This window comes from Equus caballus, chromosome 5, assembly GCF_041296265.1.
Source record: "Equus caballus isolate H_3958 breed thoroughbred chromosome 5, TB-T2T, whole genome shotgun sequence".
Lineage (NCBI taxonomy): Eukaryota > Metazoa > Chordata > Mammalia > Perissodactyla > Equidae > Equus > Equus caballus.
In genome coordinates this window covers 15,678,520-16,814,399 of record NC_091688.1, presented here as the reverse complement: position 1 = coordinate 16,814,399, position 1,135,880 = coordinate 15,678,520, and the positions used below count along the sequence as shown (strand labels likewise).

The window sequence follows — 1,135,880 nt, the reverse complement described above, 5'->3', positions numbered from 1 at the left end:
AATGAGTTTTTCGCTAGCACATCAACGCTTCAATGTATGATGCCATAACTGGCTTTTTTTCTCTCAGTCAGAGAACGCGTTGGAGACAGAACCATTTTGTTATATAGAGGTGCTGCTCATGCCTTTGAATGTCACATTCTTTATCCAGTTCCTTATTGATGGACGTGTTGGTCTATCTAATTTTTAACAAACAATGTTGAAATATCCTTCTTTAGAGTAGCTAACTATAAATGACATTTCTGAGTCATAGACTATTCCCTTTTCTAATTTTAATAGATAATGATAAATCTCCCTTCAAAGTGGTGGTATCAGTTTTCACTCAACCCCACAGCCTATTCATCAACAGGTTCTCTGGATTTTCCTTCCGGAGTAACTTTTATGGTCAGGTCCTTCCGCTCCATCCCCACCCACTGCCCTTGTCCAGGCATCACCGACTCTGCCTTGTTGCTACGTCGCTTAATCAGGTTCCAATCCGCATACATTCCTATCCACGTTGCAACCAGAGTGAGCTTTTGGGAATAGAGAGCTCATTATGCCACCGGCTAATTTAAATTCTCCAGTGGCATCCCATTGCTTTGTGGATAAAACCCATGCCCTTCTAATAAGCTTCAAGGCCCCTTGTACTTTGGCCTGGCCTCATTTTCAGTCCCTTCCTGGGTGTGTCATTGTCTCTAGGCACATCAGAAGCTTCCAGTTCATTCTGGAATGGTCTTCCTATTCCACATTCTTTATCTGGGAAATTCCTCCTTTCTCCTTCAAGGCTCAGCTCAACCACTGCCTCCTCCCAACTAGTAAGGATATCTCTTTATGCAACTTGTACATGTTTCTACCGTTACACTTGTCACCCAGTTTCACCACTCTTTAATTACCAGGAAGTTTTTGAAGTCAGAGACCATGTCCTGTCTTGTCTCTTTAGAATCTAGCGCCATACCTGGAGGTGCTCAGTGAATATTTGATAGACGAGTGAATAAATGAATGAACTATCAAACGAACACATGGTCTCCAACATAAAATGCTTTATAATCTAGCTATAAAGACAGAACAGATACATGCAAATGACACAAGGTCACTAACGCTAAGAGCCAAATGCCAAATGAGTGGAACAAATGACCAGAGCTATGCAATGAGAGGAGAGAGCTCACCCGGGCTGTGAAGACAGAGCAAACTATCATCCCCAACGAACAGCTGGAGAAACTAATACAGGCGAGCTCAATATCTTTGATTCCTTCGTCCTTGGACACAGGAGAGGCCGAATGAAAGGGTCTGGATGACTTGGCATAATTATACCTTCTCAGCCAGAGATACCAACCCCTTTGCATAAACCAGTGTTTCTCAACCCTTTAGTCATTTTTATCCTCCCTAAGGAAGATTTTCAACACGTGTTCCCTTATCACCTTCGTCCCATGAAAATTTAATACTGTAGATATACTGTATATCTGTTTTATGTCCTGTGGCCCTTTGGAGGGCCACAAACCATTGTAGAATCTAAAATCATAACTTTTCACCCTGTTGGGGGCAATATTGCCCCCACTGAGAGTACATGGTATAAACCAAGGGCAGAGTGTTATCCCAGCAAAGGGCGTGGGGATGCAGCACCGAGCTCATCTTCAGAGGTCTGCCTTTCAGCAACAGGCAGTGAGGGTTCATTAGTGAGGGGTAGACTAGATGGCTGAAAGATGCTACCAAATTCTGCACGTGTGGCCATCAGACCCCAGAGATGTCATAGGGGAAAGTCCTGGTATTTAATTAGGAAACTAATTAAATTAATTTGGAAACTCATGTTCCTTAGAGGGACTTGAGTGAAAACTCTCCTCTTACTCCTCTCCAGCTAATAACAACTGTATGAGAGAAGGAAGTGTCACCTAAAAGGATGAAACGAAAAGACGTATCTCTGGTTTGGAGGCTCGTAGCCAAAAATAGACAGAATGTAAATCAGAAGACTGCTTGCCTAAATCTGGCAGAAAAAAGGAGCTCTCCCTGTTGAGCCAGACGCACCACTGTTGGGGCAACCACCTAGGATGGGGAAGGAACAGATGCCAGACTCACTAACTGATGTTCCATGACCCACAAGCAAAGCATCCACCTGAGACAACCCTCCTGGTACTACCGTGGCCACTCTCTGGCTTATCCATGAGGACAGGATCTGATGGACACTGGTCCCAACAGTAAGGTACACACCTTGCTATGCATCAGAATCATCTCGGGAGAGCTTTTGAAAATAGCAGAGTACTAAGTTTTCACCCTGACCCTACTGAATGAGGTCTCTGGGTTGGGGCCTAGGAATCTACATTTCGAACCATACCCCCTCTCTCCACTGGCAGTGCAGGCCATCCTTCACCTGATGCTTGGAAACCACTGCACTAGACTAGAAAACACCACCCTGGTTATTAGCCACACCTAGACACCGTCTTCCTGCCCTCACCAACCCACAGATCCACCCAGGAGTGTGGGGCAACATCTTCACAAAAGCAGAACCCAGTGACGTTTCCCAAGAGGGGCTGGCATGCGGGAGGAGGAGAGGGTGGGAGGGAAGTAAAAATCCTCCTTGTCAGGGCCCCAGGAGACGTTATCAGTTAGCGATTAAGAAAACCAGGAGTCTGCTCTGTCTTTGAGATCTAGTTTGGCCATTTGCTAGGTGGATGTTTCAAGACAAAGTATTTATCTTCTCTAAGACTCCTTCTCCTCATAGGTGAGTGTGGAGTTGTGGGGACTCCATGAAATGTCGTGCTTTAAAGCAGGATATAAAGTACTTTAAGTTGGTGATCTTAGAGCTGGATGAGACCATAGAGCCTATTTCTTCCAAATCCCTCTTTTCACAGAAGAAAAAACTGAAGCCCAGAGAGAAGTGACTCACAGGATGTCACATGGTCAGTGGGTTAGTTGGTAACAAAGTACATGCTGACATACTCAGTCATAGACTGTCAACAAGTATGAGAAAACCCCAGCTCAGCATGAGGCAAATGTAAGTGGGCCAAGCCTGTGAGCCTCCCTGCCCAGCTAGCCCCTCGGCTTACGGGGCCGGGAGGCCACAGGAGAGCCCAGCACGGGATCTGTCCCACTCTGGCCAATCCCACTCTGGTATGGTCAGGAGGAGAGGCCAAATGAGGTGTCCTCAGAATTGGGGGACGGGGGAGTCAGCATCAAATGAGCAGGATCATCTCTGCAGAAGTGTCCCATTCTAAGAGCTACTTAGTGCCACACACGCCCGCCACTAAAATGCCCGCTTTGAATGTATCCTCAAGACCAGAACACACTCGGAAAAAGTTGTGAGTGCATCGGTTCTTTTGAAGCTGCACTTCCTGATAGAAGGATGTGTTGGCTGAAGGGGGAGTGGTTGGTCAATATGGAGTCCAAAAACACAGACACTTAGAAGCAAGAATTTATCTGTCTTTCTCCAGTGCCACCCAAGAGGAAAGCCTGTAATCTGGGAGAAAATAAGTACTCTATTGCAGAAGTGAAATCTTTTTGGAGAAGGGACAATTTGTCAAGCATTTCCTTTACCTGCTTTATTTTTCCCATAAGTTAATTTAGTTATCCACGCTCTGAGTCAATGTTTTGAGCTAAGCTATTCCTAGCTACCTCGATCCCAGGGCGAGGGGCAGGGTTTTAGTGGGGAGCGTGGATGGGTGGAGGGGGCAGGAGTGTCTCATAAGCAGGCACGATCATTTCAGCCACTGGAAAGACATATCCTTTAATGTCAATGAATAAATTAGCCTTCTGGTTTGTATATTAGTGTCAATCAGTCCTTCAGAACGTAAACAGACTGGTAAAATTGAGTTTCTGGATCTGTAAACCTGAGGTCTTGGTCCTCTCAGGATGTATCCTGTCTTCCTGTGAGCCCCAAGTCCTGCCCCACCTCACCTTCTGCCATCCCAGTTACAATAGTTTTCTAATACTGCCTGGATCACGTATTTGCAGTTAAAGGAGACACCCCAGAAACACCGGTGCCTTGACCCACTTCATTTCAATTCAATGAATGCATATTAATCACCTATAATCAGCCAGACACTATGCTAAAAGCTAGTATTACAAAGATGAATAAGACATGGCACCTACTCTCAAGGACCTCAAAGCAGTAGCTTGCCGCTCAAAGCGTGGCCCAGAGGCCACCAGTGTCAGCATCATCTGGGAGCTTGTTAGAAAAGCAGACTCCCGGGCCCCATGCCAGACCTACAGAACCTGAATCTCTATTTTACCAAGATGTCCAGGATTTGCATGCATCTACAGTTTGAGAAGCACTGATCTAGTGGAAAATACCCAACTAAAGCTGTTTTGAATTACATTTTACGATGATGGAATAAACTGAGTATGGTGGGAATGTGGAGGAGGGTGTGGTTAACTCTTATGGAGAGGTAGACATTTACACCGAAATTTAAATTGAACCTGCCAACCACTGGGGTGGGGAGCCGATGAGAGTAGGTAGGAGCATTCAGGTGCGGAAAATGGCACGAAGAAAGCCGTGAATGTACATGGTGTGTGGGGTTGGGGGTCGGGGGTCGGGGGTCGGGGGTCGGGGGTCGGGGGGGCGCGGGTAGGCCACGTGCAGAGCCAGACTAGGACTGGAACAAAGGTCTTCCTAGACCTCACCCTGGGATGGACGGCGCCGCCCAGCCTGTGAGTGCTGTGTTCTCCCTTGTTCTGCCCCTCACTGCCCTCGTTACCAGCCCTCAAGCTAGGAGCTGATCAGTGTGTGGACAGGCATAGGCCACTCCCAACTCCTGACCCTCAGTGACCCCTCGGGGATGAGGGGCTGATGTTTGCAGTCAGCAAAGGATGCCGAGTCTCAGATCTCCTGCCAGGCCACCTGGTCCCTGGCAGCAACTCTGTAGAATGACCTTGGTAGAAAGTGGATGCACAGATTCCCATGGATCCCGGCAGCCCGAACAGCCTCCAGGGAAAGGGCTCCGCCCTTATTCGGGTTGTAAGGGAAGTTCGACTCTGGAGCAAGTAATGACAGATAATGAAAGGGGATGGAGGAAGAGTCTGGAGGCTGGGTTCCAGTCCTGGCCTCCAGCTCTGTGACCGTAAGCAAGTCTCTGGATCTCAACTGTAAAATGAAGATGGCGGACCAGATGATTCGCAGGTCCTTTTTAGTCCGATAGCCTGGGATTCTGGCACCCTCCAGTTTTAGAAAGATCCACCATCTTTTGCTTTTTCAGACTACTTAGATTCTCTTGGAATTCACTTCCCAGTGGCGAAATAAAACATTCTTCTCTGGGACAGTCTCCACCAACCTCACAAGGTCATCTGAGTTAGACTGTCTATCAGGGTTACATTTAGGGAAAAAATACATTGATTGATCATGAAATAGATATTAAACATCTACTATGCGTTTTGTTTGGCAGCTGAGTTTGGTAGCAGAAGCTTGGATTCTGGCCAAAAATGTTCTCATATATATTTGGAGAAATATCACATATCTTAGTAAAGAAGAAAACACTATATAATTCCATAATAAATTGTCCTGTTAATGATCATTGTCAACATTTCATACTGCTAAACACTTTATAGGCATTACCTCATTTATTCCACACAAATCTATGAGGTGATAAATCATTTAGCAAGTTTCGGGCTGTAAAAAAGAGAAAATCCTAATTCTGCTGGCTTATGCATTAAGAAATATATTCTCCCGGCCTGGTGGCATAGTGGTTGAGGTTGTGCTCTCCACTTTGGCAGCCCAGGGCTTACGGGTTCAAATCCTGGTCTCAGACCTACACACTGTCCATCAAGCCATGCTGTGGCATCCCACATACAGAATAAAAGATTGGCACAGATTTTAGCTCAGTGACAATCTTCTTCAAGCAAAAAGAGGAAGATTGGCAACAGATGTTAGCTCAGGGCCAATCTTCCTCATCACAAAAAAAAAAGGAAATTTATTCTGTCACTTAACAAGCACTCCAGAGGGAGTACAGCCCCAGAGCTGATTAATACAGTGGCTAAATGAAGTCATCAAGGATCCAGGTTATTTCTAGTTTTCCTTTCTGTCACTCTCATTGGGCCTTATCCTCAGATTAGCAAGCATCATGGTTTCAAGATGCTGCCACACTTCCAGATACCACATCCTCAGAGAACGCCCAGAGGCAGAAAAGAGAGCTTTGTTCTTTATATATATATATATATATCCACCCAGCCTGGAGATGCATGTATACAGTCATCTCTTGGAATCCTTGGGGGATGGGTTCCAGGTAAATTGCAGAATCCTCGGATGCTCAAGTCCCTTATATGAAATGGTGTGGTATTTGCATATAATCTACACACATCCTCCCATATACTTTCAATCATCTCTAGATTGCTTATAATACCTAATACAATGTAAATGCCGTGTAAATAGTTGTTATACTGTATTGTTTAGGGAATAATGAAAAGAAAAAAAAAAGTCTGAACATGTTCAGTACAGACGCTACCATCATAGGCCTTTCCATTCATGGTTGGTTGAATCCACAGATGTGGGACTTGCAGATGTGGAGGGCTGACTCTGTGTGTCTGTGTGTGTGTGTGTGTGTGTGTGTGTGTGCGTGCGTGTGTGTGTGTTTCTTTAAGATGGAGGAAGACCTCGCTGGAGCGGGGTTCCCCTTCCGTCTCCCTGACTGGACCTGGATTTCACGCCCACACCTAAACCCAGCACCAGCAAGGGAATCACTCCCAAACTCAACCCGCTTCACTCTGCAGCTGTGGCTGGCCGCCAGGCCCACCTCCCCTGACACACCGGAGAGGGAGGAGAGTAGCCAGCAGGAAAAAAAAAGGGGTGGGGGGGGGGTTCTATAGGATAAAAGTAGAGGCAGGTGGCTCTTAAGAAGGCAAACAAGCACTTCTTTCCATTTAAGTTTAAGAAATGGAAGCTTAGAGAATTCAGTAACTTATTCAAGGTCATACAATTTGTAAACAGTAGAGCTAGGATTCAAGATAGAGCCCCTACCCTGGCGCATTCCAAACAAGGGTGAAGTTGCCTGCCCCTGGCAGCCTTCCCTGCCTTCCTGGCCTCCGCCTCCAAGAAAGTTACTCCCTCGGGGTCAGAGGCTGCTTGCTCTCTCCGAGGCTGCAATGCACATCTGATATTTGCTCTCCCAGCCTCCTCCAGGGCAGGAACTAGGTCTCATTCATCCCTTTATTCATTTATTCACTCAACACCGTGCTTACTGGCTTTTAAAATATATCTCCATCTACTCTCCTCACTGGACTGGATCTTCCCTGTCACTGCAGAGCGCATCTCCTTCCTCCTGCATCTTCCTCAGCCTCACTACTCCCCGGAACTCAGCCCTAATATGGGGAAATGTTTGGAATAGCTAAGGGCTCAGACTTTGGACGCTGACAGTCTAAAGTTTCAATTCTAGCTCTGCCACTTACTAACCATGTGACTTCAGGCAAATGACTGACCCTATCTCAGCCTTAGTCCCCTTACGCACGAAATGAGGATGTTCACCACACAGGGTTATGGTAAGAATTGAGTGAGATAGACTTTAGCACAGCCCTCAATAAACGGGAGTTATTATTTTAATTAAAACAATAGAAATGAAAATTCACACCCTCCCACTTTGTGGAGCTTTCTCTACTCTATCTCGTCTGACCCTCATAGCAGCCGTGTTAGTGAAGGATGCTCCCTCCCTGCGATGGCTGAGGAAACTGAGTCTGACAGCAGTGAAGAGCCTTGTCTGTTTCGGAGTCTTCTGTTATGTGACGTGGTACATTCTTGGGTTGCTACTCTACCACCACGCCTATTAGCTGACCCTCCTTGTTGTGGGTCGTCTCTGTTACGGGTTGAGTTGTGCACACTCCATTCCCCAGATTCATACTTTGAAGTCCTAACCTCCAGCACCTCAGAGTGTCACCTTATTGGGAAATGGGGGACTGCAGATGCAACCATATAAGTCAAGATGAGGTCATGTTGGAGTTGGGGGGTCCTTAATCCAGTGTGACTGATAGCCTTATAAAACAGGAAATTTGGACACAGACACACACACAGGGAGAAAGCCACATGAAAATGGAGGCAGAGATCGAGGTCATGCTTCTATAAGCCAAGGAACGACAAAGATTGCCAGCAAACCACCAGCAGCTGGGGGGGAAGCTTGAACAGAAAGGTATAGTCTCACAGCTCTGGAGGTGAGGAGTCCGAGAGCAAGGTGTCGGCAGGGTTGGTTCCTTCTGTTCAAGCCACTCAGTTTGTGGTCCTTTGTTACGGCAGTTCCAGCAAACTAGTACAATCTCCTTCAGCGGGGGGTCTATAAATTTGATTATGAACCCACTCCAGCCGGGGTTGATTTTTCCTCCAGGAGTCTCACTCACTTCTGCTGGGCACCCAGAAGTTTCACTAGTCCATGCTAACTATATTTTACATGAACGTCACGGCTTGAGATTCTGGCATCCCCTAAACTCGAGTCGTGTGAATTCAGAGAGGATTCTGATTCTCACTTGTGCCTTGTTTTGTCCTCTACGCTGAGCTCACAGCAGACAGCAGCTCCCCGACTCCCTGAGCGGTTGGGAGGAATTTGCTTGGTCTCCCTCACACTGAAGCAGACGCACTTCCAAACCCAGCCTTTATGTAGAAATCTATGTTTTAGCTCCCCCAGTGTCTGAGGCCAGGGCCATACCTCCTGTCCCCCTGTTGGCACGGAAACCTCAGCCAGGAGGGCCTCTGTCTTGGTCCCTGTCCCACCCTACCTGCCGTAGGATCAACCCATGGGCCTGTCATCCAGGGCTGAGTTAGTTTATATTTTTATCACCTGGAGATTTGGGGTTTCTTCTTTAGATCTTAGGTAAAAATTAATAATCTTGTTCTGCTACAACTTATTTGTTTTATCCAGCATGTCTTTTCCCATGGGGGTGAGATGAGGGGTTTAGGTCAGTCGGCTATGCTGCCAAAAATGGAAGTCCTTGGAGTAGTTAGTAAAGACAAGCTCATTTTCTTGGGACAGTTCACACATCTAGGTGGGTGTTTTGCTTTTCTGGGGGGTCAGAATTGGCCACCCCAGAATGTGTCTCTTTGGCTTAATTGTTTTTAAGAACAAAAGAGTCAGGAAGAAACTTTGACCTTCCCCCTAACTGCCTAAAAGAATTTAAGACAGAGGGCCTGCTTCAGGAAGGAGCTATCAGCATGGATAACTATAGTATACTATGGACTAGGTGTGGCAGACAGGGAGGAGCCTAGCAAGGCCCATTTTTAGCGAGATTCTCTCTCACTGTCTATAGATGGCCCAGCAAACATTTGTTCACCAAACATTTGCTTTTTCATCTCCATGTGAACTGCCTTCCTCCCCTTTGAAGTCCCAAACCACTGCCCCCAACATCCTCCTTTGTCTTTAGCTGAAGACGGCATTTAAGGTGATGGCTTTACCACTTTGGCCAAGTTTTCCTAGGTTTCTCCCATGTATACATGTTATTAAAATTGTTTGATTTTCTCCTGTTATTCTTTTTCATGTCAACTTAGACTGGCCAGAAGAACCTAGAGGGTAGTGGAACATTCTTCCTCCCCTACACTTTCTTCTCAGGGCACGGTGGCACTGGTCCAGCCACATGGTGTGTGCATGCGGGCAGCAGAGGGTGTCCCACGTTCTGGAAGGAGCCTCCTCTGGGGGCCGAGGTTGCTCACAGGACAGCCTTGATGTAACCTTCTTCCCCGCCGCATCCATTCCTGTCAGGAGCTTTCAATACTCATGAGAAATCAGAGAACATTGCTGCCCTGAAACTGAGTCCCAAACCACCTGAAAAGGATTTTGATTTCTTCTCTCCTTGGGAGGACAGACATACGGGAGCCAAGTACAGAAAATCCTAATGACTAATGTCAGGGTGAGAGCCATCAGAAATAGCCCACTAAACCCATAATCTGTGTTAACGATCATAATTAAGAGGACCTGCCCATTCTCATTAGCATTATTTCCATCATGAGTTTAAGATACCGAAGCCCATGAGGCAGCCCAATTTCTCATGTGAGGGAAGTCAGGGGTCTGTGAATTGAAGGCTGTCTGAGAACCTCAAGTTCCCCTCAAGTGTTCTTAGCAATCCCATCTGCATCTGCGAGATTGGCACTGTGATGCCTCCACCAGCTAGTTAGCCAGACAAAGATGTATCAGAATGGCCTTGAGTCACAGCACAGTGAAAATCAGGTCTGGGCCCTGGGTGGGCCTCTGAGAGAGAAGACTTGTTTGAGTTTCCCATCAGGAGAAGCGAGAGCTTCCTTACTGCTTTGTAGGTGGCAGGGTCATTCTGAAAGCTGACCCAGGGACGTCAAAATAACTCAGCTCCCTTGAACAGCCGTAAGAAACAATGGTTTGGTTATGGGAACATCAGACAAAGGAGGATACAGCCCTTGTCCTGGTTTCCTATCTATGCAGATGTAAAAAATTACACATTAATAGTTTCACCCTCGCTGGACAGAAGTAATGTCACTCACTTCTGAAGTGAAAATAGAAGTGGCTCCAGCCCCAATCTCCCAGGTTGTCAGGAAATGGATCCTTTGTCATCCACCACAGTCCATCTCTCTCTTTCTCCAAGAACCCCACGGCTAACGCAGTCCCAGAAGATCTGTCCAACAGCCTTTATCAGAAAGGGAAGAGACATGACAGAGCACTCTTGCTGTAGATACAGCAATGACGTCCCCGCCCCTCCAGCTTCAGAGGGGAACTGGAGCTCAGAGTCTCCAGGGCTGCAGCCCAGTGAGGTAGGGGCTGCCACAGCCTAGTGCCTGCTCAAGCTAGCAGGGGCTTTTGAAGGAGGTCCACTCTGAGTGGCCACAGTCACTCTGTGCTGCCTCAGACACCAGTGCTCCTTGCACAGGTCCCGGGACCTGGTTTCTCCAGTTGGATCCTGTCAGACCCCTGCTGACCCTTCTGAGGCCCTGCTCAGAAGGCCTGATTGCATCTACTCCCAGCTAAACCCTGAGTCTCATGCTCTTCCCAGTCTCTGGGATTCCCTCCAAAGGCTGAGCTGCTGCTAGCTTTTTAACTTCCTGAAGCCCAAAGGGTCCGTCCTGACCCCTTCTGCTTCAATAGTTTGAGCACAGCAGGAAGGTTCTGCATTTTCAGGACAAAGAGAGGGCCGCCCACCCTCCTGAGAGACAAGGAGGATCCAAATTTCAGGAACACCGAGGCCTATGTGCCACCCTGGGAGGGTATGTAGAACAATACCTTTCATTCCTCCTTGATGCGTTTCCATCTCTTTTCCCAGGAAAGAAAAGGGAACTTTTACTGCAGCAGGGACACACAGACACATGGGCATGGATGTTAGCTCAGGGCCAGTCTTCCTCAGCAAGAAGAGGAGGATTGGCGGCAGATGCTAGCTCAGGGCTAATCTTCCTCAAAAAAAAAAAAAAAAAAAAAGAGAGAGAGACCTGTAGTTCTGCGCTGCTGATAGAGCCCAAAGTCACCGATTTACAGACATTTTCTTTGCCTGCTCATTTCCTCCAGCTATGCATCTGCCCAATCTCTCTATATGAAAAGCCCCAGGATCAAAAAGGATATTGAGTCGTAATCTAATAATTTAAAGAACTCAGAAATGACTGCAATCTCAGTTGAGCTTTCCTTATAACCTGGACCATGTGAATAAAGCAGGATTGCCAAAGGGTGGACTATAATTGGAGGCTAAGAGGGGCTGCACTGGGTGGAACTGTCACATTCCCGCCAGAAAATACTGCCGCTTCTCTCCCATAGTTCTCCACTGACTCTATCACTTATTGACTTGCCAGGACTGGAAGGCACTTAAAAAAACTAATGGCAGTAATAAACATTCTTTTTAGGTGATAAACAATGGGGGTAGTAAATCCTCACAATAAGCATCATCACTGTTTGACAGTAAAGTAATTGAGATTCAAGGATTTATCAAAGGTCACGTAGCCAGGAGGTGAAAGGTCAGGATTCAAACCCGGGTCCAGCCAGGTGCTTGCCCCTGGGCCACACTGCCTCTCAGAGCCACCGTCTCCACTCATTTCCCTGGGTAACTGGGCTGTGCCCACCACGCCTGGTCATAATCTCAATACCATACGTGACAAGATGAATTACCATGACTCTGAAACACCCAGCCAGGTCACTGTTTTCTCATTCTGATTCACAGAAATGGGAGAGGCGTTGTTAAGGCATACTCACCCTCATCTGGGAAACCAGAGCCTGCCACCAACAGACCTCTGAGATAGCAGTGCCTTGCTTTCCGCAGAAACAGTCTGTTTTAAGGCCAGCATCAAAGGCACTCACTCAGCAGACCCATTCTCCCCGCCCCTCCTTAAATCTCTAAATTGAGTTTCTATTTCCCATTGATCTTTATCCCCAGCATTTTATTCCCAGGATTGTCCTAACTCAGGGAAGAAACTGAGGTTGGAGTTAGCATAAAAACATATGCTTCTCATTAGCTTGTCTGGAGCATGAGTTGCAACCTGCCCAACTTCAACACTTGGAACAGAAGCACAGCACGTAGTCTGAAAAATATAATTAACGCTATATTCCCGTTATGTTCCTGACTCCTCAAGATCTCTGGCTCCCTACTGATTCATTAGACCCAAAATAAATGCCACGATCTGGCATTCAAGGTCTCCTGTCAGCTGTGTCTCCAGGTCTCTCTACTCAAGCCCGGCTGCTCCCTAAAAGCTCCCAGCTCTGCAGGCAGGCTGCCCCTCCTCCAGCCCCTCTCCTTCTTGGTGCCTCAGCCCGTGTCTGGACACCCTCTCATCTCCATGCTCCTCCTCTAACTCCATCATTTCTTTTAAGACTCAAAAGGAAAGACTCGGAGAAGCTCCTTCCCCACCAGCCCCTGTGCCTACGTTTCTTTTTATTAGCACTTCTTCAGTAGGCCACTGTTTACTGAGCACCTCCCAGGGTCCTCAAGCCCTTCTTGGGCCAACATTTACTGAGCCCTTCCTGTGTGCTAGGCGCTGTGTTAGGTGCTTCGCATTTCACCCTCTTGTTTGGCTCCCCTTTGCAGGAAACCTCCTCAAAGAAGTTGTTTACCCTCCTGTCTGGGTTCCTGGCCTCTCGTGCTCTTTTGAACCAACTTCAAACAGACTCTTGCTCCCACCTCTCCCCTGAAATTGTTCTTTTCAAGGTCACTAATGATTTCTGTGCTGCTAAATCCAGTGGCCAATTTCCACTCCTCTTCTCCATTGACCTTTCAACAGTATTTGATACAAGCATCTGACTATATCATATCTTCTTATAATGAGTAAGTTTTACTTAAGAGAAGTTAGATAGTATTCCAAAAACATTTTCTTCGTGTTTGACCTTATAAAATAAAGGCTGAATAAATATATATACACACACATAAAATCACTATAATTGTGTCAGCTACAATTGTAGTCTGATATACGTGTGGCTTCTCCATTAACCAGTGTTGCTGCTAGCCATGTATTTTTTCATCCGAATAGTGACTCTTGATAGAATTCTGAACAAAGTACGATGTTCCTTTGATTTAAATGATTAAAGAATATTTTGTACCAAATATTCTTTCGTACTAAGAATATTTTGTACAGTGGAAATAGAGTCTAGGCTTAAATAATTCAAATAATTATAACTTTTTTTCACTTAAGTGAATGCCTGACAGGACATTAAAAGTTGTGTGGCCCATGACATTGCTATTTTTGTGTGATACTGTCCCCTATATTGCAGGATGTCTGCTATCCCTGCCTCTGCCTGTGAAATAACAGTAGCACCCCCTGATCATTGAAAAACCAAAAATGCCCCTTAAAATTTCCACAATGCTCCTTTGAGGGTGATACTGTGCGGTGAGACAATTCTCCAAGGTCTCTTGCATTTCTGCCTGGCTCATGAGCAGAGACGCTAACTGGCTTTATTCTGGACTGTCTTTTCAAGGTTGTTTGTGTAGGAAGCAGCTTTGGGACACAGAGATAGTGTCCACCTCAGAGCAAAGAGCTTTTCGCCCACTACAAAATGTTCAGGTTTCCTCAGCCTGGGTTCCTTTCCTGTCATAAAATGCGCAGCGTGTGCAGGCATCTCTGGCCCTCTCCAGGCTGCCTTAGGGACTTGAGATTCATGGAACTGGGGAGGGAAAAGGTGGTTACTCTGGCTACAGCCATTGCTGTGAGTAAAAAAGGCCTCTGTCTATGACCCAGAGGCTCATGTCTTCTGCCGGCTTCCATGAGGCTGTGGTAGGCTGACTCGTTGACTAGTAAATAAGGTAAAACTCAGATTCTTCACACCTCTTGATAAGCGCTCCATTGGAAATCACCAGAACTATATGCTAACTCCCAAATCTATATTCTAGTCTTGATCTCTCCCGGAACTCCAAACATTTATAAACAACAGCCATCAATACTCAAACGTCAAACAGGCATCTCAAACTTAGCATGCCCCAAAGAAACTCCTTTCCCCCAAACCCTTTTCCTCCTGAAGCCTTTGCCATCCTCAAATAAAGGCATTTTCATTAATAGAATGCAAATTCATCTTTCCAGTTCCTCAGGCTGAAAATCTTGGTGTCATTGTTGATGCCTCTCTGTCTCTCAAGCCACACATTGAATCGATCTCTCAATCCTCCTGACAATACTTCAAAAAATATACGAAATCTGACCCCTTCTCACCATCTTCACCTCTCTCATCCTGGTCTACACCACCGTCAGCCCCCATCTGGATAACCGCCGCAGTCCTAACTGGTCTCTTCCCCAGATGTTTGCCGACTCACTAGCTCACTTCACTTCTTTCGAGGCTCTGCTCAAATGTCACCATTATCACATAGGCCTTCACTGATGACCCTATTTAAAAGAGCAACCCCTCACAGGCCTGCCACAGCCTATTCCCTTTCTCTGCTTTATTTTTCTCTCTAGCCTTTACCAGCATCTAATATATACATACATTACTTGCTAATTTTTTTTATTATCTATCTCCTTCTGCTAAAATGTAATTATTTGTTGAATGAATGAATCAATTAATACAATCTTCACAACACACCCCTATAATTCCAAAAGTAAAATTTGAAATAGTCTCCAGAACTGAATTGCTTATAACATTTGTGGAGGGACAGGAACAAATGCCAGGAAACAACTAACAGACAGAACTTGAAAGCGGGAAGCCTGCGTTCAGATCCCAGCTATGCTATTGACCAGCCCTGTACTGCTGGGAAAGACAATAATACTCACCCACGGTAACTTCAATTGTCAAACAAGTATTAAGAGCATATTCCCAGCCTAGCCCAGGGGTTTGTCATTGTCAAACGAAGTAAGATATCCGAAAGAGCTTTGCAAACGGTATAGTGCTGTGAGAATTTGTTTTATGGTTCCTATTTTTAAAACATACCACATTTTTCATTCCCACTGCCAATCACAGCCTATGTGATCTTGAACTCAAAGCATTCCTGCACTTTCTTGTACACCTGTCTTGTCTCAAGCAGTTCTGTGTGTATTGAATGTCTTTGCCCCACCTCAGATACCCTTCTACAAATGCTCCCAGGTCCTAAGATGGAATTTCCTTCCCATTTCCCTATATTTTTTTGGAATGCTACTGGCAGGCTTTTCAGGGTGTGCCTTTTATTAAACTGCTCTTTAGCAGCCCCTAGACTGCAGAAATTGGGCTGTATTCAGCTCTTAACAGTGTGGTAATGGTTGAATGCGTGTGATCTGTCCAGGCGCAAGCTGGAAGCAGTTTATTCTTTCTCACCATGGACCCGCTACAAACCTGCTCCGTGGAACTGATTTTTTTGCTCCCAGGCCAATATCTCACTCACTCATATAATAAAGGTCCAGTCTGGTATAATCACCAAATAATCCAGCCCAACTCATATGTAATATCTAAACCCTAAACATTTGTCTAGTTTAAAACTCCCCGTCTCCTAGCTTGAGCTGCTCTAGGCTGAGAAGTCCACCAAGGTGGTGGAGGTGGCTGCAACAGGGCCTGTGGTCAGCTTCTCTCTCTCCCTTGCTTCCCCTCTGCCCACTCTCTAGCTGCCATTTCTGATCCCTCCCTGGTTAGGCCCAGGGAACACTCCCCTCTGGGGTAAACAGCACAGTCTTATGAGGCTGGTATATCTGTCCATGCTCTCTGCTTGATGCTCTCTCTAGAGATGCCTTTGTGGCTTCCTCAGAGATGGTGCACTGAGGCTACCTTAATACTGGCAACGCCTCTCCTCCAGATGGCCACTTTGACTCCTCCTCTGAATCCCTTAGGTCCTTTCACACCTCCATGGGGTCCTCTTGGGGAAAAACCCTTGAAGAAGCCCAGTCCTGCTGGCTTCCACAGGGTTCATTGCAGATCCTGGACACAACTGCCATTGTCCTTCTGTCAGTGGGCACGCACCTCACCTCCACTGTACCACATCTCCCCGGCTGTGCACCAAGCAGGGGCAGCCCCATGAGGGCCTCTTGCCACAGAGTCAGACACAACCTCTCTGTCCCTCCAGAGAACACATACCCTGCTCTCCACATAGCACCCTTGAAGCCCCTCTCACTTGGCTAAAGGTGAGGGGACTGCACATTCATCCCTCCCACTGGCCAGTGGGGATGGTGTATAGAGAATGAACAGGACATGACAGTTCTCTGCAAAGAAATCCCCGCTTTCCAATCTCCTGTCAACCTCAGCTTCTTACATGGGCTCGAGCTGGCTGCTGGGCAAAGGCCTGCGGCATGACTCCAGGCATTCCCTTTGAAAGTCTTGAAGGAGGCTCCAGCACCTCGCCCTGGAATGACAACGCGATTTCCCACCAACAGTTTTATTATTGGCCTTTGAAGCCTCTGCTGAAACTCAGAGGCAAAAAGATGATTACAGTTAAGATCCTGTTTCAAATATTTGTTGAATTGAATACCAAAAATGGAAATGAGAATTAAATATCAAAAATACCAAATGAGGTCTACTACTCTTGAGACAAGTCCGGAAGACCAACTCTGCTAAGAACAGAGCATCGGATGAATTGTTAAGCTCCTTTCTGGGAAAGTCTTCAACTAGAATACTGGGCAAGCAGTGAAGGAAATGTCTTTGAAAGAAGAGATTTTTGGTGATGTGGAGGTGACAGAGCACTTGGAAAAGATGACCATATCTTGCAACAAGGACGGGAACAGGGGGGATAGTGAGTCTAGGATTGGTTCTATGCAGGACACGAGGGCCCTTTTATGACGGGAAGGGACTGTCTATTCTGGGGACTGCCTGTGGCAATCCTAAACTTCCTTACTTAAACATCAGTATTGACCTGCAGATGCCTTGTTTTTGCTCCCAAACTCCATATTCCAGTAGAAATTCCTGGGGCTCTGCTCTCACCAGCTTAGGGACTGGAATAAAGTGTAGAAACAGAAACAGGCATGAGGGACACTAACTACCATTATTCAAGCACATATGATGATCTACACACTTGCCTATTACAATACAAGTCATCTAATCTTTACAATTATTCTGAGAAGTATATAGAACCAGCCCCATGGGGAAACTGAGGCTCAAACTGATTAAGAGAGTTTCCCATGAAAACACAGAGAGAAGAAACAGGGTAGGAACAACTTACTATTCCCAGAACGTTCCCTGGACTTCCCTGCCAGTCCTCACACTGTGTGCTCCACCAGAAAGACCACTGCTCTCCCCTGCACCCCCCCAACCTGTCCAGATCCTACTATTCTTAAAGGGCAACTCCCACCTAACTTCCTACATACAGCAGTCTTGGTTCCCTCCAAGGTGGAAGCAATTGCTCCTTCCTTGATCTGATGAAACTTTGTACCTCTTTTATGACATGTCAAAGTCCCCCTCCTAACTTGGTTTATTTCCTCTACTAGAGCATAAAATCCTTGAGGGCAGTGACAGTGTCTTACTCACCTTGGTATTACCCAAAGCATATAATAAAAGCCTCAGAGCAAATTTCTTGCTTACGGTAGGTATTCAACACATGTTTGCTGAATGTGGAACACAGAGGCATTGCAAAAGATGAAATCTCAGGTATTCTGGTACTGGAGCCCCTTGTTTGCAGCTCAAATGAACAAGATCTGAGGGTTCGCTGTCATCAAAAGCAAACGCTGGCCTGTCTCCAGAGGGCATCTACCCCATCCTGGCTTCCGCTTCAAAGTTTCCCCTAAGTCCCCGTCGCAGCCCTCTTGATCTTTCCCTGTTTGCTCATTAAAGTTAATTTGGGACATGAAAGGATCCAGGAGTGAATATTTCATTAAGGCCAGGTCTTCTTAATGCAGCAACTGCAGACAAAACATAAAAATAGGGCAGATGTTGCCAGTATGAGGCCAGCGCATGCGGCGCCTTCTTAAACCCAGGACCCTCTGTTCACAGACTGACACCTTGAGTCAGCGTTGGGGATGCTGAGAATATCAAGAGAAGTAGATTATGTCTCTTCATAGAGATATCATGTGTCTTCAAGGAGCTCCGCAGCTCTCCTGGTGCCAGGTGGAGGGGAGGAAGAGGGGATTAGGGAAACGACAGTTTGTATGAAAATAGTCATGTCTAGAGTCCTGGGTGTGGACTAAGATAATTATGAACAATATCAGCTACCATTTTCTGGGTTCTTCCTGTGTGCCCTGGGCTGCCCTGTCTTTACACGAATTATGTCTTCTGATCCTCACAGTAACCCGCTAAGTGGTGCCGCTACTGACCCCAGGTTACTTACGAGGAAGATGGGGCTTGGAGAGGTTAACTTACTGGACTGAAATCTTATAACCATCGAACGGCAGAGACAGTGACAAAGCTGAGTCTCCAACCATGGCACAGTATTCCTGCAGTCATTCTACTAACCACCTCACCCCGTTGTTTCTTAGGATATCTCAAAATGTCTTTCTTAGCAGGCAGAAAAGACGCTAACCAATAACGCTGCAGTATCTGTGTTGTTCTGAATGAGGTACCCATGAGGGGAGGCCTTCATGTTTATTAAATTTCATATATAAAAATTCATTTATTTGAGGAACCAAAGAATGGAGGTTGTCACATAAACCGCTGTGTTGTGAGAACCCAGGCAAAACTCTTCTATGTGGCATGATTGTATGGCATGTCAAGGTTCCAAGATCCAGCAGGATTGTTTGCAAAGTTTTACAAAGACAGAGCTGGATGGGTGAGGAAAGTTGGAGAACATGGAAACACAGTAATGTGTCACCGACCTCAAGTTCCCACAACCTTTAGTTCTAGCAGACATATCTTTATTTCCATGGAAGTCTTCATTCTAGTAAATGTAAGTTACTCATTCCTACGGAAATATTTTTAAAGGAGGAACTGGGGTCAGGACCGAGAAAGGAACAGAGAAGCATAAAATAAAATGTTAGAAATAAGTCTAAATATATCAGTGATCATGATACATTTAAGTATCTTAAATTCTCCTGTCAAAATAACACAGAGTTTTAGAACAGGTTAAAATACAAAGTCAAGCTACCTGCTGATTACAAGACATGTGCTTAAACAACTGGGCCCAGAAAGGTTGAAAATATAAGCATGAAAGTACGCTAGAAAATAATAAAGGAAAGCACATGTTATAATGCTAATATCAGACAAAAGTAAACTAAAAATGAGAATCATTAACAACGAAAAGGGACAAATATATTTTCTTCTTTCTATTATATTCAATTCACCAAGAACATATAACAATTATGAATTTTAATGCATGAACTCTGTGGCATCTATATGCTAAAATAAAAAGTGGTAGAAATAAAAAAAGAAATGAACAAATCCAGAGTGGTGGACAAAGAAAATAACATACTTATCTCAGAAATCATCACATCATTTAAAATTAATAGGAATACAGGATATTTGTATACTTCTCATAGAAGATTTATGAAGAAAAACAACACTTTTTAAAAAGCAGAAATAACATCAACATAAAAAGGATAATAAAAGAAAAAAGGAGGGGCCAGCCCCACGGCCAAGTGACTAAGTTTGCCCCCTCTGCTTCGGCATCCCAGGGTTCACTGGTTTGGGTCCTGGGCACGGACATAGTACTGCTCATCAAGCCATGCTGTGGCTGCATCCCACATAGAAGAACTAGAATGACCTACAACTAGAATGTACAACTATGTGCTGGGGCTTTGGGGAGGAAAAAAAAGAGGAATATTGGCAATAGATGTTAGCTCAGGGCCAATCTTCCTTACCAAAAAACACAAAGAAAGAAAGAAAGAAAAAAGGGCACAGTTTATTTGGAAATTAAAAGATGTTCTTCTAGATAACTTTTGGGTTAAAGAGAAAATAAAAATAGAAATGGGAAAGTTATTCAAAAGTGAACGATAATGAGAGCACTCCATATATCATAACCTGCGGGGTGCAGCCAGAGTGGACTCAGATAAAAGACGCAGTCATTTGCCATGCCACTGAGCCTTCAGAATCCTTACACCAGAGCTGTACCATTCCATACAATGGCCACTATCCACATGTGGCTAGTCAAATTTAAATTTACTGAAATTAAAAGTTCAGATCCCTAGCTGTACTGGCCACATTTCAAGTGTTCAATAGCCACAGGTGGCTAGAAGTTATCGTATTGGACAGCACAGGTTATAGCAAACTCCCATCTTTGCAGAAAGCTCTATTTGGCAGTGCTTCTGGACTCAGTGGTGGCCAGGAAAGTTCCAATATGCCATCTTCACTGACTGTAGGCCATCACTGAGTCCTGGTTTCAACTGGCCAACCTAGCAGACTATTTACACCATTCCTCAAGCCACATATTAAACCTAGAATCGCAGGCAAGTAAACTCATATTGATAAATGTGGCTCAATCAACTCTTTGCATGGTCAGACACCTTTAGAATTCGTTCATATCCATGCTCCCCACACGCTTGCCAATACTAACTGGTGAGGTCTTGTAATTCTTTTGGTGTATTGATTTCCTCTCCCACTTTAGACCAGGTCTTGTACATCCTGGGCGATATTGGGAAATACTCTCGTTATGGACAGGGAGGTGATAAGAGCGGTGAGAGTGGGTCCTACAAAGACTGGTGTACCCTTGTGATGGATGTCCCCCAGGTGTGATCATTGAAAGGTATTTATTCAGAGGAAGACTTTTTCCTCTCAGGTGGGAAGAGGGATTTCCTCCAGTGGAAAGGGAGGTCTGGCGGAATTGGGGAGTTCAAAGTTCTCAGCCTCACCTGTTTCCTTGTCCCAAACTCAGGGTCTCACTCTTTCTCCCACAAGTATCGCTGTCCTAGCATTAGAGACTGGTAGGGCAAGCATTTAATTGGTCCTGCTGCTCTACAATCTATATAATACAGCACTGGATTCTTAGTCATAAGCGCCCCTGCAATGATAAGAAATGAAGGATTCCTTTAAAGCTGGTATAAAGGCTTTTGAAAGAACTTGACACTAAAACTTTCCCTGAGTTACTAACCGTTTTCTAGGACGTACCTAGGGATGATTCTGATTAACCTTGAACTTCCCCCATGAACAACTCCCATCATTGAAATCTTCTAAAATGCACTCTACACATCACTCAGCATGCCATCCTCTAATTCTAAATAATTCTCTAACTAATGCATATTTGTGTATTTCATGTGTGCGTGTATGTCTGCGTATAATACACTTTTAACTATATTATAAGCTTTGTGAGGACAAGGTTATCTCACAGCGCCCAGTAAATTCATGTTTACAAAATTTCTGAGGACTTTCTTGCTCACGCTGGTATTTCATATCAGACAAGTGGCAGCGGCTGTGCCAGGGGCCCCTGGAGAACGGGGAGGGGCTGTTGCGGGGCAGGACTAGGGGACTCTCACAGTGGAGCAGCCAGGCCATGAAGGGCCTCCAAGAGCTCCTGCGGTCAAACTAAGTTGTCCTCATGACACAGGTTTCCAGGACTCGGTGTCCACAGGCTCCGGAGCTGTTTGCCAGTTCTGCTAATCATTCACCACCTTCAGCTTCCTTCTCAGCTACTTGTGGGCAGTGTCTGGTTTGGGATGGATGATTCCTGTCTTCAAAGTCTGAGATCAGGATGTCTGTGTTTTAATGAACAACATGTGGTTTTGGTGCCAGGCCAAGGTGGGGGCCCGAGCATCCCAGATGGGAGCGTAAGTGGGGCTACTTGTCCTCATACGTGTCACTTTCAACCTCACATTGCTGTTGGGTCATTGCTGCTGTTCTCTCTCCTCCTCTGGCGACTGGCTCACAGCTGTCCAGAGTGGCCAAGAGATGGAGATAAAGGTGGTGGTCAGGAGAAGAAGGATATCTGTTTGTTCCTCAGTGTCCACTACGTCCCGTAGACCCACGGCTCTGAGGTGTTGGAGATGATGTTACTACTGACCCAAAGCAACCTTTTCAACACCTGCAGTCATTCTCGGTAGAACTGTGCTACTCAAAAACATGCACTTGCTCTTTGCTGATGACGAATATTTAGTGCAGCAATGGACTTTGCTGCATAGAGAGCCGCTTCCCCTCAGAGCAGATCAATGACTTCCCAGAGCAAAGGAAAGGACCGAAGAGAGTAGCAGAGACTTCCCCCTGCTCCACTCATCACAATGTCAAGCTCACCGCTTCTCTTCGTACCTCCTCTGCCTGAGCATTCAGCACTTTGAAGTTTTCTGGATGTTTTGACCACTAGCTAAAAAGGAAAAATTGCGGTGTAACAAAATCACTCCCTTCTATGCAACAACGCCCATGTTTCCCTCTTTCCCACTCCCTCCCCCTCATCCTCTACCTCCCTCTTCTCTCTCTTTCTACTTAGAGAACGCAGACACCAAAGCTCTTTCCAATCTTTAATAGAGAAACTGAAGCTCTGTTAATTAGGGGGAAATTGGGACTGGAATCCTGGTCTCTCAATTTCCGGTCATTTTATTTTTTCATTTCACAACCCTGCCTTCCTAAAGCTTGAGTTCTACAGCAAAACATGAACAGTGGTTATCATCAGGTTTGGAACTGCAAGTGCTTAATTTTTTCTCATTTTTTTGGTTATGGATTTTTTTCCAAATTTTTCTATAAAGACGATGTCTTAATTTTGCATTCTCTCGGGTGAACTAGCTGCTATGACAAACAACAGTGAAAATTTGCCCCGCTTTACCAAAGTAAGTTTATTTCTTGACCACACATAGTCCAAAATGAGAGTTCCTGAACAACGTATGGGACTCCTAGAAGGAATCCAGGAAACCTCTTCCTTCCGTCTTGGGGTTCCTCCATCCTCAACAACATATGACTTTCAAGTAAGCTGTGATATTCTGTATAAAGCCAGAGGAAAAGAAAACAGCATGGAAGAGTATGTGAGGGAAGATTTTGTGGGTGAGACCATCTTTTCCATCACATTCCATTGGCTAGAACTCAGCTGCAAGGCTGTATCTAACAGCAGGGCATAACAACATAACTTAGCAAATGATAATTAAAGAGAGAACAAAGTTAACGAGCTAACTCACTTAATATAAGTAACTCTCTGAATCTACTCGTCTCAAAATATCTGCATTTTATTAAGAAATTACCCCTTAACACCCTACAATTGATCTCAAAAGGGAGCTTTTCAGGTTCATCTACTATTCATTGGAGAGAGAATTGGAGGCAGGTGAGGGGCTCTCTTGGTGGTTCCCCAAATCTATCTGTTACAGAAAAATAAAGAGGTCAGGTAGGTGCTCAATATGTATACATGTGAGCATACTCCCAAATGTTGATAAACTTTTATGTTCGGGAAGAATATATTTGCTTTCAATTTATGACCAGAGATATGAGTAAGGAGTTTTAAAAGATGTGCAAATGTTTGTGAGTAGCCTAGGCCTTTTCTGGGCGGTCTCCACGTTTATTCCCCTCTCCTCTGCTCCTCTAAGCACGGGACAGGGGAAGAAGAAAGCAAGCCACGGGAGAGAGCAGAAGTGTGTCCAGACACATCTCAAGGGCTCAGACATAGAGCTCACGAAAGCACACATTCTCACAAACGCATATTAGGAAATATTCATCCTCCTTTGTTGGCAGAAGTCAATTAGTTCTCAGTGTATCAGAATGGAATGGAAGAATGAGCCCTACCTCGCCGAAAGTGTAGGCTTCTGTCCAGAACTTTCCAGTCTGTCTGGGAGCGGTGGGCAGAGGGAGATGATAAAAGTAGGTACAAGTTAGCTCTGTCTACGCAGTCAAAAACTTGAGAGGCCCTAAGGGGGAGGAGGGCAGAAAGGGCCTAACTTCTGTTCTTCACTCCTTAATCAACCAGACCTATAAATTCATGGGAAAGATCAGTGGTCATTTTCACCCAGGGCTATATCTTTTCTGTTATAGACTGTATCAGGCAACATTGTTCTTTAAGGCCCCAACAGTCAATGACTCTCTCCTGTATCCTTCATGCCCTCCCAGGAATAAGGGAAGATGGGCCAGGCTGTGGAAAATATCCTATGGGGGTTTGTTGAAGATGGTGACTAGTCCATCTTAATGGTTTGTGTGGTCCCCTGTCTGGATGATGGGATGGTGTTGATGAACAAGGGGCTGCTGCCAAGATACATGTACCTCAAACAGTGGCAGTACCACATCATGTTCATCCTCCTCACCCTCAACAGCTGAGTAGATGTCATGGGCAAGAACTCGCTGCCTCAGAGATGTGTACTCCTAGAAAAAGGTACCCTGGTCCTGACCTTCTACGTGCTCCTGCTGCTGCTGGTGTCACATGTTCAGGACTCGTCAGGGGTAGAGCTGAAGATTCATTCCCTGCTTATCTTGGTGGTCTTCCTGCTGAAAGGGTGTTGACCGTAGAGTTGTGGGCACCCGACACATTTCACCTCTTGCTGATTGAGACCTTGCTGTTTCTCCTGATGGGCTCCTGGCTGACACAGGCAGCCTTCATTCTGTACAGACCTTTCATGAGCTACCCATGGCAGGACGACGACTTCAGTGACATCATTTTCATCACCACCTCCTTCTGCTGGCATGTGACAATCAATGCTTTGTGCCTGTTGGGAATCTATGGCGTCTCTTCCTTTTGGTATCCTTATCACAGTCCCAGCTTGAAGGAAGGAGGTGTGCAGTTATCCCAGGCTCCGCTCTGACCTGTACCCAGAAATGTAAGCCTCAGCCAGGCGTGCAGAGGCCCATCAGCCTGTCCACACTCCAGGAAACCTGCAGGCAGAGACAGGAAGTGCTCTTTGAGGACAAGAACTATGTCATATACATTTTTATACACCCTGCCATAGTCAGTAAAATCTAGAGGAGTTACTAAATTCGGGTTTCCTGAACTCCTGAAAACATTCTTGCTCACTCTGGTATTTCATGCCAGACAAGTGGCAGCGGCTGTGCCAGGGGCCCCTGGAGAATGGGGGGGTGGGGCTGTTGGGGGTCAGGCCTAGGGGACTCTCACAGTGGAGCAGCCAGGCCATGAAGGGCCTCCAAGGGCTCCTGCGGTCAAACTAAGCTTTCCTCATGACACAGGTTTCCAGGACTCAGTGTCCACAGGGTCCGGAGCTGTTTGCCAGTTCTGCTAATCATTCACCACCTTTGGCTTCCTCTCGCCTGCTTGTGGGCAGTGTCTGGTTTGGGGTGGGTGATTCCTATCTTCAAAGTCTGAGATCAGGGTGTTTGTGCTTTAATGAACAACATGTGGCTTTGGTGCCAGGCCAAGGTGGGGGCCCGAGCATCCCAGATGGGAGCGTAAGTGGGGCTACTTGTCCTCATACGTGCCACTTTCAACCTCGCATTGCTGTTGGGTCAGTGCTGCTGTTCTCTCTCCCTTCCTCTGGCCACTGAGAACCAGCTCGCAGCTGCCAGGAACTGGGGGGGAGCGCGGGAGCTGGAGGAAGCTCTGCCGCCCCTGCCTCACTTGGACCACAGCCTCGAAGGACTAGGAGCAACATTAAGAGTGATCGAACGCAGCTCCTCTTGAGGCCTGCAGGCCACGTGCTTCCCAGCCCGGCCCTGCTGATGCTCAGGGGAGCAATGGACCCTGTGCGTCTCCCAGAGCAACCCCAAACCAAAGGAACCCCTAGGCTTCTCTCCTCCCTGACTCACTTCAGAAATGTCGCTCAGAGTTTCCCCTTCTCAGTCCTGAGCTCTGCAGTGTGCTCCAAGGGTTTGGATAATACACCAAAAGGGGGAGAGAGACAGGAGATAAAGATGCTCACTACTGTGCAACCACATTCATGTCCTTTTATTTTCACTTTAACAGAAAGTTCAACCCCAACTTTTCAGCTAAGGGGTATGACAATCAGCAATCAGCGGGAACTGGGATTAGAACCCAGATTTCTGACTCCCAGCCAATGCGTCTCTACTTCCTCATGCTGCCTTCCTGAAACTATGTTTCTATACCTCAGTGGCGATAATGGCCACCTCTCGATTATGGAATTACAGATGATTTTTAATGTTCTCCTTTTTGCTTATATGTTTCACTTGGTTTTTCTACAAGGCCTATACATTAACTGAATAAAAACACCTAAAATTAAAACTGAAAATAAGCAAATTCCTGCAGACTTAAGCTTTGTCTTTGCAATCTGCGTTCACACTCAAATCTCCAGCCCCACTAAATCTCTCAATAGTAAGAAGTAATCTGAATTATTGTCACCCTCAAGGGCAGAGAAACTTAATGTCCCTGGAGTTCAGTGGACTTGAGAAAGAGTTGGTCTCTGTATGGGAGTGAGGGCTCAGAGGCAGTGTTGTGATCTGGCTAGAAATGCTCCTGCCCACTAGGGGCGCTGTCAGCACATAGGTCCTGCCTCTCTGCCCCACACCACTGCTGGTACTGTGAGGACAGCTGATTATGCAGATGACTGTGACGTCAGCATGGTTCCAGTGGAGTGACGAACTCCCTCTCCCCTCACCACAATTATCACCAACAGAGAAACTCCCAGTCCATGTAGCTCCTGCAATAAACCCAGAAGCATTTGTGGGCCCCGGGCATGCCTCCCACTCCCTGTACCTTGTTCTCCACCATCCTCTCTGCCTTGTACTCTGCTGGCTGCTACCCAATACCCAGGACACTGTCTTCTGAGGGCACATTAGACGGTAGTTAAGTGATAGATAGATGAATCTGATGGGCTAATTCTCATGGCCAACACCAGTTCACTAGAGACACTCCTCTCAACAGTATCTAAATGTGAAGGATTACACCTTAATCCCTTGCATTGCTGAGAGATGGATCATGGGAGCAGAGTGATACGGAATATGGATTTCTTATGGCTATCAGAACTTACACATTTGTAGTGAAGAAGTCTGTGGAAGGCTGGTTCCTCTCTGCTGTAGAAGGGGCCTCAGATCAGCAGGCAGGAAGTGAGGGAAGAGCAAGGACATACTGAAAGCCATGAGGACCAACTGGAGCCCGTGTCTGCCTCTCACCACCTCATACTTCAGTGGCAGGTGACCTGCAGAAGCAACTGGTACCCTTCACACTAAGAGAAGCTGAGGGAGCTGTAGGCCTCACCAAGGAAGTGAGCCAGCAGCTCAGTGACGGGATGCGACAGCTACAGTGGCACCTGGCACCCTACACCCTCAGAGAATGCTTAGCTTGCTGCTTGACTTCCACCTTCAGATGCTCAAGTAAATTTCTCTGGTAGCCAACCTAACCTGGAGCCACACAGGGAAGCAAATTCTGGGAAACGAGGCTCAAGCTTAGTTAGGTTGACATACTATGAAACCACCATAGTCCCTAAAATCAATATCAAAGGGTAAATTTCACATCCATTTACTGGCCAGTAGAGATGCTGAAGTGGAGGGAAGGGAGTGGGGATGTGAAGAGGTAAAAGGAAGAGGTGAAGGGAGCTTTCTTGGTGATCTTCAGAATGTGTCTATAAGAGAAGAACAGACGTCAGATAGGCAGGAAGTATGAATTACATGGTCACATAGCCAAATGTTTATAAATATATGTGTCCAAAAAGAAAAACTTACAAGTGAACCAAAGTTATGTCTGAGAAGTACTGAAGGATACTCAAGGGTTTGTAAGTATCCAGGTTTCCTCTGGACACCATGACAACCCCTACCCCCATCTCATGCTCCCCTCCCCTTCTTCTCTGTGTGCTGGGCAGCACAAGGGGAAGGAAGCCACGGGAGAAAGGGACAAGTGTGATCAGAGCACCTCAAGGGCCATAGAGGGGAGCCCCTGCAAGCACATGCACCAGTTTTCTTCTTTGGCAGAAGCCAGTTAGTTTCCAATGTACCAGAATGGAATGGAACAGTGAGGCTTTAGGCCATCAAAGGCGTAGGCTTGTTTCAAGAGACATTTCCTGTCTGTGGGGGAGCAGTGGGTGGGGTAAGATGATAAAAGTTGGTGGAAGGCAATTCTTTCCAGAGCCCAGAACCTGAAGTGGCTCCAGAAGGTGTGGACGTGTCCGAGCTTTGTCTTCTCTCCTACGTTAGCAAGATCTGTAGTTCAATGGGAACCTTTGCTGGTCATTTGTACCCAGGGCTGTTTCTAGTCTTCTATGGACTGTATCAGGCAATAGTGGTCTCCAAAGCTGCGATATTCAATGACTCTCTCCTGTATTCTTCATGCCCTCTCAGGAATAAGGGAAGATGGGCCAGGCTGTGGAAACTATCCTATAGAGGTTTGTTGAAGATGGTGACTGGCTCCCTCTTGATAGCTTATGAGATCAGCTGTGTCACAGGAGGGTTGAAGCTGATGAACAGGGAGCTGCCACCGAGATTTATGTTCCCCAAACAGTGGCAGCACCTCACCATGTTCATCCTCCTCAGCCTCAATGGCTGTGTAGATGTCACGAGCAAGAACTTGCTGCCTCAGAGATGCGTACTCCTAGAAAAAGGTACCCTGGTCCTGACCTTCTACGTGCTTCTGCTGCTGCTGGTGTCACATGTTCAGGACTCATCAGGGGTGGAGCTGCAGATTCATTCTCTGCTCATCTTGGTGGTCTTCCTGCTGATGCTGGTGTTGACTGTAGAGCTCTGGGCTCCCGACACATTTTACCTCCTGATGATCGAGACCTTGCTGTTTCTCCTGATGGGCTCCTGGCTGATACAGGCAGCCTTCATTCTGTACAGACCCGTCACGGGCTACCCATGGCAGGACGATGACATCAGCGACATCATGTTTATCACCACTTTCTTCTGCTGGCATTTGATGATCAATGCTTTGTGCCTGTTGGGAATCTATGGTGTCTCTTTCTTTTGGCATCGTTGTCACAGTCCCAACTTGAAGCTCATGGTGACTAAAGAAGCTCCATATGCCACGAGCACTGTAGGATCCCTCTACAACTTGCTGCAGGAAGGGGAGCAGGCAGAGAAAGAAGAACAGGCTCTTCTCCTTTCAAAGAGTTCGCCCTGAGACAGAACCTAGATGCCTGGCACATGGTCCACTCCATCTTCCTCGTTGTGGGTTCTCTCAGACACGGCCATTGTACCCTCTCTGGTCCCCAGAGAAGGTAACGGCCATGAAGGAGAGCAGGTGGTCTCCCCATCTGCTGGTACATCTCCTGTCCCTGGAACCTCTAATCGCTGAGGAGATGAAGAGAGAGAGGCCTGAGAAAGGGACACTGATGGGGTTTGCGGGGGGGGGGTGGTGGGGGACCAGGGGAATAGGTAAGTGTGCATGAAAAGCCCTGGTGGGAGAGAATGCAATAAAAGGAAAAAGAGTGGAATCCAGCAGTCATGCTGCCAACAGCTGCTTCTCCAGTCTTTTACTCCAAGAATAAAGACTTCTCACAAATCAAAATTGTGATGGTGGGTATTTCTGTTTGCCTTCGAAAGTGACACCACCATGTGGAAACAGATATAGTACAATTCACTTTCCTACCTGGTTGAAGTGATAAGAATCTCATATACGTTTTTTAAACTTGGGTAAATTACCATGTTTCAAATTTTGCACATAAAATGAGAATTAATACTTTCATATTACAATTTTTCAAGTTTCCATAAACCGATTTTTACTAAATGCTGTCACATTTTTATTCCTGACTTCTAATCCAGCCAAAGCAAGGTGCTTAGCTACTTGTTTAACCACCGCCAGCCCCACCAGCAACTTACTACATCTTAATTTACTACATCCTAACTTGTGCCTTTGCCAAAGGACATGCTGTACAATTTAGAAAATGCTATTGCCAGTCACATATTTACTGCACAGTGCTGTTTTCTACCCAGCATTAAATCTCCTTGCACTACTACCATCAAGAAATACTCCTCCAGAAAATTCTCCTCTACTTCTTTGATCTGGAACTTTTCAGCAACTCTTCTAAATCTGCTGTTACTTTGTCCATGCTGCTGTTATACTCTGCTTTGTCCTGTTTCTCATATTGTCTTTCGTGGGGAAGTTTTGCCTCACCAACTAAAACATAGGCTCCTTAAGAGCAGAGAATTTGTCACATCCTAGTTACCGAATTTGCTCTGCGTGTTCCAGAGGAATAAAACGTTGTCCTCTACATGGTTGATGTTTAATAAAGTCTCTGCTTCCAGAGCCTTCCTTCCTGTCCCTCCCAAAGGTAACGTCTGACTGCGCCGTGAACCTTCAGGGAGGCATCCACGGTCTAAAGTCTGAATCATCTAAGCAGCGGGTCCACTCTCTTCCTGGTCTGTGTGCAAAATAAACTCCACTGGCCTGTTTAAAATCGTTTCTCTGTATATCGTTGTTTAATATATCTACACAAGGTACACACTGTTGGCTTTCCAAAAGTCTCCATCACTAAGGCTCCAAAGGGTTCATTTGTCCAAAGACTCACTGCTGGTCAGAGACATGGCGACAACTTTAGCTGGTAGGTCTGAAAGTCAAGCCCTTGCTTCTGTCGTCTGGGTTGGAGTGACTGATCCAGAGAATAAAATGGGTAGAAAGCGGGCAGCACGGAGACCTAGAGCGCGTGAGTAGAACAATGCACTATCCCACATCCTTCTAAAGAGCATGTGCACATCACACTTCCTCTCTCTATATCCCCAGGCTCACGGGGGTGTGGAAAGGCTGAGGGGCCTCCTCACGCCTGGCTGGGGCTTACATTTCTGGGTACAGGTCAGAGTGGAGCCTGGGACAACATGTTCCTCTGACTAAGTATTTCTAATCCTCTTGTTTCTCCTACTACACCTAGTTCCTAGGCTCTTTCTTATTATTTTTCTTCTGGGCTTGCATCTTTTTATTGCAATTTTTGAATACAGTCATGGTAAATGATGAGGAAACACAGAAAACACTTCCTCATTGCTCTTAACAAGTCTTTCGTGCCCAAGTTCTAAATTGCTAAGCAAATCTCTGATAATTAATGAATTTCTTCCAGTGTAACACAGTCGGCCCTCCAGCGTCCGTGGATGCACCCACAGATACAAAGAGCCTAAGATTCTTGAGCATCTGACAACTTTGGTATCCCTGAGGGGTCCTAGAACCAATCCCCCGCAGATACTGAGGAATGACTGTCCCTCATAAAACATAACTTCTGGGTAACATACTTGCATTTACAGAAACATTCTTAAATTAAATGCACTCCCAATAAAAAAAATTCTCAATATGACAATTTAACAGAATTTAATTTTAATGGAACTCAGCAAAACCGTTCTAAAATCTGGGAAAGAAATACAGAGAGGAGTGCAGGTCTTTTTTTCCCTAGAAGTAAAAATGAGGAATAAATTGCTTCATCAGCTTTCATAATACTTTATAAATATTCGATAATTAAAACTGTGGTGTTGGAAAGAACAAGTATGATGGGTTCATAAATCAACATAGTGTAATATAATAGAGACTCTAGAAACAGAAATAGGTAGTGTAGGAATTAAATACATATTAAGGATGGACTCTTCAATTAATGTGAGGAATAACTGGCTCTCCATTTGGGGGAATAAAAATCCACTTAATTTCTAACTCACAGAACTCATGAAAAAAGATTTATAGAGCCTGCGCTGGAGGTCTAGTGGTTAAGATTCAGGGCTGTCACTGCTGAGGCAGCTGGGTCGTTTCCCAGTTGTGGAACCACACCACCCATCTGTCAGTTGTCACACTGTGGCAGTGGTTACACAGAGAACTAAACTAACAACTAGGATATATAACCATGCACTGAAGCTTTAAAAAAAAAATTATACGTGGATTGAAAAGTCAAACATGAGCAACAAGGCTGTAAAAATGTTTTAAAGGAAATCAAGGAAAATATTTTACAGCAGAAGACATGAAAAACTTTCTTGAGCAAGAAAAAAAACTCTGAAATGATTACCCATTTTATTTAGATATCACGTAAGTAAAAGACACAAGAAAAAGAGAAAAAAAAAACAGACTCTGTGAAGAATATTTTCAACATGTGTAACAGGAAAAAAAATTAATACCCAGAATATATAGAGATGTTCAAACATAAACAAACAGAAAGGCAATTAATATAAAGAATGGGCAGATGATATAAATGACTGTCTTAGAAGAAGAAGGCTAATAAACATAAAAAATATGATAACCTAACCAATTCTGAGAAAAAGCAGATTTAAATAAGGTAGGATCTTTTTTTTCACTGTCAGTTTGTCAAAAACTGTGAATAGTGTTAAGGAGATGGTATTATCCATTACTGGAGAAGATGTAGGGAAAGGGAAACTATCATGCACTGTAGATGACACTGTAAATTGGTCTATATTTTCTTGCAGTCAGTTTGGCAGAGTGTGCCAAAATTTAAAGTGCATATATCCTTCAAGCAAATAATTCCACTTCTTGCGATCTGCAGAGGACATGTGTCATATGAGCCTAACAACATTTTTGAAATATCCTCCCAACATTCTAATCAGTTTCCACCCTGTTGGGCCTGCCTTCTTGGTAGGTTTTGACTTTTAACTCCTGGCCTCCCCCGTAGCTACCTAGGGCACAGACATGGAACCAATTACTCACCTTCACTTGAGACGTCAACTCAGAAGCAAGCAATGGAAGGAAAGTGGCTCTGCATGGGATTTCTATTCCACAAAACAAGTGGTGGCAAAGATGGTAACCTCTGTTCTCCTCATCAAGCTGGTTTGCCCTGTAGTTCTCAGGTCAGTGCCAGAAGCAGCAACCTAAGCCCATTTCGACAGTGAAGTTCTAGGCATTGGTCCTTCAAACTTAACACTGAGTCTCTTTCTCCAGCCCCACTGATGATTCTGTGAACGAATTCACCTATTTTAATACACCCCTTTCTCTTAAGCTAGCCAGATGGATTCTTGTTGTCTCCAGCTAAGAACTCTAATACAGTATCAATTCTACAAATATTCACACATCTATACAAAGAGCATGTACAAGAATGGTCACGGAGGCATTGTTTCCGTAGGGAAGTTTAAATAACAAATGTTCACCAACAGAGGAATGGTTCAATAAATGATGGAGTACTATGAAGGAGTTAGAGGGACAGGGCAGAACCGTATGCCCTAACATGAAAAGATCTCCAAGATGAGGTGAAAAAAGCTAAATGCAGAAAATATGGAGTGTATGAGCCAGGTTTTGGAGACGGGCGTGTTCTTGTTAACTCCAGAAGGTGTTAAATTTTCACACCTGTCGAGAATGGTCAGGCTCACAGGGCGATCAGGAGAGAAGGCCTCTTGATGAGTGCGGTGACTTGCCTCACGCAACACACGCTACAGCAAACTCTATCTCCATTTGAATAATGATCCAACTGGAATTTAACCTATAGTTAAGTGACCATATAATTTATCATTCAAACCTAGATGCTTGAGAGGGAAAAGAAGCAAAATTAATTCTTGCCCTGGGACAACAGGTAAAAACCAAACTGCTCCAGACAGATGGGGATTTATGATTACCTTACCTATAACCTAAAAAGAGTTGTGCTGTATATCTTGAGTTTGCCCCTCCAAATCCATCTTTCACCTCCATGCTGCTTGCTCTCCCAGGAGACTGCTCTAGTCTGTAGCACATCGCTGAGCTCCCTTATCCTCTGGCTTCAGGCAATGTTCAGCCACTGACAAGCCCCAGCAGGAGGGTGGAGAAGACAGTAAGAATAGGGTTTTTATTCTCTTAGCACCTGCCTCTGTGGTCACCTCGGGCTGGCAGTATCCTGCCACCATCAGTATTAGTTTCCCAGGCTGCCACCACAATCTTAGTGGCTTAAAACAACAGAAATTTGTGCTCTCAGTTCTGGATGCCAGAAGTCCAAAATCAAGGTGTACACAGTGTTGCTTCCTTCCGGACTCTGTCAGGGAGAATCTGTCCCCTGCTTCTCTCTTAGCTTCTGATGACTGCTGGAAATCCTCGGCATTCCTTGGCTTGTAGATGCATCACTCTAATCTCTGCCTTCATCTTCATACTGTCTTCTCTGTGTATCTGTGTCTCAAATCTCTCTCTGCCTTTCTCTTTTAAGGTCACCTATCATTGGATTTAGATCCCACTCTAAATCCAGGATGATCTCATCTCAAGATCCTTAATTATATCTGCAAAGACCGTTACTCCAAATAAGGTCAGATTCACAGGTTCTGGGCATTAGGAGTTAGAAATATCTCTTTAGGGCCCATCATTCCACCCACTACACCATCCTTACACATCCACAAACTTCTCCCCTCCCATTTCCCTCGAGGCCTTGAGGTAGTAAGAGTGCCAACTGTTACTCAACTATTCTTTATGGTTTCCTTACAACCTATGCACATCTAGGTAAGAAGTCCTTTTATTAAACCCTCCTTGAATTATTCCCATTTGGATTGCCATCTATTTCCTATTGGGACTCTATCTGCAACACCAGTGGAGCAATTGCACAGGAAGTCAGAAGCCTAAAACAGAATTCACCCCCAGATTTGGAACAATGACCAGAGAAGAACTTTTACAAGTGAATTTCACAAAAGTGAAGACACAACAAAAGGGACTAATTTGTTAACATGTTGGTAATAAATTAAGAGAATCTTCTAAATTCAATCGAGGTGACCAAAGTATTAATTCTTTCATTCGAAAATCCTAAATAGCTACTATTTTCCAGGGAACCACGCAGAGATTAGCAATATGATAATGAGAAAGATACAAAGACAGACACAATTATAGTGCAACTTATAGTAATGATTGAAAAGGATTGGATGGTGAGGTAAGCAGTGCTCTAAGATGGCCCCCAAGGTTCCTCCCCCGATGTACACTCTCTGTATAAGCCCCTCCCCTTGAGCGTGAGTGGGACTGCTGAATATAATGGAATATCACTCCCATATTAGTTACTAATTAGTTGAGTTTGAATTAGTGAAAAAGGGAGATTGCTCTGGATGGATCTGACCTTTGAAATCTTTACAAGAAGAGGAATCATCAAGGAGATGCACTCCTGTTGGCCAGGAAGAAAGCAAACAGCCATGCTATGAACTCCTATGGGAGCCACATGGCAAGAAACTGAGAGCAACCTCTAGTTGCTGGAGCTAGGAGCTCCAGTCGTCGAACCACAAGGAGCTGAATTTTGCCAACAGCCAGTGAGCTTGCGAGAGGACCCTGAGCCTCAGGCGAGAATCACAGCCCTGGCTGACACCGTGATTTCAGCTTGGTGAGATTCTGAGCAGAGGACTCAGCTAACCCAGATTGGATTTCTGACCCACGGAAACTGTGAGATAATAAATTTGTGTTGCATAAGCTCCTAAATTTATGTTAATTTGTTATGCAGCAAGAGAAAACTAATACAGGTGGTATGAGTTTTGGGAAAAGGTTCATCGAGCTCTGGTCAGTGATGAGAAGCACTCTATCTCATTAAGATATGTGGCCCTGTTACTGGAAGATTGTATCCAAAATGAAGCAGAGATCCTAATGAGAATGAGAAGCTTCAGGACCATCAAGCTCTTGCACTCCGTGTCTGTAATCATAAGGCAGCCTTTGTGGGTTCAGTTTCCAGGGCCCCAGAAACAGTGGTGTGGACAGGGCTGATGAGAACTGTAGACTTGGAGATACTAAAGGCAGAGGAGGGAGCTGGGTGGAAGTGATCAATTGAACCCTCCGTCCGGGTGGTTTGTCACATCAAAGTTGATGACCAGGAGTTGAATTTACATGAGCTTCCAGTGGGCCTCTTGGAGGCTTGGTAGACAATGTATATTAATTAACGGATATAAAACAGATAAACCCTTCAATCTTATTGGCTCAGCACAACAGGTTATTTCTGTCACACTCATAAAGTCAAATGTCAGCATGCCTAATTAGTAGACAGCCTTTCACCTGGTCTTTCAGAAGCCAGACTCCTCCCATGTTGTGACTTTGTCCTCCTCTAGGGCCTCAAAGTCCTCTGTATTCAGCCAGCAGATATGGAAAGAAGAGGTGAGGAATAGGAGGGAGGTTTCCATGGTCCACATCTTGAAGTGGTGTACATCACTTCCACACGTATCCCACTGGCCCAAACTCAGTCACTGTGCGGCTGAGAAATTTGCTCCCTGTAGGGGCAGCAATTTCCTAGGAACACTACATTGTGGGAGGGGAGCAAGAATATTCAGTGGTCAGATAGCTGTCTCTCCCACAAGGAATTTTGGAATTTAGAATGGGGTTCTCAAATTACAGAATTAAGAATCCCGAACAAGAGGCAGCAGAGGGTAACACCTAATTTGGGGATGCATATTCTCGTTTGGAAGAGAAATGATCCATGGAAAAACAGACTCAGGGTCCTTGAGTTCTGTCCTCAGCCACAGGTATGAGTTCATAGTGTAGTATTAGGGCAGAACTCAGTACAACAGAGGTAAGGCGAGTACGTGCTTCCTCCTTGCCCAAAGTTTCCAGAAGAAAAGAAATTTGCAGCTGTTGAAATGTGATTGTCAAAAAGTACCTGATATCAATTATATAAACTGTGAAACGTAAGTCACGGTTATGCAATGAGGTAAAAAGCTCACATTATAGAAAATGCCAGAGGAAAATTATGAGCTGGTATGCCAGGAGAGATAAAGCATGCATGTCCTTTGACACTAAGAAATTAGACTTATTTTCCGTCTCTTGGGAGCCTTGTTTTGGTAACTCAGTGACAAACCCTAAGGCTTAGTAATCTTTACTTGAAATAAAATCAAAGTTTGGTGCATGAACAGATGGCCTGTCTGTAACCTGGTCCCAGTTTCTAGGGACCTGCTCCCTGTGTGGTTCTGCTTGTGCTCTCACCTCTGGCTTTCTCTTTTCCTACAGTGCATTCCTGCCTTGCAGCAAGGTGAGTTACAATCATTTTTTGATGATGATGATAATGCCTTTAAACAGAAAGGAGGTAAATTAAGAGAGGCTTTTGGGGGCTGGCCCCGTGGCCAAGTGGTTAAGTTCGCACGCTCTGCTTCGGCGGGCCAGGGTTTTGCTGCTTCGGATCCCGGGCACGGACATGGCGCCGCTCGTTAGGTCACGCTGTGGTGCAACTAGAAGGACCCACAACTAAGATATACAACTACGTACTGAGGGGATTTGAGGAGAAAAACAAAAGAGATGCTTTCGGAAAGCAACATACTAAAATCCCACAGCCTGACAAGTTGATAGTGTAGCTCTCTAGATGCCATTTCTGACCAAACTTCGACCTTCTCCATGAACTGCTCTTTTCACTAAAACTTAAAAGTTCATTCAACTTGTCATTCTATACTGTCTAAATCTATGCAATCCAATAGACAGCCAATAACTACATGGAGCTATTGAGCACTTGAATATGGCTTGTCTGAATTGAGACGTGCTCGAAGTGCAAGATATGCGCTGGAGTCTGAAGACAGTATGAAAGAAGGATTACAAAGTACTTCATTGATAATTCTGAGATTAATTACTTGTTGAAAAATATTATGGAAATATATGGTTACCCATCTCATTAAAAGTAATTTCACCTTTTTAGGCTTTTTTATGTTGCTTTTAGAAAATTTAACACATGTGACAATCTCCATGGAACAGAGGTAGTCTAAATAGTTCTCTAATGTCTGTGTTTTGTGCATGTGCAGAGGTGTGTGCCTTCAACTAAGTTGTAATCTCTTTGAGGACAAGAACTATGTCACAAAATTTTTTATACACCCTGCTACCCTCAGTAGAATCCAGAGCAATTAGTAAATTCATGTTTTCTGAACTCCTGAAAACCTTCTTGCTCACTCTGGTATTTCATGCCAGACAGTGGCAGCGGCTGTGCCAGGGGCCCCTGGAGAACGGGCAGGGGAGTGGGGGCTGTTGTGGGGCAGGACTAGGGGACCCTCACAGTGGAGCAGCCAGGCCATGAAGGGCCTCCAAGGGCTCCTGCAGTCAAACTAAGCTTTCCTCATGACACAGGTTTCCAGGACTCAGTGTCCACAGGGTCCGGAGCTGTTTGCCAGTTCTGCTAATCATTCACCACCTTCGGCTTCCTCTCGCCTACTTGTGGGCAGTGTCTGGTTTGGGATGGGTGATTCCTATCTTCAAAGTCTGAGATCAGGGTGTTTGTGCTTTAATGAACAACATGTGGCTTTGGTGCCAGGCCAAGGTGGGGGCCCGAGCATCCCAGATGGGAGCGTAAGTGGGGCTACTTGTCCTCATACGTGCCACTTTCAACCTCGCATTGCTGTTGGGTCAGTGCTGCTGTTCTCTCTCCCTTCCTCTGGCCACTGAGAACCAGCTCGCAGCTGCCAGGAACTGGGGGGGAGCGCGGGAGCTGGAGGAAGCTCTGCCGCCCCTGCCTCACTTGGACCACAGCCTCGAAGGACTAGGAGCAACATTAAGAGTGATCGAACGCAGCTCCTCTTGAGGCCTGCAGGCCACGTGCTTCCCAGCCCGGCCCTGCTGATGCTCAGGGGAGCAATGGACCCTGTGCGTCTCCCAGAGCAACCCCAAACCAAAGGAACCCCTAGGCTTCTCTCCTCCCTGACTCACTTCAGAAATGTCGCTCAGAGTTTCCCCTTCTCAGTCCTGAGCTCTGCAGTGTGCTCCAAGGGTTTGGATAATACACCAAAAGGGGGAGAGAGACAGGAGATAAAGATGCTCACTACTGTGCAACCACATTCACGTCCTTTTATTTTCACTTTAACAGAAAGTTCAACCCCAACTTTTCAGCTAAGGGGTATGACAATCAGCAATCCCGGGGGAACTGGAATTAGAACCCAGATTTCTGACTCCCAGCCAATGCGTCTCCACTTCCTCATGCTGCCTTCCTGAAACTATGTTTCTATACTCAGTGGTGACAATGGCCACCTCCCTATTATGGAGTACAGACGATTTTTAATGTTCTCCTTTTTGCTTATATATTTCACCTGATTTTTCTAAGTGACTATATATTAATTGAATAAAAACACATAAAATAGAAATTTACAGCAAGAAAATCCCTTCAGAAAGCAGAATTAAGCTTTTGGGCTGGCCCGGTGGCACAGCGGTTTAGTTTGAACGTTCCGCTTCACTGGCCCCAGGTTCGCTCATTCAGATCCTGAGTGTGGATATGGCACCACATGGCAAGCCATGCTGTGGTAGGCATCCCATATATAGAGAAGAGGAAGATGGGCACGGATGTCAGCTCAGGACCAGTCTTCCTCAGCAAAAAGAGGAGGATTGGCAGCAGATGTTAGATCAGGGCTAATCTTCCTCAATAAATAAATAAGTAAATAATAAAAAAAACAATTAAGCTTTGTCTTTCCAATCTGCATTCACACTCAAATTTCCAGCCCCACTAAATCTCTCAATAGTAAGAAGTAATCTGAATTATTGCCATCCTCAAGGGCAGAGAAACTTAATGTCCCTGGAATTCAGTGGACTTGAGAAAGAGTCCATCTCTGTATGGGAGTGAGGGCTCAGAGGCAGTGTTGTGATCTGGCTAGAAATTCTCCTGTCCACTAGGGGCGCTGTCAGCACGTAAGTGCTGCCTCTCTGCCCCACACCATTGCTTGCACTGTGAGGACGGCTGATTATACAGAAGACTGTGACGTCAGCATGGTTCCAGTGGAGTGACGAACTCCCTCTCCCCTCACCACAATTATCACCAACAGAGAAACTCCCAGTCCATGTAGCTCCTGCAATAAACCCAGAAGCATTTGTGGGCCCCGGGCATGCCTCCCACTCCCTGTACCTTGTTCTCCACCATCCTCTCTGCCTTGTACTCTGCTGGCTGCTACCCAATACCCAGGACACTGTCTTCTGAGGGCACATTAGACGGTAGTTAAGTGATAGATAGATGAATCTGATGGGCTAATTCTCATGGCCAACACCAGTTCACTGGAGACACTCCTCTCAACAGTATCTGAATGTGAAGGATTACACCTTAATCCCTTGCATTGCTGAGAGATGGATCATGGGAGCAGAGTGATACGGAATATGGATTTCTTATGGCTATCAGAACTTACACATTTGTAGTGAAGAAGTCTGTGGAAGGCTGGTTCCTCTCTGCTGTAGAAGGGGCCTCAGATCAGCAGGCAGGAAGTGAGGGAAGAGCAAGGACATACTGAAAGCCATGAGGACCAACTGGAGCCCGTGTCTGCCTCTCACCACCTCATACTTCAGTGGCAGGTGACCTGCAGAAGCAACTGGTACCCTTCACACTAAGAGAAGCTGAGGGAGCTGTAGGCCTCACCAAGGAAGTGAGCCAGCAGCTCAGTGACGGGATGCGACAGCTACAGTGGCACCTGGCACCCTACATCCTCAGAGAATGCTTAGCTTGCTGCTTGACTTCCACCTTCAGATGCTCAAGTAAATTTCTCTGGTAGCCAACCCAACCTGGAGCCACACAGGGAAGCAAATTCTGGGAAACGTGCTCAAGCTTAGTTAGGTTGACATACTATGAAACCACCACAGTCCCTAAAATCAATATCAAAGGGTAAATTTCACATCCATTTACTGGCCAGTAGAGATGCTGAAGTGGAGGGAAGGGAGTGGGGATGTGAAGAGGTAAAAGGAAGAGGTGAAGGGAGCTTTCTTGGTTATCTTCAGAATGTGTCTGTAAGAGAAGAACAGACGTCAGATAGGCAGGAAGTATGAATTACATGGTCACATAGCCAAATGTTTATAAATATATGTGTCCAAAAAGAAAAACTTACAAGTGAACCAAAGTTATGTCTGAGAAGTACTGAAGGATACTCAAGGGTTTGTAAGTGTCCTGGCTTCCTCTGGACACCATGGCAACCCCTACCCCCATCTCATGCTCCGCCACCCCCTCCTCTGGGTGCTGGGCAGCACAAGGGGAAGGAAGCCACGGGAGAAAGGGACAAGTGTGATCAGAGCACCTCAAGGGCCATAGAGGGGAGCCCCTGCAAGCACATGCACCAGTTTTCTTCTTTGGCAGAAGCCAGTTAGTTTCCAATGTACCAGAATGGAATGGAACAGTGAGGCTTTAGGCCATCAAAGGCGTAGGCTTGTTTCAAGAGACATTTCCTGTCTGTGGGGGAGCAGTGGGTGGGGTAAGATGATAAAAGTTGGTGGAAGGCAATTCTTTCCAGAGCCTAGAACCTGAAGTGGCTCCAGAAGGTGTGGACGTGTCCGAGCTTTGTCTTCTCTCCTACGTTAGGGAGTTCTGCAGTTCAATGGGACACTTTATCGGTCATATGTACCCAGGGCTGTTTCTAGTCTTCTATGGACTGTATCAGGCAATAGTGGTCTCCAAAGCTGCGATATTCAATGACTCTCTCCTGTATTCTTCATGCCCTCTCAGGAATAAGGGAAGATGGGCCAGGCTGTGGAAACTATCCTATAGAGGTTTGTTGAAGATGGTGACTGGCTCCCTCTTGATAGCTTATGAGATCAGCTGTGTCACAGGAGGGTTGAAGCTGATGAACAGGGAGCTGCCACCGAGATTTATGTTCCCCAAAGAGTGGCAGCACCTCACCATGTTCGTCCTCCTCAGCCTCAATGGCTGTGCAGATGTCACGAGTAAGAACTTGCTGCCTCAGAGATGTGTACTCCTAGAAAAAGGTACCCTGGTCCTGACCTTCTATGTGCTCCTGCTGCTGCTGGTGTCACATGTTCAGGACTCATCAGGGGTGGAGCTGCAGACTCATTCTCTGCTCATCTTGGTGGTCTTTCTGCTGATGCTGGTGTTGACTGTAGAGCTCTGGGCTCCTGAAATGTTTTACCTCTCGCTGATCGAGACTTTTCTGTTTCTCCTGATGGGCTCCTGGCTGATACAGGCAGCCTTCATTCTGTACAGACCCGTCACGGGCTACCCATGGCAGGACGATGACATCAGCGACATCATGTTTATCACCACTTTCTTCTGCTGGCATTTGATGATCAATGCTTTGTGCCTGTTGGGAATCTATGGTGTCTCTTTCTTTTGGCATCGTTGTCACAGTCCCAGCTTGAAGCTCATGGAGACTAAAGAAGCTCCATATGCCACGAGCACTGTAGGATCCCTCTACAACTTGCTGCAGGAAGGGGAGCAGGCAGAGAAAGAAGAACAGGCTCTTCTCCTTTCAAAGAGTTCGCCCTGAGACAGAACCTAGATGCCTGGCACATGGTCCACTCCATCTTCCTCCTTGTGTGTTCTCTCAGACATTGCCATTGTACCCTCTCTGGTCCCCACGGAAGGTAATGGCCACATGAAGGAGAGCAGGTGGTCTCCATCTGCTGGTACATCTCCTGTCCCTGGAACCGCTAATCCCTGAGGAGATGAAGAGAGAGAAGCCTGAGAAAGGGACACTGATGGGGTTGGTGGGTGGGCGGTGGTGGGGGACCAGGGGAATAGTTAAGTGTGCAAGAAAAGCCCTGTGGGGAGAGAAGGCAATAGAAGGAAAGAGAACAGAATCCAGCAGTCATGACGCCAGCAGCCTCTTCTCTGGGCACAAGCAACCGCCCTGTACCTGAGGGAATAATGATTTCTCGCAATTCAAAACAGGAATCATTCAAATGTCATCCTGATAAAGAAAAGTGGGTACATCTGTTTGCTTGCCAATGTGGCGCCACCATGTGGGAGTAGCGTAATCAGAATTTATAATTAATTTATATTCATTGAAATTACGTTGTTTTTGATCCCCACTCTCCCCCGCCCCTCTTTTTAAGGATTGGCTTCTTTTCAAATTCAGATCAATAAAGTGAGACTTTACCAATGCTTTAATATAGTAACATTTCAAATTTGTAGAATCCAAATTTTTATAGACTTCAAATGCCTCAGTACTTCCCCCACATCATATTTTATTATTCCTATTCCTCACAAAGCTTACCTATTCCACCCTCGCAGTCTCTGCACACGTAATTTACTAGATCTTATCCTTGGATCTTTGCAAATTTCACTCCCTTGCATCTCACAGAAAGCCATTCCACAATCACATTTTTACCATGTTATTTGGTACCCAGCATAAAACCCACCTTCGCCTGCACCCCAATGAGCACCCCCAAGGGGGCCTTCTCCAAGAGCTCTCGCTGACTCCCGTGTTGGGGAACTCTTAGGCACTTATACTAAACCCGCTTTGATAATTTGCTCATACAGCTGATAGACTCTGCTTTGTTGTGTTTCTGAAATCATTTCCCTTGGGGAGGTTTTTCCTCACCACCTAAAGTGTAGACTCCTAAAGGGTAAGGACTTTGCCATATCCAAGTTACATCATTTCCTATGTGTGTGCCAAATATGTAGCATAGGTGATGCTTAATGAAGGCTTATTTGCTTCCAGCATCTCCGCCAACACCTGTTCCTTCTAAACGTGTTGCCACATGGGTCCGAGGTTCTGTGAGCCTCTGGAAAACACCAACAGCCCTGAAGCCTGAGTCATCTCCTTAGTAATGAGCCCACTTGCTTCCTTGTTCTTGGGATAACAAAATCCACTTTACTCTGTTATTGTTTTTAATTCTCACAAGCATTCCTATAAGGAACCTCCAGAAAACTGAGACTCAGCAGGCTCACTTGCCCAAGTCTTACAGCTGGTATGAGGCAAGACAGGAATTCAAGTGCAGGTGTGTCTGACTCAAGCCAGTGACTGTGTCCTCCGGGACACAGTGACTTTGCTAAAGGCAATGGAGCAGGCAGTGATCCTCAAAATGGAATTGTTAAAAAAAAAGAAAGAAAAAAAGTTCAGCCAGAAGGCCCAGCTACAGCTGCCGCTCAGTGTAAATAGTTTAGACCCCCCCAAAGGGTGAGTCTATGTCCCACTTTCTGTCCATCCCCAGCCCCCACCCTCTAGTCTTTCTGGAAGTGAGAGTCTGGCGGGCTCTCAACTTCTGGCTAGGTCTTAAATTTCTGGGCTGGGATCCGAGTGGGAGCTGCGGAAAGACTTGTTTGTGACCAAGATTTCTGATCCTTGCCATTTCCCCTTAACTCTTGGTTCCTAGGGGCTTTTCAGTGACCTTTCTCGAGGGGCCTCCTGTTCTATTCACTTCTCGCACGCATTGACGGGAGATGATGAAAAAGCAAGCTGCCCACTTCTAGTCATTTGAGGGCTAACTTTATATTGATAGCCAAACCTCTGGTAATCAATTGATTACCCCAACATAACATCTCTTAAATATCTGGTGTAGGTAATAAGCTTACGAATTCTTAATTTACTATATTTCAGATGTAACGGAGAGGCACCCCCCCCCCCCCCCCCCCCCCCCCCCCCGCCTTCGAAGGCCAGTCGAGAAAAAAATCTTCCCCTCTTCAGCTCGTGGGGAAGAGTTTCTCACAAAACTCCACCAGAGGGCACTACGTTCACGCCACCCCAGCCAAGCCTTTAGCTCTCCAACCCTGTAAACAAGTCTCTCAAGAAAGGGTTTAAAAGAACTGGGAGGAGGGGAAAGGAGGTCAGGAAAAGTACAGAACCAGCCTAAGTATTGCCCAAGCATCCAGAAAACATATCTGTGGACTGTTTGTTTCCTGCTAAAATCTGGCATGTGAATGTGAAGTAAACAGGGATTCAAATCAACTAATGGGATGGGGGGTGAGGGAGGAAGGGCTGTGGATCCAGTTGAGGATATCTTCGGGAAAAGCGCTAAAGGACACACTGTGATCTTTTTTGACTACAATGCTAAATTTCCTAAACTTTTTAATAAGCTTCAATAATGTTCCAATCAATCTAGAGAACAAGGATTCATATATACACTGAAAATAAGGAACAGAATTTATCTATAAAAAAAAATCCCAGATTCACAGCACAACGAAACTAGGGACAGATTATTAAATAGGCAAAATGATCTCCAAAGAATCCTTTACAGAGAAGCTGCCATAAAGCGTTTCTTTTTCTGGTAATCTAGTTATTCACAAAGAATAAACTGAACATCCACTGTATGTAAGGCACTGGGTGAGACACAATGTCGGATTGAGAGGTAAACCGGTTAGTCCCTGCACCGGGTACTTTCCTCAGGGGTAGAGTAGGGATCTCAGTGCTTTCGAGGTGGTGGCTCAGAATGCCTCGTCCACAGCCTGAGGAGATGGGAAGGAAGGGAAGCAGAAAAAGGCTCTCAAGGGAGTTACACCCTGGAAGCACATTAGGCTGTGAAATGCTGCACAAAGGTGACTTCAGCTAGCTCCTCCAAGTCACTGAGGCCTCAGCTTCCTCACCTCTACGATAGAATAAGAAATGTCAGACAGAGAAGCCAAATACCGTATGATTTCACTCATATGTGGAAGATAAAACATAGATGCAGAGAATAGATTAGTGGTTACCAGAGGGGGAGAGGGGAGGACGAAAGGGGTCAAAGGGCAACGTGTCTGTGCTGGAGGATAACTAGACTGGGTGGAGAACATGACGTAGCCTATACAAAAGTCAAAACATAATGCTGTACACCTGAAATTTATATAACGTTATAAACCCATGTGGCCTCAATAAAAAATTAAATAAGACAGAATGGTGTGAAGATTAATTCTAGAATTGCACAGCTTTAATTTCCTCAGGAAGACTTATTTTCCCATGTTGTCAGCTAAGATGAACTTAATTACTCTAAGCAGTTTCCTATTAGACACAAGTTTTGGGGTAGGGCTCAAACAGACCCGAACCTTCAGTCATAACGTGCAGTTCAGGAAATGGTGTGTTCCCCATATTCGAATGATTTCAAGAGGTCTTCAACAAAACTCAAATCAGGCTAAAGAAACACAGCTGAGATTTGAACTTCTAATTTCCTAACCTGAGTTTAAGAATATCAAACAATCAGAAAGGATGTAAAGAACCATTCCTGTGTGTTCAGTGTTGGATAATGAATTGAGGTAAAACCTAGTCTTTCTTTAATTGTGCAGAGGGAAATTTGAAAGCTTGGCTAACTGCAGCTTCGCCTCAAAATTTGGCTTAAGAGTAATGACATTAACTTCCAAGGCTGTTTCTTTTCTTCTTTTTGTTTTATTTTTGTTTTGTTTTAAGATTATACTATGATCTACTCTTTCGGAAAGAACCAGTGTTGGTTTATTTAAAAAAAAAAAAAAGAATAGTTGACAATTCTGGGTTGGGTTTCCAGGGTGTTCCTCAAGCCTGGGTCTCAGCTGGGTCTCTTTAGCCCAGGTTAAGGGTTTAGTTGAATGCCTGTTGAAATCATTCAAATATAGGGAAAACTCCATTTCCCACACTGCATGTTATGGTTGAAGGTTTGGGTGTGTTTGAGCCCTCCCCCAAATCTTGTCTCTAATGAGTGCAAGGCACCCACACAGACCCTGGGAAAGACATACCGAAAGTCCCTGTCTGAGATGAATGTCACATCTGTCATTTTAGATAAGGGCTTATGACCCGCAGAGGGAGAATGAGTCCTTTAAAATAGAAAGAAAGAAATTGAGAGAACTCGCAGGTAAAGCCCACCCAAGACAAGGCCTTTACTTCAGGAAACGGAACAACATTCACGAAACGCTTTTAGTCTCTGGGCATTTCTGGAGGTTTGGAACAAAATCTTTACCTATAATATTGCTCCCCGACTCTATCCACCCCTTGGACAAAGCTACTCTAACTAGAAAGACCTGACTTCAAAGCACGTGTAATGGAGCCCCCTGTCAGCTTTGACACAGGGTGTACTAAGAGACAAAAGGGTTCATGGGTTCAAGTATTCTAATGCTCTTTTTATGGAGGGGGTGGAGGATGGGGGTGGATGGCAATTTGGGGAAGAAGGAGGAGAACAAAGGGCAGCAGACACAGCAAAGTCAAACTGGGTGACACAGGCTGTTCTACTTTTAACTTCTCTAAAAGTACAGCCTGGGTTTCTGGGGGCGAAATAGTTAGCTAAAGGACTTTCTTCTGCTTTTTCTTCCCTCATACTCCTTTAAGCTTTCCTCATCAGTCCCTGGACTCCTTTGGGCCCTAATTCGGTTGGTTTAAGTAAGGAGGGGGCTGCCTGAGGAGGACGAGGCCTCTTGTTCCCTCCTGAAAGACTCAGTGGTCATGTATTACTTTCCTAACCCTCACAGAGTGTGCCCCTGGTCACATGAATGGATCAAAGCAAATCCATTCTCATTCTTGGAAAGGCAACTCAAAGCACATGTTCTCTTGATGATGCCACTGTCATTTCTGTGTGGTCAACAAACATCACTTATTGAACACTCACCCTGGACACTCCCGGGAGATACACAAGCTGCTCGGGGAACTTAATGGTGCTGAGTGCCGTAGAAGGCTCTGGTTTATGCTCAGGCAGTTTGGCATCTGGAAATTACCATCTTTTTAAAAACCAGAACATCATCTGTCCCCTCCTCCACTCTCTCTCCTCAACCTCTTTAAGACTTGATAGAAGAAAATGGAATGAGGACCGCTCACTCTATTACCAGGTCCAAGCCCACTCTCATAAAACTAACAGTGGAACATCACACTGTTAGAAAGTTGTACTGAATGGGTTGTTATGGAGAAAGATATAATCCAATCTCTCCAGTTTATCTTGGCCTATAATAATTATATTACTGTTTTCTAAATATTCACTATGTTCTAGAGACTATCCTGATCTCTTTTGCATATGCTATCCCAATTCATCCCTACAAGATACAAGGTAGCTATTTTGGAAGCAGGAAACTGAGGCTTCATGTGGCTAAGTCACTAGGCCAGCACAAAGCTAGTAAGAGGTGAAGCCCAAATCTGAACCTAGTTTGTCTCAGTTGAAGCCCAGCCTTCACCCACGACATCATAACGCTTCAACACGCAGCAGGGAAACTTAACATGGAATCTCTTACACCTGCAAGGCACCTTACCCAGTCCGGATTGTCATCGGTCTGAAACACACCCAAAGTCCCTGTGTTTGAGATGAATGCTGCATCTGTTACTTTAAAGCACTACAGTGTTAGACACACTCTTAAAGGCAAGGGATGTTGACCGAAGAAGCCAAGTTATGTGTGTGTGGTCACAGGCAACGTTTCTTTTCCATACTTGTGGTACAAAAAACAACCAGAAGAACAAACTTCTTTCCTTTCTCCTGCAAAAGCACTGGAAGCATGACTTCTTGGTCTTCAAACAAAAACATCTCAAAGACTGGGGCTCCTGAAAGATGCAATAAAAGCTAGACACCATCAGGTGGATTTCAGGTAATAAAAATAGAATGATCAACTAATAGCACTAGTAGCGATGAAAATATATGTGTGTATATAAATTAATTAATGCACATACAATTATTGATCATGTTGACAAGCAACCATTTCACGACTGTGTTCACATACACATTTCCTCAACCATCACAGCAAGGCTGAAAGGAAGAAGGGGTACTAATTCTCATTTTTCAGACTAAAAAGGCGCAATAAATTACTTGAAAAGCAGTATAAACACAGCATGTTGATCACAAACATGAGATCGCAGACTTCCCTTCGCTTCCCCCAACCCACTGAGAGCCAGGAGGGGGCTCTTCCAGGCCGACCCTCGGCGGTCCCCTCTCTGCGCCGCCCTGTCCGCAGGCCCGCGCCATTGCCCAGGCTGCCCAGGGCTTCCCAGGGGCCCGCGCCCCGCGCTCCCTCTCAAACTGGACACGAGCGCCGGGAAGAGGGGCCGGAGGTTCTCTAACAACAAAAGGCCAAATTCTGTTCCCGTGGGTCAGATTTGTCTCAGGGAGCTCTGGGGTCTGCAGCATGACTTCGTAAAAGAGAGGATCGCCTGCAAAACTGACCAACCTGAGGGCAGCAGGGGCGGGGGCCGGGGGCGGTGTGCTGGGCGCCTCCAGACCCGGGGACGGGGGCTGCGGGGAGGGCCCCGGGCAGGCGGGGTCCTTCCCGGCAGGAACTCGGCCCTCCGCTCGCAGCCAGCCGGCCCTTCCTCCCCTCCCCCCGGCCCTTTCCCTTTCCCTTTCTTTCTTTCTCTCCCGGCCCGCTCGCCCCCACCCGGCGGCGCCGGCACGGCTGCTCGCCCAATGGCCGCGGTGCCCGGGCGCGCATCAGCTGATCCGCCCGCTCCCGGCTGCTGGGAGCCAATCAGGGCGCCGGGGGCGGCCCTGGCCGCCGATAAAGGGTGAGGGGCTGCGGGTGGCCCTGCAGAGCCGAGAATGGGAGAAGAGGGGAACCATTAAGCAGCGCCCGCGGCCTCCTCTCCTCTCCACTCCGCACCTCGCTCTCGCAGCCTGCCCGCCCTGCTGCCCGCTCGCCGCTCAGGTAAGCGCCCGGCCGCCCGGGGGCCGTGGAGGGATGCGCGCCGCCCTCGCCGCCGAAGTGCCCGCGGCGCCCGCGCTTTTGCCCTCGGCTGGGCTCGGCCCCTTCCCACCTCCGGCCCCTCCTCTGCGCCTCGGCTTGCGCGCCCTCCCGCGTGCTTCCTTCCGCCGCCTAGAACTGCTGGCGGCTCGGGGTCGCCGACTGTGGGCGCGCCCGTCGCCAGGCGTCGAGGAGGGCGGGGAGTTGTTTTGATCTTCTTTCGCTGCTTGCGGCCCAAAGCGCCCTCCCCGGAGGTTGCTTGGCGTGGCGAGTTGGGGAGCCGCTGCCCGGGCGCTGCGCCCCCCGCTCGGCCGTGTCGTATGCGCTCTGATTGGAGTGGCCAGGTGGCCTCCTGCGGGAGCCTGGCCCTAGGGATCGCCGTGGTCTGGAGCACCTTTCAGACGCCCGTTGAGGCGAGCGTGGTTAGGACGGCCGGCCGGCCGGTGCGCGGGTCCCGGGGCCCTGCACTGTGACTGAACAATGCGGAGCCCGGGCCGCGGCGCACCCGGGGGAGGCCTGGCCGGGCAGGGGCAGCCGCGGCGCGCTCAACCTCCTGCCACCCACGCCCCCCTGTCCCCCTGCCCCCCCCAGCCCCCAGCCTCGGCCCTCGGAGGGGATGGCCCCTTGGGCGAGGCCCTGAGATCCCAACGGGGGCCCGAGGGGCGGGGCGCAGACTTTCGAGACAGTTCAGTAGGAAAAGGCTGCTTTCAAAGTGGATTATTCCAGTTGCCCGGGGGGCGGGAAGAGGGGATTCTCCCCCGGCCGCCAGTCTGCGAAAAAGACCGCGAGGGAAGATGAAGACCACCTGGAGTCCCGGTATCCCCGGTCCCCCTCCAACTGCTTCGGCTTCGTCGCCTACTCAGTGAACTCAGGCGAGAAATCGCGGGGCAAGCCTAAGACCGAGACGTCCCAGCCTGCGTCTTCCTGCACGTCCCGGTGGGATCCCGATCGCTCTCTGACTCCCTCTCCGTCCCCGTCGCCCTCTCCGTCTCCCTCGCCCGGAAAGCTCCGGTGCGTGGACCACCGAGAGCCGGAGGGGGAGGAGAGGCGCGCACACAGATCCAAAAGGAGACGGGCTAAAGAGGGCAACCCCAGCGATCCGGTTGATCTTCTGTGGCTGGGGTGAGTGAGGAGGCAGGGAGCACGACAAAGACAGCTGAGAACTGCAGAATCCCGTTTTTCTCCCCAGCGGGTAAACTTGACACCGCGGCGGCACCAGTTGATACAGTCGACTAGGCTGTTGTCATCCTTGGAGAAGAGCAGGAGATGGGATCCCAGGCTAAGGGAGGAAGTGTGGCTTGACGTTAGAGCTGTAACAGATGGGGAGGAATGGACACTGGGTTGTAGCTTTGAGTGGGAGCTGAAGGATCCGGATTGTGCTGGTAAAGGTAGGGGTAGGGGCGCGGGTGGGATTTGACCAGCCGAATCTTCTAGACTCAGTAGGCAAAGGAATTGGTTCTCCTCTAACACGACTTGACAGACGAGGTTCTCGTTCCCCCGGGGGAAGGGTGAGGCTGTTGGAGGGAGAAGCAGTTGTTTTCAGCTGGGCAAACATGGCCGGTTGCCCATAGAAACTTTGCCACTGTACTTCAGAAAGTTGCCCAAGTCACTGGAGGAGAACAATGTGTTCCCTTTCCTTTCTCCGTGGGCCACTGAGGGGGAGGGAGGGAGAAGCTCGTGTTGAGGCTGGTTTTGTGGCTTCAGAGTTTCAGAGGTTTTGTGGTGGTGGCTTGTAGTTTTTAGCATGCCTCAGCTTTTGAAACGCCAGATCTTTTTGATTTAGAAGTGGGGATTTCTGAAATTACTTTGATAAGTGCTCTAGCGAAATCTCGGAATGTCATTCTCAAACTTAAAATACCTTCTGAAGGGAGAACTTTGCCTCAGACTGATGGAAATTATCGCAGTGTGCATCTTGGAACCTAGCTTGAATCAGCTATTTTTACCTCTTGGGATAAGACACCCCTTAGGCTACGAGGAAAAGGGAAGGACTCACCCAGGAACAGAACGGAGCAGCCAAGCCTTTCTGTGGCTGGATTTTACTTCTATTGGGAGACGCTATCTCTTCTGTGAACTCTGTGTCTGAACTTTTGTATTTTCTTTTGTTTTTTGAGGTATTTCCCCCCAGCATCTTAGTATAAAAGATAAAACAATTCCCCTTTGAGTGTGGGACTTCCAAAGGGAGGAGCCACCACTCCCACTGTGACTTCTTGATCTGATTGTCCTCATGGAGTCGTTCCTGCAGAGGATCAGTTTGAAGTCAGCGTTCTTCTGTTTTTTTTTCTCTCCAGAACATCTTCCACCATGGCCACTTCGGCGAGTTCCCACTTGAACAAAGGCATCAAGCAGGTGTACATGTCCCTGCCTCAGGGTGAGAAAGTCCAGGCTATGTATATCTGGATTGACGGCACTGGAGAAGGACTGCGCTGCAAGACCCGGACCCTGGACAGTGAGCCCAAGTGTGTAGAAGGTGAGAGGCTGGGTGGAGTGGGAGCAGCCGGGAGGTGGGCTGCAGCCTGAGGTCAAGTCGCCAGATTTAGCCTCTTGATTATTCTGTTTGTAAGGCTTTTCTAAGGCCGGGCTTTTTCAGACTTACTCAGTCAACGTGAAGCTCCTACACTGCCTCAAAGCATAGCAACGATGGACTCCTTTATTTAAGTGGGATCTTGCGTGTAAGCTAGTATATTGAAGAAGAAAGGGTAAAAGTCTGTTTTGGGGGGCTGGGGGGACTAGAGACTGCTGACTTGCGCATCCCTACTTAGTTGGCGCTGAGGCACCCTGAGAACCCACTTGGAGAACCACTGCTCTGTCTGACCTGCCTGTGCCATCTACTTTACAAACTCCTTAGACTGTTTCAGTCATATTGCTGGGGTTCTAAATGCAAAGCAAACGCCCTAAAGTGGTTTCTTAATAGGACCAGCCACTCCTTTGTTTTTAGTTGATGCCACTTTTGGAAATTCTTAAGCCATCTGATTGCTTATCCCACTTGGAGCTGTTATGGAAGAGTTCGTTTTTCGATCTAGAACAAGGCCATAGCCTTTGTCCTGCAAAGGGGCCAGTGGAGAAAAACTATCACCCCTTACTTTACTTTAAGGATGGCTTACTCTTCTGATAATGTGCACGTTTGAGTGAATGAACGATTGACTAGACATAGAGCATATTTGTAAACCCGCTCCGTGGTGAGCATTAGACAGGCACTGGGGGTACGAGGTAAGAGTTTGGTCTCTCCTTCGGCAAACTCATACTTAACTGGAGAGATGAAGAAACCAATCTATAAAACATAGTAGGAAAAGTGGGTAAGTGATATAGAAGCATCCTTCAATAAGTTACATCCTGCTAGTCGTCTGTTTGCTCATCTACAAAGTAAGGATATGACTTGAGCTAGGGCAGTCCGCAGACGCAGTGTAGGGGATGAATTAGAGAAAGAAGGTACGCAGCTGGCCTAATGGGGAATTGGAATCTTTGTTTCTCCTATTTCAATGTTTTAAATGCTGACTGACTTACTGGTGATGTCAGGTTACTTCAGTTTGTCTCCTTGGTGTCCGGTAGACTTATTTAGGGAGGAAAGGTCATTCTTAGATTGTTCTTGTGATTGTTAGTTCTTTTAAGGAAGTAACGCAATGGTCTTGCACTCAGATAGGAAAGACTGTAAGGCCGTGTACAGACGTCAGGGTTTGCGTATTAATAGTGGCAGTCATACGTCACTGACTTTGGAGGAGAGTGTAGGTCTTCAGAGGTGGAAAGATGAGTGAGGAGCTATATCTTTGCTAGAAAGCTTCTGTGCATTTGTAACTTAATTTTCCCCTTTCTTTTTTTCCCCAGAGTTGCCCGAGTGGAATTTTGATGGCTCTAGTACTTTTCAGTCTGAAGGCTCCAACAGTGACATGTATCTCGTCCCTGCTGCCATGTTTCGGGACCCTTTCCGCAAGGACCCCAACAAGCTGGTGTTCTGTGAAGTCTTCAAGTACAACCGAAAGCCTGCAGGTGTGTATGGGATAGGTGTGGGTGCCCCACCGCAGTCCGTGAACGCCATTCAGGAGAGGGAGAGGATGTTCCCAAATCCGTATTGGGAAGACAGGACTGTCTCAGAACTGTTTCAGGAGCCTTGGGGATTGGACGTGCATCTCTCCACCCTGGACTTCCTCATTCACAGGTGGTGTGGCCCATCTTCCCTTGGTCTCCCCTATTGGTTTCGTAAAATGACACTGGATTCTCCTAAATTTGTTAGCCAGTGGAGTCCCCCGTGAGACAGCCCTCCTCCCTGGCTGTGTATTAAGAACGTGGATTCTGAAGTTCGAATGTTGGATTTGATTCTGCATCTGCCCCTTACTGGCTGTAAACTTGGGCAAGTTATTTATCCCCTATACTTTCATTTCCTTGAACTTAAAATGGGGAAAATAATAAAAATCCATCTCGTAAAGTTGTTTTGAGGATTAAATGAGTTAAATGTGCAAATAATTGAGAACAGTTGTACATCAAATACTGGTTGCTATTTCACTCCAGACCACATGTTTTCTTTCTCCATCCGTCTACTGACTGAAACGTGAGCATCTGGGTTCATTGAGAACATAACATTCACCTTGAGGTTGTTGTAGCTGTACCTTTGGGTTTTGTCTGGCATGCCCGTTGCTCCCATTTCTCAGCCCTTCATCGTCTTAAACTCAGATGAAGTCTCATTTCTCTGGAGTCTCGTGCTGCACTCTGCCAGTGAGGCTTTTGGCAAGTCACTGAGTGACTCTAGACTTGACTTGCCTTTGTTTTGAGAGGCGCTATCCTACTATGTCAAGGGGCAGGAACTCTGAAGCCAAGACACCATGGGTTTCCTGGCTCTGCTGCTGGCCCTGTAACCGAGGCAGACCACCTGACATCTCTGAGCCTCATTTCTCATCTGTAAAAAAGGAGGCTTAGAAGACCCACCTCACAACTGAGTTGTGAAGACTCAGTTGTGGGTTTCCTTAAATCCATAGGTCTGAAAATGGTTCGTATGACAGAGTTAAGCAGTCAGTAATACGTCTGTTTACTTGTTTTAAGGTTCCCTTCTAGCTTGGAAATTGTTTCCAGTTGAGCTCCTCTCGTTTTCACGTTGTTTTCCTTTTGCACTACATAACTTGGCACTTAATCTTCTCACCTGGAATGTAAGGCTCCGAATAGACAAATGATCCTCTCAATAAAAATTGTAGATTTGGCTCTGAATGTCTGAGAAACCAGGAATAAGTCTGACACCTAGAAGCAGCTATGTAGTGATTAGAGGGTTTAAGTGCCTGACATTTGGTACTTGGGAGGTGGCCAGCGTGCAGATATGGTGAAAACTTATTCTGTTCTGGAACCACTGTCACGTGACTTGGTTGTAACCGAGTTTAGTTGTAAGGCTTTGGGGAGCCTCCCTACAGATGTATAATTGCAGCTTTTCTCATCTTGATGGGACACAGAAAGGTTTATACTGGGTCCGTTCATCTCATCATCAACACTTTAGCTGCGTGGAATCCAAAGATCTTTTTCCCGTCACCACTGGGCTTCACTATATTTGTTCGTACGTCCCTAATGGCATGCTGATTCTCTTTTTGTAGAGACCAACTTAAGGCATACCTGTAAACGGATAATGGACATGGTGAGCAACCAGCACCCCTGGTTTGGAATGGAGCAGGAATATACGCTCATGGGCACAGATGGGCACCCTTTTGGTTGGCCTTCCAACGGCTTCCCTGGGCCCCAAGGTAAGTCCCCTTGGTGAGAGGTGAACCTCTTCCTCCCCAGTTGCTTTATTAGCGAGGACAGTCTCCCCAGAGATGGGCATGACTCCTTGTGAATCAAAAAGCTCTGGGAATATCCCTGAGATTGGCTGAAACAATACTGTAAAGAGCCCTCATGTTACCTAAATCCAGACATAGATGTTTCAACATTAACGTTGAGGGAAAACCTTTGGCTCCACCGAGGATATGGCCAAGAAGAGCCCCCTGCATACACATACACACACCCCCGCCCCCCCAGGTGAAGGCAGGGAAAGTGATTCCGGAAGCAAGTGTCAAGAGCTTTCTGGTTTCTGACTTTGGTGTGTGCATCTTACATGGAGAGGGATTTTTCTGGGTGTGTCCTGTCTCTTGACACTTTGTCTTGATGCCTCTGCAGGTCCATACTACTGTGGTGTGGGAGCAGACAAAGCTTACGGCAGGGATATTGTGGAGGCTCACTACCGGGCCTGCTTGTACGCCGGCGTCAAGATAGCAGGGACAAATGCTGAGGTCATGCCTGCCCAGGTAAATGTCTTTAGTCCATCACTTTCTGCACCTATAGGCAAGTCGGGACTTGTGCTAGCAAGGGCCGCTGATGCACCACTGCTCAATCCAAAGCCTAAAGGGCGGGTTGGAGCAGAGGTGAGAAGAGAGCAGATTTCAGAGCTTCTGAGTTGAGGTGAGCAGTTTGCTTTATTTCAAAGGCCTCCCTTCTTGTTGTCTCTAGTGGGAATTCCAGATAGGACCCTGTGAAGGAATCGACATGGGAGATCATCTCTGGGTGGCCCGTTTCATCTTGCATCGTGTGTGTGAAGACTTTGGAGTGATAGTAACCTTCGATCCTAAGCCCATTCCTGGGAACTGGAATGGTGCAGGCTGCCACACCAACTTCAGCACCAAGGCCATGCGAGAGGAGTGTGGTCTGAAGTGAGTGCCTTCTCCTGCTGGGGCCATCTTTCTCTCTTTTCAAGAATACCTGCCAAGGATTTGATGTTCTGGGGAGGAGTAAACCAGACTTCTTAGCCAGTACCTTAGCTCTTGGCGCTTGGCTTCAAAAATTCTCTTCTATTCCTATCCTTTTGTTCCTATTTGAAAAGCACTAAAAAATTCTCTAGGAATAGAATTCAAGGATGGTGATGGGAGAAGATGACATAGATTAATGCATTTGAAAATCTAGTAAGAACTAAATTAGGACAATACAAGCATGTGAATGAACTTAATGCTTATGGGTGGGAGAAAGGCTTTAATTAGGGTCTTTTGTTTGACAAATACCATCTGCTGTGTGTCTGGCACTCTTCTGAGCACTGGGACACACAGGTAACAAGGTAGAGTTGCTGCCCTTGTGGAATATTTCTTCTACTTGGGCTGTGTTTCAGTGAATTGGAAACTGGAAAACAGTCTGATAGATGAGTCACTCTCCATTCTTGGATCCAGACCTGCTCCTCCGACCTTGAAGGGCAGATTTCCTGAGGACAGGTCAGATGCTCATCTTTTCTGTTTCCTTTAGGTACATCGAGGAGGCCATCGAGAAACTGAGCAAGCGGCACCAGTACCACATCCGAGCCTACGATCCCAAGGGGGGCTTGGACAATGCCCGGCGCCTAACTGGATTCCACGAAACCTCCAACATCAACGACTTTTCTGCCGGCGTGGCCAACCGTGGTGCTAGCATCCGCATTCCCCGGACTGTCGGCCAGGAAAAGAAGGGTTACTTTGAAGACCGTCGCCCCTCTGCCAACTGTGACCCCTTTTCGGTGACAGAAGCCCTCATCCGCACGTGTCTTCTCAACGAAACTGGCGATGAGCCCTTCCAATACAAAAACTAAGCGGACTAGACTTGCAGCCATCAAACCCCGCTCCTAATTCTACATCCTGCTCCCACTGTCGCCCCTCTCTCAATTGTCCTAATAGCTGTAACTCAAAGGGTGGAATATCAAGGTCTTTTTTTTTTTTTTTTTAATTCCTCGTGCCCAGTTAATCTCTTGCTTTTTTTGGCCAGGATAGAAGGGGTCATGTTCTTAATCTCTTCACACACCCTCACCCCCTTTTTTCCTATCACTGAGGCTTTCTAGTGCGTTAGTGGGGTGGCGGGGGGGAGACATAACCACTGCTTCCATTTAATCAGGTGTATTTGTCCAATAGGTGTAGCTATCCGGACAGAGAGCGTAGCATTTGTGACGGAGAGGAAGGACTTTTTCTTCAAGGTAGCTGAGTGGGGAGAGGCCTGGCTTACTCTCTGGTTAGGTTAGGATTTCCCCTCTTAGTGGGAAGTTCCATTTTTCTGTTAAAAGTGAGGATTGGGGGAGAAAGAAGGATGGGCATCACAAAGGAAAACGCCCTGTCCTCCTAGCGTGGTGCCTCCCTTGCCTGGGGCTGAATGCCCTCACCTGAGGCTGAGAGAGCTCAGCCTAAACGGATGGACAGCCCTACCTTAGAAGAAAAAGCTCTTATTGCTTGGTCCTCCATTTATAACACAAAGCAGAGTAGTATTTTTATATTTAAATGGAAAAACAAAAAAATTATATATACAGGTGTGCAGAAATGTGTGTTTTTTTCCCTGAAAGAAAAACCATTCTGGTCACCGGGAGCCAAATCTGGGGCGAGTAGTCTGGTTAGGCATGGGGATGTCATATGTGGGGTGAGGGAGGTGATGCTTGAAAAGTTGGTTCTTGGAGGCTCTTATTCCCTTGCTACCACTTAGGGGTTTCTCTGCCCTGCCCACCCTTCTGGACGGGTGGGCACTTCGGTTAACAGGTGGCAGCAGTCAGCCAGCCCCGGGGCTTTGGTTTAAAAGACGCACATGTACTTGTACACACGGGGTTAGAAATATGAGTTGGCTGGTCAACTTGAGCATGTTACTGACAAGGGGGTTTGGGGGTTATTTTCTGGTGGGACTAGCATGTCACTAAAGCAGGCCTTTTGATATATTAAAATTTTTTTTTAAAAAAGCAAAACAAGTTTAGATTTTAATCATTTGTAGGGTTTCTAAGTCATTGTTTTACAGAATTGCTTGTTTGCTCCCAACTGTCTCCTTCCCATCTCTGCTCTCTGAGGCGACGGGGACAGGACTGAGCCAAACACTTGTAATTTTGTATCCTGGTGTCTATTCTGAGTGGGAAATATTCCTTTCCTTTGTTAAGATTCCTGAGGAGTTATTTTTTCTTTTATAATAAAAAACAAACCCCACCTTCGGCCCTAAGCTTTCCCTACTGTTTGTGGCTGTTTTTGTGCTGGCGGCGGCAGGCCAGCTGTGGCTTTCTCTTGCCGTGACGACTTGTGATTGCCATGTACAGTATGTTCGGAGTTAGATAACTCCTCATTGTAAACAAGCTGTGTTAACTGCCCAGAGCAACTCTTATAAATCAACCTAACATTCGTAAGATCTCTTCTGACTTGATTCTTTGTGATTCTTTTAAGACCCTGTGTGCTATTTCAGCCTGTTCTTGCCTACCAAAAAAGGAGTTTTTTTTAAGAGGCAAAGTAAGCTCAGGTTTACCTGTTCTTGGAATTTTTTAAAAATCTTGAATCATGTTGCTGATCAGCTGTTCCCCCTATCTAGTGGAGTCTCTGTGTTAAGGCATAGCCCAGCCCTAGAGTTGGGTAGTAGAGTACAAACCCACCGTCCCCTCCCCGTGCTCCAGAGCTTGGTTTTCACCTACTGTGCTCTCACATTGTTTTGAACACTCCTCTGGCTTAATTTTATAGCAGCCGAGGATATTTCATGTGCTATCAACTGGGCTCACTATCCTTGCTGGTCTCAGTTTCATCATCATCTGCCCAGCTGCCAGTGATTCACCTAAACAGCAAATGTTGACCACGTTGCTACCCTGGTTAAGGCCTCTGAGGCTGGCTGTGCTCCGGGCTGGCCTTGGATGTGCCTTTCCTTGCGCTAGCCCAGTGAACCACTGATGTTCCTCCCAAAAGCTCCCTGTCCCTTGCTCTTGGTCCCTTTACGTGCCAGTTCTTCCACCTTATCCCGGCTTATGAGTACCTTAGCTGCCTTCCACTCCAGGCTGGCTCGGAGCTCCCTTCTGTTCCACGGCACTGCGCACAGACCTCTAGCAAAAGCACTTACTCGTCCAACACTAAGGTGCCAGGTACGGTGGCAGGAATAATTACTGTTTGTCAAAGGTAGTGTCCTCTGCCAGCTTCGGGGTAGCTGGGGCCTATTACAGCAGACTTAGAGATGAGTTTTCTTTGGGCAAATGTATATTTTGCTCTAGTCTTACGGAAGACTAGGTATCTGTTTTTCTGGGAAGGTTGGCTCCTGGCCATAATCCTAATTTTCAGTGTAGGATGATCTTACCTGTTGGTTTGCTGGGTGAAGTCTCAGTTCGCCCCTGTTCCAGCATGCATCTTAAGTGTGCCCTCTGTCACTCAGCGTTTTCCCCATCAATTATGTGGTTATCCTCATTTCAGTTGAAGTTCTGCTTCCCTCTCCCGAGCCCAAGTTGGCCTCCCTTCACTGGGTCGCCCCCACAGTTCTTGGTAGGGTGTATTTTGCACAGCGCCAGCGCTGGATTGAAGAAGCAATGACCTGACACTTTGACTTTTTGCTGATTGTAACTAATTCCCCAACAACGATTACATGAGAAGGAATTCTAAATTAATATCAGGACTTAGGTGGGAACAACCAGCATGTTTCCTTCTCCAACCTCTTACCTAGAATTAGCTTCGGCCTACAGTGCGATCCCCTTGTATTTCTAAGGTGTTTTTTATAGCTCATTTAACAGGGTTACATGATAACTTTGTCCGTGACAGATTAAACAGAATGACAGCCAAGCCTTCAGCCTTAAAGAGACAGGCTGGTATTCACAAAAGGAGTTCTCCATTTTAAACATGAGTTCCCTTAATCTAGTCCTGCCAGTTATTAGATAAGAGCTTAATGACAGCACAAGGTAATAGACGGATGTCAGGGAGCTGATAGAGGATCTAAGGAGTTCCTGGGACAGCTACTGTTGGGACCCTTCAACAAGCCAGATGTGTGCTGCTGGGTAGATATGCCAGTGGATAAAAAAAGTTCCTAAACAAAGTGTTGGTGCTGGGCCTCCAAAAATCTCACCAAAGGCTTCCTTTAGCTAATCCCAGCTACTGCTTGGCCCTGACACCCAGACTGTGCAAAGTCTGGAAAGTAACTTGCTATCCCAGAGAAAGCTCATCACTCAGGCCTTTCTGATTGTAAATTTTGTGAAGGCAGGGGTCCCGCTTTCCTTTCTCACCACTCTGTCCCCAGACCTGTCACGGTGTCTGCAGTGCTTGCTTATGCATTATTTTTAAAAATCGGTTTTGTGAGCTCTAAGCCTACAGCTTGATTGCTTGGTGTGAAACCCATGAGGTCCTGGTGATTTGCCTGCGTTTTAACTCTGGTCATGGCATGAAGGTGACGTTCTGTTGTACTGAGCTTAAAGACTGCTGGCATGACAGTTCTGGCTGGAGTCAGGCTGCCAAGAGCCTCGTGTTGCTTTATGAGATATAACTAATATAAAGTGGTAATTCATCATGTAATTCTAAAGGCTTCAGGTGAATTGCCACTGTAAACAATTAGAGCCGATTAGAGCCCTGCCATTTTATAGCCTTTGGCTCAATCACCAACCACTCATTAGGAAAAAATGTCATCCTTGATTTTACAATCTGCAGATAAATGCTCATACACATATGCACAATACAGACATAAACCATATTTGTGGGCATATGTATACGTGTTCACGTTAGATACACAATGCAAGTATCCTACATGAACCTTTTACCCAAGATGGAACATCTTATAAAGGAGACTGGAACTTATGAATATCTCTTCCAGAAGCAGTACACTCGAGAGTTCACTGGCCTGAGAAGCTATCACCAGGGGCGGGAAGGCAGGACATAGAAGATATAAGCATTCTTAAAAAGCCTGCTTGTACTGCCAACCCTTTCTTTCTTTCTTTTTTTTTTTTTGAGGAAGATTAGCCCTGAGCTAACTGCTGCCAATCCTCCTCTTTTTGCTGAGGAAGCCTGGCCCTGAGCTAACATCCATTCCCATCTTCCTCTATATGTGGGACGCCTGCCACAGCATGCGTGCCAAGTGGTGCCATGTCTGCACCGGGGATCCAAACCGACGAACCCCGGGTCGCCAAAGCATAACATGTGCACGTAACCACTGTGCCACCAGGCCGGCCCCAGCCAACCCTTTCTCATTCCACCCTCCCTGTGCTTTATGGATGGGAAGTTCTAGGCACTAACAGCTGTTGAGTATTTGCCTGTGGTTCACTGCCAAGAGCCCCTCTGATGTAAGCGGGTGGTGTCCTAGTCCCGTGTTACAGAGGAAGTATCCACGCAGTTCCTGTTGTCATTTGATGAGTTGATTTTCGGGAGCCTTGGACCTCCGCAAGTTGTCCTCTTTCTCATGGGTTTCAGATTGTCTTGAGATTGCAACTCGTCTCGGCTTATTCAACCTCTCTACCGTATGACACAGTCAGCATATCTGTTGACTTAACTCCAGTGAGCACACTCTCACTAAATCTAAACTCTGCCTGGAAGCCTTCCGCATTTGCCTTTCTTTTTTTTTAAAAAAAGATTTTATTTTTCTCTTTTTTCTCCCCAAGCCCCCCGGTACGTAGTTGTATATTCTTAGTTGTGGGTCCTTCTAGTTGTGGCATGTGGGACGCTGCCTCAGCATGGCCTGATGAGTAGTGCCATGTCCGCGCCCAGGATTCGAACTGACGAAACCCTGGGCCACCGCAGCGGAGCGCGCGAAGTTAACCACTCAGCCATGGGGCTGGCCCCTGCATTTGCCTCTCAATAAAAGTTCAGAATAACTCCTCCCTTGTGACTATTATACTGCTCTATTGACACTAAATGGAAGAGGCCTTCAAGAGACCTCCAGGGGCTGGCCTGGTGGCACAGCAGTGAAGTTCACATGTTCTGCTTCAGCAGTGCGGGGTTTGCTAATTCAGATCCCACGTGTGGACCTACACACCGCTTGGCAAGCCATGCTGAGGCAGCCGTCCCACATAAAATAGAGGAAGATGTTAGCTCAGGGCCAGTCTTCCTCAGCAAAAAGATGAGGATTGGCAGCAGATGTTAGCTCAGGGCTAATCTTCCTCAAAAAAAAAAAAGAGACTTCCAAAATGGAATAAAATGGGGGCTAAATAAGAACTGTTTTTGATGTTTTCATGCAAACCTATGAATATGAATATAAACGAATATGAATATGAATGAATATGAATATGAATGAGGGGGGGTCAAGTGAATGGAAATTCTTCTCTCCCTCTTCTGCGTGTCCCTCCTCCTCTTACAGCTGAAAGAGTGTCATTGGCGTCACCCAGAGTTTGGGACCTCTGGTCCTGTTGCTATGTGTACTAGCTTATCCTCAAACGACTTTGTGAGCTGTTTTGGTAAGTCTACTCAAATAACGCTGTAGCGAAGTACAGTATCATATCAGTAGAGGAGAGGAAGGAGGAGTTTTTTGGAAGAAGTAAACACTTGTCTGGTCCCTGGGAAGGAATTTGCGATACATTAAGAGCTAAGTTTAGAGAGACAATGCAATAGGAGAATCCACTTCCCCAGGGCCTCCTCTAAAGGAAAAGATCAAAAAAATGAATGTTCTGGGGGCCGGCCCAGTGGCGCAGGGATTAAGTTCCCACGTTCCACTTTGGTGGCCCAGGGTTCGCCGATTGGGATCCTGGGTGTGGACATGGCACCGCTTGTCAAGCCATGCTGTGGCAGGCATCCCACATATAAAGTAGAGGAGGATGGGCACAGGTGTTAGCTCAGGGCCAGTCTTTTGGGGGTGTTTTTTGTTTTTTTAGTTTTCTTTTAAGGAAGATTAGCCCTGGGCTAACATCTGCTGCCAATCCTCCTCTTTTTTGCTGAGGAAGACTGATCTGAGCTCACATCCGTGTCCATCTTCCTCTACTTTATATGTAGGACGCCTACCATAGCATGGCTTGACAAGCGGTGTGCATAGGTCTGTACCAGGGACCCCAACCAGCGAACCCCAGGCTGCTGATGCGGAACCTGCGAACTTAACTGCTGTGCCAACAGCCGGCCCCTGAGGTCCAGTCTTCCTGTTATAGGAAGATGTTATATATAGGCAATAGATGTTAGCTCAGGGCTAATCTTCCTCAAAAAAAAAAAAGAATGTTCTGGGTTTCTCCTCCCCATACAACCTACCACCAGACTTATTCCTAGGTGGGCTTAGGATCCAGAAACTGCCAACCTATTATCATTTTTATATAAATATATTGCGGCCTGGCTCACTTAAGGCACTTAGCTGTGTAAGCCTTCAGTAAATGTTTGTTGAATTAAATTGTCAGAGAAAAGTCATTACCAGGATCACTAGCTAAAGGAAGTGGATGGAAGCTTGGGGTGGGATGGGGGTGAGGTGGGGTGCAGTTTATTCACAAGCATTAATCTCAGATGTTAATGGTTTGTGTATGAGCTGCCCCATTCCTGCAGTTAATCCCAAATTATCTGGTCCAGAAATATCCTCCTCTCTCTGATCCCAAATGCTGGGCCTCTGGGCGTGATCATCCCAATTGCTATTTTCTGGAAGCAGCTGAGTCTTCCAGGTTCCTCCCTTCCCCTTGGGAGGGGACAGTTGGGAGTGTACTTAGACTATCTGGCATTAAGTGATTCATTGCCTTGGAAATTGAGACGATTCTTACAGAATCAGCCTGAGATAAGCTATAGACGTCCCTGAAATTTCTCCCGATTTGGAATTCTGTGCTGTGAACCATCATGTCCAATAGTGAAATGAAGCAGTTCAGAGTTGAATTTGCTTTCTTGGAGGATAAGAATATTTTTCCGATTTGTGATTACTTATTTGTCATCAAGGTTCACAGTTTAATTCCGAAAGTCAGGTGCATTGGACAAGTCTGAAAGAAATGAACAAGCCATATCTTAATACAGCATTTCTTTTTTTTTTTTTTAAAGATTTTAGTTTTCTTTTTTTCTCCCCAAAGCACCCAAGTACACAGTTGTATATTTTAAGTTGTGGGTCCTTCTAGCTGTGGCATGTGGGACGCCACCTCAGCATGGCCTGATGAGCAGTGCCATGTCCGCGCCCAGGATCTGAACCAGCAAAACCCCGGGCCGCTGAAGCGGAGCACGCAAACTTAACCACTCGGCCACGGGGCCAGCCCAATACAGCATTTCTTTTGGAGTGAAAAAAACTATGAGGCCACATTTCAGTATGAGTAGCAATAGGAATATTTCATCATAAAGTGAATTAGAACTCATTTCTTCCAGGTTAAAGAGAAACAGTTCCCTATGTTTGAAGGCTCCAGCTTCATGTACAGGAGTCCTAAAGCTGGATTCCAATCCTCAGGGAGCTCAGCCCTCTCTGTTCACCCCTGAGGGATGCATATCATTTGAAGGCATTGTAAGTACATTATCTATTGTTGCATAACAAATTAACCCAAAAAAGTAGCAGATTAAAACAGCAAATACTTATTATCTCATACAGTTTCCTAGGATCAGGAGTGTGGGAGTGACTAGCTGGGTGGCTCTGCCCCAGAGTTTCTTTGGAGGCTGCAGTCAACTGTCAGGGCTGCGGTCCATGAAGACGGGGACTGCAGGCTCTGTTCCCAAAGTCATTCCCGTGACTGTTGGCAGGAGACTTCAGGTCCTTGGCACATGGGCCTCTCCATAGTGCTGCACGTGACATGTCTTTCGCCAGAGTGAGTGAACCAAGAAAGAAAATGAAAGAGAGAAGAGAGAGATGGAAGTCAGTCTTTTTATAACCTAATCTTGGAAGTGATATTCCATCAGCTTTGCCATACTCTAGAAGCTAGAAATGAGTCTCTAAATTCAGTCCACACTTAAAGGGAAAAAAAGCTCCACCTCTTGAGGGGAAACGTGTCAAAGAATTTGTGGGCAAACGTTTAAATTCATCACAATGGTCAGCTTTGGCCCTGAGACAATAGTTAAGATTGAAGTATTATCCTGGGAAGAAAGTATTGGAGGTTTCTGGTTTCTTTCCTTTGATTCCTGTTCTTAATTATGCCGTCTTCTCCGTCAGAGAGTGGAATTAAGGATTTCCAGGCCAATGTCTGTGCTTAATTGGGAGGGAGGGATAATGTTGGTTACTTCTTTCCCTTTCTCCATCCCAAACAGCAAGGGTGTCCTCTGGGAGCCATACAGGGAACCTGGAACAGGCAAGAAGATAGAGGCAATGTCTACAGGGACCAAAAGAGCCCCAAAGAGTGTGTTTTTGCACATAAAGTAAATTCCCAGACTGGACTCCTATAGGCCTTCCAAAGCCAGTTAGAACCTCTGCGTTCACATTAGCTCCACTACAAGCCCAAACCCACATGCTCCACTGTGAGACACCTCCTTCCCATCAAAGATGCCCTTGATAGTCACTGTACCCACCTTCCATCTGGATTAAGATGTTTGGAGAAGACATATACCACAATGTGATTGATTCCCTCCTTACCCTAGGCTAAACCTTCTCAAATCCTAAAAAATTCCTTTATGACTCAGTCCTTCTCCTGATACTTAGGAAAGAAAGGCAAATACTTAGCAGAAAGAGTACAAACCCAGAAACCCCAAAAGACTTCTATGTTCTTACACAGCATTGCCAGGAGGGACCCAAAGGGAGCCACATTAATATTTCTGCCTGAATAATCAGGATCCGGGAGCCAGTAACACCCCCAGGGGACAAGGTTACCATAAGCCACTTGTGGGAGCTTTAAAATATTGATATGACCCTATGCTTTTGTCTACACAACTATTGAGAAACCAAGAAACACTTCTAGGGGCTGCTAAACTCATGTGGATTGTGCAAAGTTTTTACAGAGATGCCAACTGAGAATCCCAGAGGTAGGGACAGAGCGTGGAAAGAATGGAAGATTCTTGTCCTAGTCCTCACTTTATTTAATCATTTAGTCTCTCTTTGCCACCACCCACTCTACCCCCACACTCCCTTGTCTCTGACGTATTCCTTCTCTGCCTTTTAGCGCATTGGAAAGCTCTAAGAGCTCAAGTCTCAAGAGAGACTTAGATGTCTGGGGCACTGGAAACATGTAAGCCCTTTTCTGCTGATCCTCCTTGCAAAGAGTCCAAGAGAGCCCAGCAGTGCCAAGCGCCGGGTGTTTTTTTTTTTTTTCACTCTGGGTTTCACCCAGCCTGGCATGGCAGGCAGCAGACTTATTTTGCTTTCATAAGCCATATTATGTAACTAAGATCTTGAATAGTGACGCTGAGCCAACTTAGAGGTCACAACAGAAGGGTAGGTGAAGAACAATCAAAGAATGGACAGAGAATAAGGAAAGAGAGCAAGAAGGGAGAAGGAGAAGAGAGAGAAAAAAATGGAGGAGAGAGTGGAGACTGCGAGGCCATTTGATATCTATTGCCTGTTCGTAGGTTCTGGATCTCCAGTGACAAGACATGCTATGCGAAAAGTTCTTCTCCCCTCATTTTAGCTGGGCAGGAGGCCTCCTTCAGTTCACAATATGGAGGAGCTCGCTGAGTGCCAGCTGCCTATGGGCATCACTCTGCAGCCCACTGGTGCACCTATTGGAGGCTGCAGCAGCATGGCATGCTGTAGCACTGAATGTTCTCGGTGGAAAACAAACAGGCATGACATTGTCTCCATTCACCCAGCATCCGTCACAATTCCATGCTGACTTACATGAGTCAGGGGGCTGGTGAAGGAGGAAGCCCAAAAGAGTCTTGGGGACCTGAGGTCATTTTCTTCTGTATTTCAGAAGATTATAGCCCACTGTAGCTCACTTCCAGGAACTCAGATAGACAACAGGAGCAGGCGCCAAAGATAGGGTAAAGGGTTCTGAATTTATACCCATAAAATGTCACTTTGTTTCATTTGCTTTAATCAAATTAAATCTGAAGGCAATAGTAGTGATGCTGAGGTATGGCCTCCATCTATGTCCCAACCATCTAAGGAATCTTCTTTTCTCATCAGTGCTTCCTTAATGGAAATTTCATTGGCCTTTGGTGTTCAAAGTTGCTACCTGAAGTAGAATCCTAAAGAGTTGGAGCATATATTTGATGACCACCCATAATGGATGCTATAAAAGGGTTCTTAAACCTGGGAGGCTGGACAAAATGACCAGTGGGGCAGTCTTGACAGGATTCGCGTCTCCATTGAGCCATTTCTTTCTCAGATTAAACATTCCTAGGTACTTCTATTCTGTAATGACTTCTAAATCCTTCACCAGCCTGTTCTTATTCTTCTAGATATTCTCTGGATTGTCAGTCCAGTTCTAAAAGGCCAATTCTCCAGAACTGGTCTAATGGGTGTGATTTCAGAATAGGTGACTTCTTCTTCCTTCCAGACACCAAATTTCTAATTAACATAAGAAAAACTCTAGGAATTGGCCCGGTGGTGTAGTGGTTAAGTTTACACACTCCACTTCGAGGCCCCGGGTTCACAGGTTTGGATCCTGGGCCTGGACCTACACACCACTCATCAAGCCAAGCTGTGGCACACAAAATAGAGGAAGGTTGGTACAGATGTTAGCTCAGTGACAATGACACTGTAATCTTGTAAATCTACTTGCCTTGTAAATCTATTTGGAATAACTGAGTAGATTCTGATGGAGATTATGGGATTGGTAAAGCCACCATACCTCAATATCACTACTATTGGCTTCAGATGTTTTTTTTTTTGAGGAAGAATAGCCCTGAGCTAACTGCTGCCAATCCTCCTCTTTTTTCTGAGGAAGACTGACCTTGAGCTAATATACGTGCCCATCTTCCTCTACTTTATATGTGAGACACCTACCACAGCATGGCATGCCAAGACAGTGCCATGTCTGCACCCGGGATCTGAACTGGCGAACCCCGGGCTGCCGAAGCAGAATGTGCGAACTTAACCACTGCATTTTGTGGGTGTAAGTTCAGAGCTCTCTGCCCTATCTTCGGCATCTGCTCCTGTAGTCTATCCAATTTCCTGGAAGATACTCAATAAAAGTTGTTGAATGAGTAGGTGAATTCTTATGGATCTGAGCTACCCATCTATATTCCTCCTCTATCTTTTGGGCATGTGCTTTAAAAAATTACAAACTCTACAAAAATCCATGTAACGAAAGACTTTATCTGTAAAGGTTTCTTTCCCCCTGCGTTGGCAATTACTGCATGCTAGGTGCTGTTGACCCATTTAACAGCACAACGACCCTAGGAGGTGATGTTACTCTTACTGTTCCCATTTTACAGATAAGAAAGCTGAGGCATCTCAGGATGAAGTCGCTTGCCAATGGCCACACACTAGTAAGAAGCAGAGTCGGGATCTGATCCCAGGCAGTCTAGTTCCACAGTTTCCTGGAACTCAGTTTGTTTGCTCATCCCTAAAATGGCAGTGATAAGTGTCCGGTGCACTCTACTATATTGCTGTGAGAACACGGTAAATGGGAAAGTGCTTTGCAACTTGTGCGATGCGGCATCGATGTACATTAATTTTAGTTACAAGAGTAACAGATCCTTTTCTTTTGTTTTAACTTATTGTGACATGGCCACAGTTTTATTTTAGAAACTGTTCTTGGGGCCAGCTCCTTTGTCTTTTTGTCTCAGAAAGGGAACATTTCTAACTCAGGGAAGTTTTTGACTTCTTGGCGCCTTGGTCTTCTCCCTTTCAAAGTGGAATCTCTCAGTTTATGGTTTTAGATCATGCTGATTGGGAAGCGACTTTATGCTGGGGTGGAGAGGAAAGAACAGAGGAAGACCTGAAAGGAATGTGGTCATATCTGCTTAGCTTTCCTTTGCGACCTGAAAAGTCTTAAGTGTGACGATGATGACTGTATTATATTCCTAAAGATCTGCGCCTCAACAGGGGCTAAAAAGACCAGATGGATGAAGAAGGAAAACAAACAGCTTGAAGTTTCCACTATGATTCTCACAGTTCGCTTGGCTCCTCACATCTAAGTAGGAGGACCCAGCAGGCAACCTATTGCATCTTCGAGATGTTCCTAAAAGGCAGCAGAGAGGAGGTTCAAGTGAAGAAAGGAGCGTGGGAACATGGGAACTATGGCAATGGCTAAACAGCTGGTGTATTCCTTGACCATCTAAGTTCTGCTCTTCAAAAGACAAAGGACTTATTTGTTTTAATTGGCAGGAAGACATTAAACTAAGCTGGAACTAACCTTTCACCTCCTCTCCACCTTTTCCTCAAACATCGCAACCATAAAAAGATGGTCCTCTACAATTCCACGCTAACCAAAGAGTTCTGTGTTCCCAGCACCACCTTTCCGCAACTGCAGTAATGGGGCAAATTGTCAACTTTCAGAATCAGGGACTCCACCCTAGACCTAACTACATAATAATCTCCAGAGGAAGGGGAGAGGGAGTATGCATTTTAAGAACCATCCCAGTGGCTGGCCCAGTGGCAGAGTGGTTAAGTTTGTGCCCTCCGCTTCAGCGGCCCAGGGTTTGCAGGTTCAGATTCCCAGGCACAGATCTAGCACCTCTCGTCAAGCCACGCTATGGCGGCATCCCACATAAAATAGAGGAAGACTGGCACAGATGTCAGCTCAGCGACAATCTTCCTCAAGCAAAAGGAGGAAGACGGGCAATAGATGTTAGCTCAGGACCAGTCTTCCTCACAAACAAAAGACGAAAAACAAAGAAAACCATCCCAAATGATTCCTCTCAATCAAGCTCAGGAAATACGTATTGGCTTCAGAGGGCTGAAAAGCTCTGATTCTGGACTCCCAGGACCTGGGTTCACTCTCCATCTGGCATCAATTTACTTAAATTCATCAAGATTAATTTTCCATTCTTGTAGAGTGGGGATCATAACACACCAAGTTGCACAAGGGAGTGTGTTGCTCCAAACCCAGTCTCCTTCCTCAGGCATCAGGACCATTCTGGACCATACTTTTAACTGATTATCCAACACTAATTCTGTCAAGCCCCCATCCTTGTTTTTCTCAATCCAGCCAGAGCTTGAAACCTCAGCCTTCATTGCAGGGTCTCTCACATCCACGCTGCTTCACATATTCCCTAATTGGACCCGTTCATTCCTCCCTTCCCCACAGCTGACCCTTCCACTGTGCTCTCTGGAACTCCTGGCTTGTGATCAGCAGGCTCCCTATAGAGTCCTAACTTACTCTCTGCTCATGCCCTCCGTCTCATCGCCTTGACCAACACCCTCATGACAAGGCTTTCCTTCAGGACCAGACAGATATATGAGTCCAGAACTTCTGGATCCCAGATATCTCTGTGAGTTCTTGGCTCCTCTTCACCCCTCATCTTTCCTGGCCTTTCCTTTGCAATTTCTTTCACCGGCTCCTCCTCCTCCTTTGACTGGCTCCAACCTCTACATCTTGGAGAGCTTCTAGGGTTCTAACCTAGACTCTCCACTCTCCCCTGGTAACCTTCAGTCTCCATGCCACAATTTTTATCTCCAGCCTAGATCTCTCCCTTGAGCTCTCCAATCGCGTACTTGACAACCCTACTTGGCTAACAGGAATCTAAAACTTAAAGGGAACCCCATATGGAGCTCTTTATTTCAGAGCACCTTTTCTAAGACCCTTCCTCCCCATCTCTCTGGCACCATCCATTGTTGCCCCAAACTTAGCAATTAATCTTGCTCCCCCCTTTTCTTTCCTGGCATTCTCTCTTTCCATCTTGTCCATCAGCAAATCCTGTATGTTTTTTTTGTATGTTTTATTTGGAATCCTTCCGTTCTCATCCATCTCCACCATCACATTCCTAGTCCAAGTCACCATCATGTGTCACTTGTATTTCTACTTAACGCCTCCCTCGCAAATGATCTTTCTCCTTCAACTCTAAGCTCTAATTAGTGTATTTCCCAACAGCAACCAGAGTAATTCTTCAAAACCTAAATCCGATTATGTCCCATCCCTTCTAAAAGTTATTAATGGTTTCCCATTGTTGCTGTAATGAAATTCAAACTCCATTTGTTGTCTGTTAGGTCCTGCATTGGTCCGGACCCCTCCAACTTCATCTAAGACCCATGTCCTCACTCCCTGTGCTCAGTCCTACTGTCCTGCTTTTTGTTCTGGGAGTGCACCAAGACGGTGACCTTTGAGTGTGCTGTTTCTTCTGGGGGAAGAGGATCTTCCCCGGGTTCCAAGCAGAGCTGTCTGATTCTCACAGGTCTCAGCTCACCTGTTACCTTCTCAGAGAAGCATTCCCTAACCACGCGCCCAAACCTTCTCCTCTGTCCTCCCTTTTATTCTATCATATCAATCTTAGGATTTCTTTTATCACAAACATCATAATTAGCTCTTTTTTAATCATAACTTTCCCATGCTAATCTATTTATTTATGTTTTTATTATCTGTGTTCCTTATTATAATTATTATTTTCTATATGATGTACTAGAAAGAGTTTGGGATATGGAACTAGATGGAAGGCCTAACTTAATTTTAGGTCCCATTACTTACCTATTATGTGATCTTGGCAATTTGCTTTCTCTCTGTGCCTTATTTTTCCATTGAGTAGAATGGGGTTAACATAGCACTGTGAGGTTGTTGTTAGGATTAATGAGATAACATCCATAAAGTGCTAAGCAGAGTTTTTCCTGCTCCTACATGCCCAGCATGGCATTTCTAAAGACATTTGCTTTCACAAAATTACATCCCAAGTAAAGTCATTTTAAGAATTGTTAAGTCTTCATAGAAAGTTTTTTCCTATAGTTCCCCTCCCATTTTTAAGGCATGAATCAAGGAAATGCTCTGGGCACCTTCTTCTTGCAAACCAGTAGAGTGGACACAAGGCCTCTCACTCTTGGAGAACAGACGTTAGGGAAGGAACCCACATAGCAAAACATCGCTCTCCAAACAAGCCCAGGGACGCCCAGGGAGGGCTTGAAGGAGATCTGGCAGAGACAAGGAAACGTTTTAAAGTAGCTCCCTGCAAACACTGGACTTGTGAGGGTCAGAAAGGGGACTGGCCATTGGAGCTTGTGTTGTGATTTGTTTAGAAGTTTATATTGCTTTCTTTACTCCTAGGAGCTCAGCTCCAAAGGTAGAGACTCTATCCCTTCTATTTCATTGAAATTCTGGCTTTCTTCCACCACCTTTAGATCATGTCTATTTGGGAGGTAACTTTTGCATAAAAAGAAAAATTAAATACTAGGTTTCAAAACTGAAGTCCTGTGGTCAGGGCACTGGTTCTGTCAGATACAATGTAGACAGAGGTTCTGCACCTTTCTGGCATGCTTATATGCTTAGAGTCATACACTATTCCTGGAAAGGTTTATAAGTCCTGATGGTAGTGACATCGAGATGGGTCAGAGAGAATTGTTTGTGGTTGTTTTTCTCTACAGTCCAGAGTTTTAAAAAGATCGTGCATTTATGATCTTTTCAGGAAAAACGTCTACACTTTTTAGCACCATGGCACTAAGTGTATGAATCAGTGATGGAGAGACGTTTGATCCTCTTAACTTTGGGCAAGTCCCTTAATCCTGCTGAGATATTTCATCATCTGTAACGTGGTTATAATGATGTACAGCCCTAGGATTAAGTGAGGCTACTATGTGATGGTGCCAAAGCGCACCATTAGGGAACACAGCAGATGTCTAACAAATGCTCATTAGTCTCCCTTTCTGTCTCCCCCACCATAGGTAGGGCCATCAACACATCATCTCTCATGGCTTGGGTTTCCTTTCTTAGGCCAGGAAAGTTGCTGCAGATGCCACAGCTATTTAAATCAACTGACCTTTCCTGCTAAGGCTCTGGGACACCTCTATCTTAGGCTGGGATGACTCAGTTTGCTGATGACGAAGTTACTGGGAGTGCGTTGGGAGGTGGGGCAGGGGTGGGGCCATGCCTTGGTTAGACCCATATGACTTACTGGCTCTTATGTTCTGCAAATTTCTCTTGATAGAGATGCCTGCCAGCCAGACTGGTAATCTCTGGGAAGATAGAAACAGCAGGGCTCATGGCTCCAGCTCCCATCTTCCCCTTGGTTTCCTTTCTCCACTGTTGCCAGTTCTAATTTCCTTTGTTGCCTTGGCTGCACCAAGTCCTCTCCTGAGGGTGATGGAGCTTTGTCTGAGCAGCAAGGTTGGGCTGGCAGGCTTTCCAGAAGACATGATCTAGAGAAACAGACAAGAACCTTTCATTATCTCCTTAAGAGGCACTGTCAGGATGTCACTGTCCCACCTGGTTCTTTCAAGCCAAGTGACCCCACCAAGGGAAGTCACATAATTTAATCACAATTTCCATCAGCTCTACTCGCCCCCATCCCCCATCATGCAATCTAAATAAAAATAGTGAGTTTGCTAACGCCAGAGAGTAAACCCACTCCACACACACTACCACAACCTACTAGAAAATTCCTCCTGGAGTTAAGCTGAACTTATTCAAGACTGAACACTGGACATGGTTTTCCCAAAGCTTTGCAAAAATACTGTGTTGGTACGAGAAGCAACTTACACAGAGCTCCATTTGATCCTCATAGCTTTTATTTATAAAAAGCACAAAGTGTTAATTTTATGTATCAACTAGGCTGGGCCACGGTGTGCAGATATTTAGTTCAACATTATTCTGGATGTTTCTATGAAGGTGTATTGGGACGAGATTAATGTTTAAATTGGTGGACTTTGAGTAAAGCAGGTTACCCTTAATAACGTGGGTTGGCCACGTGCAATCTGTTGAAGGCCTTCATGAAACGAAGACTGACTTCCCCCTAGCAAGAAGGAATTCCGCTATGACTGGGACTGCAACTCTTCTCTGAAATTCCAGCCTGCCGGCTCACCCCATCAGATTTTGGACTTGCCAAGCCTCCACAACCGCATGAGCCAATTCCTTAAAATAAATCTCTCGTGCTCTGTCCCCCTCCCCCACCCCCCGCCTCTCCCTCTCTCTCTCTCTCTGTCTCTGTCTCTCCTCTCCATAAATATATATGTATTTATATTTGCAATTTTGTCCTATGAGCAAACAAAACCTAGTTCAATAGTTTTCATCCACATCTTACCAAAGTCAAAACAAAGAAAAGCGTGCATTGAAAAAACTGGAAAAGGGGGTGGGCCTGGTGGCACAACAGTTAAGTGCGCACGTTCCACTTCTCAGTGGCCTGGGGTTCGCTGGTTCGGATCCTGGGTGCGGACATGGCACCACTTGGCATGCCATGCTGTGGTAGGTGTCCCACATATAAAGTAGAGGAAGATGGGCATGGATGTTAGCTCAGTGCCAGTCTTCCTCAGCAAAAAGAGGAGGACTGGCAGTAGGTAGCTCTGGGCTAATATTCCTGGAAAAAAAGAAAAGAAAAGAAAAAACTGGAAAAAACGTATGAAATGTTAAAATTAAATGGTGGAACTATGGTTGATTTTCCTACATTCTCTATATGTTTGCTAATGGAAATGTATTGCTTTATAATGAAAACATTTAAAATGAATTCTTAATAGGGAGGTTAATGTTATGACAAAATAGAATTCTTAAGTATAAATTTCAGAGTAAAACAAAACAAGACAAAAATAGTGTGCTTGCTGGGCAAATATAGCTTCAAAGCAAATAGCCCAGGGCTCTCTTTCAACCAGATTCTGCCACTAACGCCCTCTGTCTAGGAGTTTTGCTGTTCCTTGGGTATTCCTGAGAGCTGGGGCTGCATGCCTCCCCAGATTCAGTATGACCAGTGGTCTGTGAAGACCAGCTAGACACCAAGCTTGAGCTAGGTGCATTGGCTCGCAGCTAGCTTTCATCTGGTTCTCATAACTTTTCTATGTGAGAGGTAGGTTATTCTCATTTAACATATGAAGAAACTGATGCTCCAAGAAATTATGTGATTTGCTGAAGGCCACATAGTTAGTTAAGAGGCAGAACCAGAATTTAAATCCTAGTTTCCTAACTCCAGCCCCTGTCTTTCCTGGGATACCAGGAGACGTGGGAGAGGGCAACACCAAGAGTCTGGTTCATTCTAGATCAGCTTTTATGTCAGAGGGGGTGAGATGTAAAAAAATGCATATGATCAAAATTTTGCATAACATTTCCTGGGGCTCATTATTTCACCACCCCTACCTCACAAGTCTCTATGAACCCCACATTACGACTTCCTGCTCCAAACCCCTTGAATTCACCTGAGGCGGTGACACAAAAACTCTTAATCTCAAGTGTGTGGGTCTGATACACAGTAAGCCAATCACTGAGACTTGGTGCTTGGAGATGGAGAAAGGTTTATTTGAATTGGCCAAAACAAGGAGGCAGGAGGATAGGTTCTCTCAAATCTGCCTTAACAAGAGAAAAAAGCAGAGGGTTTTGTAGAACTAAGGGGCCTTGGCAGGAGTTTCAGAGAAACAAAGGGGTAATCTATATTTCTTTCACTCTAGATAAGCCCTTGGGCAATCTGACTTCTGGGCATCAAGGCAGCTGGGGGCTGGTTATCTGGTGATGTAACTTCCTTGAAGGCATTTTCTTTCTTCTGTAAAACAAGCTCCTAAACACTTGTGACCCTTGAGTCACCCCTCAGGTTAAACAAGAAAACATCAAATTAACAAGATTAACTTCTTTTCATCTAAGTCTGTGTAGAGAACAAGGTCAAAGGGTAATCTTATTGAATATTTACAGGAACCTTGTGTACCTGGCTTCAGGGGTAGGCCCTGGTCCTCATCCCCCTCCTGGCCTGCATAGTGGTCATCTCCCCTTTATCTTTCTCTGCCATTCTTTTCACACCAAAAAACCCCCATGATCATGGCCTGCCTCCATCAGAGCATGGGAGCAAGGTGAGGGCATCCTGTTGACATTGAAAGGAGGTGGCAGGCAGCCAGGTGGTGAGGAGGAAAGGTAGAGAGGATGGGGATGGTGGAGGTAGCTTGGGAGAGTGAAGACAAAGCTTCTGAGGGAAGCAAAAGGATAAAAAGTAGTGGTTAAGAGCACAGACTCTCTGGAGCCAGATTATGTGTGTTCAAATCCCAGCTCTGCCCCTACTGTCTCTGTGTGACCTCAGATGAATTATTTCTCCTGCAGAGTATCTACTTCATATTAAAAATTAAATGAAAGGTCAATCCAGTGGCATAGTGGTTAAGTTCGTGCACTCCGCTTTGGTGGCCCAAGGTTTATGGATTCGGATCCTGGGCATGGACCTACACACTGCGCATCAAGCCATGCCATGGCAGCATCCCACATACAAAATAGAGGAAGATTGGCACAGATGTTAGCTCACCGATGATCTTCCTCAAGCAAAAAGAGGAGGATTGGCAACGGATGTTAGCTCAGGGCCAATCTTCCTTTCACACACACACAAAAATTAAATGAATTAATGCATGTAGAGAATAAAGATCCTAGTACATGCACTGTCTGTTTGCTTTTATAATCCCCAAACTAGCTGTGTGACTTGGGCAACTCACCTCCTCTCTCTGACTTTCATTTTTCTCATTTATGAGCGAGGGGGTTGCCTTAGGTAATCTAAATTGCTTTCTCACCTTCAAGTTGTAGGCTTCTGACCTCTTTTTAGACATTGGAAAAGTCTCTCGAGTTTCTATCAAGGACTGGCTCTATGTAGTGTCATTTTAATGGTCGCAGTACCCTTGTCACTTGGCATCTACCATTATAACTTTGCTTCTTTGGACATTACAAATGTTTCGATTTTTAAGATTGTCTAGTGGAAGTTTAAATTCTCTGAGAGACCCTAAAAGCAAAAAGATTGAAGGACTCGAACAGCAAAACAGGAGCAGCAGGCACCTGGGGAGTGGGTGGCAGAGGGCATGGCTGCCGCCTGCCACGTCCTAAAATTACCACTCAGTTTACCCCATCAGTCCTACCCACTACTTCTGTTACCACCCAAGCACAGTGGTCTGTCCACTGCAAGACATGCCAATAGTCCAGAGGTAAGGTGGAAGGAGAGAAAGGGTCTTATTACAGCTTGCTAGCAAGAGGGAAGAGGACTGACTAAGGTGCGAAAGAGCCATCTTACAGAACAAAGACTACAGGCCAGTTATATATAGGGGACTGGTCTCTGGACAGGGCCGACATCTGGTCTCCAGGTGGGGCATACATATGGTCTTACTTCCTGATAATCTTTTATTTTACCGGTTATGCATCCGATACTGGAGCAACATCCTATACCCTGATTTAGTTTAAAGATAATAAGAACAAAGTCTTTACTGTGTATAGTAAAGATTACTGTTTATGTGAGTGGCGCCAACACTTCTTTGCCTAGGCAGGCCTACCTTCCTCCTTTCCCCAACCTCACCATGTTGTTAAGCTACTACCATATTTGTTCTTTCCTTTCATTGCCAGGCTTTAGGAAAGCATGGTCAACCCCAGCTACCTACACCGTCTGGCCACCTCCCCATCCTCCCTGGCCTCTCTGAGGGGCTTGATCCAGGTGTCTCCTTCTCAAAATGCTCCTCCCCTTTCGTGTCAGTGACTGACACTCTTATCTCTTCTTCTGTCTGCTTTTGACTTTCAAACAGCCTCTAACTCTAGTTGAGCTCACCCTTGGCCAAACCCAGGCCTAGGGCTGGTCAGGCTCAGGGAATCCCATCAGGAGAGATTTGGCCCATCTGAAAATATCAGGATTGCCTCGGGGAATAGAAGCCTCGGGGAATTTAGATATCAATACTCCACTTTGAGGATGTGTGCCATTCTTCTTTTCCCTTCTCCTAATCTCCTTTCTCTACTCTTCAAGCAACGCCTTCCCTTGCCTGCTTTTGAAACAAATGTTCAGGGAGCTGCCCAGGCAGGTTAAAAATGAACAGCTGCCAAAGCCCCAGCCCTTCGCCTGCGCACTTGCTGCTGCTATAAGTAGAATGGGATCTATAGCCCTAAGCACTGGGGTCAAGTTGCAGATACTCAACCCTCTAGCTGACTCTCCTTCTGCTCTGTGTTTTCACTTAGGAGGATCTGAAGTCCCGTGGGCCCCTTGGCTTCGTTCCATGTTTCCCTGCATCTTTGAGGGCTGCGGCTCTGTCTAATGGCTGGGTGTGGCTGGCACATGGAGTGGGCCTGGTGGTCCCAGGGGAACTTGGAAGGGAGCAGCAATTCTGTTACATTTTCAAAGCCAGGCTCGGCTAAGGCCTTTCAGGCATCTCTATTCTTTCCCCAAAATGAGGATTTTTAGATTCCCGTGTGTTCATTAGACTACGTTTGTCAGCGTGGAACCTGACTGTGGGCTTAACCAAGGAGAGGTTTATTTTTCACACAATGAGAAGTCAGAGGTAGCTGCCTGGGCTACGCGGCAGTGCCAGGATGTAATTAATGACCAAACTCCCTTTAGATGGCTTTTGCATCAGTATTATTTCTGTATTCTAGGTCAGAAAAAGGATGAGTGGGGAAGGACAAAAGGCCAAAGGGACACTTGCCAGCTGCCTCTGCTCCTTTAACAAGCTTTAAAGATGCAAACAACCTCTGCTTGCGTCTCCTTGGCCAGCACTGTCACCTGGCTGCCCCGAGTCCAAAGGAGCCTGTAAGGGTTTTAACGAGGGACTTTGACAGCTGGCACCAAGTCAGGGTTCTCTTGTTGAAAAATAGAGGGGACATTGGTATTGTGTAGATAGGTAGCCCTGTCTGCCGTAACTGGGACTTCCCTGACAGCACCCCCATCCAAGTTCACGAATATTTCCAAGTCCCAGCTCTACCATGTAAATGTGTGCTCTCTCTGTACTTGGGCAACACAGCAGATCAGTTAAGTCTAGACTCCGGAGTCAGAAGCATATGTGTTCAAATCCCTATTCTATACTCACTAGCTTTGTGGGTATGGTCATGTCACTCCAGGCCATGGTTTTCGCCTCTATAAAGCAGGGATAATAATTGTTCCTACTTCTAGAGTTGTGATCAGGATTAAATGACTTAATAAATAGGTAGCCCATGGTATGTAATAAGAACTCAACAAATGTTAGCTGTTATTATGCAGTTGCTGTACAGATCATGCTAAATTATCTTTTAACATATCATTTAAAAGGTTGTGGGCCTGTTGAGTGAGGATGTTGCCTTCTCCTCTTCTCATCCACTTTTAAGTGTGAAAGCAACTATATTAAATAAAGAAGTGATCCACAAATTCACTTGCCTCGTAAAAATTTAAAACGTTGCAGACAAGGCTAATGGCCCTTTTGACAAGCCGGTCCCCTCACCTAGAATCCCTTTTCCCCATCCCTGCGAGTGAGCACTGTTAGCACCTTTTGTTTTTCCTTCAGACCTTTTTCTATACATTTCATATGCATATGTATACCCATGGAAAATATGAAGTTTTTTGTTTTTTGTTTTTTTGAGGAAGATTAGCTCTGAGTTAACATCTGCCGCCAACCCTACCCTTTTTGCTGAGGAATACTGGCCCTGAGCTCACATCTGTGCCCATCTTCCTCTATATGTGGGATGCCTGCCATACATGGCTTGTGAAGCAATCCCATGTCCGCATTTCAATTCAACCATATGTCTTGGTAATCTATTCTTTTATTAGATGTAGCTTTCCCAAGCTTCTATTTTCTTTTACAAACTGCTTCCTGGCATTTCCTAATATGTATATATGATACCATAGTTTATTTAGCCAATCTCCTATTCATTGACACACAGGCCATTTTCAATTTAGGCTATCGCAAATCAATGATGCAAAGATTATCCTTATAAACATGCCTCTTTTGCACATGTAGATACCATAAAAAGAAATTTCTGGGTTTCAGGATGCAAGCATTTTAAACCTTTAAAGATATTGCCAAGATACCCTCTCCTTTCCCACAGAGATAGCTGTATCAAAGAGTGTGGTTTTTTCCATCTTTATCTCAGGTCTACCTTTGGGCCTAGCACAGTCTAAGCTCCACAAATGCTCGTTAAATTGTGTGTTCCACCAAGATTTTGTATGGAGATTACACAGAGAATTTGCTACATTCCGAGGCCCCCTTGGACTGTGTTCCATGTTAGAAAACTCTTTCCGCTGAGTCTGACGCTCTCTCTCTACTGCTGCGCTCTGCTCTAATCCGCCCTCAGTTCGAGGGAGAACAAACCTCATTCCTGGTTCACATGATGTGCCCGCCTGTATCAGACTGAAATTCCTGCTCCTTCCCCCCCCCCCCGCCCCAGGCCCATTTTTAATTTTTCAGGGTTTTTGTGAAGATAAATGAGATAATCTTTGTGAAAGTAGTATGAGTTCTTTTCAAGGCTGAAATGTAAGTAAGGCAACAATATGTCCCCAGTTTTTCAGGACAGATTAGTTTCTATCTGATGAACTCATTTGGTACTATTTAAGTTTTTGAATATGTCATACCTTCACATGGCTCAAATATTCAGAAGTACAAAAAGGTACCCATTGAAAAGTCTCGCGCCCACCCTCATCCCTCATCCTCTCAGCTCCTAACTCCTCTACGCATGCCCTCAGGTCATCTCTTTAATTAATTTCTTGGGTATCATTCCATAATTTCTTTATTTAAGTACCTACATACATAAAAATAAATTTTTACGTTTCCCTACTCTGCACCCCACCCAACCCCGTTCCTTACTTCTTTCCATTCACGTTGTATCTTGAAGATATTTCCATGTGTGAACACAGAGTGCTTCCCAATGATTCCTTTAGACTTTTTCCATTATGGAAAATTTAAAACTTAGTATATAGAAAATTTAACCTCTCATATAACCTCCACCCAGCTTCAGCAATTATTGATAATTTGCCAATCTTTAAATCTATTCTACTTTTACAATTTTTCTTATAGAATTTTAAAGCAAATCCCTGACAGCATATCATAATTCCATTTACATTTTTCATTATTATTTTTAATGGATACACAGATACTCTGATGCAAAGATATGTACCCTAATTTATTTTAGCAGTCCACCGTTGATGGATATTTTAGTTGTTTCCATGGTAAAATTTTTTTAATAAAAGGGAATTGCTATATATGTGTGTATATATAGATATAGCTATAAATACAGATATGGATACATATACATAGGTGCTATAACTTTTTCTACTCTTTAAAAATGTCATATAAATAAATTCACCCATCATAAAAGGAAATCCTTTATCAGATGATGGTTTCAGTTTGGAGTTCCTAAAATCCAGTCCCCACAGGACCTGAGCAGTGACCGCAGAGGCTACAATCTGGGAAGCCAGGACAGCCCCTTGCATTTTGTTCTTCTCGAAATGCTGTAGGAGCTCTGATTTTAAGTACCTGCCTCTATCGACACTCTTCTCACATTTTCATGATTAAGAAGACTATGGCTTTCCTGTACCTTACCCTTTTCTTTTCTTTGCAAGGCCTTTCTCAACTTACCCAAACTCGTCCAGAGTTTCTCAATCTCAGCACTATTGACGTATTGGGCTGGATAATTTTTCACTTTGAGGGGGCTGTCCTGTGCATTGTAGGATGTTTAGCAGCATCCCTGGTCTCTACCCACCAGATGCCAGTAGCACTCCCCTCCCCTACATCCATTTCGACAGTCAAAAATGTCTCCAGACATTGCCAAATGTCCCCTGGGGAGCAATCTCCCCACCTGGAGAACTATGGCTTCAGACTTACAGCAAAAGGAGGAAAAATGGACAAGATGGCAAGTAGCAGACATGGAAACACCTCCTGGTCTACTAGCTAATATCCAACAAGAAGAACAATTAGACTGAATTGTGCTTCTGCTCTGTTTTCCATTGCAGAGTCAACTGCTTGTTTATTTAACCAAGAAGCTCCAACCTACTAGTTTAAACAAGGTTTGAGAATAGAAGTAGAAGCAGAAGGCTAATGAAGGAATTTGTGAATTGCTCTTTCTGGCCAGTGACCTTGGCTGATGCTTCTTAGCAGTGACATTTCTCAAGTACTGTTTATCTCTCTGATAAGTCATATTTTGTGTATTTATTTTGTGATTTAATGCCTTGCTTTCCATTGAATGTCTCCAAGTGAACTCTATGAAGTCAAAACAGTTTTGTATGTGACTTAAATTTGTATCCAAGTCTTGATTAATTTCTGCATCAAAAGTTCTGTTTCAGTCTTGGTGGTTCTTAGAGCGTGAATTCAATTTTAGAATTGGCCCCTGACTTCAGATGAGAAAGTGGAAGAGGAGTAAGGAGTCTTCTTTATCCTCCTTTCTGAAAAACAACTTGGCTTCTTTGCAGAGTGAAGAATGGAACTGAATCTTCCCAACCTAGAAGATGAGCCTGCTGTCAGATGCCTAGGAATCCTGCCTAGGCATCAACGATAAGTTCACTTGCCTACTCTCCTGTGAGGTTCCTGCATCTGCTGAGCAAAACCAGTCTGCCATCCTCTCTGCTCCAATAGTCTTTTTTTTTTTAAAAAAAAGATTTTATTTTTCCTTTTTCTCCCAAAGCCCCCTGGTATGTAGTTGTATATTTTTACTTGTGGGTCCCTCTAGTTGTGGCATGTGGGATGCCGCCTCAGCATGGCTTGATGAGTGGTGCCATGTCCACACCCAGGATCTGAACCAGCGAAACCCTGGGCCACTGAAGCAGAGCGTGCGAACTTAACCATGGGGCCAGCCCCTGCAACAGTCTTTTAAAACTCTGCCTGGCATCATGGTAAAGTGGGGATTAACCTGGCCCCTCCATTTGGCTGTGAGCACTTAAGGGCATGAACTCAGTTATATGTATCCCTGTGATTTCCAGTATCTGTAATCTTATGTGGCACATACTAGTTGCTAAATTAACCTCAGTTTAGTTTGAATTGGTTAAATAATTTAACCCTTTCCTCTCAAACCTTCTGACTGCTTGAGAAGTATTTATTGTTTATTCCTCTTGGAGTTTTTACCTTTGGAATATTCCTTCTGTGCCCAGAGATCGGCATTGCTGCGTTGCATTCAGTGAAAGATAACTTTATCATAATCATCAATAAATTCCTCATATGTGCCAGACATTTTGCACATAATCTCATCATTCTTTCTTTATTTATTTTTATTATAATTTCTTTTTTTTTAAAGATTTTATTTTTACTTTTTCTCCCCAAAGCCCCCCAGTACATTGTTATATATTTTTATTTGTGGGTCCGTCTAGTTGTGGCATGTGGGATGCTGCCTCAGCATGGCTTGATGAGTGGTGCCATGTCCGCACCCAGGATCCAAACCAGTGAAACCCTGGGCTGCCTAAGCTGAGTGTGTGAACTTAATCACTCAGCCATGGGGCCGGCCCCAAAATAGGCATTCTTATATCCATTTTTCAGATGAGTTAGAAAGCAGAAGCTCAGAGAGGTTGAGAAACTTACTCAAGTTCAACCAACTAAGTGGGCAAGCTACAATAAAAACTTAGATCTTTGATTTCTAAATACAGCAGTCCCCCCCTTATCCATGAAGCTGTCTTCCGAGACCCCACTGGGTGCCTGGAATCTCAGATAGTACCGAACCCTACATACGCTATGCTTTTTCCTATACATACATGCCTATAATAAAGTTTAATTTATAAATTAGGCACAGTAAGAGATTAACAGCAATAACCAATAATAAAATAGAACAATTACAACAATTTACTGTAATAAAAGTTACTGTAGATCTTAGCAACCTCAGCGTATGATTGTTTTCTTTCCTTACTAAGACAAGAACTTTCACCTTTTCACTTAAAGGAGGCACTTGACGGCTTCTCTTTGGCATAGCCGAATTGCCAGCTTCACTACTTTTGCACTTTGTTGCCATTATCAAGTAAAATAAGGGTCACTTGAACACAAGCACTGCAATTTTGCCACAGCTGATCTGATAACTGAGACGGCCACTGAGTGACTAAGGGGCAGGTAGCTTTTACAGCGTGGATCCCGGGGGACAAAGGGATGACTCATGTCCAGGATGGGATAGAGCAGGATGGCGCGAGGTTTCATAGGCTACTCAGAATGGTGTGCAATTTAAAACTTCTGAATTGTTTATTTCTGGAGTTTTCCATTTAATATTTTTGGACCACAGTTGACTGCAGGTAACTGAAACCTCGAAAGCAAAACCATGGATAAGGGGAGACTAACTACCGTTCTGCTTTTTTCACTATGTCATTCCACTATGTGATAGACAAGAATCTCTGGGGAAGCTCTAATGTGGAGTAAAAGTTTTAGTCAAAGACATTCTCATTTTCTTCCCTAACAGGACATTCAAAACCTCGGTGGTCTCTAAATTTCTCCCCCACGAGAGAGACTCCTTTACCTGCTAGGATTGGAAGGACATGGGTCTCCTGCCTGGAGGATTAGTTTGTTTGCAGTAAGGTAGGCATCCCCTGGAAGGGTCATCTGGAGTGCTAAGAGTCCTCTGGCATGTTCTAACCTCATTTCCTCCTATCCTGTGGGTCATAGCTCTGGCATTGTGCAAGAAGAGGTACAAGCAGTTTTGAAGGGAGCATCTGAGGCAAAGCCAGCAGGAGAAGCTTGGTGGGGTGGACCCTGAGAACATCGCAGCCCTAACGAGGCCTTTTTCATGGCTAGTGCTCAGCGACCTCTTGTGCAATTGTTTTTGTAGCTTTTTCCACTCCTTTGCTCCTGGTCTATCTTGGATAGGGTGACTATGTAACTCATTGTCCAAACTAAGACAATTCTGAGAAGAGAGCAAAATTAATAATTAAACTGGGATATCAGAACTCTCGTGGGGAAACCAGGAGACAGTCTCCCGCTTTAGGAATTCCTCTTTCCGTAACACTTCAGAAACCCAGAAGGGAATGTCTCTGATATCCTTGAACACAGAGAACACATCAGTACAGGATAGCTGGAAAACTTCATACGGCACTGAAAGTTGATGAGGCCTCTTCCAAGCTGTATGACCTTGATAAGCCACTCAACCTCACTGAACTCAGTTTCCTCATGTTTATAGTGGGCACAATGGTATTTATCTCAAGGGGCTTACATGGAATAAATAAGACATCATATGCACCATGTCTGGTGCATGGGAGTCCCCTTCTCAGCTGGGTTGGGGACCTTGGAGGCTGGTGGAGGTGATGGGGACCACTGGCTATTTGGTCCAAGTTCAATGGCAATCTAGAAACCTTGCAAGATGATCTGAGTTTCAGGTTCCCGTGATTTGAGGATTCTTGGCTCCCTCTTACTGAATGGAAGTGAAGCCCACTCATATTTACTGGCCAAGAAATATTCTTTCCACCAGCTGGGAACGAGGAGGGGAAAAAAAGAAGAGAAGAAAGCACATCAAAACTCGCTGCTTGTACTGCCCTGGAGGAAGGGCAGTGAATGGTTGCGGGAGGCACTGACACAATCCTTCCCGTGGTAATGTGGAGAGAGCATGGGAACTAATCTTGGTTGCTGTGTTTGCAGTTTCCACTAGAATAAAAAGGAACTGAAGGAAAGAGCTGAGTCTCTCAGCTTAGGCTGGAAAAGTCCTCAGTTTTGACCTTTTCCCTATTTTCTTGGCCTGGCAATAGGCTTGCAACTTCCTGATTGGACAATGACCCTTCAGGCATCTGAGCCCAGGGAGCATTTTCCAAGACTAATCAGAGTTGAGGAGACCGTTTGCTGCAGGGCTTCCCTGTTCAATGGCCTCCCCTTAGGCTTCCTTGTCCTGGGGGAAGGAGAGAGGGGAGCCTGCTTGCCTGAGACCGAATAGGTTGGCTTAGAAGGGAAGACCGTGAGCCCGATGCTTGTTGATCCTGACTTCGTTAGTTATGCTGGAACAGCTAGATGACAGACAATGTGATGTCTGTTCCCTGAGATTAAGCTGAGAACACCAAGTAAATAATACTCACGAATTCCACCCGAAGGGGCAAGGATGCAAGGACTCAGGTTACAGGCTTTGGGAACAGCCCAGCACGCAGCTGGGGCTGGGCTGGCGCCCAGGGGCAGGGAGGTTGTCACGCATTCTCTTCTTCTTCTCTACCTTTGAGCCCTTTCTCAAGGCCTAGAGTTGTCTCTCTGTTTTCAGGGCTCCCAGCTCCTCTTTGCTCTTCCAGTAGGAGGAGGAGGAGAGGTGCTGAAATGCTGGATGGCACATGGGTGGGGTGCTACTTCCATCTTGGGCTGAACTCAGAAGTCCTAGAAACAATGTTTCTGGTACTGTTTATCTTCTGAGTCTCTGCAAGCCTCAGCGACAAACTGCCTGGCCGTGCTCTATACTCACTCAGACAATAGGCTTGTGTCCAGGGCATCCAGAAGGGCCAGGGCAGGAGGGTTTTGGAGGTGGTGACCTGGCATCAAAGGAGCTCCCCAGTGGCTGGCTCAGAGCAAAGCACATCCTTGGCTGTTTATTTATTTATTCATTCATGTATTTATTAAGTAGCTACATCTGTCACACATTGTTCTGGGCACTTGATATACATAAGAGAACAGACTGAACATTCTTTTTTTTTTTTCTTGAGGAAGATTAGCCCTGAGCTAACGTCTGCTGCCAATCCTCCTCTTTTTGCTGAGGAGACTGACCCTGAGCTAACATCCATGCCCATCTTCCTCTACTTTATATGTGGGACGCCTGCCACAGTGTGGTGTGTAGGTCTGCACCCGGGATCCAAACCGGTGAACCTGGGCTGCTGAAGCAGAATGTGTGAACTTAACTGCTGAGCCACTGGGCCGGCCCTGAACATTTTTGCTTTCATTGATTTTGTATTCTAGCAAGGGGAAGATAGATAATAAATAATAAGCATAATAAGTACATAGAATGTTTAAGGCGTAGGGGAGGAAGACATTTCCTCTATCCAAAGTGGGTTCGTCTGGCCGGAGAACGAATTAAATTCACATGAGACAGAATAGCAAGAGAAAATTAAACAAAGCTTTATAAGGACCATGGCCCGGGGCCTTTCTTCCCGAAGGAAGAAAGGGCACCGAAGAAGTGGGGTGCAAGGAGTGGTTATATACCCCCAAACAGGGTGTTTCACATATGATTGAAATGTCCCTCCCACAATAGTCACAAGATTGCCGTGTCGGCACAGCGCTTGATGGACACAGCAGGTAGTGGTCCGCTATCTCAGAGGGCATAGCAGGAGGCAAGTCTATTGTCTCAAGCTGGGTGGTCACAGGTGAGCGCAGCAATCAGTTCCTAGCCTAAGGAAAGATGCTTAATCCTTAAAGAAATGCCAACGTTGGGAGGGGGAGGGAAGTCAGTTACAGGAGGTTACCAGACAAGCACAATAAACAAATGCAGACTTAAGTCCTTGCCTTCCCCATTGATTAAGAGTTTCTAGAGACAAGGTCATCTCCCCTTCTTCCTGGTAGAGAGGGAGATATCTTTACAGATGGAGAGTTCCTTTACAATGGAAATGTCTCTTACAAAGGGTAAGTAAATTATACTTTTCAGTTGCTTTCCTGTCTGCAAAGTAACGAGCCCCAAATAATCATCATGCCAAAGAGACATATCTTGGGGTGGCCAAGACCAGACCCCCCACAAAAGTTAGAAGATGTTAATGGTATGGAAGCAAGAAAGAGTAGAGCGGAGTAAAGAAGATGGCGTGCTGGTGGGGTGGTTGCAGTATTAGACAGGCGGTCAGGCTAGATGCCATGGAGGAGACTTCAAAGACTTGAAGGAGGTTGTCAGCTTGGATCACACCTGAGGGCAGAGTGATCAAGGCCAAGGGAACTGCTAGAGCAAAGGCACAAACGTGGGAAGATGTCTGGCACGTCCAGGGAACAGCAAGCAAGCCAGTGCAGCTGAACCAGCCGGAGAAGCAGGGAGAGTAGCAGAAGGGTTCAGAGACGTGATGAGTGTGGAGGAGGAGCTCATCCTAAGGCGCCTTGGAAGCCATTGTGAGGACTTCGGCTTTTACTTTTGGTGAAATGGGAAGGCATTTCAGGAATTTTGAGAAGTGGCATTGTCACCAACTAGTTCCCCGGAGGAACTCAAGGGCGGGTTTGGATATTTTAATTGTTTCTCCAAATTGTTCTTTTTCCTCTTGTTATGTTAAGGAGATGCAATCACCAAGAACCCTGAACCAGACCAAGCCTCACCACAGAGCTATGCCTATGACCTTGGCCTTATTTTTAATGCCAAGATCTCTTCACAGGAGCTCAGGCCTCATTGCTATAACCTGCAGTGTATACGGAAGCATGTTTTCCAACTGAGCCTGTGTGAGCAAATACCTACCTCTCCCTTTTGAATATTCATCCCCCATCTGAAATAAAAGGTCCCTGCTTCCCTTTGCTGGGGGACGCCATGACTCTGGAAAGGATTCTGCATGGTTTCCTATTTGCTGCAAATATACTTTACTTTGTGAGACAACTACTTCTGGTGGAGAGTCTGATTTAACTCACCAGGAGGGAACCCACTTCGGTTTCGGTAGCAGCATGATCTGGCATGTTTCCAAAGGATCACTCTGGAAAGACAGCAGCAGCAGTGGCAGCATAGTCTTTGGATATTTCTGAATCCCCACATAACAGCAGACAGAGAAATTAGAATGAAAACGAAAAACCCTTGGACAACATTTAGCTAAAAACTAGGTGATGAGGTATCCTCTTAAGCTCCAAAAAAGAAGTGGAAGGAAATCACTGAAAACCACAAGACCGGGCTGGTTCAGCAGCTCTGCAGAGGGAAGGAACACGGCATTTGATGGACCTGAGGACAGGAGAACCACAACATGGGCAACAGTTATTCACCGGGAGGTGCAGGACGTTAATTTGAGAAGAGCATATCACTGGTGGGTAAGGCCCATGGAGCTGGAGCACACTAGTCCCTCTGAACTTTTTTTTTTTTTTTTTTGAGGAAGATTAGCCCTGAGCTAACATCTGCCACCAATCCTCCTCTTTTTGCTGAGGAAGCCTGGCCCTGAGCTAACATCCATGCCCATCTTCCTCTACTTTATATGTGGGATGCCTACCACAGTATGGCTTTTGCTAAGTGGTGCCATGTCCGCACCCGGGATCTGAACCGGCAAACCCCAGGCCACTGAAGTGGAACATGCGAACTTAACAACTGCGCTACCGGGCCGGCCCCTCTCTGAACTTTTGAAGGTGACCATTCCACCCTCCCTTCTTAGATATAGTCCTCCTTGAGAAGCTGCTGGGAGTGGATTCAAAACGGAACAAAATAGCACAAGGCTGACGTAGAAAGAGAAGCTCCACAGCAACGTGGTGGAGGAGAACAGAACCCGGGAACCTCGGACAGCAAGCTACCAGGGTTTGTTTTGTTTTTAATATTACACAAAAAACAACAGAGGAAGAAGCTCTGTAGAATTAGAAAAGCTACCTGAATCAAGGCTTCTTCTAACAGTTCTGGAAAATATAATTGACCTAAAAATGGGCAACAGAAAAGTATCCAATTTAAATCCATATAAAATTGTTATAACAAAAAGCAGAATAATGATAAGAATAACATTTCTACAGATCATGAAATCATGCCAGAAAGATATGCTAAAAAAAAAAGATCAACACTGTAATATATTTTTAAAAAATGAAATAAAAGACGCTAAAAAAAGTCTTAAATCAGAATTAGAGGAACATAAATCAGAATTAGATAAGCTCAGAAATGAGGTGACAAAACCCGAGAAATAATTAGAAGTGAAAGGAAAAACGTCAAAGTAAATCTCAAATTAGAGGGAACGTAAAAGCAAATACACACAACAAATAGCACCTTAACAGAAATAGAAAGAAAAAAGGCAGAAAATTTTAAACATCAAAAATTAATCAAGATAAGGATTTGAGAGAATGTGACAAGTATTTCAGACTGGCAAAAAGATACAACATAAAGAGAAAGGGAGTCCTGAGGAAGAAAACCAACACAAGGAAATAAGACGAATATTAAGCATTACAACTCAAGAAAACTTTTCTAAATTGCAGAAGAAAGAAAGAAAAAGATTTGGAACTATGTATTGAAAGAGCATGTAGCGTACTCAAGAGTAAACACATATTAGTAAAATTCTTAGACTACAAAGACAGCAAACAAAAAAATTCTGTGGGCATCTCGGTAAAAAACCATGTTGGTTATAAGGAAAAGAAAGTTTATTATCAGACTTCTTGATCACAATGCTTTATGCCAGAAACAACTGGAGTAACATGTTGAAGATAGTCAAGAAAAGAAAATGCGAACTAAAGACTTTATATACATATATATATATTTTTTGAGGAAGATTAGCCCTGAGCTAACATCTGCCACCAATCCTCCTCTTTTTGCTGAGGAAGAGTGGCCCTGAGCTCACATCCATGCCCATCTTCTTCTGTTTTATGTGGGACATTTGCCACAGCATGGCTTGCCAAGTGGTGCCATGTGTGCACCCAGGATCCGAACTGGGGAACCCTGGGCTGCTGAGATGAAACATGCGCACTTAACTGCTGCACCACCGGGCTGGTCCTCGAACTAAAGACTTTAAATCCAGCAACACTTACCTTAAAGTAGAAAGGGCCCTGACAAATTTATCAACATGCAAGAACTCAAGGAATATTGTTCCCATGAGCCCTTTTTGAGGAATTTTCTAAAAACGTGCTTCAGATAACCCAAATGACTTGAGAATAATCAGCATAGGGACTATTGGTGAGTATTAAATTTATAGTTACTTGTAGAATTAGATTAAATGAGAGTTAAAACTCATAGAGCATAGTATATTTAATAGCTACGTGCTCTGACAATGTAAATTTAGTACAATCATTAAAAAATAAAAAGGAAGAGAATAGAGATGGCGTAAGCAAAAGTTTTAAAACTATTTTCGATAATTATAATTGGTGGTGGTATTACTGGTATTGTCATTCTGTGACTGCTGTATTTATAACGCAGAATAAAGCGAATGAGTACTGTGGGATATTCTAGTTCTATTTTCCCTGGGTCCTTGAGAAATAGTATTCTCAGAATTTGAGTTGGACATGTCAGTCCTGCATTTGAATTAGAAACATCACTATGAGTTCATAAGAATTTTATCTTCAAATATGTATATTTCTCCCCTAGTTCTGTCTGCTAAATGGTTCAGAAACACTCCCGTTCTGGGCCACAAAAGTGTTCCAAGATGAGCCTAGGACATCTTTTCACACCAGACAATGAAAAAGTTATCGAAGACTATGTATTAGTCTCCAAGGCTGCTGCAACAAGGTTCCACCAACTGGGATGGTGACAACGACAGAAATTTATAGTCTCTCAGCCTGGAGGCTAGTGGTCTGAAGCGAAGGTGTCAGTAAGATTAGCTCTTTCTGGAAGCTCTGGGGAGAATCTGTGTCAGGCCTTTCTCTACCTTCTGGTCACTGCTGACAATCCTTGGCTGGTAGATGGAGCACTCCAGTCTCTGCCTTTGTGGTCTCATGACATTATCACTGTGCGTCTGTGTTCAAATGTCCCTCTTCTCATGACAGTCATATTGGATTTAGGGCCCACCCTAATCTAATACCACCTCATCTTAATTTGATTACATCTGCAAAGACCCTATTTCCAAATAAGGTCACATTCACAGGTTCTGGGGAAACACAAATTTTGGGGGGGAGACTATTCATCTCAGCACAGACCACTGGGGTCATGGCAAAAGAACTCAGCTTGAAGAGGCTCTCGCTGGCCGAACCTGGGATGAAGGAAAGCATTTTCTTCTTGAGGAGGCTCCTCAACTTGGATAATTATTGGTGGACAAATAAATGAAAAAAAGAAGTCATAAATCTAAGAGAAAAACTGAAGGGCCATGAACATCTTTTCATTTTAATGATCTCGCTTGGCAATTCTGACAAGTAGCAGGTTTTTGAGCTTCAATAAGGGTAAAAATTGCAAAGAGTTGAAACTCATTATGCGTGGGCATGTGTAAATCTATGAGTTTAAAATTATACATGCACATATGCATATAATAAAAACTGGTCACTTTTTTTTTTTTTTTTTTGGTGAGGAAGATTGCCCTGAACTAACATCTATTACCAATCTTCCTCTTTTTGCTTGAGGAAGATTGTCCCTGAGCTAACGTCTGTGCCAATCTTCCTCTACTTTGCATGCAGCACACTGTGACAGCATACCTTGATGGGCAGTGTGTAGGTCCACACCCAGGATCTGAACCCACCAACGCTGGGCCACTGAAGTAGAGTGCGTGAACTCAACCACTACACCACTGGGCCGGCCCCCAAAATTGGTCACTTTTTGAGGATGAGAGAAACCAATTTATTATCTGAAAACTGAGGATAGAAATGGGAAGAACCAAGCACTTGTGCTAATGTTCCTGTATCATCTGTAATAATAATCGAAGAAACATCTCTTCGTAAAACTGAAATGAAAGCAAAATCATACAATTAGAATATGCCAATTTTACAAACTCTAATGGATTAATGGATCTAGGCATTGAGCAGCAATAGTTGCTAACATCAAAAAAGGGTGGAGGTTGGCCCGGTGGTGTAGTGATTAAGTTCACTCACTTGCTTCAGCGGCCTGGGGTTCACAGGTTCAGATCCCTGGGGCTGACACAGCACAGCTCTTTAAGACGTGCTGTGGCAGCATCCCACATAAAATAGAGGAAGATTGGCACGGATGTTAGCTCAGCAACAATCTTCCTCAAGCAAAAAGAGGAAGATTGGCAACAGATGCTAGCTCAGGGCCAATCTTCCCCACACACACACACAAAAGAAAGTGAAAGCTAAAAAGTAAAGTTTATTAAATACAATTAAAAAAATAGAATGAAGGCCAGACTCTATGTGCCTCCTGTTGAAAGAACATACCACAGTTTGCCAAAGGGATCAAACCGGAGTCTGATCAGACTCTGGTCCAGCTCTCAATGTGCAGGACACACAGAGGACAGAGGAACATGTTGAAATGCACTGTGAGTGTTCAGTAGGCAAAACCCAGACTGCTGGGGGAGTAGCAGGTCACGGCCCAGGTTCTTCAACAGAAAAACTGTAAAGAAAAGAAAAGCATGGAAGGGATCCTGCAGATTAAAAGAGACTTAAAAGATGTATCAAGTTTTAAAAAGTAGGCAAGTCTAAACGGTATTGCCTGGGGATGCCCCTGTGGATGTTAAAGCCATAAAGAAACACAAGGAAGTGAGTGCTACAAAGGCAGGATAATGTCTACCGTTGGGGGCACAGAGGGGCTGTGACTGGGATGGGGCACATGGAGGGGTCCTGGGGTGACTGGGAACATTCCGTTTCTGGACCTGGGTGATGGTTACAGGGTGTACATCTTACAGTAATTCATGAAGCTGAGTATTTGGGTGTTTTTTTGTATCTTTGTATTTTTTACAATAAAATAGTGAAAGGAAAAAAGGTCAGGATCAGTCTGGCTCTAGGTTAAGAATAAATTATAGGGTTGTCAGAAGAGAAGCTGGGAGTCCAGGTAGGAGGGAATTACAGAAACCTGGGGGGCCGGCCCGGTGGCGCAGTGGTTAAGTGCGCACATTCCTCTTCGGGGGCCCGGGGTTCGCCGGTTTGGATCCCGGGTGCGGACATGGCACCGCTTAGCACACCATGCTGTGGCAGGTGTCCCACATATAAAGTAGAGGAAGATGGGCACGGATGTTAGCTCAGGGCCAATCTTCCTCAGCGAAAAGAGGAGGATTGGCAGCAGTTAGCTCAGGGTTAATCATCCTCAAGAAAAAAAAAAAAAAGAAATCTGGGTGAGAGAGAAGACACTGGATCATACTAGAGGAGGCGGTACAGAGTGGTCAGATTCTGGATGTACTTTGAAGATAAACCAACAGGATTTCCTGATGGTTCAGATGTGTGGTCTGAGAAAAAAGGAGGAGTCAAAGATGGTTCTGGGACTTTGGACCTGAATAACTGGAAGGATGAAGTTGCCATTAGCTAAAACAGGGACCATTATGGATATTAGAGATTTTCTGTTTTGTATGGGGGAGTAGGATAAGAGTTCAATTTGAACAAGTTGAATTTGAGAAAGCTACTGGATGTGTGAATGTTGAATGGGGAGTCCTAGAGGATTTTTTTTTTTTTTTTTAAGAAACCTGGAGTCTGGGTCTGCCCGGTGGCGCAGTGGTTAAGTGCGCACGTTCCTCTCGGGGTTCACTGGTTTGGATCCCGGGTGCGGACATGGCACCGCTTGGCAAACCATGCTGTGGTAGGCGTCCCAGATAGAAACTAGGGAAAGATGGGCATGGATGTTAGCTCAGGGCCAGTCTTCCTCAGCAAAAAGAGGAGGGTTGGAGGCAGATGTTAGCTCAGAGCTAATCTTCCTCAAAAAAAAAAAAAAAAGAAAGACAGAAAGAAATCTGAAGTCTGACAGTCAGGAGAGGTGCGCCTGGGTCAGAGATTATGTCCTTGGGAGTCATTAGCATAGAGATAGTATTCACACAGATATAGATGGCAGATAGACTCAGATGATTTGAGGGTGAATTTCCTGCTTCCTAGCTTGTGCCATCCTCCACAAGCTGTTTACTGTCTCTGTTAATTATTCACTTTGCTCACTGGAACTGTTACGTGGCGCCCACAACCTAAGGTTGTGGTGCTGCGAGTCTGAAATGAGATAAAGTGTGTCAACTGCTTAGCAGAGTTCTTACATAGCAAAGCACTCAATAATTGTCAGGTTTGTTCCAGTTTTCTGTGTTCCAGTATCCTGTGTTCCGTTTTCTAAAGCCCCTGTTTCCTGGTAGTTTATCTGGTAGGCGAATTGAACCAGTTAATGTTGGTAATGGTTTAAGGAGCCGTTTAGACACGATCAACACGTACATTTTCACAAACGCTTTTAAAGCTGTGACTTAAAGAAGAAAATCCTGAGGAAACATTTGGTCCTCAGCAGAAGCAGTGAGACCACACTGCCAACGCAGGAAGCTCAATTCTTTGCTAAAGAAAAGACCCCTCTGAGTCTTACCCCTTAAAGAAGAAGCTCATGACAAATGCCCTTGCAGGCAGCAGAAGTTTTTGCTCCAGTTCGACTCCTACCCAGAGCCCTGTCTGTTTCTTAGCCCGATTAGACTGAACTGAGTTATTTTCTTGTCTGGCCATTGAGCATGGAGAAAGTACCACAGAGTGATGCAGAAATGGGCCTCAAGCCAACTTCTCAAGGCTTTTTCAGGATAGAGGCTCAGAGTCTTATGCTGTGGGATCTGGAGGGTCTGATCACTCTCTCCCCAGGCAGCTATGGGCCCAGGGTTCAAAGTCATGGGTGCATGAGAGTTCACTGCGTCCCACAATCTCTGCACTACCTCACAGAGAAGGGAGTGACGAAGCATTTGGTGATGGAAAAATTGACTGCGTTTTCTTCTCTCCGTCTTTAGCACTCAGCCGCGGTTCTCTTAGCCACACAGTGCACAGAGCTCAGCTCCTCAGCACCCACCCTCCCTGACAGACCTTTAGGTGATGGGCGAGAAGGTGGACAAGCGGACGCTCCCATTTCAGCTTCAGCCTTACACTATGCAAACAATCAATGTTCAGTTTCCCGAGGTCATCTTTGGCCTCTGAGACTAAAAACTGCACAGGAGAAAAGGATGCTACAGTATCAGTCTGCTAGAGGAGACAGTATTTGCGTGATCGAAGGTTTTCAGTGACGGCGTCTCATCGCTCTCTGTGGATTCACAGGAGGCAGGCGTGGGACTTGTGAGCACTAATCCTTTTACATTATAAGACTTTTATTTTGAGATTTATATTGGCCCTCAGGATATCCATAAACCTTCTTAAATTGTATGAAAATTTGATAATTATGTACATTATTTTCCTGGAGAGTTTGCCTATAGTTTTTATCAGATTCTTTGTGTGTGTGCAAGACCAAAAAGTTGTTAATGAAAACAACTATACTGTCCTTTCGCTATCTCTTCTGTTATCCATACATTAAAACGTGTTCTCCTTTTCGCTGTCTGCTACCTTCTTTCATAACTCTGTAACCAATAAAAAAATAATAATAAAAAGCACTAACAAATATTTGTCCAGGGATTAAGAGTGTTCCAAGCTCTCAATGTCCTTTAAGAACCTTCACAGAGACACTGTGAGGCTAAGTACTATGACCACTGCATTGTAGAGAGGGAAACTGAGGCTCAGAGAGGCAGGAAGACGAGTCAAGATGACCTAAGTCAGGATTCAACTCAGGTCCTTCTCACTCTGAAGGTAATTCTTTTCTCACTTTACACAAAGCTGAAATAGTACATGATGCTACTCCCTTTGTACCCAGATGCCAAGAAATTGTGTGCCCAGAGAAAAAAGTCCCACTAAAGCAACAGATACTCAGTTTTTGGTGGGAAAGGATGATTCACTTCTTCTGCTGACAATCTTCTTTTGACAATCTTACGAGGGTACACGTATGGGAGCTCGTGGGGAGTTCTGGGAGGCTGGTTTTTCAGAAGTGATTGAAGGGCTGGGGTGGAAAAATATTCTTACAAAGGAAAATAGCCCCTTTCCACCAGTTCTCAGGAATGTCTCCTACCATAGCCAGTCTCCTAATTTCCATCTGTAAGGGGTCGTGACTGAAAGGAGCTTTGCTGCACAGTTCAAACAGCCGCCCACTCACATTTTTCTAGCCCACAGACTGTTTCCCTACCCAGCAAACATCGCCCTCTGTCACTGCAGCACTACCTCTGGTGGCTGTAACAATACCCTAAAGACATGTCTTAGACAGTTCAGGAGTTCACATTTTTATTAAGTTCCTCATTTGCCACCTGTGTTCCTTTTGGACTGGCTTCACATTCCCCAGGCCCCGGAGAACAGGCTGCATGGGAACGGTGCCATCCCGATTTAAAGCTGAAGTTCTATGTTGTTTTCTTTAATCTGTGTCTGTAATCCCCAGGAATCCTGCCACGTCGTGTGCCTTCTCACAGTCTCCTAGGTCCACAGCGACTTCCTGGCACACATAGACTCAGGGTCCCCAAGACTACCACCTCACATGCCCTCCGGCTGCCCCCAGCCTCACCTCTTTCTTTTCTGTCCCTGGAGCTTGGGCTCAATGGACGAACACTCGGACTCCGTCTTGTTATGTAAGCTTCCTGGTCCCTGAGCTGGATGACTCAGCATGAGGTGGTGCCCCGCTGTTTCCCAGCCTGGGGCAGCATGCTCGCCAGAGCCAGGTCAGCAGCAAAGTGGAATGGAAAACAAGGCTTCCTAATGGGGTCCAGCTGAGCAGACTTCATTCCCAGGGGTGTCTGGTGAGCCCAGGAAGCCCATGGGAACCCCCCAGGGCTGTTTTGGACTAGGCCATGGGTGGGATTCTCCAATTCCCTGCTCATGTCCTGTTTCCTCTTCTCACCTTTGCTGAGGATCACCGTAGGTTCCATTCAGTTTCCCCTTTGCCCTGGGGCTACCACCTTCTGGGTCCCTGTTATGAACTGAATGTTTGTGTCCCCCCAGAACTCATGTGGTGAAGCCCTAGCCCCCCAGTGTGACAGTGTTAGGAAGTGGAGCCTTTGGGAAGTAATTAGGTTCAGATGGGGTCACGAAGGTACAGCCCCCATGCTGGGATTAGCACCCTTATAAGAAGAGGAAGAGACCAGAGCACCCCACCTGCCCCACTCCACCCTCCCCTCCCCCGCCCTCCGCTGTATGAGGACACAGGGACTCAGCAGCTGTCTGCAAGCCAGGAAGAGGGCCCTCACCAGAACCTGACCATGCTGGCACCCTGATCTCAGACTTCCAGCCTCCAGAACTGTAAGAAAATAAATTTCTGTTGTTTAAGCCACTAAGTCTGTTGTATTCTGTTATAGTGGCCCAAACAACCCATTCAGCCTATAACAACCAGTAGGCTGTTATAGCAGCCCGCTTTGTCTTAGTCAAAAACAGTCCTACTTGCCTGAGTCCTCACCTCTGGGTTCTAGTGAGGCTCAGGCAGGAAGTGATGCTGGTGCAGGAGGATGCACCCTTGGGTATGGCTCAACCTGGACCCAAACTTTCTCCAGTTTCCCAGGTCCCAAGCACGGAGTAGGAAGTCCGCTGGGAACACTGGTTATGGAGAGGACAGACGTTGGCTGATTCTGGTCTTATATGCCTCTCCCTCATTTCCCTCCCTTGCAGGCTTGTCATTGAGTTTTCTTTTCTTTCCAGGACAGGAACAGGTGCTGGCATCTTGCTAACTACAGGACTAGGAGCCAGAGACCTCAGATTCTAGTAGAGGCTGGCCGCTGACCAGGTGTTCGGGGTGGGCAGCTCACTTTTTCTCTGTGCCCTAGAGACTCATCTAAGTGACACCTGCCTTAGAATTGCTACTCATTCATTTAATAAAATTGTGTAAAATAAAAATTCCAGTGTTGGGATATGCTGCTAAAAAGACAGCTGTGGTCCTTGTTCTCACGGAGCCTGCATTCCAGAGTCAGGAGATAATTAACAAAGAAAACAGGTAAATAAGATAATTACTGATTGTGACGAGTGCTCTGAGGGAGATAAACAGAATGACGAAATGGAGAGCAACTTGGAGGGTGGAGTAGAGAGCAACTTGGAGGAGGTGATATTTATTTAAAAGCCTCCACCTGCAGGCTGAAAGGAGCCAGCCCTGTCAACCGGGAAGAGTTTTCAAGGCAGAGTTATGGGCTAGCAAAAGTGAAAATGCTGGGGCCGGCCCCGTGGCTGAGAGGTTAAGTTCGCGCGCTCTGCTTCAGCGGCCCAGGGTTTCACCGGTTTGGATCCTGGGCGTGGACATGGCACTGCTCATCAGGCTATGCTGAGGTGGCATCCCACATGCCACAACTAGAAGGATGCACAACTAAAAATATACAACTATCTACTGGGGGGATTTGGGGAGAAAAAGCAAAAAAAAAAAAAAATCGGCAAATTGTTAGCTCAGGTGTCAATCTTTAAAAAAAAAAGTAAAAATGCTTTACGAAGGATATAGCGTAACATAGATATCAAATTTAACACACGTTAAACCCCCTTCATTCTAGGTGGCTTTGCCCCACACGCCTTGATCAGAGCCTAGAGTTAGCTAGTGTCTGAAAACCAGTGTTAGGACAATTTCAGTCACACAGGAGCCAACATTAGGGCTCCCGGTGGGAGGGTGCGGTGGAAAGATGAGTAGACTCAGAGTTTTGCTTTCTGTGACGGTGTGACAATGCAATCTATACAGGGAGGCCCTTCTCCTCCGACAGCCTCACGTCTCCAAATGCTTCAGTTCTTTCTCATCCTTCTTTCAACATTCAGCTCGCATTTATGGAGGACCTGTAAGGGGATGGGGATAGGGATCCTCCCCTCCTCCGAGCAGGAACTCAGGAAGTAACACAGCCCTCCTCCACACCTTAGGCCTCTCGGAGGCCTCCTCTCCTAGCCTGTCCATGTTTGGGTCCATGTTGGCTACCATCCATTTTGCTTGTCATTTTGTTCTCCAATTAGATCCCTTTGAGGAGCCAGAGGGTCTCCAAGTATGCCGTGTTTGTCAAGTGATGCCATTTACCAGCCAGAGGGGCCATCTAGGGGCTGGAATGTTTCAGCATGTGTGTTTTCTCTCTGGACAAGTGTCGGGAGGCATGTGGAATGGTCATACGGCCCATCTCCCTCAGGGAATCCTAGTAGCAAATTCCCCAACTGACCAAGTGAGCAAACTTCACTACCGTGGGCCTAGTGGGCCTACTCTTCAGATTCTCTCTGGGTGCATTTCCTTAGAACCAAGAACACTGGACAGAGAGCCACATATCAGGGTTTCCATGTGCTAAGCCTGGGGCCTGATTAGCAGTTTTATGCCCCTTTGACTCTCAAAAGTCCTGAAAACATAACGGCCAGCATTTGTACAGCATTTGTCTATACCAGTCAGCTTCAGCACTTGTCGCTGCATGTCTCCCAACTGAAATGTAGCTCCTGTGTGGTAGTGACATGCCTTGTCAGTTTGGTGGCTATCAGTGACTATCAGAGCTCATGGAACGTAACAGACAATTAATAAAGTTTCCTCAAATGAATGAATGAATCCATACATTGCACAGGGCACTTTGCAAAAGTTCTGGGAGTGTAAGTGGCTTGGTTCTGATCACACAACATCTAAGACTTCTGAAGGTCCTTTGGGGTAAGGGTCTTTCTTATGTGGGCATCATTCTCATATGCTCACACCAGAGAACAGTACAGGTGTACACATGACTCATATGGCAGAGAGAAGCGTTTGTAATGACAACCAGAGGAGTGAAAGAAAAGTTTGTAAGACATAAGTTCAAAGGCAGACCAGGTGCCATGTGCTGAAAGATGTGTGTGTGACAGGCGGGGGTGAAGGGTCACGGGTAGGAGCTGTCATTTGAATTTCCTCATGTGGCTTTGAAACACATCATGTGAGGCTTTCCCCCTACTGATTTGCCTTTCTCATGATCAACTTGCACGTTTGGCTTTAGTGAGTACGAGGACAGATTTGTGACTCTTAGCACACCACAGCAAGAACTAAGGGAGATTGTTCCTGGAAGAAACTAATCTGAAATTACATGCCATGTGTCGCATATTTCGTCTGGTTTAAGGGTCAGACCCAGGGGCTAGACTGACAGCTGAACACATCCTTGGTTCTTACAATGCAACCAGGAGAGAAAGCAGCCTACCAGACTCCCTTCACGAGCTCCCACTGCTGTCAGAGGAAATTCTAACTACGGTATGGCCACACCAACCACCTCATATATTCCTACCTGTCGGCCCAGGCTCTTTCTCTCCTCAGAGGCTTTGACATTGCTGTCCCTGCTGTCTGCAGAGTCTTCTTCTGGCTCCTTAAAAGGATGGCTTGTTCTCATTCTTCAGGTCTCAGCTCAGAGAAGCCCTCGCTGACCTCTCTAAGACATCCTCCCTCATTTATTTTGCCTACCATTCTACTTATTTCCTTTGTCTCACTTACAACAATCTCTAATTATCTTGTTTAATTATTTGCTTATTACCGGCTCCCCCATTACTGTAAGTTCCTTCTGGTTAAGGACCTTGTCTGTCTTGAACACGACTCTAGCCTCAGCCTTCAGCAAAGATTTGTGGAGTGAATGAATTAATGAGAGTGTAAAAGAGGATTCTTCAAGACAGTGGTTCTCAGACTTCAGCATGTAAGGGAATCAATCAGCTGGAAGGCTTTTTAGTACAAATTGCTCCATCTTCACTGCCAGAATTCCCGATTCTGAATGTCTGGGCAGGGGCATTTCTAACAAGTTTCCAAGAGCTGCTGATGCTGCTGGTCCAGGGACCAGAGTTTGAGAGACACTGCACAAGATCAAACCCCATATGGACCCTATTAAAGGACATCTGTTGGCCAGTCATGGGGAGGAGGCTGGAAGGAGGGATCAGGTTGAGGGAGAGGGGACGTCAAGATGAGATGATCTTAAAGTTACTGTGGGAAAGGTAAGGGACTCCAGGACAATGGTCAGGTCTCTTTTGTCTCAGACATCCTGGGCTTCTGAGATAAAAGGCTGCTTTTCCAATGAAGAAGCCTGGGTGGACCAACAAATCTTTCCTCCCTCGGCTGCCAGAATAAGCAGAGCTAAAAACTTGTTCTCAGGTCCCTAAACTGAACATCTATCATACTCTTAAGGTGCAGTGGTAACTTGTGTTCTAAATCAATTCTGGCTTCAACAATCCCAAAAGATCTAAACCAGAGGTTAAAAAGTAGTCAAAAGAAAAATTCTTATTTTTATCCAAAGACAGCTTTTCCCAAAGTGTATTCTGAAGAATATTAGTTCCACAGTCAGGCTGTGAAATAAGAGTTCCATAGTCAAATGCAATGAGAGGATGCTGAAAGCCGTGTCCCCTTCTTAGAGACTTACAGTGCACATCTGAGTCTTATAGTCAAGAAAGTGTAAGATGGTTAAGCTTAGTCTTTGGAAATAGGACCAAAGGGCATCCTTGCTTATAACACATATTCTGCGGCACGCATTTAGAGAAGCACTGATTTTGGATATCTTTTCTCTTCAAAGGGAGGAATTTTGTTTTGTTTGGGATGGAAACTTCACGTAGGCATGCAAAAACAATACACACATGCACGCACACACGCTCACACACACACACACACACAAACACGGCTGCCTCCAGTCTCAGTGCCCAGATAGGCAGGAGAGGATGTATCCAGAATAACCGTTCCAGTCTCTTCCCTTCCAGATGTGAAGCTGCCCGAGGTATGACACTGCTTGCTGCCTGGGTGGGGCGTGGGGTTGTGCTTTAATGGGGCAGTTAGGGTGGGTGGAGGAGGAGGAGGAGGAAGCTCTGGGAGTGGGTGATACGCAGCCAGGAAAGTGCTGGCCTCGGGAACATCAAGTGGAATTTTCCTCTGGAAATGCTTTTGTACTAAGTGGATTTGAATGTTGCACCCCTGGTTGCCTAGATCCCATGGCTAAGTGATTTTGTCTTCATTTTCCAGTAATGATTAACATTGCTGTAGTCACTGCTGTCTGGGGACAGTTTGTCGAACTGTGGTGATGGAAATAAAGAGGAAGCCCCTCCCCATACCCCTCAAAAAAACCTGATTTCCACTTCTGACTGTTAGTGGGAAGAGGGGGGACACAAAATACTCCTGTGTTTGGAAGGATTGTTCTGCCTTTTCTTAAATCAAGCACTTCTCAGTGTCTTACTATATTCTTTTAACAAAACACCTGTTTTGGGCTAATAGACCATGTTTTCATTAGTTATCCTAGTGAAACTCCAGAGATGGTGCTTTTAGATTAATAAGCAGAGGCTAAGAGGTCCAAATCTTTTCGGGTCAGGAGCAGGGAAGAATATGGTGTCTTGTCTCCTAACCCACTGGAGACCTCTGATGCCACCTGGCAAGTTGTGCTGGTCCCACATTTCACTTTGAATAAACAAGTTGAATCTGATAACCAAGTGAGGTCAGAGAGGCATGACCCTGGGGTGGAATGCTGTTTATATAGCCCCTGCATTGCAGATGGGCCACCAGCCCCCTATTCCCAGCAACCAACCAACGTTACAAAGCATGACTTTGTTTTGCGCTTTTAATTTTGTTTGTTTCCAAAAGCTTTTCTCTCTCCTCCCTCCCTTCTTTCCTTCCTCCTTTCCTTTCTTTCAATGAAAAAGGAAAAGATAGCAAAATATTACTCGTTTGAGAGAAGTAACAGTAGGAAGTCATCAGAATCTGCCTCTGGGAGTAAGGGGAGAGCTTCCTTTTCCATGACCTAGTGCACGTCATAGAATGTCAAAACAAGGAGGGACCCCAGGGATTGTCCTGACCCACCCTCTCAAAAAGGGTGGAGGCCCAAAGGTTAAGCTCTTCACAGGATTCTCAATCAAAGCACCTCCTCTTTCTACACTCCAGGCTGGAAGTGGGAGCACTTCGTTATGCAATTTCATGAGTTCTGCTGGAGCTCTCTCTGAAGCATGGCATGACATGACACTTTTTGGACCTTTAAGCTGGAGCATCCTGTGCATCGTGCTGAGGACTTGGCCACCTTGGTGATATCTGTGGGCCGACTGGGTGGGTTGAGGTAGGGATGAGATGATGAGCCTGCGAAGAGAGGCTGCTTACCCTACACCTGAAGATATTGAAAACATGCTTGATGCTTTTCTGAGTGTTCCAACAAAATTAGTTTGCCAACTTTAGAATGTCTGAGGCTTCTAGGATGGAGACAGAAGGAAATTGAGCAAGGTGTGGAACATCCCAGGCTCAGGGAAACCAGCTGGGACTCTGCCATCACTTGAAGCCCCTGTGTAGCTTCATGTCTCATGAGATGATGGCCAAGTTTAAATTCTGGGCCTCTCAGCCATGCTGTGAAAAGCTGCCTCCCACAAAGCATGGTCACTATGTAAGTTAGGGCCTGGAGCTGAAACAACACCTACCCATCTCGTTCCTCCTTCAAGGGGGGATCTCCCTATCCACAGTTTCATGTCATTTGGCCTTGGAGCTACCAATGCAGAGCATGACAATGTCTTTCTCAATACTTTATTCCTTATTCTTGTGACAGAGGGATAGTCTATTATATGGGCTTTTTTATGATCAGCAATATCATCCAGTATCAATGATTTGTTAACCACATTCTTAAAGTTAATATGTAATGACAGGAACTAAGTTAATTATACCTGTGACTATGTTAATAAAAGTACCCTTTAATGTCAAGTATAGAGATGGAGTGATGGAGAGGACAGGGAAGAGAAAAGCAAGGAGGGGGAAAGGACATAGGGAGACAGAGAGTTCTGCAGGTGATCAAGAGCGTTGCTGCTGAATCTCTAAAATCTCAGTCAAGTCCTCATCTAATCAGGTATGTTGTTTTCTCTGGATCCAAAGTAATAAGTTGAGCTACAAATAGGAGTTAGAAAGTGCATTTCCCAGAGTAGGGGTACGAATATGTGGTTTACAGCCTGAAAGTGAATCCCCATGGCTGCACTGGCTCACATAGGATGCAACACAACTTGACACGTTCCTCCGGTACAGCCACAAAGAGGGGCGGCCATCAGGAACCTAAGATTGCTGAGGACATAAAGCCCACCAAATACTACGGTTGGGAGGACTCTGGAGGTCATCTAGTCCTTTCTCCTGTTTTCTAGCTCTCAATCAATGAGTGAATTGTGTGTGTGTTGGGGTCAGCGGTGGTGGGGGGAGGACCTCCTGACTCTGATTTTGTCCTAAATATCCCAGAAATAAGGATGATGCCCTGGCCATCAAGATGCTATCAATCTATTCTAGTGTTTGGTTTTAAAGGATCCCCAGTATATGAATAAGAGTGGTTCATATTATTGAGGGCGCATAATGTGTGCTGAGCTCCTCCAAGGCATCCTACCTCGCTGAATACTCACAGCAGCCCTATGAGGTAGGCACTTCATTTCACAGATCAAGAGCTCGACACATAGGCAGGGTGACGACCTCATTCGAGATCACAGTTAGCAAGTGGCAGAGCTAGGATTCAGACCCAAGTTTGCCTGATTCCACACTTCAAATTCTACAGAGCCATTCTACTCCCCGTTGGCAAGAAAATCCTACTATTGTGAAATGGTTCTCTTTATATGCTGAATAACTAGTTTTGATTTATAGGTCAAAAGGCAATTTCCCTTACAAGTAATAAGAGGTTCATTATTAGGGTTGCCAGATTTAGCAAATAAAAATATAGAGTACGAAGTATTTTTGAATTTCGGATAGATAACAAATAATTTTTTAGTTTAAATATTTTTAGTATAAATATGTCCCACATATTGCATGGGACATACCTAACACAAAAAAACTATTCTTTATTTACCTGAAATTCAAATTGACTAGACATCCTGTATCTTTTTTTTTTTTTTAAAGATTTTGTTTTTCCTTTTCCTCCCCAAAGCCACCTGGTACATAGTTGTATATTTTTCGTTGTGGGTCCTTCTAACTGTGGCATGTGGGATACTGCCTCAGCATGGCCTGATGAGCGGTGCCATGTCCACACCTCGGATGTGAACTGGTGAAACCCTGGGCCACTGAAGCAGAGGGCGCAAACCTAACCACTTGACCACAGGACCGGCCCCCTGACATCCTCTATCATATCTGGCATCCATATTTAGAATGAATGAGACCAAATGGGCTCTGTTCCATGGCTGACCACTATCGACTGGGAACCTCTTCATGTAAGGCTTCTGTGAACCCCTCAGTCCCAGAGTCCCTTGGTGTCTATGTATATCATAGACTATATTCTAATTTATTTATTTTAAAATCTTTTTATTGTTAAATGGTTGATGCAAACAGAAGAATATGCGTAACACATTCTAGCTGTCAATTGCTGAGTCAAAGGTTATAGACATGTTCAGCATTGCAAGGTAAGGCCAAGTGTTTCCCCAAATCATTATTATTCAATCCTTCCATTGGCGCGCACGAGTTCCATTTGCTCATATCCTCAGCACACATCGGGTATTGTGAGCCTCTTTAACCTGTGCCTTTGTAGGGGGCATGAAGCGCTCACTCACCGTGATTTCAATTTGCGTTTCCCTGATTTCTGATGAGGCTGAGCATCTCTTCACAAATTCATTGTCTCTGTTTTTTCAGATGTCTGTTTGAATTCCAGCTACATGCTGAGATCTAAAAGTCCATTGTTTTAAGGAAGATACTTGGAGATAGTAACTCAGGAAAAGATGAAGCCAATGAAGCTTCAGATATAGAGTGCACACGGGCCTCAGTGAGCAGGATAAGTCAACTGTGCTTTGTAAACAGCACTACCTGGGGCCTGGAAAGCTCTCGATTGCCCAACCACCACTTAGTTCCTCCCCAGTGGCAGCCAGGTGTTGTGGAAAGAATTTCCAAGTCAGATAGACCTGAATTAAATTCTACTTCCTAGCTACATGACAGCAAGTTACTTTCTTTCTCTGAGTCTCAGTTTTCTTGTTTATAAAGTTGGTATGGAAAAACAGACTTGGTGGCGTTGCTCCAGGATTACACAAGATAGCAACTAGACAGCACTGCCAGGTAGGTGTTCAGTCAAAGTTGCTTTCTTCCAGGCTCCTTTATGCTACTAAAGAAATGACTAGAAGAAAAACACCTCAAGGCAACCAATGTTCTATTCCAAAGCTTAGAACAAATTGTCAGCAATTTTGCACTTAATATCCTATTAGTGGCAAAGGTAAACCTAGGGTTTTTCCTAGAATCACAAGAGTGAGTGGATTTTGGAGGCCATCTGACTTGATGACTTCTTTGCAGGCAATACTCTGAGTAGATCGTTTGGGAGCTGAGTATCAGCCATCATCCTGATACACCTTCAGAGGGAGATTTCACCAGCACCCAGAGACCTGTCTCAGTGCCTCACAACCTGTACAGAGTTCAGAGTCCTTCCTGCTGTCTTACTTAGAATCTCTCTTGCTTCAGCAGAAACTGTGCTCTCTTCTTCTCATAGTGAGGGAGCACTGCTATGAGACAGACGTTTGAACTACACAGCAAGGTCTTGTTTCATTTAAAGTTCTGCCAGCTGCTTCACTGGCCTGGTTCACAGGTTATTATATTATGGAACGTTGGGCTTAGGCCAAACCTCTTAAATCACATGAGAAAACCGAGGCCCAGAGGTCCAGTACCTGGCCACAGTATACAGCTGGCGAGGGGCAAGAGCTGGGTTTCAACTCAAGTTTTCTGAGTCACAAATTTAGGACTTTGTTTCTCTGTCCCCTTTCACTGAGGGTCTCCTTCTGTTGGGCCTATGTACAAAGGTGACCCAGAGTCCTGCAGGCATCTTCAAGGGCCAATTTCGGACATCTTAGCCTGGGCCCAGGAGACCGCAGGTCCAAACTTGGTTCTCTTCAGAATTGCTCCTCTGGAGAATGCAATGACAATAGAGCTTTTGCTTGTGTTTTTGAGGGATACCAAGTGACACGTGTCAAGCAGGAATAGCCTTTGGAAACTGGAGTCTTTTCATGGGAACATATATATATATATATATACATATTATTTTTTAATGGAGAAAGGAGTTATAACTTTCACCCCCCCTTTTTTTATGCTAGAGATAGGCCCTCAGCTCGCATCTGCACCAGTCTTCCTCCATTTTGTATGTGGGACGCCGCCACAGCACAACTTGATGAGCGGTTTTCACTCAGTTTTTTGTTTGTTTGTTTGTTTGTTTCTCTTTTTTTTTTTGAGGAAGATTAGCCCTGAGCTAACATCTGCTGCCAATCCTCTTTTTGCTTAGGAAGACTGGCCCTGAGAGAACATCCGTGCCCATCTTTCTCCACTTTATCTGTGGGACGCCTGCCACAGCAAGGCTTGCCAAGCGGTGCCATGTCCACACCCGGGATCCAAACCAGCGAACCCCCGCCGAGAAGCGGAATGTGCGAACCTAACCGCTGTGCCACCAGGCCGGACCCTTCACTCAGTTTTTAAAAAGGGGTCCAGGACCTAAAAAAAGGCTAAGTAGTTCATTCGTTATTCACTCATTCAGCAAACGCTTTTCAAGTGCTTACTGTATGTGAGGTACTCTACTAGACCCAGAGAATATAATGGAAATGAAATAGACCTTATCCCTACCCCCATAGCACTTACCTTCCAGTGAGATAGACAAATGATAAACAATAAACAAATAATAACACATGGAATAACACCTACGACAGACTGAAAGGAAAAAGAAAACAGGTTAAGGACGGCTGATGTAACTAGACTTTGTATTTCTCTCTTGAGAAAGTCGAAGCCCTCTAGAAACAGACTCAGTTTAACTTTTCTGTTGTAAGTCGAAGGTATGTGGTTAAGTCCCTAAGCCCTCTGCCCCGCCTCCACTTTAATAGGGTTGTTTTGTGCAGCCAGGCTGATGAGATTAACCCTTCATTTCTCCCTGCCTCCCAGGCAGGCAGGATAATTCTAGGTCTCTAGAAGTGAAAGGCAAGTCTGTCTGGTCAGGATCAGCAAAGTACTTTCCCCTGGCAGAATCTCCCTGCTGATTACAGCCGCTTGTGCAAGACTGCAGGCTCTGAAAGCCCCAGAAAGACAAACCACCGAGAAGCATGGGTGAATTTTCAAAATTTGTAGATTCTCATAATGAGGATATTGTTCAGAATTTTATCTCAGATCAAGTTTTGTTAATTGCTGAGTGGACTTTTCATATGTGCACATCTATTGTTCAAAAATGCAAGTGGTTTACACCCCCCCACCCCGCCATTTCCAATCCTTAACAAACTCACAGAACAATATGACATTGTGCAGCTAGAATTGTTGCTAATTTTGAACTGGTGTTGTCCTAAATTCACCTATGGGGGTGAGCAGTAGAAAGAAGGGGTGACTTGTTGAAAGCCTTGCAACCCAATGGCAAAGCTGAAATTTGAATCTAGGATGTCTGACTCTGCTCTCCGTGCGCTAGATTAGATCCACTGCCTTGCTCAGATTACACATGCATGCACACACAATAGTATCGGAATGCTGTGTGGTCCAGTTGATTAGAATCCTCAGGCCTTACTAATTCTAGGGAAAGTGTCACACCATCAACTGAAAGGCTACTTCTGATTTAGGGAAAAACAGACTCTGTTACTTAAACATGAGTGCGTGGTTGTAACATTTTGGAATGAAAACACAAGTAAATGAAATTTAAGAAAAGATGTTGCAGAAATCATGGATACGCTTGGAGGGTGAATAATGAAAAGTAAACGAAGATGTACAATTAAAGTTACCAGCTTAGTATTTGAAGTCTTGTTGATTGTCCAAAGGGGGTCTGAGTTGGTTTGAACTCAGTCAGTGCTTTCTCTTTTCCATTACTTTCTTCCTGCATCTGCATCTTCCATTCCATTTCTCTATTCCATCTATTCATATCTTGGACCAGGTGGGAAGGTGACATCTCCTTCCCCTGAGAGTCTCTTTGGGGTTGGGCTTCAGGTCATGATATTCTAACCTTAGAAATGAGTTAGCTTTTGGGGTCTCCTTTAGACAACATTGCCCTCTGCAATCCCCCAGAGAAGGCCTGGGAAAGTGTCAGAGAAGGAAAAGAGCCTGAGCTGGAGAGAAAGTCAGTCTTCCTTCCCAGGCAGCTAGTGACTATTTCAGGAGAGCCAGGCCCAAGATTTACGCTTATTGTTGAGAAGGAGTCATGGCATAGACTGAAATACATTAGGCACTGTGTCCTCCCATCTGTGAAGTCCATGTAGCATTGGTCCCTGGGCTGGAGGCAGGGAGAGGGGAGTGCTGTCCTATACTAGAAGAGACTGAAAGCCAAACTGAACAGGAGACGCTGCCTTCGTAGTTACTGTGACTCAGCCAATTTCAGGATTTAAGCTCAGGCCTGTCAGACCCTAGATCCACTTTTCTTGGGAAATGCTATCTGTTGTGATACTTATTTCTGGGCAGCAAAAATGCTATTATTTCTATATTGATGATGTTGCTATGTGGCGCGGCTTCTATTACTCTCCGCCCAGACAGCAAGGAGAAAGGGTAGGTGTCACCCAGTTGTCATCATTCAATTCACCCTTTTCTTGTATGTTCTTCTTGTATGTTCTCAGTTGACTGTCACAACGTTCACTCCCTTGACCTCACACATACACACCCAACCCCTCCCTTAGTTTTAAAGCCATGACACGATTTAAATGCTTGTGTGAATTTTCACATGCAGTCTAGTCTTTGTATCGAGTGTACTAAGGCTCAATATTTGCCTAGAGTAAATAAGGAAGTGTTGCTAGGAAAGTCATTCCTTAGGATCGTGTTTATGTCTTAAACTAGGCCAGTACCTTTTGTTATTACACTTGTTTTTTAGTGTGGTATACACAGGCTTGCCTTTCTGACTCCTTATTTCGAATGCATTGTTGGTTGACACTCACCTGTAAGATAAATTTCTACACTTTCTCTAATCAGTGGGCCAAGTTCACATGCCAATTTAGGCTGGTTCATCTGCTCAGTGCTGTGAATGATTTGAATAGGGCCACCTTCTCGGCACTTCTTTGACCCCAATGTATAGGCACACTCTAATCAGGAATGTAGTCGTCTTGGCATGGGAGCTCGCAAACTCCTTACAGGTTTCAGGAGTGCGTGAGCACAGGCGGATGGAGACGAGGGACACATCCACTGGCTTGAAACTCTGGAGACAAATCCTGCTCAATGCCCAGGAGAGCTGGTTTTCTGGTTGAAGTCTCAGGGAGACCAGAAATTCTTGGGGTGTGGGTTATAGAAGCTAGGGCTAGAGATGGAGAAGGGAGAAGGAAGCCATGTGCTAAAGACAAAAATCATAGATGACGGTCTTGATTTTTCTCTCCTTCTTACCCCTCATAACCAACCTATCAGCAAGTCTGCCAGTCCCACCTTCAAAGAGTGTCCTGAGGTCACATCTGTTTCCCTTCACTATCATCACCATGGCCAAGCCTCTGCCATCTCTCACTTAGTCAACCAGATTATTTCCTCCAACTAGTGTCCAGGCATCTTCTCTTGCTGCTTTCTAATTCATTTTCCATGCAGAAGATAGAGACATCTTTCACAATTGCAAATTAGATCACATTATTTCCCTGCTTAAATCCCGTCGTCACCTCCCCGTTGTTCCTAGAAATACATCAAGTTCTCTCCCAAGACCTATAAGCCCCACGTGCTCTGATTCCTGCTAACCTCCTCCAAGTCTTCTCACTCCACTCTCCTCCATAGTCATTGTCCTCCAGATACACTGGAGAAGATTCCCAGCCAAGCATTTTGATGCCTCAGGGCCATTGCTCTCACAGTTCTCTCCGCTTGGAACACTATTGCCCACTTCTTCACCTGGCTGGTTCATTTTTATGTTGCAGGAACCACCCAATCCTCCCTCCTATGAGAGGCCCCAGATGACTTCCTCATCTAAAGTAGCAATACTCCCCATCCCTACCCCAGTTGCTATCTCATCACCATTATTTCACTTCTAGCATTTATCATAATCCAAAATCATCTTCTTTATTTATCTGTTTATGCATTTATTTTCTAGCTTTCACACTAGTATTATGGCAAGAGACATTTCTATCTAGATCTATGCTGTCCAGTATGGTAGCCACTAGACCTGCATGTGGCTATTGAGAACTTGAAATGTGGCTAGTCTGAATTGAGATGTGCTTTAAGTATAAAATATACACCAGAATTTGAAGATTTAGTATGAAAATATCCTAGGGATAAATTTATACTAATTACATGTTGAAATGATAATATTTTGGATACATTAGGTTAAATAAAATATAAAAATTATCACTTTTTTCTTTTTACTTTTTTAATGTGGCTACTAGAAATTTTAAATTACATATGTATGTAGGGGAGGAAAACTTTTCCCTTCTCCCCTTCTAGGTTCTTTGTCTGGCCTAATAATTAGATTGACATAGACAGATTACCAGGAGAAAAACAGATTTAATTTTGTATATATGGGAACACCAAAGACATGAGGCTGTCTGACAGTCAGGCATTTGAGACTTATAAGCCATCCTGAGTTAAGAATAAGTGGGTAGGGGCCTGAAACTTCAAAGGGAAGTGAAATAATTCACAGGAAGTTGGGAAGAGCAAATGTTTGGTACACAAATGTTTGCCATGCCATGTAGATAAGTCTTTCCAATGTAAAAAGTTATCTTTTGTAATAGCTTTCTTCCTGGTACAGGCCCGCTATCTAAATTCTTTTAGGCAGTTAAGAGGAAAGTAAAATGCTCTTCTTGAGTCTGTGGGGCCTTGATTGTCTTCAGCTTAAAATAGCCTACATATCAAAGTGGCACATTCTGGGGCAGCCTGCCCTGAACCTCATCAGTTCCCTCCTCTGAAACTGCCCTGGAAGTTTCACATATTAAAGGCTGAGCTGGTAGATTGCTCCATTATTTCACTGAATTAATCTCTGAGTCTTTGAAATTAAACAGCTGTGCCTCGTTTCAGGAGGTGGGGACGGAGGTGGCCTAAGTTAGGTTTATGGTGCTAGCAATCCGGTATTTAAAAAGAGGCATATATACGGAAACAAAAAGAAATGTTTAATGAGTGGGGCAAATTATAAACCAGTTTCTGAGTTCTGAGGATAACCAGGCAAGAAGATTTCTAGATGTCAGGCTCAAAACATCTTCAGATAGAATGAGGGCAGGCAGTGACAATCTGACAAATTTTCCCGGTTTTCAATTTGAACATCTATGGTGATCTTTTTGAGTGGTCCACACGGCAACTGGAATATTGTCTGTCTGTGAGCCATTGTTATGAGTTCCTTGAGATTATCTAAGGTTGTCCAACTTTAGCTTGCCTGGCTTTAGAAAAACGGCAGCTTTAGTCCTCAATGATTCCAAGTCAGAAAGGTGGGAGAAAAATTGGAAACGTTAGTTTAGAGAGTTGTAGCTACATATTAGAGGTAATTAGAAGAATTCAGGATCTAGTTGAGTTTACAGGTAGAAAACAAAACCTCAAAGACAATTAACAGAAGTAGAGTCTAATCTCCACAAGTGAATATAGTAGTTTGTACTGAAATGTAATTTTTTTTCTCTACAATTACCCTCTGTTCTATCAAAGATAACCATAGTAAGACTAATATGTTTGTTGGGGCTGGCCTGGTGGTGCAGCGGTTAAGTTTGCATGTTCCGCTTTGGTGGCCCAGGGTTCGCTGGTTCAGATCCCGGGTGTGGACATGGCACCACTTGGAAAGCCATGCTTTGGCTGGCATCCCACATATAAAGTGGAGGAAGATGGGTGTGGATGTTAGCTCAGGGCCAGTCTTCCTCAGCAAAAAGAGGAGGATTGGCAGCAGATGTTAGCTCAGGGCTAATCTTCCTCAAAAAAAAAAAAAAAAAAGACTAATAAGTTTGCAAATTAAGTCTAGTTTCAATAAACTTGGCTTGATTATTTACATAAGTGTAGCAAGAATAACAGTGACCATTTAGAATCTTTTAATATGCTTTACTGGAACTTTTCATAAGGAATCTTGGATTGGACTTTAAAAGACTCTTAAGGCTAAGAAGCCAAGCCAAGGACTTGCCATCAGACCTCAGATGCAATACCTATAGATTTGGGTTAATTCCTCTCTTCTTAAGGTCCCCAAAATATTCTGAGGTTCCTGGGCCTTCCAGGAAGTGACCTTCCTTACTCACCTGGTAAGGCTGACAGGAACCCCATAAACAAGATACCAGACTGATATTTCCAAGGGGCTTTATTGGCTCTGTAAAGTCAATCTTAGTTCCTTAAAGATGTCTGATCATATCTGAGTCTATGTATGTCTCTTTGAAATATGACATTCTAGTCAAAGCTTTGGTAATATAACAAATGTTTCCAATTGTATACTGTTACAAGAAGAACAGATTCTTATTGAATTTATGCAAATAACTATATTGCCATGAAAATATAGGAATACTCACTGAGAGTTTCTAAATTCTGGAGGGATCAGGTAGGGAGAAAACTAGTAACTGTTTCATAACAATTCATTCATAAAAGGTATATTTTACCAAATTGCCTACGGCATAGATAGCTTAAGAGAAAAAGTTTCCTTAAATCAGGGAAAGCAAGACATTAGACAACCAGCAATATTTCAAACAAGAAGTCGAAAAAAATATAATTATCCTCCTCAGTTAATTCAGCCACATGTTATTAATTTTTATTCTACTTGAATCCAGTTTTTCCACTAGTTTGGAAATTCTTACCCAGTTCAGTTGTATTATCTTAAAGTTATCAGAAAGTTGTATTTGTCAAAAGTCCTCTTCTTGAATCACCTTGAAGAGGAATTACTTTTGCAAGGACACTTTTGTGAAGCATCAGAGTAAAACAATAACTCTCTGTAAATGACAAAAGACTGAAAAATGCACACTATTAAAGATTTGGTGAGAGTTCATTATAATGCAAGTGACAAGGAAATTTGCTTATCTCTGTAACATAGGACACTTTATGATAATAATTGGGATTATGACTGATAACATTAAACCAGGACATATTAGATTTCTAGGAATTTCACATAATTTCTGAAACACTTATATCATATACCTATACAGACACAACGTAAAGAAGTCTTGGTATTCCTTCTTACTTTACAATGCTTCCCATGTAATTTAATATACCATATAAGCCTAATTTTGTTAGCATCTCCCTTTTTTTCCTTTGATTTTTCTCCCCAATTCCCCCCAGTACATAGCTGTACATTCTAGTTGTGGGTCCTTCTAGTTGTGGCATGTGGGATGCCACCTCAGTGAGGCCCAGTGAGTGGTGCCATGTCTGCACCCAGGATCCAAACCAGCAAAACCCCAGGCCGCTGAAGCGGAGCATGAGAACTTAACCACACAGCCACAGGGCAGGCCCAGCATCTCCCTTTTTGTAAAGAGAGAGAACAAATCCTTTGTGACATTTCAAGGGCCCTCTGGAAATTTCAAAGTTAGTTCAGGGTCAGAAAGACTTCATTTAGAATTTGATTTTTGGGAAGTTTTTCAAAAACAACAAAAAGCTTTTAAAACGCTTGGTCAGATAGAATCAAAGTAAAGCAATAAGTGGTAAAACATAAGTAAGTAAAGACAAGTAAACAATAAATTTACATAACTTAAGTAAAACAATACTATTGTTTACTTAAGTAAAACAATACTTAGCTATCTATTTAACCAGAGTGACAAAGATTTCCCAGGCAAATATAGAGGATTACACAGCTCTGAACAAAACTTAGCTCTTTTAATATTGAGAGAACTAGGTTTAAGTAATAAAAGATGCTTTGAAACACAGGAAATTATTTTGGTAAGACACAAAATCTTTGTTTTCTAGGCAGATCACTTAAAACGTAAAGGAAAATCTTTCACAGTATCTTATTAAGAGCAGACCAATAGTCCAAGAAAACTTTGTTCTTTTATCAGATGAAAGAAAATTAAGTTCCAGTTTTATAGAAGTACACTATTGATATTAAAGCTGAGTGTTACAACTCTTATAACAAATTCTTTCAATCTTATCCAGCTTGATCACACATAAAATTCCTTTCCCCAGGATTCCTCTTCCACAAACCTTCTACAAGTTTTTTTTCATTTTTATTTTGTCCTATGTTTTTCCTCTTTCCTATTTTGAAATAGCCAGAAATAATTAGCCTCTCTTTGGGACAAAATTATTTTATTTTCCCTCAGCAAAATGCATTTCCGTTTCTCATACTTTAGCTGAAAACACACATATTCCTTGTCTATGGAGATATTTTCTTTATTATTTCTAGTAGCTTTTAATTACACATTTTAGAATTTTTAACTCTTAAAAATGTTAACCCAAAAGTAAGCAATTGTGAACTCTCTGTTATAGCTGTATTCTTTAGCTTAGCAAATTTATGAACACATATCATAATTTCTAGAGATATACTTCTTCATAGTACAGTTTTTCAATGTGATACGAAAAATGTTTATAACAGACCCAAATATCTTTGTTTCTCTGTAATAAAAAAGCCAAAAGTAGATAAACATATATATACAGTAATTAATGTTTCTGTATTTTATCTTATTTGGAAATGATCTAGATAATTAATGAATTTCCATCCTTTAATTTAACTTAGCAAAACTCTAAGAGTATAAGTTACCAGTGATTTAAGAAACTGTTTAAGTAGACACATACTAAAACAATTATTGTTAAAAGTTCACCTAAAAACTCTTATCTCACTTACATCTATTTAGTTCATTTGTTCTTAACAACCAGATTACTCATGAAAATTTCATGAGACATTAAAGCAGTTAGTCATCACCTTAAGTCATTTTTTTTTGCTGACAAATTTTGTAACAGAGATAGCAAGAGCGTATTTGACTTTCAGTAAACCTAAGTGGAATAAAAACGTTATACTTAATGTTGATAACTCTAAAGACATACCTGTATTAATTAAACCAACAAAATTAGCCTAGCTTTTATTTACTGAAAATTATCCAAGATCATGTGAACTTGAAAAGCATTTGGGTTAGTTTTGATTATATATTTAGTTTATTTAAATGCTTGATTTACTTTAAGCTAATCATATAGAGCTCTTTTACAAATTAATTTGGCAATACCATCCAAAGTAAAAAAAATCATACCTGTAACATACGTGCATAGACATACATAAACATCCTGACAGACACAAACAGAGATTGCATAGCTTTAATTCTAAAACTTTAGTCATGACTCAAGTACAATACAAAATTCACTAGTTTATAAATAATTGTGTCTCTGGCAGATGGAATGAGTTAAGGTTACCCACTTAAAAGATTTTTTTTGCTAATATTTGTGGAGAAGACTTTTAAGATTTGTATTTGCCCTTGAGGAGTAATCTTAAGGAGGCTGTGGTCTAGAGTTTGGGTAAGAGAGTCTTTCTAGAAGTTTGTATTTTTAAAAAGTCTCTTTCCTCTTTTTTCTTCTTCAGTCTCAAGCAAGTTTTAGTTGCCTCCTGGGATGTTTACATTTCAAAGACATGGTAAGATTTACGTCTTCAAGGGACAGAGAAAGAATGCAAGTTTTGGGGCTGGCCCCGTGGCCGAGTGGTTAAGTTCGCGCGCTCCGCTGCAGGCGGCCCAGTGTTTCGTTAGTTCGAATCCTGGGCGCGGACATGGCACTGCTCATCAGACCACACTGAGGCAGCGTCCCACATGCCACAACTAGAAGAACCCACAACGAAGAATACACAACTATGTACCGGGGGGCGTTGGGGAGAAAAAGGAAAAAGTAAAATCTTTAAAAAAAAAAAAAAAAAAGAATGCAAGTTTTTCCTCAGAGTTTTGGGACGTATTTGTCTATTATCAGAAGTCTAGGGTAATTACTATTTAAAATTTTTCTTCTTTTTCTTAAGTATGGGAAATTTTGTTTCTGATATCTTGATCTTTTATAATATCTACATGCATTTTGAGAGGAATAGGAATAATCTCAAAAATAGTTTTGAGATTGGTAAAGATAGGTGGGCTTTGAATTGCTTCTAGAGTTGCATTTCTGGTTTTGTAGAGACTTGTAAGACAAAGACAGTTGCTTCTATTGGCCCCTGAACATTGGCCTCCAGCTGATCCATTTCCTGATTACTTGCCTGGGAATTTGCTTAGGAAACAGGGTCATTTTTTTTTTTTGAGGAAGATTAGCCCTAAGCTAACATCTGCTGCCAATCCTCCTCTTTTTGCTGAGGAAGACTGGCCCTGAGCTAACATCTGCTGCCAATCCTCCTCTTTTTGCTGAGGAAGACTGGCCCTGAGCTAACATCCATGCCTATCTTCCTCTACTTTTTTTAATCTGTGGGATGCCTACCACAGGATGGCTTGCCAAGCAGTGCCATGTCCGCACCCAGGATCTGAACCAGCAAACCCCAGGCCACCGAAGTGGAAATTGCAAACTTAACCACTGCGCCACCGGGCCGGTCCTGGAAACAGGGTGATTTTTATGATGGAGAATTTACAGTGGATTTTGTTTTAAGTCTAATTTCTGTTCTTTCATCTTGTTAAGGGAATCCCCAAGGCTAGCTGTTATTTTCCTTTGTATCCACTTTATAATTTTGTCTTTCTATAGGTACCAATAAGACAATTGTTTATGATGAGAGCTCTCTAAAAATTCTTTTCTTTTAAATGCAGCCCATTCAAAGGATCCATAAAAGGATCTAGTAAACTCAACCGTGACCCAACCAATAAACCTTTTTATGGCTTAACTAAGAATACAAGAGATGTCCCACAAGAGAGTGCAAAAAACGCAGCTCTTACAAAACTCAGAGAGTTCACTCCTGAGTTAGCCTAAGAGAACAAAGGCTTTTGTTGTCCCAGGCAGTAAGAATCGTATAGTGAAAATGGCGTCTCTGGTCTCTCATGGGGATGTGAGACACCTCTAGTCACAGACCCACTGACCTGTGACACTGAGCAGGTGCTACTGGAATGAGACTTTTCTAGCACTAACAAGATAACAAAGGTTGAGACGACAAAGGCTCCTTTAGGACTGGGACCACTTATAACAAAGTCCCCTGAGAGCTGGCATGGCCAGATAAAGAGAATGCTGCTTGTGACTTCAGGTCTCAGAATCCCGGTCTATTCTACTGGCCGTCAGATGCACACTGGTGTGTGCACCTTCTGGATGGCAGAGGACAGAGAGACTATTCTCACTGGTCACAAACTAAGCTCTCAGGACAAAGATGAAAGGAAAACCTTATCAGACCTATGGTTTCCTGACAAATGACACAAAAGACAGAGACAAAAGAAAACACTGATCATCTCTAGGAAGAACAGTATCGATAGAAAGCAAGAGTACTCATAACAAATCTTTATCAGATTCTCTACACCTAAGAAACAAATTCACAAAAATATTTTCTCCTACTAGTCTAAATTTCAAAAAAGGAAAGGACTCTCATCGCTCTCACTTCCACCAGACCCAGCAGGCAGAGATCCAGGGGACTGATGCAGTAAGAATTCTTACCTTCAGCCAGCACTTGTCAGATGCTCCAGGATCTCAGCTGCAGCAGCCTTGGAGCAAGCAGCATCCAGCCAGTGAAGTCTCCTGGCTGACTTGCCAAAACTGTAGGGGAGAAAAACTCCTTTCTTCCTTTATAGGTTCTTTGGCTGGCCTAATAGTTAAGTTGACATAAGGCAGATTAACAGGAGAAAAATAGATTTAATTTTGTATGTATGGTAACTCCAAAGATGTAAGGCTCTCTGATCGTCAGGCAATTGAGACTTATAAGCCATCCTGAGCTAAGGAGAAAGGCGTAGCTGTCTGGAACTGCAAAGGGGAGGATAATAATTCACAGAAATTTGGGAAGAGCAAATGTTTGGTACACAAATGTTTCGCACGCCATGCAGATAATTCCTTCCAATGTACAAAGTTTTCTCCAGTAATAGCTCTCTTCCTGGTACAGGCCCCCTGTCTAAGTTCTTTTAGGCAATTAAGGGGGAGGTAAAAAGCTCTTCTTGAGTCTGTTGGGCCTCATTGTCTTTAGCTGAAAATAATCTACATTCCAGGGCTGGCCTGGTGGTGTAGCGGTTAAGTTCACACACTCCACTTCGGCAGGCTGGGGTTTGCATATTTGGACCCCAGGCTCGGACCTACACATCCCTCACCAAGCCATGCTGTAGTGGCATCCCACATACAAAATAGAGGAAGATTGGCACAGATGTTAGCTTAGGGTTAGTCTTCCTCACACACACACACACACACACAAATAATGACAATCTACATGCCAAAGTGACACGTTCTAGGGTGGCCTGCCCTGAACACCATCATATGCTCACATTATATTTCTATTGGCCAAGTCTAACATGGATCACTGTAGCTCTCCTCAATGTGCATTAAATACTTGTCTACTGAATAGCTGTTTATTTGCTTTCCCTTCTCCTTTGAAATTTACCAAAGATAAGTGGCTTCTAGAATTGTCAACCATTCTTCATTTCTCTTCTATCTGTTCTGAATTAGGAGAAAGACAAAGCAAAATTCAATACTAACAGAGACAATATCAATAGAAGATATCCACTGAGCCATTCAGCCCCTAGCAGAAAGCCAAGGAAGGCAAGCTGGGATTAGGGAGTGAGTGGCTAACTGGGGATGGTGGCAGGATGGAGTGAGCAGTCTCTTAGGCCTAGGAGGTGACATAAGCAATTTTCCCAGGACCATTTTGACACAAGCAATAAACCAAGTAAACAAGGTGGAAGGTAGCTGGAATCTGGTCTCAGTCAGTTCTGGCGTGATTCTCCCTTATCACGTGAGCCAAGGGGCTGGCGGAGAAGTCTCCTCATTCACTGGCTCCCCTGAAAAACACAGCTTTCTGCTTGTGTGGTAGGAGGAATTGCAGAATTTGGAGAGTCGAAGTTGGGTGGGGGAAGGGAAATAACCGAGAATTGGAAAAGCCCTAATGATTTTTTTTTCTAGCTCTCTTTTTATGGGCTTCTGGAGTTAGAAGGAGATTAAAACTTCAAGTTAGGGGGAGTAAAAACTCTTAGCTAACTCATTAGCTGGATTTATCTGATTAATCCTGGGGTGCCTGGGTCACAATTCAATCAAACAAATGTACTGAAGTATGAAGAGTTAAAAGTGTTTTGAAGCGAGACAGGCCCTACCCCTGTTCCTTGGATAGGGGAGTGGGTGGGAGAGGGTGGGAAGGAATGAGATAGGGCCAGGAGCTGCCTGTTCTGGGAGCAACAAAGCGGAAAGAGCCCCCAGGCCAGCTGGAGAGGGCCCAAGACTTTGCTCCCTTCACAGATCTGAGTTTCCCATTCTAGCTTTACTTTCTTTCAACTCCACTCATTCATTCATTCATTCATTCCGCAAACATTGAGGGCCTACTATGCATTAGGCCTTTGCTAGCACTATAAATTGAGTAGAAGATTGAACAAAATATATGAGATCTTCAACTTCTTGAAACTTACATTCTGGTGGAAGAGCAGACGATTAAAATGTAAACAAAGCAAATGTAAACTAAGTTCCTGAAAGCAGTTAAACTGTTTGCCCAGTGAGCAAGGAAGTCCTCTCTGAGGAAGCAACATTGACTCCAAGGTCTGGAGGGAAGGATTACTCGCTGCCTCTTTGACATCATGGAGATTTTATGTGTGCATTTATTCAGTCATCAAACATTTCTTGAGTGCCTTTTATGGCCAGGCTCTCTGCTGGGCACTGCTGAAAAAAGATGAATAAGTCAGGGACTCCGCCCTAGAGGAATTTATGATCAAGTGGAGGAGACTGACAAGTCAACAAGAAAGCAATTGCAGTGGCAATTCAACACAGCTGATCCAGATGATCTCTAAGGCGCATTCCTGTGTCTAAACATTCTCCTGTTGAATAAGTTCTTGCTGTATGTGTGGTACTTTGGGATGCCCGTTTTCTCCAAGGACTGGATAATTCAACTGTCAATAGAAAGCATGCATATATGAAATATTAAGACCTCAGAAGCCAGCCTGTAGCAAATTATTCCTATGTTCTCAGCTCAGCCCCTATCTACCCAGAGAGATTTAAGGATTTAAAGCCTTTTAAATCAATCAGGCCTAGCACCTCTCCATTAACCATTTTTAAATCCCCTCCAGTTTATGGCAAGTTGTACCTGCATTGCCCTTTTCGGCAGGGCCCTCTGAGAGGGTCTGGAATGAGGATTTAGGTACTGCCCATCTGTTACCTGCTCTGGGTAAGACGCCTCCTGAGTCTCAGCTGCTCCATCTGTAGTCTTCAATCTACGCAAACTGGGGTCTATTCTGAGTTCCAGGGAGGAGCAGGGGCAGCACACTGGAAAATTAGTTGATATCCTGGAAGCAAAAGCCCAGAGGGAGGTTGCTCTTGCTGTGGACTTCTAGAGTTGCTGACTGTGCTTTGAGAAACCTCAAATATTGCCTTAAGATCGTTAGCAGGGAAGAAAGTGCTTCATCTGAACGATCAGGTAGGCGGATCCCCCCCTTCCTCCTTTTATCACTTCTCTGTAGCAATGTGAAATCCCAACCACTCCATCCCTTTGATGTTTTGCTGAAATCACTTCCACTAAGTTCCCCAGTGACCTCCATTTTGCCGAGTCCATATCCACTTTTGCCTGGGGAGTATCATCATCTCTTGAAATTCTGTCTTCCTTTGGCTTTTTAGGGCATCTCTCTTCCTTGGTTCTCCTCCTACATTTCCAGCTGAGCATCTTTTAATCTCCTCCACCTCTTTGGCTGAAATTCACACCCAGAAATCTTTGATTCCAAAGCCTGCGCCCTCGGCCATACACCCTGCTGCATGCACGACACTACAATATCCTTACCTCGTGCTTACAACAGGTGTAGGTTGGGGAAGCCTGGATGCAGTGGGTTGGGGCAGGGATGGGAGATGGTCTCTGCGCCTGTTTGCAGGATTTGGAACTAGGACAAAGCTGCTTTAGCCACAGCTGGCGGTGGGCTGCGTCTGGCCTACTCTAGGAAGTCGCTGCCTCTGGATGGCGTACTGTTCTGAGTCAAGTCAAGAGATTACCTCCACAATAGTTCTTTTCCTCAGCTTCCCACCCCCTCCAAACCTGCTTCTTTACCACCCTCCCACTTTCTGCAAATCATCTTCAACACCATCCAAATTTGACCTCAACAGTTCCTACTTAAAATCCTCCCATAAATCCTCCTTGCGTTCAGGATAAAACCCAATTCTTCGCACTCCTTTGCTGACACACAGAGCCCTTCCTGGATAGGGTCCCACCCCCCCTCCTCGGCTCAGTCCCCCACCTGTGACTAGGCTCAGCTACACTGTGTGGTCTGCTGGCCCTCTCCATCTTCCGGGCTGCTGGAATCCCTGCCTGGAAGGCTTTCCCAACACCCGCCTTCTTAACCCCACACCTACCCTGATGGTGTGCATATCACCTCCTCCAGGAAGCCTGGTCTGACTTCCGCAGGCTGGGCTAAAAGGCTCCTCTTGTGTGCTCCCGGCATACTTTATTTACACTTTGCTATCTACTCACTTGTTATTGCTCCCTTCTTATTGTGTTTGGTTCATCTGCTAGCCTGGCTCCTTCTCAACTACTTGAACTTAGGCAAGTTACTTAACCTCTTAATACCTCAATTTGCTCATCTATGAAAGGGGGTGAAAACAATATCTACCTCATGAATATGCTGTGAAGATTAAAGGTACTGAAAATATATTACAGTATATATTAAATATTAGAATGTATTATTATTATTATTTGAGGAAGATTAGCCCTGAGATAACTGCTGCCAATCCTCCTCTTTTTGCCGAGGAAGACTGGCCCTGAGCTAACATCCATGCCCATCTTCCTCCACTTTATATGTGGGACTCCTACCACAGCATGGCTTTTGCCAAGCAGTGTCATGTCCGCACTGGGAATCTGAACCGGTGAACCGTGGGCCGCCAAGAAGCGGAACATGCACACTTAACTGCTGTGCCACCAGGCAGGCCCCAGAATGTATTATTTTATATTATTATATATCCTATCTCAAAACATATATTAAAACATATCTTAAAATGCTTTGTGCAATGCCTTGCATAGTGTAAACGTGAAATAAATGTCACTGTTAATTCTGACTTATTCAATATTTAGCATACCGCCTAGCATCTGGTAGATATTCAGTAGACACTTGGTCTACATCTCTCCCCTTTTTTCAATGTTGACTTTGCCACTTGGTTCTCAATTCTTTTTGTTTGTTTTTTTTTTTTTTTGCTTTTCAAAAACTGAGTAAGGTGAGAGGGAAAGGGGAAACAAAGATATTTGCATTGACTCATAGAGATTTCTCAGCCCTGAGCTGTGGTCCAGCTCCCAAGGGGTGCAGGGAGATGTTATTTCTGTAGATAAGAGAGCTTTGGCACCAACCCTCGTCTTTCCCACTGGTCCACACCCCTTGCTCCCTGTAGAGATCCCTTCCTGCTTTTACTGCCTCCTCTGTCTGCTCCTGAGCTCTTTGAAGATTTTCAAAGAATGTGGTGGTAGCGGTGGTGGTATGGAGAGGAGGGGAGTTTGTATGTGACTTACAGGAAAAATCCAACTTTCTGAGACAGTCCCAGGAGAGCTGAGGTTGTGTACTTTCCCTGAGGGCCCGAAGCCTCCAAGAGCTTTACCTGAACAGGAGTATCCAACCAATGCTGTAAGGCAGAGGGGCAATCATTCTTTTCCATGTTCTTCTTGAGCATTTGGAAGTACTGAGAATAGAGTTCATTCATCAGATAAGAGTTCAGGGGGGTCGGGAGCTGGACTAGATGAAGTCATTACTATGATTCTATTTTCCAAACCAAAATAGGACAAAGTATGGCACAAAAGAATTGTTGAGATCCTGATTTGTGATTTTATTTATGTAAAAGATCATGCAAAGATATAAAACAATGAAATCACATTGAATGAACTGTCTTTATTAAAGACCATAATTACACAAAAAAGTGCCATTAAAAATATTTTAATGTTTGTAATATTTCACAATAAAGAAGGTTTAATTCAAGTCTTTTGCATTGAATTGTCTGTTTTTAACTACTGATTTCCAGATGTTCTTTAAGAATTCTGGCTATGATTGCAAATATATTTTCTCACTCAGTGGCTTGCTTTTCATTCTCTTAATGGTGTCCTTTGATGAACAGAATATTTAAATTTCAAGGACGTCTATGTTATCACTCTTTCCCTTTACAGATAGTCTTTTTTGTGCTCTGTTTAGAAGTCTTTGCCTATCCCAAGGTCATGACAATATTCTATGTCTTCTTCTAGAAGCTGTATTATAGAAGAGAATGTCCAGATGGCTAATAAGCACATGAAAGGATGCTCAACATCGTTATTCTTCAGGGAAATACAAATGAAAACTGTAAGGAGGTACCTCTATACCAGAATGGCTAAAAAAACAAATAGATAAAACAAAAACATACATTTCCAAGTGTTAGAGAGGACGTGGAGCAACTGGAACTCTCATATTCTGCTCGTGGGTGGGTAAATTGACACAGTAAATTAGTACGATCACATTGGAAAACTTTTTATCAATATCTATTAAACCTCAACACAAGCTTACCCCATGACTTAACATTGAACTTCTGAATTGCTTATATTTGTGTGTTTGAAGAATGAAGCTCACTCAGTCATTATGATGCTCACTGATCTGATTCATTCTGATATTTGCAGGTATTCAGAGTTGCTGTGAAATGTCAACAATTTATGAGGGCTGGGATATGTAAATTTAATATAGCCCCAGGAAATACAAGGAGTAGAGTTAGAGGACCTCTAAGATCCCTTCTGGGCCAAGACATAATGAATTGTCTGAGATCATGTATAGTAATGATAATATTATCCTTTGATTAGAAAAGCAGTAAGATATAAGACTTATTTGAGGTATTTGTAATAAGGAGAGTATAGCTATGTAGAATGTTTTGAATTTCTCTTTAGGAATGTTGACTGGATTTACATTGACTTTGCATTTTTCTGCAGAAAACATTCTAAATATTTGGATCTTGTGTTACACCTTTCAAAGATCTTTTCCATATATTACGATTTGCTACTTACAGCACGTTAAATGAATGAATGAACAAAAGAAAATACCATTAATTTTTTTGTGCTCAGTGCTAGGGTTAGAGCAACGAAGCTGGACCAGCTCTCTGCCCTGATGGGCACTAATATTCTAGTAGGAGAGACTGATCTTCAGCAAGTATAGGCATAGGCGTGCTAGGAAAGGGACATATGGTCTCATCAAAGGGGTCTAACCTTGCCTAAGGATTGCAAAGAGTTCCCTGAAGAAGCTGAGATGAGCTCAGGGTTGCTGGATAAAATGGGAAAATGGAGATCATTTGCACAGAGGGAAGCATAGGGAACAGCATGTTGCTTTGGAAGGGAAAAGAATCCAATCGGTTGGACAAAGGAATTTGAGGAGAGATCTAGAAACTATTAGATGTGGAGGGCCCTGTTTGCCCTATTAAGGATCCTGGACTTTACCCCAGGGCAAGGTGAAGCCACTAGAGGTTTAAGCAAGTAGGTTAATCGTATTATAAGAAAATCAAACTGGAATAAGGACAACTGTCTCCTTTTGGCAGGACCTGTGGATAAGAAGTAAAGCTGGAACTAGACTGCAGCTCTCCAGGGGCCTGGCCCCTACGGCCCTAACTTCTCTGCTCTTCGTCAATCTCAGACTAAAGTGAAAAAGGAAACTGGGTGTTAGAAGCTGAGCTTAAGAGTGCGGCTGGTCCCCTTTCTCTTCTTTCCAGGTACCACGCCGTATGCTGGAGAGAGGAGGGCTGACTCCTGGCACGGATTCACAGCAGACCCCTTTACAGAGAAGCCCACCCTGCAAGGCTTACCCCCACAGCAAGACTTTTTAATCCTTTTTATTGATTTTATCTAAAAATACTTTTTAGGCAAGAACCAAAATCCCTCAAATCATAGGTTTCCATAAGGCCCACTTGGAATTCTGTAAAAGAGTAAATGTCATCTTGGAGAGTTGTAAAAGTCAATTGGTCTGTTTCTAGAACACAGTGCCTAGGGTGAATGACTAGGAAAGCAGAGGTGTTTTCCAGGACAGAAAATTGGTTTTTGAGAGGAAAATTAAAAAAGAAGAAACTAGGAAGGCATAAAGTAGTTGTAGAAATTCACTTCTTGAAGTGCACTCTATGCTCCTACTTCTTCAGATCCACTGACTCCTGAACCCACGGGGATTTGCCTCCTGTTCCTACTACTTCTCTGAAACTGAAAAGCTCACCGATCGCTCCCTCTTGCAAACTCAACAGCTTCTTTTTGGTGCTCATCGAAAACCATTTGTCTGTCCTGGAAAACACCTCGGCTTTTCAAGTCACCAACCTTGGGCACTGAGCTCTGGAAACAGGCAGACTGATTTTTATAAATCTCCAAGGTGGCACTTAACTCTTTTACAGAATTCCAACTGGGCCTTATGGGAACCCATTATTTGAGGGATTTTTGCTCTTTGCATTTTATTTATTTAAAAACTTTATTTATTTTTGAGGAAGATTAGCCCTGAGCTAACATCCGCTGCCAATCCTCCACTTTTTGCTGAGGAAGCCTGGCCCTGAGCTAACATTTGTGCCCATCTTCCTTTACTTTATATGTGGGACGCCTACCACAGCATGGCTTTTTGCCAAGCGGTGCCATGTCTACACCTGGGATCTGAACCGGCGAACCCTGGGGCAGTCGAGAAGCAGAACTGCAAACTTAACTGCTGCGCCACCTGGCCAGCCCCTGCTCTTTGCATTTTAATCCTGTTGACCTTCCTCTCCCTTGGAGGAGAAGCTTTCTTCTCCATAGCTTCCATGACTCTCATCATTCTCGATTCTCCTATTTTCCCATCTCTAGTTGATTTCTCTTGTTTTGCACCCCACTAAATGCTAATACTCCCTAGGGTTCTAATTATAGTTTTTTCCTTTCACATTTGCTAAAATGTGGATGCACTGACCTTGAAGTGGATGCAGTGTCCCTGAAAGTGGATGTAGTGTTCGTGAAGTTGTATGCAGTGCCCTGCAGTGGAGGCAGTGTCCATGAAGGTGGGAGCAGTGCCCCCAAGGTGGATGCAGTGTCAAAGAAGGTGGATGCAGTGCTTTCGGATGCATGCATCATTGACTGATGATTCTTAAATGTCTATTTTTAGCTCCTACATCTCCTGGGCTCTAGACTTAGAGTGTCAATAATTGCCTACTGGATTTGTTCACCTGGATGACCTAAAATTGTGTCATCTTCCACAAGTCTAATTCAAAACTAATTATGCACAAGTATCAGCCTCATCCGCAGTAGAACTGCTACTCCTCTAATCTCTTCTGTTTTAGTTCATGGCACCAATACCTGTCCAGGTACCCAGTCCAGAAACCTGGGATTCATCCTTGAACACCGTCCCCTCCCTGCCCTGAGAGCTCAGTATGTCATGAAGTCCTGTTAAGTCTGCATCCCAGATCCCTCTTCCTGCCCCACTTCTCCATCACCCATGACTTGTTTTTAACCCAGAATTTCCCTGTGCCAATGATCACTTCAAAGCACACCTCTGATGATGTCGCTCCCTTCTTTTAAGTCTATGAAGTCTCTCCATCACCTCCAGAAAAAAGCGTCACCTCCCACTGTGGCACATAGGCTCATCCACAGACTCGTCCCAGCTTACTTCCCAAACGTCTGCCTGCATACCCCCTCTGCTTCAAAACGCCGTTGGTGTCTCTGCATTTGCCCTTGCTGCTTTCCCGTACCTCCAGGGCTTCACCCTCTCTTCATACCCAACAAACTCTTCTCCATTCTTCAAAGCTGTCGCCTCTCAGTGACTTTTCCTGATGCTCCTCTTCATACCCCAACAGAAGAAATTCTTTTCTTTGCTCCCTCAGTACTTTGTCCGGACCTCTATTTTCACCATTATTGCATTGTTTTATGACTATTTGCCTTATTGTTGATCTCTTCCTCTCTCAGGGAGGGACCTTTCCTTATTCATCACTGTAATCCCCAAAGTGCCTGGCATATAGTCAGCACTCAATAGTGTATATGTTTTAATGCTTCCTCCCTCTTTTGTTTCTGATCCCTTTCCAGTAAACTGATTAAAGGTGTAGACAAAGCCCAACTCATATTTTTCCCAGCTGAGCCTATGCAAATGGACACAGCAGGCCCTGAGAAACAGCAATGAGAGTGAAAGATCAAGGGCTGGGAAAACAAAGAACACATTGAGTTTCTTCAGTAGGGGTGACTGAGATTGCACCACCCCCAAGTGCTTGCTCAGAAAGTAACAGCAATGCTTTATAGCTCATTCCTGTCATACCCTTGCCAAAGTGCAGGCTCCTGGTGTTAACAACTTCATGGTGAATGAGCCAAAAGGTGTATGTGGATGCTGGTGGGCACATTTTTGGTGACAGAGGGGAAGGTATGATCTCATCTGGGAGGTGGGAAGCATGGCTGGAATTGGGTCCCCTGCTGCAGGGTTGACCAACTTTTTCTGCAAAGGGCCAGATAGTATCTGAAGCTTTGTGGGTCCTATGTAAAAGCAGCCATAGAAGATATATAAACAAATGAGCATGGTTGTGTTCTAGAAAAACTTTACTCAGGGACACTGAAATGTGAATTTCACATCCTTTTCACATGTTGCAAAATATTATTCTTCTTTTGATTTTTTTCTTCTAACTATTTAAAAATGTAAAACACATCCTTAGCTCTTGGGCCGTATGAAAGTAGGCGCCAGGCGGGGTTGGGTCACAGGCCATGGTTTGCTCTCTCTGCTGTAGTGCTCGGTCCATCACTACGCTCCTTGGAGTAGGTTTATTGGGAGTGAAGCCATATGGAGAGGGTTGACCTTATGATACGACGAGAACAGCCTCATTTCCTGAGTGCCAGGCTCTGTGCTTCGGCGCAGTCCAGGGCTCCCTCATTTGTTTTACCACAACCCTGTGAGGGAGGGGCTAGATCATCCCTATTTTCCAGGGCATCAAACTGGTCACCCAGCTTGTAATTGTCAGTGTCAGGCTTTTGAAGGTCCGCCTGGTTCTGAGGTGCATGTTCCCACCACCACATCATCCTGCCTCCTGTGGTGGAGTATCATGGCCATGGAAATCATATGTGATGGGTTAGGTTTTTCAAGAACACAGACATTTTTATCAAAAAGAGGTCAATTTTCCGAAAGAAAAATTGGGGACAAAGAGGACCAAAGGACGGATGTGGTCACATGCTGACAGATGGGGGAAGACTGGCTCACAATCCCCCGAGACTTAATAACTGTTCTGAACTTATCTCGTTCTTTCCCCCAGGAGTTTGGAGGAAGCAGAGACAATCTTCTCAGTCTCCAGAAGGACCCTCCCCTCACCACCTCCCACTACTCCCCCACCTCTTTCACCAACACACACACACTTCTTAGGTGTGCATTCCCCTGGAGGAACCAACCACCACACTTCTGTGCCTGCTCTTTCCTCCCCTCTGCTTCCACAGTTTCTCCTCCTTGGACACGCACCCACTCTGAGCCCAACACTGAGGGCAGCTCGAGGGTTGGACCACAGTAACAGAGTAACGGAGGTGGGAATGGCGTGGGGCTGGGTGCACTCAGCTGCCCTCTTACACTTCTGACAAGTCTATTCCAAGCTTTTCTGTTTCACTCCCACCGAGCCCCACCCTCTGCATTCTTCCTGACCTCTCAAGCTAGTTCCAGCTGCAAGAACTGAAGTGTGACTGTCACTCCTGCAGCACGAGCTGCAGACCCTAAACAAACAAGTTCAGATGGTTAGATGGTGAGGGCATTAAGTTGGGGGTGGAGGTGGAGCTGGAGGCTGAGGGAGATAAGAGAAACACAAACACAAAAGGGAACTTAAAAGATCTGCCGATGAGCAGACTAGGTTGGAGCCAGAGGAGGAGGTGGGGTGTCCGTGAGCTGGCTTGAACCTTGCCTCGTCTCCTTGGTTTTCTCCCAGCCCTTCTTTTCCCACCCTCGGAAGTCCTTGGAAATCTGCCAGCTTCTGAACAGCGCAGTTTCCATTCTTTAATAGAAATCCCCCTCTTGGCGCCTTTGCCTCATTCTCCTCCTACTCCTCACCTCCTCCCTTTCCCATTTTGCTAAGGAAGCTTTCTGGAGCAAGCTCTGGGGGTGGGCTGGGGGTTGGGGCACAGCTGTGGAGCCACTGGTGGCCTTTAGGCCTATCTCTGACCTTGATTCCTACAGACCTATGCACCTGAGCTACCTCGCCTTTGTGGTTTTCAACTCCCCTCTGTCCTCTGAGAAGGGTAACGGCCTTCCCCAGACGCTGTGCTGGACAACAGGAAGGAGGGCTGGGCCAAGGGGTAGGAAGATCTGAAGGCCTTTGTGCTCCGGTTGCTCAGCTTTCATCCAGGCTTCTTGATGAGACTGAGTTGGGGTAAGGCGATCTACATTTGAAAAACAAATTAAAAAATTTATTCCTCCCATCTACCATTACTAGAGTCACATTTGCTCATGGTAAAAAACTTGGACAGCACAGAAACATACAGAAAAAAAGAAAGCAAAGATCACCCATAATTGGAGAAAACTTCTCCTGGCATTTTGATATATTTCCTTCAACTCTTTGTTCAATGCTTATCTTTGTCTCTATCTCTGCCTGTAACACATGGTATCCACCATTTGATAGCCTGCTTTTTAAAAAAAAATAAAAATTGGGATTCTTTTTTGAGTATTTCCCCATTAAAAATTCTTCCAAGACAATTATTTAATGAATAGATATTTGCCTTCCAAGACTAAAACAGCATTCTTATCTAGGAATTAGTTTTGAATTGGCATTGACAACGTTAACATCCCTGCTGAACACTACGTATGCGCACACTTATCCTATCCAAAAGTTTATCAAGAAGGCAGGTGGATTAAACACCCCTCACGATGAGGCCCAGCTCTCCAGATGGGACCTGTGGGCTTGGGGTGGGGTGGAAGGCTGGGGGTAGGAGGCACGCACAGGGGGATCGTTTACAGCTGCTCATTCCCCCTCTTGAAGCTCCCACGGACCAGAGAGCTTCCTCTGGCATGAAGTGTAAACCGGTTACCTGACAGCTGGACTAGGGCTCAGAACTACGTGGGTGTGTGTTTTGATGCTCAAGCAAGCAAAGTGATTCGAGATGAACTCTGCCAAAACAAAACAGGCTCAGACAAGGGGGTTTTATGTTTTCCTGGGAATGCTGACATTATCCTCCTACCTCGTGGTCTAATTTCGCGGTTCCCTGGGTTGGCCTCAGTTTGGCACATACTCTCGAACAGATGCACCCTTACTGTGGAGATGGTGGGCCGCGTAGCCCCAAAGGCCACCGGCACAGCCTGTGTGTCCAGTCCCCCAGGGGCACAGCTCTTGGCAAAGTTTTGGGTTCTTTGGAGCTAGCACAGGGCACGAGAGCAGTGTGTAGGTGGGAAGGACAGCCAACAGCAGCTGTGAACCCACCTCAAAGAAACCTGACACAAGCTGTAAGAGAGAGTTCCCAAGGAATGGCTCTGAGGGCCAAGTTTCTCAGCTTTGAGAGCCAGCAGCTGGCCTCTGCAGGGACTGATAGCACTGGGAGCAGCAAAGAAGTGAGAGGAAAAGTGAGGGCAGAGGTGAAGGGATGGGAGCCGGGCTTGACGGCCCAAGGGACCGGCTTTCATGCTGGGTGGGGCATCCAGAATTCATGGGAATCACCAGTTTTTAAAAAATAGAATTTAGTATTTCACAAAGAGCATTCATATATTGCCTGGGGGTGGGGTAAGGTGGAGAAGAGGAAGGTAATTAGGACCTCAATCATTTTTAATTATTAGGGCCTGAACAGTTCCTGCATGGGCAGGAAGGAGATGGGAAAGGAGGGAAAGGAGAAAGTTGGAGGATAAAGGGAAAGAAGGAAAAGCAAGGATGGTGTCCACGTACCTTATAAGTATGTATTAAGTGTCTCCTATGTCGTCGGCTCTGTGCTGGAAACTGAGAATATAGAATTAAAACTTTCAAGCCCTGCCTTCAAGGAATAGTGTGCACAGAAAATTTATTCCCTAAACCCCTGCCCTGGTGATTGCTCCTAAAGACCTTCATTGTTTGGATTACCCGGATGGTCCTAGGCTTGTGTCATGTGGAGTCAGAGGCTGTATACAGATTTCTGGGCTCCACGTACCATACTGGTCATATCTACTGGGCTGGCTCCCTAGCTGCCGTTCCTTTATGTCTGCCTGTTCTTTAGGGGGAAACCCAATCTCCATCTTTAGGTGGAATGTGTTCTAGAACCTTGGGGAAGGGCTACGACTCTATAAGGCAAATCAAACAAATGTCCTATGTCTTCATTTAAACAGGGTCTGGCATGTTCATCATTCATTCATTCATTTCTTCATTCAATTTTCAGACCAAGAGCTTACACCTTATTGTTATAGTCATGGTTAAAAAGGATAGACTAGCCATTGCTTTTTCTCAGCACTTCAGTTCTCTCTCAGGGGTGATTGTTCCAAGAGTAGCTCTAGATTGGTTGTCTCTGTGGGAGGAGCTGAGTTCAGAGTCCACCTATGCTGCCATCCTGACTGGGACCTCCTCCTTAGCACTTTATTTATTTATTTTTTTGAGGAAGATCAGCCCTGAGCTAACATCTGCTGCCAATCCTCCTCTTTTTGCTGAGGAAGACTGGCCCTGAGCTAACATCCATGACCATCTTCCTCTACTTTATATGTGGGACGCCTACCACAGCGTGGCGTGCCAAGTGGTGCCATGTCTGCACCCGGGATCTGCACCAGCGAACCCCGGGACGATGAATCGGAACGTGCGAACTGAACCACTGTACCACCGGGCCAGCCCCATCCTTAGCACTTTAAAACACAGGGAAAATTGTTACGACAGCTTTTTTCTCTGGCATTAACTATTTTGGAAACAAGTCGGACCTTATACCAAATTAAGAACGGAGGTAAAACCATTCTTGAATCACTTAAAACTGGGGACTATATGGGCTCAAGGTGAAACCCTTGGTTGAGATTTGGGGACAGACCTGGGAAGCCTGCTTGGAGCTTCATTTTCCTCAGCTTCAAGGTATCCAGTGGCTCATTCCCTGGCAGAATACTGAAGGTGTGTGTGTGATGCTACCGAATCAGTGCTCTGCGCCATCAGCTGCCTTTACCATCCAAGATTCTTGAGAGACCACGCTGCTGTCACGCAAGGCTGGAGTTACAGAGCTGAAGAGGATGCATTCCCTGGCCTCAGGCTGCTCATGGCCTAGGATAGGAGGCAGAAAGCTAAACAACTGATTGGAATATAAAGCAGAATAAAGTGAGTTCTAAATTGTGGAAGAGGCCGTGGGTTGTGAAGACTCAGAAGTGTGGCCGTTCAATTTTATTATAGGGTAGGATTACAGAAAACTTCACAGAAAGAGTATTCATTTCAGGTGGGCCTTCAAGGATAAATAAGATTTCACAGGTAGAAACGATGGATGGACATTTTCCAGGCTAAGGGAATTACGTGAAAATATGTGATGGGTTCCAGGAAAAGTGACTCTTTTGAGGTGACTTGAAAGGAGGGGGAATGCACAGAGTGATAAACTGAAAGTCATAGGAAGGGCATCTGAGGGACCCGCAGGAAGAAACTCAGCAATCTTCCCACGGACGTTCAGGCGGGAGGCAGTGCGGCGCTGTAGGAAGAACATCGTATTCCACATCAGGCACACCAGAGTCTGCCTCTCAACTCTATCTCATTCTTGCTGACTGACCTTGAACAAATTATCTAACATCTTTGATCCTTATTTTCATAATAATAAATTGAAGATAATATTCTTATCTCTCAGACTGGGATGAAGTTTAAATGATATGATGTTCAGAAAATGCCAAACAAGTGCACATGATGGATAGGCTCTCATTAAATGTAGCCCTTTCTCTTACCCCCTCCAGTGGAATAATTTAGGAAATGTAGTTGTGCATGAAAGGTTTTCCATACTGTCACTCATTTTACAAATAGTTATTGACCACCTACTCTGTGTTACGTCCTGTCCTAGGTGATGCAGGATATCGAAGAAGCAAGCTCTTAAAGAGAGAATAATACAGTTGAGGGGATGATACGCAAAGATGTCAAAGGTTAGGTAATAGTCTGAGATAACAAGCCCAGAGCCTTCATAAGGCTGTCTTCGACTGATGAAGGGACGCGTGTGCAGACAATGAGTGCTGTGCGTGAAGTGCTGGTGGACACAGAGTCGGGTGAGGTTGCTGAGGGCTGGTGGGGGTGGAGGCTGTCTAGAAAGGAGTCAAGGAACAGAGGAAATGTGAACCAGACCTCAAACATGGTTTTAGCATTTGGAGAAGCATAGGGGAAAGGGAGATTTGTGCTAAGTGGTAAAAACCCAGCCATGGAGCAAGGTGAGCACAGGGTACAGTCTGTAGAGGTGGGGTTCTGGGAGGTAGGCTGAGAGGCAGATGGAGGCCAGATTATAGAAAGCACTGGGAGGCAGACTAGGGACTTCAGTTTCCATTCTAGGCAATGTCTTTTTCATTGTGTGCTCTAGGCCACATGGATCTGTCCCCACCCACACCCTGCATTTTTTTTATGCCACTTATTCTCTAGCATCTATATATTGCCACGTATATTTTCCCTGTTGGATATATGTCTCGCACTGTGCCCTAAGCAGTATTGTAAATTTCATAGGACAGGTCACATACAGATTTCCTAACTTGGTATGACTCAGTGTGAAGCATACCTTTGAAGCTGAGAGATAAAGAAGGTTGGGGTGGGGATACCCGTGGAGAAGCTGGGATCCGACTGTTGTGACAGCTTGTACGACAGGAAGTCCCCGCCACTGCACGGGCACTATAATCAGCATGTTTGAAGTCTCTCTAATGTTGATTTTAGCCAGGATGGTTCTTGGTGTTGCCTTGATGATTTGGACCTCTAGTTTGAGCAAAATCTCTATAGACCATATCTGATGTGCTTGCCATCTATTAATACAGAATCCTCAAATATCAGTGGAGGGGATACTTTTCTGCTGAAGAGTCTTAGCCCTTCCAGATTCTTTTGGGTTTTGGCTGTTTGAGCTCCTTGACTTTCCTGAAGAAACAAACCAAAGTCTGATCATTTAACAAGAGAACTGCTGTGGGCCCCTAATCCCTTACCTTCTACAGATCCCTATCCTTTGCTATTCCCAGCAGCCCTTTCTCAGCTTAATCCCAAGGAGGAAATCAACCAGGAACCTTGGGAATCAGGTGACCGAGGGCAGAAAGCAAGAACTGGTTTGAGCAAACAGAGCCTGCGTGGATGTTTGCTTTGGTTTAAAGAGTTACTGGGGACAGCATACTAACCTTTTGTTTTGCTGGGAGCTTTACTTTCCCGGTAAATAGCTGTTTTGGAATAGCGATTTCTTTATGTGACCCATCAGATTCTTAAAATAGACCTGACTCTCTTCTCTGTGGATCAGCCAGGATGGCAACAGTGATACCTGGGCCACTGGCTCCACTCACATGCCAGGACAATGACCAATCAGGAGTGCACGCATTCCTGGTCTACGCAGGGCACAGCGATTCGTTCATCTCACTGCCTTTTGAAGCCATACCCTCTGGTGGCCCTGACCACGACCAAGTGGTAGAGTCCTCACACGAGTGTCTGTCGTCCTAGACACTGCTGGAGTGGGGGTGAATATGGGACTGGAAATAGACCATATATACCTAGTGGTTCCTATAAGGAACAAGGGCAAGGTCTCCCCTTCCCAACCAGAGGCTGCTCATGCTGTTGTGGAAGGGAGTGTGTAGGTAGTTTGTTGATTGCATCACAGCTTAGCCCTCAAGTTTCCGCAGATGCTGACTATCTCAGTTTAGTTTTTCTTTCCTCCTCCCCTTATATATATTTTCACTGGAGTAAGACTAGCTCTTTACCGACACCCCAAGTCACATACATATATGCACCTTCTTCCAGTTCTTTCCTCTGGCCTATGTTCCCCATGTTCACGCTGTTCTTTTCTCCTATGAGTCCTTCCCTTTCCTCTGTGTCTATTCAAATCCTTCTCATCCTTCAAGGTGTAACACAAACCTACTTCCTCCATTCAATCTCCCCCAAATGTTCCCTCATCCTTCCTCATAACTGGCCCTGGATCTTGTCTCCTTGTATTATACATGTCCACAGAGTCTGCAAACTCTGGGAGAGCAGAGGCCATGCTGGATTCTTTTCATGTTTTGCCCACATTACCTAAAATAGCTCTCATTCTCTAGATCACTTATCTCCCCCTTATCATTCACTTTTGAAGTGCCCATAGCTACTTGCACAGTTGATGATTGATAAATGCTTGCTGATTGGTTGATTTATCCAGAGTTTATATTAATGAGAAGAAAATAATCATTAAAATGACAAAAGGCTCAGCATAACCCATGAGGCTTATTTTGGATCCTTGAAAACGAGCATGTCTAAACACAGAATGGCTTTTGCGTGCATTTCTTTTTCATTTAGCTGCCGACCAAGGGAGTCTGACTCTAGCCTCTCTTATGTTTAGTCAGAACAATTCAAATTACTAAACATTAAATGAGCATCTGCCAAGAGCACTGTGCTGGATCCTGGTAATGGGCCCTGAGGCCCTGCTCCTGGAGAAGAGAGTCAGAGGCCTTTATTAGTCACCAGTCTCTTATTTCCTTCTTAGCCCTAATGGGAAGTGACCAGTATAGCTTAGAGCAGTAGCCACGGGCTATTTAGCACAAGGCAAAAATAGAAAAGGAGTTCTGAGGAGTCAGAGCTGGAATGAAGGCCTTCAGCTTCCAAGATCACGGACTGGTTGATTCTCAGAGTAAATACCGTGGCCTGGGGTGACTTAAATGACTAATTATGCAAGTGGCACAGCAGTTACCAGAACCAGATGAGACCTCTAAGAGAAGGCAGCCAGCCCAAAACTCTTGCTGGGAAGCACTCAAACCTTCAACAGCCATGGAAACAAAGTCAGCAAAGATCCTTGAGAAGAGCTAAATTTAGCCAGGTTGCCTGAGGTGCTTGAGGGCATGAACTTCAGGGAAAAAAGTGCAAAGGAGGACCACATATCTGCCAGGAAGAGAGACCAGAAAAGACGGCACCCATGCTGGTGAATCACAGCGAAAGAGGGAAATCTCCCCAGTGCTGACCGGTAGCAGCTGCCGAGCCATATCCCAGTGTGTGGGGGGAGGTGGGGGAGGGGGTGGGAGGAGTCGTCTTGAACTGAGGCGCTGGAACCACCCTGGGGATTTACAGAGAACAGAAGACCAGGAACCACATCAAGCTTCCATTACTTCCAATGACTTACAGCAATGTCATGTTTTCCCAGAGACCCAGATAAACAGCTAAGAGTTACAAAAGCATGTCAGCTCATACCCAATGATCAGAACGTGCAATGCCCAGGGTGCAATAGCTTGGTGACATCAATGTGGAATCCCACCTACTGGGGGCCCACAGAGGAAAATGCTGAGATCATTCTCAATCTGGACAACGTGTCTAATTTGCAAGGAGTTGGAGGAAGCCAAGATGAAGTGTTATCTTGCCCATTCCAGGGTGGCTCTCAAGGGTAAGATGAGCAGCAGGAAGTAGGAGGTGAGGGAGCATTTGTTGAGTACCTATTGGTACCTTTTGGTAAATACTATCTCATTCAATCCTTTGAGGCAAGTATCATCCCCACTTTATGGATGAAGAAACTGAAACTCATGGCGTTTCATAACTCTCACAAGATCACATTGATAATAATACTAAAGTCAGAGTTCAAACGTAGGCTGCCTAGCCCCAAAGCCTCGGCTCTTTCTTCTCCGCAGCAGTGTTTTCCAGCTCTCTCTATTCTCTTAGGGTCTCAAATCCCAGCCAGGGAGAGCCTCGAGGGAGGGCCTAGTGTAACTGACACGGGAGGAGATCAGGAGCTCCTTGCTCGTAAGACCTCCTGGATCTTGGTCCAATCAAAAGCTCACAATCAACCAACACCTCTTCTAGGCCAATGCAACACTTTCCTCCTTGGAATTTCTATTTTTCTCCAAAGTGACATTTCTCTGAGAAATACATTTAACTAGGTGAAAGGTGGATGTCATCGCCTTTTCCCCTTTGCTTTTAGCATATGATAACCTTTCTGGTTACGTCCCAGTCTCCTTGGCCTTTGCCCTCAGCACAGAGCAAGCTCATATTTGCCCAGCCTTTATCCCACATGGCTCTGAGCAGCAAACACTCTGATCTGGACTAAGTCCATTTAGCAGAGGGGTGGGGGCCTTCTACTGACCCTTCCAGGAAACATCTGTCCTCCCCAGGTTCCCTGGGGCCTCTGCTGGTGGCAACAGTCTAGGATGGGGGCAGAGTGGGCAGAAGCCTACTTTGTTGCAGGAAGTCCGGAAACGGTCACACCAGCTTCTCCAGCCTGAACCTCTAATCCTCTGCTCACCCTTAGATCCTCCCACTTCCTTCCTTCTGTCACTTCAAGCATTGGCTACACAAGCTTGTAATATGTTTAACGAGAAAATAAGCAATGAGGCTCTCATTCCTCAGTTCAAGACATATGAGACAGTTATTCAGAGACAGGCGTAGGTTCCAGGAGCTCCTTGTCTTCTTTACTGTTCCTGTCCTAAGGCTGGTGTTCCTTAGGATTTTGTCTTGGGTGTCTTCTCTCCCCTGTACTCATTCTCCCTGGGCTATCTCATTCTTCAGTATGACGGCAATCATCACCTATATGTCAATGACTCCGAAGTCTCTCTTCTCAGACCCCAGCACCCACTTGTCCGCTAGACTCATCTACTTGGAAGTCCCTCAGGATACAGTAGCTGCTCAATAAGTAACTGTTGACTTCATGGACTATCTAAACCCTGACGGTTGGCGGCGCAGGCAGAGGGAAGCCTCTGACTTGTTGGATTTACAGCTCCCCTTTCATCGCTATTGTTTTGTGAAGCAGTTCAGTGGTGGAAGGATCACAAGCCTCAGAATTACAACTGTGTTCGGATCCCGACCTTGCTTTAACATTTATATGTGCTTGGGGATCTGAAAGCTACAAGTCAAGCTCTGACATAGGCAGTCTGGAGTCCCCCCCAGGAACCTAGATGTGGTTCTGATGCAAGTAAGCTGGACAGCTTTGGGTGAGGCCCTTTGCCTCTCTCGGTCTCATGAGATAGTTGAACTGGATAATTTTTAAGTTTTCTTGAACATTTCTGTTTCAGTGTGAAGCATTCTAGCCCCTCTGGGTAGGATGGGGCTTTCAGACTAACCAGCTCATAGTTCTGGCTGGGAGGAGATCCTAGAAATCTCAGCAACTTGGCATGTTTCATTCTGTTTTTCTATAGTTCTGTCTAGACCTCTCTGAGTGAGGCTGAGAGCCAATTTTTGGTTTCAACACTCAAAATTCAGACTTCTGTCGTAACAGGTGTGCAGGTAGCTGTCTTAAAGATGAAGGTGAAAATATCTCCATCCCACATAGACACATTTTTGTCTAACTCGTCCACTTTCCTTCTTCCTGAAACATGGCCTGGCAGAAGCAGCTGTCACCTGAGCACACCGGGCAAGTGTGTGTCTGCAGCAGTGACTGCACAGGTAACCGTGACTCCAGCTTGAAAAACTGCCAGATGCACGAATGATGCATCAAAGCGAGTTGCTATCTTTCCACGTATTCACCTCGGTAGGTGCATGGTTCTTTTAAAACTGTGTGGGGGCTACTATTTATTTCTGATGGTAAATTAATTACATTTTTATCAAAGTGACATAGACCCTGATTTTAAACAAGTCAAATGTGCTAAAAATACTTATCAACACAGCTGCCCAGTAGCCTCGTGACCACCTCCCCCATATCCTGCTCCTCAGAGGCAACTGCATTCAAGTCTTTTGGCTCTTGTGATATGCACTTCCATATTTTAATTTTATTTATTTATAAACTGACTGTGATAGTCAAATCCTTTGAGTATACTAATAATCTTTTTTTGGTTTTTTTTTTGAGGAAGATTAGCCCTGAGCTAACATCTGCTGCCAATCCTGTTCTTTTTGCTGAGGAAGACTGGCCCTGAGCTAACATCGTGCCCATCTTCCTCTACTTTATATGTGGGACGCCTACCACAGCATGGCTTGCCAAGAGGTGCCATGTCCCAATCCGGGATCCAAACTGGCGAACCCCGGGCCGCCAAAGTGGAAAGTGCATACTTATCCTCTGAGCCACTGGGCTGGCCCCTCCATATTTTTAAAATAATGTGCTTCTACTGCTATCACTTGATTAATAATTTGACACAAAAAATTTTACTATAGATGAGGTTCTAGATTTCTTGACCCTCTTTTTCTCCTCTCATACTTTTAATTTCTCCAGTAGGAAATTTAAAACCATATTCAGTGTTCGGAGTACTACGGTCATTGAAAGATTGTCTGTGCTAAGCCAAGTAGTGGACTATGATTTCAACCTTTTGTTTTTTTGGGTAATTTATGACTGCCTACTTCCTCCTCCTCCTCCAACTCCTCCTCCTCTTCCTCTTCTTCTTCTATCAGTTATCTTTGTATCTAGGGCTAAATTCCCCTACACTATTCAACATCCCACCTCCCTTTTTTTTTTGAGGAAGATTAGCCTTGAGCTAACATCTGCTACCAGTCCGCCTCTTTTTGCTGAGGAAGACTGGCCCTGAGTTAACATCTGTGCCCATCTTCCTCTACTTTATATGTGGGATGCCTGCCACAGCATGGTTTGCCAAACAGTGCCATGTCCACACCCGGGATCTGAAATGGCAGACCCCGGGCCGCCAAAGCGGAACGTGCGCACTTAACCGCTGCACCACCAGGCCGGCCCTCAACATCCTCTTTATATAAATTTCCACGTGATCAAACCAGGTGTCTGCTGGAGGTAAATTCGCATTCTTCTTGACACCTGCTACGTGTCCAGCTCCATTTTTTTTCCGCAGACCTTCCTCCTGGAGCCTCTGTCTTCCTGCTCCTCTTTGGGTTTTCTGCCCAGGCCTGCTGCAAACCTGGCCCCATGGGACTCCCCTTCACAGTCATCCTGAGAATTTCCCTCATCTTTCTCTTATGTCGCATCTTCTGTTTCTTGGATCCCATGCCTTCCCCTTTCTTGGTTTACATCCTCATTTTCTTGGGGGCACATTCTCTAAGAATTCCTGAGAAAAGGCACCTAGGCAGTAAGTATTTTGAAATTTTGCTTGTACGAAAATGTCTGTATTCTTATGCTCACATTTAATTGGGACCTTTAGTTGGGATGAGATAAAAGTCATTTTCCTTCAAAAAGATTTTTTTTTGTCCACTAGCTTCTAGTGCTGATGATGAGAAGTCTACTGCTGTTAGTCTCCTTTTCTCTGTCTGTCCCCTATTTTTCTCCCCAGAAGCTTTTGTTCATCCCTAGGATGTTAAAATTCTATGGGTAGAGTCTTCAGTGTTGATGTTTTTTTATTCATTATGCTTTCCACTTGACGGGCCTTTTGAGTCTGGAACTTTGTGTCTTCAATTTCTTGTATTATTTTTTTGATCGTGTCTTCTCTATCATTTTTCTCTGTTTTTTTTTTTTTTTCTTTCTGGACCTATCATTGGTCAGAAAAATAACTCCCTGTATTGATTCTCTGATTTTTTAATCTTCTTATCCATCACTTTGCACACTTTTTTGTGCCTTTTGGGAGGTTCCTTCAACTTTATTTTTTACGTCTTCCGCTGAGCTTATTGTATCTCTACAATCAACTTTGACTATAAAGCACTTTTTCTTATTCTCATGGCTCCTTTTGTTGTTGCTTTTGCATCTTATTCTCTTTTCATGGATATAGTCTCTCTCCTGTCTCTCTGAAGATACTAATGAGACTAATTACACCTGCCCGTAGTCCTCTGCTTTCTGGATCACCTCTGCTTCTTCCAGGTTCTTTTATTACTATTTGTCATCATCTCCATCTTTCATGTTGGAGGGTTTTCTTAAGTATCTGATGTTTCCTGGTTGTCTGTTCTTATTTAAGAGTGAGGTTTGTCAATTGATGGGCTACATTTTAGGGTCCTCAGGTAGCAGGTGGGCTTTTTCACATACAGCTGGTCACATTTGGCAGGTCAGAAAATGCAGTACGAGGGCCAAGTCTCTGAAACAGGGATCAGGGTGGCGTTACCTCACCATTAGTATGTAAAGGTTCAATGCTTTTGCCTTTTCGTTCAGGGTGACTTGTTTTTGTTTCATTCTTGAGCTTTAGAAATCATCAAAGGGATTAATAAGTGATTACCCTTTGCGGTCATTTAAGATGCTGTCTAAAACTTAGAACTGGATGTGAGGTTGGAACTTCAGCTCATTAAGCCTGAAGAGCGCCCTTTCTGGAGATGGGCGTGAACAACCAGCTGGAAAAAATTAAAAGAAAGATTTCTTGGATATTATGACTACCGACAAAATTGAGATTGATGCAATTGTACCAACAAGAGTGGGACTACTGCACAGATAAAAAATCCTAATGTTGTATGATCTTTGTGTTTGATTTTCATGGGAGCAGCTGCTTGCAATATCACTGTATGATTACTATTGTTGACTAGGAAACTATCTGCAACAGGACAGTCATGAGGGAAAAGAGAAATTATGGACAACACTGTCTGTAAATTACTTGAAATGTCTTTTCTGTGTTCTCAAAACTAAGAGTTTTCAGATTTTCAGTGAAAGGTACCAGATGTGTGCTCCCTCATGATTTGCCTGCAAATTCATCAAGGGGAATGCTTTTCTCTCTTTCATCTGTTCATTTGTTTATCCATCCAACCACCTATCCTTATCCTACCTACTTGTCATGATCAAGTCTAAGAAGCTTTGCTCAACTATTTCATTCTACTGATTTCTCCTGCAGCATAGCTATTGGCATCATGCATTCTAGCTTGTCATAGCTTAAATTGTCCTCAGGTGTGGTCACAAACACGTATCTCCCCAGTGCTAGGCAGATAATGTAATTGAAGTCTTCCCCATGAGTCAGCTAATAGAGAGTTCTGGGGACTGGAGTGAACTGGAGAATGGATGCTCTCAGTAATGGGCAGCCACACCTTTGCTCCAGTCAATTGCAGCCTGGTAGGAATGCAGGTCAAGGGTCATATATCTTCTAGTTTTTCAAGAGAAGCCAGATATCCAGGTTTTTATGTAGTTTTTTAAAATGATGTTTCAGTTTTACAAAAACACTCTGTAGGACAAACACAGTGGGTGTTTCACTCTGTGGGTTCGCAGCCTCTGACACGAGTTTTCTCTCTCCATGAAGTGATGAGCTTCTTGAGCTCATTCTTTCTGAATTCCCCACATCAGATCATGCATTAACCAGCATGCATAATAGGTGCCTGATAAATGCCTGTCCAACTTTCCAGAACACCATATCCAGGCCAAGCAAATTTATTGCCTCAGCTGACTTCCTGTAGCTTGTAAGTGATACATAGAGAAATCTTCCCCTAAAATTCACATATGTATTAAAGCACCTTGCTCTTGCTGCCAAATCTGGTGGGTCTTGATGCATTTGCCTGGCACGTGTAAATGAGATATTAAGGTGTTATCTGCTATCTGTACATAAAACCCTCCCTCAACATTGCATTCCTCTGTAGCCACCACTAATAGTGTAAACTCCCTACCTCTTCTTCATCATCTCATTTGCTTCTACTCATCCTTCCACATAGACCACTCCCCAGAGATCACGCTCAGTAACGAGGCCACCAGTGACCTCTTTGCTGTTGCATGCAGTGGTGCTACCCAGCCCTGCCCCTCCTCTTACCTGACTTGAATCAGCCTATATCATTTGATGCTGTTGATATTTCCTCCTTCTTGAAACTCCTTCATTTCTTAGTCTTTGGGGCTCTATTCCCTCCTGAACTTTCTTCAATCTTCCTAGATACTCCTTATCAGGGTCCTTTTCCTGTCCAATCCCTAAAATGCCAATTTTCTGCAGGGTCATTTCAGGCCCGCTCCCCTCTCCCTCCATGCATTCCCCTTGGATAACCTTATCTTCCCCCATGACTCCTCTCCCCCCCAACTCTGCCCCATGAGTGCCAATGACGCCCAGTTCTACCATCTCCGCTCCAGACTCATCTCATCAGCTGCCTTCTGGCAGTGTCTGTCTCCATTGATACTTCGAACTCACATGTCTGAGGCTGAGCTCATCACTGCCACTCCGCCTCCGCTGCTTCTCTTCCTGCATCCCTGTCCTTTGTGAGCGGCATGCCATCCATCTGGTGGCCCACACAGGAATTCTGAAACTCCCTCCGAGTGTCGGATTATCCAATAAACATGAAAAAGTGCATGCTTGAAACACCCACAAAACCAGGGTGCCAAAAAAGTATTTGGAGGGAATTTAGAACTTAAAATAAAGCCTAGAAAAAACCAGAAACTTTTCGGTATTCCTTACACCTAATTTATGGCTAGACGCTACTTTCATTTTGAATGATGTATATAGGAGGGTGAGTGGGCCTAACCTTTTCAGGGCTTAGGATCACTAAGTAAGCTCTTGCTACAGCCCTGGTCACCCTCAGCCCCCAGCCCTCCACACACAATTGGTTCCTAAGCCCTGATGTTTTTGCCTCATTGACAACTGTTGAACCAACTCTAAAGCTATCTTAGGGCCTTTGCTGTCTGCTACCTGGATTGCTACAGCAGACTCTTAACTAGCTCTCCCTTCCCATCCACACTTCACCGAGCTTGGTATCTGCTTCCTGTATGTCACTCTCCTTCCTAAAATCTTTCCATTGCTGCTTAGTAAGTTCAAGGGCACTACTCAGCCTAGCTGACCAGACCTGCATGCCCTGCTTCTCCTCACTCGGCCTCCTCACCCCCGTGCACTACTTCAATTCTAGCCTTCACTCTAGACTTCCTATGCTTACTTCACCCCCTGCAGCCCCAATGGCCCCCCAGCTGGGGAGACGGCTGTGTGAGGAGTGAAAGGAAAGACACGAGACTCTAAATCTATGGTCTCCAGAAAAGAACTCAATGCCCCTTCCATCTCCCCGCACTGCCCATCTCTTAAAGCTTCTAAAGGAGGAATAATCAGACATACAGTGGTGGACTTCAGCCAAGAAATCTTTCCCTTCTGCTCCTGGGATTATCTTTTGGTCATGGCTTTTGCCCATCAAATGCAGGTAGATTCATTACTGGGGCCACATGCAGAAGAGGGCCATTGTCTTCTTTCTCTCAATGCTCTGCTCATTGGGAGCATCTTCACGTCACCAGCCACGAGCCAGCCTCTCAGCTGACAGAACCCGTGTCTGCTGTAAACAGGATCTGGGAGAACGCTCTGTGCACCTCCGGTCAGGGCTCAGCCTTGGCTGGGGAGGATGGCATTACTCACTGGAGCCCCATCCTCTCCTCTCCCCAACATTGTTTGCCCATTTTCACCAGGGGGCTCAAATGAGCTTGGAGGGAGGAGGCAGGAGAACACAGAGGAGTGGGCTGTTTGTTTTCTTCTTTGTGTTAACAATACAACATCTGTTCCCCAGCCTGGCAGCTGGACCAAAGTGAAATGATGTGAGCATTCATTGCCCTCTGGATCAGGGGGTGGGAAGTGGGAGAAGGAAGGAGGGAGGGGTGCGATGTGGGCCAAAGCTGCTGTGAACAACAGCAACAGCAACAATAATGAGAAGAGCTTCAACACCGCTTAGTAGGCGGGCCCACAGAACCCACAGAGCTGGGTTACTTGATGTTCCAGCTGATCCACATATTGTAACCAGTGCACTGAACAGTGATCTGTGTACCTTTTTAAAAGAATCACCCAATTAAAAGGACAGTGTTTACCTGGTAAATATCTATTTTGGCTCATGCACTTTGATAGAAAACTTTATTTACCTACTAGCGAGGCTGAGGGGGTGAAGCTGAGACAAGTAGAGTGAGAGTAAAATGTAAAATGAGAGCTAGAGCCAAAACCAAAATCAGAGTTGGAGAGAGGCCAGTCAGGGGAAAGAGGGAGCCCCCTGATCCTGGTTTTCCTCCTCTTACTCCTGTTCCTTCTCATTCTATGATGTCTAATGTTGACGTGCTCCAGAACTCAGTCAGTGGGCCTCATCTCCTTTCTACACTCACTTTCAAAGATTTCATCTAGTCTAATGACTACACGTACCGTCTAAATACTGCCCACTCCCAATTTATTTCTCCAGCGCAGACCTATCCCCGGACTTCCGGCCTCATCTACTCAGTCTCCTGATTATAATCTCCAGTTGGATCTCTAAAGGCATATCCAACTAAGCATCCCAAAATGAGATTCTGATGCCCTCCATCCTCTAACCTTGCTCATCCATAGTCTTCCTCTTCTCGGCTAATGGCAGCTTCATCCTTCCCTGACTCTTCTATTACTCACATCCCACAAGATAGTCGGCAAATCCTGTTGACTCTGCCTTCAAAATGTATCCCAGAACCCAGTCACTTCTCCTCCCCTCGACTACTTATCACCCTGCCGCAAGCCCTCGTTAGTGCTTACCTAGATTATTACAGCAGCCTCCTGGCTGCTCTCCTTCCGCCTGTGCTGTTGCTCCCCGCTGTCTGGTCTCTTCTCAACAAGGCAGTCAGACGGGTTTGATAAAACTGTAATTCAGGCTAGGTCACTCCTCTGCTCAAAACCCCAACTCCCCTTCTCACTCAGAGTAGAAGCCAAAGTTCCTACGATGGCCTACAAGGTTCTTTACAACATGGCCTCCTATTAGCTCTCTGACTTCTCACACAGTTAACTCTGCTTCAGCTTTGCTGGCCTCCGTCAATTTCTAGAATATGCCAGGCATGCTCCCAGGCCTCTTCCGGACTGCTCCCCTCTGTGATTTTTGCCTGTCTCACTCTCTCATCTTTCTGCCTTTACCTCAGTGTTTCCTAATTTCCTTTCTTAGTTTATTTTTCTCCACGACACTGATCTCACCTAACAAGTTAGATAGTTTCCTTATTTATTTTGCTCACTGTCTCCTCTCAAAGATGATGCAAGCTGCATGAGGGCAGCGGTTTTCATCTGTTTCATACTCTGCTGTACCCCCAGCACCTAGAACAGTGCTTGGCACAGAAAGGGCACTTAATAAATATTTGATGGATGAATGAATGAATTGATGAATGAACAGTAAGCGGATGCATGAGCTCTGCTCTTGTGTATGGCAGAATGGCTAGCGGTTCATCCCACACCCTCTGCTTCAATGAGAAAGTGTTTGTGGAGTGTTTATTCTGGAAGCAAGAGCTCTCCTCCCCTGACAAAATGGTGGGCTAGGAAGACAAGGTGGGCTTTTACTCCTGGCTCTCGGGACAGGGATTTGGGGCTGCTTTTAGTGAAGGACGTGAACAAAGGCTTCCATTCCAGTTTACGGAGCTCCCTCCTCCTCCTTTTTACAGATTGGCGCAAAAAGACCTGGCAGGGTTCTGCTCTGCTGTCCACAGGGTCACCAGGAGCTGGAATTGGCTCAACAGCACTAACAACAAAAGCACTATTAACCTTGCAGTATTACATTCCTCTTCCTTTCCATCCACTGATCAAGTGAAAAAATAGGAAAGGTACCGTACTCTCCTCTTTGCTAGTCAAGGCAGATATTTAATGTAAAACTCTTTGGTTCCATCTGAAAGACTGACAGACATCTGATCTCTAAGTACGAGTCCCAGATCTTCTATCTTAATAGCTCTTGAGATAGTTGCAGGAAGAGACAGTTGAAGGCGGTGGTAATAAAGTGGAGAAGCCTTGAAATCAGTGACTCGGTTTCAAACCAAATGAAATAACAGTTAAGATTAAGTTGGGAGAACATTTTGATCTTCCAGACTTATTCTGCTTGAGTTGTTTAGAAATCAGAAACTCTAATGCCCCTAAAATGGTTTCTCTAAGTCTTCTTTAAAAATACTTCTGGTATTTTGTGAAGAGAAAGTGTAAGTAGTTTACTGCACCTAAAGGGATGTCAAGACTCATCTAAATTTGATTACCAAATGACAGTCTGTCAAGTATTTGAAGACAGCTGTATGTCTCTTGGAAGTGTGCAATTTTCTTGGCTAAATATCTTTGCCTCCTTCAACTGTTTCTTCTATAACGGGGCTGCCCAATCTGGATGTTTTGTCTAGTTGTCATTCAGTGGGCGTGTCAACTTGGAAGGGTGGCACCCAGAATTGAATGTACCCCTTCAGATGTGGATTGACCCGAGCAAAATTAAATGGTACTTCTCCAGCCCCTCTTTGGAATTTTGTATTTCCATTAATCCCAGCCACATCAGCGTTAGCTTGTCAACCACATCACTGTATTGTCATCAACTAAAACCTCTGAAATAACTGCTATTTCTTTCTTCTGAACAATAGTAATTTTTTCTAACTTTTTACTATGAAATAATGACAGATTCTTGGGAAATTGCGAAGATAGTACACAGAGGTCCCATGTACCCTTCCCCCATTTTCCCCTAATGGATACATCTTACTTAACTGTAATACAATATCAAAACCCTAAAATTGGCATTGGTACAATGTGTGGGTATAGCTCTATGACATTATATCTATTTTTTGACTTAAAAAAAATCTGAGTTCATTAGACAACAAACCTTGTAACTTCATAAGTTTCTTCAGATGCCGTCCTCTTTTTCCCATATTGGAATCATTTGTAATTATAGCGTCAGAGGTGAATTCTTGAGAGTTCTCCTTTTACTTGAACTTTTCTCTCGTAGCATTTCTTAATACCTCCTCCAACAAAAAACCAACCAACCAAACAAGCAAAAAATCCTCCCTCCGTGTTCCCCATATCAGTAAAATGGCATGATCATTCACTCAATTACTCAAACCAAAATTCTTGGAGATATCATTGTGCCTTCCCTTCACTTACGCCCTATATCCAATTCATTAGCAAATTCTGTCAATTTTACTCTGAAGAATTTTTCCTGAAGCCAACTACTTCTTATCACCCCCACTGTGACCACCTTGGTCTAAGCCACCATCACTCTGGCCTCAACCACTGATATCTGGCCTCCTGACCGATCTCTTGGTCCTGCTCTCACCACCCTTGAGTCTATTCTCCACAGAGAACATGGAGAGATCCCTTAAAGAAGTAATTTAAGCCATTAGCATTCTTCTGCTTCACACCTCCAGTGGCTTTCCATATAAGAGCTAAATACTTATTTATGTAGCATTTACTATATGCCAAGGAATGTTCGCGCTTTATATATAACTCATTTAATCCTCACAACAACCCTCTGAGGCAGGTTCTAGTACAATCTACATCTTATAGATGAGGAATTTCTGTCGAAGAGTGGTTAAGTGACTTCCCTAAGATCACACAGCTAACATGAGACCTCGGGCAGGCCAACTGGAGAGTGCACACCACACCGTTCTGCCTTGTGCCTTTGGAAGGAAGTCCCAATGAACAGCCCACACTTAAGGGATGGGGAGTGTTAGGTTCCATCTCCTTGAGGGCAGATTATCTGCATAAATTATTTGGAATTCCTCCACATGGGAGATTTGTCTCTTCTCCATTTATTTGTTTATTTAATCATCTGTTTAATATCAGTATGAACTCAGATATTTATTTTACACCTTGGGTTATAATTCAACACTACTTTATTTTGTGGCTCAAATTATGTTTTGGCCATTGGGAGCTCTTTCAGTTTGCTCCTGTGTCCCTTTGACACACTCCCGTCAGTGTGGGCTTTTTTGGGTTTTGTTTTGAGCACTTCCTTACCTGCCGGCCCTGTGAGATGGTTCAGGCTTATCTTGTATGTTTCCTGCCCTAGTCCTAGAATCAGCCATTTCTCCAAAGAGCTTGCTCTACCTTTTAATAACACTTATCACTATTTGACGTTATATTACATATTTATTTGAGTATTTGCCTTTTGTACCTCCCTCCCAGGCTAAACTGCACTTTCCACGCGGACAGGAGCTTTGCTGTATTCTAGTGTGGAACGGTGCCTAGCGCATAGTCTGTGTTCAGTCCACATTGTTGAATCAGCTTCTGACCATGAAACCAGCGGTCTTTCTTCTCGGAACTTTAGTTTGTCCTCCAGAAGCTGGGAGTACACAACTCACCATTCATGTTTGGCTGTTGGCAGTTTTGGCCATCACAGTTATTCTTTCCTAAAATTTTCCTCATCACTATGATCCTGCTGACTGCTTACTTGTTGATCAAAATTAAGTCTAGAATAGCAGTTCCTTTTATTGCTTCCTCAATTGTATGTCCAAGAAAAGAATCTGGAGAAGTCCTGTACCTGATTTCCAGATCACTGAAAGCAATTTCTCATCACATCTGTATTTTCTGTGCTGTGTTGGGATAGCCTCATTCGGTCCAGCCATGTTGCCACTACTGGTTTTCCTTGTCTTTAGACTTCCCCTAAATGGTCCCCTCTGACCTTCCATCCTTGAGTTCATGGATACCCAAGACCTGCCATGTCTCCTGGGTCAGCAAATCTGCAGAAGCACGCTGTTCCATAGCCACATTGCACTCGCCAGACACTGTCCACTAAATCTCTAGAAAATCCTTAAGATTGTATTTGCATTCTTATATGGAAATTCCCAGTTTATTTTGTTACTTAAACTCTGGTATTGCTACTGACTCTATTATGTATGCCCTCTTAGTCGTTTTCCTTTGTGGTCTTTCTTTGTAGTCCGGATAGCCTTCCCAGAATCTGGTTTTGTACTTTTATCTAGGGTTGTCTCCTCATTCTTCAAATACTAGTAGAAAACCTCCTTGTTCACATAAATGAGTGTCTGTTTGTCACCTTCTCCCTGGTTCTGGTTAGACTTACTCTAACTCTGGCCAGAATTTCATCCTCTCTTGTTGGTTATAGGTCAGAGCGCTAAATCCTGTGGTATGTTTTCTTTCATTTTCGTTTTTAGTGCATTTGCTTAGGCATCTTTTCTCCTTCCACATTCTGAGATAGACTTGGAAGGTTGATAGTGATAAGGGCTAGGGGGAAAAGATAAAGCAGGCAAGAAGTATGTGAAATGCCAGGGTAGGGGCTGGCATTGTAGATAGCATGGTCAGGGAATGCCCCAGTGAAAAGGGGACTTTGCATAATGCACTGAAGGAAGTGAGGGACTGAGCCATGTGGCTGGGGAAGAACATTAGAGACAAGGAGCACAGCAAATACAAAGATCCTGAGGCAGGAGCAAGCCTAGCATGATCTAGAAGTAGCAAAGCAACCAGTGTGGCTGGAGCCAAGTGAGGCAGAAGGAAATCAGCAGGAAATGAGATCAGGGAGCTAAAGGGAGGCCGAGCAGATCATATAGATCACAGAAAAGCCTTTTTGTTTTTATGCTAAATGAGTGACGGGACTCCATTAGAAGTTGTGTATGTAAGCGTGTGTGGGCATGTATGTGTGGGGTGCACATATCTAGGAGCTTGCAGCTGGGATGAAGCTGAAAAGGTAGACTAGGGCTAAATTTTGCCAGACTAAGAAATAGGGACTCTTCCTTTTCAGTGGAAAGCCAGGCCATTAAGCAGAAGAGAGAATGCAGGTGTGCAACAGTTACCAGACTACAGTTGAGTTCTGAGCACATACTGAAGCACTGTTGATTGGTTTATTGACAATTTCTTAATTCTGCAGGTGGAGAAACAGATGCAGAAAAAGGTCGTGGGTAACCAGGAAAGTTGAGCTAGGTTTTTGGACTGCTAACTCTGCACCATCTCTAGGCGCCATCAGAGATTCAGCTCTGATGAAATTACTATCAGATCTCTTAACCTGGAGCTGGGATCAGAATCACCCAGAAGAGAGATTTCAAAACCTGCAGGCCTCAGCCTATCCCTAGGAAGTCCAAGTCAGGAGTTTTCAGAGAGACCTGACTATACATATTTGAGATAGTTCCCAGGCGATTCTGATGTGTATTCCTGGTCAAGAAACCTCTGAACCAATGGAAGAATCAGTCCACTTTAATTTATACAGGACACAAATCGGTGAAATGCATAAGAATCCCTATATTAGTTACATATGAGCAATGGAAACTCATGGGAAAAACTCAAGGAAACAGAAAGATGAGGGGCACTTGGCTGTTTTGTGTGTGCGTGTGTGTGTGTGGCGAGGAAGATTGGCCCTGAGCTAACAGCTGTTGCCAATCTTTCTCTCTCTCTCTTTTTTTTTTTTTTGGCTTGAGGAAGATTGTCCCTGAGCTAACCTCTGTGGCAATCTTCCTCTATTTCATATGTGGGACACCACCACAGCATAGCTGACGAGTGGCGTGTAGGTCCAAGCCTGGGACCCGAAAGTACGATCCCTGGGCCGCCCAAGCAGAGCACATGAACTTAACCACTATGCCACTGGGCTGGCCCCACTTGGCTGTTTTTAAATATAGTTTCTTCTCCTTTGAAGAGAACATCATCTTTAAGAATTTTTAACCATTCAAAGAAGCTGGGGTTAAGAATTACCTTTGTTTTGTCTATGAACAATGAGCAGGTTGGTCCTGGGCTTCCCTGGGTTGTTTTTCTCAATGTATTGCTCTAATAATCAGCCCCACAGCTCAGAGTAGTTGTCCTTCTGGAATGCCTCTGCTGGGCTGAATACATTTGCACATTCTTAATTTAAACAAAGATGTTTAGGGTTTTATACAGTTTAATCTTAGAGGGAAAAAACTAAATCAGGTTTTTTAAAATTTGTCTGTACTGCTAGACTGACCGACTCTGTTGGTGGACAAACAGCCTCCCTCGAAGGTCCCACATGCCTGATCTAAGAAGACACGACTAAGAAAAGTCATGGTGTAAATAAGATCAGAGCAGGAGTTTGAGCATAGTAGCGAGGAGCTCAGATGGTGGGTCAGACGGCTCTGAGCTCACCAGGGCTCTCGGCCACCTACCAGCTTTGTGAACTGGGGTAACGAGCGTCAGCTTCATCATCTGCAAAATGGACATCATAAAGGCACCTATCTCCTTGTATTTTGCAGGAAATAAAAGAGAACGTTATGTAAAATGCTTAGGACAGTGCCTAAATCATAGTCTTTAATAAATGTTAGCTCTTACCATTTTTTCAGATTCTGAGACTCGTCTTGAAATAGAGTCTTGCAATGATAATCGCCAGTCTTTTTTCTTTCTGAGAGATTGCTTAAAGTCATTGCTATCTTAGATTTGAAGAAATAGGTATTAATGCTTACTAAAGTACACCATAGTCGATGACTTTAGCAAACACAAATTTACGTATAATAGTCTATGAGTTAATTTCTTTTTTTAAATTTTTATTTATTTGTTTATTTTGAGGAAGATTAGCCCTGAGCTAACATCTGCTGCCAATCCTCCTCTTTTTGCTGAGGAAGACTGGCCCTGAGCTAACATCTTTGCCAGTCTTTCTCTACTTTATATGTGGGACATATCACAGCATGGTTTGCCAAGTGGTGCCATGTCCACACCCGGGATTCGAACTTGTGAACCCCGGGCCGCCAAAGCGGAACATGTGAACTTAACCGCTGCGCCACCAGGCTAGCCCCTATGAGTTAATTTCTAATGTTTTGTTCGAAAAATTTGAATAGGTCCAGAAGATATCTGCTTGTATTCACAACTGAGTCAATGTGTCTATTCAATAATAAATACTTTCATAGATATTCCAAATGCCACCTTTTTATTAATTCACAGGGCCTCATTCCAATTAATGCAAATTGATGGCATTTCTCAAATCTATAAAAATGATTTTTTTTTAGGCAGACAATGGCAGCCAACTATTGTCTGAATCTGTTGAGGATGGCATAATGGTCTTTGGTTGCAATAAGAGAGATTGCAGTCAGAGAGAAAGGAGAACTGGATGAAAGTGCTCCAGGCTGGGTTCCCTTTGTCTCCTGCTCTGCTCTGACCTGACACTAACAAAGAGTCCTTGGAGGCTCCCTGCCGTGTCTGCTGTAAGGATGCTGCTAGGATATATCCGTCACCTTGCTCAGTGGCCCATTCAGAAAATGCTTTTCCTGGTTTTAGTATCAGCTTTTCTTCAATTATTCAACAAATATTCATTGAGGCGCCAGACTCAAACCAGGTGCTTCGCTCATGGACCTTATATAATGGGAGAAATATACAATAAACAAGTTATCAAATAAGTAAATCTAAAAATTTTCATGTAGCGATTGGGCGCTATAAAAAAAGCACGCAGACAGGGGGAAGCAATACCGCCTTGGGCTTGCGCGAAGGGAGGCTGTTTCAGCTGGGTGGTCAGAACAGCCTCTCTGAGGATGAGATTGTGAGCTGAGAGCTGAATGACAAGAACAAGTTAGACATGCAAAGATCTGAGGAAAGGGCATTTTGGGAAGAGAAAAACCTTGGTGCAAGAGTCTTGAGTCAGGAATGACTTCGGTGTGTTCAAGGGAAAAAGGAGACCAGTGTGGCTAAAGTGCAGCGAGGAAGCAGGGGCTGAGCTGCTGAGGTGGAAGGGCCCGGAAGGACCTGTGCATCAGGTTTTCTACGTGGCAGGGAAGGCGCTCGAGCTTAGGAACACCTGGGCTGCTCTGGACAGGTGCCATATTTAACTGCCTGGGTTTTAGCACGTGGCTACGGGTTTGGAAAGGACCACAGCCAATTCCCGCTGTTTGCAGTAATGTTCTATCAAGTGGCGAACACTGAATCAAGGAATACTGAGCCCCTGTTCCAGGGAGATACAGGTTAGGTGGTTGGAGCCTCTGGTCACAGCTTTCTTATCAACCAATCAACATGTACTCTTGTATATATTTCTGTTTAAAGACACTTTATTTAGTATACATTGTTGATTTATTAGCATTGGCAGACACCAGCGCTGTAACTCATGCCTGAACAAAGCTTATGTAACACATGTACTTTCTCTGTAAGGCACATCACAGCCTTCCTGTGCTGAGAAACACCACTCAGCACTTCAGCACTGTGCTTGGGGACCATTGTAAACAGTGAAATCATTGACAAAAAGCACAAAAATGTGAAAAACGTGGCACTAATTAGAGTGCGAAAAAGGACACTTGTTTTCAGTATGAGAGCTAAAAGAAGGCAGAGCATTGCCCAGTTCAACCTTAGCTGGGAACACGCACATCCAGTGGCTCAAAGTTTCCTCCGTTCTGCACGTGTGTGTGAATGACTGGGCCAGTGTCAGGGTTTTTGATTAATTGATTGATTTGGGGGTTACAAATAAATTTTAGCAAGTAGGTGAATTTGCAAATACAGAATCTGTGAATAGTAAGGATGGATTGTATTTAAAAAAAAATCTTGTTACCTTTGAAGTAGACCAGAGTAATCCCAGTATTGTGATATACAACACAAGACTGAGAGCTCTTTATTAATCCACTATACTTATGAAACCCTCAAGTAGAGTAATCCTTGAGGCATACTTACCTCAATGTGAAAAACGCAATTCATAGTTCAAGTTTATATATACCAAGAAGCTGAGTGCTTCAGTCCCTGTAGTACTGGTATCTGGCGATTATTTTCACTACTTGAAAGAAAGAGCTTACACTATTGGGAACACTTGGCAGCTGAATTTGAAAACTTGTTTCTCAACAGTTTTTCCTAAGGAAGTTAAGGAACCAGAAGGCATGATCAAAGCGGTCTGCTGGATAAGAAATTCCTTGAAGCACTGCGGTCAAGAGGAGAGTAAAAAATTCCAGCCTCCTCTACACAGAGAGAGCTCTTACTCTCCTGAGAGTCTGGACCTCACACCCAGCTGGCCTCAAGATGGCTGCCCAGATGGAAACAGAGGAACAAGGGGCAAGAACTGGGCTCTTCAGGCTGTTTCCTCTTCTTGATCCTCCTTTGGCCTGTGTTTGTGGTTTCCACCGTTTTCCTAGGTATCAGTGTCGGTTCTTCAATTATCCTTTGTACCTCTTTTCCTCGACCCACTGGTAGCCAAGTTCTATTTGTTCTTTCTCTTGAATCTGGATTCTGCTTTCTATGCCCACAGACGCTGTCTTACTTCAGGCCTTCATTAATGCTTTTCAAACCCATTGCCATAGATGCCTAAAGTTTTTCTCTACCTCTAGCCTCAACTCCTTTCAAGACAAATTCTTCCTAAAAGAACCGCTTACTCAAAAATCTTTTGTGACTCCCTCTATTGGCTGATTTCAGCTCAAACATCTTGGACTTCAGACTTGTCTGCCTCTACTCATAGTTATTCCCAAAGTGATCCCAGATGCTTTTTCTAGTCTAATCTAGTATGACTCCTCTACTAGCGCTCACATACTGTAGGCAAACTGTCTTGTTTGATATTTTCAAAACATAACTAAACTTCCCAACCCCATACCATTACTCGTTTTGTGCTTTCTACCAGATATAGCTTCTTTCTATCTCAATTATTTAAAACTATACACAGGAGTAATGATGTGTTTTCTAGTTCTCCCTAAATAGATGCAGTTTTCTTCTCTCCAAACCTTCACAGCGCTTTACTTTCTCCTCTACTGGAATTTTACGTGTTTTGCTTTACACTAATTATTTTTCTCTATATTTTTCTTACTGTTAGTCCTGTTATAAGGGACATAAAACTTCCCATTCCCCATAATCCTTAAAGGAGACCTTGTGTGTAATAGGTGCTCGATAAATATCTATGGAAACTAAAGAAAGTTCTTAACTATTCTATGGTAATTTGATAGCCACCTCTCTGGAAAGGAAAGGAGAAAGAGAGAGAGGATGCCACCAGGAGTTGTATCTGGGGCTACCTCAAGAGATATGAGATGAGTCCAGATAAAAATGGGAAATGTACTGCATACCCCACATATCCAAGAGGCCACAGACTAGTCTTAGGAGTCCAGAAAAATGTAAGTTAATGCCACAAACTCTGGAGTGAACTGTCAGGAAGAACTGGAAATCTCAGGAATTTCCCTCAAAACTTCTCTGGAACTGCTGTGGGCATCTCAGAGTGTTGTGGTCTCCTTAGGCTCTGGGCTCAGGGGTGATTCCACATGTGACAAAGCCACCCCAGGCTGACCACAGTCCCCTGGTCATCTCTAGCCCTTGGTTCAATCAGAACTTGAGGTTTTGGTGAGAAAATACATAGGCCAGGGACCTTGTCATATTGTGCTAACCACTCTGTTCTTCCCTGTCCAAACTCTCAGCTAAAAAACAAAAGGTCAGCACTTAGAGTGGGTGTGCAGCCGGGGGTGGGGCAGAGGAGATTCACTTATGGGTTCTCTCTAGGTTACTGGACAAAGAGAAAGGTCAGAAAGTATTCTATAGGCAAGAGTGCAGCAAATCTATTCTGCTTTAAAATAACTATCTTTGTCTAAATTGCACGTGAACCTGAGCCCGAACTGCCTCTCCTCATTTGCTCTCTAACTGTTGAGTGCCGGTTGGATACCAGGCACTTTTCTGGGGTTTGGGATACACCATTGACTGTTACAAACATCTTATCCCTCCAAGATGATCTGGGCCACCTGCCAGTGCTGACCACGAGCCTGTCTACGTTCCCTACTGCTCTGAACTTGATGATTCCCTCTTGCATATAAGACCATCACACCCAAAGAACTATATGAGGACTTCAGGAAGAAGGGGCTGGGGGAAAGCAGGGAAAGAACTGGGATATTGGCTCTCGATGGGTGCAACACTCTACTATTCAAATGTCTGATTGCGAAAGCTGCACGCCCATGTGGCTAAGTCTGCAACATCACGGGCCACTTCCAACCCACTGTGAGCCCTCTTTGCAAACTTTACATGAGCCTACGCGTCAGTTTTTCAAGTCATCACCTCTTTCCCCGATACTCTGCCCTCCAAAAAAACAAAAAATGGAAAAGAAAAAGTGGAGGGTATGTTTCTTCTTCATTCTTTTACCTTTTCATGCCCTCCTCACATCTGGCCTCTGCCGTAGCTGCAAGCAAAAGCGCTGACTTATCATGAGAAAGGCTGTGTGGGGGACATGTGGCCCGGGTGGCAGCCGCGACAGAAGCAGCAGGAAGTACCGGAAATCTCATGAGACAGTCTGTTCTTGAACACTGGCCAGCCTGCTTCTGCAGAATCATGAGGTGAAGAGAAAGCATCCAAGTTACTGGGGAGGTAATTGAAACAGAGTCCTAATTCTCAACTGTTTGAGGTTCACCCATAACTGGCAAAGTAACTGCAGGACACAACTGCCAGACTCCAGCCACAGCCCGTGGCTGTGGTGCTATATGTTGAGACACTTTTGATTCTAACGGTTCCAACACCCGGAGAGCCCAGCAGTTAATACTGGCAGCGAGAGGCTTTCTCTGCAAGCGCAGTAATGTGCGGGCTCATGGTAAGACGCTGCTCCGGAGTCCTGAGGAGGTCACGTGAGTGGGGAGAGAGGATGGGCTGTTTTTGTGAGGTAAGGAGGTAGCTGCTTCTAAGAAGAAAGAGAAGGAGGCTGCGTCATAGACCACAGCTGACTTCTTTGGAAGGCTCGGGATGTAACTGCTCTTGCACGTTTCTCAACAATTTAGTAAACTGATCACACGCAAATGTGAGCTCTGGATGATGACCGTGGTCTCACACCGGCAGACTTCTGAAAGTTTCATCACTTATTATTAAGAAAAAGAAAACAAAGGGAGAAAGAAAGGAAGAAACCAAAGAAAGAAAGACTTTGTGTGCCACCTCTTTGGGAAATGTTTCCTGATACAGCAAGCTCCATTCTTAGAGATGGCTGGGCTTCACTGCCAGGGTTTGCTGCAAGTAGAGTGTTAAAGCCGACTCAGAAAGACTGGCCCAGGCCAAATGCTCTGACCCGTCTAAATCCACAGGCACCTGCGCAACCACACACCATTTCTTTTTTCTTCAGCGGCCTCTGATCCTCTGATTGCACACCTTGAGAGCTGGAAATTCTGGGATGGTTTTGTCTGTGTCTTGTATACACAAAAACCACTGGGCCAGGCACAGCCCCGGCCTTAAGGAAAGTATCCAATGAACCCAGTGGATGACTTCTTCATGCAAGGCTTTCAGGTCAACTTAATTTGGAAAAAGAATGAGAGGTAGGCCAAAATATGGCCAGAGACCAGAGACAGGTTCCGGACCAACCATCACTCATCCAAGCCTGGGTTCCAAAAACTCCCTCTGCCCCTTCTCTTGCCTGATGAGGAACTCCTCCCAGGCTAAAAATGTGAAGAGCAGAGCTCAGCTCTTGTCAGAGCCCAAGTGGATTACAGCCTGGAACCAAGCTACATCAGGAGACAAGAACTGGGGTCCCAACATTGTGTCAGTTGAAGATTATCATCTGACTCGCCTGCTGGGCATGCTGATAAGGCCCCTGATCTGCTTGTGCCAGGGGTGAGAGGGTTCCAAGACTGTTGATAAGTTGGATAGAAGGCATTAAATAATTGAATTATAAAATCAGTTGCTGATATATGTGCTGAAAACACTTAATTTGTCTTTCTAAAGAAAGCTCAGATATGGTTACTTTTAAATAAATGTCTTCCTCCTTTCTCCCTACCACATGTAGCTGGCATGGTGAGCTGAACTGTCTCACCCACTCTGTTTTTTTTTTTGATAAAGAAGATTGTCCCTGATCTAACATCTGTGCCAATCTTCCTTTATTTGGCATGTGGGACACCACCACAGCATGGCTTGATGAGAGGTGTGTAGGTCCGCGCCACAGATCCAAATCTGGGAACCCTGGGCAGATGAAGCCTAACATGGGAACTTAACCACTATGCCATGGGGCAGCCCCACCCACTCTTTTTCAATCTATACTCAAGCTCTAAAGGCAAGTATTTCTTTACTAGATGTCAATGCAGATAATAAAATTAAAGGTGTATTATTTTATTTATTAATCTATTTATTTCTTCTTCCCAAAGCCCCCTAGTACATAGTTTTATATTCTAGTTGCAGGTCCTTCTGGTTCTGCTATGTGGGACGCCCCCCTCAGCATGGCTTGATGAGTGGTGCTAGGTCCAAGCCCAGGATCCAAACCAGTGAAACCCAGGGCTGCTGGAAGCTGCGAGCTTAACCACTCAGTCATGGGGCTGGCCCCTAAAGGTGTAGTCTGAGAAGCATTTTCTAAAGCCTGGGAGTGACCCATTTCTTTAAGATAAGAGCGGGTGCGCAACTTCTGCTGGGGTGGGGGGGGCAGAGTTGCAGGGTTTTTATCACTACTTCCGGGCAAATGCTAAGTGTTGGCTTTTGCCTCTACCACCACCACTAAAAACATAAAAACACGCAAGAAATCTTACCATGTAGGTTGCTTCTGGGCTGACCAGACAGATATTTTCTAATCAGCATCGATTAACCCTAAGGCTATTTCAAAAGTTGCGTTTTTGCTTTTTGTTTAAGGTAAAATCCTCTTACAAGTAATATCATAACCATAAAAAGGCCAGAATAAAATAAAAAATTTCAAGTCCCTGCCCATGGCCAGTATATTTCTAAACAACATCCAAAATAATGATATTTCCCCCACATTAATGTTGTCATTGTCTAATTCTTTAACCTGCCTTGTCTTGTCTGATCGTCATGACTGAATGAGGTAAATTGGCCCTATTTTACCATCCTCGCTTTCGGATGTAGGGGAGTGGTAGACACAGAGAGGCATCTCCTAGATTCCCCACCACGAAAGGACCCTGCTGAGAGGCGCGCGCTTGGTCAGCAGACAGCTTCTCACTGCATGCTCCTTCAAGGTTGCCTCAGTGGCCGAGAGCTGCCTCACCTGAGTCTTGCCCTTCTTCTGGTGACTGAGTGTGGCGGTGTACGAAGGCCCCGCATTTCAGCCCACTGCAGGATGCCATGATGGCCAACATTCACTCCAGAGCTCCCCTCAGGTCTCTGTCAGATCTGCAGCACAGTTTGGCTTCTTCCTCCGCCCAGTTCTGCTTCTATCTCCCATCCTTTCACAGGCGTTGATCCCCAAACAATATCTGCACCCTAGTCTCCATCTCAACATCTTCCAAAGAACCCAACCTGTGGGTAGGGATGCCAAAAAGCAAGGGGTGAGACGGGATTTTGATGCTGGACCCCTCACTGCCTAGCTGGCAAAGGGACCCGTGTCATGGTGGTAAGTGGAGCATAGACAGCCCCCGGCATGAGGTGGTGATACAATTGTTAAATCTTTCACTTCTGTGAATCAGGAGAGTGGATCAATGGAAGGGAATGAATGTACCAGCATGTGCGATACTCTGGGTGTCTGCAATGTGTGGAGGGAAGGAGAATGGTGTTGGGTGGCCATTACTAAGCACCACTGATGCTCTGCATGAAGAAGAGGAAGAGCTGAGGAAGAGTAACAGGAAATGGAAATCCAGGTGTGGAAGCCAGAGGGCCTCTTGGGCTGATGCAAAGAAACTCTTGTGCCCTGCAGAGGAAGAGTGGAGAAAGCCAAGGACCAAACCCATGACTTAAGAGTGGCCGAATTTCAAAGACAGTTAAATGTCTAACCAAGGCAGATCTGATGTGCCAAGTTCAGAGCACTGGTTGGAGAAACCTAGGACCCTGGCACATGGTATGGGGGCATTCAGGTTGATTTACCCTCCACAGGACCCATCCCTACCTCCTTCATGGCCTCTAGGTTAAGTCACAGCATAGCATAGCTGGAAAGGTACAAGGCCTACTGAGGGAGGAGAGAGCCTCTACCTCAAAGGAGCTGGAAGAACAGGACAGAATATACTGGCAGAAGCCAGGGGACCACACATACAATTAAATCCCTATAGGGTATTTGATCAAGAAAGCTGACAAACTATACGGATAGGCAAGGGTTTATGGAATTGGGGGAAGTCTCCTGAGATGCAAGACTTAACACCTTGGCAAGGATCCCAGGAGATAGTGTAAACTTGCTACTAGGGTGGCTCCTAGAGGCATAAGCAAAGTGATGGTTCACACTGAAAGAAGTTGAAATGCCAGAATGGTAGTAGTAGATAGTGGAGGAAGGGCTATGGGGAAAGTGAAACAGTGGCTGTCCTCTCTAGGCCAGGGCTGATGGTAGCAGAAACTGTTACAGATCTTGGCTTGCTTATAGTAATAGGGATGATAGGACCCCGAAATAATAAAGGCCGGGAGACAGCACTTAACTCCAAAGTCAAGAGGTTGTAATTATTGGAAATATTGGTGAGGTCAGGGTGGCAGCCAAGGAGGCCTGATCACAGAGAGTTATGGGAACAGGGAATACAACACGGGGCTCCTAGGAGAAAATAGATGGCAAGCTGATGAGGGTATTACTCAGCTTGAATCAGCAGAAAAAATCAAGGATGGATGACTGGGAGATTAAGTGTGGATGAGAGGAGAGTGGTCATCCCAATACACAGTCACCCTCCCTTGCACAGCTCCAAGATATGAACCAAATTTCAGACAATGAAGACACTGTCTGATGAGGTGTCTTGGTCTCCAGGCAACAGCCTGGAGGACTCTGCAACACCATAAGTGAACAGGGTATTTCTCGTCCTTTCCCAAAAGGATCTACGGCTATGTGTTTGGGTAAGTGTATACTGGGCAAAGGGAGATATCCAGATATTTGAGAACTGTTGGGCATAGGGTATGAATTGACATTGCTATCCAGAGACCTGAAGTATAATCATGGCCTTCCTGGAGGGCATATGAGGGCAAGATATTAAATGGAGTCCTAGCCAAAGTTCTGCTTACAGGAGGCCCACTGAGTGTGCAGACCCACCTGGTTGTCACTTCCTTGATCCCTGAATGTATACTTGGGATTGACATACTTGGTCCAACTCCCCCACTGGGTCCTTAACTTATGGGGTAAGAGTTATCCTAGTGGAGAAGACCAGGTAGAAGCATCTGAAACTGTTGCTGTCCAAGACAGTAAAGAAAGAAACACTATCGTATCCCAGAGGGTACGGCGGAGATTAGTGTCATCCTTAAGCACAGAAAGGATTCAAGAGTGGTGTTTCCCATCATATCTCCATTTGATTCACTAGTCTGGTCAGTGCAAAAACCAGATGAATGCTGGAGGATGACTGTAGCTTATTGCAAACTCAAATAAATAGTAGCCTGATTGCAGTTGCTGTTCCAGATTAGGTATTTTTTGCTAGAAGAGGCTAATATGGCCTCAGGTACATGATATACCACCATTGATTTGGTGAATGCATTCTTTTTTATTCCAAGTTAAAAAGAGGATCAGAAGCAGTTCATATTTTGCCCCAGGGCTCTGTTAACTCTATCTTCTGTCCCAATAAAGTCCAAAGAAACCTGGATTGCCTGGACATTCTACAGGAAATCACATTGATCGGTTATATTGATGTTATTATGTGAATAGGGCCAGATGAGCACAGATGGCTAGCACACCGGAGGCCTTGGTAAGACACATGTGTTGCAGTGATTAGAAAATAAACCCTACGTAGATTCTGGGGCCTGTCACTTCTGTACAGTTTTTGGAGGTCTAGTGGTTAGGAGTGTGCTGGGAAATCTCCTTAGAAATAGAATACAAATTATTGCATCATGTACCTCCTACTACAAAGAAGGAAGCACAGCACTCGGTGGGCCTTTTCAGGTTCTGGAGGCAGCATATTCCATTCCTGGGAACGGACGACATAAACGGCTGCCAGATTTGAGTGAAGCTCGGAGCAGACAGATGCTCCATGGTAGGTCCAGGCTGCAATACAAGTATTCCTGCCACTTGGACCGAATGACCCAGCAGACCCTATGGTTTTAGAGGCGTCAGTGGTAAGGAAAAATGCCATGTGGAATTTGTGGAAAGCTCTGGAAGGAGAGTCGCATAGATCAAGGCCGTGAAATTTATAGCAGATGAATTATGTGCCCATTGATAAAAGCCTCCAGGTATGGTACTGGGTCCTGATAAAAGCGGAACACCTGACCACGTGATACCAAGTGACCATGAGTCCAGTGCTTTTCATCTTAAGCTGAATCCTGTCCTGTCTACCAAGCAATAAGGTCAGGTGGGCCCAGCTATAATTCATTATGAAAGAGAAATGGTGCATCTGGGATTGAGGACAAACAGGCTGCATAGCAGAGAGTTCAGACCCCCATGCACCCATCAGTGTCGCATCAGCACCCCTCCTTTAGCTCGTACCCACGGCCTTATGGGAGAATCTTAACAACCTACCAAAGGAGGATCGAAAAGCACAAGCTTGCATTATGGATGGATTGACTTGGTATTTGTGTGAAAGTTGAATGTTGATGACAGTTACACCACAGTCTCCCTTAGGCTTGACCTTGAAAAAAGAGGGACAAGAGAAAATCCTCCCAAAGAACAGAGCTTAGAGCAGTGCACGTGGTCATCCACTTTTTGTGGAAAGAGAAGTGGTTTGATGTTAGAATACATATGGACTCACGTACTGAAATATAATTCTAACAGGCATGGTCCCTCATGTCTCCCCCAGCCTTACAAGTGAGAGGTGTGGGATTTTTCCAAAGATAAGCTTCCTTTCTTTGGGGGAGCCTTGCTTTGCCCCAGGACTGACCTGGCTCCTCTTTGGGCCTCACCACATCTGAGGGTCCCTCATAGGTTTAGGAGGCCCACTCTCTCCTTTTATGGAATTGCTGGTCCAGGATGGCAGAGAGTACATAGCACACATAGAGAACATCTCAAAAACAAATAGCTCCTGAAACTCTATCCCCAGCTCTGGGTCAGGGCCCCTCCCAGCACATACTTCTGAGAAACCCAAACAAGTTCATGTGCTTTTCTGTACTAGGATTAGCTAAGAATAATACAGATCTAATGTAAACATACTTAAGGATATGTGGAAGGTATGCTTAAATTTGCATTTATAGCAGTCTGGTCTAGCTTTCGAGGGTGGGGGGAAGGAGAAGGAAGAGATTTCCCAATGAGCCACTTGGTTGCAATTGGTCCACAGTCAGACAGGGGAGAGTGGAAAACAAGGCTGAGATCTTCCAAGAAACTCATTTAACCAACAAGTACCATTTCTCTATCAGGGAAAGAGAGACTGGCCCAGAGAAGCCTTGGCCCTTTTCCTCTTCTGGTTGTGCAGCTATCTCAAAATCCCCAAGCGACAGGAAGACACAGTCAAAAAGGGCCTGGGGACCCAGAGGATAGTGCCCTTGCTGCCATACAGTCTTACAAAATTAAACCGGCTTATAAACATATGAAAATAATGACGACAATCATAGTACTAATTTTTAAACTAATAAAGTAAAAACATTGTCGGTGGTTTTCAACCTTTACTTTAGATAAAGGTTGGAGAGGGGATGAAGCATTTGGGGAGTTTTTAAAAGATATGAACACCTGGGCTCTACTCCCTGAGACTCAGATTCAATTGTTCTGGGGAGGAGGCTGGGCACCTGTCTTTTTAAAAAGCTCCTGGGAGAATTAATGTGCAGCCTGGGTGGGGAACCACTGAACTAGACCTTGACCTAGTACCAGGTGGTTCCTATCCCCACAGAAGAACATACACTTGCCGGGTAGGGGTGGGGGAGGAGGAGGGAATCATCAAAAAGAGCTCGACAGAAACCAGCTAAACCAAGCCCATTTTTAATGACAACTCATGGGTCTCCATAGTCAACAAAAATCCTGTGAACCCTTCAAAACACACTATTATATAAAATCCACATTTCAAGTATTAATACCAAATTGTTTTCTAATAATTGGACTATAAAATATAAGCTTACTGTTTTACAATGTCTTTAATTTGAGTTATGTAAATGGGCAAGCAAATTCCCTATTGGGTGTGGCAGTTGGAAGAAAAGTCTCCTGTTCTGTCAACACTCTCCCAGAGGGTCTCTAAGAGCCTAGGCTGCCGATGGAGAGCTCCCAAAGTGGCAGCCCAGCGCAGGATGAGCATAAGTCCAGGAGCTAGGTGACTTGGATCTTTGTCCTGTTTCTGACACCGAGTTATTTAACTGGGATTCTTTTTCATGTGTAAAATGGAGATAATAATAAAATAATGATTACTTTAATAACTTAAAAAGTAACTGTGAGGCTAAATTAGATAAAATTACTTTCTAAAGAGCTAAACATTTATATATACTATTATTATTATTCACTATGATTTATTTTATTATTTTATTTATTTATTTTTGTAAAGATCGGCATCTCAGCTAACATCTGTTGCCAATCTTCTTTTTTTTCTTCTTTCTTCTCCCCAAAGCTCCCCAGTGCATAGTTGTATATTCTAGCTGTAGGTCCTTCCGGTTGCGGCATGTGGGATGCCGCCTCAGCAAGGCCTGACATGCGGTGCCACGTCTGCGTTCAGGATCTGAACCGGCGAAACACTGGGCCATGGAAGTGAGCGAGCGAACTTAAGTACTTGGCCACAGGGCTGGACCCTCACTCTGATTTTTACTATTATGCTATTATCATTCCACACATGACTTGACCCAGTGGGTCTCAGTCTTGCTTTACAAAAGGACAGTTTGGGAAATTACTCTTCTTATTATAATCTTCATGACTAATATCCTTACTTTCATTTTGGTCAGCATCATTTCAGTAGCAAAAAACTAAAAGAAGTGCCCAATAGCCAACCCCAGCAAAATGGCCCTCAAAGACAAAATTATCTTGGGGTCCTTCTCTCCTGGGTTAGGCAATAATACTTTTTATGACCCTGTCTCTACTCTTACATTATGAAAAGACCCACTTCAAGGCCCAAGGAAAAGCCCGTGATTTCAGTACTTATGATCCCAACAGCTGAACTCTCCTCAAAGGACTGTTGTTGGCATGAATGAGAGAGTGAACGTGAAAACTCTTCGTAAACTATGAGGCAATGGCCATGTGTGGGTGCTGCTGATGATAGTGGTAGTTATAGAGATGATGGTGTTAATGACAGCGATACAGACCAATTAGTTAACCTTGAATAAATAGGTAAGGACGTGAACTTCTGGTCCCTACTAGAGCAGTAGATGAACCAAAGGAGACAGAGCAGCCTCTGGAAAAAGGATAAGTCATGGAGAATGAAACCGAGGACTGACTGGTTGTGAAGTCTCGAAGTTCTAAGCCTCCACCCCATCCCTCTCAAATCTGAGAAATGCCAGATGACTTCCAGGTAGTCTTCATTGGGTTTTCTTTCCCTGCATACTTCTTTCTAGACAGTTCATTCAAATCTTTATCAGGCATGTCTTTTGTTCAACGAAGTCCCTCCTCCCACGCAGTCTTGGTGAGCTGCACTCTCTAGACCATAGGATGGGTGTCAACATTGGTCAAAGGGTGGAGTGCAGGAAGGGAGGGGTGTGACTGTGAGGAAGGCCTGTCTAACCATCCCCAGGGAAGTTTCATGAATCACTTGTCCTTACAGCTCACTGACTACTCACTTTCTAATGGCTAAGCTCTCTTGAGACAGCTATATAGAAGTTTCCACTTTGGTAGGGAAGGCAGACAAAAGCACCCCAGGTTCTCAGAGCAGGCAGCTACAATTCCATGTTAGTTGGAAGATAATAAAGACTTCATGGGGGCAAGTCCGGTGGCGCAGCGGTTAAGTGTGCACGTTCCGCTTCAGCAGCCGGGTGTTCGCTGGTTTGGATCCCGGGTGCGGACATGGCACTGCTTGTCAAGCCATGCTGTGGCAGGCATCCCACATACAAAGTAGAGGAAGATGGGCACGGATGTTAGCTCAGGGCCAGTCTTCCTCAGCAAAAAGGGGAGGATTGGCAGCAGTTAGCTCAGGGCTAATCTTCCTAAAATAAATAAATAAATAAAAGACTTCATGGAGGAATAGGAGTGGGGACAAATTGAAAAAATTAGATTAAAAACTAAACAACTGTGAGAGATTTATTAATCTGCCAAAGAGGCTCACTTTTTTCCAGGTAGGAGAAGAAAAGTATCTTTACCCTTGTCTCTGTGCTTCTTGCACATCTTTTGGATCCCTTATTCTGGCAATTGAAAACTTCTTCCTCTGACAGGTGGAGGCTTTTTCCTCCAGAGAGACATTCCATCTGCCGGTTACTGGTTGATGCATCTTTGACCAAAACAATCGTGTATAGGGCAAAATCTCAGTTCTTCAGGATCAGGGCAGGAGGTCAGAGGTACAAGATCTGTAAATCTGTCCCTCACCCAAGCCATGAGCTGTCTCCTGGGGTTAGCACAGAGCAGTGAATGGCCATGGGGGCACGTCCATTGGGTCATCTCAGCCTCATGGAACTTGATCAGTGACATAACTGTGCTATGCTGCTGGCAAAATCTCTCTTTAGATGGACGGGTGGTCGTGAGACGCTTCCAACTAGCTGTGGGACCACAGGGCTAGATAACGCCCCATCTGCCTTCATCCCAACACTTGAACCTCAATCCTTTGATGATGGCTTGATCAGAGACTTTTTTAATCTCTGGAAACTTAACCAAACTCTGTTGAGTTGCATCTTGCTGGCTTCATCTCACCCTGCATGTTCTAGCCATTAGTGTCTGGTACTTCTTTTATAGAAAACTTTCGCGTGAGAGTTTTGGGAGGAAGAGTAGATATTCTTCATACTGAGTTTTTTTTTTTATAGGGAGATTAAGCAGGAGTCCAGGAATGTAAACAGACAGGCCCAAGAGAATGCTTTGTGTATGAGCAGATCCCACTGCACTGGGTGGGGGATGGAGCTCAACCAGAAACCTGGTGAAGGCTTATCCTCTCCCTAAACTCCCCCAGCTCACTGCAGAATGAAATGATGGCTCCAAAGAGTCTGTCTCCCATGTGCTCAATATGGCCTCTTGTGGCAGACTGCTCTGGCTTTGCGGATGCCGACCTTCATGTGAGGCCATGACAGAGAGAGTCACCAGAAATAAGTCAAAGACAAGCTGTCACTCTCTTATGGGTTCTTGTGAAGGCAAACTAAGAAGGGAGGTGAGAGGATGAAGGGTGCATGGGTGGGGTCAGGGAGTGAGAGGGAAAGAAAGAGAATGTAAAAGGTATCTGGGGGTGATTTGGCCCATTCACAAGAATGCTGCAGGGTACAGAGAGATGGCGGTGTCTGCATCCTCCTGAAATGGGCTCAGATGGCCATTTTTTATTCTGCGTCAAAATTTCCCCATCTGTACAGTGACCTTCCATAGGAGGGAGCTATGCTTTTGTTGTGAGTGCATTTTTTAATGTATGTGTATTTTTAAGTTAAAGATGTGTGCGTTTTAAAAATTAAGCTTTAAATTACCCAGCAAAGTAATATGCACCTTTGCTAAGGCAGAAGATACCTCCTGAGTGCTCCAGGGTGGCCTGAATTTAGCAGGCTTTATTAACACTGCAATAAAGGTGAGTAACTGAAAATGAATTCTATAAGGTGTGGAAGGGTGAGTTCTCTCCTCAGCTTCTGGAACATTCTGTAACAAGAGGCCACCTTGGCATCAGCTTCCTAAGCACCAATGGATAAAGGAGATGGACTATTTCACCTTGGGCAGACTGAAGGGTGACCAGATTTCGGGAAGTATAAAACAACAATATCGCATTGCTTCAGATTTGCTTAGGACCAGTGACTTGTGTCATGAGGGATTTTAACTAGATAATCTCTAAGATTCTTCCCAGTACTGACATTTATAATTCTACGGTGATCTGTGCTTTCCCATCTCCACCAACTGTAGGTCCAAATAGGATCACATCAACAACAGCAACTGCTGTTTTACTGGCTCCTCCCCATATCCCCTCTGTGAGGTCTCTTCCTCCCAATTTATTTCCAGGAATCCCCAGGGATCTCTTGCAAGTGCTTACGTGCTGCCACATGGCACCTGCCATGTGCTTCCTCTTCCACCATGTTCATTGCCTGAGAAGCCATTTGAAGACCCTTCAACAACACAGTAGCCAGGGCCCTCTATGACATCCTGATGTCTGTGACAGAGCTGCTGCCCTCCAGAGTCCCCAAAGCTATGTAGACCAATGAGCTATTGCAGTCTCAGAAGACCTCAGTACGCCTGAAATGCCACAGCGTTAGCACTGAAGCAGACAGGATGTTCCTCTTTCCCACTTTCTGTTACCCTTTTTCACCCTGGCATCAGAATTGTGCTTTTTATATCTCCTCCAACTTTGAAAACTAGCTATTGTAGCTTCAGTTTGCAGCTGCTCTTTCCTTGGGGTTAAGGGAGGGATCTGCTGATGTCTGAGATACCCAACCCCACTCCTGTCACATAAATCCCTTCCAAAGTGACTCTTGCCCACCTTTTTGTCACAAACACCCAGACAGCTCCGAATCCCTGAAATGAGCACTATTCAGGCTGAAGTGAGGGACCCTGATATGCTATTTAGAGAAAAAAAAGAAGCAGAAGTCCCAGGAATCTTGAAGCTATTCATCTTGAAGACTATTCATGGAAGCAGGGAAATTAAACATGGCATCCTTGAATATATACCCCCCACACCTAAGGTTGGCCTATTGTTTCCTTCATAATGACAGTGTACCTCTGGGAGTTGGAGAACGGGGCACTTACTGCTGTGCAGCACAATTGCTGAAGGGCTGTATCAGGTATCAGGAGGAAAGGAGAACAAAGCCATATTGTCAGGAAGCCTGAAGGCTGACCCAAACACAGCAGAGCTCTAGAGAATTATTGTGGAACATATTTCCTCCATAGCCGCCTATGGTTGATCCACCCAAACCTTAAGCAGACTGGACTGGGAGAGGAAAACCACTCCTGTGTGTTGCTATTCTACAGAGGAGAGAAACATATAGAGAAAAATAAGGATAGTGGTGTGGGCCACAACTCAAGAGAAACCCACTGTTGTGCCTTTGCTATCTGAATTCCCTCAAGGTCACCTTCCAGGGCTCAAGGGCTCTCTTAGCTTTATGGGCTGTTATCAGCAGAAGAAAACATTGATTTGATTTAAACACACACCTTCCTTATAAGGAACTCCTATCTGCTCAGCTGCTTATTTGATTGCCTGGGGGCCCCTTGAGGGTAAGAAAGCCCAGAGGCAAAAGTGAGGCTCAAGGTAGTGAACTTAGAATTTTTAGTAGGAAATGGTTGGGCTGGAAAAATTGCAAGTCAAAGTGGAATTTAAATGAGCTCTGTCATCAATAAGTTCCTTTAGCCATTCTGCTTCTGCTAATCCCATGGATATTCCAAAGTAGATTTAACTGCCCCACTCCGGGACATGGGACATGGAGGGTATTTTGGGTGTTTGTTTAAGCCACAGTGTGCCCAAGACTAAATTCCTCTAGAATCATGATCTATCAGGACTTTCTGGTTGAACTTTTTGTGGTATTGGCAAGTCAATTCCTTTTCTAAGAATGTAGGAAAAGCTGTGGAGAAATCCTGCAAAAGAAAAGAGTGGAACTAAATATGGAGTGAGAAAAGAGACAGAACTGCTACTAATGAGCTAGTCATGACAGCTGGCTTTCGGATTCACTCATTCATTCATTCATGCATCCCTTCATTCAACACGTATTCAGGGAACTCCTACTATGTGCTAAGCACTATAGTGTAAGGGATTAAATAGAAAAGGTTGCTGCTTTCTTGAAGCTTAGAGCCTGGTACTGGAGACAGACTAATGTGACACAAATAAATTATGTAATTGTAATTGTGGTGTCAGGAAGGAGCAGCATAGGGTGCTGTGAAAGCAAACAGCAGGGGTGGGGATGGGTCAGAAAAATTTCCATGAGGAATGCTGAGTCCTGAAGGATCAGCCAGATGAAGGGGAGGGGAGTTGAAGGAAATGATCTAAGCAGGAAATAATAGCGCGAGTGAAGGGAGAGGCAGGTGGAAAAGGGAATCAAAAAAGTGAAGCCTCTGTAAATAGCAAATGAGCAAAACTTAATGAAGAGAAGTCAAAACAAAATAAAGCCAAGCCACAGTGGGGCAAAAATCTGCTCCAAAAAGCTGCAGCTGTGGCAGGGAGTGGGTACAGGGCCCCCTCCATCCATCCTGGCTTCCATCCTTCCTGTTTGGACAGCAAAAGGCATTTTGTGGAAGTACAAGGTCAAGTCCTTCACTACCACATCCCCAAGATGTTACCCTCTGCCAGATGGATGCCATGAATTACTTAGAAAATGAGCATGGTTGTCAAATGGCAAAATGGGCAAGTTGGAGGTGAGGATAAAACTGAAATTACTGAGACACTGTGATGGTGTGGGCAATGTCCAGGCATTCTGAGTGCATTATCTCATTGAACATTCAAATCGCCCTGCACAGTGGGTGGCACACATTTTACGCTCTGAAGGGGAACTGCAGCCCAGAGAAGGTAAGGGACTTGCTCAAAGGGTTAAAAACGGGGATGAACTAGCTCAAGCGCCTCTGACTTATGTCTGATCCCGCTCCCACTCTGCTCTACAATCTTAGAAGAACCCAGAGAGCTCATCTGCCTCAGCCTGCTATTCTGTGGAGGGGCCGTGGAGCTCACAAAGGCTGAGAGACTCACGTGAGGCCCTGGGATTAGTGGCAAAGGTAGGACAGGCCTCTGGTTTCCCACTGCTAATCCATGTATCGCCCCTGCTTCTTGCTGTTTTATAAACGTAGTAAAAACTCAGACTTCTGAATTGTCAGGACGCCAAAACTACACATAAATTCATCATTGTTTTTCTTGAGTTACACCCTTTTATTCCCTGAAGACTTCCCATTAAAAAAAAACCAAAACTGCTAAATGATACATTCTGTAACGAAGCAATCACACTATTTTTGAATTTGATTTTTGTATTTCGAACTCTATTAAAACAGGGCGTGCTTGTATTAAACTACTGATTTGTGCCTTTTATATAATATTCTTCTACATTCATCTAATAAAATGGTAAGTCTTAAACAAAATATATTTAATTGATTAGCTTCTCTAATGTAATCTCATATCCAGACTATTATGGTGGTCTATACCTTGACTCAGTGCAATAATGTGGAACAGGAAGAGAGAAAATGGTAACCATTGCTCCATCAGAGAAGAAGTCTACATTTGTTATGATAGAGTTGCTCGTAATTAGTTTTGACTTCAAACGTCTTGCTTCCCTCTTCTGGCCTTGGATTCTGCATCTGGGAGCCGAAGGGATCGTATCTGATGGTCTGTATGATCCCTTCTAGAGCTGAACTTCCCTTCAATAGTCTTGGAGGAATGTTTTCAACAAGCGCACCATCTGCTCCTCATCCACAATCTCCAGCCATCATTTTCACCTGGGCCCCCTTAACTTCAGTTTCTAGCCCTCCTAGGTCTTAGAAATACTGAAGGGAACTTCTATTTTCAATTCCGGGGCCTGAGCGCCCCCTAGGCACACAGAGGGAAACTGTCATGGCTCTGGAAGAAATCAGCACTCAGGGAAGCTGGTGTCTCTAAGGTCACCACCCAATCCCTGAATAAACTTCCTTGTTTGTTCTCCAGAGCGGTGGGGCTTTCCTGACGGGCAGGGAAGGAACGTGGGACGACAAGAGGGAGTGGGTGGCAAGCTCTGTCACTGAGCAGACAGTGCAGGAGCTCTGCAGGGCTGTGCCCCGACAACAGGTACCTTCAGAATGGAGGGAGGTGAGCTGGAGGCTGAGCAGACGCTCCCCTGTGGAAGTAAGTCAGCGGCCACATAGTGAGTGTGTGAAGGCCAGAGAGCAGTCTCTGGGAAACACTTACTGTTCAAGTAAATACATTCAGAGAGAACGAGCCGAAGGTTGCTAAACATCAGTTATTTGTGTTGCTTACATTGTCTTCCTGTCCCTATAAATACCATGCATTTCAACAGATTTGATCTTTGTGTATATACCCTTTTTGCTGCTTTTTTCACTTCTTATACTGTTTTGTATACATACCTCCTACATTCGTAGTCCATATAACCATTATTTTAAACCTTTTATAATACGGCTATAGTGAGGCACTTTTTGAGAAGCGTATTTGTGCACATGTGTATGTGTTTGTGTGTGTGTGCCCTGTATATGTTTGTGCATGTGTGTGGTGTATATATGTGTGAGAGTGTGTGTGGTGTGTGTGTGTGTGTATATGTGGTATGTGTTTATGCGTGTGGTATGGTATGTATATTTGTGTGTATAAATGTGTGTATATCTGTGGTGTGTATATTTGTGCCTCTGTGTGTGTAGTGTATATGTTGTGTGTGTACGTGTGTGTATATATGGTATACGTGTGTGGTTTATGTGATTGTCTCTGTGTGTTTGTGTGTGTGGTGTGGTGTGTATGTGTGTGTCTCTGTGTGTTTGTGGTGTACATGTGTATATTTGTGGTGTGTATGTTTGTGTTTGTGTGGTATGTATGTGAGTATTTCTGTGTGTTTGTGTCTGTGTGGGTGTGGGTGCTGTGACTGTATGTTCACTCCTGTGTGGTGACTGCAGCCCCACAGGTCTAGAGCCTGGGCCCCTCTCTCAGACCGTAGCATGGATGCCAGGAAAGCTAGACCTCCCAGGCGCTCACGTGGACTGTGCTCCGTGTCCAGAGAGAGCGGGGGAAGCACTCCCCATAGCAGGTGTTTAGAAGTCTGCACAGTCACTGTGTGCCTGAGTGTGTGGCATGCCAACAGCTTCTGCAGAGTACGGTGTCAACGGTTATCAGCAGAGACAGGACACTCAGGAAGCCATTATCACAGGCACCAGAGGGCTTGAATTCACGGGGGTGTGTTTTTTTTCCTAAGATCCTATTTTCGTTCTCTACTTAAAAAATTGGGTGAATCAGTCAATCCTTCTCATTAGGCCTATCTAAGTCAACATCTTCTGACCCTCTTCCAGAAGCAGGAAGAGGGGACATGCATCCAAAGCCACCAAATGACCTTTCCCCTACCTTCTGGCCTGTTCCCTGCTGGACATGCACACACAGCTCTGCCTTGCCCCATAAAAGGGGGCACACCTTCTCTGTGTCTCTCATAGCCCAGAGTCGCCCCCTGCCTCCCTGATTGGGTCACACCCAGAAGGTGAAGACGCTTTGGGCCACGGCATTCTGGGTTTAATTTTCTGTTTAAGCCCATGATGAATTAACTCCTCTCACATGCACTGAGTAGGTGTGGCCATGCACTGGGCTGGGCATTCCAGATACAGCGATGAGTGGTCGAACATGGTGGTTAAGAAAGAACCCGTTCACCTCCCAGCTTCACCCCTTACTCTGTGACCCAGGACAAGCCAACTTCCTTAAGGCTCTGCTGCTCATTTGTGAAATAAGTCCTTGCCTCCCCAGGCTGCCGTGAAGCTAACCCGGCGTGAAGTGCATAGCAGAGTTCCCACAATGTGATCGTCCATCCATGTGAGCTGTTGTGGGGATTGGCTCACTCAGCCTTCATCCAGCCTCCTAGGTGGAGAGGTTGGAAAGCAGAGCACCATGTTTGCCAGACATCTTTGCAATTGCAGTTCTAGATGCAAATCATCTTCCATCAAGTAGCTGAACTCAGCATGAGAAGCGGAAGCCAGACCTGCTCCCTTTTTAGCCATTGTTCCCGGCCAGCAAAGTTGTGGAACTGTGAGGTTTTTCTGCGACAGTGCTCTCGAGTCCATTCTCCAGCTTCTTGGGTGTTGAGAAACATGAGTTGTAGCAGAGATAGCCCCAGCTTCTTGATTCCAGCATCACTCCTGAGGTGGGAACTCCTCTGGTGGGTCATTTCCGTATTGTTTCTGGAGTCCCAGCCTAGAACCTGCTCCTTCAGCCCTTCTACTAACTTTGCAAGCATCTTAGTCCTTGATTAAATCCCTTTCTACTTAACAGAAATAAAGGAACTTCTGTTTCCTGCACTGAATTCTGATGGATGCCACTATTGTTATTTGTATACAAAATTAAAATAATAGCAGCCACCACATACTGGTTATAGCATAAATCCAGAGTTTTACAGATGTTGTCTAATTCCATTCTCCCAGGAAAGTCACACACTCTTTGAGGGGCCTAATCAAGGGGAGAACCTAGGTCTTTCTGCCACCAAAGGCCAGGTGTCTAACCACTGCACCCTACTGTTCCTTCTCTGGAGAGCTCACAGCACAGTGAGCATGGCTACCATGCAGTGTGAGAAATGCTGAAGACAGCTATGGGCCCAGGGCTGGGGGAGCCCAGCGGAGAAAATGCCTACCTCTGCCTAGGGCTTGGAAGTCCAAGATGGCATCTGCTTTCCATCTTGGCAAGGGTCACGACCTCTAGATTCCTTAATATGTTAGGGGACCCTGCCTCAAAGATCCAGTGGCCTGTTTCTCAAGTAATTGTGATTTAGGAACCCCAAATCTGCATGTTTGCAAAGGCAACTGTCTACCCTTTGTGTCCAGGTGAGTCATTGCAGGTCCAGGGACCTTCAGATTCCTTTGTGGGCTCATTCTCACAGGTAGCTCGAGAAGCTCACTGAGCTGAGGGTTCAGCCAGCCTAGGGCAGGCGGGTGCCCTCATCTTCAGTGTGGCTGTCTTGCTGTTTCTATGAGACTTCTCTGCAGCAGCGCCTTCTTGGTGAGCTGCCTCAAGGTGGAAGACCTTGCCTTATTCAGGTCTCTACCCCTGGGATCTAGCACATTGCTCCGTAAATGAATGAATGAATGAATGAATGAATGAGTGGAGCAGCCTTAGCCTGCAGCTGAGTTAGGCTACCTGGAGAGCTGGATCCTGCACGTCCTCTTCTCAGCAATTTCGCCCATGCTTCTCGTTGCCATGGTTCACTGGCACACCCAGCCTTGCTGGGACTGCACTAGTCCTCATTCTCTTCCCAGCATCTGAAAAACTGAGTTTGCCTGTACTTGGTGCTTCCTTTAATGTCCATGATATGACTTATCTTTTCATGGATCGAAATAATTTTCCTTCACTCCAGTTTCAAAGCTTATGTGTGTTACAAAAGCTTAGGACTTCCAATGTGTTTCTGAAATGTCTCTTGACACTGTAACAGACAAGACCTTTCTGCCCCTGAGGGACTGGTGAGAGTTTCCGTCTAAGTGGAAAGTTCACCCCAGTAGCCTGTTATAGCTGACATTCCCTTTGTGGGGGCCTGGGGACCCTGGGCCGTGGGAAATAAATGTTGTCCTTTGCATTTATATGCTTTATGATTTACAAAAGGTTTTTTTATTCAAAAAATCAAAAAGCTCCCAATTGATCAAGATATGCAGAGCAGGTATTATCTTTGTTTCTAAAGAGTAGCTTCGAAGCCAGAGTCCCATAGCTGGTAAGTGGCTGAGTCAATCTATGACCGTGAATTGGTGCAATTTCCAATTTTCCTTGGAACTAAGCCTGTCCCAGAGCTGTTGGAACAAAGGGCATGGGCATCTTTTTTTGCTTTTCCTCTGCCTACCCCAAGCATGAGTGAGGAGCTGGCTCTGCTCTTTCCAGCTGGATGCTGGAGCAGGAACACAGCACAGCCTGCAGCGTCAGCCCAGGGAGACATGGAGGCAGCTTTCTGTTGAGCAGGTGGAGGCCACACATGGGGACTCTGACTTCCTAGCTCTCGGCTCCCTCATTTCCAGGATTCGCTACCACCTCTTAATTTCCAAGTTATGGATCTTGTAAAATTTTATAAATTGGACAATCAGGAGCCTAATCCTGGATCACATTTTCTGATTCCTAGCCCTTGGGTAATTGACTTCTCTCCCTCCACATTTAGCCCAACCCCCCTCGACCACACCCTCCACAGAGCCCTGGGCAGAGATGTATGGAATTGCAGGAGATTCTGGTCCCAGGGCAACTCTTAGATGATGTCAAAGAGACGAAAACCACCAAGATGCATGTCTCAAATACTCCCAGGTCACACAGCACCTGAAATACCACCGTATTTTATAGAGGGCACAAAAAATGGTCTTTGAAACTATGCAGCTTCAGAAGATGAGATGATAGGGAGGAAGTTTACAGTGGAAATGACGAAGCACTCTTAAAATAAGGATCCCCGATATTGCATGCATACAGTACTTGACAATTTTAAAGCTTTCTCATAGATATCTTTTCATGTAATTCTCAAAGTAACAGCCTTGTAAAGTAGGCAGAGCAGAAATTATTATGCCAGTTAAGGATAATAAACCTGAAGTTTGGGGTTGAGGCCTCCTGATCCCAAATCCAGCTCCCTAGTGAAAATCAGGACCAATATGACATAAGGTTACACCAACTTTTTAAAAAAATATGTAGTCCAAGTTACCTGATTCTGGCCTCCACCTGTGTATGCAGGTGTTCATTCTCCTGCAAATTCTCCCTCAATTAGGTTTGGGGGTCCCTAAGAGGTTTCTCAGATGTGTTCAGGAACAAGACCACGCACAGAAGTTTTGTTGCTGGTGAGAGCCCTGGTTCCTCTGGGCCTGATGGAGGTCACCCCACCCTGGGCCCCTGCCCAGGACCCACCAACACTGCCGTTGTCTCCCTGGAGCTGTGCTCTTTCCTGCGACGCCACCAGGCTCAGCAGTTTCGTTGGTATCCGTTTCAAGCCCACAGGCTGTCAAGGAGATTTGGTGGCCTATGGCAGAATAGGGAACAGTGGCTCCCTCAAAGTGGGATTACACTTTGTCAAAGGCTCCCAAAGCAGTGTTATTATGACTACAGTGTCGCACAGAGGCTAACTTAACTATGTCTGTTTTTACGTATCCAGGGAGAGCCTTGGGACAGGTGTGTTTAATAGCCACGGAGCTCTACTCAACTCGATTTAGTATTTCCACTATAGGGCTTTCTTACTAGCCTATCAGTCAGTTGAAACTCAGGAACCAAATGGAGTGGAGTGCATTTTTGGATAAACCATTTGTTGTTCAAAACTGAGGAATCAAGCAAATTTGGATAGCCCGTTGTTCCTCAATATCAAAGTGCTCTTATTTTGATAGAGGGGAACACTTGTCTTAAGCCCTCCGATGTGTCAGGCCGTATGGCCACAGGCACCAGCAATCCAGTGACAAACAAGGTGGACGCAATTCCTGCTCTCTTGGCTCTTCCAGTCTGGTGGATCAAGGTCATAGTGCCAGGTGCCCTCTTTATGTGGGGTGAGTTCTTTCCTGGGAGGTTTATCTGGATTATTCACTCCCCTCCCACTCCCTTTCCCCCATCCTCCATTCCACCTTCCCAACTTGCAAGCAAACTTTATTTTAAATTAGGATTTTATTCTAAGATGACTGTAGAATCATATGCTGTTGTAATAAATAATATACAGAGATCCTGCATACCACTTACTCACCTTCTCCCAGTGGTAACATCTTGCAAAATTGTAGTACAATATCACAACCAGGATATTGACATTGACACAGTCAAGATACAGAACATTTCTGTGTCCATCACCACCAGAATCCCTTGTATGGCCTTTTTATAGCCACTTCCACCTCCTTCCGTACCCACCCCCATCCCTGATCCCTGGCAACCACTAATCTGCTCTCCACTTCTATAATTTTGCCATTTCAAGAATGTTATATAAATGGAATCATACAGCATGTGACTTTTTGGAATTGGTTGGTTTGACTCAGCATATTCCCTAATTATCTGGAGATGCATTGAAGCTGTTTGATCAACAGTTCGTTCATCTTTACCCTTGAGTAGTATTTCAGCGATTCCAGGAGTAAGATGCGCTAGTTTGCTTCAACAGTCACTTGTTGCAGGACATTTGGGTTGTTTCCAGTTTTTACCTATTATGAATAAAACTGTTACTTTACAGTTTTTTGTGTAAAATAAGTTTTCATTTTTCTCTGGGACAAATGTCCAGGAACGTAATTGCTGAGTTGTGTGGCGGTTGCACGTTTAGTTTTATAAGAAATTGCCTAGCTATTTTCTAGAGTGGCTGCACCATTGCACATTGCCACCAGCAATGTAGGGAGGATCCAGTTTCTCCACACCCTCACCAGCAAGCAAACTTTGACTAACTATCCCACCAAATTGCCAGACATGCTCAGAGACGTTGAAAGTCTGCCAGGGGGGCACAGGTTTTTTTGCCCCCAGCAGGCTCTTCAGTCTCCGTGCAAATTTGACTTCTATCCAGCCTGTCCCACCATTTCTCTGGACATGTCCAGACACGTCTGAAGCCCCAGCAGTGGTCAGCAGTAATGAAGCAATAGCTTCAGCTTAAGCTATGAATCCCTCTGCATACAGTGAGATGTTTGGGGGTTTATCCCCGTATCCCCTCCTAAAGAACTGCCCCCTCCATGTCCCCTGCTGAAAGGTAAACCCCAGAGGCCAGTTTGTCTGCAACCACCTGCCATGAGGGAAGCCCTCCATAAGCTGTGGAAGAACAATCCCGTCCTTCCTCTGGGTGTCTACTGTGCTTCAGGCACCGTTCCACGTGCTGCAGATAAGACAGTGCCCAAGCAGGCAAAGCCGCTTCCCTTACATTACAGGAAGGGGAAATAGACTCTAAGAATCAAGGTGATTCCGGATGGTGACAATTGCTACCAAGGCCATGCACAGGGCAATGTGATCCAGAGTGAGAGGAGGGAGTCTCCAAGGAACTCAGCTTTTTCAGTAGCGGAATTCCTACAGGCTTCCTTTTTTCAAAGCTAATTATTTCCATTTCTTTCCCCATGTTTTATGTAATATGTTTTCTGATCCCAAGATACCACGGTTGACCTTTGCTATCAACAATTCCTTTCATTTGTTTAAGATCCTTTATAGTTTTGTTCTTTGAATTAAAAACCACTACTCCAAATATGGAATGTACACTACAGATACAGTGAAAATACTTTCTTCCCTAATTTGGACACCATATTTCTACAAATACAGCCCAAAACTGCAATCCTTTCAAAGGCTCTGTTCTCATCCATTCCTTGTTGTTCTAAGTTAACATTCCCGGGTCCTTTTCAAGTGAATACTTTAAAATCAAACGTCTCACATCCTGTACTTGGTCCAATGATTTCTGAAAGCAAGGTATTTACATAGTTGTGCATCAAACTTGCTAGCCCCAGCCTGCCAGATATGTCTGCCACTTGAGTCTATCACTTAATATACATAGCAGGCACCCCGCCCAGCTCCAGGTCATCTGTGAGTGTGATCACGTGCACTCTCAGATCAAATTTCATATTCAGGTGCTGAAGAGGACAGAACACTGAGGCACACCTGGTCTTCAGACTAACATAATCCATGGAGCCTCTGGTTTAGCTGTTCAGCCAGTCAGGAGCCACCTTGGTTTCCCCATCTTGCCCCTGGGAGTATCATGAGAGCTTTGGTAAAATGTTTTGCTCGGACTAAGCTACCTTATATTACCTGTTTGGTAATCCCATCAAAACAGCAAATGAGAATTTGATGAGACTTGTTGGTAGTGATCCTGTGTAGGCTTCCAGCTCTGGAATCCTGTTTGTAACATTACACCATCTGCCTAAAGCAGTTATCCTAGCCATTTTCTGGTTCTTCTTGCTCTGAACACAATTAAAACAAAAATCTTTGTTGTCCCTAGGCCTTTTACAAGTCTCGGCTTTTTCTGACACTGGTCTTTTGGGGCCTTTTCTTCCATCTTTTGCACTCATCCTTTTAAAATCTGAGTGCCCTGAGCAGCCAAATTGTTAATTTCCATGTATTATTTTCGGCATGTTTATGCACATATGCACAGCCGGTTGGATGACTTATGACTAAATGAGTAAAAATATTATTTTTTACAATTTTCCAAGTCCCTTGAGATATTTTGCCCTTTGAAGTCGTTGACCACAGGGTCATTCTCTCTTTTCTGTTTGTTTTATGACATCCACTTTCCTAAAGTTTAATGTGTGTGGCTGATTCTTCCTAGAATTCTCTTTGTTAACTGTTTCGTCTTTAAAATGGCGTGGTTACCCTCCACCAATCTTAGGAGACCTGGTTAACATCTGGGCTTTGGAGTCAGGTAGACGTGGGTTGGACTGTCAGTTCCTTTACTACTAGCTAAGTAACCCGGCACTCTTTAATCTCTTTAACTCTCAGTTTCCTCGTCTGTAAAATGTAGATGGTTTTACAGAATTACAGGGGGTTTAAAGGAAGTAATGCTTGACACATAGTGAGGACTTAACAAATGTTAGCTTTTATAATGATTAATTAAAAAGCATTTATTACTTTGATCAAACATGTTAAGGGCTCAGGACGTGTAAGCTATTGTTATTTTTATTTGTTATTTATTTCTGTTATTTATTTTTTGTTTTTTTATTTTATATTTTATATAGTTATTTATGTTATTATCCTTGTACATTAGGATCAAATCCAGAGCATCATTTCTTCAAGTTATTTCCGCTTTCTTCGAAGGAAAGAATTTACCAGATTCTTCTTTTTGGAGCATGCATCTTCCTGGTGTTCAGATAGAGTGCCTTCTCAACTGCATTTCCTATTAGGCATCTTATTGTGTTAGTTTTCCAATCTATATTTGCAAAATGTCCTCCACATCCTTAGATGCTTCCACAGTTTTATTATTCCATTTCTCTATTCTTTAATCCTCCTCCAAAAGTGTCTATCCTCTGCTTTACAAATGTCCTTAAAGGTGGGGATAATTCTATTATATATTGCAATTTTCTACCCGTCAATTAGTTGTGCATCTTTTGGGTAGTAGATGCCCTGTCACATGATGTATGCCCTCACCATGGCAGAGAATACATTCCAGCCTTGAGTCACCTTCTAAAAAGCCAAATTCTTCTTTCTTTAAATGCATGATTTCCTTTTTATATGAATTATCATATTCTCTTTTATTATCTATGCTTAGCCCAAATCTGAGATCATATGTTTTGTTACCAAAGCTTTCTCCTCTTGTTTTCTCCTGAGATCAGCTGGGAATCTTCACCACTATTGTTCTTTCCATTTAACACCCGAGCTTCCCCATCATACCCAGTGATCAGTTTTATCTGAATCTTTTTCTCCCTTCTCACCAAATGTTAATGTAAAGCTCTCTTGATCAGTTTACGAACTTCCTGCCAAACTCTCTTTTCCTGTTCTGTCTCTTGCCAAGAGTCCATTACTCTATTATTATAAGCCGTGGTCCAGGAAAATAAAACCTGTTTTCCAACTTGTTTATGAAGGTAGTAGTTCCCTTTCAACATCTCCTTTGCTCCTGCAAGGTCATTACTTTCAACTGGAATATGAGATGAAATGATTCTCAGTGCCCCCCCCCAAATGCCCATTTCCTGTTCATGATTTTGCAGCCGTCTGAGAAGCACTCACCAGATTTCTCTGGGCAGTATTTTCCCTTTCTGTGAAGACCGGTGGCAGCAGGTAGAGGTCAGCAGGCTTGGCAACTCTCGGCAGGCACTCATATTTCTGGTGCCTGCGTCAAGAAACAATAAAACTTGGGTTTCCTGCTAGATTCTCCTTGCTCAATTCCATTTTAGCCACACTGGCCTCCTTGTTGTTCTGTTAAGACACTTGGCACGGTTCTGCCTTGGGATCTTTGCACCAAGTGTCCCCTAGAGATCCCAAGGCTCACTGCCTCACCTTCTTCCCCTCTGTGCCTACGTCCTATGTTTCAATAAGGCCTACCCTGATCACTTTCTTTAAAATTACAACTTGCACTGTTCTGCTTTCCTTATGCCACACTCCGTGTCTTCCTTATGCAACTCTATTTTTTCCATTGCACATATGACCTCCTAATATATTAGATAATTTACTTTTTTATTATAGTTATTTTTAATGTCTGATACTCCCTCTGTCTCTCCCTCCCAATGGGGATAGAGGCCTGTATATCCCCAAAACTTACAACAGTGCTTGATACATACAGATATTCAGTAAATATTTGCTGAATGATACTCAGTTAAGGCCTAATGATAGATTATGGTTAGAATCCACTGCCTGCCCTCTTTTCTTCCTTCATTCCTTTACCTTTTTTTTTTCTAAAATGAGATTTCTTTTCCTGAATATAAAAATAATACTTGCTCAAAGTAAGAAGTTGGAAGAAAAAGTATAAATAGTAATAATAAAAGTAAACATAATCCTACCACCTAGAAATAACTATCAATAACCATGAACATTGAGCATTTTTTTCTAGTCTTAAAACTAGATATATTTGGATCTGTGTTTAATACGCAATTGAAACATGGTTGAAATAATGCTGAACATAGAGTTTGGTATTCTGATTAACATTATAGGGAAAGTGCATTTTTCTTGTTTTCTTGGCAGCCTGCATGCTCTCAGAACAATGTCACCCCATTCCTCTGCTCTCCGTAAGGAATAACCTAACCTAGCCCTAACTTAACCCTAACCCTAAGCCTTAACTGCTCTCCTAGACTACGTTTTCTTCCCGTTGGGTTTTGGGAGGAAATGAGATGGCATTAAAGCTTTATTTGTTTTTTCCCACTAAGAAACTTCTTCAAGATCAACTTTTTAAATCGCTGTATTATATTTCATCATTTAGATTTGCCATTTGCCATTCTCTCCGTTTCCTTAGTAGCAGAACATTTTATTTTAGGCAGCCGTTTACTAAGCTAAAGGACTACCCTTCTATGCTTTCCTTGCAGCTAGATGTGGCCAGGTTGCTAAGACCTGGCCAGTGACATGTAAGCAGATGTGTCTCGCGGGACTTATGGGAAGGCTGTCATAAGCATGATAGTTGGTGCTCCGATGGCCATCTTTTTTTTACTTTAATAATTATTGTTATAATTGTGACATCAGTAGAAAAATTATGGCCATTGTTCATTCAGTCACACTCTTTCAAGTTTATGATCACCAACAGGAAAACTATTTCTCAAATTTTGTTATCAGAATAAATACACGTTTTCTTTTTTTATTGCAGTAACATTGGTTTATAACATTATATAAATTTCAGGTGTACATCATTATATTTCGATTCCTGTGTAGATTACATCATGTTCACCATCCAGTAGCCATCTTAAACTTTAATTGACCTTGAGGATGGAAGTCTCTTGCTTGGCTGTTAGAGCAGAAAATGAGCCCTGGGCTACCTACTTCAGATTCCTTTTACACTGCTGAAGAAATAGATATCTATCTTGTGCAAGTAAATGTTATTTTGGGTATCAGTGAAATTCAAATCAAAATACCAAGAGATTTATTTCTTTGAAACTTAATAGGTTGTTTCTAAAATCTATATGGAAAATTAAAGATGCGAGAATACCCAAGACACTTCTGAAAAGTACTGGAAGGTAGATGGACTGAGATATAAGTAATTATTATAAAGATAAGATACTTATTATAAAAATAAATACTTATTAGAGGGTACAGTTAAAACAGTGTGCTTTTTGTGAAGATAGACAAGTTGCGCAGAGAATCTAATAGAAATCCAAGAAACAGAGCCACAAATATACAGAATTCTGATTTCTGAGAGAACGGGCATCACTCATCACAAGGAGATGATAGCTTATTCAGTAAGCTAGTCGGGACGATTGCCTGTTCATATGGAACAATAATGAAGCTGGAGCACTATCTCACACTCGAGGCAAAAATATCAGTTCTTAGTAGATTAAATACCTAAATATGAACACATATAAAAATTTAAACGTGAAAGGCAGAACCATAAAAATTTTAAGAAATATAGAAAAATCTTTATGAACTCAGCGGAGGGAAGACTTCTTAAATGAAATACAAAACCTGCTAACAAGAAAAGAAGGGATTTCTAAATTTAACTACCTAAAAATTTAAAAACCTGTTATCAAAAAACACCATAAAGGAAAAGAAAAGACAAGCTACAATCTGGGTGAAGATATCTGCAACACACATAACTGACAAAATATTCTAATCTATAATATGTAAAAGAAAGCAATATTAAAAATGTAATCCAATAGAAAAATGGGCTTCAGACATGAACAGGTATTTCCATAAAAGAAAATGCAAATGTCAAATAAGCATCTGACAACACGTTCAACATCATTAGCAAATAAGAAAATGCAAATTAGGAACACAAGGAACCATTTTACACCTACTATATTGGCAAAAATTAAGATATGTATTAATGCCAAGTGTTGATGGGAATGTAGAACAATGGGAAAGTTTAGACACTGCTAGTGGAGGTGTAAATTGCTACAATTACTTTGAGAACAATTTCCCATACCCAATGACTCAGCAATTCCATTCCTAACTACTTGGTCTAAAAATATTTACGCAATTATGCACTAGGGCCTATGTTACAAGAGCATTTATAGCAGCATTGTTTGTAATAGCCAAAATGTCTATGGCATAAAAGTTAATAAATATATTGTGGTATATTCACAGGTTGAGAGAGTTTGCTTCGCTTCCTAGTTTGTTAAGAATCTTTACATGAATGGGTGTTGAATTTTTTCAAATGCCTTTTCTGTTTTTATTTTTAATCTTCATCCTTGGCAAATCCTTTGAAGGCATGGATGAACTCTTGAGTCTCTCCTTCCAGGTGTCATTCATACACTCCTTGGTGATATCACCTTGAGCCCAGCAAGGTTCTTGATGCAGTCATAGACATTGTAATCCTTCCAAAATTGCATCAATGTCTTCTTCATTTGCAGCAATAGCCTGGGCAAAGGTCTTCCTCAGATAGTAGGCCTTAAAAGCTGCTATAACTCCTTGATTGATTGGTTGGATCAAGGAAGTGCTATCTGGAGTGAGAAACACTGTTTGATGTTGGGATGAAGATCACCAATAAAAGGAGGATGTCTGGGAGCATTATCAGAAATAAGCAAAATCTTGAGAGGTATGTTATTCTCCAAAATTTTGCAAGGTATGTAAGTACCAGTACTTCTCCATTTTGCTGGCACAGCAATTCAGGAAGGCATCTTGGAAGAGGAGCCGGGTCATCCATGACTTCTTATTGCTTCTGTTGTACACTGGCAGTGTGTACTTACAGATATACTTGAAGGCCCTGAGTTCTCACTGTACCAGATTGCAAAGGGTTTTAATTTGTAGCCTGCAACACCACCCCCAAGCAAGACTGTTATTCTGTCCTTAAAAGCCTTGAAACCTGGCCTTGACTTGGCCTCCTTATGGATGAAAGTCCTTTCAGGCATCTCTTTCTAGAATAGGGAGGTTTCATCCATATTGAATATTTTCTCTGGTAAGTAACTTTCCTCCAGAATCAGCTTATCTAAAGTTTTCAAAAATTCTTCAGCTGCCTTCACATCAGCATGTGCAGACTCACCACTCATTTTCACATTATGTAATGAATAAAGATTCTTGAATCTTTTAAACTACTCAGAGCTAGCAGTAAATTCAACATCATAGTCAGATCCATCCTTTTCTTTCAACATGGCAAACAACCTTTCTCCTTTGGCTGTGATTGTCATGGTGCTGAGAGGGATATGCTTCTGTGTCTGGTCTTCAATGCGGGTCATTAGAAGTTCCTCCATGTTTGATAGAGGATCTTCTCAAATTTTTGTTAGTCTTCTTGCCTTCAATGAAGCAGATCATTTAACATCTTCCATCACTTTGTTCTTGTTTTTCAAACTGGATAAAAAGAACTCTGACAACAAGGGACAGTCCTGACTGAGGCGGAAGAAGCAGAAATTCCTTCTGGAGAGGACAAAAGACACCTTCATGAGCCACAGAGCTTCACAGCCAAGCAGGAGCAACCCTAAGGTACACAGCCTTCCCTGGAGAAGTGGGGACCTTAGCAGGGGCACGTTACTGCTATAAGCATCCTTCAGCCTCAGCGCAACTGAGACCAGTGTCATAATATCTGGCTTTGCTGGCTATACAGAGGGAAATAGCACCAGACAAGCTATCAGACAAAAGCCAAAAAAAAAATGACTCTTCAAGGGCCCATGCACAAATTCACCCATCTCAGAGAGCAATGTAAAATCGCCAGAAAGAAAGCTATACAGTCCTTTGGTGGAAAGAGACTCACCTGGTAGGCTCTGGGCGCATCTTGGTGAGAGGTGAGACCTCTCTGCAGACTGAGACTTTGGTGGCAGCCATTGTTGTGACATAGCACAGGTGTGCTGACACAGACGCTGGCAGAGCCATTGGAGTTCTTCCCCTGGCCTGTTAGCCCAGGGGTCTGCCACACTCATTAGAATGCAGATTTAATACAGTTCAGGCAGGGCAGGCAGCCCACCCTAGAGACTGGCCCCACCCAATAGCAAGCCCTTAGGCTACTTGTTGGCCTGCATAGACTGGGTGTCTCAATCCTCTACAGGCAGGTGAGTGTGTCCACCTCTGTGGGGCAGGGCCTGTGTGAGGAGCAGGTGAACTGTGGGGGGTGTTGGTGGAGAGTGTGGGAGCCTCTGCAGTGGGGTGACTGAGTACACTCCAGGGGGTTGGGAAGTGTGCATGGGACAGAACTGTGTTGACAGTGTATGTGGACCCCTGACGGGTGGGGCTTATCAGTGGCAGAAGACCTGTGCTTCACAAACAGCCACAAAAGAAATTGGCTCTGCCTTCCAAACCCTGAAACAACTGGGTGCTCCTGTGCCTGAGGCCAGCCTAACTCAGCTGCAATCCTAAGAGAACTGACAACAGCTTTGCAGGCCTGAGGGCTACAGCAATTGTAAGTCGCTGAGCCTAACAACCAGCCACACTGGGTACCCACTCACTTAACAAAAAAACTGCAACAGGAGTGTGCTATTAGACCTTGCAGCCAATGATGCTGGGGCTCCCCACACCTGATTTACAAATAGTTGGCCAGGGAGGGAAAGCCTAGACTCCCCTGGGTACCTGCAGTAAGAGCAACTCTGCTGCAGCAGAAGGGCCCAAGTAGCCCAAACAGGGTCACTCCTGGATCATTTGGACTGGTGATGAGATGGAAGCACACTGCTGGGCCTCAAAAGGTGTCTCTCACATAAGGCCAGTTCTCCAAGATCAGGAGACATAGCTGACTCACCTAATACATAGATATAAGCACAGAGAAAGAGGCATAATGAGGGCTGCCCCATGGCCTAGTGGTTAAGTTCACGCACTCTGCTGTAGGCATCCCAGTGTTTCGTCGGTTCGAATCCAGGGCGCGGACATGGTGCCACTCATCAAGCCATGCTGAGGCAGCATCCCAAATGCCACAACTAGAAGGACCCACAACTAAGAATATATAACTATGTTCCAGGGGGCTTTGGGGAGAAAAAAGAAAAAAATAAAATCTTAAAAAAAAAAAAAAGAGGCATAATGGGGAGGCAAAGGAATATGTTCCAAGCAAGGGAAGAGGCCAAAACCCCAGTAAAAGAACTAAATGAAACAGAAATAAGCAATCTACCTGACAAAGAGTTCAAAGAAATACTCATAAGGATGCTCACTGATCTTTGTAGAAGACTGGATGAACACAGTGAGAATGTCAACAAAGAACTGGAAAATATAAAAAAGAACTAATCAATAATGAAGAATACAATACCGGAAATGAAAAATTCACTAGAGGGACCTAATAGCAGAGTAGATGATACAGAAGAACAGATCAGCAAGCTGGATGAAAGACTGGAGGAAATCATCCAAGCTGAACAGATGAAAGAAAAAAGAATTAAAAAGAACAAGAACAGTCTAAGGGGCAGAGAATCTATTTGAAGAAATAATAGCTGAAAACTTTCATAACCCAAGGAAGGAAATAGACATCCAAGTACAGGAAGCACAGAGAGCACCAAACAAGATAAACCCAAAGAGGCCCGCACCAAGACACATTATAATTAAAATGTCCAAAATTAAAGATAAACAGAGAATATTAAAAGCTGCAAGAGAAAGGTAACAAGTGACATACGAAGGTAACCCCATAAAGCTATTGGAGGACTTCTCAGCCAAAATGCTACAAACTAGAAGGGAGTGGCAGGACGTATTTAAAGTGCTGAAAGGACAAAACCTACAGCCAAGAGTACTCTATCCAGTAAGGTTACCATTCAGAATAGAAAGAGAGATAGAGAGTTTCCCAGACAAGCAAAAATTAAAGGAGTTTATCACCAAGAAAGAAGTTCTACAAGAAATGCTGAAGGGACTTATTTAAGTGGGAAAGAGAAGACCACAAATAAGAAAATGAGACTAAGAATAAGAAATGATAAGAAAATGATTTAAAACAAAAAAAAACAGGGAATAAAATCACTGGTAAAGGCAAAAATACAGTAAAGGCAGCAAATCAACCACCTATGAAGATAATGTGAAGGTTAAAAGACAAAAGTACTAAAATTACCTATTTCAATGATAAGAGGATAATGGATAGACATGTACAAAATAAGAGGTTAGGTATGATTTCAAAAACACAAAATGTGGGAAGAGGGGAGTAGAAAAGTAGAGCTTTTAGAAAGAGGTCAAACTAGAAAGAGACTATTAACTCAATATAGACGGCTATATACATAGAATATTACATATGAACCTACTGGTAATCGCAAACCAGAAACCTATAATAAGTAAACAAGTAAGTAAGAGAAAGGAAATCAATCATATTACTAAAGAAAGCCATCAAACCACAAAGGAAAAGAGCAAGAGAAGAAGAAAGGAACAGAGAAGAACTACTAAAACACCCAGAAAAAAAGTAACAAAATGGCAATAAATGCATATTTATCAATAGCTACTTTAAATGTCAATGGACTGAATGCTCCAATCAAAAAGGTGGCCGATGGAGATCTGAGGAAGGTTCCAGGTCCAATTCCACCACAAATTGTCTGGATCATTCTGCACAAGTTGCCTAACCTCCTTGGGCCTCAGTTTTCTCATTTATGAAATGAAGGGGGGTGGTGCATGCAACTTCTCAAATTTTTGCAGGCTTTTTAAACCAAATTATTACAACAGAGAGTAAATAAATTCTTCTCTTGCAACCTGGAGACCAAAGCCTAAAGCTGTTTCCCACAATCAAGGGACTTCTTTGAAGTTTTACATTTCAGATTAAAATGTCAAGCTACTTTGGTTTATTCTCAATTGAAAAAAGAATGTCAGGGGGTCGGCCCAGTGGTGTAGTGGTTGAGTTCATGCACTCCGCTTTGGTGGCCTGGGGTTCATGGGTTTGCATGCTGTCGCGGCATCCCACACGCAAAATGGAGGAAGATTGGCATGGATATTGGCTCAGTGACAGTCTTCTTCAGGCAAAAAGAGGAAGATTGTCAACAGATGTTAGCACAGGGCCAATCTTCCTCACCAAAAGAAAAAAAAAAGAATTTTTATGTTTATTTTAATATTAAAATGTTTTACAGTACTCACATATATAAATCTGAAAACATACTAACCCTTTTATCCCGCAATTCTACTTCTAAGAAGCTATTTTAAAGATGTGTGTCATGTGTACACAAAGATTCATATATAAGAATAACTATAGCATTTATTTGCAAGATTGAAAAGTGGGAAATATTTTAAATCTATTAATGGGCTAAATTCATTATGCTAAATCCATGTACAGTCATTATGCCATTCAATTTTTTGAAAGGAAAAATTGATATGGAAAAACATCCATGCTACCTTTTTAGGTGAAGAAAGCAAGTCAGAGAATAATATTTATTATGATATTATTTATATTTTTAAAAATTACAAATAGGATATTTGTGCTTGTAAGTATATTTTTCTAAATATCCATGTCTCTCAATGTATAGAAAAAGGTCTGAATGGATAACCATTGAATTGTTAAGAACAGCTACCTATGGGGAGGGGACTAGGTTGGAAGGTCATCAAGGAAGACCAACTGTTCACACTATATGATTTTGTATATTTTTGTATATTTTTAAAATTTTTTGTGTATTTTTTGTATTTTTATATTTTTTCTGTATTTTTTCCCAAATATCTCATTTCACTGAATTTAGGATACCAATGATTTTGAGACTCAACATTAGATTATGTACCACTAGGGGAAAAAAACTGCCAATAAAACTATGAGGTACCATTGGTTTTAAGATGTAGCCCCATTTTAGACCTATCAAAATGTGTGTTCTGGGGGTGAAGACTGGGACTGTATGCCTTAGGGTCAATAAAATACAATATTGAATAAATATGAATAAAAATGTATTCAGAAATTTTTACAATGTAGAAAAAACTAACACTGGCACTCTAGGAAGATTCATCACGTTTTATGTAGCAAATTTTTGGTTTTCAGTTAACTAATAATTAAACATGACCATCAAGTGGTCTTCTTTTTTTAAAAAAAAAAAGATAGAAATTGATACTGAACTTCTTACTCTCAAGTTCGTGTCTGATGCACAGTAAGCCGATCACTGAGACACCAGTGCTTAGAGATGGAGACAGGTTTATTTGAATTGGCCAAAACAAGAAGGCAGGAAGATAGGTTCTCTCAAATCTGCCTTAACAGGAGAAGAACGCAGGGGAGTTTCTTCTAGCTCTTAAGCATAGAGCTAAGAGGTTTGGGAGGAGGAATTTTAGAGAAACAAATGGGTAATCTGTGTTTCTTTCACTGCAGATAAGCCCCTGGGCAATCTGGCTCTGGGCATCAGTGGCAGCTAGGGGCTCATTATCTGGTGATGGTAACTTCCTCGAAGGCATTCCTTTTCCTCTGCAAAACAAGCTCATAAATCCATGTGACCCTTGAGTCACCTTTCAGGTTAAATAAGGAAACAGCAAATTGACAAGGCTAACTTCCTTTAGTCTACGTCTGTGTTGGGAACAAGGTCAAAGGGTAATCTTATTTAATATTTACAGTAATCCTCAGGTACCCAGCTTCAAAACTACCCTAAAAAAAAATGCATGAGGGGGCCAGCCCCATGGCCAGGTGGTTAAAGTTCCGTGTGCTCTGCTTCCGTGGCCCAGGTTCACGGGTTTGGATCATGGGTGAGGACCTGCTCCACTTATCAGCCATGCTCGGGAGGCATTCCACATACAAAGTAGAGGAAGACTGGTGCAGATGTTAGTTCAGGGCTAATCTTCCTCAAGCAAAAAGAGAGGAAAGTTGGCAATGGATGTTAGCTCAGGGTGAATCTTTCTCACACACTCACACACACACAAATGCATGAGGCCTTGATTATTTCACAGGAGAATTTTCATCAAAATTTTAGCTCTGGTTTCAGCTCTGACATGTAGAAAGCTGTTACTCCCATCCTCACAGCAAGAAAACACTGAACAAACTGAAAATCAGTGAAATTTCTTAGATCCATGAAAGAATTGAAGTCATAGGGCAAACTTCCATCCTAAAATCAGGAGAGACATGCACATAGAAAGATTACAGCCAAGATCAGCTTATCTGAAGCAGAAGCCATTGGAACCATTAATTCGTAGGAACATTTAATGGCAATTTTGACTAATTGCTGGAGGCTGAGTATAAACTAGCTTGAGAATTAAACACTCCTGGAGGCCCAGCCTTAGGGGGAATCCCACACTTTTGTGGGTTTTTCTTCCAGGTTTTCATGGTGAAGATAGGAGAAAAGTCCACTGATTCTAGCAAAAGGAAGGGAAAATTATGGTAGAAATGTGGTAATGATGAATGCAAGAATGGTTCAATATTATGAAATCTAATGTAATTCACAATACTATTTGTTATAAGCTGAATATTATATTCCTGCTCTATGCAGGAAAAAAAGAAGGAGGCCCCAAATCTCCACTACTATTTAACATTATAATGAAGGAATTAGCCAATGCAGTCAAGCAGGAGAAAACCATTAGAGGAAGGAGTATTGCAGAAAAAGTGAAATAAATCTATTTACAAATCTTTTGATAATGTACCTGGAAGACTCAAGAGAATCAATGAGATTTCACCCAAACAATAAAAGAATTCTGTATGATAGCAAGACGTAAAGTTAACATATAAGAATCAATAGCCTTCACATATATAAACAATAACAAGTTAAAAAAATAATGAAAGAAAAGACCATATTTATAATAGCAACACAAAAGATAAAATACTTCAGAATAAAAGTAATGTGCAAGACCTATAAGAAAAAACAAAAAAAACCTTCAAAACATTATGGACACAAAAGTAAATTTGAACAACTGTGAAGACATTCCTTGTTCTTAAGATGACACAAAATCATAAATATATCAATTTCCTACAAGTTAATATATAAAATTGAACAATCTCCAATAAAAATAGTAATGAGGTTATTTTTTAAAAACTGATACAAGACAAATTGATTCTAAATTTCATAGGGGGAAAAACATGTAATAAAAGCCAGGAAAACCTTGAAAAAAAAAAAAAGAGCAATGGTGGGGGGGCTATACCTACCAGAAAGCAAAACATATGTTTAAACATGGTGGTAATGGTACATGAATTGTCAAAGAGATCAATGGGACAGAATAAGTCATTCAGAAATAGAACTAAATACTACGGAAATTGACTTCAAATATGATAAAGGCAGCATCTCAAATCACTGGGGAGAGGGTGGACTTTCAATATGTATTGTTGGGACAACTGAACAGGCATCTAGAGAAAGATGAAACTTACCCATACACCAAAAACAAATACACAAGCAAATACCTTCCAAATGACTCAAAGATCTAAAGACAAAAAAGTCAAAGAAAAAATCTTTCATAAGATGAATGTGTAAAAGACTTTATAATTGTGACTCAAAATCCAGAAGCAATAAAAGAAAAAAATAGTAATTTTGACTACTTGCAAATAAAAAGCTTTTACCCAAAAATAAAACAACCAAAGTCAGAAAATAAAGGAAAAAATGGGAGAAGATATGGGCAACTTACATCATAGTTCAAGGATTCATTTCCCTAACCTATAAAGAGCTCCTAAAACCTAGAAAGACGCATTTTAAACAACCACAAAAAGAAACAATGGGAAAGAAATGTAAAGAGACAGTTGACAGAAAAGATATAGGAGAAAATGGTCAACTTCACTCATTATAATAGAAATCAAAGTCAAAATTACACTATTATGACATTTATTTTTCTTTCCTTTTTTTTTTTGTGTGTGAAGAGGATTAGCCCTGAGCTAACATCTGCACCAAGCTTCCTCTACTTTGTATGTGGGATGCCTCCACAGCATGGTGGATGAGTGGAGAGTAGGTCGGCACCCAGGATCCTAACCTGTGAATCTGGGCTGCACAAGTGAGTGTGTGGAACTTTAACCACTCGGCCACAGGGCCAGCCCCCTATTATGACATTTCTTATCTATTAGATTGGAAATATTTCAGAAGCTTGACAACATAGTTTTGGCAAGTCTAGGGGAAAACATTGCTGGTAGGAGTACAAAAATTGTATAATCTGTCTGAGGTTTGCAACACCTAATAAAACCGTATATTCATTTATCCTTTGACCCAGCAATTCCACCTCTAGGAATTTACTCTGAGGATGCGTCTCTACAAATACACAGCAGCATATACACATTATGTCATTTTTAACAGCGACATGTTGGAAACAACCAGAATGTCCATCCATAAGAGGCTGGTTATTATAGGTTATGGCATATCCATACAATGGTCCAGATACTTTATGCAGCCATTAAACAAAACAAAATAAAGCAACAACAATAACAACAAAGGGAAATCTCTGTGAACTGATATGAATTTACAGGATATATTGTTAAGGGAAAAACAAGAAACAAACTTTTGTATAAGAAAGAAGAGTAGGTAAGAATATATAGTTACACCTAGTGTTATGCATTGAATTATGTCTTTCAAAAAGATAAGTCCTAACCTCTCGTACCTCAGAATGCGACCTTGTTTGGATAAATAGGATCATTGCAGATGTAATTAATTAAGAAGTAATACTGGAGTGGGGTGGGCCCTTAATCCAATGTGGCCGTGTCCTCATAAAAAGAGGAAACAGACTCACAGGGAGAAGATACCCATGTGATGCTGGAGGCAAGGCTTGGGGGGGCGGGGGGCAGGTGCATCTACAAACAAGGAGCACCAGGGATGGCTGTCAAACACCAAAAGCTAGACGAGGCAAAGAAGGATCCTTTCCTACAGGTTTCAGAGGAGCACGGCTCTGCCAACACCTTGATTTTGGACTTTTAGCCTCCAAAACTGTGAGACAACAAATTTGTGTTGTTTCAAGCCACTCAGTTTTGTGGCTTTGTTATGGAAGCCCTAGGAAAGTAATATATATGTATGTACGTATATAAGAATTTTTAAAAACCTGCTTATTTTTGCCAAAAGAAATTCAGAATGGATAAACCAGAAACTAATGAAAATGATTCCCGGTAGCATGTGGCAATAGGATGGAAAAAGTTGGGATGACAAAAAGACAACTTGAGGCATACCTCTTAACTTTGGCCTTTGAACCATGCAAATGCTTTCTATAATCAAAACATAAAACTAAACGAGTAAAGAAAAATAAACCCTAAAATTGAATGTAATCAGAAACAAATTAGCTACAAACGAAATTGATAATAAAACCACACAGAGAAAAGAATTACCTCCAGAAGCTTTTGAACATAATTACTCTGACTGCATATCCTTTCTGGGATATATTCTAAGTACAAAAATGTGAAGTTTTGCATAACATCATTCACCATCCCAACAGAAAAGGCAGATTATTGGTGTCATTTTGACGCTGATCAAAGGGACCTTCTTCAATTGACCGAACTCCTCCTGGATAAGATTCTGCTGTGACTGGAGAATGTTTGGAAATGCTCTCATTTGTCAGGGAAAGTGGTTTAACGTTACTCCTTGCTGCTGGGTGGGACTTGCTTGCTTTTCACAAATGCAGATGCCTGACCTTATCCTATAAATAATTAAGTCACACACTCCACATACACATGCACATGCACAAGAAGATGCGTGGCCTCCCAAAAGAACAAAAGGGAAGTGCTGCAGGCACGGGTCAGTATCCCATCAGCACTGGGGGTTCTGCCTGCAGGAAGCAGAGGCAGACCCTAGCTTGCTGCAGGGGGCCCCGGGGTACCACGGAGGTTGGAAACTGCACTGTTTTGTTCATGCTTGAGGCAGAGTCTGAGGATGGAAAGCCCCACCAGCATCTAGCGACACAGCATACAGGGGTCTTAGGAAGCTTAATCTGCTGACTTACATCTGAAACAGAAAAACAACCCTCACATGGCAAGTTCCTGGAAAGTTTTGAAGGGCCTTCTTGAGAGTTGCTTCCTCTGTCATCTTCAACAGATTGGCTCCTGGGCCTCTCTCTCTGACTCTTCTGGTTTTACTTGGCCATATTTTTGCCACATAAATATTCAAAATCCAATGAACCTGGTTTGAACTTGAAGTCTCATTTGACCTACAGCACTGTCTTCCTTGTTTGATAGAAAACCTTCCATAGCTCTTTCTGTCTTCAGAATGAAGCTTAAACACTTGGCCTGATTCAAGGCTCCCCAAGTAGGTGGTTAATTTCTAGGAGGCGGGGAGCCAATAACTGTTGACGTAGCACTATTCTCATGGAATCAGAGCATCTGAAAGTTGAAAGAACTTTAGAGATCTTAAAGATCAATTCCACCTACTACAGAAATTTTGTCATCACAGAATTTTTCCAAAGTTTATTCATTCAAGTTCCACCTACATGAGTTTTCTTAAATTTATTTTAAAATAAAACTTTCTATTACTACCATAAATGGAAAATGGGTATCTTTCAAATTCATGTTAAAATGAATCCTTAACTATTAAAAAGTTACCCCTGTGTCACTTAAAATCATCTCCCTATTATAGAAATTTTAGGTTTAAACTGTTTTTCTTTCTATAAAGGTGTGAGAAAGAACCTTATGCTATATCTTTGTCTACAGCTGTAATGATCTGCAGGATAAATTCCCAGGAGTGAAATCACTAAATCATTAGTAATGCACATTTTTAAGGCTTTTGCTGTTCACTGCTATCTTTCCTTTCAAAAGTTTATATAGAAACATGCTCCTATGAGCAGGGTCTGAGAGAATGTTTCCTCTCGCATTTTTCAGACTCCATATTTCCATTCTAAGTTATCTTTTTTACAGATTATCTCAACTAGAACTCAGATGAGTATTTGTCCAGGTCCTGACCTTTCTCATCTTGTATATACAAGATATACTTCTAATAAGAATTTTCACACAAAAAATAGAAAGAATACTTTCTTTTGTTTGTTTTAACCTGAAAATAAAAAGGCTTAGGGTGATTAATTAATGAAATTCTAATTTTATTCAAATTAGATCATCATCCTAAAGAAAGAAAACAAAGGCAAAATATTTCTAACTCAACCAGGTGTTATATTGGCAAACAGACTTTCAATATGCAGCTTCCTTGCACATAGGTGATTCTTCCCAAGTGGAACACGGTTTATCTTTTATCTCCTTCAAAGGATCTAAACTTCTTGAGGGCAGGAACCAATCTTCTATACCTTTGTTTTTTGTTTTTTTGAGGAAGATTAGCCCTGAGCTAACTGCTGCCAATCCTCCTCTTTTTGCTGAGGAAGACTGGTCCTGAGCTAACATCCATGCCCATCTTCCTCTACTTTATATGTGGGATGCCTATCACAGCATGGTTTGCCACTTAGTGCCATGTCCACATCTGGGATCCGAACCGGTGAACCCCGGGCCGCCAAAGTGGAATGTGCACATTTAACTGCTGCGCCAGCGGGCCAGCCTCTCTCCTACACCTTTTATAGAAGAAACTGGAGAACCATAGGGTGTTAGAGCTGAAAAGAGACTCAATATTTCTCAAGTCCAATTTTTCTACAATATTTTTCTAGTCCAGCTTTTTTTCTTACAGATGAGGAAAGGGAGTACCAAGAAGGTGGAGTGACTTACCCAAGGTTAATAGCTAGTAAGAGGCCACTAGGTACTAGAATTCATGGAACCTGACTCCTCCTCCAGTGCTCTCAGCAGTGCCTGACCCAAAGATAAATCTCTTGAGAGAACCCTGCCTGCCTTACTGAGAGCAGGTTCAGAGAAGTGGCTCTCTGAATCACACATAAATCAGCAATGATGAAACCTTTCATCCTAATTTTCTGTTGGCTGGTCAGTCCTCATAGCTCTCCATCCAAAGCAGATAAGTACTTCGGGACATAAGAAAAATATATTTAATTGAATTTATGTATATCCTCCTTTTTTAATGACTTTTTTTCATGAAACAGACATATTCAGATTACCAAAATAAGGATATTAAATGGGAACTTAGAATTAAGAAACAGAAACCCAATTTCCAACCGGCATAAGAGGCAAGGCAGTGGCTGAGATTAAATACAAAACTTGACCAAGACTTTCTGGCAACCACAGTGAAAGGCAAAGGAAAGAAAAAGAAACAAAAAGGAAGAACTGAAAAGAGAAAGGGAGAGAAAGGATGGTGTGGGATCATTCTTTTTACCTAGGAGGAGGCATTAAGTCATACAAGCTTCTCACTATCAACCTCACAGTGAATGAAGAAATGGACTTTATAAGGCTAGTTCTCATAACAATTTTTGATAAAATCCAAAAAAAAAAAAACCTCATGCGGAAGCATAAATGCAGTGTAGGCAGTTCTGTGGGGTGTGAAGAATATTTAGAGGTGTGGATAGATGCCGTGCCCCTCTTAGACTCTCTTACCTAGATGTTTAATTAAGGTGATAACTCTCAGGGAGGTTTTAGTAGCAGTTGGTGTTTGAGGTTAGACATCCAGGAAGCTATTGTATTCTGCCAATTAATATAATGCATGTTTTGGAAATCAGAGGAATGAGTGAGAAAGTCAACTTTCATGATGACAGTAGAGGACCCCCAATATTCTCACGCAGAAGGAAGCCACAGCTCTTTCAAATACAGGTGACCACTAGAGTTTGTGCTTAACATAGACTCCAAAATTCCCCAGGCATGAATATTTCAAGTCACGTCAGCATAGCCAGAGCCAAACCTCTGTAAGACTTGGGTGGAATGTCTAATTCCAAGTAACATGGCTTCCTCCTTGGCCATCGGAATGGATTAGCCACAGATGAACTCTCAGGAAACTATATGATTCACTCAACAGAAGGAATTATTGGATATGAACCAATTAAATCTTGGAGCTTGTCCCATCCGAGGACAATTATTGTTGTTTTGTTGCAGTTAATGTTTAGCTCTTTTTCCTGTTTAGTATAATAAAACCAAGCTGTCTGCATTTCCACTTGGGCTGTCCCCTTTAAACTGGGACCTGATATTTCTAGAAACTCTTCCCACCTTGCTGATTTTGGCAGTGGAGTGAGAACGCAGATTTTGCAGCCTGATCCAGGGATCTACACTGAATGCTTCCATGGCTTAGCTCACAACCAGCAAATAGGAGGGATTAATTCTTCATACGAGCTAGACTTATAAAATATTTTGAAATGATATTTTGATTGATTGATGGCCTGATTGCATTAATTGGGAGGCTCCTTTCTAGAACAATCCGGTCCTGGGGGATCTTTTACAATATGAATCACATCAGGGCACTGTGCACTCAAAAATCTGTCTGTCTTCCCATCACTCTTAGGTGAAATCTAGATCCCTCGACCCACCCCTTCGTCTTGTGTGATCTGGCTCTGCCTTCCTTTCCGGCCACCCACTTTGCTTACTATATGTTTTTACCTCAGCTGCTCCTGCTGACCAGAATGCTCAACATCTGGATACCTCTTTCTTGTCTTCTAGGTCTCAGGTTAAAGCTGATCCAAATTAGATTCTCTAGTTATGCTCTCTCATAGCATCCAGCACTTTTCCTTTGTAGCATCTACCACACTTTTTAATTACGCATTTATCTGAGTAATTATAGGTGACCAGTGGATGGCAACTTCCAGGCCAGAGAAGTGTTGGTTTTGCTCAGTGCTGAATGCCCAGGTGACAGAAATTCAGTAATAGTTACAGAATTGATGAATGTTTATAGTGTCATGATGCTAGCTCCCATGATTGTGATTGCTCCATTGAGCATTGTGCTTTCAATTTTTTTTTCTTTATGGAGTAGGCTCCTAATCAGCACTTCAAGATGAAAGTTATAGCAAACATTCTTTCCTTTCCAGCATTCTCTCTACTATGCCATGCAGGCCAGCTTCCAGGAAATACTTTCTTCCATGGACAATGGGAGCGGGCCAGATGGGAGCCCAGGTATGAGATCCAGGCAGCAGCTTGTTAGCTCACTGGAGGGGCTGGGGTATTTCAGAGGGCCAGGGAGGGAGGTCAAGACCCAATGGGTAGGGGCCTTCACCATCCAGGTGTCACCCGAACCTGGAGGAGTTAGCAACAGCCCAACTGCGTAGGGAAGCTATAGGCGGACACCTGAATCCTGCCTAGAGGATCTAAGCCTGGACCACCCTCAGGAGAAGTGTTCTTTGAGGGCAAGAAGCAACCAAATGGCCCAGAAAATACCAAGACTGCATTTTACAAAAGGTAAGCCATATCTTATTGTGAGTGTAAATTGAACTAGGAGGGAAGAGAACCAAAAATAAAGAACAAGCTGTACCCCTTTGGGGAGATACGCAGTTCCAAGAAGGAGCTTGCTTGGTTTGGACCCAGGGTGGGTGGTATAGTGAAAACACAGGACCAGAGAGTCAAGAGACCTGGGTTTGAGTCCTTGGTTCAGGCCTTCTCACCCCAGTCAGTTCCCTTCTCTGGGGTCCTCAGTTTCCTCGCTGTGAAGTCAAGGGCTCAGATGTGATGATAATTAAGGTCCTTTCTATTTTAACACAATGTGATTTTAAAAGAGAAGAGAAAAGGAAGGAAAGGATGGAGGCAAAAGAGAAGGAATAAAGGAAGGTAGGTTGACTTTTAATGTTAGAGGCTAGAGTAGTTGACTAGAATTAGTTTGACTGTAAGTGACAGAAAACCACAAATAATTGTGACTTAAGAAAGTTTGAAGATTATTTTTCTCTAATGTGAAAGCCTAGAGATTGGCCATCTATGACTAGAATTGGGTATCAGGGACTTAGGGTCCTTCTTTGTCTTTTCTATGCCCAGCATGGCTTCCACTGCCAAGGTCACCTCATGATCCAAGATGACGGTTGGCCATCTCCTTACACCCCCTTGGTGAGAAGTTAGTCTTATGGCCACATGTCCCTGTAAAGGGATCTATGAAATGTATTTTTTGTTCTCGATAGTTGTGGGGCTCTACTGCTGAGGAATAAGAGTAGGGGAAATAGCGTCTGCCAGAGTGGGCTTCCCAAGGAGGGATAATTAGGGAGTTGTCTAAAAGTGTAGAGCAGAACATTGGTGCTTAAAATGGAATCAAAATCATTAAGAGTCTGCTTGTTTTAGAGTTTTGTCCAAAAGCAAGGCAAGTAGGGAAATCACATTACTCAGCATTTCAGTGAAAAGCAGAGGCTTTGGCTTGGCACGGAAGGAAATAGCATGATCAATAAAGGAAGAGAAAATAGACTCCTTAGGACCTTCTGGAGACCTCAGCAGAAAGACAAGAAAGAAGACTATGCTAGGAAATGAGGAGTTCTGGCCAATTAGCAGAGAGCAGCCAGAATCAAAAAATCTCTAAACAAGACTGAGGGAGAATTAAAGTGGCCAAAGCAGCACTCAACTAAGACATACACCTACAATTCACTTTCTTGCATGTAGCTTATACCCTGAGATTCCTCACATTATCATTTCTGTGTTGACATTGCTGGTGACTCACAAACGGGGAGAGACGTGGAACAGAGTAGAAAAGCAAGGCCTTTAGTCCATGGCTGTATCCCAAAAAGGGCACCCCTGCCTTCCTTCCTCACTTTCCCTGAGCTGCAGAAAAGGGCAGGGGATGGGTGCCCAGGGAAAGCTAGGAGACGAGAAGTGAAGCTTGCAGCAGGGCAAAATGGTCTTACGTGGTTGCTCATCTGTTACAAAGCTTTGGAGCCGGCTACCTACTCACACTTCTGCGCTAGGAGTGAGGACCTTCAAAGACCAACATCTCAGACAGAAGGAAGAGACTGAAGCCACCTGAGAAGTTTCTCTTCCCCCATACAACCATCTCTTCTGGCCTGGTCCTACCCTCACCCTCCTCTCTGAGTCCTTCATCACTTCAGAGAATAAAGAGCAGAGAAAGAAAAAAGGAGAGGAAGACAAAAGAATATAAACATACGAGTTAGATATGTGAGCTGCTGTAACAGTTTAACACAATAAAAGTGTTTCCAGCTCGTCCTACAGTCTAATGAATGGGAGGGAGGGATGCTGTAGGCTTTCATCATCAACTTCTGGCTGCCAGTATTTCCCTGGGCAACCACATCCAGCAGGCAGATGGAGAAAGAAGAAGCTTGGAGGTGGCACATATTGCTTTTGCTCATCTTCCACTGGTCAGATCTCAGGCATGTGGCCTCATTTAACTCAAGGGAGACTGGAACATGTGGACTATCTGTCTGCCCAGGAAGAAGAGGGAATGGGTTACTGATCAGTCAGTGGCCTGAGCCCTAGTGGACATGAAAGGGAAAAGAAGGTAGATTGCTCTGGAGTGGATTGTGCTCACGCAGCAGTGAGAGTGCAAAGTTAATCTTGTCTAAAGAAGGATTTTAAATCACAAGTTAGATGGGAAAATGGAGGGCTAGAATGGCCAATTTTCCCAATGGGAGAACACTTTGGCTCTGATTTGTTTCCCTTAGTCAATATTAGAACCCCAATGTTCAAATTACATCCAACTATCATAGAGAGTTACTGTGCTATGCTAGACACCCAGAATCTTAGGGTTGCTAAGAACCCTAATGATTATCGGTCACATATGAAAGATGCTTGAAACCCTCTGTACAGTTCCTGCCAAGGGATATTGCTTGAATACCTCCTATGCAATATTTTTTCTTAATGCATTCCTTCTGCCAGGCACGAGAAATACAGTGTGACAAAAACCTAGGCACTGTACTTAAAAATTTCACAGTTCAGAACAAATTTCTCTGCTATTTCTTTGTTTGTTTGTTAAAATACTTTGCTTCTACTGACGGTACTTGTCACTACTCTCCACTGCACAGGTCACCCAGTCATCTGGGTGAATTGCAAGCAGAACACCACAATCCTCTCTCAGACCCCAATCAACCTCACCCTGATCATTCCTAGAAAAGTCCACTCTAACTCCCATGGGTCACTTAGAAACTGCCTACACAGCATTTTCCAAAACATCTTCTCCCCAGAGAACTTTTTGAAGTCAGTCATTTTTCCAGTTGCAGAATTGCTTCTCCCCTGCCTTGCCATTTTAGCTTTCTAAATTCTGCCCCGGGGTCAATTTCAAAACCTGTAACTGGATCATTCATGGGCAGAGCCTGCTGTGGAGCGTCTCGGCGTCCTTGTCCATATTCAGCCTGGAGCAAACCCACACCAGAACTCACTTTTCATTGCAATACTTGCCTATGCTTTGTACTTCAAAACCATTGCAGGGGCTGCATCTGAAGAATGGCCACTCATCTCAAAGCCACCTCTCCCTTTGTGTTGCCAATTCAAAATACGATTTGTGTCTAAAAACCAGGGTGCTTTCAAAATTGTTCTGGAAGACATTCCAGAAGCTTAATTTAACATGCTCAGGATCATCTTCCTTCCCCTCAGCTCTCCTCGCTCTCCCTCATCTTAGGATTCTGGGTCAGCCCACAGATAATCTTCCCAGTCTTTGCTCTTGGCCTCACCAGAAGGAATTCTTTCCTGATTAATGTGTCAAACTCCTCTTTAAAGTTGGCATCTGGCGGTCGATAAGCAAAAGTTATTTCTAAATGTCCCTATTTCAACTTTTAGGCAAAGCACATTGTGTTTTTAAGTGCCATTTAGCGCTCAGTTCCTTCCACTGGGCTGCCCCTGTTCTAACCAGTCTGGAATGTTCTAATGATGTGAGGGGAAACCACATGACTGGTGCCCACTGCATACATGATATACATCATTCTGTTTAGTCCTCTCCACCATCCTGGGACACTGACTCTACCATCCTGATGCTGCAGATGAGGAAACGAGGCAGAATGAGGTGGAGTAACTTGCCTAAGGGCTCTGAGCTGGTCAGTGGGATTCAAATTCGCATGTGTCTGACTCCAAAGCCAAAGCTCTTCCTCCTGCTCCAACTGATTAACTTCCTTGTATGAAAGTTGAAACTAGGCAGCCATATAACCTTGGACAAGGCAGTTAAGCTCCTTGGAACCTCAGGTTCCTTCCCAAATAAAGTTGGACTAGATTACTGCTAAGATCCCTCTCTCTCCAACATTCTCTCCGTTCCTATTGCTCTTGGGCTAGCTGATTCTGGAGGAAGAACTTACAGCAACCGGAAGCAACAGCAACAGGAGTAATATCAACAATAACGATTTATTGAGTGCCTACCCTATATGTGGTACATATTATAACTTTACTTATTTTAATCCTTCTAACAAGTCTATGAGGTTCTTCTTGTCCCTATTTTATAGATGGAAAGACTGAGGATCAGGGAAGTTCAAAAATGTGCCCAAAGTCACACAGCTAATAAGAAGCAAACCCAGGGGTCTCTGATTCCCAAGCCCATGCTCAAGCGTCCACCATGCTATGTTTAGGGGGACAGGAAGGAGGGTAGGCATTGTGAGACACAGTCATTTATGGCTATGGAAATGTACACACCTGGCAGAACGATCAGAGGTAAGTCAATTGGAATGAGGAAGGGTGCTTGGAAGAACCAGGTAGTTACAGTCCTGTCCTCGTCTCCCCCAATTTGCTCCCCACTCCAGGCAAATGTGCTCATTCCTTCCAGGCACAGAGTGCTGCCCTGGCAACAGCTTGGCCTGGGGAAGCTTGGTGTGAACGCAGTCTTGCTCATGGAGGATGCTGGGACCCTAAGTCACTAAGCCTTTTATCTCATTCTTTTTTTCCCTCATCTTTTTGTTGACTCCATGCTGTTCTGATTTCTCTGAACTTCAGTTGAAACTGCAAGACCTGTAGCCCAAGCCCTGGCATGCCCAGTATTTTTCTGGGGCTGCCTGAGTCTTGGTGTGCAGTAGGCAAGGCTTGCAGGAGTACGAACTCATCACCAGCCAGAATGGAAAAGGACAATCGGTGGGTTAATACATAAAAATGGGTCTCTGAAGACTAAGCAAGGGCCCGTTATGGGTTATGCTAAGCTGGTCAGCTGACTGAGAAGGAGTGGCCAATTAGGAGGCAGGGCCTGGGCATGATTTGAAGGCTGACATCTACAGGGTCTAAAGGTCCCACGACCCCTGGGAAAGAAGATCAAGTCAGGTACATGGCCTGGTGGAATGCAAGCATGGGCTTTGGGGCCAGATAGATCTGGGTTTGGATAATACTTGGCTACTTGCCCTTTCTGGCCTCCGCTTACGGCCCCAGTCAGTAAAATGAGGATGACTGGAACCTCATGGAGAGGCTGTAAACATTAGGAATAATGTGCATGGTGCTTTAAGCTCACTGGAGAGATGGAGAGGAGGCATGTCCTGTTATCATTATTATTAAGGAAATCGCGTGAAAAAGGCTTTTTTCCTGCCATGAGCACTCAAGTGATCATCACCATTTTTCATGCTGTTTTGCTTGTCCAAAATTCAGGGTGTGACCACTTGGTGAGTAACAGCTGACAATACTCTACTGGGCACTAAAACTCAGAATGAAGCAAGTCTCTGGAATGGAAAACTAGCGTTTGGAGTCTATTGGAACACACAACGCAGAGCATCACTGAGAAGTCATACAGCTTTTTATGTGGGGAATTTTCAAAACCTGCCTTTTCCTCACTTCGAAATAGAAATGCACGTATTGCCTGAAGATGACTATTATCCAAGAGAATAAAGCACTAATAGGCCAAAACCAGTAAAGGGAAAGAACAAATCCGTCATAGCAAAGACGTCCCCTGTGGACATGGTGGGATTATAAAAGGGTGGGAGTGACATGAAGGATGAGAGACAGACCCACCAGGCGTGCAGGTGACTGTATGTCCTGGTTAACAGCTCTGTCCCTGAATTGTTTTCAGCACCCCCTTTTATTCTCAGAGATGTCCCAGCACGGATAATAAATCTTTTGGTTGCTTAGTCATATGGAATTAGAATATCACCCACATTTATGTGGTGGGAGGGAAAATCATATATACTATTTAGGCTACAGAGCCCTGAATTAACCCAGGCACATGGACACTCAGAGAAGGTACTTCCAGAACGTTGTTCTATGAGCCTGGTCACTCTTCCTCATATTTTTACTAAGCCACTCTGATTGTTCCTCAGGCCCATCTGCTGCCTGGTGAAATAGAAGTTGAGACTGGAGACAACAGCAGGGTGTGGGGCGAGGCAGGGAGGGTAGAATGAGGCTGAGGAATCACAGGGCCATCAGTCAGTTGTTTGATGCCTTGAAGTCAAATGGCGAAATGGATTGAATGACTGTGCTTGTCTGCCGCAGCTCTGTTTGCCTTCCTGGAAGGCAGAAGTATTGCTTAAAGAGTGGACCCCATTAGTCAGTGGCCTGGCCTGGCCTGAATCAGTGTCCCCCTTGCACACTCTCAAGTTCTGGGGTTCCTGGGAAGTATGCTAAAGGAGGTCACTAGTTTCTGACCACTGTAGACCAGACCATCTGAGTTTTGGGTATTTGTCGGAGCCCCACTGGAAGTGAGGATGTGTTCTGTATGTCTGGTGGGTGATGTGGGTGTGCCTCCCTGATCCAGGAAATGCACAAAGGCAGCTCCCCCATTCCAGCCACACCCAGCTGGCCTCCTGTGTTCTATTTTAAAGGCTCCAGAGTAGCCTGATCTGAAGTCTGTCCATCCCCTCCCCTCCTTGTTTACTGGAACATTGGGTCACTGCAGTGCAGCTGGAATGCAATCTCTGGGCGATTCAGCACGGCTGACGCGGGACCTACAAGGCGTCATGTCATCGCACTGTTTTTCCTCCCTCCCACTGAGTTTTCTTGGCAGTTCTGAGCTAGGCTCAGCATGTATCTCCAGAAATGCATTCCAAATTCCCAGCTGCTTGCAACTCAGCAAGTCTCACTGCCTCTCCTTTTCAAATCCAGGTGCCCTGAAAGGTTAGAGATGAATAAGCCTGCACAAAGGGGTGTCCACGACTCTTAATGTGTTAGCTACTGCCACCAGCACACTTTGTTCAGCCACAGTTTCCCATCTTAAAATGCAGGGAGGAAAATAATCTCTGCATGAGATGACTTTGTGACTCGGCATACTTACCTCTAGTCTGTGCATCTGTCCTAGCCCAGGAGGACTGGAGGCAGCTTTGTGCCCTATACCTTCCTGAGTACAGATTTCACATGAAATCCACCACCCTGAACACCGCATGATCTATCACAGTCCTGCCCCCTCATTTCTTCTCTTCAGTCTTTTCTCTCCTTATCGTGATCACTTCATCCCTTCCTGGACTAGAGGATTTAATGGAGGGAAGGGAAGAAATAGCCAGACACATCAATTATGGAAAAATCATATTTGTCTCATTAAGAGTGAAAAAGGTGCCTGTGCCTTTTCTTAGATTTGTTCTTGTTGTCGAAAGATGTATTGATTCTTTAGGGTTGAGCCTTAGCTCTTAAATGGGTCCTGGGCCAGCAGTGTCAGCATCACCTGTGAACTTGTGGGATATGCACATTCTCTGGCCCCAGCCCAGACCTGCTGAATCAGAAACTCTGGGGGACAGGCACAGCAGTCTGTGTTTTAACAAGCCCTCCAGGGTATTCTGATGTCTGCAACAGTTTGCGAACGCCTAGGTAGAGGATTCTCCATGGGGCTGGGGAAAGAAGAGGTCTGAGGTTTCTCTTTGCTCTCCAGATGTCAGAATCCATGTGAGGAGGACAGAGCCTGCACCACGCTCCTTAGGCCTGGCTCATACAGCTGGCCTTTCAAGCTGGGGCTGGTGTGAGAGCGAATGTGAGTAGAAGGACCAGGAGCTGATGGTGGCCCTTGTGGATGCCCTCAGTGAGCTGTCGTGGGCTTCCTGACCTCCTTCCTGTGCCCCAGACCCCTCTAAGAGCATGAAGACACCTGACACATATTATACAATGGTATAGATTGTATCACTCAGCTTCTCACCTGCTCTTGGACAACTAAGCCAATCACTAGTTATGGATGGAAATTGTGGAGTTTATTCTTTTTATTTTTTCTTGATCCAAATAACTAGAAACATGTGCTTCATCCTGGCAATTCTTTCTTTTCCATCCTCTGAAGAACTCCCAAGATTATTAAGAGGGTTGTGATCTATGAGTATAGATGTGCGATGTCCGATTTGGTATCTCCTAGCCGTGTATGGCTGTTGAGCAACTGAAATGTGGGAAGTCTGAACTGAGATGTGCTGCCAGTGTAAATACTCACCATATCGCAAAGGCTTAGTTTCAAAAAGTGCAAATTATTTCATTAATTTTTTTATATTGATTTCATATTGAAATTGTAACACTGGATATATCGGGTTACATAAAATATCTTATTAACATTAATTTGGCCCATTTCTTTTTACTTTTTAAAATGTGGCTACTAGAAAAGTTAAAATTAAAAATGTGGCTCACATTTGTGGCTCACATTATATTTCAATTGGATAGTGCTGGTCTGGTTAGCCTGGGGCTCTGGTCAACCACAGGGCTTTGAGTAAGACTGATGGATATGCCAGAAGCATATACAAGGGAGCAGGTGTACACAAAAGCATGCACAACATGTTCAGGTGAGACAATGTCACCTAAAGCATGGCAGCTAATATCCTGAACCTTGGAGTAGACATGCTAGGGCTGAATCTAGACTTGGTTGAATAACTTAAACTCTCTGAACATCAGTTTTCTCATCTGTAAAATGAATTGTCTTGATTCCTAATTTGAAGGGCTTTTGTAAGAGTTAGTTAAAACAATGAATGTAAAAGGCTTAATACTATTGCTGACTGTTAATAAGTCCTCAGTAAATACTAGCTCTCATTAAGTAAGAAGAAATTCTATTACTAGATGGTGTTAGATACTGATTGTAGAATCTTCACTTCGGAGTGTCCTTGACCTTTAGATGCTTTCTCCTCTATCTGTAATCGTTCCTGTATCATCCTGCCCCAAAGTATGGGATGCTATGTACCTTTTCAGTGCTTCTTCAGCTGGAAATCCACAGCCGGCTATGGACCCCTCCCCACCATCTCCTACTGTGATACCTAAGGTCTTTAGAGTGAAAAATTGGATGACATACAGGACTGCTCCTGGACAGAGACCCTAGCTTGTTATGCTTACAGAACTGGACAGTTTATATGCCATAGCCTGGATGGATTCTGACAGTGACAAAAGATAGTGTCCTTACTGATTGAGGAGAATGGGGTCTCTTTACTAGCAAATATTCCAGGTGAGCACAGTCAGGGTTTGTAGAAGAAATGGAAGGGAGCACTATGATCCTGGCTGTAAGGTTACTGATGAGCCCCTAAAGAAGAGTTTTAGTCCTTCTGTTCATAAGATAGCACAGAATATCTAGTTTAGATTTTTCCATAGAAAAGGAAGTTCTCTCGCAAGTTTACATGGACGCAGGGATGAAAAAAAGGGTGGTAAGTGAAGTGAAAAGAGAGTGAAAACAACAAACAAACAGAAAAAGGCGGTGCTGGCTCCATTTTGAAAGACCGTAAGAGTCTCTCATCATAGCAGCATATCTCCAGGTGCAAAGTCTCTGAGCTCCCAGCACACTGCCACCCTGAAAAACCTATAACCATAGACGAAGCATTAAAAAAAAGAGATTCTGAGTTTCCATCCGTGGATACTGCTCAAAACAATTACAGGAATGAAGAAGCAGAGATCATGCAAGTTGTTTCCCTCTCAGACTGAGTGTTCTGATGTATATTCTGGGTAGTGTTTCAACATTGAGAAAAGAAGAAGCGAAGTGTACAGATGACGTACGTGGCTGAGGAAGAGATTAAAGAGCTTTGGTCCCTTTCTGAATTGTACTACTTAATTTATCATCATCACCATCATCATTGTCATTGTCATCGTCATCATCATCAAAACAGTGCTTCCTACATGCCAGACATGTTGCTAAGAGCTTTTCCTGGTTCATCTCATTGAATTCTCCTGACAGCTCTATGAGGTAAGTACTGTTATTATTGCATTTAACTGAAGCTTAGACACATTAAGTAATTTGCTCAAAGTTACACACACCCCTGTCGCTGGGCTTTCTGGAACTTCCATGCTGAAGAAACAGAGAAGCAAACCAGGAGTGCCTTATTACAGATCACAAAGGGAATCTCCAGATCAGAACTTCTCAACCTTAAGGTCTCTTTTTATAAGAAATATTTTATAAGACCACATTTATTATCCTGAAATGAAATTCACAGGTTTATAACCCACCTCAACACACAGTGTTTGAAAATCAGTATTTTCTCATAAAGAGACATGAATGTATATTATAACAAGAAATGTATATTGCAACGTGTAAACATTTGAGCATAATGAGATCATCAGATGCTTGCTCCTGTACTTAGAACCATGATGACAACCACATCTACAAACGCTGACTACTCAAGTACCACAAGTGGTGCTGCCATTGGTGACGTGATTATCTGACAAGGTAAACAGCTCCTCGTTCTAAACAGTTCTAAGATTCTAAACAGAAGAAAGTACAATCTTACCTTGATTTATATGTTGATTACATCCTGGAAAAATTCAACGTATATTACTTAAAAACATGCAAAAACTACTTTGTGTTTATATGTCAGATGAAGTTCCAGATCGTATTATATTTTTCAACTATATCACTATCTAGTAGGACACTCAAGAAGTGGGACAATTTTTCATTGGGAGGGAACTGTAGTAGGTATTATAAGCCATTACAACGACATGTAACCCATCTCTCTGCCAAGAGAATGCCAGTAACACCTCTGCCCCAATTATTGGGCTACCAGGGACACCTTGCAAATTTCCAAAACACCTTAGGACAATAGTTCTCAACCTTGGCTGAACATTAAAATCACCTGAGAAGCTTTAGCTCAAATACTGACAGCGGGGGAGCACCTGTGGCACCTCTGATGTCATTGTTCAGGGCCACTGTCCCCGGTCATCAGGGTTTTAAAAACTCCTCAGTTAATTCTACTTAGTAGCCAAGGTTGAGAATCCCCTGAGGGGTGTTTCTGCCCCTCTGAGCATCAATGCCTTAGCTGAGTCAGATCACCAAACCGTTGACCTGACAGCCTTTCTTTCTTTCTGCTTCATAGAGCTATTTCCTGTTCAGTTAGAGCCCAAGGGCCTCTTAACCTGAGGAACAACATCTCTAATTATAAGGTGGGACGGGGGTGTTTGGCTCTAGAATCCAAAAAGTTAAAAACCACTTTCAAGAAATCCCAGGAGTTGAGTAAACGATTCCTAGTTTACTTCCAAGTGTAAAACAAACAAAACATAGTTTACCAAAAAAACAAATCAACCAGTGACTGATTATTTAGGAAATGAAGTTGTACTATAGTGTGGCTAACCACCTTCTAGAACCTCTAGTCATCCCTCCTTAGGCTTTAGTCATCTCTCTAAAGACTTAGGTCTTTAACTTAGAAGGAAAAATAAACCCACAGTCACTCTTCCTGGTCTGGAGGGGCTGTCTGCGGAACCCTTAAATCAGGAATTGTAGATACTATGTTTTATCTCCAGCGTTAACTCTAAGTGGATCAGATGTGTCTACCTGGAGAGAGTTTTGAAGCCCAGTCCAGTCTCTGGTGTGTTGGTGAGTGATACATGTCATGGGCACAGCATGGGAGGAGGAAGGGAAGTGCCCCATTCCTCCCATAGACCCTAAAGCTATCATGGGGGAGAGGGCACATTTCTCAAAAATAGCAAGCAAGCTACTCAGTCCCGGTCAACTTTTGGAACCTGTCTTGATTCTATCATCATCACCATCATCATCATCATCATCATCATCATCATCATCCAATCCAGTTTCCATTTATTGAGGCACAGTCATGTGCTTCACAGTTATTACCTCATTAATCGTTACAACAACTCTACAAGGTAGGCATTTTCATTAGAGTCCGGGATTTCATACCTGGAGGAAGGAACTAGTTTTCAAATCTGGGATTGCCTGATGCTAAAGTCCCATAGTATGATAACAGTACGGAGTGAAATGTGGCGTCAGACCATCTTTGAAAGCTCTAATATTCTTTACCTCACATCCACATCCCCAAGATTCTTGCTCAAATAGGACAAAATTCAACAAATACCGAACGGCAGTACACATTCTTATTTCTCAGCATTTTCCCATCATTTCCTCGTATTGGATCCTGTCCATATATTTAAATGAAAACTTAAAAAGGATAGTAGGGATGTTTTGGTTAGTGAAGTTTTTTCTGCTTTGTTTTTCTTTGTTGAAAATCTTTCTAGAATGTTCATTTTCCTGCCACAGTCCAGTAAAATAGAGGAAATCCAATTCATTGCCATAATCCAGCACCTGGAAGGTGCACATAATAGACATTTAATAAATATTTAGAATAAATTAATCAATGTAAATGACATTTTTGTCAAAAAGCAATTTTTAATTTTGATGAAGTCCAATTCACCAATTATTCCTTTTATGGTTTATCCTTTTTGTGTTGAATCTAAGAAATCTTGGCCTTACCAAGATCACAAAGATTTTCTTCCCTGTTTTCTTCTAGAAGTTTTATAGTATTCCCTTTTGCATTTAGGTCTATGATCCATTTAATTGACACTGTTTTTGGTTATTAAAATTCTTGTAGAGCTTAGGGTTGGCTTTCTAAACACATCTTCATCCACTGGGTACTGAAGATGCAGATGAAGCGGTTTAAGCATATGAATATAATGCTTCCTGTCTTGAAAAATGGCCTAAAAGTTGTTTTTCCAAACAAAATCTCTCATGGCGACATCGTATTTATCATTTCACTCTTTCTCCTAAGAGGGGATGTGTTCCTCCTTTTCTTACCCCGACTCTCCCCTCCCTGCTAAAGTCTCAAGCAACGGAAAACTCCAGTCTACTCTGATATCTTTCTGTTTCAGAATAAACCATGTCAAAAGACCGGTAAAGGAAGTATTGCGCAACACTTTCTGCCCTCTATCCACTTAACCAGATAACAGGCCCGAGCAGCCCTCTTGAAAGTAAACCCCACATTGTTTGCAAAATAATCTTCAGCACAGGGCTCAAGGAACAGATCACAAGCAGGAAGCTGAGGGGAGGGGAGAGAGGTCAAGGACCCACTATTCTGGATAACTTCTAGCTATTCCAATTTCAAGCTGTGATATTGCTACCAAAACCAAAGTGGGTTCCCCCTGGCGAGTTAAATCAGATTCTCCACCAGAAGTAAGTTGTCTCACAAAGTAAATTATACTTGCAGTAAATAGGAGACCATGTGGAATCATTTCCCAAGTCATGGCATCCCGGAACAAAGGGAAGCAGGGACCTTTTATTGCAGATGGGAAATGAATATTGAAAAGGGAGAGGTGGGTATTCGCTTGTTGCAGGCTCAGTTGGAAACAGGTTTCCACATACACTGCTGGTTATGGTAATAAGGCCTAAGCTCCTCCTAGAGGGGTCCTAGCATTAAAAGTAAGGCAAAGGTCATAGGCGGAGCTCTTGTGGTAAGGCCTGGTCTGGTTCAGGGTGGTTGGTTATTGCATCTCCTTAACGTAACAAAAAGGAAAAAAAGTTTAGAAAAACAGTTAAATGCTTCCAAACCCACCCCTGAGTTCCTCAGGGGCCATTAGCTGGTGACTACCCTTCCCCCTTCTCCCCCACCAAGACCTCTCTGTTTAGAGACTTTTGGGGGGAGTCAGAGGAGGGGGATAGGATGCAAAAGATCTTGTCCTCTGAACTCATCCAGCTCCTGAGAAGCCTTGATTTCATAGCCGGAATGTCAACCAAGGTTTCTGTTTGCTCACAATTCCAGCTGCAAATTTACACCATATTTTTATCTCTCTGACATTCTGAGAAGGACTGAGCTAAAGGAATAACTTCGTTAGATCTTTATAAGATATAAGGAAGAACATGCTGCCTCCCACAGCTGGTTTGTGTCCTCTACTGTTTGTTTCACATACGCACGCTCAGAATCGCTCTACTAGCAGGAAGGATTTGACCTTTCAAATCCTACTTACCTGTTGGCCAGGGCCCAACCCAAGTCTTTTTCCATGAATCCAACTACTCAGGCTTTTTCAGTGATCTCTCTTTTCCTTAGTCTTAAGACAGCACTAATACCAGAAAAGGCCAGGAGCTAGGAGAGGTACCAGGGGTACATAGAAAAATGAGACACAACCTGTACCTAGCAGGGAGCTTCTAGCCTAGGGAAAGAGTCAGCGCACCAATAGCTTATTCCAACACAGGGTTGTGATGAGAGATGTGCATCGGGAACAGTGGGAGCACAAAGGTTGGGCATCTAATACAGACCGGGCCAGGCTAGAGTGTAGGATGGAGTCAGGGAAGATTTTCCAGAAGAGGGAATGGCTTTTGTTGAGTTTTGAGATTGACTTGAGATAGAATATCAGTGGAGTCATTCCAGGCAAACCTGTCAAAAGCACAGAGGCGTGGGACAGCATGGGAAAGCCAGAGAACTACAGATAACTCAGTAGCCCATAACCAGCCTCTCTCAGCTTGCTAATAATTAGGTGGCCGTTTTAACTAGTTTCCTCTAATTTTGTTTAGAGAGAGGCCAGGAGGACTCGCTGATGGCATCAGGCAGCTGCTCTTCTCAATTGTCCCAAGCAAGTCCATTCCTTAGCCCCTCACTCCAACAAAATTCTGCGGTTGGATGGACACACTCTGTTTAGAAAACAATTTAGAAATCTTCTCCTCTTACTTAAGTGTGCCCCTGGGAGGTATCACTCCCCACCCCTAGCAGTTTATCACAAGACCCCACATAATGTCCTCTCCTTGTGGAGTTCTGACAATCCTGTTCTCTATGTTTTGCTGTTTCTAGTGATGCATTAGAAAGTCTTAGAAATTGGATCCCTGAGGGGCCCACCCTTAAGCCAGCTCCTAGAGTGGCTGACACATAGAAGGTAAGAAAGAAGTGACAAGAAATGTGTCTAGGTGGAGTATGAGTGGGAAACCAGAGTATGAGAATCTTTGAATGCCAAAAGTGGACAGAGGGGGCAAAATGAAGATTAGGCTGTTGACATATAAACTGAGCCACAAAGATGAAAACTTGCTTACTCCTAATTGCTCTAAGGTACAAGCTGGTCTCCTTCTGAATTAAGCATACATTTTCTGAGGGCAAAAATCCAGCTTACTATTTCCTTGACGTCCTCTACTGATGCGGGGTCGGTGAGCCGAGGAGTCGAAAGAAAGATTTCTTGGACTCTCAAGATCTGGCGGTAGTGCTCTTTTATTTAGAGAATAGCGTGGAATAGCATGGGGACAGGACCCATGGGCAGGCAGAGCTGCTGCGTGGGGACAGGACCCACGGGCAGGAGGAGCCACTGCTGCTGCTGCTTCTGCTGCAAACATGAGTGGAGAGCAAGGCTAAATTTAAGGCATAGGTATGTGAGCCATCTCTTTACAAGACAAAGGAAAGAACACGTAAAAAAGTTAAAGTGGTCAGTGCAGGTGGGGTCTGGCCATTGGGTGGTCCCACAATTTTTAGATAAGAATCAAATCGGATTAAGTAAAGGCCAGAAGCCACCACCCTAAATCAGTTACATGAGGTTGCCAGACAGTAACGACTTAAGTCCTTGCCTTCCCCATTAAGAGTTTGTAGAGATAAGGTCATCTCCCTTCTTCCTGACACAGAGAAGGAGGCATCTTTACAGATGGAGCTCTCCCTTACAAATGTAATGTTTCCCAACAAAGGGCAAGCAAACTCCAGTCCTTGGAGTCTGCTTCTCATCTGCAGTTTTAAAATTAACCAGCCTAAAATAATCCTCATCATCTATGATTCCAGACACATGTTTGAGCATATAGGAAATAGTAAAACATATCTTAGTTGCTGGATTCAAATGGGCTACCCAAAGAGACTGTACAGATATTTAGAAGGAGATCCTTGGCATTGCATAAGTCAGATTTTTAAAAGGCAGGAAGGGGTAGAGTCTGTATGTTTGTCTGGGGTCCAAAATCCTCTCTAATTCCTCCAGCCTATTCTAAGTGGCTGTTTCTCTCAATTTTTCACTCTCTCCCACTAGGAGGCAGCTTCATTCCCTTTGCCTCAGAACTGGATCCTCCGTCCCATAATACATAGTCCATGCATAAATACATAATACACACATAAGTTTATATTCCACCAATGTGAACAAGCACCTTAAGCTTTGAGCTTGATTGCCTGGGAAAATGTTGCCTGGTTTCTTGGCCAATTGGCCCCAAAGCTCAAGACAGAAGTTCTGGAACATACAACTCTCTGACCTTCAACTATCCCTGAAGGAGCCGCCCCATACAGCAACAAAATGCATTTTCTCTGAAGCATCTGAATGGTAGATTGATTCTGCAAGCAACAATTGGCAAGTTCAAAGATTACAGAATCCTATATTGGGTAAAGAGAGTTTAGGCGGTGTTGGGCTGTCTTTTCCCACTGAGTTTTATGCAACCCTGGGTCCCTAGGGAGTTTCCACAGAAAATCAGTTCAGGGTGTGCTGGCCTCTTGCGTTGAGCTTTCTATTTACTTCATCGTGGTTGCAATATAATGGCACTTGTGCTTATGCCAGCAGCTTGAAGCCTCTTGGCAAACTAGAAATGTAAGGCGCTAGCGAGCAGCCAGAGTATGCTCCAAGCATGTTTTTCTCAAGGCCCAGGTTTTCAGGATACCCTCTGCTACGGTGCAAGGAAAACTTAAGGAGAGCTACCTAATTTGATCATCATTGTCAATGTGCCAATCGTACGTAGTCTGGGTGTCTCAGGCTGTCCTGGAAAATATTTGTCAATCAGATTGGCAGAACTTCTCGAAGCTTGTTTCATCAGAGGAGTTCAGGTTATTTCTGAGTCACAAGACGGGACAGCCAAAACCAAGGCCGTGGTCAGCCTCACTCAGACGTAGAGCTTCTGTCCAAGCAAAGTCTCAGGCTGGCCTCCGCTTAAGCTTCTTTAAGAAAGATGCCCTGACAGGTGGCTGGCACAAAGACTAAGCTCATACCTATTACTTGCGTGTGGGAAGCAGAGACCACGCAAAGTTTTAGGAGGAAATTCAGCTTTTTTTCCTTTGAGTATTGCTAACATCCCTCCAGAGTTTTCCAAAAGCTAAGTCAGCCCTCTTCCTTCAATAAGCATGTGCTGAGCCTGAACTCTTGCCAGGGCTGAGGACAGAAAGAGGACTAAGACAAGGCGTGCAGGTGTGGTCATCACACCTGTTGCAGATGGGCTGGCACTGTGCTAAGGGTCACAGGCAGACAAGTCCTTTCCGTGGGATACATTCATGAGAACAAATAACAAAAAGAAAGGAAACATTGCTTTTAAAAAGGAAATAAACATTAAAACAAAACAAAAACATTGACTCTGGTTTTTGAAGCTGCTATTTTAAAGATTTTATTTTTTCCTTTTTCTCCTCAAAACCCCCTGTATATAGTTGTATATTTTTAGTTGCAGGTCCTTCTAGTCATGGCATGTGGGATGCCGCTTCAGCATGGCTTGATGAGTGGTGCCATGTTCGCACCCAGGATCCGAACTGGTGAAATCCTGGGCCGCTAAAGCAGAGCGTGCAAACTTAACCACTCGGCCATGGGACCACTTCCTGGAGCTGCTATTTTAGAGGAAGAGTCACACCTATATATAATAAAAGAGATGACTATAATATAGGTAACTGCCACTCATGTAATACAGGTATTCTCTAAATTACTCCGAGAATGCAGAAGAAGGAGTTATTAAGACAAGTTTAACTCTTTTCCACAGAGAATGTGCAATACTCATGACAGAGAAAGCCTGGTGGAATCACCTCCCAGGAAGACAGTGACCTTGCTTCAGGCAAATCTTAATGCATTTACTCAACAAATATTTATTGAGCTCCTACCGTATGTTGTTAGGTTCTTGGAATATATCAATGAATAAAAGGGAAAAAGTTTCCTGTCCTTATATTCTAGCAAGGACAACAGGCAATGACCAATAAAAGCACTTCTTTTTAAGTAACAGGTAGAAATCTAATTGGTTTTTTTGTTGATGGGACTACTAAATGCCATAGGACATCATATCTCTTGATCTGGAAGTCCCACTGAAACAATAGCATTGTTCCATACTGTATCAAATAGTAAGTTAGAATAATATTGCCCCAATTATATCCTAAAGTCGATGAGGGCCAGTGGTGTGCTGGTAAATTCTTAACAACTGGCTCTCAGAAATAAATAGTAAAAAGTAAAGCCCTTATTTGTAGCATTTGCCGCTTTTTTGTGATGTAAATACTCTCACTGTGGCCATTTCAAATTGTCAGTGAGTTGTCACTGAACACAGAGTCGGGAAGAAATGTGCACAATGGCTCTTAAGAGCCGGTGCAAGCTGATTCCAGCACACCACTGATCGAGGGCCATAGAATCAAAAACATTCCGGGTGGAAGGGAACTTGGCGGTCTACCACAGACGTTTCTTGTTCATGGTGTGTTGCACCATGAAAGAGGTGTCACAAGTAAATTGCTGCAAATACTATATTTCCTTGAATCCCTTCGCTGATTCAGCAAAAACTTTTGGGCAAAAAAGAAATATTAAACATACACAAAAATTATTTTATTTTTAACTAGAGCAAAATGCATCTTTTTTCACTTTCAGTACTTAAAGATTCTTCTGATTTACTTTGGGCCTTGGGCAGCTATACAGAGCACTGCAGTGGGGAGCTGCTATTTTGGGGAGCTTTTCTGCTTTTGCAGATTTAATATTGACCTTGAACTTGAGGTATGTCAAAGAATACCTGGATTTTGCCTGCATTTACTATTTGATTAAAGAGATATTTTGTTTTCTCTTTGATTAAGTTATGTATCAAAGCCTCTTAAAGAGCTCCTCTTGAAAATCAGCCAGGAGAGTTTGTCCGACCGTGTTTGCAGACTGAAACACGGTCCTTCATGATGTATGAGTCCGTTAAACCAAATCATTCCACCTAGATTTGCTGCCTCTAATTTTACTGTCTGTCTCCACAACAAAACAAAACCCAAGTCAGGTCTGAGGACACTTGGTCGTTGCTTTACCAGAGAATGTGGAAGTGTGCTTACTCGTCTCCTAACAAATTTTGATTCACTTCTCTGAGCTGTGTCTTCCTGATCTTTTGCTCATGGGGAATTTTTTCATTTCAGGGCTGAAATGTGGGGTAATATTTTGGTGAACCATATTAAGTAGAATTCAATCAAGCACCACACATAGTCTAAGTTTGGAAATGTGAAAAAAATGTGAAAATATGAAGACATAATACAAAGACATAACTGTTGACTCAGAATCAAAACAATATCCAGTGGGTAAGGGATCAACGTTTCTAAGAGAGTCAGTGTTGCTAGATTTCAAGATGGAGGAAGGGGGCCACCAGCCAAGGAATACGGGCAGCATCTAGGAGCTAGAAAAGGCAAGGAAACGTTCTCGCCTAGAGCATCTGGAAGGAACCCAGTCCTGTTGACACCTTGATTTTAGCCTAGCGAGACCATGGCAGACTTCTCACTTACGGAGCAGTAAAATAATAAATTTATGCTGTTTTCAGCCACTGGGTTTGTGGTACTTTGTTACAGCCTCCACAGGGGATGAATGCACGTGTTCCTCTGTGTTTTCCAGTCCTTCTACAGAGACAATGTAGGTGGGGCCCTCAGACCAGCTCCGCTCATGGAATGTGGGTGGATGTGGTGTGCGCCCTCTCTGGGCCTGGCTTCTGAACCCTTGCCCAATGTGCTGTAATCTCTCTCCCTACTATTAGACAGCCGACAGTACAAGGTCAGTAGAGGATTCCGAGGAGGACCCGTGGACAGCAGAGCCACTGTTTGCAAGGCGCCTGGACTCTTGAGTCACCATTGGAGGAGAGCTGCCTGAGGGGGCCGCCCAACCAAACGCATGAGAGTTAAACCTGGGTTTCCAGAGTTCATTTTTCTGTGGCAAAGCTTCTCCTAGTCTAATACCCAAAATCAGAAATTCTGGAACAAATTTTTTTTTTTAAAGAATTTGATATTTAGGCTTAAAAAAAGATCAAACTATTCTAAATGGGCAAAGGCAGAACTTTGTTGGACTTCCTTAACCTTATTTTGTAACTTAGTGCTTTTAAAACTTCAAGTAGCACACAGGGAGCACCATAATAGTTTCTATGCTTCAGGCTTGAGAAGGTCCCCAACCAACTCTGCTTTCCTGACCACCGAGGCCCTCTCAGCTTCACCGTGAAGACAAACAGCTCAGCGGTCTTTCATGGAGTCTCTGGCCCTTTCCTAAATATGCTCTCTATTCCCATAGATTTCTATTTTTGTGCAGATATTTCCTTTTCTTGGAATACCCACCCCACCCCTCCTTCAAGCTCGGCTCAATTTCATTTCCTTTCTAGATTCTTCAAAGAATAAATTTTTTTCTTCTACAATTCCATGTATTCTTTCTTAACACTTATTACATTCGTATCTGTCCCTTCCCCCCCAAGTACACACACACATGCGCACACTAAAATGTAGCTTCTAGAAGACAGGGACTGTTCCTTATTCACTGTTGTGCTCACCCTAACATGGTGCTCTAAATGCAGTAAAAGTTCAATGCATTTGTAAACTTTAGTATAGCCATCTGTGGCTGGCGGGAGAGTTTGTTCGTGCGTTTGTTTTACCAGACAGGCTATGTGACGCCTATTAAATGGTCACAGAGGCCTCCTCCATTTATGTGGAGCAAGGGTCCCCACCATACACCTTGCTCATTCATTCAATAAAAATTCTGGATGCCTACTCTAAAGCAGGCACCATGCCAAGTGCTGGGGCACTGTGTACTCCGTGTGGCTATCATACGTCACCAACCAGGACAGCTGCAAACCACATACAGGGTGTACCTACTATGTTCCAGGCTTTGTACAGATGAGTCATGTTGGTCGGAGCCTCTGGCCAAGGCTTCACCTTCCAGGACTTCTTCATTGTCAGGGAAATGGAGCCTCCCAGAATCTGGGAAGCTAACCACTCATTTGTTGATGTTTGTTTGTACATCAGGCTTTGTTACTTTTAGGAACAGTCTGTTCGCATCTCTTTGGTTCAGATCTCTGTGTTCCCATACCATAATTTATGATGTAACTTAGAATCTATTTTATAGAATTAAACTCAATTCAATTTTGAAATTGTGCAAAAGATCCATCCCACTCATTTTCCTTCCATTAAAATGTAAGAGGGGTGTGTAGGAGCAATTTATTAAGGGGCCCTGAGGCTAATCCCAGCCCATTATTTCACCATTTCCTTACAGCTCACTGGAAAGGATGTGGGAGAGCAGGAAAGGGGAGACGTGTTCTTTCCTGAGTGATTGTTTGGCCAATCCACAGGGACCCCTACCATCCTACACCAGGCAGGGGAGTAGGCTTTGGAGGGTCATCCCAGGGGCAGGGCTGGCTGTGTCAGGCTGTGATAAATGGTCCAGATTGGGAGGTGGAATTCAGCCAACAACAGGGAAAGCGCGACAGGAGATGATAACCATTAGAGCATTAGACTTTGAGAAGAGGATCCAAGTCTGTTCTATGTGTCCTGGGTACCAACACAATGACTTGGCTTAGTAACTGCTCCATACTGTTTAAATGGATGTTAAATGATGACTGACTGAACGAATGCCATATTCTTGCTTCCTTCTCCAAACACTCTTTATAAAAGCATCTCATTTGGGTCTCCTCTATAAATTGGGAATTTGGTGAGGCACGCAGTCCATTGCTCTGGAATCATTCTGCTTAATCACAAAGGCCCCAGGGACTTGGGTGTTCGGTGAAAAAAGCACAGGTTAGGAAGAGGGAGTAGAATAGGATCTTTCTGGAGCCTTTTCAAATAGGCTAGAACCCCACTGCCTTGTATGGTTAGTTTTAGGCTTCTATGCCATCCTTCCAACATGTTGAAAGCTCTGTGAGAACAAGGATCAGCAGTATACAACGACAGTTATGTACTCTGCAATCTACAACTCTGGGTTCTAGTCGTGTTTCTCCACTGACAATGGGGAGTCACGTAAACACCCTCCCTTCAATTTCTCATCCATAAAATGGGCATGATAATGCTACCTATCTCATCGGTTGCTCTGAAGATTAATTTTTATGTTATTTACATAAAGTACTCAGCCCAGCCCCTGGGACATAGACATTATTATAATTAGCTCAAAGCATAGCACACAGAACTTGATAGACATTTTTTGAGTGCCTGACTGAAATGGGTCCTAGCTCGGAGGAAGCAGAAGGAATTAGAAGTAGTACATCAAGATTCCTTCTAGATTTTTGATCACGTTGCTGTTCAATCTTTTGTCTCAGCTTGGTATTTTCTCCAAATGCAAGCAATTTAGAGCTTTTCACAGTAAGGAGAATGGGTATATTTGCAGAGACAAGTTATAGTTTTGGGAAGCTCTCTGAAGGGATGGTTTTCAGGGGGCTCATTCTTGGCTCAATGCCCTAAAGAACTTGAAGGGTGTTGAAGAGCTATTATTCATCTCCATTGAGGGCAAGGTAAGAGGAAATGAAACCCAAAGGCAACTGGAGCACTTCTTGCTAGGCAGGAAGAAATTCCTAGAAGCAATTAGTGTCCTCGGGAGGGCAGGTGATAGCCTTTCCAGAAAAAACATTAATAAACTTGATTGAGGTATAGGTTATATACGACAAAATGTACCCATTTATTGGGTGGAATTCAATGAGTTTTAACAATCATGCAACTACTACCACAATCAAGATATAACACATTTCCATTAGTCCATAAAATTCCCTCATTCCTCTTCACAGCGAACCTCCTCCCATCTTGGGTCCCAAGCAATCACTGATCTGCTTTATATCATCACAGGTTATTTTGACTATTATGGAATTTTATATGAATTGGGTCACACAGTATGTACGCTTCTGTGTTTGGCGTCTTTTGCTCATCCATGTTGTTGCATGTAGCCATTGTTTGTTCATTTTTTTTTGCTGACTAATACTCTATTGTATGGATACACCACAGCTTCTTTTATCTGTTCTCCTATAGCTGGACATCTGGGTTTTTCCAGGTCATGATCATGATAAATAAAGTTGCATTTGTGTACAAGTCTTGTTGTGTATGTTTTGCAAAATGGCTGTGCCATTTTACATTCCCACCAGCAGCGTATGAGATCCAGTTGCTCCACATTCTCACCAACAGTTGGTATTTGCGGTAGGTAGAGTAATAGTCTCCCAAAGATGTCCATTTCCCAATCCCCAAAACCTGTGAATATGTTTCCTTACATGGCAAAAGGGACTTTGTAGCTGTGATTAATTTAAGGATCTTGAGATGGGATGATAATCCTGGATTGTCTAAGTGGGCCAATGTAATCATAAGGGTCCTTGAAAGATGGAGGAGAGAGGCAGAGGAGTCAGAGAGGGAGATGTGAGGATGGAAACATTGGTCAGTTTGGTGGGGTCATGGGTCAAGGAATGACGGCAGCCTCTAAAAGCTGGAAAAGGCAAGGAAGGGATTCTCCCTTAAAGCCTGCAGGAAGAATGCAGCTCTGCAGACACCTTGATGTTAGCCCTGTAAGGCTCATTTCAGTGCCACTGATGGCCATGTGCATTCAGGCAAGGATCACTGAGGATCTTTTCTGTGACCTTTTGGGAGCTGCAGGAACTGCAGGGACACTCCCCCAAATGGTGATCACTGGTAACACAGTGCATTCTGGCTCTCTTGCCGACTAACTGATTTCCAGGCTAATTTCTTCTCACTGGCTCATTTTTAGTTTCAGTTAAGGTAGCAATCTTTTGAGTGCTAAATTGCTAGTGCTCAAATTCTGGCTCCTCCATTTACTAGCTGTGTATTTCGGACAAGTTGTTTAATTTCTCTGTGTCTAATTTCCTCATCTGTAAAATGGAGATTTGATGACATTGACTCCAGGTGATTGTGCTAAAGATTTAATGAATTAATACCAGGAAAGCTCATGAATGATGCCTAGCATGTAGGAAGGGCTTAACAAATGTTATCTTTAGTCCTGGGACAATCCTATATATGTCTTCTTCCTACTTTAGCTCTAGTAAAAAGAAAAAAGATATTAATGCCCTTCCTCAAAAATGTCTTTCCATTCCTTTGCTCTACAAACAATGCTAATGTGTGAGAATAGAAGGCTCAACAGGGGATTACCCAATACCCTTTCATTTTCCAGGTCTGACAGTTTTAGGTTAAATAGGAGAGAATGAGTCCTGAGCTGGCAGGTATGGAGGGAGGGCTGATATCTTCGGTTGCTTTGTCTTAAACATGTGGTTTATCCCACTCATCATCGGCCGAGCTGAGCCTTTCAGCCAGGTCTTCCTGGTTTATGGTACAATCGCTCTGCTGCTCAACCTCTCAGTGCCAGACACTGTCAGGAACCCTCTCAATAGTGAGACGGCTGGAGAGTTTGCTGGCTGACACTGGGAAAGGGAGGAGAGGGTGACAAAAGGAGCTGGGATCGGAGATCCAAAAGCAAATATTACTTTTTTAACAAGTTTGCCAGCTCTTGGAAAGAAGATTGTGATGCTCTCCTTGTGGACCACAGAAGTTCTCTGCACCTCTATCTATTATGGGACTATCTTGTCTTATTTATCTTAACATCCCTACAGCCCAGCCCAGAACCCTGTGAATGGTCAGTGCTCCATAACTACTTGTTGAACTGCAGTGAATACCAACCATTCTGGCCCTGGAAAGAGTTCAGAGGATCTGAGTTGGAACAAAGCTCAGAAATAATGGAGCCCAAACTCCTGCCCGATGCAGGAATTCCCTCCGTTGTAAATCAGTGTGCTGTGGTCTGGAGCACAGATCTGGAGACAGACTTCCTGGCTTTGAGTCCTAGTCCTATTATTATTTCAAATTCTAGAAACATGGGCAGATTACTTGATTTCTATGTACCTCAATACTTTACAGGGATAATGTAAGATTTTAACAGGATAATATATGTAGACTGTTTAAAACAATGCCTAGTACGTAGGAAGTGCTCTATAAATACTGACCATTATTATCAGTAGCCAGCCCTGGTGGTCTAGTGGTTAAGATTTAGCACTCTCACCACTGAGGCCCGGGTTCACTTCCTGGTCAGGGAACCACACCACCCATCCGTCATTTGTCATCCTGTGGCAGCTGCGTGTTGCTGTGATGCTGAAAGCTATGCCACTGGTATTTCAAATACCAGAAGGGTCACCCATGGGGGACAGGTTTCAGCAGTTTTCAGATTAAGACAGACTAGGAAGAACCTGGCCACCCACTTCTGAAAAGATTGGCCATGAAAACCCTATGAATAGCAGCAGAGCGTTGTGTGATACAGCACCAGAAGGTGAGAGGATGGTGCAAAAAGACCAGGCATGGTTCCGCTCTGGTGTACATCAGGGTTGTTGGGAGTTGGAATCAACTCCACAGCACTAACAACAAATTATTATCTATGACGGGAATACATTGAGGCGAACCTATCCTCTCATAATTTCCATTCATTGATCTCAGACCTGTCTTCACATGAAACCTTTCGGAAAGCCAAAGACAGCTATTTGTTTTCGCTTCAGCAGTGGGACGTGCTTGTCTGTGTTACTGACTCTCTCTCTGATCCTTCAACTCCCCACCCGGACCTTCACTTTCCCTTTCCACCTAGGGTTATGTGAGATCTAATTTTTCATAATAAATCCTTTATCCCAGGTTTTATCCAGAGGCTCCTTTAAAGTTACCCATCTACACTTCTCTCCAATCAGGCTTCTTGTTGCTCATGGGCAATGCTCCAACTGAACACAATCCTAGTGCAGTTTGCTCAGGAGGAGGGCAGTGTGGGCTTATTCCTTCTCTAGTCTAGGCACTCTTCCAACCCAAAGATAGGTGCCTGGGTCCCTTTGAAGAGATGGGGGTTATGAACTGGTTGCTTACCCAGCTGTCATCTCGTGCTACACCCACACACCCTTTCACCCTCAATTCAGCTCTTTTCACTGAGGTTGGGGTGTTAGGTTCTGTATGGCATCACTTCTCCTTCCCCCACTGTGGATGTTATGATACTCTGGGAGGGGACCAAAGTGAGTTCAGGCCATCTTGGGTTTCTTATAGTACCACAAAAGCCAACTTCAATATTTGGAGCAGGGTGAGCTCTGTGCATCAGCAAAGTGATCCAGAAAATCCCTCAGACCCTACATAGCAGCTTTCCACACAGTGAACCCAGGGAGACCTGCCCTGCCCACCTAGCAAGAGGGGCCTTAGGCTGAGAGTGAGTAATGCCCCTTCTGAACCTTGGCTTTAAGAGTCTGCCCCTGGTGTCTAGACCGCCAGTACTCACGGCTTCTGTCCTGAACTGCCTATTCCTCTCATCTCGCCTCCCTATTGCTAATTCCTGCTTGTCTCTCCAATCTCAGCTCTCCTTAAATCCTAGAACACCTGCGCTCAATCGTTTGCTTCTCTCCATATATTTCAGCCTCTGCTACCTGACTCCCCTTCAGACATTAAACTCCTTCAATAATATTAACATTTACTGAGCATTAACTATTGACCAGGCTAAGTGCTTTACAGGCAATATGTCATTTAAACCTCACATTGACCCTATGAGGTAGCTAATATTATTGGCTCCATTTTACAAGTAAAAAAATAAAAGGGGTTTGAAAGCTTAGATATCTTGTCCAAGATAAATCAGCTAATAACAGTGGAACTAACATTGGTACCCAGTGTCTCTGACTCCAGAGCGGTAATGCCTCTCCCAGCAGGAACCCTCTGGTAATTAATAATCCCCTCCCACCAGGTATCTCAGGATTCGACAGGGAAGGAGAACCGCTGTGCACTATAGGATAAAGGATTTATTATGAAAAATTAGATCTCACATAATTATAGGGGGAACGAGAAAGTGAGGGTCCAGGTGGGAAGTTGAAGGATCAGAGAGAGAGTCCGTAACACAGACAAGCGTATCCCACTGCTGAAGTGAAAAGAAAAAAGGAAAGCTCTTGGGAGGTCCATGGGACACTGCTCCTCCACTGCCAGGCATCTGGTGATGGTCACTGTTGGTCAGCAGGGTCAGGAGATGGAAGAAGAGTAGAATGTGGAGCTGGTGACAGCAAGAACAAACCGGAATCTGCCAGCACCTGTGCATCTGCCACCACATTTAATCTGGATGACTTCCAGAGTTCATCACGCTGCTTTACTGCAGCCTTCTAAGTCTCTCCCAGATTTCTCTTTCGGACAACGCTAACCCAGGACTATACAGGGACGGGAGTTCTGGGAAACAAACTTCCTGGTTAACCAAGTTGACATATGCAAATCCACTTCTGCGGCAAACCCTGCAAAGCTCTTCCCACGTTCCGCCCTCCAAAGCAGCAGGGCACACCATCCCTGGAGAGCCCCGACATCGCCCAGGACTCTTTGGGTGCTACTCATGCTTATGGAATCCCATCTTCCACTGCCTTCAGGTGTAATTCAGAGACTTAGTGTGTGAAGAATGTTTGTTTACTTCCTTTTTCCTATGTCAGATTAGAGGAGGGCTTACCATTTCAGTTTTGACCATTGATTTAAAATGAAAAAAATGAACAAACAAGTTAATTAAAGAAAAACAGCTCATTACAGACAGGCGAGGTGATGAATTTTTCAAGCATTAGAGCATGGATGACAGTGAGTGCTGGGTATGGATTCCATTTAAAACAAATGGAAGTAAAGTTAAAAAAAATCTTTCAGTAGTTATATGCCAAGGATTCCAGCAAAGACAAAACAGCCTTAAAGCACAGGATGAATCATCTAATGTGTTTCCCAAGGCTCACCCAGCCAGTAAGGGCTGTATTTTCTTGCAAGGAGAATTCCTGGGTGCAGCTCACTGGTAGCTGTCACGACACCAGTTAGTTCATGTTAGCTGCACCCCAGCAAAATCAGCATGGACGAATGAGAGTGACCACTGGGCGAACTCCTTTTTGCCTGATTTACAGACATTCAGAAGGACCTGGAACCCTGAATTTCTTGGGTCTCCTGCCTGCCCCACTCTCTCCCCAGTCCTTGTACGGAATCCATTCTCCCCCGCCTTGGGTCAACGTACATCTTTTATTGGTTTCAATGTCGTCAGCCTTAGAAATTCTCTGCCAAAAATAATGCTAATTTTTCTTCAACATGCAAATTCTCACACATATTCAGAGGAGAAAAGCTGCCTTCCATGACTGTGCGCATGAAGCAGAGGGGAGGAGCAGAACAGCCCTTCGCCCTGGAGCACCATTCATTCACTCATTGTCCAATTATTTATCGAGCATCCTTTCTGTACAGGGCCCGTGCTAGGCCTTGTGGACACCATGGAGAATAAGAGAGAGAACGCATATCTTTTCTGGGAATGCTGTTTTAAAATACTCTGTCATATTCTCCATGAAAATAAACTCACATCTGCTAGACCTCTATCTGAAACCGTGAGTTTGGAGACTAGAGTGACATATTTACTCCTCTCTATTTTCTCCTTTCATGTGCTCTCATTCCCACCCTCCTACAGGCCTTATCTGGCTTCAGTGGATCAGTCTGTCAGTAGACTTGAGAACAGGGGCCCGTGCATCATTATCTATTTCCCTAAAATGCTTTGTCACTGACTTTTGGGAAGATAAGACTGAGGGCAGCCATATCCCCCAGTGGCAAAAAGTGTGGAAGCATCGGTCACAATGTCTTACGGCCTGTAACCAGGTGACAGATCTCTCGTGTCTTTTTCACAAGCTCAGGTTATAAGTTTCATTGGCAGATACCATCCATTTATTTAAAAAAAAATAATCACCAAATGATAGAGATAGCAATGTGGATTCATGTGGGACAGAAACTCTGTAAGTATCTCAGAAGGAGCAATGGCTCTGAATCAGTGTAATCCGCACATAGTTTCATTTTCATGCAGACATTCCCAAACTCCAGGGGCTTGGCAGCAGTAGTTGCTACATGTGGGTCTTTCCTGAGGTTCAAGCAGACAGTTAGATGAATATTCAATTAAATATGTTTTCCAGCCTCAGGCAGACCCTCAGGGCAGCCAGGCCATCCAACATTGTTTCACAAACAAGTGTCTCCTTTTCCCTGAGATGGCTATTTCAACCTTTCTTCATTCTCCTGAAACAATTGAACTCTTAGCTCTCCCTTCACTTCCTACTCAACAGAAAATATGGAGAAGTAATCAGATGAAAATTCCTTCAGCTTTCTGCCTGTCTCCATGCCTACCCGTCCTGTCCCTTTCTGTTCCTAATGGAAGAAGCGTCCGCTCCTCCCATCTAAGGCTGAAGCTGCATCCGGCACTCCACCCTCTCTGGGCTGCTCAGGGACCACACATTGATCATCATCCTCTCTGCTGGCTTCTTTCCACTCGTCTTTACACATACTCCGATTTCTCCCATTTATTAAAACAAGTCTCTGTCTATCCCCCATGATCCACTTCCTGCCCCTCTCTCTCCTGTTCATAGACACACTTCTTGAAAATGCGTCCTCGTTTGCTGCGTACACATTCTCAGCTCCTTCTAACTCAGTCTAACCCATTGTAGTCTGGCTTCCATGACTCCACTGAAACTGTTTTGGAAAAGGTCTGTGTTACTCATACAAGGGTGTGTAGGGGAGCAGAATTTGCCACCCCAAAATGTGACTCTTTCACTTGAGGATTATTTTGAGCTGATTATTTTGAAGAACAAAAGACTCAGGAATAAAGTCTTTGAACTTCCCCCTAACTGCCTAAAAGAATTTAAGACAGAAGGCCTGTTTCAGGAAGGAGCTGTCACCATGGATAACTATAGTATAATATGTACTAGGTGTGGTAGACAGGGAGGAACCTAGCAAGGCCCATTTGATCAAAGTCCTCTCCACGTCCCATTGTCTCTGCAAGGCAATTCAGACAAATGTCTACCAAACATTTGCTTTTCCATCTCCATGTGAATTGCCTTCCTCTCCTTTGAAGTCCCAAACGACTACCCCCAACATCCTCCTGTGTCTTTAGCTGAAGATGATATTTAAGGTGGTGACTTTGGTGAGTTACTCAATTTTCCTGGGTTTCTCCCATCTATACGTATTATTAAACTTGTTTGACTTTCTTTCATTATTCCATCTCATGTCAGTTCAAGTCTTAGACCAGCCAGAAGGACCTAGAAGGGTAGAAGAAAAGTTCTTCCTCCCCTACACGTGCAACTAATCTCCTCTTCCTCTGACACCCACTGCCCCTTCAAACCTGCTCTCTGGGGCTAGTTTTTCTATACCCTTTGGATGAATCTAGAATAGATAGGTCCATGACTCTTCTGACTACTCTTAAATAATAAGAACCCCTCCGGTTATTCTGAATTTCACAAACATCTTGATTTCCAATACTAAAATGTCTGGTCTAACTTTTATTTAATGTTAACTCTTCTCCCCTCCCTGAGCTCAGGGCAGCTCCTGGTGGGAAGCCTGTTTGGGTAAGGGGCCATGGTTGGCTGCTCTTCTCCTTACTTGGCTGACAATCCCTTACCTCCCTTCCCCACTCCTAGACTTGAAAGCAGCAGATTCTTCTCCCTCACAGATTGGAGTGAGGAGAGAGAGAGAGAGGTAAAAGTCAGCAAAAATCTCACTTTGCTCCAACGATGGATTGCCAATGTTTTTATCTGGATGCAGCGGGTACTTCAGTCAGACCCTCTCTCTTGGGGCCCTTGGGGAATTCCTTGAAGTCTTCCTTGCAGGGATCCCTCTTCTGCAGTTCCCTTGAATGGACAAATGCATCTCTGGCTGGTTATTTAGGATCCCCCACCCCCACCCCACCTCCATAGCCAGAAGTACTTCAGAATACCTCTGTCTTCTTTCTCCTCTCTTCCCACCCCCAGAGGCCATCCTGAGGGGAGTTTAAGAAGCCCTGCAGGCCGTCTCCTTTGGCCCACATGTGGTTCATGGAAGTACTCTTCAAGCCTTGGCTCTGACAAATCCTAGGAGCATGGACTGTCAGACACCGCCACCTCTCCTGGCTCTGCCCACACACCAGGAGGCTCTGGCCAGAGCTGCCTGCCTTAAGATGCCTTAGCATGTGACAGTTAAGTCCTCTGTGTCTTACAAGCTACAGGGGACACATACCAAGCTCTCCAAGTGGTTGCATCAAAGGCCCGCTCACTTGATTGAGTAAAGTAGGGAGAGCACTTCCTTTTCTCCCTCACCCCCACTTATGACTTGCAGCATACAGATGACTCTTCAGAAAACACCTCTCGTCTCTCTCAGACTCTTTAACCTCTTGTATGGGGTGATCAGCTAATGGTCTAAAAAGCAAAATTCCTAGACACCTCCTTTGCAAGCCCAGCATAGGTGTCTAGAACCTCACTGTGAAAAATGAGAGTCCCATTTAATGTTCCCTTGCAAACACATCTCAACTTTTGTCTTATTCCACCTCTCAGCACATATAACCAGTCCTTATTTCCCGAAACGCCTTTTTTTCCCTTTAGCTTCAATGACAGCAAGTCTCCTGTCTTTCTTCCCATTTCTTTGGCTGGTGCTCCTGATCTCCTCATTTTGCCTTCCTATGCTTCTCAGCAGCTGGCACCACCACCTGTCCTGTGGCCCAAGCCTCTTGGAGGGGTCCTTGACCACCTGTTTCCCTAATCTTCCCTCATCCAGTTCATCACCTGTTGAGCTGACTTCCCAAAGTCCACTTCTCTCTCCCCTACTGCCCCTCATCCAGGCCAGCATCATTTCTCCTCTGGATATGCCACCACTTCCCACTGGTCTCTCTTCCTCCTGGCTTGCCCCCTTCTGATCAATTTCCACATTATCAGCATAAAGATCTTTTTACCATGCAAAGGTGATGGCCCTGACCTTCGAGCCCTTCTGCAGCTTCCTACGCCCTCAGAATAAAGCTCACCCTCGGTCCCATGGCTCACCTGGCCTTGAATGGCTTTACCTCTCCATGCCTCTCTGGTCTCATCTCTTACGACTTCCTATCACTGTGCCCTGTGCTCTCTGCTTCCTTCAGTGCTTGCAGCTCATCTTGCCTCTTAGGCCTTCACATCAGTATGCTACTTCCTTAATTTATGAAGATGCTCACCTCCTCCCCACCCTTGCAGGACTTCAAGTCTCATCTTCCTTTTCACTTCTTCCAGGAGGCCTTCTCCAAGTCCTTTATGCAAGTCAGTTATCCCTGTACGTATCCCTACCACAGACTGAACTTCCTCCTACATACCACTTGTCAAATTTTATTCTAATTTTTTTTTTTTTTTGATGTGGAAGATTGGCCCTGAACTAACATCTGTGCCAATCTTTCTCTATTTTATATGTGGGATACCACCACAGCATGGTTTGATGAGCAGCGTGTAGGTCTGCACCCAGGATCCGAAGCTGCAAACCTTGGGCTGCCGAAATGGAGTGCACGAACTTAACCACTATGTCGCTGGGCCAGCCCCTATTCTTTTTGTTGAATTGACTTCTCTGCTAGAGGGTGGCTTTGAGAAGGCAGGGACTGCTTTGTTCTCCGTTGTATGCCCACTGCTTAACACAGAGCTTTACATATGATAAGCAATCACTACATAATCAACTCAGCGAATAAACTCATAACGCAAGATTATAGAAAGTTTGAAAAATTGAGGCAAAAATCACCGTAATTCCGTCATTCTAATGGGAGCATTTTTGCCTATTTCTTTTTGTCCCCCAAACTCCCCCCCCCCCAAAATGCACACATTTTTAAAGAGTTGCAATCATGGTACACACACAACTTTGTATCCTGTTTCTAAAATTAAGTATTTTTCCTAAGCTACAGATAACAAAACTTAAGCTTTGGAGCTCATCCTTGTCCTGCAAATAGCACTAGGCTCTGATTTCCAGGAGCAACACAAGGCAGGGAGGAGAAAAAGAACATGTCAACTACAGAATTGCCTTTATTCTAGGTTGTGCTTGGCTTCTTTCAGACCCTGGGCCAGCGGGCATGGACTTTGTGTACGGCAGTGACTTGCAAGGCGGGCTTAGAACTGTACACAGTCTGTAACAAGAAAAAAATGTAAGGTAACTATGAAAAGAGTTTGATTCATCCTCTCTCTCTTCTAAAAGTAGAACGAAAAACAAACAAACGAAAAATCACTCACCAGCATAGATAGGTGCTTTCGTTATTAAACAGAGACTCTGGAGTTAAAGGGCCCTGGAATTTCAAGGTGCTCCACTGCCTCCTTGCTTTGAGAAAACTACTCGAACTCTCTAAGCCTCAGTTTCCTTATTTGTGTGATGAGGATAATAGCAGTGCCTGCCTCATAGTGGTGCTATAAAATTTAAATAAAATTATGATACGAAGTTCTTAGCATAGTGCCTGGTGCGTAATAAGTGCATAGTAAATGATGGTTATTTTAGTTTTTATTCATAAGCTGATGGACCTACCAGCATTCCTCAGGAAACTAATTAACCACTGTTAAATGAGTAAATCTCTGATGTTCTCACACTATGGAAAGCTCTACATAAAAATTGCCTGAGTGAAGAGCGGCTTGAACACAAATTGATGCCTGCTCTCAGTGTCACCTGTTCCTTCCCTGTCTGTTTGAGGCTTGTTTGTTAACCACGGTGGCATCACGTTATATGCGGCACATCTCTTGATTGGTGGACACATAGGATCAAGTCTTGCTGATCCTTAGTTTCATTTGCTCTGGTAAAAGACTGCTTGTCTCCAAACTTCCTCTCCAAACTGGGTGAAAACCCTACCTATCATTTTCAGTGATGCGATAATAGCCCCACAGACTGAAATATTCTTTATCTATATTAAGGATAGAGTAATCGATCAAATCTGAAATGTGTGCACACACAACAGAGTCTCCCCTTAGAATGGTTCTTGCTCCTTTAACATGGCTAGGTCAGTTTTCCATAAAATAAGTGTATTTTGAGATAGAGCTTGTGTGATGCAGTCTCTGCTTCAGCAGGGGGGAGAAAAAGGATGTTCCTTCCTTCTGCTTGGTTCATTCATTAAACGAACACTTACAGAGCAATTCCTGAGAGCCAGGCACGGTCCTGTGCAATACAGATAAAGGGATGCAGAGCACGGCCTCAGGAATCTCATAGCTGAGTGAGGGAGACCGATGCAAATTCAATAAACTCCGTTTACATGTGCTCAGTGCTATTTTCGGAGCTAGTATAAAGTACAAAGACAACCCAGTTGAGAATGCTATTAACTTATTTCACCAAATTTAATATGCCATCAATTACAAGATGCACCCCAATTTCAGAAATAATGTCTTAGATCAGGTTCTCTAGAAATAGACCCTGTCACCAACATTCATGGGCAAGTGATTTGTTAAGAAATAGCCACAGCTAACATTTTGTGGCCTTGTTTTTACTTGGTACATATGACACCCACTCACCATTCATTCATTCATTTACTCATTTTTCCAACAATTATTTACTGAGCTCTCTCAAGGAACTTACCTTCTACTGGGAAAATAGACAATGAACCAATAAAGCAAAAAATAAAATATCAGGTGATGATGAGTTCCATGGTAAAGACAAAGCAGGGTGACATGATAGCAAGCAACATTTAGCCGAAACCTGAATGACAAGAAGAAGACAGCTTTGTGAGGATCTAAGGAAAAAACTGTTCCGGCAGAAGGAAGAGCTGGTGCAAAGTCTTTTTGCAAACTTGCAAAAGAAAATTTAAATTTCTTTAAAATATAAGTGCCTTTTAACCAGCCAATCCACTTCTAAGACTGCGCGTGTAAGTACACAGATGTATATAAATAGGTTTATATATATGCGGATGATTGCACTGTTGTTTTTAGTAGCAAATGACTGTAAACAATCTAATTGTCCATCAACAGGACTTTGTTAAATATTCATGGTGCTTTCATAAACTGGAGCATCTTATAGCTGCTAAAAAATGAGGTGGATTTCTCTCTGTGCACTGATGTGGAACGATCACTAAGACATGTTTGTTCGCCAAAATAGAGTTGTATTAATACACACATCTTGTAGACTGCCTTTTTAAGTAATACCTGAGAAACACTTTTCCGTGTTCTGGAATGCTCTTCCGTAATGTCACGTGGAATGCTGCATGGTTTCCTTACCTTGGATGGACCATGGTTTATTTCATCAGCCCCTGTTGTTCACCATTTGGGTTGTCTCCAGTAGTTTTCTCTTATCAAAACTTTGTCATAGCAAAGCTTTGTATACATCCATGACTATGATTAGATCCTTAGAATATATTTCTAGAAGTGACATTGTGACATTTCTGGGCCAAAGGATGGCTTCAGGCTTATGACATATATTGTCAAATTGTCCTCAGGAAAATCACAACTAGTTAACTACATTCTACCAGCAACGTGTAAGTGTGCCAGTTTCTTCACATCTTATCAATGCTGATAGATTTTAGGAAAAGGTTACAATTTGACTAGCCACAAGTAACATTTCACTGTTTTAATTTGCACTTCCTTGATTGTTAATGAGGCCAAGCATTTTTAATAGACTGTTGACTACGTCTTCTTTTGTGAATCATTTGCCGTTTGTCAATTTTTAATTGGAATTCTACCCTTTTCTTATTTATTTGTAAGAACTATTTATATGCTAGAGGCATGAAAATTTGATTTGTCATTTACTTATAAATTTTTTTCCTGATTTGTCCCTTGCTTTTAAATATAGCTTATATTTAATTTTTTAAATATACATGTCACACATTTTTGAGAAGTTGATTCTGAGGTATTTTATATTTTTTTAAAATTTCTACCATAAATGGCACATTTTTCATTACATTTTTGAATTTGCTACTGCTAGGACAAGGTATTAAAATATGTATATTTATTTTCTAACCAACCATATCTTTTATATTATTTTCTTTTCCAATAGACTCTCCTTGGTTTGTGGTGTAGACAATCACATCATCGGTGAACAATAATTTTCATCCTCTTTTCTTCTACCCACTCTCCTCTTTTTATTTCATGGCCTAGAACCTCCTTCCCACCGTTGAAATAGCATCAAGATGGCGACCTGCTTACATTCTTTCCAGCCTTTGATGTGAAGGCCCCTATTTTTTCACTGTTGCCCGTGGTGTTGACTCTAGGGTGTGCATTCACGTTCCGACATTTATTGAAGTAGTATACCACATCCAGTTTACTAGGAGTTCTGGGGAAGAATGTTTACTAAATTTTAAGTCAAATTCCTGTTGGCATCTGTCAAAATGACCCTATAGCTTCAGCTTGTTTTGCTTCTTACTGTCAAATTACACAGCTCTGCCCGTAGTTCTAATCCAAGACCCCTCGTGACTTTTATTTCTTAAGCTTCTCGTGAATGTTTTTACTTCTAAATTTTTTAGCACTGGTATTCACCATAACTTTTCACCCTAATTGTCATCAAAGATAAAATAAACAGAAGAAAATCTAACCTTCCAGTGGATACCAACAAATTAAGTGCTCTCTAGCTACAAGATTAGAGCAATCTCCCAGAGAATAATCTTACAAATCAATAACCTAAGTATGTTATTTTATCCTGTGCATGGTTGACCTTCCAGATATATCTGATTTCCTCTTGACATTGAAAAGTATTAGCTTGCTCTCCTTTCTCTATCCTGTGCTCCTTTTAAAAGAAATCTTCTGTAATCCCACTGTAGTTTCACTCAGTATTTATTCAGCGTAAACATTTTGAGCACCTGCTGTTTATCATACTATGATGGAATCTGGGGAAACAGGTGACATGAACACAGTCCTTCCCCTCCAAAATTATGTCCATTATTGGAGGTTGGGGCCCACAAGGGGAGCTCAGGTACGTAGACAAGAAAATCACAGTAACAAAGGGGTATGGTAAGTTCTTCAATAAAGGTATGAAGAATATATCTAGGAGGCATGGAGGGGTGCAGAATTCTGCCCTGGGGTGTCTGGCAGAGGGATGAGGGGCCACTTCCCTGAATGCTGCCACTCAATTGAGTGGATGTCACTTGAGATGACCGGCTTATCTGCTACTCCACAAATGCTAGAAGGATAGCTATCCTTTCGCCCCTGTAGCACTGAAATAATCCTCCCCATTGTTTTTCAATAAAGCCAAACCATAGTGACTTCATAAGTAGGCTGATCGTAAATCCCAGTTTATCCAGGGTTGTCCCACTTTGCACGTATTGTCCCCGCGTAATTGTCACGTAGTGCTCCCTTTCATTCTCAGAAGTGCCCCAGCTTGGACAAGCAAAGACAAGGCACTCGGCTACTCCTCTTCTTCCCAACCCTCACCAATCAAATTTCAGTCAACAAAACTTCACAGAGGAACTGAGCGTTCAAGGTAGATAATAATTATTAGTAGCAACTTTTCTTTTATTTCAAATTAAATCATACTTCTATTTTTATAAATGTAATATATTATAAAAGTAAATAGACTGCAGGGCTTATAATAAAAAAACAATCCCTCGCCTCAGTCCTCTCTGCCCTGTTTTCTGCCCCAGGAGCAATCTGTTCTAACTCTTAGCGATTACTTCTTACATTTACCACCGTGTTTCTAAATAATATGCTATTTCTTGATTTTAGCAATTCATATCTTCTGTTGACTTGTGTTATGGAATGAATTGTGTCCCCTAAAATTTACATGTTGACGTCCTAGCTGCCAATGGGACTGTACTTAGAGACAGGGCCTTCATGCAAGTAATTTAATTAAGGTTAAATGAGGTCATAAGGCTGGGGCCCCATCTTACAGGATTAATGTCCTTATAAGAGGAAGAGAGGCCGGAGCAGTCAATCGGAGCACGCTCAGAGGAGAGGCCATGTGAGGACACAGTGGCAAGGTTGCTGTCCTCAGGCCAAGCAGGAACTGGATTGGCCCACACCTTGATCTGGGACTTCCCAGTCTCCAGGACTGTGAGAAGGGCATGCCTGTTGTTTAAGCCAATCAGTCTGTGGTATTTTGTTACGGCAGCCCAAGCGCACTAAGACAACTTCCTACTGTGAAGAAGAGACCTTAGCTTCTCCTACAAGCTCCCTCCACACACACACACCACACACACACACACTACACACACCACACAAACACACACCACACACACACACCACACACACACCTCACACACACCTCACATACACTTCACATACACCTCACACACACCACACACACACCTCACATATACATACCACACACACACCTCACACACACCTCACACACACCACACACACACACACACCACACATACCTTACATACACCTCACACACACTCACATAGCACACATACTTCACACACCTCACATACACCTCACACACACTCACACACACCCCTAACACACGTGGCCCTGAAGAAGACTTATGCCACCACCGTCCTCACATGAAGGGCTTTATGGTCATCAGCTGGCTTCCTCGGCCCTGGTGAAGCCAGTTCATGTGGCCGTTTAAGTTCTCTTCGGGACTCCTTAAGCTCAGCTTCTGTAGATAAAATATCTTTATGACGCGGATTCACTGCCCCTTTCATCCAGTAACACTCTGAGAGAGGCAGTGAAAGCGATTTTTAAAACTGTATGGGGCACTGTTCAAATATAAGCACTGTTGTTGTTATCAATAGTAACATAGTGAAAACCTGCATAAAACTTTTCAATAATGTCATCGAGATACTACTCTCAGGACCTTTAGTCATTAGATCTCAGGCTGCATTTCCAACTCTACAGCATTCAGCTAAGGAAATGCTCTCAGTCCTGGTCTCCAGGTCACACGGCAGGAAGGACTCACTCCATGTGTTAAATGAACGGATGAGCAGGTCCACCGAAGGCCTGATTCCTGCTAGCTCACCCTTCTCATACTGCAGTGGCCACATAAATTCTGAATGGCACCAGGTTTTACCTTTTTACATATTTTAAGGCATTATATTCCCATGGGAACAGTAGATTTCTTCTCAAGCGAAGAAATTAAATGCCCCGCAAACTCAGTATAATCCTAACTTCAGAACTTTTCAGCAGTAGAGGCATTACAGAATATTATTTTGCTGCACTACGTCAATGTTACATGGATACAAATGACTTTTTTACTAAATTCATTCATTCATTCAGAAAATATTTATTGAGTACCTCCTACATTCCAGGCGCTAAAAGTAGTGGATAAAAGTAATAGCTAACATTTATAGAGTGCTTACTATATTCTATATTGTTACATAAATTAACTCATTTAATTCTCACCATAATCATACGAGAGAGCTACTATCATGATTCCCATGTTACAGATGAGAAAAGGGAGGCACAGAGTCAATAAGTAACTTGATTAGTCTATACCAGTGGTTCTCAAGCAGGGGTGAATTTGCCCTCACCCCACCCTCAAGGGACAGTTGGTAATGTCTCATGACTGGTGGTAATGGGCAGCCGTAAAGCCTAGGGATGCTGCTAAACATCCTGCAATGCGCAGAATGGCCCCACAAGAAAGAATAACCCAGTCTAAAATATCCATAGTATTGCTATTAAGAAGCCTGCATCTACACCAATCAGAATATAGCATTCTTCTGGCAACTGCTTTTGGGCCAGTGATGGACACATGACTTATTCTGGCCTAATCAGACTAAAGGAGAGGGCTTTGAAGACAGTCTACTTTCATTCATTCTCTCCTGCTGCATATGAATAAGAAGCGCATAGCTTGATATCCAGTGACAGCCATGTTGTTATATAGAAAAGAACCAACCTTCGAATGAAGCTGATGCTGAGGACAGCAGAATGGAAGGACAGAAATATCCCCTGTCCTTAATGACATTACTGAGTAGTACTGAATCATCTCTCTCCTGGAACCTAAGCCATCTCTGGACTTCAAGTTGTGTGAAGCAATATATTCATATTGTTTAAGCCTGTTTGAATGAGCATTTTCTATTTCAGGGAGCTGAAAGTGTCATAACCAACACATTTTGCTAATTACAGGCAATATCTTGGTAAATTCAGCAAAGTCTCTTTCACACGGTCAGATTCCTCATCAGAAATTCGCACTTCTCCCTTCTGGCTGAACTCTGTCTTAGGAGGAGATTCAGAGACAACTTCTTCAGCTTGGTTCTCCTTTCTGAATGAACACACACAACGTAGAGACTTTGTGGAGTCAGTTGATAAGCAGTTAGAGTCCAATGCCATGTGCCAGGGAAGAAGGAGGGGAAGGCCAAAGAAGGAAGTGACAATCTAGGTGGAAACATGGAATACTATCCACATGGATAAAACAGAAATGAGTTGAACTCTGTGGTAAGGAAAACCCAACCTGTCTATTGGAATTTAGAAAATGGAAAGGATGAGCTGGCATGATTGGGAGTGAAGGCCATTCCCAGCGACCCCAGATGACTTGCAATGACGTGTTGAAGGAATTGATGAAGGTGATCTTTAAACATTGTTCCAGCCTAACACTCTACCCTTGGAAACTAAAGGAGATGGCAACCTGAACTGTTTGGTATCCATATTGCCTCCTATGAACTCTGATGGTGGCAATTTCCATTGTGTATTCTGGAAGCCACAACCTTGTTATTGTACAAGTACCTGCATGAGGTAGCACAGATGGGTCTCCCCCCTTTTATATCATTAGGCATATCTGTGAGAAGGCGAGTAGAGAAGGGAGACAGAAGCTTGACTTTAGAAGCCTGAGAATGCCATAAATAAAGTATGTTGGATGACTTTCTTGAACATTTATACCACATTAGAGAGTGTTCTGGAGTCTATACAGATAGGCATCACTTTTTTCTTAAATTCTTAGTTTAGTTTCTGAGCCCCGGAAAATGAATCATTTCAACATAAGCTACCAAAAATAATAGGTGTCTTTATGGCACCTGGTACTTGTCACAACCTTATTTGTGCTTTCCCACAGAATCTCAATGAATGCCAATTCCTGTCATCCTGGATTGGACCATAAGAGGCCAGTAAGTGTACATCTCCCCCAGATGGGTTACCTTCCTTCAAAATTCTCCAACACGCACAGGAAAAACCCTAAAACAGCAGAGAAACCAGGCAAGAGTTTCCAATATTCTGTTTCCCAGCTCCCAAGAGAACATAGAAAGAACGATGGAGTCAGAAGCGGGTTGGGTAATTGGGTGCCAGAGGCTCTGAAAAGTCTAGGTGACATCACATGTGCCCTCAAACACTGCCTGACTTTTAGTTTCCCTCTGAAAAACTGTCTCATAGCCCGCAGACTCTTCTCCTTAGTGAAATGTTTAGCAAATCTCCCAAGTTTCCTGTTTTTGCCTTCTCCCCTGCCCCGATCGCTCAAATTAGATCTGATCTGATAGTTCTTTGCGATGGTATCCAAGAAGGGTGAACTTTGCTGACGCCCATATTCACTGCTTCTGCTGAAGGTCAGACACATGATCCAGGCCTCGCCTGCTGAGCCATGTTGGTGGCCCGTGGCTCGTGCACATTCGTTTCGCAACCGGTTTCTGTGTTGCCACACAGGCTCTTTTCCTCTGAGGACTGAAGAGAAACTGACTTGCCTGAAGACTCCTCTTTCCAGCAGAGAGAATCTCACCTGTATTTTTCAAACTGCAGATCGGGAACCATTAGAGAATCCCGAAACAAATTTAATGACTTGCAATCAACATTTTAAAAATGCAATAAAGTAGAACGGAGCTGAGAAGAGAAGATAAAACACTACAGTGCCCCGTATGTAATAAGTATTATTTGGCGGAACTGTTATTTCAGTTATACAAGTTCAACAATATGAAGTGCACATTATGTCGTGATGTAAAATGCATTTCTTACCGTAGGCTTGCAACCAACATAATTTGAAAGCTACTGAAATGTTAAATTGAAGTTTGATTCTATTATCTCCAAAAATCTCGTTGTTGGGGGAGGTGACAAGCCTATCATTTATTTAGGGAACCGGAGAGAAGTGCTTTCAGTTACTCATTGCATAAACCCGGTGACTCCAAGAACCTATATGTCTCATAGGAAGTCTGCTCCATACGCTCTCCAGGAAAATGCCCCATAATTCAGCCAGCTTCCTCTTCTTCATTCCTTCCTCTGCCTTAGTGGAACCCTCAAGAGGAGGAGGCATCAGAACTGCCGAGGCAGATGGGAAGGTCAGAGCAGAGTCCACGTCCCTGCGATGACATCCACTGAGAAACATTTACTGCAACCTCTGCCTCCCAAGTTGGAAAAGGGCAGCCATTCCATAATAGGGCTGGAGCAAGCTGTTTGTGCAGGAAGGGCGGCAGAAACTTCAGCCACTGTTTGGACATCATTTTTCTTCCTGCTTCAGATGGGTTTTTATTGTGGTAAAATGTAAACGACACAAAATTTACCATTTTAACTGATTTTAATTGTGCAGCTCAGTGGCATTAAGCACATTTACATTGTTGTGCAACCATCACCACCATGCATCTCCAGAACTTTTTTATCATCTCAGACAGAAACTCTATGCCCATTAAACAACAACTCTCAGCTCGCCCCTCCCTCCACCCCGGCAACCACCATTCTACTTTCTGTTCCTACGAATTTGACTGCTCTAGGTACTTCATATAAGTGGAATTATAATATTCGTTCTTTTGAAACTGCTTATTTCACTTAGCATGTTTTCAGGGTTCATTCATGTTGTAGTATACGGCAGAATTCCATTCCCTTTTAAGCTGAATAGTATTGCATTGTATGTACACATTCAGATGTTTTTTAAATAAATTCTTGTGCTTCTCCCCTGGTGTTGACTATGTGGTGCTCATCTTGGACCAGCAGCAGAAGGAAGATGCTATGAAGCTATTATTGCCCATAAAAGACCTGGAGACAGTGGATCAAAAATCCCGCAGCCAAAACTCTCTGGTGGCTGACCTCTCTGCCTCTCTTTTGCTGACTCTGGAAGTTTTAAAAGGTTAGAACAATATGATTTTTTTTTCTTAGAATCCCGAACTTCAAAATCTTGTGTGCCTCTGGAGAGTTACTACAGGTAAGCAAGCTCACCGTGATGCTCAGAAGAAACAGCGCAAGTCTCTTTCTTTGTCATCTCATCCCAGGGGCAATGTCCAGGAAGTGCCTCCTGAAGATAGCTCACTGAGACCTTAAAACGATCAAAATTACTTCTTAGAGTCCACCAAATAACACTAGCTTTTTGAATACCTACTAAGATGGGCAACACCAAGCTGAGTACTATGATGCATGCAAAGAGACATGACATGACCCTTCCCTTTGTTAAAGCCAGCCCCAATGAACGTATACAGGATGATACACAAGCATGGGCTTAGTTTTCCAACACATGGGGGTCAAGCAGTGGATGGCCCATCAAGGGAAATCTCTACATGTTAACTTTTAATATATGACAGTAGCACATTTCCTCTGCAAGTCACCCCTCATCTTTGTCCCTAGAGCAGAGATTAAGTCTCTTCTCACTTCTTCCTCATTGTGTAGTCTTTGTCAATCAATTTCTTTAAGAATTAAAATATTCCTTTGAAGATTTCCTTAATTTCCTTGCTTTAAACGGCGGGGAAACCAAGAGCCAGATGAGGCTCAAAGCAAAAAATAGTCACTGCACACAAAAATAAAAAAACCCCACTTGAAACTAATCAGTGCTTAAGAGGAAAGCAAGGTCAACACAAACATTTCCTCCATTTCCAACATGAGAGAAATTCCTCCCAGCTTTTTGGTCATGCTCATTTCTGTTCATTTTCTGGTTCATTTCATGTGACTTCCCCTGGGTCTTCTTTGGATTGTTTGAATCAGAAATGACAGCCAGTGAACCCACTTTCAGTCAAGCACTGCGTGAACCCTGCTGTTCTTAGAAATTCTGGAGTCGCTTTGGAAGAGGGAACGAAGCACATGCTTCACCAGGAGAACGAGGACCTCCTTCTTTTGAAAAGTTTTAGTGTCAGCTGAAAGATGCTGAAGGATACTTGGCTGGCCCAAATGTTCTGAGGAGTACACACCCTTGGTTAGGAAAGACCTCTCCTCACACAGGAGGACATTTTCTCCAATGCATCTGCCCTCCAGGCTTGAATCCCAGTCATATGTTTGGAAGCCTGTGTATCCCTTAGCTATATTCCAACCTAGACGGGCCCTGAGAAAGTGTTTCTTTAGCGTGTGTTCAGCACCCATCAAAGCTGCATAAAATCGAGTGCTTGTGAAAAGTGCAGATTTTGAAATTCCACTGAAGGCTTAACGACTCTGAAACTCAGAGGTGGGGCCCAGGACTGGACTTTCTTTAACATTCCCAGGGTGCCTTTCTTTTTCCCTTAATCTGTCAGCCACTGAAAGGGCAGAAGGACTTCAGCCAGCTCGGACTTGGGAACAATATCGGGCAGCAGAGCATCCCTTCTAGCAAGGAAGAGTGATGGCCAGGAAGGGCCAGTGGAAGCAGTGACCAGTGGCCTTTGGCTATAAAAGAGCCTCGGACAAATGCCAGAGCTGGAAGCAAAGTCAGCCTCCAAAAATCACAGCCTGATTATATCTCTGCCTAGAGATCCACTGGCTTTTAATTCTCAAACTTAATATGAAAACCAGATTTCTTCTCACACTCAACACCCCCTTCAATATCCATCCCCCTCCCAGCACCTCTTATCCAAACTCAACTTTACCCAAAGTGATCACATGGAAAGTTTAGTCCATAAGAGAAGGGATGTGGAGTTGCTGGGGAGCCCTTGGTTGCCATGGGAACCCCGCCTGCTGCAGCATCTGAATGGGTTTCTGTTTGTTGACATCCAGTTCTTTGGGGCAGGCCCTGGCATTGGCAGGGCCCTGGGCACCGCATCCTGTGTCTCCCGTTTCCGGCATCCGGCCCAGTGGCATCCACCCCAACAGGTCTCCTGGTAGCAGGCAGGGTGTCCGGGACTGAATGCTTCCTCCTGACCTCTTGTCCGGCTGCTGCCGCCCTCCCCAGCTGGGAAGGGAAGGGAAGCAGAGGGTGTTTCCCAACTCTTTGAAGAGACAGCCCTTGTTTTCTTTTGCATTTTATTCTTTCTTCTCTTGTCATCCAAACATGAACCATTGGCCATTTGCCTGTCTCCCTGCTGGCCAGCTGTCCTTGCCATTCTCAGTTCTGAATTTCTGTTTATCTCATAGAGACTCCAGAGTTTGCTTCCACCTAGTTTGGTAGACTGGCTGAGCTACTGTCTCTAGTTTGTTCTCTAAAGTTTTGCCTCCAGCAACTAATTAGTAAGGCTGGAACGATGGCCATCCAAATGATCCAGGGAGACAATCAATGGCGTTAGCTTATTTGAAAGGTTTATTAGACCCCGGTTAGGAATGACCAAGGCCTCTAGTTGACTGGCTCATGCTGTACATGGAGTTTATGCCACCATGCTGAAGGCTACTATGCTCACATACCAGTTCCTCCAACTGCCAACTGTTTCCACATCTGTGGGCCTTTACCCCGGCTCCTTGTTCTGCTTGGAAAGTCCTTGCTACCCACTTTCACTTTGGCCTACCCAGTCCTGATGTACCAGCCCCAGCTTTCCTCCCCAACTATATGTCATGCATCTCCCATTTCACATCCACCTTGCACCAGACACAGAGGCCTTTCTGTAGTTACTAAAACAAACTTGGCCATTTTCTGCTTCAGGACCTTTGTACATCTAGACCCCCTGTCTAAAATGTTCTTACCTGGCTTCCCATGGTTAATTACTGCTTATCTTTCAGGTCCTACCTAACATCAGCCCCTCAGCGAGGCCTTTCTTCATCATTCTAATATGCCCCCTCCTTGTTCTCTATCTCAGCACCCTTCTCGTTTCTGCCTAGCATGTCACACTTTGTAGTATTTGTTCACTTTTTATTGTCTGACTTCTGACTAAACTGCGAGGGCCAATGAGTCAAGGACTTTTTATGCTTTCATCAGCTCTGAAGTTGGAATGCTTTATCACACTGCCTGGTGCAGGGTACTCCTTAAATATTTATTGAATGAATGAAAGAGTGGTTCATTTCTACCCATCCTTCCAAATTCCACCTGGAAGTCTGTGGCCTCCTGTCTAAATCTTTCCTGACTATCCCCCCCAGCCTCAGCTCCCAGGTCTGGGTGGGGTGTCTGCCCTGAGTGCTCCTCTGCACCCTGAGCCTACCTCTCTGTGCTGCCTTATGGTGCCTGCCAGTGTGTCCCTTTCTTCGAGCAAATGGTGAGCTTTGTAAGGGCAGGATTGTAACTCATTTCTGTATCCATAGGATCTAGAAAAATATCCAACACATAGAGATTGCCTGACTTGACCAATGTTGGTTCAATGACTGAATGAATAAGTAATTTCAGAGAGGTATAGAAAACTCAGGGTGGGGCTACTACAAAAAGAGACAGAGATGAGTTTCAGAAGAACAATCTTGTACAATTTGGTCCTCATGTTTCCTGGCCCTTCATTTTGTGTGATGATATTCCAGTAACTCAGGCAAGCAATGATTTGGTGAGTTTTTAAAGATAAATTAAACAAAGGAATCCCAACTCTTACCAGTGAAATGGTCCTAACATTACAGGATTTTATGATGTTCATTCCCAAATCTTGAAACACTGGATGGGGGTTGAATTTTGGATCCCTCTTTGGGCCTCAGTTTCCTCATCTGTAATGAGAAGGATAGATAAGAACATCTCTAAACTGTCTTCCAGCTCTAACATTTTATGATTAAAAAAACAACCAAGGAAACTAACATTGACCTTTGAAGGCTTTGAAAAATTCGCAGTGTCTTGGGAGCTCACTGAGGGTGCTCTAAGGCTGAAGGTTCTCATTGGGAACCTCAGCTCTGGGCATCTCAGGTTTGTTTCTCTCCCTCAGAGCAGACAAGAGTCACCCTCTTTCCCACATCATCAAGTGGATCATGTCTCAAAAGATTGTGGAAAAGGAGCAGAATGTGGGACCAAGGGCATGAAGAGGAGAAGATAGAGTCTCAGGACATGATGTGGCCCCATCAGTCCAGCAAGAAGACATCCTGAGGAGGCCAGGGGGGAGTGGCTACTTCAGAGAGTCCTTGAGGTGAGTGGGGCTGGGAGGGAGGGAGAGGACCTGGAGGGTGGAGAAAATGTGGACTAAAGCTAAAATGAGTTGAGAGGAAGGAATATTGAGACAAAGAAAGAAAGAAAAGGGGAAGCATAACAGGCAGTGAGTAAAATGTAGCAGAAACATCATGAGCCCAGCAGTCAGACTTCATGTTTGGCTCAGGTTGACCACTAATGAGCTGTGTGAACCTGAGCAAATCTCTTGACATCTCTGGCCTCCATATCTGAATCTGTAAAAATGGAACTAGAGGCTGGCCCCGTGGCCAAGTGGTTAAGTTCGCGTGCTCCGCTGCAGGCGGCCCACTGTTTCGTTGGTTCGAATCCTGGGCATGGACATGGCACTGCTCATCAAACCACGCTGAGGCAGTGTCCCACATGCCACAACTAGAAGGACCCACAATGAAGAATATACAACTATGTACCGGGGGGCTTTGGGGAGAAAAAGGAAAAAATAAAATCTTAAAAAAAAAATAAAGAAAATAAAAAATAAAAAAATAAAATAAATAAAAATGGAACTAATAACACCCTTCTCACAACATGGGGCTATTTTTCAGACTAATCTAGCTTAAGGACATGAAAGTGCTTGAAAAGAATTTTTTTTAATGAATAAAAGCAGAAATGATTAGGTCAAAAGGGTAAAGAGCAATTATGGAATAATACAGCAAAAAAAAAAAAAAAAAAATGCTACCACATTAAAGAAATACTACCAGGAATTTATAACTTGCAAGGAAACGGATCTAAGAGGTCAGGGAAAGGATTTTTCCCCCCAAAGGCTTGGTCATATTTTTCCAATTGTTTAAAAGAGAAAAATTAATAAATGTTATCTTTATTTTACCCAAAGGTGACTTACAGGAACTGAAAGGGTTGGGCAGGGACAAGGGGTTGATGGATCAAAACAGTCCTTTGACGGAGCTACATCCCAGGTAATTATAGTCCTGGAAAGGCTCCCCAAACGCAGAGTCCTGGGCTGAGCTGCCCCTCAGTCATTCACATTCCCAGCCAGGGCAACATAAAAACCAACCAACCAACAGAACCCGAATCCAGAGCTTCAGAGGGCAGCTAGGGGGTTGCGGCTCAAGTAATGGATTTTGAAAGAGGTGGAATAAGCTCATCACCAGATAAGAACAGAAATTTAAAGACAAGACAGTGAGAAATAAGAGCAGATAGGTGCTCTTATGTGTTCTCATTTTAGTTAAGGTTCAAATCCAAATCCTTCCACAGGTAAATGGGTCAGACTTATAAAGCTGGCCAAGTGCATCTTCAGAGCCCCTTCCTCCACAGGGTGCAACTTCCATGCCTGGCCCTTGTCTAGTCTAGTATCCTGCCACCTAGGATGTCCCACTTTGCTCCAAGGCCCTGTGCTAGGTCTGCCTGACTTTCCTTTCTGCTACAGCATCTCCATCAGTCTCCATGTTGTTGGCAGGCCCCTTGAACTTCTACTGTCCAGCCCCCCATCTCTTTGGATTGAGTCTTGCTAAGTCATCCAAGCCAAGCATTAGCCAAGCCTTGTTTATATGCAAACTTGTTTATATGGCGGAGAGCCAGAAGCAGCCAGCCCTTCAGGGACAGTTCTTAAGATTTCTCTCTGGGGTCTAAACTTTTTCTGTAATGAACCAGACAGCAAATATTTAGGCTTCACAGGCCATATGGTTTCTGTTGCAACTACTCAACTCTGCTGTTTACAAAAACAGCCTTATACAATATGTAACTGAATGGGCATGGCTATGTTTTAACAAAACTTTATTTGTGGATCTGAAACTTAAATTTCCATATAATTTTCAAGTATCATGAAATGTTATTCTTCTTTTGATTTTTTCCAATAATGTAACATGTAAAAACCATTGTCAGCTAGTGGGCCATACAAAAACAGGCAACGTGTTAGATTCAGCCCATGGGCATGGCTTTTAGAAGTCTGCTCCATAGCTGCATGGCCACAGATGGCTTTTGAGTACTCGAGATGTGGCCAGTCTGAATTGAGATGTGCTGAAGTATAAAATACACCCGGATTTCCACAACTTAGTACACAAAAGAATGTAAAATATCTCACTAATTTTGTACTGATTACATGTTGAAATGATAGTATTTCAGATACATTGGGTTGAATCAAATTTATTCTTAATTTTACCTGTTCCTTTTCACTTTTTGAAATATGGCTACTAGAATATCTACATTTCCATGTGTGGCTCGCATTATGCCTGTTGGACAGCAATGCTCTAGAGGCCGTGCTTGGGCCTTGACTGAATGAACTCATGGGCTAAGAGAGCACCGTGGAGAAAATCAGGTCCAGCTCTCTCATTTTACGAATGATGGTCTCAAAGGTGAAGTGCTTCCCCAAAATCTCCGAGCTGGTTGGACAAGACCCCTGGTCTTCTTGCACAATCAGCCTGTGCATTTCTGTTCCCCGTTCTGACCCAGGCAAAGGGTGCTGGTGTTGAGCAGGGGGCAGGCATTGACCCCACAACTCACGGAAAGTAAGCACCTTTCTATTCTGTCAGCCCCGGCTGTTGGGGTAACTCCCTCACCACCTTTCTCCTTTACCATTTCCAACTTTTTCTCAAAGTCTGATCCCAGGACTGCTGATCAGAATCCTACAAGGGCATTTTTAAAAACACAGGTTATGGGTCTCACCCCCAGAGATGTTGAATTAGTGGGTATGAGGTGGGACCTGTGAGTCTGCATTTTGACGAGAAGCCTCTTAGGTGACTTGTGCACAATAACCTCTGAGTTCTGCTGCTCCTGGAGTGACTCTGGAATCCTGGTCTCTATGACACAGGAGAATTTCTTTTATAGGGTAGGAAAACAGAATAGAAATTAAGATGGGTTGAAAGTCCTTATTTGCAAGCACCATAATTTCCTCAAAAGAAAGTATTCACATAGGTACCTTGACTGCAGCAGGAACTATTAGATAATCGTGATTTCTTTTTCTTCTTTGCACAACCTCAGGTCTCCCTAAAAAGAACATTTATTGATCAGAAAGGCAGCTCTTAGTCTTTGAATTGCTTGCAGATTGTGCCATTCAGTATTCTGTACAGCATCAGATGCATGTGGGGGCACAATATATTTTGAAAAATGTTAATCAAAATATTCACAGTGTAAGTGCAGGGAATGAAGGTTTAGCCAGCACTCACCAGAGCTGTTGCCATGACTGACAGTTCCACATTCCAGCATGAGTCAGAAATTCAGGCCAACACACTGCAGACTTTAAATATTGGGAGAGATGAATTAGGATGCTCAATTTCTTTTGCCACAAAAATATCTTTAACTTTGGGATTTTGATGGTAGTAATGGCACAAGAGACAAATGAGAAACGCTCTGGAAGATATATAATTTGAAAGAGTGCCCAGTGCAATCTTCATTTTGTGTGTAAGGTAGACTGTTTTCAGATTAAAGTTAAGCAAAGTGATGCATTCATGCCTTGAACCAATATGTGAGTATCTAAGGAAATAGCTACAGACTCTGCCCTCAAGTAGCTACAATCTAGGAGAAATATGAGATATTTAGTGTAAATAAAATCCAATAGACAAAGTAAAGAGTACCACACGAAGGATCTAAGGGTATATAGTTCTGTAGTTATTCCACACTAGAGGGAATCACTTCCATCCGAGGGGCATCAAACAAGGCTTCAAGGAGGCAGTAATCTTTGAGCCAGTCATGGAGTGCACATTTGGGCTATGAGGAGATGAAGAAGAGGTGGGGAAAAAGGAAGGGCATTTCAATTTTAAGTGTGGTGGGAAACAGAAGGCAGTCAGGGAACAGCCTAGAACTGTTGGTTCTCTTGGAGCACCGGATCTGGAAGGGAGGTGGGAGATGGCTGCCTTCCAAAAACATTGAAAACATGACTTTTTGGCCTGGAAAAATGAGGTCTTACAGCATGATATAATAAATCAAAAGAAAATCAAGAGTTTCTATGAGGGGAAATTGGAATTTACAAATCTTGGAGTATTAGAATTAAGGACTGCTCTTTAAAGATTAAAGACAGAAGCATCAGTTCAAATGAGAGAAAGCACACAGTACACGCTGACCCGATTAAAGCCATTTACTCGAGATGTTGTGCAAGCAGAAGATTTAGATTCAAGAGGAATTTAATTAACTTATAAACAACAAGACTGTCACGGTTGTTGAAAGAACTGAACAATGTGCTGGGGAGTTCAACTCTGATCTTATGTGGTTAACCTTGCAAAGAGTATGATTCTCCCTAAAAAACCTCGGCCCCAGAGCATAACTGGTTAAAAGTTTGGATTTGGGCCTCAGTCAGATCTGGGGTCAAGTCCTTTTATGTAGCCTGCAAGATATGTGACCTTGGGCAAATTATGCTGTTTCTCCAAGTTCCAGATTGTAAAATGGTGATAATGACGTCCATCCTACAGGATTGTTATGAGAACAGCCATATAAATAAGAAAATGCTTAAGAAGTGCTTAACAGCATGCCAGTACTGTATAGTAGATGTGGGCTGCTACAGTTATTGCCTGAGTAGAATGGACCATGGGCTCAATTTGGGGAGACGTTTCCTATGGTCTGAATTTAGGGTTCCAAAGGAGTTAGTAAATATGTCCAAGCTTGTCTTCATAAGGGGTCTAGTAGGTATGTGTATTGTATGTAATGTGCTCAGCAACACACCCAAGGGTTGCCACTGTGTGTTCTTATAGTGTTAGTGGCCTGGATCACATGCGAATTTGATTTTAGGTATCTAAAATCTTCAACCCTTGAGCTCAAAATCCACACAAGACTGATCCTGCCTTGTGCCCGGGGCTGGGCTGAGACTAAGGTTTTAGAGAGCGAGAGCTCTCTCATTAGCTGTGGGAGTGTCAGCACCAGGCTCAAAAAGTATGGCCTGAGTGAGTGTGATATTGAGCCTGGATTGAAATAACAGGGAGCCTTGACTGGCCTGGGAGAAAAGAGAAAGTTGAAATTGCTTGTGGGGGGAAAACATCAAAGCACACAGTGCTCAGGAGTCAAGGAAAACCAGGAGAGTCATGGGTCCATAGGACACATAGCAAAAATTGGAGGACACAATGATCCTATGGCCAAGCTGAATGCAAAGCTGAATTGCATAACCAAAAATTGACTCAGAGCTGGTCTGTGAGGAACAGTCCTGAGTACCTCTAAAGAAACATGGTAGACAGCAACAAAAGTCAACCACTATGACTCAGTAGGGCTGGAGCCAGTCTTCCTTCCCCTTCTAAGAGCTCTTCTGTCGCAAGTTAGATGATGTCCAAGGAAATCTGTTGTAATGGTACAATGAGACTGTCCATGGCAACGTGAAGTTGGGGCCCCTCAGGACTCTCCTGGGGCCCCTGTGAGCTCATTTCTCAGAACAGCATCCATCCTCCCTGGATGAGTTTCCCCACAAGGACCTCTGTCGCCAGTCCTTGGGGACCACCTCCAAAGAGACCCTTCCCTCCCTAGTGCTCCCATCAAAGACAGCTCCCTTCTCCCACCTTCCTCTAAAACCTAACCCAGCTCTCCTCAGAGGCTTCCTCCCCAAGCCTCCCCTGAGTTTACATATCTCAATTCTTTTGAAAAGAAACACCAGCACTCAGGAACAGTCAAGACTTAAAAGAAATCAGATAGAGTCAGAGAGAAGTGTGACCTTGGGTAGTGACAATCATAATCACAACTTTCAGTGTTCCTCAAGCATTAGAGCCCAGGTCTCTGCAGCCCCTTACCGAGGCCATGGCCCCAGAGAGGGTGGAAGGGCTGATGACAGGCTTTAGCGTCCCTCCTGGCAACCTGAGAGTGCATGGGAAGAGAGAGAAGCATTTTACACTTTTGTATTTCTTTGCCGCATCCCTTATTTTCCTTCTACTCCTGCCTCTTGTGCCTGCCCACCTCCCTACACCCAGCCCTCTGCCTGTAAAACTTTTCCCAATAACAAGAGAACTTCCAGAATGAAGTAGGAATAGGAAAGGAGTGAAATGTAATAGGAAGGTCTTCTCGGAGCTGAGATGTCCTAGGGGTACGATGAAATATTTGGGGTTAGTAGAAATTTTTTTTCTTTTAAATACTTTTGAACATTGGCACTAAAAATGAAACCCAAACTCATCGCTTCTTCTTAACTTTCCTCCTGCCCCTTTGTGCCAAACATTCGATAACAGGCATAAGGCACACTTTGTTTTACTGCACTTCACTTTATTGTGCTTCAGAGATATTGCGTTTTTTACATATTGAAGGTTTGTGGCAACCCTGTGTCGAGCAATTCCATTGGCACCATTTTGCCAATAGCATTTGCTCACTTCATGTCTCTGTGTCACATCTTGGTGCCTCTCACAATAGTGCAAACTTTTTCATTATTATTATATTTGTTCCGGTGCTCTGTGATCAGTGATCTTTGATGTTACTGTTGTAATTGTTTTGAGGCGCCACAAACCGCACCCACGTAAGATGGTGAATTTGATTGATAAATGTTTGTCTTCTGACTACTCCATCAACTGGCTGTTCCCCCATGTCTCTCCCTCTCCCTGGGCCTCCCTATTCCCTAAGACATAACACTATTGAAATTAGACCAATTAATAAGCATCCAATGGCCTCTAAGTGCTCAAGTAAAAGGAAGAGTCGCACGTCTCTCAATTTAAATCAAAAGCTAGAAATGATTAAGCTTAGTGAGGAAGGCGTGTTGAAAGCTCAGGTGGGTCAAAAGCTAGGCCTCATGCACCGGACAGTCAGTCAAGTTATGAATGCAAAGGAAACGTTCTTAAAGGAAATTAAAAGTGCTACTCCAGTGAACACATGAATGATAAGAGAGCAAAACAGCCTTATTTGCTGATATGGAGAAAATTTTAGTGTTCTGGACAGAAGATCAAACCAGCCACAACATTCCCTTAAGCCAAAGCCTAATCCAGAGCAAGGCGCTAACTCTCTTCAATTCTCTGAAGGCTGAGAGAGGGGAGGAAGCTGCAGAAGAAAAGTCTGAAGCTGGCAGAGGTTGATTCATGACGTTTAAGGAAGGAAGCCGTCTCCATAACATAAAAGTACAAGGTGAAGCAGCAAGTGCTCATGTAGAAGCTGCACAAGATATCCAGAAGATCTAGCTAAGATAATTAATGAACAGGTTACACTAAACAACAGATTTTCAATGGAGACAAAACAGTCTTCTCTTTGAAGAAGGTGCTGTCTAGGACTTTCATAGTTAGAGAGGAGAAGTCAATGCCTGGCTTCAAAGCTTCAAAGCACAGGCCGACTTTCTTGTTAGGGGCTAACGCAGCTGGTGACTTGAAGTGAAGTCAGTGCCCATTTACCATTCTGAAAATGCTAGGGCCCTTAAGAATTGTGCTAAATCTACTCTGCCTGTGCTGTGTAAATGGAACAACAAAGCCTGGTGATAGCACATCTATTTACAACACTGTCTTACTGAATATTTTAAACCCGCTGTTGAGGTCTACTGCTCAGAAAAAAAAAGATTCCTTTCAAGATATTACTGCTCCTTGACAATGTATGTACTTAGTCACCCAAGAGCTCTGAGGGAGATGTACAATGAGATTAATGCTCTTTTCATGCCTCTTTTCACAGCCTTCATCAGTCCATGGATCAAGGAGTAATTTTGACTTTCTAGTCTTATTATCTGAGAAATACATTTCATAAGGCTATAGCTGCCATAGGTAGTGATACCTCTGTTGGATCTGGGCAAGGTAAATTGAAAACCTTCTGGAAAGGATTTACTATTCTTGAGATGGAATCTACTCCTGGTGAAGATTGTTGAAATGAAAACAAAGGACTTAGAATATGACATAAACTTAGTTGATAAAGCAGTGACAAGGTTTGAGAGGATTGACTCCAATTTTGACAGAAGTTCTACTGTGAGTAAAATGCTATCAAACAGCACTGCACGCTACAGAGAAATCATTGGTGAAAGGAAGAGTCAACTGATGTGGTAAATTTCATTGCTGTCTTATTTTAAGAAATTGCCACAGTCACCCCAGCCTTCAGAAACCACCACCCTGATCAGTCAGCAGCCATCAACATCGAGGTAAGACCTTCCACCAACAAAAAGATTACAACCCGCTGAAGGCTCAGATAACGGGTTAGCAATTTTTAGAAAGAAAGTATGTTTTTAACTAAGGTATGTTCATTTTTCTGAGACATAATGCTATTGCACACTTAACAGACTACAGTATAGTGTAAACATCACTTTTATATGCACTAGGAAACCAAAAGATTTGTGTGACCCACTTTATTGCCATATTTGCTTTATTGTGGTGGTTTGGAACCCAACCCGCAATATCTCCAAGGTATGCCTGTAACTAATACTCTTTGAGCACTTACTATGTGCTAGGCACTATTCTAGATTCTAGTCAGATAGAGATAAATCAGAGAAAGTTCTTGCCCCTGAGGAGCTCATAATCGAAGAAACTTCCAACTATATTTATCATTTATTCACACGTGTCTTAGAGACTTACTCAGTTTTTCCCAAACATGGTAGATAGGCCAACAAGAGATGATTTTGCCGGGACACAAAAGGAGGCAGGAAAGGTGGTGGCTACAGTGGAACTGTAGGTTTTACCAGCAATGGGAGGAGGGGGCAGAAGGCAGGAAGCAATTCCAGGCAAAGGAGGGGGCACTGTGGTTTCTCTTCAGGCTTTGGGGCCATTGGTTACCCCTGCACATATTGTTACACACACCCATGCCCAAGGCCTCTTCGCTCACCATCTGGGTTTCCAAGTAGGACTAGGTCAGAAGGAGTCTACGGGGGCAGAACATCCCGCCCTGCTGTGCTGCTCTGAGGTCCAGGCTCATGGGAATGACTAAGGCAGAGCTGCAGTCTCAGATTATCCCGTAGCTCCCACTGAGGCAGGGAAGCACGGAGACAGAGAGCAGGCCCCGGGCGCTGAGGCACTGACCTGAATTCCAGTCTTGAACCCATCATTCATGGTGTAACCTTAAGTCACTTGACCTCTCTGAGCCTCAGTTTTCTCGGCTGTAAAATAGAGACAGAGTAGCTAAATCTTTGGGTTATCATGAGAATGAAATAATTGATTCATGCATCGCACATAGTTAATCTTCAGCGAGTGATGGCTGGCATCAGATAGTACATCAGGGACCCAGAAATTCAACTAAACGGACCCAAGCATTCAACTAATTTCAAATATCAGAAAATATTTTCATTATCTGAATCAGATGGTTATGCCCTCATCTGAATAACTAGCTCCTTGTTTGGAATATTATCTAGGGATCTTCAGAAAATGAAATAAAATATCTTTGTAAGGATTTTTCTAGACTGGAATTCAGCAGGGAGTGGATGAGGAGCCCATTTTCTATCACAACATTACCAAACATTACCAGGTAACTCGATATATTGAAGACTAGATTTTGGAGATTGCCTCAGAGGCCTTATTCAAGAAGAAGTTTGTTGGGCAAAAGTCACTTTGATCATTTTGCTTAGGAATGGACTCTCAGTAACCAATCTTAGCAGGGAAAATAGTCTAATAATTTTTTCAGTCTTTCCAACACTATACTCTAGCGAGCAGGAACTCTAAATCCATGAACGCTGCGAATGCTAATACTATGACTACGAATTATTATGATAGCTAACATTCATTGAGAGCTTGCTAAGTGCCGGGCCTGGCCCTGTCGTAAGTGTTTTACACGTGTTACTCATGCAGCCGTCAGAAACAACTCTGAGATGGGTGCTACTATTAGCCGTATGTGACAAACAAGGAACCAAGCACAGAGACGTGGAGAAACTCACCCTGGGTCTCCCAGCTCCTTAGTGGGGGCTGGGACTCCAATCCAAGCAGCCTGGCCACTGCGCCTGTGTAACTGCCTCCAATAGATGGAGTGCCTCATCGTCCTCACAAACTTAGCACATTGAGCCGAACATTCCTTTCTTAGGGAAACATTATAAACCATTTCATTTTTCTCATTGAGGAGCTTGTTTTCAGAAATTGATTACATTTATGGCTACACGCAAGGTATTAAAAATTAAGAACATTGTTTTCTTGGTTTCATGCTGTCATTTTATTTTTGTGTGTGTGAGGAAGATTGGCCCTGAGCTAACATCTGTTACCAATCTCCGTCTTTTTGGCTGAAGAAAATTGTCGCTGAGCTAACATCTGTGCCAATTTTCCTCTATTTTATGTGGGATGCTGCCACAGCGGGGCTTGACCAGCAGTGCTAGGTCCGCGCATGGGATCCGGGCCTGTGAACCCTGGGCGGCGGAAGCAGAGTGCATGAACTTAACCACTATGCAACCAGGCTGGCCCCCGTCATTATTTTTATGCTTACTTTTTATTTACAGAAGTCATACTGATTTTGCACCTAAAGTGAAACTATACAGTTTTCTCCTGGAGTAAACTGGTTTAAGTGAAAAAATCTGCTTCCAGGAGGGAGGTGAAGCATTCAATAGCATCTCCGGGGATGTGTGGGCATGGTCAAAACGAGGCTGCTGGACTTGGGGCTTGCTGAACACCAACCAAGCCAAGCGGCCATCTCTGGTCAGTGGGCCAGTGTTTGCCTGGACAAGTCTAAGGAGCCAAGGACAGCAGGCTGAGACTAGTGGACCAGAGGCAAGCTGGCCGCCAGCTGGCCTCGTGATCCTTGGGGAGGCTCATCTCACATCCTTCATTCCTAGTTACCTTGGTACCAGCTCCTGTGGAAAATATGATGTGGCCAGAAAGGGCTCCAACTCCTTCTAGAGATAAACATGCTTGTGCTTTAATTATCAACTGTTTCAAGTTTTTATTGAAAATATTTATTTTTATACTGCTCTAAAACAGTGAACATTTTTCAGCTATCGCCCCACCGCTGATTTCTTATCTAATGCTGCCAAGAACAAGAAAGAAGAGAACAAAGCCGAAGAAAGGAGCAGGCTCAATAAACTTTAAATTCTTCTTTTAAGCATTTAAATCCTGCTCCTATCATGGACATTGCCACTTTTCTAATTTTTTTAAAGTGCATTTTGTAAGAAAACGAGAAAAGGAGCGTTAGTGTGGCTGGGGAAACCAGGGTGTTTATTGCCTAGAGGAACCAGAAGTTCATATGGGCCTGGCTGCACTAAGAAATGACAGCTCAGCACAGAGAAGGGGAAAAAAACTCCAACAGCAGCAGCAAAGCAAGAACAAAACGTTGTAAGAGAACTGGCCAGAACTGGTCTGCACGAATTCCCCGCCGCTGTCCTGCCTTCTCTGCTCTCCCGAGCGCGAGCATAGCTGCAGCCAGCAAGCCAAGCAGCAGAATCTTGCCTCCCTGTAGCAAACCTGCCTGCACCTCGGGCTTCCTCCCACCGAGCTGTGCATGCTCCCTGGGCTCTGCGCCCCGCACCCTCTGCAGACAGACCACGTGGAGGGAGGGGGAGGGCTGGAGCAAGAGAAAGACAACTCAGCTGGCTGGCCCCTGCCCCTGAAGAAAACAAGCAGAGGCAGGAGGAAAACATACTGTTCTTTGCAATCTGATCACCTCCGTGCAAGCCTCTGGGTTACACACCCGGGGACGCTGGGGCCCAGAGGCGTAGATTAGCCCAGGCAGGAAAACCGAGCGTGGTGACTGGTCCTGCGCAGATTAGAAACACATTGTTGGAGAAGGGGGGTCGGGGGCGAGACTGTGCACGGCAGCATGGCTGGAGTCTGGGTGTGGGGCCCCGGCGAGCGGGCCGGGCGCGGAGGGGGCAGAAGAAGGAGTGCGGATAATGCTCTGTTTGTGAGCTGAGATTCCAGCTCCTGGGGTGGCCCCTGGCAGCTGCCTAGGCCTCACAGGGAGAAATCGGGAACAACAAAGGCGCTGGGACAAAAGCGGCTCTGGCCAGAGGGGCTGCGGGCTCTGTGGGGCCAACAGCACTTCAGTTCTGAGGGGCACGGCTCCACCCTGGTATGAGGCTGGAGGCGGACTGTCAAATGGAGCTTACCGAGGAAAGGGAACTCAAGTTTTCTGGGTATTTCCTGAGTGCAGGGCACTATGCTAAGGCTCTTTTTTACATATTTCATCAAGTTTGGCATCACAGTGGCATGGAATTCTCAATGAATTGGAAAACGGGAAGCAAACAGCTTTTTTTTTTTTTTTTTGCAGGTTACTGACACCGAGTTGTCCCAAACCACATCAGTGCCTGTTGAAATGTTAACTATCCGCCAGCTGGGAATTTTGTCACTGGGAAACCGGTATAGCAAGCGCCCGTTAGCTTCCCGCCCAGGCAAGGACATTGAGGGGTGTGAAGACCAAAGTATGTCTTCCTGTCTTTGCTTCTGAGCTGACACTCGAGAAACTGTGAGACCCACAGCCCCTCAAATCCCCCTTCTTCTGCCGGCTCCTCATACCTGCTGAGCAATCATGAAAATTCTCCCGCAGCCTGTACTCTAGCGCCCCCTGCTGGGAATGACTGCTAACTCGTGGCTGATTTGGCTGGGAATCTGGCTGATAGCAGCTAGGTTAACGTCGCCTCGCCCAGCTTTATGAGGCCCACCTGGCCTTTCGCTCGGCCAACCTGTGAATCCCAGGCTGCCGAAATGGAGCAGGTGAACTTAACCACTACGCCGCTGGGCCAGCCTGGAATCTGTGCTTTTAAGACTCTGATGATAAGCACGTTTGGCAAGAACTGAACTAGACACCTGGTCCACAGGCCTCTGTGTTCCATAGTCTGGCCTCTCCAGGGGAGGAAGAGTCGGTTAGTTTAGCTCAAAACAGGGCTGGGAATGGAAGGCGACTGAACCCCGGAAGACGGAAGTCGGCAAGAAGCTATGAAGGCGCAGAAGCTATTTGAATTCTGGCCCGGGGAAGAGCATTGCAGTCTGAGCCCTCCCGGGTGGGGCTCTCCTTGGCCAGCTCACAGCTGCCGGCAGAAGACCCCTTCTCGTGATAAAATAAGCGAAGAGTAGGTGTATATTTGTCTTCTGAGTTCTCAGCAAGATCTGGATGGAGCTGATTCAGGTAAGTCTCTAGCAATTCAGCAAGATCAACTGTCGTGGGCAACAGGGACCAACACACTGAGAGACAAAGAGGCCTCCACAGTCTCATCGGCTAATCTCCTCTGAAATTCTGCTTGAGGCTCCCTTATTCACCTGCACTGTCCTTTCAGCCAAACCTTTTGTCTGAGGGTGAGGCAGCGCAAGGATAACATCGTGCAGATTCCTTGAGCTCAGGCAGATAAACAGCTAGGTCCAGGCCAGGCTGAAGGGTGACCTCACCCACCTTAGGTCAACAGGCTCCTGGTGAGCAGCAGCTGCATGCACAGAATTTCTCCAGGCTCTACCTCCTGACCTCAGCTATAAAGACTTCTCCTCTCTGTGCTGTTTTTCCTGGATCTCTTTGCCTAGGTCCTCTGTTTTGATGATGACTCTCTGGAATGTTCTCCCTGGATGTCATTCTGTTTTCCCCTTGAACCTCACCTCTCCCTTCCATGCACTGCATCCCACTGTGAGATTCCCAGAACCCCGGCACCATTGGCTTCTAAGACACAGCACCTGGCCTGTGTCCAGCCCCTAGGGCTCCTGCTTGTCCATAGCAGAGAGCAGGGGTTGGGTTCCACAGCCTGAACAGGAACTGGGTGTTTCTGCCCAAGACAGCACAGGATCTGAGAGCCAAGAGGGATAAGAACAAAGTAAAAGTCAGCTGGGAAAAGGCAGGGAAGGAAGGGACCCTGGGCTTTCAGTTGGCCCCCATGGCCAGCAGGCCTGAGGGCGTAGACTGCCTCGAAGGGCCAGAAACAAGGAAGGCCGAGGGTCCTCAGCCATGGTTGCATCTTCGAGACACCAGGAGAGCTTTTAAAGAAAAACACCAATTCTCAGACCGCGTCACAGAGCAATTAAACCAGAATCTCCAGGGATGGCCCTGACATGTGTTGGAGTGGGGGCGGTGTTTGCCTGTGTGTTTTCAACCTTCCCAGAAGATTCTGACATGTAGCCAGGGTTGAAAACCCCTGAGATGTTGACAGAATCAGACCCCTTTGTCTGGTCTTCAGTGTCTCTTGCCTCTGTCTTTCCCAGCAGCACGGCCAGGTCCTCATAGAGGCAGCTTGAAGGGGTAGAGAATTTGGATCTTGGCCTTATCATCTACTAGTTGTGATCTTGGGCAGGTCCTAAACTTTCTGAGGTATTTTGAGAATTAAAAGAGATGGGATATTTAAACACCCAAAACTGGCAGCTTTATGACATATGTCAATTACCTTCCTTGTCACCACACCACTGGGTCCCTTACAGACCTTCCCTGGGTGCTGAGACAATCCTAGAAGAGATGAGACATGCATCAGAGCCATTGCCCCACATGCTGTGGGAGCTGAGCTCCCATGTGGTCCTGAAGTCCGTAGCACTGTCAACTCTACTTCGGATCCAGTGTCCTAGGATCTGAATGCCCAGGTTGTCCCTAAATTGCTTCAATTTCTCCTTGCCTCCCGCTACTCCCACACGTTGTCCCTGTCCACTTGTTAGGGACTTTGACCTGAGTTAACTGTTGTTGAATTCTCCCTAGGTCACTTTCAGGGAGACCTAGTGTGCGTGTCTAGCCTGGTACTTGGCTTGACTCCTGTCATCATTCCTCCTTGGGACCAGGGCCTGGCCCTCACATCCCAGCTCCGGTTGGGTTTCCAGCCTGTGTAGGCACATCTTCCGGTATCAGCTTCTGGCTACCTGGTACCCACAGGCTCCTAGACTTTGACTTGCTCCTCCACCTACCCACCTGCTCCGGCACTGAGACAGAAATGGCCGTGCTACCCGTGAAGCTGCTCCTGGAGCACCCAGCTGCCCTTCTAGGACCAGTCTAGAACCAAGGTGGGTCATTCCTGTTGCCCTCTTTATTCACAAGGGATCAGGCAGCTGCTTGGTCCAGGCAGACCTCTCCCCTCCTCCGAGCTCTGGAATTCCTATTCTTAATTCCTGAACCACCTCACGCCACCACGCCATTTGTGCGTTGTAAATACTTGGTGACAAACTATGACTGTTGTGGAGTTTGGAGATAAAAGGAAAAGCAGTTGCATTACGGTGGAGGTGACTGCCTAGATGGGCCCTATAAAACTGATGTGGTACTCGACTTCTTACTGCTTTGTATGGAATGACAAGATACATTGAATGTGTTATAGGAAATATCTAGGAAGACACTAATCTTTTCCAAAATCCAAGTCAACTCTGAGTCTTCAACAATGCTTCCAGCTTCTACATTAATTCAAACAATCCAGATATGTGGAACGTGTAACATAAAGCCATAGCCTCTTTCTGGAATCACTTCTATGATTTTCTCATCTAAGATATTCTTTATGGGCAGCAAACTCACATTGACAACTTATGGATAGTTTGAATTCCTTCCATCATTTTTCCACACCAACAAAATGACCGATACGGATCAGCTTGGAAAAGCAGTCTGGGAAGACTTCTAATGTAAAAACTCCAAGTAAAGGTTTTAGAATACAATCCATGGTAGCAGGTCAGCTGTTTATATTGTTCAGGCTTGCAGTGCCGAATCAGAATCTGAGGATGCATCTGAGATGACATCAGTCCTATCTCATATGCCAACTCTGATCTATGTTTAATGGTTTCCTAGAGCACTATGCGAAAAGAAGTGGGGAGGCCCAGTCTGGGCTGAGTAAAAAGAGAATGCAATGATCGATTAGTGATGTCGGCCATGGCAGGACAGCATGGTAGTTAACAGCATGGGCGTTGTCATCAGAGAAACAGAAGTTCAAGTTCTGTCTCTGCCACTTATCAGCAGGGTAACCTTGGGCAAGTTACCTAATCACTTTCAGGCTTGTTTCTCATCAATATAATGCAGGTAGATTATAGCACCTACTTCACAGGGTTCTTATGGGGATTAGTTGAGATAATTCATGCCAAGTGCTTAGCAATGTATCTGGCACAGAGTTCTCAATAAATATTAGCTATTATTATCATAAATATCATGGGCCCAGGAGTAAGGTGAGGCCGCTTGTGCTCAGCATATCTGCCATCCCAGGTTGAGGCTTAGATGAATCCTTGTAGAGACTTGTGACTGAGACACCTTTCAAAGGCGGTTATAGAGGTTGTGGGAATTTTGTTCCTAGGATATTAGCAAAAAGTTTTCAGTAGATGTTGGTATTAAGTTTCATTCTATAGATACATCTTTTTTCCTGCATAAATATCAAGTGGTATCTCAGGCTCATCCACCAGCACAGACCCTCATTGTAGGTAAGTGCAGGTCTGATCTGACTTTCTAATTGGATCCTAATTGTTTACACGACAAAAGAAAATTCCTCATTGTCCTTGGCATGGCTTAAAAAGATTTACTCCTGCCTGACTTCCCAGCCCCGTCTTCTGCTTCTCTCCAATAAGTCCCCTGAGCTCCAGCTGTACTGAACCACTTATTTCCAAAATTCATTGTATTCTTGCCTAACTTTGTGCCTTTGCACATGCTGTTCCTGCCTAGGATGCTGTTCCCCACGTTGTCTGTCTATACATTATTCTCTGGAATAGTTTACACAGGATTGGGATTATATTTGGTAGAACTTTCCAGTGAGGCAAGCCAGGACTAGGGTTTCCTTTGTAGGAAGACTTTTTTATTAGAGATTTAATTTCTTTATTGGCTAACAATCGCTCAGGTTTTATATATGTTCTTGAATCAATTCTGGTAACCTACAGCTTTTTTTTTTTTTATAATGAATCAACTTTGCTGTTTATCTCATGACCATCATACTATCAAAATATCTGGGGGAAATTTTTCAAGAAAAATTGGAAAATTTTAAGTGCAATATAAATTTGTGTTTAACTGAGAAAGCTCTGGAAGAATAACTATTATTTAGATTTCCAAGTGTAAAATTATGAGTGCCTAGATGTTGACAAGTTCAGAAAAGCTCAAGGTTTGTAAAAAATTTTCAGCCTAGTAAAATTCTATGGTGTGGCAGAATCTTACTTATTTATCTATTTTCCCCGTGATTAATAGAAATAGAATTGTAACTGGGCAATTGGCCATTTAGTGAAAGGCTGCTTGTCTTGCCCTTGAAGGGACTGATTGGGTCTGCACTTCCCCAGTACCTTTTCCGTTCTCTGGCTGGGAGATAGGGAGGAGCGGATCGCTTCCTTTGGATCCAGTGAGGGGAACCTCATGTTGAAGATGGCAGAGTGATACCACCGACCCTGCACTGCCGACTTCTGGACCAAGACATGAAAAGGAAATTAACTTTATCTTTTGGATTGTACTTTTGAGACTCATTTTGCTGCAGTTGAGCTTGTAGCCCAGCTAACACACCTGACAGTGGGTGAATAGCAGGCATGGTTTAGTGCCTCACAATGCACTGTTTTCAAGTCTTATATCCATTAGGAGTTAGTCCTGACCCAACTGTGATAGGCCAATGGGCAGTGGTTGAAATACCTCATTGATTATATACAACTTAGTCTTCTCTTTTTGGAAGGTATATTTTTTTTCTTTCAAAGGAATTAATGTAATGGCTACATAATGCAGATCTATTTTTTGAGATAGTAAACCAATGTAATTTTGTTTTAGGAAATACTTAGTTCTCCACTGTCGATGGCTCTCCATCCATCAAGACCCTGGCATGCCATCCCTTAAGGGAGAAGTTCAGATATAGCCTAGAACAGCGCTTCTCAAACTTTCTGTGGTAAAGGGTTGTTTTAAACATTTTCCAATCCATCATTTTGTGAAATAGAATCAAAGCATGAATTACTAGAAAAAATAAATTAAGAACAAACATAAACGTAGAAAGTATAATGTTTTTATTAAATTCAGCAAACATAAAACTTTTCTGTCAAATTTCTATGAAAGTTTCTAAACACCCTCAATTCCTGTACTTAATCGTTGCAGACAGGTAACAAACAGATCAGGAATAGGCACCAGTGCTAAGCAGAAATGCCCTAGAACAAGGGAATCATTGCCCAGCTTTCGGTTTCAGTTTCAGATTTTGAGTCATGGAGAGGAATTCCTTTTGAAAGCCAGGGTTTATTGAGAAATAAAGGGATTTTTAAGTTTCCAAAGTTTCCCTTCACATATCAAGGGCAGAACTTGGACATCTGATTTCAGGATTTCCTCTAAGCCATGGTGTTGAGAGAAGCAGGATAGGACCTGGAATTCCCAGTCGAATGAAGGAGAAAACCTCTTCCAGTCACTGGAGAGTGGGACACAGAGAGGGGGCAGGGGTTTCAATGTGAGAATCCTTGCTCTCTCTTTGTGGTAGAATCCCTTTGGGTCCATAGAAACAGCCAAATGTATTTGGAGGAACCTAAGAACTGCTTCCTTGGGTCTAGCTTGGGGAGACTGTAGGTCTGTCAGGGATGTCCTCATTCAGCATCGTATTACGTCCATAACATCAAGAAGCAGGGGCCCACCATGGTGGAGGAAACTGTCTGGAGAAATGGCCCCAGTAGCACAATCCTGGGATTTGTAGGTGGTATCAGCAGATCCAGGAGTTCCGATTTGCCCTAGTTGGGGGGACATGGATGTGTAGAGAAGCTTATTGGATGGCAAGGAGCCTGAGGTCAGAGGGAGCTGAGGGTCCACGAAGTCACAGCCAATGATGAAGTTTCTCAGCCTTGGCAGCGGAGCCATTGAAACGCCTTAAAAGACAACAGCGTATGATCTAAGATTCCTCAAGACTACAGTGCTGAGGCGCGCAGCGTTGCCGTGTTGATTTCATTCTTGGAATATAAATCTCTGAAAAATATGTGACTGCTGCTGTGGCTGAGTAGATTGGCTACAATATTCTAAAATTTTGGCAAATAAATATAACCAGGGCAATGAGAGCTCTTGTAATTGGGGGTTGAGAGGTAGTAAGGACAAGGACCTGAGTTTCCCCCTGGCTCTGCCATTTACCAGCTCTGCAAACTTGGGGACATCATTTCTTTCATCAGTAAAACAGAGACAGGAACCTTGCAGCATTGCTGTGAGGATTAGCAAATAGGGCAATTACCTCAAACCCTGTATATGTGCTCAGTACGTAGAAAACACTTGAGAAATGCAAGCTGTTCTTCAATGGATTTGGGATTTGCAAGCTGCTAAGAACTCAGCACTCTTCTCTTTCAGTTCTACTTTCTTTCAAGAAGAATTGAAAGCTTCTCATTATACGTGTCCCAGGAAGAAGAATGACTGACACCAAACCCTTCTTGTGCCCGAGGCTGCAGTTTTCAGCAGCGCCTTTCCAGCTTCACAGGGAGGCTCTATTCGGTTCACTGTTCATCAGCATGATCTGACAACGAACTCGCATCGCCCCTGAAAGTCTACTTCTCTTTATTTCTTTTGATTATTTTTATTTTAGTAAAGAGAATCCCATATTCAACAAAGAAGGCAAGGTGTCTAATGTCACAGGAATCGAGCAGGGTCCTTCACTCACTGATAGTGCCTTCTGGAGTCCTAGAAACTCTTCTAGCCATTTCCCCAAGCCCGTGTTTACTACTGCAGGAACCCCTGGCCCCCAGGAGCACTTCTCAAGAGCACCCACTCACACCCCAGGCTTGGATTTAAAAACTTGAGGTCACTGAATCCACATTAGCATGGGACGTGATATGCCTGAAATTAAGAGGCACCCTCACACCCAGTGCTCCTTCAGGCATTACCAGTTAGATCCCCCTTGAGTCTGCGGGCCTACACATGAAGTGGCCTAATGGTGACTTTCAAGGCAGATTTTGTAAGCTTGAGAGGTGGGCTTGTCGTTCAAGCTACTGAGGTTAGAATGGCTTTAGGGGCTGCTAAACAGAAGAAAAAAATGTCCCAAATTTCACCAAATCTCCACTGAATTCGAGCCCAGTCATTCGGCCACTAGATCCCCTGATAATCTCCTTGTGGGATTTAGACTCATAGAGCAAGATCTGTGGCTACTGCCACAGAGGTGTTCTGCAATGTCACTAGAAGAAGGAGAAGAGATTGTGACCCAAACTGGCAGGAACACATGGGGGGCGGGGGTGCAGCTCCTAGGACAGAACAATCCAGGTTCCGCTACATAAAAGGCTCCACGAGTCTTAACCTGCTCAACAACCAGCCAAGAATGAAAGTAGCAAAGCAAAATTGGGTTCAACTTCAAGGTTAACTAAGTGAGAAGAAACAAGCTCATGCATGAGAAACTATTATAAGCCAACCGGCAAGTGTTACAGGAACCAGGAAGCATTTTGGAACCATTATACAAGGCCAAGGGTGGGGCTAAAGTCAGGCACGCCCTGGGTTACCAGGGAAGCTGCTTCCCTAGCCAGAGATGAGACCAAGAACTGAGGACAGAAGGTCAGGGGCACTCTGAAGTACACCGCATAGTCCAGATCACCTCCTAAGATATCCCCATGTTTCCTTCTAATTCAGTGTGAAATTAAGCCTAGGCATAGTAACGACCACCAGGATTTTAGTGCTAGAGCCAACAACCTCAGAGGTCCCTACTCTAGTTCCAGATGGCGTAAGCAAGGCTTAGCGAACTTAAGGAACTTGACCAAAGCCACACAGCGAGTGAGTGGCAGGTCTAGGGGAGTCCAGAGCACCTGAGCCCAGTTCAATGCTTTTCTAGCATCGAGTCTGATTCCTAACGTCTGGCCTCTGGTAATGGCACCATGTCTCATGGGTGCTTTTCTTACAAGTCCTATTTATAGCTAATAGCAGCAGTCTTAGCCCTTCTGGCAGTACGAATTGTCTCAGGAGTTTTTATTATGGGAGATTAAAACACGTTGTCACTTTCTCTTCTAGTAAAATGAGATTCCTAATGCAATCTTGCTGCTTGAAGCTGTCCCTGGGGGTGGCAGGTAACATTCAGGATATCTATTCAACGTCAACAATAGTTTTCTCATGCTCAAAACCAAGGAGTTTACCGTCTAGTCCAGGAGCTAAGAATGGCCCACACAGAAAAGCAATGACTCTGCGAGGCAGAGTAGATTTGTGAGCTAAAAGGATAAGCTCTGCGAAGTGCCTGGAGGGGGAGCTCAGTAGGGTTGGAAGTGACAGGGAAGGCTTCATGTGGCAGATAGGACATGGATTAGTCCTTGGATAGAATGAGATAGATTTAGGAATGGGGGATGCCATACCAAGGGAGGGAAACACCAAGAGGGAGGGCAGAGGCAAAGGAATGAGCAGAGCATCTTTATGAATCGTTGGCTGGACTGGGATGGAAGAGGGTATGGAATGGCAGGGAATAAGGCTAGATGGTATAGTTCCTGGGAACCACTCCCCCCAAAAAAGATCATAAATGAGCCACCATAGGAAATGGGGAGGCACAAAGAGATTTTGAGCCAAGAAGTGACATGAATGTAGTTCTAAAGGATGATAGGTTTATCCTGGCAGGCAGGACGATTTGGAGGACACATAGACTAGGATCAAGGGAACGAGCCATTACATCTGTACTGCAAGATACAGGTATGAAACGTCAAGGGCCTGAACCAGGGTATACCAGCACAAATGGAAAGGGAGTTACAGGTATGGTAGATGTTTCCAAGAAAATATTGAACACATACCACCTGCTCACGTTGCCTTAAGTAGCCTTTGTTCATTTCTCAAAGTGACAAAACGTCAAATAGCTTTACTTACAGAATATCGTGTTATATAAATGTCTATATATCAAAGTTTATAGGCTTCTCATGATTTATTTAATCTTCCAAATATTTAATTGCTTTAGATGAGGTTTAAAATATTGGATGCATTTTGTAGGTAGAATTATCAGAATAGTTTATGGTTTTCAAATGACATCTCAAAATACCTTTGAGACCTTTCAATGCTCTGCATTTCACAACAGAAGATATATTAGTCAAGCTCTTTGAGATTACAAGAGAGAGACATACCTAGATTATCTTAAGTGCTGGAGGTTTCTTGTTGGAATTCACTGGGAAGTAAGGGGGCGAGCCAAGTGCTCAGCAGTTCCACAGTCATTCTGGGTCCCACATACTGCTCCAGAGCTTTCACAATGGGGTACACAGTAGGTCTAGACTGGATCCCAGAGAGCAGTAGAGCAGTTTGACATGATTCAAGTTACTGTAGTAGCTCCCGTGACCCGCCTCCTCTGTGAGCACCTCTCACACTCCCCGGGAGAGAATGTGATTGACTTGTCTCTATCCAATATGGAGGACCACCACTGGATAGACTTTCTCCCCAAGGCACTGTCCAGGGGAGTGTTCTGCATCATAGTCATCCTACACTTGATTGCCTTTGACTGGGGCCCCATTCCTGTTGTAATCAGCTAGGACAGGGTTACTATCTCACATCACAAACGATAGAAACCATAGCCATTCAGGCAGAAAGAAAAGTCTAGGGTCACTTTCCTCAGCAGGGGTCGATGGCAGACGCTCAGAGCATTCTGTCTAGTTTAGATGGACTAGACAATGGTAGAGAAGTGTGTATGGGGGTAGTGGGAGGGATAACCTTTATCAGAGAGGTGTATAATAGCTTCCTGGGTTTCTAAACTTAGGAAGACAACTGTGTCTCAAACAAGCAAGGGTTTGGATATATGCTGAGCTTACCGCTAGCTTCTGCTTATGTCAAAATTTTCTCTTCTCCTCTACTGAGACAGGAAATATGGTCAGACACAGCACACCTGGGGAATGTCATACTTTCCATACTTTATGTGGTCCTATTATTAGAGATTAGACATCAGAGAAGATCAACCACTCTTTTTCTTTTCCTGGAGTCAGGAATTTGTCTAAATGAATTTGCCCGAGGTTATTATCAACAATCAACCAATGAATATTTGGTGAGTTACTACTTTACCTATCAGCTCTGAGATGAATCTCATGATTTCATCTCAGCTACTAGATCTGACCTCTTCAAATGGTTCCTGGAATGTTTTAGGTTGAGAAGGATTCTAAGGTTTTGACAGTTCTCAGAAGGAAAGAAAGCTGACACTGATTAGTGATGACTCCATGAGTACAGGAGGGAGAAAGGTAACCTAGACATGGTGTTTGTCGACTTTATATCAACTTTACACTCCTCACAGTATTGTCAGTAGGAACACTGTCTTCCTTACCCCCATCCCGATTCGCTACTGCTAAAACGTGGAGACTTCATTGATCCCTGGCTTCTTTTGCTTCTTCGCCCTCACTCAAAGCTATATTATCAACAAGGCCTTTTTGAAACCTCTCTGTTCCTTTCCATTCCTCCAGCCCTAGCCTTGGTCCAGGTCAGCTTTTTAGACTATCAACGTTGTTGTCATGTAGAGGGAAGCAGTATAGCCCAGGAGATGCCAATCGGATGCCCAGAAATAGTCCAAGTTAGCAGATCCTTGGGAACCTCACCACATTGAGCTTTGGTCCTCCCTCAGCCTTCCAGGTCTAAAAACTCAGTCATGTCAGTGCCCCAAACTGGACCCAAAGGGAAAAGATTTATATTGAATCAAAGTCATAGGAGACTGATGTATAAAGAATTATAGTAAAAAATGTACTGGTCTTACAGAAAATGGTAAAGTTCTTCTTCGATCTGCACATTTGCCCCTGGTGAGAAATCTGCACACAAGTGAGGACAGGATCAAAAGGGGTTTGGTGAACATGAAGCCAAGGGAGGAAACCAGTTGTGTGGTCTAAAGGGAATGAAGCCATGATGGCGCAACTCCACATAGGAATGTCTCCTGGCCATTTCCCCCGGACAGTCTGGGTAAGCGCTATCAGCGCTCCACTCCTTGCTGGCTTTCATGCTGGTGATGCATTTTTGTCAACATGCTCTTGAACAACATGGATATCGCTCTGGCTACTGCTGAGTTGCTCCATTTCAGTCTGGCCTGAACAACTTACCTTTTAATACTGAGTATTGATTTTATTAGCTGAATCCTCACAATTTTGAGGGTTGCCCGCTTTCATCTACCTAGCCCATTCCCTAGCTGCTTACCTCGCTTTGCCACCTCCAGATTTCTATTCATTTGCCTAAAAAGACCTATAATCATCTAACAATACCTCACATTCGATGGGCCCCTAGTTGACAAAGCCCTTCCACAAGTAGCGTCTCAGAAGTCCACCCGACGGGCTTGCTGGGCAGGTAAAGCACGTACTACCACCTCCATCCCACACACCAGGGAGCCGAGGCTCGGAGAGAACTCACCAAGCTCCTGCAGCCAACCTGCCCCAACACCAGGCCTCAGACCACATTTTCTCTGCTACTCCCCCACTCTGTGCTTTTTCCACTATAGATGCTGATAAAATGTTCCCAATCTCTGCTTCGAGTAGAGTGAAATTCACAATGATGCATTTTCAGGCCCTGCCTCGTGTCTGACTTCCTGCTCCCTAACCCCCAGATTCTTCATTCTGCCCAGACATGTGAACCCTGTTCCCATTTCCACGGGCCCCCTTTGGCAGCTGCTGAGCAGAGAGAAAATGAGTTCAGAGTGTGCTTCTGGGTCCCATTTGAGCGCCTTTCCCCAAGCTACACGGGGTATCAGTTTGGCAGGTCACCTTCTGCTGGCACTGGACTCAGGACCCTGGGATGGCGAGGGGTGGAGGACGGCTGGCTGAGAGCGGAATATTTTCAATGCGTGTCCGATTCTCATTTCCATTCAGGGCTCCTCATTAGGCCACCGATGCAGCGCGGACCTGTTCTCCATTTGAGTTGGCAGACCCTGAAGCCCCATTAGCGGTAATATGCCTCCGCGGGACTCCAGGGAGAGGAAGAATGCTGAAAGGACTGGAGTTTCTGGTCCAACTTTTTAAAGAAAGGAAGAGAATGAAAGACCCATAAAACTTGGAAATCCTCTCTTCCCTTGGCTCATTCACATGGAAATGCAAGCCTGATGATCATGGACAGGGAAGTGAGGGCCCTAGGAGCGAGGATCAGGGTGACCTCCAGCCCCTCTGCTCCGGCCGCATGTGCCAGCAGGACTCACCTCCTGAGCCACCAGTGTGAAATAGAAAGACTTTAAGGTCACATCTTTGGATGCTTGGCAGGAAGAACCATGAGTGTCCCAATTACTAAACTAATAAGCACTCAAGACCCCAAAGAACCCTTCCTGGTGCACGTACTCCCAAGTATTAGGTGCTGGGAAAACAGCTCATCGAGCACAAGAAGCCCCTTTGATTGCTGTATTCATGATATGGAGCAGAAAAAGGACAGTAGTAATGACATTGGCTGTGGCTGTCAAAGGTTCCTCCAAGGGCTGCACAGGCTGGGTATGAGGCTCGGGCCTGGTAGGTGTCAGGGTTAAAGCAGGGAAAGGAAGCTGTGTATCCTGTTCCTTGAAACTTAAAGAAACAGGTACTGAAACAAGATCCCTGTTTTGCAACCTGATCTCTTGATGGCAGATGTAGAGAGCAGCATCACCTTTGCTATAATCACTCTGCTTAACCTGTACACGCCTGCCCTGAGCACAGCATTACAGTCAATGCATGGGGAAGTGCCAACCCTCATTCCAGTGGCACAGCCTTCACCTCCATTCATTGGATTCTCAGCCTGTCCTCATGGCCACTCAGGGAGGCAGGCAGAGTGCTGTTAACCCTCCCATCTTACAAACGAGGGAATTGAGTCTCTGCATGTAAATGATCTGACTATGATTAGCAGAGTTAAGAGTCAAACCCAGAACTTCTGATCAACTCCAGTACTTTTTCCAGGAATTCACCTTCTAGAGAGATTTCAAGTTAACCTGTGTGATTAGGATTGGGAAGGGGCATCAACTTTGGGACTGTGAATAACCCTCAGTTTGAAGACAAGTTTTATGACATGGGCTTCCTGAAGATGCACCAATTACCAGACTTTAAGTGACCTGAGCTGAGGCTCTCATCTCACGGGACAGCCGAATATTAATATCATCAAAACAGATGTATGGCACCCTTCACAAAGTTGACTCCCCATACATGGTTTCACATTCTGCTTTCTAGCTGGCATCAGGTTCACATTCCCTTTGTGGCTCACTTGCTCCTCCTTCCATAGCTGCTGACCTCTTTCTTTTCTTTCCTTGGGTATATGCCCTTCTTGCTGCCCTCTCAGCCATGCTGTTTGTTATTGGAGGCCAGAAAATCTGTGTCCATCAGAGGAAAGAAAATAAAGTCATTCAATGAAGCCTCAAATATGTGGGTGCCCTATGAACACCAGAAGTTCTCATCACGCCACATATTCTGTATCTGGGGTGCACTTTACCCATCAGATCACAGTGGTGCTGTGGAGCTACACCAGCCGGCGAATGACCTTGGCCTCCTAGAGTTCTGCCCAGGGGTTTGGAAGACAGAGATTGCCTCGTTTTACAAGTGAGAGGTGATTTTCCTAGTTACTCAGCCAGTCAGTGGCAAAACAGAGGCTCATTTCTACTGGTGTTATTCTCTTTTTTCCTATAATTTGTAACAGTGAAAGATTGAGAGGAATACCCGGGACCATTTTAGATGGGCAAATCAATCATTACAAGTTCCACACTGCCTTCCCACATAGTTTTTCTGAAGGACCTAAGGGTGAGCCAAAAGGGTCTTGCTAAGAGGTGCTTGAGGGGAAGATCTTAAAGACAAAGATCAATCTGTCCTTTCCTTCTAGACTGTCTTAGTCTTTCTCTACATTCCTTAAAGGTATGAGTAGGAAGTGGGGAACGAGGTCCCATAATCCTCAATGCAAAAGGACTGTAATTACCTCACCTGGATCTGAGACCTGAGAACATTAGAACTAGCCATGTAGGGTGCCTCAGGCGGAGGCTTTTTTGCAATCTTAAACTTGAATCCCAGATTACAAAACACGATGACTACTCCATAAAAGGCCTGTAAATAACACTTCTCCCCAAAGACAAATTTGCTGTGAAGCCTTGTGTCTTTGTCCACAGCTGAGCAGCCTAAAGGACTCACCAACCTGTGTTTTCCCTGACAGTGACATTATTTTGCAACTTCAAAAGCTGTGACTCATTCTGGCAAAGGTTTGCTTTATATTGTGAGTTAATTTATGCAGAAAGTATTATAAAGGTGTAAAAATAAAAGTGCATGTGATCATGCACTTAGCTAAACACAGTTATGAAAAAGAATAAATACATGAAATTAAGACTGCCCCTAGTAATGTTTTTCATGGAAAGAATCATGAGTTGCTAGTTTGTTTTTTTAAGTTTATTAAAGTTTAGATATGTTTGGTTACTTTCTTTTTATTTTTTTATTTAATTTAATTTTTTTTTTTTTGGTGCAGGAGATTGGCCCTGAGCTAACATCTGTTGCCAATCTTCCTCTTTTTGCTTGAGGAAGGTTAGCCCTGAGGTAATGTCTGTGCCAAGACTTCTTCTATTTTGTACGTGGGTCACTGCCAAAGCATAGCTTGATGAGTGCCGTGTAGGTCCGCACCCGGGATCCCAACCCATGAACCTAGGCTGCTGAAGCAGAGCATGCTGAACTTAACCAGCATGCCTCTGGGCCAGCCTCACTTTCTTTTTAAAGTAACTTTTTTTACTATATAACTCAGATATTCATTATAGAACATTTAGAAAATACAGATAGGCAAAAATAGTGAAATTTTAAAACTTAATCATCTCACCCCTTCAAGATAACCAGTTAATAACTTGTTTTATTTTCCTTTCAGATCTATACACATACATGCATATGCACACATACACACACACACACACACACACACACTCAGTATTACATTGTACAAATAGCCTATTTTTTCCATTTAATATCCCAATAAATATTTACCTACAACATTATTTCAATAACTGATTTGCATCCCTTTGTATGGCATTCTATTATTTAATTAATTCATCCCATATTCTTTGGCTTTTTTAAAGCTACAGTAAACATCCTTGGAACTAATTAACCGCTCCAGAGATCTCTCAAATTCTGAAGCAGTGTTTTTCTAAAATGCTTACTTCGGCACGTTGACATGCAGTATTAGAGAAGGCATAAAAATGGTTAAAGACCTGCATGCCACCATGCTCTAAATAACTTAGAGGGTGACCAAAATAAATCAGATAGCTAGAAACTAAACTTTAATAATAAAGGACAACATAATCCACAAAAATGGTACCTCTTCATGTATTCACTACCAAGTAGGGGTGAGTGAGGAGGCATTGTGGTGTTGCAAGAAGGAAACTGCTCTTCGAGGGCTGACGTGAGAAAACTAGTGGCTCACACAGCCCACAATCAGCACCATCATGCTCCCTTAACACTCAAGGTGCCCTTCTTGCATTCATTTTTCCCTTGTATGTTGACCTTCATTAGAGAATAAAAATTATAGAGAGGTGAGGAATTGCATGTGATTTGTCCCGGGTTCCATGACCCACATTCTCCAACCTACCCCCATTCATCAGGCTGGCTGCAGTGTGGCATTAATAAAGAGAGGGTGAGGGCTGATGAAGACCATACGGAAGATTTGGGCACAGTCTCTGGGAGATTGGTGTGGGCTGGCCTGAGCACAAGTCAGCAGACGCACATTACTTTTGTTGCCTGAGACTAGAGTAACCCGGTCAGTTCCTATGCCATTCATCAGTTGTCAAAATCAGGAGCATGATAACTTCCTTAAGTGACACGCACTGTAGCCCAAGCACCACAAAGCTTCCTTTTGCATGTTTGGCAATGATAATTTACTACTAGTAATGTAAATCATGGAGAGTTGCAATGCTTTTGCAAAATGTCCCCAAATTTCTTATACTAAGCATTTGACCCCAAAGCTCCCAATTCAATTTCTCATCCCAATTTAAATGAATATGTTTATGAAAAATGGCCTCTTCCCCATGAGCTTGTTCTGGATACTCTGGAGCAATTTTGGTTTTCTACTACAGCCTCTCTCTTCCATAAAGTGCCTTGCTAAATGACTCTGTTTTAGATGCCTGATTCTGGCTGCTGGTGAGACTGACCAAGGGATGCGGCCATCCGCTCCATCTCTTCTACAGGCCTGGACCATGGCCCTCCTCCTCCACTCAACCTTCTTTGATATGGAGTCTGCACTCTATGCCCAGCACAGGGCCGGCCCCAGGGAGGGGACCTCCTTCCAGAGCACTCTTTCTCACAGTCCCTGATGTCTGTGTTCTGAGATAAAGCAAGCCTTGTGCTCCATCCCCTGTGCCAAGCACCTGCTTATCAGTAGGCAAGGCAAACATCGTTGGAATGTTTCACAGTACGCTTAACCAAATTCCAATGCTATCCCAATCACCTGGCCAAGTGTTTTGAGCACTCACCAGTCCTGGCATTGACAAGCCCTTGAAGGAGGTCAACAACTTCAATGAGGAGAATTATCAGCTTGTCCTTTGCATTGAACATATCAGGTTGACCTGCAAGAATAAAGGACCACAAGGGCTGTATCTTGTTTGTTTTGTTCTCTAATGCATCCCCTTGTACCCCTGGAATGCTACCAGAGCAGGCCTCAAAAGAGTGCCAGGGACATAGCTGATACTCAAGAAATGATTTTTTTAAGTTGAGATAAAATTTCCTTACAGTGAACAACCTGTTCTTGAACTTTGTATAAATGGAATCATTTAATATATGTACTCTTTTGCATGTGCCAGATTTTTAAAGTCAACATGTTTGGAAATTTATCCATGTTATTGCAGGTATTAGTAGCTTGTTCCTTTTTATTGCTGTGTAGTATTCCATGCATGAATACAGGCATACTTCAGAGATACTGCGGGTTTGGTTCCAGATCACTGCAATAAAGCGAATATCACAGTAAAGTGAGTTACATGAATCTTCTCGTTTCCTAGTGCTTATAAAAGCTATATTCACACTATACATAGTCTATTAAGTGTGCAATAGCATTGTCTAAAAGAACAATGTACATATCTTAATTAAAAATTACTTATTACTAAAAAACGCTAACCATCATCTGAGCCTTCAGTGAGCGGTAATCTTTTTGCTGGTGGAGGGTCCTTCTTCGATGTTCATGGCTGCTGACTGCTCAGGGTGGTGGTTGCTGAAGGTTCGCGTGGCTGTAGCAACTTCTTAAAACAAGACAACAATCAAGCTTGAGACATCAATTGACTCTTCCTTTCATGAAGATTTCTCTGTAGTGTGAGATGCTGTTTGATAGCATTTTACGCTCTTTAGAACTTTTTTCAAAATCGGAGTCAGTCCTCTCAAACCCTGCTGCTACTTTATCAACTATGTTCATGTCATATTCTAAGTCCTCTGTTGTCATTTCCACAGTCTGACAGCAGCTTCACGAGGAGTGGTTTCCATCACAAGGACACACTTTCTTTGCTCATCCACGGGGAGCCACTCCTCATCTGTTCAAGTTTTCTCATGAGATGGCAGCAATTCAGTCCCATCTTCAGCTCTACTTCTGATTCTAATTCTCACTATTTCCACCACATCTGCAGTTACTTCCTCCACTGAGGTCTGGAACCCCTCAAAGTCATCCCTGAGGGTTGGAATCAACTTCTTCCAAACTCCTGTTAACATTGATATTTTGACCTCTTCCCATAAATCACAAGTGTGCTTAATGGTGTCTAGAATGGAGAATCTTTTCCAGAAAGTTTTCAATTTACTTTGCCCGGATCCATCAGAGGAATCACTCACTATCTATGGCAGCTATAGCCTTATGAAATGTATTTCTTAAATAATAAGACCGGAAAGTCGAAATTACTCCTTGAGCCATGGGCTGCAGAATAGATGTGTTAGCAGGCATGAAAGCAACATTGATCTCATTGTGCATCTCCATCAGAGCTCTTGGGTGACCAGGTGCATTGTCCATAAGCAGCGATATTTTGAAAGGGATTTTTTTTCTGAGCAGTAGGTCTCAACAGGGGGCTTAGAATATTCAGTAAACCGTGTTGTAAAGTGGTATGCTGTCATCCAGGCTTTGTTGGGCCATTTATATAGCCCAGGTGGAATAGATTTAGCATAATTCTTAAGGGCCCTAGGATTTCCGGAACGGTAAGTGAGCATTAGCTTCAACTCAAAGTCACCAGCTGTATCAGCCCCTAACAAGAGAGTCAGCCCATACCTTGAAGCTTTGAAGCCAGGCATTGACTTCTCCTCTCTAGCTATGAAAGTCCTGGATGGCAGCCTTCCAATAGAAGGCTGTTTCGTCGACATTGAAAATCTGTTGTTTAATGTAGCCCCTTCGTTAATTATCTTAGCTAGATCTTCTGGCTAACTTGTGCAGCTTCTACATGAGCACTTGCTGCTTCACCTTGCACTTTTATGTTATAGAGATTGCTTCTTTCCTTAAACCTCATGAACCAAACTCCTCTAGCTTCAGACTTTTCTTCTGCAGCTTCCTCCCCTCTCTCAGCCTTCAGAGAATTGAAGAGAGTTGGGGCCTTGCTATGGATTAGACTTTGGCTTAAGGGAATATTGTGGCTGGCCTGACCTTCCATCCAAACCATTACAACTTTCCCCATATCAGCAACAAGGCTGTTTCACTCTCTTATCATTCTTGTGTTCACTGGTTAGCACTTTTAATTTCTTTCAGGAACTTTTTCTTTGTATTCAAAACTTGGCTCACTTTTGGGACAAAAGGCCTAGCTTTTGACCCACCTGAGCTTTCAACATGCCTTCCTCACTAAGCTTAATCATTTCTAGCTTTTGATTTAAAGTGAGAGATGTGCGACTCTTCCTTTCATTTGAACAATTAGAGGCCATTGTAGAGTTATTAATTGGCCTAATTTCAATATTGTTGTGTCTCAGGAATAGGGAGGCCCAAGGAGAGGGAGAGACGGGGAACAGCCAGTCAGTGAAGCAGTCAGAATACAACATTTATCAATGGTTTTGATTTATGGTGTCCCAAAACGATTACAACAGTAACATCAAAGATCACTGATCTCAGATTGCCATAACAAATATAATAATAATGAAAAAGTTTGAAATACTACAAGAATACCAAAATGTCACACAAGGCACAAAGTGAACAAATGCCATTGGAAAAATGGCGCTGATAGACTTGCTCAATGCAGGCTTGCCAAAAACCTTCAATTTATAAGAAAAGCAACCTTGCTTGCTCACCGCAAACCTTCGACTGTAAAAAATGCAATATCTGTGAAGCAATAAAATGAGGTATGCCTGTATCCACCATTTGTTTATCCATTCTCTTGTTGATGGATATTTGGCTTTTTCCAGTTTGGGGCTACTATGAGCAAAGCTTCCAAAAACTTTCTTGTACAATTCTTTTAGTGGATGGATGTTTTTATTTCTCTTGGGTAAATACTCAGGAGTAAATTTGCTGGATCACAGGGTAGGGGTAACTTTACGGGATTCTGCCAAACTAGCAATAAATATTTATGGAGCTCTTTGAAATGCATCCAGATAAGCTGTTCTTTCAATTTGAAATATCCTCTCCCTTTCTCCATCAATTACAGTAAAATTCACTTTTCAGGATTTTGCTACCTAAAGACTTCCCTGACTGTCACAATATGTATTCAACAAGTTTAATGTTAACAGATATTTATTTCACATCTACTAGGTTCCTCATATTTTATTATTTTCTGAGGCTATAGAGATGAAAACCAGTCCTGTCCCCAGGAAGCTCACAGCCTAGTAGAGAAGACAGGCAGCTGTAGTGGAGGACAGGAGGTGTGCACAGGGTGCTGAGGGGCTGCAGAGAGGAAAGCCATAACTGCCTTCCAGGGCTTCATAGGACTGGCCGTCCCAGCTGAATCTAATAGCTGGGGAGGAGGAAGAGGAGCACATTCTAGGCAGAGGAAACTGCAGATGCAGAGAGGGGAAAGCCAGCACTCTTCCTCTGGGGACAAATGAGTCCCTGTGGCTGGAGCAGTGGGTGCGAGTGTGGGTCAACGGAGGCATCAAGGAGACAAAGGGGGCTGGGAACAGCCAAGAAGACCTGGATCACAGAAGGCTTTGAATGCCATGTTAAGGCATCTGGACACTACCTTGAAATCAGTGGAGACTCACCCAATGGTCTTAAGCAGGGGGTCACACAGTCAGAATGAACTGCCCCTCCTACTTTTCTACAGCAATTGGCTTGACCTTGATCACACCACTTGTTTCAATTTGCCTCTTGCTGCTGTGGTTTGCACGTGTGCCTCCCCTCCACCCTCTCCATCTGGCCTGCAAGGTAAGCCTCGTGAACGTCTTCCGGATCTCTGTGACCCCAAGGTGCCTGTCACAGGCATGTATACAGTAGGCACAAGTGCTTTGTGGGTATTTGATGCATAGGACTGAACCACGAATTCCTTGAGATTATCATCCTCCTCAAGGCTGCTAGGCTGAGATTTAAGGAGGATGTTAGTTTTCACTGGGGCATAGGTCCTATTGAAATGGGTGTGAGAGAAAAGTTCTGAACTCTAAGATCGAAGAAAGGGGGAAAAAATCACACAAAACTAAGAGCTCTCAGTTGTTCTTATCATAACCTTATCTGCCTCCCATGCAGAATCCCACTGAGGTATTTTGGGGCTGTGCTACAGCAAAAACCTTGTTGCTTTTCTGAAGCTTTCTGGAATTTCTGTCTAGTGAACAGATGGTATTGTTTTCATATGAAGAGCAAAAGAATTTTATGTACTCAAACACTGAAAGCTTGAGAAAACACACAGAGCACGGGTAGTAATTATAATGGGGAAGGAACATGATATGTCAACAGAGAGTTAGACTCTGTACAAAGCAAGAGTCCAGTTGGCTCCTTGGCCAGTACTATGGACTCTTCAGGGGAGTGTCAAAGTGGAGGGTGTGTGTGCACTGATGTGGTGCTAAGGCAAGCAGGCACTGGGCCAGGCCAGGGGCTTATTTACAAGTATGACTGAATTGTTCTCTCTCTACATATGAAGTTCCTATTACATGCTTGGCCCTGAGAATTCAGAGATGAAAAGAGACAGTCCCTGCCCTTAGGGGATTTTCAGCATGGTAGTGGAGACAGACTCAAAAGAATCTGCACAAAAAAAATGAGAACAGAAAGTAGAGGCCTCTAACCCTGCCTGGAGGGATGAGGGGAGGCTCCTGGGGGAGGTGAGATCTCAGCTGAGTCTTCTGAGTTGACTGGGAGCTGGACAGGAGAGGTGATAATGAGATAAAGTAAGGGACAAGATTGAGGGCATTCTGGACAGAGAGGACAGTGTGAGCAAGGGCATGGAGGTCCCAGGAGTGAGGTGAATGCAGGAAAATCATACAAGCAGTTCAGCATGGCTGGATAGGGCAGGGAGGGGCAGAAAATGCAACTAGAGATGCAACCTGGGGATTAGACATATCCAAATACAGGGAAATATCTGAGCACATCCATATTACACAAGTTTATGCAAATTACTTGCAAAACAATGTGTACCCTATCAGTAAACCTCCTCATAAGGTTGAGTGCGTGGGCATATTTGCTAACAGAACCACACTGCCTAGATCAACAGGTTACACAAGGTGGAAGTAGTCATTTATTCCTTTAATCTAAACACATATAGAGAGCATGCGCTGAGTGCCAGGCGCTGGAAGCCCCTTGATGAATACTACATTGCTAACAAAATGGCCAGCACTTGGCACTCTGCTCAAGGTGAGGACTCCATAGACAGCTGCTGAATGAATAGATGAATGATCGATTCGGGCCCCTTCCCAAGGATCTCACAGTCTATTGGGAGAATCAGAGAGGTAAGAAGATGATTATGATATCAAATAATTACAATTAAGAAAGAGCAGATAATTCATCCCAAAAATGTCTGCAAAAGCCAGAAAAGTAAACTAAGTAAATGAAGAGAGCTTCAGGTGTGAGACAATAGGGACTAGTGGGGACCACAGTGGGTAGAGAGTATGTGCTCATTCTAAAGGAGACAGTTGCTACTCAACTCCAGGCAAATTAGGATCAAAAGAAGCTGGAAATTTGTGTTTTTATCAAGTGAAATGTTACTGTCTAAATCGGTTGCTCTCACATGCCCAGGGTTCTAGCTTGATGAGTCTGGTACCCACATGGAGGTGATTGCATAGAGAGAGAGACATTGGTTAGCAAGACATAAGGCCTGAAAACTGCCTTTCTGGACAGACATGGCATGGGACACACTGACCTGCATATTCAGAGGGGGACACCATAGCCTTCACAGCCAAGAGGGCAAACAGTGTCAGGCACTGCCAGCAGCGAGGACCCCCACCTCCCCATAGGCCATGGGGCTCGTGGGCACCTGGTGAGGGCCTGACTTTAGGTCACTCTCCAGCCTTCTTAGGCCAGGACAGGGCTCCTCTCCCCTAGAGAGGACCTGTGTGGCACTTGCTAATTCTCTGGCCACGGGGGTCTGTTTGGGACTGTTTGTTCTGCAGAAGGAAACAGAAGATTGCAGTGTGTCAGAATCCTGCTCCTCCTCCTGCACCGCTGCCTCCCCCACCACATAAAAGCTGCTGAACAAACAGAGAAATCAAAGATGATTATACCCTGCTAGAAACCCGCATGCTTCCGCCTGGCTGCTTCTCTTTGCCAAACTGTTATGTAAGCCACAGCCCCACTCAGGCCTGGACCCAAACAGAGATGCCATTGACAGCCTGTCCATGACCTGCTCATCACCCACAGCTTTCCTCAGGCTCTGTCTCACCTGGAGTGGACCTGCCCCGGCGAGGGGAGGGCCACAGTACAGGCTGACAAGCGGCTTTTACACTTGTCTTGGGATTTCCCTCTCTCCCTTCCCAGCCAACTCAGAGATAAGGGTGGGTCAGGATTAGGAGTTTAGTTTGGCCAGATTCCAAGTGACTCAGACATTTTATACTGGAAAACTCCATTTGGCAATCTGGGAGAGTTGAGTGTTTTTCACCCTCGAAAGTGAATAATCCTCTCTGGCTGTTTAGATACCAGAGCTGACCAAGGATCTCTTAAAGCCCAAGGTGACCTCCCAGCCAGAAAGGGCCCAACCACAGTGCTCTGATGACGATCACTTATTTCTATTTAGGGATCCTGGGCATGTCCCTCAGCCCTAAACCACCTCCACGGACTTATAAGAGCTTTTCCTTTGATGTGTCAGTGACTTGGGTAAATGAGCTGAATTCTCATTCTTTTAGAGAAAATTCTTTTAGAGAAAATCTCAGGGTTTTATTTTTTTCTTTCTACATCACAGGGTTAGGAACACTCAACTGCTTCTACAGCAAGTGCACTAGATGTTTTAAATGTTAATTCCAGCTTTTTGGCTTGGTTATAATGATATCTGAAATGAGGTCCCAGCTATTTAGTGTGGACAACATTCAGGAGTTTATATATTCGTATCTATTCAACACTGAGATTCCATTCCTCTGCCTTTCGTACATTTAACTGACCACATCCTAGTGTGAGAGGCTCAAATCTTAGGCAGAAGAGGCCTGAACTTTGGAGTCAGATGACCCCTGTGTTGGAGACAGAGCTTGATCCTTCCCGGGCCATGTGACCTTGTGCTACAGCCTAAACTCGCGAAGTCCCTGCGTCTACTGGTTCCCCTCAACTTTCATACATCACTTTAGAAAAGCTCAAGGCATCCAAGGGTACCATTCTGGCTTTGGAGAATGGCTGACTGTGTCTACCTCCCGCTTGTTCCATCATGGAAAGGGTGAGCAAGAGGGTTCAGGGCACAAAACCCTTGGTGGGTTGGTGAGATTGCCCTGGGAGCGAGGAAGTGGACTGGAATCTCAGGCTCAGGCCTCTCTCCTGGCCCTCATCTCTTTTCCTATTAACCCTGGAGGGAGCCCCTCACAAGCCAAGGGGCCAGGGCAGTTGTTCGACGATATCTCACTCTTAATGAGCTAGGAGCCAGATCTTGAAGTTGATGCTGATATCTCCTCCCAGGAAGATGGCTAGCAAATTCATATTCCTTGCACGAGCATTTTGAAAAAGCTCAAACCAAAGAAGGAATTGCCTTTTCTAGATCCCAATTCCACAGGACTGCTCAATAGTCCCTGAATGCTAGTAAGAGAAGGGATTTGTGGAGGTACCCCGTAAGCACCATGGCAGAGAGAGAACAAACTCTAAATAGCCTGAGAACTGTTTTTCACTAAGTTATGCATTATAACCACAATATGAAAGTAATAAATTGCCCTCCTATTGTCTGAATGTAAAGAGATAAACCAACCTCAGGTTCGAACCCCCTTCTTCTTCCTGCTCTGCTTCAAGATGACCTTTGGCCAGGAAGTGAAATGTGGGCCTGAATGCAGTAAAGCTTGGGTTCTTTCATATGGCCCAACTCTCCCCGTCCAGAGGGATAAAAGTCCCTGCTTCTGGAATCCAGTGGCCTCTGTGAGTGAGCTCATCCAGCCCCTGCTGGTTTTCTGGATAATAATTAAACTCATGTTGACCAGCCTTGTTACAAAATTATCTAAAAACAGAGAGTAGTGATGTGGTTGGGAGGGGGCCCTGGGGAACAAACCTTTTTGAGCATCTTCCTCCCTCTGCCCAGCTACTGGCTTCCTGCCTGGCTATCCAACCTCAGACATGAAATCTCCCTCCTCAGACCCATCATCAGATCTCCACCTGGAGAAAGGGGATGAGAGTAATATGAATTGAATAATCCTGACTAAGAGAATTGTTTCTTCATAAAACGAGCTCTCTTTAATCTGGCTGGAGCAGGGCAGAGAATAGGGAAAAGCAGCCAGCGAAAGCATCGAGGCTGCATGAACCATGGCCCCCAGATGGTTAAAACTAGGATGGGATGGTAAGCACCAGCGAACACTCTTATGTGTCTGAGAACTAATGGAGAAAAGCGACTGGCCGGTCGACCAGTTTGAATTCACGAGATCAGCCCTTCTGAAGCCTCCTCTTCAACCCCAGGCAATATGGCTGCAAAGCGACAGCTCTGAAGAGATGGACAGAGGGGCCTGAATCAAACACAGAGTTCAAATGGCCTCAATTCCAAAAGATATAGATAACAAAGTTAAAAAGTATGTGACACATAATTTTTGTCAATCTTGCTTTCTCTACAAAATAAAAAAAAAAAAGAACAACAGGAATTGCTGACATATGTATCGTAGGATTTAGAGATACCCAAACACTGCAGTGTAGAATTTTGGAACTTCTGCACTAAACTTTAATCATTAATAACTACTGCTTGGTCTAATCTGGGCCATAATCTTATGTATAGTTAATCAATTGTTTCCGGAAGTTTCTAAGAATAAAAAATCTTCTGGAATATGTATTTGGCTTTGGAGAATGAGGTTCTGTTTCCTTTTTTAATAAACTTTATTTTTTAAAACAGTTCTAGATTTGCAGAAAAATTTCAAAGAGAGTATAGAGTTCTCATGTACCTCTCAATCAATTTCCACTATGGATAACAACTTACATGAATATGGTACCTTTGTTACAATTAATGAACCAATATTGATACACTATTATTAACTAAAGTCCACACTTTAGAGAATGGGAGTTTTACAGAAAATTGGCATTAAATTGTCAACTTAGAAAATTTAGAGAATTGGCATTAAAATTCCTCAGAGGTATCTAAACTCAGGCTTTCACATGACAGAGAGAAGTTCTTTGCTGATGTCTCCCCCATCACCTCTGGAGAGGAGACATTTCCTGGTCATTCGCTGCTTTGCTGTCTACTTTCTGCAAAGGAAAAAATGTCTTCTGGTTTAAGAACTTGGCTATCCGCTGTGAAGCAACCCCCATACATCTAGTTTTAAGTTATTATCCTCAAAACTATTTGAAAATAGCAGCCGAGTGAGCTGACAAAACATGGGGATTTTGGACTCAAAAGCTTGAATCCCAGTTCTGCCAATTATAAGCTATTACTTTATCATGACTCTTTTTCCTCATCCGTAAAATGGAAACAATAACAGTATTTTCCTCATTGATTTGCTGTGAAGATTGAATAAAAATATTTCAAAAGCACTTAGCACAGTGCCAGGCAGATAACAATAGTCCGTAAAGGTAACTGGCATTAAGCTTAAAAGGGGAGGCCCTTTTGAAAAGCAACTGTGGTCAACAGACTAGTCAATGAGTAATTGAGATCAATTTAATGAAAAATAGCTTTTTAAGCAAAGATCACTTTCAAAGGTCAGTAGGGAGAAGATAAATAGTTATAGAAGCAGAAACTTAATTACTTGAAAAATTCTTTTAAAATTGGAAAGAAAAAGATAAAGGGATTGCCGATGTGAAAATGTGAGGAATTACCCCTGGGTTTTCTCTGCTTTACCATTCCGCTTGAATGATTAAAACATCAGTAAATGTTTAGAGCAGTAAAGATCTCTTTTAAAGGTATTGTTTAGGGAGAAACGATGTCTCAGGGCTAATTAGGAATATTATGGAGAGCTGGCCCCTATCTCCATCTCTGGTTCCTGTTCACCGCGTCCCATCTCATCACACCTTCCAATGCTCCACCCATGTGGGACTTCCTGCAGCTCATCAAACACGTGGGCTCTCTTGCCTCCCATGCCCTTGTATGCTCTGCTTATAAGAGCTTTGTGCCAAGATAAGTAGGTCTTTGCTGGGGTTTGGGAATTTCCTTTGATATATAAGATTATTTGTTATAATTTTGTTATCTTCTTGGCATGAAATTTAGTGTAATACAAAACACTGCAAGACACTCATAACTTGGTTAAAATTTCAACATTTTGTGGCTCATAAGTCAAGACACCAATATACCTACACAATAGTACAGATTCCCATACAAAGAGCTCCTGGGCCCAGCAATAAGTATTTTCTGGATGTGACCCCAGACTCAGGCCTGGAGCAATGGCCATGCTGTCCTCGGGCTGAAGAGTGCCTTGGAACAGGGGAGCTGGCTGCTGTGTCAAGGAAGGTACATTCTGATTCTGCCTAGTATCCTGCACTTAGAGAAGACATTGTTATTTCTGTCTCAGAGTAATCATTTTGACTGACAATATTCTCTCCCTCCAAAGTGGCAAGCTAACATGGGGGTAAAATAGGATCTGATTCACAAATGAAACCCCATCGAGTGGTGATGAAAACAGACAGAAGCAGAAGGCAGACCCATACCTACCCTCTGGCTTCTGCCATTTTAGGCCCCCACGTTAGCCTTGCCATTCGCTTGCTGGGAGATTATTCTGTGGTTTTGGCACAGGATGACAATCTGGGAGAGAAAGCAAAGTCTATGGATGTGGTTGCCTTTTCTCCTCTAAGCCAACTGGTGCCTTGTTTTCCTGTGAGCCTGCCACTGTGGGAAAATTGCGAGAGTGTAAAGTTTCCCTCTTTGTCCCCAGCGCACTTCATTTACCAGCGAGCCAAGCTGGGAACAGAGCCGCCTCTCATACAGCTCATGAATGACTCCATTTTCTCAAGGCATCCTCTGCCTGCCCATTGTCGAACTGTCATGCCCTCTTGTATAGGTGTTCCCTGTGGCCTCAGTTGTTATGTAACGCCTGTGCGGGGACCGTTGCATGAGAGTGAGAGATCAGAGAGAAAGGAAAAACCCAGAGGGTGACCAAGACCAAAATGCCTTCCTGGAGAAGGAAAAACAAAATGCTAGCCATTTGTCAGCTCTTTTCCTTTGGCGTGTTTGCCTGAGTGATAAGCTTTGATTGCTGCCATACAAAGCCCCAGGGCTGGCTCAAGTGAACCCTTCTGTTTCTATCCATAAGACAGGACATGCTGTACCCTCACATCCACACTGGCAGAGCTGCCACCTGGATCCTCCCACGAGACTCTGACAAGAATCCTAAGTCCTCCCTCTCATGGCCTAGGAGGAAAGGACTCTCCCCTCCTCAGTCACCACTTTCTATGCCTCCCTCTCCTGCTACATCCTTGGCCCATGAGCCCCTCAGTCCTGCTTAGAGAATCACACCAACCCCCTGGCTTGCCTATAGCAACTTCCAGGTGGTCTTGACTCTTCATCAGAGCTCAGTGTTGATAGGCTGCCATCACTTGGCATCCATGAATGGGGCTGCTATCTCCTATCTCCTACACCTGCATAACCTGGATGCAAGTTTGGGGCTTAAATGTCATCCATCATCCCTTTTGGTCACACTGCCAACATTGGGGTGAAACAAAGGAAGGTGGAAGTTGTGCTTATCCTTCTTCCTCTCTCTGCCCCAGCATTTCCCCCAAGCTTGTGCTGCAGAGCACCAGCCCTGGTGCTATGAGAAGAGGCTTCACGGCAAATAAAATAGGGTTGCATGGCCAGATACTTTGCATACCCTGTATCTTTGTCTGCATAGAGTATATCCTGCATAATCTACCCCACACTTAGAAAGCCATCATGCATGTCAGCATAATAAAACCCTGAAATGTCTGCAGTAAAGAAACTTCTATCACTTTGGTGCGACATTTCCCAAACTTACTTGACTGTTAGTCCACAAGTTCCATGAGGACAGGGACTTTGCCAGCATTGTTCATTGAATTTGTAGTTCAAAGTCCTGTTGTGGGTGTTCAATAAATGTACTAAATTAAATTGAAGTGAATTTAATTGACCCTTCTTTCCAACTCATACACATTAACATCCTACAGAACTAAAGGGCAGGAACACCCTTTGGTGAATGCTGGTCTACGCGATTCCCTAATTCTATTAATTCCAATGAAAAGAGAACAAGATCACAGGTAGATGCAAGATGAAGACCTTCTGGTCCTCACATAAGAAAAGTCTGCAAGAGGTTGTTCTGTCCACAGTCCTGTGAATGCACCCAGCTCAGCCATGAGCCATTCCTCAGGGAGGATGGTACATGCCTCTGTCTCTGCTGCTCACTGGGACCTTCTGACTTGTCCTTCCACTCACTGTTTTGCTCACTCTGGTTCTTTGAACCCTTACCTTTGGGGACTGCCGCACAGATTTTTCTGACCTTCATTCTTGTTATAAAATCCATTAAAACAAAATCATATCTCTGTCTTACTGGCTGGGACTTTGGAGTCTGAGAAAACTAGATTTGAATCCATATTCTGTCGTTTACTGGCTGTGAGATTTTTAGAAATCTCTTGTACCTGTCAGAACCTATTCTCCCCTGTAAAAAAGGGATAATAGCACCTGCTTTACAGAGCTCTTGTGAGAATTAAACGAGCATGTGAAGCCTCAGCATTTAGCCAGTGCCAGGCACATGGCTGCTATTATTCAATTGTTCTCCCCTCACGGCTTTCAGCCGTGCCTGCTGCCTCAGTTGGGGCATATGCACACGTCCAGGTGACCCTCTGCTCTCCCTCTCCTGGGTTAGCCCCATGAGTCCCAGGAACTCTGGTCCAGACATCCTCTGCCTCTGGAACTTCTCTCCTCTCTTCTCATTGGTCCCCTCATTGCTGCAGCCTTCAGTAGCCGCTTAGATTCACCGCTTCACCACTTCTTTTGTCTCCTGGGGGCCCCCACAGAAGAGGACAATCCTTCATTAGTAGAGTGTTTTGTAGTTTACAAAATTCTTTCTAATACATCATCTCACTTAATGCTCACAACAATACTCTGCAGGCTGAGTCATCTTTCTACAGATAAGAAAAAATATGACTCAGTCTCTGGTTTGAGGTTACATAGCAATCAAGCATCAGAGGCTGGATTTGAACACAGGTCTGGCTTCAGATGCAGTGCTCTCCCTCACCCCTCACCACAGCTGCCTGGCTAACTGTGAAGCACGATGGGAGGCAGAAGCCTATCCTTCTGCTCCTCAGGACCTTGTCATTGACATTCCCTTTCTACCTCTACTTCCATCCCAGAACACGGTCTTGGGCAGCAATAAAAGGACCTGGAGAGAGAGGACATGGGGAGACAGAAAGATATGGGGGAGGAAAGGGGAAGGTAGACCAACCAACTTCCAACTGCGGGTCCCAGATTCTGGTCCTGCCCCTGATCCAAGGGTTCCAAGCCTCCCCTTTCCAGGACAGTGGTGCATGGAATGTCTATGTCCACATCCAGTAACAGCGAGCAAAGATATTCAATGAACTATGCAGAAGAAAATTCTGATTAGCATACTTGAGGGTCCAGTATAAGGAATGTTACATTGTCAATGAGTAAAATACCTCAAAGCTCTCTAGAGGGCCTTGTTCGATCCTTGTTCTATTGAGAAGAATAAATACACACACAAAACACATATGCCACACAAACACACACATCTCTTTGGTACTAAAGTAAAGAAACAAACATGATGTTCTTCCTTTTTAGCTTGTTCTTTATATCACATCCTATAACAAATACATGAAATCTAGTGACAAATCCTAGATCATTTAAGGGTCCAGGATGCTTTGTCATTGTAAATCAGGGAGCCTGTAGATGTAAGTTCCTGTGAAAAACAAAGCACATCAGGAGCAGGACACATTCAAAGGGCACAGTAATCCTAGGCCAGCACCATGGACAGTCACCCATCTTTCTCCTGAACACTGAGGCCCCATGCCCTATGCCCTAGAAATATAAGAAGTGGCAAAGGAGAAGAGAGAGACAGGTCTTCTTAATCTGTGGGAAGAATGATGCACTAGGAAAAGTAGGCTCTTGTGTTCTTCTGTAGGGCACTGAACACTTTTTTGGAGAATCAAGACTGTGATACATGAAACAAGAAAGGAATGATAGTTTCTTGTCCTCTGGTATGGAGGTACCAGGAATAGCCTGTCACATGCTTCCCTTCCTTCTGGTCCACTTTAGTTCCTGTTTCTTCCTCCAGCCTCCAAAGGGCCATGAAAAAGTATCTCCAGTGTTATTTTCACGCAGAAGCCTCAACACCAGGAGTTAAAAACCCCCTGACTGGCCATTCCATTCTGCCATCCAAGTGCACATCTAGAATTTCAAATTTCCACCTTTTTATAGAAAAAGACATCAAATCAGAGCTCTGTGTCTGAAATTTGGTGATAAGGAGTGTTCTGCCTGTACATTTCTGCATGACAAACCCCTTCAAAGCTTAGTAGTTTAGAACAACAACATCTATTTTGCTCATAAATCTGAAATCTGGGCAGGATATAGAGTGAACCCATTTGATCCACCTTGTGTCAGCTGGGGCAGCTCGAAGAATGGGAGCTGGAATCCTCTGAAGCCTCACTCGCTCCCATGTCTGTCACTTGACGGGAAGACACAAAACTGGGGGCCGAAAGAGCTGGGGTTCCATGGGCATCTCTCTATTTCCATGTGATGTTCCAGCATGCAGTTTCAGGGTAGGTGGACTTCTCACAGATCAACTCAAGAGTTCCCACAGTGTAGGTTGCCTTCTATAATCTACCCTCCGAAGTTACTCAGTGTCACTTCCACCACATTAGACTCATCAGGCATTCACAAGAGCCACCCAGGTTTGGGGGTGAAGGGAAGACTTCACTTCTTGATAGGGGACTGACAACATTTTGGGACAGCATGTAGGACTAGAAATATAGTTGTGGCCATTTTTGGAAAGTCTGACCTGTCATAAGGAGTAACCAAATGGAGGGGACATCATCCTGTTGTGTTACTAGTTTCTGAACTACTGCCTTTTGAGGGTTATAAGCTATAAGAGGATAAAGCAATAAAACCAAATAGAGGCCAAGTCAGTTGCAAAAAGCATCCATCCTCTTCTTATTCTTTCTGCCTCTTCAAACCACTGGCGACAGGCACTGAAGCAGGCACCACCATTTCTGTCAGTCAGAAAGCCAAGGGAAACTCAGATTTTTATATCAAAGACAAGAAGGTTGACAGTGATCCCAGGACTGACAGTGGGGTAAGGAGAACAAGACTAACTATTGCTCCAGCAACTGGAATAATCAACAAAGGAACTTCTTTCTGCTGAAGGGAGGGTTTTACTCTGAGGAATCAGGGGTGTAGTTCCAGGACACAGATATAAGGAACTGTGGGAGGAATGAAGGCATAAACAAATCTAGCTTCCAATCTCACTAGTAAGGAGGGTAACATATTAATAAGTGGAGCTCTATGCTATGGGACACAGTAAAGAAGCATGGATCTCTTTTCATGGAGTGAGAGGAAGAAAAAAACCATAAAAATATGTCAGGGCTCTATGGGGCTGGCCCAGTGGCATAGTGGTTAAGTTCGTGGGCTCCATTTATGTGGCCTGGGGTTCACAGGTTCAGATCCTGGGCGCAGACTTACACACTATTCACCAAGCCATGATGCGGCAGTGTCTCACATACAAAGTAGAGGAAGACTGGAAAAGATGTTAGCTCAGGAACAACCTTCCTTCAAGCAAAAAGAGAAAGATTGGCAACAGATGTTAGCTCAGGGCCAATCTTCCTTACACACACACAAAATATGTATATGTGAGGGCTCTAAAAAGAGAAAATGAGAGTTCATTCTCATTATCCTCATCTGGTTATGTAAAAAATAAATGAATTTTTTCAAATAATAAACAATGATTAATAAGCTGCAAAATATAACACACCTTTAAAATATAATACTAGTGCTTATTAATAGTATTAAAAATTAAGATGCAAAATAAAACTCAAGAAACAACATAATAAACCACCTATTGAAATGACCAAGATGCTTGGACAATATGCATTTTGATTTTCATTAATCTTAGAGAGTATTATTCAATTAAATTCTTCAAACTGAAGAACTGAGGATCTATCGAAGTTATTAAAGACCAATTAAGCGCCACCACTTACCTGGAGTGCCTTCAAGTTTCTTAAGAGGGAATATGTTTTATGACTGAGCTCTGCCATGGGAGCACACTGAAGGGTCACTTGGACTAGCCTGGGGAAGCTGGGGAAGATGATTCTTGAAGAAGGAGCACAAATTAAACAACTGAAGAAAAGAAGGAAGGACGAGAAATCCACGCAGAAGGAGTAAGAGGAATGCTCGGAAGCATGATATGTTTGGTAATTTTAGACCTCGAACAGTGGAAAATGAGGCTTAAGAGGTAGGCAGGAACCAGGTTATGAAACCATGACAAGGAGCTTAGAGTGGATGACAGGAAAGCACAGCAGAGCTTTAAACAATGCAATGTCGATGTGGGATCACTCTATGAAGGATGGTCCAGATAGAACGACATGAGACCAGTTAGGAGGCTGGTGCTGAATTGCAGGTGAGCAGTGATGAGAGCCCATGTTAAAGCAGTCAGAGTGGAGATGTCCAGGATAGGGACAAATATGAGAAATATTCAGGACACAAACTCATCAAACTTGGTGATTTGGTGTAGGAGAGAATAAGGGATGGCCACTAGGATTCTAGTACAGGCAACTGGGAGGAAACAGTGGCACCAGGTGAGGCAGTAAACAAAGAGGAGAAGCAATTAGAAATGGGGGAAGAGATGCTGAGTTTAGTTCAGGGCATGCTGAAGCTGATTGACAGTGAGCAGATCCATCTGGTAGCTTGTACTAGCCTATCATCTGGCACTCCTCTGTGTCCCTAGAGACCCTTGGAAAGAAACAAGACCAGTCTTCCACTTGAGGATCCCTTACAGGATTTGGAGGGACTGAGAATGGGGGGCCCAAATTTATAGGCATTTTCCACTCATACCACTAAAAATTTTATTTTGAAAAGAGAGATTGGGCAGAGAAGATGCTCTGCGATCTACTGGATGAGGACTTTTTAGGTTGAGAAGTCTAGTGGTCCATGTAGAAACTGCCTTCATCAGCATTTTGTCTACTTCATCCCTTTACCTAGTCTTCTTTTACTCAACAAATAGTGTCTGCACACTCGTTGTGCTAGGTGCTGAGGATGCAAAGATGAACAAGAATTAGAGAACACCTTTAAGAGACTCACAGCTGAGTATTAAGAAATTATTTTGACTTCTGCAGCTGACAGTGCAAAACTCTGGTTTAATTCAAAATGATCTTTTTTTTTCCAGGTAGGGTAAATGATGTTTTAGCGTAAAACAAAACAGGTTTTATAAACAGCCTTAGCTGAGCTATTCTAGATGTATGACTGCAGTGAGTTCCTTGGCCTAGCCAAGTTTGAAAATGGCAAACTAGATAATTCAGACCGATTGCCCTATTGAAGATAACCAGAAAAGCCAGGGAAAAAAGAAAAAGAAAGCTAACAAGAGGGTGAAGAATTACTGGGCCAGTTTGGGGGCCCAGAGAATTAAACTGGTAGATAGACCCTGAGAGCATTTGGTAATTCCTAAGGGGTTGGAGAGAAGCTAAGAGGCTGAACTAAGGGAACCGATGGCAGTCCAGAGCCTGCCACGGTGAAGAGAGTCGATGGTGAATTCCCTCACTTTGAGTTGAGATGCTGAAGAAGTGAGGGTGAATCAGAAGTAGATAAAATCTGCCAGGCATTTCAGCTTAGAATCATCCCAGGCCTGGGAAAAGCAAATGTTAATCCTCTCCAAAAGAAGAATACATTTCTGCAAACAATTTTGCATGTACAATTATTGGCACATAATTAAAAAACAGGCACAAAAAAAAAGGAAAAAATATAAATAACAAAACAGCAGAAACAAAAGGCAGTAGGAACAAACCCACATGGGATCTAAATATTCGAATAATCAAAAACAATTTTTAACATAGATATCTTTTATCGGTCAGGTTTCCAACCAGAAACAGATGGCACAGTCAAATTATGATATTTTGGGGGAGAATTTAATAATTTACAAAAGTGGGGGTAATGATAAGGAAGAGACAGTCTAGTTCCCTGGGGATATTACCAAGAAAGAGCCTTTATCGCTCTAGGCTTGAAGAGGTGTGAGGAGGAACGAGCCATCAGAACCTTGAAGCAGAGTCTATGGTCAGTGGATGCGGCCAGCCCACAGCGACTCCACAGGGAGAGACCAGGTAAACAGCATCCAGTCTCTCTCCTCTCCTTCCCTCTGATCCTTCTGGTGCTCCCAGTAGCCAGACACAGCTGGAAGCCAGAAGACAAGAAAGCCCGTTAATATAGCCCATGCAGATATGGGGTCGGGGGGAAGCAAGCTGGAGTCGGGTGAAGAGACGGCTGTAGAGGTCAACAAGATAAATAACACACGTCACTTTTCAAGGAAATAAATAAATAAGAAATGATTGAAGATTTAGAAGGAGACCTGGAGACAATATAAAAGAGATGAGAATAAATTCTAGAATTAGAAAAATGCAAGGATCAAAATTGTAACTAATTTTGAATTAAATAAATGAATGACTTTAGCATTTGATACGATCCGACTGAAGAGAAAATCTGTGAGTTGGAAGACAGGTCAGAAGACAGTATATCAATCTATCAAGATTGAAGGTTAAGAAAACAATTTTTCATCCAAACTGCATGCAAACCAAAACTGAGAGAATTGTCGCCAGCAGACCCACTATTGAAAGACCTACAATTAAAGAATGCTCTTCAGTCAGACAAAAGGAATATGATTTCAGAGGGAAAGCTGGAGATCAAGGAAAGAATGAAGAGCAATGAAAGAATAAATATGAGGTTAAATATATAAAGATCAACCATATAAAACAGTAATCACAAAGTGTAGGAAGTTTATAATATACATATAATTAAAGTACACAACAACAATGGTATATATTTTAGGAAAGGGAAGGAGTGAAGTTAACATTTAAAAGAATTATTTTTTAAAATGTAATTTCCAAGTTAATAAATGGAAAAAATGGAATAATAAGAAATTCACCAATAGAAAAAAAGGCAACCAGGAAAGTAAAAAGAGACATGGAATAGATGGGAGATATAGAAAATGCTAAGTAAGGAGGCAAATTTAAACCCAAACATATCACTGACTGTAAATGTGCTCCAATTAAAAGAAAAGATCGTCAGACAGGATTTCAAAAAGAAAGAGATAGCAGTTATACCCTGTTTATAAGAGACATACATCTAAACCATAACAAAACAGGAAGGCTGAAAGGAAAAGAAGAGAAAAAGTATAATAAGCAAATAATAACTAAAAGATACTTGGGAGAGCTGTATCAATTAAAGTAGAATTTAAGACAAAAGGAATTATTGGCGATCAATAGAGACCCACTTCATTATGATAAAGTTGAATTCACCAGGAAAATGTACTAATTCTAATTTTTTATGATACTACTAAACATAGCCTCAAATATACAAAGCAAAACTGAGAGAAAAACAAATCCACTATGATAACTGGGAGACTCTTAACATACTTCTCACAGGAAGTGATAGAAGAAGTAGACAAAACCCATTGACTATATAGATTTGAACAACACAATCAATACACTTGACCTAATGGACATTTACAAAACATGCACACAACTGCAGGCTATATATTTTTTTCCAAGCACACAAAGAAAATTCACAGAAATTGATCATATGCTAGATCATAAAACAAGCCTCAATAAATTTCAAAATATTAAAGTTATTCAAAGTATTTCTCTGCAAAAAAAAAAAATGACAAAACAGTAACTAGAAATTACTCGTATGTTTGAAAATTCAGTCAAAGAAGAAATCATGTTGGAAATTAGGATCAAAATTGTAAAGATGTCGTTTTTCCCTAAATTGATCTATAGATTCAGGCAATCTCTCCAAAAAGTGAAAATAACTACAGGGTTTTTTTTCTTTTGTGGAAACTGACAACCTGATTCTAAAATTCTTTTTAGATATACAAAGAGCTAAGAACAACCAAGACATTCTTGAAAAAGAAGAACAAAGTGGGAAGGCGCTGTACTGGATATTAAGACTAATTGCAAAGCTACAGTAATTAAGATTGTGGAATTGGGGCAAGGATAGTAAAACAGACCAATGAAACCAAAGAGAAAGCCCATATATGGACGTTTGATTTATTATGAAGGGGACACTCCAGAGCAGTGAGGAAAGGATGGTCTTTTCAACAAATGTACTAAGACAGTTTGGATGTCCATACTGAGTTACAGTAAAAAATTTAACCCATACTAACACTATCATAAAAATTAATGTCTGCATTTCACAACATATACAAATATAAAATCATTATGTTGTACACTTGAAACTAATATAATATTATATGTAAATTATACCTCAATAAAAAATTAATTTCTGGTATAACTTGGACCTAAATGTGAAAGGTCTTAATAAACCTTCTAAAGACAATATAGGAGAATACCATTATGATGTTGGGATAAAGGAAAGACTTCTTAACCAGGACGCAAAGAAGACTAACCACAAAGGAAAGCATTGATAAATTGGACCATATTAAAACTAGTAACTTCTGTTCACCAAAAGACACTATTAAATGTGTGAAAATATAAGCCACACAGTATAAGATATTTGCGAGACATATAAACAAGCCATCTGTTTGTATCCAAATTACGTAACATTCTATTAGAAATCAGTAAGAAAAACTCAACAGAAAAGTGGGACTTGAAAAGTCACATGACAAAGAAAATATTCAAATGATGAATAACATTGAGATGCTGCTACACACCCACCGGAATGGCTCAAATTAAAAAGACTGAGAATATTAAGAATTGAGGAGGATGTAGAGAAACAGAACCTCATACACTGGTGGTGGGAGTCCACCTGCTTAGGAGCATTGGCATTAACTAATGTACCTTCCAGCCTAGGAATTCCACTCCTGGTTACATACCTGCAGAAATGTGAGTACACATGCACCAAAAGACATGTACGAGAATATTCATCATAGTGTTATTTATAAGAACCCAAAGCTGGAAACAATCCAAAAGCCCATCAACAGTAGACTGGGGAAATAAATTGGGTTCTATTCATATAATGAGATATCCTAAAGATGTGAACGTGGAAAACTAAGGCCACAAACAATGACAAGAATAAAGCTTATGAACATAATGTTGAGCAAAAGAAGCCAGACATACAAAAAACACACACACTGTACGATTCCATCTATATGAAGCCAAAAAAAAAAACAAAAACAAAAGGTAAAACTAAACCACAGTGTTTACGGATTAATGCTCAGGTTATGGTAAAACTATAAAGAAAAGCAAGCAAGTAGTTTCCATAAAAGTCATGACAGTTTTTTTTCCTTTGAAGGAAGGAGGAGGTAAGAATTGAGAGGAGTCACAAAGGGCCACTTCTGGCATCCTGACAACACCTAGTTCTTGATTTGACACAGGTGTTTGCTGTGTGAGAAATCACGGAGCTGAACATCTTTGTCTTGCGCACTCTTTTGTATGTGAGTTATAGTTCATGATAAAAAGGGTTTTATAGACACACTCACACACACACGTCTACATATTTAACACAATGTTAAGCACCCAGCCTCATGCCTGGCACATAACAGATGCTCAGAGAACATGAGGTTGCTTCTCTTCCCCCATTCCTTCTTTCTTTCCAGCAAGGAGAGAAGAAAAAGAGGAAAATGTGAATTTTCATAAACATCTCATTTCCCAAGTACAGGCACCATCATTCTCTTGCTTTCTTACAACAATCTCATTGCCATGGCAACTGCAACCAAAGGTTGAGCATGTGAAGAGAAGGAGGGACATGAGCATGACAGCCTGAACTTGATTACCTCCTTGCATGAGGAAATCCTCGCTAATCACTGAATTGCTGGAGCCCTAAGCCAAAGGCACCCATTAACGGATAATGTGTTTGTTTTATATTTTATTTTTCCTTCCAAAAAACAAAGCAAAACCTTTGTTTTAAAGGCTTACCTTTCCCACAACTGCAGTTAATCCTATAATCACTGGGTGAATGGTTATCGAGCCAGACATTCTTTGTGCGTCAGAGAAGCAAGAGGTCAGCAGTGGAGGCATTGTCCTCCATGGGATCGCAACGCCTGGGGAGGACTGGGGACAGGGTTGGGTGGCAGGCACAGCGGGCTGTGGGCTGCAGGGAGCTGCCACTCAGTTGCTCCTGCTCCGGCAGGCGTGTTTCAGCCTGCACCCACCGGGCAGGGTGTCTGCATCGCCCTCCCGCTCTCAAGCCTCAGCTTCTTACCCACAGCCGCTTGACATGTTTAGAACAACACTTGGGAAAAACACTTAATCTATCAGAGACATCCGAAAATCAAGGAGGTGCCAAAGGCCACTTTTAAATTATTCCCCCCAAGCCATATCCTCCCCTCCCCCCCCACCCACACATCCATACGTCCTATTCACCTACCAGATACCAATCTTGGAAAGAGATGAAGGAATGAGATTTCTGGGCCTGATAATGAGTAACAAGTCTCAAAGGGCCAAATGCTGAATTCACAAAGGACTTTGGAGGCTTATTTTCAGCTGATGTTGAAACTCTCTCTGGTGACCTCAAAGGAAATTCTGCATGTAGCAGAGATTTGTTCTGCAAGGCAGATCAGACTGGAATTCCTTATGGGCTGGACGGAGGTGGGGGACAGGGGAAGGGAGTCAGAAGGAGACATCTGGGACTTGGCTTTCTTGGACCCATGGAATTAGGCCAGAAGCATTCCTCTGGTTTATAGAAGTGAGAATCTCTGAAGACTAGGTTATTGATTAATTAACTCAGCAAATAGTTACTGAACCCTCTAGTATGCCTGTGCTAGGTGCAGGAGTTAGACTAGCCAAGCAGACACACTGTGGCCCTCGCCCCATGGAGTGTAAGGACAGGGGTGTGCTGGGGCTCAAAAGCAGACTCCCAGTGAACCAGCAACATCCGTGTCCACAAGGGCATTGTAGGGTGACCAGCCTCAAAAAGGAGAAGAAAGACAGTTGGAGAATTTGCAGGTCAGAACAACCATCAATTCTTCCATTTCAAGTCTGCAGAAGTCTGGCAGGAGCGCAAGGTAGGAAGAAGAGGGTAGGGTATACGGCTGTCACAGATGGCTTGCATCCACAAGGACCCCAACTGTACATGGTCAAGATGAGCCAGAGAAAAGGAGAACCCAGGGATATGGTTGGGGAGATTGGTTATCTACATAAATATATAAATTGTGTCAAGAACCAGGCAGATTAACTAAAGGCCAGAACAGCGCCATCTTGCAAAATAGCAAAAATAATCAGAGTAACAGCACAGATACTTATCTATCTTCTTCCAGGGAGTCCAGAACTAGAAGGAAGAGAAAATAAAACACAAGTGGCAGATGCGAGGTGGACTGCCCAGAGGTCAGCCAAGAAGGACACATACTGCCAGTCTGCTCGTGGGTGGAGAGCTGAAGTTATAATGTCCCCATCCATCTGGGGCACGTAAGAGATCCACCCAGGGATGAGGCTTGCCTGCTGGTCTGGTCATGCTATGATTTCCAGAAGGGACTGGTGCACAGGCAGCAGAACGAGCTGAAAGGGGAGCACTTCCTAGTCTTGACTGAGCTATGGATTCCTCTGCATGACCCCTGGCAAGCTTCTTCCCTCAACAATTTCCTCATTTGCAAAGCATCAAAAACACTCATTATAGCAATTCCAATTCCATTACCTTCATTATGCTCACTGCCAAAATTAAATAGTGTAAAACCAACATACCCTCCATAATCCTCCCCATGACACCATCCTCAATATTTATAAAGTGTTTTCCAGCCAAATTAGACCAGGGAGAATAGGACTTTAACATCCAGAGAGAGGGAGATGAGGCTGTCTCTTTCCACGAGATGAAGCCACGGGCCCTGCATAGTTACTGCAGATGACCCAAGGGCACCAAAGGTAGGATCTCAGCCAACTTGGAGAGCTGAGCAAAGCCGAGCTTCTCTAAGCCCTCACACCCAGCAGGACCACAATCCAACGATATGCCCTAGTCAGTCATAGACTGCTGTGTGGTGGGATGTTTACCCTTCACATACATAAGTCTTTCCTCCACTGCTGGATTCTAGGACAATTCAGGACAGGGACTGGTCATTATTCTTCTTTATTTCTCCCTCAGTCTCTAGAACTAATGCTTGGTGTTCACTAAATTCTTGTCGATAGAACAAATTCAACAAACATCTGCCAAATGTTTAGTGAATGGATCCTGTGTGACAGGAACTGCGCTATGACAAATAGGTGTTGTTTTTAAAGGTCCAAGCAACTCTCTAGGTAGGCGCTCACCATTACGACACTGTTGTCAGTTCGTTTTCAAAAATAGCCCATCATATCAATACTTATCCCCAGAATAGCTGCCTCCGGGAAGTGACAGGGGAGGGCACCGTTCCTTGGCTTCCCACAGGCCAGCTCCAGCCCAGTGTCCACAGCAGGGTTGATCCAGTTCTTTCTGAGTGATCCAGCACCTACCGCGGAGCTTGACAGGCCAGAAGCAAGTTACTGCTACAAGTTTTAGGGGCCTGTAGGGTCCCAAAGTTCACTCAAGAGACAAAGAAGGGAACTCAGCTTAAGAGTTTTATTGGTTCATTATGAGTTGGATTGTTTTCTGAGATTCTGGTAATAGGATTGAGGGGAGGCAGCACAGAGGGAAGGATGGGGTCTTAGGAGACTCAGGGAGAGTCAAGCAAGGGGAACATTCCAGAGTGACAGTGAAACTGTGTAGAGTGTCTTCTCAGGTGGTGTAAAAGTGAGAGCAGCCGTTACAAACTTCGTGGCTTTGATAGAGGAATGGAACAGAAAACCTGAGTGCTGTTATCTTATCACACACCTTCTCAGGAAACAAAGCTAGAAATGTCCCCTGACAGCCAGCCTGGTTCTTGCCCTACACTCAGAGTCCAGACCTGTAGACACCTGAGCAGACCCAAGCAGGTCAATGCAGATGATATCGTCTTCTGCATGTGCTTTCCAGGGAACCAGGCCTTTGGGGACAAGATACTATGTCCTCTGAACCTTTATCTAAGTCCTGAAAGCTGAGGCCAGGCTCTTGCTTTGCTGACTCACAGATTTCCTGGAAAGCTGTTCTGACTGGAGAATGCTGGTGGAGACGCTCTGCAGATCTAACCCCTCTGGGCTCCCCCTCCTCCCTCCACTCACATCCTAGGGCCAAAGTGGCCATGCAGCTGAGGACCACGAGGACATTCAGTCTTTGCCATGATGCTTCTCTGCCCACACTGATGACCTCCTGCTAGACCTCTGTGAGAATTCAGACCTGCACTGAACCAGAATGAATTGTGGCATTGGTGCAAGGTTGAATCTCTGTACCCCAAATGAGGAAGACAAAGGCCTTGTAGTACAGGGCTCTCTGAATTGCACCAGCTTTGGAGAGGGCCAAGGCCAAGAGCCTGCTGGGGCAGGGTGTGAAGAGTAGCGCCCCCCCTTCCCCACCCCCCATTCTCACCCCCTGTGGGATGTCGTGGACCAGGGAAGCCTTCTACCCATGAGGCACACGGGAGATTAGAGACTTCTCCCTTGACCTCTCTGCTGCCTCAGAGGGTGACCATCTTACTTATTCTCATCCACAATCCACGTGTAGCAAAGGGGGCTGCACTTCTTCCAAGCCCTTCCCTGGGGCCACTTGCCCTGAAGCAAGACTATCAATTAAGTAACACAGCAACTCTGTTGAATTCCAGAGCTCAGAGCCACAAAGTCCCAGAGTTGGAAGAGACTGCAGGCTATCCATCCTTACCCCCCATAGATGCGAGTTACAACTGCAACACCAAGCCAACGGGCCATGTAAGTTTTTTCTTCTAATAAAAGAATCATATTTCGCTTTTCTCTGGGCTATACATTCTCCATAGCTTTACTCATTCTTTATAAGATATGACACTAGACACAGGTATGTGGCCAGCCACCATCCCGGGCATACAAAGATGAATGAGACAGAGTACTGAGGGTGGCAAATCAGTACAACGCCCTGAGTGCCCTGTGGAGCCACGTGCCAAGTGCTGCAGGAAGTGCAGGGAAAGGAGCAGTCGGCAGCAATAGGAAGGATTCTCAGAATGCCTGCTGCCTGAGCTGGGTGCTCTGGAGGATGCAAGAGATTTACCAGATGGACAAATGGGAAAGGAGGGTACTCTAGGCAGACGAACTAGCACTGACTCATTCCTTCCTTCCTTCAATCAGCTGATATTTACCGAGTACCTGCCTTGTGGCGAGACCTGCCCTAAGTAGGAAAATAAGAGTGAAAAAAGAAACATTGCTCCTGCCCTCAGGAAGCTTACAGTCTAGGTTGGGATACAGGTAAGAAAAAAGGCAGCAAAGACACAGCAATGCAAGAACATGGAAAAAAATAAGTGCTTTGAGAGCCCATAGGAGGGCGCTAAATCTGTGTCTATCAGTGAAAGCACGGCGTGAGAGCAAGCTTGGTAAGCTCAGTGGACAGGGTGGTGACAGCATGGAGCCCACCGGGGGAGCAGAGGGAATGTGGGTGCAGAGACAGGCTTAGAATATGGAAAGTCTTGGGTTTTATTACTTAGGCAGTGGGAGAAAGAGCATTGAAGACTTTAAGTAAGTGAGTCATGTGATCTTGTTTATGTTCAAAGGAAACCTCTCCGGGAACAGTGTGGAGAACCTGCAAGGAAGGCAAGAGATGGATATGGGAAGACCAGCAGGTTGCAGTGGTTTTCATGGGTCATGTTTATCTCCTCTCTATGAACCCTACTGTGTCAATTTCCCTCTTTAAGCATGATGCCAGAATGGAATGACATGCCATAGGTGTGAATTGACCAGCACAGAATTCCATAAGATAATTAATTATTGTAGATACCACTCTTCTGTGATTGCTGCCTGGGATGACAATAGCTTTAAGTGACATATCACTCTGCTGCTTCATATGGAGCTCATTATCAACATAAATTCTGGGGTCACTTTCTCTTTTACTGTGGCCAAATACTGGTTCCCTCATCTGATATTTAGATATTCAGTTCTTGCTACCAAAATGCAGAAATCTCCATTCCTTCTTGTTAAATGTCATTTTGTTAGCTCTGCCCATTCATCTAGTCCACCAGAATTATTTGGGATCCTGTGTGCTCTGTCAACATATTTTTATCTTGCCTAGCTTTGCAACATCTGCACATTGGACTATCATTCCAATGATGCTTTTATTTGAGTCCTTGATAAAGTTTTTGAACATGCCAAAGGGTGAGAGGGTAGAATATGCCATTTATAAATTCAAGTGATAAAACTGCTTCACAAGTCAATATTTTGCCATGATGTTCAGAAATAACAGAAGAATCTTTTTTTCAAACAGCATGTTGAAATCTGGACAAACTATGGCATCGCCCAGGGACACTTTCCAAACGAAAGAATGTGCTTCATTTGACAAAAGCTGTTTTTGGTAAACCATTCTTGAATCCTGGGCATTATCACTTTCTTCTCCAAGGATCCATTGACAATCCTTTCAACCAACTGTTCCAATGGTCACTTCTCAGTCCTCATCTTACTTGACCTTTTAGCGGAGTTGACACAGTCGATCCCTCCCTCCTGCTTAAAACCCTGTCTTCGCCATCACCCTCTCCTGGTTGCCCTTCTACCTCACAGGCTGCTCCTTTTTGTTCTCCCCATGCTTCTTCCTCCTCTTCTCAACATCTCATCATTAGGATGCACTCCAGCTCAGTCCTGAGACTTCCTGTCTTTTCTAGTTACTTTAGTCCCTTGTTGACTTCAGCATCCTTGTGGATGTACCTCTCCAACCTTGGCCTCTTTGATCTCCAGACTCATGAATCCAACTAGCTGCCACATGTCTCTTCTTGGATGCCAAATAAACGTCCAAATATAACACATCCAGGAAAAAGCTCCTCATATCCTCACATCCTGTAAGCCAGATACTCTTGTAATTGTCCTGTTTCAGTTACTGTCACTCCACCATTCCAGCTGATCAGGCCAAAGTCCTTGCAATTAACCTTGACTTCTCTCGCATTCTCTCAGCCTCATTCAATCTATTGGAAAATCCAATGTTTCTATCCAGAATTTGACTACTTCTTAGACCACGTCTCAGCACCTCCTTTGGGTCCCAGCCTGATTCAAGCCATCATAGCTGCATGGTTTATTACAGGAACCTCGTAACAGGCCTCCCTGCTTCCACTGTAGCCTCCCTTCAGTGTAGTACACCATTGAACGAACTTTTAAATGTAAACCAGAGCACGTCACTCCTCTGGTCAACGGCTGCCACCTCTCTAAGTAACATTCCTGGTCATTACAAGGCCCTGCAAAGTCCTGCCCAGTCTGGCCTCCTATTTTCTCTCTGACCCCATCCTCTACCATTCTTTCCCCAAGTCCTTCCACTGCAGCCACACTGGACTCAGCTGTGCTGGGAACACACCAGACACGCTTCCCTCTTGGGCTCTTGGACTTGTGGTTCCTTCTCCAGAGAGCCATGAGTCTTCAGGTTTTACTAAAATGTTGTCTTATGTCAAAGACCTTGCCTGACTCTGTTCTTTAAAACGGAACCCTCTCCCTCTAATATTACACATCTTCTTGTCCTACTCTGTTCTTCTCCGTACCACCTATCAGCAACAAACCTATTATATATCTACTTATTTTAAAAAATTCTATGTCTCCCCTGCTAGACCTACTACACTGAAGAAGGCATAGAGTTCTGTTTATCTTGTTCCCTCCTCTATTCCCAGGACCCAGCACAGAGCCTGGCACACAGTAGGTATGTAATAATATTTGTTGAATAACCATATAGTTAGAAATTTTGCCTGGCACTGACAGCACTGAGAAAACTCACTTCTTTGATTTTCAAACTTGGTATGTATTTGTTCATCTCTGTCTTCTAGACTTTTCTCTGATTGCTATGATGTCTCATCGATTACCAGCAGATCAGCCATACAGGAGTGGGAGTAGCAGCTAACAATGACTGAGCACCTGACAGGCTCCAGGCTGAGTGCTCGGAATAGACAGAATCTTATTGACACCCTTCAACAATCCTATGAAGCAGGTATGATTGTTTTACCCATTTAACAGATGGAGAAACTAAGACATAGACTGACTGGGTAATTTCTCCAAGGTCATGCAGCCAGCAAGTGACTGAGGCGAGATTCAGACCCAGGTAGTCTAGCTCCACGGCCTGTGTTCTTAACTATTCATCTGCATCTACAGTAATGCCTTCTGGAAAACGTTTTCAGGATTTTGGAATATAATTCATTCAGGCCAGGATATATCAGCTAACTCGAGGAGACAATTTCACTTGCATGCTCCTCGTTCTTTGGGGATGTCGATGTCTTCTGCTCTTTTTGGTCTCAAAATCATTCACTTTGACAAAGCAGTTGAAAGCAAAATAGACTCCACCACCCATCCCTAAGGACAGACTCAAATCTCCTTCATTTGTTTGCTCAAATAAAGCTTTAAAAAGCTTTGTTAACATTTTTCGGATCTCCTACCTTCCCGACACGCCTCTTATAGCTCAATACCAGTCTTTTATATCTTACGTTGTTTTGGGTCAACAGTCACTCTTCCACCTTTGGCACCTGTTCTTTTTTAAGACTGAGTTCATCTGAGAGTTGCCTGGGTAGCCACTTTTGCCTTTTTATTTACTGATCTATGTCTATTAAGATGGCCTTTTTAGATCCCTTGTGCTCTCCTTCCATGTCAGGGGCAGCTGAGATCTCACTGGTGGAATCTCACTCTAGAATGCCTCTCAGCTGGCATTCCCATTGGGTTGACTCCAGCAGAGTCGTGCTCCTTGTCCACAGTGTGGAGTTGTTGCCGAGAGGGGCTTTCCAGCAGGGACTACATTTCCCAGCCCCACTTGAGATGGGAACCTTGTGGTTGACTTCTGGCCAATGGCACGTGGACAGAAGAGATGTATACCCCATACAAGGCTAATCCAAAAAGGCCTCCTCCTGGCTCTCCACAGCTCCCTCCCCGATCTGCAAGCTGGATGTCTCCACTCCAGCTGACTTTGGAAGCCACATGTTAAAAGGGTAGTGCCTCTGCTGGCCCAGGGGACTAAGTCAACTCTTTCCCAATTAGAGTTTGTGGGAGTACAAAATAAACTTCTAAGGGCCAGCCCAGTGGCATAGTGGTTAAGTTTGCGCACCTCACTTTGGCGGCCCAGGTTCGCTGCTTCAGATCCCAGGCATGGACTAAGCGCCACTCATCAAGCCATGCTGTGGCGGCATCCCACATAAAATAGAGGAACATTGGCACAGATATTAGCTCAGGACCAATCTTCCTCACACACACACACAAATAATAAAATAAACTTCTGTCATGTTAAGCCACTGAGATTTGAGAATTTGCATACAGTTATGCATCACTTAATGACGAGGATACGTTCTGAGAAATGTGTCATTAGGTGATTTCGTCATTGTGTGAATATCATAGAGTGTACTTACATAAACCTAGATGGTGTAGCCTACTACATACCTAGGCTATATGGTACTAATCTTACGGGACCACTGTCATATGTTTGGTCTGTCGTTGACTGAAATGTTGTTACGTGGCATATGACCGTATTACAATAGCTAAGATCACCTTAACTAAGATAAACCATATGTATGTTTTTCCATGAGCCTATTGCAATCCTCTCTCTACAGTCTGGAAAATGCATTGAGCCTGTAGCTCAGCTTTCTCTCCTTGGCCACCACGAGCTTTACAGATAAATAGGTACACGTCCCAACAGTCCTATGGCTGCCTCTTCATAAGTTCTCCATGTCACAGTTCCCCTCAAGATGCTTTCTACCTTTTGGAAGAGAAAACTGTCGAAAGACATGAAAGGCAGATGAAGCTCTCTAAACAACTGGCTTGGTAAGAGGCCATCTGGATCCTATTACAAGAGAGAGGAGAGTACGAAGGAAGCGAGGACTGAGGGAGGAGGCCAGCGTTTGGGTTCTTCCTGTTGGGGAGCCTGGAACAAGCTCCAGGCCACGTATGAGACTTTGCATCTGGCCCTGAGGGCCAGGTCAAGAAGGAGGTTCTTGCCCACCCTGCATGTGAGGCAGCAAGAAGCTGCTGTCAGGTCCAGCCACCGAGTGGCTTGGTGTCTTCTTGTGCAGCCTTTATGCTTCAGTGACAGCTCGAGGTTCCCAGGACAGATGGGTGAAATGAAAGCAGAGCCCGGGTGGCAGGGAGTAAATGAAAGCAGGTTGAACTCTTAGCCAGAGAAACAAGTTTCTAGAAGGCCCATGTCAGGCACCCTATACCTCCCAGCAGAAGGGAGCTCACTGGGGAGCTTCACAGGGCTAGCACAGGCAGTGTGGCCCGGGACCCTGAGCTTAGAGCAGCTGCTGGCTGTTTGGCTTCGGCTGTTTTGGGTTTTTTTTTCCTACATAAAATGAGAATAAGGCAATTGGTTTGCCCTATTTGGAAGTAATATTAAATATCCAAAATAACTGGTATTAACAACAATAATAAACACATGTGGAGCATTTCCCAAGTGCTAACCACCATTCTAAGTGCCTTACACAAATTAACTGAGTGAATCCCAAAACAAATTCTGTGAAGCAGTGCTATTAGAATCCCATTTTATGGATGAGGGGCCTGAGGACCAGAGAGGCGAAATGTCTCGTCAGAGACCACACAGAGTCCGTGGCAGTGCAGGGGACCTACACCTAGGCAGCCTGGCTCCTGACTCCATGTTCTTAACCACTGTGTGGCCTCCAGAGAACACTCCTGTTTACTACCCACCGCAGGGGAGCGAGTAATCCTCCCCAGGGCAGAAAGTGTCTAACACCACGCCCGACACACCTCAGGCACTGGTTACACTGGCTTCCCCACTCCCTGCTTTGTCTGGATGCTGAGGGACTCAGAAAGGGTAAAAGGCCCTATTGCAGGTTTCGGAGAAGGAGGTAGCTTTTGTGTCGTGGCAGAACACTGAAGTAGGTAGGAGTCAGAAGACCACTTAGCTTTGTGATCTTAGGCAAGTCACTGAAGCAATCGGAGTTTTAATTTCTGTGTTTATAAATGGAAAATATGCCCCTTGCAGGGCTGTGATGAGCTCTAACCATGAAAAAGCCCATTACCATTCCTAGCATTTAGTGACACTTAAATAAGTTAGTGGAGTGTGACTCTGAGCCAGGCTCCAGTTAGTTCTAGGTAGGTGGGATCCCGTGGGGCAGGCAGGGGCCTGTGAGCAGAAGGAGCTGTCCTGCACTAACGTTGCTTGGAGGGCTCGTGTCCACAGAGGCCATTGCCCTTGGGCTCCAATTCTCAGGAACAAAGATCTTACCATCCCTGCGCAGCCTGGAGCACAAGGTCATAGAGGTGGCCAGGTGGCCACAGTCTCCCTGAGCAGAGCTGGCTCTCGCCCACTCAGCTGCAGGGCAAAGAACAGGCCTTGAAGCCCATTTCTCAGAAGCTGAGTTAGAGCATTCACGGGCTTTCTCAGATGCATGGCCCCAGTTAGTGAGCAGTCATGGCTGCGAGACTGCCCCCTGCTCAGAAGGCTGCTCTTCCGCCTCCTCTGAGCACCCCTCAGCACACGCAAACCCCTAATGGAAGGTCTCTCTCTTTTTTTTAATTGTTGTCACTTCTGCTTGCTATGGGGATAAGGGATTGCTCAACGGGCTTCTGGCCGAGACAGGCAAGGTGGGAATCTAGCTGGTCTGTGGGCCTCCACATGGGCTTTTCATGGATTCCATGTTCACGTGTCATTTGGGGTCTGATCCTATGGGTGATTTTGTCCCCACTCCTGCCACCATCTGTCCAATGGGCCGTTTCAGTTCTCAGGGTCCCCACTCTCTTGACACGATTCCTGCTCAGCAGGCCCATGTTCTCCCACTTCCTGAGCCAAGAAGGCCCCTTCGTTAGGTTTATCTGCACTGCAGGCTGGTGAGTGTGCAGCCGAGAGCCCGGGCTGAAAGGAGGTGGTGTGAGTGTGCGTGACAGCTGCAGGAGGTTTCAGCCTTGTCAACCAGTGCTCTTTAAACGAACACCCAGGACGAGACAGAGCAGAGCCCATGAGCATCTGTTGAGGCTGGCTTGGGAGAATTCCTTTTCTTTGCATGAATCTATTCCCGAGTCAGAGGTGATTCCCGCTGCTTCCACTAGGCTCGGGATACCAAGTGTGAGACCCAGTTTCAGAATCCAGAATCTGCAGAGCCAGTGGGTTTCTCTGAGGGGATGAGGGCTCCCAGCAGGAGAGGAGGAGATGGCTTTCGCTCACAGATGCCCCAGGATGGTGCCAGTCCTCCTAGGTCCTTCAGTGACCAAAGGGCATTGGTCAGCATGACAGGCTCGACACTCCATCTTCGGTGGTTCAGTGAAGGAAAGTGAGGCAGAGGAAGGAAAGGTACGACATTCTGGGTATTTTGGGGGTCAAATCTGAGGTGCCAACTCTTTTTTTCTGAGAATTTCTCAAGCCTCTGTCAAACAGAATGCGTAATCCTTTTCCTTCACCCGTCGGAGCATCTTACAAATATTCTCTGTGTGCTAAGGGCTTCCCAGGGCTGCAGGAGCCCAGGAAGCCACAACCAGGCTCTGGGGCAGATGTTGGGGAGGGAGCAGGAAGATGCTCCACCACTGTTGGGAGCTCCTGTCCAGGATGTTTGGGGAAGGGGTAGGTCAACACACCGCTCAAACAGCCGCCTTTCAGCAATGATGGATGGCGACAGCACAGAGACCCAGATATGGAGGAGGCATGCACACTTCCTCTAAGAGGCATTTGCTGGGCACCTGGGATGGGCCAGGCTCTGTGCTAGAATTCAAAGCTAAATAAGACCCGGACTTGCTGTCGAGGAGGCACAGTCAAGGGGAAGAAGCAGCACCAGGCAGATGTACAGGTATAACCAGACTGGTTCACCCACCCAAGAGGCAGGAGCACCCTGAGGACCAGCCTGGTGTTCTTGTAAGGTTAGCAACTCAGAGGATGCAACCTTCTGCCACAGTATCTCTCCTCTCACATTTGGAGGAGCGCCCAAGGGGCTGCACGAGCCCCCAAATCAGCACCCCGAGTTCAGCAGCTGCTCTGGCATCAGAACCACCCCAGCATCACTGGGGGGTGATGCAGCCTAAACGTTCATTCATTAAATCAAAAGATGTCCACTGAGTGCTTACCAGATGGCAAGCATTGTGCTCGTTGTCAGAGAGGGAGAACGGAGGACTCCCCAATGGGGAGGACAGACCCATAAACAAATCACATGCCTTAAAATGAAGAACCAAATCCAAGATACGGATGCAGGGGAGGGAGAGCATAACACCCTGGGATGTGAGTGTTTGGGATGAGCCAGGAGGGAAGAGCTGCAGCTTGTTTACCAATAGGCATGATGGGCTCAACGCTGGTCTTCCCTGGAATTCACAGGCCCTGTTCTGATCTCATTACCTCTGCCCTTCCTGGTTCCTACTCCATGAAAGAGCATCGGAAGATACCAACGTCAGAAATGGCAAGTCCAGACACAGACTGAGTTCCGGGATGCTTCTCCTGCTGCTCCTGTCAGCATCTCCGCCACAGCCTCTTCCTGCTGCCCCAGGGACACGCCTGACTTTGATGGACTGAAAGTAATGCCCCAGCTTTACTGTGCCCTGGGCTGGGACTGCCATAGGGGCAATGAGGTTTTCCTCCTGTGGTCGCCTTCCTGTTTACCTGACTGACTCATGGGAGGTGACAGGCCAGCCTGGGGCTGGGAGTGGGGGCTGCCCCAGATCTTACAGAATGCCACGAGAGAGGAGCCTGCTCCTACATGGACTTAACTGGTCTGTTTTTTCAGAGCTCAGAAATGTGGCCTGATAAAGGACACAGTGAGGCCCCCAACAGGGCAGAAAGGAAAGGCAGGGAGAGAACCGTTTTTTGCCTAGAGCTCCATCATATAGTAGAGAAAGAGTGCATTCTCCTAGGGGAATGCAAGGCACGCTCTGTCCTTGAGTTGCTATTTCCCCAGAGAACAGGGGTGAGGCCAGACAAGCCATGGAGGGTGGAGTGCCAGTTGTGTCATCACAGGCTTGCAGCTCCCTGACCACGGCACCCACACCCACTTTCGGGAGCCCACGGCTGGGTGGCTGAAAGGGGAATCCCTAGTGGGACCTTGCCTTGTCTTAGGCAAACTCAGGAAGGACACCTGGTGAGTGCGGGCCATGTGTTCAGGGTGGAGCCAAGAAGGCAGAGAACAATGTTTTTACTCATGGGATGAGCCCTCCCCCTTCTCCATCCTCCCTGTTGTCCCCTCCAAACAGCCTCACCTCATTAAGCAAAGACCCCAGACTTTTCACTGAAGGGGGAAAGCTGGCTATAGTCCCAAAGTGTGGCAACATCTACCTTGCGGGCAGGAGTGGAGAAGGTAGGGAGCTTCCTGAGAACGCAGAAGCCCTCAGGCTCCAGCCCAGAAGCTGTGCCTGAGATGCTCAAAGACGTGGATCCCCCTTCAATTCTTGGACGTGGCTTTGCTGGACTGGTTTGGGGCACTGGCCACACCACGCCTCTGCTTCAAGCACAGGGACTGGGTTTGGGGGTGCTGTGCCCGCTCTGACAGCATTTCTGCCTCCAGCTCTCTCTCTGGCTTTGTGCTTGATGTTCCTTTCTTGGTGTGAACTGGGTCCAGGAGAGAAGCCAAGGCCCTGCTATCCATGACCTCCTCACTCCCTGGTGGTTCCACACATTCTGGAAAGTTCTATTGGGGACTGACCAGGAGCATCAACAAGATGGACCACTGATGTGATTGGCCTGCCCCACCCATGGGCCACTTCCATCCTACCCAGAACATCTCAGCACTGACTTGACTTTAAGAAAGCTCTGATAACACGCTAATGACCTTTCACTTAATCATCTAATCCATGCTCAGAGCCCAGATCAATTCCCACCTATTTGATGATACCTTCCCTGTCAACTGCAACTTGCCACCGTCTTCTCCCTCCCCCTTACACATTCACAGTATCTAACAACCACCTCGCCTCTGGCTTCCTTCATCACTTCCTGTGCAGCTCCATTTGCCATGCCTTCACAAGACCCTGCAATAGGGGCTGGGGGGCAGATGTAACATGGTACTCCCATCCCTCAGAGTTGCTTCCAAGGCAGTCGAGAAGATGTATATGCAGAAACAAGCATCTCACATGGTTCCATGAGAGAGATCCAGAGAAAGCGTTATGGGAGTAGAGAAGGAAAACACTGCATTGACCCGAGGGGAGGCAACAGAGGGGACCTCACAGGATGCCTCTGGAAAATGATCTTCTGAAACACACAGGATTTGGATGTCAGGGCTCAGTTTAGGAAAAGACTTTCTGGTGGAAGAACAGAGTGCACAAAGACATGGAGACAGGAAATGGTGGATGGCTATGGGGGGAACCACCAGGACGGGTCCCAACCACCAACTAGCTCCTTCAAGCTGGCCTTGTCGGCACCTGGGCTTCCCTCCCGCCAGCTTTACTGTTTGGCAGCTTTCTGTCCAGGGCCAACTGTGGGCCGTGACTTAGGGAGGCTGCGGCCAACTGTGGGCCGTGACTTAGGGAGGCTGCACTTCTTGGGGAATAAGTAGAAGCAACAATTTGGGCACCTGTTGTTAAAAACCAAAGTCAGCCACCCGGCTCAGATTTCCCACCCACGGGTAGCTGACTTGTAACCCCAGTCGACACCAGGATGCCCTCCCTGGGCCTCCACTTCATGAGGTGGTCCTGAAAATACTGCCTGCCTGAGAGGTGATGGAGCTGCCCACGAAGCACTCCTCAGCTGCCCCATTTGCTTGTGCAGACTCCCCAGAGAGCCCTGCAGTTGGGTAAAGCTCAGCATGTGGGGGTGGGTTGGGTCCGGGCTGTGCCTTGGGAGCATGGAGGCTGTGTCCCAAAGGCATTGCTTGTCTTTGCGACCCAACAGCCCTCTCCTGCCTGGAGACTGCCTGCTCAGCCTTCCCAGCTGAAGTTGTGTGCCAGGGGCTGGGGGCCCGGCCGTGCTAGGTTTTCCCAATGGATAAAGTCAACTTTGTAACCGAAGGGCTGACCTAGGAATCTAATCATGCAAATAAGAATTTGGATCGTCTACATCAGAATCACCTGGGAACTCCAAGGAACCTTCCAGGAGATTCTGAATCAGTGGCTCCAGGCGAGCCCTGCAAATCTTTCTTTTTTTTTATAAACCCTTACAATACCCTTAGAAGAAGGGATGGAGTCAGTCAGAGCTGGATTGACAAATGGTTACAAACACCTACTGTATGTATGGCAGCCACATCCTGGCCTTGTCTGTGCCCCAAATCACCCTGTGAGACCCGCCTAGAGAAGGCCTCCCAAGTGCCTTCCAGAGCAAGAAACATGTCCTTTGCTTATCCTGTCCCCATCCAAGGGGCAATGCTGCCACCTGCTGGTCAGTTCTAGAATTGTCTCCCATTCTCCAGATGCCTGGTGAAAACAGACGCAGGAAGCCAGGTGGCATGGCCTGTGCCTCCCTCTCTTGTTCTGCCTTGAATGTCCTGTTCTGAGAACTACAGTATCCCCCAAACTTGTGCCTCTTCTGCTGCCTCTCATTTAAGCCTGTCTTCCCCGGGCAGGCACTGGTCAACAGGCAGATCCTGCTAATCCACCACCTTGCCCTGATTTCAGTTCAGTTTAGCACACACTCGGAATGAGCCCAGTGTGGGCTGGCCACACAGAGGAAAATCATTCAGGGCCCTACTTCTACAGAGGGGAGTGAAACGTGGGGGTGATTCATGAATATGGATCATTTCTATCTGAGGGGACATCTGAGCCGAGTCCTAAAGGATAAGGGGGAGTTGGCCTGGTGAAAAATGAGAACAGAGATTCTAGACAAAAGCAGTAGCAAGATGGGATATTCTGGCCATTTGAATATAGACCCTTAATTGTTTTATTTTTAATCCACTTCTTTGCTTCCCCCAAAAGGATAGAATGCTAACACTTCCCCTTAATTTCTGGGAGGATTTAAAGAATAAAAGAAAGGGAAATAAGTTTTTCAGTTGCTAAAATTAGATTCTGGGTTTCTCTTGGAAAAGTACAAGAGGGAGGCTGGGGAAGAAGCCCCATGACCCGGGGGAGCCTAGGGCAGAGAAGGCATCTTCCTACTGGAGAGTTTTCTTGGCCATTGTGGGGAGAGGGTTCTAGGCCATCACTCCCAACCTGGTCCTGCAGGGCCCCGGAGAAGGGTCAAGGCCCCAGAGGGAAGTGGCTGCATGGCGCCAGGCTGCACTGCACTTACAGCCTTGCAAAGAATTTCCAGGTCCTAGGAATGGCAGAGAGGCATCCCTGAGCCAAGAGACCTGTGAGCCCCGAGCTGAAAGAGCCTCAGATGTCTCCATGGTAACCCATGTGGACAAATGCCCAAGGACCAGACCACTTGGACCTGTGAAGGACTCGAGGACCTGGACACAGCCCCAGAAGTCGAAAAATACAAATTGAGACCACAAGGAGGACATAAAGGAGCTAACGTTTTTGCACAGCAGTGCTTGGTAGCAGATTCACACTGGTCATGGCACAAAGAAGGTCAAGAAGGGGCATGAGAAGCTGGCCCCGTGGCTGAGTGGTTAAGTTCGCACACTCCTCTTGGGAAGCCCAGGGTTTCACCGGTTCGGATCCTGGGCACGGACCTAGCATCACCCATCAAGCCATGCGGAGGCGGCATCCCACATAGCACAACTAGAAAGACCTGCAACTAGAATACACAACTATGTACTGGGGGGCTTTGGGGAGAAGAAGGAAAAAAAGAAGAAGATTGACAACAGATGTTAGCTCAGGTACCAATGTTTAAAAAAAAGAAAAGAAAGAAAAAGAACTGACATGAGAATAAAACAGAGGAGGTGCACTTATTGCAAAGCTGGTTAATAAAACTGTCTGAGTGGTGGGTGGACAGCCGAGAGTCCAGGACATTCTGTGGCTCTAGCGGTTCCAGGATCCTAGCCAAATCTTTCCCCAGACAGCCCTGTTCTGTGCCCCAGAAGGTTGTAGTCATCTGGCTCTCGGGTGCTGGCTCGGCACTTGGGACCAAATTTGACAATGATTCTCGCATAATCCTTCAGCAAAAGAATTATATACTTTCTGAAGACAAAAAAAAAAATCACCCTTCAGTAGCTCCCCATGGTCCCAGGATGGAGCCCGAACTCCTTAGCACGTCCTGCAGCATCCTCATCTCTACAGCATCACCCCCTCACCCTCTCTAACTCCAGCCATGAGAAGGGCTCCCAGCTCCCCACTTTCTCTCAGCAGCCTCCCACCCTCCCTCAGCTAACTCCTGTCTACCTTCCAGGCCTCTGTGGAGTCATTTTCTGAATCCCCATGACAGTGCCATGGCTGGGTTAAAGCTGTCTCTTTTGAGCTCCACATACTCTGGTGTTTGCCCCATCCTGGCCCTCAGCACACTCTAAAACCACCTGCTCACTCTTCATCTGTTCACCGCACTGTGGACCACTTGAGGGAATAAACTGTGTGTGGATTGCTGTTGCACAGTACCCTGATTTAAAGAGGGTATTCAGCAGTTTTCTTAGAGAAGATGGCATTTGACATGAGACCTAAGGATTAGGGTGGGGGCAGAGGTGTGATTTCAAGAAAAGAAAGCATTCCAGCAGATGCAAAGGCCCTGGGGTTGGAAAGAACTTGGCATGTCCACGAAACACGCTGACAACACTGTGGCTGCAATGTAGAGAGGGAGAGAGCAGGTGGCATGGGATTTGGCCTGAGAGGTTCTAAATGTGGTGGGAAGTCACTGAAAAGTGTTAAGCTGGATAGAAATGTTATCCTATACCCTCCAAATCATCTCTTCCCATTCCTGCTCTCACTGAACACAGACTTTCTTCTGAGCACAGTCCCCTGCCGCCTACTCAAGTGCTGACTTATTTTTCTCTTCCACATTCCTCCTACTGCTGGGTGGGCCATGCGTCTTCCTCATTCCTTCTCGCTGTTTCAGGCCATTCTTCCATAAAATTTCTTGGCTTTGAACATCAAATCAAGCCACCTCCCCTCATTGGTACAGTCTCCCACAAACCCCAGATCACTTCCCCTCACTCCTCATATGGACCTCAGCAACCTGGCTCATGGGCTCTCTCATCCACACCATCCTGTCATAATTCTTGGGGCTACAGCCCCCACAGCTAGCTTCTCAGTCCCCTGAGCTCCTCTCCTCCAATGATCTCATCCTCCACCCTATCTCAAATACTCACTCAAACGGCTAAAGTCCAGCACCTGCCATCCATAACAACTACAGCCCCTCCAAAGTCTCCGTTTGGTGCATCCCATTCTCTGACCAGCACCTCCCACCTTCCCAGCTCGCCGCTCCTGAAATCCCATCGCCAACCATCTTTTGTTCCTGTGGGATTGCTGGCTTCTCCACCTTTTAACTCATCCTACTCCCCTCATGTCATCTCTGCCCACCTTACTCGGCTTAAATCCCATGGTTTATCACTTTAATCACTTCCTTTGTTCGCACACCCTCATCTTCAGTCGCCTCTTTGGCTTCACTGTTTTGTTCGGCAAAACTCTAACCCCGGTTACCTCTACTTCTGAGCCTCCTCCAGGCTTGCGCCCACACAGCTGCCCAGGGCTGGAGGAAGGGACACACTCTTCCTGACTGGTCCACCTTCAGATCATGACCGCTGACCTGCAGTGGGCCTGTAATGCTGCCTGGTGATCATGGACCTGTCTACTCTCCCACTCTCCTAGACGAATATTTCATGCCTCCTTTCTCTTCAGCCCTCCCACACCTCCTTCTCTCCGCTGCAGCTCAGCCCATGACCTTGCTTCCTCTGCACTGAGAGACAGCAGCCCTGGAAAGAGCGCTGCCTCAAGCGCCCACCTCTCCATCTCCCCACACACCTGGCTCTGTGTCCGCGTCCTGTTCCCGTGGATGAGCTCCTAGGCAGAGGCCCACCCCTGCCCCGGCACAGGATCCCACCTCCTCTCACTTTCTCAGGACACCACCCCAGCAATCCTCTCAGCTCCCGCCTCATCACTTCTTCCTTCTCTACTGGGTCATTTCCTTCAGCATACAAACATACTGTTCCCATTTCTCACTCCCTCTCATGGTACAACTCCTTGAATGAGCTGTCTATACTCATTGACTATGGTTCCTCTCCCTCTTAAATCTAGTCTAATCAGCTTTTGAGGCCCATATGGCTAAATCGAATGGTCAATTCTTAGTCCTCATTTAACAAGAGCTCTCAACTCCTTGTATCATTTCTTCCCTTGATCTCCAGAATATCACATCCTTCCAAATTCCCTTCAAACCCCTTCATTCTCTTCTTTTCATGTCTTTTACTGGGCCTTCTCACCTGCCCAACTTATTAACAAGGCTCAGTCCTTGGACCTCTTCTCTTCACTATGTACATTCCCTTTGTGACTCATATAATCACGTGGCTTTAAACACTACCCATACATTGATAACTCTTAAATTTTATATTCTACCAAGACTTCCATCCTGAAACCCAGGTGCCTATATCCAATCCAGGGCCAATATCCAATTGTCCCTTCAATGTTTCCACTTGGAAACATTGTCCAAACCCAAACTCTTTGATCTTCTCCCCTAAAATCTGCTTCCCCCACAGTCTTACCAACTGAGTTAAGGGCAACTCCATCTTTTCAGTTGCTTGCACTAAAAATCTTGGCATCATCCTTGACTCCTCTCTTTCTCTCATATCCACATCCAATCTATAACCAAATCACATTAGCTTTAACTTCAAAATACATCTGCAAGTTGACCATTTCCCACCATTTCTAGCCATTCTGGTCCACACCACCACCATCTCTCACCCAGATTACGCAAAGCCTCTGAACTGATCTTCCCGAGGCTACTGCTGTTCGCATCAGCTTTCTTAAAACAGCAGCCAGACTGATCTGGTTAACACATTACTCACAGTAAAGCCAAACTCCTTAAAATGACCTTCCAGATTCTACATGATCTGGCTGTGACCTCACCTCCTCCTTCTTTCCCTCAGCTCACTCTAACCATCCACCCAGGCCTCCTTGTTCCCCACACTCGGGCATGCTCCCATCTCAGGAGTTTTTACTCCTTCTTCCCTCTCCTGCCTTTTCCCAGATATCTGCACATCCTGTTCTCTTGCCTCCTCAAGATTTTGCACAAAAGTCATCTTCTTAATGAGATCTAGCTCACCCATGCAATTCAAATTGCAGTCCCCACCCCCACACTTCCAAGGCCCTTAACGCTGCTCTATTTTTTCCATAGCATTCATCAACGTCTAACAGACTCTATAATTTGCTTACTTATTATGTTGATTTTTGGGGTGGGGGGCTTGAAATAAAAAAGTGTATTTTTCTCCCATGCTGCATGCTCTCTGTGGTCAGCACAGAGGCTCTGCTCATTACAGCCACTCAGGGACCAAGGTTACCAGATAATGGAGGTACCACCGTCTCAAATGTTGCTGACTGCCATGTGAGAGGGAAGAGGGATCTTGGAGTCTCAGAGAGGCAATTAACTGCTCTGTCTGAAAGAGACTCACATGTCATCGGCCAGAAGTAATCCCATAGTCCCAACTAACCACAAGGGGCCAGGGAATAAAATCCTACCATATGCTAAGAAGGGCAGAAACTGGAAATATTTGATGGACAACATCAAACGATTACTAAGCGCTCAATATTTACTAAATGAACAAATGAATCAACTTGAGGGACTGAGTTAGAGGTCTTTGCATTTGACAAAGTCTTATCCAAGGGAAATTGAGAACAGGGAAGGACTATGACACACAAGTCAGTGGAGTGTGAGAAAGTCCCGTCTGACTACTAGATTTTTCAATCTGTGCGAGTGGAGGAAGAGTAATAGTAAGTAAAAAAAAAAAAAAAGGAGGTACACATTTAGGTGTGTTCCCATGAGTGTGCCACGTAGAGTAAGGACAAGACATTTGCATTTTGACCTCATCTGTTGTTAGATAAGATGTGATATTGGCCTCAGGCCCTCTGTTCAGTACACTGGCTCTCCTTTGTGGCCAGGCACCGGGATGGCTAGGAATCATCGCTGGGCCCTGCTCTGAAGGACCTTCCAGCCTGCGGTGGGGACACACACCTACCCGCACAGAGAACTTCAACAAATGTGGAGGGTAAGGAGGAATTTTATGGATACACAAGGCATTGTACATGGGTCACCTCACACCATTCCATCAGTAAAAACTTCTTATGGAGTTTAACACCTGCTGCCCAGGACCACGCTCTTCCCAGGGCTTCCTGCATCTGGTGACTGAGTGCTGGGGAGGCAGAAAGACTCAGTCTCTAGGCTGGGGTTTTGTTTGTGTGCTGGTTTTAACTGCACATTTAATTTCTTTAATAGACACAGGGCTATTCACATTATCCACTTCTTCTTGAATAAGCTTTGGCAGTGTGTTTCTTTCAAGGAATTTTTCTATTCTAAGTTGTCAAATTTATAGGGATAAAGTTCATAATATTCCCTTATTTTCCTTTGAATATCTGTAGAAGCTGTAGAGAATTTCATATCTCTCATTCCTGATATTAGTAATTGCTGTTTTCCTTTTTTTCCTCTGATCAGTCTGACTAGAGATTTATCAACTTTATTGATTTTCTCAAAGAAGCGGCTTTTGTTTTCATTGGTTTTTCCGATTGTGTTTGTTTTCTGTTTTATTTATTTCTGCTCCGCTCTTTATCATTCCCGTATTCTGCTTACTTTGGGTTAACTTTGATCTTCTTGTTCTATTTCTTAAAGTGGAAATTGAGCTCATTATCTGAGACCTTTCTTCTTTGATAACAGAGACCTCCATGTTATAAGTTTCTTGTGGCTGGAATTTGTGTCTGTTTTGTTCACTGATAAAACTCTAAAGTCTAAAACTGTAATGGGCACACAGTAGGTAATAAATATTTGTCAAATTAATGAATTAATGCTCCCGTCCACCCAAAACCCTCTGAAGAGTCCCCTTCTTACTCCAAAGAAAGCCAATTCCTTACCTAATCTTCAAGGCCCTACACAACCAGGCCCCTTGTTACCTCTCTGACCCCCTTTCCTGCTGTCCTTCCCAAAGGTACACTGGCTTCTCTCCTGTCCCTCAGACATGCCAGGCAGGATCTGAACTAAGCGCCTTTGCATTTACTGCTCTTCTGCCTGGAGTACTCACCCCCACCCCACCTCTCCCGGTGAAGAATGACTGCCGATCTTTCTGCAAAGAGCCTCTGCCGTCCCTCATCCTCCCTCTCCTCTCCGGTTCCCCCCAGATGAAGAAACCTGGCTGACGACCTGAACGAGGACACTTTGGGTTCTCATCTCCAGAGCAGCCCTGGAGTCACATCTCAGCCCTGGTCCCCCTCGGCCCCATCACCTTGGGGGGGGCCCCATCAGAATCAAGTCTGTTTCTGGAAGGCTGAGGGTTGGAGTCGGCCAGGGCACTCTCACCTGATGAGGCCCAGCCACTGGCAGATCGTTGGTATTTTTTATTCTGAATGCAAGATTTTATTTTTATTCATTTTTCGTACAAGGACATACTTTGTCTTATTGTTGTTTTCAAATGTAATGGCTTAAAACTGTGCAGAGTATGCCTCTATATTTTTATAACCACTTACAATTTTGTTTGTGTTTTTATCTCCATCCTCCACCCACACCCTCGCATTAGATTCGTCCGAAGTTTTCACGGTCCTTCCAAAGAACAGACATGCGCACTGCCGGGGTATGGGACGGGACCAGTCCTCAGTTCACCCTGGCCAGGAGAATCCACACGTACAGAGTAGTATTGCATTCCAGGAGCCCTAAAGGGAATTCCTTTCAAGAATCTTGGCCTCCCATCACGGCCAGAGCATTCTGAGGAGAGGTCCTCTCCAGTTATGTTCAGTGCAGCAGTTGGAAAAGGAAAAGGGAGGTGCGTTTTTACGGAAACCTCAAACGCCTCTCCACGTCTCTAGTGAATTACCTCTGTGTTCAGGCGGCCGAGCTAGACAGCTGTGAGGAGAGGCGTGTGTGCTTGATGGGGGCCTTGGAAAGAAAAGGCCCCTTGTACCCTGGCCAGCGACTGTAGGTGGAGTGGCCTAGGAGGACAGCCGAGCCAGGAGCTCCGCAGCGGCCTGGGCAGAAGCCAGAATCCCGGGGGCAATGTTCAAGGGGGCCAGAGGGGGAGCCAGAGGGCCGGGGGCTCCATCCCGGAGCAGAGGGAGGCAGAGCGAGGGCAGCTCTTCCAGAAGCGAGGGGAGTGAGGTCCAAGGACTAGGGTGTGAAATTCCTGACGGCAGCAAGACTCGAACTCATCCCTCAAGGTCCAACTCAAAAGGCATCTCTTTTGGGAATATTTCCCCAAAGCCCAGGCAAAGACAATTCCTCCTCCTCCTTGCAACTCACAGCATTGCTGGCCCATCGTAGAAGTGTCCGCGGATGGCTGTGAATTCTCCAGCGTGCTGCGAAGCCCAGGGAAACCCTGCAAAGCGGGACCTGGCCTGGTTCCTCTGTATCCCGGCCCAGCTCAGCACCTGGCTCAGAGCAGTGCTTGCGATAGCTGGGACTCATGCCTCAGAATCATGCAGAGGGTTGTCAAAGTGCAGATTCTACGGTCTGCCTGGACCTGAAGACTCTCTGGGAGGTGACCCTGGAATCATCATATTTAACCAGGTTATTCTTATGCACAGCAAGACTGATACAAAGTACAGTGTTCTTCAAATGTTTTTGACCAAGAGTCAAAGCCAACCAGGCTAAGAAATACAGTTTTCACTAGAGACCCACATATATATATATAAATAAAACAAAAAATACTTGAAACTACACTTTTCCTTACAATGTGTGAGACACTCATATATTCTACTCTATTCCACTCAAACAAGAATGTTGACTGTGGCTCACTAAAGCGATTCTCTGTCCTATTCACAGGTTGCGTCCTGCAGTCTGGAAAACACAGACATAATGATGCTCAACCAATGTTTGATGAGTGAATAAATGAAAGTTGGAAGAAATGCATGAATACTTGTATCTCAACAACTATAAAACAGAGGGGACGCATTAGATAATTTCTAAGATCTCTTCATGTAAAATTCTGAGATCTGGGGGGCCAGCCCTGTGGCCGAGTGATTAAATTTGCACGCTCTGCTTCGGCAGCCCAGGGGTTTGGATCCTGGGTGCGGAGACAGCACCGCTCATCAGGTCTTGTTGAGGCGGCATCCCATATAACACAACCAGAGGCACTCACAACTGTATATACAACTATGTACTGAGGGGTTTTGGGGAGAAGAAGAGAAAAAAAATTCTGAGATCTGATGCCTTTTTTTCAATTTCCAACAGCTTCACCATGTCCCAGGGCTCTGGTTATCTTTAGTTAAAAGGATTCCCACTGATGCAAGAGTTCAGAGGGTTCTATTTCAATTTGTTCATTAACTAAAGACATGCAGTGTCTTCCCTTCCAGCCCCCCCAGACCTGCCATCCCTGAGCCCGAAGGACCAGCAAAGGCAGGAGGCACACCCAGAGCACAGGAGCTCCCAGGAGTCTTTCTGTGGTGCTCCTTCCTTGTCTTCTCCATGGTCCGGAGGCCGAGGTTGAATGTGGAGGAGCCTCTGTGGCCTGGATGGGATGCTATTCCCGGGTCTGAGGAAATGTGCTGCTGTCACGAGGGAGTGTGTTTGAGGGTTGGCCTGTTGTCTGCAGAGGGCTCCATGAACCTCAGGAATTCCCATCCTGGGGCCCGCAGCTCACTCTCCCAGAGACTGGGCCAGGGGCTGTAGTGGTCATCTGGGGGGCCCACCACAGCATAATGTGGGTTTGAGGAGCTGAGGGGTCTCCTTGGAGCCCACCCAAGGGGCTCTGCTGACCCCTGCTCCAGTGGGACCTGGTTACAGCTCATCCATAGGGTAAGGCCTTGGGACAGCTCAAGGAGAGAGTTCTGGTGGGAACCAGAGGTAGGTTTCTCTGTTGTTTGGAATAAAGTAGAGGCTAGTTCTCCCCTCCCCAAATTATATTATTATTAGCTAATATTGATTGAGTGCTTGCCTATTATCTGCCCTCTGCAACATACATCATCTCATTTAATCCACACAACTCTGTAAGGTAGACACTATTATTAACCATAAGTTCCAGATCAAGAAAGTGAGACACAGAAAGGTTAAGTAACTTGCCCACAGTTCTGCAGCAAGCGGCAGAAGTAGGATAATTAACCCAAGCAGACCGACTCCAAAGGCTGCAGGCTCAGTCACTACACTGTAAAGCCTTCGCAGGTGCTGCTGAGTTAGTCAAGGGAAGGCCTTCCACCTGGTGCTGTTCTGCAGGAGGTGCTGGGAAATACTGACACTTGGAGTCATCGCCATGTCCTCTCATCCTGTCTCGAGCATGAACGTCACAACCCTGTAATTGATTACCACGTGTGGCAAGTGTAGCACATGATGGAGAGCCCCGGTTTACAACATCACTGCTCTGGGAACGTCACTGGCCTCTCAGCGGGAATACTTGGGGCAAGGAGACCAGAGTGAGAGCCAGAAAGATGGCGCCCTTCGGATGGCAGCATAATGAAAGACAAGCATTCTGGAGGAACAGGGATAGGGTAAAGACACCAACAAGCTCCCACCAGCTCTAGGATAAAAATAATAATCTACGGAAAAACCACTATGTGACTGACATTGGGCTAAATACTTTAAAAATATTGTTTCAGAGTATTTTCATGACAACCCTATAATGGAGGTATTCTTATGCCCGTTCTACAGACGGAGAGCCTAAGGCTTAGAGAACTTAAGGAAACTGCTCAAGGTCATCAAACAAATAGAACTGGGATTCAAAACCAGGTCTGCCTAACCCCAGGTTGTCTGCAGAGGGCTCCACGAACCTCAGGAATTCCCATCCTGGGGCCTGCAGCTCACTCTCCCAGAGCCTGGGCCAGGGGCTGTAGTGGTCATCTGGGGGGCCCACCACAGCACAATGTGGGTCTTGAGCAGCTGAGGGGTCTCCTTGGAGCCCACCCAAGGGGCTCTGGTGTTCCTGTCTCTCCCACAATTCTGCTTTTTGAATGTGTACTCTTACTCAACAAAGTTCGATGTCTGGGAGAAAAACAACAATATTTGAAGTTTCCACCACATGTGGGCCACTGAGGCGGCTCCATTAATCTTCCTCAAGGATGACACAGGACCGGGGTGAGAAAGCAGACTGCGTGGCCAGCACCTCACCAGGTGTTCCCACTGATGGAAAGCAGTTCAACTAGATCACGGTGGTGACGGCCGGCAGCACAGCTCAGGGAAGCCCTGCGGGCACAGGTCCTGGATTCAGTCTCATCAACAGAAATTGAAAAGCTTCTGAGGTCCTCTCAGAATCACACTCTGACCCGATGCCCAGACTTAGCCAATGTTCACGAGCCCAGCAAGGTGCCCAGGCGTCCTCCAGGACGGAGGGCCAGTCTGGCCATTTTCCACCCATGTCACTCGGCTCTACCTGTCAAGTCTGTGTAGTTCACGGGCACCGCTGAGCTCCTACTCCGTGCCCAGCGGGGGCCCGATGCCCTTCCCTCTGCCGACTGCCTGGCTCTCCCTTCTTCCCTTCCCAGACAGGCAGACAGGAGGGCCCTTGCTTTCACCCCTGCTGCCAGGGCAGCTCAAGGGAAATGCCAGATTTGGAAGGCAGACTTGCAAATAACAACAAATAAATAAAAACAACGCCTCCCTTGTTTCCATTCCTAAGGGATTGGGCAGAATGATATAGATTCCAAAAGTTCTTAAAAGACATGGCCTTATGGAAAAGCCCTTCACCTCTAATGCCTGGTGGTCCCCATAGCGACTGTTGGGAAGATGAAATGAGACAGTGAATGTGCTTGTGTTGTCAACAGTGAAAAGCATCCAAGACATGACAGAGATTCCTGCCCGCTGGGGTCTGAGCAGCAGGTTGACCAGTTGTCTGAGCAAGACCCAGAATTCAGTTAAAAGTGTAGATCCTGATACTTTGAAATCGAATCACAGTTCCACGATGTAGTGACTGTGTGGCTGTGCCCTTAGATAACGTACTGAGCTGTCTGTGCCTCAGCATCCTCAGTATGTACCTGGGAATAACACTGACAGTAGCCACTCCATTGGAATCTGATGAGGATTAATGGGACATTGCAGGTGGCGTGTCAGCATGCCGTTGGCAGGAATGAGAGCTCGATGCATGTACCCCGCTGCCGTGAGGCTGGGAGTGGGGAGGGACGCACACTCTCATCCCCACTCCAGCCTTCACCTCCACAGACCTCTCCTGAGGAATTCAGCCACTTGCTTGCCAAAGGCACCTGAAGCCCAGAGCCCGTATGATATGGCCAATGGGGAAATTTTGAACAACAGCGTTGGGGTGTGCGCTGGTGGCAACACCATCTGATAAGCTGCTGTGGGGGATATTTTAAGTATCTACTTTCCCCATCCTACGCTCTCCGTGACACCAATGGTTCTCAACCTTCTTTGAATCATGGCCCCTTATCCCAAGAGGACCCTTAGCTATCACGCATTTCTCTGCCTTCTCCCTCAGTAGCCACACCTACAAAATGCCAAAAAGCAGAGGGATCTGCTTCTTGGGATCACACTCTGAAAATGACTCTTCAGAAAAATGTGTTAGGTGTCGGTATTGCTGTCAGAGTGGCAGCCCTAACAAGGCCATGGGGGTATAAAGGGAACTCCATGAGCCATGGCCTCCCTAGAAACAACATCATCAATAACAAAAATGAGGACAGCTAACTCTTCTGAACACTGCTGTTCCAGACACCATGCGAAGATCTTCACATGCATTATCTTGTTTGATCCTCGCAAGACCCCCGTGATGGGGATACCATCATAATTCTCATTTTACAGATGAGGAGCTAAGGCACAGAGAGGTTAAGTAACTCACCCAAGGTCACACAGCTAGTGAGTGATAAGATTCAAACATAGTCCCAGAACCCTGCTGTCAACCAGTATACTTTTTGGCCACCTAGGGGCATCATAAGTCTCGTACTCCCATCTCCTATTTTAATGTCCTGAGCATTCACCCTAATAAAGGCACATTAGACTTGAGTAGGTACAAATTCTGGACATATTGAGTCTCATATCTTGGGCTGACTCTTCTCTTCAAAATGAACCTGCCTGGGAATCAATGCTGAAATACGGAGAGAGGTCCCAGACCAGCCTGGTACGTGTATGACTAAGGAGAGAACTATCGCCCTGCACTCTGCCCCCGCCCCCCCCCCCCCCGCCCGAAGTGCTCACAGGCATCTCTGAGCCAAGGACTACTTGAAAAAATTCTGGGAACACCCCTGCTCAAACCACAGCTCGATGAAAGGTGGGGACTAGACTAGAGGAGGTGGGGGTATAGGTCAATGCCCTGTCCTGCCTCCCCAGGAAGCTCACGTGTGACAAGTGGCCCATGGGCATAGCAGCACAGGACTGAGGGATGGACTGCTTGCTTTGCTGGGAAGAAGGCATGAGCCTGAAGAGGAGGGACAGAACCACCTGCAGGAGGACTGAGCAACCTTTCTGAGGGAGGGAGGGAGGGAGGGAGGCTCCGGCAGGAGGGGGAGGCGGGAGCAGAGGGAGCCGCGGATCGGATCGGTGCAGGCAGTGAGAGGGGGCAGCCCCACCGTGTTTCCCAGGCTGCTCTCTGGGATGCAGGCAGGAAGGCTGAGTGCGTTACACTGGCCCCACCTCCTGAAGCTCTCTCTGCAGCTACTGGACTGGACACAAAAGTGTGAGGGACAGAGACACTGTCTCTGCTGATTTGTACCAAACTCTGGCTCCCGTTGCTAAGAGGCCACATGTGACAGAAGCCAGGGTAGGGGCCCACGCTGCTGTCTGCATTTCCCAGGTAAGCAACTCTTTGTGTCTGAGCCAGAGGTGGAGAGCCAGGCCCGAAGGCAGTGGGCAGAGGAGAGGGTGGGAGGTGGCGGTGCTGGGGTGGACCTGCACGATCTATGGAAGGAAAGCAGGAAGAGGGGCAGAGGCACGGAGCCGGAACAAGCCCTCAGGCCGGGCTTCTGCAAAGTGTGCACAGAAGAGGTAGGTGAGCTGGAGGCTGCGCTTGGACCACTCCTGGCCGACCAGTGTGGCGCAAGCTCCAGGAATGGGTTGTGCTCTGACAGCCTCTGAGGGTCAGCGCATCTGGAGAGCAGAGGGGCCAGCCACACCGTGGCATCGGTGTTCCTCTTCTAGAACAGGAATATTTGTGTAGACTTTGCCAGAAAATCCCACCCTGAGCCCTACCTTCCTCTGGGTCTTCCTGGTGGTCAAGAGAGAAGCTTTGGCAGCTACAGAAGGAAGAAAGCAGGATGTATTCACTGAGGATGTGGAGGCAGACAGAGGGGGATTTCCCATCTGCAAAGGCAGGATCCTGGCAGCCTTCTGAGGAGGTAAGAGCCAGCAGAGGGCTGTGTGCTGCCCTGAGGAGGCTCACCTGCGGCCCAGAGGAAGGGAGAGGAGACACATGTCGCGTAGAATGGAATACGTGCGCTGGGGGTGGGGTGGCGAGTGGGTGAAGTAATGGTCTGCGGAGTTCCACCTGAACACGCACAGCATGTTGTCCCAGAGTAAGAAGAAGCCTAAGACGCCTGCATCAATCAAATCCAGCTTCCCTTTGCTGTCCCTGCCCATGGACACAGTCCCTGATCAGGCATGCTGGCCTGGGGAAGTCATATTAAGCTGGCAAGTGCTGTGTCCCCTCTGTTAACTACACTCCCACCCCCACCCCACCCCCAAACACACACACTCTCTCTCCCTCCCTGTCTCTCTCTCTAAGAACTACTCTGCTGAAAATATGTCAGACCTTGGTTTCCTGTCGAGAAGTAAGCCAGCCACACTCTAACATGTGAAGGGGATAGAGCAGAGAGGTCAGAGGGGGTGAGGGATCCCTGGGCTTCAGGGCACAAAGGGACATGAGACGCTGAACCCCAGTCACCACTGCACTGTGTCCTCCCTCCACCCACGGCTTCTGTATCCGCGTAGAAAGGGATGGTTCCTCCCAGTGCTCCCACCTCCACTCACACAGCAACTGGGCTTATGATCACCCAGCAGCCAGAGGAAGGCTGGCTTGATGTGATGGGGGATAGCGTAATGGGACATGACCTTACTGGGTGAACCTTGATCAGCAACTGCTAAGAGCATCCATCTAGACACCTCCCTGGAGTCTGCACCCCTGAGGTGCAGAGGAGCTCCAGCTACAGCACGAGTAACAAGGCTCTAGTCATTGGATGCCAGCCGTGAGCAGGAACCTCACGCAGCCCATACAGTGGGAGGATTATCTCTATCCTACAGATGAAGGAAACAGGGCCCAGAGATGTTTGTTGACGCACAGGCATACGATTTTGACCGTTCAGTAAACATTTGTGGAATAAATGAATACATCTTGCTGAGCGGTAACAGCATGCCTCCTGCCTTGAGAGGAGCGCATTGGAGCCACACCAAATGCAGAGATCGCTCCTCTGATTCCTTCTGAGATGCCACTGGAAGGTGGGCGGAGGAGGAGAGAAGGAACCTTCGGAAAGTAAACACTCAGTGACTAATACCATTGACCACTCGGCCTCTGCAGCATGTGTCGCGGCCTCTCTCTCCCGCGGAGGGCAATTTGGGTCAACAGGAGCAGGGAGGAGCCCAGCAGTGAGGTCCCGCAGCCAAGGCTCCTTGGCCCAGAAAACACAAGGGGCTTTGATGACTACAGAAAGCAGTGGCTCTTCCTCCACCAGGATGCTGCGGCTGCTCTTGGGCAGGGCCCAGCCCCGGGGCAGGCCTCAGTCTGGAGGCCACATCTAGCACAGCTTGGGGTTTACCATAACGACCTTGAAGTTAAAGAGAAACCCCGAGGCTGCTATGAGCTGTGTGGCCTTGGGCAGGTACAACACCTCTTCAAGCCTCAGTTTCCCAGTCTGTAAAATGGAAAGAATGATGTAAGAATAAGAGCATCTATCTTAAAGGTTGCTGGGAGGAATAAATGAAATCATGCTTGGGAAGTGCTCAGCATTTTGCCTGACCCATAATGTCTGAAAATGGAACTACTGGCAGTACCCACCTCTGGGATTCTCAGAAGGTTCCCTCCAGACCAAAGCAAACTCAGCCCTCTGGTCAGAAATTGCCCCCTCTTCCCCAAAGCCCTCAGTGGCCTGCCTCTCCCTCCAGCAACTCCTGTAAAATGCGTCACTCACACAAACAAGCCTTATTAACCACCCCAGCAGCCTTTCTCTGGGTCTTCAAGATAAAACAAAATTAGTTAGAAAATAAAACTCAATGGCACCCTTGTCTCATGCCTTGCTGTCAAAACCCTAAGTCCATGCTTCTCACGTTGGGGTATGTGCATCCTGGGGGCATCTGGGGGTATGCCAGGAATCCATGAGGCCACGGGATAAATATGGCACACTTGGGGGGGTAAGCTAAACATTTAAACTGAAGATAACTTAAAACATTATTTTTATATTAAAACAAACATGACATGGAATGTACATTCTCATGAATGTTTAAGATGAAGCAATATTTCAAAGATAGTTCAAGCTTTCCACGGGCATCCCTTCCTCCCCGGGCGCATACTCTTACCCTGCCCAGCAATTAGGGGCTCTTCATTGCAAAACCTTGAGAAGCCCTGCCTAACTGGTGAGGGGCGGCTGGGTATCTTCTTGAGAACATGCCTAGTGTCTTCTTGACTCGCCTCCATTCTCCCGGGGGCTGCTCCTTGTCTTTGAAAGAGGTGACCCACGCAGCCCAGTGCTCGGGAGGCAACCCCAGCTGACGCCATCATGAGATGGCAGACTTGCGCTCCTGGCAGGAACAGCAAGACCAGGCTGGTTTTCAGCTTCCTGGTGGGGCCGACAGTTTAAGAGGCCTGAGGAGGACCAGACCTTGCTTCCTGCCCTCTTACCCAGGCTTCCACCATGCTCACAGAGAATGTGCCTGGCTAGCAATTGAGGTTTGAGCCCCCTGGACAGAGCATGGCACAGCTGGCACTCAGCAAATGTCCCACCCTTGCCATCCCCGACAGCATTGTCTCCTGGGCCTTCTAGCAAGTGGGACCTCCAAAGGCATTAAGGGTGACTGTGTGGATTTTTCAGCAGGGCCCAGCTCCTTGTTCTCCCGGGAGGCACAACAATGTGGTTGGCATGGCCACCAGCAGGAACTGGTACCAGATCTGGTATCAGATCCACCAGCGTATCTGTAGTGAGAACCTCAGCCCCAGTGGCTGGGCAGGTGACTGAGTACATTCTTTGTGATTTCCTCTTCACACTTTCCTTTTGCAGGTGTCGTGAGCCAAGCAAAGGTCCTGTCTAGGAGGAGCGGGACTAGCGGTGCCTGAACATCATGGCCCAGGTGGACCCCCAGGACAGGTGGGACGAGGTGTCTCCTCTCTGCAGCTTGACTGAGGACCCCCGGATGCCGAGCGTTAACTTAGGGAGTGAGGACGAGGATGGAGGGGAGACAGGAGACCAAGGAGGCACTGGTGACCAGGATCACCAGGCCCGTTCAAAGGGCAGCTCCCAAGTGACTCAGGACAATCCTGACTCGCGGTGGCAGCATCCACCTGGCCAGAAGGAAGAGAAAGTGTCTGACTCTTTTAGAGCTGGGAGTGTGGGGAAGAAACCTATGGCGACGCCTGGAAAGAAGGCCAGCTGGGGAAGAGATGAGTCAAAGATCACGCAGACCCAGGACTCACCCGAAGCAAGCACAGCTCCAGGTGTCCTCCCCAGCGGCCTCTCGCACAAGTTGTTAGGTCAGAGGCAACCTCCTGGGGTCTCATTACCTGCAGGTGATGATGGAGACTCCAGGGCAAACCTGGACGCCGCCTTGGGTGTCCCATCCAGCTTCTCTGGTCCTGGAAGCTATTTCCGTGCACAGAAAGGTGTAGACATGGCCTCAAACAACTCCTCCCTGGCGTGTTTCCCCAAGCTGGGGGGCAGTTGGGACCTCCCCACGCAAGAGACACGCACGCCAGCGCAGGGGTCGGCCACCGCCGCCAGGTTGGCAGAGGCGGTGCTGGCGAAAGCGCGTACAGGCCAAAAGGGCCAGCACCCAGCGGGCGCGGGGGAGGGCGGGCAGGAGGAGGTGCGTCCCAACAAGTGCAGGCGAGCTGGGCGGGCCTTCCAGAAGCCCAGCAACCGGCTGAGCCCGGCGCAGACGAGGGGCGCCAAGCCTTACGCGTGCGAGCTGTGCGGGAAGGCCTACTCCCACCGGGGCACGCTCCAGCAGCACCGGCGCCTGCACACGGGCGAGCGGCCCTACCGGTGCCCTTTCTGCGACAAGGCCTACACCTGGTCCTCCGACCACCGCAAGCACATCCGCACCCACACAGGCGAGAAGCCCTACCCGTGCCCGGACTGCGGGAAGGCCTTCGTGCGCTCCTCGGATCTGCGCAAACACCAGCGCAACATGCACAGCAACAACAAGCCCTTCCCGTGCGCCGAGTGCGGCCTGACCTTCAACAAGCCGCTGTCGCTGCTGCGCCACCAGCGCACGCACCTGGGCGAGAAGCCCTTCCGCTGCCCGGCCTGCGACAGGGAGTTCGCCGTGGCCAGCCGGATGATGGAGCACCAGCGTGTGCACTCCGGCGAGCGGCCCTTCCCCTGCCCCACCTGCGGCAAGTGCTTCACCAAATCCTCCAACCTGATCGAGCACCAGACGCTGCACACCGGCCAGAGGCCCTTCAAGTGCGCCGACTGCGGCGTGGCCTTCGCGCAGCCCTCGCGCCTCGTGCGCCACCAGCGCATCCACACCGGCGAGCGGCCCTTCCCTTGCGCGCAGTGCGGCCAGGCCTTTGCCCGCTCCTCCACCCTGAAGCGGCACCAACAGATCCACTCCGGGGAGAAGGGCTTCCTCTGTGCCGAGTGTGGCAGGGCCTTCCGCATTGCCTCCGAGCTGGCCCAGCACATTCGGGTGCACAACGGGGAGAGGCCCTACCAGTGTGAGGACTGCGGCCAGGCCTTCACCCGGTCCAATCACCTCCAACGACACCGGGCCAAGCACCACGCCTGCAAGAAGGAGCCCAACCCCTCCTCCTCTGACGAGTGAGGGCTTTTTCAGTTAACTCTCAGGGAGGGCGAAGACGCCGTCCACCTCATCGCTTAGAATCCTCCCCCGTGGGCCAGCCCACTCATGTGGTATTGTCAGCCTTCAGCGGGTCGCCGGCCGTGGGGTGGCGCATTTGATTTGTGTCTGTGATCCCTTGTGTAGCAAGTACCTGGAGGGAAAGCACTCAGGTGTGTGGTTTCATATCAGTCTTTCTTCTGCATCTCAGAGGTTGTATTCATTTGGAAAAGGATAAGATAAAGTAGTGAGGGCTGGTCAAGAGTTGCGTTCCTTGGTTGGGGGATCGGAAGCTATAGAAGTATGTGTGGGCATTATGCAGGGTTCCAGGGATACGGGAAGGGAAAGGACTGTCCTGTCTTGTCCTCAAAGCCACATGAGGATCCTGAGAAGAAGGCATCTGGGGCTGGTCCTCTTTAGAGAAGCGTACTCTTCAGTTTTCTGGAAAGAAAGAAATCCTCAGAAGTGGTCTCTGTAAGGGATTATTCCAAAGCGACAAAGCATGCCTGGGGGTAACTAAGGAAACCCAGCAGAGAGCCCACCGTTACACTTTCCTGCTGAAATGACTTTACCCTGGGGGAATGTCTTTGTGAGTCTTGGCTTTGAATGGCTTGACTTACAGAGAGGAAGGGGTGAGGGGAGTTCATGCCCTGTGTTTAGGAACCAGCTATTCTAGAAGTCCAGAGCGGCCTTAGCTTCTGAAAAAGAAGTGCATTCCTCTTTACAGTGGAACTTCGTAACTGGATCTAAGCTGAGTCTCACCTACAGAATTCACTCGTGCCTCCTGTTTGGCCACATCTTTTCCTGTTCCCACCCTGGGAGCTTAAATCGTATGTAGTATTTACAGAGGAGTCTGCCCCTGGACGGAGAGAGAGAGAAACTTTCTCTCTGTGGGCCTGATGGTTCAGGAAGCCTTTTAGGTTCATTTAAATTTGCCAGGATCATGAGCTCTGATTTGAAGTAAATAAAAAAGTACCACTTGCCGAAGTGCCAATTAGCTGTGTTTCAGAGTCATTAAAACCAGATTTGAAAATGTACATGACACAGTTATTCTCTAATGAGATTATCTGAAATTGGCATTACCAACAGCCCTTCTTCAAAATGTATCGATACATACATTGATTTTGTCTAGTTTAAAGTCAGTAGTTCTTATGTCTGGACCTCAACTGTGAGGAATCCATGGCTTCTCAGAGTTCCCTTGATGCACAGGGGGCAAACAGCACTTCTCATCTCGCCAAAGATAAATACGACAATCCACAAGAAAGTGTAGTACTCTCTTTTTGAGGATATCTTTAGTATATTCCGAAAATTGCCGCCAAAGGGTGCCCAATCTGAATTTTTCTTGGTTTCTACCTGATTTGGACTCAGGGAGTGACTGCTAAATAGCATTCTCATGTGTGACACATGGGGCCCGAAGAGAAGTGATATTATCGTCATGGCTTGTTTGACAGAGGTAACTAGAGCACTGACCGCCTGCCTGGAGCTTTTGTGTATTAACTTGCTTCCAGACCTCTGCGTGTCCCAATGACAGAGTTAGCTGTTCTCGGTCTCGCACCAGAGCCAGAGCTTGGGATCTTAGTTCATCCCCAGCATTTACCAGTGATGTGACCTTGGCTTCTGCTTCTGCATCTGCGCTGGCAGAATAATAATAATGAGGTCATAAAAGTGGGAGTCATCCTACCAGGGGAGGAACTTTGGCTGAATGCAAAGGCATTAAACTGGTAGAGAAGTCATAAAATTCCTCTATAACCTTGGGACTATGAACAGAGTAAAGGCCAGTATTTTTTTTCTGGGTAGTCAATGAAATATTTGAAGATTGAAGTTATTATTCCTTTTCTTTGTATTGTTTTTTCTTAAGATGGTTGTTAGTACAGTTTTTACTAATTAAAAAATTTGGTTTGGTTCTATAATTTCTTAAGGTAGTTGTTCCCCAAACCAGTTGATAGAATGGCTGAAGAGAAATCACCTGGGCTGTTTGTTAACCATGCAACTTGCTGAATCCTAGCCTGGAATATTGAGACAGGTGTGCACTGTATCTTGGGATGTAGTTTTTAAAGCACAGCCAAGTTGGGGTCACTGGTATAATTAATATATTGGGGTTGGTGATGATTAAATGTTATCATTTGGTAAACAGATAATAGAGGAATAAGAAGCAGGCAGTCTGGATGAGATCCCAATAGAACTAGGCTGAAAATAAGCACAAGCTGCTAGAACACCTCCTGACTTGGATATGGTGGGTGCAAACTAGCAAGCAGGTTGTGGAGTGTCCCGTCATCTCATTTCTGCAGGTGAGATGCAGTGTCTAGGTGGGCACAGCTTTGGGGAGAGAGTGAGAACACTTCTCGCTAATAGGCAGAATAACTGGATTCACTTGTTCTGGGTATCTTCGGAGCTGTATGTATTATTTCTGGAATATAAGGCAATATAGTATACTGAATATTAATGTTGTATACTGAAGAGAAGTTCATTAGTCCTTCAATGCTTACCATGTAAACAAGTCATATATTAAGGAAAATTTGTCCTAACCAGTCTTTTCTCACATCAGCTGCAAGGGTCATGCTGAGTAGGTATTGTAGGGGAAAGCAATCCCATTATTGTAGTCACAGGTCACTGGACCATTCCATGGTGGAGAAGTGGAAGGTAATACATGGAGTGGACAACAGAGAAGTCAACCAGCTGTAAGGTGGCTTGACACAAATTCTGCCCAATAGAGTCTGTCTATCCAAGGTAGAGGCAACTGAATCCTCTCTTTGCAGAAGAGTCAATGCTACAACACAGGTTAGTCTGGCTCAGATTGTTGCCCCAAGTGATGCTGAGCTATTTTTCTTGTTTTCTATAAACCCGCTGCATATCGCATCTTATTTCCCCCTTATGCAATTAAAAATTGGAGCAGGGTCTTCTTTAAATTCTTTCTCTCTGGACTAGTGCTGTTTCCACAGTTTAGTTTGCCAAAATTAATTTGGATATACCCAGTAAAAACGTTCATTTATAAGTTTCCGCTTAATAAAAATTCTCCTAATGTATTCACCAGAGCCTGCAGCCATCACAAGCCACGTCCTTTAGACAATAAAGGTAACGGCTAACACTCACATAGTGATCAGTGTTCCAGGAAGTGTTCTAAGTGTTTCACATATATTAATGATTTAATTTTTAAAGTAAACCTATGGTGATTATCCGTATTTTTAAGATGAGGAAATCAAGAGACAAAAAAGTTATCTTCCCCAACATATCATAGCTGCAAAGTAGCATATAATGATTTGACATTTAGGCATGCTGGCTCCAGAGACTGCGTTCTTAACCACAAGGCTAACTGCTTCTGGTTGGTATAGAAGAATACTCTGAAATTCTTGATGATACGCATTTTAAAAGTGCATGATCATAAATTCAAGAAAAGACTAAAGGTTGAAACAGCAGAGCAGAAACCATGGTGTGACTCTAGGAAGAAGACCTGTGAATTACTTAAGAATGGGTCTGGGGGAGCCTGGGTTGGCAGCTATTAATCATTCATTCCTTGGCAAAACTGTCAATAAGCTGGCCAGGAGGAAGGACTTGGAGTTAAAGAATGATGGTTCCTTGAAGGGCTGCCATTGTTTCATCTCTCTGACTAAAGAAACAGTCTGTGCCTGTGCTAGACACAGAAAAATGCACCAGCATTGAATTTTGACATACAACATTTACACAACAATTTATAAACCAAATGCATGCGTACTGAACAGCTATATTACCCCTGATATGAACACAATATATCATCCAGGATTTCCAACTAGGACTTCGAAAAATCTTACTTGGAAGGAAATTTTGTGTAAAGCCTCAACTTAATTGCTAGAATACTCAAGCAGACGTCATTGCTAGACTCAGACTAAACTATGAACTACAAACTCAATGACCCATGAAAATATTGCCAAAGATGGAATGACTCAATGTTTCATAAACCAGAAAAGGGTATCTTTTTAAAGTTGAGAAGGAAGCTCATTTTTGACATCAATCACCTCTCTCCATTCTGCATAAAACCATGCCGGTACAATTAAAATTTTTCCACTATGGCTGGAGAATATTTTTTCTCGTGCTCTCCTCCTTGTTTTCTCCTTAACCAGCCTCAGTCAAGTTGGCTCAGGGTTTTACCATCTCAGGAGTGTCAGGCACTCAATAGATGGGCTCAATGAATGAATAGAGCTTCTATAAAAACTTAAGCTATAATTAAGATTTACAGAAAAACAGGCCTCTTCCATAAGGCAAAGACAATGTGGTGGAGGACAAAGACAAGAAGGGAAGAAGGATCCTATGCGGTAGCTCAGATGAAGTCAAGGGCAAGTGGGGATGGTAGATAAAATGAGGAGATGCCTGAGATTTCGGAGGTGGAGTCAATTAGGCTTGATGATGGGATATTAACAGCTACCATTTAGTGATCACTTTTTAGGGAACAGGCACTATAGTCATGATCTCAATTAATTCTTACAACAATCTGTTATGGGAGACTATTCAAAAATATTCCCACGTGGGGTCTGCTACAATTTTCCTTTCCAGGAAAGCAGATAAGATTAATCGATGGTGGCTCATGTCTGTTATTGTTAAGCAAGGGTCAGTAAGGTCTTTGTGCCCCTTCTAAGAAATAAGCTGCAGATCTACAACAGGAGAATATGTAGCAAATCCCCTGCCTTTTGGTTTAGAAATTACACTTGCTTACAATTTTATTTTCCATAATTGTGGTGGTTTAGAAAATATACTTACATAAATGTCCATCAATGGATGAGGGGGTAAAGAAGATGTGATATATATATGTGCATGTGTGTGTGTGTGTGTGTGTGTGTGTACACACACAGTGGAATATTATTCAGCCATGAGAAAGAAGAAACTACTGCCATTTGTGACAATATGGTTAGACATGTTGAGGACATTATGCTAAATGAGATGTGTCAGACAGAGAAATACAAACACTGTATGCTCTCACTTATATGTAGAATCTACAGAAGTTGAACTCTTAGAAACAGAGAGTAAAGTGGTGGTTACCAGGGGCTGGAGGGGTGGGGACCTGGGGAGATGTTGGTCAAAGGGTAAAAACTTTCAGCTATAAGAGAATAAAGTCTGGGGGTCTAATGTAAAATATGGTGACTATATTTGATAATATTGTATCGTACAATTGAAATATGTGAAGAGAATAGAACTTAAACGTTTTCACCAAAAGCAAAAAAAGATAAGCATGTGAGGTGATTAATGTGTTAATTAACTAGATGGGGGAATCTGTTCACAATGTATATGTGTATCAAGTCACTACGATGTACAGGTTAAATATCTTACAATTTTATATGTCAATTATACCTTAATAAAGCCAAATTTTAAAAAAAGAATTAAAAAATTGTTTAATAAAAACAAAACACGTGCCCCCAGATTCTTTGACACTCCTCCCTGCGAGAAATGGAGCCTAATTTCTCTCTCCTTTGTAGGGGCTGGGCTCAGTGACTGAGTGCTAATGAACAGAATAAAGCAGAAGTGTTGGTGCAAAACTTCTGAGGCTAGGTCTCAAAGGTGCTGTGGCTTCCACGTCGCTCACACGCATGCTCCTTTCCTCTCATCACTTGCTCACGAGTAGCCTTATAGACAGGCCCTATGGTGAGGAACTGAAATCTGCTAACAGCCACATCTGTGAGCTTGTAGGGGATCCTCTAGCCCCAGTTGAGAGTTCAGATGACCGCTGACCCAGCTGACTGCTTGCCTGAAACCTTCTGAGACACCCAAAGCCAGAACTATCCAGCTGAGTGGCCCCCGAATTCCCGGCTCTTGGAAACGGTGTGAAATAATAAATGCTTGTTGTTTGAAGCTGCTAAGTTTGGCTTGGTAATTTGTGACGCAGCAATAGATAACAGGTAGGATATAGAGAACAACTTGCTCCTAATGAGTAAGTGAGCAGTCACTAGATGTCACTGTGAGCCCTCATTTCTGCCCTAAGGAAACTGACAGGGAGATTGGAACACATCTCCACTTCCTGTCACCACATCCCACCCCTCCAATGGTCACTGCTAAGGCTGGCAGAAGTTCAGCTGGTGTACAGGCAACTCCTCTGTCATCTGTCCCTTTGTCAAGCAAGTCATCTTAACTCTAGAGTCCAGTAAGAGGGACCCTCTCGGAAGGCGGCAGAAGCACTGTGGGTAATATCTAGACACTAGCACCACATTTGATAGGGAATGGTAAGAAGGAAACCCTTCTGACTGTCCTCTTCTTTGGAATACTGCAATTCCTAATCTATGGAGATGACTGAAGCAATGCATGGTCGTCTCTTGAAAGGGGAGAAATTTCTCATTCTCTAGAGTTAGAACACAATCCTAGGAAGGAAGTGTTATTATCACTATTTTGCAGATAAGGAAATAAAAGAGTGGAAAGATTAAGCACATAGCCAAGGGTACATAGCTAGTCAGCATGGAATCAGAACACCAGCTCAGATCTGCAGGGCTGTCCTGCCCCTCCCACCTTGAAGTGGGGGAGGGTGTGGGACCTGAGGCCAAGCCCCAGGTTTCTCCCTTGGCTCAAGGGACAGAGTCAGTGTTTGTGTCACTATAGCCACTGTCTCTTCTAATCTCTTTTTGTTTCCACTCCCCTGCCCTAGGCCTTATGTAAGTGCCATAGCTGGCCTTTTCTCATTTCTCTTTCTCTCACTTTCAAACCCCTACCTCCCAGGAATGGGGGATTAATGAGGGAGTGGGGGTTAATAAGATGGTAGTGCAGGCACATCTATGAGGCAACTGAAGCCCCTATTTGGAACTCCTCAGTGTGTTCCAGGAGGAAAGTGATATAGATATACATACAGATATACATAGAGATAGCTAAAATTTTTCCAATCTGACACTGCAGAGGTGTGTAAAAAAAGGGATTTTAGGCATCAATGGAGGGAGATATTTGGGAGAGGCACCTTCCTGGTGTTTCTCAAATCACAAGACATACATCTGGAAATAGACACTTAAAGATTCTATGTCAGCCTGGAACATCTATAACACTAAAAAGACAACACAGAGATATAGTTAGCGTGCATCTTATCTTCCCTGATATAATTGCCTGGATGCCCGTGGGCCTGTGTGTGAGAGCCACTTGCATTTGTTCCCCATAGCTGCTGTAACAAAGTAGCACAACCTTAGTGGCTTAAAACAACAGAAATATTTTCTCAGTATTCTGGAAGCCGGAAGTCCAAAATTAGCATCACTGGGCTAAAATCAAGGTGTCTGCAGGGCCAAGCTCTTCCTGAGGCCTTAGGAGAGAATCCATTCCTTCTCTTCCCCAGCTTCTGGTGGCTGCCAGCCTTCCTTGGCTTGTGGCTACATCATTCCAATCTCTGTCCCCATAGTCACACTGTCTTTTCCTTTTCTGTCTGTGTCAAATCTCCATCTGCCTCTCTTTATAAGGCCACTCTGATGGTAGTTTGGGCCCATCTGGATAATCCAGGAAATCTCCTCATCTCGAAATCCTTAATCACACTTGCAATGACCCTTTTTCCCCAGAGGGTAACATTTGCATGTTCCGAGGAGCAGGACGTGATATCTTCAGGTGGCTGTTATTCAGCTTACTATGCTACGGCACAATGAATAGTCTCAGTGTCTTCCTACAACTAGATACACTAAGTGATAATCACTTATTTCACTTCAGGTGGCTGAAAGGACAATGGAAATTTGTCCTGCCGCTTAAACAAAGAAATTTTGGAGCTAAAGTGGATCTTAGAGATCACTTGTTTTACCTGTGAGGAAGCTGCAAATTAAACAGCTTTTAGCAGCAATCCAGAGCTCTTCCCATCCCACGAGGTCCTCTTTTTTATTTCATGTGAAGTTTGATTTCTATCCTTTAAGTTCAGTAAAGATCATAACCTTAATTAGCTCTGTTAATTTCAAAAGCTATGATAGATGTAGATAATACTTAGAACAGATCAAAAATGGAAATGTTTACATTTCCCTTTTACAGTAATGAAAATTGCTTTAAGATTATATTTTCCATTCTAGATCTATAGCCATTTCCATCTTCTAATAGACATTCATAATTCCCATTTCCATCTCAATGAAACGATCTACCTAAGCTTTCAAGTTATTCCATCACCATATTACTTATTTTAACTTGTTTTCTACCGCTTACTATTTGGGTACAGATATAAAGCAAAAACAAGTTTTCAACTTTAGCATGCAATTTTCCAAATTCTTCTCCTTCCATCAAATTTCAAAAGATCTGAAAACATGCTTACATCATGCAAAAGATTACTGCCAATATGATCACAAATGTAAAAGAAAACATTTATCAGAAGTATATTAAAGATGGTGCTTTTTTAATGATACACTAGTCCTGAGAGAAGCAGTAAAGAAATTAGAGTGAATGAGTCTGGAAGGAACTCCCTAAACCTTATAAAGTGATTTTGAACCTTTTCTTGAATCACAGGCTCCTTGGGAATCCCATGAAAGCTATGGATCCTATCAAAAACCCCACAGCATTGATGTTTTGCATTACAATTTCAGAGAGTCTGCAGACTTTGCAGAGCTCATCAATTGGCCTGAAATTAAGAATCTCTGATAGACTCCACTTCCAAATATGTGTTCAGCACCAAATTTGAGGAACTTAATTCAGTTACAACAGGAAACGGCTGCAACAGACTTGCAAAGTAAGGCTCATCAAAGACTATCTTTTGGGTGATTTTAAAAAAGGAAAAACCTACAGAAGATGACTAAGACTATTCACACTCCAAAGGAGTAAACAGATTTCTTCAAATACTGAAATGGATTTATTACTGATTTGGTAAATTAGCTATATTCTCTCTTACAAAGGTAACAATTCCTCTTGGAATATATAAAATGGCATACGTGGGTTTAAAAAGGTACAAGTTCATCCAAATAAGTATTGTCACAGCTTTTAAGAAAAATAAATATTTTACTTTGAAAAAATGCAATAGTTAATGACAAAAATAAACCAAATTACTAATGTACTCTAGGAAAAGAGCTGCATTTGCATCCTGAACTGCATGCAAACCAGCACAGGGGTTACAATTGTGGAAAACTCCAATAAAGACTAGTCTTTAAAGGACCAAGCAGAGAACCAAATTATGAAAAGAGCCAGGCTTTTTCATAAGGAGTCTGTCAACTGTAAAAATTCACTTAACTCTCAGCCATTAATGACAGTGTTATCTGCACCTATAAATACCTACTTTACTCCTGCCAGAAATGACCATAGCATTTCTAAGGGGAAAAGAAACCACTTTCTTAGATATATTTTAAGCCATTCATGAGGGGGCAGGGTCTGGGAAAAAACCTGGACTAAGTTAATGACTATATTAGAAAGTTTGTTCTATTGAGCAGATCTTAATAGAGATAAAAACAAAAGGTAATAATAAACTTACCAGTCCCAGCCACAGGATGCCTCTACTGATGAGTCTGTTCATGCCCCCTCAGAGTGCCTGCCGCAGTGAAAGCACGTCTACTGGAAGTACAAGAGAGTAGCTTCTGTCCAGTATGAATCCGCTGATGGCCTTGCAGGGATGTCAGCGGGTGAAGGTCTCACTACGCTCATTACAGTAGAAGCGGCGCTCTCTAGACTGTGTTTGTTGGTGTCTTTTTAACCTGACCAGTTGGACAAAGGCCATACCACATTCTTGGCACTTGTACGGCTTGTCCCACCCATGGATCACCTTGTGAATCGATGGAAGGGTTGGTTGGCAAAACCCCTTACAACAAACAGGTCAGACATGTGGTTTGGAGTCTTCCTTTACTGTGTTTCAGTCATCTGAACTGTGATGGTTCTGGTATAGGTAGACCAGGGATTTCTCACGGTACCATTTCCCACCGCCATTTTAGAGCACTCTATCTTGGGTATGTTATACAAGTGACTCCACACATCTCCTGTGTGGATGAAGACTTTATCCCATTCAGGGCGCTTATGTGGCTGATCCCTAGAGTGAATCAATTTGTACATGCATAGGTTGGCAGCCCAGAAGAATTCCTTGCTACGGATAGGGCAGCAGTAGGAACGTTCCCCTAAATGGTTCTGCTTATGCTCTCGAAGTCCTGTAACGTCTTGAAAAGATGTTCCACGGTTCTTATGTTGATAAGAGCAATCTTCTCCAGAGACCGACTCTAGGTCTTCATCATCAAATGAGTTAATAAGCACACTATTTTCATCAGCCTCAGTAAGCTCTCCTTGAGGCTCTTTTGAGTGCCCAGGAGAATATGGTTCTAAGTCTTCATCCTCACACTGTAAGTTAAAGTTGGTACTAGAAGTGACAGAGACTCCTGCCGTGGTTTCAGTCCATGAGTGGGAGTAAGTTTCATAGTTTCCTCATCTTCACACTGAAGTTCCGCTGGGAACTCTTGCTTGCCCGGGAGACCCACCGAGATACAGCCAGCCCTGGAGGGCAGCCAGTACACTACTTGGGTTCCAGATGGAGGCTGTATTTCTGATGGATCTCCCCAGGCTCAGGCTGGATTCATCTGAAGATGACTTCTCTGTGTCCTAGGCATCTTCTGCCTGCCATGCTGCCTCTACATCCATCCTTGGGCTACTGGGCTAGGTATTTATTTTTGGCTTATTGTTGAGGTTCTGGTCCTTTGGTCTTACATACTTCCTGAACAGATACAGCTTCATTTTAGCTTTTAAACATTCTAAGGGAAAAAGAGAAATAACTTTTATTCATAGAGTTAGTTAAAATTTACTCTAGGAACTACAAAGCTATTTGTTTATCTAAACAGTTAAATAGCTTTTAATTCTAAAAAGAATTAGAGGCCCAGCCTGGTGGCACAGTGGTTAAGTTCGCAAGTTCTGCTTAGGCAGCCTGGGGTTCGCTGGTTTGGATCCTGGGTGCGGACCTACTTACTGCTTGTCAAGCCATGCTGTGGCAGTCGTCCCCCACATAAAGTAGAGGAAGACAGGCACGGACGTTAGCTCACGGCCAATCTTCCTCCAAAAAAAATAATAAAATAAAAAATAAATAATAGTAAAAAAGAATTAGAATAGTAATGCCAGACTTTCAGTCAAGATGGTATGTGAGTTTATAGTTTAACCACTCCCAAAATACTTGGGAATACAATGACAGATAAACACCACCAAGAGAAGATAAAAGGAAATGCAGCTGTGCTCAAAAACAAAGTAAAGGGGCTGGCCCCGTGGCCGAGTGGTTAAGCTCGCGCACTCCGCTGCAGGCGGCCCAGTGTTTCGTTAGTTCGAATCCTGGGCGCGGACATGGCACTGCTCGTCAGACCACGCTGAGGCAGCGTCCCACATGCCACAACTAGAAGAACCCACAACGAAGAACACACAACTCTGTACCGGGGGGGCTTTGGGGAGAAAAAGGAAAAAATAAAATCTTTTTTTTTTTTTTTTAAAGATTTTACTTTTTCCTTTTTCTCCCCAAAGCCCCTCCAGTACATAGTTGTATATTCTTCGTTGTGAGTCCTTCTAGCCGTGGTATGTGGGACGCTGCCTCAGCGTGGTTTGACGAGCAGTGTCATGTCCGCGCCCAGGACTCGAACCAACGAAACACTGGACCGCCTGCAGCGGAGCGCGCGAACCTAACCACTCGGCCACGGGGCCAGCCCCGGAAAAAATAAAATCTTTAAAAAAAAAAAAAAAAAACAAAGTAAAAACTCTCATGGGTTATAGCTGCATAGAAACAGAGTACAGTAATTGGGTCTGAAGATGTACCCTTGTCGGGTTCTGGGTCAGAGAACTGGCAGAAGAGGCTGGGAGTATAATTCTCAAAGTGTAAATGAAATAAAAATGGAGCTGGGCTGGAGGAGCACATGATCACAGCCTGTGAGGCGGCTTATGTAAAGCTGCACACCTGGAATAGCAGGTAGAAGCAGATACAGCCTCTCAACCAGGATGTGGTCAAAGTAGGAGGAAATTAGCAATCTAGAAAACAGGGGAAAAAAGGAAGACAATGAGAAGCTGGTTCTTTGAACACACTAATCAAAAAGAGAAAGCACTAGCAAGACTGATAAAGGGAAAAGAGGGAGAGCACACGAGAAAGAGAAATGAAAATGAAGAGAAAATTATATTATGGTAGAAAGTTTAAAAACTAGAATAGAATAAATAATATTTCAATAAATTAAACAATACAATGCTCATACATTTAAAAACTTAGATGGAAATTTTCCAGAAGAATATAAATTATCAAAATGATCTCAAGAAGATAAAAACTTAAATGAAACAATAAATTTAACCTCTTACACAAAATCTTACTCCATTTCCCTCAACCTAAAGTAAAGACCTTAGGCTTATGTGGTTTTGCACTAAATTTACCAAATCTTCAAAGAATGAATAATCTTTTTCTAATTTAGGTCATCCTAGAAAATAAAAGAGAGAAGGCAACTTTTATATAAAGACTGGATTAGGACAATACAAAGAAAGAAAATTATGGCCAAATCTCACTTATAAATACAAACACAAAAATCTTCAATAAATACTAGCAAATCAAATCCGGTAGGAAAAGAAAACCCAAAAGCCAAGAAACAGTGAAACAAAACACATTTTGACTAGGAAGGGTTTACTCCAAAATAAAAAGATGTTTCAACATCAAGAAATTTTACTGAAGTAATTAACCATATTAGCTGATTAAATTACAAGAAACAAGGGAGTATTTCAATAGATATGATGGAAAACATATTCAACAAAATTCACTAGAAACTTCATGATAAAAACTCTTAAAAACTATGAAATAGAGAGACACTTGTTTAGATTTCCTTAGAAACAGAGCTTAAGACAAAGTACTTTATTTGGGAGGTGATCCCAGGAAACAGCAGTGATGTCACAGGGAGAATGGAACAATTCAGGAAGGTAAGCCAGTGTAAAGGGGTCATCAAGATCGCTGCTCAATACCACGGAGACTGCTAGAAGCATAGAAAGAATTGTCCATTGGGGGCAGGCAAGACTTTAGGCTGAGGCATCTATCTTGAGTTCTCATTCACCACTGATTAAGGAGTGACCCTAGCCCAACACATCTAGGCTGTATTCCCAAATGAGGACTGAGTGGGCTCCTATCGTTTCTGAAAAGACATGCTCTTGCAGAGAAGGCCATTGATGGGGTCAGGGTGGGAGGGGTGGACACACGGCATATGCTTGAGGTAAGATACTGCTAGCAGGAATCAACAACGTTCACCATAGGTACAGCTGAAGTTAGAGATAGACAGAAGGAATGTGATGCTGGGTACCAAAAATATCTGCTACAGTTACTTAACAAAAACCTCCAACAAATGTCATAATGGTGAAACTCTCGAAAGTCAGGAACAAGATAAGGATGCCCCTCATTATGACCATTACTATTCAGCACTGTTTGGGGGACTATTTGATGCTATACATCAAGAAAAAAGAGAAAACTAAGTATAAAAATTTGAAAGGAAGGGACAAAACTGTTTATTTGTAGATGATATATCTGTCTACAAAAAAAGTCTAAAAAACTTGACAGACAACCCTTTGGAACTAAACACAAGATTAACCTATAAAAATCAATAAATTTCTATACAACAGCAATAATCATTTTTAAAATGTAACAAAAATAGATTAAATTCACATTAGCAATAAAACCTCTATGATCTCTAGGAATAAAATCTAATAAAACATGAGCAGGACTCATGGAGAAAATGATAAAATGTTATTAAAGAACACAACATAGGACCTGATTAAATTAAGACAGATCAGATTAATGCTCATGGATGGAAGGACTCATTATCATAAAGATTAAATTATCTGTAACTTAATCCATAAAGTTGATGCACTTCCAATAAAAACGCCAATATAAATGTTTTAAGGATCTTGAAAAACTAATTCTAAAACTCATATGGAAGAGTTAAAGGCCCATGAACAGCCAAAATAATTTTAGGGGGGCGATAAAAAGAAACGAGAAGGAGGAGGAGCCTGACCAGTTAGTAAGACCTATGACACAGCAAGTCATTTTAGAGTAATTGTCAGTTTTATATTGATATAAGGATAGACAGATTAATAAAACAGAATAGAGAACTGAGAAAAAGATCCAAGCACATGTAGGTTCTTGGTATATGATACAGCAGCCATTACAAATTAGTGGAGAAAGACCAAATTATTCAATAATGATATCGGGATAACCAGATATACATACAGAAAAAAAAAATTAGATTTCTTCCTCACACCATAAAGGATTAAATACCTAAATGTGAAAAACAAATGGTAGAACTATAAGAAGTAGCCATAAGATATCTTTACAGCATAGGAAAGAATTTTTTTTAACAAGACACCAAAAGGAATCATAAAGGGAAATTGGTGGAATCAGACTACATTAAAATTTTAAAGATCCATAAAACAAAGGGTAGCATAAGTAAATATAAAAGACAAGTGACAGTTTGGGAAAACATTGATGACGCATATAACTGTCAAATAACTCAGACAAATCAACAGAAAAAAATCACCTCTCAAGAGAAAAATGGGCAAAGATTATGAAAAACAATTCTAAAAGAAGAAACTCAAATTACAAAGAAAAGATGCTCAACCTCACCAGCAATCAAGGAAATGCAAAATAAAATACAATTCCATTTCATGTCCATAAGATTTAGCAAAACTTAAAAAGTCTGACAACCTCCTGATGTGATTCACCGAGAAGAACACAGCATCACTTACCTGCAAATAGTACTTCTGCCACAAAAACGGATAACCCAGTCTAATCACGTGTAAACCATCAGGCAAATCCAAATTTAGGAACAGGAAACAAAATAACTGGCCTGTACTCTTCAAATACGTCAATGTCATGAAAAAGAAAATCTAAGGAATTGTTCCAGATTAAAGGAGAATAAGACAGGACAACAAAATGTGTCCTGAGTCAGAAAAAAATCTCTAGAAAGGACTTAATTGAGAAAATTGATGAAATTTTATAGTTCTATATCAACATTAAGTTTCCTGAATTTGATGATTGTACCACAGTACGTAAGAGAATGTCTTCATTCTTGGGAGCTACATGTGGGACTAGGACAGATGGGTCAAAATGTCGCAACTTACCTTCAGATGGTGCAGGAAAAAATTAAGTAAACAAAATATAAACACATATGGAAGGAGGGGAAGGAGGAAAGAACAGAGAGAGAGAGGAAGAAACCAACGTAGCAAAAATTAATAATTGGTAAATCTAGGTGAAGCTTATACAAGAGGGCATTGTACATTCTAGCAACTTCTCTGCTGGTTTGAAATTTTTTTCAAAATAGAGTATTTAAAGTATCTGTTCATGGGGCTGGCCCCGTGGCTGAGTGGTTAAGTTCGTGCGCTCCGCTGCAGGCGACCCAGTGTTTCGTTGGTTCGAATCCTGGGCGCGGACATGGCACTGCTCATCAAACCACGCTGAGGCAGCGTCCCACATGCCACAACTAGAAGGACCCACAACGAAGAATATACAACTGTGTACTGGGGGGCTTTGGGGAGAAAAAGGAAAAAATAAAAATAAAAAAAAAATAGAAAAAAAATCTTTAAAGTATCTGTTCATATCAAGTGTTAGTAAGGTTGTTGGGAAATGGAAATTTTCATATTCTTCTAGAAGGGATGCAAATAGTAGAGTTCTTTGAAGAACTAATAATGATAATGTAGTATTGCAATTATATATGATATATAATATATATCAGAAGTAAAGATGAACATGTCAATATCCTGTCACCCAGCAATTCAAATGTGATGTGGGAAGAAAATACTAGAACTTCATATTTATTTATTTCATCTTTTAAGAAAAAATTTATACTTTGTAGTGGATATCATATATTGATATGATAGGAGATTTATATAATTTATAAATGAATATAGAAATATTGAAAATAGGTAAATTTTTTATTCATAGAGCAGCCTGATGAACAAAGCAGGGGACCACTGCCCTTAAGTAGTTCAAAACATGCAGGAGACGATATACATATAAGAATATTAACTGCAGCATGATTTGTAGTAGCAAAAATTTGGACACATCCTGAAAGTTTATCAGTAAGAGAAAAGTTAAATAAACTGTGTTTTATTCGTATGATGGGACACTAAAAAGTAGCTAAAATGAATGAAATAAAGCTATGAGTATCTACATGGATAGGCTTAGAAAATGTTGAGTAAAAAAAACAAGTTGTAGACCAATAAAGACCCACTACTAAACACCATGTGTTGCTAATGGATTTCAATCTGTCCTAAAAACAAAAGCAATGATTGGATAACAAAGTCACGATATTTCTTATCTCTGGGGAAGACAGAGGAGGTGAGCACCAGAGAAGAGATTATTTGGAGCTTAAACTTAATTTGTACAGTTTTATTTCTTTACCCCTCCGCCCCTCAAAAAAGAGATCAAGAGATCTGAAGAAAATATTACTAAACGTTAACATGGTTAATTCTGTATGGCAGATACATGGGTGTTTTCTCTATTACTCTTTGAACTTTTCTGAACCTTTTGCTTTTTCCAAAAAACCAAACAAACCTGAAGTTTTTCATTTCTCTGATGGATTACAATTCTCATACCCAAATCACCCGACAAGTCAGACCTGTTCCTACAACTCTCCACATGTCTCAGCTTTGGCCTCACCAAAGCAACCTTAAGTCAGAGCTTCCAAAAGAAATACTTATCAACAGAAAACTCATCTTTCTTATCTTCATAATGTATTCTTAATTTTACGGAAATATCAGTCTAGTAAGGAGACTATAGAACCACAAGTGATGTCTTCTTGAACCCAAATATTCTGCAGTGATAAGCCATTGATTATTATCTTGATTTATGCAAGGATAAGACTGGAAATTCTCTCAAAGGTTAAAAAGTGATTTAACAATACAAAAGTTGCATATTGCTGAGTTATATACATTAAAGCCCACTACAGCTTCTATGTAAAACTAGCAAGCTCTTGCTGATGGCTCCCTTAGTTCACTATTTCAAATTATACCTGTATAATGAAAGCATTTTTATTATTCAGGGACTAATTAATTTAGATTTCTCTAACATTTGGCTTCCTAATGACATTTTTGTTTGCACCTTGTACCCACCCCACCTCTACTAGAGAGAAAGATGCTAAAGCTTAAAATTGGTCTATTGTACTACTTTTTGGGAGAATTAATTACATTTTAGTGGGAAAAAAAGAACTGATAGTATTGATTTAAAGGAAACTTGAGGATTATCCCCAAAATTTGATTGCATAAACTTCTTGTGGCCCTCATTTACATTAATAATTAGGAGATATCTCCTATATTATTGCTGCCAAAAAATCTGTAGGATAAAGTTTCCAAGGTCTATTCAATAATCCACATATTTTAAGCAGTAATTTTGGCAGACTTTCAAAGCTGGGGAGTAGAGAGAATAAGATATTAAGAATTTCTGTCTGAAAGAGTTGCTTAGGTTCTCCTCTTACTATATTTTTAATGGGTGCAGGATCTGTAGTGTCGTCTCTTTTTTCATTCCTTATATTGGATATTTGTTTTCTCTTTTTTTTTTCTTTGAAAGTCTCAGCAGAGGCTTGTCATTTTTATTAGTCCTTAAAATTTTTTTGGTTTTGTTGATTCTCTACTGTATATGTGTTTTCTATCTCAGTAATTTCCGCTCTTATCTTCATTATTCCATTTCTTCTACTTATTTTTTAGTCCTTTTCTAACTTCTCTAGATGGATGGAATACTTACTCATTAATTTTCAGTCTTTCTTCTTTTCTACTACTTACCTTTAAGGGTATAAATTTCCTTCTAAGGATTTCTTTAGCTAAATTATATAAATTTTGATACTTAATATTTTTGCATTGTTCAATTCAACATATTTTCTAATTCTGTTATGATTTCTTCTTCAACTATGAGTTATTAGAATATGTGCTAAATTTCCAAATATATGAGAGTTTTTTGTTATCTCTTATAGTTGATTCCCAGCTTAACGGTATCAGGGTCGGTAATATATTCTACCTGGTCTATATGATTTCATTCACTTGAACTCTGATGAGACTTGCTTTGTGGTCCAGTTTATAGTCAATATCTTTAGATGTTTTACCTGTGCTTGAGAAGAAAGTACATTCTGAAGTGCTTGGGTAGAGTGTTCTATATTTGTCTACTAGGTCAAACTTCTTGATTATATTTTCCTGATATTATATCCTTATTTTTTGTCTTGTTTTATAAATTAATAAAAAAGAGTGCGTATAAATTGCTCCCACTATTATAGACTTGCCTATTTCTTTCTGGTTTTGATCATTTTTACTTTACATATTTTGAGGCCATGTTATCTTCTCTACTTAAATGTGGAGAAAAAATAAAGAAGAAAAATTGGTTGCAAAGATAACTCCAGCTTCTTTTAATAAATCAAAAATATTGCTGGACAAGTAACTCACATTGTAGGACATTTTCCTTGGTGATATTTGTTATGGGTTATATTGTGTCCCCCCAAAGAAGATAATGTTGAAGTCCTGACCCCTAGAACCTCAGAATGTGACCTCACTTGGAGATAGGGTCTTTACAGAGCTAATCCAGTTAAAATGAAGTCATTAGAGTGGGTTCTAACCCTTATAAAAAGGGGAAGTTTGGACAGAGTCAGACATGGATAGGGAGAAGGCCATCTACCAGCCAAGAAGAGAGACCTGGAACAGATTTTCCTTCACATCCCTCAAAGGCCCAAGGCTGTAGACAGTTTTGTCTCAAACTTCTAGCCTCCAGAGCGGTGAGACAATAAATTTCTGTTTAAGCCACCCAATTTGAGGTATTTTCTTATAGAAACCCAGCCAGACTAATAAAACATTAATAACTTACAAGGCAAATTTGTTATTTAAAAAGAAAAGCATGTTTTCAGCAGAGGGAAGAAAAACACCTTGCTCCCCTTAAAACTGGAACATGAGGAACCAGAAGTTAAGGAGAAAAGCTGATCTGCTATTTAATAGAATATCCTTTTATTTTTAACAGTAAAGTTAAAAATTTTTATCTGGTTTCAAGAGAGCTTTTTGTTTAATAAACTCAGTGGGTTAGTCTTATCGAGCAAAGGAAAACAATTCCCACGTCCTCAGAATTGCATTTTATGATTTCCTAATTAAGGATGAGAAAGACAATTCCCAACTTTCCTTCAGAGAAGATTGGTGTGATAAGCATAATTAACTCTAAGAGGTTTAATAATAAATCACCAAATCTCACAAGCATAATAAATATAACCAGAGAATTATTTTATTTTATTTTGGGGAGCCAATTATTTATTTTTTTAATTGCAGTAACATTGGATTATAACAGTATACAGCTTTCGGATGTACATCATAATATATTCTGAATTCTGTGTAGATTACATCATGTTCACCACCCAAAAGCTAATTACAGTCCACCCCCTCACATGTGAGCCTAATCACCCCTTTTGCCCTCCCCCCAGCTTCCCCCATGGTAACCACCAATCCATTCTCCGTTGCTATGTGTTTGTTTGTCGTTGTTTTTATCTTCTACTTATGAGTGAGATCATATGGTATTTGACTTTCTCCACCAGAGAATTATTTTAATATAGAGTCAGTGGAATAATCACAAATTCAACTTCAAACCAGCATGAATTACAAATATAGTGCAGATACATTAAACTTTTCTGGAAGTCAAATAATATAGAAGATTAATTTTCTTAGCATAGATCTCAGATCATGCTATTTTTGAGGTCACCTACTATCAGAAAGAGAGGGGTGTGATAATGTATAGCCTTAGCTGTCCTAAGACAATGTCAGCAAGGGTAACAATGTCCTCCTACAAACTCTTTATAGTGCCTTGCTAGAGAGAAAATATGAAGCTAAATAAATTACAGAATATGAGTATGGCCCAAGAGTGAACTTCTTTAAGAACACCTGTAGAATTTTGCAATCACATGCACAGCTCTCCTTGTTCACAATATGCTGGTCTCTCTAATGTCCAAAAGTACCCTGCTCTGATACTGTGAGTTTTGAGGCTCTCGTCTCACATGATCAGACCAGCGCCTGGGATATGCATTTGATACGCAATCAACCGATGAATGAGACAAGACAATTTGATGTGATTCCATCTGTACTGAATCTCAGAAACCTGAAGCAAGTTTGCCGACAGCAAGAAATATACCTATCAGTTATAAACCCTTGATTCTGACACCCAGTCAGATAAGATAGATATGTAGACAATTGGCTGGATCAATGAAAGTCTGATTAAAATACTTAGGTTTAAGTATCTCCAAGTCAAAATTTTGAAAAAGGGTCACTGAATTCTTTTTTAGTTTACAGATTCTTAGAAACAGAAGAAAAGAATCTTGGAAGTCATCTTCTTTAATCATCAACTTAATGCAGGAACCTCATACAGACAGTCACCTAACCTCTTCCGAGACACTTCAAGTGATTTGAGTGATATAACTCTCACATATTTCTTCCATTCTACCGCCTGCCTGCTCTAGTTATTAGAAATACTTTCCTTAGAGTGAACCCCCAGTTGGCCTTCAGTTAAGTATACTCGTAATTCTTAACTTTGCCTTAGGGAGATATAAGAAGAAGTTCATCTTAGAAATGACAGCTCTTCAGATATCTAGAGAGCAGTCGTGTCTCCACTGAGTCTACTTCTAATTAACACATTTCTATATTTCAATAAATGCCAGGATACAGCTAATTCTCAGTGATGGGGTTGGAGATAAGTAGGGGCTCAGGAGAATGATTTAATTATAGAACTTCTTTAAAGGGATTTTTGGCCCTGACTCCAAGCTTGTCATAACCTCTCTAGTAATTTGCGTCTGAGCTAAGTGTCACACGCAGGGAGTCCAAGGAATGTCCCAAAAGAAAGCCAGGAAGGCACCTGGAGAGGAGAAAACAGTGAGTTAGGATGAAAGGAACCTTCAGAGCACATACAGAAAGAAAGGTCTCAGATGATTTTATAGATTTTTCATGTTGTCTGTTGTCTCTTTCCTTATTCTTCTATTTCTGGCCTTTTAAATCATAGGCAAGAAAGATCATTATGAAAACATTATTAAGACTAAAATGCGGTGAGATACCTCAATTCAGCCATGAATTCCTTCGCTCTATGGAAAGCAGGATTTATACATTGTCCAGCAATTCTATTCTTCCCAAACTTGGTTCCATTGAAGACTCCCTGGAAAAAAGGATGCATGTTAGTTTCCATTAATTTGTAATTTCTGTAAAATCTGATTTCAGCCTTTTAAATTTTGGTGCCCAAATCCTGAAAGACAAATGTCTTGAGAAAGATAACTAAAATGGTACTTCAGGGTGAATTGAATAAATACAAGCCATCTTTCACTGTTCCAATTTCCAGTAAGAGCAACCTCTCCCCGTATGCATACAATATGAATTAATCCATCGACTCTCCAGATTTTAGGTACAAACACTTTACATCCATGCTGTACAATAAAGATATAAGGAGATTGCTATTCTAAAATATTCATTTTTTGTGGTATGGGTACATATTCTCTTTGGCAGCTAAAGGCCACCTAAGGGATGGAAGTAGGGAATGCGAGCATTCCAGGTGGCTAAAAACAAGACCCTATTTATCCCTGTACCTGCCCTTGCCTTTTCTATGCTGGCTCAGCATATCTGCTGGTGTTGTTTCTGCTCATTCCTCCAGTCTGTCACATATGTATAGCCACAAAACATACATAGAATAAACCTTCCCTTTTATTTGCACGATCCTACTTTTACTAACCAGCCTCAGCCCCAGCCAGTCTAAGCCCACATAATTGTGTTGCAATTAGCATCAGAAAAATACATCCCAGCACCACCAATGCCTTTTGTAGAATGTGAGATTGCCAAAGTTTCAATTATGTGGCAACGATGATTATACTGCTTGATGTGGTAGACACATTCCTTCTGATGATGGTCATTACAGAAACAAAATTATTGTTCAAAAAGCAAAGGCAGGGAAAGAAAAATAAAGGCCCAGAAAAAAATCTATACATTACCAGATGCTAAAGGTTTTATTTTTGAGAAGCAGATTCCTATTAAAGTACATCATTCCTAAGGCCTAGAGAAGTATCTAAATGTGACATATTAGTGTGGTTTTTGGAATATATTTAAATCTCTCCTTAAATATATAAAGCCCATATCCTTCCAAACAAAAATACATGTGACATTCAGAAGCACACACCCCAAATCTACGGGCTGAAAATAAGCAGGGAAACTTTGTGGGGTGATGGTCTTGCTCTGTATCTCGATAGAGATTTGGGTTGCATAGGAGGATATTTGGCAAAACTTATTGAATGGAATACTTAAGATTTGTACATTACATATAAATTTTATCTCAAGAGAAAAAATCATAAGCAAATATTGAGCTCTAGTTAACGATGTATATGCTGAAGTGTTTAGGGGTGAAGTGTACTGCTGACTGCAACTTACTTTAAAATACTTAAAAGATAGGATGAATTTTTGGATGGGTACATGGTTAGATATGTGAATAAAACAAGTATTGTAAAATGTTAAAATATATGGTACACATCAGTTTAAGTCAAATAGTACTTATTTTATCAGAGTACCACATACACAGTACTCTAAGTTGCCAACTAGAATTTTGGATACTTCTTTGCTATTTAATACACAAGTGACATTTATTCCTAGGCCTTATTTTGATTATCTCTAAGTTGTAAATTGTCATCCATAATATTAAAGTTAGAAACGTAACTTTATATGTTATTTGATCTAAGAAACACGAAGAAAATATAACTAGGGATTTTTCCATCAGTCTGGGCTACGTGGCAATAATGATCTCGTAATTTTAGAGGGTCACAACAACAAAGGTCTACTTCTCACGTCTCCAGTGGAGTCAGGTTTGACTCAGCTCCTTGTCTTCTTCATTGCAGAACCAAGGACGAAACAGCAGCCCCTACCTAAAATAAACGTTTCACGTCAGAAGGGAAAAAGCTAGTGGTGACTGACTGACCACAGAAATGGCTCTTAAAGCTTCTGTTCAGAAGTGGGACTGCCATTTTCAGTAGTATTTCAGTGATCAAGGCAAGTCACATGACCACGGCTGCTACAAGCAGAGATATGTCATCCTTCCATAGGCAGGGAACCTACGGAAGAGGCAACGAATATTTTGAATAAAAACACAATCTATTACAAAGTAATATAACTTTCAAATTTTAGCAAAAATATATTAAACTACTACGTGCCACTACCTACATAATTAAGGAAATAGGTATTCAACAAATGTTTGTTGAAGAATGAGTTTTTCTGTGTTGTATCTTTCCAAATTTATAGAGGAATCACAAATTATTCAATAGGATCCAGGAAAAGAATGTAAATGAGGGAAGTTCTAGGGTTAACACAGTAAGGCCTGGAGTGGGCTATGGGGAGTACAACCCTTTCAGTGTCACCTTGCACTGGTGTGGTACATTTGTTATAAGTGGTGAACCAATACTGATACATTATTATGAAGTCCATAGTTTACATTAGGGATCATTCTTTATATTGTACAGTTTTATGGGTTTTCACAAATGCATAATGCTATGTATCCATCGCTACAGTATCATACAGAATAGTTTCACTGTCCTGAAAATCCCTTGCTCCCTCACCCCTCTGCCTGAATCTCTGGCAAACACTGATCTTTTCCTGTTTCTGTAGTCGTGCCTTTTCCAGGATGTCATATAGTTGGAATCATACAGTATGCATGTAGCCTTTTCAGGTTGGCTTTTTCCACTTTGCAATATGCATTTAAGGTTCCTCCATATCTTTTCATGGCTTGACAGTTTATTTCTTTTTATTGCTGAATAATATTCCATTGTATGGATGTAACAGAATTCGTTACTCTATCACCTACTGAAGAACATCTTAGTTGCATCTAATTTTTGACAATTATGAATAAGGCTGCTATAAACATTTGTGTAGACATACATTTTCAATTCATTTAGGTAAATACCTATGAGGACATTGCTGGATCCTGTGGTAAGTGTATGTTCAGCTTTAAGTATTTTTCTTGCTCATAAATCTGCAGCTTCGCTGGGTTTAGCTGACCTTGGATGTGTTCGGCTGGGCTAAGCTGGGCTCCACTAGGTTCAGTTAGGATTGGATCTACGCTGTAGGTTAGGTTTGGTCTACTCCACATGTTTCATTCTGGGATTAATAGTGATCCAGGGCATGTTTTTCTCACGGCAAGAGAAGCACAAGAGGCCAGGCTAACCCATGCAGACTTCAGGCCTCCATTCACGACATGACCGCTAACAGTCCATTGGCCAGCAAATACATGGCCAAGACCAAAGCCAAAAGGTCAGATTTGAATATTCCACTTACTCTACTGGGAGACATTGCAAAGTCACTTCGCAGCTGGAGAGAGGAAAGGAGTGAAGAATTGGGAACAATAATCCCATCTACTACACCGGCCTGTGGTGACTACGAAAATGCTAACTTCTCAATTTCTTTGAGTCTCAGTTTCTTCATTTATAAAATGAGAAGAATTTCAAGTAACATTGCAGAATTAGTATGAAAATCAAATGAGACTGTGTACACACAATATCTCCAAGTTTTATAAAGTTCTACACATGTAAGACATTATTACAGAAAAAAGTTTGTTGGTGTTAAAATGATTGTTTTCAGAGACCAGAAGCACAGAATTCAATTGGCTTAGTCAGCAACAACAACACACAAAAAAACTTTAGACAACTTTCAAAAATAATCACAGTCATGAGAATTTCCATACTGTATGTTACAATTGACTTTCAAATAATATTTATACTAGAGATTGAAAGAAATAGAGGCTAATAGGAGAGGGGAAATGTTAACATTTCACATTTTAAACACTAAAAATATCAAACGAGTGTTATCTTCTCCTTACAAAATGGCATTTATTAACGTCAGTACATGTTTTATCCATATTTTTCCAATAGAAGGAATAGTTTCAATGAACCATCCTCAACTATCCCCCATCCCTTTCCATCAACCTCCTTGAACTCCTATCAAGATCTTCTCAGTGCTGCCCAACCAGAGTGTCCATCAAGACTCACTCCCCAAACAAATTTTATTTCCATCTACTCATCTGTCGAATCTTTAGTCCAAACATCAATCTATTCATTTGTCCATCCCTCCCCTCCCACCTATATGTCCATCTTTCTAGCTATCCCCTTACCCACCAGTACATCCACCCAGCCAACATTTACAGAATACCCACTGGTACTGTGCAAGGCATAGGAATATTGAGAGAAAGACACTACTCTAACAATTTGGCACAGAAACAAGCAAACAGAAAACTCTATCACAGTGTGAAAAGCATCATCAGAGATGAGCATCACAGAGCACTGTGGTAGTACAGAGGCAATGTCTGTACTTGGAGAAAAGACATATTGGAAATTTCTGGGGGAAGTGATATATTTCCTGAATTTTGAAGGAAAAATAGGTATTGGGAAAGTGGAGAAGCAGCAGTATGTACAAAGGCACAGAGTTATAGGAAAGCAAAATGAGTCTGGAGAAACTGAGTAGTTTGGCCTGGCTAGAACTAGAATGAATAATCAGAGATGACTAAAGAGGCGGACAAAGATGACATGGTGGATGGCCTTTTCATTAGGTGACGTTTCAAATCCTATGAAGAAAGCTGCTGAATTTCTATCCACCTACATACTGTTTAGTATCTTAGTTAGGTGTACTTTTTTCAAAGGCACACTCTATTCCTTCTGCTTTCCCCAATTTCCAACTCAGGATGTGGAGACCTCTCCTTACAGATAAATTTTGAAAATTTAAAAGCATTTTAAACAGCAACCTGACTAAGTAATAAGTCAAGGCAAGAAGAGGCAGGCATCATCAGTTGTTTCAAAGAAAGTAAAATACTGAGTAAATCGTTAGATACTCACCCATTTCTTCCTCTTGTACAACTTTTACTCTTTACTACGCATTTAGTAATAATAGTATTCATGCCTCCGCAAAGGGAAAAACTACTTCTAACTATTTCTGAGGAAATTACAAGCTACTGCACATCTCTAACTGGGAGTATTAACATCCAAGCTGTGGTGTATCATTCTGCGGCGTCAAGGGACTGTTTCTTAGTTGTTTAGGGGGCTTCTGTCACCTGAATAAATTAAGGACAAGCTGATGTGGCCTGCAGCCAGGGTGGGATGAGGGAAAAGAGGAGGAAAAAAGCACAAACCTAGAGTCCTGGCTTCTAAAAGGCTTTACTCTCGCTGCTTCTGTAGAATTATCTTTCCTCACGTCCGTCCCTGCATTGACTCCACGGATTCTGCTGCCCAATGGACAGCTTATCCCCAGCTCGGTTAGGGAACTTCACGAAAGTAACCCACCACGAGGTAGCCGCAGCCCTGGTCTCCTTATGATCTGGCCCAACCGCCCCGCCCCAAGCTCCCACTTTCTGGCCCGGAGTCGCTCGGAGGGGCTGCGCTGCGCCAGGCCCTGCCCGCGTGCTCGGGCGACAAAGGCGGCGCCCGATCCATCCACCGGAGACGCCACGCGCTCTGCGCTCCAGGTGCCGCCCTGCTCGCCCTCCACCAGCACCGCCTCCTTCACCACAACGCATGGGCCCCGCCCCGCCCCGCGCGGCTCACCGCGTATTGTATCCCAGCCGGCAACCTCGGCCACTTCTGCCCCGCCCACCCTCGTGGAGCAAAGAAACCTGCCCCCAGCCCCGCCCCCGGTCCTGACAGATAAGCGTCGCAGCCAACCAGGCTTCGAATTTTCCTCCTGCTCGCTTGCCCCGCCCTAGCAATGAGACACACCCCCTGCAGACGAGGCTCCGCCCCCAGTCCGTATCAGAGAGGAAAGTGGACTCCAGAAGAATAACTTGCCCAACCATCTATCCAGCATTTACTGAGCACCTGTCGGTGCCCAGGGCTGTGGGCCAAGCAAGGGAAGGGCGCGGGAGTCGGGGTGGGGTGTGGGGAGTGGGGGTTGGAGAGGTGGAGGTGAGGGGTGGGGGAAGCGCAAGGGTAAAAAAGGCGTAGTGGTTCCTGCTCTTCCCAACTTCAGTCCCGCAAAACAGGATAAGTAAACAAGAGAGTGGGTGTTATCTAAGGAAAGTGCAGAAGGCTGTGGGAGTAAATAGCAAATACTAATCCAACTAGACTAGTAGGTCTGGGAAGGTTTCTTCGAGGAACTGTCATTTAACCTGAGACCTGAAGAATAAGGGAGTTAGCTAGGCAAAAGAAGCCGGGGTGCAAAGGAGAGGAGACAGAGTTTCAGTAAAAGAAACAGCATTTGGGAAGTCTTCTGGTGAGAGATCACAGTAAGTTCCAGACACTCAGAGAAGACCAATGTGGCTGGATCAGAGAGTAGTCCAGCAAGAAATGAAGCTGGACAGGGAACCAGAAGTCAGATTCTAGAGGATTCTGTAAGACAGGTTGAGGGGCCCACACTTTATCCTAATGAAAAGTTCTCAAAGGCTTTAAAGCAGCTAAGTGGCCTGATTAGATCTAAACTTTACAAAGATTGCTCTGATGACAGTGTGGACAATGCGTTGGAAGAAGGCAAGACTAGAGAAAGGAAAATCAGTTAGTAGATTGGCGGTGATCCAGTAATGTGAGCTAGCGGGGTAGCAGTGGGGATGAAGAAGATGGGTGGATTTGAAAGATGTTTAGGACATAGAAGTAACAAAACTTGGATGGTGCAGCAGATAAGTGAGGAAGGAGAAAGACTCAAGGGTGACTCTGATTTCTGGCATTAGCAACTAGGTGGATAGTGACCATAAGAGTTCTTTCTCTCTTTCTTCTCCATGTCTTTACCATTTTCATAGCCATTATCTTACTGCCTTTGGTGATTCTCATCTGTGCAGAGACTTTATTGCCTTTCCAGATTATAAATTCCTTGAAGACATGGACGCCATTTTTTTTTTTCAGGTTTTCTTTTGCTTAGATTGTGCCATAAAGGACTCACTGAATCATATGTTGAATGATCAAATGAATGAATGACCTCAAGGTTTTGAGTCTCAAAACTGGAAAAACTAAAGTTGTTAGAGAGGCCAGGGCCCAAGCTGTGTGTAAACTTGAAGTTCTGAGGATTGTTGAGCTTGTGGACTAAGAAGAGCATAAGTCAAAGCCTGGGGTTGGAGAAAGTAACATTTCTGTAAAGGGCCGGATGGTAAATATTTTAGGCTTTGTGGGCCTAACTTTGTCACAACTGCTCAACTCTGCGATGGTAACACAAACTAACCATAGGCAATACATAAACAAATGGACATGGCTGTCTTTCAATAAAACTTTAGTTACAAACGCAGCCAGTGGCCCAGATTTTGAGCATGGGTTATAGTTCTCCAACTCCATTTCTGCACCATGATTTCTATATCTGAGTGCTGACTGGGATGAGGAGTTTGTTTTGCAGTGCAAACCACCTCAGAAAACCACAGAGGTGGCCTCAGCTCCCCTCCTCATCAATACCTCTGTGCTGGTGTAATGCCAAATATACAGTAGGTGCCTCGTAAATGTTGCGTCAAGGTCACCCATGAACGCAATATTAAAGAGTCACAGAGCCTGGGAAGACCTCTCCACCAAGAGTTCTTGGCAATAACAGGGAATCGGATAGTAACACCAAAGTATCATTCTGATAACTGGCTTCTATTCCTCTTCAGTTTTCTTACTTACTATGTGTCAGATATTGTGCTAGGTATTTTTTCATAACTCATGTAGGATTCACAAAACAACCTGGCAAGGAAGGTACTTTTATTCTCACCTCAGGAATGAAGATACTGAGTGTTATGGGTTGAATTATGTTCCCCCCAAAATAATGTGTTCAAGTCTTAACCCTCAGTACCTCAGAATGGGACCTTCTATTTGGAAATAGAGTTATTATAGCTGTAATTATTTAAGTTAAGATGAGGTCATACTGGAGTAGGGTTGGTTCCTATTCCAATAGGACTGGTGTCCTTATAAGAAGACAGCTATGGAAAGACGCAGAGACACAGGGGGCGTGCCATATCAAGACTGAGGACTGGAGTGATGCATCAGCAAGCCGAGGAACAGCTGGGGCTCCCAGAAGTTAAGAGAAGGCATGGAACAGATCCTCCCGAGAGTCTTCGAGAGAGCAGGGTCCTGCTGACACCTTCCCTTTGGACTTCTCACCTCCAGAATTATAAAATAATAAATTTCTGTTCTAAGCCACCCGGTTTTTGTTATGGCAGGCCTAGGAAACTAATACATTGAGACTCAAGGAATTTGTCAATCACTTGTCCAAGATTACTCAGCTAGTTTGGGACAGAGTCAATGTTAAAACCCACAGCTGTCTGGCTCCTAAATGCATGCTTCTTTGATTAGACTGAGGCGAATCAATCTTTGGTTCTACTTTACTGTGATGAAATGATATAAAACCAAATACTGACTCATACCAGAAAAGTGATTTCCCTCTCTTCTATTCTCTCTACAATATTGCCTATGAACAATATTACTTCCTTTAGAAGAATTCTCTAGCAATACCATCTTTGAAAATAATGTTTCTAAGACTATCCTTTATAGTCACAAGCTATAAGTTCTGCTTTTCACCCTCTTCTTGCCTCACCCTATTCATTTTTTAACTTTTTTTTAAAGTAAACCATCTTAATCTATTTATACATGGCATATTCTTTTTAAAAACTTCTCCATCAACACCTTAATGAAACCTCTTAAATACAGTCAATAAATATCTCTAGGTGATATTTCCTGGAAATCAGGGAAAGGAAGGTGAGAAAAAGTAGTAAGTGTTTTGCACCTTTTAAAATATATTATCTCTGATTTTCATTCAAGTCCTGTGAAGCAAGCATTATCAACCTTATTTTTGGAAGAAAAAAAACTCAGGCTCAAGAAGATTAAGAAACTTGCTTAAGATCAAAGCTAGTATATGATAGAGCCAACACTTCCCCAGTTCTATATGGCTCCAAAGACCATGCTTTCCTCAGTTTACCTTAGTCACACGTATTATTCTCCCCTCCTTCCATCACCTTCTTTGTGGCATTATTTTGAAACTAACACTACTTTTTCCCATTTCCTTCCCAAGAAGTCACTTGGAGTTGTCATTTTCCATATTCACATATATCACTAAATCCTCGCTTTCCTTTTCCAAAATTGGCCAGAAGTATTATCGTGAAGTATGCAGAAATCCTCTCAGGCATCCTCATTTCTTTTGATCATTTGGCACATTTTAACAACGCCTTGTACAGTTCTTTGGAGATTGACAATCACAGCTGGCTTTTTCTCTTTTCCTACATTCTTAGAGGCTGAGGTGTCCTTTCTCCATATGAGACCTACCCCCATCCATCTAGACCCTTGATCCCATTCCTTTCAGTCTCTGGGATCTTTCTCTGTTCAAGTCTGAGATCTTTCCCTGTCTCCCTCCTCCCCACAGCTTCCTCTCTGCTTACTAATATTCCCACTTCAAACAAGAAAATCCTTTATCCCATCCACTCCTCAAGTCATCACACAACGACACTCTTTCCATCTTTTTCTAACCAGCTTTTGAAAGGAAAGTGTAATCTACAGTTGTCACCTCCATCTCTTCTTCACCCAACCGACTGGTCAGATTTTGCCCTCACCTTCCACTGAAACTGCTCTAAGATTACACAAAGCCTCTTAAATGTCAAAGTCAATGCATGCTTTGGGGTCACCATCCTACTCCATTTCTCTGTTGCATTTGACCATTTTCATCATCCCATTCTGCTTAAAACTCTGTCCTCCCTTGGTTTCTAGAAGATTGTATCCATCTTTGCTCTTCTTTATTTCCTGGTTTTATGCTTCCTCTGCCTTCTAACGTGGCCCACGGCTTGTCTCTCATTTCATGCTGTCCTGAGAATTTTCCCACTCTGATAGTTTCAACCAACACTTTGACGCAGAGCTGTACACCAAACTATATAGCTGATCGTGTCCTCACCTCACCTCCTCTTCGATATTTTCAAAGGACTTACTTTTCTTAAGATGAGTTTTGAAGAAAAAGTGGAAATTTGCTGTCAGACTCATAAAATAGAGAATATTTGCAGGCAGCTGCAAAATCATATGCAGAGATAAAGAGATATGAAAGATTAGGACAGATTGAAAGAGTTGTAATCAGTTCAGTCACGCTACAGCATGAAGTGGAACTGGCAGAGGTGGGAGAAACGAGAGGTGAGGCTAGGCAGATAGGCAGGGGTCAAAGGATATGAAAGATCTTACATGCCATGCAGATGGTTTCAGATTTTACCCTGTGTATGGTGAGCCATTGTGGAATTCTGAGCAGAAGAGTACCATGGTTGGCTCTGAATTCTAGAAAGCTCATTATGTTAGGAGGGTGAAGAAAGGATGAGACTTAGAGGCAGGAGACCAATGAAGCCTTGCCAATAACCCGGGTGAAAGTTGATGATGGAGTGCACTAGGGCAATAGAAATGGTTTGGATAGTAGAGACAATGGGCTTTTCGAAAGTGGAATCGAGAATTTGGTGATTTATCAAAAAGGTACATAAGAAGGTGGACTCTAGGATGATAGGTTTCTAGTTTGAGTAAGTGGGTAGATGAAAAACTATTCAGCACAATGGATTATAAGAAGTGAAGTAGATTTATTGGACAGCATTCATTCATTCATCCCCCAATCAGATATTTACTGAGCATTTTCTACATGCTAAGCAATGTGCTAAGAAGCCCTTGAATGATTTCCATTTTGCATATAGGTTTGAGATGCCTTGAAACATTCAGGTTTGAGATGTCTAGCTAACAGGTAGAGAAAGGCATCTAAAACTTAAGAGACATGTCGCCATTGTGATGTTATTGTTAAAAAAATTGTGACATGTTCATGGGGGTAAATTTTTGCCCAGATGCTTAATGAGCCATACTCAGCAGACAATATTAGTGAAATGAGAATTAGTTGAAATCTATAATAATCCTATCCCATGTTAATGATATTGCTTTCTTAAATAATATTCTATCAAGTTGTGTTCCTGTATGATTAACATAATATTGAAAAAAGAACAAATGTTCAACTGCATGATTAAGCAGTATATGGCTGATTTCTGCAAAACTAAGATAGAGTCATGAGTTAAAAATCCTCTTCAGGAGCCAGCCCTGATGGCCTAGTGGTTAGAGTTTGGGGCTCACCGCTTTGGTGGCCTGGGTTGGTTTCCCTGTCACGGAACCACACCACCTGTCTGTCAGTTGTCATGCTGTGGTGGCAGCTCACATAGAAGAACTAGAACAACTTATAGCTAGGATATACAACTTTACACTGGGACTTTGGGGAGGAAAAAGTAAATAAATAAAGATAAAAAATAAAAGAAAGAGGAAGATAGTCAACAGATGTTAGCTCAGGGTGAATCTTTCTCTTCAAAAAAAAAATTCCTCTTCATAAGCATTTTGTCACTCTCAAAGAAATTGCTACCTTCACCATCTTTAGCAGTGTCCTTTGACTTTACAACATTTTATATATGATTACTAGTTATATATTGGTGATAGCATTGTGAGTACAATCTTTTTTGGAAAATAGGCAAAATTTAGAAACAGCTTAAATGTATGTATACATTTGACCCAGTAATTCAGCTTTTGGAAAATTCAGCAATTATAAAGAAATCATCTAAGCAATGGAAAAAGGTATATGCATGATGATGTTTATCACAGCTTTATGTATAATTTTTAAAGGAAAGGAAGCAACCTTGGTGCCCGCAGGAGTAAATTATAGTTCATTTATATGTGTCCATTAAAATTGTGGTTAGGAGAATTATAGAGAGACATGCAAAATGCATAGGATAGAATGGTACGAGTTTTGGAAAAAGGAGAAAAATTTTAAGTAACTATAATTACAATTTTTTGAAAAATACATAGGAAAAATAATGGGAGTAAGTTTGACAAAATAACAACGAGTTGTATTTGAATGGGGGGATTAAGTATTATTTTTTAATTTTTCAAATTATCTGTGTATCAGAGATTTGTCATCTTTGTTTTCCCAGTGACCACTTCCCCTTTTTCTGGTAAAAGTGCCCTGCCTCTCCATAGGAATTCCCCGTTCCTTCTCTGAGTTCATGTGGTTTCAGTCAAGTTGATGCCACCCCTGCCAGGCATATAGCCCAGGCCAAGATCATCAGAGGCAATTAGACCCAATTCTAGGACTTTTATTGGAACTTTTGGTGAAAGTTCAAGTTCTTTCCACTTGTTAAGATGATAGGACGGAAGTCTAGAGCTGCAGGAGGTAGAATCCTGCACCATATTGTCACCATGAGGTAGAATCTATCTGTCAAAAGAGCCAAGACAGAGGAAAGCAGAGATGAGAGATGGAGATGAGGAGACTGAATCTTGGGAACATTGTTTGAGCCTCTGGCATTAGTCATGTCTGATGGGAGACTACTCCTGAACTTTTCAATTACATGGGCCTGTAACTTATTTTTTGCTTAAGCCAGATGGATTCTTTTTCTCTTTTAATTTACAATAGAAAGAGCCTTGATTAATTGAATAATCAGATTATAGCATATTACTTTTACGTTGTTTATAAAAGGACACATGCATCAATAAGCATCCTAAAGCATCCTAAGCACTCTAAAGTTTGCATTTGTTTCTTGACCTGCACTAGTAATGTGGATGAAATATTGATATTAATTTCCAGGTTCCAGAAATTCTAGAAATCTTGACTCGGCCCAGACACATTGCCTTCATGAAGTTACTGAAGGGTTTAAACAGAGGGAACAAAGTAATACAGAAGGACTTACTATAAATTGGGCTAGTGTTTGTTACTCCGATAATAGACAGTTTTTTGTTTTGTCTCTCTATCACCTCTCTCTTCTTCTACTAAAGCATTCCTTACGTCCTTTTGGTAACAGTTTTCCTTCCCAGCCCTGCAAGGGTAGGGTATGTTATCTCAATTAGGCCATTCAGGGCCCTTTGGGATTTTTTCAAATAGAAATTAAGGAAAGACATTCTCTTTTCTCTGGAGTTGAAGACAAAAGATGCTGGTGCCCATGATTCTACTCTTGTTAAGGATGCTGGTCTGAGAAAAAGAATCCAACTTCCTGAAGAAAGCAAAGTCAAGAGAGAAAGTCCAGAAGGCCAATTTATCCAGTTCTAGTCATCCCCAAGAACAGCTGCATTTCTACTCTTCCCATAGTTTGGTTATATGGGCCAATAAATTCCCTTTTTTTCTCCTCATGTACTTCCACTGGAGTTGTTCACTTGCATCTGAGAGTCCTGACTAAATATACCTCCAGAGCAGTGTCCTGGTAAACCTGGGTAGGGCCATACAGCCGAGCCTACAGGCCACTGCAGACCTGTTCTTTCCTTAAACCATGTGCCAAATCCTGTGATTTTGCCAAATTCTGGTCAGTGGCATGCCACTGTTGGAGACCAACCCAAAGATTTTCACTTAGGTGTGTGTCTTTGTCTATTCAGGCTGCTATTACATATCACCATGGACTGGGGGGCTTAAACAACAGAAATTTATTTCTCACAGTTCTGGAGGCTGGGAAGTCTAAGACCAAGGCTCTGGCAGATTTGGTGTCTGGTGAGGACCTTCATCCTGATTCACAGACTGACATCTTTTTGCTGTGTCCTCACATGGTACAAAGGAGGTCTCTGAGGTCTCTTTGATAAAAACACTAATCCCATTTATGAGGCCTCTGCTTTCATGATCTAATCAGCTAACAAGGGCCTGCCCTCCAAATACCCTCACACTGGGGATTAGGTTTCAACATACGAATTTGGGAGGGACAAGAACACTCAGTCTATAGCAGTGTACGAATGAGGAACACAGAAGATAGTGCAAGATGGCAGGGCATGTTTTGACGGGGGAAGCCCTAAGTCAAGTTACCCACTTAGAGGAATAGAAGGAGTAGGAGAGAGAGATAACAAGATGGCGAGTCAGCTGTGAGGAGGCAGATGCTTAGCTATAAAGGAAAATAGAAGAGATCCAAGGAAGTGGGCTCAATTTGCCCACTCATCTACATGGCATTGAAAAATGGAAGAAACAACCACTAAGAAATATGGTTCAATCAATGGCCTGGAATCCAACTCGATTAACAATTCCTTCTCCCTTGGGAAAGGGCAAAGAGCTAAAGAAGTGACAGAAGAGAAGGTAAGAAGGTAGAGAATCAGACAGAAATTGCCTTCTCCCTAGTCACATGTGGCTGTTAAACACTTGAAATGTGGCTAGTACAACTAAGGAACTAAATTTTTAAATTTGTTTAATATTAATTAACTTAAAACTTCAAACTATAGCAGTGTAAAATGTTTCTCCACTAAACACAACTTTTTTTTTTTTTTTGGTAGCATCGTATTTTACTTTGACCATTGTGTTGTCTCAGATATTATTACTGTAATACAGTGTGTGTCAGGCATGTGCGTCATTACATAACCACATCATTGATCCAGTTTGTGTCTATCTGTTGATTCAGTTTGAATAATTTTTTCTATGCATTCAATGCATTTATTTGAATATTTTATACAGGCAGCCTGAGTTACAATAGTATCTATATAAATTATAATTGGTAACTAAATTTAAATACATATTATTTTCATTATAATGCAATTAAATTATTTTTCCAGCTTAAAAAATAAGTATGGACAGATTTTTAAATTTAAAATGAAGGCATAAAACTGAAGTGGAATCAAATGGAAACACAGAAACTGGCACTATCACCTGGAGAGTAAGGAAAAACGGCAGATTGAGAGAAGGTATGATGTAAATTTCACAATGAATTTCAATCTACTGAGCAAAATTTTACAAAACTATCTGTTGCGTAAAAAAATATTTTAAGATAATAAAATGGATGTTTTCAGCAAATATATGGCAAATTTGATCAATAGTTAAGAAAGAATCAATGAAATTAATTTCCTGAAATCAAAATTAAATGACCAAGAAAAATATTTTTTAATGGTTTTAGCAGGATCTGAATTTGTAACATTCATTGGTTATAAAACAACTTGGATTCTTGCGCGTGCACACACACACACATACACATATGCAGTTTTAGAAGGAGAGATGGTATGAGAAATTATTATTTGTATGGAAATTTTGTTAGAAAATTATGAGCAAAAGACTGAAAACGTATTTTACAAAAAGTAAAATATCTTCAGTTAAACCATCAAACTATTTTCCATAGAACACAAGACCTTTCTAACAATATCAAAGATCAATTGATTCCAAATTTGGAAAATTGCCAGAGAAAAACAATTCATTGCTTTGTTCCTCTGTATGATAAAGAATGAAAACATTTGTGGTTAATTTTCAGAAGCAGATTATGACAAGTGTCATGGATAAAGTTAAGTTTTTCAGTGTATATGGGCAAATGCTTATGAATTGTTGCCGATTGATGGAATGTGGAAAGAAATAGGAGTCAGTAAATGTAATGATCTTTGTGTTCTTTGCATTATTTGTTGAGTAGTAGAAGAGTTTTGTAAAAACTTACTGTACTATTACCTCCGATTTTCGTTTTGGAAGCCAAAGGAATGCTTGCCAAATATTCAATAATCAAAGATAAAAATGGCAGTGTGTTATTGATGATTTCTCACTCTCATGCTTCTGATATGAACAACCAAATTTGAAGCTCTCAGGAAAAGAAAAACACATATAAGACCTAGATAGTCAGGTATTGACACTGCAATCGAAACTTTTCATAATACAAATCAATAATAATGATTCCTACAATTTCTCTAATATAAATCAAAATGTACAAGTTTTAGTCCTAATAGGCAGTGTTATATAAGTTAGATGCAAAAACTTCCAAAAAATTTGAATAATTGTTTATTAATATTTATAAATATAGTATTGCTTTTCAATTTATATAAAATCCCTTTAAATTTGGTGCTAATAATACACGAGTTAATGCGTGTGCTTAACTTGGACAAAAATAGTTTTGAATCTGAAATACGTTTGTTTCACAGTTAAAGCAATTCTTCTAAAAAAGGATGAACCAGTTTTATAAATGTGAATGCAGATATTAAAGGATATGATGTTTTGGTACTTGATTCAGTTATGGGAAAACTTTAAAATATGTTTGGAACAACTTGGATATATAAATCTACTTTTTGAACTGTCAATTTTATGAAATATAACTACAAATATTTCTGATGAAAATTTAGCATCTGTATTGGGACGTGCTGTAAGTATAAAATACACTTCAGATTTCAAAGACTTAGTGTGACGAAAAGAATGAAAAATATCTCAATAGTTTTTACATTGATTACATGTTGAAATAACATTTGGAATATAGTGGCTAAATAAAATGTTATTAAAATTAACTTACACCTGTTTCTTTTTACTTTTTTTAATGTGATTACTAGAAAATTTAAAGTTACATATATAGATTACATTCAATTTCTATTGGACAGCACTGGTCTAGAATGTAGGGTGTGGATAACAGTTTCTGCCGTGGACTGCCAACTCTTTGAGAATGGAGACTATAACTTGCTGATCATTTGCTTGCTGGACGTTACTTTCATGTAAAGGTATTACATGAGATAATACCTTTCATGTAATAGGTAATCAAGAAATGTTCGCTACGTTTAATTTCTTTTGGAATGAGACACTTCTTTCTCTTTTGAGAAACTACTCTTATTTTGTGGATTTTTAGAACATTACCAGCAATGATCATTAAACTTAGGTTTTATTTTTTCAACCACATGGATATAGTATACTTCCCATTTTTCTGTCTTCCCTCAGGTGCCAGTTCTTTGAAGCATCTTTATTTGTTTCTGAGTTTACCCCAGTGCCAAATACTTGAGAGTACTGAACAACTGTGCTCTTTATATACTGATTACTTGTGTCAGCACCAAGATAAAAATATGAAGCTAAACCATCAGGAAAAATCCTGAGGGAAAAGAGAGTGGTGATAGTGGGGAGAGAAGAGAGATCTTAAAAACAGAAATGGGTGAAAATCTAGTTCATGAAGCCGGAAACGGAATTGAGAGTCAGGTCATAAATATCAAGTACCTTGAGCAGAGAGATCCCAACTGAGCAAGGCAAATACAAAGACCCAAGGGTCAGTCACTATTCAAATTAATGAACAAGAAGTTGGGGTTTGGAAGCTAAGATGTGGAATGATCAGTTCAAATCAATGCTCAAGGGTAGCACTTATATAGACTTTGAAAGACCTGGGTCCAGAAGGCTCCCAGGAAAATATTCTTGTTCATCCTGAATGAGTCTGGCATATGACCATCTTTGTGATCTATTCAAGTTCTTTTGATTCTGCTTGGTGGAAGGGGCTACACCAGAGCTGCATCATGTCTTATGTGATCTTCCATCACATTACTCAAGGAAGCATAGGGAACAGAAGAGAGTTCCCAGTAATAGGCTCTTTGCCCTAACTGGTCCTGCTTCACTGACTGAAAGTAAAGAATTAGGATGGGTCTCTGTGGCTCTTCCAAGATTTGAGGAATGCATGAAGCATGCTCAGCTGCAGCGTGGGGCAGTGAATGCCAACACTTGGAAGATTATAGCAGTCAAACAAAAATACTCTGCCAATATGTACTCACCAGGTATAACCACGATAACCTATTTTTTAAAAAACTTTTTCCTTCTTTAGACAATAAAGCTTCTATGTATTGGGTGAAACACTATGCTGAGTTTATTAGCTATTCCTTGGTTTATTTAATGTTTTGAGGAATTCTTTTTTTTTTAATTGCAGTAACATTGGATTATAACATTGTATAGCTTTCAGATGTACATCGTAATATATTTCAAATTCTGTGTAGATTACATCATGTTCACCACCCAAAAACTAATTATAGTCCATCCCCTCACATGTGAGCCTAATCACCCCTTTTGCCCTCCTCCCCGCTTCCCCAATGGTAACCACCAATCCAATCTCCATTGCTATGTTTGTTTGTCATTGTTTTTATCTTCTACTTATGAGTGAGATCATATGGTATTTGACTTTCTCCCTCTGACTAATTTCACTCAGCATAATACCCTCAAGGACCATCCATGTTGTCACAAATGGCCAGATTTCATTTCTTATGGCTGAGTAGTATTCCGCTGTGTATAAATACCACATTTTCTTTATCCGTTGGTCCCTTTATGGGCACCTAGGTTGCTTCCAAGTCTTGGCTATTGTGTATAATGCTGTAATGAACATAGGGGTGCAGGTATGTTTATGCCTTTGAGTTTTCATGTTCTTTGGGTGAATACCCAGCAGTGGGATAGCTGGATCATATGGTAGATCTATTCCTAATTTTCTGAGGATACTCCATACTGCTTTCCATAGTGGCTGTACCACTTTGCACTCCCACCAGCAGGGTACAAGTGTTCCCTTCTCTCCACATCCTCTCCAACATTTGTTGTTTCCTGTCTTGTTAATTATAGCCATTCTGACCGGAGTGAGGTGATACCTCATTGTAGTTATGATTTGCATATCCCTGATAGCTAACGAGGTTGAGCATCTTTTCATATGCCTGTGGGCCATCCGTATATCTTCTTTGGAGAAATCTCTGTCCAGATCTTTTGCCCATTTTTTAATTGGGTTGTTGGTTTTTTTGTTGTTGACCTGTATGAGTTCTTTATATATTTTGGATATTAACCCCTTATCTGATATATGGCTTGCAAATATCTTCTCCCAATTGTAAGGTTGTCTTTTCGTTTTGTTGATGTTTTCCTTTGCTGTGCAGAAGCTTTTTAGTTTGATGTAGTCCCATCTGTTCATTTTTTCTTTTGTTTCCCTTGCCCAGTCAGATGTGGTACTTGAAAATATGCTGCTAAGACCGATATCAAAGAACTGAGGAATTCTGATACCAACAGGGTTAGGTCTAAGAAAGGTACTTGGTCAAATGCCATTGGAGAGATCATTGCATGCAAAGAGGGCCCTGAATGCCTGTGGAATATTCCTTGGCTGGATCGAATCTCAAATCAACATCTCCTTACTTGTTGCTCTGTCTTAGTACGATGTCAGCCTTCCTTCAGAAGGCTAAAGGAAGAGCATGTGTCAGGTATCGTATGGGTACCCTACCCATGTTCTTTTATTGAATAACAATAGCCTATAAAATAGGCATCGCCATCTCCATTTTACAGAAAGTAAAGCTCAGGCTCAAAAAGCAAGAGTTACTGCTAAAAATTTGCAGATCTGGGAGTCCAGCCTAGTGTCTTTACGCAGGGTGCATTCTCTATACTGTTCTATCTCAGTGTGAGACCTAAGAAAAAAGGTATGAGAGGCGACCTCCCTAAGCTGACATTTTAGATTATTCCCAAATAGCACCCACTGCATCTCTCAAGGATCCTCTTGGAAATTAGTCAATGAGCCTCCATTGAAAAACAAATGACAGATATATAGGAAATATTCATGTAGGAACACACAGAAAAATATCCTCACTAAAATAAAAAACATGCACATTGAAACAGTAATGAGATTTTAAATACTCTTCCTTGGAACTTCAAGTCAGCTGAGCACATACCCTAAGTATGCATGTGCCAGTTTATAAGGGTGAGCCACAGATTCCAGCCTGAGTTCAAGGGCATTGCCTGGGAATTCCCAGCCCTTGTTTTTCCTGAACTTCTGGCACTCTAATCCAGGTCCAACTCCCAATGTAGTGACCTTGACCTCAGTTTTATCTCTGAAGGCCTATCTATATATATCCTACCTGATAATTTGGTCCTAGCTTGACTCTTCAAACTTCCTCTAGTTCATCCCTTTGCCTCCCAACTTCTTCCTTTGCCTCCCATGGGAACTGCCCACCCTAGGCTCAGTCCTGAGGAAGCTAATCCGGCCACAGCTGTTCAGTCGACTATATTGGCAGTCAGGGGCTGGGATGAGAAGGCTGACATTTTGTCTAAAGCCTACAGTTGTGAGGGACTCTCCCTGCCCCCGTGGCAAAAATAAATTTACCGATTGGCATGTTCCACTTTCAGTTTATGGGAAATGGGATATTATGGGAAAACAGAGTATTCCAGAAGCAACTGCCTACTCCATTGGTTCAGTTACCAGAAGTGATGAAGGAGCATTAACACAGCCTATAAGGCTTATGGACTTCTACTCAGCTGACCACTTTCTCTCTGGATGTACCATGCAAGTATGCCACGTCTCAGGAAGTGTTTTTGGTCTGAGGTGGAGGAAGACTTGCTACAAAGACCCCCCTCAAAAAAAATATATATATATACACACACACATACGGCAGAGCTACAGGCTTCATGCCAAGAACTTTTGTCTCCACCAGAGGACACGTTTACTTTCTGAAGCTGTGGCTGTTTCCCTTCACAACTACATCACATGAACTTCCAGAAGGTTCATTGGGTCCTCTACTTTCCCCCGGGAAAATAAAGGTATCTTCATCACCAGAGTTAGTAGAACCATACATAAATAACCTCGCCTCCCTGTGCCGTAGTTTCTTCATCAGCAAGATGGGCATAATAATAGTATGTACTTGAGAGTTGCTGCGAGAATTAAATGAGCTCCTGCGTGTAAAGAGCTTAGAATGCACTTGATATGTAATCAGCAATCGGTCTAGGTTAGCTGTTGTTGCTCTACTCCTTCAGGAATAAACAGTAAAGGCCCTTTGCCTGTTAACGTTTCTCAAAGGAATGATGGTGGACAGTCAGTTTCTGCTCCTGCATCCCCATGTAACTTCTTCTAATAAGGTCTTGGAGCACAGTACATTCAGATTTTCTATTGGTGGTTTTTCTATAAAGAAAGACACTGGTGTTTGGTGAAGTGAACCCAGAGTGGAACTCCCCACCCAACACTGGAAGGAAAGTAGGTGTCTACTGATCAGTAGGGAAATCTGCATGTTTCTAGGGAGGTGAGATTGGCATGTTACTGTTATAAAATCTTCTGAGTGTCTTGCGATGGCATCTTCTGGAAGAAAGGATCCTTCTTGCCAGGTTTTAGACCTAATTTTTCCCCTAAAATACTTTACCTTGGAAAAATCACTGATGTTTCTATGCCTCTTTTTTATCATTTGAAAGTTGAGCATTAGAATGGATGAGCTTCAAAATCCCTTCCAGGTCTAATATCATAGAATTATGTAATTTGTGAATCACATTGGTTTAGAAAAAACGTAAGGAAATAGGTCTCTCCTCCATGTGGGGATCATACTCATAATTCCTGAACACCATATTAAAGATGAGATGGAAAAAAACCCTGACAGACAGGCCATATGGCTATTTTAAGGGCCTATTAACATAATTTCATGAGACATTTCGGTAACTGACTCGTTGTAATTCTGCAGCTCTAAGTTCAAGAAACTTCTCAGACTAAGCCGTGCTAGCCTTGGAGAGAGGGGGTGGCTGAGGGATAAAAATGTGTATATGTTCACATCTCAGTACACTGTACCAGACTCTGCAGCCACCTTGGACAGTGTCTGGGCCAGAGATTGGTGAGATGCACCTGAAACAGATGGGGACCTTCCCAGCACATGTCCTGCTTAGCCCATTGGAAACAATCCAATGCCTCTCAGCAGTAGAATGGATAAACATACAGCAGAATATTCATGATTAAATGCCATAAAGAAACGATAAATAATGAACTACTGCTACATGCAACGATATGAATGAGTATCACAAACATGATATTGATCCAAAGGTGTCATACACAAAAGAATACGTACTATATGCCTCCACTTATATAAAGTTAAAAAAAACCCCTCTAATCTCTGATATCAGGATAGTAGTTACCTTTGGAGAAAAAGGTAGAGATTGGGAGGAGGCATGTGGGAGGCTTCTTGGGTATTCATAATATTCTATTTCTTGATCTGGGAGGTAGTTACATGGGTGTATCCACTTCATGAAAATCTATCAAGTTGTACACTTAAAATAGATAGTTTGATAACACTAAGGAACATTTTTAAATTGGAGTTTTATCCATGACAAATAAGATACATTGAAGGAATGGAATACTCTCAATTTCTGTAACTTCCTGAAATCTAATTTGCATATAATTTCCATACTCTCTGAGACTAAAGTGGTGGATAAGATTTTGGCAAAATTGAAAGAGACCAGTACAAGTAGAGAAAGGAGCATGCGAAAATCATAGAGATGAACAAATGCAGATCACGTTCAGTGACTAGTGAAAGGTGGAGCATCATGGGAAATGGCTGAGAAGGGAATTGGGGGCCATACTGTGGAAGGTTTTGAATACAAGGCAAGGTTTATTCTTAGTCTCATAGGCTGTAGAGAGCCAATAAGAATTTTGAACAGGGAAGTAATATTCCCTTCCTCCAGTTCTTTCTACTTTTAATAGAATGAGATATGAAGAAGCTATCTGAATTTATTCAGAAGTATTTTTGTCCTACTCTCTGCCCCACACGCATAATGTACTTATGTATAAATGAATATATCCCCCACAACAATCCAAAGAAGTGGGTTATTCTTATTCCACAAATGAAGAAATTGATGCCTAGAAAGCCTGAGTAACTTGTCTGAGGACAACAGAAGTAGCCTTCTGCCAATAGTGGAACAACTTTGCTTCCTTTTTAAGAGTGACCCCAGGAAACAGAGCATAGATGGATTCGGTAAATGGTGTATTCAATGAGAGGGGGAGGCGGTAAGTAGGGAGAGGGAGCAAAGGAAACCTCGGTAGCACTCTGCAAAGGCCACCATCAAGGGCAAGTGGCTGCCATGGTTTCCATGGTAATAGATACCCACCCCTGCCACAAAACCTCATCCTCCTCTAGGCCAGAGAACCCAATCTGATGACTTCACTCAAGCTGTGGAGTCAGAGCCACTCAATCCTGTGCCAGCTCAGGGCACTACCTCTAGAAAAATGCTTTTTATTTTAGCAGGTCATTATTAATGATTCTTCTTTTTGTCTCAGAAATGTTCTCTTGCTCAGTGATGTGCTGGGTGAGCGAGTGTTTTTTGAAATTTTCCATCTCCTTCATAGCTTTCAGATTTGGCTCATGTGAAAAAGAGTTGAGAAGGTGGAAAATTTCCTTTACCCGTACAGAGATCTGCATCACCGATTGTCTCTATATATGCGAATCTACAATGTGCCATTTTCTTGTTAACGTCTAACAGCAGCTTCGATGTTAGATAGTGGTTTTAGTTCGATTCTCAGACCCATCTCTTCCTAGTTCTGTGATTTGCAGCAAGTTAATAAACCTCCCAGGGTCTCAGTTGTCTTATCTATATTATGGGATATGATGCCAGTACTTACTTCATAATGAGAAAATGGATATAGAGTGCTTAACTCACAGCCAAAAGCTAAATAAATTATTATTAATCTCATATCTAGACTGTTTTTCTGGCTTTTTGATTGCTAAATGGAGAATTTTTTAGTAATTTTTAACATCTATTATCCAAAAGAGTTGGGAAATGCAGTGTTTCAACTAACTGGATATTATGAGTAACTGAGTTGATACACACAAAATCAGCATGAAATCAAGAATATTTGGGGAATAACATTCACAATTATATTCAAGAGGCAACATTATTGCAAAGCACTTAAAATTCAGGATTTGAATCCAGCTGGCTAACTCCAGGGTCCCTAATTTAAGTTTCCAAAGACATAAACAGAAATGGGTTCTGTGTGCACCCATTTTACAATTACATAAGCTGAGGTACTCATTTTGTCTACAAGTTATTACACCTGAAAACGTGGACCCTCATTGTGTAACCATGAGAAAGTGATTTAAACTCTCAAGGTTAATTCTCTTAGTGCCCCACCTGGATCCTCTTTACAGGCAGTGCGCCCACCCCCTGGCTGCTGTTTGTGTTGCCTGATGACAATTCACAGCTGCCCCTACTCCTGAAAATAGTCCTCAGCCAAATAGAAGTCTCCTTGCCCAGGAGGCAACACCCGCTACTGCCCAGGGCAGATCTCAGCCAATGGCAGCAGACTTAATGGGACAAAAAGCTGGCCCCATTGCCTGAAGGTGGGCTTAGTTTTACGGTGAAACTCCAGCCTCTCTGTGGAATCAAACTGAAACTAATCTTTAGCAGGTACCACACTCTTGCTTAAGCTTTCTGCTCCTGTTTACTCTGCATCTTTCACTCCTCTTTTCCTGGGAGCACCTTTCCAATCACTTATAAGAATCTTCATCTCAGTCTTGTTGCTCAGGAACCAAACTTTAAGACAGCTGGCATCAGAAATGGTCTCAGGAAGCTGACTCTGAGGATGGGATTCTGGAGTTGGCTTGCTTGCTGGCTGGATGGCAATGAAGACCCCATAGCTGAAGGTAGGTGGAGCATTGGTGAGCCCTGCTACACAACAGTGTGATTGCTCAGATTTCCATCTGTAATGAGCTGGCGTGGGATTCACGCAGAAGGGGGTGTGCTAATTGGTGCAATGCTCAGCATTTGAGAGGTGCAGAAAAATAATAACTATGAGCCCTCTGGAATTGGATGGGTAGTTGAAAAGAGAAAATTACAGACTGGGATTTGTCGGTCAAAAATTTAAAGCAAAGCTTGCGAGTCAGAAGGCCTTATCTCCTGCAGCTGGGAGAGGGTGGGGGCAGAAACAGCTGAAGATCAGGCACAGGACTGAACTGCAACGGCTCTGAGAAGGCTGAGTTCTCAGCCTGGGCAAGTCTCTTAGGCCAAAGTTGGGGCTGTGATGGGGAGAGTGTGCCCTGAGTCTTGCGATAGAGGTATCTCTGCATAGATGCACTTTGAACTTTGATTCCCCTGAACACTCTGATCCCGGAGAAGTGGCCTGTTTCTCATTGTTGAAGATAGAGCCTTCTACCCCCAGCTTGCTTGAAGACTATGAGGAGACTTCAAATAAGGCCTTATAACACAGTGCAGGACCCTTTCCGGGATATGCTCCCGTTTCCCTCCTGGCCACAAGACTCATCCCTAGCACCAAATCTCAGCATAGCTCAATCAGAAAAGTTCTGGGCCAGCCAAGGGGGAGATGATATTGTTCACTGAAGGAGCCCCAGGACCTAGAGAAAACTTATTGGCAGAAGCTGGGAGAGAGGACCCTGAGAGTGCTTGACCGAGAGGGAACCTAATATAAAGTTGGCTAAGGGAGCTTGTCAGTATGAGAGAATTCCATCACAGCCATGAGTTAATACACCAGCAAGAGCCTAGGAGGTGGCTCTAAAGTGTTGCTGGGATAGCTCTCAGAAGACTGGGGAAAAAAATGACCTACACAAAATGAAGTAAAAATGCAAGAATTGCTGTAGCAAATGCTGGAGGAAGGAATCGGAAAGCTCAGAGAAATGGGTATGCTGGATTGGTTCTGCTGTATAAGACCATAAAACCCACTAGCTGACCAAATTCTCAGGAAGGAACAGAGGTCACCCCATTTAGCAAGGCAATAAGGAATGGCGAGGAGGACTTCGGCTTCACTGAGAATCTCAGCAGTGGCCGTCTTTTGTGGGCTAGGAATGATGGTTACACGATTAGACTCCTTCATAGCAAGGGGATGATAGGATTCTGGAAGAGCAGAGGCCAGGTGGCAGCACTTAACTGGTGGGTATAATTACGATAATGGGCAGCAAGGTCAGAATGGCAGCCAGAGACTGAGAGAGACTCACTTCAGATTTAAGGACACATATAGGCTCAAAGTGAAGGGATGGAAAAAAATATTCCATGCAGGTAGAAACCAAAAGAAAGCAGGGGTAGCTTTTCTTTCCAGACAAAATAGACTTGAAGCAAAAATGCTAATAAGAAGCAAGGAAAGTCATTATATATGATAAAGGGGTCAATTCATCAAGAAGATATAACGATTGCAAATTTCAATTATACAATACAGAGTTGTCAGCCGTAGTCACTATGTTTTATATTAGATGCTCAGACCCTCATTCATCTTATAACTGAGAGTTTGTACCCTTTTGCCAACCTCTCCCTATTTCCCCTAGTCCGTAGCAACCACTTTTCTACACTTTCATTGAGTTTCACTGTTTGACGTTTTTTTTTAGATTCCACATACAAATGATATTTGTCTGTCTCTGTCTGGCTTATTTCACTTAGCAGAATGCCCTCAAGTTCTATCCACGTTCCATCTTGCCATCAGCAAATGGCAAGATTTCCTTCTTTCCCATGGCTGAATAATATTCCATTGTGTATATATAGCCACATCTTTATCCATTCATCCATTGATGGATGCTTGTGTTTTTCCATATCTTGGTTATTGTGAATAATGCTGCAATGAACACAGGAGTGTAGATATCTCTTTCATGTCTTGTTTTCTTTTGAATATATATCCAGAAGTGGGATTGCTGGATCATATGGTAGTTCTATTTTTAATTTTTTGATAAACCTCCATCTTGTTTTCCATTGTGGCTACACCAATTTACATTCCCACCTATAGCACACAAGGGCTCCCTTTTGTCTACATCCTTACAAGCACTCTTATCACTTGTCTTTTTTGTGAGTCATTCTGACAGGTGTGAGGTGATATCTCATTGTGGGTTTTTGTTTGTTTTTTGGTGAGGAAGATTGGGCCTCAGCTAACATCTGTTGCTAACCCTCTTTTTGTTTGAGGAAGATTGTTGTTGAGCTAACATTTGTGGCAATCTTCCTCTATTTTGTATGTGGAACACCATCTCTGCACAGCTTGATAAGCAGTGTGTAGGTCTGCACCCAGGATCCAAACCTGCAAACCCTGGGCTGCTGAGTTAGAGTGCATGAACTTAACCACTATGCCACTGGGCTAGCCCCTGATTGTGGTTTTGATTTGCATTTCCTTGATAATTAGTGATGTTGAGCGCCTTTACATTTACCTGTTGGCCATTTGTATGTCGTCTTTGGAAAATGTCTATTCAGATCCTCTGCCCATTTTTTAATCCAATTGTTTGAGATCTTTTTGCTATTGAGTTATGTGAGTTCTTTATATATTTAGGATATAAACCCCTCATCACTTATATGATTTGCAAATATTTTCTCCCATTCTGGAGATTGCCTTTTCATTTTGTTAATAGTCTCCTTTGCTCTGCAGAAGCTTTTTAGTTTATAGGCCCACTTGTCTATTTTTGCTTTTGTTCCCTTTGCTTTTGGTGTCAAATCCAAAAAATTGTTGCTGAGACTGACGTCAAGGAGGTTACTGCCTGTGTTTTCTTCTGGGAGTTTTATGGTTCCAGGTCTTACATTCAAGTCTTTAATCCATTTGGAGTTAATTTTTGTGTATAGTGTAAGACGGTGGTCCAGTTTCATTCTTTTGCACATGGCTATCCAGTTTTCCCAACACTATTGAAGAGACTATCATTTCCCCATTGTATATTCTTGGCTTCTTTGCTAGAAATTAACTGACCATATATGTGGATTTATTTCTTGGCTCTCTATTCTGTTCCATTGATCTATGTGTCTGTTTTTATGCCAATACCACACTGTTTTGATTGCTATGTCTTTGTAATGTAGTTTGAAATCAGGAAGTTTGATGCCTCCAGCTGTGTTTTTCTTTCTCAAGATTTCTTTGGCTATTTAGAGTCTTTTGTGGTTCCATACAAATTTTTAGGATTATTTGTTCTAGTTCCATGAAGAATGCTATCAGAATTTTGATAGAGGATATATTTACATGTAAGAATCTGTGACATATGAGACATCAATGGGAAAAGAGAGCATTCTGCATAGTGCAGTACTGGGATGGGCTAAGGATTTGTAGGACATCTCAGTCTATGAACTGTTGGAGGCCAGGGACCCCTTTACTCCTCTTGAAACTCCACTGCCTGGAACATAGGCACTCATTAAATAAGGGCTAAACTTATCTTACTATGGACTTGTGAAAAGTTAATCATAGTAAAATAACAAGAAATTAAGTGGTTATCAACTTTCTGTATAAGTATGTGCTTATAAGTAATAAATTGCTAGGGAAAGGATCAACAGATCTAATTAAAAATTTTTAAAACTTTGACATACTAAAAAATAAACTAAAAGGCATGTAAATGACTTTCAGAGGGTTAACATAGAGAAGTCCTGCAAAGTAATAAGAAAAGCACTAACCACCACATGGGTAAATAAGCAGTTTATGGGCAGATAATTCATTAAAATGAAATTGTTATAAACAAATTACAGAAAAATGTATACAAAGCCATTTCCTCCTCCTAAGTTACCAGAAAACTTTCAATGAAAGTACACAATGCTAGGGAACGTGTGGCCAAACAAGTACATGCATGTATTCCTGGATGCATTATGAATTGGTGCAGTTGTGGAAGTCGATTTTTGTAAGATCTGCCAAGAATCACGAAAATATAAAGTTTTCTTCCATCTTTACAGTTTTGGATGTAATCCTAAGGAAGTATCCATCCTAGAGAAATAATCCAAAATTAAGTTGAAATTTAGACACAAAAGATTGGAAACCACATTGAAGTCTAACTAGTGGTAGCATTAAGTAAAACATGGTATATCTGTTCTATAGAATATTTGTAGTCATTCTATGTAATAGCTATGAAGATAATCCAGTGTCATGGAAATACAAGTATTATATAATGTTAAGTGATAAACACGAGACACAGCACTGTATGTTGAACAGAGCAGGCTCTGCGAGGTGCTTGCTGGTCATACTGCAGCCTTCCATCAAACCAAGTCCTGGCCAGGGCTCTGAGGGCTGTTATTTGAGACACACATTGTTGGGCGTTATATCACATGACTCCTGGCCATAGCTTTTTGCGCAAAGGGTGAGTGCCTGTGTCGGTGGGCACTTTTAATCTGGAGAGTTGCGGGTTTTAGTCTGTGGACGGTTTCCAGTATTACTTCACAGAAAAATTCCTCCTGTTCTTTCTTTCTGTCCTCTTCATGGAGTTCCTCATAATTAGATGAATTATAGGCCTTTCTTAATTTCTATCTCTGTCTTTTGAAAAATTACTTCCTGACTTCCTCAACTTTATCTTCTCTCTAGAATGTTTAATTTCAGCTATCATATTATTAATTTGCAAGAGCTTGCTCTTGTTCTTTGATCGTTCGTCTGGCAGGGATATTGGGATCAACAAATATTCCATGTCCTTCTATTTCCCAGCCTCAGTTAGATTGAGACTAGTTCTGGCCAATGGTCTGTGAGCAGGAATGACATGTCACCTCCAGGTTGAGGCGGTTAAGAGCTACCGTCCCTCAGTTCATCCCACTCTCCTCCTGCTGTGGTGTCCTTGTAAGACACACGTATGGATGGTGGCATCACAAAACAAAGGGAGGCTGGATCTCTGAGTCCGAGGTGAAGAAGAACAACTTCTGAGTGCTTTGGGCTTCTTATAAATGAGAAATAAACTTATTTGTTCTCATTTGTTCAAAATTGAGTGCTGCTACAGTGGGGCATATTATATACTAAATAATACACTTTCTTTTTCATAGTACTCTGTCTTATTTCATGAATGCAATATTTCTTCTTTCTCAGGATACTGTAAATAATCCTTCTCTTCTTTGTATAGTTTTTGCTTCTCTTCTGACTCATTTTTCACATTTGTTGTTTGTTTTTTTTTCATGTTAGAGATTCTCCTTAAATGTCTTATGACTTTTGACCATTCAGTTTTAAAACAAGGTACTAAAACATTGATGTTTTGTATGCATGCACAGGTCTCATAGGCTGTTGGGTTTCACCATGGTATAATCAGGGGCTAGCTCTTCATTGGGAGAATCACATGTGTCAGAATATGAAAACCTTTCTTTCTTTGGGGCTATCCACTATTCCAACAGAATTCGCCAACATCTTGTCTGGGAGGTGGGACAGCACATATGCATAACTGTTCTGGAAGCAAGTCAGGGAAAGGACATTGAGATTTCCATTGTTTAAATGCAAACTTTCCCTAAATTCCCCTGTTTTCAGTGCCTAGTGTTTCCACATCCAGAATCTCTGTTATTCAATTTCACTGGAGGATCGACTTCTGATCTTTCACAGGAGCGGGTTGTCTGCCCGTGTAGTTTTGGAAAGGGGATCTGGGAGGATCCAGCTGCTCCTTATATAGATTCAGATCAAGCTCCTTATGTCCAGCTCTACACCCCACTCTCCCTCATCGTTGGTAATGCCTGGGTCTCCCAATGCTGAGGCTTTCCAGGAACCTACTAGGCAAGTTACCTTTTGCTCTGCAGGCACGTGGGCTGGCGCTTACTCCACGCTGCAAAGTCTGTCACTGCAACTCCATCTGGTATTTGGACTCGGTAGAAATGAGATCTTCCACAACTGCCAAATTTTCTTATCTATGGTTTCCTTCTAGGTTCTCTTGTTCCTTGTGGGTTTATATATTTTTATTCCTTCACTGTGACTTTATTACATTTAGGGACAGAAGAGGTTTTTTTTTAAGTAAATTATAAACCACCTTTTCAAACTGGAGATGTATTGCTTTTGTAAAGGAAAAATCTGAAATAATGATAGGGAAACATCAGCACTGCTCATTATGAAAAACAGAAATCTTAAGTACAGCAAGAAGGTGGCCAATGTACATGACCTATTTGATCTTCTAGCCGCTCTCTTCCCTCCAGTATCAGCTAAGACTTCAGGGGTGTATAGGTGCTTGTGCAGTTCTTGGAATCTTGGAAAGTTTAGTAATTCAATTTCATGAATATTTGAGAAAAATCACATCATTGAAACCCTTTTCCAGAATTGTTTTCTGCAAATTGGCACAGATGGTACAAGCAGAAATTAATATTTTAGCTTTTTATTGCTTTATTCTTTGGCTATTTCTCCAAGCAAAACTGTAAACATGAAAACTTGACTTTTTTTGGAGAAAGGAATGGATGTGAAAGTTATCATTTGGATTGACTGTATTGCCACATGTAACCTCAGACATATTTCCTGAATATTATTTGTGTTTTCAGTATGCCTTTGTTCTATTAAAGTTCTTGTTTTGTAAGGTTAGTTTTTTCCCCTCGTATCCAAGAGTGAGCCAGAAGCTGCTTAGTTTGCCCCCATCATTGTACTTTTTGAGAATCCATCCTAAGAAAAAGCCCAAGTTAAAAAGCAAAAAACAAGGAGATATTCATGGCAGTCTTCTTTATAACAGCAAGACATTGGAAATACCCCTGCCCCACCATCCCCCTCCCTCCCGTCCTCCCATCCTCCCTCTGCACACACACAACTTACCTCAGTGAGTCAGGTATTCTGAACTCCACGGGGAGGCACTGGCCTTAGAGAGGAGCGTGCAGAGTTCATCTTTCGTAACAGGAAGAAGGCAGAGTGTACGAGAGCAGATGGTTGGAGGTGGGTAGATGAGGTCGTGGGAGTTTGTGGAAATTCTCCTCTGATTGCTCCAATTTTGTCAGGAAAGTAAGAAGCAAGGTTGTCTGCTGAGAATGAGTATGGGGGCAGAGGTGTTGGATGTGTGAGGAGAAAGGAGAAGGTGTGAACTAATCATCTTGTAGAGTGGGAGGGTGAGTGTACCAGGGGAATCCAGTGTGGCTGCTGGGCGGCATCAAGGGCTGCCTTGAGGTGAAGGGTGTGGATTTAAAGCAGACAAGTCAGCATGGTTGTGTTGTGTGTTTCCAGCCACTTCCAGATGCACTGAGTTTGTAGGCCAGCACGGCAAAGAATTAGAAATAATCAAATTTGGAGTTTAGTCCACCAAATATGATGAAACCAGGAGTACGGGGAATGATATATACATGGAAGTTACTAAGGATTGACCATGGAATGTCAGCTGGCTAAGGAGAGAAGTAGGTGGGGATAGTGAAATGGTGGTAGGTTTACTGGATTATAGATCCTGGTGGGATTAGAGGATTTTATAGATCTGGGGCTCTAGAGGGAAAATTAGGAGCTAGGGATTAGGGGAAATGTGACGTGGGATTTGTAACGTGGAATGGTTGCAATAATTTGTTATGACAAGTCTAAGGTGTTACCACGGGAGGGAGGAAGTGAGGGTGAATGGAGGACAAGATCATCAAAGTGGGGGCCTTTAGTGAAGTGAGTACCCAGGATGCAGAAAGTTTCATCTTCTTGTGTATTAAAATCACCAAAAATTAAGACACCAGCAATGCTGGAGAGAATGACAGTGAGCCAAATGTCAGCAAGTTATAGCTACAATGAGGGGCAGTCAGTGATACAGTCTGATGACATATGACTCAAAGCTGGGATATTTTGGGAGGAGAGAGGGAGAATGGTCTGACTGAGGAGGACCTCATCCCACCTTCAAGTCCAGAAGTCTGAGGACTGTGGGAGGAAACACAGCCTCTGCCCTACTGGAGGCAGTGTACTTGGGGCACAGCCAAGTTTTCCTTAGAGCAAGAAAGTGAAACTTCTCAGAGATGAGGCTGGAGACATAGGGGGATTCATGCTAACGATGGACCACGAACTCAAGAGAGCTCAGTCGGTGGTTTGGGAAGCTTGGAAGGAGTGGAATATGGGAATGGGATTGGGGTTGTGCAGAGCCATGTAGGGATGAGAATATGGGAACCTGAGGCTTCTTGTGGTGACTGACACAAAGTGAGAAAACCCGCAAGAGATTGGTTCGGGTAAACTCAAGGTAGATATTTAATTAGTTGCTTCTTAAAAATAACTTTAAGATCTGTGACGTATAAAAATTGTGTATATTTAAGGTGTGAGATTTTATTTTTTCCCGTTTTATTGAGATAAAATTGGCATATAGCATTGTGTAAGTTTAAGGTATACAATGTGTTGATTCGATACACTTGTATATTGCAAAATGATTACCACTATGGTGTGAGCTAACACCTCCATGTCACATAATTACCATTCATTTTTTGCGGTGAGAACCTTTAAGATCTACTCTTAGTAACTTTCAAGTACGTAATACAATGTTGTTAACTATAGTCACCATGCTATACAATAGCGCCCAGAACTTATCCTCTTTATTACTGGAAGTTTGTACCCTTTGACCAATATCTTCTCATTTCCGCCATCCTTGATGTTTTGATATATGTATACATTGTGAAAAGATCGCCACAATCGAGCTAAATAATTTATCCATCACCTCCACATAGATGCCATTTTGTGTGTGTGGTGAGAAGCTTTAATTTAAGATCTGTCCTCTTAGCGAACTTCAAATGTATGATCCAAGTCTATTAGCTGTGGTCACCCTGCTGTACGTTCAACCTCTGTAACTCATTCGTCTGCATAACTGAAACTTTGCACTCTTGGACTAACATCTCCTCTTTCTCCCCCACCCCCAGCTCCCCTGCCAATCAATATTTTACTCTCTGCTTCTATAACTTCTTTGAGATGAAGGAGACAGGTAAGATAGGCAGAGCTGGAGATATGTTTGTAGAAAGGGGGCAAAGTTGAAGAAATTTATACTTGAAGGCCTGTTTTTCTTCTGTTTGATCCAGGCATCCATTCATGGGATCCTATCTGCCCCTCTAAACTGAGATAAGATTGCCTCAACGTCATTTCAAACCTTGTGAAAGTCTTAAAGCCTTCCGCAGATTGCCGGGGCCAGTGTCTTCTCTGGCTCCTCTGGGCCTCCATCATGGCGTTACTGGACTGGTTCAGCTGGGAGGTCCTCTTGCATCCTGTGGGCACTCTGGTGTCTATGCCTCAAATTCTATAAAACAGCATTCTCACAAAGCACTTTCACTGTGGTGGATTTTACAGAGGCTTTTGGCGGGAGCAAAGGAGGGCTATTTATCCCAGCGACACAGCTTCCACTTGAACATAACTCACTCTTGTTCTTACAAGCCTTTTAGTGTTCCCCACTGGGATTTTTCATTGGCTTCTTCACCTGAGAGTGTCAGCCTACCTCTGCCAATTTGCCGACTCCTCCCTTTTTCTCTCCTCTTTATTCCCTCTTTCCTTGTTATCCTTGAGAGTGCTAAAATTTTCTCATTCTAGGATGCCAAGCAACTGTCCCTGTCCCCTACACCCCTCTACTGGTCTAAGCCTTCCTTTGCAAATCCAACTTCGTGGAGGCACTCCCTGATTAAAAGGGCCTTCCATGTCATAGGATCCAGCTCACTGGGTGTGGGATTTTTGTTTTTTGTTTTTGTTCTGAGGAAGATTCGCCCTGAGCTAACACCATTGCCAATCCTCCTCTTTTTGTATCTGAGTCACCACCTCAGCATGGACACTGACAGACGAGTGGTGTAGGTCCGTGCCCAGAAACTGAACCTGGGCTGCCTAAGTGGAGCATGCTGAACTTAACCACGAGACCCCGGGGCTGGCCCAGCTGCCTGGTTTTGATTCTTATGTTACCCTGTGTGCAGATAAAAGTGAGACCATCTACGGAGTCGGGCAGCTGGGAAGGGGAGAGCAGGAGTAAGAAAGGGCTTGGGCAAGGGGGTGAAAATGTCAGGTAGCCTCTGCAGGGAAGGGAATGCCAGGGGTGGCAGAGGACTCAGCTGAAGCAGAGACGGTTCGATTTTTCTCCAGCTATCCATGCAGAAAAAAGGTGGAAGAGGGCTGGAGTTCCATGAGGTTAGAAGTTTGCAGAGGGATCACAGGATAAAGATGAAGATGCAGGGTTGTGCAAAGCGCTGATGAGCAGTGGCTGATGACACGGGCTGTGGTTCTGGGGGCGGGGGGTGGGGGGCAGGCAGTGAGGAAGTGGGGCCAAAAAAGGAAGGGAAGAGGAAAAAATGAGGTTTCAAGAAGATAGAAAAACAGGAGTATGAAAGGAAGGGCAAGATGGGGAGAAGGTAGTGGTCAGAAAGGGGGTCCCGGAGTCGAGACTTAGCAGCTGGTTGGCCCTCCTGGCACTCTGGGACCTGAATGCCTAGTGTGGAGGTGCTGCCTCTGAGCAGCAGAAGGCTGCCTCTCAGCTCTCCCATTTTCTCCCTGCAAGATGGTAGACTGCCAAAGCTGCAATGGCATAAGTGGTCCACCCCGCCAGCTTCACGGAGAGGAGATGAGAAAGGCGAATGAGACAACCTAACCCCTCCCCAGTGGGTTTACACGGCTCGCCGCAGCATGTCTTCAAGTGGTGGTCCAGTCTAGGAAGCGCACAGAGGCACGATAGCTGCTGTTTCTCTCTCTCCCACGTCTCTCCCTAACATCCCACTCTCTTTTTAGGGAACAATGTTCTCTTTTGCCTGCTGCTACACATATGGGATGAGGGGACAGGGCTTTTGGTTTCCCTAGACTTGAAATCGAATACATCTCTATTCCTAAAATTCTGTCCAATTTAACTTTGCTCAGTTTTATCATCTCATGGTTTTACTGCTCACAAGTTGTCTTCCTCACCTTCCTCTCCTCCCACAGTCTCCCCACATCTTTCATTTTTCATTTACTGTTCTTCCAATCAAATGTCATCTCTGTTAACACTGTATCAGAAGAGCAGAGAAGGCCTGTCCTTGCATGCTCATTAAAGGTGAACTGTCACTTAGGAGATGTTCCACAGGCCATAGGTGAGCCATCTGTCATCCAGGTACCATGAAGCAGCATCTTCTCTGCCAGCTTTTTCTCTCTGTATCTTCTGCCCCTCAGTTGTATCACTAATAGCTTGATATCATGTGCAATTGTGCCTGTGGCACAGTTAGGGGCCACTTTAAAGTTCTAACAAATGTCCTTAGTCACGGGGCCATATGGAGACGTGGTGGGTGGTACCATTAGCTGTAAAGCTTGAGGCAGATTTGCAGTTGCCGTCCCCAAAAGAGAGAATCCGAAATCAGAGAAATGTTTTGATAAAATAAACTGGAACAGATTTTAAGCTATTTCACCATCAAACAAGAGTCTTCCTGTTCTCAATTTAATTTTATTTCTCCCAAATGTTTTCGAATGTGACAGTCATGGGCAGAAGCTCCTGACACTATCTACAGCATCTTATCCCATAATGGCCACACTTGATCATGGTTCTCTCCAGAGCCAGGAGAGAGCTCTCTCAGCTCAGTGATTCAGGGCTTCTTTTGGAAAACAGTGACGGTTTTATTCCAATATTTCAGCATGATTCCACAGATTTCTGATGAACTCACAAGTAAACAATGGAGGACATAGGACAGGTTTTTTATTTGTAGGCCAATGAACTATAAACAATCCTTGACTTTTGGGGCATCCTGCTGAACCTTCAAAGTGATGTCATCAACTAATTAGGAAACCTGCTTTTCTATCACATGGACCAAAATAGTCTGTGCCTGTAAGCAGCTTGAAGGCAGGACCCACTTCTCTTCTCGTTGCATCTAGCACGTGTTTAGCAAGAAGTAGGCCCTTGTAGCAGAAATGAGCTGAATCTGGAGCTGGAAGGAGTCTACAAGGTCATGTAGTTCAGGGTTTCCAAAAAATGGGTTCCTTGGAACATTAGGGCCCAATGAGATAGAGGTTAAAAGGTTGAGGGAAGGGGAAATGGGACAGGGAAGAATGGGGTACTGGAGCTATTTCATAGCCAAATTAGTTTTGAAAATAATGTGATCAACAAAGTTGGGGGTTTTTTTTTGTTGTTATAGAATATTCCAAGTCCTGAAAGTGCTTCTGAACCTTGTGAATGACCCAAAGAAGGGATAAAAGTGTGATTGTGTATTTCTGCTAGAGTGCTGTTTAGGTTTGGGAAAGGCTGGGTCGGCCTCTCATTTTATACACCAAAAAAATGAGGAAGTTACATGCTCAGAAATATCTCGCTTACTACTAGCACGTCTGCGGTTAGAATCTAGACCCCTCCTTACTGTGTATTTTCCACAGGGGGTCACCACACAACCCTCTGCGTCCGCGTGGTAGGGAAAGAACAAAATGAATGAGCCAATAGCGTGGATCTGTCAAGTCCTCATTTTCAGCTTGACATTTCAAAGATTGATGCCCTGTGACCGTCAAGAAGAATTACCCCAAACCTCCCCAGGCCCTTCGAGGGGGAGTGCATTTTCCATCATGAACCACGCTGTTCGCAAATATCTGATCTATGCGAAGAGATGTCATGCCCTGCTTTATATTTTACTCACGTTAGTCCAAGCCATCGCTTCACACACACACACAGGCAAGTGATCCTTGCAGAAAGAACCTTTGCGGACAAATGCAAGGCCCTTTTCTGAAACTAGATAAAAAATAAAATGCCAAGAACAGCTAAATGTGCGTGGAACACTAGACAGAGAGGTGTGCATGTGATGGAGTGGGGGTGTCTTCTGAATCATTTCCCTAAATTTAGCAATGCAGTTAAAAAAAAAATAAGCCTTTAAGATCTGCTTCCCAGAAATCCTGTTATTTCTTTGCATGTGTCTTACGTAAGTCTGTGCCACAGGCCTACAGAAGAATTAGATGGGAAGGGCACAGCCCTATTTCGAAAAAACCACCAAGAGAAATCCAACTGAGAATTTGAGAGGATAAAAATCTCTGGAAAATCCAAGCTTTGACTTTTCTCTCCCTGCAGCTGTGAGTGGCGCCACCTATTGGAGGTGATGTCTGTTAAGTGCTTCCCACCTGGATGTTGTGGGATGGTTCTAAAATTTATTCATTTCTCCCTTCTGAATAGAGCTGTCATCGTTGTCGTTAATTATTTCCAAAAGCCTTTATCATTGTTCTCATTTAATTCCTAAAGGAGAATCTCTGTCACCTGCCCTCAGTCCCTCTGCATATCACTCTCCCTCCCATTTTCCTTTCTCTAGCCTCGCCTTGTGAGTGGTTCCAGAAAGAGTCAGGCCTCCAGAGTTTTTAGGAATCCTTTCTTTTAGATTCCTCTTCCAGCTTACATCTAGTCATTGCTTACACGGTTTCTCTGAATTTCCTCTTAGCAAGTGGTACAGAGTGATGAGAATCCTGATGGTCAAGGCAGGATTGTGCTGGTATTACACACGTGATGGCGTTGAAAGAAGGTCACATTTAAGTTGGAACAAATGCCCTGGTGTTTTCCAGCTCTCCTCTGCCTGCTTCTACAAATGGCTTGTTTGGGGTCAGTTTTAGGCCCACTAGTGAGGAGAGTGAAAGCGGTCCTGATGACAAACACCTCTCCCCTCCAGAAGCCCCTCCAGGAGTCCGCTACTTGCCTGCACTGTCTTTCATGCCCTGCATCCCAGCTGAGCCTCTCTCTTTTCTACCTCCCCATAACAAAACCTCTTTGCCAATCTGCAACCCCATTTAATCCTCTTTTGTTTCCTCACTGAGCTGCTGGGGATAGTTATGAATCCTGCCTAGTTGGTGGTCTGGAAAGAAGCTGATAAACAAATTCACAACAATCTATTAATAAGTGATAATGTCTTCAACTATTAATCGCCTAAGATACTTTATATTTTAATAGAAGAGAGCTCATTAATTCATAAAGTTACTGAAATTCCTGCCATGTGCCAGGCCTTGTTCTAGAGATCAATTCAGGCAAGTTTCCTGCTTACGCTTTAGTAGAAGAGACAGACAATAAGCAAGTGAACAAACCACTAAGACCATTTGTGTTAGTGGTGAGTTCTATGAAGAAAGTAAAGCAAGGTAACGTGATAGAGTTATCTGCTGAGCTGGAGTGGGCAGGGAAGTCTTCATTGAGGAAATGATATTTGAGTCTTCACCTGAATGAGGAGAAGGAGCAAGATCTGGGGAAGGGTTTTCCAGGTAGAGGGAAGAGCAAGTGTAGAGTTCCTGAGGTGGGAACTACTTGGATGGGCACCGAGAGAAGGCCAGCGTGGCTGTGGTGTAGTGAGTAGGGGGGAGAAAGGAGGAGACAAGTCTGGAAAGGTACTGCATAGATAAAACATAGAGACCGGAGGTATCTGCACCAGAGAATCAAAAATTACTCTACTACAATAAAAGGCAAATGTATAAAGATGTAAAAATTTGCCCTCTATCCCTTGGATATGTTGTTTGACTCGTTCAGTAGTGCAGATACTTTTCAACGTATCCATTCTCGTTTTCCTGCATCCTTTGAGACCTGCCCTAGTATGAACAAACAGATTGAACTCCAGATCGCTCACATTTATGGCACCTCTGGACTTAAAATCCCCTCTCTAACTTTTTCATTTTTCACCTCTCCTATATTCACCTTTGCTCTTTGCCCCGTCATTACCGCAGTCCTCCCTAATTCCATCATCCGATCCCTCCTACTCCCAACCTCACCTACTTCCCTTCTCACTGTGTACCATGTGTTCACCAGGATCTCTTGTGACCTGGACCCTCGATTTTATCATTTCTCAACCATAGTAACTCCGGAACTCTCCAGCATTACCAGTTACAAAACCCAAACCGAGAATTGGTTGTGAACAGTAAACCCTGTGACCTTGTCTGGTTAACACTGGGCCCACTTAGCTGGTCACAGACACTCCATCATTATTCATGTCTTTGCAGACAGCTTTCTTTTGTCTTGCTCCATAGAGTTGGTCCTAATGCAGGGGGAAAAAAACAGATACTACTTCAAGAAATAAAAATGGGAACATCAAACTCTTATTTAACTTTGTTGATTTACCAAGCTAGACTTTTTTGCCTATATTTTTCTCCTTCCTTCTACTTATTCTAGGTATCTTCTCACATGACTGACTTGAGCTGACAAACATTTGTTTTCTGTCCTTTCATTGAACACGCACTATAATCCTTTGCTTACATGTCTTCTCCCTTTCTAGATTGTGGGCTTGTTTCAATACTAAAAATATTTCACTCCATTCTCTTCTTACTTACATGGTTTTTGAAGAGAAGTCCAATTCTCCTTATCCTTCTTCCTCTAAAATTCTTATCCTTCTTCCTCTATAGATGAGATGTCGTCCCCTCTCAGCTTGTTTCAAGATGTTCTCTTTATCTTTGATTTTCTGAGGTTTGAGTATAACGTAACTAGGTATACATTTTTTTGTGTTTATCCTACTTGGTGTTCTTGGAGCTTCTTGGACCTGTGGTTTGGTGTTTGTAATTAATTTTGGAAAATTCTCAACCATTATTACCTCAAATATTTCCTTTCCTTTCTTCTCCTGGAATTCATATGGTGCATACGTTATACTTTTTTATAACTGTCCCACAGTTCTTAGAAGTTCTGTTCCATTTTATTTTTCATTCTTTTTTTTTCTTTGCTTTTAAGTTTGGGAAGTTTTTGTTAACATATCTTATTGACAAACTCACTGGTTTTTTCCCTTGGCTGTTTCCAGTCTATTAATGAGCCCATCAAGGCATTCTCTGTTTCTGTTACAGTGGTTTTTTTTATTTTTGGCATTCCCTTTTGATTATTTCTTAGAATTTCCATCTCTCTGCTTATGTTATTCATCTTCTCTTGCATGTTTTTAACATTTTCATTAGAGCCCCTAGCATATTAATCATAGTTATTTTAAATTTCCAGTCTAATTCCAAAATCTCTGCCACATCTGAGCCTGGTTTGGTGCTTGCTTAATCTCTTCTTGCCACAAGCATGGGGGAATTTTTCTTCAATCTTTACTCCAGAAACCTGGTGGGGTTCCTTGAGGTAAAACCCATGAAAGTGTGGAGACCTCCCCTAAGGCTGGGCCCCCAGGAGTTTTATCTTTTATGCTAGTCTGTATTCAGTCTCCGGCAGTTAGTTAATTACTCTTAAATGTTCCTGGCTGGTTCCTACAGAAGCTTCCGCTCCAAGCAAGCTGTGGTTCTTTGTATTTACCCGTCGTTCCAGTTTTGGGGGTGGCAGTTTGCCCTATGACCTCAATTATCAGATTGATCTAAGAAGAATGGCTGATTTTCAGTTTGTTCAGGTTTTTTCTTATTATGAGGACAGGAGTGACAAATTCCAAGCTCTTTACATGTTAGACTGGCAACTGTGGTTGTCTCATTCATCTTTGAAGCCCTTTGTAGTGACATAGTAACTAGAAGATAACAAATATTCGACAAATATTTTCTAGGTCAAAGTCTAAGAGAAGGAAGCACTGAGTTGGGAGGCCAGTCCCCTAAAGATACTGGACTTGTTTCCAGCTATATTATGAGAAAAGGAGCTTTACTTCTTGATTTTGAAGTGAGATTATGTTGGTGTTTTCTGGGTTTTTTTCTTTTATTCTTTTAGGTAAGAATTAAGTGCTTGTTCAAACCTTTTGACCCTTGATCAGATCCCAGTCTCCCAACTTATTCCTTACTCACTCTGTCTCCTCTAGGTACCAGATGTTGGGTTCTTATTGACCCTACCCGACAGAATTCCCAGAGAGATTATCTAAGACCCAACTGGAATAAAAGGACTTTCATCCTACTTTTCATTCACCATAAGCTCCATGAATTTCCTTTCTCTCAATCTTAACATTTATTCCTATCTTCCTTTAACTAGGTGATATTTATTGAGCAAGCTAATAGCACCAGGTACTGTGTTAAGTGCTTTTCGAAGATTATCTCATTGGCTCCTCATAACAAACTATGAGGTGGATGCAGCTTCTGCTTTTGGAAGGTATGGAATTCTAGCTTAAAGATGCTAAGTAAACTGCCTAATTCACACAGCTAGTAGGTAGCAAAGCTAGGAGATTTTCCATCTCCTCTCTCATTTGCTCAGTCTCACTGCATCCATCTCTATACCCATTCTATAAGCAAATACTGAACACCAAAATGTTACAGAACTAGCTGCCTCACTGGATATAAAGATAAACCACATGTTCTATCCCTCAAGCTCTTGTCTTGGATGAAGAAATAGTAGAAAGAGGAATAGAAAGTGTAGAAAGCGAGAAAAGCCATTTTATCTATAGACATCCGTATAGTGCTTACAATGCAAGTAACTTCTACTTTTGCCCTTCAGTAATAGACTAACCTAAGACCTAGCCCTTTGGTTCTTTAGAATTTCAACCCAAGTGAGAATATCAAGATGATCTTCAAAAGATGCTAAGAAAAAATCTGCCCCCACCCCCGTATGCTCCCCAATCTAGTCAGAGACAGAGAAGTCAAAGCTGGGAGGGGATTTCTTGGAGCTACAACACAAGGGGCACCTCCTCCTACCAGCTCTATCGCCAGGAGGTCACCAGCCTGTGACCAGCTCTGGAAGAGCAATCCCTGAGGCTGCCATTTCTGCATCCCACCTGAACCTCTAGAAAACTCAGGATGGGGCAAACCAAATAAGAGAGTTAAAGACCTGCTTGTTTGTGCACTCAATCTAGGGATTAGTACTACATAGTCTGTTCGTATTATATGCTCTAGTTTTCTACCTGATCTTAGCCTTTTAAAGCTTCACAAACATCCAATTCCAAGTTGCAATGATTTGGGTTTGGAAACCATCCAAGAGATGAAGATAAATGTTAAAATAGGTAGATGGATGAGAGAGAGAGTAAATGAAATGCGAGAGAAGAAGGAATCATGACACCCTGGGGGAGGAGGGAACTTTAGAGGTCAGTTGGAGTCACACCCGTCCGCTGCTGAAGAGTTGATTGGGCCTAACCAGCTCTCACGAACTGACAGGGCACTAGACCTGGTTCTGCTCTGAATGTGTGAGAAGTCATGACTTTCTGAGTTATTACTCCCTCCTACCAGAAGAGTGGCTGACACCCCAGGAACAGATTTTACCTTTCATTATCTTATAATCCATCTGCTACTGCTTAAAAAAAAAAAAACCTGTAGACAGCAGACAAATATAACACCTGTCAACTAGTTTAAAAAGAATGTTTCTATATGAAAACAGCCTCATAGAGGTTCCCAAGATGACGTTCATTTTCTAAGCACACATTTTTTTTTCTCCTCCCATCCGTACAGAACTTGTTCCCTGTATTCCTATCTGTAAAGTTCTCTCTGCTTCTCCCGGTGTCCCCCATTTCTGCACTCTTTTTCCCTTTTCCCTGAAGATTTTGGACAGACAGCCCTTCCCTGATGCACCCAGGCTGTTTGGAATTCGACTTCTTACTTAACCTCTCTAAAATTCAGTTTTCTCTTCTGAAAAATGAGGATCATAATAGTTACTTCATAGTTATTGCAAGGTTACATGAAATAATATAGCTAAGACCTGTAGTTCAGTATCCAGATTATAATAATAGCATAATAATTGCTAGCTGTTATATTTAACCATTGCTGTCATTTTTCATCTTTCATTCATTCACATTTCCTCTTGCTTCCTTTTTTCCTACATCAAAAAGCCATTTCTGGATTTTTCCAGATTTTTTATTTAAGACAGCCACCCTTATCAAGTCCAGAGGTTTGCTCATGCATCAAAATGTTTTCAACCAATAACTGAAGTGTCTATGATGAAGATGTAGATGTCATGATGTTTACTCGGGCTGAGAGGACCTGAGACTTCCTTTTCGACTTATTCTGGTAAAAGATCTATACACAGCAATGTCCAGTAAAAATTGTTGCCTGAGGACTGAGAGGCATCTTACTGCCTCCTTCTAACCCAGACCCCATGAAATTTGGCCCTGGCTACTACAAAGTTATTAGTTGACAAAGGCAATCTAGAAGGGACTGGGAGGGTGGAGTCCCCTCATGCTTATATACACATCCCTTGTCTTCACTCTCTCCTGGGACTCAGTTACCACCTGGCTTCTGGGGCCACACCTAGAACAGGAGCGAGGAGGACCTGGAAACATTCCTACCACGCTAAGCTCTCAGATGGCCCCGAGGGCACCTTTTGAAATATGTATAATCCTAGTCACTTAGAAATCTATCTCATTAAATGAGATTTTTTTTAAAGAATGGGAAATAATTTATAAAGATAAAAATAACTCAGCCTTGCCACAAAAGTGCAAAAATAAATTCTGTACCTTCTCTGCCTGACTCAGGGAGGGAGGGAGGGAGGGAGGGAGGGAAGACAGAGAGAATATGAGAGACAGAATATATTCTGGTTGAAGCTAAGTAGGAACAGAAACTTGACCAGCCAGCAGTGCTGCCTTGAGGCCCAGGAATCTTGGGCAAGATAGTGGAGGGGAATTGAATTTTTTAAAAACTTATTCCTTGGTTCAGAGCTCTTCAGGTCATTCCCAGCATGGTGCTTCGTTTCTAGACTATGGTACACCATAGGGGTACGAATCCATCGCTCCTCTCCATAGTGCTTCTCCCTCCCCAACGCCTTTTAATTATAGGGCTCTGCAAGAAGAAAGTAGTAGCTCTCAGAAGGTCCTTTCTTTCTGTGTTTTTAAAATAAACTGCGTGGTGCATGTTCTGGCTCTCACACAACCTCAGTTCCTACTCATCTACCCCTCGTCACCTGTCCCAGCCTCACTGCTCCCCATGCCGTTCCTTAAAAACAGCAGCCATGCTCCTACTTCATAGTTTTGCACTGGTTGTTCTCTCTGCCTTCCAGGAGGCTCTTCCCCCAGGCACACAGAGCTGCCCGGGCAAACTTTGGTAGCACCTGTGGCTACACTTAAAATCTGTTCAGCTCAGATTATACTGAATAACAGTAGCCACGTTTGTACTTTTAGAAACTGGAAATAGAATCACAGATGAGGAATCATGAAGCAAGGGACTCATGAAGCAATCTTTTCCCCTTCTGCTTGTTTCTATCCTCTGCCTGGAGCACAGGCATCTGCAGGGCTGGGAGTACAGGAAATAGGGGCATCTCTTGCATGCACTGTACAAAACTCCATTATTTCTCAATCCTTATGTTCTGGGCTCATAATATACCAAGTTAGTAATTGTAAGTAATTATAGTAATACATGGCTCTAAGCAATTTCTGCATAGTTGTAAACACATCTTTAATTTGTCATCAATTACTGTGTGGCATCCTGTCCAAAACTCGGGTGTGCTTACTCTGATTGCCTGCCTGTTTTCCCTGATCACTCGAACTTGAGAAGTCTCCCAGTGTGTGCAGGGAAGGTAGAAAGCATGCCCTGATAGCTAGCAAGCAGAAGAAGGGCTCAAGTCACCACTGAAAGAGCACCAGCCAGACAAGGCTGGTGGCATTCATGCCCTAGATCCAGTGTCAGAAGGTGTGGCTCAAACCCCAGCTCCTCCCCTTGTCAGTTACATAAGCTTAGTAGGCTTGAATGCATGTTCAAGCTTCATCTCCATCATCTCTGAAATAAGATAGCATTGCTGGCTGTTTGCTCCATGGGACCTTAATAATAATGAAAATGACTGATATTTGTCAAGTGCTTACTGTGTACCAGACAATGCTAAAAGTGTGTGTATAAATTTATACACGTATAAGTTTACATATATATATGTATGTTCATATGTATATATAAATACATAGTTGTATATACATGCTGACAGTAAACCACACAAATCTTATGTGTAAAGGCCAGTGAATTTTTACATACCTATACACTTGTGAAACCACTATTCAGATCAAAATATAGAACATTATCAGCTCTTCTCCTCCCAATCCGTGACCTCCAAAGGTAACTACTATTTGACTTCTATTGCAACAGATTAATTATATCTATTCTTGACCTTTTACATAGATAGACTCATATCAAATGTGCTGTTTTTTTCTAGTTCCTTCCGTGCAAGATGATGTCTGTGAGAGTCATCCATGTTACATGTAGCAGTAATTTGTTCTTTTCCTGTATACTATTTCATTCTGTGACTAAACTTTATCCATTCTGTTGTTGATGGACATTTAGATTATTTCCAGGTTTTGCTACTATGTGTAAAGCTGCTATGAACACTCTTGTGAAAGTCTGTTGGTGGCCATGTTTTCAATTCTTTTAGGTATATTCCCCGAGATGGACGGTGCTGGATTTTGGATTTATATATTTACCTTTAGTAGAGTCTGCCAAGTGGTTTCCCAATTTGATCATACCAATTTGCACTCCTCCAAAAATATTTGAGAATCCTAGTTGCTTCATATTTTCACTAACGCTTGGTATTGCCAGTCTTTTTAATTTTAGCCATTCTGGTAGAGGTACAGTGGTATTTTGTTGTGGCTTTTATTTGCATTTCTCTGGTGACTTAAGCTGAACAACTTTTTTCATGTTTATTGGCCAGTTGAATAGCCTTTCTGTGAAGTTCAGGTCTTTTGCCTTTTGAATTTTGTCGCTTGCATCGTTTTATTTGTTTATAGGAGTTCTTTATATATTCTAGATATGAGGCCATTATCAGATATATGTTTTGCAAATATCTTCTCCATATGTCTTGACTTCTTACTCTGTTAATAAATAGTTCTTAATTTTAAATAAATCCTATGAATATATCCTTCCTTTTAAGGTTATTGATTTTTTTGTGTCCTAAGAATATTAGCCTATCCCAAGGCTTGTGAGGATGTCCTCTTGTGCTTTCTTCAAGAAATGTTATTGTTTTACTTCTTATGTCTAGGTCTATGATCCATCTTAAGTTAATTTTTACATACGGTATGGGCTGGAGGGTGACAGTTTCATTTCTTTTTTTTCCATACTGACATCCAATTGATTCAATGCCATTGATTAAAGGACCATCCTTTCTCCACCGACTTCTATTGGCATCTTTATCTTGAATCAAGTGATGATGTTTGTGGGCCTACTTCTGTAATCTATTGTATTTCATTGTCCTCTTTATTTTTTCACTACTACCACATAGTGTTTATATTACTGTAGCTTTAAAACGGATCCTGGAACTTCACTCTTCTTCAAGATTTTCTTTGCTATTGTAGGTCATTTATATATCCATTTGAATTATAAAATTATCTTATCAATTTCTACAGAAAATCCTGATAATTTGATTGGAATTATACTTAATACATAAATCACCTGGAGGCAAACTGACATCTTAACAATGTTGACTATTCCAATCCATGAATATGGTATTTCCCTCTATTTATTTAGGTATTCTTTAATTTCTTTCAGCAGTGTTTTGTAGTTTTCAGTGCCAAGATTTTAAATGCTATACTTACTCTCCTGAACAACTCTAGGAGACAGGTACTATCATTATTCCCATTCTTACAGACAAGGAAACTAAGGCTTATAGAGGTTAAATAAGTTTCCCAGGGTCATGTAGTGGGGAAATCACTGTCCAGACAAAATATAACTATGCAGCAACAAGAGTTGTGCAGACTGTAAAGTGCTGCCCAATTGCAGCTATGATTAGGGCTACATTTTCCTGAGCACATGGTCCCCAGTGCTACCATGTGAATATTCAGAGCCTTGTTCCTCGGTGATCCCAGAGTCCTTAACATCCTTGGCTTGGAAGGTTGTCTTCTAGACTTTACTTTGAATTCCCCCTTCTGAATAAAATTTGGTATCCTGAGAAAAACTGCTGGTGCAAAGATGATGTTTTTCTCATTCAATTTGTTTTGCACTGTCTGGCATGATGTTCAATGCATAGTCTGTGCAGTAGATGTTTGCTGAAATGATGGTCAGGTCATGACAGTGAATTTTGTTAGCACTCATCATGCTTTTTCAGAATAATTCATTTATGAGCAAAGATCACCATGGCTCAGCAGAAATTTAGGGACCACCCGCTTAAATTCGAAAAACAAACTAAATTGTCTACTCCAAAGTTTAGAGGTGAGTAAGACCAGAGGATGTGGTCAAATGAGTAAGCCTCCTCTCCCAGAAGATTCCACTTCTCTAACGTGTATTTGAATTACTGCAATCCCTGTTTCTGTTTTAGCCATCCTATTTAATCAGTAGGTATGCAATTTAGTGAACACTAGGTCATAGATGGGGAGGGAAATTATTTCAGGTCTTTGAACTAAAGAGTGTTTTCTATGTTAAAATATCCAAAACATGCAATTATGGAAGACAATTTGCTTCAGAAAATGAACCATAAAACGCAGTGCTAGTGGCTCATGGGGAGGGCTCTCTGTGTCCCTTTTCAAGAGAGTAGAGGGGTTAGGGGTTGAAATTAAAAAGAAAAATTACCACCTAATTTCCAGTACTATAAAGTTGAATGTGCAAAGTGCAAGACACATGATCTTTTACTATCCTGACACACTCATATATGCTTGCCTTGCTTGGATGAAATAACGGCTGTCACAGCCATTTTCACTGCCCTTAACACATGGGTTAACAATACTGAACCTAAGGAAAGAAACTTCTAAGATTTTAAGGGGACAAATCATCTCTACGATGTTGGTGTGTGTGTGCATACATGCATGTATGTTTCTGACCATGTCTGTGACCAGTAGATGACCCCAAAAACATGAGCTATCATAACATCATACATTCTCACCAGCAATCTTGGACACTGAAGTTAACTGAAACAGACAAAATAATGTCTAATGATGGGAATAGCAGAGAATCAAAGGAATGTAGGAAAAACTTTGTATAGTTAAAAAGACAGCAAGGCAAAAATGTAAACATGAAGTAACAAGTTTCTTTAGAAATTTTATTCACGAGAAAACTCGGTTTTAAGTATCAAATATCAGCTTTGTTTTTCTTTTCTCGAGGGAACACCAAGAAGTATAAGGAGAATGTATCCATTTGTGAATAGGTTTTGTTCTGAAGATGCATCAGTTCTAATAGAGTCCTCTCTGTGAGTTTTCCTCACCAGCCCTCTGAAGTTAATAGACTACTGACCTAGAGATGCATAGAGGAGAATAACAATTATAGTAAAAATAATAGCATTGATAATCCACCTTGAGTTTGTACAAGGACTTTCTTATATCAAATGCAAAATGTTCCTCATATATCTTCACATTAACGCTTGCGTAAAATTTAGGCAACTTAGGAGCTGAAATAATTAGTGTTTTTACAGATGGGATTAGGTTCAGATAAATCAGCTGACTGACTTAACGTTATACATAGTTTCTGCGGATGAAATAGGTCAGACGATTCCCAATTCCCTCGTCAAGCCTTTTTCGAATAGGTTATACCTTTCTCCACTAATATACTTTTCTCCATTCATACTCTTTTTTCTCTTCTCCTCTAATATTATATGAAATTAGGATACATGTCCTTTCATACTGTTTTCTCGTTATTACTGCTGGAAATTACTAAATGGTGAACAAGTAATAGAAACTAAAGTGTGTTGCTGACATTTAAGCTAGTTTTGAGTATTATAAATATTTAAACAAATAAAAATGCAGCTTTTGGGTCCATTTAATTATTGAAAGTTTAAGAATACAATGTAATCACTCAATTTTATTGTTTTATTAGCTCCAAATTTTCCAATGGTGAGCCGCAGAGTTATTTATAAATTCCAGGACTCAAAATATTTGTTCTCTAGGCATATACATTTAAAATGGTTCTTCAAGTAGAAGTTACAGATATGCAAACTGAGCCCCTCAAAGGAAAGATATCTAACGGCATCTGGGAGACTCATGGGTCAACATACATTTGAGAATCACCTATTAAAGGATTTAGATTATTTCAAGAAACCATTCAACAGCCTCAAGAAGTTGAAAGACATGAACTCTATGAGTTAAGAGGAAAAAAGTCACAAAGGGAGACTAAGCTGAGATGAGAATCATAAAATGAGATTAAAAATAGATATAAGAAAGTTTGAAAGGAAATTGCAATACAAATTTTACAAATTAAAATTTACCATGGCAGACATAAAGAGCAGAATTGAAACTGTAGAGAACCAAAACAGTGGAAAAAATTGGGAAGATCTTCAGAATTCAGATTAAAAGGACAAATAGGGGAAAATGCTGACCAAGAAGCTAATGTATATGCGTGGTAGAAAATAGAGAGCCCAGTATATGGATGTAATAGGTATTCTTAGATGAAACATCAGAGTAAATGGAATCAGTGCAATTGTCCAAGAAATAAGAGAAAAGCATTTCCATTATCTTAAAAAAAATAAGTGTTTGAATCCAGGCTTTAAGCAAAATTAATAACTTTAAAAAGAAACCATAGTTAGATGTACACTGATTAAAATATTTTTAATGAAAAATAATCCTATAGACATCAAAAAACAGACTAACAGTGAAGAATCTTTTTAAATCAGGCTGAGATTCCATTTTCAGCAATGGTAAACTGGGTTATTTTCTCTCTCCATAAGACTAACAAGAAAACCTAGAAAATTCATCTGCTTGAAAGCAATAGAGGGCTTCCAAAGCAGTGGGAATTTGTGGGGCTAAGATACTGGGAGAAAAAGGAAGCAAAGGGGAAAAGCTCAGCAATGCACATACCTCTGAAGGCAAATTTCAAGTTCAAAAGCACCTGCTGAGAGAATGAAAAGCTGGTGAGAGCTTTAGAGCTGTGGGGCTAGGGGACAAACATTGGAGTCAGGAGCTCAACTGGGAGGAAGGGTCCAGGTTTCCAGCTGGGGCTCTGAAGGGTTATACACTAGGAGGAAACATGAATTAGCAATAGATCTAATTCCTCCTGCAGGGACAAAGCTAGCTTTGAATCGCCTAAATATCTGATGGCATGAAGTGGTCTGGGATTGCTGGTGCTCCTAGCCTAGGAGCCCATTAGAAGAAAACATCGACAGTCTCTGAAGGAAGATGGTATCATTGAAAGCCTCAACTATCTCTAGAATCTTTTGTTAACAATGTCCAGCACTCAGTCAAATAGAACCAAGTGTGTGAAAGCACAAGATTTGAATGAAACAATGAAAAAAAAAAAACAGACAATAGAAACAGATCCATGGGAAATTCAGATAAGGGAGTTATAAGGGAAATTATTATGAACTTAAAACTAGTTATGATTACTATGTTGAGGGAATTAAAATGGGAGAGTTTTGGCAGAGAACTAGAAACTATTAAAAAATTCAAGTAGAAATTTCAGAATTGAAAAAAGCAACAGCTGTAATGAAAACTATGAATGGGTTTAGATACAGCTGAAATGGAAGATAGACAAGATAGGAAAGAAGAAAACAAGAATCAAAGGGAAAATGATGAAATCACAGGGAAAAACATGAAGAGATGCATAGATTATGGTGAATGTAATGTTAAACCCAGGGAGAGGATAGGGAGAATGAGGGAAGAAGCAAAATTTTTCGGATATGACTGATGATTTTCTAAAACTGAAGGAAGATCCTGAGCCTCACGTTGAGGAAGTACATGAACTTCAAGCAAGATAAATATAGAAAAAATGACACCCAGGAACTTCAAAATAAATTTGCCAGAAGTTGGTAATAAAGAGAAAATCTTTTTAAAAACTAGTGTAGGGGGAAAACAGGCTGGATCACAGCAAAGGAAAAAGAATAAAGGGAAGGGTTGATAAGATTTATTAAGATTGAAAACTTTTGTAGGATCTGAACACCATGAGTAAATCAGAATGTAAATGGGACATTGGGAATATATTTCTTAATATACAACAGATAAAGCGTTAATAGTCTTCACATATAAAATGGTATTTCAAATCAGAGAATAGGAAACATGAAAAATGTTCAAATTTACTAGACATCAAAAATGCAAATTAAAACAATAAGATTTCATTTTCACCTCTCAGATCTACAGTATAAAAAATGATAAAACCAATTTTGGCAAGCACATATGGGGGCATGCACTCTCATTTCTGGTCAGGACTGTAAATTCAGGCAAATTTTCTAGATGGCAATTTGGCAGAGTGTATCGAAACCTTTAAATATTCCTCTAACTCTTTGCTCAACAATCTTTTAGGATTTTTATCTGAAGGAAATGTTTCGAAAAGTTTAAAAAGGTATATATGAGATCCCAATTGCAACATTAAAAAAATTAGCCAAAATTGTCAACATCATCAATATCAACTGGTTTTTTATAATGTATTTCCTAAATGCTGAGACATTCTTATCTTTCCAAATTAAATGCATGCTGCAGTTGATATTAAAAGACTGCCTACTGTTGTGGGGTAGAACAGTAAGTTATGATGTGGTCATCATTGCTTTTGCATGTACAAACTTAACTACAGACTATAACTTTATAGCAAATTGTCATTTTAGTTGAGTTATTAGCATTGGTTTAACACTGAGCATTGCATTGGTGTAACACTGCCAGATCCCTTGCACTGTTACCTTATTCGAGATGCCTCTTTACTGTGACAGAGTTCATGGCACGCTACCTCAAAATATGTCACAGTGAATATTTCAAGCCGAAGGAGTTTGTGCAAATGCAGGAAGAATTTTCTGACCTTCCTCTGAAACAGGTCATAAGACCCCCACGTGACAGGTGGAGGAAAAGAGCATCCTTATTTCCTAAGATACAGGAACACAGAAAGGATTCTGAAAGAACAGTCAGGTCTTGCTGTTTCCCCCAGTTTACTACACTTACTTCATACCTATTTTTTTTTTTGGTCCTATCACATTTTCCCACGACTTTCTAGTCTTCATCAAAGCTAGCATAAAGACATTCAGGTTTAACCGCCTCTTTGGGTCTTCGTTTCCTTTCGAAGGTCCTGAGAACTTAGGATTGAAGAAAAAGATGTTTTTCCTCCCCTACAGTTGCATACAATGTCCTAAAAAGATATCTGCATGATGACAGCATTGAAATAAAGAGCTGTCTTGTAAATAGAAGATTGCATATCGTCTGCTAGGCAATGCAATAAAAATCAGTCCTGCCAAATCCCTTGTACTAATTAGAATTTTCAAAACCAGAGGAGTTGCGTATGGCCAATTTATGTGTCTGGAAGAGCTATCATTCGGACCTTGTCAAGTAATATAATTTCTAAAATAATAAAAATTTCCAAATAGGGAATGTAGACAAAATCCTAGCATTCCTTGATGTGCCTTGAAATTATGCTATTAATCCTAATGGTACCAAAACAATCAACATTATGAACATAGGTTTAAAAAGCATAATTACTATAATTTGATATGATTGCTAATGGCCAAAATGTCTTATAATAATCTTCAAGCCTTAGATGAGAAGACTTAGATTAAAACTTTGATTTTAATATTAAAATATTATATGGATAAATGTGTTTTATTGTCTGCTAGCAATACTGAATAAATGAAAACAAATAACTTTTATATCCTTTAATGTCTTTTCCTGAAAAGATTTTATTAAATTAATGGTACACATCATGATCAATGTCATCTTTGAAGTGGAAAACAATATCATTGCCAGAAGATAATCTGAAATTATTAACATCAAAGCATTACATATGTTTATTGCTGGATATGTATTTTCTTTTACTTTACCTAAATAAAACAGATTAACCATTATATTTTTCCTGTGATAGTAAATTCCAGAAAACAATGTAGCACAACCTAGAAAATTGTGTAACCTAAGAATTTTGTGCACAGCTAAGCTTTCTTTCCTTGTATGTCAGCAATACAAAGATATCCTCAGATATTTAGGGATTCAGAAAAAGTCCTCAGATCCTCCAAATATATATATAGTCCAAAATATGCTCATGCACATTTCTTTTAATAACTACTTGAAGATTTGCCTGAAATAAATGAGGGAGCAAAACTAAAGTTCAAGATTAGGGAAGTTGGGGCATGAATGGAACAGCAATGGCTGCTCAATCCAGTTAAAATAGATCTGTCTAAATACCTGCTCTATGTCTGATCATGAAATTTTATGACAACTTAAAGTGATTATAAAACACAATATAAAAAATATAAAGTGGGGGCCCAACCCCGTGGCTTGGTGGTTAGAGTTCCACGTGTTCTGCTTTGGGGGCCCAGGTTCACAGGTTGGATCCCAGGTGCAGACCTACTACACTCCTTAGCCATGCTGTGGAGGCATCCCACATACAAAGTAGAGGACAGATTGGCACAGATGTTAGCTCAGGGCTAGTCTTCCTCAAGCAAAAAAAAGAAAAAAGAGAGGAATATTGACAACAGATGTTAGCCCAGGGTGAATCTTCCTCACCAAATACACACACACACACACACATATATATATGTATATGTATATAAACAAACACACGTATATATAAAATGGCATAATATTGGCTCTATAGATCAAAAATACCTAGATTATTGTAACAAAAACCCAGAAGTTGGTGGTGATTGAAGAGTGGAATGGGAGAAAAATGGTGTTAAATGAGGAGAATTTAAAAATACTGTTAAATTCTTCACTCTAATATTAAAGAAATATAAGTTACCAGAATGCTTCTGAAAAATTTGTAGGAAACAAATAACATAATTAGGAACTGCTTATATACATAATTGGGAACTGCTTACATGCTTCAAAAACTGTAAATCATCAATGCAGAGAAAACATAGTTTATCAAAGGGCTGAAAACAGAGAAATAACAAGAAGACACTGTTTTAAAAGTGCAGAACACCATGAAAGAACTAAGACCAAGTTCGTAATTTATAGAAATAAATGTTAATTAGATGAATTTCTCCACTAAAAGACAAAGACACTAAGATTGAGTAAAAAAAATAAAAAACCTAACTGGATAAATGGCAATAAAACTTATAAACAAACATGACAAAAGTATTTTATTGAAATACAACTAAGAAAAAACAATATCAAAATAAGGAATAGTATATTGATGGTGAACAATACTGACATTATTTTTTACAAACATTTTTACACAAAGAGAACCATTTTATTAATGAGGATGTAATTCTCAAAGCTGAAACTATCATAAACCTTTAAGTGCCGAATAACACTACTTCAATATATTTAAGCGAAAGGCGTTAGAAAATGAGTAGAAACAGAAATACAATAGTAGTAAAAGATTTTGACATATTTTGAGTTTTTAATAAACTAAACAGGTAAATAATCAAGGATATAATTAAATATGTGTATCAAAATTTGTGTCATGTATCAGTCAGGATTCTCTGGAGAAAACTAACTATGTCTTACAAAAGAACAAAGACTTTTTTCCTTCTATAATTCATGGACTATTTCACTGACCGCATATTAAGCTGCAAAGAAAAATCACAAATTCTAAAAGTTGGCCAAAATCTCTGACCAAAATGCAACAGATTTAGCCTTATTAGTTACTAGAGAAATGCTGATCAAAACCACATCTCCTAGAATGACTAAAAAAAAAAATCTTGGCAAGGATGTGGAGAAGTTGTTGGTGTGATTGTAAAATGATGTAGCTACACAAAATCCACACAAAAATTTGTACACAAAGTTCATAGCAGTATTATTAAAAATAACCAAAAAATTGGAACAATCTAAATGTCCTCAATTAATGAATCGAATGTTATATATCCATACAGTGGAATATTATTCAGCCATGAAAAGGAATGAAATACTACAACATGGATAAACCTTGAGGATAATATGTTAAGTGAAAGAAACCAGACACAAAAGGCCACAAATTGTATGATTTAATTTACATGAAGTGTCCTCAACAAGAGAATCTATAGTAATAGAAAGCAGGTTGGAGTTGCCAGGGGTTGGGCATATGGGGAGATTGGAGAGGGGTGGCTAATGGGTACAACACTACTTCTTGGAGTGATAAACATGTTTGAAATTAGATTGTGGTGATTATTATCCAACTCTGAATATACTAAAAAACACTGAATTGTATACTTTAAAAGGATGAATTTTATGGTACATGAATTATATCTCAGTAAAGCTATTATAAAAATGCCATGGAACTAGAAATTAATAACAGTATTTTTTTATTGAGTTCATAATAGTTTACATCAATGTGAGATTTCAGTTGTACATTATTTCTTGACTGTCACCACATAAGTGCTCCCCTTCACCCCCAGTGTTCCCCCACCCCCCTTCCCCTGGTAACCACTGAACTATTTTCTTTGTCCCAGTACTTGTTTATATTCTACATATGAGTGAAATCATCTAGTGTTTGTCTTTCTCAGACTGGGTTATTTCGCTTAGCATAATTCCCTCTAGGTCCTTCCATGTTATTGCAAATGGGATGAATTTGTCTTTTTTTCTGGCTGAGTAGTATTCCATTGTGTATATGTATACCACATCTTCTTTATCCAATGATCGATTGATGGGCACTCAGGTTGCTTCCATGTCTTGGCTATTGTGAATAGTGCTGCAATGAACATAGGGGTGCATATGTTACTTTGATGGTTGATTTCAAGTTGTTTGGGTAGATACCCAGTAGCGGGATAACTGGGTCATATGGTAGTTCTATTTTCAGTTTTTCGAGGAATCTCCATACTGTTTTCCATAGTGGCTGCACCAGTTTGCACTCCCACCAGCAGTGTGTGAGGGTTCCCTTCTCTCCACACCCTCTCCAACATTTGTTATTTTTAGTCTTAGTGATTATAGCTGTTTTAACAGGCATAAGGTGGTGTCTTAGTGTAGTTTTGATTTGCATTTCCCTGATGATTAGTGATGTTGAACATCTTTTCATGTGTTTATTGGCCATCTGTATATCTTCTTTGGAAAAACGTCTGTTCATCTCCTCTGCCCATTTTTGATCGGGCTGTTTGCTTTTTTATTGTTCATTTGTGGGAATCCCTTATATATTATGGAGATTAACCCCTTGTCAGATATATGATTTGCAAATATTTTCTCCCCATTGGTGGGTTGTCTCTTTGTTTTGATCGTAGTTTCTTTTGCGTTGCAGAAGCTCTTTAGTCTGATGCATTCCCACTTGTTTATTTTTTTTGTTTCCCTTGTCTGAGAGGACATGATATTCGAAAAGATTCTTTTGAGTTCAATGTCAAAGGGTGTACGACCAATATTATCTTCCAGGAGTTTTATAGTTTCAGGACGTATCTTCAAGTCTTTGATCCATTTTGAGTTTATTTTTGTGTGTTGTGTGAGATAGTGGTCTACCTTCATTCTTTTGCATGTTGCTGTCCAGTTTTCCCAACACCATTTATTGAAGAGACTTTCCTTTCTCCATTGTATGTTCTTGGCAACTTTGTCGAAGATTAGCTGTCCACAGATGTGTGGTTTTATTTCTGGGCTTTCAGTTATGTTCCAGTGATCTGTGTGCCTGTTTTTGTACCAGTACCATGCTGTTTTGGTCACTATGGCTTTGTAGTATATTTTGAAGTCAGGGATTGTGATGCCTCCAGCTTTGTTCATTTTTCTCAGGATTGCCTTAGCAATTCGGGGTCTTTGATTGCCCCATATGAATTTTAGGATTCTTTGCTCTAGTTCCATGAAGAACATTATTGGTATTCTGACTGGGATGACACTGAATCTGTAGATTGCTTTGGGTAGTACGGACATTTTAAATATGTTTATTCTTCCAATCCATCAGCAAGGAATCTCCTTCCATCTCTTTAAGTCACTATCAATTTCTCTCAGTAATGTCTTATAGTTTTCTTTGTATAAGTCCTTCACCTCCTTGGTTAAATTTATTCCTAGGTACCTTATTTTTTTAGTTGCAATTGCAAATGGAATTATATTTTTGAGTTCTCTTTCTGTAAGCTCATTATTGGAGCATAGATAAGAAACTGATTTTTGTAAGTTGGCATATAAAAACGAATGGGATAGAGAGCCAAGGCTGTACTTAAAGAGAAAATTCATAGTGTTAAATGATTTGTTATAAAAAAGTAATACAAATTTAAAAACACTCAACCAAGCAAGGCAAAAATTAATGAACTAGAAAACAAAAAAATAAAAAACAGTGGAATTGATAAATAAATCCAATAATCTGATATTTGAAAGGTCAGTAGCATAGACAAACATTTGGAAAAGCATTCTAATTCCGGGCTAGTCTCCTATGACTACTCCAGTATATAGATCACACTTCATATTAGTTGGGTAAGTCCTTTTAGGGGCACAGCCTGGTATAAATCACGCTTTAAAAGGTCATGAAAGATTTCTCTTTTAACTGTAAAATAATGAAAATGGAGATTTATCTGATTTCTCCGTAGTTCCGACAGGGGTTCTAAATGAAGAGAAACACTGGATCGATCTTTTACCCCCTCTTCCTTCTCTTAAGCACAGATAGATTAGGACAAGAGCTCCAAGCCGTCTAGCTCCTCGTCTGTGTCCACTTTGAAGTGGTTCCTACCCTTTGTAGGGTGAACGGTGTCACAGATATCTTTGAAAACCTAAAGAAAGCTGAGCACCCCCTCCTCAAAAAAAATATACCCAGATCCCTTCGTAGCCTACATCAGCGAGGTCATGGATCTCCCTGTGGACCACTCAGTACAGAAATGATGACAATGACACAGCTTGACATTTCAATGAAGTCTGTATAGCAATGGTTCTCAAGCTTTTAGCCTTAGTTCCCCCTTACACTCTTAAAATTATAGAGGACTCCAAAAGCTTTTTTTTTTTTTTCTGCTTTATTTCCCCACCCCCACCCCCCACCCCCCGTACACAGTAGTATATCTTAGTTGCAGGTCCTTCTAGTTGTGGGATATGGGACGCCGCCTCAACGTGGCCTGATGAGCAGTGCCATGTCCGCGGCCAGGATCCGAACCCTAGGCCACGGCAGCGGAGCGCGCGAACTTCACTCGGCCCCAGAACCGGCCCCTCCAAAAGCTTTGTTTCTGTGAGTGGGCAATATTTCTCAATACTTACCAAATTCAAAATTAAAACACATTTTAAAAATTATTAATTAATTTTAAATAATAATCCATTATATGTTAATATAAATTACATAATTTTAAGAAAAATAACTATTTTCCAAAACAAAAAAATAAGCGACATTGTTTTTGTAATTTTGCAAATCTCTTTAGCATCTGGTTTAATAGCTTAATTCTCATATCTGCCTCTGCTTTGTCACAAGTCACGTAGCCCCTGGAGAACTACACTGCACATGCAAGAAAGAATGAGAACAAAAACGCGAATAATGTCTTAGTACTACAAAAATAATTTTAACCTTGCAGAACCCCTAAAAGACTCTTGAAAACCCCCACAGAAGGTCCTTGGACCACACTTTGAGAAAATTTTTTCTCCAAGAAATTCCGTAGAACATTAATTCTTCAAAAAGTTAACAGATGTTGAACCAAGGGGAAAAAAAAAAGAAGGTATATCCAAGTGACTTTGGGAAAACAAGTTTCTATACTACAGGACTTCCGAGACTGCATGTTCTGGAGCAGAAGGAAAAATACTACGGGTTGAGGAATACAGAGGAGCTGCTGCGCAAGACGGCCACTGGATGGCGCTGCTGTCCCACTCGCAGATGACCTAAGCGTCTGAATCGGGAAATGGCTTCTAGCTCTTGGAAGCTCAAAGTCCCTGGAAAGCTGGAAGACTCACACAGTACTTTCTTATTTTAATTTTTTTTTTAAAATAAAGCAGTGATTAAAAGTTGCCACAAAGGCCAATGTAAACTCTTTTCTCCTCAGAACAAAGGATGTTTTCACTTTACCCCAAACTGGGGGCTTTCAGCTTATCAAAATCAACAGAAACGTTTTGGAAGCAGCTTCCAAGTTCATCACTCTGGATTGAGGTTCTGAGGGGTCCAGAATGTGGAGGTGAGAGTCTCTGACCTCAAGAGCTCCCTTAGAACGTGAGAGAAACCAGAATGTTCTCAGCCAATATCCTCAGGTCTGGTTAATGTGATTGTTTTACAATAGCGCAGAGTTAATGGGACCAGCTGGGTATGTCTGCACTGAGGAAGGATGGGGACATGTTGCAAAAGCTGTCCTGAAGGGCCAGCAGCTCCATGGGGTGAGGGGTCCCTTACTGTACCAATAGGCTCTGCAGGCTCAAATGGAGAAAGAGCCTGTTGGCAGTTTAGGGGTGACGTGTCCTGGTTCACAGCGATGTACCCACACAGAGTGAGCCTCACTCTACCCCTCTTGGCTCTGTCACTCCCCTCCAAGCTGCCTAGCCATGAATGTGGTTCTGGCCAGAACATCACTATTCAGAGGGAACAGAACATTCCAGCGCAAAGGTCTGGGGAAGGTCAGTGACTGAGATATTTTGGCCACCAAAAGTTCATTTTGCAGGGCTGGAGTGTAGGCTCTGAGGGGTTTTAAGGCATGGAGGCTGGTGAGGTAGTAGGCAGGGGGAAACATTTGGGTTTTTTCCTAGGGGGCGGTGGAGAGCCATTGAGGGGCTTTAAGCAGGTGCCCTATGTGCCATGTGCTGCATTAAGTGCTGCAATACAGAGATGCAAATGACAGGGTGGCAGTAGCTATGAAAAGAGTGATAGATGTGTAAAAAGAACAGCTAACACTTACTATATGCTCGTCATTAATATTAACTCATTTAATCGTCTTTACTACTTTATAAGGTAGGAACTATTATCACCCTCTGTCTGAGAGAGGGAAAGTGAGGCACACAGAGGTTAAGCGACTTACTCAGCATTGCACAGCCAATAAGCAGCAGAGCCAGGTTCCAGCTGCTGCTTATCTCATCTTACTTCCTCACTAAAAAGAGGGAAAAATGGCCCTAAAGTGCTATGGCTACTCTGATAGCCATCAACTGGGTACAGTGGGAGCCCAAAGCAGGGGAGGTTAAATTCTGCTGGGATTGGAGTAGAAAGAGAAGTTGTGGTGAGAAAGAAATTTATAGAGGACTTGAACTGAATCTGATAGCTGAGTCTGTGTTGAATAAGCATAGAAGGGGAAGAGGAGGGGGAGGACATTTCAAACAGAAGAAGCAGGGCCAGTCTGCAAAGATGCAGAGGAGACGTGGGTCAAACTGCGAGTAGTTACCTTTGTCCGGAGTCTGAGGAACGCGTAGCAACAGGTAAAGCTGGACAGGACACTGGCAGCCAGGTGATGATGGGACCGTATACTCCACACGGAGGAATCCACTTTATTCCTATTAAGCTTAGATTGTTAGATTCAGTCCGTTTTTCAAACGTGTCAAGATCATTTAGGAGACAGCACTCTCCATCCCAACTATTGATGCACCTATTCAGGTTCTGATATGCAGGAACTTGATAAAAATGCCACCGTCCAATTCATGGTTAAAATTATTGACTTAGGACAGAAATCATGCAGAACAAAGGCAACTACTTGCGGTTTTGACACGGGTCTCCTCTGTGTCTTTGCAGACTGGTCTTGCTCCTGAGTGCTTGAGCAATGAATACACTGTTGCTTGTGGTCAGTTATATAGTGACCCCATGGTACTGTCACCTAGCCCACATGTCTTTATCTTGTCTGCAGGGACAACAGGAAGACAATATCAAATTGGAATTAAGAGATTCCATGTGCACAGCTTTTTCTGGGCCTCTCAATCTCATAACCATGCTGGATGGAGATGAGAGATTATTCTGGTGTGACTTCTTCATGAACTCGTGTTGATCTCTTTCTTATCCTTTGTTTTCTAAAACTGTCCATTTGAAAGACCATTCTAGAATTTAACCTAACCAATAGGCCATTATTCTGTAGAACCACACTCTTTCCCCGTTCGGGAAATCAGACTAGCATTTGTCCATGTTAACACAATGGCCGCTGTTCCATTACCCATGGTTCAGTGGTCTAATTTCTCCCAACGCCCTGGGAAGTGGTCTGTCTGGGCTCATGGCACACAAGGTCCTTCAGCCCTGGATTCTGCTCACCTCTCCCATGCCTCCTGAGTCTCTTCTACACTCCAGGGCAATTCTCAGTACTCCTCACTGTCTCACACATCTGTGTATTTGTACATATTTCCTGTACCTTGAAGATAATTTCTTCCTCCTCTCCACCTAGGGAAATCTTATTCTTTTTTAAAAAAAAATTTCTTCTACGTTATACATATTCTAAAAAGTCAAATAGCTGTAAACCTTATTATGGAAAACAGCAGTTCCCTGACCTATCCCTTCTTTCCACTTCCCAGCGGCAGCCATTTTAATTGCTCTTTGAGCATTAACTTCGGTGAGGCTAAATAACACATTTCTACTACCAACCTCTTGATTTTCCATTTTAGGAATTATCTCTTGAATTCTCACTATGGAAGATGAAGATTTTGCTCTCTTTAGCACCTCCCTCACCCACCTCCACAATTGCCCTCTCCTCAGTCTTCCAATAGACTTATATCATTGTTTTTAGTTAGATCAGTATTCGGCATTTACTGAATTATGACTATATTCACAGGATGCCCGTGTAGGAAAGCATGATTACATTTCCTTTCTTGTACAACTTTTAATTTTCCCTGGAGTTAGTAATTGTCTTGTTTCTTCATTTGCATGGCTTTCTCTTCACCCACCACTGGTTCCAACGTAGACATTCTTCTACATATGTAAATTTCCTCTCGATATATTCACACACATCAGGTATTTCGTCAAGTTCATCTTCTTGGACACGTTTCCTCCCCCATCTGTACTGCCTACACTTTAGGACTGCTGAGCAGCTGTCTTCCTGATTGCTCTTCCTCACCATCCTGGAACTCTTTCCGTCTCTCCTGTGCTAGATGCTAGATCGCTTGATTTCTGGGTCCCATGTCATCTTGTCTTTAATTGCTCCATCTCTTTGTCAGACCACATTGTGAGGTAGTGCCCTAAAATACGTATGTGAGGGTAATTTTTTGAAAACACGCATGTCTGGGAATATGTCTGCTCTCCCCTTAATTTGATTGATAGTTTGGCCATGTATAGAATTCTGGGTTGGAAATTATTTTCCTTTAGAATTTGGAAGGCATTGCTCCATGTTTTCTAGCTTTCTGTGCTGTTACCAGTCGATTAGTGGTAAGTGCAGAGAAGAAAAGTAAGCAAGTCTGATGCCATTCTGGTTCTTGATCCTTTGTGTATGGCTCCTGAAAATGTTTAGGTTCTTCTGTCCTCGATGTTCTGAAATTTTCCAATGATGTGCTGTGATGTGAGTCTGTGTTCCTCCACTGTGCTGGCCACCTGCTGCACTCTTGTAATCCAGAAGTTAATGTCCTTCAGGTCTGGGCAATTTTTTTTTTTTTTTAAAGATTGGCACCTGGGCTAACAACTGTTGCCAATCTTTTTTTTTTCTGCTTTATCTCCCCAAACCGCCCCCCGTACATAGTTGTATATCTTAGTTGCAGGTCCTTCTAGCTGTGGGATGTGGGACGCCGCCTCAACGTGGCCTGACGAGCAGTGCCATGTCTGCGCCCAGGATCTGAACCCTGGGCCGCCGCAGCAGAGCGTGCAAATTTAACCACTCAGCCACGGAGCCGGCCCCAGGGCAATTTTCTTGAATTAGGTATTTGATACTTCTGTTTTTTCTCTTTTTGGAATTTCTGGGCTGTTTCTCTAATTTCATTGTTTTTCACTTATTTAATCTCTCTTTGTATTTTTTGTTCTATTGTCTGGGAGATTTCTTCAACTTATCTTCTGAATATTTACTGAGTCTTTGTGCTTTTTATTTCCAAGAGTTGTTTAATTTTCAGTCCTGTGAATGCCCCCTTCTTTGTAGAGCATCCTGTTTTTTTTTCACCAATAAAATTCTTCCTTTTCTCTCTAAGGATATTGAAAAATATATATAATTTTATAGGTTTCTTTTCCCTGAATTGTCTTCTGAATTCCTGTTTCGTTGTTGTTGTTTGTTTTTGCCTTTGACATGAGAGGCATTTCTCAAACATCTGGAGATTCTGGGCTTGTCCTCTCTAGTTTGAGAGTGGTGTCCTGAAAGCTCCATGCTGGTGGGTGGGGTCCATTGACTAGAAACAGCTTCATTGTTAGGTGACCTGGCTGGGCTGTTCCCCTGTGGAACCCTTAAAGGCATTTCTCTTGGACTAGTCAGTTTTTTCAGAAAAAAAGCTTTCACTCGTCTCCTAGAGGAGATGAGCCTATTGCTAATGTTCCGGTTGCAGAGTGTAGAAGGCTCTTCCATTTCTGTGTGCAGACTTTCACTGAATCTCCCTGTCTTCAGGACAGCACTTCTGTCTTGAGTTGCACCCCAATCCAGCATCCCTCCAGTCCACTCTCTCCAGTCTCCTGCCATGGCAGAGTGGGGCAGCCATCTGCATGTGGAGGGGAGAGGGTGGTGGTAGGAGAAAGGCATCTGGAAGTCTTCTTGCTTCTGAAACCAACTTTCAGCCTTTCCTTCTGCTTTCAGCTTCACCTTCACTGTTAGAGGGATCTTGTAACTTTCCAGAGTTCTGCAGTGCAGCTACTTCCTCTGCCAGCTAAGATTTCAGCTTCTCAGCTCTGTGGAGTCTGTTATCAAATGCCCACTTGCTTTTCCGCTTCAAAATAATGTGTTTGGTGTTATCTCCTTTGTTGTTCTTTGTCCTTAAAAATTTATTCCTTTAAAAAAATCCCTGTATTGTCATTTTTAGCAGGGTTTTGGGAGGTAGTAGAGATAATGTGTGTCAGTCCATCAGTTTCAACAGAAAGCACATGACTGTTTTTCCAGTCCTTGTGCAGCATGATGACCTGCTAGGACCTCCCCTGACTGCCCCACACCTACAGAACCATGGGTTTCCTGCTTTAGAGCGCTTCTGTATCTGAACCTTGTGCACACTTTTTTTTGCATACATAACATGATTACATAAGAAGTTTGGATCTTCTTTCTGAATTATAAACTGCTTGAGTAAAGGAGTCCTGTTATCTATTTTTACATCCTCAAGATCTAGCACAGAACCAGGTACCAAGATGCTCAATGAATGCATGTTGTATTGAGTAGAAATTGGATGGTATCTTTCACAAGCAAACTCAGCTTTGGAGAGATGAATGACCCAGTTGTCCTGGCAGCAGAAAGCCCCTAAATGAGGATATTTTCCTAAATTCTATTTCATCATTCTTAGGATTGGTGAGCAGTTCAATTACAGACTTAATCTTTCCTAAGGAATTTCTTTCAAACCTGGACATGCAATGGGCTTGGTTACCTCCCTCAAGAATGGGGCAGCAGGGTCTGGAACTAAGGGTGGCCTTGGGACAGAGGGAAAGTTGGGTTGTTTTCATCACTGAGTCAGGATAAGCATGGTGTCGTGGTTCTGGAAGGATGGGTGTTTATGATCACCATCTTTGTGTGTGGTGGATGGAGTGTGATCAGGAGTGAGTACTGTATTCTCTCAAACCTCCTTAAATGTTCCTTGGTCCTAGAACAGACTTCCTAGCTCGGTCTAGTGAAAGCAGAGCCACCCAAAGCTGGGCTGGGTTGAGGAGCCTCCAGCAGCTGTTGGGCCTTAGTGATATAAACACAGGCCTGGTTCAGATCACTCTGCTGGGAATCTAGCTAACAGTGACAGTGTAGGAGACCCTCCTTTACTGAGTTGCTCAATGAGTCTGCCTCTTCCCCACTAGGCAGGAATTCAGGAAGCATGACTCACACTGTGACCAAGAAGCCACGCAGTAGATGCATTAATAAGTTGAAACTATGCTCTTTCAGGTGGAGAATCTAGATTGTAGAAAGTCAGCCTGAAATAGCAGCCTGGACCACTGGAAAGTCCACAAAGGCAGGAAGGTCTTTGGAATGAAGTGAAGCTAGAAGAAGCATGAATCCAGCAATGTGAGCAGGCAGTGCCAGCCTATGCGGCAGAACAGAGAAAAGAGGTACAAAACTCACACCTGGGGACCAATTATGTGCATCTAATCTGGTAGGTGAGATGAAGAGGGAATGAGATGGAGCTTAAAGGAGCTGGTCTGAACCAAACACCTAAGCTTAGCAGTATTTCTCTCTGTTTAGCTATTCTGGCTTCAGAAGGGTTGTTTCTTAAGATCTCAGGCTCCTGTTAACAGCTAAAGCCACCTGCAGTATGATGCTTCTTTCTGCGTGACAGGTCACCACTCACTGTGCTGACAATCTTTAGGCAGGACCTGTCCAGGGCAGGAGAGAGAATGTAAGAGAGAACAAGAGAAGGAAAAAAGATGCCATTTTCTTAGGAGTGAGTGGAGATTATACATCTGTCTGGGGAAATAAACCTGTCAGGAATCTGTTGGCCTATTTGGGTCTCTGACATGATGTGGAATGCTGTCACGGAATCCAGGCAGCCTTGTGAGCCTAGATGATTGACCGTTTTGACATCAGATATGCACATGCTAGAAGGAAGTAGACTGTCACAGCCAGAACAGCAACATTGGGAGGAAAAAAAACTGAAGCTCTGGAATAGATAGGCACAAATCTTCCCGCCCCTTCTCCTCTTCCTTTGCTTATTTTCCTTCTTATAATAGATTTAAACAATAAATGAAATTTGGATATGGATCTGCATGTTACTGAATTGCAAATACAGAAGTTGCCCTTAGAAACCCCAGAGAATCTTAGGGAAGAGGTCAAACAAGGCCAGGAATTTTCCAAGTGGCCTATGAAATAGTTTGAGCTTTTACAGTCCCTTGGGTGAAGAAGGCCCTCGAGTGTCATGGATGAGAACACAACATGGCTGCAGAAGTCAGGCACACAGGACTAAGTCCCAGCCCTGCCTCTTCTTAACTGTGATCTTGGGCGGGTGAATTAACCTCTCAAGGCTTTAGTTAACACACACAGAAAATAGGAAAAATAGTAATTCCTCCCTTATAGACTGGTTATGAATGTTACTCAAGAACATGTGAATAGCAATGTTCATACAGAGCCTGGCGCATAGGTGCCCAGCACATGCTACAGAGAGAGTGTTGGTTTTATTACCACTCTCAAGGCTAGAGGACAGTAACGGCCTGCCCGTGTGGCATTCTACCTTGTGGTCAGGCAGCATGGACCATTCCTTGGTCACTGGGAGAAGACTATCTAAATTTGGCCAAAGAAATAAGTCTCCCAAAGAGAGTAGGGGAGTAGAAACTGCCTCATAAAGTTGTAAGCATCCCAAGAGGAAATAGGTATGAAAGCATTTCATGAATGCTAATATTAGTTATCAGTAGTATTTTCTGGGAAGATGTGCAATAGTGTACACAGAACGTAGACTTAAGACTCAGACAAACGTGGGTTCCAGTTCCAGCTCTTCTTGACTTTGGACAAGTTCTTTAACTCCTTGAGGCACTGGGAGGTCTCCACCAGTTAAAATGCTTACTTTTCTGGTTGTTATTAGGATTAAAGGAGGCAGAACCTATGAAAATATCTGGCTTAATACCTTGTGCATAGAAGGCATTCCTTAATGAATGTTAGATTCTTTCCTTCCCATGATTCGTTTTCTATTGCCTACTCAAGAATCTCTGATGCATAATTTGGAGCCCAGATGCCAGGGCAGAAAAAAACATTGAGAGATGACAGAATTAAGACTAAATAGCATCTCAATAGGTTGGAACAATGAAGCTGAAAAAAATAGGCTAAAGTTAATAAGGATATATGTGAAAACTGACATTTTGTTTCAATATCCACTTAGTGCACAGGGTATGATGGAATTGTGTGTGTATGCATGTGTGCACATGGGTGTGTCTGTGCGTGAGCACAGCTCACATCTCAGGCTTCAGTGACAGAAGCACCACACACCAGTTACTGGAATTCATGGTTCCACCGTGGCCAGCACTGGTCAGACCATCCCTAGAGCGCTGTGTCACATGTGGGAGCCATGGTTTGCAAAAAGGAATGCTGATGCACCAGAACCTCCCCAGCAACATTGCCAATGTGGTGAGTGCCCTGAGGAATGGTTCAAGAAATCAAGGAATTTTAGTGTGAAAATGGAAGACTAAGGAAAAACATGACATTTCTTTTTTTAAAAAAACTATTTTATTGAGGTCATATTGGCTTATACATTGTATAATTTCAGGTGTACGTTATTATATATCAGTTTCTGTATAGACTGCATTGTGTTCACCAGCCACAGTCTGGTTTTTATTTGTCACCATACATATGTGTCCCTTTGCCCCTTTCACCCTTCCCCCAGCCCCTTCCCCTCTAGTAACCACTAATCTGTTCTCTTTGTCCATGTGTTTATCTTCCACATATGAGTGAAATCATACAGTGTTTGTCTTTCTCTGTCTGGTTTATTTCACTTAACATAACATCCTCAAGTTCCATCCATATTGTTTCAAATGGGATGATTTTGTCTTTTTATGGCTGAGTAGTATTCCACTGTGTGTGTGTATATATATATATATATATATATATATATATATATACATACATATATATACATATATGTATGCATATATATACAACATGTTCTTTATCCATTCATCTGTCAATGGGCACTGGGGTTGCTTCCATGTCTTGCCTATTGTGAATAATGCTGTAATGAACATAGGGGTGCATAAATCTTTCTGAATTATTGAGTTCATGTTCTTTGGATAAATATTCAGTTGTGGAATAGCTGGATCATCTGGTATTTCCATTTAAGTAAAATACTTAGGAATAAATTTAACCAACGAGGTGGAAGATCTATCCATTGAAAACTATAAGACATTATTGAAAGAAATTGAAGAAGACATAAAGAAATGGAAAGATATTCCATGCTCATGGATTGGAAAAATAAGCATAGTTAAAATGTCCATATTACCTAAAGCAATCTACAGATTCAATGCAATCACAATCACAATCTCAATGACATTCTTCACAGAAATCCTGAATGGAACAAACAATCCTGAATGGAACATTGATCCTATCTAGAACAAAGGAAGACCCCAAATAGCCAAAGAAATCCTGAGAAAAAAGAACAAATTTGGAGTTATCATACTCCCTGAATTCAAAACATACTACAAAGCTATAGTAACCAAAACAGCAAGATACTGGCAGAAAAGCAGACACACAGATCAGTGGAACAGAACTGAGAGCCCAGAAATAAACCCACACATCTACAGACAGCTAATCTTTGACAAAGGACCTAAGAACATACAATGGAGAAAGGAAAACCTCTTCAATAAATGGTATTGGGAAAACTGGACAGTTATTTCTTTATTTAGTTTAAAGATTATTTTATGAAAGAGACAATAGATGGGCAATGTGCCATACAAGAAACAACATGAAGTTGGAAATTTCAAGAAGACAAAAGACAAACCTTTTATTCACTCATCTATTTGTTCCCTCACCCAACACACATCAACTGAACTGAGTGTGTACTGCGTGTTAGACATGTTTCCCTGTAGGCAGTGGTATGCTAGTAAATGTTTAATAACCAGCTCTCCAGAAAAGAAGTCCTGATTTATAGCATTTGCCAATCTCTGTGGTATAAATACTCCCACCATGGCTGATCACAAGCTACCAATGTAAATGTGGAATTGGGAAGAGATGTGCCCAGTTGGCTCTCCCAAGCTGGAGCAAGCTGCCTGCAGGTTCTGAGGATGCAGAGTTCAAAGGCACATTCCTTGCATTTGAGAGACCTATAGTTGAGTGGGAGAAAGCACTCCAATTCAGATGTGACCAAGAAGTGCACTTGGTTCTGAGAGAGGACCCAAACCTGACTGAGAAGATGTGGCTAATTGGGGTTGGCTAGGGAAGAAAGCAGAGGGAAGAGCATTCTGACAGAAGGAGCAGCAGCTACAAACATGCAGAACTGAGGGGAGATGGTAAACACGGGATTGTGCAAGTTGTCGGGTTTGATTGGAGTAGAGAGGAGAAGGTTCACTCAGGAAGCCTGACACTGGACGAATGTGGTAGCCAGAACACGAAGACACATTTGAGCCTAATTTTTAAGGCAATAAAAAATGGGCAAAAATTTTTAACAAGGGAGTGATGTAGTGATATTTGCATTTTAGAAAGCTCAATCTGAGGAAAGGATAGAAAAATGGATTGCATTAGGTCAAGACTGGAGGTAGAGGTATCAGTCGGAAACATCCCTAAGTAAATGCCAAAAAATGGTAATGGTGTGAAGGTAGTGACATTGGCAAATATAAAGGAGGGTACACATCTGAGTGATGTCAAAAACATTAGAATAGATGGGACAAAATGACAGAAAATTGGGGTGTGGTTATGACAGATCTGCAAAGTAAGGGGTAAGGATGAGTTAGGGAGGATGCGTAGGTTTGTGGGTTAGTGGTAGTGACATTTATCTTGTTAGGAAATAGTTCTTACAAGGACTAACTTGGAGAGCTTCTTAAAATTCTAATTCCTGGACTGTACCCCTGGAGATTCTGATTTAGTAGGTGGAGCTTGGCTCATGCACCTGCATTTTCAAAGCACCTCAGGGCATTCTATGGGACTATGCTTTCATTCATTCTCTCAACAAATATTTCCTATGTGCCAGGCATCATTCTAGGCAATGGAGACGCTGCCGTGAGTGAGACAAATTCTCTGCCTTTGTAGAGCCTTTAAGTGGGAGAAACTGAGAATAAACAAAATATGTACAATAAATAATGTTTAGGTAGCAGTAAAGTCTCTGAAGAAAACATCAGATAAGGGGATGGCATTTAATGGAAGGTGAGGATAGGATTGCTATTTTCGGTAAGGTAGCTAGAGAACCTTCTCTGAAAAGATGACATCTATGCCAGGACATAAAAAAAAAGTGAAAAACTTAGAGAAACACTGAGTTACAAAATATAGGAAAAATTACAGAATGCAATGTAAAAACAGTAGGGATGAAGGAGTGGTAAGTTCTGTTTTGAACATGAGCTAAACCTTTCTGTTAGGTGTCTCAGAGGAGATATCCAACAAGCCACTGAATATATCGGAGCTTGTGGAGCAAATATGAGCTCAGGATACAGATTTGGGAGACATCAGGACATGGATGGTGGTTCAAGCCAGGAAAGTGTGTGGAATGAGAATGGGACCCAGGGAAAGAAAGCTCTTTGGAGGCAGGAAAAGAAAGGACTCTGGGAAGGAAAGTGAGAGGCAGCAGTCAGAGAGAGAGAGGAAGAAAACCAGTAGGCAGGGTGGCCAGGGAAGAAGGCAATTTCAAGGAAGGAGATCCCAATGGGGTCAAGAGCTGCCCAGAGGCCAAGTAAGATAGGGAGAGAAAGGTGTCCATTGTATTTGGCAATGGAAGGTAATTTTCTCTCTTGATGAGAGCAATTCAGAAGGATAGTGGTGGGGGTGGGGGGGGGGGAGGTTGGGGTATAACAAATAGAGGAGGTGAAATGTGGAGAGAGTTGAGGTAAAACCACTTATTCAAGAAGTTGATGAAAGGAAGAGCGCTCATAGAGTACTGAAAGGAGGGCCAAAGAGATTTGGACATATATATGTGTTAAGGGGAAAGAGCCAACAAAGAAAAGACAAAGAGAGGAGAAGGGTAATTAAGACACTGATGAAGGAGAATGACTGAGATCTCCTCCTCTGAGATTAGAAGGACGGGTGGATGTTTATGCAGATATGGTTCTAGATAGGTTTGGGAGAGAATGGATTTCAAACTTCAGGACATTTATTTTGCTGTGAAGTGGAAGTTAAAGCTGTTTGCAAAGAGATGGTCTAGGCAGTGTTGGGGAAAGTGGCAAAGGGATGTCAAACTTGTGCTTGGAAATAGGTTAGTGAGGTGACAGGGCCAAAATGTGATAGTTGGTTTGTAGCTCAGCTAAATTAGAGGCCCTGCCTTTGAGGACCTCCCGTCTGCCGAGTATGTGTGTTTTTCTGACAGCACTCAGGTCCCAGGTAGAGTCCAGAAGAGGGAATTGGATAGATCTGGTGTTGGGTTCTGCCCCGCGAGTTTAGAGAGAAGGGAGAGAAAATTGGCAGCACTATCAGAGGAGGCTATCAGTGCTTCTGGAAGGGAACTCTCTTGTCATGGGATGACCGGTTGATCCAATTCTCCCTCTAGGAGTGGACGAGCTGGTGTAAGGACTGCTTGTGTTAGGAATCACCTCCAAGCTTGTAATACCTGCCATGAATCTCTGAGGGGCGGAGCCTAGGGCTTTGTATTTTCACAAGCTTCCTGGATGATTTTGATGTATACGAAAGTTTAAAAACTGCTCTTTCTTGAGGTCTAAAATCCTTGGACAGCTTCCTGATACATCTCTAGCCCATCAAAACACCCCCAGATAGAGCAATAGCTTGGCCACGGATCATGCTACAGAGGGGAAGCCCCCTCAGCTGCCTTGCACCAGCAGTGTAGACATGTCAGACCCTTGGCTTCCCCTAGCAATGCTGAGCTGCCAGGAGTGCATCTGTGTTGATATGGGATCAATAGCAAGAGGGCAGCCCCCAGCTTCTGGCAACCTCCCACAGGCCCCCTGGACCTCTGCCTTGCCCAGCCCTCCCCAATATGGCTACAGGACTATCAGCTGGCCCCAGCAGGTTCCCTGGAGAGCTGGGAGGGCCCCAGCCTGCTCACCTCTCTCCCAGAGGAGCCCCTCCCCACAGCCTGTCCTTTTGCTTGCTCTGCCAAACATTCACCTGGAGCTCCTGGAGGATCCCACTCCCCCACAGCTCCCAGCTGCCCCTTCATGGATGAGAGAGCGGGAATTTAAGAGCCAGAATTAATTAGGCAAATGTCAGGCGGGCATGAGTCACAGCAGCCCTGAGTATTTTAGGAGCCCTCACACCAAGGAGGAGCCTGCAGAACTGTCAGCCGCTCCCACAGGCGCTGATGAAAGAGCCCAGCTAGGGAGCATTTTTCGTTGACTGGGAAGGCTCCAGCCAGGACTCTGCAAGGGTGTTGGTGTGGGTAGCCGGGGTAAGTGACCCTCTGAGGGAATCCTAGTCAGAGGCTGTTCAGATAATTGGACGCTGAAATAAACAACCAAGCTAAACTAAAGGCTTGTGTAGGCTATAAATTGGAAGCATTCTCATTGACTAGAAGGGGCACAGCAGAAGAGAAATTCTCAGAGGCTTTAAGGGGAACAGCAACCTGCCCATCCATGTCATCTTCGATTTTTTTTCCAGACTCAAAGGGCTAGATTCTCATCCTGTCCTCTGCACGAGGGGAGCATCAGGGAAATGGCTGCAATTTCTTGTGGGATGCCCTGCCTTACAAGAAGGCCGGAGTCCTTTTTCCCAGAAATCTGCCCTCTTCTCCTTCTCCTGACACTAGACTCATCCTCTAGGCCAGGTAATGATGGTCAAATACAGGTAAACAACTAGGAGGAGTCTTCAAGATCCGTTTTCCCACCTTTTAATGAATTTCATCCATTTATTCAACAAAATTGTTGAAAATGGTATTAGGTTCCATAAATAAACCTACCATGAATTCTGCTCATGGTCATTTTAATCTGTGAAGGGAGTCAGGACAAGCACATCCTGAAATATAGTAAAAATGAACAATGATGAAAGTACGATGAGAGATGCAGGGGGAAAGAGAGGCTATAACTATTGGAAGAGGTGGCGATTACATCAGATCGGGAGGTCAGGGAAGCCTTCCAGGAGGAGGAAGCTTTTGAAGTATTTGGCTTGCAAGCATGGCTGTCCAGGCGGGGAGGCTGGACCTCCTCTCTGAGCTCAGAGTTAGTAAGTGGCGGAGTAGGACCAGTGGTGGAGCGCAGTTCTCCTGAATCCCACTTTAGTGATGCTTAGTCATTAGATGCTAGGTTTTTCTCCATCAGGCAACTCAACCTAACAAAATTTATGAAATGTTTATGACACTGTGCCAAGCTGGGTCTGATGAGGTATCTTTCCTTAAAGAACTAACAATAGCAACCATAAGTCCAGGCCAGCCAAACTTCTCGGTCTTTCCTGTACTAGTAAAGGCACCATCCTTTCCCCAGCTACACAAGCGAGGCCTTTAGAGTCACTCTAGACTCCCCCTTTCCTGCTCACTCCCCATATCTAACTGATCACCAATTCTTGTTGGTTCTGCCTCATTAAAAATTCGATCAATATGTATGTATTGGACATCTCTGTTAGGTTCTGGGAAACAAAGATGAATAAGGCATAGTTTCAAGAAACCCATGATTAATGATGGAAGCAGACTTGTAAACCAAATCTGTGGTGTGATGTGATATATGAACAACTTGCTGTGCCAGGAGTGCTGTGGGAGCACAAAAGAGGACAGGAACTCAGCCCGGTGGGGCTTCAGGGAGGGCACCACCCAGCAGTTTTCTAGTTCATGCCTCCCCTCCATCTCCACTGGCACGTGTCCCATCATGCCTTGAGCATTGTCAGCTGGACTATTGCAAAACCTCTTAATGTGAAGTGAGTTGTCTCCAAACTAACCCTTTACCCATATATTTTCCATTCTGCTGCTGGATCTTTTAAAAATGCAAATCCATTTACATACACACTTCACCCTACTTAAAGCGCATCAGTGGTTTCTTGTGCTTTAGGATAAAACCAGAACTCCAGGTCTAGCACACAAGGCTAGTAATGACAAGGCCCCTGCTTACCTTTTCAACCCTTTAATAGCTGCTCCACCTCTCCCCAAAAAAACCCTATTTACTTCCTTGTCATTACTTCTGCACATGTTATTCTCTTCATCTAGAATACTCTCCCTATGTATCTCCCTGAGGAAACACTGCTTTTCTTTCCAGACTCCATAAAAGCTCACCTGGGTGCTGCCCTTTGGTCCTCAGGCACAATTACTGCCTCCATCCTTGGTCTTTTCTTGGTATTTAGAACATCCCCTATTACCCTCATCCCTGTTTTGGACTGCAATGGTCTGTTAGACCCCTGTGTCTATCACCAGGCAGAAAACATCCTGCAGGTAGGGGCTGTGTCTCACACATCTTCATATCTGTGCTGCCCCAAACAATGTGTGCCACATAATAGGCACTTGATAAACTTTTGCCACATAAATCTAAGTAAATAACCTGAAAAATGTGTACATTCTCAGAGGCAGTAGGTTTAAAGAAACCACCTACAAATTGAGAAGGAAATTCTGTTGAAAGCAACAAGGCAACTAAAACTATGTAAAGGTGATTTGGTGTTGACATTACTCCTTAATTTTTAGCCAAAGATGTTTCTTTCATCTACAATTAACAGTCGGCGCATAACTTGGGACATCCCTCATAGCTAAAGCCAGCAGTTGGGAACCCAATGCCTCAGAGCATTCCCAGAGAGGCAGTATGCCGTGTTCTCTCTCTCTTCCAATCCTGGCAATTTCATCAATAGCTTTGTGATTTGGGTAATTTAGCCTCCTGGAGCCTTGGTTTCCCTGTCTGTGTAATAGGAGTAACATCAGCCGGAAGTGAGTTGAATAATGGCCCTCCAAATATATGTCCACTTGGAACCTCAGAATGTGACTTTATTTGGATAAAGGTCTTTGCATATGTAATGAAGGTAAGGATCTCAAGACCGTCCTGGATTAGGGTAGGTCCTAAATCCAATGGTGGTTGTCCTATAAGAGATAGAAAGGGAGACATAGGAGAAACTCAGAGAGAAAGGCCTTGTGAAGACAGAGACAGAGATTGGACAGGTAGGTGTATACGCAAGGAATGCCAGGGATTGCCAGCAGCCACCAGGTGTGAGGAGAAAAGCATAGAATGGATTGTCCCTCAGAGTCTCTAGAAGGAACCGACCCCGCCAACACCTTGATTTCAGACTTCTGACCTCCAGAATTGAGAGAGGATAAATTTCTGTTGCTTTAAGACACCCAGTTTGTGTTAATTCATTATGGCAAGCCCTAGGAAACTAATACACAGCATTCCTTGGCCCCCTGGGGTTTTGAGAAGGTCAATTGAGACAGGATCTATGGAAGTGCTTTGAGAAGCTCTGTAAAAGTCTGGGCCACAGAGCTGAGGATAGAGAGCAGAGCTCCCAGCCCAGCACTGTCTAACAGGCCAACTCAGTTGTCGGATCTGAGAGGAGCCTGTCCTCAGTCCCAGATGGTCCTTCCTCTGCCTCCTCTAGGCTCATAGGAGAAGCATGCCCAGCTGCGCCTCTAGTGCTGGCTTCAAGTAACTCCCCTCTTCAAAATGCTTTAAGAGCCCTGGGCCATGGGTGCCATGAAGACAGAGGTCTGGGGACTTGAATCCACCCGGTTACTTCTTGAGGGTTTTCTTACATAGTCAGTTTCTGGCTCTTGGGTCTAAGTTAAATTGTTTCCATTTATATGATTTTTTTCCTGGCTGCTCAGCCAGGCCCATCTGAGTACTTTGGCCTGAGACGGTAGGGGACCTGGCTACCTCCGTCCCCCGAGCTGATTGAGTTTTCATTATTATACATGGCATCCCAGACTCAGGGAGCAGACAGGCCATCTATAAATCAGCCTGGTTATTATGCTGCCTCCCAGCACCCTGCAGAAGCCTGTCTCAGCGCCAGTCTGGGCCTGGCCTTGAGGGTCAGACTGGGGAGAACCATTTGCAAAGTAACCACCTCCAGTGGAGTCCTGTCAAGATGATTGCCACCACCCACCCCTGGCAGGGAATGGGAGAAAGGGTTTATATTTGGAACAAACTGAGGATCCGTGTTCAGTTGAATAAGGAAGACGTGCTCATTGCAAAGCTTTCCCAAGTCCTGTCTCTATCAGGGAATGCATCCATTCACTCGGCAGGCTTGGGAATGGTAGTAGACCTTAGAATAGGGTTTCTCAAACTTTAGTGGGCATGAGAGTTTCCTTGGGCTTTTGTTGAGTATGCAGATTTCTTGGTCCCCATCCCCAGACTTTGGGGCATCTATATGTTTGACAAGTGCCTCTGGTGATTTTGATATAGGAGGTCCCAGGGCCATACTTTGAGAAATGCTACCAGTATAGCACATGGCTTAAAGGGGCTAGCCAATTCTTCAAGATAGCAAAGGGCCCAGCCTGGAGCAAGCCTTTGATATGCAAACTCACTGTGCCAGAGCCACCCCTCCTCTATCCGTTGTCTGTTCACCCCAGGGGGCAATATTCCTCTACCTTAACCATTCCAGGGCCAGGTACCAGGCAAGTAGAGACCCTCCTATAGCTTGAAGCCTGCCAAAATTATTCAAACTAGCCAATCCTAAACTGTATACACTGTCCTGCCTTGCCTTTCCTGTAGAAAAACCAATAAAGACCATGGCCTAAGCTTTCCCCTCACTCCCGTCTTCTGCCACCTAACCAAAACCTGGCTCTTACCTTATGACCCTGCATGTCAGGCAGTAACCCTGTCTCTAGGACCTGTGAGGATAATAAACTCTGTTTTCCTGAGCCTCTCTTATGTCTCCACTTGTGGCTGCATCTTACTGACCATCTCATAAAAGATCACAAAACAAGCATACAGTCAGTCACCCAAACTGAGGCCTACAGTGCAGAGGCTGGGACAGGGGTGCAGTAGAGATGCAACCTCAGGAACTTGGGATAGGAACCCCATTATTAGAAGGGAGACTGATTCCGAAGAAGAACTCAGTGGCCCTGTGGTGAGCCTGACTCCACATCATGGTTGCCAGAGGAGTTGTTTGGAACCCAATGCAAAAGCCTAGTGGTCCTGGTGCTTGTAGGAGTGATGTCATGGTGGGTGAGAGTTTCTAAGCTACACCAGTTGGAGGATGTAAGTAACACTGTCGGTGTTTAAGTAGTCAGTCCTTCCACGTGCTGACAGTTTGTTATCTAACTAATGTTTACCCTCAGCCTGAATTGGTCTAGGGACAAGGGAGGGCTTACAGAAGAGGCTATGGGGAGAACTGTCAGGAGGAAAGTGGCTTGAACCATGATGATAACAGTGAAGGTGGGATAGAGAGGCAGATCTGGGATATTCTTCGAGGGTCGAGTGGATGAGATTTGCTAGAGTATCAGTAATGCGGTGTGAGGGCAAGAGGGGGAATAAGGATGACTCCAAGGATTTTGGCATAAGAACATGGAGTGGTGGGGCTGTCTATTGAGACAGGGACACTGGGTAGAGAAGATCGGCCTCTAAGGAGAGGACTCAAGAGTTTGGTTTTGAACATATTAAATTTGAGATGCCTATTAGATGTCCAAGTGGAAAGGAACAATAGGCATGGGATATACAGATCTGGATGTGTAGGAGAGGCTGGGGACTGACATAAAAATTTGGGAGTCCTTGATATGTAGAAGGGACTGGATGACATCACTTAGGGAGTAAGGATGGATAGAGAAGAGACCCAAGGAGAAGAGCTCTTCTACATTTAGACATCTGGAAGAACAGAGGACCCAGCACAGAGTGTTATTTGACACCTGTCCTCCCCTTTTTATGTCACCTGGCTGGCCCCTGTAGTCATTTGGGGGCTTAACAGTATCAGCTCTGGGGTCAGACCCACCCAAGACAGAGACACAACTCCATTATTTATCAGTGTGAAAACTTCAGAAAGTTATTAAGCTCTCTTCATTTTCTTTCTTTGCTTTCTTTCCTCCCTTCCTTTCATAAAGTTAGGATAATAGCACCTATTTCCATAAGGTTTTGTGAAAATGCATGTAAACAGCTCATAGTAAACGCTCATAAAAGTTTAGCTATCATTAACAATGCTGTGAAAAAATGCTTTATAAGTCATCATATGCTAGGGGGTTACTACTTCTACTACCATTATTAATGTTACAGACTCTCAAGTATATTTTTTGGTTCCACGAGAACTGGGATGACTTACTGATACATAGGACATCTTTTGTAAGAGAATCTGAAGATGACCTCTCAGTGACTTTGAGAAAATCCATTTAATTCGTGCCTGGATACTTCTGTTTCCCCAATAAAATGATCATTTCAGAGGCTTAATCAAGGCAGGAGAAAGCTGCCGTAGTCAGGAGGGGTTCGCCATAATCAGTCTCCAAAATCCAGCCAAAGTAAGCTTTCACACTACTTAGTGATGAGATCGCTGAAACAGAAGATTTTGGAAGAAAGGTTTGCTAAGTCCTCTCAGCAGCCAGGTGTGGAGTTCCTTGGAGACCATCCTCCTCTCCCCAAGATTTTGTGGGAACCTGGAGGATTCTGGAGGAACATCCACTTCTCTTCGTGGTACCTACAGAAACATGAACTGCCCCAGCGCTGAGCTGATTTGGGTGAAGAGCTCTCCTGCTCCTTCTCTCAATAACTGGAGCACAAAGGGCTCAGCCAGGGATCTTGAAATCTCACAGAGAACGGACCTCCTGGCCCAGAGTCAGATGCCTCAGCTTCCTCCTGGGACTGCACTCAAACTCCATCCAAAGCTGAGACATGTCTCGTGGCTAGAGAGTAGCTCTCCAATTTCCCACCAGAATGGCAACTGGAAGTTAAAACATGCCTCTTGGAATCCACCAGAGCCTCCAACAATCTTTTGCTTTCACAAGGTGAAGGGAATACTACAGTATTCTTTCAGTCCAGTCTGGTTAGTCCATCAAGGCAGCATGAGGGGTCAGGCAGACAGTTTTGGTGTCACTGGAAGCAGGAAGCAGCCGACGCTGAGTGCCTCAGACCAAACTCTTTTAGGGCAAGGACTCTATGTCATAAAATCAAGATGGTTCAAATTAACCCAAAGTCTTCATTTTACATCATCCTTTGGGTATTAACGAGTTATTCTAATGCCCCATTGTCAAGTTGTTCAATAATTCCCTTAGTTACAGGACAGTGGGTTTTCAGTGCTGGCTAAACATAAGAATCACGTAGAGAATTTTTGAAAAATATTGCTACCCAGAACACACCTTCAAAGATTCTGATTAGTTGGTCTGCTGCAAGGCTCCAATACTGTTATGTTTTAAAGCTGCCCTGGTGTTTCTAATTTTCAGCTGGGGTTGAGAGCTGCTACTATGAAGGATACCTGGCCTTCTCCTCGTTGTTGTCGCTATTAAGGTGACTGGCTTGAACTGGCTGCTGTAGCATTTCTCAGCAGTTGACCCACAACTGATTGAACCAATGGGGTATTCATACTTGACCTAGGGATCCATAACCTCATTTTCAGCAGTTTAAGAGAGATGTTAAAAATACTTCAAAAGAGGAAGTTACATTTGGTCCAGGGAAACTAGCCTCGTATACAAAGATGTGTGAGTTCCAAATCCACTGCTGAATTGGGATATTTTAATTTTTAGATGCAAATCAGGGAAAATGGAGTGTTCTCAAGATGAGTCAGAGCACCTCAGTCTGATAAAAGCCACTTAAGACAGGACCCTAGAGAGAGGCGACAGAGAAGAATCCAACAGCTCGCTTCTGGAATAACCATGTTTTCTAGTTTCTGTATTTCATGCTTTGACATCTTGGGACCTTGCTGACCCCAGAGGGACTGCCCCTCCCAGGGTTAGCCAGTTCCTAGAGATAATAAAGGACTAGCCTACAGGCATGGCTTTCCTTTACAAGTCAACCAATCCAGAGCCCATACTTCAACCACCTCCTCTATCTGACTCACACTCAGAGCCACTATTCCTCTGCCCTAGTCACCCCAGTGCCAGGTATTAGACAACCAGGGACAGCTTATGCCCCAGAGCCTGCCAAAATTATTCAAACTAGCCAATGCTAAGTCTGCTTTACATTTCTATTCCTCACCCATTTTTCCCCCACGGAAATCACAATAAAAGCTCATGCTCATGTGTTCCCTGCTGCCTCTGCCTCCTCACTGCCCCTGGTGCTTCCCATGTGGCCTCTAATGGCATGACATGCCTACTGGGATTTGTGAGTATAACGAACTATCTTTTCAATGGCAATTGTCTCCTGGTCTGTTGGCCTTGACATACCTGAATAATAATAAAACCTACAATTTAAAACACATTCCTGGGTCTGGAGAAAGAGGAAAACCAGAAGTCAAGCCAAGGGCAACCAGGAAGGAATTGTCATCCTTGTCTGTACTGGGGAAGGTGGGGGCAGCTGTTGAGAACTGCCTTGGGTGTACATGAGTTTTAAACCCTGAAAAGGATTCCAATAGTCAGAATTTGATCTGTGCGAGTTTGCCTAGGAGAACACTGCCCTCCCTTGGAGAAGCCTCACTTGCTTCCCTCTAGGTGGAAGTCCATAAGTCAAATGGTCAATGGCAACCCCTTACGTCAAGGAGCATCTCCTTAAACTAAAGGCAGTGAGCCCAGGACAGAATGTCCAATGAGTGCAAAACACCAACCATAGCAAAGCCCTCCTTGGGAGAATTTGTGGTACCTGGAGCAAATTGTTCTTTGCTGATTTCAATGACCATTAAGGGAAAGCTTGAAAGTGTGAAAAAGAAGGAAAGTGTCTCAAAGGACGGACATATATCTCGGGGGGTGTATGTGGCAGGAGAGTGGGGTTACACTACCAGGAGTCTTCTCAGGTTCTCTGGAGGGTCAAGGGCAGATAAGGGTGGCTTAAACGCTGACCGTCAGATTTAATACCTTAGCATCAAAGTCAGGTGGAAACACTACCTTTCCTTTGCTCAGTCTTGCTGAGTTGCCACCTCTAGCTACTTGGTACCTGCAATTGTGAGAGTTTCACACGCAAACAAGATTTGTAAAATGAGGGTCTTTGTCCAAATTTAGTGCATGGCTCTGATTCAAATGATGTGCTGAGAGGTTTCCCCTTTTGATTTGTAGAGCTTCTCCTAACTTTAAATCTGGTTCTGAATCTCAAAGGGTAGGCCACCATAGCCCTAATACCTAGGTCCTTACCAGATCAACTTGCCTTCCCTGTGCCTCACTTTCCTTATCTATTAAATGGGAAATGTATTTAACTACCTACACATATTTAATGAGTTTACATACGTAAAGATTAAGGCCAATACTGGGTACTTAGTAAGCACTCAATAAATATTAGCTCTCATTAACCACTAAGAAAATCACAAGGTGCTAAGATGTAACTCATTGGATTTTGTGAGGAGTAAACTATTCTTGATCCTTACATGAAAGAGGAAAGTGATCAGGATTCTTTGTCTTAGTTTGAGGGGTTCCCAGGATCTGCTCCACAAGTCTCAGAAGCTAAGGAGTAAACAATGGTCTACCAGTTTAGGCGCATCGTCAAAATGGGATCATCAAAGATTATCTTGCCTCCTGGATGCCTGGACCTCCCACATGACTAGAGTCCTTCCCACTCCTTAGGAGGCAGCAAGGTTCTAGTAGCTCAGGAATCTCTAAGGCTGAGACTCTTGTAGCTGGTAGAGCAGAAAGACAAAAACTTCCCAATCAGACGGAGCCAGGCTCAAAATCCATTCTGTAATGTAGTTGCTCAGGACTCTGTCTGGAAAGCACTTTTCTTCCCTTTGCCTGGTTAATTTCTTTGTCCTTCAGAACCTGATTCAATGTCACTTCCTATGAGAAGCCTTACACAACTGGTTCAGGCCAGATTTACTGCTCCTTTCTCTAGTCTTCTGTTATAACATTGCACTGTCACTCAGATTGAATGAGACAGTTGAGCTAAAACGATATGTTACAGAACTCGATATTGTAATTTTCCTGTTGCCTCTCTGTCCCTATGAATTGGGCTGCTCTGATCATGAGCTTCTCAGAGTGAGGGGCTGTTTTTCAATCATCTTTGTGGCCCCAGTGACCTTCTGAGTACCGACATAGAGAAGCTGCTTGGTAAACATTAGGGAAAGTGAATGGAATCAAGGAAACCCCTCTGAACATCTGTTTAAAGTAGGAAAAAGGAGGCCTACTTCACAACACTGTTGTTGGGATGAGGTGAGATGCTGCCTGTGCTCTGTGTGGGATAGTCATAGCTCAAATTCCTCCCATTATCTGGCACATGCAGGCCTTCACTCAATGGTTATTTCCTTCCCGCAGGACTCCCTCATTGACTGACTTTGCCACGAAGGTTTCCGAGTCTTCCTTCCAGGGCACCTTGGGAGGTCTGCAGCCCGATGACTAGAAGCCCAACTGGGGCATCTTTTCTTTAGCCATCCAAGTCTGCAAAGGTTTGCCTTCTTTTGCCCAGGGCATCTTTCTTAGACTCCTTAGCTACGCTTTCCACAGAATTATTATCTGGGACTTCAAGTCTTGTAGTTCCTTGACAGCGATTTTCTCAGGGCCTGAAAAATTATTTCTTCCAAAAAACTTGGTTCCCCGGCTGCCTCCTCAAATTCAGCTAAACAGTTTGGTGGAAACCTCAGAGATTAGGATGAAATTTACCAGATACAGCATGCTTTTTGGAAATTTACCAGATGTAGCACCTTTTGGGCTCAAAGACTATTTCTGGAGAGAGAAAAAAAAAGTTCTTTGCTTCCACTAGAGAGCACCCTGCTCCACTGTAGCTATTTTAGTCTGTCAGAAATATGGGTCCTATTCCTTTCTCCCCCTCCACCCACCCTCATCCAATCAGGTAATTTCCATGATATATTCAACCTGGTCACCTGTAATCCAATAAGACAGAGGTGATATAAACTCTGGCTGTGGGTAATGTTTCTCAGTCAGACATCAGACCCTAGGAAGGCAAATAGGCTCATGTGACAGATGGCAGTCTGTGAAAAAAAAAATCGACACAACTGTGCCCCTGGGCATTTCCAGGCAATCAAGCATGTTGCAGATTACTCTGAAATGGGATGCATGCTGCCTGTATGGACTACCCCACCATACTGCTTGCTCCCACCATGCCACCGCGGTGGTGTTTGGGGAAATTCCAGGCCTCAGCCACCCTGCGGGGAGACCACAGCTGGAGAGCGCTCTGCCTGCTGTTTTATGCAGGCTACTTGCTGATTTGCAGCCATATCCCACATAGGAAGCTGCAACGTGCTGCAAGATGCTGAGTGTGCACCAAGCTTCGAGTTTGCCTCCCGGCTCCAGAGGAGAGCGGAGTGATTGATTGTAACACAACCAGGCAGCCCATGCGCCTCCAAGCATCTGTGTGCACACTAGTGGGGACTGCTGTGGGTGGTCGTGTAGTCAGGAGTCTGATGAAAGCACCAGCCAATGATCCTGTGGTGCAGGTACAGCACATGGATCTGGAGTCCGTGCTGCATTGTCCAGTGTGTGCACGGTAACACGTGTGCTGACGCTATCTAACCTCCTTGATTCCACACAGCATCCCAGCAACGCAGCATCTGTTCTGCTGCTCCAAAAAACCAACATATCGCACTGCCGTCACTGCCCAGCGTTACTGAGATGGGCTTTTCGGTATCACTTACAGTCATCAACACCGAATTTAAGCCAATCTTGGCTGAATGCTTTTAGGAAAGCCAAAGGGGCCATATTTTAGGCATAAGTGTTCGGAATCCAAACCACTTGAATATCTATGTCAAGACAGAAGCAGAGGAGCCAATAAAACAAAACAAAACAGAAAAACCAATAAAGCCAATTGGATGTGACAACACTAACCAGAAATGCTGTTTGGAAACATTGTGATCTCTTCTGGAAAGTGCTTAAATAGCTGTGCGTGTGTCACCCACAGAATAAAAGCATTGTAATAATCCCTTTAGAACAAGGTTTGCCAGCTACAGCCAAATCACTGGTTAATTTTAGTAAATCCTTTCCCTCCCTTATCTCTCCTTTTTTCTCATTCTCCCCAGTTTCCTGCTTTACGTTATGGATTTCTAAAGATTCAAAAATGCCTGGAGTCAAAAGCACAATCCAAAAAATAACAAGGAATTGGACTTCACCAAAATTAAGAAACTGCTCTTTGCAAGACACTGTTAAGGCAATAAAAAAAAGCCATGCATTGGGAAAATACATTTGCAAAGCACATATCTGATAAAGGACTTGTACTTAGAATATATAAAGAATTCTCAAAACTCAATAAGAAAATAAATAACCAAATATTAAAAAGGGTGAAGTATTTACACAGACGCTTCACCAAAAAAAGACCTATGATGGCACTTAAGCACATGAAAAGATGCTCAACATCATTAGTCATTAGGGAAACGCAAATTAAAACCAAATGAAATGCCACTACACACATTTAGAATGGCTAAAATGAAAAAGACTGAGCAGACAAAGTATTGGCAAAGATGTGGAGGGACAAATTTTCATACACTGCTACTGGGAATGTAAAATGGTCTTTTTGGAAAACAATATAGCAGCTTCTGAAAAAGTTAAACATATTCCTACCATGCAATCCTGCTATTCTACTCCTAGGGATTTGCCCCAGCAATAAAAGTATATGTCCAAGCTATAATTTGCACACTGCTCACAGCAGATTGATTTGCAACAGCCCCAAACTAGAAACAACCCAAATATTCATCTACAGGTGAATGGATGAACAAGTTGTGGCATAGCCATACAATGGAATGCTACTCAGCAATGAAAAGGAATGAACCACTAAAACACATTAGCAACAAGGATGAATCTCAAAATAACTATGCTGAGTGATAGAAGCCAGGAAAAAAGGAGTACATACTGTGTGATTCCATTTGTTTAAAATTCTACAAAATGCAAACTAACATATACTGATGGCAGCAGATCCATGCTTCCTTGGGGATAAAGATGGGGAGAAGGGCATGAAGGAGGGATTGCAAAGAGGCAGGAGGAAACTTCTGGGATTGAAACATATATTCACTATCTTTTTTTGTTTGTTTTTTATTATTTTTTTCATTGCAGTAACATTGGTTTATAACACTATATAAATTTCAGGTGTTCATCATTATATTTTGATTTCTGTGTAGATTGCCTCATGTTCACCACCCGAGCACTGATTACAGTCCATCACCTCACCCATGTGCCTAATCCCCCTTAAGCCCTCCTCCCTCCTCCCTTGCCCCTCTGGTACCCACCAATCCAATCTCTGTCTCTATATGATTGTTTATTGTTGTTTTTATCTTCTAGTTATGAGTGAGATCGTACGGTATTTGACTTCTCCCTCTGACTTATTTCACTTGGCGTAATAACCTTAAGGTCCACCCATGTTGTCACAAATGGCCAGATTTCATCATTTCTTATGGCTGACTAGTATTTCATTGTGTGTATATGCCACATCTTATTTATCCGTTCATCCCTTGATGGGCAGCTAGGTTGCTTCCAAGTCTTGGCTATTGTGAATAAGGCTGCAATGAACATAGGGGTGTGTATATCTTTACACATTCATGTTTTCATGTTCTTTGGATAAATACCCAGCAATAGAATAGCTGGATCGTACGGCAGTGCTATTCTTAATTTTTTTGAGGAACCTCCATACTGTTTTCCATAGTGGTCGCACCAGTTTGCACTCCCACCAGCAGTGTACAAGGGTTCCCTTCTCTCCACATCCTCTCCAACACTTATTGTTTCCTGTCTGGTTAATTATGGTCATTATGACAGGAGTGAGGTGATATATATTCACTATCTTGATTGTAATAATGGCTTGATGAAGTGATGGTGTTTAAAATGTTAAAACATCAAATTATGCACTGTAAATGTGTACAGTTTATAGTATGTTAATTATACCTCAATAAAACTGTTACGAATGCCTGGGAATGGCATCCCATGGGATACGTTTTCTGTGCAGTTAGAAATGCTGATGGTTCATGAGGTTCTGGATTCATGGAGCATCACGTGGGGACATCTCCAGAAAATTCTGAACCTGTAATCTGGGATTGTTTTCGAGGTGAAGAAGATATCTGTGGATCATCTATTGACAGTGCAGGTCACCTTGACACACATCCAACCTAGTCCTGTGCTCAGTGCTCCTGGGAACATGGTTGAAAGCCAAGGAGAGTCTAATCCTTAGAGGAACTTATGACTCTAGTGGAAAAAAGCAAGTCAGCCTCAGCATATAATGACTCAACATAAAAATTATACAGTAGACTTAGATCTTAGTTCAATTCTGTGATCTGATTTGAAATTATTTCATCAGTTATCAAATAGGATGGCAATACTTATCCTGTCCTTTGTGGAGGTGCTATAAGCATCAAATAATTAGATAATTGTGGAAAAGTGTTTGATAACTACTCCAATGACAGTTATTATTATTAGGTGCACACAAGGAGAGGCAGAAGGTGAAGACTGTATGGTTAAGGATTGGTGGGCTTTTCAGGTAGAGCCTCCTGTAAGTAGGGAACATAGGAGGAGAAAGTGGTTCCCGAAGGCACCCCTTTAGCTGGATAATTATACTAGCTAAGAGCAGAAAATCTGGCCCCAACTTATCAATGTGGAACATGATAATTTGAGATCAAATAAGTGACAGATATTTGTCATTTCTTGACTGTCCAAATGCCATCCCCTCTTCCTAACAGCACCTGCATTGTCTTCAGGGGACTATTTTCCGTTATGGTAGATATTCTTGGTGGAGAGGAATTTGGTTGCCTGTGTCTTGAACCCAATCCTTAGGAGCTGAGATTGTTGACCATTGTGTCTGTCCAACAGCTTTCTCTCCTCGTGGGCCCAGTATCTCCTCTTCTCTTTGGAACTGTTTCTTCTCCAGGCACTCATGTGGTCATAGGGAACTTCCATGCGTTCACATAATGCACGTCCAAGGTCTTTGGTGACTGCTTTAGAAGTGGGTGTTGGCCCAACCCAAGTCTATCAAGGGCCCTCCTTGGCCCTCTTTGGCCTGGCACTGAAATAACAGAGGTGGGCTTTCTTTGGAGGGAAAAGCTAAGAAATGTGAGGCTGGGCACTGTCCATGGCATCTGCACTGTCATGTGGAGGAAGCTTGAACTGCAGGAAAAGAGAACAGAGAGAGGAGAGAGGGAGGGCAAGCCCTGATGGCATTCCAGGCCCTCCCTGCCTGATGCATCCCTGCCCACGCTGTGGTTTGGTTATTCAACTTTTTTTTTGCTTACGTGATTTCGTATTCTTAGAAAAAACAACAACAAAACTCACCTTTTTGCCTAGCCAGTTGAATTGGGCTTATGTCACTTGCAATGAAATTTTCTACTTAATAAAAGAGTAGGAGAATATGTGAATTTTGAGGAAGATTTAGTTAACTATTTATTGAGCACCTATTATTTGCCTACTGCTTTCACATATATCTAATGAAATCTTGGAAGGGTGGGATTATTCTCATTTACAGTTGAGGAAGCTGAAACTGAGAAAGGTTGATAGAGCCAGTAATAGGTCCTAGAGCTAATAACAATCAGGTTCAGGACTCAGATCATGTCTGTCAATTCCAAAGGCATCACCACTCTTCCTGCTTTGTACAGTACCCTCCTGTGAACGTGAGCTCTTCCAGGACCAAATCTTATCTACCCTGGTATTTTCAGCACCTTGAAAATTTCTTGTCACCTAATGGCCATCTTATACTGTCTACTGAATGAGTGAAGTGTTAAGTTTAATTAGAATAGTACTGAATTCAAGAACAAGGACAGGACCAAGCAAGATTTGGAAATCTCTGCAAATAAGATATTTTACATAATTGGTGTATTACTCAAAATGAGTCTAAAATTAAGTTTCCCTGAACCTAGTAATATTTTAAAAACAGAGAAGAACTTGCTCCATAAAGGAACCTATGATAAATCTTTTTAAACAATAATTATGCCCCCTTTTTAATATCTGTATAAATCTAGATTTCCCATAATAGGTTTATTTAAAGCAGGAGTTGTGGACCAGTAAACTCTGGGCTAAATTTGGACTTCAGATATGTTTTGTTTAGTTGGCCCAGTGTTAAAAAGTTGAATTAATTGCTAACATTTACAAGTAGGAGATTTACATAAAAATCTGTAGTTTAGTTTTCTTTTTAAAAATGGGATAATGTGGAAACACTGGGCCTGTGTCAACATGAGACAATAATCAGCTGAATGAGGGAATGACCGCCCCGTTTGGTCAGAGTGGAGCCACAGCCACCACCTGATTCTCTCACTAGTTACCTTCCCACGTGCATTCACATTAGCAACCCCTGGTTTAGGGCGTATTATCTCTCTCCAGGTCAGATAGAGCACGGGGAGAGCACATTACAGAGAGTGGAAGGATTCTACGCCACTGTATTTCCAAAAAACCTCCAAATTCAGGGACTAGCAGAAGTATTTTAAAAAGGCATATGTTTTCCTGGCTACTAGAAATCTCTATTTGGTAGGTGCCAGTAAGTGACTTCTGACGCTGATTCACTTCATAAGAAGTAAACTTGGCTTTCTCGTTGGCATATGTACCAGCAGCGGACTCATCCTCTAAATTCTTTTCCAGTAATCTTCCCTAATGGCATTGAAGTGCAAATCAGAATGAAGGCAAAACCAAAAATTTGGAACTCTGGCAATTAGCAAGCTCATTTGTTGACTCGGCAAAGGAGAAAACGCTGATGTAGAAGAGAAAAATACTTTGTCATTTTTATGATGTCTGGACTTCTTTCTGTTTTGTTTCATTGTCGTATTTTGGTTTTGGTTTCTTGTGCTGTAACCCTGCTGGAGTTAGCAAAAGAGAGAAAAATTAAGATTTATTTAAATCCCCCTTCATTCCATTTATGGATTACTTCCTTTGGGCTGCATGGGATCAGAGTCAGAATAACCAAGTTCTTAGAGTTACTACAGCAAGGTCTTATTACTGAAGTTGTTTAACTCTTTTAATGTTTCAGACCTCTTAGAAGAAAATTCCGAAGTAAGTCTGTAAGCTCTGATATTCTGCCTAGGTTTGCATCCTGGCTTTGTTACTTGCTGTCTGTGTGTCCTTGGGCAAGTAATTAACTCCTCTGTGTCTCAGTTTCCTCAGTTTTTCTCTAGGGATAATGACTATAGCAACTGCTTCACAAGACCATTGTATCATCAACATATAATTTTCGAAAAGTTCAAAACATAATTCGAATACATATATATGGTAAGGATTGTATCAAAGATCTATTTGACTTGGTAATGACGGAACCAGGAGGATGACAAAGCTGGTTTAAAGGAGGATAAAAGAAATGGATGTGTAGTCACTGGAAAAGAGAGAGTGCTGCAGTAAGAGTGCAACGTTCAGTACAGAGCTGCTTGATGTCCTACGAGTCAAAGAACCATGAGCTTTGAGGTCGTCTTTTCTATCGGACAAAAATAATTTGCAAAAATTATTTGTCACATGTCAATTTTCTAGCAGTTAAAAACCATGTATACAGAATCTGGATTCTGAACAGTAGTAAATGGTGAGTCAAAGTTACCTCCCCTAGAGAATCATAGGACCCTTAGGCAGATTGTTAGACATTACCATGTAAATTTGAAAGGTTATGATGTAGTCTTTTTGCCTTATTTCTAAGTTTTAGATCATTTTGCTTAAAGGGATTAAATGCAATAAGTCTCATGAAGCCCTTAGAATGGCGCCTAGTAAGTGTTCAGTAAATGCTAAGTGTTTTCATCAATACTTGTAAAATACAGAATATTAACTTTTTTATCCTACATGGTTGTTATGATAATTAAATAAGGCCGTATAAGCCCTGGCACATAGTATGCACTCCATAAATATGAGCTGTTGTTATTGATTGCTAGAATGTCAGAAATTACATAATCACATTGTATAACATTTCTGAGAATCCATGACAGCAACTTCACATGATCACAAATTTGGTGAATTTTGCCTTTAATGTTTTTTTCAACTGTTGCCAGTATTCTTTTTTTTTCTTCTGCCTTTTCTCCCCAAATCCTCCCAGTACATGGTCGTTCTAGTTGTGGCATGTGGGACGCCACCTCAGCGTGGCTTGACGAGCAGTGCTATATCCGTGCCAGGATCTGAACCCGTGAAACCCTGGGCGACGGAAGTGGAGCATGCGAACTTAACCACTCGGCCACGGGGCTCGCTCTGCCCTTAACATTTAAAGAATATATAACATTCAAGTGGTTTCAGTGTCAATGCTATATATTCTTATCAAGTGGCCTTAATTTGTTCCAAGTTCTGTGAGGAACACCTGAAACCCTTTAGGAGCAAGGCTCTTTTCAGAATAATCAGTCTGCCAACCAACCAGTCAGGGGCCCACGGAATCACATTAACCAATCTGGCCTCTGCGGTCTTATTCATGGAACACAGCTTCACAGGGAGCAGATGTATTATCCACTTTCTTGTGAATAGTGTTGACTGAGGGTGTCTGTCTCCAAGTCTACTGTGCTGTAGAGGGCACAGATTGCTTGTTCTCAAAATGCCGCCATGAGCTTTACTACCAGGGGGACTATACCCACTCTTTGTGAGCCTCTCTTCTCCAGAGAATACCTAAGAGCTGAAAAACACTTTGGGGGAAAAAGGGGGTGCCCAGATTAAGGAACAGAGCGGGTACTTTTTTCACTGTCTCTATTGGTCTCCTTAGCAATGAATTTTACTTCTTCTATACTTCTTGAAAATTAACCTGTATTTACAGCTAGTCCCCAGTAATGATGCCTAGAGGCAAGATAGTTGTTTTTGCATTCAACTATTTTTGAGCACTTACTCAATGCAATATTCCTCTACCATCTGGTATCTCATTTAATTTACCCTAAGGACAGAGATCCTGCTTTGGGTGAACTGTTTCACACCCAGCACAGTTATGGGATTGAGCATACTGTGAGAGAGGAAAGACTTTTCCTCTACCCTCTTAGGTGCAGGCTTGCAAATTAAACTCACAAAACATAGCTTCACAGGAGAAAAGGCACACAATTTTTACTAATATTTATATGCACCAGAGTCCACAGAACAGAAGTGGAACTCAAAGAAATTGGTTAGACTCAGGGCTTATACACCATTTTAACAAAGGAAATGGGATTTGGGCTTCAAGGGATGATAAACCATGAGCAAGTGACTAGGAAACATACAGGGGGAGACCAATGGGAGATATGAGTTATTTCAGTAAGGTCTGTGTATGCAAACTCAATCTCAGTGTCAACTCTCCATCTCCAGTAATGAGTGCTCTTTCCCTGGTGGGAGGGGGGGCACCTTCCTCAAAGAGAAATTTATGCCCAGCTGTTAAGCAGATAAGGTGAAGGCACAGAACGTTTCCTGCATCTGTTAATTTTCAATTGCTTTCAGCTCAAAATAAGTCTTATGCCAAAGTGGCATATTTTGGGGTGGCATATTCTAGACCCCCTCAATATCCATTGGGCATGCAAACGTTGCATCTTAGAAGTATTCAGTAAACTTCAGGAGGAAAAGAAAGAAGAAATGGGCCATAGGAGCTACTTTGAGCAGCTTTACATAAGCTAGCTACAGCTATCAAGGTCCATAAAGCTTGGAATCTCACACCTATTTAGAGAGACAGGAAAGTAATTAAGCACCCTTGCACCTCATCTACTTTCCCACAGGAGAGTGGAGAAGCCAAACTGCTCAATTCGAGAATCTTTCTCTCTGTTCCATCATAGGATTCTAAGGAATTGAGAAAAATGGAAAATCAGTACTTAATTATATATAAACTAAGCATTTTTTTATTTTTGCTGTGGAAGATTTGCCCTGAGCTAACATCTGTGCCAATCTTCTTCTATTTTGTATGTGGGTCACTGCCACAGCATGGCCACTGACAAGTGGTGTAGGTCTGTGCCCAGGAACTGAACCTGAACTGCCAAAGCAGAACACACCAAACTTAACCACTAGGCCACTTGGCTGGTCCCAAACTGTGCAATATTAATAGGAATAAGACAACCACTCAGCCTTTTGTTAAGAAGGCCTCGATCAATTGCTAAAGTCCCTGACCAATCAGCAAATGTATTTGAGGCATATTGCTTTCAATCACTCTCTTAGACATCTTGTATTTTATATTAAGAGACCTAAGTACCACAACTGTAGAAACTCAGCATTGGAAGGGCTTGTCTCTATTGGAAGGCAGTGTTCATGTCTATGCTGAGCCTTTAATAGTTCTTCACTTCACATGTGTAGGAGAAGAAAGGCTTTTCCTCTACTCCCTTAAATTCTGTATCCAGGGCCTGTGAATTGAACTGACAAAAGATAGATTAACAGGAGAAAAAAGTATACCAATTTTATTTGATGTTACTATGTTTACTTATCACAGGGGGCTTCATAGAAAGAAATTAAAATCCCAAAGAAGCAGTGAGGCCCATGCACTTATATACCATATTAACAAAGAATGATACATTGTGAAGCTAAGATAAGATAAAGGAAAAACGTTTGGGCTAGGGATGGTATATTATGGGAAATAACTAGGAATTAATTGGGGAAACTAATGGAAGATAAAGGTTATTTTAGTAAGGTTTGTTTGTACAGACTCATCTTGGCATCACCTTCCCATCTCTGGTGATAAGAATGCTCTCCTCTTCCTGATACAGGGAGGGCACCTTTATAATGGGAAATCTATCACCTGTTTTTAGGTAGAAAGGGGAAAGTCAGAAAGCCCTTCTTGTATCTGCTATTTCTCAATTGCTTTTAGCTCAAAATAACCAATATGCCAATACGCCACCCTAAAGTATATTTTGGGGTGGTGTGTTCTGATCTCCTTGACATGGTTTTCAGTTTCATGTATTTTTTTTCTTATAAAATATGGAGAATATGATTGGAAGGGAGATCTTACATGGTTTGATTTTTTCTTTTTACAATATGCATTTTTTATTTTTGAGGCTTAATTGACATATTATATTAGCTTCAGCTATATAATATAATGATTCAATGTTTGTATACATTGCAAAATGATCATCACAATAAGTCTAGTTAACATCAGTCACCATATGTAACATCAGTCACAGTATTTTTTCTTGTATTAAGACCTTTTAAGATTTACTCTTAACAATTTGCAAATATGCGATAGAGTGTTATTAACTATAGTCACTATGCTGTACATTACATCCCTAGGACAACTTCTTCTTTTTTTTTGAGGAAGATTATCCCTGAGTTAACATCTGCCACCAATTCTCCTCTTTTTGCTGAGGAAGACTGGCCCTGAGCTAACATCCGTGCCCATCTTCCTCTACCTTATATGTGGGGTGCCTGCCACAGCATAGCTTGCCAAGCAGTGGGTAGGTCTGCACCCGGGATCTGAACCAGTGAACACTGTGCCACTGAAGCAGAACATGCAAACTTAACCACTGTGCCACTGGACTGGCCCCTTAATTCTTATAAGGGGGAGTTTACACCTTTTGACCTCTTTCATCCATGTTGCCCAGCCCCGACTCCCCACCTCTGGCAACTACCTATCTGTTCTCTGTATCTATGAGCTTGGTGTTTGTTTTTTGGCTTTTTTTTTTATTATACACATAAGTGAGGTCATATGGTATTTGCCTTTCTTTAACTTACTTCACTTAGCATAATGCCCTCAATGTCCATCCATGTTGTTGCAAATGGAAAAATTTCATTCTTTTTATGGCTGGATAATATTCCATTGTATATATATATATACCACATTTTTTTTTATTCGTTCATCCATCAATAAACAATTAGGTTGTTTCCATATACTGGCTATTATAAACAATGCTTCAGTGAACATGGGGGTGCATATATCTTTTCGAGTTAGTGTTTTCATTGTCTCTGGATAAATACTTAGAAGTGGAATTGCTGGATCATATGGTAGTTCTATTTTTAATTTTTTGAGGAACATCCATACTGCTTTCCATAGTGGCTGCACAAATTTACATTCCTACCAATAGTGCACAAGGCTTCCCTTTTCTCCACATCCTTGCCAACACTTGTTATCTCATGTCTTTTGAAGAATAACCATTCTAACAGGTGTGAGGTGATATCTCATTGGGGTTTTGATTTGCATTTCCCCTATGATTAGTGGCGTTGAGTATCTTTTCATGTACCTGTTGGCCATCTATATGTTTTCTTTGGAAAAATGTCTGTTTAGATCTTCTGCCCATTTCTAAATTGGATTTTTTTCTTTATTATTGAGTTGAGGAGTTCTTTATATATTTTGGATATTAACTCCTTATCAGATACGTAATTTGCAAATATTTTCTCCCATTCAGTAGGTTCCCTTTTCATTTTGTTTATGGTTTCCTTTGCTGTGTAAAAGATTTTTAATGTGGTCCTGCTCGTTTGTTTTTGCTTTTGTTGCCTTTGCTTTTGGTGTCAGATCCAAAAAATCATCATCAACACTGACATCAAGGAGATTACCAACTATGGATTCTTCTAGCAGTTTTATGGTTTCAGGTCTTACATTCAAGTTTTTAATCCATTTTGAGTTAATTTTTGCGTACTGTGTAAGTGGTCGAGTTTTGTTCTTTTGCACATGGCTGTCCAGTTTTCCCAGAACCGTTTATTGAAGACACTGTCCTTTCCCCATTGTATATTCTTGTCTCTTTTGTCATAAATTAATTGACCATATATGCATGGGTTTATTTCTGAGCTCTCTATTCTGTTCCATTGATCTATGTGTTTGTTTTTATGCCAGTACCATACTCTTTTGATTACTATTCCTTTGTAAGATCATTTGAAATCTGGGAGCATGATGCCTCCAGCTTTGTTCTTCTTTCTCAAGATTGCTTTTTCTCTTCAGCATCTTTTGTGGTTCCATGCACATTTTAGGATTGTTCTGTTTCTGGGATTTTGCCATTGGAATTTTGGTGGGGATTGCATTGGATCTGTAGATTGCTTTGAGTAGTATAGACATTTTAATAATATTCTTCCAATCCATAAATGGATCTAGGTAGAGGAGCAGACGTTTTCTCATTTTCATTGTTTGTTTACTTGGGCACATGTGGGTAATAAGTTCTGTTTTACACATGATGAGTTTGGGTTGACAATGGACGTGTCAAGTATGCCATTGAGAGGATAGTAGCTCAATGAGAGAAAGGATAAAGGGAGATTGTGTTATGTTTGTGTGTTAAGATGGAAGAGAATTGACTTCATTTAAATATAAACAGCAAGAAAACAGTAAAGAGGGTGATTTAAGATACAGGGAAAGGAAAAGGTAATCAATAGGTGGAACTTTCTGAGAAGCAGGTGGCATAGGATCCAGAGACCTTTCCCTCCAATTATATCAGGAGAGAGGTAGGAAAGAATGAATAAGGATGCAGGTATGCTTGTACATCTGGGGACCAGAATTGGAGGGAGTCCCATCTGATGGAGGAGAGAAGTTAATATATTGTTAGGGGAGGTTGTAGGATGGGAGAAGAGGTAGAGAAGTTTTGAAATAGCCTTGTGAAGATGGGGAAACACAGAAGGGCAGCTGGGAAGCCCTGAGAGTCCAGTCATGGCTGGAGACAGATCAGAAAGTCCAGAACTCAATCAGTACAGTGTGGGTACAGCTGGTCAGCTGGCCAGCTGGCCAGTCACTTCTCAGCCCTTATCTTATCCAAACACCTCATCACGGGTTTCTCAGACCTTCAGCTTCTTGCCTGAGGACTTCACAAAACCTAACTATGGGTCCCTCAATTTTTCCAGGTGGAATCATTTCTGCAAGTCATGCCTCACAGGAGCTGGAGGCCATTCGAGGGTTCGATGGGTCTCAGCAGGCTCTCTATCACACCCGAGCACACTTCACAAAGACAGCATATTCCTCCTACAAGACTTTGTGGAGGACCTTTTGGAGGGCAAATATCTATCTTAATAGTTGTAAAGAAAAAAAATCCTGAATTTCTAACATTAGGTGGTAAAATTTTGTCTTTTTCTGATTTCCACTGGCAGAACAAACCAAGCATCTTCCTTCTCTGGAAATTGTGAGTAAGGGCTGTGGGAGGGAACACACATCTATCTGATGGCCTTATAGGATAGTCCCACGTACAAAAAAACCATTTTGCAATTTCACAATTCTAAATGTATTCTCATCTGTTGCAGTGGGTATGCTTAGAGGCCAGATGATAGCCAAATAGGTATCTAAGCAACTGTTCTATAACAGACTAAAATTGGGGAGCTACAAGTGGGATCGTAAGAAACATAGAAACATTATGCCAGAAAAATCACAAGGACAAGAGCACTGCCAGTGGCTCCAGGCAAGGGACTGCAGTTGAGCATCAGAGCTGCACTGCAGACAAGACCCCTCAAGGCTGCCATTGTGGAGTGATTGTCCAGGCAAACGCAGTTAAACTCTCGAGGAGAGTCGTTATTTCACCTCCCCTACCTTTCCTCATCTTAAGTCTGTGGTTCTGTCTTCTCCTTTATGTAACATTTTGAAAAACTCTATCCCTGAAGCCCCATCCCAGAGATTCTCTTTTTCAACAAAACCGTTGTTGATGTTTAATTGACTTACTATGAGCTAAACCTACTTAAAATGCTCAATTAGGTAAGTTTTGGCATACATATATACCCATAAAACCATCACCACAGTCAAGAAAATGAACACATTCATCATTCTAAAGAATTTCCTCCTGCCCCTTTGTAATACTTCCCTTACGCTACTCCAGCCTCCATACCCAGACAACCACAGATAGGATTTCTGTCACAATATATTTATTATCGTTTCCTAAAGTTCTGTGTAAATGAAATCAGTGTGTACTCTTTTTTTGTCTTCTATCACTCAGCATAATTTTTTTGAGACTCAACCATGTTGTTTGATCAATAGTTCGTTACTTTTGAGTAATATTTCATTGTACGAATATATGGCAGTTTATTTAACCATTCATCTGTTGATGGACATTTGGGTTGTTTCAAGTTTGGGACTACTACAAATTAAACTGCTATGAAAATTCATGTGTAAGTCATTGTATGGATGTATGCTTTCCATCTCTCTTGGGTAAATACCTAGGAACTGCATAGCCAGATCATATGGTAGTTGTAGTCTTTTTTTTTTTTAAAGATTTTATTTTTTTCCTTTTTCTCCCCAAAGCCCCCTGGTACATAGTTGTATATTCTGTGTTGTGGGTCCTTCTAGTTGTGGCACGTGGGATGCTGCCTCAGCGTGGTTTGATGAGCAGTGCCATGTCCGTGCCCAGGATTTGAACCAACGAAACACTGGGCCGCCTGCAGCAGGGCACACGAACTTAACCACTCAGCCATGGGGCCAGCCCTGGTAGTTGTATTCTTAAGTTTTCGAAAAACTGCCAAACCATTTTCTGAAGTGGTTGCACCATTTAACATTCCCACCAGCAGCCTGTAAGAGTTTCAGTTCCTCCACATCCTTGCCAATACTTGGTGTGGTCAATCTTTTAAAGATTTAGCTATTTTTTTAAAAGATGTGCAATGATATGTCATGTGGAGTTAATTTGCATTTCCCTAGTGACTAACGATGTTGTGCATCTGTTCATGTGCTTATGTGCCATTTTTGGTAAAATGTACATATCTTTTGCCCAATTCTATTGGATTTTTTACTTTTTTATTATTGAGTTATGAGAGTTCTTTATGTATTCTAGATCCAAGTCCTTTAGCAGGTATACGATATGCAAGTGTTTTCCCCAGGCTGTGGCCTGGCTTTTCATTCTCTTAACAATATCTTTCAAAGAGAACTTTTTTTATTTCATGAAGTTCAGTTTATCCATTTGTTCCTAGGTAGACGATCCTTTTGGTGTCATATCTAAAAAATCTTTGCCTAACCCAAGGACACAAAGATTTTCTCCTGTTTTATTCTACAAGCTGTATAGTTTTTACATTTAGGTGTAAAATTCATTTTGATGTAATTTCAGTATACAACACAAAAATGAATTAAAGTCCTTTTTTTTGTATATGGATATCTAATTGCAAATGATTCAGAACAATTTATAGAAAAGACTACCCTTGCTCCGCTGAATTGCCTTTGCAGTTGTCAAAAATCAGTTTTCAAGGCAGGGCAAGGGATTGCCAGAGATCTCGGAGAGGACTGGGGCTGGGTGGAGCTCCAGAGGCCAGCTCCATGGCCCGGGGGGGCGGGGGGGGGTAAGCTCCAGAGTTCTGCCCAGGCAGCAGACAAAACTCTCTGTCTGCCATTAGTGGAGGGGCCACACCCAGCATCCACAACACCGGGAGGGTCCTGGAGAGGAGAATATCAGGCAGGGCAGCAGCTGACCAGCTACCACTGAAATCAGGATCTCCAGCTATCCCCCAGTCAGGGCAAAGGGCTCCCCGAGTTCCTGGGGAACAGGACTGGGGCTGGGTGGAGTTCCAGCGACCCGGCTCCGTAGCCTAGGGGGAAACCCTACAGGCTCACAGCAGCCTCAGCGAAAGCCTCTGCACAGCACTAGTAGAGAGCACCCATCCGGCAGCCACAAGGCTGGAAGACCCCGGGACAAAAGTAGCATAGCTAGGTGAGCTAACCACAGACTGTAGAAGATGCCAATAGCTCTGCTGCGACCCATAGTGAACAAGTGAGATTTTCTGGGTGCCGACAGTGACGGAGCGGCAAATATAAGTGATCCTACCCCTGGCCACTGGAAAAGCCCATGACACAGCTGCAGACCCCAAGGAGGGAGCGCGTCTAGGTGGGCTGCAACAGTAGGCACCAGCAGCCTGAAGCCCCCCTGTGACGGCCCCCATGGCAGAAGAGGGAATCCAAAGGACCACTGTGACTATGAGGAGGGGCCCAGGCCCAGTTAGCAACTGCGGATAGGGCTCCTGGTTGGTGCAGTATAAACAGCTGCTCCCCCACCACACCAGCAGAAACAAGTGGAAGGAGCAACTAATCTCTATCTCTATGTGGAGGCACAAATCTACAACATCAAGCAATATGAAAAAATACATTAAATCTCCAGAACAGAAGGAAAACAACAAATACACAGACAACAATCCCAAAGAAAATGAAATATATAACCTAAATGATGATTACTTCAAAACAGCCATCATTAAAATACTCAATGAGTTAAGAGAGAATTCAGATAGACAACTCAACGAGTTCAGGAGCTATGTCACAGAAGAGTTTGATACGATAAAGAAGAACCAAACAGAAATACTGGAAATGAAGAACACAATAGAGGAGATTAAGAAAAATCTAGATGCACTGAACAGTGGGGCCGATAATATGGAGGAAAGAATTAGCAATTTGGAAGATGGGAATATAGAAATGTTGCCAGCAGAGGAGGAGAGAGAAGTAAGACTAAAAAGAAATGAAGAAACTCTCCGAGAATTATCAGACACAATTAGGAGATGCAACGTAAGGATTATAGGTATACCAGAGGGAGAAGAGAAGGAGAAAGGGGCAGAAAGCCTATTCAAAGAAATAATGGCTGAGAACTTCGCAAATCTGGTGAGAGAGATGGATCTTCAGGTGACAGAAGCCAATAGATCTCCAAACTTTATCAATGCAAGAAGACCAACCCCACGGCATATAGAAGTGAAGCTAGCAAAAGTCAGTAACAAGGAGAAAATACTAAGGACAGCCAGGCAAAAGAAACTAACCTACAAAGGAACCCCCATCAGGCTATCAACAGATTTCTCAGCAGAAACTTTACAGGCTAGAAGAGAGTGGAATGATATATTCAAAAATCTGAAGGACAAAAACCTACAGCCTAGAATTCTCTACCCAGCGAAAATATCCTTCAAATACGATGGAGAAATAAAAACTTTCCCAGATAAACAAAAATTAAGGGAGTTCATTGCCACAAAACCTCCTCTTCAGGAAATCCTCAGGAAAACCCTCATTCCTGAAAATCGAAAAAAGGAAAGGGGCTACAAAACCAAGAGCAGAGGAGATAAGTAGAAGGACAACAACAGAGAGTAGCAGCTCTTCTTCAGAGCAGATTAAACCATGGGATGAGAAACAAAGGAAATTGAAGAAAACCAGAAAACAAGACATAAAATGGTAGTGGTAGGCCCCCACATCTCAATAATCACTCTAAATGTAAATGGATTGAACTCCCCAATCAAAAGACACAGAGTGGCAGGATGGATCAAAGAACAAGACTCAACAATATGCTGCCTCCAGGAAACACACCTCAGCCCCAAAGACAAACACAGACTCAGAATGAAGGGATGGAGAACAATACTCTAAGCTAATAATGAACAAAAGAAAGCAGGTGTCGCTATACTAATATCAGACAAGGTAGACTTCAAAGCAAAACAGATAAAGACAAAGAGGGACAATACATAATGATAAAAGGGACTCTCCACCAAGAAGACATAACACTTATAAATATATACGCACCCAACACAGGAGCACCAAAATTTGTAAAGCAACTCTTAACAGAACTAAAAGAAGACATCAACAACAATACAATAATAGTAGGGGACCTCAGCACACCATTAACACCAATGGACAGAACATCCAGACAGAAAATCAACAAGAAAATAATAGAATTAAATGAAAAATTAGACCAGATGGACTTAATAGATATAAATAGAACACTTCATCCAAAAACAGCAGGTTACACATTCTTCTCAAGTGCACATGGAACATTCTCAAGGATTGACCATATTTTGGGAAACAAAGCAAACATCAATAAATACACGAGATTTGAAATAATGTCAAGCATCTTTTCTGATCATAATGCTATGAAACTAGAAATCAACTACAAGAAAAAAGCAGAGAAAGGTGCAAAAATGTGGAGACTAAACAACATGCTTCTGAACAAACAATGGATTATTGAAGAAATTAAAGAAGAAATCAAATATTATCTGGAGACAAATGAAAATGAGAACACGACATACCAAATCATTTGGGATGCAGCAAAAGCAGTCCTAAGAGGGAAATTCATCGCAATGCAGGCTCACCTCACTAAACAAGAAAAAGCTCACGTAAGCAACCTCAAACGACACCTAACAGAACTAGAAAAAGAAGAACAAACAAAGCCTTGAGTCAGTAGAAGGAGGGAAATAATAAGAGCAGAAATAAACGATATTGAAACAAAAAAGACAGTAGAAAGGATCAATGAAACAAAGAGTTGGTTCTTCGAAAAAATTAACAAAATCGACAAACCTTTAGCCAGACTCACCAAGAAAAGAAGAGAGAAATCTCAAATAAAATTAGGAATGAGAGAGGAGAAATCACAACAGATACCAATGAAATACAAGGGTTCATAAGAGAATACTATGAAAAACTATATGCCAACAAATTGAACAACCTGGAAGAAATGGACAACTTCCTAGACTCCTACAACCTCCCCAAACTGAATCAGGAAGAAATGGAGAATCTGAATAGGCCAATCACAAGTAAGGAAATAGAAACAGTAATCAAAAACCTCCCCAAAAATAAGAGTCCAGGACCAGACGGCTTCTCTGGAGAATTCTACCAAACATTCAAAGAAGACTTAATACCTATTCTTCTCAAACTATTCCAGAAAATTGAGGAAGATGGAGTACTCCCTAACATTCTATGAAGCCAACATCACTCTGATCCCCAAACCTGACAAGGACAACACAAAGAAGGAAGACTACAAGCCAATATCACTGATGAACATAGATGCAAAAATCCTCAACAAAATTCTGGCAAACCGAATACAGCAATACATCAAAAAGATTATACACCATGATCAAGTGGGATTTATACCAGGGACACAGGGATGGTTCAACATCCGCAAGTCAATCAACGTGATACACTACATCAACAAAATGAAAAACAAAAACCACATGATCATCTCAATAGATGCAAAGAAAGCATTTGACAAGATCCAACACCAATTTATGATAAAAACCCTCAATAAAATGGGTATAGAAGGAAAGTACCTCAACATAATAAAGGCCATATATGACAAACCCACAGCCAACATCATACCCAATGGACAAAAACTGAAAGCCATCCCTCTGAGGACAGGAACAAGACAAGTGTGCCCACTTTCACCACTCCTATTCAACATAGTACTGGAGGTGTTGGCCAGAGCAATTCGGCAGGAAAAAGAAATAAAAGGAATCCAAATAGGTAATGAAGAAGTAAAACTCTCGCTGTTTGCAGACGACATGATCTTATATATAGAAAACCCCAAAGAATCCATAGAAAAACTATTAGAAATAATCAACAACTACAGCAAAGTAGCAGGGTATAAAATCAACATACATAAATCAGTAGCATTTCTATACACTAACAATGAACTAACAGAAAAAGAACTCAAGAACTCAATCCCATTCACAATCGCAATGAAAAGAATAAAATACCTTGGGATAAACTTAACCAAGGAAGTGAAGGATCTATACAATGAAAACTACAAGACTTTCTTGAAAGAAATTGATGATGACATGAAGAGATGGAAAGACATTCCATGCACATGGATTGGAAGAATAAACATAGTTAAAATGTCCATACTACCTAAAGCAATCTACAGATTCAATGCTATCCCAATCAGAATCCCAAGAACATTCTCCACAGAAATTGAACAAAGAATCCTAAAATTCATATGGGGCAACAAAAGCCCGCGAATTTCTAAAGCAATCCTGAGCAAGAAACACAAACCCGGCGGAATCACAATCCCCGATTTCAAAACATACTACAAAGCTACAGTGATCAAAACAGCATGGTACTGGTACAAAAACAGGTGCACAGATCAACGGAACAGAATTGAAAGCCCAGAGATAAAACCACACATCTATGGACAGCTAATCTTCGACAAAGGAGCAGAGGGCCTACAATGGAGAAAAGAAAGTCTCTTCAACAAATGGTCCTGGGAAAACTGGACAGCCACATGCAAAAGATTGAAAATTGATCATTCTTTTTCACCACACACCAAAATGAACTCAAAATGGATCAAAGACCTAAAGATTAGGCCTGAAACAATAAGTCTTCTAGAAGAGAATATAGGCAGTACACTCTTTGACATCAGTTTCAAAAGAATCTTTTCGGACACTATAACTCCTCAGTTGAGGGAAACAATAGAAAGAATAAACAAATGGAACTTCATCAGACTAAAGAGCTTCTTTAAGGCAAGGGAAAACAGGATTGAAACAAAAAAACAGCTCACTAATTGGGAAAAATTATTTACAAGCCACTTATCCGACAAAGGGTTAATCTCCATAATATACAAAGAACTCACATGGCTTAACAACAAAAAAACAAACAACCCGATCAAAAAATGGGCAGAGGACATGAACAGACATTTCTCAAAAGAAGATATAAATATGGCCAATAGACACATGAAAAGATGTTCATCATCGCTAATCATCAGGGAAATGCAAATCAAAACTACACTAAGATATCACCTTACACCCCTTAGATTGGCAAAAACATCCAAAACCAAGAGCGACAAATGTTGGAGAGGTTGTGGAGAAAAAGGAACCCTCATACACTGTTGGTGGGAATGCAAACTGGTACAGCCACTATGGAAAACAGTATGGAGATTTCTCAAAAAGTTAAAAATAGAAATACCCTATGACCCAGCCATCCCATTACTGGGTATCTATCCTAAGAACCTGAAATCAGAAATCCCAAGAGTCCCTTGCACCCCTATGTTCATTGCAGAATTATTTACAATAGCCAAGACATGGAACCAGCCTACATGCCCAGAAACTGATGATTGGATAAAGAAGATATGGTATATATACACAATAGAATACTACTCAGCCATAAAAAAAGACAAAATTGGCCCATTCACAGCAACGTGGATGGACCTCGAGGGTATTATGTTAAGCGAAATAAGCCAGTCAGAGAAAGACGAACTCTATATGACTCCACTCATAGGTGGAAGTTAACATATTGACAAGGAGATCTGATTGGTGGTTACCAGGGAAAAGGGGGGGTGGGGGGAGGGCACAAAGGGGGAAAAGGTGTACCCACAACATGACTAACAATAATGTACAACTGAAATCTCACAAGGTTGTAATCTATCATAACATTAATAAAAAAAAAAATCAGTTTTCAATAAATGTGTGGGTCTATTTGTGGACTCATTGTTCTGTATCTTTGATCTATTTGTCTATCTTTTTTTAAAAGATTGGCGCCTGAGCTAAGATCTGTTGCCAATCTTCTTTCTTTTTTTTCCTTCCTTTCCCCAAAGCCCCCCAAGTGCATAGTTGTATATTCTCGTTGTAGGTCTTTCTGGTTCTGCTATGTGGGACACTGCCTCAGCATGGCTTGATGAGCAGTGCTAGGTCCCTGACCAGGATCCGAACGGGCGAAACTCGGGGCTGCCGACGCAGAGGGTGCAAACTTAACCACTTGGCCATGGGGACAGCCCTTATTTGTCTCTCTTGACATCAGCGCAATATTGTCTCAATTACTGTAGCTTTATAATAAATCTTGAAATCAGGTAGTCTTAGTCCTCTAACTTTGTCTTTTTTTTTTTTCAAAGTTGAAGTGTCTGTTCTAGGTTCTTTGCATTTCCATATGAATTTTGGAATCAGTTTGTCAGTGTCTATAAAGAAATGCTGAAATTTTTATTTATATAACGTTTAATCTTAGAAGAACTGACATCTCATAAAATTGACTTTTCTAACCTATGAACATGGTAAATCTGAATTTATTTAGGTCTCATTTCTCTCAGCAATGTTTTGTATATTCCAATGGATAGGCCTTGCACATCTCTTGTAAATTTTATCCATAAATATTTTATATTTTTAACATTATTGTACATGTTTTCTTAAATTCCTAATTCCAATTGTTGAATGATCGTATATACAAATAAAATTGATTTTTATGTATTGATTTTCTATCCTGCAACCTTGTGAAATTCGCTTATTAATTTTAGTAACATTTTGATAGATTTCATAGGGCTTTTTACATAGATGATCATGTTGTCTCTAAATAAAAGAATCTGAATGTCTATCCAATTTGAATGCCTTTCATCTGTTTGCTTACCTCACTGCACTAGTTTGAACCTCCAGTACGATGCTGAATGGATGTGATGATAGCAGACATCCTTGTCTTGTTATTAATCTTGGTGAGAAGACATTCATTCTTTCATCATTGTGTGGGTTTTTATAGATGCCCTTGATTGGTTTAAGAAAGAGTTCTGTTGCTTGTTTGCTGACAGTTTTTATAAGGAATGAATGGTGAATTTTATCAAATGCTTTTTCTCCATTTATTGAAATAATCATATAGGTTTTCTTTTTTAGTCTGTTAATATGGTGAATGGTGAAATACACTGACTGATTTTGAGATGTTGAAACAACCTTGCATTCCTGGAGGACTCTAATTGATCATGAAGTGTATTATCCTTTTTACATATTGTTGAATTTGATTTACTAAAATTTTGCTTAAAATTTTTACAATTTTGTTTAGGAAAGATATTGATCTTCAGTTTTCCTCTTCTTGTATTGTCTTCTTCTGGTTTTGATTTAAGAAATTGATGGCCTTGGGGCTGGCCCCGTGGCCGAGTGGTTAAGTTCGCGCACTCCACTGCAGGCGGCCCAGTGTTTCGTTGGTTCGAATCCTGGGTGCAGACATGGCACTGCTAATCAAACCATGCTGAGGCAGCATCCCACATGCCACAACTAGAAGGACCCACAATGAAGAATATACAACTATGTACCGGGGGGCTTTGGGGAGAAAAAGGGAAAAAATAAAATCTTTAAAAAAAAAAAGCAAGAAAGAAAGTGATGGCCTTGTGGAATGAATTAGAAAATATTCTCTCCTCTTAAATTTTCTGGAAGAGTTTGTATGTCATTAATATTATTTCTAACTTAAATGTTTAATAGAATTCACAAGTGAAGCCATTTGTACCCAGAGTTTTCTTTTCTCCCCAAATTTGTTGAAGTATAATTGACAAATAAAGATTGTATGTATTTAAGGTGTGAAACTTGATTTGATATACATTGTGAAATAATTCTCACAATCAAGTTAATTAACACATCCATCACCTCACATAGTTACCATTTTCTTTTCTTTTTTTGTGGCTAGAACGTTTAAGGTCTACCTTCTAGCAAACTTGAAGTATACAATACAATATAGTCAACTACAGTCACGTTGTGTACATTAGATCTCCAGAACTTATTCATCTTGCATAACTGAAACTTTTTACCCCTTGACCAACATCTCCCCATTCCTGCTTCTGCCTAGCCCCTGGCAACCACCATTCTGCTCTCTACTTCTATGAGTTAAACTATTTTAGGTTCCACATATAAGTGAGATCACAAAATATTTGTCTTTCTGTGTATGGCTTATTTCACTTAGCTTAATATCCTCCAGGTTCAGCCATGTTGTCACAAATGGCAGAATTTCCTTCTTTTTAGAGGCTGTGAAAAATATTCCACTGTGTATATGTGTGTGTGCATCTATATATCACATTTATTTATTTAGATATCTAGATCTATATATCACATTTTCTTTATCCATTCATCTCTCAATGGACTTTTAGATTGTTTCCATACCTTGGCTATGGTGAATAATGCCAAATGAACATGGAAGTACTGATATCTCTTCAAGATTCTGATTTCATTTCCTTTGGATATATACTCTGAAGTGGGATTCCTGGATCATAGGTAGTTCTATTTTTAATTTTTTGAGGAACCTCCATACTGTTATCCATAATGACCATACCAATTTACATTCCTACCAGCAGTGTACAAGGGTTCCTTTTTTTCCACATCCTCACCCACGTTTATCTTTTATCTTTTTGATATTAGCCATTTTAACAGTCATAGGGTGATATCTCATTGTGGTTTTGATTTGCAGTTCCCTCATGATTGGTGAAGTTGAACACCTTTTCATGTACCTGTTGGCCATTTGTACATCTTCTATTGAGAAACGTCTATTCAGGTCCTTTGACAATTTTTTTTTTTTGAGGCAGATTAGCCCTGAGCTAACATCTGCCACCAACCCTCCTCTTTTTGCTCAGGAAGACTGGCCCTGAGCTAACATACCTGCGTATCTTCCTCTGCTTTATATTTGGGATGCCTGCCACAGCATGGCTTGACAAGTGGCACTTGGGTCCACACCTGGGATCCAAACCGGCAAGCCCCTGGCCATGGAAGCAGAATGTGCGAACTTAACCACTGCACCACTGGGCCGGCCCCAGTCCTTTGCCAATTTTTTTATTTGAATTATTTGCTTTTGGCTATTGAGCTGTATGAGTTCCTTACATATCTTGGATATTAACCCCTTATCAGCTAGATGATTTATGAATATTTTCTCCCGTTTCATAGGTTGCCTTTTCAGTCTGTCGATTGTTTGCTTCACTGTGCAGAAGCTTTTTATTTTAGTGAGTCCCAATCTCACTTGTCTATTTTTGTTTTTGTTGCCTGTGCTTTTTGGGTTAAATCCAAAAAATCATGAACTAGACCAATGTCTAGTTTCTCTCTGTTTTCTTCTAGTAGTTTTACAGTTTCAGGTCTTATGTAGGTCTTTACACCATTTTGAGTTATTTTTGTATACGGTGTGAAATGAAGGTCTGTTTTCATTCTGCTTGTGCAGTTTTCCCAACACCATTAATTGAAGAAACTATTCTCACCCCATTGTGTGCTCTTGGCACCCTTGCCAAAGATCAGTTGTGTGTAGATGCATAGATTTATTTCTGGGCTCTCTGTTCTGTTCTGTTGGTCTACATGTCTGTTTTTATGCCAGTACCACACTGTTTGGCTTACTATAACCCTGTAATATATTATGAAATCAGGAAGTGTGGTGCCTCCAACTTTGTCTTTCTTGCTCAAGATTACTTTGGCAATTTGGGATCTTTTGTGATTCCACGTGAATTTTAGGACTTTTTTTCTATATCTGTTAAGAATGTCAATGGGATAAACTGTACATCACTTTGAGTAGCATGGACATTTCAACAATATTAATTCCTCCAACCATGAAGATGGAATGTCTTTCCATTTATCAGTGTTTATTTAATTTCCTTCATCAACGTTTTATAATTTTCAGGGTATAAGTCTTTCATCTCTTTGGTTAAGTTTATTCCAAAGTACTGTATTATTTTTGTGGCTATTGTGAATGGGGTTATTTTCTTAATTTCCTTTTCAGGTAATTCATTGTTTGTGTATAAAAACATGACTGATTTTTGTCTGTTGATTTTGTATCCTGCAACTTTACTGAATTCATTGATTAGTTCCAACAGTTTTTTTGGGTTTTTTTTTTTGCTGAGTCTTTAGGATTTTCTATGCATATGATTATGTCATCTGTAAACAGAGACAATTTTGCTTCTTCCTTTCCAATTTGAATGCCTTTTATTTCTTGTCTAAGTTCTCTGGCTAGGACTTCCAGTACCACGTTGAAAAGAAGTGGTGAGAGTGGGTGTCCTTGCTTTGTGCCCAGTCTTAGAAAGTGACGTTTGCTGTGGGCTTGTCATATTTGGCCTTTATTATGTTGAGGTAAGTTCCTTCTATACCTATTTTATTGAGAGTTTTAATAATGAATGAATTTTAAAGTTCATCAAATGCTTTTTCTGTGTCGAGATGATCATGGGGCTTTTTTTCTTTCATTTTGTAAATGTGTTGTATCACATTGATTGATTTGTTTATGTTGAACCATCTTTGCATTTTAGGGATAAATCCTTCTTAGTCATAGTGTATGATCCTTTTAACGTGCTGTTGAATTTATTTGCTAGTATTTTATTGAGGATTTTTTCATCTATGTTCATCAGGGATATTAGCCTGTAATTTTTGTTTCTTGTAGTATCTTTGTCTAGTTTTGGTATTAGGATGATGCTGGCCTCATAAAATGAGTTGGAAAGTGTTCCCTCTTCTACTTCTTGGAAGAGTTTAAGAAGGATTGGTATTAATTCTTCTTTGAATGTTTGATAAAATTCACCTGTGAAACCATCTGGTCCTGGGCTTTTCTTTGTTGGGAAGTCTTTGATTACTGATTCAATGTCCTTATTTTTTATTGATCTGTTAAGGCTTTCTATTTCTTCTTGATTCAGTTTTGGTAGGTTGTATGTTTCTAGTAATTTAGTCTTTTCTTCTAGGTTATCCAATTTATTGGCATATAATTGTTCATAAAAGTTCCTTACGATCCATTCTATTTCTGAGGTATCTTTTGTAATGTCTCCTTTCTCTTTTCTAATTTTATTTTTTGATACTTCTCTATACTTTTCTTAGTCTAGCTAAGAGTTGGTCAATTTTGTTTATCTTTTCAAAAAAACAACCTTTAGTTTTGTTTTTTCCTATTTTTAAAATTCTCTATTTGATTTATTTCTGCTGTAATCTTTATTATTTTCTTTCTTCTACTAACTTTGAGCTTAATTTTCTCTTTTTCTAATTCCTTGAGGTGTAAAAGTCCATTGTTTGAGATCTTTCTTCTTTTTAATGAAGGCATTTATTGCTATAAACTTCCCTCTTAGTACTGCTTTTGCTGTGTACCATAAGTTTTACTATGTTGCATGTTCATTTTCTTTTGTTTCAAGATACTTTTTAAATTCCCTTTTGATTTCTTCTTTGACTCAACAGTTGATATAGAGTGTGTTGTTTATTTTTCATTTATTTTTGAATTTTCCCATTTTCTTATTGTTATTATTTCTAGTTTCTTTCCATTGTGGTTGGAAAAGATACTTGGAATGATTTCAATCTTTTTAAGCTTGTTAAGACTTGTTTTGTAACCTAACATGTGGTCTATCCTGGAGAATGTTCTTTGCAATCCATGTATAGTTGGGCTCCATCCTGCACCAGAGCCTGGCAACTTTCTCAAGGCTGCAAGCTGGGGTAGTCATCAGACTTACCCCATTTCTTTCCCATGACTCAGAGATCACTATTCTTTTCTCCCTTATGTTCAATTTCTTGCAAATCATTGTATTATATATTTTGTCCATCTTTTGGCTGTTTCCAATGGAAGAGTAAATGTGTTTCCTGTCACTCTATCTTAGCCAGAAGTGGAAGACCCATAGATTCTCTCTCAGTAACTATGGAATTGGGCTTAAAAAATGACTGAGAAGCAACCAAGCTTGAGAGCCACTGCTCTAGGATAAAGAATAACTTTAGAAAAAATGACACCTTTACTTTCCATAGTCAAATGCACAACAAAATGGAGGGGAATCCTGTTTTCCTTCTTCTGTAATCCAAAATTAGAAGATATTTCCTTCCAGCTGCTATGGCCCTTTGTCTAGCCCGGACCATAGCCGATCTTATATTCTTCTCCTTCAGTGTTAAGATTCCAGGAATGCTTCCTGTAATTGTCCACTCTATTCTCTAACTCTAAGTTGCCCTCTCCCTCCCTCATATATAGTTACGGGTAAAGCTCACCATCACCCTTTGAAGAAGATAAGTTGATTATATTATATGTTGCTCTACTTTTCAGATTGAATAGTTAAGGTCCAAGAGCCAGTGAATAGCACAGGGCCTCAACCCAAGCTAGAGGCAGGTCTAACAAGGAAATCTCTAGATTCCTGGGGAGTCCATAGATTTTAACAGTGGAAGGAAGGCAATCCCTGGGGGAGGACCCAGTATTGCCAACCTGCAGCCTGAGACCTGGAGACTGATGTCCCTTGTAATTTTGCCCAGGCAAGTGCTGCTGCAAACACTATTCTTGTCCTCAGAGCTCTAATTTGGGATGAAAACACAGCAGCTTGTCTAACTACCTTCCCACTTTAGCTATCATTTACCCATCTAGAATTCCCGTTAGAGGAGTGTTTTTCTCACCTTCACTCAACTTGTGGAAAAAAGGGTTACCCGAAAACAACTTCAAAATCGCCTCATTGCCTCATGGCTCCAGATTCAGAATAAGCCAGTGGAGAAAGCTTCATTCACTCAGGCTCCTGAGGCAAGTAGAAATAGTATATTATCCCCATTTTATAAACGAAGAAATTGAGATCCTGACGAATTATATGGCCATGGGCCTGTGCAGAGATAGTTTTATGTTAAGGAGAACTAAGTGAATGCTTAGGACCTTGAAGATGCAAAACTTTAGTCTCTGACTTCACTTTAGACGACAACACAAAGTAAAATAAAAATATCTCTATCTGGGCATTTCAGGACAATCATATATCTGCTTGAGTGCTTATCAAATTCTTCCCCCTTAATGAAAGGGAGTCATTGACTGCTGCTCAGATCGATTGAAGCACAGCCAAGTTTAGCAAAACAGAACTCAGCAATGCTTAGAATAGCTGCCAATCACAGAGTTGTTGGCTTGTTGCTGTTGTTTTCAAACCATCAGATCTTCGGTGATTAAAGTGAAACTAGTATGTGTGTGTGTGTGTATATATATATTTAACATAATATATTAAATGTATATATATGTAATATATACATATATAAAGCAGTACATATAATTAAGAAAAGTCTATGAGGAATGCTTAATAAAACAACAAGCCTATGTCCATCACAAAAATGTCTACAAGTTGAAAAGAATGTGCCAAGGGCAGAAAATTTGAATCAAATTATGCAAAAACACAAAGAAAGAGAGTGTTTAGAAGATGGCTTTGCTTCCTATACGGCTTTTGCCTGGGCCCTGACTACCACCTCAGGTTACGTCTAATCTAATGTGACCAGAAAATGTAGAGCCAGAATTATCAGGGTTCTTGGTACATAATTGGGTGGCTGGCAAAGACACATCGAATGAATTAATGAAAGAAGAAATGAAACTCCTTCTGGTCTACTCAGCCCCCCATGATCTGGCCTCCATCTGTCTGCTGGTCTTCTCACTGATTGTTCTCCATGTTTTCACTATCCTCCAGTTTCCCTGACGTTTCTGTTCTTTCTGAAGCGTGACCTGCTTATTCTTGCCTTAAGGTCTTTGCACAAGCTGTTTCCTTTTACTGATCAGCCCTTCTCCAGATCTCAACATGGTGGACTCTTTCTTATCAACCTTGCCTGACTCCTCTATCTAAAATGGCTCATTAGTCGTCATGTCACAATTCATCAAGTCATCCTCCTTATGTTCACCTGAGTATTATCACCACCTGGTATTTGCATATTTGTTTCCTACCTATCTCCTTCATTAAAATGCAAGCTCTATAATAACCATCATTTATATAGACCATGTGCCCTTGCACCGTTCTAGGCACTTTATATATAATAATGTGTTTAATCCTAATAACAACCCTCTAAGATTAGTCTACTATTATTACCCTCATTTTACAGATGATGAAACCGAGGCAAAGTCTATGATGAAACTGAGGAAGAGATGAAATAACTTGTTTGTAAGTGGCAAGGCACGGCTTCAAACCCAGGCTGCCTGACTCCAGAGTCCATGCTCTTAACCACTCCCTGTGCCCCTTCCTGAGGCGAGTTGCGGACAGTGTTAGTCAGGGTCCTCCAAGAAGCAGACACCTAGATGGAATTAGACATGCAAGAGATTTATTTAAGAGAGAAACACCAGGAAGGGAATATGGGCGAGAAGCCAGAGGAAGCTGGAAGAGAAGAGGTTAGACCATGATGGAGTTCTGACCTTTGTGAAGAAGAGAGAGAAGGAAGGAGAAAAAAGGAAGGAAAGAAGGAAGACCATAGATTGCAGTATAATTGTAAGAAAGTTTCAAAAGGCTAGGCAAAATCACCCATCAGAGGAGTCCCACATCTTCCAGATCCTGACTGCCTTAGTACCTCTGCCAGGTTCAGTCAGTAACTGGGAACAGCCCTTGGGAAGTGTGGCCTTGGCCGGAACATCAGGATGGATTTCAGAGCATAGCAGCTGGGGCTGTCAGTTAATGACAGTCCCTGCAGTAGGAGCTCTGAGATGTGCATTTTCATGGTGGCCACAGGGATATTGTCTTGTTCACTACAGCATCTCTGACACCTAGACTAATGTCTAGCACATGGCAGATGCTCAATAAATATTTATCAACTCAATGAATTACTCCTTGGAACATATAAGCTATTCAGTTGGTTGTTGAACAAATAAATGAAGAAGTGAACACACAAAATAAATACAAGTCAGTCTCCTAACTCCTGTACAAGTAGTCCACCACCATTGCCACTTGAGTGAAAAGCAAGAGTGAGGGAACTGGGAGTAGGGCCACAGAGACAAAGTTTACGTACTCACCCTTTGCTCTGGGTAGTGATTTACGAAGGCAATGTATTTCCCCGGGGAAAATAATGGTACTTGGCTGTTGTTTGGGCAGATGCACTTACAGGCACTTCAGACCTGCACATTTCAAGCACTTAATCCCAATGAAACAATGATGGTTCACTCTCCTGAACCCATTCCAAGCTGGCGAGGCAGACGGCATGTGTTATATATCACAGAAGCTTCAGACAGGAGCGCTCAGTCTCACGTCTTTTTTCTTTTTTCCTTTCTTTCTTTCTTTCTTGCTCACTCTCTCTCCCCACTCCCTGTTCCTGTCCGTCCCTCTTTCCCTCTTTCCCTCTTTCCCTCTTTCCCTCTTTCCCTCCCTCCCTCCCTCCCTTCCTCCCTTCCCTCTCTTCCCTCCTTTCCCTCCCTTCCCTCCCTTCCCTGCCTCCCTCCCTTCCCTGCCTCCCTCCCTCCCTCTCTTTGCTTAAAACAACAAAAATTTATTCTCTCACAGTTCTGAGGGCCAGACATCTGAAATCAAGGTGTCAGCAGGGCCATGCTCCCTCTGCAGGCTCTGGGAGAGACTCCTTCCTTGCCTCTTGCTAGCTTCTGGTGGTTGCTGGCAATCCTTGGCATTCCTTGGCTTGTAGATGCATCACTCCAATTCCTGCCTCCGCTGTCACATGGCATCCTCCCTGTGTGTCGTCTGTCTCTATATCCAAATTTCCCTCTATTTTTATTTTTAATTCTGATAAAATATACCTAACATAAAATTTATCGTTTTAACCATTTATAACTGTAGAGTTTAGTGGCATTAAGTGTATTCACACTGTTGCACAACCATCATTGTATCGATCTACAGAACTCTTTTCATCTTGTGTCACTGAACTCTGTACACATTAACTATAACTCCCCAGTCCCCTTTTGCCCCAGCCCCTGGCAGCCACTATTCTACTTTCTGTCTCTGAATTTGACCACTCTGGGTGCCTCATATATGTGGAGTCATATGATATTAGTACTTTTGTGACTGGCTTATTTCACTTACCATAATGTCTTCAAGCCTCATCCATGTTATAGCACGTATCAGAATTTCCTTCCTTTTTAAGGATGAATAATATTCCATTGTATGTTGCATTAGCTTTCTAGGGCCGCCATAACAAAACACTACAGACTGGGTAACCTAAACAAAAGCAACTCATTTTCTCACAGCTTTGGAAATTGGAAATCCAAGATGAAGGTATCAGCAGATTTGGATTCTTCTTGAGGCCTCTCTCCTTGGCTTGCAGGTGGCTGCCTTCTTACTGTGTCCTCATGTAGTCATCCCTCAGCCTGTGTTGTCAGTGCACTGTCTCCTCTTCTTATAAAACATCATCCATATGGGATTAGGGCCTACCCACATGGTCTCATTTTACCTTGATCACCTCTTGAAAGGCCCTGTCTCTAAACTGTCACATTCTGAGATACTAGGGGTGAGGACTTCAACACATGAATTTTGGGGGGACACAATTCAGCCCATAACATCCATGGTACAGTTATCAAAATCAGGAAATTAACAGTGATACAATTCTATTATATATTCTACAGACCTTGTTCAAATTTTACCAGTTGTCCCAGATATGTCATTTTCCTGATTGAAGATCCAATCCAGGATCACACATTGCATTTAGTTGTGTAATCTCATTAGTCTGGAACCGCTCCTCAATCTTTGTCTTTTATAACCTCAACATTTTAGAGCATACTGTTATTTTATACATTGTCCCTCAATTTGTGTGATGTTTCCTCATGATTAAATTCAGGTTATACACATTTTCAAGAATGCCACAGAAGCGATATTGTGTCCTTCTCAGTGCATCATGTCAGGAAGCACATAATGTTGATTTGTCCCATTACTGGGGATGTGATCTTGGACCATTTGTAAAGGTGGTGTCTGCCAGGCTCCTCCACCATATTTTTTTTTTCCCTTTGTAAAGAGTAAGTGTCTTATGGGGAGAGAATTTGAGACCATGTAGGCATCTTGTTTCTCATAGTTTTATCTACTAATATTAGCTTACATTGATGTTTCTTGCCTGTACAACTATTACTGTAGTTTGCTAAACAGTTTGCTAAATGTAGTTTTCTCTTTCTAGTATTCCTTCTACACTTATTAATTGGAGTCTAATTCAAGAAAGTGCTCTCCTTTCTCCACCATTTATATATCTATTCAATTATTTATTTATATCCACACAGACGTGTGGACTCATGGATTTTATTTTATTCTATAAGTCATAACCTACAGTTAACTTATTTTGCTGCTCAGATTGTTCTGGATTTGGTCATTGGGAGCTTATTTGACTCCAGTGTCCTTTTGACATGGCCCTATCGTTTTTTGAGCATTTCCTAATCTCTGACTCCACAAGATATTCCAGGCTCATCTTGCATTTTCCCTTCCCAAGCCTTAAAATGTGCCTTTTCTTCAAGGAGTCCTGGTTCCTTTTATTGAGAATGATATTTTATTGAAACAGTTACATTTACTAGAGAATAGGCATCAGATGTGCTCATTGATTTAGGGGTATAATTGTTTCTAGGCCTTCTCAGCAGACAGAGCTATGAAATATATGTACGAATACACACACACATCCCTATAATTATTTCTATATCTGTACTTTTTTTATCATTTAATTATTTTTAATAGCTAAATTACTGTATTGGCTTATTGGATTGAAATTTTTTTCTTTTTTATCCAATTCTTTTTTGAAAAATTATTGAGGTCATAATGGTTGATAACATTGTGAAATTTCAGGTGTACATTATTATTTATTAGTTTTTGTATAGACTGCATTGTGCTCACCACCAATAGTCTAATTTTTATCTGTCACCATATATATGTGCCTCTTTACTCCTTTTGCCCCACCCCTTACCCTCTTCCCCTCTGGTAGCCACTAATCTGTTCTTTTTATCTGTGTTTATCTTCCACATATGAGTGAAGTCCTCTGGTGTTTGCTTTCTCTGTCTGGCTTATTTCGCTTAACATCATAAGCTCAAAGTCCATCCATGGTGTTGCAAATGGGATGATTTTGTCTTTTTTATGGCTGAGTAGTATTCCATTGTATGTATATGCCACCCCTTTATCCACACATCAGTTGATGGGCACATAGGTTGCCTCCACATCTTGGCTATTGTGAGTATTGCTGCAATGAACATAGGCGTGCATAAATCTCTTTGGATTGTTGATTTCAAGTTCTTTGGATAAGTACCCAGTAGTTGGACAGCTGGATCACATGATATTTCTATTATTAATTTTTTAAGAAATCTCTATACTCTTTTCCATACTGGTAGCACCAGTTTGCATTCCGACCAGCAGTGTATGAGGGTTCCTTTTTCTCCACATCCTCTCCAACATTTGTTAATTTTTGTCTTGGTAATTTTAGCCATTCTGATGAGCATAAGGTGATACCTCACTGAAGTTTTGATTTGCATTTCCCTGATAATTAGTGATGTTGAACATCTTTTCATGTGTCTGTTGGCCATCTGTATATCTTCTTTGGAAAAATGTCTCTTCATATCCTATGCCATTTTATGACTGGGTTGTTCACTTTTTCTTGTTGAGTTGTATAAGTTCTTTATATATTCTGGATTTAACCCCTTGTTGGCTAAATGATTTGCAAATATTTTCTCCCAGTTAATGGGTTGTCTTTTTGTTTTGTTCCTGGTATCCTTTGCTGTGCAGAAGCTTTTTAGTCTGATGTAGTCCCATTTGTTAATTTTTTCTTTTGTTTCCCATGCCTGAGTAGACGTGGTATTTGAAAAGATGCTGCTATGACCAATGTCAAAGAGTGTACTGCCTATATTTTCTTCTAGGAATTTTATGACATCAGGTCTTACATTCAAGTTATTAATCCATTTTGAGTTAATTTTTGTGTATAGTGTAAGATAATGGTGAACTTTCATTCTTTTTCATGTGGCTGTCCAGTTTTCCTAACAGCATTTATTGAAGAGACTTTCCTTTCTCCATTGTATGTTCTTGACTCCTTTGTCAAAGATTAACTGTCCATAGATGTGTGGTTTTATTTCTGGGCTTTCAATTCTCTTCTATTGATGTGTGAGTCTGTTTTTGTGCCAGTACTATTCTGTTTTGATTACTGTAGCTTTGTAGTATATTTTGAAGTCAGAGATTGTAATACCTCCAGCTTTGTTCTTTTTTCTCAGGATTTCTTTGGCTATTTGATATCTTTTGTTGTTCCATGTAAATTTTAGGATTCTTTGTTCTATTTCTTTGAAGAATGTCATTGGAATTCTGATTGGGATTACATTGAAGTTGTAGATTGCTTTAGGTAATGTGGACATTTTAACTATGGTTATTCTTGCAATCCGTGAGCATGGACTGTCTTTCCATTTCTTTATATCTTCTTCAATTTCTTTCAATAATGTCGTATAGTTTTCAGTTTATAGGTCTTTCACCTCTTTGGTTAAATCTATTCCTAGATATTTATTCTTTTAGTTGTGATTATAAAAGAGATTGTATTCTTGACTTCTCTTTCTGCTAGTTTGTTATTATTGTATAGAAATGCAACTGATTTTTGTAAGTTGATTTTGTACCCTGCAACTTTGCTATCATTGTTTTTTGATGGATTCTTTAGGATTTTCTGTATATAGAATTATGTCATCTGCAAACGAGAGTTTTACCTCTTCCTTTCCAATTTGGATTCCTTTTATTTCTTTTTCTTGCCTAATTGCTCTGGCCAAAACCTCCAATACTATGTAGAATAGGAGTGGTGAGAGTGGGCACCCTTGTTTTGTTCCTGTTCTCTGAGGGATGGCTTTTATTTTTTCACCATTAGGTATGATGTTGGCTGTGGGTTTATCATATACGGTCTTTACTATGTTGAGGTACTTTCCTTCTATACCCATTTTATTGAGAGTTTTTATCATAGATGGTTGTTGTATCTTGTCAAATGCTTTCTTTGCATCTGTTGAGATGATCATGTGATTTTTATTCCTCATTCTGTTAATGTGATGTATCACATTGATTTGTAGATTTTGAACCATCCCTGCATCCCTGGTATAAATCCTACTTGATCATGGTGTATGATCTTTTTAATGTATTGCTATATTTGGTTTGCCAGTATTTTGTTGAGGATTTTTGCATCTATGTTCATCAGTGATATTGGCCTGTAATTTTCCTTCTTTGTGTTGTTCTTGTCTGGTTTTGGTATCAAGGTAATTTTGACCTCATAGAATGAGTTAGGAAGAATTCCATCTTCTTCAATTTTTGGAATAGTTTGAGAAGGATAGGTATTAAATCTTCTTTGAATGTTTGGTAGAATTCTCCAGAGAAACCATTTGGTCCTAGACTTTTGTTTTGGGGGAGGTTTATGATTACTGTTTCAATCTCTTTACTTGTGATTGGTCTATTCAGATTCTCTATTTCTTCTGGATTCTGTTTTGGGAGATTGCGTGAGTCTAAGAATTTATCAATTTCCTCTAGGTTACTCAATTTGTGGGCATACAGTTTTTCATAGTGTTCTCTTGTGATCCTTTGTATTTCTGCAGTATCCATTGTAATTTCTCCTCTTTCATTTCTAATTTTATTTATTTGAGACTTCTCTCTTTTGTTTTAGAGAGTCTGGTTAAGAATTTGTCAATTTTGTTTACCTTCTCAAAGAACTAGCTCTTAGTTTCACTGATCCTTTTTACTGTTTTTTTAAGTCTCTGTTTCATTTATTTCTGCTCTAATTTTTATTACTTCTCTCATTTTGTTGACTTTTGACTTTCTTTATTCTTCTATTTCTACTTCTGTTAGGTGTAGTTTAAGATTACTCATTTGATATTTTTCCTTTTTGTTGAGGTGGGCCTATATTGCTTTGAATTTCCCTCTTATAACTGCTTTTGCTGTATCCCACAAGAGTTGGTATATTGTATTTTCATTTTCATTTGTCTCCAGGTATGTTTTTGATTTCTCCTTTGATTTCTTCAGTGATCCAATGGTTGTTCAGTTGCATGTTGTTTAGTCTCCACAAATTTGTGACTTTCCCAGCCTTTTTCTTGTAGTTTATTTCTTGTTTCATAGCATTGTGATTGGAAAAGCTGCTTGACATGATGTCAGTCTTAAATTTATTGAGGCTTGCCTTGTTTCCCAACATATGGTCTGTCTTTGAGAGTGTTTCATGTGCACTTGAGAAAAATGTGTATTCTGCTGTACTGGGATGGAATGTTCTACATATATCTATTAAGTCCATCTGATCAAGTGTTTCATTTAAATCCACTATATCCATGTTGGCTTTCTTTCTGGATTATCTAACCTTGATGTGAGTGGGGTGTTTAGGTCCCCTACTATCATTGTGTTTCTCTTAATTTCTCCCTTTAGAGCTGTTAATAGTTGCTTTATGTATTTTGGTGCTCCTGAGTTAGGTGTGTATATATTTATAAGTGTTATGTCCTCTTGGTGGAAAGTTCCTTTTATCATTATCTACTGCCCCTCTTTGTCTCTCATTGTCTTTTTTATCTTGAAGTCTGCTTTGTCTAAGTATGGCAACACCTGCTTTCTTATATTTGCCATTAGCTTGGAGTATCGTCTTCCATCCCTTCACTTTGAGCCTATGTTTGTCTTTGGAGCTGAGATGTGTTTCCTGAAGACAGCATATTGTCGGGTCTTGTTTTTTAATCCATCCAGACACTGTCTTTTAATTGGAAAATTCAATCCATTTACATTTACAGTGATTATTGATATATGAAGGCTTAATGTTGCCATTTTATCTCTTGTTTTCTGGCTGTTGTATATTTCCATTGTTTCTCTTCCTTTGTATTTCTGATTGCCATTTCATTTTGGAGGTTTTCTGTGGAAGTTTTCTCAGTTTTCTCTTTTATGAATTGTGGCCCTGCTCTGATTTTTGTTCTGTGGTTATCTTGAGATTTGTATAAAAGATCTCATAGATGAGATAGTGTATTTTATGATAACTTCTTATCTCCATTAGCCTAAGCATGTTCCAGCCCTTTCCTCTTCCACTTCTGTTATTCTTGTTACAAATTATTCTGTTTTGTGTTGTGAATTTACAACTAAGTTCAAGTATTTAAAGTTACTTTTCATGCTTTCCTTCCCTTTATCTTTTAAGTTATAATTAAGTATTTGCTTCCCTGTTCTGAAAGAGAGGTGCAGTTTTCTGATTTGGTCTGTCTATTTATCTCCTTGCCAAATCTCTGTAGACCTTTGCCTTTTTGTTTCAGGTGTGAGAACATCCTTAATCATTTCTTGTAGAGAATGTCTAGTAGCAATAATCTTCCTCAGTTTTTGTTTATTGTGGAAAGCTTTTATTTCTCTATCATATATGAAGGATAGTTTCACTGGATAGAGTATTCTTGGATGAAAGTTTTTGTCTTTCAGTATTTTGAATTAGTCATTCCCTTTTCTCCTAGCCTGTAAGGTTTCTGCCAAGAAATCCACTGAAAGCCTGATAGGGGTTTCTTTGTAGGTTATTTTCTTCCACCTTGCTGCACTTAATATTTTTTCTTTATCATTGGCTTTTGCCAGTTTTACTATTATATGCCTTAGAGAAGGTCTTTTAGCATTGATGTAATTAAGAGTTCTATTGGCTTCGTGTATTTGTAAGTCAGTTTCCTTCCACAGGTTTGGGAAATTCTCAGCTATTATTTCTTTGAATAAGTTCTCTGCTCCTTTTTCCTTCCCTTCTCCCTCTGGAATACCTATAATCTTTATGTTGCTTTTCCTAACTGAGTTGGCTATTTCTCAAAGAATACCTTCATTTAAAAAAATCTTAGTTCTCTCTCCTCCTCCACCTGAAGCAAGTCTATATTTCTACCCCCTAAATTGCTAGTTCTTTCCTCCATAACATCAGCTCTATTTTTAAAGGATTCTAGATTATTTTTTATTTCATTAATTGTGTTATTCATATCTAGAATTTCTGCTTGTTTTTTTAAAAATAGCTTCAATCTCTTTGGTGAAGTATTCCTTCTTCTCATTAATCTTATTCCTAAGCTCATTGAAGTGTCTTTCTGAGTTTTCTTGCAACTCCCTGAGTTTCTTTATGGCAGCTATTTTGAATTCTCTGTCATTTAGACTGTAAATTTCTGTGACTTCTCAGTTGGCTTCTGGAGAATTGTCATTCTCCTTCTGCTCTGAATTGCTGCTGTGGTTTCTCATGGTGTTTGATAAACTAATCTTTTGCTGGGGCATTTGTGGTAGTATCAGGTCACAGATTCCACCTGCTACTACTGAGGGGAAGTAGGAGCTGTGTTTCTGATCCGACTCCACCTGCTGGAAGTTGTGGGGTATTATTGGTGCTTGTGCCAACTGGGAAAACCTTCATCTGGGCACGTAGATCTGCTGCTGCCTCTTCTTATGGTTGTGCCAGCCACTCTGCTTGGTGGGCAGGGCTTCCTCATGGGGTGCAAGCCTGGGCCACTCCATGGGACCGCAGTAGCACTCTTGGCTCTCCCACTAGATAGGAAAGTGATGATGCAGGGGCTCAGGGCTACTGCTACCTCCTCCCACAGTCACGCCAAGATGCACTACCTGCTTCAGGGCTGCAGGGTGTTATGGGTGTTCGTGCCAGCCATTAAATTGTTCACCTGGGTGCATAGATCTGCTACTGCCTCTTCTTACAGTTGCATTAGTCAGTGTGCTTGTTGGACAGGCCTTCCTCATCAGGTCTGAGCCTGGGCCACTCCTTGGAACCACAGCAGCACTGTGACCTCTCCCACCAGATGGGATAGTGATCATATGGGACCTTAAGCCTGCTGTTGCCTGTTCCCCAGTCATGCCGAGGCACACCCTCACCCTTGTCACAGTGGTACTATGGGCACTTGCACCAGCCAGGAGAGCAGTTGTGCATGTGCACAGGGCTTCCAATGACCAGGGGAGTGCTCACCTATCTCCACCACCTCCCTGGGGGCAGTCTATCCACCTTCAGATGTGCAGCTGTGTGGGCCTCTCAGGCATCCTGTTGGCTGTGCGGGTTATCTTCCATTGATCAATGAATGTCCATTTGGTTGTAGTTTGAAGGGGGAGAGATAAAGGGAACAGCTCACTCCACCATGTTGCTGACATCACTGTCTGCTTGTATTTTAAGTTCTTGAGCTTGTACTGATGCCTCCAATTTCAGTCCAACACAATAAGGCTTATTCTAGCCTTCCCCCTTTCCTTGTTCACAACTCCTTTCTCTAACAAAGAGCAACCTAGCCCTCATTATTCACAACATATTTTCTGACTCATAGAATACACATAAGGTGGTTCTAGACTAGCTAACCCATAGCTCTGTGGAAGACAAGCCTACTAACTAAAGCTCGATATTTGTGTACAGTTTTTCTTTCTTTCTTTTTTTTTTTCTATTTAGTTGTAGAGTATGTAGCCAAACTACTGTTTTCCAAAGTTACATTGGTTTGTTATCCACCACCACCATGCCTTCGGTGTGGTTATGTTGTTGGTAATCGAGTTTGGTTCATCCTTTCTGTTTATATTCCATTTGTGGTCTCCTTCCCCCCCATTCATTTTCATTATACATCTATTCTTTGAGTACGTGAGATATTAACATAGTTCTAAGTCACAACTATAAAAAGTTTTTTTTACTCAAGAAGTGTTACTTCCTCAGTCCCTTCTATCACATTCCCATTTTTCACCCTGTTTCTACCCACTGTCTGTGGGTAACCCATTTTATTAATTTATGCTTCATTCTTTCAATTTTCTTTTTTCATAAGTTAGCACATTCATGTCTATTTTCTTATTTTTCCCTTCTTACACTAAAAATAGTGTACTGTGGACACTCTTGAGTAGGTTGTTTCTATTCACCTAACATTATACCCTAAAAATTACTCTTTATTAGTTCATGGATAACTTCCACATTCTTTTTTTATATCTGCATAGTACTGCATTGTGTGGATGTACCATAGTTTATTTAGTCACTTTGCTATGTTTAAATTGTTTCCCATACTGTGTAATTACAAAGAATTCTGCAATGAATAATCAGCAAATCTGCAGTTCTGCAGGTGCATCTTTGGGATAAATTCCTAGGACTATTTATAGCAATTGCTTTGACTCTTTTGTTGGGTCAATAGGTAAGTGCATATATATTTTTTATCATGTAATCCCAAATTCTCCTCCAAAAGAATTGCATTAGTTTATATTCTCACTGGCAATATATGAGAGTGTCTGTTTCAACATAACATCACCAACAAAATGTCTTGTTTGTTTTTTAGTTTTCACCTTTCTGATGGATAAGGAATGGTATCTCAGTGTAATTTAATTTTCATTAACTTAATTTGCATAAAATCTAATTATGAGTGAGATTGAATATCTTTGCATATGTTTGAGGGCTATTTTATATACGTTTTTATAAATTGTCTATTTATATCTTGCCTATATTTTTTATCAGATTTGGAGGCCTCTCAAGTTTTATGAGTCATTTGCATATCAGGGATATTAGCTTTTATCTGTGATATATCTTGCAAATATTTTTTCCCAGTTTACCTTTTTTGGCTTTTTTTCCAAGTTTTAGCTTTGGTTATTATGGCTTTTACCACACAATTTCTGTTTTATGTATTCGGATTTATCAGAAATGTAGATGATTTCAAGACTATATCCTAAAGGATGATGAAAAGAGTTTGTAGAGAAGAAGAGCTTGAAGAAGAATCAAATCACTAATTTTCACATATTTGAATGACTGTCATTTGAAAGAAGGAGTAGACTTACTCTATTTCTCCAAGAGAAACAAATAGGTTAAATGACTTGAAGTTAAAAGAAGCAACTTTTGCCCTAATGCAATGGAAGGTTTCCTAGTGCTGCATGGACCTTGGTTTCACAAGTGTCTCATTCAGTATCACCAGAAGAATTAAATTAAAGGTTCCTGTCACGGTATATGTTATTCCAAAGGTCAAATATTAGCATTTGGTACAAAGTGAGATGCCAGGTAAGCTGTAGTAGTGAGTCCAAAATGGATTGTCAAAGACAAGAATGCATTACAGGAAATTTAACACAGAATGACTGAGCTAAACTAAGATTGGAAAACCAAGGAAGTCAAGAGTTATGCAAAGCAAATCAAAATGAGTAAATAGCAGGGGACTGATTAGTTTTGGAAATGTGGATTAGATTCTTGATGATTTTTATGTATTCTTGCTGCGTGTCCATCAAGGTAAATTGAGTCAACATAAATCATACCAATAGACACCTTGGTTAATTTGCATGGTCTATAAATATTTATTGAGCTATGACTCTGACACAGTCTAGCTGTTCTAAATACAGCAGAACAAAAAAGACATTTTCCTGGTTTCCCAAGGCGCGCAGTCTTGGCAGTTGTTGCTTGCCAGCTGGGAATCTACTTACCAGAACTTTGTTCCAGGCCAAATTACTTCACCTAGCACATAAGAATATCAAGAAATGTCATCTTGCTGAAATTCAGGTGACATCTGGCTGGGCTGAAATGAACCAATTTATATATTGCCCATGCCTTTCATTCCAGATACTTACAACATTTTATACAGTGTAATCAACATGACTGTCCTAGAAGAAGCGTTTTCAGTACCCCCATGAGAGTTTCAGGGGGACAAATGGAAGTGATAAGGCAGAAAGTAACAATCAGCCCAGACTGGATGAGTCAGCAAAGGACCCAAAGCAGGACCAAAGACCTCACACTCTCAGAGTTTCCACTCATGACTAGACCACACAGCATGACAATTTGGCATCCTCATGATTTTTTTTCCCTAGCAACATACAGAGACATCCATAAAATTCACAGAATAGTGAAAATTTCTCGAGGCACCAGGCTAAGATTTACCCTAAATAGTTGAATTTCTCTCAACCCTTCCATTTAAGCTAGTGGACCTCTGGGATGGGATAATTAGATGTCATAGACTCTTGCAACCTCAGAGCTAGAAGGTTCCTTATGGTCCACTTACTCCAGTCTCCCATAGTATGATGGCCTAGGGAGGTGAGGGGGTCTTCCCAAGATCACAGCTGGTTAATGTTATTTCAGGGGTTTCCACACTGTGGCTCCTTTGCACCCCATCTTCATCTCAGGCTATTCTCCCCTGTTCTAGCTGGTCTGAACCTCCTTTAATTCCTCATATGTACGATGCTCTATTTTGTCTCTAAGACTTTGCACATGCTTTCCCCACCATTTGGATTAATCCTCCTTTATCTTTCTCTGGATAAGTCTCATTTAGTTTTCTGATTTTGGCTTATCCCTTAAACTGAGTAAAAGTCTCCTCTTCTATGTTCCCATAGTACCCTTTACCTCCCCCTTGGAAATGTTCATCACGCTTCAAATTACGGGTTTAATGCTTATCTTCCCCAATAAATTAGTAAGCTGTTGTTGTCTTATTCCTCATGAGATTTCCAGATGCTAGCCCAACATTTTTGCACACAGTGCATTGCTCAATAAATGTTTGTTAGACTGAATGGAAACCAGGACTCAAATTTAGTTTTTTTGGTTCCCAGTGTGACACTATTTCCACACTACAGTCCTGCCTCCTGACTGACCATTCTTTTCTTATGGAGATGTTAGGGGATATTGACAAGGATCAAGTATTTGCTCTGAGGATCATACAGTTACTTGTGGTACTTAAAAAGTACCTGATGAAAGAAAGACATTTGAGCGATAACAGTGACTCAAAGTTAGATGGATGTGGCCTCACATGAGATAATGTAGTCAGCAGGACAGTTTTCTAATTTATGGGACAAAAATACACATTTGGTTTGGTCAAATCCTGTATCACAGCAAATGTCATCCTGGATTGTCTAGCCAGCAAGATCAGCCCATCAGCCCTGGCATTAAATGGTGTAATAGTTTGCCCTTATAGCCAAGAGTTCTTGTGAATTCAAGGATACCTGGGAAAATTCAAGACTAGTTGTGGGAAATTGAAACAAAGTTTAATTTGTTTATGGATATTAATAAATAAGTCAATTATTCTTACCTAAAACTAATAAATGGTTAACCTGGACAGTGAAATTTTAAGTAGAATATCTATTATTATATTTTACTATTTGGTTTTCCTTTACATGGAAGTCATAAATAATGTAAGTTAATAAGACCAGATCTTAGAGATTACTTAGTTCATGCATGCATTTCAGAGTAAAGGGATTTTGCCTAAGGCCACATGGATAGTCATAGAATCATGCTGTTTGTCTTTCCCCTAAAAATGCTACCAGTGTGATGTGTTTGTCTATATAGGAACACATGTGGATTTAGATATGCAGAAAGGCAAAATCTTAAAAAGGAAGAAGGTATCCCATTTAGAAGGCTATAGACATATACATGAAAAAACAAATATATTTGTGATTTTCTGTGGCTCCAAACTAACATGGGCTGTTTGACCTCATCGTAATCATCAGGGAGGAAGCCAATGTCATGAATGATGCTTGTTACCCATTAGGTTCTTTTGGAGAAACATCCAAGAAACCAAATCAGGAACGATAAGATGTTCAGGTTGGAAATTATTGTGGATTGTGTTTTCTTTAGGAAGAAACTCACTTCATTTCCTTCTGAACATTTTCACAAAATACTCTAATTAACTTGATTCTGTTGGATTCTGTTGGAGGTGGGGAGAATTTTTATGACTTCTGCAGGGAATCTTTCAACCATACAGGCAGCCATCGGCCCTAATCATAATTCAGATAATATTCAATATTTCAAAAAGCACTTTGTAGGCATCTCAGGACTTTATTGATTAGGAATTTGTTTCAACAAGACCCGAGGTTTACCTTTGATTTATAAATTCTCCTTTCATAGAGAGCATAATTCAAGTGTGCTAATAAGATTTCTCAGGGGATAATCAGTCTAGAAGTCAGGATAATCTGTTGGCTTATTTTCGTAATACCTTGCAAATACCATAAGCAGATAAATGACACAAACATTTTTCAGTGGTGAGAAAGATAACATTGATATTAAAGCAGCAAATATTACTCCCCTTGTCCCCAACTCTCTGCTACAGACATAAATAGGACTGTTTCATCCACTGGTCCTTTACTTTTTTTAACTAGATGCATCTATTATTTCTAATTGATGCTTAAATCCACAAAACTGTCCTAATGATTGCAGTCACCATTCTCCCCACTCTTTGGGCCTTCAGAGTTTTCATCTCATTTAGGGAAAGACTACCAAGGTCACTGCAGAAAGGCTAGACCAGCACTGTTGAACAGAACCTTCTGTGATGAAGGAAATGTTCTATATCTGCACCATCCAGTGTGGTAACCACTAGACATGTGGCTACTGAGCACTTGAAATGTAGTGTGACTAAATAACTGAATTTTTAATTTCACTTAAATTTAAATTTAGTGGCCACATTATCAGACAGTACAGGGGCTATGCATGATCACTTCTATCCACAACCCACCGGCCAGCACCCTTTCTTATTGTTTCAACCTAACTGCAAACTATACTGAGAAATGTAATCTTCTGTGTGCTCAAGAAGAGGAAAACAGCATTGGTGAGCATATAGCAAGCCTCTGCTGCAGACTACCCATCTGATCATAGAAGTCTTTTTCACTCTTGTTTTCACACATAGGACATACTCTCCAAAGCCCCACCCAGACCCTATATCCTAATTAAGCTCAGGAACCCAGGTGTTATGCGGTCCTTTCCATCAAGTCCAGATGTAGCTTTTCTTAGCTTGGCAATTGATGAAATAAGAAGAAAGTTATATGCTTCTTTCTATTCCTCTCCTACCTATACACACAGTATACACTTTTGGAACAGGGCTGCGGTAACCCCAGTAAACACCACGTCATAAAGGGGAAGAGTGGATGTACTGTACAGACACTTGTCTGGAGCAATTCTGGAGTCCTGTTAGGCAGATGTCATAAAGGCACCTCACCCTTGGGGTGGGGTTTTTCCTTGATTAGGCCATGATTCTGGGAACAAGTCTTTTGTTGACTTTTCTCTGTGGCTTCTGGTTCCTCTAGGAGGCCCTCTATCTGTAATTTTTCTTAGCTACATACAAAGTGCCATTTGGGGGTTAGATAGTGCAGCATTTGAAACTTGCCCTACTCCTGGAAGTTTTAAGGGTTGTTTTAAGTTTTGAATAGTCAAAGCTTTTTCTTTTTAGTTCACATTCATGAGTTCTTAGGTAATATAATTCCCTCAAAAAGATGGTGGGCTTCTGATCTGTCTATTTCCAGTCCATTTCATATCTTAGTAAACACACTCACATTTCTTTGGAGACAAAGTTCTCAAATAAGCTTTTTTAAATCTTTGTTTCCTCACTCCCGTGCCTCCATATCTCAGCTTAAATATGGCTATCGTGAAGCAACCTGGAGCCCTTAATCTTTTCCCTGAGTCATTTTCATCAACTGAGAAATTTTACAAGAGCTTTTTCATCAGAGCCTTCTAAAATCCCATCTCTAACACGTTAAAGTTTGAAGCAGCCATATTCTACAATCTGCAAAGCCCTGAATTTCTGGACTCACTATTCATTTAATTTCTGCTTGCAAAGACGCTGATGCTTTTCTGAACTCAACTCTTTCTTGTAATACCTTACCAAATACAACCAACAGTAGTCAATACACACTGGTAGCATCCTGTTTTCCGAATTCTTCCCTTAAAGCTATGGAATCTTTAGACATGTGATGTGACTTTCAAGTTATAGCACTGGATTTCAAGTTCTAGTGTTTCACCAAATGTATGGCACTGTTTAATATGCATGTTAGCCTCTAACGTTGGTTTGCTTGCCACTCAGTGCTGAATTTTTAGGCCCTGGCACAAATTCTAGGCTTTTGATTCAGCAGCATCCCAATTCTAGGTACCAAGTTCCGTGTTAGTCAGAGGAATTCATGCTAGCTCCTCTAGCAAACATCTTGCAAATTTCAATGGCTTAGCATCACAGAGGTTTATTTCTTGCTTAGCCCTATCCAATGCAGGTCAGAGGTTCTCCTTGAGGGCTCTCTGCTTGGCTTTGACCCCTGGGTTTAGTATCTTTGTATCCTGTGAAACTACCATTCAAACATGTGGCTTCCAAGAGCACCATCGAAAGGGAAGAGAGAGAGGGAGCAATTGAGCAGGGACTTTTATGGCCAAGCCCGGAAGTGATGGCATTATTTCCACCCATATCCCATTGGTCAGAATCTGGTGGCCTCAACCTAATGTCAGAGGAGGCTGGGAAATGTAGCACTTCTCCATGCACAAGAAATTGGATTGATGAGATCTAGTTTATCTCTGCCACAGAAAGAATGTTCCAGGCACTTTATTATCACTATGTCATTCGATTCTCACAACAATCCTATGTATTATTATCCCCATTTTATAGGTAAGCACTAAAAAGAGCTTATACATGCCACATTTTGTTTCCTTTAATTGAGTCCCCATAACAAGGTCATGTAGCATCATGGAAGTCTAGCTGACTGGCTGCTATTTAATCAGGTGATTTCACCTCGGTCCACGTTTTGGTCACCAGTTGTGAGCACCAGAAAATGATTTTGGGTTTCTGAGAGTGAGTTGGATCACCTGGAGAGCATTTCAGCATACACATGGCTACTTGCCTTCTCTATCATGATGCTCCCACATCTCCTGGAAAGTTCCCTAGGTGATTCTCAGACAACCTCCCTATCCTCCACTGTCTTTCTCTACTTTGATCACATCTACTATAAATAGGCAGATCTGTCTGGATAGCTAAATGCTCCAGGAATAGGCAAACAGAGCAAAGACATTTATTTAGGCAAGATTCTGCTCCCCAGAAGAAGAAGGCTTGAAATCCTGTTGTGCGCTACAGAGAGGGCCTCACCAGTGGGACTCAAAATCTCTCCCAACATTGGTCTCTTGCTGTGTGCTTTCTGCCCCCTTTGTGTAGCTTAAATCATCCCTCTATGAATTATTTTTTTCTAAGTTTCCTTTTCTGACTGACCCCATCCTCATTGTTGTATGCTTTCTTGAGGTCTGTTCATACATACATTCGAGTTACAAACTTTGCTGTCTTTTAAGATTATGTTGATATCTCTTCTGTAACCTATTATGTCTGAATCATAATTCGGTGAGGCAAATTAGCCCCCTTCCCAAATTCGGGATGATGCCTTGTTTTTGCCTCCGTGTGTGCTCCATGAATTATGAAAGATAAACTATGACATGAAAGCTCCTTATTTCTTCTCCCTTAATGTTGTGTTACTGAGTTATCAGACTTAGAGGGACCTGAGAGGAGTAGATTCTTTTAAGTCAAGGAAGACAGATTTGTGGTGTGAGCACAGTCACCTGCCACTCCTGTGTCTGCAGTAGGTATCAGTAATGGATCATGGCTGAGCTAGTCACCTGAATTTGGCAACCAACATGAAACACTCCTATTTCTCTAAGTTCTGTCTACATTTGGTAAGGACATAGCTTCTCAGCATATTTTAGGGTTGTCAGAGTCATGATTTTATTTGGATATTACTTGATTAGAATATAGAGAAACTGAGTTAAAGAGTAAGAAAGAAATCTCAAATTCCAGGGGATGGTGAGCTTCCTCTGTGGCAGAGACTACTGTCCTGGGTTGGAGGTAAGGCTAAAAGATCCTCGAGAGCTCTTCCAACCCTGAAAGTCTGGCAGCATCGTGGCTTTTCTTAGACTTCTCAGCCACTCTTTCTCAGGGTAACTAGTAACTGGCAGCAGCTCCAGATTTTCTTTTTACCACTGGTCTCTTCCCACCTTCTGCCAAGATTCCCTTCCAACTGAGAGCTGGCTCTCACTTGAAATCTGTGTATACTATCTTAATAGACATCCCAGCTGGAGAAACACCCCTGGATTTTAGGAACATTTTTTCATTTTATTGTTATTATTTCCTTAGTGTTTCTGTAGGATAAGCTATGTTTCTGGGTTGCCTATGTAAAACGAATAATGGGCCAGGGAACAAGGAAGGATCACTCAAGGTGGCCTGCCATGCACTCAGACCACATCATTGTAGCCAGTGGAGAGGCCGCAATGGAGCCTGAATGGACTTTGTTAAAGAGTTCCCTCTCACTGCCCTGAGCTCAGTCAATCCTGGGCCCACTGGTATACTGGAGCTGATTGATATGGTCATGCAAACCAATTGTTCATATCCCTTCCCAAACCTCACATTCAGAAACTGCACATTGGTAGCTTTAAATGGGACATGGTAGGAGTATTTACACCATAGGATTTGGCAAATGCTACAAATTAGAGGGTTTTTTCCCTTTGAAGAGCCAGTTGTTAGACATTTAGCAGGAAACCATTGTCCAAAGTTACGGTCATGGCATTGTGTCAGCTCAATGAGCTCAGAGGAGATGAAGGATAGAGATCTAACCACCTATATCTCACAAGACACTGAAATGAGTTTCCTACTTCAGGCCTGTTGTATTATAAACGTATAATAATAATTAGATTGTGAACATAAGAAAGGCATAAATACAACATTTATATCTCATTTTTTATCCATGTTCCTATGACATAATCTTTTAAATCTTTTTTTAATGTTTAAAATTTTATTAACTTTTAACACTGAATAAAATCATTTATGAAACTCCTTTATTTTTCAAAGGCATTCAAATAAAATGTCATTAGGATTAGTGGACGGTTAAACTTCCCAGATTTCTAAAGTGATGCTGTTAATTTATTTTAACTATTTTCTTTAAATAAAAAGTACTATAAGGCAACTTCCACATCAAAGTAGTTCATAACAGTTGACTGTTAGCAGATTGACACTCCAGTTTTTCTTAGAGAATTGGAAACTAGATCCAATAGAAATAATGGGAAAAGTGCAAAAATTAATTTTTTAAGATATCAGAGAAATGTGGAAGCAATAAGGACTAGACAAACGAAAATTCTGGAGAGAAGAAGACCCCTTCCTATGTGAGATCATATTGGCATCATTTTATTTCCTAGGGGCATTTTATACATCAGGGAAAAGACCTGGTGTCAGGTTTGGCCCAGGCAGGCACTGGCTACTGGGGAAAACTGAAATCAGCAGTTGTTGTTTTGTCTTTGTTTTTTAGCAGGTTAACCATAGGTGCTTTGGCTGGCTTTCTTTGTATTTATCCTATTTGGAGTTTGCTGAACATTTTGAATCTTTCATAGTCTTGAAAGATTCTCATGTATTATCTCTTCAGTTATTACTTGTGCCCCCATCTCTCTCTCTCCCCTCTCCTTCTGGGACTTATACACATGCTGGACTTTTTTTTTTTCTTTTCACGGTGTTCTACACATCTGTTACCCTCTTCTCTGTTTTTCAAAACTTCTTTTTCATTCTCTCTGCTTCAATTTTTCAATTTGAGTATTTTCTCTTGAAATACCTTCACTTCACTAATTCTGTCTTCTGTGTCTAGTCTGCTGTCGAAACTATCCAATGAGTTATTGATTTCAATGGGACTGAGGGGAAAAGCAAGGAGAAATCTTTCCCAGTTTTGTGGCAAAATACATATAACATAAAATTTACTTTGTTAACTATTTTAAGTGTACAGTGAGTAGAATTAAGTATGTTCTTATTGTTTTGCAACCATCAACACCATCCATTTAGAAGTCTTTTTACCTTGAAAAACTGAAATCCTGTACCCTTTAAACAATAACTCTGCATTCCCTCTGTCCCCTAGCCTCTGGCAACCACCATTCTACGCTCTGTCTCTATGATTTGGCTACTCTAAGTACCTCATATAAGTGGAATCATACAGTATTTGTTTATTTGTGACTGCCTTATTTCACTTAGGATAATGTACTCAAGGTTCATTCACAAGGTAGCTTATGTCAGAATCTCCTTCCTTTTTAAAGATAAATAACCTGTTGTTTGTATCTGCCACATTTTGCTTATCAATTCATTCATCAGTGAACGCTTGGGTTGCTTCCACTTTTTAGCTATTGTGAGTAATGCTGCTTTGAACATAGTGTACAAACATCTCTTTGAGACCCTTGCTTTTAATTCTTTTGAGTATATTCCCAACAGTGGAATTGCTCTATTGTATGGTAATTCTATTTTTAATTTTTTTGAGGGACCACCATATTGTTTTCCACAGTGGCTGTACCATTTTACATGCCAATGAACAGTGCACAAGGGTTCCAATTTCTCCACATCCTCACCATCACTTGTTATTTTCTGGTATATGAATATCTATATGTATGTCTGTATGTATATATATGCCATCCTAATGGGTGTGAGGTAGTATCTCATTGTAGTTTTTATTTGCATTTCCCTAAAGATTAGTGATGTTGGTCATCTTTAATTGTGCTTATTGGCCATTTATATATCTTCTTCGGATAAATGTTTATTCAAGTCTTATATCCACTTTTGAATTGGGTTGTTTGATTTTGTCGTTGGGTTTTAGGAATTCTCTATATACTCTGGATATTAATCCTTTATCAGATATATGATTTGCAAATATTTTCTCCTATTCTTTGGATTGCCTTTTTACTCTCTTGATAGTATCTTTTGGTGCACAAGTTTTTAAAATTGTCATGAAGTCCAATTTGTTTATTTTTTCTTTTGTTGCCTGTGCCTTTGTAGTCATATCTAAGAATCACTGCCAAATCTAATGTCATGAAGCTTTTGCCCTATGTTTTCTTCGAAGAGTTTTATAGTTTAGGATCTACATTTTGGTCATGAATCCGTTTTGAGTTTATTTTTGTATGTGGTATTAGTTAAGGATCCAAATCCATGATTTTGCATGTGGATATCCACCCTTCCCAGAACCATTTGTTGAAAAGACTGTCTTTTCCCCATTGAATGGTCTTGGCACCCTTATTGAAAACCACTTGATTGTATACGCAGGGATTTATTTCTGGACTCTACTCTATTTCATTGGTCTATATATCTGAATTTGTGCCAGTACCACACTATTTTGATTACTGTAGCTGTGTAGTAAGTTTTGAAATCAGGAAGTGTGAGTCTCTATTGTCTTCTTTTTCAGGAATGTTTTGGCTATTTGGGGTCCCTTGAGTTTCCATATGAATTTTAGGATAGGTTTTTCTATTTCTGCCAAAATGGTTATTAGGATTTTGGTAGGGATTGCATTAAATCTGTAGATTACTTTGGGTAGTATTGACATCTTAACAATAATAAGCCTTCCAATCTATTAAGACTTCCAAGAACATGGACTGTCTTGCCATTTATTTATGTTTTGTGTTATTTCTTTCAGAAATGTTTTGTCATTTTTATTGTACAAGTCTTTTGCTTCCTTGGCTAATTCCTAAGTATTTTTTTTGGAGGTGTTATTGTAAATGGAATTGTTTTCTTAATTTCCTTTTCAGATTGTTTATTGTTAGTGTATAGAAATGCAACTTATTTTTGTGTGCTGACTTTGTGTCCTGCTACTTTGCTGACTTTGTTTGTTCTAACAGTTTTTTTGTGAAGAGTCTCTAGAGCTTTCTATTTTCTAATATAAGATCATATCATCTGAAAACAGATTGTTTTAATTCTTTCTTTCCAATTTGAATGCATTTTACTTCCTTTTCCTCATCTAATTGCTCTTCCAGTACTATGTTGAATAGAAGTGGTAAAAGTGGGCATCCTTGCCTTGTTCCTGATCTCAAAGGAAAAGCTCTGTTTTTCACCGTTAAGCATGATCTTCACTGTGGGTTTTTCATCTATCGCTTTTATTATATTGAGCTAGTTTCCCTCTACTCCTAGTTTTTTCTTTTTTGGAGGAAGATTAGCCCTGAGCTAACTGCTGCCAATCCTCCTCTTTTTTTGCTGAGGAAGACTGGCCCTGAGCCAACATCCATGCCCATCTTCCTCTACTTTATACATGGGATGCCTACCACAGCATGGCATGCCACATGATGCCATGTCCACACCTGGGATCCCACCCGGTGAACCCCAGGCCACCGAAGTGGAACGTGTGCACTTAACCACTGTGCCACCGGGCCAGCCCCTACTCCTAGTTTTTTGAGTTTTCTTTTTATCATGAAAAAGCATTGAATTTTGCCAAATGCTTTTTCTGCCTCAATTGAGATGATCATCTAGTTTTTCCCCCTTCATTATGTTAATGTAGTGTGTTATACTGGTAGATATTCTGATATTTGAACCACTTTTACATTTCAAGAATAAGTCCCACTTGTTCATGGTGTATATTTCTTTTAGTATGCTGCCGAATTTGGTTTCCTTAGTATTTTATCAAGGATTTTTGCATCAGTTTTCATAAGGAATATTGGTTTGTAGATTTCTTTTCTTGTAGTGTTTTCATCTGGCTTTGATGTCAGGTTAATGCTGGCCTCAGAAAATGAATTAGAGAGTGTTCCCTCCTCTTTAATTTTTTTATAAAAGCTTTAGAAGGATTGCTGTTAACTTTTCTTTAAATATTTGGTAGAATTCACCAGTGAAACCGTCAGGTCCAGAGCTTTCCTTTGTTGGGAGATTTTGATTATTGATTCAATCCACTTACTAGTTATAGTTCTATTCATTTATTCTATTTCTTCATGATTTATTCTTGGTAGATTCTGAGTTTCTAGGAATTTTTCCATTTCATGTAATTATCCCATTTTTTGGCACACAACTGCTCATAGTGCTCTCTTATAATTCTTTTATTTCTACAGAATTGGTTGTAATGTACCCACTTTCATTTTTGGTTTTAGTAATTTAAGTCTTCTTTTTTTCTTAGTATATCTAGCTAAAGTTTGTTAATTTTGTTGATCTTTTTGAAGAGCCAACTTTTGGTTTCATTGATTTTCTCTATTATTATTCCATTCTCAATTTAGTTTATTTCTTCTCCAAATATTAGTTTTTCCTTGAGCTAGCTGTGGGTTTAGCTTTTTTTTTTTCTTTTTCTAGTTCCTTAGTTTGTAAAGTTAGGTTGTTAATTTGAGATCTTTCTTATTTTCTACTGTAAGCATTATAGCTGTAAATTTCCCCTTCAGTCCTGCTTTCACTGTGTTGTGTAAATTTGGGTATGTTGTGCTTCTGTTATTATTCATCTCTAAGTATTTTCAAATGTCCCTTGTGGTTTCTTCTTTTATCCATTGGTTGTTTAAGAATGTGTTTTGTTTGTGGGCAGCCCAGTGGCATAGTGATTAAGTTCACACATTCCACTTCAGCAGCCAGGGGTTTGTAGGTTCAGATCCCAGGCACAGATCAAGCACCACTCATCAAGCCACACTGAGGCAGCATTCCACATAAAATAGAGGAAGATTGGCATAGATGTTAGCTCATGACAATCTTCTTCAAGCAAAAAGATTGGCAATAGATGTTAGCTCAGGGCCAATCTTCCTCACCAAAAAACAACAACAACAAAAAGAATTTGTTCTTAAATTGGAAAATTCATAAATTTGTGGAAATTATTCTTTTGTTACTTATTTCTAACTGCATCCTTTTGTGGTCAGAGAAGACACTTTGTATGATATCTATCTTTTAAAATCTATTGAGACTTAATTTGCGGCCTAATCTGTGGTCTATCCTAGAAAATATCCCATGTGCACTTAAGAAGAATGTGTATTCTGTTGTTGGATAGAGTGTTCTGTATATCTGTTAAATCTAGTTGGTTTATTGTGTTGTCAAGTACTCTGTTTTCTTACTTGTCTTCTGCCTGGTTGACCTATCCATTATTGAGAGTGGAGAATTGAAGTGTCTGATTATTATTGTAGAATTGTCTATTTCTATCTTCAATCCTGTCGAATTTTGCATTAGATTATTTTGATAATCTGTTATTGGGTGTCTAAGTGTTTATAATCATTAATCTTTTTGCTGTATTGAAACTTTTATTAATATATAATGTTCTTCCTTGTCTCTCATACACTTTTTTTATTTAAAGTCTATTTTATCTGATATCAGTATAGCCACTCCTGCTCTCTTATTTGAGTGGAGTATCCTTTTCCAGCCTTTCACTTCCAGCCTACTTATATCATTGGATCTAAAGCAAGTGTCTTGTAGACAGCATACACTTGGATCAAGTTTCTTATCCATTCTGCCAGCCTCTATCTTTTGATAGGAAAGTTTAATCCATTTACATTTAAAGTAATTACTGCTAAGGAGAGACTGACTTCCGTCATTTTGCTATTTTTTTCTATATGCCTTATAACTTTTTTGTCCTTCATTTCCTGAATTACTGTCGTCTTTTGTGTTTAGTTGATTTTTTGCAGTGGAACATTTAAATTTCTTTCTCATTTCTTTTTCTGTATATTCTTAGTGTCCTTTCATTTCAGCCTACAGGATTCCCCTTACATTTTTTGCAGGAAAGGATACAGTGGTAATAAATTCCTTTAGTTTTTGTTTATCTTGGAATATCTTAATTTCTCCATCACTTTTAAAGGTTAGTTTTGCCAGATATAAGATTATCAGTTGACTTTTCTTTTTTCATTTAGCACTTCGCTGGATCAGTCTGCTGCTTCCTGACCTCCCAAGTTTCGGACGAGAACTATGCTGATACTCTTATGGAGAATCCTTTGTGTCTGACAAGCTGTTTCTCTCTTGCTGCTCTCAAAATTCTGTCTTTGGCTTTTGACATTGAGTACAATATGTCTTGGCATGAGTCTCTTTAAGTTCATCCTATTTGGAGTTTTGAGTTTCTTGATGTTTATATTCACATCTTTCATTAAATTTGGAAAGTTTTTGGCCACTATTTCTTCAACTATTCTCTCTGCCCTTTTCTCTCTCTCTTCTCCTTCTGGGACTCCTGCATGTGTACGTTGGTCCACTTGATGGTGTCCCACAGGTCCCTTGGGTTCTGTTTGCTTTTCTTCTTTTTTCTTTCTGTTCCATGGACTCAATAATTTCATTATTCTATTATCAAATTCACTGATTCTTTCTTCTGCCTGCTCAATCTCCCCAGTGAATTTTACATTCAATTATTGTACTTCTCAGTTCCAGAGTTTTTTGTGTTCTTTTTAGGTTTCCTATCTCTATATTGATATTTCCATTTTGTTCATCACGTTTTTGACTTTCTCCTTGTCTTCATTTAGTTCTTTGAGCATCTTTAAGACAGTTGTTTTAAAGTCTTTGCCTAGTAGATGTGCCATCTTTTCTTTTCAGGGACACTGTCTGTTGGTTTACTTTTTCCTTTGAATGAGCCATATTTTTCTATTTCTTTTTCGGCCTGTGATTTTTAGTTGGGAACTGAACATATGAATCTAATAATGTGGTAACTCTGGAAATCTGCTTCTCTCCCTTCCCCAGGGTTTGATGGATTTTTACATTTTTGTTTTTTGTTTTTTGATTGTTGTAGGCTATCTCTGTGCAAAGGATCACTTAGGTATAAACTTAAGGTCTTCTCAGGTCTTTTCTCAACCTGTGTCTTCCTCTGGGTATGTACAGTGACTTTCTAATTTCTGAACTGTGGGCATAGGTGGAGGGGGGTCAACTCAAGCAGGGCCCAGTGGCCTCAAGGAATTCAGGAGATAGGAATTAGAAAAGTAGAGCTCAAGGAAGCTAAGCTGGTTGGATCTTGTAGTGCATAATTTCAGAAAAATGTGATGCAAGAAGAAAAACACTACCACAAAACTGAAAAAGGATCCTCTTGAGACTTTGCTGAGTACTAGGTTGCATATGCATAGAGGAAAACTCTACAAAGCCAAGCAAAGAATACCTAAGAGAATTGTATTCAGAATAATCTGTGGAGCTTACACAGGTTGGTGAGATGTTTAAGCCGTGAGGTGGTATTCAAACTTTGACCAGCCAGATTGGAGAGCCACTGGTGATCACACCTGGGCATTCAGTGGAGACCTCACAGTTTAGCAGTAGGACTCTGCTATCATGGGATGAACAGCACTCTAGACCTGCTCTAGAAAAGTTTAAAGACAGGCTTCAAAGAAATCAAACTAGTCTGTAAATTATTTAACTGCCTCCCAACACTTTTTAAAGAAAGACAACATAATCCAGACATTCGACAGCATAACACTCACAAAGTCCAGCATCCAGTAAAAATTACGAGGGGCCAGCCCCATGGCCAAGTGGTTAAAGTTCAATGTACTCTGCTTCGGTGGCCCAGGTTCCCAGGTTCAGATCCCGGGTACAGACCTGAACCACTCATCAAGCCATGCTGTCATGGTGACCCACATACAAAACAGAGGAAGATAGGCACAGGTGTTAGCTCAGGGCTAATCTTCCTCAAGCAAAAAAAGAAGAAGATTGGCAATGGATGTTAGCTCAGGGTGAATCTTCCTCAGCAAAAAAATAAAATAAAATAATTACTAGACATTCCAAGGAACCAGAAAATGTGACTCATAATTACAGCAAAAATCAGTCAATAGGAATAGATGCAGAAATGATAGAAGTAGAAACAAGAATTTTAAAATAGTTACTGTAACCATTTTCAAATAATTAGAGTAAACCACGAATATAATGAGAAAATCAATAGAGATATAATCAATAATCGAATGGAGCTTCAGATATGAAAAATAAAATATTTGACATTAAAATCTCACTGGATTGGGTTAACAGATTAGACACTGCAGAAGATCAATGAACCTGAAGATGTAGCAAGAGAATCTGTTCATAAAATGAAGCTCAGAAGAGGAAAAATACTAAAAATTATAAGAATAGAGCCTCATTGACCTACGGATAATAATAAGTAGTCTAAGATATGTATAAATGGATGAAGAGAAGGAGAAAAGGAAGTGTAGAAAGAATATTTGAAGAAATAGTAAATGAACATTTTCCAATTTGATGAAAAGGAAAAACTCACAGATGTTTTAAAAAATCAATGAGCCCCAAGTAGAATAAACACTCTCACCCATACAAACAGATGTGTACACATACCACACCAAGGCACATTCTAAGCAAAATTTTCTGAGAACTAATGATAAAAAGAGAGGCTTAACAAAAGCCAAAGGAAAAAAAGACATATTATATAGAAGGGAGAAAGATAAGGATTTCTGCAGTCTTCTCACTTAAAACTGTATGATCCAGAAGGCAACAAACTAGCAGTTTCAGGTTTATGAAAGAAAAAAAAAAACCCTATTAACCTACAATTCTATATCCAGTAGAAGTATCTTTCAAAAATGAAGGTGAAATTCAAAGTTTTTCAGACAACCCAAAGGTGAGAGACTTTGTCATTAGCAGACACCTACTACAGGAATCACCATAGGAAGTTCTGTAGTAAGGAAGAAAATAACAGATGGAAGCACAAATTTATACAAAAGAACAAAAAACCCAAAAAGAATAAACATGTGGGTAGATATAAAATCTTTTTTTCTCATTTTCAACATTCTTTAGAAGATAATTGACTGTTTAAAATAATGACAATATTTCGTAGAGTTTATAATGTAAGTGTAAAGTATATGATAAAAATAGCTGAAGAATGGGAGAGGAAAATAGATTTATACTATTGTTTAGGTCTTATGCTATGCATGAAATAGTACAATATAATCAAAAAGTTGGACTGTGAAAGGTTAAAGATGCATTTTGTTAACTTTAGAGCAACCACTAAATTTTCTTTTAAAAGTATAGCTAATAAGCCAAGAATGGAAATTAAATAGAGTAGTAAAATCTATGTACTTAATCCTAAAAAGGCAGAAAACAAGTAAAAAGGGACAAAGAACAAATGAGACAAACAGGAAGATGTAAATTTCCAATCACATAAATAATTACATTGAGTATAAGTGGTCCAAATACTCCAATTGAAACACAGAGATTGTCAGACTTGATTTTAAAAGAAAAAGAAAAAAAAGCAAGACCCAACTATATGCTTTATAAGATGGTAATTTTAAATATAAAGACATGGATATGTTAAGGAAGAGATAATACGAATTCTACACAAATTTTTTCAGAAAACAGTAGAGAAGGGAATACTTCCCAATTCATTTTATAAGGCTGGCATTAATCTTATTTCAAAAATATTAGAAAAAAAGAAAAGTATAGTTTCTCATGAACATAAGTGTAAAAATCCATGATAAAATATTAGCAAATAGAACCCAGCAATTTATAAAATCAATCCAGCAATGTATAAAAGGATTTAATGCAATCCCAATCATAATTATAAAAATCAATGAGCCCCAAGTAGAATAAACACTCTCACCCATACAAACAGATGTGTACACATACCACACCAAGGCACATTCTAAGCAAAATTTTCTGAGAACTAATGATAAAAAGATAATTATAGTAGGTTGCTGTTAAAGAAATTGACAAGCTAATTCTAAAATTTATATGGGAATACAAAGTACTTAGAATAGGCAAAATGATTTTGAAAAAAGAAAAATTGGAAAACTGACACTACCTGATTCCAAGATTTATTGCCAATCTACTGTAATCAAAACAGTGTGGTATTGGTGTAAACGTGGACATACAGAATAATGGAATATTATAAAGCTTCTAGAAATAGAACCACATGTATATGGTCAATTGATTTTTTTAAATGAAGATCCAATATAATTTAATGGAGAAAAGACAGTCTTTTTTTTTTTTTTATCGTGCCAGAACAAGTGGATAGCCATATGGGGGAAAAATGAACCTGGAACCTTAATTCAGTGCCATTAACAACAATAACAAGATATAAACTGTTTGTCCTGCAAGAAAACAGAAGACAATCATTATGAGAGGCTGGCAAGTTTTCACCCATCCTTCTCCTAGTCGGCAGAATAACGGTCCTCCAAAAATGTCCCATCCTAATCCCGGGAACTGTTAATAGGTTACTTGGTGTGATACTGTGATTTATAGTAAGAAATATATATTTGGTCTTCATCTCTGTTTTTGGCACAGAGCTCTCTATAAAACATTTGGAATTTCCTAGGCGATGAGAGTGATAAAGGTGTCAAAAGTGTCAAAAAGTGATAAAGTGAGGCAACTTTTGGAACTCCCCGTAAGCAACCTAAGGATGGGGGCTGGTTGCCAGGGAAACCAACCATGAATGTAGGGTTGGAACTTTCCGTCCAACTCCCTGATTTCCAGGGAGGGGAGGGGGCGGTGGAGGTTGAGTCAATCACCAATGGCCAATGATTTAATCAATCATGCCTGTGTAATAAAGCCTCCATAAAAACCCAAAAGGAAGGTTCCAGGTTGGTGAACACATGGAGATTCAGGGAGAGTGGTGTGCTTGGGCAGGGTGTGGAAGCTCTCTACCCTTCCCTTTACCTTGCCCTGTGCATTTTTGTCCGTCTGGCTGCTCCTGAGTTACATCGTTTTACGACCAGTAATCTGTTAGCTAAGATGTTTGTCTGAGTTCTGTGAGCTGCTCTAGCATACTAATTGAACCTGAGACGGGGGTCATTGGAATCTCCCACCTATAGCCTGTTGGTCAGAAGCACAGGTAACAACTTGGGACTTGCGATTGGTGTCTGACGTAGGGGGTAAGTGTGAACACTTACTTAAGGCTTTCTGCACTGATGGGCTTATTGAGCCCTTAACCTGTGGAGTCTGATTCTATCTCTGGGTACATAGTGTCAGAATTGAGTTAAATTGTAGGACACCCAGCTAGTGTCAAAGAATTTCTTAGTGGTATGTGGGGAAAACTAGCCCCCCAGGTGCATTGTAATTGGTGATCAGAGCCAGACATAGCAAAGGGGCATTAAGGGAGACGATGGAATTAAGTTTGCTAATCAGCTAACCTTAAAATATGGAGACCATCCTGGATTAACTAATGGGACCAAATTAATCACAAGGGTCCTTAAAAAGTGGAAGAGGAAGGCAGAAGAGAGAACCAGAGCTCTGGCAGTATGAGAAGGACTTGGTTGATGTTGCTGGCTTTGAAGATAGAGGAGGGGGCCATGAGCCAAGGAATGCGGGCGCCCTCTAGAAGCTGGAAAAGGCAAGGAAATACCTTATTCCCTAGAACCTCCAGGAAGAAACGCAACCTGCTGACACACTGACCTTGATCCAGTGAGGTCCCTGTGGAATTTCTGGTCTATAGAAGTGAAAGATAATAAATTTGTGCTGCTTTAAACCACCAGATTTTTGGTAATTTGTCATAGTAGTAGTAGAAAACTAATACTCTTGCTGAGGGTAAAATCTCAAATGGACTCTTACACCAACGTGGCCACGTTCTACATCCTAGGACTCCTAATCCCAATTTAGCCACAGCTAATTTATGCATGGAGGAGATCCCACATAAAAGCTGCCCATCTGTAGTCTGACTGGTGGCCTGTCAGGTATTGATTAAATTGGATTAATCAGATATTTTTCCTTGAGCCTTGACACTAGATATATGAGAGAGTGAGAGTTTGGGAGAAAAAGAAGGAAGAAGTGGAAAGACCCAGAGGGAATCAGCTCTGAGGGGAGTAGCTGAGTCATGCTAGTAGGGACAGGGCACAGGGTTTGCCATGAATAGATGTCCATTTCTGAGGGGCCAGTTATTTATTCGCCTGTCAAGTCACCAGAACTCTGCAGCATCAAAAATCTTTCCCAGTTTTGTTGACACTTGGATGTATGGTCAAGATCGCTGTTATTCTTACATCCAGATGTATAAAATTCCCTCTGGCTAACCTTACTGAGTATAGCTATTCCTTGCAAGCAATGGAGCTTAAGTACTGCTGATGCCTAGAATTTCAAAGGTCCTGAGGTCAGTGCCTCCCCAGAGATTGTTTAGAATCCTCATGCTCTGATTTAAATTTTAGTTAAGGAATGGCCTAAGCAACTGTAACAAGGAGACCTCAAAACAGAGAGACTCAAACAAGTTATAGGTTTATATATTTCTCATTTAACAGTGCAAAGTTAGGCGGTCAATCCATGGTAGGTCAGGCAGTTTTACCCTACCAGATCACCCAGGAGGCTAGACTGCTTTTACCTTGTTGCTTCGCCATCCCTCCGGGTGTTTTCTGTCTCCACATGTTCCAGTCTGGCTTACCGGTAACACAATTGCCTTCCAGCCCAAAGAAAGAAGGAAAGAAGAAAAAGTAGGTGGCAAGCATTTCCTTTTAAGGAAGTTGTACGCATCACTTCTGCTTACATTTCCTTGGTGACAACTTACTCACTGGCCATATCTAGCTGAAAGGGTGGCTGGGAAATGTTTTCTCTGGTTTGGTAGTCATGTGACCTAAAATAGCAGTGGCTGGGAGAATCCTATTCTTGAAAGAATAAGGGGGAATGAATACAGGGAAGCAGTCCTCAGTGTTTTCCACAGCTTCTCATGTTCACCTGAAAATATTATTACTATATGCTAGGTCCCCATTGTGCCAAGAGTAGACAATGTTAGAACATGAACATAGTTTCCGCCCTTGTGTTGCTGACATTCTACTGGAGTGGACTGACAAGTTATAATTTGGTGTGATTATATGACATTGCTATAACTGGGAAACCACAGGGTGCTATGGGAATATATAGGAGAGGTGCTCAACCCAGACTTGAACCATTGGGGAAGGGTTCCTGCTTCAGTTCTCCCTGAAGATGGAGTAGGAAGCTAGGCAAAATATAGTCAGGAAAGATTTTCTAGGTAAATAAAAGTGTGTGTTTACATCCTGAGGTGAGAGACTTAGTGCATGTGCAGTAAAGAAACCTAAAGAAGGTCAGTGGCCCTCTTAGATCACTCTTCTACATTCTAAGTGAACCGTTCATTCTTTCAATAAAACATTTTTAGTGCCTATTACGTACTGGCCAACTGGAATGAGAGTTCGAAGAAGCCATTCCACAGCTGTGTGTATCTAGGTGAGTAAGTTACCTCTCCGGGATTCTTTTTATCCTTTGTGTTCATTAAATAAGACTAGACTATCTCATTTTCCTTCCAAGTAAAATACTCAATAACCAATAATTTCACAGAGACTTTAATTCTAACCACAGACTCTCAATACATACTGAACTGCTAGCTGATTAGATGTACAAAGTCTCATGACCCATATCATCAAAAAGTGTTGCCCTGGTAGAAGGTCGGTCTATATGAGATTAAATTGTATATACAATAACTAGATTAGCAAGCATGGATGCAGAACTAGGTTCTGTTCTAAATGCTTTGTATATTAACCTATTTAATCCTTACAAGAACCACATGAGGTAGGAACAATTGTTGTCCTCATTTTACAGATAGAACTGACTCTCCCAAGGTCAGTAAGTGGTGGAGTCAGGATTTAACCCCAACCAATCTGGCTCCCGAGTCCTTGTTTTTAGCCTTTATACAAAACTGTCAAATATGTGGTATATTAATGTTGTACAATAGGGTCATTTAGTCTCTAGGAAGTGTATTGCTCTGTTTGTTTTTTTTTCCTCATTCTTTCATCCTGAGTTCTCATAATATCTGGTACCTCACTGGAAGGTCAGTTATCACTGCATAGAATGAATGTCTTGTAAATGAGTGACAATTATTATAAAATTCTATTATGTTTTTGGTGTGATGGAAGTCTTCCCAAATTGGTTGTAGTGACAGTTGCACAACTCTGTGAATATAGTAAAAACCATTAACTTGCAACTGTAGGTGGATGCACTGTGTGATATGTGAATTGTATCTCACTAAAGTTATTAAATAAAAGATAAAACATGAAACTCTGCAATTCATAAATGAATGTTTCCATATAACTGAAGAAATATATTATACTTTTGTTTGAACTATATGCAATTCAGCCTGGAGGAAATATCATTGAGGGAGTCAGTCATACCAGAGTTTTGAATGGATTATCTCCACGTGACTTGTTAATGTCACCACTGCTAAAGCAATCCCCTTTCCACAGCTGGCAGGGGGGATGTGTGGGTGCTTTCTCCCTCCATTCCTGGGGTGGTCCCTTGTCACAAACTCTTTTTAATCTTGGAAACCTTCAAGCCTCCAAGTGAGATGTGTTACGTCCCTTCACCTTTCTCCTCTCCTTCTCAGGATGGATGCTGCTGTGAGGGATGTGGGTGGAGCTGAGGAACTGAGTTCAGTTCTGAATGACACACTTTAAGAAGACATCAATGTTCTAGATCATGCCTTGAGGAGTTTGGAAAGAGGACGCCTGAATAAATTAGGGCTATTCAGCCTGAGTAAATCTTGATAATTGTCTTCAAATATTTGAAGGACTGTCTTCTGGATGAGGAATTAGACTTAGGTAGCTCCAGAGGACCAATCTATGAGCAAGAGATGAAAGTTACACAGGGAGGGAAGAAAACGCCATGAAATGGGGCCCATCTCAAATTGCCACCTTTTTAGTCAGAGCCACCTTAGAATACTACTTTCAAAAGCTTACTCTTTGATATCTAAAGGCTGGTTCCACATGGTATGGGCAAACCAGAGAGGAGGCACATCCATGTGAAATGCCCTGGGTCCAGTATCCACAATGTACAAATTTGGGAGCCTAAATTAAGGTTTTTTTTCCTATGTGTGCATCTGATCCCAGGTACCTTTATAATTAACATCCCTTATCCTGGCTGAGTCACTGTGAAGTCTCAGCACCTTGTATGGAAGAGCAGACTGGCTCCCAGCAGCTGATGCTTCTAAGGAACTCCTCAAGAAGGAAAACAAAACCTTACAGCTTCTTTTTCTTTGAAGCTGACATCAGCTACTCACAGAAAAGAAATGCCAAACCCTATAAATATGGCTACAGCTAGGGAGTCTCAGTTTTCCTTTTTGTCAAATATTTTCTCAGATAGATGATATAGTCTAGAAGGACTATATAAACAGACTTTCGCAAGAAGAAAGGATTATGTAGCCCCCAAATGCTGTAAATGGAAATAACTTTGGACTAGGAAAGGAGTGTGGATTTAAGGTTTTATTTTAGATCAGGCTGTAATTGGCATATTGTGTGGCCTCCTGCAGCACAGATTTCCTTTCAATAAGAAGAGGGAATGGAATTAAATCCCTATTTCTCAAACCTGGCTTCTTGGACCATTTGTAATCGGAATCATCCAGGGTGCTTATGAAACTGAAAAATATGGAGCCCCACCCAAAACCTACTGAATCAGTATTTCTGGAGGTAGAACCCAGGAATCTGCATTTTCAATAAACAGTCCAGGAGATTCTAATGCACACTGGAATTTGAGACCTACTGGATCAGATAGTTGCTAATACTCCTTTCATCTTGACCATTTTGTCATGCGATAATTTTTCATCCACTGTGGATAACCCGGAGTATCTTTCAAGACCAGATTTGGACCTGGATCCTACCCTTTATGAAGAGGCCTAGGATGACCAATGGTTTGTCCAGGACCAAGGGAATTCTAGGATGCAGACCTTTCAGGTAAACTGAAACAAGTTGGTCTCCTCATGAGGATCCAGCTATAGTGGGTCCTTATTTATTCCACTGAAGAGACCTACCAGTCCACAAAGATGCCAGGAACTCCTCTGTGCCAGCCTCAAGTACGCAGCTAGCTGCAGTTACAATTCCCTGGCACTCTGTTAGCAAAGCAAAGGGTCAAGAAATCATTGTGCCCCACCAGCAGAGGGTCGGCTCAGAAACCATCATTGCCCACTCTGCAGTCCATTGGCGTGGCTCCCAGTGAATATGGAAGGGGGTGGTCTTCAGACTCGGGGGAGTTGGCAGGCAGGCTTCCATCAGCCACTCCCAGCCATCTGTACAGCATGTAAGATGAGCGAACGTGAGTCATCTCTACTGCATCAGTGCAAACCACCCATGGGGAGTTCGACCTCCGTCTATTTCTAGACAGGCATTTAACGAAGGCTGACCTAATTCAAGCAAAAATAGGTCTCGATTAGTGTGTGACTAACCTGCTGATTTTTCTAATCACAAAAGAACCTTTCTGCTATGTTTGTTGACTAGATTGTGATCGCCAAAGTTTACCCTCATCAACTTTGATGATGGTAAAGCTGCACTTTGGTTGTGTTAATACTTCTGCTTCCTTTTCCTCCCTCTCTGTTCCCTCCTTTCCCTCCCGTCTCTCAAGGAAATTTATGTTCCTGGTGACCAATCATCTTGCCTGAAAACCCTCTCTCAGTCCCTCGATCTGGCAGAGCAGCTGCCATTTAGAACTCTGGTTATTGCCCAAAGTTAAGCCATCACCTCGCAGCTCTGATCCGAGTGGCAGCTCCTTCTGTCCCGTGGAGCCCAGCTCAGGATGCAAAGGCTGCCACGGGCTGTGTCAGTGGGGAGCCAAGTGGCCCATCCAGTGCCTGGGAACACTTGTTAGTTCGTCCACCCCTCCTTAGTGCCTGTCTGGGAAGGGTTACCAACCCCCAGGAAAAAAACACTCAGGCCCATGCAAGATGACTTATTTTAAATTGATTCTAAGAAACAAGGAATGATTTAAAACTTCCCTGAGACTGTTCACAGTTACAATCCATTTATGAAGACCCTCTCCTCCATTTTTTCTAAAGGTCCCACAGTTACAAAGCAAAAGAGAAGTGGTTGAGAAAGAAAAGACAGCTTCTAAATACTTGGAAAATAAGGAAGAAAGGTGATCTGGTAGGTCTGGGGCAGAAATATAACAGGGAAATAAAAAGTTTCACGCAAAGGGACTTATCCTCTAAGTGAGGACTTCGAGTGGAATTAGTTACCCACTCCATCTCAGCAGCTAGTTTCTACAGCTAGCTTCTACAAAGACAGATGTTTGAGGTGTATTTCACTTTATGCTTAAGATGTGCTCCTGAAAGTTGTTTATGAATCAATTTATTCTAAACTCAATCATATTTTTAAACACATAAGGGGACCACTGCTATACTATTCTTTAACGAAGCAAAGGATGCTTTGATGGCATAAATCAGCTTCTATAATTTATCTTGACTTCTGATTCTGAAAGAGGATTTTCTCATTAGAAAATGAGACTCTGGTCTATTTCTTTTGGTCCTTGTCTCATCTTATGAAAAAATGTTCTAAAGAAGCTGAATATGTGAGTGACAGAGCTGTATGTGCCGTGAAGGGAAACATGGAAGTTATCCTACAGAGGGTCCCTTGGGTCTCTTTGAGCAGCAGTTAGCTGGGTAGGGAGGACCAGAAGGCTCTGCCATGCTGGTCAAGCCCACTGCCTTCCACTGGGAGGTGCAGATACTTGGAGCTGCTGTTGCTCAATAAATGAAGGATACCCTCTGTGGTAGGTTGAAAATGGCCCCCAAGATGTCCACATCCTAATCTCTGGAAACTGCGAATGTCCATTTATATGGCAAAAGAGACATTGCAGTTGTGCTTAAATTAACAATCTTGAGATGAAGAGATTATCCTGGATTATGTGAGTGAGCTGATGTAATCACAACATTTCTTTTGTGAAGGATGAAGGAGGAGCCTGTCAGAGGAGAAGGCAATGTGATGCTAGAAGCAGAGGTTGGAGGGGATACACTTTGAAGATGGAGGAAGGGGCCACAAGCCAAGGGATACAGGCAGCCACTAGAAGCTAAAAAAGGCAAGGAAGTGAATTCTCCCTTAGAGACTCCAGAAGGAACCAGCCCTGCTAACACCTTGACTTTGGCCCATCGAAACTGGTTTTTGGACTTTTGACCTCCAGAACTATCAAGACTAAATTTATATTATTTTAAGGCACTAGTTTGTAGAATTTGTTGCAGGAGCAAAAGGAAACTAATATACCATCTCAACTCATTTAATGCTGACTAGTTGGAAACCACAGATTGATATGTCAGTGAGACACACCATCCAGTCTCAAATCATGTCTATCCCTCTCCTGAATGGATTTCTCAGTTCTGTCCACTTTTTCCATCTCTGCTGTTGCTGTCCTAGCCCAGGCCCCTCTCACCTGCTCTACTATAATGGATTTCTCCCCTTCAAATCCCATTCTCTTTCTTTTAGCCAAAGTGGTTATGTTTTGTTTTGTTTTTACAAATCAGACCATGTCATTCCTCTGCTTCAGACCGACCTAGTGGCTGCTCACTGCCCTCAGGATAAAGCCTCAGGGATAAACAGAGTCACTAGGTTGAAAGGCTCCTCACTGCTTGCAGACGCTCTGGGAAACAGGCCCTGTTGGGCTCTACAGCACTCAGTTCAGGGGTTTATGTGGGCTGGACTGTGTTAGGCTGGGGAGGGTGTGGGGTTGAGGGTGATAAATGGGGACTGTCCTCCAGCCTGAGGGTTCTGCTCTTCACAAGCTCTGTCACCATAGTGTGACTTCAAAATAAATGAGGTGCGCTGGCGGAGACATACCCTGTCACTTCTCCAGATTCACCTACATGGAGAACGGCTTCAGTGTCATGTTTGTGAGCAGGATCTAGAGGAGATGGCTCAGCCTCCACAGGGTCTGCTGTGACCCTTGCTCACTCACATTGTCATCTTCAGCTGTGTACCCCCAGTGTGGGAATATGGTGGCCAGAAGCTTGTATCTCTGGATGTCTTGGAGAATGTTATTTCTCTGCAGTGTACACTGACTATCCAGACATTCTTCTTTATCCTTTGGGTAAGCAAGCTCAGTTTGCCTTACTCATGTGATATCTGTATCTAGTCTTCTCATGATTTAAGACTTGCCATTTGCCAACACAGTAGTCATGTGAAGGCTAAGCTCTGAACGTGGTTTATGAGCTCTCCCTTAATGCTCCAGTTTATCCCTTAAAATGCTCTCTCAAATCTCTGCTCTTGAACTATAGCAAGCTACTTTCTCCCACGCCTCTACCTGGCGCTCTTTTCCCCATCCTTGTGGCCCAGCTAACCTGTGTCACTCTTCAGCCTTCAGCCCAAATATCAGTTCTCCCAGGAAGCCATTCCTGACTCCCCAAGTTACCCCTAGGGTTTCTACAGTACTTTGAAAGTTCCCCACCCTGACAAGAATCACACTATGGTGCAGTGGGTTTTTTTGTTGTCTGTAGCTTCCATTAGGCTGTCAACAACTCAAGGCCACTACTTCACCTGGCTTGTTCACTATTGAAGCCCTAGTGCTTGGCACCATGGTACATGATTAATACACTTAATGAATGAGTGAATGGATCCATAATACTAGCAATCATGTTTTACTGAAAGCCTGCTATATGATAGGCACTACGCCAGGTACTCTGTGTGCGTATATATATGTGTGTGCGCACACACACAAGTGTACAATCTCTAATCCTAAGTACAACCATGCAAGGCTGATCTTGTTATCCTAATGCTATAGTTGAGAAAACCAAGGGTTAGAGGCTAAGTCACAGAGCTGGGGTCACTATTCGATGCATAGCTGGGATTTGGATCCAGGTCTACCTGTCGCTTTATGTCAGCATATTTACTGAGCTGTATTTATGTGAGGCACCCTTCCCCCCTCCACCCCCTCCCAGCCATCCACACTGTACTCCCATCCAAGTTAAGCCATCAGATCTGGAGGCAGAGGCAAGCAGCGTTTCCAACGCGCCTGGGATGGGCCTGGATTCTATCCTTTATTTCCAGGCCTGAGCGGTTTGATCTGTCACAGCTCTTTCCTATGAATTGCTTTGATGCAAATAGCTCTGTTTTGTGCCTAGTCTTCCCCTAATACCTCCTGGGACTGTCGCAGGGGTTAGAAACAGGCTCTGGGGTGGGGCTGGGGGATGTGAAGACTCAGATTTGTTTGTGTCCTTTTCCAGGGAGAGAGTCCACAGCTTCCATTAGATTCCCAAAGAAGTCTTATGAGAAAAAGGGCCTCCAGGGGTGTTTCTCTGTTGCTTCCTTCCCCTCTTCCTTTTTGGAAGGTTGTTCTAGGATGGCTGGGGCCACCTCAAGAGCTTAGTATGGATGTCCAGATTCACAGGAGAACTCCTTGACCTCTGCAAAACCCATCTTAGAGTTTTTCTAAATCTCACATCCCTTGTATATGAAATAGACCGGGCCAGAATTGACATCTAGGCTCCTTTCTGCTCTAACATTCTAGGTTCTATGATTCCTGTGTGTTGTAGAGTCATTTAAATATCAGCAGATGGAGGCTATAGGTATGATTTTTATGCACACATGGTCTTGCACGCAAAAGCAGAGGCCAGAGATCTGGAAGCAATACCCTGGGGCATGGGAGTCCCCTTCCCAGATGGACTCAAGAGTGGTTGACTCACGTTGCTCTGCCGTTGTGGCATCCTGCATATTCCCCCTGGCAATCCCCTGCAAAGCACCGCACAATTCATTTATGTCCAGAGCTGACGCCTTATCAACTAATAGTTCTTTATTAACCATGTAGGAACGGTCTTTTAAAAGGATTACTCTGATTTTTTTTTCCTTTCTTTTAATGGAGTAACAGGCCGTTGATGCTGAATTTATGATTCACTTACGTGTGCTGTTAATTTGTGAGTTGCTTGATATTTTAAATTGCCTTGAATATTGCTATGTTTATATGTGTACAGTATTTTTGATGTTGCCATTAACTTTTATTGCTAGTTTTACAATTACTGTCTCCCACTAATGTTTCTCCCATTTTGTTATTAAATGAATATGGAAATTGGAAGTGAAGAATAAGCAAATTAGGGCTTGTTTCTGAGACAAGAGTAGAGGCATTATTTAAAAATAGATATATAATAATGATTTGTTTGCTTTTTAAAGCTAATTTATTCCATTTTCCTTAGAAACCCATCTTGAGGATCAAATTGTCCTCTTGTGTTTCACTAACAGGAGGGGAGCGTTCACCCAGCACTCTCTTCTGGTTAGAAGGTGTCTCTGTTCAGTTCTTGGGCTTCGGGGGTTTGGGGAATGTACTTTTATGTGTAGATGATGACAATGATGGTGGTACCTGACTTTTGTAGAATGCTTATTATGGGACAGACGCCAGCTCTTTATATCCAATAACTTGTTCCCTCTGTACAACAACTCTCTGAAGGTTAGTTCCTACTATTGTTCCCATTCTAAAGATGAAGAAAGTGAGTTTTAGGTTAGGTGGCTTGCTCAAGGGCACACAGTTAATGAATGGTGGCACACAGATTTGAACTCAGTTGAGTCTGACTCCAGCACTCGTATTTCTAGCCTCTATTCTCTTCCTTCTTTGTTGCTCTTATGTTTGAGGTGTTCTTGACCATATACACCTGTGACTAGTCCTAACATTTTGTGTTTAAATGTTTAAGGAACTGAAATCTTGGTCTTTGGTTTGGGAATTTTCCTAGCTTATTAGCAAAAGAACATGGTACAAGTAAAGACAAGTTTGTAATATCCTGGAGGCAAAATTTAGGTTAAAGGAATGTTGTATTAGTGGCACCAATAGATGCTCGGAAGCATAATACAGAAACACCAGAGGGGAGTTCAGAATAGAGTCTATTTTTCTTTTTATGTGTTTCCTGGTATACTAGTTTGTGAAATTCTATGGACCTAAGGTCTAGATTAGAAAGTCTAGATTAGATCAGCAATACCTGTAAAAATTCCTTAGAAACCAACCTTTGCCCAAACCAACCAGTCATCCCATAAATGTGTGAAGTTAGGGAAAACTGTTGCTCAAATTCCATCTTTCAATCTCCAATGGTGATGAAAGCCATGGGAAAGAGATTATAGTGGGAAAATAACACCAAATCTGAGAGTTGGACAAGATCTTAGAAATTTCCAGTCCATCCTCCACGGACCTAAGCCATCTGGCTACCTGGCACATTTTTGGATGGTTTTGATCATGAGAAAATTCTTACTTAATAAAATCATGTATCTTAGGACTCGAGAAGCCATCTTTGATAGAACTGCAGAAATGGGGACTTATCCTAGAATGCTGGTTTTTATTTAATTGATAGAAGAATTGTTCAGGTTAAAATAATAAACTCAACACTATGATTACAAGATGACACTTTTTCAGGGAGAATCAGAAGAAAATTATTCTCAAAGTGGAATCAAAGGGACCACTGGACCCAGGGATTCCTGCCTTCTTTCTTTTTCTTTTTCTTTTTTTTGAGAAAGATTAGCCCTGAGCTAACATCTCCTGCCAATCCTTCTCCTTTTTGCTGAAGAAGATTGGCTCTGAGCTAATGTCTATGCCCATCTTCCTCTACTTTATATGTAGGATGCCTACTGCAGCATGGCTTGATAAGTGGTGTGTAGGTCTGTGCCTGGGATCCAAACCAGTGAACCCTGAGCCGCCAAAGCAGAGCATTCAAACTTCACCACCACACCACCGGGTGGGCCCCCTTCTTTCCTTTGATTAAGGAAGCTATTATGGGTAAATTAGGAGTGATATAGTATGGACAGTATCTCCTGGAAGTCTTGGTGAGTCTGCTCCTTTCTGAATTTGGCAGCTAAGCTGTTGTCCCATAATCCTCCTCCTCCTTCAGAGAGGGGGCTGGTTATAGTTCTAGTCATAACACCCTGCGCTCCATAAAGAGGTTCTCTCCCTCCTTTCAAACTCCTCACCTAGAGATAAGATTTTTCTGATCAGAAAATCTCTGCAACTTTTTCAGGAAACCAGTTTGTCCAGTTATTCTTTATCTTTCCTCCAAGACAACCGACAATTTTAATAAAAGGAAATCTTCTAGGGCCAGGATGTCCTTGGAACGTGGAAAAAACTCGGGAATTCCTCATAACTAGCTGGGCTCAGCAGATGTCAACCACACACTGCAGAAGCCACTGCCCGTTTACCCCAAGTCCTGGTGAGGCTTCCCTCCCATGATCTTCCTTTTTAGGAGAAAAGAAACAAATTGAGTGAGTGAGGGGAATCAGGCCAATTAATTCTTTACAACAAGGTTTTATTTATTTATTCTTTTCTTTGAGCCCCCCCCCAGAAAACATTAAAGTTGTTCATCTTTCTTTTATTTTTAATGGTTTTCCTTTTGGATCCAAACGAGCATTATGTTACAGGATATCCACCTGGTCAACATGCAGTGCTGAACTCTGGCTTTAGGAGAGATGCACCGATACTCTGGGCAGGCCAGCACTGGCTGCCATTCAAACGCCATTACTGAAGGGGCATCAGGCTGGCATACCACAGTGGATGCTGCCCCTAAGAAGTGTCTCAAGCGCCTTCGCTCACACTTATTTTGTAATGCAGGTGGCAGCGTTTTAATAGCCTAAGGCAGAGCACCCAATTTCCCTCTTGATCCCATCTTACATGCTCATCCTCTAAGAGCAACTCAAGGAGGGAATGGCCTGACCTTGGGTCCCAAAGAACAGAGGGCATGGCCTGGACACCCCATTGTTCACTATCCTTGTAACGCTATCCTTTGAGGTTAGTACCGGTGCATCCTGCCGAGTTTGAAATCTCTTCCCGATAAAACTTGTCCCCTGTCCCACTTGCCGCCCCTCTCCCCTCCTGTGGCACTGGTACCACTAGGAAGATCAGTGAAATCTCTCCAGCATTGGCACTACTAAATTGAAGAGTTGCCAGTCATAGAGATCGTCTTCGAGCTGCTTTAAAACAAGAACCTCTTTTCTCTCCATCTCCCAGGTCTGAAAAAGTTTTTTGGGGCTCTGTGAATCTCCTGAGGCCTTCAAATCCACCACGCTAGGTGAGTTTAAGGGAAGAAGCCCTCTGCATCCAGTATCACACTAACAAGTTTACCGTGATCTAGTATAAAAGAGGATCCCAGGTCACACCCCTCTGAGCCTTCCTCTTCCTGGGACTAGCTGGTATTTCCCACCTCCACCTTGTCTTTGTTCTACAGTTTGACTTCCTAGCCTCTACTCCAGTTGTGCCAGCTGTGAAATGCCACACACTAGGTTTTTCTCCTCCATTTGTTTTTCTTGGTGAGTTCCAAATCTTGGACTCAGTTTGAGTGGAGTTGGACTGCTCTCTAATGTCACCAAGAGGGAGGTTCCTCTGCAATTGCAGCACTTAGGGTGGCTTTGTATAAATTTTGGCTTGGTCACAAAATGCCAGGATATAAAAACACTGATTGAAGTTCTGCCTGCAGGGTAAGTATATATCCTATTGGTAGCCATTAAAATTCAATACCTATGTTTTTACTAAATCTGCTGGGATGTGCTGAATGTTATACAGCTCCATATCAAATGTACTAAGACCAGAACTACCATGTACTTTAATTGGCAGTTAAGATTACATTGTTTAGCCCTCATTTCATATTACCTTTATTTTTAAAAATTGATTAATGGCACTTTAAAATTTTGGAGTGTGTTTTTCCTGCTCATCCCTTATAAAGATTTCTAATAGACTTGCTTTGAGTGGCGGTTCTTGTGTGACGCAGGCCATCACTATAAGAAATCAGAACACTGGAAAGAAAATCGAGTCACCAAATAGGTCAAATTCGGATTTGGCAGGTTTGACTGATTTAGCTTCCCTTCAGTTTTGGGGCCCTAATCTGAGTGAACTGAGAAGAAAGTGGCACTATCTGGTACAAATTCTGGGATCAGGCTCCAGAATATAGAGAGCAATCCACTCTTCTGACACACTGGCAGAACAAAGAGAGAGAGAGAGAAAAGACTCATTCAGATTTCCAGTGCTGAGTAGGAGACAAGGTCTCAGTGAGGATTGTTAAGTATCGGCTTGTGGGTATTTGATCTAAGATTGCCTGAGGTATCCACAGAGAGAAGACCCCAGGAAGCTCTGAGCTTGGAAACTCAAATTCCTTCCTGGATTGAAAAAAAAAAAGTCTACATTTTGTTGTTGTTATTGGAAAGCTAAGGAAGAAGGGAAGATGGGAAGAATAGAGTGTGAAATTAAAGCAAATCCTGGATTCAGGTTCCATTAAACATGAAGTTTCTTCAAAAAAATTGCTTATAGCAATGCCAAGAAATTCATAGGTGCTTAATGGGATAGAAGAAGTGAAGGTTTTTCTAAATTGATTTGTGGAGACTAAGCGCTTTAAATGATGAGTTATTAACTTACTTACAAACACTTGACACACCCATGAACTAGCTCAGCATTAGTATTTCAATTTTCCTAAATAGGGAAAGAAAGTAGAGAGGTGTAGTGGCCTTGCTGAAGGCACAAGTTAGTATTTGTGAAGTAGAATTCCAGAAGGCTGGAATGTAATTGATTATTTTGACTCCCAATAATTTTCATTTACCAGATTACTACACTCTTTAAAATTTTTATCTTCTCATCAAGAGAAAACACACAAATTTTGTATTTATTGGTTAAAAATGTCCTGAAAAAATTCTATATCCATTTGATTATTTCCTTGGCTTTCACTGAAGTTTTCAGAAAGTTTTTCATTAATCTAGATTATATTTTAAATCCCTAGAAGGAGAAGGGACAGAGATATGGACACAAAAACAAGAGATAGAGGTTGACTTAGAAGGAGAAAGAAGACAAAAAGGAAACCAGAGAAGATGGAGCTGGTAATGCGTAACCTCAGATTTTTGACTCAAATATCACATCATTAAATTTGATGGAAATTAACTCCTAAAGAGAAGCTAATTCAGAAATACTGCGGAGCACATGTTTATCCTTCTCTGCTGCTCTAGAGCAGGTCTGCTGCAAAAAACCCAACTGAACAAAGAAAAAAACCCAAATAAAAAGAAACATAAATCCCCTTGCCTCTTTTTACCTGATCTACTCAACTCTTCAAACTCCCAGAAATAGGAATTCAATAATAATGTATTCACATAGTAGCATGGCTTATTATAAAATCTCTTTTTGCATTTAAAAGGTGATGATACTATCCTCCCTACTTCTAGCATGGGAGGAGGGAGTGGAAGAAAGCAACACTACAAAAAGAGAAGTGCAGTTTGGGGTGGCTTGGCATCACCAGCAATGTGATGAGACTCCGCTGTGAGTACCCCTTTCACTTCTCAAGTTACTGGCTTGAGTTTTGTTAAGAGAAGCTTTCCAGGCCCTTTGGGTGGTTTGGGACAATCTACGAATCCGTTATCTTTGGTTTGGAGTGCTCTCTCTGGGACGCATAAGTCTCAGAGGGTCAAAGCAGAAAGGATTCAAGGGAAGGAAAAGATGGCCATCAGAAACCAAAGATAGTTTTTTCTGTTCCTAGTCTTTTGTGCCTGCAAGGGGTACATCTGTATTTTCTGACTGAGTGAGTTGCAGCACATGACAGCTGACAAATCCCCCCAGCAGTCTTTCTGTAGCTGAGTCTGCCACTGCAGCCAACAGAGAAGCCATTGGCCACTGCTCTGTTGGGTTAGACCCAGCTACAATGTACTGCGTGATTCAGAGAGGAGAAAACCAAAAGTCAGGAAGATAAAGCTGCAGATGTAGGCAGTGCTTATTAACACGGGATCTCCTCTGATCACCTCATGGAAAGATTAGGTCATAACTCCTGAGTTAATTTTGTTTAGCTTTTGTTAAAGTAAGAGTCTCCATGTGGATATAATTACCCAAATCTGGACCTGATTCCTTATGGGGCTCTTGTCTGGAGTTCAACCATCATGCCCTGACTGGCTATTTGCAAGAGGCCCACTTCTTCCTTCTTTCCTGCATCATAAAGTCCTCCCCTGAACGCCTGGATGGTGCTCAATACCCTGGAATCCAGAAGGGAAGGGGAGACAGGATGGGTGAGAAGTGAGTGAGGAAGAATCTACCCCAAGGCATGGAAACACCTCTCCTCACCATGATTCTTTGCACACCGGCACCAGGCATTGAGTGTCTCAAAACCTAACAGATGTGAAACTGATAAAAACAGCAGTGAAAGTTCCTTAACCTTCAAGTCTCACAAAATCTCTGCAAGGTAGGTGACTATCAGCTCCCCTCCTGCTATACATATGCCTTTTAAAAAATACAATCTCATAATATTTATATATTATAGCTGAGCTGAGAAATTAAAGAATCTCTCAACTTATCGCTGGCTCAACCCACTAAAGAAATATTCTGTCCAAAAATGAGCATCCAGAGCAGGCTTCAGAAATAGGATGTATTGAAAATTGAGAACTTTCTTTAAAAAACAAAACTTACTCAGTTTTGTTCCATTATGCCAGAAGAGACCTAATTTCCCTGCAGTGGGCTTTCATTGAGTTTGTGGACAATTCATACACACTCCTCTACACACCCCAACAGTCCTGCACCTTACCCTCTTTCAGATCATCTTGCGAATATCACCTGGTGGGTTCCCAACTCTGTTTCATGAGAATGAAGCATTCCCCAACAGCAGAGGTAGGCAGGTCAGCAAATAAGCTTGGATTGGGCAGATTTAACCACCTCAGGAGTTGGGTCAATGCTAACATGCAACAAAACAAGGGCGGAGATGGGAGTACAGGGGGCAGAGGACACTCAGGCTCATCACGAAGGCTGCATGGGGGGAGGATGTGTGTGGGCAAGGGAGATGCTGGCTCAGTGGAGGAATATGGGGTCTTCACCTGTGGTCCCAGAGTTAAGGGAGGGCAAAGTCCAGAACATCTGGAGTTCAGCTTCAGAGAAATGTTCTCAGTGATCTCAGTACCCCATAGGGACATCGAGTGGGGAGCAAAAGTGAAGCCCAGAATAGAAACAGATTCTTCAGCTAGAAGAGTGGACAGCCCCACATTGGGCAATTGTATTCATGGCTCACTTGGAACCTGGGAGACACTCAAGACACCTCCATTTACGGTGCAGGTAATCCCATCCTGCCCTCAGCTTGCAGGCCTAGAGCCACGTTGGAAGGCCTGCTGTCACCTGCCCTCTTGCTGATTGAGAGAAGGAGACCACACACACAGAACGAGACAGAGACGTGAATTCCCCACCAGAGGTCTATCTGGAGCCTTTCGTGAAGAGAAGAGTTAGTTATCTAAACACCAATCTAGTTAGAACATCTCCCTGCCTTGGTTTCTTTTCTTTTCCTTCTCCTCTCTTTTTTCCCCCCTCCCTCTCTTTCCTTCCTTCTTTTGAAGAGATGCTGAAGACTAACATTAGCAGGGGAAACTGGACATACAGCTAAAGAGTCTCCCAGGGGGACCTACGGTGCTAAGGTTAATCAGGCTGTGCAGCTCGAACACTGGGAGTCGTCCTGTTTTGCTTGGCATTTCTCAAGATGCTGCCATACTTGTTCATCCAAAGAGAAGCCCGAATTTTAAGATCTAAAGGGGCCTCTTTTCAAGGGAAAAAAGAGGCAGAAGCTGATGCCTAGGAAGGGATGTCCTGGTCAGCTATTAGTGGGAAGGCTGGAGTTTATATTTATTCAGAGGCAGAAGGAAACTGTTGGAAGATTATGATAATGAGTTCCGTGACTTAACAGAATTTTCTGTTCTTAATAGAAGAGTAAATGCAGGCTAAGGGATAAGAAACCTGATTTCTTGGTCAGGGGAAGTTGAATAAAAGAAATGAGTTCCTAAGTTCACTGGCTCTAGAAGAGTCTGGGTGCTTGGTCAGGGGACCGCATCTACAGTGCTTTATGCCACTGTATTCGGGATTCAATGCCCGTGTGTACATGAGTGTAAAGAGTTCAGGTGTCCAGGAAGGTTTCCTGGCACAGTAAATGTAGTGTTCGTAATGTTGTTTGCAGGCAAATTCCATTTCTGGTAATTGCTCTGCCAGCCTACGGCACAAGGTATCTCTTCAATTCCCTTTCTCAAAACACAATGCAATCGACTCGCTGGATCGGGATGGTTGTCCTGTCATTAGGCCTGTCCCTGGGGAAAGCTGCCTTTCCAAGGTGGAAGAAAGCAATTTTGTGCCCACAAAGCAGCCCATAGCAGCCCTTTGGCATGAAATGACGCTGAACAGAGGAAACCTTAGAAACAATACCCGGCCCAGCATCAGCTTTATATAACAACCACGCCCGTTAGCATCGGGGTGTTTATCTAGTCACGTTCACATTCCCAGCTACTCCCGAGCACACAGGTGCTGAGTGGGAGGGGAAAATGGAGATGGAAGAGGGTCTGGGAGTGGGAGGCTTCTGTCTCTGACTCACTGATCTCCTGCCCTGGGACTGCTTTGGTTTGGGGGCTGACAGTGGGTCATGAAGCTCCATCAATTTCTAGAAGAGAAGGCAGGGCCATGACAAATGATTCTGCAGCCACGTGGTTGTATTTGGCTTTTCAGGGCTGATACAGCTATGCCTTATTTCTATTTCAACCAAAAAAAGAAAAAAACTTCATAAAAAAGAGGCTCCTTGCAACAGCCACCAACTGCTCCTACCCAAGAGGTGGAGTCTGGGCTGGAGGAGGATAAAAAGAGTGTTTATCCACTGTGATCTCAGTCCACAGGCTTCCGAGTTTCCCTACAGAGGGTCCTGTGAGACAGGCTCCATCTGTTCCTGGCTGGGAAACGAGGGCCCTGCCTGGCACCCCTCTCCAGGGGATCCTTCTAGCTACTGTGATGGTGCTGGGGGACTGGGGAGGGACTTAAGGGGATGGTGCATCGCCACCAGATAAAGACAGTGATGTGTTCCACTGAATGGATGATCTATGCTAAAGGAGTGCTCATTAGCCCAGGCAGGATTCTCTTTTTGTCAATGCTTCTGAGTTTGGGGGTTTAGGAATGACATCGTGGCCTGAGGCTGTCTTCTGCCCAGCTCTTACTCTGGGGGGGGGGGGGGGGAGCCCAATCTTGGCCCAGGGAAATATTCAGGGCCCCTGGGGCCCCAGTCTTGTCACGTTGTATGATTAGGCCCCATCAGAGCTTGCTTTGCTAGAAGGAGCAGTCCAGGTCTAAGCTGAGGTATATTTACTAACCACCTTAAAGCATCCTGACAAACTGACCCTCAACCACCACCAGCTGCAGAAGCTGCTAGACCAAGGGTCCCTCGGTAAACTCAGACTGACTCTCTCATTGAGGCTTCTCTTGTTTCTGGCTGTCGACCGTTCCCTTCTCTACTGAAGTCCCTATGAAGGGATGTGTGGCCCATCTTGGATATGTGTGTGCTGCCCTCTCAAGGAGTGGCAGTGAAGGCCGGGCCACTGGCACTTGGCCTCCCTGGGCTTGGCACAGCACTGGCCTTGCTGCCCAGCAGAGAGGCTGCTGCCTCCTGGACCAGAGTCTGGGCTGACATTCAGCCAGTGTTTGTTTGCTGGTTCCGACCATAGCGCTGTTTCACGTACTTCTATAAGGGCTGGAAAACATTCTACCGTGAGTCCCTTAAGTGACCCCCTGCCATACTTACCCCACCCTCAGCGTTCCCCCATGACCAGCATGTGCAGGGCTGAGGCCCGGCATAGCCTGGGGGCTCCAGCACTAAGGCCAGACTCCACTCTCATCAGCTGGTGCCCTGGCCATACAGGTTGTTAAATGCTTTTAAAATATCACCCTTACGGAGCCTCAGGCACCTGTGGACCCTGGGGGACCTCCTTGGCCTATCCTAACACAGCACCTACTGAGTGGGCGACAGGCTTCAGAGACAGGTCTGCACCCACCAGCACAACCAGTGCTCTGTCTCCTTGCCCTTCTCCTCCACATTGTGGACTGCTCGGCTATGGCTTTGCTCATCCAGACCAGCCCTTGCTGCTGCTACCACAGCACCCTGACCCCTTCCACTTCAGCTCTTTCCTCCCTCCCTCCCCGCCTCCTCCCCCTGGCATCCAATGCTCCTGAACTTAGCCTGTGCTTCTTTGGGGGAAGCAAGCCACAAGATAACGCATGAGATGCTGCTGCAGTTGCCCTGGTGGCAGTGGTGCTGGCTGAAGAGCAAGAGCTGGTGAGGGAGGAGATTCCCCTCCGAGTCTCCACGGCTCCCCACTTAAGAGCCAGAAAGTCTTCCAGGCTTCTCAGGGCAATGGGCGTAGACACAGGCCAGCTCAATCCCTCCACGGCTTTTAGAAAAGTGGGAAGGGGCAAGGGGAAGCAAAGCCATCCTCGTGTCTCTTCTCCCATGGGAATAACCATCCGGTATTTTCTTTCCCCAGCAAAGAGGCAGAACTATGGCAGTACCCGTCTTGCAAAGGGAAATAAAGCAATTTGGTGGGTTTGACTGGTTTTCCTTTTGTCCTTTCCTTCTTCTCTGATAATGCATGGTGTCCTTCCATCTTCCTCCTCCCTCTTCCTCCCCCCCGGGCCGCACTGGCTTCCCAATTCGGTCTTGGTTTTCTCCGTGTGAGAGAAGAGCATGCATCGGAGGGGGGAGCAGCCTCTAGCATTTGTCGTCTTCTTCCGTGTCGCTCAGGAGGTCGCTGACAGCTCCACACATCACGCCTGGCCCAGGCCCCCCACGCCTCCGCCGCCGATAGTGCCCATTGGGCATCTGCCAGCTGTGCCGCAGGGGCGGGGCTGAGCCGATGGTGTTGGAACGGCCCAGGCTGGTAGCCACAGCTGCTTCAAAGGTGAGCGTCTCCTCCTCGCCACAGTCCGAGGCATGGGAGTCTTCGTGCAGGGCCAGGTAGGGCTCGGAGATGTAGCGCTGTGGGGAGGAGTGTGGGCCCTGCTGTGCGTGCCGGGAGTTGGAAGACTCGGTCAGGATAGCGTCGTTGCTCTCCAGAGCTTGGGAGGCCAGTGGGGAGCCACCCTCACTCCCATCAGCGGGTGGCGAGATGCTCCCGGTGTGTCGTATCAGGGAGCTGTAGGAGAGGAGGGGCCGAGGCTTAGGAGGGACTGGTGGGAGCTGCCGACGACTCCGTCTTGGGGTGCTGGTGTCAGAGACGGAGGGGATGGAGCTTTCACTCAGGGAGCCTGTGCCCTGTATGGCAGGAGAGACATGGCATGTTAGACTGGGTTTGGCACGACCCCTATTTGGGATCCTGTTAAGGTCCCTAACCCTTCTTACAGAGAGCCCTTTGAGTCGGAATTCTGGGTGGGGGAGACCCAAGTGGGAGTCCCCTCTGCTACAAGTCATATCCACTCAGGGGCACATGGATTAAAGGAGATTGAGTCGTCAATACCACCTAGGCCAAGGCACGTCAAATTTTAATACGCATGCAATTCTCTGGGGATCTTGTTAAACAGCAGATGCAGGCTCCGCAGGTCTGAGGTGAGGTCTGAGATTCCGCATTTCTAACAAGCTCCCAGGTGTTGCTGGTGCTGTTGGTCCATGGAACAAACATTGAGTAGCAAGGATCCGGAAGCTGTATACATGTAACAACTGGCACACTGAAGAAAGACTTGAAACTTTTAAGATGACTACATGAAGGGTGAAAGATGCTCTGGAGTCGCTCTGTCTAGGAAACCTTTCTTGGGAAGTGGGTGGCAAATACTTTCCCTCATCTTCACTTCTTGCCTCCATGTTTTCGGTGGCTTGCTGAGGTTAACTCAGCCTCGACGCCCAGCATACTCATTTGTTGGGTCAGGCCTTACTTGTCTGGTTCACCTATTCCCAAGCATCCCTGAGCCCAGGTGATGGGACACGGACCTCCAGGATGGTGTTTCTCAAGGTATGTGTGACCTATGAGCCACCTGGTCCTGCCAAATGCAGATTTCTGGGTTTTACTTTTCAGCGGGTCTCACCCCTGAAACAGAATCCTTGAGGTCCCAGGAACGTGCAGTTATAACAAGCTATAGGTCACTGTTCTGTAGCAAAACTCGAAAACCACTGCTTTAGAAGTAAACGTCTCCCCTGCCTCTGTCTCTAAAGTCTGCTGTAGCAGTCTCTCTCTCTTTCCCACTGCTCATTGTTGAGTGGGGCCACCTGGGCTCTGACAGCCTTGAGAGAGGCAGGGATGGGCATGAGGGGCGGTAGCAAGGAGGAAAACAGGGCCAGAGAATGTTTCCACACCACTCTGCTAGTTATTTCTCAGGCCTAGGCTGCTGTTTCAGCAACAGGCCAGAAGGAGAGGCAGTCTTCCTCTTGGGATGGCTGGAAGCTAGGTAAATGAGGCTGAATCCATCCGACATGAATCCTGTGCTAAGAGGTGAATCACCATTCCAACTAACACTAAGGATCAGGCGACTGATCTAAGATACTTTTCCAGCCAAAGGACCATCCTTTCCTCCAAAATCTGGCTGAGACATTTGTGAACTTATTTGTGACTCTGTACCTCAGGATTCTCAGGACTGGGGTGGAATGACCTCTAGACACCATTGTCTTTCTTGGGGGACTATCTGGTTTTATGTGAATTCACATAATTTCCGAGTAACAAGCATTAAGTAGCCAAACTCTATGCACAGTGGATGTAGTTTCCTGTGAAACTGGAGGTCTGTGTGGGGGCTGGATGCCCACATTTTGCACCTAATGTTAACAGACCACCCTTCCCTGTCTTTCTGCACAGGCTCAGCTTCCTCTCTATGCTCACCTGTCTGTTGGGGGTCTGTGACCTGCCCTCACTGGGAGACCTGGACTGACGACGCTCTGGGGACTCCCAGTCGGCCTGGGTCCCTCGCTCCTCTGAGTTGCAGCGGGAGACATCAGGAGAGAGAAGATGCTTTCGCTCTTTCGATCGTCCCCGCTCTCTGCCCCCTGAGCGGTGGGTGTCGGACTTGTGGCCTGTGAGATATAAGAAAAGCACCGATCAGGACTCCAACCATATTGGCCACTAAATATAAAAAGAAGTCTTACAGCCTGGGACTGGACCCTAAAGAATCCTGGCTTTTCCAGGCACGTCAACAGGTGATCTGAAAGGGAGGCAGGAGGTTGGAAAATTACCCTCTTGTGAAGAGGGGAATATGCAAGTTGCCACTGGAAAGACGTGTATGTTAATTGGTTCTCTTCTGCTTCCGTTTACACGAGACACAATTAAGACAGAATCTTTGCCAACAATATGGCCCAGGGATTCTCTACGTCCTAAACATGAGAATGGGACTTTTTAGGGGAAAGATGGCACCAGTAGGAGGGAATTGAGAAGTTGCTGTGAATTAAATAATGACAGAGCTAATGTAATGCCAGGGTGAGCATCCTGGGATTGCAGTCAAAGGATTTTCACTTCTAGTCCCATTTCTGCCTCTTCCTGACTCTCTTCTATGGGGCACGTCACTGCTTTTTCATCTGTTTCCTCATCTAGTAAAATAAAGAGTTAGAAACAGAAAATCTTTAGTCTGCTTCAATCAGTATGCCTTTTCTCCTTAAAAAACAAAACTCCAATCCATAATTTCAGGTAGCACTATTTGGATGGAAGTGGAGTTGGGGTTAAAGCCCCCTGCCCCTGCCAGGGGGTCTCGACTACATTCCTAAGGGACCCCGACTACATTCCTAAGGGACCCCAGGGGTTTTGCAGACAGCCACCTGAAAATCCCAGTTTTAATGACTTCTCTAGTCCTACCCTGGAAGAAAGGAATCTCACCAGCCTTTGTGATGAACACAGAAGGCTTTGCGACCTTGTTTCATGATGTGAGTCAGACAGAGGATCCCCTTTGGTAAGGAGCACTCTTCCTTCCTTCAGCTCTCCTCAACCTGTGTGGTTATCTGCATTCTGTTCCAGAGATTTGCAGCCCTTGTCAGAATCCACCTGTCAGGGCATGAGCCCGAAAAGAGGCAGACAGCGAAGGCTTCCTCACCTGAGTCAGAGTTCAGGCGATGGGCTGACAGCCTGAGGGAGGAGTGGTAACTCCGGCGACGTGACTTGTAGGTGTTTTCACTGCTTCGTTCCATGGAGAATTCCTCCAACCATGAGGAATTGGAACGCTTATCCCGAATAGTGGAAAATGATCGTCTCATGGAGCTGGGATCTGTCACCACCTGGAAAGATGAGCCCCCAGAGGAACACAACATCTGGATTAATTACTGAAAGGGTCTCCAGGTCAGGAAGAAGTGGGACTGAGATTGCTGAAGATGGCAAATTGCAACCTCCCTTGAATCCCTCTTGCTCAGACCTCAGCTGGAGGAGGTTGTTCTGGAAACTGTCTTTACGTTATGTTAACACAGTCACTGGGACTGGTCCAGAGTCTTCTCTTTACGCTCAGGAGAGCAAGCAGCTGAGTGTACTCTGCAAACTTCCCAGAGAGCCACATCCCACAGGGGCTCAGCCAGGACCTTCAGTGAACTTTGAACTATGTGAGGACAATTGTCCAAAAGTCTACACCATGAAAGAAGCACGGCTTTGCTTTTGTGTTTTGCCCTCATCAGAGAAGGCCCTGCCCTATAGCATGAAGGCTGAGGAGAGCTTGTAACTGAACAGCTGCTAAGAATGCATTGCTCTCTCTCGCGCCAGTCCCACCCTAGCCCCACCTAAACTCCGGCATTTAGATTTGCCACAGATGTTAAAACGGATTCACAAAAACTTCTTGTCTCTGTCAAAACTTGATGTAAGACAGACAGACAGAAAAAGGAAACCAGGAAAACAGACAAAGAAATGAGGCATGGCCTGCACTGCTTAGGACAGACAGTCCTGACACAGAGCTGTGTGTGTAAGTAACTGCATATGTGCTGGAGGAGCCAGGAAAGGAGGAAAGGAAGGAAAAATACACAAGGAAAATCCTGGAAAATATTTGTTGCATGGCTGGTTGAGTCTTGAGGATGCTGAGTCCATCCAGAGGGAGTTACGCCATCTTGCTGGCTAGGCTGTCGTGGTTAGCACTTCACTGAAAACACATTGTGGAGGAGATGGCTCTACAGAGAAGGCCCACAAGCTGGGTTTTGCTTATATAGAAGGGGTAGGGGCAAGTCAGGGGCTCACCTGAAAATATCAGCTGTTTTTTCATAACCCACCAATTCAATAGAGCCCAGGATGCCACTGCGTATGGTAGGTGGTGGTTGCTTTTTACCTGGGGATCCACAGTCAGGCGTGGCATAGAGGATGCCCTCCCAGATCCCGCATGCTCCTGGGTGTCCGAAGGAAGGTAGATGCCATGGTTAGAGGGCTGCACGCTTTTAAATTCACTAACCTCTGGCTCCTGGAAATAAACACACAGCCAAGCTTGTGGGACCTGGTCCATCTCATTGCTTCTCACCTCCAGTGAATGATTCTGCCTCCTCCAAACCAAGAATGGCTTTTAGAAGAAAGACTTGCATCTTTAAGGTCTCAGTTGTATGTGTAGATACATGTGTGTTTATGTGTGCACATAAGTGGTACCCCAGATGTCCCAAACAGAAAGCTCTAACTGGGATTGAGAGGTAAAGACCATCTTTTCTAGTCAAGTGTCATCTTCTTTACCACTAAGAATGCTTCAGATTTTATAGCTTTGTAAAACAAACATTATTGGGCATAATATGTTTTAGATACGTGAAGTTTACTTTCTGAGAGTTGGTTGTGTTGGGTTTATTCTTTTAATCTGAAGAAGTCATTTATCAATTAATTAAATAGGAACCAGTCTTCTAAGGAACGTCACCAATTTCTGATGTCAAATATATCTCCTCAAACCTAAGACACACGATTTTATTAGTTAAGAGTTTTCTTATGATTGAACACACCCAAAAAATGCGGTCGGTGGCCACCTGCCAGGGGTGCTCTAGGGCAGTCCAACAGAAATCATAAAAAGACATGAAATTTAATATATTTTATTTAATTCACTATATCCAAATATTCTCATGTCCACATGTAATAAATATAGCACATCTCAATGTGGACTAGTCACATTTCAAGTGCTCCATTGCCACACGTGGGCAGTGGCTCTTGTACAGCACGGTGCCACTCTGGAGCATTAGAAGGTTGCACTGAAAAGCCCTAAGGTACTGTCTAACTCTTGCATGTTATTTTCCTGTTTAAAGAACATTAGTTTAGCAAATGTAGGCACTCTATACAGATAGGTAGTGTCACTGCATAAAGAGTGGAGCTGCCTTAGCCACCAAGGAGACCTAGGAACATCTTGAACATCTGGAGATTATACCAGAAAAAAAGCTATTTTATATTTAGGAAGTGACACCCTAAAAACCCGGGTATCTGAGTAGGGCACTGCTAAAGGAAAGGGTGCCCGAGACCCCCCACAGCCTCCAGGAACATTTGGCTGAGTGGTTCCCGGTGGGAATGGGTGGACTGGCTTCCCAGGACGTGTGATGTGTGCACTTGAGGAAGTTATAGTGTTTGCAGCACATGTTCTATGGCACACAGGTCTGACTCGAAACAGATGTGGTAACAACACTGCAATCTATGGGTGTCAGAGGTGGTGCAAGACACATACACTCCGTATGCGCACACACAAATCATGGCCACGCCTCAGGATGTAGAGCAGGGGGCCCCGAGGGATGGGCAGGAGTACACAGTGGTAAGGGTGTAGCACGAGCTGACACCTGAATTGAATTACAGACACCAGTACTGACAATGAGATGAACACATATCCAAAAGTCCTGGCACTACGGCTCAGCCCTGGGGAACCCGCAGAAACGATGACGTAAGAAAGAAAGGCTTCCTGTGAAAGAGAGGACATGTTATTGAGATTTTCCCACCAGACACACCACCAGGCAGACAAGCTATAAAGTGCCGAGAGGGCTTTTCAAGAATCAAACTATCTGTACCAATTACTCCCCAGGTCTTGGTGCTAAGTTACTCAGAGGAAGGCAAGGAATTATTCCATGGATTCCTACCCGCCTTACCGAGAACACCCTCAGGCAATCACTCATACACTGGGGGGATCTGTTCTAGCTGTCTCCCCAACACAAATATGCACAATTCCCTGTGTCAGGAGTCACAGGAGATGGAAGCACCCACTTGTTTGAGCCAGTAGAGTGTTTTGCCCCCTCTGAAGGGTACCCATTCCATTAGACATGCACTCCACAGGCGTTATCCATTCAGGATGGCTCTGGGGTACACAGGACCAGTACACAGTAGCAGTGGGGAGAGGTCAGGAGAGAAATGAAGGGGAGAGAAAAAAACCAGATGAATTATAATCAAAATGACATGGAACTCACTTACTACAAGCTATCTATATGGATTTCTGCAAATCTTGGCTTTTGTCTTTTTCTCTCCAGGCCAATAGACACTTGGGCTTCAATTACAAGCTCAGGAGGGAACTTGATCTCACGACTCCTAAACTAACAATAATTGTAAAGTCTATTCTCTTTGGGAATCAGATTCTAGCTTCATATTAGCAAAACCTAAAGTTGAATCGGCCCTCTCTTCTCCAAGCTTAAACTTGATTCAATAGATTTCTGGGGAATTTTATCATTTATGCTAGTAAAAAGTTTAGGATCAGGAGAGTGAATTTAGGGACCTCATAGAATGTATTTGACCTTGTGGAATTGTGAGCAAAAGGGCCAATTTGCCTGAACCCACATAAAGCAGAGGTAAGAGACTCTTCTGTGTCTCTTGGTGGACAGCTAGTCACTGTTGCACATGCTACCCGAGTTCATCAGGAGGCGGGCACTGCTAATAGACTGGCATGTGGCATTCCTGTGTTCCCCTAAGCAGTACCTGGCTCCACGAAACTGCCCCGTGGGTGGCACTCATTCTTTGATGATTCATCCTGAGGCTCTCTATCCTATCAAAGGTAAGATTTTATTTGTGACTTTTGCTTCTACATTTGATGATCAGGGCATACATTAAGAGGGCTTGGCCTGAAGCAATATAAATTCCTGCACTGGGATTGTAAAACCTGAAGGGTGAGTATTTGTCAGAGAACATGAGAAACTCAGCTACGAAAGCGGAGATGGCAGGAAACTCCCAGGGTAATTGGTGGGACTATCAGAGAGGGTTTTCCTGATGGATCGTGGCTATGAAATAAAATTTTGAAAATGAGAATGGGAGGGATCAGGAAGCCAAGGAAGTATCTTTGAGGACATGCAAATCGTTCATTCACCAGAGACTGCTGTTCCTGGAACTGTCCGTCATCTGCTGGGTCCATACAAGCCAACTGGAATATTTCCTGGGGGGAGAGTGGACTCATCGAAGGGTATCCACTATGGCCACTCCTGAAAAGCAATGCCAAATTCAGAGATAATGTGTGCATGAGAGAGAGAAACCATCATGCCATTGCTGCCACTACTAATTCCCACCCAGACAAGACCTCCTTCCCAGCAAAGGTAACAGTCTTGAGCCTTGGATGGCTTGTAAGCCTGGTAACTTACAGTCGGCCGGCCCTAGAATAAAATATTAAAAAAAAAAAAAAAAGAGCATCAGAAAAGAGAAACCACTGTTTTCAACCTGCATGTGGAACCATTCATCATTCTGCTGGCGACTAGCATATCTGTGATAAATGACATCATTTGTCACACTCAGCCATATGGAAGCCCAATGCTTGACTGTAAACCTGTTTCTGCTCAGTTTCTCCATTCGGCAGAAAAATGCCGTAGTTGAAACAGTGAACAGTTTGTTTAAATATTAAGCAGTCGTGGTCTTTTAAAAAAATCTCCTCCACTCTCAGTAAGAATATGGTTTTATTGTGCCAACATCCCTGGCCAAACTCAACAATTCATTGCCATGAACATTTATTGAAGGACTACTCTGTGCCAGATACTGTGTCTGTTGGTTTCTGGACTAGGTGGAATGATTTCAGAGGTGGTGCTGTGGTGACAGCCTCTGGGATGATGGCTACGTATGAGGATGCTTAAATGGTGATGAGGTAAGAGGACAGGGACAAAGTTGGCCAAGTGTTTAGAGGCCTCTGGATGAAAGTATGGAGAGCCATCACAATATGCCTGTTAATAAACCACTGTTTGGTACCTGCAGACGCTCTCAGCCGATGGGATCCACTGGGTTAGTTAGGAGAAAAAGAAGCAGCCAATCTTTTCTGGGAATTTGGCTGTGGCTGCCATTCACTGCTGCTAGTACAGTAACAGTTATCTTTGACCTACTCAAGAATGCGGGTTATGGGGAGAGGGACAGCAGTCAGCGACTGGGCAGCAGCTCTCAGTGGTGGTGGAGCTAGGAGGGAGCGATGGGACATTGTCTCTTCCAGTGATAGTCTACTGCTGATGACCCTGAATCCAATGGAAAATCGGAGGCATGGGCAAGGATTGCCAGTTCCTTAATCCACAGGTACACTCTTACTTAGATTGGGATCACAAGGAAAGATCTGAATAGCAGAGAATCACCCAACCTGTCCCCTTGCTGCTGGTGAGGGCATTAGCTGAATTTTTACAACTGCTAGAAAGTGATCTGATGTTCAAATAACCTGCTTAATTGTCAGTCATCTTCCTCAGTGTGCCTTCTCCTGAGCACCACTGGGAACCAGATAAGCGCTGCTGTATATGAAATGGTCCCTTTCGTCTTACAGAAAATGAGCAATTGCAGAATTCCCAATAAGTAGAGAGGACCCTTGGAATCACAGAGTTGAATACTTTGAACTCAGAGTGACATCTTACTTTGAAAACCTTGTCTGACTTCTCAGTGTTGTTAGGATAGAGTCCAGAATCCTGAACATGCCCTCTCTTAGGATCTGGTTCCTACCTTGTCAGCCTCCTCTTGCGTGACTTTCCCCCTTGCTCCCTGAATTCCAGACACACTGGACTCTCTTAAGGCAGAAAGAAGCCTGGAATATTCAATAAACTAAGACTTGAACATAGGCTGTTCCCAAAGTGCAGAATGCTTCTCTCCTCCCCTGAAAACTCTTCCCATGCTATTTTGAATTCATCCTTCAAAATTCTTGTCAAAAGTTACTTCCTTAAGGAAATCTTCTCTGTTCTCTCCCCCCACCATAACTGGGCAGATCTCCCTCTCACATGCACTCAGATCGTACTGCCCTTTTTGCTCCTGGCACTTATCAGAATTGTAATTAAATCATTGAAAATGACAAGTTTTCTTCTTTCCAATAATTCTCTTTCATTTCTGATTTTCCACCAGATGTAAGCTCTATGAGACAGGAGCCCTGTCATCATGTTTACCATGGTTCCCCAAGAGCAATCTCTCCTTGAATAATACAGGGTTCTAGAAACACAGATGGTCCTGAGGAACCAGGCTGCTGCTCCACCAGTGCCCCCATTTCGGGAAATGTACCACATCCACCCAAAGGCTCAAATCAGGAACCCAAGGGTAATTTTTGGGTCCTCCCTCTCCTTTACTCCATGTAGCAATTAACCTCCAAATCCTATTCATTCTATATATGAATTAGCTCTCAAATCTGACCTTCTCTCCCCATTTCTATCCTGTTAGCCCAAGCCACAGTCATCAATATTTTACACTACTAAACGGTGTTCTGTTGCTTGAGTTGCTCCCCTCCAATCCACTGAGTCCACACTAGATTCAAGAATGATCTTTGAAATTTGATCATGTCACTGACGTGTAAAACCCATTATCTTTGGATGAAATTGAACTTCTGTATTCTGCTTGTAATGCTCCTACCTCCTGGCCCCTCTGTAACTCTCCAAATCCTGCCACCTCCCTGAGCTCTCTGTGCTCCAACCATCTCTGCAGTTTTTAGGTTCCTTAAACTTTAACACATTTTCTCTTCTCTTGAAGAGCTTGCTTTTGAGTCTCACTTAAATGTTTTGTACTTCCTCAGGGAAGCCTCCCCAGATCTCAAACTAGGTGCGCTGCTTCCCTTACATGGCATCACAATAGCCTACCCGTCCGCATCTTAACCTTTATCACTCTTGCAATGTCTTTTTCAGATTTGTCTCCACAAGGACTTGTGATCATGCTGACTGCTGAAGCCCCAGTGCCTGAGCCAACTTTTGGGTCACATGGGCTGTCAATAAATATTGGTCAAATCAAGGAGTAAATCAATCAATAAACATGGTAGAGAAGCTGGACTGATCCTATGGTAGGAGTTAATGTGCAGCAAATTGCTGTGGATACAACAGATCTAGATGGAGGTGGGGTGTCCTCCATTTCTAAGCCAAAAACCTTTGAAAAACACTATAAACCCCTCTAAAGAGGTGGTCCCACTGCTCCTTGTTTTCTGTAGACAGCAGAATCTGTACCCTGCTACCTCATCACGTGGAATATTTGTAAAAATGACCGAACTCTGGACGTGACTCTGGTCCTTTTCTTTTCTTCCAAATGAGCTGGATTGAGACCTCTGAAAACAAGGCTTTTTCAAAAATGGGCCTCCAACATCACAGGCAGAAAGAAATCAGTGGTGTGAGAGATTCCAAATGGTATTCTGACAGAGGTCTCATTCCCAAGCTCTGAATTTCACTCCCCAGATTACTGGAGTTGCGATACTTAGTGATTATTGGTTCCATGAGAACTAGCACTGGGTTAGACCTGACCACAAAAACTCATTTACCCTGGGTAGAGGGATTCATGCCCTTTGGGTACTCACTACATGCTTGCCGATGATAGAGAATGTTATAATGAGATGTGTATATCATCATAGATCATTTAGGAGTAATGAGCAACTTAGGGCAAAGGCATGAAACTCAGAAGAATTGGCAAATTCCTTAATAAGGATTCTGTTTCTGCTTTCAATATAGAAAATTAAAAAAAAAAAATGTTTTGTCACCAGTCTAAGGTTCCTTTTGTTGATTACAGATAACAATATAATGGGAAGACTCTGGACTTAGAAATAACTGGCTTAAATTCCAGTTCAACTTCCTACTCTCATATGGCTTTGGGCAACTTATTTAACCTCTTAGGCTTCAGTCTGGAAAGTGGTGACACTAACATACACCCCTCTTCCTTTGTCCATTCACAGTGCTCACTGTCTCTCGAGTTGGCCAAAGTACCAAACATGCTTAGTCTGCTTTTCTGTTACCCCTGCTGAATAACCATTTTAAGATACAAAATATTGTTTCTCGACCTCAGAGAGGAGCATTCAGCTCAGAGTCAGTATTATTTCTCAGGCACTTCTTGGCAATGGGTTTCCGCACTGAACAATGGCACGAGAGACAGGATGCAGGCAGGAGAGCAAGGACCCTTGGTTATACTCACAGGCCTGAGACGGGGTCCTGCTGGAGATAAGGCAGGGCTTTGGCATTAGCGATGATCTCCTGAGGCAGAGATGAGGGCTCCATGCGCTGGAACATGGGTGCGTTTTTCTGTGTTAAAAGTGGGAAGAAGAAAGGAACCCGAATGACTGTGGGGTCAGCTATAGGGGAAAATACAACATGCTTGAGCAAAACAGGAGCAGGACTGATACCCTGTTTGACCATTTTAACCCTTGACCCATTGGGTTCCTAATCCCACGATCCTAGAAAATTCTTGAACCCTGCACTCCTTACTTCTGATTCTAAGCCCTTGCGGGGCACCATGCCCGAGGGATGCACAGGCCTATCCCTACAGGGGCCCTCATGTGGCTCCTCATGGTCCACCCACCATGCTGTTGTTGACTTTCACCTGTTCCTCCAGCTGCTGCCTTTGCTTCTTCGCCTTACTCTGTTTATAGTAGTCCATGATCATCATTGCTGCATAGATTTTGCCCACAGTCAGGTCAGAGGCTAAAAACACAAATGTGGCATGGAAAGGAAGAGGGAGAAGACAGGTGGGAGAGAGTGAGGACACTTCTAAACCTTTGTTCTTCACTCTCTGAAGCAGGTTTGCCCCTTCAGCCACCCATCCCTCCAACGTTTATTGAGGGTTCCATATGTGCCAGGCACTGAGGATACAAAGTGAATAGGTCCCCATATGTATCCTCAGGGAGCCTCTATGGCCACCCAATGAGGGCAATGGTAAACAACACATTAGCAAGCATCCCCTCCCACTGGTCTAGACTTCCATCTCTAAGTTACACCACCTTTTTCCCAACTGCATGAGGGTTTGCTGAAAAGTATTACATGGAGGGAGAGAGCAATACACCCAAGAAGCTTCACCCACAACCACAGTGACCTATTTTAAGAAAATGTTTTCACTACAACTAGAAGGACCCACAACTAAAATATACAACTATATACTGGGGGGATTTGGGGAGAAAAAAAGCAGGAAGAAAAGAAAAAAAAAAAAAGAAAATGTTTTCAATTAATAATGACAAAAGAGACTTAGGAAGTGAGAGATTTTAGTTTCCTAAGGATAAGAGAGCAGGCTTCCCTTATCTCCTTGATTGTCCTGTATTCCTCCAAAAGATGTGGCCTGGGCATGCTGGGGCCCCAGGGACAAACACACCCAGGAGGAGACCCCACACCTTTGGGCATGGGCACCAGCAGATCCAGCATCTTCTGGGACAGGTGAGGCCAAATGGCCAGGGTTTCCTTTTGTAGCTCTGCATCTAGCTGCTGCCTGTCTGCACCACCTAGAGTAAGAAAAATTATTAATAAATAAAACAGAGCAGACACAGAAATAACAAGGACTGAGGGAGTGGGTGGGGGCAGCAGCTGAATCAGCATGGCGGCTCCCAGTCTCAGAGGAAATCTTGGCACTTAGTGACAGTGGATCTTGCCATACCAGGTCTTTCTGCTGAAGAAGCAGAACACATTTTGGCTCCCACTTCCAGTGACTCAGGGATATCCTGCTACAGAGATCTGAGGCCCCGAGCCCAGGATCAGCTTCCTAATTCATTCGAAAAGCTTCCCAGGTGCTCAGTTATCAGAGGGGAAAATGAAAGAGCCACAAGCGAGCCTCTCCTGCCTCATTATACATACATCAATTCTTCCAGTGACTCTGACTCCACAGTCTGAGTGAACTGATTTAAAAAGGATTTGGATCAGGCAGGAGCAGGAAGGCTGGAGGTCCATCTGGAAGTAGTAAACCTTTTCTCTCCTACATCACTGAATTAGAACTCAAGAGGTGCAAAGAACTTCCATGAGAGCACCTGCCACAGACACCTTCCAGGATGTTAAAGATACCACATAAGGAAAAAAGGACAAATTTAAAACTCATTTGTTCAATAAACAAGTATTTCTCAAATGCCTACTACGTGCCAGACACTGAAGATCACCTACTGTTAAGGCCTTAGAAATGATCAAACGGTTCATTTCACCAGGAAGAAACAGAAAATCTTACAGTTATTGAATCAGAGGTGAAACTGGGACCCTACTATTTGATTTCCAGGTCACTACAGTGTTGGATGGAGGAAAGTTTAAACATCTCCGTCCTGCACCACCCTGAGTGAGTTGTTCCAGAACCTCTTCCTCCTTCCTAAGCTGACCTTTGGCAATTTTGATATCCAGAGCTGTCCGGATCAGAGCCATAAGTGTGGAGGTGAAGTGGACTGTCATGTCTTCAGCCACTGGCATGTTCATCAGGACCAACCTCTGTGTGGAAGAGAAAAAAGAAGCAGCAGGAGGAAAAAAATATCGAAAGAAACCTTGGTGAGAAGGGAAGAAAGGTGCAGAGGTCAAATGCAGAGACAAAAAAGAAGGGCAAGGATTCCCCATCCCGTCCCATGCCTACTCTCGCTGCTCTCACTTAAGCTCATTTTCTGCTGATTTTTTTTTCCTAGGGAATGATGCCAAATTCCAAGGGAAGGGGGATTAATCATTCTGTAGGACTTCTCCATGGTCCTAAGAATGTCTTTAATAGGAATGGGAAGCGATTTTTAAACGAAGTGGCTCGGGGAAAGGAGTCAGCTCCGGGAGGTGCCTCCCTTCCGTGGTTCAAGGCTGCTCTATATTTCCACTTGTCCCATGAATACCCCCCAAACTCAGATGGAAAGATAGTGATGGGGGAGATTTTGCTTTGCTTATCTGACTTGAAAGATGCATCCTGATGCCCCCTTTTTGAGTCTTTAAAAGATGAAATTTGCCAGCACGTGATTGAACATGCATAAGTCAAACTTATCCAAAGAATGAGGTGGAGCAGGAGGGAAAAGGAAGAGAGTGCAAACAGGCTCTAGGGTAAGAAGGCCAGGGAGAGCAGAGAAGAGAGGATGAGAGCAGGGTGACCAAGGCAGGAGCAGAGTGGGCAGGCCTTGCTCCCTTCACCCAAAGGAAGGGAGCAAACTGAAATGGCCAAATCCACTTTCTAGAGAGTATCTTGCTTTTGGAATCCTTTAACTTTTCCTCCAATCCCCACTCCCCTCCTCCCACCAAGCTTCATCCTAGGAATTAAATGAACTCAGAGCCACATTCCACCACCTGGTACTTTTGGATGTGGCCATCATGAGCAAAAAGGATGCCAGCCCCTAAGCCGCACACAAGGAGCCATGTACTAGGGTGGATGAGGGTGCCTTGTGGGCCTCATTCCAATGAGATGCTCTCTGTGGCTACCCAACTTGGAGGTAGCAGCAGAAGGCCCTCTGGCAGAACCACCAGCCTAACAGGGAGGGACACGTCTCTTTCCAAGGCAGGGTCTCCAACACTCCATTGGAACATCTCACCTAACGTGATTTCACAGACATGGTGTCTTAGAGCGTAAAGCCAGTTTCTTGTTTATATCTGAGTTCCATCTCTCTCCCACTTCTTTAAACTTCTAAAGAAGTGGCAACAGTGCTGTGGTGTATTCCTAGATGCATGAAAGAGCTCCAGAGTTCTGGGTCAGTCTAAACACCAAAAGGGAATTAACAGTAACTATTACTAATTATGGAGAAAAAACTCAGGCCCCAAAGCTATGAGCACCCTAACGGCAAGTGACTCCCAACGTACAATGCTGCTCTAAGCAACCATGGGGAATCCACCCATAACTTCAAGGCCTGGCCTCATAATTAGTCATGTTAATAAGGCAAATCTAATGCTGATGCAACTTGTGCCCACTGTCACCCTTTCCCTTGCACTCCCAAGAGAACCGGGCAGCTGGGCTAATGGGGGAAGGGAGCTGCATCCTTCATCATGTATCATGGGATAGAAGTCATGTTCCTCTTTTTTCTGATACCTAGAAGGAACCATGCCACAGTTCCTTCCCATGTCATGGAGGAAGAAATTTGTTAAGAGTTTTCCTCTCTCCTAAAAATTTCTTCTTGAACCATGTTTCGAGGAATTTCTGCATTATTTCCTTTGCTTATCTGGTTGGAGATGCTTCTTTTTTATATATATGCTCTGAGAGCTGCTTAGCTGTAGGCTTCCTTGTTGCCCATATATGCTATCCCACAGGCCACCACTCTGCCTCCTCTAAAACAAAACACGCTACTTAACACTTCCTCTCTAGCAACCCACTCGCAAGAAGCCACACACTTGTAGAAACACAGAATAACACATACAAAAGCCCACGTTGAAGAGCATTGCAAACCATCCCTTGTATCATTTCAGGACTTCATCTTCCTGGTTCTTCCTGACCCTGCCGTCTCATCATATCCTCCTTCCCTGGGTCCCTCCTCCACCTCCCCAGCCCAGCTTCCTCCCCGTGGCTGGATCCCATTTCCTGTTGGTCTCTAGCCCAGAACAAAGGAAGGGGTGGTCTACCTTATATGCCACTTTGGAGGGACATCTCTTGCCGAGGCCTAGCGGTGGTGACATGAGAGTCAGCATTTCATACATCTCAGTGTAATGGATGCGGCCACTGCTCATGGAGGGGTCGTAAGTGGGGATGGGGTGGGTTGGCAGGGCAGGGGGGGTGGCAGGGAAAGGAAAAGGACCAGGGGAGAAGGATGCAGACAGGAAGGAGAACAGGCATTCCCAGAGAGCCAAACGACACAGACAAACAAAATAGTACAGAAAACAGGAGAAGAAAAACAAAACAAAAGGGACAAACAGGAAAAGAATAGGAAACCTGTTAATCAAGGCAAACCATACACGCGACTCCATCTTGGCGCGGATTTATATCACGCCCCACACAGACCCGGGAAGGCCTACGGCAACCTTGGTGGTCCCTCTGACATCATGAGGACTCGTTTTCTCCTTCTGGATTAGCATCAGCCAACTTCCCGGTTCACGCCATCCGTGCCCCATAAAACAAAAGCTTGTTTTCAATTCCCAGGGCTGTGTGTGAGCGGTATAAACCGGATAGACGGTGCTCCAGCCGTGGGTTAGAATTTTTGGCCCTGGCTGGGATGGGGATGCCAGCCTGGAAGTCAGGCCTTTCTCTTCCTCTGAACCCACAGGCAGAACGCCGTGTATCCCCCTCTGTGGTGTGTGTGCAACAGGAGGCGGCGACTTGCACTGAGAGTGGCTGGCTGTGGCTGCTTGTCAGAGTCGGCCCGTTGCTTCCACCTGGCTCTGTGGAGAAGAGTGCTCTTTATGCCCCAGCATGCCCCAGGGCGATGGCATGCTAGGGACAGAAGAAACAAAACCAGGAGGAGGAAGAGCGTCTTGCATGCCATGCTGCCCTCCCAGCTCTCCCCACATGCGGCTGCAGGTTTCACCAGGGCGGAGTTTAAAGAGTCTCAGCAGAGGCAGCTGTTCGGCCTCCCGCGTGTGGGAGTCACTTGTCACCATCCCAAGCCAGCTCCTTCCCATTGCCCAGGCTGGCATCTTCCTGGGCCTAAGTCTTCTTCCAGCTGCCTTGCTGTGCTACGCCCCAGGGAGCCCACGCTTCCCGCCTGCAGCACCAGGAGAAGCTTCCTTATCTAGTGGGCTTGGCCTCGGACGGTGGCTTGGCAGAGCCGCTGGGATGTTAGAGTTCCCGGGCTCTGGCAGAGTTGGAGAGGGAGGCCTTACATGCCCCGAACAATGTCCTCGGTCTCACAAACAAGCAGTGACTCGGCAGTTATGACAGAGCCCTCAGCCCCCTCAACAATATACGGCAGGACCCTAAGGCAAGAAATGTGCTCAGGAACACTCCATCATCCACCAAGACCCTCCCAGATCCTCTGAGCTATTGGATTCTTCCACACACCACCAACTCTATCCTCTTTCACCCCCTCTCAGCTCTTGCCCTAATCCTTTACCACTTCTCACCTCCTGTCTGTCCTACAGCTTTTACAATCGCTTGTGGCCAACCTATCCACGAGCTGGATGGTGGGCAGAGGTAAGGATGACTAGAACCACACTTTGCTACAATCCACATGGCGTGATGATGCTCTTTTGCTAATAGGAGGCTCTCTGTTTCCAGTGAAGGGAAACCACAACTCTCAGCTGGGTTAAAAAGATTTCTGTATTCTCTGGAAGAGGGAAGGCCCTCTGGTTAAATGTACAGATTAAGAAGGAGTGGGGAGAGAGACAGAGAGTGTGTGTGTGTGTGTGTGTGTACACACACATGAATGAGTGTGGACATGTGAAGAAAACTGAGAAAGTTCAAATTGACCTTCATTATTGAGTCCTTAACTCTTTTTTTCTGCCTTCCCCCCATAACGTGCCCTTCTTCCTTATGTAACAGCTGCTGGTTCTGGGAGGGTTTGGACCTCTTTAAACTCAAAGGAAAGCAACATGAAGGTTCCCTCATGTGGCGCAGTGGTGGTGGAGCAGAACGGAGAGGAAGGGTTCGAAGTTGTACCCCACCGCCGGTCATGGCTGGGGAGTGGCAGGCAAACCTTGCAGGCCACCCTGTAGGGGCAGTTTTCTCCCAGGCCCAGAGGCGGCGAGATCACCCGCACTAATTTGTACATATCCTTATACGGGATCCTGCCGCTGTAAAAGAAGCACAGGGGGTTAATAGGACACTCAGAGAAGGGTGAGAAAGAAATGACAGCTTAGCCAAGAAGGGGATGGCTAGAACAGGAAGAGCAGCTTCTTTCCTTGGGCTTGGCAAAGCCAGACTAGGAGAGATTGAGAACAGTAAACATTGGAGCACTAGCCCCTTGTGAACAGCACTGTCTCCAATTTTCTAAGGAAATCAGAGCCCGTCCAATGCCCAAAGGTACTGACTAGCAACCAAGATCACCCAAGATACCTATACCTGGCCAGATGCAGAAAATGGACCCTGGCTCAAGCTAGGCCTCTAAGAACAAAGCCTGTCAATTCACAGATGCCTCTGGCCGCTGTCAGGAGCAGGGGCCAGGCTGCCGTGAAGTGGACCACAGAACATTTTGCTTTTCACAGACACTGATTACAGTCAGTTGCTCAGACCTGCCTGTCCGGGCAGGGGGAAGTCAGCATCTTTCTGCAGACCGGGAGAGACAAATTCCCCATTAGGCTAATTAGCAAGGAGCACAGTTGGCACAAGAGAACTTGCCAAGGGTTTTGCTTCTCTTTGTGGCAGATTTTTCCAGAGTTCAGCTTGGGCAAGCTCCGTTCTACTAGGTGGGAGCCTCCTGGGATCCGTGCTCAGAGAGCAGCCTGGGAGGGAGCCATGGCCATCCTCCTCCCAGCTCCGCTCCTGCCACCCAGCCCACAGGTGGCTTGGTGGGATCCAGTCAGAATTGTAGGAACAATATGACCTATCTCACCAACCCCTTTTCACATGAACCTGCTACAGAGTTCTGGCTTTCTGCGGAAAGGATGGAATCAACACATGATTCATTTTCAGTGGCTAAAACATCTGATCTGTCAGGGGCCAGAACAAGGAAGCAATGGCTAGGGATCTGCAGATCTGGACAGATCCTGCTTTGAACCAGGGTTTCCACCAGAAACTATACACATTTTCATCTCGGAGCATCCAGGCCTCGCCGGCAGCCACGTCGAGACCAGGGCTCTGCCCCAGCTTCATTCTTTCTAGTCTTTTCTTGATTTGGGTGTTGATTCCTCCTCTTCTTCCAAATAGCAGCTCATCAGGACTTCCAAGTCTCTGGATTCTTCAGAGGAAGTTAATTTAACCATTTGTTCTTTTCTTTCTTATTGAGATTGGGATGTGGATGGGTTGGTACAGGCGACAGGCTGATGTTCTCTGCAACTGCATCAGTCTTCTTTGTGAAGACACTGGCTCGCTTTATCTTTGTTAGTTTTCTCCCCCCTCATCTCATAGACAAGGCCAATGAAACCCTAACCAGAACAAGTGATGCTGTGAATTTCAAGGCAGACAGAAGATGTTCTCCTTTTTCTCTTTGTTCTCTCATAGCTCAGGTATGTAAGTGTCGTGATGAGTCCTCATGGAATTGTTTCTTCCCAGCAGCTGGAATGAGTGCAGAGGAGCATGTTTATTGCACATGGTGTTTGGGTCCCAAGATAATATGAAACCACAGGAAGCGGGGGTTTCTGAGAGCCAAGGACAGCTGAGTGAGGCAGGCTAAGCAATGAACTCCTTTGCTAGCAGTTGGCTTCTCCTCTTTCAGGTGAATGAAGACATCCCTTCCTAGGGTCCCAACCCTATGGCCATTCATGCTTTACAGACCAATTTTCCATGCTTTCCAGTTGCATTGCTATATGGTTATTGTCAATTATAATTATTGTCAATTATAATGTTACATACATGATTTAATATAATCATCACAAGTAGCCTTCAAGGTGGGTAGGTGTCATTATCACCATTTTTACAGATGGGGAAGCTCAGAGTGGTTAAGTGACTTGTCCAAGGCCACGAGCTGCTAAGATGCAGGCCTGGCTGCATTCCCCTCTAACACACAGCCCATTGCTTTCTAAGCAGCCCATCTACTAGAAAGTAGGCCCAGAAAGAAAAAGCCATTACTTAGCCATTGTAATAGGAATGGACTTAGAGAACTCTATCTAACTCATTAATAATTGCTGAGGGGAAGAGGAATTCTGATTCGCTCTTCTAATCCCTACAGCAGTGACCCAAGTTCAACGGCCTCACAGGAGGATAGATTTTGAAGGGGTTCCAGGTGGAAGCAACATGGGCCATTCTCTGAAGGATGGCATTTCTTGTAGTATTTTCAGAGGGGACCGGAATGGATAGATTGGTGAGATAAGACCCTAAGGCTAAGATGACACGGGACAGAAAAGTTTCCGTGGAGTGAGTGCTCACAGAACCCTTACCCTGTCCTCAAATGTGAGGGCCAAAATGTTGCTTTTGTCCTCTAAAGCAGGGATCAGGAAACTTTTCTGTAAGGGGTCAGACAGTAAATATTTTCAAATTTGAGAGTCACACCATCTCTGTCACAACTACTCAACTCTGCCTCACGATGTAAAAGCAGCCACTGACAATACATAAATGAGTGAGTGTGGCTGTGTTCCAGTAAAACTTTATTTGCAAAAATAGGCAGTGGGCCACAGTTAGCCCATGGGCTGTAGTTTGCCAGCCTCTGCTCTAAAGCCCAAAAGGGGCATCATCACTTGACATTGAAAGAGACCTAGGGAAGTTATCCCTGAAAATTCCTGCCATTTAATTCAGTTTCATGCAATAAAAATCCACAAGTATTTAAGGGATCAGTTGGAAAAACAAGTTGCTTGGCTTTTAATATAATTTCAGAGTTATCTGAAACTGTACTTTTTGTGGGGGTTGAGAGAGAGAAAACACTGACCACGATGACCAGATGTCCAGCTGGCCCAGAAAACCCTTGTCAACTCCCCTGATGGCTCAAAGAAGTCCACTGACCACTCGTAGGAAAAGAAGAAGAAAGGTTATTGGAAGCTCCTCTGGGGACTGAACCCAAATATTCAGAGTGAGGATTGTGTGATGAGATTGGCAAAGAAAGGGAAAAGCCTGTCACAGAAGGAAAGAGAGAGGAAAAGAAGATAAAGAAGCTAAGTCTTTGATGACTGGCTTGATACTAGCATCAATCTGAGGACCCGGCCTCTTCCCTGGGCCACAACCAAGAGGAAACTCTTCTCCTTCTGTAACAGGCAAGCATTTGAGTGGCTCCAATTCCAACCTCTTCCTTCAGGCTTTTGATATGGACCCCACCGGGCTCGCTGAGAGGCCTACGCACCATGCAGCTCTGTCATATTCTGCCCAGACACGGACAAACTCGTCCAAGTGGTGAGGCCCCAGGATAGACGAATCCCGAGTCAGGTACTCAAAGTTGTCCATGATGACAGCCACAAACAGGTTGAGCATCTGAAGGGCAAACGGGAGAAGAGGAGTTAGGAGAAACCTAAAACAGAATTTTTTTTTTATTGCTTCGAGGCAAATAAAGAATTCCAAAGTTTGTAAGGCTGAAGTTCCTCACTAAAGCACTATTGATCTTGCTGAACACATTTTCATTATTTGTTCCACACACCTTATTGTGTGGGCATTATGATTTCACTTTCTATGCCACTTTATATTTGCAAGGTACTCCATGGTCACTTTTATTATCTGTTCAATTTAGTTAATTGTTATTGCAGCACCAGCAGCCACAACATTCTCAAAGCCAGAGGAAGGCAAGGCCTGGCACCAGCCTGCCCATACAGCCTCCCACCCGCACGCTTGCTCCACAAAAGGAGCCCGAAAGAGAAATGGTGAGATGTCGAGCTGACTGCATGGCTTACTGTGTGACAACTTGAAGCTGTTCCTGGCTCTTAAGTGGCTTCCAAGACCCTGTTCTCCTGCTCATTTGTTCAACATTTATTGTGCACCCACTGTGTTCCACACAGAGATCCAGGTGCTGGGGATGGGAGATAAGAAAGTTCTTGTCCAGAGATATATTCCCATGCCTAGCACCTTGCCTAAAGCACAGCAGACCGTCACTAAATGCTGATACTTGAATATCCTTAAAGACTGACTTAGTATTTAGTAGAGACTGTGACTTATTGGGAACATACAAATTGCTCTAAGAGCCATGAAAGAAGTGTAGACAGTTTACATTGGGAACAGAAAGGAGTATGAAGGCAATTTCTCCTGGCTGAAGAAAAAGTGTCTAAGAGGATTGATGCTTGAGCTGGGTCCTGAAAGACCAGGAACTGTTCACCAGACAGACATGGGCACAAAACCAGGTCTTTTAGGCAGAGGAGCCAGCACGAATGAGAGAGCACAGAGGTACTGAGGGATGGGGAACATTCAGTCAACCCTGAGGGCAGTGCAGCTGGGCCCAAGGGACAGAGCACAGAAGCGTCTTGTAAACCATGCTAAAGAGTCTAGACTAGGGCCAGCGAACTGGCCAGAGAGTAAGTATTTTAGGCTTTGTGAGCCATATAATCTCTCTTGCAACTATTCAGTTCTGCTCTTGTAGGGGGAAAGCAACCACAGACAATACGTGTGAGAATGAGCATGGCCGTGTTCCAATAACACTTTACTTATGGACACTGAGATCTGAATTTCATATCATTTTTACATCATGAAATATTATTCATCTTTTGATTTTTTCTCTCAACCCATTAAAGAACGTAAAAACCATTGCTAACCCATGGACCAAACAACAACAGGTGACAAACTGGATTCAGCCCGTGGGCTATAGTTTGCCTGCCTCTGAGCTAGACGATGCAGGAGGCAACGGGAACCACTAGAGGGGTTTATACTCAGAGAGAAACCAAGGGATGTTAGTATTCAGAAAGAGCCCCAGGCTGCCACATGGAGGGTGAGTGGGAGAGCAGCGGGAGAGTGTTGGGGTGCTCCTGAACCAAGCCAGTGGCAGGACAGTAGCACAGACAGGAGTAGACAGTTAAAGGCAGTAGACTCGACAGGACTTGATGACCACAGTGAAGAGCATTGTTGTTTCTTGGTTATCCAGCACCATTTACTGTATTTTTGGTCTCTCAGGGACCCGCCCCTTGCCTATTCCCATTAAAATGGTTCAGCGGGGCAACACCTGTGACCAGGCCTCGGCCAGGCATTGAATCCCAATTCCATGGGCCACAGTGATTGGGGATCCAATCAAGGGCAACAAAATGGCATTGAAACTTCTGGGCAAAAGACTTGTCCTTCCCTGTGGGTCTTGAATGCGTGAGGACTGAGGCTTAGAGCTCCTGCTACAGCCATCCTGGAGCTACAGGGTGGGGGTGTTTGAGAAAAGAGCTCACATGGGGGAGGCTGGGGGAAGAGATTAGAAATAAAGCAGTCTGGTTCTGGTGATGTCACGTGAGCCTCAGATCAAGCTTGCTTAAGCCTGTCCTGTCCCGGGACTCTTCATTTACATGAGCCTATAAAATCCCTTTTCGCTTAGGCCAGATGTAGCTAGGATTTCTGTTGTTTGCAAGTGAAAGAGTTCTGCCTGATAGAGAACAACTGGCTATTGCTGATTCCCAGGTTAAGTGGCTGGGTAGACGGAGGTGCCAGATACACAGACATGATAAGGAGACAGTCTGCAGGGAGGACCTGGTCGGAGTCTTCTCTGCAATACAGAGAGACTGCTGGCTGCATCCTAATAACCAGTCTCCTTTCTTCCTTCCTCCCTCCATCTCGCTTCCTAGGATACAAGTGCCTAGAAGTCTAGCCATCCTCTGTCCGCCTACCATGAGGATGAAGGACACTCCCTGGAGATGATGGAGCAGACAGAGGGAAGGAGTCTAGGGCACTAACCACTCTGTGGAGCCTCTAGAATAAGCTTGCACTGCCTTCCTCCAGATTTCTCCAATGTGCCCGGGGAATAAACACCCCTCTTGGTTAAGCTACTGTTGTCCAGGAAGTTCTGTCTCATGCGGCTGAACCTAATCCTAACATAGGCCTTTCTTTCTGTTGCTGAGAGTGGAGCCACAGTGAGTTTATTCAATCACTCCTTGGGGTATAATGGGTTTTCCATGTATCCACACATTTCTTTTACGCTGTTTTCACAGTACAGTACCTATTATTAATGTTAACAAAAACTATTAGTATTAACGTTGCTTTACATTTGCATAGTCCTTTATAGTGTGGGGTGTGCATTCACACCTACCATTTGTTTTAACGCTGCTCTAACCTTGTGAAGCAGATTTAATTACCACCCACGCTTCAAGGACACAAGCACTGCCTCTATACATTTGTATTCTTAGCTCTAAGCACACGGCCTGACCCATCACAGTGCATCAGTAAATCTTTCTAGAGTAGTGGGTTTGAGTTGAGAAGCTGTGTGACTTGCCCAAGGTCACAAAGTCAATCTCGCATAGGGCTGAGATTTGAAAGCAGATGATCTGATACTGAATATAGCCTCTTTAAAAATATCATTAATGTGAATTATGCAGTACCCTCCATCTCAAGATTCTAAAAGTACCTTTATAGTCTTTAATTAATTTTCCAGTTATATCTTTGGTTTCTTTTAAATATTTATTATTAAACATTTAAACCATGTAGGATACAACTTAGATGTCTGCCTGCCCTTCTATACACTCCATTTCACCCCACCAACTAACACTGATATCCCTGTATGTCCTTCCTCCTTCCACTAAAGGTGATGGGGGGAGACCATGCCTTGCTGGCAGCTTTACTCCAGTGCCTAGCTCAGTGCAAGCCTTTTTCTTTTTTTTTTTAAAGATTTTATTTTTTTCCTGTTTCTCCCCAAAGCCCCCCGGTACATAGTTGTATATTCTTCGTTGTGGGTCCTTCTAGTTGTGGCATGTGGGACGCCGCCTCAGCGTGGTTTGATGAGCAGTGCCATGTCCGCGCCCAGGATTCGAACCAACGAAACACTGGGCCGCCTGCAGCGGAGCGCGCGAACTTAACCACTCGGCCACGGGGCCAGCCCCCTCAGTGCAAGCCTTTTAATAGCCACTCAATAAAAATGTGCTGAATATGTGAATGAATAAATGTAAAACTCTAATAGCATCATTCAAAATTTTCTTTCAGTTATTTTCATTATACTTCCATAATTTGTAAATAGGATACTATTTCGTGTTCTTTTTTCACTGAAAAACCTTTCACACCGATGAGAAAGAAGCGTATTAAAATACTGTATGAGCTCACCATGCAAATAATACTCTCATTATCAAGTCATTTTTCTTCCCATTTTACAGAAACTACAAAAGGGAAGAGATCTTGGCCAAGTGCAGAATAGCAACAAAGCCAACAGCACAATGTGGGCTACCCAGCGTCCAGTTAGTTTACTCCCTGTTACATTAACCTGCTGACCACACAGTCTATGTGCAAGCCACTTCCCCACACCTGAGAGCTGGACATGTGGCAAGTCCCCTTGGGGTCACCTTAAAGAGGTCAAAACACCTGGACCCGAGAGCACTTTTTTCATTAATTCACTTTTTGATGCACAACCATGAAACTGACCACTTTTCAGTGGCATAGCTTTAGTTTTAGATTTTTGTACAGCCAGTGGCATTAGCAGCAAAGCTGAGCCAAGGGATGTCAGGGTGGCCAGACACCAGACTGACCCTTTTATTGATTTGGTAGCACCTCAGGCGTTATTCTGTTTATCACTGCTTGTCTGATTGGCAGGGTAGAGATTTCTGGATGCTGGTGTGCTGATTCATACTTTCTCCCAAAGATAGAATTAAGAAGGCACCTAGAGCTTCTCACAACTTTATAAGTGGGTGTATTCCACATATATTACCCAATTAATATTTACTAATGCCCAAAGCAATCATCTTTTCACGTCTATGCAGCTAGCTAACTGTCATTGAACATAAAGACATCACAGGTCAGGAGAGAACCATGCCTTTACATTGTAGACTGTCGTTATTCTACTCTTGTTAAAAGTCTCCAAAAGAGACATAAGATATTCTTAGCCCTTCTTATAAGACAAAATACCTGAGGTACAGAAGAGAAAGAATTTACTCTGGGTTACAACAGATACAACATGAAGCTTAATGTTGTATTCACCAAACTCTACTCTACTCGTCATTTCTTCTCACAACAATCCTTCTCGAGAAGCAGCAGACTTCTCAACCGTGGAGAGTCACCCACCCAGGAGTCTGATATGCACTCTGGCCTCCAAGAGTTCTCTGGAGAAGGACCTGCTCCTTAACTTGGGCTGGAGCGTGTGTGCGAACATAAGTTCAACGCAACATCTCTTATCTATTTATCAGAGGGGCAGGCCACACCCCAAGCCAAGAGCACAATGTTGCTCACCAAGAAGGAGCAGAAGAAGATGAAAGAGACAAAGTAAACGTAGGCAAGATCAGTGCCGCAACGCTCATTCTCGTTCTGCCCTGAGGGTGCGGTGGTGTCCGGCTCACAGCCTTTCTCCCCGAGGCACGACAGCATGATCTCCTGCCAGGCCTCACCTGTGGCACTCCTGAGCCCAAAAGACAGAGTGGTTAGTAGTCCAGGTCGGGTGTCCTATCCTCTCCGTGGCCCTCTTGCCCAATCCACTCACCCCTCTCTCTGCCCTCATCCCAACAGGTTCTCTTTGTGCTCAGTTAGCCTCCCTCTAGTGCTTTCCATCCAAAGACGGCGAGCACCAAGGAGGTCTCTCTTGGGTTCTGCCACCTCAACCACTGCTTCTCTGTCTTTTGAGGAGTCTCTGCTGACAGCGGTGGAGACAGTGGTGGGACTGTCTAAGACCCCACGTAAACCTGGCCATCCCAGGTTTCAGCCCCTAAATGGAATTTGGTCTGCAAGAAACTGTGCTGGCCTTCCCCCTCTCAGAGACTGAAGTTGCAATTTTCAAATTATCTACTGAATTAAAGATGTTAAAGTTTTCTAATGTCATCAGAGCAGTTTTTCAGAGACATTGCCCACCCTGCCACCCGCCCCCACTCCACCTTATATCCTGATAGGAGCAGAGCAGGCAGAACAAAGAGACAAAGCAAAACAGGAGGAAGAGGCAGACCAGCTCTGTCTCCCTGGGCAGGAGAGCTCCAGCTATGACAGTCACGCATCCAGTACCTGAAGAGTAACATGAGCGACCCAAAGAAACTCCGGAAGTTGTTGTGCCGGTTGATGTGACTCTCCTCATCTAATTTTATGTTTCCAAATACCTTGAGGAAAGAACAACAGAAAGTAACGAGCATTACTGAGCTGTGTGATGTGGACAGCACATGGATATTAGATGCACCTACAGGGTTGGCAAACCTGCATGCATGGCTCCTCCTGACAGCCTCACCCTGAAGCATATAACTCAGATCCAGGGGGGTTGGTGGACCCCATGCTCTTGGCTGAAATGCAGAGTAATGATATTCTCCAGTGCAGCAAAGAGGATGAATGCTAGCAAGGACCACAGAAGGCAAGATCTTTTGAAGTCATTCTGCCTGAATGTAGTTCCTCCCACACCTAATTAGGTCTTCTTATTTCCATGGTACCTGTCACCATGGTACTCACCATAGTACTCAAGCAGTGTGTCAAAGACATTACCCGATCACAGGAGTGCAGGGAAGGAGCCGCCCCTCTACTCCTGTCTCAGGCAGGAATGATGGCCACATACGTATTTGCAGAAGATGTGATCTAGGGCTTGGGCAGATGCTGCCCTGGAATCTGCAAGCAGTGTAGGTCAGAGAAGGGCATCTCTGTCTCCCTTGGATATGTTCCTATTCAGAGTGAAATCTCAGAAGGTTGATACGTCTACAACACAGAGTCCGTGAGAATGAACACACACAAAACAAAGTCCAGGCCAATAGGATACAGAAAGTCAGGACAAGTGCATACTTAGAAAAAGAAAAAGGATTTGGGCAGATATGACTATAAAGCGAAGTTTTCTAATCTGCTGTTGCCCGCTGGGCTTAGAACGCAGTCACCATACAAATTCATGTGGAAAAAGAGGGACAACTCAGAGATCTTTATCCACGGACAGTGAATAATGATGAACAGTGCTGCCTGGAGCCAAGCTCGACCCTAAGTCTCTTGGATGAGAAGGGAGCCCCAACACATACACTTTTCTCCCCATCCATGTTTGCAGATAACAGGATCTATTCCCACAAGGCAATGTTCGTACAACTGAAGGCTTACAGGTCACTTTTCCAGCCATTTGAAACAATTTTCAGCCTACATGTAACATGCTTTAGTTTATCTAATATATGCTAAACAGAACACATTTTTCCCCTAACAGTTTTTAGAATGTGCAATTGAGGGACAATCTCTGCCCCCAGCTATTTTGCTCAAATAACTCCCACTGACACCTGCTTGGGGAATTTGTTCTCAACACTGTTTTTCAAAACCCAAATACTACTTGTCTCTTAGGGAGAATGGAGGTGGCAAGCTAGGCAGGGCTGGGGAAGAAAGGAACGAAAAAGATGAGAAGCTAGTGGCCCCCAACAGGCAAATAGTAGTACTGAAAACATCCCAAATAATCAAATCTAGTTCTGGACACCCCAGGAGGAAACTGTCACATATCCTTGCCTATATTTACATCTCCCTCTCTCTTTCCACCCTCTTGGTTCAGAATCCATGATTTACCCTGATTCATCACATAAACACAACTCACAGTGTTTTTGCTCCCTATGACACTCCTGAAGCCATCATTAGCTGTCTTCATTATGATTTTCTCAAACCCTTTATCCAATCGTGAACTAGTCGGAGGACACGCTGTGATTTTGCATGAGGCATATGTGTAACAGTCAAAGAAACCAAAGCTGTTTTGAATCTACACTAAGATAATTTTCAAGCCAAAACTGTATATTTACTGCGAAGGTGGTCTTTAAGATTTTTCCACTTTTTTTAAAGCTTTTCACTTAATCCTTGTCACTAATGCAAGTCTCCGCATCAAAAGGTATGGAAGAGAAAGAAGGGATGCAGAGACCCATCAGAAAACTTAACGAAAGTATAGTCTTAAATCCATTTTCACTTGGAATCACAGAACTTTAGAACTAGAAAGGACCTGTGAAGCCATCTATCCAACTGCTCTACTGTACTGGTGAGGGTGTTAAGGCCCAGAGAGGTTCAGTAACTTGACCAAGTTTACACAGCTGGTCATTGGTGGAGATGAGGCTGAAAACCTCATCTCCTAATGGCCTGTGGCCCCAGGGCTCCTTCCCCAACTCAGCAAGTTACTCCTTCCTTCCATCTTCAGATTCCTCTGCAAAGCGCTCTTCTTCCAAAGAGCCTTTGAAAGTTTAGAATAACGGTTCTTCCCATAGATACATCCTGTTGCTATTTAAATCCTCCTAACGCTTGTCTCCTGCCCTTTCGTGTCTTTCTCTTTGTATGGATCCCTCTGCTTTGTCCTGATTATACGAGATGCAGTCTCTCCAGTCACAAGCTAGGTGTCCACTTTGTGATGGTGCAGGCTCTCTGTCACAGACCAGGATGAGGACGGCCAGCTAAAGGCAAGTCACAGTGGGAATGCCACTCATGTCTCTGTGGAATGGAAATAGTGCTCTTATTTGTTGGAAAGAAGTCTAAGGGCAATAAAAGGCATTACAGTTATTGCAAAGATCACAGTTTCATGACTGAACAGCTCCCACTTCCCACTAAAGGGTTAAAGAAATATTAGTATTTGCTTATTGGTGGGAGGAGAGACAATACAGAGAACATATAGTACCGTAAGAATATGGGCTGTGGAGGAGACAGAGCTGGGTTCAAATCTCGGCTCTCCCACCTACTATCTGAGACCTGAGCATCTTAAAGTTACTTAACCAAGCTAAGCATCAATGGAGACAAGGAAATGCACCCATAAACATTCTTACATCACTCCTGAATACATTAGTCATATATATCTTGAGTGTTTGGATGTATTTTACACGTGTATATATATATACATATGTATATATACATATATATGTATGTGTGTGTGTGTGTAGAGAGAGAGAGAGAGAAAGGAGAGAAGAGGGGAAGTGGGGAAGGAGGGGTTAAGAACATCCATTTAGCGCAGTGTCCGGCATACCCAGGAATTCAAGTAATGGTAAATAGCATTATCATCATGATCAGTAGTAAGAGTAGCAGGTTCGTATTGGAGATGGTGTTATTCTAGTTTATTTTGCTTGAAGACGAAAAGGGGCTAAGGACTATCTTAAGCAAGGGCAAAAAAGAACTTAATTTAGTCAAGTTTCACTTGGCTGTTCAAGAACATTTTAATTCTAAAATCAAATATTTTAGTTAGAAGGAACTTAATAGAAGAAACCAAGCTAACCTTAAACTTCAGCAGGTTCTGCTTACAACACACCCCTAACATCGTCCTTAAATCTCTACCAAAATATCCTCAGTGAAAGAGAACTCATTACTTCTCAAACTAGTCTCATCCTTTTTGATAGTTGACATTCTATTGTATTTTTGGAGAATAAAACTCTCCCGTAACGGGGTTAGAAGACGAAGAAAATTAAGAAGCGCAGGCAAGAAAGAGGAACAAAAAGAAGAGACAGTTCAGAGATGCTCTGGAAAGGGCTACTGACGCATCAAGCCCTGGAGATGCGTGCAGCGGCTGCAGATGGCAGGCACCACTGAGAAGACAGCTGGCAGTCCAGGGGCGGCCAGCCTGCCTGACTGCAGGAGACTGCCACTTGGCTTCAGTTCTCTGCTGGGGGATGGTCTCCACATCTCAAGTCAGAAGACTAGCCTCCCTGAGACAAGCAGCAAGCCTGTGTATCTGGCTGGATGGGTTGCTTACAGTGGAGTCCGCCTATCGCAAGTGGCAGTCACCTTAGAAAGATCTTTTGGCTTCTTCGGCTCAGTGGGCCTCTGGCCACCTGCATAAATACCTGGGGTAGAACCTGATCCACTTCTCAGTTCCAAAACTGGAAAGGACATGGTAACCCAAGAGAACCGTCCAGTAATCTGTGTGGCCTTTTGAGCGGAATTAACTGGAATGTGGCCCTTGGGTCTCCCTAGGATTTGGCCAGGAACTCTACAAATCATTCCCAGTGGTGGGGCTTAGAGCATAAAACTCATTCAGGAGTGAACTCAGACAAATTTTGCGTTGCTGTGTACAGGAAAAGAACCATCTAACCTTCTTTGAGGCTTATCTCAAATATGAGAGATCCTGAGCAATGGATCCTCATGAGCCTCACCCCCTCCTTGGTCTCATGGGGGATCCCTCTGGCTAAGAACAATGGTGTCATCTTTCCCGTGGTTCTGCTGTTGTGCCCACAGAAGTCCAGCTGCTTCTAAGTCAGCACCATGACCTGACCACCTCAGGGTTCTGGTACAAGCCCCTGTATCAGGCCGCCCTGAATACCTGGGCAACCTGAGTGGGGAACCCCGCACATGTGACATTTCCAAGGTTACATTCCAACAAAATCTCGGGAGCATGCTCCTGGGCAAGAAGGGGTTCTTTAAAGCACCCTCAATTTTGTATGCTCAGGCTGGCAAGCCAGAGACAATCTGGGCAACAACTGCCCCCACCAGGCCCCTGACGCACCAGCTCACCTGCATCCCAATGATGGCGTAGATGAAGAAAAGCATGGCAATCAAAAGGCAGACGTAGGGCAGGGCCTAGAAGACAAGCAGAGATATGATGGTGAACTCGAAGGCAGGCAGTTCCCATGCTCAACAACCTGCAGTCGCTGGCAGTACAGGAACTCTTGCCCTGAGGCTGCCTTAAACAGAGGGCTGGGACTCTCTATTCCCTGGGGCTGTTCTGTTTTGGGGTGCCACTTTTGTGAGATGCCCATGTCCTCTGACAGACATGTAAGCTGTTGGCCACAGAGAGGCTTGTAATTTACCTTCTGTCAAGAATATTCCTTCCCCCAGAAGTGTGGCCCAGATCTCCAAGGAGAGCGGGGAAACTTTCTGGGCTTGGGATTCATCCCACTTTGCATGCAGAATATTAATAACCTGGTCAGTTGTGATGCAAATGACATAGTGAGCATCTAGCTTTGGCTCCCAAAACCCTGTATTACCCCTTCCTACTCCCTCACTCAGTGGGAAGCCCACAAAGAAGAATCAGGAAGCAAAGTGAAATGCCTTGGGTTTCAGTTGTTTGTTGGTTCCTGGAAGGCTCCTTCATCCTCTGATGAAACATCTTTTTCCAATGTTTAAGCCACCTGACATTTCATTCTGTGTCATGCAAAATTCCAAAAAGCCTTTTAAGTGTTAGCCACCACAAATTCTGCCACAAAGCCATGAAACCAAAAATTCCATACTGTGCAAGCTTACTGCCACTTTGGGATGATAACATTTCAATTGTCATCATGGGGTAAAGGGAGCAAGCGAAGGAGATGTAAGGCAGGGTACCGCCCTCAGTGGCGGGGGGAGGATGTAGACACAGGGCAGTTCGGTCTGGGGCCAGGGTGGGCACTATAATTCTGGGGTGATCTTAGTGCTGACATGGAAGTCTCCCTTCTTTACCATCCAGTGGGCTCCCTGGAAGACAGTGCAACTACGAGTCTCTACTCCATCTTGAGGGTGTCCAGCACGAATCCCGGGAGATCAATTGAAGGCTTTCAGACTGCATGAGGATGGGAGAGCTTATCAACGCAGCTAACTAAATGAGGAGCCCTGGGAGCCTTTTACAACTTGAATAAAGGATAAAATTAAAATGCAACTGAAAGTTGGTGGGAGAATCCCCTCTCCAATGAAGTGCGGATTCCCAAGATCTGTGAAGAGGAAAGGCTGCGTTTGGAGGGGCCGTGTGCAGACTCCCTCTGCTGAAAGGACAGAGTAGGGAGGCAGGCTTCCTGCCACTGGGGGCTGCCACCTTCTATCACCTTCTCTGTTTACTTCCTGCCCTTGTCCTACCTTCTCCACTCTAACGTCTCCAGTCCCTGGTTCATCTCTCTCTACCCCCAGCTTTGGGGAAAGGACCAAAGATTCATTTTTCTTATCATATTATAAATTCTAACTCAAAATAAGGGAAAAGAGGGAAGAACTGAGTAGGGGCAGTGGAGAAGTAGGTGATGCTCAGGGATGGGTCGAGGGTGCGTACAGGCCACGGCGATGCTGTTTCTAGTGAGTGGCTCTCTGCTGTGTATTTGCAGAGGCGGCCTTTCTTAAGCTGACTTTAAGAAAACATCTTCTACACTGTGTTCCAGAAAGGAAACACCTGTCCATCACAGTGTCACCTGGAGGCAGATTCATCTGTTTTCACCATGCTCTGTGCATTCACTGGAATAAGCCAACCATTTGGCCATTAATTTTTGACAAGCTTTTCTTTGCCCTCAATAGCATACAATTTTACAGAGAATAGGTGATCGTGATAATATGACAGGCTGAGACGTATTTCTTAAGAGACTCACAAACAACTGTAGCTTGTTGGGCAGGCATCTAAAAAAGGGTTTAAGAACATCTTGTGTTTCAAATTCTAAATCCAAATTCACCTGAGACTCAGATGGCAAATTCTTGCGAAAGTTTTAGATTTCTCTTCTGCCATTTACCTTTGCAAAAATAGTTTTCATTGAGGTAAGTCCTTTGTGGGAGTTATCACACCAAACAATTACTCTGGATATGATAAAAATGTCAAGGTTGATCGTAGGAGCCGCACAGCCTTACAGCTGGTCTCACATCTCAAACCCCCGGGGCCGTGATAGAGAAGTAGGTTAGCAATGATGGTGTGGGGGGGACTCCCTTCTCAAATGATGAGAAACCATGAAGTCACTGGACTGCCTTCTTTAGTTCCATTTGTAATTGAAACATGCAAATAATTAAAGAAGACAAATTTAGTGAATTCACGATTTCTCCTCTTTGAATCAATGTCCTCAAATTTACTTTTAAAACACATTCATTGAAAACCTCATTTTTTTAATAAGAGGAAAATAATAGGCATTTGGACAGCACTTAGGCCCTCAAAACCTTAAAAACAAATTAATTATGATATTTGCCAGAGCCTGAAGATATTTCAATCTGTTTGGAAAACTTCTTTTACTGGAAATCTCTGTCATTAAAGTGGTCTCACGCATTGATTTTTAGCTTATTATTATATATTACACATACATCTCTGTACGGCCCCGTGAGACCATTTAAAAGCAGCTCACCACATTAACCTTGCCCAGACATCCTCTTAGTTTGTAGGACACAGAGGTGACCATTAGCATGCCATACATTCAGTGGTTCCGGAAGTACACACTGATGAAGACATGGGTGCAACTAATATGAATTGTCTTGCTGTAAAACACAACTCAAGGAGTCCTCTGAAAAGCTGTTATGTGAAATAAAGCCACGGATAAGTCCCTGAAAATGCAGAGGATGTGTGACTACAGGTGGCTGGCTCTATACATGGACAGGATTGCTGAGGGGATTTTGGAATTCCTAGGGAGGGAGTACACCTCATTGAACAAGTCCTCTGCCTCAGGGGACCCAGAAGATAACTGAGTGATAACAAAGGTGAAGTGTTTTTCCAGAATGGGATTCTATCCAGTTAGACATAAGCTGCCTGCAGCCTGGCTGAGCCATGCTATACCTAATGCTTCTGACAAACACCCATTGCCAGAGGTGGGGGCCTTGTGTCATGACGTCATGTAGCCTGGCTGTGATATGACAGGGCCACCTCAGCTCTCAGAGATGAGGAGCCAGTGCCTCTTACCTTAAAGGACTGGACGAAGGTCCAAAGTAAAATACGGATGGTGTAGCCCTGACGCAGAAGCTTGATGAGGCGGGCGGCTCGGAAGAGCTTCAGAAAGCTCATATTGAAGCCACTGGTGTTCACCAGCTGGTGGACCAAAAGGAAACATATAATTAGGGACATTATGGTCATTTAGAGAATCTAAGCACTAGTATTTGCGTATTTATGCCTCATTCAGATCATAAAATTGGACATGGATTCTGTCTTTCATTTTTAACCCCATCTCCAGCTGATGGGCCAGTGAGGACCAGCTCTCCAAGCCTTCCCAGGCCTGACCTCTATTCACAGGTGGAAGGGTATGGAAGTAGCCCAGAAGGGTGGCTTGAACATATTAGATAAAACTGGCCTCCCTAGTCTGCTATAAGTGGTCCTAACTCTGCAATTACATGCCAAAGAGCAGACCTAATAATCCCTCTAGCACATGTTCCATGAGAGTTACAATGAGCTCTCCAAGCGTTCTTTAGGATGCACAATTTTAGGGAAACAATTCAGATCTAACAACTTTGAGGGCAAAGATACTGTGCCTCTTTTGTATCTCCCAAAGACTCTAGCAGAACACTGTGTGTGCATGCCAGGCCCCTTCTGGTACCCTCTGTTCCATTTATCCCATTAGATGGCTGCCATTTGAGTTATTCACATGGAACAAAGCCTTCCATGAGATCCAGCACCACTCCAATGTTTGCATTTTCTGGCTAATGCTCAGGAGGGAGGAAGTGAACTCCTAACACTCAGAGGGCTAGACATTTGGTTTGGGGAGTTAAAAAGAGACTCAATGTGCAAAGGACTTTTTTAATGCTAGTCCAGGGCCAAACTTAAAGACAAGGATCGAGGAGCCATTCACCTTGCTGTCTGTCAGAATAATTTCTGTGATGCTTCCGATCACGGTGATGAAGTCAAAGATATTCCAGGTGTCTCGGAAATAGTTCTGCCAAGTGAATTCAGTCATGGGAGCATCAGAAAGAGGAGGAAAAGAGAACAAGAAAGAAAATAGAAAAAAGACATCTTTCATTACATAATTTTGCCGCTTGGAATTAAAACTTGTCAATTCATGTAGAAATTCATTCTAACTTTGGTTTTACTTTCCTATTTCTAACCAGAAATGCTATTTCTCCTTAACTAATTTGGGAATTTCCCATTTGGGAGGCAGTTTCATGACTATTTGAAGACCTTGTTTTTGAAGCTGTCACCAAAAAGCTCCTATGTAAGAAAGAGATTTGTGGCCAAGACTATAAGGACCAGAAAAGAATGATCATCATTGTCCCCCACAAGACAGTAAAATTACTTACAATATTATTTTAAGGTTTCTGCAACTATAACTTTTAAATTATCTATATCATATCATGTGAGTATAATAAGTATACTATAGGTATACTATAAGATAACCAATAAGTATACAGTTCTGACTTTCAATCAACAAATGTTACAGAGCTGTCCTAAATGACTAAAAATCACAGATGGGCCAAAACTCTCCTTCCAACTCCATTGAACCTTTTCAAACCAACTGCTGATTAGCAGTAGAATGAATAGACTTCATCTTTTCCCTTTTTTCCGCTCTGTAACACCTTTCAAGGAGGTGTAACTAAATAAAACATAAGGAGGCAATCATAAAATGAGTGAGTTGAAGGAGAGAGAGGAGAAATAAAGGACCCAGGAAATGCACCAACCAAACAACACTCCACCTAAGAGAGAGGGGGGTGCTCCCATCTCCAGGGCTCAGGTGAACACAGACCTTGGACTATAGTCCTTCAAAGAAACAGGACACTTGGGTTTCTAAGAACTGAGCCCCTTTGTCCTTGGGCAGCACCTGCCATAAGAGACTCTCAGAACGCTGGAGAAGTACACCCTCTCCCATCCTCACCACTGGCGTCAGTGAATCCTTACTATATGTGCCAGATACTGGGCCAGGTCCTTGACATTCTTTCAGTTCATTTATTCCTCCCATGGATCCTCTAGGTAGGTAGTGATAAATACCCTATTTTAAGAAAATATTGAGCGGTAGGGTTGGAAGGAGAAGTGGGGAGAGATGTACAATAGAGAGAGAAAAGGAGTCATGGGGAGAGAGAAGCTACATTTAATGAGCACCTACTCAAGACTAGGTTCCTTGGGTACATTACCTACTTGGATACACACAACAAAGTATCTAGGGCTATAAGGTAGTGATTGTTATCTTTATTTATGAGTGAGAAAACTGAGACTTTGAGAGTACTGTCTGATTCCAAAGCCACAGGCACCTGCCAGGCATGTAGAGAAACTAAGGCACACAGCTTCACAAACTCACTTTCTGTTAAGGACACCTACTCCTTCAGGAGGGAGGCCAAGACGAGTCTCTAAGTTCCTCAGTTCTCAGGGGTCTCCTTTTCCCAACCTGGGGTGAGCTTCCTAATTCCTGGATAGGCTCCCACAGAGTAGAGAGAAGACAAACCTAGGTCTCAGAGGACAGAAGCCCTGGATTCCAGCTGAGGCTGCTTTACAACACAGTATAGCATAGAATAGGAGAGTGCAGTATAGGTGGGTAGATTATAGTGGACAGAGTGTGGGCTTCAAAGTTGGCCGGACCAGGATCTGAACCCTGGCCCTGCCTTTTACTAACCTTGAGCAAAGTGTTGAATCTTCCTGAGCCCTAGCTCATCCAGAAAAGAAGCAAAAAATAATGCTGATCTAATTGAGCTGTTATAAACCTAAAATGAATAATACGTTAAGCATTTGGTATTTAATAGACAACCAACGCATGTTAATTCTCTCCCTCTTTCTTTTTCCTTCTTTCCTTTTTTATTCCTATTCCACTTTGCAATTCTACTGCCTTTTATTGTGAAATCTTGAAAATGCTATGCAATTATTCTGAACTTCAATTTCCTCATTTAAATCAACAACAGTCATAATAATGATAATGATGGTATCTGCCATTCCTATTTCAGAGTCATTGAGAAGATCTGACAAAATAGTATATATTAGGGTACTCTGAAAACCCTGAGTGTTACATCAATGTAAGGACTCATTTGGGACTAGTAGTGCCTTTTATAGTGTGAAAATGCCTCTAGACCTTGTATGAAAATATGGGAGTGAGGGTGGGAAGGAGGCAGGCTTTGGGGCCGAATCATCTAGTTAAGCTTGTAAGTATGTATTCAGCATTCACCATAATTAGACACATAATTGGGGATTTGAGTCACAGACAATGTCAATACCACATGCAAGTAATCAAGACGCATAGAAGAATTCTCCCTGTTGTGGCTCTGGCCTCTCGCTCACCCTGCTCAGGGCTAGACTGTGTTATAAAGTCATCTTTGCTGGTGGTAGTTTCTTTTTATTTTTTTACTCCCCAAGTCTCAAAACACTCAAAAGGGAGTCAAGCAAACAACAACACAGCCGCCTGCAATGGGTTCCCTTCAACTCTCCTCCCCAAACCATCAAATTAATGACTTTTCAAAGAACCACTAGGAGACCAAAGCAACCCTTACAATCAACACTCACAATTACCAAGCCCGGAGTCCCTGTTAAAGCTGCTACCAGACAAACCCTTAAGCAGATAATAAGCAAAGTTTCTCTTCTTGCAGGGAAAGTCACATACACACATAATTTGAAATGGTAGCTCACACACGAAATAAGTGTGAAACAGCTGTCAAGTGGGTTTTATCTGCATCCCACTGATCTCACTGTAAATGCTGAAGCAAGGTGGGAGCTGGCAGAGAGGATTATTTTGTTTATAGGACACTGAAGCAAAAGGCCAGGTTTGCTTAACACTCCTGAGAGCAGACGCAAGATTTTACAAAACAATTATAATTACTTGGGGAGAAGTAAAAAAAAGGAGCCTTGCCAGAAAAACTCATCCCAGCCCTTCCCAAACCTGATTCCAGAATACCCCCCACCTTTTCTCTCTCACCCATATACACACACACATTAATGGTCGTGAACCTTTGCAAGTTTAAGTAATAAAGATTTATTTTTGTTGGCAGAAATTACTCTTCATGCAACTAATGGGAGGAGGACAGTTAAGTAAAAATCTATTCTCTGCTATGTTTAAGGCTAACAGGGACAGATATATTCCCATCTGAGTTATAAAATTTTATACCTTTTCCCGGTAAATAAGCACTCAAGGTTTATTAGTTTAATCCTTGTTTTGTTCCTTATCGACATAGAAATCGCAGTTCTAGTAAGACCCAGTGACTGTCACCCCTCGATCACTGACAGAATCTGACAGGACCAGAGCTGATGGCTGGATGAGTATGGAGCTGGGGATCTGGTTTCCTTTGCCCTTTCTCCTAACACCCTCACACATCATCTTGTCTCTATGGCAATTTATTGAGCAGTCGATGTGAGCCCACCATTAGGTGGGCAGGAGTGTGAACCATTTCTGGAATGGCGGTAAGCACCTTCCTTCCAACAAAGGCTGGGAATGCACCTAAAAGGAAGGGAAGACAAGCGTGATGCTGGGATAGATTCCGTGACATACCAAGAAGCCAAACGCAATGATCTTTAGGACACATTCCAGGGAAAACACCATGGTGAAGGCGATGTTCAGGTACTTCAGGGCCAGTTCATAGGTACAGGGAGCAGAGTAGTACTGCCAGGAAGAGAAAAGAGGAGAGAAAGAATCAAACCCGTACGGTGAGAGGGGTATTCTGTGTCACCGAGACTGGCCATCTCTCATCCCTGCCCTTGGGGGACACCCTAGTGTGTGGTGTAGGAGGAGAGATGGGCATTGAGTGCTGGAGAGAACTACGTATCCTGCATAGCAGAACAAAACAAAAAATAGGAAAACACAAACTATGCCCCACTTAGGCTACTTATTAGCCAAACACCCTGTCTTCCTAGAGATGAAGGTGGGCAGGCAGACACATTTTCTGGAGTTAATTACTTTACCATTTAGTACTAAATAAGATCAAACCTCTTCCAGCACTCCTTTGGAACCCCATGATCATCTGTATCTCTGCACATTTCCAGCCTTGTCTAGATCTGAATGCCCTCACCACCCTTGGTCTTGGGATTTACTGGACTGCTATTATACGTTTCACTGCATTTTTCCCAAAAGACCCAGAGGCTGGGCTGCTGAGCGAGACAAGATCAAAAAGAGATTCCACAATGGAAAAGTAGGTAAGGAGGCAACAGACTGGTAAGTTGGAGTATTTCTGCAGTGTCTGGGGTGCACACACAACTGATCTGTGAGGGAACAGTCACTGAGGTTCAGCTCGTCTGAGCACCGCCACCCTCTCACCTTCATCATCAGCACGATGGTGTTCAAGGCGATCATGGCCATGATGGTGTACTCAAAGGATGGGGACACCACAAAGTGCCAGACACGGTACTGGAAGGTGTGCCTGTTCTGCGGCATGTAGCGGGTGAGGGGTTTGGCACTGATGGCGAAGTCGATACATGCCCTCTGTAGGAAAGTCATGGTTATTAGTGCAAGCTCAAATTCCCTAAACCTTGCACATTGGTGGCTCTCTGTTAGATGGTTAGAAGAAGAGGACTATATGAAAAAAAGGGTAGGGCTGGACAAGCAGAAGTAAAAATGGCACCAGGGATTATCTGGACAAAACTATAGGTGAGATGTCACTCTAGAGGAACACAGAACTGGAAGGGTTCTGTCACATGGGGTAAGGACTTAACGGTCATTGATAATGTCCTTTTTCATGGCCTGAGGCTGAGATGTTTAGGGAGGAAGCCTTATCTGATGCCTTTAGTCAGAAGTAGAAATTTCCCTATGCATTCTTATAGCACATTATTTGCATTTCTCTTATAGACTCTAACAGTTTCTAGTTCAGTTCTCTTACAAAAATAATGAACCCTACAATGTGCCAGAACTATGCTTGCTGCTAGAAAAGCAGTAACCAGCAAGCCATATTCCCTGCCCTTACCTCAAATACATGTCACAGACGGACACAGCCAGGTAAGCAGATGTCTTAATGCTGTAATTTTGGCACACTCCTTTTACCCCCATTTCTAGACTATGCACTGCATAAAGGTAGGGATTGCATCTTAAACTCTTTACGTATCTTCCAGGTCCCTGTGCCTCACCCACGTGCCTTAAACAGAGCCGATGCTCAAAAAGCGTTTATTTAATGACAGAATAAATAATTTTTCCCATCTTCTCTCTGTAATTCCTAGTGAGGTTAAGAAAATTCAGTCTTCCTTCCTAACACTGCTGTCCGAGAGTCCTTTCTGGAACCCCTGAGCCCCACACTCTAGACCACTGGTTTTTACCTCATTCTTCTCCAGGCTGCACTCCTCCATCATCTTGTCACCTTGCTCCTGGAAGGTGATGATAATGAGAGCCACAAAGATATTGACAAAGAAGAAAGGGAAGACTACAAAATAGACCACGTAAAAGATGGACATCTCCATGCGGTTGCTGCGGCTTGGGCCTCGGTCTTCCTCTGTCACATCAACAGAATGTTGCAAAACTCTGTGGGGACAGAATGATGGGGCATGGATGGTGGATGGCAACCTGGGCAGCTGCTCTGACTCAAAGCGTCATTTGGATGTGTGCCACCAATTATATTTTCTTATCTGACCTCCTTATCTTTGCAGAGCCAGTATTAATTTGGGGGGTCCATATTAACCGAGTTGGTGACGATTCAGGGACACCCAATCGCTGCTCTTCCTAGCCCCTCTTCCATCATGCACTCAACTTCTAAGCAACAGAGTGACATTATTTTATAGTTAAGGCTGTCAAAGTCAATACCAAGAGACTCCTGGATTTCCATTTGGCATTTTGCTGCCAACTAGAGTATGCTGCCACCAGAAAGTGGTATCTTAGTAATTGCCAAGTCTCTGTAAAATCAGCCTTCAGCTATGGGCAGCATAAGAAATTGCATTCTGTTGTCATCTTTAAAAGAGGTGTGTTCACAGAAAGTGTCTCTGGGTTCTTCCAGCTCATTCTGAACCCTCAATCCTCATGTGCAGAGCCAACTTGGAGGACAAATCTGTTTAACATGGCCCCAGGGACTCTCCCAAGGGGTTCAAAACTCATTTGTTCTATGGAGTCTGATAGCTCCACTCAACTCTTCAATAATTGGCTAAACATGAGGAGTTTCAACATTTCCCTGACTGTCATCTCCTTCTCAATTTTTGCCTTAAGGCTTTTCATTCTTCCTCTCTTCTGCCTCCCTCACCCACTCATCACCACTTACTTTCCCCGGTACAATAACAAAGGGTTAGCCTCATTCATCGTGAATCAGCTTCTCAAGGCAACCACGTGGTCCTCTTCTAGCTCACAGACAAGCATGCCAACTCAAACTCATCACTCACTGAGGCCATCCTTCCCCCGTGGAGACAGTGAAGAGGGTCAGCAGGGCCCAGATAATGTTGTCATAGTGGAACTCATGGCGCTTCCATTCTCGGCCTTTGACCTCCATCTTGTTTTTCTCATGATCTACATAGTTGCCTCTAAAACCAGAATAGAAATGAAATAGGGCCTCTTCACTATAGCTCATGGAAGATTAAGGAAATTCTATGGACTTCAATAATGTAGGGTAGTAGTGATCAGCATATGAATGCAAGGAAGAAGGAATTTTATTGAAGGCAGTGAATTATCATGGAATAAAAATGAGATTTGGTGCCCAATAGACATGGAAGATTAAATCCTAATCCTTTCACTAGTTGCTGTGTGACCTCAAACAACTTACTTAAGTTTTCTGAGCCTTAGCTTCCACATCTATAATATGCAAGAAAATCTGTCTCAAAAGGTCATTATAAAGATTTAAAATTAGAAACTGGATGTAAAATACCAAGTACCATGTCTGACACAAAAGTGGTGCTCAATAAAAATTTAGCAACCTATTTTGCATTTTTCCTAAAAGAGGAATGGAGACGGATAAGAGAGAAAGAGCAGACTTATCTATAGAGGGTCAAGTGGGCCTCATCGGAACACCCTTTGGCAGAAAGTGAGTGGTCTGTGCTGGCGGCACTTACATGCACTCTTTCTCGGTGTCCTTGGAACTGTCCGTGCAATAAAAGAACTTTCCCTTGAAAAGCTGAACTGCGATGACAGCAAAGATGAACATGAAGAGCTTGTAGACGATGAGGATGTTGAAGACGTTTTTCAAGGAGGTCACCACACAGTCGAACACAGCCTGTGGACAGAAGTAAGGAGCCCTGGGCTGTGAGTCCCTGGAATGGCCTGTGCATTTGCCTAGAGCCGAGTTAGGGCCACACCACCACCCGCCAGCCCCACTGAGAAGGTGCTCCAGGAAATATCGCCCTACTAAAAAGTGACACTCATGGGGTTCAGAGCCGGCTTCCAAGCTGGTCACGACTACAAGGACCAACCCCTGGGAAGGGAACACATGCCCTGAATCTGAAAGTAAACCCAAAGCAGAAGAGACCAGATGGCATCGGTCAATAGAGGGAGTCCTCTGAGGAATCCCATTAGGTGTACTCCACTTAGCGTGAAGCGCAGAAATTTAGTGCAGAAAGGGATCTCTGAGATCATGAAATAGCTTGTCCCTGACCTTACATCTATTTGGTGACATTCTTAGATTTGATTTATATACTGAATATATATTGTTTTCTCTTTACCTTTCTAAATGGACCAGAGAGTAATAATAAACTATCATCTCTGTTCATTTTAATGATAATTTGTAATAAGTTCATATAGTTGTCCCAATTATATTCGACACTTCACATAAATGTTCTCCAGCTTACAGCTGGCTGTGTTGGGGATGCAGATTCAACAGATGATGTGGGAAGAGACCGACAGCTGCCCTCTCGTAGAGATGGGAGGATGCGGCAGACAGCATCAGGGACTTGGACTTCCATTAAAGGCAATGGATCTGCCTCTGGAGAATCCATTCTAGGCCCTAAGCCGCGAGGAGTTACATGGGAATTTGACACATTTCAAGCCATTTTTAGGTTATTTTCTAGGTTTTTAGGTTTGGCTCACTGGAGAGTCTAGCCTCATGGTGGCGCCACATTTGTGCGGTTCGCTGTTCCCAACACTGGTGAACATTGCTGGCTTAATTAGTTCAACACTGCGGGGAATGTGAGTGACACGCAGCCTTGTGGAAGCATCACAGCCACCTACACTTCCCTCAGGTTACGGAGCTGCAGAGAGCAAGAGGAACCAGCACTTCCTAATTAAATGGAATTAACGGAGATTGTGGTCACCTTCCCCAGCCTGTTAACTAATCTCATCACGCCATCTGCACTCTCCTCAGGACCCCAACACAGCTCGGAGGAGATGACACAACTGGAACCTGGGCTGCAGCTTATGGCAGTGGTTAGGGCCCCAGGCCTCCCAGCCCAATTCTGTTGGGGGTAGGGCAGAAAGGAATGAATATTTATGGGCACTGACCCAGGCCAGACCCTGTGCTGGGCCCATTACCAGGCGGGAGGGTGGTAATGAACAGTGTGTGAAAGACTGCCCGACACTGTGGGAGGTGCCTCCCCCAGGAAGGAAGGCAGGGCAGTGAAGGAGGAGAGCGGGCAGGGAGGACACTTCCTTTGGAGCAGGAGTATCTCTCCTGGGGAATCCATGCAGGCGGGCCAGGGCCCTGGGCTCTCAGAGGAAGCCACATCTCAGTCAGTTTGGGGCTTTTCAGAAATGACTTTCCTTCAGTCCCAAGCCTTTGATAAAACCCAACTGGTTTTACCACCTCTCTGCAGAGCCAGAGGGCCGAAAGGGAAGCATGTCCTGAGGCCAGTATGGGGTGGTGATGGAGGGGCATGGAATATCAATATTATAAGAACTCAGTGGGAAAGGGGAATTGGAAAGTGAGGGGGAGTTGAGGTCATAAGACCCCTCCCCCAGCTTTGTCCTCTGTGGCTGGCTTAGGAGATCAGGCCCAGGCAATCTAGAGGGATTGCTGGGTTTTCTTACAGGGACCACCTGCATCAGCTTATTTTGTCCATATCACAAATGTGTCATTACAAAGTATCTCCATTTTCCAGTTCAAAGAAAGTCAAAGAAAAAGTAATTTGCTCTGGGTCGGCTCCTAAGTGCTAGAGCTGAGCCTGGCACTCAAATAGGTTCCTTTCCACGTGGACAGGGGTTATCAAGACACATTCCAAGCCCTGCCCCTAGAATCTGGCTCTGTTGCTCTGCGTGGGCCCAGGAATCTGCACTTCAAGAAGCATCAGGTGACTCTGATGCAGGTGGCCTGTGACCCACTCTTTGAGGAGCACTGCACTAGTCTCTGACTGTGCAGACAGGTAATTCAACCTGCTTCCTGGGAAGCTTGCTGGCGTAGCCCCTGAAGGCTGGGTTTAGGCCTGGTGTTGCAGCTTGCTTGGCTGGGCAGCAGCAGGGGCACTTCAGGGCTGTGAACCGGGAGCCCTGGTCCTCTCCTGAGTGGCAACTGGCTGTCATTCACAGGAACTCAGGGAGGAAGAATTCTTCTCCCATGAGGCTTCAGCTTCTGCAGCAGCAACGTAAGTGTGTGAGGGAGGCAGGATTCCCAGGCTAGCAGACTCAATGACTCAATGGTAAAGCAGACCCTGAGGGCAAGAAGGCTCAGGGAAGGAGCCTGGGGGTGGGGGGGCGTTGAGCATGGCGGCACTGGTCAGGGAGCAGGAGAACCATGATAATGTACCTATGAAAGTGCAGCTTCTGGCAACAGGAAGAACTTAATTAATGATAGCTCACTTCCCCATTTCTTCTCTGCTTCTGCCAAAAATGACTCTGCATCCTTGGGCAAGTTATGGGCCTATCTGTGCCTCAAAAATATGAAGGGTCAGGGCTAGAAAATCCTTTGCTTCTCTAGAATTATGAGGAAAGAAACCATTCCAGGTTACTTGGCCTGACCCAGTGTGCAGACCACAACACAGACAGACGGCCCCTGAGGCTTCCATTTTGGTGTTCTGGGGCCACCTTAAAGACACAGGAGGCTCCAGGACAAAGGCAGAGAGGCCTCTTCCTGGATGACATGCCACAACCAAAGTGTATAAAATACCACCTGGCTCTGGACTCAAGAAGCAAAAGCCCCCTTATAGATTTCTTGGGATATTGGTTATTTTCCTTTGAAACTAAGACCCTTAGCTCAGGCAGATGCAAAGAACCTCAGACCCTGTGTGAGCAAAAAGAATATTCCCAGAAACAATTCTCCAAAAGCAAGTCAACAAAGGCTACAGAGAGAGGATGGAAGGAGATTTGATGGGAAGAAACTTGGCAAATGTTACCTTAAGCTTGGGCAAGCGCTTGATGGTCTTCAGTGGCCTCAGAACTCGGAGCACCCGCAAAGACTTGATGGTCTTGATGTCCCGCCCCTTGTTGGTTCTGCAGGGGAGAGGCCCCCAGGGAATCACAGGACAGGGGAGAAATAAAAGCGACATTCACACTACTGCATTACCAGCAACAGGGTAAAGGGGGAGCAAGGTATCCAAGAGGCCAGAAATTGGGTCAGAGTAGACTCCTTCAGGGAGACCCCACAAAACATGCACTGAGAAAACTTTCAAATCGCTCCTTGGTGTGCGCACACTCATATGCACACACACCCACGCATGCACACCCACACTCACGTACATCACACAGTGGAAGACAGTGGAACAGGCACACATGCACACACAGAGGCATCCATGCACATCTGTTAATAAAGACTTCCTCCCCCTAATGCCAGAGTAATGCTGCTCATCACCACACTGGCAAACTGAAAATGGAAGACAAATCAACTAGGGAACAGGACTGGTCACCCACTTCGGACCCTCACTGTGCCTAATCTAGTGCTTCAGTAGCAGGCTCTCAAATGATACTTGTTGAATTGAGAGTAAGTCTCATCAGGGGACCTGACCTAGCCCTTTCCTCAGCTCTAGGGTTGTCAGCTCTGCACAGTTCATTAGTTCAGAGGAGAACAGGCTGAGGAAGGGTGGTGGGGACACGACACCCTTGTTGTGCTGGGCTGCCTGCTCCGGAGAAAGCATGTCATGCAGGCTCCTTGCCAGGACCTTGGCTCAAACCCCAGTGATCTCTGTGTGGCTGGGTCTTTCCACAGTCCCTCCTCGTTTCAGGCACTGTGCACCTAGCGCAAGCTGCAGGGAGCCACACAGCTGGAGAAGACCCACATCGCTGTCCCTGCCCCTTCATCCTTGCCCTATGGCTAGTAACTCTCCCTGCTCAGCTTCCAGGAAATGTTTGCCCCTAATAGATAAAAGACATTTCCCTTTTTATTTTTAGGAATGAAATGAATAAATCAACCTGCATTTCTCTCTCCACCCTGCTCATCCCCTGAGATCTCTGCATTCAATTCAAACAATTGCAATTTGTAAAACACGCAGATGGTAGGAAATGAGACTCTAACCGTGAGCTCAGGCTCTGGTTCCTGCCTCACGTTGGCCCAGATTACCATTACACCAACAATCGGAGGAAACAGGATCCAGAACATCAGATGGAACTACATGGGCTTCTGCCCGCTTTTTACCTGTCCTTTCTGTCACACCCACCCCCCAGGAAGGAGAGCAAAGTCCATCAATTCTTTCATACAAGGCAAGATAGGAAGACCTTTAATATAATTCGAGGAATGCTGACATTGCCTAGAACATGAATTTTAAGACCGTCTTAATGGTCATGGCCTACAAGTCACTTTTATTCAACTCTAGATCTGAATATAGATAATCCAAAAGTATCCCATTGATATGGCCTTTCGTATCCACAGGCTTTGTAGATTTTACAAATTCTTTTACTATATTAGGCTCATCTATCTACCTATCTAAAAAGGCAACATATAAGCCAAATACATACCCAAACCAGTAAGAATGATCACTTCCCAAAGAGGCTTGGCGACTCCTAATTTTTGTTCTCTTGGATATCAGTGAAAATTCACTGTTCCTATCAACTCACCACTCCTTTCTCAATGAGCCAGCTCCTTCCCTCCCAAACATACTTCTCCCTCCTCCAACCCACGCCCACCCTGTAGTTTTTACTTAAAGAAAACAGAAGAAAATATTTACCCCAAAGCGTTCCTATGGAGGATCCAAGGCAGAAAGCAGTGGCGGGGGGCGGGGGGGGAGTGAAGAGAAATAAAAGTCAGAAAACTTCAGGGAGGAGAGAGAACCTCACACCACGAGAGAAAACGGAGAAGCCTGGGCCCAGGGGATGCTGTTTACAGCCTTGGCACTTGCGGAGTCCACACACTTTGTGAAAGGAAGGGCCAGCACGCCATTTGCTCCACATTCCCCTCTCCAACCTGCCAAGGCCCTTTGCAAGCACCAGTGGAGCTGCCTCTAACTAGATGGTACTCCCCATCTTGTACTTTATTCCATGGAACCTAGTTTAACGGAAGGTTTCTAAATGTAGGCTTTTCCTTCCATTTCCTTAGTAGTCTTCAGACAAACTCTTTCTACTTCCAGTGAATTTATAAGAAACCAGGCTAGGAGAATCATGCCTGCTCAGGGCCAGAAAATGTCTCTTGGAAAGGCGTTTCAAGTCATAGTGGCATATTTATGCTTATGAAGGATTTCCTCTGAAGAGGGACACACAATCAGTCTGAGAGAGCTACTCTGACATCTCTCAAAAGTGCAGATGAGCAACACCATAAAACCTTCTCGAAGTATGAGAGATGCATTGTCAATCAAGGTCCTCATGTCACATAAAGGGATGCCTTTTGATAAATTAAATGACCAACTGTCCATCATCAGCTATTTATAGTGCAGCTTGGAGAAAAATCATCCCAGCTCTATCGGTGAGGCTTAACAACGAGAACAAAAAAGGGCAAGGGCATGAATATAAAATATTTGAGATAGAAATAATGAGAGCTAACTTTTTAAATATTTATTCTTGGTAGGACTCTGTGCTAAGCACTTTCAGTGAACCTTTTTTTTGGACCTCCTAATAACATTAGGATGTAGGTATTACTATCGCCACTTTGCAGATAACATTCAGAGAGGTTAAGTGAGTGCCCAGTGTTAGCAAGTCAAGCTGGGACTTGAACCCAAGTCTGTATGATGCTTGGAGCTCTTGCTCTGAGCCATTAAGCCTCTGCTCCAGTAGGTTTTGGTTCCAGGCTCTGTCAAACAGCTCACCGAATTCTAGAGCTGGAAAAGATCCCTGAAATCCACTTGGCTGCAAAGGAAACTGCAGCCCCAGGAAGATGTGCCTGCGTCAGATCACTCGATGAGTGAGCCACAGTGCCTTGGGTGAACTGGCCTGCTGCTATGAAGAAGTGCCTAGAATTCAGGCTATGGTTCTTAGTTGCTGGTTGCTGTGAAGGTACTTTTCCCAAATTTTTTCACTGCACCACAAACCTATGTTATACCACCATATGCCACAAGCAAAGACTTCTAATGACCATTTTACTAAGTAAATGATCCCATATTCAAAACTATATTAATGTTCGCTGTAAATGCCAAATGAATGGTGATTTGGGAATTAAACCCAAGGCCTTATAAACTTTAAATGCCTCCTGTGATAATCTGTAAATGTGCAGAGGGCAGAGATAACATCTTCCCCTCAGTTATAATGGTGTCTTCTCATGCACGAGACTGGCACAGGGTAGGTCAGCCAAACACACCCTTATGCATTCATATAACAGCACTGATGGAGTCCTTGATGTATGTCTGGCACTCTTCTAGGTGCTGGACACACAGTTGCGACCAAAACAAATGAGGTCCCTAACTTCTTAAAACTTACCTAGGCTAGCAGGGAAGGCCTCAAGTCAACAAGGAATAAATGAAAACATAAATTGCAAGCTAAATGCCATGGGGAAAATGGGATCATTGGATTAAAAGTTTTACCGAAACAACTACATAGGTCACCCTCTTTTCCCCAGGCTACATTCATCTTGAGAAAAAGCTAAGGGAGAATCTTCCGTATCCCTAAAATGAGAGAGCAAAGGGAGATCAACGGATGGGCAGGTGGCCCAGGGTCACACACTCCAGGGTTCCGCATTTCCTTTAGCCCAAGTCCTTAACCCTGAGAACTTTATGTCCAGTAGCACCTGAATGAGTTCTCAAAGGTTCATACTCATTGACACCCATCCTATGAAGGAAGGCTCAATAATTCTTGCTCCTCCTAAACCCTAGATAAAGGACAGAATTTGCTCTCTACAATTAATTTTGCCCCAGAATCATAGTATAAAATATCATGCTGTGGAACAAAGGGGATCTCTGACCAGTGTGTGTGTGTGTGTGTCTGTGTGTGTGTCCCTTGTTGTGGAAAATGGGGTTCCTTGATGGTACACTCTGCTCTTAACAGCTGATTGTAGCTGCCAAGGTGCTGTAAGGGGGTGCTACTTGTCCCATTCTGACTCCCACAAATTTGAGCCAGGGATAGTAATCAGACACAGGCCAAAAGTAAAATAAAGATTAGTCATTGCTCTGCACAACTTTCCAACAGTTCTCTTATTGCAGATGAGCCACTGAAAAGCTATGATTTTGAGTGGTTGCAGAAAAGCACGTTTGTATTCTCAGTTTTGTTAATATATGTTCAGCACTAATTTGAAAATTATCATTTGAAATGAAAGGAATACAGGATAACAAAGCCACAGAGGCAGGACAAGTCTCAACAATTCAGCCCCCATTAATTAAAATATGTCATAATTTACACATGGGCTGGGCCAAACTACCTTTCCCAAATCCATGAAATAAGAGTTATTCAAGCCATTATCAAAGTCAACAAGATTGCAAGGAGGATGTTTTTATCGAACTAAGAGGACAAACTCTTCAAGCACTTTAATTGCGGCACATTGTTTTAGAAATAATTTCTATGCTTTTCACAAATCATTTAAATATAATCATTTGATAACACTTTGCTAGTCTTTGCTACTAAATGTATACTCAGAATTTTTTTTACACTGCTTAGCTAATTAGTGAAATTTTACCAGGTTTAAAAATTGACTGTAATGTCAACATTTGAGGATAATTTCACATGCTAGGATGTGCTGGTCCCACTTTAATTGGGACTCAATTGGGCCACTCATTTTACCATTTATTTCCTACTTATTTGGTACATTCCTCACTGCTCTCCAGAAAAAAAATGCCACATTTCTCTTATGTCTCATCAGTAAAAGATGAGAATTTTCCAGCTCAACTGTCAAGTTGCCCTCCAGATCTTTCATGTGTTATCACTCATCATGCACTGTAATCTTGCTCTTCAGTTTCCTGGTCCCCCTCTTCTCAAAGGACATGCTCTCAAATTGGTTTCTGCTAGGAACTGACTCTCCTTCCAAGGTGGGCAGGGCAGGGACACCAGGTTCTGAAGAATCCTTCCTCCTTGAAGTGGAATGGCCCTCTGCCCTCCCTCACGAGCCCAGGAGGGAAGAGCACAAGGATTTGAAGGCATCTCTTGGAAGGGGAATGGACACACTTGCTGGAGTGTAAGGATAGAGGAGGGGTCATGCTATGAGGAGCCTTGAGCCTTGCTAAAATGTCTAGACTATTATTTGGTAGGCAATAACAACTACTGTTTATTATGCATTTACTAAGTGTTTGGCACTATAGTGGACACTGAATATATTTTACCTTATTTAATTCTCACAAGACCAAAATACAGTTTTTTTAAAATTTCTACTTACAGATGAACAAGTAGAGTCTCAGAGATTTAAGGCAGCTAATAATTAGTAGTGCTGGGATTCAGACCTAAGCTTACCTGACTCTGAAACCTATGCTCTTATTTACGATGTTACAGTGCCTTTTCATACGGGAACCACTGGAGGGTTTTAACCAGAGAAGGGAACAGCAAAAGAAGCCAGTAGTTCCTGAACTCAAATAGTGAGCTCTCTATCCCAGTATCCTTGATCAGCCTAGGGTCTGCAAGGGCTCATGGGAGGAAACAGGTACAGATGGAACAGCAAGATGGACAAGGACAGGGATGCCTTTTTCCATCTGGCCCACAGGTCTACAGGCTGGGGAGAGACCCATACCAAGCTACCACTTTGAGTTTACACAGGTTAATGGCTCAGAACTAACCAGAACATCAGAGGTGGAAGAAAGCTTGATGTATTGGAGAAAGCCCTGAACTAGAAATCAAAAATATCAGTTGTTTAAGAACTGGCTTTGGGGCTTACTATTCAAATGAGTCAAACTAGTCAAGCTTCAGACAATCCATTTCTCAACGGTAAAACAGGACTATCAAATGATAAATTAAGTAAAGAGTGTGAAAGCTCTTTAAAAATTCTAAAGACCCATGGAAATGAGGCAGAAGTTTCCTCCTTTGCCTTGGCAATGCTTGTCTCTTGAGAGTGAACTCTTTAGGACCTGTTGGTAAGGCTAGTTCATCTGTTTGTGTGAAGAATCTAAATTCAGCACTTTGACCTTGTCACTGCTTAGCTGCTGCCATTTGGGGATTATTTCCCTCCTGACCCATACCTCAGCATCTCTTGGGGTTACCCATGAGCCCTAAATCCTTTGTGACCCTGTCATCTTTCTTTGCCCTGTGACCAAAGCACTAGCTCTCTGCTAAGTGACTAGTGCAGAATCCTTTCCTTCTTGCACATGGACCTCAACCAGTTCCCTGGACACACTCATCATTACCTTTGCAAACTTCCTCCTTTGCAAAACACAGCACTATACTCTAACTGGAAGGTATTTTTGTCCAAGCACTGAGAAGCAGCAGGAGACATCAAAGCATATAACTGTCTCCTAGCAGTATTGTTATTCAATCTGGTGACCTGATTTGTCTTGCTTCTTAGTCTTCATATTCTAAACATACCCAAAGACCCCTCATCTGCTGATCTTCCTAAGAAGGCCTTGGTGCAGCCTGAAGTCCAGCCAACACATTCCCCCAGCTGGAGACTAATTCGTAATGCTAGGCTGTGCCTCTGTGAGTACGGATTAAGCAGATGGCTGGCAAGTCACATGATCCGAGCTGATACTTCCCAAGTCCCATCATGAAATCTTCTGACCTGAGTTACTCTAAAACCTAATTTTAAATCCAGGGGGCATTGTGATGGGTGTCTACTAATCCTGCAGGACTGGGCTCTTCACACAGCTGTGAGGACTCACCTCCTGTACAGGGGGATTTTTGCATGAGTCTGGTTAGCCAAATTGTTGGTTACCACGTGGATACAGCCATGTTCTCTGACTGGACCATTTCATTTTGCTTGGTTCTGTGGCCACAGGCTAAGATCCCATTTACAACCAACCATCTCCCAAATTCGTGCTTCTTAATAAAGAGAAATACTTGGGTACTCACACCCATGGCCTTCATATGATAAAGGTCTCCAAGTACACATTCTACAGAGGGTTCCCCAGCATCACCAACGGCACACGCAACAGACAACATTTTCCAGTGCTCATCCAAAAACATACGAGCCGAGGCTTAATGCCAAGAGCAGGTAGATTAGCAACTTCTCTCTCTCAGATACTCCCTCCATGTGGCTCTCACACTGACCCTCCTTATTCCCTCCCAAAGCCCATTTTCGAGGCTGCTAGGGTATAACAAAGCAGTGAGCACCCCAAGAGTCCACGGCCATTAATCATCTTTAGTGTCCCTGCCTGGGCACAAAGTCAGGTAAAGTCACTCTCAAGGTGACTCCTAAAGCTGGAGTCTCGAGGAACAACATCCTTCTATCTCCTCTCTGCTGGAAATTTCCAATTCCAGCTCAGCCGGCATCCTAAATCCACAGTTAATGGGCTACCTGACGGCTAAATTTAATTTTAATCCTTCATTCGCTTCCACAGAGCAGGGGAACTGGATGCCCTGTCTGGCTCAGTGGTAAATGGGTCTTCTTTGCATGAAGCAGGACTTTGTCCACTCTTTTTTCTTCCCCTACAAGATTAATGTGTAGTCACAGCTTCCTTTGGGAGACTCCCCTTTCAGTTCCAGAAGAGTGGAGGCTGTCAAGAAAGAAGCCCCAAAGGCAAAGCCTGAAGTTAGAGGGGGCCTGCCTGAGACATGCACAGGGAGTGAAGAACAGGAGGACGGGTGAGCAAGGCGCAGGGCGGAATGTCAGTTCTATTGTTATTAGGCTCTGCTGAGCGTAAGCACATGCTAGCTTTTCAATTCTAAATATTTACTCCTTTCTCACGCGTACTCATTCACATCGTCACAAACACAAAGCCCCAAGTGCAAAACCAGAACCAAAGTATCATATTCTGTGGCTCCTTAGGGCCCTTCCAAGTCTAAAATTGTCTGTGCCTGTGTATTTCACTGAATGCATTCAGAACCGGCTCTGCCACGATGGCTGGTTCTGAATGCATTCAAAAGACTTTATTCATCTTAGAGACTAGGGCAGAGTGTCAAGTGTCAGGAAAGTGACATACTTCAATGAAAAGAATGTAATAAAAGCTAATGTGGGAATTCCGGTTTCTTCTGGCATCAAGAGGCAGATTGACTCATGTTTTTCCTTTCTGGCTAAAGACTGAATAATGAAAGGCCAAGTGCGGCTGTGATCCAGATCCCCTGCATGCCAGGGAGTCCTGACCTTACCTCGTGCCCCACTATGATGGTGAACGGCAATGGGAAGCTTTGGCATCCGCTACCAGAGAGCCTGCATGACTCTGACTGATGCACAGGCCCAAGTGGGGGAGGAGGTGGGAGCAGAATTGCTAGTTATTTTTCTTTTAAACTGTTGGTGCTGACAAGCCCTTATAAGCCGTGAGTTTACTATTTAGAATCCAACCCAAGAGATCTCACTTGGCGACTTGATCTGAGCCAGTCAAGTAACTTGTAGAGCAAGGGAGGTACAGAAGCTGAGGGGCCTGTGTTGGAGTACAGGACCACAGACACATTTCTAATCCTCTCCTGCACTCCCTCCCAAGGTGCTGTCCCCACCCACCTACCTGCCCAAAGCCTTTCACTAAACACTGAAGACATGAAACCTAGGGCCAGACAGCATCACCATTACTGTGCGGGATCCCATAAGGCTCATGAACTCAATCTGGCATAGTGGCCACATGATTCCCCTCCAAAGGAGCTAACTCTGGCGGCGGGGGGTGCCCCAAAGTGAGGGCATATGCCTGCTGTGCAGATACCCAGAAATGCCAAGGCTGGAACCATCTCTGCTTTCCCACCCAGGAGGCTGGGAGGCAGAAGTGATGGCAACAGGCTGTGAGGAAACTGGCAAAAGCAATTTCTGGTCCTTCCGTGTAAAATAATCATCAAAGAGAAGAATCCATCTTTTTCAGATAGAAAAAGGTAAAAGAGAAAGGTTTCATAAACCAAGTCACTCACCAGACTTTTCCTGAAACCTCAACGAGGAAAAGGCACAGTTGGGACATTTATAGTTGGCAAACACTCTGTCTCCATATGGCCCAGAAAGTGGGGTGTTGTGATGGCAGTGGAATAGAGAGAGCCGTACCCAACCTCTGCCAAACTCTGCCCACCTCCCTACACAGGCCCTGGGCTTAAGGAAGGAGAGCCGAGTGTCCTTATAAATGCTTTATAATGTAAAAGTGGACTGGGAAGAACAGGAAAGTTGCGATATGAGTATCTTTCCGTTTATTTTCTTACACCTTGGTATGCCCAGGCTTATAAAATAAATCCCCTTCCCCTCCTGCTCAAAAGTCAATAAAGTTCCCAAATGGAATTCATCAGGTTTACATTATAAAGAATCCCTTCACTTGACGGATGCAGCTATGGAGAAGAGAGAGTTCTCTTCGGCCACTACATAAACCACATATATGCTTATAGAAAACATACATGGTGCCAGTGCAGACCTCCGCAGGAGGGCTCAGGGGGCCACGCGGCTTTCTTTGAGAATTCAGCTAGAGGCCCCTCCCTCCCGTTGGTTAGGGGCCTTGCTCTTGGGATTTGGGCTGGGTTCTGAGAAGGCTCTGGCTGGCTGTGGTAGAAGGGATGCCAAGTGACCTCTGATTTCTGAGGAGCCACATAAAGGTGTTACCATGGCAATCACCATCAATTCTGCTTAAAATGAGCAACGGCCTTTGCAGAAGCTTCAGTAGGCTAAGGTTCAGTTTCAAGGAGGGGGGACTCTCCTTTAGGAGAAGGCAGGAGTAAGGTTCTCTGAATGGTGGACAGTCCCGGGGGCAAATATATGGCATACAATAACGAGAGTCGTAACTACAAGGAGGGAGATCCTTGAAAAGCCTGTAGAAAAACCCACATTTGGTTTCCTGTCGGCCTGAGCCCCTGGTCATAGCCCCCCACTGGGACATAGGCTTTATTCTGCTGTCTGCCCCAGGCCAGGCCCTCCCTCTGCTGGCAGGCAGGACTCTGGCTAACCCCACCAAAGTGATGGGAGAGCTGAATTCTCTGGTGCCCTTAATGAGGAAAAGTAGAGAATAGAGTTAGGAAGTGTGGGCACACGAGCGAGAGAAAGCATTACCTGAACCTCAGCAAACATGACGAAGGCCACAGAAGGGGAAGTGTGAGTCTGTTCCACAAGCAGGAGAAAGGGGAGAGGAAATGTGCATGGCAAGCTTAGAAGGATGATAACAAAAGAGCTGGTGGATGGAGAAGGATGAGCAAGTACCATTTACATTTCAGAGAAAAATGAACAAGTTCAAGAAGTGACTTCACTAAAAGCAAGTGATAGATTATGACACTCAATCCATCACATAAGCGTGGATCCCAGAACCAGGGGACTCCTGGATTCCCTGAACTGTACCTGATCTGAGGACCAACAGAGAGGCTTCGGCTCCGGGGCTGTTAAGGCTTCCCCTGCCACCAGCACCAAAGCCACCACCACCATGTTTCAGAGGACACAAAAAAAGAACAAGACAGGTGACAACCCTCCAGCCCGTTGTCATTGCTCTGGATCTGAGGAGAGACAGCTGGACTGTGGACACGGGGCAGGCATGCAGAGTTCTCTAAAGTATACCTCCTTCCCACGGTCACCAACACACCTGCCTGGTTTCCAGGTACACAGGCACAGGCCTGGGGGGGGGGGTGGGGTGGGTGTGGGTGTGTGTGTGTGTGTGCGCGCGCGCGCGTGTGTGCGTGCTTGCGTGTGTGTGTGTGTAAAACAACCAAGTCTTGGAAACCAGCCTGTGTTCATCTCATTTATTTGCATGTGTGCATCAACATACACTTTGGTATGAGATTTGGACTTCATGATGTCATGGGAGAACGGAAGGAAAAGGAAGGGAATTAACATTTATTGCTCACTCACACTGGTCAGGCCCTGTGCTAAGCACTTTACACACATGATTTTGCCTCTGTTTCAGAGATGAGAAACTGAGGTTAAGAGGGTTAATGTCTTGCTATGTTGCTCCAGGACATGAAAGTGGTAAGTAGAGGGGCTAGGATTCGAACCAGGGTCTGCCTGGCTCCACAGGCCACATCCCCCCTCCCACTCTGCCCTGTCACCCCCAAGGCCCTCTGTTCTTCCTAAAGATGGGTGGGAGGGGGCAGTTCTTCTGTGCTTCTCTCTCCTTGTTCTTTATTTCTTCAAAGAGAGACAAATTATTTTACTGAGATCAAAATAAGAAAGAACATTATGGCCAACAATGCGTGGAAATGAACTGATAAAATGAGAAGGGAACCTGACCTTTTAAAAACCCAAGGGTAATATTCATCTCTAACAGAAAAGGTGGGCCTCCTTAGGACAGAGGCGACTTTAACGCTTCTTTCAAAGAAGAGGAGGAAGAGGAGCTGGGAGTCCTCTCGGTAGAGCCAGAGGTGCCTTGATATTTAGCTCGCTGTGAGAATCCGTACAGCATCTGGATGCTTGGGAAAATACAATGCTTTTGTGAAATTTCCTTGGGAACAGCTCAACCTCATCTAATAGGAGGCTTTCTTTGTGAGGAGCACAGATGATTCCATGTGACTCTAATGGGGTTAATACACTGGTGCACATGGGGCCAAGGGACACTGGAGTTGCCCTGACTGCCAGCCCAGATCAGGGTCACAAGCCACACTCTATCCGGCTCTCCTTTGGAGGATTCCCCACGACTGGGCAGCAATGGACACAGTCCACTTCCAGGTTCTGGGAGATCTTAAATTCTTACCACAGCTGGAGACCTGTCAACCCTCCTATACGCATGGAGCTCCCTACCGTTGGCCACTTGAGGAACATTCCTTCTTAACTCTCACCCTACCTTTTTCTCTGCTAGAATGGACAGGGATAGAAGCTGACAGTGCTTGGGGAGAAGGCAGGATGGATGGTTCCTTTCTGACCACTACTTGGCCTGGGGAAGGTCAAATCTATGGAAGGATTTTGTTCCTTCCATTTTGTAGCTGCCATCAATGAGGGCAGTTCCCAAAAGCTCTCCTTCTGCCCCATCACATAGTGCAGGCAGCCATGCTTAGAAGACTTAGCTTCCTCTTGTCCTCAGAGAGGCTGGAAGGAATTCTATGCCACCCAGAAGAGGGTGAAGCTACTCTGGCAGTGAAGCAAGGGACAGACAGAGTCCAAAAGGCTGCCATTCATCTTCTGGGGCACTCAACACATCAGCTTAGGCAAACGGCCCTGACAACATGCCTATTTCCCATCTACACCCTGGGGGCCTGGGAGAGCCCTTTCCTTGGCTAAATTCCACAGGAAATGTCAAAATGTGGTTTTGACCCGCTACACCTGGATCAATGATTGAAAAAAAATTCCTCAAATGTAAGGAACAGGGTTTAGTCACCTGAATGGTTTAAGACTGTTTTTCTAAGTGTTATCAAGGAAGGTTGGGAAAGTCTTTCCTTCTGGAGTTAAACATATTAACATGGTTCTTACAGCCCAGGAATAGCTCTGGGGTACCCCTGCTCATGCGCAGAGAATCTCCCCATGCCCAGGATTCTGTGACCTCCAACTTTGCTCTACCCTCTGCATTTTTCTTTCAAGCTAATCCTTTGTTTGACAGAATCAAGAAATGAAAGGGGACATCAGCTGTCCATCCCTGGGTCCTGCCCTGAGCTCATGAAGGCACTGCCCCACGCAGGTGAGCACCTGCCCATGCTTACTCATCTCCAAGAAAGGAACTCCAGGGCCTCTGACTTCTCCCTAGTGACTCTCTCTCCTGCTCCTTCACCAGTCGTACCCTTGAGGGCATGTGAGCTGAAGCTGTAAGGCTTTTAGGAGCTCTGCTGACGGCAACTGGGAAGCAGATTTCCAGGGCAGCATTCTGTGGCACCACTCTGAGTGAACTGTTTCTCAGGTTGGTCCTGGAGTAGGCCTCAAATCAGCCAGAGTCTCAGGAACAAGGAAGGGAAGGGAACCGAACAAGAAAAAAGTTACTTACGCCAAAGCAAAGGCCACCAATGCGCCAACCACCACCACAAAGTCTAGGATGTTCCACAGGTCTCGGAAGTAGGACCCATCCTGCAGGATCAAGCCCTGGTCTATCATCTGCAGGAGAAGGATGTGAACAGCCACAGATGAACCAGGAGGTGCCAGCAACGTGCACCCTGAGCTCTGGGCTCCCCATGACAATGTCTCCACTGCCATCATCTCCACAACCAAACCTCCCTGGGGACCTGAAGAGCAGGAGGGCAGGTTTCACAGGCTCTCTCTGCCTAACTATGAGGCCTGAGGTCCCTTCTCATAGCCACCAGGGTTCAATTAGACTCCTTGGTTCTGAAAGAACCCTGCCACATTTCTCCTCTCATTAGTGGTTCAGAGCACCGGGCGTCGCCACACACACACAGATGGGAAAAATCCCAGATGGGTGAGACTGGGAACAAGATAGAAATGTGGGAAGTTAGGGTGGTGGGGAACAGACTAGAGGGCAGTGAGTGTGGTTAGGACTAGATGGAGTCTGGGAAGATTCATCTCTCCCTAACCCTTTGCCTCCTTGACACACACCCAAGTTTAAATCAGGAAGCAGTTGGGGAGGTGACTGTGGTCCCCGAGTCTGTCTACACTCCCACTGCCTGCCTGAGAATGGGCCAGGCCCCTCCCTGGGCCACATCCACAGGTCTGCACCAGTCCAAACAGGTCCATGCAGTCATGTTGTGCCAAGACAGACTGTATCAGGATTCTGAGGCCAGAGGAGGGGTCGGCAGAGGCCCTCTGAGGTTCTGTCATTGGCCGGTAGATGACAGCATTGGGGAAGGGCACTACACTAGAGGAGCAGACAGGTGACCCATCCAAACCCCGGAGCCCAGGTGTTCTCTGGAGGCTTTTACCTTTATAACCATCTCGAAGGTGAACACGCCAGTGAAAACATAGTCAAAATACCTCAGGACCTGTAAGACACGCATGGCGGAGGGAGGGGGATCGTGTGAGGCCACCAGGCTATACACATGCCCGTCTGCCCATGGACACACGCAGCCCCCCAACCCCACTCATCGTAACTGCTCGTTGGATGCAGGGAGGAGAGGAGCCATGGATACTGCTGGAACTGCATGACCCGCTGGCCAGTCCTTGGCCCTTCCCTCCCCTTGGCCAGAACTTAACTTCTTGGGTCTGAATTGTCCCACAAATCTCTCTCTCAGGACCTGAATCCTTGTCAGTTGCAATCTTCCTCACCTCCCTCATACCTCCTGATATACACCCTTGGGACCTCCAGGAGATGTCTCAACTTCCTGTGGTAGAGCTGCCCAACTTCAAACACATCACCCATGACCTTAGGTCAGATCCCACATCCAAGCCCATGGGTGACTGCAGACCCACTTCAAAGCCCTGGGTGGCTCTGGGTGTAAGGTCCACCATGAAGCATAAAGGCACACAGCATGGTTGGGAAGTAGGGGTGGGACAGGGAGAGGGATGAGGAGGGCATGGGGTGGGGTGGGTACCAGGGCTCTATCGAGGCTGGAAAATGGCCCCTGTGCACCCACTTTGTTGCGCTCCGAGTTGGTCAGGACAGGGTCCTCGGCCGCCAGGGCAATGCTGCTGGCTGCGATGACCAGGAGAATGCACATCTCAAAGTAGCGCAGGTTCACGATGTAGTGGCAGGCCCTGCGAATCCTGAAGGGTGGATGAGCCCGCTGAGCTGGCCCCGCTTCCCTCCCATCCCCATCCCCATCCCGTACTCCCCACCCCCACGTACATCAACCTCTTCTAGACAGCCAGGCCCTGGCCAGAGGAAGCCATAGGGAGAGCAATTTAATTTCTTAGGCACCACCTTTGATTTAAAGCCCCAGTGGGGGAAGGTAATCAGATTGGTTAGAGGCTGCAGTACGCAAGCCAAGATACATTATCTGCAAGCATGTCTGAGCCACGGGGAGCAGCCAGCACCAGACTACACACGCTCAGGGTGGCTACATGGTGCCCTCCACTGGATCTCAATGTCTGCTCCCCTACTGTACAGAAATGGGGGCATAGCAAGGAAATCAGAAGAACCAAGAAACATAAAAATACACCTTGATTCTAAGATTCCTGATGAAAGCAGCAACAGGTTTTCATTAGCTCCAGGCATTGCAATTAAAGCGACTATATTCTACAGATAGCATTCTGGCCTCGCGTGCCCTTGACATACCTTAGGCCAGATTCCATCTTTCCCAGAGCCCTGCCTGAACAAGGCCCATGTGGCCTCTGAAAGCCTTCTTGCCTTCCTAGCCTCAGAAGCTGGTCTATGTGTACATCTTGCTCACTTCCAGGGCAGAAGGCAGTTTCTCTTTCAAAATTCCATCTTACCTGAATCAAACCTTCCAGACTCTTCTCTGCCATCCCCATCTCATGCCCCTACCTCTGCTCTGAGGAACACGTCCATTTCAAAATCCATATGTAGGGCAATGGGACCAGTACACCTAAACTCCAGTGGATGATCTAATCATTCCAGGCTCCACGTTGTCAGCTCTGTCCACCTCTGGATATATTTGGTGACACATCCCAAGGAGACTTCCTTCCTCCCCATCCCCCTCACGCCACCTACTAACCAAAGAATAGGAGAAGGGTCCTTTCCTGATGACATTCTCATGCTTTCTTGTCTTAAAATAGTCTTTAGACTATGGGCACACAGTTCAGAGGCTGTTCAATCCCATGACCCACGTCAGCCAGTGAGCACTGGATGCTTCAGATGTCTGGCCACATCCCAATGGGAAGGATCAGGAAGATGACTGGGTGCTCCTCTCTCGTCCTCCTCATCACCCTGCCCCGGCTCAAACCCAGGTTGTGTACCCTGGCACCGAAGGGGGGCCATGGGGGTGGGTCTTACGGGTTGGTGGTGCTGAAGATGAACATAGAGCTGTGGGGCACCATGGCTTTGCCCGTCTCACGCTTCTCCTTCTTCTGCTGCTTCTTCTCCACCTCCTCCTCCTCCTCCTCTTTGATCTCCGCCTCCTTCAGGGGACTGGCTTCTCCATCCGTCTTGTTGCTAACTGCAAGAGGAACACGTCGAAATCTTCAGAAACTTTGCTACATGCGGGAATGGAGCCCTTCATTTTCCACTGGGGAGGGGATGGAGAGGACGGGAAATGGCTACAGGATCGTCCCCAGCAAGGTGTCCTGCAAACCTCAGGGTGTTTGTTAGATTACACTGACTTAAGCCCTGCTCTCCTCCTAGCCTTATCCTTGCCCTCATTTTACGTGCTATAGCCTTTTTTGCCATACAAATAATAATAGTCATGTTTCCCCAGGTAACAGGAGAGTAAACAGAATGGCTGTTTCTGTTGTAAAGTTTATGAAATTTATTTATATCTAAAATCTTAATTCTTTGTATATATTTGCTTACTGAATTTTCATATCAAAACACCCTGAGTGACATGTATTATTATTCCCAATATATAGATGGGAAAAGCAAAGTTCAGGGAACTCAAAGACCTATCCTGAGGTTATTCAGCTAGTATGGGCTCACAATTCAAAATTCTGTATCCTTTCAACAAAACCCCACTGCAATGGAAGATTTGAAGAAATCATTACTCTGTTGGAGGCTGCCTTTCTGGCTGTGCTTTTTCCAGCCATGATTATGCAGAAATGAGGATGCAATATTCATGTGAATATGGGCCCATGACCGGCTTCCAGGATTGAGAGGATGAAGAGCCAGAGACTGAAGGGGGATCTTGGGCAGCTGCTGTTTCTGCACTCAAGTTACAGTGTGGGGTAAGCAGCAGAGAGGGTGCGTCTGTCAGAGTGGGGCAAGGGACCAGTCAACCTCTCCCACCGTTCCCATTCAGTGAGTGACTCCACCCTGGAACCTTGTGTAAGCAGCAAACCTCTGAGGTTCTGGCCCCTTCAGAGTCCTTCCAAAAGGTAAGCCATACAAAATATCCAAAGACCTCTGATAACATGCTCTTACCCACAACCAAGGCCATGCTCGAGAAGAACCAGCCCGAGAAGGGCAACAGAGGGAGGGTCAAACCTTCCTAAGGTTGTTTCTCATAAAAGAGGATTCAAACACTTATTTATTAGAGTATAAAATTCAACAGACACCAAAAGGCTGTGGGTCTGAGATCCTGAGACACTCCCCAGCCAACCCCAGGGGCAGCAGACACGGGAGATTTCACTTCTTAAGTAGTATTGGCATTGTGAGTGTAGAGAAGGTGAAGGAACAGAGATGGGGCAGTTGAAGAAAGAAGAGCAGGGAGAGGAGGCTGTCCTGTCAAAAGAGAAAAATATGGAAAAAGTCAGGGAGGAAATAAAAGCAGGGGTGGAATCTTGTGGTCACAATTCGGTGACCATGGGGCAAGAGGCGGGATTAATGCATAGATGGGGTAAGGTTAGGGTAGGGATGGGGTGGGGGTGAGGGGTGGGGTTAGGGCAGGGACAGGACATAGGGTTAAGGCAGGGATGGGGTGTGGCATCAGGCAGGGATTCAGGGTTAGGCAGGAATACGGTGTAGGTTAAGTGCTTTTTTGCTGTGTTTCCCTTTAAGGTCTGTAGATGAACATCCATTGCCTGAGGGAACTGTGAGAGAAAGTGTGACTAAAAGCTCCTAGGAGGAAAAGAGTAGATAAGAGTAATAGAGTCATAAAACATTAGCACGGAAAGACCTCTGACATCATCTGGTTCTGTGCTTTCACTTTGTAGAGGGCAAACTGAGGCCTCGAGAGATGCAGAGGTTTTTTGGAGGCCGGCCCTGAGCAGAGCCAGGGCCAGCCCAGCCCCGCTGACATCTTTGGCTTCATCAGAGTCTCCCTAACTTGGCCAGGCAGCAGCTTGGATGTCCTGAGAATGCCACCAGACAGTCACATGATCAATCAAAGAGCCGAATACATAACTGGGTACAAAACCACCTGTGATCTCTCTGAAGACTCTAGGGTACTCACAGGGCCCAAGGGCCTAAGGAAATTTTATGGGCAAAACTTAACACTGAGAAAATGCTAACTTATTTTTCCTGAAAACCAGGATAAAACTGCCACTATCTTCCTCTTGTTGAAGAAAGATTTCATCCTGCTGGTGGGGTTTTCCACACAGCTTTACTGGGATGACTCCTGAGCCATCTCGCTCCCCAGCTCTGGGTGGGATGGGCAATGTGGGCAAAGGGGGAGAGGCAGACAGGGGAACAGGGACTGTGTTCTCACTGTGCACCACTGTAGAGTCCACCAAGGGGCCCACGTCAGGGATGGCAACAGTGACGCTGGTGCTCTCAGTGGCGGCCTTATCTGTGTTGGCTGTGGAGCAGGAGAGGTCAGGCTCACTCTGGCTGATGGCCCGGCCCATGTCCAGATGCACGTCCCCCAGCAGGGCTTGCTCACTGCTGCCCTCCGGCTCCTGCTCTGTCAGCGCTGCATCCTTCCCCACTTCCAGCTCGGGTTGGGGCAGGACTAGGGGTGTGTTGGCCTCATCGAGGGCTCCTGCCAGCCCAGAGCCTCTGGACACCATCAGACTGTTAGTCCTGTGAAAAGAGAGGAGACAGCTGGTGCTCAGATCTTAAGAAGCTGTTCTGATGCACCAGGCAAGTGGGAAAGGTGAGGGGAGCCGAGGAGCCCTGCTGGAGATCGCATGGCTTCCACCGCCTCCCAGCCAGGCAGAGAGGAGCTAAGACCCGAGGGCAGGGTCCCCTGGCTTACTCCCATCCATCCCTCCATGACCCATTCCCAAGAGGAGCACCCCTGGAAGAAAAGGCCCTGGTTTTCCGGGGGACAGACCCCAGCACTTGTCATATTTACACATACCTTATAAAGGCTGCATTAGCATCATCCCTATTTCACAAAAGGGGAAACTGAAGCTCAGAAAAGCTTATTTTGAAGAATCCCTACCACCAGTCGTGCTATGTGTCTCCAGGGCACTCCTGTAACTAATTTACCTCCTTAAATCCCGGGCTCGCTCTTCTTCCTGGATTGTGGGTTCCTTGACCCCATGGCTGCCCCTGGGCTCACAGTCCTTCTCCCCCTCGGTAGACACCCCTTCATCCAGACTCCGCTCCTGGCTGGCAGACCTGCTCCGGGAGGTTGAGGTGGGCTCCTTGCCTTCTGTCCGCACGCGGCGGTGCCGGCTGCGCCGCTGGCTCTGCCGGTGCCTGGCCCGGTCCTCGAAGGTCACCACGGTCTCCCCTCCCCCAGCCTCCTGCTGGGTCGGGTCACAGTTCCCATGACAGGGCCTGGACAGCCACGGCGGTTCCCGTTTGCCCAGAGACAAGGGGCTCCTCTGATTGTCCAGGGCACTTGAGAGATCCCCTCCGTCCCCCTTGAGGGATCCGCCACGGCTGATGCGTTCCTCCTCGCACTTCTCCAGGCCCAGGCCCAGGGCCAGGCCCTCAATGGGCCTTGATCTCCGGTAGAGGCTGGGGTGGGCGTTGAGTGGGTTGAGGGGGCTCAGTGGGTTGAGAGGGTTGAGGGGGTTCATTGGCGGGGCCTCCTCTTTATTGAGAGCCTCCTGGCTGGACATCTGCATGTGCCTTCTCAGCTGGCTGGTGCGCTGCTCCCACACCGACATGTGGTGTCGGCGCCTCCGCTCCCTCCTGGCAAAGGAGAAAGGGCGAGGGCCATGATCAGGAGCCAAGCACTGGAGGCCAGGGAGGGCAGCCACAGGGGTGTGGGCCAGCCCTCAGCGGCCGTGGGAAAAGGGTGGGACACATGGTCGGGGGAGCAAATGGGAGAGCCCAGGACCTGCAGACAGGAAGCACAGAAAGATGCAAGGAGCAGAGTGGGCCACGCATGGTAGGTGGTTGGACCAGTGCCTCCCAGTCTGTGGGGCTTCCCTCTGTAAGCCCTGCTCTGCAGTAGCTGAGGGCTTGGGGTGAGGGGTGGGATCACCCAGGGTGGAGTTCCCAGTCCCCAAGGCCAGTAGTGCAGTGGTGCACAGGCTTACCAGGTCTTCCCTCCCCTTCCCTCCTTTGCTTTCAGGGCATCAAACTGTACCCACTCCGTGCCCACCACTGGCCCTTAATTCAAGGTCAGAGACCTTTCTTCCTCTTGCTCCCCCTTCTCCTTTCCCTTTCAGATTCTAGCCTGGGACTGCAAGAAGTACAAGGGTCAGATACCACAAAGGGTGAGGACAGTGACCAGCAGACCACGCAACAAAAAGTCCCGGCATAGCCCTCAAAAAGAGTGCTGTGGGTCTCTTCCACAACAGCCAATAAAACCACCGGGGGCTGTACGGGCAGAAACCACCAGCAGCTCGTACTCAAAACCACTGCTGAACATTTCAGCCCAGGGGCCTAGAGGAGCTTTCCCGTGGCAGCAGGAACACACAAACGTGACACACACAGGAGCACACAGCAGCGGGCTCCCACAGGCAGAAGGGTAGTTACCTGCTCCTTCACTCACGTGTACCCGTGGGCACACGCCTACAAACTGCTAAGGGGATGCTCACATGTGCCCACACGCACCATCACTGAGGCCCACATGTAGCTGTATACAACCGCCTACGTGAAAGGCACACCCACCAACACTAATTACCCACACCAACACATGCCCACTCACAGGCCACACAGAAGAGCGAACAACACACAGAGTTACATACCTGAGACACACACTGATATAAGCACACGTTGAAAGGTGCAGAGGGCATATCCACAGACCATGTGCATGGAGCACACACGCACACACCACGGCACACACTGACATGCACACCCAGTGCCACTTTGTCCATGGCAAGGACAGAGACACAGTGTCCCCGCACCCACACATAACCACTCACAAACACGCAAACTGGTACACACATACAGGTGGCTGCTGCGTGGCTCCCACATCGACATGTGGTGTCTTCTCCTTCTGTCTCTTCTGGGAAAGAAAAACGAACAGGTTCAGTCCACCCCAGCCTCTCGGAACCGCAAGCCCCACAGCCACCAGCCGATTTCCAAGGAGAGGCACAGAGTCCCCCACATGCCCGTACATTCTCCACGTGCCTGCTGCCCTCTGCAGACTCCCAACCTTCAACTCTCCAAGGGAGTGGCTTTGGATTCCTTGCTCTGTGCAAACACACCGATCCAGTTTTTGAAGCAGGCATGCAGAGACACAGAGGACATACCATTTCACAGAGTCAACAGCTTCAGATGCTCCATCGCCATGCCCCACTGGCACACACAATTTCACCTAACTATCCTCCAGAGGCCTATTTTGGAAATCCTGATGAAGAACTGTATTTCCCTCATTCATTTCTAGGATATTCACATGGGTGTGACTCCCCAACTCATCACTCCAATCTCACAAAACATGCAGGGAACAAATGCTCTGCCATGCACACCACAGAGGTCACAATGTAGTCCATGGCCAAAGGCAGGGCTGCCATCCACACACTTCAGTATGTGAGTGTTACCCCCCGTATCTGTGCAAAACAGTAGCCCCTGGCCAGAGCCCTGAAGGTTCGGTTTGTCCAGCTGGGTAAAGCACAGTATTCACCTTCCCAGCCTTGCACAGGGAAAAATCTCTTCTACAGACACACACATGCTGTGTCCTTTCAAACACAAGGTCAATGGGAGAGGTGTGGGCATCATTTGCAAAGGCAAATAGGACTCATGGAACAATAAAGCTGTCAGCACAGGGTCAGTAATCAGGTGGAGGACAACACTCCTGGGATACGTGCAGAGTGAGCCTGCCCCACTTCCTGGACTGACAGATCCAGTCTGGCCCAATGGGCCCAACCTGGACCTGGGAGGTCGGCAAATGCTGCTCCTTCCTCGGTAAAGACAGGAGAGGAGAGGAGCCTGATACACGGTGGGCTGAGGGAGCACAGGCAGCTGGTCTGAGTCTTACTCGGTGTCTGGAAGAGGCACAATGCACATGAGCACCCACAGAAAAGACGCAGACATCACTGTGGAGATGTCTGTGAGCTCCCCAACTGCATGCACCCCTCAGCAGCTGCAATGCCACGAGGCACACGTGGGGCGGTGGTGCCAAGAAGCATGTGCCTGCATGTAGAAATAGAAGCACACACTCTAGTCAGGCAGCATGCACACACGCTAGGAAAAGCACATTCTACCATCTGTTTGCAAATTCTCAAATATTCAACATCAGCCCTCCAGAAGCACCTGTGTAAGAATGTAAGTATATGGAAGAACTCTCTCTCTTTTTTGTATGCACATGTGTGTGCATGCACACATACACACACACACACACACACACACACACACACACACACACTCTCACACAGAGGCCAGGCAAAAGACAGACCCAACCTCTAATTCCCACACAAATCAGATACACACTTCAATTTCCTCTTCGCTTTTCCACTCATACATACAGAGATCCAGATTCACATCCCATCAGAATCATTAACATACGTTCATACCTAAAATCACACATATCTCCAATCCATGCACCCGTGTCCTCATACACACCCCACAATAAGCCTGTGGACCAGGAAGGGCAGCTGGTATTCTTCCCATTTCAAAGATGGGGAAACAGAGATTCTGAGGTCCTAAGCAGTTCTCTCTCCCAGGTCACAGAGCATACGAGTGACAGAACTATGACTAGTGCTCAGGCCTTTGGGTTTGTAACAAAGCTCTTCCCATGTTCCTCCAAGGACAGCTACATTCTCACTTAGTTAGACTGTAGTCCAGAAACCCGCCGTCTTGCCTGCACTCCCAAGCAGTGCATACACACCCCAACACAGTTCCCGCCAGCAGCGCCCACCTCACAGCACATACACCGCAACCAAAGCCTGGATCTCTGCTCATCTTGGATGGTTACAGTAAGTTCTCCCACCTCCTGCACCCGGATACACACAGCTCAGTTCCTACAGCTCTATGCCTACCAGCATTTCATTCATTCTTTCATTCCATAAATAGCGAGTTTCTACTCTGGGCCAAGCACCTTTCCAACTCGCCTTTCTCCAAACCCACTCCTCCCCCAGGCTTCCTTGTCCCAGTAAATAGAATCACCCACTCCTAAGTGACAGCCAGCTCTACTCATCAGCATGTTTGGGTACCTGTGTGTGTGTATTTTTAACCCAAATTCATGAGTGCAGAGAAAGTGGGATAGTAACTACTCAAGGTCCAGAGAATATTCTAGAGAGGAAGGAGTTATTTTGCCTTCTCCAACAATTTTAAACAAATTTTGGGGGAGTTTTTTTTCTTACTCATAAAGGAGGGGCCCAGAGGCCAGGCCTTCAGAATTTTGAAAGGTGACAGCAAGATGATGGCCATGCAGGGGAGGGAGGCCCCCACATATAACTCTGGAATGCCTCCACAAGGTAGGCAGAGGATGTTCAGGAACCCTTCACGCAAGCTCTGGGAAAACAGGGGGTCCTCCCTTAACAGCTTCAAGTAACAGATGACAGGGTCTGGTGCCAGGATAGAGTTCTACCTCCTGAGGGTCTCAGACCCTCCCCATCAATATCCCAGGACCACTCACACAGTCCTCACACAGGCTCAGAAGCAACAACAGGAATTCCATGGTTCTGTAGTCACTTCTCAGCCTCTCCTCCCACACCTTCCTCTAGGACCACACAGAGGTCAGCCCCAAGCAGGGCCCAAGCTCTGTTAGTTCTACCAGCAGCTACAGGTCCAGGCTGGTTCCTTAAAAAGAGTCTATACTCGCTGCTTTACTTTATCACCTCCCGTTGTCTCCCTGATTCATTACAACTGGATTCGGTACCCACTGGGCCACCAAAACTGCTCTCGTAAAGGTCACCAACAGCTTTCCCACTGGTCCTTCTTTTGTCTTCATCTTACATGATCTTTCAACAGTATTTAGCTCCATCATCACTCCTGCCTCCTGGAAGTCTTCTTCTCTAAGTCTCCAGGACACCACGCTTCCTAGTTCTTCCTCTCACCTCCTGGCTGCTCCCCATCAGTCTCCTTTGTGGGTTTCTCCTCTGCCAGCCCTCGAGGCACAGGAGTGCTCTAGGCCTCTGTCCTTAGCTCCTCTCTTCTCCACCCAACTCTCCCTGGGTCAGCTCGTCCATGCTGATAGTTTAACCATCATCCAATTGCAAATGGCTCCTCACAAACCTTTATTTCTAACCCTGACTTCTCTTCTAAGCTTCAGACTCAAGTAACCAACAGCCTATTCAACATCTTTGCTTGGATGTCTCATAAGTATCTCAAATTTAATTTGGCCAAAATAAACCTTGGATTTCCAACATTCTCCAGGCTATCAGTAAACACCACTGTGATCTACCCAGTTTCTCAGGCCTCAAACCTTAAAACCTGGGAGAGATATTTGTTTCTTCTCTTTTTTTTCATCCCCACCCCCATCACATTTCATCCATTAGCTCATCCAGTGGGTTCTCCCTACAAATACAGACTGAATGGGATTAGTTCTCATCTCCTCCATTGCTACCATGCTCCAAACCACCATCTCTTGCCTACTTTACACTAAGAGCCAACTCTCTGTCTCCCTGCCTCCACTCTTGGCTCCTACAATCCCTTCTCCACAGAGTGGAGTGTAAATCATATCATATCCCTCCTTTCACTTTAGTCCCTCCCATGGTTGCAATTAGAATAAAAGCTGAAATCCTTCACCTGGGCCTTCAGGATCTCCCCAAGCTGGCAACTGCCTACCTCCCTGGCCTTGTCTCCTTCTATTTCCCCTTGCTCCCTACACACCAGCCACACTGGACCTTGCTGGGGAATGCTCTTCCTTCATAACGTCACGTGACCACCTTTTACACATTTAGGTCTCTGCTTAAACATCACCTCTTCAGAGACTCCCTCTCAGATTGCCCAAAGGTACTCCACCCAACTCTTGTCCCTCTGCCTTATTACCCTGTTTTACTTATTTTACAGCAATTATCACAATCTGAAATTATTTAGGTGTGTTTATTATCTATCTTGCTCACTGAAATAAAAGCTCCGTGAGGACAGAGACTTGGTCTTGCTCACTGCTGTATTTGCAGGACATTTCCTGGCATGGAGTAGGCGCCCTCAGATAATAAACCATTTTTGAGTTGATGAATTGGCTGTTAGCACCAGAGCCCAAGGGTCAGCAAAGTGGGGACAGCTGACTCACTCGATAGACGGCATGTTGGGTGCGGACATCGGGCTGACCTCCTTGGCCTTCTGCAGTGCATGTTTCTGGTTGAAGGCCTCCTCTTCTTCCTGCTCATCCTAGACACAAAGCAGAGATGGCTTTGCCTGGGATCCCTGTGAAGGAGAGTAGCTCCTTTGCCTTGCCCCGGAAGGAGTTCTGGAGACCAGGTGTGAGTAAGGAAAGCAATGGAAGAGGTTAAAACAAGGCAGTATGAGGTTAGATTGGCTCCGATAGCTCAGGTGGTCAGGGGCCAGGCCTCCACAGCCCTGTCATGGCCAGCAGCTCTGGTCTGGGCCTTGCCCCATAGGCTGTGGAAGTCTACTGCAACCCCTAGCCCTCAGTGGAGCTGGCCATAGCTGTGGAGGCCAGAGGCAGGAGCCAACACTTCTCAGATGTTCTGCAGTGTCTGGAAGTGATAGAGCAGGGCCCTTCCAGGCAGAGCCCCCTAAGTAAAGCACTGAGACTTGCCTCCCATCATGCCCCATTCCTTGCATAGCTAAGTGGCCCCATCTCACATGCTCAGGGAGGAGCCTCATCTCCTCACCTGCATTCTTACTTGTAAGTGCCCCCTCTATGTGATGACGTCAAGGAAAGCCAGTTCAGGCAAAATGACTGGAACTACTAAGAATACAGACATCTTCACAGCATGTTCTGGTTTCACATACATTATTTTACTTGATCCTCATAGTAATCCTATGAGGTATGCAAAACAGATATATCATCTCCATTTTACAAAGGAAGAAACCAATGCTAATGGAGATCATGGATCTGGCCCAAGCTACAAGAGCCAGTAAGTGACAGATGTGGGATTCAAACTCAGCTTTTCAGATAATAAAGCTTGTATTTGCCCTACCACACCACGATATAAGATAACCCTCAGGGATGTAGGGAAGAGCAGGACATGTGTCCACAGGGCACATGGAAAAAGCTGAGAAACATCACTAGGATGCTTCTGCCGCAAACCAAAGTAGCACTGGGTGAGAAGAAGTTTTCATTCATCTCCCTAAATCATCCCACTTCAATTAGCATTGTCTCTGCCCCTGGAGAAATGACTCTGAGAAAAAGAAAGGAACAGTTATTTGAGAAATGTAGTGTCTGGCTTCACTGAAACTTCCCCAAAATGACCATGGCCACTGGCATAGTCCAGGAACTGTGATGCCCCTGGTCCCTCTGACACCCAAACCCAGAAGGATGAAGTCACACAATTGAGGTCACGCAGTGATAGGTCACAGGAGCAGAGGTGGAACTTAAATCCAGGGCTTTAGTGTCTTTTTTATTCTTCATGTCATAATCCTGAAAAGGGCACCTTTGAGGGTTCACAGTGATTAAACTGTTATCTTCTGTATCCCATGAGAGACCCCAGCTGGTCCGAGGCTGACCAAACTCAATGAAAGTGAACCAGGCTTCCTCTGCGGATGTGTGGCTCTCCAACTGTCCAGAAGCTCCCAGAATGGGCCTTCCTGGCAGGCTGAAGCCAGACATCACAGATTTTTGAGACAGCTCCAAAGGCCAGAGGGCACCCAATGGCATTAAAGAACCATTAGATCCTCAGAGAACAATGCTTACCTTGGTCAGCTCCTGGGCATTGGCCAGATTGTCAACAGCAATGGCCAAGAACACGTTCAGCAGCGTGTCTGGGACGATGAGTTAAGGATGGACAAGCAAGAAAAGCAAAAGGCTTCAGCAAGGCTGAGAGGGCATCTCCATGTCTTTCTGCCTGGGATACTAGTAGGAACAGAAGCTACCCTAAAGAGTCACTTAAGCAGGGGCTGTGGGAAGAGACAAAGAGATGTTATACAACTCTGTTTGAAGGAGAATATGTCTTCCCTCCTTCCACATATCATCTCTTTGCGCAGGACAAAGAAATACCGGAATCAAATGACCCAGGGGCAAAGAAAGAGTGAGGAGGCCTTTAGACAGCAATGGCCTCCACTCAGAGCAATCGAATAGAGAGTCAGTGAACAACAAGATGGGGAAGTTGCTCAATGTAGGAGCCCCTCTCTCCTTTCTGGGAAGCTGGAAATGCAGCCCACCTACACCAATCATGCTATTTTGTTCTTGAAGATGAAAAGAAATGAGATTCCACAGCCCCATCACTGACCAGTTCTCAATAATGGGATGCTGACTTACTTCTCTCATCCTTCTAGTCTGGAAGGCTTCTATATTTCATTTAACAAAATGTCACCGAGCACACAAGATCTTTATGGAACCCATTTCTATTCCACACTGTGACATCTGAAGTCCCAATTTCCCAACTGTCTTTGAGGCCCATGTGTTGTGGAACATAAAACTGGTTCTAGCATAAAAGTCTAAGTCTGACTACCCTCAGAGTAACAAGATAACATGTGACAAACTGGCCTTCCACTTCTGTGACTCACTGCATAGCTTTCTTTTTATGGATTTCTCATGCTTAGTTTATAATCTGCTCTGGCCCCTAGAAGTCTTCAGGGCAGAAAACTTAAAAGAAGCATCTCTCCTCTGTGAGACCATGGAAACGCAAAACTACAGTTGCAGCACACGGCTCTCCCTTTCCCTTTTTATTCTACCAATCCCAGTTCAAGGCAAGTCCCACTCTCCCAAAACATCTAACATCTTGTAGAAGTTTGCATTGATAAGGTGCATTCAAATAAATTATCTCATTGACTATTCACAACAAACGAGATAGGTATTGTTACCTTCCTCTCAGATGTGAAAACTAGAAGGTCAGAGAGATTAAGTGACTTTCCCAAGGCCACAAAGCTGGTACACAGAGTTCCTAGGATTAAAATCTAAATCTTCCTCGTCTAGATCCTGTGACCAGGCATGGGCTTTGCAGTTAAATGGACTTGCTTTCTGCTTTCCCTTTATAACTTAGTAGTTGTTTGACTTTGATCAAGTTATTTCTTCTAAGTCTTATAAGGTAAAAATTAGATGAAATAGCGCCTGTAAAACACTTAACACAGGGTGTCATGAATAGCACAAACACAATAAACGTAAGCTATGCTCAGTAGTATTAGCATTAATTGTAACACTAATTTCTTGAGATCTTACTATGTGGCAGGCTGTTCTATATTAACATGTAATTCACTCACTAGTAGTATAACCTGGCCATTATTTCAGCCTACCATGTTTCTGTCCTCTCGTATTTTCCCCAGCTCATAGCATCTCCAGCCATCCACTATAACAACCTCATGTATTACTATTTGTGTATGCTGCAGATTTAGATAGTACTCTATCTTGTTAATATTTGTCGTCTTTACTTAACTAGTGGATAAGTTCCTTAAGATCAGGATCCTTGTTTCCCCTAATATACTGAGCCATGTCCAGCCTCCTTCCCTTCCCTAACCTAGTTCTATCACCACCACCTCAAATGTTCATCTGGGCAGGCAGGCAGCACAAAGAGGAGCTTCTTTAAAAGGATACAGTTTCCAAACAAGGTGAGCACAATGAAGTAGATAGCCGACCACATGCCTGAGCTGACTCCACCCTGGGAGCGGATCCCATTGTACATCACCTCATTCCAGTCCTCACCAGTCAGGATCTACGTAAAACAAACAACAGACAAGTTCAGACACCTGGGTTGGCTGAGAAAACGGGGCCAACATAAAGGAAAACTTTCTGGGCCTGGGACTTCTATCCCCTTGCCTGGCCATCCTGACAAGGAGGAAAAAAAATGTCACTCCCATGAATAATCTTCAATTTTCCTCTGACATGGAAGAGAATTTTAGGCATTGAAAATGGAAGGAAAGCACCAAAAGGAAAGAGTCTAGTCTTCAAACTATGGAGTCTCTCCAACCTCCAGCTCTGCCAGGACTGTGAGAATCACAGATCAGTGTTCTGATCACTAACCAACTGTCCCCAGGGCTGCCAAGATACAGTTCCTGAGACAGTAGCATTACTGCAAAGTGCCTCATGGGTTCCAGGAGTTCAGGAGGTCAGGATGTTGGGTTCTGGTTCAGCTTCAGATTCTGGCTAAAAAGTGTTTTTCTTTAGCTCTGAGACCTTATTGATTTTGAGTTTTCCCCTATGATTTAAAAAGGTTTTTTTGTGTGTGTGTACGGCGGGGGGAGATGAGAGGAAAAGATACTTCAATAAATGGACGCATAGGTTAGAAGATGATTCTAGATTTCAGAAAATCATCAATGCGATATGTTACTCAATGTCTTAGACTTCTCTCTTGCAAATTCACAAGTGTAGGGAGAAAGCCAATGAGGTAGTGACAGCAGAGCTCTTCCATAATTTGTAAGAACAGCTATAGAAATCCTAGAGATTATTGTGGTGATGATTACTCAACAAATAAGAGCATCCAGTTGCCTGGGAGGAGCCTGGAGAGGAAAAGTAGGATCCTCCTAACACATCATCATCTTGTAGTCTGTGGACAAAGGGATCCCACATCACATTTTTAACTGCTAGTTGGCCTTATACCTGGAATACAGTCATGATGGCTGCTGGGAAGGTGTCAAAGTTTGCTGAAGGAGTCCCATCATTAAAATTAAACCTGAAAAGAATATTCAGAGAGAAGAATAGAATGAAAATCTCACACAACGAGTCTTCCCTTTCCAAGATTATACAGTTTTCATCACTTCTTTTCCCCTTTTCCATATCCCCTTCTTCCCTACTTTTCCCTCATTCCATATACTCATGAAGATGGTATTAGTGACTACGACTGATGGACTATGCACTTTGGAGAGTGTGGGTAATGAGATGGGGTTTGGGCTGATCCTGAGTTACAAGGCCCCATGCTGGACATTTCAGGGACAACTCCAAAGGGACGGGTCCCTGGAATAAGAACGGTGGGAAAAGATTAAAAGCAGGGACATTTGTTCCACACACACACTCAGTGGTCGATTTGGGCCATGGACAAGAGCAAACAAGATGTTAACATGGTGATCAAATTAGTAACCCTGGCGCTCACAGGCTGAAGGCTGGGTTTCAAGGCTCCTTTGGATGGAAAGCTCATTGGTGCTTACCTGCCTCCAAACAGCTGCATTCCTAGAAGAGCAAAGACAACGATGAAGAGGAAGAGGAGGAAGAGCAAACTGATGATCGACTTCATGGAACTCATCAAGGAGACCACCAAATTCCGCAGGGATGCCCAGTACCTACAAAACCCAGATGACATTACAGCAGTGAGCACTGAATACCAAGTTATCCCCAAGTCCAGCTGGGCATCTGGTTGGTGGTCTGTGAAATAAGCTGCATTGTATACTTATAGGAAGGAGATGGTGGCAACAATGTGGCTCCCCTTGGGAATGTGGCACAGGATCTGGTATCAAAGATATTTTTCTGGTTTGAACTTTGGACAAGGAGGAAGAGCTGAAGAATGGAGTGGGGGCCAGAGAAAGGAAAAGGAACATGCGGTAAGGAAGAATAGGGGATGGATGGAAATAGACTAAGACAGCGAGAAGCTTCCACTCTCAAAGGTGGTTGGAAAGAGTCTCCATTCCTGATCACTTACTTGGTTATTTTAAATATTCTGAGAAGCCGGAGAGCTCGTAAGACACTGATTCCAAAAGATGTACCAGGTCTGAAGATTGCCCAGACCACTTCGAAGATACTGCCCACTGTGACCTAAAGAGCCAAAGCCAGCCACAGTGAGAGAAGGAGAAGGAGGAGGAGAGAGGAGCATTCCAGTATTCAGCAATCAACAGTTCTCATTGGGCTATGAGGAAATTAACTCTCCTTCCCCACTGAGCCCATCTCCAGGAGGTGGTGAAGGCTGCCAAAGAGGAATGAGACTCTACCATCTTTCTCCCCACTGCTCTCCACTCTCCTGCTAACTTTACTCCTTCATACTGTAGATTGGTGTGCTGGGCCCTGTTCTGTCCTTGGTGAAAAGTACAACCACCGATTGCCACTTCGGCACAAATTTGATAGCATAACTGTTCTTACATTGTAACACCTTGAACTAAAATGCAAAGGAGTGGTACTCAAAGCAAGGAAACAAATTTGAATTAACAAAGGCTGCATTCCAATATAAAAATATCAGAGAAGGTCCACATCCTCTCCTTGTCCTAGAATTTAGCGCTAACAAGAAGGTCTCAGCTACCTGTTTATTAAATATCTTTCAGTCACTCAGGTCCCGCGTACCCGAATGTGACAGTACTACGCGGTGGCACAGAATGTGATTGCTATAGGAAGTAACAATATCAAATTAACAATTCGATTTGTTTTTTGTTTTAATTATATACTTCCTGAATGTCTTACATTCTACGCACAGTACTAGGAGAAATAACAAAAATTAATCCTCACAGCCATGCTGAAAAGAGGTATATAAGGAAATTAAGGTTAAAATGGTCTTTCCCTGGCTGTTATGCCTGCAAATTGTCCGTACCCAGAAGCATATGTTCCCAGTTAAAATGCAGATTGGCAACTGCTCAAAATCATTAGCACCTAACTGAAGATTTGGCAGATAAAGAAGCGGTTTGGCAGAAAGAGAAGTGGTTCAGGAACCCAAAGTTTTGCGACCTAGTTCTGCTGCTAACTGGCCATGTGCACTTGTACAGGATGTCCTCTGTTTACCCCTGTGTAAATGGGCAGGCTAACTCCTGATACGGACGACAGTGGACAGGACTCCTGAAAGCAGCAGAGGACACAAATGTACGTGAAAGACCTTGAAGAGTGCTATAAAGGCACACTTTCATACATCAATATTACTTACGACGTGGACGCTGGATGAAAGTCTGCGAGGCGACGTGCTAGCAGAATAGCAATAGTGTGTACGCATACGCATGTGCACACTTGCATGAGAGTATATGGAGGCAATGTTCCAATTTTAAACTGAACCAAAAAACCCCCAAATATCTAAGCTTCTCTTTTTTATTGAACCACCTTCTGGAATGAAGTCTTTTGTCCTTTTCTCGCAGGCATCCCCCAAGATAATAAGTGGTTCAAAACTCTGGCTATGGATGGCTTTGTCAAATTCACTGAGCCATACACTTAAGTGTGCACTCTATGGTATGTGTGTTATACTTCAATAAAAACATTAAAAATAAAAGAACTTTTAAAAAACCCAAACAAACCCTCATATGACAAGGATTCACTCATTCCTAACCTCCCTTTAGCTAATCTAATCTAGTCCCCTATATAAATTCTGATTTCAGTGCTTCATACTGGGCAACGGAGCAAGCTGCGTATCTCAAACCATGGCATATAAACACAAAGCAGGAGGACAGGTGGGCTCCCAAGCACTTACCCCAAAATCAAAGCAGTTGAATGAAGAGTGAAAATAAAGGCGGGGCCCCATGCCGTACATCTTCAGAGACATCTCCAAGAGGAAGAGCCCCAGAAACAAAAATTCTGCATAGTCTGAAAGCATCAAAAGCAGAAGCATTTGTTCCACAGGTGGCAGGGGCGCCTGCACTCCCCAGGCCAACACGCTCACCTACAGAGGAACCCTCCACACCAGCAGGACCCACACATGCAAGGATGGTCCATGACCACGTCAGGTCAGTGCCATGGAAAAACTAATGACGTCTGAATTCCATCTGACCCAGAAGGAGTCCCGGACACACTCCACAGATCAGCTCTGCTCTCTTTCAACAGGAGGGTTTGTCACTGCCCTTAAAATGGCAGATGGCTCGCAGGAGAGAAAGAAAGGGCTTTACCATGGTTTTGATGAAAGAGCCAGATTTGCCCTACACACACCCTCCTGGAGCCTCACTCACACCCAGGGGCAGCCTTACCCACAGCTGACCTACAAGTCCCCTTTTTGGTCATTTCAGGTATCCACTGGCCTAAGAACTCTCTCCCCAGGACTTTGGTGACCAAAATTCCCTACACCATTGAGCCTCCTTAAGACACTAAGTGAAGGCCTTCACGGTACTCAAGATGTAACACTATCTTGTTGACTCACGAGCAGAGATTTGTTTCTCTGATTCAATAATGAATGGCAGTTGGGAATGGTCATGTGATCATCCCGTCCCCTGGAGGACAACTCTGGCCTCCCCTACGGTGTGAAGAGGCAGAACCCTGGGCAGGAGCTCAGGCCCAGCACAACGCCTTGCTCTCTTACATTCACCCCCAATCACGCTGTCCCCTTGAGAGGCAGTCATCATCGTTCACTTACAGAGGAGGTGGGTGAGCCACTGGGGCTGGTTATGATGGACGATGGCCACACAGGCGGTGTTGAGAGCCACAAGGCTCAGCACAATCCAGTAAAACACCTGGGATTTAACCATGTGGCGGATAGAAATGCGCAGAAGCCTTTCCTTGTGCCGGAAATAGGAGGCCCCGTCCACTTTGGCACTCTTGATGCTGGCTCGGGCAAGAGGTGTGCCTAAGCAGGGAGAAGTAAGGAGGAAGAATGAGGCTGTAAAAAGATCACCCTCCACAGCAAAAGGCATTCAGAGGTCAAGGTAGTCAGCTTCAGTCTCAAGGCTGGGTGACCAGCACTGTGCAGGCCCGGGGATACCCCACATTAGGGGCTCAGTAGCTTCCACATCAGAGATCTCTGCTTTCCTCTGAGCACATTCAGTCCTAGGAATTTGACGGAATCTCTGGGCAGGACAACAGACATCCACCTGGTGTCTTGAATCTTGATAGGATTGTGTTTATGTTTGTAATAGACTGGGCTTCTCCCAGGCCTTTCCTCTTAAATATGCTTCAGGCACTGGAATCATTCTGCCGTATTTGTGGTATTTCTACTACTGGCAGCAGAAAGCAGCAATGAGCTCTACAAGCTTCTTCTGCTTTTGAGGATGAAGTGAGACCGTTCCTCTTTTCTGGGGAGGAAAACTCTGCCAGACGTCAGCCAGAACCTCTAAGAGAATCTGGGATTCATGTTAAGGGGTTGTCAGTAGGAATTTGTTTAAATATCACATGAAAGTAGGGGATGGAAGTGGGTGGGTGCTACTGTGGTTGAGTAAATGACTGCAGGTTCTCAAAGAGGGGTCCCTAAAACTATAGGTCTTCAGGATCCTTTGAATAATATACCAAAGTGGATTCTCATTATCACACCCAGGAGAGAGGATATATATGCAAATGGATACACCTGCCACACTTGAAGGATTTCGGTCGGCTTCCTAGCCTTAAACCCCATGTTTCATATAAATGGTATCCCCGATCCATTTTTTTTTTCTGTCATTGTCATCTAGATAACACTCCCATGACTTTTCCTAATTATGTCCCTAAGTTCTGGACTCTTTAGACCCTCTTTCTCCTTGTGGTGCTTCTCCAAAGACAGAGCCTTCCTTTTTAGGGGAGATTCAGAGAAGTGAAAGAACTGACTGGTTGCACTCACCCACAGAGGAGATATCGACACAGTGCTCGTCGCTGGAGTCTCGAGTCATAGCCTCCGTTCTGCTCCTTTTGATTGTTGCCCTTCGAAGCACTACACCAGGGAAGAGGAGGCCAGTGAGAAGGAACAAGGACAACCAGATCACTATGGTCAAAACTGAGGACTGTGGCAAGAGGCCCCTGTGACACAGACGAATACCTTAAATAGCTGAGCTAGGGTTACAAACACGGAGAATGCCTACAGGAACGTGATTCCTGTGCTCAGCAGGACCTTCTGAGACACAAGGGCTCCAGAATCCTCGCTAGAGCTTATCTAAATGCAGTAGGTACCAGGCACTGCATATCTATTTGTTCTGGCTCTTCAAAAACAATTCCCGGCAAGGAAAGTGGTCCCAAGATGGTCCCCACAAATTTTAAAAGAAGATCCCTTTAAATGCCATTGGTCGTATGATGATCTTTCATTGCACAGTATCAATCATACGCCCTGGAAGAAAGCAACTCTTGGATTTCATTTTCATCACTTTAAAAAGCATTTAAAGCCATGACTCAATTCCTTTCATTTTAAAGCATGAGGGATTTTATGACAGAGAGACTTTCCTTTCAAATCCCAGAGTGCCCCTCTTCTATTTCTTTCTCCTCTTTTGATCAAGAGAGACTGCCACGCATAGAGGGGGCAAATGCAAATGAGTAAGGCCGTGGAGCACTTCCTTACCTTCTAAGGCTGACGTCCCAGCATTTTTATTTTCTTCAGCAAGCATGACTTCCTCTATATGGAAACAAATGGTTCAGTAAATTATCTGTAAATGCCAAATTATTTTGCAAAATGAAAATCCCTCAGGGACAGCTCTGGTTCCAGGGCAACAGAGAGAGAGCAAAGAGTTCAAAGCTTGTAGCAGACACCAGCATCAGAAAGACATCGAGGGTCAGGAGGGAGCTCCCGGCACACATAAGACCAGAAAGGAAGCTCTTCAGTGAGAGGGCGCCTGGGGGATGATTGGTAAAATTCAGCTCTGTCTGATCCTTGTTCAGGAGGATACCCACAAGAGGAAGAGCTGATCTTTTTAACCAAAATCCCCTACATTTGGAGGAATAAAAAATTTCCATTTCTGTTTTTCCTTCTACCCAGGTCCCTTAAAGCTTTTCTAGCAATATGAGCTTCCTTAGTTTCTCTTGTGTGCAGCCCCTAGGTCACAACACCTACCCCTCATTCAGGAGGTGAGACCATCTTTGGGGCCCCCGCCTGTCTACTTTGAGGAGGGAGCAGAGGAAGCTGCTGACAGCCCTCAAGGAGAGGAGCAGGGCCTGTGGGCTTGCTTCCTCTTACCCCCACCACTTCCATCCTGCTTCACTTGGGCAAAGCTTGAGCTAAAGAGGTTTGGGCCCATCATGAATTTGTTCCTGAGATATACTGGAAAATAAATATTTGGGTTTTGCCCACCTTCCTGGCACAGAGGTCCTAGAACCCTTGGAATTTACTGTCTTTTGTATGATCATGAGATGACTCATTGTGGGGGAGGTCTAGATCAATTAAGGATGGGGGCTGGCCACTAGAAAAACCAACCACATGATTAGAAGCTCACAACTTTCAGTTCCATCCCCATCTAGCCTCCCGAGAGAGGAGGGGCTTGAGATTGTCCAATCACCAATAGCCAATGATTTAATCAATCATGTCTACCTAATGAGACCTCTAAAAAAACCCTACACAATGGAGCTCAGGGAGCATCTGGGTTGGTGAACACACCAAGGTGCTGGGAGGGTGCTGTGCCTGGAGAGGGCACAGAGGATCTGCCCCTGGCACCCCCATATCTTGCCCTATCTATCTCTTCCATTGGCTGTTCCTGAGTTGCATCCTTTATAATAAACTGGTGAGAGTAAACATGGTTTTCCCTGAGTTCTGTAAGTCATTCTAGTGAATTATCAAACCTGGAAACCCCCCAAAATTTGTAGTTGGCTAGGCAGAAATGAGGTCACCCGGGGACCCCACTTGCAGCTGGCATGTGAAGCGGGGGCAGGATTGCGGGGTTGAGCCTTTAACCTGTGGGGTCTGCCCTAACTTCGGGGGGGTGTTTAGTGTCAGAATTGAACTGAACTGTTGGATACCCAATTGGTGTCGGAGAATTGAAAGAATGGTTGGCGCTGGAATGATATATTTAGTTGTTGGTGTTTGGAAAAGAACCACACAGTCCCTGGGACAGTCCTCTCTGCCTCCCCAGGAGCAGTCCTATACTCCAAGGAGGTCTCATCATCGGTGGGATATTATTTTCTAGTAAAACTTGTTACAATAAACCTCACTAGCATCCCTCCAAACTTACCAAGAAAATAGCCTTTCTGCCCCATGTCTGGTGGGATTCTGAGTCGCCTACTGGGACTGATGTGCCTGCGTTTTCATCCCCACCCCCACCTCAGCAGTAGGCAAGGGAGCTGGAGGCCTGAGCAAACACTGCCTAGGATCCCAGCTGCCAGGGAAGGCAGCAGCCCTGTTAAACAGTGCTTTAATTCTAGCACTTGTAACAAGTAAAAGGACACGCAGAAGAGGGTAAAGTCATTACCATAATTCCACCTGCATATAAAACTGAAAGTATATAATGTATTTCCCGGGGAGGGGAACATTTTGAGGCTTGGAGGTACCATGCGGGATGGCCATTATAACAAGTCATGAAGGTTTAACTTTCTTCCTTAAGTGCAGCCTCTGGTGAAACACTCAGTTAACAGGCTAAGTGTTACTGGTGAGATGCTCCTTCAGGCCAACACAGAGGGTTTTAAAGTCATTTACAGCATATTGTTTAGAGGGCACATTTGAAAATTAGGTACTTGTCAAAACACCTCCTAGTGACATGAATGACCTTAGCCAGAGAGTCGCTTTTGCTATGTATAGGGTCTGGGCTTTGGGGTGGGCAGATCTGAGGACCCCCAAGGCAGATGGAGGCGGTGTGGCATGGCTGGGTATCTCTGGGCCTGGGACGTGCTGCAGGGCTCTGCATGTGCTGAAACGGCCCCCACCCCCACTGCCTCCTGCCAAGTTGCTTTCGAACTTGAGAGTGTCTTTCCAGGGAAATGTAACCCATATGTCTCTGATTCACTCACGCTCCATTTGTAGAGGGAAGGGCCAGGAAGCACAACTTGACGTCGCAGTGCGTCTTTTTTCTTAGAAGGAGGAGAGAGCTGGCTTTGCCAACTGGAAAAAAGTAGAACCTTGGAATTCTGCATGTATTGGAAAAGCAGAGCCACACAGAGCAGCATCCTGTGCTGCCTGACCCCGAATGGGGACACGGGAAGGGTGGGGAGGGTTCTTTGTTGGTTCTGCTGCCAGCCCGCTCACCAGGGTGGTCTGTCAGATGGCTCCTCCGCTCAGGAAGCCAAGGACAGTCGGGAGCTCCAAGCTGCCTGCCCGGCCTGGCAACAAATCTGCTTAGGAAGCCTGAGTTACCATTCTGGGAAGAGGGAGGGGAGGTTCACCCCCAAGCAAGAGCCTCAGAGGAGAAAAGGCGAAACGGAAGTGCAGAGAATGCACATGACTCATGCCTCCAGAAGCAGCAAAGAAATGCAGATGGTCCCAAACAGGGGGCAGTTTTGACCTGGCTTTGAAATGAGACTTTCAATCATACTTGCTCTCTCACCTGGATCATCAAACGTGGACTCCGGAGCTGAGAGAGAACTTTAGTGTGTTGCTGCTTAGAATAAGAGCGTCAGTGTCATTCCAAAGCTCCTATAGAAGAATAAGGCTGCAACTAAGCATCAAATCATATTCCAAATTCTTCCTGACAGATCTCACATTTGTGCTATACTTTCTACCAGGAACAGAGAAAAGATGGTGACTGTCATGTGTCTTTTTTTATTAAAAAAAAACCAAACTACTCTGCTCAGGAATAAAATGAAGATATATAACACCAATGCAATGCAACTTTTAAAATAATAAGCAAAACAAATGCATCCTTTTTACTTTTGACAGATATAGGGTGATTGATGCCCCTTATAAGCAGCTGAGCCGCAGTCAAACTCGAATCTGGTGGCTCTGTGAGTTAACGAAATCACGATAGGTTTGGACCTATCCTCGGGGCTGGGCAAGAATTATTCCTGATGCTGATCCAGAGAGTGAGGAACTGATGACAGCTCAGGGAATAGGAAAAGCCAGTTTACCATCATCTACTACCTGGCTTCCTGCAGTGGCCTTATAATTGGTCTCCCCGCTTTCAGCCTTGTCCTCCTCAATGAAGCACCCAACGGCTCCTTGAAAATCTTAAATCAGAGCATGTCCCTCCTCTGCTCAAAACCCTCCAGCAGTTCTTGTCTCACTCACAGGAAAGCCCCATCCCTTACAATGGCCCACGAGGTTACACACCATCTGCTGCCCACTCACCCAAGGGTTGCCCTCCTCCCTCTCCTCGCTCACTCCCCCTTCTGCTCCTGGACTGCTCCCACATTAGGGCCTTGGCACTGGAATATTCCTCCCTCAGATCTTCCCGTGGCTCACCCCTCATCTCCTTCAAGTCACCCCCAAATAAGTCTGCCTGACTCCCCTATTTATAATTACAACTCATCCTATACCCAGAACCCTACCTTGATCTGTTTCCATTGTGCTTACCACCTTCTTACAAGTTACTTATTTATTGTTTTGTTCACCGCCGCCTTCCCTAGCTAGAGGGTAATGAGCTCCACGGGAGTAGAGCTTTGGCTCATTCCTGTATCCTGAGTGCATGAAACAGGACCTGGCACAAGGTAAGCAATCAGTAAATATTTGTGGAATGAACGGATAGTTATTATTAGCAGCAGTGTAAGATGAAATCAGCCCGACCTCGGCTCCAGGGTTGGCCTGTGTTACCGTTTGCTCAGTTCACCTTGCTAAAATGCCTGCCTCTTAAAAGAAGTTTGGTAGAAGAACAGGGAGAGTTAGATCCCAGAGAAAGAAAGTGGGACCAGCAGGGGGCCCACAGAAGTAGTGAGGCATCTCGAGCTTCTCTCTGCTCTGGTCCAGGCTGCCCCTTTGAATGGAAGTATTGGGAGCGAGAAGCGGGGTAGGTCCGTGACGTCCGTGCAGCCCACCAGCCTCCTCCAGCCCACCGGTCTCACCTGCTTTGTCTATCCAGGCGCGGTACCCGTTCAGCTCGCGCTCAATCTGCTGCTGGCGCCGCAGTTTCATGAAAGCTCTCCGGTTCTCCACTCTCTCTCTCTCTTTGGCAAATTCCCTGTGGACAAGGAGGGTAAGATGCATCAGGTTTGGATAGTGCCGTGACTGAGAAAAAGGTGAAGCAAGTAGAAAAATGGAGAGTTTGAGCAGCCATTTCTGTCCACCCCATTTCCCTTTGCCTTTGTCCCTGGCTGCAACTCTGATCTCCCTAAGACACCGCATAGAAGCGCACTTCCTGCAGCCTCCTGCGAGAAGCCTTCCCGGATTAGTTTCATTCTCATCAGCCCTCACGCCCTCTGCATGCTCTATTTTGGAAGGTACTTCTTTAGTCATGCCACAAACTAGGTTTCAAAAATTTCCCCAGTCACAACAAGGCCCTTAACCCTCGAGGGGCACAGCTACCTTTTGTGCTTTTAATACCAGTTATTAATGTACACTGACCAATTATTATGTACCAGCCCTGTATGAAGTTTTTCATGCCCATTAACTCATTTAATCCTCACACCCACCCGATGAAGTAAGCACTGTTAAACTCCTATTTAACAGACAGGGAAAGCAAGGCTTAGAGAAGGGAAGTAACTTGCTGGGATCTGAACTCTGACCAGAATGCTACGCTTCCTCGGGTGCCCTGTATCCTGTGGTGCTCAATAAGGGCTGCCACTGAAGACCAATGGCACTGATGCCTAGAGGGGCTGAAACGCTGTTTGAAGATAGCTGATGGAGGTCAAAACAGAAAGGAAGAGACATGAGAAGGGCACCTGGCTCCAGTGGAAAGACGAGGGAAGATTGGTGGGGTGGAGGAGAGATGAGGAGTCAGAGGGAATGCCAAGGTGAGGGTTTGGGAGAAGACAGGGTCCACTGACAGGCACAGGGGGACCAGAGTCACTCTGTGGCACAAGACGATGGAAAGACTAAAGCCTCATGGGAAAAAGAAGAGAGAAGAGGAAGGAGGGCTTCCTGGCAGAGAGGAAGATGATCAAATTCAATGGGGGAGGAAATCGGGATCAAGAAATATTCCTTTGCTATTAGGCCCCTCCAGAAACTACCTCTACCAATGCCCTTCTCATCACCAAACACCCTTCCAGGCTAGAATGCCCCTTGCTAGTGCAGTGCCTCCCAGCCTTGGCTCGGGCCCTCTCCTACTGCCCTAGAAGCTGTTCCATTTACTCAAGATAGTCCCCATAAAAAAAGAGCTTCAGCCTGGAGATGAGGGAGCCCAGCGCCCACTGTGGGTCCTGCCAGCTACTCCCTCATGTCCAGGGAGGAAGAAACGAGCTGGGCACTGAGAGATGTGTCCCAGCCCCACTGCAGAGGAAGGGGAGACACCTCAGCTGGCCCCTCCTGCCAAGACAGAGATGGATTCCTTGGGCACAGACACTTTATAACGGTCATAGTCAGGCTGAGGGCATGGGGATACGGCACACTGGAAGGAGCAACTCTCCTGGGCTTGGCTTCAGGTTCAGCAGATTCTACTAACTGGTATTGTGGGGAGAGGGAGAGAGTGAAAACGAAGAGTGCCAGGGCCAGTGAGAGTCAGGGTAACAGAGTTCAAGCCCTGGGGCATCTCTTCCCTCACTTTCTTTTCTGGATTTCATCAGTTAGAAAGTAACTAGGGGCTGGCTTGGTTCATGGTGTCACTATCTACCAAAGTTTCTTCCTTTGGCTCTTTGTCTTTCCCTACCCGTCCCGTCCAAGTAGTGCCACTGTTCTGCTGATTCTATCTTCAAAAGGGCATTTGGATCCACCCTCCCTCTTTGTCCTCAATGCCTTGGTCCAGGACCTCATCTTCTCCTGTCTGGACTGTTGCGACATCATCTACCAGTCTCAACCACCTGTCTCTCTTCCCTTCCTTTTGTCCCTCTCACAACTATAAGAGATATCTTTCTAAAACACTCATTGGATCTGATCACTTCCAAACCTAAAATAATAACCACAGCTAGCAGTATTTGTGGAGGACTTCCTCATTTCCAAGCACCTTCGTACATTGTGCTCATTTAATCTTCACAACCATTCTGAGAAGAAGGTAGAACAGGCATTTTCAGCCTTAATTTAAAAGTTAAACAACTTGTTCAAGTTGAAGTGAGAAATGGAGCCAGGACTGGCCCCCAGACCTGTGTGCACAGAGAGCCCGAGCTCCTGCCCCACATATCTGGTGAGTCTAGTGGCATACGTGTATGCTGCTTTATCATTTCATATGCGTCTTCATATGTGTCTTGAGTTTTCAACTACAGTCTTGGAGAATCCAGGAAGGTTTACCGAAGACGCAATATTTTGAGCAAGACCATGAAAAAGGAGAATTTAAGCAGTCTATGACCAGAGGAACACAATAATCGTTCAGCATCTAGGCTGAGCATTATTACCAACATCTCCATTTTCTAGCTCAGAAAACTGAATCTAAGGGGAGTTAAGTGGCCCTTTGAGAGGGCAAGTGTCCAAGGACACAGCCGCTAAGAGGAACCATGACCTTCAGATGTTCTAAATTCCATCTTCTCTCTACTCTATCCTCCCCTTCTCCTCAGGCTCCTCCACCCACTGCTAAATGAAGCACAAACACCTAACACGGCCTTCAAAGTCTTTCACAGTCTGATCCAAACCTTTCTTTTCAAACCTCATCTCTCGTCATTCCCATCCACCCCCTGGCTCCCTGCAGCCCACCAGGGTCATGCTCTAACCACAGCACACTTCTCACTCTTCTGGAAAATGCAGTGCGGGCTCTCAAGGCTTAGTTCACACTGTGTCTCTGCCTGGAAATCCCCTCTTAAATGCCTGAGTCTGTCAAAATCCTTCTTCAAGGCCAGGTTGAAATGTCACCTCTTCTGTTTAGCTTTCCCCTCCTCTCTCTCCCCCGTGCCCTGTCTTCTGGCCTCCACTCTACCTTCCCTCTGTCTCTTTACAGCTCATCTTACAGCCAGACCTTTATTTTGGTGAGCTGTACATGTCACTGTCTCTCCCTCTATGTGAGCTTTCCATGAAAACATTCTGTATCCTACTCAACTTTATATCTTCCTGGTCTAGACTAGGCCTAGCCTATGGTGTATGTTCAACAGATTTTTTAATTTGTTTTTTAATTAAAAATATGCGAGCTAACTTGGTGAGCATCCTGATAGCTCTGCCCTGGTTCCCAAAGGTTAAATGAAGGAGCGCTCCATCTCTGCACTGACCCAAAGGGAGCCAGGTGAACTAGTGGGAATGCAGTAGTTGCCAGGTAACTCCTGGACATGGTCACCACTGTTTCTCTTTGTTTGGATCCCCTAAAATCTCTGTCCAGTTAGTCTATGAAGTATGCGTGTGGCAGCTCCCTCTGGTCCCCAGAACGAACACGTAGCTTGATTTCTGGTGAGAGAGGCCAATAAACCCCAGTCTAACTTCCCTGTGTATTTGGAAGTTTCCCGGTTCCAACCTCACCAGCTGGCTTCCTTGCTCTCCTCTGCCATTGCAGACCCTGTTTCCTCCCACCCTCCCACCTGGCCTCTTCACTGGGGCTCACAAGCCTAGAGCCCAGCAAATCTGGCCTGATGTTTTAAAGAAGCCTCTTGGCTAAAAGAAGTAAAGCAAACAATGTGTACAGTGGGGACACTTCCTAAGTGCCCAGGACTTCTCCCTTTGACTAGTCTGCAGGCTCCATGAGGCCATGCAGAGCCTGCATCATATAACATTCCAACAAGGACCTAGGGAATTTAATCCAAGGCCGAGTAATACAGTAGATTCCATAGATTATGGAAATAAAATATTAAGAACAGTTAATAGTCATATAACACATTTGTGAAAATTTTAATTTACAAATCACTTTCATATAAACTATTTCATTTATATTTGCAAAAACTCTGGGAGATTCAGAAAGGTTACTTGCCCAACATCACCCAATTAGCAGGAGGCAGAACCTGAATTCAAACTAATGTCTTCTGATTCCACGTTAAGTGCTGTTTGCATAATGCCTCAGCTGTCTTCCATGCGGTCTAGAAGTCAACATTTAACATCTACAAAAGGGATTTAGTTTCAGCCCAGGCTGAGGCAAATAAAGATATAACAACAGAGTTTTGTGTTTTTTCTAAAACAATAAAAATCCATTGTTCTGTGTTGGGTTAACAAAGACCTAGAATAAAACTCACAGTATTAGTCAAGCTAGTGATATACTGCTTGATTTTTGCATCCATATCATAGTCACCACTTATGCACATGCATACTGCATTCTGGAGCAAATAGGGATAAACAGGATTCAGCTCCACTACCCGCCAAAAATAAGTAACTATTCTAACCTTAGATTCAACAAGCCCGCCAGTCTCGTGAGCATATATGTAGCCAGACCTAGGAAAAGGAAGCGTGTTCCTCCCACTGGTCCCCCTCTCTACCCTGAGTACCTGAGTACTCTCTCCTCTTCACAGAGGATCCTGAGGTTATTCAGATGATGATGCTTTTGCAAAGATAAAGCATATGACAGTTACCTCACTTAGTCATTCAGGTAAGCACTGCCAAAATTCCCATTGAAAGGTACCCCAAAGGCTGGCCCTATGAATACCTCAATTTATCCACTTCCTTGGATCAAGGAACGGGAAGTTTAAAAGGAGGAAATCTGGCTTACAGAACAGTGTGCATGCCCCCTAAGCCCTCTTGGCTTTAGCCTGTGGCTTAAGGTAAGAGGATGAGTAATCAGCTCCCTTTCATTTGCTCCATCCAGTGTTTCTACACCCACAGATGTAACAGAACTCCAGATGGGATGCATCTCGCTTTCAGAATTCCAAAGTAGGGGAACAAAAATAAATCCCCCTGTGATGTAGCATAAATACTGGGCATCTCAAGGCTAGGCAATCCAGGTAACCTCTGCTGCTAATGAACTGAATGAACTGGGCAGTAACCTCTCTGTCTCAGTTTCCTCATCAGTCAGTGTTGGCATTAGGACACAGAAACCCTCTGCTCATAGCCAGAGGCAGGAATAAATCTGGTTTACTCTAGGAGTCCTGACTGAATTCTTGTAAGAGACTGTAAAATGATAAAAATCCAAGGAAAAGGCAACCTATGGAGTGAAAAGGCAACCTATGGAAAGGGAGAAAATATTTTGCAAATCATACACCTGATGAGAGGTTAATATCCAAAATACATAAAGAACTCATAAAACTCAATAGTAAAAAACACCAAGCAATTCAATTAAAAAATGGGCAGAAGAACTGAATAGACGTTTTTCCAAAGAAGACATACAAATGGCCAACAGTTACATGAAAAGGTGCTCAATTTCACTAATCATCAGGGAAATGCAAAATCAAAGTACAATGAGATATTACTTCACACCTGTTAGAATGGCTTTCATCAAAAAGACAAGTGATAACAAGTGTTGGTGAGGATGTGGAGAAAACAGAAGCCTTTTGCACCGTTGGTGGGAATGTAAATTGGTGCAGCCACTAAGGAAAACAGTATGGAGGTTCTTCAAAAAATTAAAAACAGAACTACTATAAGATCGAGGAATTCCACTTCTGCGTATACATCTGAAGGAAGCAAAATCACAACCTCAAAGAGATTCTGTACCCCGTGTTCACTGCACCATTATTTACAATAGCCAAGACTTGAAAACAACCTAAGCGTCCATCAACAGATGAATGGATACAGATATATATACTCAATGGAATATTATTCAGCCATAAAAAAGAAGGAAATCCTGCCGTTTGGGACAATATGGATGGACCTTAAGGGCATTATGCTAAGTAAAATAAGTCAGACAGAGAAAGAAAATACTGTATGATCTTACTTATTTCTGGAATCTAAAAAAACTGAAGTCATAGAAACAGAGAACAGATTGATGGTTACCGGAGGTGGGGGATGGGGGATTGAGGAAATGGGTGAAGACACAAATTTCCAGTTATAAGATAAGTCAGTTCTGGGGTTAAAACATGGTGATTATAGTTAACAATACTGTATTTCTATATTTGAAAGTTACTAAGAGAGTAGATCTTAAAAATTCTCATCACAAGACAGAAAATTTGTAACCATGTGAGGTGATGGATGTTAACTAAACCTACTGTGCTAATCATGCACAATATATACATATATCAAATCATTATGTTGTATACCTTAAGCTAATACAACGCTGTATGTCGATCATATCTCAATAAAACTGGGGGTAAAAAACAAATTGTGTTTCATTGTAGATATACTTCTTACCCAATTCTGTTATCCATAATTTTTCACTGCTTTTTTTTCCTGGGAGGATAACCTGCGGTTGCTCTCCTGACACAGCTCTCACACAGATGTAAGGAAGGTGAGCTGGAGTTGAGCATGGATGAGTCTATATTCTAGTTGTCACGTGTGTACGCAAGGTTTGGGTTTCTAAATTTCAGTGATGGAAACTAAGAAGGCGGCTGATCTCCTTGTACTGCATAGTTTACTACAATTTTCTTCTTTCATCCAGTTAGTGAATTTACATTTGTGACTACTTTTGTTTTCCAGCAGATTACAGGAGAGGCATAATTTGTAAAAATCAACTATTCATACATAGCCAATTCTATATTGTTCACAAGTAGATGGAATTGAAGAATTATGTAGATAATCTCAGACAAGACATAAACACCCAAAATATTTATCAGGTGTGCCTGGGAGGGGTATGTCACAGTTGTCTTTCAAATCATATTTATGTTAATATTAAAACTGATTTATATTTTATGAACTTATGGACCTGTAAGGAAGCCATCGACACACATAATTCACAAAGTGGCTAATCTGTACATTAATAAATTACAGTGACTGGTTTTAGCCCATGGGGTGATGGGAGGAGCTTTGGTCATTAACATTAACATTGCCAGAATTTATCATGAGCTGACTACTCCTGGGAATTAGAAGTGAAGTTCACTGAAGCCTTGCTCCAGCCTGAAATTCCTGCCCACGTTGCGTCATCTCAGAGTCACAGGGCACCTGGACAGGTATCCCTACATTTCTCTAGTGAGGAAGATATTCTGGAAGGTTTGCTGTGACAGGAAATGCTCTGTTGGAGGACTTTTTGGCTCCTGCTTTGGCCTCCAGCTCCAGACCCCTCCTCCTGATTCTGTACATACAGGGAGCTCGGTTTACTGATCCAAGGCTCTCACTGCTGTCATGGCAACCAAAAGGCAGACAAAGCCCGCCAGGATGGGCTGGCCTGTGTGACTCAAAGATCTGTTTACCCACACTCCTGTACACACTTGTACACTTCATCACACACACACACTGGCACAGATACACACATGCTCACATTGGCACACAGCAGCATATGTAGACAGACTTTGCCAAGAACACAAATGGCCACATGGTCATATTCCTATTAATCTTCAGAGCCCATATTTCCAAAGTGCTTCACAGTCCCCAAGGGAACCTTGACAGTGTTCCTGTAAGACGTTTGCTTCAGGAGGGAGCAATTTGGGTTAGACATCAAGAAAAACCTCTCTGACCCTAAATGTTCGGAAACTAACAGAGAAATTGGGGGAAGTCAGATAGGCAATTGTGTGCTGGCAGTGGTTTAATTTCAGTCTCATTGGAAAACAGGCCGGGGGATGGGGCATAAAACAGCTTTTCAGTGTTCTTATGAGCATAGGGAAGCTTTGCTCCCATTTTTCAAAGGAGCAAACACAGCCCAGAGAAGGTAAACACCTTACTGAAGGTCACATAGTTCCAGAAAGGATTTAAGGTGACTTAGGTTGTCAATAAATAAAGGCCAAAACAGCACCCAGTCCTCTAAATGCCATCCAGTGTTGACTCTAATAAGCAGGATGGATGGGCATCCAAGAGGGTGAGGGACGTATTAACTCAGGCACCGCATCGTATTGTCTCACTCCTTAGAGATCAGGGGCTTTGGGAGGGCTCCTCTGACGAGCAGAAGTCCTTCCCTAAAGCAAATAAATGGCCTTACACAGAGCACCGTATCCCACCCCCACTCCTCCACCCTCACCCACAGCAATGAAAGAAAGGCCATGGGTCTCACAGGCCAGAATGTCAGGCAGGGAGGACCTGACAAATGGCCTCTCCAAGCCTGGCCTTTTATATGCAAGAAAACCAAGGCACAGAGAGGTCAGACAGCTTGCTGGCCCAAGGCCTACAGTCCATGGTGGCTGACCAGGAGCATCCCTTCCCTCTCCAGGTTCCAAAGCCAATGCCATTCCACATCTTCAAGACATTTCAGTCCCAAGAACTCAGAGGCAGATTATTTCACCACCTCAGGGAATGCATGATCTTTTTTTTCTCTCGCTCTTCTTGTCATTGAGATCTTGTTTACTTATTTGTTTGAGTAGATGCAAGGCAAAGCCTGGCAATTCACATAATAAATGATGTGGGATAATGAAGGAGCTGGAGTATGTTTCCTGTTTCCCTTTTCAACTTTGAAGTTGGTGGAAATCAGACTGTTAAAGCACAATGATTAAAAGCTCTGGACGTGGACCAAACTGGGTTTGAATCCTGGCTCCATCAGGGTATGATTTGGGGCAAGTTCTTAACCTCCAAGTCTCAGGTTCCTCATTTGTAAAATAGGAATAAACGCCATACCTGTCCCAAAATTGTGTAAGGATTAAATTAAGTAATAGATGGAAAGTGAAAAGTATAGTATCCAGCAGAGAGTGGACGTTCCAAGTACCAATTTTAAGTGTTACTGACACCCCTGAGAATGTAGCAAACACACATAACCTCTTATCAAGGCCTTCATCTATAGATATATATTCATTCTGCTTCTAAATGTAATTTATTGACTGCCTGCTACGTGGTGGGCATTGTTGTAGAAAATGGGGATACAGCAGCAAACATAAAAGCAAAAATCCTTGCCCCCAGGGAGCTTACATTCTAGAGGAAGAGACAGACAATAACCAAGATAAATTAGGGCAATGTAAAGTATGTTATATACTGACAAGTGCTAAGGGAAAAATAACGCCTAGAAGAGGAATAGCAAGTATGAGGAAGGGGTCTGGAATTCGGGGTAGAGTGGTCAGGGAAGGCCTCACTGAGAAGACTTGAGAAATGACAGGATAGATGTGAGGGAATGAGCCAAGGAGATATCTGAAGGAGAGCATTCCAGGGGGGGCAACAGCCAAGGCAGAGCTGTGGGGCAGGAACATGCTGTAGGAGCTTTTGAAGAGCAGAAAGGGGTCAACATGGATGGAGTGGACTGAACGAATGGAAAACAAATGAAGTGAGGTCAGCGGGGGTAACAGGTCGCACAGAGGTAGAGGGGTAGACCAAGCAGGGCCTTTGAGGCCCTATAACAATTTGACTTTTACTTGATGTGATATGGAAACCATCGGAGGAGTTGCAGTAGAGGAGCCAAAAATGTGATTTGAGTTTTCAAAGAATGTCTCTGGTTGCCCTGTTGAGAACAGGAACAGGCTGAGGAAGGCTAAAGGTGGAAACAAGGAGACCTTCTAGGTTATTTCCAGATCATAGCTGCCTTGGCCAGAGTGGTGGGAGTGGGGATACTGAGAAATATCAGGGTTCTGTGTATATTGTGAAGGGGAGAGCTAAGAGGACTTGCTGACACCTTGAATGTGGAGCATAAGAGAGATGGGAGTCAAAGGTGACCCCAAGGTTTTTTAGCTTAAGCAACTAGAAGGATGGAGTTCAATTAACAGATGGAAAAATACTGGAAAGAGTGGTGTCTGGGGGAAGATGGGGAGTTTAGCTGCATATGTAAGTCAGCTAGACATCCTGACACATTTATATTAAAGATCACTAAGCCCAACAGCACCAGTTCTCTGTTATCCACATAAGATGTGCCAGCTGCTTCAAGGATTATCTGCTGTGAATGAAACAGAGTCATCCTATACTGTCTCTCCAATACCCTTCCTTCTTCTCCCCTGCTGGCATGTGCTAGAAAGACATTAACTAATTTTTGAGCAAAATATAATCAAGAAGTTGCTGTTGCTATTGCTGCAAATAAAATTCAAAATGAAACAAAACAACCCCCTCCCCCAAATATTCTTGAATTCTGCACCATTTCAAACACTTGCTCATTTCCTTCCATCAGCAGGGATGACCAAGGGACAGTGTGCACAGTGAACACTGAAAAGTTACGAGTTCTCACATGCTTGTCCTTACAACCTTTTAAGAATGGAACTAGGGGACCACGCTTTCACTCTTATCAGAAAAATAAAGGCATAAAGAATCAACGTGACTAGTGAAAGACAAGGAGTTACAAAGCGGAATTCAGATCTCTCGATTCCGTTGAATTACCTACCAGTCTGTGCCACCTCGTTTTAGCACACAGACACTATCAAGGCACAAACTCAGGGGCACACATGTCGTGTTCTCTCTCCTATGCATATATAATAGTGTATGTTTCAGTCACAATATTTCAGTGGGTTCAAAGCCTATAGTGCAGGAAGAATGAGCCCTGGGGAGGTAAGAGCATTTCATATTCTTCTCTCTCCCCCACTTCCACCCCCCCACAGCATTCTAATTACAGTATGAAAGAAGCATCTTGACAGAGAACAAATGGCTGTGTTCTTTTAAAAGACACTTTTGGCACTCCTCTGAGAAGCTGCAGGGGTAGGTGGCCCCCCCCCCCCCCCCCACGCCAAAAGGTTCTGAGGCGCCTGAGGAGTGGGTGTGTCAGTGTTCAAGGGAGTGACAGAGTTTATTACCAAGTTGGGTCATTATACACTTAACATGGTGTGAGCATTTTTTTTTCCTCTGTAAAAAACTTTCAATTTCCCAGAATCCTTTGTTTGATATCTCCAGATAGTTTAAACATTAAAGATTCCTCTCAGGAAGGTAAAATCTTCCTGGTTCAGCATCAAAAGATTCTTCCCTGTCAAAACAAGCCCTTTCTTCTGCTTTGGAATGGACGTGTGCAACCAAACAGAAGGCCCAGAGCTGACGGAACAGGAATGGTGGAGAGTGAGGAGCGGAGCAGAAATTTGAAGGAAAAACGGGCCAGAGAGAACCTGATGAGGAGAGAGGCCTGAAGGGAGGGGAAGAAAGTTTGGAGACTTGGTCAAGGCTAAGGCACCAAACACGAGCTCACCACACAGAAAGGCTTTCCCCTCTCTGCCCTTCAAAACGTCTCCACAATGGGATACACAGGCATTTTCATTCATACATCCACTCATTCATATCTTCAGGGTATATCAGAAAGCCCCTCAAACTTAGTTCCATTTTTCAGACAGAACCTCAAGGCTCAGAACAGCAACCTGACTTGCCCAAATCACACAGTCTATACCAGAAGCAGCTGTACCTCAACCATTTTCGCTCCTTGTACTGTCCACTCCCTTGTTGGCGACCCTTTCATGCTATAATAAACTCGGTGAGGGCAGGAGCTGTGCTGAATTGTTCTTGTTCAGTGTTATACCCATAGTCCCAGCACCGACTGGCTGCTCAAGAAATGTTTGCCAAGTGAATGAACTGCACCACACGCTAGAGGCAACCACTGGCAAAGGGAGTTTGGGATGGATTTTGAAACAAGAGGAGAGAATGGATCCAGATGAGTGAGGCATGTGCCCTGTGTCTCAGTCCTGAAGAGGTGTGGGTCCTGGACGTGTAGAGTCAACAGGGGTGGGGGGTGCCCATGGATCTCTGACTCCAGCTTATTCTTCCAGGAGAGGCTTCTGCTCTTAGGCTTCCCTGGTTTGCTTCTCCGTAATCTCCCTTGTTTCTTCTGTAAACATTGGAGTGCCCCAGGGCCCAGGCCTAGGTCCTTGCCTCTAGCCATTCTCCCTCTAGGTGATCTCATACAGGCCCATGGTGTCAACATCATCTCTATGCTAAAGACTAACAAATGTATATCTCCAACCCCAATTCACCAGTGAGCTCCAAACCCATTCATGCAACTGTCTACCTGATATCAGCCACTTGGACGTCAAACAGGCATCTAAAACTTAACATGGCCAAAATAGATTTTTTTTATTTCTCCTCCAAACTGCTCCTCCTCTGGTCTCTCCCATCTCAGAAAATAATACCATTCAAGCTAGGAGTCATTTTCAATTCTTCCCTTTCTCTCGTTGCAAACCCAATCCAATCCATAAGCGACTGCTGGCAGTCTTACCACCTTCTGTCCAACTCCATGACTATCACTCAAGTCCAGGCTCCTCTGGTCTTTTGCTTGGATGCTTCCGTCTCCAGTAGCCCACAACAGCCTCCCTAACTGACTTCTTGTTTCCACCTTTGTCCCAATCCCAAGGACTGACTTTTTAAATACAAAATAAGTCATGTTACCCGACCTGCTTAAGACTCCTGGCTTCTGTTGTTAAAATCCAAACTTCTAACTATAGTCTACAAGACATGGCTCTGACCCTTGTCTGTCTCCCTGACTTCAGGAGGCCTTCCCTGCCCCAGAATCAAAATTAATAATCCCACTATTAATTCCATTAATAACAATTGTCACTAAAAGATGATCTTGTTCATCTATTTGGATTTTTTGTCTTTCCACAAGAATGGAAGTTATATGAAGAAAGAGTCTCTTCTCTCATGTTCACCTCAGTGCTCAGAACAGTGCCTGGTACCTAGAAGGAATCCAACAAATATTTGTTGCATGAGTGAATAAAGGTAACAGAACATTCAGAATTATATAGTCTTTCCTCTGGAGGTTAAGTCCCCTCCATGAGTCATGACCACTGCAGATCCTATTGACTACTTGTGCGGTCAATTCCTCTACCTCCAAGAACTAATTCTCAACCAAGCCAATCTGAAAATGAGCTATGCACCTTTTCTTTCACACTTTATGTGAACTTTCAAAACCACTCCAAAGCTGTAAAGTGTGATCACGGCAGGCAATTCTTTAGTATATTCAGCTTAAATATTTTCTGCTGCATTTGAGACCTTATCCCTTTGTAGTCTCACTTAAATTGATGGTTATCTTTTATTTAGAAGTCTTTCTCTAATTGAGGATATTTAATAAATCACCAACTTCTTTAGTCTGTCTTACAGTTAACCTAAGTTTTTCATTAAAATTCAATTAATTATTACCTCCTTGAAAACTTCAATGTCTTTTAGAGACAAACGCTACAAAAGCAGGTGGTGTACAAGCAAAGATGTTCTCCCTGAAAGGCTGGCATGCGGTGGACATTAGTGCTTAGGACTATTGTAGGCTATGCACTTTCCAGCGAGGGCTGCACAACAATAAATACACATCTAAAGTAACAAGATGTCAGGAAAGATACTTAAACATGTAGTAGAGTAAAAAAGAACTGTATCTGCACTCAATACACCTGGCTTTGAATCGCAGACCACAGGGAAGTCATTTAACCCCTCTGAGGCTCGATTTCCTAATAAATGGCATTGATAAAAATACCAACCTCTGTGCGCTGTTGTGTCAAGGGGCTCACAAGAGCAAAGGCACCAATCTTGGTGTCTCACATGGTTAAGTCTCAAATATGCAAGTTGAATCCGAATCTGAAGCCCCAAAGTAGCTGGTTCTCTTAAAGTCCAAAGATCTGTGAGTGGATGACTCTTGCTATTTTATCCCCTTGGGATATTAACTCAAAACACCTATTTGGGTCAAGGACAATATAAATCAACACCAGAAAGGAAAGAATATCAGTGAGGTTTAGAGAGGAGGAAAGTACATCTTTTGACAAAGTCTATGATACTGAACATTTGAAGCCTATTTGACTACTTCTCAATTCTAACTGCTCTCTTCATAGATTTCTGGATAACTCTGCCTCCTTCAGAAGAAGTCACTTTTGCATAGGGCTTTTAGATGAGGATTTCCTTCAGAGAAGACTTTCTAGAGTTTGGAGCGATCAGGGACATGTGTGTAAATGAACGCATTAGGGACAGAGCTGACAGTTTGGGCCGCAACCCCCACCCCAGCATAGCCTTCTAAGAACTTCCAAGGCCCTTCCCTTACCAAAGTCTACCCTTATGTATTTATAGCTATCAGTAGATCTACTCATCACGGAGCAGTGGTACTCAAAGTGTGGGCCACGGACCCATGCCCATCTGCACACTGCTACTAGTTCATGATACGATAAACTCAGAAATTCAAAGTGCTTAGTAACTTCTCTAACAATTTGGCAGATATTTTATTTCTATTGACTTTAACAATAAAAATTGAGGGCTTATATTTTATATCTCTTTGCATTTATTTCTTTTCTATGGCAATCCATTCTGGTTGCAACTGCATTTCACGAAAGTCTCAGTACACACTAGACTGGGAACATTACAAAGGGATTCTTCACCACAGATAGATGGAGAAGCACTATCTGAAGCAAAACCATTTCTTTGCAGCTTGAAGATGTGGTATTGAGATCATCATACTAATTACCATTTATTCTGTGTTTATGATGTACCAGAAACTCTGCTAAATGTTTTATAAGCACTCTATCATTTAAGATTCACAAAATACATGATATCATCTCATTTTTAAAAAGAGGTCAGAGGATGTTAAAAAATCTGTTCAAGATTATAAAATGAAGAGCCACAGAACCAATATTCTTCTGACCACAAATAGGTCTAGAGAGGCAAATGAGAAGGCAGGAGGGAGGCCTGTGCCGCGTAAGGCCCTTAAAACTATATTGGCAGCATTTTGCCACATCTTTTCAATGTTCCTTTCCCTTCTTTCTGTCTGTGTGCCCTCCTCCTCCGCTTTCTGTTTTTCTTCTTTTTCATCCTTTTCTGTCTTCCCTTCTGCCTCTCATCCCCAAGCATGGGCTCAGCCAAAAGGCTAGGACCTGAGGTCACAAAAGCCCATGAACTCCATGACAGGATGTCCCTGCTCTGTGCAGTTGGAAGGATGAAGCCATAAGGAGGCATTAAATTCACATTCTCATTGTGCGCAGGAAGTAGGAAATTGGCATTGTCCTTTTATTATCAAACGGTAGTTAAGAGAAATGGATTCTCATTAACAGCACCAATTTTCAATAGCATAAATAATAGCTATATCCTTTTGGAAGCAAACATGCTCTGCTAACAAACTCAAATCATTTTTTTTTTTAGATATCTTGCATCCAAGTATTACAATGAATTCTAACTTTAAGTTAAAATATCACTTCTTTCCAAATCTTCACTCTTACCTGAAAATATGTCTTACCTGAAAACATTATCTGTCCATACACGTGGCTACATCCACAGTCATGAAAAGGCACACACATACGTATGGGTACACACATACACACGTATACAGCCACAGCCTTACTCACAGGAAGGCTGCCACCTGAAAAGATTCCCATGCTAACATTTTTTCCGGAGGTGTACCTACTGCTTTGCAGTAATGCCTCCTACCTGGGAACTAGTAAATACAGGCTTTATTTCTAAAGTGGTAATTAGATAGAATTTGGCTAAATAATTCTGCTTAAATGTGAAATAAGACAGTCACTACGACGCTATAACTGTATTTCCAACTAATGCTGCTCAGAAAACTGTTATACTTCTGGCAGAACAATGCACTAGTGTTCTGAAATACCTTTTTCACAAAATTCCGAGATGCTAGATAAATGACAACAAACATGCTAATTCATGCATTCTTAAGCTTTTAGGAAAGTAACAGAAATCTCCACGGTCAAAAAAACAAAAGCAGATGCATGTTATATAACTATTTTCTCCCAGTCTGCAGCTTGTCTACATCATTTTCTTTTCTTTTTAAGAAAAAGAAATAGTTTAATTTTAAGTATAATAGCACATTTCAAATTTGAATGATGGCAGATTCCTTAAGACAGTTCCCACACACCTGATGACAAATTTCAGACGTGATAAAATGTTTATGAGCTCTTCTGCAAAACTGTGAAGTATGTGACTGAACTATTTTCTTTTTTTTTTTTTTTTGTGCACGTCAGCCATGCGCAGGGGCCATGCTAATCTTTTCTGTATTATTCCAATTTTAGCATATGTGCCGCCAAAGCAAGCGCTACATTAATTTTCTTAATGGTGTCTTTTGATGAACAGGAATTTTTTTTGACAAAATCTAATTTACCAATTTTTTTGTTTTAATTGTTTGTGCTTTTCATGTTCTGTCCAAGAAATATTTGTCTATCCCTAACTCTCATAGATATTCCCAAATTAATATTTATCTACAGAGAGATATAACTGTCTAGATTCACTTTTTTTCCCTATACCCATATCCAGTAGATCTAGCATTATTTATCAAAAAGACTTTCCGTTCCCCATTGAACTGACTTTGTGCCTTTGTCAAAAAACCAAGCAACTGCCTATATGAGGGGCTCTCTATTCTTTTCCACTGATTTGTCTATCTTCACACCAATACCATATTGTCTTGTTTACTGTAAATCTTAAACTCAAGTAATGCAAGTCCTACAATTTTGTTCTCCTTTTTCAAAATTGTTCTGGCTTCTCTAAAGTCTTCGCATTTCCATATCAATTTGCAAATCGTCTTGCTTCTATCTTCAAATTAGCCTGCTGAAATTTTGATAGGGATACTACTGAATCTATATATTGATTTAGGGATAATGATATCTTAATAAGTCTTTCAATCCATAGAGATGGTATGCTCTCCATTTTTTTTAAAGACTTCTTTAATTTATTTCAGCAATGTTCTGTAGTTTTCAGTATAGAAGTCTTGCACATCTTTTGTCACATTTATTCCTAGGTATTTCATTTTGTTACTTTTTTTTTTAAAGATTTTTATTTTTTTTCCCTTTTTCTCCCCAGAGTCCCCCAGTACATAGTTGTATATTCTTCGTTGTGGGTCCTTCTAGTTGTGGCATGTGGGACGCTGCCTCAGCGTGGTCTGATAAGCAGTGCCATGTCCGCACCCAGGATTCGAACCAACGAAACACTGGGCCTCCTGCAGCGGAGCACGAGAACTTAACCACTCGGCCACGGGGCAAGCCCCATTTTGTGTTACTTTTAAATTACTTTTAATTCATTTAAATTGAATTATCATTGCAAGTATATATAACCTAATTAATTCTTTTATATATTGATCTTATATCCTGTTACTTTGCTAAATTTGCTTATTAGCTCTAGCAGTTGGTAGATTCTATCGCTAGATTTTCAAAATATATGATCATGTCGTCTTTGAAAAAAATTATAGTTTTACTTCTTCCTTTCCAATCTGCATGCCCTTTATTTCCTTTTCTTGCCTTATTAAAATGGCTCAGATCTATATGATAATGTTGAATAGAAGTGGTGAAAGTGAAAGTTCTTGCTCATTTTCAGATCCTAAGAGAAAAGGGACTAATATTTCACCATTCAGTATAATGCTAGCTGTAGGTTTTTTTAGATGCCCTGTTATGAGATGAGAAAGTTCTCTTGTATCACTAGTTTACTGTGAGTTTTTATTGTAAAGGAGTATTGGATTTTGCTATATTCTTTTGGTGCATCCATAGGGATGTCATATGCTTTTTTCCTTTTATACTGTTAATATGACACATAGTATTGACTGATTTTCAAATGCTAAACCAACTTTGCATTCATGGATTCAATATCACTTGGTCATGATGTATTATCTTTTATATTCTATCATATTTGATTGATAATATTTTGCCAAGGAATTTTGCATCTATGCTCATGATGAATACTATGCTGTAATTTTCGTCTCTTCTGATATACTTGTCAGGGTTAAGTATTGGAGTTATGCTTGCCACCTCAAATGAGTTGGGAAGTGTTTATTCTCCTTTATATTCTAAAAGAGTTCATGTAGGCTTGGTATTGTGTTTGGTAGAATTGACTGGTGAAGCCACATGGCCTGGAGGTTCTTGTGTGTGTGTGGCGGGGGGAAGGTTTTAGGTTATGAATTCAATTTCTTTAATAGATACAGGTTTATTCACATTTTCAATTTCTTGTATATGTTTTGACAATTTATGTTTTCAACTTGGCATTTTATCTAAGTTGTCGAATTTACTGGCATAAAATTATTCATACTATATCCCTATTATCTAATGTCTGTAGGATCTGTAGTGATAACCCCTTTTCATTCCTGATGTTGATAATTTGTGTTTTCTCTTTCTTTGAAATTTAAATTTCATAGGTAAGTTACAAAGTAAAGCAGATGGCAGTGAAGAAAATGCCAGTGAACTGTAAGATTTTTTTTTCAATGCAGCACATGAAATAAAAAGATGAGAAAAATGAAAAGGAGGTCAATAATAATGTTAGATAGAATGAAGGTCTTAAATAAGTCAAGTCAGAGTTCCAAAAAAGAGAGGAGATAGAAAGAGGAGAGGAAACATTTGAAAAGATAATAACTGAATTTCCCAGAATTGAGGAAATACTCAACTGAGGAAATATGTAGATATAGTAAGCACAACACATACAAAAGTGGGATAAATCAAAGGAATCCATAACTAGACACTAGAGTAAAACTACCCAACACCAAAGACAAAGTCTTTAAGAGCCTAAGAGAAAGAAGAAACTGATCACTTATTAAGGATGACAATGAGATCTCATCTGCAATGATGGAAGGTAGGATACAGGGATTATATCTTTAGAATGCTGAGAATAAATACTGTCACCTTTGAATTATGAATCCTGACAAACTAACATTTAAGAATGTGGTCAAAATAAAGATATTTTCAGATAAATAAACACTGAAGGAATGTGCACTGCTAAAGGAATCTCTGAAGAATGTACTTTAGAAAGAAAGAAAGCAATCTAAAAACAAAACTCCAAGAAGGGATAAACAATGGTAAGCAAAAAATGTGGTAGACGTGAGTAAATCTAACAAAATATATTTGTTTAAAATAATAAGCATTATGTCTAAAAAGTTGGGTTATAAATTAGAACTGCATATTGGTCAATAATAGCTTATAAGCCAAAGCAGGGTAAAATGAATACTGAGTTTTTACATCAAATGGTAGGAAGGTTAAGGTATTGAGTTTATAAAAATTTCATTAATTTAAGAATGCCTGCTTACAACAAAAGACTCCGAATAGCCAAAGGATTCCTGAGAAAAAAGAACAAAGCTGGAGATACCACACTCCCTGATTTCAAAATATACTACAAAGCCATAGTAACCAAAACAGCATGGTATTGGCACAAAAACAGACACACAGATCAATGGAACAGAATCAAGAGCCCAGAAAAAAACCCCATACATTTATGGACAGCTAATATTCAACAAGGGAGCCAAGAGCATACAATGGAGAAAGGAGAGTCTCTTCAATAAATGGTGTTGGGAAAACTGGACAGCCACATGCAAAAGAATGAAAGTAGACCATTACCTTACACCATGCACAAAAATCAACTCAAAATGGATTAAAGACTTGAATGTAAGACCCAAAACCATGAAACTTCTGGAAGAAAACACCGCCAGTACGCTCTTTGACATCGGTCTAGCAGCATATTTTCAAGTACCATGTCTGACCAGGCAAGGGAAACAAAAGAAAAAATGAACAAATGGGATGACATCAAACTAAAAAGCTTCTGCACAGCAAAGGAAAACATCAACAAAACAAAAAGACAACCTAACAATTGGGAGAAGATATTTGCAAACCATATATCAGATAAGGGGTTAATATCCAAAATATACAAAGAACTCATACATCTCAGCAACAAAGAAACCAACAACCCAATTAAAAAATGGGCAAAAGATCTGAACAGAGATTTCTCCAAAGAAGATATACAGATGGCCAACAGGCTTATGAAAAGATGCTCAACATCATTAGCTTTCAGGGAAACACAAATCAAAATTACAATGAGGTATCTCCTCACTCCAGTCAGAATGGCTATAATTAACAAGACAGGAAACAACAAGTGTTGGAGAGGATGTGGAGAGACAGGAACCCTCATATACTTGGGAGTGCAAACTGGTGCAGCCACTATGGAAAGCAGTATGGAGTATCCTCAGAAAATTAAGACTAGATCTACCATATGATCCAGCTATCCCACTGCTGGATATTTATCCAAAGAACTTGAAAATGCAAAGGCATAAAGATACATGCACCCCTATGTTCACTGAAGCATTATACACAATAGCCAAGACTTGGAAGCAACCTAGGTGCCCATCAAGGGACAAATGGATAAAGAAGATGTGGTATTTATACACAATGGAATACTACTCAGCCATAAGAAATGATGAAATCCAGCCATTTGTGACAACACGGATGGACCTTGAGGGTATTATGCTAAGTGAAATAAGTCAGAGGAAGAAAGTCAAACACCGTATGATCTCACTCATAAGTAGAAGATAAAAACAAAGACAAACAAACACATAGCAACGGAGAATGGATTGGTGGTTACCATGGGGGAAGCAGGGGGGAGGGCAAAAGGGGTGATTAGGCTCACATGTGAGGGGATGGACTATAATTAGTTTTTGGGTGGTGAACATGACGTGATCTACAGAATTCAAAATATATTATGATGTACATCTGAAAGCTATATAATGTTATAATCCAATGTTACTGCAATTAAAAAAAATAAAAAAAGAATGCCTGGAAAAAATTAAAATTTAGCTACTGAAACAGACATAGAATGCTAACTTCAAGTCTGATAGCAAGTGTAAGCAGAATAAGCGGAAAAAAGAATAAAAAAGCCATGTTTCTCTGATAAGACTATGCATTGAAAACCCCAAAGAATCTATATATAATTTAACAGAATTAAGAGAGTATAACAAGATTAATGAATAAGAATATCAATATCCAATAATCCACTGAAATTCTAGATACTAGAACAATTAGAAAATTAATCATAAAAAGATACCATTTGTAAAAGCTACCAAAGTCATGAGGTACCTAGGAATAAATCTGACAAAAGATGTGAAAGACCCTTCTGGAGTTATGAAATTATATTGAAAGACATTAAAGAAGGCACAGATAAATGAAGGCATCTATATGTTCATGGATAGACTTACTATTGTAAATGTCAGTTCTCCCTAAATTGTGCTATAGGACACAACACATTCCAATAAAAACTCTAACAGAGATTTTCTTGGAACCTGATAAGGATGTTAAAATTCACATGGAAAAGAAAAGCACTAAGAAGAGTCAAGAGATTTTCCTATACACGGTGCTGGGCAATTGACTATCTATATGGAAAATAAATGAAAATGGATCCTGATCCCAAGCCATTCACAAAAAAGATCACAGTAGGTTAAAGCCATATGTAAAAAGCAAATTTTACAAAAACTTTAGAAGAGAATGTAAGAATATCTTTATAATCTTGAAGGAGAGAAGGATTTTTTAAACAAGACTAAAAAACATAAACCATAAAGACTAAGATGGATAAACAAATAAACTTCGAACTTCTGTTCATAGTCAGGACATCATAGAACAAAATGATGACATGCTACAAACTACAAGGAGTTATTTCAAGACAAAAAACAAACGTCAAAAAAACTAATGTTTATCTAGAGTATATGAAGAACTCCTAGAAATCAACAAGACAAATAAAACAAAAGAAATATGGACAAAAGATGGGAACAGGTATTTCACAGTAGACAAAATACAAATGGGCAATGCATACTTGAAAATATGCTGAACCTCATTAGTAATCAAGAAAATGCAAATTAAAACCACAAGATGTTGTTTACATACGTCAAATTGACACAAATTGAGAAGTCAAAAAGTTCAAGTGTTGACAAGGATGTGGAACAACAGCATCTCATAAACTGCTGGTGAAATTGTAAATTGGCACAATCCCTTTAAAAAGAGATTTTAAAAATGCAATTGAGCATTCTCTTATAGAGTTGAATGTGCAAATACCCTCCACCCCTGGAGTCAAGAAACCTACTTCCAGAATTTTCATCACAGCATATTTGTATCAGCAAAAAACTAGAAGTATCCATCAAGTGGAGAATGCATAAATAACTTGTAGTGCATTTATACAGTGGAATTCTATACAGCAATGAAAGTGAGTGGACCAACATGTGTAAAAATAGAGCATGTTACAAAATTTATGTAACATTCAGTGATTTATTATGTAGGGAAACATACCTAGGTAGTAAAACTAATAAAAAGCAAAAGAATAATAAGCACTACCCTCGAGGGGGAGGCGGGGAGATGCAGGTGGGCAAAGGCCACTGGGCTTCACCGCTCCTGGTAATGCTCTCTCTCTCAAGCTTCCTTGTGAGCATCCAGATGTTGATTTTATTTATGTTTGTACCACATATATGTACAAACCATACATAAAATTATATCCATACATTTTTTTCTTCTGTATTTATGAAATATTTCAGACAGAAGGTTATTTGTAAGTCAATGAATCATGAGTCATGAAAACACAGTGCTTCATGGTTATGGGGGAGTTAAGTTACTTTGAGTAATAAGAAAAAAAGGACCAGACTGGAAGAAGAGCTGGTTTCTAGTCCCGACTCTGACATATTCTAGCTCCGTGATTCTGGGTAAGTCACCAACCAGCCTCAGTTTCTTTACAAAATGGAGATGATGATTTCTCTCGAAGTTATGGTGGGGATAAAAGAATAAATATATACAAAGGTGTTCTGGAAACTATACTAAGCCATATACTATCACGAAGACCCTAAAAACACAAACAGGAAATAATTTTTCTTCCATTACAAGAAATTATGTCTGTCAGCTGTATCCTTCTACAGCTGGCCCAGTGCCCTTTCTTTCAAAGATTTATAGAAGCAGTCAAAAATCATCTTAATTTTTACCCTCACCAAGTCCAGGGGTGAGCCTCTGGGGTTCTCAGACCCAGCTGCCTCGTATTCACTTAAATAGAACCTTAGGCACACCTTCCTCCTAGCCGTGCACATAACCACCTTCTCAAAGGGCCAAGCTCCAGCCAGCTGAGGGGTGGGCTTGACAAGCCAGCAGGAGCTGGTGAGGAACACCCCAGGCTGTTAAATTAGCAAATAACAAACCCTACTTCCTCGTGTATCTTGCTCTGAGTGACTCCCCAAAACATAAAGAGTCACAGATTCCAGAGCTCATTAAAGGAACACTAAAGGTCAGGACAGAAGACAGGAAAATCCCAGTAGAAGACTGTGAAGGTTGGTGGGAAAGTGCCATCTGTTCTTCTCTCTGCCTGGCACCTGCTGCCCCGATAACTCCAGGATCCCAGCTCCCATCTGGCTACTGGAGGCTAGAGAATGCATTCCTCCCTTCAGTGGGAACTCTTCTGTACCTCCACCAACCACCTCTCTTGAAATCTGTGAATTAAGGGGAGCTTGTTGAACCCCGCCTTTTATGTCATACTCCCAATCAAGCTGATCACATTTCTCTTGCCAAGGAGTCAATGAAACACACAGCTATAGTACCAGTAGGCATAACAATAAAAATCAGCATCACAAATCACCCAGGATCTCCACCTCTCTTTGAGGTCAGCTAGAGGAAAGTCCAATGTAGAGTCTTTTGAGAACGCCCTTGGCCCCTTACCTGCAAGCCTGCTTACCAAACACCTCCATACAGGGGAACTCTCTGCATGGAAGTCCTGCTAGAATCCCCACCTTGACCTGTCCTCTGAACATGTCCTCACTGGATTAGGAGGGCCTTACAATTCCATCCACGCTGCATCATCTGGATAGCGATAAGGATTACAAGAGGCTCATCATCTTGCTACCAGTCATAGCACATCAGCCTGAAAGGCCAACCCTTGGAGACATGAAGCCATCCATCACTTTGTAACCTGGGTTCTTATTGGCCTCCAAGGCTGTGTAATCCATCTAATGAGGGATGGAAACTTTGGTCCTTGACTCCAAATCAAGAAAAAGGGATAAGAGGGCTGGGAGTCAAATATCAAAAGGTTCATCTGACAAGGACAGGGAGACAAAGAGAACTGAACAGAAGTCTGGGAGCCTGGATTCCAGCCCTACTCTGCCACTCACCACCTCTGGGTGTCAAGACAATTGTGAGATGGGGGTGGACTGACTTCAGCTGTGAAATGTTCTCTAAGGGCCATGCTAGCTCGAGCACTCTAGGGCTGTAACTCAAATGAAGCCCCATTGCTCCTAGAAAGTGAAATTTAGAGAACTAGAAGCAGAGGATAAAGAATATGAAGGAGAAGACTATGTTATGTAAAATGCAAAACAATTGGGGTATAAAATGAGTAAGCTTTGGAAGCCAGGGGTAATAAAACTATGGAATATAGGTGACTTATTCTAAAAAGGCTTCTAGGCAAAGTCTGAGAGAGTCTCTTAAAAGTAGGTCTATTCATGATTTTCCCACAGAACTTAACAGGATCACAGTAGGAACGATACACGTTTACCGAATGAATGAGACCAGTACTGAGAACATCTGCTAGAGTGGGGTTTGCTGATATGATGTTTACAACTGGAAACACCTGCCCAAAACATGGCAATTTGGAACATTGTGAGAAAGACCTGGGATCCTCTCAGAAGTAAATAGGAGGCATCCCAAGAGAGTCCGAGTCAGGGGAGGTAAGGTGACTGACCTCTAAGAAGGAAGATGGTGGAATGGGCCTGCCATTGATAGAAAATAGACTGCACTGGGTTACTTATCCAGTGTCCAGCTTCGTTCCCCCGAGACCTGCACAAGGTCTTCAGAACACAGCACTGACTGATATGAAGGGTATAGTCTGTGGCTGCAAAATGGCTTGTCATGAGGACAACATGAAATAATAGATGTAAAAATAATTTGAAAAGTTAAAAGTGGGCTATGTGCTACCCAGCTAGGCAAAGAAACATTTTCTTTGTAAGCATGCACCTGGAGGAAAAAGGTCTTCATTTCTTCAACAAATTCTCATTCAGCATCTACTACGCACCAGACATGATGCTGGATGTTAAGTATAATATAAGACTATAATGTTAAGTATAATACTTGTAACAGTATGTCACTTTACAGTTTGTAAAATACTTTCACAAGGAGTGTCTCGAGAATAACTCAGTCTTTGCAATACAGTAAGCGCCCTACATAAAGTCACATTGACCACTTTAACTCAAAGTCTGTCAAACTGCAAATTAGAATCAACCTGTTTATTCCCTGTAGCATGACACTGAAAAAGCAAACAAAACAAAACAAAACCTTTTTGTTTAGGGAGAACATGCATCTTGAATGGGAATGTGGTATTATTGCCAAATGAGAAACCAATAAAGCAAATCAGCAAACCTAGTGAAGAACAGAGGAAGAAAATCTGATAGGAAACAGTCTCTTAAACCCGCACGAGCATGGGGGACAATTTCCTAAGAGACTGAAAAATTACAAGCTGAATAAAATTCAGTAGAAAGTGACTGAGAACAGGATTCAGGGGTCCTAGGTTTTGGTACCAACTCTGCCACTGTCTGTTTGTGTGGCTGTGGGAATTGGATTTTTTTCCAACCATTCAGACAGAGAATCTTATTCAGTGCCACTGGATAACGTGCCACTGGCTACAACGCAACGTGCAAAAATGTATAAGACACAATTTCTGTACTTAAGTAAATCCAATCTTCCCAGGAGACAGACAAGTAAACCAACAAAAATGGCATATGCTATAAATGGGACATGGATGCAATAGGGAGGAGGGAGACTCCAACACTATGGGAGAGGAGGGAAGGTGTCCAGGGAAGAAGACATTGTCTTTTGGAGGATAAGTAGAGAGTAAATGGTGACATTTGCCACAGAGAAAATACAGGGTGGATTGCAGGATTTGCTGGAAGGGAAAGTGAGGGTTCAGAGATGGACACACTGAGTCTAAGATGCCAGGGAGCATTAGGTGGGGATGGCTTACCCTTCTTAGTCCTTAAGTTTCCTCATCTGTGATAAGTAGAACTGACTAAAAGATAGTTTCCATCACTTCTAGTTAGAGCATCTTTGAGGGTGAGTTCTTGTCTTGAAGTCCTCAACGTACTTAAAACTATTGTGTGTCCCATCGCTTTTGCAGGAGGCTAAAAGAAATCCAACAAGGTTGACTAACTAATGGTCACATGGAGTCTCTGTGTCAGAGCTGGATCAGCAAGGAGGCGATCCAAAGGGTAAGGGTCTGAGGTAACTGCTCTGGGGTCATGGGGTTGACATTAATGCTCTCACATAATATTTTTGGCTCTCTGCCTTCTCAGCCTCTGAGGTTGGATGCAGCCACATGACCAGTTTAGGCAAATATGTTTGAGGCCAAACACTTCACTGCCACGGTAAGCGCCTCCAGAACTCCTTCCCTCTGACACAATGTGAGAAAATGTGGCTAAAGTGCAGTAGGCAAGGAGAGAGCAGGAGGTCAGAGAGTGGCTGCTCCATCAGCCCAGGTTCTAGAGAAAGCACAACAATGATAGTGCCCCCAGACAACTGGATGATGAACACGTAACAAGAGCAAAAAATAAAGTGGCCCTGTGAGGTAGGTATTGTTACCTTCTTTTTATAGATTGGGAAACTGAGAGTCAATGAGATTAAATAACTTACTCACAGCTAGTAGGCGGTAGATCAGGATTCAAATCCTTGTCTGGCTCTGTTCAAATACAACCCCGTTCCCCACAAGGACTTGATGTGATTTACTTTATTCTGTGGGTTGTAGGAAGTTCTGAAAGGTTTTTACATAAGGGAGCAACACGATTAACTCTATTTTAGGAAGATGGCTATGTTTGTGCCAAAGGCTAAAGATAAGTAAGGTGGGGACACTATTTGGTAAGCTATGACAGGAACTTGGGTCTGACATGATCAAGGGCATTAAAAATGGAAAGGAGGATGGATAGACCAACAGACATTTCACAGAATAAAAAGGAATTTGGAGACCAGATAAGGAAAAGCCAGAATTTTCAAAGGCCCCAAAGATGGCAAAGTGGGTGTATTAGTAGAGAGAGGAGGTGGGGATTTTGGTATAGGAAGTTAACTCGGTTTGCAGTATGATAAGCTTGAAGTAATTCATTCAGATCTATCACACTGTTGAAAATATGGCTCTGCAGTACAGGAGAGAGGCAAAAGTTGGGGATATGGGATCTGAGGGTCATAAGAAAATGGGAGGCTGATAGCTGTGGAAGTAAATGAGACCTCCCAGGAAGAGCAGGACAATAAGGCTCAGAATGGCTCCCTGTGGGGAACCAGTGTTTCACCAGGACGTAGAGAAAAAGAAATGAGCAAAGAGAGTGGGGTAGGCATTACTGATATGCACTCATCCAGTTCTCCTAGAATTCCAGGCACATGGAGGACTGCCCTTCTTCCCCCTTGACATGAGGCAAGGCCATGTGACTAGTTCTCACCAAGGAAATGTGAACAGAATCGTTAGATGACTCTTCTGTCCCAAAGTATTTAACTGTCAGCCTGAGTCTCTGAGAGGCATCTATGATACGCAATTTTGACTGTGCGACTTGAGAAAAAACTAACTTCGGTTGACTTAAGCTACTGAGATTTGGGGGTTGTTTGTTTCAGCAACAAAGCCTAATCTACACTGACTAATTTTGAGAGGCGGTGGTCAGAATGTAGGAAGTCATAAAAGGGAAACTTAAGGAAAGAGGAAAGGTCTCAATGAAGCGATCAACATTTTCAAATGCTTCAAGGATGTGAAAGAACTTCATGACTGAAAAGACTACTGATTTGGCAACATGGATTCACTGGGGACAACCGAGGACAGGTACGGGGATGTGGTGAAGTCTGCTGTTGAGGGGAGCTATGTCTGGAAAAGTAGAGAAACCATTCTCAGGCAGTTCTCTTTTTTTGGCTCTTTATTTCTAGAGGCAGGGAGTGTGAGAAGCAGGGTCAGCTGGGCTGGGGCTGGTTTGCATGTGAATTAGAGAGCAGGCACTTGGCGGAACACATAGTTCCTTGACCCTCCCTGGCCCTGTTGGTTGACAGCCTACACATCTCTCATGGTGGCAGTTTTCACTCACTCAAGCCCATTTGGTTGTCACATCCTTGGCTTATGCTGTCATCTCAAATCACATCCTTCACCCCACTGGTTGGAGGTTCATCTGTCATTACACATAGACCTGTTTCCTTGAAAAGTGCCCAGCCCACCTTCACAAGGACATAAAAAACACATTAAAAGCCCACTCATTGCCCAGGAAATACTTTCAGGGCCATCTCTCAATGCCCATGTTGACTCTGCTCACTCACTGTCCTCCTCCTACCCACTAGTTCCTCCAGCCTGTATCCTGACTCTCGTTCTCTGTCTAGCTGCTTAGACTGGGGACTCAGCTTTAGAACATCAGCCCTTGCTCTGACTTTGGTCCCCTTTAGCCATCAATTTGTTCGTCAATTCTGCGCACTGCCACAGCAAGGAACAGGTGGCCTGCCTATCCTAAGCTCCCCAGGCCACTGCCCGCCAGGCCTGCTCTTTGCCCAGCCACTGATAGGGGTAAGGATGTTGAGCAGCCTGAGAACCCCAACCCCTGTTGCCCTGTCCTGATGGGTAATGTGCCTTGGGAGTGTGGTTAGGGGCTCAGTCTCTCTGTCTCTCCCAGAACCAGCCAACCCTAAGGGACACTGGAAGTAGAAATTGTGAAAGTATACCTTTCCTCCACGTTTTCCTCATTTCCACAACATGTTCACCTCATGCACATGTTTACACTAGGCTCTCTGGCATTATGCCCTTAGCCTCCCCCTGGCTTCCCCAGGACCCTTGGCCCCGCAAGTTTGCCTTCCTCCAATAGGCATTGTTGCTCTGTGCATTTCCCGGGGGGCCAGCAGAGTCTAGGACAAAGTACACAGGCATTGGATTAAGAGAGACTTGAGTTCAAATCCTAGTCCCTCCATTTACTAGCTAGAAATCCTTAGAAATAATCTCGTGGTCCATATTTCCCCATCCATAAGATGAGGAGAACATAGCCTATCTTACTGAGTTGTTATGAGGATTAAACAGATAATACATGAAATTTTTCCTACCATACTGTGGCTATTCAATACATTTTGTTAACTTTCTTCTTATTTTTTCCAGATTCCTTCATCTCTTATAACTCTATTTCCTAGCTATTAAGATGATTCTGTCCTGCCTGGGTACCTCTCTCCAGGGGCTCTGTTATTCTAAGGTGCTAATAAATGAATCATGCAAAGGTGTTAAAGGAGCAGGAAGGAGAAAATGTGTAACTGTCACCACACATCATATTTTTAGTTATTTCGAGGAATTTACAAAGTCTCAACTCAGACACAATGGATAATAGAAAAATTATGTCTCACAGGAGACTAGTTAAGGAGGCCCTTAATAATAGCTATATATTATTGAACATCCATTATGTGTCAGGCTCTGTGCTAAGTTCATTGCATTAATTATCTCATTTAATCAACACCAAAAAAACCCTGTATGCAGTATTATAACCCCCATTTTACAGATTGGGAAACTGAAGCTTATAGAGGTGGGGAAATTTGCCCATGGTCATACAACTAGTAAAATGCAGAGTTAGGATTCAAGCTGGAGCCTTCTAATTCTAAAACTACCATGCTACACTGCCTCCCACTTGTGGCAAGGGGCCCTTCCAAAACCTCACAGGGGTTGCCTTTTTTGACTGTATTTACCCCCAGCACTTTAACGCTGCTCAGTATGTCCCTGTTAGAGACACATAGGGTAGAGATGCAGCAAAACTCAGTAAGAGAAGCCCTCATGTGCAGCAAACACTTTATAAACAGCAGCTGTTATTCTTAGTTTTATTGTCATTACATATAGCCCTTTGCTACAGCTCCCAGAGAGTGGTGTATTTACAGGTGAATGGTGACTATTATTTCTGATTTTTCACTTATCTAAAAGAAAAGGTCTTTACTTTGAAACAAGGTGTATCCTGATATTCAATCTCAAAGCCACAGTCTGGGTGGAATAAATGCTCTCTGAGTCCTTTTAGATACAGCCTAACCTAACTTCTGTGCCAGGCAGAGTGGCTGACGGAGGGACACAGCCGTGATCCTCGTGCAGGGGCAGCTCAGAGCTCCTAGAGGGTTAAAGAGTTGCAGAGGTGGCAAAGGAGCTAGATAAGCAGGTGTCCTTGCCCACAGGATAGGTCTGCAGGTTAATCTTCCTAAAATACTATGTCCCACATAGTCATCCTGTATGCTCCATCCAGTACTCACAATAACTCACCCGCCTGCGGGATCAAGCCCAACCCCTTCTTTTGTGAGACTCTCCATAATGTGGCCAGACTCAGCTCAGCCATCCTTGTTTGCACCACTCTCAGATGCGATGTCCTCTCTACCCACAAAGAAATCCGGACCTGCCTCAAAGCTGGTGCTCATCCTGTTCTTCCCACCTAAAATGCTCCTCCTCCTAACCCCACTGCATGTTACCCCTGGCTTATCTACATTTTAGCCACCCTTCAAAGCCCAGCTCAAACCCCACCTCTTCTGCAAAGCTGCTCTTAAGGCAGAGGCCACAGTGGAGTCCCAGTCACAGAATGCCCATTGCAGTGACGGACAATATGAAAGAAGGGCAGGTTTTAGCTTCCTGGGGAGGACAGAAGCCCCCAAGAGAAAGACCCCGTTCTCAGGCGTCCTTTGCATTCTGCTATTTTCAGTGATCAGAGGTCACATGCTAATCAAGCGTGCTATGAAGATCATTTCTGCTCTGTGACTACTCTTTCCCCACTGACCTTCGATATAAATACCTAAGGTACGTGCACTGGAATTTCTAGACTCCTTGGATGTGACGAAAATCACATCTGAGATTGTATTGTCTCATTTAACTTGCACTTTTAAAAGAAAAAAATGACTTTCTAATCAAGCGTAACAGTACTGTGGGGATCAATGTATTTATTCTCCTCCTGATTAGGGAACCAACTGAGAGAAACAGGATATACAGGAGTCAGATAATGAAGACAAACATATCAGCTTTATTTCTGATGAAGCCCGTTGGAGAGCATGGCTTGAGTCCTATCTAATGTTTACTCCAGTATTTTGAGCCACCAGTCACAGGCACAAGCACATGAACCCAGGCTTGCCCTAATCCAGGGTGTCGTCTCTGAGAGCTAAGAGCACAAAGGAGGGGGTACATGCACCTGGAGGGCAGGCCAGTTCTAAAAAAGAAAAAGAGGTTGAGAGAAGCACACCCACTTCTAAGCTCACCAATTGTGAGTCAGGAGGAATGAACGAACGGTGGGAAAAGAAGCCTAGTGTGTTCTGGAGGAAGTTTCTCCATATGGAAACATGAAGTTGGGAAAAGGAGGTTTCCCTCACTAATAAATGGTTCAAAAAATATGGATAGGAAGTATTACTCAAATAATAATTTAACTGGATAATATATGAAAGAGGCTGGAAAACTGGTAGATTAGTCTTTGCTGATCCAAAGACCTCACTCAAGGATTTGTTTATTTCCATAGAGTTGCCATCCTCCTTAAGGGTATTAGGTCACCCATGCACCTATGTCATCTGTCGAGCTTGATGTGGTATTTATGCCAAACAGCCATTTGTTGCAGTCTAGCCAGAGCACATACAATAAGGAGGACTCGATACTTAAATCGGAATCAAATATTTATTCCTTCACTCAACAAACACATATTAAGTAATTATTGTGTCCCAGCTACTGTGCTCGGTGGCAGAGATATAATAGCATATAAGACTAGTGGGTACCAATATCAAGCAAGCACAAGGTGGCAGCAGGATCCCTAAATTTACCCAGTTCTAAGAACAAGCGTGTTAATTCATGGATTGGTTCAAAATGCCGTAAGATCAACACTGGCTCTATGAGGGGAGGGTACATACTGCAGTGTCCATGGCCATCCTAACGAGGAAAAAACGAATGATATCTGAACCACGACCAGGGAGTAAGTACTAAGAGATTTCTTCATTAAAATACCTTTTTTACGAGTCAACAATTCTAAGATGCTTTGGGTGCATTTCCGCTTTGAGTGCGGTAGACAAACAAACCATTACCGACAAATCCTTCTGGGCCTTCGCAGTTTAGGCTTCTGAATGCTGCCTTCCTTTGTGTAAACCCCATACAGCTCTGGGGCACTTGGCTGGGGAGAAGAGCCATATAGTTGTAATGCATGCTCAGTAATGGGGACTCTATGTTCTAATCTGTTGTTGTAAGACTGATACAACACACACTTTTACAGTGAAACCCACAGACAGGAGTAAGGCTGGGCTGCCGGGGAAGGCAGGTGGGCGGGAGGAAGGAAGGGGAAGCAGAGCAGGAGGAGAGCGTGGCTTTCAGAGGCTTCTCCTGCACAATATGCTTCACACACAATGCATGGTTTCTTTTGTCAGAAGCTCCTAGCTGTGCATTGTCCAGAGCCCAGGAGGTTTCGAAAAGCATTCTAGCCCCGAATGGCAATCCTGCAGTCTCTGCCACGGTCAGCCAGGAGCAAGCAGCTTCCACAGTCCAGGCCCCCGGAGAGAGGCAAGAAGTGCTAACAGCCTCTTCAGAGGTGCCCTCTGCTTCAGGATCACTGCTTTATTATTTTTATTATTTTAATTCTTTCCTTCTGGGCTCTCCTGCCTTCCCATGCAAAACTAGTTCAGAGATGCCACTTTTGGAGCTCATTATGTTGTCATGGCAACTAGAATTTTCAAAGTTTATTTCTCCTCCTCTTCTCCCCTCCATGAACTCCCAGTCCCTATTCTCATCTCTGGCCACATGTATGTTTTGCACAAGAAACAAAACGTGGAACAAAAAAAGACCAGTATCACCGCCAGGTAAATTTTTCTCTCCCATTCTCTATTTCAGCACAGCATGTCCCTACTGGGTATTTGAAACTGGCCCTGTTCTCGCGGTATCCAATTAATATTCTCAGACTCCAAATCCCGGTGATGTCTGGGGGCAAGGCCCTGGGTAGCAGCCATCAGCTCGCCTCCCTCTCCTGTCCTCCTTCTCTCTTCCTGCAGAGAGAAGCAGATACGTTCCTTCCTGCTTATGTAAACCGTGAACATGCTGTGTCTTATTGATGATTTGTTAGCCCTGGAAAACAGCATTTAACAAAACAACGACTGTGGATGAGGGAAAGGGAAAACCCCTCCGATGTACTTCACAGGGGATCTCTGGAGATCAGAGGAGCTGCAGTTGCCAAAATGAAAGGAAAGGAAACCCCCAAAGAAAATTTGCTAAATTGATTGTTTAATTATAACATTAACCTTTGCTATCAAAAACGGATGGAGACAGAGAGGGAAGAGAAACCGAAACATGGAAGAGAGAGGCTGAACTCCCACACCAAACACAGCCACCAAGAAAGGCTGGCGCCTGCTCCCACCTGCTTCATTCACCTGCAGGGAGTGAGCTCCTGTGCTCCGGCACCCTGAGGAGGCATCTGCAGGTGAAACGGTTGTTTGGTCCACACAGCTGCCAAACGGGTTGGGGCCCCCGATGACCTCTGCTCTGGCTCTCTGGACTGGAGTGCAGGTGACCCAAGAGAGGTTGTCAGGACAAGCGCATTCACATGGACTATGGCTGAGTCGCTCTTCCTCTTGACAGCCCTATGCCTCTACTGCTCTTCCCACTGCAGGGAGGGAACAGGACTGGGGCCAGAACCTAGGAATCCTGGGCTGAGGGAGGTGTGAAACTGATAGACAGGGCCTGACCCAGATTAAGGGACAGTGTCCAGAGGCTCTAAGATAGAATGACCCTCTGGCTACCAAAATCCAATATTTTTAATTTACGGACCTATTGAGTTGGAGATTAGACTCTGTGCCATCAAACATAATGGATGAGTATTTTAATTGAGACTGCTTACTTATTTTATCATTCATCACTGGTAACATAAGGAGATCCCCAATTGCTTAAATCATAAAAGCTCCAGACTCTAGCATTGCTTAAATTGGCCCTTAACAGGATTAGCTGTGTAGATGGGGAACCAAACGATGATAACGTGAAGACTGTACTTTGCAGTGAGGGGGAGGGTGAAAGGGCAGGAAGTCTGAGCAGCTCCATCAAATGCAGTGGTGGGTGTGCTGGGGAGACAAGGCAGAAGAGAAATGGGCAATGACTTCGAGCTGGCAGAGCAGGTATCAGATATGGATTACTGAAGAGTTGGGAGGAGGAAACCAGATTGCAAGAGATGGCTAGGGTCATTGAGGTCCTTGATCTTAACTTTCAGGACTCTGGTTGGCCTTGAGGATGTGACAGGAGCATCCTACCTAGCCCATGGCTTCTAAGCAGATATCTATTCCCAGAGCACCTATCTCCTGGCCCCTTGAAGGATGTCCTCATTCTGGGCAGTGGACCACCTGCTCTCCAGCCCACCACATACCTCAGTTCTGTTCTCAACCTACTTCTTTTAACTGACCTGGACACTAACCTCAGAAAAAGTGTTCCTGGCATACAGTAGGTACTCAATAAATGTTGAACAAACGAAACAGTCCTTGAATGGTCAGCAGGCAGTGTATGCTTTGGATGCCCCACCTCCTATCCCCTTAGACCACCTCTGAGTTGACCTGATGTTGCAGTGGACAGATCTTGTGCACTTTAACACGTATGACAGCTCCCATCTTAAGTGCCTACATCTTTCTGTTTCTCTGCCTGAGAGATTTCTCCAGTCCCCCAGGAGCTTGCTCAGCCCACAAGCAGAGCAATCCTAAACTGTCATCACTCAAGGAGGGACAGGAATTAATGGAGATTATATATAAATATATACCCAATTCCCCAGGCCTCGGTGGAGCAATTTTGAGGTACATTCTTTACGGTTCCTAGAGGGTTCCCAACAGATTAAGCCTCAGTCAGCCATACCAGTGATCCTCTCAAGGAATGCATGTTCTTTGGCTTTTTCCCCTTCTCTGTCTCAGTTTCCCCACTCTCTCCTTTTTGCAGATAGGGATCAACTCCCAAATAAACCTCCTATACTCGATCCTTTTCTTAGGGTTTTCTTTCAGGGAAACCCAGACCAGAACACTATTTGCGAACTAGTTAGCCCATCAAATCATTTTCATCCCTGACAAAAGGATGGGATGACATTAAACCGGGAGAGAGCAAAGGTGCACATTCTCAAATATGCATGCCACCTACTTTTCAAATTTTCCCAGGAGCAAATCTTGTCCAGGGTTGACAGACTCTATGGACAAGAAATTCCTAGAAAGAAGGGATAATTTTTGCTTAACTTGTCTGTAAAAGTGACCAGCACACCCCAACCTAGAGACAGTTATTTGCTACTGCTTTTGAGGACAGTGCTGAGAAAGAGGACCAGAAACGAGTGAGTGAATGAACCACACACCTCCTCTCTTGGGGTGGACAACCTGGGACACAACTTGGCCTTGAGGTTCCCTCTGACCATTTTCGACATTTTGTCCTATTCTTAGGTGTATGCAGAGGGAATGTAGAGAGTAGAAATATCAATTAAAGCATAGTTCTGGATTCCAGCTCATTATTTCTGGAAAGAATATTAAGTTGCTTAATCTACTTAAGGACATCCTTCACTGCTGGTTAACACAGAGGCATCCTTTTTAAGTGAGTGAAGGACAGGGGTGCCCCACACAGTTAATTAATGCATTCAAGATACTGTTGCTTCATTATTTTTTGTAGCTCAGTTGGTTGGGAAATGACATTTTCAGAATAACTGACACTGTCCACGCAACATTTCTCCTGTGGGGAATACTGAGGAAGTAGCTGTGTCAGCTGAGGAAAGCATACCCACAGAATGGACACAGAGGCCAGACCCATGCAGACTGTTGGGGTCTGGGAACTATTCTTGCAAGTCTGATTTTTTTCCATCTTAAGACGAGAGTCAGAGCTACTCTTCAAAGCCTGTTCATTTTCTTAATAACATTTACCATTAATATTATGTTATTTGTGTGTTTACTTGCTTGTTTTCTATCTTAGCCATAAGAATATGAGTTCATGAGGGTGAGGGACCACATCTTCTCTTTCACTATCAAACCCAGAGTGCCCAACACAAAGGTGCTTAATAAGTATCTGCTGAAAAAATATTTTAATAAATGATCAAATGACTGTTTCTTCTCACCTTTCTCTACTTAAAAAAAATTATCTTGTATCTTCTTTCCTCAGTTCCTGGTCTCAGATACCTGTTGGATGAGGTATTAATACTTGGTAATAAGATGATCCCTCCCTCGTATTATATTTGATCATTGGGCACCCTCAGCTAAAGGAAGAGTATGATGTGAAAATGTGGTAGCAAGATGATGGAGGAGACGCTCCTCTGTGTATAGCACAGAAGGTCATGGGGACACTGGGGAAAGACTACAGCCCATTTTATTGGCATTTCAATCAACTCTGGTGAGGGTTAGGGGGCCTCCATTGGTCTGGTCAACTTCAGCCAATAGATTTGTCAGCTGGTAAGTAGATTAGTTATCAAGTTTAGTTTAATATGGGTAAGAGTAATGTGGCTCCTTTAACAGGCTTTGGGGTCCCTCTTGTTCTCCCGAATAGTTTCAGTTGCTATTCATCTCCCGAGTTCTCTGTAGAACACGGCATCTCAGTGCTCTCCCTGCATATCAGAGCTTGCTTCTTCAACAGGAAAGAGTAGTTTCAATATTTTTGCTAAATGAAGAATATTTTGGGATACCATGATAATTAAGTGTTGAGAATGTAGCGATGCACTTGACACCAAGGGGAAAACAAAGAACTTGTAATTCAACTACAACTCTAACAGCATCAGACTTAACAGCTAGAAATGCCAAGCCCCCACTATATAACCAAGTTGTAAAGACTGTGATTATCAACCGGGGAAATTGGGAGGTATTATTTCAGCCACCTCAGTGTGCATGTGTCTGCAAGCGCACAGAAAACATGTCTAATTATAGGGGCTTGCCTATGGGCTATACGCTCAGAATGAGGTAAGTCTGTAACACTATTCGGAATTTCCACGTGGTGAAATCACTTACTAAGAGATTCCAAAGACCAGAAAGAGAGACATAGGTTCAAGCAAAAAAATTTTTCCTCATCTGGAAAAGCCTAAGATTTTGGCATAAAAGCTACAGTGAAATGAGCATATGGGATAAATTACAACAGCAAAAAAAAAAAAAAAAAAGCCATTAAAAAGCCTCTCAAGTAGCAACAATCTGATTACACTGGGTCATGACCATCATACTGATAATGGCAAATATTCCCTCTTTCTCCATGTAATGGAGAAGGTCTAAGCACAGTTCTTAGAGCTGTCCCTTGACACCAGCAAAATAATGGAGTTCTACTACAATAATCTGTGCTCAGCTCTTCAACTCATATTAAACTTGGGTTTCAAGGGAATTATACCCATTGAAAACAACACCCAAGATCTCAGGAAAATTTCTGATGAATACAGACATCCCACAAACAGGAAGATGGCCTTGGATTCGTTCACTGGAGGGCATCTACTGCAAGTCTACTGTGCGCCTGTTAATTATGCTGCAAAGTGCTGGGGAAAGGAAGGTGAACTCACCATAGTGTCTGCTTTCAAAATCCTGTGAAAGGAGTAAAGACCTCCACAAACAACTATAAAATAAGACAAGTGCTCCAACAGAGGATTACATATATTGCAAGGAGAACACAGATGAGGAAACACAAGGGGAATTTGACCTTGAAAGATGAGTTGGAGCTCCCAGTCAAATAAGGCAAGTTGGTGGAGGGGATTGTGGGGATTGGTTATTTCTAGGCTAAGGGAACAAAGCAAAGGAGATGTGTGTACTTGGGAAATGTAGGAAAAGTGAGTGTGTGGCAAGGCTAAAGAAGCAGGAATGTAGGACTGAGGCTGGAAAAGCAGGTTGGGCTGAGCTTTGAGAGGTCATGTTAGAGAAGGACCATTAAATTGGACTCTTTAATAAATAGATGATGAGAGAAGATAGCAGTTGAAGCTGTGTTTGTGATTATTGTGTTTTAAAACCTTTAACTGTTAAAATTAAAATTATTAACTCGATATTCATCTTTTCTACTCACCAAATGTTAGTTTTCTTGCTGTTTATTCTCTTTTCCTGAGAATTTACTGGTTCATAATATTAAAAAATGTGACCCATTTAATAATCATTGATCTACATTATTTATATTGTCTTAAAATTTCAACATAAATTTGTGATACTTATGAATGTTCATTATATATTGTTATTTAATTTTTTAAAACCAGCTGATGAGGACATGGAGAAAACAGAACTCTCATATATTGCTGGAAGGAATGTAAAATGGTACAGCCACTCTGGAAAATAGAGTGGCAATTTCTTATAAAACTAAGCATGCACTTACCATATGACTTAGCAACTGTACTCTTGGGTATTTACCTCAGAGAAAAGAAGACTTACATTCATACAAAAATCTGTACACAAATGTTCAGAGCAGCTTATCTGAAATAGCTCAAAACTGAAAACAACCCAAATGTCCTCCAAGGGGTGCCTGGTTAAACAAACTGTGGTACAGCCATACCAAGGAATACTATTCAGAAATAAACAGGAATGAGCTAGTGATAGATGCAACAATCTGGGTGGACTTCAGGGAAATTATGCTGAGCAAAAAAAAGTGATTTCAAAAGGTTCCATACTGTCTGATTCCATTTATATGACATTCTTAAAATGCCAAAATTCCAGAGATGGAGAACAGATCAGTGGTCACCAGGGGTTGTGGGGAGCAGGTGATGGACAATGGGTGTGACCATAACAGGGTGGAACGAGGGAGTCTTGTGGTGATGGAACAGTTCTGTATCTTGATTGTGGTGGTGGCTCTGCAAATCTACACCTGATAAAATTGTATGGGACTACACACATACATACACATACACACACACACACACACACACGATGCATGTAAAACCAGTGAAATCCGAATAAGCTCTATGGATTATACCAATGTCCATTTCCTAGTTTGGGTATAGTACTATAGTTACGTAAGATGTTCTCACTGGGGGAAACAAGGTGAAGGGTTCATGAGACCTCTCTGTATTTTTTTCTTTTTTGCAACTTCCTGTGACTCTATAATTATTTCAAAATAAAAAAAAAACTTAAGGCCAGCCAGGTCCTCCACATTGCCAACTTCAACAGCTATTTTTCAGTCATCTTTGAAGTGTATCTCTACGACTCATTCAGCATTTGGAGTTTTCTTGTTCTTTTTTGAGAATCTGTACTTCTTTGTCCTATATGATGTGATGCTTTTGTGAAATCCTTTTGACCAGTCTTGATATTCTAATTCTTTAATGGTTAGTGTTTCTAGAAATCTCTATCTTTAACTCAGTTTTTTCTTCTATATGTGCCCTCTATGAATAACCTTATCGATTTGTACCATTTTCTCTATCATGTTTTGATACTGTGTCCCATCTCTTCTCCCTCTGTTCTCAAAACACAGATATTGGCTGATCCTATCTATTTGTTTGGCCCTCCCGAACCTCAAACTCTGTCTGAAATTGAATGCGTCTTCCTCCCAGAACAGAGCTTTTCTTTCTTCCTATATTATTCATCTCAGTAAACAGAACCAAAGTTCTCCAAGACATTCACAACTGAATCTCGGGATCTATGCTAGATGATCTTCCCTCACCCATTACAGCCAATCATTCACCACGTCCTGACTATCGTACTCCCTAAAATCGTCACCACTGTTTTCCTTATACATTTCAGCCATTGGCGCTTCGATCCTCACTTTCTGTCCACAACTAGTGCTTTTTTATAGTCTTGTTACTAATCAATCACCTTTTTTCTGTTAACGCCTTTCCTAATCCTCTATAAACTCAATCTAAAATTCAAAACAAACTCGTTTTGTCTTTTGATTTTATTAATGAATTATGGCAGTCAGTGTAATTTTATTTTTATAAGTTCAAATTTATCCATTGTTTCCTTAATGGCTTATTGATTTGTAGCATGCTTAGAAAGTCCTTTCCCTCTGAAGATTTTTAAATTGTCCATAATCTCTTTAAATACGTTTATGGTTTAATTTCAAAAATATATGTACTTGTTGGGCCAGCTTCGGTGGCCTAGTGGTTAAGTTCGGCACTCTCTGCTTTGGTGGCCCAGGTTCAGCTCTTGGGCACGGACCTATACCACTCTGTTAGTGGCCATATTGTGCTGGCAGCCCACATACTAAAAAATAGAGGAAGATTGGCACAGATGTCAGCTCAGAACAAGGCAAATCTTCCTCAGCAAAAAAAGAAAAAAATATATATATGTACTTGCTCCACCTGCAATTTATTTTGGTATAAGATATGAGAGATGGGGATCCAATTTGATTATTTTCTTTCCAACTGACTGGCCACTTATAATACCACTCACTGAATAATTCATCTTCACTAATTTTAAATGACATATATACTATAAATTCCCATATACATATTTTAGTCTCCTTTCAGCTCTCCTATTCCTTCATCATAGTGCACCATTTCAATTATTGTAGCTTTAGAATATATTTTACTATGTGAGAAAAAGTCCCTGTTCTTCATTGTTCTTTCTAAGAAATGTCCCGGCTATTCTTATATACTAAGCTTTCAGATAAATTTCCATTTAGTAAAGTAAAACTCTTATTTGTGTTTATTACTATCACATTCAAGTTAAAGACTAAACTAAGGGAAACAGACATTTTTTTTTTAAAGATTGGCACCTGAGCTAACATCTGTTGCTAATCATCTTTTTTTTCCTTCTTCTTCTCCCCGAAGCCCCCCAGTACATACTTGTATATTCTAGTTGTAGGTCCTTCAGGTTCTACTATGTGGGACGCTACCTTAGAATGTCTTGATGAGTGGTACCATGTCCCCGCCCAGCATCCAAACTGACGAAACCCTGGGCCTCCAAAGCAGAGTGTGCAAACTTAACCACTCAGCCATGAGGCCAGCTCTGGAAATAGACATCTTTGAAATTTGAAGTGCTCCTTTTCAAGAGCAGGATCTGTCTTCCCATATTGGAACTGAAGCTTTGTGAGGGCAGGACTTTTAGGGTTTTTTTGTTCTGTGCTATATTCCCAGCTTCTAGAACACTGCGTGGCACACAGTAGAAGCTCGATACTTATTTGTGGGAAAAGTGAATGAATGAACACATAAATGATTCTATTATTTAGGCACTAGGAAGCCATTATAAATAATTAAGATACACAAATCGTGTAACTAAATGTCTAGTTTGGAAAGACTGCTTTGGTCCTGGAAGAGGCTGGATCAGAATGGGGAGAGAATTTAAAGAGGCAATTGCTATAGTCCAGGATACAGATCATGGAAGCTTTCAAAGGTGGAATCAGTAGGTCTTGATGAAAATTAGATGCAGAGTATAAGTGAAAAGAAAGTATCAAGATTGTGTAAGGTTACTATCTTGGATAATGAATGTGATAAAAGATAACAGAGGGAGAATACGGAGGAGTAGTGGGTGTATTTAGTGGGGGAGTAGGAGAAGGAGACAAAGAATGCAGTTAGAGCATCCTGAGTTTGAGACACATAAGCAAAGATGTACCCTTCGATGCGTAGTAGCAGGAGGTAAATTAAATCCAGGACTGTCTATTACCAAAGTCATCTCCTTAAACATTACTTCATATTACATTATTCTATTAAGTAAAAATTAACTCCTCCTCTGAAAAACAGATAAGTAAAATGCAATTTTAAGATGGAAACAGTCTTGAAATAGGTTTAAATATAGCGTGCAAGTGTGCAATATAGTGTACCCTGTACAAGGCAAACTCAGAGAATGGTACAGTCATCTACTGGGTTCCTTAAGTACTTACGTTATGGAAGGACAGTATGCATGTGCATTAGAGTGGAGCATGAATATAAAGCGTCATGTACATGTGTGAAAATGTGTGTATGCATGTATGTCTATAAATGTGTGTATGCATATACTTGGTCATGAGCAATTAACTAAAAGAAAACAAATCAATGGCCATGTGAAAAAACGTCCAATGTGTGTCAATTACTTGTCTGAAACACCTGTAAGATGCTTGTGGGGACCATCACTCTGCAAAGTAAACAATTTCTCTGGAGCTTTTACCTAGATCTCCAATGCCAGTGATTATGCTCCTGACTTTTAAGATACCATCCCCTTCCTCAGTCCTCTGGAATACTATTTTCCAGGAAGTCACCAGCGGGTACGGTGTCCCCTAAGAGAGGCCTGGTGTTACTGGCTTTTCCTTCAATTCGGCAATTGTTTTTTGAGCACAAGAACAAGGCACTAAGACATTAGGAGAGGTCCAACTATGTGGAAAGCCATCTCCAGCATAAGAAATAAAACCTAACAGGTGACAAGGACATTCGTAACTCCAATACAAGGAAGACAGTGTGTCCTCGGGGAGACAGGAGAGCTCTGCGCCTTGCTAACTGTGCAGCAAGACTCTTAACCTCTTGGCTTTCATTTCCTCATTTATAAAATGGTCTTAACAACAGTACCTTACATGTGCAGCTATTAGAAAAATTAATCAAAATAATGTATATGAAGTATTTAGCACAGTACCCGGCAGATGATGAGCTTTCAATAAATGTTAGCTCTTGTCTTTAGCATTATTATTGAATTCTATAATAAAATTGCATAACGCTATTATGGATAATAGGTTCTATAATGGACAGAGACATCGTGCTATGGGAGCATGGAGAGAAAGATTTTAATCCTAATAGCAGAATAGAAGTAGGAGTACAGATCTGGAAAGATCTCATGAAGGAGGTTAAAGTTGAAACAGGCTGTGAGGGATGAGCAGGAAATCAACAAGGAAAAACTAAGGGGCCAGGGGCATACTCCAGATCACAGGAGCAGAGGGCAGAAAGGCCAAGGTGTTTCCAAGAAACTGCAAGAGGTGGAGCGTCTAAGTTGATGACCACATGTGGGGTAGAGGGGTGTGGTTCAATGGTCCATCATTACTATTCCCTATAGGGTGCCATGGATGGTCAGCCCTACCAGTGGTATCTGAAAACATGTGAGCTCATGCTAATTGACTTGATGGGGGTACTTAGTAGGTAAGAAGAATGACTCTTTCCCAGCCCCACTTACTGAGGTGTAAACCAGGTTCTGGAGAGAAAAAATCTGCTACTACCAGCTAACATTGATCAAGGATTCACTATCTCCCAGGTACTAAACACTTAACATGCATGATCTGATTTGGTTTCCTCAACAATCCTACATGGTGGATACTAGTATCCTTGTTTTCAATTGAGTAATTGAGGGTAGAGAAATGTGAAGTGACTTGCCTAAGCTCATACAGATGACAAGTGATGGATACCCTGTCTATGGAGTCTATTTTATTACTAAGCTGTACTTACTGTGCAGAAGGAAAAAGCTCTCTGGAAACGGAGCCAGAGGACCTAGGTCCTAGTCAAGATCTTCCACTAAATAGCTGTGTATAACATGAGCAAGTTGCTTCACTCTATTCAGGTTTCCTCAATTCTAACACAGAGGCCAGAAGTAAACTACACTTATAGTTCCTTATGCCTCAAATAATTTCTACCACACTCTAAGACATAACTTTGACAACTGATACACAAAACAGTGTCTTGGGGAAATGCAGACTCTTTCTATAAACTTTCATAGCTTTATATGTGACACCCATGGTCATGCAACTCATCCAGGAAAGTGTCCTTCTAGTCAAGGTAGAACTACAAACACTCTACTCTGGTCATTACAGGTATTTAACATGAAATCTCTGTCTGCAGGGCTGGAAAGCTCTTGTCTTGCCAGCCACCCAGGGCACCTTCATTTCCATCAACTTCTGCTGGACTGGATGTCAGGTAATTTCCTTCCAAATGGAACATTTAAACTTTATGCAGGATGTGTTTAAGAGCATGGGGGTTTGGGCCTGGCAGACCTCAGTCCAAATTCTGAACCTGTTGCTTAATAGCTTTGTGAGCCTAGGCAAATTGCCAAACCTCCCTGTCACAGCTACCCTATTTACAAAAGCAGAAAGTAATTCCTCATAGGGTCATTGTGAGGATTGAATGAAACCCTGTGTGTCATGGGATTGGCACAATGCTTGGTGCAGAGCACAGTCTCAGTAAACAACAGCTTCAAAAAAATCAACCTAAAACAAACCCTACACCACTGCTGTGCTGTGCTAAAAGGTGTAGTGTGTTATGCTTTCTCAAACTCAACAGGCCCAAAACCTAAACTCCTTCCCTCAAAACCTCTTTATCCTGTGTCCTCCCCCACCCACCTAGTGGCTCATTGTGGAAATCGAGAAGCAGTCCAAGAGACTTCCTCTTATCCCCAATCCCAGTACACACTCAGACACACCCACATAGTCACCAAGTCATGCAGATCCCATCCTATCAACACCTTTGGATCTGGCCATCTTCTCCATCACCACTCCTCTGGACTCCTTCAGGCCTCCCTCACTGCTTCTCTGCTTCTCTCCTCAACTGTTGCTCCTAATGCATTTCCTTGCCTCCAGTCTTGCTTCTCTATAGACTTTCTCCAGAGTGATCATCTTCAAATGCAAACTGGTCGTCTTCCCTGCTTAAAACTTGAGAACTTCTCACAAGCTCCTGGGATCAGGTGTAAACTCATTAGCTTAGCCCATATGATGAGCCCTTCCAGATGAGGCTCTATTTTAATCTCCTCCACGATCACTAACTCACTTAGAGTGGCCTTTTACGCCTTCTTGACTACCAACATGCTGGAATGTCCTCCCCCTTCTGCTAACTAGCCATCACTCATTCTTCAAAAGTTCACATCAAAGTCACCTTCTTCAGCTGGCCTTGCCTGATCCTTGCCCGCTTCTAATTTAAGTGCCCACCTTGTGCTGTCTCTCTACCTAGACTACAAGTTCCTTGAGGGTAGCAGCTCTCTGTCTGATCTGGTATCCCCAGCCCCCAGCAGCAGCTGACATACAGCAAGTGCTCAGTAACTGTTGGCTGAATGAATGATTAAATTTCTACTGGTTGACTCCAGTGTCAGAACCCCTGTAGAAGAATTACTGTGTAGTTCACCCACACATTTATCTCGGCTAGTCACCTTTGATGTCGGCCTGCCTTGGGAAGATCAGACACATGTCAAACCAATACCCACCAACCCCCAGAGAGCTCATCTGGACAATGGAGCTGGGCACGAGTAATTTCCCTCTTAAGAGAACCAGCCACTCCTGCCTCAGGTCAGGCCTGGGAAATACTCAGGTTCCACTTCCTAATATCCAGAGAAAAGCAATGGCAGGTAATTCAGGAGATCCAAATTTAACACCGAAGGCACGTTTGTTAGTCTCTTCCTCATGGACAGGATCTAGGTCCAATTCACCTTTGTATCCTCAGACATGCCTTGCAAGATAGTAGGTGCCCAAAATATGTGACATATATGAATATTAAATAAATATATGACATGTATGAATATTAAATAAATAGCTTTTGATAGGGCTAAAATTCTGGATCTATTTGAACTTAGACTCCATTACATGTATTTTGAATGATCTCCTTAATTAATCTACAATCTCATTTTATTCATCTTTGTAATCTCAGAGTCCAGCAAAATGTCTTGAGCATAGCAGACACTCAATAAACATGTGCTGAATTTCACTGAATTGTCAAACCCATGCAGCAAATGAGCTGGTGGCAAGACAGTCAGATCACTATCGCCTTGCTTGTTATGGGAGCCACTCCACTCATTCAAGAGATGCAACCAGAAGAATTCCTCCCCTAATATGGACAGTTCACCACTCCCCATTAGTCCCTAGGGCAAGAGGACCTGGACAGCGGGTCTCGGCATTCTTCTCTCTACGTGTACCAGGTCACGTGTATATGAAGGCTGGTGTGTCTAAATAAGTATGTGCAGCAACGCATGTACAGATTAAAACTTGCACCAAAATCTGTATGGTCAGGATGATATTCTAGGTTAACCCTTGGCAGACTTTCTCTAGTTGTACCACCTTAGGGCCAGTATCCCTGGATGGAGGCCACCTACCTGGTGTATTAAAGTAAGCACCTAACCAGAAGATGAGAAAGTGTGATCTCTGGCCCCACCTCGGCCTGTAACCACTTGGAGATTAGCACCTTTAAAACCCCCTCTTCCCATGTGTAGATAAAGACAGCATCTACTTACTGCACAGAGTTGTTACGAGGAACAAATAAGACCATGGAAGAAACGGTGCTTTGAAAACTATGACATGCTTTACATACACGAGGTTTCACATTGCTCCTTGTGTGCATTTGTATGCAGTCCCTGGCCTGGCTGTCCCTGCCCTAGTTTGGAGACAGCGCAACAGCTCCTGCCCCCAAGCCTCCCTCCCTCCCTTCAGAAGCCCTGGGAGCAGTGGGGAGAGGTAGCGGGACAGCTCAGGGGCATTTTCTGTTGGTGTGAGCCTGCTGTCCTGTAGCCCCTGACAGCACTTCAGGACCAGCTCATGCAACCCTGGTTTGTTTCCATGGAGACAGGAAGCTCTGCTTCTCTTCAAGCCTAAGCTAATGGTTTTCATCAAATCCCATTTCCTATGAGACAAGTAAAAATGCTACAACGCTTCTAGCCACACTTTCTCTTTAAATACACTGAGGCTGACAAACATACCTCACAGCCCTCCTTCTACCAACACCCGTGCCCCAGGGATTGGTACCTCAGTCATTTCCACAGTTCATACCCAGTGGGCCATGTGCACTGGTGTAGGCTGCCTGCCTCTCTCCCTTCGATTCTTCTCATCACTTATCCAACACAGGGGCGCCTCCATCCACTGCCTTCTCTCTCAGATTTAGGAAAGCCTTGGTACTAACATTCAAAACTGCCTGCAGGTCGCTGGAAACATGTCCTGGGAGATAAAACCTTCAGAGCTTTTCTCTGGCTTTCAAGTACAACTCCCAACCAAACCCTCACTCCAAAGAGAAAACCTACATCCCCTCCAGAGGCATGAGAGAGCCAGACCAAGCAGAAGAGAGAGCCCACAGCCCCCCCTCACCCCGTACACAGAACTAGCTGCTGCTGAACCTTCTGCAGACACCAGTGAAAACCCCCCATATGTGTTGAGCATCAGAATGTGAAAAAGAAACCAGGACAGAAATATTTCAGTCCCAGCCTGTAAGGTCCCTATTGTTAACACTCTTTAAATGTCAGAATTTATTCACACCAGCTGTTCCCAGCTGCTGTTGTCACTTCCTAGGCTTCTCCACAAGTGCTAAGGAGGCATATGCCATTCCAGTCCTGTTTCATCTCCCAATCTGAGAAGGCCGTCTCCCAGTTGGAGAGGAGCTGATGGCCTCACAGCTGGTTCAAGCCAACCCTCACAGGCTGCTACTCAGATGACAGCCACCCGGACCTAACAGGTGGAAAAAAATGAATGTCAATATTATCAAAGGTTATAAGAGCCAATGGCTCTCCCATGCCAGACCCTGGGTTGGGCCTCTGCCTATGAGAGATATCGCTATCCCATTTCACAGAGGAGGAAGCAGGCTCAGAGCAACTTGTCCAAATGCACAATGCTAACAGGAAGTATCATGGTTAGGTTCTTCCCACCCACGACTGTCAGATGCCAAATCTCATGCTTCTCCCAACATGCCACTCTTTCCCTGCCAGAGAAGGATGCAGGAGAATTAAAAGACGCAATTCCAAACCGGAGATAGCCCATCAGAGTGGATATGGTCAGACACAAGGAATTTTCCTGTAGGCAAGCATTCTGTTCCATTTCCAGCTCTGTTAAGATACATCTGGAACCCATATTGGAGCCTTATCTGGAACACCAACGACTTGTTAGCACAACATCTACTTTTCTTCCTCTTTGAATGGTAAGAGTCTGACTTGAATTTTCTAAACCAAAACGTGGACACACTTAGGAAGTGAGGAAGGATAAAGAACATCAAATAAGATTACACAAACAAGAGATTATCCCCTCAGTAGAAATACAAGAAGAAATAAGTGTGGTCAGGCCCCTCCTGCAGGCAGTCATTGAGGGAGAAAACTTGAGTTGCAGGTACAGGCTATGCGGAGAGAATTACCCAGAGCAGTGCTTGGGCATAAAGGATGTCAATAAAGGCTCATTGAATGGTAAATATATAAGAAATTCCATTATGTCTTATGACTCTCTGCTCAAGACATATGCTATTAAGAACTCCTTCACAGTGTCTCCTGTTTTTCCTTCATAACCATTTCACAAGTCACCACAGGCTTTAGTACCATGATGTTGGACTAGTGTGGTTGTTTCTTCCTTAATCCTGCTGCATCTGGTCTCTCCCCATGCTAATCCTCCCCCCAGTGACACTAGATGAACGGTCTTACATATTCCTTTCGTCCTACACTTTTTTGTGCATGTGCAATATTTTTACTTTAAAATTTAATTTCTATTTTTCTCAAAGTGATGTATGTTGAGTTTTAAAGTCGAATATTTTTAAGAGACTTATAATGAAAAACTAACAGCTTACGGCCTCACCATCCCCACCCCTGAATCTCACTCTCCAGAGGCAACCACTTGTAACTCTTTTACCTGTTTCTTCTATTATTCATTTCTAATTTTCTAAATATTGTACTTATACAACTGCTATTTCTTTATCTTTCAATATTATAAATTGCTTAAAGACTTCCCTACTGAGGAACCTAGGATTTTAGTCTTCGACATTCCGTTCCCGTCCCCATACTCTTGAGGCAATTATAGCACCCACAAGGGGCTATCTCAGAATCCAGTGTTAACAATGTAAATGTGGTTGACAGCTGAGCTGCACAGAGGACTCACTATGCTCATACTCCTGTAGTGGTAATACTTTTGTATTTTGTGAAATTGATTGCTTAGATCGGGGGTGTGTGTATACACACATACAAATACCTACATTTATATATTCATATATATTTTTTATATATTCATATGTATAGTTTTGACAAAACCATTAAACTCTCCTGAATACAAAAATATACAACAAGGAATATATTAGTTTCATTTTTTTTAAATGTATCATTTTGAGAGTCCTCTGTCATGCTACACAAATATGAACTTGCTGCTCTCTAGGCCTCTGACAGCTGTCATCCTACACTTCCCTTCAACACTGTCCTGGGAATCTCCTTTGCCCCATCCTCTACTGAATCCCTTGTTTCCATGAGTATCACGTCTTTCTCTTCCTTCAATTAATTTCTTAGTTTTAGTGACTCACATCCTCCAGTAACTTTTTCAGAAAGAGTGTCTCAAAATATTGCTATTCCAGTCTCACAAATAATCACTATTTTGGCTGGGTATGAAACTCTATCTTGGAAATTTTCGTCCTTCAGAAAGTTTAGGAACTTCTTTATTGGTTTCTAACTTTCAGTGTCACTGAGAAGCCCAGAGCCATCCTAATTCCTGATTCTTTGTAGGTAAAATCCATTGCCTTCCCAATCACCAGAAGCTTTCGGAATATTATCTTTACTGAGATGCTCTGAAATTTCATGATGATTTACCTTGGTGCGGTCTCTTTTCAACAGCTATGCTGAGTGTTCAGTGGGCATTTTCATCATTAAGTAATTAAATTCATTTGTTCCCTTTTATCTCCATACCAACCTCCCATCTCCCTGCCATACAAACTACCATTACAATGTATTCAGTGTATACCTTTTATGTGAATGCATTTTTACAAACTATTATGTGTTCATGTGTTTTTTTAGATAGATGCTATTATTTCACCTTCTTTTTTTCACTAAACTCTATGTTTTTAAGATACTCTATGTTTTCAAGTGCACATGGTATTTGTTGCCCCTAACTGCTACATAGTTTATCATGGTATGCATCGAACAGTTTATCTGCCTACTCTCCCAGTTATGAATACTGAGGTTTTCTCCAACTCCTCACCACCAAAAAACAATGCTGGAAAGAATATCCTTGCACATGTCTCAACAGATCTTTAAATCTGGCAATGTGAGTTTACTGGTTCTGGAAACATTTTTGGCATTTTTCTTTGTTAATTTCTTCCTCTCCATTTCCCTGTTCTCTCTATGGAACTCTTATTAGTTGAATGTTGGATCAATCCTCTGATTTTCTTATTTTTGTTCTATTTTCTAGGTAATTTCATCGACTTTATATTCCAACCATTTACTATCTTTTTATTACATTTTTACATTTTTTACATTAGTGTAAATTCTACAGTCATTATTTTACATTAATTCCCAAGTGCTCTTCTTAACTGCTAAATGTTCTCTTTTTTTATAGCAATGTTATTTGTGAATAAAATTATTTCCCTTCTATGTCTGCTGATATCAATTACATGCTTTAAAGGTTATCTTCTGCTCCCTGCATTGTTCATACTTCCTCAAGTTCCTTTTCTCTATTTTTATTTTGTTTGTGTCTTTTGTGTAGGATCTTTTCTTCAAATGCTGATGATCCCTACCTGTGTGTTCATATTTAAGAGCAAGGCACAAAAGGCTTATTGAAAACTCTGTCTGCACGGTTGGGGCTTGTAGAATGGTGAGTGCAGTGGGTTGAATGGTGCCCCTCCAAAAAGTTATGTCCACATCCTAATTCCAGGAACCTGTGAATGTTACCTTATTTGGAAAAAGGGTCTCTGCAGATGTGATTAAGTTAAGGATCTTGAGATGAAGAGGTCATCCTAGATCATCCAGGTGACCCTAAATCCAAGGACAAGTGTCCTCATAAGAGAGAGGCAGAGGGAGATTCTAGACAGAAGAGAAGGAGGAACTATGACTACATGATGCAGCCACAAGCCAAGGAATGCCTGGAGCTGCCAGAGGCTAGAAGAGGAAGGAAATAAATTCTCCCCTAAGCCCTCAAAAGGAGTATGACCCCACCAGATTTTGAACCTCTAGCCTCCAGAACTGTGAAAGAATTAATTTCTCTCAGTTTTAAGCCAACTACTTTGAGGTAAATTATTGCAGCAGCCATAGAAATCTAAGATCATGTGCTTCACTGAAGGTGATGGGTGGGAACCGGTTCTCTGATCACCTTCAAATATCAGTATATGTAGGTCTTTTCTCTTAAGATGAATAGTTTCCCCGGAGAGGAATCCCATGAACCCCTTCCAGACTGCTACAATTCCGAGAGTCGTGCAGTAGAAGTGGGCTGGGAGTATGACATTCAGTTTGTGGACTTTCATTTAACTTTCCTGTTTTCACTCCAGCATATCAACGCCGCCCTCAGAGGCAGCTGATGTTACCATTCCAAGCTCCTCTGATTCAGCCTCTACAGAGAGTAAGTCTTCTAACTTTGGCTGGGATGGGAGTTGGGTGGGGCAGACACCTGTCAGCATTGTTTGGGGGTAGAGATCTAAGGTACTGAGGAGAGCAGATCTAAGTGTTCCTTACAAGGACTTTTGACCAATCCTCTTCTTCTAGTACCACCCACATTCCAACTCTCAGACACAGTGGTTGACTCTAATTCCTGAGCCTTCTAGGGCTCTCATTTTGCTTTTTTATTGGTATTCCTCGTTGTAGGCAATTAAATCTCAGTTTTCCTGCTACTAGGTCAGTCACCATTTACTCTCTGTCTTCAAAAATTTTGTTGACATCTCTCATCTATTGTCATTTTTGCTCTTGTCCTCTTTGTCACTGTCTCCTTCTTTTAAATTGATTTCCTGTGGTAGTGGAGCTATAAGGGATGACCAACTTACTTCAAGTAGCCGTGTTTAAACAGAAGCACCACCTTATAAATTTCCATTGGAAGAACTTATGCCACTCAGACAAGAAATTAAGTTCAGTTTTGCTTAGAAAAAGAAGCAAATCTACCTCTAAAATCTCCCCTTGTTTCAGCCCTCCTATTTTATACCTTTCATTTCCTAAAGTGAACGTTCCACTCTGGTTAAATTAGGTTGCATTACACTCTCCTCACTCTTCATGACAAGTCCCATTTCTTCATCTTTGCTTAAGGTGTGGTGCTCCCCTTCCTGGAATATTCACTCCCATATATTCTATTTTATCCTATTACATATTTTACATCCCAAGCAAAATCCCAACCCTTCATGAAACCATCCCTGACAACTTCAGACTATATATATTTGTCCCTTCCTCAAAACAAATGGTTTGTATTTTATATTAGTCAGTGAAAGAACTCCTGCATCCTAGCTGTTTCAAGTGTTTGCTGTCCTTTTGGCACAACATAAGTTTCTTAAGGGCAGGAACTGTGCCTTATTCTTCATGTGCTCCTTGCAATGCTTACCGTGGCACTGAACACTGAGTGCTTGCTGACTGATGTACACCAATTCAAGCCACAAGTATGATATCTGATGTCCAATACACGATAGAGTAAGAATCTTTTGAGGGTAAAGCCTGTATTTTATTCAACTTTATATCCCTAACAACCAGGACAGTGTTTGACACAGAAGGTCTCTGACTGTTGAATGAATGAAAGGAGGGATGAATAAATGAACCTCACTGGACACCGTGTTCAATGTTGTACCTGATCTAAAGATTTTTTAATTCCAAAGAATAGTAAAGACTATTAGAACGACGATTCACTACTCCATTCCCAGCATCTAGAAGAGCATTTGGAAGATAGGGGCTGCTCGGCAAACGTCTTCTAAATGAAGGTTAAATGAAGGAATCTGCCAGGAGTCAAGAGCATGAGTTCACAGTTAGAAAGAAGAGGACAGAGATACATTTGGCTTACCCGGAAAGCACTCCCAGGACTAGGTTGAGAACAAAGAAGGATCCAATGATGATGAGGGGGATGAAGTACAGCCAATTCCAGGTGGCTCCTAAGGCATCATTGGTCTGAAAGAAAGAAAAATGCTTCCTTAATACTTCATCAAAATCATCTGCCAGAAGAAGACCTCCATTCCTGCAGCTTTCCACGTAGGATGATGTGACAAGCACAGCACAATACACTTAAACACCGCCTCGCTTCACTCCTGACTTGTGAAGGACACTGCCTCAGCCTCATGTAACATCCTGAATTGGAACAGTGTAACACCCTCACTTAACAGATGAGATAGCTGAACCCAGAAAGGTCAAATACTTTTCCAAGATAATGCAAACAATCACTGGGTTTATAGTGTTTGGTGATGTGGGTTCTAAGCCCTTGCACTCTAAATTGGACAGATTCTCAAAAATACAGAGGTTGGCTATGTCCATCACTCTAGTCCATGGATGCTGGCAAAGGCCTTGACAGGGTTGCTTGGGAGAAATTAGTGTCATCCACATCCTGCTCAGCTCTTGACCCTGGGCTCTGGCTTTCTTTCCTCCATCATAGTCCAATAGTACAGAGCTAGACCAGGCCTGGCCCTAGCAAGGCTCTGGACAGAACAAGGGATAAATCTAGATTTGAAGAGTGATCCCTGGCTCTCTCTCTAATGCTAACACACAGTGAGCTGAAAAATGCACGGAAATCTACATTCTGGACTCTTGTACTACAAGTGAGATGCAAGGCCCTTGGATGGCAGGGGGTTGAGGAAGAATTATACCACATGACTTAGCCAAAGAAGCAACTCATGGCAGAATGTCTTATTAGGACCTTGAAAAAGTTTTGAAGCATTTTTGAAAAGTCCTCTCCGACACCTGAGCCTCTCAACTAAGCTTTACCTTGACTCTCCTTCCCCATGATATCTACCCCAAATCTTTCTAAATACTCCCCTTGAATTGCATTATACATATGCAGGGCTTTGAAATCCCCTCAACCCCACCTCACCCCTGAACACGCAAGCTTTAATACCTGTTTGAAACTCAACAGTTTCTGGAAAGAAAGATATTTCATTCCCAATTCACTGGAGAAACAAGGCCATCAAAGTCAAATGCTATGCTTAAAATTCACATGCTGAATTAAATTAATATCTAAACACAGAATTTCTACGGAAAAGTGTTTCTTGTCCCTGGGATTTACCTTTTTCTCCCTCTCACTATTAAACTTTGCAAACATATTTTGATTCATTCTCCCCATGCTTCCCGTGGACTTCTATGACATTCTACCTTGTTTTTCTGCCAAATTATCGTATTTTCTCTCTGCCTCCCATTCAAATACATCAGCCCAAAGAACACAGCCTCCCACTGATCATGGCAGCTATCACTGTACTAGGTTTTTCCATTAAAAATAGCTTCTAAGGCAACCTCTTTCACCAAACTTGTGTGTTTTGTCTGGCCCCTACACTGTTCAGAGAGATGATTGTAAATGAAACAGAATAAAAGTTAAAAACAAATGCCTTCTGAACCAGATGGGGCAAAGCCAGGGAGCTGCTGACTGCAGTGTGTAAGATGTAGCTCTTTAGTTCAACCAGATCTGGTCAGTTAAATGCAAGCAGGGAAGATGTGGGCCAGACCTCTGAGAAAACTGCTTCTGATTATCAGAAGGAAGGCTCAGAAGAACCAAATGCCAAGGGTCACAGGGGTTCTAACGGACATAGGAAGCTGGGTTTTCTGATGTAGTTGAGATATGGTCCTTCCTGTGAGCTGAAAAATGGATTGAATGACCTTTGTATAACTAGCTCTGTCTTTATTCATAATTACAAATGCCACATTTTGTAAAGACTAGTTAGCTCAGATGGTTCACCAGTAATGCTCCAGATTGACAAGTTTCACTCTCTCTATGGCTTAGCAAGCACCCCACTTCCCACCCCTCGCCCTTAGCATTCTTTGGCAGGAAGGACTGAGTCTGCTCCCAGCATCCAGATCAGGGTTCAGTTGCCAATAAACATTAGTTCGTGTCAGCAATGGCAATGATGAAATTGTGAGTTTTACAGTGTCTTTGGTCCCAGGAGTGACTGGGCTACAGTTTGAGGCTGGCTGGAGCAATTTCATTCGGGTGACTATTTGCCAGAGATGCTACAGAGTGAAGAACATTTCCCAAATTGTGTTCTTCTCATTGCTAGAGCTCTGGAAGATATTAAAATGTTCTGTGGAAAATGAGCTTCTGTAACCAAAGAAACTTGGGAAACACAGTAGATTACATTTTCCCCTTAGCTTGTGAGAAGACCCACAAAAAAGAAGCATTATTAATTTTTACTCCGTCACTTCAGGCAATTCCTTGATTATGAAACCTCCCTTTTCAAAGGAAATCTATTAACTAATCTGTTAATCTAAATCTATTATCAGAATATATACAGCTTGTGAAATGCAGGGACTAAAGGACTCCCCTCACTGGCCCAGAGTCTGGAACGTGCTTCTCAGTTCTTCTATAAAACATCAATGAGGAGCAGTCTCTTTATTCAGTGTTTTGTAAAAATATTTTGGTTTTGCTTTAACTAAGACAAGAACCTTAACTGTCTGCTCATTTCTGTATCTGGTTCCTAACAAACTGTTTGGCACACATAGCTGCTCGATTAATTGATAAATGACCACAGTTTGAATAAGATGATCATTATGCTTAAAATATACCAAAAAAAAAAAAAAAGAAGAAGAAGAAGAAATCATTCTGATATTCCCCTCTCACTCTGTGGAGATTTGTAAATTACTGAAAAAAAAAAAAAGTCCTTCACTACAGCATTGGGGCCAGTTGGATGAGAAAAAGAGGAGGAAGGGGAGGAGGAGAAAAAGAATCTCTGGCAGGACACCAGAAGCAGCACTATGCCCTGGGGGTTATTAAAGATGACTGACAGCTTAAAAGGTTCTTCTGGAGAAAGCAGAGTGACAGCTCCCGCGATTATTCACAAACCTTTAAATAGACCTGCCGTGCCCTCCCTACACCTTTCTCCTCTCCCTCGGGCTTCCTGGCAGTTCTTCCCCGCCTCATCCTTCCTCGCCAGGTGGCCTCACCCTCACCTCACGTGCCTGTCAATGGGTCAAGGACGCATGCAGTAGGACAAGGCGACACACCTCAGCAGGAAGCGGGCAAGCAAAGGACTTCACACTTCCCTCCTCCAAAATGACGGGGTTCCTTCTGATGCTAATTAGAGCTTCAATCTCCTTCTGATTCATCATTAGCAAAACCTTAAAATTGTCCAGTGTAGGAGAGACAACTACTAAAGCGTCTTTTGAGATTAAAAAAGAAGAAAGTAATCGACAACTCTCAAGGCAGCAAGTGCCCATCTATCATGTGAGGTGGGAGGCAGGAACACCACGCAGAACGCTGCCAGTTCAACCCCAGAGTTGTGACTGTGTTCTCTCTGGGGGTATGCAGGTGTGTCTGTGTCCCAGCAGGAGGGGGCAGAGAGGAGGGTTGCCTGTGCGAAAGGGAGAATTTCTACTTTTCCTCCTTTCTCCACCGTGCCCCTCTGCTTCTGCGACTCTCACCAGCAGCTTGTATGTAGGAGCATCACGTTTTCTTTTCTCTAGTGACTCCTCCTTCAAAGACAGGGGACAGCCATGCTAAGTATTTTGAGCAAGAACCTGGGGAAGGAGACCCATAGCTTTCCAGCCATGATGCCCTGGATTCTGGCTCCAGGAGAGCGGAAGCTTCCCTGCCCAGAAGGCTGCTGTGGAGCAGCTAAGTGTAAACGAGGTCCCTCCATGCAAAGAAGGCTACCAGCCTCTTCATTCCACCCCATTCATGGAACACCTACTCTGCGTTAGGCATTACAGAAGAGTGCTTTTCTTTAGGGTAATGTCCTCTTATTTAAGGTGCTGATTCTCCTCCCACCTGACCCAGCCAAGGCTCTCAGCTGGCAGGCTGGCTGCGCTCCATCTTTCTCACCTGCTCATTCCCTGAGCGACACACACATGCACACGTGCACATGATGGGGGTGATAACAGACAGAGAAAGCAGTCGGGGGTGGCAGCCCACCTGCACAAGGAGTGCTTAGCGGGTACCAGTCCTGAGACAGTGGGAAAGCGTTCCTTTGGGAACCTGCCTGACTGGGGGTGGTGAGCGCCCCCACTCCCTGCGTAAACAGGCACACTCGCCAATTATCACATTAATCTCAGGGGTATGGAGGGAGCTGGTGGAAAGTGGGGGTGGGAGGAGCAGGACTGGAGAGAAAGATGGGGATGGAGAAGGGAAGAGGAAAGGGGTCCCATGGTTCTCCTGGCCTGAAGCTGTTTAGGCGGCGCTAGGCCCCCATCCTTGGAAGCAGGTCTCTATCAGCATTCCACAGGGCTCTGTGGAAAATATGCTGAAGGATCTCTTGTACGTACACCCCTTTCACAGAGCAGCTCTGACAGGGAGGCTGAAATTTATCTGAGTGGGGAGGCTGAGAGAGTTGAGACCAGGAAAAAGGAGGATACTGATTCCAGAGTCCTTTCAGAAAAAAGGGTCTCTGTGGCACACCTGCTTCCCAGGCTGGAGGCAGTGCCTGCCGGCAAGCCCTGGGCTGGCCTACAGCAGGGTTTCTCAGCCAGGACACTACTGGCAGTTTAGGCTGGATAATTCTTTGTTGTAGCGGGCTGCTCTGTGTGATGCATTAGCAGGATCCTGGCTTCTACCCACTACATGCCAGGGGCACTCCCCCAGTTGTAACTACCAAAAGTGTCTCCAGAATTGCCAAATGTCCTGGACCAAAATGGCTTCCAGCTGAGAACCTCTAGCCTAGAGGAGGCTCTGTCTCAAGGAGGATCTTTGGAATTACCAACTGAGCTCCAGTGAAGGGATGGTTGGAGCAGCCACCCTAGGTGGACAAAAAGGCTAGGCCATTCATCACAGTAAAAGTGTCTGTCCAAGGCCTCTGCTGACCACCCCAGGGAAAGAACATTCAGAGAGGGCGAGAGTGGGGAAGGAAAGGGACAGAGACCAAAGACTGATCCAACCGCAAAGCACCTTCCCTAAGGGCAGCACACACGGGCTGGCCCCTACCCAGCTGACTTGCCTCTCCTTGGCCCCCACTTCTTTCCACCCCTTCATTCCTCCCTCGCCCCAAGGGACTTGGAGTCCATGTCTCAGAGCTGAATGTCGGATTTTGTTCAACAAATTTGTGGACCACATCCTACGTGACAGATACTCTCCTCGGTGCTGGGGATAAATGATAAGCAACACAGTCTGAGGTCCTGGCCCTTGTGAAACACAGTATAACGGGGAGACCCACATTAAATAGATGAGCACACAAATATTCGTACAACTGAACTGTGGTGAGTGCTGTGAAGGGACCACACAGGGTGCTGATGTGCAGGTGCTTCTCCCCCGGTCCAGGAGGACAGGAAAGGATCTGCTGAAGCTTTCAGAGAAAAGAATCAAATGAGATCTAAGAAGCTAACTTGGCTGAGACAGCAGAGGCCAGGAAGGCAGAGAAAGGTTTATTTTGGAGGTAAAAGAAAGAGGAGGAAAAGGTTAAGATTAAGAAGTGACAAGAGGTGGGAGACATAGGAGAAAAAGGAGGGTAGGGAATGCGCCATTGGAATGAGCTCCTGCCACTTTGCAACAGCAGCCCCCCAGGTCCCTGTGTGGATGTTATACCGAAGGTACATGAATCATAAGGGTATCCCTTGACAGAGTTTTTCAAAGTGTACATACCTATGCAACCAGCACCCAGACAACAACAGTGCTTCCTGCAAGACCCTTCCTAGGTGCCACCCCCCTCCCCTCCAATGTAACATTGTCCTGACTTCCATAACCATAATTGGGAAATCACATCTGAACATTTCCCTGCATCCAACACTGAGCCATCCCCATTCCCTCTTTGCTCAGGACTCCCATTCAGGATAGCTCTCTCGCACTCCTGCCTCCTACCTCCTCCCTGCCCAGCTCTCACCTGTCTGGATATGGCAGATTCTGCGCTGCCTCCAGCAGATCTCTTTTACCGGCAGGTCACACCTTTCCCAGCAGCCACGAGTGTCGGCTGCTAATGGCTCCCACCTCCACCCTTCTCAGAAGCTGGCCTCTGGCTGACAGACCCACCTCACCTGGGAGTTTATGCCTGCCCACAGGGTGGGGGCAGTAAGGATGGCCTGTAGCCAATAACTAACTGATGCAGGGGTATCAGGGGCCCAGCCCCTTTGCCTCTGGGTGGGACAACCTCTGTGGTACAGTTCACACTCTGGAGCTGCCTATGGGATCAGGCTGAGGCTAAAACTTCTGAAACTACATCTTTGTCTAGTATTTTCCCCTGACCTATCCTGCTTCCTTCATATCCCTACAAGTTTCTCCTGAGAGCAGTCCCTCAATAAATCATTTCCCCAAGAATCCCTGTCCCATAGCCAGTTTTAGGGAATCTGACTTGAGGCATTATATCCCTTTTTCATCAGGGTTTTGCCCGTGCTTACAAAGCTGGTAACACCCCTCCCCGAGTCATGCCAGTTGGATGGTGTTTCTAAGGGCAGAGCCACTGCCCTCTGACCACACCCCTATTTTAGGAAAAGGACACAATGTACAGTGTACCCTACAAGCCACTGGGCAATTAAAAGGCTATGGACCATCCAACCTGGTTTCCTGCAAACCAAGAACTCTAGCCATTGTTTTGGAAGAAGATATGAGGAGGCGTCATCCAACTCATCTGGCAGAAGAGGAAACTGAAGCCCAAACAAGCAAAGTGACCGGGAGCAGACCTGGGGCCACATTCTAGAACCACAATGGGCCAACTTCTTGAGAACCCTTGACTCTCCATATCTCATTGAGCCCCAGGTCTCTGAAAAGCAATCCTTCCCACACTATTACCACCTTCTAGGGGAGTAATCTAAAATAATAAAAATAATTAAAAATAAAGTAACAAAAAATAAACAGAAAAGCCAACGGTAGGATCTGGCAGCCAGAAAAGGAGAGCTGTCTTCCCAGCCCCCAGGCAAGAAAGAATGGTGGGGAGCAGGTGGAAAGAGCGAGGACAGAGAGCTCTGAGCAAAACACAACCACCTGCTGCCACCCAGCACGGAGGCTGAACCTGTCAGTCCTGAAGGCAGCGCATTTTATTATGTGTCAGATCCCCAAGCATATTTAAAAAACATGGTAAGTCTCCCCGCACAAACAAGCTCCAAAGGCAGCATCTGGCTTAGCCAGGAGCCCACTATAAGCGATCAAGGCTCCCCACACATGCTGGCTGTTCCAAGCCCCCTAGACTTGATGGTCAGCAGCCACTTTCTCCCGCTTGCCTGGAGCGTCAGTGACCATCACTGAGGATGCAGCAGTGCCTTTGTCCAGATGCAAAAGCACCCTGAGGAGTAACTTTCTATTGGACATTTCACCACCTATCTTCCCCTTCTCCTGCCAGTGGGAAAACAGAGCAGGACAAGTTTGGCAAAGAGGAAAGCCAGAGAAAAACAGAACACCCAGCCTCGTCCTTGATGATACCAGGGCAACAGGTCTTCAGCCAGTCGCTAGCCAGTTCTCTAGTCTATCCTATGGTCCTCAGGGGTCAATCCTTCTAGTGACCATTATTTACTGCCTTTCCATTGGTCCCCTGTCCCTTCCAAGTAGCCAATCACCATTTTCCATTCAGTCTAACTTAACTGTAACTTTCATCATCTTGTAGGCTAGAGATCTAGAAAGAATCACAGCATCTTACACAAACCCTTCATCTCACAGATGAAGAACTTAGTCAAAAGCTAAGTGATTGCTGAGAGAGATCCACTAATTCGTTACAGAAGTAGAAGTAGGATGCAGAATTTCTGACCTCTAGTCCACTCTGCACAGCCCTTCTCTTCTATACCACTCAGTTTCATGCTATACGTGGCCCTGTTGCCACTACAGACGGTTCCTGACTTAATGAGGTTCAACTTAGAATTTTTCGACTTTATGGCGGTGGGTTCCAGCATGGGAGTTCAATCTATTGTTGAATTGCATAACTCTGAGACAAGGTCAGCTGTGGGATTCATCTTACTTTAAAAGATTTACTGAAGGATGAATATGTCTACGTTGGAATGGATTGTTTCATTTTTTTTCACTTTTGAAATACACATACACACTTAAATCATCTTGTGAGACAACAGTACGTGTGTGTGTGTAAAGGTCTCTACTGCTTTAAATAAATCTTTAAAAACCTGTTGATCTTGTTCAACTTCTTATTCAATGCACTTTTGACTTATGATATTTTCAACTTACGATGGGTTTATCCAGATGTAACCCCATCATAACTCGAGGAAGATCTGTAGTTATTTTGCATGTAATTAGTCTAGCCTCATGATCTCACTTGGAAGCTACCTCAAGTTGAAGACCTTTTTGAGGATATCTCTCACTTCTGAAGGTTCAGAGCACAGAGCTCAGACCTGTGAACACTGCTATCTGATTTAATGAAGAAAAGAGAGAGGCTAGAGATGTCCTGGAAAGGTTCCTGTGGCTATACCTTCACCTGCACTTGAAGTAGGAATAGGATTTAGATCGCCCAATCATTGGAGGAAGACAATCTAAGGAGAGGGAAAGGTTGGAATGATGGGGCCACAAAGAGTTGCTGTGGCAGTAGTGAGAAAAGCAAGACAAGATGAGGAGGAGCAGGTCGTGGAGGACCCCTGAGGATGGCCTAAATCATTTGGATTTGCTCACTTCCTATGAACTCCTCCTTCCTTCTTCCCTCTCCTATTCCCTCCCCGTCTGCCAAACCATGAGTTCTCTCATCCTGGAAAACACTGCTCAGTCTCTATAAGGCTTCCCCTGAGCACATCATTCTACTATACTCCAGAATTCCTCCAGCACTTAGGCACACCCCACAGTTGCATACATATTCATTCAACACTTTTGAGTGTGCACTCTGTATAAAATGACTGAGAAAAGAGTCCTTAAGGGCCTTGGTATCCATAAGAAGGCCAAGTCATGAGTATAAATACCTATAATAGAAACCAGACCATTAAGTGTTACACTTGGGTTTTTGTTTGTATTTATTTACAGACCTTCTTTATATGTATTCTGTCTCTTTCACATATTGGTCCTCTCTTCCCATAAGGATTGAATGTTTCTCAAAGACAGAACTGTATCTTCTATTTCTCTGTTCACTACTAATGCCTAGAATATTATTCTACAAACAAGAGATTCTCAATAATGTTGCTGACTAATAGGGGATTATAACACCACTAGCATTCTTCTGTTTCACAGGCCTAGATGAGTTTCCATTTCTAGAATATAAATATATCACCTGTAAAATGGCATCTCTGTTGACATACAGCAAGTACCCTTAGCTAACTCAAACATTCAGCACAGCACATAAGAGCAGACACTCAAGAAAAAAGCTTCAGATAATCATTTTTCTTGGCTTTCATTCTTCCCTCCACAAGGGCTTCTGAACAGGTGAATTAATTTATCATTGAACGTCCCTGTTTTAATTAATGATTGTATGTCAAACACTATTTAAGGCTGGTAAGCTCAGTTGGTTCCCTGAAGTCCCAGGTCAGTTAGTTTCATTTATTTTGTGGCCATAGGAAGCACTCTAACGCCTTAGTAAGAATGGCTTGAAAGCAAGAAACCATGGCTTTTAAGTCTTTGTATCTTCAGAATCCAAGACAGACCCCTGGAAAACAGGCCCAAAAAACCTTCACTGGTGTTGATGACAGTGATAATGAAATGCCCAGTCCTATGCGCCTATCAATCATCTGAAGGCCTGAGAGTACATGGGTGAGGCTCTCCACTCTGGTCCTGCTGGATCAGAGTTTCTCAAAGCACACCGGGCTACAAGTGTGCCCAATTATCACTCCACTCATGTCTCACAGCCGCTGGCAAAGCCTGGCACAGCCAGAGTCCCCAGGCTGGTCACCTCCACTTGTGAGCAGCCTCGTCCATTTACCCCAGTGTCTTACAAATGTTATTTTCTCTGTGTGCCATGATGTGAAAAAGAACGGAAATCACTGTGCCAGACGACCATCTGTCAGGGACATCGAGGAGGGAATTCCTCACTTGAGTAGGTGCCTACATCAGACTACAGTTGTGAGGTGCCCACTCAGACCCATATTCCTCACTCTGCTTCTCCTCTGTCTCATGGACTAGAATCTCGGGTTCTGATTCTACACTCCCCCGAACCTTCTCTTCTCATCTCTTGATTTCCACTGTCTTGCTCATTATGATGTTAGAAATTCATCTTAGTTCTTCCTCTTTCCTCTAAGATACACAAAATTCATTCCACTGTGCATTCCCATTGTTTTATGGGTATAATAAGGTCGAAACACAATACAGATAGTAAAATAATAAATGTTCACTGTTTCCCCAATCTGGGAACCATTGGAAAGAATCCCCTTTTGCTTTCACCATTCTCTGCACAACTTTCTTTGCTGTTGTTAGGGTGGAATGTACTAAGATCAATGACGATGACTAACACAAGAGTGCATATAAGCTGTTGGATGGCAGCTCCAACATGGATGCAGTCAGACCTTTTCCTGGCAGTACTAAAAGGATCTGATTACAACATCTTTATCTAAACATTTTCCTGTGACTTATATCCTAAAGCTTCAGTGTAACTGAGGAGAGAAAAATAATCATGGCTTTCACTTGTTAAGCATCTACTCTATGCTGAACACCAAGCTAGGTGCATGACATACATTAACTCTACTCTTCACAACCACGTGCGAGAGAGGTGCAATTCTAAGTTTACATGTTAAAAACAAACAAAACAACAACATAATCCAGGCTCAGAAAGGCTAGGGGATTTGCCCAAGGCCCCACAGTCAGTATATTGTAGAAACCAAGTTGAAACCCATGTTTGTCAAGACACTACATTGTATTACTTCTTATGTGTCAGGTGGGGGTAGGGGAGCAGATAGATAGAAATAACGGTGTTGTTTAACTTGGAACATATTAGAGAACAGAGCTATGGAGGCAGGCATTTACAACAGCAATGCCAGCAGGAGAAGCAGTTTCTGACCAGGCGCATATTGTAATCCTATCCAAATGGTATATTGTTTCAACTCCTTTGATGTCTATACCTTAACTCAGTGGTTTCTTCTCTGCCCTGGATGTCTGATAAGGTTGGAAGCCTGCCACAGCAGGTTCTCTGGCCAGCAGTGCAACAGCCACTCTGTCGCTAGGGAGATCTTATAGAATGGGACAAGGGATCCCCAGCCACAGTTGGTTTCAGTCTTTAGAGAGGGAGAAGGTTGTCATTTCTAATCAACATATCTCACCCTGTCTCTACCCAGCTTAAAACCCTCCAACGGCTGCCCTTGCCAAATCCCCTACCGAGACTGACCCCAGCTGAACCTCTCTACTCGTCTCACAGCCCCTGCCTCCCTGCATACCAAGTGACACCGCCACACCCCGCGTCTTGCAATGCCCTCGTATGCCATGTTCTTTCCTATCTCTGTGCTTTTGCTTGTGTTGTCCCCACTACCTAGAATATCTTTTCCACCTGTCCAACTGGAAAGCCTCGATGCATACCCTGATTAAATGTTACCTTCACCAGGTAAAGTTCCCAGAGTCAGTCACTCTTCATCACTCCCTGCCCTGGATGCTACCATACTACTGAACTCTGTATAGAATCATTGCTTGCCTGTATGTCATTTTCCAAAGATTTGACAGCCCTCAAGAACAAGGAGTAGGTCTTATTTGTCTATGTATCTGTCCAGAACCCAAATCAGCTGTCAGTAGGTGCTCAGCAAGTGTTTGTTGAATGAATAAATAAATAAGTAAGTTCATAGGCTGAATGTATGGCTCTGATTAAATCTAAGACAAGCAGAAGGGAGGAAAGAAAGAAAAGGTGATGAGAAAGGATTTCTGAAAGCGTTAATTAAATGCCTAGAGGTTTTTTTCATCACTAAGAGGGAAAGTGAGAGGATAATTAGAGGGGGTTTATCAGGGATTATCACGTAATAAGCCCTTCCCAGGTGTATCCTGCTGAGAAGGACCTCATCCTCCAATCTTCTCCGGAAGAAGAAAGGCTCTGTCACTCTTCTCTCTGAGGAGCTCAGGAAAGGAGTAAAACAAAACCAAGAGATTCTGCCCTCTCATCCAGCTACAGTTTCCGCTGTAAAGCTGGGTCCAAGGGAGGCAGAAAATACAGACTTGACTCAACATGAATGTAGACCGTGGTTCCAAGGGGGGCCCAAACAAAGATTAGGGGAATACTCCCCTATGTCGGAATAAGAACGGAGAACCACATCTCTCAGGGATGGAAACAGTAACTAGAGGGGAGAGTGCAGCCCCTCTGAGGAAGCAGCAGAAAACACAGCCTCTTTGCCCGGTGGGCACTGCTGGCAGCACCAGCCACATGGCATTTGGGCAGGAAGCGGATGGGAGAGAAAGCATCTCTCAAGGAAGGTGAACTGGCTGGTCCTCTCAATGGCCAGGCTGGGCAAGGCTAAGCTTGAAACTCTCTAGATCCCAGCCTGAGGGCTCTGCCCTCTTACGCTTCAAGGGGTAGAGATATTCCCTCTGCTGGGAACGCTTTTAAGCCTCAATTCTGACAATCCTCCCTCATCCTCTCAAAAAAAAAAAATGCACTGTCCAAATCCTGGCCACGCTTCAAGGCCCTTCTTCTACCCCATCTGGAAGAACTGATCCCCTGACAGCCCAGCTAGGGCTGCCTCCTCTGACTGGCGCCCCAGGGGCTTTTCAGCCTTGTTCTGAGATCCTCTGATACCCAGCCCCAAACCTTTCTCTTGCCTAAATCCTGGTGATTTATTTAGTCTGCAGAGCACAAATTTCCCTAGGCCAATTCTCTGATATTCAGCATGAGGTCACAAAATATTGATAATAAGAGTCCACATTGGTTGGAGGAATTACTATGTAGCTTTTACCTACATTAGTACATTTAATCTTCTCAAGAATCCTCTAAAAGAGATACTAGTACTATGGCCTTTTCCTCTGATGAGGAAACTGAGGCACAGAGTGGTTGAGTAACCTGCCTAAGGCTGCACAGATAGTAAGTGATAGGGCCAGGACTCAGCCAGCCAGCAGTCTGACCCCAGGATTCAATCAATATACTCTATACTTGGTAAAGTAACTGAAACATAACAAATGCCCCACAAACATTAAATGTTATTATTATTATTTTAATGCATTAAGCTCAGTTTTCTTTATTCAACCCTTGAAAAGGGGGACGAATAAAAGAATGAATGAATCACTATTATTTATATTCCTCTCATCTAAATATTTTACTTGCTTTGTGCAAGGAGACTGCTGGCTATTTCTAAACCTCTTATTTTATTATTTGCAGGTTACTATAATATTTGTCACACCATATAATAATTATTTCCATGTCTGTCCCCTGTACAAAGCTGTGAACTCTTGCAGGACAGGGTTTTGTGTTTCTCTGCACAGGGAGTACCTGCCCCAGTATTCAGAATAGGCGCTCAACAAAAATCTGCTGTAGGAATGGATGAATGAGCTGATCAAGTCATTTAGAAGCAGAATGTAAAGGAATACGCCAGCCATCACTAGTTCAACTTGGGCAAACATAGTCTAGAGCAGTGGTTCTCAAAGGGCCCCAGCCCTGCAGCATCAGCATCGTTTGGGGCCTTTTGGGAAAGCATGTTCTTGGATCCCAATGGAGACCTTCAGACCAGAACTCCAGGGATGAAGGTCAGCGCTCAGCAAGCTGTGTTTTAATGAGCCTTTCAGGTGAAACCTGCTAAAGTGTGAGCTTCTGGTAAAAAAAAAAAAAAAAGTCTGCCACGGGTAGCTTCAGTTGCTATGCTGAGGAGAGAGATGGAGAGAGAGGAGAAGGGGCGTGGGTAAGACAGAGAGATGGAGTCACCTGGAAATCTCCTGGGAATGAAATGGGTTCGTGATCTCAGCTGGGTACTGACCTAGCAACAGGTACAGCCTCCCCCGCAACCCCAGCTCTGGGATGACCAGGCATTAGACACACCCACGCTGAGGCCTGAGCCCCGCAGAAGGATTTAAGCTTCAGTGAGTTGGAAAAACACAGTGCGAGAAAAGCTTAAGGGAGAAGCTCCCCACAGGGGTTCTGGCCCCGAGCTGGACTCCTGGAAAGGCCGCACCTTCCTAAGGACAGAAGGGAGTTATCGGTCTGATAGGCAGTGAAGACACAACGTGGAGGCACCTGGGTTTGTTTCTCTGCACCCAGTTCACACTGTAACACAGCCTGGCTAGGATGGCTCGGCTGCCCTGTGGGACCTACTGTGAGAAAGGATGAGCGGCTTAAAAGGAAAGAGAGAGAGCCTGCAGAGCTGCAGGCTTGGAAGCAGAGGAGGGCACAATGAAGCAGGGCTCAGAGACCTGGGAAGGACAGTCCAGAAGCCTGGGGAGGAGACCACATGGGCAAGGAAAACAGGGGCAGAACCCACGCACAGATTCAAGGCCAGAGGCTCTGCTGGGAGAACAGAGGGATAATGAGGAGCAGAAGGCTCACAAGATGGTCACAGCCCTTTGCTGGGAATGGCTGGAGCTTCCAGGGCACCCACAAGGCAAACACATCAATTGGCTTCCCTAATAAAGGCAGGGTCGGGGTCTGCAGGAGGAGGACACTGAGACAGGCAAACACACAATGCTCCAGACGTTCGGTGGAAATAACTTAGTGAAAGCGAGTTTACAGCCAATTAGACGTCAAAAGTAAGATATAATTGCTGTTGCTATGTTTGTTTCCAAGAAGAACTGTGTTATGATTAGACTAACAGGCTAGTGGTAGAATCCTGAGCAAACTGCATGGAAGACTTAGTCTTGCCTTCTCTCTGTGTGAGAGAAAAAGCAAAGGAGGAAAAGCCAAATCACTGAGCCACCACTATGTTCAAGGTATCTACCCTCAAACTCCTTGTGCAGGCTTGAACGCTTTTTTGGGGGGTGGGGGTGGGAGTAGGGGAGAATGTGCTGAGAGATTTCTCATATCTGGTTTCTTTAATCCTCATAATGACCCAATGAAGTCATCATTCTTACTTCATTTTATGGATGAGGAAACTCAGAGAAGCAGCATGCAAGCAGTGAAACAAAGAGCTAAGATTTGAACCCACGTGTGCCTGACTTCAAAGAACACGCTCCTTTACCCACAACAAAGGACACGATTGTGTCCACAGTATGGAGGGGGAGAGACTGGTGGTCCATAAAGGGCTGTGATGCCTATTCCAGCCAGAACTGGGTGTCTCGCACTGGTCAGGTGATGTCTGTGAGACACTATAGTATAATTATGAAAACACCAGCCCACCTCTTTTTGTTGTGTGACAGTGGGAAAATAATTTAAACTCTCAGAGGCCTCAGTTTCCCAATTTGTATAATGGGGATGATAATCCCTATCACGGACTAGTGTTGTGAAGATTGAGAAATACAGTCTGATGGTTAACACCCCCCAACCCCCCTACCCGCCACGATGTATTAGCTATGCAATTGTAGGTAAGTTACTTAGATTTTCTGCCCCTCAGCTGCCTCATCTCTAAAACGTATGCATTAGAAACAATACAGCTACAACACTCAACTCAAGGTATGGCAGGCAGAAAGCACTTGACAAGTGGACACTACATGCTCTAGCCAGGTCCCCTCCTCAGAGAGGACACTCCCATCCCCCTGCTGCTGGAAACATCTGCCTCTAACAGCTCACAGCCACCCCTCCCGGAAATTGCCCTTGCAGCTCTGAAGGGGAATCCAGCTCCCCTGGTGTGGGTCAGCCTCCCCTCTGTCCAGTGTTGCCTCCTCACTCCCTCAGGTGTGTCTCCCCAAAGCACACCCCAGTAAACACTCTGCATGCAATTCTCCAGTACAGAGTTGACTTCCGGGGACCCCACGGTAAGACAGTATCTATGTCTCAGAGAATGCTCAATAAAGGGTAATTGATAACAGCAAACATGATAGTCTTCACACTCAAAGACCATGATATGGTAGATGGCACTCCTGGAAGCTTTACAAGATTGTCGGCTGGACTGCACATTCTTTGAGGAGAGGCACTGTGGCCTGAATGTCTCTATGTTTCCTCCAAGCACTCTGAAGACAGCAGATCCTTAGAAACATACTGGACTTGTACAGGCCATATTTCTATTCAGCCCAGAATCAAACCAACCAGCACGGGTCCAGGGGGTACGAATTTCATCTCTACGATGTTGACGCACATGGCTCATAACCGGGGCACACGGAGTCTCAGCAGTGAGGAATTTTATAAATGAAATCCCTCTGACAGAGTAACTGTGGAAAAATGGGCCCCACAAATCAAACCAGGGAAGTAGGTTATACGGGCTATTATTATTAGTTCTTTAAAAATTAAATATTAAACAAAGCTCACACCTGTAAAGATAGGTGTTGCTGACCTGATCCTCCAGCATGCCTGTGAGAGAGGCATAAGCTTCTTTAGGGATAGCCAATCCTGACAGAATTCTCCTTCCACCTCACCTCCTACCAAGGTGACACAGAAAGCCAGTGACAGCACCTGGAACAGAAGCTAGCTCCCTTATTCCCAAACCTGCATTCTTGGGTTATGCTCTACCCTCTATAACTGGCTCCTCTGGAAATGTAGGTATAAAAGAAAAGGGAAAATGCACCAATGTTGCTTTTTCAGTGCCATGAAACAGGTTAGCTTACCCTTGTTGATGTCCCTCAGTGATACCCCTGTGTTGACTACAGGGTGGAGACGGGCTGAGAGAATGTGTAGCTGCCACTATTGCCTCAGCTCATTCAGTTCAAGGTGACTCTGGTTCAGTCTACAGTCCTTGGGGCTACACTGGGATGAACTCTTCCCTCAGACTCCCACACAGACGTGCTGCTATTTTACACCCATCTCCTCAGTTTCGTGCACAGACTCTGAAATCCCCCGAATTCTGAGCTCTAGTGGGGTCTTGAGATCCACTGAGCAGTATTGCTATCATCACATGAAACCTGAGCTGCTCTCCCTGGGCTTGTGGAGCCAGACAAGGGGCCCTAGGAAAGGCCATATGGATCAGGGGTCTCCCCCAGGGACCCAGCCAGAGCCACCAACCAGAAAAAGCGGTCAAATCGAGGGTTCCTCTACTCTCTCCTTTCAGCTTGCAATGAGAGGGTATCAAATGGACGCTTAAACAAGCGAGCTTTCAGTGTGGTCCCCGGAAGCAGAGGACCCAGCTCCTCTCTCTCCTCTTGCCCTCAGCTGCTCCAGGCTTCACTTCGCTGTGAGGGGCACCACCCAGCTGAGGGGCGGCAGGAGGTCCTGGCATGAAACGTCCATCCCCGCTGCCCAGCCCACTGCGACAGGGCCCTGCCATCGGGGAACGCAGCTCCAGGCAGCCCCGGGATCCTCGAACACTCCAGGCATCTATCTACGTCCTGAGCACCACCTATGCCCGAAGCACTGTGCTGGGGAAGCAAACCGTGAGAGCAACTCCCCAACCGCAGGCAGTCTAAGATGCAGTCAGGGCGGCCTGGAAGTGCAAAGAGTCAAGGCACAGCAAAGAACATACCAAAAAAAAAAAAAAAAAAAGAGTTTCTCAAAAGCAAAGTCATCCTGGGGCCTGATATATTTGAGCTCTTTGCAGAGCAAGTCCATTCCCAGCCAGAGGGCTCCAGCGTCAGTGCAGACTGAGTAGCACAGAGCAGGGCTGCGGGACCGCGTGTAATCGCCTAATTAACCAGGGATCATGCACCTGGCTGGCAGCTCGGCCGCCCTGGGCACCCGGCTGCCAAAGCGGCCCTATTATGCAGTGTCAGGCTGGGTTTGTTTGTTCTTGGAGAGTGGGCCTCTGAGCAGCACCACCCAGCTGAGAGTGACAAAACCAGGCTCCTTGTAGTCAGGCCTTCTGGCTACCTGAGAGCAATTCCAGAAGGTGCTCGCCCACCTGGCCTGGGAAGAATTAGGTCTGAGGAGAAAAAAACAGTGCTAACACTTAGGGGGTGAGCAGGGCTCAAAGCCCGTACATGTGGAAAGCCTGGCACATAGCAGACAATTGATACATACATACACATTTTTTAAAATTATAACTAAGGTAAGAAATTGATGAATCAATGAATGTTAGGTTCTAAAAGCAGAAAGGCTAAGACAGGGGTAGCAGGTAGCATCAATTACACAGCTTGTTCTATGCAGGACAGCATACCCTCTTGGGAGGAGACAAGCACAGACCTCACTTGGCATCACGTAACTGTTTTCTAGCTGGTTTGAACAACAGCAGAGCCAGAGAGCAGCAGAAAAAGTGTCCTAATCAGTTCTTAATTTTTCAGTATGTATTTTAGCTTTACCTGTGAAATTTTAAATTACAAAAGCAATATGTATTAGCAACAAGTGATCGTCAAACAATGCAAAGATGTGTTAGGAAACAGTTTAGTTTCCCCCACCTCCATTCCCAACCTGCAGTGTCTACACAGGCGTTTATGGCCTGATGTGTATACTTCTTCACCTACCTCCACGCACATCTAAACTTATACATAGCATTTGGCTATATGTTTATTTTTTTAAATAGGATTATACTATACACATTACTCTGTAACTTGCTTTTCTTATTTAAAACACATTAGGAATGTCCCTCTAGGAAAACACATGGATCTAATTTGTTAAAATATGCACAGACACAGAACCACAGCTATGCGACATTCCAGTGATCTTCCCGCTGATGTTTGTTTGCTTGCTTTGTTTTTGGTGCTGTAAAACAAGGCTGAAATACTCTCTTACATATTGTATCCTTACCAACTGGTCTTTTATTTCAATAGGTGGGTGTCTCAACAATGGGCTTACAGGGTCAAAGGGTACATGTATTTTTAGTATTAATTCCTCCAAAGGTTGTAGCAATCCACCCCATTCTCCAAGAAAAATTCATGGATGCCTCCTCCTCCACATCCTGACAGGTACTGGATGCCATGTCCCTTAAATGCTGGCTATGTGACGGACAAAAAGTGTCTTCTATTTATTGCTTTAATTTGCATTTCTCTGAGTATTAGCATCATTTCAGATGTTTATTAGCCATATGGATTTCTTTGTCTTTGAATTGCTTATTCATAGCCTTTGTCCTTTTTTCTGTGTGGTTGTTTGTCTTTTTCTTATAAATTTGTAGAGCCTCTTTGTATATTAGTTACATTAGAACGTTGTTTTATGTGTCATTTTTCTTAGTCTATCAGTTGCCTTTTGACATTACTTATGGTGTCTTTTACCATAGAAAAATTTGTAATTTCTATATAATCATGTCTTAAAGTCTCTGAGTCAGAAATTAGAGTTCCCACTGGAAATTAAAATATTCATGTTCTTCTCCCTCTTACTTGGTGATGCCCTGCTTCACGAATATTAAGATTCCGATCTTACAGACTGAACTTACAGATTGAAGTATAACAATTCATACTACAAGAACTCCACAAGTGTATCTGACAGAAAACTTGGGAGAAAAATAATAGTGAAATTACCTCTCCCTGGACATCAGGGAAACAAAGGTTGCGAACAACTTTCCACCAATATTCACTCCATACAGAAGGCTAAGCAAAGACCATCACCTGCTGACTGCTTGTCCTGACACTGATACTACTCAACACCAAAGTCCTCCCAGCCAGTCGATTCCAACCATGCTTGATTCTGGTCACCTTTGGGTAGGCATCGCCCAAGCAAGATACCTCTCACATTTTGGTCTCCTTTACCACTCAGCTCAAGCAACCTACACCCTCCCTCACCTCACTAGACAGAGGGCCTCTGTGCTATCACGGGCCTCCCGCAGTCCTCAGTATTACACTCACCTCCCGTTTGGTAATTATTCACCTGTCATTCTTATTTCTATTCCCGACACCTAGTTCTGCACCTGACATATAGTATTTGCTCCTTAAGTTGCTGTGGAAAGAAAGAGAGCAAAGAAACAGCAAGAAATTGAGAAAGAGGTATTAAAATCCAAAGCCGAATGTTCGCAGTTAACTGCCAACTCAAGATCAATCAGGAATGAATGTTAAACATTGCTGAAATTACAGGGTAAGTTAACGAAAAAAAAAAAGATTCCATTTACAAAAAGCTGATTGACACACAAAATTTCAAGAACATGCCTGGTTCATAAAGAAAGGCCCACCTACACTTCAGGCTTGCTGAGCTGCCATTCTCCAGCTACTATGTTTCACTTGGGGACAAATGGTTTTTGGTCAAGGATGAAGACGAAATATTCATTTTTCAGACTCTTAACGAGTTTTGGGATGATCACCATCATTCAGCTCTAAGTGCAGCCAATTTTCTCTGAGTTAATCTTGACATCAACACCCCACCTAAAAGACTTTTCTATGATAAAAAATGATTCACGGGATAGCATTCATACTTCAAGCTCGCATCTTCCAGAAGCAATGTATTTTTGAATTGACTATTAAGGCTACAAAGAAGGCCAATGGCAATGAGCTCCTGGGAGAAAGGATTTCAAATTTTTAATAGAAGAAGGATCTACAGAATCCTTTAAAAATTGAGCCCCTGCTTCCATCCTACCCTGTAAGTGCTATGGACATTTACTCCGCAACCTGGTCTCATGTATTCCCTGAGGGTGAGTGTCTCCACTCCTGGGGGTTGCTGAAGAATGCGAGAATGGAAGGTTTCTGAGATGTCCTGATGATCCCCAGAGCGAGCTCAGAGCTGGACCCACACATTTGTGGTAAGACAGTTGAGCTTTTCATCTAGGACAGAGTCCAAAGATGATTGACATCAACCAGTCACCTGAAGGACACACAGCCCATCTCAACACCTCATCCCTCCATCTAGCTTCTGGGTGATTTTCTCTTTTTTAAAATATATGACTTAACCAGTCCCATGGTTCTGGCTTACAGCATTACAGAATATTTCTAATGATCTCGCATGTGAATTTCATAATACAGAAACAATTTAGTTCACTTTAGTACTAAAATGAATATGAACTAAATGTCAATAACAAGATGGAAGAAGGCTAGACAGAGAAAGCAGAGGTGGGTTGGCAAGACACGACACTAAAATGATGAAATTATTGTATCACTATTCCAAGAAGTTTAGCAATCATTTGCCTCACTCACTGGATGAGCATGTTAGCAACACAACTTAAACCTTCTCTCCCTAAGTTGTAATAATTAAGAAGACTGGGGAGAATCCTGGAACTCATAGGAGTATCTACCATCTTGGAAGACCTTTTTCTAAACTTTAGAATGCTTAGACAACATTTCCTTATACCTGAACTACGGTGCAGGCCTAACGAGTCCCCTTCAAACTACCCTGCAGCCAACACACCACTTCATGACTGCCTTCCTCTGCTCAGAACTCTGCAGTGGCTACACTCTGCTTGCCAGTTAGAGGCCATGAGCACAACAATCTGGGCCCAATCTGTCTGTTGAGGCTTCTCTCTCCCCACTCCTGGATAGAATCCCTCCCATATACCTAACCTGAACCTTTCACAGTCTCTTGATAACAAACTACATTTTCCACATACAGGTGCCATGTCCTCTGACTAAGATGTCCATCTTCCATATTCTATCAATTGCTAATAACTCTTCCTACTAAGCCTAGTTTAATAGCTTTCTTTTCTGTGAAACATCTTATGCCATGAACAGCTCTCCATCTTGAATCATAATTACTCATAACTCTTACATACTCGTAACACTGTAAACGCTAAATATTTATTAAATGATATGGATAAATGTTTGTTGAAATGAACTGAACTGAATTTTGAAATTTTTCATTGTTCTTTTACCCTCCCAGGATGTTAATTATTCTTTTTTATAGGATTTTGGTCTTCTAGTTATAAAAGAAACACATGAACACTTGAAAAGTACAGAAAAGCATAAACAGGAAAATAAAAATTACCCACAATCATCACCTAGAGGTAACCATTTTCATTACCCCCTTAATTGCACATCTTACATCAATGCAATTAAACAAATTTACGTACGGAAGTCCTACGCCCTGTGCATGTCTTTCTGAATTTAGATCAAGTCACATACTATATACTCAACCCAGCATTTGGTTGACCAGAAATCTCTGCTAATGAGCACTCCTACATATCAACAGTAAATGTGAGCAAATGTTCTTGGTGATGACTATGGGGCCCTGCAGGTTTCTGAAGTGCCTTCTCTGAATCATAAATTCATAGAACTTCATTGCACAGAATGACCTCAGAGAGCATCTCCATTTATCCACCTCTCCTCCCTCCTGTGCATATGGCAGACAAAATCATTCAGGATACTCTTTAAAGGTGGGACTGGACATGGTCTCAGAATCCTTCTCCAGGCAACCATATCCATTGACTGAAAACTGCATGCCATGTAAACCTAGCTGTCGTCTGAGAGTCCATCCCCTCACTTGGCAGTTGGTTAAAGGTCCTGAGAGAGGTTGAGTAACTTCCCAAGGTCCAAAAGCCCATGAAGAGCAGAGCAGGAAGCAGAACTCTAACTTTGTTCTAGCGTCCTTTGCTTTATGTCACACATCTAAGAAAGATGAGATTAGTTCTATATTGTTTGAATTTAAAATATATTTTATTACAGTTTGATTTTTTCAAAATTCATAATCCACAAAATCTGTACAACAGTCTATTAAGTACTATATTTGATTAAACAGAACTTTCTAAACTTATGGACCCAAATAAATACCCCTGTTTCAGACAAGTCCTCTAATCATTTAATCATTCAGCAAACCTTTGAGAACCAACTCTGTGTCTACTCTGCTAAACTATGGCAGAAAAAAATAATATAAGGTATGGTCCTTGTCCTACTTATTGTGTAGGATTTTTAAGCAACTACTTCAGATCTCACTCTTTTGTCCTCTGTATCCAGTCCAAATGGACTCCCAGAAAACATGTTGGGGGGAGTGGAGACAACAGTAGGATGAAGTACAGGGCAAGAAAGAGCTTCCCCACTATTATGGGCTGTATTATATCCCTCCAAAATTCATAAGTTAAAGTCCTAACTCCCAGTATCCCAGAATGTGACTGTACCTGGAGGTAGGGCCTGTAAAGAGGTGATGACATTAAAATGTGGCCTGTAGGGTGGACCCTGATTTGATCTGACTGGTGTCCTTACAGGAGGAGGAAATATAGAAATAGAAAGTGACATCACAGATGCACATGCACAGAGGAAAGACTATATGAGGGCACAGCAAGAAGGTGGTCATCTGCAAGGCAAGGAGAGAGGCCTCAAGAGAAACCAGATGTGCTGACACCTTGATGTTGGGCTTCCAGCCTCCAAAACTGAGAGAAAATAAATTTCTGTTATTTAAGACATCCAGTCTGTGGTATTTTTTTGGCTTCCCTAGCAAACTAATACAGCTACCAACTACTCTAACCTTGCCTTTACAATCAGAGAAGGTTCAATAATGAGAGAGCCTTGACTTCTTGAAAGAGAACAGCCCTCCGCTAAGGCAAGAGCTGGCTTTGCAAGAGTCCCAAGTGACTGTGGAGGACTCTCAGGGGAAGGAAATGGAGGATCTTAGCTTGGATGTGCCAAGCCTAACCTGAGAATGGAAACGGGCATGAGGCAGCTCTAACGGATCAGTGCCAAGGAGAGGTGGTGGAGCCCCATTGACCCAACTCATCCAGGAGAAGGAAGTAGGGACTCTACTACTTGAGGACATAATAATTAGGCCAAGGGCATTCTGGGGAGTGAGAGAGGTGCCATACTGGATGTCTTAGCTCAGCAGGGTCTTGTATCCCCCTTGAGGAGAATATATGGTCCTGGCAAGGCTGGGCATGACCCTCACCACAGCTGCCGTAGCTGGCTCTGTAAGTAGAAGCTCCCAGGCTTATGCATTATAGAGAGACAGAGCCTGACACAGGCCAGGGCTCAGGCAAGGGTCAGGGCCCACTCCATGAAAAACAGACTAGTAACGTAGAAAGTCCTCCTCCCCTCTCCACACACATATAGTCCTACCTGCACCCTCTGCAGGGTCTCCATGGCTACAGAGGAGATACACAAAATGCAGCATAAGGCAACATGGGAGTAGAAAAAGCATCATTTCTGGAGCCAGCAGTCAAGAGCTTGAGATGTGCCCTACCACTTCCAGGCTAGACGACCTAATCGGTCATTCACCCTCTCAGCATCTTGGTTTCCTCACCATAAGATGGGAATAATAATACCAATCTCATAGGGTTGTAGTGAGAATCAAGTGTGATGATATATGGTCATGGTTGAAGCCATTATGGAGCTCTATAAATGCTAGCTGTCTGGGCAATTATTAAATTTGCTTACCATATCTCTTTCTGCTTATCTCAGTTATGTCCTCTCTTATTGGCAGATTGACTTGCAATGTAGACATGCATTTCACATTCAGTTAGACTTTGAGCAATTGAGAGAGAGAGGCATATGTTCGATTTTTTTTCCTGTCTCCCTTTTAATGTCTTAGAGAACTATGCACACAGTAAGCACTTAACAAGCACCTATTTGGCTAATGTACAGTCAGCCCTGTGGTTCTATGCTGGAAATAGTTCCATGCCTTTCCATGAACCCTAAAGGCATTATTTTAACACTCTCAACTCTTCTCCTGGTCTATGGTCTACCTTCACATTTCCACCTCCAGCCCCCTTGGAACCCAAGCCAGCCTGCACTGCTACCAAGATATCTTTCTAGAATGCTATTTTTAAAACATTCAACCTCTTATCCAAAACCTTCTAGTCAGTTACTGACTGCCCATAGAGCAAAGTTCTAACTCCTTAGTTTGACATTCAAGGCCTCACAATGTACCGCCAACTACACATATTTGCCACTACTTTCCTACATGGATCTTCCAATATGGTCAACGTGGCCTGCTCATTGATGCCAGACAATAAATATCTGTAGAACAAGTAGATGGATGTTTGACCAGCATCAAACAAATGACCATTCCATGCCCAATTCTACCTCCTTGTTTTTGTCCATGTTCTTCTTCCCTCCTGGAGTGTTTCTCTGTCTTGGGGCCACTGATTATGCACACGATTTGGTGCTGTTTAGAGTTAGGTCTGAAGTACCTGCATAGCCACATAGGGGAGCCTTCCCCTACTTTCTTTTACTTATTTAAGTCCCTCCATCACTCAAAGGCCAACTCAAGCCTCATCTCCTGTAGGAAAGAGCCTTTTCTGACTCCATGGCACTCAGGAGTCCCTCTCTTTGCTGCATTCCTCATGACACATATTGTCTACACCAGGGCCTTGCCTTCCAGCACCCTCCATCTTGCATTATTATTTGAACTTCTACGTAAGTCCACCAGATAAGAAGTCCCATAAAGGAACTCTCCAAGTCTTCCACCTCTTTGCACCCCTAGTCCCCACCACATTGCTACAAATGTAGTGTAATCCATTTGGGACTCTTTGGAAGGGCACATCTTCTGAAAACAAGTTGGGAGCAGCTGTCTTCTCAGTTTCAGGGGCAGTCAAGTGTTGATCAGTCTAAGTACACTTAGATCTGTGTTATCTCTGGCCCATTTGTCAACTCTACCTAAAAGACTCACCTTGAGATGAATGAACCCTAAGAAAAACAAGAAATGAATTCAACTGCACATGTCAGCCCATATCTCAACATGTGGATGAGGGGTGTCAGCATGGTGAAATGACATTATCCAGGTGAACTGTATCTGCATATCTGTCACAGCAATCAAGATGTGCTCCCCTTCACAGCAAGGATGATGACACGGATGACTCACCACATGAGGTTGCTTTCCCAGTAGTGAAGCTGGCTTATGCTGATCCACCCCCTTCTCTCACCAGGCTCACCTGCAGAGTTAACACATACTTGCACTCTACAGCTAGCTTGGGCTAGTGGCCCTGAAATGACTCAATGCCCCCCCCCCCCCCAAATAGGAAAACCTATCTGGGCCACATACTAATAGAACTCATGACATCAGCTTTGTTCTTATCTAATTTTCATGGCCTTCTATATGCTATAATAATAAATAATATTATAATAATCATTATAAAATAAAACGAAATAACAAAAAAATAAATAAATCATTGATATGCTATTATATCGCAGAAATACATATATTCACCACAAACCTTCTCTGAACTCCAGACTCATATGTCCAGCTGCCAATCCAAGACCCTCCGTGGATGTCCAACAGCCATCTCAAACTTAATATGTCTAAAACCGAGTTCCTGATACTCCCCTCACAAGGCTATTTCTCCCACAGTTTCCCCCATTTTATTTAATTACAATGCCATTCTACTATTTGTTCAGGCCAAAAACCTTCAAATCACTCTTGACTCCTCGTCTGTCTCTCATATCCAACTTCTGGTCCATCAACAAATCTATCAGCCCTTCCTTCAAAACCTATGTCGAATTTTACTCCTCACCACCCATACTGCTACTGCCCAGGTCTATGCCACCATCATCTCTTACTTGGATCATTCAATCGCCTCCTCACTGGTCTCCCTGCTTCCGCCTTTGGCATCTTTCAGACTACTCTCAACAGAGCAGCCAGTGTGACCCTGTTAAAATGTAACCTGAATCACGTCATTGCTTCTTCAAAGCTCCCCAAAAGCTTTCTGTCTCACCCCAAGTAACAGTCAAAGCTCATCATGACCTACATGACCCCCCCCCCCCCATACCTGACCTCGTCTCCTACTACTGCCCCCTTGTTGATAAGCTCCATCCACACTGCCCTCTTAGCTCTTCCTCGACCTCTCTGGATCCACTCCTACCTCAGGGCTTTCACACGTGCTGTTCCTTCTCAGAATGCTTGTTCCCCCAGATACCCATGTGTCTCAATCCTTAGCTTTCTTCAGATCTTTATCCAAAAGTCAACTTCTTTTCGAGAGCTTTCCTAACTACCCTATATAAAATGATGCCATTAGGCCCTCCTACCAAAACTGCCTATGCCCCCTGGGATTGTATCCCCTTCTATCACACTATATATATTACTTACTTATTTATTTATTTTGCTTTTTACATTGTTTAGAATTTAAGTTCCATGAAGGCATGGATTTAGATTATTTTGCTCCCTGTTTTCTTCCCAATACCTAGACTAGTGCCTGGAACATAATAGATGCTCAATAAAAATCTATTATACGAATGAACTCTAATACACTGAAACCTGCATATTTTACCTGTTACTTCTGTATATCTATGAATCAAAAAATTTGATAACCTTGAAGAAAATACTTTAGGACCAGATTAACCAGGTACTCTGAAGAATATCTTAAAGAGTAACCTTGAAGGTATTTTTACTAGCAGCAGCTATGTATTTGGTGTTCATTGAACAAACATTTATGGAGCACCTACCATGTACCAGGTACTGAAATAAGTGCTGTAGATAGAAAAGTGATCAAAACAAAGATAGTCTTTGACCTTTGAAATTTGCAATCTAGCAGAATAAGATTTCAACTTCTTCACCAAGTAATGAAACATTTCTGGGTATCACTTGTGCTGTCTCTAAAACATGGAAGAGGATATCTCACCTACCCAAGGACAGAGGGCTAACCAGATGATTTTTTGCTATCACTTCTACTACTCTGAATCTTATCTGCTATGCCCACTTTCATCCTTTCTCTGGCATCTTCCTACTCTTCCCAAGGATGTTTCTCTCTGGTTCATTTAGTCCCCTGTCTCACATATCCACATAAATACAGACACACAGTCAATTCAGAGTTGGTTCATCTGTAACATTCAAAACACCACTGTAAGTAAATTAAATGTCATGCAGGAGCTCATTGTCTGCAGCTTTGGGCCTCCGGAACAAGGCAGCGAGGAAAAGCCATATCAAGTTTGGAGTCTTTAAAAAAAAGAAGCTGCCATGCAGATCCAAGAAGCTTTTCTTCCCACACTGAAAATAAACTCCCTCAGCTCCGGGGCTCACCCAGCTAAATGCGGACAAAGCAGCAGTCACCCAGATGACATGAAAAGCCCTAATGGCACTTCCAATGGAGTCATTTGTGCTAATACCACATCACTCTGTCACTGTCACAACGTTGTGCCCCTTAAAATACCCAGAGTCATTTGGGCTCTTTTGTAATGGAGAGAGGTGTGGGAGGCAATCTTTCCTTGGGAGAACACTGAAAAGGAGGGGCCATTGGGAATGTTGGCAAAGAACATGCTATATACTTAAGCCTGCAGTACCTCTCGCCGCTATAACTGTGAGTGATGAGGGTGAGGGAGCAGGGAGGCAGAAGTCCTGATAGGGAGAGAGATCGGTCTGAAACAGATAAGCATGAAAGCTGGTTAAATCATAGTCAGAGAGGCAAGTAAACAGAGAACAAAGACACCCAAGGGGTTTGTACCAATTCACTTGTGGATGGACAAACTCAGATCCCTGACTATCCCTTTCCCAATCTCCTGCTCTTGACAAACACGTGGGTGCTCATTCACTCATTCTTCAATATTTTCTGGTAGAACATTTAGGATGTGCTAGGTTCTATTCCAGGTACAACTTGCCATGATAAAAAAAAAAAAAAGACACTAAAGATGTCAATTAAAAGACGACATTGCTTACTAGAAAAACACACCTTAGATATAAAGATGCACAGAAGAGTTACAACAGAATAGCATATTAAACCCCTTAAAATTAGAAAGAAATAATAAAGAAGAGAAATTAAAATAAAAATAAACTTAATAATACAGAAAAATCAACAAAACCAAGAATTGGTTCTTTGAGAAGACTAAGAAAACTGATAAACCTCTAGCAAGACTGATCAAAAAATAAACAAATAAAGGAGAAGAGAGAAGGCATAGATTAGCTATATCAGGAATGACAAAAAAAGAGGACATCACCACAGATCCTATGAACATGAAATAAGACAATAAAGTATGATTAACAACTTTATGCAACTAAATTTGAAAATTAAGATGCAATGAATAAATTATTTTAAAAATACAACTTAAAATAACCGACACAATAAGAAGTAGCAAAGCTTAATGGTCCAATGTCTAGCAAAGAAATTAAATTTAAAAAAATCACAAAACAAACAAAACTTGAAGTTTATTAAAATCTTTTTCTATATTGATCACGTTTGCATCGATCACGATTTTTCTCTTTCATGCTTTTAATATAGTGAATTACATTGATTGATTTTCCACTGTTAATAAAACAAACTTGCAACTTGGATAAAGCCAAAATAAAACTAAAACAAAAAACAAAAAAACAACCCCACCAGGCTGAGATGGCAGTATGGATGAATTCTAAGGAAAGAAATAACTTCAATCCTTCATTCTTACAAATTCTCCCAAAGAGTACAAAAAAAGAGGGAGAGTGTATTGGTTCATGAGGGAAACCAAACCTTGATGTCAAAACCTGATAAGGACATTTCAAAAAAGGAAAGTTATGGGCCAGTCTCTCTTATGAACATAGATAATGAAATCCTAAACCAGAATAGAGCAAATCAAGCCCAGTGATAGAGAAAAAGCACAACAAAGTTGGTGGTAGTCCAGGGTTGAAGTCTATTTAACACTGGAAAATCCGTGTAATTCACTATATTTTAAGAATATGGTGAAAAATCATCTGATCAATGCAACAGAGAAAAAGAATTTAATGAAGCTCTACTTCCGTTCATAATGAAAAGAAACTAGCAATTTAAGAACAGAAGGAAACTTTCTTAGCCTGAAAAAGGGTATATATGAAAAACCTATAGCAAACATCATATGTAATGAAGAAATATTAAAAGCTTTTCCACTGAGACTGTGAATAAGAAAGGAACATCCATTTTTACCAATTCTATTTAATTTGCACTAGAGGTCTTAGCCAATACAATAAGACAAGAAAGAGAAATAAAAGGTATAAGGATTGGAAAGGAAGAAATAAAACTATCATTATTTGCAAATGGCATGATTATGTATGTAGAAAGTCCAAAAGGATCTTCAGATATGCTATTAAATAAGTGAATTTAGCAAAACAGCTGGGTACAAGTTCAATATACAAAATTCATTCCCATGTTGATTATTAGCAACAAAATGATAGAAAACAAACTTTAAATACCTATTGCAAGAGTATCAAAAACCACTGTTTAATAAAAGATGTATCAGACCTCTACACAGAATATTACAAAACATTACTGAGGAAACTGAAGTAGATGTAATAAATGGGGGGATATACTGTGTTTGTGAATAGGCTGGCTCAGTATTGTAAGATGCCAATTCTCTCCAATAATCTACATTTTCAAGGCAGTCCTAGACTAAGCCCCACAGAAAGTTTTTGATGAAAGTTGACAAATTAATTCTAAAATATGTATATGGAATGCTAAGGAAAAAAAAATAGCCAAGACAAACCTGAAAAGGGAGAACAAATTTTGGAATTACATTGTTTTGGTTTCAAAAAAATCAATGTTTGGAATTACATTTCCACATATCAAAATTTATTATAAAGCTAAAATTATTAAGAACCTGTGGTATTTGGTGCAAATAGAGACAAAGAGACACAATGGAACAGAACAGACATTCCAGAACCAGACTCATAGACATACAGTCATTTAATTATGATGAAGGTGACAGAGAGAGTAATAAAGGACAGACAGGCTTTTCAATAATTAGTGGTAGGTCAATTGGATGTCCATATGGAAAAAAATGAATCTTAACTCCCACTTACAACCTTTATAAAAATCAACTCCAGATGGACTGAAAACTAACCAATGAAAGTAAGTCAATAAAACTTCTAGAAAATAAGACAGGAGAATGTCTTCATGACCTTCAGGTGTGAAAAATTACTCAGTCAACCTAACAGCTTTGTGTACACTTAAGAAGTGAATGAGGGGTATCTTGCTTGGCATTATAGATCAGAGTAGCTATGCAGGAAAAAGCAGTTATTAAGGTGATTTCTGTGTAAGTCTACACTCCATGGGAGTGTCTCAACTGACTGCTACTAACGATGGCCCAGAGAGCAGGATGGCATGGAACCGGAAAAGGGACAGTGCCAAGGGCTATTGCCAGGAGGTCACCGACTTCTAGGAGGCGCCCAGTCATATACTTCTCTGAGTAAATTCCATACACTCCAGAGTCTGACCCTGAACACAGGCTGGTCACAAACCTGATTCATCAGCCCAAGAACTGTTTTTCTCATGTCACCCACACCATGACCAAGCTTACCATGCAAGGACCAGGGCCCACACGTGCTCAGGTTAACCTGTCACCCTCCCATAGGCAAGCTACTTGTGTAGCCAATTTGTAATTGAAATGTTTTGTAGAGCAAGGAGACTGAATCACATGATTGGAAAGGTCAGCAGCATCAGCCACTCTCTTCCAGGAGAGTAGAAGTCCCCTGCAGACCTTAAGCTCCAGCCCCTGGGCAGAGCACCTTCTCCCCTACAGATGTTGGGATGGGTCCTACCTATGCTTTCCTCCCAGGTTCTTCTTTCCCTTGCTTCCACAGGTGGCCTGCACCCCCTCTGAAGGCCACATTTTGTTCAAGTATGTTAATCCCCTAACTGATTTGTCATTTGTCCTAGGAGAACCTCTGTAAGGTGACTTGGCAATTTCTGCTCATAGCTTTGTACACTGACATTCAGAGGGAGATCTTCTTACTTTCGTGTTTTTAGAGGATACTTAATTTTGCCTCCTGTATGAAACAAGGGAACAGTTTGTCCACAGCTAAAATTTCACCAAAGGTGATTAGAGAGGGTTGCACACTAGAATGACCAGATACAAGTGGTCCTCACTTAAGAGTTGTAACAGGGGCCGGCCCGGTGGCGCAGCGGTTAAGTTCACACGTTCCACTTCTCAGCGGCCCAGGGTTCGCTAGTTTGGATCCCAGGTGCGGACATGGCACTGCTTGGCATGCCATGCTGTGGGAGGCTTCCCACATGTCAAGTAGAGGCAGATGGGCATGGATGTTAGCTCAGGGCCAGGCTTCCTTAGCAAAAAAAGAGGAGGACTGGCAGGAGTTAGCTCAGGGCTAATCTTCCTCAAAAAAAAAAAAAACAAAAAAAACCAGTTGTAACATAAGCCAGCTTCCCAGCGAAAAATCTGCTAATCAGAGTCCTTCAGCATTGTGGCTTTTAAGACACTAGATGAACTGTGGCAGTAAACATGACCCCACTGGTTCTTCCCAGCCGCCAGTACAGGGATGGCGCCAGGACTGAGGGCCGATCTCTATGTGAGAAAGCATCCTGCCCCTAGTGAATCTTCAGATCATCAAATAGGATATGCCTCTGGACGCGGATCCAAATCATGCTGGAACCCATCTCTCTGTGCTTTAGTTATCTTGTCCTTGAGGAAAGGCGGCAGATGCCTGGCCTGACAGCAAACGTGCATCTGCTCAAAACACCTCGCCATCTGCCTGCTGATGTCTCACGTTCTTTTGATAATTGGCAAGGTCCTCCATTCTCTGATTAGAAGTAAACCCTTAGCATTAACTGTTTCCAAGAGAAAATACTGATTTAAAATCAAGCAAAAGTGTAAGTAACTAAAATTAGCACCTTTCCTCAGAGCAGTGCCCACAATGGTGCCCGGTACACAGTGAGCATGCAATAAGTATCAGTTGATTAAATGAATGAATGAATGGAGAAGAGAATTTGACAGAGGCACTGAGAGACAAAAGTGGTGGTGGTGATGGAGGTGGGGATTTTTTTTTTTTTTTTAAGATTTTATTTTTTCCTTTTTCTCCCCAAAGCCCCCCCGGTACACAGCTGTATATTCTCCGTTGTGGGTCCCTCCAGTTGTGGCATGTGGGACGCCGCCTCAGCGTGGTCTGATGAGCAGTGTCATGTCCGCGCCCAGGACTCGAACCAACGAAACACTGGGCCGCCTGCAGCGGAGCGCGCGAACTTAACCACTCGGCCACGGGGCCAGCCCCCTGGAGGTGGGGATTTTTACAAAAGGTTTATATGGGAAAGGAAAGGAGGGCTGGCAGCTAGAAAACACACCTCATCATATTTTTCCAAGGTCTAGTTCTGATGCTCACAATCATGGATTCTGATGCTCACGATCATGGAGATGGATTAGCATGTGAATTACTCCCTGCAGGGACTACTATGCAGAAGGAGGCAGGTCTTTCATAACTGAGTAGAGGTTAAGAGCCATGGACTAAGAATCTTCAGACAGACCCGCCCACTGTGCGACCTTGGTAAGTCATTAACTTCTCTAAGTTTCAGTTCTCTCATCTGAAAAATAGTAATGATGTTACATTGCAAACTTTCTGTAAGAAGAGCTGGAAATAAAGGATTTAAAGCCCTCAGCATACAGTGTTTAGCCTACAGTAAAAGTGCAATGACGAATAGCCATTTTCCATTGTTTTTGTTTACACCACAGCAAAGCTGCGTGCTGCTGTGTATGGGGCTGAGCTGACTATGAAAGGGCCTTGTTGGAATGAGCCAGGTGCCCCATTGAGGCTGAGGAGCTCACACAGGGCTCTCCTCAGCCTCAGAATGCCAGTGTTGACATGGCTACATGAGTAAGTATGGGTCTTTGCAAATAAAACTTTAGATGATGAGTTCACAAAGCCTGCTTTCAACTTTTTTAGTGATTGAAGTATAAAAAACAATGTCTGGATCAGAAATTTTTGTTTTATTGCAAGAAATGGTTAAAAATATTTGGCACGTCAGACTTCAAAACCAAAGGTACACAACGTTGTACTCTGAGGCTGGCTGTCTTTTCTAGAACAGGCAAAGAAGAAAGTGCTCTTGGATATCTCCTAACACTCCTCGTATACATTCCGTAATCCCCCAATTACCCAAGACATGTTTGGAGGGAAGACTTCTTCTCAACCTTATATGCTCAGGTTATCTGATTTGGGATATCTATGATTTGGGATAGGGGTGAGAGCAATGGCTGGAAAAATTACCCAATTGGTACTAACGTGCAGGGCCTGTGAGAAGGCTGGCCTTCAGGAAGTCTGCCCAGACCACAGACCCTCTACATAGTACTGGAGGCAAAAGGCTTGCCCCTCTTCTCTCGTACAACATGGAGAGCAAACCATCATGACTTATAAAGTAAGAGGGTCTGCTCCAGGTCAGGAATATGCTTTCTACACACCAAACCGATGAGGCTTTTCCCAGCCTTGTTTGACCATCCATCTAATAAATACTTGTGTTGGCATCTCTGGGCCAGCTCCAAGCACATGGAAGGTGGATGGGGTAAGGGTGGAGACGTGCTCTGTCCTGGCAACTCTTCTGTAACTCCATCCAATCAGTTAGGAGTTCTTGCTAAGGTGCTACATCCAGATGGAACAAACCCTGGACAATCCTAGTTTTGCCCACTTGAGTTTGAGATCCACCTGTGCCACTTGCCAGCTGTGTGACCTCAGGCAAGCCACTCACTCTCAGCCTCAGTTACTGAAGCTAATAGTTCTCTTTCATAGAACTGTTATGAGAATTAAATAAGATAATGCATAAAGGAGCTAAACACAGTGCTTAATGACATAATGAAGAAATGATTATTATGATTTGTATTGGCACTGGCAATTTTCTTACAACTTGCACGCAAGCACCCAGCCAAAGCCTGCACCAGCTCCCCACCCTGTTCCAGAGTTCCTTCTACTGCACTGAATCTGGGGTACCCCGTTTATCTGCCCACTCCGTTCTTCTCTTTCTATTTCTATTCTGCCACACTTGGGGCTATTATTCTTAATGCTTCTCCATCATAGCTGGCTGTTTTCTGTTTTACATTCCCCCTCAAAATTCATCCTTTCCAAACATCTTCCATTTTCTTATCATTGACCAAAAGAAAAGAGGAAAGAAACAAACCAAGAAACAAACAAAACATGAACATCTCTCAAATAACAGGTTTTAAAGAAGGGGAGAGTGGAAGAGGGGGCCAGACAGCCAGGAAGAAAGCAACCCGGTTCCCCTGGCATTCTTTCTCCTTTGCCCTCATCTCCTGGGGTTATACTTTATTTTCTTGTTTGTCTTATTTCAGGCCTAAGCCCAGGGGGCACCTTCAACATTTCACTTTGTTTCCATGTGGCCCTGATTCACCTTTTGTGCTTGGCAGATGTTAATAAGAATTGGCATTACAATAGAGGAGTGGCACCAGATAGATGGGCAGGAGGTGGCCCTGCCGGGTAAAACATTCAGTCAGGTGCTAAGGAAAAAGCCAGGGAAGAAAAATACTCTCTCTATTTCTTCTTCCCAAGCTTAAAACCCTTTTCAGACCCTGGGAGCCCACCTCTGGGTGTGGCTGTCTCCTCTGAGTCGACAGATGTCTGCCTGGTCCAGGGAGCAGAAGAAGGGTTGAAACACAGTCAGGAGACACCACTGCCCCAGCCTGGCAGGCCCAGAAGCCTCAGCCCATCATTCCTGAGTCTTAGAGTAACAACATGCAATCGGTAATCAGGATACTGAAGAAGCCTCCAGAAGCAAGAAAGCAGGCAGCTGTACAGAGATGCCCCAAGGAAGAGAAGAGAAAAGCACTGGTCACAAATAACCCTGGCTTGGGACAAGAATAGAGGGAAGGGAGGTAAAAGGGCAAGCAAAGGGATCCTGCCCAGAAATGCCAGGATTGGGGGCCTCTCTGTGCCCCTGGGTCTCCTGTGCACATTCCTGGTGGCTGACAACCTCCACACCCAAGTCTCATCCATTTCCAATGGGCCTCGTGTTCATCCAGCACTTTCTCTTCTCACTTGGCTGTCATTCCTTCCAGGCCTCCTGTCCCCCACATCAGGCCCCGATACAACAGCCGTCCAGTCACTCCTTGCCTCCCTCAACCCACATATCTCTGCCTAAAACATTCCTCCAAACCCAGTTTTCACAACGGGTCTTCCCTGTTAAAACAGCTTCTATAACTTCCCTTGAGGGCAGGATAAAACCCAGCCTTCCGAAGCTGACAATCAACAACCTTTGTGGTTTGCTCCATGCTACCTACTTTCTTTCTTTTATAACTCATTTTGCAGCAAATGTGATCCTGAAGAGGGATCCTGCTGCCAAGAATCTTGCCTCTTTCTTCTTTTTTTTAAAGATTGGCACCCGAGCTAACATCTGCTGCCACCCTTTTTTCTTTTTTACCTTCTACTCCCCAAAGCCCCCCAGTAAATAGCTGTAGGTCCTTCTGGCTCTGCTATGTGAGAAGCTGCCTCAGCATGGCTTGATGAGCGGTACTAGCTACACGCCCAGGATCCCAATCGGCAAAACCACTAGGCCACAGGGCCTGCCTCTACTACCTACTTCTTAAGTCCTATTTCCCACTGATTTCTTCAGTTGCTCCCTAAATATTTTGCAGCCTTTTTGCTTTTTCTCACACCAATATCCTCACCTGGACAGCCTTACTGCTCCTTGGGCCCCATCTTCCCAAATTACACCCATCGAGGCTGGTTAATCTCTATTTGCCTGCCCCTCCCCCGTCTATCCTCTGCCCTTCTCTGTGCACTGAGGGGCCAGACCCTTCAAACTGCATCACCTGGCTCCCCAACCCTCTCGCTGCTCACGGGAGGCACCAGCAGCAGGAGAGAGATGCACGTGTATCTTTTCCAACTCCCTCCAGCGTCCGTGCAGCAATTCAGGCAGGGCCAGTGCCCTCTGCAATCACAGTCTGGCACCCCGCTTTCCTGTTCCCAGCTCTCAGTGGGCTCTGGTAACCCTATTTCCTCCCCTTTCTTCTTTAGGCCAAGGAGTGGAAATGCGTCCCACTGTAGCTAGTCCCTGAGGTCTCAGCATCACTTGTTGGCCCTGTCCACATCTCTTAAACCCTCCCTTCCTTAAAGCCTCTTCAAAATCCCAGCTGAAGGTGCTTTCTGTTTCCTGCCAGCATCCTACCTGAAACACCGTCTTTCCAGCCTCATTCCAAACCCCACCTCCTCCAGGAAACTTTCTTCTCCACGGTAGTTAAGAGTGATTGCTCATCTCTCCTCACTCCCCAACATCCTTACTTAATTCCAACCCTCCTAGGGAGCTTTATGGTTTTCAAAGTATTTGACATAAATGAACTCATCTTTTCCTCCCAACAACCTTGTAAGATAGACAAGGTATTATTACCATTAATAATCTCATTCGCATTTTGCAGAGAGCTGAAGCTTCTGGATAATAAGAGCCCTGGCAGAGAACACACAGCTATTAGGTTGTCATCCGCAGGCAGTTTGGGCCATAGGACACACCGGGATCCCATGGATACAGGCCAGTGGGGAAGGGAGGAAGATGGATCTGGTAAGAGAGGGGCTGGGAGGTATCTATGTATACACAGAATCCAAGAAAATAAAACCCAGTGAATATGTGATCACAACAGTTTAAGACACGGTCCTCAGGAAGCACATAACCTCTATTTGGAAAAAATGCATATGCACAGAAGCTGATAATAGCACACAAAACAGAATGGAGCCAGGTAGGAAAGGGCCTTTAGGCCAAGGACTCTTTGTTACATCTTTCTGAACACCTGCCCTGCCCCACCCCCACCCTGCTCTCGAATCAAAGCCCCAGACACAGGGGCATTCAAGACAACTCATTCATTTTTTCAGCCTCTACAATGGGCCAGACAGGTTGCCATATCCTGGAGACACCATGGTGAACACGACAGATGTGGTCTTGCTCTCATGGAGCTTACATTTAGTGAGAGGAATGGAAGGAAGTAAAACATTACACAAATAACTGGAATAGTACAATGGTGCTAAGTGCTCCAAAGAAGAACAGAAAGAGCCTAGGGGTGATTTCTAGGGAAAGCTGACTTTGTTTAGGGTTGACGCCCAGGGAAGATTTTCCTGAGAGTGTGTCCTTTAAGCTGGGATCTAAAAGGTGGTAGGAGTTAGCCAGAAAGGGAAAGGGGTACCAAGGGGAGAAATTCCCATGCATGCAGAACAGCATGTCCAAATGTTCTGAAGTAGGTGGAGCCGGGTGTGTGTGTCAAAGGCCAGCACGGCTACAGTACAAAAAGCAAGGGCCAGCGAGGCTAGAAAGGCTGGCAGAGGCCACATGCCTTGTGGATCATATTAAAGATTTTGGTCTACATTTCAAGTGCAACAGGAACCCAGTAAAGGGTTTTAAAAGAGAAGTGACATGGGAGATGTGCACTGTTTAAAAATCATTCCAGTTGCAGATTAGAGAATGGGTTGAAGAAGAACAAGAAAGCAAGCTGGGAAGACAGTCAAGAGGTGGCTGCAGCGATCCAGGGAAAGAAAATGGTGGCTGAATCAGAGCAGGTGTAGTGGAGACGGAGAACTCAGACGGACTGGGATATATATTTTGGACGTAGCATCCATAAGACTAGGTATTTGATGGGAGACAGAAGGTGAAGGAGGGGGAGGAAACATGGATGACAGGAACGCTTTTGGTTCATTCAACTACATAGGTGGTGGGGCTCTTTCACTGGAATGGGTAGACTGGAAAAAGAGGATGGTGGGAAGAATCAAGATTTCAGTGTAAGGCTTGTTAATCGGAGGCATTTAGGAATAGTGCTAACAGCAGGTAATTAAATCCATAAGGCTGGAGCTCAGAAGAGAGTTCTGGGGCAGAAATATAAATTTGAGTTGTCAGTGTATAGTCAAGGGACTTTCAACAATATCATCTAGGGAAAGAGTGTGTGAGAAGAAATGAGGGCCCAAAAGAGAAGCAGCCACAAAGACAGAAGGAAACAGGACAGCGTGATGGCACTAAAGTCAGGAGCTTCAACAGGGAAGGAAGGAGCAACTCTGTTGGATGTCATTGAGAGATAAAGTAGGATACACTGATCCATTTCCAGATACTGAAGGCAACATGGCTCAGTTTCCAATGCTCAAATTACCTGGAGTTTATATGCAGCCCATCAGGATAAGAGTCTATGCTAAAATCTCCATCAGCATAAACACCTACAAGGGAAAGCCTGACACCTCTGTTCTCTAAAAGCTCCCCAAGGAGAGGAGATCACCCTCTTCTCCCCCAACGGCAGAGCCCAGCACAACAGAGGCCCAGGCGCCGGCTTCCAGACTCCGGGCAGTGGTAGGGCTGCTCTGCGGGCCCCTGGGAGGTGACAGAAATAGCCACACAGATAATAAGATCTGCACTTGCTCTAGAACTGCTAAGAACACTGGGTGTTGATTAAATTTTCATACCTCCATGACAGATTTCTTTTTCCCTGTCTCTTTTCTTTTCCAGGGTTTCTTTTTCGCTTGCTATTCCTATCTCAAATACATGAAGAAAACGCAATAAAAGGGATGCTTTTCTTGCATGTGTTTTGGCTGGAGGTTTTAGGGCTGCCTGGGCATCACCGGCTCACAGGAAAGGCAGTGTCACCCACCGCACCTGGAGTGGGAGCACGCACCCCGCTTCCCAGCCCCTATCTGCTTTCTGCCGTTTCTCACGCCAGCCAGACTTCTCTCTCTTCCCTTACAGATGCTTCCTTCCCTCCCTCTTCAGGCAGCCTTTTGTCCTTCCTTTTGTCCAGGCTATGCCTCCTCCTCCCCCACCGGAGCATTCTTCCTGCTTGTTCTAATTTCCCTCTTTCTGTTTCCTCCTTGTTTGCCTCCTACGTTAAACACATGAACGTACGAGCACGCGTGCATACGCTCAAAATCACCATCTTTTCTCTCCTTTTCCTCCCCCGCTCGCTCCATCTCTGGACAGCTCTGCTATTTCCATGCACAGAGGAAAGCTATCAACCAGAGATCGTGGCTTTCTGAGAGAAGACAAATATTGCCCTTTCTTTCCTGCCCACCCAGAATGACAAATGGGGCCCTTCTCATCTCTCCCACACTGGGAGGGTTCGAGGGTCACCGGCGTCCCCTTGTTCTACAAATTGGACTTAGAAAGGGATAAAAGATTCACTCTGACCTCCCTTAAGAAACTCCGTGCTGAGTTAAGGGAGGCATCCACCTGCCAGGTCCCCACCCCGGGGAAGATTAGAGTGGCCCTGGGGGGCCTCTTCTCTTCCCTCCTTCCCTCCCTCCAGCTGAGATATGGGATCAGATCCAGCTGGAGGGTAAAGTAGGGCAAGGTGTATAGTAAGCACAGTTCCACCTCAGTCCCACAGGAATCGTGACAGGTGACCCAATTTCATCTCAAGTGACTTGGCAGCAGCCTCACCCTTGTCAATAGAAAGTGGCATTAACAGCCTAATTACATGAGTGCAGGGCCTGGCACTATGCAAGGAGAAGCTACTGGCCCCAAGGTACCCACTGCCTCCAGGGGCCAAGCCCAACCACTCCAGCTCTTCCCACTTGCCAGACTCATCCCAAGGAAAGTGTACTCAACCTCAGTTCCTATTCCCAAATGATGTCACAGCTGCCTTCTCCATGAAAAGCATTATGTCCAGCCTGCCTGGAAGAAGGGTGGGAAGTTCTATGTGCTGTGTTGAACTCCGATATCTGGAAAAAGGTGACGGGGTTTGAGGGTCCTGATTATCCTCCCAAAAGGAAGGCCAACAGAAGTGGGGAGGGTTTCCCAAAGGCGCACACTCTGGTGATGGGTGGGCCCCCAGGCTGAGACAGGCTCAGGGTAGAAGTACTCCCCTGCTACAGGCCTCAGAAGGCACCAGGACTTGAAGGCTGGACATTTGGGCACGACTCATGGGAGTCAACAAATCAGGATGAGTCCAGCAAACACGAGAAGCCTGGCCCCTCTCTTAAAATCAGTGCTTCTAGAATAAGAATAGCTAGCCAGCACCGTCACCCACAGGGGACGGCAAAGAGTGGAGGAAGGGTCAGAGGGCAGTCCCCAAGCTTCATTTCAGCTAAGTGCTGCATAGCTTCTACCGTCACTCTGCCTGAGCTACGGTCAGAGATCACAGGTGGGCTGCTGCCAGCCTGATCCCCCCTTCCCTGGGCACCCCATGGTGAGCCAGCACACATCACCAGAGACGGAAAGACAGGCAGGCGGAGGCAAAAACAGGACAGGACAAGAAACTGGCTCCTCTAATAACTAAAGAATCCTTCCTGGGTAATCAAGAATTCCTTAGTACAGAGGATCAAAGGTGAAAAATGCTTAATAGCATTGGACCAGTCTTCAAGTGGCCCAAACACTCCAGGACTTTCATCAAAAGGACAGCCCTACTTTAACATTCTCTCTTAAGAAAATACAAAAAAACGAAAAAAGTGCCATGAGCAAAGTTTCCAGCTAGGCACAGTGTGGGGGGAGGGGGTTACCTTGGAAATACTAATTACAGTGTTCACACAGCCATGCCTCACAAAAAAGTCAGTTTTCACATACAGCCGCTCCCTACAACAATATCACAATCAAAATATAACACATAAGCATATTAAACAACTTCTCTATTCTCCTTAATGGCCCTTTATCAACACTTATTTTGACAGTTGTAGCATAATGGTTAAGAGGAGGACTCCTTGGTTTTCTCAACTGTAAAACAGGGATGGAACAGTCCTATCTCAAAGGGTTGTTGGGAAAACTAAGTGAATTTATATCTATAAAGTGCTGGCAACAGAGCCTGGCATATAAGATGTGTTACATAAGTGCTTGCTATGATTCCTCACCCTGGTCTTTCCACAACACTAAATATCCCCAAGGATAAAACAAGAGGTCTTCCAATTCTTAAGGCCAGTAGGTTTTCCTTCCTGGTTTTAAGGTTCACTTACCTCCAATTCATTCACAGATTCAAACGCTACCCAGCGGTGTTTGAGGTTTGCTGTGACACCAGCTCTGAGCCTGGATGAAGGCCTCAGGAGGACTCCCTGGGGAATTCTGATCTCCTCCCTGTCTCCCAGTCAGAGACTCCACAGTTATCTCTATGCATAAATATGAATTTTGTGGACCCTCAAATGAATGACTGTTGCTTTTGTTAATATGACCTCAATGAGCCCCTTGGTGGATTCATCTAACCTCAAACCTGGGATGGTCAGTTTGCTACTAATACTAAGGACGCCCAGGTGAATAGCTCAACCCTGGGGAGGCCAGCTGGCTTCTCCCATGAGAATGCTGTTCTGAGAGCACAGATTAGGTCCTTTATGGAAGTCAATCATCTTACAAATGCACTCCACTGGTAACCAGAGGGCCTGGTACAATGGCTAGGGAGTAATAGTAACTGTAACAGATACAGTGCATTGACCATCTCCCCTCCCCAAACACACCATGAACTCATAGTCTATCACTTATTCACTCAGCAAATATTTATCAAAAACTTATCTTGTGTCAGATATTCATCCGAGCAGCAACTGTTCACTGCAGTGAGTGAGACAAAATTCCTGCCCTCATGAGGCTTATACTCTAGTGAGATGAGCTAGCCTGTAGACAAAATAAATGGGTAAAATATATGCTGTGGTAAATGGCAATAAGTACTCTGGAAAGAAAGAAAGCAGGAAGGGAGATAGAGAGCACTGTGAAGGGGGAAGTCCAATTTTAAATAGGGAGGTCATGAAAGGACTCACGGAGTATAGACTTGAGGAGGGGAAACAGTGAGCCCACTCTGATAACTGGGCAAGAACTTCCAACAAGACAGCACAACAGCAAGGCTCCGAGGTAGGTGCATGCTTGATGTGTCTAAAGCATGAAGACCACTGTGGCTGGAGCAGGTAAGTGAGGAGATGAGCAGAAGGTGGTGGGGAGCAGGTCGGCTGGGGTCTGGTGGATCCCCACAAGAGCCTTGGCTTTCACTCAACAAGAGAGGAGAAGCCACTGGAGGGTTCCCCACAAGAGTGGCCTGCTCTGACTTACATTGACCAGGGCACAGACTGAAGAGGAGCAATGATGCAATCAGGGAGACACTGCAGCAACTTAGGCAAGAGATGTGGTGGCTTGGACCAGGGTATAGTGCTGGAAGTCAGGTTGGAGGGCAGATTCTGGATAAATACGGAATGCAGAGTCAACAGTAATTACTGATGAGTTAAATATGGGGTATAAGGAAAAAAAGAGAAATCAAGAATGGTTCCAAGATTTGGTAGCTATAGTGTCTACTAAGGAATGATATAACAAGTATTAATAATGATGTACAGGTGAATGATGTACAAAGTGAGACCAGCTGGGAGACAATAGATGCCTCTGAAAGCAGTAAAGGAATTAGGAGAGGAGCCATGTATTTGGAAAAGGGAGCATTCCAGCATTTGGCACAGTGTCTAGCACATAGTAGGTCTTCCATACATGCTTTTTGAATGAAAAGGAGTACAGTTACAGAAATAAAAACCAAGCTTTGCAAACAACATTCTCTTGAGGGAAAATATAATTTTTACAGGAGAAGAGGAGCAGACAAAAGGAAAAGGAAGCAATTCTTGGTCCTCTTCTCTATCTATACCCTCTTCCTATGGGACATCCGCCAATCAATCCCATGACTCTAAAACCATTAATAGATAGATGCTTCTCAAATGTGTATCTCCTGTCCTGCCCTCTTCTCTGAGCTCCAGACTCATACATCTAAACACTCACTCATCATGACAACTCCAACTTGGATAGCTCATAGGCACCAAATAGGCATTTCAATTTAACATACTTCCAACTGAACTCCCGACCCTGCCCAATCAACCTACTCCTTCTCTAGGCTTTTCCATCTTGGTAAATGGCAACAATATTAATATATTAATGCAACTGAGGAGCCATCATTGGTCCCTGCCTTTCTTTCACACTCTACATTCAATCCATTAGCAAATCCTACCAGCTCTACCTTCAAAATATATCCCAATCTGACCACTCTTGTCATCACCAGTATGACCATTCCAGACTTTGCCACCATCACCTTCTAACCACTTCCACTCTTGTCCCACCACAGCCAGTTCTCCACACAGTAGCCAGAGTGATCTTTCAACATAGATCAGATCATATCACTCATCTGCTCAAAATACTTCAAAGACTTCCCATCAAACATGAAACAAAATCCAACGAGGCCCAATGTGATCTGGCCCCTACTCTCTCTCTGATCCCTTAGCCCTCCATGTCCTCTTGGAATGCCCTTGGCCTTCCTGCTATTCCTTGAATCTATCAAGCAATCACTCTGCCAAGCAAGTCACTGTGTGGTTTCTCTTTGAAGCCTTTCCTGACCACCTCACACAGAATATGGCCATCGTCTTCATGCCCCCATAGCACTCGGTCCACAATGCAGAAAGGGATTATAAGACTTTATCATGGCATCAATAAGAACACAGTCTGTCTTCTCTCGTTAACGGCAAGAACAAAATCTCTCTTACCATCCAACACCTTGCACAGGTCCTGGCAATTAGGAGGCCCTCTAATGTTTGCTGTGTAAATTAAGTTGAACTGAATTGCCCAATCATCCACCACCTCCTCTCCTATTCTGCTCTGACAGCAGTAGGGAGTGGTGGAAAGAATCTGGGCTTTTCTAGTTGGGCAATGCTAGGTTCCAATCCAGGCTTTCCATCTCCATAGCTGTACAACCTTGGGCAGGTCACTCAACCTTTCTGTGCCTCAACTGTCTCATTTGTTAAATGAGGAATGATCAGAGTCGACTTCAAGGTTACTGTAAGAACTACAGGTCACATCTGTAAAGTGCCCAGCATGGTGCCTGGCACACAGTTGGTATAAGGTAAACGGTAGCTGTATTATTATCCATGTGCCTCCTGTCTTTCATCTCTCTTTTCAGCATTACCTAACACTCAGAGATCCTGACAAAGCATGGTTTGTCCCAAGAGAGGAAGGGTAACACAACGGCAGAGGCAAAAAGATACACAGCTGGGAGGAAAGGCTTCACCCCAGGTGGTACAAGGGGAAAGTGGCAGACTGAAGCCATGGGAAACCGGCAAAAGCCACAGAGGATCCAGGTCCGCACAGAGGTCATAGCTCCTCTGAGTGCCAGGGTGGGTCTCATAAAGGAGAGTGGTTGTCACAGCAGAAAAGGATATGCAAGCTCTTCCAAATGAGAACAGGAATTTAATTAAACCAGGAGAGAAATGAGAGATGGGGAGATGATTAAGGCCCCAGGATATTTCCTTCCCTGGAGGCGAGGGGAGGAGGCAGGGCAGAGCTAGAATTCACCCCCACTCACAATCTGCCCCTTTCCTCCCTGCCCCTCACCCCATCTCCTCCACACCCCCTATTTCTCGCTCCTCCTGGGCATCCTTCTTCCTCCTTTTTTTGGACACCAAGGCCCCTACCCCAAAACCAGCCTTGTGCAAAGCTCTCCCTCAAGACATATGTGCTGCTGACTCATTCTCCCAGCTTGTAACAAAGCTTAAAACTTTTAATTCCCCAGTTATTATCTTTTCTCGCTCTTTCTTCTTCATCTTGCTTCATGTTATGAATTATGTACACTACTTCTGGTACTCAAGGAAGACCCTTTATCAAATCTGTACAAAAGAGAACTCAGGAGTGATTTTGATCGACCACGAGTCTCTTGAAAGAACAAAGAGCTACCCAGGCCTGCAGGGAGTTCGAGCGTAGGTACGCACCCACACACACGCATCCCGGGGGACACACCGCTCCGTGGAGATGAGACTCCTGAAACCTCATTTGGATCCAGTGACTATAATACACACTATGGACATTCACCCTTGAGTGTCTGCCCTCTGTTAGGCCGCACAAGGCTGGGGCACACAGGAGACAGATGTGATCATGTCAGGCAGGCCAAGAGGCGAGCGTACCTTTCCAGGGAGGGTAGGTCATACAGACTTTGTGCAATCTACAATGCTACTCTATGCCTTAGTTTTTTTATTTATAAGTTGAAATCAAGATATGTCCACAGGAGGCTGCTTTCCAAATGCCTGAGACTGAGAAAGCTCTTCAAGATCCTCCGGCAAAAGGGCTTGATGGACACAAGCTTCAGCACACGCACGCTGCACCCTACTGAAGGGAGGGAAGAAACAACGATGTGTTTCTTTTGGCCCCTTTCTCTGAATCTCCTTTGCCCACTCTCCCGTCTTTCTCCCTCCTCATCGCCCACCTCCCAAGTTGCTAAAGGCTCCCGAAATCCAGTTTAAATAACCTACTTTGCAGTTTATTTAGCTCTAAATGGAAGTCGTAAGACAAATGCAATAAATAACTCGGGTACAAAAGAGAGGCACGCGCCCTCCTTCTCACTGTCACACACACGTGCACACACAGACTAAATACGGGCAATTACTCTCTGTGGTAACCTTTCCCAGGCTTGGCATGCTGACAGTCACAGCTGCTCCGAGTAGTGCAGGGTGGCAGGCAAGGGTCACGTCCCTGGGTAGACTGAGGTCCTAGACGATGGACCAACACTGGCTGGCTCAGTGAGGCGGTGGAATCTGTAGTCCAGGAGCACTGGAGCCACGGATGCCCACCCATTGATCTTGGTGACTTGGCTAGCATGGGTGCCTCTCTGCTATTCCTTCCCAACTTGTTCAGGTGGATTGCTCCCTGAGGGGCTATGTCACGCCACTCTGGTGCAACCTGCTAAGGAAGAGGAACCTGTCACAGACAGAGGAAAGGAGGAGACCTGGGGAAGGTGAGGAAGGTAGGGAGAGAGCCCTGACTGGAAACCCTGGGGCAAAGGGAAGCTTGAGACAGAGATGTGCCTGCCTGACTGCCCAGCCCCACCTGAGTTGAGGGGACACGTGCTGCCCGGAACTTGAATGTGACATGACTGGTGGTGAGGGAGGTGTGATCACCTGGGTGTGCACGTGCCTGCTGCCCTTTGGGTCTGGCCTTTCCTTCCAAATCATTAAGGGCAGCCTCTCTGATTCAATAAGAAGCTGTAACTGGCACACCCACAAATACAGGCCGGGGCCACACCTCAACCATTCAGATAAAGGAGGAGTCCCCTGGGAAAGGACTCAAGCTCCTACACTCCCTTTCTTTTCTGCTTCATCTAGAAATCTACTGTTTTCATACAAATTACTCAGGGAGTGGGGCCTTTGTTTTACATCATCAAGGAAACGACTGAAAAAGGTCATGGTATTTACGATATTTTGTGCACAAAGGAAAGAGAAAGATCCTAACAATATTTTGAATATATATTTTACCTCTCTTCCAAGGGAACCCATTGACCATATCTGTCAAAACACATTTAAAGATGATATGTGTAAAATCTGCATCGTGAGGCTCAATAATAGAAATCCTCCTAACATAACTGTTCATAACCTTAAACTATCTTAATATCATAAATTTATAAAGCGTATCTCAGTGCAAAAAGCACTTTCACACATAGATTCTTAATGGATTCTTACAATCATAATATGAACTAAGTACTGTGTTCCAGTTTAACAGAAGACGAAAATGAGTCTGAGGTGACGTGCCTTGTCTAAGACCATGGTTGGGGGAGGGGAGATTCCAAGAACAACAAAACGTGACCTTGAACTCAAGTCTTCTCAGTACAGTCCAAGGTCTAACACTACCTTATTCCTCATGGTATTTGCAATACCAGCCTAAATCGTTTTCTAAGATATTCATTCTTCAGTGACAAGTCATATAAACGGCTTTTAATTTTTGTTAAAAGTAATGTAAAAAGCTCAAGGCCAGTAGAATGGAAAAGAAAACTCAAGCACCAAGCTGCTCATAGCAATACTGTGCATTCACAAGTAAATCATTTATACCAACATAATTATATTAATAGATTAATCTATTATATAGATAAAAGTCTATATCACTGTAGGTATTTTTAGCTTTCACACGTCAGAGAATTTTCACAAAACAAAAACAAGAGAATGTGGGCTTGCAAGAGGGTTGTTAACGTTTTTGGTTTGCCAAGGACATTAACATTTAAAATTTTTAAATTCAGTTTCAAGTTAAGCAAATTTAGTTTCATTTAAAAAAAACATATTGGGGGCCGGCCCAGTAGCTCAGGGGTTTAAGTTCGTGCGTTCTGCTTTGGCAGCCTGGGGTTTGCCAGTTCGGATCCCAGGCATGAACCTACGCACTGCTTATCAAGCCAAGATGTGGCAGGTGTCTCATGTATAAAGTAGAGGAAGATGGGCACAGATGTTAGCTCAGGGCCAATCTTCCTCAGTAAAAAGAGGAGGATTGTCGGCGGATGTTAGCTCAGGGCTAATCTTCCTAGAAAAAACAACCATATTGCCATTATTCTCTCATTATGCCAAACTGGTAAAAATTTGGTCAAGGGCTCAGCCCCAGCCCTTCCAGAAACACTGCTGTAGCTAAATGTCAGGTCTGCCCTGACACGTACAACGTGTAAGAAGTCCTGAAGCACATTAGAATTCAGCAGCAGCTGCAACATCAGCATTTCCCCAGCTATTCAGAAGTTATGCAAGTTAGCAAGAATGGTATGAACACTTAAAATGCCTTCAGAAGTCATTTTCACACCAAATACAGGTATGTTTTTCAATATGTACATGATATAAACAACACTATATTTCCAAGCAAAAACACAGGATATGAGAGCACCCAGCACACAGAACAGAGACAGAGAGCAAGCAGATGCCAAGGACTAGAAAATGAGGGGAGAATTTGCCTTACATGCCCCTGAAGCCACCAGACACTCTCTTTGAATAAGCAAAAAGTAATCTGCTCATTTAGCCAAACTGAGTTTATAAGTGCACAGCTCACATAAGCAAAGAGTTATAAAATGAACACTCACATAGCAAAGGATGAGTGTATTTTTCAAAGCACTTTCATATGTTTTCTTTGATGTAATTGCTACAAGACTCTTCCGAGGGAGGAAGAGCAGGTGGTGTTGACCCCATATTACTCATGAGGAGACGAATGCACATTTACTTATCCATCGACTCGACACTTAAAAAGAGAGCCGTGTTTTGCCTGCAATCACAGGGCTCGTGGCAGAAGGGGATGCAGGGGCCGTGCTTCCGTTAAGTATCAAACCCTAAGCTGGTGCTCACAAAGGTAAAGAGCAGAGCTTGTAAAAAGTCCAAGTCAAAGATGGATTCAGCAACAGAAAGTGATTCGAGAAACAAAATCACGGTGTGCGTGTAGGGGGTCTTCTGTTTGGGGGCTGTTCTTGCACACGTTTCATCACAGAAGAAAGGGCATGCTTTTTCTTCCTTCTGTTCCAACCCTAACCATCTCTCAGATTGCCTAGGTATGCGTCTCCTTAAGAGCATTTCAGAGCCAGGTTCCAAGCCAGGGAGGCCAACTGTGTCACAGAAATAAGCTGCTAATTACAGACAAACTCTCTGTAAACACTCAAATAAACTATCATCCCCCTACTTTTCACTGGTTGTTTTTTTGTTTTCCTCTCCACCTGTCACAGGAGAAGGGAGCAGGAAGCTGAGCTGGAGTGAAGCAGGGAAAGCAGACCATAGTAACAGTGGTGACAGCCCCCTGTCAAGATGAGCATGTCCCTCCTGACAGCCGCTCACTCATCTGAACACAGAACCTGTGCCACAGATGCCGATGGCCTGGGCAGTCTGGAAGCCATCCACCTTTGGTGAGTTCACAGAGCCACGCTGTGAAATCAGTCCTTCAGTGGATGTTTTCCAAATACGTAATCATGTCTGGGGAACTGTGGTTGATGCTGCAAGACAGAATGATGTTTCGATAAGGAAAAAGGACAGAGACACCTAAAAGACAATAAGACAATAATAAGACAATCTGGGAAAAACACTGAATGAATGCTATGGACATTGAGGTCTGGGGGAGACGGCTCCGAGGAAAGATCTCCTCTTCTTTGAATTTCCCAGGGATAGTCAGAGAAGGCTCTGTGGAGGAGGGGCCACCAAAGTTTTGGAGGAAGAAACTGAGCTCAGTAATCACTGAGAACATGATGCAAAATTGTCAAAGATGCAGATGGAAGGAACAAAGGGATGAGGCTGAGAGACAGGAAGGGAGGAGTCTGAGAGGAGCAGATCTGCACAGTGAGCAGCAGAAGATGCCCTGCTTGTCTACTCTAGGTGAGTGGTTTTCACATGATGTTCTAAACGATAATACGACACCATAGTGTTTCCTGGGCGCCAGGCACATGCCAACAGCCTGATCCGAGATATCTCACTTCATTCTCACTCCCACTCCATGAGGTGGGTTCCATTATTCTCACTTTACAGATAAGACACAGAGGTCAAGTCAGTCACCCAAGTCCCACAGGTGGTAAAGGTGGGGCCAGGTTCCCCAACCACTGTTAGACCACCTGGAGCATCAGAAACCATTCTTTCAAACAAGATCTTTATCAGCGCATCAATGCCTAAACTTATTAAAATGGACACCTTTTGGCATAAAAGCATGTTATCTATTTAACAAAAGCATATTTATAATGTAAAACAGGTATTTAATATAGCATCAATCACTCAAAAAAATGAGGTTGCTTTTTGGAAGATAAAAATTGGAAGTCGGGGTTACAGATGACTGCGGCAGTCTCGAATCAGCTTTGGCTTCCAGTTTCTCTCTGTATTTTGCTTTAGTTTCACAGTATTGAGAAAAGCCTGAATCATACAGAAAAGTAATACTGTGCTCACTTATATCACTTTATGTGAGCAAACAAGCTCAGGCCTGAATTTTTTTAAAAGACTAACACAGAACTACAAGCTCTCCAATCAATAGCACATTATCCAAAGTTCAAATGAAGGCAGAGAAGCCAAAGAGAGCTTGACTCCGAGGTCTGCCCAAAAAGGAGTTAAGCCAGCACGACCACAGGTGGTCTCTGAGGGTGAAAATTTGGTCTATAACACACTGACTATGTGTGACTTTTTAAATTAGTTCCATTTATTCTCAGAATTTTCTACTTCCTCAATTCTAAGACATACCTTTCTTCACCGTTGAGGGTTTTGGAACTCAGAATATATGAATACATAACCTATAGAATGTAGGTTTTCTCCCCCATTGAAATACTGTTATTAAATTTTAGTAGATCTTATAGTCAATGGTATGCATCTTGGATTCAAGGAATTGCAGTAGCCAAAAGATCTATTTTAAAATAGAAGTCACCAAAGTCTATCTAAGGATCTCAGCTGACAAGTCCCCAGCCCAGGGCAATGGGCAGTGGCCTAGGGAAGGCAGACAGGAGAGAGAGACCAGAGGGCAGAGGAGGGAGGCACCTGGCAAAGCGTCCACAGAGGACGGAGATGCCAGTGGTTCTGGTCCTCTGTGACCACCATAGGCTGCTGCGACCCACCTGCTCCCGGGGGTGAAGTGCCCAGCCTCAGGCTGCTGCTTCCCAAGAAGAAGGAAGCTAGTGGGGATAAAAATCAGAAGGCATCCCAGGTCCTCTGGGGCTGGGCTCATCACTGTGGCTTCTTTATTTTATTGCAAGTGTTGTGATTTCCCAGAATATCAGACATTCATATGCAGATGATAAACCAAAGCTAACTCACCAGTCAAACATCAAATCTATTTCTTGTGACTAACGCCACTACTCTGCCTCTCCAGGAGTACAGGGAATCCTTTGTTTCATCCCATGGACAAACAATGGGAGCCCATGGGAGAGGTAGGAAGGCAGTGGGGATTCTCAGGAGTCCCTGTAAAGAGAGTTCTCCACAGTGTAAAGGGCGGCCCCCTGGCACCTAGCACCCTGGAGGAAAGAGGCTCTTGTTCACGCCTTCCCTCTCTTTGGGAGAGAACCAGGTGCAATTGAGGGCCTGAGCATACGTCAACAGGAAAAGCATCAGCTGGAGCTTCAACACTGAGAAAAAGTTGAGCTCTAACTGCAAAACATAAGACTTGAAGAAGGCAAAGATGGGCAAACTATGCAGACTATTTTTCATAGACATGGAATGAGGAAGGGTCAATGAGAGGGTCCTCAAGAGAAGTTAGCACTCCCAACCCCCCACCCCCAATTTTAAAGTCAGTTTCTGAGAACTGTGCCTGAAAGAAAGTAAAAATGTAGAACAGCATCTAATGCACAATAGGCAAATGATGCCCCTGGTTTATTGTCAACAGCTCTGATTTCTTTGTCCAACAGCCTGTCCAACAGGTTGCAATTCAGTATCACTGGCTCCCCTGGAGTTCGCCAGCCCTCACTGAAAGCAGGCCTAGAGCCTACACAGGCTCCCAGGAAGCTCCTTGTAAACGAACTATTCCCTCCTAGTCCTCCCAAAGATCTCTGCTCACTGTGTCCCAATCATTCTCTATATTCAGTTTGCCTTGTTGTTACAGAAATGTGTGTGCTCCCAAGCACATGACTGATAACCCCTTCTAGTCTCAAGTCAGTAAATTAACTTTCCTGAGAGCCCAGTGTGTGTCAATCACTTTATGTTAGACAAATACTGAATAAAGCAGGGACTCATGAAAATCCATCTAGTAGGGGAGACAGGATGAAGCCTTTTTCTTCAGTTCTCTCCCACTCTGCACCCCACCGCCCCCTCCCCATGCCTAGCAATTACAGTCATGTGGAACAGTGGCTCTCAAAACTTCAGTGTGGCCTCACGATCAGGCGGAACTTTGCAAAAATAGATTCCTTCCTCCCACCTCTGGAGCTGCTGGTTCATTAGATCTAGGCAGGGCCCAGCAATCTGCAGTTCTACGAATTGCCCCCAGGTGATTCGAAGGTGGATCACGCTCTGAGGGCTACTGAAAGAAAGTGCTCAATAAATACTTTTCCAGTGAATGATAGATTGAGGAAAAAATGAATAGAGACCTCCTGGCTTGCCCAGTGTGCCAGAGACTGGATCTGCGCCATCCCTATTTGGCTGAGATTCCGTAAGGATTTGGGCTCCAGAGTGAGCCAGTGGAAAGGATCTGAAACAGCCACTGAGTCACCAATGCACCACCCCAGTTAATTTCTGCTCCTTAGTCCTAAGGCCTGGTGTTGCCTTAGAACAGAGGGATCATAGCCTAAGGCTGTGAGACACATCAGGCACCGAGGCCTCTGGTCACAGATCAGAAATTAAACTGTCTATTAGAGTGGGCTAAAAGAAAGGAAGGGAACTGAGAGAGCGAGACTATCAGCTCCGCACAGACAAAAGATCTGGAGACCGGCCTGGTGTGCGGCATGAAATTCAGGCACCTGATCAGGAGGCGGACTTGGTATATTTGGAATAAACCCCAAACATAATGGCATCCCTGGTTGACAAATTATTAAGAAACCAAGATGGATAGGAAAGAGTAGGAATAATTTCAGGGTGGAGGCAGCTATGGATGGGAACATGTGAGTGTGAGGGAGAAAGAAAGAAAACCCTGGTTTCTTCCCACAGAGGGAGCCAGGGAGTGGAGCGCTGTAGACCCCGGGCTCCTGGCCCAGCGGGCAGTGGGGAGGAGGAAAGCATTGCAGGGTTTAGAGAGAGGACAAGTAATTACCATGGAGAACAGGCTGCCAGAAGCAGCAGCAGAAGCTGCAAACGTAAATGTGTTTAAAAAAAGAGTTAGACAGACACTCCGCGGAGGAAAACAAGATTACAGAGTACAATGCTTGTGAGGAAGGTGGGCGGGCCTGGTGGTTTTCAGTCCCCAAATGTTCCCCAAGTCAACATTCTGAATTGGGCTGAAGCAGGGCCAGGCGCCCAGGCATGAAGCCTTAGAGGGGACAGGAGGTGTGCCGAACCTTCTAGTCACAGCTTACTCTGCACATGGCACACACACACCTCACTCATTCACACACTCATTCTCCCTCTACTGGGGGTAGTTAGAGCACCAAATTAGAAATCAGAACATTTGGTTTCAAAATTCACTTCCTACTTCCTCTATGCAATGAGACAGGTTTCTCAACTTATTCCACAGACAAAATTTGTCCAGCAGATTCAAGAGTAACATTTCAAAAAGGGCCCATAATCCATTTATTTTACTCTCTCTTCACAGTCTCTCCCCTACTTCCTTCCTCCCTACCTAGCTCAAATTCCATTGCTATGCTAAGATCCCTCTCTTGACCGTCTCTCATTTTCTCGTACTCACCTGGCAAAACTACTCTGATAAAAACCAACTCTCTACCTACTTCCTGCCTGAACCTCAGTGGCCGAATACAACCAGAGGAAAACACGCCACGTTCACTGGTCCCACTTCAACCTCATCACCACTAACCCCAAGTGGGTCCTGAATGCTGCCCAGCAATCAGGGCCCCGCTCCATTTACTCCCTCACTCTCCTAGAAAACTATTTTACATCTTCTCCTCAAGCTTACAACATTTTCCTCCTTCCTCCTCCACTGATGACCTTACTTCCTATTTCATTGAGAAAATGAAAGCAGAGAAGAATTTCCACAAGCTTCCATCACCATGTCTACCCATGTCCCAGGCTCTGCAGCCTTCCCTCCTAGGACTAGGATGAACCATCAGAGCTCTGCTCCAAGGTGGGCCCTCCACCTGTGCTCTGATGGGCTGAGACCTCATTCCCTCTCACCTTCTTTAGGAGGTTGTTCCACCAACTGTCTTCCCTCACCTTCATCAGCAATGGTTTTTATTCTGAACGGTTCATTCTCATCAGCGAACGAATGGTACTGCTTCCACCTGTCCCATTTTCTCTGCTTCCCTTTCAAATAAAACTCAACACAACGGTCTCCTTGCTTCCAACCCTTTCTTAAACCTTCTGTAATCAGGCTTTCAGCCTTCCAAGTCCACTCAGACTGCTCCTGGCCTCTGATGGTTAATTCTCAGCCTCATCTTATGTGACCCATCAGCAGCATTTGACCCAGCTGATCCCCTCTATTTCCTCTTTCCAGAAGAACTCTCTTCACTTGGCCTCCCAGGGTACCACACTCCCTGATTTTCATCTTTCCTCCCTACTCTTCCTTCTCAGTCTTTTTGCTGAAACTCAATTCACCAACATCTTAACACTGGAACTCAGTTCTGGAACCTCTTTTCTACCTATAGTTAGATATTTACTTCCCTGGTGGATTATCCAGTCTTAAGACTTTAAATATCATCTATATACTGAAAACTCCCAAATTTATATCTCCAGCCTAGGCGTCTACCCTGAACCCATTTATCCATCTCCCTCCTTACATCACTATAGCAAATAAACATCGCAAATTCTTAATTCACGTCCAAACTCAATTCTTAATCTTCCTCCCAACCTACTTCACCTCTGAGCCTTCACGGGAAAGGGGACAGACTAACTTCTGTCCCCTGAGGATCCACTCATCAACCCCTCTGTGTACAAGACAAGTCACAGGTGAAGGGATACTGGTATCAGATTCCAAGTGTCATCTGTATTACAGGGTCCCAGGCTCTTGCACGGACACAGGAAGAGGCAGTACAGACAGGGATATGGGGAAAAACAGCCTAATTCAAAGCATGACTGATCCTGGATACAGAAGTCTACAGATTTTACCAACTATATACCTCATCCTAGGTCAGCTGGTACAACTGATTGCTCTACCACCATAAGATGATGGTAGGTTCCTGTCCCTTATTTGTCAAATGAGTTTTGAGTATGTTCTGTTCCCAGGGCATGTGTAGGAGGTGGTGGGGGAAGACTGAAGCAAAGACGAGTAGACATATCCCCTTGTGGAACTCAGAACCAAAAGCGTTCTCTGTAGATACCATCAAATCGTAGAAACTTCAGGAAACTGGAGATGGCAGTTTTTCATCAACCCTTGGATATGGCGTTATTCTTTCAATGTGCTTATGCATAACACAGACAAGCAAAATGTCAACGAGGCAAAAAGTGGATAGCTGTTAACCATTTAACAAAAATTAACGATGTGCAGCTGGGAGAAGACAATTTTAAAAAGGGCCATAGGCACTGCTGGAGACCAAAGGACTTCTGATGAGTCAGGAAGACTCTCAGAAAGCATCCAGACTACAAGTTGCCTCTTCTTGCCAAAAGCCAGTAAAGTCTACAAAAATTTCCTGCACCACAGCAACACAGAGTGTCCTAGGCAGTCATTATTTTCACACCTGCAAAGCTGGAGAAACAGCACACCTCCAAGAAATTTCCACATCTGCATGAGTTTACCAATATCAAGTGAGAAGAGAAATAGCTCAAGCTACACAAATTCAGATGAAAAATACTGAACTTTCAGAGCACAGATTCGAGAAATCGCAAACAGAGACTGGGAACTTCTGCAATCTGTATATTAGTCCTCATAACACAAACAGCAGATAACACAAATCCAGAATGACAACAGAGAAATAAGACTCAGACCAGAATCAGGAGAAAGTCAGTTCTCAGAGCCACATCTAGCCCAGGAGAAGAGGGTAGAAGTTAACACTGGAGCCACAGTAACATCTGTAGAGTGAACAACATTGATCAGAGGGAGAATGTATTGTACTGGAGACAGAACCCCTATCCAGATTAGGAGAAAGAAAATGAATTAAACTACTAAGAATAGGGGAGAGTTTGCAAGTTGAGGAGACCTTTGGAGAGACAGTCAACACAGGAAACAGCGGCCAGCAGAAGCATAGACTGCTTTGCATTCTTTCTACCACAAGAGGGAGGGAAGCCAAGAAAACAGTTGGAGTTTGACCAAGCAGAGTTGAAGTTTGGGTAGAGACTAAACTGAGCATGCAGGACTCCAGGATGCCCTGACAATGGAACCCTCCCCCACTTATAATAATACGTAATCATGAGAAAAGCTACATGCAAAAGAAGTTAATAGTAATCAATGGCGGACAACACGGGTCACAGGAGGCATTCAGGAAGAGCCTGCTCAGCAGAAAAGGGATGCAAACAGGAAGGAAGTATTTAAGTTGCATATTAAAAGGTTAAACTGAGTCCCCATGCTTGAGAGAGCTTCTGTGTGCAGTGTAAACCTAAAGGTTCTCCAATTGGTTTGGGTGAAACTGGTGCCAATAAATTTTACATATTTGTTGCTGCTGTTGAACAGAAGAGGCATTGGATGGGGAAACAGGAGCTCCCCTTTTCAGTGTGGCCTGTGTGTGGAAATACAGCAGCTGGATGAATTGGGCCTTCTCAGAATAAGTGGTAGAAAGGGAAATGAAGAGTGCTATATTTGCATCTTATTAGTGGTGGTGGTGATAATAGCACAGTGAGCAATTTCTCTATATGCAGAAACGTACATAATACATACATGTATTTATAATATTAAGTTGACTAGTTGTTCTTAGGCAATTCCACGGTGTGCAACCAGTTCTAATATATACGTAAAATTTTGTCATTACAAAGCCCTGAGTTAAAATTAAGAGAAGAAAGAAAAATACTCAGGTATTGTTGACACGGGCTACTAGAATCTTCAATTTTTCAGCCAAGATCCTAGGCAACTCTAATCTCACACTTTCAATGGGCATAATAAGCACATTCAGAGGAAAGGGAGGTGAATTAATCTGTACTATTTAAATCGCTATTTTCCTCCCTCTCCCAGTCCTTCTTTCCTACCCAAGCTGAATGGGTGAATTTGGGTAAATTTAAAGCTTAAATGATGCGACTCCACCATATACTGCAAGCCCTATGTCCAACAGCATGAAGAGTCCACTACTCTGAACCTGCTTCTCCATTGTCAGCAGACAACCCTAACTCCAGCATCTGCATCCAGCTCCTGTAAGAAAGCTCTGCCTGGGTCATGCTTCGCTCCCCAACAGTTCGCTGCTCAAGTGAAGCCCAGCCTTTGCTGGCTCTCTCTTCCTACAGAGCCAGACTTTACCCTTTTCCACTGGCTGAAAACTGGGTGCCTTTTTCATCCAACTTATCCTGTACCAAGGTGTAGTTATCCACCTAACTATGCCTATCACCTCTGCCTATGGATTCCCGCTCCATGCTCTGCCCTTAGATCCAATGCATTGGAAAGTGATGTCATTTCTAAGTGGACCTAAGTTCATTCTGCCCCAAGAGAAGCCAGCCTCTTTTTGGAAACCAGCCCTACAGCTCAACTAGTTCCCTCAACCCTGGATCCAGCCACAGGGGTAGCATAGGAGGCCTTCAGTAAACTGAAGTTCAATGACTGATGGCCTGGAAGTCAGAGGGAGCGTGAGTCTAGCCCTGGGAGCCCATGCAATGAAAGGTTTCAGGGGATCTGCAGTTTGACCTCTTCTCCTCCCTGCTTCCTTGATAGAGCAAACCTAGGGAGGGGAGCAAGATCACTGTCCCTTCATGTGACCTCCATCCCTATGTTGGGTAGATAACTGGAGATAGAAGGGAATTTGAAGAGAGCACTATGAGAGCAGGGAACGTGGCACTTTTTTTCTCCCTCTGTTTCTCTAATGCCTAGCACAGTGCTTGACATACAGTAGATGCTCACTTAACATGTGTTGAAAGAATGAATGAATGAATGAATGAACAAAGGAACTAATGCTAGTGATGAGTGATTCTCCAGCTGTGCTCTTGCTTGTCTCAGTACCACCTGAGCCTTGGCTCCAGAGGACCAACAGATTGCGCCTGTATCTTCAAATACAACACTTCCCCTTTCAGGCTTTCAATGCATTTATCACATCACTTAGGTGAGTCTACACATGTAATTGAAACACATCACTCCCAAAGCCCCACAAGTGACACCAGCCACTGTGGGGCCAGTGCTGTAATTTCCAGAGGCACCTGGCTAGTCTGAGTGACATGGCCTCAAGACATTCTTCACATCTCAAATGAGGAGCGACTGCATGCATCAATCTTGCCTCCCTTCCCTCCTTCCTGTCACCTCTCACAACTGGTGAGAATCCCAGAGTGTCCTCAAGGTTTTTCTAGGTCACACATAATCCCTGGGCTTGCTGGGCATAAGCTGGCCCTTGGGACTTCCTCACTGCCCTTTAGAGCTTTAGCATAACAGCCTATGGCTCTTTTCTGCAAAGCTCCATCCTGCCTTGCTCCAGCTATATGGGAATGGATCCAGGTTAGTAATGGACATTTACCAAGCACCTAGTATTACAGGTCTTACACACATCCTGGCTCTCCAGGCGTTATAATCTGACTGAGTCCATTCTGAGACATAGCATTTCCTTTCCCTCCAGTGTAGATTATACCCAGAGCTCCTTCTAAAGGGGCCTTTGTATAAGCCACGCCATGCCCCACCCAATAAGTTTTATACAGATGGAATCAGGCTCAAAGGAAACAGAGGGCACCTTAGGATAAAGGCAGGCTGTGGGAGTGCAGGTAAAAGATGACTATTCCAAAGGTAGCTACCTTGAGGTGGGCTGGCTGGATGCATATGAGGGTACAGACCTTTGTAAGCACCTATTTACAAAGGCAACCTGCCCAAATTGCTTTGCCCACCTAGGCTCCCTATGCATCTCCCCATTTAGTCTAAGTTCTCATTTAGAACTCAGACTCTGCACCATGCCTTTCATAAATTGTTAAAATCAGACTCCAGGAGGCAGAAGAGACTTCAGTGGTCACCCTGTCTAACCTTGTCCCCATGCAAAAATTCCCCAGCATCCCTGACAGGCAGTTAGACAGCCTTGTCTTATGCACACCTCAGAACCTTCCAAACATGCCCAATCATGTGAATCACCAGGGACACTTGTAAAAAGTACAGCTCACCAACTATTCACAGCTACACAAAATCAAAACGTGCAGAGAAAGGGCCTGTGAATCCGAATTTTTAACAAGCATCCCTAGTGAGTCTTACAATTAAGCATGTTTCTTACATGCATGTAATGCAATGGTTCTTGACAGTGGCTGCATATGAGAATCAGCTAGGAAGCTTTAAAAATGATAGGTCTTTACCCCTAGCTATACCTATTTAATTTGTCTGGAGTGGAGCCCAGGTGATGTAAATTTGTAATGCTCCAGCTGATTCTAACATACTGCCAAGGTTGAGAACTACCGTAATATCTTCCCACACCAACGGATGGTAAGCTCTTTCAAGACAGCAGCCAAGAAATCGATACATCTTGGTACCCCTCACCAAACCCCACTACCACGTCAAAGCTGTAGCAGAACATACTCTATAACTGCTGAGGTGATCTGATTTAACTTGGTTTATTCACCCATCCAACGCGAGATGCAATTTCCTAACCGTATTAAGAAGCAGTGTGCTTCTACCTAGCAAGAGGCCAGACAGTGGAAGGATATGAACTGCAAAGCCTTCCCATGATTGAGTCTACACACACACACATCCCCAGCCCTCCTCTTCCCCAGGCTGACCGGCCCAAACAATCCCAGAAGGCTCATTCCACATGTCTTCCTTCCTGCTCCCTCCCCCAGCCAGCTCTACTCACATTGTACAGCACGGTGGTCCACCCTTCCATGGTGATGCACTGGAAGACAGTCAGCACAGCAAAAAGGATGTTATCAAATTGGGTGATCCCATCGTTGGGGCCAATCCAGTCCCTGCATTCATAACCAGCTGGGCAGCCCTGCACGCCACATGGGTGAGGGGGGTCAAATCCTTCTAGAATACCTGCAGACACATTTGGAGGGTGGAAGATAAACCACATGGTGTTTAGAATGATCTCGAAATGACCCCAGGAAGCCACAAGCACACAATTCTATTTCCCACAGAAAGGTTTGTCCTTCATCTCAGTCTCCCTCCGCTCTGGCCTCTCTACGCCTCACAGCTCACAGTCCACGTGTTCAAGCCCATATTTCCCAACCTCCTCTGAAAGTGGAGCCTCTTCTCCACTTGGCCCACTTTCTGCAGGTAACATCCTCTCCCCTTGCCTGAGAACCACAGAATTCACAGGACTGGATCACACAGAAAGGTCTGAGGTGAAGGCAGAATCTTACTGATTTTCTAACTTCAGACTCCAGGATAAACCTTGAGTTCTTTTTGGGCCCCTTGGGGACAATTATATACTACAGTCCCTTCCCTAGGTCTTAACTACTGGTTTTTATGGCCTAAATTCCTGGTCTTGAATAAGACAGAAATAAAAAAAAAAATCTAAGGTGGAAGGTGCCCTTTGAAGATCCTTTTCATAAAAAAACATGGTACTTAATTGGGCTTCTTCAACCCCTCCTAGGGTACTCTACTCAACTTGCAAAGAACCATATGATACAAAGAGACAAGAATCTGGGGTTTGTGTACCCCCACCCATCTCCCAGGACCCCCTGCCAAGCCAAGCTCAGAGCTCCCTCAGTCCTTTACACTATGTGTGGGTCATGGCAGAGAGAGGGGAAGATCATGAGATGGAGCATAGAAGAAAAACGTCTCCACAGACCTGGAGGGATGCAAGTCTGACTCCAGAGACTCTGGATTCCTGGGTCTCCATGGCTTCTGGGCCAAAGAGGCCATTGTACGAACAGTATTTCGTCAGACAAATGGTTTCTGACCTGCATTCTGATAGCCTTCTACCATGGGACGGGGGAACTGAGACATCCTATTTGAAATCCTCTGACTGCAGACCTCAGAGGTTATTTGCTTTGCAATATCAGTGTACAATGGAGATCTTTAGTCTAGGCTGGTTGTGCCTCAAAAGGCTGCTTCCTGGGAATTTTCTGACTTTAATTCTAGGCTTGGGATAGCACATACTTTTCCAACCAGTCTCCAAATGCCCTGAAATTGCCCCAAACACCCAAAGGGAGATGAAGGGAAGAAGTAGAGGACAAAATAGTGACCCTACCTGAATTGTTCATGAAGCATGCTCGGTGCAACTTCCCACTGTAGAACTCCAAGCCAATGATAGCAAACATCAGGATGGCAAAGAAGAGCAGAAGGCCAATCTGCAGAAGAGGCACCATGGCCTTCATGATGGACTTCAACACAATCTGCAGGCCTGGAGGGAAGGAAAGAGAACAGTAAGCGGAGCCCTCACTTAGCACCATCTGATAGAGCAGCCTCAGTTTACCCTCTCCTAGGAGAAGGGCAAGTCTTTGAGGGAAAAGAACCATGGGTCCTGAGATGATAAATTCACCAAAGGATAAGCATGACAAGTCAAGCCAAAGATGGCCATCATCCCTTCCCCTGGGGACCAATCCCGTCCTCCTCCTCACCACTCCCTGATCATTTACATGCCTATTAGCCTTCCCTCGTTTGTTTCACCCATGGTGTCTCCTGGATTCTCCTTATAGATTAAACTTAGTAGAACGTGCTTCCTTCCAAAAGGGAATTACCCTGCTAGGCTGTAAGTCCTTTGAGAGCAAGAACGAAGTTGATCTTTTGTTCTCTATCTATCTCAGACGCAGCTCTCCCATCACTGTTGGGGGAGCACAATTAGTAAAATCACCATTTATAAAATACCATATCCTTTGACCCAGAAGTTGTACTCTAGGATTCTACTCTAAGAAAATAATCAGAGATCTGAATAAGATTTAAGTAAAAAGATGTTTGTTGTAGCACTACTTCTAGCTGGAAAAAGCTACAAATAACCAGCAACATAAAAATGGCTAAATAAGTCATGGCCCATCTAACAAAGACTACAATACAGATTTTAAATGATATTTTTGAAGAATTTTTAATGTCAGGAAAATCAAATGCTTATGACAAAATCCAAAACTATATATACAGAACGGTCCCAATTATATTAAAATGCACAGGAAAAAATGAATGAAAACATATACTAAAATGTTAACGAAAGTTATTTCTGAGTCATAGGATGAGTGTTTTTCATTTTTATTTTATATCATTTGCTTTACTTTCTAAATTTTCTGTAAAATTTTTCATTATCCAAAAATAAAGCTGTTAAATTTAAAAATGAAATGTTATGCCAGCTGCTACATCCCCACTATTTATTACCACTGGGGCTTCCTCCAAGAGGAACTGTTTTTTGTTTCCCCCAAATTCTCTTAGCCCTTGGACCCAGCTGATGACATGTCCGTAAAGCTATCGGCAGAGGAGAAAGAAGAAAGGTGAATGCTCACTAGGAATGCCTGACACGAGCTTCAGGGGCCTCAGGACACGCACGGCCCGGAGGGTCCTCAGGTCCACGTGTGTATTGAAGTGGGTTCCCGCGGTGGCCAGGATGCTGCGGATGGAGACACAGAGGGTCAAGGTTATCACAGTCTGGCTTTCTCCCCCGGTTCCATACGGGAAGCTGGGTTAAAGCAAGATCAGCCTGCAAAGCACACAGAGCCGACGCCAGCTGCGTGAGGGTGCACCTGAGCTCAGGTGAATCACGGTGGTTCTGAGCAGCATTAAATTTAGCCACATCTGGGTTTCAGTTTACAAAGAAGGAAAACGTATCATCATATCAGAATCCTAGTTCCAAATCATGAGTAAAACACAAGGTCCCCAGCATCTGTCCTCTTCCTGCCCCCAAACCTGTCCCTTACTTTCCATCTCTGCCCCTTGCCAACCTCCTTCCCCCCTTTCCAACCTACCAATGCCCTCACGTTTTTTTTTTTTTTGAGGAAGATTAGCCCTGAGCTAACATCTGCCACCGCTCCTCCTCTTTTTGCTGAGGAAGAGTGGCCCTGAGCTAACATCTGTGCCCATCTTCCTCTAATTATTTAGATGTGGGACGCCGCCAGAGCATGGCTTGATAAGCAGTCTGTAGGTCCGCGCCTGGGATCCGAACCGGTGAACACCAGGCCGCTGAAGCACAGCATGCAAACTTACCCACTATGCCACTGGGCTGGCCCTTACCCCTCACATTTTTTATTTCAAAATCTTCTTAAATTACCCTGACCCCTGTCTCCTTCAGACTTTCTCTGGATCAACTGTAGTAAAGGAGTAACTCACTCTTCTCCACCTTGACACTTAGAATTTTCACCAAACCAGTCAATCTCACTGATGCTTATGTTAGGGAGTAACTTCATTGGTTCCCATCCAGTATTTTTATAATTGCCCCAAAACACTGCATGACCTGGATTTGGTTTCTTTGCCTCCATTTTTCCACTTCCACAGCCATATCCAGAAAGAAACAAAAATCCATAACAATCCTATTAGATTGTGTACACCAAGTACCTTGTCTTGAGGAGACAATTTATTTCCCATGACATTGCAGATACTTTGGAGAGACAGAGACACTTCAGTATTTATAAAAGACACAGAAGACCAAGAGTCAAAGAACTGGGCTTAACTCCTGACTCATGCACTTGAGAACTGGGTGACTTGAGGCAAGTCACTCAACCTCTGTGAGCCTTACTACCTTTATGTACAAAATGAGGCAGTACCAGGGCCTAGTTATAAAAATGAAATGACACGGTGTTGAATATTAAGAATGTTCTGTAAACTACAATGCACAAAATAGACACTGTGTCTAACACAAATATTAATAATCTTCTTTTTGCAACTTTAATTTTAGCCTTCCTTCTGCAGTGAAATGCCTTTTCTCCCTCATAACCTCTCCAGGACAATTTCAGCTATCTGGAACTATTGGGGAATGAGGCATTCAGCAAACTGATTTTTCTGTAAAGTCAAAGGGTGGCAAGAATGGTTTATTTCATTTAATTATTTTTGGTGGAACCTCTCTGAAATATTTCAAGTATTGAAGAAGATACCTGAAGTGCCCTCAATACTTGAAAGAGAACTCAAATGAAAGGTTTATGCTGTATATCTTGAGAAAGCAGATATAGGACCCACAGGGACAAACTACACAAATCCAGGACATTATAATCACGAGCAATAACTTTGAAACAAGTTGTGCAGGCCAGCAACAAAGGGAACTGCATTATGTGGTAGTACACTTCCCAACATTAAAAGCATTCAAGCGCAGGCTGTAGACTATCTATTAGGAAGTAAAGAAGCTTCCGACATTGCGTTGAAGGTCATTTAAAGGACCAATAGAGATGTCTTTCAACTTTAAAATTTTATAATTCTATGTTAATCTAAGCTTAAAATAAGAACCAGAAACCAGTCCTACTCTCACAACGAATCTCGGGAGCTGGGCAAGCTTCCCAAGTCTTCTCCATCTTTCCCAACCCAAACTTCCACAGTCTCATCTGAAAAGGAGGGGCTATGGGCAGCAGAGTCTCTGACACTGCTTTTGGCTCTATCTTCCAAGGCCGAAGAGAGAAACTAGGGAGGGGAGAGATATCATCTCTAATGAGTGGGGGAAAACTGAGGGGAAGAGAGAGCAAGGAGAAACGCAGAAAACAGGACTGAAACACAGGACAGAAAGAGAAAAAAACAAAGGAAAGAGGAGAGAGAGAAAGAGAACCTTCCAGGTGTAGTGAAAGAGAACCAGAACCCCAGGAAAATGGGGTCACGGTTCAGCTGATTCTGCTAACATAGGAAGGAGCTCGGCACTGTCTTCTGAGATGCACATGGGGAGACTGCTGTCCCTCTGGCTCGCTCTTGTCTTACAAACACAGCAGCTAGAATCTGCGCGTTCAGACACCAGAGTCCTGTTTCCTAGGATACCCAGACACACACAAGATGCTCTTTTGTATCATAAAAAGGGCTGTTGCAAATGAAAATTCCCTCCCCAACCCTCAGTCGAAAAAGATACATTTCAGAACACGGAGGAAGGGGCAGAAGGAAAAATTAAAAGTCAAGAAGGCGCAAGTGTGGAGAGAAAGACAAAACGGGAGAGGGAAAGGAGGAATGAGAGGTTGAGGAGTGAGTTGTGAGAGAAAACGCGGAGATGAAAGCAAGAAAGGAAATAAGAAATAAAAGCTGATGGAGAAGCAAAGGTCAGAGAAATAAGAATGCTCGCATGGGAAAGAGAATAAAAGTAAAGCTAACTTGAAAGGGAAGCAAAAATATGTCATTTGTTACAGGGGCCTTGTGTAGCCAGCCTTGAGATACGTCCATGCTCTTTCTACCAAGTGCAGCCCTCGGTGGCACCTACCTACGCCCCAAGGCCTCCAAGCCCCGCCACTCTTCAGCCAGGGTCATGCCACCTCTGGCTCCATGCTCCCCTGGACCTTGGAAACTTCTTTTTTTTTTTTTTAAGTTATTTTATTAAGGTCACATTGGCTCATAACATTGTGTAAATTTCAGGTGGACATTATTACATATCAGTTTCTGTATAGACTTCACCGTGTTCACCACCAATAGTGTAGTTTATTTTGTTTTGTTTTTGGTGAGGAAGACTGGCCCTGAGCTAATATCTGTTTCCAATCTTCCTCTGTTTTCCTTAAGGAAGATTGTTGCTGAGCTAACATTTGTGGCAATCTTCCTCTATTTTTTGTATTTGGGATACCGCCAGAGCATGGTTTAATGAACAGTGTAGGTTTGTGCCCGGGATCCGAACCTGTGAACCCCGAGCAGCCAAAGCAGAGCATGTGAACTTAACCACTATACCACCGGGCTGGCCCCAATAGTCTGGTTTTGATCCATCACCATACATATGTGCCCCTTTACTCCTTTTGTCCTCTCCCCACCCCCTGCCCCTCTGGTAACCACTAATCTGTTCTCCTTATCCATGTGTTTATTTATCTTACGAGTGAAATCATGTGCTGTTTGTCTTTCTCTGACTTATTTCGCTTAGCATTATACCCTCAAGGTCCATCCATGTTATCAAGAATGGCATAATTTTGTCTTTTCTATGGCTGAGTGGTATTCCATTGTGTGTATATACATATATATATACCACATCTTCTTTGTCCATTCATCCATTGACAGGCACTTGGGTTGCTTCCATGTCTTGGTTATTGTGAACAGTGCTGCAATGAAGACAGGGGTGCATAAATCTCTTAGAATTCTTGATTTCATGTTCTTTGGATAAATACCCAGAAGAGGGATAGCTGGATCATATGGTATGTTCATACTTTTTTCCATAGTGGCTGCACAAGTGTGCATTCCCACCTGCAGTGTATGAGGGTTCCCTTTTCTCCACATCCTCTCCAACATTTGTTATTTCTTGTCTTGTTAGTTATAGCCATTCCGACAAATGTAAGGTGATATCTCGTAGTTTTGATTTGCATTTCCCTAATAATTAGTGATGTGGAACATCTTTTCATGTGCCTATCGGCCATCTGTATATCTTCTTTGGAAAAACGTCTCTTTATATCCTCTGTCCATTTTTTGATTGGGTTGTTTGGTTTTTTTGGTTGTTGTTGAGTTGTGTGAATTCTTTACATATTTTGGAGATTAACCCTTTGTTGGATATATGATTTGTAAATATTTTCTCCCAGTTGGTGGGTTGTCTTTGCATTTTGTTCCTGGTTTCCTTTGCCGTGCAGAAGCTTTTTAGTCTGATGTAGTCCCATTTGTTTATTTTTTCTTTTATATCACTTGCCTGAGTAGACATGGTATTCGAAAAGATACTGCTAAGACTGATGTCAAATAATGTACTATGTTTTCTTCTAGGAGTTTTATGGTTTCAGGTCCTACATTCAAGTTTTTAATCCATTTTGAGTTAATTGTTGTGTATAGTGCAAGATAATGGTCTACTTTCATTCTTTTGCATGTGGCTGTCCAGTTTTCCCAACACCATTTATTGAAGAGACTTTCCTTTCTCCATTGTATGTTCTTGGCTCCTTTGTCAAAGATTAGCTGTCCACAGATGTGTGGTTTTATTTCTGGGCTTTCAATTCTGTTCCATTGATCTGTGTGTCCATTTTTCTGCCAGTACCATGCTCTTTTGATTACTGTAGCTTTGTAGTGTATTTTGAAGTCAGGGATTGTAATACCTCTAGCTCTGTTCTTTTTACTCATTATTGCTTTGGGTATTCGGCGTCTTTTGTTGTTCCATATAAAGTTTAGGATTGTTTGTTCTATTTCCATGAAGAGTGTCATTGGGATTGTATTGAAACTGTAGATTGCCTTAGGTAATATGGACATTTTTAACCATGTTTATTCTTCCAATCCATGAGCATGCAACATCTTTCCATTTCTTTATGTCTTTTTCAATTTCTTTCAATAATGCTTATAGTTTTCAGTGTATAGGCATTTCACCTCCTTGGTTAAATTTATTCCTAGATATTTTATTCTTTTTGTTGCAATTATAAATGGGATTGTATTTCTGACTTCTCTTTCTGCTATTTAGTTATTAGTGTATAGAAATGCAATTTATTTTTGTAAGTTGATTTTGTACCCTGCAACTTTGCTGTAGTTGTTGATTATTTCTAATAGTTTTCTGGTGGATTCTTTAGGGTTTTCTACACATAAAATCATGTCATCTGCAAACAGTGAGCAGTACTTTCTTTTCTCTCATCCCATGCAGGAAGGCTGTCAACTGGGCCTTTAGCTCATTGACCATTGGCTGCTTCCTAACTCCTAGTGCTCAAACTGTCCTCAAGGGCAAGAATTACAATTTGGCTCCCCTGTCCATCTGTTAGAAGCAAAGGCAATGGGATTCTTAGGGAGAAAAGATAATTGAGGAACAGGGCCTTGCTCTGTGTCCCCATAAAATTCTGTGCCTACTGCCATTACTGCCCTTACCACATCCTAGAGAAATTCTCTGTTTTCTCATCTGTCTTCCTGATGAGATCTGAAACACTTCAAACAGAGATACTGTCTTCCTCATCTCTACCTCCCACATACCTAACCCAGGGGCTGGCAAGTAAGAGGTGCTCAATGAATGCTTGATGGATCGAACTGCACTGATGAAAGTAATAACTGTGTCAAAGCAGAGATTAAAAGGACAGAAATACCACAGAAACCCTAGAACTTACTGATGAAAAGAGCACGTAGCATGTAGCTGGGATACTACTCAGCCACGCATCAGTTTGGGCAACCAGGAGTAGACTGGAAGTCTGACCTCGAGCATTTTAGAACCTATGAGGATCTTTCAGTGTACTTCAAAGACTCCTGCTCCAAAGCAGATCCCACAGGAAAGGATCTTCCCAGTCTTCAGGAGGAGAGTTCAGGAGAGAGGGAGGGAAGGAGGAAGACTCAAAATTTAAAGACTTGCCTCCCAGCAAAACTCAAATACTGAAGAGTAGACAGCTCAGCACAGCTCTGGGCCTCCTCCAATATATGAGGGCCGATGCAGGAGGCTAGAGGAAAGTAAACAGTAGGAAAAAGCCCCAGTCCTCAGTCTAGTGGAAGGAGACAGACACTGAAATGAAACCATTATAATTCACCGTGAAGACTGTCATAACAGAGGTGTTTACAAAGGGCCATGAGAACAGGAAACACCACAGTTACAAATACAGTGCTTTCTACCTGCCAGCATTTTCATATACGTTATCTGGTTAAATCCTCAAAAATATCCTAATAGTACTATTGTCTCCACCTCACAGAAGAAGAAGATGAGGTTCAGAAAAAATTAACTTGCTAATAAACGGCAAGACCAGGAGTTAAAGTCAGTTCTCTTCTGATATCAAAGCCAATTCCCTTCCCACTCTGCCATTAGGCTGCGCAACATCTCAGTACTGGGCGGCTCCACTGTTCTTGAGTCCAGCATGGTGCTAAAAATACCAAGGTCACAGTATTTGGTCCCCAAACAAAGCAGTGAACTTGGTTCCCCCCATTCCAAGGCCACAAACCACTAACTCCGACAAACTTGCCACTGACCACTCCCAGGACCAGCAGGGTCTGAGGCTTCTTGTGCCTCAGGTGATGACCGCCACAGTATCTACATACACACACACGAAGAGAGACACATGCACAAAATCAGAGTGAGGCCGCTAAGGATAACTCCAATTCCCAGTTAATAAAAGCCTAAGCTCTCCACCATCCCAAGAGGCATATATGTGCACTCTTCAGAAGCAGAGGCTGTGTTGTCTATTTCTTTTGTCACCATGAGCACAGAGCCTGGTAGAGAGCTCTGTTCGCAGAGGGGTGCTTAATTACTACTTTCCCTCCAAAGCAGAGGCTAGTCAGGGAGCAAACACAAACCTGTGACCACCACAAGCACAGAGGCAATGCTCTGTACACTGTAAAGGTTCAAAAACTGTTTCTTGATGGATGACATGGCTCAGCCCTACCTCTAACGTTTCTGCTTTTAGTGGTAGGCAGGTAAGAAGAGAAAGGAGGCAGATGAGATCCTGCGGGTGTGGCATGACCATCACTGCAGGGGCCCAGCCAAGCAGACAATGCAGGGGATGCTCTGGGCGACTCAACCAAATGGTCTCTCCCCAAGTCAGTCACCCAAAGACTCCTTCAACCCTGCATTCCTTTTGACCTTGGGGTTCTGTTAGCCTCCTCGTGAATCCAGGCTTAACAGTCTCCTTTCACAGGTATATTTCACTGTACCCTTCCATGGCTGGAAATACCCTGAAGCATTATACAAATATTACACTAAAAATTATGTGTTGCTTATCTGAAATTCAAATTTAACTAGGCATCGCACATTTTTATTTGCTAAATCAGGCAACTCTACTTACGCGGTGACTAGAAATGACCAGGTAAAGAGCTTCCCTCCCAGTCACTGCCTGAGCCCTAAACAAATGTGCAAGTTGTCTTCTGAGAAGAGACACAAGCCAGGGGTCTGTTAGAATAGGCCCAGGATTCCCTCCTGAGTTCCAGAAATGATCCGTTTTGTCTCCACCCATATAAATCCCAAGCGAGAACCTCATTAGCATTTGAAAGGCAAGTTGTTCATATCTGTGCAAAAAGGCCGATTAACACTAGCCAAGGGTGTGAGGTGTTTAACCAGCCCATATTATGAGGAGACCAAGAGGAGGCAGGAAGGAATCTAATTCAAGCTGGATTCCCACCCCAGAGCTGAGTCAGGATATCATTTACATGGGTAGTCAACATAAATGAGTTGCCGTATCCACTTAAAAGTGTTCCGTAGGTGGTTGGCTCCTTCATCTCTTTGACTATATTACCTCCAACCAGACACCAAAGTCTATCATATCCTTCCTTTAACACATCTCTTGGATTCACTTCTTACTCTCCAGCCTCCCTCTTGCCTGAAATGCCCCTCGCTTACCTTCTCTCCCCTGCCTAAATAATATGATCCAGACTTCGGGGCTCAGATGACATCCTGCCTGTACCTGGAAAAGTTCTACAATCAAAAGAGACTTGAACCAGGATTCTGAGAAAGTGGTTAAGCACATGCTCTCCAGTCATACAGGCTGATTTCAAATAACAGTTCCATCACCCACTCTAGCAGTCTGGGCTTACGCCAATTGCCTCTCTGAGCTACAGTCTTCTTATCTGTGAAACAGATACAGTGCCTTCCTAAGACAGTTGATGTAACGATTAAAAGAGATAATGCTTGTAAAGTTCTTCACATAGTGTTGATTTACCATGTAGAGTTCCTGATTGTAAGCAACAGAAACTGATTTTAGTTTTCCTAAGCCAAAAAAAAAAAAAAGAAGAAGAAGTATATTGAGAATATAGCTGGTTCCAGAATTGGAGGGTATTGGAAGACCAGGCTGGGAAAACAGGAAAGCAGACATCTTGGTGTAACAGACTGAATAAGATACCCAAAGATATCCAGATTATAATCCCTGGAACCTGTGAATGTTACCCAATATGGCAAAAGGGAATGTGCAGATGTGATAAAGGATTTTGAGACGGGATGATTATTCTGGATTATCTAGGTGGGCCCTTAATGTAATCACAAGTACCCTTATGAGAGGGAGGCACAGGAAGATTTGATTAGAAAGAAGAAGACAATGCGATGACTGAGGCAAGATGCTATGCTGCTGGCTTTGAGGATGGAGGAAGGGCTCAAAAGCCAAAGAACGCAAGGAATGCATCTCTAGAAGCTAGGAAAGGCAAAGAAATGAATTCTCTCCTAAAGCCTCTGGTGGGAGCACAGCCCTACTGAAGGCTTGATTTTGGCTCAGTGAAAGTGACCGTGGATTTCTGAGCTCCAGAACTGTAAGAAAGTAAATTTGCTTTAAGCCACCAGGTTTCTGGTAATTTGTTACAGTAGCAACAGGAAACTGTTCCACTTGGCAAAGGTCAAAGAATCCAGGAAATCCAATTCGTAGGCCACAGTGGATATTGCTAGGACTGTGTCTGCCAACTGTACTGTCATAGTGTCACTAGCTTAAAAGTCATGGGGACGAGCTTAAGTCACATGCCCTCCCGACCCCCAACTGGCTGCACTGGGACAGTCCTCTGCCTACTTCCAAGATGAACAAGACTCCCAACCAAGAGCACCAGCAATAAAAGATTCTCCCATAATGAAGTCCGGGGGCCATCGGGGAAGCTGGACGCGGGAGAGCTAAAAAATACAACGTCTACTATAGTCTGGCTCATAGAAAGTGCTTAATAAATAAGTATTGTGGAGGAAGAAGAGAAGGAATAGCTCCATTTCTTATCTATAGAATGAGGCGGTCAGATAGAGGGCCCTCTCAGACCCCTCCTAGCTATAAGACTGTGAGCCACAGCCTGCCTAGGCGGTGCTGCACTCCAGCAACTCACATCCCTCTCTCCTTTCTCTGAACATCCAGAGAGCCACACAACATTTAACACCTGATTGCATTCTGTCCTTGTATCTTAGAATAAAAGTCTGATTGTCAATGATAATTAGCTGGGTCCTCATAAGTCAGGTCAAAGCCAGCTCCTTGGTGACAGAAGCTGCCTTTCACACTTACATCTACTATGGCCACTTCCCTAACAAGATGCAACAGTGGTGGCCAAGGAATACCCTTGACTCGGGGATAAATGAGTGTTAATACAGCCCCATTGGGGCAGATTAGCTGGACTCATCCATAGAGCTGTGAATGAGCCCACAGGCACCTATATAATTGGATATCCAAACTGAGGAAGGTTTAATCACATGTGCAAATAATGATGACCTATCAAAAATCTACTGAATTACACATAATGTTTTGCTCTCCATTTCTTTTAAATAAATTACTGAAAGTGTGATTTGATTTGGGGATCAATTTCTAAAGATGTAACTTCATTTTATCAAAAACAAAAAAGTCTCTGTGTATTAAATTGTTCACATAGAGACAAGCCCTCCAAAAAATTCAAATTGACCCAAATAAATTAGAGGGAGGAGGGTGAGGCTGGGAAAGGGAAAACAGATGACATGCCCAGCCCAGTTCCCAGTCTCTGCAAGCTGCCTCCTCTTCCTCCCCAGCCCCTCTGCTGGACCCCTTGATCCCATCCAGACTTAGCTCCATCCCAGAGCCCAGAACCCATCTACAATCTACTGATATTTACTGAGTGTACACTATGCAGCAGGCACTGGAGACGGTGGCTATCCTCAGGAAACTTAATGGAGACAGACATTAAACAGATCACAATTATAGGAAGTGGAAGGTCAGGGAGAGGAGGCTATCCTGTGGAAATGGCATACGAGCTCAAAGGTGACGTATGAGTAGGCCAAAGGAAGCAATGTGGGAAGAGCACCCCAGGTGTAGGAAAAGGCATGCACAGAAGGCCCAGAGGCAGAAAGGAGACTGGCATCCTTGACAAATTCAAACAAGGGCTGGTGTGGCTGGCACCTAGTGATCCAGGGAAGAATGGAGAGTGGAGGGGCTGGAAATATCAAATAAAAAAGACTTTATAGGTTATTTGGACCAAGCCTGGCAGTGTTCAAAAGCTCCAGGCTCACATTTGGTGATGGAACATGAGGTCACCCACATTGCTACTCAGAGCTCCAAGGAATTTCCCTGCTTTAACCATTGGTCTCTCACCCTCTCCCCAACCCCAGGCCCTGGTGCTGTATTTGAGTGTCTACCTCAGTCTCCGTACCTGAAGTAATGACACCTTCTTGCCCCACAGGCTGCTGCTGGTTGCCTCCCCTAGAGTAATCTCCCCCGGTAAGCGAGATCCTATGGTCATGCCAACTGGGGAGGCTGGGCCCCAGAAGGTGAATCTAGATCAGTCTAAGCACATCATCCATTTTCCTGAGCACTGACTGGTTTAGGAACAGGCAGGTGACGGAACTCAGGCCTTTGAGTTTAAGGGAAAATATCCTACAGGATGCTTCAACTGACCCATGTTCTTAGAACACAAGTAAAAGCATGTAAAGCAATGATTTTCAAACCTTTTTTGATCATAGCCTACAGTAGGAAATACATTTTACATCACAAGCCATGTTGCATATACACATATAATTATGTAATGCTTCATAAAATAATACTCTTTCTACGTGTGATATAATTCATATTTTCTCTTCAATTCTTCCTTTCTATCTTTTGTTTATTGCTGGTTGCAACCAAATAAATTGATTTCATGATCCTCTAATAGGGCTGACCCATAGCTTGAAAAATCCAGATGTAGAGATCAGTCAGTACACATGCTCATTCTCTCTAAGGAGATTGTTCTAAAGAGGACAACATGGACCAACCTGAACTGCTGCTTTCATAACAGCATGTGGCTTCTTGGTGGTTTCCCAGGATGATGAAACAGTTTGCCTTGAAAGGTTTTGTGCTTTTCCAAGAATGGCAGACACAGCATTCTAGGAGAGACCCTGTTCCCTCCTATGGTACTTGAAGTAGCAACAGCATCTTGCTGTCCTCTGGAATGGGCAGTCTTAAAGAGATCAGATATATACCCACCAACTTCAAAAACACCACGAGGCAACGATCTGTTTCTGGTTTGTTTTTTTCGGTTGGTTGGTTGTTTCTGTCTGTTTTGTGTGTGCGTGTGTGTGGTTTTCTTTGGCTTGAACCTGAGTTAATGGATGGCTAAAGTGGAGCTTGGACTTTCTTCTAAGCCCACAGACAATAAATGATAGCCAGGAAGCCCTAATATTTCTTAGGAGGATGAGAAGGAGGGTGGGGTCAAGTTGCCCCTTTCCAATAGAGAAAATCTGTGCCATTTCTAGGAGGGAACAATTGGTTCTGTATTTAACAAAGGTAAGGCAACCCTTCCTGGAATTTAAAATGGGGTTCCTAATTAAGTTTCATAAGAATCTTAAAGGATATGAAGTGGTCCCCAAATATGCCTTTTGACTGAGCAGAAAAATCATGGCCTAAAAATCCTCTTTCCTTTCCCATAAAAAGGAAGTTCAGCAATCAAACCATGTCACACAAAGGAGAGGGGGTTATATCGACGTTTGACGCCAGATAATTCTTTGTTGTAGGGAGCTGTCCTGTGCATTGTAGGATGTTTCGCAGCATCCCTGGCCTCTACACTAGGAGCCAGTAGCAACTCCTCTTCTAAAAGCCCCCTCTCCAGGTTATTACAATCAAAAATGTCTCTAGAATTGTCAAATGTCCTCTGGGGGGCACCCCTGGTTGAGAGCACTGCTATAGGAGACCTTCTCAGATAATGACTCCTTCAAACCCAGCAATAACCTGTTTAAACAATGTACGTGTTTCACAACTAGCCTCTCTCCACTCTGGGAGATATACACACAGCCCTTACCAGGCAGAAATGAAGAGGTTGCCAGGACGGCCCCCAGCCACAAGTCAGAATTTTGAGGGACCACCAGCATTGATGAAAATGCCCTTCTGCCTTCTTTAAACATCTTCTTTAAACATGAATGAAGCTTAACCCCAATGTGTCTCCAAAGGACACCTTAATCCAAAATAAAAGTTTCCCCAAAGGATGTAAGTGAGGAACACAGAGACATACAAAGGAGGTTTTATTTGCTAAACCTGAGTGTAATGGAAACAGAGGTCAAATTCCTATCAACGGTCCTGGGTTTCTTTCCTTTTTATGAGAAAGTCCCGGATTATTCACTCACACTCAGCCAGGAGAAACACCCAGCAATGGGTGGAAACTCCATGACTGTCACTCAGGTCCAGGAGATGACGGTAACAATGATAGAAGGAAACCCACTTCATCATTGTTTCAGTTTACACAGCCCTATTCCATAGAGATACCATTATCTCCCATTTTATAAGTTTGAGAATTAAGGTTCATAGAGAGAAACTGGCTAGTCCAAGGTCACTGAGGTAGTAAATGGTCAAACTGAGACTCAAACTCAGAAATTTAGATTCCAAATTTGGAATGCTTTCTGTAGCTACAAAAGATAATGGCTATTAGCTAGAAATACATCCCAAAGGCACATATATTTGACAAATGCCTTCTCTAGGACAACCACAGAACTGCCTCTTTGCAGAGTCTTATGGTGTCCTGTGATTGCAGCATCATATGAATGTTACCAAAACTGTGCTTCAGAGAGTTGGCAAAAAAGGAGAATTGCCGGAGAGGGAAATCCCACATTAGAAAAACTCGCTAACATAAATGTGTTCTTTGAGTTGTTTTTCTAGTAGTGGTGAGGGATTTCTGTTGATCTACCACCCACACACTTTCTCTTACCAGGTCCCCCTCAGGACCAGGAATAAGTATTTGCGAGATGGCTGGCCAGGGACAGAACCCAGCTAAGGAAAACGACCTGCCAATTATCAATGTGGGGGCCAAGCTTCTAATGTTGGCCTCGTTTGAAGAATGCACCGGTGAACTTTAGTGTCAGATTACAGAGACCAGCTGTACAATCCAACACTGCCCGTACAGAGTGGCCACCTACTGTTTCTACCACCCGTACCTCCTCTTCCTCTGACAATACCACTCTATCCCCACAGTTCTTTCAAAAACTGCAATGTTGTTACGTGACACTGATGGTCAGTTAACAGGTTCAAGGACAGAAAGTTCCTCCCCTGGGATGCTTGGACTTAGACCAGAGTTTGGTTGCTCTCTTCTGAAGCAGCTCAAGCCATAAAATAAAAGGCTTCAGGAGCTGTCATTTTCCATGTTGCCTCTCACAGAGCAAAGCTGGCTGCAGTGAGAGAGAAGAATAAAGCTGACCCCACGGAGGTAAGAGGAATGAAAGAAGGAAGGAATTCTGCTGGAGATAGTGCCCTGATCCTGCTGCACCTGAAGCCTGACTACTTCCTGTATTTCTGCAACCTGTGGTTCTGTGAGACACCCCTTCCTTGAAAAGTCCCTCCCTGCTTAAACTAGTCCAAGTTAGGTTTCCATCACTCACAATGACCCACTCACCTATTTTGTCCAGATAATACCATCTGGATAAGAAACCAGGGTGAAAGTTGATGGGACTGGTGTGGCCAGACAAGAGCTAAATAAGATACACGAAAAACAAGGGAAAGCTCAGAACCGGGCTTCTGGCATGGAGCCAATATACTAATTAGAGAATGCGCAAGCTTTTTTCTTGATATCTCCTTAGCAAATGACTTAATTCCTAAGATACTGAAACACTGCTCCCTCTTCAGCTTCAGAAAGACTGACAAATGACACACATTCATGATCCTGGACAGAGCTATGGTCCTATTCTCAAGACATCAAATGCTGATGAGTGTAGGTTAACACTGGATGGAGCGTTCAACGGAGGAGGAAAAGAAAAACATCAGTGATAAAACTCTACCTTGTCACAGTGTATTGGGGTAGGAGACTTTTGTTTCAGATGTCTGGGAAATATCTGGCTGAAAGAATCTGTTTGAGTTTATAAAAACCTTTTCAATGGATATGCAATAAAGCAAAATATTAATAGCAGACTCTAGGTGTCAGGGATATGATTATTCTCTGTACCATTCTTTCCATTTTTCTAAGTGTCCAAAAATTTCACAATAAAATGTGGGGAAAAAATTCTTAAAAAAAAAAAAAAACCTTCTCAAATCATTGACCCTTTCAGACAAATCATGGGTCCATAATTTTAGAAAAAATGTATTTGTCCATTGTTCCACTTTCCTACTTCTGCCTGCAATGCCCAGGAGATTGATTTGCGTGACAGGCATATGCTATCTGTTGTCCAGGATGACAAGTATTAAAAAAAAATTCCAAGATAATTTCGCAGACTTGCGTGGAAGGCAAACCTCCAATTAACAGTGCATGACGAAGAGGCAGCCATAAAGTTGTTCTAAAATATCACCTGTCTGTAGAGCACCCAAGTGAACTGGAGCTATTTGTCAGAGAAAACGAAATGCTTTTCACCTTTTGGAGTCATTAAACCAAAAATCATTCTAGTACTTCTGAGTCATATCACACCCCATACCACCTATCTGGAATACAATAAAATACAAGCAATTTTAATAATCAAAAAGAATTGTGCCTGTATACAGGAAGTCTTTAATTGTTACCCAAATCTCTTTGATAGAGATATGTAAGCATAAACAAAGTAAGTGGTTTTAATTGTACTTTCATTGTGAATAAATAAAATGCTCCATTGTTGGAGGAATCAAAAGGTTACTCTCCCAGCAGAAGAACTAGGTGGCATGGCCATTTTCTCAGAAAGGAATTTAAAAGAGCACCTTTTTCTATGTATAAGGAACAATGAAGCACGTTTATTAATAGTGGAGTCTAGACGAAGGGACTGCTGCTCCTTGTAGAGGTGCTGGCACGCAGGGTCCAAGTTTAACTCGATGGCAATGATCTTTCTTCTCGGCTCTGAAGTTATTTTTACCTTGCCAGCTATGCAGATGAGCTCACAGCCTCTGAGCATGAAAGAAACCAGGCTGAGACCACGTTAATATTTTATGAAAAAACGAAAATACTGTAAGCTACCATTCCCGGCACTGTGCTTCACATACTCTATATCTGACCCTATATAGACACAGCCACGGCAAATTTCTGTGCCAGTCTAGCAACAAACAAGGCAAGGCTATACACAATTCACAGGGGGAGAAACATAGAATGTTTAATAATTCTATCAAAAAGTTCCACAGCAATATAGTCAAAGAAATGCAAATTAAAACAACACAAGAGCCTGTTCTGCCATCAAATTGCCACCACTAGAAAGACAGTAAATTGGTACAACTGTTTTGAAAAGCTATCAGACAATGTGTATACAAGGACATTGAAGATGATCACTCTCTTTGATCCAGTAGTTTTAGGAAATTATTTTAAGTACACACTCCAAACTGACGGCAAAGTTTTACATACAACATTGTTCACTAAAGCACTTTTTATGATAGTAAAAAATTTAAAAATCGCCCACAACTAAATAATAAGAAAACAGACAATCCAATTAAAAACGGTCAAAAGAACTGAACTGACGCTTCACCAAACAGAGATATGGATGGCACATAAGCACATGAAAAGACGCACCATTGTTAATCCCTAGGGAAATGCAAATTAAAACCACCAGCGTTATTACTGCACACCTATTTGAAGGCTAAAACAAAAATGAAACAAAACAATAAAAAGCCTGGCAATACCAAATGCTGGCAAAAAATGTGGAGGAACTGGAACTCATATATTGCTAGTGGGAATATATAATAGCACAGCCATTTTGGAAAACAGTTTGTCAGCTACTTAGAGTTAAACATACATTTGCTATACAACCTAGCAATGAATAGTTATTTATCACAGTGGCTTCATAACTGCCCCAAACTGTAAACAATGCAAACATCCCTCGAATGGTGAATAACCAGATTGTGACACACCCATACAACTGAATACTAGTCAGCAATAAAAAGGAATAAACTATTGATACATGCAACAACATGGATGAATCTCAAAAGCATTATGATTTTTAAATACAAGAAGCCAGAATCAAAAGGCTACATTCCATTTTTGTGTTAGGGCAAATTTGCAATGACATGGATGAATCTTGAGGGTATGATGTTAAGTGAAATAAGCCAGACAGAGAAAGACAAACACTGCATGATTTCACTCATATGTGGAAGATCAACAAATGCATGGACAAAGAGAACAGATTAGCGGTTACCAGAGGGGAAGGAGGTTGGTGGGGGGGGGGAGGGGTGGGACGAAAGGGATAAAGAGCCACATATGTACAGTGATGGATAAAAATTGGACTACTGGGGGTGAGTACGATGAAGTGTATTCAGGAATTGATAAACGATAATGTACACCCAAAATTATTAAAAAAAATTTTAAAGGCTACATTCTATTTGATTTCACTTATATGATATTCTGGAAAAGGAAAACTATAAAGATGAAACAGATCAGTAGTTGCTAGGGACTGGGGATGGGGAGAGGGGACTGACTAGAAAGGGAACTGAAAGAACTTTCGGAGTTACAACAATATTCTATATCTTATTGTGGTGGTGATTAGCTGAATATATACATTTGTCAAAACATACAGAACTGGATATCTAAAAAGGATACATTTTACTCTATGTAAATTATACCTCAGTAAAACTGACTTTAAAAAAAAATCAGGTTGATCTCATCAATATGGTGGCGTAAGCAGACTCTGAACTCATCTCCTCCCGTAAACACAACCAGGTTACAACTATTTTTGGAAAAATTACCCTGGATAGAAAACTGAAAACTGGATAAAAAGAACCCCTACAACAAGGGACAGTCCTGACTAAGGCAGAAGAGGAAGAAATTCCTGCTGAAGAGAAAAAAAATCCACCTTTGGGAGCAGCAGAGCTTCTCAGCTGGCCAGGCGGGAGTGACCCTAAGGTACTCAGCCCTCCCTGGAGGAGTAAGGTCTGCAGTGGGGGCCGATACTGCTATAAGCATCCTTCAGACTCAGCACAACTGAAATGAGGGTCTTACTACCTGGCTTCGCTGGCTATTAGCTGCAGTGAGGATACCCCCAGAAAAGCTATCAGACAAAAGCCGAAAAGACTCAGGTCTTAAAGGATCCACACACAAACTCATCCAACTCAGCTACCTAAAATCACCAGAGAGAAGGCTGATAGTCCTTTGGTGAAAAGAGACTCACCTGGTGGGCTCTGGGGGCATCTCAGGGAGAGGAGGGACCTCTTTGGAGACTGAGACATTGGTGGGTGCCATTGTTACAACCTGGTGCAGGCGTGCTGACACAGATTCCAGCAGACGCCATTGCCATTGAGGTTCTTCCCCTGGCCTGTTAGCCCTGGGGTCTGCCACACCCACTAGAGTGCAGATTCAATCCAGTTCAGCCAGGGCAGGCAGCCTGCCCTAGGGACCGGCCCCGCCCAACAGTAAGCCCTCAGGCTACTTGACGGCCTGCATTGACTGGGTGCCTTGATCCTCTACAGGCAGGCGAGTGTGTCTGCCTTTGTGGGGCAGGGCCAGTGTGAGGACCAGGTGAACTGTGGGGAGCATGGGTGGAGAGGTGGGGATCTCTGCAGTGGGGCATCGGGGTACACTCCAGGGGTTTGGAAAGTGTGCATGGACCAGGATTGTGTTGACAGAGTGTGTGGTCCTGTGAGGGGTGAGGATTATCAGAAGCAAAAGACCTGTGCTTCACAAATAGCCATAAAAAGGATCAGCCCCACCTTCCAAAGCCTGAAACAATTGAGTGCTTTCATGCCTAGGGCCAGCCCCACTCAGCTGCACTCCCAAAAGAACTGACAACAGCCTTAGGCCTGAGGCCTACAGCAACTGCAAGCACCTGAGCCTAGCAACCAGCTACACTGGGTACCTACCCCATTAACAGGAAAACTGCAACAGGAGTGTGCTGTTAGACCTTACAGCCAACAGTGCTGAGGCTCCCCAAACTGGATTTACAAACAGCTGGCCAGGGAAGGAAAGACTAGACTCCCTGGGTACCAACAGTAAGAGCAACTCTGCCACAGCAGAAGGACACAAGGAGCCCACAAAGGGGTCACTCCTGGATCATCTGGACTCATGATGAGAGGGAAGCACGCTGCTGGGCCTCAAAAGGCATCTCTTACATAAGGCCACTTCTCCAAGATCAGGAGACATAGCTGACTCACCTAATACATAGAAATAAGCATAGAGAAAGAGGCCTAATGAGGAGACAAAGGAATACATTCCAAGCAAGGGAACATGACAAAACCCCAGAAAAAGGACTAAATGAAACAGAAATAAGTGACCTACCTGACAAAGAGTTCAAACAAAAACTCATAAGGATGCTCACAGCTATTGGGAGAAGACTGGATGAACACAGTGAGCTCATCAACAAAGAATTGGAAAATATATAAAAAAAAAAGAAGAACCAATAAGAAATGAAGAATACAGTACTGGAAATGAAAAATTCACCAGAGGGACTCAATAGCAGAGTAGAGGATGCAGAAGAATGGATCAGTGAGCTAGATGAAACACTAGAGGAAATCACCCAAGCTGAACAAAAAAAAGAAACAAGAATTAGACAGAACCAGAACAGTCTAAGAGAACTCTGGGACAATATCAAGTGCACTAACATTTGTATTATAGGTGTCCCAGAAGGATAAGAGAGAGGCAAAGGGGCAGAAAATTTGTTTGAAGAAATAACAGCTGAAAATTTTCCTAACCTAAGGAAGGAAACAGACATCCAAGTACAGGAAGCACAGAGAGCTCCAAACAAGAGAAGCCAAAAGAAGCCCACACCAAGACACATTATAATTAAAATGTCCAAAATTAAAGATAAAGAGAGAATCCTAAAAGCAGCAAGAGAAAGGTAACAAGTGACATACAAAGGAAGTCCATAAGGCTATCAGTGGACTTCTCAGCTGAAACCCTACAGGAGAGAAGAGAATGGCAGAACATATTTAAAGTGCTAAAAGGAAAAAACCTACAGCCAAGAATACTCTATCCATCAAGGATGTCATTTAGAATGGAAGGAGAGATAAAGAGCTTTCCAGACAAACAAAAATTAAAGGAGTTTATCACCAAGAAACGAGTTCTACAAGAAATGCTGAAGTGACTTATTTAAGTGGGAAAGCGATGACCAAAAATAGGGATAAAAAAAATCAAAAAAAAAAAAAAAAAAACAGGCAATAAAATCACTGGTAAAGGTAAAAATATAGTAAAGGTAGAAGATCAACCACCTATGAAGATAAGATGAAGGTTAAAAGACAAAAGTACTAAAATTACCTATTTCAATAATAAGAAGGTAATGGATAGACACACACAAAACAAGAGATTAGATATGATTTCAAAAACATAAAATGTGGGAGGAGGGGAGTGAAAAGGTAGAGCTTTCAGAAAGAGGTCAAGCTGAAGACTCTATCGACTCAATATAGACTGTTATATACATAGAATATTATATAGGATCCTCACGGTAATTACAAATCAGAAACCTATAATAAGCAAGCAAATAAGTAAAACAAAAGAAATCAAACATATTACTAAAGATACCCATCAAACCACAAGGAAGAGAGCAAGAGAAAAAGAAAGGAACAGAGAAGAACTACTAAAACACCCAGAAAAAAGAAAGTAACAAAACAGCAATAAATAAATATTTATCAATAGCTACTTTAAATGTCAGTGGACTAAATGCTCCAATCAAAAGGCATAGGGTGGCCAACTGGATAAAAAAAAAAACAAGACCCACATATATGCTGCATACAAGAGACACACTTCAGACCTAAAGAGACTCAAACTGAAAGTGAAAGGATTGAAAAAGAGATTCCATGCAAATGACAAAGAAAAGAAAGCAGGGGTAGCAATACTTATATCAGACAAAATAGACTTTAAAACAAAAACTGTAACACGAGACAAAGACGGGCACTACATAATGATAAAGGGAACAATCCAACAAGAAGATATAACACTTGTAAATATCTATGCACACAACACAGAAGCACCTAAATATATAAAGCAATTATTAACAGACATAAAAGGAGAAATAGACAGTAACACAATAATAGTAGGGGAGTTTAATATTCCACTTACACCAATGGATAGATCATCCAAACAGAAGATCAATAAGAAAACACTGGCCTTAAATGATACATTTGACCAGATGGACTTAGTGGATATATATAGAACATTCCATCCAAAACCCACAGAATACACATTCTTTTCAAATGCACATGGAACATTCTCCAGGATTGCTCACAGATTAGGCCCCAAAACAAGTCTCAATAAATTTAAGAAGACTGAAATAATACCATGCATCTTTTCTGACCACAAAGGGTATGAAACTAGAAATCAACTACAGGAAGAAAACCAGAAAAGCCACAAAAATGTGGAGATTAAACAAAATGCTACCGAACAACGACTGGGTCAATGAAGAAATCAAAGGAGAAATCAAAAAATTCCTGGAGACAAATGAAAATGAAAATATGAGATGCCAAAATCTGTGGGATACAGCAAAAGTGATTCTAAGAGAGAAGTTTATAGCAATTCAGGCCTACCTCAACAAAGAAGAAAAATTCCAAATAAACAATCTAACAGCGCATCTAAAGGTACTGGAAAAAGAAGAACAAACAAATCCCAAAATCAGCAGAAGGAAGGAAATAATAAAAATCAGAGCAGAAATAAATGAAATAGAGCCTATAAAAACAATAGAAAAAATTGATGAAACCAAGAGTGGGTTCTCTGACAACATAAACAAAATTGACAAACCCTTAGCTAGACTCACCAAGAAAAGAAAAGAGAAGGCTCAAATAAATAAAATCAGAAATGAAAGAGGAGAGATTACAACAGACACCTCAGAAATAGAAAAGATACTAAGAGAATACTATGAAAAGCGACATGCCAACAAATTGGATAATATAGAAGAAATGGATAAATTCTTAGAAACATACAACCTTCCAAACTGGACCAAGAAGAAGTAGAGAATTTAAATAGACGAATCACCAGTAAGGAGATTGAAACAGCAATCGAATCCTCCAAAAAATAAAAGTCCAGGACCAGGTGGCTTCCCTGGTGAATTCTATCAAACATTCAAAGAAGACTTAACACCTATACTTCTCAAACTCTTCCAAAAAATTGAAGAGGAGGGGAGGCTTCCTAACTCATTCTACGAAGCCAACATTATCTCGATAGCAAAACCAGACAAGGACAACACAAAAAAAGAAAATTACAGGCCAATATCACTCATGAACATCAATGCAAAAATCCTCAACAAAATACTAGCAACTTGAATACAACAATACATTAAAAAGATCACACATCATGATCAAATGGGTTTCATTCCAGGGATGCAGGGATGGTTCAACATCCACAAATCTATCAACGTGATACACCACATTAACAAAAGTGAAGAATAAAAATCACATGATCATCTCAACAGATGCAGAGAAAGCATTTGACAAGACACAGCATTCATTTATGATAAAAACTCTAAATAAAATGGGTATAGAAGAAAAATACCTCAACATAATCAAGGCCGTATATGGCAAACCCACAGCAAATATCATTCTCAATGGAGAAAAACTGAAAGCTATCCCTCTAAGAACAGGAACCAGACAAGGATGCTCACTGCCACCACTCTTATTTAACATAGTATTGGAAGTCCTAGCCAGAGCAATCAGGCAAGAAAAAGAAATAAAAGGGATCCATATTGGAAAAGAAGAAGTGAAACTGTCGCTCTTTGCAGACGACATGATTCTATATCTAGAAAACCCTAAAGAATCCACTAAAAAAACTTTTAGAAATAATAAATGAATACAGTCAATTCACAGGATACAAAATCAATGTACAAAAATGCGCTGCATTTCTATACACTGACAACGAAGTAGCAGAAAGAGAAATTAAGAATATAATCCCATTTACAACTGCAACAAAAAGAATAAAATACCTAGGAATAAACTTAACCAAAGAGGTGAAAGATCTGTACACTGAAAACTATAAAACATTGTTGAAAGAAATCGAAGAAGACACAAAGAAATGGAAAGATATTCCGTGCTCTTGGATTGGAAGAATCATCATAGTTAAAATGTCCGTACTTCCTAAAGCAGTCTATAGATTCAATGCAATCCCTATTAAACTTCCAACAACATTTTTCACAGAAATAGAACAAAGAATCCTAAAATTTATATGGAACAACAAAAAGCCCCAAATAGCCAAAGGATTCATGAGAAAAAAGAACAAAGCTGGAGGTATCACACTCCCTGATTTCAAAATATACTACAAAGCCATAGTAACCAAAACAGCATGGTACTGGTACAAAAATAGACACACAGATCAATAGAACAGAATCGAGAGCCCAGAAATAAACCCACACATTTATGGACAGTTAATATTCGACAAGGGAGCCAAGAGCATATGATGGAGAAAGGAAAGTCTCTTCAGTAAATGGTGTTGCAAAAACTGGACAGCCACATGCAAAAGAATGAAAGTAGACCACTATCTTACAGCATGCACAAAAATAAACTCAAAATGGGTTAAAGATTTTAATGTAAGACCCAAAACCATGAAACTTCTAGAAGAAAACATAGGCAGTACGCTATCTGACATTGGTCTTAGCAGCATATTTTCAAGTACCATGTCTGACTGCGCAAGGGAAACAAAAGAAAAAATGAACAAATGGGATGACATCAAACTAAAAAGCTTCTGCACAGCAAGGGAAATCATCAGCAAAATGAAAAGACAACCTAACAAGTGGAAGAATATATTGCAAACCACATATCAGATAAGGGGTTAATATCCAAAATATACAAAGAACTCATACATCTCGGCAACAAAAAAACTAACAACCCAATTAAAAAATGGGCAAAAGATCTGAACAGAGATTTCTCCAAAGAAGATATACGGATGGCCAACAGGCATATGAAAAGATGCTCAACATCATTAGCTATCAGGGAAATGCAAATCATAACTACAGTGAGGTATCACCTCACTCCGGTCAGAATGGCTATAATTAACAAGACAGGAAACAAGTGTTGGAGAGGATGGGGAGAGAAGGGAATCCTCGTATACTGCTGGTGGGAGTGCAAACTGGTGTAGCTACTATGGAAAGCAGTATGGAGTATCCTCAGAAAATTAAGACTAGATCTAGCATATGATCCAGCTATCCCACTGCTGGGTATTTATCCAAAGAACATGACAACGCAAATGCATAAAGATACATGCACCCCTATGTTCATTGCAGCATTATTCACAATAGCCAAGACTTGGAAGCAACCTAGATGCCCATCAAGGGACAAAGGGATAAAGAAGATGTGGTATATATACACAATGGAATACTACTCAGCCATAAAAAATGATGAAATCCGGCCATTTGCAACAACATGGATAGACCTTGAGGGTATTATGCTAAGTGAAATAAGTCAGGCAGAGAAAGTCAAATACCATACGATCTCATTCATAAGTAGAAGGTAAAAATGACAAACACACACATAGCAACGGAGATTGGATTGGTGGTTACCAGAGGGGAAGGGGGGAGGGGGGAGGGCAAAAGGGATGATTAAGCTCACATGTGAGATGATGGACTATAATTAGTTTTTTGGTGGTGAACATGATGTAATCTACACAGAATTTGAAATATATTACGATGTACATCTGAAAGCTATATAATGTTATAATCCAATACTACTGCAATAAAAAATAAATTAAAAAATAAATTTAAAAAATCAGAGTTCTTAGTGATTTTTTAAATTAAAAAACATACATAACATAAAATTTACCATCTTAACCATTTTTAAATGTACAGTTCTGTGGCATCAAGCATATTCACATTGTTGTGCTACCATCACCACTATCCATCCCCCAACTCTTTCCATCTTTTAAAAGTGAAATGCTGTACCCATTAAACACTAAAACCCCCATTCCCTCCTACCCCAGCAACTCACATGCTTTTCACAAAAGCCAGGCTTCATGGCCCTGTCCAGGAGGGCCACTGAACTGATGGTGAGTTTTATATTCATATTAAGAGCTACAGATATGTTTTGATTGCCAAATTTCAAATATGACTAAAATTCAACAAATGTAGAAAAAAATTCTCCAATAATCATTGAATCTGTACTTAAAACAATCAAAACCTTCTAATATCAATGTGGACTGGGCAGAGGTGATACTGTTCCTCATGTTGCACACCAATCTTCATTTGATGCCCTGCATCCCAGACCCTCAAGGGCACTGGGCTGTGCGATTCCCTCTCCTGTTTCTGCAACTCCTTACCCTCCGTCTGTTGACACAGCTCTTCCTGGGTATTCAAAGGCACCCCTCTTGCCTCACTGTCCTCACTTCACTGTCCAGCTTTTGAAGCTGGTAAGCACTTGCAACTCCACCTCCTCAGCCCACTGCCATCTAGCTTCTGCTCTCATCTCTCTATGAAAATATTCCCATTACAGGTCATCAATGGCCTCCAGATCCCCAAATCCAACATGCACTTCTTGGTATTCATACTATAGCACTTTATAATTCTGTAGTATTTGGTGCCTCTCTGGAAATTCCGCCCTTTCCTTGTGAGTTACCTTTTTCTCTGGTCACTCCTCTTCCTCCACTCTCCTTTAAAAGCAATGTTTCCTAAGGTTTCATACTTGAACTCTCCCCCTTTTTTTTTTTTTCCAATCCACACATTTTCTCTAAGCGGCCTCACTGAAACCATGCTTCCAACCAACACTTGGATGCAAATGACTCCCCAGTCTTTATCTCCACTGAGGACCACTCTCCTTGCACATCCAGTACCCTGTAGGGCATTTCTGCTCTGCAGTCCAACCAACTTTTACAGGGTTCCTGGCCTGCATATGCCTCTACGGTGCATTCTTCACCCAGCAGAATGAACTTTCTAAAGTGCAAATCAGATCAACTTGCTTAAAATGTTCTAGCTTCTCATCACACTTAAAATAGCATCTCAATCCTTTCCTGTGAATAAGGTCCTGCATGATCTGGGCCCTGCCTCCCTCTCTTACCTCATCTCCCTCCACCATCTCCATCACTCGCTGTGGTCCAACCATACCAGTCTCCTCTCTGTTTCTTGAACATCCCAGAATTATTTCTGTTTCAAGGGCTTTGCTGGTCCTTTGGTTTGGAACTCTCTTTGTCCCACAACTTCACATGGCTGTTTTCTTCCCATCATTCAGGTCTCAAACGCCACCTCTTCTGTCTTTCTCCAGAGGTGATCTTATAGTACTCCTGTAGCTTTGTCCCCATTAATATCTCTCTCTCTCTCTATCCCCACTGCCAATGTCCTCATCACTTTTCACTGACTACCTACTGGTTTCTCTCCATGCCCCTGTCCCCTTCTCCCACAATCTTATCTCCAGACCATTACCCGAACAATCTTTCTAAAATTTCAGTCTGATATGTAGCTTCCCATTTTAAATCCTCTAATGCTTCCATATTGACTTTAGAATAATGCCATGATCTAGCCCAGCGTCCCATCCCACCTTCCCCACGCTACCCTCCAATCACCTGAACCACTTACAGTTTCTCACAGGCGCCAGGCTCCCACACGAGCGCCCTTGCTTGCACCTCGCCTTGTTTAGCTATAACCTGCTCTTGAAAACACTTCCCTCAAAACTCTGTGCAGGTGAACTTCCTTTAGGACGCCTTCCCAAATCACGCTCTCCTTCAATCTTCTATCCTGTAATTCACTTTTTTTTTTTTTTTTAAAGATTGGCACCTGAGCTGACAACTGTTGCCAATCTTCTTTTTTTTCTTTTTTTCCTGCTTTTTTCTCCCCAGATCCCCCCAGTACATAGTTGTACATTTTAGTTGTGGGTCCTTCTAGTTGTGGCATGTGGGACGCCGCATCAACATGGCCTAATGAGCGGTGCCATGTCCACGCCCAGGATCTGAACCCTGGGCCGCCGAAGCAGAGTGCCCGAACTTAACCACTCAGCCACGGGGCTGGCCCCCATAATTCACATTTCTTATCTGTCTTCCCTACTAGACTGAGATCTCTGAGGGCAAGGCCTGTGCTATACTTCCAGTACAATATGGAGTAAGGCATGCCTTAGCCCATTTGAACTGCTTTAACAAAACACATAGATGGGGGGCTAAAAGAATGGAAATTGATTTCTCACTGTTCTGAAGGCTGGGAGTCCAAGATGAAGGAGGCAGCAGATTCCGTGTCTGGTGAGAACCGGCTCCCTGGTTCATAGACTGCCGTCTTCTCACTTATCCCCACAGGGAGGAAGGGGTGAGGGAGCTCTCTGGGGCCTCTTCTTATAATGGCGCTAATCCCATTAAGTAATCACCTCCCAAAGGTCCACCTCCAAATACCATCACAGTGGGGATTAGGTTTCAGCATACGAATTTTGGAGGGACACGAACATTCAGTCTATGACAAGGTACTTGGCACACAGTACTTAATAAATGTATGTTGCAGGAAAGAGTGATTGGATCAGTTTCAAGTTGGAAATGATCTTGGAAAACATCAAGCCCAAACTCCAAGCCACTATACAGTGTTCCTGGGCAAAGATCATTCCAGCCTCTATCTAGACCTTTGCACGGATGCACAGCTCACATCCTTCCAAGGCAGCTCATCCTTGACCTTGGAGTTATACAAAGTAATCCCCTCTTAATGCAGCTGCAAGACTGTCCTTCAAGTGTTCAAAGATAAGTATCACGTGTTCCCGGAATTATTAATTTCTCCAGGCTTCCATCCTCTTTCTTCTCTCACTTCCCTGTAAATTTTCTTGAGGCCAAACCCTAGTTAGTCTAGACAATTTTATCTGTCACTACTCCTTTTTGCCTCTCCAAAGTTAGGGCCCATTTCAAAAGCCAGGGCTGAGTTTAAAAGTGGGACTAGTCTGAATCTTTTTCGGGACCCTAAACTCCAGTTACAGCAGGCCTAGGTGCTGTTATCCCTTTCAGAAGCCACTTCCCTCTCTTAACGTACTCGGAGTCCTTGCCCCACAAAATGCTGCTAAGCCAGCTGTGCCTTTTCCTCTCTTGAGTATGGGGAGCCATGGATGGTTCTGGATCAGGGGGATAACGTGAGCAAAGCTATGCTTTAGAAGGTCAGCCAGCAGTCGCTGAGAGAGTGGCTAGAGAGAGGAGAGACGCCTGCACAGAGGAACAAGGAGAAGGCTCTGCTGCAGTCCTGCTGCGAGGTAATGAGGTTCTGCGCGTGCTGGCAGTGACTGGGATGGATAGGAAGTTCATTATCTCCATGTTCCCAGAATACTCAACATGCCGACAGAATGCGCCTGCTCCACATGGTTGTCAGCAGAGAACTATTACAATGTCTGAAGCTGTCAAAAAGGATTGAGGTAGTCCCTGTATGGCAAAGAGTGGCCACAGTAAGGTTAGAGTTGCTGGTGTAATTTTCCAGAAGGGAAAACAAAGGCTATAAAGAAAAATCAGGAGGTGGTCCTGAGCAAAACACAGGGGTCTCTCGGGCAGCCCTCTCTACGGATCCCGCCACATCTGCTATTGGCTCCTCTCAGGAAGCTCAGATCTGGGGGACCCTGTATGGCACTGTCAGAGGAGCCCAGCAGAAGGCCGGCAGGCTGGGCCTTCCAAAAGCCAGCAACCAGGGTTACAGGGAGGAGAGCTGTGGGAATGCCAACCCCATGCTCTTCCCCGAGCTGACACCCAGACACTCCCCGAGCCCTCACCAAAGCCCCTGCCAGAGCTAAGGAGGGGCACATGGCAGCTCCCTGCTCTCACACCGCGTGATGCTCCTGGCCTGCTGATCTCACCATCTCCGACATATTTAGAAGAGAAGAAAAGGAGGGGGGTTAACTAAAAGTTCTGTGCAAAGTGTGAGAAAGATTGTGAACTAGCAAATGATCTCCGGTTCTCCCTCCAAACTCTCAATTTACACCTTTTCAGAGCAGTGGCGGCAGCAGCCGTGCTCACACAGTGTGGTCTCCATTCTAGGAATCAGGAACCTGAGCCCCTCAGAACTGGAAGCGATAGCATGTCACTTTGTCAATATGACCACAGTGCCCTCCTCCCTGTCCCCCTCCCCGACCTCTTCCCCCAGCCCCAAAATGCAACCTGAGGCCATGCACCCTGCAAGCAAATGCAAAATAGGAAGTGGATCGGCAGTTCAGGGTGACCCCTCCTTCCTTCGGGGAGAAGGTCCTAGTACTACTGTGGGAACGAGGGCAATCAAAGACCAGTGCCCACAGGGGTTCTCTGGGGATGAGCTGTCCAGGGGAGATGCACTGGTCTGCTCCACCTCCAGCCTCCATCACTCACACTTGTCGCCTCTTCAAGCAGTTAAGATCTGTTACGATTGTGAAGAAAGTCTGAATTTTGCTTCTTACAATCTTGCTTTAGATGTGGCCATTATGGGGACAAGAGGAAGCAAGACTATCCCTCAGGGATATGGTGGAATGCAAACTGTATGAGAATTCACTCTCCTCGGATCAGCAATATTTAGTATAAACCCTGCATGAGGGTGTACATCACCCTTTCCACCTCAGGGGATAAGAGTGTTGATGCCACCCTGCAAGACATCCAGGAAGAAGACGCCTTGGACTAATCTAGTATACCCATATTTGCAGCAGAAAACCCATCCTGCATCCTTACTACTGCAGTGTTCTTCACCAGTGACAGAAGCTGGAGGCCCAAGCATACCTACGTCACTCCAAAGTCATGTGCTAGTCTGGGCCCATGTTTCCAACAATCTCAGAACATTTCCATTCTTCTTGACAGGATTTAAAGAGTAAAGAGTGGTAGAGCTTTTCTGATTAACTGCGTTCTGGGATTTCTCTTCACAAAGCTTAAGAAGGGCTGCATGTCGTGGCAGGAGCCACAGTTCCCACGGAAAAGGATTCTCCCCTTATTCATTCATTCACTCATTCCTGCATGAACGCAGGCTGACATTTCATACACATCCGGTGTCAATGTGAAGAGCTAGGATGAATGGCAAGCAAGATGGTCGCGAGCTTAGAGCTTACAATCTAGTGGACCACATCTTCCAAGAGCCAAGACCAGGGATGGAATAGGGCAGCTCCTGGCTCTGCAGTGTCACGACACCATGTGAGTCCCTGCCTACTCTTTGATGCCTTGGTTTCCCCAGTGAGATAATGAGACTACGGGTACCACAGGGGTGAACAGCTGGTTGCTCTCTGTATGCGGTCCTCTCTCCCACCGTAACACCAGAAAAAATTGCAGGGGGTGCCAGATTATCCTGCTGACACTGGGAAGGGTGGAAAGAAAAGAAGAAAATGGAGATCAGTGCATACGGTCCCCTCCTTCCAGGACCAATGTGACTTGCTTCTTTGAGGACGTCTACTGTGTGTCTTATAAATTTATAAAATAACCAAAAAAGGGCAGGACAAATTCTGTTTAGAGAAAAGTAAAACCCAGATAGGAGATTATATAAGAGAGAATCCCTAACCACTTTAAATAATAACAATGGCTCAAATATGGCTGGAACTTTGAAGTCTAAGAAGCCGTTTTACATAAACATTCTCCTACACGAGCATCTCAACACGCTTAGAAATATTCTGCATAGGGATTATTGCCCCCATTTTAAAGATGAGGAGACCAAAGCTCAAGAAGGTTGAGTGATTTGCTGAAAGAACGTCTAAACCAATAGCTTGTGAGAAACTGGGGATAAAAACAACGGCCTTAGGAAACTGAGAAAATGTCTTGACTTACAAAAAGAAGATTCTGGAATGATAACAAGTGAGCTCATTGTCAATCTCAGAAGAATTCAGCAATACATTGGTAAATAGTCTGTGAGCAATGAGAAAGCAAGATGATCAAATAATGCCTGGGAAAGCTCAGCCCAGAGCCAGCACAGGCGAGGAGGGCTCAGTAACTTTCACCGTTAGTATTGTTTTTTATTCTCAGGAATTAGCATGGGATTGCTCGGAAGAAAGAGACCCAAGCTAACCTTATTTCTTTTTCTCAGTGGGGTTATTGGACAAATAGATCAGGAAATTATACTGACCAGTAGATAAAAGATGGAGTTCGAATACTGACTTTGCTATTTAGAGCCTGTCAGACCTTGGGCAACTTAATTAACCTCTCTGTGGTTCTACTTCCTCATCAGAAAAGTAATAATAAAAATAGCAACCATCTCAGAAGCCCAGTGAGGGTTGACAGATAGATAGCTAGCTAGCCAGATAGATAAACAGATAGATAGACTGACAGATAGATAAGCAGCAAATGTTAACTATCAATGTAATTACGTTATTCATTTCAACCTATAGGGAGGCCGCTCGAGGTGTGCCACTCAGCTTTATCATCATTTCTGTCCATTTCAACATATTTATCAACAGTTTAGATGACAACAGCAAAAAAGTAGAAAACTGGAGGACAGTGACAATTGTTCATCTGTAAAATCTCTGAGAATGACAGACGATCATAAGCTTCATATCAGCCAATGGTGTGATGAGGGGACTAAAAAACAAGCTCCATCTGTGTCCATCGACATGGGGTATCACCTGAAAGAACCTTATGAGAGTCAGACGAGTTGGAGTACTGTGTTCAGTTCTGGGTGTCACATTTTAAGAGCAATACTGAGAAACTTGGGGGATGGGGGTAGCACAGGGGGTCCTGAAATGATGCCAGGTGAGAAGTAGTTGAGAAAAGTATGAATGTTTTGTTTGGTAGCAAGTGGCTGTCACTTGGATGAAGACTTACATTGCTTTTCTTCTTGGCATAACTTGAGCTAGTGGATCAAATTAGAATGGGCCAGATTTTGCCAAGACAGACAGAAAGACAGGGTAGGAAGGCAGGGAGGGAGAGAGGTAGGGAGGGAGCAAGGGGAAACCTAGGAGCTATCCAACAACAGAATAGTGTGTCTTGTCCACTAGTGAGCTCTCCATCATAGGGAGAGTCCAAGCAGGAGCGTGGTGACCAGCTGTCACCGATGTTGTTGAAGAGACTGATGAACTAAATGATCTTAAAGGCCATTTTCAATTCTCAGAGGCTATCATCCGGCCCCTTCTGGCCTCCTCAGAGCTCTTTTCCACACATCCTCTTCCCCATCAAGGTCACTGTGGAGCTCCCAACCCCATGAACACGTGCCAACATTTGGCCTGCGAGATGCATATTCAACAAGGGAGGACTCAGCCGGCTGACCTGGCTGGCCTGTCTGAAGATTTCAACACTGCAGCAAGTGACCCTCTGAAATCCCAAATGAACTGTAGAGAGCATCAGGAGCCTGGGCTCCAAGCAGCCTGCATTGGGGACCTCAGCCACACAGGCCAAACACTGCATCACCACCTCCCCCACCCACCCACCATCACCATAGCAACCTCTGGGGCTGACTACCTCGCAAGGCATTTCAATTCAGGCAGAGGGAGGCCCAGTTTTTCCTGCAATTTCTCAAAGTAGTGAGCCCTGAGGGGAGGCAGGGAGGAGGACAGGAGAGGGAGAGTCTCTCCTGTCCTTCTCCAACAGGCTGCCCTGAGGCCACCTCCTCGAGACACAGACCATCATCCATAACTTGACCTTGGCATCCTCCTACTCTAACCAAAAGAAACAGGGAAGAGAGCCACTGGGAAATTTCATTATTTTTAGAAGCACAATCACTTAGCAACCTAAACACCCCATTCTCCCCCACCCCTCCAAAAGCCCAGAGAAATAAATACAGTATTGAGGACTCCAGTGTTTGGCTCTGATACAGTGTGAGGATGTAATAATAATAATACTTTCTATTTATGTAGAAATAAAGCTTGCCTTCCAAGGAACTCAGAGTCTTGCTAAAATGAAGGTGCTAATCCCTCGCACCCAGCCCCCACCCCGCCTCAGTGCAAACTGCCCAAGGGTGACTGTTCTCTGCTCCTTGACAAAAGCCTAGAACCAGAATGGACTTGACGTATGGAATCTAAGACACGGAACAATAACATTTTCATTCCATAGGGGCAGGGCCCCCGAACATGACTGCCTGCTACAAAGAAAAGGCACTTATTTCTAGCAAGGGAGCAGAAAAAGGTCAAGGTTTCTCAAACAAATGCCAGCAGTGAGTTTCTTCCTCACATTTGACCCGTTAACCCTTCCTTCTTCAACGCTTCCTTCATTTCCCTGCTAACTGTCTCCACTATCTGCCTCCTCCTCTCTCCCTGCTGCCTCCTCTCAGCCTCCATCCCAGGTCACCCATATTTTCCACACCCTGGAGTCTATTCTCAGCCTCTTCTGTCTCTGTTGCTCTCTGGGGCAATCTGACCCACGTCTGTGTTTCAACTGCCAGCCACACACTGCTGAACCGCAGATGTCCACACATCTGCTGAGTGCCCCACAGGGCTGAGTGCCCACCTTTCTCCCAGAGCTCCACACCCAATGGTCCAAAAGGCGTATGCAACTCAATGAAGACAGAGTCAGCCTCATCCCTCCGCCTGCAGACTGCTCCTAATCCGGTGTGTTATCTCTCAGGGGAGAAATCCCTGCCACCAAACCTGGGACTCATCTTTGACTCTTCCCTCTCGCTCATAACCCAAACTTAAAGATCCCGAAATTATACATGTCCCTTCCTCTCTGGTCTCACTGACACAGTCCAGGTTCATACCTCCATTTTTTTCTAGACAGTAAAAAACACAAAGGATAGCCCCCCAGCGGGTCCTCAGGCTCCAGTCTTGCCCTCTCCTCCCTAATCATCACCCCACCCACACACATGCACATCACAAGAAGCCAGGCCCCTGAGAGCTGGAAAGTCCACCCATCCAGGGAGTCTATCATACTCTTGCTTTAAACCCTTTAACGACCCTCTACTGCCTTTGTAAGAAAATCCAAATGTGTTATCGAGGCACACAAGACCCTAACGTTCCCACCTGCCTGGTCAGCCACAAGTGGAACTACGCCCCCTAGAGCTCCCCACACCCCAGCCCTGAGCACTACAGACATGCCATTCTCCAAATGCAGCCTGTGTGCTCCTGCCTCTGTGCCTCCCTCCGCAGCCCCACCACCACCCCTTCCAAGTAAGTCTCCACTCTGTGGCCTCTTTCCCTCACTTCTCCAATCAGATCTAGATGCTCCCTCCTTCACACTCCCTGAGCATCCTGTACTTTCCTCTCTTATAGCCACATCATCCTTATTGCAATGGTGGGCTTCTAGGTCTAATTTCCCAAGACACTCTGAATCCTGCAGGAAGGGGCTGTGTCTTCCATCTTTGTGTCCCCTGAACTCATCACAGGGTTCACCATTTAGTAAGCACTTAAAAACACCTGCTAAAAGGTACTCTGGCTTCCAGAGCCCCACACTGTCCAGCTGCCCTCCTCTGAGGCTCTCCAGACGGTCAGGATCCCTTATGCAGCCTGGCACCTTGAATTAGCACATCATTTACACGGGGAGTGAAGCCAGGAGGATACACATACCATGACTGTCTTTTCTTTGGACCCTATCTTGTTACTAATGCAAAGTAACAGAGCATCAGTTAAACCATAAAAACACCAGTCCTTCGCATATGTGTTGCTGGAAAGACACAGCTTTGTTATCTGGTTCTTAAGTTACTCAATTATGAAATCCTAATTCAGGACTTTACAGCTCTCCCTTTCCATTTTATCACTTATTTAGGACTACAGATCTACTTAATTAGGGATTTTTGGAAATCTGATCATTATTATCCACTCCCTTCCCCCACCAGAAGACACACATCTAGCCCCAGGGGGCTCCACTTATCAACAGCAACTTCTGCCAACACTCCTTGCTCCAGCAAGTATGGTGGGAACCCCAGGGTAATTCCCTCACTTCCCTCCTCCCCCTTTGAACAGATTCACTCCCCAGAAGTTTCCAGAAAGTTCTAAAACTGAGGTAATATTATTATAAGGGAAAGAGATAAGCAAATCTGGGAGCAGCCTGGAAGTGAGTTGTTTTATCTACATCTGCCTACCCCTGATGACTGTGGTGTGATTTTGGCCTTCTATTACTCTTGCTCCTCTTTCCAGAGAGGGAAAGTATCCAGAATCAGAAGCAAATACCACTGGGCCCTCTCTCTCCAGCCCTTCTTCCTCTCTTCCCTCTCCAGCCTTTGGTGATTCCCTGTACTTCCATCTTGATGCATTCACTTCTGCTCCTTTCTTAACGCCCTCAAAGCACAGCTTGACAGTCCAGTTGTGTGACATTTCTCCTAAGGACCTGATGGAGCTGTGGTGTTAAGGAAAACCACACGGACAGCCAGAGCAGTGGCCCCGGAGTCTGAGCTCTTTCTGCTAGTCCCCACCCAACTCCTTCCCCACCCCTGTGACTTTGGGCTGGCTCTCCTTCTTTGGACTTCCATTTCTTTATTCGTAAAATGAGGTTGGACTTTCCAGCTCTCAGAGTTGGAATCCTCTTTCTGTCTGGCTTTTCCTGTTTCTCCCAGACATGCTTTTCCTTTCCAGACCATTTCAGTTTGGGTGCTTGTTACTTGGGAACTTGCTTTATTCTCGGTGCCACAGAGCAAACAATAAAAATGTCATCTCTTCATTATCTGGACTGATGGAGGGAGGAAGAGGCTTAGCTAGCTAACCATGATAGATGAAACCAAAGTAATTTATGGTATATCTGACTTTGAGAGGCGATTGGAGACATACTCAGAGACATACAACTATCTCTGCCCATCTGGAAACCATCCCAAACCCTCCCAGCCTGGCCTCTGTCCCGGCCTGGGGTTTGGCCACAACGTGGAAAGAGGCCCTGGGCTGTGCAGATGGACCACATGTGGATAAGATGGTGTTAACTGTGTCATTATTCATAATATTCAATTCAACAACCATGCATGGAGCACAACCATGTGCAAGAAACTGTGTGACCAAAGAAACCCATGGGTCATACAGAGAAACTTCTTACTGTCCCTGGAAACTCAGAATCCAGGAGGAGGCAGGATTCGTAATTCATATGAATTATGAATTCAAAATTATCCACATGATCTGAGCAATAATAAAGGCACTAATAAAGTGCTATGAGAACAGAGGGGAGTGGGTATCTAATTCTAATCAGGAGGCCCTGGGAAGCCTCAGATCAAGAATTCAGGCAAAGCCAACACTGGTGTGCTGTCCTCGTCACAACTAATAGCTTAAGTGTGAGCCTTGCCTGGAACTGTCCTTAAAACTCAGGGAATCAACAAATAGTGAGTTCTACTCCATGCCTAGAACTGTGCAAGATGCTATGGGCTACAAAAGATATTTAAGACAGTTTTGACTTCCATGCATAAAGTAATTAGTGAACGAGGCAGTGTTATATTCTGATATAATAAAGGGCTCAATGTGTGGAACTGACAATAAGAATGAGATGAGGCTATAATAAAGCACTAATTGCACGGCAAAGGCAATGAATAAGGAGTCCGCCACCAACAACATTATTTACTTCCACTGCATCTCCGTGCTGTTGATGACAACATCCCAGCCAGCTGTGGGCGATAATTCCTCTACATCTTTAGGTGGCATGTGACGGAAGGAGCACCAGCCTAGGAACAAGAGGCCTGGAATCATCTGGTGTGTACTCAGAGGCAGATTACTTCCCCCTCAGGGCCTCTGGAGAGAAGAAGGGACTCAAGGATCTCCCAGGTCCCTTCCAATTCGAATGAAGCATGGTTCTGAATCCAAAAGAATGAGCTGAGGTCATCGTGGAAGGCTCTGAGAAGAGGAGAGACTGGAAGGATGCACGGGAGATGTGTACAGAGGGATGACAGAAGGGATTTCAGACGAGGGCAGATCATAAGCAACGTGTGAAAGTCAGAGTGATGAAGGGGTGTTTAAGAGAACAGAGCTCTCAGTAGGTGGCTACAGAGTCAGGGGCAGGGGTGGGGACAGCATCACCAACAAGGAAGGCTTCAAAGGCCATGCAGAAGAGGTCAGACCTGAGGCAACCGGAAATGGGTAGCCATTCTAGGTTCCTATGCACGGTCGTGCCTTGCCGTGGAAGAGGCTTTAGGGAGATTCTCCTGACAGTCAACAGACTGAAACCAGGGAGGAAATGAAGACAAGAAGCCAATACATGAGCCATTAAATCATCCAAGTTATTGAGATGATGAGGATGTGGGATGGCGGCTGGGAGGATGACCCTGAAGGGAAGAACAGTGGCTTATTTTTAAAGGACCGATAGGACTTGGGAAACTCTGGTATGAAGGATGCAGAAAAGTGATGAGTCCAGTACCTAGCTCTCTACTTCGGACCCCAGGCTAACACCTGACCCCCAAACCCCAGAGTCTGAAATAGCCCAGCACCTATTCCTATAGCATCTCACGCCCTGAGAGATGGGCAGCTGACATGAAGAAGCAGAACAGGAATTGATGAGTGTGCACCAACCCCGCAGACTCCTTTCTATGGAGAAAAGGGCCGATTTAACATTGCATCTCCCAGCAGCCAGCACAGTGCTTGGCACAGAATGGATGGGATTAGTAGTTGTCTATTATCTGAGAGCCCCCCTTTACTCTGAACCCCAAATAATCCCTTGTGTAACTTTAGAAACCATGAAAGTCATCCAACACGGAAGACAGAAGGTCTGTGAGGGAGAGGAGACTATTTGAGACAGAAAGCAGGTAGCACAGCCCCACTAGGGGCTGATGTGGGGGCCAAGAGGAGCAGGAAATTAGGAGGGAGGGGTGGAAAGCTGGTAGAGGTGAGGCCTTGCAGTAACTACAGGATTACAAATCAGTCTTCCAAATGCCCTAACTTATCCTCATCACCTCCGTGAGGCAGACCGAGGACACCGCCTGCTTTCAGACAGAAGAGCAGAGGTTCAGGGGAAGAAGAAGCTGGCAAGAACCTGAGCCTCTTAATTCCCAGGCCAGAGAGCTCTCTGCCAGACCTCCCTCCCCCTCAGGGATGGCACACGCTGGCAGGCTTCCCAATTGGCCTGAGACTGCCATAAAACTTGATGACTTGGCATCCATCCCCTTTCAAACCACGCTTTGTGTCTGCTGGATGTGTACTCTCCATTTACCAACCTGTCAAAGGCCAGCCTGCTGCGTCCCCCACTACTTGCACCGCTCCCCAGAGCCCCAGCTTCCCTCTCCACAGGGGCCGGCCATCCCAGCTCTCCTGCAGCCTCTCCCAACCATCCACAAGATGGCTGCTCCAAGTTCAGAGCCTTCGCTTCCTCCCCACCCCCAGCAGGATGCCACCCTGGAGGAGTACCGGGTCACCTCATCTGCACATCAGTGCACAGCCATGTAAAAGGGGACCACGCAAAAAACATATTTGAAGAAAACAGCAAAGAAAGAGATTGGACTCGGGGTCCCTGAGGTAGCCTTTCACCAAGAAACAAAAGTTCCTCTCTTCTGGAGACAGGGGGAAAAGGCAGGGGTCTTGAAACCTACAAGGGAAAAGGAAGGGACCACCATTGTGATGCAAATATGGAATCCTCCCAGATTCCCTGAACAGACGTCTCCTGGGACCAAGCAGGCAGGCCATGGTTTCCTTGGCCCTCCTCTCTCTCTCGTTCTGCCAGTAAAAATTCTATCCGCGGCTTCTCAAGCTCCTGCGTCCTGCCCCGATGGAGCCTGTGTGGAGCCCCAGGAGCAGTCACAAAGGGACCCTCAATGCAGAAGGCCTGTGGGCAGAGGAGGTGGGAGGGGCAGGGCCCACCATGGGCTTCCAAGCTGAGAGCTGCCAGCCCAAAATGAAACACAGAGCCAAAAGTGGGGGGGAGGGTCCCCAAAAGGGCCCCAAAACCTAAAATTCCAAAGATTATAAAATACTTTCACATATTCCTTATTATGACAGAGTTCAGATATTCAGAAAATAATATAAGACGCAAAGTTGTACACAGCTGTACACAGTCCCATCTTTAACAGGGGTTACCATTTTCTGATATGTGCTTCAAACCATTTTTTAAAAGACACGAACAATTCAGATACAGCTAGGGCTCCACGTCAACCCATCTTCTCCCACCCTTCCTAGAGTAATCACCTTCCTGGAGTTGGTTCTATCAGTCGCACGCAGATCTATGTTCTGTCCCAACATAATTAGGTGTTTTTCTAGCTCAAATGTTTTCAACGGGGCCCACGAACCACGTGCATTAGAGTTATCGGGGTGCTTGCTTAACATGCAGATTCCTGACCCTCTCGGGGTAAGGCCAAAATTCTGCTTTTTATATAACAACCCCAGATGATTTTGATGCACACTGAAGCTTCGAGAGCCACTGTTCTAGCTTAGGACTTTAACTCGTCTTAAAATACAGAACAAACAACAACAGTGACCAAAACAAACCAACTAACCCTGGCGAAGGTAACCCTTTAAATTGCTATCTGTCACTTACTGCTCCATGTGAATGGCAGATGGGAAGCAGGCTCTGTACTCTCTCCGGTGACCAATCTGTCTGGGGTCAGCCTGTTGCTTCCCCATCACTTCCACAGCTCACTTAGAACCACAATAAAACAACAATAAACATTCATTATCTTCATGGGGGGAAGGAAGGAGAGAAGAGAGCTAAAGGGCCATCCATATCTCAATGCACTCTGTGCATCGGCCCACCACCACCACCATTTGTAGCATGTTTCCATATAGATCATAACAGAGTTACAATGTATGCTGTAATTGGATATTGCTATTTTTGTTGCTATCCTAATTTAGAAGCTATACATATTGCTTTTTATAGCTGGTTTATTGAGTTTCTTTACAATCACAAATTCTCCCATAGAAAGCGTACAATTCAGTGGCTTACAGAGTTGTCCAAGTGTCACCACTATCAAACTCCAGGACATAGTCATCTCTCCACAAAGAAATCCCATACCCATTATCAGTCCCTCCCCGCCCCCACCCCCAGCATCTGGGAACCACTGTTCTACTTTCTGTTTTTATGGATTTGCCTATTCTGAATTTTTCATATAAACGGAACCATACAATATGTGGCCTTTTGTGAAGGACTTCTTTCGCTTAGCATAATGTTTTCAGAGTTCACTCACGTTGTAGCATGAATCAGTACATCATTCTTTTTCATTGTCAAATAGTATTCCGTTGTATAATAAATCACATTTTGCTTATCCATTCATCAGCTAATGAACACTTAGGTGGTTACTATTTTTTTTGCTATTATGAACAATGCTGTTATGAGCATTCATGTACACGTTTTTGTATGGGCACATGTTTTCATTCCTGTTAAGAATACACCTAGGAGTGAAATAGCTGGGTCATCGTTACTCTATGTTTAACATTTTGAGGAACTGACAAACTGTTCTCCAAAGTGCCCGCACCATTTTATACTCCTACCAGCAACCTTTAAGGGAGCCAATTTCTCCATATTTCTGCCTCACACCTGTTATTGTCTGTTTTTTGTTATAACTATCCCTGTGGGTGTGAAGAGGTCTCTCTCTGTGGTTGTGATTTGCATTTCCTTAATGGCTAATGCTGTGGAGCATCCCTTCCTGTGCTCACTGGCCATTTGCATACTCATTCTTTAAAGCTTTTACCAAAGAGGCAGCAACCCTTTTAAACAGTGGATTTCAAAGTATAGTCCCCTCCCCTCACACACATGCACACACCTGCAGCATCGCCATCACCAGAGATCTTATTAGAAATGAAAATTCCCAGGCCCTACCCCATATCACCTGAATCAGAAATTCTGGGAGTGGGGCCCAGCAATCCTTGTTTAAAAACTCTCCAAATGATTCTGATGTAGGCTTAAGTCTGAGAATCACTGCTGTACAATCATGTTTCTTACAGGGTGTTCCACTGTATTTTACCAAGTGATATTTGATAAAGAAATTTCTTGGGGGCCCGCTTTGGTGGCCTAGTGGTTGGCTTTGGCATGCTCCACTTTGGTGGCCAGGGTTCAGTTCCTGGGTGTGGACCTACACCACTCGTCAGTGGCTATGTTCTGACAGTGGCTCACATACAAAAAGAGGAAGATTGGCAAAAGACGTTAGCTCAGGGCAAATCTTCCTCAGCAAAAAAAAAGAAAGAAAGAAGTGGGAAACATTGGGCTAACCAAAAAATTCTTTACTCAAGACTTCTCAGATTCTTTATAAGCACTGTGAATCTCCAAAATGGACAAATAGTGTGCAGCATTCTCCAAACTTATATAAGCATCAAATAAATCCCTTTTATACGGAGCATTCTGCAGAACTAGTGTTCCATAGAAGTTACTTTGGGAAACACTACTTTAGAAGTATTCTGTAAAAGAAATTAAAAGGGTAAGCCACTATTTTCTTTATCAAATCAAGTCTGTTGTTAACAATATCCTTTAAACTGGTTCTTTACAGTCTTTTGCTTCATTTGTTTATTGCTGTAAAGCAAAACTTCATGGCTTAAAACAACAACAAGCATTTATTATCTCACACAATGGTTCAGGAATCTGAGAGTGGCTTAAATGCGTGGTTCTCGCTCAGCCTCTTACGACCTTGCAGTCAAGACGTCAGCAGGGGCTGCAGCTATCTGAAGACTTGACTAGTCTGGATTTCCAAGATGGCTCACTCACAGGGTTTTCACAGGAGTGCCCAGTTCCTCACCACATGACCTTCCATAGGGCTCGCTGAGTGTCCTCATAACATGGTGGCTGGATTCCCTCTGAGCAAGTGATCCCAGACAGCAAGGCGGAAGTGGCAAAGTCTTTTATGACTGAGCCTCAAAAGTCACATGGACCAGCCCTGACACAATGTGTGAGAGAGGACTATGCAAGGGCATGAGGACCAGGAGGGGAGGATCACTCTGCTAGTAAGTGATGGGGCTGCAATTTGATCCCGGGCAGTCTGGCTTCAGAGTCCAGGCCACTGTGTCCCATGCCTTTCTGTTATTCTTACTAAACATGCTTGTTCTGATATTCCTTTAAGAATGGGTAACTCAAAAACACCAGCCTTTGCAGGTCATAACTCAGTATGTGTTCCTCTCCTTGGTGTTAGCATGTTCACACGCTTTTGCAGCTGCTGCTAAGCACGCAGCTTGCCCAGAAACCAAGCTTCTCAGAACACAGGACTGGAACTGTTCATTAGCTAATTAGGCTGTTCTTAACTAATCTGGGAGATGAACATCAATTACCTCTGTTTGTGCTCTCAACAATCCTGCTACCACTAACCTATAAATCATGCCCCCTCTCTTTTTTTCCTTTCATTGTCCACTTATCTAATTGGGAGACATAACTCCTAGCACCTCCAGCTCTTAAAACCCTATTCCTTAAAAATTTCCTCCATATTTTTTAAGCGTATCTTTAACTGCTATTATTATGGCCATAGAAGGTTGACTATAAAGCTTCAGCTCCTTTCAAAATGAGAAGTACAACACTTTTGCCTAAAACCATGTTAAATCTTAGGACTCTTGGGACCTTAAAAACATTCTTGAAATATCTGCCTGCCTTCCTAAGTTCTGCTCCTTTTCATTTCTGCCATTCAGTCGTTCACTTGTTCAATATTCATAGAATACTGCTGAGTGACTGCTGAGTGCTAGGCACACAGGGAATAAAAGCTACCATATACCAAATCACAACACACCCCACTGGCCTTGGAGTATGGAAACCATGGTAGCAAACAGAGAGGAAATCAGATAAGGAGACAGGAAATTCCTGACGAGGAGGCTCCTAATCAGAGACCTCCGATGTTTACTATATGTACGCGCGTAATTAAGATCAAGATCAACACCACAAAGTATGAAAGAAACGTGGTTATGTTAACGTGGACTTTGTGAAGATCCTTCATCTCCCTCATCACGGATAGGCTCCAACCGTGCACCGTATCACCAGCACACCACAGGATGTCATACCCAAATAGCAGGTGTTCACTGAGTATCTGTTGATGGTGATGATAAGGAGGATAGAGACCAAACAGGAAACAGTTTTATTTGCTGTAAGACCCGGGACCTGAAATCAGACATTGGTTTCTAATTTCACCTTTGTCCTACTTTAACTTACCACCTCAGGTCAAATAGCACAGCTTCACCGTATACCACTTCTTACTTACGGCAACTGAGAGCAAAGTCTAGACTCTTCGTCTGTCTTTTATGGAGAAAAGGTAAATTTTAAAGGCAAAAAGTGGAGTTTTATCCATTAAGCAAGGTAAGAGCTTTACATCTAATATTCAGAGGTTACTGCCTGAGGAAGGATTTCTATTAACTAAGAAAAAAGCTTCTCAGTTTTTTCAGGTTGCTTTTACTTGGCTCGAGGAAGGCTTAAATGGGACTCAGACATTCTAAGTCACATGGGATTGTTAAAAGGACCATTAGAGAAGGCGGGAGGAGACGGAGACTGAAATGATACATTCTTCCTCCCTTGAAGGTAATCCTTGGACAAAGGTTGGATTAACCTGGCGTTTCTTCATTTGGCCTTAAGAACATCCTTGAAATATTTTGCCTCCCTTCTTAAATTCTTCCCCCTTTCATATACGCCATTCATTAATTCATTCATTAGCTTGTTCAGTCATTCATCTTCTCATTCAGCAATATTTGCTGAATGACTACTAGGTGCCAGGCATACAAGGAGTTCAAATAAGAATAAGATATAAACCCTGCCCCCAAGCCCTCAGCACGCCACCCATCTAGTTGGGGAGACATGAATGTCAACCACGGGAGTAAAGTTCAGAGTGAGCCTGGCTGGGGAGGAAGGGAAGGCGGAGGACAATGAGAAGGAAGCATAGTCAGGCAACAGGCACTCAGCTAGATCACCATTAGCCAAAGGAATGGCAAAGGAGGTGTAACAGCATGCAAAAGAATGTGTTCAAAAGGAAGGAGGCACGGCAGCCAGCCCGATGGTATAGTGGTTAAGTTCACACACTCCACTTCAGCGGCCCAGGGTTCACAGGTTCAGATCCTGGTCACGGACTTACGCACCAGTCGTCAAGCCATGCTCTGGTGGCGTCTCACTGTACAAAAAATAGAGAAAGACTGGCACAGCTGTCAGCTCAGGGCCAATCTTCCTCACCAAAAACACACACACACAACGGAAGGAGGTATGAAATAGCAAAATTCAAGGAACTGCAAGTAGTCGAGCATCATTGGAGGGCAGGCTGCATGGGGTCAGGTCAGGAGGGATCTGGAATGGCCCTTGTACTCTGTCACAGACAACATCAAATCACTGAACGGCTTTATGCAAAGAATTGCATAATCATATTGCATTTTATAAATCCATGGTTATCTTCTTCTGCAACATCTTTTTTCAAAACTCAACAGAAGCCTTTTCAGATTTCATAAAACAGATTTCACTTTGTAGATTCTCGGGATTTCGCAGTCCAGTCTGCTTGACAATGGGTGATATCCTCCACTTTCCGTGACTGAATGTCATTCTCCACGGCAAACCCTTACCCACCTTCAACATCCAGCTAAAATAAACACTTGCCCTGTGACTTTTTTTTCCCCTAAATATAGTCACATATATAGGGAAACATTTTTTGTTTGTTTGTTTTGTTTTAAGATTTTTTTTATTTTTCCCTTTTCTCCCCAAAGATAGTTGTGTATTCTTAGTTGTGGGTCCTTCTAGTTGTGGCATGTGGGATGCCGCCTCAGCATGGCTTGATGAGCGGTGCCGTGTCCGCGCCCAGGATTCGAACCGACGAAACACTGGGCCGCTGCAGCAGAGCGCAGCAACTTAGCCACTCAGCCACGGGGCCAGCCCCTCCTAGGAAACATTTTATAGAGCATTACTGCAGTGATGTATGCCAGTTACTCTTACACGTCTCTCTCTTCCATTAGACTGTGGGTCCCGTGAAGGCAGACTTGCATTCTAATTTACATATTCATGCCCATTTACTCAGCACTACTTTATCCAACACCTGCTCTGTACCAGACATTGTGCTGGAGCTGGTTTCCAACAGAGCACCACCGAATGAAGGAAATTTTCCCATGCGGTCTGTGTAAATGTGTATATAATGTATATGCATATGAAAATTAGAGCGTACATTCCTTAAAGCACAAGTTAATATCTTTTTCAGTACTCTAAACAGGAGAAATTACAAACAGCTGATTTTTTTAAAACATTAACTAAGCTAATAAGCCAAATCATGCCATTTGACAAAGCAGAAAATGTTAAAATGGTTTCAAGCACCAAGAACTCAGTACCTAAAAATCTAAAATGCTGAGCTGGTACGGTGGGAACCAAGTGGCCAATGTCCAGAAATCCGCAGTTTTTTTTTATTACATAAGAAAACAGTAAGACAGAGCTTCCTGTCCAACACCCCCTAGACAAGCTTCTGCAGACCAAATGGAATGCAGCTTTCTGGTGTCTTTTCATTCACTCGTCATGTATTTATGAGTGCCTGTTATCAGCCTGCTCTGTTGTTGGCTCTGAGAGAAACGAGAGCTGCCATTTTTGGTGGCACGTGTATTAATGCAATAATCCTCAAACTAACCCTACGAAGTAAGCAGTCACTTATTTGGGTGAATTACTTAACCTTTCTGTGCCTCGGTGTCTTCACCTATTAAAGGGCAATAATAACACACATCTCAGGGTAGTTGAGGAAGTAGATGAGTTCACACCTGTAACGTAGTTAGAACAGTTCATGACAGATGCTGCACTTTCACTTAGTAACTAAGAACCCCCATCACCACCACTGTCACCATCTCACATTGAACCTGAGAAAACTGAGGCTCAGTGAGGATAGAAGTTGCCCCAACTTCTCTCTCAAACAGGCCGGTGGAGCACACACTATGGCCTCTTCCTCCCCCAAATTCCTAGAAATCATTTTACACGTACACACAATAACCACCCTGGAAAGCAAGAAGGAAAACAAACCCTTGTCAGACAAGAGACCGTGACGAATGCCCTCAGGACAGAAAGCAGATGCAATCTAATTTGGTTTTTTTTTTTTTTTGGAGGAAGATTAGCTAACATCTGCTGCCAAACCTCCTCTTTTTTTCTTTTTCTCTTTTTTCTCGTTTTTTTTTTTTTTTTTTTTTGCTGAGGAAGACTGGCCCTGAGCTAACATCCATGCCCATCTTCCTCTACTTTATATGTGGGAGGCCTACCACACATGGCTTGCCAAGCAGTGCCATGTCCGCACCCGGGGCCACTGAAGTGGAAGGTGCATACTTAACCACTGAGCCACTGGGCCGGCCCTGCAATCTGATTTTTAAAGGAAACCACAGCTCCCAGCTCCCAGAGGAGGGTGTAACTGCCATAAATGTGGGCTGGCTCCATGAGTGCTCCTGCCTGCAGATGGTGGACATCACAGTCCTGAGGGATCCAGCGGTGACCAATGGTGTGACAGTTTGGGTATAGTGCAAAACGATCAAGCAAGCACTTTACTCCTTCCTCTCTTTGTCGCTCCTCCTTCCCTCCTTGGACCAGGCACCAATAAAGGAATATGCCCCTACAAGCCTGGGCCTTGGGCCTGGAAGTCAAGAGAGAAAGCGGGGCAGTGCCTTTCTATCCCCAAGAGGAACAGGCGAGTGGCCGTCAAAGTGACCGGCCCAGCAGCAGGGCTCATTGCTCCCACACTCTCAGGAGACTTCTAGCCCCACAGTCTAACGCCCTTCAAGCAGTTTGCACAGATATAACAGACAGATGACATTTCAGTCAAGAATCACCAAACACTCGAGGAAACACAATACCACAAAGAAAGAAAACACCACAAAATGAAAGAACTCATACTCAACAAGAACGAATACGGATCATTAATACCTTAGGGGAAAGTGTGGGAACATTGCAAGCACTTAAACAAATTAGCTAGAGAGAGTACAAATGAAAATTCCAATAACTGAAAAAGTTAAAAATGACTAAATAGACTGAATGGCGAAATACCTGAATTAGAGACCTGGAAATTGAAAGCAAGCAATGTTCTCAGAAATCAACACAGAGCACTCAAAAGAAGAAAAGTATAAAGAAAAATTAAAAGACATATAGGATATATAGAGATGCCCCAACATCATCTATAATGAATGCTAGAAATAAAGAACAGGTAAAATGGAGAGAAAACAACATTAAAAATTTTAAAAAGGGGGGAGCAATTTGAAGAAGGGAGAAACAATTCAAAAGTATTTCCCAGAATTGAACTGAGTAAAGATATGAATCTTTGGACTGTAAGGGCCCCCCAAACTGGCACGAAAAATCAAAAATTAAGTAAAAAGCACCATATAAGACATGTATCAGTAAAATTTTAGAACACCAAAAATAACGAAAAATGCTAATTTTCTGTAAAGAAATAATCAGGTTTATATTAGAATTGTCGTCAACCACAAAGAATAAATGACAACAAATTTTGGTTGTATTTTGTTCAAAACCAGTTAGAAACCAGTTAACTAGCAGTTACTCTTAAATATTTAACAGATATTATGCTGATGAGAAAGATTCATAATTTTACATCTTCTTGAATGATTTTCTTTTTATCAGAATGAAACAGTCATCATTGTCCCCTATAATGCCTTCACCTTAATGTTTTTAAAAAATATTATATTCACTTTCTTTGGGTTTGCATTTGTCTAGCATATCTTTACCACCCTTTCTATTTTCAATTTTCCAGTATAATTTTTATTTATCTGAATCTTTTAAACACAGGATTTAAAAACTAAATAAAATCACAGGGTGACTGTCTTTTTAAAAATAAGGTTAGTCTATTTACATTTGTTTTGGGTTGTGGCTTTTTTTTGCTGAGGAAGACTAGCCCTGAGCTAACATCTATCACCAGTTCTCCTCTATTTTTTTTTTTTTTTTGCTTGAGGGAGATTAGCCCTGAGCTAACACCTGTGCCAATCTTCCTCCACTTTATATGTGGGTCACTGCCACAGCATGGCTGATGAGTGGTGTGGGTCCGAGCCCAGGATCCGAACCCGTGCACCTGGGCCACTGAAGCAGAGTATGTCGAACTTAACCACTACGCCACAGGGCCAGCCCCATATTTACATTTGTTTTTATTGCTATTAAGTTAGGACTTACTTCTACATTCATATTTTCTATTTGTCTTACTAATTGTTTCTTTTCTCTCCTTTCTTGCTTTTTGATGGACTTTCTGAATTTCCTTTGGTACCTTTCTTTCTTGACTGGTTCTATTTGCCTACAGCTTCAATTTCAACTTGTAGGATACCAGATCTTGTCAGCTTTGATTAAGAATTATGTGTTCAACACAACTCCATAGATTTCCATTCCATAGGTTTCTTAATTTAGTAAAAATTTTGTTTATACAATAACACTATGTTGCACCAAAACTGTATGCATACCATCACTCCAAAAATAAATAAGTTTATTGTTAATGTTAAACTTTTTAACTGAATTTTCAATAGCATTCACAATAATTTCAATGTTTCACCTTATACAGAATGAACTTCTAAAACCTTTGAGTTTATAAATTAAATGAAAATATTGAGCAAATAGTGAAATTTAATTTAACTGTTTCTCTTCACTTACCTTAGAGTGCCCACCATAACACTACAACAAACATCTGTCGTAATGATGAAGCCTTAAAAACATTCCCTTTCATCTCAGAAATAAAATAGGAAAGGCTTCTATTACTGCCATTTTCAACATTTTCCTAGAAATTCTAGCTAATGCAGTAATAAAAAATATATATAGTAGGTGAATTGGAAAGAAAGAAATATAATAAGTTATTGCAGTTGATGTAGTTTTCTACATAGATAATCTGAGGGAATCTACAAATAAATGATTTTAATTAATGAAAGGATTTGACATGATTGCTGGACATAACATCAACAAACAAAAGCAGTAACATTTCTAAACACTAGCACTATTCAATTAGAAATGCAAAAGGATACATTAATTCATTCACAAGAGCAATAAAATTATAAGATACACAGAAATTACCCTAATAAAAGATGTGCAAGTCTTAAATGGAGAAATCTCTAAAACTCTTATAGGGCCTAAACTATATCCCAAATGAATGAAGAGATATTGGTAAGACTCAACATTGTAAAAATGTCAATTCTCCCTAAATTAGTCAGTAAACCCACTGTACTGCCAAACAAAATCTTAAGTAAATTCTAAATTCATATGAAACCGTAATGCATAAGATTAGCCAACTTTCAAGACAAATGGAGAGGGGATGATTAGCACTGCCAGTTACCAAAAGCATTATAAAAATATAGTCAATCATTACTAGGATGGACAAATAATAAACAATGGGATAGAACAGAAAGCTTCCAAGAGACCAAGCATATATGGGAACTTGGTGTCTGAACAGAAGTGGCATCGCAAGTCAGTAGGCAAAAGATGTACTATTCACTAAATGGAACTGGGAACCCATGGAAAAACGAATAGGTATATTCATACCTCACGTAATACACAAAAATAAAATCAAGATGGATTAAGGACCTAAATATAACAAGCATAATTTTCAAATTGTACTAGAAAATATAGGGGAACATCTTTATGACATTCCTGAAAAAAAACAAAAGACCAATAAACATACTGCCCTATCTTCATCAGAGTCTTGCATTTTACTCATACACTGCCTCTGTCTTAACTGCCTGTAATTAAATGTGTAGTTTGACTGCCTAAGAGGCAATGAACTCTGTTCAGGTAACAAACGCATTTTTTTCTTTTGGCTGGCTTCCAAAGGTCAGGGCATATTCAGCAGTCCCAATTTTTCCCCTACAAAATGATTAAAACTGAGGTTTGTAGATAGAGAATGTCACACTTCTACAAGCTAGGCATCAGTCCCACTTCCCATGCACACAATATTTAATAACAGTTTTCAAAGACAAGGAAGAACTATATAATGAATGGTAACCAGGTGTTCTCGTCTCCACTGAAGGAGATACACAGGGAAACAGAATTAGTGTCCGGCAGGGAGTACGTAGGTTAAGACTCTACGTTAAGAAAACAAATGTCCCCTGCCTGGGAAGGTTTGAAATACTACAATGCAAAGGAAAGAAGGAAAGATATCGCCCTTTTCTCAAATGCTTTGAACATCAAATTAGCCACTCATCCTGGGGAGGGTGGACAGCTGGTTTAAAGGGGATCAACTCCAATTCATTGATTAACCTAATGAGAAACAGAACCACTGATCGAGAAGGACTGAAATGCATACACCCATAGAGAAGCGTGCTTTCCTGGGAGAAGCTCCAACCCTCTTAATCTTTGATAGAATATGGAGAGGAAGACCACGTGCAACCTACTGTGCCCCTGAGGGGTGGTCTGCACCAGCCACTCCACACAGCCAGGGAAAAGCCTCGACCTTTTCAATGAGATGCTGGTCATACACACACACACACATCCTGTTGCCCCACCATATGGGCCATGAATCATTCACAAAGCTTCTGAATCAATTATTCATCCAAACCAAAGACCAAACACTTTGCTAATTGTCCAGGAAGGGGGGGTGGGGTGCAGGCGGAAGAGAGATTGATTGAAGGAAAAGGAATCCATGTCAATCTGACGATTGACAGTCTAATACCTCATTTACTTTAAACAAAAAAACAACAACAGAAAAAGCACACAGAGAAAGAAAATAACTTCCTCTCAGTTAATGAGATAACTAATATGGGATATGGGCTGCCACTGAAATAGGAGGGAAGTCTTAATACAAGCACGGCACCCCATGTGACCCCTTCTCTACCTTCAGCCTCACCAGCCCCCGCTGCACTGGGAGCTCAGTGCACACACACACACACACACACCCACTGGCCTAAAGTTTGGTCATGGCCTACATTTTGATTTCTGCCACGTGGGCTCAGGACTGGGAAACACCCCTGGGCAGAGGGAGTGAAACCAGAGTACAGGCTCAAGCTGAGTCTGTGATTGCACACTCTCTCCCCATCAGCTCCACGACAGGTACACATGGACCCTTGCTTTTCACCTCCTCTGTTATCCGGCATTTGTTGGGCATCACTCACGGGTGAGAAAACCCAAGTCATCCTAGAGAACAGGGAAAGGAGAACATGACCCCACCCTCAATCTCAAGGGAGTAAACAAGGGGGCCACAAGAATAACAAAAGAGGGAACACAGTGCCTGCTGATGAAAGGAAGATGCAGGTAAGTGACAAGAGGGTCCAGAGAGGGGCGCCGTCTTTCTGAGGAGTTGGGTCTTGAGCTGGTTCCCACAGATAGACCATTATGGCTGGAACTGGTAAAGGGCAAGGAGCATATAAATAAGGCAGGGTGACAGCAAGTAAAGGAACACGGGAAGAAGCTTTGAGATGATAAAGGCACCACTGAGTCTGGCCCTGCTGGGATGACGGAGCCCTCGGTGCAGTGATGAGACAAGAGGGGCAGAGGGCACTGAGGCAGGAGGAGGAGGTTCAGCTGAGAGACATCTGGGATGCCATGCTGAAGAGCTTCTTTCCATATCAAAGAGGAAAGAAAAGTTTGGCAAAAGGTCCTGATCAGGAGAGAGAGACGAAGAAAGAATTATTCAGTTGCACATGTGATGACAGACCAGAGGAGGGGCAAATCTGAGGCCAGAAGTCAAGCTATGATGCTCTTGCAGGGAATGGACCCACTGATGATAATCCAGATGAGGGGAGAGAGGGTAGAAACAGGCAGAAAGAGAAACAAGGTCTTGGACTGATGAAGACATCGAACATAGCGGAAAAGTCTACACGACAGGAAGGGTGATAAAATCCAAATAAATTATCAAGCTAGTATCAAGCTTCCTAAGCGATCATTTAAAAGAATGGTCCTAAAATGTGGGTCACAGGCTCCTTTGATAAAAGCTATCGACCCTTTCCCTGGGGGAAAATGCTCATATATACCAACCTTTAATACCATTTCAGGTCATTCAAGACTCCCTAACAGGTCCATCCATCAAAACTTCCAGGCTGCACGTGAATAAATGACAGCGAGGGACTGGCAGGGCCTGGGGTAGGTCTCAGTATTCCTGACACACTTCAAGATCTTTTCCTTGTAACCACGTGGACTACCAACACCACTGACAGAAATAATAATGTTGGAAAGGGGGTCATTTTGTAGGAAAGAATTTCTTTTTGGAAGAACAAAATCAAGGAGGCATAAAAAAATTAAATAAAATTATAGTTTGAGAAGTTACCCTTTCTGGAATGTCTCTTTGCATCTACTCAAAGAAATAAAATTACTTTTTTTGTAATCCTTTGACTTTTTGTTTTTGCTTTTGTTTTTAATGTACAATTAAATTTGGAGGGAGTTTGCCTTCCAAAAATCATCAAACAGGCTTTCCTTCCTCTCTCCCTTCACATGTATATAGAAAAGACAATCTCAGTTTGCCCTGGTGGGAAATGGGTCTGCCTTCAAATGGTCAGAATCATGAATAAAATAAGGGCTGAGTCGTTGTCCTTGTGACAAATTCATTTTCAAATGTCCATCCAGGCCTAGAACTTGCATTCCAGAAATGATGACCTGAGGAAGTTTATTTCCAGTAAATTCTTAGGGTGTCTTTGCACCAAGAGTTCTCCTTAGGAAGACGTATGGTATGGTGGATACAGATGAAAGCACAGATGCAGATGTCCTCTGAGGCAACCTCAGGCAGGAATATACATGACCCATCCTCAGGCACACATATGGGCAGATCAGAAACCATAAGCCTGTGCCTATCTTCTTTAAGAACTACAAAATTTCTTATTCTTATTTCTTATTCTTTTTTTTCTCTTCCACCTCACCTCTCAAGGCCAGCAGCTCCTGGGAGCATCATCAAACTTTAATGGCTCCCTTCTTTGCAGCACCATAGCCTGAATACAGATAACTGCATAAGGTACCTCCACGACTCCTTCTACTGATGAGCAGAGGCATGGGAGGAAGGTGGACAGGGAAAGGTACCAGAAGCAAGGAAGGTACTAGAGGCTTTCACAGATGCCATTCCATTTAATCTCCTCAACACTCCCGGAAGGCTAGTATTGCTGTCTGTTTTTGCAGAGAAGATGACGACTCAGGAAGCTCAAGAACTAGCCCTACAGTCATACCACCAATAAGGACCAGTACCAGGACTTGATCAACTTTGGTCTGGATGGGCTTTCCACCACAACAGTTTCTCACTGGAACTGACTGAGTTTGACTGTCAAACTGTCAGTTATACAATGAGTATTACAAGTCTGCTATAAATTCAGCATCAAGGTTAGTCCTGCATGCATACGCACGCTTATAGTCTGCAAAGGAGTGGGGGAAGGGATGGGGAATAAAACAAAAAAGATAAAAATTAGTATCTCCACTATGAAAATTTAATAACTTGGTTGATAATTACAAGAAACTGATTTATAAGATTCTGACCAATACAGAAAACAAGAAAGAAAAGAAAAATGAAAAATAACAATAAGGTCTAATCAATAGCAAACATTATATAAGTGAAAGAAATAAATCATCTATTACAACAAATATTAACGTGTTGTGTTCTCTCAAAAGAGGAAGACTCGGATGTGTAATAAGAAAGAAACACGAAAAACAGAACTATCAAAGGATTTTGATTATATTAATATGAATGGAAGGGAAGTAAATTAGCGACTAGAGAGGAAGTAAAATGGATCAATTTCTTGGAGCAGGTAAATTTAAAACCAGAACTGGGAAGAGAATTCAAACACAGGGTAAAGAGAGAAAAAGAAGACCACACATCAGGCCAGCATTATTATTGTTCACAGCCAAGTGACATTGTGCCTTGTTAGGTACAGACCTGTTTTGTTATCATTAGGTGAATACAGTTATTCAACTATAATTTGAAACCTATATCCTAGGTAAACTAAGAGCTGTGACTACAGATCAAATACGAAAATAATTCCAGGACCCTGAAGCCCACCCAAGATTCAGTACATTCTAGAAGCTAGTATGGCCCAGTGCAAGTAACAAAAGCCTGAAAATACAGGGACATCAACTTCATCACAGCCAGACCAAGAATTTCTGTGGAGCTTAGAGGAACTCAAGGAATACATCTGCTCATTTTGTGTCTCCTTTTCCTCATCAGTAAACTAGGAAATCATCATAGATACTATTTACTGAAAATCTATGTGCAAAGCACTCTGCCAAGTTCTTTCCATACGTATCAGGATGCTCATAAAATACTCACAAATACCCTGAATCCTTAATTTCCCAATGAAGAAACTGAGACTAAGAGGTTAAATAACCGCTCAGGGTCATAGAGCCCGATTCAGACTTCACATGCAGAACTATGTAATTTCATAGTCTTTGTTCCTTCCATCCTGCCAGGCTGTCCTGTGTTGTAACACTGAACTATTTTAAAGAGCTAAATGGATAATACGTCTAAAATGATTTTGAGATCAAAGTGATACAGAAAATTCAATAATCTGTTGTTCTTTTAACTCCTTTCAATAAAAGACATTTTCCCAGTAACTAAAATCAAGCAGCGGGTTTCATATTCCCCTTGATGGGTTTTGACATACCAATAGATACATCCCTCTACCCTTGTTAGTTAAGACGCATCAGGGGCAAAAATCCAGAGCAGGCAGTCTCCACGATATACCCACTAGGAAGGCAGTATGGCATCACGGTGAAAACATGGGTTCTGGAATGAGACAATCTCATTTGAATTCTGGTTCCACTAAGTACGAGCAGTGTGATACGGGGAAAATTACGGAACCAGCTAAGCCCTGGTTTGCTCATCCAGTGGTGATAACAGTATCCATGCCACAGGGTTGTTGTAAGAATCAAAGAAGAAAACTCTTTAAAATGTTTAATGCAGTGCTTAGCACTGACCATCAGCTATTAATGAAGTCAGCAGTCCTGAACAACCAGGTAATCCCAGCTCTTCATCCATTCTTCCCCTCCCCGTCTCCTGACCCAGCATCGCTACAACAAGGGCCAATTTCTGAACGAAGGAGCCCTTTTCCAGAGTTGAACACAGGAAATATCAAGGAGGCTGAAGAATTTGGGCAACTCCTTTCTGAAATTCCTTTCCTCAGGGTCGTGAACTTGGGACCAAACTGGCCTATTCCTTTGGAAAAAGAAACCTCTCCTAGATCCAATTACAGAACTCCCATATAGAAGGCATGTCATAAGCTGCAGCAAGGAGCAACATAATTGACATCCCCAAGGACCATTCTGATACTCTGGCCACAACAATAAATCCTTCCCTGAAGACCCACAATAACCATTTATTTGTTACTGACTCCAATTTACTTGTTGTAGTCATACAGAGCTCATTCCTAAACTTCTGACTTCTCAACTTTCTTTGTGCAAACTAAGGAGAGAAAAGACATTAGTAAATTGAAAAGCAGGTTTACCCTCTGAAACTGACTCCTGATCCTCTCTCCTACTGGCCACAGAGTTTAGTGTTTGACAGATGTTAACAAGCAGTGTTATCTACGCCACCATGGACAGATTATAAATAGCCTCAGCTGGCTCACTACCTCTAGGCTTTGTTATATTGAAGAGGAAAAGACTACCTAAAAATAAAATGAAATAAACTGCTTGTTTCCCATTCTTATCTTCAAAGCCTGATCAAAAGAGGTGACAAAAAGAGGTCAATGGCTGCTGACACCAGCATGTAGTGTAAGTGTCAACAGCTGCTGTGTTAGAGCAAAATGAAACCAAATTCCCAATAACCTTCCATCTCCTTCTCATTTAACTCTACTACTGTCCCTGTTACTACTCTCAACCAGGTCTGGTACGCGTGAAGCACTAATAAAAGGTGGACGGATGGATGGATGGATAGTCGAATGGATATTTGCACAATCTTTCCTCCTGATCAAAAATGTTGAGCTCAATTAAAATGATCTGTATATATATACACACACACATACTACATCAGACTGAAAGCTCCTTGAGGGCAGACATCTTAGTATTTATCTTTTTAGCCCCAACACTTAGTAAAATGTTTCATATATGCATAGTAAATAGTCCATGAATCAATGGGCATTACTAGTAATTAGAAGAAAACATGTATTGTATATCTACTTTACGTCTGACAATTTACGTACATTTTCTTATTAACCCTCATGTAGACAATGAAGAGGTCACACCTGTCCTCCAAAACTGATGCTCTCCTCCCCACAGTGTTGGGTTGTTCCTGAAAGGCAGCCGCCCAGTTAGATCTCCCAGCCTCCTTTGCAACTAGGTTGAGTCCTACAGCAGTCCTTGACAATGGGATGTTAGTAGATATCATGTGTGTCATTTCTCTGCCAAGAAACGTAAAAAGTGAGCTTTCCTTCTCCATACTCTCTTTCCACTTCCACTGAGGAGATGTAAACCATGAGAACCTAGAAGATGGCCAAGCCACCAGATAGAAGGAAACTGGGTCCCTAAATCACCAAGTGGGAGAAAGCCAAGAACACACTGGCCTGTTGAAGGAGCAAGAGATAAACCTATTGTGTGAATCCCTTGAAATCTGGGGGGTTATTTTTTAGAATATCCAGTGCTGCTTAACCTAACACATAAATTTTGCAAAAGAGGTATTTTAGATTTTATAAACAAGATCCAAATAGGCTAAATAACTTGCCCAAAGTAACATCTGAGTGGCAACGCTGAAGTTTAAGCCCAGGTCTGCCTAACATTAAAGTCCTTAGTCTTCCCACTAGGATGCATTATCAAGGTGATTTGATGTTGGTAATAGAGGAGTACACATCTATGAAACCACTATGTCCCCACGCTACCAAGTACAGTCCAGGCAACATCAAACTAAGCTTTCTTATTCCTCCATAAGCCTGGTTTGATGGTAAATTCCAGGAGGGCAGGGACTATAACAGTTATATTACTGACATATTCAGCATTCAGTATAGTGCCTGGCATTCTGTAGGGACTTAGTAAATAATACATGATGGTTTGTTAGATGGATGGGTGGATGGATAGGTGGATGGGCGGATGGATGGATGAATGGGAAAGAAGTACTGCTAGGAGAAATCTTATTAAAAAGGATCAACCACCTCTTCTCCCATCCCACATCCTCCCACAGCGAGGGCCAAGGATGCTGAGAGTCTTCATAGACTCTGCAGTATACATTCTTGCCTTTCAGTTCCCTGCAAAGCCTTTCTCAGCCTTGCTGTGAATCTATAAATTTCCACTGGTGAATTTCAGGAAGCAGACATACATCTTTAAAGATCTAACATTGCTCTCCTCTCTCAAACAGTAATCAAATCAAGATCTATATTCAAACTGACAAAGCTTGAGGAAAAGCTATTTTATTTTGAGGACAGTAAGACAAGGTGTATATACACGCAGGGTTGAGGAAAGATGGGCATGCAACCACTAAAAGAGAACTAACCAAGAAGCCATTTCTGACCAGCGGTGGAAGGCCGACCATGGAATAACTAACCTTTGACAGAGATCTGGGTATCACTAACCCAACTCACATCCTTTCCTTCTAGCCACTCCTAGCGACTGGAACACCGAACCAGAACCAGGCTATGTCCTGACTGCTTTATGGCTGCCTTATGTTTAGATGTGTATTCTACTCCAATCAGACCATTCCACTCATGAGTGCAAGCACTGTGTCTAACTTCTACTTCTCCCACTATACCTACACCAGGCTGAATACCAGAAATCTGCAAGCTTGACTACAATCAGGCTTTATCCATAGGCAGAAACAAGAGTACCAGGCATACACTGGAGTTCAAGCCCCCAAAGCCCTCTCTGAGCCTCAGTCCCCCCATCCGTAATAAGGAGTCACACTGGATCAACAGTTCTCATCCTTTCAAGCATGAGGCTCCATTTTTAATGTCAGAAATCCAAGACCCACTCTACCCCCTGGAGGAGTTATTTCATTAATTTAGCCCCATAACAACTTTGTTAAATAGAAGTTATTCTCCACCCCAACCCCGCCCATTTTTATAGAGATGAGGACACTGAGGCTACAGAAGCTGGGTCACTTGCCCACAACAACAGAGCTAGTAGACAGGAGAGCAGAAATATGAATTCAGGTTTGCTGTCTACAAAGCCCAAATTGTTAACCACTATGCTATACTGACTAAACTGGGGGGGGGGGGGGGGGGGGGAGCCACTATTCATTCAACAACGCTTTTAAATATACTTATATTTTATAAATCACAATGGCACCCACACACTTCAGAAAAATGATACTTTGGTACATATCTGTGGGAAATATAATTCAGGGAACAGCCAATGCTGAGTGTGGCCATGGATCTGCATGCCCACTGCAATAATTCCAGGGGTCTCCAGAGTCCCATGGCCCACAGATTGTAAACCACTGGAACGACTAGGGAACTCTTAAGGTATCTTCCTGCTTTGACTTTCTGTCTGTGGTTATAAACTTTGAATTCCTGGGTGAATTCTTGATGTTTAGCTTCAGACCAGTCACAGCTGGTAGGAGCTGAAGTCATGGAAGTTGCTCCTCTGCTATTTGCAGTAGTAGCCGGTCAAACATTGAGCTATCATATTGCTAACAGGGAGAACCCACCCCAAACTGAGATTTGTTTGTTGGAGAAACAGGGTTGCACGTCAAAATCACTCTAACAGATAGAGCTTTAAGAAGGAGTCCGTTGGAACTAGTGTGATTCACACATACACACACGCACATAACACTCATACACACCCTCCATGTCACCTGTCCCCAACTCACCCAGTCTATTATTTTGAACCAGGGTGAAAAATGATAACAGAGAAGGGTTAGAGGGAGTAAGAAGAAGACAAAGAAGGAGCAGGCAGGGAAACCCCACACGTTAAAGAGTTGGCTGCACTCTTCTGGAGAGAGGATGTGGAATTTAAGTAGTCGGTGGGAAAGATGGGGAAGCAGTGAACACCTCCCCATGGCTAGCACCAGTGCCCAGGTGTGGAGCATCCATCTGGATGACCTATCTCTAGAACAGAGGACACAACACTTACCCAGAAAGAGAACTGGGAGGGAGGCCTCTATTGCCTCTTCCCAAACGAGGAATAGAGAGAGGCTGAACTGCAGAGCACTCTGAGCTCCTCACAGAAGGGGCCCCTAAATGAAAAAATGTTATATTTATGGTGGTGATTAACCACCGTTCAGTTAGGATCCAGATTCAGCATCATGATGTGTCATGGGCTTAGAGAGCAGGAACAAGAGAAACATCCTAAAAACAAACAAGTGGGTTGGATTTATCTTTTGACCATTGTTCTATCAGAAAAATAAAAATCATAATAATCATATAGCAATGTTCTAAGCACAGCATTTTTTAAATAATTTCTCTGCTGAACATCAAAAATAAAAGCCCACGCACTCATCAATTCTTACCCATTATTTGAATCAGTAGGAGATGCTCAGAGTGTGAACCCAGAAGGCAGGACGATGTCTCTACTCCAGGCAGGGTTAACAGGTCTCTATCCACATAATGGGCTAGATTATAAGGTCTATAGACTGGGTCTTGGAACAGCTCCAATAGGTTAAACAAAATTATAGTTGAGGGCCAGTCTTGGAAGGCAAGAGAGATGGGAGGGACTCTGAGGACATTAATTCTATGTGGCTAATTCTGAGCAGACTCGGAATCATTGAAGAAAGTTGTTCTATCTTCTCAGCAAACATTGCCCCATCCCCATTCATTTTCTGCCAATCTATCCACTTCCCTGCTTCAAACTAGTCAATGGCCTCCCACTGAAGATCCTTGGTGACGCCAAGGAGGCCCTGAATGATGTAGCCCCTGCTCCCCTCTCCAACATCCCTCAGGTTACCGTCATGTCACCTCAGTCACTACACGTCAGCCCTGCTGGCCTTCTTTCTGTTTCCGAGACCTGCTGTGCCCTCTCCTGTCTCCAGCCCTTTACCCCTGCCCTACCCTCTGCCTAAACCCTCCTCCTCCTGCCCCCTTCCCTCTTCTCTTCTTCTCTCAGTCAAACACTCTTCTGTCTCTAAGTGTCAACATCAACATCAACTCCTTGACTCTCCTCCCCTCAGATAAGGTCAGGGTCCCAATTTAAAATCCTCCAACACTCTGACAGTTCTCATTTTCAGCACTTTATATACCGTTAAGTTTAAGCGTAATTTAATATCTGTCTTCTCGGCTAGACAGCAAGCTCTAAGATAAGAGAAACTCTATCTCTGTTCATGGCTGTGTCCCTCAGCACAATGTTTGAACACAGGAAGTACTCAAATATTGTTGGCTGCCTCTATCCTTCCTTCCCTCCTGTCTTCTCCTGATTCCTCCTACGTCTTCCCCCACCCCATAATTCAGAGTTTCAGATACGGGTGCTAGGCTGCTCAGCCCTGAGAAGGCTGGGGCCAGGAGGTACATCACTCTGGTCATCCCCTCTCATCTAGAGCCTTGACGAAGACTCAAAAGCCAAGACACCCCAAACCAGTTCTATTTCAGTTTCAGCTCCCTCATGGCCGGTTGTGTGGTCCTGGACTGAGGAACGATGCCATAAGGTCCAGCCTGGTCCTAGAGGGGTGGTGGGGAAGGAGGTGAGATACACAGGACCCCACAGTGACATAAATCAAAAGACTTCATTGCAAATGCCTCCTGAAGTGTGAAGCAGTCACACCAGTCACTCTGCCTCCCAGTCACTGTCCCAGAGTTTGAGGCCAGGGAGAAAAGCCATGGCCTTGAGCCTGTCTCCTAACCATTCTGTCACCAAGGCCCAAGCTCCTGACAGAAGAATGGCAGCTGAGACGGAAGGAAATGAAAGACAAGAGGGAGGATGTCAGAGCGCAGCCTTTCCTGTCAGCTCTCCTCAGAGCGATGACTGGAGCTCTCTGCTCGGTCTCTCTGATCAGACGTTCCTCCTAGGCAAAAGGGCATTCTCTTCAGCCTTTCTTTTAACATGCAGCCCCTCTGACGTGGGTATGTTCGTGTATATGTAAGACCTGTATGAAGTGGGGGAGAGAGTAGGGGCCAGAATATGAAGACAAAAAGTGAGAATTGGGGAAATGTAATATTTTCATTGTTGATATGGTTAAAAATGAAGGCCTTTGTTTCAATTTCTACCCTTGGATTTTCTTTGTTGTTGTCAATAATAACTGTAGAAGCATTTTACTAGTTCTGATGAAATTAGATACACTATTAACAGGAATAAGATATATCCTATCTTGTTCAATTTGCAGTCAACTTCTGTCTTGAAATAAAACTACAACGAATGGAAATTTTTAAATGAGCGGTAGTTTTGGAATTTGCAGTGGGTTGCAGTGAAACTTGTCTCTGAGGTCGCGAGTTATATGGAGGTAAGTGACTATTCTGAATGGGGCCTCAGAACTGTAGTATTTTGAATACTTTTAATTTTTATACACCTTTGTTGTCAAGGCACTCAAGGAGCTTTAGAAGTATTTTAACATTTATCTTCATAATAGCACTATCCTGGGAGAAGGTATTACTGCTCACCGATTTCATATTCTACTTCATTGTCTTTCAAAACTCTCTTACGGAGGCAGCTGGGCTGTACAGTGGGTATAACACGGGCTTTAGAATCGTTGATAATAGAAATAAAATGCCAATCCTTCCCTACTTAGTAACTGGCCTTGAGCACGCGACTTAGCCTCTGAGGTTTGGTTTCCTCATCTGTAAAATGGAGATAATATCTGCCTTACTTTATGTTTCCATATTTAAAACAATATATGCAAGTGCTGAGATGGTATATGAAAGCTTCTACGTTTAAAATAAGACATGCAAACTCCTGGTGAAATGAGAGCCATCAGCATCAGCATCATTGTTATTTTATTTCCTTGTCACAAGACCTGGCGAGAAATCTAGGGCAGGTATTATCTTCACCTCATAAATGAAGTTTCATAAAGGAAACAGAAGCTGAGTTGGCTTATGTATCACCTAGTATCACAGAGGGAATGTATATGAGGGTCAGGACCAGGACCCAAGACCCCCGAAGCATTTAGTCTGCTAGATTGAACTCTGTTTCCACATAAAGTGCACATATATATTCCAGCCAACTAATAAAAAATCTTATTTATTTGTTAACAGCCCAGCTTGATGGCCTGTTCACAATCAAGCAGCAACAGATGCTCGCTCGCTGCCGGGGAGAGTGGAGTATAAGTACCACTGAGTCCTGGATTTGGAGTTAAACCAGGACCCGAGCCCCAGCTCAGGACTTTCCACCTCTAAGTCCCTGGACAAGTTGCGTGGCCACTTGGGGCTCAGTTTTCTCTTCTGTGAAAACTAATAAATAAGGGAAAGCTGGACAAATTCATCCTCCTCCCAGATCTAAAATTCCGTGATTAAGCTTTAGTGACCTTAAACTTAACTTTCTTTTATGGTCCCTTTTAGACCAGCACACCCTTCTTCCTTTCAGCATCTGCACTGCTCTCCTCCCCTCCCCTTTGCTAACCACTCTGCACTGATCAACATCTGCTCCTTCCTGACACTGGAGATCCATGCATTAAACAGGACTGTTGAATTTCACATTTCACACTGACGCATTCATACTTAACTGTGGACTCTATTTACGACATAGACCCAAGTACACAAATCTCTACCCAAGTGAGGAGACATACATCATCCACAGAAGAGAAATGCAAACACTCCCTTTTATTCTCAAGGCTATCTTATAAAGCTATAGAGTGAACATTTATGCTATATCCATCTCTGCTTTGCAAACGTACTTTGGGATTTTTGCTCCTGCTGCCCACTTCCACACACACTCCTGCATATGCCCAAGAGTGTATAGATTTAACTGCCTTAAAATGGGAGCTCCAGGCCAAGGAAGTGGTCTGACTTAGAAAGCACTGTGCCATAATTTCTTCCCCTATGTTACCCTGAACGAATGTAAAGCCAGAAAAATAGCCCCAAACCAAACTACCCGGGGATTAGGACACTGTCTCCACTCTCGCTGGCTTTCCCTCCTCCTGTTGACATCAGGGCCAGCTCTGGCCCCCACTCAGTTCTCTCCAGTTTGAGCTTCTGTCAATCAGTGGGGGTGGCAACAAGAAGTCTCAGGAAAGGGAAACCATCCCGACACCAATGTCTTATACCTAGAAAACAGTCGGGACTCGATAAATATCTGGTGAGTGAATCAGTAATGAATCTCAATATAGAAAAAGACAGAATACATGTAAATTATTTACCACCCAAGGAGTAATCCCAACTCAACCGCCTGTCAGCTACTACCTAGTACTCCCATCCCTGGAGGAATGGGGTTTATCATTAGCACAGAGCTAAGAAGAGAGCCCTAAGCTCCACATTTTGCCTTTTGCTCACCTCTCTCCCTGAATCAAAATTCCACATTCGTTTTTTTTTTTTTAAGATTGGCACCTGGGCTAACATCTGTTGCCAATCTTCTTTTTTTTTTTCTTCTCCCCAAGGTCCCCCAGTACATAGTTGTATATTCTAGTTATGAATGCCACTGGTCGTGCTATGTGGGACGCCGCCTCAGCATGGCCTGATGAGTGGGGCCATGTCCACAACCCGGATCCAAACCGGTGAAACCGTGGGCCGCCCAAGTAAAGCGCATGAACTTAACCCCTCAGTCACAGGGCCGGCCCCCAAAATTCCACATTCTGACTCTATCTTTCCCATCATTCACCCTTCTGGAGGGAAATGCAATTAAAAGAGAAATAATGTTGTTCTGATGATAGGAGATTCTGCAAGGAGCAGCCATGTGCCCCCAGCGTGAAGCTAGAAATGAACAGAGCCAGTGAGGAGGTGGAGATCTTCCAGACTAGCATCCACCAACTCTGCTGGGAGTAAGAACTTGAGAAACAGTCTAGCTAAGGACTAGCCGAACAGCCCACCAGCAGCACGAAGGTACAGGAGACCTCGTCTCCTTCTACTGACTTGGCTCCTCTGAGTAGCTCCAAGCCCCTCACTTCTCCTCACTCAGCCTGTTCCCCCACCTCTACAACAACAAGCTCCAATGCCTCCTCCCTCCACCCAGCCCTTCCTTGCTCCCCACCTTCCTGCTTCACCCCCTCAGAGCAGAGAAGATGAGTAAAAGATGGGTCTGTAAAATCATGCAGGCTCACTGGCATGGAGATGCTATATAAACACCCAGCGTTATCATACTACTACTACAGGGATTTAAATTGGGCTGGGGGCCCCGGGACTGCATTGGTAACACCTCCCCCACATTCTCAGCACTGGGTGACAGTGCTCCTCTGAGAGGAAAACCGTGCTTTCCTCGATCTTTAGCTGCTTGGGAAACTCGTGTATTAGGGTGGCCTCCTTACAGAAGCCCTCTAAAAATATCTATCGATGTATATTTAGCTCCAGATAGCATCCTCCTACCAAAAGGCTTCAGGCTGAACCACGCTGCGTGTGCCACTGGCGAGAAGCTGGGGACTTAGAGGGCAGCTCCCAGCTCTTCGGCACCATTTCCTCGGGCTTTTCTCTTCCCTGCTCCCTCTCCTGTTGTCTTCCCTCTCTCTGCTGGGTTATGCACATCCTCCAAAACTGCAGCTGAGGATACGATGATGGTTCCCTTCTCCCTCCATGCCCTCTCCTCAGAGTTGACTCCAGGATAAAAAAGCTCTGTGCGGCATCCAGAACACAGATAGAACTAATCATTCCACCCCTAGCCCAAAACCTTCAGTGGCTCCCCACTGCCCTCTGGCTAAGGGATAAGCTCCTTAGCACGGCCTAAACTGACCCTTGCAGACCTCTCCAGGCTCATCTCTCACCGTTCCACTGGCCAACTCCTCAGAAGTGACCTGCTGGCTCTCCCTCTCCCACCTCCAAGGATTTGTATGTAGTATTCTTCTCCCAGAAAAGCTCCTTTCCTTCCTTATCTGTCAAAGTCCTACCTGCCCATCCTCACGCCCCAATTTAAATGTTACTTCCTTCAGGAGCTTTTTCCCAGTTGCCCAGAGCTAGGTTGGATGCCCTTCTTCTGGGTTTTCATGACATGTGGCCTCCTGGTGAGGGACATTCAGCCCCACCCCACCCACACCTAGCACAGTGCCTGGCATACTGTAGGTACTCAATCATGTCTCTTGAAGGACTTGAAGGAAGACAGTGGGGTGGAGACAGGTGATCGTCTGGGCTCTGGGGTGAAGGCCTCCGTAGAGGAAGGAGGAAGGGCCCCAGGCTCAGATACACCTGTCCACTCTCCAGAGTTTGTACCTGGGGGCTCGCAGTTAAGGGAACAGTCAAACAGGTCATCTCCCACAGCAAAGCTGGCAAAATCAATGGCAGAGCATGTTCTGAGCAATACCATATATATACATAAAACGCAGTCTTTGGCATATGGCTCAATAAATGGCAGCTTTCATTATACAGCAAACACCAGGTGATGTGATATTGCTGCTTTCTCCTTACCCCTCCGCGCGCATAGCCACCCTAGGAGGTTGGGTCTTCGATATTCATCCCTAACCTCCCACTCATCATCCAGGAAGCAATCCCCAAAAGGCAACACTGAGAACCTGGTAAATAGGCCCAGATGACCGGAAGCCCAATACCTCTTACTAATCTAGGGGTGGAGTTCCCAGCTTTCACTTCTCTAACAGGGTGATCAGATTGTGAGCAAGCTGGGCTGAGTCACAGCTACGTGAGAGAGATGCAGATGCTGCCTGGCTCACCCAGACCAAGAGGAAGGACCGAGACTAGACAACACCTCCCTACTCCCAGCCCCCGCTTCCCTCAGCACTCTCTTTTGTATCTTATAGGTGACGAGAGAGTCTGGGATAGACAAGGGTTCAATTCCACTAGCATTTAGTAAGTACCTACTATAATCCAGGCACTGGTGCTACAGAGATGAACAGGGTTCAAAGACACAGTCCCCGGCCTCACTTCCCTGTCCTTACCTATGGTTTGGGAGTGCCTTTGAGTTCTCACCTTCTTCTATCACTTGTCCATCTACTCCAGGTACTATGACTTATTATTAAGACTAATACATAATAATGACTTCAAATAATTTAGAATTCTCCAAGTGACCTAACAAGTGTTTAGAAATGACATCTCCTGAATTGTTACCAGTATAAGAGAGATCCCAAGTTATGTCAGGTAACAGTTTGTTAAAGGAATGGAAATTTCACTGTCTTTTAGAAGAAATGAGAATACATTAACTTTTGGTGTTTCTCAGTCCTAGCATTTGCTGAGTATTCAACAATACAGGTTTTGTGGAATAAATAAATGGAGGAATGAATTAATTAATTAATGAACAAGCCAATTAATGAAGTAATAGGCTGGAACTTCTGATTCAGTTTTTATGCATTAAGCAATGAGAGTTAAGTAATGTGCCTTCTTAACCACAGAGCAGGGAGTTCTAGTCTAAGCCCACAGAGAGAAGTCTTCGGATGGACAGGTGGGGCTCTCGTCCTCTTCAGGTCACAGGTGAAGCCTCAGCTCTAGCTTGGGGACACTTGCCTGATTATGCCCCCTCCCTGAGCCCATCCCACATTACTTCAAGGGGACCGAAGGAACGTGCAATCAGAGCTATAGAACCATGGAGCCCATGAGGTTGTGAGGGGACTGATGGTGTGGGACAATAAGTGTTGAGGAAGGAACTTAGAGCCAGATGTGGGTTCAAGTCCCAGATCTAGTACCTCCTAGTAAGTCACATGCCCTCTCTGAACCTCGGTTTCTTCATCTATAAAATGAGGATAACAAGATCCCATTTGGGAGATTATGAGGATGAGATGAATAATGTATATAAACTGACTTTCTAAACCATGAACTCCCTCAACTTACAGACCTAAGAATATTAAAGATTAGAGGGTCAGGCAGAATGTGGCAGCCCAGGGCCCCAACAACCCATCTCTTAGCAAAGGTCAGTGACAGAAAGTCTTCCACTGAGCCAGCTACCTGACACCTCAACCTCAGCCCCCACCCCCTTCCTCCCCTCCCATCGCACACTGAGAGCTGAAAAGTTGTGCAGCTTCAGCCTGAGGTGCTGTGTCGTGTTCTAGCATCTGTCATTCCTCCTGTACACAGGAAGAGAATGCAAGGTGACACCTGGAGCTAAGGTGGGAAGTAAGAGCTGCCAGGAGGGACTGCTGCCTGGGCGGGTATCAGGAAGCCTGAAGAGGGGGCTGCACGGGGCAAGGGTAAAGGCACCAGGCCTGGGTCAAAGTGCACAGTTACACCTCCTGTATCTGCTGGTCTTGGGCTGAGCACTTAACCCCTCTGAGCACTAGGTGACTCCTATCTCAAGCCTGATCTGCCTGCCTCCGTGGGTTGGTATTACCACACGTTTCACTGCATCTGAGACCCCAACAGTTGTAAGATGCCCCACAATTTTATGTACCACTAAGAAAGAAAGAAAAATGCTGTCATTTAAACTATATCACGCCATTTTTGTAAGACACAGGCTGATTTTAGAGATGTTCCAGCACGAGAAATGTGCATCTTAGAAGCGATGCAATGTGGTAGTTAAAAACACCCTGTGAATGTAAGACAATCTGATTAGCCATTCCTGTGGGACAGAACCACAACCTCAGCATGGATCTCAAGAGCGCCAAGGTCTTTCCCTGGAGCACATGTGCGTGTGAATTAAGGAGAGAGAAAGAAACCATTAGGTACATGAAGAACAGGGGCAAAGTCCTATCGGTTCAGATGGACAGCAGTGGCCCTTCAGCAAAGTTTGAAGAGCCACCAAGAATGGGAGATGCAAGGGCCAGGTGGAGAGAGAACAGAGAGGACAAGTGAGTTGGCCAAGGGCTCAGCACCTGTGCCCACTCCTGTGCAGCCCCATATGCAGGTGAGGATACGGAGGGCTGTCTTGGCCACGCTAACAGAAGGACCTTGCTGACTCCTACACATCGGCTCCTTCAACCACATGGCATCCCTTATCTGAAGGCAGTGCTTACAGCTCCTGTTAGTCTTCTCATCCTGTCAAATGGTCCAGTTCCTCCCGCCTCCCTTGCACATCCTACTTCCCAGACCCCGCATCAGAATGGTGGGTTCTCTTTCAGAAGCTCTACACTGGAGCATCTTTAATAATTATTTATAATAGCCCAAAGCAGAAAACAATCTAAGTGTCAAATAATTGCAAAAGTGGAGAAGCTATGTCCATCTATTTAACAAAATGCTGATCGTTCATTACAGATTTTTACCAAAATATGGAGTATTATGTGCTGTGCCCATATTATATTGAGAAAAGCCAGCAAAACTATGAACACTGAAAAGAGAGCTTGCTCAGCATTAGAAGGGCTGGAAGGAAATGCCACAAAATAATTAGGAATTTTTCTTACTCAGTGAACTGTTTTCCTCTTCTTTTGACTTTTCTGTATTTTCCATATTTTCTTTAATGAACATATAATAATTTAAAATAAAAATAAATGGACTAGTCAAGAAACTTCAAATGGGCTCTGACACATACAGAACTCAGCAGGGTCACACAATCTTAACATAAAATGCATATACATTACAGCATTTTTGTTTTAGACAGAATCACAACATTTCTAAATGACTCAGAGTCTCATTTAGGCCTTTTATTTTATAGTATATATTATTTATTTTAAGGACGTTTAAAACATCATCTATCTATTATCAAAAAGTCAAAAGACAACCAGTGCTGGTGAGGATGTGGAGAAAAGGGAACCCTCGTGCACTGTTGGTGGGAATGTAAATTTGTAGAGTCACTATGGAAAATAGTATGGAGATTCTTCAAAAACTTAAAAACAGAACTACCATATGATTCAGCAATCCCATTTGTGGGTATACATCCAAAGGATATAAAATCACCATCTGAAAGAGATATCTACACCGTGTTCATTGCAGCGTTATTCACAATAGCTAGATATGGGAACAACCTAAATTCATTCATTGACGAATGAATGGATAAAGAAAATGTAGTATATATGTGTACAATGGAATACTATTCGGTCACGAGAAAGAAGGAAATCCTACCATTTGCAACAACATGGATGAAGTTGGAAGACACTATGCTAAGTAAAATAAGTCAGATAGAGAAAGACAAATACCTCATAATCTCACTTATAAGTGGAATCTAAAAAAAAGTCGAACTCATAGTAACAGAGAAAGAAATGGCGGTTACCAAGCGCTAGTGGGTGGAAGAAAAGGGGAAATATTGATCAAAGAGTACAAACTTTCAGTTACAAATTAACAAGTTCTGGAGAGTTAATGTACAGCATGGTGACTACAGTTAATAATACTGTATTGCATACTTAAAATTTGCTAGGAGTAGATCTCAAGGGTTCTCACCATAAAAAAAGGTAACTATTTGAGGGGATGAATATGTTAATTAGTTTGATTGTAGTAATCATTTCACAATGCATACGTATATAAAAACATCACATTGTACACCTTAAATATATAGCACTTGTATTTGTCAATCATACCTCAGTAAATCTGGAAAAAATAAGAACAATACACAAAACATCGCCCAGCTGTGCTGCAATGTCTATGACCACATACTTCTGAAATACTATGTATAAATTTTATCTTTATACACTAAATCATACTTAAAATTCAGTAGTAGAATTTTCTTTTAGAAAAATAACCTTCAGGAAATCCTATTGTAAGGCAATAGACGTTTTTAAATATAAATAGTCATCTCTGTCTATTTGTTCCCTCTATTGAAGCGCTGGCTGCTTGTGAGCTTCCATTCATACATTCCGGTCCCTTACACCTTCGACCTTTTCTCTTTCACTGAATCACAGTGGGTGTGAAGGTTAAACATCTGAGGATTGTGTCTATTCCACAGATAACGAGTAGATGCAGATGCCCCCAAGCTCTTACTCTTGTCAGATTTTCCCCACCCCCACTCCTCTGGCTATTCCCTAGAAAAAAATGTCCTCCTTGCTCCCCTCTCCTTTCAGTCACTCATAATGGTGGCTCACATTCCCCTCTCCTCACTTTTCTACTCCTCTCTCTTCTTTTGCTCACAGTTTCAAACTACTGTCTGTGAGGCAGCTGGGTAAGGGAATGCCCACGTCACACCCACACAGGACATGGGCTCCCCACGGGGCCTGGTCCACACCCCTCCCCTGCTGCACCCAAAGCCACCTGACACCAAGACCAACAAGAAGCCATAAAAGCCAAGGGAGGCATGCCCATCACCACCAGGCCCAAGGCCCATTACATATGCCACCAACGGTGCTGGATCAGCCCCAATACAGGCATACTACGTCCATCCCCAAAAGAATGATTCTGCAAATATTTAAATAGGCGTACTGCCATCACATATGCTGTTTATGACACTGGATCAGCCACAATGTAGTATTACTATATTAATTTCCAAAGGAATGATTTATCAAATGTTTTAATGCAATTCCATTTTATACCTCCTCATATTAATCTGCAAATCATAAAAGAATTCTGTTGTCAGAATACAAATCTCAATTATCAATTCAGAAAATATGCTTGGGGTTTTCTCCCACCTCCAAGAAAAACCTGCACCTGCTGGCATCTTTGGGCCCATCTTTTGGTGGAGCCCCTCAGGCTAGGGCAAACTGCCTGCTTTAGTGCAAAGACTCACTTGGATATGCTTGTTCAGCACTAGCCAGGCCCAGAATGGGAAACCAGAGGCAGCAGCAGCCAGATCTCAGTTCCATGCCCTCTGCCAGATGCCACGTGCATTTCCACAGAGTACTCACACCCCCCTGCAGGTGGGTCGCCCATCATCCAGCCCCACTGGGAATCTTATCCGAGAACTTTTTCCTCTGACTCCACTCCACAGACTGCTGTCTTCCCAGCCCTGGGTTCATTGCACCCAGCCACCTATGACACCACAGGCATGCCCCCACACACAAAGAAGGAGAGACAGGAGGAGGACTCACCCACTGAGGACCACAATGAAGTCCATGACATTCCAGCCATTGCGGAGGTACGAGCCCTTATGGAAGATGAACCCCAGGGCCACGATTTTGATGCCAGCTTCAAAGCAAAAGATCCCAATGAAATATGGTTCTGTCTTCTCCTGTAGGATGAGGAGCAGAGGTGCTGGTAAGGGGAGGACTGCGCTTCATCAGAGGCACACCCTGGTCACACCCTCTGCTCTGACCTGTCTTCTCTTCCACAGGACACCTGGATGTCTGTGCTGGGCAAGCCCGGTTTACAGGTGGGAAGTGAGGGTGCTGAAGAACTCACGGAGTGCACAAGAGCAAGGGAAGCCCCAGGGGAGCCAGCTGCAGAAGGGGATGGATGTAGGGGGTCACGCTCAGGACCAGACTTCCACCCATGAAGGTGACTGATGGTGCTGGCTCTGCCTTGAAGGAATTGGCTTTTCCATTGCTGGCCTTTGCTCACAATGGAAGCTTAAGAGTTCTCATCCACAGGCCATCAGGCTGGAGCTGCTTATCCACACATTTGGATTTTAAGCAATTTGTTTGCTCTCTTTAGGGGGAATACATTAGACACATGAATCATTTCTTTAAGGAGAACATGGACATGACATTAGGAAGTTCATAACCGAGATTGCACATAGGGTTTGAGCATCCTTCATCCTCTCTCCTTTACCCTTCCTTTTTCCTCTCACTTCAAAAGTCCCTTAGCAAGGGGAGGGAAGTGAATGGACCCTGTGCCTGCCCTTTCTTTTTGTCTGGCTGCCATGCAAGGTACATACAAGTGTTTGTAACACCTTCAGAACTTCCTGGGAGCAGGAGTTATACAGGTCAGTCCTCTTGTCCTTATGAATCCCAGTGGAGTTTGTCACCAACTTGTCCCTCGTCAAAGAACAAACTCCTCACAGAGCCATATGGTAAGGAAGGAGGGAAGGGGGCCTGGTGATGGACAAAGGAAAAGGGAACCAGAGAAGAAGAAGGAGAGTGGGAAAGAAAGATGAGAAGGAGGGTAGCACATACCAGTCTGCGGGACATTGGGGTCTTGTCATCCTCTGGAAGGTGCTGCTCCAGGGCCAAGACGATGCAGTTGGCAATGATGGTGGCCAGGATCATGTACTCAAACGGCGTGAGAAAAGAGGAGTTAAGGAACAGATTCACCAAAGAGAGAGGGACACAGCCTTCCCGATGGCTGTGCACACAGATACACAGACTGTATCAACCCGCGTTGTGTCTCTACAGGCTGCATGATTTATATTAACACGCAGGCAGGCAGGACAGTGAACGGTTCTTAGCACACGAAACTATAAGCATTTCTGATTGGGCTCTGAACACAAAGCATCTTCTCCAAGAAAAGGAAAAATGTAGTCAATAAATAATGTAGTTAGACATATGGTAGACACTCCAGGTACTTCATGAATTCAACGACACATCCAGGCATTAGCCAGAGCTGAAAGTAGAAGTGGGAAGAAACACTGAGGCCATTGCAGGCCCCGGTTCTTCTCAGTCTTCAAACCACTGGACCATATAATGATGCTTCAGCAAGGATCCAGCTGTGGCTGTCTTTTGCTGTCTCTGGGCCTCACGTCTGGAGACCCCTCCTCTAGAAACCCTGCTCAACTGAGTAGGAGAGCCCTGGGAAAAGGAACAACCCTTTCCATGCAAGATCTTTTCTATTTTAATATCCAATTCAGAAAAATATTTAATGGAGCCAGAAGAGGCTTGCTTTGTCCCGCATTATTTTCTCCTAATCTTCTACATCTATAAGAAACAGAGACACATCATGAGTCTGAATCTAGGACAGCAAAGTCAAGGCCTCTAGGAACCAAACTACAAATTAATACATAATGAATTCAGGCTTTTGTCTGTTGCATTTTTCTGAAGACAGGTGAGGGGGCTCCCTGTGCCCTTTTGAAAAACAGGACAATGATTCTAGTGCCAGCATCCTGACTCCCGAGGAAAGGTTGTGCCACAAGCTCAGGGGGAGGTAGGAGGGGGGATTGTTAGAAAAGAGAGAGAGGGAATCACTGGCTCCCAAGTGGAGTCATTCTGCGTGTTGGATTTCATTCTGTAACTATTGTTGTGACAAACACAAGCGAGCTGTTGCCACTGGTCTTATTGAGCAACCTGTGCTCTGGCAGATTCTGGAATCCAGGCAAGAGAGAAGAACAGTAGATCTGGCAAAGTGGAGGGAAGGGAAGGGACTGTTCTCCTTGTCTCCCCACACATCCAGGCTGGCTGTGTAGGATGTAGGACCTAGAGCCCTCCCAAGGGAGTACAGAAGGATGGCAAATCATAACATCCCCTGATGCCGCCCCATCCCCACCACGATACTTGTGTCAGTGAAGATCACTGGTAAAAGAGCATTCGGGGCATCTCCGGGGAGGGTAGGGCATAAGGCACGTCCAGGCAGAGGTGGTATGTGCAAGATGTGAGCTGTCCCACCAGTTGCTCTGGTCGGGGCACTAGAATGGGAGGCTGCAGGGGGCGAGATGACTGGCTGCATCTGAGCCTGGAGTACTTTTCACTCTCATTTGGCAGCGCCATCTCCTCCCCCATCACCATGCATCCCTGAGTCACAGCTCATTCTCCAGCAGCTGGCCATCCTTCCTTCCCACACACCCCCAACACTCACATAGGACCCGTACCCTAGGGACAGCACTGATAGCCTATGCTGCCCTGCAGGGCTCAGCTACCAGATATGAAAACTGGATGGGGCTGAGAGGATCTCTGAGCCAGTCCCCTGCCTCCACACCCCACGATGCTTGATTAAACCCTCCCGGTCAGAGGGGAGGCTCGCTGCATGGAAAATCCCTCAGCACACCTAGCCATTCCTCCTCCTTCAGTCTCTCTGGGTACCAAGCGAGGCCCCTTGAGAGCTAAACATGCTGGCAGACATACCCACAGATGCCCACCTAGCTTGCATGCCCACTTTCTCAGGACAAGCCCCACACACAGCCCACCCCGGGCTACCAGTACCCACTGATCACAGGGGGAGTTCTCCTCCCTCCCATCACGGGCTCTAACCCAGAGCTCTGAATAAGTGGAGAGTGACCAGGGACCACACTAGGACCTGGTGTCCCATATGCCCTCTGAACAGCTTGTCCTGGGCCTGGTTCAGACACCCAGAATTCCATTCCCCAGATCCACATGGTAGAATGAAGATGGGAACATGGCAGAAATGGTGGCCCAGGAATCTATGCCCTTTTCTGAGAACATGCCTACAAGCCACTGACAAAGGACAAGAGGAGTCAAGGGCATTTGTGGCAGTGTTCCTAAAATGCAGGCTACAGAATACGAGTGCCATAGGAACTTGCAATCAAATAGATGAGGAGAGCTGGGGTTCAGTAAAGTTAAGCAGGTTTCCTCCCAGTAGGACTTCTTGGAGCCTTCAATACTATTGTACACAGTGTGTGCTACCTCCCCCCGAGAGGGGCTGGGGAATAATACACGGCATCCTCGAACTCGCTTCACCATATAACCCTTTTGTCAGAGTCTCTCTCTTGGGAATGGTGTTCACAGGAACATATTTGAAAAGCCCTGATACAAAGGACAGATCTCACGGCCAGTCCCCAAGAGTAGGCAGAGGAGTGCTGGTGGTTCTGACAGGAGTGAAGCTAGTGCCTCTTCCACCCCATGCCCTGTCCTTGTTGCTGACAAAAGTATTCACAGGTGTCTGGCTCCAACGGCCATTTGCCATGGCTGGAAATGCCCCAGGCAAGTTCAGAAAGCTGCTTGGCAGGTCCAAGGAGCCCAGCAAGTGACCTGGGAAATACGACTGAGGATGTGCACGTTCTCATGTTCTCATTTAAGCTGCAGACATTATAAGATTTCATTGGTTTGCTTGGGGTCAATGACTGCCTTTTGCGGTTCAGGTTTCTTCCCCTAAAAACTTCAAAGTGATAACTTAAAAGTAAATGAGCTCTTAGTTGCTGACCTGTAGGCAACACAGGTCCTGGCAGCTGGGCACATCCAAGGCCTTTCCACCAGCAGTGACCACCTGGACAGCGGCAGCCCCTCTGTGACTCCCACTCCTTGCTCCTACTTCCACACCTGCATTTTCCTAGACAGATAATCTAAGCATGGAGCTCCCTTCTGGGACACTTAAGCTCACCTAGCCCAGAATGTCCAGGTGCAGATATACGAGGCTTGTCAGGGAACAAAGGGTTAGCCTCAGGAAGGTGTGGCCATCAGCACTGCAGGGGGCTCAGGGCAGCAGAAAGGCTCTTAGTCCTGAGTGCTGATGAGGCAGACTTCTCGTGACTGGCCAGGTGTCTGGACAGCTGCGAATTCATGAGGTCTCAATGAATGGCGCTATGTAAGGCCCTGGAGCCTGGAATCTAAAGGTGAGGGTTTGGTAATTCATAGGTTCTGAGAAGATCCCGTTCCCACATGCTCCCCACCCAAATCCTCTGCCTGCAGTCTGACGTCTAAGGACCCATTGAGAGCAGGGATCCTTTGGCTTAAAATTTTGAAAGCTGTTCAAATGTACATGCCCTTGAGAGGGATGTCCCTTTAGACCTTAGAGATCATCTCAACCTCAGGATGAATTCATGTCTGGGGCAATTAAGAACCTGAGGTGAGATTCTGAGACAGAAGAAAAGGCGAGACTATGGAAATTCCATGTTTCTGTGGACTAGGCTAAAGAAAGGATGGCGATGGGGAAATCTTAGAAGAGGAAAGCAGGAGCGGAGACACAGTCCTGCCCAAGTGCCAGCCACTCTCCTTCACAGCCCTTTCCTTCAACCTCGTATGCTCGTCTCCTCCTGAAGAAAGCACAGAGAAGGGGCACTGACATCTGGTGCTTTTGTTCCCCCTACAATGGCCTTTCTCTCCTGTCTGATCATATGTCAAGATCAAGCTGAAATGTCACCTTGTCTGTGATGGTTTGTCCCTATGCCCCACAGCACTTGTACTGTGCAATTTTATCATTTCTCCTCATATTTATCTCCCTCAAGAAATTATACCTTGAAAGGAGGGATGGTGTTTTGCTCATCTCTCCACTGGCAGTGCTTAGCAGAGCTCTTGGTACACAGTAGGAGCTCACTCAATGTTAAATGCAGGCCTGAAATGACTGTGAGGCATCCCCTTGAGCAGCAGCTCCATTGAGGAGCCATCACAAAGACCAGGCTGTTGTCCCTCACTGTGGCTCAGGCCCGGGTCCTGCTCACCCTCATCCTTGGGAGCTGACTGAGAGGCACCACGCCCATTTCTTCCTGCCAGCAGAACCTGAAGCCCAACTGCAATGGCTCTGCTTCCCAAAGGGAAGAGCCTGGACTGCAAATAATGGCTCATAGGTCAAGCAAATGCACCTCACAGGCTGGACAAGGACGTGACTTGGAAACGTCAAAGGAAGCTCCACATTGCCAAGGCCTCCAAGAACAATGCCCTTTATGGACAGGATGGATGGAAGTCTGTCCAGGACTCTGATTCCTTCTGCCCAGGAATTCAGTGACTCCCACTGCATTCTGTGCCTGACACGAAGCACATTTTGGAGAACAATATCTCTCCCTAGTGTCCAGACCATTTGTAGTTTCAGATCTTGAATAAACGGAGCTAACGGAGCAGTGAGGTATGGGAGCCTGAGGACAGGGGCTCTGCCATCTCATTCACCTCTGCACCTTGGTGTCTAGCACGTAGTGGGTACCCAATGACTGGTTTTTAATTAATTAGTAAATTAATCAATCAACTGATAAGTGAATAGCATAGGGAAACCAGAGCCAGAGATATCCTTACAGAAGGTACCCCGCACTTTCTGCACACTATATACCCATTTGAACATTTTGTACTGTATACTGTGTACACACATCGGATATTCAAAAAAGAAACCAGCATGCACAGAAGGTCTCTTTAATGTAAAAAAAATTTTTTTAAAGGAGCAAAAGAAAAAACTCCATCTTGCTAGAAAGATGATGGAGTTTTCTCGGGGTAGTGGGGTAACTTTCACTTTCTTCTTTACTCCTTTATGCACTGTCTTAGTGTCATCACAAGCATGTATTACTTTATAATTATAAAATCAATTACAGCTATATTTATTCAAAAGAATCCGAAGCAACACAAAAACCCATCCCAACCTGAGGGTCATGGAACTCAGTACAGGGTTTCCAATAAGATCAAATGCAGGAGAACAAAGGGACAGAACGGAAGGAGGAAATGGCCATGGAAGAGCTTTGAAACCTGTGAAGAGGCTTCCTCTCCCTACAGCCTTCCCGTCTGCTCACTAGGTGCCTCATTTTATAAACTTTCCCGGCACTCTCCCCAAACACCCCTTTGCTCCACTCTCCCTCTGAGCCCATTAATGAGGATCAGTATCGCTCCAACTCTCCCTTTCCCGTCTAGCAGCTTCAAGACAATCATTAGGGAAACGATAAAAATAGGTTCGCTTATTGATTTATCTCCTCTACCAATGCTCCTTCCTTCGAACGCTTGACTTGTTTCCTTAGCAACACAGCTAATTTGGGCCGTGCTCTTGGCCTGCACACCTGCCATTTTTGCATTTCCTTCCTGGAAAAAAAGAAAGCTGGGGCAAGGGAGAAGACTGCCCCATGGGCGGGCAGGTGACAGTGGTGGTGCCGGCTCTGCTTGTCAACAGAGCCCTGGGGGCCTGAGAGCTGAGCCCTCTCTCTGCCTGGATCCCGATCTGCAGAGCCACCCCTATGAACACCTCTCAGGGACAGATCTGCAGGTACAGCGCTGAGAAGGACTCAGGACTTAAGCAGCAAATCTGGGGTGCCCCAGGGGAAACATGCATCTCAACTACCACCAGGATGCTGATGCTAGATCCCTTCTGCTCTCAGCTGCCTCCTTTCAGAGCCTGTGACATCAGGACAGCAAGGAGACTGAATATGCTCAGAGCGGCTGAGGGGCCACCAGGGACAGGCGGACAGAATGCTGTGCTCTCTACCCGACTCCAAGCCTAATGGAGAAGGCACTTTGTGGGGGGCAGTCTGTGGACACTCAAGCACTTCCTGTAAACTTCTGGGGGAGTCTAGAATAGCCCACAGTCTCAGGGGAGGCAGGTCTCAGCCTCCTTTACCCATTCCCACCCCTCACCTCAGGCCCAGAACACTCTCCCTCCAAGAAGGTCTGTCTTCTCGCCCTCCCTTCTATCCCAGCCTCCTGTTCTTGGATGTCCAGTTCTAAGAGACAGAAGAGCCTCAAAAGATGGCCTGGCCATCTTTGTGCAGGTCTTTCCACTCCTCCCTCACCTGCAGGTAAATATCATTCCAGCAAGTGGGATGTTAACTTAAAGACGATCATGGGGAAAGGGCGCTGTGACTCCCTGCAGCACTACACCAAACAGACACGGGAGATGTGAACAACAGTGAGTATTGCTATCCAAGGCTTTCATGTTACCTTTTTTATAGGAGGAGAATCAGAATCTTTCTCAAGACCTGCAATGCAATGGAGAAAATGTAGCTTGGCAATGGAAAACCAGGGCCATGATTCTCAATGCAAAAGCCGCCCCAACATGGTACTCAAGTTAGGAAAACCACCACCATCCACTCCCACAGAACCAAACAAGAAATACAAAAAGATCAAAGTCTAAGATGACATGAGGACGAAAGCCCTCTGAAAACCATAAGGTGCTACACAAATGCACAGTCATTTGTATTATCCTACTAAATCAATCTTTAAGCATCTGCTGTGGCTTGAAGCTTTGGGAAAAGCATCTGTTACTGGTCACAGCCTCCGGGAGAGGGCTGGCTGGCTGCAGCCATGGGCTGACATTGAGGAGACCCACCGCAACAAAGGATTTAAAAGAAAATTATGGTAATGGGCCTCCGGGAAGAGAGCAAAGACATTTAGCCCAGAGCCTCCTGGGAATATGGAAAGCACATCCAAACACCAGTCCTCAGAGGAGGATTTATGAAGCTGATGACTCTGATGCAATCTCTCCCAGTGATGAGAAGGGACATTAATCACACCCAAGGCCAAGGCTAAGAACAGGAGGGGTTGAACCATCACAGAAGTCCGGCTCCAGCTCCTACAGACCCTGATGGAAATGGAGTGAGATCATGCTGGTGAGATCATATCCCCCTCGCCCGGGCCACTGAGAACGATACATCTGTCCTGGAGGGGCCAGTCATATTGAAGAGATAGGACCTTGTACCCAGAACCCAGACACGGCTAGAGCCACCACCCTCGTTCCCTGATCTTCCTCACCCTCGCTAGAGGCTGCCCTTCTCACAGCAGAAACATCTGCCTCCTAGCCTGTCCACGCCAGCCATGAGAGCAGTTCTTCAACCCTCCACAGACCAAAAGGAAAATTAAAGCCAGTCCTGTTAAAACAGGCCTGGGGCCAGCTCTCCCTCCTGGAACGACGCTTCACCTTTTCTCCAGATCCTGGTATGAAGTAGGAGTGAGTGTGAGACAAAAAGATGGAGCTCCAGCGGGCTCTCTAAGGCCTATCAGCAAGCCTCTGCCCTGCCCCACCCAGGTGAGAGGCCGGGTTAGAAGTAAGTCAAGGTCCAAGGGGCCTCGGCCCAGAGGCTGATGCACTCCTGGGTGGGCTCCTTTGGGTCTTCTTTGCACTTGCTCCTGTGCTGATCTAGCAGGACAGTGTGGCCCAAAGAAGGCCAATTCGGAAAAGGGAATAAACAGAGGGACTGCGTTCCTTGGGGTTCTGAGGGGCTACAGATGAATTTTTCAATTTCCTGAAAAACAATGTTAATTATCTGAACTTATTAATGTATGAACCACCTTCATATCTGGGGCAAGTTATGCCCTCAACTCCATTCCCCATCTCTTTTCTTAGCCCTTAATTTTAGGTTTCCAGTCTCTGCCCTGGGCTGATCAGCAGACAGTGCACCACACATCACCTCCAAAGGGCAGGAGGGCTTCTCCACGTGACAGCGATCAGTGCACAACTCTGGCTGCAAATCTGGAATCTACACTATGTCCCCCTTCTTTTCCACCTCCATGGGAGGAGAAATGCTCTGCTAACAAGCAGAGAAATGAGGGGGAAGGCTCTGCCTCCTGCGTGTCGTCCCATTCTATTATCTCATTGCTTTCCTTATTGCAATTTTCTCACCACCCAATCTCGTCTTTAAAAAAAAGATCAGATTGAAAAACCAAATCCCTTTTCTTTTTTTAAAACAAAACAAAACAAAAAGTGTATCATGTGACTTTCAGCCTTAACATCAGTTTTTTAACTTTGGTTTCCATGGTGGTGGGATGCAACCTGCCATCACCATGACAACAGCTGCCTCTGTTCAAATTTACCATCTGACAGGCAGTCCTGAACACACATACATACCTCTCCCCCTCTCTCTCTTTCTCTCTGCCTGTCAAGAAGATGGAAATGTCATTACACCTACTCCTAAAGACTTAAATCCTAATGAATGAAAGACAAAGAAAGCAATATTGAGAACACGGCAAAGAGGCAGAGAACCCCCCCAAAAAAGCTCTCTGTTTGCTCCTCCCACTGCTCTCTTGAGGAGGTCAATGGACTCAGTTACTCAAAACATTACCTGGTATTACCCTCTTCATGTTGGCTGTGAAGCCACATTCACCCTTTCATTGCTTTTAAACCAAAGGACTCCCATCTGACTGCCATGCTCCCGCCCTCACTATAAAATGACCGAAAGGAAGTTCACATCATTGCTGCTTAGGTTAACCAATCCTGAGGTCAGTTCCAGACTCATCCAAGGCCAATTCCAAAGGATGGGGAGTGGCGGTCCTGAGGAATTAAGGCAGCACTGGCCTTCCTCCCTCTTTTGCCTCAGTGACAGTCAGCCAGATAAGTTTTAACAAATTCACTTTTTATGTGTCTGACTGAATCCGGGACTCAAATGCTGTCATTCGACACACAGTTTCGGTGATCAGGAGACAAACGATTGACACTACAGATAAGGGAAGAAAGAACAGGGGAATATTAAAAGCCTTTGGAAGAAAACAAAACAGCAGTGGGAAAATTACCTGTTTCAGAAACCAGAATCTGTGTTTTGATGACACTCTGACGAATCCAAGCCCATCGAGAGTTCTGGCAGCAACGTGCATTTTAGGGAAAGCAGAATGTGGGCTGCAATGAACAACCACACCCAAGACTACACCCTGTACCAACACTCACCTCGTGGGGCATCAGACACTACTTGGAATGTATTAAAAAAATGAACAGCTTTTTATGAAAGAGTGCATGGATCATCTCTGGGAGAATATGAGTTTTCCTTTGAAAACCCTGCAATGTACCCCAGGGTTCAAAGACACCTATTGAGCCTCCAAAGCACAGGAGAAAACAGTGAAGGCACTAAGGACACTCAGCTTGGACAGGGGAGACCTGAGAGAGACGTCACACCTGTTCTCAAATATCTGAAGGGCTAGCTTGTAATACGGGGCATAGATGGTGTCTAAACTATTTAAGAGGGTAAGACTAAGAGCAAAGGGTGGAATACCCACCCAAAGGCAGATCTGAGGCAATACAGAGAAGTCCCACTGACCCACAAGTGAATGGACTATTTTGTTAAGTGGTAAACTAAGTGTTATACTAATAAATTAACAACCATCCTCTCTAAAGGGAGAAAAGCCCCAGTGTGCAGCATTTGCCAATTTCTGGAATGTAAACACTCTCTTCATGGCCAATTTCAAGCTACCAACTTAACATCAACGCACATGGAGTTGGGGAGAGAGAGACCCAATGAACAGCCAAGAGCTGGGACTAGGCAGCTCTAGCACACCATTTACTGTAAGTTCCATGTCTCTAGGAGACCATCAAGGATGTTGGCGAAGAGATTTCTGAACTTGATGGTAGCTGAGCTGAATCAGCCCTCACATGCAGAAGAGGTTATCAAATGGGTAGGAAGCAAGGACAGTGAGTCTTCAGTCCCTTATTCAAGGACCTCCTGGGTCAGCAGACTCATTCTGTCTCTTAGCCTCAAGTTGCCCCCTTAGCTAGACCTGCATTCATGAACTCTGAAACATCACCCTTACCACAGAAGGCTGCTACCTGTGCAGCTAGATGTGTGCCCAGAAGCAGCCACAGGTGAATGGTTTGCTGGTGCCCTGAAACACAAGAATTAATTGCCCCATTCTCTCGGGCTGAATTCTGGGATACCCAGGGGGCTCCTGCCATTTCACCGTAGCCTGTAAGAGAACTGAGAGGAATCAGCCAAGACATTTGATTAAAGCACAACCCAAAGAAACAAATCAAGTAAAAGGCTCACCTCTCATTCTAGAAGATCAGTGGATCTCAGCCTTGGCTACACAGTAGAATCAGCTGGGAAGCTTTTAAAAATTAAGGATACTGGCATCCCATCCCTAGAAACTCTGATTTAATTTGTCTCAGCTACCATCAGGGTATCAGCCTTTCTAGAAGGACCCAGGCTGATTTTAACGTGCAGCCAGGGAAACGAACACTGCTTTAGATGCTGGGGGCCATGAAAACCAATGATGTCCTCAAGTCAGGTGAGAGAACAACTGAGGAAACTAGAATCCCAGAGACACAATAATAAGAATTGAATGTGCCTTAGAGTTCTCTTAACTATTTTATACTGGGTGGAAGCCCATTGTCTATTGGGTATAGTAGCATCATTTCATAAAGTTCTCCAGCAACTCACAAGGGATTCTTTCTAGCAACATTTTTGGAAAAGGAGGACAATAACAAATGTTCTGAATCACTGTTTCCCATTCTCATTGGCTCTGTGCTGGTTGGCTTCTCTTGAATTATCCTTCTCTTACCCATTCCTATTTTTTCTTAATTAAGTCCTTTATTATTATCATGATCCCTATATCCAGCCTCCTATGCCCCAATCCAAGAGAAACACCAAAAATACACACTCGCTAACTAAAAAAAGGATGAGGAAGCCCCAGAAGAGAATGAAAGGACTAGACAGAAGATGACTGAGCAGAGAAATGGTACTGAGGAAAGAAAAGAGGAAACATGATCAAAGGAGCCCTGGACTTAGAGTCTGGAGTCCCTGCTCTGTTATTTACTGAGACCCATGGCACATCACTTAGCCTCTCTGGCTCTCAGTTTTCTTACAAGTAAGTGAGGGTTTGACTAGAGTTTCTCTTTGGACACTGTAATGCTAATTTCTATTATTCTGTGGTGCTAATAGGTAAAGTGATGGGAAGGTCAGTGAGGGAGAAAGGAGGAGCATCCATTATTACAATTGAGAGAAGCCATTTGGGGTGAAGCTACTAAGGAGGACATCCAATAACAACATTCAAAATGAAAATCCTGGTACACCCAGGAATATCTTTCAAGCGTCTAAAGTCAATGGAAATATCTTTAAATTTTTAAGAATAGAGCTCCATGACAAGCTGGATGGGCTAGAAACTTCTCTAAGAGACAGTTAATGAAAAGTCAGAATCCTCATAATGGTGGCCTGGGGATGAACATAAGGCTATTTCTCCATAAACTTATTATAAGCCTTTTCTACACTCCTTATTGGAATATTAAAATTTTTTCTGCAGCCTCCCTATCCCCTCAACCCCCATTTCCTTAACAAGCTGCAGGGGCAGAAGCATTCAGTAAGGTGAAAGTTCAAGAAAAGGTCACTAAAGTTGCCTCCTCCACACTACAACTCACACTATGGGTGCCCTGGGAAAGAGACGACTGAGAGTAGACTTCTTGGAGGACAGGAAAAAGTAAACGGACTTCATATGCTAATATTAAAAGGAGAAGGAGAATTGGCATTTCCAAATCAGAGGTTCTTTGCAGAGTGATGAAGGAAGTGTGACAGTGGAGCTTTTGGTGAGAGGAAGACAAAATAGCAAAGAGCCCCAACTCCAACTCAAGCTTGCCCTCCAATGACACCGGGCAAGGTGCCTCAGACCCATTCATGACGACCATGATGATGAGTAAGAGATCTTTGCTCTTTGCTCATCTATTGATCCTTTACTCCTCCACGGGTTTAGCCTTCTACCCAATAGGTGCTACACATACAGGCAAGCAGTTCACAGCGTCATCCTAAAAGGACGCTGTGTTAGGGAAGAGTACTTGCTGGTCTTTTGGTCTCACCTGAGGCAGTGTGGTACAATCAAAAAAGAATGGCCAATGGAGTCGGTCAGACCACCTCTACCTATGATGCTAGACCAATCATCTGTAAAATGAGAACAATAATATCCACTTCACACAGGGTTGGGTTAAAGGATATGCATCTCTAAAGCACGCAGTAGAGTGTCTGTCACACAAAAGGCACTTCTTAAAGGTTAGTTCCTCTGTCCACTCCCGGGGATATGTACTGAGGAACAGACAACTCTCCAGGCCTGGATCACAATCCATAGGGAATGCTGGTAACATTATATAATAAAAGTAAATGAAGGTAAGAGAAAAAGAAAGATGATAAACCTTATAATTATGCAGGGAAGTTCTGAACCCAGCCTCTTTTCTGGTACAAATGTGGAAAGCTGTTGGGCAGTTCTAATTGCCCAGAATCTATTCCTTTGCTTTGCTCTTTTAAGCCTGTCTACTGATGTTTGTGACAGAAATGAGCTCAGTCTTTCTGAGCATGTACATTCAGGGACAGACAGTTATTTGCTACTTTCTAATCATCCCCAGGGAATGAGGTTACCCAGAGAAGATGTAACATCCTTATCCATAGAACTCTGGGGGAAGAGGGGCAGATGTAATCTCAAAAATAAACAAACACATAGATTAAATACATATCTATGAGAAGGGAACATTATCTTGCCAAAATGCCCAGATCCTCTGAATTTACAGAGGCCCATATTCCCCAGAACTGCCCCCTCCTCATGTTACCACACCACCCACCCCCCCACCTCCAGACAAGCCCACACCCTTCAACTGCTCCTCATGTCAACAGACCAGAAGAACACATGCATCCTTGTGCATCCATATGGCTCAGTTATTTCATAAATACAAATTCCCATGCAAATACAATCCAAAGTGAGCAGAAAGAAGAGGCAGTTCCTTTCATTTTTTCAGGCCCACTCCCTAATTTCTTTTGAGTCTTCTGCCTGGTTTCCAGAAGCCAAGTGGCACATCCTAGTTCTCCATTCACAGCCACACCAGTATCCAGCTCCCTCAGGTAAAATGTCCTCCACTGTCTTAGTCAGATGACCTTCACCAAGCTCGTTAGGCAAATATCCAAGGGCTCCAAGCCATGGAGATTTTCCCCTCCCTGTCACATCCCTCTAACCCTTTCAGAATCTTCCTCCACAGTTCATGGAGTCCAATCCTCTCTCCCTTCTCTGACAGAACAAAGATGGAGACTCTAAATACCCAGAAACCTGAACAGACAGGGAGTAGCTAGCTGGAAGGCTGGCACTCCCTGTGAAGAAAATCTGCCCAGAAGCCAAGGTGGGACTCTGGGACCATCCCTCCATATGCCATTGATCAGGCCATCTGAAACTTCTGGATACCCTTTACGCACAAACAAAAACAAAATCGAGTGAATTTAAGGTTGACGGTTTTGAATATCTCATCTGTTTTTATCAAAAGCTTGCTGGGAAAATTCTGTATCATTATTGTTCCTGAAGATATTTTTCTGGGTTATAAATCCAAATGTGCCCTTAGGGACAGCATCAGTGTAAAATTGGCATTAGAAACACACGAAGAAAGACAGGTTCTGATGTAGATATTTTTAAATTTATCTTAAAAAGTGTAAACCCAATAACTTCGAGAAGAAAAAAAAGGCTCGTGGAAAGACCATCTAGCTGCAGTGGCTGAGAGCACGGCTCTGATCCAGGCGTCCAGCTCTCCCTCGCTGTGTAATCTTGAGCAAATGAGTCAAGCTCTCCAGGCCTTAATCCCTGCAACTGTGAGATGTAGAAAACAAGAATGTGTATATCCGCAGGACCGTCACGAGGAATGAATGCAGTAACCCACGGCATGCACTTAGCACAGCAATCCAGCATGTAGTAAGCACTCAATAAATGTTAGATATTTATTGCCTTTCTCAATGTTAACACTAGTGCTAATACCTAACACGTTTACAAAGGGCTTTCATACACATTAGCTGAAGCTACCCCACAGTCCTCTAAGGTAGGAAAGTGAACTCCACCTTAAACCTGAAGATGCCAAGGCTCAGAGAGGCCACAAGACCAACCTGAGGTCACCTAAACATTATCTGGCAGTGCTCGGGTTAGAAACCTGACAGGAGTCAGAAAAAAGTAGATGGTGTTGTTAGAAGGGGAAAACTTAGCTGCAGAAATTTAAGGTTGATTCATCCACAATTAAGCAGATAAGAACAACTAAGACTTATTCACGGCTTCCTATGTGCCAGACATTGTTCTAACATTTTAAATGTGTTATCTCATCTGATCCCATCACAAAAAGCCTGTAAGATACACCCTATAAGTAAAATTCCTATTTGCATTTTAGGTTTGAGGAATCTGAGGCACAGCAAGGTTAAGTAGCTCACCCAAGGTGCACAGCTAGGACGGGGTGGAGATGATACCAAGACGTGAATCAAGAGGCCGTGTTTCCAACCATGACACTCATGCTTCCAAGCAGGGACTAGTAAATCCTAAATTCTAGGGCAAAGCTTTCATCAAGTGGGCACTGGACGAGATGATGTCTAACATCCCTCAACTCTGAGACTCTAGGGTTTGACACTTCTATTGTCTAACAAAGAAATAAAATATTGTCTAAGTGAGTCTCTGATAATGACACCTAGAGCAAACTTTGGAAAAAGCAAGATGCTAGACCCTAGCCTAAAACAGACACGAAGTAGTCATTAAAGTGTGTATTGATTTCAGCAAAGCAGGTGACAAGGAGATCTCGCACAACATTCTTAAAGACAAAATAGAGAAACATCAGCTGTTTAAAGCACAGTTTAGAAAATTCAAGAAAAGTTGAACAGTTGATGAGTAGTGACGAAAGCACTGATGATAAGCAGAGGGGAGTTCCCAGATTCCAACCACATTTTCATCAGTTACTTGAATGAAAGCGTGAAGCACATGCGTATCCGGGCTGCAGATGACACGGAGCTCAGGGTGTAGGTCTCACTCACTGAAGAGCAGAGGCCAGAGACGACGTCTACTGGAAATCACTTAAACATGGGAGGCAGCCCACTGGGGTTCAAGTTCACTGGTGGTGACCTTGGGGAAGCGACTTAATCTTCTTTAGCCTCAGTTTCCCCACATTTAAAATGTGGGTAATAACATTTATCTCATTGGATTGTTGTTTTGTTTAAATAGAGAGAGTCTGAAGTTGGGTGGATACTCAACAAAAGTTAATTCCCTGGCCCCACCGGAAGAGGATCTCTACAGGATAGACTGTGGGACCAAAAGCAAGGACATAAAATGTAGTTGAAATAAACACAGAGTTCTGAATTTAGATTCAAAAATTAAATTAATCAGGGAGCCAGCCCAGTGGCGCAGCAGTTAAGTTCGCACGTTCTGCTTTGGCGGCCAGGAGGTCGCTGGTTCGGATCCCGGATGCAGACCTACGCACCACCTGTCAAGCCATGCAGCGGCAGGTGTCCCACGTATAAAGTAGAGGAAGATGGGCATGGATGTTAGCTCAGGGCTAATCTTCCTCCAAAAGATAAATAAATAAATAAACTAAATTGATCAGAACAGAGTGAGGGAACACTAACTGTGTCATCAATTCATGTTAAAAGGTCCAGGGTTTTTAGCTGACTACAACCTCAACGCAAGTCTAAAATAGAATGCCACTTCTTAAAAAAAAATGTGTTTTTAATTTAAACAAATGTGCTAATTCTCAATAAGCACTGTTCTATGTTCTGGTAATTAAAAAACTAATAGATAATGACCCCTCCCTAGCAGGGATTTTAAACCAATACTAAAGTTATATGGTAAGTGTTACAATGAAGTGATAAACCAGGTGGCATATGCGAGCCTAGAGGAGGGAGCTGGCCTTACTCTACCAAGAGAAATCAAAGAAGGCTTCTGGGAGGAAATGACCTCTGAGTACAGTCAAGGCCAGGAAGTCAGGGGAAGTAAGAGAAGACATTCGAGGTGCAGGGAGCAGTACAGGCACGTTGGCCTGGGAGAGGATGGTGCCTTCAGGCATTAGCAGCCATTAAGGTGATTATGGCAGTTGAGGCCAACTGGAGCCCAGTGTAGAACAGCTCATGAGAAGCCCTGCACACTGAGCTAGGGAAACCTTGCCAGTTACAAAGCAAAGAAATGACAGAACCCAGACTAAAATTAGGTTTTCTGACTTATTATCCATCCTCTCTACCTCTGCTGTCCTATAGTGTAGTCATTAGCCACACATGGCTACTTAAATTTAAATCAAATAAAATTTAAAATTTAGGGGTGCCACCCCATGGCCAAGTGTTTAAAGTTCTGCACACTCTACTTCAGTGGCCTGGGGTTTGCAGGTTCAGATCCTGGCACAGACCTACTCCATCAGCCATGCTGTGGCAGCATCCCATGCACAAAAAAATAGAGGAAGACTGGCACAGATCTTAGCTCAGAGCTAATCTTCCTCAAGCAAGAAAAGAAGAGGATTGGCAATGGATGTTAGCTCAAGGCGAATCTTCCTCACACAAAAAAATTTTTAATTTAGTACTCAGTCACAATAGCCACACATCAAGTACTCAAGAACCACATGTATTGGACAACACAGATAAAAACATATCCTTCCTCATAGAAAGTTCTGGCTAACAGCTGTTCAGTGCCATAGTACCATTAAGTGAACAAGGAGGAGATTGGGTCTGCAGTGCTTTACAGAACAGAAACAAAGGGGGAAAAAAAAAGGCAGGTGGAAGCTGTAAGGAGGAATATTTCAACTTTCTACACCTCAAGTTTCCTGATAACAGAAGAGCACTTGTCACTGCAGGCTGGAAGCTCTCTATCGGGGTGATGCATAAAGAGTTCTGTATTGACTTAATGCTCTTTGGTTAGAATGTCTGTGTTTTATCGTGGCAGTCTGGCTGACATGCTAGCGCAAACATATCGCTGTAGCTCCTTCATGTGGAGTTCTTGTCATATTTGTACCTGAAGGATATGATGTTGGGTTGGGAGTCACTATTCCTGACGGCCCAGCATCCCAACATCCCAGAATGTGGGAATTTTCGGACATAGTCAACGTTTTTAAATGGCGATTCATGGACCCCCCCTGAAATTGAATGCAAAACTGTATGTGTACTTTTCAGAAAAGAGAGGTCCATAGCATCGATAAGATTTTGATAGGATTTGTGATCCCAATATACAAAGTAAATAGTGTAGTGGAGGGACATAACAGTCCCACTATCCAAAAAGAGTCATCCAGACAGCCACTCAGATCATTCCCAACTCTAAAGTCCCAGAGCCTTAAGCCTCTAAAGATCATCAGCCTGCAATTCAACAGTTTCAAGTCGAACGTCCCCTGACCTCAACAAAAGAGAAAGGAGTTGGGAGTGTAAAAGGGCATGGAAACAGCCCAGGACACGAAAGGTGGATAATCAGTCAAGTTGGGGAAAGTATCACCTGTCAACCTCTCGGTGAGATGCCTACTGGAAGCCCTCTAGGAAATCTTGGTGGTTCATTTTCGACGTTAGCCTACAGAAACAAGCACACCAGTTAGATGTAGCACCAGCTGGGGAACTTCCCAGTACATCCAAAGCCTGCTGAGCTATCAATCCATTAAAGAAATAATGGCTTTGTTCTAACCACCACCTGATGATATGACAATTGTACTAGGATTAATCTCCAGGTCCTACAGTATTTCTAGAGCTGAAAGGACTGATTTCTAGAACAACGCAGCAATTCCTTTGTTATCTAGTGTAGCTGGAGAAGAATGCTTTGGTTAATTTAAAGAAAAAAGCGATCAAGAGCTACTTTATATAATCAATATGGATTATAATTTGCAACAGCTCTGACTGCTATACACTGCACAGAACCTTCAAACCACATTGAACATGATGCAATGGATGTTTCATTGGTGATATTTAGAAAGTACTACGGCATCCTGCGGTGTCTAGGGGCCAACAGCACAAATCTCAACTGTTATTATACTGTAGATCTCTGGGTGCCAATTAATACAGAATTCTGTATAAGAAAATGCCAGATAACAACAAACACTGTACTTTTTTTACAGCCTGTGTTTGGTGATACAGAAACTGGAGAGATCCTTAGCGAGACGATGAAGAAGGTAAAGCTTCTCTTTTACAACCTCTGAATTCCCATGTAATGATCCTACAATCCCTCCCAACCATCCACTGCCCTCACTACCTCCTAGCAACCTCCTCTCCCCCAGCTAGGGCCACATCTGGTCCTACAAGTCCAGGTCAGTCCAACACCAGGCACATAATAGGCACTTCATGGATGCTTGTCATCAATCAATAGTAACTAACTAATTAGAATATTCAACAACAGTTAACTGAATGCTCACTGAGTGCCAGCATTGTGTCAGGTGCTGGTATAAAATGTGGCACATCCTACGCCAATTCTCAGAAGAGCCTGCTCTAAGTTATAAGGCCAGAAAGAATAAGATGACCTAACTCTAAGTTGATGTCACATATTAGCTTACTATGTCCTCACACCCAAGATCATCTGCATTTTGACAGAGAAGTCTCAAAGACTCACTGAACCCAAAGAACCAGCTTTTGTGAGCAGCAGGGCTCCGGGCTGGTACATGAGAAATTTGGGACGGGGAATCTCCTGAGCTGTTTGTAAGACTGGCCTTCTCTAAAGGCACTGCCAGGCAGATAACAAAATCTTGTAGCGCAGTGGCTCTCAAAGCATGGTTCCAAGACCAGCAGTATCAGTGTCACCTGGGAACTTGGGACAAATGCAAATTCTCAGGCCCTACTTCGGATCTACTGAGCCAGAAACTCTGGGAGTGGGTCCAGTAATCTGTATTTTAACAAGCCCTTTAGGAGATTCTGAGACACACTGACGTTCCAGAACCTGGGTGTGGATGATCCAGGCATAGTGCATGTGGATGACTCCACCACAAAGAAACTAAATGAGGAATTAGCCTTGATACTGACAGAAGTCACCTGCTGAAAAGAAAAGTCACCCTCAGAATAGTAGCAAAATTGTTCTCAATAGCACACAGCTGGAAACTGCCGGGATGTTAGTGAGTGACTGTTGAAAATCCATTTCATGCTTTTTGACTCTGACCAGCCCCACGAGACAATGGTGTGGAAATTGAGAAAGAGGCACAAGAAGTTTGAAAAACTTCATACCTACTAAGCTGAAGCCTGGGAAAGACTTTCGAGGACTCATTTCCTCTTGGCGCTCGTTTACAGAGCCTCTTCCCTGGGTCTGCGAGGCCACTCACAGCAGGCTGCATCTCAGCCACGGAAATGATGGCAGAGTCTGATCACCACAAGCCTCCTTCCTGACCACTGACCAGAGCATGTCTTCCTTTTCCCTTTAATGTCACTCACTGTTTAGCCACATCCTTTTCATTCCTCCCCTAAAGGGGAGGAGGAAATAAAGACACCCTCCCTGCACACACACACCCCCTTTCCAATCCCCCACCCCTACTTTAACAACACAAGCCTTCAGACAGCAAAGGCACACATCTAAAACAGGCTTTCCAAATTCTCCAGAGATGGGGGAAACAGATGCAGCAGGACCAAACGCAGCAAAAAAAAAAAAAAATAGCCTCAAAATTATGCAGAGTTGCAACAGCGATTCAAATCAACCACCCACAGTCAAAAAGACCACACTTGGCCCAGGCACCAGGCAGGGCCTCTCCCTGAAGCTCCCCACATGGCTGGACCGCTGGAGCCTGGCCTGAGTCCCATTCCCAACGCCTGCCCACCTGCCTCTGGGGTGAACTACTGCTTTAAAAATGGGTCTACTGGGGGCCTTGGTTTTCTTTTTAATATTCAAGAGGGCTAAGAGTAGAACTGTCTATCCTACAAACTTGGAACTCAAAACACAATAAGAAAAGAAGCTCGCAATTATTACCCACTGCTCTGCCAGGTGTGAGGTCAGGGATGTATTAACTGACAGCTTTTAAAGTCACTCAGTGCTGTTCTCCTTAATCTGGCCCATTTCCCCATCTTGAGGACACACTTTCTGGCTACAGCTTGCTTTCCAGACATGGGGACGTGGGGGCTCATCGGGGTTTACAGCCAAAGACTGGCCAAAGATGCAGGGAATGGAAAATTAAGTAAACACACTTGGGGTACCCAGTGAGCAAAAATATACCATAGACATCTCCCTGAAGTGGGCTTAACAAGAAGAGACCACTAGGTTGGAGGAGCCTAGAAACTCTGTGCTGTCCCTTCTGTCCTTAACTAAGAGTGATGCTGGAAACAGGACTAGTGAACCCACACATGGGTCCTCTCTGTGCAGGTTTAGAATGCCGAGGGAAAGAAGCGTTGATCCAGGTCTCTGGCATTTTATCCCTCTTTGAAAAGGACTGCTTTAGAAGCCACATGGTAGTGTTGGTGGTGGTGGTGGTGGAAGTGGAAGGGGGGCAAAATGCTCCTTTGGTGGCTGCTCACCCCCTCCCCAATTCCTATGTGAATTCACACTGGAATTGGAAAAGAAACAGTTACAGAAGCCTGCTTTTTAGCTCAGTGGCTCAGCCTTCATCAGCATGAAGACTCAGGATGACGAGAGGACTCAGAGTGACAAGTACTTGGGGACAGAAATATCTTGTTACCCATGTTCTCTGAATAGAGGAGGGGAGTCGCTGCATATTTATGGGGCACCCAAATGTAAGAGGCCTGGGTAGAAGGCAGTCATTATAAAAACAGCAAGAAAAAGCACATAAAAAGAGAGAATTTTTCCCCCAACTACCTTTTCCTTGTGTCCTAGTCCCACGGCAAAAATCAGCAGACTTAGAGGAAAAAGTGGATCTGTGAAGCTGGCCCTCTGCAAGAGACCTTTCATATATCCAAAAGGAAAACAAATAGCCTTCCTTTTTTGAAAATCCTAGGAAAAACCCACACATGTAATGAATTATTCACAAAGGCTGAACCTAAAAATGAGAGAGAGAGAAAGACAAAAAGGGACGGAGGACCAGATAGAAAGAGAAAGTGAAGGAAAGGGCCTGCTCTCTCTCTCCTTGAATAAAAGGGTATTAATTACAGGCACATTTAGGTTCCCTCTTTCATGTCTTTGTGGTCAGTGATAAATAAAATAAGATCAGCAGAGTTGGTGCTGATGGGCTGGATCGCAAGGCTGGGCTTTGACAAGCTGCAGCTTCCCAGGCGGTCTTGTGAGTGACATAAGCGAGGCTACCGATCTGCTGATGAAAGACGAGGAGTCAAGGGTGTGCGGGAGTTCTGATAGCTTAGCAAATCCTGACTCAGTTTTATTTTAACTACGAATATGAAGATGCAAAGAAACCAGATGTTTCTATAAAGAGGGGAAAATGCAGCAGAGTTTGAAGAGGAAAAAAAAACACACCTACATTTTGTACAGCAACAGCTAAAAAGAGATAAGCAATTTTGGAAGGAGCTAATAATTCCAGAGTCTAGATCTTTCAGAAGAAGATAAAAAGAAGGCCTCTTCTCGTTATTTTGCTCTCCTCCCTTAATTCATAGTGTTCATGGAGCCTACAGCAGGGAAAGCAAGTGGAGGGAAGTGGGGAAATAATGATATGCAAACCAACAGAGAAAAACTATCACATCCAAGATATTTTTGTCTCCATCCTCAAGTCATTTCATTTCTGTCAAACTCCTTCACTCCAACTCGCTTTCCAGGCTGCATCCCAATTACAACTCGTCCCCACAACAAGTCACAGCCTGTTTTCCGGAGGAAACATTACCCACACCTCATTTCAAGGGCAAAGCCAGCGGGCAATTTGGAGATTGCCCTGGAAGCCTCAGAAAACGAAGACCTTTATCCTGCAGCCTCAGAGTCGGTTAGAGTCGCTATCTGTTTCACTGTCTGCATCTGTGCTTAGGTACACAGCAGACTGAGGCCTTTCTGCATTATCTGATCATAGGATATAATTACAGACTTCGTCCTTGTTAGCTGCCACCCTCTGCCCTAATCGAGGCACTCTGACTCATGATCCTTTAGAGTTACATCAAACCTGAAGTTCCTGCCAGGATTACGTCTACTATCCTGCAAGGTGCTGGATATTTATAGGGAACCAAAGCAGGAAAAAAGTATATGCCCAAATGCAAGATTTGGGAACTAAAGCTTTCAGTAATCCTCACCAAAATCCTCCAAAATAAATGGACAATTTACAATGGGAAATTCACGACTATAAAACACACAACCTCTGACCAAGATCCAGGGTCCTCTAGGGCTACAATGAATTTCCCTGCAGCAAGAAATCACGGACAAATATCCACAGGTTCATTATAACGAGCTTCATCATCGCAGTGGCTGCAAACACATTTGATCTTCCTACTTTAAACCCTGTTCATTTCCACGTGAAACATGTACCCCCCCCCCCCCCCCCCCCCGCTGTGATGACTCATACCATCGGTGGGGAAAAATCTCCCACTGCCCATTAACAGCTGAGTCTCCAAGTCAAACATACCATTTCTTCCCTTGGCCCTCTAACCTAGAAAAGCGCAAACACATGTGGGGCATGTGGGGCATCTCACAGACCATGAGGGAGACCTTGTATGTCCACAGGGTAACTGGGCCCGAGAACAGAAGGGTAGGCATCTGGGACAGTAGCCATGCAGTGACATTCAGAGAAGCCAATTCACTGAGAAAAAGAGAACTCTTTTGTTAGACCTATGAGATGGGCAAGAAAGAAAAGGAGGAATCATATAAAATGTAACATCACATTTTAAGTCAGATTAGCATTTTCAAAAAGGTTATGGTAGCCACTGCAGGAGACAGGGCCATAAGAAAATAAAATTATCTCCCTATGCAGATGTAGCTTCCAAGAAAAATGAAACACATTCAGAGGGGGCTGTTGACTTGCCACCATCTTTCATGCCAAATCTGGGTTATTTTAGGCTTTTCTTCCCATAAGAACTAGACCTTCTCTATTAATAACTGGATAAGGTTACCCCCTGACTCCACCCGAGCCAGAGGGTCCTAAAGTATAAATTAAATAATTCCTTCTATTTAACTCATCTTTTCAGGTCAATCTGATTAAAGACCAGTAATATGCAGCATTAAGAGACCACTAACAGCACAGAGAAGTGTACATTTTCCCTAGCCCTACAGTGCTTCTCTGCAGCCAATAAAAGATAGATGTCTCAAAAGGCATAGTGCACAAACTATCAAAATCCTCAAGCATGTCACATGTTCATATCTCAATTCAAAGCAGGTCTTGACATGTTTTCTGAACAGCCTGCCGTTTTTCGAAATCTGGCCCTTACAAAGAGCAGAGAAGTACTTCCCAAACTTCAATGTGCATACTAATCACCTGGGATCTTATTAAAATGCAGATCTGATTCAGTAAGTCTGAAGTGAGGCTCAGGATTCTGAATTTTTAACAAGCCCACAGGTGATACAGATGTTGTTCCTTGCTCTCTTTGAGAGGCAAAAATCTAGAAGACTTAGTTCACCTAGAACTAAGACCCCCTTTCTCAGGTATGCTGAAATTTCTGAGGGATCCCATTAACAATAATAGGTAGTGTTTACTGGGTAATTAGGCAATTTTGTATGAACTTGACATATATTAACTCATTTAACTCTCCCAGTAACTCATTATTATCATCTTCATTTTACAGATAAGGAAACTGAGTCACAGAACAATGAAGTAACTTTTCAAGGTCACAGAGCTGGTGAAGGAACTGGGATTTGAAGCTGGTCAGCCCAGCTCCCAAGCTTTACTGGCAGCCTCTGCTCACACTGATTCCCAGTAAGATATTTCGGAAAGCTGAATGTTTAGAGAGGAAGGGAAGAGACTAGAGACTTAGATGCGGTATTGGAGAAAACGCAGAACCCACAGAAGTGCAATGTTTCCACATGGTCACCACTAGGGAAAATATATTAGTCAATTATGTTGTACAGCCAGGAGGAAAAAGCAAACACAGTGTATTTTAAATTTTCCAACCAGGCTCCCCTATATACCTTAGCAGATGTTCTCTGAACACTGTAGCAACAGCCTACGCTGTAGAACCACTGCGAAACTTCCAACTATGGGGATAGAAGAGACCACTGGGACGGGGCTCACCGCCAAGGCATTGAGTACATGCTGAAATCAACTCCCTAGTCTTTCCTTTGACTCTCTGGTGCATCCTGGCCAAAGACAAGGAAAGGGCAGAGTAAAACACAGTCGCAGCTTGCGCTCACAACGCCTGGTGGAAAGGCAGTGTCTTTGCAGCGGAAGAGAAAAGGTGAATTAGGGCGACCGCGTGGTGTAGGGAACGTGCATTTCCAGCCCCGAGCCTGGGCCCAGCCCGGAAGTACCCGAGTTGCTGAACCCGGGTGATCCTGCAGCCCTGGCGGCCTAGGGAGTTTCGGTGGCGCTGTCCGAGGTGCCAACAATGGCTGCTGGCACACTTTGCCACCCTGGGCGGCCAGGCGGCTTTGTCCACCGCAAGGAAACCGGATGGCGCCTGTCTGAGTAAACACGCCCCTAAGAGAGGAGCACGGTACAGCAGGACCGGGAGGGTGGGAAATGTTAGAGAACTGTAGAAAGCTGGCGGGGGAGGAGGGCCCGGCTGGGGAAATCAGTAGAGACCTGACTAGAGGAGTGTCTGCAGCTGCAGCACGCAACACAATGAGATCTGCCGCTTTGTGCGGCGCACCGGCAGGCGGGACTGCAGAAACTGGACTCTTCCCACTCCCCAATACCCCCACCCTAGATATGTTTAACTCAGGCCCAGTATGGCCCCGATCATTGTTTGGGAGGGGGAGGGGAGTGCAAGGAGGAGGAGAGAGGAAGCCCAGCCAGGGGTGGTTGTGGGAGGATGCGAGCAGCAGCAGGAAGAATATCTGCTTAGAGATGCTCCTTCGTTTCTAATGAGGGGTGCTGCCTAGAAGCACCATGCGCCAGCCAATCGTGGTGCTGCTGAGGCAGGGAACTAGGGAGGAAGGAGGAGAAGGCCAGAGACTGGAGTGGGGGTAGCAGGGAGATGCCCAGGCTCTGGGGGATGCGAGCCGCGTGCCTCACTGATACTAGAGACCCAACGGGGCTCCAGCTGCCTCACTGCTGCACACCTGGAGGGTGAGGGTGGGAGTGGGAAGGAGGGAAGAGAGGGAAGAAGAGGAGGGGCCTCCCTTGTAGGTGCATCCTTCCCAAGAAATCTCTCTCCACAAGCATCAAAGTCCCATGTCTCCAAGCCTACCTCCATATTTACCACCACCCCACTGGCGTACTTCCTGCTATTCCCCCATCACCACCCCACCAACCCCCAATTCCCAAAGACCCTGCCACACACCCAAAATCTTAGTGAAGAATAAGGCAGTGAGATGCTTTACCGGCAGCCTGCATTTGGTGCATTTGATTAAACCTGCAAAGAAGCTCCTTCTATGCCCCGTTCACCCTGACACCACCATCATCCGAGCTGCCCCCACCAGCTCTTTGTGGAGAGCGGTTCCGTTGGAACTAGAGAGAGACAGCTTGCTTGCACATCTTTGGGCTCAGCTGATGCAGTCCTCAGCTGATGAATTCAGGCCCAGCAGATGCGCCTGGATCCAGCAGATCAACTGGATCAAGCATTAAGAGGCAGGAGTACCCAACCCAGGACCAAAGAAATGATGGGCCTTGCTGAGCTGCTCTTCCTCAGCTGAGAAGAGAACTCCAATTCTGAGCTGTCTGGGCTATGTCACTAGAGATTGCCTCCCCGGGCACACTCATTCACTCTACTTTCAGAGGAACTTAAACTCAGTCCCCAGAGTTAGCTGGGTCCCCAGCCAAACCTGTTTTATTTATCCATTCGTCTGTTTGTCTACAGGGTTTTGGCCCAGACTCTTTGAAGCTTAGAACTGATAAATCCCCTCATGGAGCTTCAACTTCCATACAGGCAAATGGTGCAGGTGTCTCCCCAGCTGGTGGCGATGGGGGCAGAAGGGGTGGCTTCAGGGAGGAAAAAGAGGGATTGAATGTGAAAAAAAGCCTGAGATTTGGGGCAACCCATTCTATGGGAAGGGCCTGGGTGGCCTGGGAATCAGTCAGAGCCCAGCCCAAAAAGGGGCAGACACCGCAACACCACACACCCAGGAACGCTAGAGATCTCCACATAGGAAAAATCAAAAACCAAAAGTCTTACCTTGCAAAACACAAGTGCCCAGACTGGTCTCTATGGCACCAAGCTTGCCCCTTACATGCAGGAAGTAAAGCGTACACTTCAGCAAAAGGGGAAAGCGGCACCAGGAAGGGGATGGGGGATAAATTCCATGGTAAGCTTCCCCCCTCACCTGAAGAAATGCAAAAGGAGAGAGGGGAGTTATGGTGGGCAAGAAAGGATATGGCCAATCGATGAGCTTCTTGGCGTATTTCCTGACAATGTTATCTTCTCCGAAGATGAAGAGGGATCTGTTGACGGTGAAACAGTTCTGCCGGACGGGAATGGGGTTGTACAAAGCCATAGTCCGCGCCCTCTGCGCTTTCGACTGCTTGTAGGCGGCCGCCGGCCCCGAGGCAGGCACGGGGGTTCCTTGCCGGTTCCTGCTCTGGTCCGAGTCTCCATCGCCTGACCCGGGCCTGCCGACCACCGCCTCCCCGAAGCGAGCCATCCTGAAGTTTAAACAGACAAGACACACAAAGGTGATCGCGGCCGAACACCCGCACACAGCAACAAGCAGAAAGACACACGGAGACTCAGAGCCGCATCCAGACGGGCACGGGGACTACCGCCTCCGGGGAGCCCCGGGAGCTCTTCGGAGAGGCGGCAGCAGCAACCCCACCGCTCTGAACTGTTGAATCTAAATACAACCTCTGCGAAGCTCCATTCCTCAAGGAGGAAAAAAGGGGGGAAGGGCTTGGGGGTGCTCAGTTTCTGGAGGCAATTTTTTTTTTCAAAATGCCAGTGTGTGGTGGCGTTCAGGGACTGGAGACCAGAGGGGTGGAGAAGGCTGCTCTTCAAACATAGCTCCTCTTCTGGTAGACGCACCACCTAGTTCTGGGAGAGAGGCAGGCACCGGCCCGCTAGGTAACAGTTTGGTGATTTATTGGTATGAGGGAGGGGGAAAATGAAAACAAAAGAACTTTTTGTAAAAAAAAAAAAAAAAAAAAAAGATGGAGTTACGGTGACATGCTTTATAACGCCAGCCCCTGCAAGTCCATCTAAGAAATTCCACGGCCAAGACTTGGGTCTTTAAATCTGCCAGCACAGACGCATCCAAAGGTTGAACGAGAGAGGAGGAGGGGGGGAGAGCGGTATTGAGGTTCCTGCGTAAACCGCAACGCCCAAAATATCGAAATAAGAAGTCGATCCAACCGGAGAGGGATAAATGACTTCAAAGCTCCTGCGCTTGGGATAGAAGTTGAGCAGCATCCAGAGAGCAGCGAAGCCCAAGTGCTAGCATCCGCCCGGAGCGCTCGCCGCCGCCGCCTCCACGGATCAGCATGCAACAGCGATCCGCGGCTGCGCCGGGGAGAGGGCGGGAGCGGGCGGGCGGCGGGCGAGCACTTGGGCGAGGGAGGAACAGGTTGCAGCCGAGCCTAGCGGTGGCCTGACACTGAGTTGGCCAAGGACCGAACTTCCTCACTCACGACTCGGTCTTCCTCTTCCACCCTGAGAGGCCCCTTGGTGGAGCAGACGAGGAGATCAGGAAGGCGAGGAGGGGGAGAGCGAGCGGAGCGCAGAGGCGCAGCGAGGCGCGCACGGGAGCGCCAGGAGAAGCGGGGGCGGGGCCGGCGAGGACGCGAGGGGCGGGGATGGAGCCGGAAGGACCCCGGTCAACCGCGGCTGGGGGTTCCTGGGAGGCGAGGCCGGTTTGGCTTATTGATTTACTTAGCCAGAGGGGAGCGGGCCACCTCTGCAAAGGTCCAGGGAAGAGTCGCCTTTCTCTAAGTAATGCCGAGAGGAGAGAAGCGGGCGCAGCTGGCGGTGCGGCGGAGTCTCCGCAAGAGAGCGGAAGCCCGGCGGGGGCGCACACGCACGCGCGCACCCCGTCCCCGCTGAGAGGCGTCTGCCACTGCTGTGCCCCACGCGGTCCCCGGCGCGGGGCCAGGTCCGCGGTCCCCCCACGGGGAGTCGAGACCTCTGCGCGCTACGCGCCGCGCACCAGGGCCCCGTCGCCACTTCTCCGCACCTCCCAGTCTCCACGAACGCTCCCCAGGGATTTTCGCGGAGAAGGCTGCACCCTCGCCCCATCTCCTCACTTATCAGCCCGGAGGTCCCGTGAGGGACGCTAGCGCCTCTGGGGCTCCGCACTCCTGTGTTGGTGCTAGCTCCCCCGGGAGATGCCGCCCTCTCTCTCCAAACCCGGCAATCCGGGGCGGCCTTTTGGGTTCGGCTCTAGCAGAGGCCATTTCTGGAAGGGTGGTCCCGATGTTGCGGTCCTAGATGGTGAGTTCTGGGCGAAAACCACCCTTCTCAAAATCTTAACAATCAGGGGGATCCTCCCAGTCCTGTCTTTTGCCCTCAAGTCAGCTCCACTGACTTCCTCAGACCCACCCCATTAGTATCTGAGCCGAGGAAGTGGGAAGGGTGGACTCCGAGCCCACCACCAGAGAAGGAGCCCCTAGGTTTAGCGACCAAGCACTAACCCACAGGCGACTCTGGTTTGAACTGAGGACAGGTACCAGCTGCCCCGCTCCATGTCCACACCAGCTGGAGCACACCTTCCTCTGCTTTTTCCTGCCTTGGCCTCAACCCAAAGTCCCATCCGAATCTTCCCCACCTGAGCAAAGGAAGAGAAGGGCGGGAGAAAGGGGCTGAGGAAGAAAACAGAGACTGACCAAAGCCCAGAGGTTGGAGATGGTGGTGAGTGTGGTTTCCCCAGTGTGAAAGGCAGTGTCTCTGTCTGTGAGAGTAACCGATGAGAAGAGAGGTGACATCTGAGTGAGAGGCATGTGTGTTCCCACGCGTATGTGTCTGTGTGGGCAAGGCCATGTGAGCGCTGGCAGGGGTCTATTGTGTGAAAATGTATGCAAGTATATGTGTGTGTGTGGAGATAAATTCTCTGGGTACTGGAAATCCAAAGGAATGGTCTCAACATGTCCGCCCCCAGCAGGCACTGCTGCCCTTGGGGACCTCATGCTGACCTTTTGATTCAGGGGAGCTGGCTTCAGGCCAGAATACTATTCCGAGTGAGTCAGCGCTAATTAGTATTTTAACTTCACCTTACTGCCTTCCTCTGTCCTTCCACCTCCCTTATTTGGAGGGTCCTTTTCTGTCTGAATACCTAGTCAGAACGGAAAGGGAGGGGCAGGTGGTGCTCTCAACCAGGAAGTCCCATCAACCTGTTAGTCGTTTAGAATCAGTAACAAGTGGCTGTCTCAGTAACCCTGTAAACTACAGAGGATTAGAAAGGGCTCTCAGAAATGATCAAACCCGTGCTTTCAGGCAGGACCATAATCCACAGCACAAAATTCATTCAAATCATTCATTTGACAAATATTTCTGAGCACCAGGCACTGAGGATACAGAAATGAACAACATCGGTGAGACAAAAATAATGTATCCTCTGCTGAGATTAAATTAGCTTCTGTAACATCACTGGCTGGAAAGCTTGATGGACGTCCCTCTCATGCTGTGACTTCTCCCCTCCCCTTCGAGTCCTGGCCTTAGCAGGCTGGCGGGTGGTATGCGTGTTTGTTAGTGCTCCGTTTAAGCAGGGTTCACCAGCCTTTGAGCATCAAGAAGAAGTTCTTGGAAGATCAGGAACCCCTGACTTGTGTCTTCAATGTCAACCACTCAGAGAGATCCAGTACTAATTCCCTTTCCTCTCTCTACAATGTCCTGTGTTCTCTGTGGCTGCTGTAATTCTTTAGAGACCTAGAATCCCCAAGACAGGATATCACACACGGACATGTGAGGACCCACTGGGATTGAGGCTTGCCTTCCTGCCTTCTGAGGAGATGGGGCTCACAAACGCATGGGTTGCGGATAATGTAGAGTGCGCTGGGGAGGTATAAAGTGGGAATTCTTTTAGGGTGTGGCCCATGGGGACAGAAGCAAATGATGGCATAAATGGTTTTGGGAATGCACTTGGCCTAAGGGAGGTAATGCTGGGAGGAGGGCACACACTCATATTCCACCCACGACCTGGCTGGCATAGCTCTTGAGCCCTCTGACATCTATGAACCTCTTTCATGCTCTCCAGTGCCCCCATTCCCCCAGCTCCTAGAACACTACAATTTCAATGGTTGAATCATATCATATGTGTATTTAATAGTTTTCAGTTGACATAAACCTCACTCCAAACCTCTGAGGTCAGCCTAGCAACACATGTATTATGACCCCGATTTGGTAGACAAAATCAGTAGACTTTCCGAAACGTTAAGCAATTTGCACACATCTGATAAGAGGCAGATTTTGGACTTCTCACAGATCTTCTGACTTCCACTTCATGACTCTTTCTAAGACCCAGGCTCTTCTCTTCAGGGCAGGAATAGTGCAATTCAAAATCGTTCACCGGCAAGAGAAGAAACTATACGATCACACCAAACCCATGGGAATGCTCTGCTTACCGTCCTCAAATGGAATTTGGACAGTGCGCACTGCTCCTGGGACTGTGCTGGAAATGCACCTAACTGGGAACACATCTGACTGCCCTCAAGATCCAGGAGGATCCTGAGAAAAAACCCGAGATCAGGTCAATGTTGCAATGCTCTTCATAAGGGAATTTGGGGGGCATTCTATCTAGTGTCTCTAGTTCCACTGTCCTATTAAAGACCCACAAATAGAAATGCAGAAAATCAGCAATTGGTCATAACTCTGGAAGTCGGTTTCTGCATATCCGTTTCTAGCCCAGCAGAGACAGTAATTGTATTTTCCTGTTGTCAGAGCACCATCTACTGGTAACTTGCAAGCACACCTCTGTGAGCACACGTCCTTGGCAGCCCAGCACCCCAGGCACCACACCTCAGCACCTAGACATCCCTAAAGAGGTGACCTCTTGTCACCAGCCCTCCACTTCCCGATGGGACTTTGTTGATGTCCAAGCCCCACATTTCACCACAATGCAGCCTGTCCATCCCACAGTACTTGGAAAGGGCAGGCCCACACACTGGGCACGAGATCAACACACACACACAAGTTAAGATGGTGGAGCCAAAGGCTCTATGTGTTTTTCTGCAAACCAGAAACCCAAAAGGATTTGAGGAAGCAAGGGAAGACTTTCCTAGATTATTAATCCTATGCAGACAGTTCAACTTCAAAGCATTCACCCCATAGCCCCTCTACTTTAGCGTACCATCCAAAGTGCAAGCAGGAGAGGAGGCAACTGGTAGGGGGTGTCTCCAGTCTCTTCTGGAAAAGGAAGGAAATAAGGCAGCCACACTCTCCTGTACCAGGCAGGCCATGCAACTTTGTACTAAGAAGGACGTGCACGGCAAGGTTGGAGAAGCACTTAAGCCCACTCCTCTCATTCATAAAGCCCTTCCCAGATCCAGCAGGCTTTGGGCCATGTTCATATGAGATTTTAGCCCATCACTGAGGATTCTGCAAATCTGGCCTTATCTAAAAGGCGTGTGCCCCTCCCGCCAGCCCGGCTTCCTCATCTCCCCCTACCCTGCCAGTCACCCTCAGATAGCTTGTGCTTAAGCTATCAGAGCCCCTTTTGTTCTCTTTTTCCCCTATTGAGCTTTTCCAAGAAATAGACTCTTATGCAAAGCAGTGCTCTAAGGAACATAAATGCAGAGAGGGTTGGGAGTGAGTCCTTAAGAAAAAAGTTGGCAGGAGACCATGTGCAAATTCATAGCAGAGCAACGCAGCATCATGGCGATACAGACATCTGGGAGGCTGGTGGCTTCCACAATACCTTACAGCCCCGGCTTGGGTGAAAACGTAACTTCACATCCTTATGTAATGTCCATCGCTAGAACCAGCATGTCTCAAACCTAAGCCTGAGAAACCCCACAACTCCAACACTCTATCAGCTAAGTATAGACGTGCAAATTTTGCTTAAAAATGTTTTTAAAACCATTCATGTATGACAACTCCATATTTCCTGGGTGCCAACCTTGGTAATGTTATCTCATTGCATCTTCGCTGCAGGACTGTGAGGCACATTCTGTTATCTGAGGCCCAGGGGGTTAGAAGCTTGTCCAAGTGCACAGAGGAAATAGCAGAGCTGGATGATAAGGTCAGGATTCCTTACAGTGTGCAGCCACTATTAACACACTGCAAGTCAAAATCACGTTTTCCTTGCTGGAGAGTCTGGTCATAGGCATGATCTTGGACCTTGGAAAGGTGAGGCGTGACCATAAGCCGGAGAGTCCCCCAGAGGGTTAAATTTCTAAGAATGCATACCACCTGTCCCATAGGGCTGTTAGGAAGATTAAGTTAGTCGATATGTGTCAAGCTCTTAGAACGGTACCTGGGCACACAATAAGTGCTACATAAGTGCTTGTTAAATACTGCATTTCAGCTCTGGTAGCTGTGAGCACAGGAACACACAGCAAACACCACAAATCTGGCAGCTTTCTGTTTGTGAACGCAGCCTTTAGAACAGCGGACCAGGGGTGGCTTTGGTGTGGATGTGGCCGGCGGAGGAGCAGAGAAGTGTAAGTGCCTGAGACTTGGTCAGAAAGACAAATGGGGGAAAAGAGAAAAGAAAGAAAAATGTTAGAGACCGAAGTCTGAAGAGCCCAGAGGCCTAGAAGAGACGTGTGTCTGTTTACTTATTCATTAATTCATAAACCTATTTAATGAATACTCATTAAACCCTTTTAAAGTGCTGGGCATTGTTCTCAGGGACTCTGAGGCTCAAGGACAGTCACAGCCTCTAAGAAGTTACAATTTAAGAGAGGAGGAGGAAAAAACACGCCCATGAAGGGCTCTAAGCCAGGCAGAATGTAGTGTGCACCATGAGAGAGTACTGCGGGAGAGCCAAGAAGGGAGGCAACCAGCAAAAGGCAGGAATCAGTGAGACCCCTTGAAAGAGAAGGCACTGGCGGTACAGAGCAGCAGTGTGGAACAGCAGACAGAACATGAGTGCCTGGGCTGTGGAGGGGAACCAAAGGGTGGGGGCAAGATGCAGTTAACACTTTTATATTCTTTCAGTGTATCTAGGATCACAAAGATTCTAGTATTACCACTTCAATCCTTTCTTTTCCATAAGATCACTTTTCAGCCTGGACAAAAGTCAAATACGTTTAACCTAATAGACGTTAACCCTTATTGGGAGAGTCACAGGAACCCCTGCCCCATCACCGTGCACCTTGGCTCCCACCCTCGGGGCCAGCCTTGCTTCCTGGCCAAGGCAAAATGCAGCAGGACGACTCCACAGAGCGCAGAGCTCCAGCTCCGACTGATGGGCGTGCGTGGACAGTGCATTAGTCCCTAAGGGTGTGAACAACTAACAGAAGCATGCCCTTCCATCCGCCCCCTTGGCCTCTTGACTCAGAAAACAAAATACAGCCCACACACTGCAAAGCCAGCTCAGCCTGGGTGGGCTCAGGCTGATTCATTCATTCAGCAAGCATAAAATGAGCCCCTTCCACAAGTCAGGCGTGGTGTCAGGTGCTGGGCAAAGGAGGCAGTGCCTGGGAGAAGATGCCTGGGCTGTATCCTGAGCTTGCTAATCTTGATCCACTCACCACATGTCACTCTTGGAGACAGTGTCCTCACAGCAGGAAAAGCAGCTCACAGCTGAAACAGAGCCTTGAGAAACCCTGAAGGCCCAAAGAAGAGAACTGATTCCACCACACCCACCAGTCTTGCCTCTTACAGGACTCTGGGTTGGAATCATCAGCAGATTAAGCCACCACACCCTTTCTCTCCCACTCTCTCCTACACTGAGCAGCTGGTGACACCCACCTGGTATAAAATAATCAGAGTGAATAAGGCATTCCCATATGATATGGACTTAAGGCCAGTTTTGAAACGTGCACCTGGGCAGGCCATTCACTGGCTCTGCTCCTTCCACTCCTCAGAAATTGGAGTCAGATCCTCACTGACCTCCTGTGGCCCTGGTTTCTCCTCCTTTTCCTTTCATCCTGCAGCACTTGGCACCACTGACCTCCTCGCCTGCTCAGAGTTCCCCCCGTAGCACCCAATCTCCACCCCTCCCTGTTTCCTTCTCTTATTCCTCTCACTTTGTCATGGGAGCACCCCTTGGGTCTGTCCTCAACCCCTTAATCTTCTGACTTCCCTCCCTTCGGTGTCACATCCTTACCCATGGTTCCAACTTTCCCCTCTACTTCCACATCTAGTCTGTAACCCTCACCTTTCACCTCATTTCCAGATCCACATGCTCAATTAGGTAATGGGTATCTCTATATGGACTGCCCTTTATCATCTCAATGTGTTTAAAAGTGAATTCATTTTAAAGCCTTCAAAGCAAGCTCCTCCTCCTAAAATTCCAGTTTCTACCCACATGGCATCATTCTCCCTGTCAATCACTTAACTTCTGTGGTTCTTTGCTGCTCAAAAATGGCCAACCTCCTTAGCCTGACCCATCAAGACAATCTGAATTCAACCTACCTTTCTTTTTTTTTTTTTTAAGATTTTATTATTTTCCTTTTTCTCCCCAAAGCCCCCCGGTACATAGTTGTATATTCTTCGTTGTGTGTTCTTCTAGTTGTGGCATGTGGGACGCTGCCTCAGCGTGGTCTGATGAGCAGTGCCATGTCCGCGCCCAGGATTCGAACCAACGAAACACTGGGCCGCCTGCAGCGGAGCGCGCGAACTTAACCACTCGGCCACGGGGCCAGCCCCTCAACCTACCTTTCTAACACCATCTCCCCACGGACCATCGTATTAACATAGTTAGAACATGTCATGCCCACTCCTACCTCAAAACTCCTGCTCACGGCACCTGCTTCAGACTGACCCAAGAACATCCTTCCTCTTTTCTGCTCCTCCAACTCCTAGGTATCCTTCAAGGTGTGGTTCGGTTCAATTCTGGTCCTCCATGAAGCCTTCCATAACCTCTCCAACTCTATGATCTCTACCTCCTATAAACTCACAGACCTTCAGCATCATTCACATAGTACCTTGTTTACTCACTGTCATTGTCATGGATATAACTTCGCCAGTACATTCCTATTTAATTTTTCAGTGATGTCTGCCTTGTCTCCTCAACGATGGTGTAAGCTTCTCAAGAGCAGAGGACATATCTTCCCCTTCATTTTATTACATAGAGTGCCTGCATTATGCTATCCTCATAGCAGGCTTTTACTAAATATATAGTCCGTGAGTGAACGAATGAGTCTCCTGCAACTATTTTTGGTGAAAAAGAGCTTTGGCATCAACCAGGTAGCCGGCAGCTGTCTGAGGGGCTGCCCTTTCCCGAAGGCATTCTGGCCCTGACTCTCATTCTGCTCTGCTGTCAGGTGTTTCCAGCTGTTTTTTCTGGGTTAAGTGTTCATCCTCCCCTCTATATCAAGAAAGGATGCTCACCTCTCTTGTAGGAGATCAGGTGACTTGAACTCAGGGGCAACTTTTCCAGCATAATAATAGACTCACCCTCATTTTATCAAACATTAAATTTTAGGGTTCTCCTGCCCTTTAAAAATGTGGCTGAATTAAGATTTGGGGAATCAGCTATTAAGAAGAGACATTCAGATCCCCGTCTAAAGAATATTTTCAGATCCCTTTCCACAGAAAATGGAACATAGAAGAATAAAATTGTGCTTCAAAAAAAAACAACTATAGTCTTAATTCGTTCTATCTCTTCTCTCTACAAAAAAAAGGCAAATGTCATCATCATACCTCTTTTGTTGGGAAGAATTACATGTGAAAGAGACACACACACTTTTCCCTATTTGCAAAAACACACGCTAGATCCTGATCGGATCTCAGGTACAAACACATGCACGTAATCTTCCTCTGCTGTCGGGAGCTTTCAGACACGCTTAATACAGCACATTCGATGGGAAGAATTACCAGTTCTTTTGAAAATTTCTAAATATTCCTAAGGTGCCATTTGAAAATGGGAAAGGTGGAAGAGTACTTCTCGATCAAAAGAGAGAATTTCTGAAATAGTCCTCTCTGAGACCCACAACAAGCCAATCTCTTGGATACACACACACAGACACACTCACAGTACAGCCCTTTCCCTTAAAGACTGGTTTTTATTTTTTTCACATAATCACTCCATTACTCAGTCACATCTTTTAAAACAATTCTCCCAGACGTAAAATGGTCAAGTATTAATATAATAACTCAGAGCTTCCTATTAGGCTATTTTCCATTTATTAAAATAATTTCTGTTCTCCAAAAAGTCATCATTTCATATTGCACATTCCAGGACTTTAAAAAACAAAGAGAAAAATGGACGTGCATCAAACAAGTAAAGAATAATTACAAAGGAAAGTATAGGTAATTGGGTTAATAACATCAATTGCAATAGGTATTAAATACTTATTATGTTCGAGATACCGTGCTAAGCCCTTTACTTTGCTTATTTCTCAGAACAATCCTATGTGGTAGGTACTAATATAATCTGCATCTTACAGATAAGAAAAACAAAACTGAAAGAGACTAAATGATTCCCTTCAGGTCAGATGGTGGTGAACAGCATGACACAGCAGAAAGTCAATCCTAGGTCCATTTGACTCCATAACCCACTATCTTCACTGCCACACTGTGGGGACTCTCACTGATATCATCAGTAGATTTGGGCTAGTCACCTTATTCCATGATGAGCTGACAATTCCAAGAGGCAAGAAAATGTCCAGACACTATAGCAAGTGCTGAAGGGCCTCAGAATAAGCGAGTCATTAGAGAGTGAGGCAGACAGGAGACGTGCACCTCATCACCCCATGCGCAAAAATGACAACAGTGACGCCTGCCGTCTGAATCTCAGGAGACTTGGTAGACCAAGTGCACTGTAGCCCGATACATGCTACTGTGATCGGCCTGACCTGCTGCTGCCGTCCTGCAGTGCCATGGCCCAGAGCAGCATGAGCCAGGCCAAGGATGAAATGACGCCTGCTTCAAAAACTGTTTAAACTTTTCGAAACTTCCCCAAATCCAAAGGGTATATTACTGTGCACAGTTTACTCATGATGAACATGGTTTGGCACACCATTTACTTGTTTTTCAATGAATGGCCCAATCTACCCAAAGTGCTCCAAGCCCTGAGCTCCCTGGTAGCTGGAAAAGCTGTCAGCCAAATTCTGGAGGGGTCAAGAAGGGAGGGAAGGGAGGAAGGGAGAGGAGGTGGTGTTCAGCAGCAGAAAAGGAGGGTCTGCCACGCTGCAGACCCAAATATTGTCCAGTGCTCTGTGTTCAGCAAATCCAAGGGTGGCACCATTCCTACCATTCAGGAATATGGATCCTGATCATTAAGTATGGCCTTAATTTTTTTTATGAAGACTTCTGTTGCCAATGCATGCCTAAAGGACTCAGCAAATTTAAATCCTCCTGCCTCTCAACTTGTTGTTTTCCTGCCTGTACTCCAGCAGGTAAGACACCCACAGATTCACAGTGCTCCGGGCTGTAGAATTCACAGGAGTCTATAATGTTCAGGTTATTTTTAAACTTTCAGGCCACTTTCCCTCCCCACGAACAGCAGGCCTGCCATTTAGAACAGTGTTTAACCCACACCCCACCTGCTTTGAAACTTTAGCTTTTTGTGTTAAAAGAAAAGAAGCAATCCTTCAAGCTCGTGCACGTGCACACACACGCACGCGCATGCACACATGTCTAAAAACTGAAGACAGTCACCAGCTCGCCAGGGTGAAACACCCAGCTCCCAAAATGATGTTGAGACTGTTGGGATGATGTGTGTGAAAATGCACTGTAAACTCAGAATGTCAAGCCACTGTGGGTGGTCTCATTGTTATATTTGCTGGGACAGACACTAGGCGTTATAGGTGATGTCAAAAGACAGCTTCCTAGTTCCACAAGGGAATTATATCACAACAATCAAAGCATTCAAGGCCTTTCATTGCCTAGGGAAACAGACAGGAGCTGGCTAAGGGGCGTCTGGTTATAATTGTCTTCCGTTTAATTACTTTTCTTTTAAAGTGGAAAACATTGGTGGAAAGGGAAAAAATTCTGAAAACAGTTCAAGAAAAAGAGAGTGAAGAAGAATGAAAGAAAAAGTTTGAAAGCAGTGACAATAACTAACATTGTGGAAGATCTGACCAAGCATGGTGTATCTGTCACCTCGTTTGATCTGCACAAGAATCCTATGAGGTACATATGTTTAGCTTCAACCATTTTTCAGGTGACACAACTGAGATCAGAGATACTAAGTTCCTAAACTGAGATCACACAGCTAATAAGTGCAGAGCTAGCCCTGGAACTGGGAGCTGCCTGATGCCAGAGGCTGCATCTTACGCTACACCTTACTGCAAGAGACAAGCTCAGGGAGCAAGTGTGGCCTGAACCCCGAGGCCGGACAAGAACGGCTGTAAGGGCCCACAGTGGAAGAGCTTAGAGTCACTCCAGAGTCAATAAAGGTCAAGCAGTGACCCCCTCCATGGGTCAAAGAGCCTCCTCCACAGCCAAAAGTAAAAAAGATGAAAAGTCCCTTTACCTGGAAACTGTAGGCTTTGATGAGCTGCAAATCCCCACGCAGCCACTCAACCATCCAGGATGGCACAGACAAAATCAATCACAGATGGTCCCCAAATATCTTCCCTTTCGCGGTACACCTCTCAGGGCAAAGAAGCAAAAGCTTCTAGAGTCCTGTTGTTGCCACAGTGCTCCAAGAGCCTGTTATAAAATAAATCAAGCAGCTTTCTCTCGCAGCAAACCTTTTAACCAAAACTCCTAACACGCAGGAGGGATGACTCACTGGAGAGCCGCCTCCCCTCCTCACCCTCTGGCTGAGGCACCAAGAAGTGATAAAATGATCAGGTGGCTCAACACTTCTACAGCTAAATACATCCAAGGGATTTTTAAAACCAGAGTCTTTCCCTGGAGGCAGTTAGGGTGTGTACGCATCCTCCTGCATCCGGGACTCAGCAGCCATTGGCTTCCCCGCCTCCCTGCTTCCCTCTCAGGAGCACTTCCAATCCAGGGCTCTCTTCCCACCTCCCTGTCTGCCCCTCATCTTCTTCTTCCCCTTTTCTTCTTCCACCTCCTAAATGTGTGCATTCCTCAGAGCCTGTTTCCTAACTTCTTCTCTATGTATACACTCTCTCTTGGTGATCTCATCCATCTGGATAGCTTTAACTAAAGCTAATATCTGGAAGACTCTCAAATCTTTTATCTTTGGCCCTGTTCTTTTTAAAGTCTGATACCACAATGACAAATGCTCAAATGAGCTCCTCCACCTGGATAACGCCAAAGCACCGTGAATCAATCAACTGATTTAAAAACAGACTCATCATCTTTTGCTTCAAACCAGCTGCTTCCCTCCTCTAATTCTGTCTGCAGCATCACAGACTTCCCTTAACTCAGGTACAAAACTTTGGATGCATCTTTGATTCTTCTTCCTGCCCACCTCCGACACCAGCCCTTCTCCAAGTCCTGTTCCTTTTTTTCTCTACTCCACTTCCACGGTCTTCCTTTCTTTTCCATCTGCGCCACCCCCTCTCAAGTTCAGAGCGTTATACCTCCTCCTCACATGGGAAGAGCCTCCTAACCCGCCTTCCTCTTCCTGGTTCTACCATAGCAGTTCATTGCACAGCCCAACTCGGACCCTATCCTCACCCTTCAGGGCAAGCAAGTTCGACAGCTTGTTCAATGTCATATCCCCTGTGCCTAAAACAGTGTCTGGTAAAATATCATGAGACAAATTTATTTATGGAATGAATAAATGAGCTTTCTACTGCCTATCAAATATAACTATGGAATCATGAGATCTTGTAATCTTAGGGTTGAAAGCAAGCTTAAAATCATCCAATCTAAGTCCTTATTTTAAGGACCAGGACTGAACAAAATGCTCACCCCTACCCCATCTATGCTCCCAGCAAGATCTCCCAGTACTTTACAGCACTCACTGCCTGCCCCGATGGACCAGGACTGCACCATTCCACAGATACACCTTGAATTATTCTTCCTGCATCTCATTTCTCATTTTCTTTCTCCCTTCCTTCCCTTTTCTTCCAGGTCCACTGTCAAAAAACTGGACTTAAAAGCCCAGTTCATATGATACCTCCTGTCTGAAGCATTTTGTGATCATACAACAAACATGCTCTCTCTCTCCTCTGAGAACCTCTGGCACTTTATGTCCCCCTGCCTCACATACTGTGGGGGTATGGATCTCTTCTCCCCACTATGCTGCAAGGGTCTTGACTTACTCATTTTTGCATTCTCTATAGCAACTAATGCACTGCTTTATGCCTGTGGGTACTGAATACATGTTTATCGAATTAATTAATTAATATGTGAATAAATGAATGGTAACTATATGCAAAGCCAAGTGGATACAAACAGGACATGGACATCTTAGGATCCGTGCCATGTGGGGAAGGTTGTATGGGAAAAGTCAGAAATGATAAACCTGTTCTGGAGACAATCAGTTCAGCTCAAGGAAGATGACCCTCACCCCTCACCTCACAGGTGCAAGTGCAACTTGCAAACATAACATGACATGATGAAGGACCCAGCACATGGAGGCAAACACAGTGGTCACTGTGGATCTGCAAAGCTCACAGAATTTTGAGTACAAGATTTTGTTCTTTGGTAGAAAGTTGGGGGGGGGGGATGTTTTTAACTCATTTCATTTGATTCATGTTTCTATGGATGTGATATGGGTAGTAGTGGTCTGTGTTCAGTAGATGAGTATTTTGAATATAGAGTTTACCCAGTCTAGCCACATACACATCAGCCCCCCTTCTAACCACTCCCTTTTACAGTTGAGAAAAGAAGTGGAGAGCAGGGCTTCTCACCCTCGGCACTATTGACATTTTTGCGTCAGATAACTGTGTCATGGTGGTCTGTCCTGTGCACTGTAGGATGTTTAGCAGCACTCCTGGTCTCTAACCACTAGATGCCAGATGCACACCTCAGTTGCGACAATCAAAAATGTTTCGAGACATTGCCAAATGTCTCTTGAGGGCAAAACTGTCCCTGGTTGAGGCCACCAGCATAGAGTAATTAAATGAGCTGCTCAAGATCACACAGTTCATTAGCATCATAACCAGGAATTCAGTGACCCTGGCGAATGACTTGCCACCCCAGGCACTATCTTTCACTGCTCTCCCTCGTATCTGGTAAGACACAGTCTCTAGGAGCTAGAGTGAGCTCAGAGCTGTGCCTCTGGTTTTCTAATGGCCTCACGGCCCTACATGGGGTTCTGCACCTCAATATATAAGAGACATATTCTTATCAGAGACTGAAGGGAGAACTCAGGCTGAAAACACAGGAGTGATCATGGTCCAACATCACCTGCTTGAAGCTTAGCAAGTGGATCTCTGACAAGCAGCATTTCTCCTGATGCTCTGGAGACTAAGAAATATGGGCACAAGGCCCCATGGAGAATAGCTCCTCCTCCTCACATTGGCTTTATTTTCAGGGGAAACTCCTACACTCGTGTTTTCAACTCAATCCTTTACACCCTCACCCCTGCTTCTCGTTCTGTTTGCTTCCTCTTCTAATTTTTAAAGCTCGAGGAGAGCTCGAATCCTTCAACTTCTCCTTTCACCAACGCCCTTTGTGGCCCCCACTTTGCTTCTAGAATTCATCTTCACCAGAACTCGAGAACCATCTCCTTGCTTCCAGATTCTGATCTTTCGTTTCCTAAAAAGACTCAACCACTTCAGGCAAGATATTTTTAGGAGCTGCTGTTAAGGACTTATCAATGATCACTTTTCTAAGTGAAGTTGCATTAGCTAAGCACTCATTTACCATCTGAGGGGGCAGAAAGTAATTGCCCATCAATGCAGGGCTCTTTCTCCCCCACTCCTTCCTCGAATCTTCTCCTATGCTCAGCCCAGAACTCTGACTAACCCCCATTAGGAACATCACACTTATAAGTCTTGGAGGACTCTGTGCATCCCCCAGGAAATATGCTTTCCTATTTTAGAGCATTCTTTTTGTAAAAGTCATTCAAGGATCCAGTACTAGGGTGATGGCAGAATGAGAAAAATCTCTTGCTACAATTTCTAGAAAACTAGATGAAGTACAGGAATGTATTTTCAAATATATTTGAAAACATATATTGCTGAACTTGCAAAATATAAAAGGAAATAAAAGACATAAGACTAAGCATGTGAAGCAAACTGCACGGGCAGTGGTCAGTCCTGGTAACTAGGGGACTTAATGGGTGGGTTTTAAGGCCCATTCAAGAGGTAGAGATAAAGTCTTAAGAGCACATGTGAACAGAAGCTGAAACTAAAACTCAGCAGAAGGATATAATGAGGAAGCTTCTATCTCTGAGTGAATAAAAAGCAAAACCCAAGAACGTATGTTATGTGGATTTACAAGCTGAATTCACACTAAATGTTCAGGAGTGTTCGGCAACCCGTAAGCCAAAATAAAATAAAAACTAGTCTCCTAGTAACTTTCCTGGGTCAAGTAAGAGAACCAAACAAAACCACTCTATGAGGCTACTCTCACAACCTAGATGGTATCACATTTCCACAGGAAAAACAAGCATCACTAGACATGAGCTTGCAATCAAAACTTTTTAATCCCACAAGGAAATAAGCCACTGTAAGGAAAAGTTAGCTGATACAACAAACAAGAGAATTAGAGCAACAGAGCTTGAAATAATAGAAAAGGTTTACAAAGAAAGAAAATAATAGGGTACAATGAAAAAAATTTTAAGTGGCAAATATAATTTCTTATAATGAAAAATGTAATCCTTGAAATTAAAGGCAGTAGATAAGTTAAATATTAGGTTAGACACAACTAAGGAGACTCTCACTGAACAGGTAGACAAATCTGTGGAAACTCCCCAGGATACAGCAAACAGAGATAAAGAGATGGAAAATATGATTAAAGTTAACCAACAGAGAGAACAGAATGAAAAGATCCAAAATATATCTAATGGGAGTTCTAGAAAGAGATAATAGAGACAGTATTCGAAGAACTAAAGGATAAATTTTCCAGTATTAATGAAAGACATAAATCCTCAGAGTTAAGAATTTCAATGAGTTCTAAGCAGGATGAATGAAAATAAATCCAACTAATACACATTCTAGTGAGATATTAAAAGATCTAAAATTATGAAGAGAAAATCTTAAAAGCACCCTGAGAGAAAAGACAGATTACCTACAAGAAACAGTTAGCTTTTCAGCTATAATAATAGAGGCCAGAAAATAATGGAATAATATCTTCTAGTGTTAAAAATACTCAGAAAATTATTACTCAAAATTGAGGTTGAAATAAAAGCTTTCTCAGAAAAATGAAGAAGAGTTTACCAACCAAGTTCAGGTGAAATAAGTAATATACAATATTCCACAAGAAGGAAATTTAAGTGGAAGAAAAGAATGGCATGCAAGAAAATGGCATGATGAGCAAAAGATAATGGTAAATATGAGGACAAATCTAAAATAGAAACATGTATGATAGACAGAAAGATAGAGAGAGATATGAAAAACAGAGGTAGATGTATATATAGATACAGATAAATAGGTATAATTGCAGATATATAGAGAGATATAGTTATAGACAGTTTAATTTGTGAATACACACACACACAAGATCGAGCTATATCACTAGACAATAGTGTAAAGGAAGATGGGAAGTGTGATCAGAGGTAGGGTAGTGTTCAGAAGGAGTATGGACCTGAAGTCAAGTCATATCTTTGAAGTGAGGTATGTGACTATGACACCCACAAAAATTGTTTCTATTCAATATTGTACTTGAAGTCCTAGTCAATGTAATAAACAAAGAAAAGGCCTATGGATTATAAAGGATAAAACAAAGCTGTCATTATTCACAGTTGATGCTGCATACATACAAATTATAAGAGAGCCTACCAAAAAAAAAAAAAAAGACAACATTCAAAGTAATAAGAGAGTTCTACAAGGATGCTGGATATGAAATCAGTATCCAAAAATTTAAGTTCTGATATTACTACAACAAAGAACCAGAAAATACAATGATAAACAGATACCATGCAATAGTATCAAAACTCAAAGGCCCCTAAAAACAAATCTAATGAATATATGCAATAAAAGATGTAGAGAAAAATGTTCAACTCTCTTGAGGGACTTTAAGGCAGATCTAAGCATAGGAAGAAATAGATCTGTTCAGGGATGGAAAAACTAAACAGCTTAATGATCACAATCCTCCCTCAAAGAAGTCTATAAACTCAGTTCCAATCAGATTCCCATTTTTTAAATGAAATGTGACAAGCTGACCCTAAAAGCCATGTGGATGAATAAAGGGTCAATAGCCAAGAAAATCTGGCAGAGGTGGGAGAATTTACCCTAACATATCAAAACTACAAAGCTACAAAAACTAAACTAGTGAGACAAGGGCGAAGAGGATTTACAATTAGACCAGTGGAATAAAATAAGGTCCAGAAACAGTGGAAGGGAATTAACTAGTTACTAAATGGTGTGGGGGTGAGGGACTAGTCATAGTGGGGATAAAAGATAAAATTAGAGCCTACCTCACACTATACACAGAAATTAATTACAGATGGATTGAAAGAGCCATTTTAGTTTAAAACAATACAGATGACTTCTTTTTTATCTCAGTAGGTAGAAGGAATTTTTAAAGAAGACAAAATGAACAAAAATCATAAATAAGAAAGCATATAAATTTTGCCATACTAAAATTAATAACTCTGTATGACAAAAAATACCATAAACAAAGTGAAAAAGACAAGCCATGTGAGGGAGAAGATATTTACAACCCACAAATCATGTCTAGAATCTATTTAAGAACTCTCACAAATCATAAGAAAAACACAAACTACCTGATAGAAATATGGAGAAAGGATATGAACCTACAATTCATATAAGAGAAAACCCAAATGGTCAATAAACATATGGTAATTGCTTAATTTCATTAGTAATCAGGGAAAATGCAATTAATGCGATAATTGGATTTCCTTTTACACCCATCAGATTGTCAAACTTTAATAATTCTGATCATCTCAAGTGTTATGGAAGATGCACAGAAATGAGAGCTCTGCCTATGGTGGGAGTGTAGACAACACTCTGGAAAGCAATGTGTTGATATCTAATAAAGTTGGAAATGTGCATTCAAAAACTCAGCAATTCCACTTCTAGGCATCTACCCTAGAGAAAATCTCACACGTGTGCCCAAGGAGACTGGGGTGATCATTTTAACATTGCTTACAATAGCAAAAGAATTGTAGTAACCCAGCTCCCCTCAGAAGGGCAGTAAATTTACATCCTGTGATTTATTCGTACAATGTAGTTCTCTGCAGAAAGTGAAATAATGAACTAAGGGTGCATGTAATAACATTGGTAAATCTTAAAAATACGTGTTCACTTTGCTGCAAAAGGACACATTCCATATGTCATCTACATAAAACTTTAAAACTCACAGGAAATTCACATACATAAATACATACAAATGTAGCGAAATTACAAAAATGCATACAATAGTGAAATGTCAATTTCAGAGGAGTGGTGACTTCTGGAGCGAAGGATAAGGGATGAGGGTACATAAATGCATCTGTAACATTTTATTTCTTTAAAAATGGGAGAGAGGTGAAGCAAATATGGCAAATATTATGATCCATTTGTCTTTGTGGTGGGTATATGGATGTTTCGTAGTTGCTTTCTATACTAAATGTTGGAAATATATCATAATTAAATAAATGTTTAAGAGAAGTTCAGGAGATATTACTAATTAAAACACACAGAGTTGGCAGAGATGTGGGTAACCTCATCCACTACTGTAGGATGTAGTTAGTACACACTCTCCTGAGGGAGATTGTGCAAAGCTTCTCAAGAGTCACAAAGATCTGCATAGCCTATGCCTCAATAATTCCAATTCTAAGAATTTGTCCTTATGAGATCATTGAACTTGCACACAAAGATGCATTTATAAAATTGTCCATTGGATTGTTAATTCACATATAAAAAACTACAATCCAAATAAACAAAATAAGGAATTGGTTACTATATTATAAAACAGTCACATAATGGAATATCTTACAATTATTGAAAATCATATGCTAAAATAGATCATATGGTAAAATAATATTTAATGACACGGGAAATTGCTCACAGTCTATTATTAATCAGTAAGGCAGGTTACAAAAGCAATATGTGCACACTCTAATCCCCCTTTAGTATAATAAACTGCAGGTGCGTATATGTATGTGAGCATACATACACATGTATAAGAGGTGGGGAGAAACCCAAGAAGGGATATTTATCCAATGTTAGTGATCAATTGCACATGATGCGATTGTGGATAACTTAAACTGCCTTCTATGTGCTTTTCCACATTCTCTAAAATAAACATAAAATACTTTTGTAATTTCAAAAAGACACATTATTTTAGCCAAGATGGGTCTAAGGTTCATGTGAGTTGTTCACGTCAGCCACTGTTAGCGATTGATGGTTTATTCTACAAACTCAACATTATTTTTAGTTGAGCAAGTGAAGAAGACAGCATCAAGGGGGAAATACCTCAGAGTTTGATTGCAAAGTTAGAAGGCACAACTGCCTGAAGTACTAGAATCTTCCATCTATCATATGGATTGAACAGCACTTGTCTCAAACTCTCTCACAGGGGCACCATCCTAGTAATTCACAGACAAATGCTTTGAGCCTCTCAAAAGAAAGGGCTAGATTCCAGCCTCCTGAATATCTCCAGAGGAATGTTTTGTAAGAATCTATTACCCCCCTTAGTGGCACAAAGTCCAGAATCCTTAGGCTAAACTCTGAAAGGAGGTCCGCCAGAGCTGAACCCACCACAATTCAACACCACTGAACTTCCCTTCTACAGGATTGATTTCTTATGGGTGCAGTAAAGGGATAGAAAGAGCATACATCACACACTTTGTATACCTAAATCATTTAATTCTCACAACAGCTCCAGGCAGTTGGTGTTATTAATCTCCACACTGCAGATAAGAAACTTAGACAGAGGCCACACAATGAGGAGCTGGTCAAGCTGGAAGCGAAACCCAGGGCTGTCTGAATCCAAGACTCAGTCTAGTCTTATTAAGCTAAATTATTTTTCATTAATGGAAGAAGTATTTCCTCACCATTTTAGACATGGATCCCTTCCCACAAAAGAAATACTACTCTAAGTGTAAACAAATTAAACAGATGAACGCGGAGGGCTACTCTGATTCAACCAACAGAGAGAAACTCAATCTCCTTCCCCCTGAGCCAGGAGCACTTTGAATAAAGCCATCCTGAGGTGGCTATAAAGGCCTTTGGTCCTCCCCAGCAGTGTTCCCCAAGAGGAAGCCTCTCTATGTTCAACAGGTGATGGAGGTCCATGGCAGGCAGTAATTTGTCATCTTGCTGAACCACATATTTGAATTCCGAGTATAAAGGCTGCTGTGCAGAGGGAAGTCATCACTGAGAGCAACCTGGCCCACCACCCAGCACCCACCCCAGCGCAGCCTTGCCTTAGGATCACTCTTGTCACAGACACACATGCTCATGACCCCCACTGCTCCCATTCTTGTTTGGGCCGTCATCTGTCTTTTGCCTGAACTGCAGTTAGAGCCTCCCTACTGCTCGTCTTGCTTCCGCTCCTGCCTCCCTTCAATCTATTTTCCTAACTGCAATGAGAGTTATCTTTTTAAAGAGTACATCAGGTCATCATTCCCCTGTTCAACACTCTCTAACACTCAACATTCTCAGAATGAAAGGTAAACTCCTTCCTATGTTCTACAAAGCCCTACATCAGCTAATGCCTACCTATCTGTCTTAGCTCAGCTTCCCCAGAAAGCAGAGCCTGAGGCAAGGGTTTAGATGCAATCACATGGAAGCAGGAGTGAGGGAAAAGGGAAGTAAGACAGGGAAACAGGGTGAGCCAATATGAGGGTGTATTACCAAACTGGTCACTGCCAAAAGCCCAGGTAACTGCATCTCAGGACAGTCCATCAGAAGAAAGAGAATTCATCTGCTGGATCTCCCATTGGTCAAAAGTTCATCACTCAGGGAGTTAACTTCCTTTTTCAACTTGCAGTTGCCCGAGACAGTCCTGTGTATCACATGGGTCAGTACCAATAGAGAAGCTCCAGGCTGGGAGATGGGAGGTACATAGCATGAGGTGAGTGGCTAACAGGTTTCACACGTATGGAGTTGGACAGTCACTGTAGCAGCCAAAGGTCTCAGACACAGGTGAGGCCAAGAGGCTCTGACATGGCCCATGTAAAGTATCTGATGGAATTTCCTACCTCCCTCTCCCTAACTCATTCCACTCACGCTGGCCTTGACATTTCTCAAACAGGCTTTCTCCTGCCCTAGGGCATCTAAGTTAGTTGTTCTCTGTGCTAGCAATACTCTTCCCTCATCTTCCCACAGTAGCTGCTTCCCGGTGCTCTGATCTCAGCTTACATGCTATCCTCTCAGAGGCCTTCCTGGACCACTGACCCAGACACCCTCTATGACATCACCCTACGTTAATCTTCCACTATTTACTATCTGGTATTTTCTTGTTTATTTGTTGTTGATGTGTCTCAGAAGAATGTAAACCACTCGAAAGCAGAGACTGTCAATCTTGTTCACTGCTGTATCTCCATAATTGGAACAGTACACAGTTGTGGTATATACTCAATAACCATTTCTTGAATATTTGTTGAATGGATGGATGGATGGATGGATAGATGGATGAATGGACGGATGAATGAATGCATAAGTGGATAGATGGATGGATGGATAGATGAGTAAATAAATGATTTAAAACCTATCTTGTGAAAAATAGGCATGAAATGTCATAGAAAACCAAAGTGAAACATGAAAAGGCTAACACGTGGTAATGCAATGCACCAAAAACACAGGACCCTCAAAAGCGAAGTCGAGTCCACATGAAAACTTCTGTATTCGTGGGCTTGGATATTCCCAACTAGGAGCTTCTTAGCTCACAGACGACAAGGGCCCACAGCACATCAGGTTATGCATGTTTCTTAGAAGTGGATTTTCACAGGCTAAATCCTGGGTCCCTCTCTACTGCTTTCTTTTCTCTTCCTAGTTGTGGATGGGACAAGTAGGCCCAACATGTTCCCTTGGAGTTCTTCCTCCAAAAAGCCATCCCATCCCAGCTCTTCCCTAGCTCTCCCTTGAAAGAGGCAATCCATGGCTTGCCAGGCTGTTTCTGAAATGGCCAGAACAAAAGAAAAAATTTTCCTATTGTTTCCTCCCCTGCCTTTGCCTTTTGGTGGGCATAAGTTGTGAGAACTGCAGGGAAGTGGGAGCAGGGGAGACAGAGAGGAGTTCCAGAAGTGCCAGCCCAGGTTCACCTGTGTCTTCTGCCACCACGCCCTGCCAACAGGATACCCCCCCCCCCCAGCCACCTGGAGACCCCTAGCCAGCTACCATGGCAATGAGAGGACAAAATAGGGTGAGAGAAAATCATGATATACAGCTTAAAAGAGCAGTTTGAAGAACAGAAACAGGCTTTCTGGTAAATGACTGGAAAGGCAGGAAAAGGCAGCTAGAGGAGTGAGTGGAGGAGGGGCATCTGGGCCGCTGCGGGGAGCCAGCTCGCAGACACAGATGGACCCACACCACGTCCAGAATCTGCGTGGGTGACATCACCACCCACTCCCAACTTTGAGGTTCCTCCTCATCCCTACCCCGTCTCCCCTACAGGTCCCTTCCTCTGGCGCCCCTGGGAAACCTCCTTTCCCATGGTGGGAACATATCAAGGTCTTAGAACATCACCAGTTATTCGTCATTCACAAACCATGTGAAGCTGAGACATTTCTCCTATTCCTGGCCTCAGACATTTGCTCAACTTACTATATATGTTCAACTCCTGAAAGGTGAGCAGGGGTACTCAGGCTGAGTGAGCACCAGGCAGGGATGTTGGAGGCAACTTGCCCTTGATGCATCTTCCCACAGGGTAGGGAACAGTTCTGTACCCAGCCATGTGAAATCTGCTGGGCCTGCCTAGGTCCTACTCAACACCAAGTGAGACTAGTCACAGTAACTCCTGAGACTCTGCCATCTGTGCCCTCTAGTCTCCAACTCTGAAGTCCCTCACCTGTATGGAGGTGTTCCTTGGCTGGCAGCTACGCCCCTTCCCAGGCTGCCCAGTGGCTGGCCTGATCTTTAGGGCGTCTCCCAAAAGCCATTTACCTACCAAACTCATCTTCCTTCCTTGCCTTTTTAGTAGAGAAGCTAACACAAGACCCCTGACTCTTCCCAGCAATCTCTGAAATCACAACCAGGCAGTCTTGGATTACAATTACAATTTTTCCCCTTTTCAAACCTCTAGGGAAAGACAGGCGAAGGAGGAAGGGAGAAAAAAGTCTTCTCTGCCTCCAGCTGTCACATCCCACGGCCCCACAGCTAATGCTGCAGGTAAATATTAGCTCCCGTTGGAGTTGAAGAATATGAGAGAGAGAGAATGAGAGAGAGAGGGGACAGGGTGAATATGAATTTCTGCTGCTTAGCACCTTCCTGGCAGCGTGGGAAGCTGGTTGAATAAGCAAAACATGGACTCTCAACTCCAGGCACATAAATAAGCTGAAAGAGATCCACTGCTTGCAGCAGCCCATGAGGGAGGCCTAAGGAAGGATGGCCCCCTTGGTACATCCCCTCTCCATGCCCTACAGCCACTCCGTTCCTGGAAGCAAAGACTTCTTTCCCCTGAGGAGGAGTAGGAGGCAGGGAAAGGCGTGAAGACACCAAGCAAAGGAAGCAGAGGTTTGTGCCAAGAGTGTATCACAGATCACACGGAGGTTCGCAGAACAAGTGCTCCTCTCCCTCCCTCTCGGGCTGCTCACCTAGAGTGAAAGAGGACTTCTAGTCCAAAAAGCATGGGTCCTTGCCAAGACTTGATCTCTAAGTCAGTGGTTTCTCTCGTCTCGTCCCCCACGGCTCGCCAGCCCCCTGCCCAGCTGCCCAGTCCCTCCACTTCCAGCCTTCATGTGAGCCTGTACTCTTTCCCGCTTCCCCCTCCCCCAGGCTCACTTGGACCTGCAGCAACAATGCATTCTCTCTCCAGAAATTCTTGATCGAGAATCCTTGTTGCCTCCAAATGGACCTGGTCCTTCTCCTCCAGCCTCCCTTTACCTCCCTTCCCATGCCTGGTCTCAACAACTTTGAAAACAAGTTCTTTCCCTCCTTCAAATAGGCTCTCTTAGCATTTTAATTAGTGGTGACCATGCCAGCCCCAGACATCCAGGCTTACGCCACCACCCAGTCACAGGTCCTGTTGAGCTTTCTTCCATTCTTAGTCTCCTCGGAAATGCATCCTGCATATCACTGCTCACTACGCCTTCCTCAGGAGCTGGGACTAACTCAGTGTGGCTGCCGCAATGTGAGTGCTGCCCTCAAGGTCATGGCCTAGAGCGTACACCTCAAGGACAAGACCCAGGTGAGCAAGGTCAGTCTAACCCAATAATGAGTCCAAATTGCAGTCAAGAATGGAAACAAGAGGTCAAAACTGGAAATGAGTTACCGCTCACCAGACATGAGTATTAAGGCAAGGTCAAAAGTCAGCCTGTGAGAAGGTAGGCCAGAACTGGAATACAAGGTGGACTGGGTCATTGATTCAGTGATTGAGCAAGTGGTTCGGGACAGTGACTTAGTTAATTCAAGAGAACCAGAGATCTGTTTTTATTGTGGTAAGAGTGGGGTGAATTTTTCATGGGCACAGCAGGTAAATGGACAAGACTTCCAAACTTTTCTCCCTGCTACCCTAAATGAACTCTCCAATCTTACCCCCAATGCTCTTCTCATATTATTCCCTCAAGGGAAGTCTCCGCAAACCTCTCTACTTTATCAAATCCTTCCAAACTTCCAACTCCTTATCCATGCTTGTCCTCGTCCTCAGGGCTTTCCCTGAACACTCTACTACTCCATAATCACTCCTCCTCTTCACTCCAGACATTGTTGCACAGCAGTGGTTCCCTGCTTCTGAACTTCAAGGATGAGCAAAATTTCAAAGCGAACCAATATAATGTGACCAACTCTTTGTTTCTCTAAGTGTGGACTTTCAAAAACAACTATCCCTATTTATACTCCATCATTTTATAAAGAAAGGACATGTTAGCACTAAACTGTTGGAAGGATATAATCTCAGAAAATTCTATAAAGTGAATAAATTTAGCCTTATGACATAATCACTACTTGCCCTTTTTTCTCATTTCACAGCTAACTAATGAACATTTTGTCATCAACAGGCACCAACCCATAAATTAGCATTTGGGAACCACAGACACAGATTTCTCATTCAACACTTAATCATATAGTGCCTTGTATTTTTGTTTAGTTTTATTTTCTCTCATATTGTTTATCCAACTTTTCAACTGTACTTGTCTTTGCTACATGCTACACAGTAAGAACCTTCAGGTCAAGTTCTGTCTTATATTTCTTTGTATCCCCCATAGTACACAAAACCTTGTGCACACAGAATAAATACTGAGTGTGTGACTATCAGGTCAGAGCAGGAAAATACTTAAGGAACCAAAGATTAGGAGGGAGCTAAGCAATAAAAACAGAGGAGGGAAGACAGAACATCTCTCCTACCACTTTATGCTACGAATCCTTGAATGATGCTGATGAAAACAGATTTGTTTATGATAAATCTGGCAAATTTGGTAGTCCAGCCAAAGGGATCATTAGTTCATGATGCTGGAACTAATCCTCCCAAACCCCTGAGTTGTCATCAACTTTTGGAGCAACTACGTGGAGGAGGTGCATTACACTGGGAGTCAAGACAGGGCACCGTCTCTGCTTTGCCTTTGAGGTATCATTTCACCTCTTCTAGGCCTAGCTGCCTGTCCTGTCAAATACTCCTATTTTACATTGTATTGGAAGATCCTTTCCAACTCAGAATGTTGTGATTTTTTTCACTCCCATTTTATCACTGTATGAACAGGAATAGGATACGGAGTTAAGAGGCTTCTCCAAGGCTCCATAGAGGGTCTGGGAAGGAGCCTGGTCTCTAGAACCTCACTCCACCACAGGCTGGCTGTCCTGACCACTCGGGAGAGTAAAGTGTAACATCTGTGCTAGGCTGCCATGGCCTGTGGTCTTTGATCCCACCATGAAGCCCTTGGATTCACAGTAAATGTAATGAGGTACTATTTATTGATTGCCTACCATACACCAAGCACTTTCCCTGCACCACCTCCCATCCTCTCAACAACCCAGCAATGCAGGTATTATTTCCCTTCTGCACTGTGAGGAAACTGAGGCAAGAGAAGTTAAGCAACCAACACAGCAGACTGGGAGAGAAGAGCAGAGACTTAAAGCCGGTTCTCTGATTCCAGAGCCTGTGTTCTCCCAGAGGTGGATCTGGTGGGTGAGCTGTTCCAGAGTGTGGTCTCCCACAGCTCCAGTCTGTCAGGGGCTAAGAGATCAGGAGCTGCTGGTGATCAAGGCAACTTTCAGAAACACACAGTTGAAATATCTTGAGTTTGTCCCGGCAAGAGAATTCCACTTGAGTCCAGAACTCTCCACCATCAACCACACCAGCAGCTGGGAGTTGATTTATCAGCTCTCCTTTTCTGGACCTTTCCTGCCCTCTGTCCCCTGTGAAACTCTGCCATCAACCCCCTTATTTCTGGAGTAGGATATAAAAGGGTCACCTGTCATAACACCAATGTTGTAATTTGGACTCCTGAAATGGGCTGATTACTCCCATTTTCAGGCCACCCTCAGCACTTACTCCACCCACCCCTCCCTGCCTCCTCCTGTATTACACTCATGCACCAAGTAATGATGTTTCAGTCAACAACAATGGCATATCTGACAGTGGTCCCATAAGATTAGCACCATGTAGCCTAGGTGTGTAGTAGGCTGTATCATCTATGTTGTGTAAATTCATCCTGTGATGTTCGCACAACGACGAAACCTCCTAAGGATGCATTTCTCAGAATTGTCCCCATGGTTAAGCAACGCATGACTGCACTTAAGTACGTGCTGGGACCACAAACTCCCTTGAGGGCAGAAACCATTTCTTACTATCTTTGTATCCTCTACACAGTGTAGCACCCAGCTTTGAACCTATACTACAGGTGTTCGATAAATATTTGAGAAGAAGAAAAATTAGGCCTGTGTTTCACAAATTGTGAATCAGGAAGTTACCACTAAATTCTATGCAGTTCTCAGAAATGGAAACCACAGAAATATTAATTCTTAATTTTGCTAATGAATTTGTGCATAATTAGGAAGTAAAATGATTTTCTCTGCCTCTGGGCCCTTTCTCTTTACCTTCCAACTCATACCTACTGGTGCATCAAGGCAGACTGTAGCCTTTTAAAAAATATTTTAACAGACAAGGGATTGTTTTAATGAAGGTACCATTTCTGAGGACAAAGGAACTGGTAAATTGGAATGCTCGAGATGCAGTGGTTTCAGGAAAACACTGCCATTAAGTGTCCAAATACAAGTCCATCAAGATTTGAAGATACTAAAACTGTCCTGCTGATGGTCACAGGGTCAGGAACAATGCGTGTCTGGGAAAGAATCCAAGCTGGTAATTTTTTTATTTTTTATTTTTTTTAGTGAGGAAGATTGGCCCTGAGCTAACATCTATCACCATCTTCCTCTTTTGCTTGAGGAAGATTGTTGCTGAGCTAACATCTGTGCCAATCTTCCTCTACTTTACGTGGGACACTGCCACAGCATGGCTTGATGAGTGGTGCGTAGGTCTGCACCTGGGATCTGACCCTGTGAACCCTGAGCCACTGAAGCGGAGAACACGAACTTAACCATTATGCCACCAGGCCGGCCCCCAAGCTGGTAAACATTTATACTTACTCTTCTAGGGTCTGGAGTACCAGGAATCTACAGGACAGGGCAGGAGGACAGAAAGCAAACAGATACCCTGCTGAGGAGAACCAGCAGCACGGAGTACGGTCCAGAGAGAAGAGGCCGGAGCTGGAGCGAGAAGGTTAGGGCTAGAACAATGCAAAGGGCTTGCTAGGTCTTGTGTGTGGTAAACAAAGGAGCCAACACCAACTCTGGAGAATGGCTGACAGCCAGACCTGCCTGGAGAAGTCTCGAACACAGGATAGTATAGGTTCCCCACACTGGGAATGCTTCCCTGCAAGAAAACTTCCAAAGAAGGCAGGTATAGAAGACTAACAAATGCCTGACAGCCCTGGCCTAGGGAGGCTGGCAGCTGAGCCCTGCTTCCTGGATGCCTCCCAATACCTGCAACTCAACAAAGTCCCTTACGGGCTCCAGGGAACACAGTTTGCAAACCACTAGAGAAGTGTGAAAGTGCTAAAGACGCAGATTTGGAGGCTGGCTCCATAACTGACTAACTCCAAACTTCTCTGAGCCTTAGCTCATTAGCTCTGCAGTATCCTCTCACTTACCTGCTGAAGGGAGGTAATACACATCACAGGGTTTTGTAAACTCACAGTGCCATGCAAAAACCTTGACTTTAATGAAGAGTTCTCCCATTTATGCAAGAATCGAGGCTTTGAAAGGGAACTCAGAAATCATTTAGTCATCTTCTCACCCAAGGAGCAATCTCTACTATTGAGGATTCCAAGAAAGGCAAATTGACGGACTAAGCCCTCAGCTGACCCCAACCATTAGGCTGAGGAAGGTCCTTCCCCCTGGGGGCTCCAGGCTATGTTGTGGGGCAGAACTACTCACTGCGGGACAGTGCTTCTCACTTGCTACTTAGTCATCACACATGGTGAGGTGGTTCCTTTCCAAGGGGCAGTATTTATCTTGCCACCCCAGTTAGATCCTAAGTTCCTTGAGAGCAGCAACCTTGGCACTCTTCTTAGTCCTGAGGGTTCCACTAGTTGCCTCACGCTCCTGCTTAAAATAATTTATTGGCTCCTCACTTCCTGTACGGTCAAGTCCAAATTCCTTAGCCCTTATTCTGTATACTCTTCTTGAAGACTCTCATCCACTCAAGGCTTCCACCTTCAGGCTGATGACCTCAAATAGAGCATTCCTAGCCATGACCTCTCTTTCTCCTGAGCTCTTGACTTTTTACCACCAACTGCCTGCAGGACACTTAGCTGCCTCCATGGGGAGATGTTAAAATACTGAACTGTTTGGCAAGTGCACAAGCCAGTCAGTATAGATACCTCCTGCTATGCTGCAAAATATCCACATTGTCCATTTAATTTCTAGACCTTGGGAAGGTCCTAGCGACTGGGTGAGTTAGGGCAGTGGAAGGGGAACATGGAGGAGGGGCTGCTCAGGGCAGTGGCTCTTTATCAACAGTATGGAAATATTTCATACATCAATAATCAACCCAGCCATGTGCGTCAATACCAACTAACACTCAGTCTTGGCTATCCCACAGCCCCTCACATTCAACACGTCCACACTGCATGCATCTTTTCCACCCCAGCCTCCCACACCTGCTCTGCCTTTACGTCCCTGTGGTAATGAATGCCTCTACTATCCATCCAGTTGCCTGAGGCAGAAATCTGGGTATTCCTGTTGCCTCATCCTCTCCATGAACCCTACTGAGTCAATCACCAAGTCGTACCCTTTGCAATTCCTAAATATTTCTCAAATTTGCCCACTTTCTCCATCCCAGAACTTAATTCAAGTTACCGCTTTTTTCACTTAAGATTACTGCAGTGAGCTTCCCTGACTTTGGTGCTGCCTTCTCTAAGCCATTATCCACATCCCAGCTAAAGCAATCTTCTTGAAAGCCAAATTTGTTCGGGTAACTACTCTTCCATAATCACTCACTAGCTCTGAGGTTAAAGCACAAATTTCTTCTCTTGGCCTATATATCATTACGTAGGTTTTTAGTTCCCACTACTCTTCTCTCTCCACCTCCCATCCATAATCCTACTGCATTCGAAATCCCACCCATTATCTTTGCTTCTAATTCTCTCATTTGCCAAATTCTCTCTAGCCTCTTGGCTTTCACCCATGACATTGATTCTGCCTAAAATTCTTATTCACTTCTTCTTGAACCCCCTACACCACACACACACATGTGCGCACACACACACACGCACACACACACACTCCTCCCTCGCCTGAGGATCTCCAACTTGTTTTTAGGTCTAGCTTGTACGTCAATTCCTTAAGGAAGGCCTTCCTGCCCATCCACTGCCGTGACTGGGTTGGGCACCTTCTATGTGCCCCCATAATACCCTATCCTTCTCTGCCTCCCGTAGCATTTATAACACTCTACTGTATTTGCCTTCTTAATTGAGGGAGAGGTTTGTCACTTTTTGTCTTTGAATGTCCAAAGCAGATGTTCAATGAGTGTTTGCTGAGATGAAATAAAGAGCCCTCAGCCCAGCACCTTTACATCCAGGTGGTTTGTGGGTAGGAAACGGTCATCCACAGAAAGAGGCCCCAGGTGTCTGCTCACCCAGGCTCCTGCCTGGGGCCATCCACCCTCCCGGAGGCAAACAGAAAGACGTGGACACCACTTCATACAACCCTCCTGACTCTCAGTACAGAAGCTAAGAGGGAAAAGAGATGAGAATAGACATTATAAATTCTCAGCAGCCAGACCCCGAAAGCAAGTTAGCAACTTGCAATCCTGATCTGTCAGCGTCGCTTTAATCAACGTACAAAGACAGAATCATGGTGCCCTGCCAGCCTGTCAGAGCAGCACCAAAATTGGAAGAAAAAAACAAGAATACTGAAGCAGGACATAAGCTGATCACATTATGTAAAGTGTGTACGTGAGCGTACATATGTGTGTGTATGAGACGGAAATAGCTAAGTCTCCCTGAGTTGTTACTGTGGCAGGCATCTCGGGGATGGGGCTGCTCGTCTCTGAGGATCCTTCCAATTGAGGCACAAACCAAAAATCCCCAGCTTGAACTGTGAGCTTCCAGAACCCCCCAGCATCGACGGTCCACCCAGATCCAAACCAGCTGCATCTGCAGATCGCGTATCCCTTCTCTCGGGGAGTTTACAGAACTGGAGGCCTCTAGATGTGGCCCTGCCAACAGATGCATCAAACCTGGCTCGCCCTTCTGCCCCACCCTGTCTCCTCGGTCCCTGCAGTTTCTGGAAGATTCTTCCCTGCAGAGCTCTTCCAGTTCTGACACAGCTGGCACAGCCAGCTCAGGTTCCTCAGCTCCGGTCAACTAGGAGAGCGGGCACTGCTTGCCCAAGGCCAGCCTCCTGCAGAGCCCAGGCAGCTGAGATGAGAGAATAGACGAAGGGCTTCAACCAGCTTTCCAACACCCAGGGTGGGGCACTATCCGCCAAGATGCCTGTGGCCATGTAAAGCCACTCTTAAATGACTAGAGCTGGGCCCAGCCAAAACCCTGAGACTCAGTTTCCTCACTTCCTTCTCCATTGTCCTTCTCGTCCAGGTTCAAGTCATATAAAGTTGGTCCTGCTGCTTATCAGAGACTGAAGTGGGGAAATGGGGAATCTACACTCCACCTGAAGCTCAGGCCTCACGCAGACCACGGTGAACCTAGAGGAAACATTCACATTTAAACAAGCCAGAATTCTGAGGCTCTTGATTGAGATCCCAGGGGAAACAATATCATGTGGCGGAAAGAAGAATGTTTAGACTTTGGAATGTTACTCTCTTGGGCTCTAATCCGGGCTCTGTCATTTACCAGCTTTTGGATCTTAGGCAAATTACTTAATTTCCCCAAATCTCAGTTAACTCACCAGCAAAATGAGGCTAATACTTACCTAATGCGCAAAATTCATGTATAGGTCTAGCATGGTGCTTGGCATACAGTAGGTGCTCAATAAATGTTAGTTTCCCTCCCCCTCATTGTAACCTCTAGAACTAAAATAAATGCACTGTGGACTTTGTGAAGAAACTATCTGTGGTCAGCAGAATCATGCTTCCTGCAAAGATGTCCACATCCTGATCCCCAGAACCTGTAAATTAAGAGAATTAAGGTTGCAGATGGAATTAAGGTTGCTAATCAGATGACCTTAAAAAGGAGAGATGATCCTGGATCATCATGGTCTCATCTATTTACAGGATCTCTAATCTAATCACACGAGCTCTTAAAAGCAGCAGAGGAAGGCAAAGAAGTGGGTCAGAGAGATGTGACATGAGGAAGCCTCAACCTAGCATTGCTGTCGTTGAAGATGGAGGAAGGAGGTCACAAGCCCGAGAAAACAGCAGCCTCTAGAAGGAGACGGCCCTCAGGTTACAGCCAGTAAGAGACTGGAGACTGAGATCCTACAACCGCAGAGACGAATTCTGCCAACAACCAGAATGAGCAGGAAACAGATTCTCTCCTGGAGCCTCCAGAAGGGAACATTCTGCTGACATCTTGGTTTTACTCTGATGAGACCCGTACCAGACTTCTGCCACCCAGAACTGGAAGGGAACAAATGTGCGGGGTTTTCAAGATGCTAAACTCTTGGTAATTTGTTATGGCATCAACAGAAAAACAGATATACTACACTATGTATACGGAGATTTAACTTTATAGAGTTCTATTCTGATAGGAAAAAAAAATCCCCAAATAGAGTAATAATCAGGTTTTCTTTTACTCAGTTAAGCGCTAAGAGAAGCCTGGATATCCTAGATGTTTGAACCCTAAGGCTTAATTCAGGCCCTTTCCTCCTGGTGTCTTCTAGTAAAATGAGGCGCAACACTGGGGAAGAATCTAAGAGCCCTGGGAGGATAGCCTTACCAAATCACCCTACAACATAGGGCAACATCACGAGCTTAAAACACGATGGCTCAGATTCTTCTGGGATTAAGAAAGGCTCCAACAGGTGCAGTTCCAAAGAACATATTTAAGACTGGTGTGATTTGGAGCGAAGAAACAAACCAGATGCCATTTATACCAAATATGGGTATCTAGAAATAACACAATGATCCAGCAGAAGCCACAGCCCCACCAGCCACCGGAAGAGCTTTCCTGGCAACATGGATGGCACATTTCATGATGTCTCCCATCATGTTAGAACGTGTACTGCAAACAAATGACAGGATACAAGAGTCTCTGAGGGCACCTCCTACAAAATAACAGGGTGAGCAGAGAGATCCTGTGGACCAAGATGAATTCTTAGTTTTCAGTCCTGAGTACTTCTAGATTTAGAGAGCCCAAGCCAAGAAGCTGTAAACATTAATTCAATCTGGCATTTGATCGTCTTATTAAATGCCTCTGAATCTTCATATAGTGCATTAGCCACCTGAACGCCAGGAACAAGAAGAAGCTGATGGCAGTAACTCTAAGCAGCGTGTGCTGACAGGAGCCCACAGGCCCTGTAATGAAACAGCGGTCTGCTGTATTAATTAGATCATCTATAATAGCTTTATCCATTAGGCCCACTGTATTCTGACGTGCTTCGAATGCAACACTTGGCATCAAGCAAGCCTGGGCCTCAGCTGAGATTTATTTCCTCCTCTATTACAGGCAGAGGCAAAATCTAGGCTGTGCTACAAGGCCAGGATGGCACCTATGTGGTGACCTCACAGATGCTGGGAGACCCCAGACCAGCCCCTGCCACATCCCTCTCCCAGTCCTGGAAGTTCTCCCAAAGAACATCATAGACTAACAAGGTAAATAAGGCTGCCTCATGCCCCAGACTCTGAGGTCAGCCCTGCTGGAGAGAATATAAGAAGCCAGTCTAGAAAAAAGATGCTATTTCACCTTGAGAGCAAGCTTCCATGTGGGCCCTAAGATGACTTAGTGGCAGTCATTTGCAGAAGGAAAAATGTGCATGCATCCTTACACTCCTCTTCTTCCCACGAACGCTGGGGATGCTGAGTGTGGTGGGCTGTGACAGCAATCAACTCCCAAAAGCAGAATTTTCTGAGGATTCTCTTTGAACCAATGGAAAGTCAGGAGCCATATGCAAAAATGCAAAGATGCTTTTCCTACACTGATGTCTCTCCTTTCAGAATCTGCGTGATCCTTACTGCATAAACCACTAATTTAGCAAGCAAGGTGAGGCTGGGATCAGATTTGTCAAATGCTACCATTTTGAACTCTCTAACTTGGAATATTCCTCTGTTGCTACCTGTGTGTCAGACTTATCCCTCTAGCTCCTTGAGGGCAGTGTCTTTGTGTGGCGCATCATCTGTTGCACCAAACACCCCTGGTGTATGCCAAGTGCAGGGCAGTTTTGCAACAAAGACACGTGGGTGGGCTAAGTAAAAGCTCACCCACCACTCAGACAGCCAACAAGGGACTTCCTCCAGGCCAAAGAACTGCTGCTGCTCTTCATCCTTACCAACACCCTCCATCCTTACCAACACCCTCCATCCTCACCATCATCCTTCATCTTTACTGCCATCTTTCATCCTCACCAACATCCTTCATCCTCACTGCCATCCTTCATCCTCTCCAGCCCTGAAATCTAGAGTTAGGAGCAGGGGAAATAGCTTCAAGACTTTAGGTCTTCTGGAGTGTGCATATTTTCCTCACGTTTGATTACTTTTTTGCTAAACACAGAAGAGGTACCCAGAAATAGTGCTGAATTGAAAATACAGGAAAAAAAAAATCTTGAGTTGGATGATGATGTATTCTATATTTATCCTTTTTTTTTTTTTTTTTTTAGTTTACAGAAGAAGTAAACGTACAATTCCTGAAATACTAAGCTCCCCAGTGCATGTAAAAGAAGAATCCGTTAGAGCTTAGGAACAAAGGGATGACTAAGCCACTTTTCCTGCCCTCAAGGAATTCAAAGTCAGGAAGGAGAATGAGACCTGAAAACATGTAATTATAGGAGAATTGATCAAGAGAACAGTCTAGGGACAAGTCTCTCTTCCTTTTTCTCCATTCTGTTTTGTTTTGTTTAAGAATACATCTATCACTTGTAATGGAAAATAAAAGTGCCATCGGTGAAAAACTTCTGAAAGATCAAAATCCAATAGGTACAAACTAACAGACAGAGAAGGCAGAGAGACCACAGCCAGAAAGAATGGAAGAGGAGACCCTGAAGGTGGCAGCAATTCCAGGGGCCTCCAAGCAGAGTCCATGGTGCAAGGCACTCATGGTCGTGAACTGGGGAGTGGCATTCCAAGCTCTTGAGCTGGCTGCTCCCCTCTCCCCGGGGGTGCTGAGCCCCTTGGCAGATGACCCAAGGCTAAAGCAAGGAGCCCCTCTGTTAGGGCCAGCAGGTGGGGCAGGGCACCGAAGAGATTGCGAGGAAGCTCCACGTTCAGAAGATACATTATTGACCCTAAACTGTTCTTCCTCCCACCCCATCTCAACTCTGTTTCTCTTCTAGAGTTCCCCATCTCCTTCTACCCTGTTGCTGTAGCCAAAATCCTAGCAATCATCCTTCCCTTTCCTACCTCTGTCTCTCCAGACAATCACTGAGCCCTCTAATTCCACCTTTCAACGTCTCATAGCTATCTCCTCCTCTCTCTCCCCACTGGCCTTCCCTAGTTCAAGCCCTCTCTTTAACTCTCTCCTTCTTCATCCTCTCCCACATGAAACAATATGGAGAAAAATCCTATTTTTCTAACAGCATAGTCTTCCCTCCCCTTGGAGGATACCAGCTCTGTTGGGTGAACACTTTGATAAGCCACTTGGGGGCAGGGGAGAATAGCTGCAGATGCCCCCTGCCCCTGGATTGCTATCAAAGGAGGGCAGCTCCACTAACTGCAGAGATTCTGCTTGGCCGCCCTGTGCATGCTGGCTAGGGTGGGCGATGAAGTGCTCAGAACAATGGAGAGGGACCCAGGGGCCAAAGGAAAAGAGTGAGAGAAAACATATGAACCAACCCTGAAAGCAGAGCTGAGAGAAAAGCATCAGGGTGAGAAAAGAGATGTCATAAAGGAATTCAAGAAAGTTTTTCTAGAAGACGTACAAGGCAAAATGTCTTCCTCATCAGGCCCCAGAAAATCTTCAGGAAAAGCTCCATTTCTCTTCAATGTGCTCTGAAGCTAGATTTATTTTGCAGATTCATCAAAGTGCTAAGTCCTGCTCTGAGCTATTTTGGAGCAGCAGGATGCGAGCTGTCATATTTGGTTCACATGCATAGTCAAATACATTGTGCTGCAGCGGGAAGAGAATGGATTCTGGAAGTGGACAGACCTGGGATCAAATCCTGGCGTCACCAATTACCATTAGAGTGAGCTCCGTCTGCTCACAGAAGCTCAGTTTTCTTATTTATAAAAAAGGGATGCGAATCCCTGCCTTACACAATTGTTGCAAGACACCCCATCTCAGCAATCTCAGTGTTGTCTTCACAAATTTGTAGTAGGATGGTAAGACTGGTGGTCCTGCCTGCAACAGACTGTCTACCTCTTTCTAAACCTGCAACATCTCTTGTACTTTTCCTCAGCAATTGACTTTGTTTTTAAAATGCCAGGACTCAAAATATGTTTAAGGCACTTCCTTAGTCACCTCCAATATCTTAGAGATAAGAAGAGCACATTTTCCCATCAATGGGGAAAATCCAGGGAAGAGACAAACCATGAAGCATGAGGTGGAGATTGGGACAATGAGAAGTAGGGCTGCGCATCTGCTCACACATACTGAGGAATGGATGTGGAGCCTGGGCTGAGACGCCTGAGGCTGGACAATCCCGTCCAGTACCTTACTATCATCTAGCATTTAATATTTTGCAAAGCGCTTTTGCACGTTTTATATACTAGTTCTGTGAGGTAGGGGAAGTAGAGGTGTTTTGCAGAGGAAGAAACTAAGTCTTAAAAAGTGAAGTGACTCGTGCAAACTTACACAGTTTGCAAAGCCAGAGCCAGGACTCGATCTCAAGTCCAACAGGTTTCCTATTACACTAGGCTGCCCCTTTGCGCTGGGCTGCTTCAGCTCTGTTGGTGCCTTCCTTCTCCTTGGTTTACGAGTATTCTGCTCCACCAGCTCTGTGCTGAGGCAAAGGAGCAAAGTCACAGTGAGCCCGAGGGGTGCTCCTAGGGGCGGGCGGGTCTGTAGAAACAGATCTCCCACTGAGTGGCCCGCCAATGGGAGACCAGGCACAGTGGCGCTGAAACACCTGCTGTCACGTGGGTGAAACATCACTAGCTGAGCCCGTTGGCCTACCACATTCACCACCTCCTGGAGGGGGGAAGAAAGAAAGAGGGCGGAGGTGTGGAAGGATTGAGAATTCAGGGCGTTTGAGTTTATCTGAAGACTGAGAACCAGGACATGATCATGTCTGCACATCCTTTCTGGGATATTACGGAACCAGGACATTCTGAAGCTGGATGAGGCCTTTGGGGCCCGCTGCCATCTGGATGACAGGCAGCTGGCCTGCTCCCAACAGAGCAAGTGGGGAGGTGAGCCACTGGGAAGCTCTTTTGGAGTAGCTGGAAAGAGAACCTCAAGAATAAGATGGGGAACAAAGATGAAGCCCCATGCCCTCCACACCTGTGCCCTCCACACCTGTGCCCTCCACACCTGTGCCCTCACAGCTGTGCCCTCCACACTTGTGCCCTCACACCTGTGCCCTCCACACCTGTGCCCTTCACACCTGTGCCCCTCACACCTGTGCCCTCCACACCTGTGCCCCCACACCTGTGCCCTCATACCTGTGCCCTCCACACTTGTGCCCTCACACCTGTACCCTCCACACCTGTGCCCTTCACACCTGTGCCCCTCACACCTGTGCCCTCCACACCTGTGCCCCCCACACCTGTGCCCTCATACCTGTGCCCTCCACACTTGTGCCCTTCACACCTGTGCCCTCACACCTCTGCCCTTCATACCTGTGCCCTTCACAACTGTGCCCTCACACCTGTGCCCTCCATAGCTGTGCCCTCCACAACTGTGCCCTCATACCTGTGCCCTGACATTTGTGCCCTTCACACCTGTGCCGTCTACACCTGTGCCCTTATTCCCTAAACCCAATCCCCCTCCCTCAAGTCCTCCAGTGAAACGGCAAGCAGATGTGCTATTCTTACAGCCAATTACAGCATGTGCCAGAGTGCAAGGTCCACATGGGCTCTAAAATGCTGTGATCTCATTGACAACACAACCTGCGAATGAGTGGATGTGGCAACTTCTGTTTCTGATCTGTCAGATGAGATGAATTAAGGCTTCCCTAACTCTCCCCCACTCCTTTCTTCCATCACTCTCTCCCAGGCTGCTTCATATTCCCAAAACAGAGGCTCTCCTACTGCCAGCCACTTTCTCTGGCCCCCTTCCTACTGTGCTGTGTAGAATCAGGCTAAGAACACACAGGAGTTTGCCTCCAGCCCAAACACACTTGCAGCTGCCCACAAATCCCACTTTCCATGCAAACCCAGCAAGGCAGAGGAGAAAAGCAGAGGCAGCACTTGATACATTCCTTTGAGGCCCAGTCGTCAATGAGTTCCTTCCCATCCAGTACCATGCCTTTCAAGTTCTGAGCACCAGAACACACAGTGATCCATGTGTCTGCATTAACCAGATGCCACAACAAAGCAAACTTGGCATTTCTAATTTGGGTAGGGAAGGAACAGAATGGCGAACACCATTGTGTTCTGAAACTGAGCAGCCATCCAACAGCACTTTCTTGGTATCAACAAACAAATGTTAAGCATTGAATCATTAACTTAGCCGATTAAAAATAATAACGGTAACATGAGGCTTTGCCACCCATTGTGGAGCACAGATTTGATATACCCCCTGGGGGCCAGGAAGCATGCTTGTCCAGACTCCGGGAAGAGCTGGGCATCTAACAGCAATGGCCCCGGTCAAAGCATCTTCCGGTTGAGAGTATGAAGTCACCCCAGTGATCCAGCAAGTTATGTCAACCTTTTCAGTAGCCAACGCCACCTCCTTTTGCCTCTGCCTACCCTGCAGGTGTGAACACAGACCAATCACTCCCCCAAATTTGGGGCGTTTCAGCTCCCTATTGTTCTTTGGCTGATTGACAGCTTCTTTGACACACATACAACTCCCAGTCCACCTCCCCTGGGCCACCCCTGCCCAGAAGCATTGTGCTCTGCAGCATATACGTGTATTTTAAAAATTGAAGTGAATTACAATTAATTTCTTTTGAAGAATTTCAAGACACCCTGGGGAATCAATAGGCAGAGTCGGGAATCACTGATGTAAGGTTTCACTCCTAGGGACAGGAAACTTTTCAGACTTGGCTCCTTCATCTCCTTCTATGGAAGCACATGACAACTGCCTCTTTCCCCCACACACTCTCGCAACCCAAAAAAGTAGGGAGCCCAACGCTGGAGATCATTTTCCAAAGAAAACATCTACCTGATCACAGGTACTGCTTGAGATTGTGGTCGCCAAACCATGCTGAGATAATTGACATGAAAGCACTTTGAAAAGGTATAAAGCATTCTATAAATGTAAGTCCTTTTTATTTCCTATTATTCCTATTATTGCATAAAGAATTGGACTCCATGTCTCACACTTACCACTCACTCTAAAGTGTTCTGGTCATCTCGCTGGGACTGCCCCCTAGGCGTCTGCCCCCTTGCGCTTAGGAGGTATTCAATATACATAATTGTGAGACTGGATAAACGTGAACAGAACTCCACAAAGGTACTTCTTAAATGGAAAAGATGCTGTCTCCGTATGGGGATGGATTTAGCCATAATTCAGCAAAGTCCAGTTTTAAGCTTTTACCTGTGACCAGATGACATGTTATTCTCTTGGTAGGTACTACCACACTGCCTCTTTGGGCCTTTTGGCAGGGGAAGAATGCTTTGATAAGCCTCTTGTCAGGGCGAGCACATACACTAGAAGAGTTGCCAATGACGTGATGTAATTCAAAGTGGCAAGCATTCAATGAACGAGAGCCTATTCACGGCCAATCACTGAGCTAGGTGCTGGGGACACCAAGGTGACTGAGTGCAGTCTGTGTCCTCAAGGGCTCATCCTCTAGACAATATGGTGACATAGAGTGGTTTCATACCATCTATACTTGGAGAAGTTTGGGGGCAGAAAGGAGACCAGGTCCAGCCCCACCTGCCATTGACAAATGTACGGCCTACTCAGACTAGTCATGGGCTTGGGTTTTAAAGGCAATTCTTCAAAAAAAAAAAAGACACCACATTTGGGAAATATAAATCTAGCCTTCTGAAATTCATGGGGGAAATACTCCAAATCTGAACTTCCTATCTTTGATTTTATCCATGTTGCTAATTCCCCTATCGTCCCTGAAATGACTCAGGAAGCCACGAGGCTTTTTCCTCTTCATCCCTAATGCCCACTTTCAAACCCCTCCCCCAGCACGGCACCCTCCCTGACACATTTAACATATAACCTGAAATACTCATGTATCTTTATAAGATATGAATGTTGGGGGGATCTTTTTAAGTTACCTGAGTCATATGATGTTACAAATTTCATTTGGTTTCTAATTTTTTTTTCCCTCAACACTGTTTTAAAAATTCATTCACGTTGCTGTATGTAGACCCTTGCTCCTCTTCTGCGTGTCCCATAGCCACTTCCACCACACTTTACTTATCTATTCCCCCTAGAATGGACACCTCAGTTGCCATTAACTCTCAGCTATTACAAGCAAGACTACAATGAAAGCTTTGTACGTGGCCTTTCAGACCTACGTAAAGAATTCCTCTAGGATATATATACCTGAGTGGGATTTCTGGATCATAGTCATACACACATTTCACTTCACTAGATTCTGCCAAATTACTTTCCAGAATCATTGTACCAGTTATGCTCCCACCAGCAGGACATGAACATTCACACGTCCCCACATCAGTGCCAACGTGGGTATTCTCCACCTTTCTAAATTTTGACATGCTGATGGGTATAAAAAAGTTTCCCATAATTGTTTGTATCTGCATTTCTCTGGTGATTTCTAGCTTCAAAATATCATCTGATTGATAGTCTTTGATTTAGACTCTCCCACTCCCCACCAAAATACCCGTGATGATAAAGACAAAAAGGACAAAAATAAATAGCATTTAAAAAAAAAAAAACCCTGAGAATGGAAGTAGAACAGAAAGAGCCTACTGGCCTGAAAGAATTCCCATAAGTGCACCAGCCCCGTCCACAGTTGCTGCTCCACAGCACAGGGAGCAGGGGCTGCACGCCCCAGAAAACCAGGAAGCCGACCTTGGCTTGCATGGGCATAACTTCTGAGAAGACAGAATACCACTGCCCCCTCTAGCCTGCAATGCCTCTGCCTCTAGAGCCATTATGAGTCCAAAACTCCTAAGAACAGAAAGAAAGTGGCAGTGGTGGGTGGGTAGAACTGGCCGCAGACACGGGGTTCTGAGACATCTACTACAAAATGAAGTGGGTCAGATGGGAGAGAAGACACGCCCTGGTAACAGCGCCGTCGGGGAACATAGCTGTTACTCCCACCACACGCCTTCCTTAACTCTTTAGCATAAACTGGGGCTGGAATCACACTACAGATGGTGGTGTCACTTGTGGAGCTGGGAAGATACGGGGGAAGAACTGATTGGAGGACAGGGTAAATCAAAAGTTCTGGTTTGGACACATTAAGTTGAAGATGCCCACTAGATACCTGAGTTAGTATGTCAAGGATGCAGTTGGATTCAAGCCTCAGGAGCTCAGAGGAGAGATGAAGGCTGGATCTATAAATGTGGAAGTCATCTGCATGCAGATTCATGTAAACCCACAAAAATGGATGAGATCCTAAGAGGTGAGTATAGACAGAGAAGAGAAGAGGGCCAGAACCCAGCCCTGGGGCACACCTACATTAGGGGGATGGCAGAGAGAAAGAGCCAGCAACAGAGACCATAAGGAATAGCCACAGAGATAAGAGGGAAACCAGAAGAGCATGTTACCACAAAAGCCAAGAGTAGTAGATGTTTCGAGAATGAGAGAGTAGTCAGCTGTAGCAATACTCTGAGACGTCAAATAAAATAAAGGCAGAGATGGAACCTTGGGACTCAGTAACATGGGCACCAATAAGGACCTTCAGAGCAGTTTTAGCAAACAGAAGCTGACTGGGGGGATTGAGGAGGGAACAGCACGTGAGAAAGTGGAGACAACTATTGACAACTCTTTCAAGAAGTTTTGCTGTAAAGGAGACCAGACGAATGGGCCAGAGTTACAGAGGGGTGTGAGGTCAAGGGAGGGTTGCTTTTGTTTTTTAATGTGAGATGCTATAGCGACTATTTACACTGGGGGAAATGGTGTGGGAGAGAGAGAGAAATTGAGAGTGTAGGTAGATGAAGGGATGAGATTGAGAGCAAATGTGGAAAATTTACCAAGAGAAAATAAAACTGTCAGGAGTTAGATGACCCCCATCAGCCACGCAGTGAGAAGGGAAGCCTGGGTGATGAGGCTGCATGCGGCACATGGAGATGGGGTGGCCTTCTGGGCTTTGGAATGAGCAGTCAGAGATGCCAGCAGTGGGCACTCAGGGGAGTCCTGGCAGTCTCAATGGAACCATGCAGTTAGTGAGAGTTCTTTATTGCACGTGTTTTAATGGATAACAGGTGTTTAGTTGCATTTTATTGCATAATATTTTGTCATTGATCACTGAAATCTTTGGACTTAAGATACCTCAATCCAGAAATATCATTAAACTAGAAGAAGCCAATCCTAGACATTCCAAGTAAAAGAACTCCTCTGAATGTATCAGAATTAATTTGAGGGTCGAGAAAGGTAACCGGATGCATTCATTCATTCCAAGAACATTTACTGAGAGCCTATGTGTGACAGATACTGTGCTAAGCATTGGGAATAACTTGATTAATAAATGGCCATGGTTCTTGCAAATAAGTAATTACAGCCTGATAAGGTGGTCAGGAAAGTCCCCTGGGAGGAGAAGATATGTGAGCCTGGGGACCTGAAGGATAAAAAGGAATCAACTGTGTAGAGAACAGAATGTTCCAGATAAAAGGAACACACTAGACAAAGTGGTAAAACAAAGAGCTTAAAGTGTTGGAGGAAGTAAGAGAAAGTCAGAGGGCCCAGAGGTTGGAGAGAACAGAAAAGACACAGGAGATGGAGCTGGAGGGGCAGGCAGTGCCAGATCAGGCAGAAATTTACAGGCTCTGGAAGTTTAGATTTCAATGGGACACTAATATAAATCTTCAGCCTGTGTGTACAAAAAACATCTTAGCTTGCCTATACGCCAGCAATAACACGTCAGAAAAAAAGTCTCTTGTTCATAACATTGACAAAAACTATGCCTAGAAAAAAACCCTTAACAAGATACGCAGAAACGGAATTGGTATAAAGAAAGGAAATGACAATATTTTACTGCAAAAGATAAAAGAAGCCTTGATTAAATACCATGTTCCAGGATGAAAGAAGTAAGATTATAAATGTTCTCTCTAACCAAACCAATTAAAGATTGTTGCAACTCCCAACAAAATCCTAATTTTTTAAAATTATTGAAAAGTGATTCTAAAGTGACCTAAAAGGGACTTTGCCTTATCAGATATTCTAATATTATTATAAAGCTAAAAATTAAAACAACCTGATAATAAGGAAACGATAGCTCAATGGAATTAAACAAAAACAGAAACAGATTCTACTACACATTAAATTGTAGATGATGATACAGGTAACATTAAAAGTTAGTGGAGAAAAATACTTATTCGATAAGGAATGCTGGGAAAGCTGGTTAACCATTTAGAATAAAATGAAATGGAATTACCTAAAATCTGAAACCAAAATAAATTCCAGATAAATTAAAGAGGTGTTTTTTTTAAAAAACATAAGTAAAACATAAATGAAAATTTTTCTGGCCTCAAGAAGGGGAAGAATTTTTTAAACAGGAAAGCACTAGAAGAAACAATATAGATCTAATTCCACACAAATGTCAAACTTCTATATGCTAAAAAAAATTAAAAGAGTTAAGAATAAACCAAGGAAAAATCTTTGCAACATAATGACAAAAAGTAATACTTTTAATGTATAAAGAGTTCTGACAAATCAAGAAAAATAGAAACACCAATTTTAAAAATGAAGCATATGACACGAATAAATAGTTCATTAAAGAAGATATACAAATTATCAATAAAAAACCAATCATTAATCGAATAGGACGCCATTTTTCATCTAACAAATTAAGTTTTTTCTTTTTCTTTTTTCCCTTTTTTCTTCTTGCTAATGATCAGTATTAGCAAGGGTACAGGAAAATTGTCTCTCATTGCTGGTGGAAGTAGAAATTGGTGAAAACTTTCAGTAGGCAGTTATTAGGTAATTTTAAGCAGTAATTTCACTTACAGTAATTTCTCCTAAGGAAATACTCGGAACTACAGTCAAAGCAATACGTTCAGGACGGTTCAATGCAGTATCACCTACATATAATTCATTCTCCACAGAGCAGCTAAAGAAGTGTTTTTCAAACTAGATCAGTTTGTTCCAGTGGTATGCTGGTAAATGTTTAAAAACTGGCTCTCTGGAGGATGAAAGCCCTGATTTACAGCATCTGCTACAAATTTCTGTGGTGTAAATACTCTCACCGTGGCCATTTCATATTACCAACATGATGTCACTAAACAATTAGCCGGGAAGAGCTGGGCATAGTCGGCTCTCACAAGCCCATACGAGCCAAGTCCCATGCACCAACGAATGTGTGTCGAAACCCTCCAGTGGGTGTCCTTTACACTTTGCAAGAAAGTCCACACTCCTTGGCCTGTCCTCCAAAGCTCTCCGTGATGAGGTGGCCCCTGCCCACTTGCCGGAACCCCTCCTCCCAACCCCTCTTTGCTTACTCACTGCTTCTGAATTCTGATTGAGCTCTCCAAGTTCACGCCCACTTCAGAGCCTTTCAACTTGCCCTTTCCCAGCTCTTCTCCTTGTCATTCAGGTCACCTGTTCAGAAAGGTCCTCCCTGGCCGCCCCACCTGAAGCTGCCACCCTTAGTTCAGTAGACTATCTTGTTTTATTTACAGCCCTTGTCACTGCCCAAACTTGCCTTGTTTATTTATCATCTCTCTCCAGTAAAATTTAAACTCCACTAAAATTTAAAATTCATGGTTACCCCATGTAATTCCAAGCATATAGAGAAATACTTGGTACTTAGTAAGTATGCAATAAATATTTGTTGAATATTGGTAAATTGATTAGTTTATAATAGCGAAAAAATTTTAAACCACATAAATGCCTGATGATAGGGAAAATGGTAAAACTAACATTTATTGATTACATACTATCCACCAGGTACTGTGAAAAGCACGTGATATGTTCGCCTCACTTAATCTGTACAAAACTCTATACAGTGAGCACTGCTCTTATCCCCATTTTACAGATGAGGAAACACCCAGAGAGGTCAAGTCATCTGCCAAGTAAGTAAGTCCACAGAGCCAGTAAATCAGTCAAGCCCAAGTTGGCTCCGTAGGCCCATCTAGATCACCGAAGATTCCAGCAGGGAGATCAGGAAGCTTCACTTAGATTAAATGAGCAAAGAAACGTGGAAGTGCCGGTTTCAGGTGCTTGCTAAACTGTTCATAAAGTAGTTCCTTATTTCACAGGTGGCTGCTGCTCTTCACATTTGTAGTTCCCTTGGTCAAGAGCTCTTTGAGGAGGAAAAATAAGAAGGAGGACAGGAACTAAGTTTATCCGAGTTCCTACTTACAGCAGCATAATAGCACCAAAATCCCTCCATGCACTTCAACCATTAGCCATTACAAATCACGTTTGCAAACAATATTTAATGATCTTGTTATAAGGCTCACAATATAATGAAAAGTGAAAGAAGTAGCATAGGAAACTATCTATTCTGTAAGAGCTACATTTGGGGGAAAAAAATTAAAAACACATTTGTATGCATATATAATGCTTAGAAAAAGACCAGAAGGAAAAACACACCAGAATGTCAGCAGTGTTTGGATTGGAGTGATCAGATTATGAGTGATTTTTATACTTTTCTTTATACTCTTCCATATTTTCCAATTGTTTGCCAGTGAACATGTCTTTTGTAATGAGAGAAAAAAATATGTATCACTGTTTTAAAATGGTTGAAGACTTTTAAAGTAACAGAATGCAAAACTGAGTGAATGTTAAACAGCCCAGCTAAAGCAGGATTGGGAGGCTGCAAATAGGGTTTCTCCAGGGCCAGGCTAAGATAAGACAGTGAGGAGAGACCTCACACACTTAACCTGAGAAAAAGCAGTGAGAGAAGTAGTTACAGAAGGGACAGGCACAGGACAGAGAAGTGAAGATGAAGAAGATGACAGGGGTGGGTTATACTCCAAGGGCTGGTCCCCTCCCCCCACACGGAAGGGAGGCAATTTCCAGGTGAGGATAGTCTCTTGGGTTCCTGGACCCAATTCCAACACTTGCGTTTGCCAGGGGAGAGCAGTTTCCATACCAACAACAATTCTCGAGATACCAGCTGGAGGTCCTGTAATTCAACTCAATTTCTGACGCTATCTAACTAGAGAGAGCCTCAGAATCCACAGGTTTAAGAGTTTAGTCCTACAAGACTCCCCTACTCTCCAACTTCAGATCCCAGTCACAAGCTGAAGTTGTTACCTGTACTTCTGACCAACTGGCTATAAATTAGAGGTTCCTATGACCTTCTCCTCAGATTTGATTAATTTGCTAGAGTGGCTCACAGAACTCAGAGAAACAATTTACCCACTAGATTACTGGTTTATTATAAAAGGATACAGGAACAGACAGACGGAAGAGATGCATAGGGCAAGGTATGGGGGGGGGGGGGTGGAGCTTCCATACCCTCTCAGATGCACCACTCTCCCCAATCTCCATGTGATCACTAACCCAGAAGCTCTCTGAGGCTTTGTCCTTTTGAGTTTTTATGGCAGTTTCATTACACAGTCATGATTGATGAACTCATTGGCCATTGGTGATTGATTCAACATCCAGCCCCTTTCCTTGCTCCAGGGGTTGGAGGATGGGACTGAAATTTCCACCTCTCTAATGACATGGTTCGTTCTCCTGGCATCCAGCCCAGATCTTCAGGTACTTTCCAAAACTCACCTCATTAACATAACAAAAGATACCTTTATTGCTCTCATCATGTAGGAAATTTCAGGTTTGGGGAGCTGTGAGTCAGGAACCACAGACGAAGATCAAATATATATGAGAAATATATATTTGGTCATCTGAATTTGGTTATCTGAATGACCAAGTGATACATTTTTCTTATAAATCACAATATTGCAGGTAGGATGGCCATCTGCCAGAAGGGGCCATGACACTCAGAAACTAAGTCAGGAAGGAGAGTTGAGTTTAGAATCTCCAAGTGTCACTGACTAACTGCCCAAAGTAACTCAAAGGAGGTTTCAGAAGCACTTAACTGTTTCTTCAAATTGTTTTTTTTTTTTTTTGTTAAGAGATGCAGTCACCAACTTCCCTGAACTGGTCCAGACACCATTGCAAGAGCAACACCTGGGCAGATGGGCCCAGAAGTGCCCAAGAGATTACCTTTACTTCATTTTAATGTTAACATCTCCGACCCAGGAGGAGCTTAGGTCTTATTACCATAACATGTGATGTATGTAGAAGCATGTTTTCCAACTGCACCTCCAGAGCAAATACCCAACTCTCCCTTTTGAATATTCATTGCCCGTCCAAAATAAAAGGCTCCTGCTTTCCCTTGCTCAGGGAGCCACAGCTTTGGAAATAATTCCCTGTGTTCTCCTTATTTGCTGCAAATAAACTGCACTTTGTGTGACAACTACTTCTGGTGAAGGCTTTGATTCCAAATCAAGAAGCAAAGCCACTTTGGTTCAGTAACACAAGGGTCAGAACTGAAAGAAAGCTTTGAGCTCATGCAGAGCAGTGCAGTCCAAAACAGTAGCCAGTGGCCATATGTGGCTATGAGCACTTGAAATGTGGCCAGTCTGAATTGAGACGTCCTATACGTGTAAAATATACACCAATTTCAAAGACTTGGTATGAGAAATAAAAGAATGTAAAATTATTTCACCTGTTTCTTTTTACTTTTTTAATGTGGCTACAAAAACTCTTAAAATTACACAGGTGCCTGCATTTGTAGCTGAAATAATTTCAACTAGACAGCACTGATCAAGATCAATCCTGTCATTTTACAGATGACCAAACTGAAGCTAGAGAGTCTAAGTGGCTAGAGCAATTTAGTGAATACCACACAGCTAGTCAGTGAAAGAGGTAAGCCTAAATCTCAGAGTTCCTACCACCCAATCCAGTCTTCTTGCCTTTGACCCAATATACATATCACATGTTTGGTTCCAGAGACATATAAATGTTAGATTTAGTTTCTCTATGGAAAACTGAGGTTATTGTCATTTGATGTTTGGTAAACTTGGAACGACTAAAGATTTTTTTCCCCCAATATTCTATTACTTAGAAAACTGTCTTTGTGAAAACATCTTTAAAATGCTTTCATTCATGTATTGTTTCAACCCAAGCAAGTGTAGGATGGTATGAGACATTCTATAGACCAGCTGATAGAGCCCAGCCAACCCCATCACCATGGAAGGACGTCTGGAAGAGTTTCCCACTGATAAAAATTAAACTAGATCCTGCCATCTCGTTTAGGGATGTAGCCTTTGTTTATGCTGGATCCAGCTTAAGCTGGGAAATTACAATAAGACAAAGCTTACATACGTTTTGGGTTTACTTTCATTGCCAAACATAAGGAGGCCATGCTGCACTGTTTCTTGCTTTTGACAAAGTTCTTATAGCTGAGGATAGGAATTGTCTATCCAATAGCCATTTTCTCCTTCTTTTTTCCTAACAGAACCCTGATTCTATAAGGGACAGCTGAGTGGTCCACTAATATAATTACATTTCCCAGCCCCCTTTTCCCCTGGAGGAAGTCATGTCACACAGATCAAGCCAAGGAGATATAATTGGAAGTTACTAGCTGGGGACTATGGGGAAAGTTCTTCCAGAGGGGGCTGACCCCAATACCAGGCTTCCTTTTGCCCTTTGCCCTTCCTCTTCCTTCTGCCTATATTTCCCACAATGCTGGCCACAGAGCTCCACTTGGGACCACGAGGCAACACGCCCACAGTAAAGATGGCTGGGTGGAAAGACCCAGATGACATCATAGAACTGCCTCACCAGCCCCAGGCTGCCTCCTCCAGACTTTTGTAATGAGAAAAATACAACCTCAACTTGTTCTTCAGATCCCTCTCCTCAAAAGTCAAACTCAATTTCTAAAACAGGAGACCACAAAAGCATCTTATATCTGTCCATTGCATGTATGAAACGATTTTATGAGAAGACTATTTTAAGCAGCAGCAATTTCCTCAAATTTCAAGCATCCCAAGGCAAAAAATCTTGTCCTGAAAAATCCTACGGATTGCCAAGCAAAGGAGGCCGAATGCAACTGCAGGGTCCTTCCTGAAGCCACAAGCCCTGGAAATGGCTGAGTTGCCCTGTGGCTCAGTGCAGAAGGAAGAAATGGAAGTGATGCCTCTGTTAGGTAATATCAAGCACCCAGGGTCATTGCATTTCTGCTAGTATCCGGAAGCGGGTCACGGTCACGAAGGAATTAGCAGCTATGCCATTTTCCTTCAGCTTGCAACTATCTGAAACTTCCAGATCTAGCCATTCAGTCAATCCCTGGTTTTCACTGGCTTAGAATACACTGATGCCATCTCAAAAGAATTTCTATTTTGAGAGCCCCTTTTGGAAACTTCAAGAGTCATGATGTCTGCAAAATGATGAGATTACATACCTCTGAGTTTCAGAGTCAGTATACACTGCCATCAAAACCAAGTCAAAAGCAGCTGGATAGCAAAGAATGACGTACACTCTGCCACATCAAACACCACTCCACAATTCAGCTCTTTTATCAAGGCAAACAACGCAGACTTCTACTGAAATTTACTTTTAAGCAGAGCTTAAATTTACCTTTTGTTTCACTTGCACAATTTGAATTGGTTTTTTTTAGCAAATGATCATTAATTTCTACATGAAAGATTGAGTAAGAGGCATAATTCTTTGGAATATCATTTTTCTATTTCATGTATGTGAAATAAATCAATAAAATAAATCATAAGCAAAATTGTTCAAGATGGTTTGTGTGTGTACAATATGTGTTTCTGGGATGGAGAGAGCTCCACAGCTTTCCTGGGCTTCTTGGAGGAGTCCACAACCCTGAAAAGGTCAGCACGTTCCAGATCTAACTAACAAGGGCTGGAACTACAGAAAGATGAGTGTGAGTAGCCTTGTTCCTTTGTAACAGCCTCTTAGTCTCTGAGCTATCTGTGGACTTTATTTATTTACAGTCACATGGAATTGCAAGGTCCACTTCCAGCAAAGTTGTAAGGTAAGTGAAAAAGTGGGTTCAACTCTAACTCTACCTGTGTGATTCTGGGAAAGACACTTAATCTCTCTGAGCCTTCTATTTTATCCATAACAACTCGCCTAGTCATTACAAGCTCAAATCAGACGAGGTTGTGAATGTGCTTTGTCAACTGTACCACGTTCTAGAAACATAATGTGATTATTGGAAGGCACATATCGTCCTATGGATGAGGAAAATGAGGCTCAGTGAGGCTAAGTAATTTATGCCAGATCAGACAACTAAGAATTTCTGGATTTGAACTAGATTCAAATCCAGATAAGCCTCCCCCATCCCATTACCCCAGGACTCAGACTAAGGGACGTAAGTTATCATCCAGCAAGCTCTGATCCCTTATTTTACATGGACCAAGATCCAGAACCTCTGAGAGAAGCTCTGATTGCCTCTGAAAGACCCAGAAGAGCAGCCTTGCCCCAGAAAACAAAATGTGGAGGTCACCAGGAGATAGTCTCAGACTCCACCATGTCCCAGGAAAGATGATAGAGGGACCCGCTCCTGACAAGAGCTGGGCACAAGTGCCTGCCCACCTCTTTAGTCACAGAACTAAAGCAATAGTTCTCAACCCTGGCTGTACCGTAGCATCACATGAGGAGATGTAAACAGTAGATATAGCACAACATATAAACATATATATATATATCTCAATGCCAGGCTCCACCTAAGAGTAACTGAATTTGAATCTTGCAGAATTGGAGTCTAGACATCCATATTTTTCAAAGCAAACTGGGAATGAGGTAGATGGGGCCACAGGGTAGCCCACTGTGTAAATGGTTGTTCTGCTTCCCAGCTACAGCCTAGGGGAAGCAGGACCAAGACTGCAGTGGACTGAATGTTTGTGTCCTCCTAAAATTCATATATTGAAGCCCGAATCCCGCTGTGATGGCATTAGGAGGCGGGGCCTTTGGGAGGTGATTAGGGCATGAGGGCCAAGCACCCACAAATGGGATTAGTGCTCGTGTGAGAAGAGGCCAGAGAGCTCGCAGGCCTTCCACCCTGTGAGGACACAGCGAGAAGTCAGCTGTCTGCAGCCCAGAAGAGGACCCCAGGAGAACAGACCACGCTGGCACCCTGATCTCAGACTTGCTGCCTCCAGCAAGAAAGAAATGTGAGATAGAAATGTCTGCTGTTTATAAGCCACTCAGTCTGTGGTACTTTGTTATACAACCTGAACTGACTAAGAAAAGACTAATAATAAACATTAGTGAAACGATACCAAGCACGTGACAAGAGCACAAGAAAGTATGAAACCTGTCAGTAAAAGTAAATACATAGACAGGAGCAACCCTGCGACGTTGCTGTCCTCAATCCCAGCAAGATTAAGGGACGTGCCAGGCTACTGAGTGACAGACCCAGGTCTACCTAATTGCAAAGACTCCCAGCTGCCACTAAGCTCCGCCAGAAATGTCTGAGAGGAGCCCGAGATGGCAGAGCAAAGCACGGACGCCGGGGCAGAGGATCCTCGCTGGTGAAAGTGGAGAAAGACTCAGACGGTCCACTGAGAGGCTCCAACCATCTCCACACGTGGGGCGGGGGCCCAGCACTCACAGCAGAGGAGCACCCTTGGGAGAGCAGGTCTTGGTTGGTGTTCCAGAATGTTCTGGCCCTGTGCTCTGCTCAGAGGGCAAGCCTGGGCTGTGGGGGTGGGGGACACAACACGCTCCCGCTATGTGGGGCAGGAGCTGCCAGGCCAGCAGGCCTTACAGCAGGGCAGGGGATGCTGTAACATGCCCCCTGTCACCCTTCAGGACAGCAGGTCCGACCCCCAGCCACCAGGAACACTGCTGGCGCACAGCCTGCAGCTGTCAGGCTGCCTCAGGTCCGCCTTAGCTGAAGCCGGCCGCCTGGCCCCGGGTGTGACACCTTCCCGGGGCAGTCTGCAGCCAGTGACTGGTGGATAAGGAAAAGGATGGCCTGGCCCCTTTGCCCCAACTTGGGACAACTCTGGAAGCCCCTCCAAGCTTCAGAGCCCCCACCCCACCCCATGAGGTCACCTGAGGCCTTTGTTGAGACGCATCGCAGCCCGACTTCTCCCTCTGCCCAATCCTGCTTCCTTCCCTTCCTCTGCCCAGGCGTTGACCCCCTGAACCCCCCAGTAAACCTCTGGCCCTGCCACACGGCCTGTTTCCCGGAACCCAGTCAGCAGCAAGCAGCCTGGTCCTGCCCGCAGCAGCCGGGGGCAGAGCCCAAGAGCGCGTGGGAGGAAGGGCCGGTGTGCTGGCATAGGGGACAGAGGTTGGCTCCACGGAGCCTGGCCCTCAGCTGAGCCAGGGCTGCCTGGAGGAGGAGGCCCGGCACCAGCATCTGGGCCCAGAGGCTGTGTGTCTGTCTCTGGTCATGTGGCCCCAAAGTGGCTCCACAGCCCACTTGGGGAGACAGGGAGTGTGGGGCGTTGGAAAGGGAGAGGGCTGAGTCCCAGCCAGGTGGCCTAAAAGACCCCACCTGGAGTCCATCTGTCAAACAGCTGACAAACACAGAAAAAAGTGATTTTCACCAGATTGGCATTCACCTCCACTTCAAACTAAGATTAGCTCTTTGTTAAAGGGATGAAGGAACAGAGGCCCAGAGAGGTGAAGTGACTGACCCAAAGCCACCCAGCTTCCAGGTGCTATAGCCAACAGGCAGTCTGGGCTTACAGTCTGCACTCTTTTTTTTTTTTTTTTTTTTAAAGATTTTATTTTTTCCTTTTTTTCCCCAAAGCCCCCCGGTACATAGTTGTGTATTCTTCGTTGTGGGTTCCTCTAGTTGTGGCATGTGGGACGCTGCCTCAGCGTGGTCTGACGAGCAGTGCCATGTCCGCGCCCAGGATTCGAACCAACGAAACACTGGGCCGCCTGCAGCGGAGCGCGCGAACTTAACTACTCGGCCACGGGGCCAGCCCCCACAGTCTGCACTCTTGATCATCCAGCCACACTGCCTCAGACAGCAAATGAGGGCTACCTCTAATCCAGATTACAAACAGAGCCCAGAGAGGTGAAAAGGCTTGGCTACAGTCACACAGCTTCTCGGTGGCAGTCTCCTTTGCAGAAACATTTCTTGAGCAACCCCATGTGAGCCTGCGGGAGTGTATGTGCCATGAAAGAGGCCCACGGGATTAGAGTAGTATTTATGTGGAGGCAATCTTCATGGGCCACCTCCCCCTCCAGGTTTGAAGGCAGGGCCCCTCCCTGAGACAACTACACCCAACGCAGCTGGGCAAGCATCACTCACCTGCAGCAGAACCAGAATCACGAACCCGCCACTAGGGCCCGAGAGCAGCACACACCACCAGCACCACCTGGACACCAGCCCCCTCACTCCTGTCCCCTCCCTGGCCCACTTCTCTCCCCTCCACCCCCCAACTAGGAGGCACACAGAGTTCCCTGAAGGAAGTTCTGAATTCAGCAAGCCTCTTGCGAGGCCACCCTCACCCGGCCCAGGAAGGTTCCAGGGTTCCCCCCCTCTGTGCCGGATGCCACAAGCTGAGCCACACGTGTCCCCAAAGCATTGCTCTGGCTCTGGATAAAACCGACGCTGTCAATGTGCTAATGAGCAACCCGGAGAGGCTGGGCACACTGGCTGACAATTAATGACTCCATCTCTCTGTTTCCTGCTGGCAGATTATTAATTCATTGGGCCTCTCAGTGGGGCCAGAGAGATAACACAGAACGCAAAAGTTCACATTTCACTTGGAGGCTGAGATGACAGGAGGGCTGTGGGGAGAAGCCTCGGTCCTCAGGGGACAGGGCACAGTGTGGGAACGCCCCTTCCACAGACCGCTTCCAGGACTCTATCCTTCAGAAATAAAAGTGCATGTCACAAAAGCACAAACAGGGACGGTGGCTGCTGCTCAGAACTGCAAAGCGACCAGAACTCCTGTTGAGAGGGGCTGCATGACTAAAGTGCAGTTCAGCCGTGCTCAGGAATACTATGCAGCATTAAAGAGACGCTATGGCCATTTCTCCAGAAACTGCCAAGACAGATGCCCATGATAGAGTAATAATTTTTAAGAAGCAAAATGCAGATCTATATGTGTGCTATGATTCCATTTTCGTGACAGACAGAAGGAGAGGGAGGGACAAGTTTTTCCCAGCTTAAGCACAGAAATACAGTGAAGACAGCAACCACAATGGGTGGAAGCTGGAGGAGGGCTGAGTCGAGGGGAAGGGGGGTGAAGATGGACTCGACCCCAGCGTACCCAAGCCAGATATGTCAGGCCAACACTGCCCCACACCAAAGAGCACTGTCCCCAAGTAAGTGTTTCTGTACATTATTTCTGTACCCTGAGAACAGAAAGGGGATGTACCTGACCCCTCCCTGTCTTCTTTACAAATCTGGGAAGGGATGTAGGTTTCCCATCCCTAAGATCTGTAGGTGATGAGTTACATTCTGACAAGAGCAGTGCAGCTGGGCAGTGGAATGTGTGCAGAGTCACAGAGGGTCTGCATGGGGTTCCCAGGTGAGCGCTGGAGGGAAGGAAGAGAGGCGAAAAAGGATCCCAAGTCTGCATTCATTCATTCCTTCTCCACTCCGAGCTTTGGAGAACAAAGGAAGAAGAGAAAGATGGCGAGAGGGGCCAGCAGCAGAAGAGAGGAGGAAGACGGTGCAGTGTGGTGGGAACCGGGCAATGGAGCAGTCCTCACAAGGGTGTCCCATGCTGGGAGGAGGCACAGCTACGGAAAACAGCACAGAGTTTAAAGGGCCACAACAGATCAGCTGCATGACCGGGGCGATGCACTTCTTTCTCTGTGCCTCTGCTTTCTCACCTGAACATTAAATGAGAAATTATGTGAGATGATGTTTTTAAAGGTCTTGTTTATCACAGTGCCTGGAATACTGTTGGCGCATTCTGTGTGTGTGTGTGTGTGTGTGTGTGTTCTTCGGCACTAAGTATTTCCTTTTCTACATGTGTCTTCATCCAGCCTGTCATATCCAAGAGAAAAACACCCTTGACTCAGCAGCAGCCATGCGTCCAGGTGAGCTCTTGGAGGGTGGAAAGGCAGTGCAGGGCGGTGGGGGAGATGGAACACCCCAGACTGAGGCCAGAATCTCTGGGCTCTCACCCTGTTCTGCAAGGCCCTTTCGCCTTCCGACTTGTGTCCTTACCTGTGATATGATAGGTGACCGCTAGGCTGCTCTAGCCCATTCCAGCTACACAGCTTTGTGTGAAAGCTTCCAAGAGACAGTGGCTGCAGTACATAGAAATGACCACTTAGAGGCGCCATAAAACAGGAAAATTATCTTTTGAGAAAAAGAAGGAAAGTGGGACAAATTATGCAGCTGGCACTACAGGGCGCTGTTTTTCCCATTTTCTTCAAAAAGGTGGCTCAGAGGGCAGCATGGCTTCTTATCTTGACATGTTCAGGAGGCTGAATGGATTCCTTCTGAAGATACCCAGGCAGGCCCATGCTGGCAGAGTGAAGGTGGCAGGGGATGGGGGGAGGAGAGACTGCCTCACCTGCCCCTCAAAAGAGGGACAAGACTCTGATGGTGCCAGAAAGGGAAGCACAGATGTGGACTGGACTCTTGGGGCACATCAGGACTGAGAGCCAGGCTGCAGGGTCACAAACTCTTCTCCCCTGCCTCCTCCTTCCTGGCTTGGCCTTGAAGGGAAGAAACAGGACAACAGATAAACACTTGGCCTGGCTAAGCCCTGGCTCCTGGCACCACGCTCTGGAGAAGGTGAGACAATTCTGCCTTCTCTCAGGGCATCCAGGCATCAGTGAAGGAGCAGAGGTTATGCATTCCTTCTCTTTGAGGGTGAGAGGCACCAGGGACTGAGCGAGGGGCCAGGCACCTGCGCAGGAACGCCCCTGCTCACACTCCCACCATGCATATCCCAGTAGCCTATTCTCTAGAGGAAGCTGTTATAGAACTGTTCAAAGGGGGGCGGGGGGGAATGTAGGGAAAGAAAGTCATTACAGACCAGACCTAGAAAGAGACACTTTTTCCAAATCTCAGAGGAGAGGTAAAGAAAATTCAAGGAGGTGTGTTGAAGTTCTCCCAAAGGGCACATCGTAAAGCAAATCTCTAGGAGTCACCCGAATTGTGTCAGTTCCCAGGGCGAGCCCAGTTGTCTGGATTCTCGGTGGCTTCCTGTTCTGCTCAGAATTCTAAGAAGGCAGGGCATATGCTACAGGTCCCTACTTGGCTCATGGTTTTCAAACGTGTTGCTGGCTAGTGTTGAAGTCGCAGCGTGTTGAAGCTCATGGTTTCTGTGTTCCGTTGGCATCTGTTCTCGTTTCTGCGAGTCTGTTATACTACAGCCCTCGGGGGCTGAAATGCCTCATCTTTCAGTGAGGGGGTTGGACTCTGCAGGGCTGCAAACCCAGGTGCCTTTAGGGTCAAGCCAGTCATCTAAATAAGCAAATCAGCCTTGACTACGGCAATAGGGAATGGTGGGGACTATGGCCACCTCGAGACTTCCTGCCCCTTCTAAAAGCATAGAAATTTAAACTATATTAAAATATCAGATCATTCAACAAAGCACTTCTATTCAACGGAACAAACCCAAATGGCGCCTGATTTTGCCGGCCAGGGGCAGCATGTGGAACGATGTCCCCACTTAGTCTGATTAGATCTGCATGGGGTTAGCTGCCTTTCAAGAGGTCAGAGAAAAACTGGCCCAGTGGCTTTTAAAATTCAACCAGAAGGCTTCAAGGCTGTGCCGCTTATTTCCTTATAGAATCTGTCGCCAATGTTGAGTGTGTGTTAAAGCTGGTGAGAATGTTGGCTGGATCTTTGAGTTATCTTCTCTCCCAGTCGACCTGCTGGGGCCCCGCCCACCCACCCAAGTAAGCACAGGTGCAGGGCATGTGAGAGGAAGTGGGTGGGACCTTCAGGGCTGGTTCCTCCAAGCCTTTCGCCCACCTTGCAAACAGAAGATGGTTTGTGTAGAGCCCCAGTAGTCACCCTGCCCTCAGGACCCCAGTTGCCTCATCTGTAAATGAGGCCGTTGGACAAGGTGATGATGAGGATATGATGATAATAACAGCTGATATGCACTGACTCTTTACCACGTGCCAGGCACTGTGAATTTCCTCATTTAATCACCCGGGGGATACTGGGGTCCAAGACGGATACAGCTGATCCCAATCCTGATCACGCCCTCTGCGCCATGGGCTTCAGCAGACCTCTGACGCCCTGCTGTAGAGAGCGAAGGCAAGTGACAGGCTCCTGAAGGCAAAGAATCAGACATTAGGGGAAAAGCAGCCAAACACCGGACTAAGGCCTTTGCAAGCTCTTCACAACAATTCACGAAGGTCCATGTCCTCAACCACAATTTTGCAAAGGAGGAAAAGGAGGCTCAGAGAGGTTGAATATTTTTCCCAAGGACAACTAACGCATAGTTCAGTGGTGTGAAGGAGGGTGGTGCCCAAGCAACCTGCAACTTAACCAAGGCGGGTTACACAGCCCATGAGGCTCCATATCCCAAGGGCTGACTCTGGTTCTAGACCCGGAGGCCCTGGTGTTGTGAGCTCCCTGGACTAGACCCAACAATAGGTCTGGGCGCTGCGAAAGGCTGGGTGAGCATCTATCCCTTCCAACCGCTTACTGAGCATTCATTCATTCATTCATTTGTTCACAAATATTCACTGAGAGCTGAGGTGTCTGGCATTGCTCCCAGCACGGGAGGAGGCAGTCAGGTGCACAGGGCGATGTGACTCAGAGTTACCAGGTGTCTATTTTAGACTACATGGTGAAGGGCAACCTCCCTGAGGCAGTAGCATTTAAGCTGAGGTCTAAATGATAAAAATGGACCAACCTTGTTAAGATCTGGAAAAACAACATTCCAGGCTGAGGGAGGAGGCCGAGACATAGCAGGCACAGGCCTGGCCTGAGAGATGGCTGGTAGGCAGGAGCGTAGGGAGCAAGGGAGTAAGCTATAGGGATGACGTAAGGAACCGCCGAAAGACTGGGTGGTGCAGGGCTTTGTGAGCCGGGCAAGGTGAATCAGGCTGTACTCCGAGTGCAGGGGGAGTTAACGTCACAGAACCACGAGTCGCTTTACATCTTTTTTAAATGTCCCCATCTGTTATGTGAATAGACACATTCCTGATAACACAGAAACAAGGAAGTAAGGAGAGAGGCCAATGAGGGGACATTGCAATGGTCCAAGAGACAGTGGCTTGGAAGAGACTGGGAGCAGTGGGAATGGGGAAGCATTCACACTTGGAACATGTTTGCGAGGTGTGTTGCCAGCTTGCCAGCTGATTGGAAGTGGGGAAAAGGGAACGAGAGGAATAAGGGACAATGAGAATCTTTGGCTTGAGCAATTGGGTAGATGTGAGGTGGGGAGGACCCAGGGGGCCCAGCGGAGTCAGGAGACGATCAAGAGTTAGCCATGTTAAGTCCTAGATGCTGATTAGACCACAGTGTGGAGATGCCAGGCTGGCATTTGGCTACAAGAGTCAAGAGTTCTTAGGAAATCCACATTTGGGAGTCATCTGCCGATAGTGGACCTGGTTGAGGTCCCCCAGGGAGACTGCGTAGGCAGAGGAGAGGCCCAGAAGAACCCTGGGGCTCATCAACCTTCTGAGCACTCACACAAGTATTCATGATCCGCTAACTGTGATCAAAATTTACAACGGACCTGCAAGGTGAGTATCCTTACCCACCTCCACTCTTAAAAAGCAGTGGTTACTGCCTCCCCTGGTCCCGGAGTTTACAAGCAGCACTGCAAGAATCAAGCCCAACTACTAGGAACCTGTCATCTGTCTAGTACTGTGTACTCACTGCAGGGGATGCTAAAGTGGGCAGGAGGAGGCCACCGTGGAACGAGGTGGGCATTGAAGTCAGAGGGCGTAGTGTGACCCCTCTCCAGCCACGTCATCCTGGACAACTAACGCAACCTCCTCAAAGCCCAGGGTTTCAAACCTCAGTGTGTCAAAGCACGTTGTTGTTGTTTTCGTTTTGCAAATATCTATTAAGCGTGCATTGTGTGCCAGGCACTGTGCTAAGTGATGGAGACACAATCGGGGCACAGACTTCTCTGCTTTACTGTCTAGTGGGGGCCACACACACGTAAACAGATGATTACAATCGAAAGTGATAAGTACTATGATTATGGAAATACCGCTTCCCTCTTTACAGAGTAAGTTGTAGCAACCTACGCAGACTGTAAAGTTACACACAATTTCCTTTCTTCCAAATCCATATGCAATTATGGTCCCATATGAAGTGTTTCTATTCTTTACACTAGTACCTATGATTTCCATTAGAATAAATAATACATGGGAAGCACCTAGCACAGAGCCGGTCCTCAATCCACGGTAGCCGTCATCATTAAGACACGGGGTTTTTGACCTCGCACCATCGCTAACTCTGGGGCTCATTTTTCTCTTCTGTGAATTAGGGATAATAACAGCCAGTTCATAGGGTCGTTGTGAGGGTCAGATGGGATGGTACAGATGAAAACATTTTGTAAGCTGGAGGGAATTATACTAAAGTATTAGTAAACATGGTTTCCTGCCCACTCCCTACAGCTACAAAACAGTACACACGGGACATTTAGTGGTCACTGAGAGGAGCTCGTAACCCACAAGCTGGGCCTGAGGAAGCCTTTTAACAGGTTCTTTAGGAAATAACATTCTGCACTAGAAAATCTGCTTCCTCCGAATCACCTACAGTCTGTTTGCAGGAAAACGGGGACTCTTGCCCCGAGGTGCCCTCCTACCCCGTCAGCTCCTTCCCCCGCCAGCTCCTTCCCCCGCTAGCATTTGGCTCACCCAGCCAAAGGCGAAAAGTGCTGGCACCGTCTCAGGTGGGTTTCGGGTCTGCTTCGTGCATCACCAGAGTCCTGATCAGTGCCTAGGAGGCAGGCAGGGTTTGTAAAGCTGGCAGTGTGCGTGTGGGCTGTCAGCATGCGGCGGGGTGGGGGACAGGGCCTTGGGAGGGGCTGGAGCTGAGGGAGGAGCAGGATGCTGGCAGGGCCTCCCACAGAGAATCCCTCTTGATTTCCTCCTGTAGCAAATCCACCCGCCGCGAGAAAGGACCAGGATGCCCCCTCCTAGTGCCAGGAGGATCCTGTCCACAGAACGTAAGTCAGAAGAAGCCAGAAGTCAAGATGAAGAAGTGAGGAAAAGGTTCCATCTCTCCAAGGTACACAACAGACACAGGGTCCTGAGCAGCCCTGGAAGACGACAGAGAACACACTCCCCAATGCCTCTGCTGATTGTTCCACTGGAGATCTTGTGCAGTCAGCAACCTGCACAACTACACGGTTGATACAGGGAACTCAGCTGCCTCTTTCCCTGGGAGCTAGCTGATTGGAATGGATATCAATTCCCTTCAGTGCATTTATTTCATCATTAATTCAACAAATACTTATTGTGAGCCAACTACATAGAGGCATTATTCTATGGTCTGAAGATAAGACAAAGTCCCTGCTTTCAAGAAGCTTACCCTTCAGTGCAGGCAGACAGACATATACACACACAAAATACATGTGTGTGTCTGCATGTGTGATGGGGAAACGACAGTAAGGGCTATGATGAAAAATAAAGCAAAATAGAGAGAGTGGTAATGGGGGATGCTATTCTATCTAAGTGATCAGGAAGGTCTCTCTGGGCAGAGACCTACAAGAAGTGAGGGAGGAGCCAGGCAGGTCTATGGGGAAGGACCACTCCAGGCAGAGGGAAGAGCAAAGCCAGAGTCCCCGAGGTGGGAGTGGTCCTGAGCAGTTTCAAGGAGGCCCGGGGCCAGCGCAGCGGGAGCAGATAAGCAGGGGAAAGATTAAGAAATGAGGTCAAAGACGCCGGTGCATCTTTGGTGGGGTGGGGGAGGTCCAAGGGGCAGAGGCGGGGGATCCCGCAGCACCTCGTAGGACATGCTCGGGACTTTGGGTTTTGTTCTGCGTGAGATGGGAAGCCCCTGGAGGGCTCTGAGCAGAGGGCCTATGGGACATGTTTCTGAAGACTCTTTGATGGAAACTCTATGTACTATCTTTCCAACCCCTTTATAAATCTTAAAAAAAAAAAAAAAAAAAGCTCCTTCACTGCAGTGGGGCAAACAGACTCCAGCAGGGAGGCTAGTTAGTTAAGAGGTGGTTGCAGGAATCCTCTTGGGCAATTACTCCAACTCTCTGAGCCTCAACTGGAAATATGGGGATAATTATGGGACCAGCCTCCTTTGATTGCTCCAAGAATTCAATGAAGCCAAGTATTTAGAACAGGGCTGGGTATCTAGTAAGTACCGTATAAGAGTTTACAGAATGAAAATAAAAACTAAAGGTGGTCTGGACCAGGGAGATAGTGGCAGAAGTGGTGAAATGTGATCCGATATATTTCGAAGGGGAGCCAGTGGGGACTGGCAAGAACTGGGTGTCAGTGCGAGAGAAATCAGGATGATTCCAACACCTCTGGCCCCAGTAACAGAAAGAATGTGGGTTCCATTGACTGGGATGGGGAAGACGACAAGAGCAGCAGGTTTGGGGGGAAACTGGCATTTTGCTGTTGGACATATAGTGTTTGAAATGCCTACGGACATCCAAGTGAAGATGCTGATTAAGTGGAGGGGCATTTAAAACTCAGAGAAGAAGCCTTCACCAGAGATACAAATTTTGGAGTTACCAGTACATGATAGTAGCTAAAGGTCTGGGACTGGATGGGACCAGGAGGAAGCGTTGGTGAAAAGAGAATAGGTGGAGGACCTGGGCCCTCCAGTGTTTGGAACTTGGGACACAGAAGAGGAAACCAGCAGAAGAGATTGAGGGGTGACCGACAAGGTCGGAAGAGGACCAAGAGCAGGGTCATGAAAGGCGCACGAGAAAAGAGGTTCAAGAAAGGGAGCGATAGTGGTCAAATGCTGCTGCCACTGCTGTTGCCACCACGACAAAGGAGACGGACCCAGAGAATCATCCGTTGGATTTGGCAATGTGGAGGCCAACGTATGCATGTCAAGAGCTGCTGACTGGGAAAAAGGCCCGATCGTAATGGGTTCCAGAGGGAACTGTGGGAGAGAAATTGGAGACAGAGAGTATAGAGAAAAGGGGTCATTGAGCTTCACATGTACACCAGACCTCCACGTGGAGCAGGATGAGTGGTTGGTCCACAGAAACAGGAGGAAAGGCCTGGTACAGGGGCCCAATGCAAACTCACACAAGCCTCTTCAGATGACTGCTGTTTTCCCAGTGAAGTAGGAGGCGATTGTGGTCATGAGCTAGGAATGGGCTGGCAAGAGACATTGGGGTTTGAGAATTAAGGGAAAGCAGTGTGAAATAATCTCTAAACGAGTGTGAGGGTGAGTGGAAAGGGGGAAAGCAGTAGGATTTCTGGGCAGGACTAAGAGCCAACTTGAGGTGGGATCATGAATTTATGGTGAGACCATTCAGCACGGCTGTGAGTTCTTCTCAGCAATGTTCAGCTGCCCCAGTGCAGGTGAAGCTTAGGTGGCAAGTGGGATTTAACCAGAACTGGCATTGTGCCAGACTGGTATCATGGAGCAACAGAGGGGCAAGGAAGTTGAGGGTGAAAACAGGAAGTGATTATAATGATGGAGAAGCATGAAGTCAACCAGAGATCAATTCAGGAGGCTTCCAGCATTCTCGCCCTTGGCTGACAACTGGCTCTATCTTAGAAGTTGTAGGAGAAAGAGTTGAGAGGGCAGGAGGAGACCTCAAGTGAAATCTCACCATTTTGCCCAGGGGAGTACTTTCGGTTCCTACAATGGAATTTAATTTTGCTAAGATGGGAAGTGAGGATACGGTTGGGGAGGGGGACAGTGAAAAAGTAACAGGATCGATGTCTTGTGGATGCCAGTGAGATTAAAGGATCTTGGGAATCGAGCACTAGAGGGAGTGAACTGGACAGAAAGACTGGGAGGCCTGAAACTGAGATTAGAAGCAGTGCAGTTATGACAAGGTCCAGGCAGCCACAGAAATAAGGTCTCAGTGGGAAGCATGGAGGCAAAATCACTGGAGAGAAGCGGTTTAGGAACCAAGAGTCCAGAATACAGGAAGGGTCATCTAAGTGGCTACGGAAATCACCAAGAACTGCTGGCAGGAGAAGAGATGGGGAGAGAGGCGGCAAACCAAGAGCTAACATCTTCCTGGGATGCAGGGAGTGACCTGGGAGTCTGCAGACGGCTGCAAAAGAAGGAGGAGCAGGTGTATGGTCTGATGGCATGAGCTCCAAAGCTGCCATTTTAGGACAAGAGTGAGGAATGGTCGGGAAGCAACAGGGAGGAGTAAGTAAATGCCTATCTCACCTCCTGGCTCAAGAGCACGAGGCAGTGTGGGACGGAAGACAGCCACCACACGAGGCGGCTGCAGCTCAAGCAGCGTTCTCAGGGGAGAGGCAGCTTCTGCTCAGAACAGGGAGGTGAAGGGAACGTCCAGAGAAGGGGAGAGGATGTAGAGGATTTTTCTGATGCTGGAACCTGAGTTTCAGACAGTGCAATATTAGGATTTGGAGAGTTGGGGAGGGGTGGGAAGTGAGTCAGATTAAGGCATGTACAGAACCACATGGGGAGGGAGCTGGGGTGGTGAGGAAAAAAGCATGGTGGTATTGACCATGGAGGCCTCCATATGGACTGCAGCCATGAGGCTGAGTGTTGGGGAGCAGAGATTATGGGGCAACGTCACTGTGTCTGTCCCCTCTCATTCTCTCTTCAACCCATCCAACTGGGCCCTGGCCTACTGAAACTGCTCCCATTAAGGTCACCTCCATATTGCCAAAATCAGCGATTCCATCTCCATCCTCATTTTATTTGACCTCAGCAACATCCTACACAGATGTTGACTTCTTCCTTCTTTTCACTTCTTTGTCCCAGTCCTCTCTGGGTTTCCTTTTTCCTTCCTGGGCACTCCTTCTCAACTCCTTTGTGGGCTACTCCTCCACAGCTACACCCTTGAAGGTTGACATGCCCCAGGCCATTGGTCTGTCTACATTGTTTCACCTCCTCTTGGACCTGCCCAGGTGAACGCACAGTCTCCCAACCATCCCCACTGCCACCCCAAGCAGGTAGCTGGTACTAGACCTTTACGTCCTCCAATGAACAAAAGTCTAACTTAAAGAAAGACATAAGAGTTATTTGCACATTGCTAGTCATGGTGAAGCTAGTTTTTCAGTGAGCATTGTAGGAATTCTTGGCTTAGGCCATATGTCAGGCATTGAGTGACATGAAGAATGTGCAGGACAGTGTCTGCCCGCAAGTTGTTCAGAGTCCTCTTAGGAAGACAAACAGAGGTGCATAAAAATATGGTACTTCTGAATATGAAGAAACACCACCAGAGCTGCACAGTATTCAGGTAGCCAGCCACTTCCTCCTACGTGTATCTCAAAGCCACAATGAAGTGACTTACTTGAGATCATACCACTAGTTAAGTCACCCTGGGGATCAGACGCAAGACTCTCAACACTCAAACCAGTGCTCTTGCCATGGGATCTCCACAGGTGGTTGAGATAAGTACTGCGGGAACTGGAATGAAAGCACTGTGTCATCATGAATTCTAGAACCAGACTGCCATGGTACACACCCCTAATCAGTACCAAATCACAATCATGGTACAGTTATTGGAGTGACCTTGGGAAAGGCACTTAACTTCTCTGTGCCTCACTGGTTAAAGTTGGACAATAATTGTACCTACCTCATAGCAATGGTTTAACATGAGTTCATATACATAAGGTGCTTAGCACGTTGCTGGCATTTAGAGAGAGCTATGTGAGGTTTTAAAGACTAATAGCACTGGGAGATGAACAAGAGAGAAGGTTTGTTGATTGCTGGGTACCCAACTGTGAATCCTGAATCCCAGGATTCCAGCACATAATAGGGCTCACTGAACAAATGAACAAAGTAAGAAACATTAACCTCATAGGAAAAGACCACCAGAGATCAGCTAATCTACCCCCAGATTTGCACCATCTAGAATGTCCATCAAACCCAGGGAGGTAAATTCCACTATGCCCACCATCATCAAAATACACCTGTTGCTGGTCTTTTGGCACTTGATGACATCTAACAACTCAACAACCGAAGGCAAGAGGAGATAGAGACAGGGGCTAGCCCCGTGGCCGAGTGGTTAAATTCGCGCGCTCCGCTGCAGGCGGCCCAGTGTTTCGTCAGTTCGAATCCTGGGCGCGGACATGGCACCGCTCATCAGACCACGCTGAGGCAGCATCCCACATGCCACAACTAGAAGAACCCACAACGAAGAATACACAACTATGTACCGGGGGGCTTTGGGGAGAAAAAGGAAAAAATAAAATCTTTAAAAAAAAAAAAAAAAAAAAGAGGAGATAGAGACATACAGACCACAGGACATGCAAACGTGTAGAATAAACACTGGCGTCCAAAGGACAAAACGAAGTTCGGGGGAGCTGGAGGGAGGGCATAAACCTGGGCAACAGAGAATTATAGGAAATACTATCTTCCTTTAATTTATGACTCCTAGAAATAAAAGCCCAAGTTCTCAACAGGGAGGAATTAGGTTAAAGGAAGCCTAAGACAGAACATAAATCCTTTTGCTCGATGCAAAAAGATCAGAGATGAAGTCACGGGGGCGCCACAGATCCTAGTCAATCTTCCATCCACTGAAGACTTGTCCCCAAATGTAATCATTCACCCAAGGATGATACTAGAAATAGGAGGGTTAGCCGCAGTTCCAGAAGGAAAGACGACACAGATGATTCACCTTCTGGTGGCTTTTCCGTGGTTTTATAGAGCTCCACTTTTCAGGGGGACTCAGAGTGCCAAACAGACCCCAGTTCTTTCCCCATAGACTATTGGAAAACTAGGCGTGTTTGAGGAGGCAAACTTGACTCGCCCCCATTTGACAGCCATAGACTTCAGCGCTGTACCGTGCAGCCTGCAGCTAGTTAGTGAGATGAAGGCTGATGCAGGAACCTCACGCGGAAGGTCAAATGCCTCTTCAGCACCAACAGAGACCAGCGTATCTGCCTCGCTGGACCATCCTTTCCCGCTGGATCATCCTTTCCCGGGGGACCCTCGACTCCGACCCCGGGCAAGCCGTGCCCACTCCCGCTCCGCCCTGGCTGCCTCGCCGGGCTGGCCCGCCCGTGTGTCCCCGCGGCCCCGCCCCAGGTACTCACTCCCACTCCTTGCGCCGGGCCTGCGGGGTGCTCTGCATCTTGTGCGCCTCGTGGGCCTTGATGATGTCGCGCTGCTCGATGAGGCCGCCGCGCCGCCGCTTCATCACCTCTGGGCTCACGGGGAGGAAGGGGCTGGAGCTGCCCTCCCAGCCCGGGCCCTCGCCCTCCTGCACCGGGAAGAAGTTGTCGAAGCCGGCGGCCGCGGCGCGCGGGGAGGCCGGCAGCATGCCCACCTCGTCCGAGGCGTCGGCCTCGAGCAGGGCGCACTGCTGGGGCCGCCATGCCTCCTCCTCGGGCAGGGCCAGGACGTGGCGGCGGAGGCGGCCCGCGGGCCCCGGCTCAGGGCTCCCGCTCGCAGTCGGGCAGGGGGCGGGCTCGGGCAGCCTGCGGCCTGGGCTCAGTCCACGCATCTCGGGCACCATCACAGAACATTGCTCTGCGAGGGGAGGCGGGCAGAGATAAGGGGGAGGAGGGGAGGGGAGGGGAGGGGAGGGGGTGGGCACGAGGGAAATAGAGAAGAGAGAGAGGTTAATGATGCTGTCCTCCAGGGCAAGGCTTCTTCGGGCTTACTCAGTGCAACGTCCCGGCCTGGCCCAGAAACTGGCACACAGAAGGAACTCAAAAAATGATGGTTGAACTCAGGAGCAGCCACTGTGGTCCAGATCCCGTGCCAGGTGCTGGGTATCCAAAGTTAAACAAAGCAGACTCAATTTCTGCCCCCGTGAACTTCACAGTCTAGTGCAGAAGACCGAGGTTAAAGCAATAGGTGATAAATGTGTCAGGTGCTGCTGCCAGGAGAGGAGAACTCCAAAGGCTGTCCTTCTCAGCAACGCCCCCTTCTGACAGCACGCTGTCCTCTGCCACTTGTGGTGGAAGAATTCCTCTAACCCTCTCCAGGTGTCCCACCTGCTCTGGGGAGGTCTCACCCCCACCTGCCACCCTAACTCTCCAGCTCTCTCCCTCAGGACCAGCCTCGGGCGGGCTACTCTTGAGCACTGGGTCCCCAAGACCCGTTCCTTCTTCCTTTCCTAATGCCTGCATCTGCTGCAGGATCTGGGAGCATGTGTGGAATCAGGTGCCTTTGCTGGCTCCTTGAGCCTCCTTTTCCGTTTCCATGCCAAGGAGGATGTGGCCAGATTTGCCTCTAAAGACATACTCATTCAGTCTACACTGACTGCATATTATTGCTTACCACCGGTGCCAGGCCCTGGGCACACCAAGAGGAGCTGGGTTCAGTCTCTTGGCAGGAGAGACAGGAAGAAGGTTGCTTTGGCCACACAACATGGTGTGCTATGATGAGATAGTCCTGATGGCTATAGGAGCTCACAGGAGGGGCACCTCGGCCCACCGGGGGGAGGTCAGGAGGGCTTCGTGGAGGAAGTGACCCTGAGGCTGGATTTAGACAGAACTCGCCAGGTGAGAAACAAACAGGAGAGGCTTATAAGCAAGAGGAGGAGCATGTGCAGAGAGGACTTACGGAACCCCAAGGATTCACAGAGTTCCCGTAGCAAGCCTGAGGTCTGGGGGACAGTCCTGACTTGAGAGGACCTGAACTTACCACCTTTTCGAGATACCTGTTTAATGTCTCCCTCCCAGCCATGAGCCCAAGACCTGAATTCCCAGCCTCCTCCTCTGCCACATTCCCAACTATGCCCCTAGTGACCACAAGTGGCACACACATGCCCCCTGGGCCCTAAGAAGTGCCGTTTGCTCCACATGCTCGGAGGGGCTTTAGTGGGCAGCCGCCACTGTGGGGACTGTGCTGGGCCCCCAGGGGAGGCGTCCTCGCAGAATGCTGCCCTCCAGGACCCGCCCCTGCCTTCTCTGGTCTGGACTGCAAGTCAAATTGCAAATCACAAAAACGAAGAATGTGAAAATGGGCAGGAACCTTAACAGTCTAGTCACATCATGCTAAAGGTGAGGGAGCTGAGGTGTGGAGAGGCAGAGAGGCTTGCCCAGGGGCACACTACCAGTAAAAGCTGGAGCTGGGAGAGAGCTCAGGTTTCAAATCCTTGCTCATAGTTTTTTCCACTGTAGTCATCACTCTGCTTCTACCACACGAAGCAGAATCCGTAGATGTCTCTCCCCACCCCCTCCTCATTACACTAAGGTAGTAGATAGAAAAGGAAAAGCCAAGGGGATCTTATGAAAGAGCCTCCCTAAAGCGTCTTCTTCATTTGTCTCTCCTGCCTTTCTAGCGTCTAGACTGTTCTTCCCAGCCCTCCTGGCACCGCACCCCAAGGCCTCGGTGACGCTGGGCTGGAGGCCCTGGGATGTGCTGGTCAGCGCTAGATATTCAGGCACTGGGGCTGAGTCAAGGGAGCAGGGAGAGGGAAGGTAAAGGGTCCAAGATAAGCTTGGTAGGGAGGAGAAAAGAAAGAGAAAATACATTTCAAACCCTGCAAACAGTTGGGTGGGTCCCTAGAAAGAGTGATTCATGTTCCTCACGTTGTCATTCTGTCTCAACTCTGCTTGATGGATTTTAAATTTATCCTTCATTCCTACGATGTTTAAATGTCTCTCCCTCACCACACACATGCACGCACCCCTCCCCAGGCTGCTCCCACACCCTCCCCAGGCTTTAGCACCACCAGAAACTCAAGCGGCCTCAGGTTCTGTCGCCTGCAGCCTCCTCTCCCTCATGTCCGTCCACAGCGATGCTCCTGGGCCACCCTCACAGCTCTCACCAGGCCACCATGACCTGGCTCCTTGCCTCTGCTTCCTGGCCCACCGAAGCCTCTCTCTCCTTGCTGGATTTCCCCTTCCCAGACACTTTGCCAATTTGAATCACGTCTCTGCCAAAATTACAGCAGCAATAATATGCACTGCAGAGCTCCCGCTTCAACAGAATCAATTTTACAAATATCAAAACATGAAATTATCTCATCTTTCCTTTAAGAATTCCTGTTAAACAACCCTTCTATTATTGATATAAATGTTCACCAGGGGAATCTGTCGCCCCCACTTCCTGCCAAGCCGGCCAGTCCCCATGTCTGGCTATCATCAAGCTGAGAGAACATTTTCCATCTCAGGCAATTTAGATAAGACAGGCTCTCCATATTCCAGGGAAGGACACTTGAATCTGCTCTATACTTAGCCTTCCCCCAGCCCCCAAATTCTGGCATTCCTTGAGTTCCTTGAGATCAGGGATTTTGACTTATCTTTCTATATCCAGCACCTAGTACCAAGTTCAACACACAGTAGGTTGTTCAACACATAGTAGGTTGTGGCGATGGTCATCAGTACCGTTTGCCAAATATTCTGGTTATCCTCTTCCTGGGCATATAGTAGGTTGCACTGCCTGGCCCCCAGTGGTTGAACAGGGTCGTGTGACCATTCTGGCCAGTGAGTTGTGAGTGGAGTGATATGTGTCACTTCAAGGCTAAGCATTTAAATGCCAGGGCAAGATCTCTAGATCTAGCAATCTAGATCTAGAAGGACTCGCAAACTCTTCTTGTAAAGGACCAGATAGTAAATATTTTAGACTGTGCAAGCCATGCAATTTCTGTTACTCAAATTCTGCTATTGTAGCATGAAAGCAATCAGGCAACACGTAAATGAATGTGCGTGACTATGTTCTGATAAAACTTTATTTATAAACTTTGGCCTTTCAGCTGCATCTCTTGTACCCCCTCATTGTCACTCAGTCTACGCCCATGAGGGCAGCTTCTACAGAGCAGCAGGCAAAAAGAAGGAATGGAGATCCACAAAACAGAATCAAGGGTGGACACACCAAGTAAGAAGCTTCCTGAGTGCAAAGTTGCTGTTGTGTAGCCCCTGCCCCAAGTCCCTAATGGAAGGAAAACAGGCCCTGCTGCTCTGAGATACTGGTCCAAGAATGAGCTAATGAAGGTTCCAAGGGCACCTATCTTCCTTGCTTTCCACCCACCTCTCTTCTTATTCTTTATGGCTATGTCTGGCTAATGGGCAGGGGATGAAATTTTAAATTATGGGGGTCCTAAGGAGGAAGAGGGCTTAGTGACACATTTGCAACCCAGCAGCCCCATAAAAACTCTCCCCTTGCTTGTCAGGGCACCTGGGGAGCAGGGTAAGGGCTCTCTCGAACTCCATCCGCACCCCCGACCCCCGCAAGCATCCTGCACTGCCAAAGACACGTGAGCCAGTAGCTACACTCCTGCCTGCCTCTGAAGTCTCCCCCTCTCTCATCCTTCCAGAGTCAAAGATGAGATCTTCCTCCCCAAAGGAATATTATGTCCTTTGCACCATCTTTCTCTTTATATCCTATCAAGACTTTTAATTGTCATTCATCTATTTTTGATCATTTTAGCAATAGTGGCTCATGCATCCCCTTGGCTTGTCTGTGCCTCTCAGGCCCAGCAGGTGAGTCTTCCATGTCAAGGACTTACATCCTCCTCTCATTGGGTTCATGCCCATCCCGCTTCTGCCTTTCCACTGCTCACTTTCTGATTCCTCCAGAACATGTACATCCTCCAGCCATCTTCTGAAAAGTGAGCACACCAGGAAGTCAATGAAGCTTATGCTCTTGAGAAGGTACTGTCTTCCTACCCTGAAAATTTTGAGCTCAGCGAGGAGGAAGAAGTCTCCATTGCAGACACCACCAAGTAGCACAGGCTGGGAGACGGTGGGCAGAAATGGGACTGGTGGGCAGTAAAAGGTGAGTGGTGGGCACGCAAGTGTCTCTGAGCTGGCCCTGAGCTATTCTAGCTCTGTTCCCTCTGTCTGCCCTGGGCAAGAAGAGGACAGAAAGGTTCTAATTCCTAACTGTTAGAAATGAAAAATCACAAGAGGGAAACAATTTTTAAAATGTAATACTACACAACTGAGACACCATGCTGAGTTCCTTTCCAAAAGGGATTCTCTAGAGAAGAGAACAGATTTAGTCAATGGGTTTCTGCCCAGCAAAAGGGAAGGCAGTGAATGACCCTACTCATCATCCTCCCCCACCTGCTCAGAGAGGAAACATTCCTGGTGCAGAAATGAATATTCATCTAGGAATTTTCTTATCTGAGCCAGCTTGCTAACCAATCCCAAGGAGGAGCAAAAGCTGGGTGTTATTTTCATCTGCCGTGACCTCCTAAAGGTGTGGATTTCAGGTGTTAGTGTACATTAGAATCATCTACATTGCTGGTTTCAAAGTGCAGCTTCCTGGGACCTCCCCCAGAGAGTCTCATGCAATAGATCTTGGGTGGGCTCAGGAATCTGCATTTTTAATAAACACCCCCTCCCCCTAGGAATCATGTCTTGAGAAACACTGTCTAAAAGCAGCATGTAGTCCTGAGAGGTTGTGCTAAGTTGGTTAGAGGTGTTGTCCTGGATAAATTAGGATGCGAAAGGCCCCTAGGACAGTGTCCCTCTGACCCATTTTCAGTCTATATCATGAAATGAAGTTACCAAAAAACATCCAGTATGAGTTCCTTGACCCACCCCCACTCCCTGCAAAACTCTATCCTCCCCTGGACTGGCATCAGTTTCTGCCCATCCCACATTCCTCTCCGTATGTCTACGTTGTTATGGTGACTGCTCAAGGATGGGCTAATGTCCAACAGCAATTTGACGGGCTGGTGCATTTTGAATGTAAACCAAGACACAAGGAAAACACACTGCTTCAAATGTAGAGTGATCGCTAAGTCCGCCCGAGTCCCCCGTGGAGGAGTTGAAAGAGCTCGTGATCCTGGTGTCCGAATCTCTGGATTCAGGGTACAGTTCTGCCACTTGCTAGTCAAGTAAGCTTTGGCAGGTCACTTCTCTTCTCTAGGTCGGTTTCCTCACCTGAACAATGAGGATAATAATACAACCTGTGCTACAGAAGTCTGTGGTGAGAATCAAATAAGATAGCATCCAGGAAAGAACCTGGAGACTGTACACTATGTAAACCTGGAGGAAAGAGTAGAGGTGAGGAGCCTGCCCGCTGGAGCCAGGCTGCCTGGGTATGAACCCCACTCTCCTCTCACCAACTGAATCCCTGGGCAAATTCCATAGCCCTTCATTTCCTCATTTGTACAATGGTCATTAAGAGTTGATACTTGCTACGGTTGTTGTGAGAACTGAATATAGAAACATGTAGAACAGTACCTCATAAAGATGCCCCATAAATGTTAGCTGTCATTTTTATTATGTAAAAGGACATATTTTATTAGAGTAAATAGTGCTAGTAAACACCCTAAAAAAATCTGTAGTTTAATACAGTAAGAGTTTATTTCTCTCTCATGTCACAGTCTACTAATGCCAGTCAGCCTGGAAGATGGGAAAGAGAGACTCTGCTCCACACAGTCATTCAGAGACCCAGGTTTCTCTCATTCAGCGGCTGTCATCCCATAAGGATGGCAAATTTTCTTTCTTAAAGGTCCAGAAAGTAAATATTTTAGGCTTTGCAGACCATGAGGTCTCAGTTGCAATTATTCAACTCTGCCTTTTTTAAGTAAAAGCAGCCATTGATAAATGGGTGTGGCTGTTTCAATAAAATTTCATTTACAAAAACAGGCAGCTAACACCTGAGCCTAGGTCCTCACAGTCTCCCACTAGACTTTTTCTCTCCAGTCCAGAGACAAGGAAAAAGAAAAAGCCCTTGGGGGAGCTTGCAAGAGGTCTAGAGATCATGCCCAGAAGTGGTGCACAGTAGTCCCCCTTATCCGCAGTTTCGCTTTCTGTGGTTTCAGTTACCTGTGTCAACCGCAGTCCAAAAATATCAAATGGAAAATTCCAGAAATAAACACCTCATATGCTTTACATTGCACACCAGTCTGAGTAGCGTGATGAAATCTCATGCCATCTCGCTTTGTCCTGCCCGGAACACTACATCACAACGCCAACATCATTCACCTCAATTCATCTCATTACGTAGGCATTTTTTCATCTCACATCATCACAAGAAGGTGAAGGGTGAGTACAGTACAATAAGATATTTTGAGACAGAGACCATATTTATGTAACTTCTATTACAGTATATTGTTAGAATTGTTCTATTTTATTACTGTTGTTGTTAATCTCTTACTGTGCCTAATTTATAAATTAAAATTTATCATAGGTATGTATGTATAGGAAAAAACATAGTATATATGGAGTTCAGTATTATCCATGGTTTCGGGCATCCACTGGGGGTCTTGGAATGTATCCTTCATGGATAAGGGGGGACTAGTGTGTATCACTTCCCCTATATTCCATTAGCCAAAATTCAGTCACTTGGCTCTGCTTCACTGAAGGAGAGCAGAAATGTAGTCAACGTGGATGCCCAGGAAGAAGAGGAGAAAACCAATGTGGATAAGCACTAGCAATCTCCATTCATTATTATTATTTGTATTGTGATATGATCATGAAAGTAAATACAAATGCAAATGCTTACAAATATGTCAAATACATTGATTGGCCAATCTACTGGGGTGTTAATCAATTGCTGAAAATTAGCCACATCATAATGTGTACAGAGAAAGATAAAGAGATATGTAAAAGAAAAAGGAGAAACCCTAAATATTGTGACAATCAGTTCACCAAAAGATTCTGATGACTTGGAGAACAAGACCCCAAAAATGTTAAATGTTGGGGGGGTCCTAATCAATTACATAGCAGGCTCACACCACAGACATGTCTGTCTCTAAAGTCCTGTGATTAACGACCACACACACTAGCCTTTAAGTTACATGAAGGCAGAGACCACGCCTGCTTTATTCACTACTGTATCCCTGGCACCCAGCCCTTGAAAGCATTCAACCAATCTTTATAAATGGAAGGACTAGGGGGAAGCGAAGGAGCGGGGGGCAGGGGGTGGGGAGGAGAGAGGAAGGGAGGAAGATGCTCTGCAGTTTCCATGCCATCATTTTGCTGTGGTGGTAAGTGAGTCCTCTTTAAGAGCTAGCTTCTACAGAAATCCTCACAACTGCCCTTGAGGGGGCAGGAGTTGTTTTAAGAGGCTTTTGCTTGCAACTTTCTAATTTGCACAAATATTCACCTTTACTGTTCTGTGTTAAGAAGCTGCTTAGAACCTCCCCAGGACCTGCCTGCCTTAGAGAAAGAAGAAATACCCTTTAATAAGGGAGGGCAGTCTTAACACACCACTGTGCAGAAGTCATCACAGAAAAGGACAACAGATTTACTCAACAAACATTGATTGAGCACTTACTATGGGTTGGGGACTGAGTAGGGCACTGGAAACTCTCTGTGGTACCACAGCAAGAGTCCAGAAAGAAAGCCAAGGGGTTAGGCCCAGCACAGTTAGTTTAAAAAAAAAATTCAGCACAGTTACTTTTTAATAAAGATCAAGAATTACTTCTACAAGGATGCCTTAAAATTCTTTGAGCATTTGTGACTTTTCCAGCATTTGTTGCTTCTATTATTCCTTCTACTTTCCAAAAGCATCCAGACAGAAACAAACAGACAGACAGACAAAGAAAAAGGGATGTGGACTTTTTCTGAGCACCTGAAGGGAAGCAGAAATAAGACAGAAGACTGCTCTTCAGGTAGTCTCTGGAAGGAGTCAGTAAAGGTGACAGCTGGAGAGAAAACAAATGCCACTGTCCCTTGGACTTGCAGAAACAGAGTGGAGGTGCCCCAGTTGCCTGGCCTTGGATAGAGAGGGGCTGGGGGCTAACTTCCAGGGGACCACATGTATTCCCTGAAAGGTATGTGCCCAAGACACGCAGCATCAGGCCAACAACTGAATCCACAGTGCTGCAAAAACTTCCCCAATAGCCTCTTTTCCATCAAACGCTTCTCAAGTGTCAATCTCAGGAGCACTGGCACTCTCCAACTAGTGCCTGATAACATCCCTCCCACCCACGCAGACCAAGATTACTTGAACTGATTTCCTTGGAAGCCGTCTTCTAAAGAGAAGTAAGTTACTGCAGTAAAGTTATGGTGGGAGATGGCACAGTTTGTGCAGCCAGATGGAATCTCCTCTCTAAGCAGGATCCTGATAGCATCTCAGGCGGCCCTCACTCTGCAGCTCTAAGTAGGGAACATGGCTTGCTTTGGGAGACCTGGTCTGAATCCCACATAGAGAAACAACGCAAAGCACCAAGCCTGCATTAAAGGCCTCCACAACGTGACCCCGGGGGAAGAAGGGCGAGCCTACAGCCCTCAGGGGCCTTGCACTTTAGCCAGCTGTGAGGTCTGTGGTGGCTGCCATCCCTTCCAGATGCTGAGCTCTGCCCTGTCTACCTGCCAGTGCCAGCCCCTCCTGGTGGTCAGGTCCAGATGTCAGACCTGGCTCAGAACTCAGCCTTTGTCCACCCACCTTCTTAGCTGCGAGCAAAGGCACGGTAAGTTACAAAGAAGCCTGCCAACCAGTGGAAAGGTCATGGCTTAGGAGCTGGATACTTAGGCGCCAACAGAAATGGAAGAAGGAAGCATATCTGGTCTCTGAAAGCTTCTAGACTCTTTCCTTCATGCCACTCTCCTCTGTGTGCTCTCTGACTGCTCATTTTTATGATTTTCCTTCCTGGTCATTTATTGTGTATTTTACCACATAATAACTAACAGTGATATTATAATTAACCTGTTTTTTAAGCCAAAGAATTAGTTGAGAACAAAATTTGCATTTCCAGGGATAATATGACCTTAAGGATTTTTTACTCAATAAATACAAACAGTGCACAACGTTGGCAATTCCAGGTGTGCAATCAGACTGGTGTTTCCTGGAGTTCTGCGATATGACACAGAGCATGTGTAAGATTAGACCAACAACTACACCCAAATTGAAAGTGCCTGCGTACCTCCAACAAGCTAAAAAGAAAATCGGTAGTAAGCGTTATGGTTACCTCATCAAGATCCTTCCATTCCCTACCCTTGTGCAGTATCCATACAGTTTGGGCAATGGCCCCAGGTCCAGGGAGGGTTAGATTAAGTCAATCAAGGTAAGCCCAGCCCTTTGCCAGTGATTAGTCAAGGAAAGGGCACACGACCCATTTAGGGCCAATGAAGTAGAAGATAAAACTTACCTGGGCTTTTGGGAAATTTCCCCCATCTTTTAAGGGACGCTTTTAAGGGAACTGCCTCTGGACACTGTCCTGCACAGATGTGAAGTGTGGAACTGCTGCCACCACCTCAGCACTAACCTGAGGAGGAAGCTGCCACCTGGAGGAGAGCAGGGCTAAGAGGATCACAGGCAATGGAGATGGAGCCACAGATTCAGTCAACCTGGAAGCCTCTCCACCTCGAGACCACTAGCAAGATGAGGCAATACAGCTCCCGATGGCTGAGGCCCATTTCTTTGGGTTAAATTTTCTGCTGCTTGCACCCCAAAACATACTAAGTGAAGGAGGCCCCATGGCCACCCCGTAGCACAATGAAAAGATTTAACTACTCCCCACGTCTACCAAACCGTTAAATTGTTTTGGTCTCAGCAGGGGGATAGTCCCCTCACACTCCTCTGTGTGATTTTTGGTTGCAGTCCATCTTTTATATGTAGACACTGAGACTTCAGTCTTGCATAAAATTCTGAGCCTTGGGTTCTAATTCTAAGAATCCTTCGTATGAAGGGAAAATGGCTCAACTCAAACTGAATAAAGTTAAACTCAACTGAGCCAGCAGTAAGTTTTAGGTGGGGAAGTGAACATTGCAACTGGGTGATATGGTAAAGGACTTCTTGCTAAATTACGTACAGTACAAAAAGATTTAGTGGTCATAGTAGACACCACCACCACCATCATTATCATCATCAATACGTAGAATGGTTAATATTTACTAAATTTTTATTTTATGGTAAATATTATATTAAGGGCCTTTGATGCAATAGATCCTTTAAGATTTCACTTAATTCTTGAAAAAATCTTATGAAAAAACTATTATTATTAACTCCATTTAAAAATGAGAAAACTGAGACTTAAAAGGGTTAAGTAATTTCCCCAAGGTTAGTCACACAGTCATTAAGGAGTAGAGCCTCTAATCCATGTCTGACGGACTCCAAATGCCTCGCTGTCACCCACTGCCTGGCACTGGGCTCCAGTAAAGTAATACTATAACTATAATAATGGTAATAATAGCTTTTACTTATTGAACACTTACTCAGAGCCAGAAATTCATATTTATTAACCATTCTATAAGGTAAGTATTATTACTATTCTCATTTAATAATGGAAATTTACCCAAGGTCACATAGCTAGTAAACATTGAATGTGAACTTCAATTTCTGATTCCTTACCCAATGTCTCTCTGGGAAGCTGTACTTTGAAAGTGGATGGGACCTCAAACAGTCCTATCCCTTGCATGTTTCAGTGACTGCATGGACATGGCTGTGCAGAGGGTAATAAGTTCATGCATATTTGTACCAGATTCTACCTGACCCCCGCCCACCTCCCACTCCCCCCAGGCCTGGCTCTATGTGTTTACACAGGTCTGTGCAGAACAAGCAGAGCTGTGGTCAGTGGCACTTTCTATCTGAGCACAGTATTGCTTGCTCTTAGCTTGACACAACACATCTTGTCACCACCTGACTAGAATCAAGTCATGGTTCTACTCTGGGATAAAAGGAGGAAATGGACAAAATGAGTCTTGGGATCTTTCCCAACTCCTTTCCTGGTCCCTGGGCGCTCTCTCACCACCTTGTATCCCTCCAGCATCCTCCAGCTGCCAGGGTCATTATGCCGCCCACTGGCTGTTGCCAAATTCCTGACTGTCTTCGTCATTATCTTCTACAAAAAATCCCCATGATTAAGGTAACATTGCTATTCAATCCAAAATTAAAATGGGTCCGAAAAAAGGATTTTTTTTCTTATTTGCAAAATTATATATCAGAAATGTGTCGTATAGTTACCTATATTGAAAAAATATAGTTATACAAAATTGGGGAGCACCGGAAAGGTTGGACCATCTAGCCACACACACATGCTCCGAGATAGTTCAGCCTGCCTTTCTTCTACCTCTTCTTCCTACCCCAAACTTGAGCTCCCCCAGCAGCAGGCTCTTAGTTAGAGGTGAAATGAAAATCACTGAAATACATTAGCACATCCTAAGTGCCAGTATTCCAGGAGCTGGGCTGCTAACAGCCAGGCAGTGACAACAGGAGGTGAGACAAGAAGAGAGGCCTCTGTTAGTCGTGTGTAAGAAAGACTTGATACTGTAAAAAAAATAGGAGTGCCCCTTCCATCCAACATACACACATTTTTTAAGCATTTTAGTCTGCTTTCTCCTATATAAAAATCAGTGCCCTTTTCACTGGGACTAGTTGAATTATAGACAAAATATGGCAAGAAGCCCTTCCTTATCATATACACTATAAATATAAATTACCTCTTTTTGAGCCAAGCACCATACTAAAGGCTTTATAAACCTTCTAGCTAATCATCTCAACCATCTTTAAGGTTTTTTTATAAATGAACTGAGTCGTTCACTCATTCACCCAATCATGTATGCATTCAGCGCATTTATAATGGGCACTTCTTAAATGCTGGGCACTGTGCTAGGCATCAGGGCTAAAAACAGACCACTAAACAGAAGTTGACATGACAGTGATCAGTGCTCAAATGAGAAAGAAGAATAAAGTGCTTTGGGAGTCCAAAGAGGGCACTGGGGAGTTGAGGAGGCTGCCTGGAGGACAGGCTATTAAAGCTGAGAACTGTACATTATGTCAGAGTGGGCCAGGCAGAGAGGGTAGGAGTTGGGGTGGGTTGCAATTTGAATAGCGTGGGCAGGGTAGGGCTCACTGAGAAGGTGACATATGAGCAAACTTGAAGGAAGGGAAGGAGTGAACAACTCAGATATCCAGAAGACAGAAAAGGCAATGCAAAGGCCCCAACGTGGGGGCATGCCTAGCACGTTCTAGGAGCAGCCAGGAGACCAGTGTGGCTAGAACAAGAGTGGCAGGAGATGAAGTCAGAGACGTAATGTGGAGGGCCAATCATGAGGGCCTTTGGCTTTTGCTCTGAGTGAAATGGGAAGCTATTGGAGGGTTTTAAGCAGAGTTATGACACTACCCTACTTGGCTGTTGTTGAGAATAGACTGTAGGGGAGCAGGGGAAGCAGCCAGGAGACCATCTAGAAGCTATTTCGGCAATAATACAGCAAGCGTGCCCACTTCCTCCTGGAACCCTGGGCAGAGACAGCCATACAAAGCACCCTGATCGATAGGAGTCCAACATATGCAAGGAAAAATGGATGCAGGACAAGACTGGGTAGAGGCAGAGAGAGAGGGCCTGAGATAGCCACAGCCCACTCCTAAAGCTCCTGTGTCCCCTGAGTGGTGCAGAGGAATCTCTGAAGATTTCCTAGCCTCAGCATGCACTCCTGCCCACTGCTCTTGCCAGCTGCTCTGAAGGAGCCTCAAGGTTTGGGCAAGGAAGAGACAGGTGACTAGAGGCAAGGCGGGGCAGGCAGAGGCTCCAGCAGCTGATGGAATGGGCATGGACGCCAATGCCCACACACAGGGAAGACACCTGCCCTCTAGCCACAGCCAGTCTGCAGCCAGCCCCCGAGAGGCCACAGGCCAGCTGCTCCATCCCAATGTCAGGTCATGTAAGTGCCAAGAAAGAAGAAGTAGGAAGCAGAGTATTAGTTAGCTATATATTTAATCAAATGAATGATGCATCATGAGTTAACTAGAAAATCTCTGGCTAAAACTAAGGGAGAACACGAATTTGGAAAGATCAAGTTGTTTTCCATTAAAGTGGCTGAGGACTCAGAAATCAAATAAGGTTCTGGAAATAACGGAAGCTACACTTTTATAACCTGAGTTTTGTGGCTGTGCGGATTCATATCTGCTTCACACTGTATCATTGAAAAGAGCACTGAGATATGGCATGGAAATACAGCAGACAAGAGTCCATAGTCTTTGTCTGGATCATTCATACCATTCATTCTTTGGAACCATCAGGGCTGAAATTCAGCAATGAAGGTTTTAAATGATCACAGTCATGTCTTAGGACTCCACCTGTGATTTTTGCAGTCTTACTCTGGGTTACCATAGCATTGTTTGTCTTAGCTTCATCTTAGGCAGCGATATCCATAAAATCATGATTTGATGTGCTAATTATATTTTTACTTTTTTTTCAGTTTTTTAAAAAATACTTTATTTTTTAGAGCAGCTTTAAGTTCAAAGCAAAATTGAGAGGAAAACACAAACAGTTCCCATGTACCTCCTGCCTCCACACATGCATAGCCTCCTCCATATTGACATCCCCCCCAGAGTGGTATATCTATTACAATTGATGATGGACATTAACACGTCATCCTCACCCAAAGTCTGTAGTTTACATTAGAGTTCACTCTAGGGTGTCATGCATTCTATGGGTTTGGATAAATGTGTAATGACATGGATCCACCATTACAGTTTCATACAGAGTATTTTCATTGCCCTAAAAATCCTCTGTGCTCTGCCTAGTCATGCCCCCTCTCCTCTAACTCCTGGCAACCGCTGATCTTTTGACTGTCTCCACGGTTTTGCCTTTCCTAGACTGTTATATAGTTGGAATCATACAGTATGTAGCCTTTTCAGATTGGCTTCATTCACTTAGTAATATGCATTTAAATTCCTCCTATGTCTTTTCATGGCTTGATAACTCATTTATTTTTAGTGTGGAATAATATTCCATTGTGTGGATGTACCACAGTTTATTTATCCACCCACCTAGAGAAGGACATCTTACTCCCAAGTTTTGTAAATTGTGAATAAAGCTGCTAGAAACTTCTGTGTGTAGGTTTTTGTGTGGACATAAGTTTTGAGCTCCTTTGGGTAAATACCAAGGAGAGCGATTGCCGGATTGTACGTCGTGGTATGTTTAGTTTTGTAAGAAACTGCCAAACTGTATTCCAAGTCCATTTTGCATTCCCACCAGCAAGGAATGAGAGTTCCGGTTGCTCCACGTCCTCGCCAGCATTTGGTGCCCTGGATTTTGGCCATTCTAATAGGTATGCAGTGGTATCTCATTGTTGTTTTAGATTTTTCCTGTTTTTAATAGCAAATTCCTCACCATCGAAAATCATCTAGCATGCCACCATGTGGGAAAGATTGTCCCAGTCAACACACAGGCTCTACCTAATGTGCATAAGTCTTCCAAAGTATGATGCTGAGCATGAGATAGAGGACATTAAAGATTTCCCAAGCAGTGCTCACCGTCGCTGCTTGAGTCAGCTCTAAAGACTCCCCGTACAGTCATTCAGCCTGTGTTTCAACACCTCCATTGACAGAGATCTCACTGCCCCCAAGGCAACTATTTCAACTCTAGATAGCTCTATTAGGATGCTCTTTCTTATCCTGAGCTGAAATCGATGTGTGTCAACACGGAAATCAATGGATTATGAGGAAAAGTAATTCATTCACCTCTGCCCACCACTGACCAACTAGAAAAAGAGGCTATAATCAGCAATAAAAACAATAAAGAGAAGCCAAAAATCAATGTGTCGCCTGTCAGAACAGCTCTCCCCTGAAATAATTCAATGTTTTCTCAATTGACTCAGAAGACCACAAGCATTTTCAGTTGCTTCTTTTTCTTCTTCCACCTCTTTTCCTTCAAAAAAAACCCATCTTTTTCAGCTTTCTTCCCAGTGAAAAGCTAATTGTAACTTTCCTGCAAGCCATTACTTTTTGATTCTGGTTATTTCGGGAAGAGTCAACTCCCACAACTTCAGAAGAAGGGCAAAAAAGGTCACAATACTAGGAAGAATCTCTTTCTTTCTTTTTTTTTTTTTTCCCTGGGAAAAATTCACCCTGAGCTAACATCTATTGCCAATCTTCCTCTCTCGCTTTTTTTTTCCCCTCCCCAAAGCCCCAGTACATAGTTGCATATTTTAGTTGTAAGTCCTTCTAGTTCTTCGGTGTCAGCTGACCCCAGCTGACCCCACAGCATGGCTAGTAACAGACAAGTGGCGGGGTTCCATGCCTGGGAACCGAACCCGGGCCGCCCAAGTGGAGCATGCCAAACTTTAATGACTAGGCCATCAGGGCTGGCTCAACATGAGGAAGAATCTTTAAGGGATCTGGTAGGTGGGTGGGGGCATTCACTGAAGGATCAAGGTTCACCTAGAATCTGCAGAGGAGATTGTCCCTAATATTTATGTCCTCATAGTGCAGAGAATTTCTGAAGTGACGTTCTGCACAGCAGGACCACCTGGAAGCGAGTTCTCTTTCTAGCTGGCTCTCTATTGCTGTTTGCCCTTTGACCAAGCTGAGCGGCTGATTTTTAGGGCTGGGGCTAAAGATTTCAAAGAGGTGCTTGGTTTTGCTTGATAAAGTGAAAGCCCTCGGAAAGCAATCCTAGCATAGGTCCAGCAGCGTTGCTATGACATCTTTTCTGAAAATGAGACAGAACGGAAAGTTGTCACAGTGAAGGGTGGCCCAGGCTGGATGCGGGGGAAGCAGAGAGGTGTTGGTGCTCCCTGGAGCACCGGTCTCCTTCAGCGAGGCCGGAGGAGGGAGAGCACTCTCTGCACTGCCCGGCGCCAGCTGCCAGGAGGGCTTCCCTCCAGAGTTCGCCTCTGCTGTGACTTGTCCTTTCTTCCCTTTCCTCTATCACTCACTTTGTCCTTTACCAGCTTAACGTCATCAAGCAAGTCAGTGGCCTCCCTGGGCCTCAGTTTCCTCATCTGTAAAATGAAGATAATTGTCCTTGCCTCGAAATAGATTTATTATGAGGATTAAATCAGATAAAGTGGGGGAAAGTACTTTCTAAGCTATAAAGCTTACGGAGGAAAGTGTTGTTATTATTTTTATTATCCAATTTCAAGTTTTCTCCCATGTTTTTCAGGAAATAGGGAGGAAAAGAACGGCTGTTCCTCACACTCCGAAGACCGTATGAGGAATGGGAATGGAGCTGCCCCTCCCTCAGCCGAAGCATCTGGGCAGAGCCTGTGGTCTTCAGAGATGTTGAGATGGCAGCAGTCTCATTTTCCAACTGACCTCAGAATAGACAAAGGCCAAGCGTCAGCCCACTGCAGGAATCCCGTGGCCTAAGGAGCCCCCTAGAAGCCTGGAGCTGAAGCAACAATGGAAAATTGAGCTCCAGAGTGGGGATGGGAGGGAGCAGTGGCTTTCCTGAGCTAGGCACCAGTTTGATAAGGTGACCTTAGCACTAGCATCAGGGTGCCTAAATGATTTGCTCCTCTTACAGGAGCATCTGTCCCTGTAAAAATGAGGTTGCCATCACCTCTGGCACAGTTGCTAGGAGAGTATCCAGGATCTCCAGGGTTACTTTCTGCCCCAGCCAATGGGGCTAGGGCTTTCTGAGAACAGGGAGAATGCCCAGGGAAACTGCTTGCAGGACAGGACGGGCCAGGGTTGACCCCACACTCAGGCTGCACAAGGAGGTCCCAGGGCTGAGGAGCCGGGCAGGGGAGGAGAGGACAAGGAGAAGGCAGAGGGAGGGATGTCAGATCCTGAAGCTGGATTCTAAGCATCACAGATGAGGCCCATTCAAAATCTTCTCTTACTGTCCTTCCTGGAGCCTTCCCAGCAGGCTCAATAGGAAACTAAGTCAGGCAGGAGGCTGGGCTGCTTAGGGGCCCAGGGCAGAGCCCTAACCACTATTCATTTCAGTGAGATCCAGTAAGAGGAGAGGATTTGATCATGTAAGGCCTGCTGGGAGCCTGGGAGGCACTGGGATGGGGCTGATGCTCCCGCCTCGTCCAGAACGTTCTGGGAGCTCCCACAGCTCCCTGCGCTTTTCCCCGTGCAGTCTGTTTGGTCCCTCATCCAGAGACAGAAAGCCTGACCATCTTCGGGGCTCTGAACTACCCTAAAAGTCCCAGTGCTTCCATTTTCCAGGTGGACTACAGAGGTTTTCAGACAAGGCATCTTCTGCAGGCCGAACAGATGTGCTCAATTCCTGAAATAAAAAGACTCCAGTCTTCTCCCAATTCCCAGAAGAAAGATCAGCTAATGGAAAGAATTTTCTCAACCTTAAGATTTCTCTCCTGTAATTTTTTTCCTCCCTAAACTCTTGAGATCTGTTTTCTCTTATCAACATAAGAATGTGGTAGGTGATTTTCTCTCTTTTAGCCAGCCATGGTGTTCTAGTGGTTAAGATTTAGTGCTCTCACTGCTGCGGCCCGAGTTCGTTTCCCAGTCAGGGAACCACACCACCCATCCGTCGGTTGTCATACTGTGATGGCTGCATGTTGCTGTGATTTTGAAAGCTATGCCATCAATATTTCAAATACCAGCAGGTCACCCATCGTGGATAGGTTTTGGCAGAGCTTCCAGTCTAAGACAGACTAGGAAAAAGGAACTGGCCATCCACTTCCCAAAAAATTGGCCGTGAAAACCGTATGAATAGCAGCAGAGAATTGTCTGATATAGAACCAGAAGGTGGAAAGATGGTGCAAAAAGACCAGGCAGGGTTCCTCTCTGCTGTACACAGGGTCGCTGGGAGCCAGAATTGACTTGATGGCATTAACAACAAAGCATAAACTATTTTGGGTTAAATAGCTCTTTGTTTCTATGTTATTTCACAAAGAGTACCATGACTTTGCAGATGCCCCACCATCTGGACAAGCTATGAGAATAAAAGTTCTACCTTTTGACGAAAAGCAAAAGAAATCATGGGGAAAGTGCTTACACTGCAGCCATAATCACCCATCGTCATCAAAGGTGATTTTGATGATTTTTAAAAATCAAAGCCACGATTCTTAAAAATACACACCATCTAATAAGTCCAGCTGACGACCATGCATCCCACTTCACTGAGAATAACAGAGCCATCAGACAATAACTCCACCAACTCCCACAACCATATCTGCCCGACTGCCACACAGTTTGTCTTCCTGACTATTACTGTAGATGAACCCAGCACGCCTCCATCTAAAGTCAACCACTCCTTCTTGCCACAAGTTCTAATCTCTCTCTCCTACTCAACGACAATGCTCCAGTAATTCTCTTTCTATCCTACATCATCCATTTTTCACTTTCTATTGGACTATTCCCATCAACATACAAATAGAGCGTTATTTCTCTTATCTTAGAAAAAACCCTTCCTTCATCAGCTATTACCCCCATTTCTTTGCTTGCCTCTACAGAAAACTCTTCAAAAGAGTTATCTTTACTCATTGTCTTAGTTCCTCTCCTCGCTTCCTTTCTTAGACAAACTTTAATCAAACATTTCTCTTCACAGCTTTTGTTAAGGTCACCAATGACCTCCACATTGCTAAATCCAATGATTTGATTGATAGCCAACTTCCAAGATGACCCCCCGCTCCTGGTATTCGGTCTTGCAGGGTTGGTCTGTGTGATCAAGAGCATCCAGAGGTGATGGTATGAGACTTCCAAAATCAAGTTATAAAAGACTGTGACTACCCTCTTGGGTGCTCTCTTGCACTCTCTCTCTTTCTCTCATATCACTTGCTCTTGGAGAAGCTGCTGCCATGTCATGAGGCCACTCAGACAGCCTATGGAAAAGCCCACATGATAAGGAACTGAGGTATCTGGCCAACAGCCAATGAGGAACTGAGGATGGCCAGGAACTGCAAGAGTGAGTGTGGAGTAGGATTCCCCGGCCCCAGGCAAGCCTTGAACCTTGAGATGACAGCAGCCCCAGCTAACAGCTTGACCACAACCTTGCAAGAGATCTTGAGTTAGAATCACCCAGCTTAGCCATTCCTAGATTCAGGACCCCCAGAAACTTTGTGAGATAATAAATGTTTGTTTTAAGACACTAAGTTTTGGAATGATTTGTTACACAATAGATAACTAATACACTTGACGTGTTTCATTATTTGACACAGTTGATCACTCCTTCTTCCTTGAAACACTTTCTTCATTTAGCTTCCATTATACCACACTCTCTTGGTTTTCCTTCTACCTCATGGATCACTCCCCTCAACTTCCTTTCTTGGTTCTTCTACTTCTGCCCAACTTCTTTAAGTTGGAAGCCCTAAGACTTAGCCTTCGGTCCTCTTCTGTGTCTACACTCACTCCCTTGGTGACTTCATCCAGTCTCATGGCTTTGATCATTACCATCTATATGTTGTCAACTCCCACATTTATATCTCAACCCGCATATCTCTCCCAACCTTCTGACTCACATAACCAACTGTCCACATGACTTCTCCACTTGGATATTTAATACACAGCTCAAATTCAACACGATCAAAAGTGAATTCCTAATTTTTCTCACCCAAACCTGTTCTACATTCTTTGGAATTGACGGCAGCTCCATCCTTCTACTTGCTCAGACTATCCTTGATTCCTATCTTTCTCTTACACCCCACATCCAATCATCAGTGAATCCGATTGACTTTACTTTCAAGAACGTAAGAAGATCCTGGGGCCGGCCCAGTGGCTCAGCAGTTAAGTTTGCACATTCCGCTTTGGCAGCCCGGGGTTCGCCAGATCGGATCCTGGATGAAAACCTAGTACTGCTTGTCAAGTCATGCTGTGGCAGGCGTCCCAAGTATAAAGTAAAGCAAGATGGGCACAGATGTTAGCTCAGGGCCAGTCTGCCTCAGCAAAAAGAGGAGGATTGGTGGCAGATGTTAGCTCAGGGCTAACCTTCCTCAAAAAAAGAAAAAAATATAATAAGATCCAGTTGCTTCTCACCAATCACTGCTACCACATTGGTTCAAATCACCATCATCTCTCACCTGCACATAGCAATAACCTTCTAGCTGGTCTCTCTGCTTCCACTCTTGCATCTCTATAGTCAATTTTGGACACCGTGGCGAGCACACAGTGTGATTCTCTTCAGTAGGAAAATCACATTTCTCTCTGCCCAACACCTGCAATCTATCCTCATTTCACTTAGAGTGAAAAGCCGAAGCCCTCCCACTGGCCAGCAAGGCCCTACACAGTCTGGCTCTCCTATGACTTCCCTGACTTCATCTCCTTCTATGCTCCCTTTGCTCTGGTCCAGCCGCACTGGTCTCCGGGCTGTTCTTGGAACAGGCCAGGCACACTCCCACAGCATTTGCTCTTGCTGTTTCTTCTGCACGGAATGCTCTTTCCCTAAATATCATCATGACTAAGTTCCTCATCTTCTGCAAGTCTTTGCTCAAATCCCACCTTGTCAGTGAGGCCATCTTGGCCATCCTCTTTAATACTGCACGCTGCCCCACCCCCAGCACCCCCAAGCGTCCTTATCCTACTTTCTTTTTTTTTCCACAGCACTTAACATCTTTTAACACACTAGAAACTTTACTCATTTATGTTAGTGTATTGTCTATCTTCCCTTGCTAAAATTTAAACTACAAAAGGGTGAATATCTTCATCTGTTTTATTTGCTGATATGCCCTAGGCCTTTCAGACAGGGTCTGACATAGAGTCAATACTAAAAGAAATTGTTGAAGGAATAACTATTATTTATAATTATAGTAAAAGTCTCACAAGATTTTTTTTATTATCCACATTTTATAAATGAAACCGAAGAGAAGCGAATTAATAGCCCTCAATCTCACTATGCACCAGACACTATATACATTACCTTACTGATTCCTCCCCTGTTCCAGGGCTCAGAGAAGTGAAGTAGCTTCCTAAAGTCACATCAGTGGTGAGAGGCCAAGCCTGGATATGGATCCAGGTCTGGCTGGCACTGAAGCCCCTGAGGATACACCCATTGCTCCTCCCACCCTTCCACCAAACCCCCACCACACCCCGGACTAGGCAGGGATCCAGTCACCTGAGACAACTGTCTTTGGCCCAGAGAATCCATCGCATCACGCCCTCATGGCGTCCCTTAAGGGTCCTGTCTGGAGAACAGCAGCCACTCCCTAACTTTCCTCCTGTGCCCAGGTGCAGGCACCAGTCCCACCTGTGACACACGGTGACTGACAGTCACGCAAACAGCTCCAGCACCTCAAACCCACAAACCCGGGAAGAAGTTCTCGGTATTCACTGTTTGAAAGTTGCGAACATTCTTCTAAATGTTTGAAATATCAGGACTTTCAAAGCCTTTGAAGCCAGATGAGTATACACTGGCCCACGACTTCTCACTGCCTCCATCAGAAAAGTGCACAGCCGAAAGCCTTGAAGAGTAACGTCAGTGAAGACGTTGACGATTAACGGTAATGGTGGCTAATGTTATACCAGCTCTTACAACACGCTAGACACTCTTGAATGCTTCACCATATCACACCCTATTTAATCCTCACAACAACACTATAAGGAAGGTACTATTATTCACCTAGTTTTACAGATGAGAAAAACTGAGGCATGGAGAGGTTCAGTAACATTCCTAAGGTACCATAACTAGTAAGCTGTAGAGCCAGGATTTGAACCCAGGCACCCTACCCTGATGGCCTGTGTTTAACTAAGAGACCATACTTCAGCATGAAAGGGTGTGAACACGTCAGTGACACCTGCAGCTGTTTAAGGCTCTAGCATGCCACAGAGCAAACCCATTCATACTCACAGACAGCACCCAGATTGGTAAACAAACTGACATCATTTCTCCCAATATAGCCATCCACGTTTAACTTCCTTATCATTTCTCAGACCACACTCTTACCTTCCTAAAGGACCAGCCCTACATTTTCCACTAGATCAGTCATCTATTATTCATTGCTAAACATAACATTTCAAAATTGCTAACATCACACAGTATCTTCATGCTAAGCTCTCTCAGCCTGCTCCCCATCTCAGCCTCTCTCACCACTGTCTTTTCTTTTCCCAGCTACCCATTAATTAAGGGCACCCTCTCGTCTCTCTAAGAGCCACCATTTCCTATTTGCTTCCAGTGATAGCATGGCTCTGTCTCATCTCTAAAGCTCTCTTTGGAGGGCTCATTAAACATTGATCACACACTTTTTCTACCTGCCTTGCTTTTTCTTCTTTTTTTTTAACACTGACTGCTTGATCTTTAGGATGGCATAAATTTTCACTCACCAGATGCTGGTCAGGCATCCACCCTGTGCCTGCATATAGTGGTGACATCTCTGAAATATCCCTCTTTGGCAAAGCTACAATCTAACCAAGCAGCAAAAGCAAGCTTAAACCCTTTAAGTATTCTGAGAAGGAGAGAAAGATCCCTGTGGACTGGAGGAAACCAGGAAGGCTTCATAGAGGAGGTGAGATGTGAGCTGTTCTTGAAGAATGGATAGGATTTAGCTGAAGGGGATCTTACATGCAACAGCAAGGAGGTTGAAGTTAGTAAGGCCTAGTCAAATGTGAGGAAAAAGATTCTAGTTGGAGAAACACGGGAAATAAGATTGGATGAAGTCTTAAAAGACTTTAATGCCTAATGAAAAGACAGTGAGATCATATTCCGGAAGCACCAAACTTCCTGTGCCGATCTGCTACAGAATTCTCTTAAGAATACTATTCTGTGCTTATGGTCTCAGGTCAACAAGATGCCAAGAGGAAGCTCTCCTTCATTCACCCAGCGCCTGGCCCCAGAGAGGTCGGTCCCTCCACTAAACACACACACACGCACACACACATCTGGAGCCGCTGGCCAGGTTCCTGGGCGATGGCACTTTCTAACAGACAAACTCTGCAGCTTTCCATTCCACTCAGGAGTCAAACTCAGTCGGCATAAATAGTTCAGCCAGTTCCTGAAGATATTCCATAAGCCAACAGTTTATTGTAACCACACACACCCACCCCCCCGACCCAACCAAGGATACAGCTCAGTCCCCCGGGCCACCTGCCCTGGCCCCCAGCCTCCACACACATCCTGAGCACCGCAGAGCATTTCAGAATACCGGGGAGAGATCCGTCCACCCAGGACTCTGTCCCCAAGAGGCAGGGCCTCCAGGTCCAGGGGCTCCTCAGTTTCTGTCTACACCGTAGTTCCTAAGCTTAGCTGGTTCTCGCACAGGACACCTCAGATACGACTCACAATCCATAGAGTGGGTTTCTGAAACCAGGCCACCCAGCCTCAGCTCCAGAACTCTGGACCCCACCAGAGAGCATTCCTGGGGCTCTCTGATCATGACTCCTGCTACGGGCTGAATTGTGCCCCCATTTCCCAGTTCACATGTTGAAGCCCTAATCCCCTACATGACTACATTCGGAGACAGGGCATTTCGGAGGTAATTAAGGTCAGGTGAGGTCATAAAGGTGAAGCCACAATCCAACAGGTTTAGTGTTCCTATAAGAAAGGACACCAGAGAGCTCTCTCTTTCTCTCTCCTCCTCTCTCTCTGTCACGTGAGGGTGCAGCAAGAAGGCGGTCACTTGCAAGCCAGGAAGAAAGCTCTCACCAGACACCAGATTGGCCGGCACCTTGATCTTGGACTTCCAGCCTCCAGAACTGGGAGAAATACATGTTGATTGTTTAAGCCACCAGTATGAGGCATTTTGTCATGGCAGCCCACACAGACCAAGACAACTCCTATCCCCAGAGTAACAGCTGAGGTACAGACCTGGGCCTGCAAACACCCAGGGCGCTAATATAGCTGCCAGAAATAGGTGGCCCAGCACCCACAATAAAGAACCAGCAACTTCCCTTTTGCTTACCTTCACAAGGAGTCCCCATGTTCCAGACTTTTCTGGATTTCCATCTCCACCACACCATCTCTATTTTTGGAAACATAACCACCTTCCTCATCCTAAAATCGGTAGCCCCTGTGGCTGACCCTAGGCTGATGTACTCATCTGAGCTAATGCAACAGCTAATAGGCTCCCATCCCAAGTAACACATATATTCAAGAGTCTGCCCAAAGCAACACTATGCTCCAAAGTAAAAACATCTTGGTGGAAATTTCAGGTGCTCGACAAGCTAGCCGATCCTTAGGAACCCCCAAAATCACAGCCCACGGCACGCTGATGTGATGATGATGTGACGTGGTTGAACATCTCAGGGTGGTCACCCCAATAGGGGGCAAATAATCAGACCATCAGAGCTTTTCCAGCTTCTCCCAACTCCCCTGGGGTCCTCTGAGCCAGCCCCTCCTGGCCTCCTTCCCCCACCTTGGAAAGAGAAAGGCTGGAGTTTGCTCCTAGCCTCAGCCCTGCCCCAAGCAGAGGGAGCCAGCGGAAGGCAGGAGGCTGCAAAAGAAAGAACAGAATGAGAAGGCTTGTAGAAACTGTCATCCCCGATGACATTTTTTTTTGGTATTTTTTTCATTGTGGTAAAATAACATAACATAGAACATAAAATTCACTATTTAAAAGTATACAATTCAGTAGCATTAGGTACATTCACAATGTCGTGCAACCATCACCACTATCTAGTTCCAGAACATTTTAATCACTTCCAATGAAACTCTGTACCCATTAAGCAGTCTCTCGCCAATCTTGCCCCTCCCAGGCCCTGGCAACCACTGATCTGCTTGCTGTCTCTATGGATTTGTCTATTCTGAATATTTCATATAAATAGAATCATTCAATATGTGCCCTTTTGTTTTTGGCTTCCCTGATGATGTTCTGAATCCATCCTTATGTGTGTTGAGGACCCCAAGGGTCTAGGTTCTAATGACGAAGAGAACAGGGCCTTGTCTGACGGACCCGACCATACAGAGCCCTGGAATCAGAGCCCACCTGGCTCTAGGTCTGGAAGGTGAGCATCCCCCCGACCTAAGGAGATCCAGGCCCGTCTGCCCAGTCAAGGCCCTGTGAGGCCAGAGATCCAGAGCAGAGGCAGAGCCCACAGTTTCCCTGAGCAACCTGAACGAAAGGCTTCAGCTTAAGGGAAATGACAAGAAGGTGAAGGAAAGGCCCAGGACAGTCAAGGAAGGCTTCACAGAAGGAGCAGCACTGACTCTGGCCTTGAAAAGATGGTCAGGACTCACAGAGATGGCATCTATCTGCAAACACTCCTAAGTGTCTACTTCAACTTTGACCTCACCCCTGAACTCCAGACTCGTGCATCCAGCTGCCCACCTGGCATCTCCACCAGAGTGTCTGATAGGCTTCTTCCACTTAAAACTCTTGATTCCCCTGCTCTCTAGGCCCTTACAAATCTGCCTTTCTGTCAGTCTCTCATGTCAGAAAACGGCACCACCGTTCACCCAGCTGTTCAAGTCAAAAACCTTGGGAATCATCCTTGACTTCTCCCTTTCCGTAACACCCCACATTCAACCCACCAGCAAACCATATTGGCTCCACATTCAAAATATATCTAGAAGCTGACCATTTCTCACTGCTGCTAAGCTACACTAAGCCACCACCGCCACCGTCGTCTCTCACCTCTTCTGGGGCAGCAGTTTCCTAGCTCACCTTCAGGCTTCCACCTGCCCCATTAGAGTCTATTGCTCAGAAGCAGGCAGCATGGTTTTTTACAGCGAAGGTCACGTTACATCAATTCCCAGCACAAAACCCTCCAATGACGTCTCATCACATTTAGAATAAAATCCATAACGTGGTCTGTTGCCTACAAGTTCACCATGATTGGTCCCTCACTGCTTCCTTGATTCCTACCCCTCTCCCTTTGCTCGTTGTCCTCCAGCATCACTGTTCTCCTTGCTCCTCCTGGAATATCTCCTGCCTCAGGACCTTTGCACTCGCTATTCCCTCTGCCTAAAACACTCTTCCTCACGATATCCACACGGCTTGCTCCTCACTTCAGGTCTTTCTCAGACTTCAGCTCTACAGAACAGAAGACCTTTTGTGACCTCCTAAGCTAAATAGTACTCCTCTCTCATCACATTCTATTTCCTTACACAGTTTTACTTTTCGTAGAACTAATCATTAACTCGGCAAAAAAAAAAAATGTGCACACACACATAAATATGTTTTCATGAAACTAAGCAATACTTGGCAAAAAAAAAATACACACACATATGTCTGTACATATACATATGTCTGTGTTTGTCTCTCTCCCACTAGACTATAAACTCCATGAGAGCAGCTTGTTTACCTTATTCATCACCTTATCTTCAAGGCCTAGAACGGCATGTGGCATATAATAGCAATCTATTAACTATTTTTGGAAAAAAACGAATGAATGAATGAGTGCAAATTGGGTGTGTCAGGGCCATAAAGAGGCCGTTTCTGCCAGGAGCGGAAGCCAGGGAGCTGTGCTCATCGAACTCCTCCCCGTTGTGTAGAAAGGTGTTCATCGCGGGCCCCTCCCGTCCTCCTGACCTCTCACAGTCCATCACGACCAGGGTCCCTCACCCACCCCCACCCCCACCCGCACACGCTCTGCCCTCAGAGCTGCTGCTTCCCGTTCTCCAGACAGCCACGCTCTTGTACCGCCTGTCCCTCTGCTTTCGCTTCCCTGCACCCTTTGTTCACCACCATCGCCTGCTCACCTTCCACAGCTGGCCCGGATGTGAGCAGCTTTCATGACACCCCTGGGAGAGCTGGCTGCTCCCCCTGTTCTGGCCCCAGCCCATTGCACATGGGGTTCTGTTAGCACGAACCGCAATGCATTGTAATGATCTATTTACAGGTGTATCTCCCGTCTTAGACAGTGAACCCAAGGGAAGGGACCCTGTTTTTACATTTACATGAACACTGTGTTTTACATGTAAATGTCCCTCCCCTTACACCAGCGAAACCTAGTTCTTAACAGGCCCTCCAATCCTTGATGAATAAATGATTCAATCAACCAACCAAGCTAGAATTCCTCTTAAGTTCATCCGCCTGCCTCTGTTTAAACCAAACATGGCACTAGAATAGCCACAAAATTTTCACCAGTATTAACAATGAAGTAAATCTTTGGACACTTTCTATGCATTTTTCAAAACACAGATCTGGATATGCTATGACCCGCTCAGAAATTTTCCATGGCTCCCTGTTACCTAATTGAATAAATTCATTAACCTCGCCTTTAAGCCTCTATGATCTGACCTCAACCTGCTCTTAACTTCTACTAACCACCCGTCATGTTCTTTATACTCCAACAAACCAAAGTTCTCATCTTTCCCCAAATGCATACTTTCTATTATCTCTAAGTTATTTTCGTTATTCCACTATCTGAGAATGTCCTTTCTTCTCTCCCATCACTGCTTACTTAGATTCTACTCAACGTCAACGCTCTTTACTCATTCATGCCACGCACATTCACTAAGTGTGTGCTGGGTCCGGCACCGTTCTTAGTGCTGGGAAGTTCACAACCGTTCAGTTTGCTGAATGGGACACGCAAGGCCTGGCCTTCAGAGCGCTCCTTTCAAGTGAACTAGATAAACCCAGTGCTTCCATGGAGCTCACAAGTCCAGTGGGGAAGATGAATACGTGTGTGTGTGTGTATATGTGTGTAGGGGTGTGTGTTGTGTGTGTGTTTGCCAATGACTAGCTTTATAAAAATAGTAATAAAGCTGTGTCATGAACTACAGTGTGATAGGAGAGGGCACTACTTAGCTTGGTGGTCGGAAGGCCTTTCTGTGAAGGTGACCTTTGAGCAGAGATCTGAACGAAATACGGGGAGACAGATAATAATAACAAACCAAACAAATAATTCTGATTAGAACAAGTGCCATAAAGAAATGTCAGGGTGATATTATGGAGCGGTCATCAGTAAGGTGAGGGGAGCTAGCTTAGCTGGGGGGTCAGGGAAGGCCCCTTTGGGGAAGTGGCATTTGAGCTAAGACTCAAGGATGTGAAGAGCCAGCCATGAGGGTAGCCGAGGGATGCATATTCCAGAAAGAGAGGCATTGTCCAAAGGAGTGAGGAAGGAGGAGCCTGGGGTGCTCCATGACTGGAGAGGGGACTAGAGTGGCCCCCTAGGAGGAAGGGCAGGTTGGTACGAAGCAGGGATGGACAGGTAGCCAGGGACAGACTGTGTGAGGGTCTGTATACAGCAACATAGAGCTGGAAGTGTACCAGTCTATTTGCTTGTCTATTTGCTGTCAATCAGTCTCCGCCCTTCAGCATTTCCCAGGCTCCATTGACAAGCGGCTTCTGGCAAAGTTTGGCCATTGGGAGGCCCTAGTGGGAGACTGGAAGATAGGAAGAAGGGAGAGGCCAGAGTATTTCTCCCTCTCCCTCTTAGCTCTAGCTGGCATTTTGTGGCAACAATGGTGTCTCCTTTGTCACTGCAGCTTCCCATCAAACAGCCCACCCTCCAAGGTCCCAGCTCCCACCAGGAGGGCCCACCATGGCTGAGGAGCTTCTGAGTTCTAGGGCTTGGGCCCCTCCAGCCTAGAGGTGGCAGTGGCTTCCTGCTCTGGGTTGCCTCTCACCCTCAATTTGTATCTCTGCAACAAAATCCTTGTATTAACATTCCCTGTTGGGAACCCCTAAAGTTGTTTCACTGATTTTTTTTTTTCAAAGATTGGCACCTGGGCTAACAACTGTTGCCAATCTTTTTTTTTTTTTTTTCCTGCTTTTATCTCCCCAACCCGCCCTGTACATAGTTGTACATCTTAGTTGCATGTCCTTCTAGTTGTGGGATGTGGGACGCCACCTCAATGTGGCCTGACGAGCAGTGCCATGTCCGCACCCAGGATCCAAACCCTGGGCCGCCGCAGCGGAGCGCGCAAACTTAACCACTTGGCCACGGAGCCGGCCCCTGTTTCACTGATTAATACAGGAAGCCACAAAGGTTTCTGTGAGCAGGGAAGCAGCAAGATTTTAAATTATCTCTTGGAAAGATTACTCCAGTTGCTGCAAAAACTACCGATAGGAAGGGAAGATGACTAGACTTTTAAATTCCCTAGGGAGCTCTTTCAACAGTCCCAGCTACAGATGGTCATGTTCAGGGCTTTAGTAGTGGCATGAACGAAGAGTGAAATGGAGAGAATCAAGCTCTGTGCTGGAGATAGACGTTAAGCCAACTGGGGATGGATTGGAGGAAGAGAGAAGAATCGGCGATGACTCCTCTAGATTTTTGGCTTGAGCAACTGGGTGGAAAGTACAGAGGTGGGAAAACAAGTGCAGGGCAGTTTGGGGGTCAAATAGCATGTCAAATCACGTGCTTCTTCACGAAGCCTCCAGCAGCCCTTGTAGCAGGAAGCAATCTCTCCCTCCTTTGTAAACACATGACAGTGGAAAAATATTCTAGTTACAAAGCAATAGGTCCATCTGACTTACTCTCCCTGCTAGACTGCTATGCATTGCAGCTTCACCGTATCTTGGTTATCTCTGCCACCTTCCCAGCACCTAGGGCTCCCGGACGTGGAGGCAGAGGGGAGCCTAAGAGAACAGAACCGCCTCTCAGCAGCAGACCGCAAGTTCCAGTCTCTTACTACACAAAAGCGAATGGCTTTCAGCAGCCACTTTGAGCCCATGCTATCCTTCCCCAGCTCACAGTTTAAACCCACTTCCCTGTTGATGGGCAGTTGTCACTGACCTATATGCCCAGATTCCTTCCCTGCCCAGCCCATGATTCCATTCTTTCCAGAAGGAAGGACACACACATGTCTATCTAGCCGACCCAATAGCACCAATAGCATGTCTTTTTCTATAAGCTCTCTCAACTTCCTCCCCTTTCCTAAACTTTCATTTAAAAAAAGGAAAAAACAGAAAGAAAGAAAGAAAAATGGTGTCCTCTCTTCTGGACATCACTGAATTCAGCTGAAGCCACTTCCCATGGGCAGGTCAGTGACAGTGGGAGCCCTGGGTCCATCACTGATCCTGTTCTGTTGGGGTGGTGGCTTAAAGTCCCCGGGCCCTTTGCTCATCTGAACAGTGGACATAACAGCCCTGCCCCGTCTCAGCGAGCCGTCGTGAAAAGCAGCCATCTAATGTGGAGGGGGAGGCTGCATGTTCTCAAGAAGGACTCATCCTGGAGAAATGAAAAACAACAAGCCTTCTGCTTCTCACCAGTCCCATCCCAATACACAGAGTCCGCCTGTCCTCACATCATCTTTCTCGTGGCTGCAGCCACTTCAGTCTCCTCTTTCAAGTCCTTCCGCTGCCTCTTCATTTATCTTTTGAATTAATCTTAAGCTCTGTGTCCTCACTTTAAGTCCTCCTTGGGTCCTACGCGCATCCCTGGTCTCATTTCATTCTCTCCCTCAGCTCCCTCTGCTCTGAACCGGCGCTGATATCATCTCCACAGCCCCAACAGCAAATATTCACCAAGTGCCCACTCTGGGGGAGACACGTGCCAGACGGTGTTGATACAAACAAGAGACACGTCCGCCCAGAGCTGAGTCCACCTGAAGACACAGGACAGAAAGAAGACTCACTCGCTATTGGGGCAGGACCACTGCTTTGGACCTCCCTGTGACACACCCCTGCATGGGATTTCATACCATTTCTGCCGCGGGCACTCACTCTCCCCATCTCTGCATAAAGCTGGCCTCCTTTTTTCTACGTCCTCTTCGTGCTCACAGTGCAATCGATTCTTATTATTTGCAGGGTTTATATTTACAAATCTGCCTGCTCACTAAAATTTACTTGTAACCTCAACATCAGTGCTCGAGGCACTTCCACAGTCATCCATGGACATGCGCAAGGTGGCAAAAAATGTGAGTCCCCACTGCACACTTCCCAGCTGAAGCTGAGCAAGGCTAGGCTCTGCCTTCTCCTTTTAGCTCTCGTGCTGTAAACAAGTGGCCTTTTCATGGTCTATTTAGTGCCATGATTTTTGCATTTTTGTGCTTTCTGTTGGTGATTTTGATATTTAAAATGGCTCCCCAAGCCTAGTGCTGAAGTGCTGTCTGGTGTTCCCAAGCACAAGAAGGCTGTGATGTGCTTTAGAGAGAAAATACACGTGTTAGACAAGCTTTATCCAGGCATGAGTTTGTGGTGCTGTTGGCTGTGAGGTCAATGATAACAAATCAACAACATATATTTAATAAGGAGTCTTTAAATAAGGAGAAACACACATAAAACTAGGTTATATATTGATTGATTGATGAAAATTTGTGACCAGAGGCTCAGAGGAATCTAGCCCTGTACCTCCCCAGGGATCAATGGTTCAGTATTCGCTAATTCAGTGTTCACAGCGACTCTATACAACGTAACTACTGTGAACCACGAGCAGGGACTGGAACTGAAGCTCTGTAGTCTTCAACGGTTCTCCCAGGCTGTGTTAACAAAGGAGAGCATCCAGAATGAGGGAGGAGACGGCTCTGCTCTACATGCTCTGCTGAGCCCACTGGTGAACTGTGACGTTTAAGCTCTGGGTGCTCCACTCTGGGGAGAAATGAAAGCCTGCCAGCCAAGATGACCACAGGGCTTGATAACTTATCCTCCAAGAAATCGTTAAAGGAACTCTGGGAGCCTGTCTGGAGAAGGAAAGACTCAGCCGTCATCAAATACCTGGCTGTGTCCACGTGGAGGAGGCGTGATCAGGCTGGGTTTATAGGGTCCTCAGAGGAAGGTCCAGATCCAGGAGTGAAAGCGACAAACGGGCAAATTTTGGCTCAACCCAGTGAAGCGTGTTCCAGCAGTCAGAAGGGCCTGTGGATGGGAGGGCAGCCTCATGGGGTAATGAGGTCCCTGTCCCTTCAGGTGACAACAACCAAAGGGGACACAGAAAATGTAAGCACTGACTAAATGATACTGAGAGTCTGTCATTCTATGAAAATAAATTCCCCAAGTGGAACCAGGGCTCTGCCAGGGCAAAACCCTGTTCCATCACTAAAGTACCACGTCTCCAGTCTCGTGTACTCTGAAAATGCAGCGACACCATCTGCACTTCCAGAGAGAGGAGAACTAGCCCTGGGCGCCATGTCACGTGGCCCTTCTGCTGCCACACAGGAGAAGTGCGCGCAGGAATGGCTCTCCCTCAGGGCAGGAGCTTCAGCAACTTTGCCTCTGATGGTTAAGGGAAGCTGGGGAAGTGGTGGATCATCGTTTATCCCCAAAAGGATAGAGAGCAATTACCGTAAGAACATTTCCTTTTATGCCTCAAGCTGAGCTGAAAAACATAAGCTTGGAAATAGGATCCTTTTCCAATCATTTTAAAACTGTAAATCTCAGTGGGAAAGTGACTTGACTGTCAAGAGAAAATATAGGAATGGAAAGCAAGCTCCCTGTCACCACGCGGCTTTCAGAAGAGTGGCCCAACAGTTCTTCAGGGTGGCAACAAGGTCCCATGAGGCGACAGCTCCCCTTTCCAGGAGGAAGCAGAGAATCTCTCCACTTCACTTTATCCACAGCACTGAACTGTCCGAGAGATGGGATTCTGGAGACAGATTCTGGAAGGGCTCCTACAGGCCATTCGGTTTGGCTTCTCAAGGGCAGATGTCCCCTGTGCACCCCGGGGGGCTGTGACACACAGACCTCACGGGGCATCCCATAGACCAAACTGGTATCTGCATCCCTGAGCTTTCTGCCCATCAGCCCACGGAGGAAAACAAGAGTTCATCAATGAGACAACAACTACTCGGTGAACACAGGCTGTGTGGCCTGTCATGAGAAGAAAACAAAAGCCAAGAGAAGTCCCCACTCTGAGAGTATGAAAATTCATTGAAGAGGAAGGAAAACACACATTAAAAAAAAAAAAAAATTTGCTACCCAGCTACCCTGGAGATTTTACTGGTGCAGCAGGCCTCAGTGGTTGGGAAAGGCTTAAGAGGAACTGGAGGGTCTGCATAGGATGCTGTGCGGCAGAAACTCAATTATATTTCTGGATATGATGAACAGACAATACAGATGCGCACTCTCCAACATGGTAACTTCTAGCCACATGTGGCTATTCAAATTTAAATAAAATAAAATTTAATTAAATTTAAAACTCAGTCCTTCAGTCACACTAGCCACATTTTAAGTGTACAATAGTTACCAGGCTGGTTGCTACTGTATTGGCCAGAGCAGGATTTCCATCATCACAGAAAGTTCTATTGGACAGCTCTGATTCAAATTGTCCTTACCCCCTTTAGCCTCCTTCAAATGCCCTTGAATGAACTCCGAACTCACTACTGTGGTTTAGATGGCCCTTAGGGATTGGCCCCTGCCTGGCTCTCAGGTCTTATTTTGCCAATCTGGCCCCACACCTCGTAGTGCCAGCACACTGAGCAAGCTTCTTTCCATCCTTCTCCCAAACTGCTCCCTGTAGCAGCTAGCCAAACCACTTCCTCTGGCCCCTTTTGCCAACCTAACTTCTCAGGCTGCAGGGTTCAGTCAAAGCATCTCTTCTCTGGGGTCCCTCCTGACCCCTTAGATGAGGCAAGGTCTCCTGCTTTGCAACCTCTTAGAAGTCTGCACTTTGCCCATCACAACCCTCTATCAGCTGTTCATTGATGTACCTCAAACAGAACATTGCCTGGCTCATAGTAAGCTTTCCATAATTACCTGTTAAATGAATGAATGAATGAATGAGTGAAGAGCTCTTTGTTAGAATTCCTTGTATCACTGCTTGTGATCCATCATAGTTTGCAAATTACATGAAGGCAAGGACTTTATCTCATGCACTATCTTATTTCCAGTCTTTTCAGCATAGTAGATGATCAAAATTATTGAGGAATGGTGGTATAAGAAACAAAGGGAGAGAAAGAGGAGGGAACAAGAGACGAGAGAGGTTCGGAGAGAAGGAGGACGGAAGGGAGGAAGGGAGGGAGATAAAAGTAAGGAAATCAAGAGGAAGCGGTGGGTAAGGAAATGATGGATGCAAAGTGTCTGCCTTAGGAGACAAGAAAAATGACGACGTTATTGAGTAACAGAATAGCTGGGGAGCTAATGGCACCAAGCAGTCAAGCTTTGACTATACAATGCTAGAACCATCATTTTCCCGTCACCAACTCAAGGACAGGCTTATAAAGCCTCCCTGAATAGCCCCTTCTTTGCCACCCCCACTCCCCAACCCAGCGGAATGAGAAATAGATGGAAGTGCAAATTAAGCTTTTTATTGCAATTAGCAGCCTAACACTGGCATCACCTGCCTTGCTGAAATGTGATATTTCATCTGAGATGCTCATAATCATAGCCCAACGGGGGAGACTGTGAATCCATTCACTGCATATTTTTCAACAGCTTTGTATGAAATGATTTTTATTCTTTACACTTGCTAGTTGTCCCCAAGGAACTCAAGGCAATTTACAAACTTTTAATTCTCCTGACATCCCGGGAGTGAAGGAGGTAAGAGTCTAGAATTTACAGATGGAGAAGAGCCATGTGACAGAATTAAGTGCCCAGACAGGAGAGACGCATCCTGTCCCCAGAGCCCACCCTTGTGAAGCTGAACAGAGGGTCATTAGAGTGATATTCCTAAAAGCATCTCAGCAAAGAAGTTGGTGTGGAAGCTGGGCTGGCGAGGCTAAAAGTGAGTGAGGCGTGAGGCAGTGGTGGTGGCAGGTGTGGGCATAATCCTTGGTAGAGAAGAAAGAGGCAGTGAACCAGGAAAGTGTGCTAAGGCTGGAGACAGAGGCACAGAAGAGAATAGGGAAGGGCCTGGGAGGGGCTTGAGCCAGGAGCACTGGGAGTGAGAATCCCTCCTCCAAAGAAGGAGGATAAACAGAGGGTGCAAGAAGAAAGCAGATATTTGGAAGAAGCATTTTAGAAACAGAAGCAAACCCAGAAATCACAGTTTACAGGGGAGGAAGCCAATAACCAGAGAAACAATGTGACTTGCCCAAGCCCACACAGGGAGCTAGGGTGGAGGGGAAACCAGAACCCTGAGCAGTTTCTGCTACCCTATGCGGAAAACAGGCGTCAGGCTTGCTTCGTGGCCTCCAATTTTCCTTTCCCAATAAAATAGGGTGGGGCAATATTAGGAACTCAAGAGAGGTGGAAGAAGATTCGATTGCCCATTTAAGAATGACCCTGGATAACTGGGTTTGATATTAGATACTGGGTTTGTCCTGCTACATTGTTGCCCAGCTGAAGATGCCTACGATGTGAATTTTTAGTGTAGGTGAATCAGCAAGTATCTCCCATTTTATGGAACAGATATTGTGTCTCAGTGTCTTAATATAGCAAACAGCTATTTCTCGTGCACTTCACTGTACAAGGCAGGTGGGCTGGGAACTCTGCTCCATCTCGTCACTCAGCAAGACAGGCTCCTTCCATTGATAGCTGTACCATCCAGTATGGTAGCCACCAGCCATTTGTGGCTATTTAAATTAATTTAAATTAAATAAAATTTAAAATTCAGTTCCTCAGTCATGCTAGCTACACTTCAGGTGTTCAGTGGGCACATGGCTACCATATTAGACAGCAGAGATACAGAACATTTCATCATCACAGAAAGCTCTATTGCATAGGGCTGCTTGCCACTGGCTCTCTGGCATTCAGCCAGCAAGGCAAAAATGAGAAAGAATTTGCATGATTATGTAGGAGATTTAATGGGCCAGGCTTGAAGGTGCCATACATCATTTTTGCCTGAATTCCACCAGCCAGAGCTCCATTGCAAGGCCATACCATCCCATAACTGCAAGGGAGAAGGGAGACAAAGAAATATAGTCAAGTTATGTACCCAGGAAGAAGAGGAAATGGGTCTAGTGGGCATTTACCAGTTTCTGCCACAGACATATTCTAGCAAATTCCTAAAATAAAAAAATTAATTTCCCAACTAAGTTCTGTAATAAAATCAGACTGATGACCCTAAAAGGAGAATATCTCCCCACAGACTGTTTTAAATTTTAAACAAGGAAGAATTAAGATGGTGGTCAAGGCTCATGCTCAGAGCTGTAGTTCCCTAAAGGCATTTTGCCACACACATATTTTCCTAATTCTAAGCACTCCCAACTGCTCCATTTACACCCCCTATTTCCTTTCTGCCTCCTCCACCTCATCATTTATACCTAGTATAAAGATACTTGGATCAACATTCACAGGGGAGGCAACAAAAGCAAAAATAAACAAGTGGGATCACATCAAACTAAAAAGCTTCTGCACAGCAAAGGAAATGATCACCAAAATGAAAAGGCAACCTACTGAATGGGAGAAAATATTAGCAAATCACATATCTGATAAAGGGTTAACATAAAGAACTTATGCAACTCAATACAAAAAAAAAATAAACAATCTAACTTAAAAAATGGGCAGAAGATCTGAGCAGACATTTTTCCAAAGGAGACATACAAATGGCCAACGGGTGTGTGAAAAGAGGCTCCACATCACTAATCATCAGGGAAACAAAAATCAAAACCCCAATGAGAGATATCCCCTCACACCTGTTAGAACAGCTATTACCAAAAAGATGAGAATTAACATGTGTTAGTGAAGACGTGGGAAAAAAGGAACCCTTTGCACTGTTGGTGGGAATGTAAACAGGTGCAGCCACTGTGGAAAACAGTATGAAGGTTCCTCAAAAAGTTAAAAATACAACTACCAAAGGATCTAGCAATTCCACCCCCAGGTATTTAACCCAAGGAAACAAAATCACTATCTCAAAAAGATACCTACACTCCCATGTTCATCACAGCATTATTTCAATAGCCAAGACATGTAAACAACCTAAGTGATCATCAACAGATGAAGGGATAAAGAAAAGGTTGTATATATACACAATGAAATATTATTCAGCCATAAAAAAGAAGGATATCCTGCCATTTTTGACAACATGGACGGAACTTGAGGACATTATGCCAAGTTAAATAAGTCAGAGAAAGACAAATACTTTATAATCTTACTTGTATGTAGAATTAAAAAGTAACTAACTCATAGATTGGTCATTGCCAGAGCTGGGGGTTGGGGGTTGCGTGAAATGCATGAAGCTCGTCAAAATGCAAAAACTTCCTGTTATAAGATAAATAAGTGCTGGGGATATATGTATACCATGGTGACTATAGTTAACAATATCATACCATATATTTGGAAGTTGCTGAAAGAATAGATCTTAAAAGTTCTCATCACAAGAAAAAAAATTGTAACTGTGTGGTGATAGATGGTAACTAAACTTGTAATCATTTCACAATATACACATATATCAAATCGTTATGTTGCACAACTAAGACTAATACAATGTTATATGTCAATTATATCTCAATACAAATATTTTTTAATCCCTTTTTTTTTGGTGAGGAAGATTGTCCCTGAGGTAACATCTGCTGCCAATCTTCGTTTTTTTGCTTGAGGAAGATTGTCCCTGAGCTAACATCTGTGCCTGTCTTCCTCTATTTTGTACGTGGGATGCTGCCACAGCATGGTTTGATGGGCAGTGTGTAGGTCCACCCCTGGATCCAAACCTGTGAACCCCAGCTGCTGAAGTGGAGCGGGTGAACTTAACCACTATGCCACCAGGCCAGCCCCAACAATAAAAATATTTTTTAATTAAAAAAAATTAAAAATAAACATTCACAGGGGAATCAGCTCCCTTCTAACTTTTCTGTGTACCTACCATGTCTGACACAGGTATTTGAACTTGAATGGGTTCAATTCAATTCAACAACCTTCACTAGGCCCACGCTATATGCACGAGCTATATGCAGTAAGGGCTGTAGGGCATAAGGAAGCGGAAAAGACATGATACCTCAGGAAAAGTCAGGAATAATTATAACACATTGGGCTGAGATAAATGCCCAAAGAGCAATACAAAAGTGAGAGTTCAAAAGAATGCGAGATGACATCAGGTAAGGGAAGCAGGGAAACTGCATGGAAGAGCAGACAATATAGCATGGACGTGAATGCTGCGTCTGATTTCAACAGGGTGGGATGTGGGAAGGAGCTTCCAAGAAGAGGAAGCAGCTGTGCTGGCCTTGCCCTGAAGACAAGATGGCCAACTGTGCACCCAGAGTCAGTCTCTGGGAGGAGTCACTTCCCTCAGCTTCTGTCCCACCATCTGAGGCCCCTACCCTTCCCTAAGTCCTGCTTTGCAACAAAAGAACCACCATTCCCTGCACCTGAGTATTAAGATAGGACCAAATTAGCTGGGGCAGAGCACCAGGGCAATGAGCTGAGATAAAGGGAGGATGAGGCTATGTCCTTGAAGAGAACACTAAGTATGAACACACATTGGAAGCTTTGAAGGACCACACAAATTTGAAAGATAATTATTGCTATATGCTAAGATATTTGTACAGAGCAGAGTGGGAAACAGAGTAATTGGTCAAGAGTTCTCCCAGGCAATCCCTAACACCACTTCCCACTCTGAAATTTCAAGGGCCAATGATTTTGTCATGGGTAAGATTCCTGAGCACCTTGGTTTCTATCAAGCCCTGATCTTACTACCTTAAATCCACCCACTCCATGGTCATTATCCTAGCCCAAGTCACCAACACACGCCACCTGATCTACTGAAAGAACCTTCTAGCTCATCTCTCTGCTTCTACTCTTGCCTCCTCCATAAGCTCTTGTCCATCTACAGCCAGAATGACCTTTCTTAAAACCTGTCACAACTTCCTATTACCCTGAAAATAAAACCTAAGCTCACTGCAGCCTACCAGCCCAACCAAGTCTTACACTACCTTCCTCCTCCCTTACCAATTCTTGCCACCCTAAACTGTTCCCAGAACACATCACGGTCTTTCCCATCTCAAGGCCTCTGCAGCTGCTGTTCCTAAGCCTGGAACCCTCTTCCTTTTGAGGAATGGCTGGCCTTTTGAGATGGCTGGCTCAGCTCAATTGTCACCATGCCAGATGACCTCTAATCGCTCTTTCCCAAACAGCCCGCTCCCAAGTTATAAATTTTCTGGGAGTGTCCCCAGACTTCTAGTCTTCCCCTGCTCCACGCTGTCCTTCCACATAGCTCCTGCACTCTCCTGCCTCCACTCCCCTCTCTGTGCCCATCTGCACATATTTGTGGTAGCGCTCACCTCTCTGCAGCTGCAGTTCCACATTCCCAACCAGCTCTTGGGTGTTCCCACCCGGGTGTCATATTTGGGAAAACAGAAATCACTATCTTTTTCAAACCAGTTCCTATTCCTTTCTCCCTTATTTCTGCTACTTCTACCACCACCCTTCCAATTTGCTAAGCTTATAATCACACAGTCATCTTTAATTAATTCTGTATATATAATTAGTAACTAACTTTTCTGTAGCATTGTGAAATATATAAAGGGCTTTCACATATCATCTTCTTAATCACTGAGGTTGTCATTATTATTTTTGACAACTTTATCGAAATAGAATTGAATGCAATATGAAACCATTACCAAGATCAAGATAATGAACATATCTATTATCCCAAAACGCTTCCTTGTGTCCCTTGGTAATCTCTCCCTCCCACCTCCCCACTTCTCCATCCCCTCCAGGAAACCACTGATCTGTTTTCTGTCACTATACATTAGTGTGCATTTCCTAGAATTTTACATAAATGGAATCATAAATTATTTACTCATCTTTATCTGCCTTCTTTCACTCAGCATAACTGTTTTGAGATTCATCCCACGTTGTAGCTTGTATCAATAGTTTGTTCCTTTTTATTACTGAGTAGTATTCCATTGTATCGATATACCAGTTTGTTGTCCATTCACCTGTGGATGGATATTTAGGTTGTTTCCAGTTTGGGGCTATTACAAGTAAAGCCTCTATGAACATTTGTGTACAAGCCATTATACACACACATGCTTTCATCGCTCTTGGGTAAATAACTGGGGGAGGGGGCGGGAGACTATATCATATCCAGACATACGTTTAGCTTTTTAAAAAAAATGCTGAACTGTTTCCCAATGTACTGTACCATTTTGCATTCTCACCATCAGCATTTAAGAGTTCTAGTTCTTCCATATTCTCACCAATACTTCATATCATCAGTCTTTTTAATGTTAGCCATTCTAATAGACACTTAGTAGTGCCTCATTGAAGTTTTAATTTGCCTTTCTCTAATGATTGAAGATGTTGAGCATATTTTCATGTGCTTATTTACCACTTGTTTGAATCCAGTTTGCTAAAATTTTGTTCAGAACTTTTGCGACTGTGCCCATGAGGGATACAGGTCTGTAGTTTTCTTTTCTTGTGGGATCTTTGTCTGGTTTCGAGATCAGTGTAATGCTGGCCTCATAAAATGAGTGAGGAAGTATTCCTTCCTCTTTAATTTTCTGGAAGAGTTTACATCGAATTCGTATTTAAATGTTTGGCAGAATTCACCAGTGAAGTTATCTGGGCCTGGAGTCATCTTCACGGAAAAGTTTTTAACCAAAAATTACATTTTTTAAATACATATCCAGCTATTCAGCTTATCTTTTATTTCTTTTAAAGTTAGTTTTGGTGCTTTGTATCTTTCAAGGAATTTGTCAATTTTATCTAAGTTGTTGAATTTATTGGCAGAAAGTTATTCATAATACTATCCTTATTGTCTTTCTAATATCTGTAGAATCTATAGTGATGTCACCTCTCTCATTCCTGAGATTGGTAATTTGTGTCTTCTCTCATTTTTTTTCCTGATCAGTCTGGCTAGAGGTTCACCAATTTCATGGGCCTTCTCAAAGAACCAGCTTTTGATTTCATTAATTTTTCTCTGTTTTTTTCTGTTTTCTATGTCATTGGTTTCTGCTCTGATCTTTATCATTTATTTTCTTCTACTTACTTTGGGTTTACTTTGCTCTTCTTTTTCTAGTTTAAGATGGGAGCTGAAGCCATTGATTTGAGACCTTTCTCTTCTCATCTAGGCATTTAGTGCTATAAAGTTCGTGTCTTTATATTCAGCCAGTTTCTTATAGGCAGCATATAGTGAGGTCTTGCTTTTTTATCCAATCTGACGATCTCTGTCTTTAACTGGAGTGTTTACTGATATGGTTGGCTGTAAATCTGTCATCTTGTTTTGTTTTTCTATTTGTCCCATCTGTTCTTTGTCTCCTTTCTCTCCTTTATGTGACTTCTTTTGGATAAACTGAGTATTTTTTTATGATTCTGTTTTTTTTCCATTATTAACTTACAAGCTATAACTCCTGGCTTCATTATTTTAGTGGTTGCTATAGGCTTTATAGTATATGCATTTACCTTGTGACAGGCTACCTTCAAGTGATTGCACACCACCTCATACAGTGTAAGAACCTTACACTGCACGTTGCCATTTCTCCCCTCCCAACCTTTGTTGTCATGCTTCTGACTTGCGTGTATGACAAAACCCACACTATATTGGTCTTACTTTTGTTTAAATAGCTCATTTTCTTTTAAAGAGATTTAAGTAATAACTAAAAATCTTAGACATGTATCCATGCAGGTACCATTTCTGGTGTTCTTCATTCCTCTGTGTAGATCCAGAATTCCACCTGGTATCACATTCCTTCCACCTAAAGAACTCCCTTTCACGTTTCTAGTAGTGTGGTTCTGCTGGTGATGAATTCTTTCAGCTTTTATATGTCTGAAAACATCTTTATTTTTCCTTCATTTTTGAAAGATACTTTCTACGGACACAAAATTCTAAGTTGACGGGGATTTTTTTCTTTCAACATTTTACCGATGTTGCTCCACTACCTGTAATCTGAATTGTTTCCAGAAGAAATCTGCTGTCATCCTCATCTTTGTTCCTCTGTACATAATGTGTCTTTTCCCTCTGGATGCTTTTAAGGTTTTCTCTTTATCAATGGTTTTAAGTAATTTAATTATGATGTGTCTTGCAATTTTCTTCAGGTTCCTTATGCTTGGGGTTTGTGAGCTTCTTGGATTTGTGAATTTATAGTTTTCATCACATTGGAAATTTCACCCATTATTTCTTCAAATATATTTTCTGTCATTTCTCTCTCTTATCCATTGTAGATTCCAATTACATGTATATCAGGCCACTAGAACCTGTCCCACAAGCTTACTAATGTTTCGTTCTTTTTTAAAAATTCTCTCTTGTGCCTGTGTCTCATTTTGGACATTTTCTATTGCTATGACTTTAAGTTCACTGAACTTACCTTCTGCAAAGTCTAACTCATGTTTAATCTCATCCAGTGTATTCTTCACCTCACACACTGTAGTTCTCATTTTTAGAAGTTGGATTTGGCCTTTTTATATCTTCCATGTCTCAACTTAACTTTTTGAACATGTGGATACAGTTAGAACTATTGTTTGCTAATTCTAACTTCTGGGTCAGTTTCAGATGATTGATTTCTCTCACTACAGGTTGTATTTTCCTGCTTCTTTGTATGCCTGGTAATCTTTGTTTGGATGGCTGACATTGTAAATTTTACCTTATTGGATGCTGAAAATTTTTTCCCCATAAATATTTGTGAGTTTTGTTCTGGGATGCAGTTCCTGGGATGGAAATAGTTCAATCCCTTTGTGTCTTGCTTTTAAAATTTGTTACGCAGGCAGAACCAGAGCAGTGTCTGATCTAGAGTTCATTATCCCCCACTGCAAAGAAGACTCTTCTGTGTATTCTACCCAATGCCCTTGAACCTTGAGGTTTCGAATCTGGCTCTTGAGAACAGGCACTATTTCTGGCCCCGGGTGAGCACTGGGCACTGCTACCTCTGATCCTTCCAGGTGGCTCTTGCCCCAGCCTTGGGTAGTTTCCTCACACACACGCACTCATAAGTACTCAGCCAAATACTTAAAAGTGATCCTCTACAAAACTCTGGAGTCCTCTCTCTGTGTGACTCTCTCCTCTCTGCTACTCTCTCCTGAGAACTCTAACTGCCTTGGTGTCCCCAGACTCTCAGCTTTGTCTCCTCATTTCAGGGAGTCTGCTGGGATCTACCTTCGTTTCCCTCCCCTGCAATGTGGCCAGAAACTCTTTCAAGACAGTAGGCTCAGACAATCATAGAGTTCACCTCATGTGTTTCTCATCTCTCAAGGATTCCTTTCTTGACTGTTGTCCAGAGGCTTGCAAATCATTACTTCATATGTTGTGTCTGATTTTTGGTGTTTAGTCCTAAGTTAAATATGATCTCTTTTATTCTGTCTTTTCCAGAAGCCAAGTCTCTGTCATGATTATTATATCCATATTACAAATGAGTAAATTGAAGAAAGGTCAGCCCAAGAACCAAATTGTAAATGTTCTCAAACCCCACAGCAAATCTAACACCATATTCTGGCCATTATTCTCCTTTTTTATTACCATCACCATAGTTCAAAATTTAATTATCATCTGAACTATCAAAACAATTACCTCTTAACTAAGTGATGCAGAACAAAACTAGGTGTATTTCACTTACATTTATATGTTACTAGTAGCTCCTTTCACATTGTTGGGGATCAATAAATACAGGAAAAATGTATAGTGTAGTATTAAGAGTATGTATGCTGGAGCCATACTGCCCGAGTACAAATCCTGGCTCCACAGTTCACTGGCTATGTGACCTTGGGCAAGTCACTTAATCTCCTTGTGCATTCATTTTCCTTGCTATAACACAGAGATAATAATAGTATCAAACACAGAGGATTGTCTTGAAGATTAAATGATTTAATATGTGTGAAATGCATAGAACAATGCTTGGTATACAGTAAGCATTCTGTAAGCGTTAGCTAGTATTACTGACTTGAATTAAACTAGTCTCCTTGCTTTCACTTCTCCTCCCTTTAATTTATCCTCCAGGAGATTCTTCTTTTATAAGATGCTTCCTAAAATCCAAGTTTTATCCTATTACATCCCTGCTGTAAAACCTTCTATGGCTCCCCACGTAATCCCCGAATTGCTCCCTGTCTCTATCCTCAGCCCTCATCTCTAAATTCATCTTCCCACCACCACTACCACCACGTGAACCCTTTGCTCCAATAATATCCACTCATTTGCCAGACCCCAAATACATCTTTCTTCTGACCTCTGCTCACACAATCACCTCCACCTAGAATTCTATTCTCTGGCCCCCTCCACCCAAGTCCACCCCAAATCAAAATCCTATCCATCCTTAAGAGTGCAGCTCAGACTCCCCCTGCCTGCAAAGCCTCTCCTGACCACTGTCACAATAATCATTCTCTACGTCCTCTCAACTCCCTTGGCAACAACTGCCCATGATTTTCATATGACTCCTGTTTACTTCCTTTTCTTAGTACTTGCTATCACAGACCTATGCACCCAAAAGGCACTCAATAAACATCTACTCAATGAACAAATAAATTAATTTGACTGAGAGACTAATAGGGACATTCAAGACAAAGGACCATACAGCAAATTCTTTCCTTAGGCAGTTCTTCCTGGGAGAAGCTGATTTCCTCCTCATGCAAATAGCAAGAAGAACTGAGCCTGAAACACCTAGATTATCCCTAGCAGCCTCAGGGAGACAGAAGTACCAAAGGCCATGAAACTCCAGTTGCCAGTTTCTGGGCTCTTGAACTTCTCTAATTAACACAGCCTCACTGAGTCAAATGTGCCAATGAGAAGCAGAACATCCCACCAAATATAGACTCAGCCGCCATCGTCCCCTGGAAATAGAAACTGGGAGACAGCAGAAGCTCAGGAGGCAAAGGAAGAGTGACATGGTGTCACAGGATGGGAACTGGCTTGTTCCTGCCAGCCCTACAGCAAGCAAGAGAAGAGCCAGAGGTGGGAACCACTCCCCACCCCTCCTACCCCAAGCTGTGAAGGGCCTTCCCAAAAGGTTGGGAAAGGAGACAACAAAGGAAGGCACGTCAGAAGCCATCTCTCAGCATGAGGTCCTCTCTGCCTCTGTCTCCTAGAGACTGAGGGCGGAAAAGAGAATTAAGATACAAAAACCTATCTTTGCAGGTTCTGCACCCCTAAACTGGCTCAGGAAACATCCGGTAGGCCAGTGCTGTCGAAGACTACAAATTGGCACTGTCCAACCTCCTTCCCTCTTTCTTGTCTCTGCCCCAGAAAAGTAAACAGCCTACCTTCCTGGGTGGGTAATTCCAGTTGAGGTTTCTTCTAAAGCAAAAACAACAACAAAAGAGGCATCCACAGAGATGGCCTGATTTGTAGGTTTGATCCAAATATCTCCAAACCCCACTCCCACGTCCCTGCCACCTTAGGCTCCTACCATCATTCTTCATCCAGCTCAGACCCTTTTCTGGCTCCACTCACTGCGTGATCTGTGAGTGCCTCCCATGTGCCAAACTCTTGCAGGAGAGATTAAATACGGGGAAGAAAATGCATACACAGTTTCTGCCCCAAGGGGAATTGCAGTCTATGGGGAGAAGCAGACTTTAAATAAATAATTGCACAAATAAGCATGTAATTACACAACAGGGTAAGTTCTAAGAAGGAAAAGCACAGTGTCATTAGAGCACGCAGCCAGGAAATCCAGTCTCATCTGGGCTCTCAAGAGAAGTCGCCCAGAGGCGACGAGAAGGATGAGGGCTCCATTGCTTGACATCACTTCCCAGCTGAGGTGACCTAGGGCCTGCTGCTTGACTTCCCTGTGCCTCAGTTTCCCCATTTGTAAAATGGGGTTCAGAATGGTACCTACTTCACAGAGCTGTTGTGAGGATTAAAATGAGTTAATTCAAGACATATTATATGCACAAAGAGTTCAGAATAGTTCCTGACGAAGTCAGCACAAGTGTTTGCTATGGTTCCTGTGGTTGTTCCTGATCCTTCAGGAACCAGCTCAAGTTTCTCCTCTTGGTAAACCCACCCTGACTCCCTCTGGAAGAGCCAGACATGCCTAGAAATCTCAGTTCACACCCCTGTAGCGGCACCCACCATGTTCCTCTCTGATTTGTTTGCCTATGTGTCATGTGAGGTTCTAGAAAGCCTTGACCACGTCTGATGTTCATCTTCGTGTCCTCAACATCTCCCCTAGTAGCTGGCACAAATAAGCGCTAATAAATATTTAAGCAACAATGACTGAATTACTTTTCAATTTTATAGAGGCTCCTATTAAAATTTAAATACAAGACAAGACTATTAGTGAGCTACAAACCCGACCGACATGAATTTGACCCCTCTATAAAACCCCTTTTGCCAGAACTGCTTTTAAGGTTTATGCCCCCAGTCTGCATCGACAAACCTGTAGGAAACCATCACCCAAAACTCGACTAGGTTGTAACGTCTGTGAGGGCAGGGCTGAGCCTTATTCACAGTGTCATCCCAGTGCCTGGCAGGGTAAGCACCTTGTGCACAGTCCGTAAGGGTAAGCACCTTATCCACAGTCTGTAAGGGTAAGCACCTGGTGCAAAGTCCGTAAATACTTTTTGAATGAATTAGCAAATGCCTATTGTATGGTTATTCAGCCACGACATCTCTCGGCACCTTCCGGTCACTCCATCTTTGGCGCGTGGAAACCTTCTCCAGAGCAACTGTTTTTCTTCCACCTTATGAAAATGTGACACCTGTGACTAACTGTGCTTCTCTTTCTATTCTGGCTGCAAAGAAACTCAGAGCCAAATTTGAAGTCCACTTTTTCACTGTGAAGGCATTTAACTGTGCAGTGTACCAGCTTTCTGTTTGGTCTTAACTATGCTGTATTATTTTCTCTTCATTCTAGTCCTCCTTTAACGCCTTTTATCTTGATTACTTGATACATGTAGAGGTGCAAAAATTATACACACAACTTAGATGTGTAAAAAGATACACCTCTTTATTTTTAAAACCAAATTTATTTATTTATTTTGGTGAGGAAGATTAGCCCTGAGCTAACATCTGTGTCCATCTTCCTCTATTTTCACATGCGGGACACCTGCCACAGCATGGCTTGTAAGCGGTGCCTAGGTCCCCGCCTGGAATCTGAACCTGCAAACCCCAGGCCACCAAAGCGGAGCACATGAACTCAACCACTACCCTACCAGGCCAGCCCCAAAACCAAATTCATTTTTATTATTGAGCCCCAATCTCTTAGGTAGCAGGGAGGAGTTTGAACTTACTATTTAATGTTATTTTAGACTCTACTGAATTAAAACAGTTTCTCTTAGGTTATCTCTGGGTTTTAGGGGCAAAAATGGAATCAATTCAGAGTTGAATTTCCTACTGAGGCTGTTTCTACAAATCAAATGATGTTTGAGACTCAGAAGGCACTCAGGCATCCTGATGGCATTGGAGAGGGCATTCACGGTCTTCACAGGTCTCCAGTGCACTGTGGCTGGTCCAGCCTGGCCCTGGGAGCTGGAATCCCTTGGCTCTTTTGAGTGTCACGCTTCCAGCTGCTAAGGAAGTGCCTCCAGGTGTGAGGTCTCCATCTTTGAGGCCTGTGTATTGGAACTATAGGATGACTTCCATTCAACAAACTCACTTGAGAGAAAGTTCTGTCATGTGGCCTTTTGAGCTCCACAAGTCCCAGGATGGCTCAGTTAATGTGCAGAGAAAACCCGCCCTCCAAGGGGAACTTTGATTGACAGTCAGAGCAAGGCTTATGACACAACAGGCGTCCATTTTCTCCTGGGACCCAGTCAGACCGGGAAACAGAGACTGAAGAATGCTGCCATTAAAAAGCCTTGGGAGCGAGCCAGGTAATTTCTCCAGTTTCCAACCCTCACACTGCATTTTGTGCAAGGCTTGAATTAGTGGAAATTTCCAAGCTAGAAATACCTTGGAGCCAACTAGCTTTGAAATGTTGACATGCAACTATTCACTGGTGTACTTGCGGGCCTGCATAATTAAGCACAGAATGTCCCAACCTGAACTAGGGGAGTCACTGCGACAAAAGAATCCACTCTCTTCCACAGCATCTGCTCCGACCCTTCTTCATTACGCTTTTTTTAGCGCAGTGTCATCATCTTGATAAATCAGCCTTCAGTAATTTAAAAAGAACCTACTGTGTGCTGAGAGCTTTGCATACATCATCGTCAGTCCTCCAAGAATCCTCAGCGAGGGTGTTAGGAGATCCTTCCTACGGATGTGGAAACTGAGCCATCTGACCCCAAACCCCAAGTCCGTTCACACCGGCTGCCTCCAGGATATTTCATTTCTCTCCTTCTTGGAAAGCTGGAAACAAATTCAGTGTAGCTAGAGACCACCCCCTCCCAAAATCTTTTTTTCCCTTTTTGCTTTCTTTATACAAAAATTTTTCAAAATTGGGTCCATGCTCACTTGTATCAACACTGACTGGGGGCAAAATACTCCTCCACTGGTCCCACCCTCCACCTCCATCTGCTTGTCTCTGTCCTCACAGGCAGAAGAGGGAAAATGTCAGATGTACATTCTGAAAAGCAGCCTTCATTAAAGCTCCATAAGGATGTCTGGATTATTTCTGTTACACAACCGAACAACCTTTTTCGCACTCAGGCTGATATTCTTATTTCAGGCTAATTTTGATTTTCAGCGGCTTTTATTATTTCTAATTCTGATGTTTTAATAACTTTTGAGAAATCTTTTCAACAATAAAATTTGTACCACAGGTTGTCTGTGGAAATAATTTTCATTTGTCACCTAGTTAAAAATATCTTCTTTTCGGTTATTCTGGTAAATCTGTGATGCATTTTCTCTTTGCCAAGTATTTCACATGGCCATCTATGGAAAGCATTGAAACAGTTTTCTGAAAGCTACATAAGAAACAAAGCATTATTTTCAAGGAAAGCAGAGTAAATTACAAATAAGTTGACATATTTCTCATGGTTCTGGAACAGAATTATACTCATTGCATTTGAAAATAATTAGAATATAAAAGCTAATTTACCATATCTTACCCATCCCTTATGAAACATCTTTTAAGCAGTCAACTAGTTACTCTCTGTTATTTTCACTTCTAACTAGTAGAACCATAATTATTATCCCAAACCGAGTTCGTCCAGAAAGCTTCAAATTTTATTTTTTATTGTTTCTACTACTGCAAATTCGATACCCTTTTGAGGGGGTATGCTTCCTAGATGGTTTTCAAGATGGCAGTGCACAAACAAACGTCCAGGTGGTCCTGGGACAAACAGAGAAAAAAATTCCTGGGGCTCAAGATGGGAAAAAGAAAGTTTGAAAGGAGAGATGAGACGGTGCCAAGTCAATCCACAAAAGAGTTTCCTCAGCAGCACTTTGGGTCAGGCAACAGGCCAAAGATCTCTGACAAATTCTAAATTTTGCTAAGAATCTGCCTTGATCCTGAGGAGTAACAGGGTCCCCGAATGCAGAAGGCTCTCCCACAGTACTCTTTTGACTCCAACTCTCCAGGGATGCGGATGCAGGAGACGCAGACCTGTCCCAGGAAGCCGGGGTGTCCACAGCCCATTTGGGGCTCACTCCTTGACAGCCCCAAAAGAAGCAACCAAGATATGTTAGGCAGGAAGGCACCTCCTTCAGTACAGACACAGGAGCGTATAATGGAAAGGGAGCACGTTTTAAGGGATGCAAGCCTTCAAGCCATTGAGTACCTCAGATGGCTGCTGTGAGGACTGTAGACTATACAAGTAAGTACCTGGCACAAAATGGGCCTCAAGGGAGGGTAGCTACTATTATTATCCATCACTGTCCATCATCTCTTTAGTTACCCAACAGAAAGGTATATGTTTTCTCTTCCATTTTTGTGAAAAAAGTCTCAGGTTCAGAGAAGTAAATTGATTTGCCTAGGGTCCCCCAGCAAATGAGTGGCAGAGCCAGGGCTCGCACTCCTGCTCCTTGCCTCTGCAGTCTGCCACTTAGCCCACCCGGGTGCCAGGACACTGTCTCCTCCTGCAGCTCCTGGGAATGCCACCTCTGCAGGGTTGGACTTGTCTTGGCAGGCTGGTGGCTCACTTCTCAGTGGCCAAAAAAAAAGGTGGGGGGGATAAATGGAGAAAGTAGAGGAAAATGACGGGATTACACTGGGAGCCCTCAAAGTGCCATAAGTCAAATCAGTCAGTCGGATGTATTCATTGAGTCCCACCTAGACATAACCAGGTCTCATGCAACTTACAATCCAAGTGGAGCCAATCAACTTCCAGCGCAGGGCATTGCCACGAGCCAGTGTCTGATAATAGGGACCACAGAACATCAGAGCCCCTTGTAGCAAGAAAAGGGGGGAGGTAGAAGGAAGATGCAACACAACAGATGTAATGTGAGCAAGGTGGGTTGGTCCTTTCCTCCCAACATGAAATGCAAGGTGTAAGATGAGCATAACCATCCAGAAAGGACAGCCAGATGAGAACAGATCCCTGGGAGGGGCACCCTGTTCTCCGGGGGCGCCAATCCCAGGTTCTATTTGACAGCCTTTCTCTAGCTCTCACCAGCCTATGGATATGGAGTCAGAGTGACAAGGACAACATCAAGTTAGGCTCTGGCAGGACTTCAGTCCCTGCCAGGTCTCCCCAACTACGATGGGAGGTCTCCAAGAACCACTTCATGTGTGCTTGCCGGCCAGTTTCCACAGGGCCTCTGCCCCAATCTTCCTCCCCCACGCTGGCCCCCTCACACCTCCTTCCACATCCCCCTTGAGGATGTTTGTGACTGCCCACAAATAGGCTGCCCCATGCCTGGGTACCATTTCCTGCTAAATGTCAGGACGCCAGAGCAGGCTCATGGCCCAGGGACGCAAGGGGAGAGCCCTCTCCTGCCCACCAAGCAAATACAGCAACTCGAGTTTCCGTTGGAGGCGTCCTTCCCGAAGCTCTCCAGATCACAGGTCCCTGGGTTTGGGGTGGGAAGTGAGAACTGTCCACCCCAGCGTAAGTCCCCCTTGCTAATGTTTCAATGGAACAACAAGAAATCATGTCAATTGGCTGTAGGTGCCCCACCCCAGCTCCTCATTCCCCCGGGTGCTTCTGAACTCCAGGCTGGGATCCTCTTCCCCACAGGGGCCGTCCCCACCCTCCTCCACACTCACACACACTCACTATTAACAGCGCTACCCTTCCCAAAGTGCACGCTCCACACTGCTACCCAACCACGCCGGGAACGAATGAAACTACCAGGGCCCCTCAGCAGGGCCGGGAGGCTGGCGAATGAAGCTTTGCCAAGGACTTTGTGGAGAGGAAAGGTCTGGGGAAGCCCTCGTTATCCCAACAGCCTGTCAGCAGCATGGAGGCCACAGGGCAGGAAAGGCCTCCATCTGCCCCGCTGAGGCATCTGGCTTTCTCGGCCCAGGCGTCAGACTCAGGTAGACGGAGAACAGATACATCTCCTCCCACACCCCCCTGCCTGCTCAAAGAAAATTCTGCTCCCTCGAACCTCGCTGTATTGTGCATTCCTCCAACACGCCACTCCACCTGGCATTCTGTCCTGGCGCAGCAATGACCCAGCGTCATTCCCTCTCCCCTGTCCAAATTGTCATCATCTTTCTGTGCCCTCTTTCAACTCAACTGTTCTGTCAACCTCATAGGTCCTTGTTGCTTCTTTCCCAAAATGTCTCTGGGGTCCATGCCTTCCTATCTAGCTCCATCTCTGGCTGCCTCCATCCTACCTCTGGCTCGAAGCAATTCATTATAGGAAACATGTATTGAGTGCCTCTGATGGGTTCGCCCACTCAGGATGAATGGCGAGCAAAACAGAGATCCATGCCCGCACAGAGCTCCCATTCTAAGGAGGAGAGACAGCTAAGAATAGATGTAATAAATAGGTAGGTTATAAAACATGTTGCAAGCAGATAAGTGCCATGGAAAATGGAAGACGCAGAGCGTGATAAAGGGGGTTAGGAGTGTGGGGTGCAGCAGGTCACAGTGCAGAAGTCAGGGGAGGGGCCTCAGTGAGAAGATGAAATTGGAACCAAAACCTGAAGGAGGTGAGCAAGGTCACCAGTCACATGGATGGGGGAAGAACATTCCAGACATTGGGGTACAGACAGTGCAAAGGCCCTAAAGGGAAGTGTGTGCCTGGCCTGCCTGGCCTCTAGGCTCTGCTTGCTCCATCCCATGAGCATCTCTGTTGGGTTAATCTTCCTGTTTCCCTTGAGCCAATCACCTACTCAGGGCTTACTACTGAATGGAGCACCCAGTCTGGACTTCTAACTCTGGCATTGAAGACACCCATACCCTAGCCCCAATCTCCCTCTGTAGTGGGTGCCATCGGCGCTCTGCTGGATCCCTCTCACTGCCTCTGTGCCCCATTCTCCATTCTGTGTGCCTCGTTTCTAATAGCTGGCACCTGCGACCTTATTGAGGGCCCTGCCAACCCACGCAGAGCCAGAAGTACCTGGGCTCTACAGACCGTAGATGATGCAGCAGCCTATAGACCATGAGAGGACTATGAGAGCCCAGGTCCCTTGCCCAGAGGTTGGACACAGTCAGCCACGTCATTTATGCTCCAGAGCTCCCAAGGGACCAGGCTGAGGCTGAGACATCACCTGGAATGGCATCTTGCTTGGTGCCTTCTCTGCCTTGTCCTGCTCCCCCGGGCCCTTACTGGTTTCTCCTGGAAGAAACTCCTTAACAAATCACTTGCATATCAGTCTTTATTTCAAGGTCTGCCTCCAAGAAAGTGCCTCCAAGACACTGTCCCAATTTAGTTCCCACTACTCCCAAACATGGATTCTCTCCTTCCTTAGCCATTCTGACAGCACCATCTCTGTCCTCTGAATTATCACAGCAATGGACACCTCACACACACATTTTGGCCAGTATTCACACAGGGGTTCGTTTCGGTTTGGTTGGTTTTAGTAATAGCTTTCATATGTCTATTTCTTATCCTCCCAAGGAGGTGGTGAGAACCTTGAGAGCAGTGATGGTATATAACCCTCGGCACTAGACTAGGCACAAAATATGCCCTCAAGACGTACTGAATAAAACCTGAAATGAATGTGGGTCTATCTGTCTCCCGCATGTGGTACAGCAACCTGGAACACAGGGCTTCAAAGAAGGCAGCAAGGTAACCATCTGCACCACACACCTTCTCTTGGAAATGAAGCTGCATACCCCAGGGAAATTGAGCCCACAGGGCCTTTGGGGCTTCCCTAACAAATCTAAGGGGTGTGATGTCAGACCTGGGATGGGATGTTTATACCTTTCAGTCTACCCCAGTCTCTCCAGTGAACTCATAATGGGGTTCCTGAGGAAGCCCCAGAGTGAGAGTTACAGCAAGGGTTTGAGCCAGCCAGAGACAAACTGTACAGTCAGAAGAGTCCGTCAGTGGGGGCCAGCCCTGTGATGCAGTGGTTAAGTTCACACATTCTGCTTTGGTGGCCCAGGGTTCGCAAGTTCGGATCCCAGGTGCGGACCTACGCACCACTTGTTGAGCCATGCTGTGGCAGGCAACCCACATATAAGAGGAAGATGGGCACGGATTTTAGCTCAGGGCCAGTCTTCCTCAGCAAAAAAGAGGAGGATTGGCAGCAGATGTTAGCTCAGGGCTAATCTTCCTCAAAAATAATAATAATAATAAAAATTTAAAAATCTTTTAAAAAAAGAGTCCATCTTTGGTTTCTCCCACCTCCTCTTTCACCTTCCTCCTCAACTCCTCAGTTCCCCTTCCTTGATACTTGTTTCTCAGTCTTATTCCCATCATGCTCTGCTCTCATTCCCACTGATAGAAGGCCTCAGGTGAGCTGCCTCTGGGAGATATTTGTGTTTCAAGAGAACTGGCAAAAAATTTTAGGTAGTCAGGGAATCTGGAATCATAATCCCTTACAACTGTATGGCGTTTTACAAAGTACTTGTTATTTTCACATTCACCATTCCATTAGATGCCAGTGGCAATCCTGGAAGATGGTGAGGCAAAAAGTATCATTATTCCCAATGTACAGACAAGGAAAGGCTGGAGAGGCTGTATTCCTCCCCCAGGACCACACACCTACTAAGCAACAAGGCCAAGGCTGGATGAGGAATGTGTCCATGTCATGAACAGCAGTGAAGACCAAGACTCGTTCCCGTAATGAGGAGGTCTTGCTGTCAGCCACAGCAGAGAGGACCTCAAATTAGTCTGTTCTTCCATTTCTGCACCTTCTGGGAAAACACATAAGACTCCAGCGTCTGAGGGAAAAGAGGCTGGCATAAAACAGACCCAGCGTTGTGAGGTCATGATGGGGACAAAGCACCTCTCCTTTCGGTCTCTGATGAGGAAGGACCCAAAGCTGCTGGAGGAAACTTGAAAAAAAGTGGATTAAGGTTTATCTAACACCTACTGCATGCCAGATGCAGACACGTAACTAGTCTTCAAAACAGTCCTATAAAGGGGGAAATAGGAGACCCATCTGATAGATGAGGAAGTAAGCTCAGAGAGGGTAAATGACCAGCTCAAGCTCATCACATATCTAGTAATTATAGGCAACATGACATCAGCCATTTATTGAGCTCATGATATGTGCCAGGCACTGTGCTGAGTAATATATACATTTAATAATTCTAATAACCCTTAATTCATAGATTGGAGAGGTAGAATGCATTAAGCAATCATATTACTATTTGCTGATGTGGAAATGAGCCTTGTTAAGTAATTTGCCCAAAGCCGCTCAGCTTGTGGGTAGCAGAGCTGTCCTGAGGACTTCCAGATCAATGCAACTCCCCTTTCTTCCCCAAGACATCCCGAGATACATACGGAGCAGGGATGGATCCCAGGCCGACCTGCAGGCTCCAAGGCACATACCTGCAGGTGGCTGAGGAAGGTCCATTTGCACTGAGGAGGGTGGGGAGGGAGTAAACAGCTGCCTGCATCGGGGGGTGTCAGGGCATCAAAGGCCCTTTTTCATGTTGCCTCTGCCCAGAGTCAGAACGTGTTCCCCGGAGGGTGTGGGAAAAGGAGTCTAGCAGTCAAATCTCCTGGCCCATGAAACCTCTTAGACCTTCCCAGCCACATTGGGGAGGGGGTCCCGCACAAAGCAGATTGGGCTGCTCGTAGCAGGATAATATTCTGAAATGTTAACCAAGGGTTCCAAACCCAGCCCCGGAGTTTCCCAGCACTGCTTTGTCCTCCCTCACTGGTTCTGTTGACAGTCTGTGTGCATTGCCTCCGGAAGAATGGCACAGAAGAATGACAGAGGAGGCAAAAGAGCTGGTTCCTGGCTTTGAGTTTTCAAAGCCCAGCCCTCAGGAAGGAGCAGACAGGATTCAATGCCTAGACCATAGACCGAGGAGACCACACAAAGAAGCTCAGAGCTGCTCACAGCAGGGGAGTGAGGCGACATCAGGGGTGACCCCAGGAGCGCAGAGATGTAGTGGGCCTCTGGGAAAGGGGAGTGCTGTGCCCTATACCCACACTCTTGGAAGGTACTAGAACTACCCTCCCCACGGGTTTAGGGGATCTGAGAGCACTAGAGGTTCTCATCCTTTTCCCAGGTAGTGCCCTAGGGAGGCAATAAGATCTCAGAGAAGAAATAGCTGTGTAGGGTGTCCAGAGAGATAGTGGGTTTTTCTTCTTTTTTTTCAATCCTCAAAATAGAGATATAATTCACATCACATAAGATTCACCATTTTAAAATGTACAATTCAGTGGTTTTAGTAAGTTCACGATGTCGTACAACCATCACCACTATCTAATTCTAGAACATTTCCATTTCCTCTCCCCAAAAGAAACTCTGTACTTTTAGTAGTCACTCCCAATTCCCTCCTACCCCTGGCCCCTAGCAACCACTCACCTACTCTCTGTCTCTATAAATTTGGCTATTCTGGACATTTCATTAAAATAGAATCATACAGGGCTGGCCCTGTGGCCGAGTGGTGAAGTTCGTGCACTCCGCTTCGGCTGCCCAGGGTTTCGTGGGTTCAGATCCTCTGCGTGGATATGGCACCGCTCATCAGGCCATGCTGAGGCGGTGTCCCATATGCCACAACTAGAAGGACACACAACTAAAATATATAACTATGTACTGGGGGGATTTGGGGAGAAAAAGCAGAAAAAAAAGAAAGATTGGCAACAGTTGTTAGCTCAGGTGGCAATCTTTAAAAAAAAATAGAATCATACAATGCATGGCCTTTATGTCTGGCTTCTTTTATTTAACATAACGTTTTCAAAGTCCATACCCATGTAATCGCATGTATCAGTACTTCATTCCTTTTTATGGCTGAACAATATTCTATCACGTAGATATGTCACCATTCATTCATCCATTCCTCAGCTGATGGACATCCATGTTGTTTTCACTTTTTGGCTATTATGAATCAGGCTGCTATGAACGTTCGTGTACAAGTTTTTGTGTGGGCAGATGCCTTCAGTTCTCTTGGGCATGTGCACAGGAGTGGAATTGCTGGGTCATACAGTAAGTCTATGTTGAACTTTTTGAGGAACTTCCAAGACTCTTTTCCACAGAAGGCTGCACCAGACATAGGGTTTTTGACAGCCTGTGGAGCTACCCATGGCCTAACGTGTCGTGGAAGCAGCAAAACAATTATGATTCATGTGTGCTGAGAGAGCCAGACCTGAGGGGGCCTTATCGTTGAGAGAGGGAAAGTTAAAACCGCAGCAGTGAACAGCAAGGCTGGGCGGCAATGTCGGCATTTCAGGACTACCAGCCTAAATATAGATGCCAGCTCCCCCCATGCACCCCACATTTATCTCTTACCCTAAGGAAAGGAGGGGCCCACGTTCAGTGAGATTAACTTCCCTTCTCTAGCAGAATGGGGATTTATCATAGAAATTAAGTTAAATTATAGAGAAATAAAGTTACATTTCTTGCACACCTAAATTTGTGAATAGAGACAAATACCTACTACACAGCTTAATTTTAGGAGAATCTCAGAGAAGAGGCCAGGGAAGCTCATGAGGAGTTGTTAAAACCTCCATCACCCAGGCCTCTGTGTATTTATCCAAAATGGCATAGTAAGCACAGGTCCGTAGAATGGCAGAACCAGTAGACCCCTAGTGGGCGTGCAAGACGGCATTCTTCAGAACGGCCTATTAGACTCATTTTAGCTGGTTTCCAGCTTCCTCTCCAGCATCCCCCACTTCAGCCACACTGGACTGTTTGCTCTTCCCCAAATCCATGACGCATGTTTTGAACCTCTGTGTCTTTGCCCACACTGTTCTTCTGCCTTCCCCTCTTGTGCACTAAAAAAAATCCTACTTCAAGGCAAACGCAAATGCCACTTCCTTCAGTGGGCTGTTTCCTGCCCCTCTCAGGCAGAATTCATCCATCCCTCATCTATGCCCTTTAGCGTGCTGCACACTTGGCATTGTACTGATTTGCTTATACGTCTCTGACTTCCGTCCAAAGGCCCTCCCAGCCCCTTCAGGTAAAGGGTTGTATCTTATTCGATTGTGCATCCCATGCATTTAGCACATAGCTGGGATTCCATAAATACCTGTTGAGTGAATTAATCAGGCCACACCTCTACTATACAAATAGGGGACTAAGGCAAGGAAGGCAGGGACTTACGAAGGATTCCAATAGCTCATGGCGGGCTGAGCCAGTGCTGGAACCCAGCACATCCATGGTGCTTTCCAAGGATGGCCAGAAGTTACATCCTAATAAGTACTCTAGTATGATCCAAAATTCCCGTTGGTCCCACACTGCTTCCCTGAGTTTCTGATAAGATGACAAAAGTAAGGAAATGTTATAAGTGGGGAACATTGCTGGCATATGCATTAGGCTGGTATTTGAGAAAGAGACATATGGGGGAAAATGTTACAAGGACATTATGTAGTGTGCTGGGTGTACTTCTGAAGGAGGACAGTTTCTTGAAGCCTGCTTTACATTGATGTGAAATGATAGTTCATTATGAATAAATCAGACCTAACACATAGCTGTGCAATGGCCAGATTCTCCACTCACCACCACTCCTCCTACAAAACGGAATATTCACATTCAACCCATTCTCAAAAAGCAGTTTTCTAGGCTTTTCTGAGAAATCTCCATGGAAGGACAAATCTTAATGTTGCTTAGTTCACTGGGTCATCAGCCCACAATAAGAAAGCTCTTTCTACCATCTAAAAGAAATCCTTCCCGCAACCTTGTAAACTCTCACGAGACGACACGTTGAATAAGATTTCACCACATCCTCTTTAAAATGTCCCATTATACACTGGCATAGAAATCATTGCAAACCCTATTGTTGTGCCTTGCAGCAAAATAAAACCTAGTATGTGACCTTTAGCATGATTTTGCATACTTCCAAGGTCTTGGCTGAGCATCCAGAAACAGTTCCTGACCAAGGACAGGAGTAGTGGGTAGAACTCACCCATTCCAACCAAAAGAAAGGCTACTGCCACCTGCTGCCCTCAAGTTTGAGGTGTGTAAGACTGCTGGGGTCACTGCATTGAGGAAGACATGGGAGCTTCCACATGCAGAGCCAGCTACGGACGGACACAGTCCAGTCTGTTCCATAGCCAGCACTCTCCTGTCCTCCGGAAAGGCATGCCAAGCCTTCTCTACTCCACCCACCCTTACACTCGGCAGATGACTGGACCTGCCACTTTGTGACAGAGGGATCCCTCCACCAGCAAACCTTTCACTCCCTTCCACGGCAAATGGCGGTGGCTCCCCATCCTTTCCTCCACTTACCACGAGCGAGCAGCAGGAAAATACCCCTCACTGGAATGGAACCGACCTCCCTGCTGCCCTCACTCACAAGCCCAGAGGCCGAGATTCCTGGGATGGTGTCCACCCAGGAAGGGCACCAAAGGCTACCACAGCATCTAGACACCAAATGTCATTCAGCTGTTTGGGGGTCAATCCACATATCTTTGAAATCCAGCAAAAGCAAATACCCTTTTATTTACCTCAAATTGAACAGTGATGGGTTAGACAGGGCTGAATTTCCCTGTGGAGTGGGGAGGAGGTGTCCTTTGGGTAAAACATGGGCAATCCTGTCTGTGAATCATCTTCATCCACCTACTCTAACTGAACTCACACGGGGTGCCTGGCAGCGTCCTTTATTTCAAAATCAGGAACAAAAATAGAGAAACAAGAACAGGAGTCTGTCCCCACTGCAGAGGCCGGCAGCCCAGGGCAGGGGCAGAGGGACCAACTCTGCTCACCAGGTGGCCTGAGAAGAGTCAGAATTATGCACCTTCTTTGGTTTTCACAGACAGAGAAGGGAACAAGTAGCGGTTTGGACATTAAGAAGTCCTCAAAGTGCCTCACTGAGGACTTCTGAGCATGACAATGTGAGGTCATGCCTGATTCTGGGGGCTCTGACCTGAAAATAGGAGGAGTGGGCGCCAGCTCCGTCAGCCAGGGCCCCCAGGGACTTGCCCTAGCCCCCCCCGTTCTGCTCAGCGAGCTGTTGGGGATCATCCAAGAACAAGAACAAGAGTAAAGACTCCTTTCAAACAGTGGGTGGGCGAGGAAACAGCAGGTGGAAAGGGAAGAGGGGAACAGCTTCAATGGAAACAATTACATTTGCTGCTAAAAAAGAGGCAAAGAGGCACCCTGGGAGAGGGCAGCTCCAATTATTGGTAAAATAATCAGATATAAACAGTCGTTTACCCAAGCACAACTTCTCCATATCCTCTAGCTGAGCCTCTTTGCTGAGCTGGTTATATTTAGAACCAATTCGAGCAACCAGTTATTTTGTCCGCTGGAGCCAAAGAATACTCTAAGGGCTCCTCCCAGGACTTGGGAGTTGGGGGTGAGTACAAGGGTGTAGAGAACCTAGTCTCCCCCCACCTCAAGCCACAGGATGAGGAAACCCCCAGGTTGCAGCAGGAGCCCAGGCTGGTAGGAACAGAGCACAGCAGTACAGCCTGGAACAGCCTCTGAGGTGGCTCTGGCTCTGAAGCCAGTGGCAGAGGAGTCTGAACAGGGCAGAGGCCTGCAGGACCCGTCTCTCCTCCCTGCAAGGCCTGGAGGGAGACTGAGCAAAGGCCAGAGCATCACGTCTTCTAGGGACGGCAGGGCTTTGGGGCGGGTTCAGCCACTACGGAAGGGACCATGCCAGACCAAGAGTCTATCACACATCTTGATGTCCGGAGCACCAGGCACAAAGTCATATGTTAAACTAGGGGAAGAGGAGATGGTCCAGGTTAGATACAGAGCCAACAGATGATGTAGGAACCACCTTCTATGATGTCACCACAAGCAACCTGGACACACACACACAATTGGAAGGCAACAGACAGGGAACAGGGTGGCTGGAGAGAGCCCTGCTCCCCTTCTCCATCCTTGCTCCCTCAGGCTTCACTTCCCAACAGGCCAAGGAAAAGTAACTCTGCTGGGAGCACCTCCAAGTCACCCAGGACATTCTTGATAAATCTGTCCACAGAAGCAGTCCTGCATGAGTCAAGGAAATCACCTGATGGCCAGCCAGCCAAGGCTAACCGAGCATTTTCAACATGCCTGCTACCACTCGGCACAGGCACCCTGACGGCCCTGGGAATGCAAAGGTGAGCAAGACTTACTTGTACCTGCTTTTGCAGGGCTCACGGGCCGGTGGATTTTGGTGAAAGCATTGTCCTTAATCTCAGCAGAGTAGGTCAGCTCAGGTTCTCAGCCCACGTCTTCTGAGAAATGCCCTAAGCCCATAAGCCCTCACCACTGTATGGATTCTGTAACAGCTGAGGACCACCTGCCCACACAGGTGTCTCAGTTCATCAATCAATGTGTTCCTGAGAAGCGGGCTGTGGGACGTATTATTAAATCAGAAAAGCAAGAGGCAGAAAAGCATATATACAATGATTTAATTTTGAAAAGACAATGACAAAAACAACTTGCAATCTATACATCTCTATGTTTTTTTTTTTTTTTTTTACAGAAAATACCATTATAAGCCAGTCAGCAACATTTTTCAAACAGGATTTTCTCAAATAATTATTTTTAATCTATCATCCTAAAGAGAATCTGAACACCTTTTTTGGCCATTGCTGTATTAGGATTATAGCATTTTAATCTGTGAAACAATCATTTAATATCTACAACATCCAAAACATTGTGCTAGGTATTGGGGGTGAGTTTGGGGAGTGGATTATAAATCAGCCGTCGGCCCTCAATAGTGTTTGATGGCTGTGGTCTATGTTGTCCAATGATAGCATGACAGAGAGAAGTGCAAAACGACGTACCCCAGGTTGTGAACATGGGGAGGGGGTACCCCGAGGGTGCCAATGAAAAGGTAAAAGGGAAGTATTGCAAAAAAAGAAAGAGGAAGGGGCTGGCCCCATGGCTGAGTGGTTAAGTTCGCGCTCTCCGCTGCAGGTGGCCCAGTGTTTCGTTGGTTCGAATCCTGGGTGCGGACATGGCACTGCTCATCAAACCACGCTGAGGCGGCGTCCCACATGCCACAACTAGAAAGACCCACAACAAAGAACATACAACTATGTACTGGGGGGCTTTGGGGAGAAAAGGGAAAAAAATAAAATCTTTAAAAAAAAAAAGAAAGAGGAAAATGAACCACTTAAAATAACTTGGCATATGTTATATGAAATTTTGGATCACAAACTAGTACACAAATTGCCTTATAAAGTGGGTCTCAATGCCCTGCTGTTTGCCCCACAGCCTCAGAGATGCTTCTCCTTCATTTCTGTTGCCTCCACACTTGGCAACGCCTTCTGTCAGTTTAGCTTTAACATCCCCCGTCCTCCAGCAACTGCCGAGCAGTCACTGATCTGTAAAGAAGCATTGTGGTGAAGAGCTCTCTTTTAAAGAAGGCCTTTCCAGATTTTATTTCCAATTATTAGTAAAATAAGCACTTAATCCATGATGGACTTAGTAGATATATACAGAACATTCCATCCAAAAACCGCAGAATACACATCCTTTTCAAATGCCCATGGAACATTCTCCAGGAATGATCACATATTAAGCCACAAAACAAGTCTCAATAAATTTAAGAAGAATGAAATAAAATCAAGCACCTTTTATGACAACAAAGGTATGAAACTAGAAATCAACTACAGGAAGAAAATTGGAAAAGCCACAAACGTGGATATTAAACAAAATGCTACTGAATAATGATTGGGTCAATGGAGAAATCAAAGGAGAAATTAAAAAAATACCTGGAGACAAATGAAAAGGAAAATATGACATGTCAAAATTTATGGGATACAGCAAAAGTGGTTCTAAGAGGGAAGTTTATAGAAACACTGGTCTACCTCAACAAACAAGAAAAATCTCAAATAAACAATCTAACAGTGCACCTAAAGGAACTGGAAAACGAAATAAACAAAGCCCAAAATCAGTAGAAGGAAGGAAATAATAAAAATCAGAGCAAAAATAAATGAAACAGAGACTGGAAAAAAATAGAAAAAAATCAATGAAACCAAGAGCTGGTTCTTTGAAAAGTTAAACAAAACTGACAAATCTTTAGCTAGACTCACCAAAAAAAAAAGAAAGGAGGTTCAAATACATAAAATCAGAAATGAAAGAGGAGAAATTACAACAGACACCTCAGAAATAGAAAAGATTATAAGAGAATACTATGAAAAGCTATACACCAACAAACTGGATGATCTAGAAGAAATAGATAAATTCTTAGACTCATACAACCTTCCAAAACTGACTCAAGAAGAAATAGAGAATTTGAATATACCAATCACCAGTAAGGAGATTGAAACACACATCAAAAACCTCCCAAAAAATAAAAGTTCATGACCAGACAGCTTCCCTGGTGAATTCTACCAAATATTCAAAGAAGACTTAACACCTATCCTTCTAAAACTCTTCCAAAAAATTGAAGAGGAGGGGAAGCTTCCTAACTCATTCTACGAAGCCAACATTACCCTGATACCAAAACCAGACAAGGACAACACAAAAAAAGAAAATTACACGCCAATATCACCAATGAATATTGATGCAAAAGTCCTCAACAAAATACTAGCAATCGAATACAACAATACATTAAAAAGATCATACACCAGGATCAAGTGGGATTTATCCCAGGGATGCAGGGATAGTTCAACATCTGCAAATCCATCAATGTGATACACCATGTTAACAAAATGAAGAATAAAAATTATATAACCATCACAATAGATGCAGAGAAAGCATTTGACAAGATACAGGATCCACTTATGATAAGAACTCTGAATAAAATGGGTATAGAAGGAAAGTACCTCAACATAATAAAGGCCATATATGACAAACCCAGAGCTAATATCATTCTCAGTGGAGAAAAACTGAAAGCTATCCCTCTAAGAACAGGAACCAGAAAAGGATGCCCGTTTATATCACTCTTATTTAACATAGTATTGGAAGTCTTAGCCAGAGCAATCAGGCAGGAAAAAGAAATAAAAGGGATCCAAATTGGAAAAGAAGAAGTGAAACTGTTGCTATTTGCAGAGGACATGATTTTATTATCTATAGAAAGCCCCAAAGAATCCACCAAAAAACTTTTAAAAATAATAAATGGATACAGTAAAGTTGCAGGATACAAAATCAACATAAAAAATCAGTTGCACATCCCTCTGAGAACAGGAACAAGACAAGGGTGCCCACTTTCACCACTCCTATTCAACATAGTACTGGAGGTGTTAGCCAGAGCAATTCGGCAGGAAAAAGAAATAAAAGGAATCCAAATAGGCAATGAAGGAGTAAAACTCTCGTTGTTTGCAGACGACATGACCTTATATATAGAAAACCCCAAAGAATCCATAGGAAAACTACTAGAAACAATCAACAGCTATAGCAAAGTTGCAGGGTATAAAATCAACATACATAAATCAGTAGCATTTCTATACACTAACAATAAACTAACAGAAAAAGAACTCAAGAACTCAATCCCATTCATAATCGCAATGAAAAGAATAAAATACCTTGGGATAAATTTAACCAAGGAAGTGAAAGATTTATACAATGAAAACTACAAGACTTTCTTGAAAGAAATTGATGACGACATAAAGAGATGGAAAGACATTCCATGTGCATGGATTGGAAGAATAAACATAGTTAAAATGTCCATACTACCTAAAGCAGTCTACAGATTCAACGCTATCCCAATCAGAATCCCAATGACATTCTTTACAGAAATTGAACAAAGAATCCTAAAATTCATATGGGGCAACAAAAGACCGCGAATTGCTAAAGCAATCCTGAGTAAGAAAAACAAAGCCGGAGGCATCACAATCCCTGATTTCAAAACATACTACAAAGCTACAGTAATCAAAACAGCATGGTACTGGTACAAAAACAGGTGCACAGATCAATGGAACAAAATTGAAACCCAGAAATAAAACCACATATCTATGGACAGCTAATCTTCGACATAGGAGCTGAGGGCCTACAATGGAGAAAAAGTCTCTAACAAATGGTGCTGGAAAACTGGACAGCCACATGTAAAAGATTGAAAATTGACCATTCTTTTTCACCATTCACAAAAATAAACTCAAAATGGATCAAAGACCTAAAAATTAGGCCTGAAACAATAAGTCTTCTAGAAGAGAATATAGGCAGTACACTCTTTGACATCAGTTTTAAAAGAATCCTTTCAGACACCGTAACTCCTCAGATGAGGGAAACAATAGAAAGAATAAACAAATGGGACTTCATCAGACTAAAGAGCTTCTTTAAGGCAAGGGAAAACAGGATTGAAACAAAACAACTGCCCACTAATTAGGAAAAAATATTTACAAGCTACTTATCCGACAAAGGGTTAATCTCCATAATATATAAAGAACTCACACAGCTCAACAACAAAAAAACAAACAACCCCATCAAAAAATGGGCAGAGGACATGATCAGACATTTCTCCAAAGAAGATATAAGTATGGCCAATAGACACATGAAAAGATGTTCATCATCATTAATCATCAGGGAAATGCAAATCAAAACTACACTAAGATACCATCTTACACCTGTTAGATTGGCAAAAATATCCAAAACCAAGAGTGACAAATGTTGGAGAGGTTGTGGAGAAAAAGGAACCCTCATACACTGTTGGTGGGAATGCAAACTGGTGCAGCCACTATGGAAAACAGTATGGAGATTTCTCAAAAAGTTAAAAATAGAAATACCTTATGAACCAGCCATCCCACTACTGGGTACTATCCTAAGAACCTGAAATCAGCAATTCCAAGAGTCCCGTGCACCCCTATGTTCATTGCAGCATTATTTACAATAGCCAAGACGTGGAACCAACCTAAGTGCCCAACAACTGATGATTGGATAAAGAAGATATGGTATATATACACAATGGAATACTACTCAGCCATAAAAAAGGACAAAATCATCCCATTCATGTCAACATGGATGGACCTTGAGGGTATTATGTTAAGCGAAATAAGCCAGACAGAGAAAAACGAACTCTATATGACTCCACTCATAGGTGGAAGTTAACATATAGACAAGGAGAACTGATCAGTGGTTACCAGGGAAAAGGTGGGGGTGGGGGGAGGGCACAAAGGGTGAAGTGGTGTACCCACAACATGACTAACAATAATGTACAACTGAAATCTCACAAGGTTGTAAACTACCATAATCTTAATAATAAAAAAAAAATCAGTTGCATTTCTATACACTAACAACGAAGTGGCAGAAAGAGAAATTAAGAATACAATCCCATTTACAATTGCAACAAAAAGAATAAAATACCTAGGAATAAACTTAACCAAAGAGATGAAAGACCTGTACATCAAAAACTATAAAACATTGTTGAAAGAAGTTGAAGAAGACAGAAAGAAATGGAAAGATATTCCCTGCTCTTGGATTGGAAGAATTAACGTAGTTAAAATGTCCATACTTCCTAAAGCAATCTACAGATTTAATGCAATCCCTACCAAAGTTCCAACAATATTTTTCACAGAAATAGAACAAAGAATCCTAAAATTTATATGGAACAACAAAAGACCCTGAATAGCCAAAGCAATCACAAGAAAAAAGAACAAAGCTGAAGGTATCACACTCCCTGATTTCAAAATATACTACAGAGGCAGGCCCTGTGGCTGAGTGGTTAAGTTCACATGCTCTGCTTCAGCGGCCCAGGGTTTGCCGGTTCAGATCCTGGGCGCAGACATGGCACTGCTCATCAGTCCATGCTGAGGCAGCATCCCACATAGCACAACCAGAGGCACTCACAACTAGAATATACAATGATGTACTTGGGGACTTTAAGGAGAAGAAGAGGGGGGAAAAAAGATTGGCAACAGTTATTGGCTCAGGTGCCAATCTTTAAAAAAAAAAAAGAAAGAAACACACTATTCCTTTCATTTTAAAAAACAAAAACAAAACCAAATATACCACAAAGCTATAGTAACCAACACAGCATGGTACTGGCAGAAAAACAGACACACAAATCAGTGGAACAGAATCGAGAGCCTGGAAATAAACCCACACATCTGTGGACAGCTAATTTTCAACAAGGGAGCCAAGAACATACAATGGAGAAAGGAAAGTCCCTTCAATAAATGGTGTTGGGAAAACTGGACAGCCACGTGCAAAAGAATGAAAGTAGACCATTATCTTATACCATACACAAAAATTAACTCAAAATGGATTAAAGACTTGAATGTAAGACCTGAAATCATGAAACTTCTAGAAGAAAACATAGGCAGTACGCTCTTAGACATCGGTCTTAGCAGCATATTTTCAAGTACCAGTCTGACCAGACAAGGGAAACAATAGAAAAAATAAACAAATGGGACTACATCAAACTAAAAATCTTCTGCACAGCAAAGGAAACCATCAACAAAATGAAAAGAGAACCTAACCATTGGGCAAAGATATTTACAAACCATATATATGGTAAGGGGTTAATATCCAAAATATATAAAAAACTCATATATCTCAACAACAAAAAAAAAACTAACAACCCAATTAAAAAATGGGCAAAAGATCCAAACAGACATTTCTCCAAAGAAGATATACAGATGGCCAACAGGCACATGAAAAGATGTTCAACATCGTTAACTACCAGGGAAATGCAAATCAAAACTATGATGAGATATCACCTCACTCCTATCAGAATGGCTATAATTAACAAGACAGAAAACAACAAGAATTGGAGAGGATGTGGAGAGAAGGGAAATCTCATACACTGCTGGTGGGAGTGCAAACTGGTGCAGCCACTATGGAAAACAGTATAGAGATTCCTCAAAAAATTAACAATAGAACTATCACATGATCCAGCTATTCCACTGCTGGATATTTATCCAAAGAACATGAAAACACAAATGCATAAAGATACATGCACCCCTATGTTCATTGCAGCATTATTCACAATAGTCAAGACTTGGAAGTAACCTAGGTGCCCATCAAGGGATGAATGGCTAAAGAAGATGTGGTATATATACACAATGGAATACTACTCAGACACAGAAAACAATGAAATCCAGCCATTTGTGACAAAATGGATGGACCTTGAGGGAATTATGCTAAGTGAAATAAGTCAGAGGGAGAAAGTCAAATACTCATCTCACTCATAAGTAGTAGATAAAAACAAGAACAAACAAATAAACACATAGAGACAGAGACTGGATTGGTGGTCACCAGAGGAGAAGTGCGGAGGGAGGAGGACGAAAGGCGTGATTAGGCACATACGTATGGTGATGGATTGTGATTAGTCTTTGGGTGGTGAACATGATGTAATCTACATAGAAATCAAAATATAAGGATGTACACCTGAAATTTATATAATGTTATCAACTAATGTTACCGCAATAAAAAAAAAGAACTCTGCACACAATGCCTCATGTAACCCTCACCTCCACCCGTGAGGTAGGTCTCATCTTTCCACATTTTTCAGATGAGGAACTGATGTGGAAAGGATAAAGATCTTGCCTAAGATCACCAGCTAGTGTGAGGCAGGGCCAGGGGTCTCCTCCAGCTTAACCATCTCACGGGACTATTCCCCTAGGGTCTGCTCTACTTTGTGACATTTACCCCTTCTTCTGTGGGGTTTCTCCTAGTGGGGCTCATGTCTTCTCATGGAGCAGGGCACCAGCAGACTCTGGCCTCTTCGATCTCCTTGCACAATTGAACACAGCCAGGATTCCTGGAAGTCTTGCTCAAGAGCGTTAAGGTCCTGAACTTCGTTTATTAATGACACTGATAAATAAATGAAAAGCAATAGGATATTGGAGTATACGAGGAAGCCATTTGGTGTAAAACTAATGCAGCCTGAACTTATTTTTTCCAAAAGGGCCTGACATGGCCATTGAGCATGCGTTGTATATCTGCTTTAAGTATTTAAAGTATTTAAGTACTATGTCCCAAAGACAAGAACAACGCCCTTAAAGATAAGCATACAACTTCTGCCCCATTGGCATCTCCTTAAGGATAAGCATCTCTCTCTAAACTAAGGATTGATTGCTGACCTGCTACACTCACCTTGTGACCACCCACCTTAGGACCCTAATGCGCTGTGTTCACCGAACTGCTGTGCCAGCAAAGCAATCTCGTGACTGTTGTAAAAGAGACATTCCAGTCATATGTGATGCATGCTCTTTGATGGTACGTAACCCTCCGTACGCCCACTTCTTTAGAGTGTTCCCTTCCTTTGTGAAAGGACTCTCCCAGGCTACGTGGTCCTCAGGCTTAGTTCATAATAAACTCACCTCAATTTTGATTTATAGATTGTTTATGGATTATTTGCATTGACAACACATACTAGGTTTGGGGCCGGCCATTTTAATTCTTCTGCTTTGGTTTCTTCACAGGCAAAGTCCTCCTTTCCCCCTCCTCCCTCTTCTCCTTTCCCCAGTGGATCTCAGCTCCCCCGCCCTCTCACATCACACCCGTCATGCCGTCTCCTCCCCAGAACCCTCAGGCAGCCAGGGCCTTACTGCTCTTCCCCTCTCGCTCTGGGAAAACCTACTCTTGGGGTGGGATCAGCCGAATCTTCCACACTAAACCCTAACAGTACCTACAGCTCAGCATCCCTCTAAAAGAACAGGGTGAGGTAGAGACTACCCAAATCACAGGCAGGGGTCACTAACTGTGACCTTTCTGATCCCAGGAAGCTGGAAGGAAGGTTTTAATTTTGATGAGGTGGATTCTCAGTGCCCCAAACAGTGTATGCTTGTTCATTCATTCCTTCAGATCTTCTCTCAAAATTCACCCTCTCACTAGGCCTTCCATGAGACCCTACATCAAAGTTGCCCAAAGGCAATTCCTGCCTGGGTCTTCTCCTGAACACTTATCAACAGCTGTCATACTGCAGATGGTACTTATTTATTTTGTTTATGATCTGTCTCTCTCTATGCCCAGAATGGGCCTGGCATATGGTAGACACTCATATCTACCATGGTAGACATTGGTTTTACTCATTTCTTCATTGAGCAAACACTGATTGAGTGCCTACCATGTGGCAAGCACTATTACAATAGGCATTGATTTTAAAAAACTCCTCTGCCCTCATTCAGCTTCTAGTCTGATGTGAAGATAAATATTAAATTTAAATAGTACACAAGTAAAGTAAAATTGCAATTTATGAGTCCAGGGGAGGGACCAAGTCAGCCAGGGCAGTTAGACAGCACTCAGGAGATCAGGGAAGTGTCTATTTATCAAATATGTATAGAAATATTTTATTTTTAACCATCTAGTATAGATATACTGGTGCATAGCAATTAATTATTTTCTTTAGCAGTCAGGGAGTCTCTTCAAATTCCTTGCCTGTAAATAAGGATAGCCTTGCCTCCTATAGCCTTCCATCACCTTCCTTCCTCATTATGGTGACCACAGGTTTGAAAATTTGACACTCCTCCAACCAAGAAGTAGAGTCTATGTCCCTAACCCTTGAATCTTGGTGACTGGTTCTGTGACTGCTTTGATCAATGGAATGCATTGGAAATAACACAGCACCAGTTTCTGGGCCTAAGCCTTGAGAAACTGACAGTTTCTAATTCCTCTCTCATGGAATACTTTCTCTGGGACGCCTGAGCTTCCATGCAGGAAGTTCAGCCACCTTGAGACTGCCTTCCTGGAGAGTGCCAGCTAAAACTGACCTTCCAGTCATCTCCACCAAGATGGCAGATGTGTGAGCGAAGACTTCTTGGACCCCCCAACCAGCCCATCTGCCAGCTGAATACAACTAGTGACCTGAGTCAACCCCACAGGGGACAGAAGAACTTCCCAGCTGAGCCCTGCCCAAATTCCTGATGGACAAAACAGTGAGATATAATAAAATCGTTGTTGTTTTAAGCCATTAAGTTTGAAGATCATCTGTTACGCAGCCATAGATGATCAGAACATGATGGACCTCATCTCTTCTCACTCAGTGCTGTTCCTGGAAGCTCTCATCTCTCCCTTGGCTTCCATTATTATCTGTGTGCCAAAGATCCAATTCTGTGTCTCCTGCTTTGCTCTGTCTCATGCATTCCAGACCAGTGTCATCTCCCCTTGAATATCCCACAGGCATCTCAAACTCAGTATCTTTCCTGAAAAGTCTGTTGCACCTATTGTATTTCCTATCTGAGCAAATGAATCCATCATTTAGCCTGCTGCTCAAAACTGAAGCCTGGGTGTCATCCTCTATTCCTCCTCCCTCACCCTCCACAACCTCCAAGTCGTATCACTTCTACTCTTTTAATATTTCAAATATCTTCTCTTCTCCTCATCCCCATCGATGAGACCTTGGTCCATCCTACCAATGTCTTTTGTCCAGATGAGCCCAACAGCCTCTGAACTGGTGCCCCTGCTAAAGAATCCTAGCCTCTCCCTAAACCATTCTCCATACTACAGCCAGTGTGATTTTCTAAAATAATAGTAAGTGCAAATCTGATCATGTCACTTCCATGTTTAAACCCATTCGCGACCCCTTGCCCTCATGTCCCATCCAGAGGGCCTGCACCTGGTTCACCCCCATCCCTTCCCACACTTTCCCTCACCCAACACTGTATTCACACCAAACTGCTGGAGGTCCCTCCAACACATCATGCTCTCGCTCTTTAGAGTTTGTCCATACGTTGTTCCCTCTATCTGGAATGTTCTCTTCCACCTTTTACTGAGCTAATCCCAAATTATCTTTGAGACTTTAGAGTAGATACAACTTCCTCCAGAGAGCCACCTTTGACTTTCATTTTTTTTTAGGAAGATTAGCCCTGAGCTAACGACTGCCAATCCTCCTCTTTTTGCTGAGGAAGACGGACCCTGAGCTAACATCCATGCCCATCTTCCTCTTCTTTATATGTGGGACACCTACCACAGCATGGCTTTTGCCAAGTGGTGTCATGTCCACACCCAGGATCCGAACCGGTGAACCCTGGGCTGCCAAGAAGCGGAATGTGCGAACTTAACTGCTGTGCCACCAGGCTGGCTCCTACCCTTGACTTTCAAGACCAGGTTTTGTGTTCTCAGATCACCCTGCTCTCAGGCCTGTAGCAAAGCAGCCTTTAGCCTACTCTGTTATGATTGCCTGTTACTGGTCCATTTCTCTCACTAGACAAAAGCCACTTGGGGCCAAGCCTGTACCATGCCTTGTGGTATCCCCAGAGCCTGACCCTTAATAAACTCCATTAAAAGCTCGTGGGATATATAAAGGAAGGCCCCTTACAGGACCCCAAAGAGATGGTATCCTGTAGGCCCTTCTAGGTTATCAGAGGAAGCCATTGGCTCATCAGAAGACAAATAGCTTGCCATCCCATTAATTCCCAATCTGTGTGGCTGGCAATGACCTCCATTAGATAGAGCAGTCAGTGGCACAGCCAATAACTAGCAGTTGTCCAGAAGCCAGGGTGGCACAACTGAAGCCCCCAGAGACCACTATGAAAGGGGCGTTGGGGGTCAGTCCAAGTCCCTGTCCTGCCCCCTTGAGGTCAGAGCAGTACTCACTAGTCCTGCCTGGAGAAAACCCATCTGCTCCTCTCCCCAGCCAGCACTTAGGCCCACTCCCGGTCCCAAGCAGAAAAGATATCTTATTTTACAGGGCTCACCAACCTGAGTCCTACATTGAGACAGATCAACAGGAGCAGACATAGGCACGGTCCCCTGAGAGCTTATAGCCAAGGAGCCCTCACTCTCTGATTATAACCACCATCTCCACCCACAAGCCAAATGAGCAATTTAGCTGATATCTACTAATTGTACTGCCACATCTCTGATCTATTTCTTTCCTCTCAGCACCTTAAGACGGTATAGACGCTAACAAGTGGCAGAGGAGGCAGTAAAGAGAGAGACTAATGCATTAATTATTCAAATTTATTCTTGTTTAACTTCAGAAATAATAAAAAGAAATTCAATATTTCTGGAAAGACTGTCTAGGTAGGAGACCTTAATTTTTCTTTGACAAATCTAGGAAATACAGCATTCTTCTCTTATTTACTTAATCTAATCTCATGCAATTATTTAAGTCCATGAAGTCTTAAAATCTAATGATAAATAACTCAGAACTGAAGTCAGCAAAGGAGCCTGTTAATGCCAACGGAAGTCTCCACTCTCCACCATCCTCATCACACCCACACACTTGGATACCATCATTCCCCACTGCTCTGTGCCCTTTTACTCCATGTCAGAAGCCTGCTTATTCAAAACACAAAGAGTTGATGCAACTGAAAGATCCAGGGTTTCTGCCACCCCAACCTTCTCATCCTTCTTTCATGCTGGTCAAATCCTCTCCCGGGAATGACAGGATTAAAATGTAATGAAAAATTAAAATACCAGAGCTGGAGATACAATCAAATATTTTTGCCAGTGCTTACTGGGGCTCCAACTAGGTGTCAAGCACGTCCACTTCAGACGCAGGCACGTGGACCCTGCCCTTACTCTCCCCACCTCCCCCTCCTCCTTCCACAGCTGTGACAGGCTAAATAATGGCCCCAAATATAGTCACATTCTATCACCCTCAGAAACTGTGAATGTTACCTTATATGACAAAAGGGACTTTGCAGATGTGATGAAGGATGTTGACGTGGGGAGATTACCCTGGATAATGCGGGTAGGCCTAACTGCAATGACAAGCATCCCTACAAAAGAGAGGCAGAGGGGAATTTGACACAGAAGTAGGCAATGTGACCAGGAGGTAGAGAGGGGAGGGAATGAGGCTACAAGCCAAGAAATGCCAGCAGCCACCAGGAGCTGGAAGAAGCAAGGAACAGATTCTCCCCTGGAGCCTCCAGAGGGGTCCCAGCCCTGAGACACCTTGATTTCAGCTCACTGATACTGATTTCTCACTTCTAGCTTCCAGAACTGTGACAGAATACATTTCTGTTATTTAAACCACCAAGTGTGTGGTAAATTTTTATGGCCACTGCAGAGAACTGAGACAACATCCAAAGCACTTTTTCTCCATAGTAAAAACCCAAAGCTCTGCAGCTCCAGGGCATTGGTGGCCATTTTGCCCAGTCTTGGAGAGTCCAGAGTAGGACCAATCTTTACCCACCATGTTCCATGACACACTCGTGGACTCTGAGCATTTCTTGTGGGCCTTGGGACTTCAGCCCTAGAGGTGGTCCAGGCTGAAAATCAGCACATTCACTGCCTGAACCCCCCACCCTGCTTTAATTCCATCATTACTCATGAGTGAAGAGTCCTCCCGCAGTCATTCCAATGCTCCCAGCCACTCCCTCTTTCTGGAATTCTGCTCTTCCCACTTTTCCAACGGTTGGCTCCTTCCTTGAACCTAAATTTAAATGCCTCCTTTTAGAGAATCCTTTCCTAACACAGCATCAAAAAGAGCTCCCCTCCTGTTTTTCTCAGCCAGCCCCCTGTTTGTTTCCTTCATAGGACTTACCACCATTTATAATTGTTTCATTTATTAGCTTATTTACTTGTTTTTTCACTTTTTGGTTGCCTCCTTCCCAAAGTGCAGGGACTGCGTGTGTCTTGCTCTCCCTGTTTCCTCAGCACCAGCACTGTGCATAGTAAATGGCAGGCACTGAATAAACACTTGTTGAGTTGATCACTCCCTAAACTGTAGAGGTTATGGATGGAAAACAATGGGGACACATGAGGCAAAGGAGGTGGGGGGACATTTCTGACCATGTTCAAGTTTGAGCCATGGGGCTGACCCTGTTGAGACAGAAGTCCCGTCCAGATGGCTAAAGGCACCTGTGCTCACTTACCGTGACTTGCATGGTCATTCTAACTCATGCCTTTCCCTGCTTCCCCTCTCTCCTCTCCACCATCCCTCAAGGCTCATCAGCTGCCAGCTCCTCCAGCCCCTTCAGCTGGTCTCCTATAGCCTCTGCCCTGCCTAGACTATGATGGGAGAGAGAAGACCACGGAAGCTTCATCCCCCAAGGATGAGGACCAAGGATTTATACACCCAGGGTTGGCCTCATAGGCTCTCTGGACTGGCAGTCTTCCCTCTTTCCTTGCTAGATTTGTCTATTTTTTAAGGCTGCCTCCATTTTCTGATTTGCACTTTAGCCCTTGTCCTGCTCCAATCTAGGCAGCTGTCAGACGACTGGAGCCACAGCACCTGCACACACTCATCCTTATCTGATGAGTGTGCCCACTACCTAGAAACCCTTCCTGCAATGCCACCACTCATCAGATGCTCTTGCTCTTGGATCCAGATCAAAATTGAGGTCATCATGCCCCTTTGGACAATGTGATGTGCAATACTGATCACTCTTTGCAGGACGCCAGCCAGGGGAGTTCCCCTCAGCCCAGATCACCCAGTTCCTCCTCCCACAAGTTGCTACTTGGGTCCCAGACCACTTCCAAGCTAAGTCACCATCATTATATCTGGGCCATTGAAAGCCCACAATGGGCATCTGTTGCTATTGTCTGGCCAGCAACCTCTGTTCTTTTGAGGTATTGCTCCTCCCACCTCACTCACGTGATTCTGATGGGAAGGGCAATCCCAGTACCTACCCGACTTTTGGGTTGGACATGTGATGGAGGCCCAGGCAAAGTACCTCATTCTCATGACATAATTGGTCAATGGGTGAGTGTTTGACCCAAACTCGGCCAATCAGAGTCCTTTCCTAAGATTTTATTTAGGGATACTCAAAGAGAGAAGCTATCTCTTTTGCTACACTGAGATTAGGAGGCCTGGAAATACTATCCTCCACATCACTCAAACAAAGCATATTTGTAACACTGAGGAATAAAGTCAATACTCAAAAAGAAACAGAAGAGAAAATATGAGTAAGGATGAGCCATCAAGGGAAAAATGGAAGATGATGCCATTTGAACTCTTGATCCCGTAGAACCCAATGCTAGAGCCACCCATACTCTTCCCAGTTACATGAACTAAACCCTGCCTTTTTTTTTAAATCCAGCTTGTGTTGAATTTCTGTCTCTCTTAGCTGAAGAAGCCGTATGCAGGGCAGTGAAGCCCAACTTCACTGCATGGTCACGTTCATCTCCCGCAACCCAGCTCTTTCCACATGTACTTTTATACTTTCTGGGCCACTTAATGTAACACTTTACCTTCTCAATGGTAACCGCTTCTTGATAATCCTTGCTTCCTCCTCAGCTGCTTGGAAATGCCTCTATGCAGGGGTGTCATCCTAGAGTTACTCTGACACCCAGGGATCAGCGTTACTGCAGGCAAATGACAGGTGTGTGGACTCATTTAGTCTTAGATTCTCTGTCTTGGGTGAGTCCTGATGAGCTTAGATCAGAGACATGGAGCCAGAGGACACTCGAGTTCCCCAACCTTTGGAATATGAAGGGGAGGGAGGGGAGGAAAGAGGAGGGGTGCTCAAAGCCATGGAGAACAGGGCTCCCCTCTCTCTCTTCTTTCTGTCACAGGACTCCCCTGTTCTTGGGGAGCAGTTGCGAGGGACCAGCCCCCTCTCTGGATGATGGAGGGCTCCCAGCACCAGTCGCCATCACTTACGTCCTCCACTGGGCTCCAGGGGAGTGTTTTCAGCCTGACTGATGACAGATCAAGAGAAGAATATCACATGCGCAAGTTTCCCAAAATTAAAATGGAGAATGGGGCCTTCGGGAAGGCTGCCTGGATAATTAAAGCATTAATTCAGGCTCTGGTTTGTGTGAGAGCAATGGGCTCCTGAGAGACCCACTAAATTTCTCCCAATAAATACTGGTGGCTACAAAGCAGTCTCCTGGCCAAGGTGCAGGGTCATAAAAGACCCCTTTCCTCTCAGTCCCCAGTTGGTCATCCTCAGGGAAGTACTCAGAGGCAGTAAAGTCAGGGAGTTGAGGATCTTCACTCAAAATGTCTCTCTTATGAGTTAGGACTGGGTAAGGTCTGGAAACACAACTACATACCAGGAAACTGGGGCGCAGAAAGGGAAGTACTTGCTTGAGGTCACACAGCTTTTGGTAAGTAAGAGTGGAGACTAGAATTCAAGTGTCCTGATATCAGGATGATTCCTTTTCCAATTTTGTTTCATCACACATTTCTTGGAGCCTCATCCACAACATCCAAGATGGATACACACACACACACATGCATGTGAACAAGCATGCACACGCACACACCCATGAATCCTTCCTACACAGGCTTGTCTCCTCATTGTCACTCAACAACTCTGTGCTTTTTCTCAATATGCTCCCTCACCTGGCAGCCCTCACACCTTCCCGCCTCTCCAATTTCACCCATGCTGGAGGCTTTAAGTCAAGGCCTCTCCTCCCTATGGCTTTCCCTTGCAAAACTAGTGCTTCATTCCCTTCCTTGAACAACTCCAGCACTCGGAGTTTTCATATAACACATCTTAGCCCTGGATTCTACCCTGTCTCCTATGGGCTGCTTTATCTCATCTTCCCAACAAGACTGCAGATTCCACGTGGATTCTTCTCCGTAGCTCCCCGCATCCCAGCCCACGCCCAGCCCAGGACACAGTGAGAGCTCCATCATTCCCTGCTCCTCGGAAATCAGGGCTTTGAGTCCAGCCCAGGTTTTGTTGACTTTTGTGGCCTTGGACAAGCCCTACAGTGGACCAGTCTCTCCATCCCCACCCAAACAATGGGCACGAACACTGCCGAGGGCCAAATTTATTCCACATTGTGATGTCTCTCTGCACCTTCTCTCTGTCCCAGGCCTGCCATCTCCCTGCTCTCCCCACATGTCCCCAAAATCACCCTAAGGGTGCTGCTGTCTGAAGAGCTCTGTGACCACAAGTCCAACAACTGCTCTGCTCTCCCTGCCCACCTTCAGTGTCCTCTCTAGACCTGCCCAGGAGACAAGGGGAGCAGCATGGCTGGTGGGAAGAGCACTGCATGGGGAACTCTGGGCTGAGTCCTGGGTTCTGATCCTGCCCGCTACAGGCTGGCTCCAGGACCTGGGCCACGTGCCCTTGTCCACTCACTGCAGCTCTTGTCTGTTAAATGAGGATGTTAGAGTTCATTGCTGCTCCCCGAAGGCTCACTGCCCTGTACTTTTTTAAGTCTTAAGTAGACATCAATGTCTCCATGCACAAATGATCAGCAGAGCAGTTAGAAGCAAAATGTGGCCTTAAAAGTCTAGGGCATGTAAGAGAAGGAGGAAAATAAGCCCGTTTTCTGGCAGTCTGGCTTGCATCTCCCAGAATAGAGGTACAGTAAATGCTAGAAGCACAGAAACCTCTGAGGCAACAATACACCCACCTGACATGCAAACACACACACTTGAACACCACCACGTGCAGCTTCCTGGGAGCATGGCAATGGTTAATTAGATAAAGGGTCCGGCAAGTTGTATCAAGGCTCATCATTAAGATTGTAACAAGCGGAACTGCCATTAAGCAAACCACATCGACCCGCTGAATCAGCTCCGCATATCATGGAAGTTTTCTTCAACTACGAGATGAGGGATGGACTAGATGTGGGGAGACCCAACCTATGATAGGCAGACCGCAGGCTTGGCAGCTCTGAGTTATACATGACCCTATCTTTCCCCTGGTGACCAAGTATGCCCACATGTGACCCTTTGTCTCCACTGCAAGGCCATCTTGTCCACCTAAACCCCATCGAAGGCCAGAGGATAGCTCAGTGGTAGGGCACAACTGGTATCGACACCCTACCCCCAAAACAAATGACTTCAAGGAACCGTCTGAGACTACTGTTATGATGATCAGTGCCAACTGCTCACCTTAGAACCACAAGTCGCAGGGGTGGAGGTTGTCTGGAGAAGGTGACCCTGCTCATCTCCCTCCCACACTCCAACCTCCACCAATTTAAGTATCAATGACCAGATAGTGGTAATCGAAAGGAGTGGTTTAGCAGAAAGTTGGATCATCTCAACAGTGGCCAGGTGTCACCTGTTAGTCACCTGAGCAGGTGAGGATGCAGAGCCCAGCTCCCATCCCAGCCCAGCCTGGCCCTGGGTAGGCTCTCCCCAAGGGTTGCCTCTGCGCTCCAGGCTGCAGTCGCCTCTGGACTGGCACCCTGAGGTGAGCTGCCCTGCAGCGTCAAGAATTAACACTATGCAAAGAGCCTTTTATGCCTTCAGCTGGGATACTGTTGCTTCTTGATAAGAAGGGGAATATTTACCATCTTAGAGCACTTCTGACGAGAATCTCCACAGAACACAATACCCAGGAAAACCCTTTGTGGTGAAGGGGCCACTCCCCTCAGCAAGCTGAGGCTGCTTGCTATCACCAACTCCATCACCCAGACAGTGGACACAGTCATTGAATGCAGCCTGCCATGAGCCCCACAAACGACTAAAACAGACAGTGAATAAAGGCCTGAGGCCCGAGGACCCAAAACCATGGGCTGAGGAGGAACGGGTACAGAGGTGGCTCCGGATCCTCTTACCCCCTGTCCCTGAGCCTGCAGGGTCTTCAGTTGCGGGGGCAGATGAAGGGAAGGCTCTGAAGCTCTTAGGTGGGAGTGGGAGCTTTCTCGAGTAGGAAGCCTATCTGCCGTACCGTGCGAAAACAAGCCACACATTGATTCATGGGCAAAAGCACCAAACATGGGGACGGGAGGAAAGAAGAAAAGACAGGGAAGGGAAGAAGATTCAGATGTATTCTTATTCTTTCATTCTTTGTTTGTATCTCTTGAGATTGGGAAGATTCTTGGGACTTTCCGGCTCCATGGACAGGCATGCTTTAGAGATAATTAGACCAGCCCTAAGAGAAATCAGGTTAGAGTGAACATAAATAAGCCTGTGAGACAGGCCTGTGGGACACTTCATTTCTGTGACCCTGGTGTACATGCAGGAATGTGGTGGCCATTCTTCCAAGTGAGGGGAGAAGGGATCTGAGCAAAGGAATTCGGGAAGGTAAAGATCCCCTTGTTCCTGACTATAACGCAATGCTGGGGTGCTCCCATCAAGAGCTGTGGTCCTTCTTGATTAGCCCAGGATGTTTGGTCAGCAAGCATTTCTTGGGTTCCCAGCTCTGTTCTGGCAAGTCTGTAAAGAACTTTGTACCCCAGCTGCACAACAGGCTGTCCTCAGAGCGCATGGCCCAGGGTTTGCTCCCACAGAATGACTTCCATGAGGGTCCAAGCAATGGCAGGTGGAGTCAGCAGCAACTTCCTCCCAATACCTGGCAGGCAACCACTGGAGGCCTGGGGTCAGGCGGCCTGTCCCTGGCCATATGCCTGGAATTCCCACCATTAGAGATCCAGCCCTTTGCATGAAGGGACTGTGGTCCCAAGTGCCTTCTGTTAAAAGCCATTAGAAGGGAAAGGCATTAACCCACACCTCAGACTGGCCGAGTCCCTGTGGGGGAGTGTCCTGAGGGAGAAAGAGCGCTGCCCAGATAGTTGCAAGGAGAGATTTAGGAGAGGTTAAAGTAACCCGCACTAATTAGGAAGAACAGAGACCTACAATAGCAACCTACAGCAGCCAAGGCCGGTGACTCCCGTGGTGAAGTCACCTTACCCTGTCGGGAAGGCCCTCTCTCTTCCACTGGGGGCTGCCTGGCAGGCTTGCCTATGGCAGCAACAAATCAGACAAAGACCCCTGTCTTCCTATCGCCTGCATTTTCATGGGGGATACAGGCAATATCAAAGGTTTTCTTTAAAAGTACAACAAATGGCATTTTAGATGATGATAAGGGCTAAGGAAGAAAAATAAATCAGGGAGATGTGTTGGCCTAAAATTTCAGAAAGGACGACCAAGGAAGATCTTTCAGAGAAAGTCACTTCTGAGTAAAAGTCTGACAGGAGTGCAGGATGGAACTGTGGAGCTTTCTGAGGAAATACATTCCAAACAAAGGGAAAAGCTAGTGCAGGTGCCCTGAGGGGAGAGCAGGCCCGGGAGAGAGAGGAAGAGGAGGAGGTGCTGGCTGGAGCAGAGGGAAGGACAGGGAGCACTAAGTGATGGGGCCAGGAAGGGACCGCTCATGCCCTCACTGCCCTTCAACGCCCCTCCTCCCAGCACTCCTGTCGTCCCGCTGCCCCTTCTGCTGTGCAGGGGTCTCCATTACACACCTACCAGAGCTCGTTTACCTTGGGCAAAGCCCCAGGCTTAGCCCTTTCACATCCGGTGGCCCATCTAAATTGTCAGATGGCCCTTCCCTTGGGAATAGCTGGTCCTGCATGAGACAGAGGTGTGACAAGGAGGCCAGCCTTGGACGTAGTTGTGGGGGAGGCGAAGCTTGTCCTCACTGCCTGCAGTTCCCCATCCTGTGAGCACCCCCTCCCCACCTCCAGCAGCACTCCATGGCCCCCTGGAGCCCACTCCTCCCCGTTTGTCAGAAGCTGGGAAGTGTTGAGAGGGCCCTTGGCCGGCAGGAAGATCTAGGCTCAGCCTGGCCTGGCCACTCAAGAAGCATGGAGACTTGAGCAAGTCATCAGACTTCCTCGGCCTCGGTGCGCTCATCTGTAAAATGAGGATGCTGGATAACTATCTCTTCCAGCCCTTGGTGAGCCCAACTCTGTGCCAATAAACCCATCCTTGCCAATGTGTTCACCTGTGTCACCTCTCAGTGGCCTGTAGTCACACAGCCAGATGCCTGAGGGAGGCCCTGAAGCCAGCAGACCCTGGGGCATTATTTTAGGCCCACGACCTTCTCAGTGGCCCACTCACACCCCAGGCGCAGCCACCTGACCTACCGCCTCAGCGTGTGGCCGTGCAGAACAATGAAGAGAAATGAAGCAATTCCCTGTACAGTCGGCCCCTAATCAGCCAGTGCTTTCTCTCACCGAGACTTACATTGACTGCGAGAGACTCCAACCCCAGGGTCTGCAGAGCCCTCACAAAAAGGCTTTACGAGGAAATAAGCCACCAGCGTTCCAAGGCAATCATCACCCGTCAGCATAGCAGGCGACCGCTCACCGTGCAAGGCAGCTTCTCCTGGCTCTGTGGGCCAGGAGCTGAGCGGCTGGGGCTGCAGCCTAGGCTGGGGCCCCCACAGCAAGGCTGAGGCAGGGGCTCCCTGCTCTGGCACCTCTGTTAAGGGGGGCAGTGGGGAGCTGGCTGAGACTATGGCAATTCTGCCAGCCCCACTCCACTGTCTTTCACTCCAGGGTCTGGGTTGGCTCATCTTTTTCTTACAGGGACAAAATTCAGCTTATCACACCTTGGCCACCTATGGATGGCGGGTAGCAGTGGGGCAGGGGGAGGGAGGGGATATAATTGCAAGAATGACCTCAGATCCAGCTAAATCCCTAGGCCGACCTGGCCAGTGTAAACCACAGAGGCAATCGGGGCTCTGCCCACAGGGCCTTAAAAAAAAGACCTCTGGTTCCCAGGCAGTCCCCCTAGAAACCTCACCGCTATCAGCCCACAAATGCCACCCTCTCTTCAGACTCCGTATGGCTCCTTCTCCACTTCTTGGCTCCTCTAGAATTCACGCTAAATGAGGTGGGGGTGTTGGGCAGGGAAGATAGACGTAATGTCATTCGACTGGCTGTGCCAGATATCCCAGGAGGACACACAGCATTTTCAGCCACTTAGACCCAGGTTTCTCCCCCAAGGCAATTTTTGGGTCATTTGTCTGACAGGGCACCAGAAAAGCTGATTTCTGTCCTCCCTTCTCCTTTTCGCAAGCTTCTCTTATATCATCTCTGCCTATTCCTTGATGACCTTCCAAATCCTTCAGCAAAAGAGCATCTGCAGTGTCAGAAGACTTTAGGAGACAGCCCCACCCGCCCAAGTTCCCGTCTCCCTGCAGGTCTGCCCTGGAACCTCAGCTCTTTAGCCTGAGACAGGATCCTTGTGAAAGGAGCAAGACGAAGTGTGCCTTAGGGTGGAGAGAGTCCAAGAGGAGGTTTTGCTGGTGGAATAGAATGAGCAAGTGCCTAGAATGAGTGCAGGAGAGGGTGGGTATCAAACACTAGTTTGTCAGAGGTGTTTATTGAGAGTTTGCCTTAAACAGGTGTGGTGCAGCTGCTTGGGGTGCACTTGTGAACAGGACCCTGCCCTCAAATAGCTTACAGTTGAATGAGGAGATGGGAATGAAGAGGTACAGAGCAATGGGACTGCTAACAGGAGAGCTAAATGAAGGAGGGCTTGAGAGCACATAGAAGGGCACCCCCCTTGGTCCTGGGGGCTAAGAAACCTGGAAAGGCTGCCTGGGGGGACAGGCATCCAAGGCGAGACTTGAAGAGTGAGCACAAGTGGTCAGATGAAGGGTGACGGCGAGGGAAAAGCTGGAGATAAAGAGGACAGTATGTGCAAAAGCCTGCTATTCTTTTATATGGCCAGTGTGGGATGATGGAGGAGCAGCCAGGAGAGACAACGCTGGAGAGGCAGGACCCAGTTAGGCATTGTGGCTTGAGGCCACAATGAGGAGTTGATTCTCTACTCATTGGGCCATGTCATCAGAGGGATTTGGGGAAGAGAAGCAGCATCACTCGATTTACTCTCTAGATAGATGGCGTGAACCAGGGGATGGAAAATGCAATGAAGAGGGCCAGACTGGAGGCCAAGTAGCCACTTAGGAAGTTGTTGGCTACTTGATTTCTCCACTTAAATACCTAATAAGCATCTGAAACTTGACAGAACCAAAGCAGAATTCTGTATCTCCCTTCAAGCCTGCCCCTCTCCCAAGTCTTCTCTTTCTCAGTAAATGGTACTAAACACCCAAGTCAAATGCCCAGGGGGCGTCCTGATTGCTGATTCCCTCGTCACCACCACAGCCAATGTGTCGGCAAGCCCTGTGGACTTCACCTCCAAAACACATCTTAAACCCATTCCATCGAAACCACCACGGTCCCAGGAGCCCTCGCCGCTCACTGGGACGTCTGCAGTCAGCTAAATGAGTCGGCTAACCCTCCATTCTTGGTTCCCTTCAACCCACGTGTCACATGGCAGCCAAAGTGAAGTTTTTACACATTTTTATTGTGAAATATAGCACATATGCAGAAAAGTACAAAAAAACTAAAATGTACAACTCAGTGGTTTGTCACAACATTCATATGCGATTATCCCCAAAGTCAAGAAATAAAACATTAACAGTTCTACCCCAAAGCCTTCCTGTGCTCCCTCCTGTCACTGTCCCTGCTTCCCCGCCAAAGATAATCCCCATCCGGCTTTTCAGGTAACCACTTCTTTAACTTTGATTACAGTTTACCACCTAAGCACAATCTCTAAAAGCTATAGTTTGGATTTGGCTGATACTTGAACTCTATATAAATGGAATCACACTGCATGTATTATTTTGTGTCAGATTTCTCTCACTTGGCATTATAGTTATGAGATTCCTCCAGGTTATGTGTGCAGCTCTCGTTTGTTTTATTGTTCTATGGTAGTTCATTACTGATCCATTCTACTGTTGATGGGCATTTGGATTCCTTCTAATTTTTCAGTTAATATGAATAATGTTGCTATGAACAGTGGAATACCTGTTTCTTGCTGCCAGAATAGCCTTAAAACATGGATCAAACCATGTAATTCTTCCGCCTAAATCTCTCCAAAATCTTCCTGCCATATTAAAATCTAAACTCTTTATCATGGCTTACATAGCCCTTGCTTCCTTCTCTTACTCCTCTTCTATGTCTCCCCCTCTTGCTCACAACATTCCCACCTCATCAGTATTTCTATTGCTGGAAGACACCATGCTCACACCTACCTCAGGGCCTTGACGCTTGCTCTTCCCTATGCCTAGACTGCAGCTCTTGGCATAGTCGGCTTGTTGTCATTCACATTTCAAGTCAAATACCACCTCCTTAGACAACTTCATTGACCACTTAACTTGGAAGAGACCCCCCCAAATCTTCTTCTTTCACATCCCCTTGTTTTGTTTTCTTCATGGCACTCATCGCTATGGGAAGCCATCTTATTTATATGTCTGGTTACTTGCTTATTGTTTACCTCCTCCCACCTCCCTGAGCTCAGGGACATTATCTGTTCACTGCTGTATCCTCAGCAACTGGAACTGTGTCTGACATGGAACAAGTATTCAATAAAAGCTTATTGAATAAATGAGTGAATGAATCTCCAGGAAAGATGGCAGAATAATCAGTCTGGTGGCAGTCGGAGGAAGAGGGCAGAGTAAAGAGCAGTGGATACTTTTGAGAACAATGGAGGAAGAATAAAGGAAGGAAGGGAGGCAGGAGATTAACACTGATTGAAACTCTGTGCTCTGTGCCTTGGGCTGAGGGCTTCTCTTCTGCCCCTGCAGGTCTGGTCTCTGGTGCACTGGAGGGCTGCGTGCCTCTTGCAGCCTGGCTGATCTTGGAGCCTGGAAGAGGTTCCCTGTGAGGAAGGGAACAATGAACTTACTTCGGAGCACAGGCTAACCCCTGCTGAAGTGGAAAAATAAGTGAGGCTGTCTTTAATCCTGATCTAGACAAGGGGAGAGGAAGGTGGAGGTGTTTCATTATTCTCTCTGAGAAGTCAAGGCAGCAGTATAAGATAATTTAGGTTATCAATCTGCCAACATGACCTCCGGGAATGACAAACTTTCCCAACTACTGCCTCAGTAAACATCCAGTGAGCAGCAGAAGCCAACACCAGACCCCCATATCTCTCAGCTGGGCTGTGGGGTATGCTCCAAGCAGTCTGAGGACCATCTCTGCACAGATGCAGAGCAGCAAGCCTGGGGTTTCAGGGAGGGAAGATTGGGATGAGGGGCAGTCCTAGAAGGAGAGACAGAAAGGCTCTAATGGAGATAGAATAGGAGGGTGGGGACACTGTGAGGAAAGGAGAGTGACTGTAAAAACCTGGACTGGAATGCGAGGGGCCTGAGTTCTGTCCCTGTCCATCTCTACCTGTGTGATCTCAAGTGGGCTTCTTAATCTGCCCAAGTGGAAATTACTACCTCCTTAAAATGGACATCAGTAAATACTCCCTTTGTTAATATCTCAAGGTTATTGTATGAATCAAATGAAATCACATATAAAAGAGCTATTCAGACAAAGCGGAAGATAGTAATGGGCCTGAAACAGACACATTACTCAGAAATTAAAAACAGATAGTAAATCATTGGTCAAGTTTAGAATAAGTGGAAATGTTTGGGAAGATTTTTTTCTTTAGGGACACTGTAGTGCCACAGTCCAGGAGGGCGGGAAACCTGCAGTGACTAAGTTTGTAAAAGCACAGTGAGATCTCCAGGATTTAAGAATATGCATCCTTTCAATAACAAATGAAAACAAAACTAAAACAATAGAAAAAATTTGCTAAGAAAAATGCAAGGTGTATGCAGAAATGTTTAGTTTAAAACACTACTTGGAGACACAAAAGAATTTGAACAAATGGAAAGTCATACCACGTTCATGGATAAAGAAATTCAACAACATAAAGATGCAAATTCTCCCTAAAGTAAATTAATAAACTGAATTATCCTCAACAAAATTACCAGAAAATTTTGGGGAGAGCTAGATAAGTTTAATCTAAAGTTCATATGAGACCATAAATAAGAAATAATATCCAGGAAAATCCTGAAGAAGAAATGTTATAAAAGATGACTAGCCCTACCACATAGTCAGGTATATTATAAAACTGCGTTAGTTAAAATATGCATTCTGGCATATGAATGGATAAATATAAAAGAGTAAATATGCAGAAATAGACCCAAATACCTGTGAGAAATATTGCATTCAGATCATTGAGGACAAGTTGAATATTCAATAAACGGAGTTGGGACAACTGAGTAGACATATGGGAAAAAGTTAAGTAGAATCCTCCCCTCAAGTCTTATGCCAAAATAAAATATCAGTGAATCAAAGATCCAAATGTAACAAATGAAAACATGAAAGTGCTAGAAGTAGGAAAAAATGTGTAATTTTTGGAGTTGCAAAGGCCTTTGTCAGCATAATATAAAACTAAGACACAGTAAAAAAAAAAAGATTAATACATTCAACTACACAAAAATGTAAAAATTGTCATAAAATCATAACTTCAAAAGGCAAACTACAAATTTGGAAAATATTTTCTACATCTATACTGCAGACAGAAGACTAATTTTCTTAACATATGAAGAACTTCTACAAATTAAAAAGAACATATACAAAAGATACGAACAATCAATTTACAGAAAAGGAAATATAAACGACTCAATATTTGAAAAGATGTTTAATCTTACAATAAGAGAAATACACATTGAAACTAGGAGATACCACTTTTAGTCTCCCAATCAAGGGCCAAAAAAGTTTGATAATACACTGTGTTGGCAAGGATGCAAGGAAATAGTCATTATGCTGGTAAATGGATAAATTGGTACAACTTGCATGGAAGGAAATTTGGCACTATACTGCAAAATTTTTAACTCACTCTTTGGCTCCACAATTCTACCCTTAGGAAATTTCCTTCACGTATATTGGCATGCGTGCAAATGACATCTTCATATGCTCATTCATTGAAGAATTAATATAATAACAAAATATTGCAAAAAAATAAACCCATATAATTTCATCTAAAGGAGATCACCTTAATAAATTGTGGAATGTACCTAGCCTTTAAAAGGACAGAGGCAGATTTCAGTGTCCTAATTTGGAAAGATCTTCAAAATCAATTCTTAAGTGGAGAAATAACTGGGTGCAGAACAGTAAGTTATGCATGTTACTATTTGATTTTGAAAATTTTATATATTATCATTTTATTTATATATATTGAAATGGAAGGATGCATGAGAAAATGGTAACAATGATTACCCTCTAGGAGAGGAACTAGTAGCAGGGGTAAATTTTTAAAATAAAGAGAAATTTTAATAATAAAGACATTGAAAACCATAAAACATTACTAAAAGAAATTAAGGATATTAATAAATGGAAAGATATCCCATGTTCATGGATTAGAAAATTTAATATTCTTAACATGTCAATACTACGCAAAGTGATCTACAGATTCAATGCAATCTTTATCAAAACCCCAACCACAATTTTCACAGAAAAAGAAAAATCAAACCTAAAATTCATATGGAAATTCAAGGAACAGCCAAACAATTTTGAAAAAGAACAAAGCTAAAGGGCTCACACTTCTAATTTCAAAACTTACTATAGGGCTACAGTAATCAAAACAATGTATTAGTGGCATCAAGACAGACATTTAGACCAATGGAAAAGATTAGAGAGCCTAGAAATAAACCCTCGCATATACAGCGAAATGATTTTCAACAAGTGTTCCAAGACTGTTCAATGGGAAAAGAATAGTATTTTCAACAAATAGTGTCAGGAAAACTGGATGTCCACACGCAAAAGAATGAATTTGGGGGCCAGCCTCATGGCTGAGTGGTTAAGTTTGCATGCTCTGCTTCAGTGACCCAGGGTTCACTGGTTCGGATCCTGAGCACAGACTTACACACCACTCATCAAGACATGCTATGGCAGCACCCACATAGAAGAACTAGAATGGCTTACAACTAGGATATACAACCATGTGCTGGGGCTTTGGGGAGGAAAAAAGAATATAAAGAAGAAGATTGACAACAGATGTTAGCTCAGGGCCAATCTCCCTCTAGCAAAGGAAAAAAAAAGAATTTAGCCCTTTACCTCACATCATATACAAAAATTAACTCAAAACGGATCAAAGACCTAAACGTAAGAGCTAAAATTATAAAACTCTTAGAAGAAAAGAGAAAAAATCTTCATGATATTGTATTTGGCAATGATTTCTTAGCTATGACACAAAAAGCACAGTCAACAAAAGAAAAAATAGATAAACTGGACTTCATCAAAATTTAAAACCGTTATGCATCAAGGGGCACTGTCCACAGAGCAAAAAGGCAATCTAGAGAATGGTAGAAAATACTGTAAATCATACACCTGATAAGGCTTTAATAACCAGAACATATAAAATCCCTACAACTCAACAAAAAAAACAAACAACCCAATTTTTAAATGTGCAAAATACTTGAATAGACATTTCTCCAAATACGATACATAAATGATCAATGAGCACATGAAAACATGTTCAACATCACGAATCAGTCAGAAAATGTGAATCAAAACCACAATGAGATACCACTTCATACCCATTAGGATGGCTATTATAAAAAGGCAAAAACAGAAAATAACAAATGTTGATGAGGACGTGGAGAAATTAGAACCCTTGTACATTGCTGATGAGAATGTAAAATGGTGTAGCCACTATGGAAAACAGTATGGTGGTTTCTCATTAAACATGACAGAATTACCATATGATCCAGCAATTCCACTTCTGGGTATATACCTAAAAGAACTGAAAGCGGGGACTCAAACAGCCTTTTGTACAACCATGTTCACAGCAGTGTTTTTCACAATGGCCAAAAGGTGGAAGCAATCCAAGTGTCCATCAACAGATGAATGGATAAACAAAACGTGGTGTATATATATGCAATAGAATACTATTCAGCCTTAAAAAGAAAAGAAATCCTAACATATGCTACAACACTGATGAACCTTGAAGAAATTACGCTAAATGAAATAAGCCAGTTACAAAAGGACAAATACTGTATGATTCACTTGTATAAGGTACCTCCAGGAGTCAAATTCATAGAGACAGAAAGTAGAATGGTGGTTGCCAAGAACCGAGAGGAGGGAGAAGTGGGGAGTTATGGTTCAATGGATATGGAGTTCCAACTTGGGAAGATGAAAAAGTTCTAGAGATGGAAGGTGATATTGATTGCACAAAATGTGAATGAACTTAATGCCACTAAACTGTACAATTAGAAATGGTTAACATGGTAAATTTTATGTTACATATATTTTACCACAATAAAAAAATAAAGAGAAAGAAATAAACCATAAAAGATATACAAAGAAGAGTGAATTCTAGAGTCAACCCTTCTGGGTTAGAATCCTCACTACTCCCTTTCATAGCTGTGTCACCTTAGAAACGTACTTAACCTTGGTAAGGCTCAGCGTCCTCATCCATAAAATGGTGAAAACAGCCCTGCCTACTGTATTGGCTTGTTTTGAGACACATAAAGGGCTGAGAGTAGTGCCTGCCACATTGCAAGTGCTTAATAAGTAAAAGCTCCTTGTTTATCACTGTCTTTAACAAACATTTATTGAGCACCTATTATATCCAGGCACTATCCCAAGTGCTGGGGATACAGAGATGAACAGGATGGTTCCTGCCCTTAAGAACCTCGCCACTCAGTAAATGGGACCTTAATCGATTCTATCTTCACCCAGGCCCTCGCTTTAGGAGGAAGTGTTGAAAAAGTCACTGTGGAAGTACCCCTAAGGAGGCAAAAAAGAGACTCAATTAGACTGAAAATCTGAAGTGTTTTCTAACGATTGGACCTGTCTGAAAATAGAATGGGCTACCTTGAAAAGCAGGGAGCTAGTCTAAATAGCGACTTATCAGACATGTCACAGAAGAGATTCAAAGGTTAGGCTACGTGATCGCTGTGGCCCCATCTGGTTCAGAGAGTCTGTGATGCTATGAGGTGAGGGCCAAGGACTGGACCATGAGCAGCTTGGCTGGGGTGTCAGCCTTGCAGACATCTCTGCTTCATGACATCATCCAAATTCCCCTCAGCAGGGACCAGAAGTCTCCATATGTCAGGTGTGGATTCAAATTTGAAATGACAGACACGATTTTCACATAGATGAATGGAGAGGAACCAGGCACAACCATCCTTGGATGACAGACAGAAGGGTAGAAAGACCCAAAAAGGAGGCCACCACGGCCTTTTTCTGGGCCAGCGCAAGCTCCAGGCTCCAGGCCTTGGAATAAAACATTGAAGCAGGATTGGTGTGGGACGAGATGGAAGAAAATACCCCAAGGCTGGCTGAGAATCCAAAGAGGGTGCCCCTGCAGTAGCCCACAGCTCAGGGACACCTTGGCTAGTCCAGCCACCCGGAAGAGTCTAAGAGCTTATTTTATAAGGAAAGGGAAAAGGGGTCTCTTTCTGGGGATTTGAGGGTATCCTGCCAGAAGAGAGAAGGAAAAACAGAACTCCCCTCTCAGTCTTAGAACTGTATCTTTGGTCTAGACTTCCACTGCAGCCCTGAGTCAGGGCTGAGGAAAAGGAAGGGCAGGGAGATGCTCCCACAGGGTCTCAGCCTGGCAGTTTCCCTAAAGGTCTCAGAGGAAAGACAGCCCGGCTCCTCTTCGCTGAGATCTTGGCTTTCTCCTTTCCTGGAGCACAGGGGCAGGGGGAACAGTAATGTGGTCAGGGAAGGCCTCACTGATAAGATGATGTTTGAGCAGATACCTGAAGGTGGTGAGGGCAAGCCATGCAAATATCTGCAGGAAGCATCCTTCGTGACAACACGGATGGACCTTGAGGGTATGGAGAAAGTCAAATACCATATGATTTCACTCCTAAGTGGAAGATAAAAACAACAATGAACAAACACATAGACACAGAGATTAGATTGGTGATTACCAGAGGGGAAGGGGCAGGGAGGAGGGTGAAAAGGGCAACCAGCACATGTATATGGTGATGGAAGGTAATTAGTCTTTGGGTGGTGAACACAATGTAGTCTACACAGACAATGAAATATAATGATGTACCTCTGAAATTTACATAATGTTATAAACCAATGTTACCTCAATAAAAAAAAAAGAGGGAAAAAAAGAAAGCATCCCAGGCAGAGGGAACAGCAAGTGCAAAGAGCCAGGGACAAAGAGTGTGCCTAGTATGTATGATTGGAGAGGGAGAGACCCAGGAAGAGCAAAAGGGTTACAGGACATGAGGTCAGAAAGGTCAGGGTTGGGGGTGGCTTTCATACCCTGTAAGGCTCTGTAGGCCACTGAAGGATTCTGGCTTCCTCTTTTAAGGAGATGAGAGGCATTGGAGGGTTTTGAGCAGAAGAATGAGATATCCTGACTTATTGTTTTTAAAGGATCCCTAGAGCTGCTGGGTTGAGAATTCACGTGAGTAGGGAAGCACGACAAGCTCCTTCAGTTGGTAGTAGGCTCATGCAACAATCCTAGGGAGGGGTGACGATAGCTTGAACCAGGCTGATAGCAGTGGAGGTGGCAAGAAGTGAATATATTTTGAAGACAGAGCCAAGAGGGATTTGCTGACAGATTGGATGTGAGAAGTGAAAGAGAAAGAGATGTCAAGGATGACCCTAAGATTTTCGGGGCTACGCTACTGGAAGGATGGATGGAGTTGTCATTAACTTAGATAGGGAAGATTAAAGAAGGAGCAGGTTTTATGGGGAAGATCAAGAATTCATATTTGGACAAGTAAGGTTTGACATGCCTCTTAGACCTCCACGTGGAAATGTCTCATGGGCAACTGGATAGACACGTGTAGTGTTCGGGGGGAAGACCAGGCTAGAGCTATATATTTAATATCATGTTAAATATAATATTAAATATATATATATAGCTATATATTTAGAAGTTATCTGCATATAAATCCCTGGATAAGTGATTGTAGATAAAGAAGAGAAGAGGTCAGAAGATTGAGCCCAGGGTATCCAAGATGCACAGGTTGATTGAGGAGGAAAAATTAACAAAAGCCACTGAGAAGGAGTTACCAATGGTGTAGGAAAAACACCATGAGAGGGTGGTGTGTCCTGAAAGCCAGGTGACGCATTTCAAGGAAGTGATCAGCTATGTCAAATGCTGCTGGCAGGTCAAGTATCTCAAGATGAGAACTGAAAATTGATTTAGCAACAGGATGGCCATTGATGATCTTAGAACAATTTTCGTGCAGTAGGGGCAGAGGGAGCCCCACTAAACAGGGTTCAAAAACAATGAAAGCAGCCAAATCGTATAGAGAAAATCTCTCTTTATAAGCTATTCCAACCAATAAATGAAGAAGGAATGACAGGATTAGAATTTCAGCATTTTGCAAGGCCCTAAAGAAACAAACAATCGAGGCAGAGGTCAGCAGACTATGGCCCGTGAGCTATATCTGGCCTGCTTGTTTTTGTACATAAAGTTTTATTGGTCCTCATCCATGCCGCTCATTTATGTGCTGGCTTTGGCTTCTTCTGCACTATAACGGCAGTGTTGAGTAGTTGTGATAGAGACCACACAACCCATAGACTAAAATATTTATTGTCTGCCCCTTACAGAAAAAATTTGCCAACTCTAATCTAGGCAATGGTCCTCAGTGGCTGCTAATGTCACAAGAAGAGAACAACCAGACCATTATGTGCCTCTGATGGAAGCACACACCACTCCCTAGGAGGCTGTCTTACAACATAATAAAAAATCAAATCTAAATCAGATGGAACTAAGTACCAGTTCATAGGAAATAGAAGGAAACAACACAATGGAATGCAACCAGCAAGATCCAGAATGTGGGAAAGGCTACGATGTGGGGAAAAAAACAACTAAATTTCTTCAACAAATAAACTATAAGGCCAAAAGGAAAGTGGAGGAAGGACTTATAGATTAAGACTAAGGAAAGCTTTCAACTAAATATAATGTGTGACCCTTATTTGGATTCTGATTCAAACAAACCAACTGCTAACAACAACAAAAAAATGATACGATTGGGGAAATTTGAACACCTACTAGCTATCTGAAGATACTAACAAATTGTGAATTTCAGGGAATGTGATGATGCTATTATGGTTATTTTTCTAATCATTATCTTTAAAAGACCAGTATTTAAATATTAATGGATGGAATTATATAATGGCTGGGATTTGCTTCAAAATAATCCAGTGGGGAGGTAGAATAGGGAGATTTGGGTGAAAAAAATTGGTCATGAGCTGGTAATTACTGGAGCTGGGTGGTGGCTACTAGGGGTTCATTATACTATTCTCTCTACTTTAGTACATGTTTGGAATTTTGCACAGTAAAAAGCTAATTTAAAAAGAAGAGAATAATAGAAGAGAATTTGGACCCCCCAACAAGCAGAAGCAACTCTTGGGAGGAACTGAAATGGAGCGATTTCTGGAGGAGGAAAGAAGAGTTTTAAAACCTCGGTCATCTCCGCCAGGCTGCCTTCACAGTCCCCACAGCTTTCACGGAAGGTTTATTGCTGCTCCTGGCGGCTCTCCTGAATAACAGTTTTGGTTTCTTCTTAAACTTCCCACTCGGAGCCTGTAGGTAGCCAGGGAGAAGGTGTGGTCTCAGTCCTTTAGAAGCTGCCCTCTAATTGCATGGTCAAATCCCACAGCTGACAATTCACCAAAAGAGACGAGCTGAATGGGAACATAGAGCACGGAGGATGTGAGGGTCTTAATGAGACGCTGGTCCAGAGAAGCAACAATGGGGTGGGCTGAGAGAGATGCCAAGTGCTTCCTGGAGGAGGTGAGGCCCTGGAAGACGGGCAGGGAGGGCAAAGCAGGGCATTTTAGGAAGGGAGGTAACATGAGCAAAGGCTAGGGCTCAGCGGGGAAGCCCTTTCCAGACTTTTACAGAGATCATGCTGGAAGGGGCTGAGAAATGATGACATCCATCCTCCACACCACCCTCTGCTGTGTCTCTGGATTGCTTCCTGTGAGCCACGCTGACCCACAGCCAACCTTCTGGATTGCCTCAGGGCCCATAACTGCAGAAGTGAGCCCCTGGCTCTGTGAGTTGCAGGAGGCCTCCTCAAAAAGTGAGAGTTTGCACAATGAGAAGGGAAACATCCCTGTGTGAGTCCTGTACAACCAGACGCTCCAGCAAGGGCAACCCCAGGCCTGCCTCTCCACCTGGCATCTCAGTCCTCTGAGCTCTGCCCACTCCTCTCGCGGATGACTCATGATGCCGAGAATATTCTCCATCTGGGGTGATCCATGCAGGTTCCAAGTAGGATGGGCTTCATGAGGCTCTGGGGTCCCCTGATATTGTGTGAATATTTGGGGTGTGCATTTTATCAGGTCGAGTCCACAGCCTTCATCAAATTTTCACGGGATTCTATGACTCCAAAGGTTTAGAATCACTGGACCAGAGGTTTAATAATTTTTTGATGTACTGGATTTGCAGTGAGGTCTGGGGTACAATTACATCTGTTAGGCCTCCTTCAAAGGTCCTCCTGCCCCCCAAAATAGAAGATTATTTCAGGATCAACGAGAACAAAAATTAAAATTCTTCAACGGTAGGCTAACAGCAATGCAAACCTCAAGCATCCTCTCCCCTTACAGGCCGAACAAAATAGCAAACCTATCAGGAGCTGTTTCCCACGTAACAGCTGACATTATACATATTTTTCAAGCCCTACAGTTGACAAAGCAAATTATTTCATAGGCTCTTCATTTTGAGAATTTTGCTATGAAAACTTTAAAAAGCAGAGTAAAGCAATAAAATGGGGTGTAATTTGTAGTTTTTAATTGAATTGTGTTTGTCCTAATGGTTGAATGGCCCCTGCAAATCGGTAGACCCCAAACCCTCCCAACTTCACATCCCCACCAAGGCCGTGCCATAAAGGTTGTGGAATCTAGGGCAATCTTCCTTGTCTGCCTCCTTCAAATAGTTCATATGCTCATTTAGCCAACCTCTACTGGATGCCTACTGGGCTGGAGGTCCTGATATGCTGCAGGAGAGCAGATTAAGACGGTGGGCCATGGGCAATGCAGCAGTGCCCAGCCAGACCTCCCTGCCATTCTGCTTTCCCTCCCCTGCCTCGAGAGCTCAGCAGCACCCCCTGATCCTACACAAGTCTCGATCACCTCTAGCTAATGTCTGTCAATTGCTTATACTGATTCCAACTTCACACAAATCCTGAGAGGTAGGTATTACTCCTACATACATTTAAGGAAGCTGAGGAAATAAGTCACCTGTGCAGAGCCCCTTAGTAATGGATGGGAGAGACAGGACCCTATCTGAAAAGCTGCCTGACCACAGGGTAGGTGCTCTAAGTCCTCCACCACAGAACTGAGTTCCTGTCTGCTTGGTTACTGCTTGTCTGACACCACTCTGGACTTATCCACCCACAAGGAAACCCTGCCACAGGGACCTGGGCAGCTCCATGTTTCAGCCACAGAGTGTCAACAACAATTCTTAGATGTCAGCAGGCCTTGCCCCTGCCCCAAGGGGAAGAGGGCATGACAGAAGTAGGGGACACAGTTGATGCAGCCATGCAACCCACTCAGGTTGTGTTTACCCAGTTCCCCAGGCACCATCCTCCGGGCTGACTGACCAGGCTCTCTGCCCCACTCACCCCCTGGGCTGCCAGCCTCACCAAGATGACTAACGCCTCTTCTCACATTTATGAGATGCTTCAGCCTTTGGTTTCAGCCATAAGGAACTGGAGGCAGGCAGAAAAGAGGGGAAAAGAGAGGGCTGGGAGGAGGTGGCCATGGCAGGGAGAGGAGGTGGGCAAAAGCCAGAGGAAACTGGAGGCGGAATGCAGACCTGGGGCCAGGAGACCTGAGGAAGGGGTCCCAGAACACCTGAACAGCACTATCCCTTTGGGAGCGGTCATTTAGTAAGGAGGCGTCCCCAGTCCGGTGATGAACGGAGGGGTAGGGTGGAAGATGAAGGGGAACAGCAAGGAGTGTGCAGGGAGGAACAGCGCTGAGTCCTGATACTATTTTCCATTAAACGACCTCACATTCTCAGAACCAGAGCAGCTTTAATTCCTCCTGGGCATCCCGGGTCCTTCCCAATCCTGCACCAGGAACTGGGAGGGGTGAATCCCCACAAGACCCAGTCTCCCCAGTCCCCGTCACTCCCTTGGACCTGTATCCATTCAGCCAGCAGTTACTGAGCTACTGCTGTGTTCCAGGACTATGCTGAGCTCTGGGACACAACAGTGAACAATAGGAGACACGGTCCCAATCCTCAGGAAACTTTCTGCCTAGTGGACACGGATATTAAATATACACACACAAACTGGGGTGAGTTCTATAAAAGTGTAGGATACTATAAGGCAATGCAGTGGAAGGGCCAAAATTAGATGGACTGTGCGGGGATAGTGGTTGCCTGGGAAGATCACTGAAGAAATTACATTTAAATTGAGAACTGAACAATGAATAGGCATTCACCAAGTAAAGGGGGAGTTAGAGGATGGAAGAATTACAGAGAATGGGAAAAGCATGTGCAAAGACCCTGTGGTGAGAAAGAGCTTGGCACATTCTAAAGGAGTTCAGTATGGCTATAGGGTGGTGGGTGAAGGAGTTGAAGCAGGAGAGAGTAGGAGGCTGGAACATGAGGGACACACAAGGCCATGGCTAAGATCTTGGATTTCAAGGTGAGAAGTGTCATGATAATGTTTGCTTTTCAAGATCATGTGAGCCACCATGTGGTGCATGGAGCTATGAAAGGGACCAAAGAGGAAGTGGAGAGATCAGTTAGGAGGCTGCTGTGGTCATCTAATAAGAGGTAATGGAGGCTTCATCTAGGTGGTAGCAGTGGAGGTGGAGAGAAGAGTGCAGAGGCAGGAAGTATTCAGGCAGTTAGATGGACAGGATTCATAATGGACTGCCTAGCGGCATGGGGAGGGACAAGTATGAACAGTGACCCTGGACTCCTGGGTGGATAAAGGTGCCATTCACCCACACAAAGAAAACCGGAGGGGAAGCAGTTTTGGTGGTTGGATCAAGAGTTCAGTTTAAAGATATTAAGATCAAGATGCCTCTGACACAGCCAAACGGAGACATGAAGAAGGCTGCTGGATACAGGGGTCTGGAGCTCATGAGAGAGGTCTGCGCTAGACCGTAAATTTGGCACTTGCGATAAGTTGCTTGAGTAATGGCCTGGTAGTACCCGTGAGGATGTGCCTGGCAGAGGTCTAACTACAAGGAGCTTATTGACCAAGAGCCCTCACTGCTGGGCTCTGAAACCCATCACTGCCTTTGCACAGAGGGAGCAGGGAAGGGACACTAAGGCAGGTCCACTCCTGGGAGACACAGGACCCCTCTAACGGCTGACTTTGGTTAAAGGGCCTCCTGACAGCCTTGCTGAGCATCCTTAGATTGCACCCAACCTCCCTTTCCTCTACCCATCACTCAGGGTCAGACTCGCATGGTGGTCTGATAGCTCTTCTGGCCTTTCCCAGCTCCCTCCTCATTCCCTTTCATAGATGTTTTCCTTAATAAAATCTGTACACATTTAATCCCATCTTGGTGTCTGCTTCTCAGAGGGCCCTGCCACACTGAATCTGAGCTTGGCCCTGTGACTTCCTGTAAACAATGGAACAGTAGCAAATATGACACAAGTGGAGGACAAGATTTAGTAACTGATGATGGGTTCAGTTTGGGACAAGGTAAGTTTGAGATACTATGAAGTGTTGAAATAGAAATGTCCAGTAGTCAGTTGAAGAGAAATTCTGAAACTCAAAAAAGAATCCTGGGTCGGAAAACAAATTTGGAAATCATCGGGAGATGGGTGATGGCTGAGGCAAAGGGAGGAGATGAAATCCCTCTGGAAGCGTGTGGACCATAAGAAGTGAAAAGGGCCAGGGGTGGAAGTCATTCAGCTCCCATCTGGAGGAGGCACCCAGCCAAAATGAAGCTGGGAGAAATTACCAAGCAGTGAAGAGATACCACTGCTCTCTGGCTGCTCCAGCTCTCTTCTGAAGTCTACTGTAAATGGCCAGGAAAGCAATTAGCACTAGGGTGTTAACGGTTAGTAACAGATGTCTCTAGAAACATTTGCATTTTAATTAGGGGTCTAAACCTCATAGTAATTCTGGCTTTGGAGCCAAGACTTGAGGCAAATCCTGGCTCCACCGCCTACTGTGATCTTGGATACTGGAGGCCTTTGTTTGATCCTATAAAACAGGAGTAACAACTCCTGTATCTCAAAGAGGTAGAAGATATACCAAGTTTCTGGCACACCCTTCATCGATGTGGTTCTCAAACTTTACCGTGCATCAGATTCAAAACATGGAGGGTTTGACCCCAGCCCCGGAGTTTCTGAGTCGGGATGTGTGAGATGATACTGATGTTGCTGGTCTAAGAACCACATTTTGGGACAGGATGTTCTCCTTGAAGGATCCCTACCATGTGAGTGAATATCCACTCCACGTACCCCCAAAACTGGTGTGTGGCCCTAGAGAACGGCCGTGGGATTAGAGCTCTGGGTTCTAAGTGCAGAAGCATGATAAAGCAGCAGGAAGGTGAGGAATGGGGACAGGCACACAGTCTTCTCCCTCAGCTGTCACCCAAGACATCTCAAGGGCTACAAGTTGAGTGATTCACACCTGGGTGTTTGAAAAGCCGTGACTCACTGGATGCAGTAGGTGGCCTACATTGACTCAGTCCTTACGGAGGGTGGCAGGGAGGGGAGCAGGTCTGCAGAGTCACAGCCAACAGTCAGCAGAATGGACTGAGGTCTCCTGGGCACCCGAGGAGCCAGGCCCCGGGGCTGGAAGGAAGAGAGAGACGCAGCAGGGCTGGAGGAGGGCAAAGGCGGTGGAATCTGGGAAGGCAGCCTGCCTCCCAGGTCTGGAAGGCAAGAGGGAGCCTATGGCATCTCTTCCCAATTTCAGATAAGTTCACCTCTGCTCTGGGTTAAGAAGACCCTGAAAAGCAAGAAAAGCAATCTGGAACTTCCTCGGGAAGTCTACTCCCCAGTATTGTCCATCCCTCTCCATCCCTCTCGGCCCTGTGATACCCACAGAACCTTCCCCACTCTCCCCAGGGCAGCACGTATGGAAATCTCCAGGAAAGCCCAGTAATGACAAGAGTGAAGGGATATGATCATCTTTTAACAAAGGCCTGTCACAGATATCCTCTTATTTTATTCCTTAAAAATCTCTTCTGAACTCCCAATTTTATGTATATAAGTTTTTTCAACCCACACTTACTACCATGCTAGGTAGTGAGACTGCAAATATTAACTAATCACAATGCTCGCCCTCAAGGAATGCTGCCTAATGAGATATAAAATGTGCTGCATTTATTTTAGAGTCTATGAAACACTTTCATATACAATCGTACTTATTCCTCATAACGGCCACAGAGAGTTGGCGGTATGGATCCTATTTCATTTTTTGCCATTCTGATCTTCAGCTTCAATACTCCCCCCTCAGAAGCCTCGCTCACATCCCAACCTAAAGAGCTACCCTGTCAGTGCCACGTCACCTGGTATAAATTTTCTGAGTGACATTTATCACAGTCTGATCTTTTACAAATTTATTTGTCTATTTATTTCCTCTTTCTCCCTGCAGCAGAATATAAATTTCACCAAAGTAGGAAATGAGTCTGCCTTGTTCACTGCCGTATTCCCAGTACCCAAATCAGTGCCCGGCCCAGAACAGGCACTCAGGATACACTTGCAGAAGGAAGGAGGGTGGGGAAGGAGGAGTGGGAGAACGGGCAAGGCCTCCAGAATCCTCCTCTCCCACCCTCCTCCTCTCCCTAAGTGGCAGAACTGAGGCTCACATCCATCCGGGCTTCCCCTGAGCCTAGGCTCCTCCCCCTAGGGTGGCTCCCACCCTGGGGCCACTCTGGGCCAGCACCCGGGTTCTGAGGCTGGCAGGCTGACTTTCCTTGCCTGGGCACAGAGGCAGATGCACCGAGGACTCTCAGACTTCAGTGCTGAACAGCTCATTAACCCAGAGTCCGAGATGCCATAAGAGAAGCCAGGAGTTGGATCTGCGTTCACCTGTCATTCCCAATCCCTTCACGAAAGAAGTCATGGAACTCTGGCTGTATTTAGGATCATTACACTCAAGAAAACATCAATCAAGGACCAAATAAGTCAAGAGAGATTCAGTTCACTTTCTTTTAGGAGGCAGAATAATACAATGTTCTTCATGACTTTTTAAATTAAGAACAAAGAATAAAATTCTTATTCAGTAAATATAGCAAACAAAAAAAATTCTATTGTGTGACTAGGTAAGAAGGAAAGACAAAGAATAAAGGGAGGGGGAGAGAGAAGGGATGGGAGACAAAATCATAGAACAGTCATTGCTCTTAAAATGGGAAGGGGCTGCAAGCAACCATAGGGTCCAGGCCCCTTCTCTGAAAGATGGGGTACTGGTCCTGGGTATTGGTAAAGTAGCTGAGGCCCCGGCAGTTAAGTGAGTTGCCCAAGGTCTGTAGCCAGCAAGGACTGGAGCAAGACCAGATCCACTATGGTCAGACAACACATAATTTGGTAAAAGAAACAAAGACTTCTTCAAAGTATTATACTTAGAGCTAAAAATCAATTATTTGAGAGTGAGAACCATGTCATTTTTATCTTTATTTTCCCATTCCTCCTAGCAAAAGGCCATGTCCCCATTTGGTTCATGAGAAAGGGGGTAACCCCAAAAGATGCACAGGAGAGGCATAAACACAGGTACCCTCTGCAGTTCAGAAGACACAGACATCAAGTTGCGTTTTTGCAACAACACTGATATTTCCATCATTAAAGAGTGTGCCTATGAGTGTAGCCCTAGACTGTGTTCCCCAAGTTAGAAATTATAGGAAAACCCACAGGGATGAACACGTTGCCCTGCCACAGGCTGCTGTACTCATATCCAAGACAGCATGGCACCTTCCTCCTGGTGCTCTCCAGCTGTCTGTGCCCTCCCCTAACACCCATTCAGCTGCTGCTGCCATTGCTAAGCCTATGCTGAGAATCTGGAACATTCTCTCTTTATCCCAATCCCAGGCTAGTGTTTATAGGGGGAAAATTTTTTTTTAAGTGTGGTCAATGTAGTTATAAAAGCTCTATGACTCCAGAGGATGGATCTTCCCAAGTAATTCCATATGAACATAAATGGAAAGACCTTTCCTCAGTAAAGCCCAATTCTGTTCTAGAATCTCCTTCATTGCAGTTCCCCTAAGACTATGTGTGTACAGCTGACCACAGAACCCTTTAGACCCTCACATTAATGACGAGGACTACACCTCTAATACAAGTTTTCCAGGTCACAGTGAGAAAGCCACCACATGTCTTCGCTTCTGCCAGGAAGGTACATGATTTGCACGTAACCAACTCTTTACTGTAACAAATGGCTTTGTAATGGGCTTTTTGGTTCCACATGGCTTTATAGTTTGTCGCATGTATACTTCATCCAACGCCCTAGATCCAGGCTCCCCACCACAGTCTAAGCGCCATGAGGACAAAGATTGTGCCTCCTTTTTTTCTCTTTTTGTAGACCACCTTCTCTCATTGCCCTGCCTCCCGCCCCCACCCATCCCCGAGTGCTTAGCGCAGCATTCAGGGCATATTTTAGATGTTGGTTAGCGGAGTGTTGAATTTCCTGCTCTTCCCAATTCTCTGTCACTTATTGCGGATGCAAGGGAACACAAGGCAGGCAGGAGAGAAGGCTCTCCCCTGGCCAGATAAGCCACCCCCCTTTTCCAGACCAGACCTGGGCTGAAGCCTGCCCACAACAGACCAAGGGCAGTCACTGCCCCTCCCCAGGATGCCTCTTGCACGGCCCCTCCATCTAACCGCTATCCATCTATCCATCAGCCCCATCGGCTCGCCTACCCCCCACCAAGAGAGGGGAAGAGAGGCGTGGCTCTGCCTTGGATTTGCAGAGCAGAGTGCAAAGCCACCTGAACCATAGGGTCTTAAACTGCGGGAACTGGGAAGAACTTGGGGAGCACCTGCCCAACCTTCACTTTCAGGCAAGATAAATGAGGTCTTGGGTGGTTAGTGACTTGCCCAAGGTCACATGGCTACTTAATGGGGCCCAGTCAGGGCTAGAAGTCAAGTCTCCCAGCCAATGCTCTGTTATCTACCCCACCGCCACCTGATACTGTCCCCTTTCCCCCTAGGCCTGCCGTTCTTGGTCTGGCTGATTATAGTGCCTCAGGGTAAACAGGAAAGATGAATAGATGGAAACAATGTCTAGAATTATCTATCTAAGGCTCTATTTTTGCCTGCACGATAGAGAAATGATCTGAGGGACCTAACCAAGACACGGTCAGCTGGGTATGCTCAGGTTCCCCTGCTGGTCTACACAATCACTTCAGGGCAAACCAAGTGGGGAGGCTCATGCCATGGCTAGGCCATGGTCACCCTCTGAGACAATCAGACTCACTGAACACGAGTCAAGAACCAGGCAGGATGGACAAGTGGACTGCTCAAGCCACCCGACTCTGGAACTGTCTATCACACCCATGGCCCCGAACAGGTGGGACTAAATCTGTGAGCCAGACACTGACCACGTCAACTTCAGCACAAAGAGGCACCTTTGCATGGAGGGAGTCAGCTAGCCTTGGGTTTGAATCACAGCTCTGCCCCCTACTAAGTAAACTTGAGCAACTCACTTTTCCGAGCTTCAGTCTCCTCACCTATAGAATGGGAATACCTACTTAATAGGGTTGGATAAAGACGAAGTATGATAAAGTCTAGAGACTGCTTGGTTTAGTGTCTGGAGAATAATAAGCACTCAATAAATGGTAGCTAAGCTTTTTGAAGCCCGGCAGGGATTTGGCTGTCTGGCAAACCCACGGGCTCCCAGGGGGATGGAGGTGTGACTGACACATCCCCTAAGAATCCTCATCACTCCCTCACACAAGCAAGGAAGTAAAAGCCAGGCATTTCCCTGCAATACGATGCTTCTTGAACATGAGTTTGTCAGTTTGAAACCCAAACACATTGAGGATTCTTTCCTCTCCCTTCTCCTCTCTCGCACCCAACAACACATCCCACCCCCAGCCTCAGGAGAGCTGAGGAGTTATGACAGCAGTGATCTAATAGCTCAACCGTGTGACTGCGAGGGTCACTATATATCAAGCTGCCATCAACACAACACTCACAATTCCTGGCAGAAAGATGGCCTCTGGGGAGCCCCAGGCTCATAAATACCATAAGGAAGTAGACACAGGGCTAGAAACAGCTCTGCGTAAATTACCCCCTATTTCTAAGCCCTGCAGTCAGAGCTGGAAGCGCGGTTCTGAGAATGAGATTTCTGGAGGGACTGGAGGAGTTGGGGAAAGAGAAGTTCATTAAAGGAAAGAGATTTGTATTCAGAGCTGGATTCTCAGAGGGAACCCAGTAAAGTCCAATTGAGGTCTGAGTCAGGAAGCACCACACCAAGAAGGAAGACGTAAGATCCCAATGACAGGAAAGCATCTGTGTGTTGCCTCGTGAACTGTCCCTAGCTATGGCCATAAAGTCACTCTCAGGGCAGTTATTCATCCCCATCTGTCTAGACAGTCTCTATTATCCATGTGTAATTATTACTAACGCCTTTGTGCACTTTCAAAAGTGTCCCAGCTTGGATGATAAATTATGATTACCCAATACCACAAAGTGGCAAAAACATCTTAGCTGCTCAGAGACTTAGCATATGAGAGAACAGGAGAATGGAATCAAACTAGAAAAGGTCATCTTCTTCTAGGATGGCTGCACAATCCCACAAGACCCACACATTTGCAGGAGAGGAAGTTCTATATTTTCCATTAGTAATTCCTTTTGGATCTGTCAACCGGAAGTTTTCCCCTGCTATCTACCCTAGTCCCCAGCCCCAGTGAAGAAAGCCCTTTTCTCTGGCTCTGATGTCGATGGAGATAAAGCAATGCTCTTACTTAAGTGTCAGAAACATCCTTTCCTTGCATGAAAACACTTCTCTGGGTTCAGGTCTCACAGCCTCTTCTCTGGACTAAGCTGTTCCGGCTCCTCTAGCCTTTCCTCTGATGACAATGTCTCTGTGACACGGTACAGTTCTTGGCCTCCAAGAGTAAGTAGGAATCAATGTTCCAGCACCATAGCCTCCAGAGGGAAGAGCAGGTGAATCACCACAAGCCCTCAGATCTGGGTCACCCACCCACCCACGCAGCCTGAACTGCCCGCTCTGAGCTGCCACGGAGTCACAGACCCGTTGAGAGGGAAGATGCCTCCTTGGGCAAGTGGCCAAACTACCACCTCGTCCCCAGAGCGAGGTGGAAGCCTCCATCTCAAGGGGATGTGGGGGACGAAGGGGTAGTGTCTCCCATCATTCTCTCCTGGGCACCGGCACAAGCAAACAGGTGCAGAGAACCGGGCATTCCATCCCTGGAAAAGGACACACAACCACCCTGGGGCAGTGAGACCCGAATCCCGTCAAAAAGCAAGTCACTCTAAGTAGCCCGGCTTCTTCTCCGCACTCGCCTCTCTCCTCTGAGCCCCAATTCCCAGCCCTTGGCCATGATGGGGTCCACTCGCCTCCCCGCCCAACCCGGGGCCCCAAAGACACGCAGTCTACCCTCCACCAGTCCCGGGACGCCTCCAAGGGTGGCACGCAGCTTCCTTCACAGAAACTTCGCTGGAAGCTCAGCCCCTGCTCAGCAAGCCCTCCCCTTGAGTGGTCCCCCCACAAAACTTCCCGGCACCAGGAGTCGCGGCAGGGTGGCAGGAGGCCCCGAGGCTCGTGGAGACCCGAAGGTCAGCACCTGCTCCGAACCGGGCAGCGCGAGCCTCTCGGGCTGTGAGCTAAGCACACGCGCCACAACGAACGAGATGCCAGCCCTGGGCGCCCCGGCAAGGGGCACACCACTCCCATCCCAAAACGCCAAACGCTGCGGGGCTTTCCCAGGCCCGGGAAATTGCCACGGAAGTTGCAAAGGAAAGGGCAGCGGGTGCAGAGGAAGAATCGGCTTAGGGTACACTCTGGGCCAACTAGGAATCTCCACAGTCCATGCATCCCCCAACAGGTAGCAGCACCACCGGGGACACGGAGCCGGAGGCGCGGCGCCTGCCACCGGGGAGAGCAGCAAAGCCCCGCAGGCAGCGGGCGCCAGGGCGCAGACAACCATTTCCTGGGCAGCAAGACCCGGGGCTTACCTTGAATTAATGCAGAGTCCCGCGCTCAGCTGAATGAGGAGAGTGTGCTAGTAATCCCGAGACATCATTGAATTATTTTAAAAGAGGAAACGGTGGGGGAGGGGGACGGAGAGAGCGGGGAGGAAAGATGGTGAAATTGAAGGGGGGAGAAAGAGCAATCAACAGAAAGAAGCGGGGAAGAAAGGCCGAAGGAGGTAAGGTAGAGAAACGGAAAATAAAATAAAGAGAAGGGAGACAGTTAAAAAAAAAATGTCTCCTGCCCACACAGTGGAAAACAAATTTCTGACAATTAGAAAGAGAAGTCGCACACATGCCCCCAGAGGGGGCAGACCGGGGCTAACAAAGGAGACGGGGAGCCTGGTGTAGTGTCCGCTCGGAGGAAGCGATCGCGGTCCAGCCACGGGCAGCCCCGGCGACGCGGAGCGAGCGGGCGGCTGTGCGGAGACGAACGCGGCGTGAGCGCGCCCGGTGAGGCTGGGCGGGGCAGCCCCCGGCTGGGTTACAGCGTGCGTGCCGGGCTCTGAGTAGTAAACAGCCCAGGGGCGAGGAAGTTAGGTCAGGGTTTCTGTGGGAAAGTTCAGCGACCTCAAACTTGCACAGGCGATTTCCCGTTTGTGGGTAGGAGTGGCACCTCCCAGTGTCCTGCTGGGGACCTCACCGGCTCCAGGGTCCCAGCCGCCTGGCTCGCTGGGCCTGGGAAACCCTTGATGGAAGAGCATGATTATATCCAAAGAGAACAGAAGCGAACTGGGGGCTTTGAGGATCAAGATAAGGGAGAGGGGACCAGTCGCTGAGCCAGATGCTGCCCGAGGACAGGGGGCCCCAGCCCCGGTAGGGAGCATCTCTGTGCCTCTGGAGGGACCTAGAGGCTCTCCGAGGACGCCAGGGGCCGGGTGAGGGCTCTAAGGGAGATCCTGTTCGCCGGGGGGCAGTTAAGGAGCACAAAAAATAAACAGCCCTAAAAACTGAGTCAAACTGGTGTTCCAAAGGCTTTCTGGACCCGAATCCCTCCGAGGGCTCCCTCTCTCCCATTTCTCTGGCTCTCTGCATATCTTTCCTCAAAAACAGCGGAAAAGCTTCCCAGAGCCCTTGCTGGCCAAGACCTTGGTCCCACCGGCCCATCTCTTCAGTCCAAGTGGGTCCCCCACGGGCTTCACCAGCTGGCTCTAAGTAGCTGCCCAGCCTCCACCAAAAGCTCAGAATCCGAGCACAGAAAGGCCTCAGAGAAAGGGGGCGGGGGGCAGTAGGATGGATCAAAAGGGGCAAGAAGAGAAACAGAAAGGAAGAAGTAGGGAAGGAGGAAAAAGAGCAAAGGAAGGGTTCCCTCACTCGCCGCTCTTGTTCTGTAGGCCTGGCTTTGACACAGACCAGCAAAACCTCTGAAGGCTGAGCCGGGGGATGCCACAGTTGATGGAGGGTGGGTCAGCCTTTCCTTCTTAGCGGAGAGCTTCCCATGGCTAAGAGCAGGGATTCTATTTAGTCAACTTTGCACCCGTACACCGTGCCCGCCCAGGGCCTGGCACACCTTGGAAAACATTCCTAGAAAGGAACTAAATAGCCACAAGGCCACAGGCTCCTGTCCCCTTCCTCTTAGCTTGGGGTGTGGAAAGCAAGTGAAGACCAAGGCCTGTGCAGCCTCTTTGCTAGTTCCCACTTCACCCCAGAGAGTCTGCTTGGGAGGGTCACTCAGTGAGGACCCAGGACTTCCACCCCAGGGTCAGGTAAATCCTGAAATTATCACCTACCCTGAAAAGGAGTGAGTCTGGTCTCTATGAATTAGACTTTTGGAACACCAGGCCTTTAGCCCTGATATTAAAAAGTGCTCCAGCTGGGCACTGGGAAACAAAGCAAGGCTGCACAGTTTTTCAGAGGCTGACAGGTTTTTGGAAAGTCTCACAGATCTGGTTTCCCTTATTAAGAACTTTTTTTTCAGTTCAAGCATCAGAATACAGTGGGACCCTCTCTTGTGGAGGAGATCTTGGGCCCTGCCCAAAGGGAAGCCAGAATCCTAGGGCCTGGGGCATCAGTAGCCCTCCTCTCAAGGGAGAAGAAACACAAAGTGGGGAGGAAGAGGGAGAGGTTTACCCACTTTAGGAAATTAACCTCACAACCTGTCGAATCTGTGGAAGAGGAATGACTCCATTAGCCCAAAATGGACTCTTCACGCCCCCCACTCCACCCCAACACGTGTACACAGTGCAGTTACCAGCCACTGAGGCCCTTCTTCCATCAGCCTATAAGCAGGAGCATCCACACTACAATGTTTGGGTTTCTTTTAATAATGGAAAAGTTTAAAGAGCTAGGATACCAGAAGGCTGATGGTTTTCCTGGCGTAGAATCTCCTTGAGAGAAGAGCATCCATACTCACCCCCCACCATCATCAAAACAAACAAGAATTGTGCCCACAAACAAGACTCTCTGTGATGGCCCATTCATGCTCTTGGGAGAGGGCCATGCCCATCAACTGTGTGGTTCCACGATAGAGTCCCTTCACCTGTCCAAGAAGGCGTCAGAATCCCAGATGCCCGAGGACAACCCCTCGGACACACCTATGATTTTATTTCTTGCATCTCTTTCCACTAATTAGAACAATATGGTGTCCTTTCATACATAACACAAATGTTGGTTTTGGGTTTTCTTCCATTTGAATGAGTCGTGGCTGCTGTCCAGTGCCTTTTGTTCTAGGCAGAGCGGGTGGGAGAAGTAGGCTGGGATGCAGGGATTCAGTTCAGTACACAAGGCATGTCTCTCCAGCTCTTCACCCCGGCAGACGCATCTCCTCCCTGCTGCCAGGCCTCTGCTGGACCCAGCGGGGAAAAGAGCTCAGCGCTCAAGACGCACTCTCTTCTCTTCACCGGACCAGCAAGGGTGCACCTTGGACAGCCGTGGCACAGACCCACACCTGTATTGCGCCCCCTAACGGGACTTCGCACTGGGGCCCTGGCTTCAAAGAAAAGACCCGGGTTTAATAATTCAGCCTGCTTGAATGCCATTTAGTAGCCATGGCAACCAGTTCCCTGACATCTACTGGTAGGCAGGATGTGGTTGGAAGGGGAAAGAGAGGGAGAGAGAGCATGGTAAAGGAGAAAGGACAAGAAAGAAACCCAGCTCAAACAGCATCTAAACTTTCTCTGCTTTCACTCCACATGGTAATCCTGACAGTGTGAGGCCAGCGAATCTCAGCTCTCTGTGCCTCTCCCTAGCTGTCTTCTCCTCCATCTCTGACTTCCCTCTCTCCTCATCTTATCCCTCTCTATCTCTTCCTCTCTCAAACCTATTGCAAGTTAGGAGATCGAGGTTCCTGACTTGGCATTCCAACTAAACACTTTTATGACTCTGGCAAATGCCCTTCTTTGCCTTATTTTCCTACTGTAAAATGACATTCACTGTGGTTCCCTCCAGCTCTAACAGTCCATGACTCTATGGTCCTCTCTCTGTCTCTGTCATCTCTCCACCCTCAGCCTTTCATCTCTCTCTGGCTATCTCTGTCTCTCCATCTGTCTGCCTCTTTGTTGCTATGTTTCTCCATCTTTCTCTCTTTCTCATTTTTTCTGTCTCATGAATGCCGTTTGCTATCAGGTTTTACTTTTTTTGTTGCTGAGGAAGATTTGCCCTGAGTTAACATTCATGTGAATCTTCTGCCATTTTTCAGTATGTGGGCCACCCAGCACAGCATGACCACTAACAGAGTGGTGGAGGTCCATGCTTGGGAACTGAACCAGGGCTGCCAAAGTGGAGTGCACCAAACTTAACCACTAGGCCACTGGGCCTGGCCCAAAGTTTCACCTATTTTTAATAAATATCTCATTCTCCTTTGTTGGAAAGTGTCTTATTACCTCCCTTTACCAAGCTAATCCCCCCTCATCCTCAGGTTGCAGATCAGACATCAGTTCCTCTAAGAAGCCCCCTTGCCCCGCTTATCAGCTCCCATAATGCCCCAGGTTAACCCCTATTATACCTTACCTCACTGTATTGTGGGTTCCTCCACACCATGGGAAAAAGAGTGCCTCCTTCATTGCTGTACCCCGCTGGCTGCCGTTTGGGAGACACTTAAGTAGCAGTTGAATGAAATAGTAAATAACCTCAAACGACAGGTTTCTGAATGGCTGCTTGTTAAAAACTCAAGACACCCCCCAGAAGGGGCACAGGTGAGGAAGCCAGAGCGGGAGCCCGTTGGAGTCCCCGCCTCGCCTCTACACCATGGATGGGGTGAAGGAGCCCTCCTCTCCAAACTGTTTTGATGAGGTGGTGAGCCAAGGGCAAGAGGCCCTTTCAGACATTTTGGTGGGGACAGTCCAGAGTGGAAATAGCTCCTGGAGGGACCGAGGATGGGCTCCAGCAGGAATGGGGACGTGAACAACACCAATGGGATGGTTCCCTTCAGCCCGTCTCCGGGTTGCTCCAGCACCATTTGTGCACACTCAAAAAGTAACTCTTACCCATGCAGCATTGGAAGTTCCCTCCAAGGTGTCAGAGCCTCAGGCAACAGCCTGACAGCAAATATCTTGTAGCCCTTTAGCCTGACTGCTTTCTTCTGGGAGCAGGGCCGAGAGGAAAGCAGATGGAGGCTGAGGTGGTGCTGCCAGAGGCAGAGGGGCCATCAGCGGAGGAGTCAGGGAGGATGTGGGCAGTGGTTCAGGCCCCTGCTGGGAGATGCCAGTGTGGATTTCTGTCATCCAGGAAGCAACTGCTTTAAAAAGAAAAAAGAAAATACTCTTTTGACAGTGATCTTTTATGGACAAACAAGACCTATCCATTTGAGACACCTTAACTGGAAATGTGAATGAAAAGCAAGAATTCAGAAGACAAGGCTTTCTTCCTCATGTTCCCTAAAGAATTCTCTTTCATTCATATATTACAGAAAGGGGGAGGGACAGAGCTGATCGACACTCAGACACCACCTAAGCCCTTATACCTGTGTGCATGGAGCTGCCATTGAGTTGAGACAGCCTGAAGCTCAGGGCCAGGTTTGCACGGTGGGCAGCCCCCATTCCTAACCCAGAAACCCAGGCATGCCTACCTGAGGCCCCAGCCTTCATATAGCTTTTTCCCCAAATAATCCTTAATGCAGATGGAGTGCCTTACCCTCAAAGATCTGCCAAGTGACACACCATCTTGATATGATGCACATACTGAATGACACATTTCATTAGCAGACTTCCAATAGTTGTCCTCACCACCCCCTTCCCAAGTGCCACATTCTCATATCCCCCATGCCATATGCAGGCTACCCCAGGCTCCAGAAAAAGGGAAAGGTTTAAAGCAAAAAAGTTAGAAGGGAAAAAAGAAAAAACCAGCACACACCCTGACGAAAAGACGCTGCTTTGTAAAAATGATAACCCCCAAACCTGAATTTGCATCCACACTAGATCATTTGAGAAGCTCAATATGGATCCACGCTGAGTTCTCCCATCCCAGGGGAATGATACTGCCCAGCTGGTGACAACCCAACTCCCGGACACTTTCGTGCAATAGAAATCTGATAGGGGAAAAAAATAAGTTACAAAGCTTCCTGTATGCCCACACCATGCCACCACATTGCCCTCCACAAAATTGAAAATGCACGTCCTCGCCCACATGCTCTAACCAGCTCCGAGCACAGCACCCAAACATTAGGACAAACCTACGCTCTTTCACCACCCCTGAGAGCAGAACCGGAAAGCATGTGGCAGCGAACGCCCATGCTGATTCCATTTGATATACACACACACAAACTGTCGAAGCATCACACAGACACACCCCACATCCACAGAAGTGAAACATGAGCACATGCACACATACTCACACACACACACTGCCCTCCTAGGGCATGCTTGTGTGTGTGTGTGTGTGTGTATTTTGCTTGGAGACAGATGATGCTCTGGATTATGAGGTTTCCATGGTTACCTTTTGTGGAGGGAATTGGGGTAAGTGAACTCTTGGGGTTCACCGTTCAACAGATGTGGCTTGCTCACTCCTGCATGCTTGCTCGCTCACTGGCTTGCTCTGCATTTTATGACTATCAGCGTTTAGTGACAGTTTCAAGTCAAGTACATTGTAATAGAGTTGAAACTTCCTAGGGTTCTGGCTTTGTCTTTGAAGGAGGGTATTAAAAACTGACTTCAACCTACAAGTTACCCTGGAAGAGTCTCAGACTAACTAGAGTCTAGGGGTAGCCAAGGTCGTATAGACCCACCCTTTCTCCCCTGTGAAACCACCCCAGAATGGGTGATAAAACCCATATTTACTAACTCATAAAAAGTTCTAAGAGAATTAAATCTAAGGGCCCAGGCCAGCATAAACCACAGGAATGGGAACAGGGCTCCAAAACCGGTGTTTCCTCTCCTTTCCACCGCCTTTTCCAGGAGGCCTTTCCAAATGGTCATCTTGCATCACTTTGGGGCAAAGTGATTTCTCAGGATAGTGTTGGCCTCAGACATGGTTCCATCTGTATATATGGGAAAGTGCCCAGTCTGGCTTGTCAAATAGAATACTTCAACACACTTCACGTGCTGGTGTCTCATTTTCTCCGATGAGTCCAACAAGACAAACAGAACCAGGAGCCTATTGGGAAGCAATTGCCAGACTCTTCTTCAGACTTTGATGACCTAAAGAAGTAAAGAAAAGGAATAGTATAATTTAATCAATGGAGCAATATAGTAGGGCTCAGGTCGCAGAAGGGAACAGGCAACTCTGTGCATTGGGTGGTAAACGGGAACCTAGATTCCTGTCTCAGCCCAGCCATTAGCCAACCTGGAGGCCTCAAGCAAGCCTCTTAGCTTCCCTCAGCCTAGGCATCTTATGTTTCTATGGTTCTTGGTTTCTGGGGCTCCAGATGGTTTTCCACATATAGGAGAAAACCCTTTGGTCTGGTAATTCAGCATGTGGCGTAGGACAAAAAGGACCCAGCTCAAGTGCTAAGGGGGAACCTGAATGGTAAGTTAAGATGGAAATCAGAATTATTTTCCAAATGTCCATACTCTTTTGTACTCTTTTATCTCCTCCATTTCCACTCTAAATTTTCTCCTCCAACCCAGAATGGGTAATATCTATGAATCAGTAGGAGGAAAGAGGAAAACTTGATGTAAATAAACATAGTATGCTTTCATTTTGGATCCAACTACTTAAAAACAAAGGAGGACATGAAATTGAACACACTCATGGAGAAAAGAACATTGTAGATAATTAATCAATTGGAAAAGAAGACCTGGGACGCAAACAGCATAGGCTGTGGGACTGTTGCCCCAGGCAAAAGAGAAGAGCAGGAGATCATTACGGTCTTCAATGGAACCCACATTCTCCACCCGTCTGTGTTATGGGCTGAATTGTGTCCCCTCCCAAAATTTACATCTCGAAGTCATAACCTTCAGTACCTAAGAATGTGACTGTATTAGAGATTGGGTCTTAAAGAGGTAATTAGGGTTAAATGAGGTCATTGGGGTGGGCCCTAATCCAATGTGACTGGTGTCCTTATAAAAAGAGACTAGGACACAGGCACACACAGAGGGAAGGCCATGTAAAGACAGAGGGAGAAGACAGCTATCCACAAGCGAGGGGGAGAGGCCTCAGAAGAAATCAGTCCTGCTAACCCTTCGATTTCAGAATTCCAGCCTCCATAACTGTGAGAAAATAAACTCCTGCTGTTTAAGCCCCCAGTCTGTGGCGCTTTGTTAGGGCAGCCTGAGCTGACTCACACAGCCTGACACCAAACTAGCCAAGGAGCACCGAAACGAGGCAGTGAGGAATGGCTCCCGGGCAGCCATCCAGAGGGGGGGCTGTGGAGTCAGACCACCTGGGCTTCACCGCCCGCTTAGCACTAACGGAATAACATGTGAACCTGGGCGAGCTATTTAACTTCTCTGTGCCTCAGTTTCCTCATCTAGATAATGTGAATAATAGCACCTTCCTCCTAGGGCAATGGTGAGGATTGTAGGAGGTAATGTCTGCCAAGAACTTAGAACAAGTGCCTGGAACATAGAAAATACTCAATAAATGTTATTGCAAATACAGCCAAGCAATTTGTATGTATGTGTGCATGCGCATGAGGAAGATTGGCCCTGAGCTAACATCTGTTGCCAGTCTTGCTCTATTTTATGTGGGATGCTGCCACAGCGTGACTTGACCAGCAGGGTTAGGTGCGTGCCTGGGATCTAAAGCTGCGAACCCCAGGCCACCAAAGCAGAGTGCACGAATTTAACCACTATGCCACCAGGCCAGCCCTCAAGCAATTTTTTTAACTGAAGTTTTTTTTAAAAAATCTGGAATTGAGGCATGTGTCCAGGTTAGTCCTGTATGAAGACGAGGAAATGGATAAGATAACTTCCCGAGCACCCTCCTAGCTCTGAAATTGCTCGGAAGTCTGAGCACCATCTCACTACCTTTCAAGGAAGGCTTCAAACTTTAATCCTTAAATCCCACACATATTGATTCCTTTAGAAAAGATCAATAAGCCAAGAGTATCCATAATTTTTCAAAACCATCACAGTCTGTGAACTGTCCCCCACAGATGCTCTCATCTCTCCTTATAGCCCACTTGGGGCTTCTCAGGTCTTGATTTTCCATCCCTGTGAACACACCATCCCTGTCAGATCTTTGAAGGAAGCCACTCCCTCAAGTCTTCTCTCTGCAAGGACAGCTGATCTATTCTCCATTCTGTCCCTGTCAGATGTTTAGAATCAGAGGAGGGGGAACCAGAAATTTAACCTAATGACACCAGAATAGCACAAGCAGGAATTCATTTCCATTGATGGGAAACAGATGGTGGCTACAGGGTCCTGGAAACAGCAGGTGATGTTCCCTGAGTATTATGGACACTCTGATGATGCCTCACCAAATGTCCCTTCACTTTCCATCACTTGGACCACAGGCCACCCTGTAAATTGTCCACCTCGCAGCCTTTGATTTGGTTGCTGCTGGTTCTGCTTTGCAATCTCTTTAGCCTCTGTTGCCCTCAGGAACCACAGCAAGAAACCCAGACCTGCAGTTCTTGGGACTCTGGTAATACGCAGACTTGCACGGGCCACCTTTGCCTAAGGAAAGGCCAAGGCCAAGGCAGCAACATTTAGTTCCACACCTCCAGGAAATGCTGAAAATGGCAGTTTGTCCATTCAGAGAGCCCAGCAGTGCTCAAGTCATCGAGGCCCAGGATCCTCGAGCAAAGAGCAAATGAGTCATCAGAGGAAGAGTTAAAAATGTTCTCTTCCCAGGTCTGGAGCAGACACTTGCCTAGAGCCTGTCTGACAGCACGCACAGCTAATCAGACGATGTGCTGCTTCCCCAGCGTGTGCCCACCCTGTCCTTCCAGGCAGACGCTCCTAAAATGCTGTTACATGCAAAGACGGCAATTTAGAATCTGTGGCTCTCCAAGTGTGTGGAGGTGGGGGGCAGGAGAGAGAGGAACAAAAGAGTAAACAATGAAGGTCTGAAACCTTTGTGCAAGGGAAGACCTCCTCAGTTGCTAATATGCAAGCCAGACACCATCTTGCTTCTCTCACCACACTGAGATATTAATGGCATTGGCATATTTTCAAAGAGGATTTTTGGGAAGACAAAAAAAGGAAAACACAAATATTTGGACAGGTGAATGTAGCTCCTTGTCCACTAGAAACTGGTAGTTCCTGAAGCACCCATAAGCTTTTTCTTCCCAGAAAACAATATTAACAACCCAATCATTGTAATAGGAAAGTTTGGGCATCTTTCCATCAAATCTTTTCCTCCATCGCCCCCAGACAAGCTCTGTAAAGCACCTGTTTGGGCTTCAGTGTCACTGCACTGGCTTTGCGGAGTCTAATCCCTCCCTCTTTCATTAGTTGGCTCTGTTCTGTTATTCCCTTAATAAAAAGTGAGATAAGAGACCCACACTCACCAGCCCCCAGATTACCCTAATTTTCACTTCCCCTGGTCCTGAATCCTTCTATTTCCCATGGCTTGTTGGATATAATATTGAGTCAGTTTCCACAAAATTAGCAAGCTTCTAGACTGGCCAAATGAATTTAATTCTGCAAATAAAATTTTGTAAACATATGGAATCTCCATATTCCAGACTCATAATTCCTTCTGTCCCCATCTTTGAGACACAGAGACCCTCACACCAGGGCCAATGGCAGGGCCTGCCCATCGTCTCTGCTGCTTTGATGCCCAGGTCTCTTTAAAGATCTGACGACCCAGCCCAGAAACCACATTTTCTGTTCTCTTTTTTTTTTTTCATTGTTGTAAAACATACATAACATAAAACTTACCCTTTAATCATCTTGAAGTGCACAATTCAGTGGCGTTAAGCACATTCACATCGTTGTGCAATCATCACTGCTATCTATCTCCACAGCTTTTTCATCTTCCCCGAATGTGACTCTGAACCCAGTAAACAATGACTTCCTCCTAGCCCCTGGCAACCACCATTCTACTTTCTGCATCTATGAATTTAACTCTCTAGGTGCTTCATGTAAGTGGAATCATATGATGTTTGTCCTTTGCGGCTGGCTTATTTCACTCCCTCAAGGTTCATCCATGTGTAGCTTGGGTCAGAAGGTCCTTCCTTTTTTAAAGCTGACTGACGGTCCAGTGTATGTATGTACCTTGTTTTGCTCACCCATTCATCTGTCAGTGGACATTTGGGCTGTTCCCATCTTCCAGCTATTGTGACTAATGCTGCTCTGAACGTGAGCAGGCATTTGTGTGAGTTGCTTCTTTCCATTCTTTTGGATGTCCACCTAGGAGTGAAATTGCTAGATCATGTGGTAACTCTATGTCTCTCTTTTTCAGGAACCACCAAACTGTTACCACATTCTCTTTTAAAAGATTCTCATCTGCAGACAAGCCCTTCCCAGGAATGTAGACGACAGCACATTTCCAAGAATTCCAAAGAGCCAGTTAGGCCTAGGGGCAGGCTGTTTTAACATCCTCAGTCCTTCACCCCTTGTATCCACACTCTTTGCTGTGTAACTTGGCGGCCCTTCCCACAAGAAGGCAGGGAACTCTTCTCAGCCTTTGCCGTTGGCTCAGTCACATGACTTGCTTTGGCCAATGGGATGCCAGCAGACATGACACAAGCAGGAGCGTGAACTGTACTTGCATGTTAGGACAGGCCCTCTGACCCTCTGTCACCACCATGAAGGGAACATGCCTTACTTGGCCCACCAGTCCCAGGAGAAACAGGAGGGACGTGGGACACAGAGCTAGCCTGGTCACTGTGATCTGAAGCAAAGCCACCCCAGCTCATCTGCTGCTCCTTGAGAAGAAATGATTGTTGCCTCTGAGTTTTGGGGTGGCTTATGACAAAGTGTCATTGTGGCAATAGTTGACAGTGCCCATTTACTGTTTATCCTAAATCTATGTGAGAATGAAATTTCTGGAGAATTGGTAAATAGTATAAGACTCCCATTGGCTCCAGGATTTTTTTTTTAATCCACTCTAACCTGAATTAAAAGCCAGACATCCCCGCTGTCTCATAGCTCTCCAGTTCCCTGGGGGCCCTCTTAGTTTGTTCTCTATCTGACCTGTCATCACGTCTTGCTAGTACCAAACCCCAGCCTGCGAAAGAATCTTAGCCTGGCATGAAATGGGATGTGCCAAACAAAAAGCATGGATTAAGGAACTCCTTGGAAGGCTCTGATCAGTTGGAGCTGTTGCAATTCAAGAAATCTTCATAAATGGCCGAGAAGGAGGCCGGCTGCTGCCTAAGACGGGCCCCACAGGCGGTCACAGCTAAGCAGAGTCGTCTCCACTTAGGATCTGACCTCAGCTGGGCAATTGCAGACACTCAGTTTTGTTAATTCCCTCGAAATTAACCAGTCTCAGGGGAAAAGTCACATTAAACCAAAGTTTCCAGAGACTGAAAAACTGGAATGCCGGTTTATTAATTTACACAGGGAGTTGCTCTTTCTGGGCGCAAGAGTAATATACTCAAATTCTGTAGCCAGCATACCTCCTTCTTGCTATCAACACATCTGACCAAATTAGTCATCAGAGGCTGCTTGGTGAGCACAGAATCGTAACAAAGGAAGGAGGACAGCGTTGGCACATTTTTTGCAGCCCATGGAAAATCCTAATAAGTATTCCCATACAAAAGTAGAGCTCCATTCTAGGGACTAAATATTGGCATGATGTTGCCCATCTTAGGGGCTAGCCCTCTAACCAAATCAGTATTTTCTTGATAAAAGTAAAAAAATTAATATAAGAAATAAAGCATAAAGAATTATACAGAAGTATCACATTATTATTATTGTTATTGTTATTATATGTTTATAATAATAAGTGTGGGTGGTGCCATATAGGTAGAAGCATACTGAACTGTCAAGAAGACTCAGATTCTAATCACAGTTTCACCATCAAAATACTGTGTGACATTAGGAAATTGACTATGGCACTCTGGGCCTTGGTTTTCTCATGTGCAATGTGAGTGAATTGAACCAGGTAAGCGTCAGAGATGTGATGACTGGAGTCTACTGGCAATATGGACAATAGGTGTTGGACTTTCAGAGGAAAGAAAAATCAGTGAGGTTTATTCCCAAGAGGGATCAGGAGAAAAAGCACACGAAATAAAACAAAGCCAGTAGCACTCTTGGGAAAACAATTGAAAGAGTATATCATGTTGGGTCAGAAAATAAATTGATGGATGCAGATGTCCAAAAATCACCTGCAACTAGAATAACAATAATGTAAATATGGTTGCCGATCTAGAGACAACCTGCTCAGAAAATTCCTTGGATTAACAGAGGCTTTTGGTAATGAAAAAAAAAAAAAAAAGTCAGATTGACATTTAGTGTTCAGGATGAGAATAAAGTGCTGCTCTTTCTCAGAGCTGTGTCCTTACGTTATTGATGTTAACTTTTAATTTCAATTAAAGTGTCAGGATCAAGCCCCAGGATTTAACTTGGTTAAATCCCCAAGCTATTGAGACAGTCATGTTTACTGTCTTGATAATTCTCATCTTGGCTTTAAGCCTTTCAACTTAAGTGGAAATCTTCAGATACACAGGTCTGTTATTTACTTATTTCTTTTAAAGCTTCTCTCCTAATAACCTGTACTGTATACTCAGGAGCCCTGGACTGGTAACATTGCCCTGTCCTTCCTGCTATGTTCTCTGCATGGTTTTAAGACCACCTACAGTGAAATTTACAGTCATTATTTTCTGCTGCAAACCCAGAGCTCTGAGCTGTCAAAATTGGTTCCTGGTTTCAAGCTCGATTCAACTCTACTTTGACAACATGTCCTACACTAGACAGTGACGGGTAGAAAACTGTTTAAGAAATGGGACCCAGCCCTCAAAATTATTACAGACTGGTAGAAAAGACAGAACACGTATGTGTGAAATTATTAGAAGACAACACAGGATATATTAGTCCACAGACACTTCATCCTTTGCGAGATTTTAAAAGAAGGAAATTAGTGACAATTAGAAAAGGCTTTATGAAAGAAGTGGGACTTGAAAGAAACCATAAGATAGCATGCATGCTATACAAAGGCAGAAAGTATATACTGGCCCCAGTGATTGCATTTCTCAGGATTCAAGAAATGTAACTCCATCCCAGTCCCCTTTCCCTGGGCTCTTGTAGATACAATATTTGCCTGATGGAGACAAGGTGGTCCTCTCACTGTCAGACTGAGGGGCATCCTCACACACGGAGATTTAAAGAAGATGTTGCTCATATCAACTCAACACCTGCTCTGCAAACTGGGACGCGTGCTGAGCCCAGGCCTGCATGCTCAGGGGTGAGAGGTATGACCCCTGATACTGTCCCAGTTCCATCCAGCTCTATGGCTAGCAAAGGCCACAGTAAGGCTTGGAACGTAACAGGCAAGCAATACTTCTTTAGAGACATGTTTCTTAAACATCAAGCCACTGTTTAAGTTCTGGCAGAAAGGCCACAATCTTTCAGACCACAGGAGAAATGCAAAGGATCCAGGACAACCAGACTGCAAGAAAGGAAGAGGGGACCCCAGAAAGGAGAAAGTAAGAAACAGAGAGTCTCAAATTTTTTATATAAACCCAGACCAAGTCTCTGGCTGACCCTTGAACCAGCACACGTGGAATCAACTGAAAGCAGATTATAGTTTGGCTTAAAGAACTGAAATAAGATCTGAGCCACCACTCCACGCAGGCATGACCATTGGCAATATGAGTCTAAATCCAGTTAATCCTCTGCTGCAACAAAACGTCAACACTCCTTGAGAAATACAACAAAATGCAAAGTCTCTACAACACAACATTCACAATGTCCAGAGTAAAAGCCAAAATTATTCAAAAAAGAAGACTCAGGAAAATGTGACCCATTCTCAAGGGAAAAGATAATCAACATATGCCAATCCTGAGATGATCCAGATGTTAGAATTCTTAGAGAAGGACTTCAAAGTAACCAGTGTAACTATGCTCAATGAGGTAAAGGAAAAAATGCTTGTAATGAATAAAAAGGTAAGAAATATCTACAAGGAAACAGACATGATTGTTAACGCAGGAAGCCCTCAGGAAACTACAAAACACCTACTGGAACTAATAAATGCATTTTAGTAAGGTTGTAGGATACAAAGTCACTGTACAAAAATTAGTTCTACTTTCATACAGCAGTACGAAACGATTAGAAAATGCAATTTTTTAAAACATTAAACGTATATTTATTGATAAATCTAGGACTAAAATATATTTACAAAAGACAGTATGTTAAAGTTATATGTTCTGACAATTCCATGCAGTACAACTATTAAAAAAACAGAGGGAAACTGGAAAGAATATGCGAAAAGTAAAATAAACTCACTGATTGCCTTACAGGAATTAATTGGGAGTGAAAGGATTTTACTTCAAAACAGATTCGGTGGAAGGAAAGGGAGGGAAAAGAGAGATTATTAGCTAATTTCAATATTGAACCAATACACAGAAAAAGGAACCAAGAGACAAAAATCCCAAATTCAGCATCTTACAGTGAGGAAACACCATCTTTTCTGCTCAATTCAGGAACAAGACATGACGAGCACCATCCCTTCCTCTATTTAACATTGTCTTTGAATTAATGCCATTAGACAAGAAAAAGCATCTCAAGGACTAAGAAGTTGAATGAAAGAGGTAAGACTCTATTTGCATATGATATAATCAAAAATTGAAAAGAATCAATGGGAAAACTACTGCAAATAATAAGAAAACTTAGTTAAGTAGCAGGGACCAAAATTATCACATCCGAGGAAACCCAGGTAGAAGTCTAATGGAAGAGAAAAACTCATTTCACTGTGGCAACAATAAAATAAAACACCTAGGCATAAACCTAAAGGAAATGCCCAAAATCTCTATGAGCTTCACTATAAAACAATCGGAAAGAAACAAAAGTAGACTTGAACAAGTCAAATAAGATACCACGTTTTTGGATAGGAACACTCAGCATCCTAAAGATGTCAGTTTTTTATAAGATATTTTTTAGGCATAATGCAATCTCAATAAAAATACCATTAGATAATTTTTTTATCTTGAGTTGGACAAGTTGATTATAAAGTTTATTTGGAAGACAAAACAAGCAAAAATCACCAGGAACAATCTTAAAATAAACAGCAATGATTATGTGGAGGGAAGGAAGCTGGTCCTGTCAGAATTTAACCCTACTATAAATCTCTAGGATAAAATACTTCAGTATTGTTACGTGAACAGAAAACAAAATCTGGAAAATGACCCAGATATGAGTATTTCACATATGATACGAACATTTCATATATGATATGAACATTTAGTACATGGTAATGACAGCATCCCAAATCGGTTGAGAAAACCTGGTGTAAGATAACTGTATAATGTTCATACTGCCATCTGGAATAAATTCCCGATCAGAGATTTAAATATAAAATACTAAATCATACAAGTATTCAAAAAAAGTATGAGTAAATTCCTCTACACTCTTGGAGTAGGGAAAGCCTTCCTAACTATGACTTAAAATTCAGAAGCAATGAAAAAGAATTATAAATTTATTACATAAAAAAAAACTTTGCCTGGCAAAAATTACCGTAAGAAAAGAAAACAGGTAAGTGACAAAGTAGGAAAAACTATTTGCAGCTTATTCATAAACAAGAGCTAATATCCTTAATATAGAGGGATCTTCTAAAAATAGAAAAGAAAGAGGCCAACAACATCTAAAAATACATGTAATAAAGATAACTGATAGTTTATAGAAAAAAGGCAAATGGCTCCTAACGCCATTAAAAGATGTTCGCTTTCACTTAAATAAGAGAAAAACAAATTAAAACTACACTGAGATACCATCTCTTACCAATCACACTGGTAAAAATCTAAAGTGTGATATCATATTCTGTTGAACAACTGATGGGCAAGCAAAACGCTATAACGCCTATGGGTAACAATTTAATAGTACCTAGCAAAATTCCCAGAAAGTAAAGGAAGCTATCAAAGACCACTGGAGTCATGTCAAATGGATGCAGAAGCCAACTTGAATAGGCTCCTACTAGCCAAAGATGGAACAATTTGACCACCAATAAGGACAATGTCAAGTGAAACACATGAAATGACTTTACAACCACAAATTCACTATGCTACTTTAAAAAAAAATAAACTTTCATTAATTACCCTTGGAAATCAATTCATTCTTTTGAAAACTGGTAACAACAGGAAAGAATCGAGCCTTTATTCTGCTTTTCCCGTGCAAACTGATTCAGGGAAGTTGATGAGAGAAAGTCTCTAAATATTAAGGATATTAACTCTCGTTTATGAATAAGTTGCAAATAGTTTTTCCTGCTTTATCATTTGTCTCTTCTTATGGTAATTTTTTTGCCACGTAAAAGTTTTTTATTTTTCATGTAATAAAATTTATCCAATTTTTTTATTGATTCTGGATTTTAAGCCATAGTTAGGAAGGTTTTCCCTACTCCAAGATTATAGAGGAATTCGCCCATATTTTTTGAATACTTGTTGTAGGGTTTAATTCTTTTGCTTAAATCTCTGATCCATTTGGAATTTATTCTGGAGTACGGTATGAACAGTGGATCTGATCTTATTCAGTAGTATCCCAGCTTATAAAGACAGACAGAAATCCTTGAATTAGGATATCCCCATTTTGAAACTTCTGAAGAATTGAATATAAGTACTGATCATTAAGGGCTACTAATGTCACAAAAAGACATTATAACCCTTATGATGGAAGTGCACAGTGCCACCTATGAAATAGTCCGGCCTCTCCCAAAATCAAACAAACCTGAACATGATCAAACTTCTAGATCTAATGTCTAATTTACAGGAATATAGGAGACAGAGGAGCATGTTGAATACACACTGTCACAGGATGCAATCAACAAAACAATGGTGGGAAATTCTACTAGGCAAACCACTGGGTTTCTTAAAAAAAAAACTGGCATGGACAAAAAGAAATGGAATAGGAACTTGTAGATTAAAAGAGATTTAAGAGACATATTAACCAATTGTAATGTACAGACTTTGTTTGGATCCTGATTCAAACAAAGCAGAAAGAAATAAAAATCAAAGAAAGACAAGAACATTTACAGTACAATCAGGAAAATGTGGACACTGACTGGACGATATTTGAAAACGTTACAGATTGATGATTTTTAATACCAACAATGGTATTATGGTCATGTTTAAAAAGGGGAATCTTTGTCTTTTAGAAATAGATAGCGAAGTATTTATAGATTAAATTACATGTCTGGAATTTCCTTCAAAAAAACATATAGAGGGGAAAAATATCAGCCATGTGTTGATAATCGTTGAAACTGAGTGATAAGGAGGTACACAGGGATGCATTAGGCCATCTTTTTCTTTTTGTAAATGTTTTAAATTCTCCATAATAATTTTTTCAAAAGAAACACACAAAAAACAGCACATGCATACTTAAGGCCATTGATCAAGCACTTCAGCACAAGTGTCAGTGTTGGAGAGAAGGATGGGAATAAGGACCTAGGATAACACAGAAAAAATAAAATAATCATACAAGAAAATGAGTACAATGAATGATGATAATTATAGTCCACAAACAGAGGAGGACAATTAACGCAACTCTCTAAATCTGAAGCCCCCCAAAATTAAAGAAATAAAATACATAAATAAAAATAAAAGATCATGACTGTTCCTTTAAAAAGTAATTGGAGGAGTTCTACGTAATGTACTCATTAGCATTGTAACTGTAGTTAGTTCATCTGAGAAGCCCATGAGTACATGATTACCTATCAGGGGTAGACCAGGTAAGGTCCCCCTGCCCCATCAAAACTTCTCCATGCCTGTACCGTTCCCCAGGAGCCATGACGTCTAGCATCTGTACGTGGATTAGTCAATCCTGCTCATGTACTAAATCTTTCTGAATCCCTCTCTTCTCTAGCAGCAGCTCACACACTTCTAACAAACCTGCTCACAAGCAAAATTGCTGAGAGAAAGTGAAACTCAGAATTTAGGAACAATCTAGGATCTGAGGATGTTCTCTGAACTTTACATAGATCCAGGAAATCACAAAGAAAAACCCAGTTCCTCCTAAGAGAGGAGAATCCACTTTTTTTCCTGGGGTGCAAAATCGAAGTTCAGGAAACCACAATTGAAGGTCAGAGATTAGGGGAGGAAAGGCAAACAGAAAGAAGGGGAAGGGAAGACGTAAAGACTAAAGGTAGCACAGATCAAGGGAATAGGAGAAGACCTAGGAAGAAGGGAAGACACTCCCTGACCACAGAGACAGGAACTGATGCCATAAATCCACTCTCCTCATGTAAATCTATCTTGATCCAGAGAACTAGCTGACAAATAATTTTCCTATTAAATTTCAAAGGTGGCTGCTCAGTGATCAGAAGTAGGAGTGGGTGTGGTGGTTTAGTTTTAGATGTTCTTATCTGGCTCTTTCATTACACTCTGACCCAGAACAAGCAAGTTCATCTCACCTTCCACTGCCCCATTCTCATCACCAGACCCAGCAGGAGCAGACAGCGAGGCCTAAGCAACTTCTAGGTCTGACCCCATCTGGTCACATGCAGTGCCTAGAGTGGCACAACTCACATACATCACCCATGTCTCAAGTATGGGAGTCAGTCTCACAGCGCTAATAGACAGGCTTTGCACGCTCATTGGGAGGGTGAGGGAGAGGCCAAGGTCGTCCTTAGGTTCATAATGATTCCCTGTAAAGAGCTATTTGAGAGCATGACAAAAGCCACCAATTAAACAGATCAATGTTTTGGAAACTAAGGTTGACTGGGGTCTCACTGCAGCCCTCTATGCAACGTCAACATGCTTCTCGCATTCCCAGCCTCCTCTCGGAAACTGGTCAAGTTCTCATCCTAATTAGCTCCTCTGTGCCTTGAGCTTCCCCTCTAAAGGTCTTGCATTCATCTCCTAGTTCAGTTCATTTTGATATCTTCACTGCATGTAGGCAAACCTGTGTGGCAAGTTAAATGTGCAATCATGGACTGCAAAAAATGCAACATTCTTATTGTCTCTAACAGAACTTATCTCATGAGCCCTCATTTCTTTCTCTGCATTAGAAATCTTAATCTTTCCAATTCAAGATTGCTCAGATTCTTTTGGATTTAAATATGATTAATTTGGGATGTACACTCTATCTCCCCTCCTCCTTCCTCCCTTCTTGCTGAGGATGTTCTAAATTCCTATTCTGGGGAGGGGCTGGTGTAGTCCTGGCTTCTGGGGAAAAACATCTGATCTTCAAGCTGTCCTCTGTACTGACCGAGTCCACTGAGGTGTATACCTCGTCCTCTTTGGTGCTCACCATTCGTAGTCCTGCTATAGCTTCTCACCAGGAGGTACATGCCTTCTGCATCGTCCTTGTAGAATGCAAGTCTAGGGCTTTCTAGGACCTACCACCTTGCTCCCAGCTACTTCTGCAGCCATTGTGGGTGCCATGGAAACTCTTTGGATACTCTCTGCCACCACCCTGGAGATCACAGAATTGTGTGGAACTCCATGAGGCTGCCCTCAGATCTGCAAACTAGACTTCCCCCAGTCATCACTACTTACAGCCCAGGGCCATGTTGGGGGCAGGTTGATTTGGTCTTTGGGCCACAGTCCAGAAAGAGAGAGGCATAATTGTCTGCTGCTCTTGAAGCTCCTTTCAATCTATTTACAGTTTCAATTCCCAATCTTACCCCGCCCATAATTCAGCCTAAGGGATAAGGATGCTGAGGCCCTTCACAGAAACTCCATCTAAGTTCCAGCAACATCCACTTAGCTTTGGTTTTCCTTTTTCCTCCAGCTGGTCACATTTTTATTTCCTTTTGAGTGGGAAATAAACTGTGTCATCCTGCCTTCTAAAATCTCAGCTCTCTAGACTTTGGCTCTTGATATTTCATGCCAAGCTTTTTAGAATTAAAAAAAAAATGTAAAGCCTCAGCTTTTAAGATTGTTGTTTATGTTGGCAAGTTAAGAAGATTCAATCAAAAAATCCAATGGACTTTTTTGTTCTGCTCCATCCATCTGCCCCCTGAGAGCAGTGTAATAAAAAAGCTATCAGTGTATTCTGAACGTGAGGGAGAAGGAAAGAGAAAAGGAAGGCTGGGGATGGGAACAGGGACGCAAATTCTAAAGATCTGAATTATTATAATCATCCTAGAACCTTCTCGCCCCCTCCCCCTCATGCTCAAGTCTGGCTCCATCCTGCTCCCTCCGAGGTTCTGTCTCTATCTCCCTACCTCCCAAGTCCAGACACTCACCACCTTCGGAACGTTGCTGACAACCTGTCTCTGCCAGGTTGCCTTCCATGACTACAGTACCTGTCCCCATCATCCCCTTCACATCAGCAGCCCTCACCACGGGCAATTTGCCTACAGCTATTGGCATTTGGACTGGGTACCCAAACAGGGCTTCTCTGCAAAACCATCTCAGGTCTCTGGACAGGCTGCAAGGTGACCTGTTTCCTTGAGGGTCCCTAGGCCAGCTGAGATAATAGAAAAGAAGCTTTGGAATGACAGTCTCTCAGAACACAAGAATTGTAAGAAGTCTTAGGAAACAAAGAAGGAGAGAACTAGGCCACTCCAACTTGTGGTGGGGACAGAGAGTTGGAAAGGAAGGGAAGACCTGAGAGATGGAAGGCTGTCCCTGGCCTGTTGCTCAAACCGTGCTCCTGTCCAGTCTCTCACATGCTCATACTTTTTCTGTTTCTACTTTCTATCTTGACTTAAAAAATACAATTTTTTAAAAAAATATGTTGCTGTATAGTGAATGGAACCATATTTACGCATCCCAGTTTTTGACACTTTTGACACTTCCACCATAATGCCAACAATTAGAATTCTTTGTCCTTTTGGGAAATTGAAATTGAGCACACCTTAAAGTCAAGGAGCATGTGCACGTGTCCTGCATCTCCCGATCATCTCCACAGAGGGAGCGCTCAGTTAGTGTTATCAACTTGCTAAATGTCAGCAAGAGATATTTGGGTTTAGCAAAATGAAGAACTTCAGAAATTGGCTAGGAACTGGGACAAAACATGGAATTATTCCTTGGAGGTCTTTAAAAAATAAGATCATCTTCTCCTCACTAAAATGAGTTCAGTATCATCCTCCTCCACTGTCCACTCATTTCCCCTTTCCTCAGGCCAAAGATTGCCAAGGGCGTGGACTACCACTGCTGAATTTCCCTTAGAGCCCAAGAAAAAAGGCCCCACTGTTTGATGCCTGTTTGCCATTTCCAATCATCCCATAATAGCAACGCTACAAGAAACCAGCTGTGCACCTTGGGATATACTCAGCTGCTCCTTGGGTTTCCACAAATTAGACCCTGAATGAGCCACTTAGTGCCCCAGGTTCCCAGACCCACCTGCTGATCCTTCCCAGATGATCTCAGCCAAGGTTAGAAAAAGACCATTCTAGGCCAAGGAGAATGAGTAGGGGGGCCCAGGAGTTAGCAATCAGAAGTGAATATTCCAGGAGGGAAATTCTGAGAAGGGCATAAAGAGGAGCACGTGTGGTCAGACCAACCATTATAAAGATTAGGCATCAGGGATCTTGTTCCCTCACATTTTGCAGTTTGGAGAGTGCGTGTGTTCATAAATTTAATGAAAATCTTAGGATATAGAGTTAGACTTACCAACTTAATAGTTTCATGTCTTTAAATAAATCATTTAGTGTATTCTCTGTTTTCATATCTCATTCAAAACAATGGCATTGATGGTAATAATGATAATAATAAGACAAGCCCTACCTACCTCACAGTGTTGTTAAATTAGGTAGGAAAAGCACTTTTGTAATGGTAAAGTACTATAAAGATGTAAACTATGGGCATTCCAATTTCTGTCACACTAATAGACTATTTGTATTTACATAGCTTCTTTCCTCTAAAATGCTCAGGACACTGTACTGGGATATTTTAATGAATTAGCATATTCTCTCTTCAGTGCTGCAGGGTCCATCTTCTCAGGACTTTGTAAATGCCATTTCACCCCCTGGGGCTCAGCTCTCCCACCCTTGAAATGCAACATTTTCTTGTCTGAGAAACTACTTTCTCAAAGTCACCGCTAGATAGAGACAGCACTAGACATTTTCCTGACTTCCTCTCATCTGAAAAACAGAAGAAAAATGAGGCAAGGCTGCTCAGCACCCCTGAGAGCAACAGGACATTTTTTCACAGCTATCTTAGCTCTTGCCATAAAAAATCCTGCTAGTGTCCCAGAGAAGAGCAATCATGATTAGGTGAATACAAGGACCGACCGAAGACAGAGTCCCATAGCCCAGCCAGCTAGGTTAGCTCTGTCAGTAATGGTTTAAAGGATGGGACAAGACAATGGTTTGGTGTTTCGCAGTTGTTACATATCAAGGAGGAAAAATAATTTGAGAGGCACAAGGGAAGATAGTTGGAGGTGAAGAAGTGGAATCAAGAAAGGAAAACTTAAGGCTGAACATTATAAGAATGCTGCCCAGCACAGACTCACATAGGAATCCTGGGCACTTTATTATAGACAACAATCTTCGCTTTGGCAGCAAAAATGAGTTTGCCATGCTTTTTCTTTGTCTTCTTCAGTTTTCGTGATGATTTATAGGATATATATATACATACACACAAAGATAATGTTCAAACACTCCCACAGTCATGAAAATCCCTCCCCCAAAGCCTGTTCTAGCTTTTTTAATTAATACACAAAGCAATTAAATCATGGTCTGCTCCCATTACCTGCCAAGTTTTGTTATTTTTAAAATACAACAACAAGGTTTCAGATTCAGCTCTTTGGTCCGTGTGAAGCATTTCAAAGGTGGTTTCCTTGGTTTCCCCACACATGAACTTTCAGCCAGGCAGTGAAAACAACCCCACTTTGAGATGGCTTGCTTTTCCTTTGAGAAGGCTCTCCTTTAAGGAGTGCCAAGCTGTCTGCCCTTTACCAGAAGGGAAAAAGAAAAGAGCCCAAGAGATGCGATGTGCAAGGTCACCATCACACTGCAACCCACACAGAAGCCAGCACTTGAAAATGGCTCTAGCTGCTCTGTTTTAGGCTTATCTTCCTCTTGGACTTAGGAAATTAATAGCCATGCATGGCTTCTTGAAAACCTTTCTGTTCTGCTAGGAGAAGTAACAGCCCAAATCAAGCCAGCGCATGGGGGGTGGGAGAGGTGCAGGTAGTGTATTGTTGACTTTGAGTAGACTCATGTCATCAGCAGCAGAATCCCCCAAACTCACTGTAACAGAGTCAAACAACCTCAAAGGTGATCCCCAAATGCTGGGCCAGAAAAGACCTCAAGGTGTCTCACACCTACCCAAACTTCAAGAACTTTCTAAAGGGTTTTTTAAAAAGAAAATATCAGGTGTTCAATGATTAATGTTCATAATGAAGAGTCTACAACTTCCCTAGATAGAAACTAGCCAACGTCGTCTCCTTTACAAAAAGATCTACTTTCACAAATTAGCACTTATCCTTAATTCTTGAAAAGGCATCTTCGTTATGCAAGAATACTGGGCTAGGTCCTATAGGGGATACACAAAAGTATAAGCCAATCTTCACCTCAGGATTTTCACAAGATATAAGACAAATACATGTGAAAAGAGAACCACCAAAGAGGGTGAACACAGGATGCATTAATGTCAAATGAGAGAAGGCATCTGCAGAAACTCTAGAACATTCACATGGACTAATGATGAGATCCATGCATTCTAAAGATTGAGAAATCATCCACAAGCCAAAGGGAAAAAGAACAACTGAGACTCTATCCTGGTACCAGGAAATATCAAATATAGCTTTAGAGTTGGTGTAAGCTCTGTCTCTTTTACTGAAAACAGTTCTACACTCGCTTCACCTACCACCTCAGGACCTAATTACCTCCCAGATGTAGAGGTTGTCCAAAATCAGCCTTCTGCCTTGGGAAGCACAGGCAGATAGAGGGGCCAACACACCAGGGGCCATCCTCCCCCCTGTAGGGCTGCATAAGGCTGGTGGTTCTGTTTCAAATGTTTGCCAAGAGCAACAGAAGGTGTTTACCCTCTTGTAATTTTTTCTCTTCCTCCCTCTGCCCTGCTTCTAAGGGTAGCTCATATATGACTCAGAATTGGGGCCTCTGGCAATCACCCCCTTTATCCATCCACCCGTGGTTCCTATGAGCTCTACCTCTCACCACTCAGAGGACACTGAACTGTGATGGGATTTGTTATAGAGTACAGAATCATAGAATCAAACAGTCCTAGTGTCTTTCAGATATTGGAATCCTCTTACAACATTTCCCCCAGATGTTCACTAAATCTATCCTGTACTGGGGAACTTACTACCCCAATGGACTAGGTAGTCCATCTGGGACCAGTTCCAATTGTGGAGACAGTCTCCCTTGCTCAGATTTCCCTGATACTTCCTTGGGTTGTTCCTAATTCCATCTCTTGGGTCCTCCCAGATCAAATCTAATTCTTGTTCCACAAAGATAGCCTGTCAGATATTGGAAAGTTCTCAAGTCTCCTTGAGTCCTTTCTTCATCAAGAGCAACATATAGACTTCCTTCAACAATTCCAGATATCACTTGGTTTCAAATCCTTTATTTTCCTATCAGATTTCTTAATGCTTTAAGAGATCAAATTGCCTATATCTCTCTTAAAACCTGGCCCTGAAAAATGAATAAAACACTCTGGACATAAACTGGCAATGTGAAATAAAACAGAAACTCTTCATTTTATATACTTAGATACTATACTTTTAGGAACACAATCTAAAACTGTCTTCATCTTTAAGTTGTGGTCACATGGCATGGCATGTGTTTACTGTAAACCAAAATCCTTTAGCTGTAAGTGCTTCCCATCTGCTGATGAAATAATTGATATTCATTTATTATGATTCTCTCCCTCAGCTGTGCATTATCCCCAAAACTATGTAAAAAAGTGACGTCTTCCATGTTCTTTCCATCCTTTCTACTTGAGCCCCAATTATAGACACAAATGACTGTTTAAAAAATCTGGGAAAAGAAACACTGTTCCTGACCAAGAAACCTCCATGGGAAGATGTTAACATGGAGTTCTATGACATGAAAACAAAGGTTTCAGTAGCTTCAGAAGACCTTAATACTGTTCCCGCTTTCCATTCTGAGTTCTCCCTTCCAGTGTCCCTAAACGGATCAGAAAGCCCTGGCGAGAGGCATGAGATGCAAGTAAACCTCTCCAATAGCTGAGGAGACCTGCATTCAACCAGCCATTCATTTCAGTCCCTTCTGGTCACTAGACTGTAAGAAACTAAAGACGTGGACCATGTCCTATTACTCATCATAAGATGTTGATTGACTGAACTCATGAATGAACAAATGCTGCAAATTTGTAACCCTCTCAGTGTCTAGCATTATGTCTGGGAGAGAAAAAGTGTTCAGTTATTGGTTTAACACACTAACTCCATGTTTATGGTCCTAAACTTTTATTACAGATTTTTGTGGTGAAAATCTATGTTATGGCTTGTTTAAAAAATAAAATGTAAGCATCAAGCTGATTTTAAAAGCTCATTGGTGTGGTGTCAAAAGTGAATTTAAAAATAAGCTCACATAAAAGCAGAGGAAAAAGAACGGAACAGAAAACATAGGGGAAAAACTTCCATCACTTTACTGCGGAAGAGCCTCACACAGCTCTCTCTTTAGTTTTTGCATCAAGTCTACATGTCTCAGCCTGGCCTTAAAGATGTCTATTATCTGGGGTCCTCCTTTCATCCAGTTTTTTTCTCAAAGTCCAAATCCTACACTGGTTGGGTCAGCCAGAACACCTATGACATTGCTCAGGAGATTCCTGTAGCCCAAAGGACCTTCCACCTCTTCTTCAGCATATCTTTCAAGAAAATACTCAAAAACAAGTTCTCTGAAAAGTTTTCTCTGGCTAACACCATCCCACACTGACTATCCTTTTTCTTCCCCTAAAACATATGGACAATCTGTAAGACAGTATGTTGATTATCTTTTTGACCAAAGAAGGTATGAGAATTCACTTTAAAAGCAGCAAGATATTACCAAAATAATAAATAATTATTATTTTATTTTAACTTATATATTTTTCTTGCCTCCCCAAAGAGTTCATAAGACCCTTGGGGGCAAGAGCAGTAGACTTCTGTATTCCTTAAAAATGCAAGCTACAATTGCTAAATAAAACCAAACTAGACGAATAAAATGAATGAACAACGCATTTCAGCATGTGAACTTTCGAGGCTTTCTTCGCTGCTGGAGCTGTCCAAGGCTTTGGTGCTGAGGATAGTGATAAGCTTGGGCACAACCAGCTAAGCCAATCACTAGTGACAAATTCTGCTGACTGCCAGCCCTGAGAGAGCTCATCGGCTGGTTACCATAATAATCATTAAATAAGCTGCTGTCCCTCTAACCCCCCTACATTTAGTCCTTCCTGCCTCAAATGCCTAAATCACCATTTCATCATGTCAACTCCCTGTTCAAAAACCTATATGTGAGAGCTCCCTATTGCCTGCAGTAATTCTCAATCTGGGTAGCACTAACAGAGTAGAAGGTGGGTGTTTTGTCTGTTAGATTCTAAAACACATCTTAGAAGAGTGGCTACCACATAAGTTGAAAAAAAAATCACTGTGAATAATGAGAGATATTTCTGAGGAATGTGTGCTATGGACTGAATTGTATCCCCCTCAAACTCATGTGTTGAAACCCTAACCCCCAATATGATGCTATTTGTAAATGGAGCCTTTGGGAGGTAATTAGATTTAGATGAGATCATTGAAGGTGGGGCCCCCAAAGTGGGATTAGTGCCCTTGTAAAAAGAGACACCAGAGAGCTCGCAGTAGCTCTCAACCTCTCACTCTCTTGCTCTCTCTCACTCTTACATGAGAGGGCATAGTGAAAAGGTAGCCATCTGCAAGCCAGAAAGAGAGTCCTCAACAGACCTGACCATAGTGGCACCCTGATATTGGATTTTCAGTCTCTAGACCTGTGAGAAAATAAATTTCTATTGTTTGAGAACCCAGTCTATGGTATATTGTTATGGTAGCCCAAGTCAACTAAGACAATGTGTACAACCCATGTTAACTGTATGAAGGCACACGCAATACACGCATACACCCGATTACACAAACTCAAACATACATGTTGATAAATACTCCTCTAGATTTCTGCTTCCACCTATGAACAAGTAACTGCTATGGGAATTGCTCTCCTGACTTAAACAAATAAAAACCTAGACAAAATACATTAAGCAGTTATTTTCAGATATTGGACTACAAGCAATGCAGGATTATGATCCCAGAGAAAAGTGAAATAAATGAGGGATGTTCTGTGTTTGCCTGACTGTCCACCTGGATGCAACTTCCAAATTGCAGCACAAGGAGGAGGAATCCAAACAAAGCCTGTTGTCTTACCGAGTTGAGGAGACAGAGATCGAGGTTTGAGAAGCCCAAGGCAGCTAGGAATTGCAAGGTAGAATATTGAAAGTAAGAAAACTATATGAAGAAAGAGCTCCAGAAATCTGCACAGGGTCCCCTCAATTCTTTGCATGACTACTAATCTGAACATGCATAGGGTGAAGCTCCATGATGCTGGGAAAGAATAATTGGCAGAATGCTGTAAGCCAAGAAATTCCCAGAGCTCAAAAAGATCAGAAAATCCAGATTTGAATTTCCATAAAAGAGAGTTGACAGACATCACTGAATTCATGAAGCATTCAGTAGAGTCACCAACAGGGCCATAGCTTAGTAATGTAGCAAACAAGCCCTAGTATCTGGAGCCTGAAAGTATCCTGCAGATCTGACCTAAAAAAATCTTTAAAACAAACCTTAAGGGGATCAACTTGATGTTCAAGTAATTTAATTGATGGTCAAAACAAAACTAATCACTCTTTGAAGGAATGCAACAAAATCAAACACTCAACAAAGAAAGTTCAAAATGTTAACTTTCCAGTAAAAATAATCAGCTATGCAAAAAAGCAAAAAATTGTGATGTGAAACCATGAGGAAAGTCAGTCAATAGACACAGATCTAAAAATCATGGCTATGATGGGGAATTTTCAGGCAAGGATGTAAAATAATAACTATAAATGTTACAACCATGTATAAATATTTAAAAGAAAACATGCATATATAAGGAGAGAAATGGGAAATATAAATAAAAATAACATAGATCATCTAGAGGTTAAAATTCATTATTTGAAATGAAAAGTTCATGGAATGAGATTAAGAGCAGATTAAATACTGCAGAAGAAAAGATCAATGGCCTTGAAGATATAACAGTAGAAACAATCCTTGTGAAATACAGAGAGAGAAGATAAAAACAAAATACCAGCATCTCAGTAACCAGTAGGACAATATTGAGCTCTATAACGTATATACATATCTTTGGAGCCCAGAAAGGAGGAGGGGAAAACAAAAACAAATTTGAAGACATGATGGATGAAATTTTTCCAAATTTTATAATAATTATAAATCCACAGATCAAAGACATTGAACAAACAGTCTAAGCACATAGTCTAAGAAGTCTAAAGAGATGGAAAACATCACCAGGGCACCCCACAATCAAATTTCTCAAAACCAGTGACAAGGAGAATATCTTTAAAAAGAGTCAGAGAGAAAAAAGACATACCATACAGAGGAACAAAGCCAAGAGTCATGCAGACTTATCAAAAACAATGCAAGCCAGAAGACAATAGAATGACATCATCAATGTGTTGAAAGGGAGAAAAAACTTGTCAACCTAGAATTTTAAATCCAGTGAAAATATCAAAATGAAATTTAAAAATAAAGTCACAATAAGTATTTTTCAGACAAAAGCTGAGAAAATTTGTTGCCAGAAGATCTTCAATCCAAGAAATGTAAATCGAATTATTTGGGAAGAAGGAAAATAATACCAGATGGAAACTTCGAGGTACCCAAAGTAAAGAAGAAAGTTGAAAATAACAAGAATGAGGATAAATTTAAAAATCATTTTTCTTGTATTTTAACTTTTTAAAGGATAACACTGTTTAAAAAAATTAGCACTATATATGAAGTTTATAATATATGTGGAAGTAAAATGCATGACAAGAATAACACAGAGGACAGGACAGGAAAACACAAACGTAAATTCTTTTAGAGTTCTTATACTATATATGAAGTTATGTAATATTATTTAGAGGTAAACTGTGTTAAAGATGCATGTTGTAAACCCTAGAGCAAATGCCTCACACACTCTTATACGTACACATGAGAAGTATAGCTAGTAAGCCAGTAGTGGGGAGAAAATAGAATATTGCAAAATATCTAATCAAAAAAAAGGAAAGAAAGAGGAAAATATGAACAAAGAACAGATTAAAACAAATAGAAAAATACAGATTTAAATTCAACTATATCGATAATTACATTAAATGCAAATGATCTAAATAGTCCAATTAAAAGGCAGAGAGATTGTCAGCCTGAATAAAAAAGCATAATCCAACAGAAGAAACCAACATTAAATATAAAATCAAAGATAAGTTAAAACTAAAAAGATGTTTAAAAAGTATATGATGTAGACAATAACCAAATGAAAATTGGAGTGCCTATGTTAATATCACAACAAGGAATATAACAAGGATAAAGAGGCACTTTTCATAATGATAAAGGATCACTTCCTCAAGAAGATGTAATAATCCTAAATTCTATGCCCCTAACAACAGAGTTTTATAATACAGAAGGCAAAACGTATAGATCTTAAAGGAAAAATAAACACATAGTTGGACATTTCAACATGCCTCTCTCAGCAATTGATAGAACAAGCAGACCAAAAATTCAATAAAATACAGAAGGCTTGAACAACATTTGAACCAACTTGAACTAATTGACATTTATAGAACACTCCACTCACTCAGCAGCTTTTACTTAGAGAACTTATGATGTTCTCTGACAACAACAGAATGAAGAAATCTACAACAGAAAATTATCTAGTAAATCTCAAAATGTGTTGAAATTAAACAAAATGCTTCTAATCCACGAGTCAAATAAAAATCATAAGAAAAAATTTTAAGTATCTTGACTTGAATGACAATGAAAACACACACATCAAAATATGTGGTATGCAACTAAAGCAGTGCTAATTGGGAAATTCATAGCTTTAAACACTTAAATTAGAGGAGAAGAAAAGTCTAAAATTAAGCTTCCACCTTAGGGAGCTAGAAAACAAAGCAAATTAAATCCAAATTAATAAGAAAAAATGAAGTAATAAAAGCAGGAAACAATGGCATAGAAATGGATAAAAATAGAGAAAAAAATAACCCCCAAAAGGGCTGTTTGAAAAGATCACTAGCAGTATCATCAAAAAACATGACATATTAGGGAGAATTCAAATGAAATATATGCAAACCCTGTAAACTGAAAAATACAAAATACTGTTGGACAAATTAAGGTAAACCTAAAATAATTGGAGAGATAGATCATGTTCACAGATTGTAAGACTCACTATTCTTAAGATATTAATTCTCCCTAAATTCATCTATAGATTCAGATTGTGATTCCAATGAAAATGCCAACAGGCTTTCATGTAGAACGTGACAAGTTGATTCTAAAATTTATATGGAAGTTCAAAGAACTTAGAATATCCAAAACAATTTTGAAAAAGCAGAATAAGTTTGGAAAATTTACACTACCTGAACTCAAAACTTATGAGAGTGTCATCAGCATCACAGCAGACTGAGTTGTTCCCTTTGTCTTTCCACTCTAAGTTACAACCAAACAGACATCCATTGACCAATAGAGCATTCCATACACAGTACAACAGGATTCCTAAGAGATCCATGCATCTATACATCTGAAGGTGGGTGGACTGGGCCCCCAGGAGGCAGTGGAACTAGGGAAGGAACTCCCTCCTGCTGCCCCAGTGGCAGCGATCCAGGGTGCAGATCCTCACACAGTGGCTCACCTGACTGCGAGGCGAGGCAAGGGCAGGCCAGCCTGCACAACTGCCCACGGAGCGGCAAGAGCAGTGGCCCAGATCACAAGACTGCCCATGGATCAGTGGTTCAGCAGCAGTGCCCCACACCACACAACCACCAGCAGATGGGGCAGGAGCAGAAAAAACAGCTCCTGCTCCCCCTTAGCAGTTGCAGCTAGAACCTGCAGCCTGAGGCATCAGGAACCACAGCAGAACCAGTGATGAAGATCCAGTGGCAGCATCCTTGACACCAACTCCACCAGCAGTGGGGGTTACATACAAGTCCCCTGGTGCCCAGGCACCTGACAGCACAGCAACACTCATGAACCCAGCACCCATGGCAGTGATGTAACCAGCACCCCAAGACAACATGGGAACAGCAGTGCAGGTGGTGCACAAGGAAGGAGCATCTGAGCCCACTGAGAGACAGTGGAGGAACATGTGACTCAGAAGATCCTGGAAGCATCAAAAGTGGTTGCAGCTTGGTGACCCCAGTGGTTTCACCTGAGACTACAGTGACATCATAAACAGCAAGGCATCAGCCACCCCAGAGGCACAAGTGGCACAAGGAGGGCACTGATGATGCCTCTGGCAGAGGCAGCGGAGGGTGTAAAATGCAGGCTCTCAAATACAATATGAAGCAATTCAGAACCAAAGTAACCGAAGTCATACTCAAGTAAGAAATGGTGGTTACTTCCACAAGTGTGCCAGCAGAGGATCAGTTCATCAAACACCATGAAGAACTACAGTAACATGGCAGAACAGAAGGAAAGTGACAACTCTCCAGAAACCAAACCTGAAGTCACAGAAGATTACAATCTAACTGACAGAGAACTCAACATTGCTGTCATAAAGAAACTTAACAAGTTACAAGAAAACTCAGAAAGGCAGTTCAATGAGCTCAGGAAAAAAAATTAATGAACAGAAGGACTACTTCACCAGAGATTGAAGCTCTAAAAGAAAAAGAATACATAAATTCTGGATATGAAAGACACAATCAATAAGATAAAAAATAATGTAGAAAGCATTAAAAATAGAGCAGACCTTATGAAAGAGAGAATTAGTGAGCTCGAAGATAGAAATCTAGAAAATATTCAGGAGGAGGAGGAAAGAGAACTAAGATTTTTTAAAATGAAGAAATTCTCCAAGAAATATCTGACTCAACTAGGAAAAGTAATGTAAGGATTATGTTTTCCAGAAGGAGAAGAGAGGGAGAAAGGAGCCAAGAGCTTATTCAAAGAAATAATAGCTGACAACTTCCCAAACCTGGAGAAAGAATGGGAGAATGAAAATACATGAAGCTAATAGAACTGCTAATTACATCAATGCAAAAAGACTTTCTCCATGGCAAAATAAGGTTAAAACTGTCAAAAGTCAATGACAAAGAAAAATGCTAAGGGCACAAGAGAGAAGAAAACAGCTTACAAAGGAACCCCTATCAGGCTTTCAGAAGATTTCTCAGCAGAAACCTTACAGGCTAGGAGAGAGTGGAATGATACATTCAAAATACTGAAAGACAGAAACTATCAGCCAAGAATACTCTATCCAGTGAAATTATCCTTCAGATATGACAGAGAAATAAAAGCTTTCCCAGACAAATAGCTGACAGAGTTTCATGGCCACTAGATCTGCCCTACAAGAAATGTTGAAGGGAGCCCTCCTACTCGAAACAAAAAGGCAAAGGTTTACAAGCTTTGAGCAAGGAGATAAATAGAGAGACAAAATCAGAAAATTGCAGCTCTATATCAGAATAGGTTAGTACACATTAATTATAACATAAAGGATAAAGAGAAAGAAAGCATCAAAAACCTATAACCACTTCAATTTGGTCACAAACTCACAACACAAAAAAGAATAATTTGTGACAACAAAAACATAGAAGGGGAAGAGAAAAGGGACAGAACATGCATAAGCTAATGGAGATAAGAGATTATCAGAAAAAGGAGTATCTCATCTATGAGATCTTTTATACAAACCTCATAGTAACCACTAAACAAAAAATCGGAGCAAAATCACAAATCACAAATAAAGAGAAAACTGAAAAACCATCACAGAAAACCACCAAACTGAAATGGCAGACAGAAATACAAGGGAAAAATGTGTAAATACAGAACAACCAGAAAAACAAAGATAAAATGGCAGTATCAAGCCCTCATACATCAATAATCACTCTAAGTATAATGGATTGAATTCACCAATCAAAAGACACAGACTGGCTGACTAGATTAAAAAACAAGACCCAATGATATACTGCCTCCAGGAAACACATTTCAGCTCTAAAGACAAACATAGGCTCAGAGTGAAGGGATGGAAGATGATACTCCAAGCAAAGGGCAAGCAAAAGAAAGTGGATGTAGCCGTACTTATATCAGACATAGCAGACTTCAAGATAAAAAAGATACCAAGAGACAAAGATGGGTATTATATAGTGATAAAAGGAACATTCCACCAAGAAGGCATAACACTTATTAATATATATGCACCTAACACAGGAGCATCAAAGTATAACAAGCTACTATTAACAGACCTAAAGGGAGAAATTGACAGCAACACAATAATAGTAGGGGATCTTAACACCCCACTTATGTCAATGGAGAGATCATCCAGACAGAAAGTCAACAAGGAAACAGTGGCCTTAAATGAAATACTAGACAAGATGGACTTAATAGATATATAGAGAACATTCCACCCAAAACCAGCAGAATACACATTCTTCTCAAGTGTACTTGGAACATTCTCAAATATGTTGGGAAACAAAGCAAGCCTCAATAAATTTAAGAAGACTGAAATCATATCAAGTATCTTTGCCAACCACAGTGCTATGAAACTAGAAATCAACTACAAGAAAAAAGTTGGGAAAGTCACGTATGCTCAGAGACTAAACAACATGCTACTGAACAACTATTGGATCAATGAAGAATCAAAGGAGAAATCAAAAAATACCTGGAGACAAATGAAAATGAAAACAAACATACCAAAACTTATGGGAGGCAGCAAAAGCAGTACTAAGGGAAATTTATAGAATAGAGGCCTACCTCAACAAATAAGAAAAATCTCAAATAAACAAGCTTACACTATACCTTAAAAAACTAGAAAAAGAAGAACAAACAAAGCCACAGTCAGGAGAAGGAAGGAAATAATAAAAATCAGAGCAGAAACACATGAAATAGAGACTGAAAAATCAATAGGAAGGATTAATGAAACTAAGAGTTGGTTATTTGAGAAGATAAACAAAATTGACAAATCCTTAGCCAGACTGGGTAAGAAAAAAAGAGAGAAGACTGAAATAAATAAAATTAGAAATTAGAGAGGAGAAATTACAATGGATGCCACAGAAATGTAAAGGATTATAAGAGAATACAACAAAAAACTTTATACTAACAAATTGGATAACCTAGAAGAAACAGATAAATTCTTAGAATCATACAACCTCCCAAAACTGAATCAAGAAGAAATGGAGAATCTGAATAGACCAATCACAAGTAAAGAGATTGAAACAGTAATCAAAAACCTGCCAAAAACCAAAAGTTCAGGACCAGATGGCTTCTGTAGAAAATTGTACCGAACACTCAAAGAAGATTTAATACCTATCCTTCTCAAAGTATTCTGAAAAATTGAAGAAGACAGGGTGCTTCCTAACTCATTCTATGAGGCCAACATTACCCTGATACCAAAACCAGACAAGAACAACGCAAAAAAGGTAAACTCAGGCCAATATCGCTGATGAACATAGATGCAAAAATCCTCCACAAAATATTAGTAAATCAGACACAATACATTAAAAGGATCATACACCAAGATCAAACGGGGTTTATTCCAGGTATGCAGGGATTCTTCAACATCCACAAATCAATCAATGTGATACACCATATTAACAAGATGAAGAATAAAAAATCACATGATCATCTCAACAGATACGGAGAAAGCATCTAACAAGATCCAACATCCATTTATTATTAAAAAAAACTCTCAAAAAATGCATATAGAAGGAAAGTATCTCAACATAATAAAGTCCATAAATGACAAACCCACAGCCAACATCTTACTCAATGATAAAAAAACTGAAAGCCATTCCTCTGAGAACAGAAACTAGACAAGGATGCCCACTCTCACTACTCTTATTCAACACAGTATTGGAAATTTTAGCCAGAGAAATTAGGCAAGAAAAAGAAATAAAAGTTATCCACATTGGAAAGGAAAAGTAAAACTGTCACTATTTGCAGATGACATGATTCTACATATATAAAACCTAAGGAATCCACCAAAAAACTATTAGAGATAATAAACAAATACAGTAAACTTGCAGCGTACAAAATCAACATACAAAAAATCAGCTGTATTTCTATACACTAATAACAAACTAGCAGAAAGAGAAGTCAAGAATGCAATCCCATTTACAATTGCAACAAAAAGAATAAAATACCTAGGAATCAGTTTAACCAAAGAGATGAAAGACTTGTACACTGAAAACTATAAAACATTATTGGAATAAATTGAAGAAGACATAAAGAAATGGAAAGACATTCTATGCTCATGGATTGGAAGGATAAACATAGTTAAAATGTCCATATTACCTAAAGCAATCTACAGATTCAATGCAATCCCAATCAGAATCCCAATGACATTCCTCATGGAAATAGAACAAAGAATCCTAAAATTTACATGGAACAGCAAAAGACTCTGAATAGCTAAAACAAGCATGTGAAAAAAGAACAAAGTTGAAGATATCACACTGCCTGAATTCAAAATATACTATAAAGCTACAGTAATCAAAACAGCATGGTACTGGCAGAAAAATAGACACAGAGATCAATGGAACATAATTGAGAGCCCAGAAAAAAACCCACACATCTATGGACAGCTAATATTTGACCCAAAAGCCAAGAACATATAATGGAGAAAGAACAGACTCTTCAATAAGTGGTGCTGGGAAACCTGGACAGCCACATGCAGAAGAATGAAGGTAGACCTTTATCTTGCACTATACACAAAAATTAACTCAAAATGGATTAAAGACTTGAATGTAAGACCTGAAACCTAAAACTCTTGGAGTTTTAGAAGAAAATATAGGCAGGACACTCTTTGACATTGGTCTTAGCAATATCTTTTCGAATACCACAAGGCAAGGGAAACAAAAGAAAAAATAAACAAATGAGACTACATCAAACTAAAAAGCTTCTGCACAGCAGAGGAAGCCAGAAACAAAACGAAAAGACATCCCACCAACTGGGAGAAAATATTTGCAAATCGTATATCTGACAAGGGGTTAATTTCCAGAATATATTAAGTGCCCATACAACTCAACAACAAAAAAATGAGCAATCCAATCAAAAAATGGGCAGAGGATATGAGCAGATATTTTTCCAAAAAAGATATACAGATGGCCAAAAGGCAAATGAAAAGATGTTCAACATGACTAATTATTAGGGAAATGCAATTCAAAACTACAATGAGATATCACCTCATACCTGGCTATAATTATCAAGACAAGAAATCACAAGTATTGCAGAGGATGTGCAGAAAAGAGAACCCTCATACACTGCTGGTGGGAATGCAAACTGGTGCAGCCACTGTGGAAATTTCTCAAAAAATTAAAAATAGAAATACCATATGATCCAGCTATCCCACTACCAGCATTTATCCAAAGAACATAAAGTCAACAATTCAAAAAGATTTATGCATCTCTATGTTCACCACAGCATTATTCACAATAGCCAAGATATAGAAGGAAACCAAGTCCCCATCACCAGATGAGTGGACAAAGAAGATGTGGTAGATATATACAATGGAATACTACCCAGCCATAAAAAAAAAACAACGAAATTGTGCCATTTGCGAAAACATGGGTGCACCTTGAGGGTATTATGCCAGCTGAAATAAGTCAGACAGAGTAAGACAAATGCCATATGATTTTACTCATATGTGGAAGATAAACAAACACATAGATAAGGAGAACAGATTAGTGGTTATCAGAGGAGAAGGGGCTGGGGGGGAGAAAAGGATAAAGGGGCCCATATGTATGATGATGGATAAAAACTAGATTACTGGTGGTGAGCTTGATGCAGTCTATATAGAAACTGAAATATAATAATGTACACCTGAAATTTACAATGTTATAAGCCACTATGACCTCAATGAAATAATATAATTTAAAAACTTACTAGGAAGCTACAGTGATCAGGACAGTGTGGTATGGGTATAAGCATAGACATATGAACCAATAGAACTGAACTGAGAGTGCAGAAATAGATGCACACACATGTAGTCAATTATCACTTTTGACAGAAGTGGCAGGGAATTCAGAGAGGAAAAGATAGTTCTTCCAATAAATGCTGCTGAAACAGCTAGATATCCATATAAAAAATAATGAACCTCAACTCTTCCCTCACATTGTACAGAAAAACTAACTTGTTATGGATCACAGACTTAAACATAAAAGCTAAAACTATAAAATTTCTACAAAACCTAGGAGAAATCTTTGTGATCTTGGGATAGGGAAAGATTTCTTAAGGAGATCACAAAAAGCATGAATGGTAAAAGAAAAAATTGGTAAACTGGCCATCAAAAATAAAAACCTCTGCTGTTCAAAAGATATCACTACAAAGATGAAAAGCCAAGACACAAGAAAATATTCATAATATATATGTTTGACAAAAGACTAATATGTAGAACATTTTAAAAATGTCTCCAGCCCAATAACAAGACAACCAACCAAATTTTTAAATGGCAATATATTTGAACAGACACGTCACAAAAGAAGATATACAAATTTCAAATACATGAAAAGATATTTGACATCATTAGTCACACAGAAAATTTAAATTAAAACCACAATGAGGTACCACTACACACCCACTAGAATGGCAAAAATTTTAAAGACTAATTATATCAGATGTGAGGATATGGAGCAACTAGAATTCTTGTATACGGGAAGGGTTATATAAAATGCTTTAACTACTTTGGAAATAGTTCGGCAGTTTCTTAAAAAGTTAGACATACATTTATCACACAACCCAGCAGTTCCACTCTTAAGTATTTATTCAAGAAAAATGAAAACATATTTCCACAAAAAGAGTTGTACACAAATGGCCATAGCAATTTTATTTAGAATAGTTCAAAACTGGAAACAATCTAAATATCTAACAATGGGTGAAGGGATAAGCAAATTTTGGTATATCCATAAAATGGAATAATATTCAGCAACTTTTTAAAACTATATACTATGTACAAAATGGGTAAATCTCAAAAACATTATGCTGAACAAAAGAAGCCAGTCTGATAAGAGTACATACTATTTGATTCCATTTATATGAAATTCTATAAGAGGCAAATTTATGCTGTAATTTTTGCCTAGTATTATGAGTGGTAGGGTTATTGATTGAAAAGGAATATGAGGGAACACTTTAGGAGGTCATAGAAATATTTTATATCTTGATTGTGGTGGTATTTACTCGGGTATATACATCTGTCCAAGTTCATCAAACTGTACACTTAAAATGGGTGCATTTTATTTGATGAAAATTAAATCTCAATAAATTTGTTTTAAAAAAACAAACTACTGCTCTAAAGAATAAACCCAGACCCTCTCAGACTTACATTCAGAAGTCTCTATAACCTCTCTCTGCACTCTTTTTCCAACCTTATTTCTCATATGCCCCAGATTCAAAATAACAAATTCAAACAAATGGTCTTACAACTGTCCTCCCCAAATAAGACTATTCATTCCTAGCGTCCTGGGCCTAATAAACTCTATTCCTTCACTGGGCCCAGATTTATGACCACCCCTTTCCCCAAACCTTCCTCTAGCTCACCCTGATTTTTCTATCCTTTGTTATTTGTACCACTTTTACTGTTTACATTGTTCATTATTTGTTTTATGTGTGTTCCTCTCATCTCCCGAGGTAAACTGCCACTCTTTGATATACAGTCAATTCTCATTATTCCAGGTAGCTCTATTCTATAGATTTTCTGTGAACCCTAGATTAGCAAATACTGAAGCATTGCTCCTAGGCAACTTACAGTTCGATTCCTGTGAGCCTCTGCTCACAACATTTTCATCAACCAGTCAGTACTTAACCTTGCTTTATGTGTGTTTCTGTTTAAAGACAACTTATTTAATATATATTGTTGATTCCTTGAACTTACAGCCAATAGCACTGTAACTCATGCCTGAATTAAGCTTTAACTAACACACATATTTTCTCCCTAATGCGCATCGCAGTCTTCTTGTGCTTAGGAACACTGGACAGCACTTCAGTTCTATCCATAGGGGCTATTTTAAAGAGAGAAATCACCAAGAAAAATGCAAAAACATGGCACTAAATACTTTCAGAAAGGAGAGATAAAACTGGAAGGCAGAGTGATGCCTTGCTCAGCCTCAGCTGGGAATGTGCATGTTGAGCAACTCAAATTTTCCCTGAACTATGCATGACCACAAACGACAGTGAAAGAGCCATTGATTTGGGGGCTACAATAGATTTTAACAAGTAAGCAAAGTTGTAAATATGGAATCCATGAATAATGAGGATCATCTACACTTCACAACATCTTGTACAGTGCAAGACATTTAATAGGCATTCAATGATTTAATCAGACAATTAGAAGGACAAACAAAAGAAAGAAGTAACTCATGACTTCACTTAAATCTCCATCGAGAACTCTTGTTTAAAATTCATTTTAGGAGGCATGCTCAGGCTGGAAGACAAGCTCTCTGAAGTACGTTTTTGAGATTCCTGCAGCAACAAAATTGGAGGCCATTGCTAGGGAGAGGCTGAGTAGAAAATCTCCTACAACCATCTGCTATTTGCAATATGCATTAAAGAAAAAGGCTTTCTTGTTCTTCATTAGCTACCTGAAAGTTATCCACTTCTGACTGGGGAGAATGGATAAAAGAAAAAAATTGATTGTCATGTTTCTAAAACAAAGAGATATTTACCATCTTACTTGTTGAAGAAAAAATAGACTAGAGAGAGAATACACACGATCTAATTTACCCCATTAAGAATTTCTTTCTAAGAATCAGTTGAATTTCTATACACTAATAACAAAACATCCAAGAAAGAAATTTTTTAAAACCCCATCACAGTAGCCTCAAAAACAGTAAAATACTTAGGAATAAATGTAACCAAGGAGGTGAAAGATCTAGACACTGAAAACTATAAGCCTTTGATGAAAGAAATTGAAGAGGAGACAAATAAATGGAAAGATATCCCATGTTCATGGATTGGAAGTATTAATATTGTTAAAATGTCCATACCACTCAAAGCCATCTATAGATTCAATGCAATCTCTATCAAAATTCCAATGGGATTTTTCACAGAAATAGAACAATCATAAAATTAGTATGGAACCACAAAAGATGCAAATAGCCAAAACAATCTTGAGAAAGAAGAAAGTTGGACGCATCATGCTTCCTGATTTCAAACTATACTACAAAGCAATAGTAATCAAAACAGTATTATATTGGCATAAAAATAGAAACATAGACAAATGAAACAGATTTGAAAGCCCAGAAATAAAATCTTACATATATGGTCAACTAATATTTAACAAGGGAATCAAAATACTCATGGGGAAAGAATAGTCTCTTCAATAAATGGTGCTGGGAAAATTGTATAATCACATGTAGAAGAATGAAACTGGACCCCCATCTTATACCATTCACTAAAATTAACTCAAAATGGATTAAAGATTTAACAAGGTCATAAGACCTGAAACTGTAAAACTCCTAGAAGAAAACAGGGGAAAGGCTCCTTGACATTGGTCTTGGCAACAATTTTTGGATACGACACCAAAAATGCAAGCAACAAAAACCAAAATAAATAAGTGGGACTACATCAAAATAAAAAGCTTCTGTACAGCAAAAGAAAAAATCAACAAAATGAAAAGGCAACCTACAGAATGGGAGAAAATATTTGCAAATCATATATCTGATAAGGGGTTAATATCCAAAATATATAAGGAAATCATACAACTCAACAGTAATTAAACTGGAGCCGTCCCCGTGGCTGAGTGGCTAAGTTCACTCGCTCCGCTTCAGCAGCCCAGGGTTTCACCGGTTCAGATCCTGGGCATGGACCTAGCACGGCTCATCAAGCCATGCTGAGGCAGCATCCCATATAGCACAATTAGAAGGACATATGGCTAGAATATACAACTACGTACAGGGGGCCTTTGAGGAGAATAAGAAAAAAAAATGGTTGGCAGCAGATGTTAGCTCAGGGCCAATCTTAAAAAAAAAAAAAAATGGCAATTAAACAAACAATCCTATTTTTAAAATGAGCAGAGGAACTGAATAGACATCTTTCCAGAGAAGACCTACAAATGGCCAACAGATACTCGACATCACTAATCATCAGGGAAATGCAAACCAAAACCACAATGAGATATGACCTCACATCTGTTGGAATAGCTATCATCAAGAAGACAAGAGATAATAAGTTCTGGAGAGGATGTGGAGAAAAGGGAACCCTTGGGCACTGTTAGTGAGAATGTAAATTGGTACAGCCACTATGGAAAACAGTATGGAGGTTCCTCAAAATATTAAAGATAGAACTACCAGATGATCCAGTAAGCCCATTTCTGGGTATATATCCAAAGGGAATTAAATCAGGATCTTGAAGAGATATCTGCATATTCAAAGATATCTCAAAGAGACGTCTCCCATGTTCCTTGCAGCATTATTCACAACAGCCCAGATGTGGAAACAATCTAAGCATCCATCTACAGATGAATGGATAACTTTCTTATTTGTACTATATATATACAATAAATTATTATTCAGCCATGAGAAAGAAGGAAATTCTACTATGTGTGACAACATGGATGGACCTTGAGGGCATTATGCCAAGTGAAGTAAGTGAGACAGAGAAAGAGAAACACTTGTATGATCTCACTTATATGTGGAATCTAAAAAAGCCAAACTCATAGAAACAGAGAGTAGAATGGTGGTTACCATGGGTTAGGGGATGGGGAAATGGAGAGATGCTGCTCAAATGCTACAAACTTCCAGTTATAAGATGAATAAGTTCTGGGGATCTAATGCACAGCGTGGTGGCTATAGTTAACAATACTGTATTATATACTTGAAAGCTGCTAAGAGAATAGATCTTAAATGTTCTCATCACAAGAAAGAAATGGTAATTACGTGAGGTGATGGAAGTGTTGACTAATGCTACTGACGTAATCATTTCACAATACATGTGTATCAAATAAATATGTTGTACACCTTAAACTTACACAATGTTATATGTCAATCATAACTCAATAAAGCTGGTAAAATTTCTTCCTAGGAATAATCCAGAAAGGGAGCAAAGAAAAAATAAGAAGAGCATTAAGAAATATCTTTTAAGTTAAAATACCCAGTGTGGAGAGACGTGGGGAAATGAGCACTCTTGTACACTGTTAATGGGACTATAAATTGATACAAATTTTTAGGGGGGTGGTTAGCAATATAGATCAGAGCCCTAAAAATACCGATATCCTTTAATCCACTAATTCCACTCCTGGGAGTTTATCCTAAGGAAATAATCCAAGATGCAGGCTAGGATTTATGTGCCATGATGCTCATGCGATGTCATATAATAGAAAGGCTTGAAACAAACCAAATGTCTAACAAAGGAGAAATAGCTAAATAAATAAATAATGGTAGGTACATCCATGTGTAGCTCAAGTGTCAGGCTTTCCATCTTCCCCATCTCTCCTCTACCCTTTATTTTCAAGGTCATCTTTTTTCTATTATTTGATGGAAGGAAAATGTTTTATCCTAAGCGTACTCAAGGTGTTTGTCTCACCATTTCCAGCCCCCCCGCCCCCACCACCACAACCACCTTGGACCGTCATTCACTTCACAGATGGTCTCCGTGTAAAACTGCTAGACGCAGGCCTAGTGGTGTAGTGGTTAAGATCGTGCACTCCACTTCGGCAGCCCATGGTTCGTGGGTTCAGATGCCAGGCATGGATCCACACACCACTCATCGAGCCATGCTGTGGTGGCATCCCACATACAAAATAGAGGAAGACTGCCACAGATGCTATCTCAAGGACAATCCTCCTCAAGTAAAAAAAAGAGGAAGATTGGAAACGGATGTTAGCTCAGGGACAAGCTTCCTCACCAAAACAAAACAAAACACAACTGCTAGAGGTAGCCACCTCCAAGGACACCATGGAGGCTGGACTTGGGGCTGGCCACATTTCCCTTTACTAACTTCCCAATTTATTCTTCACATACCATACTACAAGACTCTGAGTGTAGGAGTTTTTACCAAAAGATTGGATTAATTTGAGAAAATTATACAAAAGGAACAGAAGACCTAAAACTGTGTGCTATATGAATTTTCCCCAGTCTGTGAGAGAAGCACTCTAAAATTTAAGTCCTTCATGGATGTGAGGAAGGTTCTTTTCATTGACACATCACATTTCCTCTCTCTACTGCCCCATCCCCACATCTGCCCTCTTTTCCAAACTTCTCCCATTGAATCTCCACATAAGTTTTGGAAATCCCTCTTGCAATCTGTAAGTTAGTCTTCCTCCCCCAGTGATGAATGTCCTCCAACTTGAATTATCCATTCTAGAATAAGTCGTGGGCATTTTGGGGTGGGGAGGTGAGAAGGAGGCAGGACTTCAGCATAACAGTCAATAATGGTTTTGACAATGCAATTTGGAGATGGGCAAAGGTGGGAGGGGTAGGGGGTAGCAATCCAGGACCCATGGAGCAGAACACAGTGAGTCTGGACACTGGGTCTGGTCTGTCTCTTTTGTGACTCCTTCTTCACTAAGAGTTGCAAATGTGCCTCCTTGTTTTTTCCAGCAAGTAACTGTTGAACAAAGTGTACAAACTCCGAAGAAAAAATAATCATTCTCTGGACTAATAGTCTAAGCCAATGGCTGTCAACCTGACTGCACATTGCCATTACCTGAGGTGCTTTTCAAAAATTGCAATGCTCAGGCCCCACCTTCAAAGATTCTGATTTAATTGGTCTGGTGCAAATATTCCAATCAAGCTCTGGAAATTATGCTCCACTATTGAAAAGGTTACTGAACAATTCTTTAAGACTTGCTCGTCTGAAAAAGCTTGCTCTGATTTAGTCTAGACAGCCTTTCTCAAAGCGAGCTCAAGGAACATTAGTTCGCAAGATTTCAACAGTTATTGCAACCTAAAGAAAAATTTACTGGTTCTATGCTTGGATAGGTTTTGGAAAATCTTAACTCCAAAAGAAAATAAATAATTCTTTGCTGTACAACTTCTCAGGGACTTTGATGTGTCATATTCATCATGACTCTCCAAGAGCAGACTACGTATGATATGAAGCACCTTCCAAACTTATTTGGAAATAAGAATTTTCGTTCATTTGTTTGTTTATTTTGTAAGATCGCTCTAAGAATCTCTGTACAAGAAATATCATTTGAGAAGTACTACCTATCATTTATGGTATTCTTTTCTCTTGAGAAACTTAAAGAAATTATTTTTTAAAGGAAATTTTGACAAAAAGCAAATTATCCACATTATGTTAACCATGCCTTTGGCTCAGCCCTTTAGATTTCACTTCTCTCCATAATGGACAAACCTCTTGAATGTTAGATAATCTGACAAACTCATGATACTCTTCCCATTGAAAAGTGGAGTCTGCATCCCCTCCCCTGGAATAAGGGTGGGCTCCTTCACCCTAGAGTGTGATGGAGGCTCGTCATAAAGGCCCAGGCAGCTCTTGCCTTGTTTGCTAAAACACTTGCTCTTCAGGCTCTAAGCCACCACATATGGTATGGACTGAACGTTCGTGTCCCCTCAACATTCATATATTAACATCCTAACCCCCAACGTGATGTTATTAGGAAGTGGGACCCTTGGGAGGTAATTAAGTCATGAGGTTGGAGCCCTCAGGAATGGGATTAGTGCCCTTATAAGAAGAGACAGGAGAGCTTGCTCTTTCTGCTCTGCTCTTTCAAGTCACTCCAAGTTGTTCATTTCTTCTGAGTTGAGGCCCCAGACATCCTGAAACAGATAAGACTTCTCCACTGTGCTCCATTAGAATTCCTGATCCACAGAGTCTGGGAGCACAAGTTTTGGGGTGGCTTATTATGCAGCAGTAGATAAAAAACACAGTCTAAGACTAGTTGTAAAGACATGTTGAGCCTCAATCATGATATTAACAAAGCACATTGAATGAAGGAAGATGTGAAGGGGCATGAGGAGAGTGAGTCAGCTCCACAGGTGAGTGGGGAAGGCTTAAATAGATGCTTCTATCTCTCCTAATTTTAGAGAGATGTACCCTGATGCCTACAAGGAAGATAAAGTTAGGGCTGGGGCATTGAAGGTCCCTGTTTATGTCTCATTGACATGGCAAACAGCTCCTTCATCAGAACGTTGTGACCCACCACAGTGCCCCTCCAGCCTGCACTCATCTCAGCATTTTCTCCCCAGCCTGGCAGGGTCAGCTTCCTGGAACACACCCACTAGGATCCCTCCCTCCCCTGCAGGACTCAGCAAGCCAGCCTTGCTCTCAGCACAAGAAAGAGATTGGTGGCTTGATTGTTAAAGAAAAAAATAACTCAAGGCCATGGTATTGGAGATTGAGGTGGTTTGGGGAATCACAGAAGCTGCTTCCTTATTATGTATTTTGCAGTCTTATTTGTATATCCAGTCATTATCACATTTGGGCTTTCATCTGGATCCAAAGTCATCATATTCTGAATTAACAGCATATTTGCATTTTCATCTGTATTCCCACTTGTTACATCTGCACTCCCTGCAAGATGAAGGAGTCTAGCCTCATGGAGAGGATGGAGGGGGCACAGAAAGAAACTAACTAGGGTGTCCAACCATCTTGGTTCACTCAGGACTAAGGGGTTTCCAAGACGCAGGATTTCAGAGCTAAAATCCAGAAAGTCTTAGGCAAAACAGGATGGTTGGTCATTCTAGTACTAACGTCTCCAGGGGGCACAATCCCACTATCTCCGCTCATAGGTCCATACAGCCCTACAAGGGCAGGGGGAAGTGGAGGAAAGAGCCATAGCCACTGCCCATACACCCATATGGCCCCATGGGAGCACCCAACTCCAAAACAGGCTATGAGAATGGTGCCCTGGGTACAGGAGCCTCTGTCTCCTAGCCTGGGGTTGTTTGCTTAAAGAGGTCTGTGCCCAAATAAGTTTTGGGAAATCTAGGTTCCACATAGCTAAACAGATGTTTTTACTGCAGGATTTCTCAGAGCTGGCATGAGAAGCTCAGTGCTTTTCACTCCTTTCTTTAGGAACCTGATGAGCAGCAGAGAGGGCAAGAAAATGGAATCAGGGTGAGTTCAAATCATCACCATACCTACCATCAGCATCGCTGTCCTCATCATCACAGGGGCCACATTTACCAAGCACTTCCTACATACCAGGCATCGTGCTATGCGCCTTCCATGACTTATGTCATTTAATCATCACAACAGCACTACAAGTGGTGTTCAGAAGGTTTAAGTGACTTGCCTAAGGATGCACAGGTAGTAATGCCTGAGGCAGGTTTTGAACCCAGGCCTGTCTGACTATGATTAAGGCAATGACTGGCTGGAGAGCCCTAGTCCTCCTGCCTGGCTCCTTTCTCATCCCCTCTCCCTTCCCTCCTAACAGGATTTACTTGTTCCTGGAGACTTCTGGTCACAGAGGGAAGAGGTTCTCCCAAGCCAAGATTTTGGGGGCAAAGAGAGCCATTTCCAAAAAGACAAGAAAACGTTGAACTTCATGGACCTGACAATAGTTCTAGCAGAGAATAACACCCACAGCAGAAGCTACTGAGCACTTACTAGGCCAGGCGCAGGCTGAACGCTTTATGTGCATTCCCTCAGGAGAATTACAGAAAAAGAAGCTCTCAGGTTGGGTCTCACCCTTGGAGCCAGTATCTTATTGGACCACACTCTGTGGTCCATGTCACTCTCTGTGCCTCAATTTACTCATCTGCAAAGTGGGACAATATTGGTTCCTACCTTATGCAATTACTATAAGGATTAAATGAATTAATATCTGTAAAGCACTAGCACAGTGCTTGTCCAGTAGTAGTATATGCTGTGTGTTTGCTTTTGTTATTTGGATTCCAGGAAAAAAATCAGCTCATCTCAGGGAGCAAGGAAGCTGGGGGCTCAGGATGGATGTGAGAAAAGAGTTCCTGTCCTTTCTACAGCAGTGGTCCCTGGGGCCTCAGAGGAACTGTATCTGCCCATCTTCAATTCCCAGTTCCCAACACAGTGCCTGGCTCAGAGCAAGCTCTCCAAAAATGGCTTCCTTCTCCACCCCCATCCAATTAATAGCTCCACCTATGGAAACTGGATCTTCAGAAGGAAAAACAGCCCACGGAATGCCCATTGGCAGGAGCCCTCTCCTTCCCACTCCCTATTTTGCCCTGCCTGCTCTCTAGCTGGCCTAGCCTCTTGTGCAGACTGGCACGATGATCACTCTTTTCTTCCTCCCCTTCAGTGGACTGAGCCGGTGCATAGGAAATAATCTCCTGCTGGTGAACAGGTCTCAAACTCTGGCCTGACATTAGAGATGGGGTCTTCAGGCCTCATGTGAGGAGATCAAGTTGCTGAAACAGGCTGTAGAATATGGTTTTCCCATTTTACAGATGAGGAAATTGAGGTTCAGGGGATTACGTGGCCTGGTGTTACTCAGGTAATAAGCAGCAATGCCAAGATTTGAGCCCAGGTCTGTCTGATTACAAATTAGAATTCTTCCCACTACAATAGTCCCCTCTCATGCACCTCTCCTACTTCGTTCCTCTTCTTTCAGCTCTCCACGTGGAAATCTGTCCCGTTACTTCTAGGAATTCGCCCTTCCTGAACTGGTTGTAAGGAGTAGTCATCTCCACCAATTTGCAACCTGTGCAATCTGCACTCCCCCACAAATGACCTCACAATCTCCCCACCTCCAAAAGTCCCCTCTACACACACCGGGACACTGGAGTTTGTTGGTCTTTTTATTTTTTTTTGGTTGTCACAGTTTTTTCAAATCCTACCAAGTGGACTGGGGGGAAGTCAAATAGTTACTATATTTATACTGTGAATGGATTTAGGTGATAATAAAGGCAGATGTTGCTATAGCAACTAACGTTCTAAGATCTCATACACATCTTTTTGCCTTTGTGCACCATGCACTGGATTGTAGCTAACATCCCCCTGAACGGTCTGTACAGAGCAGGGCACGCTAACCATTGTGGTCAGCTTGCACATGCGCAACTCCTCAGCTACCAAGACACTAGCGGCAGCCCAGGTTCCAGGTGGAGCAGGATGCCAGCACAGCCTCAGGGAGAGCCATCCAGAGGTTGTACTGTCTCCTTCCTGGGTGAACTCTCTCCCTTGCTTGCCTTTTCCTTCCCTCTTTTTAATGCTGGTTTGAAGTTATGCTAACGGGTTAATGACAGCCTAGGTTATTTTTGAACATCACTGGTGGTACAAGGGTGGGGTATTCACTCTGACAATAACATGCCTTGGTGTAAGGGAGAGAGCCCCTGGGCACACCCTGTCTGCTGGGCAGCGGCAATAGCCCAGGTCCCTCTCCCTAGGACCCCCTCTCCCTGCTGGGAGTTCCTGCCCTAGGGGCCCAGTACCACACATACTCTCCTTCACCCACCCAATCAAAGCCATCCCTCTGTATCACATAAAGGGGAAAAGACCCAGCTGGAATTTAAAGGGTGTGTGTTCTAGCCCTACTCTGCCACCTAGCAGCTGTCACCTAGTTGCTGCGTGACCTCTCTGAGTCTTGGTCTCCACCCCTGTGAGAGAGGGCTGCATGTCGGTAGAAAATGCTAACCTAGTAGGATTCATTCATAAGTAGGTGAAACTGATAACATGTGGCAAACGCACTTCCCACTGGTATTTGCCTTTTTTCACAAAATAGGAGCCATAAACCAAAAGAATAAATTCCAAATTGTAGAAATTCAGCCACTAGCTAACAGATATGCTGTCACAGCAATGGGCTCCCATAGTGACCATCTACACGTGGGGCCATCACATAGTGACATGAACTACACCCGCCCACCATGAAGCAACTGGGTGCTCAAGAGCTCAGGGTGTGATAGCGGAGACAAGAAGGTAAATGGCGGTGCTCACACATCATGATGGATGCAATGGAGGATGTGTACTCTGAGGAGGATCACCAAAACCAGAGGGAGGTACTAACTGTGTGAACTTGCGTAAGCTACCCAACCTCTCTAAGCCTCAGTTTCCTCATCTGTGAATTGGAGACAATGTCTGACTCATGGGGCTATTTCTGCATGATCTTATCTACTCCATGCTTTGGACTACTGCTTATTTCTAATAGCTCCCAACCATATAATACTCCAAATACCCAGCCCAGACCTCTTCCTTGAGCCCTACATCCATAGGTAAAGCTTCCAGCCAGCAGCTGTGTGTCCCTCAGACATCTCAATATGTCCCCAACTAAGCTCATCATCTACCCCTATAAATCCTTGCCTCTCCCTGTTCTCCATCGGAGCCTATAGCTTCATCTTCTACTTCTTTCCTCTCCTTACACACCCAGAGAACCAACCACCCAGTTCTGTGGACTTCACCTCCCAAATATTTCTGGATGCCTTCACTCCAATCCTTAAACAATTGCCCTGGTCTTGACCTTCAGTATCTCTAGCTCCAACAGGCCTTCCTCTCTCTACTCTTGTGCCCATTCTTCCCATCCTCCCCACCGATTCCAGACAGGCCTGTTTAACATGCAGAGGTGATCACATTGTCCCCACAATCTACAGGCAAGCCCAAACTCTTCTAAGAGGCTCTTGAGAATGCAGCCCCCACCACCTTCCTGGCCTCACTACCCTCCAGCCCCTCACCCTCCCCACTGCTGGCTCTCAGACCCGCCTATAGTCCCCTACAAATCGATGGAACTCCTCATCTTTGTGCCTTTGCTTAGCTGTGTGTCCCCTCTGCTTGGAATGCCCTTGCTCCTCGTATTTCCTTCATACCCTTTCCTCCCCTTTCCTATCTATTCACATTCAGATATTACCTCTTCCTAGAATTGCCCTCTTATTCCCCTAGGCTGGGCTCTTTGAAAATCACGTGCATATCTCTCTTATCACACTCACCATGTTGTCCTCTATGTATGTGCTCATTTCACCTACTGGACTTTGAGCTCCCCTGTGGCACAGCTTAACCACAGCTCATTCATACACACGCCTCTAGGTCCTAGCACGCACTAGTTCCTAGTTCCTAGTGCTGCACTCCTAGCAAGGACCCCAAATTACGTCTCATGAAAATGTGAATGAATGAAAGATTTGGAAGAGAATCTTTCTCTTAAAGTGGAATTGAACCCATGGACTTTATAGCATTATTTTCCAACTAAGACAGCCACCTCCAGTTTCTAGCTGTGGTGGTCCGTTTTATGCATCGACTTAACTAGGCTATGGTACCCAGTGATTCAAGCAAACGCTTACCTAGCTGTTGCTGTGAAGGTGTTTTGTAGGTGTGATTAACATTTACAACCAGTTGACCTTAAGTAAAGGAGATTATTCTCAATAATCTAGGTAGGCCTGATCCACTTCGTTCAAAGGCCTTAAGAGCAGAACCGAGGTTTCCATGAGGAAGAAAAATTCTGCCTGTGGTCTACAGCTTCAGCTCCTCCCTGAGAGTTTCCAGTCTGCCTTTCCTACTGATCTTCCCTAGGGATTTCAGACTCGCCTAGCCAGCCCCCACAGTTGTGTAAGCCAATTCCTTGCACTAAATCTCTCTAGATATATATACACATAAATCTATATATAAGTACTATATAGATACTACAGATAGATCTAGATATGCTGTAGATACAGATATCGATATAGACACAGACAGAGATATAAATATCTCCCAGATATAGATATCTCCTCCCGGTTCTGTTTCTCTGGTAGAACCCTGACTGATACACTAGCCTTCAAAGCCCCGCCCGACTCCTGGACTGAGTAAGCCCTTACGTTTGCACCAAAGCTCTTCCAGAAGAGAGCATGTGCAGGAGCTCTTCAGATGCCCCCACTTCAGAGGAGCTTTGTAGCATCCATGAGAAGTGGGTGGGTGGTGAAGATCGTGCTCCCTTTGCTGCAGGAGAACCTCAGCACAGACTGGTTCAACAGCTTTACAAGATGGCACGGTCGGACCAATTGTCAGGTAGCCTAACTCCCAGGCCTGGGCTCCCCAGCAGACCAAATCTGAAGCATCAGTAATTTGTACTGATGAGAAGAAAGGCTGCTGTAGATTATCAAACTTGGCCAATTAACAAGTAAACAAACACGCAATTGCAAGCCAGGGCCCTGGCTAACCCAATGTACTCTGCTCATTTAATTTGACATGAGTCGTTTAGTTTTAATTAGGACAATGCTTCACAGTGTATTAGTAGGAGTCCTGTAGTATATGTTGTGGAAATAATGAAGGCTTAGCAACGAGACCTGTTTCAGCGCACTGCTATTAAACCTTCACGAGAAGGGAGGTGAGGCTGCCAGGCTCTTTGTGGAAATGATTGGGTTTGGAAATTAGCACTGTTAGAAAGAACTAAGTAGACGGAGTCTGGCAAAGCCCCCAGACTCGAGCAAACCCAGGAACACTCAGCTCATGGGCCTGAGGAGCAAGCCCACTGCTGAACCCCAGGACTGCCCAGCTTTGCAGATCTCAAAAGGCCTGGAACATGCCCCCCAGCTCATGGCCACCAGAGCAGGATGGAAGATGCCTGAGATAACACTGAAGCACCAGAAGGAGAACGTTCCAATTCGAACCCTACTGGGTCACACTGGAACTCCACTAACTTGAGCCTTCCTCGACAGGCCACTTGTCCCCTACTAGGAGTGGAATTGAGATTCAAACCTCACTCTCTCCCTAGTTGGATGAGAACTGAGCCTCTCTCCCTTTCTTCTGCCTTCTCAGGTGTGCTCGGCTCAGTCGCTCCATCATGAGATGGCTCTATTCGCGCCCAGAAGAAGTTGGACAGCTAGATTGGCTTCCCTCTCTCCCGCCCACCCAGTTCCAGTTTGAATCCCATGCCTCTGGCCTTTCTTTCTCTCCCTTTCTCGCTCTCTTACCAGCTGGACCCTGGGATATCTCCCCTCCCTGCCTGTCCCCCAAGCAGCTACCATCATTTCTCTCTCAGCAGAGAAGCATCCCCGACGCAGTTCTCTCTCCATCATTTGCAATGGTAGCCTTTCGTCTCTCATTTGTGGAACAAGAAGGTTGTCTTTTAAGGCAGTTCCAGGTATCACTGAATAAGTATAGGATATTCACCTGGGGAAGGAGACAACTGTTCCTGTCTCCAGAGTCACCAGCATGTTACAGAAAATGCAGTGTCCTGAGAGACTCAGGAATACTGTCTTGGCCAGCTCTGCCACACCAATTCTAAAATCTTGGGTAAGCCATTCACTTCTCAGCCTCAGTTCCCCTTTAGTGAAATTAAGGAGCTAAGCTAAACCATTTCTGAGATGCCAGAGCAGAAGAAGGTCATTCGCCTAAGGCCACGTCTTTTGTACTTACTGTGCCACTACCCCTGTCCTGGGTCTCTCTCCCTCTCCCACTCTCCATCCCGCTCTCCGTCTCTGCTTCCCTCTATCCCTGCCTCCCTCTCTCTCTTCCTCCCTCCCCCCCTCCCTTCTCTCTCTCTCTCTTCTTCTCCCCTCCCTCTTCCCCCTACTGTCTCTCCCTCAGAATTCAGTGAGTCACCACCAAGGCAGACATCTATAAATCTACATCTCCTTGTTTCTGCAGCCCCATCCCGTGGTACCTACATGGCTTCAACCAGTGGAAATAGTCCCAGCAGCTCTCAGCGTAATAAGGAGGAGGAATGTTTGTGGGGGCATCAACTACTATAATGGGAATGCTTAAAAGGGGCCCACAAATCTTCAGGCCCCTGCAAGGTGAAAAAAATAGGGAACTTCAGCTCTTGGGAATAAAATTTGGAGCCTTGGACAGTGAATGTATGTTGGGGGCAGGGAGGTTGTGGAATGAGTGTATACAGCATCTTTATTGATGCATGTATTTTGTGAACCAGTATTAACTTAACACTACTAAGTGCACAGCATTGAGCTCCGTGTCATTAATGAGTAAGACACCATCCCTATCCTCAAGGAACTCTGGTTACAGTGGGGGAGATGGATAATGACAGAAAATAATACAATACAGAGAGGAAGCGGTGGGTGTATGCAAGCACAACAGAAGGCTACCGAATCCACTCCGAGGGCCTAGAACAGACTTCTTGGAGGAGAGGACAGTGCAGCTAAGACCTGAAAGAGCGTCTTCATCTAACTCAGTCTCTCAGCAGCGTTTGATGCAGTTGATACTCCTTCCTCCTTGAAATACATTCTTCACTTAATTTCCCTCCTATTCAGCCACTCCTTCCTAATCTCCTTAGCTGGAGCCTCCTTATCTTCCGGATTTTAAATGTTAGAATCTCCAGCACTTGATCCTTAGACCTCTCCTCTTCTCTATTGCCCCTACACCCTAGGAGACCTCACTCGCACCTTGGCTTTACCCACCACCTACCAGGAGAAACTCGCCAAATTCTTGTTTCTAGCTCTGACCACTAACTCAACAGCTCCCCTTCAAGGTCCAACAGGTATCTTTATCTTACTGCAAGTGAAACTCAACACCTAACTTCCACCCTCACCTCCGCAGAGAACTGCATCCCCCTCAATCTTTCCCTCTCAGGCCAAAACCCTGGAGTCATGCTTGAGTTCTCTTTTTCTCTCTGCCAGCTCCAATCGGTCAGCAAATCTTGTGTTATCTCTACCTTAAACATACAGCCCTAATTTGGCCACCACCTCCGTTGCGCTCACTTTGGTCCAAGCCACCAGACCTCCCTCCGAGACTCCTGCACCAGCCTCCTAGCTGAGCTCCTCACCTCTGCTTAGTCCCTAAAATCAGGATGATCCTTTAAAATTGTAAGTCAGCTCACGTCACTCACCTGCTCAAACTCCCCCAGTGGTTTCCTATGTCACTCAGAATAAAATCCCAAATCCCTCCCATCACCTAGAAGAACCTGACGTAATCTGGACCTCCACCTCTCTGGTCCAGAGCCCTACTCCTTCCCCACCCCAACCCCCACCCCTCTCATGGGCTCTAGCCCCACCAGCCCGTTCCTGTTCCTTGAATGTGCCGAGAACCACTCTCCCCTCCTCCCCCAGGCCCTCCGTGTCTGCTCGGCCACCTCCCCCCAGACACCTGCTTGACTTTCTCCCTCGCTTTGAATGTCGGCTCCTCACAGGGCCTCTGTGCCGTAGATATTTTTACCTGTTGTATCAGGGGGTCCTAGCAAGACACAGATGGAACACACAGCTATGATCTTTGACAAGGTCTTTTCATGAAGGTATTGTTCACAGAGGAAACCAAGAAGAGGTTTTGAGGCCCCAAAGATTAGCAATGCTGGGAGCCTGACACCACCCTTATTCACCCTTGTCCTGAAGGACCAAGGCAAGGACATGGTGTTACCAGAGCCTTCTGAGAGCTGAAGCCACAGGCATGAGAGGCTTGGTGGAGCTGCTTTTGTGGGAAAGCAGCCACTGTGAACTGTGGCTGAGCAGGGAGTAGGAAGAACAAGGACCCATCTTTTCCCACCCTTGGGTCTCCTGCTGCTGCATCCTTTTGGCCACATCCAACCAGAAGCCAGAGGACAAGGGATCCCTGGTGATACAGTCCATGGAGTTCAGGCTCAAAAGCACAGAGCAGGGCAGAGAAGGACAGAGAGCAGATCTGGGACAAACAGAGATTCCTCGGCACATCAGTATTTCTGGTTCTCTCCTTCTAGGCCCCAGGCAGTCTCCTGCACTCCATGCCCACACCCTGGACGTCAGGTACAGCATGCAACTTGCTTTGGCCAATGTCATTTCCAGACATAAGTCATCACGTTCCCCCTTCCGCCTACTATAATGACCAGGGACCGTCCAGAAAATGAAGACTCGGTCAGCCTGAGTCCCCAAGTGGTAAAGAAGTGGAGTAGAATTCCCTGCTGTCCCATAGTGGACATGGAGCATGAGCAAAAGCTAAGCCCCTGAGATCCGGTGTTGTCTGCTACTGCAGTTTCACCTAGTTTATCCCAACCAATACACCCCCTCTGCTAAAACAGCAAGCTCCCTCACCCTTCTACCTTAGTGTGCCTTGTTCTCCTCATCGGCCCTGGCGCCACCTCATAAACTTCGATGTTCGCTAATTGTCTGTCCCCCTTCTCTAAAAGGGAAACCAGGGGGGCAGGACTTTGGTTCACCACTTATTCTCGGCACCTAGAGCGCCCGGTTAATAGCAGGTGCTACAATTCTTTGTTGAACCGATGAAAGAATAGATCAGCTCATAACAACTAACGTGTATTATTAATTATGTCCTAGGCATGGCCTTGGGAATCATGTCTAGGCAACTCTGAGGAAGCAAAAGATCAAGCACTTCACTAAGGTCGCTGGGCTGAAGTCACGGAGGGAGTCATGAAGGCTTTCTGACCCCAGAGCCCAAGCGCTTGACCTCTCTGCCTGCTGCTTCCCCCGCTTCCGTCTGAAGGGGGCTTGGGGGCAAGTGCAGGAGGGGCTGCTCCTGGCCGGCCAGAGGCTGGAGAGAGCCGGTGAGGCCTGCATGCTGCAAAGGGTTCCTGATGGCTGGAGCCAAGAGCGACAAGCAATAAACTATCCGGCTAACAGGGAAAATGAAAAACTGTTCGGCTCTGTAAAAATAATGCTAATTACAGTCATTGACGTGAATTGCTTACCATTCCTGCCTAATTACCAGGCGACACAACAACTATGTAGATCTTTAATGTCAGCCTAATTTTGTTGTAAGTTTTATTTGATTATAACTGCAAAAGCTAAAAGCTAGAGCTTAGTCCAACAATGAGTTGGTTGCTCACGGAGACTGGTTCTCTGCCCAGAATTCAAAATTAGAGAGGAACTACCTTGTCCTCACCACTTACAGCCTGTATCATTACTGGTCATCCAGGTGTAAGTGCTTCATCTGGACTAGGAGCTCCTGGAGGAAGGTACTGTCCAATTTTCCCTGGTATCATTATCCCCTCCCCACCCGGAGCCCAGCTCAGCCCTGAACAGAGCGGGGCTCCTGCGCCCCTGTTCATCTGTTGGTGCTCTCCCTCTGGAAGAGATGGTCCTGGCTCATGTGCCTCCGAGTCTCCTCTCGCTGCCTGCAGGATGTGAGATTGGTTGAAAGGTGCTGCGTCTATACCAGCTGTGGCCAGTGGCAAGAGCCTTTCCTGAAGCACTATGACAGGCCTTCAGAAGAGGTGGGGTGAAGTGGGATAGGCACTTGGTGGCCCAGAGCTGGCTGAGAAGAACCCTAGAAATATTCTAACAGAGAATGCCAGCTGTCTCCCCAGTATCCATTCTCTCCTGCTAGAGTAACAGAGTTTTAGCTGGGCACATGGCAGCCCAGAGGAAGGCCACATTCCCAGGCTCCTTTGCAGCTCAGTGTGGCCAGTGGGATGTCAGCAGAAGTGATGTACGTAAATTCAAGACCATGCATTGAAAAGGGAAGGAGTGAACCTCCCTCTCTTTCTCCTCTTTCCTTTGGCAGAGTGTCAGAGCTTGGACAAGCCTCCTTGGGCCCAGGATGGCATATAGGTGTTGAGATGCCAAAGCAGCAAGATCAATGGAGGCTGGATGAGGATGCTCAGAACTGTGGGGCTGCAGCACCAACCCTTCCAGAGCCACCATGCACATGCAATAGGTGAAAATCACCCTAGGAGCACAGAAAATGGTAAAATGTAGTAAAATAATTAGGAAGGGATGAGTTTTGAGTGTTCACTATCCGTTTTTAATATATATTCCTCCCTTTTTAGTTTATATAATTTAATTTTTAATGACAGCTATGTTTAACAACCAGCTTACAAGATTTCTGAAAATTTATGCCAGCTCCAGCTTCAAATCTTTGTTATAGCAGCAAAACCTGCATCCTAACTAATACAAAGCAGCCGTGGGAAGTGGGCGATCGTGTTCTCAGGTGTATGTATATAGAACTTAGCCCATGGGTGACCCAGGGTTTCCTGGGAAATGAGGTTGCTCCAGGGTAATTTTGAACAAAAAACTCTAAAGCTTCTATTAGTTAGTATTAAAAAAATAAAATTTTTTTAAAACCTTCTTGTAGCCTAACTCCAACTTGAACATACTCGACTCTGTGCTGTTCCAGATGATTGCTAAGGCCCTTCCTGCTCCAAAGCCCGGGGTCCTACATGGCCTGGCTGGGCACGTCTGCCTCTTTCCCACACTGCCTCTCTTAGGACCTTCTCTCACCAGCTCAAGGGCAGAGAGACCATCTCTCTGGGGAGAGGCATAGCCCCTGACCTAGCCTCTCACTTTTACAAAACACGGGATGAAAAGTAAGTAAGCCATTTATTCAATAAATGTGCGCAGATTAAGTGGAAAGAAACACAGCTCAGAGTAACGTGTTTGGGAGCATCCCGCTTTGTTAGCAGTTAGAAAGAATGAGAGAAAAGAAGGGAGGAGAGTGGGAGGGAAGGAGAGAAGAAGGAAAGAAGGCAGGCAGGAAGAAAATATACGCTGTGTATATGCTTGTCTGAGTCAAGAGAAAGTTGTAGAAGGACCCCCATTAAACAATTATCAGGAGATAGAACGGGGTGGGAGGGTAACTTTTCTCTGTATTACCTAAACTTAATTCAGCAAGTCTTACTTTTTCTTTTATTATTTACAAAACACTCCAAAAAGGTGATGTGGAATACTATACAGCAGTTAAAATGAATGAACTAGAGTTACATCAACATGTATAAACCTCAAACAATAATTTTGAGCAATAGAGGGAAATTAAGGATTAATACATACACTATGAAGACAATGATATAAAGTTTTAAAACATAAAAATATTATATAATATTTATGGACACATATATACATAGCAATGGTATATAAGAATATGCATGGAGATAGCAAACCCAAATTCACATTAACAGTCACTTCTAAAGAGGAGGGAGAATGAGAGCCAAAGGAATACACAGCTTCTTTCAGCTGATCTGCAAATGCATTTGTGCATGTGTGGGTGTGTTTTCATTTGAAGCAATATGGCAAATGTTAAGATTTGATGAAGTTAGGTGATAGAGACACAGATGTTCATTATCTAATTCTTTATATTTGTATACTTGAAATATTCCATAATAAAAATTAATTTTTACGTTTAAAAAGTGTATTCGCTAAAATGAATTCAGTCCTAAGAGAAAATGCGCCTATTATCCATATATCCATTAACGTGAGTATCTCACTGCATTGTCGTTCTATAGCTGTGTGTCCACACCATCATTAGATTGTGAGTCCCTGAGGGCAGGGACTGTGTATTTAAACCCCAAATCCCAGCGCCTGTCCGATCCCTGGTCCAACATCTCTTGAGCCCCTGTACCTACAGATGTCCTACTAGACTCATGGAATACAAAAAGGCAATTCGGATTCAGCCTGTTTTCAAGAATCCACACCTAGCAGGAGAGACACATGAACAACTATAATTCACCAGGTTTGCTCTATGGCAGCGACACACAGTCCTGGCAGTGCCTCTTCTGCTGATAGAGAAGGTGGACAACAGGTGTGGAGAGGCAGTGTGTGTGGGGACGGTGGACTCCCCCTCACCTCCCAGCTGCATGGCTCACAGACGTGTGACCTTGAATAAATTACACAGCTTCTCTGAGGCCTATTCCCCACCTGTAAACTCTTCACAGGGTTGTAAGCATTCATTGAGGTAATCTGATTGAAACCACCAGGTACCTTGACCGGACAGTCAGTGCTTAACAACTATTAGAACACATGGGGAAACTGAGGATCGAGAAAGATGAAAGGTTCATCAAAGATCAAACTATAGTGGGTGACAAATCCAGGATTTCACCCAGGTGCTTGCTCCCCAAGGTGCCCTAAACACAGCCAGAGTCTTGTTTTCTGGGTGCTTAATAGATGGCTGTTGGATTGAGACTGAATTTCCAATTTAAAGTCAACTCTTTAATCATAGAATCACTTAAAGCTATAAGAAACTTAAAAGAATAAATCATTTAACCATAACAGTTAGGAAGGCCAAGACAGAGAGGTCAACGGACTTCTCCAAGACCTCAGAGCAGGGGGGCCAGCCCCCAGGCCTCCCACCTCCCATCACACCACCCCTCCCGGGTTCAGGGGTGCTCTTCTGCTCCCGCTGCATGGCACGTCTCCCCTCTCTCTAGCCCGTGACACTGGCGATCACTCTTCTCTCACCAAATCTACCCTCCCTGGGCCTTCAAGACGCCGCTGGCCCCTGGTCTTCCTCCTGCTTCACTGTCAGCTCCCTCCAGTCTCCTACCTGGGCAGCTCCTTCTCTACCCATGAGGTATTTTGTGTGGCTTTGGGGACCTCCCTACTTCTTTGAGCCTCTGGAAAACCAGGTCAGGCCAGTGTGGGGGCCTGGAGTGAACACCTCAAAGAGCCAGCTTAGGTCACCAGAATAGGACAGGCTCCAATGATAATAGGCCATTTACTGTGTGCCAAATGGAATTCTTTGCTTACATCATTTCAATGAATCCTCTGAATAACCCGATGAGATAGACTTGATTATTATTCCTGCTTCACAGATGAGAAAACTACTACTAAGAAAAGTTAGGGGACTGGCCCAAGGCCACACCGAGAGTAGGTGGTAGAGTATTTGATGATAGATGTGAACTCCTGAAGCCAAGCCTTCCCCACTGTGCAATGCTGCCTCTTTGGAACGGGGCGTGTGGCACATCCACTGGGCTGCATCCTCTCAGCGATCGTGACCATCCTCAGCTCCACAAAAACCTACAGGATGGTGTATTTACCTTCTTGTGCTAACATTCAAATTCTAATTGTTTGTGGCCCACACCCTGTGTAGTTGGGTCTGGAGTCTACAGTCATGTTCCCAACCCCTTCCTGTTTTTATTTGAAAATTTATCCACTGCTTCTATGTGCCTCCTATGCCATTCATCATATTGAGCTTTCCATTTTTTTCTGGGCATTTTTCTCCACAGTCTCAAATGCCCCTTTGAAGTCTTCAAGATGGGTTTGGTGAGCATCCAGGCCCAAACCCCACCCCTCCTGGGTTGTCATTCCATCCCCGCCAGCAGCCCATCCCTCTAGCGTGTTAAGTCCACAGATCTCATACTCTGAAACCCTCCCCAGAGCCAGCTGCTCACCTCCCACAGCCTCCTCTCTTCCAAAGTCACACCCTTCTACCGGAAGAGGGGATGGAAACACAGCATGAGCCCTCAAGTCCTTCTATGTCCTATTCAAACTGTCCAAGTCTGTGGAGACACCTTCCAGGTTTGTTTTTTACCCTGCCTGGGTTATTTATCCTGCATGAATCAGCAGAAGTGGGCAGTCACGGGATACCTGAACAAGCTCACTGAGCCCTGTCACACCCCATATTAAAAGAGATGATGGAAATGGATGTGTTTTGTAAGTGGCAGAGCACTAGTCAGATGTTACACGGTGGCAGTTATTTGAGATGAGCTGTCCAGGAGGACAGTGACATATCTCCTTTTCAGTCCTGCCTGATCAGACACAGCTGACTTCATACCTCAAGGGGAGGGGTCACCAATCCTCCACAACCCTACCTCCAGGGAGCCCTCCAGGATACCGCCTACCTTCCAGATAGTGCCTGTGGACATCCTTCTGTTGGAGGAGATCTGTTCAGCCAGGTAGATGAAACCACTCTTGGATGCACCGTTGTTTGCTCTGATTTGCCAGTTTGAGGCCCCTGGACTCCCGCCATGTCACCAAAGCCCTGCGCCTCCCATCACTGGTTAAACGGCCAAGACCTTCCCACACAAGAGCCTCTTGATTCTTGCCTAAGGACTTTGCTTTACACTTTTACAAAACAATAAATGCTGTTAACATTTATTAAACAACGTACACATCTGATCTCATTTGCTCCTTCCACCTATGTTGTGATATCATTAACACATTATGTTTTGAAAAATTGAGGCTGAGAGAGGTTAAGTGCCTTTATTAAAGCACCGAGTTAATACATGGTAGAGCTGAGGTTTGAACCCATAGCTACATCACGCAAGAGCCCATTCTCTTAGCCATGTTGTTAGCCCCCTCATCCTCATAACTTACGAACTAAGAACACAAGCATACTAACTAAAACCTGGGACCCTGCACTTTCTTCCAGGAAGACTGGGTCGGGGCCGGGGTGGGGGGGCGCGAGCTGCCCTGCTCAAGCTACAAGCCCCACTCAGGGAGCTCACACGACGTCTGCCGCTTCTTGGATCGGCGCGTAGGAATCAAGTGCATGGGAACCACCTGCGGCTCCGGTCCAGCGGCAGATTGAGGTACTGGTGAGCCTGATAGTCACATTCCTAACAAGCTCCCAGGTGATGCCATGCTGCTGGTCTAAGGAGCACACTCTGAGTAGGAGGCCCTACAAGGAGGTCCTCTGACTCAGCGCTGACTGTGAGTGACTGATCAGGCCACCCCCTAAGGCCAGCTTAGGAAGGGATGTTTGGGCTGAAGGAACCGCAGGAGCAAAGGCATAGAATCCTGATTGTGTATGTTGCAAAGTACATTGGGCAATCAGCAGACCTGAGACCCAGGCACATGGGATAAAGCAACAGAACACAAGTCTCAGAAGGCAAGTCTGAAGGAAAATTTCGAGTCAGACTGTGAAGAGCCTTGAAGATGATACTAAGACATTTAAAAGTCCAAATTTCACATCTTTTTAACCACACCTCTTTTATAGTGAAATTATCCATTTCTAGTTTATTAATACCAATCTTTCTTATTAGAAATGAGATATGGAGTCTCTGGATCATCTTTTTACCCCTTACATGGCTTGCACCTGACCATCTTCTGTAACAAGTAGAGATTGGGGAACACTGGGGTTCTCTCAAAAGGAGTGATAGGACCCAGTCTGCAGGACAGGCATTAGGAATGGTGGGTTGGAGATAGGGAGATGCATTAGAAGGTTGTTCCAATAGTCCAGGAGTGTGATAATGAGGCCAGAACAAAGGCAATGACTGTGGGAATGGATAGAAAGGGGCAGGCGTCCTGAAGGCAATCAGTCAGACTGCGTGCTGGTTATCCTCCATTGCCACCGCTCTCCCCTCATCCTTGGCTCTCTTTGGCCTGTGCTGTTCTCCAGAACACTGACCCCTGTGGGCTGCATCATCCAGGCAACCTTCCCCTCTGCTTCCAGCTGAGTTCAGCCAACGAGAAGACCAGCAGCAGACTGGAGAAGGAAGGAATGGAGGGGAGAGGTCGGGGTAGTTCTTTCCATGCCCCCTCTCCCCTCACTTCTCCCTTACCTCACCAAGGGTTTGGCAGTGGCTGCGTTCATCTATGGCCACAGCTTCAGCAGGCAGGCCCTTTTCCATGGTGCTAGCTGGGGGCCCACATGCCCCCAGACTGGGATGCTATCCTACAGGATGAGGTACAGCAGCCAATGTATGGTGTTATTTACCCTAAAGTCAGGTAACCCAGGTCCCTGGAACCAAGAGGTAAAAGTGAGATTCCTTACGGCACCTAATAACCCACTTCCAGGATTTTTTACTTCTCTTGGGCTGAGTGACTGTGACACACGCTGCTCATGCCATGCTCTCCTTCTCTAGGACCCTCTGAATTACCCACAGACACAGCAGGCAGGCCAGCATGCTGTGAGCTGCAAGGGCCACACCTCCCTTCTTCTCTGCCCAGAGGCTCTCTCTGGCACATTGGAGCATGCTCCATCACAGACACACCAGAATTCAAGGAAAAGTTACTGTCTAGGCAGAAACCCTCTACCAGCGAGGAGTAAAGACCCCTCCCTGTTCTCTGGTAGGATGATTCTGAAGTGTCTTCTACACTATTTCTCAGTCTCCAGCAGGACACAGCCCAGTTGCCAATAGTAATTGGATCACTAATTCACCTTTAATTGGCTTTTCTCCCTTCTTTGTCTCACTTCCGTACACTCTCACTCATGTGTTCTGGGATCACCTCCCAAATAAACGACCTGCACCCAGGTCCTTGTCCCAAGGTTGGCTTTTGGAGGAACCCAGACTAAGAAAGCACATTCAGAGCAAGGCTCCACCAGAGAACACAGTCAGAGCTACATTCAGTTGGAAGCTGAGCCTCCCTGGCCATCTGGGGCTCTTCATGCTGCTAAATGGACAGAGAATAGAGCAATTAATCCCAAATACCAAAGGGAAATTGGTTGCTGCTACACAATGAGGGCAAAGAGGACTAAGACTGCAATCAAGAGGACTCCGTGGGGCATCTTTCAATGCTCCCATATCCAATAATAAGGGTCAGTGGGACTGTGGCACCCCAGTAAAGATGGGACCACCAAGGCCATGGATCCTGTGGAAATGAGGGTTTGGACCCTCCACCAGGTGCCCAACAGTCAAGGTGCTGACAGGGGGTAAGGGAAAATGAAGTGGGTGGTGTGAGAAGAAAAGCTTTATGTTGTTTCTTTCCCCCACTTTTTTTCTACTGCCTTATGTGAAAGCAATGGCCACCATTACAGTTTAGGTTCCAAACAGGAGTAGGATTCACTCAACATGACCTTATGATGATAGAGGGGTTCCTAGGACTTTGAGTTTCTCTTGAGTTGGAGACACGAGTTTCTTTACTAAATAAAGAACAAGAATAGACGCCAAGTTACAAAGAGGGTAGATTGTGACGATTATGCTCCATTTGTCCCCCTAAGCCCCTCCTCCACCTTCTCTGTCCTGCTCTGATCTCCAGGGCTAACCTCCATGGGCTGCTACACTTGGCATCCTTGCCCTCCAGTTTTTTATTTAGTCAATGCAAGACACCAACAGGAGATCAGAGTGCAGCAAAAAGGAGATGCAAGGATCTTTATCTCCTGCTCCCTCCTTGTCTTGCCCTGGATTGGGCAGCGGTTGTATTTCTCTATGGTTATAGCCTCTGAGGGGTGAGCCCTCTTCCAAGCTGCAGTTCTCCAGGGGCCCCAGCAGTGTGGGTCCTCTCCCTTCGCCCTGAAGGCCTGTGGGTTGTAACAGCCTCGAGCTCTTGCTCGTCCCTCATGCATCACCGTTCCGTGTGGGTTCCCTGAACTCTATCCACACATAAAGGGACCCTCATTAAACTTCCTTCAGTTAAACCATCTCTCTCCTGCTAGGAACTGGACTGACAGAGACAGGGTGGTGGAAAGCAAGTGGAGAGGAAGGAGGAGGAAGAGATGAAGACAGCCCTGGTCTCCTGACCGCCAGCAGATGGGAAGCCGGGACTGCATGTTTGTCTGACACATGCTCTCAACCATATCCCGTTTGACATCAGCTTCTAGCCCTCCCTCAAATCTCTTTTTCTGGACCCACTCAGGCAGATCTGTGTTTTGCCTGGGAAATCTTAGAGGAGGTAGCGGCTTCTAAAAGAAAGAAACAAAGCAGTAAGACAAAAGCGCACAGGTTCCCTGCTCTGACCCTGCCCCACTGAGGTCGTCACAGAGGACTGAGCTGCTGTATCCACAGAAGGCATCTATATGGGCAAGAACTTATTCCCTTCCCCTCCCAGACAACTGAGAGTGCCATCGGCCATCCACCTCCACAGCTGCAGCCCCAGGGGTGTCAGTAGTGGTTAATATTAGAAACAATTTATTCAAAGACACTAGTGGCTGTGTAAGCCATGTGTCTGTTTATTTTAGGTCCATTGCCGGCCCTTTTCCTGCTCTGTTCTGTATCACAGAAGACTCATTTCCCAGGATCCTTTGTCCTCTAGCAGGCTTGGGCAATGAGGGCACCAGTGGAAGACTGGAGGGTGAGAGGAAAGGAGAAGCCAGGGTATTTCTCCTCATCTCTCTCTACTGCAAATGGCATCTCCAGCCATGGTTCTGTCTCCCCCACAATTCCAGGTCCCCCCGACATTTCCGCCTCCATGGTCCCAGCTCCCGGGGACAGTCCTGGCTGCTGAACTCTGATAAGACCTCCTCCTCCTGGGGTCCCATGGAACGGCAGCTTCTTGCTGTGCTGATCCCGTGTGCCCCTCCCCCTGTTTGTCTCTTTAGCTCCTCCATTCCCTGTATCATTGAATACCCTCTATCGAAAGACAAAGAGTGGCTTCTGCTCTCCTAACTGGACCCTGACTGATGCAGTGACTCATCCAAGACCACACGACTAGTAAGCACAGAGCAGAATCAACCAATTCTGCTGACCCCAAAGCCCCCACTCTCCCCAACAGGCCATCCTGTCACCCTAATTGCCTCAGAGGACTCCAGGCCTTGGCATTTCATCAAATCTTCTGCTTCCCACTGGAGCCGAATATCTGTCCTGGGAGTCAGGGTTTTCATATTCGGATTCAAAGGTTATTGTGCTGGTGACCTGATTTGCCTGCATCAGAGCCCACTCAGGACCTAAAACACAGCAGTTACCAGGCCTAGAAGGAAGGCCTCTCTTCTCTTTTGTTTGTTTTCTTACTTATTTGCGTGCAAGAAAATCTCAAGTAAATTTAGGAGTCCCCTCCTATAATACCATACAAATGCTCCTCAAAACCCTCTGGGTTTGAAAGAGAACTTACGTACTCAAGACTTGCCGAGTAAGGACAAAATGTTGTCCTGGCCAGTTCACCCACTGGCACGCTGAGGCCTGCTCCATTCTGCTGTCCCTGGAAGATTACATAACAGCCCGAAGGACCCCACCATAATTGGCTTGGGTGTAGCCCTTTCTCTCTGGTTCTCTTGCTGGGTGGAAATGACGGGAAACAGCATGCTGCCAGCTTCTCTGAGTTAGCTCAACATGAACCCAGAACGGCCGTGCGCCACACTGCGGAATAATGAGCTTTCCGCTCATGGAGAAGAAGTTATGTAAGTGGAAATCAGCCCATTAGCCATAACAAAACAATCAGGGAGGGTCAGAAAGACAGACAGCACCGATCCGAGCTATTTATCCCGGTTCTGAGGGCGTCGGGAGTGGAGAAAAACAGCCCACTCGAGGTGCGATTCTCAATTATTCAACCTGACTGTCCTCCTAGCAACACCGGGGGCTGGAGGGCTCCGCAGAGGGGCTTTTCTTTCTCCACTTCTCGGAAGCTCTCCTGCTCTCCTCACACCAAGCTCAGGCCTTGTCTCTCTGCTTCCCTGTCTGACCTCCTGGAACAGTTGTTATCCGTCCTGCCAGGCCTCAAATATTTCTACCTGACTCAGAAAGGAAACAGTCAGGGAGGGCATCCGTGCTCGTCTAGCAACTGCACGCAGAGAACACTGGAAAGCTCTCCACATCTTGACAGTGGCTCGGAAACAAATAATGAGCTTTATTCACCCACCTGACAATGGAACGAGCTCTGGTACAAAACCCACATCCAAACCGGTTGTTACCATAACTCTGTCAGAGCAGGTGGATGACAAAGGATCACCCCACACGCAGACACACACTCACTCTCCACAGGCAAAGTGAAGATTAAACACAGGCAGAAAAGACAAATCCATACCACCAGTGAGTCCCACAGCCAGTTAGGTATCAAAATCTCCAGAGGACTTTGAAAAGAAACTGGGCTTCAGCGGCCTGAGGTGGAGTTTGGAGGCGGCATGCACGCCGGGCAGGCAGCCCAGCTGTCGGCCGAGCTCAGGGAACCACAGATGTCTCCCCAGGAAGGCTGGCCTGGGGTCCGTCTCCCCTTGGTCCACACAAAAGGTGTGACCCTGTCATCAGCCCTTCAGTTCCACTCACACCCAGTACAAGGCAGTTCCAAGAATGGAGAAAACTTCACAAGATGAGGAGACATCATTTGAGATTTCAAGCTTCACATTTTTTCTGGATGAAGCACTTTTATAAGGTGCCTAGATTCCAGGCAGTGTCCTAAACCCTTCACAAATGTTCATTCATGTCCTTCATGCAACCCTTATAGCAATTCTCTGAGGCAACTTCTATTATTATCACCCCACTTACAAAGAGGAAACTGAGGTACGGGGGGTTCAGTGATTTGCACAATGTCATGCCATTAAGTGCTGGAGCCAGGATCTCAGTCAGACAGCCTGACTTTAGAGTGTGCACACATGCACACACGTTTGTTGTACAGAGACTCTTTGAAAACTCGTGTCCAGCAAAACTGTGAACTGCTTGAGGCAAGGATGGGGTGCCAGTCCCAGGGCACAGAGTGGCCCTGAGTAGACACCCTGGACCGAGGGCCATCCCAGCCTCTCCCGAGGGCCCGCTCTGTGCCAGGCACCCAGGTAAGCGTTTTCACATCAAGTTCCATGCTAGCCTCACACGTGCGTCCTCGTCCTCTCTCCTTCTCTCTCCCTCATGGACCGGTGACAAGTCTCAGACACAGAGGAGTGGATGTTCATGGTCCATCCCTGCTGTGCTTTTCAGACTGCTTCTGTCTCCCACAGCTCCGAGCCATCGCTGCCTTCCGTTCTGTGGGCTCCTGTGACATGTCTCCCTTGACAGGAAAAGAAAAGATGACAGTAGGTGCCAAGACAAGGGGGGACGGAGGAACTGGTCTAAGGCAGAGCTCGCAGGTTCCTCGGGGCTCTGGGCTGTGTCTCCAGTACACCCGGCTGCATCTTCAGCGAACCCAGGCACCGTGCTCACCTCCGCTCTGCCCCTCCCCTGCTGCTGCCTCTTCTAGAGGTGTGCCCTCTTACAGGACGAGGCGAAGGAACATCAGAGCACTGTGCTTTGTGGATCTAAAGCTATACTTGTTCCCGACACCGGATGCTACCATGGCTCCTTATGCCACCAAGATAAAGTCCAGATTCCCCTGCTGGGCTTCCAGGCATTCCCTGGCCATGCAACAGTGTCAGCACACACTCTCAGCCCTCTCCATCCCAACTCCCCGCCGTGGCCTCCTAACAGGTCGCCCTGTTTCCGTTTATGTCCCCACAGTCGACTCTCAATGCAGCACCAGCAGGATCCTGCTGAAACCTAAGTCAGACCGTGCTCCTCGTCTGCTCAAAGCCCCCTGTGGTAGGCAGAATTCTGAGATAGTCCCAAGATTCCTGCCCCTGGTGTGGGTGGGCCGGGGTTAATCAAGTGAGGCCTTTTAAAAGAGGGTCCAATGGTCAGCCACAGAGGCGGTCAGAGAAATTTGAAGCAGCTGAGATGCCCTCCGAAACAGCGGTGTTGTGGAGAGGGCCACGTGGCAGCGAATAGCGAGTGGCCTCTGGGAGCTGAGAACAGCTCCAGGCTGACAGCCAGCAAGAAAGCAGGGATCTCAGTCTTCCAGTGCAAAGAACTGAATTCTGCCAACACTCAGCGAGCTGGGAAATGGACCCCAAGCCTCAGATGAGACTGCAATTCCAGCAGACACCTTGATCCAGCCAGGTGAGACCCTGAGCAGAGGACCCAGTAAAAACATGCCAGATTCCTGACCCTCAGAAATGGTGAGACAGTAAAATGATGCTGTTTTAAGTCACTGCATTTTGTGGTAATTTGTTACACAGCAATAGAAAATTAATATACTTTTCAAAGCTTCTTCTCTCACTCAGAATGAAAGACAAAATTTGAACCCAACCTCCTACTGTTCTTGCCCTAGTTGACTCTGAGCCAGCTGCGTAGACCAGACATATACACACCTCAGGACCATTGCACCTGCTGTTCCTTCTGCCTACATGCTCTTCTCCCAAAGATCTGCATGTCACTCTGCCTCACTTCTCAGGGAGCCCATCCTTGCACCCATTCCACTCTCCAAACCCTCTGTATCATCCTTCTTTGCTTTATTCTTCTCCAGAACACTCTATGCCTGCTAATACACCATGAGCTCATTTATTGACTTTGTTGTTGTCTGTCTCCCCCAGAATGTAAACTCCATAAGGACAGGGAATGTTTTGTCTCTTCTGCTCCCTGCTGCCTCCTGAGCACCAAACATGGGGACTGACACCTGGTAAACACCCAGAACTTATCTGTTGAATGAACAAATGGGTTCTCTTTGGGGCCCCTTCAACCCCAAATGTTCTCAGTTGTGTGGACATTACATACCGTTCCAGGCCTAGAGGAAGTCCCACCTTCTCCAGGAAGCCTTTCCTGCTCCAATCTCGTACACCTCTGACCTCGGACACAGGGACAGTCAGGACCACCACGCTCACTTAGCAGTTAGTTATACCCCACAGTTTTTATGCAGACTGATAATTGCTTCCCAGATTTGTCTTCTCCTGTCCTCCTCATTTTCTTCGCCCAGCCCCATCCCTGCACTAGGCAGTGGGCTTCTTGAGGACCAGGATCCTTCATTTATTTTTTTAATAAATGTATAGGACACCTAGAATGTGCCAGGCCCTGATCCCAGGACTGGGGATGCTTGACATAGTCCATGATTTCATGGCGTGTGTAGTCTAGTGGGGAGGGTGGGGGTGGATTAAACACACTCTTCTAGGGGGCCCTTAAAGACAAGGTACAGAGCTGAGCAAAGGTGTTCATGAAATACCTTTGACTGACCAATTGATTGTTTGAAACTGGTGGAGGCTTTCACGGGGGGTGGGAGGGACTGGAATCGGGGCAAGGATAGTGTATGAGTCAGGGTTCTCCAGAGAAACAGAACCATTATGAGATATAGAGAGACATAGATCTTATATCCATCGAGAGAGAGAGAGAGAGGGAGAGAGGGCTTTATTGTAAGGAATTCGTTCACACGATTATGGAGGCTGAGTCCTACCATCTGCCGTTTGCAAGCTGGAGGCCCAGGAAAGCCAGTAGTGGAGTTCCAGTCCAACCCAAAGGCCTGAGAACCGGGGAAGCCGATGACATCAGTTCTAATCTGAGTCCAGAGACCTGAAAACCGAGAGCGCCGATGTCGTAGGGCAGGAGAAGATGGACAGCCCTGCTCAAGCAGAGAACAGATTCACCCTTCCTCCACCTTCTTGTTCTACTCGGGCTGTCAATGGATCAGCTGATGCCCACCTGCCTTGAGGAGGGCCATCTTCTTTGCTCAGTCTGCTGATTCAAATGCTAATCCCTTCCAGAAACACCCTCATGGACCCAGAAACAATGTTTGACCAGCTGTCTGGGTATCCCTTAGCCCTGTCAAGGTGACACATAAATTAACCGTCACAGATGGCGCTGACAGGAAGCGCATGCCTACTATGTGTTACACGAATTCCAAGAAGCAGCCATATCCAAGATAAGGAAATGATAAAGCTCTCCGTGCGCTAACCTATTTTGAGATCCCAACTCATGTCACCAGAACGGGGTGAGGACTTCAGGGAATTGCCTTGTTGGAAAGTGCTGCTAAATTCTCCACAGTTCCCCTAGGACTCTCTGCCTGGGGGAGACTTAAGAGCGGAAGGTTAATGAGACAAATTACAGTTCAAAAAGGTAATGGAACAAATTACAGCTCCACGGCTGCAGCTGCGCCGAAGCCCCAGCCTGTACTCATTGTCTCCTTCCACCACTGTCTAGTCTGGATTCCCCATCACCTTCATTTCGTACCTCTGCTGGCCTCATGCTGTTGGCATGACTTAGAGCCTCAAGCCGGAGGGTCTGAGCCCCATTCACCTTGCCCTTTCAGGCTAGGGTTCTGCACTTGTCCTTTTCCCATCACAGTTGAGGAAGGGACTACTAAAGAGACACGAAGGTGTCATCTGCCTCCCTGCCCCCATTGTATAAATAGCAGCTCCACCTCCTCTAATGATCAGGGTCAATCATCCCTGTCAAGATGGTGGCCTTCTCGCCTGCTGATCCCTGGACACAAGGACCCTGAAGTGCCAGGTGGCAGCTGAAGCTTATAGTTCAAAGGTATTCTTGCTGAGTCCCCTGGTGGGAATATTCCCTCTTTGGAGACAAGGACCTTTAACCCTGTGGAGCCACAATTGCAGGAACAGAAGGCACAAATTTCTTGTGTGGGCCATGGAGTGATCACAAGCAGGGCCTCCCCTGCATCCGTACTTGGTCCCTGGACCCATGAATTCTCCCACTTTGGGACATAGTGCCATATAAAGAGCTTTGCTGCAAGGTGTATATTGCATCCCAGAGTATGACATCTCCTCTTCAAAAGTATCACCTCTGAGCTGGAGCTTCAACCGTTCCTTCAGCAGGCCGTCCCAAAGCTCTACCAGCCCATCAGCTTCTAGATGGTACAGCCTGTGATGTGACCAATGTATTCCATTGTCAGGGGTCCACTGCTGTACCTCCCATTCTGTAAAGTAGATACCCTGGTCTGACATGATGTTATGTGGGATCACGTGTACATGCTGGGAGAGCAGCATTGGCAGGAAAGGCAAACCCATACTCAGAATGTGTATCAATTTATGTAAGAGCAAATTGGTAGTCCTTCCAGGGTGGAAGGGTCCCAATGTAGTCAACTTGCTACCTCAAGGAATGGTGCTAAATTGGGGGCTCGGTATTCATCTCTCTTGCTGGAAAGTTGGACATTTGATGGTGGTAGTAGCTAGATTAGCCTTGACAAATGGGAACCCAGGCTTTTGAGCCCAGATTAGCTTCAGCATCTGCCACCATGGCCACCTCATTCTTATTCTCATCATACCAGCACTGTGGTGGCCAATGACAGAAGCTGACTGACATCAACTGGCTGAGTCATTTTGTCTACTTGCTTGTTTATTCTCTCTCCCATAGAAATGCAGATACTTTCTGGTGAGTGTTAACATATGATATAAAGATATATGTACTTCTTGCCCATTCTTATATGTCCATCCATATGCCTCTACCCCAGACATCCTTGTTCTCAACATTCTAATCTTTCTCCTTTAAGGTCACTTATCAGTTGGTCAGATTATTGGCACTGTCCATGAGTCCATATATCCTAGAGATACTTCTCTTTCTACACAGAGTGGATGACCAAATGAATCACTTGAAGCTCCATCCATTGGAAGGATTTTCCCTCACCTCTCTCTTTCAAGGCAACCCCCAAGGGAGGCTGTAGTGCAGCTGCTATATTTATTTTGGCTTGAGCCCAGATTCCAAGCTGACTCATCTACAATCCAAGATTGAGCTTTTCTTTCTCCATCAGGTAGTCATAAAGGATTCTCCCATAAGGCTGTAAGTGTGAGCTGAGGGAGGGATGAATGGTGAAAGAATGGTAGGTGGTGTAGGCTCTGAGCTACCTGCTCATGCAGCTTGCTTTTGCACTCTAGTTCTGTTCATATTCAATTCTGATATACCACTTCCATCTTACAATGAATTATATCCACCCAATTATACATTTTGGGACTACAGAAATGATGACAGGTGGTCCCCAAGATCCAGTGGAATCACTGAAAGCAAGACCTTGGCCGGAAGTCATTTATTACCTGGTCCTCCTGTGCCCCCACTCTAACTAGGGGGCCTGATAATGCTTCAGGTCTATGAACATCAGTGTCAACTCAGCTTCTATGTCCAACTGGCCATAAAATATTTGGGTATTCCCCTTTCCCCGGAGTACAATTACCAGAGTAGATGGTTATAGATCCCTGTGGAGGAAGGACCATGTATACTTATGGAAGTGTTGCAGGGTACTTCTTCCTGGGCACCTGGGCTCTCTTTCAATCAATGGGAAATCTGGCTCAGATCCAGGAGCCAAGCATGGAATCCCGACTTTTTATTGTCTGACTGCCCTCAGCCTCCTGAGCATCTCTCCTTGATTTCTTCTGCTGATACAAGTTGAGTAGTACCCGTGTTTGCTGCTCTTGTAATTTTCCCCTAAGGATACTGTGTTCCATTAACCATCTCAACTCTCTGTGGGTCAGGACCCCTTGGCTACCACTCTTTAACTTGCTGTTTACTATAATAATTGCATCCACAGTAATGGCTCCTGTCACTTGTTACAATTGTTGCATCCATAAATAGCTTCTGAGGTTAAGCACTGCCACGTGGCCTCTTGTCTTGGGGTCCTATTCCTTCTGGTATCAGTGAGCCTGGTTCTATATGGTCCCTGCTACCATTAGCTCCCAGAGACCTGCCACCGCACTTAGTGATGGTGGTGCCTCTCTGGTCAGTGCATTCCTTGAATGACGTAGCCTCATCTAGTGGGTTTTCTGGCCTTGACTAGTATATCCATTCAGCATGCCTGCATCCCTGAGTCTTTTAATTCCTTTCTCTACCACTTATTATGGTCATTCTGGCATTTCTACCTCACTAAGTGGACCATCTCCTTTTCCATGCTTCTTATAGTCATCCTAGAAGTGAGTTCATACCATCTGATTAAATCGTGTATCTTGTGAGTGTTCCCAAATCAATATGCTTTTGCTTATTCAATCTTATGCTCTGGCATTCGTGACCAAGCACTCTCAGAATCCAGTCTCGTGTACTCCTCTGGCTCTTTCTAGTACCTGCTGGCTAGATTTGGGAGATAGTTCCTTTCCTCCCTTTTCAAGCCCAGCACATCCCTGGTTGGGTGGTGCTGTGACTTAACCCTAGGTATAGGCCTAGTGGCCAGGAGGAGGCAGGGACAGATCCTGAGGCAGAGGGAACATTTTATCCTGCAGGGGAAAGGCCTCTGCATGTCTTCAAGCAAGGGTGGGAGTGCTAGCTCTTCAGAGACGGGTGGCCAACCTCTGCAGGCTCAGAGAGTTCAGGGGAACCTGAGAAGTCAAGATTTGGGTGACATTGACCCAGATATCCATGTGGCAAGGTCCAATCCTTTCCCAACCTGGGCCCTGACCTTGGCATAGCAGACCAGCTATGTTCAAGAGTTCAGCCTTCTTTGGAGACTGGCTACTCCAACCATTAAGTCCTACACCAGGGCTCAGCTTTCTCTGCCCTCCCTCTGTGAGATGAGAGCCTCTTTATATGAAACAAGGAGGCTTTCACGTGGTTTGGATTGGCTGTTAACTGCTCTCAGACTTGTTATCTTTTTCTGGCACTTCGTAAAGCTTAGCAATATCCATCTGTAGAAGAAAAATGATGGCCCCCAAAGATCTCCCTGCCCTAATCCTCAGAATTTAGGAATATGTGACCTTACATGGCGAAAAGGACTTTGAGGATGTGATTTAGATTAAGAACCTTGAGATGGAGAGAGTATCCTAGATTTTCCAGGTGGACCCAATCTAATCACACCAGTCCTTAAAAGCAGAGAGCTTTTCCTGGCTGCTTTAGAAAACCAGAGCGATGGCAGCGTGAGAAGGACTTGGCCCACCACTGCTGACGTTGAAGACAAAGGAAGGGGCTGTGAGCCAAGGAATACAGTCAGCCACTAGAAGCTGAAAAAGGCAAGGAAGCAGATTCTGCCCTCTAGGAGAGGGGAGTGTCCTGCCAACACCTTGACTTGTAGGTCAGTGAGAACTGTGTCAGACTTCTGACCTACAAAATTGTAAGATAATAAATTTGAACGGTCTAAACCACTACATATGTGGTAATTTGCTACAGCAGCAATAGAAAATTAATACCCCATCCAGTCCCATTGTGTTTATAGCATTATTTCCCTCATTTTTTCCAAACACCTGATGTATAGCACCAGCTAGTGCATTTTCTTCTGTCAGTGCACCACCCAGTTCACCACCAGTGAAAGTTGTAACCAGTGGACTTGCACCAGGGACTATCTGTGCCCACCTATCACCAATGATGGGGTCTTCGTTGCCAAATGGGAGGTGAATGATCCAGCCTCAAAACCAAAACTTATTATCTTCTTTTATGGAATGTTCCTTAAGGAGCTATTTCAAGTTGGGTCTTCTAGAAAGCAGGCTGTGAAAAAGAGTTTACTGCTCAGGAGGTTTATTAGGGGGTACTCCTGGGATCGACACTTGTAGACGGGAAGGAGAATGGAGCAGAAGGAAAAATAGAGCCGCAATCCAGGTCTGATAGCCTCAGCCAACCCCACAGGGAACCCTAGAGCTGAAATGGCCCATCAGAGTTGTCCCACAGTGGGCCAAAAGTGCCAGGGCTTTATACCTCCATCTCGATCAATCATTGGATATGGGCCACTCCTGGAAGGACATGATCTTGGGCAAGGGGCTCTCTGCAGCTGTGACTACCCATGAAGGGGATGACAGCTGAAGATTACCTCCAATGGCAGTCCCAGAAACTGATGCAACAAGGCCTTCCTTGAAGGTGGATCTCTATGTTCACTTCAGGCCACTTTCACTTCTAAGCAGCCAGTCTTACACTCCAAATCAAGAGATAAGAGGATGTCTCTATAAAGAAATTGGGCCATAGGAAAATCCTAGAGATACTGACATTTGGGGGTCTGCAATGGAATTGGCTATAGGGAGGCCCACCAGTCAACAAATCTCTTAGAAGTTCCAAACAGATTGAATACCTCTCTCTTAAATATGAACAGTCAGCCAAGAATTGCTAGACACTTGAAGAAACCCTTCAACATGACAGAGAAAATCCAAAACAGAAGAAAAGAAGTTCAGAGGCAAAAGAGACACTTCAAGTAGCAGAAGGAAACACTTTTTAAAAACTATAATTGTATCCTCTGGAAGATAAAAGATGATGTTACATTCATGAATCAAGAATACAACACTTAAAAAAAAGTAAGAATGGTTTATTGATTCAAGGAAAGGAAGGAACTTCTGGAAATTGAAACACAAACAACCAAAGAGATAAAAATTTCAATAAAAGAGTTAGAAGTTAACATTGAGAAAATCTCCCAGAAAAAATTAGGGGATCATTCTGGAAAAGCCAAAATCTGAATAGTGGGGACGTCCAGAAAGAGTGGGAAAAATTATCAAAAAAACTTTCCCAGAACTGAATGATTTAAGTTTATAAATTCAAAGAGCCCACTGCATACTTATCTGAACATTTGAAAAGCGACCCACATCAAAGCATATCATTTAAACATAAGAACACTGAAAACAAAGACAGTATTCTGAAACTCTTTCAGAGGGAAAATCAGATCACATACTAAGAAAGGAAATCAGATTAGCATTGAACTCATCTGTAGCAACTTGGGAAGATAGAGCAATGCCTTAAAAATTTGGAGGGAAAAACTTTCCAACTTAGAAGGCTACACTCAACCAAACTATAAGTTGAGATAAACATTAGACATAAAACAAAAATGTAAATCAAACATACAAAATTTCTACAATTTGACTTCTCATGCATTCTTTCTTAGAAAGCTACTAGAAGGCGTGTTACAGCAAAACAAAAGAATAAATAAGGAAATGTGAAGTCATAGGATCCAGAAAACAGGCTCCAACACAAGAGAGAAGCAAAGGGAATTCCCTAAGACAATGATCAATGCTATAGCTCCACAGCAGATCCAGCAAGAAAACAGATTAGAGGAGGAATTCAGCAGTCGCCTGAGGACTTTCCAAACGAAATAATTGGAACTGGTGGATTACTGAATACCGTTAACTGTGCTGCCATGAGATTTAGAATTCTGTAGGGTGGGGATCGATCAGTGAGAGGTACTGTGTTAGGGTAAGCTGATCTGTAGAAACAAATATACGCCCCAAAAGTCGGTGGCTTAAAGACAAGTTCATTCTTCTTTGGTTTAACAGTCCTGGGCAGACACTCAGGTTGGTGAGTGGCTCCCTCTATGCATTTATCAGCAACCCTGGTTGATGGATGCTTCATTATCTTCCATACATGCCTTCCAAGAACACCCTAATTGTCACCTTCCCAATCAGCCAGAATAGGGGCAAAGCATGGAAGAGACTGGAGGAGGTTTGGACGAGCACATCCTGTAGGCAGCACACATCATTGCCACTCACAGTGCCATACTTAACCGCAAGATAGGCTGGGAAAGCCAGCCTGACTGAGGTCCAAAGAAGGGGAGAATGGGTTTTGGTGGAGAGCTAGCTGTCTCCAGCTTAGAGACTGAGAGGGGTTGGATCCACTTTGGAGGGGCCCCTGAAGCTTATATAATTGGGGCAGGGGACTTCTTTAATGAAAAGAATACAAAACTAAAAGTAAAAAATGGCTAGAGTGCCCCCCAGGGCCTTGAAAGAGACCTGTGCCAGTGAGAAGCCCTGAAGCATCAGCTCCATTGGCTTCACGGAAAGTCTGCCCTGGGGCATTTTAGTAGTTATTACACAGGTTAGGCCCCAGAAAGACCCAATGGTACAGGAGCTCAAACAAGATAGCACCCTTCTTTCTCAAGGTCGTGCAGGCATCTCCAATCACGTGGTCCTTCTCTGCTCAACACATGACTTCCACCCTGGAGCCTACATTAGCTGATCTTGCTCCTGCCACCACATCTGCATTTCTGCAGCAGGAATGAGAAAGAAGAAAGAGGAAGGCATATTTCTACCTTTAAGGGCATGACCCAGATGTTACCACAGCATATCTGCTCACCTCCTATTGGCCCAACTGAGTCATGGTGACCCTCCCCAGCTACAAGGGGTGCTAAGAACTGTAGCTTTTGCTGGTTGCTCAATGTACACCTAAAACTTCTCTTACCACAGAAGGGAGAAAGGATGTCCGGGAACAGCTATCTGTCTCTGCCACAGGTACCTGGAAAACTAAAACTAAGCAATTTACTATTCCAAGAGACATCTAAGTTACGCAACAAAGAAAATGTAGTCATGATACACTGTGCGGCTTGGGTGTGAACAGTTTTGCCTAGAAATCTAAACCCTGGTTTTTATGTAACCAAAAATGATAAGATAGATATGGGCGGAAGATGGAGGGAGAGAACCGGGTCTGTTGAAAGAGACGAGATACAGATGGAAAAGTTATTCATGAACTTCGGTGGAAAGTCACTAGATTATGCCTCAAACTGAAAAGTCAAGAAATAGCAGTACACACATGTCCTTTGGAAATACAGAAGCTAAAAACCAGAAAACATAGCTAAAAGAGTTGAAAGAAGTTGCCTCTGGGAATTTGATACAGGAAGAGGTAGGATGGGGACTGACGATTTTCATCATAATCCTTGTAGTACTTTTTTTTAACTTTTAAATTTATGTATATACATTAGTTTGATGAAAATAAGAATTTAAGATATGGTATAGGTATGAAAGAAAAGCTGCATAGTAAAACAAATAATGCTGAAAGTTTTGCTAATTTTGAAGAGTCAACCAGCCTGGTTATAATCAGTATTTTCAGTTCTAACCCCATGACCCCCAAACTCAGTGTTTCTCAAAATGTGATCAGCCGATCATCTAAATGAGAATAATCCAGGGAGCTTGTATCAAGTACAGATTCCTAGATGCCACGTTCAACAATTCAACGCACCAAAGTTTGAGAACAACTTCCCTCCTCAAAGCTGGGCTCCAGCCGAGCTGGTCCATGCACTCGTTTCCACAAAATCTTGGGCAAATTCCTACCTTCAAACCATCCTATCCTCTCCAGGGATTCCGCCTCCGTTCCCTCAGCCTCCTCTCCCTGCCTATATGAGCTCTTCCAGGTCTATATAAAGTCCCTCTGATTGTCATGTGACCAGTAGGTAGAAACCCCCGAGGGATGCCAGCCCTGTCTGCTGACTCCATCCCCCTCCTGACTGTGCTCCTGGCTGCTGCCCATCCTGCTTGGTAACTGCCATTGTATCCAGCACAGGGCTGGTCCCCTGGTTAATAGTAGTTGTCCAGTTGGTTGATTAATTGGATTCATGTGGGTTATATGTAGGGCTAGGGGATGTTACCCATAAAGGGTAACGCTCAAAGGGCCTGCAGTGGGTGGTGTATTAGTTTCCATTGGCTGCTATAACATATTACCATAAACTGCTTGGCTTAAAACAACACACATTTATTCTCTCATTGTTCTGGAAGCCAGAAATCGAAAATCAGTTTCATGGGGCCAAAATCAATTTGTTGGCAGGGCTGCGCTCCCTGTGGAGGCTCTACAGAGAATCTGTTCCTCCTGGTTACTGGTGGCTGCCAGCATTCCCTGACCCGTGGTCATACCACTCCAATCTTCAAGGCTAGCATCTTCAAATCCCCCTCTGCTCTGTCTTGCCATCACTTTCTCCTCTGTGTCTGTGTAATCTGCCTCTGCCCCCTCTTATATTTGTGATTGCCTCTACTGCCCACTCAAATAATCCAGGATAATCTCCCCATTTTAAGATTCGTAATTTAATCATCTGCAAAGATGCTTTTTCCAAATAAGATAATATTTATAGGCTCCAGGGATCAGAACCTGATATCTTGGGGACCAACGTTCAGCCTACTGCAGGCAGGGTCTTAACCCACAGAACTGCCTCACCATCATACACCCCAAACAGTGTTTGGTCAAAGTTCTCACAGGCTCTTACAGATTCATCTCTGGAAGCAGTGGTTCCAACTCTGGCTCCATATGAGAATCAGCTGGGGAGTTACATAAAAATACCTTGCTCGGGCGCTCACCCCTAAAGATTCTGATCCTGTTGTTTGAAGTAAAGTCTGGGCATGGGTACTTTGAAAACTCCCAAGTGATTCTAATGTGCAACCAGGTAGGAAAACCACAGCACAAAGTGTCTTGGGGAACCAGAAGGCAGCCCCAAGTCTCCTTTCAACAGCCTGAGCTCAGCCTCTCTGTCCTGACCAGTCAACCGACCCAGGAATCCCAAGAGACCTCCTTCTGAAGTCTGAAGGAAGAGTCCAGGCTGACAGGTGGGGGCCGAGCAGAAGGGCTCCGTAGAGCTTGTGCTTGTCTAGTCGGCCTGCCTGGAGCCCACACCTGCTCTTCCTCCTGTAACAGGGCTGGAATCTTGATTCTCCCAATGCAGATCTAATTAATGCCCTTCCACAAAGAAGGGAGTGAAAAGGAGACAAGGCAAGTGGAAGACCCTGGAACAGAAGAATTACTGAAGAGTACTACATTCGTTAAACCCGTTATGTTCTACCCAGGAAAGGAGAGCTTCACAGATCCGCAGTCATAAACACCCTAGAATTATTTCACCCCGTCTCATTCCCCACATTCACACACACGCAGACACGCACATATTAACTCACACCCGGCTGCCTGTCAGGAGTTCACACCCTGGCCCACCTCTGGGAGAACAGATGGACAAGAAAAGCAGCTGGCATGGAAGACACAGGCCAACTGCTTTATACACGCCCCATACACAAAGGAGTGTTTCTCAGCCTCCACAGGCAAGGCAACGCGAGTGTCCCAAAGGTCCTGAAGCCACGTCACAGTTTTTTGAGAACGGGACCAATTTGGCATTGCAGAGCTCAAAGTGACCTCTGGGGCTTAGCAGCTGAAAGCAGCAACTGGCTGCCATTTGAAGCCAGGAGACCCTTACTGAAAGGTGGAGGGGTCACTCTGGGATCAACCTCCTGCTTAAGCTTGTTTACTCAGTCTCAGACCCCGGGGACCAAAAGGCTGCACGGTTCAGAGGTTAAGAGCATGGCTGTGGAGCACACCCCACCCTTGACCTTCGCCCACATGCTCGGACCCCCACCCGCCTAGTGTGGCCATCTAAACCAGACAAGGAGGCAGGCAGGTTTGTAGGCAGGGGTAGGAAAGAGCTCTGGACTGGGAAACTCAAGCCAGCTGTGTGGCCTGGAAAACGTCACCTTACCTCTCTGGGACTCAGAGTCCTCATGCACGAGGTGAAAGGGGAGGACTCTGGATCCCTAAGTCTCTTTCTGAGCTAAGGTTTGGTCAACCAACTTTCTTACTTTTTCTCATGTCTATATAATACATTGAGTTAGTTTTTTCAGAGTTCTGGTACTTTCCTAACTCAAAGTGCCTCCGTATCTATTAGCTACCATCAGCAGGCTGCTGCTTACCAGCCACAAAACCCCTGTGGCATACAAAATTAAGCAATTCTAGCTCACGCAGCTGTGTGGAGTGGCCGGCGTCGGCTGGCTCCTCAGGCGTCTAAAGATCTGCTGGGGGCTCTCTCTGGGCTGCTTGGCCTGGCACCTTAGCCAGGGGGCTCTGCTCCACGTGTCTCTCATCCAGCTCCTCTCAACAACCAGCAGGCTAGCCCAGGTGTGCTCTTCCCAGGGGGAGAGCAAGAGGGCAAGTAGAAACACGTTGAGGTCCAGGCTGGAAACTACACTACCTCTTTCACCTTATTCTGTTGGCCAAAGCAAGTCACATGACTAATGCCAGCGTCAAGAAATAGGGAAATAAAATCCACAAAGTCAGATGGCAAAGGGCATGGATAAACAGAGACGGAAGAATAGGGGCCTTAATGCAATCGACCACAGCCTCTCTGGAACAAGGAGAGATACCACCCAGGTCAGGCCAGGGGTCCATCCTGAACGTGAAGGAGGTCTCGGTGGAATCAGCTGTTTCCTGCAAACATATAGGCTCTCCATCCCCCTGATGGTACGGCCTGGGAGAGAATGCTGGATTCCAGAATCTACCATCCTGCTCTGCCCCAAGTCTCTGGGCCTCCTGCGGGGGCTGTGTCTGGGGTGAGAAGGGTCGCCTCATGGGCTGATGGAGCAAGGCGTCAGAACCTGCACAGGCGGGGGCCCTCTGAAGGCTCTCAGTGCACCAGTCGATTGGAACTGAGGATGACGGATCTGATTTGGAGCTGAGAAGGAGGAAGATCCAGAAAGGAAGGGTGGGCATAGTCTCCAGGGGGAATGCAAGCTCACAAAACACCCCTGTGGCCGGGTGGAAACAGCAAAGGCTTGATCTGAGCATCAGAAAACCCAGCTTCCAATCCTGGTTCTGCCACTAACTAGCTGGGGCAGAAGCTCAGGTGACTCACTCGACCCCTCCAGGGCCTGTTTCCATATTGAGGAAGTGAAGGTGGTAATATATTCCTCATAGACTCAAATTAGGCCGTTTACACGAAATGGGCTTTGCCAAGTGCCGCTAACAGTCCTCGAAGTTGTGTGACACTCACCTCCCCACGGCCCAGCATCACTGCCCACCCTGCTCTGGGGTGGGAGTGACGTTCTCCGTCCCCTCCGGAGACACTGCTGCTCCTTCTGCCCATATAGCCTTCACGCCTAGTGTGGCTGCCCCTGTTTCCATCCTCCACAGAAGCCCTCTGCACCCACTGGTCCCATTTCAAACATTTGGTTGCTGTTTCCAATTTCCCAGCTCCGTGGTTGCCTCCCTGCGAGGCTGTGCCCTTGGCTGCTCCACACCCGACTGGTCTGGATTTGTCATCGGTATCTCTTGGCTTGGTTCTTCTGGTCTGTCCCAGCAGGTTGGCCTCACACGCCCACATTAAAGGTGAGCTCTTGGACGGAATTGTGGCTGAGCAGCGGGAAAAAGCCTCCGAAGCTGATTTCCCTCTCTCTAGCTACTGAATCATTCTCTTATCCATCGACTCCCAAGAGAGACCCCAGGCCCAAAAACGGGCTGTGACCTGTCACCTCAGACAACGGCATCCTTTAAAATCTCATCTGGACTCATCTCCCTGAGTGATCCCCACCTCCCTTTGAGGTGACAAACCACCAGACCCATCCCGTCAGCCTCGCTGAGTGGCAGTGCTCACACTTGAGGCCTCAGGAAAAGACGGGGCTGGGAGGGGCAGGAGGGGGCCTCCCAAACCGTGTCTTCCCAGCCGTACAAGCAGCTCACCAGCTCCCTACTGGTCTCACCTGGTGCTCACCAGCTCCCTGTTGGTCTTCCTGGACCCGCCAGATGGACGAGGCCGGGGAGGAAGGTGGGAGGAACATGTGTGACTCAGAATGTCTACACAGGGGCCAGAGCACAGAGACAGGAGGAGACCACTCCCTTGTCAGGGGGCGAGCTGACTGACCTGATCCAAAGGTGGCCACCTGTCATCAGGCAGCCTCTCAGATTCAGGTGAACCTCTTGCAACCAAACTCTGAGGGGTGGATCCTGAGCTCTCTTTCACCCCAAGATCAACAAATCAAATACTTCTGTCTTCCAGTTGACAAATATATATCGAACCCCTGCCACGTGATGAGTAGAAGTGGGAATGGATAATGCAACAGTGAATAAAACACACAGGGTCCACGCCCTCAGAGAACTCACTTGTGGGGAAGACAGATCATAAACAGCTGAAGCAAGCAATAATTAGAATTATTTCAGACTGTGAAACATTCTGTCCAGGAAATAAATAGAGTGCTGTGATACAGTCTGGCAGAGCAGGGGCCTCTTTGTGATGGGTGGTCAAAAAGGCCCTTTGGAGGAGGTGATATTTAAGCAGAGATGTGAGAGAAAAAAAACAGGAGGAAGAACAGACAGTGGGGCTGCACGTGCAAAGGCCCTGAGGCAGGAGCTCTCCTCACGTCCTAGGAAGTATGAGAAGACCCATGTGACTAGAGCAGAGTGCAAGAAGAGGCGGGCAGGAACAGCTGAGGAGGCAGGCAGGGCCAGCTCACCCTGGGTGGGAAGACACGGAAGATGCTTCTGGGTTTCTTTCAATACATTGGAGGAGGCCAACATGCTTAGTGTTTTGAAAAGTTCTCTTTAGTGGTGTGGGGGAAATGCAAATAAACTTTAAATCAGAGCAGAGGAGGCTTAGGGCAGCCAGAAGAGAAGGCTTTCTGATAAGCAGGACCAGCTGGAAAGGGACTTGCTAGGAATTTCTGCTTTCTTGCAAGAACTGAAAAATAAGATGGAACCATCTATCTAAAATGGTTTATAATTGTCTTACCTTGGAACAGTGTCTAATTCTGGTTCCTACCTGAGCTGTATCTCAGCTGCAATTTTCAATTATATAAAGCAGAGAAAATATCTACCTGTTCTGCCTCTTTTAATTAAGATAACACATTTTTTTAAACTTTGAAAATATGATAGGTCTTGTTATTCAAATGAACCGACAGAAATGTGTTGAGAAGTTGACTGTGAGCCTTGCTTTTCAGGAAATACAAAGTTCTTTTTGTGAAGGCAGCCCGGCTGCAAGGGGCTTGCACTCTGATTTGGGGAGATATGACAAAATAACATAAAAAGTTAAATAACACTCTGCTACTGAAATTCCAATTTAAGACAAACTACAGAAGAAATATCACAAGGTTGTAATGAGAACTCACTAAATAGATTTTAAATAAAATGCCCAGAACTGTTGGAACAGGGAAGAAATCACGCTTGGCCACACCTAGACAGACAGCTTCAGGTGCGGCTGGCTCAAACCTGGGCTTTGGAGCTACCACAAGGATTGGGAAGGCACTCCCAGAGGGCACTGGGCTGGACAAAGCACCAACAGAGTGTGTTTGGGGGCATCGTGGACACACTCTGTCTGGTCACTGATCCTTGCAAACATATCCTGATTTGGATTAGCATAAGCAGGGACAGATCTGGGCTTTGTGATGCCTGAAATTTATGCAATTTTTGTGCCCTCTGTAAGAAAAAGAACACAAAATAACTAACATAAAATTAGGTATGAAAGAGCACATTTATTTCGAATAAGATAAGATAACAAGTTATTATTGGACTCTTAGAAATTCAGGACCTTTTCTACCACGATCTCTTTAGGCAATTTACCAGAAATGCTCACATAGAAATTCCCCTCTCCACTGAGAACACGCTTCAACTCCTGGTACCTCCCAGAGCCCGGAGCCTCAGCCTCGTAAATTCACAGCCCCTGAGCACAACCAAACAAGAGATTGACTTGGACTCAAGTTCCAGAGGACAGAAAGAGCTGGCACATCTGTGGAGCAGGCTCTGGGGAAGGCCCTCATGCCCCACTGGACAGTGAAATACAGAGGAGAGGTCTGACTACCTTCTTAAGATGGTGGGAGAAAAAACTCACCTCGTTCTTTGGCATCTCTCATGACAGCCAAAACAAAGCATGAATTTATAGATCAGTTAACACCTCAATGGATCATCCAGCCACACCAGTGAAATAAATAAAAGCAGGATTTTTCTGGCAAAGAAGGCCAGTGTCCTATGCCCCCATTATCCATCCTTGTGATCCCTGAGGGTCAGTGGTTTGAAAACTGCTGACTGCTACAGCCCCCCACCTCCACTCACACCCTTCCTTCCACAGAGGAGGCAGCTGGAGTGGTTTGCCCAAGGTCAGCCAGCTAATCACACCCTGAGGCGAGCAAGAAGCCGCCTTCAGCACTAGCAGGATCCATCGTTTGACACCCGTTCCTGGACCCCAGCTGGAGCCCCGTCCTCCTCAGCAGGCCCCTGAGGAGCTCTCAAAGGAGCAAAGAGAAAGGAGCAGCAGGACTCAGGAGCTGTTCCTCAGCAGCTACCATGGCAAGGAGCCTCCTTGCCCTGATAAATGATGCTTTATTGGGGTTTTGTTTTTTTTTTTTTTTTTGGTCTGATCCAGGTCTGAGCCTTTCAATTCTGAGCCTGCTGAATAATTGGAGGAGATGGGACCTGAGATGGACATGCTCTCTGCCCCAGCTCACCCAGGAGAGGGCAGATTGAAAGGTGTGCAACTCTCCAGGAATCTGCCAAGTGGAACCCCTCTCCTATAAGCTGTCAGAAACGCCGCCCAGGGCTGCAAGACGTTCACTTAACATCAAACATTGTTCCAGGAGGAGAGGAAGGAAGCCGTATCAAGAGACCAATAAAACCGAATATTGGCAGGAGCTGCAGCATCTGAAAATCACCAGTGGGATGTCTGGAATTCTGAATATAAATTCCAGAAAGTCTGAAGCCATCTGGTTAACAGGTATGAATTTAGAAGGATATAAATATTTTGCTTTTGAGAAAACTGAATCATGAGGAAGCTTTAATGTGGTGAAAGAGTATTAGGACAGTCTATGATATGCCGCAGTAACAAATAAACCCTGAAATTTTCATAAAATTCATCTTAATCCTAAAGGTTTGATATAACAGATTTATTTCTCATTCACAAAATATCTGGTGCATGTTAGGAGGCCTTTCTTCATCTTGAAACTATGTCCTGTGGACACAGGCCTTCAAGATAAGGGAAGAGAGAGAGGGAAAAAAAGGTACACACATCTTACCTGCCTCAGCGTGGAAACGGCTCCCATCAATGCCGCTCACAGCCCATCGGAGGGAACCAGGTTGAGGGCCCCAGTGTAAGCCCAAGGGAAGCCGGCAAACATAGGGAGCTCATGGCTATCTGAAGAACGCCAACTATCCCAGCCACATTAAACTCCCAGCTCTCCGCCCAAACGTCTGATCTTTTTCCTAGTGCACTCATCTCCCTACCCCCAAAGATTCCATTCATTTCCCTTTTGGCCAGAGCAGTTGTCCAACATGGACTAAAACACATCTCTTGACAGGCTTGTCTCAGCCCAGGTTTCACAGAAGCACAGGCCAGAGCACTGCCGAAGGACAGTGTGACTTGACTTACTCAGGGTCCCTTATGGAAAAGGCACATCCAAAAAGACTAGGAAATTGTGATTTGTGACAGTTTGTTCATCCAACAAATGTTTATGGGGCACTCACTAGATGTCCGACATTGTGCTTCGTACTGAAAACACAACAATGACTGAAACAGACACGGTTTCTGCTCTCAGAGAACCTGGAGTCTAGTCGGGGAGGCAGGCACCAGTCGAATTACTTCACAAATATGCAACTACAAGCTAAGGTAAGTGCTAGGGAGGAAGAGAATAGAGAGCTATGGCAGAATATAAAAGAGGACCCAATCTCACCTGGGTGGGTCAGTGAAGATTTCTCTGAAGAAATGATGTTTAAGCTGAGCTAAGAAGGATGATTAAGGGAACACTATGAGGTTCCCTTAATCTTAATAAATGAGGTACCTACAAGATGAAGGAATAAGTGCTCTAAGGCGAGGGCACAGCATGTGCAAAGGCCCTGAGGAGGGAGGGAACGTGGAGTGTTTGAGGAGCTTCAAGGTGGCCAATGTGGCTGAAGCTCAGAGGACAGGAGTGCCACTAGTAGCCACAACCCCAAGGGACACAAGTCATATGGAAAACCATGTGTTTTATTTTTAAACAAGATTCTTGTTTCCTAATTGCTTGAGTGCAGCGTGGTTAGAGTGTGGCATAGGCTCAACAGTGGGGGAAATGTCTGTGGCTCCTTCTTGGTGTTGGCACTAGAGGGTTCATGATCCATGTCCCCTCCCCCCAACTCTCTCATGGCCTTCTCACCAAAGGTAAGGCCCCACCCAGACAAACTCTCAGCAAGATTTTCAAAGAAAATGTGCAGGGAAAAGACACAAACGTACCAGAGGAGAAGACTGTTCAGTTATAAAAGGCCTCCTTCACACTGCAAATGCCTCGGATGACTCAAGTCCCATAAAGACATCTTCAGGAAAAAAAGGGTTAAAAGAGAGAAATTAGGGGTGATCAATTTTATCAGGGGGTCCCAATGTGAAGGGTGCTCCGATAGCCCAGAAGGTGCTGAGGGCCTGAGTGTAACCTATGGGGGCGCTGGGCTGGCTGAAGAGGACCCTGAACTTGAGAGCGCCACCTGTCAGCTAGAATCTGCCACTAGGGGCACCTCACTCTCTGAGGGGTCCCAGCGGCCCTGGTCTCCCTGTCCCCACCCAGCCTTTGAGGCCCACCAGGCCCTGGAGAACTGTCTCCTGCCTAGATTTCGGGCCTCCTCCCGCCCCACTGCCAGCCCTTTCCCAGCTCCAGCCACCTCAGACCTTCCCACTTCCTCACAGCTTCTCAAAGGCTCTTCCGGGGCCCAGAACATCCCTCCTTCCCCTCTTCCTCCTCCTGCCCCTCAGCTCAGCCTTCTCCTCTTGGGAGAGCTTCCCTGACCCTCAGATGGGGCAGGTCCCTGACTCGGTGCCCCCTGGCATCCTAGCATCCTGCCTTCATCTCATCAAAATACAGTAAGGACCCTTTATTGCTGTCACTTCTCCCCTCTCAGACTGCCAGCTCCCCCAAAGCAAGGCCCACTTCTGCACCGTCCACCACTGTTTCCCCAGTGCCCAGCACAGTACCTGATACACAGCGGGGGCCCAGTCACTATTTCCCAAATGAATGAACAATCCGGCTAGGATTCAGGTTTCTCAGAGCCAGGAGTTTGTCTGATTTATTCGTGGCTACATCCCCAGCACCTAGAACAGATGTTTGTTGAATGAATGGATGACCTTCTGAGCCAGAAGGGGCAACTTAGATGCTTTCATTTTACAAGTGAAGAAATGGAAACCCAGAGAAACCATAGACCCACCCACATTTCACAGCTCAAACATCCAGGCTGGGCTCCCAGTGCCAATACGTGAGGTCATCAGTAACACTTCGCTTGTCCCTTTTGATGGAGGAAAACACACACAGGTATTGATGCTTTCCAGAAGCACCTGCCCAGAGTATTTATGTGTATATGAGTGTGTTTATCTGTTTATTCCCCACCCTGCTCTAAAAAGAACTAGAGGCAGTTCGCCCACCGCAGCTAGCTCACGTCAATGCTGTATTTTCCAAACTCAAGAACCAAACACGAAGTAAAAACAACCTGTTCAGAAGTAGAGGAGAGAGCACTTCAAGCAGAACCAGTTTCCTGGGCCAGAGCAGAAAGGCTCCAACAGAGAGGGTTTCTCTGTAATCAAATTACCAAAATTAGTGAGTAAGAGGAACAGAGCAGATGTGGAAGATTTCAATTTTGCTGAAGGATCTGGCACAATGTGTCAAGGAACTGAATCTGCAATATTCTTGCGTAAGAACAGGGTCACGTGCAACAAAAATCTGGCTGCGGGACCACAGATGGGGGCGACGCCGACAGCCAAACCCACCGAGTGAAGTCGTGGTCATTGACACAAATCCTATCCTCCTCCTAATCTGCAAGGGGTGGCAGACGGCGCCTTGAGGAAGCTGCAACCACAATGACAACAATAAAATCCTGTTTCTTTCTATACAGCAGTTAACTTTCTAAAGCCCTTTCAGCACACCATTTTATCTGATCCTCACCATCAAAAGTAGAGGTTCAAAAAAGTGCAGCATCTCCCCCGTTCACAGAGCATATGAGTGGCTGAAGCCCAGCTTTGAGGTCCACTGCTTCCCGCCCACTCGCAGTTGTAACAAGGATTGAGGGAGCGGCTCGTTGTGGGAAGGACATTTAACTCTTTCAGGACACAAGGGCACCATATTTTTTAATGCCCACATGACACTAACTGTCACCCCGCTGGATCAATTAGTCCCCCTAAGGAGCGTGTTTTCAGTGACCATTTCTTACAAGGGTCAAGCGGATTCAAGGTGAGGGGCAGAGAGAAGAGAACACAGTGGCTCATCTCTGAAATTAACCACCCCAGGGTTTCCATGAGCGGTGTCCTTCCCAATAGTCCCAGGAAGTAGGTGCAGTCATATTGCAAGCTGAACTCTTGAAGTTTTCCCCCCAAACCTGGCTCCCAACCTTTGTTCTTCACCATGATGGATGCCACCACCCAGTTTAATAAACCAGAAACTTCAAGTCATCCTTGACACCTCCCTTTCCCTCACCCCCCAAATCCAATCCATTGCCAAGCCAATCTGACCTCCTAAATACTATCCACATCCACCTTCTTTGCCCCATCTCACTCCCTCCACCTCAGCCCATGCGATCATCAAGTTTTGCCTGAGGTGATTCCAAAAGTTTCCTACTGTGAGCCTCCTTTTCTCTCTTGTTCCCTCCAATCTATACTCCACACTGCAGCCAGAGCGAGCACTTGAAAATGCAAATTTGGACATGTCACTCCCCACCCCATCAAAATGCTTCCATAGCTCCCAATGCACCAAATCTTTAACATGGCCAACCAGGCCCCGTGTGATCTGGCTCCTGCCTGCCTTTCTGGCCTCTCCATAGCTACCTCGCCCCTTCGCTCCCCAACCTCCAGACACACTAGGCTTCTCCTTGCTCCTTCTTGGTGCTACATGCTCCCACTTCAAGGTCTCCGTGTGTCCTGTTTCTGCCATTCTCTGTCGCCACCTACGTCCACCCACCAGATTTCTAGTTATCCTTCAAAGCACAGCTCAACTGCCATGTTCTAAGGAAGCAGCCTTCCTTAGCCCTCACGGCTGGGTCTGCTCCTCCTGACATACACTGCCCTAGGGCTGCGTGTTTAGCCTTTACAGCTCCATCACAGTTTAAATCAAACAATCCTCCATGACAAGAGCCCCTGTTCGTTCGTTCACCACTTCATTTCTAGCAACAGGAACATCACCTGGCACATGATCAGAACTCTATAGATGTTTATTGGGAAAAACTTAACGGGTGAAGCATGGACACAGCAGATGGGGAACTGAGTCTCATCGGGATGGAGGACCTTGACAAAGGACGTGAAATCTGCCAGGATTAGGCAGACCAGAGCCATCATCCGACCTCTGGAGATAGATCTGGGGAATATACTCTCCTGAAATTAAGTGAAATGTTTCTATTCAACAGGATTGAAGGGTGGAGGAAGGAAACTCCAAAGCACACACAACATCAGAGCTAGTGGTGAGAGGGCTGGCAAGGAAAGATCCAGATCTCTAACTCTTCTCAATTATCCACCAATTAAGGCTGGGTAGACCATGGAAGAGTCAGAAGCTGGAACATTCAAGAAAGTAGAACAGCAGATTTGGGCCACGGTGGCGTGAAGGAGGGGGCAGGCAAGGCGCAACCCCCTGATCATAGAGTTGGTAGAGCTCTCGAAGCATCATCTGCATTAGGGCCTACCGTGTTCCTGACTGACTGTCTGGATGGAAAGCACCGTCTCTGACCTTAAGGAGCTCAGAGTCTAGAGAGGAACCGGTCTGTAGCCACTTCACCACAATTTTGTAGTTCAGCGCTACAGCAAAGGTGTGTCCGAGGTGCTGTGGGAGCCCAGAGGAAGGACAACGGACCTCTGGGCAAGTCAGGCAAGACTGCTCAGAGACAGCACCACTGAGGGCTGCATCTGACTGGGCAAAAAGATGAATCCTGTTCTCAGCATCCTCCCCCACCAGCCCAGAGCAGCTTCTGTTGTCCTGCAGTGACACAAGGAAACAAAACACCCAGAAGAGCAATGACTGTCCACAAGGTGGCCCTTCCAGTGGCCAGACCAGACCAGAAGACTATGGTAACTTCTCTTCACATCTAGAGAAGTGAAAATGCCGCGCAGAGGAAGAAACTGAGGGCAGAAATCAGGAGAACAGCAAGTCGGAGGACGCGTAGCCAGCTAGGTCCAAGGTTGCCAGCCCACAGGCTATGCTGGTTGGATAGTGTTCCCCCAAAATTCATGTCCACCAGCAGTCTTACGTGCCCTTATTTGGAAATAAGGTCTTTGCAGATGTGATCAAGTTAAGATGCAGTCATACTGGCTTACAGTGGGCCTAATCCAACGCCTAGTGTCCTTACAAAGCAACACACGGACGCACAGGGAGATGGACACACATGTAATGATGGAAGCAGAGATTGGAGAGATGCATCTGCAAGTCGAGGAGCGCCAGGGATTGCCGGCAACCATCAGGAGCCGGGAAGAAGCAAGGAAGGATTCACCCCTAGAGCCTGCAGAGGGAGCCCGGCCTGCTAGCACCCTCATTTCAGACTTCTGGCCTCCACAATTGGAAGAGAATAAGTTTCTGTTGTTCTAAGCCACTCGTTTGTGGTGATTTGTTGTGGCAGCTCAAAGAAATGAATACACGTGACTAGAGGACGAACTCCGTAAAGCAGTTGAGTGAACCGGCCCGGTGTCAGAAGTGGGCCCCAAAGTGGACCCCAGTGCAGAGCATGGGGCCAACAAAAAGGGGCCGCAGTTACTCACCTCCAGACAATTGCTGCCAAGAGGCAGTGATGTTACCAAATTTGCCATATTTCTAAAGAAGGAAAAAATCCACACCTCTATAGGAAGACTCTGACTTTTAAATGTTAGCTCAAATGGTTTTTTGGTTTGTTTTGTTCTTGTTTTTGCTTTTTTGAATCCGCGTGGGCCAGGTAAGGCCAGACCACTGTCCCATTTTGCAGATGAAGAAGCTGCAACTCACGAGACAAGGCAATTTATGTCTCACAACTTGTAAGCGACAGCCAGGACTGAAACCCACACTGCCACCCGCTACCCTGCGTGCCTGCCGTCCGCCACAGCACACGCACGGCCTTCCCTCCCCAGGAAGCAGGTGTCAGCTCGCCCTGCTCAAGACACATACTCCTGATGAAAGAAAGGGGCTGACTCCTGGGCCGGAAGGAATAGGCACAGAGCAAAAGATTTTCCCGGGGACGGTGGTGTCCAACCATTCCTGCGAGGCTGGGTTCCTAGGAGGAGGCCATGTGGGCTCACAGCAGAGGAGTCCTCAGCCCCAGAGAGAGACAGGGACAGGGCGGGGCCTGGAGAGGCATGGGACATGGGGACAAGAAGGGCGCATTACAAGTGTGGCATCTTTAGGAAGCCATACAGAGAGCCTCCCCTGGCAGCATATGGGATTCCCCAGCATTAGGGGTTCCCACCAGGGGATGGGGCAGGCCGGCTAGATAGGGAGAGCGCGCGGGGGGACATCCCAAGCAGCTCCAGCCAGTTATTGCAGGTTGCAGTGGCGGCAAAACGGTGCTAATGAGCTGCCAGGGGTGGCAGGTCTAGAAGCTCCTCAGAAGTGTGGCGCCAGCTCTTCCCAGAATGCCATGCCTGTTTGGACAGATCTTTGCTTTCCTACACGTGTTCCAAAAGCTCTCAGGAAGGAGGAGAGAGGCCTGTTCAGTTCTGTTTGGACAGGGCCTGGTATGATGCTGAATATCAGTAGCTCCCGCAAGGTAGCTCCTTTGTGCCAAGGAAGATGCCAGAACCACACGCTCAGAGACCTCACACCATCACACTCCAGGCAGCGTCTTCTCTTGTGTGATGGAGGAAGCTTCTCGGGAGAACAGGAGAGAAATGAAGATAATGCTTTTTATTTTTTTAATTTTTTTTTTTTTTTTTTTTTTTTTTTTTTTTTGTCCTTTGACAAGATGCAAGGGAACCTTTGCTAAAAGTTGTTGATGAAATTCACAGCACTGCTTGGATCTCACAAAGACGAAAAATGAGGGTAGGTCTGAAAGGACAGCAGCTCCTGTGTGGTAAAGCATGAGCGATAGGCAGAGGCACGCCTCTCTGCTCAACCCTAATGCCCCCGGCATCTGTGCCCCGCTATTTGCATAAGTAAATGGCAGCTCGTTAAGAACACATTAGGAGCTCTGTAACCATGTAAGGAAAACAACCTCGTGAACCCTGAGCCACTGGAGAGTTCTGTAACTCAGTTTTGCAGGCTTGGAGGCGTGAAGCAGAGTCTGTCCTCTGCTGTCTGTCCAGCTAGAAGGGAAAGCATGGACTCTTATGGAAACAGAGAAGAGACTTAATAAATATTTGTTGAAGAATGAATGATGGGAGGCCAGGTTTGCCTAGGGCAAATCTTTCTAAAAATAGAGAAATGTTTGGACCACACTGGTGGGGGAGGCATTTCTCCCTGTGTCTACCGTCCACTGAAGGCTCCAAGACAGCGGGTGCAAGTCAGAGTCGTGCATCGAGTCCCCCATTAGCTTCTCCGGTGTATCACCGTGTGATGACTCTCATTCAGGAGGCGGCAGACGGGGCCCAGGAATCTGGAGTTTTATTTGCCCCCCTGTATGGGAACTATTGTCCTTGAGCCTTCCTACACACAGCTGCTGCTCCACAGAAAGGCAACATCTTTTACCGTGTGTAGACCCAGAACGGGGGCTGCTTCCAAAGCACAGGCTGGAAGCCTGCGAATGAGCCTGAGCTCACCTCTCTGCTTCGGTGGATGTCCCTGCAGTGTAGACCGAAAGGAGCAGGGAAGTCCCAGGGTCAGCAAATCCAAGGCTGGCCTGGGCCCAGGCTGGCAGTGACCTAGGAGGGCCGCCTCAGCCCTCTGCAGCCACTCAAAGGAGAGCATCTTGTACCATCCCCAGGGCCCTCAGGAGCCGCCCGTGGCTTTAGTTTTCTAGGTAGGCTGCCCAGGAGCGACCGAGCTAATGACTTCTAGTGCGGTCAAACGTCTGCCAGGAGAACAGTCCCCTCCACCTCCTCACATCAGCCCTCACTCATGCCTCCGCCCCACGGCCACTCGGGTCATCTGGGCTTTTCTAAGTGCCTTCCCGCTCCCCCGGGGCAGCGCCGCACCCTGTTTGCAAGGATCAGAACTCCGCCTGGGAGGGAAACACAAGGCAGCAGCTCCTGAAACCACGACTGCCAATTGTGGGGGTATTTTTAGCCTGGATCCCTCTGGAAAGGCAGCTCACGAAATCCTCCTCTGTCAGCACTCCCTTCCTGCCTTGTCCCGGGAGGAACGGGCGTTGCCTTGGTAACACGACAATGTGGATCCGCTGCCTTGGGGACACCTGTAACCCACCCTCAGGTAGAGGAACCGAGGGCCCCCTCACCTTCCGGCACTGGCCTCCTTCCCCTGTGCAGCCCCGGGGAACGGGGCCCCAGTGGCTCTGGGGTCAGGAAACCCACACAGACGGCACAGTGGCCTCCCTGGGAGACACTGAGACTCTGGGCTTTCAAAAATGTCTAAGCCGCCATTAACACAGCACGCAGTGCCTCCCTCAGCAACGCTCTTTAAATTTTCATGAAAGCTCTGCTTGCTGAAGCTGGGTTTCTCAGCTCGCTGGGGGTTAATTATTCATGTGTGGTGACTCCAGGGGAGCGGGGGTCAGACAGGCATAGGCCCCACCCGTCTCCTCCTCACTCTTTTTTTTTTTTAACAAACACTTTTTCCTTGAAAGGGGCTGAGGCCGAGGGGCCGAGTGTTGCTCTCAGGCCCAGAACGTCTCGGCAGTGGCACTTGCTGCTCCTTCCTTTATTGCTTCTCCACTTTCAATCAGGCGCCTGGTAGGTTTCGGCCATAAGTCTCCAGTTCATTCTCCTTACCGTGTCTCACCTCTGGGCAGTAATGAACTTGGAGGGACGCAGATGGGCTGTTGGTTAAGTTGTAGCACAGAGAGGAAATGCCACCCAGAGCACGCTGGAATGAATCCTGCCCGAGCTAAGCAACCGCCTTTAGCTGTTGTGAATTTAGCTGTTTGACCAACTGAAGAAGAAATCCTTGCCATCCCCATTCGATTAGCTACAGCTTGTCTCATTTCGGGGTTTGGTCACTTGAGGACGTGGGAACAGAAAACTTGCTAACAGAATGAACCACAAAATCCTCAGGAATCGCATCGATTCTCTTTTATTCTTCCATGATGAAGATACCTCTATTGGATTTTTTCATGGTTATATAAATAATATCTGCTTCTGGTAAAAAAAAAAAAAATTAAACAACACAGAAGCATATTGGGGAGAAAAGTCGGGGTCAGCTGCCTCTAGACGTGACCACTCCCTGCTTTCCGTGGCCAGTTTTCACACACTCACACTTCTCACACACACACCTGTGCAATTAATACAGAGATGGAACCGTGTTACACAGGCTGCGGTTTTCTTTCTTTCTTTTTTGTCACAGTTTGCGAATTCATCTTGCTGTCTCCTCCCTAGACCTCCATCCCCGGGTACCCAACGTCAGTAGCCTGTCACATCTGACAGGCTCAGGCAAGTCCCTATGCTCCTATCTCCCTCTCCTACTCCTGGGAACCATCTCACCACACTCCAATAGCTGGGCCCAAACACTGTTTCAGTCTCTCTTCAATATCCCAGAGAAAATGATCCTGTAAAACCAAAGTCACTTCTCTGATAGAAATGGTCCAAGAGTTTCCCCTGTCTCATCAACATAAAAGCGAAGGCTTTGAAGTGACCTGCAAGGTCCTGCATGATCTACCCCTGTAACATCTCCAACCAGTCTCCCTTTCGTCCTCTCTGTTCGAGACCTACTGTCCTCCCCTGCCACAGTGCCTTTGCACCTGCCATTCCCTCTGCCTAGTCCACTCTTTCTCTAGATATCCACAAGGCTTATTCCCTCACCTCCTTCAGATCTACATTTTAATATCACCTTCTCAGGGAGGCCTTTATTTACCACTCCATTTAAAACTGTGCAACCTTTTCCCCATCATTCCTTTCCCGTCCCTTGTTTTCCTCCAGACACCTATCTCCAGCCAACATCCCATATGTTTTACTTATTTATGATCCGTGTCACCCCACCAGGAGGGAGGCTCAGGACAATAGGGTTACTGATTCTGTTCTGTGCATTGCTGTGTCTCCAGCACCTGCCCAGGTGAGTGTTGACTAAGAATTTGTTGAATGAGTGAATTGTGGCTTTTTCAGGGTTAAGCATGGGGCCTAGATAATCTACAAGTCCTTGTTCAGTAATTGCAAGTTTGTCCTACAGCTACATTTTCAAGGTCAAATGGTTCCACAAGCCTTGCTGTTCACGAGAGCAAGCAGATGACCTTTTTTTTTTTTTGGCTGAGGAAGATTGGCCCCTGAGCTAACATCCGTTGCCAATCTTCCTGGTTTTTTTCTTTTTTATGGGCCACTGCCACACCGTGGCTGCTAACAGACGAGCAGTGTAGGTCCCCGCCTAGGAACTGAACCTGGGCCACCGAAGCAGAGCATGGTGAGCTTAACCACTAGGCCACCAGGGCTGGCTCGATGACTTTTTATTCTTAGGGTACACTCTCTCCTCCTCAGACTCCAGAAGCAACAGGTTGCTCTTCTCCAGCTAAGTTAATAGTGCAGATGCTCCAACATCGGCTCCACACAAAATCTGGGGGTCCCTTGCCTCTGAGGCCTTGGAAGGGTCTCACACGGCCTTCCCCATCAATGTCCCTTAATCAAGGCAATCTTTCAGCTCAGCCTCAGCTGTGGGCTTCTGGCTGGCAGTCCCACATGATGGGCATCCTGGACTGTTGACCAACACTGCAGTTCACTCTGTCCCCTCCTGTTCCCTGGCTGGGGAGAGTGATCCAGAAATGTCAGCCTTCCTCCCAGGGCTCGGGGAGGTGACCGCGGCAGGGAGCCTGAGCCTTTGGTCGGTTCGTTGGTCTTTTGTTTTGGTTAGCATCTTTGTCTTACCCTGGATGGTTATTGTGTAATACGGACTGGCTTTTAAAAGCTTATTACCTGGACAATAGATGTAAGGCAACGAATGGAGGAAAATCCACCTTCTCTGGAACTGTAATTTGTTCTACATTTACCTTGTGGAAAGTGGCAGGATGGGGGTGCGGTTGGGGAGACAGCTGATCGAGGGCTCCCCTGCCCCTGGTTTGAGACCTTCTGACATCTGGCCAGAGAGTCTATGAAAGATACACACACACAAAGAGACACACACACAAAGAGACACACACACAGTATTCACAACCCAGATGGCAGGAGTCTGAGTGCCAAGCTCTCTCTGGCAAAAGCCTGTCTGCCCCCACCTCCTACCATATCCAGGATCACAAGCGCAGGGGACTAGAAATTTCTGAATGCTGCCTTTGGCCCTGCTGTTGGAACACTCTCTAGAAGCTAATACATATTCCAGCTGCACCCCGAGGCCAGTCCAACCCACCGGCCCCCATCTCTCCCCCTCCCTTGCCTCCCTGGCGAAGGAAGGGCCAGCCCCTTTTCAAAGCTTTCTACCCTCCTCTTCCAGGGAAAAGCAGCCCAGACTTGTCGACAGCGAGGACAGGAAGGGAAGGAGACCAGGCCGCTCCACCACGCCCAAGTCCCTGCCAGCCCACAGGCAGATGGCTCCCTCCATCATGGGAAGGGGGGGGTGACCACGGTGGACATCGGCTCCTCAGTCAGTTCCACATTTGGAGGATTATCTTCTCCCAGGGTTCAGGAGGATTAAGTTTCTAAAAACTAAAATAGCACTGATTTAGGATAAGGTGAAGGTGGGAGCACTAGTGAAATCTTTAGTTCCACGAGCTGTAGAATTTTTTCAATGTAATTATGTCTCTTTCAATTACCATAGAGTAAGACGAACTCCAGGGTAGACATTATACCTAAAGTGGTTCATTTAATACTCACAAGCATCTGCAAGGTAAACACGACAATGCCATTTACACTGGTCATTGAACTGAAGTTCAGAGGGTTAGAAGCTCACAGCTGGTAAGTGGTATTCCTGTAAGTATTTACACTGAATTGATCTTGCATGGATGGATGGATGGACAGACAGATGGACGGACGGATGGACGGACGGATGGACAGATGGATGAGCTGGCAGATGGATGGACAGATGAAGAGCAGAAGAAAAGGCCACTAAAACCACATAACTTCCCAATTAGCTAAACTAATGAAATAGAGGGGCTATTTAAAGGACTGAATTCGACTGATGGGTAATTAGCATTTCCGCAGTTAGGAAAAAGAAAGAGGAGGCCAGGGGAGGAGAAACTGCTATTATGAGAACCTGTGCTCTGGAGCCAGACGGCCGAGGTTCACTCCTCAGACCCACCGTTTACCAGCTGGATAACCTCGGGCTGGTTATTTAACCTCTCCGTGTCTCCGTTTCCTTGTCTGTAATATCGGGATATTATAACTCATACAGATGTGGCAAGAATTAAATGTTACATAAAATAACATATAAAGCATTCAGAACTTTGCCCAGCACCTAGCAAGTGCTCAATGAATGTTGCTATTGTCACCCCCACTCTGCAGGAGGAAACTGCCGCCCCAGGAAGGTGAGGATGCTTATTCTGTCATTAGTCCAGTCATGGCGCTGCAAGAACACTGGAGCCAGCTCTAGCCAAACAATCTTCAACTGTGGTGAGGATCCAGATTTTAGGTAAGATTTCTGAACTATAGCTTTTTAGATAGAGGCAGAGGAAGAGACCTCGCTTCGTCACAGCCTGATACACATTATACCAGTCGCTGTTATAGGAGTTGAGAGAAACTCCACAGGGATTGAGAAAAAGATAGAGCTGCATTATATTTAAACTGCTACAAATACTGTTAGGCAAATAAATGTTATCAATTATCAATTATCATATTGCTCAAGGCTCCTTATTCAAAGACCATGATAGATTCAGAACTCGAGGAGTTTATTCCCTCTGGAGAACTTCCTAAAACAGGTCAAAAATCCCAAAAACCCTTGGAGCCAGACGCATTTCCGAATTTAGAATTTTCAGACTTTTGCGAGATACTAGAGTGCAGACACTCTACTGTGTGATTTCCCCTGGAGGTCTGGGCCAGCACCTTGTGATTAAACATCCTAATAGCTCTGCGGAGAAGTGTGTATGTGAACTGAATGTTTACATTGAGTGGGACACATAAAGACTAGAAGCAGGCCAGCATCAGCTCAGGTCGGGTTTTGCCACCAAATTAGTTACTTGCAAACAAATAGGAAAGCTTTGAGCTCCCAGAGCTTTCTGGCAGTCAGAAGGGCACACTGAGGACTGTGGGCCCGTGGAGAATAATGAGCTGTGCTCCCCTCACCCAGGCCGCTCGGAAGAGCTTGGTTTGTGTCTCACCAGGGTTACTGAGCGCTCACCACACGGGCGCTGTTCTAGGCTGGTTTACTGAAGTGTAGCATGTGGCTCTCCAAACAACTACAAAGGTGAAGCAACCGGCCCAAGGTGCCTCGCCAGTGAGGGTGGCGCTGCTACTTAACGTCGGGCATCTGAGAATAGTTGATGAAGGCTCCCAGCCAGGAGGGTATTTCCAATATTTTTTTCCTTCTTCCCTCACTTTTTATTTTTGGTTCCTATCTTTTAATAATAGCTTTTGACATTCTTTTCTCTGTGTTTTTCACTGAAACTAGTAGGTAGAGGAGGTTTCACAAAATTTTTTTTAATTATCCCATATTTTTTTTTTTTTTTGAGGAAGATTAGCCCTGAGCTAACATCTGCTGCCAGTCCTCCTCTTTTTGCTGAGTAAGACTGGCCCTGAGCTAACATATAGGCCCATCTTCCTCTACTTTTTTTTTTTAAAGATTTTATTTTTTTCCTTTTTCTCCCCAAAGCCCCCCGGTACATAGTTGTATATTCTTCGTTGTGGGTCCTTCTAGTTGTGGCATGTGGGACGCTGCCTCAGCGTGGTTTGATGAGCAGTGCCATGTCCGCGCCCAGGATTTGAACCAACGAAACACTGGGCCGCCTGCAGCGGAGCGCGCGAACTTAACCACTCAGCCACAGGGCCAGCCCCTCTAGTTTTTTTTTAATACGTGGGATGCCTACCACAGCATGGCTTGACAAGCAGTGCCATGTCCACACCCAGGATCCAAACCAGTGAACCCCGGGCCACCAAAGTGGAATGTGAGAACTTAACCGCTGTGCTACCAGGCCGGCGCCAATCCCATACTTTTTTACAACACGGGCTTTAAATCTTTCATGAGATTTTGGGGATGTAGCAGTCAGCTTTTAACAATCACTGCAAACACTAACAGTGGACTCACCAAGACAACTTCTAAGTGAGTAAAGAGAATCCTACTGAAATGAAAGCACAGACAGGGAGATGAAGAGTTCACTCCCAGGACCTCAGGTGGTTGGAGAAGGTTAAATGCAGGCTCTCAGCTCACTTTTGCAAATAAAGGCTCTCTTTTGGTTTTCCCAACCCACCGACCCCCTTTGGCTACATGCTTGTGTATAGCACCAATGCCATGAGCGGCACAGTGCAGGATGCAGAGCTGTTACTCTGGAGCTGGGGGCCATGAAGCAGATGGAGAAGGTAAAGGAGGGCGTTCTAGACTAAAGAAATTGCATGGTGTGATTGGAGAACGCAGACGGGTCTGGCGAGGCTGGAGCTGAGCCCACAGGCAGGAGGTGGAAATCAAGGGGCTGCAGAAATAGTCTGGAGCTGATACTGCAGGGCTCCAAATGCCAGACTCAGGGATGTGCTCTTCACCCCCAAGGGCCCTGGAAACCCCCTGGAGGCCGTGGACACAGGCACCCCAAGGACACTCGAGACCTATCTGTCTCGCTCACAGCCATATCCCCAGGAGCTGGCACATAGCTGGGGCTTAGTGTACATTTGTCGAAGGAAGGAATGAAAGGATGAACAAGTGACTAAATTTATGCTGGAGAATGTATTTGAATATAGAGGATGGGGAGGAGGAGACAGCAGGCCCTGTTAGGAATTCACAGCTAGAGTCCAGGTGTGAACTAACGAGGGAAAGCTGTGGTGACAGCATGGACCGGAGAGGACACAGCCAATCAACAGTGATGGCGCACTCCACAGGACTTGTCAACCAATGGGATAGGGTGTCTAGAGGGCAAGAGGCCTCAGAGACACCTGGCCAAGCATCCTGGTGAAGAAGGGAGAAGGCGGGGAGGGCTCTCCTCAATGGCTGCGTGGGAGAAGAAACCTTTCAGGCTTGGAGATGTAAGATGCTCCAGGGCCACCCCGGGGAACAGGATTCGCATGCTCCACTGAGCAGCTGTGTGGGGAGCAGCCAGAGCTGGTGAGAAACGTCCACAGTGGCCAAAGCAAGAACACATTATGGCAGACTCCCACAGAGCTCAGTCTCCCTGCAGCTCTTTCCCCTGGTCACCATGCTGCCCAGCCCCTCCCTCAGGACGCACCCCTGGAGACAGAGGGGCAGCCAAGAGCAGGAAGGGAAGCAGGGATGGGAGGGGCCTGCAGGCTCTTGAGCAGCAGTGGGTGGTGCCAGGCTGGGGACTGCGGGCAGCCACGAGGCAACAGGGAACAAAGGAGGTCGGGAGAGCCCGTCTTCCACCAGCGGAGTCCACAAGCAGGTTCTCAAGCTGCATCAGAGCAGGGGAGGGACTGACCACAGATTCGCTGCTTCCTGGGGAGAGCGTCAGAGGGCTCCTCTTCCCGTGTAGAGGCCTGGTTTTTAGGTCTGGGGTGGTGACGTCATTACCTTGGTGTTCCCTCCACCCTGTTCCAGAAACTTTGAGGGACCTGAGGGAGGAACTAAGGGAACCTCCTGGAAGGAGCTCCTCATGGGCATAAAGCAGCCCCCATGTCGACGGGCCTGGGCAAGGGGCTCCAGGTGGCCCAAGGGACACCCTCAGGGTGATCCTTCTGACAACCAGCCCTCAGCTGACACACGGTCCTCAGACTTTGGAAAGCTGAAATCTGATGCAGCAATGCTGGCTCCTCCAGAAAGACCTACACAGGGGTCAGTGGGTCAGCTCTCCCCAGGCTCACAGAGAAAGCCTAGGCTGAGGGGTGGGTGACTCACCCAGAGTCACAGAAAGAACCAAACAACCCAGAGCCGGACCCCAGGGAAAGGTCCTTTTTTGGAGTGGCCGTTACTCACAGAACATCCCCTCCATAGGATCTGCTCTCAGAGGGCCATAACTTTGGGTTGAAAGGGACACATTTATTGAGCACTTACCATGTGCCAGGCCCTGTGCTGGACACTGGGGATACAGAGACGAATGTGACATGACCCCTACTTTTAAGTTCACAGTTCATTGGAGAAACAGGCATGAAACCAAATAATTAGAACGAGTAAGGCCGTTCTAAGGGTTCAGTGAGATAGGCAGGGACAACAGTAAGTCATTAAATCCTCACACCAACACTTGAGGGAGGGATTATTAGCCCATTTTACAGATGAAGAAACTGAAGTTACGAATCACTGGCCTCAATTCACACAACCAGAGAGAAACACCACCACCGCCGGTGTGCCGGAGCGTGGTCACTCAGGCTGTGCATCTCCTCACTCAGTCCTCACTCAGTGACATCACACAGGTTACTGAAATCCGCCAACAGAGGCACCACAGAGATTGGCAAACACTACAAACCAGGTGACAGTCTGGATTCAGAAAGTCTGGAACCAAAGACGTTTTCCAGTCTCGCCCAGATTCTTTTCTGGATTGAAGCATCCCCTTTGAAAAAGCCTGCCTCCCCAGGAGAATCACGCCAGCCCATCCAGACAAGGCCAAAGAAGACAACGGACGTGATCTGCTTTCTATGTCGCAAGGGGCTTGCAACTAAGTTAACCATCCAGCCCCTTAGTTCTGAGCTAGCATCTTAGTAGACACATTAGGGCCCAGACGTGCCAAGTGGGCCTGGGGTGGGAGAGGATGGGAGCCCAGGAGGAAGAGTGGGGCTAAAGAGGAAAGCAGCACTCCTTTCTCTAGAACGCTAATCTCAGTAAATGTCCTTGGTGGGATTGTTTAACTACTCTCCGTCTCCCCCACTAGCTCCACAAGGACAAGGACTGTGGCGGGTTCTGCTGACTGCTGGAGCCCAGGTGCCTGCCCCAGGTGCCCCAGGCCTGGCAAGCAGGAAGCCCTACATTAACATTTGTTGAATGCATGGATGCAGCAGGAGGGCATCAGAGCTAAACTGTACACAAAGTTGGCACGCCCAGGCCTGCCTCCCCTCCAGCACATTCTATCCGCCCTGTGAGGAAGGTTCCAGCCCTGAGGGGAGGCTGCAGAAGTGCCTGTCAGCCGGCCTGCCAGGGTTGGATCCCATCACCCACTCACCAACCAGGTAAGCTGTGCCGCTGTGTCCTCACCTGTAAATGAGGTTGTGGGGTTGCTGCATGGGTTCAAGGAGTTAACCTTTGTAAAATGCCTGGCACATGGTAAGCGCTGTGTGTTTGTCAAACAGTGGAGGAACCCCCACGCCCCTCCCCAAATCTGTGTGCAGAGATATTTTCTCCTCCACTCTCCAAATGCAATTTTCCAGCCCATTCTACTCCAGAGAGGGCTTCCCCAAGGAAAAAGAGATCCGAGCAATCCTCCTCCTTGCTCCACCCCTCCCCACTCTACCCTGCATCACCCGCTAGCAGCCCAAACCACCCACCTCCATCTCTCTTGAAATGACCCTGAGCCTTATTCAGCCCTGCCGACAGCCCGGGAGCCGCCCCCAGGCTCCGGGAAGGTGCCCCGTCCCCTGGCCTCCTCTCTCCTGCGCCCCCAGGAGCCCGGCTCCCAGCTGGGGATTGGGGAAGGCGGAAGGCAGGATGCGCCGCCAGGATGAAGACCGCACAACGCGGGCGGCTGCGACGCCCAGTGGCCACCTGCGGAATCGGCGGTGGCGGCGGTCTGCAGAGCCTGGATGTCCCGAGCCGGCCCTGGTCGCTCCGGCCCCTGCAGGGCAAAAGGAGAGAAGGCAAAAATAAGGGAAAGTTGACGGGTGGAGAGAATATCACCAAAAGGACTGGTAGGCTCTAGGCCACAAGGAATAATTAATTTAGTCGGGAAAGCAGTGATCCCCGGGCAGGGCTGTAGGCAGGGGCCCTTTTCTCCCTGTCCCTTGCACACAGCCCCTCCCCCCCCCATAGGAGAATATTTGCCTGGGGGCTGAGGCTCCTGTCCCCTGATATCCCTGGCTTCCTTATTCCAAGCGTTTTACACCCCACTGCCTGGGCTGATGAAGAGACAAAGGGCCCCTGTGGACCTGAGGCCAGGAGCATCTCCTCCCCCTGTGGTGATGTCCGGGGGTTAGGAACCAGGCAGAGTCCAGATTCTAACCCCAGCTCTGCCCTGGCTCTGCGTGCCTGGTGCCCCGTCAGCCTGTGCCTGGATTTCACCACCTGGGAAAGAGGACGATAAAAATAAACGCCTACCCTACTTCTTGCACAGAGGGATTGTGTGACTCAAATGAGTTAATGCTGAGGAAAGCGTTTGGAAAAACAAAAACCATCACTATGCAAAATCTCTGACCCAAAAGCATTTTGGTAACCATGTGACTATAGGCAAATGCAAATACACTTGCTTAAAGAGCAAGACCCTCAAGTCCTGACTATTAACAGCTCAAAGGAGAGATTTTCATTTGGAGAGGAAAGAAAGGAACATGCAGTTGGGATCCAAAAATACAAAGTTCCATATGGGAAATTTAAATGATCAAGAATGTCTTCAGGATTTTACTATATAGAATTTAGAAGGCAGTTCGCTCTTTAGGAAACCAGAGGAATAGACATTACGATCCCCAAAAACATTTGGAGGATGGAGAAGCCAAAAGAGTTATCTAGGATCCTACTCAGAACCACTTCAAAGGGAGAATCACGGAATCATGGGATGTTACCTTGGCCTATGTCGTCCCTGGCAGCGTAGGCATCTATTCCGAGTTTGCATGAACACCTCCACCAGTCTACCTGCAGAGGCACACTGTCGGTATAGGAACAAACCTACAGCTGACCCAGTTCTGATCTCCTCCGAGGTGGAGCCCGGCCCCCGACCATCAGTGCAGTATCAAAGCTACCCCCTCTTCAGAGTCCAGGACCTGGAACCTCTTGACAGGTTGAGTTGACATCAGAGTGAGGAAGCGAAATAAGCAGCGGGCCTGGCGCCAAGTCTCACCCCAAAACGGAGCATTGAGCCAACCAGCACTTACTCAGTGTGTCTATGCTGTGGGCAGAGCGAGAAGACCTGCTCTAGGAGAGAGGCCTGGGGCACGCTGACCAGAGCCTGGCACCTGGCAGGGCAGACACGAGTTTTGGACTTCAGTTTCCCTGGATAACATGTCTCTTAACAGTCCCCTTTGATACAGGGTCCCTGGGCAGGTCCTCATGGCCCCACCGCCTCCCTTCCCCTCTTCCTCTCTCCCTCCCCAGAAAGGGTCCATTCGCTCTCATAGCCCTTGTCTTTCCACCTCCCAGTGGTCATGTCATGACTTGTTCTGCATCTCAGGCTTTTCTTCCCCTTGGCCCACATGCTGCCATGCAATTCCTATTTCCCCTGGGATGGTCTCCCAAAGGGTGCCAGAATTTCTGGGTGTGAACCTTGATATACAGCTCTTCTGAATCCTCCAAGCCAAGGGGGTCATCAGCATTAGTTGAGCGCGACTGTGTGTGTACTCACATGGAGGCAGGGAGAGGGGTCACTCTGATGTCACTTCTCATCCTGTCAGAGGTTCCAGGCCTGGACACTGAAGTGAGGACAGACCCAGACCGTCACCCAGTAGTACTGGGTCCGTCACACCGGAGTACTGGGCTCGGATTAATTCAGCAAGTCCCCGTTGCTCCCACTTCATCTTTAGTGCTATGCAGGGGACTTCAGAGGTAAGATGAAAGCTCTCAGGACTCCCTCCTTGCAGATGGCAGGACACTGATTAGCCCATATTTGCAGGTGGGTGTGGTCACTGTTGTAAAAGGAGGGCTGGGAGGTGACTGGCCCATTGCTCTCCTCCATTCATGCAGCAGATGCAGTTCACTGGTCCATGCTGATGCTCTCTCCCTTGTCCTTCCAGGTGGCAGAGAGAGCACAGGAAGAGCAGAGATTTGGGGAGAATGAGGCCCAGGCTCAGCCCAGCTGACCCGCGTTGGCCATGTGGGGGTGGGGCCCAAGCCCAGCTGCCGCCATGTGACTCTTCTTTCCTCGCTGCTCCTCCTCCAGGTCTCCCTCTGGGACGTTATGGGTGGTAGTTGCTGGGTTTAGGTCTGCCGGGGTCTTCGGGCCGTAACAAATGTATTAGCCCCTCACTACTGCCAAAGCTTTGATAACAGTGCCCCGTGCTCCAGGAGAGGCCATTCGGCAGGAAAGTTAGAGTTGTGCTGGGATACGAGGTAAGAGCTAAAATAAAGTTTATCAGGGGTTTGGGAAAGGCTTCACAGAGACAGCGGAGTTTAAGATTGGCCTTGAAAGATATATAGGACCCCATAGACATTTGGGGACATGGGGACAGGTATTCCAGGCAGAAGAAACAGAGGCATGTTTGGAGAAGAGTAAAGAGTCCAGTTTGGTGCTAAGTGCATGAATATGGACAATGCAAGAAGGTTCTAGAAAGTTAGGTAGAACCTACAGGTTGGGGTCCTGGAATGCTGAGTCAAAAAGTTTTTCTCTGTTTCCCCCATCACCCCAAAGCCCTTGGAGGACAGGGGTTCAGTTTATTCAGCATATGAGCAATGGTGCTCATTGCACCCCTGCTAGGTCCTGCCTCCCAGGTGCTGAGAACACCCCAGGGGAGCAAATGCAGCCCCCACTATCAAGGAATGCTTGGTCCTGGGGGGGAAGGAGGTGACCAAACAGACTCTCCACACGACAGGGGGCCGTCTCTTCTTTGACTCTTTCTCCCACCCCAGCAGGACCTGGCACGGAGAAGACTCTCCATGCATGATGAGTGAGTGAAGGGGGGACGTGTTGATTTTGAAGCATGGCAGCGCATCCAGAAAGCAGCTGGGAACGGAGCGCTGGAGCCCGGGAGAGATGACCGCAAAAGGGCTGTTTCTGGAATTCTGCCCACTCACCTGCAGGTTAACACGAATTACACTAAACCTGACATGGAGAGTACGGGGGTCCCAGAGCTTACAGGGAACGCAAAGAAAGTGAGGAAGCCTCTGCCCTCTCGACACAGCTTAGATTAACAGGAGACATGTCCTTGAGCCCAGGGAGGCTGCTCCCACTCAGAACACATCCCACTGAAGGAAGCAGGACATCGAGTCGCCTGCGCCCGAGGGCCAGACATCCGTCAAAGAGAAAACACTTTCGCTATGGAATGTTCCTGTTCCAGGAAGCACAGAGTCGTGGGGAAAAGGGCAGCAGCCTCCGTGCAGTGCCCCAGACAGCAAATCATATCTCCAGGCTCCAGATTGACAAGGATTCTGTTTCTCCTAATTTGATGCAAGACTTCAGCTCCATCTGAATGCCTGTGGCACTGAGCAAATCAAATGCTGATCCCAAAGTGACATCGAAAATGGAAAGAGCCTGTTTGGGCATAGTTTCTGCTGGTCCTACAAAAGAATTATCTGAATTTCCACTCCAGAGCGCCCCTTCTGGCTCCCCCGGGGGAAGCCAGCCCACTGAGGACTCCTTCCCTGACCCTCCCTCGCCCCTGAAATGCACTTTATCAGTTCTTGTGGACAAATTACTGACATCTATGGCTTCTAGTTGTCTGAAAACACTCGCAAGTAAACAAGCCCGCCCCAGTCAAATTGTAGGGCTTCGCTTTGGAGGTTTCTAGATGCCCCCTTCTGAGCCCTTCCCCCATACGGCCCACCTCTTTAGTGCCTGTGACCTTCAGCTCATCCACCAACGAAACATCCAGGGTTCAGAATCCAGACTGAAAGCTCCAGGAGCGCAGGGGCCGTGTCGTCTGCTCCCTAGTGTGTCCCCAGCATCCAGTACCTCGCCTGGCACACAGTAGGCTCTTTGTAAGTATTTGTTAGGTAGAGTCAACAAACTTTGGCTGAGCCCCTCTCCTGCATAAGATATAAAGATGTACAGGCTGCACTTCCTGCCTTCTGACCTGTCCTTCTTCCTAGGACACAGTGCAGCAAGGGCGGTCAGTGCTCTCCCCAACAAGAGCCCCCTCTGCAGATGAGCCAGGGGGCTCCAGGGAGGTACAGGGGTCAAAGGAGCACCTGCCCAGCCCCTGTGGCTCCCTCTGCCTGAGCATGGCTCTATTCAAGACCCTCTCTTTAAACCTACAATGAATGCAGCCTGGCCTGCCCCCTCCCAACTGTCCTCTTGCCCATCACCCCGGTGCTCCCTGCTCCCTCTGGGATGTTCCCAGGAACGTGTGGCACCATTTCAGAGAGCATGGAATGGCATGGCTTCCTTAGCAACCTGGGACATTTAAGCCACCCAAATTACTTCTGCCTTTGTTTCAGACAACAAAGTAGGAAAGCAGAATTCCTCACCTTCATTGAAAAGCGTTAGTGCCCATTCCCTAGAGACAGACCGAGCAGGTAAGAGGCAGGCTTGATAGCCAGCAGGCTCCGCTCCAATCCTGGCTCTGCCATGTCATTTCTGGGGATGCTGGGGAAAGTTCATCTCTGTTGGCCTCAGTTTTCTCACCTATACGATGGGGATGATATTAATAGTTCCTTCCTCATTGGGATGTTATGAAGATTAAATGAGATAAGCCACGTAAAGCACTTTGAAAAGTGAGTATGCAATAAAAGTTCACTTTTATTACAATTGTTACTGTTACCTTTAATTGCAGGTCAGAAAGGGCCCCACCAGAGGGTGTTTACTCCGATTTACATACACTCTTCCACGCACAGGCTCCCTTTTCTCAGTTCAGGGTGGCTAATTAAACCTTACCCCTCTGTCACCAGGGGGCCCCTCCCCACCTCATCACGGAAACAAGCAGCCCCCAAAGCCAAGGGCTCAACCCAGCATAGTCCAATATCATCAAGAGGAGGGGACATTCTGCTCCACAAAGGCATTCGGGGACCCAGGCCCCTTCCTAGTGGCTCCACCATCTTCCAGGGCCTTGGAGTCCCACCCTGGGTCCCCTGCATCCAACCAGCAAGTGGGAAGAAAGCACAGCGAGGATCGCATGCAGGCTTTAGGAGCACGCTGGGCAGGGTGTTTGTCCCTTTAGCCCCTTCCATTGGCCAGGAGCTCAGCCCCTTGACGCCACCTTACTATAGTGGAAGCTCAAAAACAGCCTTTCCACGTGTCCAAGAGGAAAATAACATCAGTTCGATGAATTCATAGCATTTTTTCTGCTCCCTACTCCTTTTGAAGCGGAGGCTTCTCTAGCAGGAAACTTGAATTTGTTTTCTTTAGGATATTCTCTTAGAAAATAGGCCCACAGCAATGCTCCACGTGTTTCCCCTCAAATCCTGTCGCGGATGATGTCCCATCCCACCTGGGCAGCGGCTGGGGGAGAAGAGGTAATCTTCGGAATGGGGCGGAGCTGGGCCCAGCTCTCAGCTTTGTCCCTCACTCGGCCAGCTCAGCCTTTCTGCGTCAGCGCCTCTTATGAAGTGGAAGTGGAAAACAGGGTGGTTAACCCGAGACAGTACACATAAAGGGCGGCCATGAGTGGAATTTTCTTTGGCCCTCCTCCTCATCTTGTCCTCTCGTCCCCCAACCACACCACACTGTCCTCCCCCAGCTAATGTCCCTCTGAGCAACAGACCAAGTAAGAGTCAGGGCCGCCGGGAGGGGAAGCATACTTCCACCTACCACATGGCAGGCCGGCCTTCTGGTTTGCTTTTCAGCTGGTCAACCTGATGACTCAGCGAGAGAGGCTGGAGGTCAGGATGGTCTGTGAACGCAATTAAGTGAAGGCAAAATGTGGAAACCCAAATCCCTCGGCCCAACCAACGGCAGCTTGATCCTTTCCATTCCTAGACCCCACCCCCAAACCACCCCCACACTCCATGCTCTGATCCAGATGGCCTGTGGATGCGGGAGCCAAACAGTGTGGGGACTTGGTTGTTTCGTAAGTTCCCACGACTCTGTCCCTGATTGCAAACCCGTTTGGGACATATTCTGAAGCAAGAGGTTGTGCACTAACCACTCGTTCCAAAACAAGCAGAAATCAGGGCTTACGCTTTTTCCCTGCTTCTCGCACTCACTGGCTCCTCCTCACACAACTTGCTTTAAAAACAATTAGTTGGGGGAAAAAAACCAGCGCCCACCTTGTTCACCCCTCGTAACACACAGCAGTCTCCGCTCCACGGCTGGAAACAGAGTCGTCGCTCTCCTAGCAACACGAAGGGCCCCAGCTGCACAGATTCCGCGCTTGGCTTGCAGCAGCCAGCAGCTGGGGGCGTGCATGTTGCTAGGTGAACCTGAACTTGAGTTTAAATTTGCTGCCTTCCTTCGCTGCCACAGCTTTCCTCAGCTGCAAATAGACACATGCTCAACAGCAGGACCCACAGCACTCAGTCCCCCTGGGAAATCCCCAGCTCAGATAAGACAATTGTACCTCTTTTTTTTTTTTCTTTCTCCCTTGATTTTCAAACTGAGCCAACAACCGCAGGAATGAACAAGAATGATGAAGAACTATCCTTTGGGCAGGACTGACTGAGTACCTACTACTGCCAGGCACTGTCCTAGGCGCTGGGGACACAGCTGTGAAGGAAACAGACAAGACCCTGCCCTGGAGAGCCTGCATCTTGGCGGCAGTGGGGGTGATAAACAGTAAAGAGATGTCGTATCCGTCAGGGTTCTCCAGACAGAACCAATAGGAAATATCTGTGTGTGTGTGTGTGTGTGTTTGTGTGTGTGTGTGTATGTGTGTGTGTGTGTGTGTGTGTGTGTGTGTGTGTGTGGATACAGATATGGATATGGAAAAAGAAATTTATTTCAAGGAATTGGCTCATGTGATTGTGGGGACTGGCAAGTCTGAATTCTGTAGGGCAGGCTGGCAGGCTGGAAACTCAGGCAAGTGTTGAGGCTCCAGTTTTGAGGCAGAGTTTCTTCTTCTATAGGAAAACTTTGGTTTTGCAGTTAAGGCCTTTCAACTGATTAGATGAGGCCCACCCAACTATGGTGAGTCATCTCCTTTACTTAAAGTCAACTGATTGTGGTTGTTTACCACCTCTACAGAAGACCTTCACAGCAGCACGAGGTTAGTGTTTGGTTGGATAACTGGGTGCTCTAGACTAGCCAGGCTGACACAGAAATTCACCAGGACAGCTGTACCTGCCCGTATGGGGTAGTGATAAGTAAGTGCAGTGTGGGAGAGGAAAGCAGGGTGAGGGGGTCAGGGAGCCCTCAGCAGGGGGACAACAGGTGACCCACATGTGGGAAATACAGTATGTCATTCGAGACAAACGGGAATGAAAAATAAATAAATGAACATACCTCGGCACTGCGCTCAAAAAGCGCAACTAAAGTCCTCATTTGGTTACACACCTGCTTGATCATGACCGTCCCACGTGGCAACCAAGATGGGAGAGACGCTGTGTGTATCACTCTCTTTGGGGCTGCTTGACACAGCCAAAGCGAGCCTTTCTAGTGTCGGCGTCCTGTTCATTCTGCAGACATGAATCCCTGTTGCCACAGTCTCCCCCCAACTCCCAGCTTCTATGATGCTCTGCCCTCACCCAACCAGGGCTCCCAAGGCGCACGCCTCTTCTCCCCTGACCTCCCCTCCTACCTGCCCCTCTTCCCCCAGCTCCATCCCACTGGCCTCTTGCTGCTTCCCCAGCACTCCCACCACTTCTGCCTCAGGGCCATTCCTCTTTCTGCTCCCTTGGCCTGGAAGGGTCTCCGCTCAGCCATCTCCTAGGCTCTCATCCTGCTCAGAGAGGCCGACTGTGACCACCTATAAAATAGCACCTCCTTTCGCTTTCTGTCCCTTTAGCCTGTCTTCTTTGTCCTCATAGCACCTACCTTAAATACGCATTTCTTTGTTAATTGTCACCTCCTCTCACTTGAATGCAGGGGGCTGGGACTCTGCGGTTTTTGTATGTGTGTAGTGAAATAACATAAAATTTACCAATTTAAAATGTACGATTTAGTGACCTTTAGGACATTCACAATGTTGTGCAACCATCACCCCCACCTACTTCCGGAACATTTTCATCCTCCAGAAGCCTCATACCTGTTAAGCAGTCGCTTCCCATTCCTCCGTCCTCCAACCCCTGGCAACCTCTAACGTGCCTTCTCCATGGATTTGCCTAGTCTGGACATTTCACGCAAATGGAGTCGTACAATGTGTGGCCTTTTGTGTCCAGCTTCGTTCACTTAGCATCACGTTTCTGAGGTTCATCCATGTTGTGGCAGACGGCAGTACTTCGTTCCTTTTATGGCTGAGTAATATTCCACGGCACCGACATGCCACATTTTGTTTATCCGTCGGTCAGCTGATGGGCATCCCAGCTGTTTGTTCCTTTTGCTATCATGAATCATGCTGCAGTGAGCATCTGCGTCCAAGTGTTTGTCTGAAGGGGCCTCTGTTTGGATCACTCTGTTATCTCTGGCCCATGAACAGACCTGCCCAGGGAAAGGCTCAATAATGAATGGCTGTGGACAGTTTACCCCTCAGACAAATAAATAAAGACAAGGTTCAGGCCTCTAACATCCTCAGGCTGCAGGCCCCGCCATGCGCCCACTCTACCACAGCCCGGGCCCTAGACCACGTCCTTCCCTTCCCACTCCCACACTCTCAGTGTCCTCGAGCTGCACTGCACCCAGCAGTGGGGCAGGGGTCCGGCCGGGCTCCTCCCCAGCTCCCCACTCCCCAGAGGTAAGCGCCTCCAGGCAGGGGAGAGAAATGGGCCCTTCTGAACTCTCATGCAGTCCCAGGGTCCCCCCAAAAAGCAAAGCATCACTATCTTCAGGTAATGTCTGATTAGTAGGCTAATAGGATGCTGGACATTTCTTTGGATGGGATAAAAATCTCAAATTTCACAATTAGGAATAAGACCCTAAAAAAGGTAATGACCCTGGTGTTGGTTTCCTAGGGCCGCCAGAACAAAGTACCCCAAACTGGTGGCTTAAAACATCCGAAGTTTAGGCTCTCACAGTTCCGGAGCCTAGAAGCCTGAAATCAAGGTGTTGGCAGGACCACGCTCCCTGAGAGCTCTCATGGAGGATCCTTCCCTGCCTCTTCCTAGCTTCTGGTGGCTTCCAGCAATTCTTTGGCTCACAGCCGCATCACTCGGATCTCCGCCTCCATCTTCACATGGTGTTCTTCCCTGGTGTCCTCACACCATCTTCTTACGAGGACACCAGACATGTTGGATTAAGGGCCCTTCGTGCCCCAGCATGGCCTGACCTTATCTGATTACATCTGCAATGAATTTATTTCCAAGTCAGGTCTCGTTCTGAAGCACTGGAAATTAGGACTTCGACATATCTTTTGGGGGATACAATCCAACTCATAACCTTGGAGAAGGATATGGAGTACATATCCTTGATTTCACTAAATGTAAATGATCGAGAAGGTATTGGGGGCAAGGGACCTCCATGGGAATGAAGAGAGGAGAGGACCATGCAAAGGCAGGTTGCTTCCACTCATGAGGAGAAAGCCGGTGAGAAAGAGGAGGAGGGAGCCACAAAGGCTGGTTTCTTTGTCTTTCTTGTCATTTAGCTGAAGGCCAACCCTGCAGCGGGCCCCGTGGCAGAACAGAGAGAGGGGGCATCACAGGTCTCCTAGAGGAAACCTTCTAATCCTCAGACCAGCTCACTCCTCTGCTCCAAACCCTTCAGGGGCTCCTTTTATCTGGTGGCCTAAAGTCCACGAGGCCCCACGCCACGCAGCCCCCAACTCTGCACACGCTTCACCTCCATCACTACCCCCGCTCTCTCCGTGCCAGCCTCACCAGGCTCCCTGCTATCCGTGAAAGTGCCCAGCAGTCTCCTGCCCTCAGGCCTCTTTCCTGCTCTCCCCCTTCCTCTGAAGGAATGTTCTTCCTTTAGAGACCTCCGGGATCTAACTGCATCTCCTCAGGCCCTCCCCCACCACCTGCCCCGACTGCCCCCCAGCACTGTCCACGCCCTCACCTTGCTCGTTGTTGCCACAGCACTTACCACCCCTGCTACACCAGCATTGCCTATTTCCTGTCTGTTCTCCTCCACCAGACTCTACACAGCACGTGGGCAGGGAACTTGAGTTGTGTTGGTCACCGCCATATGCCGGGCCCCCGAGATGTGCCTGGCATGAATTAGGCGTTCAGTAAAATTTCAGATGAAGGAAACGCTTCTGCCCCACCATGTGCTTGGATAGTCTTGACGCTACTTAGAGGACCTCTGTGACTATATGGGGCCCCACTGGATCATCCAGGACAATTTCCCCATTCAAGATCCTTAACTTAATCATATCTGCAAAGTCTCTCTTGCCATGTAAGAACACATTCACAGGTTCCAGGCATGAGGACATATCTGGGGCCATTCTTCACCTACCACAGGCAGGAAGAGAGGCCGGCTCCTCAATCGTTGTCGTGACGTCCAAGGGCTGCCATGCCACTAGTGCTGGGCCACCCACCCCACCCTCCTGAACTGGGGCCCTGCCTCACCAGGTGCTGCCATCAGCCTCTCCCCAACCCCGGTTCAGGCCCTCCCGACCAGATGGCACCCCGCACACATGCTCCCCCCTCTCTCACGGTCCCCGAGCATCTGCAGGCCCTGGTTACAGTCGCCTCTTCCTCCAAAGGCTGAACCAGGCTGGGCAGTCTCAGGACCAGCGTCGCCAAGGCTGGGACAGCAGCACCCTCTTGGACTTGGCTTAGGAGGGTGTAGACACAAGGGGCGGTGAGAGGTACAGCTGGTGCCCCCAGGTCTCTTTGGCACTTTTCTTTCTATTCATTCACCTCCTGCTTCTTCTCTCCTAGGACGCATTCTTTTCTCTCTCTTATTCTCCATCCTCCCCCACCTCAGCTAGTGACACCAGGGACACAGAGCACTTTCCGTACTCAGTGCATCGAGGAGAGAGAGTTCACTGAGCCTTTGCCATTTCTCTCTCTCTCACACACACACACACGTGCACACAGAATCACATTCTGAATCGCATTCTGAACCGTGTTCAACGGTAAAAGAGGCCGAGGGCACGGACCCTGCCCTGCCTCAGCCTGTGTGAGGACAAGAGCTGCAGAGCCAGAGGGCCCGCTCCCGGTGCCAGCATCATCCCTGACTGTCTGTGAGACCTGACCCCATGACGCTCAATGTCCTCACCTGTAAAATGGAGATAATGTCCCTATTGGGATGCCACACCCATTTGTGGTCCCCAAAATCCTGGCATAACTTTAAAAAATATCCTTGATGTGGAAGAAGCTGTAACAACTGGACAAGGAAGAAACAGAGAACACAGCTGCAGGGACCTCAGGAGATTCAAGGGGCACCTGGCGTCAGAGGTCGGGGGCATGCACGGCGTCCAGACCAAGCCTTGACCAGAACCAGCTCCAGCTTTCACGCCAGCGTTACACGCTGGAATAGCCTCAGACCTCTCCCCACTCTCCCCTCCTCGGACCCCCACACAGCCCATGGGGGCAGCAGAAGGGGTCTCTGGAGTTCTCTTGTCCTGTTTTACTACACACTGGAAGGTTCGGTATTGCCCTCTGAGGAAACCACTTCCCTAGGTGGTCCAGTCAGTGAAGGCTGGTTCCACTCGGGACGGTACAGTGCTGTGGATGTCTGACCTCCTTCACACTCTGCCTTGAGATGCCAAGTAGAGACAGGGGGAAGTGAGGAGAGAAGAAAGCATCCTTTTCACATTGATGGTTGTCTGATTATTAGTATAATTGCTCAGCAACTAACCCTCAGGTCGGTTGTATAGGTGTCCTGAGACAATGTGAGGAAAGCACATAACGAGCCCTCAGTAGAAACTAGTTTTTTTCCCCATTTACTGCCTTGTGGGGTGAACTTGTGCAAGTGCCCTGAAATCTCTGAGCCTCGGTCTTGGGTTAAACGGGCTGCCCATTGGCCTACCTACCTCACAAGACCCAAATGCAATAATGTGTGTGAGGGTCACCATGAAATGACAGTAAGACACCATACAAAAGTGTCAATAGGAGAACAACGAGAAATAAAGAAAACAAAACAAAATAATTGGTTAGGTGGTGTATTGGCCTCCTAGGCTGCCATAACAAAATACTACAAACTTAGTGGCTTCAAACAACAGAAATTTATTGTCTCACATTCCAGAGGCCAGAAGTCCAAAATCAAGGTGTTGGCAGGGCCGTGCTCCCTCTGAAGGTGCTAGGGAAGGAACTGTTCCACGCTTTTCTTCCAGCTTCTGGTAGCCTTGAGTGTTCTTTGGCTTACAGATACATCACTTCACTCTTCCGTCTTCACATGGCGCTTTCTCTGTGTCTTTATGTTACTTTCCCTCTGAGTGTCTCTGTCTCTGTGTTTTGAAATGTGTCTGTGATTTTGGTTTTATTCAGGTATGGTGAGCCCAACAGATCAGGAGACGATTGTCTTTGAAAAGATAGTTTGTTACTCATAGTTCCCACGAGGAGGGGGCACAGCATGCCACGCAGGGCCACAGAGGGAAGCAGCAGCGCTGGTGAGGAGGCAGAAGGAGCGAGGAGAAAGTGTGGGCAGGAGTCCTTATTGTGGTTTTCATGGGAAGGAAGGAGGAAAACAAGGTGCGCAAGCTGAGCAGGTTTCGGATTGGATGGGTTGAATAATGTCAGCAGGCTCTGGGCTGTGGGGGTGCTCCTAGTGGTCCCATGCTGCCCTTGGGTGATTAGGAATATTGCCATTGCCTCCTGGAGCGTAAGAGCCAGACAGAGGAGGTGGTTTGGAGAATGGGCTCCAGATGGGTGAGGATGCATGAAGGGTGTGGTTCTGTGCAAGTCATTTGCTATCTCTAGGGACTGGCTAGCCCTGGGAGGGGCAGTCCCACTCCAGTCACCAAAGCCCCAGATGCCAGAGCATCAAAAATGCAGAAAATAAGAAAACATAGCTAATACACTCTGTGTCCAAATTTCCCATTTTTATAAGGACAGTAGTCATATCGGATTTGGGCTCACCCTCATGACCTCATTTTAATGTGATTACTTCTATAACAATGCTATTTCCAAACAAGGCCACATGCTGAGGTACTGGAGATTCAACACATCTTTTTCAGAGGACATAATTCAACCCACACAGACAAGGAACACTAAACTTTTTCAGTCAAGGGCCAGATAGTGAATGTTTTAGACTGGAGGGCCATATTTCCTCTGTCACAACTACTCAGCTGCTGTTGTGCCAGGAAAGCAGCCACAGACCATGTGTAAATGCATGAGAATGGCTGTGTCGCAATAAAACTTTATTTACAAGAACAGGCGGTGGGCCAGATATGGCTCACAGGCCATGGTTTGCCAACTCCTAGGTTAGGAGACAAATTTTCTAAACAAGAAATAAGGGGTTCAGGCAGGCTTTCTGAGAGAGGGGATTCAGCAAGGAAATAGAGCTCAGGAACAAAATTTGAGTCCCCAGAAGTGCAAGGGGCGGAGTCAAGGCAAGTTTAGCACAGGGTCTGGGCTCAGGGATGTGGACTCAGAGCTGGTCAAGGCAGGAAATAAACCCACATGGTTTGGTTTGAGGCTGAGTTCGTAACCACCAGCCACACACCTCCCAGAGAGGGTCTGGTCACTCCAGATGACAAGGCTGGGGTGGCTGGGCATCTAGAGGGCCAGAGCGCCTGGAAAGAAATGATGGAGAGCAGAAATGGGTGGGTCATTAGAGTCCATGGACCTCAGGCTCTCCACTGAAACAGCCCTAGGGAGGGAGCTTTATTAACACCCTGAGAGCTGTACTTGGAGTTAACAAAGCCTCTATGAATTGTGTTAAACATAAATTAATAAATAAGCCTCCAGGGACTCAGTTCACCAGAATTGTAAAGAAACGAAAACAGAAACGAGGTCAAGATACTAATGGCAAGACGCTAATCGTGCTTGTTTAGCTGCATCATAAAACTTCACCCTTCTTGGCCTGGCATCTTTACACCTCATTGAAAATCCATTAAAACAATGGCAGGGCCATTAACCCTGACGTTCGGGCAGAAGCTTCCCGTGGGTGGTTTTTGACTAGGGTCCCTTCATTAATACTTAGCGTAATTGCTTGTGAGCTAGATAATTGTGATTATATACCACTGTTTAAATATAGAGGGGGAGCACTGAAGACTCAATCTTTTCTTTGCATCCTTTTAATTTTTTAATATGCATGGACTCATCCCCCTCAGGCAAGATAATATATTAAAATTTGAATTTTTAAAACAGAGGGCTGATGACTCAATTTACAAAAGAACTCACTATAGGATTTCTTAAATAATGAGCTCCCAGAGCAATCAAAATTATTTGATTTACGAAAATTCAATTTGCCAGCATCTTTTCCACATTACGACCCAAGCATAAAGGTTATATTTGAAAAAGAAACACAGCTGCTAATGAGTAGCTAGTGAGGCTGAGCGGAAAGCTGAAGGCTTGTGTCTATAAACAGGGTAGTGGCCAGAAGACAGATTTTAAGGGTACCCTGAAGATCAGCCTCAAAACCTGGGGTAGGGCTGTGACCTGATAGGACACGCAGCGCAGACCAGCGAGCCAAGGGGAGTGTCAATCAGGGATGAGGGGACCCAGAGACCAGACTGCAATTTGGAGCTACTGCGATAGATGCTCCTTCTGTGTGTGTACAGAGGGGGAAGCCCCTGGCTCACAGAAAGGAGGCTCCTCCCTCTCTGTGCCTCCCCCCGCCCACCCCCCCCGCCACATGCAGTGAGGCAAACCTACGCAGCAGCATTTCAGATACACCTGATGTAAAGCCCTGAGGATGTCAAAGACCTTTTCCATAGAACAGTGGCATCTCTGTCAGTATGTCATCAGCTTCCATTGTTCTGCATTTAAAACCAGCCACGCGAAATTGCAATGCCATCTTCCAGGTGCGTGGCATCGAAGTCTTAGGTTCTATTGAGTAGTAATTTGTTATAATTATTGCTAATAACTGAACTTTGCTAACGATTTACTCTTCTCTTTTAGTTGTGGTCGTTAAATTCCAAGTTACCCCTATATTCACATCATGCTCATTCGCTTGGATTTTCAATGAGGTGTGAAGATTTCCTTGTGCTTTGTGAGACAGAGAGAAAGGTGTAGAGTAGACACTCTGAGAATTGCCCAGTAGCCTCGCCACACAGGCGCATGTCCCATCTGTGACTGTCAATTGTCCAAGCTGGGGGGAAAAGCCGCCTAGCGTGGTGACTTCCAGGATTTGATACATCACACGCCAGCAAAATGTGCATGCAAAGTTCAGGGCCCTGGGGAGAATCATGAATGTTTTATTTGCAAAATAAGAACACTTGATCAATAATCTGTTACCTCTTATGATCGTCATTTCATACAAGAACGAGTATATTAACCCCGACAAAGTCAGAAGGACAACCTCCAAGTATTTCCTCAAACAAGATAGGTGATAATCTCACATTGACCTATATATTAAAAAAACATGGTTCACATTTTTCTCATTTTGCTGCAGATTGGTCAGAATGTTCCTCATGGACCTACAAACATCAGTGCAATGACAGGGACAGACAGAGTTTGGAACCCACTGCCCTAGACCTTGGCTGTCCAATTCAGTGGCCACTACTTACACAGGGCTGTTGAGCACTAGCACTGTGGCTGGTCTGAACTGAGATGTGCTGTAAGTGTAAAATCCACACCAGATTTCAAAGCCTCAGTACAAAAAACAAATGAATGTATAACATCTTCGTCATTTTTATATTTATTACATGTTGAAATGATCATATTTTGGATATATTAATACATCATTCAAATGAATTCAACATGTTTTTTATTTTTTAAAAAATGAGGCTAATAGAAAAATTTAAATTACTGTCTGGCTCATACTATATTTCTACTGGACAGTGCTGCCTAGACGATCAGCATCAAGTGGAGAATGTTAGATGCCACAGAGGTAGATTATAGCCTCTGATTATATTCATATATATCTTATATATTTGGCATTGAAATACCTAGTAAATAGGACTTGAATTTATGTTTTCACGCAGGGCAGGGAAGCCATGACTATGGGAACCTGAATGTGCTCGAGACAACCTCGTCGTGGGGCGTCTTTACTTAGGGTTCCAGATTATACACTTGATGCCCACTATGGCCACTAGAGGGCAGTAGCGTATATAAAAATGTGAGCTTTCGCACACCCCTTGACTGAGAAGACCTCGCAGGCTCGGCTCTTAAAGGAATGCTGTGATGATTGTTACAGCTGATCCTTTTCCGCTCTCTGTTAAGCGCTGTATGCTGTCGGGGGAGGCGGAGACCACAGATGACTGGGCAGAGCCTGAGCCGACCCTTAAACTGTGAGTGAGGCTCAGACAGAGCAGCAAAGCAGGAAAGCCATTCTGAATGAGAAATTGTGTGTAAAGGTAAATGTTCGAACACTCAGGCTGTAGCGTCAGGTTTATTTTCCTGGCTCTGCTACTAACGAAATGTGTGGCCCGAAGCAACTCACTGGGCCTCGGAGTCTTCCTCTGTGAAACGAGGAGGTGGAGTGAAGTGAGCTCTAAGGCATCCCCTACAACCTCAGCATTCTGTACCTTCAAGAGCAAAGCCTGTGAGCCCCCTGTTATCACAGGCTTGATGGGGAGTCAAAGGGAGTAGTAACTATAGGACTTGCAGGCACAGTGGTGCTGTAAATTCATGCTTTAAACCTCCCTCTGCTCCAAACACTTAACAATAACAGATAAAATACAGAAATTAAAGAATTGAAAGTCAAAGACTTGCTCAAAAAGGTCAACATCTCCGAGGATCAGTACAGTAGAGACACAACACTGTAAGCTGGGAAGATGCTGTGGGACTGAGGCTCCAGGGCAGGAAACAGGCAGAGGTAGTGAGGAGCTTTTCTCCTGTGGTGAGATGGGAACTACCACGTGAGGAGGTATCCCCAAACCAGGGACTGTGTGGGGCTCTCACATGCAAGAACCAGGGGTATGAAATACATAACAAACCGCTTCCGGGGACTGAGGCTTATACAAAGCTTCTTAACCCCAAATGAGGAGGAACCTGGCCCCCTGGCCCAGGGACGGGATCAGCAATATCCCCAAATCACGACAGCATGGCTACCTGAGCTGACGATAGAAAATCTGGTTCTGTGGAGGCCAAGAGGAAGCAACTGCAAAACCACTAGGTTGGGTGGGGCGAGCACAAGAGAGATTAAAATTACTAACAATAACTCACCTCAGAGAAAGACTAAGAAAGGCAGTCAAAAATTGCAATTAAAATGATGCAATGGCAGGAAGCAAATTCACTTCAGACGAAATGAAAATAGTAAGGTGATCTGATTGACTTTTAAAATAAGAATACATTATTTATTCAGCAAATATTTTAAGCGCCTATAATGTCCTAGATACTGTTTTAAGTGCTGAGGATATAATAATAACCAAAAGAAAGTGCCCACTTGGAACTGACATTCTAGTGGAAGAGACAGACAATTTTTTTTAAATTGCATAGTAGGCCAAGTAGTAACAGTGCTATGAACAAATCTTTAGGATCCTTGAAGATATAAAGGAGTGATTAACAACGATATATAAAAACATAAATTATGAAGCAAAAATAGGCAAAATTAAACAAAAGCAAGTTATGAGAAAGAACTAATTGAAATGAAAAATATACGCATTGAAATACATAAACTCAGTAGTATTGGATAAATGCTATGAAGTCATAGTGCAAGAGAGATTCATTAATTAGAAGGTGGTATGATACTGAAGAAATCACCCATAATGCAGCACAAAGAGAGAAAATCTATTTTTTAAAAATATGAAAGAGCAATTAAGAGGCATAGAAGGTAGACCGACAGGCACCAACCTAGAGCTAATAGGAATTCCAGAAGAAAAGAATAGAAGGAACGAGAGAGAAGTGATGTCCAGAGAGATAATACCTGAAGTTTTCCAGTATTAAAGTTAGACTTCACCAAGAACTCTAGATATGGAGCTATAGGAACTTGCATTTTCGCTATGATGTATCTAGGTGCCCACATATTGTAGTGAACCTGCAAGACACACAAGGATAAAGAAAAATTTATACCCAAGAAAATAAGACTACCTACAAAAGAAGGAAAAACTGATGTTAGCAACAGATGCCAGAAAACATGGAAGGAAGCTTGCAAAGTGCTGAGAGAAAATTACTAATCAACATAGACTTCTATACCCAGCGAAACTAGCATTCATTCAAGACTGAGAAGAAAATATATATAGTTTTCAAGCATACAATAATTTAGAGAAATTACAGCCCAGGAGCCCCAGGTAAAAGAATTACTAAGGAATGAAATCACAGCGGAAATTACAAAAATTTGGAACTGAACAACGAAAGCACAATCTATCTGAACAGTAATAACAATAACGGCCAGGATATGTTGCTTCCAGCTATGAGCCTGGAATTACATCTCTCTCAGCGTCAGCTTATGGACTAGGTATTGTTAACTCCTTTGTAAGGATGAGAAAACTTTTTGGTAGAACAAGATAATCATGCTGCTCTGGACTGAATGTTTGGGTCCCCCCCAAATTCTTATGTTGCAGCCCTAAGCCCCCATGTGATGGTATTAGAGGTAGGCCTTTGAGGAAAAGTTAGGTTTAGATGAAGTTATGAGGGTGGAGCTCCCACGATGACATTAGTGCCTTTATAAGAAGAGGAAGAGACACCCAAGCTTCCCCTCCCCGCCATGTGAGGGTGTAGTAACAAGGCAGCCGTCTGCAAACCAGGAGGAGGGCTCTCCCCAAAACCCAGCCATGCTGGCACCCTGATCTCAGACTTCCCAGCCTCCAGAACTGTGAGAAATAAACATCTGTTGCTTAAGCCACCTAGTCTGCAGGATTTTGTTACAGCAGCCCAAGCTAAGACATATGCATAACAGTCTGGGTCTGCACAAAGATAGGGAGCCAATGAAGCAAGAAGGGAGGTGCCGGTGGCATTTTACTGACCCTTAGGGACGAGAACAGGGGGCCTGTGGCAGGGACCAGCAGCTGTTCAATGGGGAGGAGCTGGATTTACTCTAACTCAGAAATTCATGCTGGTGATCACCTCTGCCCTTCTCACCTTTCCCCTAGGCCCAGGCTGAGTTTGCCCCAATTTAAACATTACATTATCAGGAACACCTGCCCAGCTGGTAGCCAGAACTGGGTTTTCAAAGCTGTAAATAAAGAGGCATTTATGGGAACCACATATTTGGACTGAGGTTCCCAAATCTGGATGCACCCGGGAACCTCCTGGGGAGCTTTCAGATATACCCATGCCCTCCCCTCAAGATCTGTCCTCAGCTGACCTGGGCTGCTACCTGGGCAATAGGATTTTTTAAAGCTCCTGGTGGTGGGGGGGGGTGGGCAGTTGGGGAGTTGTGGGGGGGCGGGGATACTGGTGTTCAACCACAGCTGAGGACCGCTGGCCTGGAACTGGGTAGGACAAAGGAAAACGTTCTTGCTGCCCAAAGGGCTGAATCTGGGGACAGAGGGCTGTCAGCCCTTATCCATACCCAGCACCAGCACCTTGGCAAACTTCAAAGCCTGCTGTTCTGACAGCTTTGGGAACCGCTTCCCCTTTCCTTGAAGGAAGAGTGTAGGTCTTCTCTGAAATCAGAAAAGAGGAAGCACACAGTGCTTGTCAGCAAAGCTAGCAATGCTCCCACAGTGGGTGAGGGGAGCTTCCCCTTCTCCTGACATGGACAGAGTTAAAGGCCAGCAGCCTAGAATTCAGGGCGGTATGAGGAGGCACTTCAGTTCCCCATGTGCATGGCCTCACGTGGAAATGACCAGACAACATAAGTTCTGTTAAACCTTAAGCCCTCGCGTGTAAAAACCACTTCCCCCTTTTTCCCATCTGTCTCTCCCTATCCGCCACCCCCACCTCTGTCCCCACTGTTCTCTAAATCCTGGTCCAGCTTGGCTCACTCACACCTCCCAACTCCCTCCTCATCACTGCCCTGCCTAGCACCTGCAGGCACCTGGCCGGTGCTCCTGCCCCCTGCCTCCCCCACACCACCCTTCCCAGCCCTCACCCTGCCACCCCTGCCAGTTCAGGGTCCTGGGTGCTCATTTCCTCGGCCAGGACCCAGGCTAAGGCCTGAGTTTGCAGCAGGCCCTGCAGAGGCTGCCCGCGCTGGTGGCTCCCCACCCCAGACCTTCTCGCGGAAGGTGGAATTGTCTTCCTAAGCCGCCATGTGTTGACTGAGGCATCTTCCTGTGTTCGTGACTCCCAGTTGCTGATTACATAAACCCCACCTCCTCAGCAGAAGCTTCAGGTCTTCCTTTAGCTCCCCGCACCCCTTCCCTCCCCATCGCCTGTGGCTCCTGGGCTTGGGCTCTCCACCCTCACACAGGAGGTTACCAGTGCCCTCCCCTCCTCTCACCACTGGCTTCAAACTTAAAGCTCTGAGCCAAACCCAATTCCTCCTCTCCTCCTTCACGAACCCTCATTGTGTCCCACCCCCCTCATCTCCCATGCCCCAGCCACTCCTGCTCCCCATGCAAGTGTTGTCTAGGTCCTCAGGGCTCTCCTAGGGCGAGGACTGTCTGCCTTGTCACCCTCTTCTCCCTTCTCCCTTGAGTTCATCCTGGGACCCTAAGAAGGAGCAGAAGCTGAAAGAACCATGAGGTGACTGTACTCACTTCATCACCAGACTTGCCCCACTGTGCCCTGTACCTAGCAGGTACCTAGGAAAGGAAATGGTGTGGCCTGAGCAGCCCAGGAGAGAAAGCCGGAGCATCCTGGCCAAGAGGGACTGCCTGCCCACTGGGGCCCGGGGTTCTGGGGCCCTGCTTCCTAACGACAACCTGCTGCTCAGATATTCCCCTAGGACTACACATATCACCCAGCAGCAAAGATCTCGGGGCTTCCTGCCTGCCAGGTAAGTTCTTTCCTTCACTGTCAGAGCACCTGGTGATGCGGGGCCCTGCGCTGGACATAGAGGTACAAAGTTGGAGGACAGGGCCAGCCTTGTCGGGGCTCCCAGGGAAGTGGGTGCACAGACAGGTCAAGAACTGTGACCATACAGTGTGCTGATGATTGCCATGAAGCAGAAGGAGGCGGGGAAGGCACCGAGGAGAAAGATGACCTCTGCGGGCACATGGACAGCTTGAGCCTCACTCGACAGGCTGACACTCTGGCTTTGGTTCCCCTCTCCTCCCACTCAGCATCACACTCTCACATTCTCTCTTGTGTTGGGAGCTGGGTCCTGGTCCTCTACCGGCCTGTCTGCTTTTCTCTCTGACACTTGTTCACCCACGGTCCCTTCTGCTCTTACAGCTGTCACCACCCTACCCCACCCCTGGTCATCCTCAGCTTCATGCCACATAGCCAACTGCCTTTGTGACTTCTCCACCCCATGGTCACGACCCCACCTCAAGTGCATCTCCTCTCCCCATAAACTAAGGACCCCTCTGAATGTTTCTGCCCAGTATCCCGACCACCATCTCTTGCAGTGGCCATCCTTGACTCATCCTCCAGAATCCAAGCTGCCGCCAGATCTCGGCTATTCTTCTCCTGGTCCTTCCTGCCCACCCCTTCCCTACTTTCCTGCTCCAGCTGGGGACACTTGGCCTAAGTCCAAGCCTCTCACTTGGCCTGACCTGTTTACCCCACAACACCCTCAGCATCCTATCACTCCGTCTCACACAGGGCTGCTAAGAAAATCACCCTGAGACCCTGCCCTGCATATGTCACTGCCCACCCCTCTCAAAAACCTTCAGAAGTCTCCATTGCCCACAGGACTCTGCATTCAAAGATGCTCCCCCTCTGACCCCCTCCAGCATCCTTTCTCCTTCCTGCACACAGAAGCCCTCCACCCCTCAGGCTGTTGCCTTCCTGGAGTGCCTTCTCCTCTTTCTCTCTATTAGGTGAGTGGGATCCTTCCTTTGAGAGCCAGAGCAAGCCCCACCTCCTCCAGGAAGCCTTCCTGAGAGCCCCAAGCATCAGTGTGCCCCTTCCCCAGCACTCCCATGGCACTGGCTGTCTGTGATACTCCCTCCCTCAGAGCAGCCGCTGCCTGGAGAGTCTAAATTGTCTTTCTGTGCACAGTCCTGTCTCCTCACACACGGTCGGTCCCTCTCAGGCTGGAACCATGGCTTCCTCTGAGCTGAACCACCGGCACAGTGGGCTGCACAGACAGAGAATTTCTCTAAGATCATGCTGCGTACTCAGGGTGTTCTGTTCAACAATTTGCTGTCCCCATCCCCCCTTTTGGAAAGTGGTCTTCAGAAGGCCAGAGACCTGCTCCATCCCATGACGTGCCAAAGCAAATGGGACACTGGAATGAGAGGAAAGGTGCCTGACTTGTCCTGCCCCGTCAACCAGAGAGGGCCATGTATGCTCAGAGCTCAGCACCGAGCATCACAAGCATCCCCTCGAAGGAAGACAAGAAGGATGCCCCCTCCTCTAGGGCTTAGAGCCAAGCTGACTTGGCAGTCCTTAAGAGACCACGCCATCCCTCACTGACGGAGGAGGCACTGGCGTGAGCCAACTTACTGGGTCCAAATTCCCACCCAGGCAGCCCTGCCTGAAGGTCCAGAGGAGTTTCCCAGGTTCCTGGGCCTTGGCTGATCTGGAGGGAGGCTGGGGAAACCTCCCTTTCAGGTCTTAAGTCAGAACCTAACACACAGTTGATAAATGGCGGCTGATGCTGTGGTTGCTACAGGATGCTGTGGTTGTGTGGAGGTTGTGTGGTTCTGCAGATGTGGTTGTTGCTGTTGTGTGCTTGTGTGGTTACTGCAGTTACAATTATTGCAGTTGTAGCTGTGTGGTCATGTGGTTGTGGTTGATGCCATTGTGGTTGATGCAGTTGTGGTTGCTGTGGAGTTTGTGGTCATGTCAGTTGTGTGGTTCTTGCAGTTGTGGTTGTGCGGCTGTGTGGTTGTGGCAGGTATCCTGGCTCTTCCTTCACAGCCTGAGGAGCAGCCAGCACTCTGGAGGGGTGGCCTCTTGACACCTGACACCGTCTCATCTCAGAGCCAGGCTGTGCTCAGGAAAACAGAAAGGAAATCTCCTGGTGAGCGGATCTTGGAAGCACGAACTTCCCCAGCCCACAGCCCTCTCTCTTTGGCTGTCATTGACTCGCCAGCATGGCTGTGTAGGCCACTCATCCGGAGCTGGAGTGAGGTCCAAGTGCTCGAAACCCTGAGGGTTCTCCTCTGCGCAGCGCCATGTCCATTTCCAAGAACACTTTCCGGTGCAGAAACCCATTACCTGCAACCCTAAAAATAGACCCTGCCCAATGCCGCTACCCTGAGATGTGTCAAGCAAGCCTGGCCAGACAGTGCTGATAGTTTGGTGGGGGGCAACAAACAAGCAGGATTCTGCTGGGGGCGGGGGGGGCGGTGCATGATGGGAAGACATGACTCGCCTCAGGTCATAGCGGAGGCCCAAGTGGAGTGCCCAGCCGGATGCCCACCTCCTTGACCCTGGGCCCAGAGTCAGCATGAGGCAGGCATGAGCATCTCCTTGCCACCTCCACCTATCACTCTTACAAGGGCCCCATGGGTGGATCAGAGCCATGGTGAGACTGAGGTTTCGCCAGCATGGCAGGCAGAGACTCTCGGTTTTTGGTACCCAGGATGGAATTTTATATCTGCCTCAAGAAACCCGGGTCCTGTACAATATATCCCCTTCCTTGAATCGTGCTCCCAATCAGAAATTTGTTTCTTTTAAATGTATTGGTAGATAATACTTCCCATGGTCCAATAATCAAATGTACAAAAGGGAATACAGTGAAATACGCCCTCCCATACCTTTCCCTTAGCCACCCAGAGATAGCTCATGAATATCCAAGCAAAGATGCACATGTATCCATAGGAGGGTCCACGGATGGTGCTAAGAGTAAACTCTGGAGCCAGATTGCCTGAGTTCAAGACCCAGCACTGCCCCTTTCCAGCTGGCACATGACCTTGGGCAACTTCTCTGTGCCCCAGTCACCTCCATCTGCAGAACAGAATACAATCATAGTACCTGCCTCATAGGATTGGAGCGAGGTTAAAAACACGTATAAGCTCTCCCTGTCGCGGATGTTCTTTCTTTCCTGTTTTACAGAAATGATAGCATACTGTTTTGCACATACTGTTCTGCACATACTGTTCTGCACCCTATTTTTTTCACTTTCAAGTGTATCTGGATGTTCATTAGCCCATTTAGAGCTGTGTTGTATTCCATTGCCTCAATGCACCATAATGTATTTAGCCAGTCCTTTTTGATGGACATTTTGGTGGTTCCAGCCTTTTACGAGCAATACTGCAATGAATAAGTTTGTAAATACTGCATATTTTTTTACACCTCTGTCGTGCCACATAATTATCATTTTTTTGTGATAAGAACAATTACGATCTAGTCTCTTAGCACCTTTGAAGTTAATACCACAGTATTGTTGTCTATAATTTCTATGCTGTGCATCAGATCTCCAGGACTTATCTATCTACTGGTTGCAAGTTTGCACCCTTAAACATCTCCCCAAATATATTCTATATTTTGACCAAAAGTGCTTAGGATAAATTCCTAGAAGTAGAATGTTGGTCAACAGGTGTGGGCATTTGTTATTTTTGCCTTCCACAGAGGTTGTACAGATTCAATGTTCCATTGGCAACACATGAGTTTCTGTCCCCCATACCTTTACCAACATAGTGTGTAAACAAAGTTTTTATCTTTATCAGTTTGGTAAGTGAAAAATGGCAAATACTATCTCTCTGTAGTTTTATTTTACAATTCCTCTTATTACGGGTAATGAGAAGCATCTTCTTATATGTTTATAAATCATTTGTGTTTCTTTTTCTGTGAACTCTGTTCATGTCGTTTGCCCATTTGCTTATGATACAGTTAGTCATTTTTCTTATGGTTAATAAAGGCCTCTGTGTATTAGAAATATTACCATATTTTTCCTAGTTCGACATTACTCTTTAGAATTTGCTTTTACTAGCTTTTCCATACATAATTTTTAATACAATAGAAGTTATTTTTTTTATGGTTTCTGTATTTTGTGTCAAACTTTGAAATGACTTTGAAAGTTCTTCCTTATTCCAAAATAGTCATTTGACAATTTTTTTAGACTCCCATAGTTTCTTCTAGCATTTTTAAAAATGTAAATCACTGATTGTTCCTGGTATGTATCCTGATATAAGAAATGAGGTATGGATCCAACTTAATTTTTTTCCAGATGGCACCCAGTTGTCTCAACACCATTTATTGAATAATTCATCTTTTTTTTCCAATGATTTGAAATGCCATCATTATCATAAGCTAAATTCCCAATAAGTTTTGTTCTATTTCTGGACTTCCTATTTTGTTCCAACTACAAGATGTCCTACACAATTTTAATTATTCTAGTTTTATAATACACATTATATCTTATAAGGTTAGTTTCCCATTCATTTTTCAGCTTCTTCTTCCATATGAACTGTTAGTTTTATTGGTATTTATTTTCATTTTTAGGTTAACTAAGATAAAACTGACATTGAATATGTCATTGAATACGATGCTGAGTCAGTTTTCGGCGAATTATATTTTCCCAGAAGAGTATCCACCATATCAGGTTTTACAAAGTTAGGGGGTTCCCAAGATGACCCTCAGATTCAATAATTTGCTAGAAGGACTCATAGAACTTGCCAAAAGCTGTTGTACTCATGGTTACAGTTTATTATGGTGAAAGGATATGGTTCACATCAGCTAAGTAAAGACATTCATAGGGCAGAGTCCAGGAAAGTTCCAAGCACAGAGCTTCCAACTGTCCTCTCCCAGTGGAGCCATGGACAACAGACCTTCCCCGGAAACAACATGCAGCAATACACTCAGAGTATTGCCCACCAGGGAAGCTCACCTGAGCCTTGGTGTGCAGAGTTTCGATTGGGGTTCAAACACACAGACCTGACTGACTGCCCACATGGCTGACCTTTAGTCTCCAAATCCTCCAGAGATGGAGGGAACACTGTATGGTCCAAAACTCCCATCATAAATCACATTGTTAAACTGTCAGGTGTGGCCAGAGGCCCGAGGTCAACAAAGACACTCTTATCAGGTGGGATATTCCAAGGGCCTAGAGGTTACCTCCCAGGAGCCAGGGACTAAGGCCAGATCTCTCTTTGGGTGAGGTTAATTTTTTTAACTACACAAGTGTTAAAAGTTATTTATATGGAGTTGAGCAAAATAGTTTCTAAGGATTCTTTTAATCCCCTCCATCTGTGGTTATTTCTCCCTCAGCATCTTCCTTCTTTTTTCTTGACAAGGTTAGCTGACAATTTATAAACCTTATTGTTTTTTCAAAGAATTAGCTTTGAATTTATTTATTAGTTGTTTATTACAATTTACTAATTATAAAACTCTTCTTGTCTTACAATTCATCCATTTCTGCTTTAACGGTTATTAATTTCTTCTTTCTACTTTCCTTAGGTTTATTACCTTCTTTCAAACTACTGCAGTTGGATGCATTTGTTTTTCATTCCTGTTTAATTTTTTATTAATTTATTATAAGGCTATGTGTACTAGTCAGGGTTCTCCAGAGAAACAGAATCCATAGGCTATATAAATAAATTTATTATAAGGAACTGGCACATGCAATTATGGAGGCTCAGAATTCCCAAGATCTGCAGACAGCAAGCTGGAGACGCAGGAGAGCCGATGGTGTAAGTTCCAGCTCGAGGCCGAATCCAAAGGCAGAAGAGGACCAATGTCCCAGCTCAAAGACAGTCCAGCAGAGACAAAGAATTCTTTCTTACTCAGCCTTTTATTCTATTCAGGCCTTCAACAGATTGGGTGAGGCCCACGGGCATCGGGAAGGGCCAGGCGCTTCACTCAGTCTGCCAATTCCAATATTAACCCCATCCAGAAACACCCTCACAGACATACCCAGAACAATGCTTCACCAAGTCCCTGGGCACCCTGTGGCCCAATCCAGTTGACACACAAAATGCCACTGTGCATTCTTCTCTGGCACTGCTTGATTCTGATAAGTAATGTTTTCCTTATCAGTTATTTTACAGATAATCAGCCCATCTCGAAAGTGCCTTGTGGCTTACAGCAGGAATGTTTTGCTACTAGATTTTGGCCAGGCAATAAGTACAATGACTTGCCTGTTCAAATAAGGTTGTCCCGATTCGATTCTCGTGAAGCCAATACAAAGGTGAACCAGGACCTCCGCAGGGCCCAGAAGTTGCTTTGAAAGGATTCTCTCAGAACTAGAAAAACTCACTTAAATATCAGTGGAAACATGCACCTACTTGCCTAGATGGGTTTCTTAACAACCAGCATCAAGAGTTCCCCTGTTAATCCTCAAATCTAAGAGGGAAAAAAGAAGCCACCTTTTCTCCTCCATCCAAATGGTCATAAATAACCATATTATTAACAAACATTATAAGGGCTACCATCATACCATCTAATATGTGTTTCCAGGGCTTTATATGTCATTTTATCTAATTTTGGCATGAGTGATAGAGATATCCTACTCTACATCTTAAAGACGAGAAAACTAAGCCTGAGAGAGTTTACATGACTTACCTAAGATCACACCTCTTTTTAAGCAGAGGAGCAAGGATTTCACACAGGCTCTGTCTGATTTAAAGCCTATGCATTTTGGGGGAGATGCCTCTCTTGTCTTTCCTCTGCCCCAACTTGCAGCAATAAGATGGTTCTGCCTCCCTTAACAAAATTTATCTTCCAGGCAGAGAGAGTAGGTCTGCCACAGTCCACTCTTGATTAGGGAGAAGTCCAGCCCGGAATTCTGGAACTGAGATGCAGCAGGCACCAGCCGTGGAAAGCCTTGGCCTGCAGAAGCCATATGGATGAAGAAGACTCTGAGCCAAGCACTAATGAAGAGAAAGATGAGGGAGATCAGGGCAGGGGCTGAGAGAGTAGAGGGCAGGCACAGCTGCTTCAGGAGGGGGACACTGACCACAGGGCCTGCATGTGCCGGACCCACCCGTCACCCATGCCAAGCCCATGGAGTTCATCTCAGCCATCTGGCAACTGCCCTCTAATAAAATGAGCACAGGACTTCCTATATTGAAGGTTTCAGTTGGTGTCGTAGCCAAGCCTCAGCGGGAACAGGAGAAGATGACCACATGGGGGCTGGAGGCCCCGATAGCAGTAGCCAGAGCCCACCGGTACATCTCAGAGCGCCTGCCAACTGGGCAGATTATCAGAACCCTGCTGCAAAGAGATAAGGAACGACCCGATCAGCCCTCGGAGGGCAGGGCTTTATTTAGCAGCCTGAGTAGGCTGCGAGGGAATGTCCTGGCTGGAGGCCTCGCTCAAGCCCCAGCAGAGAGGGGAGTGGGCAGCTGAGAAGAGGACGCTTTAGAAATAACCCCATGTGTGCTGATCTGCTCAGCAGCCTTGTCCTGGCAAGGCCCGAGAGCTCAGGGAGGACGGGTCATTTAGAAATAATTTTTATTTTCCTTATGCGTCTCTATTTTTTCCAAGTTTTCTGCGATGAACGTAAACTCCTTTTATCATCAGCAAATGTGAGTACAATTTTAAGAAAAGAAAGGCACGAAAGGAATTCCTTTGGTTGGGAATTCTAGTGATTGTCTTCACCCTGCTCACTGATCCCCAGTCCTGACTGGTCCTCTCGCCGCTTCGCTGGTCTCTCCCTGGGGAGCCCTCCAAGTGAGGCACGGGTTCTCTCAGCTCCTCTGGGCTTCCTGCATTCCCCATACCCTCCCCGCCCCCACAGGCTCAAAGGACGCTGTTCTTGGCTTTGTTGTCTTTGGATAAGGCGACCACGCCCCTCATCGCTGCTGGGGTGCAGAAGGGTCACTCAGGTGCGTCGGTCCTGCCTGCTTTCTGGCCCCCTGACGCTAGCTTAGTAATGGGAAAAAAGCCATGGAGTCCCCGTACAGAGTGTGTTTTGCACTCTTTGTGCCTCAGGCTCCTTATCTATGAAGTGGGTATATTAACAGCACGCGCCTCAGAGAGGTGCTATTAAGATTAAAATAAGGCAGAGGATATAGAATGCGTGACACACTGGAAATGCCCAATTAAACATTAACTGATTGTCAGTCCACTGTGCCTCCTCCACTCCCACCCGCCCCCTGAATGACCATATCTACCAAACTTGGCCAAGACGGCTTTCATTGTTTCCAAAAATAACTCGTTCCAGGAGGTGTGAGGATTCACCGCCCGACTCTGGCACTGATTCAAAGCAGCAGTTTCAGAAATGCTCTGAGAGGTGACAGGCTCCTTGGAACACGAGCCTTCAAAGTGCCTCCTTATAAGGCGGCTGTCCTCATTTGGACCGTGAGTCACCGCAGGGCCGCTGGAGAAACAGATACTGGAATAAACACGTTCCTTCGTAGTAATGACCTCACGGCGGCTGAGTTCAGCTCATGATTCTGGGGCAGGTTTCAGGAGACGCAAGTAGGTGAAATAGCAATCAATCCCTATTTTTCGAGCAAGTGTTATGTGCAAAAAGGCACTGTGCTAAGATTCAAAACCGGAACATAAAAACAAAAGATGGAAGTCTCTGTTGAGGAAGCAAAATGCAGGTACAGAAATGGAGAGCTCACCCAGCACAGCAGGACGCGATCCATGCAGGTGATAAGGTGGAGGGCTTGGAAGACGGTTTCTGCTGGGTTCTAGAGGTCAAAGCAGGCCTCGTGGAGGAAACGAATGTCATAATCAGTGGGCATCAGGGCTTGTAGTATCCTGGCGCGGTCAGCATAGTCTGAGAGAAAGGGTCTCACATGTGGATGCCGACAAGGCACAGTGTTGTACACACCCAGTACATCGTCTTCTTTGGTCCTGACAACAGTGTTGTGTGGGGTTCTCATTCCCATTGCACAGATTGGAAAACAGTGGCTCAGAGAAGCTCAGAGAGGTTAAGTTCTATGCCCAAAGTCACACACAGCAGAGGCAGAATTCAAACCAAGTTCTACCTGCCCCACAGTCCCTGTTCTTGCTTCTATCACCTGGCACTGCTAAGACCTCCCTTAAATCTGGCTCCCAGAACAGACCTGGGCTGTCTGTGACCGGGAATGGGGCTGTGGACTTCCAACAGGGAGGATGCTGCCCAGCGTAGCTGGCAAATTCTTTGGAGATATATTGACCTCATTTTGCCTGCCAGTTTCATGGGATAAGATGGGATGACTTCTAAAGCCTCGATCAAAGTAACAATTTTGACAGTTTTAAATATTTAAGCCCCTCCTTCCACTTTGTAGTATTTTTCCCAGTTCAGCAACTCACCCATTTTATCACCACAACAACCCGTAACAAGCAGCAGGGACTTTTCAGGAATGACACAGGAATAATTTTCCAAAGGTGACCTTTGCCTCCAGCTTTAAATCATTCCAACCTGGAGGATTTTTTTTGATGCAATAAACAGCACCTGCCGGTTAGCACTGGGAAAGTCCCCAGATGCATGTAGGTGTGGCTGACACTGGCACCAAGATATTGCCCATGACCTTGGTGTCATGGCCAAAGTCCACCGACACCAATATTACACAAAACCTAAGCATCACCCCCTGAAGGCATCAACCAGCAATTATTGAGCACCAAGCTCATGGCTCTCAAAACCAGTTTGAAATTACAATCCAGTAACCATTAATTTAACCCAGCTCAGACTGTATAAGTATATGCTAATCATGAAAGGACACTGGAAAGCTCTTTAGAAGGAACAGTGTTATGGACTGAATTGTGTCCCCTAAAATCCATATGTTGAAGCCCTAACCCCCAACGTGACTGTATTTGGAGACAGGGCCTTTCGGGAGGTAATTAAGGTTAAATGAGGTCGTAAGGTGGGGCCCTAATCCGACAGGCCTGGGTTCCTCTAAGAAGAAGAAGAGCTCCAGGAGACGGTGCTGTGTCTCTGCACGTGCACAGAAAAGAGGCCGCGTGAGGAGGGCTCAGCGAGAAGGCAGCTGTCTGTGAGCCAAGAAGAGGCCTGCCCAGAAACCAACCCCAGTGGCACCTGGATCTTGGACTTCCAGCCTCCAGAGCTGTGAGAAAATAAACTTCTGTTGTTAAGCCATCCCGTATTTAGATATAGCAGCCGGAGCTGACTAATACAAACAGGAACTCAGGCCGTCAGGGAGCCATGAAACCGCTACCCAGGAAACAGGGCAGGGTAGGACAGGCCATGATGAGCTGGTTAGACCTTTGCTCTCCCTCTGGGAGCCCAGTGTGGGGAGAGGCAGAAAGAGATACCATCCCTCTTTCATGAGTTTATTAATAGTAAACCTGATTCCGGGGCTGAGACTTAGGTGCGCAGTACCAGTGGGCTTCCTCACCCTGCCTCTCGGGTGAGGCACACGCCCTCCCAGGTGCTGGCGCGGCTGCATCACTGCAGGTCTCCCACTGCAGGGCAGGCCCCGCGGAACTGGGCTCCCAGCTGACAGCTGATGATAACCTACGCTCTCTGGAGGCAGCAGATCCTAAGAGAGAGTGAGGAAGGACTGAGCTAGGTACTCTCAGCTGCTTTTTGTAAGCTCACTAAGCAGTTAAACTACTGGCGAGAATAGAGCAAGGGACAGAGAGAAGCCAGGAGAACTCCCTCCATATGGAAACGTGAAGAGAGGGGAAAGAAAATTCCTCCCAACACTCATCCCAATTCCATTCCAGGCACACACACATCCCTCTTCAAGCCTCTCCAGTATAGTATTATGTGTGTCTGGCTTCCAAATGGACACTAAAATTCACAGCTGGCATCAAATTTCCTGTTATTACACACATACACATACCTACACAATCTTGGGACATATCCCACATGGACGGTAAAAATGTCCAGTTGCTGAAGATGAGTGAGCTCGTTTGGGGCCGTTTCAGAAGGGGACAGTAAACATTTACTGAGCCTGGCTTGCAGTCTGGATCCAGTCACTTCCTCCTTTGCTGGAAGATGGGTCCGTTCATTCATTGCTCATTCAACAAATATTTGCTGAATGCTTACTGTGTACCACACATCGTGTTAAACTGATTGACCAAGAAACTAAAAATCCAGAGATGTTGGCAAACAGCAGGCCTGAACCAGCTATTTACCCAGGCCAGACACTTGCCCATCATCCTTGACTCCTCCCCATCCCTCAAGCCCCTTATCCACCCAATCACCAAGTCCTGATATTCCATCCTTCTGCATCTGAAATCCCTCTATTTCTTCCCACCCCCTCTGCCGTTCCTTGGTCTAGGCCACCATGTTCTCTTCCTTGGATGTCTACAGCAACCACCTAATTGCTTTGCCTGCCTCCAGACTTGCTCTCATTCAGTCTAATTGCCATACCACAGTGCATGGTAAGAAATACGGCCTCACCTAAAGAGAGATCCAGCCTTTGTCAGGGCTCCTTGGAGGTAACCTCTAAACTCTTGCAGTTTCCACAGTGAGAAGAGTTCAGTATGGTTTCAAAGTGGACCTCTCATTTATGCTAATGAGATGAGCCTGGGTGGGGTCTGGCCATTCCAGAAAGACCAACCATGTGATTGTGGTTGGGGCTTTAGACCACGTGATATCAGCCTGACCATGAGAGAGGGGTGGGGGCCTGGACACTGAGTTCAGCCATGGGGGCAATTATTCAATCCATCATGCCCGGAAGGAAGCCTCAATAAAACCTCTGGACACTGAAGCGTGGGTGAACTTCCCTGGTTGGCAGTCCTCCTGTGTACTGTCGCCCTGCAATGCTGGGAGGCAGTGCATCCTGAGGATACAGAAGCTTCATGTTTGGAACCCTCTCAGTTGCCACTCTACTGATTGCAACTATCTTTGACTGACTCCAATTTGTATCTTTTTATTATAATAAAATTATACTCCTAAATATAACACTTTCCTAAATTTCATGAGTTGTTCTAACAAATTATCAAATCCAAGGGTAGTCATGGGAACGCCTGAATTTGTAGATGGCTGCCCTGAAGTGAAGGTGATCTTGGGGACTCCCAAACGTAGGTCTGGTGTGTGAAGTGACAGCAGGCTTGTGGGAACTGTGTTCTTAACCTCAAGCTTGGCTAACTCATTATACACAGCCAGAGGGGTTTTCAAAAATGGAACTATGATCATATCACACGTCTGCCTAAAACACTCGAGGGACGTGTTACTCTCCCTAGGATGAAGCCCAAATGCCTAAATATGCTTCCTAGACCTCTCATGATTCAGCCCCTGCAGAGCTTTCCGGTCTCACATCCCCCCATTCCCCTTGAATTTGACATCCCAGTCACACTGAGCCACTTGCCACTCCCTGAGTGCTCCATGCTCTCTCATTTTTCCAGATCTTGGAACACGTGGCCACTCATCCTATAATATTCTCTCCTCTCTACCTTTCTCCCCCACCTCTTCTCTTGGCTGACTCCCACTAGTCCTTGAGGCCCCAGCTTAGATGGCACATCTTCTGGGAATCCTTTCCATACACACCACACCAAGTCAGAGCTGGGTGCTCACTTCTCTCAGGGCACTTAGCACATGTATTGAAATGGCCTGGTTACTGGTCTGTCCCTCCGACCAGACTATGAACTTTGTGAATATGAGGTCAGTGTTCTTCCCCCATTATTTCCCCACAGTGCTTAGCAGACTAACACATAATTCCAAAGAGAGAAATGATAACTTTACTGGGGACAAACCTGGCAGACACCAATGTGACTAGTGTTGAATGAATGAACAACTGCACAGGTAGGTTTTGGAAGGCTCTCCAGTCTCCTTGATGGAGATTTGAAAGCACCCTGGTTGTATCCAATCGCCAATTACAAGTCATCTTTCAAGATGGTTCCACCCACAAGTGGTTGATCTCATCCATTTGAGGCTGATTTCTGTTGGCTTCAACTTCAAAGGATAAATTTTTTTTTTTACTTTGTCTGCAAAATTCTGAGATGTATCCCTGTCAATTGTCCTTTAGACATTTCTTCAACTGTTTCACTACTATTTTATATTTCCTATCCCACCACCTACAAGGTCTTATGGCATTTATGAAGACAGGTACATCAATAACGCATTATATTGTAAACATAAGTAATTGGATAATTTATTAAAACAATATTCATTACCAATTCATACACGCATGTGCATCTATCCATACTTTCTTATTAATCAATACTTGACCAAGCACCTGCTGGCTAGGTGAAATGGCACCTCCTTCTCCTTCCTTTTAGCTTTCAGTTAAAACAATCTACATAGCCTTCCTCTTTCTTCCTTTGCTCTTCCCTTTCTTTCTTCTTCTCTTCCCTTCCCTTCCCAGCACGGAAGAGTCAGCGCTGGGTCCCCATGGGGTACTGACAGGGAGAGAGGGCTGCCATATGGAGGTGGTTGATGGTGTACCGTTGGCACCCAAGGATGCTGGAGACAAAAGGGACAGGAAGTGGAGGTGAAAGGAGACACAGCTGGTGTGATTGGGAAACTGGTCACATTAAGCAAATAAGTAAACTTATTGAGCAAATAGGTACGGTCATGCACCACTGAATGAAAAGGATGTGTTCTGAGAAATGAGTCGTTAGGTGATTCCATCATTGTGCAAACATCGCAGAGCGCACTTACACAAGCCTAGATGGCACAGGCTACGACACACCTGAGCTCTACGGTGCTAATCTGATGGGACCACCATTGTATAAGGCATCTGTCATTGACCAAAACATCACTGCACAGCACTTGAATGTACACATATTAAGGATAATGAGAGCCAGGTTGGAGAAAGGAGTTGCAAATATGGAGAGGGAGAGAGCTATAAAAAACTTGGAAGTGGGGGCTGGCCTGGTGGCATGGCAGTTAGGTTCACATGCTCCACTTTGGCGGCCCCAGGTTCACTGGTTCAGATCCTGGGCATGGACCTAGCACCACTTATCAAGCCATGGTGTGGCAGGCATTCCACATATAAAATAGAAGAAGATGGGCGTGGATGTTAGCTCAGGGCCAATCTTCTTCAGGAAAAAGGGGAGGATTTGCGTCAGATGTTAGTTCAGGGCTAATCTTTCTCAAAAAGAAAAAAAGGAAAAAAAACTTGAAGGTGGATTGGAATTAGAGGTATAAGTAATAACTCATGGGGTTTTTTTTAATGTATAAACATAGGTAGAGATAGAAATAGTTATAGATTTAAGTGTGTGTGTGGGTGCATATGTATACATATATTTCCTAGCTCTCTGTACTAAAGGGCCTAGGAGTAATGACACTCCAGTAAGAATAAACACACTAAGTGCCCAGATCTTGGTTTCTAAATACCACCCTCCACCGAAAGGAAACAGGGCTCCTTGGAGAAAGGGCTAATTCCAGGCTGGAGCAGGAAAAGTACAAGATGAACCTGGAACATAATGTCATGCCAGAAAATAAGAAAGTGCTGGGAGAGATGGGGACCTGCCAGAAGGATGCGGGAGCCACTTTAAAGGACCACTGGCCACAACTGGGACAATTTGAACATAAAAACAAACAAGGATAGCAATGTCATACCAGCTATTGAACAAAATGAGTCCTTCCTGAAATAAATATATAAACAAACATGGAAAATGGGAAAGCTCTTTTTTACAGTAGTCTGACAACTAAGAAAAGGAGAAAGGTTGATGAAAATAGAAAACAATCATGTGGCAACTGTCAGAGTGGTGGTTGATTCCAGTAGGAGTCATCAGTGGAGGCTAAGACTGTGGATGAACGTTTGATAAAGAAGAGGAATGCCAATCCGTATAAAAGGGAGAAATGATGACTTTACATGACAGAAACCTGATAGATACCAACATGACAAGTGATCGAGATCAATATCAGCAAACAGGTGAAGCTGGTCAAAAGGTACAAACACAAAGCCAAGTATCACCAGTTGTAGGATGGGCTGACATCATGTGTTCCCCCCACCCACCCTCAGGTAATTCGCTGAGAAAAGCACAGCCTCATTTCTGTGGTATTCTTATCTACAAAGCATGACCCAAGCCTGGTCATGAGAAGACACCAGACTGACCCAGGGACATCCTACAGAATGAAAAGCCCGTACTTGTCACAAGAGTTGAGGACATGAAAGACAAGGAAAACCTAAGGAACTGCTCCAGATTGGAGAGACTGAAGAGGCACAAGGACAGTGCAAAATGTGTGTTCCTGGGTGTGATCCTGGACCAGAAATGAGGAGACATGTGGCACAGCCCAGAAATGGTGAATGGGGGTGTCCGCAGATTGGAAAGTAGTGATTATCAAAGCTCGTTCCCTGACTTGGAGGGTTGTGTGGTGAGTACGTAGGAGAATACCCTTGTTTGGGTGAGGGTACCCTCTTTTGGAGGAAATATACACTGGAATATTTAGAAGTGATAGTGCATGGTATCTGCTCTCAAATGGTTCAGAAAAGACTAACGATGAGTACATATATACACACACACACAGAGACATATATATACATGTACATATATACACATTGTGCAGGCGCATACAGAAAGAGAGAGAATGAGAGAGAGAGGTCAATAGGACAAATGGGGTAAAATGTTAACAGCTGGAAAATTTGAGTGTGGGATCCATGAGATCACAGACTAGGTGCTTAAACAACAGAAACTTACTTCCTGCAGCTCAGGAGACTGGAAGTTCAAGATCAAAGTGTCAGCAGGGCTGGTTTCTCCTGAGGCCTCTCTCCTCGCCTTGCTGATGGCCGCCTTCTCCTTGAATCCTCACACGGTCTTTCCTCTGTACCCACACATCCCTGATGTCTCTTGTGATGCAAATTTTCTCTTCTTAAAAGGACACCACTCAGGTTAGATTAGGGCCCACCCTAGCGGGCTCCTTTTAAACTGATCACCTCCTTAAAGGCCCTTTCTCTGAATACAGTCATATTCTGAGGCACTGGAGGTTGCAGCTTCAACACACGAATTTGGGGGGACACAATTCAGCTCATCACATGCTGTATGCTGGACATCACACCGGGTGGTGGGGTATAAAGATGGCTAGACAGGGGCACTGTTCTCAAGCGGCTCATAATCTAGCCAAGGCTGCTATGAGAACAACCATGATCCATAGATTGATGCAATGAGCAGAGGGAAGAGCAGCTCCAAGGAGCCTCACAGAGGAAGTCATTAACCGTGTCTGGAGAGTCAGGAAAGGCTTCATCCTCAGCGTAGTGCCCTCTGAACTGGCTCTTGGAAGAATAGGCTTTCACCAGACAGGAAAGGTCATTCTCTGCAGATTAAGGAGAACCGGAAGACTTCAGCTCTAGTTTTCTCATAAATGATTAACGCTTCGCCAAGTTCCAAGGGACAGATTTCTCCAGCCCTGAATACTCTTTGCAATATTCTATCGCTTCACACAGCGGGCTTCTGTCCTCATATTCTTTAAGGTAATTATATATTTGAAACATCTTCTCCCTCTGTTTAGTTGCCGATAATATCCGTAACTCCAGCATCATGTCAGAGCTCCAGCATCTTCATTCTCCTTTTGTCTTTCAGTCTATCGCTAAGAATTTATAATCTTCTTGACCTGCTGCTTCCTGTTTTCCTAACTTCCGGGGCTTTTTGTTCATTGGGGGGGTGCAAGGTTTTATTCTGCCTTGAAGCACTCTTCCCATTAGCAGGGGGGGTTTTGACAAGAAAGGTGTATCTAAGCCCATTTTCTATAAAATCTGTCATTGCCTAAGTGGTACCCTGCTGCTTGAATCCTCACTCGTCTCCATGGCAATGTTCTGAAACTATTCTGCTTGTGTAAGTTCAAGGCCCGTCAGATAATTTATCATAACAGAGCCAGCGTAGCCCACCAATGTGCACGCGTACACATTCAGTGCATCGCAGTTACATTCACAAATGCAGCCATGGTTTGTTTTGTATTCATTTCAAAATCAGCAGCACATCCTTTGAAATGGATAGCTCACTCATCAGCTGACTTCATTTACTCATTCATTCATTTACACATCCCGGCCCAGTAGCCGAGACAGAGACATAAAAACTTGCCTCCTCCTTGGGGCTGAGGGTGGGAATCAGGAATGGCTTTACTGTGGAGTGGTCAGCGGACCACTGAAGGGGAAGGGCTTTCCTAACAAAAATAAAGCATGGGTAAAGGCTCAGAGAGGTGAACAAACATTGGAGATAACAAAGGAAAAACGTCAGATAAGGCTGGGAAATGGGATGGAGGAGGGTGAACAAGGGAGATCCAGAGGGGAGACAAAGAGAGTTTGCCTAGAGAGAGGGGTAGCAATGAAGTCCTGAGGGACCTGTATGAAACACTAAGGAGTCTGTACCCCTCAAGCAATGAGGAGGATCTTAAGAGGAAATGCAGCATGATCAGATCTATATTCCAGAAAGCTCTCTTCCACCACTGCCCTGGGGTTTGATTAAATGGTGAAGGCCCAGAGCCAGAAAGAAGCCAGGGACATGCTGATAAGGGCCTGGGAGGACCAGAGACCAGAAGTGCACACGGGGAAGATTCGAGCACCACTTACAAGGCAGGCCAGGCAGGACTTGATGACCAGTTAGACGGAGCAGTGAAGGATAGCTTGATTTCTGGGCCCATGTGAGGTCAAAGAAAGGAACAAGGTTGGGGAGAGGATGAAGCGTTGAGTTTGGGACTTTTTCAGTTTGAAGAGTCTCCAGGACGTCCAGGAACAAAATCAGAGACACCCCTCCACCGCCACCCCCCACCCCACCCCATCCTCGCCAACCATCCTAGCAATCTGACAAGCTAATCCCCCTGGCATCGAATAAAGACAGAAGGCTTAACCTGTGACTCTCCCTTAGGAACCATATTTCCAGTTAACAAGAGGGTACCACCTAGCCAATGGTCATCAAACTTCCCATAATGAAGTTCCAGGCCATGTGATGGGCAAGTTGGGGGCATATTTTCAGTTAGGGAGGTCTTCCCAGCATCCCTAAAATCACACACAGAGGCTATAGCTAAACTCCCTTAGTGATTGATATTTCACCTTCATTCCAAAGAATCCTGTTCACACCATAGATAAAGGGATCTTCCTCCTAGGCAGGATTCTGCTCTCTTAGCTGGCGTAATGAGACATGGATGTCACCGAGCTCTGGGGGTCTCTGAGCTCAAGTCCTGGCTCTACCAATTACTTGCTGTACAGCCTTGGCACCTTAGTTAACCTTTCTTTCTTTTTTTTTTTTTTTTTTTTTTTTTTGAGGAAGATTAGCCCTGAGCTAACATTCATGCCCATCTTCCTCTACTTTATACTTGGGACGCCTATCACAGCATGGCTTTTAGCCAAGCGGTGCCACGTCCGCACCTGGGATCCGAGCCAGTGAATCCCGGGCCTCCCAGAAGCACAACGTGCGAACTTAATCGCTGCGCCACCAGGCCGGCCCCTTTAGTTAACCTTTCTAAGACTCGATCCCATCATTCACTAAAGAAGGGCTCAGACGGCCTCTCCGGGTTGTTGTGAGCTTTGCTTTAAATGAGATGGTCATAGCAAACATTGGTTTCTTCTGCTGCCGCCTTCCCACACCCTCCATCTCATTCCAGATTTAAATCTCCATCAGTCATTCTCACTGCCTCCACCGTTTATCTCAGTGTCTTTCAACACGCAATTCACTTACAGAAGCCTGATTTTCTCCCTTTTCATGCGCTATTAGATGCTCTTACAACTTTTAGGCGATAAAAAGCCCCCACTTGGGCGGCACAGGCCCAGAGCTGGCAAGCCCGGGAGTGAGGGCTGTGCCCTCGAACCGCCTGCAGGGGGCAGCATCGGGCAGCGTAAGGCAAGCGGGGACTCCCCCTGAAAAACGCTGGAGCGAGTCTGGGAAGGACCCCAGAGCACGTTTGAATTCAGACTCCAGCTGACAAAGGACCTGTTTTACCCAACGTGGGTCTGACACGCGACCTCCCAGGGAGTCGGGTCTTTGGCTGACAAGGGAGCAGGGAGTGGTTTTCTGAAAGCACCCCTGGCCCCAACAAGTCCAGCCAGGTTTTCCCCAAACCCACACGGGGACTATTGTTACCTTTCAAAATAGCGCTGATGAAAAGGAATCTCCTTCTTACCTATCTATAGGGCCCTTGTTGCAGATGCCTCCTCCCCCCATGAAGTATAATGGGAGAGAGCGCCTGACAAGGACAAGATGGGGAGCAGACCCCCACCCCCAGCATTTTGTTTCCCGGCACCATCAGCCCCGTGGGGGAGTCCTGGAGGAGACAAAAGAAATAAAGGGACACGGCTCCCGGGTCCCCACTCTTAGGAGCTGTTAACAATGTTGAAAAGACATGCAGATGTGAAACTGGAGAAAGACACAAAAATACAAATTATCACTACCAGGTGTTCTGTTTTTGCTCAAGTGTGGCCACTCCGTGTTCCCAGAACCCCAGGACGGAAGGTCAGACCTGGGGTGATTTCTATGATTTGTGAATTTGTTTACATGGAAAAATAAAGGGACAGAATGTTTAAAATCAATCAAGACTGCCCAGAATGTGAGGTCACTGTACAGACAGATGATCCTAGCTGCGGGAATTTGGAGAAGGGAGCTGTTAAGGTACGTGGCGTTAAGATCCAGGGGACTTGGTCACTCCTAAGACAGCCTCAGGCCTCGCTGCCAATGAGAAACACTCGCCCGGGAGGGGAATCGCTATGTCACCGTGATGTCACCACCTTCCAGGAATCACTGAGTCAGCTTCAGGCCGCAGGCGGGACCCACTCACTTCCTCCAACCAGGCAGAGGGGGGAGCACGCCCCCACCCCCAGCAAAGCTGTGTGCCTGTTTTTTCACCACTGTCCACCAGGACTCAAGACAGTCAAGCCCTGGCCCAGAGTATCAGCTTTGCAAAGAGACACACCAGGGTGGGGCCAGCTGTGCCTTCTCCTCACCCCACCCCCACCCCACCCCATCGTCTCACACGGGGGAAGGGAGGCTCCCAGTGGAGACTCACGCCTGGCTTGGGGTTGAAGCACAAGTGTCCTGGGAGGAGAGGGGGCACTGTTAGCTTTGCCGTCACTCGGACCTCCCTGTGACCAAGATGTGCTGTTTCTAAGGGGAAAACTTGTGACGGCGGAATTAGGAGGGATTAAGTAAGAGGGAGTTGGGGCTGGGGGGGAGTAAATACAGAAGGCCGAGGCAGAGAAGGCAAAGAGAAAACCTGTGCCCACTTCACAACTGAAAGTTGCTCCGTGTGGTGCCACACGGACAGTCAGTTTGGGCGGGAAGGGGCCTTGTCCAGGCCCACTCTTCTCCCAGAGAGGGTGGGCACTGTGTTACACAGCCAGATTCAGCCCGTGGCCAGAAACCCAGGCACAGGACCAGAGGGTGTCTGTTGGTAGCTGTCAGAGGATGGCTTTCTCTTGCCCCTTCCCCAGCATAGTCATAGGTGCCTCCCCCTCCTCCGCGTGTCAGACCCTTCCCTTCCCTGTTAAGAGGATTCAAACCAGGATCTGTCCACACTACATCAGAGTCTGTTCCATCTTTTCACTAAAACTGATGCTCTGGAAACCAGTCTTATGAAGAAGGAAATTAAACAGTAAGTATTGTGATTTTGTAGCACTGCAAAGGGCCAGTACTCTCCCTGCTTGCACACACACACACACACACCACTCATACGCACCACACACACACACACACACACACACGTAATCTTCTGTATTTTGATCTTTTATTATATTGTTTCACTAATGCCAACAAAACCCTGCCAGGAAAATAGCGCCGTCTTACAGATGAGAAAACTGAGATTCAGAAAGGTAAACGAAGTTCCCCCAGGTCACACACAGCTCGTGAGTGACAGAGCCAGTCTCAGAAGTCAGATCTGTCTGACTCTAAGGAGCTGGGATCTTCCCACTCGGATATTCTGACTCAAAGTAAGAGTCTCCTCTGAGTCAGAAATTATAAAATTAGAATTTCATTCAGCAATTCACAAAATCTTAAGGCTGGAAGACGGTTTGAAGGTTGTTCAGGTCTAGGACCTGGGCAGATGTCTGAATCTCCTGCATAACGGCCTGGCTGCTACCAAGTGTAGGAAGTGCATTTTGTCGCGATTCAGCCCCTGCCTGCTTAGGGTTATTGGACAGTCCTTTTGGGTTTAGAGCTGAAATCTCTCTCCCCATAGTGTCCACACATTGAGTCTGTCCTTGGGAACACAGAACCCAAGCAGTGTATCCCTCCTGAGTTGTCTTTCTCCAGACTACACGTTCTCCCTTCCTTCCAACCTTCTCCCAGATGGCAGCTTCTCACGGCTCTCCTCTGCGTGGGCTCTGGTTCAGCCTCACGGTGAGACCCCAGCATGACTCCAGCACTCCAGAAGTGAGCTGACCGGCCCAGGGAAGAATAGGACCAGACTATAACCCCTTCATTTATTTCACAGGTTAATATGCTGGGACTCATTTTGATCATCATGAATAATAACCCTTAAGTTCCTTTCCCATGTGCTGTTCCTAAGCCACATCCTCTCCCACCCCTTGTCCAGCTGGGCTTGGGATGTTCATGACCTTTCTCTTCATGTAGGCAATACCTAACAAGAGCTCCTGGGCAGTCTGGCCATTCCCCTGCCACGTGGGGCCACTCCTCAGTGCTCCCTGGCACCACTGACCCACTAGGGATCAGTCACATGCTCCCTTTGGCCTCTGCTCTGGATGTCCACTCTGAGACTCTGCCAAGGAGTCCCCCTGACTCAGTCGCCCTTCACCAGGCATGCTGGCTCTTCACTCCCAGATTCCTTATGCACCCCAGGTGTCACCTGGGAATGTCTCGACACACCCTCATACAGGCCATGTAGAAGCAAGGGCCGCTGTCTCAGACCCTCCCTTTGCTGAAACACAACTTGCCAGTGTTTCCACCTTGCCATGACACTCCTGTATAGATACCCGCAAAGGATTCTCTTCCCAGTGATCCAGATGTGAAGTGAGGCACTTTCCACTTCTTGTCACCGTATCTGGGCTTTTCTACCACCTTGCCCACCCCCAGCCTGAGTCCATGGGCAGTAGGCGGGGCACACAGCTTCTTACCCTGACTCCTTGCCCCTCTGAGTCTCACTCCACACTTCTCCAAGCACCAGATGGATCTTTCTTCCTTCCTGTGGGGCACTTCTTTGTGTCGAACTCTCTGTTCTCTACACAACGCTTGACACATCACTCTGTGCTCAGATCCCTAAGCTTTGCCCCAGATACAGAAAAGGGATCTTCTTGGAAAATAGAAAAACTTCTCCCTCTCAACAGCCAGTTTCTCAAGATTACTGATTACTAGCTTGCTATGGACTTTCAGAAATCTAATTTGAAATGCAAAACTGAGCAAGACTTCTTCGTTCCAGGATATGAGGTCTTCCCTAAACCACAAACCTATTGATTCAGTGAGTAGGAGCATCTTCTTGATTACTGAGAGTGAAAACTCATTATTCTAATATCTCAGAAATAATATCTAATTTCTTTCTCATGGCCCAAGACAAACATCTAAAAGATCTTATGGCTTTTCCTCCCATCCCTATACACTCTTCTCTCCTCCCCACCAAATCCTCCATACGTCCTGATTCTGCTTCCCCCAGAACTCTACTTGACTCTCCATAAATACATCTGTGAGTTATCATTTGGGGTTCTGCTTCACTCACTAGTCAGCCCACCTTGTGGCATGAAGGTCACACCCCCAAAGATGTGCTGGCATCTGCTCACATCACTGTGTTTTCAACACAGGCATTAGCATATTTCAAACCAATGGAACTGTGATTATTTTCACCCAGCAATATCACTCTCCACTTAGTATGGATGGGAAAGTGGGGCTTGTTTGTGTTTAAACCACATAGCCCAAATTTTTATAAGCCTAGATGCAACGAGGTCGAAACCAGTGGCCACCATACCTCCCCGTCACCTTCCAGAAGCATCAGGCCTACAGCACCCCCGTCCAGCACTGACCCCAGGGTCTCTGCTTCTAAACCTCATCCTCACCCAACCCTGCAGATGCCCTGCAACCAATAAGGCCTCCCACAGGTCTGCCTTGACCTTGATTTTGAGCCAGTCCCCAGTCAGCAGGATGCTGCGGGTTTACGTGGCGTCCATGGCTCAAATCCCTTCACGTTCTGTAGAATTTCCCTGTCATGGGAACTGTTTTTCATCTGTTCTCTTAAATGAATTTTAGGTTCATTCGTTCATTCACCAAGCAAGCATTTATGAACACCTGCACTGTCAGGCACTGTTCTGGGCACTGCAGCTATGCGGATCAACAGGCTGGACAAAGCCAGGCTTTCGAAATCCATTCTGGTGGAGACGCACAATGGACCAGGACACAGGTAAACAAGCAAGAGCACTACAGAGTGATTGCATTCTGTTCTCCGAAGGGAATAAGTAGTTAGTGTAAGGGAACACAAAAGGACACACTTTAGAGAGGGAGACCAAGGAAGACTTCTCGGAGGAGGGGACTAATATTAAATTGACACGTGCCAGATGAAAAGAGGCAGCAGAGAGGAAAAGCATTCCAGACTGAGAGGAAAACAAGAGCAAAAGCCAGAGCCAGGGCTGAGCCTCATGTCTTCCAGCAATCAGGGGAATGGGGGCTGAGAAAAGAGAAAGGCGGTGAGCTAGGCAGGGAGACCACGTGGGCCTGGCACGTCAGGGAAAGAGCTGGATTTCACTGTACGTACCGGGAGGAGACACGAACCATGAACACTTTCAAAGCCCGCTCTGGCTACGGTGTGGAAAATGGAACAGGGGATGGGACAGGGGAGGGACTGGGAAGGAAAGAAGCCGGTGAGGCTCTCCCACTTGTCCCCACCGGAAATGATGACCAGGATGTTGGTAATGAAGACGGAAGGCAGTGGGAGGGTGGAGATGCAATTTGGAGGGGGGGTAATTCAGAGGGAGGTCTGCCCTTTGTCATGTTGCTGTTGTCAGACTTTGGGAAAGTGCATGAAGGAGCATCGCACCCTGGGAGTCAGACAGACAGAGGTGAGGAGTGAGGGATGTGTGTCAGACAGAGGCGGGAGGACTGGGAGACAGATTCTGCTGTGTGTGTGTGTGTTTGCACACGTGTGCACACATGCAAATGATTTGGGGGAGAACTGAAAGCCTTCTAGAAAGATCCAGGAGGGGTGGGGATGGAAAGAGGCAGAGGTGGGCCAAATACCAACAACCTGGAAATTGAAAGGAGCTGTGCTTCTGGCCATGCCATCATTGCCCCCCTCATGAAGTATCCCGGTCATGACAAAGGCATGGTGAAAATTAACTGCACATCAGAACTAAATTGCTTTCTCCTATTGTTTCCTCATAAATATGGGGTTTTGAGCCATAGGTGGGCATCTCCAGCCTCCCTTCAGCACTTTGCCTCCATTTGTAACAGTGATTCTTTGAAGGAACTGGTTCCACGTTCCTGGTTCCTGACGAGGGGCCTGTGAATAAACCCTGGGAGGACAACTTCCAGGACAGTCACCCTACCTGAGGCAGGGCGGCTAACTCACGCCCTTTTCGCACATGGCACTGCCACAAATCAGCTTTTTCCTACAAATCAGTATCTCTGCTGCTCACTCATGGGCAGCTTGTGGCCAGCTACGACACTCCAGGATTTATTTTCTTCTGTAGTTTTGCCCAGAAGTGTCTAAGCTGTTCATTTTTGTGCCAACTCAAAGTAGAATGGCCCAGAGTAGTCATAGGAGGAAGCATTTTTAAGAGGGTCTTTTCAAGAGAGCCATACCTCCTTATGAGCAAAAGCTAAAGAAAGTATATTAGAGTCAAAGGTGAAAATGAAGCCGGTACCTGAGGGGTACTGTAGATTAAATCAATTTGCTGTTTTCCTGTTTAACTTGAGGGGTGACTCAGGGGTCTCGAGGATTTGTGAGCCTGTTTTCCAGAAGATTTGTGAGCTTGTTTTGCAGGAGAAAGAGAATGCCCTCAGGGAGGTTGCGTTCACCAAGAATGGCCAGCCCTCAGCAGTTGAAGCCCAGAGGTCAGATTGCCCAGGGGCTTAACGGGAGTGACCCCTTTGCTTCCCCAAAGCTCCTCCTGCAAAGCCCCTTAGCTCTATAAACCGCACCCTCCCCTGCTCTCTGTTCTTGAGGGCATGGATTTGAGCGAACCCAGGCTCCCACCAACTCATTTTGGCCAATTGGAATAAATCTTTCTCCATCTCCAAGCACGGATGTCTCCGTGTTTGGCTTGCACAGGAATTTGAGATTAAAGGATTCGGTATCCAAAAAATGCTCATTTTTAAAGACCTATAAATGTAACCCAAGATTTCCCAGATCCTGCCAGTCTGAGCCACAAGAACTATAGGAACCCATTATTGGATGGTTCTGAGCCACACCTGCTCTAGGCACCCCCTGTGACACCCCACCCGTATTTCTGGATGTCTCCAGAAGGGCTCTTGAGAAGGTCTCAGAGAGGACTGTGGTCAGGGGCTCAGGCAGACGGGAGCTCCGCCCATGACTGGAGGTGTGAGCCTCAGTTTCCTCATCTGTAAACTATGAAATGTACAATCTGAAAGTGGGGATTAGTCTCGCCTCCAGGTATGATGAAATGATCTAATTCCTGTAAAGGACCAAAGCACGGTGCTCAGGTCTAGGAAGTGCTCAAAAATGATACTTCCACCACCAATCACATCATTATCATCATCAATACCCATCCCTCCGCAGCCCCCTCCCCTGACTAGGGCGTTCTTCCCAAGCCCAGTTTACCACGCCTCCGAGTCCAGTCTCGGCTCCAGGGATCCTGCTGTCTTCATGCAAGTGGCGTCCTCACCAGCCTGCCCCACCAGACATGCCCAGGCATGCCTCCTCACCCTGAGCCTCGGGCTGGGCTGCTGCCACAGAAATGCAGAAGTCTGGAGATGCACGGCCAGAAACACACCGCTAGCAATCCTGCTGCTCCCTGTCCCTGGCTGCCCCCTCCTGCAAGGCGTGCCACCCCCGGGCTCCCGGGCCAGGCCAAGACTCTGAAGAAACTAGCTCCTGGCAGGGGTCACAAATAAAACAGGAGCATTCCCAAGAGTCCCTGAAATTATCGGCAGGCCCTGGGAGAGGTCAGTGGTGAAAGCCATGGATGAATCATCCATGATAAAATCAGGCAAATGGGAGAAAGTGGCTGGGACACAAAGAAACTTGGAGGTGCCGACAAGGAAAGGTGGGAACAACACAGCAGCTTCCCCAGTCCCTGCCCCCTGTGCAAGTCCAGCATTGTCAACACAAAGCCAGAAAAACACTTGAGGCAGCATTCCCCAGACTGAGACTTAAATGCCAACTCTGTCATTTGTAGAGTGACCTTTGACAAGTCTCTCGTCTTCTGGGGGAACCACAATTTCCTCATTTAACACCAGAAGAGCGGCCTAAACTGCTTGTCCATCTGCAGCGAGCCCATTGCCATCACCTTCACCTCAGCTACGCTCAGCGGACTGATCTTTGTCTTCCCTGCACACCTGATGTGTGCTGAAGGGCAGCAGAACGCGCCAGCCCAAAATACGCCACTTGGGCATAAGGACTGTTTTGAGCTGAAGGCAATGGAAAAGAAAATACAAGAAAAGCTCTCTGCCCTTCCTCTATTTGCTCTGAAGCAGGGCACAAATGTGTAAAGATGTTCCCCTCCCTTGTCTAGCAGGAAGGTCAGAAGTTAATCACCAGAGACAACGCTAGATGCTTATCAGCCCAGAGGTGGCCCCAGAGGAACCTACATCACAAACTCGACTAACCAGCACTGTCTTCCACTAGCCTCCCCCATATATTTGCCTTCCCACAGGTTGCTGCCTTTGGAAGCCTACAACCCTTTCCCTTTGTGTTGTCACTTTTCTACAGATGTATTGCTCTTTTGTTCAAATGCTGCATCAGTGCAAGTTCTCACCACCGCTTTGAGTCACTCATCACTGAATGTCCCCATGTGTACGCGTGATGCGTACTAAGCTTCTGCTGGTTTTGCTCTTGTTCATCTGTCTTTTGTTAGTCTAATTTGCAGGGCCCAGTCATTCAGCTCAGGTGTATAGAGGAAAAAGAATAGTTTTTCCTCCCCTCCAGGAGCACAGGCTGGTGGTTGCCCGAGGAGTCTCCTTCTGGGAGCGGACTGGGGCGGGGGTTGGGGGAGTGGGGGAGCGTCATCATTCCCACGCTGGGCTGCAAGTACTCCAGCGGTGGGTCAGTGGTCCTCAGCCCTGACTGCAAGTGAGAATCATCTAGGGCAGTTTTAAAATACCAATGCCCGAGCCTTTCTCCAGACCCATGAAATCAGAACCTCTGGGGGTGCTCCACTGTTCCCATTTTGCAGAAGCTTCCCCTCCTCCTCCACCAGACAGTTTCCTCCTTGCCTCCCGAGTTAGCTGAAACCTTCTCTGCAAGGACCCCTGATTCCTCCGATTCTGGGTTCTGGGCCCCTTCTGAGCTGTCCTTGCTGGTTTGCGCACCGGTGCTCCCCAACTCTTAGCTCCTCACGGGCAGGGACTTCAGCTGACCTATCCTTTATCTGACCTAGAGTAGACACTAGATACATACTGATTGGATGAAGAGAATGAATGAATGGATCTCATTTAGATTATAGTTTGCCTCTTCCTAGAGTTCTACCTTGGGGCCGGCCCGGTGGCGCAGAGGTTAAGTTCACACATTCTGCTTCGGCGGCCTGGGGTTCGCCGGTTCGGATCCCAAGTGTGGACCTTCTCACCGCTTGTCAAGCCGTGCTGTGGCAGGCATCCCACATGTAAAGTAGAGGAAGATGGGCATGGATGTTAGCTCAGGGCCAATCTTCCTCAGCAAAAAGAGGAGGATTGGCAGCAGTTAGCTCAGGGCTAATCTTCCTCAAATAAATAAATAAATAAAATAGAGCTCTACCTTCTCACTAAGAACTGGGATTAACCCAAGTCCAAAATTTGGGTTCAGAAGGTTTTTCCCCTGTGCAGGTGGAGTGTTTAAGAAGAGGTGGAGAACTGGTGAAATGAGCTGACAGCCAGGACAGCGGCTCCCGCCCTCTCCTGCTGAGCACAGGCAGCAGAAGGAAGCGGTCTCTTCCCTCCTCGTTGCCATGGTCCCTTGAGCCAAAACGCCCCCCACCCTCCATCGTTGGCCTCTGTGTTCCCACCGCTGGGGTCCAGGCAGGGCTGCTCTTGCCCCAACAGGGTCTAGAGCTGAGAAGGTGGAGGAGGTCTTCCTGGGGAAAACAGAGGGAGGAGGCCTGGCAGGAACAGTCCCCCAGGGAAATTCTTCATCTGTAACTTCCCCGAAGGTCTGAGGGGCCACATCTGGGGCAGGGACTGCACAGTCGTTGTCTCTGACCCTCAGCACCAGGTGGTGACTGGCGTCCATAGCTCCCAGGGAATCCAAGTTTCTGATGCCACTGAGAGGCACAAAATGCGAGGCCGTGATTCCCAATCCGAGAGCTGAGCGCCTCAGGGGAGATGAAGAAGCTGAACGTTCCAGATGAGGTTTTACACTGGTTATCAGGGAGCCCCTGCTGTTTGCCACAACTACCTGGAAGTCCAGCCAACAACTGACCTCGCTGGGTTCCAAATCAGATCTCCTTCCCACCCCTCCCCCACCCGAAAGTGCCTCCTCCCTGTGACTTCCCCATTTCTATAAATAACCCCACATCCTCCCAGCCAACATTGCAGTCATTTTTTATTCTTCCCAGGCCCCCAACTCCCTGGCCTACTCATCCCCCTCCCCCACCCAGTGTCCCTGTAGCCTCGGCCTCCTCACACTCGCACACCCCCATCCTGGACCTCCCCACTGCCCAAAGCAGTGGCCTTCTGCCTTGGCCCCTAATGCTGTGTCTTCTCCTTCAGTGGCACCCTCAGACCACTGCCAGGACAGCCCTGACCGTGTGATTCCCCTCATCAAAGCTCTCCTGGGACCCCACCCCTACAGAAGAAAACCCAGCCTCCCACAGCACCACTAAGACTCACAAAACGGCTCCAACTTGCCTCCTGGCCCAGCTCTCCTGCCAAACACCTCTCTCTATTGCACTCTGCCCCAATCCCCAAGTGCGCCCTGTGCTTCTGTGCCTGCTCCTTTCTGCATTTAGAAGCATCACCTTTCCCAAGGTCAAAGTCCTGCTCATTCTTCTGGACCATTTCAAAAGCATTCCCCTTGAAGCCACTCCTGACCCTTCCTTCCTTTGCATTCCCATCAGGCCCAGCCGGCAGTGTTGCTCAATGGAGAGCGCCCAGCCTGTGTTGTCCCCTGGCCACAGTTAAACAGCAGCTTTGCCCTTTACTAGCTGAGTGACCATGGGAGAGTCCCTTAGCTTCTCTGGGCCATGGTTTCCTCATCTTTAGGGTTGCGGTGAAGACAAATTGTGACAGCACATTATAAGTGCTCAATAAATAGCGGTTGATACTCCTTCAGATGGCTCAGCTGAGCCAGCTGTGAGCCCGCCTGCAGACACACGTGGACGGACATCTCCTGTCCAGCCCTGCTTGTTTTCAGCTGTCCATGGGCTACATCTGGTCACCTCCTCCCTGGGGGTTTTCTGAGCTGCAGTCTGACCTTCCTCAAGGTGCATGAGGCTCTCTGCCCATCTCCCATCCCCATCGCCCGCCCCCCTGCTCACAGCTCCTCCCAGAGCCCATCAAAGCCCAGCGGGGCTGGCTCCACAACATACACATCCACTTTGGGGTACCCTCACCAACCCAAGAGCTGCAAAGTGCTCCCAGAGCTGCCAGTCGATGATCTTCAAATGACTTTAACCTGGGGAGAAAAAAACCATCGCACGCTGGTTGATGCTAAATGAACCTATTTGCACTAAATCAATCGTACTTAGCTTGGTTCCTGCCTAATGAGCTCTCCCGGAGCCCCGCCATGAATTAGTTCAGTGCAGAGTTCCCCCTTCAAGGAAGCTGATGGTGATTAGTCCCACTTTCCAGATGGGAATAGAAGACAGAGGCTGATCAGGCCTACCGGAGATGGCAGGGCAGATTTCTGGGACAGCAAGAAGGCGAGCACACATCTCAGGGCCAGGGGCTGGGGAGGGGTTGGCGCTGCATAGCGGAACCCCAGGAGGGGAGGCCTGCTTAATTCTGAGAGGGTTCCAGGAACAGAGTTGACAGAAGAGCTGCAGTGAGGGATGCTTCCAACCCAAGCCCAGTTTGTATTGTCCCCAGCAGAGAAAACAGACCATTTTCTGTGTCCTTCCTGACTTCACCGAATGCAGAACAGACCATGAGCCCAGGGGAAGACCAGAGAAACACAAAGCAGCACACTCATCATTGTTATTTCTGGGTCTGCTTCACTCATGCGGTGCCGCCTGGGGACCTCCATGGAGGAGGAGGGACAGTCCACCACCTGATGGGGCAGCTCCCTCAAAGTCACTGTGAATTTCCAAATGTAAAATTCATTAAAGTCACGTCCCTAATGGCCTCAGGAATGCACACTTTTACTCCCCAAGTGAACCGCATCAAAGGATATATTTGTCAACACCATTTTTCTCCCCATCCCTAGAGACCATCATATCCCTTCCAAAGTCCATGGTGGGTGGCGGTTCTGAGCAGTTCTGACGGGGACCCTACCTTCCCAGCTGCTGGGCGGGGCCAGGCTGGACCCCAGGCTGCTCTGACGGGAAACTGGGCTGCTCTCAGTACACCCTCACTTCACCTACAGCCCGGCCAGGGAAGGGCCCCCAGCCCACACACTCTCGCTTCCTCTTTCCTAGAACAGAAATACAGCAGCAGCTTCACACACTGCACTTGGAGATATTTCGTAGACCTTTTCCTACTCCCGGACTTTATTCTCTTCTGCATCTTTTATTCCATCTTCCGCACCACTCAAGTTTTCCTCTCCGCTCGGCTTTCTCTTTCTTGCTCTCTTCCCCTTTTATCTTTCCTACCCAGGGCGCTAGAGCACCCATTCCTTCTGAGCTTTCTTCCTTCTCCAAGCCCCCTTTCATGCCTCAGTCTCCCTCTGTCCCTTCTCCTGCTGAGTCCTGAGACTGGAGTGCCCTCAGCCTCATTCCCAGGCCTTGTGCCCCTCTATTGCAAGCTCCTCCTTCTCCTCAGTTCCGAAGAAAGCTGGCCAGAGAAACCCGTCTCCTCCCCTTTGCCTCCCCCCTCTCTTCCCAGGCACACAAAAGGGGACAGAGGCACCAGATGGCCTGGTGCTAGCTGAGGGGCTCGGAGAGGCTGCCGCCCCACAGAGGCCCCCGCTGGGCCTTCGAGCTAGTCCAAGCTGCTGCCCGGCCCAGCCGCCCAGCTGGCAGAGGAGCGGGGCACGGGGCCAGCATCCTCAGCACAAGGCCAGCTCCCCCTGCCAGCTCCTCCTGCCCAGCCTGCCCCCTAGGCCAGCCCAGGGAGGGGGCATGCTCGCCAGCTGAAAAGCAGAGAGTGTCACCACATGTCCAAGCCCCAGGGGCCAGGGCCCAACGGCCTGGGCAGATACTGGGCTTTCCCGGGAGGGAGGACGAGTCCTGGCAGTCTGCTCTTTCTAGGGGACAGGCTGTGTCTCATCAATGGGTGAGTGGCCCACAGAGGAGTGAACTGTCCCCCAACTCCCCCCCAAAAGGGTTTGATGACGCAGCGTGTAGTGTTAACGGCTACCATTTCCTTGGTGGTTAGCTGAACCAGGCATGGTGCTAAGTCATTTACCATAGTTTCCCTCATCCTTCAATAGTCCTGCAGGGTAAGTATCTGGAGCCCCATTTTACACACAAGGAAACTGAGGCTCAGAGAAGTTCAGTGACTTGCCCCAAGCATCAGAGCTGGATAGCCAGTTAGCAAGATTAAAGCTCCTTTTCCAGCTAAGATGCTGCAAGTCCTGCTGAGGTCATGTTCCAAAGCTGGGTGCCTACTCTCTCTTTTTGCTCCAAATACCCCACGACGGCCTTTGGAAAAGCCGCATGGTGGGCGTGGGGCAGAAGATTCAAACCCAGCTGGCAATTGCAAGAGCCTGAGGGGCTTTCGTAAAAATCCAGATCCCAAGAGCCCTCCTCTGGAGGTTCTGAGGTCCCCCCCGCCCCTCCAGGAGACACTGGTGTGGGAGCAGGAGATCCCGGTCACACGACTGTGGGGCTCCTGGTCACATGACTTTGGGAAAAGAGGCTTTTATCCTGCAGAGCCTCAGTTTCCTAGTATAAAAAAAAATGGAGATGATAATGTTTACTTCACCACCGTGCCATGATATTGCATAGTGCTTGGCATGGCGCCAGGCGTACTGTAGGTCAACAGTTGATGTCAGGCCCCCTTCACTTCCCTTCAGAAACCTGAGGTTCCAGAGTCCAGACTCCAGAAAGCTAAAGAGAGAGGGGCGGTACCCACAAACACTCTCCTGCTTCACCGACCTTTGATTCATGCCTTTATAAAGGCCCGTGCACCCTGCCCCGGGTCAGCTGGCTCCCACAGGCCTGCAGGACAGACTTGACGGCAAGCCAGCGTGGGATAGGTGATTTCCAGGGGTGAGATTTCTGCTCTCAGAGCTTCCACGGAAAGGACTCAACACGGACCTGCTCCACCCACACAAGGTCAAAACCCAGTCTTGCTGAGAGTTTCTCGAAACCTGTCAGTCCATCACACTGTTCCCCAGCCTTCCTCCCCTCATCCACACATGTCCACATGTCCACACACAGACGCCTTTACCAGCTGCCCCTGTGGACAGTGACAGGCTCACCCCCGGCCTAAGCTCTCCTGCCTTGTCTAGCCACCATCAGCCCCTCAGGCCCCTCTCTCCCACCAGCCCAGGGCATCTTCTAGCCCCTGCCCAAAACTCATTTCCCCATTTTGAAAGGTGATGACCCCTAAATGCACCCTTCACAGGTAACACTGAGTTCGTTTGACTGACTTTGAGGGTAGGCCTACTCCCAGCAGCCTGGGTGAGGATCTTGCCTTTTCATCCTTGGAATAGAGCAGAAGTAGGTTCCAGAAAATCCCTCACACATGGAGGTAACTCTCCATATACTCACCCAATATTCATGGTCACAAGAGCATGGGTGGAGGTCCTACCGGGCAGGCACCCTGCTGGGCTCATTCACCTTCTCCTCCCCCGACCAGAGCAGTGGGGAGGCGGGGCCGTTCTCCTCCTGTTATAGACGAGCACACCAGGAGTTCAGCCACACTTACAAGCTCCC

At 44.5% G+C, this 1,135,880-nt stretch overlaps 5 protein-coding genes, 7 long non-coding RNA genes, 1 other non-coding gene and 1 pseudogene across 27 annotated transcripts; 7 read left to right on the top strand and 7 right to left on the bottom strand.

The window, feature by feature from the left end:
• Window positions 1-16,883: 16,883 nt before the first annotated feature.
• LOC100054767 (transmembrane epididymal protein 1-like) lies at window positions 16,884-24,932 on the top strand (annotated as a pseudogene).
• A 3,074-nt stretch (window positions 24,933-28,006) lies between these two features.
• On the top strand, window positions 28,007-29,409 carry LOC100051375 (transmembrane epididymal protein 1A). Its single transcript, XM_070266656.1, has one exon. The coding sequence runs from the start codon at window positions 28,117-28,119 to the stop codon at window positions 29,020-29,022; it is 906 nt and encodes a 301-aa protein (XP_070122757.1). The 5' UTR covers window positions 28,007-28,116; the 3' UTR covers window positions 29,023-29,409.
• Window positions 29,410-38,527: 9,118 nt separating this feature from the next.
• On the top strand, window positions 38,528-42,125 carry TEDDM1 (transmembrane epididymal protein 1). The gene has a single exon (XM_070266654.1). It carries the CDS (start codon window positions 41,037-41,039, stop codon window positions 41,940-41,942), a length of 906 nt encoding a protein of 301 aa, XP_070122755.1. The 5' UTR covers window positions 38,528-41,036; the 3' UTR covers window positions 41,943-42,125.
• A 6,398-nt stretch (window positions 42,126-48,523) lies between these two features.
• On the top strand, window positions 48,524-58,091 carry GLUL (glutamate-ammonia ligase). 2 transcript variants are annotated; one of them, XM_023640677.2, is made up of 7 exons: window positions 48,524-48,949; window positions 51,274-51,452; window positions 52,805-52,966; window positions 54,550-54,696; window positions 55,109-55,236; window positions 55,439-55,638; window positions 56,219-58,091. In XM_023640677.2, the coding sequence occupies exons 2-7, from the start codon at window positions 51,287-51,289 to the stop codon at window positions 56,535-56,537; spliced, it is 1,122 nt and encodes a 373-aa protein (XP_023496445.1). In that variant the 5' UTR covers window positions 48,524-48,949; window positions 51,274-51,286; the 3' UTR covers window positions 56,538-58,091. The 2 variants fall into 2 exon arrangements, with proteins under 2 accessions (XP_023496445.1, XP_001489285.4); XM_001489235.7 differs by having other exon boundaries at window positions 48,832-50,107.
• A 54,300-nt stretch (window positions 58,092-112,391) lies between these two features.
• Window positions 112,392-121,365, bottom strand: LOC138924020 (uncharacterized). The gene is made up of 2 exons (XR_011438487.1): window positions 120,529-121,365; window positions 112,392-120,262 (listed from the first exon to the last, which is right to left on the bottom strand). It is a non-coding gene; the product is annotated as an uncharacterized lncRNA (long non-coding RNA).
• LOC138924021 (uncharacterized) lies at window positions 119,800-128,047 on the top strand. The gene is made up of 3 exons (XR_011438488.1): window positions 119,800-120,786; window positions 123,571-123,664; window positions 124,878-128,047. It is a non-coding gene; the product is annotated as an uncharacterized lncRNA (long non-coding RNA).
• Window positions 128,048-128,383: 336 nt separating this feature from the next.
• Window positions 128,384-145,940, bottom strand: LOC138924022 (uncharacterized). Of its 2 annotated transcripts, XR_011438489.1 has the most exons (4): window positions 145,577-145,940; window positions 132,247-132,470; window positions 131,154-131,204; window positions 128,384-129,663 (listed from the first exon to the last, which is right to left on the bottom strand). It is a non-coding gene; the product is annotated as an uncharacterized lncRNA (long non-coding RNA). The 2 variants fall into 2 exon arrangements; XR_011438490.1 differs by lacking the exons at window positions 128,384-129,663; window positions 131,154-131,204; window positions 132,247-132,470 and adding an exon at window positions 136,469-141,497 and having other exon boundaries at window positions 145,577-145,661.
• Window positions 145,941-231,710: 85,770 nt separating this feature from the next.
• On the bottom strand, window positions 231,711-297,219 carry LOC102147982 (uncharacterized). 9 transcript variants are annotated; one of them, XR_011438481.1, is made up of 7 exons: window positions 297,041-297,219; window positions 274,577-274,669; window positions 248,802-248,872; window positions 248,555-248,622; window positions 245,132-245,240; window positions 233,254-233,373; window positions 231,711-231,829 (listed from the first exon to the last, which is right to left on the bottom strand). It is a non-coding gene; the product is annotated as an uncharacterized lncRNA (long non-coding RNA). The 9 variants fall into 9 exon arrangements; XR_011438479.1 differs by lacking the exon at window positions 297,041-297,219 and adding an exon at window positions 282,344-282,503; XR_002807902.2 differs by lacking the exons at window positions 248,802-248,872; window positions 274,577-274,669; window positions 297,041-297,219 and adding exons at window positions 254,508-254,584; window positions 255,356-255,493; window positions 256,867-256,939.
• Window positions 257,042-271,508, top strand: LOC138924019 (uncharacterized). 2 transcript variants are annotated; one of them, XR_011438486.1, is made up of 4 exons: window positions 257,042-257,126; window positions 257,668-258,522; window positions 260,059-260,357; window positions 270,009-271,508. It is a non-coding gene; the product is annotated as an uncharacterized lncRNA (long non-coding RNA). The 2 variants fall into 2 exon arrangements; XR_011438485.1 differs by having other exon boundaries at window positions 257,107-257,469.
• A 27,868-nt stretch (window positions 297,220-325,087) lies between the features above and the next one.
• On the top strand, window positions 325,088-335,778 carry ZNF648 (zinc finger protein 648). Of its 2 annotated transcripts, XM_023640241.2 has the most exons (2): window positions 325,088-325,247; window positions 328,657-335,778. In XM_023640241.2, the coding sequence occupies exon 2, from the start codon at window positions 328,718-328,720 to the stop codon at window positions 330,419-330,421; it is 1,704 nt and encodes a 567-aa protein (XP_023496009.2). In that variant the 5' UTR covers window positions 325,088-325,247; window positions 328,657-328,717; the 3' UTR covers window positions 330,422-335,778.
• A 13,735-nt stretch (window positions 335,779-349,513) lies between these two features.
• Window positions 349,514-356,763, bottom strand: LOC138924018 (uncharacterized). The gene is made up of 3 exons (XR_011438476.1): window positions 356,433-356,763; window positions 351,346-351,443; window positions 349,514-351,149 (listed from the first exon to the last, which is right to left on the bottom strand). It is a non-coding gene; the product is annotated as an uncharacterized lncRNA (long non-coding RNA).
• A 147,310-nt stretch (window positions 356,764-504,073) lies between these two features.
• On the bottom strand, window positions 504,074-979,164 carry CACNA1E (calcium voltage-gated channel subunit alpha1 E). Of its 2 annotated transcripts, XM_023640670.2 has the most exons (49): window positions 978,704-979,164; window positions 874,115-874,550; window positions 807,447-807,713; window positions 781,310-781,415; window positions 780,287-780,426; window positions 710,835-710,938; window positions 709,598-709,750; window positions 708,257-708,438; window positions 648,842-648,945; window positions 596,887-597,002; window positions 592,532-592,585; window positions 591,824-591,913; window positions 590,651-590,860; window positions 589,778-589,890; window positions 588,041-588,153; window positions 587,553-587,684; window positions 587,008-587,080; window positions 586,006-586,123; window positions 584,170-584,237; window positions 582,583-582,680; window positions 578,356-578,412; window positions 576,495-577,148; window positions 575,770-576,083; window positions 573,465-573,627; window positions 572,146-572,275; window positions 571,495-571,554; window positions 570,609-570,715; window positions 557,730-557,826; window positions 554,526-554,686; window positions 553,863-554,000; window positions 552,816-553,017; window positions 551,827-551,991; window positions 551,065-551,175; window positions 547,459-547,542; window positions 546,579-546,704; window positions 543,488-543,553; window positions 539,081-539,172; window positions 538,322-538,487; window positions 533,343-533,470; window positions 528,106-528,202; window positions 525,918-526,023; window positions 524,955-525,062; window positions 524,174-524,274; window positions 523,769-523,875; window positions 519,756-519,867; window positions 516,789-516,917; window positions 515,583-515,763; window positions 514,385-514,575; window positions 504,074-512,835 (listed from the first exon to the last, which is right to left on the bottom strand). In XM_023640670.2, exons 2-49 carry the CDS (start codon window positions 874,534-874,536, stop codon window positions 512,293-512,295), a joined length of 7,359 nt encoding a protein of 2,452 aa, XP_023496438.1. In that variant the 5' UTR covers window positions 874,537-874,550; window positions 978,704-979,164; the 3' UTR covers window positions 504,074-512,292. The 2 variants fall into 2 exon arrangements, with proteins under 2 accessions (XP_023496438.1, XP_070123942.1); XM_070267841.1 differs by lacking the exons at window positions 516,789-516,917; window positions 528,106-528,202; window positions 578,356-578,412 and adding an exon at window positions 530,112-530,208 and having other exon boundaries at window positions 781,310-781,416; window positions 807,448-807,713; window positions 978,704-978,840.
• On the bottom strand, window positions 612,615-612,723 carry LOC111773677 (U6 spliceosomal RNA). Its single transcript, XR_002808373.1, has one exon. It is a non-coding gene; the product is annotated as a U6 spliceosomal RNA (small nuclear RNA).
• A 115,096-nt stretch (window positions 979,165-1,094,260) lies between the features above and the next one.
• LOC111773459 (uncharacterized) lies at window positions 1,094,261-1,128,862 on the bottom strand. Of its 2 annotated transcripts, none has more exons than XR_002807895.2 (3): window positions 1,128,533-1,128,862; window positions 1,100,027-1,100,137; window positions 1,094,261-1,095,788 (listed from the first exon to the last, which is right to left on the bottom strand). It is a non-coding gene; the product is annotated as an uncharacterized lncRNA (long non-coding RNA). The 2 variants fall into 2 exon arrangements; XR_011439044.1 differs by having other exon boundaries at window positions 1,094,261-1,097,393; window positions 1,128,533-1,128,717.
• Between the last annotated feature and the right edge of the window lie 7,018 nt (window positions 1,128,863-1,135,880).

Coding starts and splice junctions, on each gene's coding strand:
- ZNF648 (XM_023640241.2), top strand. CDS start 328,718: ATGGCCCAGGTGGACCCCCAGGACAGGTGGGACGAGGTGTCTCCTCTC.
- TEDDM1 (XM_070266654.1), top strand. CDS start 41,037: ATGGGACACTTTATCGGTCATATGTACCCAGGGCTGTTTCTAGTCTTC.
- CACNA1E (XM_023640670.2), bottom strand. CDS start 874,536: ATGGTGCCCGAGATGCGTGGACTGAGCCCAGGCCGCAGGCTGCCCGAG. Junction 708,439..709,597: donor ATGCTTCATGAACAATTCAG/GTAGGGTCACTA, acceptor ATGTGTCTGCAG/GTATTCTAGAAGGATTTGAC. Junction 571,555..572,145: donor CCAACTCGGAGCGCAACAAA/GTGGGTGCACAG, acceptor CGTGTCTTACAG/GTCCTGAGGTATTTTGACTA.
- GLUL (XM_023640677.2), top strand. CDS start 51,287: ATGGCCACTTCGGCGAGTTCCCACTTGAACAAAGGCATCAAGCAGGTG. Junction 51,453..52,804: donor TGAGCCCAAGTGTGTAGAAG/GTGAGAGGCTGG, acceptor TTTTTTCCCCAG/AGTTGCCCGAGTGGAATTTT. Junction 54,697..55,108: donor CGGCTTCCCTGGGCCCCAAG/GTAAGTCCCCTT, acceptor ATGCCTCTGCAG/GTCCATACTACTGTGGTGTG.
- LOC100051375 (XM_070266656.1), top strand. CDS start 28,117: ATGGGAACCTTTGCTGGTCATTTGTACCCAGGGCTGTTTCTAGTCTTC.